Source organism: Scyliorhinus torazame, chromosome 3 (genome assembly GCF_047496885.1).
Source record: "Scyliorhinus torazame isolate Kashiwa2021f chromosome 3, sScyTor2.1, whole genome shotgun sequence".
Taxonomy (NCBI): Eukaryota; Metazoa; Chordata; class Chondrichthyes; order Carcharhiniformes; family Scyliorhinidae; genus Scyliorhinus; species Scyliorhinus torazame.
In genome coordinates, this window is record NC_092709.1 from 129,177,503 (window position 1) to 130,316,116 (window position 1,138,614).

The following is a 1,138,614-nucleotide window of genomic DNA, read 5'->3' on the forward strand; positions in this document are numbered from 1 at the left end:
CCTAAACTCCAATGAATATAATCCCAGGATCCTCAGACGTTCATCGTATGTTAGGCCTACCATTCCTGGGATCATCCGTGTGAATCTCCGCTGGACCCGCTCCATTGCCAGTATGTCCTTCCTGAGGTGTGGGGCCCAAAATTGCTCACAGTATTCTAAATGGGGCCCAACTAATGCTTTATAAAGCTTCAGAAGTACATCCCTGCTTTTATATTCCAAGCCTCTTGAGATGAATGACAACATTGCATTTGCTTTCTTAATTACGGACTCAACCTGCAAGTTTACCTTGAGAGAATCCTGGACTAGGACTCCCAAGTCCCTTTGCACTTCAGCATTTTGAATTTTGTCACCGTTTAGAAAATAGTCCGTGCCTCTATTCTTTTTTCCAAAGTGCAAGACCTCGCACTTGCCCACGTTGAATTTCATCAGCCATTTCTTGGACCACTCTCCTAAACTGTCTAAATCTTTCTGCAGCCTCCCTACCTCCTCTATACTACCTGCCCCTCCACCTATCTTTGTATCATCGGCAAACTTAGCCAGAATGCCCCCAGTCCCGTTATCTAGATCGTTAATATATAAAGAGAACAGCTGTGGCCCCAACACTGAACCCTGCGGGACACCACTCGTCACCGGTTGCCATTCCGAAAAAGAACCTTTTATCCCAACTCTCTGCCTTCTGCCTGACAGCCAATCATCAATCCATGTTAGTACCTTGCCTCGAATACCATGGGCCCTTATTTTACTCAGCAGTCTCCCGTGAGGCACCTTATCAAAGGCCTTTTGGAAGTCAATATAGATATCATCCATTGGCTCTCCTAGGTCTAACCTATTTGTTATCTCTTCAAAGAACTCTAACAGGTTTGTCAGGCACGACCTCCCCTTACTAAATCCATGGTGACTTGTCCTAATCCGACCCTGCACTTCCAAGAATTTAGAAATCTCACCCTTAACGATGGATTCTAGAATCTTGCCAACAACCAAGGTTAGGCTAATTGGCCTATAATTTTCCATCTTTTTCCTTGTTCCCTTCTTGAACAGGGGGGTTACAACAGCGATTTTCCAATCCTCTGGGACTTTCCCTGACTCCAGTGACTTTTGAAAGATCATAACTAATGCCTCCACTATTTCTTCAGCTATCTCCTTTAGAACTCTAGTATGTAGCCCATCTGGGCCCGGAGATTTATCAATTTTTAGACCTCTTAGTTTCTCTAGCACTTTCTCCTTTGTGATGGCTACCATATTCAACTCTGCCCCCTGACTCTCCGGAATTGTTGGGATATTATTGTACTTCTAAAGTATGTCATTGCTAGGTGCTCGGTGTTTTCAACATCTTGAGCTGGTGGAAATCATTGTATTAATGCAAGTTGTTTTGCTTTGGTAGGATGAAACATAATTCAAAAAACTAGTGAGGAGAAGTAATTTTAATCAATCAGATAGTGTACTACAGGTTTTGTCAATTAATGTCAAGTGTGTGATCTAGTTATACCTTTACTTTGCCACATTTTTTTTCCCAATCGACTAACAATTACTTTTTTTTCAAATACAGACCTGTTATAACATGTGTCACTTTTGAATAAAGTCTTTTAGGGTCTGCTCCACTTTAGTGCCAGTTGAGTGACAATTGTTTTGTGTTTATCAAAGTGAGTAATGATAGTCCTGGAAAATGAAGTTCTTCCCATTTCACGCAACTATTCCTGTAGAGGTCAAAGAGATTCTCCTCATTTCCCCCATTGGAGTTTCAGCAGAAAGTTTGAAGAAACAGCTAAATAGCTAAAACAAAATTAAGCCCCATCAGAAGTAACCATTCTAGCCATCAGAAAGGGAGCCAGCAAACTGTAACAGTGAGCAGACAACTAAAACAAAAGTAGAATGCTGCCCACCTTACTGGCATTGATTGTCCTGCAGAGGGACTGTGTTATGATGCCCCACATTCATTGTTCATTCTGGAGAGCAGAGGAATCCAAAACCATTGGATCCGGGAGCATCCGAACAAGGAAAATAAGTCTTTTGTGAATATTAGGCAGTGCAAAGTGATTTCTTTGGCTTTATACTCATGGTCTCTCTTGACATGACTTGACATTCTGCAATACATCCGGCCCTAGATTCTCATTTTTGTTTGTTTCTGCCACTGGGTCACCGCAGGGGACCATTTGTCACGCAGCAAGGATAGCAGAGATACATGGACAGTTTATCAATTACTAAACTTTGGCCTGCCAGTTGGTATGCTTGCTCAAACCCTTGCTGTCCCACTCCCCCCTTATTGGCCTTCTCTGTATTGTTATCTGGGGTGTTGACAGGATGTAAGCCAGTACGGGGACTCTGATCTCACACATGTTGGTAACCTGAACTGCCACTGGGATCCATGGCAATTCAGAGTGGTGAAAGAACCATGGTGGTTTGGCCTTGGTTTTATTGCCTTTATTTCTGGGGATTTTGTATTTGTTCCATTGTTTTTATTTGGCATAGTTGAGTTTAAACGCCAAAACTTAAGTAATGAAAGAAAATTCATGTATTGTACAATCTGCACAAATCAAAGTGCGTAATAGCTGAAAAGCCCGAGGCTGCGCTTGGGGCAGTGAGGGAGGGGGAACTCCATAAGGGGGCACATGCGCTCTGGGTCGGGGCCTATAACTCCATTTCGCACTACGTAGCCTAGAATGGCTGGACGGTCGGTGCTAAACATGCATTTATCCTTATTGTATGTCAGGTTAAGTATTTTCGCAGTCTGGAGAAATTTGCGGAGGTTGGTGTCGGTGGGCTTGCTGGTCATGGCCACAGATGGTGATGTTATCCAGATACGGGAATGTTGCGCGTAAGCCGTACCGGTCAACCATTCGGTCCATCTCTCGCTGGAAGACCGAGACCCCATTAGTGACACCAAAGGGAACTCTTAAAAATTGATAGAGCCGCCCATCTGCTTCGAAGGCAGTGTACTTGTGGTCACTAGTGCGGAGGGGTAGCTGGTGGTAGGCGGACTTGAGATCCACCGTGGAGAAAACCTTGTATTGTGCGATCCTGTTTACCAGGTCGGCTATACGGGGGAGAGGGTACGCGTCCAGCTGCTTAAACCTGTTGATGGTCTGGCTGAAGTCAATGACCATCCTATGCTTCTCTCCGTTCTTTACCACCACTACTTGAGCTCTCCAGGGACTGTTGCTCGCTTCGATGACCCCTTCCCCTAGCAGCCTTTGGACCTCTGACCTGATGAAGGTCCGGTCCTGGGCACTGTACTGTCTGCTCCTGGTGGCGACGGGTTTGCAATCCGGGGTGAGGCTCGCAAACGGGGAAGGCGGGTCGACCTTAAGGGTGGCGAGGCCGCAGACAGTAAGGGGAGGTATAGGGCCACCGAATTTAAAGGTCAGGCTTTGCAAATGGCATTGGAAGTCCAGCCCCAGAAGGGTAGCCGCGCAGAGGTGCAGCAGGACATACAGGCGGAAATTGTCGAATTTCCTGCCATGGACAGTGAGGTTCGCTAGGCAGAACCCCTTTATCTCCACCTAGTGTGACCCGGAGGCCAGGGAGATCCTTTGGTTTATAGGGTGGGTTACAAGTGAACAGCGCCTTACCGTGTCGGGGTGAACAAAGCTTTCCGTGCTCCCAGAGTCAATCAGGCAAGATGTCTCGTGGCCGTTGACGAAGACCGTCGTTGTAGCTGTTGCGAGTGTCCGGGGTCGACTTTGGTCCAGTGTCACCGAGGCCAGATGAAGCAGTTGCGAGTTCTGATCGGGCAGCGTGTAGTCTGCCGTGCTGGGGGCCTGGGCCCCATCCAAGATGGAGTCACCCATGGGTCGCACATGGTGTCCGGGGATAAACAAGATGGCGGCGGCGATGGACAAAATGGCGGTGCCCACCCGTCCAGTGTGGTGTCCGGGGGCCAAGATGGCCACGCCCGTGGGTCGCACGTGGCCCTAGGATAGGGGGGTGGCGGTGAGCGCTGGCCGGTCGGGGCCTGAAGGGGGGTTGCTGCGGCGGTGCGGAGTCGCTGGAGACCGCGGCCACGGCGCGGGCCTGGCAGACCCCCACAAAGTGGCCCTTCTTGCCACACCCTTTGTAGGCGGCGGTGCGGGCCGGGCAGCGCGGGCGGGAATGATTCGCCTGCCCGCAGAAGAAACAGCAGGGCCCGGCGGCGTTAGCGGGCCGTCTCGTAGCGCAGGCCTGCGGGGTCAGGAGGAAGGTTTGTGGGGCTGCCGCTGTGGGGTGCCATGCAGCCCAGGGGGCCGCCGCGCGGTTGAGCGCATAGGACTGCGCGTTTTTGTAGGCAACGTCCATGGGCCCTGCCAGGGCCCGTGCCTCTCTCAGTCCCTGGGTGTCCCTTTCTAGGAGTCTTCGGCGGATATCTGAGGAGCTCATACCTGCTACGAAAGCATCCCTGATTAAAAGTTCCATGTGCTCGCTCCCCGAAACTTGCGGGCAGCCACAGTTTCGGCCCAGCACCAGTAGCGCCCGGTAGAAATCTTCCAATGATTCCCCGGGGCTTTGCCGTCTCATTGCAAGCAGGTGACATGCGTAGACCTGATTTACAGGGCGGATATAATTCTAACAGTTCGATCACGGCATCATAGTTCTCCGCCTCCTCGATAAGGGTGTAGATCCCAGGGCTGACCCTTGAGCGCAGGAGATGCATTTTCTGTCCTTCTGAGGGGGTGCCTCCGTCCGTCTCGAGGTAGCCTTTAAAGCACGCCAGCCAGTGTTTAAATATTGCAGCCGAGTTCTCCGCGTGGGGGCTGAGTTGAAGGCACTCCGGTTTGATTCGGAGATCCATCCTTCCAGCTTAAGTCTAGTAGATTAAATTGATGCGCGATCAATTACACTCAAGACAAAGTGATTTCATAACTGAAGGCTTTAATCTACTACAACTTGTTCCCCAGCAGCTTCGGTACAGAAAGTGAAGGCTGCTGGGACGGCACCATTTCTTATACTCCGCCTGTCAGGACGGAGCTACGTAACAACAGCCTATGGTAAATTCCTGGGTCTAACCAATGGTCATCAGCCTCTTAGGTACCGCAATACCTGGTACTGCCACAAGGGTAAGCACTTGTTTTGGCTGCTATGGTCTTCTGACTGGGTCAGCTAATGGATAGTGATCACATTGAATTGGTTCCACACTAGAGGTCGTGCTACAGTTGGTCCTGATACATCCATTATGTAGAACATCTGAGGAGTCCATGTTGACTCCATGTTATCTGTATTCCAGGAAAGGGAATCCAGGTACTGTATTGTCAAGCCATTGTATGCTGTAAGCTTCACACTAGCGTTTTGGGCCACCGATTCCCATGCCTGTGATATATGTAGCAAGGTAGAGTGTTGACACTTGTATCTGTGTCAATCTTCACTCAGTCAATGCAGTCTAGCCTTAATGGGGCAGACAATCTGCAGTGGTAACATCTTCCATCTTGTTAATGAAATGGACCTGTTTCAATCAGGTGATCATGTGAAATTACTGTTCACCTGTAGTGTCTTCACCTGAATCCATTTTGGTCAGACATTCCCCCATTTTGTGGCTCTATGCTTTTGGTGATGCCTGGAAGTGTCTCTCGTCCCTTTACCTCTAGATGCTGCACACTTGTAGTTTTATCCCCATATCCTTGCAACTGGGCCTGCTGCAAAGTTTGGCCCAGTGCCCTCTAAGCCTCCAGGCTTCTCATGTGTTTATATATGCGGGGATTCTATGTGGTTTGTGGGTGACTCTGAAGTTACTGCACATATTGCTTTGCTTGGGTGCCCTGGATATTGTACTGACAGACATTCTGGATCCAAAGGCTTGCAAGCACTTAACCCTAGCCACAATTTTCTGTGTCCGTCCTGTAGTTTACACTGTCCCTTTGTGCACCCGAATCTCCTTCAATCTCTACACACGCCGACGTTCTCCAGATCTGAAAGCTGTGAACTAGTTGCAGTGCTTCAGCTAGGGCTTTTGAATTTTCAGCTACTTATAAATGCACAATGCTGTTGACATACTACTGCTGCCACTATGTTTTATTATCACTTCCGAGGTTGATGCAAATGAAGCTGAAGATCAGGCAGAGAGATGGAAACAAATAACTTTAATGGAGGCGTGGTTTCTTCTGTTTTACCTATGCTGACTGAGCAGGAGAGCTGAATCATGAGATATTGCATCATTTCCCATGATGATAGATATATCAGCATAACACATATTTAAATGATTGTTTATTATTTAAGATCTATTGGGGTTCAGGGGCCACAGATACCTAAATAGGCATTTGACTAGTCATAAGGAATTTTAAGATTGTTTATAAGAAACAGCAGTTTAGACATGATACATTGACTAATTAGTCAAAAAAAATGTTTGATCCGCAACAATTGGGATCAGTTGGCACAATGTGTTGATCTCAGTCGATGTGTTGGGAAACTCTTCCTTCGGTCTTCCTCCTCCTGTCTGGTCCATCCTCCATCTTTAAAAAGGCAGCAGCTGCCCAATGAGCACTGCCACCTCCCCAGCAACTCAGCAATAACAACCCTCAGCAGGACATCCCCCTATATATCCTTTTTGAGAGCTAGTGGCTTACCCAATTTCAATCATCTATTCCAACCACGGACACCAGATAGGTGCTCAAAACATCACAATGGTTATGACCCATCTTGTACGCCACCCTGTTTGAGATCAGGTTTTTGGTTGACATCCTGCTGAGGGGCATATAGTTGTCTTTTCTAAACACTTCATAGAATCATAGAATTTACAGTGCAGAAGGAGGCCATTCGGCCCATTGAGTCTGCACCAGCCCTTGGGTAGGGCACCCTAATTAAGCCCATGCCACCCCCCTATTCCCGTAACCCAGTAACCCCAGCACACTTTTGGACACTCAGAGGTAATTTATCACGGCTAATCCACCCAACCTGCACATCCCTGGACCATCCTAGATTAAGGGGCGCAAAAGGCACCTTTCTAACAGCTTAGAGTAGGTAATGAATGTCAATATGGCAGCTTTACCTAAGACTGTTCATGCTGTTAGGAATTCCTATGAACGCAGAACATACCCATTTATTAAAGACCCCAATTTCTTCATTTAAGATGCTAACAGATACACTATCACAACATTAATGCCTCTGGAATGGAACTTAAATCCTTGAAATTTAGACTCCGAGGAGAGTACCACTGTATCAGTGTTCATTTATTAAAGCTAGTTACAATGTTCCAAGTCAGAATCTGGGACAGTATTTTGTCTTCTGTCTCTCTAGAACTTTTTGGGTTTTCACTTACACACCCAATGTTCCTCTGCCCTTCCCGAGGGGTAGGAGGAGCAGAACCCCAATATCCCACCACTCAGTCTCCCAGGATTCCAAAGGTGTGTAGATTAGGTGGGTTGCCAAACTAATACTGCCCCTTAATGTCCAAATTGTGTAGGATGGGTGGGGTTACGGGGTTAGGGCGGGGGAGTGGGCCTAGGTAGGGTTCTCTTTCACAGGGTCGGTGCAGACATGATGGGCCAAATGGTCTCCTTCTGCGCTGTAGAGATTTTAGGGGTTGTTACTGATCATTCAAAAGAAATAAAATGCAGCTATGTTACAGAATTGCACTTCAAGCTTTGTTCAACAATTGACCCACTCAATTCCTCCCTCCCCCTTTCCCAGAAGGATGACACTCCCGCTGGGTAATGATCCACATGTGCGATCAATCCTTCAGTAGCTCTCCCAAGTGGCCATTCTTTATGCGTGAGCCCAGTCAATGAATGTTAGCAGGTTATTTGACCCAGAGGCATCAAAGTCAAGCCCAAAGCTAATGTCACTTGACATCCACATGCATGCATATTTCAGTAGGAATCATTGGTCAACATATAACGATCATTATACAAATTATGTAGACCCGCATGACTCTTAGCAGACAGGTTTTGGTTTGGATGGTGGGGGGCGTGGGGTGGGGGGTGGGGGGAGCTGCCTGTCCCTCAAGTCATTTTTGTTTTAAGAGAAAAATTACTTTTGAAAGGTAACAGTGGTTTTGAAACAAATGCTATGGGACACAAGAAGAAGCAAGTGCTTGGCACTGAAATGTTGCCCTGCTCCCTGGAGTTACTTCAACCTTTAATTACCTGCATGAAAATATAACTGTTATTTCAGCATTTTACAGAACACTGGAAGAGGCAGTACAAACGTAGACAATAATGATCCACTTAGATTACCCTACTAACCTAATTAAAGGCAGTTATATTGGAATCCACATAGATTGCCTTTTTTCATTTGCAAAAAGAACATTACCCGTACAGTTATAGAGTTTGAATGGCTTTCCATTCAACAGTATTGTATTATTCAGTGGGGACATTTATGTTTTTAAATAATTATTTTTAATTTCAAATGTATTTATCGCAAAGTATTTTGGCATTCAAATATAAGTGTAGCAATAGCATTAAATATGTTAACATTAGGATACATATCCTCAGGTAACAATTAGCAAGTACCCAGTATTGTATTGATGTTGAATGGAAATCACAAGAAATCAACAAGAGCAGCAACCTTTTATTGATATTCCTGAAGGAACAATAGATTTTTTCTAATTCATTTAGAGAGCTTGATAACAAGGTTACTTAAGGTTAATTAACAAAGGCAGCCATCGGAAAATTAAAGTAATACAGGGAAGCTATTAATGTCCAAGGAGAAAATTCACACTTGGAAAGCTGACTATATTTACCACAAATTGGAATTGTAGAACGGTAATTTCTTCTTAGAATAGCCATCCTTGAAATGAAAGAGAAATTAAGCACTAAAGGAACATCACTTTTAATTCTGCAAATGCATCCTCCATGTAAGACAAAACTAGATACCACAAGGTCCAAAATAAAATAAAAACTTTGTAACCTGTCAAGTGACTTATCTTATTCGCTGTGTTGTGATTAAAGTTGTGTGTTTATATGCCAGGTATATTCACCACATTTTTCATAATCAACAATAAATTCCAATCATCGAGTAGCTGCCAGGTCAGTTCAGGAAAATATTGCTGTTCGCCTGAGCTCCCATAAAGCAATTGCAAACCAGCAACATTTTTATAAATTATCCCTCAGTGTGAAGAAGGCATTCAGAAAAACGTAAAGGTTTGCAGGGAAAAGTCTCTGCCCATTTGCAGTGTGTTTTTATTTCAGGTATTATGATAATTTTTAAAAAGCACATTGAATCTTCTCCAATTTGACCAGTGCCCCATATCAGTAATATTACATTGCATAGAACCTGCAACACATAAAAAAGTCATTCAGCCTAGCTAATCATAGAATCCCGACAGCTCAGAAGGACGTCAGTCAGCCCTTCGAGTCTGCATCAACACTCTGAAAGAGGACAAGGCCCATTCCCCTGCCCTATCCTAGTAACCACACCTAACCTTTGGACACTAAGGGGCAATTTAGCATGGCCAATCCACCTAGCCTGCACATCTTTGGATTGTGGGAGGAAACCGGAGCACCCAGAGGAAACCCATGCAGACATGGGGAAAATGTCTCCACACAGTCACCCAAGGTCAGAATCACACCCGGGTCCCAGGTTCTATGAGGCAGCAGCTCTAGTCAATGTGCCACCATGCCACCCATGGCTGTGACTATGCCATGACTATGCATTGTATTTGCTCCACACGAGCCTTCACTTACCCTTCTTTGAGTAACCTTAACCACATATCCTTTGATTCCTTTCTCTTATACATTTATCCAACTTTCCCTTAAATGCAGCTTTGCTATTCACATCAATTACTCTTTGTATCAGCATGTTCCACATTCCAACCACTCTCTGGATAAAGAAATCTCCCTTAATTCCTTGTTGGATTTATTAGCGACTAAATTAAATTTACGGTCCCTAGTTTTGGTCTAGCACACAAATGGAATTATCTTCTCTATGCCTACCCTATCAAACCCTTCCATAATCTGAAAGACCTCCTCCAGGTCACCGCTGAATCTTCTCTCTACTGAACAGCTCAATCTCTCCTGATAGGTATGACTTCTTAGTTCTGCGGTCACCCTTGAAAATCTGTTTGCACACTCTCCAGTGCCTCCATCTTCTTTGTAATATGCAAGCCAGACTTTGCACATTTCTCGCATTGTGGTCTTATTTTAAATTGTTCTTGGGATGTGAATGTGATTGGTAAGGCCAACGTTTATTGCTCAGCCCTAATTGTCCTAAAAGGTGGAGGTGAATCGCTGCAGTCCATGTGGTGTAGCTACACCCACTTTGCTGATAGGGAGGGAGTTTAAGGATTATGACCTAGTGTTTGTGATAAGAAGATAGATAAGAAGTGGACTGTGTATTCATTATAAGGGTGTGTAACACTCTTCTGTTTGACAGCAAACTAATAAGCTTGGCTTGCTTCTAATCCATGTGTAATGCTTAAAATAACAAGCTTGAATTTGGTACCACCACATGCTCCAATTCAATATCTAATAATCTATATAAAACAAATAAATATCACAACAGTGATGGTATTCTGTGATTATGAATTATTGTTTACCGATAGTTGTCAGAATGTTTGATATTCAACTGAGGAAGATGACCACACTTGTTCTTTAACCCAAAATACTGTTGGTATTATCAGAAGCCATCAACACCCTATTAATCACAGATGGTTGAGAACCTTCACTGATGCCCAACTATTCCTCATACATTTCACATAATTATTAGTTAATATTACAAGAAAATGTTATCTTTTTGTCAAAACAAATGATGAATGCTGTACATGCAAGTTACTCATCTCAAGAATCTGAATTCAAAATCGGCAACATGTATTGATATATCCCCTTTGAATGTCTCAGAATGCTTTGTAGAGGTGTAAGGTATAAACACCCACCAGGCCAAAAGAGAGGTTAAGAGCCAAGACCAAAACCTGGTCAAAAAGGTGGGTTTTAAGGAGGATACATAAATAGAGGTAGACGGGTTTAGGTATAATGGGTATCAGCAGGTGAAAGCACAGCTACCAATGGTGGGCTGAAGAGAGTGGGGATATAAAAGAGACTGGAGTCAGAGAAATGAAGAACTTGGGGAAGATAAGAGAGGCAGATTGCAGAACCCATGGAGAAATTTAAATATCAGGATGTGAATTTTAAATTGAAGACATGCCAGTGGTGATGTTAGGAACTAATATAGGTCAATGAGCACAATTGACAACTAGATTTGGGATAGGATAAGATACCAGCAGCAAAGTTTTTGATGAAATGCTATACGGATGGGGGCTTGTCAGGAGGTGTAATGGATAAATGGGAGAGTTCATCCAGTCTCTGTGAAAGTCCCACTTGAGGGGCAAATTAAATACCTCTATAGCTACTGGTGGTTTTGTTTATAATAATGCCACTGTTTCCTTTGTTGACATCTACAGTGGGACATTAAACCAAATTTCAACAATATTTTAATCAGAACCCAAGATACCATGAGTGAGATTTACCGGCCCTTGCCCCCAGCAGAATCTTCCGGTTCTACCCAAGGCGACCCCCTCACACCCACTCATGACGGGAGGAGTAAATCTTGCAAAACGCCGTAGCCATCAGCAGGCCCGGAAGGTCCCGCCAGCAGCCAATGCCTCCACCGCTGGAAAAGACGCCGCAGAGGGGTCAGAAAATCGTGCCCCGTGAAAATGTTGTGGTTTTGTTTCATTATTGGATATAATAATAATAATAATAATAATAATAATAATAATAATAATAATCGCTTATTGTCATAAGTAGGCTTCATAAAGTTACTGTGAAAAGCCCCTCATCGCTACATTCCGGCGCCTGTTCGGGGAGGCCAGTATGGGAATTGATCCCGCACTGCTGGCCTTGTTCTGCATTACAAGCCAGCTGTTTAGCCCACTGTGCTAAACCAGCCCCATAATGAAGAACTTGGGGAAGATAAGAGAGGCAGATTGCAGAACCCATGGAGAAATTGAAACATCAGGATGTGAATTTTAAATTGACGACATGCCAGCCGGATATGTCAAGTTCACTAAAATAAGGAATATTAAAACTGGGGAATAAAACATTATAGCAGTAACTTTCCTTTTAATATGTTTACCTAAAAGCATATAAGTATTGATCACACTGTAATATTTCCATTATGCAGCCTGATTTTCATTGCATCCTTTTAACTAATCTTTCATGTCAACTCTGCACCAGGGCAGAATCTTGTACCCTCCCTGTGCCATGTTTGGTGGTGGGGGAGCATTTCGTCAAGCAGGAGGGTGGCAGGTGGGAACCCTGCAGCTTCCCACCTCCACCCTCATTACATTAGCCCACAGGCCTTTCTACACCACCACCAATTGAGATTCTTGGGAACAATTAATGCCCACAAAACAATCTCATCCTGCCACTACTGGTATTAACCTGGCGGCAAATGGGGGTTTCACCATGACAAATATACCCTTATGTGCTTGCCTGTGTGCTCACCGAGGGTGAGAGTGTGGGTGTAAGGCACTCAGTGCCTCGATCAAGGGATCCAGCCTCAGGAAGGGGGGTACCATGGAGAGCCATCCCTTCACCCTGTTGCCGACTCCCCCTCCCTCATGGCCCCCTTCCTGCCATTACTCACCTGTTTCCCTCTTTGATCCAAGGCCCTGGGTGGGTAGGTGTCTTTGGGTGGGACATCTGCCCTGGGGTCCTTTTCTCAAGGGAAGGTACACGTTGGCTTGTTAAGTGCCTGAATGGCACAAGACGCAGCCGGCGTTTCTGAAAAGATATGACTTGGGGGTCTTGCCAGATAGTGAAGCCTTCACCTCCACAGGATTGCACCTCCAGTGTGCAACCTTGTGAAAAATGTCCCCTTTGTGTACAGTGTCGACATCAAATACATACCTGGCCCACAGAATAAAAAGTACTATCTGCTTAATGGGTGACAACCATAATCACAGATCCTGACATCTTTCAAACACCAATGTGCCATTTCTATTTCTGAGACCGGTAATTGTGGTGGCTTTCCCTTGATGCTGCATGCTCATGTGTTTAACCTTCAAATGAGGAGGATAATTACACTTGTTCTTTAACCCAAAATATTGTTGGTTCCAGTATCATCAGAAGCCAAATGTCTAATTTGAAGTGAAGAGTGGAAATGTTATGCTATGGATTCCCTATCAATAGAAACTCGATGCAGCATTCTGAGTTTTTCTTTGTCTTTTTCCATCCAGCTGTTGGAAAGAAGAAACCTTCATCTCCTTAGTCTGGATCAGATTTATAACTCAAATCCCAAAGCTAAATGGATTGTTTTCAACTCCATTATGGCAAGTAACCCCTCCACTTTGCTGAGTGACGTGATACTGATTAAAATTATCTTTATGCCCTGATCAAAATGTATATAAATCTACTGAGGGGACAGTCAAAAATGTGAGTTTTGCTGTCACATGCTATCCATAACAAGAAAGCATCTCTTTGGAGGACCACCATGCAGTCGTCACCTGCTTTTGCACTTATACAAACTGCCTGTAACAAAAGGTTTGAAGTCACAATCCCTTTTCTTCACGAGCGCTGTGAGCCTGACACACTAATTTCATAACCTCGGAAAACCTACCCTGAGATATTGTTGCCAGTTGGTGAAAGGAAAAGCCGAGAAATTGGATCCCAACATTTACAGGCAATAGAACCCATATGTTTGAAGTACTTGTCATGTTAGATAAGGTTTGAAGGCCTTGAATTCTTGGAATGATTCAAACTGAATCAATGGCAGTTCATTACACAGAAGGATGGAGTGCCCAAGTGTTGACACTACTTCTGGTGCTGCTTCAACAATAGCAACACAACACAACCGGAGAAGAGCGGACACCAAGACAACATCCTTATAAGAGAGGCCTGCTCTGAATGTTAGGCATGGTATTGGGGAGAATAAAGAAATAAATTATATCCATTTTCAATGATTATAGATTTAAGTTCTTCAGTTCAAATTCTTAAAATACTTACGTCTGTCATGTCAATTTGTGAAATTGGTCAAACGGTGCTACTTGTGCTTCATAGTAAACCCTTTACAATATTGCTATAGTTACTGTACCTTTGAATCTCCACTTACCACATATTTATTTAACTTTATTAAATAATACCCAAATCCTTAGGGAGAGGTTCCATGTGCAGCATGGTCCGATGGGTGCCTGTGCCAAGAACATATAATGAGAACCTGCCTGTTTTTTCAGGAAATATTGATGTCTTTCCTCCCCTCAGAAAGTAAAAACTTGTGTTTCAGTGGCCCCCTTGAAGAGTCTGCACTTAAGTTTAAAAAAAAGATAAGGGGCGCGATTCAATAGAAAAGTTTCCAAGTGTCATTTTGGGGGCACTCTGCCAGAGTGTTCATCGACACCTGGGTTGGCCAGATCGCGGCCCGAATTCAACAGCCGAAAATGAGCCCCCACGCGAGTCTCGCCATTACTGGCTGTCTCGTCGGCTGATTCGCCAGACTCGTGCCTCAGCATATCGCCGCTAATAAGGGGGAGCTGCTTTTAAGCACCACTCACCACCAATCAGCACACAAGTATGACAGTACACAGATCTACTCCTCGCTCCAGCAATGCCGACCTGATCAGGTCGCTTTGGATGCGAAACGGGGCTCCTGTTCCACCGAGGGGTCAGAAGCCCAGCAGTAGGGTCAGCAATGACACCTGGTTGGCAGTGGCAGCGGCTGTCAGTGCGGCCAGCATGACCATGAAGACCACCATCCAATGCCAGAAGAAGACCAATGAAGGGACCGCTGGTTGCGGCATGTAGGTGGAGGTTGCATGTTTGGTGGTTCCTGCCAGAGTAGTCTTTTTTGGCACTTTAAGCCCAGTGTTTGGGGAAGATTTGTCGGTGAGAAGCTGTAGAAAGGTTTTGGGGCATTTATGGAATGTCAAAAACCGCAAAGAAGAATCCGGGGAAGAAGGCAGTGAGCGAAAATCTGCCATCGAGCATGGTGAAGGGGGCAGGAGGAAAAATAGGAGAGAGCTCATCGGGTGGGGAACACGGGCATTACGGTGGAGAAGATGACGGAGGTAATGGCTGGAGAGTTCGAACGGCGGTTGTTTTCGAAGCACTTTGATGACCATGATGATGACTTTGCTTAAGGAATGGGTGAGTGAGACCTTTGCCCTGGTGAGAGAGGAGTTAGCACAGCTTAACAGGGGACAGAGACAAGGTAGAAGACCTAGAGAACAGGTTGCAAAGACATAGCCTGAGGACCGTGCGTGTGCCCGAAGGGGTGGTGGGCCGGAGACCTACAGAATACTTTGCTGATATTCTAGTGAAGTTGATTTGGGGGGGGGGGGAGACGAAGACCCTTCCAGTACGAATTGGACAGGCCCACTGGTAGCTCCGGCCTTAATCTAGGACGAACAAACCATTGAGGGCCTTGATCAACTGTTTCCATTATTTCTAGGTGAAGGAGAAAGTGCTGAGAGGGGTGAGGGGTGAAGGTGGAGTGGGAAGACAATAATAATAATCTTTATTAGTGTCACAAGTAGGCTTACATTAACTCTGCAATGAAGTTACTGGGAAAATCCTCCAGTCGCCACACTCCGGCGCCTGTTCGGGTACACGGAGGGAGAATTCAGAATGTTCAATTCACCTAACAGCACATCTTTCGGCACTTGTGGGAGAAAACCGGAGTACCCGGAGGAAACTCATGCTGACACAGGGGGAACGTGCAGACTCCGCACAGACAGTGATCTAAGCTGGAAACGAACGAGGGCGCCTGTTGCTGTTAAACAACAGTGCTAACCACTGTGTGTGGTAGTCACCACTGTTTGTAAATATTACGTATATGAGAAGTAATACGGTAAGGCTCCTGTACTACAGGTACGGGGGTAGATCCCTGCCTGCTGGCTCCGCCCAGTAGGCGGAGTATAAATGTGTGTGCTCACCGAGCTGCAGCCATTTCGGCAGCAGCTGCAGGAGGCAACACATCTCTGCTTAATAAAGCCTTGATTACTCTCTACTCTCGTGTCGTCGTAATTGATAGTGCATCAATTTTTTAGCAGAGATTTTACAGCGATGGACCTACGCTTCAAGCCAGATCGCCTGCAGCTGCATCCTCAAGGAGATAACGCCACGTCGGCCTTCGACTACTGGCTAGCTTGCTTTGAAGCCTACATCGGATCAGCGACAGAACAACCCTCAGAAGCACAGTAACTCCAGATCCTGTACACACAGTTGAGCTCTGATACTTTTCCCCTTATCCGGGACGCGCCCAACTACACTGAGGCCATGGCACTTCAGAAAGAGAAGTACACCCGGCCGATCAACAAACTCTACGCCAGGCACCTCCTGTCCATGCGGCAACAACTCCCCGGTGAATCACTGGAAGATTTCTGGCGTGCCCTGCACACCCTGGCAAGGAACTGCGATTGCTCGGCAGTTTCGGCCGTTAAACATTCCGAACTCCTAATCAGGTACGCTTTCGTTACGGGCATAGAGTCGGCGTACATCCGCCAACGCTTCTTAGAACGGGGTACGCTCGACCTCGCGGCGACCAAGAAACCCGCAACCTCGCTAACGGTAGCCTCCCGTAATGTACAAGCGTACAACCCCGACCGCCCCCCCCCCTCCTGGACATCGTGGACCCCACCAGCGACCGCCCCCAGCCAACCCCAAGCCTGCACCTCGCGGCAGCCAGCCAATCCCGGGGGGCCCCCAAAGTGCTATTTCTGCGGGCAGACAAAGCACCCCCTGCAGCGCTGCCTGGCGCGGAACGCAATCTGCAAGGCCTGCAGGAAGAAGGGACATTTCGCTGCGGTGTGCCAGGCCCGGTCGATCGGCGCTGTAACCAGGCCCATTGTTCCTGCACCCCCCCACGTGCGACCCGTGGGCGCCGCCATTTTCGTCCCCGCAACCCAAGTGCAGCCCGTGGCCGCCGCCATCTTCACCCCATCAAACCTCGTGTGGCCCGTGGGCACTGCCATCTTTAATGCCACCCGCCACATGCACCCTGTGGGCGCCGCCATCTTCGGCGCCATTTTGAACGGCGCCTCAGGACCCCCGCTCGACGGGCACCTCATCGGGCCACTCATCACCTGCAACTGCCTGCAACCGCCACCGACCAGCCCGGGGCCCACCAATTCCAGTCGCAGCTCACCTCCATCACGCTCGACCAGTCCCGGCCACACAACCTCGCAACCGCGACAACGACGGTGAAAGTCGATGGCCACAGAACACCTTGCCTTCTCGACTCCGGAAGCACGGAGAGCTTCATCCACACTGATACGGAGGTCCACCTCCGGGGTTTCGCTCCCAACGCGGCTGGCAGCTCCAGGGCCCGTTCTCCTCCGCAAGCACGTGCGGCTCCACAAGGTGGACCCATTGGTCGAGAGGGAACAGCAAACCTGCAGTACGGCGTACCCCGATGGCCGCCAAGACACAGTCTCCGTCAGGGACCTAGCATCAGCTGGTCCCCCACCCCCCCCCCCCCAACTGCCCCAGCGCCACCCATCCTCCCCCCAGCGCACCTCACCACAGCCCCCGCTCCTGGACGATCCGTCCTCCCCTTGGTCCCACCCGGGGATGAAGGTGAGGACTACACGCTCCCAGAGTCACCGGCGACCAAGAAGGCGCCTGCATCACCACCGGGACTGCGGCGCTCACAACGGAGGATCAAGGCCCCCCACCGGCTACATTTGTGAACTTTCCCCAAACTGTACACTTTAAAAATGCTCACATACCATGTAAATAGTTTTTCCACCACCCCTGGACACTTTTTTAATAGGGGGTGAATGTGGTCGTCACCACTGTTTGTATATATTACGTATATGAGAAGTAATAAGGTAAGGTTCCTGTACTACAGGTACGGGGGTAGATCCCTGCCTGTTGGCTCCACCCAGTAGGTGGACTATAAATGTGTGGGCTCTCCGAGCTGCAGCCATTTCGGCAACAGCTGCAGGAGGAAACACATCTCTGTGTAATAAAGCCTAGATTACTCTCTACTTTCGTCTCGTCTTAATTGATAGTGCATCACTGTGCTAATGTGCTGAGGGGTGATACCAGAGATGGGGTTTATTTGTTTTACATTTTGGAGACCTGGCTGCTGTCGAGGGGTGGGGAAGGGTGCCGGGGGCGGGGGGGGGGGGGACTGTTGGTGTGAAAATATTAAAGTGTTGAATAAAAATATATTTTTAAAAGAGCAATGATCTCCACTGAGCTGCAAGGGCAAGTTGCCACCTTCTGTCCTGGCATCAGTTCCGCCTGCCACCGCTCAAATTCCCAAATGCACCTACCCGCAACCCAACAGATCACTGGCCGACACCTCGCACTCTCACCACATCGATCTTCGTACTTGTTCCTCAGAACCCCCTGGCACCCACCAGCACGACCCCTTCATAATAGGACACGCTGCCCACACGTGCTGCCTGCTATAGGCCCCCCAGCCCATCAAGCGTGCGGCTCACATTGCCCTCTCTTTGTCCCCACAGGATAAGATAGACTAGAATAAATAAGAAAGGGGGCAGCAGACTCCCAGAGATGAGTCCTCACCCACTATGAGGAATGGGCCCTAGAGAGAAGTCACTGGCAGTGAGGTGCGAATCCACTGCCCCTTCACCCACATGACCTGTCTAGAGTGAGTAGTTCATGTCAGACAAAATGGCCCTTCCCTCTCACTCACAAATATTAATCGTCTCGCAGGATTTCCATCTGATGAGGCCGGGCCATCCTGAGTTGCTCCCCCCCCCCCCCCCCCCCCCCCCGCCGCCGCCGCCGCCAAGAGACTGTTTCAGAGGAGAACACCCACGACACGTCACAGCTATCACCTCCACCTTCCACCAGCACAGAGACACACACATCGGTGGGAAACATTAGTTGTCAGGCTTCTGGGGCACAATCTGGTGAGCACCACACAGTTGCTGATGCACATCAGATGGAGGCAGGAGGATCCAAGGGTTGAGTTGTGCTGGATCCCAGGACTCTGCAGGGTCCCAGTCTGATGCCGAGCCTCTGAACAAGGTTCTCCCAGAGCTGATGCAGAAGATAGGTCACAGCCATAACATTCAGGAGGGGATGTCAGGTATATTTCAGTGAGTGCATATCCGATTGGAGGAGTCCCAAAGGCTTTGGTCGCAGGAGAGCGTTGGTGCAGACAATGGGGAGGTGCCAGGGCTGGCAAAGCCAGGTGACGCATGAGGCCCCAGCCACATTATGAGACCTAGGACCCCAGACTTCTGCCAGGAACATTAGGGGGGCTGTGCTCAGATGCCCTCTCCTGATTCACAAACTTACCCTTTGGTCATGAGAGGATCCCCAGCAGTGAGGGCCTGCTCTTTAGTGTTTGATTGTTGGCAGCTGCCTCTATGCTTCAAACACGCCTTGTGTTCAGGCTTCAAAGTTTCCTTGAGATGCTATGCACGAATCATCCTCTGAGATGTGGCACGTGTACCCGGGAGGAGGCACATTGAGAGTTGAGAATATTTTGTTTATTAAATGGTCAACAGTAACAAAGATTTTAAAATAAACTGTGTAACATTCTACATATTACACTAACCATTAAACAACAAAGAAATATCATCATTCCATATTGTTACCAATACAAAGCCATATGAGCTCATTTTCAGTCAAAAACCACACGGTATCATCCCTCGCACGTTCCTCAAAAGTAACGGATAACAGACCTGAGAATGTGTTATCGTGTCCAGAGGTTCGTCGTAGAAACGATCTGTCCATCAATGAGTTAACTGTTCCATGTATCAGTGCCATTCTCTGTACAGGAGCCACAGCTGTGTAAGCCCTTCCACACGGCCCAATTTAATCAGAACCAAATCCTGGCATAATAATAATCTTTATTAGTGTCACAAGTAGGCTTACATTAACACTGCAATGAAGTTATTGTGAAAATACCCTAGTCGCCACATTCCAGCGCCTGTTCGAATACACGGAGGGAGAATTCAGGATGTCCAATTCACTTAACAAGGACATCTGTCAGGACTCGTGGGAGGAAACCGGAGCACCCGGAAGAAACCCACCCAGGCACGGGGAAAATGTGCAGACTCCGCACAGACAGTGACCCAAGACGGGAATCGAACCCAGGTCCCTGCATTCAACTAGGGCTCAAGATGCAGTTGAACATCCTTGACTTCCAGTGTGTTTAACCTGTGGTGACGTGCCAGTTAGATGCAGTACTCACCACACTAGCATCAAAAGCATCAGCAAACTGCAAAAGCATTTCTTCAACAGCATCATCAGGTAGCCCATTTGGATCAATGTTGCCCACCAGGTCCCGCAGAGTCATCTTGCTTCAAACCGGATTGCTTTCTGGATTAATACGTCCCCCTGAGCCCAGTGTTTCAGATCCAGGTATCTTAGAAATAATTGTCCTTCTTTCCAGCTACAGAAAAGGAAGCAAACAGCAACAGCAGTCTCCAGGCATTGCAGCCACCAGCAGGAGCAGGTAGCAAACACAACCTGCAGCTGTGAAGTGCTCTCACAAGTAACCAATCTTTGTAACAGCATTCAGCTGTGAAGCTGGAGTCTGCTCACAGTCAAAGGGAGTCAAATTGACTTTCAGCATTGAAGGCTCAGCTAGGCTCTGTCCTGGTGTTTGGTAGGTTAGTCAGGCTGCAGCTGTGGTTGCCCTTTGTGGGTCCCCACAATATTTAAAGATGGCTTGAAGGCCTCACAGACGCAAAACATCTCAGAGGCGATCCCCGACTTGGAACGCTTCAACCACCCCGACCAAGCCCAACACCCCGGAAGGATCCCCCATCTCCTCGGAGGACTGGGCCAACAGCTCCGGCGCCCTTTGAGCTGCATGCTGGAAAATGGCTATTCATCTCACTTTCCCTCAGCAGCCATTGCGCCTGCTTCATGTTTTTAAAAGAAGTACTAAACGATGCCCGTGTGATTTTCCACTGGCGTGTCAGGTAAATCCCGGGCGGCCGCTGCACTAGAGATTGAAATTAATGCAATTGAGGGGTAATTATATGCTTGCCATTTTTGGGCATGATCCAGAACTCGCCATTGAGCCGGGTGAATTGCAAACTGGTTTGCGTCTGGTGCGAATCTCGATTTTGGGCCTTTCCCGAATGAGCGCAAAGCGCCCAAGGTTTCCAAATCGTATTGGGTGTATTCCTGGAGAGTTCATTTCACAACTGCTCGTCTCCTACTTCCCTGCCCCCATGTTCCTGCCAGTAGACCACCGATCCTCATGACACATTGTCTCCCCACATCAATTGTTGATCGACTCTTCATTACTCAATTGAATGAAATAGCCTTTCCTCCCCAACTCCTGAATTTTGCAAATGAATAAAATAATTGTCCAGAGAAAATGAAAAAGTCAGGGCAGAAATTTATCGACCCACACTGACGGGTTTGCATGTGGGGGTTGTAGCCACTTAAAATGGCCAACTCCCGATTCAAAATGGCGAACGGCAAAGGCTGATGGGAAAGTCAGCCAACCGGACAAAAACGAGCAGCTGCAGGTTGGCTGTGTATTTACCTCTGGAAAGGCCAGACAAGATCGATACCAGCAACCATCAGCATAACAAAACACCAGCCATCTGCATACTAATGAGCAATCCCCGGGAACAATAAGAAACATTTAGACACAAAGCAAAACCAGACTCTTCGGCGCCAGCAGAAGCCGACACAAAAAGAGGTGAACGACCACCTCAAGACCGGCCCATCGATCAGTGAACCGCTCCAGCATTGGAGAAAATCGCGCCAAGTGATTGGGACAAAGTCCAATCACTTGGAACCAGGTACAGGGTCCGCCCCAAAAGGCAGGAAGCCCCTGGGGACTATAAGAATTGAGCCCCAAGTTCAAAGTGCTCTCTCTTCCAGCTCGCTTAACTCTTCAACAGCCGCTCAAAAACTGTAAGTCTTACTTCAACGCTCGCTACGAGATAGGCGCTCCTAGCTACCAATCTGTACCAACTACGAATCCCGCAGGCTCAGAACCCGAACGAAAGGCCATTCGTTTCCCTGACCTGGTGGGCCAGTTCCAAGTTAAGTATTGGCCTGTTAGCTGTAGAAGTAGCTTAGACGTAGAATTTGTACATGAGTAGTGATTACTGTGTATAATAAATGTGCTTTGATTTAAATCTTACTAAGCGGTGTATTGGATTATTGATCATTACTCGGACTTGAACCACGTGGTGGTATCATAAAGATACCTGGCGACTCAAGAGCAAAGGTGATAAAACAGAGCAATTAAACTAAGGCAAAGTTAGCAACAGGGTCCCGTAAAGTTCCCTGGATGGCCCTCCCGTCAAATCCAACCTATCCATAATTCTATGTGGGGAGGGTGAGGCATAGGGTGGTCCGTCTGCCCTTGTCCCAATTGAGACCCTTAAGTAGTCAATTATTAGCTACTGAAGGGCTGCTTCCCACCCAGCCTCAGTTTTGTGGCTGGCTCGAGGTGTTCAGTGTCAGATGGAGGAGATGCCTTTCACAATAGCTGCCTTTCCACATTGGATGCTTCCCCCATCCTCTCTCCCAACATGTGCCCCCTACTGTATGCAGAGGCCGGGTGGGGGTGCGAGGGAGCACAAGACCCTATCCCCACTCGCCCCATTGTGAGACACCGCTCTCCCCATCTCTCGGTACCTGGACCTGGAACTTTGCATTTGGGGGCTGCTTGTAGTTCCAGTCCTGGCCACTGCCGGGGCTACAGAGCTGTTGGCCAATCTAATTGACCGCCTGATCTCGGAGGCAAAATTCTGCTCCATTAATTATCCTTGGACTGTTAAATGGCAGCAAGACTACTGTGATTGGCAGGGACGTTTGCCCCGTTGTCTCTGAGTGGCGGATGGGAAACCCCACCATTAAAAAAATATCCTGCCCGCAATGTTTTACTGCTCGGAAGGTTATTTTTCTCCTGCCGCTGGTTAAAGATTAATCTTTACTTCCTGTGATCTCCATGTCAATTTGAGGGGATTGCCAACCTTACCTCTCTTACGTCATAGGCTATATAAGGACTAGTCAGAGACTCCATCCATTAAAACCTAAGCAGGAATTCCTCGCAAGGCCAGGACCCGCCACATTTGGGTCTCAACCATTGAGGAGCCCTTACACCGCATTGTCATAGGGAGTTATGGGACTTTTGGGGTGGAAAGGCTAATGATATTCATCCTCTAGATTTTTTTTAAATTTAGCAAAATCACCACTCTCTACCATAATTCACAGCAGTCTGTAGTGCACTCTGTACTCGTGAATATTTGCCAGTTTAAACAGGAGATGACACACATCACCAAAGTTGAAAAATGTAAGATGTACATCAATATATTTGAACAATAACCATAAATCTCTTCCTATTTTCTGATCATGTTTGACAGAATTCTCAGAAAGCAAAATGTATATTTTGAATAAAATATTAAACATACACAATTGTTTTATTGTTTATTTCTTAACTATTGTACAAATATTGCATTGTAATCTATATAGTGACAGCATTTTTGGAAAATTATATTTAATACCTCTTTATAGACATTCCTAGCCCTTACAAATCTACAATATTTTTATTTATTCTTGGGATACAAGGTTGGCATTTATTGCCCATTCCAAGTTGTCCTGTGAAAGGCATTGTGGACCGATGTTTTGAAACAAAGCAATACTGGTACTGATTGCATTCCTACACAGATGCCTGTCTACTGCAGGCTAGCTAGTCAAGACCAATCTACTGATTTCAGTGGGCAATGGTGGTGGAGAGGATGTCTGCATCTCCTCACCCACCAAGAACATACATCTGTCACCAGCATCCCTGAATAAAGACCACCTAAACAGAAATCTACTTTACTTTGAGGCAGTGGTGGCCAGGAATTCTAGCTCACTTCCAACTAACCCCAGGACAGAGTCTGATAGAAAAGCTGTGGAATTTCAGATTTTATATTTTACATGAAATAGGTATTAACATGATGCACCACATCCTATTCGGATGCAAACGATCCTGATACAAATCATCTTATTGAGCTTTTTCAACTATTTCAAGCTTCAAAATGTTGACTGAAAAGTCGAATCAGAATTATTTAAGCTGATTATCCCAATGAACAGTCCAAGTCAAATATCAATGGTAAGGTTTTGACTGTCAATAAGAAGATTTCCTTTAATTGATGAAGGGTTGAATTCAGAATACAAATGTTTGCGCATTTGATGAGAAAAAGCAACATTACAGGGTAGGAGGCAAAGAGGGTCATTTAAACATCAGCATTAACTAGGTCAGGGCGCAAAAAAATGTCAAAATACAGTTAAAATGTAGGAAATAGGTGAGAAATAATATAAAATTAAACTAAAAAATATAGTAAAAAGAAAACAGAGAAGAAAAAATTAGGGAGAGAAGTTTCCGTTTCATTTTATTTTAAGAACATTGCAGAAATGTATATTTCGCTAATTAGCAATGTGACAGTAATAAAGTTTCTTGTGACATAAATAGCAGTATTCCTGGTAGGAATGTTTTTATCTGCATTACAATGTGCGAACTGAAATTTGGAAACAAAAAGATTTCCTGCACGTGAGAACACAATTCCCTGGTACTGCTGACGGTTAAAGGATTAACAACTACAAAGTGTCTTTATTCAGTTAATAATTATTAAAATGAATGAATAGTAAAAAGAAAAATATAGTTTATGGGTATTTTTAAATGTGACACAACACGTCCACAGTGGATTTAAATTTGCATGAATGCTGGAATTTTCAACTCGGTATATGTCCCATTCTCAACAGGCTGTCATTTTCAGTAAAACAAAACATATTAACTGTTGAAGAATACTTATCATTTCTTTGTGACTTAGACATTTCTGGAAGGCAAAGCATTCCAGCACGACTGACAGCTGCAGTCAACCACTGCGCTGAACAATAAATTGTCCGAACTCCAGGAATTTTGAAGTTCTCCGATGGAATGTGAAAGTCAGAGGTTTAGCTGTCTGTCTCTCCGTGCACATTTTCCATATGAACCTTGAGGTAATCATTTCTTGTAAACTTTTTGTGACAGAGCTGGCATTCTGCCATTGGCCGATTTGGGTTGTGTGTCAGTTTGTGTCTAATCAGCATTTTTTTTAAGCTGAATGATAAGTCACAGACCTGAAATAAAGAAGAAACACAAGAAGTCAGTGAAAGGAAAGTGACCATGCATACCCCAATCCAAGCCTCACCACTCGGCACAACAGAGGCACATTAGATAGTGAGTACATCCAGAAATGATTTGAAAGGGTGGCACGTGGCACAGGGGTTAGCACTGCACCCTACGCCGCTGAGGACCTGGGTTTAAATCCCGGCCCAGGGTCACTGTCCGTATGGAGTTTGCACATTCCCCCCGTGTCTGTGTAGGTCTCACCCCAACAACCCAAAGATGTGCAGGGTAGGTGGATTGGCCACGCTAAATTGTCCCTTAATTGGAAAAAAAATAATTGGGTACTATAAAAAAAAATTTTTTTTAAATAAAGGATTTGAGAAATTAAGGAGTGGGGGATTTTCCAGTCCGGACATTTGGTTGCTCTCCACATTTTCCGGTCCCATCTGCGACACTTTCCACTGTGGGCAACTGGGAATTCCTGAACTAAAATTGGATTTATGAAACAAAATAAACAGATGTTCTCTTTTCCATTTGCAAGTTTGGAATTCTACCCATTGTGACCAGATTGTTTCTTCTCAAAATAATTCACATTTTGTTGACAATTCAAGCATTTTTTCTATTAATGTAAACATACTTTTCATTCTGTGAGTTTGGAGGACGCATTTGAAATCTCAACAACCTGTTTCTAATTGTTATTAAAATCACTGGGCTGGAGAGCAGTTCAGTTTTAACCTGGATTTATTGCTATTGCCATTTCCTACATTACTGTCAAATTTTGATGAGACACTGACAGGTTGTTAGGAATCAAACCAGTGTGACTTAGATCAGTATTCCATAATTGCTGAGCTCCAACAATAAATTCCTGTTGGTAGAGTTGAGAAGGAGAAGCAAGCAGACAGTTAATACAGTTACTTTTTTTAGTGCCTGTGTGTCAATGTGGCAATCCAGCCAGATTACTAAATTCAATTTACTGCTCAGTAATCCAAAATAGCCCCGGACAATCCTATATCCTCTGGACATTAATTTAATAAAGTCAAATGTTTGTTGTGTGTGTTTACAAACTTATTAAAAATAGATGTGCAGTGAGGGGCTTATAGTAACTTATTTTCCATTTATTCCCTTTATTCTGTGCATTTGAGAAATGCAAAACAATTCCAGATAAATTTCTCTGGAAAGCCATCATTGGTGGGGTTTATTTTGCTCAACTTATATCAATCAGCAAGGTGTAATAAACATTGATCTGGCGGCCTGGCTGGGGGACCTGTACGACTTTCTCCGGCTGGAAAAGATTAAGTTCGGATTGGGGGGGTTCAGCAGAGAGCTTTCAGACATGGTGGGGACTGTTCATGACCATGTTTGAGGAATTGTTTGTCGTTGGGGGGGGGGGGGTGAAAAGGAGGGGACAAAACTTGCACAAACTGTGAACTGTGAGGTGCGGAGAATGCTCTTCGATTTATTTATGTTTTTGTATCATTGAATGGGTTTGGAATAAAATACATTTAAGGAAAATAAACATTGATCAATATATAATTTAACAAAATAATTCATAAGCAAAATTCCTAACTAGGATTTGTTTGCCATTATCATACTTTAGCTTTTTACAGCACATTAGCTCCTCCAATAGTGACACTAAAAATATAAAAGCATCTTAATTAATTTTCCTGTCAAGATTACCAGATCTTGAAATCAATGATCAAAAATAAGAATGATATATTTAAAGCAACGATCTTTGTGGAGGAATATTTTACAATCTATTGGTACAGACAGGCATTTATTTTATCAGAGAGGTTCAATGCAGTGATCCTATTATTAAAATGATCTGTATCTGTAAGAAATAACATCTGCCTTATGAAAACTGGCACCAAATATTTGCCACTGCAGTGGTGAACTCCTGGGTAATAAGCAGCTTCAGGTCAAAAAGAGGTTAGCTTGACTTCACAACTACGATATTTCCTCTTGGAAACATAAATGTCCAGTTGAATTTACTACAAATCGCAACATTGTAAGGAAATGGAAGATGAAAGAGGCTGCATACAAATCAAAATAGCAGAGGGAGTCCAGAGTTTACTGGCATAAGAGATGGAAAAGAGTTATCAAAGAGTTAAAGAGAATCCCTGAAAGGCAGTCACAGAGATCACATTTAAGTACAAATGTGTATTGAAGTTTATGCGACAGGGAAGAAACCTCAACAAGATGAAAATATGGCTAAAGTTTTCCAAGTGGCATTTCAATAAATATAAATCCTGTTGGATAATGGAAAGATGAGACAAAAAAAACTAGAAGAGTTTATGTTTAAAATTTTAAAAATTGCAAGTCAATCTGTGCACAGCAAACTAACACAAACAAATCAGATAAATGGTTAGTTACACCACATGGACTGCAATGGTTCAAGGAGGCGACTCACCAGCACCTTCTCAAGGGCAATTCGTGATGGGAAACAAATGCCGGTCTTGCCTGCAAGGTTCACGTCCCATGAAATAATTTACAAAATGTAAATTTAGTTTGTTGACACTGGTTGAGGGGTAAATGGCGACAAGATCAACACAACATCCCTACTCCTCTTTGAATAATGTCATGGAATCTTTTATTTCTTACCCAAGATAGCAGCACTCCACTGCTGCTGCTGCACACACCCCCCCCCCCCCCCCCCGCCCACCTCCCCGGCACCTTTGTGTGGCGGTGAGTATGCTGCAGAAAAATTTCTTATTTAACTGTTCCCCCTAAAATTATAGAATTATACAGCACAGATGGAGGCTGCTCTCTGGTCCTTCTTATGTGTGATGGCTCTTTGAAGAGCCATCCCATTGGTTTCACTCTCCCTGCTCTTTCCTCACAGCCTGGCAATGTCTTCTTTTCAAGTATAAACACAGTTGTCACTTGAAAGTTAACACTGAATTTGCTTCCTCCACTGTTTCGGGTGGTGCATTTCAAAACATAACTGATTGTGTAAAACTCATGCTCAACCTCCCTCTGGCCTCTTTGTCAACCATTGTAAATCCATACGGTCTGGTTACAGATACTCCTGCCAATGGAAACAGTTTTTCTTCTTTCACTCATCAAATTACTTCATAATTTTGAACACCTCTACGAACTACCCCTTCAACCTTCTTTGCTCCAAGAAAGGCAATCCAGCTTCTCTGGTCTCTCTACATAACTAAAATCCCTCATCTATGATATGATTCTTGTAAATTCACTCAGCACCCTCTCCAACGCCTTGACGTTTTTCTTAAAGTGTGCTGTCCAGAATTGGAGACTTGGGGCACGATTCTAAATTCATTTGTGGAGGGATTTTCAGGGAGTTTACCAGCAGGCAAGTTCTCCACTGCTATCCAATGACATTTAATCACTTTTTTGGACTCTGGTGAGTTTCCCACCGGTATAGCCCACACTTAGAATTTGTTTCAGCACTGGGGAGCTGAATTCAGAGATCGGGCTGCCATTTTGAAAGGGTGTCCCGAGTGGGTCCCCCACACTCCCCACCCATGGTCAATGTCACCCTTAATTCACAAGGGCATTATCCCACACCCCTCCCAAGTGAGGATACCCCGCTATGGGGTCCCAGGAGGATCCCCTCTTCAGACCCCACCACACGCTCCCTCCAGGAGACCCACCAGTCACCCCCCCATGAGGCCCCTACTTGCCTGCCCTGCAGACCCCCCACTTTTCATACCCACCCTCCACCCTTCATTCATGGGCATGGCCCTTCTCGGCCCCGGAGCCTTGGCAGTGCTACCCTGGCACTCAGGCACCATTGCACTGCCACCTAGGCCGTGCTGTTACCAGCTTTGCAGGACTAAGGTGCCTGCGTTCCAGGGGGAGCGCCAGGGAGCCACCCTGCACTGACCCTGTCCATCCAGGGGCCTCCAATAGCCCCCGAGGCCCCCTGGGTACAGTTCCGCCTGGTCCATGCGTGTGTAGACCAGTGCTGAATGGCGCCTGCTGCAGCCTCGCTGGGGAGGCGGCTAGATCCCGGAAGGCCATTAGATACTGGGTAAGTTCACCAAAGTCGGTTAAAAACGAGCTTCGGTGTGCTGTTTGGTCCTGTTCCTTTTGGGCGGGATATGGATGGATCCTGCGAGGCATGAAGACTGCAGGGAAATCCGCGGGAGGCCTCTCCTGGCATCCACCGGCTGCACCCCACTTGAGCGAGAGCACAACGTGGCCGGTGGATTGCACTCTTAAATGTCAAAGAACAAAATACGAACTAAACAACAGAATAAATTCAAGTCAATAAAAGCTTTGAACTAAATTTCTGCTTCAGATAATTTTTTTAAAAATTAGGTGGCATGGCGACACAGTGGTTAGCACTGCTGCCTCATGGCGCCGAGGGCCCAAGTTTGATCCTGGCCCCGGGTCACTGTCTGTGTGGAGTTTGCACATTCTCCCCATGTCTGCGTGGGTTTCGCCCCTCACAACCGAAAGACGTGCAGGGGAGATGGATTGGCCATGCTAAATTGCCCCTTAATTGTAATAAAAGAATTGGCTACTCTAAATTGCAAAAAGAAATAATTAAAAAAGACAAACTCTTACAGATTGTTTAATCTCATCTTTCCATAATCCAACAGGATTTGCAATTATTAAAATATTATTTGGAAAACTTTAACCATATTTTCATCCTTTTGAGGTTTCTTCCCCGACGCATGTACGTCAATATGATGGGATAGGATTGAAAGTCTGACAGATGAAGGGTTCCTGAATGTATGATGGTGCCACTGAGGTGGCATAAAATGCAAGAAGGGAACACGAACACTGTCTTTGTTGGCACTCAAGAGGTTTTTCCGTGGATAAGAATAATCCAAAGCACATAATTAGGCAGAGAAAACAGGATACTACATGCCAGGTACCCAAACAACAGTTATCAGGAAAGTGTTGGAATGGAAATCTTACCAATGCATTTAGAAAAACATAGAACAAGTCATCAGGGTTTTACAAAAGGGAAATCCTGTTGACACATTTATTAAAGGATGTAAAAAGCAGGCTGGATAAACCAGAAGCAATAGATGTATGGTGAAATTCTCCGCCTCGCGACACCAAACACGAACCTTGCTCGAGAGGAGAAATCGGGCATCCGGCCAAAATCGAGGTCCGTGCCCGGTGCCAATGATGCCAATTCGGGCGTCATGCTCCGGTTCCTCGATGGTTGCGATAATGGGGTTTGCGGCCCGCATTGGTCGCAGTTGCAAAACTGGCTTTGCATGCATTTAAATGTGATTAACGCGTTTGACCCAGTATGCTCCGAGCTTCCGTGATGCTTTGCCCCTCTCAGATGGAAGTCACGTGGGTGCTGTTTACTACAGAAATTTACAAATGGGAACTGGCTGCCATTGCTGCTAAGGGGGAAAGAGAAGGTAAGCGAAGTTTAAAAAATGTTAAAAATGGGTTTGGGGTGGGCATGTGGATATGGGGAGTTGTTGGGCTTCCTTGTTCATGTTTGCATTTCTTTGTTCTTGTGTGGGTTAAATGTTTCGCAAGTTGGACTTGGGTGCAAGGTTTAATTCTGCGGCATTCTGTGCAGGTACAGACCGAGGCCCAGGACAGGGTTATCCCCTCACAGGCAGCCATGTGCCAGGGCTACCTGAACATCGCAGTGGCTCTCCTGAGTGTGGCCCAGCACAGCAGGCCATGGCTGGGAACGTCAGCAGCATTGCCCAGCGCTGGCCAACATGGTGCGGACACAGAGGGAGGTGGCCCAGTCCCAGAGGGAGATGGTGCAGTCACTGGCTGATGTGACACAGACCCAGAAGGTGGTGACACAGTCAATGGGTGATGTGGCTAAGTCCCAGACGGAGATGGTCCACTCCCTGTGCTCCATGGCCGCGAGCATGCAGACTCTAGTTGAGACCAGAGCGTGCCTCCAGGACTGGCAGCGCCAGATAGCGGGAAGCCTCAGGGGATAGCTCCGCTCACACCCCCATCCCATGGAGTAGCCTGCGGGCCACCAGGCACCCCAAGAAGGTGATGGGGCCCGTGTCGGTGATTTCCGCAGGGGAGGAACTGGAACACCACAGCACCTTCCCCCACTCGTGACCCTGGCTCATCTGGTAGGCAACGGAGGCATCTGTGCATCGAGGTCTGTGAAATCCCAGATAGGTCCCCATTTGGCACCTGGAAGGACCCAATGGCATACAAGTTTATGCCGACCATCACCTTGACGGACACCGAGAGCGGGTGTCGTCCCCCATAACCTCACGGTGCAAGGTGCACCATGATCTGGCAGATATGTTGCACTGTCTTCCTGCACAGCCGGAGTCTTCAACGGAATGCCCGGTTGGCTGATCCTTGAATGACAGGCGCTGCCGGTATACACAACGCCTCATGCAGCACCACCTTGGCACCTCCACCTCCTCGGCCTGTTGGCTCTCCGTCCTGGACGGCTGCCTCATGTTCCTCTGGGGCACGCTTCACTGCTGCAGCTTCCTCCTCCTCGAGCAGCTCCAGCTCGTACAGCCTCAGTGCATCCCCCAGAGCTGCAGCGACTAGCAGGAAGGCCACCATTGCTGGTTGAATTCCAATATCCATTGTCTGCAGGGAGTGAAAGGCTGACATGTTGGCATGGTGCATACCCCATGCCCAACCAGGTCCAATGGGTTACATGGTGGCCCTGGTTGGCACTGCAGGCTCTGCCCCCCACGTGCCACCCCCGTCTCCGCACCCCTAGCCTCGTCAGTTCCCGGCACCATGAGGGCCTCTGACCCTGATGCCCATCCTTGATGCCAGGGGTACCGTCTGCTGGCATGCCCTTGCGAGTTGTATGCTCCGCAGCTCCCGCCCGGCACCCCCTGTAGGGCCTACAGTGTGAGTTGCCCTGGGTGGGCCACCTGATGTCCCGCCAGCGGGTGGCAGCCGGGCGGGAGGGGAGGGGGGGGGGGGGAGGTGGGGGGTCTATGGCGGAGGATGGGGTGCGGGGGTGGGGACACTTGTATGCCGGGGGCCTCCTGCAGAGCCAGGGGCCAAGGTGGGTGGTCAGTGGCGTGCGCAGCAAGATGGTTGCCTTGCAGGCCGCGGCAATGGCGGTACGTGCCTGGACACTGCCCCAGTCCCCCATCATATCTCTCTACCATCCGGCCCTGGCAGGGACCCCCACCCCGGCCAGTGTCTGGCTCGGCAGCCCAGAGTAATGGCTCTCCGTGTCCGCTCGCTCCCTGATCAGCCACGACGCCAGTTTCACGATTTTTAAAAGCACAAGTGAACCGCACCGTCGGGAACCCAGCCTATCGGAGGTGGAGAATCGCGGAGGCCTGGAGAAGGCCGGGTCAGGCCTGCTAATGATAAGCAAACTGTGTTTACTCTATGTGTGTTCCAGACTGCATTGACACCGCTGTCGAGGTGATGGAGAATTGTGATTTGGCATCAAATCGGCACCTACCGGGATATTGGCGACGAGACGTATTCTCCACCCAATTGTGTTTCCCGATTTTGGCGTCAGCTAACGGAGAATCCCGCCCATAGTGTTTCTGCCGGAAGACTCATTTGCGGCTCAGAGTTCAGGCAAGATTGCGGGGGGGGGAGACAAGCTTTTCATTCGGGCTTTGATGGTAGGGTCTGGAGTGCAGCAATTTTAATCAATAAAAGGCTTCAATTTTCTGTTGCTTAGATCTTTGCAGACCCCAATGGTAACATGTTATTGTTTGTGCGTCTTTGGGGGCACTTCGGACATCCTGATTCATATCTATGGGAGGATATGGGTTTTATTAACAAGCTGCTAGCCTCCAACCCTGATTTATATTTGCATCAGCTAATCTGGGGGAGGGTGACTTAAACTGTGTTTTAGATCCCAGGATGGATCCAACTCCAACAGGAGTGGTGAAGGCTTGTTGGGTTTCTTGGAGCAGATCCACATTTTATGGATTTGACACTTGAGTCTGGTCTTTCCCAACGTCCGCCATTGAGATTGAATATGCATTGTTAATGGACAAAAGATTTTGCGAATGCATGTCTACTGCCATTGGGGAATTTAGTAAAAGTGAGTTTATCTCACCTTCTACGTGGTGGGAGATCATTTCCTATAAAGCGCACATGGAAAGCACTATGAGGGAAGAATGCAGAGGCTGGCGGACTCCATCCTTCAGGTGGCCCATCAATACTCATTTTCTCCAACCCCAGAGTTGCTGGCAAGCAGGAAAAAGCTGCAGACACAATTTGAATTACTATCAATGGGTCAGGCGGTGGACCGGCTGTGACATTTGAGGGGTGTATTTTATGAACACGAAGAGAAGATCATTTGCCTTTAGCTCAGCAGTTAAGGCGTTAAGCAGCTTCCTGAGAGATTATGCAGATGAGGGACTCTAGTGGCAGTCTGGTTTCCCTCCCGCTGAATGTCAACGTGGCTTTTGAAACAATTTATCAGGGTCTCTATAGAACGGAGCACGGAGGAGAGTTCGGTCATGGCGGATTTTTTGGATGGATTATCCATCCCAGTGGCAGAGAGGGAGAGGCGGGAAGAGTTGGAATGCCCATTGGGCCCAGAAGAAATTGGGAAATGTATTAGATTGATGCAGAGGGGTAAAGGTCTTGGCCCTGATGGTTTCCTGATTGAGTTTCATAAGAGGTTTGCGGAACAATTGATCCCTTTAATTTTAGATATGTTTAATGATATGTTTAGATATGTTTATTACGGACCCAGTATCCACCATGGAAGAGATGATGAAGCTACTTAGGAGATTTGGCTCCTTCTCTGCGTATAAATTGAATTTGGATAAGAGCTAACACTTTCCGGTTAACCCCCTGGGAGTTTGGGAGGGTGGGTGGGGGCACCGTCTGGAGTTTTATCTTTTCGCCTTGCCAGATCCAACTTTTGTTATCTGGGTATTCGGGTGGCCAACGATTGCTTTAATGAAATTATATTAGTCTGGTGAATGGGTCAAATCTGACTTGTAGAAGTGGGATAACCTCCCCCTGTCCTTGGCGGGCAGGATTCAGACTATTAAAATTAATGTGTTCTGCCCGGAACCCACTCCAAACCACCCCCCGCAAAGTCTTTCCTTGTCAGAATTAACAAATTAGTCTACTCTTTCATTTGGGCTGGTAAGATCCCAATGATCCGTAGGGTGTTCCTCCAGAGAGAGACAGACAATCAGGCGGTCCAGCTTTACCAAATTTATTATTTTATTATTGGGCAGCCAATATTGAGAGAAAGTACTGGAGTAGTTTCGTGATCAGAGTTCCTTATGGGGGCAAATGGAGGCAAGTTCTTGTAAGGGTTCCAGCCTTGGTGCATTAGTATTAATAATGGCATAGTTGCCATACTCTCCTGCAAGATTTTCCTCAAATCCGGTAGAGGCACAGTAGCACAGTGGGGGCAGCACGATAGCACAGTGCTTAGCACTGTCGCTTCACAGTTTCAGGGTCGATTTTCGGCTTGGGTCACTGTCTGTGTGGAGTCTGCACGTTCTCCCTGTGTCTGCGTGGGTTTTCTCCAGGCGCTCTGGTTTCCTCCCACAGTCCAAAGATGTGCAGATTAGGTGGATTGGCCATGCTAAATTGCCCTTACGTGTCCAAAAAAGGGTAGCTGGGATTACTGGGTTACAGGGACAGGGTGTGAGCTTAAGTAGGGTGCTCTTTCCAAGTGCTGGTGCAGACTCGATGGGCCAAGTGGCCTTCTTCCGCACTGTAAATTCTAAGATTCTATGAGGTGTCCACCCTGAGAATCTTTAAGGAGTTGTTTGAAAATTTCAACTCCCTGGTTCTAATCTGTTCAGGTATTGTCAGATTCACGGTTTTTCGCATAAAGCTTTTCAGGAGGAGGTGTCAGTCACATTCCTGCGACTGCAAGGGCATTTGGAGGCGTGCCTCTGGCGCAGGAGATGGTGCCACCATTGCATGGCTCCCAGGCCACCGGCGCTGTGAGACAGCAGTGCCACTGTGACATCACTGATCTTTTATCCCCACAAACTCTAGCAAGGCAGTAAAATTGGGCAGCCATTACTAATCATTGAGAAAATAGAAAACATTGTGATCACCCTAAGCAGGGAATAACATGCTGTGGACTATAAACTGGCTGAAAATGCAAATGAATCCTTTGCTAAACTGGAATAAATACAAAGGAAAGGCAAAAACATTGAGTGAAGTGACAGCCTTGATTGCAACTGACATTGTTTCATGAAGTAGGTGGAGGGCTCATTGAAACAGAGGACATAATTCTGCAAGCCTGTCCTCGCTGACACACACAAAACATCCTGCAATGGAATCATATAGCCCAGCATCCCTACATTTTGCTTTGATTATTAACCATTAGGTGCTTCCTTCATGGCAGCTTTCTTGTCTTGAACAAACTTCAGAATTGGGGGAGTTAAAGATGGACAAGAAATTTGAAGAATCAAGGACGAGGTCCTCGGGTCTTTATTTGCATTATTTTCAATATATAAAGAGACTCCCATAGATTCTGCGTGAGAGAATAAAATATTAATAGGGAACCTAGTCCGGAAAATAAATGAGGAGCCAAAGAGTTTTAAGACTTGATTTTACCTGTTCCCATTGGCCAGTGGTGGAAAAAAAGTACTGAATGAAACTTGTTCCAATGTTTATTTCATTTGTTCATTGGCTGTGGGCATTGCTAATATTAGGGAAACAAATATAGCTTTAAGAGATTTATATTTGTGTTGGTAAACGTTAGAAATAGAACATAGTTTTAAGTGGGCTTACGTTAATGCTTCTGTGCCTGGAAGGATAAAACCAATAATTAGATTCATGCTGGACAAAGTTGGTTTCAATTCCAACTGTGATTCTATTGTGCTTAGAGAGGGCGACGGCATGAAGAGTAAATAAACCAGCAGTGGTTGCTTAGCAACTGGGTCCTTTTAAGGTAGAGAAGCTTTTAAGTTTTAGTTTAGCTAATTTGATTGCAGTTGGAGATAAATAGTGAGAGAGTAGGCAGCTCTCAAAGCTCTGCTAGAAGCAGTTGGCTTTAGAAGGCTAAAGATGGAACATCTCTCAGCCTTGCTAGAAGAAAAAAATACTATAGAGTAATGCTTAAGAAAACAGATGACAGCAACCTTAAGTCCGGCTAGTCAAGGAAACTAGAGAAATGAAGATGTCTGAAGTTAAAAGAACAGAGGAAGCAGGGAACCAGAATAGATTACTGTTCAGTAAAGTAACAGAGAGTTGAAAAGGCATTGGATCATGAGAAGCCAGAAAAGGTATCCACAGTAGTACTAAGGTTTGTGAAAATTACTACAGTTTGGGAGACATTATTTGAAATAATTGTGGAAATTGGTGGCTGGACTCGGAGTTTATGTAAAAGCCTTTAAGACAAAGGAAACCTGAAGGAAGAGGTGCAAACACCGAAAGCGAAACCTTATGGAAGCAGTGGGGTCTTAGAGACCATTGTAGCATAAGGTGCACTTTGTAATCCATGTCAATCTTATAATCTGTTTGTAGTTGTGAAGATAAGGTGGGGGGTGAAGATGTATTATAATTCAATGTTTTCATGTTTAATACATTTTTTGTTGTTAAAACTAATTAGTGGCCCTGTGACTCTGTCCCTCCATGTTTTATTAAAAAAATGAATTTACGGTCTTTAGGGTTGCATTCTGGGATCTTTCCGTCCAGTTATAACATCAACTGGGATCGTAGCACGGGAAAAAACAGCCTTTAATGGCCATTGCCGAACTGTTGAAAAGCTGGTGGGGAGCCACTTTCTTGAACCGTAGCAGCAAATCTGGTGCAGCTTTATTCACTGTGCAGTTAGGAAGGGAAATCCCGAAATTTAACCCAGTGACAGTGCAGGAACAGTGATATAATTTCAAGTAAGATGATGTGTGACTTAGATGGAAACTTGGAGTTGATGCTGTTCCCATGTACCTGCTGTCCTTGTTCTAGGTTGTCGAAATTGCGGGTTTAGGAGATGCTGTTGAAAAGAATCTAGGCAAATTGCTGCAGTGCATCTTGCAGGTAGTATGGGCGAGATTCTCCACTCCCGCGCCGGTTGGGAGAATCACCTGGGCCGCCAAAATTTCCCGGGACGCCGGTCCGACGCCCTCCCGTGATTCTCCCAAGCGGCGGGAACGACCCCGTCGAGTTCCGCGGGCCGCAGGCCAGAGAATCGCCGGAGACACCCAAAATGGCGATTCTCCGGCACCCCCGCTATTCTCAGGCCCGGATGGGCCGAGCAGCCAGGTCAAAATTGCGGGTTCCCCCCGGCGCCGTCCACACCTGGTCGCTGCCGTCGGGAACAGCGCGGGAACGCTGGGGGGGCGGCCTGCGGGGGGACCCTGCACCGGGGGTACCTCAAATGTAGCATGGCCCGCGATCGATGCCCACCGATCATCGGGCCAGCCTCTCTGAAGGAGGACCTCCTTCCTTCCGCGGCCCCGCAAGATCCGTCCGCCATCTTCTTGCGGGGTGGACTCAGAGAAGACGGCAACCACGCATGCGCGGGTTACGCCAGTTATGCGGCGCCGGCTGCGTCATCTATGCGGCGCCGCCTTTACGCGCGACAAGGCCTGGCGCATGTAGATGGCGTGGCCCCGATCCTAGCCCATTGTCGGGGCCTGAATCGGTCGGGATCGGGGCCGTTTCGCGCCGTCGTGAACCTCTATGGCATTCACGACGGCGTGGGCACTTCGGCGCGGGAGTGGAGAATCCCGCCCTCTATGTTTCTGCCATTGGTGGTGAATATTATGCCAATCAAGCGGGCTACTTTTCCCTGAATAGTGGTGATCTTCTTGAATGTTGTTGAAGCTGCACTCATCCAGGCAAGGCGGGTGTATTCCATCAGATTCCTGACTTGTGCCTGTAGATAGTGGAGAGACTTTGCAGAGTGAGGAGGTGAGCCACTCGGTGAAGAATTCCCAGTCTCTGACTTGTTCTTGCAATCACAGTATATTTATGGTTGGTCCAATTAAGTTTTTCTCAGTTAAGTAGATCTCAGGATGTTGATGGTGGGGGATTAAGTAATGGTAATGCCATTGAATATCAAGGGGAAGATGGTTAGGTTCTCTCTTGTTGGAGATGTTCATTACATGGCAATTATGTGGCATGAATGCGACTTGCTATTGATCTGAACTGAACCTTCTTTACACTCAATGTTCAATAGCTGTAGTAGTGTGCAGTAATTATATTGTTTACCGCTTTTCAAACTCTTCTTTTTGCACTCTTTCTTCAGTTTTACCACACAAAAGACACATGTCTGAGACAGAAACAAAGCCCAAAAACTATTGATGGAATTTTTCACTAGCCATAAAGTCTTTCAACTTCTATCCTGTAATCTTCCAGGCTTGTACGAATGCTGCTCCTGAGCTAACCACTAAAAGGCATATAAAATGACTTGGGGCAACTGCCCTCCTCAAATTGAATACATCCACCTATATATAGAGTTAGATGACTGGTTACATTATAATGCTGTAAGGAACACACTGACTCTTTGTCAAACCGCAGTTAATTTCTCAGCACACTGAATTAATCATACCCCAAAATGGGACATGGTGAAAAGCTTCTGAAAACCAGAATGGTTCGGCGTGTAACTTCTCAACCTACAATTATGGAATCTGACAATGCATCGAACAACCTTTCTGTTTTAAATAAAGTTGATCTTCCTGAAAGTGAAAATGAAAATGAAGGAGATGCTTACTTTATGGGTTATTTTTGTGCCAGCATTAAACCACACAGTAGGAAAATTGTTTTTAGTGATCAAATTCCACCTCTGATAACTGTGCTTCATCCCGTTCAACTCAAAGAACTTCCAAAATACAGCGAATGGCAAGGATTACATTGCTAAAAGAATACATATAGCAGATGTAATAATTCAGCTTCCTCAGTTGAGAATTTGGGCTTAGTAGCACCCATTATTAGAGTGCCAAGTGTGCCCTGAGAGTTTCAAAATGGCCTCTGTGATGCCCATGCACATTTGTGATGCAAAGTGCACAGGATGCCATTTCGTCCAATGAACATCTGCCGGAACTCTGCAGAGCGGACAAATCATAATCCAGAATCATAAAATTTACAGTGCAGTAGGAGGCCATTTGGCCCATTGAGTCGGCACTGGCCCTTGGAAAGAGCACCCTACTTAAGCTCACATCTCCACCCTATCCCTGTAACCACGCCTGACCTTTTGGACACTAAGGGGCAATTTTCTTTGGGCTATGAGGAGGAAACCGCAGCACCCGGAGGAAACCCACGCAGACACGGGGAAAAGGTGCAAACTCCACATAGACAGACACCCGAGGCTGGAATTGAACCCGTGTCCATGGCGCTGTGAGGCTGCAGTGCTAACCACTGTGCCACCGTGCTGCCCCTATGATCAAGAAGCATGAAATGCTGATTTGACACCAATGCTGCTCTTCTGCAGTTAAATTCACCAGCTGATGCCCTCTCCTAAGCTCACACATTTGAACATACTCTAAGGAATAACAATCTCCAACACTCCCCAGCAGGACGGTTTCAGTGGCTCATCAGCTGCTTACAGCTTAATTGCTGATGGATTTCTTTGTCATTTTTAAAAGCCGCTCAAGCGCAAGGGAGTTCAGCCTGGAACCCCCAGCCCCGGTAGTCACTGGACGCTGCCCTTGGCTCTGCCCCTCGAGCAAGGCCCGGGTGTGAACCACTCAACCAAACAATGCACTAACCTGAGTACCCCGGGATTGTTGCTCGTCAGGTACACACCCTGGGAGACCTGTCGGGTTTCTCACCGTCACATCGCGTGGATGGACTTATTGATGGGGAGGGGGGGATGATTCAGGCAGAGGGGTCAGATAATGGTACGTTAATTAATGCAAATGATGTTCCATCCACGCCCGTCACTGATGGGGAGAGGGGACAGTGACTTTCAAGATTTGTGGTGATCTATTGCATGCTGTGAATCTCACCATTATGAGGGTGCAGCCCTGTGACCAGCTATCAGGCAGGAAGATGAGGTTCAGGGACACAAGCAGGAGGTACAGCAGGTGGCCAAAGACAGTGTGGAAGGAGGCTGAGAAAGTGGCAATCTGGATAGCACCTTTCGACCTGGTTAGCATGTGGCAAAACTAAGTGAAATGTCACCCCAATATTGCACCCCAATTCACCAACAATCCCACACTCTTCTATCTTCCCTGCCACATTTATTTTTGGCCAGAATGAAAAAATAAAAGTCACCCACAAACAAATGTTCCAAACCAAATTTAGAAATGTAATCATGCCATAATGAATACAAACAGAAACTAATCACTCTTGTACATTCTCTTGGTACCTGTTTTCCATGTACCTTTGCGTATCCTAATGTTTCTATCTGGCACAACCCCAGTGGTTAAAGCACAGCTGGTCGGTGAGCAGAATCTTTTGGAGGCAATGAGGGTCTCAACAGCCTGTTGGAGAGCTGATAAGATCTGCGAACCACCTCTTACCGAGAAGTCCCACCACATGGGTGGCACAGTAGTACAGTTGCTTCACAGTGACAGGGTTGTGCGGAGTCAGCACCTTCTCCCTGTGTCAGCATGGGTTTCCTCCGGGTGCTCCGGTTTCCTCCCACAAGTCCTGAAAGATGTGCTTGTTAGGTGATTTGGACATTCTGAATTCTCCCTCAGTGTACCCGAACAGGCGCCAGAGTGTGGCGACTAGGGGATTTAATGTAAACCTACTTGTGACACTAATAAACTAATTATTATTTTCTTCCCCACTCAGGCACTCAGAAAATGACCATAGGGGCATAGGTCCTAGCCACTAAAAGTTGCCGGCCAATCAGAGGCCAGGTGCATTTCTGTATTCAGCAGCACCACTGTTGAGGGGTGGCTACTGCCAGTTCTAAATCCATGCAAGGTTTCAGATTGACGAGGGACCCAAGTATAGGCGAGTGATGGTGGGAGTGGAGTTGCGTGAAAGGGGTTGAGGCTGGGGTTTGTTCGGCAGATTCACCGCATGACAAATTCTCTGGCTGCCGCTGGGGTAATACCAGCAGAAGTGGGGTGAGAATTGGTGGCAGAGCGGGATGGCCGTCCACAGGCCATCTGACCACAGACTTAATTGGGGTGGAGGTGAGAAGGCAACTCAGTCCCTTCCCCTGCCACCCAATCAAATGCTCCATGACACCAAACATGCTCCAAGAGAGTGTACAAGATTCTGCCCAAGTGGCAAAAGATCATCGACTTGAAATGTTGGGCATGATTTACTGGCTTCATCATGCTCGACTTGGTGACGCAACAAGACCGGTAATCTCGCAAGAGGCCTCTCTCGCGGTTCGCGAACCCGGAGATGACTTGCGAGATTCACCTGTACCTTGCAAGTTTTCACGATCTGGTTCCTGCCCTTGTTGGGCGAGATCCAGATTAATGGCACCTTGGCACTGCCACAGTGCCCAGGTGGCACTGCCAAGTAGGCAGGAACACTGCCAGGGTGCCAGTGCCAGGATGCTCAGGTGGCATTGTCAAGGGTTTGAGGGGGGCCATGACCATGAAAGGGAGGATGGAGGGGTATGACGGGGGGGGGGGGGGGGGGGGGGGGGATGAAAGGCAGGTATGAAGGGGCCTCATAAATGTTGGGGAGGCGGGGGGGTGTTAAGGGTTGAGGGCCTGGAAGGGGGGGATGCCCAAAAGGGAGGAAAGGAGGCCTGCAATGGAGGAGGGCCCAGCGACCCAATAGCGGGACGCCCTCACTTTGGGGGTGTGTGTAATGCCCATGTGTGCAGGGGGTGGCATTGCCCATGGTGGGGGTTGTGAGGGACCCTCAAGCTCACTTAGAGATTGTGGCACCCTTTCAAATTGGCGGCCCAATCTCTAGGGAGCCAGTCTCACCAGTGAGTTCAACTCTGCAGTATTGAAAAAATATCATGGCTTGGCCAGGGAGAAGCTCTCCGAGGCCCCAAAAAATGACTTAACTGTGATTGAATAGCAGTGTGGATCTTACCCAAAAAGCCAGCGAGAAACATCCTGCTAAACTCACCCAAAATATAAATTTTCTGGTTGAATCACGCCAGTTAACTGTTTCCCTCTCCACAGAAGCTGCCTTACCTGCTGAGAGTTTCCAGCATTATCTATCTTTATTTCTAATTTCTAGAATCTGCAGTATTTTACTTTTGCCTAATTATATGAGTTCACCTGTCCTATTGGAGAGAGTGAAAATATGACCTAGAAATCCTCAAAAGTGGAACTGCAGAAATTGCTTGAACATGGTGACATCACAATTTCCTCAGCTTGTAAGCTTCTTGCAACAAAATATATCCAGCTCGTTTTAATACATGGGCTCTCTTTTGCACAAAACGTACGCAACAAAGACTTAACTTGTTGTTTAGGGGCGTGATCCAATGGCCACGCAGCGCCCAAAAGGCAGCGTGCTGCGGCGCAGCTTGGCCCATAGAAGCCAGGAGACCCCGCTCCCGGGATCTACCCAGCTTGCAACGCCTCGCAAGATTTAACGAGCTGTGTAGGTGTTGGGGGGAATTGGGGACCTCCCATAATGCATTGGGACTTGGGGTGGGGGTCGGGGGTTGTGTCAGGGGGCATCAGAGATTGGGACACCATTTTGATTTCTCGCTACACTGGAGTTCCAGTGAGCAGAGCTCCTCGGTGTAGAAAATAGGGCTATGTGCAGCCTTGACCATGCATTCCTTGCTGCGGTGCCTTATTTAATGCAAGTGCCATTTTATAGCCATGTATTTCTCGGCGCTGCGAGCGCTGGGAAACACGCAGCTAAATGTGCTCACTATGGGATTTTATTCCCATTTGGTTGAATTGCGTCCCCGGTGTTTGATGCAATTTTGTAGCATTAATGCAGCACTTCCATGATATGTACACTGTGATCATTTGAAATGTGCATTAAAAGTAATTCTGACATTGACAATGTTAATTGAATGAAGATACACAACTCAGGAACGCAGCAGATAAGGAAATGTTGGTAGCATGCAATTTCTGTTTCAAACAAGTTTCACTTTGATATGTTAATGTTATCATAATAAGTTGCTATACCTTAAACCATAAATTCATATATGACTTGTGAGAATCTCAACTAATTAGACACAAAGTTGCAGCATTACAATCGGTGACAAATTAAAGTTACATGTGAATCTTTTTTGAATGTTCCTGTTGTAACGTTGACGTCTCAAAGATAGAACACAATTTATTTTAGCTTTGGTACTGGGAACGCGCAGATAACTATGCCACTATTTTACATTAAACCAAGAGAATAACTAACTCAACTATGTGAATTCACCTATATTTGAGATGAAACATTGAATAGTTTTGTCAAGCTCAGTTTAGTTATTGGCAGATTGAATCAAGAAAATAAGAGGAAGCGACTAAATAGCAATCTGAATATTGCCAGTTTCACTTTCACCACGAACAAAACAATCCGAAAGAGTCATATAGTTGTATATAATTTCTGAGAGTTGTCGCCTTTATAAATTAGAGCATATTTTTTATCTCCATTGTATAACATAGTATGCAGCTAGTCAGATAGCATTGTACTGATTTTCGCCACAACTTTTTCATACTTAGTTTTGCAAGTATCTTTGCATTTTGGGCTTTTTATGTATTACTTTTCATTGATGGTTTTATAACTATTTGTAAATATGTAAACATTAATTGCACAAATATCTGAAAAGTAACTGGCTACAGCACTGAGATGGAAGGATTATTCAGGACAATGCTGGGAAATGTTGCATCATATTTGATTCATTATATACCCAGATCAAGTGCTTACTTAATGCTGTCTTTTCAAAATGGAACAATCAATATCTTAAATAAATAAAGACTCAGTTACTCACATCACACTGGAATGGCTTTTCTCCTGTATGGGTCCTCATATGTTCATCCAGGCCTCGTTTTTGACTAAAAGCCTTGTTACATTCTGAGCACTGGTAAGGTTTTTCCTGGGTGAAAAAAATGACAATGTGAAAAAGTGAAAGTAAGGCAAAACAGAAACCCAAAAATTGCTGGAGAGGAATTTGGTGCTGGGAACTTGGGTGTTTTTTCCCCTTTGAGTGGCCCGACAAGTGAAAAATCATCAACAAGGCTGGGAAAATCAAACTCTCCAGATTTTCTTATCATCACTCATCAGTAATTTAATAAAACAGTTATGTCTGCCATTGGAGGAATTTCTTCAGTTTATGCTGTCTGTGTAACACCGTAGATTAGATTAAACAGAAAAAAAGTTATCTACCTGTTTTGCACATGCACTTAATTAACTTGAAATTCTCAAGGAAATGCATATTTATTCATGGTTTCAAGTTCTACAGATTCAAAGTACAACTTTAAAAAAATGGCTTTCTTGTTAGCAGCATTGACACAGAAATTTGAAACAACAAAGGCACAAAGCTGCTCTAATATTGATCACATGACATTTAGAAACACTTTTATGCAATTACTAAATCTGTGCTATTTACTTCGGGCACAATCTAACCAAATTCGCTCGAAGTGTGGTAGTGAGCAGGAAATGCCGGGTGTTTCTGACAGCCGACCCAGCAAGGCCGTCAACGGTATCTAACATTAATTGTGTGGTGATATGCATCACTGTAAATACACAAGGGGTTAATGTAGATACACTAGGACTGAGTAAACACTAGAGGGAGCACCAGAGACATCATGACATGCAGACATACAGCTAATGAACACATAGAATAGGACTCGACTAATGGGCAGTCAAGACACCCAGAGGTGACACTACCACAAGGGGGTAATCCATATAAAAGGAGGGCACACATGCTCTATCTCTTTTCTACAGGCGACACTCAGAGAGACAGGGGCAGATCAGAAGCATCACACCCACCGCATGGATTAGAGCAGACTGGTTAGTTAGATTGAGTTACTATAGCAAGATTAACAGGAGAGTCGAACTCAAGTAGGAGAATTGTTAACTGTTCAATAAATGTGTTAAACCTATCTCCAAGTCTGAATCTTCCTTTGTCAAGTATACATCAGCTTAAATGAGTATGCCACCACCGTCACAGACTTCATCAGCAAATGTGTGGACGACTGCGTGCCAAAGAAAGCAGTACGTGCGTTCCCCAACCGGAAACCATGGCTCAATCGCAAGATTGACGCCCTACTGAAGGACAGATCTGAGTCAGACGACGCTGACCTATACAAGAAATCCAGGTACGACCTCCGCAAAGCCATCCGAGATGCCAAGAGAGAATATAAAACCAAGCTAGAGTCACAGACAGACTCTCGGCGGTTGTGGCAAGGACTAAACAACATAACGGGCTACAAAGCGAAGCTGAACAGTATCTCTGGCAGCAGCGCACCCCTCCCCGATGAACTCAATGCATTCTATGCTCGGTTCGAGCAGGTAACCAACAATCCGCTGTCGAGTGCCCCAGCAGCCCATAATTCACCCTTATCCACCATCACAGCTTCCGAAGTCAGATTGGCCTTCCTGAAAGTGAACCCTCGGAAGGCGACGGGCCCGGACGGGATCCCTGGTCATGCACTCAGAGCCTACGCGGACCAGCTGGCAGAGGTATTCGTGGACATCTTTAACCTGTCCCTACTCCACTCCGAGGTCCCCACCTGCTTCAAGAAGACCACCATCATACTGGTACCAAAGAAGAACCAGGCAACTTGCCTCAATGACTACCGACCAGTGGCCCTGACTTCAGTCGTAATGAAGGGCTTCGAGAGGTTGATCATGAAGCACATCACCTCCACACTCCCAGAACGCCTTGATCCACTGCAATTCGCAAACCGCTGCAACCGGTCCACATCAGACACCATTTCCCTGGCCCTACACTCATCGCTAGAGCATCTCGAAAACAAGGACTCCTACATTAGACTCCTATTTATTGACTACAGCTCTGCCTTCAACACCATAATCCCAGCCAAGCTCATATCAAAGCTCCAAAACCTAGGACTTGGCTCCCCATTCTGCAACTGAATCCTCGATTTTCTGACCAACAGACCACAATCAGTAAGAATGAACAACAACACCTCCTCCACAATAGTCCTCAACACCGGCGCCCCGCAAGGCTGCATACTTAGCCCCCTACTCTACTCCCTGTACACACACGACTGCGTGGCAAAACTTGGTTCCAACTCCATCTACAAGTATGCTGACGATACGACCATAGTGGGCCGGATCTCGAATAACGACGAGTCCGAATACAGGAGGGAGATAGAGAACCTAGTGGAGTGGTGTAGCGACAACAATCTCTCCCTCAATGCCAGCAAAACTAAAGAGCTGGTAATTGACTTCAGGAAGCAAAGTACTGTACATACCCCTGTCAGCATCAACGGGGCCGAGGTGGAGATGGTTAGCAGTTTCAAATTCCTAGGGGTGCACATCTCCAAAAATCTGTCCTGGTCCACCCACGTCGACGCTACCACCAAGAAAGCACAACAGCGCCTATACTTCCTCAGGAAACTAAGGAAATTTGGCATGTCCACATTAACCCTGACCAACTTTTACAGATGCACCATAGAAAACATCCTATCGGGCTGCATCACAGCCTGGTATGGCAACTGCTCAGCCCAGGACTGCAATAAACTTCAGAGAGTCGTGAACACCGCCCAGTCCATCACACGAACCTGCCTCCCATCCATTGACTCCATCTACACCTCCCGCTGCCTGGGGAAAGCGGGCAGCATAATCAAAGATCCCTCCCACCCGGCTTACTCACTCTTCCAACTTCTTCCATTGGGCAGGAGATACAGAAGTCTGAGAACATGCACGAACAGACTCAAAAACAGCTTCTTCCCCGCTGTTACCAGACTCCTAAATGACCCTCTTATGGACTGATTTCATTAACACTACACCCTGCATGCTTCATCCGATGCCAGTGCTTATGTCGTTACATTGTATATGTTGTGTTGCCCTATTATGTATTTTCTTTTATTCCCTTTTCTTCTCATGTACTTAATGATCTGTTGAGCTGCTCGCAGAAAAATACTTTTCACTGTACCTCGGTACACGTGACAATAAACAAATCCAATCCAATCCAATCCAATCCAATCCAAAGAAGCAGCTTATGTTACATGAAGAAGCAAACACAACAAATTGCCCCAGTTAACGAGGTCTCACTGGCTTTAAGCTGCAAATGACTATCCTTCCGGTTGATTCGTCGGGACTGTGCCCGCCAGCTCCCGATTTGCCAGAGCAAACCCCACACGGCATGCAGCCATGCCACCGAGCAGACCACTGCCGCGATTCAGGGATGTTGCCTTGGCCAGATTGTTGGAAGCGGTAAAGTCCAGACGGGTTACCCTGTTCCCCCCGAGGGACTTGGAGTGCCAGCCACAGGGCAGCCAATGTCGCCTGGGAGAAAGTGGCAGCGGCTGTCAGCATGGGGCGTGTGACCAGGAGGACCGCCACCCAGTGCCACAAGAAGCTAAATGACCTCCACAGGGCCGCACGGGTTAGTTAGCACTGGCCCCTTGGCACTAGTTCCACCCGTCATCCGCCTCCCAGTGATGACCAAATGCCTGGCCCCGCCCCGCCCAGCACCACACCATGCCCCAGCAACCCATGCTCAGCAGTGCCCAACTGCACCCCCCCTCCCTCCCCCCATGATGCATGACATGTGCGGCTCACAATTTCCTCTCTGTGACCCCGCAGGAGAAGTTGGCCCATAACAGATGGGAGAGGGCCAGATGAGCGTTGGGGTCCCAGACCTAAGGGTCATCATGCACTGCGAGGAACGGGCCCTGGAGGCTGCGGGGTGGCCGAGGACAGATTAGTCACTGACATCAAGATTGGCCCATGACGGAGAGATGAGTATCCACTGGCCCCACCCAGATGACCTGTCACGCGAGTGATGTTCATACCGGCATGTTGATCCGTTTCTCCCACTGACCACATTTCCATCCTCCCACAGGATCTCCATTCGGTGGTGCTGGCCCATCCGGGGTGGACCCCACCCCCCGCCCACGAGAACACCTCTGAGGAGAGCTCCGAGGATGCCACCACAATGCGTCACGGCTGTCATCCACAACCTCCACCAACACAGACACACGCACCTCGGTACATGAAAGTAGTGGGTCGACTTCTGGTGCACAATCTGCTGAGCACCACACAGTTGATGAAGCACATCAGGTTGAGGCAGAAACGTCCAGGGTAGACAGCACTCGGAGATTTGCTAGATCCCAGGACCTAGCTGAATCTCATGCAGGTGCTGAGCCTCTGGACTAGGCTATCCCGGAGCTGATGCAGTCGATAGGGTGATGCCATGAGATTCAGAGGGGGATGTCAACGACACTCCAGCAGGTCCACAGCCGATTGGAAGAATCCCAAAGGTTGCAGGCGCAGGAGATGGCGCCGACAATACATGACACTGAGGTGAACACTGCTGGGATGGCGATGGCAGTGGAGAGCCTGCAGCACAACTTCAGTACCATCAGTGGAGGTCTCCAAGGACACTTGGGTCTCATTATATCAGGTCTCCGCCTCAGTCTCCAGCCTCCGCACTGGCATCATTAGCCTGGTCCTCATTGGGTATCTCTTATCCCCAAGAGCCAACCGGTCATACTGGGTGTCCCTCAAAGGTGTCGGGGATCTCAGACCACCCCAGGATGTAGCTGTCGTGCATAATCCCGGGGAAGCATGCACTCACACGCATGATCCTCATGTGGTGGTCACGCACACAAGTTGGACATTCAGGGAATGGAACCCTTCCTGTTGACGAGGGGCTCTCCATGACACCCCGTGTGTGCAAAGCGACATGCGTGCCATCTATTACCCCCTGGACCTGAAGCACCCCAGCGATGGTGGAGAATCCTGCTGCCTGGGCAAACAGGGCATCCGTGAATTCACGGGTGCATTTGTGGGCTGTTGACTATGCCACACAAGACTCCACTCGAGCCCTGGAATGATCGTGAGGCGTAAAGGTTTAGGGCTGCGGTTACCTTGGCGGCCACTGGGAGTGGGTATCCCCCTACTACACATGGTGCCAAGTCCACAAGGACATGGCATAGGTGCCACATCGTCCCTTTGTTGAGACAAAGTCTCCTGCGGCACATTGTCCATCATCTGTTCGAAAGATCAGCGATGCCTGTAAAACTTGGGCTGTTGCCGGCCTCCTCCTCTGAGTCCTTCCCTGGCATGATGGGCAGCTGGGTCCTCAGGGTGTGGGGCTGACCCCAGTACATGGGCTGCCACCTCGAGCCTCTGTCGATGCTGCTGCCACAGCCTTCTCTGGCGCCTGGCCTGCCAGCAGCACTGCGAGGGCAGCTTCCGCATGGTCCAAGATATCATTCATCTCATGTAATATTTGTAAGGAATTGACTAGGGTTAGGGACAGTCATTCTCTTTTGGCTTCCAGTCTGGTACTCTGGTCCCCCATGGCTACCCCCTCACATCCCCTGCCACCCCTTAGGATGCCACCCAACATGCCCTGCACACGCACCGCCGGCCACAGAGGGAGCCCCCGGTCACCGGACCCCAGACCCTCTACCCCAGACATCCGCTGGTGACCTTTCCTGGACCAGATGCTGGTTCCCTTCTCAGTCCAAACACCCACCCTCTGGTTACAGGGATGTCCCCAGTGTTGAGGCCCAGCATTTGGGTGTTTGCTTCTGCCTCTGTGGTGGTGAAGCCTACAGAGTTCAGGCAAGGTGTCCAGGCCTCATGGCCTGGTTGGAATGCTAGGCAGTGACTCTCGCCTGCGACATGGCATGTCTACTCACGGGAGTCCATTTGGGAGCTGTGAAATTCTCGCATTACTAGGATTGCCAATTCCCTGTTAGCAATAGCCTTGAGTTGTGCGCCCAGAGGCTGCCATGGTCAGTGGAGGTTATGGGTGGTTGGTGGGACAGATAGGCAGTAGCCGCAGCTACCCTTGTTATGGGTGCAGGGGTGGCATGGCAGACTCATGAGTGCTGGAGCACCGAAATCCCCCTCCCCATCCCAACAGCCCAGGGGCGTCCTGCCCACAGATGGCGGTCCACTCCTCTGACCGAGCCAGTCTTCCCCCGGGATCTGTCCCCCCCATTCGTCTCCCCATCTTCCCCTCCCCCGTCCCCCTCTGGGGTCTCGTCTCCGAGCACTGAACCAGCAACCCCAGTGTCCCCGGGCTCACTGCCCGATTTCGAAGATGGCTACTCATCGCTTTAGATCACCACAGCAACCATTTTGCCAGCTTCACGTTTTTAAAAAGGTGGACTAATTGGCGCCTGCCTGACCACTTGCTGGGGAGGCGGCTATATCGCGCGAAGCCATTAAATAGGGGGTCGTTCCCATTAGCGGCATGGAGATTGGATCCAATTGGTGATTATCTCACTATGCCGCGGTGGGATCCTCATCTCACCTACGGGAGCGGGCCAGTTAGATCACGGGCCAGTTAGATCGCACAGAAACCACTTGCCAGAACACCAGAGATTGTACATATAATTACATGTTACAGGCAAGTTAGGTGTTCTTAAATGCAATTATTGTGGTACAGGTTACAAAGACCTTGCATTATCCTGGTGTGTGCCTGAGGTGCCAACAGAAACAGCAAAGGGGTTCCTCAAGATAATGAGGTCAACCTCTGAAATCAAAAGTCTATTTGTCAAAGGTGCTGCCAAAAATCATCCAGTCACTCAATTGAGAAAGGTTGAGAGTGGCTGAAACATTCAGATCTGGAATGAGCCATTTTCAGTCTAAATCTTGCAGGAGCAGGCTCCCTGCAAATTGGCTGTCCTGTTTATTGTATCACAACAGTGATTACATATCAAAGCACTTAGCTAGCTGAAAAGGCTCTGGAATGTCCCAAGATTGTTCAAGGTGCTATATGAATGCAAGTTATTTCTTTCTTTATTTGCAATGCGCTGGCCAGCGTGGATTAAAATACAGAGAAGTACCACTGGTTCCATCAGTTGCCTTTCGGGGTGGGAAGGGGATGCCTATGTGAAGACTTTAGGCAAAAGACTGCATTAAGACCCCAGCCATGTTAAATAGACTGCCAGCATTCATTATCTAAGCTCACAAATGACAACTTCTATATGATAGCAGAAGGCACCTGGGCAGGTGTGGACTCATACCCGGGTAAGGGGCAACAGGAGGCAAATGTAGAAAACTGGAAGAAAAAGAGAAACAGGTTGAAATGAAACAGATGCAAATACAAAGGCCTTAATTTAAAAAAATACTTTGCCCAAGGCATAACATTAAATTATGGAGCCACATGGTAAACCTGGAGCGTGCTGTGAATGCAGCACACTAAAACAAAAAATGTTATCCAGTAGCTCGATACTCCCTAGGGGCACATTATTTAGATATTAATATATGGATAAAGAGCCTAATTCTTACTGAATCATATTTAAACCGGTCTCTGATTTCCACAATGACTTTAAAGAAATGTAATTTCATGAAGTCTGCATAAACTATGAGGACATATGGAATTTTAAGCACAGTAAGACTTCCAGCATAAATAGCCACTTGATTTTTGGTTTAATAAATCATAAAGTAGTTGGTGTATTCAAGCAGGACAATAGCAAACATATTCGCATTGATTAATGACAATAATCTTCTTAGATAACATCAGAATAGCTATGTCGAAAAAACAAACAACCTGTTACAGATTGACACCAAAAATGCATGCTGTGCATGCTTAGTTAATCTTGGAATTAAAATTCTGTTTTGTTAACCTTCCTGTATTTGCCTCTATAGTGTTGAAGCAGAGTGATCTTGTGGTACAATGGTGGCAACCCTACCTCGTGCCTGAAGCTCCAAGTTCAAATCCAATTTCAAGGCCAAGGAAGGTATGTTCATTATGTGGCCAAACAGATTGGGCTGGATTTTCCAACCCCCGCATGTTGTGCCATGGGTGGAGACGGCATGCTCTTGGCCAGTGGCAGGATGTTCTGCTCTTGCCGCTGTCAACGGGATTTCCCGTTGTTCACATACTCCGCCGGCGAGCAATGTGCTGCGGAAAGTCGCGATCAGCAGGACTTGAAGATCCTGCATGTGGGAACGGCAGGAAAATCCCACCTGTTGATCCTTACCAATGACAGGTGGTAAGAGTGGGAAAGTTTCCTGGTCAGCTGTGCTGCAAAAGACATTAACAAACCAATGCAGTGCTTTTCCAAGTGTCATCCTGGCCCAATCCAATGGAAGTCCATGGTCGCCAATGCCCAAGGCATGGCACCTGAAGGAGGAGGATTGTTTGAATAGCTGATGCCATTATCTCCCCGATGTAGGCTGATCTGGCTGTGTTACAGACAGGGGAGAGATGGCAGGAATGGTTCCTCATTTTCCCACCTCTCAACTGACCAAACAAAAGACAAAAAATGTTTTAGTGCTATACTCTCGAGAACTGATAAATGACAGGTTTTCTTGTAAGTTGAAGCTCATGGAGGAGGGAACCAGTATTTCCTTCTATTCTGCAAAGCCGTTCAGTTTTTATGTTTTGGCTTACTTCCGGCGGTATTCTGCCTTTAATTCCTCTTGTGTAACAGGATTCACAGTTGTATGCGGGCTGATTGAGTACGGTCTGTACTCCAGTCTGTACTCTGCCTGTTACAAACAACTACAGGATCCAGCTGTCACATTTACACAATATGGAATTATGCAGTAAAAATCCAAAATGCAGACTTTGCTTTTTTTTTTTAAATAGACACTTTACGTTGAAACAAAATGGTGTTGAGAGGTCAGGTGATCTTTCCTTTCCCCTCAATCCTCATGAAACTACCCAGGATACTTGAGCTCACCTTCATGCTGGACAAGTCATTAAAATGCAAATAAACATCTGGCACATATCTTTGAGAAGTCATTGAAATGCAACGTTTCATTTCAGGGCTTTGATTGCACCTCGACTGGGGTGGAACAAGGGGAAATTGCAAATGGTCAGTGGAGCTTGCTAGGGGTCAGGGGGGAGGGGGGGGGGGAAAGGGGTTTGTGAGGGCCGGGGGGGTTGTGAGGGGTTGTGCAAGGCTCCTTGTCTAGTCCTTGCATCATTTTAATGCCTGTCCTGCTAGCTGGTTTGAAAATCACAGACTTTCAGGTATTGAACTGAACCCCTCAAACTGCTATTTGTACTGGCCCAGGCCTCTCCCTTGATGTTCTGTGGCAGGGTCCATGATGTCATTTTGGTCAACCTGACAAGTAACCAATCGGCTCTTCTAGAATTCCGGGACAAACCCCTGCTGTCGATTGGTGGAACCCTTCAGAAGCTTCTAGCCAAGCAGGCTGGCTCTCAGGTTTCAGTTTTGTTTCAGGACAGAGCTAAAGAAGGCATTCAGTTCTCTCTCCCTGAATGGGTGGAATTCTTTTGCTAACCCCAGTTGGAGGAGATGTTTTCTCCTCAGTGAGGCACGATCAATTGGACAAAGACGATAGTTGAATCCAACTGAGGCTTTATTGCTATCAGATGTGTGGCCTCCCACAGCAGCTGGCGAACTGGCTGCTGGCTGGAGGACACGCATATTTATACCCCGCCTCCTGGGCGGAGCCAGCAGGTAGGGACTACCGGCTAACCTGTAGTACAGGTCCTACCATACATCACCTAATACAGGTGCAACAGTGGTTTACCACATTCACCCCCTGTTAAAAATTGAGTCCGGCGAGGGTGGTGGATAACTATATACAACAATGAGTTAATCTTTACAAGATTTGAGCAAACAAATGTCCTTTGATATCCGGTGGACCGGTGAGAGGTTTAGCCGGTCCGAGGCCTTGATGTTCCTCTGGGAGCGACGCAGTGGTTTCGGCGATGTTGGTGCTGATCTGGTCGATGGTGACTCCGGGAGCGTGCCAAAATCCTCTTCGCCGTCGGATGTGGGCAGGGGGGGACGGATGGTCCTGGGGGGGGTTGCTGTTGGGAGCGACGGGGGCGGAACTGCTGGTGCCAGGTCCCTAAGGGAGACAGTATCCTGGTGGCCATCGAGGAATGCCACGTAGGCCTACTGGGGGTTTGCGTGGAGCAAGTGCACCCTCTCCACCAACGGGTCCGCCTTGTGGAGTCGGACGTGCTTACGGAGAAGCACAGTTCCCGGAGCTGCGAGCCAAGTCGGGAGTGACACCCTAGATGTGGACTTCCTGGGGAAGGCAAAAAGACGTTCATGGGCGTATTGTTAGTGGCAGTGCAGTGTAATGAGCGAATGGAGTGGAGTGCATCAGGGAGGACCTCCTGCCAGCGGGAGGCTGGGACGTTTCTGGACCGTAGGGCCAGCTGGGTGGCCCTCCATACCGTCCCATTCTCCCTTTCTACCTGTCCGTTTCCCCGGGGGTTATAGCTTGTCGTCCTGCTGGAGGCGATACCCCTGCTGAGGAGGAACTGACGCAGCTCATCACTCATGAATGAGGATCCCCTGTCACTGTAGGTGTAGGCGTGGAAAACGAACAGAGTGAAGATTGTGTTGAGGGCTTTAATGACGGTGGCAGACGTCACGTCGGTGCATGGGATGGCAAAGGGGAATCTGGAGTATTCGTCGATCACACTGAGAAAATGTGTGTGACGGTGGGTGGAGGGGAGGGGGCCTTTGAAGTCCACGCTGAAGCGTTCAAAGGGGCGGGAGGCCTTCACCAGGCACGCGCGGTCCAGCCGGTAGAAGTGCGGCTTGCACTCCGCACAGACCTGGCAGTCCCTGGTGATTGTCCTTACTTCATCGACGGAGTAGGGCACATATCGTGCCTTAATGAAATGGTACAACCGTGTGACTCCTGTGTGACAAAGGCTGTCGTGCAGGGCCCGGAGTCGGTCTACCTGTTCGCTGGCACATTTACCTCGTGATAGGGCATCTGGAGGTTCATTGAGTTTGCTGGCGCGATACATAATTATAGGTGGAGAGCTCGATTCTCCACCGCGGTTCATGCTGAACATGCACTTCTCCTTGTTGTAAGTGAGGTTTAGGAGAGTAGCGGTGTGGAGAAATTTAGCAAGGTTGGCGTTGTGGTCCTGCTGATCATGGCCGCAGATGGTGACGTTGTCGAGGTACGGAAAGGTGGCCCGCAACCCATACCGGTCGACCATTCGGTCCATCTCCCTTTGGAAGACTGAGACCCCGTTTGTGACGCCGAAGGGGACACTAAGGAAGTGGTATAGGCGGCTGTCTGCCTTGAAGGCGGTGTATGGACGGCCCGATTTATGGATGGGGAGCTGATGGTAGGCGGATTTCAGGTCTACCGTTGAGAAGACCTGGTACTGCGCAATCTGGTTAACCATGTCAGATATGCGTGGGAGGGGCTGCGTGTGCCGGTTGATGGTCTGGCTGTCGTGCACGACCATTCGGTGTTTCTCCCCAGTTTTAACTACTACCGCTTGAGCTCTCCAGGGGCTGTTGCTGGCCTCGATGGTGCCTTCCCGAAGCAGCCGCTGGACTTTGGACTTGAGGAAGGTCTTGTCCTGGGTGCTGTACCGTCTGCTCCTGGTGGCGACGGGTTTGCAATCTGCAGCTAGATTGGCAATGAGGGATGGTGGGTCGACCTTTAGGGTCGCGAGGCCGCACACAGTAAGAGGTGGTAAGGGCCCGCCGAATTTCAGAGTTAGGCTCTGGAGGTTGCACTGGAAGTCCAGGCCGAGGATTACTGCAGCGCAGAGGTTAGGGAGGACGTAGAGGCGGAAGCCGCTGAATTCTACGCCCTGGACTGTGAGCGTGACCGTACAGTACCCCGGATCGCTACGCAATGGGATCCGGAGGCCGAGATTTTTTGGTTGGCGGGGTGTATCGTGAGGGAGCAGCGCCTTACTGTATCTGGGTGTATAAAGCTTTCGGTGCTCCCGGAGTCCAGCAGGCAGGTTACATGTCCATCGACTTTCACGCTGGTGGATGCGTTGGTCAGGTTATGCGGACGAGATTGGTCAATTGACATGGAGGCGAGTCTTGGTTGGTCGTCGGGTAATGGGGAGGCTGGTGAGCCCGGGTCCTGGAATGCTGGTGGTGCCCATGTGCTGAGGGGTAGACAAGATGGCGGCGCCCGAAGATCTTGAGGGTTACAAAATGGTGGCGCCCATGGAACGCACGTTACGGGGGTGGAACAAGATGGCGGCACCCATGGAGCGCACGAGTTGCCGGAGGGGAAGATGGCGGCGTGGTCTGAGAGGGGGGGGATGACGGCGCCCATTGTCCGTGACCGAGGGGCGTGAGGGCGATAGCGGCTACTGAGCTGGCCTGGCACAACACCGCGAAGTGGCCCTTCTTCCCGCAGGCTTTACAAAGGGCAGCGCAGGCCGGGCAGCGTTGGCAGGGGTGCTTCTGTTGGCCGCAAAAATAGCATCGGGGGCCCCCGGGGTTTGCTGGCTGGCATGCAGCGTAGGCGTATTGGGTGGGCAGCCCCCCCCCCCCCCCCTTCTGGGGCGGCTGTCTGTGGGGTCCATGAAGCGTAGGAGGGGTGGGCCGCGCGGCTGGGGGTGTAGGACTGGATCTTGCGCAGAGCGACCGGCATGGAGAGCGGCAGCGTTTTAGTCTCAGCGAGGTCGCGCGTGGCCCCTTCTAGAGTCGCTGGCGTATGAGATCTGACCCAATTCCAGTCACAAAAGCGTCCCGCATAAGGAGGTCTGAGTGTTCCGTGGCTGTAACGGCCTGACAGTCACAGTCCCGGACTAGTGGGATTAGGGCCCGCCAGGGAGTTGAGAGCGAGAGGCTAGTGCGTGCCTGGCGAAGAGCGTGTTCGTTTTCTGTGCGTTGTTGTCCTTGAGTCGAGCCATGGCTTTGGCGTAGTTCGGCACGTCCTGAATTAACGGAAAGACTTTGGAGCTCAACCTGGAATATAAAATCTGAATCTTCTGAGCCTCCGGTACAGGGGTTGTGCCGCGTTGATATACGCTTCTAAGTAAGCTAGCCAGTGCTGGAAGTCCTTTCTGACATCGCTTGCGTGCGGATCCAGCTGCAGGCGATCCGGCTTGATACGGAGGTCCATCCTTAGAAACTGATAGCAATAAATTGAAGCATGATCAATTGGACAAAGACGATAGTTGAATCCAACTGAGGCTTTATTGCTATCAGATGTGTGACCTCCCACAGCAGCTGGCGAAATGGTTGCTGGCTGGAGGCCATGCATATTTATACCCCGCCTCCTGGGCGGAGGCAGCAGGCAGGGACTACCGGCGAACGTGTAGTACAGGTCCTACCGTACATCACCTAATACAGGTGCAAAGGTGGTTTACCACACTCAGCTGGGCTGGTATGCATTGTGGTAGTCACCACTGTTGTATTGTATATACTGCATACGAGGGGTGTTACGGTAAGGCCCCTGTACTACAGGTACGGGGGTAGATCCCTGCCTGGTGGCTCCGCCCAGTAGACGGAGTATAAATGTGTGGGCTCTCCGAGCTGCAGCCATTTAAGCAGCAGCTGCGGGAGGCTACACATCTCTGCGTAATAAAGCCTCGATTACACTCTACTCTCGTCTCGTCGTAATTGATAGTGCATCAATTTATTACGCAGAGATTCTACAACGATGGATCTCCGCATCAAGCCTGATCGCCTGCACATGCATCCTCAAGCAGACAACGCCAAGTCAGCCTTTGCACATTGGCTAGCTTGCTTTGAAGCATATATTGGATCTGCAACAGACCCACCCTCAGAGGCACAGAATCTCCAGATCCTTTACACGCGGCTGAGCTCCGATATCTTTCCCCTCATCCGGGACGCGCCGACCTACGCTGAGGCCATGGAGCTACTGAAGGAGAACCACACTCAGCAGACCAACAAAATCTACGCCAGGCACCTCCTGTACAAGCGGCATCAACTCCCCGGTGAGTCTGTGGAAGATTTCTGGCGTGCCCTGCACGCCCTGGTGAGAGACTGCGATCGCCAGGCCATTGAACATTCTGACCTGCTAGTTAGAGACGCGTTCGTTACAGGCATAGGGTCGGCCTACATCCGTCAGTGCCTCTTAGAAGGGGCAACCCTCGACCTCGCAGTGACCAAGAAACTAGCGATCTCGCTCACAGTCGCCTCACAAAATGTACTGGCGTATGCCCCCGACTGCATGGCCCACCCCTCCTTTGCATTGTGGACCCCGCCAGCGAACACCCCCAGCGACCGCCCCCAGCCAACCCCAGGCCTGTGCTGCGCGGCAGCCAGCCAACCCTGGGGGACCCAAGTGCTACTTCTGCAAACAGACAAAACACCCCCGGCAACGCTGCCCGGCGCTGAGCGCGCTCTGCAAGGCCTGCGGGAAGAAAGGACATTTCGCTGCTGTGTGCCAGGCCTGCTCGATCGCCGCTATTGTCCCTGCATTGCCCATGTGCGCCCGTGGGCGCCGCCATCTTCCTCGCCTCAGACCACATGCGGCCCGTGGGCGCCGTCATCTTACTCGCCTCACAACACGTGCGGCCCGTGGGTGCCGCCATCTTGCTCGCCTCACAACAGGTGCGGCCCGTGGATGCCACCATCTTGCCTGCCTCAGACACGTGCGGCCCGTGGGCGCCGCCATCTTCCCTGCCTCAGGACCCCAGCTCGTCGGGCACCTCATCGGGCCGCTCATCACCTGCAACCGCCGCCGACCAGCCACTCTCGCCTCCATCACGATCGACCAGTCCCGACCGCACAACCTCGCGACCGCATTGACGGCAGTGAAGGGCGACAGGCACAAGATATCCTACCTTTGGGATTCTGGGAGCACTGAGAGCTTCATCCACCCCGACATGGTAAGGCACTGCTCCCTCACGGTACACCCCATTAACCAGAAAATCTCCCTGGCCTCCGGATCCCACTCAGTGACGATCCTGGGGTACTGCACCGCTGCCCTCACCATCCAGGGCGTAGAATTCAGCGGGTTCCGGCTCTCCGTCCTCCCCGACCTCTGCACTATCTTGCTACATGGCCTGGACTTCCAGTGCAACCTCCAGAGCCTAACCCTGAAATTTGGCGGGCCCCTACCACCCCTTACTGTCTGCGGTCTCACGAACCTTAAGGTCGACCCGCCTTCCCACTTTGCGAACCTCACCCCGGATTGCAAACCCGTCGCACCAGAAGCAGATGGTACAGTGCCCAGGACAGGACCTTCATCAGGTCTGAGGTCCAGCGGCTGCTATGGGAAGGTATTATCGAGGCCAGCAACAGCCCATGGAGAGTCTAAGTGGTAGTTGTGAAAACTGGGGAGAAAAACAGGATGGTCGTTGACTACAGTCAGACCATCAATCGGTACATGCAGCTCAACGCGTACCCCCTCCCACGCATATGGGATATGGTCAATCAGATTGCACAGTACCGGGTCTTCTCGACAGTGGACCGAAAATCTGCCTACCACCAGCTCCCCATTCGCAAGGCGGACCGCCCGTACACCGCATTTGAAGTGGACGGCCGCTTTTACCACTTCCTTCGGGTTCCCTTTGGCGTCAATAACGAGGTCTCGGTCTTCCAACGGGAAATGGACCAAATGGTTGATTGGTACGGACTGCGGGCCACCTTCCTGTACTTGGATAACGTCACCATCTGCGGCCACTGTAGCCACCTGGGTTGGCCAATTCCCGACGTAAAATGGAGAACAGCAAAGGCTGAAGGGAAATTCAGCCAACACAGGCAGAAACTAGCAGGCGCAAGTTACTGTGTATTAGACTCTGCAAAAGCCCAGACAGCATCGATACCAGCAACCATCGGCATAATAATGCAGCAGCCATCTACATACTAATGAGCGATCCCCGGGAACAATCAAAACATCTATGGAAAACAAGGCCAAGCCAGACTCCTCGACGCCAGCAGGAGCCAACACAAAAGAGGTTAACGGACACCTAAAGAACAAAGAACAAAGAACAAAGAAATGTACAGCACAGGAACAGGCCCTTCGGCCCTCCAAGCCCGCGCCGACCATACTGCCCGACTAAACTACAATCTTCTACACTTCCTGGGTCCGTATCCTTCTATTCCCATCCTATTCATATATTTGTCAAGATGCCCCTTAAATGTCCCTATCGTCCCTGCTTCCACTACCTCCTCCGGTAGCGAGTTCCAGGCACCCACTACCCTCTGCGTAAAAAACTTGCCTCGTACATCTACTCTAAACCTTGCCCCTCTCACCTTAAACCTATGCCCCCTAGTATTTGACCCCTCTACCCTGGGGAAAAGCCTCTGACTATCCACTCTGTCTATGCCCCTCATAATTTTGTAGACCTCTATCAGGTCGCCCCTCAACCTCCTTCGTTCCAGAGAGAACAAACCGAGTTTATTCAATCGCTCCTCATAGCTTATGCCCTCCATACCAGGCAACATTCTGGTAAATCTCTTCTGCACCCTCTCTAAAGCCTCCACATCCTTCTGGTAGTGTGGCGACCAGAATTGAACACTATACTCCAAGTGTGGCCTAACTAAGGTTCTATACAGCTGCAACATGACTTGCCAATTCTTATACTCAATGCCCCGTCCAATGAAGGCAAGCATGCCGTATGCCTTCTTGACTACCTTCTCCACCTGTGTTGCCCCTTTCAATGACCTGTGGACCTGTACTCCTAGATCTCTTTGACTTTCAATACTCTTGAGGGTTCTACCATTCACTGTATATTCCCTACCTGCATTAGCCCTTCCAAAATGCATTACCTCACATTTGTCCGGATTAAACTCCATCTGCCATCTCTCCGCCCAAGTCTCCAGACAATCTAAATCCTGCTGTATCCTCAGACAGTCCTCATCGCTATCCGCAATTCCACCAACCTTTGTGTCGTCTGCAAACTTACTAATCAGACCAGTTACATTTTCCTCCAAATCATTTATATATACTACAAACAGCAAAGGTCCCAGCACTGATCCCTGTGGAACACCACTGGTCACAGCCCTCCAATTAGAAAAGCATCCCTCCATTGCTACCCTTTGCCTTCTATTGCCTAGCCAGTTCTGAATCCACCTTGCCAGCTCACCCCTGATCCCGTGTGACTTCACCTTTTGTACTAGTCTACCATGAGGGACCTTGTCAAAGGCCTTACTGAAGTCCATGTAGACAACATCCACTGCCCTACCTGCATCAATCATCTTAGTGACCTCCTCGAAAAACTCTATCAAGTTAGTGAGACACGACCTCCCCTTCACAAAACCGTGCTGCCTCTCACTAATACGTCCATTTGCTTCCAAATGGGAGTAGATCCTGTCTCGAAGAATTCTCTCCAGTAATTTCCCTACCACTGAAGTAAGGCTCACCGGCCTGTAGTTCCCGGGATTATCCTTGCTACCCTTCTTAAACAGAGGAACAACATTGGCTATTCTCCAGTCCTCCGGGACATCCCCTGAAGACAGCGAGGATCCAAAGATTTCTGTCAAGGCCTCAGCAATTTCCTCTCCAGCCTCCTTCAGTATTCTGGGGTAGATCCCATCAGGCCCTGGGGACTTATCTACCTTAATATTTTTTAAGACACCCAACACCTCGTCTTTTTGGATCACAATGTGACCCAGGCTATCTACACCCCCTTCTCCAGACTCCACATCTACCAATTCCTTCTCTTTGGTGAATACTGATGCAAAGTATTCATTTAGTACCTCGCCCATTTCCTCTGGCTCCACACATAGATTCCCTTGCCTATCCTTCAGTGGGCCAACCCTTTCCCTGGCTACCCTCTTGCTTTTTATGTACGTGTAAAAAGCCTTGGGATTTTCCTTAACCCTATTTGCCAATGACTTTTCATGACCCCTTCTAGCCCTCCTGACTCCTTGCTTAAGTTCCTTCCTACTTTCCTTATATGCCACACAGGCTTCGTCTGTTCCCAGCCTTTTAGCCCTGACAAATGCCTCCTTTTTCTTTTTGACGAGGCCTACAATATCACTCGTCATCCAAGGTTCCCGAAAATTGCCGTATTTATCTTTCTTCCTCACAGGAACATGCCTGTCCTGTATTCCCTTCAACTGACACTTGAAAGCCTCCCACATGTCAGATGTTGATTTGCCCTCAAACATCCGCCCCCAATCTATGTTCTTCAGTTCCCGCCTAATATTGTCATAATTAGCCTTCCCCCAATTTAGCACATTCATCCTCGGACCACTCTTATCCTTGTCCACCAGTACTTTAAAACTTACTGAATTGTGGTCACTGTTACCGAAATGCTCCCCTACTGAAACATCTACCACCTGGCCGGGCTCATTCCCCAATACCAGGTCCAGTACCGCCCCTTCTCTAGTTGGACTGTTCACATATTGTTTTAAGAAGCCCTCCTGGATGCTCCTTACAAACTCCGCCCCGTCTAAGCCCCTGGCACTAAGTGAGTCCCAGTCAATATTGGGGAAGTTGAAGTCTCCCATCACCACAACCCTGTTGTTTTTACTCTTTTCCAAAATCTGTCTACCTATCTGCTCCTCTATCTCCCGCTGGCTGTTGGGAGGCCTGTAGTATACCCCCAACATTGTGACTGCACCCTTCTTATTCCTGATCTCTACCCATATAGCCTCACTGCCCTCTGAGGTGTCCTCTCGCAGTATAGCTGTGATATTCTCCCGAACAAGTAGCGCAACTCCGCCTCCCCTTTTACATCCCCCTCTATCCCGCCTGAAACATCTAAATCCTGGAACGTTTAGCTGCCAATCCTGCCCTTCCCTCAACCAGGTCTCTGTAATGGCAATAACATCATAGTTCCAAGTAGTAATCCAAGCTCTAAGTTCATCTGCCTTACCCGTAATGCTCCTTGCATTAAAACATATGCACTTCAGGCCACCAGACTCGCTGTGTTCAGCAACTTTTCCCCGTCTGCTCTGCCTCAGAGCCACACTGTCCCTATTCCCTAGTTCTCCCTCAATGCTCTCACCTTCTGACCTATTGCTCCCGTACCCACCCCCCTGCCATACTAGTTTAAACCCTCCCGTGTGACACTAGCAAACCTCGCGGCCAGGATATTTATGCCTCTCCGGTTTAGATGCAACCCGTCCATCTTATACAGGTCACACCTGCCCCGGAAGAGCTCCCAGTGGTCCAGAAAACGGAAACCCTCCCTCCTACACCAGCTGTTTAGCCACGTGTTTGTCTGCTCTATCTTCCTATTTCTAGCCTCACTGGCACGTGGCACAGGGAGTAATCCCGAGATTACAACCCTCGAGGTCCTGTCCTTTAACTTTCTGCCTAGCTCCCTGAACTCCTGCTGCAGGACCTCATGCCCCTTCCTGCCTATGTCGTTAGTACCAATATGTACAACGACCTCTGCCTGTTTGCCCTCCCCCTTCAGGATTCCCTCTACCCGTTCGGAGACATCCTGGACCCTGGCACCAGGGAGGCAACATACCATCCTGGAGTCTCTTTCACGCCCACAGAAGCGCCTATCTGTGCCCCTGACTATAGAGTCCCCTATAACTATTACTCTTCTGCGCTTTGACCCTCCCTTCTGAACATCAGAGCCAGCCGTGGTGCCACTGCTCTGGCTGCTGCTGTTTTCCCCTGATAGGCTATCCCCCCCGACAGTATCCAAAGGGGCGACAGTATTCAAAGACCGCCCAGCGATCAGGGAACCGCTCCAGCATTGGAGAAATCGAACCAAGCGATTGGAACAAAGTCCAATCACTTGGAACCAGGTACGGGGTCCGCCCCGAAGGGCAGGAAGCCCCTGGGGACTATAAAGTAAAGCCCCCAAGTTCAAATCGTCCTTCTTGACAGGGTCACTCAGCAACGCGAACCAACCCTTGACAGTGACCTGTCCAGCTGCCTCCAAAGAACGTAAGTCTCAAGTCAACGCTCGCTACACGCTCCTAGCTACTAGTCCATACCAGCTTCGAATCCCGCAGACTCAGAACCCGAACGAAAGGCCATTTGTTCCCCTGACCTGGTGGGCCAGTCCGAAGCTAAGTATAGGCCTGTTAGTTATAGAAATAGCTTAGAAAGTAGAGTTTATGCATGAGTAACGATTTACTGTGTATAATAAATGTGCTTTGATTTGAATCTTACTAATTGGTGTGTTGAGTTATTGATCATTACTTGAACTTGAACCTCGTGGCGGTATCATAAAGATACCTGGCGACTCTAGAGCAAAGGTTATAAAACAGAGTTAATTGAACCAACCAAAAGTTAGCAACACCACGACCAGCAGGACCACGATGCTAACCTTTCCAAATTCCTCCACACTGCTAAACTCCTCAACCTAACCTACAACAAGGAGAAGTGCGTGTTCAGCACGAACCGATTAGCCATCCTCGGCTATGTGGTCCAGAACGGAGTGCTGGGCCCGACCCTGATCGCATGTGCCCCCTCATGAAACTCCCCCTTCCCCACTGCCCCAAGGCCCTCAAACGATGCCTGGGGTTCTTCTCGTACTACGCCCAGTGAGTCCCTAACTATGCGGACAAGGCCCGCCCACTCATTCACTCCACCGTTTTCCCCCGACGGCCAAGGCTCACCAGTCCTTCAACCGTATCAATGCCGACATCCACGCGGTTGGTGAGACGCACCCCTTCCAAGTCAAGAGCGATGCATCAGACGTCACTCTAGCCGCCACCCTCAACCAGGCAGGCAGGCCCGTGGCATTCTTTTCCCGCACCCTCCATGCCTCCGAAATTCGGCACTCCTCCTTCGAAAAGGAGGCCTAAGCTATCGTTGAAGCTGTGCGGCATTGGAGACATTACCTGGCCGGCAGAAGATTCACTTTCCTCATGACCAACGGTCGGTTGCCTTCATGTTCAACAACACACAGCGGGGTAAGATCAAAAATGATAAGATCTTGAGGTGGAGGATTGAGCTCTCCACCTACAATTACGAGATTTTGTATCGCCCCGATAAGCTCCAGATTCCCTTTCGCCGTCCCATGCCCCAATATGACGTCTGCCACTGTCATCAAAGCCCTCAACACCATCGTCGCTCTGTTCGGTTTCCCCCACCTACGTCCACAGCGACCGGGGATCCTCATTTATGAGCGATGAGCTGCGCCAGTACCTGCTCAACAGGGGCATTGCCTCGAGCAGGACGACCAGCTACAACCCCCGGGGAAACGGGCATGTGGAGCGGGAGAATGGGACGGTCTGGAAGGCCGTCCAGCTGGCCCTAAGGTCCAAAAATCTCCCGGCCTCCCGCTGGCAGGAGGTCCTCCTCGACACACTTCACTTCATTCGGTCACTCCTTTGCACTGCAACTAACGAAACTCCCCATGAACGTCTCCTTGCCTTCACCAGGACGTCCACCTCTGGGGTTTCGCTCCCAACGTGGCTGGCAGTTCCAGGACCCGTTCTCCTCTGCAAGCACGTGGAGCTACACAAGGCGGACCCGTTGGTTGAGAGGGTACAGCTACTTCGCGCAAACTCGCAGTACGCGTACGTAGCGTATCCCGACGGTCGCCAAGACACAGTCTCCCTCAGGGACCTGGCACCAGCTGGGTTCCCCCCCCCCCCTGCCCCGGCACCACCCTCCTTCCCCCAGCGCACCCCACCACAGCCCCCATTCCAGGACGTTCCGTCCTCCCCTTGGTCCCACCCGGGGATGAAGATGAGGTCGACACGCTCCCAGAGTCACCGACGACCGAACCGACGCCAAAATCGCCACCAGAACTGCGGCGCTTGCAACGATGGATCAAGACGCCTGATCGTCTGAATTTGTAAACACCTGAATGTAAATAGTTTTCCACCCCCCCGCTGGACTCTTTTTTAACAGGTGGTGAATGTGGTAGTCACCACTGTTGTATTGTATATACTGCATACAAGGGGTGTTACGGTAAGGCCCCTGTACTACAGGTACGGGGGTAGATCCCTGCCTGCTGGCTCCGCCCAGTAGGCGGAGTATAAATGTGTGGGCTCGCCGAGCTGCAGTCATTTCGGCAACAGCTGTGGGAGGCTACACATCTCTGCGTAATAAAGCCTCGATTACTCTCATTTCGTTGTAATTGATAGTGCATCAAGCATTCTCTGTGATACTATTTCTCCAAGTCAGGGTTTTGTTTGGAGCTTCAGAGCTGAGCAGAATCTTTTTGAATCTCTCTCCCAGAAGGGTTGAAATTCTCTTAGCTGGAACTCCCTTCAGGTAACAGACCTAGTTAGTGAGCATTCAAAGTCTGAAGATAGAGCTGGGAGGGTGGAACTTTCCGGATTTCTCTTCCATAAGAGCATAAGACATAGGAACAGAATTAGGCCTCGTGGCCCATCGAGTCTGCTCCGCCATTCAATCATGGCTGATATATTCTCATCCCCATTCTCCTGCCTTCTCCCCATAACCCCTGATGTCCTTATTAATCAAGAACCTATCTATTTCTGTCTTAAAGACACTCAGTGAATTGGCGTCCACAGCTTTCTGAGGCAAAGAGTTCCACAGATTCACCACCCTCTGGCTGAAGAAATTCCTCCTCATCTCTGTTTTAAAGGATCAGGACCCGTTCTCCAGATGGTGTCTCTGGTTCTAGTTTTTCCTACAAGTGGAAACATCCTCTCCACGTCCACTCTATCCAGGCCTCGCAGTATCTTGTAAGTTTCAATAAGTTCCCCTCTCATCCTTCTAAACTCCAACGAGTACAGACCCAGAGTCCTCAAACGTTCCTCATTCGACAAGTTCTTCATTCCAGGGATCATTCTTGTGAACCTCCTCTGGACCCTTTCCAAGGCCAACACATCCTTCCTTAGATTTGGGGTCTGACCAGAGCCTTATACAGCCTTAGAAGTACACGCCTGGTCTTGTAATCTAGCCCTCTTGACATGAATGCTAACATTGCATGTGCCTTCTTAACTGCCGACTGAACCTGCACATTAACCTTAAGCGAATCGTGTATTTTATTGCCACTCTCCTAGTCTGTCAAAATCCTTCTGCAGCCCCCTGCTTCCTCAATATTATCTGTCCCTCTACAGGTCTTTGTATCATCTGCAAACTTAGCAACAGTGCCTTCAGTACCTTCTTCCAGATCATTAATGTATATTGTGAAAAGTTGTGGTCCCAGTACAGACCCCTGAGGCACACCACTAGTCACCGGCTGCCATCCTGAAAAAGACCCCTTTATCCCTACTCTCTGCCTTCTGCCAGTCAGCCAATCCTCTACCCATGCCATGATATTACCCTGAACACCATGAGCTCTTAACTTATTTAACAGTCTCCTATGTGACACCTTGTCAAAGGCCTTCTGGAAATCTAAATAAATCACGTCCACTGGTTCTCCTTTGTCTAACTTGCTTGTTACCTCCTCAAAGAACTCTAGCAGATTTGTCAGACACGACCTCCCTTTGACAAAGCCGTACTGACTCAGTCCTATTTTACCATGCACTTTGCGATCTCATCTTTAATAACAGACTCTAAAATCTTCCCAATGACCGAAGTCAGGCTAACCGGCCTATAATTTCCCGTCTTCTGCCTCCCTCCCTTCTTAAACAGTGGTGTTACATTAGCCACCTTCCAGTCCTCTGGGACCCTTCCTGCCTCCAGTGATTCCTGAAAGATCATCACTAATGCCTCCACAATTTCCTCAGCCAGCTCTTTTAGGATCCTGGGGTGTAGTCCATCCGGTCCAGGTGACTTATCCACATTCAGCCTTTGGGTTTCCCCAGAACCTTCTCCTCAGTAATGGTCACAGCACTCACCTCTGCTCCCCGGTTCTCCTGGAGCTCTGACATCCCACTGGTGTCTGCCACCGTGAAGACTGATGCAAAGTAACGATTCAGTTCGTCTGCCATTTCTTTGTTTCCTATTATTTCTTCTCCAGCCACATTTTCCAGTGGTCCAATGTCTATTTTTGCCTCTCTCTTACCTTTTATATATTGAAAAAATCTCTTCCGATCTTCCTTTATATTACTAGCTAGTTTGCACGCATACTTCACCTTCTCCCCCCTTATTGTTTTTTTAGTTGTCCTCTGCTCGCTTTTAAGGCTTCCCAATCCTCTGGTTTCCCAATAATCCTCGCAACTTTGTATGCTTTTTCGTTAGCCTTTATGCTGTCCTTGACATCCCTCGTCAGCCATGGCTGCCTTGTCCTCCCCTTAGCATGTTTCCTCCTCCTTTGGATGAATTTCTGTTGTGCCTCCCTAATAACCCCCAAAAACTCCTGCCATTGCAGTTCCACTGTCTTCCCTGCTAGACTCCTTCTCCAATCAACTCTGGCCAGCTCCTCCGTCATGTCTTTGTAGCTACCCTTATTTAATTGTAATATCGTTACATCTGATTGCAGCTTCTCCCTCTCAAACTGCAGGGTAAATTCTATCATATAGTGGCCACTGCTCCCTAAAGGTTCCTTCACCTTAAGTTCCCTAATCAAGTCTGCCTCATTACACATCACCAAATCCAGAATTGCCTGTTCCCCAGTAGGCTCTGTCACAAGTTGCTCCAAAAAGCCAACTCTTAGACATTCCACAAATTCAATTTCTTGGGATCCACTACCACCCTGATTTTCCCAGTCCACCTGCATATTGAAGTCCCCCATGATTATTGTTATATTGCCTTTTTTACATGCCTTTTCTATCTCCTGATTTATTTTCTGCCCCACATCCTGACTACTGCTAGGGGGCCTGTACATAACTCCCATCAGGGTCTTTTTACCTTTGCGATTCTTCAACTCTACCCACAGAGATTCTATGCCTTCTGATCCTATATCGCTCCTTGCTATCGATCCATTAAAGGAAGACCACTTGAAGGCCTCGTGAAAACTGTTGCCCTGATATTCTGCTTAACTGAGGCAAGCTGTTGGTGAGTCTGTTGAAGCTGACTACATATCAGAAACTGAGCAGACCTGAAGGGCATCTTCCAACGGTAAGGCTCAGCTCAACACAAGTTGAAGCGTGTCCCTAGAGGGGATCCTACAGTCTGAGAATTTGGCCCAGCTTGAAGATCCAAACCAACCGATGGTTCACCACCTCGCATTCTGAAGAGATCACCACCTACAAAGACTGCAATCCCAGCAGCACAATCCTCAAATCTTTCCTACCTTTTTAATCCATTTTTTAAAAAAAACTTTCCTACTCCCACCATGTGTCTGTCTTGTGTGTGTCTGGGTGGTGGGTCGTATGGGGTTTTGGGAATAGTTAAACTAGTAGACCATTGTTTCATTATAGTTTCATCTTTTACTCTTGATATAAATAGACAGCTGGTTCATATTTCACTTATAAATCTGGTACTTGCAACTCATTGCAGCAGTCAAGAGTTAAAGATCTCAGGAAAATACACAAATTATTGGAAAATTCACTAACGTTGGGACTCTGGGGTCTGTGGGGCTGGCAATGACCGCTCATCCACCCAGGGTGTCGTAACAGTAGTGAGGGGTTGCAAAGGGGTTTGTGAGGGGCTTGGTGGCATTTATCAAAGAATTTACAGTGCCATTCGGCCCATCGAGTCTGCACCGGGCTCTTGGAAAGAGCACCCTACCCAAGGTCAACACCTCCACCCTATCCCCATAACCCAGTAACCCCACCCAATACTAAGGGAAATTTTGGACAATAAGGGCAATATATCATGGCCAATCCACCCAACCTGCACATCTTTGGAGTTGTGAGGGGTCGGGGGTTTGCGAGGGGTCGGGGAGATGCGAGGGGTCGGAGCGTTGCGAGGGGTCGGTGGTTTGCGAAGGGTCAGCGAGGGGTCGGAGTGAGCGGATTGGTAAATGTGAAGGGTTGGCCGTGGGTGGGAGTTGGATGTGGGAGGGATTGGCTGCGGAAGGAGCTGGCCGCAGGAGGTATTGGTCGTGTGAGGGGTTGGCCACCGGAGGGGTTGGCCACCTGAGGGCTTGGCCACCTGAGGGCTTGGCCACCTGAGGGCTTGGCCACCTGAGGGCTTGGCCACCTGAGGGCTTGGCCACCTGAGGGCTTGGCCACCTGAGGGGTTGGCCACCTGAGGGGTTGGCCACCTGAGGGGTTGGCCACCGGAGGGGTTGGCCACCGGAGGGGTTGGCCACCGGAGGGGTTGGCCACCGGAGGGGCTTGGCCACCTGAGGGCTTGGCCACTTGAGGGCTTGGCCACCTGAGGGGTTGGCCACCTGAGGGGTTGGCCACCTGAGGGCTTGGCCACCTGAGGGCTTGGCCACCTGAGGGCTTGGCCACCTGAGGGGCTTGGCCACCTGAGGGCTTGGCCACTTGAGGGCTTGGCCACCTGAGGGGTTGGCCACCTGAGGGGTTGGCCACCGGAGGGGTTGGCCACCTGAGGGGCTTGGCCACCTGAGGGGCTTGGCCACTTGAGGGCTTGGCCACCTGAGGGGTTGGCCACCTGAGGGGTTGGCCACCTGAGGGGTTGGCCACCTGAGGGGTTGGCCACCTGAGGGGTTGGCCACCTGAGGGGCTTGGCCACCTGAGGGCTTGGCCACCTGAGGGCTTGGCCACCTGAGGGGTTGGCCACCTGAGGGGTTGGCCACCTGAGGGCTTGGCCACCTGAGGGCTTGGCCACCTGAGGGCTTGGCCACCTGAGGGGTTGGCCACCTGAGGGCTTGGCCACCTGAGGGCTTGGCCACCTGAGGGCTTGGCCACCTGAGGGCTTGGCCACCTGAGGGCTTGGCCACCTGAGGGCTTGGCCACCTGAGGGCTTGGCCACCTGAGGGCTTGGCCACCTGAGGGCTTGGCCACCTGAGGGGTTGGCCACCTGAGGGGTTGGCCGTGTGCGGTATTCAAGATTTACTCTGCATGTTCTCACAGAATCCCTACAGTTGAACAATAACGAATAAGCAAATAAGCGTCAAAAACCTGGCAGGATGTTTCTCAAATCTTTATCAGACAATAATTAGCACTCTGCTGTTTTGAATGTGCGAGCCTATCATGAACATTAACACGTTTATCTTAATTTGGGATACATAACAGTAACTGTACATTTACACAGAACAGAGATAGATAGTCCAATTAATAACTGTCCTTTCAAGGTGCCGTGTTTCTTGCAAGGCAAGTTAAGCTTATACCATTTCTGGGATTTTTAAATCCAGCTATCTTATTTGCTCGGCCAAGTCTGTACAAATGAATCCGCATCTTAATTTTCAAGCTGTGACCTTTAGTAAGAAAGTAAAAGCGCACCGTATTTCTCTGCTATTATCACATCTACTATTGCACAAATAAAGTTTTTTAAAAACTGAGATTGGTTTATTTTGTCTGTTTAGAATTAATCTAATTAAATTAGAATCATTTTATCCATCCATTCTGTACTTTGTGAAATGTAATGTGATCATTCTGATGGTGTATTGTATCATTAATAATAGACCAGGCTAACATAAATGATCCATTCACATTTAAAGTAAATTGCAACTCCACTCGAAGAGTTTTAAGTTTTTAGTTATTCTTGCAGTTCAAAGAGTTTGTTATTGTGAAACCCTTTATCTGATCGCTAAATTAAATAAACTGCAAAAAAAATTCAGGGTCCATTTCCACATTGTCAAACAGAACAGATAAAAGGAAATAAATTTTAAGAGGATAGAGGAAAATAAAAAAATGCAGAAATGGGAGAAAAAAAAGGAAAAACGTTACGATAAAAGGACCAATACAACTAAACGACAGAGAGGAGACTTCTGAAAAAAACATGGTAGCCAATTCGTACAGAGCAAGCTTTCACATAAAGCCAAGGAGAGCTCAGTTAATATGTTTTTTGGTGGCACTGATTGAGGGAGGAATGTTGGTCAGGTCAACAGAATAAACCACAGCTCTTCAACAAATTACTCATTTTAATATTTCATCTGAAGGGCAGCACTCTCTCAGTATTGCACAGTGCTCCTGTAGAGATAAGCATCGAGATTCTAGAGCAGAATCTGAATTCGCAGATAGGATCCGACACATGAAAAGCAAGATGATAAACACAATAATGCTCAAAATAGGAAATCCACAAGAAGTAAACAAAATGAGAAAAGATGCAAAGAATATACAGAAAACCCCACATAAATATTCATTAAAAAGATAGGAATGGAATGAAAATGAAAAGCCATCACCAGACTATTGAACATAATATTTAAATTATATTAAAATTGAAAAGAAATTGATTCAATGATTCATTACCCGACACGGATTGAATGTTCTGAAACGGGTTAAGCAGTGAGGATAGGAGAGCACGAAGCAGTAAGTGAAAACTAAGTTGTGAAACAAACTCGAACCAGGAGTATCATGCTGATTTGTTTCGCACTGTTCTCACTTGCAAGAAAAAAAAACTAATAGCTGAATCTTCAAGAAAAATGTGCAACCAGAACCCTGCCTGGATCAAATAACAGTGGTGGAATTTCACTCAGTCTAATTTAGTTTTTGAAAATAATGGCGATTTTACATGCTGATTTGTGTGTGCCCAATGTCATCAATGATGTCCCAACACAATGTTTTTAAATCTGCAATTGTGCACATGTTGATCAGAGTCCAGAGTTAATTTTCAGTTATTAGTACACATACAGTACAGACATTAAACCGCGATAATCCATTCACAACTAGAATGCATCAAATCCAAAACCCAAAACAAAACTTCTGCTGTTCAGTGTAATTCAGCGATTGTGCAGCATTTGCTGAATAATTCGGAGTGTGCTAATAGCTACACTAAACAACAATTTAGTGCTCAGTTGGGCTCATAAGTTATTGGGGCGGTATGGTGGCGCAGTGGTTAGCACTGCTGCCTCACGGCGCCAAGGACCCGGGTTCGATTCCAGCCCCAGGTCACTATCCTTGTGGAGTCAGCACATTCTCCCCATGTCTGCGTGAGTCTCATCCCCACAACCCAAAAATGTGAGGGTAGATGGATTGGCCATACTAAAATTGCCCCTTAATTGGATAAAGAATTTGGGTACTCTAAATTTTTTAAAGAAAAAAAAGTGGCTCATTTACACTTCTGAGAAGGGACTTTCATACGCAAGACCTGTCTGCAGACAAAAGGACTAAGTTCAAGCCTTGTGTCCTTCCTGAATTACCTGGGAGCTTGTGGAACCTACAGTTCCCTGTTGCTTCCTCTATGGAAACCCCTTGGCTAATCAGACTTCCCAACCAATCACTATCCTTTTCTCCTGTAGTATACATTACCGTGATCATTTGAAATTTTGTATTCTTGCACTTCTCCTGATGAATGCAGGGCAAAAAAGCTTTAGCAACAGGTCTCTGTTTTCAGCAATTTCCCTTTTTATCTTGCATAAAGTTGGTATTCTTTCTGTCAAGTATTTTGCCCTCACCTTTTTCTTTCCTTTCTGTTTTTGATCTGAGCATTGCTATATTGTGGTTCAAAACAACAACAGAAAATACTGGACAATCTCAGCAGGACTGACAGCATCTGTGAAGGGAGAAGGGAGCCAATGTTTTGAGTCTGGATGACTTTTTGTCAAAGCCATCCAGCCACCCTTGCCAGGTAGAGGGCAGAAACCTACCGAGGCCAAATAAAACGGCAAAGTGCCATTGGATAGCAGGATGTTTCTTGGTGTTGTAGGGCCCCTAAATGAGATCAAGGCTGATCTGTATCCTAACTCCATCCACCCACTTTGGCTCCATACCCTTTTATTTCCTTAGCTAGCAAACATCACTGAATGACTTCAACTATCATCTAATAACTTTTGTGGGAGCGAGATCCGCACTTCTGAAAAGGTGTCGCCTTGTGTTGGCTCTGATTTTATGGTGATATTCCCTTGTCTTCGACTCCAGCAGAAAAGGTTGTTATCCACCCTATCTACCCTTTCAAAGTCAAAAAGAAGCTCAATCAAATCAACCCTTAACTTGTGACATTCCAGGGAATAGAAGTCTAGAATGCTTGCCGTTTTGGTAACATCCGGTCCATCTGTGCTGCACCCCTTTCAAAGCCAAATAGTGTCTCGAAGGTGTGGTGTTCGCAACTGGACACAGTGCTCCATATGAGGTTTAATTACTGATGTGTTGGGTGTTCTGGATCAAATACAGGTCACCAACACTTGAAGTAGTGCAACACTATTTTATTAAGAGGTTAACTATTTAAACATACTTGAACGGTGGGTAAATACGATACCAGCTTTAACTAAAGACTTTTGCCTTGTCCTAACCAGTTGATGCACTGAGCACATGGTGAATGTCTGTGTTGCAGGCTGTGAGCTCTGTGCTCCTAGCTAGCTGCTACTCGAATGAGCGGGAACTCTGATGCCCCCTGTCTTTATAGTGCATTTGCTCTCACTGGTGATTGGCTGCGGTGTTGTGTATGTTGATTGGTCCCACTGTGTGTCCATCAGTGTGTGTCTGCACCATGATATACTGGTGTATATTATGACAATTAGGGCTTTACATAGCTGCAGCAAAACTCACCCCCGCCTTCTTTTCATTCTAGCCTTCCAGTCACAAAGACCATCATTCCATTAGCCATTTTGATAGACCTGCTGAAATTGATTTTCCTTTTAAATTTCCAAATTTTGTTTCACAGGACTTTTGCTTCTAATCCTTTTTGTTAATGTAATTGAGTTACACTGGGGCCAATTTTAACAATCATAAGTGAATGAGTTCTAATTGGGTGTAACAAAAAAAAAATCACCTCTGATGAAGAAAAAAATGCTGCATTTTACTAACACATTACATCTCTTTGGATAACCACACCATATTTACTTTACAGAAATGCTACAGCCTCATGACTCAGTGCCAATCTGCTGCTGCCTTCTCCCCATACTCCTGTCCATTGTTTCTATTCACGTAGCCATCTAATACCTTTTCTTGAATGCCTTGATTGTACCTGCCTCCACCACACTTCCAGGCTGTGAATTCCAGACCCAGCCACTTTTTCTCACATCATATTTGTTTCTTTTGCAAATCACTTTAAATCTGTGCCCTCTTGTTTTTATCGCAACTTGCATTATTCATCTCTGCTGTCCTTAGATAATATTCAACATAGGAACAGGAGTAGGCCATTCAGCCCCTCGAGCTGTGCTACCATTCAATGAGATCATGGCTGATCTGTGACCTAACTCCATTTCCCTGCCTTTGGCTCATGTCCCTTAATAGTTTTGCTCAACAAAAAAATCCTAACACAGGAATTAATGGGGGCAATTCTCCAGGCACTCTTGTGCAGGCGCAAACCACGTTATGGCCGGAAACTCAGGTGAGGGGGCCATAACACTATTTGTGTCGGGCAGAACTCATTTTGTAATTCTCCCCATATGGTGACGTAGTGCATGTTAACCACTGTGTTGCGTCTGGCGTTGATCTGCATGCACCCGTTAAATAACGGGAAAGGCCAAAAACGAGATTTGCGCCGAGCGCGAATCAGTTTTCCATCCAGTGGAAAGAAGGACAATTTTTCCTAAGATACCTGGATCCTGGTACACCAGGCTCAAGGGATCCACGAGTCCAGAAAGTAATCTGATTTGAAGCAATATGCTGTCGGACCTGGTGCATGTCATTGATCCAAATAGGCCACCTAATGATGCTGTTGAAGAAATGCTTTTGCAGACTGCTGATGCTTTTGTTGCTGGTGTGGTGAGTGCTGCTTATAACTGCCACGTCACCGTGAGTTAAACACACCAGAAGTCAAGGATGTTCCAACTGCCCTTTGAGTGCCAGTGGAATATGTGGATGCCAGGATTTGGTTCCGGTGAGATTGGGCCATGTGGGAGGGCCTGCAGCATGAAACTTTGAAGCTTGAACAGTTTGCCTGAACTCTAGAAGTGTCAGCATCACAGAGGCAGCAACAGCCAACAATCAAATACTGAAGAACTGGGCTTCAGAACTGGGGATATCCTCACGATCATAGGGTAAGTGTGTGGAACAGGTGAGGGCACCTGAGCACGGTGTGCTAATATTTCCGGTAGGGGTCTGGGATCTTGGGGCTCCTGCTGTGGCTGCGAGTGAGTGTGCAGAGTGAGGTTTTCCAGCAAAACTGGCTCCGTGGATGGCACTCTGAGAGAAGGCGGGACACATAAGGGTGGGGGAGGGTTGAGGGATTTGAAGATCCCGGAGTGGGAGTCCGAACTGATTGTCAGTCTCTCTCTTTCTCCAATTCCTTATAGGTGTAACAACATGGCTAGTGTTGTTGGTATCGCAGAGGCTGCCCCCACGGTGCTGGGGCAGCCGAGACAGGCAGCAGCATCGACGCAGGCTGGAGGCGACACTCCATGTGCTGGGCCGCTGCACACCCCGAAGACCCGGTCACCCATCAGGCTGAGGAGGAACCCAGAGAGAGGTGCCAGTGAAGGCCCAAGGTGTACAGGCATCGTTGGTCTTTCGAGGATATGAGGGACAGCATGTGACACTGGAGACTCCATCTCAACAAAGAGACAGTGCTGGACTTGTACCACGTCCTTTGCATCCTGTGTAGGAGGAGGACGGCCACTCCTGGTTGCCATGAAGGTCACCGCAGCCCTGAACTTCTTTGTAATCAGTTCATTCCAGGGTTTGAGCGGGGACTTGCGCAGCATATCACAACATACAGTTTATGCCCGGGCAGCCGACTATATCAACTTTGAGCTGGGGCAGCAAAGTGGCAAGCATTGTTCCCTCATGGCACCGAGGTCTCAGGTTCGATCCCGGCTCTGGCTCACTGTCCGTGTGGAGTTTGCACATTCTCCCCGTGTTTGCGTGGATTTCGCCCCCACAACCCAAAGATGTGCAGGGTAGGTGACTTGACCATGGTAAATTGCCCATTAATTGGAAAAAAAGAATTGGTAATCTAAATTCATTTTAAAAACTTTGAGCTGGTTCAGGCCCACCAAGATGCCTGGCTTCAGGATTCTCCATCGCCGGGATGCCCCAGGTCCAGGAGGTAACTGATGGCATGCATGTCGCCTTGCACTCATCGGGGCATCAGGGAATGTCCTTCATTAATAGGAAGGGATTCCACTCCCTGAATCGTCAACTTGTGTGTAATCACCACCTCCGGATCATGAATGAGTGCACACGCTTCCCAGGGGTGTGCATGACAGCTATATCCTGGGATACCCGGAGATAGTTGGTGTGTTTGGGATGATGGGACCTCAGTAGGTGTACCTGCTGAGGTCCTAGCTGATGATACCTGTACAGATGCACCAGATGATACCAGTGCCCATGCTGCCACCCGTGCTGTCATTAAGCAGAGTATCTGGTTGCTCAAGATGCGGTTTCAATGCCTGGACAGCTCTAGTGGTGCATTGCAGTACACCCTCCAGAGGGTCTCTCATTTTGTGGGGGTCTGCTGTGCCCTCCATAACCTGGCACAGCAGCGGGGTGACATATTGGAGGAGGAGGATGAGGAAGGACATTTGGCCTTCTCTGAGGAAGAGGAGGCGATGGTGCATGAGCCCAGGGAGGAACCGCACGAGGAACTGGAGGATGGATGACAGGCGGCATCAAGGGTCCGGCATGTCTGAAGGACCTGGGAGGCCCTCATCATCGCCCCATTCTCAGAGGACAAGGCTTTGCCCGTCAGCTCACTCCCTTCCCCTCAATTTATCTCCCACTAATTCCCGTCCTTTCCCCATTCCCCAATTCACCACACATTCCCCAACTGTACCCCCCCCATCAACCCACCCCCACTGTCCAGCTACCCTCTTCCATGCTCAAGGGTCTGTGGACCATCACCCCAGGGTGATTGCCTGTGTCGGCACTGTCAGCTGGTCAAAGTTGTAAGGTTTTCGGGCAATTCGGCCCTTTTTGGACTGCCCAAGAATAAAACCCAGAGACTGTAAACTGGACATTTGTCAGCCAAAAGAACGTAACCAGATTTCCCAGCAGGCTTGGTCCGCTGAGCTGAGTAGGGACATAGGTATTTACAAACCCCCCCCAGGAGCTACAAGGAAGAAGGAGCCAGACAACTAGATAAGATTAAACACAGAGACAAAGGGGCATGGTAATGCTGTAAGGGGCCTGCCTGCAAGCAGGACAATGGGATGGTCATAGCCCCATGCAGATGTAAATGACTTTGCCTCCACCAGAGCAGTATCCAATCAACACCCCATCAACATAGCAGCGATCTCCAGAGCAGATGGAAGACTTTGAAAATCTTCACAAGGGAGCTCAACCTCGTTATCTCAAAAAGCAGACTGGAGGCGGACCTAGGGGAGGTACTCCTATCTTGACAGGTCTGACAGGCTCAAAGGGGGCAGGACCAGCGGGAACTTTAAACCTTATGGATTCAATGCAAAAGGGGCTGGCCGAACACAGGAAAAAGCCAGGTAAAACGGATATAAAAGGGGCTGTGTTTCGATTGAGGGTCTCTTGGCTTGACCTCTCCACCTTTGACTGTAAGTACCCTGCAGCAGCTTGCGAAACTCCCTTGACCTTGATAGTGGTTGAGGCTTTGGGGAAGGGGACTTGATTTGTGTTCTGTCTCATTGCTAAAACTGTGTAACAATAAGATTTTTCGTTGTGTCCGTTATAGTACTTTCTGAATAGACTTAGTTTGTGTTAGAGTTTAAGATTTTATTATAATTTCTTCTGTTTGATGATTTTGACCTGGGTTTTGCAATAAACCTTGATTTGCTGATAATTGGAGTCGTTTAAATTCTTCAATCTCTCACCAGCGATCTCTGACCAAGTCATTGTTAAGATATTCCTCACCTTAATTCCGGGTTCAAGAATCTAGGGTCATCTTGAGCGATTCACTCAGGACAGGCTGCTGGTTAGGTAATAAACAGCAGTGTCCTATTCTCTCTCTTGGGAAAGCTACTCCAGCGAAGTAGGAACCGGGTGGGTGTTGCACCACCGGCAAGAGAGAGAATCACCTGGGCATTGGTAGGGGTCTGGATATCTGTGTGATATAAGCCTCAGGCTTCCGGTTAGGGATAAACGGCAGGCTTGATTCAGTGCTCTCTTCCGTGGAGGTGTCCCAGTGCGGCATCCCCTGGCCTCTGAAGTTTCAGTGCCAGCTGGAGAGAGACACACACAGATACTCAAACCCCAGATATCGGCCCAGTAGTGGAGTAGCAGAGATGGCACCCTCTACAATGGCGACCGCGGCAGGACCCCGGTGGCGTGGAGTATGTGACTTGGCAGAGGGGGTGAGGGAACGAAGTAAAATGGAGGAGAGAATCTTCTCGTATATGTGGCAAAAGGTCAACCTCACCAAACCTTGGGTCTCAGAACTAATCAATGCGGAGCAACCGGTAATGGCAGCGGCTGCATGGACAGAAAGTAAGGCGCACAAAAGGCACTTGGAGAAGGCAGTTTGGCTGGTCTGCCTGTCCCAGCAGGTAGTCAAAACAGAGCAAAGGGTCGAAGAGTTAGAGCAGGAGGCTAGCGCAGCGGAACGACTGCGGGAGGAATTGGCAGAAATGAAACAGGAAAGCGAGTCTAACCGGTGCGAGAAGGACTATCTCCACTGCCAGATAGTGGAGGGTAAAGAAAAGGAACGGAGGCTCCAGGAACTCTATGCTCGGAGTACAGAGCAGTGCAGGAAGCTGGAGGGGAAGTTCCGGGACATCCAGGCAGCGTACCGAGTGGCTCGCGAGGAAGTAGGGGACTGTGTCCATGGGCCGTGCCAGGCACGAATAACGGAGTTGGAGGAGACCTTGTCCAAGGTCAGGGGACAGATACACCTGGTAGGTCCAGGGGGGTTCCCTAGGGGCAAGGTGTTCCTCGCAGCGGATGATTCCCCAAAGGCCAAGGGGAATAGGCCGCCTCCTGAGGCACCGGGATCGTGCCCGGGTCGGCAGGCGGGGAACGGGGAGTCCAGGAAGGGACGGGCCCACAGGGGAGCAGAGAGGGATCCCCAGGTAACAGCATCTCCTGTGTGGGTAGTTAACCCAGGGGTGGTGGGGCGAGAGGACACAGGAGAAGAAGAGTCAGACAGTGAGACAGAGGAGCAGGAACCCCAGGTAGGGCGGATGTGCCCTGTCAGGCAGAGAAGGTATGGTCCCCCGGCGGGGCTGGCAGATAGGGGACTGGTTGAGGGCGACATTATCATTCCTCATGGGGCATCCGCGCTCAGGGGGATGGTGGCCCACGTTCCCAGGCTAACTCCAAAAGGGGATCCGTCGCTTCATTTTATGGAGGTGGAGCAGGCAGCCAGCATTAATGACTGCGACGAGGGGGAGCAAATAAGGATGCTCCTGATGACCCTAGATGCACAGCTATGCAGGGCAGTGACCTCTGGGAATGGGGGAAAACCTGACACATGGGCGGCAGCACAGACTGCTGTTCTGGAGGTGATGGGCTTGAATCTGGGGAGCCCTTTCATGAGGGTGGGGGAAACCAAGCAGCAACCAGGGGAATCTCCCACCATGTTCGCAGACAGGCTGTGGATTGTCTATATGGAGGCATGCGGGGTTCCCGCGGATAGACGGAATTTAGGGGAAAGAACCGCCCACTGGCTGAAGACCCTAGTTGCCAACTGTCTCCCTAACGTTAGGGCGAAAGCCGAACACTGGTTCGACCCGCAGACCCCGGCCCTTAATGAGGAAGAGGTCCTTAGGAAACTTACCCTCGCATATCGTAATGGGGAGAGGGGTGAGGACAAGCCCCTTAAGGGTCGGGTGCATGAAATCGCGCCAGCAGCCCCTAAGAGAGAGTGGAAGCATGAGGGCACCCGGACCTCCGACAAGAAACCGGTATGCTACGGGTGTGGGAAGGCCGGGCATTTCAAGAGGGAATGTAAAAACCCTAGCAAGCAGGAGAGTGCTCCCGCAGTACAGAGTCAGACCCCGGCGGCAGGAGCAGCTGCCCCGGAAACCATCGAGGTAAAGAAACTTTTAGCCTTTTTGCAGAGCCTAGCAGCTGGGTCGGGACAGGTGACAATGGCAACGGGCCAGGGCCTGCCCGCACCCACACCACAAGAACCCGTATGACTACCCAGGGAGCAGCCTCAGGAAAAAGGGAGCGCAGGGGTAGTTCTAGCCCCAGACCCTGGTCCGGTCCAGGTGCAGGGTCCCATTCTGGAGGCTGCCTCAGCGGCTATTTGCAGTTTAAATCCCTTAAGGTGGGACCCATGCGAACGCCACATCAGTCAATTTAAATTGTTCCACCCCATAAGGGCAAGAAAGAGCAAGGTGGGGGGAAGACGGGGGGTGGTAGTGGAGAAACCCCCCGTAGAATTAACTACGGTGGGGGAGGTCCCTGACTCCACGGTCACACAACCGGTGACAAGGTGCTGTCCCGAAGGGGCAGTCCCAAAGAAAACGACAGTGCTGCAAGCACCCAGCCCAGGGACAGTAACGATTCCCAAGCCATTACCTGTGGGTCAGGTGGCCTGCCTTAGTATCGAGGCTAGGGAGGCGGAGGAGAGGGAGGTATCACCTTGGGCGTGGGAACCATCCAGGGGACGAAGGAGCAATCGGGTCTCCAAGCCCCCTGTAAGATGGTCCCCATCACACCTGCCTAGAACCCGGTCCCGCAGTAAGGGGGCCCGAGTAGAAGGGAACGCTGAGGGATCCCCGAACCCTGTTGGGGAAGGAGAGGCAAGGGGCAGCCCGAACCCCCGGGAGGGGACGGTCTGGCCCGAGCCGTTGGTCCAAACAGGTGAACTGCCCCAGTTTAGCGGGGCCCAGTTTTAATTTGGCCACCCGGAGACGGGTGGCATTGTATATATCATTTTCCCCCTCCTAGTTCTAATTAGTGTGTAGTGGTGTGTGGGTTATTTAGGATCGTGGGATCACAGAAGCGCCTAGTGCAATGGTATAATGATGGAGCAGCAGGCACTAGGACCCTGGTGGAGCCGGGCTGTGGACACAGAACCACAGACAGGCTGCGGCAACTTCAAAGCGGGAGCTGCTGCTGCCGCCGGATAGCAGCAGGCACTAGGACCCTGGTGGAGCCGGGCTGTGGACACAGAACCACAGACAGGCTGCGGCAATTTCATGTTGATTTCACAACTTCAAAGCGGAAGCTGCTGCTGCCGCTGGATAGAACCCATGCACTTTAAGGTAGGTAGTTCTGTAGAGGCAAGGATGTGTTTTGTCTCTTTTACAGATGGGGCACCCGACGATGTGGAGTTTGCTGATCTTGGCGATGGTGGGACCGGGAGAACTACGCAGAGGCGAGACAGAAGAGTCCTTTGTCTATGGGTGCTCTGGCGGCAGAGCCCCTCTTGTCACTACCGGACAGGGAAACCAGGTGGCCACAGAGCAGGCCCGCTACTCACACCTGGGGAGGTGGCCTGGGTGGCTGGGGTCGAACTCGACCAGGTACTCCAGCCACCAGAGCTTCACCTATGGAGAGGCCTCTGTACTCTGCGAGGAGATACAGGTGGCGACTGACCGGGTTAGGGTGACTGAGGGCAGGCGGGTGTGTTTAACCTGTGAGGGGGACGTTCCTTTGGGGAGATGGTGGTGGCTCAGGAAGCTGAGGCTGGACATGAAGGATCGGTCCTCGGACTGGGAACGCCTGGACAACAACACCTACCGGACCATCACGGGGTCACCGGGTAGGATCACCGTTTGCTGGGATAAGTGGTGAGCTTCTGACCAGGGCATTTATTTGTGTTTATGGGGGTCTACCAAGGCATGTCCACAAGGGGCATCGATCACTTTTGTAAGGTGATGGCAGAACCCAGGGAACGGGATGAATTGACCGCACTGGGGAGGGATGTGTAACGCCCAGGGAAGGGATGACTGTAAAAGCTACCGAACTGCTGGTTCAGGTAAAGCGACCCCTGCCCACAGCCCAACCAATCGACCCTCACAACTGTCCGATCACCACCAGGGGGGCCTGAGAATGGTTTAGTGTTTGTCCCCACAAAGAAAATGTTGTACCAGGGGGTACATTATGCTGTCGCCTCAGTTGGACTAAACCTCTCAGCTGCAGGTATCGACGACGGAGGAAAAATGAAGAGCCTTCAACGGGAAGAAGCGAAGTGCAGCCCAGAAAAGAGGATCCTTAGTGAAATAAAGAGATTCAAATGTAAATAGTTGTATGGATTCGCGGGTTTCAGTTATTTGATTGTGATATATGTACAGGGACCCTTACGTTTGGGGTTCCGGTGAAATGTGTGTATGTTACTGTGTTGAAATTAAGTATGGTCTTGTCTTTCCCTTTCAATGAAATTAGGGGTAGCCTAGATTAAGGGAACTGTCTTGGGACTTGTAGTTTCGCATGTTGTTGAGGGGGGGCCTACGGTCCACACAAAAGGAAATGATTGCCCTTCACCTGTGTCGATATGGTCCAAGCAGGTAGGGACGTATCGAAGGGGCATCTGTAAGGTTTTCGGGCAATTCGGCCCTTTTTGGACTGCCCAAGAATAAAACCCAGAGACTGTAAACTGGACATTTGTCAGCCAAAAGAACGTAACCAGATTTCCCAGCAGGCTTGGTCCGCTGAGCTGAGTAGGGACATAGGTATTTACAACCCCCCCCCCAGGAGCTACAAGGAAGAAGGAGCCAGACAACTAGATAAGATTAAACACAGAGACAAAGGGGCATGGTAATGCTGTAAGGGGCCTGCCTGCAAGCAGGACAATGGGATGGTCATAGCCCCATGCAGATGTTAATGACTTTGCCTCCACCAGAGCAGTATCCAATCAACACCCCATCAACATAGCAGCGATCTCCAGAGCAGATGGAAGACTTTGAAAATCTTCACAAGGGAGCTCAACCTCGTTATCTCAAAAAGCAGACTGGAGGCGGACCTAGGGGAGGTACTCCTATCTTGACAGGTCTGACAGGCTCAAAGGGGGCAGGACCAGCGGGAACTTTAAACCTTATGGTTTCAATGCAAAAGGGGCTGGCCGAACACAGGAAAAAGCCAGGTAAAACGGATATAAAAGGGGCTGTGTTTCGATTGAGGGTCTCTTGGCTTGACCTCTCCACCTTTGACTGTAAGTACCCTGCAGCAGCTTGCGAAACTCCCTTGACCTTGATAGTGGTTGAGGCTTTGGGGAAGGGGACTTGATTTGTGTTCTGTGTCATTGCTAAAACTGTGTAACAATAAGATTTTTTGTTGTGTCCGTTATAGTACTTTCTGAATAGACTTAGTTTGTGTTAGAGTTTAAGATTTTATTATAATTTCTTCTGTTTGATGATTTTGACCTGGGTTTTGCAATAAACCTTGATTTGCTGATAATTGGAGTCGTTTAAATTCTTCAATCTCTCACCAGCGATCTCTGACCAAGTCATTGTTAAGATATTCCTCACCTTAATTCCGGGTTCAAGAATCTAGGGTCATCTTGAGCGATTCACTCAGGACAGGCTGCTGGTCAGGTAATAAACAGCAGTGTCCTATTCTCTCTCTTGGGAAAGCTACTCCAGCGAAGTAGGAACCGGGTGGGTGTTGCACCACCGGCAAGAGAGAGAATCACCTGGGCATTGGTAGGGGTCTGGATATCTGTGTGATATAAGCCTCAGGCTTCCGGTTAGGGATAAACGGCAGGCTTGATTCAGTGCTCTCTTCCGTGGAGGTGTCCCAGTGCGGCATCCCCTGGCCTCTGAAGTTTCAGTGCCAGCTGGAGAGAGACACACACAGATACTCAAACCCCAGATATCGGCCCAGTAGTGGAGTAGCAGAGATGGCACCCTCTACAAAGTACAAGACAGGAGAGTGAAGATCACTCGCTGTGTGGAAAGCTCTGGTGCTCCTCAATTTATTCCAAGTCTGACTCCTGCTTTTCTCCTGACAGCACGCTCACAACTATCCTCTGAGCGGGTTCTGCAATGGGGGCATCTGATCGTGCATCACTGTGCCCAGGGTGGGGGCAGGCCCACTGTGAAGATTAATGTGACAGAGGCGTCGATCAGGTGTAACATATTTTAATAGTGAACATTCAACATTTCCATTTTTCCCTGGTTACAGATCGTGACACCCCACCCACCCCCCTCAGTGCCCTCCAGTGTCTACTCAGTGATTCTCAATCTTTTTAATTTCACGTGGCCTACTCTAGGTCTAGGCGAGTCCCCAAGATGCACATCAGAGGTGGAGGCAGCCTGCTGCTTTCCGCTCCCTGTGGCCAAGGATGACCTTGCCGGATGTCCTCTGGAGGGCCTGGAGCCGGAGGGCCCCAGCTGACTTAACACTGTCATTGGCATCGCCGAGCCATCCTGTTCTGCCTGCTGCCCTTGAGATGCGTCAATGTCAGGAGGGGTGGGAGGAGATGCGGAAGAACTGGAGACTGCCGTTGTCTCCTTGGTGGCAAGCCCTGGGTGACTCCATGGGATGGACGGAAAGCTGGAGTGAACTCCAGAGGCCTCTGCGCCATCTGGCTCCGCCGCACCTGGGGCCTCCCCATGGTTTGCACCATGGTGTTGACGTTCCCAGTGATGCTCCTCAGTGACTGGGCCATGTTGTGCAGTGCCTTGGCAATGTCCATACGTGTCTGGGACACTTCCCCCAGCGACTGAGAGATGATGTCGAGGCCCTCAGCCATGGTCGTCACAGATTGAGCCATGGTTTGGACACCACCACTCAAAATGCTGACCTTGTGCTGCAGGCTTTCCACTGCGTCGCCAACCGAGCACTCTTGGCCTCAGCTCCACATATTGTCAACATCATCGCCTGCGTCCAGCCCCACAAGATGGAGAACCCGCGAGAGAATGGACATGTGGCAGTGAGAGGGAAGAGTAATTTTTTCTGACATAAACAACTCACTTAAGACAGAGTGAAGGGCAGTAGATCCTTACCACTGAGCCACAAACATACCTTGTGGTCGGTGACTTCTCCTCTGCCAACCCGTGACCTTCAGGACCTGTTTCTCATAGGGGGTGAGGACTCTGATATCAGGTACCCCGCCCTTTCACACCTACTATGGGCTATCTTTTCCTCCGTGCGTTCAGGACGCGCAACAACGCAGAATCGCCGAGCAGAAGCTTATAGCCAAGTTCCGCACACATGAGTGCAGCCTCATCCGGGACCTGGGATTCATGTCGCATTACATTCATCCCCCGCCACCTGGCCTGCGAAATCCTACCAACTGTCCTGGCTTGACACAATTCACACCTCTTTAACCTGGGGTTACCCCATCTCTGGATCTGTAAAGATTTAATCACCTGCTAATGCTCGCATTCCAAGCATTGTCTGGCATCTTTGAATTTGTCTATATATATGTTTCTGGAACATACCTCTTCATTCACCTGAGGAAGGAGCAGTGCTCTGAAAGCTAGTGTTTGAAACAAACCTGTTGGACTTTAACCTGGTGTAGTAAGACTTCTTACTGTGCTCACCCCAGTCCAACGCCGGCATCTCCACATCATTTCCTCCGTGGACCAAGAGAGGACATTGTGAGCCGCACGCTGGATAGATCGGGGGGGGGGGTTTATGGCAGGTGGCAGGTGTGGGCACCACAACCAGACAGGAAGGGGTTGTACTGGTGGGTGCCAGGAGGTGCAGAGGAACAAGCACAAAGATCCAATGTGGGGAGGGTGTGAGGTGTCAGTCAGTGATGAGGGTGCAGGGATGGGAATTGGAGGGATGGCATGCGGAAATGATGCCAGGAGAGAGATGATAACTTACCTTTGCAGCTTGGTAGTGGTCGCTGGTCTTCAGACATTGGATGCTGTCCTACTTGCCCTGCTGCCCAAACTGACAGCCACTGCCTCCCAGGCGGCATTGGTGGCCCTTCTGCTGGGCCTCTGACCCTCTCAGGTGAACAGGATGTCCCGTCTTGCCTCCACGGCATCCAGCAGTCTGTCCAGGTTGGCATCATCAAAGCGAGGAGCAGGTCTGCACGCTACCATGCTTGTGTGTTGACTGAGTGAGTGCTGAGGGAGCGTTTAAAAACAACTCCCCCTTGTTAGCGGCAAGAAACTGAGGCATCAGCCTGGCAAATTTCTTTTCTTTTCATGGACTAACTGATCTGTTTGAGCTGCTCGCGGAAAAATACTTTTCACTGTACCTCAGTATGCGTGACAATAAACAAATCAATCAATCAATCAAATCAGATGGCGAGATAGCCAGTAATGGCAAAAGGCTCATGGTGGCTCATTTCCGGCACTAAATGCCATTAAATATGGGCATGATCTTGCCAACGCGGCCATTAGGAAACATCCTGTTAACCGTGCCCAAAATGATACTTGGACATTTTTCCATTAAATCGTGTCGTAATCTGATTCACGCCCTCACTGGGGCCCTACTATATTTAAATCCTCATCAACATATTCAGATTCAGCTTTAAGCCGAATTCACCGAGACATTTCAATTCCCCCAACCACCGGCACAACGTGAAGCCGTCGAGAATCACTATTGCTCTCCAAGAATGGAAACCAGACGTGATAACCATCCCGGCGGGGTTTCGGAGGCCATTGAAGCCCCCTGGTGGTCAGGGACATAGCTGAAATTTGCATAGGCACTGCCCCCTAGCAGTGCCAAGGGGTGGAGTCTGGGGGGGTGAGGGGAACAGAAGGGAGCGCCTGAGGGAGGGAGTGCCAGAAAGATGGCAGCCTTTGGGAACCTCAGAGTAGGGTCTCGCTCATTTTGGGGGAGGGGGGAGGGGGGGAGGAGGTGTTAACCTTTGCCAGCAATTGTGGTGGATGGGTTCTGTACGAATGTCTTAGATTTGGGGCGCACTTAGCTCTGAGAGACCAGCTTTCTTGGCATCTTTATGTCCCGCATACCTGTGTGCAAGCAGACCTTCGCCAGCAGAGCAGGGGCAAGATGCAGCAGTCTCAATCTCCAGGCCATAATTCCATTTTGCGAACCAGGTACTTCACCAATTCGTAATTTTTTTAAATGCCAATTAACTCAGTATTAATTACTTTTCTTGGAAGCACATATATTCTGTTGGGAAAATAAATCATTCTAATCTTTAGACTCACTTGAGGCTTTTTCATTTTGAAACCAATTAGTTTGGTGCTCATAGCTCAAATTCAATAATTGATTAGTCACACCTCTCATCATTTAAAGAACTACAATCTCTTTTCCTCTCAATCTTATTTTCTCGAATGAAAAGAAGTTCAGTTCTGTTAGTTTATTTTCTTGACTAAAGCCCTGAAATAATCCTGAAAATCTTCTTTAAAACTTTCCGAATGCAAGTATAGCATTTGATGTGTCAGCTGCTGAGAACGGCACATAATACTTTACTTGTTGCATTCCAGTGATCCGCACAAGATTTGTTTGCATTTCAGCCACAATCCATCCCAAAATTTAGTAAGCCTCATTAAGTGTAGCTGAGTGGATGTTTTCAGGAAGTGACCACCAATCACATCCACACCTTTATTAATCGATTGCCTTTCATGGTCTACACATCCTCCATACTTTCTGTCACAATATTTATATTAAAATTAATCTCCCATCCCTTAACCTATTCACTTTATCCAGTTCATATCCATTTCAGTGACATATCCATTTCAGTGACGTTAATCTTCCTTAAGCATGCATAATTATTGGCAGGTTTTAACTCTGTCAGGTGTTGTGTGGGCAGGGGCTGAAGCAGACAACAAACCATTTTGATCCTCCTGCCCATAAGTTAAAAAAAATCAATTAACCTAAAGTGTTTGTCCACATCTGGCACCAGCTCCTCATTTTGACCCTGAGAAAGCCATTATTATTAAAATTGCAATTGAGCTAAATTGATGGAAAAAGAGCCTCATTTGCATGTTTAAAGATGGACTCTCTGCCTTCCAGTGGGTGCCTCTCTTTATTACGGGGAGACAATGGGATGGGTGCGGTAAGTCACTGTGGCCATTTTAACTGCTCACCAAGTTTACACCAGGTGGGCAATTGAAATTGGCCCTTTAATTTAGTGTCATCAGAATATTTTTTATATCATTTCAAAACAGGTACCATATTATTTGACACTTCATCACATTGAAATATCTCATAGTACTAATACAATAAATGACTTTCAAGTGTAGTAGCTATTGTGACATAAACAAATCCAATAGCTATTTTATGGCAACAACATCGCAGAAATAACGGCAACTTGTTTTGATGTAGCACTTGTAACATAGAAAATTGTCCAATCAGGCTAAAATGGATGCAGAGATAACAGGGACGGTATTAGAAGGGCTAAACAAAGGCTTGGTCAAAGAAGAGAGCTTCAAGGAGCACCTCAAAGGATGAGAGGGAGACATCGGTGTTTGGAGTGGGGATTCTCTGGGTTTGTGAGGGTGGGGGGATGGGTAGAAGATTTGCTGGGTGGTTGTCAGAATGCTGAAAGTCATACTGTTCAGGTAAAATTGGTGGATGGTATTCATTTTATGTTGGGGACCAGAGACAATGGGAATGTTTAATTGAAGAAAATTGCAGTTCATCGCGAACTAGAAGACGAGAAACTAGAAGACGAGAAACACAAATTCCTAGGAAGAGGCGGGAGCTGACAGCTCTTTCTGGGTCCATCTGGCTGCTGGAAAAACTCCAACAGAAGTACTCTGAATCAATACTGGAGGATCATTTCATGAAGCAATTCACCATTACAAATGTACCATTAATTTCAGAAGTGTCTACTGCAGTTCTAAATGCTAGATAAAAATCTACTTTATTCAGGGAAGGCTAGGATCAACTTGTCATTGGCTGCAAAAGCACTAACCTCTGATAAGAACCATTTGGGGAAAATTATCATAATAAACATATTGTCACGGTGCCGGTATTTCATTGGTATTGGCAACCAGACAAATAAAAAAAGTCAAACAATAACCATCAGATCTCTCTTCTCTTCCACTGGGAGGTAGCCTATGCTCAGATCCTAGCCAATACTGCTGGGGGCAGAGAAAAACACTCTTGGGGCATCTTGTTCCCTGGAAGGGTGAAGTGTCTGTCATTTCTTTCTCTCTATTCAATTTTGGAAACTTAGTTGTTCAGCCAAAATACTGTATTACACAATGGATTAGCACACACTGAGTCACGTAACAGCCCATTAATTAACCCACTGGCTTTGCAATTGTACATTAATCTACTGCTTTCCTCCTTGAGCTTCCTCTCTAATTTTATCTCTTTATCTATTTTCTCCCAAAGGAAGACACTTATGCTTACGGCAAATGGCTTCTCTCAACAATTTTGAGTAAGTGCTTGTTCTTTGAATATATCCTTGAACAACATGAACTGCAAAGTCCTTCATCGAAAAGTTCAATCCTGGTACTTCCCATTATCAAAATGAGATACTTCAACCAGGAATAGCTAAATTAAGAGTGGAAATTCTGCCTCATTTTATTTTCATGTACACATGTGTCAACAGGGTTAAAAAAAAATACATGAACAATAAAAGGTACAGTGAGCATTAAAAACAAAATCACAACATAATATGAGCCATCTTTTTTCTGGGACATTGTCCTCTGTAAGTTATAATGTAAAGTGGACAAAAATGGCCACTTCACATTTATTAATTGAGACCAGAATGTGAGTATTTAAAGTTAGTATTTCAAGTTAGTATTTTCTGTGTCTTAACAAAATACCATTTAAAGCATCCAGTATTACAAATTTTGGATCTGGTGGCTGGCGTCCATGCTGATGCCATAAAAACAAAGGTAAAGCATTTGAAAAATAAACTGTTGATATCTGATAAATCGGTCTGTGGGGTTAAGAGGAATATTCAAAAAACTTGAGCGGAGGGGAGAGAAGGCATCTGAAGCCTGGTGGTCTGATGGCGCATGTTTATTCAATCTGGCAGCTTAGTTATAGTTTGTTGTGTCCTCTGTTTCTTTGGTAGCCGAGTGCTAGTGTAACATTACTTTCACACAAAGCCCTGTTTTGGGCACAAATTGAATTTGTAGCAGCCCAAATTCTCATCCTATTTTTCCCCCCACAACAGTACAGTTATCCTCATCAGAATATTACTGTACCCAGTCTGACTGGGAAGTCAGAACTGGAACAGTTCCAGGCGGACACATTTTATCAAAGGATGCATCTCATGGTACAAAAACTAACCTTCACAGTGTGGCAAAAAATTAAGCTCTTACTGAGATTAAAAAGATCAGCAGTTAAACGAAAATAAAGTCTTGCAGAGGCCAAAAGGAACATTTGTTTGGACTAGCAGCCCCCTGTAGGTGTCATGTAATGGCCCTGATTAGTGTGGCAGGTAGGTAATCCCCTTCTTCTGGGTCACAACCAGGCTTGTTAAACCCTCCAGCTGTGCCAACAGAAGACTCAGACCATGTGTCGTCTAAATACAATGACTGATTTTTTCCCCTCTCTCCTGTAGCAATAGTTACTTTTCTCTTTAAAAAAACACAGAAATCAGGATACATTAATTCCAAGGTCAAAAAGTCATCTTTTGTCTTCAGAAAAGCAACGTAAATTGCCAGCAATCATTGACACACGGGCTGTTATCATGTATCGTGTTTTTGTTTTAACAGTTAATATTCTGAGCCTTGCAGGAAGTGGGAGCTCATAAATGGCAGCGATGCTCCAGTGTTGCTTTCAGAAATGCCTACAACGTGAACAGAACAACCCTTGCTGAGAAACGGGACCACTCCACACAGAACACAGCTGGCAAATTAAATGGGGGTCAGATTTCATAGCAGCATGTGCACAGTTTTAAAAGATTTAAAACAAAATGCCAGTAGAATATAATTCCATTTTGTTTTAATTGTTTATTTCACAAACCACACACTACTGGTTCCTGGTACTGGTCTCCCTTCCCTGATAAAAGGTATTGCTATACAAATGTATTCTCTTCTGATTCAAGTTTTGGAAAAGGCTAATTTCTTCAGTGGATAGAATTTTTTGAATAGAATCCCTAGTGCAGAAGGAGGCCATTCAGACCATCGAGTCTGCACCAACCCTCCGAAAGAGCACTCGACCTAGGCACACACCCTGTCCTATCCCCGTAATCCAGTGTATTGATAATGGCTAATCCACCAACCTGCACATCTTTGGACTGAGAGGAAACCAGAGAACCCGGAGGAAACCCACGCAGACATGGGGAGAATGCGCAAACTCCAAACAGGCAGTCATCTAAGGCTGGAATCGAACCCGGGTCCCTGGTGGTGCTAACCACTGTACCACCATGCCGTCCTGTTTCAGCATATCCAAGAGCTTTCCCTCGTGCTAGTGTAACGGCAACCAAAATGAGGTAAAAGTACTGATGCACGGGGGTTGTAGTCCAACTGAAGGCTTTAATAAGCTAGATGTTTCCCCCAGCAGCTGAGGTACAGAATGAAGGCTGCTGGGGCGGCTTGGGTTCTTATACCCCACCTATCAGGGCAGAGCTATCATACATTCTAACCAATAGAAAGCATACAGTTACCACCAATGGTGCTTTAGCCTATCAGGTACCGTAATACCTATAATCCCACATTCACCCCCTGTTAAAAAAAGAGTCCGGCGGAGGTGGTGGCCTGAAACTACAAAACATAGCAACATGGTTTAATTAGTTATGGAGGTACCGTAATACCTCCGTACAATGTTTAGTAACTATTTACAAGTCTGGTAGCTATGTACATTTGATGGTTTATATTTACAGATTACAGTTAAAATGAAGCAATCAGTCGATCCTGGTCGCCCTTTGTGATCATCAGAGCCTCGGTGGTGACTCCGGTGGAGGCTCGGGCGTCTGTGACTCCGGGAGCGTGGCTTCGATCTCCATGGCAGCTTCGTCACCCCTAGACGGAGCTGGTGGGGAAAACAGCTGACCTGGGAAGGGAGCGCCTGCGGGGGGGGTCGGTGGGTGAGGGGGCCTAGACGGGGGCGGCGGAAGGACCGATCCTCCTGTAAGGTGCTGTGGTGGAGGGGATGGTGGGACTAGTGGCTGGAATGTGCGTGGGGTTCTGGCAGGCGCCAGGTCCTGAATGGAGACCGTATCTTGTCGGCCGTCGGGGTACGCCACGTAAGCGTACTGGGGGCTAGCATGGAGCAGATGGACTCTCTCGACCAACGGGTCCGACTTGTGCGCCCGCGCGTGTTTTCGGAGCAGGATGGGTCTGGGTGCTGCCAGCCAGGTCGGGAGCGAGGTCCCAGAAGAGGACTTCTTAGGGAAGGCAAGGAGACGTTCGTGAGGTGTCTGATTGGTGGTCGTACAAAGCAGCGACCGGATGGACTGGAGGGCATCTGGGAGGACTTTTTGCCAGCGGGAGACTGGGAAGTTCCTGGACCGTAGGGCCAGTAGGACCATCTTCCAGACCGTTCCAATCTCCCTCTCTACCTGTCTGTTTCCCCGGGGGTTGTAACTGGTCGATCTGCTCAAGGTGATGCCCTTGCTGAACAGGAATTGACGCAGTTCGTCGCTCATAAAGGACGACCCCCTATCACTATGTATGTAAGCGGGGAACCCGAACAGTGCAAAGATGCTTTGGAGGGCCTTGATGACGGTGGTTGCGGTCATGTCGGGGCAGGGGATGGCGAATGGGAACCGGGAGTACTCGTCAATCATGTTCAGGAAGTACGTGTTGCGATCGGTGGAGGGGAGGGGGCCTTTGAAGTCCATGCTGAGGCGTTCAAAAGGGACGGGAAGCCTTTATCAGGTGCGCTTTCTCTGGTCGGTAGAAGTGCGGTTTGCACTCCCTGGTGGCTGTCCTGACCTCCTCGATGGAGTAGGGCAGGTTGCGGGTCTTGACAAAATGGAAAACGCGAGTGACCCCCGGGTGGCAGAGGTCCTCGTGGAAGGCTCGGAGGCGGTCCACTTGTGCGGTGGCACATGTGCCGCGGGACAGGGCGTCAGGAGGCTCGTTTAGCTTCCCGGGACAATACAAGATCTCGTAGTTGTAGGTGGAGAGTTCGATCCTCCACCGCAAGATGTTGTCGTTTTTTATCTTGCCCCGCTGTGCATTATCAAACATGAAAGCCACCGACCGTTGGTCAGTGAGGAAAGTAAATCTCCTGCCAGCCAAGTAATGCCTCCAATGTCGCACAGCTTCTACTATGGCCTGGGCCTCCTTTTCGACTGAGGAGTGGCGGATTTAGGAAGCATGGAGGGTACGGGAGAAGAAGGCCACGGGTCTGGCCGCTTGGTTGAGGGTGGCCGCCAGAGCTACGTCGGACGCATCGCTCTCGATCTGGAAGAGGGACTCGTCGATGGCGTGCATCGTGGACTTTGCAATGTCTGCTTTGATGAGGCTGAAGGCCTGGCGAGCCTCTATCGACAGGGGAAAAACTGTGGCTTGGATCAGGGGACGGGCCTTGTCCGCGTAGTTGGGGACTCACTGAGCGTAGTAGCTAAAAAACCCTAGGCAGCGTTTAAGGGCCTTGGAGCAGTAAGGGAGGGGGAACTCCATAAAGGGGCGCATGCGTACAGGGTCCGGGCCTATAACTCCATTTCGCACTACGTAGCCGAGAATGGCTAGACGGTCGGTGCTAAACACGCATTTATCCTTGTTGTATGTAAGGTTAAGGATTTTAGCGGTCTTGAAAAATTTTCAGAGGTTGGTGTCGTGGTCCTGCTGGTTGTGGCCGCAGATGGTGACATTATCGAGATACGGGAATGTTGCCCGTAAACCGTACCGGTCAACCACTCGGTCCATCTCGTGCTGGATGACCGAGATCCCATTGGTGACACCGAAGGGAACCCTTAAGAAGTGATAGAGCCGCCCATCTGCCTCGAAGGCAGTGTATTTGCAGTCACTAGTACGGATGGGGAGCTGGTGGTAGGCGGACTTGAGATCCACCGTGGAGAAGACCTTATAATGCGCGATCCTCTTTACCAGGTCGGATTTTTAGGGGAGAGGGTACGCGTCCAGCTGCGTAAACCTGTTGATGGTCTGACTGTAGTCGATGACCATCCTATGCTTCTCTCCGGTCTTTACCACCACTACTTGAGCTCTCCAGGGGCTGTTACTGGCTTCAATGACTCCTTCCCTCTGTAGCCTTTGGACCTCTGACCTAATAAAGATCCGGTCCTGGGCACTGTAGCGTCTGCTCCTGGTGGCGACTGGTTTGCAATTCGGGGTGAAGTTTGCAAACAGGGAAGGCGAGTCGACCTTAAGGGTTGCAAGGCCGCAGACAGTAAGGGGGGGGTATAGGGCCGCCGAATTGGAATGTCAGACTCTGAAGGTTACGCTGGAAGTCTAAACCCAGGAGTGTAGCCGCGCAGAGGTGGGGAAGGACGTAGAGACGGAAATTTTTGAACTCCCTTCCCTGGACTGTGAGGCTTGCTACACCAAACCCCTTTATCTCCACTGAGTGGGAACCGGAAGCCAGGGAGATTTTTCGATTAACAGGGTGGATGAGGAGAGAACAGCACCTTACCGTGTCGGGGTGTATGAAGCTCTCCGTGCTCCCAGAGTCGATTAGGCAGGATGTCTCGTGCCCGTTGATGAATACGGTCGGCATAGCGATTGAGTGTGTTCGAGGTCGAGACATATCCAGAGTCACCGAGGCTAATCGCAGCAGTTGAGAGTTCTGTTCGGGCAGTGTGTGGTCAGCCGAGCTGGGATCCTGGGGGTTCATCCAAGATGGCGTCTCCCATTGGTCGCACATGGCTGGGGGTGCACAAAATGGCGGCGCCGATCCCTCCAACGTGGCGTCCGTGGAACAAGATGGCGGCGCCCGGGGTCCACACATGGCCCTGGGATATGAAGATGGTGGCGAACGCTGGCCGCACGGGGCCCATGGAGAAGTTTGTGGTTGCGGTCCGCACTCGCCGCTGGAATCCGTGGCAACCGCCCGGGCCTGGCATACCCCCACGAAATGGCCCTTTTTGCCGCATCCCTTGCAGGTGGATCCACGGGCCGGGCAGCGCTGGCGGGGGTGCTTGGCCTGCCTGCAAAAGTAGCAGCGGGGCCCCTCGGGGTTGCCAGGCCGCCTTGCAGCGTAGGCCTGTGGGGGAATGGGGGAAGTCTCGGGGTCGGCCGCGGGGGGGGGTTTCATGCTGCCCAGGGGGCTGCTGCGTGGTCGGTAACGTAAGCGCGGGCGTTCCTGGAGGCCACGTCCAGGGAGCCTGCAAGGGCCCGTGCCTCCCTGAGACCCAGGGTGTCCTTTCCTAACAGGCGCTGGCGGATTGGTGACGATAGCATACCTGCCACGAAAGCGTCCCGGACTAAGAGTTCCGTGTGTTCGCTCGCCGAAACTTGCGGGCAGCTGCAGCTTCTGCCCAACACCAGGAGTGCACGGTAGAATTCCTCCAGCAATTCCCCAGGGGTTTGTCGCCTTGTTGCAAGCAGATGCCGGGTGTAGACCTGGTTTACCGGGCGAATTTAGTGTCCTTTTAGCAGCTCTATTGCTGCATTGAAGTCTTCCGCCTCCTCGATGAGGGTGTAAATCTCCGGGCTCACCCTTGAGTGCAGGACGTGCAGTTGCTGCTCTCCCGTGGGTGTGTTTTCGGCCGTCTCGAGATACCCTTTAAAGCACGCCAGCCAGTGCTTAAAGTTTGCCGCTGAGTTTGCCGCGTGGGGGCTAAGTTGCAGACACTCCGGCTTGATTCGGAGCTCCATCCTTTCTTCTTAAAAAAACTAGCTTATTAAATTGATGCACGATCAATGACCACTAAAGCGAGGTTGTAGTCCAACTGAAGGCTTTCATAAGCTAGATGTTTCCCCCAGCAATTCAGGACAGAATGAAGGCTGCTGGGGCGGCCCGGGTACTTATACCCCACCTATCAGGGCGGAGCTATCATACATTCTCACCAATAGAAAGCATGCAGTTTCCACCAATGGTGCTTTAGCCTATCAGGTACCGTAATACCTATAATACCACAAGTACTACCAGTGACATTTCAAATACAAAGAATTTACATTCTGCATCTCTTCATATAAGATGATAATGCACTGACATACAAACAGGTACAGCAAAGATTGAATTGTGTAATAAAAGCAAAATATTGCGGATGCTGGAGAGCTGAAATGAAGAAGACTCATACAGACTCAAAACCTTAACTCTGTTTTTCTCCACTGATGTTGCCAGACCTGCTGAGTTTACCCAGCAGTTTCTGTTTTTATCACAGCCAGTTTAATTGCCTGGCTCTCCCCCAAAGTGGTAACTGGCTGCAAAAAGCTATTTTTTAATTAAAATTTTAAAAGGTTGGAGCGAGTGCATCCATTTTGAAACAACCTCATTCTCATTTATCTTCGCACCCCATCCTGATGCTGCTTTCAATCTGAAAGACCTCCGATTGGCCTCCCATCTTCAAAAGTCCACCTGCCATATTCAATTGGGTGGTGAACCCATGAATAATAATAATAATAATAATCAGGGCAGCACAGTGGTTAGCATTGCTGCCTACGGCGCTGAGGACCGGGTTCGAATCCCGGCCCTGGGTCACTATCCGTGTGGAGTTTGCACATTCTCCACGTGTCTGCGTGGGTCTCACTCCCACAACCCAAAGATGTGCAGAGTAGGTGGATTGGCCACGCTAAATTGCCCCTTAATTGGAAAAAATAATTGGGTATTCTAAATTTATTTTAAAAAATAAAAAATAATAATAATAATAATTGCTTATTGTCACAAGTATGAAGTTACTGTGAAAAGCCCCTAGTCGCCACATTCCGGCGCCTGTTCGGGTAATTTGGTACGGGAATTGAATCCGCACTGCTGGCCTTGTACTGCATTACAAACCAGCTGTCTAGCCCACTGAGCTAAACCAGCCCATTAATTGGCACAATGAATGACTGTTTCCCACACAGTGCAGGCATCTAATCCTGATTTGAGCCAATGGGATTGGTTTCCATGCTGCACGAGGATATTGTTCTTATTGTCCTTACAGGAATGAAACCTTGGGCAGCACCTTGGGCAGCATTTCTACCGACCAGAGAAAGCGCACCTGATAAAGGCTTCCCGTCCCTTTGAACGCCTCAGCATGGACTTCAAAGGCCTCCCTCCCCTCCTCCGATCGCAACACATACTTCCTGAACGTGATTGACGAGTACTCCCGGTTCCCATTCGCCATCCCCTGCCCCGACATGACCGCAACCACCGTCATCAAGGCCCTCCAAAGCATCTTTGCACTGTTCGGGTTCCCCGCTTACATACACAGTGATAGGGGGGTCCTCCTTTATGAGCGACGAACTGCGTCAATTTGGCTAGCACTGCTGTCTCGTGGCGCCGAGGACCCGGTCCTGGGTCTCTGTCCGTGACTTCACACTTATCCATGTTAAACACCATCTGCCACATTTTGGCCCACTCTCCTAACCAATCTACATCCAACTGTATGGTTCTTATTTCCTCATTGCAACATACTGTCCCACCTATTTTTATGTCATCTGCAAATCCTTCCATCCTCTATCCAAGTCGTTAATATAGATTGTAAATAGCTGGGGCCTAGGACCGAAACCTGTGGCACCCCACTATTTACATCCTGCCATCCAGAATGAGATCCATTTATCCCGACTCTCTGTCTTCTGTCTGTCAGCCAGTCTTCGGTTCAAACTAATAAATTACCCCTAATCCCATGTGATCTCGCCTTGTGAATTAACCTTCTGTGCGGCACCTCATCAAACGCCTACCGGAAATCCAGATATACTAAATCTACAGGATCCCCATTATCCACTTTGCTTGTTACATCTTCAAAAGAAGTCTAGCAAATTAATCAAACATGATTTGCCCTTCATATTCAACAATTTTCGAACAACAGATGTTAAACTAACTGGTCTGTAATTTCCCACATTTTGCCTCCCTCCATTTTGAATAAGGGCATTATGTTAGCATTTTTCCAATCCACTGGAACATTTCCCGTGTCCAGGTAATTTTGGAATATTAGAACCATTGAATCCACTATCCCTGCTGCCACTTCCTGTAATACCCTAGGATATAGGCCATCAGGTGTTGGGGATTTGTCTACCCTCAATCCCAATAGTTTGAGTACTGTTTCCTATTGATGCTGATTGTTCCAAGTTTCACCCTTTCTATTACCTCTGAATTGCCCACTCCTATAAGAATGGTACCAGTGTCCTCCACTGTGAAAACGGAGGCAAAGTATTGATTTAGCATCTCTGCCATTTCTGTGTTCCCCACTATTAACTCTCTGGTTTCTTCTCCCAACATTCACCTTGGTCACCCTTTTCCCTTTTATATACCTGTAGAAGCTTTTGCTATAATTTTTGGTATTTTGCGCGAGATTTTTTTTCGTAATTTACCTTAGCTTTTTGTATTACTTTTTTTAGCATCCCTTTGTTTATGTTTGAAAGTTTCCCAAACTTCCAGCCAGCCACTGGCCTTTGCAATATGATATACCTTAGTTTTTGACTTTATAATATCCTTGACCTCCTAGTTTAGCCCTGGGGGTCTTAGTACCCCTCTTACCACCTTTCTTCCTCACTGGGAAATATTTTAGTTGTGAGGAATTGAGTACCTCTTAAACTACTGCCACTGCTCACCAGCTGTCCTACCTTTTAGCCTTCCTGTCCAGTCTGTATGGGCCAAATCTGTCATCAAGCCGATTGAATTTCCATTGTTTAATTCCAGAACACTAATGTGGGACTCCACTTTCTCACCCCCAAACTGAATCTTGAATTCTACCATACTATGGTCACTACTCCCTAGTAGGTCCTTAACTTGAGGTCATTAATTAATCCCTCCTCATTACAATACCAAATCCAGAGTAGCCTCCTTCCTGGTTAGTTCCCCAACACACTGTTCCAGGAAACAATCTCTAATACATTCAATGAACTCTGCCTCCAGGCTACCCTTGCCAATTTGATTCCTCCAATCTATGTGCATATTAAAATCACCCATTATTATTGTTGTACCTTTCTTGCAAGCCCCCAGTATTTCCTGGTTTATACTGTGTCCCACTAGAACTACTGTTTGAGGACCTTTAGCTTACTCCTCCCAAGGTCTTCTTCCCTTCGTTATTTCTTATTTCTACCCAGACTGATTCCACATCTTGATCTCCAGTGCTATGCCATTTCTCATTACAGCACTGATCCCTTTCCTCACCAGCAGGGCTACATCAACTCCTTTTCCTTTCACTCTATCTTTCCGAAATACTGCGTACCCTTGGATATTCAATTCCCAGACCTGGTCTCCCTGTAACCACATTTCAGTAATCCCCACCAAGTCATAACCTTGGCCCATTGGCAACCATGGGTAACGGAAGGCGGCAAAGATTGCTGCAATTGGCAAGGGTGGCATTGTTATACTAGTTCTCCAATGGCTTTATCTATGCCTGACCACCAGTCATAACTCCATACCAGCATCTTCATCTTAGTCGGCCCTGGGTGGGTGCTATGTAGCTCTTGAAGGAGGGGCACCCTGGCCTGAGGCGGGACGACTACTCGCGATCCCCACAGAATCATGCCAGCATCACATGTCAACTCACCCTGAAGAGTGCAGTCGGGCCTCAGCTGTTCAGACTCCTCGGAGCGCCAGTCAGACTGTATCAGTCATCTAACCTTTGAAAGAATATGGTCGCCTGATTTATTGTCAGATTATGGTCCCAACAAATCCTTCTCAAACGATCAGTTTTAAAGATGGGTCGTCACAGTGGTTAGCACTGCTGTCTCACAACTCCAGCGACCTGGGTTAAATTTCAGCCTTGGGTGACTGTGTGGAGTTTGCACTTTCCCCCAGTGTTGCATGGGTTTCCCCCGGGTGCTCAGGTTTCCTCCCACAGTCCAAAGTTGTGCAGGTTGGGTGGATTGGCCATGTTAAATTGCCCCTCAGTATCCAAAAGGTTAGGTAGGGTTACTGGATTACGAGGATAGGGTGGAGACGTGGGCTTAAGTAGGGTGCTTGTTCCAAGGGCCAGTGTAGCCATGATGGGCTGAATGGTCTCCTTCCGCACTGTTGGGATTCTATGATTCTATGAAAGACAGGGTCGTGCCCCTCTGAAAACTGGACCGGCTTGAGTATACCCAACTCTTCTAATCTCTTTAGATCTGCTTCAACCTTCTGATGCAATGTGTATGGCACTGGTCTGATGGAAGAATTTGGACGTAGGACCTGGATTAAAGGGCTTTTACATTCTTAATTTGGCCCAATTCATACCTCCTTAACACATCTTGGAGGATGCCATTAGATATTTTGAAGATTTCCAGCCAGTTGAGCCTAACCTTCTGTGGCCAGTCGCTTCTCATCAGACTGGGTCTATGTCCTTCCACAACAACCAAAGGCAGATTGGCCTCTTGCCCTCTGTACGCTTTTGGGGTATTGGCTGTTCTGAGGATCTTCAAAATTTTCTCGGAATATGTTGAAAGCTTGGCTATGATATTCTTCAAGCTTAAAGACTGCATTCCTGCATGAAGATATTGGAATGTCTTCTCACCACTACAGTCCCTGAAGCCCCAGTGTCGACTTCCATTTTAAGGGGTCTACCATTTACCCTTAAGATTAATTTCATCGGAGCCGTCTTACCGTTGAATGCAGTCCGTTCAATTGGACTGCATTCAACTGATACATTGCACAATCTTCTTCAGAGCTCTAGTCCATTATGTCCAGTGGCACTATGGACTGTTGCTGTTGTTTTTTTGTATTGGTGCACTTTGCCTCACTCGGCAACGTGCTTGCATGTGTCCCCTTCAGTTGTATCGGAAGCACAAAAGCTCCTGACCATGGCAGGTCTCCTGGGGATGGTCCCCACTGCAACAATAGCAGTCCATCTCGGATCCTGGTTGACGTCCAGATTTCTTGCCACTCCTTGTGTTCTGGTCCTGTCCCGCGGATAATGTCTGGTTCTGCATTATGGCTGTTGTTCCTGCAACAGATTTCACTTTATCCAGAAGTCTCTTCTGGATAATAAGGTTCTGGATCCCATAAACCAGCTAATTGTGCAACATGTCACTAAGCACGGTCCCAAACTCTCAGCAAGCTGGCGAAGCCTGGCTATGGAGGCTGACACAGATGCTTATTGGTCCCTCACTGCAGAGATAAACATATAATGTTGGTGGGCGAGGGCCTTGGGTTGAAATGTTCTTTGACCCATTTCACTATTGGTCAAAGGTCTTCAAGTCGGTTGCCTCCGGGGTTGTGAGGTTCCTAATCAAATTATACGCTTGGGCTCTGCAGACTGTCAGAAGTATCACCTTCTGCTTTTCCTCAACTGTGAACTCGGTGCGGTAAAACAAAGAGCTGTTTAGTGTACTAACTCCAGTCCTCAACCCCTTAGTCAAATGGGTCTAGCTTCCCAATTATAGGCATCTCCATTCAGTCTAAATAATTCAAACTCTTGCTGGAGTTTCTCTACTTTCTCAACTGTTCCTTCCCCCTCAATTCACAACAACTATCGGCTGCTAACGAAACTTTTACCTCATCGCCAATGTGGTAGCTCAAGATGTACACTGGAGGCTTCCAGTAGTTTACTAAGGGGTTAATTGGTGAAAGATAAAGGCAGTTAAGTAACAAGCACAGAGCACGATACAACAGGACTTAACACTTCAGCTCCCTGGTCCACATTGCCTGGGTCCCTGCTCCCAGGGCCCCATGCATATTCCCTATTGGCCGGGGCTCACATGTACCTGCACGACTGGCCCAAAGTAGGTCACATGGTCCGTGGGGACCACCCCCCCCCTTAAAGCGGCTGCGCTACCACAATGGATTTGTACGATTTTGTGCCAATGTGTCACATCATCAATCTAGTGGGAGAGGGAGCAAGGAGTGTCCTTACACAAATTAGATTGATGAAATTAAATGAATTCCCACAGTGGCTCCTCAATCCGTCACCACAACCTCAACGAAGTGGAAGATGGACAGAAATCCCATGGAAAAGTTGTAAACTGATGCTTTCGCTGCATCTTTGGAGTAAATTAAATTAAACTATAGTGGGAGATGAGGGAAACCCTGCACAAGTGCCACTCTGCAGTCGCTGCAAGGTTATTACCGATGGGCCTTGCCATACGAGAGCCAGTAAAAATGTAACTTGGGTTAAAGTGAATTTAGAATGGAAGGCCACATAGAAAATACTATTCTATATGCAACTTTTATAAGAAAATATGTTACAGGAGACGATTAGGAAAGTCCCCATGGTAATTCAGGGCCAAGTTCTAGAGTTTCACTCGAGGGCTGTAGAATGTGATGATTGTCACTGCTGCATTAGTATTTTTGAAATGCATCTGATGTCTCGTCGATTTATTCACACCATCTCCCTATTGTTGAAAAAACTAACATATGGCCCACGATTTACGAATATACATTTTGTTTAAATAGTTGTTAAACTTGTCCACACATATTTAAAAGACTTTGGCCTCAATGAATTTTAATTTATAATGCATTTTGTTGTGAGAATTTAACAGTAATCCTGTAAGCATCTAGGATCTTTCTCAAAATATGGAAGATTACAGAGGTTTGTGAGGATGTTTTCAAGTGAGTTTAGGTAATTATCAGGTCCTCGGCCGGCTGGGAACGAGACTCCAAAATATGGGGATGCGTTTGTTCCTGTACCATTCTTGCTGTTGCTCCAACCAACAGTTTTGAAAACTTCTGAAAATGAGAGCTCTATTGCTCACCATTTTCAGGTGGAAAGTTATATTAAAAATGCTAATTGAAGTTTACATTTGATGGCGCTATACTCAATTTTCATGTCGGGATACCTAAGAATTTACCCACTGAATGAGCAATCTTTAATGGGGCAGCTACCAATCACACAGCCTGTACTACACCAGTGGCTATAATATGACTGGCGGTATATATACATAGTTTGTAAATAAAACCTTGTTCTTATTTCTACTTGGAGTGGACTCCCCGTATCCTTATTAAAACATCCTCGAATCTGGGCTAGCTGGCTGGCTGAGGCAACAACAAGGGTACTTGCCAAGTGCAAGCAGGGAGCACAAATGCTGTCATTGTGAATGAGGAGTCGATTCCACTCCCTGGAATGCCTCAACAATCCTGTTCGAGGGCAGGCTGCTGGACTACTTTGAGACCCTGCAAAAACCTTTCAGCGTTGGTATCTGTAGCCCAGGTGGCAGCAGTCTGAGCCTGCTTGGCAACAAACTAAGCTGAGTCTGAGCTTGCACTTCCTGGTGCAGCACTCAGGTGCTGGGGGGCATCTGCCATTCGGACCCTCAAGCCTGCTCCGCCATTTAATAAGATCATGGCTGATTTGTCTCTGTTTTGAGTTTCACATTCCCATCTACCATCCAATAACCTTGTATTCCCTTGTCTAACAAGAATCAATCTACCTCCGGTTTTAAAATATTCACTGACCCCCACCTCCACTGCCATCTGAGGCAGAGTGTTCCAAAGTCGCACAACCATTGGAGAGAAAAAAAGAAATCCTCATCTCTGACTTAAACCAGTGACCATTAATTTTAAAACAGTGCTTCGTGGTTCTGGACTCATCCACAGGAGGAAATATCCTTTCCACATTCAACTTGTAACGACCGTTTATAGACTTCAATCAAGTTGCCCCATACTCTTCGAAACCCCAGTGGAAACAAGCCCAGTCTGCCTGTATAAGACAATCCTCTCATTCCAGGTTGTATGCCAAACTGCCCTGCAAGAGGGAATGGGCCTAGGTAGAGTGCTCTTTCGGAGGGTCAGTGCCGACCCAATGGGCTAAATGGCCTTCTTCTGCACTGTAGAGATTCTATGGATTCTATGTGTCAGTGAGTGCAATTGCTTCAGGCAATGTGGTTGTCATGGTTGAGTAGCTGGCCATGCCAGCAAGATGTAAGATGTGGGTGTGAGGCTTGTAGCAGTGCTGAGTGTGTGAGGATTAGGTGAATCTGACTATTAGAATGTTGTTAGGTGAGTGAAGGGTGTGTGGTGAATAGAATAGTGTGGTTATACTAGTGTTTAATTTCAAAGTATATGGCATTCATTGAGCTTGACCACTGGAACAAGGTAATTAAATTTGTTCTTTTACTGCATTTAGGTCTTTGGGCTGGATATCTTGTATTTACAACAATGTCTACATTGACAGTAATGTCTACATTGACAGTAATGTCTAAATGCTCTGAATTTGATGCAGCTATGCTTAATAAGGTTTTCTTTATGTCAGTAAAGTTAATTTTCAAAGCCAAAACAGCACGTGGTATCACAAATTATTTTGACCATCAAATGTTTTCCATTTGCCTGCTCCAAGCATGGCTGCAACATATTCCACCAATGAGTGGAAACAGAAAAAAAGGCATACACATTTTGAACAAAGTCAAAACAATGCACAGCTTCCTCATAGGATTCAGGTGCAGATTAAATTAAATGAGTGGCTGGAACATGGGATGAATAATGCACAAGGACTTGCATTGTTCGGTCTTGTTTGTAGATCGGAATGTTTTCCTGCCATATTTGTGACATAATCGAATCTCTGCCCATGGCAATTATTGATGCCCAAACCTAAATTTGCAATAACTTCCAAAACAGTTGTCTCCAGACACTCAGAAGTGTGGGATTGCAGCTGGACAAAACAAATAAATCACTCCACAACTACACTATCGCTGGTCATATATCTTTCTGTTAATTTGTGCGCCTGATTCACATCTGGTGTTGAATCAACTATGATGGAATAATATTTGCCATCTTTGATTCCATTAGTGAATTTGTTTCTAAGCCACTTTGCTATTATAGTGATGAAGTCATCGTGGGTTCTGTGCATTAAAAAGTTGGTCTTCATTGATAATGTTTTAAATGCTCTTTGTCAAACTCACTGAGATATTCAAGGCAGGCTAACAAATTACATCTTCGATTTGACACTGATGACTCATCATGTCCTGTGAGAGGTAGTCCCATGGAAGACAGCAGTTGCCTGTGGCAACATCACATTTCAGCACTTTTCTCCAATAAGAACATTCCTATTCAAACTGAGCCGATTACGCAGAATCAATTCTTCCAGATAATTTACATCTTTGACCAACTGCACACATAGCCTTAATATGAGTTTTCAAAGTTTCACAATCGGCAATATCTCTTCCAACTTTCCTCCAGAACCCGTCAACAAATACTTCTTTTGATTTACTGTCGTCGGGGAATAATTTGCAAACATATCAGTAGACTGCCTTTGAGGTTTCTGAAAAAATGAACACATTTCTAATTTCCGTCATCCTATTTTCATTCACCCTCAGAAAATGAGACTTTGAAGATTCCTAACCTGATTTCGACCTCCAACCCCAAACCTTTCTCAAATTTTCAATGTTATCTATGTTTTCTGGTTTATTTAGTACAAATATTCTATCATATCCAGTGAAACATATTCTCGCCATAAGGCAACGCGAGTTTTTTCACTTACCTGAGGAGACAAAATATCTTGCAGTTCCATTGACATTTCAGATTCCACTTCTTGTTCAACTTTTTCCAGAGAGTGTGGTATCTCTGGATATCGTCTAGTCTAAGTCATCAAATAATTTACCCATATTTTTGGTGGATGAGGATAGATGTGCAGTTTGCGCACTATTGAAGTAAAATGACAAACTGTCTTTTTGCCGAGCTTCTTGCCTCATCTTCAATTTTCTGCATTTTTGACAGGCACATTGATGGCATCGCTTCATATTAACTGATCTTTCTTGTTTTTAATGAATATGAATTTTCTGAAAGATCTGACTTTTTTGTCCTGAGCCCTGGGGGTCGAGTCGTCCCTGCTCCCCTCACTGCGCGACGATGGCTGCCCCAAGTCCCGACCAGCTGGCTGGGTCACTCACCACCGCCCTTGTGGCTTTTTTTGCCAATTCACCTGACAGCGCACGAATCATGCTTTGCCTTGCTGCTTCTCCCTGGCTATGGCTTTCCCAACCCTGGCCTGAGGGTTTAGTCAATCCTGCTCTCCTCAACGATGGCTTGCTTCCAAGTCCCGACCAGCTGGCTGGTGAACCACCTTTCTCCCTTGTGGCTTTTATTCCCAATTCGAACGGCCTTGGTGGTGCTTCGCACCTCAACTTGGCAACCTCACCTCGCTGTTGGCTTGACTGCCTGGCTATGGCCTGCACAGCCCATCTCAGCCCTGGACTGGGGATTGGGTCATCTCTTCTCCCCTCGACGATAGCTTGCTTCCGAGTCCTTGCTGCAAAACCCCTTATACTCCCTCCCCTGCAACCTTGACCACCATCACAAACCTCTGTCCTGACCCTCCACCAGGTGCATTTCACTCAGGAGCCACTGCCTCCTCGATGGTGCTGCTGAGCAAAAGAGCTACCAGCTTCTGATTGGCCAGCAGCTCTAAGCCGGTGGGACTTTCTACCCCAGGGATCCTGATCCCAAGTAAGACTCCCACCGATGGCCTGTTAATCATCTGATTGGCCTGTATCGGGTGGCCTTCCCACACCAGCTTGCAGCTGAGACCCCCATCGTCTCCATGAAATTCACACCTCTCTTCCAGCCACTTCCAGCTCTTGCTACAGCAGCACCATACCTTGAGAAATGCAGGCGAGATTTAAGTTCTCATTCGAACTATGGCCTGAAGCCTTGCAACCACGTAACAGCGAGTTTCAAGCTAGGCTTCCTGCTACTATTATAATAAGCAGGCAGCAAAAACCTTACCCACTGCCCACATCAGAACGAACAGGGGCCGGTTATTTGTGCATTCTTAACTCCCATGCCATTTCCCCCTCACTATCATTATTCTTTTGCAGCTTCACTCTTCATCTATGTGCATTCTTGCTTTCTCTAACCCCCAAATGCACTTTCACGACTCCTCTTTTGCTAAAGCTTGCCCCAAAATGCTCTTTTGTGCCAAATCACTTTTTACACTTAAATTTCTTCACTCTTATAAAGTAGAATCCATCTCAGACTTGAAGTCTGCACCTATTTCTGAGGAACCTCTTCCAGCACTTGTCCTGCATTCTTGGACAGGACACAAGGAAAGAGGCCGTCATGTGATAAACAATCCTCTGTCACCCCTATCCACCAATATATCTCTTTCCTTCTGCACGGCAACCATTTATCAATACAAATGTTACAACTTTTTAACACAGTCTAAGCCTGAATTATTTTGGCTGTTGATTTTTTTTGCTCCCTATACCTCCATCCTTATCTTGTAAATAACGTATCTGAAAAATGAATAACAAACCCTGTCCGGTAATTATTTTCCACTACTGGATTTAATTATTGTCTGATAACTCACTTTGATCTTCAAAAGGTATAATACATCACATAAGTGTTTGTTTTAAGTTTGAAATATAAACAAATTCATTTCACAATGGATGAACAAGCACATTGAATATTATGGGCCAGAAAACTTCTGTGGAGTGGTAATCACAGTTAGCTTGCCATTCTGTTCCTTTTTACGTACCCAGTTCGGGGGCTGCATATTTCATAGATACATAGAAGATAGGAACAGGAGGAGGCCTTTTGGCCCTTCGAGCCTGCTCCGCCATTCATCACGATCATGGCTGATCATCCAGTTCTGGTCGCCTCATTTTAGGAAGGATGTGGAAGCTTTGGAAAAGGTGCAAAGGAGATTTACCAGGATGTTACGAGGAAAGGTTGAGGGTGCTAGGCCTTTTCTCATTAGAACAGAGAAGGATGAAGGGCGACTTGATAGAGGTTTATAAGATGATCAGGGGAATAGATAGAGTAGACAGTCAGAGACTTTTTCCCCGGGTGGAACAAACCATTACAAGGGGACATAAATTTAAGGTGAATGGTGGAAGATATAGGGGGGATGTCAGAGGTAGGTTCTTTACCCAGAGAGTAGTGGGGACATGGAATGCACTGCCTGTGGAAGTAGTTGAGTCGGAAACATTAGGGACCTTCAAGCAGCTATTGGATAGGTACATGGATTACGGTAGAATGATATAGTGTATTTGTTCTTAAGGGCAGCACGGTAGCATTGTGGATAGCACAATTGCTTCACAGCTCCAGGATTCCATGTTCGATTCAGGCTTGGGTCACTGTCTGTGCGGAGTCTGCACATCCTCCCCGTGTGTGCGTGGGTTTCCTCCGGGTACTCCGGTTTCCTCCCACAGTCCAAAGATGTGCAGGTTAGGTGGATTGGCCATGATAAATTGCCCATAGTGTCCAAAATTGCCCTTAGTGTTGGGTGGGGTTACTGGGTTATGGGGATAGGGTGGAGATGTTGACCTTGGGTAGGGTGCTCTTTCCAAGAGCCGGTGCAGACTCGATGGGCCAAATGGCCTCCTTCTGCACTGTAAATTCTATGATAATCTATGATTAATCTAGGACAAAGGTTCGGCATAACATCGTAGGCCAAAGGGCCTGGTCTGTGCTGTATTTTTCTAGGTTCTAATAGCCTAATCCTGCTTTCTCCCGATAGCCTTTGATCCCATTCTCCCCAAGTGCTATATCCAGCCGCCTCTTGAATATATTCAAAGTTTTAGCTGTACTACTTCCTGTGGTAATGAATTCCACAGGCTCACCACTCTTTCATTTTGGAAGAGTTGTCTGTGAAGAAATGTCTCCTTATCTCTGTCCGAAATGTCCTCAGGCTGTGACCGCTGGTTCTGGACACACTCATCATTGGTAACATCTTCCTTGCATCTACCCTGTTTAGTCTTGTTAGAATTTTATAAGTCTCTATGAGATTCCCCCCTCATTCTTCTGAACTCCAGCGAGAACAATCCCAATGTAGTCAATCTCTCCTCATATGACAGTCCCGCCATCCCTGGAATCAGTCTGGTAAACCTTCGCTGAACTCCCTCGAGATAAGAATATCCTTCCTCAGAGAAGGAGACCAAAACTGCACACAATACTCCAGGTGAGGCCTCACCAAGGCACTGTGCAATTGCAGCAACACATTCCTGCTTCTATACTCGAAACCTCTCGCAATGAAGGCCAACATACCATTAGCCTTCTTTACCGCCTGCTGAACCTGCATGCTTACCTTCAGCGACTGGTGCACAAGGACACCCAGGTCCCGCTGCACACTCCCCTCTCCCAAGTTACAACCATTCAGGTAGTAATCTGCCTTCCTGTTTTTGCTTCCAAAATGAATAACCTCCCACTTATCCTAATTATACTGCATCTGCCATTGGTTTGCCCAGTCGCTCAACCTGCCCAGATCTTGCTGTAGGATCCCTGCATCCTCGTCACAATTCACCCACCCACCTAATTTGGTATCTTCTGCAAACTTTGAGATGTTACATTTTGTTCCCTCATCCAAATCTTTAATATATATTGTGAATAGCTGGGGTCCCAGCACCGATCCCTGTGGTACCCCACTGGTTACTGACTGCCAAATTGAAAAGGACCCATTAATCCCTACTCTTTGTTTCCTCTCTGCCAACCAGTTTTCTATTCACCTCAATACATTTCCCCCAATCCCACGCGCTTTAATTTTACACAATAATCTCTTATGCGGAACTTTTTCAAAAGCCTTCTGAAAGTCCAAATATACCACATCGACTGGCTCCCCCTTGTCGACTGTACTGGTTACATCTTCAAAGAATTCCAACAGATTTGTCAAGCATGATTTTCCCTTTGTAAATCCATGCTGACTCTGGCTGATTCTGCCACTGCTTTCTAAATGTTCCACTATAAAATCCTTGATAATGGATGCAAGCATTTTCCCCACTACCGATGTTAGGCTTACTGGTCTATAATTCCCTGCTTTCTCTCTACCTCCCTTTTTGAATATCGGAGTGACGTGAGCTACCCTCCAATCTGCAGGGACAGTTCCAGAGTCTATAGAATCCCGGAAGATGACAACCAATGCATGCACTATTTCCAGAGCCACCTCCTTAAGCACTCTGGGATGCAGATTCTCAGGCCCTGGAGATTTTTCCGCCTTCAATCCCATCGGTTTTCCGAGCACCATTTCTCTACTAATGTTGACCTCCCTCAGTTCTTCCCTCTCACTAAACCTTTCATTGTCCAACATTTCTGGGATCTGATTTGGGTCCTCATTTGTGAAGACAGAACCAAAGTATCTATTCAATTGTTCAGCCATTTCTTTGTCCCTTATTATCCATTCCCCTGTTTCTGTCTGTAGTGGGCCTACATTTCTCTTTACCAATCTCTTTCTCTTCACATGTCTGTAGAAACTCTTCGTGTCAGTCTTTATGTTCCCTGCAAGCTTCCTTTTGTACTGTACTTTCCCCTTCTTAATCAATCCCTTCATTCTTCTTTGCTGAATTCTAAACTGCTCCCAATCCTCAGACCTATTATTTTTCTTGGCCAATCTGTATGGTCCTTCCTTGTATCGGATACTATTTCTAATTTCCTTTGTAAGCCATGGATTGGCTCTCTTACCCCTTTTGCTTTTGTGCCAGACAGTATTGAACAGTTGCTGTAGTTCCTCCAAGCGTTCCTTGAATGTTTGCCATTGTCTATCCACTGTCATACCTTTAAGTAATTCTCCTCAATCTATCAAGGCCAACTCACGCATCATATCCTCATAGTTCCCTGTATTAAGATTCAGCACCCTAGTCTCCAAATCAACTACTTCACTCTCCATCTTGGGAAAAAATTCTATCATTCCAGATTGGCAATAATTCCTTTCTCATTACACAGTACCGAGTCTGCCCTGTTTGAATTTTGTCCTTGGTTTCTCCACCTATCACTTTTCTACCTTTTGCTTTTGTCCTTGCTCCCTCTTTCTCTGACTCCTTGCATAGGTTCCCACCCCCCTGGCATATTAGTTTAAATCCTCCCCAACCGCTCCAGCAAAAAAGAACATCAGTTCCAGTCTAGCCCAGGTGTAACCCGTTCAGTTTGTACAGGTCCCACCTCCCCCAGAACCGGTCCCAATGCCCCAGGAATCTGAAACCCTCCCCCTGACACCATCTCTTCAGCCCCGTATTCATCCTATACAATCTGTCATTTCTACTCTGACTAGCACGTCGCACCGGTAATAGTCCTGAGATCACTACCTTTGAGGTCCAATTTCTTAACTTCCTTCCTCGCTTCCTGTATTCTGCTTTTAGGACCTCATCCCTTGTTTTTACCTATGTCACTTGTACCAATGTGTACCACGACCACTGGCTGTTCACCCTCACCCTCCAGAATGTTCTGTACCCGCTCCGAGACATCCTTGACCCTAGCACCAGGGAGGCAACATACCATCCTGGAGTCTCGTTTGTGGCCACAGAAACGACTGTCTATTCTCCTTACAATTGAATCCCCTATAACTATTGCACTATCACACTTATTACTCCTCCCTTCTGCAGCAGAACCAACGTGGTGCCACAAGATTGGCTTTGTTGCTGTTTTCTTGGCTAGGGGCACACTTACCTTTTTCTTGGTTTCTCAAAATGGATGAGACCTTTAAACTTAACTACTTTACAGCAGCTCATACAGTAAAAAGGGGACATGGCTTCACTGCCATGCCCCCCTTTTATTGCACAAAGCCATGCCCCCTTTTTACTACACGAGCTGCTGTAAAGCAGTTAAGTTTAAAGGTGAGACCTTCCGGTTGCGGCTATGCCGAAATAGGTCGCACGTTCGGCAGCACCCGCCGGGAACGGACTTTTGGGCTCTCCAGAGGGGCCCCAACGGCAATTGTTCGACGGCTTCCAGTGTGGGAAGGTGACAGCAAGATCCCCCAACATTATGTGGATTGGACCAGGAGTGGAGCGGTTAAAGAAGTGATCCTGGGGCAACGAAAAGTGCGAGGGAGGAAATGCAAGATGGCGGCGGGTGGAGACCAAGCAGCATGGGCGCAGTGGTCGCAGGAGCAGCAGGAGTTTCTTAAATGCCGCTTTGAGAAGCTGAAGACAGAAATGCTGGCGCCAATGAAGGCGGCGATTGAGCAACTTGTGGAGACCCAGAAGGCCCAAGGGGCGGCGATCCGGGAGGGGCGGTGATCCGGGAGGTGTGGCAAAAAGCCTCGGAGAACGAGGATGAGATCTTGGGCCTGGCGGTGAAGGCGGAGGCGCACGAGGCGCTGCACAAGAGGTGGGTGGATAAATTCTAGGACCTGGAGAATAGGTCGAGGAGGAAGAATCTTCGGATTCTGTGTCTCCCTGAAGGAGTGGAGGGGTCCGATGCCGGGCCATATATGAGCACCATGCTCAATTCGCTGATGGGTGCGGGAGCTTTCCCGAGGCCCCTGGGGCTGGATGGGGCTCATCGGGTCCTGGCAAGGAGACCCAAAGCCAACGAGCCGCCAAGGGCTGTAGTGGTGAGGTTCCACCGCTTTATGGACAGAGAGTGTGTCCTGAGATTGTCCAAAAAAGAGCGGAGCAGCAGGTGGGAGAACTCGGAGATCTGAATTTAGAACTGCAGTGCGGAGGTGGCTAAGACGAGGGCTAAGAAGAGGGCTGGTTTTAACTGGGCTAAGGCGGTGCTCCATTGGAAGGGGGTGAAGTTCGGGATGCTGCAGCCAGCGCGATTGTGGGTCACGTTCCAAGATCGGCACCATTATTTTGAAATGCTCGATGAGGCATGGAACTTTATACAAACTGAAAAGTTGGACTCAAATTGAGGGTTGGTCATGGGGGGATGTTTACTGTGTTTATTGCGTTTACATAGAATTTACACCGGCTCTTGGAAAGAGCACCCCACCCAAGGTCCACACCGCCACCCTATCCCCATAACCCAGTATCCCCACCCAACACCAAGGGCAATTTTGGGGACTGTTCTCTTGGTTTGAGTGCTGGGTGTGGACGGGTGAATGGATTTGATGTGGGGGCTGTGGGAGAGTGTGGGCGTCGGGGTTGGAGGGGCAGGGCCCCGCGGAGGAAGAGGGGGAGTGGAGGCGCGGGGATGGGGAGTTGGGGTAAGGCCGCAAAAAGGAGCTGTGCCAGATGGGGCGGGGCCGGCTCAGGAAAGCGCAGGCTTTTTCCCGCGGTTGGGAAGGATGGGGGTGGGGCTGGGGGGGGGGGCGGTGCTGGAGAGGAGCGCACACTGACTGCCAAGGGGTGGGGGGATTCTCTCACTGGAGGGTCGATGGAATGGCGGGAGTGGCCGGGGTCAGCAGGAGTCAGCTGACTTCCGGGAGTGACATGGGGGGGGAGCAAAATGGCCAGATGTGGATCTAGCGGGGGGAGAGGGGGGGGGGGGGGGAGAACAGGGTTGCTGCTGCATTGGCCAAAGGGGAGCTGGAAGTAGGAGAGGTAGTCGGGGCGGGGGTCCGCCGCCTGGGGGACTGGAGGGTGCGGGAGGCGCGGGCACGTGGCTGGCCTAGAAAAGGAGATGGCTAGTCGGCGGGGGTGGGCGTGGGGGGGGGGGGGGGGGGGGGGGGAGAGTAGCCCCCCAATCCGGCTAATAACTTGGAATGTGAGGGGATCTGAACGGGCCAGTCAAGAGGGTCTGGGTGTTCGCGCACTTAAAGGGACTGAAGGCAGACGTGGTTATGCTCCAGGAGACATATCTGAAGGTGGCAGATCAGGTTAGGCTGAGAAAGGGATGGGTAGGGCAGGTCTTTCATTCAGGGCTGGATGCGAAGAACAGAGTGGTTGCAATACTGGTGGGGAAGCGGGTGTTGTTTGAGGCAATGAATATTGTAACGGATAATGGAGGTCGATATATGATGGTGAGTGGTAGGTTGCAGGGGGTACGGGTGGTACTGGTGAACGTGTCCCGAATTGGGATGATGCCGGATTTATGAAACGCATGCTGGGTCGGATTCCGGATCTGGAGGTCGGAAGCTTGATAATGGCGGGGGGGACTTCAACACAGTGCTGGACCCAGCATTGGACCGCTCTAGGTCCAGGACGGGTTAGAGGCCGGCTGTGGCCAAGGTGCTCAGGGGGTTTATGGACCAGATGGTGGGAGTGGATCCATGGAGGTTTGTCAGGCCGCTGGCGAGGAAATTTTGTTTCTTTTCCCACGTCCATAGAGCCTACTCCCGGATAGATTTTTTCATTTTGAGTAGAGCGCTAATCCCGAAAGTGGAGGGAACGGAATATTCGGCCATAGCCATCTCGGACCACGCCCCGCATTGGGTGGAGCTGGAGTTGGGGGAGGAGAGGGACCAGCGCCCGCTGTGGCGCCTCGATGTGGGACTATTGGCGGATGAGGTGGTGTGCGGGCGGGTGCGGGGGTGCATTGAAAGGTATTGGGAGGCCAACGACAACGGGGAGGTGCAGGTGGGGGTAGTCTGGGAGGTGCTGAAGGCGGTGGTCAGGGGAGAGCTAATCTCCATTAGGGCCCACAGGGAGAAAGAGAGGGGAGGGAGAGGTTGGTGGGGGAGATTTTAAGGGTGGACAGGAGGTATGCAGAGGCCCCCGAGGAGGGGCTACTTAGGGAGCGACGGAACCTCCAGACGGAGTTCGACCTGTTGACCAAGGGGAAAGCAGAGGCACAGTGGAGGAAAGCGCAGGGGGCGACGTATGAGTATGGGGAGAAGGCGAGTCGGACGCTGGCACATCAGCTCCATAAGAGGGAGGCAGCGAGGGAGATTGGTGGAGTTAAGGATAGAGGGGGGGAATACGGTGCGGAGTGTGGTGAGAATAAATGAGGTATTTAGGGACTTCTATGGGGATCTGTACAGGTCTGAGCCCCCAGCGGGGGGAGGAGGGAATGCAACGATTCCTAGATCAGCTGAGGTTCCAGAGGGTAGAGGAGGTGGAGGTGGCTGGTTTGGGGGCGCCGATTGGGCTGGAGGAGCTGGCTAAAGGATTGGGGAGCATGCAGGCGGGGAAGGCCCTAGGGCCAGATGGGTTCCCGGTTGAATTCTACAGGAAATACGTGGACCTGCTGTGCCCGTTGCTAGTGAGGACTTTCAATAAGGCGAGGGAGGGGGGGACCTTGTCCCCGACAATGTCTAGGGCGCTGATTTCTTTGATCCTGAAGTGGGACAAGGGTCCACTGCAATGTGGGTCGTATAGACCGATCTCGCTCCTCAATGTTGATGCTACGTTGCTGGCAAAGGTGCTGGCTACGAGAATTGAGGACTGTGTCCCGGGGGTGATTCATGAGGACCAGACGGGATTTGTGAAGGGTAGGCAATTAAATACAAATGTGCGGAGGCTCCTCAATGTGATTACGATGCCCCCAGTGGAGGGGGAAGCAGAGGTAGTGGCAGCTATGGACGCGGAGAAGGCCTTTGACCGGGTGGAGTGGGAGTATCTTTGGGAAGTGTTGCGGAGGTTTGGGTTCGGGGAGGGGTTCATCAGCTGGGTCAGGCTGCTATATAGAGCCCCCGTGGCGAGTGTGGCTACGAATCGGCGGAGGTCGGAGTACTTTTGGCTTAACCGTGGGATGAGGCAGGGGTGCCCCCTGTCCCCTTGTTGTTTGCACTGGCAATTGAGCCTCTGGCCATGGCACTGAGGGAGTCCAGGAAATGGAGGGGAATGGTCCGGGGGGGGGAGAGGAACACCGGGTGTCGTTGTATGCTGCCGACCTGTTGCTGTATGTGGCAGATCCAGTGAAGACGATGGCGGAGATCATGCGGATCCTAAGGGAGTTTGGGGACTTTTCAGGGTATAAACTCAACGTAGAGAAGAATGAGCTCTTTGTGGTGCATTCAGGGCACCAGGGAAAGGGGATAGACGAGCTACCGCTGAAGAGGGTGGAAAGGAGCTTTCGGTACCTAGGGATCCAAGTAGCTAGGAGTTGGGGGGCTCTGCACAAGCTAAATTTGACCCAGTTGGTGGAGCAGATGGAGGAGGATTTTAAAAGATGGGATATGCTGCCACTCTCACTAGCGGGTAGGGTGCAGTCGGTCAAAATTACAGTCCTCCCGTGGTTTCTCTTTGTGTTCCAGTGCCTTCCCATTATGATCGCCAAGGCCTAGGGACGCTGGAGGAGAAGTTTGGGCTACCCCCGGGAAATGCTTTCAGTACATGCAAGTGAGGGCGTTTGTGAGGCGGCAGGTGAGGGAATTCTCGCTGCTCCCGGCACAGGGGATTCACAACAGGGTGATTTCGGGTGTATGTGTTAGAGAAGGCAAAGTTTCGGCGATTTACCAGGAGCTGAAGGAAGAGGAGGAGGCCTCGGTGGAGGAGCTAAATGGCAAGTGGGAGGAGTAGCTGGGGGAAGAGATAGATGAGGATCTGTGGGCTGATGCCCTGAGTAGGGTTAACTCATCCTCCTCTTGCGCCAGGCTCAGCCTAATACAGTTCAAAGTTACTCATAGAGTGCATATGACAGGGGCGAGGTTGAGTAGGTTCTTTGGGGTGGAGGATAGATGTGGGAGGTGCTCGGGAAGCCCGGCAAATCACGTCCATATGTTCTGGTCGTGCCCGGCACTGGATGGGTTTTTGAGGGATTTTGCGAGGACTTTGTCCAAGGTGGTGAAAGCCCGGGTCAAGCCGAGCTGGGGGTTGGCATTATTTCGGGTAACGGATGAGCCAGGAGAGCAGGAGGCGAAAGAGGCCGGTATTCTGGCCTTTGCATCCCTGGTAGCCCGGCGGAGGATTTTGTCACGGTGGAAAGATGCGAAGCCCCCTAGTGTGGAAGCTTGGGTCAATGACATGGCAGTGTTCATCAAGCTGGGGAGGATAAAGTTTGCCTTGCGAGGGTCTGTGCAGGGGTTCCTCAGGCGGTTGCAACCATTCCTAGATTATCTCGCTGAGCGTTAGGAGGAGGTCAGCAGCAACAGCAGCGCAGGGGCGGGGGGAGGGAGGGGGGTGTTTTGGGGGGACGTTTGGGTGGGGGGGGTTCCCTATTGGTGCCTTTAAATGTCATATGGGGGGTTATTGTATATGGGGGAAATCCAATGTATAATTTTTGTATAAGTTTTGATTGTTGTGTTCTTGCTTCTTTCTTTTTGTTGGGGGGGGGGGGCTTGTTGGAAATCTGTTGAAAATTTTGAATAAATATATATTTTTTAAAAAAGTATAAAGGTCCCAGCCACTTTGAGAAACCAAGAAGAAGGTAGGTGAGTGAGGGGTTTAGCAGGGGATTTCCAGGGGTGAGGTGAAGGTGGACAGAGGGTGGGGGATATACTGGAGGGGGGTGGGGAGAGGGGGGGGGGGAAAGAGAGGAAGTGTTGGTGTTGGGGGGGAGATAATGGGGTAGGGGCTGGCAGGGGCGATAGCTAGTGGACTGTCAGTAATATTAATATAGTCAACCAGGAGTTAGAAGTGATTTTAATCCTAACTTTTCCTGGGTAACCATTTTGCGAAGACAGTCAGATCCATCCGAAGTCACCAATTTAAATCAGAGTTTTGGAAGGTTCCTTGTGCAAGGTAATTGCCCATCAGAATTTTAAACTTCCTGGAAAATTGCTGTGCATTTCTTGCGTGGGGACCTCTGGGGAACCTCTTCTGGGGTGCATCTGCCAGGGGACCTCAAGGGATCCTCTTCTGGGGCACATCCGCCGTTCGATCCCCTGGGGAATAGAGGATCTGGGCCATCAAATAATTAGATAGTTACAGTAGGCAATCTACCATTTAATTCCAGGGTTGAACAAAGAAGCAAAAGCTTGAAATTTAAGGACCAAGTTAATCTTCCCTAAATAACTGTTTAAATATACAATCCCTTTCTTTGTTTCAACCATATCAACATATTGGTTGACTTTGTTGCTTCTCGAGACTTAAAACTGCCTCCTCCCGTGGGGTTTGGCAAATACCCCACATTTTAACTAGAAGATTATCTTTTTATATCCCAGCAACAGGACTTCCCAAAAACCTGTGGAAATTCTACCCGACTGCTCTCACAAAGTCAAACAAGAAAGGTCAGTCAACTACAAAATCAACCGCACTGTGTTTACATTTGATTTAACACTCTCTTAAGCTTGTAATCCATAAATCCAGCATTGTATTTAAACAGGGTGGAATTTCTTGTATATCCGCACCCACAGAAGCATACAATCAGGAAGCAAATGATTGAGGAAACTCAAGCGCACGTGTGCACACATTTACGGTCTGCCTGAATTTCTTTGCTCTTTCATGCTTGTCTATTGGTTTTTCTGTTTAGCACATTCCAGTTCATCATAATGGTGCTGCTCTCACACCAAGGTTTCTTAATTTTACACCCACTTTAAAACAGCATAAATAAAGCCCATAGTTTTAAGCACAACAGTATACACATGAGTTTATTTGAGCATCCTGACTGAGAACTCCACTGTGTTTTCTGTTTCATTGAATGTATCTTTTCTGCATCAGTACGAGTTACATTTAAAACTGAAAACAGCATGTTCTTAAAGGAGGGAGGAAAAATTGACCAACCCATATCGGGCTGGCTCTGCCACATGTTCCCGTATTTGTACACTTCTCCCCGGACCCTGGGCACCCAGTCGAGATGGCTATCCGGCCAGCAGACACGTAATACACAACCCATAAAAATGCATTTTATCTGTAAAGAGTTTCTAGCAACACTGTAATTAGATACCTTCCTATGCAAATGTCCTTTGTTCTTGGCGGATGGAGTTGTGAAGAATGAGAAAGTCTGTGTCTTAAAAACCAAACTGGGGATAATTGCTGAACTGTGTCTTTGGGGTCAAGAACTCTGATAGTTTCCACATACACATCATTTGGTGACTAGCATCAAGGTAGTTGCCAAGTCCTCACAAGTTAATTCTGGGTTTTGCTGTTATTCGCTGTAGAAAATAAATTGCTTTCTTAATCAATGAAGACACGCGGCACAACAGATTGGAGCCTCCAGGCCACAAATTTGTGGCCTCAGCCACTCTCTAGTGAGGATCTGTTTAATGGATATTCAATACCTACATTTGTAGGGAAAAATATCACTGAGATGCTTTCCCTTGCCTCCTGAAAAATTACTCTGATACTTCTTTCCTGGGAATTGGAGTGAATTACCTGGCTGCTGACAGGCAATGCTTAGCCTGGACAGATGAAGTAGACGATGGGAAAGAGGTTGGGAGATCTTATTCTCACGACTACAATTAATAATACAGATACAGACAAAAATAATTCTCCTGCAGGTAACATTTTTTAAAAATGCCTCGGGTATAGTCAGAGAATCGAGAATCAAAGACCCAGCAAATTCACCAGTGGGTGCAAAGTCTGCACAGATTGGGTGCAGGCCATCCCGATACTGAAATGGTTTCCTCTGCGTGCAGATCTTCCCCTGAAATAAACACGCTGCATCTGGTTTTAGGATGAAGGATGAGGGGTAGGGGACCAATCCACTCAGAGAATGCAGTTAGTCATTTAAATATTATAATGTGGTTCTGCACCTTCATTTTAACAAAATTTCTATTTCTAACCTCAGGTTGACTGAATTTCCCAGGCCTCGGGAATCCTGGTAGGTGAAAGGAGGCAGTAAGGTCTGCAAATGCTAATTATCTGTAGTGTTATGTCAGGTTAGCCAACAAGGCCAGAGCAGCAGCAGTGGAATCACGGTCATATTTATCTACTATCTTACACACCACCGTTTATCATACTTTTTTGAAATTTTGTATCTCAACTGGAGAATCTACACAATTAATGCTCTGTCATACATATTAATAGTCAGTTCGTTATGAAGCACACTAGTAGGTTGTAGCCAAATCTTGCTATATTATTAGCTCTCAACTTTGTAAATATCGTTTGCTCGGTGTTCCAGTGAAGCATATATTCTTAAACTTGCACCATTCATGTATTAATTCCCATTTCCTTGCTGCAACCGTTCACTACATGGCACCAAGTCATTTGGTGGCACAGTGTAATGAGCATGTCTTCAAAATTGAGAAGTTACCCTGGCTGGGAAGCAGTACTAACAGTTGAATTATATATATGAATAACTAGCAGTGAGAGAGAGGATAGTTCACGCCAAAAACTCTGAAAATTAACAGTGCCTTTTTAGTTCAAAATTATTAATTTTACCTGTAATCTTAATTGCAATTGTTTTCATTATTCAGAAGGAAGAAAGAAACATGATCTCCTCTTACCCGTGTGTGTGTTCTAATATGCATCTTCAATCCATCATTCTTGCTGAAAGCTTTGTCACAGTAGGGACACTGGTAGGGGCGCTCACCTGCAAACAAGACAGATAACCATCAGTAAAGCAGAGAACAGAGCACAGAATGACAGAAAAGAAGTGAGCTGCTGCCTCATGGCACATCAAGGGAGCACAGCATGGCCAGATGAACACTTTCTCCTCTAGTTTTCACTTTCTTTTGGATCAAACAGGGAGATCAGAGCTTTGGATAAACTGTGCATAAAGAAAGGTTTCCCTCAGTCACTTGAAGGCTGGATCAAAGTTCCACTCTGAACTGTTTGATCTTTGCTAACAAGGTACATGGCCACACATAGATCTTTTATTTCTAAAAAGCATATATGGCAACAGTGACCTAATGAATGTACAGACCATTTCTGTTGTCATATATTTAAGATTAATTGCCAGTCAAAATGAACTCCCAAATTAGATATCAAAGTAAAATTTTACTTTGATACAAGTTAACATCCCATTTTAATATTTTCAAAAGCAAAGTTTAAAAGTCACTAAACTTCAAAAGTAAAATACTTGTACATAATATACAATAAATAGCAAAATTAATAAAGCTTCCCTGGGGGTGGCACGGTGGTGCAGTGATTAGCACTGCTGCCTCACGGCGCCGAGGACCCAGGTTTGAACCTGGCCTCAGGTCACTGTCTATGTGGAGTTTGCACATTCTCCCCGTGTCTGCGTGGGTCTCACCTCCACAACCCAAGGTGTGCAGGGTAGGTGGATTTGCCATGCTAAATTGCCCTTTAATTGGGAAAACAAAAATAATTAAAAATAAATAAAATAAAGCTTCCCTGAACCCTCATTTTCTTTCCTCGAAGGCTTCTTGGGTGGGGTTCTCCAGTCCCCTAGCCATGTGTTTCTTGGCCAGACAGCGTTTGCTGGCAGCTGGAATCTAATGGGATTTCCCATTGAAACCATCCCACGTCACCAGGAAATGAGCTGGCCGGGTGGCGCTGCCAGTGGGAAAAGTGATCCCAATGACCAGAGAATTCCAGCCTCATTGTATCACCAATGCCATTTAACTGAATGCCTGATATACAAATATTTCTTTGCAAGTAATAGCAATCAGTCTCCAAACATAAATTGTGTATCTTTTATGTTCGTTCCTGACAATGAACTTGAGCGGTTTGTTCTTATTCTGTGTTCACTTCGGTTACGCTGATCACACGTTATGCTACAGTTAAACACTGGGGTGGCACGGTAGCACAGTGGTTAGCATTGTTGCTTCACAGCGCCAGGTACCTGGGTTCGATTCCCATCTCGGGTCACTCCCTGTGCGGGGTCTGCACGTTCTCCCCGTGTCTGCGTGGGTTTCCTCCGGGCCCTCTAGTTCCCTCCCACAGTCCAAAGATGTGTGGGTTAGGTGGATTGGTCATGCTAAATTGCCCTGTAGTGTCCAAAGGTTAGGTGGGCTTGCTGTGTTACGGGGATAGGGTGGAGGTATGGATTGAATTGGATTGGATTTGTTTATTGTCACGTGTACCGAGGTACAGTGAAAAGGCTTAGGTACGATGCTCTTTCAAGGTCCGGTGTAGATTTGATGGGCTCAAAGGACTCCTTCGGCACTGTAAATTCTATGATTCTATGTCTGAGTACCCAGTCAGTTTCTGAAACGATTTATTTCAGTAAAACTGGCTCCAAACTTCAATATCAGATGGTTTAGATGGTTTCAAATGTTTTTCCATCACTTTTAAAAAGGCTCAAAATATTCTGGAACAGAATACTCTTTATAATATTCAATGTATGGTTCTGATAATCGAGTGATATATTGTGAACATTATTTACTCATCCAAATGCCAGCTGCATTTAATCAGAAACTTGAAATATCAAATTTGGCCAGTTGGGAAATATTTAACTTTCGTATTTTAATACTGTTCGGCCCTGAAATGGTGACCCATGTGAAGCTACAAACAGTGATGAGAACATTAAAACATAGCAAAAGAACAGACACCTATGGCGGAATTTTCCGAAGATTTCAGGTTCAGACTGAAAATCGGTGTGTATCTCGCCAGAAACCCAGCCGAATTTTCTCTGCCGATTCTCTGGCACTTTGTGCACAGAAAATGTGGGGCTGTGGTTTGTGCTGTCATTCTGGCAGGGTGGGGTTTGATGGAGCTGGCAATGGAGGTTCCACAGAGATTGGGTAGTCATCTTTACAGGGCGCCCTATGTGCATCATTTGTGGCCTATCGCGAGATTTGGTGGCCATTTGCATCCACGGCTAGCACAGCTACTAAACCATGGGCGTACAGAAAATGCGTCAATGTATATCCACAAATCTAGAGTCCCACATTTATAACATATTTTCATTGCCTGTCTGTACCTGTATAATTGCCTGTGATAATGGAATAGCTTTTTTAAAGATAAATGATTATTTCAAATAAATCCATTATTATTTCTGGCTTCAACAAGCCCTAAATAAATGTAAATTGGGTGTTACTAATGTAAAGCGCCTTTATAGTTCAATCTTTTAAGAGTCTCTAGTTATCCCTGCTTTTACCACACCTAAAACAATAAGGAGCAAGGTAACTGAAGTTAATGGCATATGATAAAACATTTATTCATATGTCTGTTATCACACAAATTTTGTTTATGTACATTGCAGGGAGATAAGTTATCATATCAAATTCCATTTAGTATATACAATAAAGACATGGTTGCTTCAAGGTAATATATCAAATAAAATAAGCAGCATGACTGAAAGTCATCTGCTCAAATCTTACTTTGTTCTCTACCTTTGATAAGAAAGCCAAGTAGTTAAAAAATGCATATAGTGAAGGAATTAAGAATGACATGAAAATCACAAAAGTCAAGAGAGAGAGGGAGAGAAAGAGAGAGGGAGGGCCAGAGCAAGGGATAGATAGAATTAGTCAAACAAAAATGTGATTAGTGGACCTGTGTTGTTCTGATTATTGTTTGATGTGTTCAGTTCTTGAGGTGATAGAAAGAGGAAGTTTTTTTCTGCCATGGGAGACGAAGAAAAAAAATATATCAATGATTGTACATAGAAAGTCAAAATTAACGACTTCCGGTGACGGCAGGCGGGAGGCAGCCGCACATTGGAGGGCTCCCGTTCGGGAACGGCATTTTCGCGGAGTAACGCCCGGTCCTAGGGCCAGCGATGGCAGTAAAAGTCGGGGGATAGCGCAAGGAGAAGAAGGATGTCGAAAATCACCAAAAAAACGGCCGGGAAAAAAGCGGCTGAAAGTCCGTTGGAGAGGGGAAAGGTCACCGCGGGGTCAACAAAGAAAATGGAGGCTGGAGCATCAGGGGAGGCCGCAGTGCCTACGGCTGAAGAACTAACTAAGGTGATGGCTGTGGAATTCCAAAAGCAGTTGGCGCAGATTGAGAAATGTATGGAGACGGTGAGGAAGGAGATGAGGGAGGTTTTGAATGTGCTGGTGGAGGAGGCGGTTTCCCTGGTGAAGACGGCGGTGGCGAGCGCAGTGGCGGAGGTGCGAGAGCAAGGGGAGGCGCTGAAGGAAGTGGAGGAGACGGTATTGCAGCACGGTGATCAACTTGCCTCGATGGGGAAGGAGATGTGGAAGGTGATGGACACGAACAAAAATCTGAGAGGGAAAATGGAAGATCTGGAAAACAGATCCAGGCGACAGAATTTGAGGGCCGTGGGGCTGCCCGAAGGAGTTGAAGGACCGAAGTCGACTGAGTATTTTGCAGCGATGCTGGCAAAACTATTGGGGGAGGGGAAGGACCCATCCCGATATGAACTGGATCGGGCTCATCGGTCGTGGAGGCCTGTACCAAAGGTGAGTGAGCCGCCAAGGGCAGTGACTCTGTGCTTCCGTAGGTAGTGTGAAGGAGAAGGTCCTGAGCTGGGCCAAACAGAAACGGGTGGTGCAGTGGGCTGGAGCTGGTATACGTGTATACCAGGAATTTACGGTGGAGCTGGCGAAGAGGCGAGCTACCTTCAACCGGGTGAAGAGGACACTGTACATTGGCAAGGTGCAGTGCGGCATTGTATATCCAGTGAAGCTGAGGGAGACTTACAAGCTCAGGGACTTTTATTTTGGAACAGCGGAAGCAGCGGAGGAGTTTGCGAAGGCAGAAGGACTGTGGCAGAACTGACAAATTGAGGAATGGTCATGTGCCGATGTAACCTCATGACTGTATTTTCTTCTTTTTGTTTGTATCACTGCGCGCGGGTGTAGAGGCTAAAGGAGCCAATGTTGCATATATATGGACAAGGGAAGGGACGGGACTTTCACTCGAAAGGAGGGCTCTTTGGGGTGTAGGCGGATATGCGGGGTTTGTGTGCTAAAAGGGGACCTTTGGGTTTTCCTAGGGCCGGGCAAGGGAGAAAGGGACCCGGGCGGGGGCCTCCACGCTGGCTGGTTTAAGCCGGCCAGTGAACAGGAGTGAGTCGGGGGGAGGGGCTGCGGCCATTGGAGCCTGACAGAACGGGGTCTGAGTGGTCTAGCCGGGGTAGAAAGTTGGGGGGAGGGAACCGAGGTTGGGAGAGGGAACCGAGGTTGGGAGGAGGAGTTTTACAAGAGGCATTGGACGGGAGGAGCTGGAGACTTTGGGGGGTGGGGGGTACAACTTTGGGGTATCATGTACGGTACTCTCTTAGAGGCTGGATGGCGTTGGTTGGGGGTGGGGGGGTGGGTGGAGTGGTTGAGAGCCGTGTAGATTAAGGGTGACTACGGGTAATCCCTGATTCCTTTTTCTCATTTGTTTATGTAAACAGGTGGGTTGAGGTTTGGGGGTTGGTGGGAGGATGGGATCGTTGTTATTATGGGGATTGACATATCTTGTTGATTATTGTTGATGGGTGTAAATGTGGGAGAAAACGTGAAAAAGGAGAATAAAATTTTTTTTTTTTTTTAAGTCAAAATTAACTAGAAAAAAATTATTATTATAAAGGATACAGGGAATCAAAAGACATTGGGCACGATCAAACAGCCATTCTGCGCCCAAAAAGCAGCTCGCCGCGGCGCTTGGCGCTGCTCCTGGGATCTACCCGACTCGCAACGCCTCATGAGATCTAACACGATCTCACGAGAAGTTGCGATGTAAATCCTGCCCAGTATGGGCAAGATCATTTTTAGGCAAATCTGCACATTGAAGCGAGACAGATAGTCTCACTTTAATGGGCAGACTGCGGAGGTACCTGAGGCTTTGGGATCTATCCACTTCGCCTCGGAGGCCTCGAGCAAGTGCAGTTCAGCAATGGTCTCCACAAACGGGTTCCAAATGGAATGGCACTCGTGCGAGTCTCCCAGAAGATTGGAGGCCCCCAGGTGCATGCCTTTTGGGCAGCGTGATACCCTGGCACTGCTGGTGCCACCCAGGAACTGCCAGCCTGGCACTCTGGAACTGCCAAGATGCCTAAGTGGCACTGCCAGCTGGCATCAGCATTGCCAGGTTGGCATTGCCAAGCTATCAAGCTTGGACCCTTCCATAGTGGGTTAGGGGGGATCGGGGATCGCTTTGGGGGCACCGGAGTTCTGGCAAGCTGGGCTACATGCGGCCTCGGCCACACGTTCCCTGCTGAGAGAATGATGAGGGCTATTTAACTGCTATGCCGTTTTATAGCGTTGTGTTTCTCAGTGCTGCGAGCGCCGGGAAAGAGGCAGCCAAGCTCCCTTGCTATGGGACTTTGTTCCCATTTAGTTAAATCCCGCCCCTTAAGATTGAGCCATGTAAATGGCATATGATTCTAAACTACAATGTACATGGAAGGGATATGAAGGCGGTGAAATGGAGACAGCAACGCAAAGCCATTTTTGTAAAGTGATTGATAAAACTGTATCAAGAACCAGTTTCATTCATTGGTTAATTGGTTTATTGGATGAAATTCATCAGGAAATTCCTGATGTGTTAAACAAAATTTTCCACATCAGTCTTCATAGATGAAGAGCTAAGACAAAATCCAGGTCCAGTTAAACTGATTTCGGAATCTACAACATCTGCAGAGGTCAGTAAATCATGTGCAGTGAAGAAACTCAAGCAATTAAATGTTTATAAGCCACAGAACCAGATGGCATACACCTTGCAATCCTCCAGGAAATATAAGATGAGGTTCTATTTCATGTTTTTAGTAGTTCCAAAAGTACAGAGATTGCAAGATGGACATGGTTCTCCATGTCCCTTTAACCCATTTTTAAAATTTAGAAATATATCTATCTCCTTCTTGAAACCAATTGGTGACTCAGATTCCACTGCACTATGGGGCAGCAAGTTGCACAAATTCACCACCCTCCGAGGGAAGTAGTTTCTCATCATCTCAGTTCAAAAGTAGTTGTTCCTACTTATCTCAGTTCTATGCTGAGTTATCTGATATCAGGTAGAATGTTGGTAGAGGCACAACTGCCTCAACATCACTGAAGTGGGGTGGAGGTGGGGAGAGAGAGAGAGAGAAGAAAATTGACTAGGATTCCTCTTCCTGATAACTACCTAGCATCTCTTATTGGAAATACAATTGCACACAATTCATGGGACGGCAAGGTTGCTTGTAATTGTCTCTGGTCATTGAATAAACAGATCATCCTTACGGTGGGTTTGCTAGTGCTGTTGGGAGGAGGTTAAACTAATTCAGCATGGGTAGGGGACACGGGCTGTTAGCAGAATAGGGACACAGCATAACACAATAAAGCAATCAAGTAAGAGGAAGTATAACTGTATTAAGTTTCAAGGGAGTAAGGCACGACTGGATGGCCTCTACTTTCATGCCAGGAGTATTACAGGTTAAACGGATGAGTTAAGGGTGAGGGATTGACATGTGGAATTGTGTTATGGTAGCAATAGATAGCGGTAGATAACGGGGAGCCAATGGATGTGGTATATCTGGATTTCCAGAAAGCCTTTGACAAGGTGCCACACAAAAGGTTGTTGCATAACATAAAGATGCATGGCATTAAGGGGAAAGTAGTAGCATGGATAGAGGATTGGTTAATTAATAGAAAGCAAAGAGTGGGGATTAATGGGTGGTTCTCTGGTTGGCAATCAGTAGCTAGTGGTGTCCCTCAGGGATCAGTGTTGGGCCCACAACTGTTCACAATTTACATAGATGATTTGGAGTTGGGGACCAAGGGCAATGTGTCCAAGTTTGCAGACGACACTAAGATAAGTGGTAAAGCAAAAAGTGCAGAGGATACCGGAAGTCTGCAGAGGGATTTGGATAGGCTATGTGAATGGGCTAGGGTCTGGCAGATGGAATACAATGTTGACAAATGTGAGGTTATCCATTTTGGTAGGAATAACAGCAAAAGGGATTACTTAAATGATAAAATATTAAAACATGCTGCTGTTCAGAGAGACCTGGGTGTGCTAGTGCATGAGTCGCAAAAAGTTGGTTTACAGGTGCAACAGGTGATTAAGAAGGCAAATGGAATTTTGTCCTTCAGTGCAAGAGGGATGGAGTTTAAGACTAGGGAGGTTCTGCTGCAATTGTATAAGGTGTTAGTGAGGCCACACCTGGAGTAGTGTGTTCAGTTTTGGTCTCCTTACTTGAGAAAGGGCGTACTGGCACTGGAGGGTGTGCAGAGGAGATTCACTAGGTTAATCCCAGAGCTGAAGGGGTTGGATTACGAGGAGAGGTTGAGTAGACTGGGACTGTACTCGTTGGAATTTAGAAGGATGGGGGGGATCTTATAGAAACATATAAGATTATGAAGGGAATAGACAGGATAGATGCGGGCAGGTTGTTTCCACTGGTGGGTGAAAGCAGAACTAGGGGGCATAGCCTCAAAATAAGGGGAAGTAGATTTAGGACTGAGTTTAGGAGGAACATCTTCACCCAAAGGGTTGTGAATCTATGGAATTCCTTGCCCAGTGAAGCAGTAGAGGCTCCTTCATTAAATGTTTTTAAGATAAAGATAGATAGTTTTTTGAAGAATAAAGGGATTAAGGGTTATGGTGTTCGGGCCGGAAAGTGGAGCTGGGTCCACAAAAGATCAGCCATGATCTCATTGAATGGTGGAGCAGGCTCGAGGGGCCAGATGGCCTACCCCTGCTCCTAGTTCTTATGTTCTTATGTTCAATCACGGAGACATTGGAGGGCAGGATTGGCAGCTCAATATTCCGGGATATAGAATCTTTAGGCATGCCCGAGGAGGGGATAAGAGAGGCAAAGGCATTGCATTATTAGTTAAGGAGTCAGCTACTGCAGTAAGGAGAGATGATATCCTGGAGAGGGCATGAAATGAATATTTGTGGGTAGAGCTTAGGAATAAAAAAGGGGGAGACTTCTGGTTGCGGCTGTGCCTAGGTAGGTCGTACGTTCGGCAGCTCCCACCAGGAACGGACTTCAGGGCTCCTCAGAGGGGCCCCAACGGCATTTGTTCAACGGCTTCCAGTGTGGGAAGGTGACAGCAAGGTCCCCCCGACATTATATGGATTAGACCAGGAGTGGAGCGGTTAAAAAAGTGATCCTGGTGCAGCGGAAAGTGCGAGGGAGGAAAAGCAAGATGGCGGCAGGTGGAGACCAAGCAGCGTGGGCGCAGTGGTCGCAGGAGCAGTAGGAGTTTCTTAAACGCTGCTTTGAGGAGCTGAGGACAGAAATGCTGGCGCCAATGAAGATGGCGCTTGAGAAACTTGTGGAGACCCAGAAGGCCCAAGGAGCGCGATCCGGGAGGTGCGGCAAAAAGCCTCGGAGAACGAGGACGAGATCTTGGGCCTGGCGGTGAAGGCGGAGGCTCACGAGGCGCTGCACAAGAGGTGGGCAGAAAAATTTGAGGACCTGGAGAATAGGTTGAGGAGGAAGAATGTTCGGATTCTGGGTTTCCCTGAAGGAGTGGAGGGGCCCAATGCCGGGGCATATATGAGCACGATGCTCAAATCGCTGATGGGCACGGGAGCTTTCCCGAGGGCCCTGGAGCTGGATGGGGCTCATCGGGTCCTGGCAAGGAGACTCAAAGCCAACGAGCCGCCAAGGGCTGTAGTGGTGAGGTTCCACCGCTTTATGGACAGAGAGTGTGTCTTGAGATGGGCCAATAAAGAGCAGAGCAGCAGGTGGGAGAACACGGAGATCCGAATTTACCAGGCTGGAGTGCGGAGGTGGCTAAGAAGAGGGCTGGTTTTAAATGGGCTAAGGCGGTGCTCCATCGGAAGGGGGGTGAAGTTCGGGATGCTGCAGCCAGCGCGATTGTGGCTCACGTTCCAAGATCGGCACCACTATTTTGAAACACCTGATGAGGCATGGAGCTTTATCCAGACTGAAAAATTGGACTCAAATTGAGGGTTGGTCATGGGGGGATGTTTACTGTGTTTACTGCGTTTGGGGAATGTTCTTGTTGTTTGAGTGCTGGGTGGGGATGGGTGATAGGATTTGATGTGGGGGCTGTGGGAGAGTGTGGGCGTCGGGGTTGGAGGGGCAGGGCCCCGCGGGAGGAAGAGGGGGGGTGGAGGCCCGGGGATGGGGAGTTGGGGTAAGGCCACAAAAAGGAGCTGCGGCAGAGGGGGCGGGGCCGGCTCAGGAAAGCGCGGGCTTTTCCCGCGTTAGGGAAGGGTGGGGGCGGGAAGGGCAGTGCTGGAGAGGAGCGCACACTGACTGCCAAGGGGTGGGGGGATTCTCACACTGGGGGGTCGATGGAATGGCTGGAGAGGCCAGGGTCAGCAGGAGTCAGCTGACTTACGGGAGTGACATGGGGGGAGTAAAATGGATAGATGAGGATCTAGCGGGGGGGGGGGGGAGGGGGAGGGGAAACTGGGTTGCTGCTGCATTGGCCAAAGGGGAGCTGGAAGTAGGAGAGGTAGTCGGGGCGGGAGTCCGCCACCTGGGGGACTGGAGGGTGCGGGAGGCGCAGGCACGTGGCTGGCCTAGAAAAGGAGATGGCTAGTCAGCAGGGGGGGGGGGGGGGCACGAGTAGCCCCCTGAACCGGCTGATAACTTGGAATGTGAGGGGCCTGAACGGGCCGGTCAAGAGGGCCCGGATGTTCGCGCACTTAAAGGGACTGAAGGCAGACGTGGTTATGCTCCAGGAGACACATCTGAAGGTGGCAGATCAGGTTAGGCTGAGAAAGGGATGGGAAGGGCAGGTCTTTCATTCAGGGCTGGATGCAAAGAACAGAGGGGTTGCAATACTGGTGGGGAAGCGGGTGTCGTTCGAGGCACTGAATATTGTAGTGGATAATAGAGGTCGATACATGATGGTGAGTGGTAGGTTGCAGGGGGTGCGGGTGGTACTGGTGAACCTATATGCCCCGAATTTGGGATGATGCCGGATTTATGAAACGCATGCTGGGTCGGATTCCGGATGTAGGAAGCTTGATAATGGGGGGGGGGGGATGGGACTTCAACATCGGGGGGGGGCGGGGGGTGGAGTGGATCCATGGAGGTTTTCCAGGCCACTGGCCAGGGCATTTTCCTTCTTTTCCCACATCCATAGAGCCTACTCCCGGATTGATTTTTTTCATTTTGAGTAGGGCGCTAATACCGAATGTGGAGGGAACAAAATATTCGGCCATAGCCATCTCGGACCATGCCCCGCATTGGGTGGAGCTGGAGTTGAGGGAGGAGAGGGACCAGCGCCCACTGTGACGCCTTGATGTGGGACTGTTGGCGGATGATGGGGTGTGCGGGCGGGTGCGGGGGTGTATTGAAAGATATTTGGAGGCCAACGACAACGGGGAGGTGCAGGTAGGGGTCGTCTGGGAGGCGTTGAAGGCGGTGGTCAGGGGAGAGCTAATCTCCATTAGGGCCCACAGGGAGAAGAGAGAGGGGAGGGAGAGGGAGAGGTTGGTGGGGGAGATTTTAAGGGTGGACGGAAGGTATGCAGAGGCCCCCGAGGAGGGGCTACTCAGGGAGTGACAGAACCTGCAGACAGAATCCGACCTGTTGACCACGGGGAAAGCAGAGGCACAGAGGAGGAAAGCGCAGGGGGCGACGTAGGAGTATGGGGAGAAGGCGAGTCGGATGCTGGCACATCAGCTTCGTTAGAGGGAGGGAGCGAGGGAGATTGGTGGAGTTAAGGATAGAGGGGGGGAATACGGTGCAGAGAGCAGTGAGAATAAACAAGGTATTTAGGGACTTCTATGGGGATCTGTACAGGTCTGAGCCCCCAGCGGGGGAGGAGGGAATGCGACAATTCCTAGATCAGCTGAGGTTCACGAGGGTGGAGGAGGAGGAGGTGGCTGGTTTGGGTGCGCCAATTGGGCTGGAGGAGCTGGTTAAAGGATTGGGGAGCATGCAGACGGGGAAGGCCCCGGGGACGGATGGGTTCCCGGTTGAATTTTACAGGAAATATGTGGACCTGATGGGTCCGTTGTTAGTGAGAACTTTCAATAAGGCAAGGGAGGGGGGGGGACCTTGCCCCCGACAATGTCCAGGGCGCTGATTTCTTTGATCTTGAAGCGGGACAAGGATCCATTGCAATGTGGGTCATATAGACCGATCTCGCTCCTCAATGTTGGCGCTAAGTTGCTGGCGAAGGTGCTGGCTACGAGAATTGAGGACTTTGTCCTGGGGGTGATTCATGAGGACCAGACGGGATTTGTGAAGGGTAGGCAGCTAAATACAAATGTGCCGAGGCTCCTCAATGTGATTATGATGCCCTCGGTGGAGGGGGAAGTGGAGGTAGTGGCCACTATGGACGCGGAGAAGGCCTTTGATCGGGTGGAGAGGGAGTATCTTTGGGAAGTGTTGCAGAGGTTTGGGTTCGGGGAAGAGTTCATCAGTTGGGTCAGGCTGCTATATAGAGCCTCGGTGGCGAGTGTGGCTACGAACCAGCGGAGGTCGGAGTACTTTCGGCTGTACCGGGGGACGAGGTAGGGGTGCCCCTTATTCCCCTTGTTGTTTGCACTGGCAATTGAGCTGCTGGCCATGGCACTGAGGGAGTCCAGGAAATGGAGGGGAATGGTTCGGTGGGGGGGGTGGGGGGGAGAGGATCACCGGGTGTCGTTGTATGCCGATGACCTGTTGTTGTATGTTGCGGATCCAGTGGAGGGGATGGCGGAGGTCATGCGGATCCTTAGGGAGTTTGGGGACTTTTCGGGGTATAAACTCAACGTAGGGAAGAGTGAGCTCTTTGTGGTGCATTCAGGGGACCAGGGAAGGGGGATAGACGAGCTACCGCTGAAGAGGGCGGAAAGGAGCTTTCGGTACCTGGGGATTCAAGTAGCTAGGAGTTGGGGGGCCCTGCACAAGCTCAATTTGACGCGGTTGGTGGAGCAGATGGGGGAGGATTTTAAGAGATGGGATATGCTGCCACTCTCACTAGCGGGTAGGGTGCAGTCGATCAAAATGACGGTCCTCCCGAGGTTTCTCTTTGCGTTCCAGTGCCTTCCCATTATGATCCCCAAGGCCTTTTTCAAACAGGTAAGCAGGAGCATCATGGGATTTGTGTGGGCGAATAAGATCCCGAGGGTGAAGAGAGTGTTTATGGAGCTTAGCAGGGACGGGGGGGGGCTGGCGGTGCCGAATTTGTGTGGCTGTTATTGGGCAGCCAATGTGGCGTTGATCCATAAGTGTGTAATGGAGAGGGAGGGGGCGGCGTGGAAGAGGCTAGAGATGGCGTCCTGTGTGGGCACAAGCCTGAGGGCACGGGTGACGGCACCGCTGCCGCTCTCGCCGACAAGGTACACCACGAGTCCGGTGGTGGCGGCGACGCTGAAGATCTGGGGGCAGTGGAGGCGACACAGGGGCGAGGTGGGAGCCTCGGTTTGGTCCCCGATTCGGGAGAATCATCGGTTCGTCCCGGGAAGGATGGATGGGGGGGTTTCGGAGCTGGTGTCGGGCAGGGATTAGAAGAATGGGAGACCTGTTCATCGATGGGACATTTGCGAACCTAGGGGCGCTGGAGGAGAAGTTTGGGCCACCCCCGGGAAATGCTTTCAGGTACATGCAAGTGAGGCCGTTTGTGAGGCGGCAGTTGAGGGAATTCCTGCTGCTTCCGGCACGTGGGATTCAGGACAGGGTGATTTCAGGTGTGTGGGTTGGAGAAGGCAAGGTTTTGGCGATTTACCAGGAGCTGAAAGAAGAGGAGGAGGCCTCGGTGGAGGAGTTAAATGGCAAGTGGCAGGAGGAGCTTGGGGAGGAGATAGATGAGGGTCTATGGGCTGATGCCTTGAGTAGGGTTAATTCTTCCTCCTCTTACGCCAGGCTCAGCCTAATACAGTTCAAAGTTACTCTCAGAGCGCATATGACAGGGGCGAGGTTGAGTAGGTTCTTTGGTGTGGAGGACAGATGTGGGAGGTGCTCGGTGTGGTAGTATGTATTAGGGGTCATGTGGGACTGGAAGCCCTAATGTCATTGGCTGACAGATCCCGGGTCCTGGTTGGCCATTGACCTCTAGCTCCGCCCTGAAGGCGGAGTATAAGAAGCCGGAGTCCTCCCCCGCAGGCCAGTCAACTACCGAGCTGCGGGGGAACAGACACGCTTAATAAAGCCTCATCGACTTCACTCTATTCGTCTCTCGGAGTCTTTGTGCGCTACACTCGGGGAGCCCGGCAAACCACGTCCATATGTTCTGGTCGTGCCCGGCACTGGATGGGTTTTGGAGGGGTTTTGCGAGGACTATGTCCAAGGTGGTGAACGCCCGGGTCAAGCCGAGCTGGGGATTAGCATTATTTGGGGTATCGGACGAACCGGGATAGGCGAAAGAGACTGGTATTCTGGCCTTTGCATCCCTGGTAGCCCGGCGGAGGATTTTGTTACTGTGGAAAGATGCGAAGCCCCCTAGTGTGTGGAAGCTTGGATCAATGACATGGCAGGGTTCATCAAGCTGGAGAGGATAAAGTTTGCCTTGCGAGGGTCTGTGCAGGGGCTCCTCAGGCGGTGGCAACCGTTCCTAGACTATCTCGCGGAGCGTTAGGAGGAGGTCCCGGGGGTTGGGGGGGGGGGGGGGGTTCTTTTGGGGTGGCGTTTGGGTGAAGGTGTTTTTTTTTTCCCTATTTGTGTCTTTAAATGTTATATGGGGGGGTTATTGTAAATGGGGGAAATCCAATGTATAATTTCTGATTGTTGTGTTCTTGTTTCTTTCTTCTGGTTGGGGGGGGGGGGGGGTTGTGTTGAAAATTTGTTGAAAAATTTGAATAAATATATTTTTTATAAAAAAGGAATAAAAAAGGGACAGCCACATTGCTAGTTGTTTATTATAGATCCCCAGATAGTCAGCGGGAAATTGAGGAACAGATCTGTGAACAATTCATGGAGGTGTGTAAAATTAATAACAATAGGGTAATTATATGAGATGAATTGAACTATCCCAATGTTAATTAGGATAATCATAGTGTTAAAGGCTTAAATAGAGTGGATTTCTGAAAGTGTATACAGGAGACTATTTAGATCAATATGTAGGAGGGTCCAACAAGGGACAGCGCAGTGTTGGACCTATTTCTGGGAAGGAAGCCGGACAGGCGGTTGAGGTGGGAGCATTTTAGTGATAGCTGCCACAACATGGTACAAATTTAAGCTTTCAAGGACAAAGAAATAGACAGGTTACAAAAAATTGTTTTGGCGCAGAGTGGACTTTTGTAAAGTAAGCCAACATCTGGCCAAGGTAGACTGGGAAGAGATACTTGTGGGGAAACCTACAGAAGAGCAGTGAGAGGCATTCAAAAAGGAAATGGGGAGGATACAGGCCCAACAAGTTCCCTCAAGGGTGATAGGAAGGAGTTACAAGCTCAGAGAACCTCGGAATCAGAGATAATCAGGATACAGTGAGAAGGAAAAGCAAGGCTTTTAGCAAGTACAAGGGGAGCAAATCAGTGGAGGCATTAGTGGAGTTCAGAAAGTGCTGGGTTGAGCTTAAGAAAGCAATTTTGAGAGCAAAGTGGGGATATGAGAAAGCTTGGCAGGTAAAAGTAGGGAAAATCCTAAGATATTCTGTAAGTATATCAATGTGCAGAGGACAACCAGGGAAAGAGTAGGGCCCATGGTGGTAATCTGTGCGTGGAACCAGAGGACATTGTTCGGATGTTGAACGGATACTTCACATCCATCTTCACCCAAGAGAATGAGGATGTATGAAACTCAAGGAGAGAGACTGTGAGGTTCTTGAGCAAATTGATATAGGGATGATAATGTATTGGAGGTGTTGGCAAGCTTAAAAGTAGACACATCTCCAGGTCAGGATGAATGTGTCCTAGGCTGCTGTGGGAGGTGAGGGAGGAGTTTTCAGGGGCTCTGACCCAAATATTTAATTCCTCTCTGGCCATGGGGGAGGTGCCAGAGGACCGGACAACAGCTATTTGAAAAGGGTTGTAGAAATAAGTCAGGGAACTACAGACCAGTGAACCTCATGTCAGTGGTAGGGAAAATTCTGAAGGAGAGAATCTATCTGCACTTGGCGAGGCAAGGTTTGATCAGGAATAGTCAGCATGGCTTTGTCAGAGAGAGGTCATGTCTAACAAATTTGCCTAATTTTTTGAGTAGGTGACCAGGTGTGTAGGTGATGTTAGTGCAGTTGATGTAGTTTATATGAATTTCAGCAAAGCCTTTGACAAGATGCCCTACTACTGTCCAATGGCCTACCACAGGAATCTGTGTTGGGTCCCCTAATATGTGGGCAGTAAGATCAGTAAGTTTGCGAATGACACAAAGATTGGCTGGGTGGTTAACAGTGAGGTTAATTATCTTGGGTCACAGGAAGAAATAGGTGGTCAAATGGACAGAAAAGTGGCAGATAGAATTTAAGCCTGAAATTGTGAGGTGATACACTTTGGAAGGATTAATTTGACAAGGAAGTATTCAATGAATGCCCTGACACTGGGAAGTTCCGAAGAACAAAGGCACATTGGCATGTTTGTCCATAGATCTCTGAAGGCGAAAGGGTGGTGAAAAAGGCATATGGGATCAATCGAGGCATAGATTACAAAAGCAGGGAGGTCATGTTGAAGTTGTATAGACTTTGTTGAGGCCACAGCTGGAGAACTGTGTGCAGTTCTGGTCACCACATTTTAGGAAGGATGAGATTGTACTGGAGGGGGTGCAGAGGTGATTCACCAGGATGTTGCCTGGGATGGAACATTTTAGTTATGAAGAGAGGTTGGATAGGCTTGGGTTGTTTTCGTTGGAGCAGAGACCACTGAGGGGTGACCTGATCGAGGGGTACAAGGTTATGAGGGGAGTGGATAGGGTGGAGCAGCTGTTCCCTTTAGTAGAAGGGTCAGTCACAAGGGGACACAAGTTCAAGTTGAGGAGCAGGGGGGGATGTGTGGAAAACCTTTTTCACTCATAGGGTGCTGACAGTCTGGAATGCACTACCTTGGAGGGTGGTAGAGGTGTGTTGCCTCACATCCTTTACAAAGTACCTGGATGGGAACTTGGCACGTCATGATATTCATGGCTATGGGTCAAATGCTGGTAAATGGGATTAGGTAGGCAGGTCAGGTGTTTTTCACGTGCCGGTGCAGACTCAATGGGCCGAAGGGCCTCTTCTGCACTGTGTATTTCTGTGATTCTGTGACTTCACACTCGTTGTTTAGGCTTTACATGAAAAATGACCATTTAGGCAATGTACCGGTAGTTAAATTGAGCCCATGGAACTATAACCCAACAAAGAGTTATTGCCTTGAGCTGAGGACAGGAAAGGTGAAGCAAGAGGAGAAGAAAATTGGCAGAAAAGGGAAAAGTCTTTTAAAAAACAAACAAAAGAAAAGCAGAAAGAATATGACATTACAATTAAGTTCCACTGATATAACAACATGACAAAGTCTTGTGCAGTAAATTGAGACATTTTAACATGAAATACTACATGAAGCTACACCACAATTTTTTCGAGGTCGTTTACCATCTACACTTAGCAAAAACAATATTATGCAACATACTTAGAATACAAAAAGTGCTGATGGTGCCAAGATTGGCCTGGTGATTAAAATAAGCAAAGTTTAGAAGAATCAACCAAACTGAATGGAGTAAATGCTGAGGTAAGGAAAGGCAGATGGATTTCAAAATGATTAGGGAAAAAGGAATCCATGCTGGTTCAGGAAATATGAACCATGTGGATGGATGCTATTTAAAATGGACCAGTTAATTGTGGAACTGGGCAATGCTCAATTGTACAGGGATATGAGAACAAATATCTCACTTTGCAGCGAGTACAACATTAATATTTTTCCACAGTATCTCATCTTTTATTGGGATGGTAGCACTCAAACCAGTATAAAAGGAGTTATCTCTGTGAAATCAGGAGACGGCAAACAAAATACATCATGCTGGTCACATGGAAGGGAACAGATTACATGATTGTAATTTTGGTCAGGTGTGATATTAGTACATAAAACTTTTAAACCCGAAACACTTCAGATTTTATCTATGTTTCAGGTTTATTATTGGTCAATGGGGTTCCCCGAGCCTCGGGAAACTCAGCATTGAAAGCAGGGACAGCTGCATGGAACAGGTGTTTTTCCAGCACTACTTGTGGGTCAGGAATAGCAGAAGTGCTGCTCCCTCAACTCATATGGAAGCCAGCAAACCCACTTCCCAATCCAGGCGATTGGCATCCCTCCCCTGACCAACGGCTCTCTCATCAGCCTCCCACTTCTCTGCGACTGATATTGAAAGCCAAAGCTGTCAATCATGCAAAACAAAAGCATGCATAGTGATGCAGTTAAATTCCAAATACTGGGCCTAAAGTCTTTATTATTGACAGACGCACATTATTTCCTGGGAAGCTCATGTGTCCTTTTTGTGATAGGATTGACAGGATGATTCTACTTGTTTTCATTGGATGAAAGCAGTTGGCGATGGTAAGGTATTAGGCTTGAACATTTTGAGAGTCATTGGTGATGTATATCGAAGCAATCTATGAGACTTTGGGTATGATCAGCAAAATGAACTCACATTCAAAATTCACATTCTTTAAATCTATTAAATTTGAAGAATTGCCTCCCTCTATCCCACAAAATAGTACATTGTAGAGGAGCCCTCGAGAATGCCCAGGACTTCTGTTTCCCTGGGGACGGGTGATGAGGTACCAAGGATGATGCACAGGGGAACTACCACAAAAGTCTCCATGTCAAGACTACATTGGAATTGCCCGGAAAGTTTAAATTTCCAATGGATGCTTGAACTGGGAACCATCTGAGACTCAGAGTTAAATCAGGATGTTCCGACTCGCGAACCAAAATAGTTACCATGGAAAAATTAGAAGGATTAAAACCACTTCTAACTATCCTACTGAACCCCCAACCCCACACTGGACCCCCCCCCCCCCCCAACCACCACCCTCCTCTCCCAGCTCCCTCCACTCCATAGCCAACCTCTCCCACCACATCAACTACCATGCTCCACCTCACAACTATACTCTCCCTTCCCACCCCACCAACAACATTTATCCCCCCTCCCCAAATATGCCCCTTCAGTTGCCAGAATGCAGCAGCTAGTGCTGTAAAAAGAGGGTGTGTTTTCTGTACAAATCCTTTCTGCTGTTTCCTCCGAGGATTCCTATACTGAGTTAGTTCTGCAGGGCCCTCAATCGGAAGACTGCTCTGAAGAAATTGAGGAAAGTATATTGTTTTGTCTGTTCAGGGTCTGAAATATGAGTTCCATCCATCCATTGTAAATTTGAAAACTGAAGGGTGACCTATAATCTAGAAAAACATCCCTGATGCTCCCTGTCCTTTGAAGCCCTCTATTAAAGCAACCAGCTTTTAACTGAATGTCCAATTGCCTATATTTATGTTTAAGTCCATTCACACAATTTGAGGACTTCTTGCTGCCCACTGGCAGAACATACAGAAACTTTGGGTATACATTGTGCATCATTCTATACCCACTTAAAATAATGGTTCGAATATCAAGCATGGTCATCAGCTAACTATATAATATGCACCATCAGAGGGTGAGGCTGCTCACTGACAGTGTGGAGCTGGAATATTACCCCATCAGAAAACAAACCAAAGTACCTGTTATGACAGCAGAATTAGCAGAATTTCAACGCCAAAGGTATCCTCAAGTCTAAAAGTTTGCTTTTCAATTTCAGACAAATGCACATCAAGAAACATCAGCCATGAGTTACACTGGGTCTGAACTTCCTCAGAGAGACAGGCAGAGTCGGATTATCATAGAATTTACAGTGCAGAAGGAGGCCATTTGGCCCATCGGGTCTGCACCGGCTCTTTGAAAGAGCACCCCACCCAAGGTCAACACCTCCACCCCATCCCCACAACCCAGTAACCCCACCCAACACGAAGGGCAATTTTGGACACTAAGGGCAATTTAGAATGGCCAATCCACCTAACCTGCACGTCTTTGGACTGTGGGAGGAAACCGGAGCACCCGGAGCAAACCCACGCACACACGGGGAGGATGTGCAGACTCCGTACAGACAGTGACCCAAGCCGGAATCGAACCTGGGACCCTGGAGCTGTGAAGCAATTGTGCTATCCACAATGCTACCGGATTGCCACTCTGCTCCTAATTTCTCACCTTGGATTTTTTCCCATCTTTTTTTGCCTGACCTTCCGATTCAGGCCAGGCAAGAATGGTGCAGTTTAGAGCGTCCCTGGGGCCTTCTGTCAAAGGCTTCAAAGTCGTATGCAAGGAGGCAAGTCCCACTTTCTCATAGCACGGACTGCTGCAAATCTGGTAGGTTTAAAGGTCTAACCACTTCCAAGCCAGGGGGACCATGCAATTGTGGTTGGGGGTGGGGTTGTTGGCAGGGGAAGTGCACCATGGTTGGGTTTTGAGGAGTTGAAGGGGGGGTGGGGGCGAAAGTCATGTGGATTGGGGCAAATTCCATAAGTGGGAGGGAGAGGCAGGGGTGCTTCCCTTACATTTCCCTGGGTTTCAGGAGTTACACCCATGTTGATATCCTGTGAGATGTAGCAGTAAGTAATTATTTCATAATTTTAAACCCCCAAAGAATCTTGATATTGTTGAAAGCTATGAATAAAGGCATTTTATTAAAAAAAAAGAAAACCTTGCAGCTACAACTGTCAACTTAATCCAGAAATGATTGACCATCTCTTTAATGAGAAACTACGAAGAATTACATTTGAGTAACGATGCATTTGATGAAAATGATGCAAAATTATTCAACGGTGACATCCAACTGTATGATGTGGAGATGCCGGCGTTGGACTGGGGTGAGCACAGTAAGAAGTCTTACAACTCCAGGTTAAAGTCCAACAGGTTTGTTTCGAATCACTAGCTTTCGGAGCGCTGCTCCTTCATCAGGTGAATCCTCATGATTGTAAGACTTCTTACTGCATCCAACTGTATAACCACTAAATAAATGCAAAACCTGCCATATCTAATTTAATTAAAATGCACCATATTTCCCTTAATTCATTACTACATTAGTGTATTTGGTTTGTGTGTAACTGCGAAAATACTTAGTTTATCTTGAATCCCTGTCTGAAACTCGATGGCACACAGGTGAGATATTTGTATGTAAACTCTTGCTCCTTACTTCTCAAATCCTGGGTAGATTTTGCTGCAATTACACCACTGTGATTGTCCCCTCAATATACTCAGGGTTTGATTTAATGGTTGCGTTGCACATAAGCGAGGGCATGACGGAGCCATTAGATCACGGGAGGGGTCAAAATCGAGAACCATGCCGGGCACTGACCTGTTTGTGATTAAACCGGCCCACCCAGTTGGCAAAATCAGGATCTCGCTGTAGCATAGGAAGAAACCAATAATCACCCTCGGGGTATCAGAGCAACCCATCTGACCTCGATCGCATCCAATAGTCTGCCCAGGTCAGCATCACTGAATTGTGGAGCTGGTCTTCTCAGAAGCATGGCTGTGAGCTGAATGGGGTTGGTGGTTTAAGTGCTACTCGCCCTTGTTAGCAGGGGACTGGCGAGCGCGGTCCTGATGAATCAGCTGGCGGGACCATCATTGGCCACGTGAAGCCTGGGGGGCTTTGTTAAGTGAACAGATTAATGTTTTATAGCGGTGACGACCTCGCTGGTCCGAGCGTCGGGAAGCTCGGGGCTGTTTCCGCTCACTACCACACTTGGAAACATTTTGGTTAAATTGCGCCATCAAATGTTATTTCTCCTTTTGTGGTTCCTTTCACACAGGAACGAAGTGAAAACGTAATAACCAATGAACCGATTCTCAATAAGAACATAATGTAAGCAAATGACTGAAATTCATCCCTCTGCTATCCTAACTTTCCCATTTTAATATCTACATGGCATTTTAAATGCCCCTAATGCTTTTGGTGTCTTATCAACCTGACTGGGAACTTCTCCAAACATTACTAATTCTTTGAGTAAACAATTTGCTCTACATATCTGTTTTAAATTTAGTCTTCACTATTTAAATTTATGCCTCTGATGCTCCTTCCTGACCTACTTTGAAGTATAGGTACTTGTGAGTTCTTACAAACTAAGATTGTGTGAGGGCATGGTATGGGTAAGCAGTAAATCAGGAACAGGTTGATGGTAAACACTTTGTAGCATGCAGTTCTGAGTCATCGAGTGGGTATCTATTACTATGCAGTATTCTTACCCTGAGAGTTTCCTTCTAATACGCCATTTATTTCCCCCACCTGTCCCTGCGATCAGCAGATGCTATTATACAGCATTTAGCCTAGCTGTCTTCTCCTGCATGCTTACATTCTAATCCATCAGATTGGTGGGGAGGGACCACTACACAACGTGTTCACAGATTTTATTTAATGCCCCTTACAGCTTTTGAAAATGTTGACAAATATATAAGCGGCTAATAAAAGCTCCAAGAATCTTTGATCCCTTATATGGCCATCTATCTTAATGCATCCAAGTCCCTTTAAATTTTCTGAAAGGGAAATATTTTACTCCCACACTCAACGTTTCCTGCAGCAAGGTCATTTTTTTGTGTTCAATTTATTTACATCCTTCGGTTCTTATAAACTGAAGCAAGGACAGATCTCCTGGCACACTGCAGGCCATGTACTTAAATCTGTTGCAACCCCTCTATGTCTTTGATGAGACATTCACATAGCTGCCTTTTGTAGGCCATGGAGCTTGAACATCTGTGCACTTTCCTCACAGTCCATTCTCTTTGTGCACAAAGTTGATCACTTTCCTGCATTCTTTCCAGTGAGTGTATACTTTTTAAACCTATTGGTCGGATTTTTATCTTTGAAGTGGATATCATGAATTGGGGTCGGGAGTTTACCTTTCACTGCAAGCTAGCCTGACTTGACAGTATCTTATCGGCTGTATTTTCATTCTGAGGTGGTGGGAACGGGATGGAGCCTGTGCCACCGCCTCCCAAGGTGGCAACAGAAAATGGTGGATGGCATGGTCAGCAGGTTAGAAGGCTCGCCACCATTTACTTGGACAGTTGCCCAGTTGTATTCATAGTTGTTCAGCCCTCTCGCCCTCATCCACCCACATCCCCTCTCGATGTCACATCATATCTCCCATATCCTGATCATGCCTCGTCATATCTCATCCCATCTAGCCCCGTTATGTCTCCTATATATCAAGCTCCTCATATCACACATGTCCCTCACGCATGAGGGAGAAATTTCCCTCATTTCTCCCATGCTCCTACCATTTCACCTCATACCTCCCATGGCCCCCTCATATCTCCCAGCTACCCAAAGAGCTAAATGTAGTAGTCAGTCTTGAAGCTCAGTGATGTGTTCATAATGAGGCCATCAATTCAGCCTACTTCTACTGATACAGTTGCCAGATGTCCTTATTATGAATGTTTTGTTGAGCTCCAAGAAGGACTAATGCATTCAGCTTTTTTGATTGGCAGTTTTATTAGCTTGCAATAATTTTGGGCTGGATTTTTCGGCCACGTCCACGGCAAGGTAGCCTCAGATGGGACAGGGACCATGTAAAGGTCCATTGACCTTGGTTGGGAATTTCTGGTCACGGGCGGGCGCAGCTGAAAAATCCCGCCTGCTATCTTTCTTTGAAGTGTTATTATATTGCATGTTTGTTTATTTGAAGATTAAGTGGTGTTAAGAAGATTAAAAGTTTCTTCAAATCGGACTTTCACTGCCTATGTTTAGTTGGCAGACTTACTGGAATGTAAAAGAAGAAATATTTTTCAAAGGGATTCTTTTCAATGCCTGGTTTCTTTTAATTTTATATGCATTTCAAAGATTTGCCAAAGTTATTATGTGGCTCAAGACAGAGGATGTTGGAAAAACTCAGTTTGTCTGGCAGCACCTGTAGTGAGAGAAACAGTTAATGTCGAGTCAGTTTGGCTCTTCATCAGAAGGAAAGAGAGGGAAAACGCGTTGGATATTCAAGTGTAGCTGTGAGAGATAATTCTTTCCTTTAGTTCTGATGAAGAGCCAAACGGACTCTAAACGTTAACTTCTAGAAGATTGTAGTTTAGTCGGGCAGCATGGTCGGCACGGGCTTGGAGGGCCGAAGGGCCTGTTCCTGTGCTGTACATTTCTTTGTTCTTTGTTCTCCCTATAAATGCTCCCTGACCTGCTCAGTTTTTCAAGCATTCTGTGTTCGGATTTCAGATTCCAGCATCCGCAATAATTTGCTTATTTTCTTATATGGCTCATTGATTCTACACCAGTTTATGACTCTGCGGAGAAGCAGAGAAATATGGGTTTTATTTAATGCCTGTTTCCACCCCCCTCCCCCCTCCCCCCCAGCAAGTTTGGAGGCAGGTGGACATTTAATCTGATGTGAAGATGTAGGGTAGGACTCTGCCGTGTTCCTGACTCTACAAGATTTAGGTCCAGGATGGGAAAACTCATGGATGGTCTTCTAATGCAGAATGCTACTTGAAGCCCTGAAGTAGGCAATTAATACCAACTTCGGGTCTCATCCTATTACTGCTGGACAGGGAAGTTGCCAAAATACAGAGTACCCAATTAATTTTTTCCAATTAAGGGGCAATTTAGTGTGGCTAATCCACCTACCCTGCACATCTTTGGGTTGTGGAGGGCGAAACCCACGCAAACACGGGGAGAATGTGCAAACTCCACACGGACAGTGACCCAGAGCCGGGATTGAACTTGGGACCTTGGCGCCGTGAGACATCAGTGCTAACCTCTGCACCAACGTGCTGCCTAGGGAGGAGGAAACCGGAGAGCTAACTAGAGAGCAGGCTAGACCTGCTCGACCTACTAGACCTGGTATTGAACAATGAAATAAGATTAATTTAACATTTGTGCAAGACTAGTATGTTAACCTTAAATAAAAGGGTAATTATGAGGGCATGAAAGCAGACCTAGATAAAGTGAACTAGCAAATGTGCTTAATGGATAGATCAATAGAGTTTCAATGGCAGATATTTCAAGGGATATTTCAGAACACACAAAATAGATACATTCTAAAAAGTAGGAAAAAGTCCAAGTGGGGAACCCGTCATCAGTGGTTGACCAAAAGCGTTTGATAGTATTAAACTTAAAGAAAAACACAGGTCCCTCCGAAGAGAAAAATGGCTGGGGTTTTTGGTGCCGTGGGATCATTTGGTGAGAATACTCAGCGATGGAGCTTATATATAGAACGGTTAGATTATTGTGTTAAAACTAACAAGATAGTAGCAGAGATAAAAGTCGCAACATTCCTGAGCATAATGGGCAGGCGGGAGGAACGTTTAACGTCCGTCGGAGTCTGGTATAGCTGGAAAAGCTAGGCACAAAAACATACAAAGAAATAGTGGAAATTTTGCACGACCACGATTCACCAAAACCTTTAATCATCGCAGAAAGGTTGAGGTTTCATAAGCGCAACCAAGAAGAAGGTGAATCGATTACACAATTTGTAGCTACCCTGAAAAGACTGGCTGAACATTGTGAATTCGGGGATGTGTTAAACGTTATCTTCAGAGATAGATTAGTCTCTGGTTTAAGGAGCAAAGCTACTCAAAAGCAGTTGTTGACTGAAAGCAATCTGACCTTAAAGAAAGCTTTGGAAGTTGATGTATCCATGGAATTAACAGCCAAAGAAGCACAACAGTTGAGCTCAAGCACTAGAATTCACAAGATATATGCTAAAACCAATACGCAAATACAGACTCGCACTTGCCTTTGGTGTGCAAAAACCAGGCACTCAGCAGCAGATTATTGGAGGAAAGACTGCGTGTAAAGAAATTGTGGTAGAAAGAGCTACATTGCAGCACGGTAGCATTGTGGATAGCACAATTGCTTCACAGCTCCAGGGTCCCAGGTTCGATTCCTGACTTGGGTCACTGTCTGTGCGGAGTCTGCACATCCTCCCCGTGTGTGCGGGGGTTTCCTCCGGGTGCTCCGGTTTCCTCCCACAGTCCAAAGATGTGCAGATTAGGTGGATTAGCCATACTAAATTGCCCATAGTGTCCAAAATTGCCCTTAGTGTTGGGTGGGGTTACTGGGTTATGGGGATAGGGTGGAAGTGTGGACCTTGGGTAAGGTGCTCTTTCCAAGAGCTGGTGCAGACTCGATGGGCCGAATGGCCTCCTTCTGCACTGTAAATTCTATGATTGCATACACTTGTTGGAACAAGCTTCAGGCAAAACCTGCAGGAAACAAGAGCGGAATTAAACAAATGGCAAGTTGAATCAAGGAAAAAGTGTCCACAAAAAGGACAAACTCGATTCACAGTCCGAATACACCATCATTAAATGGACATTGGGGCAGCCATCTTGCTTGTGCTAGAGACTGTATATCAAGAAAAGCTCTGACATATTGCTCTGCAAAGATAGTGTTAAAAGCCCACATTGGAGAAGTGGGGCCGTATTGATGGAACAGTGCAATTAAATGGACAGACTGCAGATTTGTCCTTGTACATAATCAAAGGAAAGTATTGCCACTATATAACTTGCTGGGAAAGATCAGATTAAATTGGCCGAGGAAAATCTAATGACAGGTTCTGAATCAGGCCTACCCAAAAAGTCTTGGTGAGCTGCGAAGAATGAAGGATAATTCAGTAAAGCTGGAGATCAATAAAGAAAGTCAGGCAAGATGCTTAAAGGCTAGGTCAGTGCCGTACGCAATCAGACCCAAGGTAGAGGCAGCATTAGAATGGTTGGTTACATCGGGACTCCTTGAACCCGTTAATGTAAGTGATTGGGCTATACCGACCAGATCCCTGATGAAAAAAGACGGATTTGTCCGCATTTGTGGTGATTTTAAAGTCACTATTAATCCTGTCCTGTGTACAGAGCAATACACTCGATCCCTGATTAATGACCTATTCGCTGGGTTGGTTGGAGGCCAACACTTCAGTAAAATCGACCTCAGTCAATCATATCTTCAAATGAGCGTGCATCTGGATTCACAACAGTTCTTAACAAATGTGACACACAAAGGGTTATTTCGATAAAAATTATTACCATCTGGCATGATTTCCACCCCAATGCTGTTCCAACGAGCCATGGACCAAATCTTAAATGGGTTAGATGGAGTCCATTGTTACCTGGATGACATTTTGGTTACTGGGTGGAATGAAAAACATCTCTGCAACATAGATGCCACACTCCTGGCATTAGAGGATCATGGAGTAAGAGTCCTCAAAGACAAATGTGAATTTCTTTGATCTTCAATTGAATATCTGGGTCATATCATCGAAGCCAAGGAACTGCAGAAGTCTCCTTCAATAGTCAAAACCATTACCGAAGCACCCACACATTAAAATCTCAACCAACTTTGATCTTTCTTAAGCTTACTAATATACTGTGGAAGGTTTGTCCCTAATCTGGCTACTATCCTAAACCCCTTGCACAAGCTACCATTTCAAAATAAAAAGTGGAAATGGAGGGGATCAATGTGAGAGAGCATTCATGCAAACCAAAGGTGTGCTACTCAAGTCAGAGGTCATGACACATTTTGATCCAAATTTACCCCTGTAACTGGCATGTGGCATATTACCTTATGGGGTTGGTGTGGTGGTTTTTCAAATAATGCCCAGAGGTGAAGATAAGCAGATCGCCTTCACATCGAGGACTTTGATTAAAGCCAAAAGCAATAATGTGCAGATAAAGAAAGAAGCAATCAGGCAGAGTCAACATGGTTTTGTGAAAGTGAAATTAAGCTTATTCAATTTATTGGAGTTCTTTGGAGGAGTCACATAAGCTGTGAATTAAGGGGAACCAATGATGTACTGTACTTAGATTTCCAAAAGGCATTTGATAAGTTGCCACATCATAAGTTTCTGCAAAACATAAAAGCTCATGGTGTAGGGGGTACGATATTGGCATGAATTCAGATGGTTAGCAGTTTCAAATTCCTAGGGGTGCACATCTCCAAAACTCTGTCCTGGTCCACCCTCGTCGACGCTACCACCAAGAAAGCACAACAGCGCCTATACTTCCTCAGGAAACTAAGGAAATTTGGCATGTCCACATTAATCCTGACCAACCTTTACAGATGCACCATAGAAAGCATCCTATCTGGCTGCATCACAGCCTGGTATGGCAACTGCTCGGCCCAGGACCACAAGAAACTTCAGAGAGTCGTGAACACCGCCCAGTCGATCACACAAACCTGCCTCCCATCCATTGACTCCATCTACACCTTCCCCTGGCTGGGGAAAGCAGGCAGCATAAGCAAAGACCCTTCCCACCCGGCTTACTCATTCTTCCAACTTCTTCCATCAGGCAGGAGATACAGAAGTCTGAGAACACGCAAGATCAGACTCAAAAACAGCTTCTTTCCCACTGTTACCAGACTCCTAATTGGCCCTCTTATGTACTGACCTCATTAACATTACACCCTATATGTTTCATCCGATGCCGGTGCTTATGTAGTTACATTGTATACCTTGTGTTGCCCTATTATGTATTTTCTTCGATTCCCTTTTCTTCCCATGTGCTTAATGATCTGTTGAGCTGCTCGCAGAAAAATACTTTTCACTGTACACGTAACAATAAACAAATCCAATCCAATCAAGATTGGCTAGCTAACAGGAAATAGAGAGTTGGCATAAATGGGTCTTTTTCTGGTTGGCAGGATGTGATAAGTGTCTCAACTTTTTACAATTTATATTAATGACTTGGATGAAGGGACTGAAGGTATGGTTGCTAAATTTGCTGACACCAAGATTGATAGGAAAATGTATTGTGAAGAGGACTTTCGGAGGCTACAAAGGGACATAGATAGGCAAAGTAAGTGGGCAAAAATTAGGCAAATGCAGCGCAATGTAAGTAAATGTGAAATTGTCCATTTCAGCAGGAAGAATAAAAAAGAAACTAGTTATCTAAATGGTGAGAGATGGTAATGCTCTGAGGTGCAGAGGGATCTGAGTGTCATACTGCATGAATCACAAAAGGCTAGTATACAGACACAGCAAATAATTAGGAAAGCTAATAGAATGTTTTTATGTATTTTGAGGGGAATTGATTACAGAAGAAGGGAGGTTATGCTTCAGTTGTACTGGGCACTGATGAGCCCACATCTGGAGTATTTGGACTAATACCAGAAATGGGCGTGTTGTCTTATGAGGAAAGGTTGGAGTGATTAGGTTTGATCCACTAAAGCTTAGAAGTGTAAAAGGCAACTTGGTTGAAATATTTAAGCTCCTGAGGGATCTTGAAAGGATGGACGTGGAGAGAATATTTTCTCTTGTTGGAAATTCTAGAACTAGGGGTTCTAGAACTGCTTAAAAATAAGACATCACTCATTTAAGATGAGATTTGTTTTCTTTCAGAGAGTCATGAGTCTCTGGAACTCTCTTCCTTAAAGATTAGTGGAAGCAGAGTCTTTGATTATTTTTAAGGCAGAGCTAGATAGATTTTGATTAAAACGGGGATGAAAGGTTATCGGGGGTAGGCAGGAATGTGGGGTTGAGGTTACAATCAGATCAGCCATTATCTTATTAAATGGTGGAAGAGGCTTGACGGGCCGATGCTCCTAATTCATCTGTATGTATGTAAAACCCTACCCATTGTATGATGACCTATACTGATCACAGTATAGCATATTTACAATATATGTGATATTTTCCTAAGTCTATAATTCGCCACACTGACCACAGTGAATACACAAACAAAGAGTATTTTGGATTGTGTGCCTGTAAAGAAACTCATCCAATTTCATCGATTCAATTAATGGAGGAAAATTAGGTGGCTTCCTTTATGGGAGTGATCACGAACCCTTCCAGTTTTCTAATACATTCTAGAATTTCAGGCAATTCAGTGTGCCGAGTAATAGCTTTTCCGTATGAACTCAATATTGAACGTAATAGATCTACAATTCACTTGTCATTTTCCAACTCTGAAAAATTAATCCCATTTCTGTATACCTATGATACATTTTTCACCACTCTATATTGCTTAATATTTTGTGATTTTAGACTTGATCTTTTTCATTGTGCCTTTCATGTCGGCTATTCTCCCTATATGCAATCACATTTAACAAGCATACAATTGGTTGGAGTATCCAAGTCATTTATGCATTAGAAACAACAGGGATTGCAGTTAAATCCCATGGTACATCATTCAAAGCAACCCATTCCCAAAACCTGACACTACATCTCTCATTTCCCTGTTTCTTCCCATTTATTTCTACACGCTGTATTCTTCTGCTTGGACTGATGAAGTGACGTTTCCCCTGGGAGGAGGAGGATTGAAAGGAAAATATATCCCTCCTATTGGCATTATCTCTGAGAGAGTAGGGTTCTGGAAACCGATTATCTGGCCATTAATCCTCAGTCCAGAGAATGGGTTATTAAAGGGAAGGAACCCAAGAAGAAAAAAAGGAGATATTAGAATCAGAAGTCAATAAAGTAGAAAATAGAACATTCTGCAATATATACTGTGAATAATATATACTTTCATACTATGGGGAAAGTAAACAATGGATTAACTGCACTTAAGAGTGTGGCATAAGAGTAAACAAACATGTGAACTTTTAAAGTTGGGAAGCCTAGTGTTCGGCAAACCACCCGCCAAAGAAGTGACAATATGTTGTTTCAAAGTCCTCCTGCCCCATGGGGCCAGATGTCCAGTGGCCATAGTTAATGGTGTGGCTGTCTGCCACCATTACTCAAATGACTACCTCCCCAGAATTTGTGATGGGGTCAGGGTGAGGGCAGCCATGCTAGATGGAAGCCTTGCCCCACAGGAGTAGAGCAAAGATTCCTGACTAGCCTGCTCACTGTGGCAACATGGAGCTGCTGTTGACTCTCAACCTTTGAAATCTACCAAGCCTGGTTACAGGTGATGTTTTGTTCCATCCACATGTCATGCATCCATTTTGTTTGATCATTTCAAAACCCAAATCTGTGTAGAGTCACAGGCCAACTAACTAAAGAGGTCGCATTGTTTCAAACACACAAGTTTTCCATTTTAAATTTATATGTATCACAAATCACTAGTAATTGCACCCAGAAGCCTGCTGCTACCAATGGACTCAAATGGTGGTGCAAGATTCCAGGGCTGGCAGTACGAGATTCAATTTGCACTAAATGAACAAATTTCACATCTGCTGAAACTTAACACTGCCTCTCCTGTGACCTATGGGGTCCCTAATCACGGCAGTCACCCTCCAGACACCAAAGAATCTGCTGGTGCTAAAGCTGCTAATGGTTCCATGCGCACTTTTAAGTTCAGTTTCATTTTTCTTTAATGTTGCGTTTTGGGCCACTGAATAAGTGATGACAGCTGAAAACAGCCACACTCTTGTCCCCACAGTTATGATTTTGCCAGTCATGGTCTGAAAGCTATTTGGGCTGTCTATTAGTAATTAATTACAGCTTGAGTGCTTGCTGATGAATATATCTACTGCTAAGGTTGAGCACAGGTTGGAAATATTGAAAAGTGAGACTGCTACTTTTATGCCTGAAAATACAATGTCAATCACTTTGATTCAAGATTGCTTATTGTTCATTCTTCCATAATCGAAGAAACAGCTGGAACATCTGCCCACACTTTGGAGAGATTGTTGATACTGGGTTGAGAAACAACACAATGGCCATCATCTGACAGCCCCAGACCATGGGCCTGCCATGCTTATGTGCAGATACACAGATGATCAAAATCTAACAGCAATATCCCAGTAGCCCACCTTGTATCAAGTGAGAATTTATGTTAAACATCACCAGTCATGGCTCAATTGTCCAAGTGAGAAGAGTTCAATTCCCACTCCAGTGACGTGAGCTTATAATCGACTGTAGTACTGAGGAAGTGCTGTGCTGTAAGAGGTGCCATTTTTCAGATGAGATTTGAAAGGAGTCCCCAACTGTTTGTCTTCCTTGTCCGGAATCGCAGCATCCAGTGGGATATTCCTACACGGCACAGTAAACAGTGAAGACTATGACAGTGCAATGGCGATCAGGGACACAGCAGTGGAGCTGCACAGCAAAACAAATCAGTGCTCTGGTGGCACTGTTATAGTGTTCACTGTTCACTTCCAATGCTCTGCAAGCATAACAGTGCAGCTCAAAAGTCTCTAACTTGTGTCACAAATTATTTAGTGCAGTGCACTATAAATAAATCAGACTTTTGTACTACATTTGCCAAATCTGTCACCATTGTTGCAGAAATAGCAGCTTCAACCACTTCTTCGGTCTGGTTTTTCAACTTTCTGTAGAGACATCTGTTTCCAATAGTTGATTTGAGAAAAGCATTTTAAAATATATTTAAGAGGGCAGCACGGTGGTGCAGTGGTTAGCACTGCTGCCTTATGGCACCGAGGTCCCAGGTTCAATCCCGGCTCTGGGTCACTGTCCGTGTGGAGTTTGTACATTCTCTCCGTGTTTGCGTAGGTTTCAGCCCCACAATCCAAAGGTGTGCAGGTGGAAAAAAATGAATTGGGTACCCTAAATTTGTTGATAAAAAAATAGATATATTTAAGGAGAAGCTAGACAAGCATGTGAGGGAGAAGGGAATAGATGGTTACAAAAGTAGATTTAGATGAGAAAAGATGGGAGGAGGCTCGAGTGAAGCATAGACATCGGCACGGCCTGGTTGGGTTGAATGGCCTGTTGCTGTGCCATTTTAAAAAATACTTGTTTGCTCATGGGATGTGGGTGCCGCCGAATAGGCCAGCATTTATTGTCCATACTTAATCTTGAGAAGGTGGTGGTGGGCGGTCTTCACAAACCGCTCAGTCAATGTGGTGTAGGAACCCCCACAGTGCTGTTTGAGAGGAAGTTCCAGGATTTTGACCCAGCAACAGTGAAGGAACATAAATATATTTCAGGATGGTGTGTGACTTGGAGGGGAACTTATACATGGTGGTGTTCCCATGAATCTGATGCCCTTGACCTTCTCAGTGGTAGAAGATGCGGGTTTGGAAGAAGCGTTGGGTAAGATGCTGCAGTGCATCTTATAGATAGTACACACTACTGCCACTGTGCATCGAGTGTAGTACTGCGGAGGTGCTGTGCTGTAAGAGGTGCCATCTTTCAGAGGAAATTTGAAATGGGAGTCCCCAATGGCTCGTCTTCCCTGTCCGGAGGGAGCGAATGTTTAAGGTGGTTGATTTGGTGCCAATCATGCGGGCTGCTTTGTGTCACGTTTCAGGAGTGTTGTTGGAGCTGCACTCATTCAGTCAGTGGAGAGTATTGTATTACACTCCTGACTTGTGCCTTGAAGATGGTGCACATACTTTTGGGGGAGGTGTTCAGATTGTGAGCAATCACTGCAGTATTGCATGCCTCCGACTTACTCTTGTGGCCACAGTATTTGTATGGCCGATTCAGTTCAGTTTCTGGTCAATAGTAACCCCCAGAATTTTGATAGTGAGAGTTTCAGCAGTTGCAATACTATTAAATGTCAATGAGAGGTGGCTGGATTCTCTCTGACTGGAGATGGCCATTGCCTGGCACTTGTGCCGCAAACGTAACATGTCACTTATCAACCTAAGCCTCAATGTTTCCAATGTTTTTATTTGTTTAGCGGATGTGGGCGTTGCTGGCTGGGCTAGCGTTTATTATTCATACTAAGTGCCTTGGAACTGAGTGGCTTACTAGACCATTTCAGAGGGCATTTAAGAGTCAACCTGCAAAAGCTGGACAACAGATTGCTAAGGTGCCGCGATTGGTTCTAAACATTGTACAATCAACCCCTCTTCTGACCTAATGAATGGAAGCACGGTCACTAATGAAACAGCTGAAGATGGTTGGACCTAGGACACTACCCTGAAGAGCTCTTGCAACAATATCCGGGGTCTTGGATGTTTGACCTCCAACAACCACAACCATCTTCCTTTATTCTATTCAATCAGTGGAGAGATTTCCCCCTCAATTTCCATTGACTCTAATTTTACGAGGGTTTCTTGATGCCACACTCAGTTAAATGCTGTCTTGGTGCATGTCAAGGGCAGTCACTCTGATCTCACCTCTTGACTTCAGCTCCTTGTGTATGCTTGCATCAAGGCTGTAGTGGGGTCAGGTGCTGAGTGGCCTAAGCAGAACCTAAATTAAGCATCAGTGATCAGGCTTTTGCTGAGAAAATGCCACTTGCTGACACTGTCGACGAAACCTTCCACCACTTTGCTGCTAATGAAGAGTAGATTAATGGGGAAGTAATTGGCCGGGTTGGATATGTCGTGCTTTTTATGGACAGGACATACCTGGGTAATTTTCCATATTGGCGGATGCAATGTTGTAGCTGTACTGGAACAGCTTGGCGAAGGACTTGTATATCCTATGTAACCAACTCTACAATTCTTAAAAAGCAAAATTCCAGCCTGTGCAGTGCATGATATTGTGGGCCTAAGGGCCTGTTCTGTGCTGTATTTTCTATGATTAGCACAGTTGCTTCACAGCGCCAGGATCCCAGGTTCAATTCCCGGCGTGGGTCACTGTCTGTGCGGAGTCTGCACGTTCTCCCAGTGTGTGTGGGTTTCCTCTGGGTGCTCCGGTTTCCTCCCACAGTCCAAAGATGTGCAGGTTAGGTGGATTGGCCTTGATAAATTGCCCTTAAGTGTCCAAAAGGTTAGTTGGGGTTGCTATGTTATGGGGATAGGGTGGAGACGTGGGCTTAAGTGTGGTGCTCTTTGCAAGGGCCGGTGCAGACTCGATGGGCCGAATGGCCTCCTTCTGCACTGTAAATTCTGTGATGACTGTTTAGGAAGCAGCTCAACTGTATTAACGAAAATAAGAATTTAAACTTCATGTTTGAATTCAGTCTTCAAACTTCAAAATTGGACCCGCTGAATCTAAAACAGTTTCCAGATCATGATGGAAGTTGTTCTGCATTAAGGAACATAATGAAACATTGAGGAAATTAAAATTGATGGAAAAATACAACAGATCAGTCAGCATCTTTAAGTGGAAAAAATAAATCAACATTTCACAGATACAGTATAGCTCTTTATCAGAACAAACTTGATGAAGTAGTTCTGATAAGGAGCTATATCTAAAATGTTTTATCCTGCCTTTTCTCTTCATAACTCCTGATGTATATTTTCAACATTTTCAATTTTATATCAGTTTATTTATATATATATTATTTCTAAGACTATAGAGTTGTTTCTTGCTTGCATTGGGAAAACTGACACCATTTTAGATTTACATGTCGAGAGTGAACAGGGCTGCAGTAAGATGCCATGCCATCTTTCTCACTGGTTTACACAGCATGACAAGGACAAATCACTAATCATGAGATTGCATAACGTGCTTTCCTCTAACCCAACAGAATACCAATGATCAATGAAAGCATTATCAAGATGAATAATCTACTCTCTCAGTAGAATACGAAGGATAAAACGCATATTCTTGAGATGTTAGAAATCCAAATATTCCTTCCCAAGAATTGTCATCGGCCAGGAGGCAAGTTTTGTACTTTTACCTGATAAATAAATAGTAAAGAAAGAAGACACTTCACATTTGTGTCTACAGCCACAAGCAATTGTTTGCTGAAACCGTAATGGTCAGTTAAAAAAAAACAACTGAATGCAAAATGGGTGGGGTACCATTTTTTCTTAAACTGACTGTCCAGTTCAAATTGCAAACAAAATATTTTGACAATTGTACTAAATAATAAAAGCAACTTAGATCCAAAGCATTAGAAACAAAAATCCACTCCTCGAATGTGTCAGAATGTAATTCCCTACCATAAACCAGAAACAAAAATAATTTATATATCTCCCAAATCAAGCAACTTTCTGAATGGTGTTAACGTATGTGCTAAATCAGTAACCACTGAAGGGAACATAATCAGTCACTCAAGTTATGATCTTCTTGCCTTAAAAGGCAGAGGAAGCTGTCTTTGTGTTTGCATCACCGTTGTTTTAAATGCTGCTGGTCTCACATGACTAGCATTGATCCTCAGCAGGGCATTACTCCAGCCATTTGTTCAAACAGCACATTGAGGGGCACAAAGACATTTTTCTTCTTGCATGAGGACCCCTAATTCTCCTCTCAGCTGGACCTTCTGCTCTTCTATTTAAAAAAATATTAGAAGTGGCTATATTTCTGGTTAAAAGATTGATGGAACAATTGTCAACAGGCATTTTCACTTATTTACCCATGGTGTGAAAAGCATCACAGAATAAGTGCATGGATTTTCATCCAGTGAAAGGAACATATAAATTCCTGTCATACCCTTAGACCCAATTCTGGACAATTAATACGAATACTATTTTACAACATATTTACGGAGCACTGCAAATGATGGACGCCTCTGTGATTTCCTGTATTTCCAAAACTCCGCAAGCAATTTACAAAAGCTTATTTCTGCAGATGTCACACATTAGTAAACCTGTCAGAATTAAAAGCTGCAAAGGAAATGGGAGTCCTAAGGGGTTAAATGTTTTACTGCAATGACTTCCAAGAGGTTGTTTCTTTCAAGAAGAAAAGATAAGCAACATCAGATTTTAAAAAAAAAAATCAAAGACATGCATTCCTCAGATAAAATATAACACAGAGCACACAGAAAAAATTGTCTTAACTTTAGAAAGTCTCCTTAAAATTAATGCATCATTTATCTCTGCTGGAACAAATACATTTGGCAATTCCACCCACTTTGTCATTAAAAATATAATGAAGAACATCTTCTACAACTTCAGTAATATATTGTGTGCACCTTCACGTATCACGTGGTCCATATATTGAAATGGAAAAGTGTGAAGAAATTAATTTTACTTTTTGATCTGTATTTAATTACTGAAAAAAACATGAGAAATATGAACATTAGGCACATTTCAAATATATACCACAGCAAATTCCCTGTATAGTCATCTTTCCAACTCCTCTGCAAAACACAACTTTGACTTCTTTTCCAGAAAACGGAAGATTACAACTATAAATCTCAGCAAATTAATGGGAAAACTTTAATCAGAGAGTCTACATGTTCAAGGTATGACAGCTCTGTATGCCTTCCAAAACCACCCAGGCTTTGAGGCCTGGTTTTCAAAAGAATTCAAGGTTACAAATAGCTTAAGATATATAGATTTTTAAGCTACATTATCCTTTACTCAGCATTAAAACATGTTTAAAACAGGTTATAATGGAGATAGCACAGCAAATGCTCTTTTGAAAAACTTGTCAAGCACTGATTTCCTCAGTAGCACTGAAGATTGACTGAATTCACTTCTTCTGCCATTCTCTCTCCTTCATGGTGGCCGGCAGCTGTGAAAAACAAGGGGCTGGATTCTCCGATTCTGGGACTATGTCCACACGCCGGTGTGGGAACAGTGGCGTTTTACACCAGGAAAACTGGTGCAAAACAGCCACCGATTCCCCATTTTGCTGGGGGCTAGCAGGACTGCAGCATAGATCATCCGGCTCTAGCTGCCGATAAGCCCCGGGGAATTGGCGGGTCCGTGGCCGCGCATGCACATGGCGGCGGCCTGCAGCCAGTTCCCCCCCCCTTTGGCCGGTTAGCGTGCCCTGGACTCCACCCCCCCATCCCCCCCCCCCCCCCCCCCCACCGCCAGAGTGGCCCCAGCCTCGAATAATGCCCCCCGCTGCCCACGGGTCAGCCTTCTCCCGACTGTGGTGGCGCTGGACTGAGTCCGCAGCCAACATGCGAGTTCCCGATGTATGAGACCAAGTGAGACCCACGCCATCGGGAAGTTGGCCGGTTGGGGTGGGGGGGGTGGGGGAGGGGGGGCGGAGCTTTGGGTGGCGGGCCTCAGGCAATGTCCTGAGGCTGTCGATACGTGGCACGGCGTACCCGGGGGCAGAGCACCGTGAAAGCGGCACCGCCCCCGATTCAGTCGTGAACTTGGATCCTCCAGCGTTCACTGAACGGGATTTTGGCACGGTGACCGGAGAATCCAGCCAAGTTCTCAAGTGCTGTAGTGGGGGGGGGGGGGGGGGGGGGGGGGGGGGGGTTGGGGGAAAGAATGAAGGTGGTGCACTGGTGATGCATTCGTAACAGAGAAAATAAATAATGCTTAATATGAAAAGTCTTGGGGCAGGATTTTCCAGCCCTTCCCACTGGAACCCCCCCCCCCACCCCCGCACAATGGCAGTTTTCCCAGCGGGGCAGGAGAGCCATGCAAAATGCCATAGATAACAACAGGACAGAAGTTCCTGTTGGTGGCAACAGCGAGCTTCCTCCATCACTGGAAAACGAAGCCCATGATATTCCCAGTATGGAAAGTGTCAGGCAATAAATTGGGGATGCGTTATGAGCAGCAGTGAGATATGATAATTACTTGTATATATCTGGTCAAATAATTCAGCTACACCACATATGTAAAAGTTAAGGCAAATCATTTTTAGATATGTTTTTATGAAATCTAGACCCGAATGGTATCTCTCCATTTTGGGAGACAATGGACTGTGTGCAGATGAACCAATCTATAAGCTGTTGCAAGTGAATGCGAGTATGGGGTGCCAGTATGGCATCACCAACAAAAAGCAACTCGTGGACTAGGTCATTACACACTTTGGTCTTGGTGTGCAGTCTTGCCAAGTTTAACAGCTTGCCATCAGCACTTTGAGACTCAGGTTATATGCATGATGCCAGGGTCTATAATCTGGTAAAAGCAATGCAAGAAAAGACTTGCTCCACAATACTCAACAAGGAGATGCCTCAGTAATTGTCGCAGTCACTGTAATCTGCTTTGATTTTGTACAAAGTTATGAATTTAGCGTTGAATTCTGAGGGCGCCCCGCTCTCCAAAGAGCTGGACCTGTCAGCGAGATTAGGCCCTGTCCCTCTCAAGTCCAGCAAAACCCCCGATCCTTGTTGAAAGATTTCCTATGTGCCATTGAATGGCAGGTCAGCTTTGCTCCTAGCTCCAGCAGGAATCGACCCAGGTTCTCCGCTGCGGGAACACTTAGCCTGAAAATGGGAGAGTTCTGACAAATAGCTTCAGTTTTCGCAAACTTTAACTGGAGGAAATTTCAGCCCAAACAGAACTGGATATCAGACAAATGGGCTGATAAAACTATAAAAATAGGGGTAAAGAGAGTTGGCAGCGAGGTGGAGCTAGGATTCAGAGTACATGAAGAATCTGATATGATATTGCTGTGGGTAAGCATATAATAATAATAATCTTTATTGTCACAAGTAGGCTTACATTAACACTGCAATGAAGTTACTGTGAAAAGCCCCTAGTCGCCACATTCCGGCACCTGTTCGGGTACAGAGGGAGAATTCAAAATGACCAAACCACCTAATAAGCACGTCTTTCGGGACTTGTGGGAGGAAACTGGAGCAGCCGCAGGAAACCCACGCAGACACGAGGAGAACTTGCAGACTCCGCACAGACAGTGACCCAAGCCAGGAATCAAACGCGAGTCCCTGATGTTGTGAAGCAACAGTGTTAACCACTGTGCTACCGTTCCGCCCTTATATTGATGAGAAAGAACAGGAGGGCCATGGAGAGATCCTTGAGGATTCCAGGAGTTCGCATGTGGAGATGGGAAAGAAAAAACAATTGCAGGACTTACTCAGGCCATGACTGGATATCTAAGAGCAGGATCTGGTCATGTTAGTCCCATTCAGCTGTTAAAAGGACAGACATTAAAAGAGGGTGGCATGATCAACCACGTCAAAGGCTGCAGAGTGAACAAAGAGATGAAGAGGGCTAGTGCACCTCAGATTATGATTAGGGTGATTTTAGTGTTTTTTTTTTACAGGGGAGGAAACTTAATTGAGCAGGTATAAAAATGGTGTTGCAGAAAAGATGAACACAGATTTGAGAGGCGACAACACATTCACTTTGGTCAGGCAAGGAGTTTGGAAATGGGATGGTAGTTTGCAATGACAGGGGGCTCAATAGACTGTGGAGTTTGGAGGAGGGGGCTTGAAAATAGCAACATAGAAAATGGGAGCAGGTGTAGGCCATTTGTTCTCTTGAGCCTTATCTGTCATTCATCTAGATCATAGATGATCTTCCACCTCGATGCTATTCGACTACATCATTCTCATATCCCTTCACATTTTTTAACCAGAAAACTATTGATCTCAGCTTTTGCAAAGGAAGGGCAGTGTGTCCAAGGTGTTGGGACCATTTGAATTACGAGTTAACATGGGGGCCAGGAAGGGAGGTTTGAGGGGTTAACAGTTTAGTGGGAATACGGTACAGAAAGCAGAATGTGAGGCTCAGGAGCAAAGTGAGCTAAGGCAAGGCATGATGAAAGATAGGCCAGAAGCTAAAGTCTGGACTCACAGCTAGAACCATGGGGCAAGTCTGGTTGGTGAACAAGGAGAAGGGAGCGATGTGGCAGTTCATAGCTGTACTAATGGTCCTAATCTTAATAAATCCATGAGCACCTTGCGCTTGTTGGACATGGTGGTGGAAAGGGTGGGGGTTTAAGGATACGTTTGCTGGTGTAGAAAAGTAGCCGGACATTATCTTTGCATTGCAGGATGATCATGTAAACAGGGCACAGTTTTGGCAGAGGACAGTGGAGGCTGATGGCCCTTGATCAATCATTAAACTGATTGTTTGTCACACATGTTCCAAGCTGTGCCATTTAGATTTAACGGATCAAAGATGAAGACTGTACAATGGGGAATTATCAAGGTAAGAAAATTAGTTATTCACTGGAGGAAAATGCATCAAAAGGTGGAAAGTTTTCGGTTGTCTTTTTCAAAATGTGTTCAGCAAGGGTTATTCTATTCAGCAATTTCAATGTCCCGCTCTCAATCACAAACAGCTGTTGGGTTCCACAGGCACACCAGAAATCTCCAGGAATGCCTCAGCAAGAGGACTGGGTATTGGGCTACCTGGGGTCCAGATTAAGATTGGATCCTCAAAAATGAGGGCCACAACTGTATCTTCAGAAATGTTCGAAGGAGTTCACCAGATTGATTCCAGGGATGAAAGGGTTGCATATGAGGAGAGATTAAACAGTTTGGGCTTATGCTCACTGGAGTTCAGAAGGATGAGAGGGGATCTTATCGAAGTATATAAAATAATAAAAGGGACCAAATGTTCCCCCTTGTGAAGAAATCTAGAACAAGAGGTCACAGATATAGGTTGAGCTGGTGGATTTAGAACTGAGATGAGTAGGAACTACTTCTCGCAGAGGGTGGTGAATTTATGGAACTGCTGCCCCATAGTGTGATGGATTCTGAATCATTAAAGGGTTTCAAGAAGGAGATAGATGTATTTCTGATTTTAAAAATGGGTTAAAGGGATATGGGGAACAGGCAGGGAGGTGGATTTGAGACCAGGAAAAGATCCATGATCTGATTAATTGGTGGAACAGACTCGAAGGGCTGAATTGCCTACCTCTGCTCTTAATTCCTATGTTCCAATGTCCCTGTGTTCCAAGGAGCCCACGGGCGCTGCTGCTTTTGATTTCTAGAGTGCAAAGCCAATAATTCACCACAAAACAAGTTTTGACAAGGTTTTTAGTTTTTTGTTTAAATGAGAGCCAACCCAAACGCACATCCAAATTACAAGATGCCTACCCCTCATGGCCTCCCAACCTTATGCAACAAACCTCGGCTTTATCAGTGGCAGACACCAAAGAGAGCAGCATTCTGGCATTCCTGCTCCCATCTTCCCACGTATATTTTTGAGGCTTGTCTTTTCAAAGCCACCAGTTCAATTTTTGTTATAACCTAACAAAATAGCAGCAATAATATATTAAAATTTAACTTCAGTATTAATTACAAAATGCCACATAGCCCCTTAACAGCTGTATCCCAGCCTCTTGGTGTAAGGCACAGTTTTAGCTCAGTTCAGCTGTGTTAGACTCAAATACCCTATGCTTCATGAAGCATGCAACACATGTTTGCAAACTTCTTGTGCCATATGCAGCAGCTAACATAGCAAGGATTACACTAAATATATTAAGTAATTACTGTACTTCAGTGACCACTGATGAATGGCAAAAAGATCAATGCTGCCCGATTTTTCCATCTATCGCAACCTTAATTAGACACTAGGTTAAGTCTGACTAGTTTATAGTATTTCTGTAGATTATTATTAACTGCGGCAGGCTATGGGCAGACACTTCAACAGCCAGGTCTAAGCATAGATCTTTCAGCACTAATTGAATTCAGCAGTGTTAAAATTCCTATTAAATGCAAGATATTTAAATTTGTACACTTTCAAGGAACAGAGATGAGATGTGCTGCAAACAACTCCTTGGAAAATATGTATTTTTGGACTACATTAATATGAATTTAAGCCTGTATAAAAGAGCTTAATTTATAATATTTGAACACAAATCAGCATCTGCAGCAGACAGATGAGAAGTATACTCCATAATTTCATGTAGCCCTCATCATGCATTTAACAAAGCATCTTCAAACATAATTACTGGAGTCGATGAGCCTTTTTAATTAAAAGTGTTGTATTTATACTTAATAACAGACATACAGTAACATTACTCATGGTAAATCAAAGGATGCAGTTTAATTACATCTTTTATATCATTAGGGTCGCTGATTTAAAGTGATTAAACAAGGCAAATTGTGATTTTATTTTGTAAATGTTGGTGATATTTTCAGGCTTGAATTAATTCCATGATAGCAGATATATTGCTACATAAAAGGTAGTTTTCTCCGACTGGTGAAAGAGACAGGACGGATAGGGCAGAGACGGACCGACTGGTGGAAGAGATTCTGCAAGTTGACAGGAGGTACGCGGAGACTCCAGATATAGGGCTTTTAAGGGAACGGCGCAGGCTGCAGGCGGTGTTCGGCTTGTTAACCACAGGGAGGGCAGTGGAACAGCTCAGAATGGCGAGGGGGGGGCGATATACGAGCATGGTGAGAAGGCCAGCAGGATGCTTGCACAACAGCTCAGAAAGAGGGAGGCAGCTCGAGAAATAGGGAAAGTTATTGACGGGGATGGGAACTTAGTTGGTGACTCGGCAGGGGTGAGTAAGGCGTTTTGAGATTTTTACAGCAGGTTGTACAGGTCGGAACCCCCTGCGGGGCCGGAGGGGATGAGGCACTTCCTGGAGGGGCTGACTTTTCCGAAGGTGGACGGGGAGCTGGTAGAAGGGCTGGGGGCCCCGATCGGGTTGGATGAGATAGTGGAGGGCTTGAAGGCCATGCAGTCGGGTAAGGCCCCAGGACCGGCCGGGTACCTAGAGGAGTTCTATAAAAAGTTCTTGGGGATATTGGGACTGGTGCTGATGGTGTTTAATGAGGCAGGTGTTTAATGAGGCAAGGGAAAGGGGGGATCTGCCCCAGACGATGTCACGGGCCACGATTTTGCATTGTATTCCATCTGCCAGACCCGAGCCCATTCACTTAACCTATCCAAATCCCTCTGCAGACTTCCAGTGTCCTCTGCACTTTTTTCTTTACCACTCATCTTAGTGTCGCCTGCAAACTTGGACACATTGCACTCGGTCCCCAACTCCAAATCATCGATGTAAATTGTGAACAATTGTGGGCCCAACACAGATCCCGGAGGGACACCACTAGCTACTGATTGCCAACCAGAGAAACACCCATTAATCCCCCCTCTTTGCTTTCTATTAATTAACCAATCTTCTATCCATGCTACTACGTTACACTTAATGCCATGCATCTTTATCTTATGCAGCAATCGTTTGTGTGGCACCTTGTCAAAAGCTTTCTGGAAATCCAGATATACCACATCCATTGGCTCCCCATTATCTACTGCATTGGTAATGTCCTCAAAAAATTCCACCACATTAGTTAGGCACGACATGCCCTTTATGAACCCATGCTGCGTCTGCCCAATGGGACAATTTCCATCTCGATGCCTCGCTATTTCTTCCTTGATGATAGATTCCAGCATCTTCCCTACTACCGAAGTTAAGCTAACTGGCCTATAATTACCCGTTTTCTGCCTACCTCCTTTTTTAAACAGTGGTGTCACGTTTGTTAATTTCCAATCCGCCGGGACCACCCCAGAGTCTAGTGAATTTTGGTAAATTATCACTAGTGCATTTGCAATTTCCCTAGCCATCTCTTTTAGCACTCTGGAGTGCATTCCATCAGGGCCAGGAGACCTATCTACCTTTCGCTCCATTAGCTTGCCCAACACTACTTCCTTAGTGATAACAATCATCTCAAGGTCCTCACCTGTCATAGCCCCATTTCCATCAGTCACTGGCATGGGGAACTTGTTTATAGAGGGGGGCTTTCAGAGTATGAGGGCGCTGGAGGAGAAGTTTGCATTGGCGGGGCGAAACAAATTTTGATATCTGCAGGTGCGGGACTTTCTGCATAGACAGGAAACAACCTCCCCACTCCTTCCACTAAGGGGGATTCTGGATAGGGTGGTTTCTAGAGGATGGACAGGTGAGGGGAGCGTTTCTGACATTTATAAAGAGCTTATGGGATCAGAGGAGACGCAGACCGAGGAGCTGAAGCAAAAGGGGAGGAGTTGGGGGGAAGAGATAGAGGCGGGCCTTTGGGCAGACGCGTTGAATAGAGTCAATGCGACCGCGACTTGTGCCAGGCTCAGCCTGATTAATTTCAAGGTCGTGCACCGGGCTCACATGACAGTGGCCCGGAAGAGCAGATGCTTTAGGGTGGAGGATAGGTGCGCAAAATGTGCGGGAGGACCAGCGGACCATGTCCACATGTTCTGGGCATGTCCAAAGCTGAGGGGATTTTGGCAGGGGTTTGCTGACTTCATGTCCAAGGTATTAAATACAAGGGTGGCATTGAGTCCAGAGGTGGCGATTTTCGGGGTGTCGCAGGATCCGGGAATCCAGGAGGAGAAAGAGGCAGACGTTCTGGCCTTTGCTTCCCTGGTAGCCCGGAGGTGGATATTACTAGCATTGAGGGACTCAAGGCCCCCAAAGTCAGAAACCTGGCGATCGAACATGGCTGGCTTTCTCTGCCTGGAGAAAATTAAGTTCGCCATGAAAGGGTGACTGCTAGGGTTCGCCCGGAGGTGGCAACCATTCATCGACTTCTTCGCGGAGAATTAATCGTCAGCAGAATGGGGGGTTAGGTTAGTGTAGATTAGGGGAATTAATTAATGGTGGGACCTGTGGGGGAGGAAGGTGGTATTTGCACTATGTTTATATTTTTGTGTACATTGTTTATATTGCTGCTGTTACAATACCAAAAAAATACCTCAATAAAATGTTTATTTTTATAAAAAAGGTTGTTTTCTGTTTATTGTCTGGACATAAAGTATCACTGAGACAAAAGTGAAAATTTGGTTGGGTGCATCATGCAGTCTATAGTGTCTCTGCATCTGAGCCAGAAGCTCCAGGTTCAAGACTCATCCCAAGATTTGACGGTCAAGGAAGGTGTGCTGATAACACAGCCAATAGGTTGACTATCAATCTTCAAGCTGCTTCTAATAGGCCAATGGCAGGCAGTAAGAGTGGGAGAGCCTCCTGGTCAACCTTGCTTGATGTGGAGTGGCACCCCTCAATGTATAAGCCTCTGGCAACAGGCTAGTGACTTGTTCCAAGAAAACTAGCCGTGGAAATAGATGCCTTGTGCATGACTAGGAGCAGAAGAATAAAAACAACAGCAAATCATACATCAGCAGCAGAACCCACCCAGTTTTTCCTCTGGTGCATGTATGCCTTCTACAAGTTATCCTCGGGCTATCCTGGTCAACGTCTTTTTGGAGATGTTAAACTTTTGGACAAAGCATCAGCTGCTTCTTTTGAAATAAAAGTAACTCTCTAAACATAGAAAATAGAAGCCAGGAGGAGGCCATTTGGCTCTTCGAGCCTTCGCCGCTATTCATTAGGATCATGGTGACCATCAAGTTCAATAACCTGATCCTGCCTTCCCCAATATCGCTTGATTCCTTTAGCCCCAAGAGCTAGGTCTAATTCCTTCTTGAAATTACACGACATTTTGGCCTCAACTACTTTGTGTGGGAGGGAATTCCACAGATTCACCACTCTCTGGGTGAAGAAGTTTCTCCTCGTCCCAGTCCTAATAGGTTTACCCATTATCCTCAAACTATGACCCCTGGTCCTGGACTCCCCCATCATCGGGAACATTCTTTCTGAATCTACCCTGTCCAACCCTGCTAGAATTTTGTAAGTTTCTATGAGATCTCCTCTCACATTTCTAAACTCCAATGAATATAATCCTAACCGATTTAGTCTCTCCTCATATGACAGTCGTGCCATCATAGGAATCAGCCTGGTAAACCTTCGCTGCGATCCCTCCATAGCAAGAACATCCTTCCTCAGATAAGTACACCAAAACTGCACACAATACTCGAGGTGTGGCCTCACCAATGCCGATTACAATTGCAGTAAAACATCTCTCTTCCTTTACTCAAATCCTCTCGCTATGAAGGTCAACATACCATTTGCCTTCTTTACTGCCTGCTGTACCTGTGCGCTTACTTTTACCGACTGATGCACGAGGACATCAAGGTCTCGCTGTATCCTTGTTGAAAGATTACTGAAAGTCTAAATAAACCACATGCACAGGTTCTCCCTGGTCAACTCTACTTGTTACATCTTCAAAGAATTCTAGTAGATTTGTCAAGCATGATTTTCCTTTCATAAACCTATGCTGACTCTGTCTGATTACACCACTGCTTTCCAAATGCTGTGCTATGAATCCTTGATATTGGGCTCCAGCAACTTCCCTACTACCAATGTTGGGCTCACTGGTCTATAGTTCTCTGTTTTCTCTCCATCTCCCTTCTTGAATAGGAGGGTTACATTCGCTACCCTCCAATCTGTAGGAACCATTCCCGAGTCCAAAGGAAAACGACCACCGATGGATCTACTATTTCTAGGACCACTTTCTTAAGTACTCTGGGATGAAGATCGTCAGGCCTTAGAGATTTGTCCACCTTCAATCCCATTAATTTCCCCTAAAACCATTTCTTTCCTAATGCTAATTTCCTTCAGCTCCTCGCTGTAACATGTGTTTCTCAGAACTTCTGATATATTATTCATGCCTTCCTAGTTCCTCAGCCATTTCTTTGTCCTCTGTTATGAATTCCCCCGTTTCTGACTGAAAGGGGCCTACATTAGTTTTTAATTAATCTTTTTCTCTTTACATACCTATAGAGACATTTACAGTCAGTTTTCATGTTCCCCGTTAGTTTACTTTCTAATTGTATTTTCCTCTTCCAAATCAATCCCTTGGTCTGCCTTTGTTGAATTTTAAACTGTTCCCAATCCTCAGGTCTGTTGCTTTTTCTTGCTAATTTGTATGCTTCTTCTTTGAATCTAATTTCCCTTGTAAGCCATTGTTTGGCCACAGTTCCCTTTATACTCTTGCACCAAATAGGAATAAGCACTTTTGGAGTTCACATATTCGTTCCTTGAATGCCTGCCATTGCTTGTCCGCTGTCCTTCCTTTCAGTAATGTTTCCCAATCCGTCATTGCCAGTTCATGCCTCATACTATCATAGTTACCTTTATTGAGTTTAGGACCTTGGTCTCAGAATCAACTACCTAACGATTCACCTTGATAAAGAATTCTACGATATTATGGTCACTCATCCCCAAGGGTTCTCTCACAACTAGATTGGCAATTAATCCTTTCTCATTGCACAACACCCAGTCCAAGATGGCCTGTTCTCTTGTTGATTCCTCAACGTATTGGTCCAGAAAACCATCCTGTATATACTCCAGAACTTCCTCTATTGTGCTGTGACTAATTTGAGTCACCAACCTATATGCAGATTAAAGTCACCCGTAATCACAGGTGTTCATTTATCACACCCATCTCTGATTTCCTGTCTAATGCTATTCCCAACATTACCAATGCAGTTTGTGGTCTGTATATCACCCCTATGAATGTTCTTTGCCCCTTGGTGTTTCTTAACTCCACCCAGATAGATCTTTACTGATATTTTTCCTCAATATTGTCTCAATATCTCCTTTAATCAACAAAGTAACTCCACCACTGTTTATTTTCTGTCTGTCCATTCTAAAAACTGAATAGCCCTCAATGTTCAGTTGCCATCCTTGGTCACCTTGGAGCCATGTCTCCATAATCCCAACTATATCATATCCCTTTACATCTATCTGCGCAACTAATTCATCCATTTTAGTTTGAATGCTCCTTGCGTTCAGGTATAAAACCTCAAGGCTAGTCCCTTTAACATACCTGGTTCCGTCCCTACTATTTATTGTTACAGTATTATCTGATAGAGGCCCTTGATTTTTCTGCCCAACACGTTTCTTATTCTCCTTTCTGTCTTTTTATCTTGTTCTTGATTCCCCCTGCTCTGAATCCTTACATAGGTTCCCATCCCATCTGCTTTACAAAAATCTTACCCCACAACCAACAAATTCAACAGGAGCAGGATCAATTTGGCAGCACGGTAGCATTGTGGTTAGCACAATTGCTTCACAGCTCCAGGGTCCCAGGTTCGATTCCCGGCTTGGGTCACTGTCTGTGCGGAGTCTGCACGTTCTCCCCGTGTGTGCGTGGGTTTTCTCCGGGTGCTCCGGTTTCCTCCCACAGTCCAAAGATGTGCAGGTTAGGTGGATTGGCCATGCTAAATTGCCCTTAGTGTCCAAAATTGCCCTTAGTGTTGGGTGGGGTTACTGGGTTATGGGGATAGGGTGGAGGTGTGGGCTTGGGTAGGGTGCTCTTTCCAAGAGCCGGTGCAGACTCGATGGGCCGAATGGCCTCCTTCTGCACTGTAAATTCTATGATTCTATGAATTTGGGTGAGAACCCATGGTATATATTTAAATGAGACAACTGCTGAAGATCACAAGGTCAGTCTTCCTCAAATGTATCAATTATTGCAACCTGTTATATCCAGGTTAGCAGAAAGAGATTCACTGTTTTCATGAAAACAATGTTTACCACACTATAAAGCTCAACAGCACAGATTATGCTGAAACATGTCAGCTCGCAGGTCATGAACATTGTGACCATTTTAGCCTTTGCTCAAATACGTAGCTGAACAATTTTTCATGTGTTCTTTTAAAGATAACAGAGTGAATCAAGTGTGGAATTGAAGGTGTACCAATGCATTCCCTTGATGTACTCCAAAGTTAAAGCCTACAATAACAGAATGTGACACTGTCACTTTCTTTTTTGCACATAATTCCAGTGAAATCCATGATGTGTGCAAGTTTCTTCTATGCCTCCAGTTTTTCTACATTTTGCTGTATTATAAATCGGACTAAGTATGAGGTTGTGCATTTTGGAAGGTCTAAAATAGGTGGAAAATATACAGAAAATGGTAGAATCCTTAAGAGTATTGGCAGGCAGAGGGATCTGGGTGTACAGGTCCACAGGTCACTGAAAGTGGCAACATAGGTGGACAAGGTAGTCAAGAAGGCATAGGGCATGCTTTCTTTCACTGGCTTGCCTTAAGTATAGAAATTGGCAAGTCATACTGCAGCTGAAAATAACCTTAGTTAGGCCAAACTTAGAATATAGTGTTCAATTCTGGTCACCAAACTACCAGAAGGATGTGGAAGCTTTGGAGAGGGTACAGAAGAGGTTTACCACGATGCTGCCTGGTGTGGAGGGCATTAGCTATGAGGAGAGTTTGGATAAACTTGTTTGTTCTCACTAGAACGACAGAGGTTAAGGGGCTACTTGATAAAAGTCTACAAAATTATGAGGGGCATGGACAGAGTGCATAGTCACATGCTTTTTCCCAGGGTGGAAGCATCAATTACTAGGGGACATAGGTTTATGGTGCGAGGGGCAAAGTTTAAAGGAGATGTACGAGGGATGTTTTTTTACACAGAGGGTAGTGTGTGCTTGGAACTCACTGCCTGAGGAGGTGGTGAAAGCAGGTACAATACTGATGTTTAAGAGGCGTCTTGATAAATATATGAATAGGATGGGAATAAGGGATATGGATCCCGGAAGTGTTGAAGGTTTTAGGTTAGACAAGCAGCATGGCCAGCGCAGGCTTGGATGGCCAAAGGGCTTGTTCCCATACTGTACTTTTCTTTGTTTTTCGTTGTTCATTGTTATTTGTATGGTTAGGAATAGGAACGTTCCATACGAATATGCAAACACATTGTCCACAAATGCAGCAGTTTAGGCTCATTTGTCACAATACCAAAATATATAATTTAACCCTCTGTCTTTATAAAAGGGGGTATCAATTTGGGAGAATTTCAGAAGTGATTGGTCTCTCGATTACTATTTCGCACAAAATATGATCAGTGTGCAAGAGATAACATATATGCACTAATAAGACCAGCGCATCATGTGCAAGGGACTAGTACTATTCAACCAATTTATATTTATTTTTAAAAACATCCACAAAATAACAAAGGAAAAACAAAAAATACAGATAGATAAATACAGACAGATAGGGGCTGGTTTAGCACAGGGCTAAATAGCTGGTTTTAAAGCAGGCCAAGCAGAGCGGGTTCAATTCCCGTACCAGCCTCCCCGAACAGGCGCCGGAATGTGGCGACTAGGGGCTTTTCACAGTAACTTCATTTGAAGGCTACTTGTGACAATAAGCGATTTTCATTTCATTTCAAATTCTTTAAATTTAACATAGTTCTTTAAAACTCTTCTCAGCAATCAGGTCACAAGACAGCTTTGATGAATTTATTAGCTTATTTGCTTCTGGCATCTGACTCTCTGTGTGCTACGTTGCATGTGCTAATACAATACTTTATTACCTTTCAGATGATCAACACTGTCCTGACCCAAGTTTTTTTCTGTAATAAAATTAAGTCCATAGAAAAGATACAGCACAGGAGGCCATTCAGTCCATCTCGTCCATGCTGACCCAAAGACACCCAGCTGCCCTTTCTAATCACATCGGCCTGCACACGGCCTATAGCCCTGCAGCTTACAGCATTTAAGGTGCAGTTCCAGATACTTTTGAAAAGAGTTTAGGGTCTCTGCCTCCACCACCAACTCAGGCAGCGAATTTCAGACACCCACCATCATCTGAAAAAAGGTTTCTCTCATGTTCCCTCTAATCCTGCTGCCACTTAGCTTGAATCTATGACTTCTGGTTTTTGAATTCTCTGCCAAGGGAAACAGGATACTCCTGACTACGCTATCTCTATTCCTCACAATTTTGGAGACCAATGTGGCATGTTAAAAGTATGCCCCGTGTTGCCGTGTACTAGTTTCAGAGGAAACAAGAACCCCAGAAATTGGATTGTTCTGTTTTTGCTGCCCATTAGCAACTTTACTGCCAGTGGTTAAAACTATATAGCTATAGCTTGCCAGTTTCAATATTATTTCAAAGCCTCATGTCTCATCACTTTTCCTTAACTAAAAGGAACAGGCATGAGTCAAAGGCTCACATGTAGCGAAAATATGCAAATATATGTGCTAATGTGAAGGCCTCTGCTTTCAGCTTGAAAGAGAATGGAGATGTAAGCATTGTCCCATGGTAACATTCCTGCATCGATGACCTGTTATATCTCAGACAGTGGAGTACATATCCAAAAACAAACACGAGAACATTTATTAGGTTTGTCAAGATATATGGAGTAGCAGATTTCCTTAGTGCCCTGAGTATTATGCATGTTAAACCATGCTTCCTGTCTTCAGAGCTCTTTGAAAGGTGAGGGGAATCTCCACACTCTACACAACACTAGAGATGAATTAAGAGAGAGCCCATATATCAAAGTAGCATCAAACAACTCAAATAATTCCTGTTTGTCGTCTTGAATCCTGCACGCAGTGTTTAATGCCCCCATTGTATTACATTTCCATCTGTGTGGTGCAAATGTTTGCACTTCCAATTTAGCTGAAGACTGAAGCTGTTTCTACTCTGCTATAGTAACAGGCCTGATCGTACTGGATAATAAAAATAATAGTGTGTTAACAATGCATGCTTATGTACAAATTGACTAACACATTCAGGGGTTCAATAATATGGTGCGAGTTATGTGTTTCCAGAACTCATTGGTTGATTTAACCCGCTTTGTTATTCACACAAACAGCATCGCACCCTTCGCCTTCCCATTATTTTTAAGAAACTGCTGGATTTGTCCATGAATTGTTCACATAACTCAGAAAGTAAGTTTAGGGCTAGAACTATCTTTTTAACATTGTGATAATGCTAATGCAATGCGAGTCAGTCTCTCTGGCCCAGAAATGGAACAATTTAAACTGTCCAATTTACCTATGCATCAACTGTTCTCTTGTGCCTTAGCTAAATAAGTGAGCCCACAACATGTTAAACAGTCCAATTCAATTCCTGTATGTAGTTAAATGTTGTTAAGGGATTTCAAAAATCTTTTCTCCAGAGACAGGGAAGGGGGCAGGTCCCAAATCCACCCAACCAGGATGGGGATCCAACTCCATGCTGTTGGCACCAATCTAAACCACATCAGCCTTCCAGCTACTTCAGCCAACCTCAGGAGTCTGAGTTTCTGTGGCAACATACGCTTTTGCATGCATGTTGTAGCCTGGAGCTATGGATAGCGATGGATAGCTTATTTTAAAAATACCAAACTATAAAAACACATTTTGTTTCTTTTCTTTTTCAATCCATTTTTTCTTGCCCTTGCTTTCTGGACCTGATCTAATTCTCAATTTTAAATCTTATTGGTTGTGAAGATACACTGCAGGTTCTGCCATTGACGGAGATCCCAAAATACCCCATTGCTCTCCTTGCGCAATTATGAGATTACAATTCCAAAATGTTACAGCACAAGAAATGTTTGAGCTTAAAAGTGTAAAACAGATGCTATGTTCTGCAAGACCTGGCCCAATGTGTATTAGATTCAGTCGCTGAAAGGAAGCCACAAATTGTATCAGCGTAGTATTTCCAAACAAGTTTCTAATGGTCATGTGGAGTCCATTTAGCTCCAAATGGTGCCAATGTTATGGTGTCTACTAGGAACTAAGTGGGATTGCCAAAGCTGATTTAACAGAAACAATAAAGTCAGTAAGGAGGAAACCTTCAATCTACCAGCCGGTGTAGAATTAAGTTCCGGAAATGAAATGATGGCAGTCATTTTGATTAACATAAATAATCAAGTCCCAGATTGTAGCCTTTAATTTAGATTATAGCTAGGTTAGAATAGAATCATAGAATCCCTACAGTACTGAAAGAGGCCATTCGGTCCATTGAGTCTGCACCGACCCTTTGAAAGACCACCCTACCTAGGCCCAATCACCCGCCCTGTAATCTCATCCTAAGGGGCAATTTAGCACGGCCAATCCACCTAACCTGCACATCTTTGGACTGTGGGAGGAAACTGGTGCAACCGGAGGAAACCCACGCAGACACATGGAGAACGTGCAGACTCCTTGCAGACAGTGACCCAAGGTGGGAATTGTACCAGGGTCTCTGGCGCTGTGAGGCAGCACACTGTGCCACCCTCTAATCTGTTTACCACTTAGGTTCTGATCTGTTCACCACTTAGCACCCTCACCATCACTCTGCAGCAGTTGTCTATTTGCAGGCTATGTCAGCAGCTAAGTATTGCATTTATATGATTAAAATCCGTAAGGAAAGAAATTATTGTCCTCTTGAGAGGGTGCACAGAAGAGCAAAAAATATGATTCAGATAAGAGGAACGTGTGGAATGAGCAAGGGTTAAACAACTTGATTTTATTCCATTTGGAAAAGAAAAGAAGTCCAGTTGATCGAAATTGAATGTTATGAAAGGAATTGGTAAAATCGACCTGGGTTGATTGGTCACTGTAATAATGCATTCAAATGTGAGTAGACACATATTTGTTCTGGGCCTATATCGCGGGTTCACAGTTTCCATGAATTTGTATATATTATGGCTGGAACATTATTGACGGTAAGTTATGATTGGGCAGTGGGGGGGGGTTGTTGTTGTACAGGGCAGTACTACAACATGTGCCTGAACTCCTGATAGTCTCCCCTGTGCCTAGAACTGCAGTTAGTCTTCCCTCTGCATGGAACTGCAGTCCAAATGATGAGTAATCTAAATTTATCTTGATAAGATAGAAAATTAGAATCGACACAGAATGTTTCCATTATTTTTGATACTCCTATTATTTCCTCCCAAAATGTGTTTATTTATATTCAGGAATTTCAAGCTGGCGAGAAAGATGTTTCAATGTTAAGGTCCTGTCAAGGAAGCACCTGTTGCTCACGAAATGCACTGCTTCAAGCAGTTCACATCCTTCCCGTGTGTGCGTGGGTTTCCTCTGGGTGCTCCGGTCTCCTCCCACAGTCCAAAGATGTGCAGGTTAGGTGGATTGGCCATGATAAATTGCCCTTAAGTGTCCAAAGTTGCCCTTAGTGTTGGATGGGGTTACTGGGTTATGGGGATAGGGTGGAGGTGTTGACCTTGGGTAGGGTGCTCTTTCCAAGAGCCGGTGCAGACTCGATGGGCCGAATGGCCTCCTTCTGCACTGTAAATTCTATGATAATCTATGACAAGTGTAGACTCAAAATCTGAACAAAGACAACTGAATTCTAGCATGTTTTTGCTCATTGTGTCAATTTATGCCTCACATCGTTAGAACTGGCCTAACAAATCAACACAACATACAAATGCAGCTGCTGTTACCACTTAAGTATAACTCTTCACTTATAATTGCTGAAAAAGAATCTCTCCAATTCTTGTCACTTAAGGGAACTCATTTCCAAATACACGCACAGCTTAAAACAAATATATGGGAGGGGAGGGGGGGGATTTTCTGCGTCCCCTGTGGCATGCTTGTCGGCAGCGGGAGGCAGCTCGCTGCTGGCTGGCGGATGGATCTCCTGGTCCTGCCGCTGGCAATGGAATTTCCCATTGAATCCACCCCATGCCGCCGGGGAATCCATGGAGGAGATTCGGTTTCGTGTAAGATCACGCTGGCATGATGGCCGGAAAATCCCCCTCATGATTTCTATCAGGTTATTTTGTTAGGGCACTCAGGAGCACCTCTCAGCTAAAACACTTGTAATAAAATTTACTTTTCGAAGTGCAAATTTGCAAATTATTTTTACTAAGTTAAACTATAAGCTCTACTATTATAAAACATGATAAGTAGGCGGTACCTTCGCTTGGCTAAAACAGATGAATGGTTTGATTGATCAGATTAATGAGACTAGGGTAAGCCATTCGCTATCAAAGGAAATTCCTCATATCTTTTGTAGCAGGATTTAACATTCGCATCAGTCAGTAAATCGTCAGAAAGAAGACATCCAGCTGCCTGAGATTTGCAGGTATAGTTTTGAAGTATCCCTGGAGAGATTTAATTGTCCCGCTCTGGGAATTCAGAATACTTAACATATTTCCAGACTGGATCATTTGGTTCTGCCACAGATTCACCCTCAACAGACTGAAGTCTACAATTTCTACTCCTCTATCCATATATTTTATCACACTGCTTCATTTCATTGTCTGCATGAGTAGACTTTTGAAAAATACACAGTCAAAATAATTTGCAGCACATCAAGGTTTTCCAAAATTAATAATATTGACCCTTTCATCAAACTGCTTGAAGGAACGGAAATGCAATCTTTCAATCAAAAACATACATACAAACTTTAAGATCAGAAAATAGAAAGATAAAGTAGAGGGAGAAACCACAGTGTAGTACTAACGTCACAGGACCTCATACCCCAGGCCATTGGTCTGGGGACATGATTTCAAATCCCACCACGACAGCTGGCTAAAAATTAATTTCCATTCTGAGATTGAAAGCTAGTCTCATTGATAGTTGTCATAATATCCACTCATGTATATAATGAGATGCAGACAGGCAGTGATTGACACACAGGATAACCAATGAACACACAGAACACATAACAACCAATCACCAGACGACACCACCACCATAAAGCACACAGGGCATTAAGACTCTCCCTCTCTCTACAGGACACAGCTACTGAGATAGTAAGAGTGCACAAGCCAGTGAGTACTATCACCATGAGGTAGAGAGTTAGTCTGGTCAGGCCAGTAGGAGGTTATCAGTTAGATTGATAGAGTTTCAACTCACAGCAGACTATGTGCAGCAATCAGGAAGTTCAATAAAACAGTGTTGGACCATCTCCTGTGTCAGAAACCTGGGGCGTCATTCTCCGACCCCCCGCCGGGTCGGAGAATGGCCGTTGGCCGCCGTGAATCCCGCCCCCGCCGAAGTCTCCGCTCCCGGAGATTGGGCGGGGGCGGAAATCCGGCCGCGCCGGTTGGCGGGACCCCCTGCTGGATTCTCCGGCCCGGATGGGCCGAAGTCCCGCCCAGAAATTGCCTGTCCCGCCGGCGTAAATCAAACCTGGTATTTACCGGCGGGACCAGGCGGCGTGGGTGGGCTCCGGGGTCCTGGGGGGGGGGGGGGGGGGGGGGGGGGGGGGCGCGCGGGGCGATCTGACCCCGGGGGGTGCCCCCACGGTTGCCTGGCCCGCGATCGGGGCCCACCGATCCGCGGGCGGGCCTGTGCCGGGGGGGCACTCTTTCCCTTCCGCCTCCGCTACGGCCTCCACCTTGGCGGAGGCGGAAGAGACTCTCCCCACTGCGCATGCGCGGGAAACTGACAGCGGCCGCTGACGCTCCCGCGCATGCGCCGGGAAACTGACCGCGGCCGCTGACGCTCCCGCGCATGCACCGCATTTCCGCGCCAGCTGGCGGGGAAACAAACGCCATTTCCGCCAGCTGGCGGGGCGGAAATCCCTCCGGCGTCGGCCTAGCCCCTCAATGTTGGGATGTGTGCTCAGTCCTCTACTGTACTCCCTGTACACACTTGACTGTGTGGCGAGATTCAACTCCAATTCAATCTATAAGTTTGCAGATGATACGGCTGAGAAATGAAATGAAAATCGCTTGTTGTCACAAGTAGGCTTCAAATGAGGTATCTCAAAACAACGAGGAATCAGACTACAGAAGGGAGATAGATCACTTGGTTGCATGGTGTACCGAAAACAACCTCTCTCTGAATGTTGGAAAGACCAAAGAACTGATCATCGACTTCAGGGAGCATAGCACGACCCCCCCCCCCCCCCCCCCAATAGCTCCGAAGTAGAGATGGTCGATAGCTTTAAGTTCCTGGGGGTCACCATCACCAACAGTCTATCCTGGTCCACTCACGTTGATGCTACAGTCAAGGAAGCCCAACAACGTCTCTACTTCCTACGGAAGCTAAAGAAATTTGGCATGTCTGCATTGACTCTCGCAAACTTCTACAGATGTGCCATAGAGAGCATCCTTTCCGGCTGCATCACAGCTTGGTATGGCTACTCCTTGGCACAAGATCGCAAGAAACTGCAGAGTACGGTGAACTCAGCCCAACGCATCACACAAGCTTGCCATCCTCCCATTGATTTTGTATACACCTCTCGCTGCCTCAGAAAGGCAGAGAGCATTGTCAGAGACCCTCCACACCCAGGCTTTGCCCTGTTCCAGACCCTTCCATCAGGCAGAAGATACAGAAGTCTGAAGACCCGCACATCCAGACAGAGGAACAGCTTCTTCCCCATAGTTACTGGACTCCTCAATGACTCCCCCTTGGACTGATCTGTTCCCTGTAAGAACACTATTCACGACACCCTATGCTGCTCTTGTTTGGCCTTGTTCCGCACTGTAACCAATCACTATTGGTTGATAACTGGCCGGCCTTCGCGACCCATGCTGGCCAACCTTCGCGACCCATGCCAGCCGACCTTCACGGCCCTCGCCGGCCGACCTTCACGGCCCTCGCTGGCCGACCTTTGCAACCCACGGCAGCCGACCTTCACGGCCCACGCCGGCCAACCTTCGCGACCCACCATTTTTTCTTACCTTGTTTGCTGTTAACAAAATGGAGGAATCGCAATCCCGCCCAAAGCACGTGATGGCGATGTTCAGGGGCCATGATCTGCTCTCTGCCTCCCTCTGGCAGAAGATTACATAGAATTTTTGTTTTAAATCTTCTGCGTCCCCGATTGCGCAAATTCACAGTCTTCAGCTGCAGCAGCCGGCTTTTATATTCAATTTTTATTTATTTTTTGTAAACTGTAACAATGTTGTCGCAAGGCACATTTAAACAAAGAGACCAAAGCCCATGTCATTGTTAGACTCTTCAGATGTTTCCTGTTTCTTGTCTTCCTTTACTCTTCAGCAGCAACAGGGGCAGCGGTGGAAACAACTGCTGCAGCAACTGGGGCATGATGACCAGCACCAACGTTGCAGATCAGACTATTGATGTTAATATTAGCCAATGCCTTGGCAAACAGACTAGACCAGAAAGGCTCAATGGTCACACCAGCTGTTTTAATCAGGGCATTGAGTTTATCTTCGGTGACAGTGACCTCCTCGTCGTGCAGGATGAGCGCGCTGTAGATACAGACGAGTTCCGAGGTGGAGGCCATGCCGCTGGATCTCTGTTGGTGGGTCCGATGGTGTTAGTCGCTGGGGGGACTCGGCCTTCGCTTCGTTCAGAAGAACCGAGCACTTCCGAACTGGGCAGAGCGAGCAGCAGCCGGCATTTAACTATGCTGGCTGCGAGCGGCCTTTTTACCATATAAAATAAATGCAGCCGCACTGCGCATGCGTGCCCGAACATCAATGCGCATGTGCATAGTATTGCGCATGCGTGCCCGATCATCGGTGCGCATGCGCAGTGCGGCCGCATTTTAAAAATATGGTTGTGGCCATTTTGAAGGCCGCTTGCGGCCCGTGTTATTAAAAGACGGCTGCTGCGCGAGGATTTGCACGATTGGGAGCACCGCGACCGATGGCTCCGCGACCCTCCCGCCACCCACGGGTCGCGCCCCCGACTTTGACAATGCCTGATGTACTCTGTCGATTATTCTTTTGTCTACTATGTACGTACTATGTACGTTCCCTCGGCTGCAGAAAAATACTTTTCACTGTACTTCGGTACATAAATATCTATCTATCTATCTATCTATCTAGTTTACAGGCTATAGAAACTGTTTTTTAGCCAGCAACACAATTCAAAAATCTTGGAACAAAAGGCTGACCTGTAACTAATGTATCACATAATAATAAGGCACTTACCAATGAATTGATATGGAGTTTTGCTTGATAGCCATTATACTGGTGACCCAACCTGGTTGTTGTTACATTCTGGTGCTTGACCGGTCGGAATAAGTGCACTAGAGCACATCTAGTTTGTAACTAGTTAAAGTTTTATTGTTCAACAATTACGTGGGATAGATAACCAGAAGATTATCAAAAACGACGAACTATTAGAAATAATCTAAGAGCTACTACAAATTGTGACTATCCACTACAAAGACTATTCCCAGACTCCGAGGGAGAGCCGCTTTTCAGGGGGTCTCGGGGGTGTACCCCTATTCAAGGGGTCTCCAGTAGGGTCCCCCTATTCAGAGGCTCTCAGGGGGGTCCCCCTATTCAGGAGGTCTCATGGGAGTTCCGCTATTTAGGGGGTCTCATGGTGGGGGGGGGGTCCCTCTATTCAGGGGGTCTTGGGGGGGGTCCCCCTATTTAGACGGTGTTGTGGGGGGGTATCCCCATTTAGGGGTCTCAGGGGTAGTTTCCCTATTCAGGAGGTCTCATTGGGGTCCCCCTTTCAGTGGGTCTTGTGGGAGTTTCTCCCCTATTCAGTGGGACTTGTGGGGGTTTCCCCCTTTTCAGGGTGTCTCAGGGCTCCTGTTTTCAAGGGACCTTGAGCAGGTCCCCTATTCAAGGGGTCTCGGGTGATCCCCCTATTCAGTAGATCTCAGGGGTCCCCCTATTCAGAGGGTCTCTGTGGGGGGAATCACCCTATTCAGGGCGCCTCTGTGCGGGATTCTCCTATTCAGGGGGTATCCAGGGAGGGTCCCCTATTCATGGGGTCTTGGGGTGGTCTCCTATTCATGAGCTCTCATGGGGGCCCCTCTATTTGGCAGGTCTCGTGGGGGGTTTCCTTCTATTCAGGATGTCTCATGGGGGTTCCCCTATTCAGTGGTCTTGGAGGTAATCCCCATATTCAGGGGGTCTCAGGATTGTTCCCCATATTCAGGGGGTCTCGGGGAGGTCACCCTATTCAGGAGATCTAGGAGGTTACCCGCTATTCAGGAGGTCTCAGTTACATGTCCCCCTATTCAGGTGTCTCAGATGGTCCCCCTATTCAAGGGGTCTCTGTGGGCGGGACATGCTGTTCAAAGGGTCTCTGGGTGGTCACCCTACTCAAAGGGTCTCGGCGTGGTCACCCTATTTGCAGGGGACTCGGGGGCGGGGTTCCCCTATTCAAGGGGTTCCCGCCATTCAGGGATTTGAGGTGTGTGGTTGGTTCACCCCTGTACTGGGAAAGGGGAAGGACCCAGAAAATCCAGGGGTGGGGGTTGAATCGGGTTCCAGAGTGGGGGGCTGATCCACGATGAGCAGGGTTGTGGGGGGCTGCTGTGCAATGTGGGGGGGGGGTGGGGTGGACAGCCATGGGACCCCCTATTGAGCCACACGCTCAAATGGCAGCCCGATGGCAGGATTCCCTGAAGAATCATTTGCAATTCTTGCCATGCATAGATTGCATTGGCTGAGCATTGGGAATGGCTTCCTGATTTGTGCTCCCAAATCAGTAGCCATTCAAGTCCAGAGGGAGAACATAGTCTCTCAAACGGAGAACGTTGTTCCAAGTATTTTGCCTCAGTCTTCACAGCAGGATACACAGAATGCATTCTAAGAAATACAGAAAATCAACAGCTAAAAGTGATGCAGGAACTTAAGACAATCATGTTAATTTCAGACAAAGTACTAGCAAAACTAATAGTACTAAAGGTTGACACGTCTGCTGGTCCCGATCGCCTACATTTAAGGGTTTAAAAAGAAGTGATGTGGAGATGCCGGCGTTGGACTGGGGTGAGCACAGTAAGAAGTTTTACAACACCATTCACCTGAGGAAGGAGCAGCGCTCCGAAAGCTAGTGACATCGAAACAAGCCTGTTGGACTTTAACCTGGTGTTGTAAAACTTCTTAAAAACAAGTGGAGATAGTGGATGCATTGGTTGTAACCTTCCAAATTTCCGTAGACTCTGGAAAGGTCTCAGGAGATTAGAAAACCACATGTGGAATTCAATGGAAACATTTCGAAGTTCATTTCTGGTGTGTTTTTCAGGAAGCTTCCCGCCGGCTCTGCCAGCGAGTTCCCCACCGTTATCAAATGATATTTAGTCACTTTTTGGACCCTGGGGAGCTGAAGATCAGGCCGCCATTTTGAAAGGGTGCCCCAAAGTGAGCTTGTAGGTCCCCCACAACCCCCACCCATGGAAAAAATGTCCCCCCCAACCCCCAAGTGAGGACACCTCACTATGGGGTCCCTTTGGGTCCTCCCTTTTCAGCCCCCCCATGAACCCTTACAGGCTCCCGCCCTCCAGGGTCCCCCATCCGCTACCTTCGCTAACTTCCAGAGGTCGCTTCTTACCTGACTATTCTTTCATGTGCATGGCCCAATCGGACCCCAACACTTGGTAGTGCCACCCAGGCACCTGGGCATCCTTGCACAGCCACCCTGGCAATGCTCCTGTCAGCTTGGCAGTGCCAAGGTGCCCGCATTCCAGTGGGAGAGCCAGGGAGCCATCCTGCACCATCCCGAGGCCTTAGATGGCCCAGGAGACCCCCAAGGTGCCGTTCCACCTGGTCCACGTTTGTGTGGACCAGCACTGAACGACGCCAGGCTGCTAGTTCCTGGGAGGCTGGTAGATCTGGGTAAGTGTACCTAAGCAGGTTTAAAACCCATTTGGTCATGCCCCTTTTGGGCATGACTGTGATCCCGATGCCTCGCGGGAATTGGGTAGATCCCGTGAGATGTGAAGTCTGCCGGCAAACCCGCGATAGGTCACTCCAGGATCTATCGGCCGTGTTGCGCGCGAGCGAATGCACGACCCGGCCGGTAAATTGCATACCACAAATTTAACAACTCTGTTCAAGGAATGACAGGGACAAAAAGCAGGAAGTAATAAGGCAATTAGTCTAACATCTGTCATTTGGAAAATGTTAGAATCCACTATTAAAGAATATACAACAAAATGACTGTACAATAAGTCTCCAACTAGTTGAGGCGTTACCCGCTCGGGTTGCAGAGCTGGAGGGAAGGGAACTGTTATAAGTCAAGGTTAGGCTCGGCTGAGATGGACCAGATACAAGTGTAGAGTGACTAATCGGTGTTTTTAAATTATTGTCATTAATTTGTGTTGCGTTGAATTGCCGGTTCCCTGTGGATTTCTGTCCCTCGAGAGCAACTGGCAGGGGACGTAATCGTTCAGACACAGTCGTGGAATTTAGTGGAGACAAGTTAATTCCATCTCACTCAGTGTTACAGGCCTTTTCACTCACTCATGCCACACAACCAGCTTTCCCTGAAGTCACTTCTGGTGGTTTTCCGTGCCATCGTTTCCACCGATGCCTCCCAGAATATGTCTAGCCAAAATTTGTAACCCTAGCCCATTGAATATTCAAAGCGGAGTTGGACAAATCTTTGACAACAAGGGAGTTATAGGTTAGGGCAGGCAGGCAGGTATCAAATGGGGGAGCAGGTTCAATTGGCCAAATGGCCTTCTCATGCTATTAAAGCAAATTACTGCGGATGCTGGAATCTGAAACGAAAGAGAAAATGCTGGAAAAGCTCAGCAGGTCTGGGAGCATCAGTAGGGAGAGAAAAGAGCTCATATATCGAGCCCAGATGACCCTTTGCCGATGCCAGGTTGGCACCTGAGTGGCACGGCCATGGTGCCAGTGTCAAGGTGCTCAGGTGACACCAACAGTGCCAGAGTGCCACTCTGCCCGGAGGCAGACCACTTGGGGGCCTCTGATCGCCTGGGCGACTCCCCGCTCCAAGTGCCATTTCACCTGGTCCCCGTTTGTGGAGACCAGTGCTGAACGATCCCTGGCTGTGGTCTCCTCCACAATGTCGATAGATGCCCGGTGGCTGTTCGATACAGCTTCAGCAGAGCTAAGTGGGTTTCTAATCTTACTTAGCAGTTCCAGACTGGGTCCCACCTACAATCTGGTTAGATCTGAAAGCTCAGCTGTGAATATGGAGAGATCCACATCAATATTCAGTCAGAACCTGCCACGTGACAAATTTCAGTAAAATTCCATCCAACATTAGGAATTTTCTGCATGATCACATAGATAGAGAAGATGTCAATAGCAACAGCAAACATAAAAAGCACAACTTAATTTATACAGGGCTCTTCAAGGCCGCTGGATGTATTTAAGCATTTTACAGTCAACAAAGTACTTTAGAAATGTTAGAAAGGAAAAACAGTTAATTTGCACTATGAAGACTCCCACAAACAACAATCTTATCCAAAATGTTGCTGCTTGTATCCTAACTTGCACTCAAGTCCCATTCATCCATTGCCCTTGTGGTCACTGATCCACATTGGTAATTACAATAATTACTAGGTAAAGTGTTTTCTGTAATTTTGATTGAGGGATAAATATTGGCCAAGTCACGAGAAATAATTCCCTTGCCTGATCCTCTTTGAAATAGTGCCATCGGATTTTTACTTCCACCCAAACAGGCAGTTAGGGATTTGGTTTACCATTTCATTCAAAAGATTGCACCTCCAACATTGCAGTACTCCCCCAGTAAGGTACTGGATTGTGAATCTTACATTTTGTTCTCAAGCCCTGAGGGTCTTGAATCTGAAACCTTGTGATCCAGAGGCAAGATTGTTACCAACTGATCCATGGCTAAACCGAGCTTCTGGAAAACTGCTGAACATAACTTCCGGAAAATCGTGCTTTACAAATCTGATTTTGTTTTTGTACGAGTTACCAGAAAAGTGCATGAGGGCAACATTGGCCACCTGGACTTTTAGAATGCCTTTGGTAAGATACCTTACAAGAGGTGCTCCCCAAGACGGAATGTTGAGGAATGAGTGGTAACTGCTGCATTGGATTAAGCATCGGCAGAATGTCCCCTGACAGAAAACAGGGGCTGTTTAGCACAGGGCTAAATCGCTGGCTTTGAAAGCAGACAAGGCAGGCCAGCAGCACGGTTCAATTCCCGTAACAGCCTCCCCGAACAGGCGCCGGAATGTGGCGACTAGGGGCTTTTCACAGTAACTTCATTTGAAGCCTACTTGTGACAATAAGCGATTTTCATTTCATTTCATTTGAATCTGTTTGAAGATTGGATGCCAGTGGTGTTCCGCAGGGAGCCGTGTTAGGACCATTGCCCTTTACTATCTTGCCACTGACCTGGATATCAGGGTTGGGGAAATGATCTGCAATTTTGTGGGTGTTAGGACTGAAGAGGATGGTCAACTAAAGCAAGCAGATCTCAAAGCACTGGGAGAATAAGCCCATGTTTGGAATTTAGAGAAGTATAGTATGCTGCATTTGTGCAATCTGTTGCTAAATATACAACAATAATATAACAATGCCTTTAATGTCATAAAATATCTCAGGGTGCTTCATGGGAAACAACTATGAAACAAAATTTGATACCGAGCCACATAAAGCGATATTAGGACATTGACCAAAAGCTAGATTAAAGACATGAATTTTAAGGTGTAAACTAAAGGAGGAGAGAGGCAAAGAGCTTTAAAGAGACAATTCTAGAGCTTGAGGTCTGATGTGTTGGGTGTTCTGGATCACACACAGGTCACCAACACTTGAAATAGTGCAACACTATTTTATTCAATGGTTAACTATTTAAACATACTCAAACTGTGGGTTAATGCGATACTAGCTTTAACTAAAGACCTTTGCCTTGTCCTAACCAGTCGATGCACTCAGCACATGGTGAATGTCTGTGTTGCAGGCTGTGAGCTCTGTGCTCCTAGCTCACTGCTACTCGAATGAGCGGGAACTCTGATGCCCCCTGTCTTTATAGTGCGTGTTCTCTCACTGGTGATTGGCTGCGGTGTTGTGCATGTTGATTGGTCCCACTGTGTGTCTATCAGTGTGTGTCTGCACCATAATATACTGGTGTATATTATGACAGGGTCCAGGTTGTTAAAAGTACAGCCGCTAAAGATATGGGAGTACACCCCACAGTGGTGCAATGAAAATTCAGGATGAACAAGAGGCCAGAATTGGAGGAGTACAGAGATTTCAAAAAATTTTAGATGTTACAGAGATAATGAGGTGCAAAGTCTTGGTGGGATTTGAACAATAATATTTTTTCAATTCATGGCATTGCTGGGTGGGAGACCAATGTGGATCAGTGACGACAAGGGCAATGGATGAATGGGACTTGGTGCAAGTTAGGGTACAGGCAGCAGAACTTTGGATAAAATCAACATCATGAATCTACAAGCATTGAAGCTCATGGTGAAAGATCTGAGTTGAAGACCATCGCTCTAAAAGTCAATGGCCATGTCATGAAGCTATAGCTAAAGCAAACAGCATTCTTGGATGTATTCACAGGACACCTCATTCCAAAACAAAACATCCTATTTTGTCATTGCACTGGATGATGGTTAGGCCTAATTTAGAATACGGGTCAGAATTTTCCAGTCGTTCACGCTGATGGCAGATCCCCACCTCAGCTTCCCAACAGCAAGGAGTACATTCAATGGGAAACCCCGTTGACAATGGCGGGACCAGAAAATCCCACCGCCGGCTAATGGTGGACTGCCTCCGCTGTGGCAAAACACCTGCCGAGTTTTGTGGTAAATTCTGCCCATGGTATCCGCTTTTTGACTCTTCACAAGGGGGAGGATAATGAGGAGGCTGGAGAGTGCTATAAATACAATTCTCATTTTATAACAGGCTAGTTACTGAGATAAGCTCAAAGAGTTTGGTCTGTATAATTCAAAAAATTGTCACACCAGGGGCGATTTGATAGGTTCATAAAAAAAAATGAAGTGATGAGATGATGCTCATATGAACCAATTATTTTAACTAGTTATGTAAGTGCAGAACTGAAGTGGGATGTTTATTGGATCTTTTCAGTGAATAGTGAACCTGTGAAACAGGTTGCCAGCTCATACGATGGACACCCATTCGCTGTTTTCCTTCAAGGTCAAGCTGGACTTGTTTCTGGCTAGGGCTGGATCATGTTTAGAGGAGGTTGGTATCTTAGCACAATTATGGTAAATGAGGTTTTCTGGATTAGTTTCTGGATGAAAGGGTCAGTGGGGAATTTTACAGTTTTTTTCCTCCCACTACCTGGCCTGAATTGCTATTGGGATTCTGCCTCTTACAGGAGATTGCATGGCCTTGGGTTCATAGGGAATGTCTGTACTGCTATGGATAAGACATAAAAGATGCGGTTAGGTTCTGTAGGATCTTTCTCATCAGAACAAAAACCTGAAAACATTATACCAAGTAAGTTGAAATACTTAACATTGCTAAATTCCTATACTTGTGAAAGAAATAACTTTTAATATAAAATAAAAAACTCAAAAGAAACATGCGGACTCTTTCCGCTTAGCTCCAGCTTGCCAATTTTCCCACACTCCGGCCCTCCCAATCACACCGATAATGCTCATAACCCCCCCTGCCCTTTCACCGATTCCCTCTCCTGAACCCTTGTTCTGAGCAAGCACGAAGAGTGGTAAGACAGGGAGAGCAGTTTCAAGTTGGAAGGCTGGTAAACAACAAGCTGGAAATGCTGGCAGTGGGAAGGTTGGCAAGAGGGAAGGCCGGCAGCAACTGGGAAGGTCAGTAAGAGAGGAAAGTCAGCAGTGGCTGGGTCAGCGAAAGGGAGAATGAGGGCAGGGACTGGGAAGGTCAAGGTGTGGGTCACTCCAAAATGGCACTGAACTCATGCAACTCTACATCATACCCAATGTGAAAATATGTTAAAACAAAACTCCCAATGGAAAAAGCAAATAACCTACTTATTATATCATGAGGACTAGGGGAATTTTTCACTGATCTCCCCATGGAGCTCGTGGAGTACGGGTTCCCATGATAATGGGCAGAGGCCCACCCAGTGGGGACTTGTTACCGAGACCTTTAAATGCCATCCCACACCTGGACCGGGCGTTCTGTAGTTCTGGGCTGGGACATTTGTGTTATGTGCCACACATGCTGCATTGCTTTTGAATTTAATGTAAATATTCAACTTTGTGTCTGCCTGATTATTATACTGGCAATGAGAAGCAAGAACGGGATTCTGGACAGCCCGGCTTAAATAAACAACTCCGGTAAGGAAATGTACGATGAGAACCCGGGAATGCCACTATTTAGGAAACTCGAGCCATATGAAGCAGGAATGGAGAATTGGCCCCAGTACACCGAAAGAATGCACTATTTCTTTTTTGCAAATGGTTTAGCATCTGATGACTGACAAAAAGTAATCGTTTTGACTAGTGTGGCGCCCCAACATTTGGCATCATTAAGAGATTGGCTTACCCGGCAGTCCTGGACTCAAAAATTTTGAATGAACTGGTAGAATTGTCAGAAAACCACTACAACTGGCGACCATAGGTAATTAGAACATAAGAACTAGGAGCAGGAGTAGGCCATCTGGCCCCTCGAGCCTGCTCCGTTCATTCAATGAGATCATGGCTGATCTTTTGTGGACTCAGCTCCACTTTCTGGCTGCAACACCATAATCCCTTTATTCTTCAAAAAACTATCTATCTTTATCTTAAAAACATTGAGCAAAGGAGCCTCAACTGCTTCACTCGGCAAGGAATTCCATAGATTCACAACCCTTAGGGTGAAGAAGTTCCTCCTAAGCTCGGTCCTAAATCTACTTCCCCTTATTTTGAGGCTATGCCCCCTAGATCTGCTTTCACCCGCCAGTGGAAACAACCTGCCCACATCTATCCTATCTATTCCTTTCATAATTTTATATGTTTCTATAAGATCCCCCCGCATCCTTCTAAATTCCAACGAGTACAGTCCCAGTCTACTCAACCTCTCCTCATAATCCAACTCCTTCAGCTCTGGGATTAACCTAGTGAATCTCCTCTGCACACCCTCCAGCGCCAGTACGTCCTTTCTCAGCTAAGGAGACCAAAACTGAACACAATACTCCAGGTGTGGCCTTACTAACACCATATACAATTGCAGCATAACCTCCCTAGTCTTAAACTCCATCCCTCTAGCAATGAAGGACAAAACTCCATTTGCCTTCTTAATCACTTGTTGCACCTGTAAACCAACTTTTTGCGACTCATGCACTAGCACACCGAGGTCTCTCTGCACAGCGGCATGTTTTAATATTTTATCATTTAAATAATAATCCCTTTTGCTATTATTCCTACCAAAATGGATAACCTCACATTTGTCAACATTGTATTCCATCTGCCAGACCCTAGCCCATTCACTTAACCTATCCAAATCCCTCTGCAGACTTCCGGTATCCTCTGCACTTTTTTCTTTACCACTCATCTTAGTGTCGCCTGCAAACTTGGACATATTGCACTTGGCCCCCAACTCCAAATCATCTATGTAAATTGTGAACAATTGTGGACCCAACACTGATCCCTGAGGGACACCACCAGCTACTGATTGCCAACCAGAGAAACACCCATTAATCCCCACTCTTTGCTTTCTATTAATTAATCAATCCTCTATCCATGCTACTACTTTACCCTTAATGCCATGCATCTTTATCTTATGCAACAACCTTTTGTGTGGCACCTTGTCAAAAGCTTTCTGGAAATCCAGATATACCACATCCATTGGCTACCCATTATCTACCGCACTGGTAATGTCCTCAAGAAATTTCACTAAATTAGTTAGGCACAACCTGCCCTCTATGAACCCATGCTGCGTTTGCCCAATGTATCAATTTCCATCCAGATGCCTCGCTATTTCTTCCTTGATGATAGATTCCAGCATCTTCCCTACTACCGAAGTTAAGCTAACTGGCCTATAATTACCTGCTTGCTGCCTACCTCCTTTTTTAAACAGTGGTGTCACATTTTCTAATTTCCAATCCGCCAGGTCCATCCCAGAGTCTAGTGAATTTTGGTAAATTATCTCTAGTGCATTTGCAATTTCCCTAGCCATCACTTTTAGCACTCTGGGATGCATTCCATCAGGGCCAGGAGACTTGTCTACCTTTATCCCCATTCGCTTGCTCATCACTACCTCCTTAGTGATAACAATCATCTCAAGGTCCTCACCTGTCATAGCCTCATTTCCATCAGTCACTGGCATGTTATTTGTGTCTTCCACTGTGAAGACCGACCCAAAAAACCTGTTCAGTTCCTCAGCCATTTCCTCATCTCCCATTATTAAATCTCCCTTCTCATCCTCTAAAGGACCAATATTTACCTTAGCCACTCTTTTTTGTTTTATATATTTGTAGAAACTTTTACTATCTATTTTTATATTCTGAGCAAGTTTACTCTCATAATCTACCATACTCTTCTTTATAGCTTTTTTAGTAGCTTTCTGTTGCCCCCTAAAGATTTCCCAGTCCTCTAGTCTCCCACTAATCTTTGCCACTTTGTATGCTTTTTCCTTCAATTTGATACTCTCCCTTATTTCTACGATCGATTTTCCCTCTTTCTACCATCCTTCTTTATTGTTGGTAGAAACTCCAGTGCTACAGGTTTGATACAGCCAGAAGAATCCCTGGAGGACCCATAACCGAATTCCAGACCGGGCTCAAGAAACTGGTGAACACAGTGAATGGGCCACCCTGTTGGGAATGCAATGAAACTATCTTGATATGCGGGATAAACAATGTTACAACACAGAGAAAATTGCTTGCAGAACCTGCCCTGGATCTTAAAGGAGCCATAAAACTGTCCCTGTCCCTGGAAAATGCAGAGAAAGGGGTCCAGGAACTTCAATGGACTGCAACATGCTCAACTTCGGACGATACCCTTATAGCGCCCCATGGAAATCACCTCCACACCCCACCCACCACCTGTTCACCACTAAACCACAGTACACAAGGATATGCGTCGACAGCTGCAAAACCCCAGAAATGTTAGTGGAGCTTCCCCAGAGAATTTCGGGGAATAGTCACTAGTACTGTACCTTCGGTTGAAGAATACACCCAAGGCAAGGCTGCCAGAATTGGCCAGAAGCCAAGGTCATCTCAAGCTCGGGACTTGCAAATCCACCATCCCAAACTGGAAAACGGATGCAGCTCACCCAAAGTTGCTCCAATCAAAATTAAACTCCAGGTCAAAGGCCATCCCTTGAAAATCGAAGTGGACACAATAGCTGCTATCTTCATTGTAGGAGAACAGACTTGCAGCTGCCTCCGAGCGGGCGTCACGTCCCTGGGCTTGCGAGACACCAGGATCAGGCAGGCCACGTACACAGGAGAGCCTCTATGAATCTCCTGAGGAACCACCGTGACCTGGGTCACCCATGGGCAACGAACGGTCAGATTCCCCTTAGTAGTCATTCAAGGACTAGGACCCAGCCTTCTGAGCAGAGACTGGCTGCAAAAAATCCGATTGGGCTGGCAGCAAATTTTCAAAATGCGAGTGAATGGCCTATAATACAAAGTATCAGGAAATATCCAGTGTTATTTCAGGAAGGCCTCAACAAAATCTAAGGAGCAAGAGCAAAAATCTACACAGATCCAGGGGCCATACCCAAGTACTTCAGAGCACGAGCAGTCCCCTTTGCCTTGCTCACCAAGGTAGAGGCCAAACTTGGGCAGCTGGAGAGCCTTGGCATTACACTCCAGGTACAATTTGCAGAATGGACTGCAACAGTTGTTCTGGTACTAAAAGCCCGACAAGTCAGTCCACCTTTCTGGAGGTTATAAATTAACTGTCAGCAGTGCCTCCAGCCTTGCATGGGACGTCATGCCATGCATCAAAGACCTGTATCCAAATCTGGCTGGAGAGCCACATGTTTACCAAGCTTGACATGAGCCATGCATATTATCAGCTGGAGCACGATACGGTATCCAGGACATATGTCACCATCGGCAGCCACAAGGGTGAATACACCGGCCTACCTTTTGCAGTCTCATCGGCGTGTGCCATTTTCCAGCAAGTAATGGAAAATATCCTTCAAGGGCTGACAGGATGAAAGTGTATCTGGATGATGCATTAATCACAAGAGCCACTGAAAAAGAACACCTGGCAAACTTGGAGGAAGTTCTATGACTATTCTCCAACGCGGGTGACCGCCTCAAGTGGGAAACGTGTGTGTTTCAGGTGGGCGAGGTAACATACCTCGGATACTGTGTCGATAACAATGGCCTGCACCCTGCAGAGGACAAAGTAAAGACCATAAAAGGGGCACCTATCCCATGAAACACGACGGAGTTATAGTTGTTCCTTGGCCTCATCAAGTATTATGACCGCTGGTACTAACTTGCGCATCTCTCCGCAGAGTAGGGGCAGTCCTCTCCCATCGATGGGATGATGGCACCGAGCGACCGATTGCATACGCATCACGAACCCTGGCAAATGTGAATGACGTTATGCGCAAATCGAAAGAAGGGGGCCTGGCCTTGATATTCGCAGTGAAGGAATTCCATCCTTTTGTCTACGGTCGACACTTTACAATAATCATGGACCATAAACCATTGTTGGACCTTTTTAAGAAGAACAAAGCGATCCCTCCCCATTGCCTCGGCTCGGATCCAATGCTGGGCACTATTCTTGGTGGCCTATAAGTACTCCTTTGAGACTGTCCAGGAAAATGCATAGCCAATGCCCTGAGTTGCCGACCGCTGCCCCCTTGGCCAGTAATGGATGAAGTTATCATGGCTTTAAAAACTTTTATGAACACCCTGCCCATATGCACCAAGCAAATCCAGATCTGGACCCAGAAAGACCCCATGCTGGCGAAACTACATCACATGATCCGAGGCAGTGGAATTCAAGGGCACCGTATAGACCTAAAGCCCTTTGTATCCAAACACCTAGAATTCAGCATGGAAGACGGCATCACCCTGTACTCAATCTTGAGAGAGCTAGAGAGTGGTTAACTAGAAGTCTCCAAAATGAATATGTTCGATAGGAACTACATCTGGTGGCCCATGCGTGATATCGACATTGAAAATTTGGTAAAACAGTGCCCGGTTGTGTAGGGAAAATCAGAAGCTTCCACTGTTTGTCTCGCGACACCCAGGGGAATGGCCAGGGTGACCTTGGGTACGGGTACATACTGACTTCGCCAGGTCGTTTATTGCGTCAATGTTTTTAATCGTGGTCAATACCCATTCTAAATGAATGGATATACTTTGGATGCCCTCTGTGAATTCCAGCACCACCATAGAGAAACTCCAGCAGTTATTCTGGCCTATGGGATGCCTGAGGGCCTTGTGTCTGACAATGGAACCCCCTTCACCAGCAGAAAATTCCAGCCGTTCAGAAAGTCCAACGGGATGAAACACATACGAATGGCACTCTACCACCCACCCATCTTCTAAAGACTTGGCTGAACGGATGATCCAAACAATTAAAAGCTGTATAAAGAAACAGACCGTCGGCTCACTCGACATCAAACTGGCTCGGTTCCTCCTCGATTGCAGGATCATTCCACATACCACAACAGGGGTTGCGCCAGCAGACGTGCTGATGGGTCGGCATCGCCGGACCAGATTCAGTCTGTGTTTCCAAACCTAGGTGAGAAAGTGGAGTCCAAACAAGAGGTCCAGAAAAAAAATTACAATACCCAAAAGGACCTTCAGGCCGGCAGATACCATCAATGTTCGTAATTTCGGAGACAGATCCCCTTGGATCCTGAGAGTTGTAGTGGAAAAGACTGGGATAGGACTGTAAAGGAACACGTGTACCGCCTCAGGAGCAGCAAACCCTCCACTGCAGAAACTTCTCTGGGCGGGGCGACATCCTCGACATACTTGGAACTTACCTCCAGGCAGGGGACCCAACCCATGTTAAACCCACAGTCATCTCCCAAGAAGACAAAGATTCAGGCTAAGAAATGGAGATTGAGGTGACTGACCCACAACTAGAAGTCAACGTCGAGGAAAAGCCCTCCATCAGTGGCCCTTCGATTCCCGGCTAGGAAGCGATGACCCCATCTGCTTCATGTCCCCAGATACGGCTCTAAGATGGTGGACTCAAGGCTGCATGCAAAGAGGCAAAGGAGGTCTCATCATCGCAGGCATGTGGGGGAGGATCTGGAATTGGGGGCGGTGGCGCAGGAAATGTGATAGCCCTCACTAGGACAATGGGGAATCACTCATCGATGGCCTTGTGGAGTATGAGTTTCCATGGTAACAGGTGGAGGCCCTTCCAGCGGGGACTCTTTGCCGAACCCTTTAAATGTTGCCCCAGGCCCGGACTGGGTGTTCAGTTGGTTTTGGGCTGGGACAGTTGTGTTATGTGCCACGGGTGCAGCTGTACTTTAGAGCTCAGAATAAATCTGTTGAATCCTTCATCTTTGTGTTTCCCGGATTACTACACTGACCAATATTGAAGAGGAACGACTTAAAACAGGGACTTACTCTATATGGGGCAAGTAGAGGGATCACTTGGGCTTTTGCTGTCATTTTTGTAAGTTTCCAATACAAATTTGGTTAAAAAAAGCCAACGCCCTTCTCTTCCCTTATCCTTTAAAATGAATTCTTCACAAAATAACATGATTTTTACACTGAATATATGTTTGGCAAACATTGTGCCCAGTCACACATCACTTCTCATCTTAAACATCTGTCAAAAATGGTCAGCAGGTAAAGTTCACACATATCAATAACACGCTTGCCTTAATTTTCTGCAGCTAACAGGTTATAAGTGTTGCCTCATTGGGTTCCGGTAACCCTTCAGATTGTTGATTGTCATTTGAAAGGCCTTTGAGTTTGACTAATGGACTGCAGAGATGCCAGATCTAGATTTAAACTTTCCGTCTCCCCTCTGTGCACAAGCTCAGTCACTTACCCCAAAACAATCCCTAATTTGTGGGCAATGTTTTTGCCTTTTTCCACATAAGAGGAAAATGTTTCTTCCCAGCATCCCCCCCCAAAAGGGGTCACTCATTACAGATGATGAAGAGGTTTAGAAGACATATGCCAGTTATTAAACAATTATACAAAATCTGCACATAAAAGATTAAAGAGCATCTTTTTTTTCTAAATTTCATCTTTCAAAACAGCAGGGCTTGATCGAGCCACTCCCCAGAGGCTGGCAGCTGTGAATACCCAACAAACCAGGTCAAAGAGAAGGCTAATCTCTTGCAGATATAGATAATGTCAAGCAGCTTGTTGGCAGTTGGGATCACAGGAGACCTACCCCTGACAGAAATCTCACATTGTTTTCATTTCTTTCTCTTTTTTTTCTTCACCTACTGATAAACTGGAAGTAGACAAGCTTACTTCAAAGGATCAGGCTGTCTCTGCTCCAGAAAGGGTGGATATAGATGTTACAGAGCATGCTCAGCTTGGAGCACATACACAGCTATTTAAGGCAGTGACAAAAATGCATAGCCTTTTATGTTGCGCGACCATTTCCAATTGTTTGATTCTCACTTGACTTTTACATCAGCAGGACAAATTTTGGAACAATTGAACTGCATATTAATATTTGCTCAAGTAGTGAAGCTCAGTCATGGGAGGAATTTTAAAATGGTTGGTAACTCACAATTTGCTGGAATATTCAGTATATCGTGAGATCACTTTTTTTGAATCGGGTGGGAGGAGTTTCATGTGGGGCATAAACATACAATAAGGCTGCTCAAAAATAATATAGCATATAAAGAAAGTGAGGGATGAAGAAAATTCTCTATTTTGTTCCCTATTATAAGTTGTATGTAGAATTCACTTTGCCTACACTCATGTATCTACAAAATGAAAGCAGAAAAGCTACTTCTAGACCTCTGCCAAAACCACTTTGATCATTTGAAAGCATGAGCAATTATCTTAATGCCGACTTATATCTGTTATGACCGGAATGGGAGGAGTGCACCGATTATCGAGTCCCACTACCCCACAGATCATACTATTAGCTTAAAAGCTTAATTTACTCACCAAAATGGGCAATTGTTTTCCTTCACTACTGGTACCCAGAATAAAAGAGACTTTAACCACGCTTCTTTCAATAAAAACAGAACGATTGATTTATTACAAAACAAATCTCAAAACAGGTTGCTAGAAACATCTGTATGACAATCGTGCCGACAGCCTCACTCATACTTAAATCCCTCAAAAGGGCTTTCGGGTAATTTAACCCCACATACACACAAAACCACCTGTTTTTCTAGTTAAAATTCATTTTTTACAATCCAAATACTGAAAGCACCTACAATAATTAATATAGTTTAAATCCAGTTGCAAATTATAGGGGCGATTTAACGGAAACATTTCAAAGTGTGACTTTGGGCACTTTGGCAGGGTGTTTCTCGAGGGGTGCATGGCGAGATTGCAGCCTGTATTTCATGATACTTAGTCCCGGAAATTAGTCCCACGAGCTCCTCACCATTACTGGCCGTCTCACTGTCTGATTCGCCAGACTCATGCCTCAGCACCTCGCCACTAGCAAGAAGGAGCTGCTTTTAAATGCTCCCATACCACTCACTCCCAGTCAACGGGCCCTGAGATCGTGGGGCTGACCGAGGAGAGAGCAGTCACCAACCGTGAGGTTGGCCTGTGCTGCAGAGGTGAGGATTCACTGTCCCTTCAACCAGATGACTTGCCTCAGGTGAATTGTTCATGTCAGACAAAATGATCCTTCCCACTAACTGACCACATGTCTATTGTCTTTCAGGATCTCCATCTGATAGGGCCGGGCCATCCGTAGTCATTCTCCACCCAACCGCACCCCCCGCCATCCAAGTGACCACCTCGGAGGAGAGCTCTGAGGAGACCATCATTGAAGCAACACAACTACCACCCCCAACTTCCACGAACACAGAGACACACACCTTGGTGGGTTACATTAGTGGACAGGCTTCTGGGTGGCCACAATCTGGTGAACACCACACAGTTCCTGATGAACAGGAACATCCAAGGGGGTCAGCAATAGGAGGTCTGCTGGATCTCAGGACTCAGCTGAGTCCCAGTCAGATGCTGAGCCTCTGGACAAGGTTCTCCCAGGGCTGATGCAGATGATCGTGACACAGCCGTGACATTCAGGAGGGTATGTCAGTGACATTCCAGTTAATGCATTGCTGATTCCAGGAGTCCCAAAGGCTCCAGGTGCAGATGATAAAAACATAGAAAATAGAAGCTGGAGGAATCCATTTGGCACTTTGAACCTGTTCCGCCATACATTATGATCAAGGCTGATCATCCAGTTCAATACCCCTATCCTGCCTTCCCCCCATATCCCTTGATCGCTTTGGCCCCAAGAGCTATCTCTAATTCCTTCTTGAATTTACACAATGTTTTGGCCTTGACTAGTTTCTCTGGTAGCGAATTCCACAGATTCACCACTCTCTGGGTGAAGAAATTTCTCCTCACCTCAGTTCTAAAAGGTTTACCCCTTATCCTCAAATTATGACCACTGTTCTGGACTCCCCCACCATTGGGAACAATCTTTCTGAATCTACCCTGTCTACCCTGACATAATTTCGCAAGTTTCTATGAGATCCCAACACTGCTAGAGTGACGACCACAGTGAAAAATCTAGAGCACGATGTCCGCGTCTCGAGTGGTGGCGCCCAAGGCATGGCTCAGTCTGTGAAGACCAAGGCTGACGGCCACGACACCATGGCCTAGTCACTGAAGGATACATCCCAGACACAGGGGGACATTGCCGAGGCATTGCAGACCATAGCCCAGTCACTGAGGAGCATCGCCGAGGACATTGACACCACGGTGCAGACAACGGGGAGCCACCAGGACTGGCAGAGCCAGAAGCTCAGAGGACTCTGGAGCTCACTGCAGCTGCCCGTCCATCCTATTGAGATCCTCAGTGCTGTACGGGTACCGTCAGGAAAATACTGCTGGAATCTGAAACAAGAACGGAGGACACTGGAAAAATTGAGCAGGTCTGTCAGCATTTATCAGTGGAGAAAAAGCATGGCCATTGGCTTTGGACAGTTCCCAGAATAATTTTTTAAAAATTCTGTTCTGAATTCTGGTGAAAACTGTAACATGTTAACAAGCCTCAAATAAGAAACGTTTTCTAAACCCTGACTGAGTATTGGATGCGTGTGAATACAGTCCTAGCAATGAATGGGAATGGAGCATAAGCTGATTAACTCCAGTAAAATAGCCTGTTGGGAATGAACTTTTTTTTAATGGTGATGTGCGTAGAGGAGATGATCAGATACTCCAAAAGGCATGTTGATTCCTGTAACTAGACAAGGGAACATGGGGTGCCAATGGAGATAGGAGATTGAGCAGAACTTTTCCTCAGGAGATTGGAAAAGTGAGATAGAGTCTATTCTAAGGTTAGGCCATATATGGTAAATGGAAAGATTAGGTTAGATGAGCAGCACATTCTTCTCTTTTGTTCTTCTGTCAAGTGTCAGATAAGCATTGCACACATTCTGTATACTCTGCATTCTTTTTCAGATTAAGTCAGAAACTTGTAAAGTTGTCGGGCGTCTCAGCCGTCAGCTGAACAGCCAGCAAGACCTGCACATCACCTCTTATTGGGAATGCCTGCCACATCACAAGCCAATCAGACACTTGATAGGCCAGCAGCGGGCCTTCCCCTGGGATCAACCCCCCTCCCCAATTTCTCTCACGCTTTGAAGGTGCTGGCTGCTGCCAGGACAACATCAGCCTAAGGCCAAAAGCCGTCACTGGATCTCAGGCCAAATGTGTGGGAGATAGCAGGAGGTAGGTCACTGGGGAGGGGTGGAGAAAGGTTTCATCAGCAAGGCCTGGATAGTTCTCAGTGCTTCCCATTTCTAAATCAAGGTCATTCAATCATGCTCCCAATCCCAGGAGTCAGCAAGCAATCCCTCATGACCTGCTTGTCATTGCAAGTCTCCTGCCCATCAGTGGGGTAATGTCAGCAATGCCTGCTGCCCCAGTTTTCACTGAATCAGGATAATGCTATGGGCAGCAAGTCCGCACCCTGCACTCCGGACCTAGCTGGCTCAATTACAGAGATAGGTGTCTCCTAGCCCCCTGCAATTTTCATGGCGGGGGCCAATTTCTCTGTGACAACATTTGAAAGGAGTCGTGAACTATAGCCTGGATTTAGGAATCATAAGAAAAACAAGTTCAAAAGGTTTTAAGTATGCCCGTTCTATGTTTCCTATGCCCTTCCTTTCCAAACCATGCCCCCACCCACATCCCATGGCTGCTTATAGCCCCTAAACCAAAACCAGCTACAAACCACTCTCAAATGCCCAATATATCCACCGTGCCAACTCAAGACCTTTCCATGCCCATTCATCCAGTATACACTATGTAAAGAACCAATCAACCATATAGTAACAATAGCATGTGTGGAACTGCTGAGAAAAACAAACAAACACCCATTAACCATCTTGCTCTGGAAGAAATTGCAGTTCCTAAATTCTATAAAATGTCAATCAGAAACAGTTACGTATCAATAACGGAAGATTCAAACATCTCACACCTCTTATTCTTGTGCAAATAAACATTGAGGCAGAATAGCTGACCATTATCACTTAATAATGTAAATTAAGTGAAGTCAACAACTCTCTCAAGTTGTCAAATTAGACCCCTGCTGAGATAATGCTTTTAATTCCAGGCTCTCAACCAAGCATGCCTAATGAGGCTATTCAGTTCTACGATCTTCATTGTGCATTTTTGGCTGCGAGCCCAGACTCAGAAAGGATTATCTCAGCAGGGGATTCTGTTTAGATAACTGGAAAGAACTGTTGACTTTGCTTGATTGATATTATTAAGTGGCTATAGTCAGCTGTTCTTTCTCTGATTCATTAGTCAGTGTCTCAGTGTTTATTTGCATAATGTTGGGAGGTGAGAACGTTTCTGTTTGTGAAAGATTTGAAGCTTCCGTTATTGATACTCTGATAATCTGCCTGTGTGACATTTTATAGGACTTGTTAATGGGTGTCTTGTTTTACTGTGCAGCTCCACATATGGCATTGCTGTGACATGGGCCATTGTTTTGCTTCCAAGCTCAGTCTCCATCCCACCCTATCCCGGTAATTAAAATTGTGATATTCACAGGTCTTTCTACTAAGATGAGTTCGGCAAATCAGAAACTTTCTGACTCAAGCTGTTGGAGCAAAATTCCAGGCCACAGTCTCTGCCAGGTGATTCTAACAGTCTTACCTCTCTCTGGGTCCCATGCTCTTAAAGGATGTTGGCAACCATGGACCTCTGCATTTACTCATGGTTCAGCTTGGCAAGGTACTGCAAAGGCCTGCTGTTTCCTTCTACAGATTACTGACTAGGAAAGGAAGGAGATAAGGGGTGGATTCTCCATTGCCCGATAACAGTATTGGGTTATCCGATCAGTTGGAGAATGGAGTGATGGCCGAAAAATGGGATTAGCGCTGGGTACCAAACCTGATCTGATGCTCCGGTTCTTCCCCCCCCCCCCCCCCCCCCACCCTGGCAGTGAGCTACACACCTTGCACCAGCTGGAGGATGCAAATTGTGATTTGCATTTATTTCCATCTGATTAATGGGCTGGATGCCTGAGTCTCCACCCTGCCCGCTATGTACTGACCCCCACAGTGGAATATCCTCCGGGTGGGATTTGGTGCAGGTTTGGCCAAGCATGGCCCTGATGCGGTGGACCCCGTCAATGAGGTCAGTGCATAACTGAGGTGCACTCCAAAGTCCATCGGAAGGCCCCTCCTTCCACCCGCACAAGGCAAATCCTGCCACCTGTCTGACTCTCACACTTCCCCTCCCCCCCCCCGAATGACTTACCCTCTCAGCCACCCCCCATCAGGGACCCTGACATCAGACCTGCGTGACAGAGACCCCTCATTAGAAAGCCCCATCAGGCAACTGCTTTTGATGTGGTGAAGAATTGTCAATCATAGCAAGAGTGTTTATAAACATTGTGGTCAGCAACAAAGCAAGGTCCTTTAGATGCATTCCAGCGTGAAGGGAAAGATAGATCAACAAGTAACCAAGCACCCATCTCTGAAATAATAAAACTGGCAATCCCTGGCTAATGCAATGTATTGCTTTGTGAAATAAGATGGAAAGTTTGCATTTCAAAGGCTGTCAGAGGATTTGAAGCCCTTTGATGTGTACTTGGCTTTCGAGGAAGCTTCTGACACTTTTAACAGCTGCTGCTTTAAACACCAGATGTTAAGAAAGGGTAAGTGATTTTCACTTTACTGCCTGGACTACACTTCAGCTTTCAGGCACAGGTGTCTGATTGGGGTCCCTTTTGATGGGGGAGGGGGGGGTCTCTGTTGGGGGTGGGTCTCTCTGTTGGGGGGAGTCTCTGATGGGGTGGTCTCTGATTGGGGGACTGGGTGGGGGTCAGGTCACCCTCATGCATGCTTGCTGTGGGGGAGGACGCTCCTACCTACTTGTCAGCGGGTAGGGAGAGCAGGATTTGGGATGTGGGGGCCCCATTGCTGGACTTTGGTATTGGGCCGCCTGCCCGAAATGGCATCCTAATACTGTGATTCCAACAGAATCCAGTGAAATCTACTCCATGCATAAATTCACATGGTAAATGGGAGAAAATTGCTCATGGGCACCGCTCCTAGCCCCAGCAGAGACCAGTAGTGATTCTCTGCTAAGAGGTGCACTTAGTCTCCAGGATGGAGAATCCAGCCCAAAATCTGACCAATGCAAGCCCTAAACATGAAAGTAAAATAATAAGATAAATAAAAGTTCAGTGACCTTTTCATACTTCTATATTCTTAAGTATGTTTGCTGATCAATTTTACAAACTATAATTGTCAAAGAGCCAACATATCATTATTCTGACATCTAATATATTTGACATTTGACAATAAATACTGTTTTCATGTACTTTCAAGAACACAAGAACATAATAAAGGGCAGAATGTTAAAATACAACAAAAATACACTTAAATCATTAGTAACACCATTACAATTCCCTTGAAATAATCTCTGCGGATAATGGAGCAGCCATTATCTGCAGATTTTACATTTATACATTTATCCCCTTGCCTCCCGAGGGCAGATTTCAAGGGAGCCAATCACTTACCACTACCTTATCCAAGTAGTCGTTTTTGTCTGTGTGCCAAGACTGTTTGACGCCAAGCCAGTTAATCATGGAAAGCATCACCTGAACATGAACTCATCTTCATGCACGTGGTACTTCCAGCAAGGCCAACAAACAGACATCAGCAGCATACCCTTTTCCCAAATCCTTAAAGCAAGTAATGTTCAACCAAGAAAACAGAAGAGCTCTTACGTGACTGCTTAGAGACAGTGGACTGGTCCATATTTAAGAACTCAGCGACCAACTTAAATAAGTATGCCACCACTGTCACAGACTTCATCAGCAAATGTGTGGACGACTGCGTGCCAAAGAAAGCAGTACGCACGTTCCCCAACCGGAAACTATGGCTCAATCGCGAGATTGGCTGCCTACTGAAGGACAGGTCTGAGGCGTTCAAGTCAGACGACCCTGACCTATACAAGAAATCCAGGTACGACCTCCGCAAAGCCATCCGAGATGCCAAGAGAGAATATCAAACCAAGCTAGAGTCACAGACAGACTCTCGGCGGTTGTGGCAAGGACTAAACAACATAACGGGCTACAAAGCGAAGCCGAGCAGTATCTCCGGCAGCAGCGCACCCCTCCCCGATGAACTCAATGCATTCTATGCTCGGTTCGAGCAGGAAACCAACAATCCGCTGTCGAGTGCCCCAGCAGCCCATAACGCACCCATACCCACCATCACAGCTTCCGAAGTCCGATCGATCTTCCTGAAAGTGAACCCTCAGAAGGCGACGGGCCCGAAGGGATCCCGGGTTGTTCACTCAGAGCCTGCGTGGACCAGCTGGCAGAGGTGTTCGTGGAGATCTTCAACCTGTCTCTACTCCACTCCGAGTTCCCCACCTGCTTCAAGAAGACCACCATCATACCGGTGCCAAGAATAACCAGGCAACGTGCCTCAATGACGACCGTCCTGTGGCCCTCACTTCAGTCGTAATGAAGTGCTTCGAGAGGTTGGTCATGAAGCGCATCACCTCCATAGTCCCAGAACGCCTTGATCCATTGCAATTTGTATATCGCCGCAACTGGCCCTACACTCATCCCTCGAGCATCTCGGCAACAAGGACTCCTATATCAGACTCCTATTTATTGACTACAGCTCTTCCTTCAACACCATAATCCCAGCCAAGCTCATATCAAAGCTCCAAAACCTAGGACTTGGCTCCCCACTCTGCAACTTGATCCTCGACTTTCTGGCCCACAGACCACAATCAGTAAGAATGAACAACACCACCTCCTCCACAATATTCCTCAATACCGGGGCCTTGCAAGGCTGTGTACTTAGCCCACTACACTACTCCCTGTACACACACGGCTGCGTGGCAAAATTTGGTTCCAACTCCATCTAGAAGTTTGCTGACGATGCTACCATAGTGGGCCGGATCTCGAATAATGACGAGTCAGAATACAGGAGGGAGATAGAGAACCTAGTGGAGTGGTGCAGCGACAACAATCTCTCCCTCAATGCCAGCAAAACTAAAGAGTTGGTCAATGATTCAGGAAGCAAAGTACTGTACACACCCCTGTCAGCATCAACGGGGCCGAGGTGGAGATGGTTAGCAGTTTCAAATTCCTAGGGGTGCACATTTCCAAAAATCTGTCCTGGTCCACCCACGTCGACGCCACCACCAAGAAAGCACAACAGCCCCTATACTTCCTTCGGAAACTAAGGAAATTCGGCATGTCCACATTAACCCTTACCAACTTTTACAGATGCACCATAGAAAGCATCCTATCAGGCTGCATCACAGCCTGGTATGGCAACTGCTCAGCCCAAGACCGCAAGAAACTTCAGAGAGTCGTGAACACAGCCCAATCCATCACACGAACCTGCCTCCCATCCATTAACTCTATCTACACCTCCCACTGCCTGGGGAAAGTGGGCAGCATAATCAAAGACCCCTCCCACCTGGCTTACTCACTCTTCCAACTTCTTCCAACGGGCAGGAGATACAGAAGTCTGAGAACACGCACGAACAGACTCAAAAACAGCTTCTGCCGCGCTGTTACCACGCTCCTAAATGACCCTCTTATGGACTCACCTCATTAACACTACACTCTGTATGCTTCATCCGATGCCGGTGCTTATGTCATTACATTTATGTATTGTCTTTTATTCCCTTTTCTTCCCATGTACTTAATGATCTGTTGAGCTGCTCGCAGAAAAATACTTTTCACTGTACCTCGGTACACGTGACAATAAACAAATCCAAACCAAGTAACATGATAATTTATTTGAGGTTCGGAAAAGACCATCAGTTCACTCAGCCTATCAATCAAATTTCCTGGCTTTTCTTCACAATATCACTATATCATTTGCAAAATTTACTGTTAAAATCCTTTTAGGTGATAGGAATTTGTCTAACCTCTTTTTAAAGTTCCTGGTTATAAGTGGGTTAATTTTTGCTGAGCCAGATGAATAAGTACCATTACAACATCAGTATTACAAAATCACTTCGACTTGCCAGACAACAAAAAAACCAAATACATAAATGGAGATCATGAGCATGTATATTCCATTCACTAACCAATAAAGTAGATATTAAGAGGCAGCATATGTGCGTTCACTAATATAGACACCTACCAAGCAGACAGATTCAATATATATATGTTAAAAGGCTGCATTACTGGTCTCTTCTAATTTACCAACAGAATTCAGCCACGTGAAGCACCAGTCTCTCCATTATTGTAACAGCAGGAAAGTTTGCAAATTGCGGTTAACTTACACAAATACTTAAACCAAGGCCTGAATTTTTGTTGGGTCTGAACAGCTCTAGGCTTAACTCAAAAATGGCGCAGTAAGAAGTCTTCCAACACCAGGTTAAAATCCAACAGGTTTGTTTCAAACACTAGCTTTCGGAGCACTGCTCTTTCCTCAGGTGAAACACGTGAACAGCTAGGGTCTCTTGCACAGGTACACCTTCAAGTTACTGTGACCACAATGCATGTATGCAAATTTCCCCCACAACCGCCAATCAGCAGCTCCACTCTACTGCCCTCTAATGGATCCAGTAGAGTGGAGCTGCTGATTGGCTGTTGCAGGGGGAAATTTGCATAGGTGCATTGTGGTCACCGTAACTTGAAGGTGTACCTGTGCAAGAGACCCTAGCTGTTCAAGTGAAGGCAAGTATCCAGCAAAGGGCAGTAGAGTCGAGCTGCTGATTGGCTGTTGTGGGGGAAATTTGCATACGTGCATTGTGGTCACCGTAACTTGAAGGTGTACTTGTGCAAGAGACCCTAGCTGTTAAAGTGTTTCACCTGAGGAAGGAGCAGTCCTCCGAAAGCTAGTGTTTGAAACAAACCTGTTGGACTTTAACCTGGTGTTGTAAGACTTCTTACTGTGCTCACCCCAGTCCAACGTCGGCATCTCCACATCAAAAATGATGGGTAGAGCCCATTTCAGGATTCCTGCCCCCATTCCCAGTACCCGCCAATTTTTGTTGATGTGGGAAAAGCATGCAGGTAGCGAGCCCACAGCCTCCACTTTTGAATTGAACTGTTCCATTGCTAAGAGTAGGTATCTCTTAACCCCCACTGCAATTTTCATGGAGGCAAGCCAGCTCACAGATCTGAGAGGATTTTTGAACTGTGGCCTGGATTCAGGAATATTTTGAAAAGTATGTTCAAGAGATCTTGCAGTGCTAGGCAACATATAGACCTTCTATACCCATTTGCCCACTTCCTTTGACCCTTTATAGCCTCCATGCCAATTTATGACCTTGATCACATCCAATGGTCTCTCACACTGTCGATGCCAACTCAGGCAATGAAACCCAAATGTATCTTAGTGTTGAGCTCAGAGGTCAGGAACCTCAACTCCCAATGGACCTTGGACTCTCTGCACATGTATATGCCGGGAGCAGACCCCAGGCACCTGGGCACAGAAGGAAAAAAATAAGGGTGTGGGATATCTAGGTCAGGTGACTGGGTGCAGAACAGCATAGTCAGGAAATAGGTCCCAATTAAGTTCAATTAAAAGAGAGGAGCAAAGAAACAGGCTCCAAATAAGAGAAAGGATTGTAGGGAGCAAACTTTCAGTAAAACGAGCTCGGGAGATGCCCTGGTTATTGAAGAGGGCCACTGGGGCAAGGTTGCCCCTTTGGAGCAGATGTGTTTTGTTCAGCATGGCTGAAGATCTGAAGCTGTGCCTGTAATTTGGTGTTTGAATGCATACTCGGGGAAACCAGAGGAATGGAGTCCCAGAAGATGAGATTAAAACCCTGTGAGGTGGGTCATTGTTGATGCTGTCTGCGTTTGGTCATTTAGGAGGGCTCAAGGGAAGGCCTGAACATTCAATAAAGTATCAGAAGGTTGGAGACTCCCAGCTGTGGGCCATTGGGGAAAAGATATCCTTTTGGGGCAGAAATGCTCTGCTCGGTATGGCCAAAGAGCTGATATTGGTGCTTGTGAGCTGACGCCGGATTGTATACTCGGGAATCCAGAGGAAAGGAATTTCTGTTGGTGAGATTGAAACCCTTCCAGATGGGCCACTGTTGAAGCCATCTGAGTTTAAGCGGCTGTTGGGTGAGATCTTGAAAAGTGAAGGTTGGAAACCCTCCTCAGAGATATGGAGTTGCAGTGAGATTGGTTGACTCCCAGTGTTAGACATCTGGGTGGACCATTGGGAAATCCATGCAATCTGTTCTCGTCACAGTTGGCATTTATTGGGCAGAATAGAAGGTTCAACCACATGTTTACCTGTCATTCATATGTACCTCATAGAAACCATGAACGTTAAGAGTATAAGGAAAATACTTAATGTCTGGAATTCTCTTTCTGTTCACGCTGGATGGAATCTCTGGTTCCGCTGCAGTAAATTGAGATTTGGCACCTTTCTTGCTGGCAGTGGTGGCAGGGTGAACATGGATCGGAGAATCCCACCCAACACTTCTTAACCTTGTGTAAATAAACATTGGGCGGAATTCTCTCATGTCCCTGCCATCAAGATCAATGGCAGGCTGGGAGTGGGGTTGAATTCAGCAGGAGGCCCAAAAATCAGTTTCATGCCAGTGTGAATTTACACTATTTTCTGATGGTGCCCGCAATGGCGGATCAGGAATCCCACTGGAGAACAGCATGAAACCTATTTGCACCCTGCTAATGGAATGCAAATGGAGGCCTGACACGTCTGGACCAGTGTCTGGACCAATAGGCTAAAGGTGAGTGAGCTGCTGTCTTTTGTCCTGGTGCCACGTCCTCAGATTCTCTTACCTCTGCTGCGCCTCTTCCTCCTCCATTATCAGGTAGAATAGATGTACTTGAGTGGAAAGGACATTAATCTTCTAAATGCTTGAGAAGAATTGTGGGAGGTGGGGGTGGGGGTGGGGGTGAGGAATGTCAGGTGCATTTCGGAAATAAGTACTAAACTCTAGAAATGTCAGCTATCCCAATATCAGATGACTTTAAGCTGCTAAATTATGCCAGCATATATGTGAACTGGCCTTTTGTATCTGGGCAGAGGTATACAAATTGTTTGCTGAGGGTCTGACAGATGCCCGGGAGACTGGGAAAATGGTGATGAAATTTCTGTCGTGCTGTTTTGGAGTAGGATTACCATAAAAATGGTTGCATAAAAATGTCCAACGGGAAAAAAACATTGCTCGACGATGTAAAACGTTGACAATGCAGAAATTTTCCAGGAAATTCTCAGCCAATAATTACAATTACATTATGAATTTTGATCACACACACATTATTATTTGCAGTATATTGTAGAAATTTGCCACACTTATAGGCTATGTAATAATATGCGCACCAGTCTCTGATCTGTTAGTTAACCGCTATTCGAGATTTGCAAACCTGATTTATGTTGTTGACTCCTGTCTCACCTTCTACCAAAGAACTGCACTATAACATTAAGATTACATTTATAATATTGACTGGCTAAGTACATTTTAAATTTGTCTTTGCATTTGGTTGTAGTTATGCTGCAGTGGATGTTCAGTGGAAACGGTGTTTGGGTGATTCCCTTGCCCATTAAGCAGAACGTTTCTGATGTAGACATCCCAGCTCTACACAAACACACAATGAACAGAGAGGGTATGTAAATTTTCCCATGACAAATATAGATGTTTTATTGATATATTTTATCCTTGGTTAAGTCTTCCAAGGACCACTGTTCAAGATCTGCAGTCAATAGAAGAGGAGAGAGAAAATGAGCAGAACAAAGGAAATCTCATGTCTCTGGCCCCATACTGGGTTCAAGACGGTTATCGTACTTTCTGCAACATAATTAGACATGGAACTTCTAAGCCACTCATATTTTTGGTGCCTGATGTCATTCTGTTTAGAAACACTATATTGGACACATACACAGCTTTCATCTCAGCAGCTCCTGGTGGCTCGCCATGATAGAGCTAAGGTAAATTTGATGAAACACGCATGTTGAAAGGAGGGAAATTGTAAATGCTGCTGTAGCTAGCCTGAGTCAGTCTTAATAGATACGTATGAAAATATGACACATTTTCACACGAAGAATTACTTGCAAATATGCACTATTATTGAGCAAATTTTGATGGATTAAAATTAAGCCCCAGAACAGTTGCTTGTGATCCCCCCTCCCCTCCCCCCCCTCAACTTTGATCAAAAATTTACCTGTTTAATTCTCTGCTCTGCTAATAACTTTAAATAGTTTGCTGGAACGTTACATTCATTTTGAGAGAAATTGATTTAAATGGTATTACAAGATATTCAGAGTGAACATGAAAGATTGTAGAATATCTATTGTGGGTATCAGTTGCAAGGTACCCATACAAATACTACTTGACAGCGAAATCTTTTGAAATCTAATCTGACTGACAGACAGTAGGATGTCAATGGAGAATGACTTGCAGCCAACATACTGGCATCCTTTGAGACACACAAAGGGAAGTCAGCATCTAAATATGTTTACACTGGTATAATACCAATGATTTGGCAAGTGTAAAGCCAATAGTTAAATTGATGTAATACCAGTATGGGAGCGTGATGAGCTTATACAGCTCCAGAATGAGTACACGGAGTACCAGCAACATATTTGATTTACATCAGGTTTATACTGAATGTTACAACATATAAAATGATATTTAAAAAAAGAGTTAATTTAACTTCTCAAAGTTAATTTATTTTGCACAGTAACTAATTCTTCATGGCACCTAGTTGAATTTTGATTAGCCCTATGCTTTTGTCTGTATTAACCTTGCTCAGTTGATTATTCCAAACATTTATCACTCTGAATGGAGTTTTGTTTTCCTACACTGTTAACTCATTTACTTTTCACCCATTTTCATTTATGTCTTATGATCTTACTTTCTTGATTTATACTTTAAAATAATAACCTTATCTATATTATTTAATGTTTTATGCACTTTATTGAGGTTAAAAATTAAAGGTTAAAAATCTCTTTTGCACTTGCAATCAGTCTTGTTGCTCATTTTGTACCCCTCCTATTGTAAATAGGAGATTATTTACGGTATTTAAGAGACGGGCAGAACAGTAGTACAGTGGTTATCACTGTTCCTTCATAGCACCAGGGTCCCAGGTTAGATTCCCGGCTTGGGTCACTATCTGTGCGGAGTCTGCACGTTCTCTCCATGTCTGCATGGGTTTCCTCCAGGTGCTCCAGTTTCCTCCAAGTCCCGAAAGACGTGCTGATAGGTAATTTAGACATTCTGAATTCTCCCTCAGTGTATCTGAACAGGCGCCAGAATGTGGCGACTAGGGGATTTTCACAGTAACTTTGTTGCCGTGTTAATGTAAGCCTACTTGTGACAATACAGATTATTAGAAATGCACCTTTCTGACGATAATTGAGCATGGAATTGCAATGTGTCTGACCAGCACATTGCAAAACCTTACTATAACTCCATTAGACTTATTGCATGATGTATTCTGCATGCTCCCAACAGGGAGCTTTGTATGTGAGCATTAAAATATTAAGATACGAGCTTGGATTAGTCGACAGAAAACCTTTTTGGCTCGGTGATTATTTTTGATAAAAGCTTGTGGTTCACAATGCTTTCCATCAGGAACAGCTTTTTATAAAATCTGCCTAACGTTTGGCAAATGCCGTAGGCTCCTCATTCCCTGCTTTTCCTCTACCCATTACACCCAGATAATCATAGAAGGTTTGCTGCACAGAAGGTGGTCATTTGACCCATCGTGGTTGTGCAGCTTGTTTCCACTTTCCAGCTCTCAGTCTGTAGCCCTGTAGGTTATGACATTTCAAATGCATATTCAAGTTATTTTTAAAATGCAATGAAGATTTCTGCTTCTGCTACCTTTTCACGCAATGATTTCCAATTCCCTAACACCCTTCTTGCATGGTGGCAGTGGTTAGCACTGCTGCCTCACTGCACCAGGGTCCCGGGTTCGACTTCAGCCTTGGGCGACTGTCTGTTTGGAGTTTGCACTTTCTCCCTGTGTCAGTGTGGGTTTCAAGGATAGGTTGGGGGGAGTGGGCTGAGGTAGGGTGTCTTTCGGAGGATCAGTGCATTAGCTAAATGGCCTCCTTCTGAACTGCAGGGATTCTAATCATTTTGTCAAATATTTTAAATCTATGAATTTGATTATTGGTTTCTCTGCCAGGTTTTATCCTGCCCATTCTATCAAAGCCTTTCAGAATTTTATATACCTCAATCAACTGCCCCTCCTCAGCCTTTTCTATTCCAGAGAAAACAGCTCCAGCCTATCCAACCTTTCTTCGTAGATACAATTCACCATTCCTGGCAACATCCTTTATGCCTGAACACAATGGAAAAATGATAAGCCTTCGTACCTCATACTAATGCAAAATCTGTTCACTCAATATTAAGGTTGAACAATTTTTTTTTGCTCCATGTAAAGCAATGCCAAATTTGATGTGTCATGCATCAGTCAAATTGCACATCCCAAAAATAAGCTTTTGCAAATCTCTTGCTCGGTCGTTTACACTGTTTTTCTTAATTTTCGGTTGGCAGCAAATGTCATTTTCATACTCAAGTCAATTTTTCCGATTTAATTTTGTTTGATCGTGGGTTGTGGTCACCACTGGCAATGCATATAGTGCACATCTCAAATTGTTCCCGAAAGGGATATGCAGAATTGAAATAAGTGGAGTCCAAGCAACGAGCTTATGAAACTCCAGTCAACACTTCGGTTAGCCGAGCATGACTTTTCACACAAATGTACTCGGTTTCTTACTTTGATATGAAAATTCCATTATTAACATTCCCATCATCTTCAGGCCCAAGTACATGTTATAAGGAGGTTTTATTAGAACAAAGTAATGCTCCTGCCATTTGTGTCATGTTGTTAGTACTAGAAGGTGGCTCAATTTACCAGCTTCTGCAACAATGACATCATACAAAGAGCAGAGCAGAGGGATAAGGAGTGGTGTTGGGGTCGAAGGCCAAAAGCCATCCAGTGAAGCCACAGAAGATGAGCATTGACTTGGACCTTGAGACACAGGGGGAATATCTGAAGTTGGGATAGCACCAGGGCCTGAAACTAGAAAATGGGGTTGGAAAGAGAATTATGATACAATTCCATCCATATTTTTGTATAATTGGTTCTTTTTGTGATTAACAAATCAGAAATCACACCACAAAAATGTTTATTGGGATCTGATGCCATGGTTCCTAGCATTTGAATATGAAGAGTTATGTACAAAGATGTGCTGGTTATGTGCTGGTTTAGCACACTGGGCTAAATCGCTGGCTTTTAAAGCAGACCAAGGCAGGCCGGCAGCACGGTTCAATTCCCGTACCAGCCTCCCCGAACAGGTGCCGGAATGTGGCGACTAGGGGCTTTTCACAGTAACTTCATTTGAAGCCTACTTGTGACAATAAGCGATTTTCATTTCATTTCATTTCAAGAGCAGAAGTCCCCAAGATCAGATTGAAGGAAACCACACTACAATCATAGATATCTACTATTGTTAATCTTACATTATTATTGGCATAACAATTTCAATAAAAGTAGAAATAACATGATGGGGGGAGACTTCCGGTGGCGGCCATGGAGGGGTAGGTCGCACATTTGATAGCTCCTGCCTGTAACGGACTTTTGGACCTTTTTCCCCCGGTTTTGTTTGGATTTTATGGGATAAATCAATGAAGAGTGAGACAGTAAGGAGAAATCCCCCTCCGGTGTATGGAGAATTGGACCAGAAGTGGCCGGGTGAGACGACAAAGTCCTATAAGGGAGAAGCAAGCAGAGCTGGTAACAATGGACAGCATGGCGGAGGGCAAGGGCCGCGGGGAGACGGCACGGCGGTCGACAGAGCAGCTGGTGAAGTTTTTTGAGGATTGCTTCGCCATGCTGAAGGAGGACACGTTGGACCCGATTAAGGCTTCGATTGATCAAGTGGTTCAGAATTAGGAAACCCACGGGAGAGCGATCCAGGAGGTCGAACAAAAGTTGTCCGAGCATGAGGAGTATATAACCGTGCTAGAAATCAAGGTGGGGATGATGAACGACCGCCAGAAAAGAACGCAGGAGAAGCTGGAGGACCTGGTGAATATGTCCAGGAGGCAGAATCTCAGAATTGTTGGCCTCCCTGAAGGCAGTGAGGGATCGGATGCAAGGGCCTATGCGATGGACATGTTCGAGAAGTTAATGGGGACTGGGGCGTTTCCTCGGCCCCTGGAAGTGGACAGAGCACAAAGAGCCCTCGCGAGGAAGCCCAGAGCAAACGAACCGCCGAGGGCCACGGTGGTACGTTTTCACCGTTTTATGGACAAGGAACATATTTTGCAGTGGGCGAAGAAAGAACGGAGCAGCAAGTGGGAGAACTGTGAGTTGCATATTTATCAGGACCTGGGAGTGGATTTGGCCAAGAGGCGAGCTGGGTTCAATCGGGCAAAACGACCCTCTTTAAGAAGGGGGTGAAGTTCGAGATGCTGTACCCAGCCCATCTGTGGGTCACACATGAGGAAACACCAGACAAAGTATGGACCTTTATTAAAGAAAAGCTGGAGGCGAATTAAAAGACATTTAAGCCTCGGAGAAGTTATGTGGCAGTGATTTGTGGTGTTGGATCGTAAAAATGTAAGTAGTTGTGTGTGAAATAATGGGCTGCGTGGATGGTTAAAGGTTGTTTTGTCTTGCAGAGACCTTGTTTGAGGGGGGGATGGGCTTTGAATTTAGTTCTGCTTTTTGGGTGACGATTTTTCTAAAGTGTTTGTTTCTTCACTGTTTTTTTTTTCTGTTGTTTGTTTACTGGGGAATGTGATGCTGTTAAAATGTTTATTCATATGGGGGGGGGGGGGAAGAGAGGAGTGAACAATAGGGAGACAGACTGCTTGGTGCAAGGGGTGCGAGCTATCGAGTCAGCATGGGTCAGCTGACTCTCGGAGGCGCAGTGGGGGGTGGACAGGTGTTAAGCTGGAGCTTGACTTGGGGGATTGGGTTTTTAGTGTTGTTGCTAGGGGGGGGGGGAGGGAGGGGGGAATCTGCTTTGCTGACAGGGGAAGGACTGTTATTAGGGGACAAATCGGAGGTCGGGAACGGCGACAGCCCGAGGGGGGACTTGAGGAAGCGGGGGGCGCGAGCTCGAGGCTGGCCTTAAAAGGGTGATGACTAGTCGGCAGGGAGGGGGGTGGAAGCCCCCCATCCAGGCTGATCACATGGAACATGAGAGGACTGAATGGGCCAGTCAAGAGGGCTCGCATGTTCGCGCATTTGAGGGAACTGAACGCGGACGTGGCAATGCTACAAGAGACACACCTAAAGGTTACAGACCAGACGAGATTGAGGAAGGGGTGGGTTATCCAAGTGTTCCACTCAGGACTGGACTCAAAGACCAGGGGGTAGCGATCTTGATCAGCAAACGAGTGGCATTCGAGGCAGGGAGAATCGTGTCAGACAAGGGGGGAAGGTACATAATGGTGAGTGCGAAGCTGGAGGGGGTGCGAGTGGTACTTGTGAACATATATGCTCCGAATTGGGACAAGGTGGAATTTATGAGGCGGGTGTTAGATAAGGTCCCAGATTTAGAGTCACACAGCCTGATCGTGGGAGGAGACTTCAACACAGTCATTGATCCGGAATTGGACCGGTCAATATCCCGGACAGGGAAGAGGCTGGCTGCGGCAAAGGAATTGAAGGGTTTTATGGAACAGATGGGGGGAGTAGACCCATGGAGGTTTGCACGGCCGAGGTCAAAGGAGTTTTCCTTTTTTTCTCATGTCCAGAACGTATACTCTCACATCGACTTTTCTGATCTGAGCAGGGCGCTACGACCGAAGGTGGTGGATACTGAGTATTCGGCTATTGCAGTGTCGGATCATGCCCCGCACTGGGTGGATCTATGGGATAGTGTGGAGAGAGGGCAACGCCCACTGTGGAGACTGGCTGTGGGGTTGCTAGCGGACGAGGCGGTTTGTGGCGGGTTAACAAGTCCATCCAAAACTACCTGGAAACAAACGATACATAGAACATAGAACGATACAGCGCAGTACAGGCCCTTCGGCCCATGATGTTGCACCGAAACAAAAGCCATCTAACCTACACTATGCCATTATCATCCATATGCTTATCCAATAAACTTTTAAATGCCCTCAATGTAGGCGAGTTCACTACTGTTGCAGGTAGGGCATTCCACGGCCTCACCACTCTTTGCGTAAAGAACCTACCTCTGACCTCTGTCCTATATCTATTACCCCTCAGTTTAAAGCTATGTCCCCTCGTGCCAGCCATTTCCATCCGCGGGAGAAGGCTCTCACTGTCCACCCTATCAAACCCCCTGATCATTTTGTATGCCTCTATTAAGTCTCCTCTTAACCTTCTTCTCTCCAACGAAAACAACCTCAAGTCCATCAGCCTTTCCTCATAAGATTTTCCCTCCATACCAGGCAACATCCTGGTAAATCTCCTCTGCACCCGCTCCAAAGCCTCCACGTCCTTCTTATAATGCGGTGACCAGAACTGTACGCAATACTCCAAATGCGGCCGTACCAGAGTTTTGTACAGCTGCAACATGACCTCCTGACTCCGGAACTCAATCCCTCTACCAATAAAGGCCAACACTCCATAGGCCTTCTTCACAACCCTATCAACCTGGGTGGCAACTTTCAGGGATCTATGTACATGGACACCTAGATCCCTCTGCTCATCCACACTTCCCATTTTACCATTTGCCAAATATTCCGCATTCCTGTTATTCCTTCCAAAGTGAATCACCTCACACTTCTCTACATTAAACTCCATTTGCCACCTCTCAGCCCAGCTCTGCAGCTTATCTATGTCCCTCTGTAACCTGCTACATCCTTCCACACTGTCGACAACACCACCGACTTTAGTGTCGTCTGCAAATTTACTCACCCACCCTTCTGCGCCTTCCTCTAGGTCATTGATAAAAATGACAAACAGCAATGGCCCCAGAACAGATCCTTGTGGTGCGCCACTTGTAACTGAACTCCATTCTGAACATTTCCCATCAACCACCACCCTCTGTCTTCTTTCAGCTAGCCAATTTCTGATCCACATCTCTAAATCACCCTCAATCCCCAGCCTCCGTATTTTCCGCAATAGCCTACCGTGGGGAACCTTATCAAACGCTTTGCTGAAATCCATAGGCCTTCACATCAACTGCTCTACCCTCGTCTACCTGTTCAGTCACCTTCTCAAAGAACTCGATAAGGTTTGTGAGGCATGACCTACCCTTCACAAAGCCATGCTGACTATCCCTGATCATATTATTCCTATCTAGATGATTATAAACCTTGTCTCTTATAATCCCCTCCAAGACTTTACCCACTACAGACGTGAGGCTCACCGGTCTATAGTTGCCGGGGTTGTCTCTGCTCACGGAGAGGAGGTCTCTGCAGCGACGGTCTGGGAAGCTTTGAAGGCAGTAGTCAGAGGGGAATTAATCTTGATGCGGGCCCACAGAGAAAAGGTGGAACGGGCTGAGAGGGATAGATTAGTGGAGGAGATACTCCAGATGGACAGGAGATACTCGGAGATCCTGGACGCGGAGCTCCTGAGGGAGCGGTGGAGGTTACAGGTGGAGTTTGGGCTGTTGACCACAGGGAAAGCAGTGGAACAGTTGAGGAAGGCAAGGCGGGCGATCTATGAGTACGGGGAAAAGAGAGGCGGCCAGCGAGATAGGTAGAGTAAAGAGTAGTGACGGTAATACGGTCCTGGACCCAGTGGGGGTGAATGAGGTGTTTAAGGATTTTTATAGGAAATTGTATGAGTCGGAACCCCCGGCTGGAGTGGAGGGGTGAGGCAATTTCTGGATCAGTTGAGGTTCCAGAGGATGGAGGAGGACCTGGTGGAGGGGCTGGGGGCCCCAATTGAGATTGAGGAAATAATCAAGGGGCTGGAGGGCATGCAGTCGGGCAAGACCCCGGGGCCTGATGGCTATCCAGTGGAATTCTATAAGAAGTTTTCAGAGATATTGAGCCCACTGCTGTTGAGGACATTTAACGAAGCAAGCGAGAAGGGTGTCCTCCCCCCAACAATGTCGCAGGCCTCGATTTCATTGATCCTAAAACGGGAGAAGGATCCGGAGCAATGTGGGTCATACAGGCCGATTTCTCTACTGAATGTGGATGCCAAACCGCTGGCTAAGATACTGGCCACAAAGATAGAGGACTGTGTCCCGGGAGTGATAGGGGAAGACCAGACGGGATTTGTTAAGGACAGGCAACTTAAGGCCAATGTTCGAAGGCTTTTAAATGTTATTATGATGCCCTCAGAAGGAGGGGAAGCGGAGGTGGTGGTAGCGATGGATGCGGAGAAGGCTTTTGATCGGGTGGAGTGGAATTACTTGTGGGAGGCGCTGGGAAGGTTTGGGTTTGGTGAGGGCTTTATCGACTGGGTGCGGTTGCTCTTTCAGGCACCAGTAGCGAGTGTGCGTATGAACCGGCTGAGGTCAGGGTATTTTAAACTACACCGAGGGATGAGGCAAGGGTGCCCCCTCTCCCCGTTACCGTTTGCTCTGGCCATAGAGCCTTTGGCCATGGCGTTAAGAACCTCTAGGAACCGGAAAGGGCTGGAGTAAGAACCTCTAGGAACCGGAAAGGGCTGGTTCCGGGGGGTGGGTGGGGGGGGTGTGAGAGAAGAGAAGCACCGGGTCTCGCTCCAGCTCTTGTACATTTTGGACCCGTTGGAGGCGATGGGGGAAGCAATGTGAATCTTGGGGGAATTTGGCAGTTTTTCGGGGTATAAATTGAACATGGGGAAGAGCGAGATGTTTGTGATCCAGGCAAGAGGGCAGGAGAAGAGACTGGGAGAGCTGCCGCTTAGAATGCTAGGGAAGAGCTTTCGATATCTGGGAATCCAGGTGGCCTGGAAATGGGAGGCACTGCACAAGTTAAACCTATCCCGGTTGGTAGAACAAATGGAAGGGGACTTTAAGAGATGGGACATGCTCCCACTATCACTGGCGGGGAGGGTACAGACCGTGAAAATGACGGTCCTCCCCAGATTTCTGTTTGTCTTTCAGTGCCTCCCCATCTTCATCCCTAAGGCCTTTTTCAAGCGGGTGAATAAGATTATTTCGGGCTTTGTGCGAGCGAGTAAAACCCCGCGAGTGAAGAAAGTGTTGGTAGAGCGCAGTCGGAGGGAGGGTGGGTTGGCGCTGCCGAACCTCTGCAATTACTACTGGGCGGCTAATATAGCCATGATTTGTAAGTGGGTAGTGGGGGGGGGGGGGGGGGGGGGGTCGGCATGGGAGCGGATGGAGGCGGCGTCATGTAAAGACACCAGTCTGGGAGCATTGGTAACGGCACCTCTGCCGTTCTCGCCGGCCCGATATTCCACAAGTCCGATGGTAGTGGCGGCTCTGAGGATCTGGTGGCAATGGAGGAAATATAAGAGAGTGGAGAGAGCATCAATTTGGATCCCGATTTATAACAACCACAGATTTGTACTGGGTAGGCTAGATGACAGGTTCCGGCGATGGCAGGGGGCAGGAATCAGAAGGATGGGGGATCTATTTATAGAGGGAATCTTTCCCAGTTTGAAAGCTTTGGAGGATAAATTTAAATTGCCACCAGGGAATAGTTTTAGGTATTTGCAGGTGCGAGACTTCCTGAGAAAGCAGGTGACCGACCTTTCTGCCGCCACGGGGGATACAGGATAGAGTAGTTTCCAGTACCTGGGTGGGGGAGGGGAACGTATCGGAGGCAGAGGAAACACCGGTGGAGGAAGTAGCTGGGATGAGAAAGTTTTTCGGGTTAGAGGACAGGTGTGCGAGATGCGCGGGAAGCCCAGCAAATCATGTCCACATGTTTTGGGCATGCTCGAAGCTTAGAGGGTTTTGGCAGGATTTTGCTAAGGCAATGTCCACGGTGCTAAAAACACGGGTGGTGCCGAGGCCGGAAGTATTGATCTTTGGAGTGTCGGAAGATCTGGGAGTTCAGGGGGCAAAAGAGGCCGACGTCTTGGCCTTTGCCTCACTGGTAGCCCGGAGACGGATCTTGTTAATATGGAGGGACTCGAAGCCCCCCCGCCCCCCCGAGTGGAAAGACCTGGGTTAGTGACATGGCTGGGTTTCTCAGTCTCGAGAAAATAAAGTTCGCCTTAAGAGGGTCAATGTTAGGGTTCCCCAGGAGGTGGCAGCCGTTCGTCAACTTTCTCGGGGAAAATTAAAATGTCAGCAGAGGCAGTATTCCAAAGGGGGGGGGGGGGGGTTGGAAAGGGGTTTGTTGTTGTTTGGTTGAGGTGTGTGAAGATTGGGCTGGGGGGGGGAAATGTTCAGTTTGCCAGGTTGATGTCATTGTTTTTGTTAATGTTATAACATTTTTCAAATACCTCAATAAAAATATTTAAAAAAAAGAAATGACATGATGGTGAGGATATAAGAGGGACAGATGCTCACAGTTAACATGTACCCATTCTTTCCAGATTTTAAGGATCTCCCAAAACTGGGGAGGAGGCGGCAATTAAAACTAAAATAAGTCACTCACTCCCATTGGTCCCACCCCCCCCCATCCCCACTGTGTGAGCAGGCACATAGGAAGGAAGGTCATCAGAACCTGATAATTTCAACCTGAAGCCTAAGGGTGACCAGTGCCTGCTTCCCTGTGAGACAATAACATGTTGTGCTCCAAACTCTGGCCTGAAGAGCCCAGAGGTATTAATTGTACTTTTTCAGACTTTCTTTCTGCTCCACAAGGGACAGGGGTTCCCCACTCCTCAACCACAACCTCTCAGTTTCTGCCATCCTCCCAGATCACAACCCTGAACTCTTAAGCTTCCATCTCTCTCTCGCCAACTTCCATCAGATCATCGCATCCTCTTCTCCCAATCTTAGAAATGCTGCTTCCTTACTTCTGATCCTGGCCCCAAGCTTTCACCAGAACAAACTGCCGAGCACCCTCCTCACAGGTTCCTGTCTGCGACTTCCAGCTGCTTATGGTGGTGCCTGCCCGCCAGCCATACAGTCTTACCTGGCTGATGTAGTGATCTCTGTATATGTTAATACATGATTAGTTAATGTGCAGTCAGTACAGTCAGATGATCACGAGATGGCAACACTAACAGGAACATTGGGGGCGATTCTCCGAGCCCCGCGCCGGGCCGGAGAATCGGCGCAACTGCGCCATGACTCCCCGACGCCGGCGCGCAATTCTCCGAGGTGCGGAGAATCGGAGCCATTTGCACTGGCCGCTGGAATCGGCGGGGCCGCCTATTTTCCGGCCCGGGTAGGCCGAGCGGCCGCGCCGATACGACAGAGTCCCGCCGGTGCCGTTCACCCCTGGTCGCTGCCGGCGGGAACTCTGCCGGAACGGTCAGGGGGTGGCCAGTGGGGGTGGGGCTCCTTCACCGGGGGGGCCTCCGGTGGGGTCTGGCCCGCGATCGGGGCCCACCGATCGGCGGGTATGCCTCTCCCCCCCGGGCCTACTTTCTGGCGCGCCGACCCCTGAACACCGACTCCATGTTGAGTCGGGGCCGGCGCACTAAAGAAGTCCCCCGCGCATGCGCAGGTTGGCGCGGCCCAACTGTGCATGGGCGGGTTGGCACAGCGAAGGAGGCTGGAGCGGCGTGAACCGCTCCAGCACCATGCTGGTCCCCTGTGGGGGCCAGAATCGATCATAACAGGGCCCGGTTCGTGCCGCCGTTCATGATGGCGCAAACACTTGGGCTCCATTTCGGAGAATCGCCCCCATTATAAGGAGTTTCCCGCGCTTAGTATTAGTGTGTGTGTATTGCAGCTCGAGGGTAGATTGACCAGCTCAGAGTGACTTATTACAGTAATTGTTAATTTAATCTAATCTTAGTTAATTCTATTAGTCAAAGTATTAAAGTAAATGAACTCACAAGTATATTGTTTTGTTACTCAATAAATAAGTTGTCATCAACTGGAAGACTTTGATTGTTTATCATCAAGTTAAATACAACTTGGCAAGACAAATTAGTAATATATAAATTACACCTCTGTAATATAACAGCTGATAGGCAGAAATTTGCAGATTATTTAGAGCAGACCTTCATTAAGATTAGCCAGGCCTCCACCTCTTCTGCCAGACTTTTCCCACACTGCCACTTCCACACACCTGCCCCAGTAATCTTTGAGCCTTTGTGCTGCTTGGATTTTATGCTAGTGAGCTACTGGAGTATGAAAGAAAACTTCTTGTTCTTTAATGAGGCACACTGGAATGGTGAACACTGGAAGTGATGCACTCCGTGGCAGTGAAATGAACTGAGTCCTTAATGTTAGTTGAGTAAACCAGTATCATATTACATTTTAATTGACCAAATCCAAGTAAAGCAATAATTGTAAATATTACTGATCAAATATAGTATCAATTCTAAATAATATAGTAGATCAATGCTCCACCAAAGCATATTCCTAGTTTTGGGTCTTATTGTCCTTCACACTTCTCCGGATTTTCAATCTACCACAGGGATTCTCAATTGGGATTACAATGTCCGAGGAGTCTACAAGAAGGTTTCAAAGTTGTTTACCAAATCATAATTTTTCAAGAAGAAAATTGGTAAAATCCTGTTCTGTGGTTAAAATTGTGTTACATAATTCTGGGCACGCACCGGGATCAACATTTCAAGAAATTGTACGCTCCTAGCATGGAGAAGAGCATGAAATTAGAAAGAAACATTTTTAAAAGGTTGTCGCCGTTGTCTCAGATGTTGGGGAAAGTTTGTGCCCTCCTCTCTTCCCTCAGATTCATTTGTGATAATTCCCAGTGGATTCCTTCCCACGACCCAAATATGCATTCTACTGCCGTGATGTTGGGCGGTGGTTAGCACTGCTGTCTCACAGCGTCAGTGATCCAGGTTCAATTCCAGCCTCGGGTGACTGTGTGGAGCTTGCACTTTCTCCCCGTGTCTGATTGGGTTTCCGCCGGGTGCTCAGGTTTCCTCCCACAGTCCAAAAGTATGCAAACTAGGTGGATCGGTCATGCTAAATTGGCCCTTGGTGTCCAGGGATGTGCAGGTTAGGTTATGGGGTACGGGGATAGAGTGGAGTGGACCTGGGTAAATTGCTCATTCGATGGGTCAGTGCAGACTCGATGGGCTGAATGGCCCCTTCTGCACTGTAGCAATTCTATTCTATGATTCTATGTTTAAATTGGGCAAACGGAATAACAAGTCAGTGGGCTTTGATGTCCGGTTTGTGTGATGTTCCGGACAGGGAAGGGACAGCGAACCGGAATTCCTTTGCTTTCCCACCATCTGTCCAAAAGCAGAGATGGAAGGCTTTTTGAAATAGGCCGTGGCATGTTTCCCAGGCCTTCTCCATGAGGTCAATTTCAAGTGATTCTTTAAATATTTGCACATTTGTAAACCCGAGGAATAGTCTCTCTCTCACAAACACACATGAAGAAGATAGGAAAGATGATTTTTACCAGTATGAATAATTAAAAGAAAAAAAAATCACCATAGCTGTGGATATTTGTTGACGTGATTGGCAGAGTCTTTGAGACTTCCTTCATGAGGGGCTACATTTCAGCTAGCTGAAGCAGGATTTTGCAGAATTCCTTTAAAGTTCATCGTGGTGCAGTGAGAGAAGGTTGGTAAACACAGATTTGATCTGTTCGGCAGGTGATGGCAGGAATCTTCCAGATACACAGGCTCTGAAGAGGCTAAGGCTTGATGCATGCTGTTGGTCAGCCTGAAGTCCTGCTTGGGTGTTTGCAAGCTGGAGTTTAGACAGCAGTCTGAACTGCGAGCCTCAAAATGTAACGTTAACATTTTCCAAAGGCCAGAAGCTTAGGACATGTAATGTTGCCCATTCATGAGTCGGTTTCAGGCTAACTAGCAGTTTCTGGTCAAAATCCATTGTTTACCTCAGGAGATAAATGGTGTCTTTTTACATCTCTGTAGATATAATAAGTTGTTGTTTTTTTTAAATTTAGGGTACCCAATTCATTTTTTCCAATTAAGGGGCAATTTAGCATTGCCAATCCACCTATGCTGCACATCTTTGGACTGTGGGGTGCAACCCACGCAAACACGGGGAGAATGTGCAAACTCCACATGGACAGTGACCCAGATTCGGGATTAATAAGAATATAAGAACTAGGAGCAGGAGTAGGCCATCTGGCCCTTCGAGCCTGCTCCGCCATTCAATGAGATCATGGCTGATCTTTTGTGGACTCAGCTCCATTTTCCCGCTCGAACACCATAACCCTTAATCCCTTTATTCTTCAAAAAACTATCTATCTTTATCTTGAAAACATTTAATGAAGGAGCCCCAACGGGCAGGGAATTCCATAGATTCACAACCCTTTGGGTGAAGAGGTTCCTCCCAAGGTCAGTCTTAAATCTACTTCCCCTTATTTTGAGGCTATGCTCCCGAGTTCTGCTTTCACCCATCAGTGGAAACAATCTCCTTGCATCTATCCTATCTATTCCATTCATAATTTTATGTTTCTATAAGATCCCCCCGCATCCTTCCAAATTCCAATGAGTACAGTCCCAGTCTACTCAACCTCTCCTCGTAATCCAACCCCCTCAACTCTGGGATTAATCTAGTGAATCTCTTCTGCACACCCTCCAGCGCCAGTACATCCTTTCTCAGGTAAGGAGACCAAAACTGAACACAATACTCCAGGTGTGGCCTCACTAAGCATAACCTCCCTAGTCTTAAACTCCATCCCTCTAACAATGAAGGACAAAACTCCATTCACCTTCTTAATCACCTATGGTACCTGTAAACCAACTTTTTGCAACTCATGCACTAGGACACCCAGGTCCCTCTGCACAGCAGCATGTATTAATATTTTATCACTTAAATAATAATCCCTTTTGCTGTTATTTCTACCAAAATGGATAAGCTCACATTTGTCAACTTTGTATTCCATCTGCCAAACCCTAGCCCATTCACTTAACCTATCCAAATCCCTCTGCAGACTTCCAGTGTCCTCTGCACTTTTTGCTTTACCACTCATCTTAGTGTTGTCTGCAAACTTGGACACATTGCACTTGGTCCCCAACTCCAAATAATCTGTGTAAATTGTGAACAATTGTGGGCCCAACACTGATCCGCGAGGGACACCACTAGCTACTGAATGCCAACCAGAGAAACACCCATTAATCACCACTCTTTGCTTTCTATTAATTAACCAATCCTCTATCCATGCTACTACTTTACCCTTAATGCCATGCATGTTTATCTTTTGCAGCAGCTTTTTGTGCGGCACCTTGTCAAAAGCTTTCTGGAAATCCAGATATACCACATCCATTGGCTCCCCATTGTCTACCACACTGGTAATGCCCTCAAAAAATTCCACTAAATTAGTTAGGCACGACCTGCCCTTTATGAACCCATGTTGCGTCGGTCCAATGGGACAATTTCCTGGGACCTCGGCGCCGTGAGGCAGCAGTGCTAGCCACTGCACCACCGTGCTGCCAGGTATAATGAGTTTTCATGGGTTCACATTTGTTACAGAACCAGACTAGGGAAACAGGTAGATTGCTGGTTCATGGTTTTGTTGATTACAATGTGTCCTCACAAGGATGCGGGTTGTGCTTTTGTTCTGTAACTGCTGTTGGAAAGTTGTAGCAACTGCAGCCAACTTGTGGATCATGTGAGCTGTAGAAGCCTACTTTTGGTTCAGAAAAGTCCAATTCTCAAATAAGCAGAAGTTTATGATCTCTTTCCTATCTTTTGATTTATTCATTTATGGGGTGTGGGTTTTGCTTGCTAGGCCAGAATTCATTGCCCATCCCTAAATGCCCCGAGAAGGTGGTGGTGAGCTGCCTTATTGAATCACTGCAGTCCATGTGATGTAGGTACACCCAGAGTGCAGTTAGGGGGGGAATTCCTGGATTTTGACCCACCGACACTGAAGGAACGGCAATATATTTTCAAGCCAGGATGGCGAGTGTCTTGGAGGGGAACTCTCAGTTGGTGGTGTTCCCATGTATCTGCTGTCCATGTCCTTCTAGATGGTAATGCTCATGGTTTGGAAGGTGCTCTCTAAGAAGTCGTGTTGAGTTTCTGCAATGCATCTTGTAGATGGTACACACTGCTGCTAATGTGCATCAGTGATAGACGGAGTGAATATTTGTGGAGGGATCCCAATCAAATGAGTTACTTTGTCTTATATAGTTTTGATCTTCTTCTGTGTTATTGGAGCTGCGTTCATCCAGACATGTGAAGAGTGGTCCATCACACTCCTGACTTGTGCCTTGTAGATTGTGGATAGGTTTTGGGGAGTCAGGAGGTGAGTTACAGCCTCTGAACTGCCCTTGCAGCCACAGTATTTACATGGCTAGTCCAGTTCAGTTTCTAGTCAATGGTAACTTCCAGGATATTGAGGGACATGACCGGGTAATGGGTCAATTTTTAACCAAAGACTTTCAGCGAATGTTTGGCTGATTTTATCATTTGCTCTTTACACGGTCGACTGTTGCTGGTCTGAGCCATTTGTGAGCAAAGTATGGCATGGGTGGCTGATCAAATTGCTTGCTAGCATCATCACTGGGAGCACATTGTCCCAGGTCTAAGTTACAGGAATAGCACTCATGCAAGATGTGGATGGACATGAATGTTGAACGTTTATATACAGTTGAAACACCATGTTGTATTGAGAAGTGAGTCTGGAGCTCAGGTGCATATTGCATATAGTGACCCATCTGCTTTTGTGTTGTGGGATTTTGCTGTGTGCTAATTTGCACAGGAGATGAGCTAGGAACCCTGTACTAGGAACAAATGTCACATTGAATAAGCACAACAAAAATAATAAATATATGTTTAATTATATAACTAATTTTTACACAGGAAAATGCTTCGATTGTACTTTAGAGGTCAGTGGAATTGTTATAACATAGGAAGGTGCGACCTCAGGGTGCAAAATGATTGAGAACCCCTGTCCTACAATATACACACAAAAGCTCAATGAATTGTAACTATTTCATTATTCGATCAAATGGACTGACAATTTACTCTTACCAGGACGTTGGAATGGAATTCATCACCCAGGTGAAATCAGCAGATTCAGATCAGTCTGATTTTCCTCATTATTAATAAGATGGTTTCCAATTGTCATTTCCCCATAATGGTACAACCAACATTGGAATTAGGGTCATTTGTAACTTACTGCAAGCTCACCGTCACATATTCCATTGTACACGCATGCCAAAGCAGCAGCTATTGTGCTCTCACCCCTCGGTATAAAAATAGCAGTTAATCTAGGTGAATCGGTCCAATAATGCTCAATATGTACCTGTGTGGCTTCGAATGTGTACGCGCAATGTCCCATTGCTGGCAAATTTCTGGCCACAATATGGACAGATCTTCTCCTTCTCTCCAGTATGTGTCTGAAAGACAAAAAGGGAAGCAGACTCAGTTCAAAAGGCATTTTACGAACATGCTGCAGCAAGAACTTGCTGATAGGGGACAAATCGGATGTTGCTTTTTCTGCATTTTTATATTTCATTTGCCTGCAGTATTTACATCATCCGCATAATCATCCTTTGAGTTTGTAGCACGAAAATGAAACAACTACTAAATATGAACTAATGTCGGGACTAGGAATTGATGTGGCCTCAGGTGCCAACCTTCAGTCAAAGTGTAATAGCACCCCAAAAGAATTAACTGGGTTAAATGAGTTGTGATGCCAGTTTACAGTGGTAATTTCTATTTTTCTCATAAATAGAATTCGTAGCTGTAATATTTTTAACCTGAATCTAATTTCCAAGCTTCTCAGCAAAATGTATCGTAAAAGTGCTTATTCCACAAACAGCAGTTTCTTCTCCTTAACCAACCATATTTACTCGAATTTTACTCAGCTACAGTTAACAGATGAGACAAATTGATTGCATATACAATAATGCAGTTAAATTGATACCTTATTGACAGGATACACCTATGTCAGTAAATTATTAAAATAAACATTCGGAATTTAATAGTAAACTTTTCATAAAACTGTATTTTTCTTTACAGTGGTTTCCTATAGAGTTATTTCAGCCCTCTCTGCCCTAACCAAATATCACCACAAAAAACAGATTCTTGGGCTGAATTTTTGTGGGCTTCAGGACCCCGATGCCACAAGTCAATAGGTGTCCCCAGCCCGCACTTTCAGACAGTGAGATGGACTCAGCAATCTTCCAGATGGTATTATCCGAATTGGCCACCTTCACATTCACCATCCTATTAAGAACAACAGGCAGGCTCTCAATGCCACAGTCCCAATCTGAACACCTGCCACTCGAGAGAATTGGCAGCCTCAAAGGGATGAGTGGGTGCTGTTGAGCCAGATTGCTGACCACAAGGGCACCTCAACATAGAGGTGCCCTTGCTGGGCTGTGCAGCAGTAAAGAAATAAACAGAATCTATACTGGCAGGTCCAGCGGAAAGTGGGGGGGGGGGGGGGGGGATGGGAACCCCACCACTGCACCCTGATTAGCCGCAATTGTCACCTTTCATGCTTGCAGCTCTTATCAATGGGGCCTGGGGTGCAATGACCCGCTAGCTTGTCACAAGTAGGTCAATTCCATTCAACTGGGAGCCTCTGCTGGCGGCAAAATGCCGGCGAAGCTGCAGGATCACTCATTGGGCCCTTAACCAGAATAATTGACTGCTAGTCTCCAATCTGCTGCATAGCCCTCCCTTGGGAAAGTTCTTCAGTGACAGGAATGAGACAGTGAGCCATGCCGATGCAGCTTCCTCACCTCTAAACCCACTATCATTTCAGTCAATACTTTGTCCTTTCACCTCTTGAGATTTCCAGCCTAATTTCACATCTAAGAATCGATCAAAACCTTGGGGTATCTAGTGTAAAAGCAAGAGTTCTGCTTGGTGAAGTCATCCCTCTGGATTGGATTGGATTTGTTTATTGTCACGTGTACGGAGGTACAGTGAAAAGTATTTTTCTGCGAGCAGCTCAACAGATCATTAAGTACATGAGAAGAAAAGGAAATAAAAGAAAATACATAATAGGGCAACACAACATATACAATGTAACTACAGAAGCACTGGCATCGGATGAAGCATACAGGGTGTAGTGTTAATGAAATCAGTCCATAAGAGGGTCATTTAGGAGTCTGGTGACAGTGGGGAAGAAGCTGTTTTTGAGTCTGTTCGTGCGTGTTCTCAGACTTCTGTATCTCCTGCCCGATGGAAGAAGTTGGAAGAGTGAGTAAGCCGGGTGGGAGGGATCTTTGATTATACTGCCCACTTTCCCCAGGCAGCAGGAGGTGTAGATGGAGTCAATGGATGGGAGGCAGGTTCGTGTGATGGACTGGGCGGTGTTCACGACTCTCTGAAGTTTCTTGCGGTCCTGGGCCGAGCAGTTGCCATACCAGGCTGTGATGCAGCCTGATAGGATGCTTTCTATGGTGCATCTGTAAAAGTTGGTAAGAGTCAATGTGGAATTTCCTTAGTTTCCTGAGGAAGTATAGGCGCTGTTGTGCTTTCTTGGTGGTCGCGTCGACGTGTGTGGACCAGGACAGATTTTTGGAGATGTGCACCCCTAGGAATTTGAAACTGCTAACCATCTCCACCTCGGCCCAGTTGATGCCATTCTTGTCACGTCACAAGCCTTGTATTGGGAAAATGTTAATATCTATTCGTCCTGGATGGAAGTAACATTGGAACATCACCAGCATGAAGATCGAGAGTTTATAGCTCTCACTTCACTTTGCACTCCATCCGGGCCTCTTCTCTCCTCCTTATTTCCACAATGTATCGGAGTCCTCAAAGAAGTGTATTATGATGTGGAAGGTAGAACAGCACAAGTGTTCCACTGAGTATTTTAAAGACTGTTACTTCAAGACAAAATGTTAACTGAGGTGGTGGATTCATAGAGGGTTAATTTAAAAGTTACATTTACTTTGGCGTTTTCATTGTCATCTCCATGGAAATGGAAATAATATTCATTCCTAAGAGCAAATGCAACCTGACACATAATTCATGTTTATCAATCTCTGAAGCTACAGATGCTCAGAGAGTTCCAACATCATGTGAGGAATGCAAAACATATGAATCATATTTTTCAACACTGAATATTGTACAAACTTAAGTTTATGGAATTCCATTGGATACAAGAAGTGCTTTTTAAAATTAATTCATGGGATATGGGCATTGCTGGTTAGGCCAGCGTTTATTGGCCATCCCTAATTGCGCTTGAATAGGTGATAGAAAGCTGCCTTCATGAACCGCCACAATCAGTGTGGTGTAGGAACATCCATAGTGCTGTTAGGGAGAGATTTCCAGGATTTTGAATCCATGACATTGAAGGAGTGGTGATATCTTTCAAAGAGAGGATAGTGAGTGGCTTGGTGGGGATCTTCCAGGCATTGGTGGTGTTCTCATGCATCATCTGCTCTTATCCTTCTAGATGGTAGTGCTCGAGCATTTCAAAGGTGCTGTCGAAGGAGCTTTGGCGAGTTGGTGCAGTGCATTTTGTAAATGGTACGCACCGCTGCCACGGTGCATTGGTGGTGGAGGGACTGACTGGCACTCCACACAGAAACAATCAAGCCAGCCTCTTTGTCCTGGATGGTGTCAAGCTTCTGGAGTGTTGTTGCAGTTGCACTCATCCAGGCAAGTGGAGAATATTTGGTTATGCTCCTGACTTGTGCTTTGTGATGGTGGACAGGCTTTGGGGAGTCAGGTGGTGAATTACTCAATACAAGATTCCTAATATTTGTATTTTTACGTCTCGTCCAGTTGCATTTTTGGTCAAAGGTAACCACCAGGATATGGATAACAGGATAGGAAGCACTGAGGGTGACAAGAGCACAGAATGTACTCTGGCTTGGGGACTTCAATGTCTCTCACCACTACTTACCGAGCTGGTTGAATCCTAAAGGCATAGCTGCTAGGCTGGGACTGTGGTAGGTGGCAAGGGAACAATGTACTTGGTCTCACCCGCACTAACCTCCCTGCTACAGAAGCATCTGTCCATGACAGCATCAATATGAGTGACCACCACATTGTCCTTGTGGAGGCGAAGTCCCATCTTCACATTGAGGATACCTGCGATTGTGTTGTGTGACAGTATCACCATGCTAAATGGGATTGACTTGGAACAGATCTAGCAAATCAAGATTAGGCAACCATGAGGAACTATGGGCCATGAGCAAATACAACCTGCAACCTAATGACCCGGCATATCCCTCAATCTACCATCATCACCAAGCCAGGGGATCAACCCTGGTTCAAAGAAGCATGCATGGGCATGCCAGGAGCAGCATCAGGCTACCTAAAAATAAGGTGTCTACCTGGTGAAGCTACAACACAGGACTACCTGTGCGCCCAACAGCATATGCAGCAAGTGATGGGCAGAGCTAAGTGATCCCACAACCAATGGATCAGATCTAAGCTCTGCAGTCCTGCCACATCCATTTGTGAATGGCGGTGGACAATTAAACAACTCACTGGAGGAAGAGGCTCCACAAATATCCCCATCGCAATCATGGAGGAGTCCTGCACATCAGTGCAAAAGGTAAGGCTGAATCATTTGCAACAATGATGATAAATCTCGGCCTCCCCAAGTAGCCTCCACCATCACACAAGCCAGTCTTCAACCAATTTAATTCATTCCACGTGATACCAAGAAACATCTGATGGCACTGGATCCTGCAACGGCTATGGGCCCTGACAATATTTCGGCAAGGGTCCAGAAGGCTTGTGCTCCAAAATTTGTCATGTCCCTAGCCAAGCTGTTCCAGTACAGCTACAACACTGGCATCTACCCGGCAATGTGAAAAATTGGAAGAGTCTGTGAAAACCAACAGTCTAGAGAAGGGACAGATGCAGCAACGGCGAGGGCAGCAGGGAAAAGACAGAAGGTGGAGGATCAGCTATGTCCTGTACACAAAAAGCAGGACAAATCCAATCTGGCTAATTACCACCCATCAGTCTACTCAGAATCATCAGTAAAATGATGGAAGGGGTCACCAACTGGGGCTGTTTAGCACAGGGCTAAATCGCTGGCTTTGAAAGCAGACCAAGGCAGGCCAGCAGCACGGTTCAATTCCTGTAAAAGCCTCCCCGAACAGGCGCCGGAATGTGGCGACTAGGGGCTTTTCACAGTAACTTCATTGAAGCCTACTTGTGACAATAAGCGATTTTCATTTCATTTCATTCATTCAGTGCTATCAAGTGGCATTTGCTTAGCAATCACCTGCTCGCTTATGTTCAGCTTGAGCTCCACCAGGGTCACTCAGCTCCTGATTTCATTTCAGACTTGGTTCAACCATGGACAAAAGAGCTCAATTCAAGAGGTGAGGTGAGTGACCGCCCTTGACATCAAGGCAGCATTTGACCAAGTGTGGCATTAAGGAGCCCTGGAAAAACTGGAGTGAATAGGTATCAGAGAGACACTCTCTGTTGGTTGGAGTCATACCTGGCACAAAGCAAGATAGTTGTGGATGTTGGGAGATCATTCATTTCAGCTTCAGGACATCACTGCAGGAGTACCTCAGAATAGTGCCCTAGGCCCAACCACCTTCAGCTGCTTCTGCTTCCCTTCGATCATTAGAAGTACGGGTGTTTGTCGATAACTGCACAATATTCAGCATCATTCGTGATGAATCAGACATTGAAGCAGTCAGTGTCCAAATGCAGCAAGACTGTGACTATCCAGGCTTGGGTAGACAAGTGAATGTGGATTCAGGTTGTTAGGTCCAGTGTCTGCACCGAACTTGCACTGAAACTGTGGCCATCACATTTTACTTCTTTACTTCGCAATATACTGCCCCACTCCCCCTGCCCCCCCCCACTCCCCTCCCCCCCACTTCCCTCCCCTCTGCTCCCCCCCACCCCCACATCAGTCACTGGTATAACATTGTTTTTTGTGTAAGCAGCTTTCATGCATGTCATAGGGCGCCTCATTCACTGCACTCTCTAACTAGACACTTTGAAAAGAAGGGCAAATAAGGAGGTGTGATTATTTGATGGGCAGGAGAGCTGAAGCTCTGAAGCTTCTCATCTAGTTAGCTGCCAGCAATTCCATTCTCAGGTCATGTGTTTAAGATGCAGTTCCAGGTTGTCCAGTCATCCACACTTTCATAGAAATTTCATTTTTTTCATCGAATTTACAGTGCAGAAGGAGGCCATTCGGCCCATCGAGTCGGCAACGGCTCTTGGAAAGAGCGCCCTACCCAAGGTCAACACCTCCACCCTATCCCCATAACCCAGTAAACCCCACCCAACACTAAGGGCAATTTTGGACACTAAGGGCAATTTATCATGGCCAATCCACCTAACCTGCACATCTTTGGACTGTGGGAGGAAACCGGAGCACCCAGAGGAAACCCACGCAGACACGGGGAGGATGTGCAGACTCCGCACAGACAGAGACCCAAGTCGGAATCGAACCTGGGACCCTGGCGCTGTGAAGCAATTGTGCTATCCACAATGCTACCGTGCTGCCACTTTGTTATGGCTCTTTAGAATGTGAGTGCTTAGCACAAGTACCAGGAATGGGGATTTGACTCGCATGAATGTGCTTCAGTGTTTAGCTTTCCTGCTTCTCTGCATTGCCATTCGGAGGCATGAACATAGAACATAGAACATTACAGCGCAGGACAGGCCCTTCGGCCCTCGATGATATCTTTTTATTAAAATAGTAAAAAATATATACAAGACCAAATGGTACAAACACTAATTCTGGTTGGAGAAAAAGGGTACCCTCCCCTCAATACCAATGTACAGGGAGGGGAAGTGGATACTCTGATTATTAAAACAGTTCACAACACATTTCTACAAAGAAAAATGGTACAATTGTGCTGGAGAGACCAGATACCCTCTCTGTACCAACAGAAGGGAAAGGAAGGGAGGTGCCCAATAGGGCACTGCCTGAACTATCTACGGAGGCAGAAAAACAAAAGAACCTTCAATTATGATGTGTCAAATTCCGGGAGTCCCCCAGAGGGGGTGAGGAGCGACACAGTGTCAGGCACGAGTGAGCCCCGCACCCCACTGCAGAGAGCCTCATGTGCACCCACCGCTCCCAACACTGGGCGGCTGACAGCCTTCGGACAGTCGCCCTCCGGGCCTGAATCCTCCTCCACACCGAGTGAGGCGGGTGACACAGGCCCACCAACCCAGGGCCTGCCTTCATCCCGCCACCGGGATCATAGATAGGCGGGATCTCCTCAGGCTCCTCCTGGAGTCCCGGGCCAGTGGGAGACGGTGGTGCAGATGCCCGCTCCGCCCCTGTTGCCTGGTCACTGGAAGACACTGAAAAGAACTCCGGAAACAGGTCTGGGATGGTGGCAGAAGTGCCCGAAGACAGCAGTTGGGACAGAGGGTCTTCCGAACTATAACCCGCTGAGAACCTAAGAAGCAGGGGGCTATCACAGACCCCCTCCCCTGAGAAACTGAACAAGTCTGGGGTGCTAAATTGTACTGGGTGGAAGGGCCCCTCTAGGGTCCCGTCCGACCCCGAAGCACCTTGCTCGGGGGACAGCGGCAGCTTCCTCACTAGCTTCCTCACTATCCCCCCCTCTTTTCTTTCGGGGACTGGGTGCGACATCTATGGAAAATAACCTGGATTTACGCCGTTTGAGGGGAAGAGGGTCACACACCGGGGAGACCTCTATCTCTGGAGGCCCCTCCAGGCTGACTCCTTGTCCCTCAATGCTTCTCTCCAGAATTTGCGGCTGGGACAGAGCACCCTCTGGTTCGAGGTCGCGCACCTCACTACCTCCACCCAGAGGGGCTTGCGCAGAAGTGTCGCCGGGCCCGGCATCCAATGGCGGAATGTCGCCGGGCTGAGGGTGTTGCTGGGTGAGGCGTAACGGCTGCACCAGAGTCAGTAGCCAGGGGCACTGGGTCAGTCAGGGTAAGAGGGTCAGAAGGAGCCAAACCTGACCACTGGCGAATCACCCTGTTGGTCTTCCTCTCAGCCTTCCGGCCACGCGGGTGCCCCCTCACCTCCATGCCAGTGGTAGTAGAGGGGGTAGTGGCACTATCAGTGGCAGTGTTAGAGGTGGGGCAAGTTTTTCTAAACAGATGCCCTTCAAATGACCTCCTTGTGCAGAGCACCAATTCTCCAATCAGTCCTCACAATTAGTGTCACCTCTTTTTGATTTAGTGCCGAATCATCGCTTCAGGTTGTAACAGATGGTGCTGAGCTCTCAGTCCCAGACTAGACTGAACCCTCCCCCTTTGTGATTGCAATAAATCCTCCCAACAACCTGAAGGAGCTACTTTCCCAGGTTTCCAACAATTCTTCTCCCGCCAATCCTTGAACTCCTTTTGCTTGTGGTGGAAATACCTGTATTGCCCCCTGAATATTTGGAGGTGGATGTTCATATGCCTGTCTGGACCTCTCCCACCTCCCCCATCTTGAGGCCTCTTGCCGAGTTAAACAGATAGCTCACCCCTTTCCAGAACCCACCAATGCCCCAACACTACATTTTCCCCAACAGGCTGCAGATGATTCACGAAACCAAAGATGTGCAGGTAGATGGGGTTGCGGAGAGAGGGCGGGGAAGTGGGCCTAGGTCTGGTGCTCTTTTGAAGTGTCAGAGCATACTCGATGGGCCGAGTGGCCTCCTCCTGTGCTGTAGGAATTAAATGGTTTCTATGAAATGTGAGCTTACCACCTGTGGCACAGTATACTACCAGATATTCCACAGACCGCTGTTACGAACATTACCTGTGTACAACATTCTGGGCACTGATGACGCTGGACCAAAATACCCTCAAACTCCCTGGGCTGCGAAAAGGAGGGTCTTTGCGAGGTCAGCCATGTAAAACAAAGCGCTTTTTCACTGGGAGCTGCCCAATCTGGCCCAAACTCACTTACGTCCCTGTGTAAAAGACCCTTTCCCATTGTAGCCCCAGAGAGTTATGGAGGCTGGCCATTGAATATATTCAAGGTTGAATTAGACAGATGTCTGACCTACAAGGGAGTCAAGGATTATGGGTCGTTTAGTAGGAAGGTGGAATCCAGGGCGTATTCAATTCAGCCATGATTTGATCCGGCTGGTACGGTGGCACAGTGCTCAGCAGTGCTGCCTCATGGCGCCAGGTGCCCGGGTTCAATGCCGGTCTTGGGTCACTGTCTGTGCGGAGTTTGCACCTTCTGCCTGTGCCTAAGTGGGTTCCTCCAGGTGCTCCAATTTATCCCTCAATCCAAAGGTGTGCAGGTTAGGTGGATTAGCCATGCTAAATTGCCCCTTAGTGTACAGGGAGGTGCGGGTTAGGTTATGGGGAAAGGAGGGACTGGGCATGGGTAGAGCTGCAGACTCAATGGGCCAAATGCCCTCCTCCTGCACTGTAGGGATTCCATGATTTTATTGAATGGCAGCTCAGGCCTGAGTATCTAAATGGCCTACTCCATGCCCCATTTCTTATGACTAAAGTTCTATTTGCCTGTTCGGGTTGGTAAAGCAGATGTGAATAATTCCATGTCATTACTCAAAGAGGGCCAAAATCTTCTCGCAAGTGGCATGGCTAATACTGCCTTCAACAACAACATCAAAGTATGGTTAAATGATTGTTCATGTCACTGCTGTTTGCGAGAGGTTGCTGATGCAATCATGGTTGTCACTTATGCTAACATAACAAATACTGCACGGTAGCATAGTGATTAACACAGTTGCTTCACAGCTCCGGGGTCCCAGGTTCGATTCCCGGCTTGGGTCACTGTGCGGAGTCTGCATGGGTTTCCTTCAGGTGCTCCGGTTTCCTTTCACAGTCCAAAGGTGTGCAGTTAGGTGGATTGGCCATGCTAAATTGCCCTTAGTGTCCAAAAAGGTTAGATGGGGTTACTGGGATAGGATGGAGATGTGGGCTTATATAGGGTGATCTTTCCATGGGCCGCTGCAGACTCGATGGGCCGAATGGCCTCCTTCTGCACTGTAAATTGTATTATCTAAAATTGAATAAGTCAGGTGAAGCAATTTGATAACCATCAATAATAAGCGATTTGGTGGAATCTTACCAGAATTTGGTTAAGTATCAGGCTCAGACTGAAAAGTCCCGTGTAACTCTCCAGTTTAGCCTCTTTAAAGAAAAAAATAAGTGGGCATGGTTTAAGCCATTACTCTGTTCGGCGGGGACTGATAGAGCCAGCAACTGGCTCCACAGAGATCGGGGTGCCGTCTTTAAAGGGTGGCCAATCAGAATTAAAAGCAAACTCAGCTTCCGCTCTCCACCACCAGAATCATCAGGTGTTCTCTCTCCTCTTTCTCCCCCCACCCCCCCCGCCACTCCCCAACATCATCGCCAGAATTCCAACGTCCCCCTCCCGCCAGTGCCCATTGTCCAGGCATGTCCCTTTCCCCAGGGTGCTATACTTATTTCTCGTTTTGTGAAACCTGTTATGAAGCTCATCTCAGTGAGGTATGAATATTTAGTGAGGGCTAATTAATAATACTTAAAATAATTAAAATCCATTTAAATGAAGTTCCTGAACATCACCAACTGCAGGTGGGGAAAATCAAGAAACACGACCACTCCAGATAGAATCGCATTCCCCGATTTTCTCTGGATATTCCGCCCATGTCGCTGTTCTCTCTGACGGCAATCGCTGGCTGTAAATCACTCCCATTATATAAATGTAATTTTCTTTTTCCTTTAGTTAACAGTTTGCTATGACTGTTATAAAACAAAACCTATCTACACAGCTATTGACGATGAAGCTACCAGTGTAAATAACCACTTCTGTACCAAATGACAATTCTTGGGCCACATTAAGCTCATATATACAACCAAAAATATCTTATATTTGTAAAGCATAAATTTCCGTATTCTTTATAACATAGTAGGAAATAGCAATGATTAACTTCCTTAGGTTGTAGTTCTAGTGATAAGCTATTTAATTAGTAGAAAGGATATTTCCCCTGGCTGGGGGTGTCTAGAACCAGGGGACACCGTCTCAGAAAAAGTAGGCGTTTGACGATTGAAACAATGAGGAATCTTTTCACGGAGTCGTAAATCTTTGGAATTCTCTGCCGCTGATGACTGTGGAAGCTCAGTCATTGAGTGCATTCAAGACAGAGATGGATAGATTTCTAGTTATTCAAATATCAAGGGATATAGTGCAGGAAAATTGCATTGAAGTAGAAGGTCAGCCATGATCTAGTTGGATGGTGGAGCAGGCTCGAGGGAATGAATGACCTCCACACCTGCACCTATTTCCTGTGTTCTATGTTTGCACCTCAGCTCTGTGTTGTGAATTACAACTTGGGTCATCCCTTTGATTACTGACGTATGATGGATTTTCTCTTCTTGATCCAAGTTTAGACATCGCCAATCTTGATGCAAGGAAATATTTTCTGCAGCAAAGCTGTACTGCTAAATGCAAATTAAATGGCACAGACACAAAGTAAATAATGGCAGACAAATTGATTGATCTTGTGGTTTCATATTTTGTCAGTTAACCAGCCCTGGTCAGTCTGTGCATGCAACATTTCATTTATTTCCTGTGTGCAATCACAGACAGTGCCTCCAAATCTTTCCAAAGCCTTCTGTCGCTCACCCACAAACACCGGAGGTCAAAACAAAACTTTCTAAAAAATATAATAAAATTAGGACCTAGGGGTCAATTGCACTAGTCCACCCTATTTGCAGCAAGCCAGGCTTGCTGCCATGTAGATCAGAAATTTGAACAATGGCTGCCTATGATTTTCTTTTGATAACAGGCACAGAAATGTTCAATAATGCTCCCCCCGAATGTGAATCCCTGCCAGCACCACAGTCTCGTAACCTGGCTATTTCAAATTATAAATACATGTTTCTTTTCTTAAACAGAGCTACTGAATTCCAATGAGAACTGAGCAAGGTGGGCCAAACCAATACCCACCTTACTCCATGCCCTCACCTTGGTATTTTATGATCAATGATAGGACTACAAAATTGCTGTTTCAACTGTTAAGAAGAATGTATAACTTTCAGTATAATTTGTGTTTGTATCTGGGTGTTAAGAAAGGCAAAACCTGGTCTACGTTTTATTTAGAGGTAGGGCAGCATGGTGGTGCAGTGGTTAGCACTGCTGCCTCATGGCGCCGAGGACCCAGGTTCGAGCCTTGGGTTTCGCCCCCACAACCCAAGAGATGTGCAGGCTTGGTGGATAGGGCAATTTAGCATGGCCAGTCCACCTACCCTGCACATTTTTGGGATTGTGGGGGTGAGACCCACGCAGACATGGGGAAAATGTGCAAACTCCACACAGACAGTGACCCAGAGCTGGGATCGAACCTGGGACCTCGGCGCCGTGTGGGTGCAGGGCTAACCCACTGTGCCACCGTGCTGCCCTTATGTTCATTGTTAATGAGGGTTTATAACTCTCGAAGTGAACAGAGGAGTTACCAAGGGGTTAGTAGTTTATGAAGTAAAAAAAAATGGAGAAAAAACTGCTGTTGTCTAGCGACAGGGGCCAAAGAGACACCGAGAGACTGGGAAACACAGAAGGAAGTGTGTGCATACCAGAGAGTGGAGGCAGAAGACTAATCTATCTGATAAGAAATCCTGTAAGGCTGCAGGGGAGCTGATGTTAGGGAACTCATGCATTTGTTTTTAAGTTGAAGTAATAGAGTTTAGATAGTGGTTTTTGTGCGAGAGATACCAGCTGAAAAAAAGCTGGGGAATGTCGGCCAGAAGAAAACTATTTGAAATTGAGCTAACTCAAGCAAGAAACTTTGGTGTGGCAACTCTTCACGGAGGTTTTGTGTCTGTAAGGGTTGCTGTGATAAAAGGAATAGTGTGAGTTTGAATCATTTTCTGAAATCTGTATCGAAATCTTTCCAACCATTTTGTCTCGTGTAATGTAGTTAATTTTTTCTTGCTTCATAAATGTTTTATTTTTTGTGTTAATGTATTCTGGCAGACGCTTGTGTATGTGTTCAGTAACTGACCTCCACAGTTTCTTAAAAAACAATGTTAAGATCAACCAAACCAGGTTTTACTCTGTCCAGTATTACCAGCTGGAATCATAACACAATATTTGCTGCATTTTACACAGACCTAGAAAATACAAAACTATTAAACACTGCTGCATCAAACAGAGCAGTTAATAAATCAACAAGAGGATGGCAGCAACATCAAAAATCTGAAAAAACAGCTTAATCTGGAGACCGAATTGTTTTGTGTGTATAAATATTGCTGTGGCTAAAATTATTCATCCATGTCAGCGACACTGTTGACTCAGGCTAACACATGGATCAGTAGAGATGTAAAAGCTAGTGAGTGTTGTTTAATCCAAAAGATCAAGAGTGTGGCTTGCTCTGATCTCCAAGAATCACTGCTGAGTTTCTTGGTTCAATAGCTTTAATCTGGCTAAGAAATGTAGCAACAGTCTACCTTGTTCTCGTATCTAAAGATTTAACACCAAACCTTTGTGTTTCTTTTTTAAATTTCTTCAACAAGCCAACCACAGGTTCATTCATTTGAATATATATTTGTTTACTTCACTCATTGAACTAAGCCACTTGATTTTTCTACTTCATGTCCATCTTTTTCAGTGTTAAATGTGACAGATTGTCACCTGCAAGTTCATTTATTCCAGTATATGAGATGCCAGCAGGATTCGGGTTCATAAGAGAATGCTGGCACATATGCCTTAAATCTGCCGCTGTTTGCTGCCACATTGTGATTGCTTGTTCCCACCAATATAAAGCACAATTTTTTGAACATATCATTTGATAGGACATCTATCAAATTGAATGTACAAAATCTTAATTTTTTTTAACTAAGCTTGATGCGTCCCACAGTTGAATGAATACATTTGTCATTTATGCTGGCTGTGTGCCATTGTAAATGCATGAGCTGTGTCAAAGCAACATTATTACAAGTGGGTCTCAATTGGTTTGTTTCCTTTCATTAAAGCAGATTGAAAATAAACTCAATTTAAATGGCATAAAACATCCTTTTTGATTTGGATACATTATTGTCTCTGATAAGAGAGCAGTTAAATCTTTATTTAAGTTACTAAAGAATAGAACTGTTTACAGCTGATTTTTTGTGGTGACCTCAGATGGCTCTCCATTTTATTTCTCTCCTGATTACTTTTACTTTGATGCAGATACTGGTTACTTTCCCTCCCACCTCCAGCTACTCATTCTTCGAATTCAATGGCTTCATTCCCCCACTTTCACCAATCTGATTTTCGTCCATACATCTTTCCCCCCTTTTTGTTCTCAAAACCTGCCTTGCTTTCTCATTGTTTAAAAGGCCACAACATCCTCCCTTATACCGTTGTTTGTTATGTGGACAATCATTAGCAGTACTGGTATTAAGATTCGGGCGGCACGGTAGCACAGTGGAGTGCGGCACAGTAGCACAGTGGTTAACACTGTAGCTTCACAGTTCCAGGATCCCAGGTTCGATTCCCGGCTTGGGTCACTGTCTGTGCAGAGCTTGCACATTCGCTCCGTGTGTGCGTGGGTTTCCTCCGGGTGCTCCGGTTTCCTCCCACAGTCCAAAGATGAGCAGGTTAGGTGGATTGGCCATGCTAAATTGCCCTTAGTGCCCAAAATAAAGGGTTACGGTGATAGGGTGGAGGTATGTGCTTAAAAAGGGAGCTCTTTCCGAGGGCCGTGCAAATCTCGATAGGCCGAATGGCCTCCTTCTGCACTGTAAATTCTATGATTCTATTCTTCTCAAAGCAATTGATTTCCATACTCTGAAAATAGTTCCATCACGTACATAGAACTTAAAAAAATACAGCACAGAACAGGCCCTTCGGCCCACGATGTTGTGCCGAACCTTTGTCCTAGATTAATCATAGATTATCATGGAATTTACATTGCAGGAGGCCATTCGGCCTGTCAAGTCTGCACCGGATCTTGGAAAGAGCACCCCACCCAAGGTCAATACCTCCACCCTATACCCATAACCCAATTTTGGACACTAAGGGCAATTTATCATGGCCAATCCACCTAACCTGCACATCTTTGGACTGTGGGAGGAAACTGGAGCACCCGGAGGAAACCCACGCACATACGGGGAGGATGTGCAGACTCCGCACAGACAGTGACCCAAGCCGGAATCGAACCTGGGACCCTGGAGCTGTGAAGCAATTGTGCTATCCACAATGCTACCATGCTGCCCTTAAGAACAAATTAATCTACACTATATCATTCTACCGTAATCCATGTACCTATCCAATAGCTGATTGAAGGTCCCTTATGTTTCCGACTCAACTACTTCCACAGGCAGTGCATTCCATGCCCCCACTACTCTCTGGGTAAAGACCCTACCTCTGACATCCCCCCTATATCTTCCACCATTCACCTTAAATTTATGTCCCCTTGTAATGGTTTGTTCCACCCGGGGAAAAAGTCTTTGACTGTTTACTCTATCTATTCCCCTGATCATCTTATAAACCTCTATCAAGTCACCCCTCATCCTTCTCCGCTCTAATGGGAAAAGGCCAAGCAACCTCAACCTTTCCTCGTAAGACCTACTCTCCATTTCAGGCAACATCCTGATAAATCTCCTTTGCACCTTTTCCAAAGCTTCCACATCCTTCCTAAAATGAGGCGACCAGAACTGTACGCAGGACTCCAAATGTGGCCTTACCAAAGTTTTGTACAGCTACATCATCACCTCACGGCTCTTAAATTCAATCCCTCTGTTAATGAACGCTAGCACACCATAGGCCTTCTTCACAGCTCTATCCACTTGAGTGGCAACTTTCAAAGATGTATGAACATAGACCCCAAGATCTCTCTGCTCCTCCACATTGCCAAGAACTCTACCGTTAACCCTGTATTCCGCATTCATATTTGTCCTTCAAAAATGGACAAACTCACACTTTTCAGGGTTAAACTCCATCTGCCACTTCTCAGCCCAGCTCTGCACCCTATCTGTCTCTTTGCAGCCGACAACAGCCCTCCTCACTATCCACAACTCCACCAATCTTCGTATCATCTGCAAATTTACTGTCCCACCCTTCAACTCCTTCATCCAAGTCATTAATGAAAATCACAAACAGCAGAGGACCCAGAACTGATCCCTGCGGTACGCCACTGGTTACTGGGATCCAGGCTGAATATTTGTCATCCACCACCACTCTCTGGCTTCTATCGGTTCCCCAGTTCGTTATCCAACTGGCCAAATTTCCCACTATCCCATGCCTCCTTACTTTCTGCAGAAGCCTACCATGGGGAACCTTATCAAATGCCTTACTAAAATCCATGTCCACTACATCCACTGCTTTACCTTCATCCACATGCTTGGTCACCTCCTCAAAGAATTCAATAAGACTTGTAAGGCAAGACCTACCCCTCACAAATCCGTGCTGACTATCCCTAATCAAGCAGTGTCTTTCCAGATGCTCAGAAATCCTATTCCTCAGAACCATTTCCATTACTTTGCCTACCACCGAAGTAAGACTAACTGGCCTATAATTCCCAGGGTTATCCCTATTCCCTTTTTTGAACAGGGGCACGACATTCGCCACTCTGCAATCCCCTGGTACCACCCCTGTTGACAGTGAGGACGTAAAGATCATTGCCAACGGCTCTGCAATTTCATCTCTTGCTTCCCATAGAATCATTGGATATATCCCGTCAGGCTCGGGGGACTTGTCTATCCTCAAGTTTTTCAAAATGCCCAACACATCTTCCTTCCTAACAAGTATTTCCTCGAGCTTAAAGTCTGTTTCACACTGTCCTCTCCAACAATATGGCCCCTCTCATTTGTAAATTCTGAAGAAAAGTACTCGTTCAAGACCTTTCGTATCTCTTCAAACTCAATACACAATCTCCCGCTACTGTCCTTGATCGGACCTACCCTCGCTCAAGTCATTCTCATATTTCTCACATATGTGTAAAAGGCCTTGGGGTTTTCCTTGATCCTACCTGCCAAAGATTTTTCATGCCCTCTCTTAGCTCTCCTAATCCCTTTCTTCAGTTCCCTCCTGGCTATCTTGTATCCCTCCAGCGCCCTATCTGAACCTTGTTTCCTCAGCCTTACATAAGTCTCCTTCTTCCTCTTAACAAGACATTCAACCTCTCTTGTCAACCATGTTCCCTCACTCGACCATCTCTTTCCTGCCTGACAGGAACATACATATCAAGGACACGTAGTACCTGTTCCTTGAACAAGTTCCACATTTCACTTGTGTCCTTCCCTGACAGCCTATGTTCCCAACTTATGCACTTCAATTCTTGTCTGACAACATCGTATTTACCCTTCCCCCAATTGTAAACCTTGCCCTGTTGCACGCACCTATCCCTCTCCATTACTAAAGTGAAAGTCACAGAATTGTGGTCACTATCTCCAAAATGCTCCCCCGCTAATAAATCTATCACTTGCACTGGTTCATTACCAAGTACCAAATCCAATATGGCCTCCCCTCTGGTCGGACAATCTACATACTGTGTTAGAAAAGCTTCCTGGACACACTGCACAAACAACACCCCATCCAAACTATTTGATCTAAAGAGTTTTCACTCAATGTTTGGGAAGTGGAAGTCACCCATGACTACTACCCTGTGACTTCTGCACCTTTCCAAAATCTGTTTCCCAATCTGTTCCTCCACATCTCTGCTACTATTGGGGGGCCTATAGAAAACTCCCAACAAGGTGACTGCTCCTTTCCTATTTCTGACTTCAACCCATACTACCTCAGTAGGCAGATACTCCTCGAACTCCATTTCTGCAGCTGTTATACTATCTCTAATTAACAATGCCACCCACCCCACCTCTTTTACCACCCTCCCTAATCATATTGAAACATCTATAACCAGGGACCTCCAACAACCATTTCTACCCCTCTTCTATCCAAGTTTCCGTGATGGCCACCACATCGTAGTCCCAAGTACCGATCCATGCCTTAAGTTCACCCACCTTATTCCTGATGCTTCTTGCGTATATTTACTTCAACCCATCTCCGTGCCTGCAAGTACTCTCCTTTGTCAGTGTTCCCTTCCCCACTGCCTCACTAAATGCTTTGGCATCCTGAATATCGGCTACCTTAGCGGCTGGACTACAAATCCGGTTCCCATTCCCCTGCCAAATTAGTTTAAACCCTCCCGAAGAGTACTAGAAAACCTCCCTCCCAGGATATTGGTGCCCCTCTGATTCAGATGCAACCCGTCCTGCTTGTACAGGTCCCACCTTCCCCAGAATGCGCTCCAATTATCCAAATACCTGAAGCCCTCCCTCCTACACCATTCCTGCAGCCACGTGTTCAACTGCACTCTCTCCCTATTCCTAGCCTCGCTATCATGTGGCACCGGCAACAAACCAGAGATGACAACTCTGTCTGTCCTGGTTTTTAACTTCCAGCCTAACTCCCTAAACTCGTTTATTACCTCCACACCCCTTTTCCTACCTACGTCGTTGGTACCAATGTACACCACGACTTCTGGCTGCTCCCCCTCCCCCTTAAGGATCCTGAAGACACGATCCGAGACATCCCTGGCCGTGGCACCCGGGAGGCAACATACCTTCCGGGAGTCTTGCTCATGACCACAGAATCTCCTATCTATTCCCCTAACCATTGAATCTCCTATTGCTATTGCTTTTCTATTCTCCCCCCTTCCCTTCTGAGCCCCAGAGCCAGACTCAGTGCCAGAGACCTGGCCGCTAGGGCCTTCCCCCAGTAGGTCATCCCCCCCAACAGCATCCAAAACGGTATACTTGTTTTTAAGGGGAACGGCCACAAGGGATCCCTGCACTATCTGCCTGTTTGTTTTCTTTCCCCTGACTGTAACCCAGCTACTCTTGTGCTGTACCTTGGGTGTGGTTACCTCCCTGTAACTCTTCTCTATAACCCCCTTTGCCTCCCGGATGATCCGAAGTTCATCCAGCTCCAGTTCACTAACACGAAGAGCTGGAGTTGGGTGCACTTCCCGCAGGTATAGTCAGCGGGGACACCGGTGGTATCCCTCACCACCCACATCCTACAGGAGGAGCATGCAACTGGCCTAGCCTCCATCCCCTCTTACCTTACAGAATATAGCTGCCCTGTGGACCAACTGGACCTCTGCCCTCCGACTCTGCTCCCAGTCAGCTGCACTCTCTGTAAACTCCTGGCTCCCTACTCGCTCTTTGTGGAAATGTAGGAAACGAAATGAAAGGAGCACCTTGCCCCCTCCTCACCTAACTCCCTCAGTCACCAAACTCTCACTGTAGCACTCATATGCACCAAATGCAGCACTCAGTGCAAACCAAGAGGCTCAGGCAGCTGAAGCTGTCAGGAATGAACTGCTACCAATATTTTACATGGAATATATATACGTATATATATATATATATATATTGTCAGCGTTCACATAAATATTAACACTGTGCCAAGAAAGGATACAGAGGAAAATCACTTGAATAACAAGAGATACACAGTTCGGAAAAATGCCCCAAAAACCAGAGACTCCTCTCTCTCTCTCTCTCTCGCTCCCCCCCCCCCCCCACCCCCCCCCCCCCCCGCCCGCCCACAATGGAGACGGTTTCAGGGGGTCACAATAAAAATAATTTTAAGAAATGAAGGCGATTGGAGAAAGTAAAGGGTTGTCAAAGCAGGAAAGTTAATTTAAACTGTTTGGATTATAGGCATCATTTAAATGAAGAGGTATACTCAAGATTCATGTCTTATTTGTTAAGCATCTTTGAGTATCTATTAAAATGTAAACACGTTCTTAATTATAGAATGTCATTAAAAGATTTAGATCACTAAAATCCAGAGCTGGGATATGCTGCTAAAGCTCACGCGATCATATATGTCCCAAATGCTTGTGCAGCCATGCCCATCTGGGGTATCTGCAGGGAAAGTTGCATACCCTTGACTGTGGCCAATGTGTTCTCTGCCCTAAAGCTAAAAATGAGAGTGTGAAGAGGAAATTTGTGCTAAGCAATAACTGAACTGAAGATGGTCATTTAAGGTATCAAAAATAAATTGGAATTTCTACAATTGTCTTTGAGCCATTTGACATAAATATGGTGCAATACAGAACCAGATCAATTTTCTACATTTACACTAATTAATTTGCTCATTAGCTATTTGAAAATCATAAAATAACGATGTGATTTCTGCTACTTTCTCACTCCTGAACTCATACAATTGTATTCTCAGAATATAATTTCCTTTGAATGCATTACCACACTGTATTTATAAAGAAAATCAATTTTCTTGTTTATTTGTGTGGAGGAAAATGTGGCCCCTTGGTTGTTATTCAATCTAATTCCAAACCTTTGTGTAAACTGACAACCATTTAAAGGGATAGTTGAATACCTTTTATTTAACTGCTTTCAATGCATTTGTTTTTATTCCTTTGAAATACTGTTATTTCTCTTGTCTGTGTTGCCCACCTTTTCCACTCATAGTAGAATCATTATAATAGTCATCATCAATCAAATTTCACTCTTTATTGCCCACAGTAACCACAAGGGTTGTATTCCATCACTCCTAGGGTTGTTGATTATACAGTTCATACAGCCACCATATGTTAAAGACAAAAACCATTTGAATTTATATCGCACATTTACGACCTCAGGACACCCCAAAAGCACTTTACAGCCAATCAAGTACTTTTGAAATGTTGTCACTGTTGTATTTTAGGAAACATGGTGGCCAATTAGCACAAAACAATATCCCACAAACATCAAAATGCTAATGACCAGTTGATCGGTTTGGCAATATTGGTTGAGGTATAAATATTGGCCAGATGCCAATGCGGAAAACCATGCACTTCTTCAAAATTAATGCCACAGAAACTTATGCATCCACCTGAAAAGGCAGATAGGCTTCAGTTTTGTGTTTTATCCAACAACCAGCACCTTCAGTATCAACCCTGATTATGTCTCAATTGGCAAGAATGTGCTCAACTTAGTTAAACTAGTGGATAATCTTCACACCATCATTTGGACTAACACAAATTAAACTTTAAAATGACTGGTACATACTGACAATATTTACTTTTATAATTTCTTAACCCTTGAACCTTAACTCCAAAATTCTGAGAGGTTTTCAAGTAAACAATGCCCGGTAGATTAATTACATCCCAGAGACATCCGCAGCCCAAACTGACAAATCTACATTGCAGCGCCTTTAAAACTGTTGAAGCATTCATTGTCTCAGCACAGAATGTCAACTTTAATGCTGCATGATTAATTATACCTGATGCAGAAACCATCACACTGCAGTAAGTACAGGAGAAGCTTTTATTGGGGCTATTATTTGTATCTGCGTTGTGACAAATCTGAAATAACGCATTTGTTTAACCTTATACTATCAATCAATGATGGCAGCCCGTAGAATCTTAAAAAAGACCTTGGCCAGTATTTAATGGAGGTGACGGGGGTCCCGCACACCAGAGGAAAGTTGTTGCGAACTCCACATCGCCTATTTTTGGGAAGGTCTACCAAATTAAGTGCCATTCAGGCATTTATCTGGACAACAGCGGGCCTTCCCTGGGATCGAGGACACCCCTGCAGGAATATTACGGCTGCGAACTGCTGGCCAGACCAGCAGCTCTATTGGCTGACAGCACCACTGGGAAAAAGGTGGCTGCTATCAGTATGACACCCATCCAAGGCTCAGCATTGTTGCTGGATCCCTGGCCATGAATCAGTCATGACAATAGGGGAACGAGGGTTGACAGCAAGGGGACGCCCCCTGTTCCTGATACTGGATCCCTCGCGCAGACACTGGGTGCCTTTGAAGGAGGAATATCCCAGGAGCTCCCAAACAGCACACACAAGTTTTCGTACCCTGATCCCTGCATGGCAAGCCCCCCAGGCCATCCTTAAGTTTACACCAGCAGTGGCTGGATGCACCATTCCTATGGGTGGTATCATGATCCCGACCATCCATGGCTAATTTGGGGCTGGAGGAACATTTAATCAGGCATGGGACAGGTGGGGTGCCCGCTGCCTTCCTGACTGCACCTTGATTAAGAATCATAGAATCCCTACAGTGCAGAAGGAGGCCATTCAGCCCATCGAGTCTGCACTGACCCCTCAAATGAGCACTCTACCCATGTCCATCCCACCCTTACCCTATAACCTAACCTGCACCGTGGTGGGAAGGCCAATGAGGTTCTAAAAGTGATCAATTAATGCCCATTTAAAATAATTTGATCTTGCTGCTGTTGTTATTAACCCAGAGGCGGGTGAGAAGCTCTTCATGCTGGGAGGACAACAAGCAAGTCCAAGGATGAGTGGGGTAGGTGGATTGGCCAGACTAAATTGCCCCTTGGTGTCCGTAAGGTTAGGTCGGGTTATGGAGATAGTGTGGAGGAGTGGACTTAGAGGATGCTCTTTCCAAGGACCTATACAGACTCGATGGACCGAACGGCCTCCTTCTGCACTGCAAATTGAATGATCCTATGAAGCCGGTGCTTGATTGCATGTGGGCTCCAAGGGAGGGTGTCCATCATTCATGGACACAGCCTCAGGAAGGATCGGACCTGCTGGTAGCCACCTCCTGACTTTGCTGCTGACCCCCTGTCCTCACAGCCGCCACCTTATGAACCCCCTCCTGCCATTAATCAGCTATGGCCTGGGATCCAGCAATAATCCTAGCCCTCAGATGGGTTTTATACTAGCAGCATCTACCACCTTCTCTGAAGCACTGTCATTCAATAAATTGGCTGGCAGCTCTTGCCTGGAGGAACTTGTGCCCTGGGGGTCATCAATCACTGGGGAAGGCCTGCTGCTGGCCTGTCAAGATACGTCAGGCATTCTCGAAAAGAGGTGAGGTGTTTCTCCCGCCAGCTCTGCAGCCAGTGGCCAACATCCTCTTTGCTGCCACATGATCTAATGGGCGGGAATCTCCCGCACTTGGCGGGATGGCCTGACGCCGGCTCCAAGAGCGGCGCGAATCCTCCGCACTTCCGGGGGCTAGGCCGGCGCCGGTGCACCAAAGGGCCTCCGCGAGTTGGCCCATGCGCAGGACTGCAGGTGTGTTCTGGCGCATGCACAAAAACGCCAGCGTCTTTCCTGCGCATGCACAAGGGGTTTCTTCTGTGCGCCAGCCATGGCGGGGCCTTACAGAGGCCAGAGCGGAGGGAGAGTGCCCCCATGGCACAGGCCCACCCGCAGATCGGTGGGCCCCAATCGCGGGCCAGGCCACCGTGGGTATCCCCACCCCCCAGGGGCGGATCTCCCCACTCCCCAGCCACCCCTCCCCCCACGAGGACCCCGCTAGACGGCTGATAAGCCAGGTCCCGCCGGTATGGACCATGTCTATTTCACGCCAGCGGGACTGGCCGAAAACGGGCGGCCACTCGGCCCATCGAGGCCCGGTGAATTGCCGGGGGGGGGGGGGCGCTGCCAACAGCCCCCGACTGACGTGGGGTGTTCCCCGATCGAAAACTAGCACTGGAGAATTCGGCAGCTGGCGTCAGAGCGGCGGGGCGGGTTTCACGCCGCCCCCCGGCGATTCACCGACCCGGTCGGAGAATCCCACCCAATATCTCTGTAGCAGTGCAGAGGAAATTAATATAAAGATTAATATCAATAGCAGGATTTGCCAACAATGGAGCAGGAGCTTTAGGAAGTGCAGAAGGTTGAAGAAAATAAGATAGGGCATGGTGAAGAAGATCAGAATTACATATTTTCCATCTGATAGGTCATTTTCCAGTTTACTGCAATAAGCTGAATGGAAGAACATCAACTATTCACTTAGTACAGATTCCCTAGACTTGGTCCTTTATGACCGTCGAATGGACTTTCAAGTTTACTGCTCAATAACACTTTTGCTGATGAACTCATTGAGGTGCGCTGACGAAATAAGTCACTACTTCTTCGAAATATCAATATTAAACTATAGCAAATATTAAGGAGAGTGGCAAAGTTGATCAACACCACCTCTAGTCTGGTCTTGCTTACTGCAACAAAAGAGATTTTGTTCTTCTATTAAAGCGTGTGAATCAAAATTGCTGAGAGTTTTAGAAGTTTATTTTCTGACTGAACGTCCATCCAGGAGCACCACTAATGTTCTGATACTAAATTACTCTGTGTAATTTCTATTCCATACTATTAGGAACAGGAGGTGGCTATTCAGCTCCTCGAGCCTCGTGGCTGACCTGAACGTCAACTCCATTGATTCGCCCTTGCCCCATATATCTTGAAACTCTACTATCTAAAAAATAATTTGTAACAGGGTTAGGTCATCGAGCCTGCTCCGGCATTCAATACGATCATGGCTGATCTCATTCCACCTCCCTGTCCACTCCCTATAACCCTTCATCCCGTTACTAAATAAAGACCTATTTATCTGCTCCTTAAATTTGTTTACTGTTCCGGTGCCTACTGCACTCTGGGGTAGAGAATCTCACAGATTCATGACCGTTTGAGTACAGTAATTTCTCCTCATTTCTGTTTTACATCTGCCACCCCTGAGCCTGAAGCTATTTCAGTCTTGGAAGATCCAATTGACCCAAGATTCAGAGCCTTTTGTGGGGAGCAAGTTCCAGATTTCTCCAACTGTGTGTGAGAAAATGATCATTCTTTCTTTATAAACATGCAGGCATGGGTTCCCCTGCCGCTTTGCAGGAAGAGTGTATAAAAATCATTATTAAACCTATAAAGCAGGTTAAAAAAATTTTTACAGAGCTTTTAGCATCAGGTATTAATTGTTCATTCAGGTCAGAAAATAGACCCCCTAAAATGTTAGCTTTCCACAACAATGGCAAAACGAGCAAGCTGACAGTTATTTATCACTTGCATTTTCCAGAATAATGAACTCTCGGAAATGGTGTACATCTTCTGCAATTCCAGGGTTATAAAAGGACAAGAGAGTGAAGAAGTCATGATTGCTGCAGCATTATTCATTCTGGTATAAAATGGGCAAACAATCTTCGACCAGTATTAGTTTGTGAAAATTAACCCTTATAATTTGAAAGACTGCATGATTATTACTGAAACACTGAATGTTTTATTTGTACTTCCTCCACATGTATTCAAATTGTGCACGCGGTCCTACTAACAGAGAGGGGCTTGACACTCCAGACTTTTGTACTTTTTCTTTTTGCAATTTTTCATTTCACTTCTCAGCGTGGCATTTACAATCATTCTGAGGCAATTTCACATTTGGGTCACCTTTCACATCTTTTCAGAATCCCTTCAAAATAATTGTTCAGCATGAAATAGCTTGAAAGTTCATTCAGCATTTGATTGAACCCGGTGGCTAAAATTTGCAAGCACACGGCAAAGATCAGAATTCTGAGGGGCCAACACAAACATGGACGAGCTCTAATGCATAAACATTTCAAAGCCCGTCACAGATCTCTGTGTGGTATTATCAGGTATCGCAGTACCTGAGAGGCGGTAGACCATTGGGTAAACCTAGGAGTTCACCATTGGCTGTTTGGTATGTAGCTCCGCCATGACAGGTGGGGTATAAGAACCGGTGCCGACCCAGCAGCCCTCATTCTGTACCGAAGCTGCTGGGGAACAGATCTAGTCTATTAAAGCCTTCAGTTATGTTACAACCTCGTCTTTGAGTTTAATTGATCGTGCATCAATTTAATAGCCTACTCTTAAGCTGAAAGAATGGGTCACTGAATCAAGCTGGAGTGTCTACAACTCAGCCCCCACGCGGAGAACTCAGCGGCGATATTTAAGCACTGGCTGGCGTGTTTTAAAGGCTACCTCGAGACGGCCGGAGGCACCCCCTCAGGAGAACAGAAACTGCATCTCCTGCACTCGAGAGTAAGCCCTGGAATCTTCTCCCTCATCGAGGAGGCGGAGGACTATGATGATGCGATCGAACTGTTAAAGGGACATTATATACGCCCTGTAAACCAGGTCTACGAACGTCACCTGCTTGCAACTAGATGGCAAAACCCCAGGGAATCACTGGAGGACTTCTACCGTGCGCTACTGGTGCTGGGCAGAAACTGTGGCTGCCCGCAAGTTTTGGGCAGCGAGCACACGGAACTTCTAATCCGGGATGCCTTCGTAGCAGGTATGAGCTCCTCAGAGATCCGCCAAAGACTCTTAGAAAAGGACACCCTGGGACTGAGAGAGGCATGGGCCCTGGCAGTGTCCATGGATGTTGCCTCCAGCAACGGCAGTCCTATGCGCCCGACCACGCGGCGGCCACCTGTGCTGTGTGGCATCCTGCAGCTGCAGCCCCGCTGACCTGCCTCGTGTCCCCGCAGGCCTGCGCTGTAAGACGGACCGCTATCTCCGTTGGGCCCCGCTGTTTCTTCTGCAGACAGCGAAGCACCCCCGCCAGCGCTGCCCGGCCCGCACCTCCACCTGCAAAGGGTGCGGCAAGAAGGGCCATTTTGTGGGGGCCTGCCAAGCACGAGCTGTGGCCGCGGTCTCCAGCGACTCCGGACCGCCGCGGCCATCTTCCCCTCGGGCACCATGCTGTACGGACGGGCGCCGCCATTTTGTCCATCCCCGACCACCATGTGAGATCCATGGGAGATGCCATCTTGGATGGGGCCCCAGGCCCCCAGCACGGCCGACTACACGCTGCCCGATCACAACCCGCAACTGCTCCATCTGGCCTCGGTGACGCTGGACCAAAATCGACCTCGGACACTTATACAACCCGACACGGTAAGGCGCTGTTCACTTGTTACCCGCCCTGTAAACCAAAGAATCTCCTGGCCTCCTGGTCACACTCAGTGGAGATAAAGGGGTTCTGCCGAGCAGACCTCACTGTCCAAGGCAGGAAATTCAACAATTTCCGCCTTTAATACCCTGCCGCACCTCTGCGCAGCTACACTCTTGGGTTGGACTTCCAATGTAACTTGCAAAGCCTGACCTTAAAATTTGGCGGCCCTTACTGTCTGCGGCCTCACGACCCTTAAGGTCGACCCGCCTTCCCTGTTTGCGAACCTCAACACGGATTGCAAACCCGTCGCCACCAGGAGCAGACGGTACAGTGCCCAGGACCGGACCTTCATCAGGTCAGAGGTCCAAAGGCTACTGAGGGAAGGGGTCATTGAAGCTTGCCACAGTCCCTGGAGATCTCAAGTAGTGGTGGTGAAGAACGGGCAGAAACATAGGATGGTCATTGACTACAGTCAGACCATCAACACATTTACGCAGCTGGATGCGTACCCTCTCCCCCGCATATCCGACCTGGTGAACAGGATCGCGCAATACAAGGTCTTCTCCATGGTGGATCTCAAGTCCGCTTACCATCAGCTACCCCTCCGCACTAGTGACCGCAAGTACACTGCCTTCGAAGCAGATGGGCGGCTCTACCAATTTTTAAGGGTTCCTTTTGGTGTCACTAATGGGGTCTCGGTCTTCCAACGCGAGATGGACCGAATGGTTGACTGATACGGCTTACGATCAACGTTCTCGTATCTTGATAACGTCACCATCTGCGGCCATGACCAGCAGGACCACGACACCAACCTCCGGAAATTTCTCCAGAACGCGAAAATCCTTAACTTAACGTATAATAAAGATAAATGCGTACTTAGCACCGACCACCTAGCCATTCTCGGCTACGTAGTGTGAAATGGAGTTATAGGCCCCGAACCTGAACGCATGGGCCCCCTTATGGAGTTCCCCCTCCGTCACTAACCCAAGGCCCTGGAGCGCTGCACAGTGGGTCCCCAACTATGCAGACAAAGCCTGACCCCTAATCCAGTCCACAACCTTCCCCCTGTCGACGGATGCCCGCCAGGCCTTCAGCCGCATCAAAGCAGACATTGCAAAGGCCACGATGCGCGCCATCGACGAGTCCCTCCCCTTCCAGGTCGAGAGCGATGCGTCCGACGTAGCTCTGGCTGCCCACCTCAACCAAGCGTGCAGGCCAGTGGCTTTCTTCTCCCGTACCCTCCATGCTTCAGAAATTCGCCATGCCTCGGTCGAAAAAGAGGCGCAAGCCATAGTAGAAGCTGGGCGACATTGGCAGCATTACCTGGCCGGCAGGAGATTCACTCTCCTCACTGACCAACGGTCGGTGGCGTTCATGTTTGATAATGCACAGCGAGGCAAGATAAAGAACGACAAGATCTTACGGTGGAGGATAGAACTCTCCATCTACAACTACGAGATCTTGTACCGTCCTGGGAAGCTAAACGAGCCTTCCGATGCCCTGTCCCGCGGCACGTGTGCCACCGCACAAGTGGACCGCCTCCGAGCCCTCTGCCACCCGGGGGTCACTCGTTTTTTCCACTTCATTAAGACCCGCAACCTGCCCTACTCCATCGAGGAGGTCAGGACAGTCACCAGGGACTGCCAAATCTGCGCGGAGTGCAAACCGCACTTCTACCGGCCAGAGAGAGCGCACCTGATAAAGGCTTCCCGTCCCTTTGAACGCCTCAGCATGGACTTCAAAGGCCCCCTCCCCTCCACCAATCGCAACACGTACTTCCTGAATGCGATTGACGAGTACTCCCGGTTCCCATTCGCTATCCCCTGCCCCGACATGACCGCAACCACCGTCATCAAGGCCCTCCAGGGTATCTTTACACTGTTCGGGTTCCCCACGTACATACACAGTGATAGGGGGTCCTCCTTTATGAGCAACGAACTGCGTCAATTCCTGCTCAGCAATGGCATCGCCTCAAGCAGGGCGACCAGTTACAGCCCCCGGGGAAATGGGCAGGTAGAGAGGGAGAACGGAACAGTCTGGAAGACCGTCCTACTGGCCCTGCGGTCCAGGATTCTCCCCGTCTCCCGCTGGCAGGAAGTCCTCCTGGAGGCCCTCCATGCCTTCCGGTCGCTGCTCTGTAAAACTACCAATCAGACACCTTATGAACGTCTCCTTGTCTTCCCCAGGAAGTCTCCGGGACCTCGCTCCCAACCTGGCTAGCGACACCCGGACCCATCCTGCTTCGGAAGCACGTACGGGCGCACAAGTCGGACCCGTTGGTCGAGAGGGTCCACCTGCTGCACGCTAACCCCAAATACGCCTACATGGCGTTCCCTGACGGCCGGCAAGATACAGTCTCCCTCCGGAACCTGGCGCCCGTCGGAACCCCTCGCGCATCCGAACTATTACCCCCACCCCCTCCCCTCCCCACAGCACCTCACTGGAGGGTCGGTCCTCCCGCCGCTCCTACCTAGGCCATCCCACCCACCGATGCCCCCTACAGGCGTCCCCCTCTCGTGTCAATTGTTTGCCCCACCAGCGCCGTCTAGTGGTGACGAAGCTGCCATGGAGGACGAAGCCACGCTCCCGGAGTCGCAGCTGCCCGGACCCCCACCAGAATCACCACCGAGGCTCAGACGATCCAGGAGGACGACCAGGCCACCCGATCAACTGATTGCTTCACTGTAACTGTAAATGAACGCTGACTGTATATATCTTCCACGCTTGTAAATATTCTCGATAACCCTATAAGGAGGTATCACGGAACCTCCATATCTGATCATACCATGTTAAATGCAATTGTACCCACTGGCCACCACCCCCGCCGGACTCTTTTTTAACAGGGGGTGAATGTGGTATTATCAGGTATTGCAGTACCCGAGAGGCTGTAGACCATTGGGTAAACCTAGGAGTTCACCATTGGCTGTTTGGTATGTAGCTCCGCCATGACAGGTGGGGTATAAGAACCGGTGCCGACCCAGCAGCCCTCATTCTGTACCGAAGCTGCTGGGGAACAGATCTAGTCTATTAAAGCCTTCAGTTATGATACAACCTCGTCTTTGAGTTTACTTGATCGTGCATCAATTTAATAGCCTACTCTTAAGCTGAAAGAATGGGTCACTGAATCAAGCTGGAGTGTCTACAACTCAGCCCCCACGCGGAGAACTCAGCGGCGATATTTAAGCACTGGCTGGCGTGTTTTAAAGGCTACCTCGAGACGGCCGGAGGCACCCCCTCAGGAGAACAGAAACTGCATCTCCTGCACTCGAGAGTAAGCCCTGGAATCTTCTCCCTCATCGAGGAGGCGGAGGACTATGATGATGCGATCGAACTGTTAAAGGGACATTATATACGCCCTGTAAACCAGGTCTACGAACGTCACCTGCTTGCAACTAGATGGCAAAACCCCAGGGAATCACTGGAGGACTTCTACCGTGCGCTACTGGTGCTGGGCAGAAACTGTGGCTGCCCGCAAGTTTTGGGCAGCGAGCACACGGAACTTCTAATCCGGGATGCCTTCGTAGCAGGTATGAGCTCCTCAGAGATCCGCCAAAGACTCTTAGAAAAGGACACCCTGGGACTGAGAGAGGCATGGGCCCTGGCAGTGTCCATGGATGTTGCCTCCAGCAACGGCAGTCCTATGCGCCCGACCACGCGGCGGCCACCTGTGCTGCGTGGCATCCTGCAGCTGCAGCCCCGCTGACCTGCCTCGTGTCCCCGCAGGCCTGCGCTGTAAGACGGACCGCTATCTCCGTTGGGCCCCGCTGTTTCTTCTGCAGACAGCGAAGCACCCCCGCCAGCGCTGCCCGGCCCGCACCTCCACCTGCAAAGGGTGCGGCAAGAAGGGCCATTTTGTGGGGGCCTGCCAAGCACGAGCTGTGGCCGCGGTCTCCAGCGACTCCGGACCGCCGCGGCCATCTTCCCCTCGGGCACCATGCTGTACGGACGGGCGCCGCCATTTTGTCCATCCCCGACCACCATGTGAGATCCATGGGAGATGCCATCTTGGATGGGGCCCCAGGCCCCCAGCACGGCCGACTACACGCTGCCCGATCACAACCCGCAACTGCTCCATCTGGCCTCGGTGACGCTGGACCAAAATCGACCTCGGACACTTATACAACCCGACACGGTAAGGCGCTGTTCACTTGTTACCCGCCCTGTAAACCAAAGAATCTCCTGGCCTCCTGGTCACACTCAGTGGAGATAAAGGGGTTCTGCCGAGCAGACCTCACTGTCCAAGGCAGGAAATTCAACAATTTCCGCCTTTATGTCCTGCCGCACCTCTGCGCAGCTACACTCTTGGGTTGGACTTCCAATGTAACTTGCAAAGCCTGACCTTAAAATTTGGCGGCCCTTACTGTCTGCGGCCTCACGACCCTTAAGGTCGACCCGCCTTCCCTGTTTGCGAACCTCAACACGGATTGCAAACCCGTCGCCACCAGGAGCAGACGGTACAGTGCCCAGGACCGGACCTTCATCAGGTCAGAGGTCCAAAGGCTACTGAGGGAAGGGGTCATTGAAGCTTGCCACAGTCCCTGGAGATCTCAAGTAGTGGTGGTGAAGACCGGGCAGAAACATAGGATGGTCATTGACTACAGTCAGACCATCAACACATTTACGCAGCTGGATGCGTACCCTCTCCCCCGCATATCCGACCTGGTGAACAGGATCGCGCAATACAAGGTCTTCTCCATGGTGGATCTCAAGTCCGCTTACCATCAGCTACCCCTCCGCACTAGTGACCGCAAGTACACTGCCTTCGAAGCAGATGGGCGGCTCTACCAATTTTTAAGGGTTCCTTTTGGTGTCACTAATGGGGTCTCGGTCTTCCAACGCGAGATGGACCGAATGGTTGACTGATACGGCTTACGATCAACGTTCTCGTATCTTGATAACGTCACCATCTGCGGCCATGACCAGCAGGACCACGACACCAACCTCCGGAAATTTCTCCAGAACGCGAAAATCCTTAACATAACGTATAATAAAGATAAATGCGTACTTAGCACCGACCACCTAGCCATTCTCGGCTACGTAGTGTGAAATGGAGTTATAGGCCCCGAACCTGAACGCATGGGCCCCCTTATGGAGTTCCCCCTCCGTCACTAACCCAAGGCCCTGGAGCGCTGCACAGTGGGTCCCCAACTATGCAGACAAAGCCTGACCCCTAATCCAGTCCACAACCTTCCCCCTGTCGACGGATGCCCGCCAGGCCTTCAGCCGCATCAAAGCAGACATTGCAAAGGCCACGATGCGCGCCATCGACGAGTCCCTCCCCTTCCAGGTCGAGAGCGATGCGTCCGACGTAGCTCTGGCTGCCCACCTCAACCAAGCGTGCAGGCCAGTGGCTTTCTTCTCCCGTACCCTCCATGCTTCAGAAATTCGCCATGCCTCGGTCGAAAAAGAGGCGCAAGCCATAGTAGAAGCTGGGCGACATTGGCAGCATTACCTGGCCGGCAGGAGATTCACTCTCCTCACTGACCAACGGTCGGTGGCGTTCATGTTTGATAATGCACAGCGAGGCAAGATAAAGAACGACAAGATCTTACGGTGGAGGATAGAACTCTCCATCTACAACTACGAGATCTTGTACCGTCCTGGGAAGCTAAACGAGCCTTCCGATGCCCTGTCCCGCGGCACGTGTGCCACCGCACAAGTGGACCGCCTCCGAGCCCTCTGCCACCCGGGGGTCACTCGTTTTTTCCACTTCATTAAGACCCGCAACCTGCCCTACTCCATCGAGGAGGTCAGGACAGTCACCAGGGACTGCCAAATCTGCGCGGAGTGCAAACCGCACTTCTACCGGCCAGAGAGAGCGCACCTGATAAAGGCTTCCCGTCCCTTTGAACGCCTCAGCATGGACTTCAAAGGCCCCCTCCCCTCCACCAATCGCAACACGTACTTCCTGAATGCGATTGACGAGTACTCCCGGTTCCCATTCGCTATCCCCTGCCCCGACATGACCGCAACCACCGTCATCAAGGCCCTCCAGGGTATCTTTACACTGTTCGGGTTCCCCACGTACATACACAGTGATAGGGGGTCCTCCTTTATGAGCAACGAACTGCGTCAATTCCTGCTCAGCAATGGCATCGCCTCAAGCAGGGCGACCAGTTACAGCCCCCGGGGAAATGGGCAGGTAGAGAGGGAGAACGGAACAGTCTGGAAGACCGTCCTACTGGCCCTGCGGTCCAGGATTCTCCCCGTCTCCCGCTGGCAGGAAGTCCTCCTGGAGGCCCTCCATGCCTTCCGGTCGCTGCTCTGTAAAACTACCAATCAGACACCTTATGAACGTCTCCTTGTCTTCCCCAGGAAGTCTCCGGGACCTCGCTCCCAACCTGGCTAGCGACACCCGGACCCATCCTGCTTCGGAAGCACGTACGGGCGCACAAGTCGGACCCGTTGGTCGAGAGGGTCCACCTGCTGCACGCTAACCCCAAATACGCCTACATGGCGTTCCCTGACGGCCGGCAAGATACAGTCTCCCTCCGGAACCTGGCGCCCGTCGGAACCCCTCGCGCATCCGAACTATTACCCCCACCCCCTCCCCTCCCCACAGCACCTCACTGGAGGGTCGGTCCTCCCGCCGCTCCTACCTAGGCCATCCCACCCACCGATGCCCCCTACAGGCGTCCCCCTCTCGTGTCAATTGTTTGCCCCACCAGCGCCGTCTAGTGGTGACGAAGCTGCCATGGAGGACGAAGCCACGCTCCCGGAGTCGCAGCTGCCCGGACCCCCACCAGAATCACCACCGAGGCTCAGACGATCCAGGAGGACGACCAGGCCACCCGATCAACTGATTGCTTCACTGTAACTGTAAATGAACGCTGACTGTATATATCTTCCACGCTTGTAAATATTCTCGATAACCCTATAAGGAGGTATCACGGAACCTCCATATCTGATCATACCATGTTAAATGCAATTGTACCCACTGGCCACCACCCCCGCCGGACTCTTTTTTAACAGGGGGTGAATGTGGTATTATCAGGTATTGCAGTACCCGAGAGGCTGTAGACCATTGGGTAAACCTAGGAGTTCACCATTGGCTGTTTGGTATGTAGCTCCGCCATGACAGGTGGGGTATAAGAACCGGTGCCGACCCAGCAGCCCTCATTCTGTACCGAAGCTGCTGGGGAACAGATCTAGTCTATTAAAGCCTTCAGTTATGATACAACCTCGTCTTTGAGTTTACTTGATCGTGCATCAATTTAATAGCCTACTCTTAAGCTGAAAGAATGGGTCACTGAATCAAGCTGGAGTGTCTACAACTCAGCCCCCACGCGGAGAACTCAGCGGCGATATTTAAGCACTGGCTGGCGTGTTTTAAAGGCTACCTCGAGACGGCCGGAGGCACCCCCTCAGGAGAACAGAAACTGCATCTCCTGCACTCGAGAGTAAGCCCTGGAATCTTCTCCCTCATCGAGGAGGCGGAGGACTATGATGATGCGATCGAACTGTTAAAGGGACATTATATACGCCCTGTAAACCAGGTCTACGAACGTCACCTGCTTGCAACTAGATGGCAAAACCCCAGGGAATCACTGGAGGACTTCTACCGTGCGCTACTGGTGCTGGGCAGAAACTGTGGCTGCCCGCAAGTTTTGGGCAGCGAGCACACGGAACTTCTAATCCGGGATGCCTTCGTAGCAGGTATGAGCTCCTCAGAGATCCGCCAAAGACTCTTAGAAAAGGACACCCTGGGACTGAGAGAGGCATGGGCCCTGGCAGTGTCCATGGATGTTGCCTCCAGCAACGGCAGTCCTATGCGCCCGACCACGCGGCGGCCACCTGTGCTGCGTGGCATCCTGCAGCTGCAGCCCCGCTGACCTGCCTCGTGTCCCCGCAGGCCTGCGCTGTAAGACGGACCGCTATCTCCGTTGGGCCCCGCTGTTTCTTCTGCAGACAGCGAAGCACCCCCGCCAGCGCTGCCCGGCCCGCACCTCCACCTGCAAAGGGTGCGGCAAGAAGGGCCATTTTGTGGGGGCCTGCCAAGCACGAGCTGTGGCCGCGGTCTCCAGCGACTCCGGACCGCCGCGGCCATCTTCCCCTCGGGCACCATGCTGTACGGACGGGCGCCGCCATTTTGTCCATCCCCGACCACCATGTGAGATCCATGGGAGATGCCATCTTGGATGGGGCCCCAGGCCCCCAGCACGGCCGACTACACGCTGCCCGATCACAACCCGCAACTGCTCCATCTGGCCTCGGTGACGCTGGACCAAAATCGACCTCGGACACTTATACAACCCGACACGGTAAGGCGCTGTTCACTTGTTACCCGCCCTGTAAACCAAAGAATCTCCTGGCCTCCTGGTCACACTCAGTGGAGATAAAGGGGTTCTGCCGAGCAGACCTCACTGTCCAAGGCAGGAAATTCAACAATTTCCGCCTTTATGTCCTGCCGCACCTCTGCGCAGCTACACTCTTGGGTTGGACTTCCAATGTAACTTGCAAAGCCTGACCTTAAAATTTGGCGGCCCTTACTGTCTGCGGCCTCACGACCCTTAAGGTCGACCCGCCTTCCCGGTTTGCGAACCTCAACACGGATTGCAAACCCGTCGCCACCAGGAGCAGACGGTACAGTGCCCAGGACCGGACCTTCATCAGGTCAGAGGTCCAAAGGCTACTGAGGGAAGGGGTCATTGAAGCTTGCCACAGTCCCTGGAGATCTCAAGTAGTGGTGGTGAAGACCGGGCAGAAACATAGGATGGTCATTGACTACAGTCAGACCATCAACACATTTACGCAGCTGGATGCGTACCCTCTCCCCCGCATATCCGACCTGGTGAACAGGATCGCGCAATACAAGGTCTTCTCCATGGTGGATCTCAAGTCCGCTTACCATCAGCTACCCCTCCGCACTAGTGACCGCAAGTACACTGCCTTCGAAGCAGATGGGCGGCTCTACCAATTTTTAAGGGTTCCTTTTGGTGTCACTAATGGGGTCTCGGTCTTCCAACGCGAGATGGACCGAATGGTTGACTGATACGGCTTACGATCAACGTTCTCGTATCTTGATAACGTCACCATCTGCGGCCATGACCAGCAGGACCACGACACCAACCTCCGGAAATTTCTCCAGAACGCGAAAATCCTTAACTTAACGTATAATAAAGATAAATGCGTACTTAGCACCGACCACCTAGCCATTCTCGGCTACGTAGTGTGAAATGGAGTTATAGGCCCCGAACCTGAACGCATGGGCCCCCTTATGGAGTTCCCCCTCCGTCACTAACCCAAGGCCCTGGAGCGCTGCACAGTGGGTCCCCAACTATGCAGACAAAGCCTGACCCCTAATCCAGTCCACAACCTTCCCCCTGTCGACGGATGCCCGCCAGGCCTTCAGCCGCATCAAAGCAGACATTGCAAAGGCCACGATGCGCGCCATCGACGAGTCCCTCCCCTTCCAGGTCGAGAGCGATGCGTCCGACGTAGCTCTGGCTGCCCACCTCAACCAAGCGTGCAGGCCAGTGGCTTTCTTCTCCCGTACCCTCCATGCTTCAGAAATTCGCCATGCCTCGGTCGAAAAAGAGGCGCAAGCCATAGTAGAAGCTGGGCGACATTGGCAGCATTACCTGGCCGGCAGGAGATTCACTCTCCTCACTGACCAACGGTCGGTGGCGTTCATGTTTGATAATGCACAGCGAGGCAAGATAAAGAACGACAAGATCTTACGGTGGAGGATAGAACTCTCCATCTACAACTACGAGATCTTGTACCGTCCTGGGAAGCTAAACGAGCCTTCCGATGCCCTGTCCCGCGGCACGTGTGCCACCGCACAAGTGGACCGCCTCCGAGCCCTCTGCCACCCGGGGGTCACTCGTTTTTTCTACTTCATTAAGACCCGCAACCTGCCCTACTCCATCGAGGAGGTCAGGACAGTCACCAGGGACTGCCAAATCTGCGCGGAGTGCAAACCGCACTTCTACCGGCCAGAGAGAGCGCACCTGATAAAGGCTTCCCGTCCCTTTGAACGCCTCAGCATGGACTTCAAAGGCCCCCTCCCCTCCACCAATCGCAACACGTACTTCCTGAATGCGATTGACGAGTACTCCCGGTTCCCATTCGCTATCCCCTGCCCCGACATGACCGCAACCACCGTCATCAAGGCCCTCCAGGGTATCTTTACACTGTTCGGGTTCCCCACGTACATACACAGTGATAGGGGGTCCTCCTTTATGAGCAACGAACTGCGTCAATTCCTGCTCAGCAATGGCATCGCCTCAAGCAGGGCGACCAGTTACAGCCCCCGGGGAAATGGGCAGGTAGAGAGGGAGAACGGAACAGTCTGGAAGACCGTCCTACTGGCCCTGCGGTCCAGGATTCTCCCCGTCTCCCGCTGGCAGGAAGTCCTCCTGGAGGCCCTCCATGCCTTCCGGTCGCTGCTCTGTAAAACTACCAATCAGACACCTTATGAACGTCTCCTTGTCTTCCCCAGGAAGTCTCCGGGACCTCGCTCCCAACCTGGCTAGCGACACCCGGACCCATCCTGCTTCGGAAGCACGTACGGGCGCACAAGTCGGACCCGTTGGTCGAGAGGGTCCACCTGCTGCACGCTAACCCCAAATACGCCTACATGGCGTTCCCTGACGGCCGGCAAGATACAGTCTCCCTCCGGAACCTGGCGCCCGTCGGAACCCCTCGCGCATCCGAACTATTACCCCCACCCCCTCCCCTCCCCACAGCACCTCACTGGAGGGTCGGTCCTCCCGCCGCTCCTACCTAGGCCATCCCACCCACCGATGCCCCCTACAGGCGTCCCCCTCTCGTGTCAATTGTTTGCCCCACCAGCGCCGTCTAGTGGTGACGAAGCTGCCATGGAGGACGAAGCCACGCTCCCGGAGTCGCAGCTGCCCGGACCCCCACCAGAATCACCACCGAGGCTCAGACGATCCAGGAGGACGACCAGGCCACCCGATCAACTGATTGCTTCACTGTAACTGTAAATGAACGCTGACTGTATATATCTTCCACGCTTGTAAATATTCTCGATAACCCTATAAGGAGGTATCACGGAACCTCCATATCTGATCATACCATGTTAAATGCAATTGTACCCACTGGCCACCACCCCCGCCGGACTCTTTTTTAACAGGGGGTGAATGTGGTATTATCAGGTATTGCAGTACCCGAGAGGCTGTAGACCATTGGGTAAACCTAGGAGTTCACCATTGGCTGTTTGGTATGTAGCTCCGCCATGACAGGTGGGGTATAAGAACCGGTGCCGACCCAGCAGCCCTCATTCTGTACCGAAGCTGCTGGGGAACAGATCTAGTCTATTAAAGCCTTCAGTTATGATACAACCTCGTCTTTGAGTTTACTTGATCGTGCATCAATTTAATAGCCTGCTCTTAAGCTGAAAGAATGGGTCACTGAATCAAGCTGGAGTGTCTACAACTCAGCCCCCACGCGGAGAACTCAGCGGCGATATTTAAGCACTGGCTGGCGTGTTTTAAAGGCTACCTCGAGACGGCCGGAGGCACCCCTTCAGGAGAACAGAAATTGCATCTCCTGCACTCGAGAGTAAGCCCTGGAATCTTCTCCCTCATCGAGGAGGCGGAGGACTATGATGATGCGATCGAACTGTTAAAGGGACATTATATACGCCCTGTAAACCAGGTCTACGAACGTCACCTGCTTGCAACTAGATGGCAAAACCCCAGGGAATCACTGGAGGACTTCTACCGTGCGCTACTGGTGCTGGGCAGAAACTGTGGCTGCCCGCAAGTTTTGGGCAGCGAGCACACGGAACTTCTAATCCGGGATGCCTTCGTAGCAGGTATGAGCTCCTCAGAGATCCGCCAAAGACTCTTAGAAAAGGACACCCTGGGACTGAGAGAGGCATGGGCCCTGGCAGTGTCCATGGATGTTGCCTCCAGCAACGGCAGTCCTATGCGCCCGACCACGCGGCGGCCACCTGTGCTGCGTGGCATCCTGCAGCTGCAGCCCCGCTGACCTGCCTCGTGTCCCCGCAGGCCTGCGCTGTAAGACGGACCGCTATCTCCGTTGGGCCCCGCTGTTTCTTCTGCAGACAGCGAAGCACCCCCGCCAGCGCTGCCCGGCCCGCACCTCCACCTGCAAAGGGTGCGGCAAGAAGGGCCATTTTGTGGGGGCCTGCCAAGCACGAGCTGTGGCCGCGGTCTCCAGCGACTCCGGACCGCCGCGGCCATCTTCCCCTCGGGCACCATGCTGTACGGACGGGCGCCGCCATTTTGTCCATCCCCGACCACCATGTGAGATCCATGGGAGATGCCATCTTGGATGGGGCCCCAGGCCCCCAGCACGGCCGACTACACGCTGCCCGATCACAACCCGCAACTGCTCCATCTGGCCTCGGTGACGCTGGACCAAAATCGACCTCGGACACTTATACAACCCGACACGGTAAGGCGCTGTTCACTTGTTACCCGCCCTGTAAACCAAAGAATCTCCTGGCCTCCTGGTCACACTCAGTGGAGATAAAGGGGTTCTGCCGAGCAGACCTCACTGTCCAAGGCAGGAAATTCAACAATTTCCGCCTTTATGTCCTGCCGCACCTCTGCGCAGCTACACTCTTGGGTTGGACTTCCAATGTAACTTGCAAAGCCTGACCTTAAAATTTGGCGGCCCTTACTGTCTGCGGCCTCACGACCCTTAAGGTCGACCCGCCTTCCCTGTTTGCGAACCTCAACACGGATTGCAAACCCGTCGCCACCAGGAGCAGACGGTACAGTGCCCAGGACCGGACCTTCATCAGGTCAGAGGTCCAAAGGCTACTGAGGGAAGGGGTCATTGAAGCTTGCCACAGTCCCTGGAGATCTCAAGTAGTGGTGGTGAAGACCGGGCAGAAACATAGGATGGTCATTGACTACAGTCAGACCATCAACACATTTACGCAGCTGGATGCGTACCCTCTCCCCCGCATATCCGACCTGGTGAACAGGATCGCGCAATACAAGGTCTTCTCCATGGTGGATCTCAAGTCCGCTTACCATCAGCTACCCCTCCGCACTAGTGACCGCAAGTACACTGCCTTCGAAGCAGATGGGCGGCTCTACCAATTTTTAAGGGTTCCTTTTGGTGTCACTAATGGGGTCTCGGTCTTCCAACGCGAGATGGACCGAATGGTTGACTGATACGGCTTACGATCAACGTTCTCGTATCTTGATAACGTCACCATCTGCGGCCATGACCAGCAGGACCACGACACCAACCTCCGGAAATTTCTCCAGAACGCGAAAATCCTTAACTTAACGTATAATAAAGATAAATGCGTACTTAGCACCGACCACCTAGCCATTCTCGGCTACGTAGTGTGAAATGGAGTTATAGGCCCCGAACCTGAACGCATGGGCCCCCTTATGGAGTTCCCCCTCCGTCACTAACCCAAGGCCCTGGAGCGCTGCACAGTGGGTCCCCAACTATGCAGACAAAGCCTGACCCCTAATCCAGTCCACAACCTTCCCCCTGTCGACGGATGCCCGCCAGGCCTTCTGCCGCATCAAAGCAGACATTGCAAAGGCCACGATGCGCGCCATCGACGAGTCCCTCCCCTTCCAGGTCGAGAGCGATGCGTCCGACGTAGCTCTGGCTGCCCACCTCAACCAAGCGTGCAGGCCAGTGGCTTTCTTCTCCCGTACCCTCCATGCTTCAGAAATTCGCCATGCCTCGGTCGAAAAAGAGGCGCAAGCCATAGTAGAAGCTGGGCGACATTGGCAGCATTACCTGGCCGGCAGGAGATTCACTCTCCTCACTGACCAACGGTCGGTGGCGTTCATGTTTGATAATGCACAGCGAGGCAAGATAAAGAACGACAAGATCTTACGGTGGAGGATAGAACTCTCCATCTACAACTACGAGATCTTGTACCGTCCTGGGAAGCTAAACGAGCCTTCCGATGCCCTGTCCCGCGGCACGTGTGCCACCGCACAAGTGGACCGCCTCCGAGCCCTCTGCCACCCGGGGGTCACTCGTTTTTTCCACTTCATTAAGACCCGCAACCTGCCCTACTCCATCGAGGAGGTCAGGACAGTCACCAGGGACTGCCAAATCTGCGCGGAGTGCAAACCGCACTTCTACCGGCCAGAGAGAGCGCACCTGATAAAGGCTTCCCGTCCCTTTGAACGCCTCAGCATGGACTTCAAAGGCCCCCTCCCCTCCACCAATCGCAACACGTACTTCCTGAATGCGATTGACGAGTACTCCCGGTTCCCATTCGCTATCCCCTGCCCCGACATGACCGCAACCACCGTCATCAAGGCCCTCCAGGGTATCTTTACACTGTTCGGGTTCCCCACGTACATACACAGTGATAGGGGGTCCTCCTTTATGAGCAACGAACTGCGTCAATTCCTGCTCAGCAATGGCATCGCCTCAAGCAGGGCGACCAGTTACAGCCCCCGGGGAAATGGGCAGGTAGAGAGGGAGAACGGAACAGTCTGGAAGACCGTCCTACTGGCCCTGCGGTCCAGGATTCTCCCCGTCTCCCGCTGGCAGGAAGTCCTCCTGGAGGCCCTCCATGCCTTCCGGTCGCTGCTCTGTAAAACTACCAATCAGACACCTTATGAACGTCTCCTTGTCTTCCCCAGGAAGTCTCCGGGACCTCGCTCCCAACCTGGCTAGCGACACCCGGACCCATCCTGCTTCGGAAGCACGTACGGGCGCACAAGTCGGACCCGTTGGTCGAGAGGGTCCACCTGCTGCACGCTAACCCCAAATACGCCTACATGGCGTTCCCTGACGGCCGGCAAGATACAGTCTCCCTCCGGAACCTGGCGCCCGTCGGAACCCCTCGCGCATCCGAACTATTACCCCCACCCCCTCCCCTCCCCACAGCACCTCACTGGAGGGTCGGTCCTCCCGCCGCTCCTACCTAGGCCATCCCACCCACCGATGCCCCCTACAGGCGTCCCCCTCTCGTGTCAATTGTTTGCCCCACCAGCGCCGTCTAGTGGTGACGAAGCTGCCATGGAGGACGAAGCCACGCTCCCGGAGTCGCAGCTGCCCGGACCCCCACCAGAATCACCACCGAGGCTCAGACGATCCAGGAGGACGACCAGGCCACCCGATCAACTGATTGCTTCACTGTAACTGTAAATGAACGCTGACTGTATATATCTTCCACGCTTGTAAATATTCTCGATAACCCTATAAGGAGGTATCACGGAACCTCCATATCTGATCATACCATGTTAAATGCAATTGTACCCACTGGCCACCACCCCCGCCGGACTCTTTTTTAACAGGGGGTGAATGTGGTATTATCAGGTATTGCAGTACCCGAGAGGCTGTAGACCATTGGGTAAACCTAGGAGTTCACCATTGGCTGTTTGGTATGTAGCTCCGCCCTGACAGGCAGGGTATATGAACCAGTGCCGTCCCAGCAACCCTCATTCTGTACCAAAGCTGCTGGGGAACAGAACAAGTCTATTAAAGCCTTCAGTTATGTTACAACCTCGTCTTTCAGTTTAATTGATCGTGCATCACTCTGTAAAGACTTAATTACCTGCAAATGCTTGCATTGAAAGCATTGGGTGGGATTATCCCCTACCCGGCGGGGCGGGGGGTTCCGGCGTAATGGAGTGGCGGGAGCCACTCCAGCGTCGGGCCGCTCCAAAGGTGCAGAAGTGTCCGCACCTTTAGGAGCCAAACCCTCACCTTGAAGGGCTAGGCCCGCGCCGGAGCGGTTTCCGCTCCACCGGCTGGTGGGAAAGGCCTTTGGCGCCACGCCAGCCGGGGCCGAAAGGTCTTTGCCGGGTGTGGTAGTATGCATTAGGGGTCATGTGGGACTGTGAAGCCGTGATGTCATTGGCTGACAGATCCCGGGTCCTGGTTGGCTGTTGACCTCTAGTTCCGCCCTGAAGGCGGAGTATAAGAACCAGGAGTTCTCCCCCGCAGGCCAGTCTGTTACTGAACTGCCGGGAACAAGTCACGCTTCATAAAGCCTCATCGACTTCATCTCTATTCGTCTCTCGTGAGTCTTTGTGCGCTACAATTTATTAAGCGTGCTTAAAAGGACTATGGAGCTCAGGATCATCCCGGAATGCCTGAGGATCAGCCCCAACGCAGTGAACTCAGCAGCAGTTTTCAAACACTGGCAGACTTGTTTCGAGGCCTACCTCAGAACGGCCCCCGGCCGGGTCACAGAAGACCAGAAACTACAGGTCCTGCACTCAAGGGTAAGCCCGGAAATTTTCCCTCTCATCGAAGACGCAGAGGATTTCCAGACGGCGTTCGCAGCACTAAAAAGCATCTATGTTCGCCCAGTGAACCAGATCTACGCACGCTACCAACTCGCAACGAGACGGCAAAGTCCCGGAGAATCGATAGATGAATTCTACGCCGCGCTACTAATTTTGGGACGGGCCTGCAGCTGCCCGCTGGTAAACGCGATTGAACACACGGACATGTTAATTCGCGATGCTTTTGTGGCTGGTATGAACTCTTCCCAAATCCGCCAAAGACTTTTAGAAAAAGTTCGCTAGGACTCTCAGAGGCACGGGCCCTTGCAGCCTCACTAGATGTGGCCGCGCGAAACGCCCGCGCCTACGGCCCCGACCGCGCGGCAGCCCCTTGGGCTCCGTGGACCCCCGTCGCGACAAACCCCCCCCTCCCCCCCACCCCACAGGCTTGCGCTGTTCAGACGCCAAGTCGTCCCGGGGGAGCCCGCTGCTATTTCTGCGGCCAGGCGAAACACCCCCGGCAGCGCTGCCCGGCCCGCGCAGCGATTTGTAAGAGCTGCGGGAAAAAGGGCCATTTCGCGGCTGTGTGCCGGTCCCGGGAGGTCGCCGCTGTCCCCGGCGAACAAGGATTCCTGGCGCTTCTAACGCTCCTCAACCCCCCCCCCCAGCGCCCCATGTACGACCCGCAGGTGCAACCAGTTTGGGTCCCTGCCACCGCTGTCCAGCGCCCCATGTACGACCCGCAGGCGCAACCAGTTTGGGTCCTGGCCACCGCTGTCCCCGGAGAACAAGGCGATCTGCGTGTTTCTGACGCTCCCCAACCCCCCCAGCGCCCCATGTGCGACCCGCAAGCGCCGCCATTTTGGGTCCCGGCCACCACAAGGGGAGGAGGGGCGCCGCCATCTTGGGACCCCCCAGACCTGTGCGACGCATGGGGGTGGCCATTTTGTTCACCCCTGCCGCCATCTTGGACGGCAACAACGGACCCCAGTGTCGACGGCTCCACGGGGTTCGAGGAAGACGCTCAAGCACTACGATCACGTCTGGCCTCAATGACGCTGGACCAAGCACGGCCCCGGACGCTCCAGACGACGACAACAACGGTGCTGATAAACGGGCACGAGACACCATGCCTGGTTGACTCCGGGAGCACGGAAAGCTTCATCCACCCCGACACGGTAAGACGCTGTTTTTTGACCATCCGTCCCAGTGCGCAAAAGATTTCCCTAGCTGCAGGATCCCACTCCGTACAGATTAAAGACTTCTGCATAGTGACACTAACGGTGCAAGGGAGGGAGTTTAAAAACTACAGGCTCTACGTCCTTCCCCAACTCTGCGCGCCCACATTACTGGGATTAGATTTCCAGTGCAACCTGCAGAGCCTAACGTTTCAATTCTGCGGCCCAATACCCTCACTCACTATCTGCGGCCTCGCAACCCTCAAGGTTGAGCCCCCATCCTTGTTTGCAAACCTCACCCCGGATTGCAAACCCGTCGCCACTAGGAGCAGACGGTACAGTGCCCAGGACCGGACATTCATTCGGTCCGAAGTCCAGCGGCTACTGAAGGAAGGCATAATCCAGGCCAGCAACAGTCCCTGGAGAACACAGGTGGTAATAGTAAAGACAGGGGAGAAGCAAAGGATGGTCATAGGCTATAGCCAGACCATCAACAGGTACACACAACTAGATGCGTACCCTCTCCCCCGCATATCCGACATGGTCAATCGGATTGCCCAATATAAGGTCTTCTCCACCGTGGACCTCAAGTCCGCCTACCATCAGCTCCCCATCCGCCCAAGTGACCGCAAGTACACAGCCTTCGAGGCAGACGGGCGATTATACCACTTCCTAAGGGTCCCATTTGGCGTCACAAACGGGGTCTCGGTCTTCCAACGAGAGATGGACCGAATGGTTGATCAACACGGGTTGCAGGCCACGTTCCCGTACCTCGACAACGTAACCATCTGCGGCCACGATCAGCAGGACCACGACGCCAACCTCCAAAAATTCCTCCAGACCACTAAAGCCTTGAACCTCACATACAACGAGGACAAGTGCGTGTTTCGCACAAACCGGCTAGCCATCTTGGGATATGTAGTGCGCAATGGGATAATAGGCCCCCACCCCGAACGCATGCGCCCCCTCATGGAATTTCCCCTCCTGCACTGCTCAAAAGCCCTAAAATGCTGCCTGGGGTTCTTTTCATATTACGCCCAGTGGGTCCCCCAGTACGCAGACAAGGCCCGCCCCTAATACAGACCACGACCTTCCCTCTGTCGACAGAGGCTTGCCAGGCCTTCAGCCGCATCAAAGCGGATATCGCAAAGGCCACGATGTGCGCCATCGACGAGTCCCTCCCCTTCCATGTCGAGAGCGACGCCTCCGATGTAGCTCGAGCGGCCACCCTTAACCAAGCGGGCAGGCCCGTGGCCTTTTTCTCCCGAACCCTCCACGCTTCAGAAATCCGCCACTCCTCAGTGGAAAAGGAAGCCCAAGCCATAGTGGAAGCGGTGCGACATTGGAGGCATTACCTGGCCGGCAGGAGATTCACTCTCCTCACGGACCAACGGTCGGTAGCCTTCATGTTCGATAATGCACAGCGGGGCAAAATTAAGAACGACAAGATCTTAAGGTGGAGGATCGAGCTCTCCACCTTCAACTATGAGATCATGTACCGTCCCGGAAAGCTGAACGAGCCGTCCGATGCCCTATCCCGCGGCACATGTGCCAACGCACAAATTAACCGCCTCCAAACCCTCCACGAGGACCTCTGCCACCCGGGGGTCACTCGGTTCTACCACTTTATAAAGTCCCGCAACCTCCCCTACTCTGTGGAGGAGGTCCGTACAGTCACAAGGAACTGCCACATCTGCGCAGAGTGCAAACCGCACTTTTTCAGGCCGGATGGTGCGCACCTGATCAAGGCTTCCCGTCCCTTTGAACGCCTTAGTCTGGATTTCAAAGGGCCCCTCCCCTCCACCGACCGCAACATATACTTCCTGAACGTGGTGGACGAGTACTCCCATTTCCCCTTCGCCATCCCCTGCCCTGACATGACAGCGGCCACAGTCATTAAAGCCCTTAACACCATATTCACACTGTTCGGTTTCCCCGCATATGTCCACAGCGACAGGGGGTCCTCCTTTATGAGTGACGAGCTGCGCCAGTTCCTGCTCAGCAAGGGTATAGCCTCGAGCAGGACGACCAGCTACAACCCCCGGGGGAACGGGCAAGTAGAGAGGGAGAACGGCACGGTCTAGAAGACCGTCCTACTGGCCCTACGGTCCAGGGACCTCCCAGTTTCACGGTGGCAGGAGGTCCTCCCGGACGCTCTCCACTCCATCCGGTTGCTACTGTGTACTAGCACTAACCAAACGCCTCATGAGCGCCTCCTTGTCTTCCCCAGGAAGTCCTCCTCTGGAACGTCGCTGCCGACCTGGCTGGCGGTCCCAGGACCCATCTTGCTCCGAAAACATGTGCGGGCGCACAAGTCGGACTCGTTGGTCGAGAGGGTTCGCCTCCTCCACGCGAACCCGCAGTACGCGTACGTGGAGTACCCCGACGGCCGACAGGACACGGTCTCCCTGCGAGATCTGGCGCCCGCCGGCAACACGCACACCCCCCCGACACCAATCACCCCCTCCCTGCCACCTGCGCACCCCGCGAGCACCCCCTTACCGGGAGGATCGGTCCTCCTCCCAGGTCCGACCAGAAGTGAAGCTGAAGCAGAAACCGTAAGGCTCCCGGAGACGACAACACGGGAACAAGCACCACCACCGGGGCCGAGGCGATCGACGAGGATGACCAGACTGCCCGACCGACTCGTGGCATCGATGTAACACTACAATGTTGTGGACTTTAACGAGAACTCTTTCCTTTTCCCCCTTTTACTGTAAATAGTTCAAAACAAAAAAAAAAACCTCTGTACATGCTGTGATGACATGCAAAGGTTTTCCTCCCAGGATCAGCCTTGTAAACCCTTACCACCATACGAAGCACCACCCCGCCGGGTTCATTTTTAACAAGGGGTAAATGTGGTAGTATGCATTAGGGGTCATGTGGGACTGTGAAGCCGTGATGTCATTGGCTGACAGATCCCGGGTCCTGGTGGCTGTTGACCTCTAGTTCCGCCCTGAAGGCGGAGTATAAGAACCAGGAGTTCTCCCCCGCGGGCCAGTCTGCTACTGAACTGCAGGGAACAAGTCACGCTTAATAAAGACTCATCGACTTCATCTCTATTCGCCTCTCTTGAGTCTTTGTGCGCTACACCGGGTTACGCGGGTCCGCGCATGCGCGGGAGCATCAGCGGCTGCTGACGTCATCCCCACGCATGCGCAGTGGAGGGGGTCTCTTCTGCTTCCACCACAGTGAAGACCATGGCGAAGGCGGACGAAAATGAGTGCCCCCACGGCACAGGCCCGCCCACGGATCGGTGGGCCCCGATCATGAGCCAGGCCACCGTGGGGGGCACCCCCCAGGGCCAGATCGCCCCGCGCCCCCCCCCCAGGACCCCGGAGCCCGCCCGCGCCGCCTTGTCCCGCTGTTCAAAAGGTTGTTTAGTTCACACTGGCGGGACAGGCATTCCAGCAGTGGGACTTCGGCCCATCGCGGGCCGGAAAGTCGGCGGGGGTGGGCCCGCCGACTGGCGCAATTCCCGCCCCCGCCGAATCTCTGGTGGCGGAGACTTCGGGACACGGCGGGGGCGGGATTCACGCCAGCCCCCGGCGATTCTCCGACCCGGCGGGGGGGTCGGAGAATCCTGCCCCTGGTCTTGCATCTTTGACTTTGTCCACATACATGTTTCTGGAACATACCTCTTCATTCACCCGAGGAAGGAGCAGTGCTCCGAAAGCTAGTGACATCGAAACAAACCTGTTGGACTTTAACCTGGTGTTGTAAGACTTCTTACTGTGCTCACCCCAGTCCAACGCCGGCATCTCCACATCACATCTTAAACTGACATGGCCAGGTAAGATGAAGTTGCCATAGTCTCAGATGGCCATAGGCTCTTTGAGGGGGAGAGCTAACTGGTGGTGATTTAACCGGAGGATCACCACACCTCAGGTGAGAGGGTTGTGAAGGTGGGGCTTTCATGAACATCCTCAGCCAGTACGGCAGTAGAACCCACGCTGCCGGCCTCGCTCTGCATTCCGAACCAGCTAACTGTGCTAAACCGGCCCCTGCTTGCATGGTCAGGGGTAATAATAAAGGTGTAATACCCCAATACCCTCAGTGATTGGTGGGGGAAGTAGGGGGAGGCGGAAAGGTGTTGGTGGTGCAATACCAATGAAAACTCCTGCAGAGGAAAGAACTAGACTCAAAAATTGCCCAAAAGGGGATAGAGAGAAAATGGAGGAAAGAGAAAATGGAGGAAAGAGAAGTGGAGGAGACTTGGTGCAGCAACATTTAAAACCTGCTGCTGTTTAACAGGGAAATGTCAGCATTGCAGGAAGGAGGCAATCTGCCAGAGAAGGACAGCAGCCAATTAATTAAATGAGCCTCAAACTTCAGGGAGCCTGACCTGGATGCCCTAACGTAGATACATTTCCCAACCCCACCATTTCCTGGGCTTGGAGGAGCCCAGGAAAATAGGGGGAAGTTGGGAAAATAGGGGTGTTCAGAGAGTAGGCCTGCCAAGACTCCAGAGCTCAGCACCTGGAGTTTGACTTCCATCTTTAACAGGACGGCAATTGCTGAGTTGGCCAATCAGGAAGCAACCTTCAGGAATATCACTGTGCCAGTCTCACTGCCAGAAAGTGCAAGTTCAGGATCCCAGCTTGGTTTTAATGTCAGTGTGCCAAAGCCCATGGTAAAGTCCTGCACAAGGAGCAGGAGCGACAAGCTGTTTGGAGTTGGGCCTTTGAAGTCATGAAGCACATTGCTGGTTCTTCAGTGATCACGTCATCCCCTCAACGACGCGAGAGGGGAACTGGAGTAGATCATACAGACCATCAAGTCTGCTCTGCCATTCAATTATGATCATGGCTGATCTTCAGCTTCTGCTCCACTCCTTATCCCCGAGACCTCAAAAATCTGCCTATCACAGGCTTAAACATAATCAAAAGTGGAACATCCACAACCCTCTGGGAGAGAATTCCTAAGATTCACAACCTTTTGAATTAAGACATTTTGCTCATCGCAGTTCTAAATGATCCTACCCTGATACGGAGACTCTGGCCCCATGTTTTAGATTCCCCAGGCGGTGGAAACAACTTCTCAGTCTCTACCTTGTCAAGCCTCTTCAGAATCTTGTATGTTTCAACGAGGTCACCTCTCATTCAGAACACCAGAGAACATTGGTCCAATTTCCTTGGACTCTCATCACATCCCCCTCATCTCGGGAGCAATCTAGGGAACTTTTTGCTGTACTGCTTCCAATGCAAGTATCTCCTTTCTTAAATATGGTAAACAAAACTGTACTGAGTACTCCAGATGCGGTCACATCAAAGCCTTGTAGAATTGTGGCAAGCCTTCTTTATTCTTGTACTCCAATCCCCTTGCAATAAAATACAACTTACTATTTGGCTTCCTATCTGTTTTCTGAATCTGCATGCTAATTTGTTTTTCTTGTACAAGCACATCCGAACCTCTCAGAAAAATAACATTCACAAGTTTCATGCCTTTTAAAAAAAAAAAATCTCTTCTATTCTTTCCGTCCACACATTATACGCCATCTTGTTACCAACTCATTCAACCTGTTTATATTTCCTTGTAACCATAAGACCATAAGACATAGGAGCAAAATTAGGCCACTCGGCCCATTGGGTATGCCCGCCATCCTCATACGACAAGCTCTTAATTCCAGTGATCATTGTTGTGAACCTCCTCTAGCCCCTTTCCAAGGCCAGCACATCCTTCTTTAGATAGGGGGCCCAAAACTGCTCACAATACTCCAAATGGGGTCTGACCAGAGCATTATTCAGCCTCAGACATACATCCCTGCTCTTGTATTCTAGCCCTCTCAACATAAATGCGAACATTGCATTTGCCTTCCTAACTACCGACTGAAGCTGCACGTTTACCTTAAGAGAATCTTGAACAAGGACTCCTGAGTCCCTTTGTGCTTCCCTGCGTGGGTTTCCTCCGGGTGCTCCAGTTTCCTCCCATAGTCCAAAGATGTGCAGGTTAGGTGCATTGGCCATGCTAAATTGCACTTAGTGTCCAAAATCATTGGGCGGGGTTACTGGATTATGGGGATAGAGTGGAGGCGTGGTCGAGTAGGGTACTCTTTGCAAGGGCTGGTGCAGACACGATGGGCCGAATGGCCTCCTTCTGCCCTGTAAATTCTATGATTCTGATGTCCTAAGCATTTCCCCATTTAGAAAATAATCTATGCCTCCATTCCTCCTTCCAAAGTGCATAACCTTACACTTTTCCACATTGTATTCCATCTGCCACTTCTTTGCCCACTCTCCTAGCCTGTCCAAGTCCTTCTGCAGCCCCCCTGCTTCCTCAATATTACCTGTTCCTCTACGTATCTTTGTATCATCTGCAAACTTAGCAACAATGCCTTCAGTTCCTTCTTCCAAATCATTAATGTATATTGTGAAACGTTGTGGTCCCAGCACTGACCCCTGAGGCACATCCTGAAAAAGACCCCTTTATCCCCACTCTCTGCCTTCTGCCAGTTAGCCAATCCTCTATCCAGGCCAGGATCTTACCCTGAACACCATGAGTTCTTCACTTATTTAATAATCTCCGAAGCGGCACCTTGTCAAAAGCCTTCTTGAAATCGAAATAAATCACGTCCACTGGTTTTTCTTTGTCTAACTTCCTTGCTACCTCCTCAAAGAACGCTGACAGATTTGTCAGACATGACTTCCCTTTGACGAAGCTATGCTGACTCAGTCCTATTTTATCATGCACTTCCAAGTACTCCGCAATCTTATCTTTAACAATGGACTCAGGCTAACTGGCCTATAATTTCCTGTCTTCTGCCTCCCTCCCTGAACCCCTTCCGTCTTAAATTTCCACTTAGCTTTGTATAATCAGCAAATTTAGGTACATTACTCTGTCTTTCTTTGAAGTCATGAATAGAGGTTGTAAATAGTTGAGAAGTTGCCCACGACAAAATCCTTGCAGCACTCCATTCATCACATTTCTTTTTTTTTTAATGTTTTATTGAAATTTTTTTCCCAAACAACAATTTTTCCCCTCTTACAAAGCAAACGCAACAATAATACAGAAATTTTTAACAATACACAAGTAACAAAACCCCTTTATCTTTGACCTAAACTAAACTAACCCCCCCCCCCCCCTTCCCCCTGGGTTGATGCTGCTGGTCATCTGTCTTCCCTCTAACGTTCCCCTAGGTAGTCGAGAAATGGCTGCCACCGCCTGGTGAACCCTTGAGCCGATCCTCTCAGGGCAAACTTTATCTGCTCCAGTTTAATGAACCCCGCCATATCATTTACCCAGGCCTCCAGTCCGGGGGGTTTCGCCTCCTTCCACATGAGTAGGATCCTGCGCCGGGCTACTAGGGACGCAAAGGCCACAACGTCGGCCTCTTTCGCCTCCTGCACTCCCGGCTCATCCGCAACTCCAAATAGAGCTAACCCCCAGCCTGGTTTGACCCGGGCCTTCACCACCTGCGAAATCACTCCCTTCCAATACCCTTCCAGTGCCGGACACGGCCAAAACATATGTGCGTGGTTTGCCGGGCTCCCGCCACACCTCCCACATTTGTCCTCCACTCCAAAGAACCTGCTCAATCTTGCTCCCGTTATGTGTGCTCTATGTAGCACCTTAAATTGAATCAGGCTAAGCCTGGCGCATGAGGAAGAGGAATTTACCCTGCTTAGGGCATCAGCCCACATACCCTCCTCTATCTCCTCCCCTAGTTCTTCTTCCCACTTTCCTTTTAGTTCGCCCACCGACTCCTCCCCCTCTTCCCTCATCTCACTGTAAATCTCTGACACCTTGCCCTCTCCGACCCACACCCCTGAAAGCACCCTGTCCTGTATCCCCTGTGTCGGGAGCAACGGAAATTCCCTCACCTGTTGTCTAGTAAACGCCCTCACCTGCATATATCTCAAGAAATTTCCCCAGGGCAACTTATACTTTTCCTCCAATGTTCCCAAGCTCGCAAAAGTCTCATCTATAAAAAAATCTCCCACCCTCCTAATTCCCAACTGGTACCAGCTCTGAAATCCTCCATCCATTCTTCCTGGGGCGAACCTATGGTTGTTCCTGATTGGGGACCCCACCAGGGCTCCCCGCACCCCTCTCTGTCGCCTCCACTGTCCCCAGATATTCAATGTTGCCGCCACCACCGGGTTCATGGTAAACCTTTTAGGTGAGATCGGTAGCGGCGCCGTCACCAGCGCCTCTAAACTCGTCCCTTTACAGGACTTTCTCTCCAGTCTTTTCCACGCCGCTCCCTCACTCTCCATCATCCATTTACGTATCATTGCCACATTGGCGGCCCAATAGTAATCGCCCAAGTTCGGTAGTGCCAATCCTCCTCTGTCCCTACTACGCTGAAGGAACCCCCTCCTTACTCTCGGAACTTTCCCTGCCCACACGAAGCTCGTGATGCTCCTGTCTATTTTATTAAAAAAGGTCTTGGTGATTAGTATAGGGAGACATTGAAATACAAATAAGAACCTCGGGAGGACCATCATCTTAATTGCTTGCACCCTGCCCGCCAGCGATAGAGGCTGCATGTCCCACCTCTTGAAGTCCTCCTCCATTTGTTCTACCAACCGTGTCAGATTAGGTCTGTGCAAGGTTCCCCAGCTCCGAGCGATCTGAATCCCCAGGTATCGGAAGTTTCTTTCCACTTTCCTTAGAGGCAAGCCTTCTATCTCTCTACTCTGGTCCCCTGGATGTATCACAAATAATTCACTCTTCCCCATGTTTAGCCTATACCCAGAGAAATCCCCGAACCCCCTCAAAATTTGCATAACCTCGATCATCCCCCCCACCGGGTCCGACACGTATAACAATAGGTCATCCGCGTATAACGAGACTCGGTGTTCTTCTCCCCCTCTAATCACCCCTCTCCATTTCCTGGAGTCTCTCAACGCCATGGCCAGAGGTTCAATTGCCAACGCGAACAACAATGGAGACAGCGGGCATCCCTGTCTTGTTCCCCTATATAGTCGGAAATACTCCGATCTATGTCGACCTGTAACTACGCTTGCCGTTGGAGCCCCATAAAGAAGTCTAACCCAGCTAATAAACCCGTTCCCAAACCCAAACCTCCTTAACACTTCCCATAAATACTCCCACTCCACCCTATCAAATGCCTTCTCTGCGTCCATTGCCGCCACTATCTCTGCCTCCCCCTCCACTGGGGGCATCATTATCACCCCTAATAGTCGTCGCACGTTAACATTCAGTTGTCTCCCTTTTACGAACCCTGTCTGGTCTTCGTGCACCACCCCCGGGACACAGTCCTCTATCCTCGATGCCAGTACCTTTGCCAACAATTTGGCGTCCACGTTCAATAATGAAATGGGTCTATAGGACCCGCACTGCAACGGATCTTTATCCCTCTTCAAAATTAACGATATCGTCGCCTCCGACATCGTCGGGGGTAGAGTCCCCCCTTTCCTGGCCCCATTGAACGTCCTCACCATCAACGGGGCCAACAAGTCCACATATTTTCTGTAATACTCCACCGGGAACCCGTCTGGTCCCGGGGCCGTCCCTGCCTGCATGCTTCCCAGCCCCTTAATAACCTCGTCCACCCCAATTGGTGCCCCCAGGCCTACCACCCCCCGCTCCTCCACCTTCGGGAACCTCAATTGGTCCAGGAACTGCCGCATCCCCTCCTCTCCCTCTGGGGGTTGAGACCTATACAGTTCCTCATAGAAGGTCTTGAACACCTCATTTATCTTTCCTGCCCTTTGCACCGTGTCTCCCCTTTCGTCTCTAATTCCTCCTATCTCCCTCGCTGCTGCCCTCTTTCGCAATTGATGCGCCAACAGGCGACTAGCCTTTTCCCCATATTCATACCTCCTCCCCTGTGCCTTCCTCCACAGTACCTCCGCCTTTCTGGTGGTCAGAAGGTCAAATTCCGTCTGGAGTCGTCTCCTCTCCCTGTACAATTCCTCCTCCGGGGTCTCTGCAAATTCCCTGTCCACCCTTAAAATCTCCCCCAGTAATCTTTCCCTTTCCTTGGCCTCTGTTTTCCTTTTGTGGGCCCCAATGGAGATCAGCTCTCCTCTGACCACCGCTTTTAGTGCTTCCCATACCACTCCCACAGGGACCTCGCCGTCGTCATTGACCTCCAGGTATCTCTCAATACACCCCCGCACTCTTGCACACACTCCCTCATCCGCCATCAGTCCCACATCTAATCGCCAGAGTGTTCTCTGCTCCCTTTCCTCTCCTAATTCTAGGTCCATCCAATGTGGGGCATGATCCGAAACCGCTATGGCTGAGTACTCAGCTTCTTCCACCCTAGAGATCAACGACCTTCCCAAAACAAAAAAAATCTATCCGGGAGTACACTTTATGGACATGGGAGAAGAAGGAAAACTCCCTAGCCCTAGGTCTAAGAAATCGCCATGGATCCACTCCCCCCATTTGGTCCATAAACCCCTTAAGTACCTTGGCCGATGCCGGCCTTCTTCCGGTTCTTGAGCTGGATCTATCTAGCCCCGGGTCCAGCACCGTATTAAAGTCCCCTCCTAAAATCAAGTTTCCTACCTCCAGGTCCGGTATACGCCCCAGCATCCGTCTCATAAATCCCGCATCGTCCCAGTTTGGGGCATACACATTAACCAACACGACCTCCATTCCCTCCAGCCTGCCACTCACCAGTACATATCTACCTCCGCTATCTGCTACGATGTTCTTTGCTTCAAATGCTACCCGTTTCCCCACCAAAATGGCCACCCCTCTATTCTTTGCGTCCAGTCCTGAGTGGAACACCTGTCCCACCCATCCTTTCCTTAGCCTAACTTGGTCCACCACCTTTAGGTGCGTCTCTTGGAGCATAAACACGTCTGCCCTTAGTCCTTTCAAATGCGCGAGCACTCGGGCCCTTTTTATCGGCCCGTTCAGGCCTCTCACGTTCCACGTGATCAGCCTCACTAGGGGGCTACCTGCCCCCCTCCCGTGTCGACTAGCCATTACCTTCTCTAGGCCAGTCCCATATCCCGCCTTCGTGCTCCCGCTCGCTCCCCCAGCGTCGCACACCATCCCCGCCCACCCACTCTTTAGCCATTTCCTTTTGGATTTCCGCAGCAGCAACCCAGTTGTCCCCCCCCCCCTCCCTCCCCGCTAGATCTCTTTCTAGCATGATTGCTCCCCCCCATATTACTTCCGTAAGTCAGCTGACCCCGGCTACTCCTGCTCACTCCTCGACTCCCCCGTGTGGGGAACTCCCATCCGCCTTGCGCCTGTCTTCCCGCCTTATTCTTTCCGGCGCGGGAACATCCCTTTACCTGACCCGCCTCTTATGGCGCAGCTCCCTTTCCACTCCCCCTCCCCTTCCCCATTCTCCAACTATGTCCCGTCTTTCCCCCCTCACCGGCGCCCACATTTCCCCAATGTCTCCCCCCTTCCCAATTTACTTCTCAATTAACTTCAACCATAACATTAACAATAACATTTCCTGCAGCATCAGTCCCTCAGTTCCGATCCAATTTCTCTTCTTTGATGAAGGTCCATGCTTCCTCCGCCGTCTCGAAATAATGGTGTCTCTCCTGATACGTGACCCATAGTCTTGCCGGCTGCAGCATCCCGAACTTCACCTTCCTTTTATGCAACACCTCTTTGGCTCGGTTGAAGCTCGCCCTCCTTCTCACCACCTCCGCACTCCAATCCTGGTATACCCGAATAAACTGCATTCTCCCATCTGCTACTCCGCACCTTTTTAGCCCATCTCAGGACCTCTTCTCTATCCTTAAGGCGGTAAAATCGCAAGATTATCGCCCTGGGTGGTTCTCCCACTTTTGGTCTTCTCGCCGGAATCCGATTTGCCCACTCCACCTCCAAGGGGCCCGTAGGGGCCTCAGCACCCATCAGTGAGCTCAGCATCGTACTTGCGTACGCTCCACAGTCCACTCCTTCCACACCCTCAGGGAGACCCAGTATCCGAAGGTTCTTCCTTCGCGCTCCATTTTCTAGGGCTTCGATCCTTTCAGTACACTTTTTATGAAGTGCCTCGTGCGTCTGTGTCTTAACCGCCAGGCCCAGGATCTCGTCCTCAATATCTGTCACCTTCTGCTCCACCACACGGAGCTCTGTCTCCTGGGTCTTTAATGTCTCCTTGAGCCCCTCAATTGCCTGTAGCAACGGGGTCAGCACCTCCCTCTTCAGCAGCTCTACGCACTGTCTCACAATTTCATCCTGCTCCGGCCCCCATGTCGCCTGCGCTTTCTCCGCCGCCATCTTGTACTTCTCTCTTTCTGACCCTTTGGTCGACGATTCCTCGCGCTGCAGCCGCCGCCGCCGGTTTTTTCCTCCTTCGTTTGGGGGGGGACTCCCTTCTCACACACCCCACACCGGGTTGCGTCGTCGAAAAATTCCCCGTTGGGGCTCTTAAAAGAGCCCGAAGGTCCGTCGGAGCTGGAGCCGCCGAAGCGTGCAGCTAGCTAGGTATCACCGCAACCGGAAGTCCCTTCAGTGGCCTTGATGAGGTCTTTTCACAGTTGTTCTCTCTGCTGCTAGAATTCACCTTTGATACAGGCCCTCAGGTCAGCTTGCAGCTTTAAGCTTGCCCTTCCCCCGCCTGCATGCTGGAAGAGGCCCTGTTTATCCTGCAGTTGCAGCCAAATCTTTTACTGTTTCTGCCGTGTCTGGCAACCAAGAGACATACCCTTCCTGGGGGACACTGTCGGGGGAATATTGCAACCTTCTTCCCACACCAGGAAATGTCAAACAAATGCCGTGGGGGCCCTGTAAAGAGCCCAAAAGTCCGTTCCAAGCAGGAGCTGCCGAATATGCGACCTAGCTCTGCATAGCCGCACCCGGAAGTCCCCATTCATCACATTTCAACTTGAAAATGACCATTTAAGTTTACTCTGTGCTTCCTGTGTGTTAACCAATTCTCTATCCATGTAAATATATTAGCCCGAGCTCTATGAGTCCTTATCTCACCTATTAACCTTTTGCATGGCACCTTTTGAATATCCAGGTATACTACATCTACTGGTTCCCCTTTATCTACCCAACTAGTTACGTCCTGAAAAACCCTAATAAACCCGTGAAACAGGATTTCCCCTTGGTAAAATCATGCTGACTTTATCTGATCATTCTCTGATTGTCTAAGTCTGATGTTGAGACATCCTTAAGTAACAGATACCCTGTTTTCTCGCTCTCTCCTGCCTTTCCTTCTTGAATAGCAACGTTACATTTGCTAACTTCCAATCTGCTGGGCCCTTCCAGAATCTAGCAAATTTTGGAAATTTATGGCCACCACATCCACCATCTCTGCAGCTCGCTCTTTTGTAGTCCTAGCATGTAGTCCAAAAGAGCCTGAGGTTTTAGAACTTTGAGTTTCTCCAATACTTTTTCTCTGCTGATATTAACTCCTTAATCTCCCCGCTCTTTTTAATACCTAGGTTAAACTGGAAGAAGAACACAAGATATAGGAGTAGACCACATAGCTCATTGTTATTGCTCTGCCATTCAATATGATCATGGCTGATCCAGGTCATCAACTTCACTTTCCTGACTGCTCCCCATATCTTTTTACTTCCCACCACAGCCTTAAGTATTTTCAACAATGGAGTATCCATGATCCTCTGGGGTACAGAATTCCAAAGTTTGCAAACCTTTTCTTTGAAGTAATGTCTCCTCGTCTCAGTCCTAAATGATCGGCCCCTTATCCTGAGACTGTGCCTCCATGTTTTAGCTTTCTTAACCAGCAGAAACAATCGCTAACCAGGTCAGGCAGTGATTGAAGAGAATCAGGCGGATAAGCAAGATGACAGCAATGAAGAAGAAACACTGAGCACACACAAGCAGCCACCAGCTCAGATATTGACACTATGGGTACTTTACAGGATAGCATAGATACGGGATGTGAATGAGGTGAGATACTGGGCATGAATGACATTCAGCCTGGGCAAGGTGGCAGCTCCCCGGAAGGTGAGGGTACACACAATTTTCTCTGCAGAGGACTCAACAATTTCAATGAGGCAGGTGAAAGAAGGCTGATGGTTATGATCAATGTACACTTAAGCATTGGCAGGTCTGCCAGAAAGCGTAAATGCAATATCAAGGAGCATGGAGGAGTCCTGCACCAACTCTGCACAAGGCATTGCACAGAGCTTGGAGCCCATCTTTCACATTTGCAGACCCAACCAGGGTGTAATGCCTGAAGGCCAATGTCGCAGTTTCAGTTGCAGCTCAAGCAGTCACCATCTGAGTGCTGCAATGGGAGCACAATCATCTGTCATACAAACTTAGCTTGCAAGTTCAGGCTGATGACATGATAGCCTCGGATACGAGTGTTCAAAAGGGCTTGCAGAATGCCATAGGAGTCTAGCAATTTGTACTGTTGTGTATTGGCAGTAGCTCCATGGAACATGAACCTTCTGTTGTCTTTCACAATTACAGTATTCACCCTCCCACCACTCCAATGCCCTTGCTGCTAGTCAACCAAAACTGCTGCCACCCATGTCAAGATAATTCAGGCCAACCCGGAATTCTAGACCCCAACTGTTCAATAACATCTTTCAAGTATATTTGTAATCTCCCCTACTGGAAGTCAATGTCCTTTTACAAGCCACTGGGGCGAATTAAGGCACCCACAAGTCAGGCACCGACAGAATGCAGTGATTGAAGTAGCACATTACTCTTGCTTGTCATGCTCAGTGAAAAATTGCATCACAAATGTTAAATTCAGACATTACCCTTGACCATATAGACAAACTGCCTGTTTTCGGTTTTAATGTGTTGCCCAATAATATTAAGACCAAGTAAAGAAAGATCTCCGGGTGCTGGATAGATCCGGCATAGACATATTCAAGTGAGACTAACTGCTGATTTGAATATGCAAATATGGGCCCCGCCCTCAATGGGTGGGATCCAGGGCACGATGCTTTGTGAAATCTTCGCAAGGCGTGAAGAGGCCAGTAAATCTAGCAAGTGGCCTCTCGCGATATTTAGTGACCTTGCCACGTTCCAAGTTTGGCGCAGCAAGGATGATAGATCGTGCCCTATATTACTCAATCTATTCAAAATATCTTTTGATTTTCTTCATTGAGCATTTTATCAAACAATTATGGGAGTCCCCTGACAGAAGCATACATTTAAAATAGGCGCCACAGTTTTCACGATTAGATAGATGTTGGATTGAATTCTGTTTTCAATAAAGTCAACTTTTAAATATGATTGGCATCCAAGAATTTGTTTTGTCTAAGCTTGTATATTCTTACTTGTGTTCTAGAGGGAAGTACAAAAGATTTTTAATATGCAGAAATAACTGACATTAAATCTAATACTATCTAACCTAATTTAGTATTTAAGTGAACTACTTCAGGCAAACAAGTTACCCACACGAATCCCACATGAATCACAGCATCTGATAGTTAAGACCCGACTGGTGCTGGAGGGCCATGAACCTGTAGCCATGCAGAACATTAATAATCTGGACCTGGAATGTCCATTATGTTGAATTTGTTTAATCAGCACCATTCTCCAGAAATCAGCCAAACCAGTGCAAAAGATTGAGGAATTGCAAGCACTTATGACCAGTACGAATCACATTCCCATGATCGTTTGTGCTGGTTTAAATTTTGTGTTGGAAACTGGCCCTGCCCACATCCCAGATTGAATTAATCACCCCATCACGAGTTTCCACCAACTCGACCTGGTTGTGGGCTTTCAGTAAGGTTCCTAAAATTAACCTTTTTGATTTATGTGCAAAAGCACAAACAGACATCTTTTAACAGCTTTTAAATATTCAAAAAATAATTACTAAGAAACGGACTACTGTGTGACAATGAAACTAGTAAATAGCCCTGTGTAGTTTTTTTAAAAAGCTGTTTACAGTTATTTGAAATCATGACATTCACAGGTTGCAGATTTGGCTCACTTATTAAAAACATTTTTTGTGTGATACTCATTTTCAGCTGCATTTATAAAGCTGCACCAAGCTTTCACTTTTTAATATATCAAGGAATTGTTTTTAAATTAAATAAATAAAATGAATTCGGTTTGATGGTGCTGCTCAATTGCACTGGTTCATTCAAGATTTTACATTTGGTGAGGTGTACACAATTTGGGCAAAAATTTCAGTTCTGAAAAACATGTGAAATTTCTGATTGCAATTTGCGACCAGATTGCCATCCGCTCTCAAAACAGAAACTTTACGCACTATTTATTGAAGTGCCAATTAAATGCTGGCTATGCTGCTGCAAAAGGAATAATTAGGTAACATTATCCACACATCACTTATATTAAGAGTGTTGATAAATGCTTTGCATCTTCTTCTTAGACAGTCTCTCGGTACAGAGGATGACTTGTTTCCACTCTGGTTTGAAAGATTCAGAGATGGCTACTGAGTCCAATGCACAATCCGCCGACTATCACATGCAGGAAAGATGGTGCTTGAAGGGTTGAGTAGATGAGTTGTTGGAAGTGCTCTCTCCAATACCTCAACTTTGCTTCTGCACATTCCCGATGAAGGTTCTCAATGTGTTTGGTGCCATCCTGAATTAACCTTCTCCATTTTGGTCAGTCACAAGCCAGGGAGTTAGAGGAATGTTTTGACGATGTTTAGAGGATATCCTTAAAGCTTTACTTTTGTCCTCCTGGGTGTCTCCTGCAAATAACTGAGTTTCCAGTGGAATAGTTGCTTCGGGAGCCTGGTGTCAGATATATGAACAGCATGTCCTGTTCCACGCAAAGGTTTTTAGTGATTAGCCTCTCAATGTTGGACACGTTGTCTTCGGAGATGAGCCTGCTGTTGAACTATCTTTCTTCCCACCGGATTTGGAAGAATCCTGAAAAGGTGCTTCTGATGGTACATCTCCAGGGGTTTGAGGTGCCTGCTGTAGGTTGTCCAGGTTGCTGACGCATATTGGAACACAGGGATCTTTGAAGAAGATTAACTAAGCAAATTGAAGTGCTTGGCCCACAGATACTAAATAATTACTTGGAAGATTAAACATGTCCTTTAAGTTAAAGTGGTTGTGGCTCTGAAATGTTTTTGAATTAAACTATGTGAAGCCAGGTGTTGGAGCCGGAGTATAATTTATATTTAGGGTCTGAGAAATACTAATCAGTTTGCTATGAGCGGCGTAACTTATAAATCTCTACAAAAAAGACAGAACAACAGGCAAATAATTTACAGCAACCTGCAACACCAGTGGGAAGAAAAATATTTATTAAAAACCTCAGCTATCAGGCAAAGTCTTGCAGAGATCTGATCATCCTGAAAGTGTCTAGCTGCAGACATAGTACAGCCTGGAGTTGCTGAAACAAATAAGGACACCACCTTTCTTACTACAGTCAGAAGTGCTCTTACACTTTGTATGAGATGATTGCTACTGCTCTTAGACAATTTCGACAAAGTGTTGAGTCTTGCCTGTTCAGCACACCTGATTCAAACGGCAACTGTTGTAAAAAATAAAAGCAAATTACTGCGGATGCTGGAATTTGAAACCAAAGAGAAAATGCTGGAAAGTCTCAGCAGGTCTGGCAGCATCTCTAGGGAGAGGAAAGAGCTAACGTTGAGTCCAGATGACCCTTTATCATCTTGTCTTTGTCAAGGGTCAGCTGGACTCGAAACATTAGTTCTTTTCTCTCCCTACAGATGCTACCAGATCTGCTGAGATTTTCCAACATTTTCTCTTTGCCAACCGTTGTAATGAGGATAATTTAGTTGGGTGGCAAGTTAGGTTTCGTGCATCATAGAAAGGTTGGTCATAAGAGTTGGTCATAAAAAGGATAAGTTTATGCTATACTTCCTAAACTTGTTTTTATAAGTATCAGTCTACAATAATCTGCTGGGAAATGAGTGAAGAATGCTGCTGTCTAAATTCAGTGATATATGGGTGGTATATGCATCTGATCTTTGGCAATTTATCAGGGAGATTAGATCGTTCTGTGTTTCAAGACAAGTCCACACAGTAGTCTATTACCTGAAATCAGATTCCCGAAATACCAAATACATGATTAGCAGCCACATTCTGGAGCTCTCTTCTTTCTCCAGGCCAGAACAATCTGCACTTGCATTAAGCTGTGGTCTACATACTCAGTGAGCTGATACTCTTTCTCATTTAGCAATGCTAGTTTCAGCACAAATTGCTGGCCATCCTTTGTTGATCCAGGATCTTGGTTTGGTGCTTTAGCCACAGAAGCCATGGCTCCCCAATGACAGTTTCTGGCCTCTGATTAGCAAACAGTTCTCAGGGGAGGGCTTTCCGCCCCGGGGGCTCCTTGATTCCGGGGAAAGTTTTCCGCTGACCAATTAAGTGCCGATACTTCGGGACTTCTCAATATGAGGCGATGCAGGCTCTCATCGGCTCAGAAGTGTAGTCTCCTGGTGTAATAAATAAGGAAACTGCCCAATTATGTCCATTCTGGCTGATAATAATGGGGTCACTACACATTGCCATCATTAACAGTGTCCTAAACTAATGAGACCTGAGCATCTGAAGTTTTACTTTTTCGATTATGAAGCAGTACTGTCATGTGAGAATACCTTTAAGAAATGGGGGTACACAGAAATAGCTGTAGTGGATGCACCTTTAAGAAATGGGTGTTTATCAGTGATGTCAGAGTGTGGGTGGAGCTGGGCTGGCTGACTGCTTTTACTTTTGCTTTGGACTTGCAGCTGGTTTAGTTTCATTTTGCAGATTGGAAGCTGCATCCAGCAAAACCAGGTGTAATTCTGATTTCTTTCTGCATGAAAGGAATGTCTTCAAATCATTTGCTAGTTTTAAAGTGATAACTGCTCTCAGCGGTGAAGTTAAACCTGCTGTCTTTCTGGAAAAGGGGTTATTTTTGTCTTATGGATGTTGCAAGGAAAGATTAAGAGTTACTTCGAGAGTACTGTATTCTTTGGGAGATTTATTGGTGTTGATAGTTGGTAAGATGTTTATCGTGGGGTTATAAAGTGTTAACTGGTTTCATAAATAAACATTGTTTTAATTTAAAAGTACTGTAGATTTCTGTTGCATCACACCTGTAAGAGTGGGCCGTGTGTTCCCCATAACCACAATCTATTAAAAGTTGTGGGTCAGGTGAACTCCATGATACACTTTGGGGTTCTCTAAACCCTGGCCCATAACAGTACCAACATGATTACTGGAAGACGTCACGTACCTTTTTATGACTCTTAAGCACAGAGGGAGTTACAAAGGCTTTGTCACATAGATCACATTTGTATTTCTTGTGCCCATCATGTACCACTTGAATGTGAACATTTAAAGTATCCTTTCTCTTGAACGTTGCATCACAATGATCACATTTGAAAGTTCGTTCACCTGGATGGTAACAAGAAAGATAACTTGTTACATCCCACATGGACAAATAAATACAATTATCAGCTGAACCAGGGGAAAAAAGAAACAGGGAGAGAGAGAAAAACAATACGAGAAAAGGTCTGAAGAAAGCAAAAATGTGACTTGTTTTATATTATCATCATGCCAATGGGATATCGCAATATATTTCACAGCCATTGGATCACTTCCGAAGTATAATATACACAAAGGAAAACTGAATAAACTGTGATTGAGATAAGTGATCAGTTAATCGGTTTCTGGTGCTGTGGGCGGAATGAGGAATGTTGCTCCCTCTGAGAACTTTCCATTTGTCTTTTAACTGTTGGCTCTTTTATGCACACATGAACCTCCAGAATGCACAAACGGGCTCTAGTCCAATACCACATGGAAAGGTCAGCATTTCCTACAATGTCGTTCTCTTTTTGCAAGGCAGTTAATGAAGGTCAAAGACAAGTAAGGAGTGTTCATAACGCAGTTCATGGACCGATAACCTGCTCAAGAAACCTTCCATCACTTCCACATTATTACCCAAAGGGGGAAAAGGGTGTGTATGTGTGGAGATAGACTAAAAATAAAAGTGTCCTGTCATTGGTTTTTTGTCTTAGCCAGATTGCAGACCTGGATTCATAGGTAGGCTCCACTTTTCATGGAATATAAAACATCGAAGCAGACCATTTGGCCCACCCAGTCGATGTCAGTGCTTATGTACCACTCAAGCCTCCTCTCATCCTTCCTCATTTAACTCCATCAGCTTAATCTTCTTTCTCCTCCCTCACATCCATTCAGCTTAACCACTCCACGTGGTGGGCAGTGAGTTCTACACTCTTCCCACTCTCCGAGTAAAGAAGATTCTTCTGAATTCCCTACACGTTTCTTGGTGGCTATCTTATATCGGTAGGCTCTAGTTCTGCTCTTCTCAACACATGGAAGCAGATGCTGCTTCTATTCTATCACAGTACGAAGTCTTACAACACCAGGTTAAAGTCCAACAGGTTTGTTTCGATGTCACTAGCTTTCGGAGCGCTGCTCCTTCCTCAGGTGAATGAAGAGGTCTGTTCCAGAAACACATATATAGACAAATTCAAAGATGCCAAACAATGCTAGGAATGCGAGCATTAGCAGGTGATTAAATCTTTACAGATCCAGAGATGGGGTAACCCCAGGTTAAAGAGGTGTGAATTGTCTCAAGCCAGGACAGTTGGTAGGAGTTCGCAGGCCAGATGGTGGGGGATGAATGTAATGTGACATGAATCCCGGGTCCCGGTTGAGGCCGCACTCATGTGTGCGGAACTTGGCTATACGTTCCTGCTCGGCGATTCTGCGTTGTCGCGGGTCCTGAAGGCCGCCTTGGAGAACGCTTACCCGGAGATCAGAGGCTGAATGCCCTTGACTGCTGAAGTGTTCCCCGACTGGAAGGGAACATTCCTGCCTGGTGATTGTTGCGCGATGTCCGTTCACTCGTTGTCGCAGCGTCTGCATGGTCTCGCCAATGTACCACGCTTCGGGACATCCTTTCCTGCAGCGTATGAGGTAGACAACGCTGGCCGAGTCGCACGAGTATGTACCGCGTACCTGGTGGGTGGTGTTCTCACGTGTAATAGTGGTATCCATGTCGATGATCTGGCACGTCTTGCAGAGATTGCCATGACAGGGTTGTGTGGTGTCGTGGTCACTGTTCTGAAGACTGGGTAGTTTGCTGCACACAATGGTTCGTTTGAGGTTGCGCGGTTGTTTGAAGGCAAGTAGTGGGGGTGTGGGGATGACCTTGGCAAGATGTTCATCGTCATCAATGACGTGTTGAAGGCTGTGAAGAAGATGACGTAGTTTCTCCGCTCCGGGGAAGTACTGGACGACGAAGGGTATTCTGTCGGTTGTGTCCCATGTTTGTCTTCTGAGGAGGTCGGTCCAGTTTTTCGCTGTGGCGCGTTGGAACTGTTGATCGATGAGTCGAGTGCCATATCCCGTTCGTACGAGGGCATCTTTCAACGTCTGTAGATGTCTGTTACGCTCCTCCTCGTCTGAGCAGATCCTGTGTATACGGAGCGCTTGTCCATAGGAGCGGAGAAACTACGTCATCTTCTTCACAGCCTTCAACACGTCATTGATGACGATGAACATCTTGCCAAGGTCATCCCCACACCCCCACTACTTGCCTTCAAACAACCGCGCAACCTCAAACGAACCATTGTGTGCAGCAAACTACCCAGTCTTCAGAACAGTGACCACGACACCACACAACCCTGTCATGGCAATCTCTGCAAGACGTGCCAGATCATCGACACGGATACCATTATTACACGTGAGAACAGCACCCACCAGGTACGCGGTACATACTCGTGCGACTCGGCCAACGTTGTCTACCTCATACGCTGCAGGAAAGGATGTCCCGAAGCGTGGTACATTGGCGTGACCATGCAGACGCTGCGACAACGAATGAACGGACATCGCGCAACAATCACCAGGCAGGAATGTTCCCTTCCAGTCGGGGAACACTTCAGCAGTCAAGGGCATTCAGCCTCTGATCTCTGGGTAAGCGTTCTCCAAGGCGGCCTTCAGGACCCGCGACAACGCAGAATCGCCGAGCAGAAACTTATAGCCAAGTTCCGCACACATGAGTGCGGCCTCAACCGGGACCTGGGATTCATGTCACATTACATTCATCCCCCACCATCTGGCCTGCGAAATCCTACCAACTGTCCTGGCTTGAGACAATTCACACCTCTTTAACCTGGTTACCCCATCTCTGGATCTGTAAAGATTTAATCACCTGTTAATGCTCGCATTCCTAGCATTGTTTGGCATCTTTGAATTTGTCTATATATGTGTTTCTGGAACAGACCTCTTCATTCACCTGAGGAAGGAGCAGCGCTCCGAAAGCTAGTGACATCGAAACAAACCTGTTGGACTTTAACCTGGTGTTGTAAGACTTCGTACTGTGCTCACCCCAGTCCAATGCCGGCATCTCCACATCTATTCTATCAAACCTATGATCATTTTTAAACACCTATATTTGGTTATCCTCAGCTACCCCCGTTCAAAGAAAGCAAGACCCAGCTTGTTCATCGTTCCCGGATTGATGTCACCTTTGCGGTTCTGGGATCATCCTTGAAAATCTTTTTGTGCCTTCTGAAATGCCTCTATATCCTATTTTATAAGATGAAAACCAGAACTTTACATGTTGTTCAAATATAGACTGGCCAAGGTTCAGAGACAAACTTAAAAATAACTCCTTTACTTTTCAATTCTATCCCTCTATAAATAAACCATAGTGCTTGGTTTGTTGCTTTCTTTCAAAAAAAACCGTACTAACTTATTTAATTCAGCCTGACATACTAGCCACCCTAACTCCAGTCGATGCAAGGATCAGAATGGGAATTCACTCCTGCGATGTCAGGGACAATTTTTAGGGCAAAGGAAGGTCCCACACTAAACACAGCCCAAGGAAACCAACAGCAGAAACCAGGATCTGGCCTAGTTCTCAAGCCTTCCACCTCACTTCCAATGGACTTAAATGTCAAAGAGGCCTGTAGACTTTTGTGGCATTAACAGTTCAACTATTTTCAAGCAAAGATACTTAAGCTGTGGCACTTTTAATTTTAAAAGGCAGTCGTAAAAAAGGAAAACATCGGGTAGAGTTACTGTGAAGGTCTGCTCACTATTGTGTATCAGTAGATGTCTCTGCAGGGAGAAGGGTGTCCGAAACAAAGCCTTACACTCCTCACACTGGAATGGTCTCTCTTCCGAGTGTGTCTGTCAATGAAAGAGTTTGCATAAGTGAAGCATATTAAAATGAGGTGAATTAACCATTTATATTTTTATATAAATCAAACAACAATTAATTAGAGTTAGCTGCATTAAAAAAAATCACATGTTCGACATTTGAGCAATTACTTGATTCATGGCCAACAAAAACTTGAATTCAAATCCTTATATGTGAAAAAGCAACTTGCATTTTTAACACAGCAAAATATCCCAAATCTCCCCATACTGGGTGAGGGACAGAACTGGATGAAAAGAACTGGAGCATATAACATAGACATGGCCAAAGAATACTACTTTGAGGAGGCTTAAGGTGGTGGAGTGAGATAGTGAAAGTACGAGGGTTAAGGTGATAATTCAATATTGCTCGGATCTGATAATTGAAGGCATATCCTCAATGGGAAAGCAGAGGCAAAGGGGTGTACAGTAAGCTCATGAAATTAATGTTTCAATAATGTTTGGTGGATGGAGGTCTTGAGGCACAGTGGGTAGCCTCCGAGCCAGAAGCTCTGGGTTCAAGGTGCACTTCAGGACCTGATGGACACATTCATAACATGGCCAAACAGGTTGATTATCAACCAGTAAATCCTTCCAATACATCTATAGCAGGAAGTACGAGTGGGAGAGACACCTGGTCAGCCATGCTTTATACAGAGTGTGCCTCTCAATCTGTAGCCTGTGGTTACAGGCTAGCAACCCGTTCCAGGAAAAACTAGATATGAAAACAGATCTAAACATGTGCTTCGTATAGGATGGGAAGAGAATCTAGAAGAAGAAGAATGGTTGGTTAAAGTACGGGCAGAGATGGGCAATGTCAATAAGCTAGAACTAGGCAGTTGTGGTGCTAGATATGATGTGAGTTGAAAGCTCAGCTTGGGGTGAAACAAAACCCTAATACTGTGCATCAATGGGTTCAGTCTGAATGAACCCCCCGGGGTGGGGGGGGGGGGGGGGGGAGAGAGAAATAGGGGATGAGCAGAGTTTCTAGCTGAAACTGAAATGGGTGCTTCAATCTTGCCAATATTAAAGTAGAGAAAGTTTTAATTTCAGGCTTGATTTCATTTATCATTACAATTTTGTTGCCCCAATAGCTGTCCTGCGTATTGTGCGTCCTGATATCTGTTGTGTTAATGTACTGAGAAATATCGGGTTTCATACAGAAATTCTGGCATCAGCACAGACATGCTGATGAAAATCATACTTTTACAATATGTACTGCTCAAAGAGTTAAATGACCTACTCGGGTCCTATTTTCTAAGTTTCTACCAGTTAGATCGTTGTTGCAAAGGAAATGTCTTGTATGATTTTGTCCCCATAACAGATTTGAACTTACGCCAAATGCGTTTTGGTCATGTCAATCTCTACCATTGTTCTCTTTCCATAGTCAAAACTTCACAATATTCCAAGGCTGCCCAAAGAGCAAACAAAATTTCACGCTCTTCACATCAACCAAATGCAACCCTTTAACTTTACACCTCACTGTTCTCACGTCATCCTCCACACTTCAACAAAAGTGTCTGAAATTGAGCTCTTCTAGGCTGTTTTCGTCTCTGGTCACTCCCTCTCTCTACTCTCAGCACACTTTTATTTGCTCTCTCAAAGACCCATGCTCTGTATAGTTACTCCACCATTGCACCAACAAAGTTTGGGATAAATTTGGGATTTAAAGATTCAGGAAATTGAAGCCATCCTTTCCATTCATACCTGAGGCTGTGATCTATGCAAGTTCACAGAAGTGTGATGTTTGGTATAGTTATCAGCTTTCTCGTCCACATCTGATCCGTTACTAAAACCATTGCCTTGCCCTCCACAAGCACGTCTTATTATCAGTTTGATTTTCCATTTCTCAAATATTTTCTTTACCATTCTCACAAATACAATCATTTCAGGAAGCCATGACCTTCATCCTCATCCTTACAAAGTCTTGTACTCATTCTGTTCTTGTCAAGATCCACTCACTTGAATTTATTTGAGGATCTTTGTTCTTACCTTCAAATCACTATGTTCTCTCCCCAGTCTACCTCTGATCTCAGGCCACATATTTCAGCATGCTTTCTCTTCTTATCCAGCACTGGTTTACTCACTTACTGCTTCCTCTGCTCTACCACGTACAGTCTCCGAGTTCGGATTCTTCTGCCCTCTGGTATTCCTTTCCAAATACCTGCACATTGCATCCTGACTCTCTGCCATCTAAAGGTCACTAAAATCTTTTAACTTGTGTCACGATCCCAGCTGAAGCTATGACTGGACGGGGTGATCCCAGAATAGAACGCTGGGTGAAAAGACTGTAATTTTTATATTGTCTTTATCAAACATAGAGGAACAGAGTCACAGGACCGCTAATCAGTTTCAACAACAAGGAAAAAACATTCAACATGAAAAGTTGGGCTATTATACAATGCACCTTTACTCTCCCCTTATCTTAATAAATATGCACAGATTTGAAGATCAACACGGATTATAAAGTACATCCCAACTACAATGGTCTCATTTAACATAAAGTCCCTTTTAAGCACACAAATTTGCTGCAGTAAAATACACACACACTGCACTGAACCAAGTTAGTGTCTATGCTTTTCTCCTCAGAAATCCCCCAGATAATTGTCACATGAGAGTTTCCAAACTCCACTCCCAAACTTTAAAATCTTTTCTCACAATAATGCTTTTCCTTGGTGGTTTGCATTCCGGAAACAGAGCTTCAGCTTTGATTTTAACAGCGAATCCAGTCGAGAATTTACAACAACCCATTTAGGATTTCTTTGTCTCAACTAGTGTAAAAATTGTTCATAATTGCTTTAACTCTTGATTCCCAGACTATAGTACAGTGGCATCACTTTTGATTTACCTCTGAAGTCTGCTTTCCCACTAAATCTGGTTACTGTAATTGTCTCTTTAACTCAGCACCCTTTGTTTACTTTTCCTTGCATTCTTCTGAATAATACCTTGGTCTCTGCTCTCTTAACTCCAGTCTTCATAAACATTCTTTGTGTCCCAGTTCCCCGGTTTTCTGGATTGCATCTTGTTCCTTAGGAAGATTGGATATTTGCAACTCCCTTTTCCTGTCCAGCTTCTCCTGGCAGAGTTGAGAGCTGTTCACTTCCCAACACATATCAACACCTTTGTCCAGCATGAATCTAACTATAAGTTTTACCCTTCCAGGCACAGAAACATTAAATTAAACCCCCTTAAAACTATACCTTGGGCGGGATTCTCCGACCCCCCCCGGGTCGGAGAATCGCCGGGGGCTGGCGTGAATCCCGCCCCCGCCGGTCGCCGAATTCTCTGGCACTGGATATTCGGTGGGGGTGGGAATTGCGCCGCGCCTGTTGGCGGGTCCCCCCGGCGATTCTCCGGCCCGCGATGGGCCGAAGTCCCGCTGCTGGGATGCCTGTCCCACCGGCGAGAATCAAACCACCTCTTTTACCGGCAGGACAAGGCGGCGCAGGCGGGCCCTGGGGTACTGGGGGGGGGCGCGGGGCGATCTGGCCCCGGGGGTGCTCCCATGGTGGCCTGGCCCACGATCGGGGCCCACCGATCCGCGGGCAGGCCTGTGCCGTGGGGGCACTCTTTTCCTTCCGCCTTCGCCATGGTCCCCACTATGGCGGAGGCGGAAGAGACCCCCTTCACTGCGCATGCACGGGATTGCCGTGAGCGGCCGCTGACGCTCCCGTGCGTGCGCCGCACGGCAAAGTCATTTCCGCGCCAGCTGGCGGGGCACCAAAGGTCTTTCCCGGCAGCTGGCGGGGTGGAAATCAGTCCGCCGGGGGACTAGCCCCTCAAGGTGAGGGCTCGGCCCCTAAAGATGCGAAGAATTTCACACCTTTGGGGCGACGCGATGCCGGACTGCTTTGCGCCGTTTTTGGTGCCGGTCGGCGGACATCGCGCCGATTGCGGAGAATCCCGCCCCTTATCTTTAATGTTTACAATACAAATATAAATCCCGTAAAACTACCTTAGTTTTCCTTACACTTGACCATGATTTTGTCCACCCTTGAATGTTTATTTCTCCCCTACCTTCTCCAATTTTGCACCTAACATTTTTCTTGTTCTAATGTCTAGTTAGTCTGATAGCCTGTAACGCCTCATGCATGTTAAAAAGTGTTAAACGTAGCTCAATAATAAAACTCTCCTTTCTGAATCAAAAGGCATGGTGTCACAGTAGTTAGCACTGGTGCCTCACACAGTTTTGATTTGATTCCGACTTTGTGTGACTGTGTTGAATTTGGACGTTCTACCCCTGTCTGCATGGGTTTCCTCCCACAGCCCAAAAATGTGCAGGCTAGGTGGATTGGCCACGCTAAAAGATATGCAGGTTAGGTGGAGTTACAGGGTTAGGGTGGGGGTGTGGGCTTAGGTAAGCTGCTCTTTCAGAGGGTTGGTGCAGACTCGATGGGGTGAATGGTCTCCTTCTGCACTGATCTATGACATGGTTTCAAGCCCTAATCTATTACATGAACAATTAATAGGCTTATCTTCAGTGCACCACTTTCAAATGAAATGTTAAGCATGGCCTCAGAGACCCTCTCAAAAAGGCAAAAAATCACATTCAAAAGTGACCAGTGGAGATTTCTTGCCATCTTGGCCAACATTTATCCCTCAGACAGCAATTTTTAAAAAATGGATTAACTGGTCATTATTTCATTGATGTTTGTGGGGCTTTGCAATGGCTGCCATGTTTTCGAGACACCAACGACTGCACCTTAAAAGTGCTGCACTGGCTGTGAAGCATAATGGCATATGCTGAGGATGTACACTAGTAAACCTACCATCTACCTCGCTCCACTCATCTCTAGCTTTTCAGAAACGTGAAATATGGTGATGCACAAACATTAGCAAATTGTTACTGATATGTTATTATGAATGCGAAAGAAATACAAAATAAACAATTATCAAAATGCACTACTACACCCGAGCTAGGATATTTTTAATTGATTGATTTTTCCAAAATCATTTAACCTGCAATTTCTGAAAATAACTCAAAACTGACCTGATTTTGTTTAAGATTTTGCATTGTGCTCAGGTTGATTCATAAGCTGTTACGTTATTTTGAAGCACAACAGTCACAGATATAATTTTTACAGTAAGATAATACAATAACTAAATTCTCCTTGCTGTATTGACTCTGCTCTTTACCTCAGTAATTACATGCTTCACCACTAGCATTTCGGTGCGTTCATAAATGGCAAAAAGCAGCAAGACCACCAGAGTAACATTGTACAAGATGCTGGGGGATGTTAGGATTTAATGACCAATCAAGTACCCAAATTTTAATTTCAAACGTATGTGACAACTATAATCTTTTTACGTAATTGGAGATAAGTACAATGAATATCAATATCAGTAGCACTTAGTTTTCTTTGGTATGGCCGGATGATTTACATCAGATTCAAGGTTAATGGTACTGGCAGGCTTTGCAAATGAAGTGAGGTCTTTCACAAAAGTTTGGTGCCACACTAGGAAGGTGCTTAATTCAACCAGATAATGGAGGTCCAATTGAACTGTTGGCTTCAAAGAGGATGAACAGTCAACCCAGTTAAATGTGAAAGCCAGGTGAAACAAAAAAACAATAGTTTTAAAAAGTGGCTACTGTTAAAAATCCAGCCTCACTAGTGGCTCATGGTCGGAACATGAGCCATGTGTTTTGGGACAGGCAGCATTACGGTATGGGATATCTACTTGTCACAAGTCCCTAAACCTTGGGAATGGCGTAATTTAAAAATGACAGCAAACACCCATGCCTTTGGATGCTGAAGTAAGATGTTATTCTTTTCAGAGGGGTGTTTGTAATCCCAATTGAATGGCTGCCACGGGAATCAATCCTTCTGGCCATCAACTGCAATTTCCCTTTAAAGCTTTAGGCACAGAGAGGATCCCATGTCTGCTTTCAGAAAATGTTAGGTCCAACCTGGCCTATTGAATTGCTCTGGGTAGAGTTCTGGGTATTGCTCTGGGAAAGCAATACCACAGAAACAGATAGCCCTCCCACAGAATCCAATTGGCAGCGAATTCCCCCCCACCCCACCCCACCACCCCACCCCACCCCAGGCTGGAATGACCTAATTGTGCCTCAAAGTGAAGCACAATATCCAGGATATAATAACAGCGGGAAAGAAAAATGTAAAACCTGAAAGTAAGTGATATCGTAACGCTAGATTTTCTGTCCCCTATGTATGATTAAGGTTAAAATTGACCACAGACTGTCTTGCCCATCTGTACCCAATCAACAAATTTTATCCGAATGCCAGTTTCGCATTTCCTGAAAAATGGCTTTCCTGCTAAATTCCATCAAATTGCCGCTTCCCCAGTCACAGCCAGCCCTGCCGGCACAAGCCTATGGTTGTCACATATCGGCGCCCACAGTGACATTCCCTCCAACCCGAATTATTACCTGCACTGGCTCTAAATTCACAACGCTGAAACCACCACCAGGCTCACAGAGTGGCCCGGCGGAAACAGAAGGGGCGCCAACAACAGTGCCTTCAAACTTGTCCCCCTACACGACGCTGTCTCCATTTGCTCCCACACCGATCCCTCCTCCACTGCCTATTTTCTCACCATTGCCACCCAATAATAGTTCTTCCAAAAATGCCTTCCTCATCTGCGGGGTCTTCCCCTCCCACACAAACGGCAAAATTATCCCGTTCACCTCCCTGAAAAAAGATGTGGGGACAAAAGTGGGACATGAACAATTTTAACCGTTTGCACGCGCCTAACTGACGACAGCAGCAATACGTCCCACTTCTTAAAATCCGTCTTCATTCCCTCCACCAGTCATGCCAAATTCAATTTATGCAGCTGCATAACGAGATTCTGCTCTTGGCCCCACCTCGCTCAATCCGTTTCAAATCCCTCAACGCCCTAAGTGCCATTGCCAGCGGCTCTATCATCAAAGCAAAAAGCAACAAGGAGAGCTGGCATCCCCGATCTCGTCCCCTGATGCAGCTCGAAGCACCACAAGGTTATCCTATTCATCTGGACACTAGCCATCGGCGCCCTGTACAGCAGCCAAATCCAATCAATGAACCCCTGACCAAACCCGAACGGACTCAGCAGCTCAACAGATCCTGTCACACCACCTGATGAGAAACCTTCTCTGCGTCCAATGCCACCACTACTTCTACCCCCTGCTCTTCTGAGGGCATTATAATGACATTAAGCAGCTTACGCACATACGCCAACATCTGCCGCCCATGCACAAACCCCGTCTTGTCCTCCCCATCACCTCCGGCACACCACACAATCCTCTGTCTGCCATGCCAGCACCTTCGCCAATAACTTTGCATCCACATTAAGCAGAGATATTGGGCGTTACAACCCACTGCTCCGGGTCCTTATCTTTCTTCAAATTCAGCAAAATGGACGCCTGCGCCAATGTTTGTGGGGGAGCTCCCTCCTTCCCCCCATCTCATTGTACATCTCCACTAGCAGAGGCCCCAACTCCGCACCAAACGTCTTGCAGACTCTGCTGGGAACCCAACTGGCCCTGGGGCCTTCCCTGCTTGCATCGTTCCTACGTGGTCTATCACCTCCCTCAGCCTTCTCCTTCTCCACCCTAGGGAACCCCAAACCATCCAAGAACCGCCTCATACCCTCCTCCCCAGACGGAGGCTCCGACGTATACAGCCTTCTGTAAAAAGGTCTCAAATGCACCATTCAGCCCTTCTGGTCCTCTCAGCCTTTCATCTACCATCTCCCTCGTCGTTGCCTGCTTCCTCAGTTGGTGAGCCAACATCCTACTCCTGGGCATTCTGGGCAGCACGGTAGCACAAGTGGATAGCACTGTGGTTTCACAGCGCCAGGGCCCCAGGTTCGATTCCCTACTGGGTCACTGTCCGTGCGGAGCCTGCACATTCTCCCCGTGTCTGCGTGGGTTTCCTTCGGGTGCTCCGGTTTCCTCCCACAGTCCAAAGACGTGCAGGTTAGGTGGATTGGCCGTGATAAATTGCCCTTAGTGACCAAAAGAGGTTAGAAGGGGTTATTAGGTTACAGGGATAGGCTTAAGTGGGTCGGTGCAGACTCGATGGGCTGAATGGCCTCCTTCTGCACTGCATATTCTATGTTCTACTCGCCTTTCCCCCATACATGTACAGTGCCCCATCTGGAGCCTCTGCTTCTCCTTTAATAGCCCCTCTGCTGGCACAACCAAGTATCTGAGTTTTGGAGCCATGAGGCCATGTTGCAGCTGTACAAAACTCTGGTGCGGCCGCATTTGGAGTATTGCGTGCAATTCTGGTCGCCGCATTATAGGAAGGATGTGGAAGCATTGGAAAGGGTGCAGAGGAGATTTATCAGAATGTTGCCTGGTCTGGAGGGAAGACCTTATGAGGGAAGGCTGAGGGACTTGAGGCTGTTTCCGTTAGAGAGAAGAAGGTTAACAGGTGACTTAATTGAGGCATACAAGATGATCAGAGGATTGGATAGGGTGGATCGTGAGAGCCTTTTTCCTTGGATGGTGATGTCTAGCACGAAGGGACATAGCTTTAAATTGAGGGGAGATAGATATCGGACAGATGTCAGAGGTAGGTTCTTCACTCAGAGAGTAGTAAGGGCATGGAATGCCCTGCCTGCAACAGTAGTGGACTCGCCAACACGAAGGGCATTCAAATGGTCATTGGATAGACATATGGACGATAAGGGAATAGTGTAGATGGGCTTTAGAGTGGTTCCACAGGTCGGCGCAACATCGTGGGCCGAAGGGCCCGTACTGCGCTGTAATGTTCTACGTTCTACCTCTGATCCACCTAAAAAATCTCATCCGCTAGCCTTGCTCTCTCCTCTCGCTATGCGTCCGGATCGAGATACATTCGCCCCTAACTACTGCCCTAGGTGCCTCCCACAGTGTGGAGGCCGAAACCTTCCCCATGTCATTCCGCTCCACATACCCTCGAATGGCACCACTTTCCCTTTTATAAACCCCTTCATCTGCAAACAACTCCACATCCAACCTCCACTGCGGACACTGGGCTTCCCCCGCATCACCCACCAATCCACCCAGCGCGGTGCATGGTCAGGAACTATGATTGCCGAATAGTCAGCGTCTGCCAGCCCCAACAGCAACGCCTTGTCCATCATGAAAAAAGTCGATCCGGGAGTACACCCGGTGCACATGAGACAAGTATGAGAACTCCTTCACCCTCGGCTTCCAAACCTCCAAGGGTCCGCACCCCCCAATATAGTCCATGAACTCCCCTCAACTCCCTTGCCACCACTGATCCCTTTAAAGACCAAGGACACGACTGGTCCATCCTCGAATCCACAGCATTGTTGAAATCTCCCCCAATTATCAGCCAGTGCGTCTCATGATCCGGAATATTCTCCAACACCCTCCTCATTAATTCCATGTCATCCCAATTTGGGTCATAAACATTCACCAGGACCCCTGGCAATCTTCCAGTTTCCCACTGACTATCACGTACCTACCGCACACCCCCAGGTCGGCTATAATACCTCGAAAGCCACTTTCCTATTGACCTGTACCGCCACCTCTCCTCATCTTCATGTCCAACCCGAGTGGAACACCTGGGCGGGATTCTCCAATAATGGGCCTATGTCCCCACTCCAGTGTCAAAACGCGGGTAAATCACTCTGGACTTTCCTGAAGGAAGTCCAGAATGATTCTCCTACCTGAATGGGCTAGTAGGGTCCCGAAGTAGTCCTCGCAGCTCCGGCTGCCGATACGGGGCCCTGCACTTCTGGTCGGGGGTGCGTGCATGTGCACGGCGGCGGCTTGCATCGTCCGCCCGACTGGCACCAAAAAGATAGCCCCCCCCCAACCGAGATCGCGCGTGCCCGCGGATCGGTGGACCCCTATTGTTGCCTGGCTGTCTAAGAGGCCCCCTTCCCCCCGGTGAAGGATCCCCCCCCGCCCCCCCCCCCCCACCAGGGCGGCCGCGGACCGAGTCCACAGCAGTCACGTCGAGTTCCCGATGGGTGAGACCATGAGAAACCCACGCCGTCAGGAACTCGGCCAGTTACACTTGGAAAATCACCGCGGAGGCCTCTGTCAATGGCCCCCTAACCGTGCCGCGTAGACTGCGTACACGCGATTCGCGGTGATTCTCTGGGGACCGGAGAATCGCGGGAGCAGCGTCGCGACAGGTGTCGGCGTCAAATTCCATTCTCCCCCCCACCCCGCGCCAATCGCGATTCCGGTGCGGAGGCTTAGGCAATCCCACCCACCTGTCTCACCATCCCTTCCTCAGCCTCATCTGATCTCCCAACTTCAGGTGCGTCCTCTTAAGAGCATAACGTCTGTCTTCAAATTCCTCAAGTGTGTGAAAACATGCAACCATTTAACCGGCCCATTGAACCCTTGCACATTCCATGTAAACTGCCTGATCCCGTTCCTTGCCCCCCTCCCCTACCGATCAGCCATAACCCTTTAGCCAAACCCCTTCCTGGGCCCACATCACGCATTTCTCCAGACCCGCCTTAAGATGTCCGCTACCATCCTACCTGCGTCACACCAGCCATACCCATGTCAGCAATCCTCCCACCCCCGTGACCACACCAAAAACCAACACCGCTCCCCCGACTGCCTACCCTGGTAACCCCCACTTCACTCCCATTAACTAGCCTAACCAGCTAGCATGATGGCCCCGCTCGGGGACTCTGACTATTACTCATTCCCCAATCCGCTCCTCTTTCTGCATCCCTCTAAACAACACGCATCCCCGTTGTAACCTGCACCAATCCATCCACCCGATGTGTCCACATTTTATACAAAAGACACTCCAAACTTGAATGTCCTCACACTCCTCCAAGCTCATGGTGCCTAATGAAGTCCATCGCCTCCTCCAGCTAGTTAAAATAAAACTCTTTGCTTCTGATGCGTAACCCACAAGCGGGTGTGGTACAGAACCCCAAACTCCCCCCTAGTACAGGAGTTCTTGACTTGAGCAGGAACATCTTCACCCAAAGGTTGTGAATCTCTGAAATTCCCTGCCCAGTGAAGCAGTTGAGACTACCTCGCTGAATGTTTTTAAGGCAAAGATAGATATTTGAATAGTAAAGGAATTAAGGGTTATGGTGAGTTGGTTGGTAAGTGGAATGAGTCCACAAAAAGATCAGCCATGATCTTACTGAATGGCGGAGCAGGCTTGAGGGGCCAGGTGGCCTACTCCTGCTCCTAGTTCTTATGTTGATCCAGTTGTACCCGGCCCTCCACTTGGCCAGGTCCTGGTAAATCCATAGCTCACTCTCCTCCCAGGTACACTCCTTGGTCTGTCTTGCCCACCTCAGATTGTCTCCTTATCAAGGGACCAATGGAAACCCACCACCATCGCCCTTGACAGCTCCCCCACCTGCGGCCTCCTCCTCGGCGCCGTGCGCTCGGTCCGCATCGCGAGGCCGGTCAAAAGCCCCCTCCCCCAACATGCTTGCTTGTTCTCCAGCATGCTTGCCACATACTTGGCGGCCTCCATGCCTTCAGGCATCCCTACAATCTGCAGGATTTGCCTCCTGCAGCGGTTCTCGAGATCCTCCACTTTCTCCCTCAGTCTTTTCAGGCTGCTCATCACCATCCCATTTCCGCCTCCAGCGAGGTCAACCGATGCTCATGCTCCCCCACCGACTCTTCCACCTTTTGGATCGCCTGCCCCGTGCTACCTGTCTCTGCACCACCCACTCGATCACTGCCCTAGGCGGCACCACCACTTTAGCCAAGTTACCTAGGGCCTCATTCCTCTGCTGCTGGACCTTGCTATTGAGGAATTCCACTAGCTGCTCTGTAGACCACTGGACGGTCAACGTTTCAGTCAACGGCTCTCTGCCATCTTCTCCTGTGCCGCACCACAAAAACTTTCTTGCTCAAGTTGCTGTCTTTTGCTCATTGCACTTCTTGTCCAATGAGCCATACACCCGTCACACAAGAGTATTATAGTCCTTGGACACTCAGACACCTTTTGCCATCAAACAACACACAAATCGGGTGGGGAAGGACCAAAAATATTCACTTCAAGTGGGAGCCACTAAATGTGTGACCGCTCACTCCATGGCCGCCTCCAGAGGTGCTGCATTGATACATTCAATCTGTAGCTATCTTCCCTCCTTCATCTGTTTGTACCTCGAAGCAGAGTTACCAAGCTCATTTTTGGAGACAAGGGATATCCACTTAAAATGTGACTCTTGACACCAGCAAGGAAACCAACCAACGAGACTCGGGGCAATAAATTGAAAGCCAGATGGCAAAAAGGGCCATCACTGACCAAGCCATCAGCATGGTGAAAATGAGAGGTTGATGGAGACTTCTGCATTAGAATGTAGCTGAATGTGCCACTGTACTCACATTTCTTGCCCTGCTCAGGTCATTAAACTACCTTCAACATCAAATCTGAGGGCATAGACCCTCAGTCCCACAGCTGCCTCAAATCATGCAGCCCTGAAATTGATTTTGAAATTACAGTAATATCTAAATGCTGAATGTTTGTAAATTTGTGAAGGAAGGATATATATCATCAGTTTCCAGACATAGTCAGCCCATCGGCCTTGACGATCTAGGGCCATGTTTCCCAACTTGGCAGATCGGCCTCAGGTTAAAGGGGACTGCTATACCCAATTTTTACTCTGGGAGTCTGGGATGGGGTCAGAGTTGGCCTGCTGACCTGGGAAGAAGATAGCAGGCAACAGCGGGGGCAGGCGCATGCCGAGGTGGACTAGTTACAAGGCTCACCTTGGCTCTTTGGAACCACATTGTAATGACCTGCACAAGACGTACGGAGTAGGGCTGATTAATTACCCCGTGGATCTTGTAGAGAACGAGCTCCCCCGATAAAGGGGGGGGCCCTTAACTATACTTGGCTTTGTATAAATAAAGTCAGCCAGCAAGGCACTGACTAGAGAAGACATACTGGATCTGTATATAATAGTTATTGTAAAATAAAGTCAGTTTTTTGTTTCGATCTACTCGGTGTGGACTCTTTGTTGCCCTTACAAAATACATCCTCATTATTTTAGAAGATGTTAGGTCCTCTAGCCCTCATCACCTCCTTTCACCTGCTTGCCATGTCAACTGTGCCTCCCATCCACCCCGTGCCCCCTCATACCCCCCATGACCTTCATGCCACTTCCATAGCCACTAACCCTGTATCGACTCTGGACAGAACTCAGGAGCCACGTGGAGATGAAAACAAATAAACTAACAATCTAATAGAGTTCTCACTCACACACACTATATACAGAAAAAAACCTCTTATTCATGAAACCCATTCAAAGATTTTAAATGCCGTAACATGTTCGATCTGCGATAATAAAATAAACTTTTATTCGAGAAACACATACAAGACAGCTAATCCTTTATTAGTCTCCTTAAGCTATCTATTGAATATGTAGGAATAGATGGTACCATCCCCCCTCCCCCAATCTACACCAGACGGCCATTCATTCAAAGCAGTCCAACAAAGGGTACCATAGAAGAGAACCATAGAATCCCTACAGTGCAGAAGGCGGCCATTTGGCCCATCGAGTCTGCATTGACCTCCAATAGTGCACCCCACCGAGGCCCACTCCGCCCGCCCTATCCCCATAACCCCAGTTAACCTGCACATCTTTGGGCACTAAGGAGCAATTTAGCATGGTCAATCCACTTAACCTGCCTTTGGACTGTGGGAGGAAACCAGAGCACCTGGAAGAAACCCACGCAGACACGGGTAGAACTTGGAAACTCCACACAGTCGCTCAAGGCGGGAATCAAACTCTGGTCCCTGGCGCTGTGAGACAGAAGTGCTAACCACTGTGCCACTGTGTTGCCCGACAAACAAATACATTCTAACAGGCAGCTCTAACTTTATAACTCGAACTGGCAGCTTTAGCCTGCTTCTTTGAGTTTTTAAAGAGATAAGGATTTAAATGTCTACAGACAATGACAGTTAAACAAATATTATCTGCCCTTCAAGCACATTTGATCCACACTATTAATTTGTGACCCGCACATTGCAAGTTAAGGCCCTGCAATATCGGATCCGCTTGAACTCAGCAATGATTTCAAATGACCCTAAACCCTGCAGAGTTCCAGTTTTCCACCTGTGAGATGCATGCCCACCGCCCCCCTCCCCCCTCCCCAGCAAGCAAAAATAGAATCTGCTTGAAATGGGGGCAGGACTTCCACATCCAGGTCCCAACCAGTTCCCAACTCTGCAAAGATCTGGCACCTAGCCTTTGAAGTCAATTCAATTCTGCCCTTATATGATCGTGGAAAAAAATCCCGAGTATACACTAGCAACACGGAACCTCAACCACAAGCGCTGCATGCTCAGGAAACAATCCTTACATTTGCTATTGCTGCTGATTTTTACCTATTACTGGATAAAGCCTACACCTGGTTCCAAGCTGCATCTGAGAGGGGTGGGGCGTAATCTCTGACAAGTCTCACACCTCTGATACTGGGGCAACCTTTAAAAGGTTGCTGCAGCCCCCTGTCCCCAGGGATGGCTGGTAGGGTGCCCCCCCCCAACCCCTCAGAACCTCCCTTCAGCCTCCTCCTTCTGTAACCCCCACCCTCTGTACCCCACCTATCCTTCCCTTCAGTCCCCTATCCACAGTAATCCCCCTTCAGGCCCCTCCACTTGGCAGTGCCAACCTGGCACCTTGCAGACCGAGGGGTGAGAAGGTGATAAGTACTCCCCCAACAAATGCCACCAGGGTGCTGAGGGGATCCTTCATGTGAGCTGGGAAGGAGGGAGTGGGGAGGGGGTGTCAGGGGGGCTTGTCCTAGGTTGAAGGTGCTCAGGTCCCAGGGTCTTTCCTGGGATGTGACTCGATTGGCTGATCTTCTTATCTGCAGCCTGTAAACACTTTAAATAGTCAGTCAATATGTATAATTTTTCTCACAACAAAGTGAAAGTGTTCTCATCTGTATCCCTATACCATTTAAACAGTCACTCAATATCTCAGAAATACACATCCTTCATAATAAAGTGAAAGTGTTCTCATCAGCCCCCACAGCTGTACCTCCTAGGACGCACTTGAGAACAAAGAGTCAGCCTTATAAAAATAAACTGCGGATAGGAAAACATCTGCTACCCTGAGTTAACGGATTCCTGCAGATTTATATAAATAAACAATCTGAATTGCCCTTTTGAAAGTGCCTTGACCTGTCAATCAGAAAACTATTAGCAGGCAATAGGGCAAGAAACTGAACGTAACCAATGCAGATCAAAGCTTACAGCCTTCTAGGTATACACACAGACTTCTATACTTTAAAGTGCAATGAAATTGAATGTATAAAAACCACTTCAAGGGTTTCCGCCACTTTAAAGGCATAACCTTTATCTTAATCTCCGAGCCTTTAAATCTGGCATACTGGCAGAATGTTTAAAGGATTTGGAGGTACAGGGGAGAACACTTCGGGATATGAATTTCTGAGATACTGAGTAACTGTTTATTAAATGGTGTAGAAGTACAGATGAGAACAATTTCACTTTATTCTGAAAAAAGCCTACATTTACACACTGGCTGACTGTTTAAAGGCTGTAGATGGGGAGACCAGTAAAATGAGTTCCATTCCAGGAAGGACCTCCGACTTAAGCCCTTCTAGCACAGCACAAGCCCTCCTGACCCACCTCCCATGAAGGACCCCCTCGGCACCCTGGAGACAATTGTTGGGAGGGTACTTAACCCCTTGCTACCCCTTGGGCTGAAAGCCGCCAGGTCCATGCTCTTCAATACTTGCACCAAATCATGGTCGTGGGGTTCCTGTTGTGGGGAAACGGGGGGTACGGAGCTTCATGGGTGAGAGGTCAATCAGGCTTCTAGCCCATTAATCACATTCAAATTAATGCTTGTTAGTGCTTGGCATGATCCTGCTCGCGTGAGGCGTGAATCCCAATATGGCTGGTGGGGTGGGTCCGGAGATTCATGACAGGTCTGACCTCGGTGCAAGTCCTGATTTTGGCCCGATGTGTTGTTCTGTAGCCAATCGTGAATCCTGCTTCCAGCAGGATCTTTCCATGTGCAACCAAGAAATTTTATTCATTGTACAGCACAAGAAACGGCTTCAGGAATGAATGATCATCATTTCTCAAATATGCGGCAAACATCATTATTCCTACCAAATGTCTTTCAACAACAAAAAAAACTGGGGAGTGGACTTCCGGTGACGGTATGTAGGTGGAGGTTGCACGTTGGGTGGCTCCTGCTCGAGGCTCTGGTTTTTGGGCTTCAATGGCCCATTTCAGGAGTAGTTTTTGAATAAGCTGGTGCAGGAAGGTATAAGGAAGGTGGGAGATGTCGAAGGCCCAGAAGAAGGGCATTAGAAACAAGGGGGCGAGCGAAGGTCCGCTGCATAGTGAGTGGGTGAGTCTGTCAGGAAGAAAGATGGCAGAGGCTGGATCGGTGGGTGGGGCTGTTCCCATCACAGTGGAAATTCTGACCAAGGTGATGGCTGGAGAATCTGAGAGGCAGTTCACCAAGCCAATGGAGGTGCTGTGGAGCAAGATGCTGGCTGTGATGAAGGAGTGGGTGGAGGAGGCGATTGCCACAGTGAAGGCAGCATTGTCAAAGACATCGGCCAAGGTAAGGGAGCAAGGATAGATGTTGAAGGGGTGGAGGAAGCTCGGTCGCAACACAGTGACCAGTTCACCTCGATGGGTGAGGAGCTGAGGAGGGTGGCGGAGGCTAACAAAGGGCTCAGAGTCAAGGTGGAAGAGCTGGAGAACAGGTCGCGGCGGAAAATCTTACGGATCATGGGCCTGCATGAAGGGGTGGAGGGTCCAAGACCAACCGAGTACTTTGCAAAGATGTTGGCAGAGCTGTTGGGGGCGGGGGAAGAACCCTCCCGATATGAGCCGGACAGGGCACATCAGTAGCACAGGCCGAAGCCGAAAGCAAACGAGCCACCAAGGGCAGTTCAAATTTGCTTCCATAAGTTTCACGTCAAGGAGAAGTTCCTGAGTTGGGCGAAGCAAAGGCGAGAGGCGAGAGTGGAAATCCGTTGGCATTCGAATATACCAAGATTTGATGATGGAATTGTCGAGAAGGGGGACTGCCTTCGGACGGGCGAAGGCTGCACTGTATAACAATGGCGTGAGTTTGGTGTGGTTTACTCAGCGAAGCTGAGGGTGACGCACTACTTCGAGACTGTGGACGCAGCGGAGGCATTCGTGAAGGTCAAAGGACAGGGATGGAAATGAGAGATGCGACTGGGATTGGGAAGTGGACTGAGGGGATGGGGACTGTGCTTTGGCTTTCTCTCTCTTTTTGGTTCTTTCTTGTTTTGTATTTGTTGGGGAACGCCTGAGTTTTGGTTATTTTGAACGGTGGAGGGTAGTTTACCTTTGCTTAGAGAAAAAGTCAGTCCTCGTGTACACCTGTGTACCGGAGAGAAAAACAAATACTCCCGCTCCCTCGGGTGTAAGAAACTCCACGTGTCTACTCCTCCCATCTCCCTCATGAGCCCAACCAATGCCCTCACCCCACCCCACTGGGCCAGTGAGTATGGCTGAGACCTATCCACCTTTGGTTCCAACATCATGTTCTATCAGCTCATGCATATCCAGATCCGGGATGGCACCCAGCACCCTCTTCACAAACACCGCATCATCCCAGTTGGGGCCATATACGCTCGCCAATGCGCCAACCTTCCCTCTAGCACCCCCGTCACTATCACCGACCTGCCCCCCGATCCGTCACCACTTTCTCCATCTGAAACCTTACCCTCTGGCCCACCAATACCACTATCCCCCAAGCACCGGTATCGAATCCCGAGTGACACAATGGACTCATCCAACTTTGCCTAAGCCTCACCTGATCCTTCACCCTCAGATGGGGCTCCTGCAACATCACCATGTTGGTCTTTAAGCTGGGGTTAGGAGGTTGGAGTACTCAGTAATCGTGATTTTGGATCATGCTCCACATTGGATGGATGTAGTTTTGGAGAAGGGGATAGCCCAGATGCTGGGGTGGAGAATGGACGTGGGGTGGTTAGCGGACCGATAAGATTGGGAAGGTGATTGGGGAATATGTGGGGGCTCAATTGCATGTGGGGGGGGGGGGGGGGGGGGGGGGGGGGGGGGGGTGGGAGGTTTCAGCTCTTCAAATGTGTAAAAACCCTTGATCTCTTCACCGGTCCCCTTATCTCCCTCACAGCCCTTGGCCCTTGCACTAAGGAGCTTGGGGTTGCGGATGGAGATAGTGAGGGTCAGGTGGATGTTTATTAGAAACATGGTGTCGAGTTCAACAGGATACACCCCCCACACCCTCATGACCGGATGACCCATGAAGGCTCCGAGTATTTATTTGGACATGATTTTGCCAGCCCCACAATTACCGCCCTTACCCACGATAAAGCGGTCCAACAAGTAATGGAAAATATTAAAGCAGCACAGCTCGCTGCAGCTGTTCGACTAGGCGCTAGGAAAAAGCAGAGTAAGGCCTGCTTTGATAAAACAGTACACCCGGTAGAATATACAGTCGGACAGCAAATGAATGTCTCCCTATACAATCTGAGTTCATTCCTCTCCCAACAAATTTGCAGGACCCTACTCAATTTCTGACAAAGTAAGCCTCTCAGTTTATAAGATTCCGTATCCAAACGGAAAATCAGGATGGTTTCATATAAACCAACTTAAGGTTTATGGAACTCAGTGCAGCCACTCACACCACTTTTCACTGGCAATAGCAGACAACGAAGACCCGCCCACTAGCAACCTAATCCAACCCTCCCCCAGCCAGGACAGCACGTCCACAGGCACGACCTTGACTCCGCCCCCAGAGACGAGTATCCGCCTCACACTTGATTCGGCCGCTAGCGATAGCGACAGCACAACGGACGTACTTGAAATCCCCGACCAATGGCAAAATAGACCAGGCCCCAGTCACTACAGCCGCAGTAACACCGACCAAGATATGTTTGGCCCCTCTGAGACCATTTATTTGCCACTACCAGAACCTGACCCACCGCCCGACGATAGCGACTCCCCCCTTGCCGCTACCGTCCTACAAGATAAGAAACAATGGCACCGCGATTATCAACTGATAAGAAACAACGAGATGGATCCCACATCGGCCCAGGCCGCCATGGCACAGAAACTCCAATCACGAGTTTGGCAACCGGGAGATGGTGGTGACTCTAGAGTCTGACTCCCATCATGGTAACCCCTTTACGACCCTTTTCGGAATGGAACCCTGAGGTGTCCAGATGATGAGAGAAAGGAACCGATTGAGATTTACGGTGTCCTATTCTCTGATGGATCCTGCCTGCTTTCTTTTTTTTTAAGTTTGTTTTTTATGTTGAATGTTTGTATCTTGTACGACTTTGCGTGTCGATCTCATTCCAAATCTCTTGATGCAGTCATAAACCACCCTTTTGATGCCACATGGTAGTTAAAGGAACAAGTTTGTCGGAGGTCCATATATATTCAAACTCTTTCCATTCTTGTAAGGTCACCCAGGCAGTGGAGTAACGGCACTGATCCCCGCCCTGCCTGAGGATCCCTTATGCATTTGGTCAGCCAAGCTCGGGTAGTGGAGCAATGGCACTGGTCACGCCCTACCTGGGGATTCCACCCATTCTTGCCCTGCCGTGGCTCATACGCACCCCATTCGGAAAGTTATTTTCGAAACTCTTTTACTGTTCTTTTAAAGTGTGGTTTAAAGAATGCACTTTGCCACAGTTTCTGTTTGCTTTCCGGTGACCCTTTGGTCGCTAACACCCAACGACTATTTACATGTCCAAACACTTGGTTAAAACAAATTTGCTGCTCGGAAAAACTACCTCAACACTGGACGGAAATTGTACACCCGCTCAGCGCATCAACCACAGGCTGCAAGATTGCTCGCACTGTGACAGAATTTCTTTCTCAGATGTCTGGTCTCCAAAATGGTTGGTTTAAAAAAGACAATGAGGGAGTCACATATGGTGACAATTCTAAATGGGAAATTGATGTTAAGGAGAAACAGACAGCTGAATACGAATATACGGAGGCTGCTAGGGGTAATGATGATGCCCCCACCAGAGGGGGAAGCGGAGATAGTGGTGGTGATGGATGCCGAGAAAGCATTTGATAGAGTGGAGTGGGATTATTTGTGGGAGGTGCTGAGGAGATTTGGTTTTGGAGATGAGTATGTTGGATGGGTGCAGCTGTTGTATAGGGCCCCAGTGGCGAGTGTGGTCACGAATGGACGGGGATCTGCATACTTTCGGCTCCATAGAGGGACAAGGCAGGGATGCCCTCTGTCCCCATTATTGTTTGCACTGGGGATTGAGCCCCTGGCAATAGCATTGAGGGGTTCCAAGAAGTGGAGGGGAATACTTAGAGGAGGAGAAGAACACCGGGTATCTCTGTATGCGGATGATTTGTTGTTATACGTAGCGGACCCGGCGGAGGGGATGCCAGAGATAATGCGGACACTTCGGGAGTTTGGAGAATTCTCAGAATATAAACTGAACATGGGGAAAAGTGAGTTGTTTGTGGTGCATCCAGGGGAGCAGAGCAGAGAAATAGAGGACTTTCCGCTGAGGAAGGTAACAAGGGACTTTCGTCACTTGGGGATCCAGATAGCTAAGAATTGGGGTACATTGCATAGGTTAAATTTAACGCGATTGGTGGAACAAATGGAGGAGGACTTCAAGAGATGGGACATGGTATCCCTGTCACTGGCAGGGAGGGTGCAGGCGGTTAAAATGGTAGTCCTCCCGAGATTCCTCTTTGTGTTTCAGTGCCTCCCGGTGGTGATCACGAAGGCTTTTTTCAAAAGGATCGAAAAGAGTATCATGAGTTTTGTGTGGGCCGGGAAGACCCCGAGAGTGAGGAAGGGATTCTTACAGCGTAGTAGGGATAGGGGGGGGCTGGCACTACCGAGCCTAAGTGAGTACTACTGGGCCGTCAATATCTCAATGGTGAGTAAGTGGATGGGAGAAGAGGAGGGAGCGGCGTGGAAGAGATTGGAGAGGGCGTCCTGTAGGGGGACTAGCCTACAAGCTATGGTGACGGCCCCATTGCCGTTCTCACCGAAGAAATACACCACAAGCCCGGTGGTGGTGGCGACTTTGAAAATTTGGGGACAGTGGAGACGCCATAGGGGAAAGACGGGAGCCTTGGTGGGGTCCCCGATAAGAAATAACCACAGGTTTGCCCCGGGGAGAATGGATGGGGGATTTGGAATATGGCAAAGAGCAGGAGTAATGCAACTGCAAGATCTGTTTGTAGATGGGAAGTTCGCAAGTCTGGGAGCGCTGACCGAGAAATATGGGTTGCCCCAAGGGAATGCATTCCGATATATGCAACTGAGGGCTTTTGAGAGGCAGCAGGTGAGGGAATTCCCGCAGCTCCCGACGCATGAGGTGCAGGACAGAGTCATCTCAAAGGCATGGGTGGGGGAGGGTAAGGTGTCAGACATATATAGGGAAATGAGGGACGAGGGGGAGATTATGGTAGATGAGCTGAAAGGGAAATGGGAAGAAGAGCTGGGGGAGGAGATTGAGGAGGGGCTGTGGGCGGATGCCCTAGGTAGGGTAAACTCATCGTCCTCGTGTGCCAGGCTAAGCCTGATTCAATTTAAGGTGTTACACAGGGCGCATATGACTGGAGCACGGCTCAGTAAATTCTTTGGGGTAGAGGATGGGTGTGCGAGATGCTCGAGAAGCCCAGCGAATCACACCCTTGGTCATGTCCGGCACTACAGGGGTTCTGGGTGGGGGTGACAAAGGTGCTTTCGAAAGTAGTGGGGGTCCAGGTCGAACCAAGCTGGGGGTTGGCTATATTTGGGGTTGCACAAGAGCCGGGAGTGCAGGAGGCGAGAGAGGCCGATGTTTTGGCCTTTGCGTCCCTAGTAGCCCGGCGCAGGATACTGTTGATGTGGAAGGAAGCCAAGCCCCCGGGGGTGGAGACCTGGATGAATGACATGGCAGGGTTTATAAAGCTGGAACGGATTAAGTTCGTCCTAAGGGGATCGGCTCAAGGGTTCACCAGGCGGTGGCAACCGTTCGTCGAATACCTCACAGAAAGATAGAGGGAATGGAAAAGAAGGGCAGCAGCAGCAGCCCAGGGGGGGGAGGGGGGGGGGGGGGAGGAGGAACCAGAAGGAGTCTCAGGGTTATTAATATATATGTATAATATGTATAGGTCGTTGCTATAAATAATTGTATATTGGACTGTTAAATCATATTTTTGGAGAGTGTTTATCTGAGACAAGGCAGTTGCCATTTAGTTTTAGTTTTTCGTTTTTGTTATATATTATTTATTCTTGGTTTATAAAACAGGTCATTGTTATTTATACTGTTATATTATTGTGTGAAGGATACACAATGTACTGTGATGGTTGACCAAAAATTTTCAATAAAATATTTTTTTTTTTAAAAAAGGAGAAACAGACAGACAAACGAGATATTAAACAACAAGATAATAACAGATATTATGCTTGTACCCCAGGAATATACAAATATAACAGGAGACAGAGGAAGACAAAGACAAAATGAAGACAGACCTGATGACCGGCATCATGATCGTCGTTGGATCACTACAGTTGCGCGCGTTATCAGCCCCTATATCCTCCACCGCACAGGCCCTAAACATGACCACCCAACACGATACCCCTAGCCCGGACACTACATCACACATAGAAACAGCCATCGATACCCCCACATGGTGTGATATAAAGTGGTGTCCCCTTTCTTACACGGTAGAAGCCCTATTGATTATAGCAATACTTTGCAGTGTCATCCAGACACTCAGACTTCGGAAATGGTGAACGAGAGCCTCCCACTCCCCAGTATACATATTCCAAGCCCCTTTTCTCGGACTTCAACAGACCCCACACTCTTTCTGAACCCTTTTCTGCCTAATAAATTCCACGGTTTTCAAGACAAATTACTTTGTCTGTAAATGGCATAAGTGTTAAGTAGAAATGTGTTGCGGCTATTGTTTATTTTGTAATGTAATACAAGTTATTTTGGTTATTAGCTAGCAGCATAAGTGTAGTTTAGATAAGGACAGTTAGAGGTTCCCCTGTTTGTGTAAAGAAGTTAAATGAATGATTGAATGTTATAGTGCCCGCTTAGAATTTTTATAGATGTGTGATGTATTAAAAGGAAACTTAGGTAAAGGTCCCAATCCATAGGACAGAGTAGGATAGAACCTGTCCTTGATTACGGGTACCCGGCACACCAGAGAACAGAAGAAGATTCAGTAGTGTGATCCATCACGCTTCGCTTTTAGGATCAAGAGGACGGACTGCAGCCATCTGGGATGGCCACTTACAACAAGAAACATGGACGTTCACAAAGCCTAAAGGGAAATATGGCCAATGTAAGATTCAGGCAGGCACAGAGCCTGAATCTATATTTGTGAGCAGAGAATCCAGACAGCATCGAAACCCCCAACCGATTAGCATTTTAGTGGCCCATCTCCGTAAGACAAGGGATTGATACTCAGGTAACCGATACAATCCCAGACATTTCGGCGCCACTCCCTTTACTCAGAAAGTATAAACAGCAGAGTCAATGACCTCTTAGGACACACCCAGACATCAAGGCACCTGCCCATTTATTGGCTCAGATCGAATACAGTGATCGAGAACTGCCCAATTAATTGGGTACAAACCTAAGGGCCGCCCAAAAGAGCACGAAACCCCCCCAAGGATAAAGAGAGACACTGCCATGTGTTCGATCTCTTTTGGACCTGGCATTCCGGCAATGTCCATCTCCAATGGCACCACCAGAAGCAAGTTCAAGTTCAACGTTTGCTACCAGGCGGATGATCCTAGCTGAACCGCAGTTACTTCTCCAGATCCAGCAGATCCAGATTCGAACAAAGGCCACTGTTCCTCTGACCTAAGTCGGGTGCCTGAAGTTAAGTACAGGTTGTCATAGTTGTTAGGTGTAGTTTAGCTCCTGGTGTTTATGTTGCATGTGTAAGTTAATCTTGTGTGTCAATAAAGTACCATTGAGCTTGAACTAACTAACTGTTTGTTTGGCTCTTTGATCGATACCCGGTTGAACCTTGTGGCGGTATCATTTGATACCTGTCGACTCTGAAAGCAATATAATATCAATATCTAGATAAAAGGGCAACCTCCTTGACTGCCATATTTATAGCAAGTAAAGATAGCAACAAAGGTTTTTTTTTTTCTGGGACTGGGCAGGGGTTGGGAGGGGAGTGAGACCGGGGCAGGGGCCTCCACACTGGGTGGTTTTAGCTGGCCAGTGAACGGGAGTGTGGTGGGGCCATAAGAGACTGGTAGAACAGGTTTTGGTGGGCCTAGGGGGGGTGAAAAGTTGGGGGAGGGGACAGATACTGGGAGAGGTGTTTGAGAGTTGGTGGCTGGGAGAGGATTCTTTGGGGGGGGGGGGGGGGGGGGGGGGGGGGGGGATGGGTGCCTCGATGGTAACAATGGGACGGGCCAGACCCAGTAGTTATCAGGCTGGTGGCTGGCGGGGGGGGGGGGGGGGGAGACACCCCGGTCAGGATAGTTACGTGGAATGTAACGGGTATGTTGGAGAGAGGCGAGAGGTTTTTCAGGGTCATCTCGGTGGTAGTGCTCGTGAACTTGGAACCAGGTCCCCTCGAAGCCTTTTTCGGGGGGCCAAAGCGGCGGGCGGGTGTGGGGCAGATGTTAGCCTTTGCCTCGCTGATTGCCCGGAGGCAGGTCCTGTTGGGTTGGAGGTTAGCTTCTCCATCCTGTGACACGGCTTGGCGGGGGGGCATCTACTTAAATTTCTGTGACTCTCGGGAAGGTGAAGTCTCAGCTGAAGGGGATGAAGGAAGGGTTTCACAATTCATGAAGGCGGTTTATTTTTTATTATTATTTTTTTTTAATGTTTTTATTCAAGGTTTTTCAATGATTTTTACAAAACACTCCAAAAAGGAAAATAATACAAAGAAAACAGGGCAATATGCCCACAAAACAAAATAGCCTAACCCTCTAAACAATTAACAATTTAACACCCATCTCAGAGCAAAGTGAGGCTTGCGCCCCTTACAAAAAGAAAAAGAAATCAGCCCCCCCCCCTCACCCCGGGTTGCTGCTGCTGACCTCTACCTAACGTTCCGTGAGAAAGTCAAGGAACGGTTGCCACCGCCCGGAGAACCCCTGCAAGTGCCCTTGCAAGGCAAACTTTATCTTCTCCAACGTAAGAAACCCCGCCATGTCATTTACCCAAGCCGCTACGCTTGGGGGCTTCGCGTCCCTCCACATTAACAAGAGCCTTCTCCGGGCTACCAAGGTGGCAAAGGCCAGAACTCCGTGGATCAGGCTGAGCCTGGCGCAAGACGGGGAGGAATTGACCCTGCCCAGGGCATCAGCCCACAGGCCCTCATCCAGCTCCTCCTCCCACTTGCCCTTCAGCTCCTCCACCGAGGCTTCCTACACCTCCTGGTATATCTCCAATATCTTACCCTCCCCGACCCACACGCCCGAAACCACCCTGTCCTGTATCCTCCGGGCAGGTAGCAGCGGGAATTCCCCTACCTGCTTTCTCACGAACGCCCGAACCTGCATATACCTAAAGGCATTTCCCGGAGGTAACCCAAATTTCTCCTCCAGCGCCCTCAGACTGGCAAAAGTCCCATTGATGAATAAATCCCCTATACTTTTAATTCCCGCCCGGTGCCAGCTTAGGAACCCAGTATCTATCCTACCTGGAACAAACCTATGGTTGTCCCATATCAGAGCCCAGGCTGAGGCCTCTACCTCCCCCCTATGCAGTCTCCACTGCCCCCAAATCCTCAATGTCGCCGCCACCACCGGTCTCGTGGTATACGCGTCGGCGGAAGCAGCAACGGTGCCGTCACCAGTGCCCCCAGGCTAGTACCTATACAGGACGCCGCCTCTAACCTTTTCCACGCCGCGCCCTCTCCCTCCATTACCCACTTCCGAATCATAGACACATTCGCTGCCCAGTAATAGCTACACAAGTTCGGCAGTGCCAACGCCCCCCCCGGACTGCGCTCCAAGAACAGCCTCTTAACCCTCGGGGTATTATTTGCCCACTCAAATCCCATAATGCTCCTGTTTACCGCTTAAAGAAGGCCTTGGGGATGAGAATGGGCAGGCACTAAAAGACGAACAGGAACCTCGGGAGGACCATCATCTTAACGGACTGCACCCTACCCGCCAGGGAGAGTAGCAACATGACCCACCTCCTGAAGTCCTCCTCCATCTGGTCCACCAGCTGTGCCAGATTGAGCTTATGCAAGACCCCCCAACTTGAGGATAAGCGAGATCAAAGCCTGCGACATCGTCGGGGGAAGGATTCCCTTTTCCTTCGCCTCATTAAAGGTTCTCAGCAACAACGGGCCCAACAGCTCCGAGAACTTCCTGTAGAACTCAACCGGGAACCCATCCGGCCCCGGAGCCTTGCCCGCCTGCATACGCCCCAACCCCTTATCTAGCTCCTCCATCTCGATCGGGGCCCCCAAACCCTCTACCCACACTTCCTCCACCCTTGAGAACATCAAGTTGGTCCAGGAACTGCCGCATCCCCTCTCCCCCCCCTCCCCCCCCCCCCCCCCCTCCTCCGGGGGTTCTGACTTGTACAACTTACCATAAAAGTCCCTAAAGACCTTGTTTATTTTAGCTGGACTCTGCACCATGTTCCCCCCTCTATCTCTGACTCCCCCAATCTCCCTCCTCCGCAGCTGATGCGCCAACATCCGACTCGCCTTCTCCCCATACTCATACACTGCTCCCTGTACCCTCCTCCACTGGACGTCAGCTTTCCCCATGGTCAGCACGTCAAACACTGTTTGGAGGCTCTGGCGCTCCCTCAGCAGCCCCTCCTCGGGGGATTCCACGTATCTCCCATTCTCCCTCAGTACCTCATCCACCAACCTCTCCCTCTCCATCCTCTCCCTCTTTTCCTGGTGAACCCTGATTGAAATTAGCTCCCCCCTGACCACTGCCTCCAGCGCCTCCCAGGCCACACTCACCGACACCTTCCCATTATCATTGGCCTCCACATATAATTGGATGCACCCCTGAACCCGCTCACAAACCTACTCGTCCGCCAGCAGTCCCACATCCATTCACCACAACGGGCGCTGGCCTCTCTCCTCCCCCAACTCCAGCTCCACCCAGTGCGGGGCGTGATCCAAAATCGCAATGGCTGAATACTCCGCCCCCTCCACTCTCGGGATCAGTGCCCTGCTTACCACAAAAAAGTCTATTCGCAAGTAGGCCTTGTGCACATAGGAGGAGGAGGAGAACTCCCTCACCCTTGGCATAGCAAACCTCCGCGGATCCACTCCCCCCATCTGATCCATAAACCCCCTCAGGACCTTGGCCGCTGCCGGCTTCTTACCCGACCTCGACCTAGACCAATCTAGTGCCGGGTCCAGTACCGTGTTGAAGTCCCCCCCCCACTCCCCATATGAGGCTGTTTATTATGCACTTCCGAGAATTGGTTGCCATTGAATATTTGCGGGGGGGGGGAAGAGGCGGTATTGTTGTCTTTCATCAATTGATTGTTAATTTGTGTTTTTTTTTTAACCTGGTATGTACTGGTGGATGTTTTGGTCTGTATATTGAACGGGGGGCGGTTTGTGTGTGGGGGATTGTTAATGTACTTTTTTTTGTTTGTTTTTTCTTTGGTTGTTATTGATGAAAATGTTGAAAATGAGGAGAATGAAAAGATTTTTTTAAAAACTTGGCGGAGGTAAAGAGAAACGTACAGTCTGAGGACAGTGAGTAAGAGCAAGGGCATCATAGTTGAAGGCTTGGTGGGGATCTATTTAAATATATCCAAGCATGGCCAAGGTTTGATGAGAAGGAAGTAGAAGTTTTTTTCATTTCATTTGAGAAGGTGGCTAAACAAATGAAATGGCCACAAGTCATGTGGGTATTACTGATTCAAACAAAGCTGGTAGGTAGAGCTAGTGAGCTGTTTACATCACCATCAGAGGAGGTATCTGGGACATATGAGGAGGTGAAAAAATCCATCTTAAGTGCATATGAACTAGTGCCTGAAGCCTACAGACAAAGGTTTAGAAATTTAAGGAAAGAACCTGGTCAAACCTACATGGAGTTTGAAAGGATCAAACAGAGTAATGTTGATAGGTGGATAAGGGCTTTGAAAATAGACCAAACATATCAAGCTCTTAGAGAAATGATAATTTTAGAGGAGTTTAAAAATTCAATTCTTGATGTAGTGAGAACTCATGTGGAAGAACAGAGGGTTAAAACTGCGAGATTAGCAGCAGAAATGGCAGATGGTTATGAATTAGTTCACAAATCAAAGTTTGGTTTCCAACATCAGTTTCAGCCTGTGAGGGATAGAAACTGGGGAAAAGAGAAATACTCAAGTGGTAAAAATAATTCTTTTCTCTCTGGCGGTCGTGAGTGTTTGGAACTTTCTTCCTCAAAGGGCAATGGAAGTCATCTTTAAATATTTTTAAGGCATAGCCAGATAGATTATTGATAAGGGGCTGGAAGGTTAGCAGCCCTGATCTTAATGAGTGGCAAGCAGGCTCAAAGGGCCAAGTGACCTACTCCTGCTCCTAATTAGTTTGTTCATAAGTGTGTACATAGAACATACAGTGCAGAAGGAGGCCATTCGGCCCATCAAGTCTGCACCAAACCACTTAAGCCCTCACTTCCGCCCTACCCCCGTAACCCAATAACCCCTCCTAACCTTTTTTGGTCACTAAGGGCAATTTATCATGGCCAATCCACCCAACCTGTATTGGTCATTGATTATGGAGCAGACAACTTCAATTTTAAAATCTGTAATTTAACGATTTTGGCCCATTTTAAAAGGAAGAAGCTACCCAAAGATCTTTATTTGAAGAAAGACAGGACAATCCTCCAAGTGCCTAGAACAACATTTGACTCTGAACTAACATCATTAAAACTGATTAATCAATCATTCACTTCACTGTTGTTTGTAAAACCTTGACATACACTAAGTCATTCCCATGTCGCCCTACACTGCAATGGGGACACGGTAGCAGTGGTTAGCACAGTTGCTTCACAGCTCCAGGGTCCCAGGTTCAATTCCCGGTTTGGGTCACTATCAGTCGGAGTTTGCACTTTCTCCTCGTGTCTGCGTGGGTTTCCTCCCACAGTCCAAAGATGTGCAGGTTAGGTGGATTGACCATGCTAAATTGCCCTTCGTGTCCAAAAAAATGTTGGGTTCGGTTACTGGGTTACGGGGATAGGGTGGAGGTTTGGGTTTAAGTGGTGTGCTCTTTCCAAGGACCGGTGCAGGCTCGATGGGCCGAATGGCCTCCTTCTGCACTGTAAATTCTATGATTCTATGATCCCTACACTTCAATAATTCATTAATTAGCTGTTGAAATGTGCAAGATGTTTCTTGCTTCAACTTGATTATACAAGCGATTGTCCCAAAATTAAGACATTGTGAAGGATTCTACAGAATTAGGCACTCACCCGAATTATTCTATGGATAATATCAGTAGACCTTTGATAGCAAAAATATAAAGTTCATTTGGATCATGGGTATAAATTAATAAGCTCAGGACCTGGGAAAATCAGCAGATCGTACCATTCTGTTGTTGCTGGTCAGTGTGAAAGTGACAAAAGCTGTTGGCCTACTGAATAAAGTGATTGTCACCTTCAATGGACAACACACTGGATGGCCCTGCATTTGTTATCGGTGTTAACTATGTGACTCAAGATCTTACTGAAGGAGATGTCGTGGCACTGTCACAGCGTATTTGTTTAGCTTTGACATCCTAATCAAGTAATTCCCATACATGACTGCGCCTTGGAGAAAGTGATACCAGTGGAATCCAGCAAGTACACCTTGCACACCATCTTAGTTCATGGGTTATCTTTCCCTTCTCTTGCTGATTCACACTAAGTGGAGCACTGAATCAACTGATAATATACCCAATTTATTTATTTATGTTTGAAGCTCATACAAGCACAGCAAATACACTGCAGCAATGAAATTTCATAAGGTTTATCAACATATCATACCTACTTTACGTGATTTTTAGAATATGACGCACTTCCAAATCCACAAACATAGAATTTACAGTGCAGAAGGAGGCCATTCGGACCATCGAGTCTGTACCGGCCCTTGGAAAGAGCACCCCCCTGAAGCCCACGCCTCCAGCCAATCCCTGTAATCCAGCAACCCTACCTAACCTTTTTGGACATTAAGGGCAATTTATCATCGGCAATCGACCTAACCTGCAGATCTTTGGACTCTGGGAGGAAACCGTAGCACCCGTAGGAAACGCACGCATGCACACACGGGGAGAACTAGAGCATACTTTCTGACTGGTAAACTGATTAATGCAAACATGAAGCATGCAACTGCGGGTTGGGAAATGGATAGGAAACCAACTCTGCAGGATCACCATTGATTTACTCAGGTCCTTCATGAATATGTCCACACAAATTTGAGCAATTTATTCATCTAAATATTGAATTGAATTTAAACATTGAAAAAGATAGATCTCTCATCCATTTCAGATGGAATTGTACTGCATACTCTGCTCATCCCTCTGAAGTGATTGTAAATGGCACATGCAATGGAATTCTTAAGAGACAGATTCTACAATTGTTTTTATGAAATTCTTTACATTTTCATTTAACCAGCTCTCGATCCGGGCTGTTTATGTGAAATGGAGAATTTTCCCTCAAAAGAAATTCTATTTGATTACATCATAGTTTATGGAGCAGCACGGTAGCACAGTAGGTAGCCACAGTGGGAGGAGGGGTTGTGGTTGAGTGGGCAGGACCTGCAGTGCCAACCGGGGCCACCGTATAGCCCATGGAACCTGGATGAGCATGACAATATGCGAATACCAGGTCACTGTACACCGACAGAAAGGGGCTTCACTCCATGAACATACAGCTGGTCTGCGATCAACAGATGCACATCATGCACGTCTACGCCCGATACCCGGGCAGCATGCACGACTCATTCATCTTGGCACACTCGTGATCTCCGACATGTTTGAGGATCTGCAGGGGCTCTCCAGTACGAGGCTAAGAGGGTCGACCGCATCGTGGTGGCCTGCTGCATCCTCCACTACATAGCACAGTAGAGGGGCGATGTGCTGGAGGAGGAAGGGCGAGCCTCGTCTGATGAGGAGGATGCGTGGAAGGGGGACAATGAGCAGGACTTGGGGCCTGGGCAGGCATGGGATGCCGCTCAACGCCATCGCCAGGGCCAGCACACACGGGACACCCTCATCGTGACATGGTTCACCGACTAGGAGGGGGGTGGGGGTTGCTGGCCAGGGGCATGGACACCACATTCCAGACCCCCTCACCTCCCACATCCCAGAAACCCTCACCTCCGACATCCCAGACCCCCTCACCTCCCACACCACAAACCGCCCGCAATCACACCCCCTCCGTTACACACAACTGCGGCGTGACAAGCTGGGAGCACTGTGTTGGCAGTGACAGCGGGTCTGGTCCATGGGATGGAGAATGATGACAACTCGCTCTGCGATGAGCTCCAGTGCTCCACATCGTATAACAATGTATGACCCATGCCCACAATAGCACCTTCCACCTGGATGATCCCTGCATGCGAGCTGGCCAGTCCATCACACGGTCGAGTCGCTGGGATGGGGGTGCTGGGGGCAGTCAGGGTGGGGGGGGGGGGGGGTAAACGGTACACCCACGGGGCCTGCACTGGTCCCCCACTTCCCACAGCCACCACTGACCAGCCCATCCCCACATCCATCAGACAAGAGCAGGGAGGCAGGTTTCAACAGTGTTAACAATGGAGACATATATAATCTGTGCCCTTTCCACTATTACTAAACTGTGCCCTGCACCCGTGCCAATGCCCTGGCCTTATGGGCCCTAACACTATGCCGAGTTTGTACAGCAGGAGTGGAGGCGGACTGCTGTGACTCCTGCCCTGCGATTAGGGTCCCCGTTGGCACACGTCTCCTGGAACGACCCGGCAATCTCTAGATGGCTCTAGCACATGGCTGCCTGTGAGAGGACAGTCCTGTCCTTGACCTTGGCCCCCTCCTGCACAGAATGCCCAGGCCTTGTGCACTCTGACCCATATCCGACACAGTGGTCCCCAATGCTTCCACTGTGGGCGCCAGCCGTGCAGCATCAGCCTGGATGGCACGCATGACCGGCACCAACCCCTGCTCCTACACACGGATAGACTCCTCCACCTGCAAGTGCTGGATGCCTGCCGACATCCCCTCTTGTAGTCCCTGGGTCTCTGACTGCACCTGCACTGTGGCTGGGACTGGATGTTCCAGAAGGCCGGGACTCGTCTGAATGGCAGCTGGTTCCCGAGGTCGGCCTGCCCTCCGACTGTCCGGCCCCTCGGCTGCGCCTACCTCCACCTGCTGTACTGGATGTGATGTGTGGTGCGCACCAGATAGTGTCCCAGGCGCATCTTCAATAATGTGCCCAACTGAGGCGATGGTATCTGAGATGGTGGAGGGTGTTGGAGACAGCTATGACAGAAAGTCCGTGTCCTCCTCAGTGCATCAGTGCTTAGCCATCTGGGGGGCACCGGCTCTGGCACTGGTTGGAGGCGGGGGGGGCTCCGGATGGACCGGCCCCATCTCCAGCAGGTCCTGAAAGACACAAGATGACATGTATGATTAGACAGCGGGCTGGCGAGGGGGGCGTTGAGAGGTGAGGGCGAGGAGGGTGAGGATGATGTGGGCTGGGGGTGTAGGTTGGGGGGTTGATGGGGGTGCAGGTTGAGGGATGAGCGAAAGGTGAGGGGGGTGTGGGGATGTTGGGGGGGGGGGGGGGGTGTCCACACCTGTCATGGGGATCCGCAACTAAGCAGGGTCTCTACTTTTTCGCCCGCCGCCAACCTCCACCTCTGTGACCTTCCTTTCCTCTGGGCCTCCGATCACATCTCGTGCCCTCTACTCGGGCACGGTGAAGGGCCGTAGTTCCGGTGGTCGCCCTCCCGCCGGGGAGTGGGGGTGGGGTTAGTGCCAGAGACACAGCGCTGCTTACTCACCCTGGCCGCCCTGGAGAGGTTGTGCTGTTTCTTCCGGAACTGCATGCCGGCCTCTGCCACCTGTGCCCAGGCACAGCGAACGGTGGCGCCTGGCGGCCTTCCTCTCGGGTCGGGGTACAGGGTCATCCTACTCTCTTCCACTGTTTCCAGGAGTGTGTCCAGCTCAGCGTCCCTGAACCGTGGCGCTGCTCTCCTTCCAGCCATCTTGTTGACTGTGACGCTGTGGGTAGGGGATGGACCATTTAAGTGCGGCGTGTGAGCCTCATGTGCGCCAATCACGGACCCGGCGAATCCGGCGCCGTTTTGCATGGAACCGGCTGCCTTCCACGGGGTGAAGGTCCTGGCCCATTTAGAGTTGCTGAATCGGTGCACCTGTTGCGCTGTTTTTCCTGTCGTGAAATACCACTGTTCCCACAGCGGCGTCAGCACTTTGTCTCATGGATACTGAGTATCCATGTGGTGCTGTGGGCCATCAGCAGCAGCAGAACTGTATTCAACCACAATCTGCAACCTCAAGACCCAGCATATCCTCCACTCTACGATTATCACCAAACCAGGGGATCAACCTTAGTTCAATGAAGAGTGCAGGAAAGCGTGCCAGGAGCAACACTGGGCATATGAGGAAAAAGGAGATGTCAACCTGGTGAAGCTACAACGCAGGACTACCTGTGCGCCAAACAGCATATGCAACAAGCAATAGACAGAGCTAAGTGATTCCACAACAAACTCATCAGAACCAAGCTCTATAGTCCTGCCACATCCAGCCGTGAACGGTGGTGGACAATTAGACAACACACAGGAGGAGACTCCACAAATATCCCCATCCTCAATACTGAAGGAGCCCAGCACATATGTGCAAAAGATCAGGTTGAATCATTCGCAACAATCTTCAGCCAGAAGTGCCAAGTGGATGATCCATCTCAGTCTCCTCCGGAGGTCTCCAGCATCTCAGATGTCAATCTTCAGCCAATGCGATTCACTCCACGTGATATCAAGAAATATCTGAAGGCACTGGCTGCTGCAAAGATTATGGACCCTGACAATATCCTGCCAATAGTACCAAAGACCTGTGCTCCAGAACCTGCCGTAGCTGTTGCAGTACAGCTACAACACTGGCATCTTCCCAGCAACTTGGAAAATTGCCCAGGTGTGTCCTATAGACAAGAAACAGGACAAATCCAACCCAGCCAATTACCGTCTTAGCAGTCTACTCTCCACCATCAGCAAAGTGAAGGAAGGAGTCTTCAACAGTGATATCAAGCAGCACTTACTCAGAAATAACCTGCTCACGGACGCTCAGTTTGGGTTCTGCCAAGGTCACTCAGCTCCTGACCTCATTACAGCCTTGGTTCAAACATGGACAAAAGAGATAAACTCCAGAGGTGAGGTGAGAGTGACTGCCCTTGACATCAAGGCATCATTTGATGGAGTATGGTATCAAGGAGCCCTAGCTAAACTGGAGTCAATGGGAATCAGGGGGGGGAAAACACTTGGCTGGCTGGAGTTATACCTGCACAAAGGAAGATGGTTGTGGTGGTTGGAGGTCAATCATCCCAGCTCCAGGACATCACTGCAGGATTTCCTCAGGTAGTGTCCTAGGCCCAACTATCATCAGTTGCTTCATCAATGACCTCCCTTCCATCACAAGGTCAAAAATGGTGATGTTTGCGGATGACTGCACAATGTTCAGCACCATTCGCAACTCCACAGATACTGAAGCAGTCCATGTCCAAATGCAGCAAGACCTGGAAATATCCAGGCTTGGGCTGACAAGTGGCAAGTTACATTCACGCCACACAGGTGCCAGGCAATGGCCATCTCCTACAAGAGAGGATCCAGCCATCGCCCCATGACATTCAATGGCATTACCATCGCTGAATCCCCCACAATCAACATCCTGGGGGTTACCATTGATCAGAAACTGAACTGGACTAGCCATATTAATACTGTGGCTACCAGGACAGGTCAAAAGCTAGGACTCTTACGGCGAGTAAATTACCTCCTGACCCTCCAAAGCCTGTCCACCATCTGGATGGCACAATCAGGAGTGTGACGGAATATTCTCCACTTGGGCAGCACGGTAGCATTGTGGATAGCACAATTGCTTCACAGCTCCAGGGTCCCAGGTTCGATTCCGGCTTGGGTCACTGTCTGTGCGGAGTCTGCACATCCTCCCCGTGTGTGCGTGGGTTTCCTCCGGGTGCTCCGGTTTCCTCCCACAGTCCAAAGATATGCAGGTTAGGTGGATTGGCCATGATAAATTGCCCTTAGTGTCCAAAATTGCCCTTAGTGTTGGGTGGGGTTACTGGGTTATGGGGATAGGGTGGAGGTGTTGACCTTGGGTAGGGTGCTCTTTCCAGGAGCCGGTGCAGACTCGATGGGCCGAATGGCCTCCTTCTGCACTGTAAATTCTGTGACACTTGCAGCTCCAACAACACTTAAGCTCAACACCATCCAGGACAAATCTGCCTGCTTGATTGTAATGCGTTCCACAAACATTCAAACCTTCCACCACCGATGAACAGTGGCAGCCTTGTGTACCATCTACAAGATGCACTGCCGTAACTCATCAATATTCCTTAACCTTCCAAACCCACGACCACTACCATCTAGAAGGACAAGAGCAGCAGATACCTGGGAACCCAACTGCCTGGAGGGCCCCCTCCAAGTCGACTTGGAAATGTATCACTGTTCCTTCACTGTCGCTGGGGCAACATCCTGGAACACCCTCCCTAACAGCACAGTGGATGTACCTACACTTCAAGGACAGCAGCGATTCAAGAAGGCAGCTCACCACCGTCTGAAGGGTAACTAGGGATGGGCAATAAATGCCGGTCTAACCTGCAATGCCCACATCCCATAAATGAATAATAAAAATTCCCACTTTTCAGAGAGAAAAGAGAGTATTATTGCGCTACACTGTTCTACCATTTAGCCACAAGTTCTATCTTCTGCCTCCAAATTTGTACTATTATTCACTGATTTTTATAAGCTACTTTTTTTTGTTCCATATTACCTTTGGAAAGGCAGAAAAACAAAATCTAATCCACATGCGGACTCTTACTATTACGTGGGTACATGCCTGTTGAACAGCCTTTTAAGGGCCTTAAGTAATACTGGATTTCATGTAGTTCACTAGAGAGAGAGAGCTAGATGGATTGCGGGCCTGAATAATTGTTGACCCCCATTAAGTCAACAGGGGAAATGAGCTGACGCAGGAGAACCCCCCCTGCTGCAGCTATGCTTACAGGTCGTTAGTGATGGCTCAGGGATTCTCCTGCACTTGCATGGGTTTCCTGTGCCTCCTGATTATAGAGGTGAATCAATCCTGCTCCCATCAAATTCATAAGATAAATTTCCAGGTTCTGCTTCCCCAATCAAACATCAGGATTTGTAGGGTGTATTCACACGAGAACTCTAACACTGGGGCAAAGCTATTTCATCTTGCACCAATCCTATAATTAGAGTGAAAATGCTGCTTTAAGTTTAGGTCATTGGCTGAACTGAAGTAAAGCAGAGACCTCCTGCAGCAAGACGTCTTACTGAGTTCACTCGAATTTTCTTTTTCTATGCTGTGCACTCTGCTCTTGCTGGACATTTACGTTTCACAAATGGAACCTTCGTTTCCACCTGTTTCACAACCTCAGCCAAACATTTGTTTGCTGTTTTACTTTGAAATCGTTTCACAAGCTTATTGATCGTTTCATTCAGCTCAGTTTTTTCGTCTTCTAGTTCTGTGTGCCTCAGCATTGGATTTACATTTTCTAGTCTTATTTCTATTTTTCCTTTTTCTCTCTGCCACAGAACTTTGTCCTCGCCTTTCATTTTGGTTTCACTCTAGTCAGACCAAGGACTTGTCTCAGTTCGGCATGGTTGCAATGTCCGCTTGCGGCTCAAAGGTCTCTGGCATTACTTTTCAATGCCTCCTCTCTTTCATTCAACTGCTTCCACAGCTCTTCTTGTAGTGTTTGGATTCCTCCTAGAATAAAAAACATTGCTTCAGTTTTCTCTGCCAACTGGTTTGTCAGTTTGTTCAGAGTGATGTTAAAGTCATTTGTTTCCCTTTGCAATCTTCCAGAGGAATAACCCTTGACTGAAGGAATTCTAGTAGCATGTGAAGATCTTTCAACAGGTTTTTCCTTTCTTTACGAAGCTCGCTTGTTTTATCTTGTGCCTTCCTGTAATTCAGTAGTCTCCTTGAATGTCTTCTGTTGTGCTTCCATTCTGCTGTTTAAGGCAATCTTCTTTTCTTCATGTGGCGGAATGATCACATATTCCTTTCGCATTTGATCTTGAAGGAAAATTAAGTGTTCCTTTAATTCTTTATTCTCTTGTTGCCTTCCCTCTGGGGTCTCTTTTTGCCCTCATCACTTTGAGAGACTTAACTCTCTCTGGGGACTTTGCTAATTTTTTTTCTGTACTTACGCTTTTATTCTTAAAGAGGTAACTTTTGTACCACAAAAAGGGGGAGTCCACACCAAGTTGAGTGAAATAATTAAGCTTGATTTCAGGAGCCCTGGACACACGGCACTACTGAACCGAGTGAGTTCGGCCAGTCCCTGACTGGCTGGCTTTATACCAGAGGTGCTCAAGTCCCCTTAGCGGGGAAGCATGTAAATTCCAAGGGCAATGCCGAAGTCTCATATGTGTATAGGTTATGACATCCCTCCCCGTCCAAAGTCCGAAGGACCCTCCACTGTTTGTTGACGAGGCGGAGAAACAGAAGGATCATTGTTGCAAATTCATATTTGTTCCTAGTAGGAACAGGGTAACTTTAAGAGTTCGATCACATGACATATAGATGATGTCACCAGCAGTTTGGGCAGGCTAACAGTCAGTCTACTCCAGCAGCCTGTGAGAAAACACCTTTCCAATAAAGACTTGTTTGTTTATACCTCTGCTCGCCCATTCTTCAAAAATACCGCAAAGAAAACAAGATGAAGAGTTTGCAATCAGGTTGGAAGTAAAAAAAAAGGTAGAAAAATCGTCAAGTCGTGCGCAGCCATTCAAAAACGTTTAAGAGGATAAAAACATCGCAACACCAAAGCTGGCAAAGAAAGCGTGCTGGATAATAGCAGCGAACGTCAAAGCAATTGAAATTTAAACAAAGAGTTTGGTGAAAACAGCATCGAAAGAAGCTTGCCACGTTCTCTGCCTGAAAAGTTCTGGAACAGTGCTCCTGCTAATGTGAGTAGTAAGTAAAGTAGCAAATATACTGCAACCGTAGTTTAGAGCTGGGGGTGCTTAAAACCTAGAAAGGAATAAACAGAACAAAAAAGGTAGTGCTGAAATCCTTGTGACACATTTGTGCTTACACCAGCCTTCCCATAATAAAATAGTGAGAGTTTTTGGCACCCTCGGAACATATAATGAAGGTACCGAATGCTGGAGCTCATAGAATTTAAATTTTTCAGTGTTTGTCCAGCAAGGGGGGGGGGGGGCTCAAAAACTAAACTTCTGGTGAGATTATGGAAATATCACAGGGCCACTTTGCACCCAAGCCCTTATTCATCGCCAAGATGTTCAGGTTCCACAAACATAGCCAGTAAGGAGGAAGAAGTTAGCTGAATACTGTGAATATGGAGAGATCTTGAATGGCGTCAGTTGAGACAGACTTGTGTGTGAGTTAAGAAACAAAGCCATCTAGAAACGTTTGTTAACAGAAAGTAAATTAGACCGAAAGAAGGAGTTTAGAAATTGCAATCTCTATGGAACGAGCAGTTAGGAAGTGCAACAATTAAGTCGAGCATTAAAGTCCACAAGGTATCGGCTGAAACTCAATCACCAACACAGGGTCAGATGTGCAAAACCTGGGAATACAGCAACTGTTTACGGGAGTAAAGATACAAAATGCAAGAATTGTGGTAAAAAGGTGCACATTGAATATGTGGGATGGAAAAAGAAACAAAATTGATGGAAACGGGCACGAGTCTGTCAGATGAAGAAGTGTCATTGAATGTACTGGCCATTGCTGGTGCAACCAGCCGTTACTGAGTCACTGCTTTACTGGTTGGCCAACCAGTGAACATAGGAGCATACACTGGCACAGCCATTTCATTGTTATCAGAAACTGTTGACTAAGGGAAACTATGACATATTGCCTTAAACCTCAAAGATAATACTTAAAACATATACCAGAGAAGTAGTGCCGTTGAAGGGCCGTCTTGGCATAAACGTGCAGTTAAATGGACAGACCACAGACTTGTCCCTTCACGTCATTAAAGGTAACTATCCAGTCCTAATGGGGAAAACCTGGCTGGAGAGAATCAAGCAAACTGGCCCAAGGTGAATCTCGCGTCAGAAACTGAAGCGGGTTTACCAAAGATTTTAAAGAAACATGCCATAGTCTTTAATGAAGAGCTGGGAAGTCTGAAAGCCGCTAAAGATTCAGGACGAAAGACAAGCAAGGTGCTTAAAGACCAGGTCAGTGTCATACGCCATCAGGCCGAAGCAGAAATAGAGAGACTAGTCAAGGCGGGGATCCTCAAATCCGTCTATGTAAATGATTGGACCACGCCTATAGTACCGTGATGAAGAAAGATGCTTCGGGATGATTTAAAGTCACTATCAGTCGAGAACTGTGCCCAGGGCAGTACCCCCTGCCTTAAATTGACGATTTATTTGCTGGGTTGGCTGAATGTCAGTATTTTCGGTAAAATTGACCTTACCCGGGCTTATCTCCAGGTAAATGTGGATTCAGATACACAACAATATTTGGCAATCATAGATTCCCTACAGTGCAGGAGGCCACCAATTGGCCCATCGAGTCTGCACTGACCCTCTGAAAGAGCACCCTATCTAGGCCCATACCCCCAACCCATCCTCACAACCCAGTAACCCCACCTAATCTTTTGGACACTAAGGGGCAATTTAGCATAGCCAATCCATCTAACCTGCACACGTATGGACTGTGGGAGGAAAACCGGAGCATCTAGAGGAAACCCATGCAGAAATGGAAAGAACAGACAAACGTCACAGTCACCCAGATCCCTGGCACTGTGAGGCAGCAGTGCCAACTACTGTGCCACCGTGCTGCCCAATTGGGGCATCACAAAAGGCTATTCAGACATAAAAGACTTCCAGTTGGCATCATGACCGCACATGCATCATTTCAGAGTGCCATGGATCAAATTCTCAGCAGGCTAGAAGGGGTCCAATGTTATTTAGAGGATATCTTAGTTACTAGGAAGAATGACGAAGATTTGATATGATTTGGTTTATTATTCACATGTATTAATATACAGTGAAAAGTATTGTTTCTTGCATGCTGTACAAACAATGCATACCGTACATAGGGAAGGAAGGAGAGACTGCAGAATATAATGTTACAGTTATAGCAAGGTGTAGAGAAAAGATCAACTTAATACGAGCTAGGTCCTAAAGATCGCTAAATCTGTAAGTAATTGAATAAGAACATGGTTAGAGAGTTTAAAAGCGTTAGAATGAAGTTTTAGAAGCATAGAATGAGATAAAAGATAGAATTAGAGGGTATGCTGGGCATAGCTTGCAAGAAGTCGCCTCGCTCCGGCGCCACAAAGATTATCTTCAAAGATTTAGATGCTACACTCCAGAGACTAGAAGATTACAGACTAAGGATTATAGAAGGATAAATCTGAATTCTACAAATCTTCTATTCATAAAAACAAAGAAAATAGGAGGAGGAGGCCAGTCGGCCCTCCGAGCCTGTTCTGCCATTCATTATGATTGATTGATTTGATACATTGTCACCTGAACTGAGGTACAGTGAAAAGTATTGATCTGCGAACTGTCCCGACAGATCGGACCATAAATGAAAAAACATAGGACATACGTTAATACACAATGTAAATACATAGGCACAGGCATTGGGTGAAGCATATGAAGTGTAGTACAACTCTGTAGACAAGATGCGTGGAGAGATCAGTTCAGTCCATAAGAGGGTCATTCAGGAGTCTGACAATGGCGAGAATGAAGCAGTTTTTGAACCTGTTAGTGCGTGTTCTCAGACTTTTGTATCTCCTGTCTGATGGAAGGAGTTGGAAGAGAGAATAACCCAGGTGGGAGGGGTCTTTGATTATGCTGTCCACTTTTCCAAGGTTACGGGAGGTGGAGACAGAGTCAATCGATGGGAGGCGGAGTTCATGAGACGGACTGGGCTGTGTTCACGACTCTCTGAAGTTTCTTACGGTCTTGTGCCAAGCAGTTGCCATGCCAAGCTGTGATGCAGCTAGATAGGATGCTTTCTATGGTGCATCTGTAAAAATTGGTAAGAGTCGATGTGGACATGCCAAATTTTGTTTGTTTCCTAAGGAGGTAAAGGCGCTGTTGTGCTTTCTTGGTTCTAGCGTCGACGTGGGTGGACCAGGACAGATTGTTGGTGATGCGCACATTTAAGAATTTGAAGCTGTCATCTCCACCTCGGCCCCATTGATGCAGACAGGGGTATATACGAAGCTTTGCTTCTTGAAGTCAATGACCAGCTCTTTAGTTTTGCTGATGTTACACCATCATGGCTGATCATCCAACCCAATAGCCTAATCCTGCTTTTCCCCCATATCCTTTGATCCCATTAGCCCAAATGTTGTATTTAACAGCTTCTTGAAAACGTACAATGTTTTGACCTCAACTACTTCCTGTGGTAATGAATTCCATAAGCTCACCACTCTCTGGATGGAGAAATTTCTCCTCATCTCGGTCCTAAACGATCTACCCCATATCCTCAGACTGTAGACCCTGGTTCCGGACACAGCCACCATCGGGAACATCGTACCTGCATTTATCCTGTCTAGACCCGTTAGAATTTTATAGGTTTCTATGAGATCTCCCCTCATTCTTCTGAACTCCGGTGAATGCAATCCCAACCGATTCAATCTCTCCTCATACGTCAGTCCATCCATCCCCGGAATCAGTCTGATAAACCTTTGCTGTACTCCCTCTACAGCAAGAGCATCCTTCCTCAGACAAGGAGGCCAGAACTGCACACAATATTCCAGGTGTGGCCTCAACAAGGCCCTGTATAATTGCAGCAAGTCATCCCTGTTTCTATACTCGAAACCTCTCACAATGAAGGCCAGAATTCCATTTGCCTTCTTTATCGCCTGCTGTACCTGCATGCTTATCTTCAGTGACTGGTGCACAAGGACACCCAGGTTTCACTGCACATTCCCCTCTCCTAATTTAATGCCACTCAGATAATAGTCTGCCTTCTCCCTTTTGCTACCAAAGTGGATAACTTTGCATTTCTCTGCATTATACTGCATCTGCCATTCATTTGCCCACTCTCTCAACTTTTCCAAATCACACTGGGATCTCTGCATCCTTCGCACAGCTCACCCTCCCCACCCCCCAACCTGGTGTCATCTTCAAATTTGGAGATATTACATTTTGTTTTCTCATCTGGTGTGTTTGCTTTCAGGATCCTGGGGGTGGAACTAGATAGAAGAAGTTGGAAGAGAAAATAACCTGGGTGGGAGGGGTTAGAAGAAGGGTGCCCTCAGTCAAAGGAACTCAGTGCCTGATCAAGGGACCCAAAATAGGAACACTGCTGCGAGTAAACCCTTCCACCCACTTCTCCCATATCTGGCTTCTTTCCCCATCCACTGCCTCAGTGGAGCTGTTTCAGCAGCAGCCACCTCCCTAATGGTACTGCTAAGAACAGAAAAGTTGCCCACCTCTGATTGGCCAGCAGCTCTCAGCGAGCGGGACTTGCATCCATGGGGCTCTTGATCCCAGGGCAAGACCCACCACTGACCTCTTAAGTATCTGAGTGGCACAGGTTACGGCAGACCCTCTCTATAAGAGGCAATGTGCGGTTTCATCAATTCTCCAGCCAGCAGGCGAGAGTCCGATTGCCTCCACTATATTCCGCCTGTTCTGTGCAATGTATACGGATAGGGGGAATGATAATGGCAGGTTTAACAGACCACCCAAGGGTAGAGGCAGACTTGCAGTTTTGAGGGCCCCGCGCTCTCACTCTTTGCTCTTTGCACGGGTCCCACGTCACACCCTTCCCTTGGTGACATGGTGCACCCCCCTCCCACCCAGCATGGTATCAAGCCCCACCCGAATGATGCCAATGTCCTTCTGATCCCGCCCACCCTCAGCTCACATAATGCAAGACACAAAAACCCCAAATCTATCCCTTGCCACCCAGTCAGGTTGCTTGCCCAGCCCTCTCATTCTCAGCCCTGCTGCTTAGCTGGCCTCTGGCTCTGGTCGTGCCGCCCCACTGGCCGCTGTTCCCCGATTCCCCGTACACACCGGTGCTTGGCTCTTCTTCTTTGCACCTCTCGACTGCTGCTCTGTTCACTTCTTGGCTCTCATCTGGATAGCCGGGCCTCGGCCACTGCGTGTGCTCTTGGCTGGCTGCCTGGTTGCTGCTGGTGGCCATCTGGCCTGGCCCCTGCTCTCTCACACCCTTGCCTCCAGTCCTGCACTCTTACTCTCAGCCTGCCTAGCTGGCCTCTGGCTCGGATTGCATCGCCTGCTGCCGATGGCTGCTGCTCCCCATTCTCCATACCGGCGCTTACCTGGCCTTATTTGAACCTCCCGATTGCTGCTCTGATCACCTCTCGGTTCTTGCTTGGGTAGCCAGGCCTCCAGCCTTGACTGTTGATGACCGCATGTGCTCCTGGCTGGTAGTCTGCCTGCTGCTGCTGGCTATCTGGCCTGATGGCCTCTGTTCTTTCTGATTAGTTTCCCATCCGCCCTCCTCCGCCTTGGCTGTATGAGGAAATCATACAAGTGGAGAATGTGGAGTTGAGGTTACAATCAGATCAGCCATGCTTTTACTGGTGAAACAGGCTCGAGGAGCTGAGTGGTCTACTCCTGTTCCTAATTTGCATGTTTATCACTGACTGACACTATTTAACCTCGGACACCTCCACAGCAAACCTAAACTGATTACTATAGACATATATGATCTACAGATTATGAATGACTACAGTGCCATTGCCCACTCTGCACCAGGTTTGCGAGCCACTCTCAATCTCATCAATTCTACATACGATAAACTCAGCCTGTCCTTGAATGTTGCCAAATCTCAATCAGCCCATATCTGGTCAGTCGAATATTTCACCTTCTATCATTGGTGATCCTGTCCCATCTTAAAAGATCTATGGATCGAGAATTGGCCTGTTCAGTCAGAAGATCCATGGCAGAAAAGCAAGGACCGTGTAGAATCATCTTCGAATCAAGGAACAGCTGATGATGACAATATCAAACCTGATCAATAAGGCAATTCCTCCACTGGCATTTGTAGATCCATCTTTGCAAATTATTTTGTACCCACACATCTCCAACTCTTGGCTACAATATGTTCTCAGACGTTTTTCTGAAATGCTAATACTGGTAATATTGTCAGAGCTACATTTGCCTTGAACTCCATTACCTTATTATTGGGGCTCCTTGCAATCTATATAAGCCTTTAAGCCTATAACTAAAATATTGCTTTACTTATTTTATCCTTCTGCCATTATTGCTATTTCTAGTTTGCGTTACCTTTATCATTTAGCTTCTCAACAAGGACATAGTTGCGATGCAAACTTAGAAAAAGCCCATCTCATCCGAACAGCATCCCTGTCACTGGATATTTTTCATACTTTTTGGGGAGAAATGTATATTTCCCCAGCTTATATTTTAAAATGCAAATACTTAAAGCCACAACATGCAGGGGAAGCAAAGACATCTGTATGTGGACTCAGATGGAGTAGTTGCTAAAAAGGGTTTTATAAAATAAAAGTTAGCGCAGAGATTCCATTCATTATTCATATCTTTAAATGTTAAGATGACCTATTCATCTGAGTCAATGTGGGATGTCTGTTGGGAATCCGCTCTTGAAGAAAAAGTTTTATTAACAGGCTGACTGGTGACTCACTGACAGGAAAGCAGAGACGTGCCACTGTTCCACTTGTGAATACAGCGAGAGAAAGGGAGTGAGCGATACACATGGGCAGGCAGTCCAGTTTTAAACGAGAGACTGTGAGAACCAGACCTGCAAAGCAAGATGTAAATCTGCTTTTTTTTTTGTTAGAAATTTTCAGGAAGCAAGGGACATCTAAATACAGTAAATCAATAAATCTTTTTAGTCACATTCCACAACATGCAAGATTTTGGTTTAAATGCTGTTGCTGAACATGGCCCATGCATGTGGGCAGCACAGTAGCATTGTGGATAGCACAATTGCTTCACAGCTCCAGGGTCCCAGGTTCAATTCCCCGCTGGGTCACTGTCTGTGCGGAGTCTGCACATCCTCCCAGTGTGTGCGTGGGTTTCCTCCGGGTGCTCCGGTTTCCTCCCACAGTCCAAAGATGTGCAGGTTAGGTGGATCGGCCATGATAAATTGCCCTTAGTGTCCAAAATTGCCCTTAGTGTTGGGTGGGGTTACTGGGTTGTGGGGATAGGGTGGAGATGTTGACCTTGGGTAGGGTGCTCTTTCCAAGAGCCGGTGCAGACTCGATGGGCTGAATGGCCTCCTCCTGCACTGTAATTTCTATGATAATCTATGATAATCTATGCAGTCATCAAGTCCTTTTGTACACCTTCCTATTAAACTTAAACAATTTTTTTTTTTTTTAAACTGTTTTCTTATTCCTCAAAGTCATTGGAGGAACAGTGGTTAATGACCTGATTTTCTGCAGTGCGCACTCATCAATCAGATTGCTGCTCATCTTCAATTTTTCTACTCCTCGACGCCGCATGCATTTCTTGCAGAGTCTTCCAAGCCCGGTTTCTCCAGAAACATGAAGCACAGTGTCTATCACAGAACTCCATCGCAAAGCTGTCGTATCAGGTGGGGGTTGAGGGTGGGAAGGCAGGACAGTCACCTTTTTGCAGTATTAGCTGGTCAATGGCAAGTTTAAATGTCCAGTGTTAATGGGGTTCGTGAACATTGGTGAATGGGGGAATGTTTGTGAACGTGAGAATGCATGATTGAGTGAATGGGCAGGCTTGTAGGGTGGCAGACTGGCTCATCAGGTCGGGCTGTGTATGGAGACAGGGGGTGGAGGGAAAGAGTTCCGCAGCTACCCAGGAGTTTGACTAAGATTGTTCTGTCTTAACAATTCCTGGGTAACTATTCAGTAAGTTCCACATATCTGTCCAAACTCTTCCACCTCGACCTTAGAATGTCCCAGGAAGTAGGAGAATTGTCCGTCGGAAGTTCAAACTTCCCGGGAAACTCCCATTAGGTGAGCAAGCATTTTTCAGTCAATTTACCAGAAGACAGCAGAAGTCTTGAAGGTATAGCAAAAGAGCCAATATCATATCACAAAGAATCCTATTTTGACAATCCTGGGTTGCACTATAAAGATATAATTATCGGATAGTACAAATATATGTTTTAATGTAAAATGCTTGATTTAGGGGAGTGTCCAACACAATAATACCTTTGAAAATATCTAAGGAAGACACAAAACCTATAAATTCCACTGCCCTGAAACTTGATCCATTCTCCGAGAAATCAGAAACCCTTCACTTTTGATCAGTGTTTCCAGCCCAATGAGGAAGGAAACGGTTATTTGGGGAAATGAAGTGGGACAAGTAGAGCATGTTCAGTGGCAGAGCATTTTGGAATAGTGTTCACAATATCATTAGGTTTAGAATAGTTATTAAATTGACAGATTACAGTCAAAGGTCTTCCCTTAACTCCTCATCTCAGTCAGCTGAAGTACTGGTTGAATGAATCCTTTCAACTAGCTTCAATCTTTCATAAGCAACCATTCCAATTAATGATGATTTCTCACCCTCTACCACCTCGAAGTTGATGGGTATCTCGATGTTCCCATTCTTAACAAGAGAGCAGGACCCTCTCATGACTATCGTGTTACCGTTGTAATCTGTAAGCCTACAAGCGGATTGCATTATTAGTGATTTTTCAATGACTTGCTTTAAAGATCAGTGGGTGATAATATTTGCGTGCGCTCCAGTGTCAATTTTAAATGGTATTAATTCTCCATTTATTTCTAATGAGACAGTCCACTCCTTAATTAACTTTGAGAGTGATTTTACTGGTCTTTCATCCAGTAAATTAATCCTAGTGACTGCTTCTATCATGAAAGTATCCAAAAGTGAACATGGTGAGCAATCCTCCCTGTCCGACACGATGTTGGATTTTTTCTCTCCACTCTTTGGATCCGTCTGAAATCACCATAGGGCTTTTTAAATTTGGTTACTGGAACAGTTGCTGATAAACGACACTGTGCTGCAAAATGGTTTACTTTGCCACAATTGGAACATTGTTTGACTTTTGCCAGACAATTCTTTTGACTGTGGGCGTGTCCACAACGTGTGCACGTCATCACGCTCATGACATCACTTTCAAAATGGCCACCGGCTGTTGTATGCAGTTTTCTGTGACACAGCATTAATGGCGTTAGCCACGTTTCCCAATTTCGCACCCATTTTCTTTGCCACGAATTTGGCGTATTCGCTCGTTGCCTATTCGCTGGCCTTACACATATTAATAGCGTCTTCAAATCAATTAAACTTGTCTTCTTAACATTTGCCCATGCAAACGTTCATCATTTATCCCGAACACAACTTGATCACGCAGCAAAGAATCGGAGGCGGAGGAAAAATTACAGGACTGCGCTCGCAACTTTAGAGCTGTGATCTACTGATCTTCCTTTAAGTGCAATCTGTTTCTTAACATGTAGTGCAATTTTTTCAGGATCATTAATTTCTTTAGCACCATGTTGTATTTATTTTTATCCTCATCTGCACTGACGTTAAAGGAGTTATTCTGTTCCAATGCTTGTGGTCCAGCCAAATTTAACAGGATGCTATTTTCCATTGGTCTGAGGCATTTTAAAACATGAAGGCAGAAATAAAAACTTCAAATTGTTGCTTAAAGAAAGTCCAGTTCTGGCATAGTTTACTGGGTGTCTTGAAGTGGCCAAGCTTCTTGAGACCTTCCATCTTCCGATTAGTCTTTGTCATAGATTTTTTCCGAGTTATAGCTTCTGGATCGCTTCTACAATCTCAAATGCTATTCTAACCTAATCTAACTGTTGTTTCTTTTAAGGAATAGACTCCTGGTACCATGTGGTGTTCTTTACAACATAGAACATACAGTGCAGGAGGCGGCCATTCGGCCCATCGAGTCTGCACCGACCCACTTAAGCCCTCACTTCCACCCTATCCCCGTCACCCAATAACTCTTCCAAACCTTTTTGGTCACGAAGGGCAATTTGTCATGACCAATCCACCTAACCTGCACATCTTTCGACTGTGGGAGGAAACCGGAGCACGCGGAGGAAACCCACGCAGACACGGGGAGAACGTGCAGACTCCGCACAGACAGTGACCCAGCGGGGAATTGAACCTGGGACCCTGGTGCTGTGAAGCCACAGTGCTATCCACTTGTGCTACCGTGCTGCCCCCTTTGTGTTGCTTATTTCAGGATGGTTGTCGCAGTGTTCACAAAGACCACAAAATAGCTTTAACTTAAGCAAAGCTCTGATTTTATTTACACTACTAACTGGGATTCGACACGTAGTCCTTAAGAATACACAATTGATCAATAACATCTAACTACACTCATCTACTGCTAACCTTACTACTGGTTTAAATTATAATCTAACCTTACTTGCACTATCTGCTCTTCTGACCTTCAGTAGCTAACTCCTGCATACACTCCTCCCCTAAGGTCTAGCATCACTGCCGTATATAGTAGTAACTGCAGCTCCCTCTAATGGCTACTCTCGACACTACATTAACCTTTGCAATGCTGATAGTTATGATAATACTACAATGAGGGGGAACTGGAGTGCATTTAAAGCCAGAGCTCCTTGGATAACTAAAGATATGAAGGTAAAAATGAGAGAAAAGGAGGTTTATGATAGATGTCATAATATCATAGAGAATCAAATGCAGAAATTGCAGAGGAGAACTGTAAAAGGAAATTAGAAGGGGATGAAGATTTCTGTTAAAGCACATTAGTAGGTAGCATAAAAGGGGAACATGAATGTTTTTATTACAAATATAAAAAGTAAAAGGATAATCAAAGGAAGGGGTGAAATCAATTGTGGACCAGAAAATTACATCTTCTTGTGGAGGCAGTGGGTGGCATGGCTGAAGTATTAAATTAATAATTTCTAACTGTCTTCACATTTGGTCAATATCACGGTGAAGTGTGAAGGATGAAGGAGGACAGAGATAGCAGACAAAGATAAAATGAAAGATTAAAACGAAAATGATTTACCTAAAAGTTCGGTGGCACTCAAAAGTAGATAAGTCACACTGAGATGAGCTTCTGACCACATATCCACAGCATCAAAATGGCTTCCGTCCTCCTCTGCAATGTTGCCAAACTCTGCCGCTGCCCATTTGCTGCAGAAATCCTCATCCATGCCTCCTTTACCTCCAGACTTGGGACTATTCCAGTACACTCCTGGTCAGCCTTCCCATCTTTCACGCACCATAAATTAAGCACAAATTCTGCTGCCCAAATCATCCCTGTGCTTGCTGACCTATATCAAAGTCTTGTTGCACAATCCTGTTGGAACCGCCATGAGACACACAGGGGTGACCCAATTAATCTCCCCATGAGCCTTATGGCGTACGACCTACCCCGCAGAGGGCTAGTTTACTCAGTTCCTTAAAAGCCAGCTCAGGTAGGAGCCCACAGCAACTTTGACTGGAACTGTAAATAGTTCACTTTTGGAAATAAACCATTCTTCTGACTTGCCTTTCCTGGTTCCTCCTTGACTACTAAAAATACCAATTTTAAAATTCTCTCGCTTATGCTTACTCCTTGCCTCACTCCTCCCCATCTCTGTAAAATCACAAAACAATAATAAATATGAAACCTCTTCATGCCCTGCCACACAGCGAGATCTGTTCATTTACTGTCAAAATCTTCATTCATATCTTTGTTATCTTGATACTTGACTATTCCAACACACTCCTAGCCAGCCTTCCATATTCAACACCTTTAGATTTGAAGTCATCCAAAGCTCAGGCTCCTGCTCAACCAAAATATTGATTAAAATTCTCACTTTTGTTTTTCCAAGTCTCTCTAAGACTTCATTGCTCTCCATCTCCAACATCTCCTCATGCCCAACAATCTACAGAGGTAATCCAATTCTGGCCTCCTTACCAACCTCAATTTAAATTGTTCGACCATTGGTGGATGCACCTTCACTTGCCTAGACTTTAAGCTCTGGAATGCCCTCCCTACACGTCCCAGCCTCTCAACCTCACTTTCCTCCAATAAGATACTGCTTTACACCTACTTTTTGACTCGGCTTTTAACCAGCGGACCGAATGTGGTTTGGTGTCATAATACTTCTGTTTCATAATGCTCCTGTGAAGCACCTTGGGACATTTTGTTATGCGACAGATGCTGTATAGATATAAAGTTGCTGTTGCCTGCATCCTACTCACACAAATTCCAATTCACCTACCACCCTTGTACTCGGTTACCTTCAGTTGCTCCCAATAAGCAGCACCTCATTTAAAAAAAATCTCAAATATGCTAACTTCCACAAATATATCTAGAGCCACGATTTATAAGCAAAATTAAGCCTCTTATGAAATTGAACATAAGGGTTCTGACATTTTAATATGTATTCCAAATTCAAACTGGTCTCATATCAGTGTTCCTGTGCATTCACAGCAACATGATATCTGCAAAGTTATTAACTTTTAGAGAAGGGCACAGCAGAGTAATACAGAAAACAAATCTCTAGAATCTCCCCTACCCGTTCCCCCTCTTGCCTCCCTCTGTTTGCCCTAGCTATTTCCATCCCTTTAATCTCTATAAACCCCAACTTAGTTCCATATTTGAACCATGCTCCTATGTCTGAAATTTCTTTCAGCATTACTTTCATACTGCTTGCAGGACACAAGACAAAGTCAATTATGACATTCAATCATCTATCTGGCTTTCTGTGCCTTGCTCCCTCCCTCACCCCATGGCTGTCTCTGGGGGTTTCTCACTCCCTCTGGGGGTGGGGGTGGGGGGGGAGGTTTGTATCTGTTTTTATGCCTTTCTGTTTCTATCACTGATAATCGTATAGTTACTGGTGCTTTGGTCTCTTGCCCCACATTCCCAGTTGTCCTCACTGTTGAAATGGATAGTGTAAAATCATAATGCTGGACTTTGCAAAACGACAGAGATTAAATTAAAAAAGACAAGCTACCTTTTCTGTATAAATTAACAGAGGTTAGTCATACCCGTTAGTCAATTCATTTAGAAAATGCTTGGCAAAATGAATTGGCACTTGCAAAAACATGGGTAATGCATGTCAGCCAGCACCGATTTGTTAATGGCAAATCTAACCCACACTTGTCCATATGATTATTAATTTTGTCCTGAATTATTGTTTCAAGAAGCTTTCCCACCGACAAATTTAAACTGACTGGCCTACAGTTCCTGGGCTCATTTTTAAATCTTTTTTTTTCAAAACAAGATTGTAACAATTACAATTTTCCAGCCTCTGGCACCACCCGAATGTAGGGAAGACTGACAATTATGGTCCGTGCCTCCGTAACCTCTACTCTCATTTACCGCAGTATCCTTGGATGTATCCGGTCCTGGTGCATCAACTAGTATAGACAGTCTAATACCCCTCCATACAAATTTTAAATCTTTCTAGTGCATAAATTCCCTCCTTTTTCACTGTGGCCAGGTTGCATCTTCATTGAATACCTCCATTGAATTCCCCGTGCCTCCATGCGTAAATCCACATTTTGGTCCCTAGTCAACCCTACTCCTTTACCATCCTTTTACTATTTATATGTTTATAGATGATTTTAGGATTCTGTTTAATGTGAGCTGCCAGTCTCTTTTCGTACTTCTCTTTGCTTCTCTTATTTGCTTGTTCACTTACCTTCTGAACTTTCTATACTCAGCCTGGTTCCCCATTTTATTATCCAGCTGGCATCTGTCATTAACACGGCTTTTCTTCTTTACATTAACCTTTCTTTTCTTCATCCAGGGTACTCTGGATTTGTTTACCCCACCGTTCTTTCTTGAGGCAAAATAATTTGACTGTGCCCAAACTTGCTCTCTTCTTTGAAGATAGCCCATTGGTTCAGCTACCGTTTTTACTGCCAATCTTTGAATCCAGTTTATTCAGCCCAGATCCACACTCACCCCACTTTAAGTTGGTCTTTTCCCTAGTTAATTACCGTTACTGAGTTTTCATTGTCTTTTTTCATAGCTAACCTACACATTATGATACAATGATCGTATTCCCTTAAGTGGTCTCCAGCTGACACTTGGCCCACCTCAGTCCAAAGAATCAGAGTGGAGGCACTATTCAACAGTACCTCCACTTTGATAGACAAGCTGCTGTCATTTTGAATAATTGGTAGCAAGCTTTTTCCAATCATTAATGTTAATGCTGCCGTGCTTCAAGGTGAGCTTCGGAGGGGCTTTGAAGTATTTTCTTTGCCCTCCCCTGGAACACTGGTCATTTGAAAGTTGAGCAAACTGGATCTGGCTGGGAAGATGCTTTTCAGTCTTCCAGACAATCAAAGCTTGTGGAACTGACTTCAAGAAGGACACTAGTGTTTGTTTGATGATCCTCCATTGAATCTGGAGGATACAGCAGAGGCATTGCTGATTGAATTTCTCTAGCACTCTTATGCGTTACTCATGCACAGTATAGGTCTCACTGTAGTATGCTGATGCTCTGTACACTAGGAGCTTTGATGATTTGCACAGATTTTTGTTGTCAAAACATTCATTGCCATCATCATTTTCAGAAGGCTGGACTGGCACAGCCGATTCTGTGTTGGATCTCCTCGTCAATGGTGGCTTTTTAAGATGGGGCTGTCAAGGTCCGAGGGGGGTGGGGGCTGAACACATTCCAAAGGTGCAGACTCCGCACAGACAGTGACCATCTGTATGATGTACTGGGCAAATGCCCCAAAGTGTCCGGGCAAAATAAAAGGGGTCAAGGCCCGTATCTACGTTGATCCTGATGATCAGCTCCGGTACTTTGGGGCAAGGCTGGTCCCAATGCATTGCTCATCAAGGTTTTTTTTAATAAATATTTTTTTATTCTCCTTTTTCACATATTCTCCCAAATTTACACCCACCAACAATAAACAATAATCAGTAACAAATATGTCAATCCCCATATCAATAACAACTATCCCATCCTCCCACCAAACCCAAAACATTAGCACGCATGTTCACACAAACAAATGACAAAAAGGAATTAGGGATCACCCATAGTCGCCATTAACACACACAGCCCCCCTCCCCCCACCCACCCACCCCAACTAATGTTCGATGTTATCCAGTTCTTGAAAGTGCATAATGAATAATGCCTATGAATTGTAGAACCCCTCCATCCTTCCCCTCGGTTCAAACTTAACCTTCTCAAGAGTCAGGAATTCCTACATGTCCCCCCCGCCACGCCAGGGCACAGAGTGGAGGTTGCTCTCCAACCTATCAGGATCCGCCTTTGGGCGATCAAAGAGGCAAAGGCTACAACATCTGCCTCCGCAGCCGTTTCCAATCCTGGCTGGTCCGACACCCCGAATATGGCCTCCCGGGGGCCCGGGTCCAGTTTCACGTGCACCACTTTAGAAATTACCCTAAAAGCCTCCTTCCAGTAATCCTCTAGCTTTGGACAGGACCAAAATATATGAATGTGATTAGCCGCCGCCGCCCCCCCCCCCCCCCCCCCCACACACACAACGTTCACACATATCTTCTACTCTTTCAAAGAATCGGCTCATCCTCGCCCTCATGAAGTGTGCTCTGTATACTACCTTCAGCTGTATCAGCCCCTACCTCGCGCACGAGGTGGAGGCATTCACTCTCTGGCGCAACTCACACCAGAACCCCTCCATATCCTCTACCAACTCTTCCTTCCACTTTGCTTTGATCCCTTCCAGTGGTGCCTTCTCTTCCAAAATAGCTCTGTAAACCGCCGATACTACCGCCTTCTCCAATCCCCCTGTCGTCAGCACCTCCTCCAGCAATGTGGAGGCCGGCTCCACTGGGAAGCTCTGTATCTCCTTTCTGGCAAAATCTCGAACTATCTAAACATTTAAGCTGAGGATCACCCACACCTCAGGCGAGGAACAAGGTTGAGAAGGCGGGGCTTTCATAAATAACCTCAGCTGGTACGGGAATTAGCCTCGCTCTGCCTCGTCAACTGAGCAGGTTTTGCCTCCAGTTAAAGAGGAGCAAGTGCCTGTTCCGTGCTAGCGCAGTAATTTACTTATGATAGGGACTGGGACTGTACTCTTTGGAATTTAGAAGAATGCGGGGGGGGGGGGATCTTATAGAAACGTACAAAATTATGAAGGGAATAGACAGGATAGATGCGGGCAAGTCATCCACTGGCGGATGAAAGCAGAACTAGGGGGCATAGCCTCAAAATAAGGGGAAGTAGATTTAGAACTGAGCTTAGGAGGAACTTCTTCACCCAAATGGTTGTGAATCTATGCAATTCCTTGCCCAGTGAAGCAGTCGAGGCTCCTTCATTAAATGTTTTTAAGATAAAGATAGATAGTTTTTTGAAGAATAAAGGGATTAAGGGTTATGGAGTTCGGGCCAGAAAGTGGAGCTGAGTCCACAAAAGATCAGCCATGATCTCATTGAATGGCGGAGCAGGCTCGAGGGACCAGATGGCCTACTCCTGCTCCTAGTTCTTATGTTCTTATACAGGTGAGCAGGGATGGCCTACACCCAGTGGAGGACTAGGTTCGGGCCATAAAAGGGACCTCGACTCCGAAGAACACCACTGAACTCCGGTCGATCCTAGGCCCGGTAAATTATGAAAACCTCCTCGTCAACCGGGCCGCCTTATTGAGTCCACTCCACATACTGTTGATGAAAGGCCAGAAGTGGTTCTGGTGTGCCTCTCAAGACAAAGCATTCACCGGGGTAAAAGAGTCTGTCATCCACACAGCTCTTCACTCACAATGATCCAGCTCAGCCACTCATCCTAACATGTGATTGCTCCCCCGATGGCACTGGGGTGGTGCTGGCCCACAGATAGGCCGAAGGCACGGAACGCCCCATCGCTTTCACGTCTCGGACCCTGGCAGACACTGGGCGACAATGTGCTCAAACCGATAAGGGGGTTTGGCGGTAATATTTGGAGTCAGGAAATTCCACCAATATGATTCTGGGAGACATTTCTCAATTGTGACTGACCACAAGCCCCTGCTCAGCCTCTCTCGGGAAGATAAGGTAATCCCCACCGATCGCATCAGCCAGAATTTAGTTTTGGGTGCTTCTACTCGCTGCGAATGGATATTAGTTTCAATACCGCCCGGGTGTGCACATTGCCCATGCCGGTGCTCTTGGACATCTACCATTGCCCAGGAGTTCCCCATCCCTGCCAGTGGTGGATGAAGTGGTCACAGCTCTTAATTTATGGGTACATTGCCAGTGAGGTCTGCTCAGTTGAGAGCATGGATGCAACGGGATCAGAGACTGGCCAAACTCTAGTCACATGCTTTTGAGTGGCAGAATGCAGGGGACCTTTCCTCTGGCCCTAAAGCCTCTTGCCCAGAAGCTAGAAGTTCAGCGTGGAGGACAGAGTCATATTGTGAGGTGCTCATGTAGTCATCCCGCCACAGGGTCAGGAGTCTCTGCTGAAGGACATAAACAGTGGTCACCCAGGCGATTCAAAGATGAAGATGCTGGCTCGTAGTCATGTCTGATGGTCCGGCATAGATGTGGACATTGAGAGGGTCATACGCAGCTGCCCAGCATCATGAGAGCATCAGAAGAGCCCGCCAGAGGACTCCTTGGCGGGAAAGAGGAGGTGCAGCAGGAAGTGCAAAAGTGGCACCACGGCCACAGGACGCCAGGGTGGCAGTTTCACTTGGGGTCTATGCCCGGAACTTTGGATGTGGAGAACAGCAACCGAAGAGGAAAAAGTCAAATTGGACCCCTCCGGAAGGCCGCTGCTCGAGACTCGACATGTATGCTCAAGCTGTCAGGAGTCGCGCCAATGCCAGATTCATCAGTCGCATTCACAAGACAGCCCCGAACGTCACCAAAGCACAACGCAATGCCATCCGCGCTCTCAAGACCAACCGCAGCATCGTCATCAAACCAGCAGATAAAGGAGGGGCCACCGTCATATTGAACAGAACGGAACTACTGCAAAGAGGTGTACCGACAATTCAACAACCAGGAACACTACAGACAGTTACACGCAGATCTGACCAAAGAACACACCGGCGAACTCAACAGATTGATCAAGACCTTGGATCCAGACCTTCAGAGCACCCTACATGCTTTCATCCCACGTACTCCCCGCGTTGGAGATCTCTACTGCCTCCCAAAAATACACAAGGCCAACACACCAGGCCGTCCTATTGTATCAGTCAATGGGACCCTGTGTAAGAACCTCTCTGGCTACATTGAGGGCATCTTGGAAACCCATTGTACAAAGAACGCCCAGCTTCTGTCGCGATACGAAACTCAGCACCCATGGACTAGTTGAACCAGGAACATTCCTCATCACAATGGACCTCCTCACTGCACAGTACCTTCAACCAACGTTATACACCAGATACATCAATGACATTTTTTTCCTTTGGACCCACAGTGAAGAATCATTTAAACGACTACATGATGACATCAATAAGTTCCACCATCAGACTCACCATGGACTACTCTCCAGAATCGGTTGCATTCTTGGACACACTCATCTCCATCAAGGACGGTCACCTCAGCACCTTGCTTTACCGCAAGCCCAGATACATCAATGACATTTTTTTCCTTTGGACCCACAGTGAAGAATCATTTAAACGACTACATGATGACATCAATAAGTTCCACCATCAGACTCACCATGGACTACTCTCCAGAATCGGTTGCATTCTTGGACACACTCATCTCCATCAAGGACGGTCACCTCAGCACCTTGCTTTACCGCAAGCCCACGGATAGCCTCACAATACTCCACTTCTCCAGCTTCCACCCTAAAGAAGGCATCCCCTGTGGACAAGCCCTCCATAAACACAGGATCTGCTCAGACGAGGAGGAGCATAACAGACATCTACAGACGCTGAAAGATGTCCTTGTACGAACGGGATATGGCGCTCGACTCATTGATTGACTGTTCCAACGCGCCACAGCAAAAAACCGCATCAAAATGGTTTCTGAACACCTCGTATCCAGGAATATTGGCAGCGGGATTCTTTGTTGCCGCCACAGTCAATGGGATTTTTCATTGAAGCTACGCCATGCCACCAGAAAATCTGTAGTTGGGGGTGTATTGCTGGCGGGACCAGAGAATCCAGCGCCAGCAAACGGGCAGAGAATTCCAACCCATATTTTCACATTGCAATCTGTGCCTGCAATTCCCCAATTTTATTTACTCTATCCCGTGCATTCAACTACTTAAAGACCCAAAGTACAAATTTGACAACAGTGGAGGAAATAGAGGATGTGAAAGCAACTTTGATGTTCAAGTTTGACTTGCTGAGAATCACTATTTAACCTATGACACATACACAAGCCTGAGGGTCCAGAGCAGCAGTGGTCAAATCGAAATCCACAACCACCAAGCAATGGTCTTCCCTCTCTCTGCATTTAAAAAGAGAGCCACAGAGCATTCATCTATTTGTTTATTCATTCCTGGGATGTGAACAACACTGCAAGGCCAGCATTTGTTGTCCATTCCCAACAGCCCTCGAGAGGTTGGGATGAACAGTTTTTCTGAACCACTGACAATGAAAGAGGATATTGTGCCACTCGTGACTGAGCCATTTAGCTCCCTTCCACCACCTATTAGCTTTTATATTTTTCTTTTGCTGGTTTCCTTTTCTGAGTTGTTACAGATTCTACTTCTTCAAATGTCTGCATAAAAATATATCTTCTAACCACCTCCCTGTTGTTTTTAGTGATGAAGTTATCATCCGCGCTCGAGTTACCAACTGATGGTCAAACGGCAATAGCTTTTCCCGCATTTACCTCATTAAATACATTCATATTTTGGACATGATTCTTTGAGAGTTAATTAGCACTGCACTTAACAAACTCTGCAAGCAAGACCACAGGAAAAAATAATTTTGATTGTCAGTCATTCAGTGGCAGCAAAGCCACACAGAGTCTGCACTCAATGTTTGTTTGCAATGCATTCTGGAGTATCTGAACTGTAGCAGAGACATCCAATTATCTTGGATAATGGAGTTTGGACAAGTGGAAATTAGTAACAGAGTTAAATTATTTGGGGGATGAAGGGAGGAAGATGCTGTTAAGGAAAGGTCAGAAAATGCAGTGAATCAGAAAATTGGAAGTCATATATTCAGAAGTACACTGTATACGTTTATGCTGGGAGGACAGTGTCACATCAATTCTCAAAGAATCGTGAAACAGTATATTAGCAAAATACACAACCACAATGAATTTAAAGTCATCAGCAGACTAAAGGTTAATTGTGCTGTAGTTAAAATATCTCAGATAGGACAATGTTTAATTTTTCTTTCTCAGTGATTTTTAACATGCCAGCCATTTTCTTCCAACCGCACCGTAAAAACTTTATTAGGAGGGCAGATAACAGACTGTGAAGGTCAACTGCAAAACCATCAAAACTTAATCCAGGAAAATCCTCATAACATACATTAGCTTTTCTGCCAAATAGGAAAATCGCTGATGTCATGCCAAACAGCAACATCTTTGTAACATTAAGAATGGAGTGTGTTGCAGGAATGTTTTTTTTAAGACTCATTTTCCATTTTCATCAAATACACACCAAAAGACAACCAACAATAACAAATACAGTATCAATGCCCCAACCAGCATCCCCTTCAACATACAAATCCAAACATCACCCATACATTTCAAATATATTAAAACAAAAAGACCAAAAGAGAATCAACGGTCATCGCATAAACAATGTGCTCAACCCCACCCCCACCCAATAGCCCCTCCCTCCCCTAATGTTCGATGGCATCCAATTCTTGAAAGTGCAAGATAAACAATGCCCATGAATTGTAGAACCCTTCCACCTCCCCCTCAGCTCAAACTTCACCTTCTTGAGCGTCAAAAATTCCAGCAGGTCCCCCCGCCAAGCCGAGGCACAGGGCGGAGAAGCTGACCTCCACCCCAGCAGGACCCGCCTCTGGGCAATCAGCGAGGCAAAGGCTAAAACATCTGCCCCCGCACCTACCTGCAGCCTGGGCTGGTCCGACATCCCGAAAATGGCTTCCAGGGGCCCAAGTTCCAGACTCACATGTATCACACCAGAGATGATCTTAAAAACCTCTCTCCAATACCTCTCCAGCTTCGGGCAGGACCAAAACATGTGAACATGGTTTGCGGGACTCCTACCATAATGCTCACATACATCCTTTACCCCCTCAAAGAGTCGGCTCATCCTCACCATCGTGAGGTGCGTCCTACACACATCCATCAGCAGTATCAGCCCCAACCTCACGCACAAGGTTGAGGCGTTTACCCTCCGGAGCACCTCACACTACAGACCGTCTTCCATAACCTCCCCCAACTCTTCCTCCCACTTGGCTTTTATGCCCTCCAAGGATACCTTATCCTCCCCAAAAACCTCCCATAGATCGCCGACACCACCCCCTTCTCCATGCCCCCTGCCCTGCCGTCAATACCTCTTCCAACAATGTGGAGGCCAGCTCCTCAGAGAGGCTCTGAAGCTCCTTCCTGGCTAAGTCCCGGAGCTAAATACTTCCCCCTGCCCCAGTCCATGTTTCTCCCCCAACTCCTCAAGCCTTGCAAAACAAACTCTCAGGTACAGGTTTTTTAATACCCCGGCTTCCCTTTCCTCCCATCTCCGAAATCCCGCATCCAACTTCCCTGGCTCAAACCTATGATTACCCCGAATCAGCATCTCTCTTGATCCTGCCCACAACTTAAAATGCTGCCTCCAGATCTTCAGCTTTGCCACCACCACAGGACTCCCAGAATATTTACCCGGGGCCATCGGGAGCGGCGATGTTGCCAACGCCCTCAGCCAGCGACCCTCTGCACAAACTTTCCTCCATTCTAACCCACTGGTACTCCCACCGACTGCCCTCCCCCCAACTCAACTCACCTTTGCGACATTCGCCGCCCAATAATAGTACAGTAAATTTGGGAGGCCCAATCCCCTTGCCTGCCCTCCTCTGTGCAAACCTACCTTCACCCTCTTCCCCCCCGCAAAAATGAATGAGGTGATCAATTTATCCACCTCCTTGAAAAATGCCTTGAGCAAAAAGATCACCTGTACCCGACCAGTCAGCGACAAAGGGAGACTAGCCCACCTCGCCAAATCAGCCTTCACCCTTCCCACCAAGCTAGTAAGATTAAACCGGAGTGTTGCAGGCATGTTTACAGGAATTGACTAACTGAATGAAAGCAAGTTCTGCTGCAAGCTCTCAGCGGATGAATGTGCAGCAGTGCAAAGGCATTAGTGGGCTTTTCTGATACTAGTAAATGATATGTATTCACTAATGAAGGATATTTCTTTCTTTTTTTAAATTTAGTGTACCCAATTCATTTTTTCCAATTAAGGGACAATTTAGCATGTTCAATCCACCTAACTTCACATCTTTGGGTTGTGGGGCAAAACCTGTGGTGATATGCATCACTGTAAATACTCAAGGGGTTAATGTAGATACACTAGGACACTGTAAATACACAAGGGGTTAATGTAAATACACTGGGACTAAATAAACACTAGAGGGAGCACCAGAGACATCATGACACACCGACATTCAAACAATGGGTCAGTAAGATACGACGCGACCAATGGGCAGTCAAGACACACCCAGAGCTGACACTACCACAAGGGGGCTACCCATATAAAAGGACAGGGCACACATGCCCTTTCTCTTTCCATAGGCGACACTCAGAGAGACAGGGGCAGTTCAGGGAAGCATCACACCCACTGCATGGATTAGAGCAGACTGGTTAGTTAGATTGAGTTACTATAGTTAGTTTAGCAGGAGAGTCAAACCCAAGTAGGAGAATTGTTAACTGTTCAATAAATGTGTTAAATCTATCTCCAAGTCTGAACCTTCCTTTGTCAGAGTATACATCAAGGAAGCAGCTTATGCTACGTGAGGAAGCATAACACAACAACCCACGCAAACACGGGGAGAATGTGCAAACTCCACACGGACAGTGACCCAGAGCCGGGATCGAACCTGGGACCTCGGCGCCGTGAGGCAGCAGGGCTAACCCACTGCACCACAGTGCTGCCCCATGAACGATATTTCTTAACTTTATTCATGAAGAAAAGAATTGCAATTCGTACTTTGTGATCAAAAATGTAACCTAGTTAAAATGGGTTGGTTTGTGAATTGGTGTTTGTGCATTATGATAAGCCATTATGGCGATTCTACAAAATCGGAATGTGCTCACAGTATAGAGGGGTCAGGCGATTAGTGGTAAAATATAGTAGCCCCATCTCTGACTCACACTCCCTCCAATATGATTTCTCTACAGGGTGTATGGAATTGCAAAATCAGCCACACAGCACCAGTTGTAGCAAGACTGCGAGAAGAGCCATATTTCGTTGATCCTGTCATGGCAATTCTTTCAATTTTTTATGCTCAGAATTTTATGTTTGGTGGAGCTCTGTCAAGGTTTACAGTACGATTGAATGTGGCAGAAGATATAGTGCACATCAACAGAGTGGCAGCTGTATTGCGAGCTGGACTTGGGGGCAGCGTATCCCAGTTTGCCTCCCACCCTGCTTCCCTGTTCAAGTCTCTTACACTTCCCCGCTTCCCGGCCTGAGGCTCCTGTTCACCCTGTTCCTCCTGACTCTTGCTTTGAATGAGGATTCAGGCGACATAGCAGCGAACAGAAGAACCAGGTTTATGAAGCAGGCAGGGAGAGAGAGAGAGAGAGAGAGAGAGGGCGCGAGAGCAAGTCGGGCAGTGAAGCGGCAAGTGGGAGAGTCGGGCAGGGAAGCGGCAAGTGGGAGAGTCGGGCAGGGAAGCGGCAAGTGGGAGAGACGGGAAAGGAAGTGGCGAATGGGAGAGTCGGGAAAGGAAGCGGCAAGTGGGAGAGTCGGGCAGGGAAGCGGCAAGTGGGAGAGACGGGAAAGGAAGTGGCGAATGGGAGAGTCGGGCAGTAAGCGGCAAGTGGAAGAGTCGGGCAGGGAAGTGGCAAGTGGGTGAGTCGGGCAGGGAAGCGCCAAGTGGGTGAGTCGGGCAGGGAAGCGGCGAATGGGAGAGTCGGCAGGGAAGCGGCAAGTAGGAGAGTGGGCAAGGAAGCGGCAAGTGGGTGAGTCGGGCAGGGAAGCGGCGAATGGGAGAGTCGGGCAGGGAAGCGGCGAATGGGTGAGTCGGGCAGGGAAGCGGCGAATGGGAGAGTCGGGCAGGGAAGCGGCGAATGGGAGAGTCGGGCAGGGAAGCGGCAAGTGGGAGAGTCGGGAAAGGAAGCGGCGGATGGGAGAGTCGGCAGGGAAGCGGCAAGTAGGAGAGTCGGGCAGGGAAGCGGCGAATGGGAGAGTCGGCAGGGAAGCGGCAAGTAGGAGAGTCGGGCAGGGAAGCGGCAAGTAGGAGAGTCGGGCAGGGAAGCGGCAAGTGGGTGAGTCGGGCAGGGAAGCGGCAAGTGGGTGAGTCGGGCAGGGAAGCGGCAAGTGGGTGAGTCGGACAGGGAAGCGGCAAGTAGGAGAGTCGGGCAAGGAAGCGGCAAGTGGGTGAGTCGGGCAGGGAAGCGGCGAATGGGAGAGTCGGGCAGGGAAGCGGCAAGTGGGAGAGTCGGGAAAGGAAGCGGCGAATGGGAGAGTCGAGCAGGGAAGCGGCAAGTGGAAGTGTCGGGCAGGGAAGCGGCGAATGGGAGAGTCGGGCAGGGAAGCGGCAAGTGGGTGAGTCGGGCAGGGAAGCGGCAAGTGGGTGAGTCGGGCAGGGAAGCGGCAAGTGGGTGAGTCGGGCAGGGAAGCGGCAAGTGGGTGAGTCGGGCAGGGAAGCGGCAAGTGGGTGAGTCGGGCAGGGAAGCGGCGAATGGGAGAGTCGGGCAGGGAAGCGGCGAATGGGAGAGTCGGGCAGGGAAGCGGCAAGTGGGTGAGTCGGGCAGGGAAGCGGCAAGTGGGTGAGTCGGGCAGGGAAGCGGCAAGTGGGTGAGTCGGGCAGGGAAGCGGCGAATGGGAGAGTCGGGCAGGGAAGCGGCAAGTGGGTGAGTCGGGCAGGGAAGCGGCGAATGGGAGAGTCGGGCAGGGAAGCGGCAAGTGGGTGAGTCGGGCAGGGAAGCGGCAAGTGGGTGAGTCGGGCAGGGAAGCGGCGAATGGGAGAGTCGGCAGGGAAGCAGCAAGTGGGTGAGTCGGGCAGGGAAGCGGCAAGTGGGTGAGTCGGGCAGGGAAGCGACGAGTGGGAAAGTCGGGCAGGGAAGCGACGAGTGGGAAAGTCGGGCAGGGAAGCGGCGAATGGGAGAGTCGGGCAGGGAAGCGGCAAGTGGGTGAGTCGGGCAGGGAAGCGACGAGTGGGAAAGTCGGGCAGGGAAGCGACGAGTGGGAAAGTCGGGCAGGGAAGCGGCGAATGGGAGAGTCGGGCAGGGAAGCGGCAAGTGGGAGAGTCGGGCAGGGAAGCGGCGAGTGGGAAAGTCGGTGATAGTCAGTCTGCAGGAGAGGCGACCAGTGGGTGTTTTTTTTGAAAATATTTTTATTCAAGGCATTTTCACATACACCAAAAGAATCAGAAGAACAAAACAATTCAATGAACCATAAACAACCACCCCACCCGCTCCCTCATGTGGACCCCACCTCGCATCCCACCTTCCCCATTTTAACCAGCCCCCCCACTGACCACTCAAACCTCCTTAAAGAAACCAATAATATCAATAAACTGCTTCCACCTCCGGGTGAACCCTTCTGCTGACCCCCTCAAAGCGAACTTGACCTTCTCCAGCCACAGGAATTCTGCCAGCTCACTCACGCTTTCGGCGGCTGTTCCACAAGCAGAGCAAAATGGGCTATCAGGGAGGCAAAGGCCAGGACGTCGGATCTCTCACTCCCTGGACTCCCGGATCTTCCGACAACCCAAATATCGCCACCTCTGGACTCAGAACCACTTCCCCACCCAGCACCTCGGACAATACGTCCGAGAACCCCAGTCAGAATCCCTTCAATCTCGGACACGGCTAAAATATGTGGACATGATTTGCCATCCGCCCCACACACACCGCCCACACCTATCTTCTACCCTCGCAAAGAACCTACTCATCCTCACCACCATCATATGAGCCCTATGTACCACCTTAAACTGGATGAGGCTTAACCTCACACATGACGAGGACACGTTCACCCTCCGCAAGGCATCTGCCCACATCTCAGCCCTCATCTCCCCTCCCAGCTCCTTTACCCATTTTGCTTACTATCCCCCATTAGGGCTCCCAACAACTCAATCAGCTCCTTATAGTCATCGGACTCCTTCCCCTCTATTTCATCCTTCAACAGCACCTTGTCCTTCAACTCCAGGGGTGGCAGCCCAGGAAAGGACAGCACCTCTCTCCTTACAAAGTCCCGAACCTGCAGGTACCTAAAGCCATTCCCACTGGGCAACTTATCCACTTCCTCCATTTCCTCCAACTCCACAAATTTGCCCCATATAAAGTCACCAAAGTGCTCAATCCCTACCTGCCGCCACCCCTTAAATCTCACATCCAGCCCCGCCGGCACAAACCTATGGTTATTACAGATCAGTGCCCACACCGAGGCACCCTCCAGCCCCAGATTCTACCTCCACCGCCCCCACACCCTTCAGGTTGACACCAGCACTGGGCTCGCGGAGTACCTGTCTGGCGAGAACGGTGAAGGCGCCAACAAAGCCCTTAAACATTTACCCCTACATGATGCTGACTCCACCCACCCTCACACCTCCCTCCCCCACACCTACCCCTCCCCCACACCAATATTCACCACCCAGTAATAGTTTATCCTATTCGGCAATGCCAGCAGCCCTCCCCCCTCAACCCCGCTACAAGAAATCCTACCTGACCTGCGGGGACTTCTCCACCCACACAAACCCGGAAATCAGCCCTTTGACCCTCGTAAAAAATGACTTGGGAACAATGATTGGGAGGTTCGGAAATAAAAACAGAAACCTTGGCCGCACCAACATTTTTACTGTCTGCACCCGCCCTGCCACCAGCAGCACATCCCACCTTTTAAAAATCCCCCTTCATCTGCTCCATTAAACGGGCCAGGTTCAGTTTATGCAACTCAGTGCCACCGGAATACCCAAATGCCTAAAACCCGCCCCCCCATCACCCACTACGGCATCTCCCCATGTCTCCTTTCCAGCCCTCTATCGGGAATACCTCGCTCATTCCCATATTTAATTTGTATCCCGAAAACCGGCCAAATTCCCCCAGGATCTCCATGATGCCTCCGATGCTGCCCACAGGGTCCAAAATATATAACAGGTCGACCATAAACAATGAGACCCTGTGGTCAACATCCCTCCCTCCCCCCCACTCAATCCCTCTCCAGTCCCTCGACACCTAAGCCTTTTTGAGCCAGCCTCCGGCCCGCATCATGTGACCGTTCAGGCCAGCCCTCAGATATCCACCATCATCTATCTCTTCCCAACTGCACCACATCAACCACACCAATGTCAGCAACCATCCCCCCCACACTCAGGCAAAGAACCATCCCCATTCCCTGGCAACCCCCCACCACTCTCACTTCCTCCTGGCAACCCCTGACCTCACTCTCGCTAATGAGCCTGCCCAGCTAGCATGATGGCCCCTGCCCAAGGCCTCCAACCAACCTTGATTCCCTCCAGTTCCCCTCCCACCCCTCAACCAACCCAACCGTCAACCCCTAAAGAGTAACAAAAGGCACACTCACCATCACTGCTCCACCCGCCAAGACCTGGCATGGAATACCCACCACCAAACACTTTAAAAAAACACACAAAACTCCTTCAAAGTTCAATGTCCTCATCCTCCTCCCAATCCATTGACCCTCATAAAGTCTATCGCCTCCTCTGGCGTGTCAAAATAGAGCTCTCACTTCTGGAAAGTCACCCACAGCTGGGTCGGGTACAATACCCCAAATTTCACCCCCTTTTTAAAGAGGGCAGCCTCAATCCGTTCAAGTCCAGCCCTCCTCTTCACCAGCTCCACACCCAGGTCCTGATACACGCCTCAGCTCGTTTCCTTCCCAGGTGCATTTCCTGGTCTGCCTCGCCCATCGAAGAATCTTCTCCTTGTCCGGAAAGCGGTGCAACAGCACCACCATCGCCCTCAGCTGCTCGCCTCCCTTCGGCCTCCTCCTCCGTGTCCTGTGCACTTGGTCCACCTCCAAGGGTCGATCAAAGGCCCCCTCCCCCACCAATTACTCCAGCATCCTTGCCACATACATAACGGCCTCTGCACCTTCAATGCCTTTAGGCATCCTGACAATCCTTCAATTTTGCCTCCTGGAGCAATTCTGCAGATCACCCACATTCTCCCTCAGCCTCTTCTGGCTCTCTCGCATTACTCCCACCTCCACCACCAACTATGCCAACTGCTCCTCCGCCACCTCCTACACTTTCTGAATCGCTCGGCCCTGGGACTCCAGCCACTGCTCAACTCGCTCGATCCCAGATCTCAGCGATTCCACCACTTTGGCTAGGTCTTTCAGGGCCTCATTCCTCGGTTACCAAAGCTTGGCATTCAGGAACTCTACCAACTGCTCCATCGACCACTGGGCAGCCAGCGCAGCCCACACATCTTCTGCCATCTTTTCCTGTGGCACACCACAAAGAATCTCTTACTCCAGCTGCCTTTTCTTCCTTGCATCACTCCTTGTCCGCAGATCCATCCACTAATCGCACCAGAGTATAATTTCCCCAGGCACTCCTGCACCATTTGCTTTCAAATACAACGCCCTTTTGGGCAGGGGAAAGACCAAAAATAAAACGCCTCAAGCGGGAGCCACCAATTGTGCGAGAACTCACTCCATGATTGCTACCGGAAGTCCAGCCAGTGGGTGGTAAGCACTGAGCAGTGCTTTGTTAGTTTTTACTTAACAGATAAATTGGATAGCTGTTTGAATTGGCAAAATACCCATAACAACCAATCCATTTTATGTGCCTGACACTGTTTTTCCTGTTCAAAGTACTTTTTGCATTTCTGCTTTCAAGGGAAGGGGTACTGCCATCTCGCAAAATAGAAAAGCATTTTACTGACTTTTGAAATCAGAAATGATTGGTTGGTAACAAAATGCCTTCATATCACTGGATTGTGTAGCAGGGACTTGCACGGAGCTCCAATCCAGACCGTGGCAAACTGATGGCACCAGGCCCGGCTTCTGCAGGATAGTTTCCACAGTTACCGAAGATTTGCATCATTCAGATCTCCACTGGTAGTTGCGATGGTATAGAGCAGCCTCGGAGGACGGGGCCAGAAGACTAGAGGAGAACAAGAGAAAGGGAGCAGCAGGTAGAAGAAATAGGAGCCTTTGAATGGTGAATTACAGCATGCTAAGTGTAAGAGCCACAAAGAGAGCAGCCAAAGTGTTTGCCAGTTTTGGGAGAAAAGGTGAGGGGAACTGTAGGAGGTATACAGGTGCCAAAGACCAGGGAGGGTCATCTGCACAGCACAGAAACTCTGCAGTGAGGAAGATACCTTCATGGTCTGAAGGGCAAGATAATCTGACCCATGTGGCCGAGGAGACTTAGCAATAGGAGGGCCACGAGCATGCCAGCTCCCAACCCTGTTTCTATGCTGCAATCACCGTCATTTCTGTTGGATACAAGGCATCCCTGCTCCTACTGTTCTACAACCAAGTCTGCAATGTGACTGATTCTAGATCATTGAGCTCTTTGTGGTTTTCTTTTGTCTCTGGACTGTAGGGACATGGTTGCCCAATGAAAAAAGTTCATTCATTTAAGTCTTTTATAAAGGCGTTTATAGGTTTGATGCCAGGAGAATAAAAAAATGACTGTGCTGGAACTTTCTTGCATTTTGTGCGCTTAAATCCTGTGTTACATCACTGGACCCATCTGCTTTAAAAATTATATTTGATGTTATATTTGATGGAAGTACAACAACAGAAAAAGCTAATATTTAAATCTGTTTCCACAAACACATAAAAACAATTGCCTTGGGATTGTTCAACATGCCAGTACATTCAATATGGTACTGAGAGGATCTGGCTTTGTGGATCTGCCATGGGCAACTAATTTGCATATTTTACCTGTGCATTCCTCTCCCCGCACATTTTTCATATGAACAAGGCATGCTAAGGCTGCCAATTGGTGAGGGGTATAGGGCAAAAAGAGAGGCAGACACACAGCAGTTCTGAAAGAGCTCCTGCTCTTTGAACCCTTTGCTTTCCATTCTGCTGTGGAAAATTTAGAATTTTGGCCAAGGACCAGGTGTAAGTAGTATCCGCTCCATGAAAAGGTGAGCCAAGTGCCCGCACCTTTAACAAAACATGTCCGCCCGCCCACCTCACTGGTAACGTGTAATCTTGGAGTGGCATCTGCTTGTCCGAGGACCAATTGGATGGGGTTAGGGTGAGGAGAGAAAAATTGAGCTAATTGTCTTGCCAGCAACTCCCACATCATATTGAAGAATTAGAAAAATTAAAGCCAGGCATACTTCTTCTGCAGGAGCCATGTATACATATCTTACCAATGCTGCAGCAAACAAACCAATTCAGGGGCAAATGTGGTAAGAACAGGCAAAGGCTCCCAAAAAGAGCGAATACCGTAGATATGGCAGAGCCTTCATTGAATTACTGGCTTCCCTCATACTTACATAAGACGTGATAGCAGATGACACACACTGTATACTGTCATGGGCAAGTACAAAGAGGAAAAAAAAATACTGAATTACATACACTCCTGTGGTAGTATGCATTAGGGGTCATGTGGGACTGTGAAGCCGTGATGTCATTGGCTGACAGATCCCGGGTCCTGGTTGGCTGTTGATCTCTAGCTCCGCCCTGAAGGCGGAGTATAAGAACCAGGAGTTCTCCCCCGCAGGCCAGTCTGTTGCTGAACTGCGGGGAACAAGTCACGCTTAATAAAGCCTCATCGACTTCATCTCTATTCGTCTCTCGTGAGTCTTTGTGCGCTACAATTTATTAAGCGTGCTTAAAGGACTATGGAGCTCAGGATCGTCCCGGAATGCCTGAGGATCAGCCCCCACGCAGTGAACTCAGCAGCAGTTTTTAAACACTGGCAGACTTGTTTCGAAGCCTACCTCAGAACGGCCCCCGGCCGGGTCACAGAAGACCAGAAACTACAGGTCCTGCACTCGAGGGTAAGCCCGGAAATTTACCCTCTCATAGAAGACGCAGAGGATTTCCAGACGGCGTTCGCAGCACTAAAGAGCATCTATGTTCGCCCAGTGAACCAGATCTACGCACGCTACCAACTCGCAATGAGACGGCAAAGTCCCGGAGAATCGCTAGACGAATTCTACGCCGCGCTGCTAATTTTGGGACGGGCCTGCAGCTGCCCGCCGGTAAACGCGATTGAACACACGGACATGTTAATTCACGATGCTTTTGTGGCAGGTATAAACTCTCCCCAAATCCGCCAAAGACTTTTAGAAAAAGAGTCGCTAGGACTCTCAGAGGCACGGGCCCTTGCAGCCTCCCTAGATGTGGCCGCGCGAAACGCCCGCGCCTACGGCCCCGACCGCGCGGCAGCCCCTTGGGCTCCGTGGACCCCCGTCGCGACAAACCCCCCCCCCCCCCACAGGTTTGCGCGGTTCAGACGCCAAGTCGTCCCGGGGGGGCCCGCTGCTATTTCTGCGGCCAGGCGAAACACCCCAGCAGCGCTGCCCGGCCCGCGCAGCGATTTGCAAGAGCTGCGGGAAAAAGGGCCATTTCGCGGCTGTGTGCCAGTCCCGGGGGGTCGCTGCTGTCCCCGGAGAAGGAGGAGTCCTGCGCGTTTCAAACGCTCCCCAACCCCCCCCAGCGCCCCATGTGCGACCCGCAGGCGCAGCCATTTTGGGTCCCGGCCACCACGAGGGGAGGAGGGGCGCCGCCATCTTGGGACCCCCCAGCCCTGTGCGACGCATGGGGGCGGCCATTTTGTTCACCCCCGCCGCCATCTTGGACGGCAACAATGGACCCCAGCATCGACGGCTCCACAGGGTTCGAGGAAGACGCTGAAGCACTACGACCACGTCTGGCCTCAATGACGCTGGACCAAGCACGGCCCCGGACGCTCGAGACGACGACAACAACGGTGCTGATCAATGGGCACGAGACACCATGCCTGGTCGACTCCGGGAGCACAGAAAGCTTCATCCACCCCGACACGGTAAGACGCTGTTTTTTGACCATCCGGCCCAGTGCGCAAAAGATTTCCCTAGCTGCAGGATCCCACTCCGTACAGATCAAAGGCTTCTGCATAGTGACACTAACGGTGCAAGGGAGGGAGTTTAAAAACAACAAGCTCTACGTCCTTCCCCAACTCTGCGCGCCCACATTACTGGGATTAGACTTCCAGTGCAATCTGCAGAGCCTAACTTTCCAATTCGGCAGCCCAATACCCCCACTCACTATCTGCGGCCTCGCAACCCTCAAGGTTGAGCCCCCATCCTTGTTTGCAAACCTCACCCCGGATTGCAAACCCGTCGCCACTAGGAGCAGATGGTACAGCGCCCAGGACCGGACATTAATTCGGTCCGAAGTCCAGCGGCTACTGAAGGAAGGCATAATCCAGGCCAGCAATAGTCCCTGGAGAGCACAGGTGGTAGTAGTAAAGACAGGGGAGAAGCAAAGGATGGTCATAGACTATAGCCAGACCATCAACAGGTACACACAGCTAGATGCGTACCCTCTCCCCCGCATATCCGACATGGTCAATCGGATTGCCCAATATAAGGTCTTCTCCACCGTGGACCTCAAGTCCGCCTACCATCAGCTCCCCATCCGCCCAAGTGACCGCAAGTACACAGCCTTCGAGGCAGACGGGCAATTATACCACTTCCTAAGGGTCCCATTTGGCGTCACAAACGGGGTCTCGGTCTTCCAACGAGAGATGGACCGAATGGTTGATCAACACGGGTTGCAGGCCACGTTCCCGTATCTCGACAACGTAACCATCTGCGGCCACGATCAGCAGGACCACGACGCCAACCTCCAAAAATTCCTCCAGACCGCTAAAGCCTTGAACCTCACATACAACGAGGACAAGTGCGTTTTTAGCACAAACCGGCTAGCCATCTTGGGATATGTAGTGCAATGGGATAATAGGCCCCGACCCCGAACGTATGCGCCCCCTCATGGAATTTCCACTCCCTCACTGCTCCAAAGCCCTAAAACGCTGCCTGGGGTTCTTTTCATATTACGCCCAGTGGGTCCCCCAGTACGCAGACGAGGCCTGCCCCCTAATCCAGACCACGACCTTCCCCCTGTCGACAGAGGCTTGCCAGGCCTTCAGCCGCATCAAAGCGGATATCGCAAAGGCCACGATGCGCGCCATCGACGAGTCCCTCCCCTTCCAGGTCGAGAGCGACGCCTCCGATGTAGCTCTAGGGGCCACCCTTAACCAAGCGGGCAGACCCGTGGCCTTTTTCGCCCGAACCCTCCACGCCTCAGAAATCCACCACTCCTCAGTGGAAAAGGAAGCCCAAGCCATAGTGGAAGCTGTGCGACATTGGAGGCATTACCTGGCCGGCAGGAGATTCACTCTCCTCACTGACCAGCGGTCAGTAGCCTTAATGTTCGATAATGCACAGCGGGGAAAAATTAAAAATGACAAGATCTTAAGGTGGAGGATCGAGCTCTCCACCTTCAACTACGAGATCTTGTACCGTCCCGGAAAGCTGAACGAGCCGTCCGATGCCCTATCACGCGGCACATGTGCCAACGCACAAATTAACCGTCTCCAAACCCTCCACGAGGACCTCTGCAACCCGGGGGTCACTCGGTTCTACCATTTTATAAAGTCCCGCAACCTCCCCTACTCCGTGGAGGAGGTCCGTACAGTCACAAGGAACTGCCACATCTGCGCAGAGTGCAAACCGCATTTTTTCAGGCCGGATAGTGCGCACCTGATCAAGGCCTCCCGTCCCTTTGAATGCCTCAGTCTGGATTTCAAAGGGCCCCTCCCCTCCACCGACCGCAACACATACTTCCTGAACGTGGTGGACGAGTACTCCCGTTTCCCCTTCGCCATCCCCTGCCCTGACATGACAGCGGCCACAGTCATTAAAGCCCTTAACACCATATTCACACTGTTCGGTTGCCCCGCATACGTCCATCGCGACAGGGGGTCCTCCTTAATGAGTGACGAGCTGCGCCAGTTCCTGCTCAGCAAGGGTATAGCCTCGAGCAGGACGACCAGCTACAACCCCCGGGGCAAGTAGAGAGGGAGAACGGCACGGTCTGGAAGACCGTCCTACTGGCCCTACGGTCCAGGGATCTCCCAGTTTCACGGTGGCAGGAGGTCCGCCCGGACGCTCTCCACTCCATCCGGTCGCTGCTGTGTACCACCACTAACCAAACGCCTCATGAGCGCCTCTTTGTCTTCCCCAGGAAGTCCTCCTCTGGAACGTCGCTGCCGGCCTGGCTGGTGGCCCCAGGACCCATCTTGCTCCGGAAACATGTGCGGGCGCACAAGTCGGACCCGTTGGTCGAGAGTGTTCACCTCCTCCACGCGAACCCGCAGTACGCCTACGTGGAGTACCCCGACGGCCGACAGGACACGGTCTCCCTGCGAGATCTGGCGCCCGCCGGCAACACGCACACCCCCTCGACACCAATCACCCCCTCCCTGCCACCGGCGCACCCCGCGACCGCCCCCTTCCCGGGAGGATCGGTCCTCCTCCCAGGTCCGACCAGAAGTGAAGCTGAAGCAGAAATCGTAAAGCTCCCGGAGACGACAACACTGGAACAAGCACCACCACCACCGGGGCTGAGGCGATCGACAAGGACGACCAGACCGCCCGACCGACTCGTGGCATCGGTGTAACACTAGAATGTTGTGGACTTTAACGAGAATCTTTTTTCCTTTTTCCCTCTTACGAATACTGTAAATAGTTCAAAACAAAAAACCCTGTACATAGCCCAGTGTAGGGCACTGTGATGACATGCAAAAGTTTTTTTCCTCCCAGGACCAGCCTTGTAAACCCCTACCACCATGCGAAGCACCACCCCGCCGGGTTCATTTTTAACAAGGGGTGAATGTGGTAGCATGCATTAGGGGTCATATGGGACTGTGAAGACGTGATGTCATTGGCTGACAGATCCCGGGTCCTGGTTGGCTGTTGATCTCTAGCTCCGCCCTGAAGGCGGAGTATAAGAACCAGGAGTTCTCCCCCGCAGGCCAGTCTGTTGCTGAACTGCGGGGAACAAGTCAGGCTTAATAAAGCCTCATCGACTTCATCTCTATTCGTCTCTCGTGAGTCTTTGTGCGCTACAACTCCAAACTCGAGTAAGGAAATAAACTGGTTACACCTCCTTAGGAATGGTTAATGAAGATTGTCAGAAGGGACATGCGTTAATGTTACATTAGTGTACTGAAGCTTAATGTGGCAAACATCACCAGTTGTGACCTGAAGTAAGCCAGTCAATAAACACACTACAGTTGTACTATACCCTTCACAGGAATAGGCAGGGCCATAGCTGTGAACATATTGTCTGGAGGTTCGCGTAGAGTAGATGAAATTATTGTATTACAACTTCGGTTGTGAAGGATTTGCAGGTTTCAGGATATCCTGAAAGTGTGACTAAGCTTGATAACTTAATTAGTTAGGAATAACCAGGTTGCACCACCATAGAGTTCACAGTTTTAAACAAGTTAGCAGCACTGTGCGCGTGGAGTCAAGAAACAAGTTGAATTCAGTGCAGTGCTATTTAAACTGCTGAGAATTATGGGCATTAATGAGGCACACAGCTATGTTTCACAAACATTAAATGGCAGAAATCCACAGTATCAAAATAGTCGAAACCCGTCTAAATCTGGTTGCATTTTTGCTTTATTTTGCTTTCAAATGCAGTATGATCTGCAAACATAGAAATCTTGTTTTTGATACCCTCAGACAAAGAACTGCAAGTAAAGTTTCAAAATGTCCTTTTATGGCAATTCTCCATTTCTTGATTTTAAGCCAATTATCTATCCAGTGGCCTATCTCCCTCATTATTATATGTTTTTTATTTAAAGAAAGTTTAACCATTAACCCCTATGGAATATTGCAAAATGCTTTTGAAAATCTAAATCTTTAATTTTTCATCCACAATTACAATAATATATTTGAAACACTCCAGTGTATTTGTTATACCCATCTTATCATTTTGAAATCCATGCTGGCTGGCCTTTACCGAGCTCTACTTTTCCAGGTGTTCTCCCACGAGATGTCATAAAATTATTTTGATGGTTTTCCCTACAACTGATGTTTAACTGAAATGTTTCCCAGAATCATCAAGGTAATCATCTCCTATTTTATCCGAACTTAAAGTGTCACTACATTTTGTTACATTAAGTCCAAGTCGATGCGGACCAAAGCATTCTTAAAGGCAAGAGTTTTTCCTCTTCCCCTCCTGTTATATCAGTTAAAGGGAAACATTATTTATTCTTTTCTCAGTCTTCTCAGGCCACACACTAACTGCAGCTGAGAGGGAAGCTCAGTGACCTGCACTCAGTTTCATCAACGATGCTCCCAAACGGCTGCTAGCACAAAATTTAAGAGAAAATTGAAGAGAAAGAAAAGCAAACAATCGAAAAGAGAGATGAAAAGAACAAAAGCCTGTAAAGCTGTAGTATTCCATGGATTGAACTCCTGATCTGCTTTAGAGCTTCCATTGCTCTGCAGTTTCTTTTTATTTGCAGCTTCTCGGAGTTCTCTCTTTGTTGCTTGTGTACACTTGCATAGATGTAGAAACAGGACACAAAAACAGACTAAAAGCAGAGCAGAAACAAGCTGTCCTTTATTTTCATTTTTCTATACCCAATTCAGTCTTCTCTAACTCCAGTTCATTTCCCACTTCCTTATCTGGCTAGGTTTTTTGTTTCCATTGTTCCTTATTTTGTGTTTGTTTCTATACAACCTCACTCTGTTTTTTTTTGTAAATAGAACTCTGCAGAAGCAGCCAATGTTCAAATTATGTTAATGCAATTTTTTGAGTCATCGATGGCTGCCTTTGCTCCTATCTGTGCCTCATGATGGTAAACTTGCTGCAGTGAAAGTGGTACAGTTCTGAGCCAAAGAGGCGTTAAGAATAGGGGAAAATCAAGATTAAGAAATGAAATTGGGGTAAAATAAAATAAAAAGGGAAATTGATAAAGGTATGCGAATTAGCATGGCACTGAGAAAAGCAACTGTTTACCTATGTGACTAGGGGAAAATAATGGGATGTAGGAGGTAGTAATTTCAAAGGAATTGCCAGTTATATGCTAAAACCCGGGTCCACAGGGTGGGTGACAGCAAAGGGAAAGAAAGATACATTCATAGCACAATATCTAGTGAAAGGAATAGAGTAGCAGCAGCTCTCGTGATAGCTACAACCAGCTGTAGAGAACAGTCTCCCCTGACAACAAGTTATTGCTAAAATGAAAGCCGGTTAAAATCCAAAACCCAAACCGAGAAGTTTGCGCCTTCGCTGAAACTGAAGACAGTTTTCCCAAATGTGGACAAATGACCTGTGGGTGGTAATTATCTGCTGGATTTAGCACAGAGTTATATGATATTGGATGCTGTTTGGGAACAAGGGCTGTCTCACAGTTGAGGAAACGTAGGTAATTGGGAACAAAGGGATAACTTTATATAATGCTGTGTGTGTATAGCCATCAGTGTAGCCAAGCGTACTTTGTCGCATATTATGGTCCTTCTTGTCATGTGTTTTTCTTTTAAGTTAGTAAATACTCTTTATCAGTTGATCACAAACTATTCCTCCATTGTTTGCACATCGTTTCTCACAGTATACCAAATTGAAAATATACACCATTAAGGACCAGTGTCCCAAGTTATCCTTTTAGGTTTTGGAATACCCTCACATTTAACATCAGCGCTGATCTTAATAAACTTGGGGCTCTTGGTGAGATATTGAAAAACATAATTTCTTGGGTGTAGGGGAATTTGCGACTTTAAAGGTAACGGGAGTGAGGAAAGTGTGGTACCAAGTGGGTAGGTGCGTGATACAAAATAAGGTGACTGCAACATGGTAATTCTACTGTCTAAGGCTTTCCTAAAGATGCAAGATGTAACACTGAGTAGTTTACAGAACATAACCAAAAGTTAGTGAACTGAATTGGCAGATGAATTGGGATTACCTGCAGAGTAAGGAAATCTCAGACTATTGAAAGCATAGCAAAGCATTTAAATGTACAAAAAGAGTTGGCAGATAGACAACATTTTCTGAAAAATGAGGCAAACAAATTGCTTAAATTCAATTACAGAAAGGAATAGAAATGAAAAAAATTAAATAGAAATGCATAAGTTAGCAATAGCAAAAAGGGAAAGGAGAAACGAGGATGTCATAACTCCCATGAGTCCCACATGAGTCTCACAGGTTTGAGCCGGGGAGGATGGATAGATGTGTGTGTGTGTGTGTGTGGGGGGGGGGAAAAAGAGAGATTCGGAGATGGGAGTTCAGGGGGATCGGGGTATTAAAAGGCCTGTTCCTGGAGGGAGGTTTTGCGAGGTTGGAAGAGTTGGGGGAGAAATATGGGGCAAGTGGAAGGATTCAGGTACCTGCAGCTCTGAGACTTTGCTAGAAAGGAAGTTCCGAGCTTCCCTTTAGCGCCAGCCCTCTCATTGTTGGAAGAGGTATTGACGGCAGTGGGAATGGAGAAGGGGGTGGTGTCGGCGATTTATGGGAAGATTCTGGAAGAGGGTGGTGTGTCCATGGAGGGGATTAAAGCCAAGTGGGCAGAAGAGCTGGGGGAGGTAATGGAAGATTGTTCATGGTGTGAGGTGCTCCGGAGGGTGAATGCCTCAGCCTCGTGTGCGAGGTTGGGGCTGATACAGCTGAAGGTCATGTATAGGGCGCACCTCACGAGGGCGAGATTGAGCCGTCTCTTTGAAGGAGTGGAGGACATATGTGAGCATTGTGGGAGGGGCCCCACAAACCATGTACATATGTTTTGGTCCTGTCCGAAGCTGGAGAGGTAATGGAGGGAGGTTTTTGGTATCATCTCAGGGGTAGCACACGTGAACCTGGAACCAGGTCCCCTACAGGCCATTTTCAGGGTGTCGGACCAGCCCGAGCTGCAGGCTGGTGCGGGGCAGATGTTTTAGCCTTAGCCGCGTGATTGCCCGGAATCAGGTCCTGTTGAGGTGAAGGTCAGCTTCTCCGCCCTGTGCCTCAGCGTGGTGGGGGGACCTATTTGAATTTCTGACCCTTGAGAAGGTGAAATGTGAGCCGAGGGGGTTGAAGGAGGGTCCTACGATTCATGGGGACTATTCATTACTCACTTTTGGGAACTGGTTGCCAGTGAATATTAGGTGGTGGGGGAGAAAGGGGGGGTTGGGTTTGTATTGCTGCATTGTTTTTTAAAAATTAAAAAAAAAATGAGTGAAAATCCTCATATTAATTTGGGTAACGAGGTAATGGGAAATTTAAATAACTGGTCAAGTTCTCTTCCAGAAAAAAGCTGAGGCTAACTAGAAGAGTTACCGCAGGTCTTACAAATGTATTTGTGGGGATAAATTAGGTAGAACGGAGCTAAGCGATGCTTGATGTAGATGTGGGGGAAAAATAGTTTCAATAAAGCAACATCCATATAGGCTGAATTCAACAAAATGATCACAAGTACAGAAGGAAATGGAATTTATGCTCAAAAATAACAATTGAATTGAATTCTAATGATTGGAGTTCACTGATCGCAATGGTGCCAAAGCTGATGGAATACAAAGACGTTACATGTACGACAAGAAAATGAATGTCATCACCAAGAGCAATTAGTTTCCTATACCATGGTTGGAGAATTGCATCAAAAAAGATGGACAGTTTAAATTCATCACAAAAGTAGACTTGCTGACAGGCAATTAACTTTGTCTGAGCGGACCTTTATACCATTCAGGATGAAGAATGCACCTGCAACATTTCAGAGACTAATGAACAAAGTTATTCAGGGACTGAGTCACTGTGTACATTGGCAATTTAGTGTTGTTTCGTCAAAGTTGGGAAGAACATCTGCAACATGTAAAAAAACTGTTTCAATGCTTAAAAGAAGTTACCCGAGGCATGAATTTGGCTAAAAAGCAAATTTGTCAAAGCTTAAATTTCGTATTTAGGATATTGTGTGGGACATAGTCAGATGGCTCCACGAGATGCATAATTACAGGCCATTTGGGATTTTCCAGAACCTACAGCAAGAAAAGGTATTTTAAGGTTTCTGAGAATGAATGGATTTTATGGTATGGTTATGCTGAACTTCAGCAGCGTGATAGCACCACCAACTGAACCCTTGAAGAACACGATATTTAACTAGACAGAGGACTGCCAAACTACATTCCTACGTTAAAAAATTGTGTTGACAACATCACCAGTGTTAGCCATATCAAATTATGACAAACAGTTTAAACTTGCGGAGGATGATAAACATTGATGTGGGCCCTGTGTTGTTGCAGGAAGATGAACTTGGAATTGAGAAGCCCATGGGGTATTTCTCAAGGAAACAAAATCCTCATCAACAGAAGTATTTTACAATTGAAAAAGAGACTAAGTTTGGCATTGGTGTTGCAGCATTTTGAGATTTATATTGCCAGTAATTCAGCAGAAACAATCATATATCCAGACCACAATCACCTAGATTTCTGGAGAGATTTCAAAATTGGAACACCAGGGGAGCGATTCACCGATATTGAGGCCAAGTGTTCGCGCCGTCGTGAACACCGTCACGTTTCACGACGGCGCAAACTGGGCCCAGACATGACCTATTCTGGCCCCCACAGGTTCACACCGCTCCAGCGTCCTTACGCCACGCAAAACGGGCGCCGCGCCAACCTGCGTATTACCATTTTGCCGCAGTTTTCCTGTGTCTCATTCTAAAGAATAAATCAGCTCAAAGTCACACACTAAAAGATCTTATTGAACAAATAGTCCAGAAAGTCTCTGCCGTTGGGCAAAATCTTGTGACACTCTGGGAGCAGGAGCTGAGGCGGGTGAATGGGTTAATCGAGTAGGAGTTAAACTGTCAATTTTCTAAAGGCAGGATTAAAGTTGAGAATTAAATTTGTGGCAGTTTGAGGACAGATCGAGCTTCCCAAAGTCAAGCAGCAGAAATCTCTTCATAATGTATCAGTATGTCATGCATACTCATTAAAATTGTACCTTTGGGATCACGAATGCAACAAACAAGAAGCAACTGCCTTCAGGTTCACAACTTGTCTTCCTGGTCGATTTGGACAAAGTAAGAGCGTTTTTTCTTGTATGGAACCATGGGCGGGATTCTCCACTCCCGCGCCGAAGTGGCCGCGCCGTCGTGAACGCCGTTGAGGTTCACGACGGCGCGAAACGGCCCCGATCCCGACCCATTCAGGCCCTGACAATGGGCTAGGATCGGGGCCGCGTCATCTACACGCGCCAGGCCTTGTCGCCCGTGTAAAGGCGGCGCCGCATAGATGACGCGGCCGGCGCTGCATTACTGGCGTCATCCGCGCATGCGCGGGTTGGCCGGCGCCAAGCCGCGCATGCGTGGTTGTCGTCCTCTCTAAGTCCGCCCCGCAAGAAGATGGCGGACGGATCTTGCGGGGCCGCGGAAGGAAGGGGGTCCCTCCTTCAAAGAGGACGGCCCGACGATCGGTGGGCACCGATCGCGGGGCACCCCACATTTCAGGTACCCCCCGGTGCAGGATCCCCCCTCCCCCCGCAGGCCGCCCCCCCAGCATTCATGCACCGTTCACGATGGCAGCGACCAGGTGTGGACGGCGCCGGGGGGAACCCGCCGTTTTGGCCTGGCCGCTCGGCCCATCTGGGCCTGAGAATAGCGGGGGTGCCGGAGAATCGCCATTTTGGGTGTCTCCGGCGATTCTCCGGCCTGCGGCTCGCAGAACTTGACCGGGCCGTTCCCGCCACTTGGGAGAATCACGGGAGGGCGTCGGACCGGCGTCCCGGGAAATTTTGGCGGCCCATGCGATTCTCCCAACCGGCGCGGGAGTGGAGAATCTCGCCCCATGTGAGAGGAGGTGTAAATGCATGAAGATTGGAAGGCAGCTGTGACAGACTGACAGAGAATGAGGGAGATGGTTGTGAAAGGGCAAAGGGATGTGGCTGACCAAGGGAGAGAAACAGGGGACAGCCCTATCAAAGCCTGTGGGGCCAGAGGGAGAAAGCTGAACTACACAGGAAGGCCAACGTCTACAAATCATAAATCAGGATTCTGAATGGAAGGGCAATTTTGAGGTCATGAATGTCAAAATAAATGGGGTCATGGATGCTAGTGGGAGGGTCAAGGATGATGGACGACAGGTCAATATAATGGGGATATTCCCCGATGTTGACCAATCTAGGATGAATGATAGCTGGTCAAGGGCGATGGGGGTGTGGGTCATGAGTCACCGAAGGCAGCCAGGGCAAGGAACAACATGCCTTTCAGGTCCATGACACCCTTATTGCATCCAGATTCCAGCCAGGATGAGGCCCTGCAAGATCTCTTCATCTCATGAAATGTTGCTGTCTAAGTGCCAGCAGATCCACAGATTACAAACTTTTCACAGCCAGACTGATGCTGCTGGATGGCAAGGATTGGATGCCTGTCTGGGGGTCATTCAGAGACGGCACCAGGACCTCTGAACTCGTGAGGTAAGGGCAGGGCCGAAGACTTACTGAAATCCCTGTCGCACGATTGGCCAGGGCCCTCATCTTTGCATAGGGCTGGTTTAGCTCAGTGGGCTAGAAAGCTGGTTTGTGATGCAGAACAAGGCCAGCAGCGCAGGTTCAATTCCCGTACCAGCTGAGAATTCCGAATTCTGCCTGTGTAACGAACAGGCGCCAGAATGTGATGACTAGGGGCTTTTCACAGTAACTTCATTGCAGTGCTAATGTAAGCCTACTTGTGACAATAAAGATTATTTACATTTTACTCTAATTATCTGGCTGCCACACAATTGTCCATGGCCTGATGCTCCGCCTTTGAGCAGAAGTGTCATTAACGTCTGGTCTCAGTGCTGGGACCGTCGATGCGAGTCATGTCTAGCAAGATTTATCAGGTCAGAAAGAGAGAGAGTGTGTGTGAGACACAGAGAGAGAGAGAGAGAGAGAGAGAGAGAGAGAGAGAGAGAGAGAGAGAGAGAGAGAGAGAGAGAGAGAGAGATCTCCGCAAGGTTGCCCTGGATTTTCCAAACAAATTATTCATCCTTGACCAAAAAGAAAATGCTGGAAAATCTAAGCAGGTCTGGCAGCATCTGTCGGGAGAGAAAAGAGCTAACGTTTCAAGTCCAGATAACCCTTTGTCAAAGCTGAGCTTGGCAGAATAGCTTCAGTGTAGTCATCAGTGATCCAAATATTCTAATTTTAGTCATGCTAAGAAACCAGGGTAAGAAACAACATCAATCTTACCCTCATCTCATGAAGTTAAGACTGCAACAAAAACCCAAAATACAAGATCGTAAGAACTAGGAGGAGGAGTAGGCCATCTGGCCCCTTAAGCCTGCTCCGCTATTCAATGAGATCATGGCTGATCTTTTGTGGGCTCAGCTCCACTTTCCGGCCCGAACACCATAACCCTTAATCCCTTCATTCTTCAAAAAACTATCTATCTTTATCTTAAAAACATTTCATGAAGGAGCCTCTACTGCTTCACTGGGCAAGGAATTCCATAGATTCACAACCCTTTGGGTGAAGAAGTTCCTCCTAAGCTCAGTTCTAAATTCACTTCCCCTTATTTTGAGGTTTTGCCCCGTAGTTCTGCTTTCACCCGCCAGTGGAAACAACATGCCTGCATCTATACTATCTATTCCCTTCATAATTTTATATGTTTCTATAAGGTCTCCCCGCATTCTTCTAAATTCCAACCAGTACAGTCCCAGTCTACTCAACCTCTGCTCGTAACCCAACCCCTTCCGCTCTGGGATTAACCTAGTGAATCTCCTCTGCACACCCTTCAGCGCCAGTACGCTCTTTCTCAGGTGAGACCAAAACTGAATACAATACTCCAGGTGTGGTCTCACTAACACCTTATACAATTGTAGCATAACCTCCCTAGTCTTAAACTCCATCACTCTAGCAATGAAGGACAAAACTTCATTTGCCTTCTTAATAATCTGTTGCACCTGTAAACCAACTTTTTGCGACTCATGCACTAACACACCCAGGTCTCTCTGCACAGCAGCATGTTTTAATATTTTATCATTTAAATAATAATCCCTTTTGCTGTTATTCCTTCCAAAATGGATCACCTCACATTTGTCAACATTGTATTCCATCTGCCAGACCCCAGCCCATTCACTTAACCTATCCAAATCCCTCTGCAGACTTCCAGTATCGTCTGCACTTTTTGCTTTACCGCTCATCTTAGTGTTGTCTGCAAACTTGGGCACATTGCACTTGGTCCCCAACTCCAAATCATCTATGTAAATTGTGAACAATTGTGGGCCCAACACTGATCCTTGAGGGACACCAATAGCTACTGATTGCCAACCAGAGAAACACCCATTAATCCCCACTCTTTGCCTTCTATTAATTAACCAATCCTCTATCCATGCTACTACTTTACCCTTAATGCCATGCATCTTTATCTTATGCAGCAACCTTTTGTGTGGCTCCAAGATCCTTGGAGCTAAAATCCTAGTTAATCACAATTGTAATCTTGACTAACAATAACTATGGCTAGTGAGTGTCAACCACCATTGTAAATCACGTAGATTGCTGTTACATGAACAGATTGTATTAATTATTGCATTGCACTCCATCTCATTGACCAGTTACCTTGCTGAATTGAAAATTTTTAAAAATCACTAATATTTAGAAAAGAGATCATCAGTCATTTCATTTTAAATATTCCTGGTAGAACAGTCAAATATCTGGTGGTTCACTAATTTCTTTCCTGTATTTATTGGTCTGTTGATTACAATGATGACAAACACCCAGGCACAATTAGAATCCAAATTGGATGGAAAGAGTTCAGATTCCTTTTGGAAAACCTAAATCTGCAGCAAGTGAAATTAAGTATTGAAGAGGATTGGCATAAACATTAATCATAATGCTGCTTGTGGGACCGTGCTGCACACAAATTTGATGTCATAATTACCTAAAAATAAACCAAATCATTGGCTGTTAAAGAACATTTTGGGTGGTCCCAAGGACTTGAAAGGCATTAGATAAATACAAATTTATTTTCAGTGATTCATTGCCAAGCACTCCCAAAATGAAATAAAATGTCATTTCGTCAATGTGCATTTCTAAATAAATCAAAGCTTAAAAAATTATTTTTGGAAGCAAAAATATAAAACAGGAGTGTCCACAAGATCAGGTTTAATTATTTTACTTCAGGCCAGCTATTCGTTTCCCTTAACATCCATAATAATCTAGATTTCACTGAACATCTGAAAGGTTGCCATCATTTCACCACATGGATTACCCATGATAATAGACTGCAAGAGTTCTACAAGGATGCAATAGGAAGATATTAGCAAAAACAAATGTAGGTCACTCGGAGGCAGAGACAGGAGAACTTGAGAATAAAGAAATGGGAGAGACATTAAAGAAATAGTTTTGTATCTGTCTTCACATAGTAGAAGACACAAAATCATACCAGAAATAGTGAGAAATCAGGAGTTAAATGTGAGCGAGGAACTGAGACTGAAAGCCAACAAATCCTCAGGATCCGATGGCCTACATCCTGGGGTTTAGAAGAGATAGCTGCGGAGATATTGGTTGCATAGGTTTATCTCTTCCCAAATTCCCTAGATTCAAGAAAGCTTCCTGTGGATTGATATGTAGTCCTGGTGTTCAAGAAAAGAGAGAGAAAACAGCAAACTAAAGGCCAATCTGTCCAACATCACTAGTGGAGGAATGCCAGGATTCATGAGGGGCATGGTTACAGAGCACTTAGAAAATCATAACGTAAGGCCGACATAACGCATTTATGAGAAGGAAAACATATTAGAGTGTTTTTTTTGGAGAGTATAACAGGGTAGACATGAGGAATCCAATGGACATAGTGGAGTACCACACAAGATTATTACCACAAGATGAAGATTCAATATATTAACATGGATTGAGAATTGGTTAACAGATAGAAACCAGTAAGAATAAACAGATTATTTTTGGTTTGGTAGGTTGTACCAAGTTAGATCCCATAAAGATCAGTGCTTGGTCCTCAGCTATTAGCAATCTATACCAATGACTTGTGGGGAGGCCAAGTGTAATGTATCCTAGATTGTGGGCATACAAAGCCAGGTAGAGAAAAGCTACCTAGAGGGAGCAAAAAGACCGTAAAGGGTTAAGTGAAGGTGGAGTATAAATGAGAGGAAATTTGAAATTATCTAGTTTGGTAGGAAGAATAAAAAAGTAGTTTTTTAAAAAGGCGAGAGATCACCATATTTTGGTACTCGGGAAGCTTGAGGATCCTTGTACATGAGTCACAAAGTCAACACACATATATAACATGCAATTAGGGAAGCAAATGACTTGTTTTCCTTAATTCAAGAAGGTTGGAGTAAGGAGGAATCTTGCTGCAAAGATGTAAGGCTTTGGTGAGACCATACCTGCAGTAGTGTGTACAGTCTTGTCTCCTTTCTCAAGGATATACTAGCCTTGGACAGGGTGCAACAAAAGTTCACCAGATTGATTCCAGAGATGATAAGACTTAAATATGAGGGGAGATCAAGTAGAATGGGCCTAAATCTCCTGAATTTAGAGACTAGATTGTGAACTAATTATGATGCATAAAATTGTTAAAGGACGTGACAGCACGGGTGATGAGCAACCGTGTCCCCTGGTTAGAGAGTTTAAAACACAGGGTCATAGTCTTAGGATAAAGAGTCAACCATTCAGGACTGAAATGAGGACAAATATCTTCACACAGAGGGTCATAAATATTTGAAATTGCCTATACCAGCTGCCCATGCCCGCTCAGTCATTAAAAATATTCCGTAAAGCAGATGATAGATATTTGCGTACTAAGGGAATTAAAGGATTTGGGAATAGTGTAGGAGAGTGGGGTTGAAGTAGCTCAGACATGACCCAAATTAATTGCTTGGCAAGTTCCAAGGGTTATTTGGTCTACTCCTGCACTTATTTCTTATGATTTTATCCAATTTAACTAAGTCTCAGTAACATTTGTAAAAACCAGCCTCACAGGAAGATAGGCACTCCGTTGGGTCTTAAAGACAGAAAGAAAATCTTAAACTAGAAGCGAAACACTTAGAATATATTATAACCTACCCGGATCCTATTGGCTGGGGACAATTGGTTACCACTTGTTTTTTTTATTACTTTTTCAGAGCTACAAAGCCAGTGCTCAGAGAGTGGACAGGGGCAAACCCCTAATCTAGCTCCTTGCCTGCTCCAAAAAACAATTCAAATTGAATCCAATTTATGGTCCCCACAAGAGAATCATACCAGATCCGGGCATTATACCCCCCCCCCCCCCCCCCAACGCAAATCTAGCCCACCTAAATGCCCCCAATTACAGAGACACCCTCATTATAGAGACCCCTGCTTGGAAGCCTTTCATAAGAGAGACCCTTGCCTGGAAGCCCCCAATAGAGAGACCCATTATTGAAGCCCCCCTTTAGAGAGACCCCTGCCTGGAAGCCCCCATATGTCAGGCACGTTTAGCCAGATGTTTCCCGGTGCCTGTAGCACCAAGAATGACCCTGCCATTAAATGGGACTCTGATTTCTAGTGCAGCGAATGGTCCTATTTCCTACACTAACAAGCTCTGCTCGCCATTGCAGGAAGAGATCGTGGCACCAAAAAGGCACCCCCATCTCTGAATCCCCCACCGCAGCCTCCAGACCACTCCATCAACCCAACTTACTAATGAGGGGGTCATCAGACCCCCTGCACCCGACCTCATAAGGGCAGGGGAACCCAGGCCCTGATTCCCGATGTGGGCAAGTTGCCACCCAGGCACTTTTGCACTGCCAGCCTGGCAATGCCACCTGTGCACCCTGTCAGTGCCAGGGCAGCACCACCGAGATGCCAGGCTGGCAGTGCCAATGTGGCATCGGGACTGCCATGGTACCACCGTGTCAGAACCCAAACCCAGGGGCCCCCGATCACCAGGGAGAGAAACCCCCCTCACCATATGCCTGCTCCACGTTGGAGACCAGTGCTAAATGGCATTCGCTCAGGGTCTCCGAGGTGCGAGGGTTAGATCCTGCACCTTGGGTAACTCCAGCAAGAGCATATTCATGCGAGCCTAACTGCACACGTGAATATGCAAATTTAGGTGCACCCAAATCCAGATTGTGATGCCTCGTGAGATCTCATTAGATTTCACAAGGCGTATCAAGCGGGATAAATCTTGCAAGAGGCCTCTCACGATATTTATTGGCACATCGCGTCCCAACCCGGCGCTGCACGGCTGTTAGATTGCACCCCTTGTCTCTGGAAATTGCTTTAACTGGACTGTGATTGACAATCCCCACACACACCCAGCTGCCTGGATTGTTTAATCCACCTCCCTTCACGCTAGAGTGATTTTCAAGTAGTTAGCTGAATTGTGTTGTGCAGGATGGCACTGGTGGGGGGTGGGGCAGTCGCTGGACCTCACTATCGGGCCTCCAGTGCAAAATGGCGGCCTGATAATGGGATTTGGTAGGGAATCTCTCGCAATCCCTGCGATGCAGAAATTTGCATGGCAAGGATTGTGAATCGCTTCCTGATTTGTGCTCAAAATCAGGTGCAAATAAGCTTTAGCAGGAGAAGAGTGTCTCTGGTCAATATTTCATCAAGGTGCAGAAAGTTACTGACAAATAGCACAAACTACAAATAATGATGTTCAGCTTAATATTTCTTACCATTCAGTCAACACAGGAAATGGAGAGATTTGCCAAATGATTCAGGCTTTTTAAAAAATGCAAGTTCAAGCACTAATGGCACAAAGTTCTTCCACAATATTCGTTGAGTGAACAAAATATTTGCACTTATATAATATAATCACTTCCATGACCCAAAATAGACTTGCACATCCAGCCAAACACTTGAAACTTTCCCATTGTTTTATGCGTTCTAATTGGACCACATACTGTAGGCAAATTTTATAAATTTAACATCGTAAGGTAAGGACGCCTGAATTTGACATTTACAGAACTGAAACTGCCAGAAGGTTTACAAGAAAGAAACACAATTGAGAAGCTTAGAAAGCAGCTTAAATTCACAGCAACAACTAAATGGATTAGACATTTCATCCGCATATACATTTTTTATAAACTACAAATTTTGTTTTAAACAAGTTGTTCAACTGGGAAATTACTAATGACTTACCGGTATGCAGAGCTTCCCCAGGTCCTTGTGCTGTGGAAAGGGTGATGTCAGTGAGTGCAGATTATAAACATGATGTAAGCAAGTGCAAATTTATTAATCATGATTGGTAGTAGGGCGTTACAAAGTTATTTTTTGCAGTCCAGTTGCAGGGTTAATCACAAATTTGTGTGAATTTATAAAAATATGTATATATATTTTATATATATACATACACATATACAGGTATATTCACATATGTATACAAGCTGAATTCATATTTACCTTTTTGTGGTTCTTGTACACATTTCTGTGAGCAAAACCCTTTCCGCAAAGTTTGCATTTGTAGGGCTTGTCCTCGCTATGGATAATTTTATGTGCAGTCACTTGATCTAGCCGTTTGAAAGATTTACTGCAGACCTCACAGGTGTAAGGGCGTTTCTCTGTGAAGAATGAGCAGCAAATATTAAACTGTCAGTTTCTAAAGAAGGAAAGATGAAAGGAAGACTTTATCCACTGAGGGAATCTTGCAATTAAGTCAACACAATTAAGATTAAACCAATTAGATGGACAGCTGCATGCCTTTTGAATTACGTGCATCAAATTGCTTTTTTGTCGGACAAGCTTGGGTATATCTCCTGCAATTTGCACATCTTAAACCATCTCTCCCAAACACCAAACTCCATTTAATTAGCTTCCGTCAAAAGAGAATGACTTCAAAGAAAAATAGCTTCACACCATGAGCATAAATCGGCTCTTTTTCAGATTAAAGATGGTTAAGCAGCTATGACAAATTTTATTTTGTGTTACTTAATTACCAGGAGAGCAGGTCACAAGGCAAGACCCAGAAAGTGAAACTTCAGCTATCTGTTTTACCGCTTCACCTCAAAACTACCAAGTTGGAATTACCTGAATGGGTAATCATATGGCGCTTCAACTGGTTTGCAGATATGAATTTTTTGTCGCACTCCTGGCAATTGAAGACCTCGTGAATCTTTAAATTTAAAGATAAACAGTAATTATTATATGCAAAGAGAATTCAAAGAAAATATCAGATCAAAGACACAAATCATCCGAGATTGCTTTGAGCGGGTTTAATGACTTCTCTGCCTCAAGCCAAGTTGCATCGTAATTGCCTTCCTAATAATCTGGAGACATTATAGTTATGAAAATAAAACTAGACATTTAAAAAATAAAAGTACAAGATTAGAACTCCATGTGGGAGGAGGGACATCAGTTGTGTATAAAGGATTATATGAGAACCATAATTCACGAATATTGATTGAGAAAATTAGGTTAGAGATATTGAAGTTAAACTGATTGCAAAAGATTTGCTGACCTTAAAGTTCAGATTTGTCTTTTAACCCAAAGTTGTGATGGTTATTACTTTATTCTGTGTCTCATTTATTGCTTTATTCTGTAACTCATCATGTCCTGGATTTTGTTGGAATTAATTTAAGATACTGGCTGTCTTATAAAGCTGGAATTGTTTAATAATCCTGGCATAAAAGTTCCTTTCATATATTTCCATCCATGTTACTGCTCTGCACTTCTGTCACTATAATACTGAAATATACTCATTTTTTTAAATATAAATTTAGAGTACCCAATTAATTTTTCCAATTAAGGAGCAATTTAGCATGGTCAATCCACCTACCCTGCACATCTTTGGGTTGTGGGGGCGAAACCCACGCAAACACGGGGAGAATGTGCAAACTCCACACGGACATTGACCCAGAGCCGGGATCGAACCTGGGATCTCCGTGCTGTGAGACAGCAATGCTACTCATTGCGCCACCGTGCTGCCCCGAAATATACTCATATTTAATGTCTAGGAATTTCGTTGAACTCTCCAAAACAACATTGCCTACAATATTTTACTTTGAACTATTGTCAGATAGGAAATATGGCATTTTGTATTTTTAAGAAAGGAGTAGGATCCAATAGTACTAACACTACTGTGGTTTTTTGAAAAAAAAGGAGAATGCCATAACATTTTGTGTAGCACGATATAGAAAGCACATGAAAACACAGTTCACATGGGTTTGAAATTCTAATTATGAGTAACGTTTTGAGATTGTGGGACTCTATTCCCTTTGGAGCAGAGAAGGGGAGGCAGAAAAGTAGTAGAGGTTTCTAAATTTGAGTTTTGATAGAGGGGGGAGGGGAAGGTAATTTCCTCTGGTTGGGGTGTCAGTGGCGAAGGATGATCGATTAAAAATTTTCGATATAAGAAAGCGAGGTTAGGAGAAATTTGGTTTTGCTCAGTTAGTTGTTGAAGCGTGGAATATTTTGCTGCAGGAAGTGGTTGAAGAAGAGGCCATCACACTTTAAGGAAAAATTAGATTAAAATTTTAAGCAAAGATAGAGTATATGCAAATACAAAAAAAAAACATACAATTGAAATGTGTGGTTTCGTAATGTAAATTTTTGCTTGAATATTTTATTCCACTGTTTGTAACGGATTAAATCATCATGCACATTTACAACATGTGTACTAATCACAAATTTTGTACTAATACTAAGCTAAAAGTTAATGAAAATGACAATGCTGTAATTAAATTCCACTAGTTATGAACATTTTACAATACTTCAAAGGATAATTAATTACTATTTTATCCATGATATTAAATCACTGATGGCTGGCAGTATTTTTAATCAGGCCATCTCGAGCAATATTTCATTAAATCATCCATATAATTATGCCATGTGCTACGGAGAGGAACAACTCTATAAGGCCCGTACAGCTCAGACACATTACACAAAATAAATTTACAAAATGCCTCATGTATGGAAACTTGAAGGGTGAATGAGCAAATGTTCTATTAATATTTTGAACTTATGACATTTCATACTCCATGCCCATTGGATTTATTACATCAAGCCCAGAAAATGATCTGCCATTCTATTTAATGAGACTCTTCACACCTTTAATCAAGGAGCTAATATAGGCAATTATTTCAAATGATGCAAATCTAATACGAGGGGTATGAGCACATTTAAAACATAAACACAGCTTCACAATTCAGGGAACATTGTTATTAAAATAATCACATCCTCTGAAAATATGACAAGAAATCTGTCAGATACAAATGCCAATATATAAGTAGCAACATCTAATACAATTTCATGAGGAGCAGCATTCTTGAATTCTTCCAATTGTAACCATCATTTTGAATGGGATGGGGGACTAAGAGTTGCAGCGACATTTTTGTGGCCACCTCTGGCTTGTCTCAGCCTCTAACACCATGTGGTAATTAAAACAAAAGGGAAGCATGGCAGAGAGAGGGGAGACTATTTTGGTGAAGGAATAAATATTTAATTCCTCAAATAAGTAATAAATTTAATATAAATAAATAGTCTATAAAAATGGCTCATAATTTTGCACTTCTGAATTGGTCCACATTACCATGAATGAAACAAATCAGATAATGTACTGGAAGATATGCCTTCAATAAATGAGAGAACACAAACAGTTACTAAAAAAGTTGACACTTTAAATTAAACCGAAGCTACAGTTATACTTGGATGCTTATTATTGAGGCTGATAGCATTTCAAATTTCTTTTAAAATAAATTTAGAGTACCCAATTCTTTTTTTCCAATTAAGGGGCAATTTAACGTGACCAATTCACCTACCCTGCACATCTTTTTGGGTTGTGGGGGTGAGACACATAAAGACACGGGGACTAGCAATACAAATTGTATTGGAAGATTGTATTGAACAAAGACTTATTTATTAAAATTTGAGCTAGTCACTCAACCACTATGAAAAAAATGCAGTTTTCTAAAGCTACCTGTAAAAGGCTGAAAGTTGCCAAATGCCAAGATAATGTTGAGTGGACCATTTACTTTATCACGTAATATTGCAAAAGCACAAAGAACTCATTGGCTTTTTTCTCACAAAGATAGAGTCCCACTAATATGCTGCCTCTGCTGCATCATCCCACTGCTCAGCAAGTCAAACATCCCTCCAATCTTAGCTATTCTGAAACTGATCACTTCTAAAATCTCAAAAGGAGGATATGGAATTGAAGTTCAGGGACGCAGTATAGAGTGGGATACCAGTCATCATTGTTACAGGGCATCGCCCTGGCCGACAAGAGGATCAGCGGGGCAAAGGGGGACTGGGTACTTGGTAATGGGGTGCCCTTGTACTGCACAGGTGGCAGGAAAAGTAGGCACTCGTAGCCCAGACTTTGAATGAGGATGGTAACCCCCTTCCCACTCCCCCTAGCAACTCAGGGACAGAAGAGCATGGTACAAGGCTACCCAGGGCAACTGAGCAGTTACCTGCTCAGGAGGAAAGCTCCAGCTCCACTGGGGACATGACTGTGAGATTTCAGGCCCTGTGAAGTTGAGTGTCCTCAACCATCAGGAAAACACAATCATTCAAAAAACATGCAAAAAAGCAGACAAGTTAAATCTACCTCGATGGTGCCACTTTGTACATTTTCCAATCCATGGCCACCAGCATCGCTCAAAGCTGCCTTCCAATATTGCTTTCCATTCCACTCTCTGATTAAGCCTTCTTTCTGAGGTGACAGGACTGCCTACCACCCCACTTTACTGCGCACTCACACTCACAGGACACCACTTCTTGGCCCACGAGTAACTTTGCGGAAAATATACACGCCAACTAATACAGATGGAATGTCTCAAAACCTGCAATCTTGGACAGAGTCTGTGTTAGATTTTGGATCTTATTGGTTTTCAGAAAATTACCCAGAGGCATTTCACAGTGCCTATACTGTATTTAGATAAAGATTGACAGTGACCAAGTCCAAGTCTGAAGCTGAACAGTGTTTCGGGAAGGCCAAAAATGAAAAGCTGTGTTCAGTGGAACATTAGAGAAACACTCTGGATGAAAACTGTGCAGAGAAGTACAACTTTCCAAATTTTTCCAAGCTGGGTCAGATGGGGTTGAAAATCATTCCAACCACTCGAAATGCAGGAAATGACAAGCGTGAAGCGTTATCTACTCGGCAGACCACCAAGACCCAAACAAGCCAGTAAGTTTTCCCACCCATTTAATGGAATGTAAAATTCTTGCATGGCTGCTTAAAAAATATCAAATTTTTGAACATCATTGGTTTTCAGATAGCCGATTTAGGATACTATACCTGTAGTGTTTAAACATTAACTTGATGATGGTAAATCCAAATTGTATTCTGCAAAGAAAACTGCAAATTCTTTGTTTACGATTTTATTAGTGGCAGTAGAGTCCAAATAGGTTATGAAAGTACTTTGCAAACAAAGAAAATTCAAAATTCAAAATCGCCTAAAAATTGATTCGATTTAGATATTCCCTGCCCCTGGGATGTCTTATTAAGAAGTTAAACACTTTTACTGGCAATATAAGAATTTACTTTCATCAGTGCACAGTCAAAAAGAAAATTAACTTGCCTACATGGCAGATTTATGATTACTTATTTATGGTTCATTTGTGGATCTTTGGTGTAGCCCAAAATTCCAAGACCAGACTAAAGTTTAATACCACCAACCAGATTTTCATTATTTGGAACATTTCTTGTAATAATTGCACAATACATAGTGATTGAACAGTAAAAATTAAACTCAAGTCTGTTTTAAGTCCTGAAAATTCCCTGAAGAATCTTAGGGGAATGCTTACAAAAACGCTTGTGGGATGTCTGATGGATGGAATTTAATTCACAAACTTATCAGGCTCATGGTTTGCATTCTGCAGCTCGCTAAATTCTCAGATGCGCCATTACCTAATGGACTGGTTTCAACTAAAAATAGTTGCAGATTACGACAGGAAAAGAGTGCTTTACCAACAACACCCTGTGCAGTGTTTCTCAAATAAATCTTATGAAGAATGTGACAAATTGGATTTCAAACATTTTGCACAGTAGAAAGGAAAGCTTGAAATAAAGGTTCAGATTTAAATTAGATAATTTAATAATCTCTTGCAGGTCAAGTTACACAAATAACATTCACTACATTTTTTTTTGGCACATCACTCTGTGATATCCAAATTACCACAGTGGTTTACAAAAACAGTAATAACTTTATTTTGATCAAATGCAAGAGCTGCCCTGTGGTGAAACTCTCTCCAACCATCCCAACAGGTTTGAATTCCAGCAAAGAAGAACACTGATGGAAACATAAATCTCCCATTACACATGACCTTGACTATATGAAGGCCTTTACACATTGGGAAACGTCACAAAGGTTTGGTTTGTTTTAACAATATTGACAGTCAAGTGGACACAGTGTCTTCTGACTGACAATCTGCAGTTTGGCCCAGGAGCTGTTAAGGGTGTGCTCAGGACCTTCCTCTATTGGGGATATGCAACATGTCTAGGTAAAGTACAAGGTAAGCAGGAAGGGAACACAAACACATGGCCTTTGTGAGATACATTTATTACTGCACTTGTGTAGCATTACAATGGAAAGCAGTGTGTTATCAATTAGAATAAACCTTTTATCGATGAAGTACATGAAATTACAGGACATATGTATCAGCTCCAAGATGAGGAGAACTTGCGCTCAATTGAAAACCCCCAAGCCCAAAATGGATTGTTGCAGGACAAAACTGTCCATATACAGGAGTAAGTTGGCTATGGCCGACATTTTCTCTGAGTGATAATCGACTCGCATCTCGGGTGCCGGAGATAATAAATTGTCTTTTTTATTAGGGTACTGGAAAATAATGATTACTTACTCCTTGAATCTGTTTTGGCATCAATTTAACAATGCTGCAACCCTATGCGTTGCCTTTTTTTTTCCTTATTCTATTCATTAAATTAAATGACTGCACCTAAGGTGTGGCACGGTGCAACAGTAGTTAGGACTGCTGCTTCACAGCGCCAGAGACCCAGGTTCAGTTCCGACCTTGGGTGACTGTGCGGAGTTTGCACATTCTCTCGTGTCTGCGTGGGTTTCGTCTGGGTGCTCCGGTTTCCTCTCTCAGTCCAAAGATGTGCAAATGATGTAGTTTGGCCATGCTAAATAGACCCTTGGTGTCCAAAAGGTTGGGTGGGGTTATGGGAATACAGGGATACGGTGTGTGTGTGTGTGTGTGTGTGGTGGGGGAGGGGGGTCCTTGGTAGGGTGCTCTTTCAGAGAGTCGGTGCAGACCTGCTGGGTCCAATGGCCTCATTCTGCACTGTAGTAATTCTATGATTCTAATTATAAATATTAACCAAACCATGGGGAGAATTTTAGCCTCCCAAGACAAACAGGAGAAAGGCAAGATTTCAAAATCATGGAGCCTTGCCCCTTTATCTTTTTGTAGCATGGACCGGACCTTCCGGTTATTCATGCCGGCAAGATTTTCAAGTCCTGTCGTTGGCGCATCCCCCCCATGGGTTTCTCGGCAGTATGGGGCACATTCAACAGGAAACCTCACTGACAACAGCAGGGCCAGAAGATCCTACCGCTGGCCAATTATGGGCCGCCTTCCACCCCTACGTAACATGTGGCAGGTGGCGCACTAAATCCTGTACATAATTTTTCTACTTTCAATTGACTGAAAATCAAAAATTTGAACTGATACAGAGCAGACTGCTTAAAAATACAAGGCCTCCTTCCATGATGATGAGGAGAAACAAATAAACCACCATCAGGGGAGTGTGAAGAGTAAGATATTTTCCATAACCCAGCCAATCAATCATCAAAACTCTGAATGACGAAGAGACATTAAAAACAAAAGAACGGTGACTTCCGGTACCGGGCAGCCATGGAGTGGTCGCACAGTTGGTGGCTCCTGCTCGAGATGGATTCTTTTTGTCCTTCCCCACCCAAACGTTAGGGTGTTTGAGGGCAAAAGGTGTACGAGTGCCCAGAGAAAGTAATACTCCTTTGGTAAGATTGGTGTATGGATCAGCAGATGAAGAGTGCCACAGGAAAGAGACAGCAGCTGGAGCAGGAATGTTTTTGTGGTGCAACACAGATGAAGATGGCAGAGGGCAAGGGGTCAGTGCTGTCCCCCACTGGTTGACGGAGCAGCTCATGGAGTTTCTAAATGGCAAATTCCAGCAGCAGAGGAAAGAGGCCTTAGAGAATTTCTCCAAGGTGGTTGACCCACTTAGGGTGGCAATCGAGCGGGTGGAACTGAGGCAGGAGGCTCAGGGCCTGGCGATCCAGAAGGTAGAGTAGTCAGTGGTGGAGCATGAGGATCGGCTGACCTTGCTGGAAGTGGAGATGGGGATGGTGATGAGCAGCCAAAAAAGGCTGAGAAATTGGAAGACCTCAAGAACTGCTCCAGGAGGCAAAATCTAAGGATTGTGGGATGTCTGAAGGCATCGAAGGTGTGGAGGCCTTCAAGTTTGTGGTGGGCATTTTGGAGAAGCGGATGAGGAAGGATCCTTTGATCAGCCCCTTGAGGTGGACCGGGCACACAAAGTCGCTGAGGAGGAGACCGCAGGTGAGAAAGCCGCCAAGGGCGATAAGTGGGCTGATAAGCAGGGGAAGGGGGCGGGCAGCCCTTGACCAGGCTGGGGTCAGGGCCGAATGGGCCAGTTAAACGGTCGTGTGTTTTCACGCACCTGAGGAGTCTGAAGGTGGACTATGTGTTCTTGCAACATACGTACGTGAAGTTGGGGGATCAGACGAGGCTGAGAAGGGGTGGGTGGGGCAGGTGTTGGACAAATGGCAGAAGGTGTTCAGGGGACAAGAAGAAATTATGCAGAGGGTAGTGGGAGTCTGGAATTTGTTGCCCAAGTTGGTGGTGGAGGCAGAGACCCTAAACTCTTTTAAACGAGACCTCGATCTGCATCTTAAGCGCTCTAAGCTACAGGGCTATGGACAGGGTGCAGGAATGTGGGATTAGAAAGCGCACCTGGATGTCCTAGGGCTGGTATGGACAAAATGGGCCAAATGGCCTCCTTCTGTGCTGAAACTGTTCTATGATTCTATAGGCAGAGGGTGGAGCGAGAGGAGAGAGCAAGACTGGTGGATGAGATTCTGAGGGTGGATTCGGAGGTGCTCGGTGGCACCGGAGGAAGGGATAAAGGTGGGGGAGATGCTCCATATGGAGTTTGGGTTAATGTCCACAGGGAAGGCGATGGGGCAGTTGCAGAGTGCAAGAGGTGCAATATATCAGTGAATTTGAGGCCTTCTATAGGAGGCTGTACAAGTCAGAGCTCCAGGCCGGGGAGGAGGGGATGAGGTGGTTTCTGGACGGGTTGGTGTACCCCAAGGTGAAGGGGAGAGTGCAGGGATTGGGGCCCCGATTGGGCTGAGAGCGGTGATGAATGGCGTGGGGGTGATACAGACAGGGAAGGCCCCGGGGCCGGATGGGTTCCCAGTAGAGTTTTATAAGAAGTTTGGTGGGAAGCTGGAGCCATTGCTAGTGGGGATGTACAATGTGGCAAGGGATAGGGCAGGGGCGTGGGGCGGATCGCAAACAGAGGACTGTGTGTCGGGGTGATAAGGGAGGACAAAGTGGGATTTGTGAAGGGATTTATGGCGTGGGTTCGGCTGTTGTATAGGGCGCTGGTAGCGAGCATTTGAACAAACAGGGAGAGTTTGGAGTATTTTGGTGTTCATCGTGGGACAAGACAGTGGTGCCCACTCTCCCCATTGCTTTTCACCTTGTCAATAGAGTCATTGGCAATGGTGCTTACAGCATTAAGGGATTGGTAATGGCTGGGCACGTGCAGACAGTGAAAATGACGGTGTTGCCCAGGTTCTTGTTTCTGCTCCAGAACGTCCCTATTTTTGTTAGTGGGATAATTTCAGGGTTTCTGTGAGCGGGGAAGACCCAGTGGGTGAGGTAGGTGTTCCTGGAGAGGGGGTGAAAGGGGGGAGTGGGACGGGGGGTGCTGGCGTTGCCAAATTTGATAAATTATTGGGCGACAAATATTGCAACAATGGGGAGCAAATGGGTGGTGAAGGAGAGATTGGTGTGGGGATGGATGGAGGTAGCGTTGTTTAGGGGGACGCGTTTGAGGGCGCTGTTGTTGGCGCCTCTTCCATTCTTGCTGGTCAGGCACTTCACGAGTCCAGTGGTGGTTGCGACGTAACGGGTGCAGGCCGGGACATGGATACATAGATCATAGAACATACAGTGCAGAAGGAGGTCATTCGGCCCATCAAGTCTGCACCGACCCACTTAAGCCCTCACTTCCACCCTATCCCCGTAACCCAATAACCCCTCCTAACCTTTTTGGTCACTAAGGGCAATTTATCAAGGCCAATCCACGCCTTTGGACTGTGGGAGGAAACCGGAGCACCCGGAGGAAACCCACACAGACACGGGAAGAACCTGCAGACTCCGCACAGACAGTGACCCAGCAGGGAATCGAACCTGGGACCCTAGAGCTGTGAAGCCACAGTGTTATCCACTTATGTTTCCATGCTGCCCACATGAGGTTAAGCCTCATCCAGTTTAAGGCGTGGAGACAGCAGACGGTGGCGAGGTTGAGCCAGTTCTTTGCAGGGGGTGGAAGAAGGGTGTAGGCAGTATACAGGGGGCCCACGAATCATGTCCACATGTTTTGGGCGTGTTCAAAGCTGAGTGAGTTCTGGCAGGATTTCTCAAATGTTATGTCCAAGATACTGGGTGTAGGGGTGGCCCCGAGTCCAGAGGTGGCGATAGCCGGTGTGTTGGAAGATCAGGGAGTCCAGGTGGGGAGAGTGGCAGACGTATTGGCCTTTGCCTTTCTGATAGCCGGAGATGGATTTTGTTGTGTTGGCGGGACTCCGAGCAGCCGTAGGCAGGGCTATGGGTGAGTGACCTGTCAGAATACCTGCGGTTGGAGGAAGTCACGTTCACTTTGCAGGGGTCAGAGGAGGGGTTCACCTGGAGGTGGAAACCAATCATTGATTCTTCAAGGATTGAGGGGTCAGGAGGGAGGGGGATTGGGAGGCTGGGGTCAGGGGGGAGGGGGAGGGGGTAGTGATAAGGGAGTCAAAATTAGGAAATGGAGTGCGGTGAGGTGTTGGTATCGGGGGAGGTTGGGGATATGTATTTTTTTTGTTCATGGTGATTTTTTGATCTTCTAATATTTTTGTGTATATATATATATACACACACACACGTAAAAAGCCTTGAATAAAAATATTTCTAAAAATAAAAAAGGGAAAATACCAGATACTGAAACAATGGCTGCCACAGGCCCACAAAACAAATGCACAAATGGGTGAAGTATTTCAAGGCAGGACTGCCCAGCCATTTAACAGAGATCGCAAGTGGCACAAGTGATGTCAAGAAAGCCTCCAGCAGTGGAAACATGCTGAGGCCTGCCCTATCTCCAACGCTCTCTCGTTTGGAATAAGAGTGCCTCCCGTTTAAGAAGCCACCTCTACCAGAAAGCTACCAGCGAACCGAGATCTTGTAATCATTGTAACATCTTCTACATCTGACTTCACTGAAGAAAACACGCAGCATTTAAAATCTATGCCTCAAGGACAATGAAAGGACACTTAATCATATATTTTTTTATGGTGTGTGCGTCTGAGTGGGTGTGTGATCGGTGTGCCCACATGACTGCATGAGCACGGAATGCTTGACATTGCATTTTTATCATTTTTCTTGGGTTTAGTGATTAATAAATTTGCTCATTGACTTGAGAAAACTTTGTTTGATTGGTTCCTTTTGCTCAGCTTAAACAGTTAAACATATTAGGATTTGGAATCCTCATAAAAAAAGAAACTTAAATCTTTGTTGTGACTAACCGAGGAGGTTGAATAGAGAGGAGTCAGTTCACCCTTCTCACCTGGTCGCAACAATTCTAAACAAAAAAGGAAAATCTGATGCCTATCTACTATGACTGGCACTTCAGCCATCCAATGATCTAATGCCAACACTTAATCTGCTCCCTGCTTTCTCCCACCAACCCACCCATCACAGAAGCTTACGCTATCAAATAACATTTGGAAGAAGTCAACTCTTGTTGAACGGAATTGCATTGCCACCTGATTACATTTTCAATCTTCCATTGATCTGCCTAAACTCAACATCATTCCAACGTTAAGGTTACTATTTCAAACAAACAAATGGTGCTTCTGTGGGGGTCTTCATCATCAACAATTGTCGTTAACATCTTTATGGAATTACTTGTATAAGCAGCACTTCAATCAGCTAATCGTCCAGCTTTGATCTATTGACACTTTTGTCATATGGCAACATGATCGGAGAGAACTTCATAGTTTATATAACATCTTATCAATCAACATTAGAGTATAAATCTTACAATGAATGTGGAACAATTTTCAATGACTTTTTTGATGTTTTCATCAAGTCTCATAGTGACATACCAATATATCAAGTCTATCGTAAGCCCACACACACTAACATATACATGAACTACCGATTGCACCATCATCCCTCCTCTGCTCAACTGGCTTCCAATACCCTCATCAGAACAACCAACTTTATCAGTGACAAGAAACATCTACAACATGAACTTCACCATATTAAGTCTACACTTCAATTCAATGGATTCCCTTCACACAAGACGAACACATGCAGACTTCTGATGGCAATCATGAGCTGAGCGGTCACACAAAAGGTGGCTCTCCCCTGCAAACTTATTTTTGGACTTTTCTGACCCAAGGAACAGACACCAAACTAGCAAAAAGCCAAACTAGACAATGCCCCCCATCAATAACCCGCCAGATTTGGGATGCCGGCGATCCAGTAGGGAAACCGCAAGGCAAGTAAGAGCAAAGTAAGAAAAACCCCTCCCTCGGGGTGGGAGACCCACGTGATGAGGTGAACTTGAGCATGGCAAACCCAACAGAGTCGCCAACGTCGAACTAGTCATCAATGGAGAAGCTGATGGAGTTCATATCAAATGAACTCCAAAAGCTGGGGAGGTGGTAAAGGAGGACCTCAAGTCAGCGATAAGGTCGACAAATACCGATGCAGCATGGTAGCACAAGTGGATAGCACTATGGCTTCACAGCGTCAGGGTCCCAGGTTTGATTCCCCGCTGGGTCACTGTCTGCGCGGAGTCTGCACGTTCTCCTAGTGTCAGTGTGTGTTTCCTCCGGGTGCTCCGGTTTCCTCCCACAGTCCAAAGATGTGCAGGTTAGGTGGATTGGCCATGCTAAATTGCCCTTAGGTGTCCAAAAAAAGTTAGGAGGGGTTATTGGGTTACAGGGATAGGGTGGGTGAGGGCTTAAGTGGGTCGGTGCAGACTCGATGGGCCGAATGGCCTCCTTCTGCACTGTATGTTCTCTGTTCTATGTTAATTGAGTCCATGTGGCCTCCATAAGAGGAATGATAGATAAGGTGGAGTGACAATTGGAGGCCCAAAGAGCGATGATTCGGAACTTGGAGAACCACCGAACAGCATGAGCGGATCGCCTCACCCAAGGCCGAGATAACAACGCTGACCACAACCCAAAGGATGCTGAAGGGGAAAGTAGATGGCCAGGAGAATAGGTCCAGGCATCAAAATTTCCAGATTGGCGGACTACCAGAGGGCTCAGAAGGTAGGAATCCAATGGAGTTAGTTTCAAAGATGCTCAGAAAACTGGTCAGGAGGAGGGCTTCACCAAAACCCCCAGACGTAGACTGGGCGCACACGTCGCTCTGCCAAAGTTGGAAATCGGGGGAACCAGCGTGGGCAATCATCGCGAAATTGCAGATACCAGGATAAAGGGCAGGTCCTGAGCAGGGCGAGGAACGTGCAATCGTATAAGTGTGAAAGTCACACCATCCGGATTTATGAGGACATTGAACAATGGGACCGAAGCACGGTCTATAGAATGACGGTGCGTTTCGGCATGCTCTTCCCGGCGAGACTTTGGGTCATATATAAAGACAGGGACCACTTCTTTAATACACCAGAAGCAGCAAACGGTTTTGTGCAGAGGAATGGTCTGGGGAAGAAATAATTGCGAATGTACAAAACTACGGACCTAAATAAACGATGGAGGGGGGTGCGGGGGTTGTAATGTTGTACACTGCATATGAGAACGTTTGCTCTCTATTTTTCTATGTTTGCATCTTTCTCGAAGGTTTGATTTCAGGTTGCGTCTGGCATCTTGCCCGATCGCATTTTTGGGCCCCACTCCCCCACATCAGTTGGGGCGTTTCTACCCATGCAACCCGATGCGCCATCCCCTCCCACCCGGTGAGTGGGCAACTTGGCCACGCTTCTCTCCGTGATGGTGGAGCAGGAAAACACACACGGGTACAAGCTAGTGGACTAGCTGGTGAATGGCAGTAAAGCGAGGGGGAGGGGGCGTGAAGGAGTTCCCAAGAGGGATGGAGCACTCGGCAGGGAGTTAGGCCAGCAAGTGTGTGTGGGGGGGGGGGGGGGGGGGGGGGGGAGTCGAATGGTAAGGGAAAGGAGCTGATAGGAAAAGGGGGATCGGGGGGGTGGGGGGGGGGCACCTCGGGTATCATAAGGGGGTGAGGAATAAGGGTAGAATGCTGGTCACCCGTGGCGAACTCGTTCATGACCACGAGAGAAACATGGCTGAACGCATAGGAGGAGGGGGACAGAAACCCCCTCCATCAGGACAGCCACTTGGTTCATCAGGCGACTTGAAATGATCCAGAGTTCGCCTATCTAAAAAGCCTGAGGGTCGACGTTATGTTCTTCCAGGAGACACACTTTAGAGCAAAGGACCAAATGAGGGTCAAGGAAAGTCGGGTAGGGCAGGTGTATCATCCGTGCTTCGACACAAGGGCGAGGGAGGGGGTACGATAAACTTGCATTGGACTCATCCAGCTGGGGATGATTGATCCCTAGTGCTGATTGGTTGTGAGTTAACCAGGTCAGCTGCCGCAGCTGACAAAGCAGTGAGGACTTGTCCTGTGAAAATAATGCTGTTATGCTGAATAAACGTCTTTCTTATGAACTCTTCAGACTCCCATTTACCATTTACTTCATCGGGGTAGCAATATTGTTCAACAAAAGCTGCAACCAGAAAAGGAGGTCTCGCCCTTTACATTCTGGAAGGCACTGAAGGCAATGATCAGAGGAGAAATAATAGCATATAAGGCTTATAGAGACAGGGGAGAAGAGGTGGCCAAGCAACGGTTGATCAATTTCATTCTGGAGGTAGATTGGCAGTACTCCATGGCCTCGACTGTGGAGCTGCTAGCGGAGTGATTTTGAAGTGCTCAGCTGGAAATTGAAAGCACTTAACTCTCTTTGAAGTGGTAGATGTTTGTTGGCATTGTGGTCAGAGCACTTCAGAGATGCTGAACCATGAGCGAAGATATGAAGCATGGCACACAGCTGTGTGTGTGGAAGCTGCCAATCACAATCCACTTAGGGGAATGAATGAATGACTTGCAGCATAAAGATCTGAGAGGTTTAAACACAGGTCACTGCTTTTTCTTTCCACGAATTGAGATGTGATGCTTCCTCAGTCTGAGCTTGCAGGTATATGCCCAAGTGAGTGTTATAACAGTGATTTTTTTTCACTGCCTCTATCAGGGCTGCTCACCAGCTTCCAGACAGGGGTCTCTTTTCTGGTGTTCCCTTCGGGGGGTCTCCATATTTAGGGGGTCTGTGTGAGTGGGGGGCCTTGTCTAAGGGACTCTGTGGGAGGGGTCCCCCTATCTAGGGGGTCACGAAAGGAGGGGTCCCTCTATCTCGGGGGACTCAGTGGGAAGGGTCCCCCAATCTAGAGTGTCTCTGTGGGAGGGGTCCCCTATCTGTGGGGGAGTCCCCCGCATGGTCCACCACCAGAGCCGGGCTGGGAAATACTAGTAGTAATTCTCACCCACATGATTCCCAGACCAAAGGACCATAGAATCATGAGGGCCTGGAGAATATGGTGCCCAGCCCACTAAATGGATGCAGATGGGTCATTCAAATCCGTTTGCATCCTTCCACTGGCACAAACCCTGATCCCACCGCTAGTGTGGGCCGGAGCATCACAAACAGATCGGCGCCGATCCCTTTTAGGGTTGCACGGTAGCACAGTGGTTAGCACTGTTGCATCACAGCACCAGGGACCCGGGTTCGATTCCCAGCTTGGGTCACTGCCTGTGCGGAGTCTGCATGTTCTCCCCGTGCCAGCGTGGGTTTCCTCCGGGTGCTCCAGTATCCTTCCACAAGTCCCAAAAGACATGCTTGTTCGATGAATTGGACATTCTGAAAAGGCGCCATAGTGCGGTTACCAGGGGATTTTCACAGTAACTTCATTGCAGTGTTAAGTTTACTAATAAAGATTATTTTACGCCCGATTCTCCATCACATCGGCAACCCCACTACTGGTGGCGAGTGTAGTGATATGCCTACGGGCTATATCAAAGATGGTGGTGGGCGACCTCCAACCAGCAGGTGATGAAAGACCAAAGAAATGTACAGCACAGGAACAGGCCCGTCGGCCCTCCAAGCCCGTGCCGACCATGCTGCCCGTCTAAACTAAAATCTTCTACACTTCCAGGGTCCTTATCCCTCTATTCCCATCCTATTCATGTATTTGTCAAGATGCCCTTTAAACGTCACTATCGTCCCTGCTTCCACCACCCCCTCTGGCAGCGAGTTCCAGGCACCCACTACCCTCTGTGTAAAAAAACTTGCCTCGTACATCTCCTCTAAACCTTGCCACTCACACCTTAAAGCTATGCCCCCCAGTAATTGACCCCTCTACCCTGGGGAAAAGCCTCTGACTATCCACTCGGTCTATGCCCCTCATAATTTTGTAGACCTCTATCAGGTCTCCCCTCAACCGCCGAAGTTCCAGTGAGAACAAACACAGTTTACCCAACTTCTCCTCATAGCTAATGCCCTCCATACCAGGCAACATCCTGATAAATCTCTTCTGCACCCTCTCCAAAGCCTCCACATCCTTCTGGTAGTGTGGCGACCAGAATTGAACACTATACTCGTGTGGCCTAACTGAGGTTCTATTCAGCTAGACCATGACTTGCCAATTTTTATACTCAATGCCCCAATGAAGGCAAGCATGCCATATGCCTTCTTGACTACCATCTCCACCTGTGTTGACCCTTTCAGTGACCCGTAGACCTGCACACCTAGATCTCTCTGACTGTCAATACACTGGAGGATTCTACCATTCACTGTATATTCCCTACCTGTATTAGACCTTCCAAAATGCATTACCTCACATTTGTCCGGATTAAACTCCATCTGCCATCTCTCCGCCCATATCTCCAAACAATCTAAATCCTGCTGTATCCTCTGACAGTCCTCATCGCTATGTGACCAGTGACTCCCATATAAGGGGAGCCTCATTCTGCCATCTTCAGAAGAAGATTGAGAGTGTAATCAGACATACAGGTGAATGGTCAGTGCTTGGTGCAGATTCCAGAGGAGTAGTTAGCAGACTCCATGATAACATGCTCTGTATCAGATTGCTATGTTACCACACGAAACTCGATAAAAGATTCTGGATTTGACAAGTTGAAGTGTTTGGTGGATTCCTTCGTACGGTATAAAGGACCAAACACAACATGGTACCACAAGTGCTGAAGTAATAAAGATAGCGACGGTGATGCTAACGTTAGGCAGTCGGCTTGAAGACTGGTCTGATGAACTGCAGCCTGAGATCACCCAACGCGCTAGAAGATGCTGAAGCTCGAGATGGAAGGACTGAGGGCCCCCCTACCAGATGTCTGGTAACATAGATGAGAACTGGCGGCTGTTGAAACTGCAGTTCCAACTTTATGTTTCGGCCATGATGAAAGGCGAATCGTGTCGCTGCTAACAGTGGCAGGTTCACAAGCACTCAAACTGTATAACTAGTTTGTCTTTGAAAATGAGGGGGATCACGAGAACTTTAACGAAGTGATGAAGCACTTCGATAAGCATTGTTCCCCTAAGAAGAATGAAACGTTTGAGCGCTATATGTTCCGTGTGCGTACCCAGAGACCCGGTGAATCATTTGACAGTTTTGTCACTGACTTGAGGCCGAAGGCCCAGTCATGCAACTTCGGTGACCTGAAATCATTGTTAATCCACGACCAAATTGTCTTTGGTATATCTGATGATACGCTTTGAGTGATATTATTGCGGAGAAAGATTTGGTGCTGCAAAAGGCGGTGAAGATTTGCCAGGCGAGCGGGATAGTTGCACAAAGAATAGGCGCACTATGCTCAAAAAAGTTTGCCGCCAATGTGGAAGATGAAGCCAACGCCATTAGTGCTGTGACGCACATCACGAAGAAACGTGTTCTCAGTGCAGGTGGCCATTCTAAGCGGCCGACAGGAGCAGCCGCCGCCATCTTGTGCCAAAAGTGTGGCACTCGAAATGCCCCATGGCAACGTCCGGCCTTTGGAAAAGTTTGTTCCAAGTGCGACCGTATTGGCCACTTTGCAAAACAATGTTTGGTACGTTCTACCATGGACCATGCAGAGTGATGCAGTTGGAGAAAAATATTGAATAACAGTTTTTCATCGATCTCATCTTGGTGAGTAAACAGAAACCAAGGTAATCCAGCATGTTACAGAAGTGGGCATGGTCATACACCCAAAGATGACACAATGCTCAAACCCCTGCAGGCCTCTCAGCACACATCAATAACCAGCACCACACCAGAGGCTGCTACGAAAATATCCAAAGCCAAGAGACACACAAAAAGCCATAATAAAGTTAAGGTAACACAAGTATGGCAGTCATGGACACAGGCCTTCCAAAGGCACATAGCGAAGAGCAAGAGAAAAAAGGCCCCGGCCAAGTAAACCAGTCTCTGAAGAGGGTGACAACAGCTCGAAAGATTTCAGAGTTGATCCCGTGAGGGAGGCACAATGAGATCTGTGCAAAGGAAATGGACACTTGCCAGGCACAGCATGTTTATGGACACCTTAGTAAAACTCCTACAGTTTACTAGCCACATAAAATGAATGTATAAAGTTTAATGTTCAATACTGCCTGTAAAAGTATCTTATGTTTGTGAGGAAGGGGGATGTGGTGATATGCCCATGGACTATATCATAGATGGTTGGTGGGCGGCCTCCAATCAGCAGATGGCGGTGCAGAGACACCATGCTTCTCTAAACCAAGGTCATGTGATCAGTGACTACCATATATGTGGAGACACATCTAACCATCTTCATAAGAAGATTGAGAGGATAATCAGACATACAGGTGAATGGTCAGTGCTAGGTGCAGATTCCAGAGGAGTAGTTAGCAGACTCCATGATAGCGTGCTCTGTAACGGATTGCTATCTTACCACACGAGACTCAATAAAAGATTTTGGTCTGGACAAGTTAAAATGTTTGGTGGATTCCTTCGTAAGGTATAAAGGACAAAACACAACAGCAGGCAGCAGAGAATTTCGCCCATTGGCTTGTCAGCTCTGTGACGCAGATTCAAATCGAATTCAAACCGATGGGATGAATGTTTCCTCTCCTTGATGGCTCTTACGGTTCTGCATGAATGCATTTAGTGGGCCTTTAAATAGTTCTTAGGGTATGTTCCCACTGCAAAAAAAAAAAAAAGCACCAATTGCAACTTTCCCCCCAGGAAATGACATGTGTGAAAAATAGTAAAAAGGTGACGGCGGCGGCGAATATTGGGCAGATAAAAAGAATTTTATTCTACATCTGACCATCCAACCATCCCACACCTGATGCTGGAATTCATTGTGTGGTAACGGATAACTGAAATGGAAATGGTCCATTGCTCAATACTAACATTACTCACCCTAGTCAACACAAGATAAATAAATGAATTGGTGGCAGTGCTATAATATCACAAATCAATGAAATAATAAGCCATATAAGACCATATCCATACATTTTCCATTGTACACACTCTTTTTCACGTGGAACAAAAGTTGTTAGTGCTATACCACTGTAATATAATATATACCATCTTCTTTCAACTCCATGATCACTATTATCTCTTGTTATTTGTCTTTGTTGTTTAACAATAAGAAAATAAAAAACGTTTATATGATATTAAATAGCTAACTTTGAGGCAGTAATTCAGTCTGTGATTAGATGTTCGGAAACCACATACGCCATTTTCAAGGATTACTGCATCTTCAAGTCCATTGATTAACTTGCTGTGATGCACTTGTTTTAGTTTACTATTTTATCTTCAAACAGTGAATATTTGGAAAATATATTTCCACACCTTGAACTGACTACTTGAGTGCAACACAAATTCAACCACTTAAACATCCCAGGCATTGGTTCACTTATAATGCAGAACACCACATGTCAGGTTCAGTGCCAATTTAATCAGCAATAACAATTAGTATGTATAAGTCTTTCTGTGGCACAGAATATGGAATACACCTATATAGAATACATCTATATTGTTGGTTACCTACATTTTGTCATGAATAATTAATGAAGGTCCTACATAATGAATATAACATCAATATCACTAATCCCATGGTGACGGGAGGAGGTTAATAGATTTGAAGGAACTGTCTGGTATTGTTTGAAGTGGATTACAAATATTTAGAATATTCCATCTCCATGCACAAATCCTCTCTGTGGATCCATCAGTTCATTTGTTCATGAAATTACTTCAGATCACTTGCATACAATTATTATAATACTGACATTTGCTAAATATTCAGTTCCTTTTCGTGTCAGATGATTCTTTGCTGCTTTTTGCACTGGTTGAGTGAAGATCCCAATCAGCTCGTAAAAGTTCTGGATATTTTTTGCATTTGCGTATTTAAAACTTTGTTTCAAAACTAAAGCTTGTACATCAACTTGCTTTAAATCCTGGATACTCCAGAGTGATTTTCTAAAGCATATTTGATGCTAACATTCATAATAGAGCATTTAGCTTTAGAAACAATTACTGTAATTTTAATTAGGCACTGATTTTTCAAAATCTGTCATTTCAATTTTTAAACCTTTGATATTTTTTCCATAGCAAGGTATATTGAAATGATTATACTGTGCCCATTGTATTTCAAAACGTTTTAAATGGTGGAATAGAATACCATATGATATATATTTATATTAAATTAAGTTCTGTACACAGGCCGTGTGCTTCATGTGAAATATTCATGGTCACCCTACCCCTACACAGGCCCCCCCATACTGCTGGTAGTATCTGATATACTCGTAGGTGGTACTGTGATAGGAGTTTTTAATGTCAAGATTGTAATAACCTGCCTGTCACAAACTCTGCAAGCCTGGAACTTAAATGGAAATGGTAGCTGTATTAGTAAGTTTCAAAGTTTTAATCGTGTTTCTAATTGGCAAGCTAAGCTCGGAAAGAACAATTTCAATGAGAGGCTCTTCACCTGGATGGCACCTGTTTCACTTACATATACTAATATGGTTGCCGGCTGCAAACCAAGTGCTCTGCAGTGACACACAGTGGCAAGAGTTTGACATTGCATGTAGGTACAAATAAAAACAAAGTTCTGGAGAAACTCAGCAGGTCTGACAGCATCTGTGGAGAGAGAAAGAGTTAACATTTCAACTAATATGGCTCTTTCGAGGAGGTTACTCATATAGAGCTCAAAACATTTAACTTTTTGGCTCTCCACAGGTGCTGCCAAACTGCTGCGTTTTTCCAGCATCTTCTGTTTCTATTTCAGATCTCTGCCTCTGCCTCATCCATCCCGTCCACGAGTCCAGCAGGTCAAACTTCCTTAAATGCTCCCCCCTGCCAAAGGCCTGAACTTTCAGCTTTCTCGAGATTCTCGCCTAACCCCCTTCATTCACTTTTGTGAGCTCACCTTACTCTCAAGACCCAACTCCTTGTTCCCTTGATCCTATTGAACTGATCACCAAAAATTCACTACTCACCCCATTTTTGACATATTGTAAACGGTTCTCTCTCTCTTCAGCTATTGTCCCTCTCTCCTTTAAATCTCTCATCATCATCAGCCACCTCCTCAAAAAAACAACCCTTGACCCCCATCATCCTTGCAAACTAATGTCCCATTTTCAACCTCTCTTTCCACTCCAAAGTCCTTGAATGTGTTGTCGCCTTACAACTCAGTTCCCATCTTCCCAGAACTCATGTTGAATCCTCCCAATCAGGAGCCTCTCCCTGCCACAGTACTAAAACGGCTCTTATCAAAGGTCACAAATGTCATCTTATGTGATTGTGAAAAATGTAAACTTTCCTCCTTGTCCTTCGTGACCCATGTTCAGCCTTTGACATATTTAGCATCATCCTCTCTCAGTGCCTCTCTGCATCTTACCCAGATGGGTGGCACTGTTCTCACCTGGTTCTATTATTTTTAACTGCAGCCAGAGAACCAGTTGCACTGGCTTCTCTTCTTGGTCTCACACTGTTACTGTTGGTGCTTGCCAAGAATCTATCCTTGGCCCACTGCTATTTCTCATCAACATGCTGCTCCTCGGTCACATTTTTCTGAAGACACAACATCAGTTTACATATGTACGCAGTCGACACCCAGCTCTACATCACCACCACCTCTCTCAACTCCTCCACTGTTATTAAATTATCAGACAACTTATCTGACCGACATCCAGTACTTGATGAGAATAAATTTCCTTCAATTAAATGTTGGCGAGAATAAAGCCATTGTTTTTCGGTCCCCACTCCAAACTCCCATTCCATACCTGCTGACTATCTTTAATTCTTCCATGGGATATGGGTGTCAATGGTAAGTCCAGCACTTATTGCCCATCCCTAATTGTCCTGGAGAAGATGTTGGCAAGTTGCCTTCTCAACCACTGAAGTCTAACTGGTACAGGTCCACCCACAGTGCTGTTAGGAAGAGAATCCCAGGCTTTTGATCCAGTGACAATGAAGGAACAGTGATATAGTTACAAGTTAGGATGGTGAGTGGTTTGGAGGTGAGCTTTCAAGTGGTGATGTTCCCATGCATCGAATCCCCTTCAGGTGATGGTGGTCACGAGTTCAGAAGATGCTATGGAAGGGGTTATGGTGAGTTGCTGCAGTGCATCTGGTAGAAGTTAACACTGCTGTCACTGTGCATCAGTGGTTGAGTAAGTGAATCTTTAAAGTGCTGAATGGGTGCTGATGAAATTGGTTGCTTTGTGCCGACTGGTGTCAAGATAGAGTGCTTTTGGAGTGCTTTTGGAGCTGCACTCATCCAGACAAGTGGAGGGTATTCCGTCGTAACCCTAGGATATTGATAGTGGGGAATTCAATGATGATAACGCCATTGAATGTCAAGAGGACCATAAGACCTAGGAGTGGAAGTAAGGCCATTCGGCCCATTGAGTCCACTCCACCATTCAATCATGGCTGATTTCAACTCCATTTACCCGCTCTCTCTCCATAGCCCTTAATTCCTTGAGAAATCAAGAATTTATCAACTTCTGTCTTAAAGACACTCAACGTCCCGGCCTCCACCGCTCTCTGTGGCAATGAATTCCACAGACCCACCACTCTTTGGCTGAAGAAATTTCTCCTCATCTCTGTTCTAAAGTGACTCCCTTTTATTCTAAGGCTGTGCCCCCGGGTCCTAGTCTCCCCTGCTAATGGAAACAACTTCCCTACATCCACCCTATCTAAGCCATTCATTATCTTGTAAGTTTCTATTAGATCTCCCCTCTACCTCCTAAACTCCAATGAATATAATCCCAGGATCCTCAGACGTTCATCGTATGTTAGGCCTCTCATTCCTGGGATCATCCGTGTGAATCTCCGCTGGACCCGCTCCAGTGCCAGTATGTCCTTCCTGAGGTGTGGGGCCCAAAATTGCTCACAGTATTCTAAATGGGGCCTAACTAATGCTTTATAAAGCTTCAGAAGTACATCCCTGCTTTTATATTCCAAGCCTCTTGAGATGAATGACAACATTGCATTTGCTTTCTTAATTACGGACTCAACCTGCAAGTTTACCTTTAGAGAATCCTGGACTAGGACTCCCAAGTCCCTTTGCATTTCAGCATTATGAATTTTGTCACCGTTTAGAAAATAGTCCATGCCTCTATTCTTTTTTCCAAAGTGCAAGACCTCGCACTTGCCCACGTTGAATTTCATCAGCCATTTCTTGGACCACTCTCCTAAACTGTCTAAATCTTTCTGCAGCCTCCCCACCTCCTCCATACTACCTGCCCCTCCAACTATCTTTGTATCATCGGCAAACTTAGCCAGAATGCCCCCAGTCCCGTCATCTAGATCGTTCATATATAAAGAGAACAGCTGTAGCCCCAATACTGAACCCTGCGGGACACCACTCGCCACCGGTTGCCATTCCGAAAAAGAATCTTTTATCCCAACTCTGCCTTCTGCCTGACAGCCAATCGTCAATCCATGTTAGTACCTTGCCTCGAATACCATGGGCCCTTATTTTACTCAGCATCTCCCGTGAGGCACCTTATCAAAGGCCTTTTGGAAGTCAAGATAGATAACATCCATTGGCTCTCCTTGGTCTAACCTATTTGTTATCTCTTCAAAGAACTCTAACAGGTTTGTCAGGCACGACCTCCCCTTACTAAATCCATGCTGACTTGTCCTAATCCGACCCTGCACTTCCAAGAATTTAGAAATCTCATCCTTAACAATGAATTCTAGAATCTTGCCAACAACCGAGGTTAGGCTAATTGGCCTATAATTTTCCATCTTTTTCCTTGTTCCCTTCTTGAACAGGGGGGTTACAACAGCGATTTTCCAATCCTCTGGTACTTTCCCTGACTACAGTGACTTTCAAAACATCATCACCAACGCCTCCACTATTTCTTCATCTATCTCCTTCAGAACTTTAGGATGTAGCCCACCTGGGCCCGGGGATTTATCAATTTTTAGACCTCTTAGTTTCTCTAGCACTTTCTCCTTTGTGATGGCTACCATATTCAACTCTGCCGCCTGACTCTCCTGAATTGTTGGGATATTACTCATGTCTTCTACTGTGAAGACTGACGCAAAGTACTTATTCAGTTCCTCAGCTATTTCCTTGTCTCCCATCACAAAATTACCAGCGTCATTTTGGAGCGGCCCAATGTCAACTTTTGCCTCCCGTTTGTTTTTAATGTATTCAAAGAAGCTTTTACTATCATTCCTAATGTTACTGGCTAGCCTACCTTCAAATTTGATCCTCTCTTTCCTTATTTCTCTCTTTGTTATCCTCTGTTTGTTTTTGTAGTCTTCCCAATCTTCTGACTTCCCACTACTCTTTGCCACATTATAGGCTTTCTCTTTTGCTTTGATGCATTCCCTAACTTCCTTTGTCAGCCATGGCTGCCTAATCCCCCCTCTGATAACCTTTCTTTTCTTTGGGATGAACCTCTGTACTGTGTCCTCAATTACTCCCAGAAACTCCTGCCATTGCTGTTCCCTAGTGGGTCTTTCCCACTAGGCTCTGCTCCCAGTTGATTTTCGTCAGTTCCTCCGTCATGCCCCTGTAGTTACCTTTATTTAACTGTAACACCTTTACATCTGATTCTACCTTCTTTCTTTCAAATTGGAGATTGAATTCGACCATATTATGATCACTGCCTCCTAAGTGCTCCCTTACTTTAAGATCTTTAATCAAGTCTGGCTCATTACATAACACTAAGTCCAGAATGGCCTGTTCCCTCGTGGGCTCCATCACAAGCTGTTCCAAAAAGCCCTCCTGTAAATATTCAATGAATTCCCTTTCCTTGGGTCCACTGGCAGCATTATTTACCCAGTCCACCTGCATAATGAAGTCTCCCATGATCACTGAGACCTTGCCTTTCTGACATGCACTTTCTATTTTGTGGTGCATTTTGTGCCCCCGGTCCTGACCACTGTTAGGAGGCCTGTACATAACTCCCATTATGGTTTTTTTGCCTTTGTGGTTCCTCAACTCTACCCATACAGACTCCACATCATCTGACCCTATGTCGTTTAGTGCTATTGATTTAATTTCATTCCTAATTAACAAGGCAACCCCGCCCCCTCTGCCCACCTCTCTGTCTTTTCGATAGGTTGTGAATCCCTGGATGTTTAAATGCCAGTCCTGAACCCCCTGCAACCACGTCTCTGTGATGCCTACCACATCATACCTGCCAGTCACAATCTGGGCCACAAGCTCATCTACCTTGTTCCGTACACTGCGCGCATTTAAATATAGCACCTTTAATTCTCTATTGGCCGTCCCTTTTTGTTTTCTTAGTGTGGTGGACCTTGGTTTACTGAGCCTTTCCATACACTGTCATATTTTGTGGGATGGGGACAATCGTAACCATTCTTGAGTTTTGTCTGTTCGTGTTTTTTTGTATTCCTAAGCAGCTACGCTCCCTGCTGATTACTTCACCTCTTGGTTCCCTGACTTTCCCTTCCCCCCCAATCTTTAGTTTAAAGTCCTATTGACCACCCTATTTACTCTTTTCGCCATAACACTGGTCCCAGCTCGGTTCAGGTGGAGACCATCCCAACGGTATAGGTCCCCCCTGTCCCAAAACTGATGCCAGTGTCCTATGAAAAGGAACCCCTCATTCCCACACCACTCTTTCAGCCACGTGTTAACTTCCCTTATTCTTGCCTCCCTATGCCAATTTGCACGTGGCTCGGGCAGTAATCCGGAGATTATGACCCTTGAGGACCTGTTTTTTCATTTGAATCCTAGCTCTTTATAATCTCTAAACAGGTCCTCTTTCCTAGACTTGCCTATGTTGCTGGTACCGACATGGACCACAACAACTGGATCCTCCCCCTCCCTCTCCAGTATCCTTTCAAGCCGGTCAGAGGTGTCCCGCACCCTAGCACCGGGCAGGCAACACACCATGCGGGACTCTTTATCCTGCTCACAAAGGATACTATCTGTCCCCCTGATAATAGAATCCCCTACAACTACAACTTGCCTATTTACTCCCTCCCCTTGAATGGCCTGCTGAACCATGGTGCCTTGGTCAGCTGACTCATCCTTCCTGCAACCCTGTTCGCCATCCACACAGGGAGCAAGTGCCTCATACCTGTTGGACAGAGTCAAGGGCTGAGGCTCCTGAGTTCCTGACTGCTGGTTCCCTTTACCTGCCTGACTTGCAGTCACACCCTGCTGTCCCTGGCCACTGGCAGGATTTAAACTACTTACTCTGACAGGTGTGACTGCCTCCTGAAACACAGTGTCCAGGTAAGTCTCCCCCTCCCGGATGTGCCTCAGTGTTTGAAGCTCAGACTCCAGCTCATCAACTCTGAGCCGGAGCTCTTCGAGCAGCCAACACTTACTGCAGATGTGGTCGCTGCAGCTCGCAATGGGATCTGCCAGCTCCCACATCAAGCAGCTCAAGCACATCACCTGACCAGCCATCGCTAATTAATTAATTAGTTTAATTTAAGTTTATGTTGGGGGCAGCTTCAGCCAATCAGACACTAATCTACCCTGCACTTTTAACTGAAAAACAGCACAATTAGATTAACCACTTACCTTTCCTGGATCGCATGTCAAGAGGAAATGGTTTGATTCTCTCTTGTTGGAGAAAGGCATTGCCTGACAATTGTGTGACGTGAATGTTACTTGCCATTTGTCAGCCCTAACCGGAATGTTGCCCAGTTCTTGCTGCATGTCATGGACTCCTTCAATATCTGAAGACTTTCTAATTCTATTCAACACTGTGCAATCATGGAACAACCCTATTTCTAACCTTATGATGGAGAGAGTGTCATTGATTTAGCAGATGATGGTTTGGCATAGTACAGACCCCCTGAGGAGCTCCTGCAATGACGTCCTGCTACCTCCACCAATCACAACCATCTTTCTTTGTGCTAGATACGATTCCAAACAATGGAGTTTTCTCCCTGATGCCTATTGCTTTGTATTTCATTCGGGCTCCTTGATGCCACTCTCAGTCAAAGACTACCTTGATGTCAAGGGCAGTCATTCCCACCTCACTTTTGGAAATTGACTCTTTCATCCATGCTTAGACCAAGCCTGTATGAGGTCAAGAGCAGAGTGACCCGGACGGAACGCAACTTGGTGTAAGTGAGCATGTTATTGCTGCGCAACTGCTGTTTGGTGACATTGTCAACCACACCTTCCTCACTCGACTGATGGGGCAGTAATTGGTTGGATTGGATTTTTCCTGCTTTTTGTGGACAGGCGCTGGCCAATTTTCCAGATTTCCAGGTAGATCCCAGTGGTGTGGGTATACTGGAACAACTTGGCTAGGGTGTGGTGATATGACAACATCGACACTTCCATAACAGCACAAGAAAGCCACTCGACCATGTAAATTCATGAACTTTGGACTCATAACTATTATTTGGTATTGTATAATCCTCAACGTCATCATAACTATTATGTGGTATTGTTGTGGTGAACGTATTATGACAACCATTCACCACTGTATTGCATTGTACTATGTTGGTGCCCTTGTGGGCTCTGCCCCTGCCCCCTCGAGGGGAGGCATATAGAGCAGCTGCCCTGTAGGTGGCTCTCAGTGCAGAGCAGTCGCAGGCAGGCACTGTTCTAGTTGATTAAAGCCACTGTTCACTTCAACTCTCTGTCTCGTGTGAATTGATGGTTGCATCAATTGTATAATCCTCAATGTCATCATAACTATTCTTTGATCTTGTATAGTCATCACAGTCATCATAACTTGTACATGTCATCACTTATGTACCTATTTTGTTCAATTTTTCTTTAACACTGTACAGAAAATATATAACATGAAAAAAGGGGGGATGTGGTGAAATGCATCGCTGTAAATACACAATGGGTTAATGTAAATACACTACGACTAAGTAAACACTAGAGGGAGCACCAGAGATGTCATGACACACAGACATACAGCCAATGGGTCATTACAACAGGACACAACCAATGGGTATCAGGACACCCAGAGGTGGGATTACCACAAGGGGGCACTTCACAACCCATATAAAAGGACAGGGCACACATGCTCTGCCTCTTTCCACAGGCGACACTTAGAGACTAGGACAGGGGCAGATCAGAAGCATCACACCCACCACGTGGCTTAGAGCAGACTGGTTAGTTAGACTGAGTTACTATAGCAAGATTAGGAGAGTCGAACTCAGAGAACTGTGCTAATGGTTCAATAAATCACATTGAACTTACTTCAAAGTCTGGAGTATCTTTTGGTCAAAGCTGCATCGAGTTGCAACCTGTGTTATCCCAGAGTACATAACACAACATTGGATTTTTCCTGCTTTTTGTGGACAGGACGCTGGCCAATTTTCCAGATTTCCAGGTAGATCCCAGTGGTGTGGGTATACTGGAACAGCTTGGCTAGGGCATTGCTATTTCTGGACCACAAGTCTTCAGTACTATGCCGTTTCTTAATATTATATACAGCGAATGGAATCGGCTGAACACTGGCATCTTTGATGCCGAGGACCTCAGGAGGAGGCCAAAATGGATCATCTATTTGGCATTTCTGGCTGATGCAAGTTGCAAATCCTTGAACCTTCTCCTTTGCAGGAAACTAAACTCCATCCATCTCCCTGGATTAAGTCAGTTTATTTGCAAACTGGATGTCACTCATCCATGCCATCACTAAAGACCACCTATTTGCATCTCCACACTCCACCCCAAAATCATCTGCTTTCAAATCAAACACAAGATAGTTCTATGCCCCATAATACTGCACAAGCAACAGGTTAATTATTTTCATTGCAACATATCCAGTAGTCCTTGAAGCGATCACTAGAAAGAAAAAACACAAAGCTAAGTTTTTAAAACTTATCTGAATGTGGATCAGGAGAACCTCACAAAAACATCAAGGCCACTGTCAGCCTTTGTTGGCCTTAAGTTATGATAAATTTCAGATCTGAGACACTTGAAAATTAGGGAGGAGGAAGAATATTAAGCCATGCTCGCCGACATCTTCTGCTCTCTTGCCCCCACCCACCCACACCTCATCCCCACCAAACCACACTTCAAGAATGTAACAATTGTAACTATTTTTGAGGAGGGAGATGAATGATACTCTGAAAATTATCAAGATATTTCCCTCTTCTCCATGTCAGGAAAAATCCTGACAGTTGTTTTCCTGAATCAACTATTTTCTGTGGCTGTTCTCCCAGAGACACAGCCTGGCTTTAGACATGCCAAAGGAACCTCTGACATTGTTTTTGTTGCATTTTTTTGTTGCAATCCTGCATTTGCTTCATCACAATATGACTGCAACTGTTTTGTGTGGGATATCTTAAGCAGATGCATTTAAAGTCTGGCTGGGTGTCAAGTAAGGTTGCGTGATAGTCCCCATACCATCAGGCTCTGGCTATTCAGCTCGAAGATTAAATGCCCTCTGGTGTCAGTATTACACACTGTCCAGAGGGCAAATTCTTTAACCTTGCTTTCTCCATGTGAAAACTAAGCTGATCTCTATAGATGACTGCAGTGTCAGCCACTCTCACTCCCTTCAATTCTGCATTCAAGAGACTCAGTCTGTGCTCGAATGTTGCCAAAACAAAACTCATGCCAACCCACACTTTTGTCAGCCAAATATTCCACCTCCAGTATATGTTGAAAGAGAGATTCTGAAATATGTTCCTCACTTCCACATCTTCGCAACCACGGGCACAATTTTCCCACTGCATTGCACTCAGCACTGATCCCATTACACCGGGTGCATAGCGGGAGGGGCCAAAAATGGGTTTCACGCCGGGTGCTGAGTCGTGCGCAACGCAGCCGACCCGCTATGCCAGACAAGATCTGGACCATGGCCAGCAAGGGTGTAATCCAGATCAGCTTATTTAACTGAATCATTAGGCTAATTTAAATATGCACAGCCCATTCAAGGCTGTAGTCTCCAAGCTCCCGGGACCCACCAGCCCCATGGCGAGGCCTCACATGGGTGCAAATTAGCGCTGGTCTCCAGAAACGGAAATCAGACCTGATGGTCATCCCAGGGTGGCTTGGAGGTCATGGGGGCTCCCAGGTGGTCAGGGACAGGACAGGACAGTGCTCTGGCACTTCCCCTGACACTGGCACAGTGCCAACCTCTGCGTGGGTGGGAGGTGCGTGGGGGACACTCAACCTCGCTTTGAAGTCTGGGGATCCTTTGAAAAAACAGTGCCCCAATCTCGGAGGGGCCGGTCCTGCTGGCGCATTTAGTTCCCCACTGCAGAAAAACATTCTAAAGGTGGGATTTGTCAGTGAGAAAACTTCCCAAGCCCCAAACATTGACTAAGTGCGCATTACTGACTGGGAGGAGCTCACTACCAATTGTTCAGAATAGCAATTTCTTAATGATGAGGCCAAATGGCAGCAGAGAAGAGGACAGAAAAGAAGAAAATACTGAAATCTGGATCCCACTACCTTGTCGGACATCCTACCCAATGTGCCCAAATATCTGCAGGTCTAGCATCAGCCTGTTCAGTCACATGAAGATGCAACACGTGACCCTGAGGAGATATCATCCTTGAGGAACATCTGACAATTTAGAGTCTTAAAGGAGAAACTGTTTTCACAGGCTGAAGTGTCAATAACCAAAGGACACCGGCCGAAGGTAATTGGCAAAGGAGACAGAGGAGACAGGAATAGATTTTTTTTTACACAGTAAGTAATTCTGATTTGAAATGCACTGCCTGAAAGGATCATGGAAACAGATTAAATTGTAACTTTCATAAGAAAACTGAATAAGTGCTTGAAGGGAAGAAAATTGACTGGGTGCGGCAAAGAAAGAGGGATAGCCAGATAGCTCATCCACCGAGCCAGTAGAGAGACAGTGGGTCATGTGGCTTCCTTCTGTAATGTAGGATGTAATGATTGACTAAAGGCGCACACAATAACAAGAATCATATGGCACTGACCAATGCTAAAAATGAAGCATTTATATGCAGCATCATTCACTCTTCCTTTTGTGTAAAACATGTTCTCTCAATTTCCTTCTTTTAAAAATAAATTTAGAGTACCCAATTATTATTTTTTCCCAACTAAGGGCCAATTTAGCGTGGTCAATCTACCTAATCTGCACATCTTTGGGTTGTGGGGGTGAAACCCACGCAGACATGGGGAGAATGTGCAAACTCCACACGGACAGTGACTCAGGGCCTGGATCTAGCCCGGATCCTCAGCGCCGCAGTCCCAGTGCTATCCACTGCGCCACATGCCGCCCTGTTCTCTCAATTTCCTGTACAAACCATTTAAATATATAAAATTTCAGCTTCCTATGGACATGCTGTTGTGTTCTCAATCACTGTCCTTATCCTTTATATTCCACACTATAAGGAAAATAGTGAGCGATTCAAGGAATCATTATAACTGAATGGAAGCAGACACTGCATCTTCAGTATTATAAATAGCCATAGTTTTCAATTTAATGTGCTTACTACCATCTCTATTTCAAAACCTACCGGAACACATTATATTGGCAGTCATTGCTCAAGTGTTCAATTTTGTCTGTTGCACACGGTCAACAGTTTACTTTATCATTAAATCATACTATTTTAAAATAGTGTAATTTGAATGGCTGACAAACATGGAACCTTAATGCCAATATTGCCATTAGCTTTTTGTGTGTATGCCTTGCAGTTAAGGCAGTTCAATGTAGGGAACTACTCAAGATTTCTACAGTCAATACAATGCTCAGCAAAGATTGAAAAAATATGTAGAAATTAACCATATTTGAACTATGATCAAAAAGAATGAACTGTTTGCCTTGCAATATGAAACCTAGACTGTAAGATCAATGGTTATGACCTTTACTGATCCCAACAGCAGCTCAGCTCACAAGTTTGAAAAAGGGGCACGATCGAATGGCCTCATTGCACCTGACTCAGTGACACAACGAGACTCGTAAACCGACTGCGACAAGGCCTCTCGTGAGATGTGTGACACTTGGAATGCCTCACAAGATCTAATGAGATCTCATGATCTCGCCCTTGCTGGGCATGATCCAGATTTACATATTTAAGTGAGCAGTTAGGCTCGCTGAAATATGTTGGTGCTGGATTCTCCTAAGGCCCAGGAATGAATGCCTGTGCCTGGGAGACCTGGGCATGGTGCCATTTAGCATTGGTCCTTACAAACGTGGACCAGGCTCAACAGCACCTGGAAGGATCTTCCAAACCATCGGAGGCACCCGGGTGGTTGGGCTCTATATACAGTGGTACCCTGGCACAACCACTGCTACCCGGGCACCGCCAGTCTGGCACCTTGGCACTTCCACCCAGACATCCTGGCACTGCCAGAATGGAAATGTCCAGGTGCCAGATTGCTGGTACCAGGGATTGGGCCCAGGGGTCCCCTGCCATTATGCGGTAGGCGAGAGGCGGGGGGGAAGAGAGAGGGGGGGGGGGGGTTAGAGGACTCCCTAACAGGTAACTTGGGGTCTTTAGATGGGGGTTGGGGGGGGGGGGGATGAGGGGAGCCGTGGTGAGGAGGCAGGGGAGGGGGGTGAAGAGATCAGGGCAACATTTAAAAATGGCACCCCGCTCTCCTCCTGAACTAACAAGCTTATAATAATAATAATAGGTGAGGTGGGGCGTTCCTCGCTGAGGCCAACAAAAAAGTCCAAAACAAGACTCTTGCACCCATAGTAATATGTTCATTTTTCATTAATGATGTTTCTAGACTGAAAAGCACAGTCAGTTAACGTGTAGGTGAATCTATATGGCTCTTGTGCAATTCACAAGAATGGAAGTCAAAACGCAGCATGTCAATCTCTACACTTACATCACTTACATGCTGAGCAATCAGTGAAAGGATTGATTAGTTCAATTAATATTCAAAACTTTTATGAATTGACCCAGTGAGGCTAATTCACTCAATGGAAGTACCAAACAGCTGCAAGGATCCTTCCTGCTGATTCCCTTATTTCCCCTTTTTTTCCATTATCATTTTGATCCACGGATGCGTCATGGACATATACCTTTAAGTCGAGCAGGAATTTAAGAAAGGAATTAAAAAGTTAGAAAAGAGACCACTCTGCTAGCTTTCGAGCAACTGAAATCAGACTTTGTGGCACCTGATAGATGGGGTGGGATTCAGTTTGATTGGTTGTCTGGTGGCCAATGAATTGGCTAAAAGGCCGTATTCTGTCCAGTAACAGATGGTGATTAGATCTTGCCTGAGTGGGATGATTCCCAGGGACTCATGGAAAGCAGATGAGGGTCCGTGGACACTCAGGGAAAGGATCTTTGTCTCTAGAAAAGCTGCAAGTTGCTGTATTTCCAAAACTGTGATGACCTGAATGAGTCTACAGTGAAAACCATTACAGACTGGAAAGCAGTAATCGCCACCTGAAGGCCTGGTTTGAAGGAGTGTGCTAGAAACAACGATTTGAAACAAAGACTCTTATATTTATTTTTACTCATCGTGTTTTTAACACCCCAATTCCTCCCTCTGTGTTTGTCTGTCATCTGTGTGCGTATGTGTTCGTGTGTATGTATGTAGAGCGTGGGGGCAAGTTAAAATGGGGGATTAGGAATTAGGCAATGATTAATTAGGTGAATTTGCTGCATATTTAATTATAATTCTTGTTATTAATAAAAAGTAATTGTTTTTAAATTTACAAACCTTGTGACTGTAATCAATGGGCAGCCAAGGGTCAAAGGCCTTAAGTGTTTTTTAAAGAATTATTCATTAATTCAATTGTGTTGCGGCTCCAAGTCAAGGGGGCCTGGAATTGACAGTGCCCCAGCCCAGGGTGTCGGAACACAGCTATGGCCCCAGTAAACAGCCCACATTAGGGATCGAACACAAACGCGGCATGCTGCGAAGACCAGAAGGTGGTCTCTTGTCTGCCTGACCTTTCGATGTTCCTGTAGGGTTGCAGCTGTAGAACATTTTTTATTGCACACAGAGCACATCAGTCTCTTCCGAGAGTTTCCTGCAGCCAGAAAATAAACACAATTACATATTAAAACTTGAAGACAAAAATGACGTGCATTCATGTTACATGTTCACAATCACCTGATGACTCAAAGGAAGCACAAGTAAAGCCCCAAAACACATGCATTGAATTTTCAGAGGTCACTTGATAGACACTGGACATCTACAGTTTTACCTGGGTCCAGTGCATATCTGAAACTCCTCTTTATATATATTTCAACACAGCATTTTTAAACATACCAATGAAAAAGCTGTCTGAAAGCAGTAAAAATGGAAATCAGAAATTGATAGCACATCCCAATCATATTGGAGAATTGGGGCACAGGGCAACACAAGTCAAGAGGTAACCCTACTCCTTTCTTAGGTCAAAAACAATCCAGGTACTCATCCCTATCCATGTCTCTAAAGGAGGTGTTCTTGCCCGTCTTTCTTTCCCTGAAGATACATCAAATAGTACTCCAAACTTTAGATTCTCCTCTCTGCCCCACCAACCACCCCTCCCCCACACTTCGCAGGTCTACAATATATAAACCGGACCGTTTCAAAACTAGAAACAGACTTTTAAAAATTCCCAAAACACCAGGGCAGGTTTTGGAAAGGTTTACTGCATTAATAATGCTCTCATCTTGGGCTTTAAAGTAGAGGTAGTTGATGGTGCAGTAAAGCATAAAATTGATCTAAATTACAACATTCTTTACCTCTTAAGGTTCCTGTACCGTATGCAACGTAAGATCAGGAGAAATAGGAGAAGTAGGTTACTTCTGCCCATCGAGTTACAATAAAATACATCCTAGTAATCCGTTTGTGGCTTTAAGTCCACTTTCCTGCCGTCTGCCCCCATCAACCCCCCTCCCACCAAAAGTCTGTTCACTGAACTATGTGCACTGTGCTTGTTTGCTTAAACCTCCAGGTGGAGCTAAAGTAACTGATATCATACAGAATGGTCTGGAACCTGGGCTAAGAGCATGCGTGTAGAAATTGTCAAGTGCTGAGAGATTTTAAAGTACGTTAACTTAAATAAACCGGTTGTAGATTTACAATTAGTGGCATTCTGCATTGCTCAGAGATAAATCTGATGTACATGATATATATATGTAACTGTGATAATCCCTACGAGGACCACGAGGGATTTGTAATAGATCGCCCCATGGGGCTGGTGGACTACTAGTTTCCCTGGTAATGGGCAGAGGCCCGCCCAGCTGGGACCCATTAACTGAGCCCTTTCAATGCCGGCATGAACCTGGACTGGCTAATCTGGTAGCTCTGGACTGGGACTCCATTGTTGTATGCTACGGTAATGGCTTTTTTCTTTGAGTTATAAATAAACAAAGTTAACCTTCCAGACTGTGTCTCCTGGATTACTACATAGGCGATGAGGAGCAAGAACAAAATTCTGGACATCCCTGTCATAAGCCGATTCTGGAAAGAAAAGACAGAGAATATCCAAAAATGCCGCTATTTGACAAACTAAAGCCATATGATGCAGGCGTGGAAGATTGGTCCTGTATGCCAAATGAATGTGATTTTTCTTTTGGGCAAAAGGCATAGAAGGCTAAGGTTGACTGAAGGTGATTCTCCTGACCACTTGCAGAGCCCCAACGTTCGGCATCATTAAAAGCCTGACTTATCCGACAGCCCCGGATTCGAAATCCTTTAATGGACTGATGGTCGTTCTGACCCTTGTGATATTGCAATTTATAAATTCAACATGGCCAGAAGAACCCCTGGAGAATTTGGAATGGAACTCTGACAGGGCTTCGGATCTGGCGGAACACGAAGAATGGACATTCCCTCTCAGAGATGCTGCGGGACAGACTAGTATGCAGAATAAATAATGTCACAATCCAGAGGAAACTGCTGGCAGAACCTACCCTGGACCTTAAAAGAGCCGTAGAAGTGGCACAGTCCAGCGAGAATACTGGGAAAGGAGCCCAGGAACTCCAGAGTTCCATGAATCACAGCATCTTGAGCATGGACGACCCCCATACAGGAAAACTGGTTTTCCCATGGAAAATGCTCACATGACCCGCCCGACGCTAACAATCAGACTCAAAAGATAAGGAGGGAGGCCGACGGCCACAAGACACCAGAAACTAATAGTCAAAACCTCCCCAGAGGATTCCGGTGAGCAATCGCAAAGTTCCTGCACTTGGTCATAGGGCATGCCCAAGGCAAGGCTGCCAGAATCGGTGAATGAGTACCAACTATGCCGGAAAACAAAGCCACCTCAGGCCAAGGTTTTGCAAGTCAACCAGCCTGAACAGGAAGAGTTAATGCAATTAAATTGCATTGTTGCCCCCAAAGTGGCCCCAATCTGTATCAAACTCCAGGTCAACGGTCACCCCCTGGATATGGAAGTAGACACAGGAGCAGCCATTTCAATTATAGGGGAACAGACTTTCAGCCGACTCCATGTGGGCATTTTAATAATAATCGTTATTATATTTTATTATATTTTGCCCCTGAATCTGCGGGACACCAAGGCCAGATTGGCCACATACACAAGGGAGCCATTATGCATCATAGGAACCACCATAACCCCAGTCACCCATGGGAAGCAGACAGTCCGACTCCCCTTATTAGTAGTACAAGGACGAGGACCCAGCCTTCTGGGAAGAGATTGGCTGCAAATATCCACCTGATTTGCAACAGATTTTAAGATGGGCACCAGCAACTTATATGAAGTCATTGGGAAGTATCCTGAAGTCTTCCAGGAAGGCTTCAGAAAAATTAGAGGCACTATGGCGAAGATTTATGTAGACCTGGAGGCTCTACCCAAGTACTTCAGAGCACAGTTGATCCCTATGCATTACTCGCCAATGGAGCCCAAATTGGAGTAACTGGAGAACCTCATCATAAGTCTGGTGCAATTCGCAGAATGGGCTGCACCAGTGGTCCCAGTATAGAAGCTCGACAAGTCGCTCTGCCTTTGCGGTGACTATAAAAGGAACATCTACAGAGCCTCCCGCTTAAGCCGGTATCCCTTGCTTCACATTAAGTACCTATATGCAAAATTGGCATATACATTCACAAAACTAGGTATGATCCATGCATGCCTAGAGCTGTAGCTTTATGCAGCCTCTGGAAAATACATCACCATTAATACCCACAAGGGGTTTATCAAATATACTCACCTATTTTTCAGACTATCATTGGCGTGGGCTATTTTCCAGAGGGTGATGCAAAACATCCTTCAATGATTGTCCAGAGTGGCAAATTGCCTGTACGATGTATTAATCTCAGGAGCCAAGAAGGAACACCTGCAAAACTTCTCCGAAGCAGACATCCACCTTAAAAGGAGAAATGTATGTTTCAGGCAAGCGAGGTAATGTACCTCGTGTACCGTGTTGACAAGGATGGCTTACACTCGTAGAAGACAAGGTAAAGGCCATAAAAGGAACTCAGATACCAAAAAACACAATGGAACTGAAGTCATTCCGCAGTCTCAAATTTTTACGGGAAATTTGTAGCTAATCTAATCACTTTGCTGGCACCCCTGCACGTACTGATAAAAACGAATCAGGAATGGTCATAGCAAACATCACAAGACAATGCTTTCACAAAGGTAAGGAAGCAACTGATTTCATCAAACATATTGGCACATAATGACCCCCTCAAGGCCACTCATATTAACGTGCACCATCTCTCCTTACGGAGTAGGAGCGCGACTATCTCACCGATGGGATGATGGCACCCAGCGGCCAATCGCATACGTTACCCAGGACCCGGGCAGACGCAGAGAGGAGATACACACAGATTGAAAAAGAGGGATTGGCCGTGATATTTGCTTTAAAGAATTTTCACCAATACATTTATGGACGACACCTGACCATCATGGACCACAAATCTCGGTTAGGCCTCAGGACAAGGAAATTCCTGCCATCGCCTCATACCAGATCCAATGCTGGGCACTATTATTGGCAACTTCAAGTGCACTTTTGAACATCCGACTAGGAACAGATGCCTTGCAGCGCCTACTGCTGCCCACAAGCCTGGCTCTCCCCCACCGCAAGCAATGGATAAAGACATTATGACTCCAGATCCAGACATGGACCCAAAAGGACACTAGACAGGCAAAGCTACGCCACAGCATATTAAGTGTCAGAGTACAAGGATATCCCACAAGAGTACTTAAAACCCTTCCTCACAAAACACCAGAAGATGAATGTGGAAAACGGCATTATCCTGTGAGGAGCCTGAGTGATCGCCCAAGTCCGGGTCAGTGCCCGATACTACAAGAGTTACATAGCAGCCACCAAGGAGTCTCAAAAATTAAGATGCTCGCAAGGTGCTACATCTGGTGGCCCGGACTTGACATGGACATTGAGAATATAGTAAGACAGCACTCACCCTGCCAAGAGAATGGGAAGATCCCAGCATTGGCCTCGCCGCACCCACGGGAGTGATGGAGACACTGGGTATGGGTGCACACAGACTTCGCTGGAGCATTCATGGGTCCTACATTTCTAATCTTAATCAACGCTCATGCCAAATGGATGGATGCGCATCAGACTGCCTCCATGACTTACAGCACCACCATAGAGAGACTCCGACAGTCATTTCGCCCCTACGGAATACCGGAGTTCCTCGCAACGGACAATGTGACTCCATTCACCAGTGGCAAATTCTAGGTAGTTATGGAGACTAATGGAATGAAGCACATCCGTATGGCACCATATCACACATCCTCAAGCGGTTCAATCGAATGGGCGGTCCAAACATTCAAGAGCAGCATAAAAAAGCAAACCACAGACTCGTTCGAGACAAAACTAGCGTGGTTTGTCTTTAATTATCGGACCATGTCACGTACAACAACAGGAGTGGCACCAGTTGAGCTATTAATGGGTCGGCACCACCGAACCAGACTCAGCTTGTGTCACCCAATTTTAGCGAGAAAGTAGAGACGAAGCAAGAGGCCTAGAAAAGAAACCATGACCGTCGACACAGTCCATGTCCGTAACTTCAGAGCTCCCCCGGGATCCCGGGTTACAATAGAGAAAATGGGGCCTATATCATATACAGCTAAAACCAGAGAGAAGACCTTAAGAAAGCATGTGGACCACCTGAGAAGCAGGGAACCTTCTACTGAGGAAACCACTCCTGGAAAAACAGTACCCTCAACGTCCTTCATGCCAACCTATAGACAGGGTACGCAACCCATCCTGGACCCAGTCAGTCAGCAAGACAACAAGGACTCAGGCTTTGAAATGGAAGCAGAGGTGACAGAACCCCGCAAGAAATTGTGGTTGAGAAGGAACCCCCAGCAATGGCCCTTCGATGCTCATTGCAGAAGAGACGATCCCCCAACTTCTAGAATGACCCCAGCCCGGCCCCACTGCTGGTAGACACATGATGACATAAGTGATGGAGAAGGCCCCATCGTCATGGGAGCGAGGGAGAACACTCAGGCTGGGGTGTGGGAGAGGGGGGGTGGAATGTGATAACCCCCATGAGGACCACAGGGGATCAATAATAGATCTCCCTGTAGAGTAAGGGGCAGAGGGAGGCCCACGCAGCTGGGACTCATTAACTCGGTCCTTGAAATGCCGGCCCAAACCTGGACCTGGGGCTCTATTGTTGTACGCCACAGTCATGGCTTTTCCTTTAAACACAGTTAACCTTCCAGATCATGTCTCCTGGATTACTACAATAGCAAACCGGCAAATACATAACAACAAGCCTCTGACAGAAGAAATTCCTCCTCATCTTCATCTTAAAGGGGAGATCCCTTATTTTTAAGCTCTGCCCTCTAGCTCTAGAATCCTTCACGAGTGGAAACATGTTTTGAGCATCCAGATACACCTCGACCTCATCCTTGAGGAATGAGTTGCTATCTTTCTTCAAAGTCAATCAGAATTATCTGCACAGCATGCAACACTTGAAAGAACACAACTGCCAGTATTTATGTTGAAAATTGTCAGTTCCATTCCAAACACATCAATAAAGTTTGATTTTAAAAAATGCAGCAGAGTGAGATCGTTCAGTCATATTTGTCTGAAATGATCCCACAACACTCATGTCACCATTAAATAGGACTGGCAGAACCCTTCTATAATTGTGACAAAAGTAGAAAAATGTTAACCCTTTTAGGAATGTCACCATTATCAATATAGGTTACCACGGTCATTAGTTTATTGAGATAGATATAGCAAGGAATCTTCGAATAGATGGCACATTTAATTCAGCAATAGAATTTGCCACTTCCTTTAAAAACAGAAACTACAGGAAAATGACGGTCCTCCCGAGATTCCTGTTTGTATTTCAGTGTCTCCCCATCTTTATTCCGCGGTCCTTCTTTAAACGGGTCAATAAGGTGATCATTGGCTTTGTATGGGCGGGTAAGACCCCGCGAGTAAAAAAGGGGATGCTGGAGCGGAGCTGGGGGGAGGGCGGGCTGGTGCTGCCGAACCTTGGTAATTATTATTGGGCGGCTAATATAGCCATGATCAGGAAGTGGGTGGTGGGGGGAGGGTCGGTTTGGGAGGATGTGGAGGCGGCTTCATGTAAGGGCACCAGTTTGGTAACGGCGCCTCTGCCGTTCCCGCCGGCACGGTACTCCACCAGCCCCGTGGTGGTGGTGGCCCTGACGGTCTGGGAGCAATGGAGGAGGCATGTGGGAGCGAAGGGAGCTTCAGTGTGGTCTTCAATCTGTAATAATCACCGGTTTGCCCCGGGAAGGATGGATGGAGGGTTCCAGAGATGGCGGAGAGCAGGGATTGAGAGGATAGGAGATATGCTTATGGCGGGGAGCTTTTCTAGCCTGAGGGAGCTGGAGGAGAAATTTGGATTGGCGAGGGGAAATGAGTTTAGGTACCTGCAGGTGCGGGACTTCCTACACAGGCAGGTCTCGACCTTCCCCCTCTTACCGCCGAAGGGGATTCAGGACAGGGTAATTTCCAGAATGCGGGTGGGAGAAGGGAGGGTTTCGGACATTTATAAGGAGCTTATGGGGTCAGAGGAGACGCAGACCGAGGAGCTGAAACACAAATGGGAAGAGGAGTTATGAGGAGAGATAAAGGATGGTCTCTGGGCAGACGCGTTGAGTAGAGTCAACACGTCCACAACATGTGCCAGCCTCAGCCTGATACAATTTAAGTTCGTTCACCGGGCCCACACAACAGTGGCCCGGATGAGCTGGTTCTTTGGGGTAGAAGATAGGTGTGCAAGGTGTACGGGAGGGCCAGCGATCCATGTCCACATGTTCTGGGCATGCCCGAAGCTTAGGGGATTCTGGCAGGGGTTTGCGGATGTCATGTCCACGGTGTTAAAAACAAGGGGGGCACCGAGTGCAGAAGAGGCGATTTTCGGAGTGTCGGAAGACCCGGGAATCCAGGAGGAGAAAGAGGCAGACGTTCTCGCCTTTGCTTCCCTGGTACCCCGGAGACGGATACTATTAGCTTGGAGGGACCCAATGTCCCCAAAAACGGAGACCTGGCTAACTGACATGGCTAGCTTTCTCTGTTTGGAGAAAATCAAGTTCGCCTTGAGAGGGTCAATGTTAGGGTTCACCCGGAGATGGCAGCCGTTCGTCGACTTCTTTGGGGAAAATTAACCGTCAGCTGAGGGGGTGGAGGGGGGGGGTTGGGGGTTAGCTTAGTTTAGAGTAGGGGGTTAGTAAAGGTGGGACCTGTAAGGAGGAAGACGGCTTTTGAGCTATGTTTATATTTTCGTGTACATGGTTTATTTTGTTGTTGTTGTAAAACCAAATACCTCAATAAAATGTTTATTAAAAATAACGGAAACTACACGATGGAAAATATGGGAAATTCTAAATCAAATAAATAATCTATCCAGTGATAGAGGATCTTGCAGCTTTTAAAGGAAACAAAGTATGTTCACTACTGAAAGGATCAGTAGTCACAATGAACCCTGAAATTGTTTATAGAGGTCACTTAAACTCTTAAGTAATAGATCACAGGATTATAAATTTTTACAGAACAGATCTCTCTATCGAGCCACCTAATCAAATAAATCATGAGTGAAGAAGGCGCTCAGTGGAGAGCATCCATCCATCACACTGTATTAACCTTATTACAATTACACAGCTCTTTCTTTAAGCTTTTTCCTGCCTGGTTGATGCGCGATAACTACAAAGCTGAAAAAGTAAATAATTTTATTAAGAGCTTCCATCTCACCGAGGAGGCTTCAAGCTAATCCACATCCACCAAGCGACTCAGAAAACTCTGCTCACTTCTTTGTAACTGTGACAAATTCGACCACTGTAGCTGCGGCAATCTACAACAGTCTAAATCAAACTACCCACAACATTTTAGTTTTTGAGATATATTGTTTACAAACAGAAACAGACCAACAAACAGGGACACAAATATTACCTCTGTCCATTTTCAGTAATTAGACGCACTGCTGAAGAGGTGGAGAATATGAAGAGGAAAAAGAGAAATAGATGGAAACAACAAAATCTTCTTTTCAGACTAGTAGTTCCCTGTACTGTTGCTCACAAGTTTGATGACAAGGGGGCTCTTAGATTCAACTACTTGAATTATTGAGATGTGATTATGCAATGTAAAAAAACACTGATTCACTTAGGTAATTGATACATTTTCTTTGGTTAATTACAGCCACCAGAATTCAATTTTCAGGTAAACAGCAGTACTAATGAAAGTGAAACATCAAGAATATAGCATATAGTGTTGCTTACAATTTATTACAGAATCTCTGTAACCACAAAAATGCCAGTAAACTACCTAACTTCTAAATTAAACACAGTTGGTTCTGGAATACTGTACTCAGTCAGCAATAACATTAAATATATTAATCCAATATCAATATGATAAAAATCATCTAAAAATTAGCAACTAGAGACAAATAATATGTCAAAAAGACGATAATATGAACAAGCTGCTTCTATGCAGCTTATTTTTCTCAGTTTACACATACTTACTTGCTCTACTACTGTAAGTCATTTGCCAGACGCAAATATTAAATGCCACAACTAACCAATCAAAAGGAATACATAAGAGAGCCACTCCAAGGTCATTCATGATATATGATGTGATTTAATTAGCAGTCTATTAATATCCAATATATTTTTCAATCTTCATTCAAATAATAATATCCATCCATTAGATCAACTTTGTCCTGTGACTGCCATTAATCATGACACCCTTGCTATTCCTAAATATTACATTGTAGGTTGAAGGTCAGTCACCAGATGTATTTCACTTCCTGTTCTTAGCTGGTTCACGGAGTGAAGGAACGTGCAGCTAAGTACCAAGACCTGCTTCCAGTTCAAGAACTAATGAGCATGTGTTTCGTACTCTCCTATTTATTTTACACCTAGCATAAAGCAATTAATTGAAGCGCTGGGCTTTGCCATTTTAAATTGCATCAATTGATATAACAAGGAAGCTCCTGACTATTGTATTATTTCTTAAAATTCAGATCCTTGTTAAACATTAAGAAACAATACCAGAAGGGAAACTGTGTTTATTCAGGATTTGCAGTGAACTCTGTGTTGACAGGAATCAAAAGCATTTCAATTAGATCCATGAAGCTAGGACTAGACAGACTGACTGTCATTTCTTTGAGGCTTTCTTTTCCTTTGTGAAAGGCCAGTTAATTCTTCATGCAGACAATGAGGAGCACCAGAGGAAACTGCAAACTATTTAAATGCACACTTAAAAAATATTTGTAGATTTTTCAGAACAAGGGGTGAAATTCTCCCGAAACGGCGCGATGTCCGCCAACTGGCGCCCAAAACGGTGCCAATCAGACGGGCATCGCGCCGCCCCAAAGGTGCGGAATGCTCTGCATCTTTGGGGGCCGAGCCCCAACATTGAGGGGCTAGGCCGGCGCCGGAGGAATTTCCGCCCCGCCAGCTGGCGGAAACGGCCTTTGTTGCCCCGCCAGCTGGCGCAGAAATGACATCCCCGGGCGGCGTATGCGCGGGAGCATCAGCGGCCGCTGACAGTTTCCCACGCATGCGCAGTGGAGGGAGTCTCTTCCGCCTCCGCTATGGTGGAGACTGTGGCGAAGGCGGAAGGGACAGAGTGCCCCCACGGCACAGGCCCGCCCGCGGATCGGTGGGCCCCGATTGCGGGCCAAGCCACCGTGAGGGCACCCCCTAGGGCCAGATCACCCCGCGCACCCCCCCCCAGGACCGCGGAGCCCGCCCACGCCGCCTTGTCCCGCCGTTCAAAAGGTGGTTTAATCCACGCCGGCGGGACAGGCAATTTATCGGCGGGACTTCAGCCCATCCGGGCCGGAGAATCGAGCGGGGACCGGCGCGGCCCGATTCCCGCCCCCGCCGAATATCCGGTGCTGTAGACTCCGGCAACCGGCGGGGGCAGGATTCACGCAAGCTCCCGGCGATTCTCCGACCCGGCGGGGGGGGTCGGAGAATGACGCCCCTGGTTTCTAATCGTGGAAAATAACATTTGAAAAAATCCGGAATGTGCTAACAGAAATTTGTCAAACATTTTCTCTCAATTCCATTTTCACATTTAGAAGACCACCTCTTTTCCTGTTAATTTTTCTGTACTTTATTACTTTGTTTCTCGGAGGTCATTCTTTGAGTCCTAAATTTTTGACCTAATTCATTTTTTTTCCCTGAAACCCTAATGTATGGTTAATGTTCATTTCCAGAAATGAGTATTCTGAAAAATTCAGATTTAAGTTATTAAAATTCATACCCTCTACATCTAACACCGAACTACAAATTGCATTAGGCCCAGACCAAGTATGGCAGATTTTCCCTTAAACTGGCAGGGTTTCAGGCATATAGCCATCACAGAGACTAGGTGGCCAATTGTCAGTGTAATGCCAGTAGAGGGCAGAATGGATGAACAGTTACTCCCACACATCCCTCCTCTGCTCATCCCAACCTCCAATCACTGGAGAACAGATATACACCCTCCTCAATCAATAGACCACCAAAGGTGCAATCTGAGTACTAAATCCTATGAATCATACAAATAATTTCCTCACTAGATTACCAGAGATCGCTTGTACCTTCAACCATTTGGAATGGCATACACACCCCCACAACTGGGCAAAGCAGGAAGCAAATATATATTTTTTAAAGTATTGCTAGCCTGGAGACCCAATATATCCTTCCTGCTCATCACTCACCCTTTCCCCGACCCCACCCCTCTACCATCACTAGATTAACAAGGATTATGTGCATACCCTGATTTTTTTTAAAAACAGACAAGACAGGCCGAGATTCTCTGGCCTGATCGCGGAATGTTTCAAGGTGGTGCTTGTTGTGTTATGCTGCTTCGGGTAACACAGGCTGCTACTTGATGCAGTCTTAACTAAAGGATGCTCCAGACTCTGAAATTAGTTAATCGTGTTTATTGAACTATCAACACCGTTCTCAAATGAGTTCGACTCTCTGCTAATCTAACTGTAGTAACTCAGTCTAACTGTATCAGCTTGCTCTTAGCCACCTGCTGGGGTGTGATGCTGCTGATCAACCCTGTCTAACTCTCTAGATGTCGGTCTGTGGAAATATGCAGGGTGTGAGTGCCTCATCCCTTTTAGTGTTTATGTCATGCCTCCTTGTGGTGATGCCACCTCTGAGTGTCCTGACTGCCCATTGGTTGTGTCCTATTCGGAGTGTTCATTGGTTGCATGTTTGCATATCATGACATCTCTCCCTTTTTTTTTTTTTTAAGATGTAATGTGAATGTGTCTGTCTAATATGACTGACTGAGGAATACAGAACAGAACAAACAAAACAAATGCTCATAAGTCCATTCTGAGGCTTGCGTCTGATCCTCGTCGACCGCCGGAGAGGTGGTGGAGGGGATGACGGTGTCTTGACAGGCGAGTGGGAGGCACGATTGGTGGCCTCGTGGTTCAAGGTGTCTGGAGGTGGCAATTCCACATGTGGAAATGGAGGGGAAAGTGGTTGTGGGAAAGCAACTTTTTGCAGAACCCTTCGATTCCTTCGCACAATGGAGCCATCAGCCATACGTATGACATAGGATCTGGGCGTGGCCTGTCGAACAACGACAGCCGGAGCAGACCACCCACCATCCAGTATCTTGATCCTGACCGTGTCTGCCAGGGATAGCACGTCCAGATCGGTGGCATGTACGTCATAGCCCTGCTTCTGGCTGTCGCAAAGCTGCTGCATCTTCTGCAGCACCGGGAGGTGATCAAGGTTGGGCAGGTGTATGGCTGGAAACATCATCCACAGGTCCCTGTTCATCTGCAGTTGAGCTGGTGACATGCCAGTGGACAAGAGAGTCGGCGGATACGCAAGTAGCACAAGGTGTATGTCGGAAGCGGAGTCAGAGGCCTTGCGGATGAGCTGCTTAACGATGTGCACCCCTTTTTCAACTTTGAAATTGGACTGCGGTGAGGCATGGCAGCTTCAGCACCTCAGGATACTTCGAAAAGTAATCGATGATTAAGATATAGTCGCGACCATTCGCGTGGAATAGGTCAATGCCAACCCTGGACCACGGAGAGGTCTCTAGGTCATGTGGTTGGTGCGTCTCCTTGCTCTGCGCTGGTTGGAACCTCTGACAGGTTTATCAGTTCAGGACCACGTCCGAGATGTCTTGGTTGATGTCGGGCCAGTAGACAGCTTGCCGGGGCCTGCGTCTGCACTTTTCTACGCCCAGGTGTCCCTCATGAATCTGCCGCAGCACCATGCTCTGGAGACGTAGCGGGATGACTATCCTGTCCAGCTTGAGCAGGTGCTGCCGATCGGCGTCAGGTCGTCCTTGACTTTGTAGAATTGAGGGCATTGCCCTTTCTGCCAGCCATTGCTGAGGTTGTGGATGACTCACTGCAACAGGGGGTCTTTGGCCGTCTCTTCTCGGATGAGAACGATCTTCTAATCTATTGCCAGGGGAGTGCTTGCACACAGTTGTACCTGCAATTCAATGTGCTGGATGATCTCCAGTCGTTCACTGGGTGGGTTGACGGAGCGGGACAATGCATCGGCGATGAGGAGCTCCTTGCCAGGTGTGTACACCAAATTGAAATCATACCTACGGAGTTTGAGCAGAATTCTCTGCAAACAAGGTGTCATGTCGTTCAGGTCCTTTTGGATGATGTGGACCAGAGGCCTATGATCCGTCTCAACAGTAAATGTTGGCAAGCCGTAGACATAATCATGAAATTTGAGGATGCCGGTGAGAAGACCTAAACACTCCTTCTCAAATTGCGCATATGTGGTCTCAGTACGCGTCATTGCCCGTGACACGTATGCTACTGGTACCCAGGATGACACGTTGTCTCTTTGAAGCAACACCGCCCCAATGCCATCCTGACTCGCATCTGTGGATATCTTGGTCTCTCGGTCTGGGTCAAAGAATGCAAGGACGGGTGCAGTGGTGAGCTTGGCTTTCAGCTCCAGCCACTCTGTTCGGTGCTCCACCTTCCACTCAAAGGCGGTTGATTTTTTCACCACAGGGTTAAATCGCTGGCTTTGAAAGCAGATCAAGGCAGGCCAGCAGCACGGTTCAATTCCCATAACAGCCTCCCCGAACAGGCGCCAGAATGTGGCGACTAGGGGCTTTTCACAGTAACTTCATTTGAAGCCTACTTGTGACAATAAGCGATTTTCATTTCATTAAAAAATGTAAAGAACCTTGTACATAAAAGTTATCTATAAAATAGATAGTGACTTTGGCCTCATAGGAACAATTGGGAATCCAGAAATGAATACCTGCAGTTTTGTTCAGTAAATAAAATTGAATAATAGTCATTGGGCAAAATCTATATAATAATTTTATAATCTTTATTCGTGTCACAAGTAGGCTTACATCAACTCTGCAATGAAGTTACTGTAAAAATTCCCTCGTCACCGGCACCTGTTTGGGTACCCTAAGGGAGAATTCAGAATGTCTAATTCACCGCACAAGCACGTCTTTCGGGACTTGTGGGAGGAAACCGAAGCACCCGGAGGAAACCCACGCTGGCACATGGAGACTCCTCACAGGCAGCGACCAAAGCCAGGAATCGAATCCTGGTCTTGGCGCTGTGAGGCAACAGTGCTCATTTGCGTACCACATTCATGTGTATTTTAACCTTTCAGTGGATATACTGGAAAAAAAAAAAACAGCGAATGCAGATGTATATGTTTTTCTCAATTGGTCACTGTTATTTGTTATCTTCCAAAATGATTTTTTTGTCATGGTTGAAAACTTCAATGGCACAAGCACCAGTAATATTGGGCAGAATCTCCACGGGTACTAACTGGAAAGCTGGCCAGGGCCGTGTCACAGCTTTCCGAGAAGGTCCTGACAGGCCACCTTGGGCCGTCCCCAGGATCAGGACATCAGAGGAGAAATTCCTATCTGCCAAGGCTACTGGTTAGTCAGAGGCAGACAGCTCAATTGAACGGAATCGGCACCAGGGACGCAGCTGGAATGACAGCTATCTTAAGCCCAGGACCTATACCACAGGTGAGTAATGGTGAGAGGGAGTTTGGGAGATGGGAGCTGCAGAGAAGTCGGCGGAAAATGCGGGGTAGTTTTCTGTGGCCCCACCCACTTCCCTATGCCTCATCCCTCAATCAGTGCCTTTGAATGAGGGACCTGCTCCCAGGAGTCGGTGTTGGTGCGTTTGCTCATCATACATGCCATAGGGCAAGCTCCTCCGCCCACTGGTGGATTAATACCAACAGTAGCAGAATACAGCTGAGGATGCATTGCTCACTTAAAGGCATCAATTGGTGGTGGGTGGGAGATCATCCACATGCCCTTCCCACCATGTACTTAATCGGGTGGAGACAGGAAGTTAAATACGTCCCCACCTACCTTTCCATTGTATGGAAAGGAGAGTTATCATAGAATTTACAGTGCAGAAGGAGGCCATTCAGTCCATTGAATTTGCAGTGGCCCTTGGAAAGAATACCGTACTTAAGACCACGTCTCCACCCTATCCCCGTTAACCCATAGAATAAAACATAGAACAGTACAGCACAGTACAGGCCCTTCAGCCCACGATGTTATGCGACGAACTAACCTTTTGGACACTAAAGGTCAATTTAGCATGGTCAATCCACCTAACCTGCACATATTTGGACTGTGGGATGAAACCATAGCACCCGAAGGGAACCCACGCACACACGGGGAGAACGTGCAAACCTCACACAGTCAACCGAGGCTGGAATTGAACCCAGGTCCCTGGAACTGTGAGGCAGCAGTGCTAATCACTGTGCCATCTATCATTATGGCTAGCTGAAACTTAGTAACAACTTTAGTAATTGTTCCATGCCAATAAAAAAAATAAGCCTGGACATTAAGAAGTAGCTCCAATAATATAGTGAAGTGAAGGATAATGATATTCTCAAGGGCAACGAGATTTATGACTCACCTATTCAACTAATCCAAGTTATCAAGCTGAAGGAAACTAAAGGGTAAAAAATCTTGAGAAATCATGTAAAAATGCTTCTCACTTATGCAGGCTTTGAGCACGAATAAAAACTGAAAATATCCAGTTGGTCAAACAGCATTTTGTGGACAGATTTAATATTGCAGGTCAGCAACTTTACACCAGCTATTTTTATTTCAAATTTCCACATCCAGATTGTTTTACTTTTGCATTCATATTTTAAGCATGGTCTGACAAGCTCAGTAAGAGTAAAATTGGGCTAGGTTCGTAGCACAAAATGGGCTCCTAGCTGATCAACAAATGTTTTGCTAATGGCAAAACTAATTTTAGCCCTAATATATACAATTCTTTTCCACATCTGAAATAACGGAGTGATTGAAATCAGCAGTGTTATAATATAAAATCAGTGCCTTAATCTTCCTGATAAAGTGAACTAATTATCTGAGAACTTTTCCGATATGAAAAATAGGTGCTGAGACAGTGAATAGAAAGGGGTTGAGGTTGAGAGAGAGAGAGAGAGAGATTGAGAGAGAGAGAGATTGAGAGAGAGAGAGATTGAGAGAGAGAAAGAGAGAGCAAGAGAGATTGAGAGAGAGAGATTGAGAGAGAGAGAGAGAGAGAGAGAGAGTATATTGAGGCAGTAATCTCACTGAAATTCATATCAGGAATGTGATCATTCAAAATCAGTCTTTTCCAAACTAATCTGAATTTCCCATTTGTGACCTGGGACTCTTTCCTCTGTAGCCTTACACCAATGTTTTCCACGTAACTTTATCTGCCTTCTCCCAGCGCAGACTGAGATTGCTCCAATTTTAAAGTCATTTCCGATAGCTTTGTTTTCTAAACATTCTGAGCAGACACCTCTGAACTTCTTTCAGAAGTTAATTCAATGAAAGTGGCGGCACAGCTATTTAACATTTTCAGCCAAGTCTGTTTCTTGGTTGAAGAAAGTAAGGCTACACTTCTCAATAAAGTAAAGCCATACAAAGTGACAAAAACAGGAGAACAAAAATGAGGAGGAAAAGTAATTTACTGTGTTGTGCTTGCTATTGGACCTGCTTGTACTCAGCTGTGCTGGAACATATATGCCCCAACAGTGACTAGGATACTGGACCGAAATCCCAATATTTTAGTTTAGTTTGTAAGACTGTGCAGAAAGAATACTTCACTCCAGGAGTGACTGCATGAAGAAATAGAAATTTGGAATTTTAAAACAAAATTTTATTATTAACACAATATTAAACTCTTTAACATCACACCAGAAAATAGCTTACAAGAACCCCTTAAACAATACTACTCACTACAGCATATACAATGCCCTTAGTTACTAACTCTATTCCCAGTTAAACACAATGAAAGGGAAAAACTTACAGCTCTCACTCCTTCCCACATTCTAATGGCACAAATTAATTATTTGCTTTCCAGAACAGGTTTGGCTCTTGTTAGAACCCCTGTAGACTCTGGCTAGATGTATTCAAAAAGCTATTTCAACTGGTTTGTGGTCTAAAAGGTCGTCAGATCAGAACTTAACCCAAAAATGCTTCCTCAAAATGCCCGAATACCTTCTTCCCAAGCTTAAAATAAATTAACGCCAAAGGGATTCCCCCTAGTCAAACAATAGTGCATCAGCCCAGGCCAGTTTTACTCAGGTCAATTTCACCTCTGGCTCCGAAAAGCTTTCTGGTCTTGCAAAACAATATTACTTTTAAAAACGTGACTATTGCAGTCAAACACACTTTTAACTCTTAAATTGCCAAACATTTATCATCTAATATATCTAAAATCCTGCATTTGTCACAGCAGGTAGGAGCAATAAGGATCCTGTCTTACTTACATTAAATGTTTTCCTCCCTTGCTATCCCAAATAGGAATTACTAAAAACATCTTGATAATAACAGAATGTTAAACTCACTCAATTGTTATTTCTAATCACTATTATGGATAGAACAACTTTATATAAAGAATGGTTAATTCCTATCCAATTCCCTGCCCAAAATAAATCCCTCAGTCTGTGATGCATTACATTATGTTACATCACCCACTTGATGCTTTTTCAAGAAGAAAAACCTCAAAGGGACGTGTGCAATTTCCATTCAAACGGATTACCAACCTCAGTTCAAAACTGTTGTGAAGCAGAATTAACAGAAATTCTCCCCAATAGAAGTATCATCAGGTTGGCTCCTTTAGGGAGAGTGGACACTTCAGCATTGATATTCATGGTGAAATTTGCCTCGATTTCAGCAGTAGAGGGGCACTGCAACTGGCTCAATGGCCTGCAACAGGGCGAATAATTCCAAATCAGGCCTGCATCCTTGAGCTAGGCTGTTTAAGGAAAATCATGGCTGCCTCCACGTGGCCTTAAGGCGATTTGCTGGACTGCTAGTAAATAACATTTTCTCACACCCTCCTGCACATTGTGGCATATATGGAGTGCAGACCCCTTCAACTTATCTATTAGCTGCAAAACAGAAAAGGAGATCACTTCCGCTGCCTGCGAATCAGCCTCCCCTAGAATAATGAGCCTCAACCTAGTGCAACCGTGCCGACACCTTCCCCCAGGAAAGAAGCAGCAGATACATTTCCCCCTCCAGGCCATTCTCTGATTGACCCCATGAGGAATTAATCTGCGTCACTCAGTAGTTGTATATCGGCTGGTCCTTGAATGAGTAATATGTCATGGTAAAGTCCAATAACCAAATGCAGAACTTGGCAATCTGGAGCTACCAGCTTACTTATCAAAGTGCTTCTACGGTGAAGGGCCAAAATCTATTGGATGGAAAATTTTATTATTCTAAAAGCTTCCCTCCCACTGGTGATTCAGAAACAAGAATAATGAAGAAGACCTTGAAAATAATTAATACCTGCGAATTGATACAAGGGGTCATCGACAACGATATCAAGCAGCACTCAGCAATAACCAGCTCATAGACGCTCAGTTTGGGTCCACCAAGGGGCTCTCAGCTCCCGACCTCATTACAACCTTGCTCCAAGCATGGATTAAAAAAAAGTTGAACTCAAGAGGGCAGATGAGAGTGACTGCCCTTGACATCAAGAAGGCATTTGACAAAGTGTGATGCCAAGGAGCCAAAACTGGAGTCAATGGGAATCGGCGGGGGCTGGGGGCACAAATCTCTGCTCTGGTTGGAGTCATACCTAGCACAAAGTACGATTGTTGTGGTTGTTCAAGAACAATCATCTCAGTCCCAGGACATCCCTGCAGATGTTCCTCAGGGTAGTGTCCTCGGCCCAACCACCTTCAACTGCTTCATCAATCACCTTCCTTCCATCTTAAGTGGGGATGTTTGCTGATGATTGCTCAATATTCAGCACCATCGCAGGGGCTGTTTAGCACAGGGCTAAATCGCTGGCTTTGAAAGCAGACCAAGGCAGGCCAGCAGCATGGTTCAATTCCCGTAACAGCCTCCCCGAACAGGCACCGGAATGTGGCGACTTGGGGCTTTTCACAGTAACTTCATTGAAGCCTACTTGTGACAATAAGCGATTTTCATTTTTCATTCATTCACCATTCGTGACTCCTCAGATACTGAAGCATTCCGTGTCCATGTACAGCAAAGCCTGGACAACATTCATGCATGAGCTGATAAGTGCCAAGTTACATTCACGCCATACAAGTGCCAGACAATAACATAATAATCTTTATTGGTGTCACAAGTAGGTTTACATTAACACTGCAATGAAGTTACTGTGAAAATCCCCTAGTCGCCACACTACAGCACCTGTTTGTGTACACGGAGGGAGAATTCAGATTGTCCAATTTACCTAACAAGCGCTTTGTGACTTGGGGGGGGGGGGGGGGGGAGAAAAGAGAGAAACCGGAGCACCCGAAGGAAACCCACGCCGACAAGGGGACAACATGCAGACGCCACGCAGACAGTGACCCAAACCGGGTATCGAACCAGGGTCCCTCGCGCTGTGAAGCAACAGCGCTAACCACTGTGCTGCCGTGCAGCCCATCTCCAACAAGAATCTAACCATCGCCTCTTGACATTCAATTGTATTACCATTGCTGAATCCCTCACTATCAACATTCTGAATGTTACCATTGACCAGAAATTGAACTGAACTAACCACACCATTGACCAGAAACTGAACTAGACTAGCCATAAAACCAGGTTAAAGTCCAACAGATTTGTTTCGAATCACTAGCTTTCGGAGCATAGCTCATCAATTCATCTTCTGAAGGAGCTGCGCCTACATCCAGTGGAAGAAGTTTTAAAAACACTCAATACTTTCTTCTAAAGTCCCCCGGGCAAACACAGATGCCAAGTTGGAGAGTTTCTTTCCCAACCCTACCTAAAGGCGAAGTGGCTGGCATATGTTTACTCATTTTGCTGTTGATTGTGGTGTCCTGTTCCTTCACAAAAACAAATGCACATAAATCTCATTAAGGTGTGCATAGATATTCCATTCTGCTCATGCTAATGAGCGCAGGGTGCTTCATTCTCTTCACTTTCACTCAAGAATTACCACCCTTGTTTTCAGGAAGTGAGATAAGGAACAGTAGAAGAACATGTAGCTTTAGGAGGGTTTTTGGGGTTTTTTTTTTTTGGGGGGGGGGGGGGTGTATTGTTCCATTTTATTAATTTTTTCACTTCCATTGTGAACAACCACGATGTGGAGCTGTACTGTGCTTCTAGCATTATTTCATGTTGTGTGTGGAAATTAACACCTTCACTTTCCTTGGCTGTTCTGAAATCATTAACACCATTTTGGTACTGTAACATTGTAATGTAGTGCCTGCACCACTTCCTCCCATACTGCCAGCACCATGCCTTTTTAGGGTATCTGGCAATGGGTTCCATGCAACCTTCCCCTCTTGCCCTCATCTCTGACAACATAAACAGAAGTGTCCAAAAACTTTGGGACTTGACTCCAGCAGACACCCCAATCCTGATGCCCTTTTTGCTCCACCTGTGCTCGAACTCACTCTATCCATACAGCTTGGAAAACCTTCTGGCCCGCTTAATTGTTGGCAGTGAGTTGCTAAGCTGCAGGGTTCCTGCCTGTATATTAGTTAGATTACCCCAGGTAAATGCAGTTGGGTGCCAGAGGATCAGATATTTGGGCCAAAGGCTACCTTGCCATTACAAAAAAGAAATGCCTGTATTTATAGAACGCAACTCATGAGTTCAGGAAGTCACAAACCATTTTGCAAACAATTAACTGACTGGCCCACAAAAATCCTCGCTTTCATGTCTTATTCCTGGTTCAGGTGACATGCTCAAAAGAGGGTGGATCTCCTCACTGTTATGAGGAACAGCAGTGCAGACTAGATTAAAAACTAATCCTGGGCCACCAACCTTCAGAAGCTGTTAATATACATAAAAACATCCAACTAGTAAAATGCATCAGATTCACACAAATCTGGATTACTTTATTAGACTGTTCCAAAGTACCATTTATCACAGGGGCACATTTCCCTTAATATACTATTAATCGCAGAGATGCCAAGATGGCAGGAAGATGCAAACTGTTACCAGTATTTTCTACTTGATATTTATTTCTACCTTTTTCGAAAACCAGACAAAGCTGGGCGGAATACTTTATAGACTAAAAATACTCCCCATAGATTTGATTCCTGTTCAAAGTCTTGCATCATCTTGTTCACCAACTCAAGATTTTGATTGTGCAACATGATCCAGGCCCTATCAGGCAGCAGAAATTAAGAAGAAATTTCAAAACTGGATGGGTGGCAAAGGATTCCCGGCAATAATTCAACTTCCCTTGGGGTTTGCAGCATCATCTGAAACCTCGGACTGGGTTACTGCATTGTAGTTCCATTTCCATCCAGCCAGTATCTACTTTCGTAACAGGCACTGGCATCTTTTAAAAACGCGCAGAGATACAATCCAGATTACTTTGACATGATCCAGTTTCACAGAGCACACCAAAACAAACGGAAGCCCACACTTCTAATGAGGCCCTGTTTAGTGTTACTTTTGGTACTCTGGTGAAGACAGTAATAACTTAATGTCTTCCAGTACTCGGATTTATACAAGACATGCTTTAAAAAAAATACTTTTTGAAATTGCTACTTGGGATATATTCGATAACCTTTTAAGATTTTTAGTTATGTCTTCCATCATTTACCAGAATCCCTAAAGACATTTCTCATATCCAACAGGATTTCTTTTCGGATAGGGTTCTATTTCACATATTTAAAACAATCCAGGTTCAAGTCGAAAAGGAATCAAAATGCTACACTAAAACCTGACTGCAGCGTGCGGAAGGCGGCCGGCCCTTTGAGGTAATTTTGATTGCTCTGTTTGACCAATACATGATACCTAACTAGTCTTTGGGGAACCACTGAGGGAAAAGTGATGTTCTCCCAAGTTATTGCCTGTGAAACTGATTGCGTTGTGGATGTGTGAAGGAGACATTTACTATTATTTTTGTATGAAACACTATCCTTGGCCCAACACACTTGGTGATGAGACCTACCACAGCATGGCTTTCACTCCTTCCACTGAACTTCCCTCCAGAGTTATCAGGCTAGATGATGTTTTACACTTTGAAAACAAGAACATTCTTCCCACCTCACCGCCCCCCCCCCCTCCCCCCCCCCCCCAACTATAGCCCTGAAAGGACTTATCATTTTAATTTTACACTCAATTAGGAAAAAAACTTTTAATTGTGGAGTGGTTTAAATGTATTCCTGTTTGCAAGACTCAGCTTTTCGTTTTACAACTTCCTTCTTGTGATAAGTAGCTGTGAAAAATGTGCAATGGACAAAGACGACTTATTATTCATTCAGACACTGAACTGGTTCTTTGATTAGAAACATAGCTAACATTGTCCCCTGTGTGGCAAGAGCAGCTCATAACAAAACTTGACATCTCTTGAAATCCCACCAGGATCTACAATTTTCAAAAGTAGCAATTAAGTAAAGTATTTCAATAACACCAATCATTTAATTGCTGTGGAGCACAGTAAGCACAACATTGAAAGTGAACACAAACTCTGTACGGACATTGCCTAAATACTGGACAAGATCCACATAAACAGACTTGAAAGTATTGCTGAAAAATGACATTTTGTCGAAGCTTTTTGTCTTCCAATCATCAGGACGATCGCAAGAGTCCCAATGTCGGGAAACAACAATTTTATACTGGTTAGAAGGGGTGCTGGTTGGTTGGCAAGTGGACATTGATTGGTAGAGGCATCGCCATGGAGAATGCACAAGTTGATGGCAACTGATAGTTAACTACCAAACATTATTGGGATTGTCCTTATGAGTGCAAGGCGAAAAGCTTCAGCACTACTAAAGTTCTGTACCACTGAACGTGAAAGTCCAAAACATTGCTTGAAAGCAACAGCTTCACAAGATTCACAAGATTTTAAAAGGGAGGCGGTGGCGTAGTGGTATTGTCACTGGGTTAGTAAACCAGAGACCCAGAGAAATGTTCTGGGAACCCAGGTTCAAATCCCACCACTGCAGATGGTGAATTTTGAATTCAATAAAAATCTGGAACTCTAAGTCTAATGATGACCATGAAACCATTGTCGATTGTCGGAAAAAGCCATCTGGTTCACTAATGTCCTGTAGGGAAGGAAATCTGCCATCCTTACGTAGTCTGGCCTACATGTGACTCCAGAACACAGCAATGTGGTAGACTCTTAACTGACCCCTCAAAGGGCAATTAGGGATGGACAATAAATGCTGGCACAGCCTTCAACGCCCACGTCCCATTAACAAATTTTTAAAAAGATGTGCATACACCATTGCTATCAAGTTGCAAGTTCAAACAGTTGCGCTAACGGAATATGGTTCCTGCACCTTTAGTAAAATAAAATTCCATGACTTTCCACATTCCAACTATAGACATTCAGTATCATTTTAGACATTGTCTCCTCCGCCGAGTGCTTGTTCCTGCTCTACCTTACCTTATTTACCTCTCTCCAGCTCTGGGGGGAAAAAAAAGTATCCATCGAATCCTCTACCTTCACAACAAACATCTGCAACTGATAGCAACAAACACATCTTTCCACACATCAGATAAGCAAGAAGGACTGAAGAATCTGGCGCACACCACTGGGCCAATTACTGCTACTATGTTGGCAGCATCCAAAGCAGCCAATTTAAACTGCAGACCATCCTGATTGACAGGTTCCTCGGCCAATGATGGTTGTTGATCTGAGTCTCCAAAACAGCCAATTAATAGCAGCAATAGGCAGGATCAGGAGGAGGAAACCTGAACTGGATTCTGGACATACAAAGCAAACAAAGATTATAAAGAGGGGAAAGTGGATTCTGGAAAAAACATTGCAAAAGATTGAAATTCTGCCCAAAGTCAGAAAAGTCCAATTGCTGTCCTGAGTTTGTAGAATCTCATGCCTTTAGACTTCTTTGAAAACTTGGAAAAGACATGAAAATTTCCAATGACCCACAGGAAACCTGCTAATCATTTTCATATTTATTCACAGGATGTAAACATTGTCAGAAAGGCCACCATTTATTTCTTATCCCTGAGAACGTGGTGGTGAGATACTGGCTAGGATTCTCCAATCGTTGCAATTCATTTTTCCGCCAGCAGCGCATGCACAGCCGTGGGATTCCTGGCAGCATTGAGTGGTTACATGGAAAATCCCATGGCCAAGTGGCGGGAAGGTAGAATCCCGCCACCAGCGAATGGCCCACCACGGAGAAACACTTGGCTGGGGAATCGGAGAATCCCGCCCACTAACTTGACCTGATGCAGTGTGTGTGGTGAAGGTGTGCAGTAACAGCAGTGAACAGTACTGTTATATGGGGAGTTCCAGGATTCCATCAATGGTAAAGCAACAGTGATAGATTTCCAGGTGTGACTTGGAGGGGAACCTGCAGATGATGCCGTTATCAAGTACTTCCTGCTCTTCTCCTTATAGGTGGCAGATGTCATGAGTTTGACTGGCGCTGTCGAAAAAGCCTTGGTGATTTGCCACAGTGTAGCTTGCAGGTGGTACACATTTTGGACATGATATCCCAGTGGTAGAGTGGGTACTAATAAAATGGGTTGTTCTTCCTGGATTTTAAAATCAAGCTTAATGAGTTTTTAGAGCTGCAATCATTCAGGCAAGTGAAGAGTATTCCATCACATTGGTGTCTTGTAGATGGTGTTTAGGCTTTGATGAGGAGGTGAGCCAATTTGGAGACAGTCACTGCCTGGCACTTGTGTGGCGTGAATGTTACTTGACACTTATCAGCCCAAACCTTAACGTAGTCCAAGTCTTGCAACAGGAAATGAGATGATAGATGATGGCAAAATGTCATTCTTTCGAGCTGATAACCCACAATGTATCATGGATGCCCAGTATTAAGCTGCTAGATCCATTCTGAATCTCTCTCATTTAATACAGTGAAAGTGTCACACAGCACAGTCTGAAGATGAGGTTCTGTCTCCAGGATTATGCTGTGGTCACTCTTATCTACTGTCATAGACAGATTTATCTAAGACAGGTGAATTGGTACGGTTGAAGATCAAGTCACGTTTTCCCTCATACTGATTATCTTGCTATCTGCTGCAGAACCAGTTTAGCTGCTAGGAACCAGCCAGCTCATTCTGCAGTGGTGCAATGAATGACTCTAACTGATGGATATTGAAGTCTGCCACCCAGAGTTCAGTTTGTGCCCTTTTCACCCTCAGTGTTTCTTTCACATGGAGGAACACTCATTCATCAGCTGGGGGAGGGTGGCAGGTGGTAATCAGCAGGAGGTTGCCTTGTGTACACATACATTTGTCATAGCACTGCCACTACTCTGAAACTTACCCTGAAAATAAACAGAGCAAATCCGTTAGCGCCAGTGCTTCTAATGCAACAAAAACATCCCAGGATGAATGACATACTTCTCTACATCCAGCAGTGCATAGGAGTTTGAGTCACAATTAAAAAACTATGTTGTCAGATTTAATACTTGAACATAAACTAGAATCAAGTAATTATAATGTACTGCTTTATAAGGATAAGCAAAAATCTCAAATCAAGCTGCACATCTTTGTATATACTCTAATCTGTTAATATTTCCTCAAGGCAGAGAGTTTAGATCGTTCTCTCCTTTGATCAGTGCTCTTACCTGTGTGTACATTCTCCTTATGCTTCTTTAAGGCATCTTTGCTCTTGAATCTTTTCCCACAGCTATCAGCCTTGCAAACAAACCTGGCATCGCCTTTGCAGGCTTCCTTATGCTGCTCAAAACTGGTAGAGAGTTGGTAAGAACCACAATGTGATAAGAACGTAGCATCTTTCTATTGCATGCAGACCAGGTTAATACATGCTACAAAGCAGTCTCTGACTTCCATCATGCTTTGCCCAACCAGAGTAGGGAAGAAGCAAGGCAGTGTTACTTTCGTATTTGGGTTTTAATTTGCATGCAAGCAGCCAAGGTTGGAAATCAAGACGTCGTAAAAAAACAAAAAGGTCAAATGGGTTACAAAACGGGCAAATGTGGTTCAATACAAAACCTTGACTCAGAGCTGAAGGAGATGTTACAAACAGAACACTGATGGCTTCGAGCAGTGTCGCCGGCAAGAACATTTTCAGTACACTGTAGAACACTACAAGTAAATAAACATATACAAAAACTTAATAGAACAAAATGATTTATCAAAGCAAAGATATGCCACTTAAGCACACAAGAGCATTTAATATCAAACCAATTCAAAACATTACAGCAGCCAAATCTTGCTTCAACGTCATCTTAACCACACAATTTACAAATTTCTGAAAGAAATTATTTATACAAGTGCTTCAAAATTATACCACACACAAACAATCATACAAATATTGTTTGTATTTCATCTGAAAGTCCTCTCTCCATTATGTTAGGTAAACAAGTCCAGAAAGAAGAGGAATTTAAAATAAACAGAAAATGTTTTTATGATACTATTTTGTGATATGATTTCAGGACCAATATTACCTAAAGTTGTTATTGGAATTCTCCACTCTGGAGTTATTCCAAAAGCAAAAAACAGCCATTGAATAATCTGGGCATCAGGTCAGGTGATGGTACAATAATAGTTAATCCATGGGTGAAGTTTATCTAAAACCTTCCAACCCACCACAATAACCATGTGCTCACATCATTAAGGGCATCAGTAATGGTCTCTACCTACATACATGTAATTATATGCATTTATAAAAATAATAACTCAACACCAAAGCAGATTGGTTACATTTGCCAACATCATTTACAACATAAAAAGATGGAACATCCATTCGGAAAGTCAGTGAATTCCACAAATATGCAATTTATATGACCCACTTGCTCACCTTACTTCCAGCTTAATTAGTTGTAAATTGTTTGCTGGAGTAAATCATTAAATACTTGAAACATTCAAAGGCTTCAGCATGTCTTCATTTCATTCATTTCTCCCACATTTGATAAAGCCTTTCAGAGTCCAATACCTCTAGGGTTGGAATTATTGAGCAACCACACCCCCCCCCCCCCCCCTTCTTCATATCCCGCCAAAGTTATGGAAATTTGCATGGGCTCCCCCATTCTGCAGCCAGGAAACACATGGCAGAGTTGACTTCAGTGAGAGCAGTGGAAACCATTGACAGGAAAGGCTGGAAAACACCATCTTAGGTTTTCACACTGATTAAAACAAGGAAACCATCTATTAGGTGTGGACTAATACGCTATGAAATTAGGGACCTACCTTGTGCAGCATATGACTCTCATTCTACTTTACAATGACACACACACATGCATACACTTTGTTTTTCCCTGGGTGAGTGCAGTTCAAGAAACTCAAAAGGACCATGCAGTCCCCTCTATTCGCACCTCATCCACTAACCTCAACATCCACACCCTACACCATCAATGTTCCTTGCAATGTATCCTTTCTACAGCAACACTGCAGCAATTTGCCAAAGCTGATCAACTCCCAAAATGTTAATAATTAAATCTAAGGGCAGCACGGTGGCCCAGTGGCAGCACTGCAGTCTCACGGCGCCGAGGTCCCAGGTTCGATCCCGGCTCTGGGTCACTGTCCGTGTGGAGTTTGCACATTCTCCCCATGTTTGCGGGAGTTTCGCCCCCCACAACCCAAAGATGTGCAAGGTAGGTGGATTGAACACGCTAAATTGCCCCTTAATTGGAAAAAATGAATTGGGTACTCTAAATTTATTTTTAAAATAAAAATAAAATAATTAAATCTAATATTCTTTTATTTAACCAAATTTTACTAAAACCGACTACCAGAGTGGAACACAAAGATAGCATCCTGAAAGGTTTAAGTAAAGAGAATATCATAATATGCATCCATGCACATCATGAGGTAAAGGCAGTCAGTGACAGACATCCAGGTGAGCCAATCAACATACAGAACAGAACACGACCAATCACCAGACAGAACACCAGGAGGGGGGCTTCCAACTATAAAACACACGAGGCATCAGCACTCCGCCTCTTTCCACTGGTGACAACTGTAGTGACAGTCAGAGTGTACAAATCATTCAACACCTTCTACACATGAATCAGAGCTAGCCTGATATAGACAGTTAATGTTAGTTTACTTAGAGGAGTAAAGAGTCAACCCACAGGCAGCTGTGTGCTTCGTTTCAGAAGTTCAATAAATCTTATTGAACCAACGCCTACGTTTGGTATATGCTTGATCATTTAACTGCATCGTGTTGCAGTCAGTGTTACTCCAGTGAATAACACGACATGATACCAGGTGTCGCTACTGCTTCTATGTAATTTACCTTCGGAATTTCACTGACGTCCAGCAACTGCCTTCCAGCGGCATGGAAAAGATCCAGGCATCTCCACAGCTCCGGATCTCTGGGAACCTTGGCGCTAGTTTGTGGGTCTTCAAGCAGAAATTCAGTCTATACCTCGAGAACTTGGGCCTCGAAAGTGTGTCCGATACCCGAAAAATTGCACTGCTACTGTCGACTGCGAGGGACCAGGCCATCCAAATCTTCAATTTGCTCACTTTTCCCGACGGTGAGGACAAGACCAAGTTCCAGACCGTCTTAGCCAAATTCGACAGTGACTGTGAGGTCGAGACGAACGAAGGCTTTGAGCGTTATGTCTTTCAGCAGCGCCTTCAGGGTAAGGATTAGCCTTTCCAGTCTTTTCTCACTCATCTTCGCATTCTAGCGCAATACTGCAACTACGGCGACACCGCTGACTCCCTCATCAGGGATCAGTTCGTGTTTGGCGTCCACTCCGACGCCCTGCAGGAGCAGCTCCTAAAAATAAAAACTATGACCCTGCCAGTGGCCATCGAGACGTGCAAAGTCCACGAACAGGCAAAAAGTCGCTATTCCCGCCTTAAGTCGGCAGAGCAGGACCAACTTGCCTCCCACGAGGTTGAGAGTGTACAGGCCATCGCCCGAACGCGGCGCCTGAGCATCAATGAAGGCGGCCATTTCACACACTTTTCCAGGGGTCCCACGCATGTGCACCACAGTCGGGAGAACGAAGTGGCCGAAGACTACACTGCGCAGGTGCGAGTGGCCGCTGACCGCACTGCGCATGTGCGACAACGCATCGAGCATCACGACGTCGACGTGACAACGTGCCCCGTGCAGCACCGCCCATTTAAAGCGGCAATGCCCTGCAAGAGGCAGGCAATGTCTCAACTCCAAGAAGCTTGGCCATTATCCGGCTTTGTGCAGGTCTGCACCTCCGATAAGGGGATAACGATCCCAGTTCCAACGCAGACGCGTTTGAAGTGTGCAGCAAGGGCTGCTGGATTTGGAAACTGATCCAGTCACGGATCCAGAGGACGACTGCCCGGAGTCCCCATATCGAGTGGGCATCATCACCATGCATGACAAGGCCTCCTCGCATGCAGCAACACACACACCCATCCTTAATGTGGATTATGCGGACGAGTGGCGTGCCACAGTACAAGTCAACGATTGTAGCATCCGGTTTAAGCTGGACACCGGTGCTTCAGCCAATCTAATATCCCAAGCAGATCTTGCTCGTATCCAAAGGCAGCCAACAATTCTTCCGCCGGCCTGCCAGTTGCTCGCCTACAATGGAAATGCCATCACTGCGTTAGGGTCCTGTCACTTGCATGTATCCAACAAGGCCAGCAAGGCCACTTTGCAGTTTGAGATCATCAAGCCCGGCAATGCTTCTCTGCTTGGTGCCCATGCATGCAAGCTACTCCATCTCGTCCAACGTGTACATGCCATGTCCTCTGCCAACAGCACTCTTCAGGCCGACATTGAGGAGCTACTATTGCAATACCCGGATGTGTTCAGTGAGATGGGTACGCTGCCCTGCAGCTGTAAAATTCTGCCCAGGCCTGATGCCACGCCTGGCATCCATGCGCCACGCCGGGTGCCAACGCCCCGAAAAGACCGTCTAAAGGCGCAGCTGCAGGAGCTCCAAGATCAGGGAATAATATCCAAGGTGACGGAACCAACTGACTGGGTCAGCTGGATGGTCTGTGTCAAGAAGCCCTCTGGAGAACTGCACATTTGTATTGATCCTAAGGATCTGAACTGCAACATTATGAGGGAACACGACCCGATCCTGAAGCGGGAGGAGCTGTCGAGTAAGATGGCACATGCCAAATTCTTTACAAAGATCGCGTGGCTTCTGGCAGATACAACTGGACGAGTCCAGCAGGAAGCTCTGCACGTTTAATACACCCTTCGGAAAATATTGCTACAACCGCATGCCGTTTGGTATTGTTTTGGCCTCCAAAATCTTTCATTGAATAATGGAGCAAATGCTAGAGGGCATTGATGGTGTGCGGGTTTATATTGATGATGTTATCATATGGTCTACGACCCCGGAGGAACATTTCTCGTCTGCAACAAGCCTTCAGTCGCATACATGCCAACGGCCTGAAATTAAATAAAACCAAATGCGCCTTTGGCATGTCGTCAATTAAGTTTCTGGGTGATCAGATCTCCCAGCAGGACGTGCAACCAGACTTGGACAAAGTCGAGCCCATCAACACAATGAAAATCCCAGAGGACAAGAAGGCGGTCCTCCGCTTCCTGGGGATGGTAAATTTTGGGGGGGAAGTTCATTCCCAACCTCGCGTCAAACACTATGGCCCTCAGGCACCTGGTGAAGAAGTCCACAACTTTCCGGTGGCTACCTGCACATCAAGCAGAGTGGCTTGAGCTGAAAGCGAATCTAACCACCGCTCCTGTTCTTGCTTTTTTTGACCCAGCGAGGGAGACTAAAATCTCCACAGATGCCAGCCAGGCGGCATTGGGGTGGTGCTCCTCCAGAAGGACAACACCTCGCCCTGGGCTCCAGTGGCCTACGCGTCAAGGGCCATGACCCCCACTGAGCAGCGATATGCTCAAATAGAGAAAGAATGCCTGGGCCTTCTCACTTGCATCGTGAAATTCCACGATTATGTCTATGGTCTCCCGACCTTTGCAGTAGAGATGGACCACAGACCCCCTAATGCACATTATACACAAGGACTTGAATGACATGACACCCAGGCCCCAGCGCATTCTCCTTCAACTCCGCAGGTATGATTTTGAACTGGTTTACACACCTGGAAAGGAGCTAATCATCGCGGATGCCCTGTCGTGTGCCATCACCTCGCCATGTGAGCAGGTAGACTTCATACACGACATTGAGGGTACAACTGTGTGCCAGCACCCTCCCGACATCCGACGAACGACTCGTCATCATTCGAGAAGAGACCGTCAAGGACCGTCTTCTGCAGCGGGTCATATGTCACCTCACGAATGGCTGGCAGAAAGGGCAATGCCCCCAATACTATAATGTAAAGGATGACCTAACTGTTGTTGAGGGGATCCTCCTGAAATTGGATCGCATAGTCATTCCGCGCAGCCTCCAGAGCTTGGTGCTCACGCAGATACACGAGGGTCACCTCGGTATTGAGAAGTGCAGGGTGCAGGGCCCGGCAGGCTGTTTATTGGCCCAGCATCAATGAGGATATATCAAACATTGTCTTCAATCGCGCGACCTGCCAGCACTTCCAGCCTGCTCAGCCCAAAGAAACGCTCGAGCAGCACAAGATCATGACCTCTCCGTGATCTAAGGTCGGCGTTGACCTTTTTCACCCCAACGTGCGTGACTACGTCCTGATAATTGATTACTTCTCCAGTTACCCAGAGGTAGTGAAACTGTCTGACCTAACATCCAGGACTGTCATAAAGGCCTGCAAGGAGGCATTTGCCAGGCATGGAATCCCGCTCACGGTTATGAACGACAACGGTCCCTGATTCTATAGTCAAGAATGGTCCAACTTCGCAAAGCAATACCACTTCCAACGCATCACCTCGAGCCCGCATTACCCGCAATCTAATGGGAAGGTCGAAAAAGGGGTCCACATCGTGAAGCAGATGCTCTGTAAGGCTGCGGGCTCAGCTTCGGGCTTTAATCTTGCTCTTCTGGCGTACAGCGCAATCTCTCTGTCCAACGGTATGTCTCCGGCACAGCTCCTTATGAATCGTAACCTGCGACGACTGTTCCGGCCATTCATGTACCTGACCTGGATCACCTTCCAGTGCTGCAAAAGATGCAGCAGATCAAAACCCGTCAAAAGCTTACATATGATGCTCATGCTACTGATCTGCCCGTGCTCTCTCCGAAGGACGCTGTTCGCATCAAGTTGCCTGGTGGAGGTTGGTCAGCTCCAGCTGTTGTAGTTCGACAGGCTGCTCCCACGTCGTTTGTGGTTCGCATGGCTGATGGATCTATTGTCAGGGGCAACAGAATGGCACTACGCAAACTTGTCTGCACACCCACCACCGGATCTCGCGTTCCCAGATGTCGTTCTGCCTTATCCGGACAGCTCCGCGAGGCCCCAATCTGGCTGCATGCCAACCTGTCACGACACCATCATCCCCGCCTCCACCTCTCAGGCGGTCCACAAGATTCCGACGACAGTCCCAATGACTGGACGTATAATTTGTTCCTTTGTGTATATATATATTATGTTTCTGCACGCTGGACACCTTACATGTACATTCCATTCACTCACCAATTGCAGTATATAGTTACTTTTGTAAATATGTCGCATATGCTCTAAGCAGCCGACAAATATTTTTTAAAACGGGGATGTCATAATATGCACCCATGCACATCATGAGGGAAAAGCAGGCAGTGACAGACACCCAGGTGAGCCAATCAACATACAGAACAGAGCACGACCAATCACCAGACAGAACACCAGAGGGGGGCTTCCAACTATAAAACATACGAGGCATCAGCACTCTGCCTCTTTCCACTGGTGACAACTGCAGTGACAGTCAGGGTGTATATATCAGTTAGCACCTTCTACACGAGGATCAGAGCTAGCCTAGTCTAGATAGTTAATGTTAGTTTACTTAGAGGAGTAGAGAGTCAACCTACAGGCAACTGTGTGCTTCGTTTCTGAAGTTCAATAAATCTTATTGAACCAACGTCTACGTTTGGTGTATGCTGGGGATATGGTTCGGAGCTACTGGGGCGTGCACCAAAACCTGGGAGGAGCGCATAGCAAAGGCAAGGCAGAAACTGGGCTGGTGGGAGCAACGCTCCCTCTCCATTGCGGGCAAAACCCTGGTCATCAGGTGTGAGGTACTCTCGGTGCTACTGCACATGGCGAAGGTCTGGCCCATAACCCGACCCTACGCCGCAGCAGTCACCCGAGCCATCTTCAAATTCATCTGGAGATCCAAGATGGACCGTGTCCGAAGGGACACCATGTACAAACCTCTGGAGAAGGGAGGGCGAAACGTACCCAACACCTCCCTCATCCTGTTGGCCACCTTTGTGTCCAGCTGCATCAAGCTGTGCGTGGACCCCCAGTATGCAAACACCAAGTGTCACTACATACTGATGTTCTACCTGTCCCCGGTGTTACGAAGGATGGGCCTGGCCTCATTGCTGCGGAACGCTCCAAGTAGTTGGACCGTACCGTACCACCTGTCCTCCGTGGAAAAGTTTTTGAAGAAAAACACCTTTGACCACAAGGCAATGAAGCAGTGGTCAGCACGTAATGTCCTCGAGGCCCTCAGGGAAAAGGAGACCGTGGAGGACGTTGGATGGTTCCCTGAGCAGACTGCCAGAGTCATCTGGCAGAACGCCTCATCACCAGAACTTTCAAACAAGCACCAAGACCTAGCTTGGCTGGTGGCGAGAAGGGCCCTCCCTGTCAGATTCTTCATGCACACCCGAAGGCTCTGCGCCAATGCACGCTGCCCTCGGAGTGGCTGTGGGGGAAATGAGACGGTCACACACCTCCTTGTGGAATGTGCCTTTGCAAAGAAGGTCTGGAGAGAGATGCAGTGTTATTTGTCAAGGTTTATCCCGAACAGATCTGTGACACAGGACTCTGTGCTCTGCGGACTGTTTCCAGGGACACACACCGAGACAAATATCAACTGCTGCTGGAGGGTCATCAACTCGGTAAAAGACGCTCTTTGGTCTGCCCGAAACTTGCTGATCTTCCAGTGCAAAGAATTGTCCTCGACCGAGTGTTGCAGACTGGCACATTCCAAGGTCCAGGACTACGTGCTGAGGGACGCACTCAAGCTTGGGGAAGCTGCCGCCAAGGCGCAATGGGGAAAGACCACTGTGTAAGGTCTTTACAGCAAATGTACACCGAGAGGCGGGTAACAGTGTAAACCCCCCTCGGTCTGGGCCACCAACACTCCAATGTATAAAACTAACATGACAATGTAAATATTTAAGAAGGAATTGTAATGTAAAGAGTGATATGTGTATAATAATATCAAAATTGAATGGAAGAAAGTCAAGGCAACGTGTAGCTCTGACGGAAATGTACAGTCAAGGCAATTTGAAATGCTCTGTAATGCTTATGATAAATATTATGAATTAAGTATATTTTTTTGAATAAAAATTTTAAAAAAGTATGCTTGATCATTTAACTGCATTGTGTTGCAGTCCGTGTTACCCCAGGGTGAATAACACGACAGAGAACACAAACGTGCAAACACAAACACACAGGCACACAAGCATACACGCATGCAATTATAGACAACGGAGTCCCCTGCTGCCACAAGGGGAAAATATTGTGCAAGGTGCCCTGCTGAGTCATTCATTTTTGGCCTGCATTGTCAACTAATTTCACTAGGTCAGCTACGTTTAACTCAATATTCCTCAGCTAGAGCAACTGAGGGCAGAATCTTGTGCTCTCCCTGTGGTGAGTTTGTTGGCAGGACATGTGGGGTTGTTATTGTGGGATCCTAGGGGTCTCTGATCAATGGGACTGGCATCAGGATGGGAGAAGGGTACCCACTGACAACTACCCCTTTCTTTCCTTGCTGCCAATTACACTTCCCTGCAAGGCCCACCTCACAACGCCACTCCTGCCATCACTCCACCAGCCTGGGATCCAGCGCTAATCCTAGGCCTTGGTTGGGTGTCATACCAGCACTAACCACCGCCTACCCAGTTGTGTTGTAATTCAATGCAACTTTAGACTTCCGCTGGATCCCTCCTCGCCCCCAACCATCCCCAGTGTCCTTGACTCGGGAATAGGCGCGCTGCTGGCCTGTCAAGAGCCTGATTGAAACAAGATGTGGTGAGCCTTCCTGAAAAGAGACAATACAGGTCTCTCGCCATCCACTGTTCTCACAGCCTCCCACAATGAAATGGTGTAGCAACATTAACATTCTGGTTTTGAGCATAAAGCAATGATCACTGTGGTACATATGATTAATCTAATTGGCTCAGAAAATAAAGAAAGTTCAAAAATACACACATCTTTAAAGAAGGCAATTATATATAAATAATATATACATATAATACTCCACCCCTAGCAGGGGAGCTCGTACTCCACAAGGAGCATGGGGAAGACAAGCATTCCTATCCCGTAGGTCCTGTGCAGGATATTACACTTAAGCAAAGTCAATGGGAGACTTGGTTCCCATAGTGTCACTAGGCAGACTATACAGATAACCCGGGGGCCAAGCAGCACCCAAGACAATCTAAATGTATTTCCCAACTTGAGTGGGTCATTCAGTAACAAAGACAGTGATAGTCTCAACTACCTCATTGCCAGACAGGAATGAATAATTGTTGTAATTCATGCATACTTTCTTTAAATATGAATCATTGTCTATTCATCATTCACCCCTTTACTAAGGTTCCTCAATCTGTCCTTGCCAATTTGCACAACTTACCCTCATAGTTCTCTTTATTTAGATTCAGGGCCCCATTTTGAATTTGACTATATCACTCTCCATGCTAATGAAGAACATTATTATATTATGGTCATTCTTCCCCAAGAGATCGTTAACATTTTTATTCAGAAAAAAATTTTCAATTATAACATACATAACAAATTTATACAACTTCTTTAAAAATATCCCAATACAGCCCAACCTAACCCGGAATAACCCAGAACCCACTCCACCCCAGCCCCTCCTCCCCAACCCCTATGTAACCACCCCTCTCTGCTGACAACAACCAGCTTCTTAAAGAAGGTCATGAACGGCATCCATCTAGAGTAAAATCCATCCTCTGATCCCCGAATGACACACTTAATTTTTTCCAAATGCAGGAATTCTAACAAATCCCCAGTCCCCTTAGGCGGTGCCAATGCCCTCCATTCAATCAAGACTCACCTCCGGGCTATTAGAGAAGCGAAGGTCAAGACATCAACCTTCCTCTCCTCTTGCAGCCCCGGTAGATCGACACTCCAAAAGATCGCACCATTGGGCATGGATCCACTCTACTCCCATGTTTCAAAGAAGGAAACCCAGAACTTAACCAGCTTTAGGACAAGACCAAAACATGTGCGAGTGTTTCGCCGGTCCTCTTGAACAACGCTCACATCTATCCTCTACACCCAGGAATAATCCACTCATATGTGCCCTGGTCAAGAGTGCCTTATGCACCATTTTAACTGTATTAAACATAACCTCACTCACAGGGAGATGTAGTTAACCTTATGCAGAGCCTCACCCCACACCCCCCCCCCCCCCCCATACAAAACCAAAGCCAACTCATCTTCCCATTTCCCCTTTACTTCCTCCAGTGCCTTCTCTATTGTTACCATCTGCCCATGGGGTGGCACGGTGGCACAGTGGTTAGTATTGTTGCATCACAGCTCCAGGGACCAGAGTTCAATTCCGGCCTCGGGTAACTGCCTGCGTGGAGTTAATACGTTCTCCCCGTGTCTGCGTGGATTTACTCCGGGTACTCCGGTTTCTTCCCACAGTCCAAAGATGTGCAGGTTAGTTGGAATGGCTGTGATAAATTGTCCCTTAGTGTCCAAAAGGTTAGATAGGGTTGTGGGGAAAGGGTGGAGGCGTGGGATTAAGTAGGGTGCTCTTTCCAAGGGCCAGTGCAGATTTCATGAGCCATATGACCTCGTTCTGCACTGTAAATTCTATGGTTCTATGATTCATATATATCTGATATCTTCCATTCCCCGATCTCGTCAAGAGACACCAAACACCTTGTCCAAAAGTGAAGGCACCAACAACTCAGGAAATGAAGAGAGCTCCTTACAAACAAAGTTTCACACCTATAAATACCCAAAATCATTGCCTCTCGGGAATTGAAACTTGGCCACTAACTCCTTCAGCTCAGCAAGCCTATCCTCCATGAACAAGTGACTAAGCTTCTCAATCCCCTCCGTCTTCCAGATCTTATACGGCGACTCCATCCCAGCCGGAAGAAACCTATGGTTCCCACAGATGGCGCCAGTAGCAACTAATTTAAAGTGCTGTCTGAATTGATTCCATATTCTTGGAAAGGCTATTACCACTGGGCTCAAAGAGAATCTAGCCAAAGGGAATGGGAGCGGAGCAGTAACAAGTGCCCTCAAACATGTACAAGAAGCCTCCTCCTTCCGTCCCCAAACTGACACTCCCTAAATCCCCCTTTTACTTACTCAGTGTTTGCTGCTGCCCAGTAGTAGTACAACCCCCCCACCACGGACTGCCTATGTCTCGGTAACAAAGCCCTTCAAACCAGCCCAAACAAAAAAGTCAAAATTAAGTTGTTGACCCGACTAAAAAAAGACTTGTGAAGAAACACTGGGAGACATCGAAACAGGAACAAGAACCTCAGAAGAATGTTTATCTTAACCGTCTGCACCCTCCCCTCCAAAGACAATGGGAGAGCATTCCACCTCTTCGTCCGCCTTCATCCCCTCTACCAGACTGGCCAGGTTCAACATATGCAACGAGGCCCAATCATGTGCCACCCGTATTCCCAGATACCTAAAACTAGTCCTGGTCAGCCGAAATGGTAGCCTCCCGAGATCTGCTCCCAACCCCAGAGGGCAATCTCACAGTCAATCTATATCCTGAGAAGAAACCAAATTTCCTCAGCACCTCCATTATCCTCCCCACCTTAGAGAGAAGATCTGTAACATATAACAAATCGCCCGCATACTGGGACACCCTATGCCCCTTACCTCCCCTCTCTATACTCTTCCACCTGGTCCCGTAACAGCCTCCCGAACAGGCGCCGGAATGTGGCGACTAGGGGCTTTTCACAGTACCTTCATTTGAAGCCAACTTGTGACAATAAGCGATTTTCATTTCATTTTATGATGTAAGTGCAATGAGCTCAGTTGCCAAAGCAAACAGTAACGGGGAAGTGAACATCCCTACCTTGTACCCTATACAACTGAAAATACTCCAAACTCAATGCATTGGTGTAGATGCTTGTAGTGGGTGCCCCTGTACAAAAGTCAAATCACTAAATGAAATTAGGCCCAAAGCCAAATCGCTCAAATACCTCAAATAGGTATCCCCACTCCACCCGGCCGAACGCTTTTTCCGCATCCATGGAGATTAATAGCTTTGACTGACCCCGATGAGCGCGAAAGGACCACGTTCAGTCTCCTCATGTTGGCCGACAACTGCCAGCCCTTAACAAAACCCATCTGATCCTCCGAAATTACCCCTGGCAGGCAGGCACCCTTCCAAACAAGTTGCCAGCACCTTAGCCGGCAAATTTGCATCTGCATTCAACAGAGATAGGCCTATATGACCCACACTCCCTGGGATTTTTTTCCTTTTTCAAGAACAGGGAGATTGATGCCTGCAGCAGTGTGGCCGGTAACACCAACCGGGACAGAGAATCATTAAACATGTCCAATAGGTGCAGTCGTAACATAGGGCAGCATCGTGGCGCAGTGGTTAGCACTGATGCCTCACACCGCTGAAGATCCGGGTCCGATCCCGGCCCAGGGTCACTGTCCATGTGGAGTTTACACATTCTCCCAGTGTCTGCGTGGGTCTCACCCCCACAACACAACGCTGTGCAGAGTAGGTGGATTGGCCACGCTAAAACGCCCCTCAATTGGAAATTCTTTTGATAGGTGTGGTCCCAACACAGTCGCAAACCATCCGTGCCCAGTGCCTTCTCCAGTTGCATTGAACAAATACATTTCAGAATTTCCTCCAACCCAAACTGTCCCTTCAGCTTCTGCCTTCTTTCCCTTCCCACCCCCAGGAAAACCAACCCATCCAGAAACTGTACCACAGTCAAGTCTTCCTCCGGAAGCTCAGACTTGTATAGCCCCCAGTAAAAAGTCGCAAACACCTTGTTGACCTTCTCCGGCACAGAAACTAATCCTTCCCCCGACTTGGACTATCTCCGTGAGGCCACCTGTTGCCTCAGCTAGCCTTCTCTCATGCTCATAAAATGTCCCTCTTGAACGACGAAGTTGGCTCACCGCCTTCCCTGTGACACTAACTCAAACTCCATCTGTAGCTTCTTCCTCTCCGCTAACAGCCGTTGGGGCAGCAGAGTAATGGCGGTCCACCTCGAGGATGGGATCCACCAACCCCTCACCGCTCCACCTTGCCAGGATTATCTTTATGGGCCTTGAATGAAATTATCTCTGTCCTGATGACCACCTTCAGTGCTTCCCAAAACGTGGAAGGTGAAACCTTCCTATTCTTATTAAAATCCACATAATTTCCAAATGCAGAAGCTATCCTCTGACAAAACCCCTAATCCACAAGCAGTCCATCCCAAGCAATGAAAACTCAAACCCCCTAGGCTTGTTACTTTACCGAACAAACCTTCTCCAGATAACCAGCTACAGCTCCGTGACTGTCTTCTCCATCTTCTGATTCATCGAGCCCTGCGCCTCCAGCCATTGTTCCACCCTGTCCAGAGATACACAAATGGGTGCCACTGCCACCTCAAATGCCTTCGCCAAGTCATCAGAGACTGCTTGAGTCTATTTCCAGAACTCCTCCATTCGGAATTCCCCTAACCTCTCAGTGGCCATGAAGAGGGCAACGCCGAAACAGGGGATTCTGCCATTTTCTCCCCTCCTGCGACACAAGGGCCTTCCAAGTCAGACGAGGACCCCTTATTCGACTTGTTCCTCATGTTATAACCTCCAGACTTCACATGCCAGAGGAGGAACCAAAACTCTCAAACTAAACCACTTTCTTCCTAAACAGCACCCATTAAATAGGCAAAAACAGGCCAAAAACGAAATCCCGACCAGGAGCCACCTTATGTGCGACTGTTCACCTCATGGTCGCCACTGGGAGTTCAAGGGATTGTTAATTAATCCCTTCTCATTGCACAGTACCCAGTCTAGAACAGCCAGTTCTCTTGCTGGTTCCGCAGCGTATTGGTCAAAAAATCTTGTTCACACTCCAGAAACTCCTCCTCCACTAGACAATTGTTAGTTTGCTTTGTCCAATCTACATGTTAAATTAAAGTCACCCAAGGTTACAGTTGGAACCTTAATGCATGCATCTCTTATTTCTTGTTTAATATTTTCCCTTGTATCGTCACTGACCGTGTGACCTAAATAAGAAGGACGGGTTGCATCTAAACCGGAGAGGCATAAATATCCTGGCCGCGAGGTTTGCTAGTGTCACACGGGAGGGTTTAAACTAGTATGGCAGGGGGGTGGGCACGGGAGCAATAGGTCAGAAGGTGAGAGCATTGAGGGAGAACTAGGGAATAGGGACAGTATGGCTCGGAGGCAGAGCAGACAGGGAGAGGTTGCTGAACACAGCGGGTCTGGTGGCCTGAAGTGCATATGTTTTAATGCAAGAAGTATTACGGGTAAGGCAGATGAACTTAGAGCTTGGATTAGTACTTGGAACTATGATGTTGTTGCCATTACAGAGACCTGGTTGAGGGAAGGGCAGGACTGGCAGCTAAACGTTCCAGGATTTAGATGTTTCAGGCAGGATAGAGGGGGATGTAAAAGGGGTGGCAGAGTTGCGCTACTGGTTCGGGAGAATATCACAGCTGTACTGCGGGAGGACACCTCAGAGGGCAGTGAGGCTATATGGGTAGAGATCAGGAATAAGAAGGGTGCAGTCACAATGTTGAGAGTTTACTACAGGCCTCCCAACAGCCAGCGGGAGATAGAGGAGCAGATAGGTAGACAGATTTTGGAAAAGAGTAAAAACAACAGGGTTGTGGTGATGGGAGACTTCAACTTCCCCAATATTGACTGGGACTCACTTAGTGCCAGGGGCTTAGACGGGGCGGAGTTTGTAAGGAGCATCCAGGAGGGCTTCTTAAAACAATATGTAGACAGTCCAACTAGGGAAGGGGCGGTACTGGACCTGTATTGGGGAATGAGCCCGGCCAGGTGGTAGATGTTTCAGTAGGGGAGCATTTCGGGAACAGTAACCACAATTCAGTAAGTTTTAAAGTACTGGGGAACAAGGATAAGAGTGGTCCTAGGATGAATGTGCTAAATTGGGGGAAGGCTAATTATAACAATATTAGGCGGGAACTGAAGAACATAGATTGGGGTCGGATGTTTGAGGGCAAATCAACATCTGACATGTGGGAGGCTTTCAAGTGTCAGTTGAAAGGAATTCAGGACAGGCATGTTCCTGTGAGGAAGAAGGATAAATACGGCAATTTTCGGGAACCTTGGATAACGAGAGATATTGCACGCCTCGTCAAAAAGAAAAAGGAGTCATTTGTCAGGGCTAAAAGGCTGGGAACAGACGAAGCCTGCGTGGAATATAAGGAAAGTAGGAAGGAACTTAAGCAAGGAGTCAGGAGGGCTAGAAGGGGTCACGAAAAGTCATTGGCAAATAGGGTTAAGGAAAATCCCAAGGCTTTTTACACGTACATAAGAGGGTAGCCAGGGAAAGGGTTGGCCCACTGAAGGATAGGCAAGGGAATCTATGTGTGGAGCCAGAGGAAATGGGCGAGGTACTAAATGAATACTTTGCATCAGTATTCACCAAAGAGAAGAAATTGGTAGATGTTGAGTCTGGAGAAGGGTGTGTAGATAGCCTGGGTCACATTGAGATCCAAAAAGACGAGGTGTTGGGTGTCTTAAAAAATATTAAGGTAGATAAGTCCCCAGGGCCTGATGGGATCTACCCCATAATACTGAAGGAGGCTGGAGAGGAAATTGCTGAGGCCTTGACAGAAATCTCTGGATCCTCACTGTCTTCAGGGGATGTCCCGGAGGACTGGCGAATAGCCAATGTTGTTCCTCTGTTTAAGAAGGGTAGCAAGGATAATCCAGGGAACTACAGGCCGGTGAGCCTTACTTCAGTGGTAGGGAAATTACTGGAGAGAATTCTTCGAGACAGGATCTACTCCCATTTGGAAGCAAATGGACGTATTAGTGAGAGGCAGCATGGTTTTGTGAAGGGGAGGTCGTGTCTCACTAACTTGCTAGAGTTTTTCGAGGAGGTCACTAAGATGATTGATGCAGGTAGGGCAGTGGATGTTGTCTATATGGACTTCAGTAAGGCCTTTGACAAGGTCCCTCAAGGTAGACTAGTACAAAAGGTGAAGTCACACGGGATCAGGGGTGAGCTGGCAAGGTGGATACAGAACTGGCTAGGTCATAGAAGGCAGAGAGTAGCAATGGAAGGATGCTTTTCTAATTGGAGGGCTGTGACCAGTGGTGTTCCACAGGGATCAGTGCTGGGACCTTTGCTCTTTGTAGTATATATAAATGATTTGGAGGAAAACGTAACTGGTCTGATTAGTAAGTTTGCAGACGACACAAAGGTTGGTGGAATTGCGGATAGCGATGAGGACTGTCAGAGGATACAGCAGGATTTAGATTGTTTGGAGACTTGGGCGGAGAGATGGCAGATGGAGTTTAATCCGGACAAATGTGAGGTAATGCATTTTGGAAGGTCTAATGCAGGTAGGGAATATACAGTGAATGGTAGAACCCTCAAGAGTATTGAAAGTCAAAGAGATCTAGGAGTACAGGTCCACAGGTCATTGAAAGGGGCAACACAGCTGGAGAAGGTAGTCAAGAAGGCATATGGCATGCTTGCCTTCATTGGCCGGGGCATTGAGTACAAGAATTGGCAAGTCATGTTGCAGCTGTATAGAACCTTAGTTAGGCCACACGTGGAGTATGGTGTTCAATTCTGGTCGCCACACTACCAGAAGGATGTGGAGGCTTTAGAGAAGGTGCAGAAGAGATTTACCAGAATGTTGCCTGGTATGGAGGGAATTAGCTATGAGGAGCGGTTGAATAAACTTGGTTTGTTCTCACTGGAACGAAGGAGGTTGAGGGGAGACCTGATAGGGGTCTACAAAATTATGAGGGGCATAGACAGAGTGGATAGTCAGAGGCTTTTCCCCAGGGTAGAGGGGTCAATTACTAGGGGGCGTGGGTTTAAGGTGAGAGGGGCAAGGTTTAGAGTAGATGTACGAGGCAAGTTTTTTTACGCAGAGGGTAGTGGGTACCTGGAACTCGCTACCGGAGGAGGTGGTGGAAGCGGGGACGATAGTGACATTTAAGGGGCATCTTGACAATCACGGCCCATTAGACTTGTTCCTTGGCCATACACCACGATTAATGGAAGTTGGGCAGATTGCTGCCCATAGCTCACAGGTGTTCTGGCCGTCCCCAATATTTTGATGGCCTCCCCCATGTCGGAAGCCATTCTAGCTGATGTGTTCTGCAAACTCAGAGACTGAACTCCTTCTCAAAGATATCTGTAGTTCTGCTCCCCTACTACAGTAGCAAACACTCCCGTATCTACTTCCAATCTTAATGCTCTGCCATTGACCAATATCACCACTGTATGGGGGCTACCTTGCCCATTTTCACATTAATCTGAAGAACATTTCAAGATTTGACACTTAGAAAAATCTTCACCACTATGTACTGTTGCTGAACTGTTTACTCTATTGCTACTAGGCAAGCTCTGCTTGTTCTTGTGTCTGTGCCTCAAATGGCCCTTCAACCGCTCCTCATAGCTAATGCCCTCCATACCAGGCAACATTCTGGTAAATCTCTTCTGCACCCTCTCTAAAGCCTCCACATCCTTCTGCTAGTGTGGCGACCAGAATTGAACACTATACTCCAAGTGTGGCCTAACTAAGGTTCTATACAGCTGCAACATGACTTGCCAATTCTTATACTCAATGCCCCGGCCAATGAAGGCAAGCATGCAGTCTGCCTTCTTGACTACCTTCTCCACCTGTGTTGCCCCTTTCAGTGACCTGTGGACCTGTACACTTAGATCTCTCTGACTTTCGATACTCTTGTGGGTTCTACCATTCACTGTATATTCTCTACCTGCATTAGACCTTCCAAAATGCATTACCTCACATTTGTCCGGATTAAACTCCATCTGCCATCTCTCCGCCCAAGTCTCCACACAATCTAAATCCTGCTGTATCCTCTGACAGTCCTCATCGCTATCCGCAATTCCACCAACCTTTGTGTCATCTGCAAACTTACTAATCAGACCAGTTACATTTTCCTCCAAATCATTTATATATACTACAAACAGCAAAGGTCCCAGCACTGATCCCTGCGGAACACCACTGGTCACAGCCCTCCAATTAGAAAAGCATCCTTCCATTGCTACTCTCTGCCTTCTATGACCTAGCCAGTTCTGTATCCACCTTGCCAGCTCACCCCTGATCCCGTGTGACTTCACCTTTTGTACTAGTCTACCATGAGGAACCTTGTCAAAGGCCTTTGTCTGTTCCCAGCCTTTTAGCCCTGACTATTGCCTCCTTTTTCTTTTTGACGAGGCCTACAATAATCTCTCGTTATCCAAGTTTCCTGAAAATTGCCATATTTATCCTTCTTCCTCGCAGGAATATGCCGGTCCTGAATTCCTTTCAACTGACACTTGAAAGCTTCCCACATGTCAGATGTTGATTTACCCTCAAACATCCGCCCCCAATCTAAGTTCTTCAGTTCCCGCCTAATATTGTTATAATTAGCCTTCCTCCAATTTAGCACATTCACACTAGGACCACTCTTATCCTTGTCCACCAGTACTTTAAAACTTACTGAATTGTGGTCACTGTTCCCGAAATGCTCCCCTACTGAAACATCTACCACCTGGCCGGGCTCATTCCCCAATACCAGGTCCAGTACCGCCCCTTCCCTAGTTGGACTGTCTACATATTGTTTTAAGAAGCCCTCCTGGATGCTCCTTACAAACTCTGCCCCGTCTAAGCCCCTGGCACTAAGTGAGTCCCAGTCAATATTGGGGAAGTTGAAGTCTCCCATCACCACAACCCTGTTGTTTTTACTCTTTTCCAAAATCTGTCTACCTATCTGCTCCTCTATCTCCCGCTGGCTGTTGGGAGGCCTGTAGTATACCCCCAACATTGTGACTGCACCCTTCTTATTCCTGATCTCTACCCATATAGCCTCATTGCCCTCTGAGGTGTCCTCCCGTAGTACAGCTGTGATATCCTCCCTAACCAGTAGCACAACTCCGCCACCCCTTTTACATCCCCCTCTATCCCGCCTAAAACATCTAATTCCTGGAACGTTTAGCTGCCAATCCTGCCCTTCCCTCAACCAGGTCTCTGTAATGGAAACAACATCATAGAGCTTGGATTAGTACTTGGAACTAAGTTCATCTGCCTTACCCGTAATACTTGTTGCATTAAAACATATGCACTTCAGGCCACCAGACCCGCTGTGTTCAGCAACTTCACCCTGTCTGCTCTGCCTCAGAGCCATACTGTCCCTATTCCCTAGTTCTCCCTCAATGCTCTCACCTTCTGACCTATTGCTCCCGTGCTCACCCCCCGCCATAATAGTTTAAACCCTCCCATGTGACACTAGCACACCTCGCAGCCAGGATATGGGGGACGCACGCACGCACGCACACACGCGCACACGCAATTTGAAAAGGTAATCAAAGTAAAACTCACTTGCTTACCTTCTGAGGGTCTCATATGCTCTCTGGTTCTCTCCCTGCAGATTAACAGTTACAGGCCAGAAGAAAGAGAGAGAACAAAACAGCAGGGACAAAGCACCTTCTCCCACTGTGCACCGAATTACCTCACTGCACCAAATTACCAAGTTTCAAATTCCCACTCTGGATGTGTCTTACTCACTCAGGCTGGGTATCTTTGACCTGCGCAACGCTTACGGAGTGTGCTTTCTGTCTGTCTTTTATACAGACTTCAGGATGACTCACACTAAAACTTCAAAGAGAAGAATACAATGTGTACCTTTGTGCCCCTAAACAGGCCTCGGGTGACTGCCAGATAACTGCCTCTCAGCAATTAGGGTGGGGGCAGCTTCAGCCAATCAGACACTAATCTACACACTGCACTTTTAACTGAAAACCAGCAGAATTAGATTAACCACTTACCTTTCCTAGTTACCTCACTGCACCAAATTACCAAGTTTCAAATTCCCACTCTGGATGTGCCTTACTCACTCAGGCTGTGTCTCTTTGACCTGCGCAACGCTTACTGACTGCGCTTTCTGTCATATCCCAATCGGAAACATGAGCTCAGCTATGAGGACAGCATCATCCTATGGGGAGCGAGAGCAATGATCTCTGTGCCAGGTAGGGAATTGCTCCTTGCAGAATTGCATAGTGCCCATCAGGCATGTCGATGAAGATGCTTGCCAGAAGCTATGTTTGGTGGCCAGGCATCAATGCCGATATTGAGAGATTAGCGAAACACTGCGATCAGTGCCAGTTACAGCAAAGGTTACCGGCTACAGCCTCTTTGCACCCTTGGGAATGGTCAGGTAGGCCATGAGTGCAAGTCCACATATGCAGGACCTTCTTTGGGCACAATGTTTCTATTATTGGTAGACTCCCACTCTAAGTGGCTAGAAGTATGAGATGAGATCCACAACCACACATGCCACATGTTACTGAAGTACTCGTATCAGATAATGGAACGGCTTTTACAAGCACCAAATATCAAAGTTTCATCTCTTCTAATGGGGTAAAGCACATCAGAACTGCACCATATTGTCCCTCATCCAATGGACTAGCTGAGTGGGCAGTCTACCTTTCAAGGCCAGCTTAAAGAAACAATCAGCTGCATCATTGGAAACAAAATAGCTTGGTTCATCTTTGCATTTAAGGATCAGGCTAAACCTGCCATTTCCAAGTTTAGCGAGAGACAACACAATATAACCAAGAGCGGAACAAAAGAGGAACCATGATTCAATTGAACATAAGAACATAAGAACTAGGAACAGGAGTAGGCCATCTGGCCCCTCGAGCCTGCTCCGCCATTTAATGCGGTGGACTCAGCTCCACTCTCTGGTCCGTACACCATATCCCCGAATCCCTTTATTCTTTAGAAAGGTATCTATCTTTTTCTTAAAAACGTTTAAAGAAGGAGCCTCAACTGCTTCACTGGGCAAGGAATTCCAGAGATTCACAACCCGTCGGGTGAAGAAGTTCCTCCTACACTCAGTCCTAAATCTACTTCCCCTTATTTTGAGGCTATGCCCCCTAGTTCTGCTTTCCCCGACCAGTGGAAACAACCTGCCCACATCTATCCTATCTATTCCCTTCATAATTTTATATGTTTCAATAAGATCCCCCCGCATCCTTCTAAACTCCAATGAGTACAGTCCCAGCCTACTCAACCTCTCGTCATAATCTAATCCCCTCAACTCTGGGATCAACCTAGGTGAATCTCCTCTGCACTCCCTCCAGTGCCAATATGTCCTTTCTCAGGTAAGGAGACCAAAACTGAACACAATACTCCAGATGCGGCCTCACCAACACCCTATACAATTGCAGCATAACCTCCCTAGTCTTGAACTCCATCCCTCTAGCAACGAAAGACAAAACTCGATTAGCCTTCTTAATCACCTGTTGCACCTGCACACCAACTTTTTGCGACTCGTGCACCAGCACACCCAGGTCCCTCTGCACAGCAGCATGTTTTAACATCTTACCGTTTAAATAATAATCCATTCTGCTGTTATTCCTCCCAAAATAGATAGCCTCACACTTGGCAACATTGCATTCCATCTGCCAGACCCTAGCCCATTCACCTAACCTATCCAAATCCTTCTGCAGACCTCCGGTATTGTTATAACCTGCCTACTGACGATTGGCTGGGGACTAATGATTATCCCACAATCCTATGGGAGTATGAACTTCCCCAATGAGGGGGGGCGGAGAAACTCCTACTATAAATAAGCTGGCCAGTCCAGGAACCAGGAGGAAGGAGAAGGTAGCAAGGGAAGTTACTGCTACTGCTATGTATATATTGTTATAGTAAATAAACTTTATTATTTTGTATCCTTAAAACTCGTGCTGGATTCTTCGGGGCCCTTACAAAAGGTATCCTCTGCACTTTTTGCTTTACCACGCATCTTAGTGTCATCTGCAAACTTTGACACATTGCACTTGGTCCCCAACTCCAAATTGTCTATGTAAATTGTGAACAACTGCGGGCCCAACACTGATCCTTGAGGGACCCCACTAGTTACAGGTTGCCAACCAGAGAAACACCCATTTATCCCCACTCTCTGCTTTCTGTTAGTTAACCAATCCTCTACCCATGCTACCAACTTTACCCTCAATGCCATGCATCTTTAGTTTTGCAGCAACCTTTTGTGTGGCACCTTGTCAAAAGCTTTCTGGAAATCCAGATATACCACATCCATTGGCTCCCCGTTATCTACTGCACTGGTAACGTCCTCAAAAAATTCTACCAAATTAGTCAGACATGACCTACTCTTTGTGAACCCATGCTGCGTCTGCCCAATGGGACAATTTCCCTCCAGGTGCCCCGCTATTTCCCCCTTAATGATAGATTCCAGCATTTTCCCTACAACCGAAGTTAAGCTTACCGGCCTACAATTACCCGCTTTCTGCCGACCTCCTTTTTTAAACAGTGGTGTCACATTTGCTACTTTCCAATCCTCTGGGACCACCCCAGAGTCTAGTGAATTTTGATAAATTATCACTAGTGCGTTTACAATTTCCCTAGCCATCTCTTTTAACACTCTGGGATGCATCCCATCAGGGCCAGGAGACTTGTCTACCTTTAGCCCCATTAGCTTGCCCAATACTGCCTCCTTAGTGATTACAATCATCTCAAGGTCCTCACCTATCATATCTTTATTTCCATCAGTCACTGGCATGTTATTTGTGTCCTCCACTGTGAAGATTGACCCAAAAAACTTGTTCAGCTCCTCAGCCATTTCCCCGTCTCCTATTATTAAATCTGCCTTCTCATCTTCCAAAGGACCAATATTTACCTTAGCCACTCTTTTTTGTCTTATATATTTGTAGAAGCTTTTACTATCTGCTTTTATGTTCTGAGCCAGTTTACTTTCATAGTCTACCTTACTCTTCTTTATAGCTTTTTTAGTAGCTTTCTGTTGTCCCCTGAAGACTTCCCAGTCCTCTAGTCTCCCACTAATTTTTGCCACTTTGTATGTTTTTTCCTTCAATTTGTTACTCTCCCTCGCCTCCTTAGATATCCACGGTCGATTTTTCCCCTTTCTACCATCTTTCTTTTTTGTCGGTATGAACCTTTTCTGAACACTGTGAAAGATCGCTCGGAAGGTTCTCCACTGTTCCTCAACTGCTTCACCATGAAGTCTTTGCTCCCAGTCTACCTTAGCTAGTTCTTCTCTCATCCCATTGCAATCGCTGTTATTTAAGCACAAAACACTGGTGTTTGATTTTACCTTGTCATCCTCCAACTGTATTTTAAATTCCACCATATTGTGGTCGCTCCTTCCAAGAGGATCCTGAACTACGAGATCATTAATCAATCCTGCCTCATTACACAGGACCAGATCTAGGACCGCTTGTTCCCTTGTAGGTTCCATTACATACTGTTCCAGGAAATTATCCCGGGCACATTCTATAAACTCCTCCTCAAGGCTGCCTTTACCAACCTGGTTAAACCAATCGATATACAGATTAAAATCTCCCATGATAACCTCTGTACCATTTCTACATGCATCAGTTATTTCTTTGCTTATTGCCTACCCTACCATCCTGTTACTATTTGGTGGCCTATAGACTACTCCTATCAGTGACCTTTTTGCCTTACTATTCCTGATTTCCACCCAAATTGATTCAACCTTTTCCTCCATAGCACCAATATCATCCCTTACTATTGCCCGGATGCCATCCTTAAACAACAAAGCTACACCACCGCCCTTACCGTCCATTCTATCCTTTCGTATCGTCTGATACCCTTGGATATTGGAATTTTTGGATTTGGACCCAAGGATATTGGATATCCTTGGAGGATGCAAGATGATTAAAAATAGATGACCCAGTTCACGTGGGAAATTTCAAAGTGGACAAGCTGAGTTCCAAGAATTTTTGTGGCCAAGACAAAACTGTTTTTTTTTGTTTTTATTTTTTTAAATTCTCCTCCTTTTTCACATTTTCTCCCACATTTACACCCATCAACAATAAACAATAGTCAGCAAGATATGTCAACCCCCATAATAACAACGATCCCATCCGTCCACCAACCCCCAAGTTTACATAAACAAATGACAAAAAGGAATCAGGGATTACCCGTAGTCACCCTTAATCTACACAGATCCCCACCCCCCACCCCAACCAACGCCATCCAGCCTCTGAGAGAGTACCATACATGATACCCCAGAGTTGTACCCCCCCCCCCCCAAAGTCTCCAGCTCCTCCCATCCACTGCCTCTTGTAAACCTCCTCCTCCCAGCTTTCCACCCCAGCTAGACCACTCGGACCCTGTTCTGCCAGGGTCCGATGGACGCAGCCCCTCCCCCCACCTCACTCCCGTTCACTGGCTGGCTTAAACTGGCCAGCGTGGAGTCCCCCGCCCGGGTCCCTTTCCCCCTTGCCAGGCCCGAGGAAAGCCCAAAGATCCCCTTTTAGCACACAAACCCCACATATCCACCTACACCCCAAAGAGCCCTCATTTCGAGTGAAAGTCCCATCCCTTCCCTTGTCCAAATATATACAACATTGGCTCCTTTAGCCTCTACACCCGCGCGCAGTGATACAAAAAAAAAGAAGAAAATACAGTCATGAGGTTACATCGGCACATGACCATTCCTCAATTTGTCAGTTCTGCCACAGTCCTTCTGCCTTCGCAAACTCCTCCGCTGCTTCCACCGTTCCAAAATAAAAGTCCCTGAGCTTGTAAGCCACCCTCAGCTTCGCTGGATATACAATGCCGCACTGCACCTTGCCAATGTACAGTGCCCTCTTCACCCGGTTGAAGGCAGCCCGCCTCCTCGCCAGCTCCACCGTAAAGTCCTGGTATACACGTATACCAGCTCCAGCCCGCTGCACCACCCGCTTCTGCTTGGCCCAGCTCAGGACCTTCTCCTTCACACAGTACCTACAGAAGCACAGAGTCACTGCCCTTGGCGGCTCACTCGCCTATGGTACAGGCCTCCACGACCGATGAGCCCGATCCAGTTCATATCGGGAGGCATCCTCCCCCTCCCCCAATAGTTTTGCCAGCATCGCGGCAAAATACTCAGTAGGCTTCGGTCCTTCAACTCCTTCGGGCAGCCCCACGATCCTCAAATTCTGTCGCCTTGATCTGTTTTCCAGATCTTCCATTTTTCCTCGCAGATCCTTGTTAGTGTCCATCACCTTCCGCATCTCCTTCCCCATCAAGGCAAGTTGATCACGGTGCTGCAATAACGTCTCCCCCTTGCTCTCGCACCTCTGCCACTGCGCTCGCCACCGCCGTCATCACCGGGGAAACCACCTCCTCCACCAGCGCATTCAAAACATCCCTCATCTCCTTCCTCACCGTCTCCATGCATTTCGTAATCTGCGCCAACTGCTTTTCGAATTCCGCAGTCATCACCTTAGTTATTTCTTCAGCCGTAAGCACTGTGGCCTCCCCTGGTGCTCCAGCCTCCATTTTCTTTGTTGACCCCGCGGTGACCTTTCCACTCCCCAGCGGACTTTCAGCCACTTTTTTCCCGGCCATTTTTTTGGTGTTTTTTGACATCCTTCTTCTCTGTGCGCTGTCTCCCGACTTTTACTGCCGTTGCTGGCCCTAGGACCGGGCGTTACTCCCCGAAAATGCCGTTCCCGAACGGGAGCCCTCCAACGCGCGGTTGCCTCCCACCCGCCGTCACCGGAAGTGAGACAATACTGTTAACTTACAAAGTGAGCATACAAGACAGGATTTTGAGGAAACCATGTGTGTGAACGAGAATCATCCCAAAAGCCAATGTTACACCATGATTCATTGGCTGCCTAAGAAATGTCTAATCAGCCTGTGACAGGCGAGAGTATTGTTCTGACTGAAATAAAGGAGGTTGTCATAGGATTTTTTACATTGCAGAAGGAGGCCATTTCGGCCCATCGAGTCTGCACCGGCTCTTGGAAAGAGCACCCCACCCAAGGTCAACACCTCCACCCTATCCCCATAACCCAGCAACCCCACCCAACACTAAGGGCAGTTTTGGACACTAAGGGCAATTTATCATGGCCAATCCACCTAACCTGCACATCTTTGGACTGTGAGAGGAAACCAGAGCACCCGGAGGAAACCCACGCACACACGGGGAGGATGTGCAGACTCCGCACAGACAGTGACCCAAGTCGGACTCGAACCTGGGACCCTGGAGCTGTGAAGCAATTGTGCTATCCACAATGCTACCGTGCTGCCCCAGGTTGAAGCATCAGTACTATTGTTGTAACTTATGAAGAACTGTATACATTCACGATCATTCTGTGCACTAAGGAACTTAAAGGGAAAGGGATGTAGTAGCAGATCCTTGAAGGGGTGATCTTATGAAGGGTCATGTGACCTACTTGTCCAATTGGTAATTAGCACGCAGGATTACCCAAGCAGAGTACATGGTTTTTGCTCGGTTAGATTCGAGAGCCATGACAAAAAAATTGAATCTGCATCACCCTGTAAATATTTGTTGTGTTGATAAACATAACCGTTCATTCATAACTGGCGAAGCCAAGTTGCTACCGTCAGATAACCTGAACCAGAGTGCCATTGGGTTCAGTGTTTCCCAGGGGCCGGGACATGGCAGGTGGCCATGGGGAAAGGTCCCAAACCAGAGAGACGCTGCAGAAGAAAGTCCCTGGCAGGGATAATGACACAGTTCAGAAAGAGGTCCCAATAAGTAAAGTTGAGCGAAAAGAACAGAGCTATAATATTAAAGAGAGCTGGAGTGAGCAGACTTGAAGCAAAGTGAGCTTGAGAGAAGCCCCAAGGAGGCAGCCTAAGCTTGGTAACTCTTCCTGCAGGGATTGGAAGTGGTGGTGTTCTGTTTGGCAAGGTCAATGATCTTAAATTGTGCTTGGAAGGTGAAGCTTGGAAGGTGAAGCTTGAATATCATCGGAGATCCAGTGGAAAAGAATCTCGAAAGACAGAATTGAAACCTTGGATGTCTTCACAAGGATCCACCTCCAAGTGGGAGCGATGTTTGAAGAGAATTCCAAGGCAAAATCTTCAAAGGTGAAGATTAGAAACTCTTGTGAGAAAGGCAAAGTTTCAGTGACACTGGTTGGTTGACAATGTGGCAAATGTCTCGGTAAACTGTGGAGTGTGCGGTGTCTGTTAATCCACATGTACCTCATACTTACACTGAATGTTAATAAGATAATTATTGTAATTGTTTATCAGTCTGAATTTGTATGTGCTTGCAAAGATATTGCCAAAGTAAAAGCAAAGTATGATCTGCATCCTTTTCCTATATTTATTTTGAGATCTTTCCAACCTTTTTGTCTGCTGTAATATTGCTCATCTGTCAAGCCAGATTTCACTTTGGGATCTGGCTTGTTCAGTATTATCACTCGGGATTGTAACACTGAATAAGATCTACCTACAACTTCACCAGCTAACCACAGACATATTGAACTGTTTAAAGAAGACTGGTTTAAAACAAAATATACAAAACATGCTGGTCAAAAAATAGCTGAGGCTAATCACTTGATGCGACAAGTTCATTATTCCACTGAAAGGCCAATATGAGATTTACACTGCAGACCAGTTACATGGAATTTCACACCGAGGGGTGTCCAGCTCCACTTCAAACAATGACACCTTGAAAGGAAGGCATTAGCATGCACAATACTGGGCTAATTTTAATACTTGTCAGAACTTCTTGATGCGCATCCTGTGGAGGACGAAATAACTCTCATCTCCTGTTGATTAATATCTTTAAATGTGTCAAAGGTTTCAGAGGTGAAAAGATCAAACAATGGGATTACTTGATTTACAACAATGAATGCAAGACATGCTAACTGAATTCCCTTACAGGAATATAGAGAGGACAGTTTTAAAGATCTGTTCTGCCAAACAAGAGGAGAAAGAACAAGCAAGAGGAGAAAGGACAAGTGGGTGGTTGGAGGGGGGGGGGGGGGGAGCGCGCGCGCGCGCTGTCTTTATAATTTTTTCCCTCGGGTTTAGTAACTAATAAACTTACTCTTTTTTTTTTAAACTCGAGAAAACCTGGGTGTTTGTTTCCTTATTAAGAAATCAATACATTTTGATTTGAAACGGTACATATAGAGAAAACAAATTTTAAAATCTTTGTTGTGACCAACCAAGGGACAGAATTAAAGGAGAACTGATTCTCTCCTTCTCACCCAGTTGTAACATGATAAGAATTTTACAAGACCCGATAAACCCACAGGTTCCAGTTAAAAATAGAATGACTTAATATGGAGGCAAACAGTCTTGTTATAAATGATTAACAGGGCTATCGGACATGGCAAGCTTCCTCCGTTTGGAGAAAATCAAGTTCGCCTTGAAAGGATCACGGTTACGGTTCACCCGGAGGTGGCAACCATTCGTCGACTTCTTTGCGGGAAATTAATCGCCAGCAGATGGGGGGGGGGTGAGTAGTTTAGATTAGAGTAGGGGGTCAATAAGGGTGGGACCTGTACAAGAGGGTTTTGCACTATATTTATGGTTTCATGGATATTGTTTATTTTGTTGTTGTCACTATACCAAAAATACCTCAATAAAAGGTTTATTAAAAAAAATGATGATTAACAGTAGCATAGTGGTAATTGTTGTGTTCTGTGACCTTGCAGTTGCAATGACGCGCACAGAACTTCTGGTGACTTAACCAGAATAATGATTTATTGATGAATATTCTCTCTGGAAGGCAACATACAAATACTATACAGACTAGGTTACTACTCGAGTTCCATAAACTCTCCTGAAACTACCCTATGTGCGACTGTCCTGTTGTACGCCTTACTACCAACTGATACGTGTCCCACATGATGTGACTGATCTGTGGCACCACCAGCTGGTTGGAGGATGCATGACTGACTATGTACAATACCATTCACAGGCATATCACCACAGTGATATTACTAGAGTAGTATTCCAGAAGCTTCAGAAATAAATGAGTGCAAAGACAACCACAGCAACTAGAGGAACTCAATTTAAATGATGAAGTAATCAGGCTGCGCAAAAAGAAACATCTGGTTCACTCATGTCCATAAGGAAAGGAAATCCGCCTTCCTTATTTATCTTGTTTGGTCGACAATATTGTTGACTCTTAACTAACTTTTAAAATGGTCTAGCAAGGCACTCAGTTGTAGGTAACTCACCATCATCTGCTCAAGGGCAATTAGGGATGGGCAATAAATGTTGGCCTTCCCAGGAAAACGAGGATGCACGTGGACACCAAGGTCCCGCTTGAGTATCCATCTCTCTCAATTTATACCTATTCAAATAATATTGTGACTTCCTATTTTTGCTACCGAAGTGGATAATCTCCCATTTAACCACATTATACTGCATCTGCCATGCATGTGCCCACTCACTCGCCTGTCCAAATCCCACTGCAGCATCTCTGCATCCTCCTCGCAGCTCACCCTCCCACCCAACTTTGTATCATTTGCAAATTTGTAGATAGTACATTTAGTTCCCTCATCCAAATCATTACCATATAATGTGAACAGTGGGGTCCTAGCAGAGATTCCTGTGGTACCTCACTAGTCACTGCCTGCCAATCGGAAAAACACCCATTTATTTCAATTTTTTTTCTTCCTGTCTGCTAACCAGCTTTCTATCTATCTCAAGACACTACCCGTAATCCCTTGCGCTTTACCTTTACGTAGTAATCTGCTATGTGAGACTTTGTCGAAAGCCTTCTGAAAGTCTAAGTAAACCACATCCACCAATTCTCCCTGGACATCTCTACCAGTTACATCTTCAAAGAATTCTAGTAAATTTTCCAAGCCCGATTTCCCTTTTGATTTTTCCCATGCTGACTTTGCCTGATTATACCACTGTTTTCCAAATGCTGTGCTACGAAATCCTTGATATTGGACTCGAACAACTTTCCTGCTACTGAGTCGAAACTCACTGGTCTATAGTTTCCTGTTATCTCTCTACCTCCCTTTTTGAATAGCGGGGTTATATTAGCTACTCTCCAATCTGTTGGAACCATTCCAGAGTACCATTCCAGAGTTCAAAGATTTTTGGAAAATGACCACTGTTATGGGCGAGGTGTTTTCAGAACCCCAAAATGTATCATGGAGTTCAACCAACCTCTCCCTTTAATGGATTTGTTGCTTTTCCAAGCACGCGGCTTGTTCCCCAGGTGTGATATTAACATTATGGGCACGTGGTTTTTAAACACAAAACAATGTTTATTCTATGAACTCAACTTAACCTTTTAAATAAACATTGGATCCCTTAACACCCCTTACTTCAAAGATAACCCTGAAAATAACACAGCACTAAAGAATCCCTCAAAATGTTCCTTCAAACATACAAAAGGCTTCAAACCTTCAAAACAGTAACACACCAGTCACAGTTAATATATATATTTTCTGTTTTATGGCAGAGATATATCAGCTTTGGTTGACTTCAGCTCCAGCACCTTGCTTTCTTCCTGCAGTTCTCTGGAAACACACAGACACACCCAAGTTGCTTTATCAAACTGGCTTTCTCCCTTCAAGCCGATCACAGCAAACCAGGACTTCTCAAATCTCTGTCTCAAACTGGCTTTCTCCTTTTAAGCAGCTCACAGCAAAACAGCCAAGCACTTTTAAACTGCTCTCAGCAAAACCAGCCAGGCACTTTTCAAAACTGAAACTTCAAAATGGCTGAACTGCTCAGCTCCACCCACTCTCTGACATCACTGTTTTCGTAAAGGTACATTGCTTAAACATCCATGTCTTAAAGGTACTCTCACATGACACCTCCCCCCAAGAAAAAAAAATAAACCATCAACTGCAAGATAGTTTCATTTTTCATTTTTGCACCATCCACTAAGAAATGTACACAGTAAATATACATTTTCATTTAAAGAAAACAACACACTCAAACAGGTATAATAATATAGTCCATTTTTCTTTGTTCTTCTTCCTCCAACCGAAATCCTTCTCGATTGACAGTCTCTTTGAACAAAGTCTCTGCACGATCCATCCATTCTTCTACTCCTCGGCATTTCTCTTCAGAATCAGATACTTTAGTTCAATCTGACCAGAGTCCCTTGCAATTCTCCAATACAGGAACATTGGTTACCACAGCTTTCAGGCAGTCAAATGCCTGTTGAAAATCCGCTGTCCATTGAAAGATTTTACGTTTCTTCAGCAATTCCATCAGTAGAGTAATCACGCCACAAAGCGTTTGCACAACTGTTCGATCAAATTCATTCATGCTAGGAGATCGCATTATTTCCCTTCGTCTTGAGGGTATCGGAAACTTCGCAAGGAAAGTGATTTGGGCTTCTCCAAATTCACTTTCGGCTAGGTTCATCACCAAACCTGCCTCCTAAAGTCGATCGAAGAACTCCATACTATGTTTTAAAAGTTCTTTCCATGTCTGGAAGTTGGAAATAAAAGCAGATTGTCCCAATTTCGCAATGCAATCCCTCAAACATGGGATAGGATAAGAGTCCGTTCTTGTAACTGCATTCACCTTTCCATAGTCCACACACAACCGTTGGGTACCGTCTGGTTTAGGTGCCATCACGATGGGTGAGCTCCATTGGCTGCAACCCACTTCAATTATGCCATTTTTAAGCATACTCTCAATCTCTCTGTTAACCTGTGCCAATTTTAAAGGATTAAGTCGATGTGGATGGTGTTTGATAGGAACAGCATTTCCCACATCTACATCATGTATAGCCATTTTAGTACTTCCCAATTTATCTCTACAAACTTGCCCATGTGATATCAATAACTCTTTAGTTCCCGTAACAGCCTCGCCGAACAGGCGCCGGAATGTGGCGACTAGGGGCTTTTCACAGTAACTTCATTTGAAGCCTACTTGTGACAATAAGCGATTTTTATTTCATTTCATTTCAGGTCAGTTCGTTTTTCCTCTGGAAGGTAACTTCGCAATTCATCCCAATTTTTAAGAACATCCTCATTTTCCAATTTAATTTGAGGCATGTCAAATTCATAGTCATCTGGATTTGGTTCGTCACTTTGAGTCAGAACATTAAAACCTCCTTTTTCTCTCCTTCCCTTTCAAAGTGCCTTCTAAGCATATTCACATGACACACTCAGTGAGTCTTCCTTCGATCTGGTGTTTTTACCACAGAATTCACTTCACTTAATTTCCTTTCAATCTGATACGGTCCACAAAACCTAGCTTTTGAAGGCTCACCTACCACTGGTGACAACACTAAAACTTTATCCCCACTGGCAAAACTACGAACTTTGGATTTCTTATCCGCTACCCGTTTCATCACATTTTGTACAACTTTCAAATGTTGTCCAGCCAATTCACCTGCTCTATTTAACCGTTCCCTAAAATTTGACACGTAATCCAATAGTGTAATTTCCGATTTCTCACCCACCAATTTTTCCTTAAACAATTTAAGTGGTTCTCTTACCTCATGACCAAAAATTAGTTCAAAAGGACTAAATTTGGTAGACTCATTAGGTGTATCCCTAGTTGCAAACAATACGAATGGAATTCCTTTATCCCAATCCTCTGGATAATCTTGACAATACGCCCTCAACATTATCTTTAATGTCTGATGCCACCTTTCTAATGCTCCCTGCGATTCTGGATGGTACTCAGTTGATTTAAAATTGTTTTATTCCAAAGCTATCCATAATTTCTTTGAATAACTTTGAAGTAAAATTTGATCCTTGATCCGATTGAATTTCTGTGGGTAGTCCATATCTAGTGAAGAATTGAAGTAACTCCTCCACAATCCGTTTAGCTGTAATATTACGTACTGGAATGACCTCTGGAAACCTAGTAGACACATCCATTATAGTCAAAAGATATTGATTCCCACTTTTTTTTTTAGGAAGCGGTTCTACACAATCAATTAGGACCCTTGTAAAAGGTTTCTCAAATGCTGGAATGGGTATTAAGGGCGCTGGTTTTATCACTGCTTGAGGTTTCCCTATCACTTGACATGTGTGACATGATTGACAAAATTTAACTACATCTTTATGTAGTCCAGGCCAATAAAAATGTTTCTGGATTTTAGCTCGAGTTTTTCTTATTCCCAAAGGACCTCCCACTGGTACCTCATGTGCAATTCGCAACACCTCCTTTCTATACCCTACCGGCAATACTACTTGATGATCTTCTGCCCACTTTTCATCCGCCTGCATATGTACAGGTCTCCATTTTCTCATCAAGACATCACCTTTACGGTAATAACACTCTGGTATACTCTCAGATTCCTCTTCCGTATATGCTTCCTGATATATCCGTTTTATTTCTACATCTTTCTGTTGTAACTCAGCCAATTTTCCTGAACTAAAAATATCCGCCTCATCCTCCACCTGTTCTTGTTCTTTTTCAACCATCTGATCAAAAATAGTTTCTGATAATTGCACTTCAACTTCATCTTCACTCTTTCATTTCTCCTCTTGTATTAACCTGTGACTTTGCGACCTTGTTACTACACAATCCAGAAAAATCCCAGGATATTCGTCCTTCAACCCTTAACAGTTGTCTGATTTTCGACTGGCTTATCAACCACAGTAGGCATCACTCCCACCTGCGATCCAGCTATCTCATTACCCAAGATAAACTGTATTCCTGGACAAGATAGTTTCTCTATTACTCCTACTACCACTTCACCCCTCTTCACTGGACTTTCTAACCTTACCTTATATAATGAAACACTACTCCTCTCACCCTGAATTCCACATATCACCACCTTTTCTGGCAATATTCTTCCCAAACTACATAATTCCTCATCTCTTATCATTAAAGATTGACTAGCCCCTGTATCTCTTCAAATTGTGACTTCTTTACCTGCTCCTCCTGATACACATGAGTAAACTTTACCCACACAAGTAAATTCTTTAAAGACATCTGGCACCTTCTTAACAATTACTTCTTACAGGCTGTACAATTGTTTGCATCTCCTTCGCTTCCCTTGGGCTCTCCTTTACCACAACAAACCCCTCTGCCTTATCCTGTTTTACCACATCAGCCTTCCCAGTGCTTTTCTTCAACCACCAACACTGTGACTTTACATGGCCTAGTTTATTACAGTGAAAACATTTGAAACTTTTCATTTCTCTTCCACCCTCCTGGATTCATTTTTTAATCTGAGGTACACTCTCTTTATTGTCTCCCATCAGATCACCTTTACCACTTGAGTATTTCTCATGTCCCCAGTTTCTATCCCTCACCGGCTGAAACGGATGTCGGAATCCAATCTTTGATTTATGAACTAATTCATAATCATCTGCCATTTCTGCTGCTAATCTCGCAGTTTTAACCCTCTGTTCTTCCACACGAGTTCTCACTACATCAGGAATTGAATTTTTAAACTCCTCCAAAAGTATGATAACTCTGAGAGCTTCATACATTTGGTCCATTTTCAAAGCCCTTATCCACCGATCAAAATTACTTTGTTTGAGCCTTTCAAACTCCATGTATGTTTGACCAAATTCTTTCCTTAAATTTCTAAACCTTTGTCTGTAAGCTTCAGGCACCAGCTCATATGCACTTAAGATGGATTTCTTCACCTCCTCATACGTTCCAGATACCTCCTTCGGTAGTGATGCAAACACTTCACTAGCCCTACCTACCAGCTTTGTTTGAATCAGTAATACCCACATTTCCTGTGGCCATTGCATTTGTTTAGTTACCTTCTCAAATTAAATGAAAGAGGCATCTACCTCCTTCTCGTCAAACCTTGGCAATGCTTGGACATACTTAAATAGATCCCCACCACGTCTTCGACTATGATGCTCTGTCTAATTATCCTTATCCATCTCCTCCAACTGTACGTGTCCCTTTGCGTCTGCCAATTTTAACTGATTTTCATGTTTCAGAGCCATTTTCCAAAGTTCAAACTCTCTCTCTTTTTCCCTTTCCTCTCTATCTCTTTCTTTGTTTCTTTCTTCTCTCTCCTTTTCTTTTTCCTCTCTATCTCTATCTTTTTCTTTCATTGCATATTCAAGCCACTTTAATTATTTATCATGTTCAAGTTGCTTTAATTCTTTTTCATGTTCAAATTGCTTAATCTGCAACTGGAGCTTTGCCATATCTAATGAGTCAGAATGTATCACAGGCAAACGTATATGCGCAGATACCATGTTAAGTATCTCACCTTTTCATATTTTGCTAGGCAGGGTTAACTGCAATGCTTTTGCCAAACCCTACAGTCTGTCTTTAGTCTCTGTCCGTAAGATATCACGTGTTACTGCGTCCAACCCCAAAAACCTCTGAGCCTCCGAAAGAGCCATTGTTCACAACACTCTCCCCACTTAAACTAAAATACCACACCGGAAAAGCAATAATCCTTCACTGTCTTTAAGTTCACAAAGGCCAATCCAATAGATAGACTCTTGATCCTCCTCGAGCCCCCAATTGTTATAGGCGAGGCGTTTTCAGAACCCCAAAATGTATCATGGAGTTCAACCTACCTCTCCCTTTAATGGATTTGTTGCTTTTCCGAGCACGCGTCTTGTTCCCCAGGTATGATATTACAATTATGGACACGTGGTTTTTAAACACAAAACGTTTATTCTATGAACTCAACTTAACCTTTTAAATAAACATTGGATCCCTTAACACCCCTTACTTCAAAGAAAATAACACAACACTAAATAATCCCTCAAAATGTTCCTTCAAACATACAAAAGGCTTCAAACCTTCAAAACAGTAACACACCAGTCACAGTTCATATATATATTTTCTGTTTTATGGCAGAGATATATCAGCTTGGTTGACTTCAGCTCCAGCACCTTGCTTTCTTCCTGCAGCTCTCTGGAAACACACAGACACACCCAAGTTGCTTTATCAAACTGGCTTTCTCCCTTCAAGCCGATCACAGCAAACCAGGACTTCTCAAACCTCTGTCTCAAACTGGCTTTCTCCTTTTAAGCAGCTCACAGCAAAACAGCCAAGCACTTTTAAACTGCTCTCAGCAAAACCAGCCAGGCACTTTTCAAAACTGAAACGTCAAAATGGCTGAACTTCACAGCTCCACCCACTCTCTGACATCACTGTTTTCGTAAAGGTACATTGCTTAAACATCCATGTCTTAAAGGTACTCTCACATGACACCACCAATGGATCGAAGGTAAGGTAAAGTCGCCTTAGTCCCAGATGATCATCGGCTGCTTTCCCCTTTGAGGGGGGAGAGCTGACTGGTGGTGATTTAACCTGAGGTTCACCACATCTCAGGTGAGGGGCAAGGTTCAGAAGGCGGGGTCTTCAAACCAATGAATCTACTATTTCTAGGGCCAATTCCTTAAGTACTCTGGGATGACGATTATCAGGCCCTGGAGATTTATCTCCCTTCAATCCCATTCTCCAAAACCATGTCTTTACTGATACTAATTTCCACCAGCTCCTCACTGAAGCTTGCGTTTCTCAGAACTTCTGGTAAATTGTTCATGTCTTCCTTTGTGAAGACGTGGGGAGGGATTCTCTGGCCGCATCCTCGGGCGATGGGAGAATCCAGCCAGAGGTCAATGGACTTCTCCATTGTCTGCAACTCAGCTGTGGAGTTCTTGCAGTGGGAGGGGTGGACGAATCATTTAAAATTGGATAGGCCAGAAGTAGTTAAAGATAGAGACAGCAATAAAACTTCTGGCTTACAGCACTCACTGTTGCACTGAGATGACAAGATTATTCACCAGAATCAGCACATCAAAGAGACTGAACAAAGAAAAAGGAACAAAGAAAAGTACAGCACAGGAACAGGCCCTTCAGCCCTCCAAGCCCGTGCCGACCATGCTGCCCGACTAAACTACAATCTTCTACACTTCTTGGGTCCGTATCCCTCTATTCATGTATTTGTCAAGGTGCCCCTTAAATGTCACTATTGTCCATGCTTCCACCACCTCCTCCGGCAGCGAGTTCCAGGCACCCACTACCCTCTGTGTAAAAAGTTTGCCTCGTACATCTACTCTAAACCTTGCCCCTCTCACCTTAAACCCATGCCCCCTAGTAATTGACCCCTCTACCCTGGGGAAAAGCCTCTGACTATCCACTCTGTCTATGCCCCTCATAATTTTGCAGACCTCTATCAGGTCGCCCCTCAACCTCCGTCGTTCCAGTGAGAACAAACCGAGTTTATTCAACAGCTCCTCATAGCTAATGCCCTCCATACCAGGCAACATTCTGGTAAATCTCTTCTGCACCCTCTCTAAAGCCTCCACATCCTTCTGGTTGTGTGGCAACCAGAATTGAACACTATACTCCAAGTGTGCTACTCAAAGAACAGAAGGTCAAGCAATTAAACCAATGGAGCCAAGAATTTATAAAGCTAAAAAGTTCGAGACAGAGCGACTGAGCCAGTGGGTTCATGATTTGGAGCTGTGCAACTACTTCGACCCACTTTGTTGTGGCAATAACATGTCTCTAACCTGAACTATGACACATTTGCAATTGACACAAAAAGTCAGTCGAAACAGCAGGAGTAGGAGAATGTGTGTCTAACAAGAGATTTGCAGATGCTGGGGGCGCTCAAAGAAGTGGTGAATAAACCACAATGGAAAGCAGGTTATTCTATGCTACCTAAAAAATCATAAACTGCAGGGAAGACTGAGAAGGAGGAGGAACTTCTTCACCCAAAGGGTTGTGAATCTATGGAATTCCTTGCCCAGTGAAGGCCCAGAGGCTCCTTCATTAAATGTTTTTAAGATAAAGATAGATAGTTTTTTGAAGAATAAAGGAATTAAGAGTTATGGTGTTCGGGCCGGAAAGTGGAGCTGAGTCCACAAAAGATCAGCCATGATCTCATTGAAAGGTGGAGCAGGCTTGAGGGGCCAGATGGCCTACTCCTGCTCCTAGTTTTTATGTTCTTATGTTCTAAGACAATGGACCAATTGTGACTGCTGTAACCATGGGAGGCACTGTTCCAGCTTCCTGCGAGGGCAATGATGGAGACATAGTTAACAAGAGTCGGAGTGGAAAAGTGCAAGGTATAAGACTAAGGAAAGAGGAACAACTACCTTTCAGGATTCACAACCCACTGCGGTGACTCCAGTGTAAAATAGGAAGTTAGGGGTGGCAACCATGGAGTAACGACTGCCAACAATTCCAGACCTCTGATTCATTCTGAAGCAGAGTACTTCGCTGGAGGACAAGGAGTTTCCTGTTCTAACTACGGCAGAACGAGATATCTGCCTAGTGACCGTAATGCACCCACAACTGGCCACACTCAGCCCAATCCAGTCCAAAGGTCAGACCGACTGATCACCCTGATGATCTCAAGTGCCAATAGGGGTTGGGGCAATCTTATGCAGCCTATCTGAAGTGCTGTGGTGGGAGAGGATCACTTGCCACTCAAGCTTCAATGGGAATGTGACAAATTTATCCCATACAGCAAGCTTCTCAACTCTAGATGAGAGGTCTGATCTGATGCCTGATTATATGACCTCCCCAGATGGAAGGGGAATTTTCAGAACTGACGTATTAATTGAATACAGAGTTATAATTGATTCTAAGTGGTGGTCGATTTCCTCAGCTGGTAGGAAAATGGGTGCTGGCGATATCCTAGATATACACTCGGGTTTGCAATTAAGAAACAGTCACCCTATTATCTTCCAAGCCACAATTATACGAGTGATGGGATCAATGCATAATCACCACCTGGTGCTCACCACAGTTAAGCATGATTGTGGACAAATGACAGGAGGAATCCATAAATGTTCTTCCTCACATGCTAGCCAAACATTACCCTATCCCTCAAGAGCTCATATGCCCCTTACGTCACGAATACAATTCAAACCCTCCTTCAACGGGATATTATTAGGCCAGGCACTTGCACAAACAATTCACCTATTTGGCCTATAATGAAGGTTAGCCATCAATTACTGAAAGCTTACTCTGTAACACGAGCCTGGCAGTTATGAGGGAAACACCGGGCGGGATTCTCCGACCCACCGCTGGGTTGGAGAATCACCGGGGGGGGGGGGGGCGGATTGAATCCCGCCCCGCCGCTGGCTGCCAAATTCTCCGCCGTCAGTTTTTTGGCGGGGGCGGGGATCACGCCGGTCGGGGGCCGTTGGCAGTGGCCTTCCCAGGCGATTCTCTGATCCCTGATGGGCCGAGTGGCCGCCCGTTTTCGGCCAGTCCCGCCAGCGTGGATTAGACCAGGTCCATACTGGCGGGACTTGGCTCAGAGGGCGGCCAGCGGAGTCCTCGGAGGGGCGCGGGGCGGATCCAGCCCCGGGGAGGCTCCCACGGTGGCCTGGCTCGCGATCGGGGCACACCCCGCAGGGCGGGTCTGTGCCGTGGGGGCACTCTTTCCCTCCGCGCCAGCCTGTGTAAACCTCCGCCATGGCTGGCGCGGAGAAGAAACCCCCAGCGCATGCGCAGGAAACACACCAGCAGTTCTGCGCATGCGCCAGAACACGCTAGTGCTCCTGTGCATGTGCCAACTGCGGAGGCCCTTCGGCGCCGGTTGGCGCAGCACCAACCACTCCAGCGCCGGCCTCGCCCCTGAAGGTGCAGAGGATTGCGCACAGGCCGGACAGATGATTGCGCACCTTCCGGGTAGCCCGACGCAGAGTGGTTCACGCCACTCCTTGGCGCCGGTACAGCCCACCCCGTCGGATACCGGAGAATCCCGGCCCATGTTTTTGTCACAGATACCCACTCAATCGAAGTTTTCTTCGACTCTCCATATTTGGACAGATTCTGGAATATTCCGATTATAAACGAAAATCAGTACAAGTTTGCATTTACCTTTTGAGAGCCAAACCTCTCTCCAAACAGAGTTCCATTGTGTCACAGTGGTTGCACTTAAAACGGTGTCATGTAAGCAACCTTCCTACTTACTCGAGATCGGACTCGACACTTCCACCTTGGAGATCGGTATGACTGGCCGGAGTATCACTGCCATTCTCAATCAGGAATGAGCAGGCAGCTTACGACGGATTGCTTATGCAACGTGGATACATGGGAGACCCTGAGAAGGCTTATATTCCATGTAAGCGAGACCTATTTGTGACCTTTTTTGTAGTGTGTTCATTTACGTACATTACTATCTAGCATACAGCTGATTATACAGTCTCCCCATTCACTGCTAAACATATTCATGAAACAAGGAGACACATTGGTCTCCTCAAAACAGATCAGCAAATAGACCCTGATGTTGCTAGAGCGACACATCGATACCACACTGCAAGTGAGGGAAATCCTCAAACGTCCATTGCTCCTATTGAACTTTGAATTGTACCCCACTCAGCCTCCCCGAACAGGCGCCGGAATATGGCGACTAGGGGCTTTTAACAGTAACTTCATTTGAAGCCTACTTGTGACAATAAGCGATTTTCATTTCATTTCAGAAGGAACCCATCATTGATGCTCAAGAGATGTATAGCAATAGACCCTCATAACAAGTGCATGGTTCATCCCACATTGAATTTATGTCGCCAGAACATGTGATACAACATCAATCATCACAGTACATGGAGATTGCTGCACTCATAACTGCGGTTACTGAAACCACCGATGAGGGTGTGAACATTTGGACTCTATTCTATCAATAAACGCGGTCTCTTCCCCTATAATTCAATTCTGGTCGCCACACTACCAGAAGAGTGTGGATGCTTTGGAGAGGGTACAGAAGAGCTTCACTAGGATGTTGCCTGATATGGAGGTCATTAGCTATGAGGAGCGATTGGATAAAACTAGTTTTGTTCTCTCTGGAATGACGGAGGTTGAGGGGCGACCTGATAGAAATCTACAAAATTATGAGGAGCATGGACAGAATGGATAGTCAGTAGCGTTTTCCCAGGGTGGAAGAGTCAATTACTAGGGGACATAGGTTTAAGGTAAAGTTTAGAGGAGATTTTTTTACACCGAGGGTAGCGGGTGCCTGGAGCGTGCTGCCAAGAAGCAGATACAAGATGATCAGAGGATTGGATAGGGTGGACAGTGAGAGCCTTTTTCCTCGGATGGTGATGTCTAGCATGAGGGGACATAGCTTTAAATTAAGGGGAGATATAGGACAGATGTCAGAGGTAGGTTCTTTACTCAGAGTAGTAAGGGCGTCGAATGCCCTGCCTGCAACAGTAGTGGACTCGCCAACACTAAGGTCATTGGATAGACATATGGACGATAAGGGAATAGTGTAGATGGGCTTTAGAGTGGTTTCACAGGTCGGCGCACCATCGAGGGCCGAAGGGCCTGTACTGCGCTGTAATGTTCTATGTTCTATGTACGCTCGTGACATTTAAGGGGTGTCTTGACAAATACATGAATAGGATGGAAATAGAGTTATACAGACTCCGGGAGTGCAAAGGGTTTTAGGTTAAATGGGCAGCATGATCGGTGCAGGCTTGGAGGGCCCAAGGGAATGTTCGTGTGCTTTCTTGGTCCTTACATAATAAGAGCACCTATGAAATGAAAATTGCTTATTGTCACAAGTAGGCTTCAATGAAGTTACTGTGAAAAGCCCCTAGTCGCCACATTCCAGCGCCTGTTCGGGGAGGCTGGTACGGGAATTGAACGGTGCTGCTGGCCTGCTTGGTCTGCTTTAAAAGCCAGAGATTTAGACCAGTCTGCTAAACCAGCCCCTGTGGTACCTATGGTAAACCTCTCAGCCAAGGTCTGCAGTTGAGATTAAAATGGACACCTTTAAAATACCTCAGTCAGCCTTGTTTCATTGGCAAAGTCTCCACTCACAAGTAGGAAAATATCCAATGTAGGCAATGCCAGGGCTGACCAGGCACCTTGTCAAGTATCTTCTGAATATCTAGATGACTAAATACCCAGTCGTCAGGCACACCACTGCCTCTTCTGCTGACCTGGTGACTCTGCAATGGCAGTATTCACTGTATACCACGGTGATGTTGTGACATAAACAAGGCAGGCTTTGCCACAGCTCGCGCCAAGTGCCTCAGGCAGCACGTTGGGCTGTACCTCTGATACCAATCCCAAGTACTGATGTTCCAGAAGTCAGCTGGTGCCTTCCTGGTAGCCCGTGTTCTGTCGACAGTTAGGGAGGGACTGTTATTGCTTTTCCATTTGAATCTAATTGACAACCTTTATACAGCTGAGGCAACTTGACAGAAGCTCCCCAAGGTCACATGGTAGGATGAACTCCAGTCTCACAATGTCTGGGCTGCCTGCAACGCAATCTCTTCCCCAACATAAACTAGGCTCTCTTCCAGAGTGCCCCACCACTTGAGGGACTTAACTGGTCCCATTTGACTGAATTTGTCCCATGTCTAGGGAATCACACTTATGCCCTGGTCATGGCGGACCAGTTCGCCAAGTGGGCTGAAACCTTCGCTTGTCATTCTAAAACTGCAATCACTGCTGCTGAAATTTTATTGAGTTCATGCTTATGAACCCCACTCAATGGGCTAATATAATGCCAATGTATTTAATGGCAATCCCATTTGGTTGCACACTAAACAACTGGGTTGCTTTCAAATTAAGCTATGACTGGGAGATTGATGAGAACATCAGAACATCTGACTTTGCCATGTATGGGTCCTTGTTAGTAGGATCACATGGTTCCAAGAGGCTGGAGCAGGTGCCAGAATACACTAATCACATTATTCCATTTGTAGCATAAACACTGGGGATAGAAGCAGATTAAAAAATACTTTGGAAAATGGATGTAACCATTTGAATACCAAATGAGAGACATGCCCATGGTCTAAATTATGGTAATGCCTTGGAATCCAACTGACAAACACCATACTCAATTGTGGACCATTTGAGTCCCTCAGTTTATTGATTTAAATCTGGGGACGATAAAACGTAATGTGCACAAAGTCATAACATATAAACCAGGGAAAACTGTGAAAGAATAAATATTACATGGACTCCTGTCTCCCTGTAGGGCCATGGGTCTAGGTCAGAAAGGATAATGATGGACCACCTTAGTACAGAGTTTTCTTCTATGACTCATAACTTCACGAATCAAGAGGCGGATAACCAGCTCAAAGACTGCAACATGGGAGTCTACCGCAAGAATTCTAGTTGGACAAAGCCTAGAGGAAGAACTGATGCTAGTTAGTGTTAATGTAATCATGAGACAGTGCCAGAAACTGGAGAAAGGAAAATGGAGAGGGTTTGATCAGCCAGTAGGGTAGTTAGGGCAATTAAATTGACTGTTACAGGAAATGGAAGCTTCTCATACCTGGAATGTGAATTGGCCAAAAATAAGTTAGAGACATCAGGGTTTGATGAGATGTCTTGATATGGTGTGTGTAAATAAAGTCAGATATAGCCCATTCATCTCACCCTGTTCAATATGTTCAGGTACTTGAAAAGGAAAAGTGGGAAAGTCCAGTTGAGGGTGACTGCCCCAAAGCAACTGAATGTCCGCAACGACATAAAGGGCCTTTGAATGGACTAACAGATACTCTGATGCACACACGCATGGTGATACAACAGGGTAAGATGGGAGATAGTGCCTCTGATACATCATTTTGGTGAGTTCCCAGTTCTTCAAGGACGGTCCCCTAGACATATGAAACATTTTACCATCAGTTACTGTTTCGCACAGTGGGCTAAACAGCTGGCTTGTAATGCAAAACAAGGCCAGCAGCGCGGGTTCAATTCCCGTACCGGCCTCCCTGAACAGGCGCCGGAATGTGGTGACCAGGGGCTTTTCACAGTAAATTCATTGAAGCCTACTTGTGATTATTATTATTATTGCTAATATCTTTGGTCTATTTGAAATTGCTGTAATTTCATGGAGGCCACAATTCAGGTGATACTTACTGTCTCTGCAAGGCCTGTTTAACAGGGAACTTCTTGCCACAATTCCTACATTTGAATTCCTTTTCTTCACTTGGCTTTTGGTGCAGAGACTGCAGGTGCTCAGCCAAGATGTCCTGGCTTTGAAAACTGCTCTCACACTGGGGGCAAGCATAGCCTTCTTTATCATTCAATATTTCTATGAAGATATAAAGCAGATGGTTAAGTTCTGTGCCACTACCAATATGTCCATATTTATGCTATATTTCAGTACTGTACAAAAAAAATCCAGAATGATATTTGTATTCAAGTTACAACCTTGAAAGAATTAATACATGATTGACAAAGCAATAAAGGCAGCGAGAGCTATCATAAAAAAATATATAGCATTCTCACATCACAACTAAACCACTCTAATTAATCCGGCTATTTTGCATTTTTGTTTCTGCCTTGGTCTCAATTTCTAGTTCCATGCAATCTTCCTTCGGTCTACAAACCCAGTGTACTGAAATCAAGACTTGCCTCTCACTGTGAAATTCTAACATAAACACAAGTTCAAACTTCTGGTTTCAAACTGGAATTCCTTAGATCGCTCAGTCTTTCCTTTCTCCTTTACTTTTCAATGTTTTAAAATCCAAATGGTCATATTACCAACTTGTGGTTTTGCTCACCTTTCCCAATCTTGTAACAGACCTGCATTTTGGACTTAAGACCCTACAACTTAACTTTCTATAAGAAAATAATGATATACGGGGCAGCACGGTGGCGCAGTGGGTTAGACCTGCTGCCTCACGGCGCCGAGTTCCCAGGTTCGATCCCGGCTCTGGATCACTGTCTGTGTGGCGTTTGCACATTCTCCCCGTGTTTGCGTGGGTTTCGCCCCCACAACCCAAAGGTGTGCAAGGTAGGTGGATTGAACACACTAAATTGTCCTTTAATTGGAAAAAAATAATAATTGGGTACTCTAAAAAAAATTTTAAAACAACAAACAATGATATACTGCTGGCTGATGATACTCATAGTTCAATCCCTCGTTCCTGTCCGAGTGTGTATGAGCGTGCACACACGTTTGGGAGATCCGACGCAACTAGTGACATGTCTGTTCGCAGAGGCAAATGCTTGTGTTACACAGAGCCACATTTTGGCCTCACTGTCATTTACAATTGAGTTAGAGGCCTACCACACAAAAGTGGTTGAGCAGCACCTTATCCCCCTTTCAACTCATTGGCCGGCTTGCAACCCTCCACCCCCCTAGGGCAAAATAGCGAGACATTATTCTCAAAACAAAGTGTAGGAGTTATCACATTTGTAAATGACTCATTCGAAGTAACTGTGCAGTGCCGCTGGAATCTCCATGGACAATTGCCTCAGGAATGGTCTACCTGGTTGTATGCATTAAAGCAGGAGAGTGCAACAACCAAAACTTGATACCGTCTTCTCCATCTTTTACACAATGTGCTTCATGGAGCAAACTAATTAATATCACTGATTTTTTAGCAATGAAGACAAATATCTTAGAGTCAGAAACAGGGGAATGTATAATAGAGGACAAAGAAATGGCTGAACAACTAAACATATACTTTGGTTCTGTCTTCACAAATGGAGGACACAAATCAGATACCAGAAATGTTGGGGAACACAGGGTTTAGTGAGAGGGAGGAACTTAAGGAGAAATGGTGTTGGGGAAATTGATGGGATTGAAGGCTGATAAATCCCCAAGGCCTGATAATCTACATCCCAGAGGACTTAAAGAAGTGATTCTCTAAACAGTGGATGCGTTATAGGTGGTCATCTTCCAGGATTCTGTAGAGATTCTGGAACAGTTCCTGCAGATTGGAGGGTAACTCCTCTATTTAAAAAAGAAAATAGAGAATTACAGACCAGTAAGCCTGACTTCAGTAGTGGGGGCAATTCTAGAATCCATTATCAAAGATTGAATAGCAGAGCACTTAGAAAATAGTGGCAGGGTCGGACAGAGTCAGCATGGATTTATGAAGGAGAAATCATGCTTGACCAATCTACTGAAATTCCTTGAGGATGTAACTTGTAGAGTTGACGAGGGGCAGCCAGTAGATGTGGTATATAAGGGGCTGATTTAGTATAGTGGGATGAATAGCTGGCTTGCAATGCAGAACAATGCCAGCAGCACGGGTTCAATTCCCGTACCGGCCTCCCCGAACAGGCGCCGGAATGTGGCGACTATGGGCTTTTCACAGTAACTTCATTGAAGCCTAATTGTGACAATAAGCTATTATTATTATTATATTTGAACTTTCAGAAGGCTTTTGACAAAATCCCGCATAAGAGACTAGTGTGTAAAATAAGTGCATTGAGTTAGGGGTCGTGTATTGAGACGGATAGAAAACTGGTTGGCAGACAGGAAACAAAAGTAGGAATTAACGGGTCTTTTTCAAATTGGCAGGCAGTGACTAGTGGGGTACCGCAGGGGTCGGTGCTAGAACTCCAGGTTTTCACAATATATATTAATGATTTAGATGAGGGAACAAAATGTAATACCTCCACATTTGCAGATGATACCAGGTTGTGTGGGAGGGTGAGCTGTGAGGAGGATGCAGAAATCCTTGTGTGATTTCGACAAGTTGAGTGAGTGGGCAAATGAATGGCAGATGCAGTATAATTATGAGAAATGAGAGATTATCCACTTTGGTAGCAAAAACGAGAGGGCAGACTATTATTCGAATGGCCCTAAATTAGGAGGGGAATGAGCAAAGAGACCTGGGTGTCCTCGTACACCAGTCACTGATGGTAAGCATGTCGATATAGCAGGCGGTAAAGATGGCAAATGCTATGTTGGCCTTCATAGCAAGAGGATTTGAGTACAGAGCAGGGATGACTTGCTGCAATTATACAGGGCTTGGATGAAGCCACACCTGGACTATTGTGTGCAGTTTTAGTCTCCTTATCTGAGGAAGGATGTTCTTGCTCTAGAGGGAGTGCAGGGACAGTTTACCAGACTGATTACTGAGACGATTTGAGGAGATTGAATTGGTTAGAATTGTGTTCGCTGTAGTTCAGAAGAGCGAGGGGGGGGAAATCACATAGAAACCTATAAAATTCTAACAGGACTAGACAGGGTAGATGCAGGAAGGATGTCCCGATGGTGGGTGTGTCCAGAACCATGGATCACAGTCTGAGGATACGGGGTAGGCCATTTAAGATAGAGATGAGGAGAAATTTCTTCACCCAAAGGGTGGTCGGCCTGTGGAATTCATTGCCACAGGAAGTAGTTCATAGAATCGTAGAATTTACAGTGCAGAAGGAGGCCATTCGGCCCATCGAGTCTGTACCAGCCCTTGGAAAGAGTACCCTACTTAAGCCCATACATCCATCCTAACCCCGTAACCCCACCTAACCTTTTTGGACACCAAGGACAATTTAGCATAGCCAATCCACCTAACCTGCATATCTTTGAACTGTGGAATGAAACCAGAGCATCCGGAGGAAACCCACGCAAACACTGGGAGAACGTGCAGATTCCGCACAGACAGTGACCGAAGCCGGGAATCGCACCTGGGATCCTGGAGCTATGAAGCAACAGCGTTAACCACTATGCTACCGTGTCGCTTGTAGTGGAGGCCAAAACATTGCATGCTTTCAAGAAGCAGTTAGATACAGCACTTGGGGTAAAGGGATCAAAGGATATGGGGGGGGGGAGAAAAGCGGGATTAAGCTATTGAGTTGGATGAGCATTCATGATTATAATGAAATGGCCTCCGCCTGCTCCTATTTTCTATGTTTCTAATTATGCAAAAGTAAATTGTGTAAAACCAAAAATGATCGAACTCAGGCACTTATCTTGCTACATTCGGGACATAGTGATGTTGATTTCTGTAATGTAGCTCATGCCAAGTACCTTTTTCACCAGATGGCTGTATATCATTGGAATTTTCTTCATCTTTGCTGACTACTTCCTCCTCCTCATCTTCCTCGATTTCCTCCATCTCACTATCTAGGTAACCAATTAGTAACTCGTTGTCTGTTTCAATGTCATCCACAGCCAAATAGAAGATATTTTCTCCTTCCTAAAAATAAATGGGAAATACGTTAAGTTGTTATTTTTATTACATGCTGCTCAGAGCTACTGCATTTCCCAGTGGGGACTAAGAGCTCCGTATTAATAGGGCTCAAATCGGAGGTTCGTATAGAGAGAAAACAGCATTACAGCATTGTCAGGTGACTTGCATATTTGAACCGTATCCATGGCTCTGATTTTGTCCACAATAATTTGAAACCATGACATGCAAAACGCAAAAGTTTGATGAATTAAGTATTCAGGAATGGATCATGTCTACACTGAATTCTGAGCAACAGTTGTTCAAATTAAGAATTTTATGCAGAGAGTGGTTAGATCTAATAGAAAAGAGTTACAACGTACTTTAAAAAATTGAATCAATTTTGCAAATATTCCAGTAACAAGACAGTGTTCACAAACTTCAGCAGCTGAACAATGGAACAAATACTCGGAGGTGATGCTGCCCAAGGGGATTATTTTTATGTCAGTGCAATGGGACTCTTCAGTGACCTACAGCAGGCAAACCAATGTCTTCATCCAATGTTGCAAAAGCTTGGACATTTATTTTTCCCCAAAAAATATATAGGGCATTTCAACAGAGGAATTCATCAGGCGAATGAGGCTCCGGGAATTCTTCCACAGACCCAAGAGGCCAACAGCGAACCCAAGCAGACTACCAATGAACCGGGACAGCAGACCGAGAGATCTGCGGTGCGGCAACCGAAGAGGAAAGAGTCGAATTGGACCCCTCCGGAAGGCCGCTGCCTTAGACTCGACATGTATGCTCAAGCAGTCAGGAGTCGCGTCAATGCCAGAGTCATCAGTCGCATTCACAAGACAGCCCCGAACGTCACCCAAGCACAACGCAATGCCATCCGCGCTCTCAAGACCAACCGCAGCATCGTCATCAAACCAGCAGACAAAGGAGGGGCAACTGTCGTACTGAACAGAACGGACTACTGCAAAGAAGTATACCGACAACTGAACAATCAAGAACACTACAGACAGTTACCCGCAGATCCGACCAAGGAACACATCCGCCAACTTAACAGACTGATCAAGACCTTGGATCCAGATCTTCAGAGCACCCTACGTGCTCTCATCCCACATACTCCCCTCATTGGAGATCTCTACTGCCTCCCGAAAATACACATGGTCAACACACCAGGCCGTCCTATCGTTTCAGGCAATGGGACCCTGTGTGAGAACCTCTCTGGCTACATCGAGGGCATCTTGAAACCCATCGTACAAGGTACGCCCAGCTTCTGTCGCGACACGACAGACTTCCTACAGAAACTCAGCAACCATGGACCAGTTGAACCAGGAACATTCCTCGTCACAATGGACGTCTCGGCACTCTACGCCAGCATCCCCCATGACGACGGCATTGCTGCAACAGCCTCAGTACTCAACACCGACAACTGCCAATCTCCAGACGCAATTCTGCAACTCATCCGCTTCATTCTGGATCAAAACATCTTTACCTTCGACAACAAGTTCTTCATCCAGACACACGGAACAGCCATGGGGACCAAATTCGCACCCCAATATGCCAACATCTTCATGCACAAATTTGAACAGGACCTACTCACCGCACAGGACCTTCAACCGACGTTATACACCAGATACATCGATGACATCTTTTTCCTTTGGACCCACGGCGAAGAATCACTGAAACGACTACACGATGACATTAATAAGTTCCATCCAACCATCAGACTCACCATGGACTACTCTCCAAAATCAGTTGCATTCTTGGACACACTCGTCTCCATCAAGGACGGTCACCTCAGCACTTCGCTTTACCGCAAACCCACGGATAACCTCACGATGCTCCACTTCTCCAGCTTCCACCCTAAACACATTAAAGAAGCCATCCCCTATGGACAAGCTCTCCGTATACACAGGATCTGCTCAGACGAGGAGGAGCGTAACAGACATCTACAGACGTTGAAAGATGCCCTCGTACAAACGGGATTTGGCACTCGACTCATCGATCGACAGTTCCAACGCGCCACAGCGAAAAACCGCACCGACCTCCTCAGAAGACAAACATGGGACACAACCGACAGAATACCCTTCGTCGCCCAGTACTTCCCCGAAGCGGAGAAACTACGTCATCTTCTTCACAGCCTTCAACACGTCATTGATGAAGATGAACATCTTACCAAGGTCATCCCCACACCCCCACTACTTGCCTTCAAACAACCGCGCAACCTCAAACAAACCATTGTTTGCAGCAAACTACCCAGTCTTCAGAACAGTGACCACGACACCACACAACCCTGCCATGGTAATCTCGGCAAGACGTGCCAGATCATCGACATGGATACCACCATTACACATGAGAACACCACCCACCAGGTATGCGGTACATACTCGTGCAACTCGGCCAACGTTGTCTACCTCATACGCTGCAGGAAAGGATGGCCCGAAGCATGGTACATTGGCGAGACCATGCAGACGCTGCGACAACGAATGAACGGACATCGCGCGACAATCACCAGGCAGGAATGTTCCCTTCCAGTCGGGGAACACTTCAGCAGTCAAGGGCATTCAGCCTCTGATCTCCGGGTAAGCGTTCTCCAAGGCGGCCTTCAGGACGCGCGACAATGCAGAACCGCCGAGCAGAAACTTATAGCCAAGTTCCGCACACATGAGTGCGGCCTCAACCGGGACCTGGGATTCATGTCGCATTACATTCATCCCCCACCATCTGGCCTGCAAAATCCTACCAACTGTCCTGGCTTGACACAAGTCACACCTCTTTAACCTGGGGTTACCCCATCTCTGGATCTGTAAAGATTTAATCACCTGCTAATGGTCGCATTCCAAGCATTGTCTGGCATCTTTGAATTTGTCTATATATGTGTTTCTGGAACATACCTCTTCATTCACCGGAGGAAGGAGCAGCGCTCCGAAAGCTAGTGACATCGAAACAAACCTGTTGGACTTTAACCTGGTGTTGTAAGACTTCGTACTGTGCTCACCCCAGTCCAACGCCGGCATCTCCACATCGTAACCAGAAAGTGTTATGCATAATCATAATCTTTATTATTGTCACAAGTTGGCTTACATTAACACTCCAATGAATTTTACTGTGAAAATCCCCTAGTCGCCACACTCCGCGCCTGTTTGGGTACACGGAGGGAGAATTCAGAATGTCCAAATCACCTGACAGCACGTCTTTCGGGAGTTGTGGGAGGAAACCAGAGCACCCGGAAGAAACACACAGACACGGGGAAGAACGTGCAGACTCCACATAGACAGTGACCTGTCATGATATTCAAACACACACATCATGATGGACACACTAACAGGCAAATCAGAGTACACAACACCACAACCAATCACAGACAAGAACACCAACCACATAAAAAGCACGAGCACGACACCTGGAGGCCAGTAGGTCTGGGGAGAAGGAAGCATGAAAGAGCTGTTGAAACACCACAAGCAGGGAGCCCCCCACGTGCAGAGTGCAAAGACCAAGTTGTAAATAGTGAGTTTAAATAAACAAGCGTTGTACCATATGCAACTGTGTTGGCTCTTCTGTGTGTTAGAACACCCAACACCACATGGTACAGGAGTGGATCGATACCTGCCTACCAACCTGCCATTCTGGACATGGACCACACCGGCAAACCGCAGCCGATGCAAGTCACGGGGAACCTAGGCACCAACTGGAAGCTCTACAGGCAGCGATTTGACCTGTACATCCGTGCCACCGAAAAACAGAATGTCTCGGATGATTCGAAGATTGCAATGCTCCTCTTCTACGCAGGCCCCCACCCAAATGATGTCTTTAATTCACTGGTGTTCGAGGAAGGCGAAAACCAGGCCAAATATGACACGGTCATCCTCAAAATGGACCAGCACTTTCAAACTGAAGTAAACGAAACTTTCGAAAGATACATCTTTCAGCAACGCCTGCAAGGTAAGGAGGAGCTTTTTCAACCCTTTTTGACGCACCTCCGGATTCTAGCGCAGTCCTGCGGTTACGGCACCACCACAGAGTCCATGATCAGGGACCAGATTGTTTTTGGCGTTGCCTCCAGTGGCCTACGCCAGCAGCTTTTTAAAATAAAGAGCCTCACCTTAGCGTCTGCTGTGGAAGCCTGTGTCCTCCATGAAAATGCGACCTGCCGTTTTGCCCGATTTCAGGCGTCCGAGTTGGCACGGAGGGGGTCCCCAGCCGTCGAATCGGCAAGCCAGGCCGCCCACGACGTTGAACGCATCCAGGCCGTCGATTTCTTCCCGCCCCACGGCCCGGACGACAGCGGCCGCTTCCCGCGCTTTTCGCGGTCTCCCGCGCAGGTGCGCGCCAAGAATAACGGCCACAACGAGGGACGCACTGCGCAGGCGCGCCCACCGCAAGATCGCACTGCGCATGCGCAGTGGCGCAACGAACGCCGTGACGTCATGACGTGCAGCAAGTGTGGAGGTCTACACTTAAAAGGGCAATGTCCTGCAAAATACCAACAGTGCAACAGATGTGCCATGATAGGCCACTACGCAGCCCGCTGTCGTGCGGCTCAACCCATGGATCCGGCGCATCCTCGACAACCTCGCACACGAGTCAGGACCGTCCAGCCCACGCATCAAGACTTCCAGTTAAGTGATGCAGATGACCAGGATGACTTCAGAGTTGCCGTCATTGATGTCAACAAGGTCAATGCCATCAATCCAGACGATGAGTGGTGTGCCACCCTGACGGTCAACCGATCGCGCGTCGCCTTCCGTCTGGACACCGGCGCATCCGCCAACCTGATTGCTTACTCTGCAGTCCAGGCCATGAAGGTCAAACCACTCATCACACCATCCCGGCTTAAGATGGTTGACTATAACGGGAACGTTATCCCGTCCGTAGGATCTTGCCAGCTACAGGTGACTCACAAGGGGTACACGGCCACACTCCCCTTCGAAGTTGTGGGCTCATCAAAGGACTCGTTACTGGGCGCACAAGCGTGTAAGGTCCTTCACCTGGTACAGCGCATCATGTCTCTCTCTCCAGATGAGAGATCCGACTTCCCGGATGCTGAGTTCCACGCGAATCTCCATTCCCTCCTCGCTCACAACCAGGAGGTTTTTGAAGGCATGGGGACATTGCCACACACGTACAAGATTCGACTCAGACCGGACGCCATCCCTGTCGTTCACGCACCTCGCAGGGTTCCTGCGCCTCTCAAAGACCGCCTCAAGGCACAACTGCAGATTCTTCAGGACCAAGGGGTCCTATCCAAGGTCACGGAGCCCACGCCATGGGTCAGCTCCATGGTCTGTGTAAAGAAGCCCTCTGGCGAGCTCCGTATATGTATAGATCCAAAAGATCTGAACAACAACATCATGCGGGAACACTATCCCATCCCAAAACGAGAAGACCTCACCAGCGAGATGGCGCGAGCCAACATATTCACTAAATTGGATGCGTCCAAAGGATTCTGGCAGATCCAACTGGACCCGGCCAGCCGAAGACTATGCACATTCAACACCCCTTTTGGCAGATTCTGCTACAACCGGATGCCATTCGGCATCATTTCGGCATCTGAAGTATTCCACCGCATTATGGAGCAGATGATGGAAGGCATCGAAGGGGTACGTGTATATGTGGACGATATCATCATTTGGTCCACCACTCCGCAGGAACACATGCATCGTCTTCGACGTGTCTTCACCCGCATACGGCAAAATGGCCTGCGTCTCAACCGTGCGAAGTGTGCTTTCGGCCAGACGGAGCTGAAATTCCTCGGGGACCACATCTCAAGGTCCGGGGTCCGTCCCGATGCAGACAAGGTTAGCGCCATCACAGCCATGCCACGACCGGCTGACAAGAAGGCTGTCTTAAGATTCCTGGGCATGGTCAACTTCCTTGGGAAGTTCATTCCCAACCTGGCTTCTCATACAACAAACATGCGCCATCTCGTAAAAAAATCGACGGAATTCAACTGGCACCAGTCGCATCAGCAGGAATGGGAGGAGCTCAAGCACAAACTGGTCACGGCACCAGTGCTGGCCTTCTTTGACGCGACTCGCCCTACAAAGATCTCAACAGACGCCAGCCAATCTGGTATTGGAGCGGTACTCCTGCAAAAAGACAGCACGTCATCATGGGCCCCGGTTGCGTATGCCTCACGAGCCATGACCCCTACCGAACAGCGCTACGCGCAAATCGAAAAAGAATGCCTGGGCTTGTTAACTGGACTGGACAAGTTCCACGACTATGTGTATGGCCTGCCACGATTCACGGTCGAAACTGACCACCGCCCCCTGGTCAACATCATTAACAAAGACCTGAACGACATGACTCCTCGCCTCCAGCGCATCTTACTCAAACTCAGGAGGTACGATTTTGAACTGATCTACACTCCGGGGAAGGAACTCATAGTGGCGGACACTCTTTCCCGAGCAGTGAGCACACCACCAGATGCGGAGGGGTTCGTGCGTCAAATTGAGGCACACGTGACTCTGACAGCAGCAAATATGCCAGCTGATGATCCTTGTCTGGCCCACATACGCGCAGAGACGGCGACTGACCCTCTGCTGCAGCGAGTGATGCGCCACATGACGGAAGGGTGGCTAAAAGGGCAGTGCCCCCAGTTTTACAATGTGCGAGATGATCTCACCAATATAGACGGGGTCCTTATGAAATCGCATAGGATCGTCATTCCACACAGTGTGCGCCAGATGATTCTTCGTCAACTACACGAAGGCCACCTGGGTGTCGAAAAATGCAGACGAAGGGCCCGGGCGGCGGTATATTGGCCGGGTATTAATGAAGACATAGCCAACATGGTGCTCAACTGCACAACCTGTCAGAGGTTTCAGCCGGCGCAACCTCCGGAAACACTTCTACCACACGAGATGGTGACGTCCCCCTGGGCGAAGGTGGGTGTTGACCTATTTCACGCGCTCGGCAGAGATTACATTGTTATTATAGACTACTTCTCAAACTACCCGGAAGTCATGCCTCTCCATGATCTGACGTCGTCCGCAGTCATTGGGGCCTGCAAGGAAACGTTTGCTCGCCATGGCATTCCAAGGACTGTCATGTCAGACAATGGACCTTGTTTTGCCAGCCGTGAATGGTCGTCCTTTGCCGCTGCATATGGTTTCACTCATGTGACATCCAGCCCTCTGCATCCACAATCGAACGGGAAGGCTGAAAAGGGTGTCCACATCGCAAAGCGGCTCCTGTGCAAGGCGGCTGATGCCGGATCGGACTTTAACCTTGCCTTGCTGGCCTATCGATCGGCCCCGTTATCCACGGGCCTCTCGCCAGCGCAGCTACTAATGGGTCGCTCCCTCAGGACGACGGTACCTTCCGTCCTGGCACCGACAACAGACCATGAGGCGGTTCTTCGGGACATGCAACTGCAGCGTGATCGCCAGAAAGGTCGGTACGACACACGAGCGACGGACCTGCCCCCCCTGTCCTCCGGAGACAAAGTACGCGTCCATCAACCGTATGGTGGCTGGTCAGCACCGGCCGAAGTCCTCCGACAAGTGGCTCCCCGCTCGTTCCTGGTTCGCATGCCGGATGGTTCCGTGCGTCGCCGCAATCGGCGCGCCCTTCGCCGACTTCCACGTTCACAGCCACACAACACGCCAGATCCTCAACAGGCTTCCGAGGATGACTTTGTGGAGCTGCCGCACATCACGCCCTTTCCATCGCCACCCATGGCCATGCCTGCACAGCAGCCGGTGGTTCTTGATCCACCCTTAAGGCGGTCAACCCGAATTCGTCGCAAACCCATTAGAATGGACTTATAATACAGTTCATATGTTTAATAAGTTGGACAATTTTACATGATAACCTGTTGTTGTTTATCGTTCCAGATGTCGTCTGACTGGACAACTGTTCAAAATTTTTTTTTCTTCTTCTCTCGTTCGAATTTCTGTTATGTTATGGTACAACTGGATTCATGTGACGCACTCGACATCGCCCCATGTACATAGTTCCGTCATAGACACATGCTGCACACGACACACACACACTCTTAGATGCACTCACGTCACGATCATATTTATTACCACGTAGGCACATATCTTTGTAAAAAGGGGGGATGTCATGATATTCAAACACACACATCATGATGGACACACTAACAGGCAAATCAGAGTACACAACACCACAACCAATCACAGACAAGAACACCAACCACATAAAAAGCACGAGCACGACACCTGGAGGCCAGTAGGTCTGGGGAGAAGGAAGCATGAAAGAGCTGTTGAAACACCACAAGCAGGGAGCCCCCCACGTGCAGAGTGCAAAGACCAAGTTGTAAATAGTGAGTTTAAATAAACAAGCGTTGTACCATATGCAACTGTGTTGGCTCTTCTGTGTGTTAGAACACCCAACACCACATGACCCAAGCCGGGAATCGAACTTGGGACCCTGGCGCTGTGAAACAATAGTGCTAACCACTGTGCTACGTGCCGCAAGTATTTATTTCATATATACAGCATTCCCTTTCTTCAGTCACCCCCCTTCTCACTTACAACTCAGGTGGAAGTCAATAATATGAAGCATATTGCCTGAGTATCAAACGTTTTCTATGTAGTTCACTTTCTAGACTTATTTGCCAATCTATTTTTAAAACGAACAGGATATCCAAAGGTCTAATAATCTAAATCCAATTGAAATGTTCAATCCAAGGCTACATTCAAAAGCATGGTGACTGAATCTAATCCACAAGCCACTCAGTGGAATTTTCTTTTGTATAAACTACCACTGGATGCAGTGAAACGTACATGACTGGTTTTACTTCAAGATTGATATATATATTTAATAAGGACAATTATATATGAAATTAGAGGGCTCTGTAATTGTCTTACGTGGAACACAATACCTTTCTTCATGCCAGACGGAACAATGAAAGACCATTAAATCATGGCTGCTGGGTTCTGGCCCTTTTGAAAATTAACCCCATAGAATTGCTATTTTCAACACCTCCAAACGGTTTTAAAAGCAGGAAAAATTAATTAAGTGATAAATGATGCAAAAGGAGCAAGAATGTGAAATCAGAAGGAACTAAAAATTGTGCTCCTGAAACATACATTTTTCAACTAGGAAAAAAAGAGTGCCAGTATAAGCAACTAAATTAATAAACTATTTTTATTTTCATTATAATAATAATAATCTTTACAATCAGTCACAAGCAGGCTTACATTAACACTGCAATGAAGTTACTGTGAAAATCCTCTAGTCGCCACATTACAGCGCCTGCTTACACAGAGGGAAAATTCAGAATGTCCAATTCACCCAACAAGCACGTCTTTCGGGACTTGTGGGAGGCAAATTGTACTAAGCTGCCAATCCTATGGGTTTGAACCGGAGATTTTCCACAGAGTGAGCTTGTAGTCCCTTCTGTGCTATCAAGAGAAGAATAAGTGGTGATCAAGCAATTTTAACAGGAGGAGTAACGGTCAATGTTTTTTTAAGTTCTAACCATCTGTGGTGAATGTGGATGTCCTGGTTTGGTAGAAGGTTCACAGCTTTAGGGAATGGCTGTACATTTGCTATTAGCAAATATTCAGCAGAAAGCTGGCACGCCAGTAAATAAATGACCAAACTTTAAAACTGCATCCCTCTTTATGATAGAATGGACGCAGTACAACTGCAAGAGGACCTATAGTCCCAAGGCAAAAGAGGGAATCTGTTCCACTTTAGACTGCTGCAGTGATGTACACTGGAACCCCACAATAATGGGGACCGTATCATTGGCGAGACTACATTATAATGATGTCGTTTCAAAGCGACAAGTCAGTAGCCAGAATAATAAAGCAAACAAAATGAGACAATCAATTTAAAAATTAAGTTATATTTCTTCTGGGAACAGAAATGCTAATACTATGTACAATCGACCATTATTGAACAAATGGGTGCATGTTGAAGAAATCAATAATTGTCATCTGTTCACAATTACTTCTCACATCTGCTTTTGCTAGTTGCAGGATGTTCTGAAGCTGTGTCACGCTTGCAGCCATTGATGTTTCATTAGTTTCCAACCATCTCAGCAATTCCTCTGGGTCGTGGATGACTCTATCAGGTTGATAGCAGCGGCAGGGTCTCAGCGTCATTGTCGTAATCTTCAGGCTGCTGAATGCCGAGGTTTAAACCTGTTACACTGGGCAGTATTTTATTATCTGCAATTGTCTCGGTCGTAGGACTCAGTCACACACTGATGTGCTCAGTGTCGAACTGGGTTCCAAGTGTGGACATGGCATTTTTTTTAAGTTTGTGGGCTAGAATCCATTGTGGTCCACAATGCTGTATTCACTTTCAAGTATATCCTCTTCAGCGAAGTTTTCAAATCTTCCATGTCATTACTGTTGATTTCTATCTCAAATACTGCACCGAGTGTTCCCCAGGAGTTTTTGATATAGTCAATTCTCACTTCCTGCCAGGCACGGCCGCACATGTAAATTCCTTCTTTGCTGTTGATTTTCTTCAGGCGAGTAGTCACATCATCCTTACTGTCCACCATTCTCTTGATCAATTCTCTTCTGTAGTTAGTTCTGAAGGCCGATATAATGTTTTGGTCATTGAGTTGAATTTTTGACATTGATGGAAGCAGTCATTGACAATTATGTCATCCAGGCCGAACAGCATAGTAGTGATTTGGCGTTTAGACGATGGAAGCAGCACTCGTGAATTTTCTGATGACAATTGGAATTAGTTTGTTTAGACCAGTTTTTTTGCAGCAAGGGACTAACAACAATATCTTTAACAAAATGTCCAAATTTAAGCAGATAATGTGATTTCTTGTTGCTAGTGCCTTCCCAGTTATGTTGTAGTTGAGGACTGTTTTGTTGCAGATGTAGAGACTTGTCCTTCAATTTTCATAAAATCCCCCACTCTACCATTAGCATCAAGCCACTGGATCTATCCCAGTTCAATGAAGATTGCAGGAAGACATGTCGGGAACAGCTTCAGGTATACCTAAAAATGGGCTTCACTCGGTTGATACCTACTCGCATGCCAAACAGTGGAAATAACTACTCCTACCACATCCAGGCATGAATGGTGGTGCACAAATAAAAAAGAACTGGAGCAGACACCACAAATATCGCCATGCTCAATGATGGATGACCCCAGAATATCAGAGTAAAGATGGGGCTGGAATATTTGCAACCACCTTCAGCCAGAAGTGCCAAGTGGATGATCCATCACAGATTCCTCCAGAGGCCCAAGCATCACGTCAGTCTTCAGCCAATTCGATTCACTCCACGTGATATGAAGAAAAGGCTAAAGGTACTGGATACCATAAAGATCATGTGCCCTGACAACATTCCAGCAATAGTTCTGAAGACTTCTGCTCCAGAACTAGCCATACCTCTAACCAAGGGATTCCAGTACAGCTACAACGCTGGCATTTACCAGAAAATGTGAAAAATTGCCCAGTTACATCCTGTCCATCAAAAGCAGGGCAAAACCAAACCGATTAATTACCATCTCTTCAGTCTATTCTCGATCAAAGTGATGGAAGGTGTCATTGGCCATGCTGGGTTCTGGCCGGGCCACTCAACTCCTGACTTAATTATTTTCTCAGTAACTTCATTGCAGTGTTAATGTAAGCCTGGCAGTCCCTGGTGATTGTCCTTACTTCCTCGATGGAATAGGGCAAATATCGTGCCTGAATGAAATGGTACAACCGAGTGACCCCGGGTGACAAAGGCTGTCATGCAGGGTCCGGAGTTGGTCTACTTGTGCGCTGGTACCTCAGGATAGGGTGTCTGGGGGCTTGTTGAGTTTGCCAGGGCGATACTTAATCTCGTAATTAAAGGTGGAGAGCTCCATTCTCCACCGCAAGATTTTATCATTTTTGATCTTGCCCCGCTGTGTGTTGTTGAACATGAAGGCTGCCGACGGTTGGTAAGTGAGGAGAGTGAATCTCCTGCCGGCCAGGTAATGCCTCCAATGTCGCACAGCCTGAACGATAGCCTGGGCCTCCTTTTCAACGGATGAGTGCCGAATTTCGGAGGCATGGTGGGTGCGGGAAAAGAATGCCACGGGCCTGCCTGCCTAGTTGAGGGTGGCGGCAAGGGCGACATCCGATGCATCGCTTTCAACTTGGAAAGGAAGTGTTTCATCTACCGCGTGCATTCCAGCTTTGGCAATATCAGCTCTGATCCGGGCGAAAGCCTGTTGGGCCTTGGGCATCAGGGGGAAATGAGTGGACTGTGTGATTGGGCGGGCCTTGTCCGCATAGTTTGGGACCCACTGCACGCAATATGAGAAGAACCCCAGGCTGCGTTTGAGGGCCTTGGGGCAGTGGGGGAGGGGGAGCTCCATGAGGGGACGCATGTGGTCGGGAATTCCATTCTGGGCCACGTAGCCGAGGATGGCTAAGCGGTTTGTGCGGAACACACACTTCTCCTCGTTATACATGAGGTTGAGGAGAGCGGCGGTGCAGAGAAATTTAGTGAGGTTGGTGTCATGGTCCTGCTGATCATGGCCGCAGATGGTCACATTGTCTAGGTACGGAAACGTGGCCCACAAGCCGTACCGGTCGACCATTCGATCCATCTCCCATTGGAAGACCGAAACCCCATTGGTGACGCCGAAGGGGACCCTAAGGAAGTGATATAGACGGCCGTCTGCCTCGAAGGCGGTGCATGGCCGGTCCGATTTACGGATGGGGAGCTCGTGGTAAGTGGATTTCAGGTCCACCGTTGAGAAGACCCGGTACTGTGCAATCTGGTTAACCATGTCAGATATGCGTGGGAGAGGGTATGCATCGAGCTGCGTGTACCTGTTGATGGTCTGGCTGTAGTCCACGACCTTGCGTTTTTTCTCCCCAGAGTTAACCAATACCACTTGAGCTCTCCAGGGACTGTTGCTGGCCTCGATGACGCACTACCGAAGAAACCGCTGGACTTCGGACCTGATGAAGGCATTATCCTGGGTGCTGTACCGTCTACTCCTGGTGGCGACGGGTTTGCAATCTGGAGTTAGATTGGCCAAGAGGAACGGAGGATCGACCTTCAGGGTCGGGAGGCCACACACAGTGAGGGGTGGTAAGCGTCCGCCGAATTTAAGGGTCAGGCTCTGGAGGTTGCACTGGAAGTCCAGGCCGAGGATAAGTGCAGCGCAGAGGTTAGGGAGGACGTAGAGGCGAATGCCGTGGAACTCTACGCCTTGGACTGTGAACGTGACCGTGCAGTAACCCCGGATCGCTACGCGAAGGGATCCGGAGGCGAGGGAGACACTTTGATTGGCAGGGTGTACCTTAAGGGAGCAGCGCCTTACCGTATTTGGGTGTACAAAGCTCTCGGTCCTCCCGGAGTCCAGTAGGCAGAAGGTCACACGGCCGTTGACTTTCACGCTGGTGGATGCATTGGTCAGATAATGTGGTCGGGACTGGTCGATTGCCATGGAAGCAAGCCGTGGTTGATCGTCGGGTAGTGAGGCGGCCGTTGAGTTGAGGTCCTGGAAAGCTGTTGGTATCCATGTGCTGCGGGGTGGACAAGGTGGCGGCGCCCAGAGATCCTGGGGATTACAAAATGGCAGTGCCCATGGAACGCACATTGCGGGAGCGGAGCAAGATGGCGGCGCCCATGAAACGCACGTGTTGTGCGGGGGGAAAGATGCCGGCGCCTATTGGTCGCACATGACCTGGGGGATGGGGGGGGGGTGGATGGCAGCGCCCATTGTCGGTGACTGGGGGGGGCAACCGCGGCCACTGAGCGGGCCTGGCACACCGCAGCAAAGTGGCCCTTCTTCCCGCAGGCCTTACAAAGGGCAGCGCGGGCCGGACAGCGTTGGCAGGGGTGCTTTTGGTGACCGTAAAAATAGCATCGGGGCCCCCCCGGAGATCACTGGCTGGCGCATAGCGCAGGTGTATTGGGTGGGTAGCGCCCCCGCTGGGGCAGCTCCCTGTGGGGCCCATGAAGCATAGGAGGAGTGGGCTGCATGATTGGGGGCGTAGGACTGGACATTGCGCAGGGCGGCCATCATGGAGAGCGCTAGTGTTTTAGTCTCTGCGAGGTCGCGCGTGGCCCCTTCTAGGAGCCGCTGCCTGATAACATCGGACCCAATCCCAGTTACAAAAGCGTCCCACATAAGGAGATCGGAGTGCTCCTTAGCTGAAACGTCCTGGCAGTAACTGTCCCGGACGAGTGGGATCAGGGCCCTCCAGAAGTCCTCGATTGACTCACCAGGTAGTTGAGTACACCTTGCGAGCGAGTGTCTGGCAAAGAGCGTGTTCGTCTTCTGTTCGTAATTTTCTTTTGAGTCGAGTGATTGCATCAGTGTAATTGGGCGCATCCTGGATTAGCGGGAAGATTTTGGAGCGGAGTCTGGAGTACAATATTTGAATCTTCTGAGCCTCTGGAACAGGGGTCGGCGCCGCGTTGATATACGCTTCAAAACAAGCTAGCCAGTGCTGAAAGTCCTTTCTGACGTTGCTTGCCTGTGGATCCAGCTGCAGACGATCTGGTTTAATCCAGAGGTCCATCTTCTGAATCTGATACTAATAAATTGAGGCACGATCAATTTGACTGGAGATTAAGTTGAATCCAAACTGAGGATTTATTAGTATCAGATGTGTGGCCTCCACAGCAGCTGGCGAAATGACTGCGAGCTGGAGGCCACGCATATTTATAACCCGGCTCCTGGGTGGAGCTAGCATGCAGGGGCCCAGGTGAACCTATAGTGCAGGTTCTACCATACAACCCCTAATATCAGAACACAGAGTTTGCCACATGGTGTTTGGTTGGTCGTGGTACACAGCAGTGACCGGATGGAGTGGAGAGCATCCGGGCAGACCTCCTGCCAGCGGGAGACTAGGAGATTCCTGGACCACAGGGCCAGTAAGACGGTCTTCCAGACCATTCCATTCTCCCTCTCTACCTGTCCATTTCCCCGGGTGTTGTAACTGGTCGTCCTGCTCGAGGCAATGCCCTTGCTGAGCAGGAATTGACACAGTTCGTCGCTCATGAAGCAGGACCCCCTATCGCTGTGTATGTAGGCTGGGAAACCAACAGCGTAAAGATATTGTGGAGGGCTTTTATGACAGTAGCTGCGGTCATGTCGGGGCAGGGGATGGCGAATGGGAACCAGGAGTACTCGTCGATCACGTTCAGGAAGTGTTGCGGTCGGTGGAGGGAAGGGGCTCTTTAAAGTCCATACTGAAGCGTTCAAAGGGACGGCAAGTCTTTATCAGGTGCACTTTCTCTGGCCTGTAGAATTGCGGCTTGCACTCCGTATAGATTTGACAATTCCTGGTGGCGGTTCTGACCTCCTCGATGGAGTAGGTCATGTTGCGGGTCTTAATGAAATGGAAGAATCAAGTGGCCACCAGGTGGAAGAGGTCCTCGTGGAGGGCCCGGAGGCGGTCCACTTGTGCGTTGGCACATGTGCCGCGAGATAGGGCATCAGTAGGTTTGTTTAGCTTCCGGGGACGATACAAGATCTCATAGTTGTTGGTGGAGAGTTCGATCCTCCATCGTAAGATCTTATCGTTCTTTATCTTGCCCCGCTGTGCATTGTTGAACATAAAGCAACCGACCGTTGGTCAGTGAGGAGAGTGAATCTCCTGCTGGCCAGGTAATGCCTCCAGTGCCGCACAGCTTCTACTATGGCCTGTGCCTCCTTTTCAACTGAGGAATGGCAGATTTCCGAAGCATGGAGGGTGCTTGAGAAGAAGGCCATGGGTCTGCCCTCTTGGTTGAGGGTGGCCGTCAGAGCTACGCGGATGCGTTGCTCTCGACTTGGAAGGGGAGGGATTCATCGATTTGCGTGCATCGTGGCCTTTGCAATGTCCGCTTTGATGCAGCTGAAGGCCTGGCGAGCCTCTGCCGACAGGGGGGAAAACTGTGGATTAAATTAGTGGGCGGGCCTTGTCCGCGTAGTTGGGGACCCACTGGGCGTAATACGAAAAAATCATAGGCAGCATTTCAGGGCCTTGGAGCAGTGGGGGAGGGGAAACTCCATGAGGGGGCGCATGCATTCGGGATCTGGGCCTATAACTCCATCATGCACTACGTAGCCGAGGATGGCTAGATGGTTGGTGCTGAACACGCTTTTGTCCTTGTTATATGTTAGATTAAGGATTTTGCGGTATGGCGGAATTTTCGGAGGTTGGTGTCGTGGTCCTGCTGGTCGTGGCCACAGACGGTGACGTTATCGAGGTACGGAAACATGGCCCGCAAACCGTACCGGTCAACCATCTCTCGTTGGAAGACCGAGACTCCATTTGTGACACCGAAGGGAACCCTTAGGAAGTGGTAGAGCCGCCCATCTGCTTCGAATGCAGTGTACTTGCGGTCGCTAGGGCGGATGGGGAGCTGGTGGTAGGCAGATTTGAGATCCACCGTGGAAAAGACCTTGTATTGTGCAACCTGGTTGACCAAATCAGATATGCGGGGGAGAGGGTACGCATCGAGCTGCGTATACCTGTTGATTGTCTGACTATAATCGATGACCATCCTATGCTTCTCCCCGGTCTTTACAACCACTACTTGAGCTCTCCAGGGACTGTTGCTAGCCCCAATGATACCTTCCCTCAGTAATCGCTGGACTTCCGACCTAATGAAGGTCCGGTCCTGGGCACTGTACCGTCTGCTCCTGGTGGCGACGGGTTTGAAATCGGGGGTGAGGTTCGCAAACAGGGAAGGCGGATCGACCAAGAGGGTAGGGAGGCAAAGACAGTGAGGGGTGGGGTATAGGGCCGCCAAAATTAAAAGTTAAGCTCTGGAGGTTACATTGGAAATCTAACCCTAGGAGCGTGGTGAGGGAGGACGTAGAGCCGGAAATTTTAAAATACCCTTCCCTGGACCGTGAGGTTCGCGACGCAGACCCCTTTGATCTCTACAGATTGAGACCCGGAGGCCAGGGAGATTTTCTGGCTAACTGGGTGGATGGGAAGAGAACAGCGCCTTACCGTATTGGGGTGTAGGAAGCTCTCGGTGCTCCCGGAGTCGATCAGGCAGGATGTTTTATGCCCGTTGCTGAGCACGGTCGTCGTCACAGTCGAGAGTGTTCGGGGCCGAGACGGGTCCAGGGTCACCGAGGCAAGTCATGGCAAATGTTGGATGTTTTCCTCGGGCGGTGTGTGGTCATCCGAGTCGGGGTCCTGAGACTCCAACCAAGATGCCGATGCCCACTGGTTGCACATGGCTGGGGGTATACAAGATGGCGCCGCCCATGGGTCGCTCATGGCTGGGGGTGTACAAGATGGCGGCACCCATCCGTCGCACGTGGTTCCCAGGGAACAAGATGGCAGCGCCCGGAGGCCGCACGTGGCTCTGGAAAAGGAAGATGGCGGCGCCCGCTGGCCACACGTGGCTCATGGAGAGAGTTGGGGTGGCGATCCCAGTTCGCCCCCAGAGACCGCAGCGACCGCCCGCGCCTGGCATACTGCCACAAAATGGCCCTTTTTGCCGCACCCTTTGCAGATGGATGAACGGGCCAAGCAGCGCTGCCGGGGGTGCTTGGCTTGCCCGCAAAAATAGCAGTGGGGTCCCCCGGGGGTGCCTGGCAGTCTCGCAGCACAAGCTTGTGGGGGGGGGATGGGAGATGCATCGGAGTCAGCCGCATGGGGATTCCACGCTGCACAAGGGGCTGCCGCGCGGTCGGGACGTAAGCGCAGGCGTTTCGGGAGGCCACATCCAGGGAGCTGGCAAGGGCCCATGCCTCGAGGTCTAGTGTCTCTTTCTCCAGCAACCGCTGGCGGATTTGGGAGGACAGCATACCTGTAACGAATGCGTGCTGGATCAAAAGTTGTGTGTGGTCACTGGCTGAAACTTGCGGGCAGTCACAGTTCCTCCCTAACACCAGGAGCGCACTGTAAAACTCCTTCAGCGATTCCCTGGGGATTTGTCGCCTCGTCGCTAGCAGATGTCGGGTGTAGACCTGGTCTACAGGGCGAATATAGTGTCCTTTCAGCAGGGTTATTGCAGCCTCGAAATCGTCCGCATCTTCGATGAGGGTGTAGATCTCTGGGCTCACCCTAGAGTGATGAACCTGCATCTTCTGGTCCTCCGTTGGTGTAGTTGTGGCCGTCCTGAGGTATCCATTGCAGCACGCTAGCCAGTGCTTGAAGGTTGCTGCTGAGTTTGCTGTGTGGGGGCTGAGTTGCAGACATTCCAGCTTGATTCGGAGCTCCATTCATTCAAATCTAGTACAATAAATTGATGCTCGATCAATAACTCCAGGAGCGAGATTGGAGACAATTGAAGGCTTTATTGTACTAGATGTTTCCCCCAGCAGCGCAGGTACAGAATGCAGCTGCTGGGGAGACACAGGCTCTTATACTCCGCCTTACTGGGCGGAACCAGCAGGCAGGCTCCACCAATGATATAGCAGTCTCAGGTACCTCCCACACCAATGGTCTTACAGCATTATCCAGGGTACTGTAATACCCCTAATACCGACTACCACAATGCTAAGACTGCCTGTGAGAGGAGGCATAAATGAGAAACATATTGTAGTCATCTAAGATGGCCACCTGCAAAGGACCACGGGAATTATGACCAACCCAGGACTCAGACAGATACAGAGCCTATGTGTATCTCAAACACAGGTAACCAGGCCTGATCGAAACCCCCGCTCGTTTGCATTTCAATGGCCCATTTTCCCAGGACAACAGAACTCCAATCAAGCAACCGGTACAGCCACAGACTGATCGGCGCCACTCCACTTACTCAGAAAGCCCAACTGCCAAGGTCAATGACCGCTAAGGACCTGCCCAGCCACCAAGGCACCCGCCCCTTTTATTGGCCAAAATCGAAGAGAGTGCTCAGAGCCCTGTCGAACTATTGGGTCCAAGGTTAAGGACCGCCCCAAAGAGCGCAAAATCCCAGAGGGATAAAAGAGAGCACAGCCATGTGTTCCGTCTCTTTTGGATCTGGCCTGTGCCAACCCAATCGTAGCAGGAACAGCCAGCCAAGTTCAAGATCAACGATCGCTACCTGACGGATGAGACAGCAGAGACAGAGCCACTTTCCTCGAACCAGCCAAGTGAAATCCAGATAAAGGTCTTATCCATTTGCAGTGCCGGTCGCCCTGAAGTAATTATAGGTTATTGTAACTGATAGGTGTAGTTTAACTCGTAGTAGATATTGAGTTTGCAAGCCGAGATAACTCTTGTGTATGTAAATAAACCATCTTTTCAACTAACTAACTGGTTGTGTGGTCATTTGATTGATACAAGGGAAGGCTTGTGGTTCACCAACATCATTTATATTGTGGAGATGCCGGCGTTGGACTGGGGTGAGCACAGTACGAAGTCTTACAACACCAGGTTAAAGTCCAACAGGTTTGTTTCAATGTCACTAGCTTTCGGAGCGCTGCTCCTTCCTCAGGTGAATGAAGAGGTCTGTTCCAGAAACACATAGACAAATTCAAAGATGCCAAACAATGATTGGAATGCGACCATTAGCAGGTGATTAAATCTTTACAGATCCAGAGATGGGGTAACCCCAGGTTAAAGAGGTGTGAATTGTGTCAAGCCAGGACAGTTGGTAGGATTTCACAGGCCAGATGGTGGGGGATGAATGTAATGTGACATGAATCCCAGGTCCCGGTTGAGGCCGCACTCATGTGTGCGGAACTTGGCTATAAGTTTCTGCCCGGCGATTCTGCGTTGTCGCGCGTCCTGAAGAACGCTTACCCGGAGATCAGAGGCTGAATGCCCTTGACTGCTGAAGTGTTCCCCGACTGGAAGGGAACATTCCTGCCTGGTGATTGTTGCGCGATGTCCGTTCATTCGTTGTCGCAGCGTCTGCATGGTCTCGCCATTTATATTCGCAACAGTATTGGTGACGCTGTTGGGATGGAAAAACGAGCAACATTATTGAAGTAAAATGGTATAGAGAGAGAGAGAGCTATTTGAATGTGGATTCCTTAAAGTAGTGCAATCTTCACAACTTGTTTTTTAAGACATTCCACAAGTAAACCCACTCTCTGGTGCACCCTCGGCTTTGCTGTTTGATTTCAAACTCAGCCAAAATAGTCCAGCAGGTTGCAAAAGATAAACACATTTGTTATTAGGATTTATAAAAGGAATCCTTATCCTCTCTCCTAAAAATTTTCCCAAAATGAACTTCAAACAGTCACACATATGGGAGCAGCTGTCCCAGTAACAGGGGTTCACAGCAGCTCCAGCTTTGAGCAAAGTGTATCCTAGGAGGATGCTGCATCAAATGCCAAGAAACAAAACAAGGTTTGTCTAATGAAGTCTTCCAAATGTTGCCATAAATCTGAATGTTTATCTGATTAACATCCAGCAAAGTTAATTAAACTATTACTGGACTTTCATCCAGCCAGCAATTTTTTATGAGCATTTTCACAATGCGGAGGTTGGTTAACGATTTTTAATTATAGGACAGCTGAAGAGATTTGCATAAACTGTCATGAGGTTTCAACATTTGTCCTTTGTAATGTTAATCAACTCATGGTTTTGAAATCAAATAAGCCGAGACAAATTCAAAGTAAACGTCTGGAAAATCCAGTTATTCCTAAGAAACTGATCTGCTAAATGACACTCAAGCTTTCAGCTTTATCCACGTCTGTGTATAAGCACGAGAGGAATGTGATTAAAGATCCTTGCGACATCAGTCTCCCCTCATTGATCCATGGCATTAAATGCTGCAGAAACAGCTCAATGTCAACACAAGGCAGTGCATCATTTTTTAAGCTGGCCCACAGTCAGCAATCACATTCCATTGCATGTTATATGGTCTTGTGTTTTAGCCCAGTTTCATTCACTCCATATCTACAGTATAACAAAAAACACAGACCAAGTAGTATTCCAGAACTTCTAGTTGTCAGTAGGGTCATAAAAACCTTTGGGTGTATATAGAACACTTAAATATTTTTGATATATATTGGCAACATCAAGCCTTACTTCTTCTCTCGTCCCTTCCCATCCCAGTATGTGACATTCCCAATTGGGGTTGGGGAACTGGAATTTTGCCTTAAATGTTGTAAGTCTGAAATTTTTATTTGCGCTCATTTAAAATTCAGAATACAGCAAGTCCTTGCTTTAAGTTGCCGTGATTCAAAATCACGTTATTAAAGGGGCTGGGTTACTTGTTTTAGCGTTGCGGATTCACATTAACATAATTTTGCGCTGGGTGTGATGCAAGGTTGTGCTGCCCAATCAGTACAACTTTGGAACTGCCTCTCCTGTTGGCCCTCTCTATTGCTGCTGGCCATCTTGCTGGTTGACCCTCCCAGTCACCACCAACCCTCCTGATTGCCGGCCCTCCTGCTCCCCATCTCTCCAGCTTACCTCTGCAACCCTGTAACCTGAAGCTCCTCTCACTCCATAGGTTGCTTCCTGCCCTTTTCCACTCAGCTTCCAAGCCCTTGGTCACAAAGATTCAAGAAAGGGAAACTGTGAACGGGAGGATCAGCCAGAAGAGTTAGCCAGTAGAAACTTTGAGGAATGCAATCAGCTGCGAGCCAGAGAGCTAGGGAGGATAGGCAGCCATCAGGAACAGCACATGGAAAAAGTTTGCAAATTTCCTTTATTATAAAGGATGTTTTGTATACAAATATAGTAATTTGGTAATGCACGATATTTACACTCATGGGTTTTTTTTTCTGGCAGGAAAGGTTCTACAGGACCTTTACATTAATTGCACTTTTCAGGAATGTAACTACAACATTAGCCAAGGAATTGCTGCACTGTAGACTAAATACTATAGTAGAATGGTGTACAAAGCGTGGATTGGTGACAGGACCACAATGTCTTTTCTATGGAGATTTATTTCTGCAGTAACTTTTTCTCACACAGTTTGAGGATGCAGGCCTTTAGAACTTGAAATCCCCCAAAACTCGGCTGCCCGTGCCCCAACTTTCCCAGTAATTCACTCTCAGATGCTCGCTGATCTGCACTGGCTCACATTTAAGCAGTGCCTCAAATTAACAATTTTTATCCTTGTTTCTAAATCCTTCCATGAACACATTCCTGCCCACCTCTGAAATATCATCCAGCCCTACGTCCCTCAGATATATCTGTGCTGTTCCAAGTCCGGCCTTTCAACATCACAAATTTTAATCGTTTCACTTTTGGCAGCCATGCCATCAACTGCCCAAGGTCCCAGGTTCTGGAGTTTCCTCCAAAACCATTCCACCTCTCTGCCTCGCTTTGCACCTTTAAGTTACTGCTTAAAAGTTACCTCCTTTCTCCAGCTTTTGGTCATCTGCCCCAATACATCATGTGGATCAGTGCCAGATTTTGTTCAATTACACTCCAGTGAAGCACCTTGGGATGTCGTTCTACATTAAAGGCTCTATATGAATTAAATTTGTTGACATCATACGAAGGGACGTAGCAACATGAAAGGGTGGTGGCTGAAGGTGCTGTCACCATTTTCAGGTTAGAGTCAGGGAGAGAAGCACAACAAGTCAACTGGAAGAACGGAGGTTGGATGTAGAACTGGAGAAGGTTGCAAAGAAAAAAAAAAGAGATTTTTACAGTCTGGACTATAATACAAAAATCAGGGTTTGGGAGTGGAAACCAATGGAGGTCATTGTGGACAGGGGATGGTCTGGATTTTGTGCAGAATGAACAGTTGTATATATTCAGCGAGTTGAACGTGTTAGATTGCTTGAAGAATAGAGCTTGGGAATCCAGCAAGGAGACAATTATAAATTTGAGGTAATGGTGGTCCAAACAACCAAAGATGAAGTAAACGGTTTCACAAGGAAGAGGTGGTGGGGTTTGAAGCTTAATTCAGGATCAGGCAGAATATTCAGCACCATCCAACTCAGTTGGTATGGGGAATGGACTGGGAGTCAAGGTGCAAAGTTTCTGTTAAAGTGTAGCCATCTAAGATAGCCACCTGCAAAGGACCACGGGAATTATGACCAACCCAGGACTCAGACAGATACAGAGCCTATGTGTATCTCAAACACAGGTAACCAGACCTGATCGAAACCCCTGGTCGTTTGCATTTTAATGGCCCATTTTCCCAGGACAATAGAACTCCAATCAAGCAACCGGTACAGCCACAGACTGATCGGCGTCACTCCCCTTACTCAGAAAGTACAACTGCCAAGGTCAATGACCGCTAAGGACGCACCCAGCCACCAAGGCACCCGCCCCTTTATTGGCCAAAATCGAAGACAGTGATCAGAGCCCTGTCGAACTATTGGGTCCAAGGTTAAGGACCGCCCAAAGAGCGCAAAATCCCAGAGCGATAAAAGAGAGTAGTACGAAGTCTTACAACACCAGGTTAAAGTCCAACAGGTTTGTTTTGATGTCACTAGCTTTCGGAGCGCTGCTCCTTCCTCAGGTGAATGAAGAGGTCTGTTCCAGAAACACATGTATAGACAAATTCAAAGATGCCAAACAATGCTAGGAATGCGACCATTAGCAGGTGATTAAATCCTTACAGATCCAGAGATGGGGTAACCCCAGGTTAAAGAGGTGTGAATTGTATCAAGCCAGGACAGTTGGTAGGATTTCGCAGGCCAGATGGTGGGGGATGAATGTAATGCGACATGAATCCCAGGTCCCGGTTGAGGCCGCACTCATGTGTGCGGAACTTGGCTATAAGTTTCTGCTCGGCGATTCTGCGTTGTCGCGGGTCCTGAAGGCCGCCTTGGAAGCGGAAAATAGCTTAAACCATATCCGCTGTTCAAATCGCCACCTTATTCCCCTGTCCCAAATTAAAAGTAGAGACAGAGATAAGAGAAGTATTGGCCACTAAAGCAATGGAGAGATTGATGAATCCACAGGAACCCAAGGTCGTAGTTACCAACAGAGCAGAGTAATGCCCCAAATGGGAGAAAGAGTTAAGGAAATACTTAAAGGGGAAAGGATGGCCCCTTTGGTCGAATTTTTGCACTAATGATGAATCAGGTCCAGGAAAGATAGGACAGACTTGGTGGGGAACCTAGGCGAGGTCCACAAGAAAAATGTAGGGAAAGTCAGAAAGCCGATGGCAATAGTGTCCTGTTTGGCACAGTTGCGAGGCACAGAGGCGGTCGTGAAGACGCTCCGTAGGCAGTTAATTGAGAAGGAAGAAAAGAACAAGGGAAACAGTAACGAAAGCAAGAAGATAATTGAGCAACTCCGGGAACAGTTAGCTGCTAAGGACAAGGAAATGGCCGATGTAAAACGTGCACATCAATCTTGTCTAGTTCACTTTAGTAGCTTCCAGACCCAGTACGATAAAGCCTACCAAGATACACAGCGCGTAGTCCTGATAAGAGAGGAAACAGAACAACAGGTCGCCCAGCTAACTAGCAAACGCGTAGATTTAAAAACAGCGTTGAGAGCGCTCCACAGATCCACTAAGGAACAGTGGTATCCTGTTCACCATGCTAAATGCCGACAGAGGATAGAAAAGTTACAGTCATTACTCTCAGTACAGAATGGCTTCAGGTACACTTTCGGGCAGGATTTAGATGAGGAAGATGCTCCCGATTGGCAAGAGTTAAATGAAAGCGCCCAAAGATACGTAGAGGACACGGGAAATCAAAATCGAGCCACCACGCCCCGAAAAGAAAAGCACCCGTACCACCGACTGCACAGGCAACACACGCCCCCAATCACAATTCAACCCCCATGAATCCGTTTGCCACACAACGCAAGTCATCAGATCAGGATGAGACTGATATCATTTACACCACCCCAATATCCATGACCAATTAAGAGAAGCTTGCACGAAAATTAGTCCATTCCAGCCCATCGCAGACCCGCCCAGCATCTTTGAAGAGGTGCGCCAACAGAAAGTTATGTACGGTCTAGACAAGAGAGAGGAAGTAAAGTTAATAGTCATGAGCCTTAGCCAGTCCGTAAGGTCAGTCTTGCCAGAACCCCAAAATGTAGCACGAGGAACCCTACAGGAAATAAAAACAGCCATATTAGATGCCATCAGGTATAACAAAGGAAGATCCAGTCGAGGGTTTAAAATCACTGCAGGCAAAAGAAGGGAGAACATCCGACCTCATTTGCTGGTCGCCTATGGATTCATTTCATGGCAGTCTATGGACAATTGAACCGCGCACACCTAAATGAGGACACCACTAAATGGTCCTGCACCTTAGTCTCGCATGCCACAGACACAGGTCAAAAGGCTTGTGTAAACTACAACTCCGCAGACCACACACACACAATGAAGTTTGGGTATTGAAATTACTTTCTAGAGCATGGGAAGAGTCACTGCAGGAACAGATACAACAGAATGGCCAAGAAGCCACCATGCATCCAGTTAGGACTAGTCAGGGACCCACATGGATAAACGAGGGTAGAGGAGAAGTCCAATATCTCAGGGAACCATACCCAAGGGAGCAATGCACCAGAGAGCCTGCTCCACCTTATATGCCCCAGGGGTCATGTTACAACTGTGGGCAGACAGGACACTTCGCCCGAGATTGCAGGAGACCCCCACCACCAGCTAGACTAGCCCCCAGATATGAAAGAGAACACCACCCACAGCAGCTACAAGGTCCCAGCTGCCCCATGCAAACTGTGAGCGCTTACCCGCCACTTCTCATAGCAGGGACACCTCAGCAATGCCACTTCATTTTTGTTTCTCTCCTCCTTTCTCCCTTCTTCGGTCACACTACACCAACTCCACGTGCTAGTTACACCCCAGGCCAAATGTGATAGCGGCTAAAAAATATATAAAACTGGCCGCCGTGAAATTCGGCTGGTTAAGATAAGCCTCAACCATCACTGGTTGCAAGTAAGGAAAAGACTGGTCGAAGAAATTGTCCGCCCACTCCAAGCATCGACCACAAGCTGCAAGAGTCTCTGTACTTCAAATATTTGCATTTCGTGTCTCTCAAAATGGTACTTAAAAAAAAAATGAAGGAGTCACACATGGTGACAATCATAACGGGTAATTGGAGTAAGGAAAGAAAGACTAATAAAATAAGATATTAACCAAAGACAATAACAGAACTATGCTTGCACCCCCAGGATGACCCGGAAAACCGAAAACACAGGATGAAGCAAGAACGGCTGACATGCGTTTAGATCATCGCTGGACTTCTGCAACTGCATGCGCAACGGAATTTTGTAACAAACCCCGCACCAGCCACGAACACTACCACACAACAGGCCACCACCAGCCCGGGCACTACACCACACAAAGACAGACATCAAAACCCCCACCTGGTGCAAAAACATTGCCAAATGGAACCCCCTTTCAGACATAGCAGAGGCCCTTCTCGCAATTGCAATAATCTGTCATTCAGACACTCCGACTCCGTAAATGGTGAGCAAAAGCCTTCCGCTCCCCGATATATACAGTCCAATCCCCCTTCTTTGGAATTCAACAAAATTGAATTCATGTACCTATCGTTGCTTAGAATAAACCATGTACCTCGTTAACTTTCTTAGGATTAAGTAGAAATGTGATGCTGCTGTTTTAAATTTTGTACTGTATAGAAGTTCTTTGATATTCACCAGCAGCATGAGAGCAGCTTAGATAGTGTTAGCTAGAGATCAACTGTGCGGATAAATTAAATGTTTATAGAGACCTGATTATAGTAACCGTTAGAGATTAATTAATTTATGGATGTATTAATAAAATATTAGGCAAATGTCACAAACCAGAAGATAGAGTAGAGTAGAACCTTGCCTTGACCAAGGGTAACCAGTCCACCAAGGATGAACAGGGATCAATATTGTGATCCACCACGCTTCGCATTCAGGATCAAGAGGACGGAATGTAGCCAGCTAAGATGGCAACCTGCAAAGGACCATGGGAATTATGGCCAATCCAGGACTCAGACAGATACAGAGCCCATGTTTATCTCAAAAACAGGTAACCAGGCCTGATCGAAACCCCTGCTCGTTTGCATTTTAATGGCCCATTTTCCCAGGACACTAAAACTCCAATCAAGCAACCGGTATAGCCACAGACTGATCGGCGTCACTCCCCTTACTCAGAAAGCACAACTGCCAAGGTCAATGACCGCTAAGGACCCACCCAGCCACCAAGGCACCCACCCCTTTATTGGCCAAAATCGAAGACAGTGATCAGAGCCCTGTCGAACTATTGGGTCCAAGGTTAAGGACCGCCCAAAGAGCGCAAAATCCCAGAGGGATAAAAGAGAGCACAGCCATGTGTTCTGTCTCTTTTGGATCCGGCCTGTGCCAACCCAATCGTAGCAGGAACAGCCAGCCAAGTTCAAGACCAACGATCGCTACCCGACGGATGAGCCCAGCAGAGACAGAGCCACTTTCCTCGAACCAGCCAAGTGAAATCCAGATAAAGGTCTTATCCATTTGCACAGTGCCGGTCGCCCTGAAGTTAAGTATAGGTTATTGTAGCTGATAGGTGTAGTTTAACTCGTAGTATTGTAGATATTGTGTTTGCATGTCGAGATAACTCTTGTGTATATAAATAAACCATCTTTTGAACTAACTAACTGGTTGTGTGGTCATTTGATCAATATAATGGAAGGCTTGTGGTTCACCAACATTATAGAGCAACAAAAGGACCAATACAACTGCTTTCATTTCTCTAGAGAAATGTCCATCTCATCCATGACATGCTATAAAACAAGCTGGAGAACACAGCAAAAGTTGTGTCATTGAGAGTGGTATGGAAGTAGTAATGCTGGGTTGCTCAATAAATCTATGAAAGTTGGCATCATGTTCATCGATAACATTGTCTATGCCCTGAATTCTTTATGTATATATCCGAAGAGTCATAGGAGGATTCGATATGTTTTCTTCCCACAGATCTGCTGAGTTTTTTTTGCATGTTCTGCTTTTAGAATTGCACGGCAATCATTCATTCAATATAAGAACAGTCCAAATAGCTTTCTGGAGCAGAACAAGTTGGTAGCCTGTTTCGCCTATTAGATGGGAAATGATGTATATTCCCTAGGGGATCCTGAAAGGAGAGGAAAAAAAAAAAAATCTAGAACATACCTTTCAAGAATTCAATAAAATCTTCAGAAGCAGTAGAATAATCCTGACTGGTCGTCAAGCACAGTTTTGTCACAATAATCAGAGGTTCCTACATCCTGATGACCTCATTGTATATACAAACTCAGACACAGTTATCCAGACCACACACTCCGGCAACAACATTATTTTATACTTTGGCAGCCAGTGAAGTCTCTGAACTTCAGCGCCTTGTATTTTAATGGCTATAATACCCAAAATGTGTTTATCTCATTTCAGTATTCAGATGTACTCTGTAATTTCAATGATGGTTGTTCAATGAAAACTACTTTTTTTAAAAAAGTTTTTTCCAATGACTGGGAGGCCCACAAAGGGTATTTTGTCATCATTCCAATGACATTAGTTGCAAGAGTTCATGAATCCGCTTGAGTGCTGGCCATGAGAAGGCAGTATTCAGCCATCTGCTGTGGTGCAAACCAACACGGTTCTTCTTACTTCTGCAGTCGCTCTGGTCTTCTCAACAGCTGAGCACTGTGCACCTGTACATGCAAGTAGTCACACCAAACCTGGTGACAAAAAAATGTCACTCTTAGATGAGGATCATCTCAAACCCTTGGAGATCCACTCCAGTTCAGTGGTTACCAGTGGCAGATTTACCATAAAAGAAGAAATGTGGTAACAGGGGGCACCCAAAATGCAGGACAAATCTAACAAATGACTCGACATAATGAGTGTTGCAAGTGACTAAGCACTCCAGGCTTTCTGCATTCTGCAAACTTATTCAGTGAACTGTGCTTCGAATGTGGTTTTTTGGAAGTTGTTTAGGAAAGAATTTTGCTTCATCATTTTTTCACTGTCCCAACAATAGCATAACAGCAACTAAGGGAAATCGTCATTTGCCAATCAAAGTCGGTCTGATTGACCAATTATCCAATTGAACTATTTCACCACCTTCCCACTTTGCAACAACTTCAATGATTGGTCACCAGTATGCAATTGTTCAAAATCACACTTATACAGAGACTGTTAAAAACACAGGAATAACTGCGTTAAACCAAATTCGCCAATTATCCACAGCTCACCCAGGTTATATTTTTTAAGCAATAATGGAGAAACACTGTGGCCTGAATTTCACACTTGGTCAACGATCTTATGTGGTCAGCAACTGTGTAGAGAATTGTAGTCGGGTGACTGTTCCTCATGACACTCAAGAGGTAAGTATGTGGTGTGTGCGTGTGTGTGTGTGTGTGTGTGTGTGTGCGGGTGGGGTGGGGTGGGGTGGGTGGAGATAGGTGCCCAATCTGCAAGGTCTGACCAGCTACGAGATAGATGCACTGGAGATGGAATGGCACCGCAGATCTCACTCCACCAGTCAGGGGTCTCGGATGAAGTTAAGCATAGGAGTGTGGCGGGGTGTGCAAATATTTTGCGGTCCTCTCGTTTGGACAGGAAATATTGCAGCAGGAGTGTCCATTGAGGCTCCAATGCACATGGCACCATGCTGCTATTCTGCCCACCTAACATGCACGTGACTGTGTGATGATTTTGTATCGATAGGTTGCCTTTCTGTCACAGATGTGCCGTCTGCACCACTCTCCAGTGATCTTGAAGACCCCCCTTTAACCTCTGATAAAAATGATGTGGAGATGCCGGCGTTGGACTTGGGGTGAGCACAGTAAGAAGTCTAACAACACCAGGTTAAAGTCCAACAGGTTTGTTTCGATGTCACTAGCTTTCGGAGCGCTGCTCCTTCCTCAGGTGAATGAAGAGGAGTCAGAGAACTGCTGGAGTCCAGGACCATGCCGGGTCCGACCCAGATGACGAGCCTATGGAGTCAATCAGGCAGCAGATACTGTATACCCAGCGGGATGCGCAGGGAGATCAAACAGAGATCCAGGAGGGTCTGCATAGACTCTGACATAGAGGAGTCAATGCGGAGCACGAGCTGTGCATTAATTCTGAGCACTAAACGCACAACTTCCTCCATTGAGAAAGTGGTGACTCTCAGAGAGGCAGCTCCAGAAACAGAGTCCAGGGTTCCCAGAGCTCAGGAGGTCAGTAGCAGTGTGAGAGATGAATGAGGCACATTGTCTCTCAGCCCAGTGTCCGTCTGTGAGTAGGAAGGTACAGGCATACCTCATATCGGCAGATGAGCTGCCCAACATCTACATGGGCACCTCTCATGGCACTTTGAACGTGGGCACCAGCTCTTCCATCCTTCTTTCAGTGACCGCTGCATCCGATCATGCTGTGATGGCTGAGGAGTACTAATCCATGATGCTGGATGCACCCAAAGCCCACTCCAATGGCCAGAGCACAACCGCCAAGGTCATCACGGTGGCCAGGACAGCAGAATCAGCAGGCCACCTCCAATGCTGTTACCAGCAAGATTTTTTTTTTTGGGGGGTGGGGGGAAAGAGGGAGAGAGAAAGATGCAGCATGTCACTGGGGCTAGTCACTGGGGCTAGTCACGGGTGGCACCGGCAACGATAAATCTCAGTCAACAGGCTTTTTAATAGCTTTAGTTGGCCCTTAATTTTAGGCGGGCATGAATCAGACTTTGCCGTTTCCCCCAATACTGCACACTTTACTGGTGACGTTGGGACGCATGCCCGGTGTTGGAATGCAAAATTCAGGCCGACAAATCTGGCACTCAAAAACACAAAACATGAGAAGGCAAGAAGACGAAGCTAAGCATCGGGTGGCACAGTGCCACAGTGGTTAGCACTGCTGCCTCATAGCACCAGGGACCCGGGTTCAATTCCAACCTTGGGTGACCTTGAGTTTGCACATTCTCCCAGTCTCTGCGTGGGTTTCCTCCGGGTGCAGAGCTTTCCCCCCAAAGTCCAATGATATGCAGGTTAGGTGGGCTGGCCGTGCTAAATTACCCCTTAATGTCCAAAAGATTAGGTGGGGTCATAGGGTTACGGGGATAGGGCAGAGAGTGGACCTGGTAGGGTGCTCTTTCAGAGTATCGGTGTAACTCGATGGGCCGAATGGGACTTTGTACACCACTTCATCTGCACTCTTTGGATTCTATGATTTTAATTTAAAAGCCATGAAGTATTGAATAATGGACATTGATCAGGAAATGTAGATGAGGAAATATCTGAATTATCTGATCACTTGCAGAGTTGTGGGGACACTATAACAACTGCACAGGTACAACAAGTGGATTCTGAAATGACAATGGAGTTACAAATATTGGTAATTTTGTCAAAATCTAACTGGAAGACATGGCAGTATGGCCAAAATCGGTCTCATTCAAAAGGTAAAATATTTGTGAGTTAAAAAAAAAAGAAAAAACATCGGTAATGTGGAATATTGGAAAAAAAGTTGAAGGATAAAAGCAATTTAGATGTCTTTGTGTGCCTCATTTTCTGAGGATGAAGAAAAATGGGTTAGCAGAAATGAGAATTTGGTTGATTTTTTAAGAAACCCCCAAGGCAGACTACTGTTGTGTTTGCAAATTATTTCTTGACCATTGTGAAGGAAAACAATGCCGAGACCCTCAGCAATTTTCAAGTAATCAGTGAAAAAACGGTTGGACGACAAAAACAACCAAGGAACCTCACTTTATTTTCATTTACTTCATATTACTTGAAGAGTTCAAACTGAAATCACTGCCCTCAGTGAGACCTGCCTTGCTGGGTAGGGATTTACAAAGGTGTTGCCAGGACTGAGAAATTGCAATAAGTAAGAAAGATTGGATAGGCTGAGGTTTTTCTCCTTGGAGCAGATGAGAGGAGATTTGTTTGAGATATATGAAATTGAGGGGGGGCTGGATCGAGTGAAAGGGAAGGACCTATTTACTTTAGCAGAGAGGTCAATGACTAGGAGACATAGGTATAAAGTGATTAGCAGAAAATTAGAGGGGAGCTGAAGACAAATCTTTTCGCCCAGAGTGTCGTAGTGAGTGGAACTCACTGTTTGAAAGGACAATAGAGGCAGTAACCCTCAACTCATTTAAAAGATGCCTGGATGTGCATCTCAAATGCTGTAACTTGCAGAACTATGGACCAAATGTTGGAAAGTGAGATTAGGCTGGGAAGCTCATTTTGTTTGGCTGGAACAGGCACCAGGTGTCTCGTGATCGCTTTCTGTGCTGGAAAATGCTGGTGTTTCTATGTGATATGAATGCAATAACATGCCACATTAAATGCATAATCGGAACAAATAATTAAAATATACAGGGAACACTCGTACCTCTTTTGCAATTTGCCTAGGCTTCCAATGACAGATTTACTTTGACAACCAAAAGCATTGGGTTGGATTTTTGTTACCAAGGTAGATAGCTCAATTCAGGAAATCCCGGACTTGACAGACCAACCTTGTAAAGGGCCCCTGTGCACCCATAGTTTTCAGGAGGCAGTGATGTGATAGAATTCGGCACTGCCACTGGAGGCAGCCATGGATGGGGGTGAGTGCCAAGGCACACTCATTAGAAGGCTCACTTTGGTTCCCTGAGACTTCAGTCCAGTTTCATTAGACCCTGTGGTGCTTACCCATCCCCTATGTTACCTTATTTTCCCTCCATGTCCCCTTAAACCGCACCCCCATTCAACCTCCAACATTTTGTATCCCCATGTCATCTCTATAGCCACTCACCCGCTATGGCCAGCTCTTCAGTGTCATGTGAAGATTTTTTTGAAACATTAACTTTTAACAATCTAATAAAGTTTTGACTCAGTTTCTTTTTCTGCATGAAGTGTCTAATTCATGAAATCCATTCAACGTTTTTAAATCTCAACTTATCAATCGTTTATAAAAGCAAACTACTAGTCAGCAAACAAAGCAAAAGTTTCTGATCCTTTAATAGCCTCTTAAATCTGTCAACCTGTTGAATGTGCACTCACCCACCTGCTGAAATAAGTGGTTTTGGACTGTTTGAAACTCAGCGAAGAAATCACAATGGGCTCAGTTTGTAGTTATAACCTACGGAAAACGTCAACAAGTCTATTGGAATTGCAGGAACAAATGCTTTTTAAAAACAATAAACTGCACCAGATGGCCTGTCAATCAATGCACTCCAACAGCACATTTTATTCCAGCTAAGAGTTAATGTCTAGTTTTATTTTCCAATTTTAAAGGAATGGAAATTGAAAGAACTTCAGATCATAACACTTAAATAGACCTTATTCCCCCTTCAGCTGAGTGTTTGTATCTCCTCCAAAAATTTGTAATTCCCACACTGCAAGTTAAGAACCTGGATAGAGCAAAACTGCAGTCTGTTTAAACTCTGCACTATTTTCAAATGGTCCACAATGTTTCACATGCACATGTGATTCCCACTCCACATCCTTTCCTCAAAAGCAAAAATGTAATTGACCAATCAAGTAAACAAAACATTAAAAAATCTCAGGTTTGACTATCGATTGGTTTTGTTAGAAACACTGGACCTTATAAGATGCTTATGTTTTAACACATCTCCATTGACCAAGGAAAAGTGGGAATTCCAGAAACACCCCAGCTTATAGAAATACCTATGTGGCCAGTTACCATGAGGGTGAAATTGTAACTGAAATCAAGAGATAATTTGCATACCATCAAACAATAACTCACAGAAAAGGGCACAGTAAGAAATCTTACAATACCAGGTTAAAGTCCAACAGGTTTGTTTCAAATCACTAGCTTTCGGAGCACTGCTCCTTCCTCAGGTGAATGACGGGGTGGGTTCCAGAAACATATATATATAGACAAAGTCAAAGATGCAATACGATACTTTGAATGAGTCTTTGCAGGTAATTAAGTCTACAGGTCCAGACGGAGCAACTGGAGAGAGGGATAATCACAGATTATAAAGAAGTGAATTGTCTCAAACCAGGACAGTTGGTAGGATTTTGCAAGCCCTAGCCAGATTGGGGGGGGGGGGGGGGGTGAATGAAATGTGACATGAGTCCAAGGTCCTAGTTGAGGCCATACTCACGTGTGCGAAACTCGGCTATAAGTTTCTGCTCGGCGATTCTGCATTGTCGCGCGCCCCGAAGGCTGCCTTGGAGAACGCTTGCATTCAAAGTATCGTATTGTATCTTTAACTTTGTCTATATATATATGTTTCTGGAACCCACCTATTCATTCACCTGAGGAAGGAGCAGTGCTCCGAAAGCTAGTGATTTGAAACAAACCTGTTTGGCTTTAACCTGGTGTTGTAAGGCTTCTGACTGTGCTCACCCCAGGCCAACGCTGGCATCTCCACATCATCACAGAAAAGGATAACTGCTTTGTGAGACTGGAGAGAGAGTGAGAGAGAAAGACAGAGAAAGCAACTACTCGTGTGTGGACTGTAGCCACCTGAGTTGGCCACTTCCCGACTTAAAATGGAGAATCGCAAAGGCTGAAGGGAAATTCAGCCAACACAGGCTAAGACTAGCAAATATAGAAATCATGTGTATTGAAACCTGTAAGGAACCGAACAGCACTGAAACCAGCAGCCATCTGCATAGTAATGCAGCAGCCATCTGCATAGTAATGAGCGATTCCAAGGCACAATCGCAACAGTTAAGGTGAATAAAGCCAAGCCAGACTCCTCGGCGCCAGCAGGAGCCAAGACAAAGGAAGGCCAACGGACATTTAGGGACCGCCCAATGATCAGGGAACAACGCCAGTATTGGAGAAATCGATCCAAGTGATCAGGAAGTAGTCCAATCACTTGGAACCAGGTACAGGGTCCGCCCCGAAGGACAGGAAGCCCTTAGGGACTATAAAGTAAAGCCCCCAAGTTCAAATCGTCCTTCTTTGGCAGGGTCACTCAGCAACTTGAACCAACCCTTGACAGTGACCTGCCTCGCTACCTCCAACCAAGTAAATCTCAAGTCAATCGCTACGAGATAGGCGCTCCTAGCTACCAGTCCATACCAGCTTTTGAATCCTGCAGACTCAGGACCTGAACGAAAGGTCATTTGTTCCCCTGACCTGGTGGGCCAGTCCGAAGCTAAGTATAGGCCTTTTAGTGATAGGAATAGCCTAGAAAGTAGAGTTTATGCATGAGTAGTGACTTACTGTGTATAATAGATGTGCTTTGATTTGAATCTTACTAATTGGTGTGTTGTGTTATTGATCATTACTTGAACTTGAACCTTGTGGCGGTATCATAAAGATACCTGGCGACTCTAGAGCAAAGGTTAAACAAACAGAGCAAATTACGACTTAAGAGCCAACCAAAAGTTAGCAACAGGACGAAGAAAGTACCGACAGCCATGGGTAAGCAAGCCACTTGGAAGAGTTGGTTTTCTGTTTGAAAGAAAGGGAACGGATCAGACAGGACGTTTGGAGATTTAGGGAACAGGGAGTCACCAAGATGGGCATTGATGATGGAAGGCAGCTCGAAAAGTGTCAGGCTGAGTGAAACAACTTTCAAAGGACACTGCAAGTTGCGACCTAGCACAGCAGGGAGAGGTGAGCTTGCTGGGGAGCCGGGAGTAACACTGAACATGTTCTTGTAATACTATACATCTGTCATCAGTGCGGTGCACAGCCAACGGTGTTGCAAGATATATCTTGATTGCATTAGTTAGTTAATGCAAAAGTGTCTTTTCTTTAGTTCAAGGTATTACTTGCCTGCTAAGTATCGTATGATTTATGTTGATTTAAGATTGTTTGCTATGGTAAACATCTTAAAACACAAGATCGTGTCCTTTGGTTATTTTGTTGGATGTTTGGGGAATTCTTTTTTTTTTAAGTCATCAGTCTCTTTGGACTTTGTAACAGTTTGTTGAAATCACTGGGCTGGAACAGAAATAATTCGAAAATGGCTGACGTGAGGCTGAATGTTTTCAGATGACATGACAGACTAGCCAAACAAACCTAAAAGCTCCACATCAGGCAGCAATAGTAAAATAACAGCTGGCTATCTCACCATGTAACTCTTAGCTGCTTGTGAACTGTTTTTTGTCCCAACACCAAGACAAATGAGCTCTTATGCTGCAACCACAACCAATTAAAATAACTTTTAAAACACACTATTCTGTCTTACATTCATGTAAAATAAGCAAATATTGAAATATTCTTGATGACGTAGCTATTTTCTGTAACCAGCCGTGATACTTTTAGAATAAATACATTCTTAAAAGAAATAATTTGAAGTACATTTTGTTGGAATCAATCAATTTTGGTCATAGCGTCCTAGTCATAGAGGTCTACAGCACAGAAAAGGCTCTTCGGCCCATCACGTCTGCGTCAGTCAAAAACAACCACTTAACCATTCGAAGCATAAACATTGTAGAAATAAGGACTAAATTACTTGCTGCCAATTCCTGTCAGTTACTTTAAAGAAATGGTACTTTTGGCATAACACCAACATTAATGTACTTTCTGCCATTAGTGTTTTAACATCCTTTATCGGAACACTAATAGCTGGTTGCTGGTAGCAAGGATTCGAATCAGAGTACAAACTAAAAATGAAAGAGTCTTCTGACTTTCCCTTACAACTGGACAAAGTATGCTTTGCTTGTTTTAATAATCTCTTTGCTCCCAAAGAACTCGCCAGCTTTTGGGTATTATGTCTTAATAATCCACTCAGCTGCACAAAAAGACAATGGCCGGGATTCTCTGTCCCGCCATACCAGATTGGCGCGCCCCCAGGATTCTCCGTCTCGACATTGTGGTTTCCCATTGTGGGCAGTCCCACGCCACCGGGAAATCCCCGGGCTGCTGACGCAACCGAGAACCCCGACAGCAGAGAATCCAGACCAATATGGTTCAGAATGGCCAAAGAGTTCATATAATTATGAAAACAAAATAAAACTCATACCTACTTAACTTAACAAGACAGTTATAAAAAAGATGGTGAATTCACCCAGTCACACACTTACTTATAATCCACACCTGGAATACAGTTTCTGCCTATTTGTCTTTTCTGATCAATTGATGGTTCGATTTTGTGCACGGAGCTAAGCATATTGGTCACCAGCCGTTGGCTCTCGCTGTTCCCAGTCCTTATTTACTGGGCTCCAGCTCTTACTGTGCCCTGGCCTCAGCTATTGGCCCTCAAGTCTCTGCCACCCCCGGCCTCAGTTACTGGCCACCAGACCCCACTGTTCCCCTACCTCTCCTACAGGTCCTGGTCCTCACTGTCCTTGCCCAAGCTTACTGAGCAGTTGAAAACTGGAGTGGTGGTGGAGGGAGCTGCTACGATGGCATGGGATGTGGGGGGTGGGGGCATGTGAGAGGAGCTGGGATGACATAGGAAGGAGGGGTGGGATGAAGGAAGAGATGGGGAGGCTACGAGAAGACTGAAAGGAATGGGATGTGTTAGAGGTATGGGACAGTAAGGAGGGATTTAAGTACTGATGCAATGAAGATACTAATTTCTTTGCAAATGTTTTGCAGGTCTCTGCTAATAATTTTATATTTCTTTGACAAGAAGAAAATAAAACAGTTAAGTGTGGCTTTACCATTGCTGCTGTCAATGAGATATTTGGCAAAGCCTAACGAAAGAAAAATCTAACCCATTATCTTTTCTTTGCCTTCCAGGCCTTTTCCTGTAATCTCAGTGAAGCCCCATCTCCAACACAACTTATTCTTTGAGGTCCAACAAAACCTAATTAATGAAGAAAACAAGTTAGTATGGAATGTAATCCTTTTCCTTAAAACAGACCTCACATATCCGCAGCAGCAGTGACAAGCCTATTTACATCCGTTCCATTTATATTTTCCATGTAAGCTTCTGTAACCAGTTACTATTTCTGTCACTGACAGAACATTCCTATCCTTATGAACTACACCTCCACTGTATACCCCTTCTTTAACCAAAAACACTCTCCTCATTAGTCTCAATTCTTCACATTGTCTTCTCTTTCAACTTTCACAAGCAGAGAAATACAGTCAAACACACCAACAACATTAATTTACACCAGAAAAAATACCTTAGTATCTTTTTGGAATTCAACCCAACCATTAAAAGAATGAGGTAGTTCCAACATGCAAAAGGACTGCTTGTTCTCCATAAGAGAGATCGACGGATCACCCACTGACGCGATTATCAAAGGTTTGCTGACTGGAATAGATTACACATGGACTCCTGTACGGAGAAGATTGTGTTCTTTCTAACATACCCCAAAAGAATTGGAGCGTTACTTCAGTTTTTATTTGTTATTATGATAACAGGAACTGTACTGACAGTTGTAGAATGCAGATATCTCCAAGGGGTCATTTTATATTTCACAATACAGGCAACATTGCCTCCCTGCTGCTGTGGTCAGGAGTTGATAGGAAATATATATGTGCAAGAGATAAAAGGTTCGTCAACTTTTCCTAAAATAACCAGATCATTCGAACAATCACTGCATTTTAATATATTCAAATACATAATGAATATTAACAACCTTGTGCTTAAATTTTATTCTAATTTTATTTATTTGTTTATTTTTAGAAATTTAGAATGTCCAATTCATTTTTTTTCCAATTAAGGGGCAATCTAGCATGGCCAATCCACCTACCCTGCACATCTTTGGGTTGTGGAGGCGAAACCGACGCAAGCACAGGGAGAATGTGCAAACTTCACACGGACAGTGACCCAGAGCCGGGATCGAACCTGGGACCTTGGCGCCGTGAGGCAGCAGGTTAATCACAGCGCCACTGTGCTGCCCTATTCTCATTTTATAATACATCAACATCAGTCGGCAGTTCGGGAGGCAAATGCAACGTTAGCATTCATGTCGAAAGGGCTAGACCAGGGATACACTTCTGAAGCTATTTTAGCTCTGGTCAGACCCCATTTGGCGTATTGAGAGCAGTTTTGGGCCCCGTATCTAAGGAAGGATGTGCTGGCCTTAGAAAGAGTCCAGAGGAGGTCATCAAGAATGATCCCTGGAATTAAGAGCTTGTCGTATGAGGGGCGGTTGAGGACTCTGGGTTTGTACTCGTTGAAGTTTAGAAGGATGAGGGGGATCTTATTGAAACTTACAGGATACTGCAAGGCCTGGATAGAGTGGACGTGGAGAGGATGTTTCCACTTGTAGGAAAAACTAGAAGCAGAGGACACAATCTCAGACTAAAGGAACGATTCTAAAACAAAGATGAGGAGGAATTTCTTCAGCTAGAGGGTGGTGAATCTGTGGAACTATTTGCCGCAGAAGAGTGTGGAGGCCAATTCACTGAGTATCTTTAAGTAGAGATAGATAGGTTCTTGATTAATAAGGGGATGAGGGGTTAAGGGGAGATGGCAGGAGGATGGGAATGAGAAAAATATCAGCCACGATTGAATGGCTCGATGGGCCGAGTGGCCCAATTCTGCTCCTATGTCTTATGGTCTAACATGTTTTTTGCATCATCTTGCCTCTACGTATGCAAGAAGCAAAGCTAGTGAAGTGCATTCGTACTAAAAATAAGGATGGCCAAAATTGTACACCAATGCACTGTGCCAGGGCATTGCAGGGTACTGGAACAACAACTGAAAGTGAGCTTTCGATATTAGTCAGGTCGTTAACAAAAGGTACCAGACAGAGGCCAAGAGGAGTAACAATCAGATAAGCTCCAATGAGCCGTCTCTCACACACTTACAGGCACTAACAGGGTTGTGCACCCTGACTAACCAGCTACTTAGCTCGCAACGCTGCATATCATTCAAAATAAAAATGTTTTTACAAGTTTCAGTGTGCGAAAATAAATAACAAGGACAACAAAGTGAGAAAACTGAAGGCCACTTTGTCTAATCTTTCAAGACAAAATGGTTTTAAAAAATGTGTTTTTGAAATGACCAAGGATGCTGCATGTAACACAAGCTGAGTTTTGAAAAGGCCGACATTTGAAAAAAGGCTCCATTTGGAAAGAGCCTCAAATGTTGTGGCATTGAAATATAATTGCAAGGAATGTTTCAATTTTAATTCCTACTCTGGGCTGAATTAGTTAATCTCAGTCATTCTTGGGACTGAATGCCCTTGACAACGCAAGGTAATAAGAGCGAACAATAAATCAGTCAGAGTTCCAACTCCTGGCCATCATCCAGTAACCCCTGCTGAAAAATTCACAAGCAAACATCAGGTAATATCTTGAATGGTTTGACTGGTATTCCCCCACATCATACTCTGCCAGCACATTGTCAATGTTCTCGCATGAATAATGAGCACTAAGTATTGGTGAGGACCTGGTAGCTGTGAATATCCACACCATCACAAGTCACTACCTTCATTGAAGGAGGATGAGAGAAAAAGCACTGAAAGAAAGTCTTACTCAGAAAATGCAAACACAAACAACACGTATCTTAAGCATAGCTGTGTAGGCGGAGAAACCACTGCAAAGGTAAAAGATTTAGTACCCAAAATGAAATAACTTCAATCTCTTTATCCTCAATAAAGTAAAAAAAATAGCACCATAATCTCCCATCAGTTGAAGCACCGTTTAATGAAACACTTCCATTTGTAGCTTAAGTTTTTGATTCATATTACTTTATGAACTTACTAACATGAATTTGTCATCACAACAAAGTACTCAGTATAGCAGTACAATATGCATGCGAGGAAAGATAGATTCAACACCAGTCTTACACAGCTAGGATTGATGATCCTGGGAGTCTAATGATTTCCTCATAAAAAAGTAAAAGCTGGAGGATGTAGAAATGTATCCTCTTTAATAGTTCCTCTGCAATAAATCTCAAGCATTCCTTCGGCAGAAATTGTAGCAGGACCTTCAAAAGGTCAAAATTGAATTGTGGCCTTAAAAAAAAAAAATTGGTGTGTCGAACTGACCAGCAAGTGCTGTCATCAGTTCATTTGTTGTAATCTTATAGGGATTTTAACTTAAAATTGCTAGTTATTTTCATTGCTTTGAAATAAATAATTGATTTCAGAACACCATAATGTAAATGCAAGCTGCCAGCTTTGTATCACTCGCCAAAATGTTAATTTATTAAGCTGCTTATCCAAACAGGCCTCTGCTTTTTTTTCCCCCAACCAATTTTTAACTCATCTGTGGAGTGCAGATAGTCCAAATATGCTCTTTTGTCAGAGCTGACAGACTATATTTCAGTAAAAATATATGTTTTTAAAAGGCAGTCTTTAAACTTCAAACTAAATACCCCTTGTGCCATTAATCTTTAATATTTCATTACTCTGGCTTGTGTGAAGGGCTTTTCTTATTGTATGTAGCAAAGACCATCAATGTGTCACGTTGGTAAGAGGCCAAATAGATTAGTACGCATGCAGAGAATTGCACTCACAAATTTAACAACTGTCATTGTGCTTTCTGATAGCAACTTAACTCCTTCGTCACAAAAAAAACCCCAAAATATTCCCTAAATGAATTGCAATTTTAACTCTAGATTTGTTTCAGCTATTATCAGATACACTACCGACACATCAGTAAGCATAATCATGTCTCCTTGCGAAGTCCTGTTCCTTGTGCATGAAGAGAAGCTGCAATACATTGGGAAAATGTACTTGCATGCCTACATAGATGCAGGTCAAAGCAAACAAAGCATTACGTGACCCAAGTTGTTCCATTGCATGCTTATATGTGGTCTCTCAAATATTCATAAATAAACCCGTGATGGAATAAAGAAATGGTGGCAGACAACCCGAAGGGAAATGTATAACCCACGCATTCAGAATGGAATGCCATCACATCATTGACACATCCATTCACAGAACATCATCAAGATCCCCTACTCTGACTATGCATCATCATCAAGTTAAATTTTGAGACATTAAATTTCCAAAGGCTAATTGCAAATACCTACAGTATTTCCTATATTCGCAGCAGCAAAAAGCCAGGTAGAAATATAGTGGGAGGAGCGAGTTAAATGGCTTAAAGGATCTAATGGCAGAATATGCATTCAATTTCTCTTTTGAAGTAAAAGTATAAGTAATTCATCCTTGGTGGTCTAGATAAGGGAGAGAAAGTAATCCTATCGGCGCAAGAGAAAGAGTGGCGTGTCAAATCTCAAGTCAATGAAGGGAATACATGAATGACCTTTGGCAGCCTGGAGAGAAGTGAACCAAATCCCTGCCAGTTCTGCAGAAGCTTGACCTTGGCTTAAGCTTTGAACATTTAAAAGCTGTTTGCACCATTCGATTGTATGCTATACCGCACTAGGGTTTTTTTTAACCCCCACATGGCTGAGAATGTGCAGAGAGGAAGCTAATCACATAGCTATGTTAAAAGCAGGCTGTTATTCTGGATAAAATAATTCAGTTGGCATCAACATAAAAATTATGTAATCATTACTTCTAGTGATTATTGACAGTGCAATGCTGTTCGGCATTTATACCCCATCTAATTTGACACTGGCATAAAGAAGCTGACATGGAATTTTAAATTAGGACTAAAAGCATCAGAGTATCGACTGCACTACACTGCAGTTTAAATACAGTATTATATTATTTTTATTGAAACCTTAACATTTCAGATGAAGAATGTAATTACTACAGTTCCCAGATGTACATAGCAACTAATTATTGGAACTAAAAGCTAATTTATGAACATTACTGCTAATCTACAAAGTAGGGAGAAGGCACTATGCCAACACAGGTTGGCATGCAATGAAAAAGAGACACAACTGCTGAACTACAAACCATGTATGAAAACCTCTGTGATAGCATCATACGCACCTGAATTGCAGCCAGATTCTTCTGTTCTTGTGTTGGTGCCTGATGGACAAAGCGCAACCAGTTTGAATGCCGCGGATTACTGGCATCCAGAACATATAGCACTTCTCCCTTACTCCCACGTACCTGCAAATGTCAGAGAAAAGTTCAGGAGTGCAATCTGCTGCTTAATGACAAAATTATTCAAAACAGTTTAGATTTTTTGTTTGTCCCTTCATCATCTATATCAAATGCAGCCATCCAACAACACTGTACAAGCCTAGTATGGCACTTTTTTGTTAGATAAACACAAATACTTTTTTTTAAAATAGAAGTGACTTGTACTCTTCGTGAGTGAAGAAAAGCATAGCCAAAGCTAAATACAGATATTGCAAAACCGGATTGTAAAATGAGAGTAAAGTTAAAAGGCTTCAGTTTCAATGGCTTTGGCTATTGACCTCAGTCAACTTTTTAAATTATCATGCGTGTATTCGTATCATATGCAATTAGGATGGAATTAAAAGCTTGTCCATAGACAACGCACCTTGATCTTAAATTCCTCATTTAGCCTCTAGCTATACTATTCAATTACTGCACATTCAGTATAGTCTGATCATTTTTTTTGCATGTTAGGTAGCATAACCGTAGAGTAGATGGAGACAATTAGAAGACAGAATTTTTACAAACAGCCACAGGCTGTTATAGGTCAAATTTATGAGACAACTATCTTTGTCAGTGTTCCAGACTGCCCTCAGCTTCGTTGGTATCCCTGAATTCCCCAAATTTACACAACTGCTCATTATCCAAATGATAAATTGGACCTTCCAAATGTTATTCAGAGAGAGTCATTAATCGTGGCATGGTCATATAAATCCAACTTATCATGAATTTATATAGTAAAGGTGTTTTACCTTAGATTCTATGAAAAATGACTCCCTCCTTCCCGAGATCAGCCCCAGAGTGGTAATTTTCCATTGTGACTGTTTTATTGTTCATAGTTTTGATTTGTGTATTGCTGAAAAGAGAGCATGCCATTGAAGTTTTTGGTCTTGTGCTCACCAGGACAGATGCAAGAATACCATTTTCAAAAGAAAACAATTTATACTGCATGAGAATGGGGTGTTGATTGGTTGGCCAGGCAGATGATTGGTTGAGGCCTTGCCATCGAGACCAAGGGAAATATTGCCCTCGTGCTTTTTAAAAAAAATTTTAAAAGGCACAATGCCTGGACATGTTCTTTCTGTTTGCAAGGTACAGGGCCCTGCGTATGAATAAATGTAGCTTGTTACAAGAATAAGCTGAGTTACAATACTAGTCTGGCTGGTTGTTAATCTAATTCTGAACATACTCCGGGTTTGTCTTCAAGTGATGCCCAATCACAAAATCACATCTAACGTTAGACATTATTTTCTGAGTTTTGTATAAAAGAGCCAATGCAATACTAGGTACATAGACCATGTGTCGTAAATGTATAAAAAAGCATACCCCTTCACTCAATATTCACAATTTGTAGTGTTATAACCGTACTAACAACATGAGAGCAAGAGTTGCCTTGTGCATTCTCCATGGTAATGCACCAACCAATCAGAGCTGAGTGGCCAACCAATCAGCATCCTATTCTCATGCAGTATAAATTGTTGTTTCCTTTGAAGTTGGTATTTTCGCATCCATCTTGATAAACTCGGATAAAAATCTTCAACTGCATGTCTCCCTTTCAGCAATACTCAAATTCTGTACCAGCAAATCATCTTCTGACTGGTGTTGCTGTACAATTGCATATTTCATGTGTCAAGACATTTTTGGTCCTTTTCCTTTGTTAAGGAAACCTAACAATAAGCAAAAATATCCACACTGATTGGATCACACTGAGCTGGTGGGAGGGAAAATCCATGTGCCAGCTCAATTATCTCAACCTTTCATAGAGTTACGGGCTGTTGTTCTTTCAGGTCAAAAGCTAAATACTGCAGATTCTGGAAATCTGAAATAAAATCAGAAAATGCTGGGAATACTCAGCAGGTCAGGCAGCATATGCGGAGGGAAAAAGAGAGTTAACATTTCAGGTCGATAACCTTTCAACGTGGAAGGCTTTGGCTGTGTTCCATTAGTGACAGCCCTTTAAAAGATAGCATCAGGACATCCATTGGCGTCAGCTGACACCCTATAAACCACCTAAATGCCCACCTGCAGTCCCAGAATGGTCATGACCTGCACATGCTGGTGAGATAACAACCGAGGATCAGGTCAGAAGCACCAGCACCACATTCTTCCAGCCCCAACAGCTGCTCCTAGGCTCTGCCCATAAAATCCCAACCATGCTTTTTTTTCTCCTTACCTTGCCCAGTATTCTCAACATCTAGTGCAGCGTAGATTTGGTAGACCATCCCTTTTTTCTTCGTCTGATCATATTCAGTCTGATCCCTCCATCTCTTCTCAGTATCTCCCACTGCTGATTCTAATTTCCCTTCAAGTGGTTGGTTCCAGCCCATTTTTGTTAAATCACGGGAATGATTCTCCGGAAGGATTTCTAAGTGTTGGAGCAAGTGGGAACTGCCACGAGCTTCCCGGGGCTCGGCCCAGCGACACTATTCAACCTTAAGTGGTCCATTTAATGAAGCCCCAAGGGTTTCTTGCCGCTAATGAAGGTTCGCCAGCCAATTCTCCGACACTGCGTTTGCCAGCCCCCCTCTAACAAGGTCAAGCAGCACTAGTCAACTCGCAACAATGACACTGAGGAGACTGGTCCCATGATTCCACGATGCAGACATGGGGAGGCTCCTAGACGCAGTGGAGGCCAGGAGAGATGCCCTGTTCCCTGTAATAGGTGTGAGCGAGCACCCAGCAGGCAGGCAGGGGTCAGACTATAGCATAGATTGAGGAGCACTGGTGCTCAGCTCTCTGCGGGTTGGTTATAGTCACCCCCTGCCCTTGACACTGACCCGCTAACAGTACCAACACAGTCCCAGCACCCTGGAGTGATGTGACACAGACTCTGGGAGGGTGGGAAATGGGGGTGAGGGGTGGTTAAGGTCGCGATGTCCTTTGTGAATTGGGTGAGGATGAGGGCCTCCCTGGCCCTCCGGCCTTGCCGGACCCTCGCCGCTGTCACCTGTCCTGCAGCCTCTGGCTGGTCCTCTGGTTCCTCCCTGGGATTGTCCTCCAACCCCTGCTGGTCCGGCGCAGCCTTGTCGTCCTCCTCGGAGATTCATAGATTATCATAGAATTTACAGTGCAGAAGGAGGCCATTTGACCCACCGAGTCTGCACCGGCTCTTGGAAAGAGCACCCTACCCAAGGTCAACACCTCCACCCTATCCCCATAACCCAGAAACCACACCCAACACTAAGGGCAATTTTGGACACTAAGGGCAATTTATCATGGCCAATCCACCTAACTTGCACGTCTTTAGACTCTGGGAGGAAACCGGAGGAAACCCACGCACACACGGGGAGGATGTGCAGACTCCGCACAGACAGTGACCCAAGCCGGAATCGAACCTGGGACCCTGGAGCTGTGAAGTAATTGTGCTATCCACAATGCTACCGTGCTGCCTCATGTTCCTCATTACCAACCTCCATCTCATCGCCCCGCTGCTGTGCAAGGTTGTGGGGGACACAGCAGACCACTACAAAATGGGCAACCCTCTTGGGGGTGTACTGGAGTGCAACACTGAAGCGGTTGAGGCATTGGAATCTCATCTTGGAGGAGTCTGAGGCATCGCTCAATCACAGCACGTGTGGCCGCATGGGCCTCGTTGTACCGGGTCTCCAGCCTCCGCACTGGCGTCATTAGCCAGGTCCTCAGTGGGTAACCCATGTCCCCCAAAAGCTAACCAGCCATCCTGGGGTGGTCTTTGAAGAGGCCGGGAATGACTGACTGCCCCAGGATGTAGCTGTCGTGGACTCTACGCAGGAAGCATGCACACATGTGCATGATCTTCATGTGGTGGTCGTACACAAGCTACAAATTCAGGGAGTGGAACCCCTTTCTGTTAATGTACGGCACTCCCAGAAGGCTCAGTGAGCCCAGGCCAATATGCATGCCATTCACTACCCCCTGGAACAGGGGCATCTCGGCGATAGCAGAGAAACCTGCTGCCCGGGCACCTTGCTGAGCTTGTCCATGTCAACGTTGATGTAGTTTTCTGCTGGAGTAAACAGAGCATCAGTGACCTGTCGGATACACCTGTGGGCTGTTGCCTGCGAGATACCACACAGGTCCCTGCTCAAGCCCTGGAAGGATCCCGAGGCAAAAAGATCTGGGCTGACCTTGACGGCAACCGGGAGTGGGTGTCCTCCTCCATCATGTGGTGCCACGAGGACATGGCACAAGTGCCGCACCATCTCCTTGTTTCTGTTCAAACGACCAGCAACGCCTGTACAACCTGGGCCTTCATGGGACACCCATTCTGGGTCCCTCCCTGGCCTGATGGGCAGCAGGGTCCTCAGGGTGTGGGACTGGGTCCGGCACTTGAGACAGTGCCTTGCTGCTGCTGCCGCCGTCTCCAGCATCTGGCTGCCCGGTCTAGCAGCAGGAACACGAGGGCAAATTATGCTGGGTCCAAAATCCCTGCCATCACATTCAATATTTGTGAGGCATTGGGTGAGGGTGTTAAGACTGACAAATAGTGTGGCTCCCACCCCGGGACCATCCATTTCCCCATTGATCCCCGACCCCAACCCCACACCTGGAACAACCAGTCCATGCACTCCCTGTCGCAGCGGGGCGACCCCCCCCTCACCAGACTCCTGTACCACAGACACCCGCTCATAACATCACCTGGACCTGGTCCCCTCCCTGTGGCACTCACCACCTGACAGCCGTGGACATGTCCCGGAGCTGTGTGCTATCGCCTGGGTGTTCGGATGCTGCATGTGTGGCCTTGCCCCCCACAGTGTTCAGGCACAGTGTCTAGCCATCATGGTCTGATTGGGATGGACTCCCACATCCACTTGGGTTATGTGATTGCCAATTCACTATTGGAAATAGCCTTCAGCCACATGGAGAGGCCTCGGCAATTGATAAGGATTATGAGTGGTCGGTGGGGCAGACGAGCAGGCACAAGGGTTTCCCCCGGAACAGAAACTCACAATGCCGGGATGGCATGATGGCATGCAGTTGGCTCCCAGGTGCACCCCCCGCAGCCGATGGTCCTCACCCCCTGCCGAGTACTGGGTTGGCAAGCCCTGCGCCCCCGGGTTCTTTGCCTGTGAGCAAAGGTGGCTACTCCCCTCCCCGGCACCCCACAGAAGCCCTTCCACCAGGCTCACATTTTTAAAAAGAAGTTCTTATCAGTGCCAGCATGACCAGATGTTGGGGAGGCCAATGAATTACGGGAGGCCATTGGATAAGGGGTGGCTCCCGTTAATTGTATGGAAATTGGGCTTAAGTGGTGATAATTGGTTTCCTGCCATGCTATGGCTCAGTTGCCGATCTTCGCCATTCCCGCTATTCACCGGCCTTGTTTCGCTGGAGCGAGAGCATAACTAGGCCGGAGAATCGGCCCTACATCTCAACTTTGTAAAAATGGAATTCCGCCATTTTAGAACCATTACTCCTGATCAACCTTTGTCTCTTTCCACAACTGCACTAAATCCAATTAAATTATGGCAGTACGATGGCACAGTGGTTAGCACTGCTGTCTCATAATTCCAGCCTTGGGTGGCTGTCTATGTGCACAGTTCTCCCCGTATCTGCATGGGTTTCCTCCGGATGCTCCGGTTTTCTCCCACAGTCCAAAGATGTGCAGGTTAGGTGGATTAGCCATGCTAAATGGTGGGTGACATGGTAGCACAGTGGTTAGCACTGTTGTTTCACGGGTTCTGGGTTCAATTCCAGCTTGTGTCACTGTCAGTGCGGAGTCTGCCTGTTCTCCCAGTGTCTGCATGGGTTTCTTCCGGGTGCTACAGTTTCCTCCCACAAGACCCGAAAGAAGTGCTGTTAGGTGAATTTGATACTCTGAATTCTCCCTCTGTGTACCCGAACAGGCGCCAGAATGTGGCGACTAGGGGATGTTCACAAAAGCTTCATTGCAGTGTTAATGTAAGCCCAATTGTGACAATAAAGATAATTATAAATTGTCCCTCAAGTGTCCAAATATGTGCAGGTTCGGTGGTGTTACGGGGATAGGGCGGGAGAGTAGGCCTAGGTAGGGAAGGTGGAGAATCTATGGGTGGAATGGCCTCCTTCTGCACTGTCAGGATTCTATGATCATGACCACTAAACTGCTCTCCTATAGTGCCCCTTCCACGCGTCCAGACACATTTCCTGAAACTAAATCTAGAACTGTCCCTTCTCTTGTTGGGCTTTCTACACACGAACAAAATGCATTATGTGCTTGATCCTTTTAATATTGATTTTACTGCAGTTTATGTTCGGGCAGTCAAAATGTCCAATTACTGCCTCTATTTTTGTTCCCTAGTTCAACTCATGTGGCCTCATTTGAAGATCCTTCTAACATTTCATCCCTCAACAAATATCACAACCCCCTTTTTTTTTTTTAAATCTCCCTCTCTATACTGTTTGATAACCTTGTAAACCTGCCATACCTGCCCTTTTTAAGACATTTGCGCCTAGTAAATACATTGCACTTTTTAAAAACATTTATAGCGGTACAGATGATCTGGCCTGTATCTCTTTCACCGAGTGCCCTTCTTTCACAGCTTCCTGCAAACTTTGCCAGGTGTACCCAGTCAGTTGCTAAGGAGTACACCTTTACTTGAGGATGAATTCTTTCAAAATCCAGCAGTGTTTTTCCAAATTAGAACAGTCACAAATAACATGTACGAGACAGCATTCTAATCATTACTGATAAGTTTTTTTAAAAATCTTAACTTCAATTACAAAAACATTAATTGTACTGTATTTTAAAGCATTTCATATTTTACAACAGAATAATTGAATATAAAAACTAACTTTTCTTTTAAAATATATATTTAACTGCTTTAAAAATAAATCTCCAATAACATCAATTGCTGGGAGTTTGCTCAAAGTCAATTTTTTTGATCTCTAATCGTATTAGTTGAGTATTTCTATGCTTTAGTTGTCAAATAAAAATATAGTACGAGTAATCTGTAAATATACTTTCTATGCTTTAGTTGTCAAATAAAAATAAAGTATGAGTAATCTGTAAATATACTTCATATATCCTACTTAGCCTCGCATTGCCCTGTGGTATATTCCTCTTCAATCTCCTCTTCTCCACTGAAAACAAGTTCTGTTCAGTCAATATATCATTTCACAATTTAAAAGCCCAATATATTGGATTTATCCTCACCATCCTTCTTTAAATCCTCCCCAATTTATCAATGTCCATTTTGATCCATATCCAAGTGAGAGGAATTAACAGAAAATTTATCTCCTGTAATGTGTTAAGCAAGTGTGGGGCCGACAGTATTTTTGGAAAATGAAAGATTGCATTTGCCCAATGTACAAAGTGAAGTTGCAAAAATGGAAGTCAATGGGAATTACGGGAAGAAGATGGCCATGATTGTTCGAGGCCAATCATCTCAGTCCCAGTACATCACTCCAGGAACTCCTCAAGGCCTAACCATCATCAGCTGCTTTATCAATGACCATCCATCATAAGGACAGGAGTGCAGACATTTGCTGAAGATTCCACAATGTTCAGTTCAGAGAAAGAAGAGTCCATACTTGCATGCAGCAAGACCAGGCTGAGGCAGATAAATAGCAAGCGACATTTGCACCATACAAGAGCCAAGCAATAACTATCTCCAACAAGAGATTCTAACCATGAAACAGTGAAATCATGCACTCAATTAGTTAATAAAGATCCTAAAGGCATAAATGCCCAGTCGTTTGGGTGATAAACTGCAGCTCATCTAAAGCTCTGCTGCCCACATCTTAATGCACACCAAATCGTGATCACTCATCACCCCAATGCTCCATCATCTGAAGGTCTGGCAAGTTCAAATGTAAAATTCTCTCACACGTTTTCAAACTTCCTCTGGCTCTACAACTGTCCAGGATCTTTGCCCTCCCCCAATTCCAGCCTTTTGTGTATCCACAATATCAATTGCTCTACTGCAAGCAACTACGCCCTCACCTGGGCAGCACAGTGGATAGCACTATTGCGTCACAGTGCCAGGGTCCCAGGTTCTATTCCGCCTTGGGTCACTGCCTGTGCGGAGTCTGCACATTCCCCCAGTCTGCAGGGTTTCCTCCGGGTGCTCCGGTTTCTTCCGTCAAGTCCCGAAAGACGTGCTGTCAGGTGAACTGGACATTCTGAATTCTCCCTCAGTGTACCCAAATAAAATTAGGGGATTTTCATAGTATCTTCATTACAGTGTTGATGTAAGCTCACTTGAGACACTAATAAAGATTATTACTATTACATTCTTAGAACTCTCTCTGAATCATTGTGTGAGTACAACATGGACGGCAGCACTTTCAAGAAGGTATCTCACAACCACCATCCCAAGAGCAAGGGATGGACATTGTACTTGCCAGTGGCACTCATATACTGTGAATGAATAATTTAAAACAAAACCAATTCCCAACCAATGGGAAAGAGAGTTGCAGCACACCAGGCCACTTAGTGTCACAACATTCTGCATCACAATGCATTTTCACTGTAGGCCGCAGCCATTACTTTTACATCAATTGCATTAAGATAAATCAGGAAGAGCAGTTCCATTTTTAAAAAGAGCCAGGAACTCCCAAATAGCTTAATGGTTAAATAAAACAACATACATTCCAGAACTGATCCCTACCCTGGTCTTGGCTGGTTGATTTCAGCTGCAGCAATACGACAGCACCATAACTGGTTTCAATATTCATGACTAGAGATAGGGAGGTAAACAATATCTGAGGGGACGTTTCCACCTTCAGGAAGAAGAGGAAGAGAGATAGTTGAGAGGGAGGGGCGGTAGCAGTAAGAGTCAAAAGTCAACTGATCCAGCCTGCCTTGATGATGAACAAATTGTTCTAACTTTACATTTGAAATTGTAGAGTGGGGTTTGCTTGTACAATTTTAAAATTCAACTCCCTAACTCGGGCAGCTAATAATCTTGTTTAAGCAATATGAAGGCAGATGCTTTACAACTTTCCTACATCCAGTTACCACATGTCAACTGCTGACTATGTGCAAAAATGCTCCTTGCTGTGCAGAATATTTGCCGAAAAAATACAGAGTCCAAGTTGTGGGGAAATATAATTGCAAAGGAAAACAAAATAAGTGGCTCACATTTCCTCAAATCAACTCTCTCACATACTCTACTCACACATTTGTTGAATGAAGCCAGGATAGGGTCAGACAACCAACCCCAGAATAAGAGGCAAAGATCTATTCATTAAAAATTCCAAAGCAGCAAAACAAAACCTCTACATTCTATAATTTTATCTGAAGTTTATTATGAGTATAGCTTGTTAGAATACCAGACCAGATCTCAATTAATGTTAAGATACCGGTCGAGAAACCCCAATAATTTGAAATTTGTAAACTGTGAGGAATGGATACTTCACCCCAGGAGTGATTCCACTGACAAACAGAAAACTTTTAGGTTAAATCAAACTTCATTTATAACCCGGTATTAACCATATTAACATCACAAAAATAGTTCGATAATTCACAGTTAAACAGTTCTTAAACTTATTCCCTACTCCTTCACTAAAAATATTCTAACCAAGCAACCAAATACAGTTCAAATGCCACTTACAACAAAACAAGTTTACTTGCTCATATCCGCAGACATTTGGAGAGACCCTTTCAAGATCAGATCCAGAATTCTTCTGACTTGTCCGACCCTTCGATTCAACCTAACAGCATTTGGCAAAACTGTAAGCTAAAGACAGGCTGGCTCCTTCCATTAATTACATCATCTGTATTGCACTAAAGATGTCCCATGACCTGCTTAGCTAGGAATAAACACAATCCTCAAATGATCTGTATCCCTGGGAGCCATTCAAATATAAACATTATTTCATTAGCCATTTATCTGTACTCAAGTAAGTGGTTGGGATGAATAATTACCTCATGTGGCGCACAAAGACTCCGTGAGACAAACAGAGTGAAGTCGATGAGGCTTTATTAAGCGTGTCTGTTCCCCAGCAGCCCGATAGTAAACTGGCATGCGGGGGAAGGCACCGGCTTCTTATACTTCGCCTTCAGGGCGGAGTATGAGGTCAACGGCCAACCAGGACCCGGGATCTGTCAGCCAATGACATTAGGGCTTCCAGTCCCACATGACCCCCAATACATACTACCACATTCACCCCTTGTCAAAAATGAACCCGGCGGGGTGATGCTTCGTATGGTGGTAAGGGTTTACAGTACTGGTCCTGGGAGGAGAGAACAGTTACATGGTAGGACCGTATTGGACAGTATCGTCCTGTTACAACTATTTACAGAGGATATAGGAAAACAAAATGTTCATTGGACAGTCCATCTTTGTTTTACATCGACGCCACGAGTCGGTCGGGCGGTCTGGTCGTCCGTGTCGATCGCCTCGGCCCCGGCGGTGGTGGTAGTGCTTGTACCAGCGTTGTCGCCTCCGGGAACCGCACGGTTTTAGCTGTCGGTGCAAAGGGGAGGGAGACTGATCCTCCTGGGAAGCGGGCGGTCGCGGGGTGCGGCGGTGGCAGGAAGGGGGGCGGTTGGGTTGATGGTGCCGGGGGGGGTGTGCGTGGTGCCGGCGGGCGCCAGATCCCGCAGGGAGACCGTGTCCTGTCGGCCGTCGGGGTACTCCACGTAGGCGTACTGGGGGTTTGCGTGGAGGAGGTGAACCCTTTCGACCAACGGGTCCGCCTTATGTGCCCGCACGTGCTTTCGGAGCAGGATGGGTCCTGGGGCCGCCAGCCAGGTCGGCAGCGACGTTCCAGAGGAGGACCTCCTAGGGAAGACAAGGAGACGCTCGTGCGGCGTTTGATTAGTGCTCGTACATAATAACGGCCGGATGGAATGGAGAGCGTCCGGGAGGACCTCCTGCCACCGTGAAACTGGGAGGTCCCTGGACCGTAGGGCCAGTAGGACGGCCTTCCAGACCGTGCCGTTCTCCCTTTCTACTTGCCCGTTCCCCCGGGGGTTGTAGCTGGTCGTCCTGCTTGAAGCTATACCCTTGCTGAGCAGGAACTGGCGCAGCTCGTCACTCATGAAAGAGGACCCCCTGTCGCTGTGGACATATGCGGGGTAACCGAACAGTGTGAATATGCTGTTCAGGGCTTTAATGACTGTGGCCGCGGTCATGTCGGAGCAGGGAATGGCAAAAGGGAAGCGGGAGTATTCGTCCACTACATTAAGGAAATACGCGTTGCGGTCGGTGGAGGGGAGGGGCCCTTTGAAATCGAGACTGAGGCGTTCAAAGGGACGGGAAGCCTTAATCAGGTGCGCTCCATCTGGCCTGAAAAAATGCGGTTTGCATTCTGCGCAGATGTGGCAGTCTCTTGTGACTGTACGGACCTCCTCTAAGGAGTAGGGGAGATTGCGGGACTTGATGAAGTGGTAAAACCGAGTGACCCCCGGGTGGCAGAGGTCCTCGTGGAGGGCTTGGAGGCGGTCAATTTGTGCGTTGGCACATGTCCCGCGGGATAGGGCATCAGACGGCTCGTTCAGCTTTCCGGGCCGGTACAAGATCTCAGTTGAAGGTGGAGAGTTCGATCCTCCACCGCAAGATCTTGTCGTTCTTGATCTTGCCCCGCTGTGCATTATCGAACATGAAGGCAACCGACCGTTGGTCAGTGAGGAGAGTGAATCTCCTGCCGGCCAGGTAATGCCTCCAATGTCGCACAGCCTCCACTATGGCTTGGGCTTCCTTTTCCACTGAGGAGTGGCGGATTTCTGAGGCGTGGAGGGTTCGGGAGAAAAAGGCCACGGGTCTGCCCGCTTGGTTAAGGGTAGCCGCGAGAGCTACGTCAGAGGCGTCGCTCTCGACCTGGAAGGGGAGGGACTCGTCGATGGCGCGCATCGTGGCCTTTGCGATGTCCGCTTTGATGCGGCTGAAAGCCTGGCAAGCCTCTGTCGACAGCGGGAAAGCCGTGGTCTGTATTAGGGGGCGGGCCTTGTCTGCGTACTGGGGGACCCACTGGGCGTAGTATGAAAAGAACCCCAGGCAGCATTTCAGGGCTTTTGGGCAGTGCGGGAGGGGAAATTCCATGAGTGCGCGCATACGTTCGGGGTCGGGGCCTATTATCCCATTGCGCACTATGTAGCCCAGAATGGCTAGCCGATCGGTGCTAAAAACGCACTTGTCCTCATTGTACGTGAGGTTCAAGGCTTTGGCAGTCTGGAGGAATTTTTGGAGGTTGGCGTCGTGGTCCTGCTGATCATGGCCGCAGATGGTTACATTGTCGAGGTACGGGAACGTGGCCCGTAACCCATGTTGATCAACCATTTGGTCCATTTCCCGTTGGAAGACCGAGACGCCGTTTGTGACGCCAAAAGGGACCCTTAGGAAGTGGTATAATCGCCCGTCTGCCTCGAAGGCTGTGTACTTGCGGTCACTTGGGCGGATGGGGAGCTGATGGTAGGCGGACTTGAGGTCCACGGTGGAGAAGACTTTATACTGGGCAATCCGATTGACCATGTCGGATATGCGGGGGAGAGGGTACGCGTCTAGTTGTGTGTACCTGTTGATGGTCTGGCTATAGTCAATGACCATCCTTTGTTTCTCCCCTGTCTTCACTACTACCACCTGCGCTCTCCAGGGACTATTGCTGGCCTGGATTATGCCCTCCTTTAGTAGCCGCTGGACTTCGGAGTGAATGAAGGTCCGGTCCTGGGCGCTGTACCGTCTGCTCCTAGTGGCGACGGGTTTGCAATCCGGGGTGAGGTTCGCAAACAAGGACGGGGGTTGCACCTGGAGGGTGGCGAGGCCGCAGATAGTGAGTGGGGGTATGGGGCCGCCGAATTTAAACGTAAGGCTCTGTAGGTTACATTGGAAATCTAAGCCCAGCAAGGTGGGGGCACAGAGTTGGGGAAGGACGTTAAGTTTGTAGTTTTTGAATTCCCTCCCCTGTACCGTTAGGGTAACTATGCAGAATCCCTGGATCTGTACGGAGTGGGATCCTGCGGCTAGGCAAATCTTTTGTGCGCTGGGGTAGGTAGTTAAGGAACAGCGTCTTACCGTGTCGGGATGTATAAAACTTTCCGTACTCCCGGAGTCGACTAGGCATGGCGTCTCGTGGCCGTTAATTAGGACCGTTGTCGTCGTCGTCTGGAGAGTCCGGGGCCGAGCCTGATCGAGCGTAACCGAAGCGAGCCGTGGTTGTAGTAGTGGGGTGGGGTCCGTTGTTGCCGTCCAAGAGGACGTCGGGGATGGATAAAATGGCCGCCCCCATACCTCGCCCGTAGCTGAGGGGTCACAAGATGGCGTCGGGGGTGGACAAAATGGCCGCCCCCATGCGTCGTACAGGTCGGGGGCGGTCCAAGATGGCGGGGCCCCTCCTCCCCTCGTGGTGGTCGGGACCCAAAATGGCGGCGTCTGCGGGTCGCACATTGAGTGCTGGGGGGTCTGGGGGGCGCTAGGACCGCGCGGAGTTCCCGGGCCGCGGGCGCTAGGACCGCGCGGAGTTCCTTTGGTGCGAGCGCCAGGGCCGCGGGCGCTAGGACCGCGCGGAGCTCCCTCGCTGGGGACCGGCAGGTCAGTAGTGCGGGCGCTGGGACAGTGAGGCGGTCCCTCGCCGGGGATGGAGGTCGGGGTCCAGGTGAGTTGTATTGCCGGCGGGTCAGGCGTGGGGCGCGGGACGGGGGTGAGGGACCAGGTCGGCGGCGTTGGCGGGTCAGGCGTGGGGCGCGGGACAGGGGCGAGGGCCCAGGTCGGCGGGTCAGGCGTGGGGCGCGGGACGGGGGCGAGGGCCCAGGTCGGCAGCTCCGGCGGGTCAGGCGTGGGGCGCGGGACGGGGGCGAGGGCCCAGGTCGGCGGCTCCGGCGGGTCAGGCGTGGGGCGCGGGACGGGGGCGAGGGCCCAGGTCGGCGGGTCAGGCGTGGGGCGCGGGACGGGGGCGAGGGCCCAGGTCGGCGGGTCAGGCGTGGGGCGCGGGACGGGGGCGAGGGCCCAGGTCGGCGGCTCCGGCGGGTCAGGCGTGGGGCGCGGGACGGGGGCGAGGGCCCAGGTCGGCGGCTCCGGCGGGTCAGGCGTGGGGCGCGGGACGGGGGCGAGGGCCCAGGTCGGCGGGTCAGGCGTGGGGCGCGGGACGGGAGCGAGGGCCCAGGTCGGCGGCGGTGGCGGGTCAGGCGTGGGGCGCGGGACCCAAAATGGCGGCGCCTGGGGGTCGCACATGGCGTGCTGGGGGGGTTGGGAGGCATAGACTGCCTGTAAGGCTCCCTGTTCTCCCGGGACGGCGGCGACCACGCGGGACCGGCACACCACCGCATAGTGGCCCTTTTTCCCGCAGCTTTTGCAGATGGCTGCGCGGGCCGGACAGCTTTGTCGGGGGTGCTTCGCCTGGCCGCAGAAATAACAGCGAGCGCCCCCGGTGCGACTCGGCGTTTGGACTGCGCAAGCCTGTGGGGTGTCCGGGGGGGGGGGGGGTAGGGGGTTTGCCGCGGCGGGTACGTACGGGGCCCAATGGCCTGCCGCGCGGTCGGGGCCGTAGGCGCGGGTATTACGCGCGGCTACGTCCAGCGAGGCTGCCAGGGCCCGTGCCTCTGAGAGTCCTAGTGACTCTTTTTCTAGAAGTCTTTGGCGGATTTGGGAGGATTGTATACCTGCAACAAAAGCATCGCGCATTAACATGTCCGTGTGTTCGTTTGCGCTCACCGACGGGCAGCTGCAGGCTCGTCCCAAAATCAGCAGCGCGGCGTAGAACTCGTCCATCGATTCTCCGGGAGCTTGCCGTCTCGTCGCGAGCTGGTAGCGAGCGTAGATTTGGTTAACTGGGCGAACGTAGAGACTTCTCAGTGCTGCGAACGCCGTCTGGAAATCGCGGGTGTCTTCAATGAGGGTGAAAATCTCCGTGCTCACCCTCGAGTGCAGGACCTGCAGTTTTTGTTCATCTGAGACTCGGCCTGTGGTCGATGTGATGTAGGCCTCAAAGCAAGTCTGCCAGTGTTTGAAGGCTGCTGCTGCATTCACTGCGTGGGGGCTGATCCTCAGGCATTCTGGAATGATCCTGAGCTCCATAGTCCTTTTTAGGCACGCTTAATAAATTGTGGCGCACAAAGACTCCGTGAGACAAACAGAGTGAAGTCGATGAGGCTTTATTAAGCGTGTCTGTTCCCCAGCAGCCCGATAGTAAACTGGCATGCGGGGGAAGGCACCGGCTTCTTATACTTCGCCTTCAGGGCGGAGTATGAGGTCAACGGCCAACCAGGACCCGGGATCTGTCAGCCAATGACATTAGGGCTTCCAGTCCCACATGACCCCCAATACATACTACCACACCTCACTCTTACAATTACAGCTTTAATTACAGCTTTAAAAGACACACAGCCTGGATATCTTAACCGAGGTTCTTCAATAATATTACTGCATCAAATATATACCTTAACCCAGGCTTTTATTAACATTACTATAACAGATATCAAATACAATGATTGGAATTCACTATCTGGGGCACAATCTAATGGAAAGGTTCTAAGTTGTCAGTGAGAGAGAATTGCCGGATGCTTCCCAGAAGCTGACCCGGTGAGACCTCACAGGTATCTAATGCCAATTAGGGCCGGTAATGATGACCCATGAGCTTCACGTTGGAAATGACTATCCCACCAGCTGATTCGCCTGGACCACGCCTGGCAGCACCCCGCTAATGAGGGGGAGTGGCTCTTAAACCGATCCCGCAGAGTAAAGCCCAGACAGCACACAGTCATGCCACTGCAGACTTACTTCTTGATTCAGAGATTTCGACTTGGTCAAACTGTTGAATGTGATGGAGTCCAGACAGGATACCGTGTTCCCCCGAGGCGGTTGGAGGGTCAGCCAGTGCCACCTGGGAAGCAGTGGCAGCGGCCATCAGCACGGGAGTGTCACCAGGAGGACCATCATATTAAGGCAGATAAGTCCCCAGGGCCAGATGGCATCTACCCCAGAATACTGAAGGAGGCTAGAGAGGAAATTGCTGAGGCCTTGACAGAAATCTTTGGATCCTCACTTCTTCAGGCGATGTCCCGGAGGACTGGAGAATAGCCAATGTTGTTCCTCTGTTTAAGAAGGGTAGCAAGGATAATCCAGGGAACTACAGGCCAGTGAGCCTTACGTCAGTGGTAGGGAGATTACTGGAGAGAATTCTTCGAGACAGGATCTACTCCCATTTGGAAGCAAGGGGTCGTATTAGCGAGAGGCAGCACGGTTTTGTGAAGGGGAGATCGTGTCTCACTAACTTGATAGAGTTTTTCGAGGAGGTCACTAAGATGATTGATGCAGGTAGGGCAGTGGATGTTGTCTATATGGACTTCAGTAAGGCCTTTTACAAGGTCCCTCATGGCCGACTGGTACAGAAGGTGAAGTCACACGGGATCAGAGGTGAGCTGGCAAGATGGATACAGAACTGGCTAGGTCATAGAAGGCAGAGATTAGCAATGGAAGGGTGCTTTTCCAATGGAGGGCTGAGACTAGTGGTGTTCCGCAGGGATCAGTGCTGGGACCTTTGCTGTTCCTAGTATAGATCAATGATTTGGAGGAAAATGTAACTGGTCTGATTAGTAAGTTTGCAGACGACACAAAGGTTGGTGGAATTGCGGATCGCGATGAGGACTGTCAGAGGATACAGCAGGATTTAGATCGTTTGGAGACATGGGCGGAGAGATGGCAGATGGAGTTCAATCTGGACAAATGTGAGGTAATGCATTTTGGAAGGTCTAATACAGGTAGGGAATACACAGTGAATGGTAGAACCCTCAAGAGTATTGACAGTCAGAGAGATCTTTGTAGCCACCTAAATTGGCCAACTCCCGATTTAAAATGGCGAACGGCAAAGGCTGAAGGGAAATTCAGCCAACACAGGCAGAAACCAGCAGGTACAGGTTTGCTGTGTATTAAAACTCTGCAAAAGCCCAGACAGCATCGATACCAACGACCATCAGCATAATAATGCAGCAGCCATCTACATACTAATGAGCAATCCCCGGGAACACCCTTGCAGAAATGTATACCGCGATCCTGGATGCGATCGGGTATAACCGGGGTGACCCCGTAGAAGGCCTCAACAAATGCAGGCAAAAGAAAACCGAGCACCCCACAGCGTTTGCTGGACGCCTGTGGATCCATTTTGCAGCAGTTTTTGGAGACTTAGACCGCGCCCATTTGTCCCCAGACGACATGGCCAAATGGACCCGCACCCTTATCTCCCATGCCACAGAAACAGGACAAAAAGCAGGCGCCAATTATGATCCCTCAGAGGAGGCTCATAACGGGAAGTGGGTAGTAAAAAGATTGCCCCGCACCTGGGAACATTCCGTACAAAACAAACCCGCAGTTAAAAATCCCGAGGAAAAGCAGGCCGATGCAGATATACAGCACACCCGAATCCCGCATGGGTAAATGAAGGAAAGAACAGCCCCCCACAAAAGTCACAGGAGTGTTACAACTGTGGACATTTAGGACACTTTGCAAAAGAGTGCAATGCCCCTAGAAAGCCACAGAGAGCCCAGCAGATGGGCACTCTGAGTAAGAAAAAGACAGAGCCAATTCATCGTGTTAGCACCCGTTCAGATCAGACGGAGCTGACCGGAATGGACTGACGGTGTACGGGCTCCCGCAGTTGGGTCTGCGACACCCTTTGGGATAGGTCCAGACGACCGGTAGTTGCAGCAAAAAATTCGGGACACCCCATCGAGTTTCTCTGGGACACAGGAAGGTCCCGCACCACAATAAATTCCTCCATGTTCCAGAAAGACACGTGACCCACTACAGCCACCATCACCCTCAGCGGCTTTACAGGCCACTAACAGCAGGGACACATCACAGCCCCTGTACCCATTCAAATCGGCACCATCACCACCAAGCACCCTGTAGTTTTAGTCGATCTGCCCCACACAGCAGAACACATTCTGGGAATCGATTTTATGAATTCCCACAACCTGTCCTTTGATCCAGTCAACCAGTGTCTGGAAAATGGCAAAATCCGCAAGAGCCTCCGCAACGCTCAACATAGGTGAATACGCAAACAAAATTAGCGCAGTAGGCAAATTTTTGTTCATCCCGACCACGCTTAGCACGGACAAGCAGGTTAGGGGAGTTTTACAGAAGTACAGGACAGCATTCGCGACCCACAAACACGACTGTGGACGGATGGCTGGTTCAGTACAAATCACAGGACCTGACCCTAGACCCCAAAAACAGTATGGATTTCCCCAAGAGACAGAGGGAGAAATCTCTACGGTAATAGAAAGCTTATTAGAGCAGGGTGTACTTAGATCAGTAGCGTCCACTAATAATGCCCCGATTTGGCCAGTGAGAAAGCCCGATGGATCATGGCGACTGACCATCGATTACCGGGAACTCAACAAAGTCACCCCCGCAGCAGCCCCCACATTAGCCACAAGTTCCGAGGCCATGCTCAAGCAGGGACTCAATTCCCGATTCTTTACAGTTTTGGACGTCAGTAATGGATTCTGGTCCATTCCATTGGCAAAGGCGTGCCAGTAAAAATTTGCCTTCACCTTTAAAGCACAGCAGTACACATGGACATGCCTGCCACAAGGCTTCCACAACTCCCCTCCATTTTCCACCGACAGCTGGCAAATGGTTTAGCCAAATTCTCTCGCCCAGAATGTCTGGTCCAGTACGTAGACGACCTACTACTGCAGACAGACACCAAGGAAGAGCACATCGAGCTTCTGTCCGAATCCCTGGAGCTCCTACAGAAAATTGGATGTAAAGTTAACCCCAAAAAGGCCCAGATTTTGGAAGACAAGGTGATATATTTGGGAACAATTATCACACATGGTAAACATGAGATCGAGCACAAAAGGATTGACTTGATTGCTAAATTGCCCCTTCCCCAGAACGTTTCAGCCCTCCGGTCTTTTTTAGGACTGGTTGGCTACTGCCAAAACCACATTGACGGTTTCGCCAGCAAGGCAGCACCCCTCTCAGACCTCCTAAAGAAAGGAGCCCCCTGGGAATGGCTTCTGCAGCATACAGATGCTGTGGATGCATTGAAGCAGGCACTCATAGCAGCCCCCGCACTACAAGTTCCAGACCCGCTTTCCCCTTACACTATAGAGGTAGCAACCACAGACCGCACCCTTTCGGCCGTGCTCCTCCAGGAACGGCACGAACAGTTAAGGCCCGTAGCTTACCCCTCCAGAATTTTAGATGCTGTGGAGCAGGGATTTTCGGCCTGTGAGAGGCACCTGCTCACAGTATTTTGGCAGTTCAGTAGTTTTCTTACATTACCGGATTGAACCCCATCACAATCCTCATGGTACACACCCCCACCCAACTTTTACTGGACGGACGACTCAAGGACGGTACAGTCAGTCAGAGTAGAGCAGCTAGATGACCCTTATTTTGCAGGGACGGGGCATCACTGTTAAAAGGACAAAGACCCTCACTTTTTTAGCCGACAGTACCCCGGAACCCCCCCACGAATGTGAAATTATCTGTCCACACCACAACACAGGCCCCTTTATTGCTAAAACACTCCCCAGAAAAATAGGTAGTTCAACCCAGAGCCCCAAGCACACAGACACGTGCGAACCCATAAGGATATATGTGGATGGATCTTCCACGGTATTGGATAGGAAGCGTATAACAGGTTGCGCTATTTATGTCGAGGACGCACAGGGACGCGCTCCAGAACAAATCGCAATAAAACTTCCAGGACACTTAGGCGCGCAGGCGGCAGAACTTGCGGCCATCGCGTATATAGTGGAACACCCAGATTCTTCCCCAGCCCAGCAGACATACACGCGGACAGCCTCTATGTCTCCAACAGCCTTACGGAATTCCTGCCCCTGTGGAAAGCAAGAAGATTTGTTTCCGCAGACGGAAAACCCCTCCCTTCAGCCCCATTGCTCCGTCACATCTTAGAGAGAGCACAGAACAGGACTTCTGGTATAGTCAAAGTTCAAAGTCACCATCGTTCCTCCCCCCCTGGAAATGTAAAAGCCGACGCACGGGCTAAAGCAGGTTCCAGGCACGGATATTTTTGGACACCCACCGAAGGCTCACCAGTGAATGCAGTTCAGGTCTCGCAGACTAATATTGAGGATTTGGTGCAGGCCCAGAAGCAGGACAGCAATCTCAGGGATATTTTAAAAGGAAACTATCCAGCCCCCTATGATAGGTTTAGAAATGTTCTGATCACACATGACGGTGTGGTGTTAAAAGACAGCCTTTATGTGGTTCCTGAACAGGACAGGAATCAACTGATTTGTTTGTTCCTTGACGGTCATGGACATCAGGGAATCGATCCCACTACAGCCCACCTCAGGCAGCTCTGCTGGTGGCCGAATTTAAAGAACGATGTTAATCACTACATCGAGAATGGTCTTATCTGTGCCCAGAATAATCTGGACAGATATGCCAAAAAGGCTCAACTCAGTCACACCTGACCCGTTAATGGCCCCTGGACGAACCTCCAGATTGATTTTATAGGACCATTGTCCCCTTGCAGGAATGGTTATAAATATGTACTCGTGGTGATAGACACGTTTACAAAATGGGTGGAAGCATTCCCATCCAGAACTAACACGGCAAAGACCACAGCGAAGAATTTGACCCACCACATCTTTATGAGATGGGGACTTCCCCGCAGCATTGAGTCCGACCAAGGTTCCCATTTTACGGGACGTGTCATGAAGAACGTCCTCACAATATTTGGCATCACCCAAAAATTCCACATTGCATACCACCCAGTCAAGTGGTATCATGGAGCGCATGAATCGGACCCTAAAATCCACCCTCGGAAAAATGATCCAGCAGAACAACACCACTTGGGACTCCGCCCTCCCTTTTACGCTGATGTTTTTGCGTAATACAGTTTCAACTTCTACAGGCTACACCCCACCCACCCTCATGACCAGATGCCCCATGAAAGGCACAGAATTTTTTGTAGGTTTAGACTTGACCAGCCCCGAAGTGACGGCCCTCACACACAAGAACGCAGTCAAACAATTAGTGGATAATGTTAAAACGGCTCAGCGAGCAGCCGCAGTGAAATTGGGCACAAGGAAGAAACCGAGCAAGGCTTGTTTCGATAAGACAGTGCATGCGACTGAGTACAATAATGAGTACAATGCAGGACAGCAAGTCATGCTCTCCGTATACATCCCCAGCACATTCCTGTCACCAAAGTACTCGGGTCCGTACTCCATTGCGGACAGCGACTGTGACTCGGACGATAGCCACAGCACACCACCCTACTATCCCCATGCAACAAGACCCACACCCAGCGAATCCGAGCACGATTCGAGTGATCCCTTCATGATCACTTTCCTAAACAAACCCCACCACCGACCACCGACCTACAATGACGACCCCGATTCCGTCCCCACACAACTAGACACCACCTATTGGCACAGAGACAATTCGTACAGACTCGTTCGGAAAGACGAGAGCGATCCAAAATCACATCAAGCAGCCCTATCAGCCCTGATACATTTAAGAGTTTGGCATCTGGGAGAAGATGACGACGTTGAGTCTGACTCCCAAAGCGAGAACCCTTTTTTGACCCTGTTCGCAACCGATAACGGAGGTGTCCAGATGATGTTTGAAAAGGAACCGCTTGGGAGAAACGGTGTCCTTTCTGATGGAACCTGCAGCATGTTTGATAGTGTTTGTCCTTGTTTGTTAAATGTTGTAAGTCAGACCGGAAAAAATTTCTTTCCATGGCCCTACGACACCACCCCTCTGACGCCCACTGGCAGTCAGAGAAACTAGTTTGTCCGCAGAGACTTGTTAAGGTCCCAGACGCCAGTTCAGAGGAACTCGTCTGTCGACAGAAACACAGACCCCCTTTTGTAACTGCCCTTCTGGTTCGAAGGTAGAACCAATATGGCAACCCCCCACGATAACTACATTTCTTGCCCGTTCTTGTCGGTTGCTCAGGCAGTGGAGAAACGGCTTGGGACCCGCCCTGCTTGGGAACCCCGCTCTGGTCAGCTACGCTCGGGTAGGGGAAACACGGCATTGGTCGCCGTCCTACCTGGGGACTCCATCCAACTCTTAACTGTCGCGGCCCATACGCACCTCATTTTGGAAAGTTTTAGTTCAAAAAGTTGTTTTGTTTCAGGTAACCCTTAGGTTGCCAACCATAATTAAGATGATGGTCCTCCCGAGGTTCTTATTTGTATTTCAATGTCTCCCTATACTAATCACCAAGACCTTTTTTAATAAAATAGACAGGAGCATCACGAGCTTCGTGTGGGCAGGGAAAGTTCCGAGAGTAAGGAGGGGGTTCCTTCAGCGTAGTAGGGACAGAGGAGGATTGGCACTACCGAACTTGGGCGATTACTATTGGGCCGCCAATGTGGCAATGATACGTAAATGGATGATGGAGGGTGAGGGAGCGGCGTGGAAAAGACTGGAGAGAAAGTCCTGTAAAGGGACGAGTTTAGAGGCGCTGGTGACGGCGCCGCTACCAATCTCACCTAAAAAGTTTACCACGAACCCGGTGGTGGCGGCAACATTGAATATCTGGGGACAGTGGAGGCGACAGAGAGGGGTGCGGGGAGCCCTGGTGGGGTCCCCAATCAGGAACAACCATAGGTTCGCCCCAGGAAGAATGGATGGAGGATTTCAGAGCTGGTACCAGTTGGGAATTAGGAGGGTGGGAGATTTATTTATAGATGGGACTTTTGTGAGCTTGGGAGCATTGGAGGAAAAGTATAAGTTGCCCCGGGAAATTTCTTGAGATATATGCAGGTGAGGGCGTTTACTAGACAACAGGTGAGGGAATTTCCGTTGCTCCCGACACAGGGGATACAGGACAGGGTGCTTTCAGGGGTGTGGGTCGGAGAGGGCAAGGTGTCAGAGATTTACCGAGAGGTGAGGGAAGAGGGGGAGGAGTCGGTGGGCGACTAAAAGGAAAGTGGGAAGAAGAATTAGGGGAGGAGATAGAGGAGGGTATGTGGGCTGATGCCCTAAGCAGGGTAAATTCTTCTTCCTCATGTGCCAGTCTTAGCCTGATTCAATTTAAGGTGCTACATAGAGCACACATAACGGGAGCAAGATTGAGCATGTTCTTTGGAGTGGAGGACAAATGTGGGAGGTGTGGCGGGAGCCCGGCAAACCACGCACATATGTTTTGGGCGTGCCCGGCACTGGAAGGGTATTGGAAGGGAGTGACGGGAGTGATTTCGCGGGTGGTGAAGGCCCGGGTCAAACCAGGCTGGGGGTTAGCTCTATTTGGAGTTGCGGAAGAGCCGGGAGTGCAGGAGGCGAAAGAGGCCGACGTTGTGGCCTTTGCGTCCCTAGTAGCCCGGTGCAGGATCCTACTCATGTGGAAGGAGGTGAAACCCCCCGGACTGGAGGCCTGGGTAAATGATATGGCGGGGTTCATTAAACTGGAGCAGATAAAGTTTGCCCTGAGAGGATCGGCTCAAGGGTTCACCAAGCGGTGGCAGCCATTTCTCGACTACCTAGGGGAACGTTAGAGGGAAGACAGATACCAGCAGCAGCAACCCAGGGGGAAGAGGGGGGGGGTTTAATTTAGTTTAGGTCAAAGATAATGGGGTTTTGTTACTTGTGTATTGTTAAACATTTCTGTATTGTTATTGTTGGGTTTGCTTTGTAAGAGGGGAAAAATTATTGTTTGGGAAAAATTTTCAATAAAACATATTTAAAAAAAAAAAAAGGTTGCCAACCATATGCTATTTACATCCTCAAACAGTTGGATGGTAAATCGCACAGTCTGCGAGACGGCTCGCACTGGTTCATTATTTGTAAGTGTGTCTTGTCCTGAAATTCGGTTTTTGGAAGAAAAGAAATGAGGGAGTCACACATAGTGACCAATTATAAAGGGAGTAATTGGCACTAAAGGACAGACAGGCTATCACACGAGATATTAACACAAGGTAGTAACAGATATTATGCTTGTTTCCACAGAACTCCAGAAGCTCCAGGACCGGAGAAGAGAAGAGAAGTGAAAGAAGAAGAACCATGAGGACATCCTCCGCGTAGTTCATCGTTATAATGGACATTTGGTTGCGCGCGAACGCGAACCCCATGACCTCAAGCCCCCCCAGCCGTTAATGATTCACTTCCCCACAGTACCCAGAGCCCAGTCACAAGCGATACCACACCATCTTGGTGCGACAGGTTTATAACCTGGTACTCCCTGTCCTACTAGATAGAATCCCCATTGGTATTGGCGATACTCTGCTGCATCGTGCAGACTATGCGTCTGAGAAAATGGAGAAGAAGGAGAGCCTACCGCACTCACACCCCAGTACATAGGATCAGATCCCCTATTTTCGGATACGACCAGACCCCCTACCCCCGCGATCTATAATAAAGAACATTCGTTTGCGTTTTTGTTGTAAATAAAGAAATGTTCATGAGAAATTGTATGATCCTGAGCTTGACGGTCAAGCCAGGAAAAATGTGTATACACTGCTATGATTTTTTTTGTACGGTTGAGGAAGTTAGAATGATGAAATGTTTAAGTGAGTGTAGTGTATTAAGGATAGTTAGAGGTTCCCATTTTTGGTTTTGTAATGCATGTCCCCGTTTGACATAGTGCCCCTTAGAATTGTCAGTTAAAACATTTTTGAATAGTTATGGTCAGTGTAGAGGCCATGAAAGAAGTGCTCACCGGATCAAGGAATGAAGACAACGCAGTTATGTGATCCTTCACGCTTCGCGTTAGGATCACAAGGACGGTGTGTAGCCACCTAAATTGGCCAACTCCCGATTTAAAATGGCGAACGGCAAAGGCTGAAGGGAAATTCAGCCAACACAGGCAGAAACCAGCAGGTGCAGGTTTGCTGTGTATTAAAACTCTGCAAAAGCCCAGACAGCATCGATACCAGCAACCATCAGTATAATAATGTAGCAGCCATCTACATACTAATGAGCAATCCCCGGGAACAATAGCAACATTGGGACACACAAAACTAAGCCAGACTCCCCGGCGCCAGCAGGAGCCAACACAAAAGAGGTTAACGAACACCTTAAGACCGCCCACTGATCAGGGAACCGCTCCAGCATTGGAGAAATCGAACCAAGCGATTGGAACAAAGTCCAATCACCTAGAACCAGGTACAGGGTCCGCCCCGAAAGGCGGGAAGCCCCTGGGGACTATAAAGTTTAGCCCCCAAGTTCAACTCGCTCTCTTCGTCCTGCCCGGGTCACCCAGCAACACTAACCAACATTGACCGTGACCGGTGCAGTGACCGCCGAAAGAAGTAAGTCTTAAGTCAACGCTCGCTATGAGATAGGCGCTCCTAGCTACCAATCCGTACCAACTTCGAATCCTGCAGACTCAGAACCCGAACGAAAGGCCATTTCTGACCTGACCTGGTGGGCCAGTCCGAAGTTAAGTATAGGCCTGTTAGTTGTAGAAGTAGCTTAGAAGTAGAATTTATGCATGAGTAGCGATTACTGTGTATAATAAATGTGCTTTGATTTGAATCTGACTAATCGGCGTATTGAGTTATTGATCATTACTTGGACTTGAACCTCGTAGCGGTATCATAAAGATACCTGGCGACTCGAGAGCAAAGGTAATAAAACAGAGCAATTGAACCGACCGGAAAGTTAGCAACATCTTGTAGTACAGGTCCATAGGTCACTGAAAGGGGCAACACAGGTGAAGAAGGTAGTCAAGAAGGCATACGGCATGCTTGCCTTCATTGGCCGGGGCATTGAGTATAAGAATTGGCAAGCCATGTTGCAGCTGTATAGAACCTTAGTTAGGCCACACTTGGAGTATAGTGTTCAATTCTGGTTGCCACACTAGCAGAAGGATGTGGAGGCTTTAGAGAGGGTGCAGAAGAGATTTACCAGAATGTTGCCTGGTATGGAGGGCATTAGCTATGAGGAGCGGTTGAATAAACTTGGTTTGTTCTCACTGGAACGAAGGCAGTTGAGGGGCGACCTGATAGAGGTCTACAAAATTATGAGGGGCATAGACAGAGTGGATAGTCAGAGACATTTTCCCAGGGTAGAGGGGTCAATTACTAGGGGGCATAGGTTTAAGGTGCGAGGGGCAATGTTTAGAGGAGATGTGTGAGGCAAGTTTTTTTTTTTTATAAACACAGAGGGTAGTGGGTGCCTGGAACTCGCTGCCGGAGGTGGTGGTGGAAGCAGGGACGATAATGACGTTTAAGCGGCATCTTCACAAATACATGAATAGGATGGGAATAGATGGATACGGACCCTGGAAGTGTAGAAGATTTTAGTTTAGAAGGGCAGCATGGTCAGCGCAGGCTTGGTAAGCCGAAGGGCCTGTTCCTGTTCACAGGGCCACATGGGTGAATTGGTATCGGCCCCCTGGCACCGCACCTGCCATTCCAGCTTCCCCTCCACCACCTGACAGTTGTTACCAAACACGCCCCCCCCCCCCCACTCCACCAAGAACAATACCGTATCTGTGGCCTAACGCACCCACCAGCACACACCACAGTCATTCCCAACAGTAGTGCCCACACCTTTCCCAGGCATAGCACGCACCCACACAATGCATGAAGCGTGCGGCTCACGATGCCCCCTCTCTGTCCTCTCAGGAGAAGTTTTCCCACAACAGACAAGGGCCCAGAAGGATGGCAGGGTGCTGGACATCAGAGTTCTCACCCTCTATGAAGAATTGGCCTTGGAGGTGGGGGAAGAGAACAGAGCGGTCACCGATGTTGAGCTTGGCCTGCGTCGAAGGGGCGAGTATTCACCATTCCCACCCTGATGACCTGTCATACGTGTTTTGTTCATGTCAGACATTTGATCCCTCCCTCATTAATGATATCAGAGTTGATGTAGACGCTAGGGTCCGGCCATGAGATTCAGAGGGGCAGCTACATTTCAGTGGGTCCATAACCCACTGGGGGAGTCCCAAAGGCTACGGGCGCAGGAGATGGCACTGGCAATGCATGGCACGGAGCCCAACACCCGTAGTAGAAAGCCTGGGTGGGAGCATGAGTGTGGTGTCCAAGGCGTTGCTCAGTGACAGCCATGGTTGAGGACTTCGGCAGCATGTCGCGTCACTGGGGGATGTGTCCCTGATACTGGTGGACCTTGCTGAGGAACTGTGGAGCATGCCCCAATCTCAGGTGGGCATTGCCGAGGCCCTCAAGAGCATGTCCCAGTCACCTAGGACTATATCCAATTCTCAGGTGGACCTTGCTGAGATGCTGCGGAGCATGTCCCATTCTCAGGTGGACATTGCTGAGGTACTCCAGAGAATATCCCAGACGCTGAGTAATGTGTCCCAGATACAGGAAGATGCCTCCCCTCCCCCTCCAACAACCCCCGAGGCAAACCACGTACAGATGATGGGCGTGAATGCCCTGTCAGCAGACAGACAGGAGTCAAACTATGATATAGATTGAGGAGCACCAGAGCTCAGCTCACAGCAGGTTATCACCACCTTCCTGCCTTGTACATTGACCCACTACCACTGACAGTGACAACACAGGCTCATCACCCTGGAGTGATGTAACATAGGCCCAGGGAGGGTGGGATGTGGCAAATGTGGGGGGAGGCCGGGGGTGGGGGGTATAAAGGTGACGGATGAAGCCACGTCCTATAAGAAGCAGCAGGGTTGAAGGCGCCCTAGTCTTCAGACATGGAGGACTCTCGCCAGTACCTGTCCTCCATCCTCTGGCCGCTCCCCGGATCCTCCGCAGACTCATCCTCCTAGTCTGGCTCCTCCTCGTCCTCAGATGAGGTCGCATGTAGTTGGACAACAGCGGAGAAGGTGAGGATTTTTTAAAAAAAAGTAATCCTAACCTAACCTAGCATTGCATTCTTTAAAGCACAGCTCCAGATTAATTTCAGTCAGCGCAAACACAGATCAGTGTAAAATGTCTTTCGTGTGTTGCAAAACTAGGGGTTGGATTTTGAGAAGGCACTAGATGTCCCACCGCCAGGGGGGGGTGGGGGTTGCTCGCGCGCTAGGATTAGGAAGGTGCTGTTGCAGAGAGATGAGGTGTTATATTTTTATACAGCACATTTTACTGTAATAAGTTAGCATCTATGAATCCAACTGATCTGTCTTCCCTATAAAGTGACATCAATTGCAGTATCGCCACTGAAAAATATGGATAAATCTGCAATCCCAAACCTTGCTGTTTTTTCCATTCATTCTTGGGGTATGGGTATCGCAAGCAAGGGCGGCCTTGTTAAGTACCTCCTTAATTGCCTTTGAGAAGCTGTTTTTGTGTCACAGGGCTTAGGCAAGAAGTTCCAAGATTTTGACCCAGTGATAAGAAAATGCTATGGGATTGGAGGTTGAATCCCATGCACCTACTTCCCTTATCCATCGAGGTGGTGGAGGCCAGAAGTTTGGGAGATGCTTTCAAAGAAGCCTTAGAAAGTTGCTGCAGTGACTTTGTGTTACAAGGAAAGTTCAGCAAAAAGATGTTTGTGCGAATGAGAATAAGGAAAATGTCTTTTTTTTTTAATTAATGACAAGTATGTTGCATCAAAATATCTTTCATAATTCAGAATTACATAAGTAACTTATGTTTATCTAGATTCAGCCACGAGCTGAAACTGAAGCACATAGATATAACATCCGCATGGTCTTCTAATTGCAAACACTTTTTTTTAAATAAATATATTTATTCAAATTTTAACAGATTTTTAACAAACCCCGCTCCCCCCAACAAAAAGAAAGAAACAAGAACACAACAATCAAAAATTATACATTGGATTTCCCCCATGTACAATAACCCCCCATATGACATTTAAAAACACCAATAGGGAAACGCCTCCCACCCACCCAAACACCACCCCCCCCCCCCCCCGCAAAAGAACCCCCAACCCCTTCCTCCCCCCCTCGCCCCTGGGCTCCTGCTGCTGCTGACCTCCTCCTAATGCTCCGCGAGATAGCCTAGGAACGGTTGCCACCGCCTGAGGAACCCGTGCACAGACCCTCGCAAGGCAAACTTTATCCTCTCCAGCTTAATCAACCCTGCCATGTCATTGATCCAAGCTTCCACACACTAGGGGGCTTTGCATCTTTCCATAATAGCAAAATCCTCCGCCGGGCTACCAGGGACGCAAAGGCCAGAATACCGGCCTCTTTCGCCTCCTGCACTCCCGGCTCGTCCGCTACCCAAAATAATGCCAACCCCAGCTCGGGGTGACCTGGGCTTTCACCACCTTGGACACAGTCCTCGCAAAACCCATCCAGTGCCGGGCACGACCAGAACATATGGACGTGATTTGCCGGGCTTCCCGAGCACCTCCCACATCTGTCCTCCACCCCAAAGAACCTACACAACTTCGCTCCTGTCATATGCGCTCTGTGAGTAACTTTGAACTGTATTAGGCTGAGCCTGGCGCCAAGAGAAGGAAGAATTAACCCTACTCAGGGCATCAGCCCACAGACCCTCATCTATCTCCTCCCCCAGCTCGTCCTTTAGCTCCTCCACCGAGGCCTCCTCCTCTTCCTTCAGCTCCTGGCAAATCGCCAAAAACTTTGCCTTCTCCAACCCATACACCCGAAATCACCCTGTCCTGAATCCCCTGTGCCAGGAGCAGCGGGAATTCCCTCACTTGCATGTACCTGAAAGCGTTTCCTGGGGGTAGCCCAAACTTCTCCTCCAGCGCCCCGAGGCTCACAAACGTCCCATCGATGAACAGGTCCCCCATTCTTCTAATCCCTGCCCGATGCCAGCTCCGAAACCCCCCATCCATCCTTCCCGGGACGAACCGATGATTCTCCCGAATCGGGGACCAAACCGAGGCTCCCACCTCGCCCCTGTGTCGCCTCCATTGCCCCCAGATCTTCAGCGTCGCCGCCACCACCGGACTCGTGGTGTACCTTGTCGGCGAGAGCGGCAGCGGTGCCGTCACCAGCGCCCTCAGGCTTGTGCTAGCCGCCCCCCTGTCCCTGCTACGCTCCAGAAACACTCTTCCAACCTTGAGGTCTTATTCGTCCACACAAAACCCATGATGCTCCTACTTACCCGTTTGAAAAAGGCCTTAAGGATCTTAATGGGAAGGCATTGGAACACAAAGAGAAACCTTGGGAGGACCGTCATTTTGACCGACTGCACCCTACCCGCTAGTGAGAGTCGCAGCATATCCCATCTTTTAAAATCCTCCTCCACCAACCGTGTCAAATTGAGCCTGTGCAGGGCCCCCCAACTCCTAGCAACTTGGATCCCTCGATACCGAAAGCTCCTTTCCGATCTCTTCAGCGGTAGCCCGTCTATTCCCCTTCCCTCGTCTCCTGAATGCACCACAAAGAGCTCACTCTTCCCTACGTTGAGTTTATACCCCGAAAAGTCCCCAAACTCCCTTAGGATCCGCATGACCTCCGCCATCCCCTCCACTGGATCTGCCACATGCAGCAACAGGTCATCAGCATACAACGACACCCGGTGTTCCTCTCCCCCCCAGACCAGTCCCCTCCATTTCCTGGACTCCCTCAGTGCCTTGGCCAGAGGCTCAATTGCCAGTGCAAACAACAAGAGGGATAGGGGGTACCCCTGCCTCATCCCCCTGTACAGCCGAAAGTACTCCGACCTCCGCCGATTCATAGGCACACTCGCCACCGGGGCTCTATATAGGAGCCTGACCCAACTGATGAAGCCCTCCCCGAACCAAAACCTCCGCAACACTTCCCAAAGATACTCCCACTCCACCCGGTCAAAGGCCTTCTCCGCGTCCATAGCTGCCACTACCTCCGCTTCCCCCTCGACCGAGGGCATCATAATCTCATTGAGGAGCCTCCGCACATTTGTATTTAATTGCCTACCCTTCACAAATCCCGTCTGCTCCTCATGAATCACACCCGGGACACAGTCCTCAATTCTCGTAGCCAGCACCTTCGCCAGCAACTTAGCATCAACATTGAGGAGCGAGGTCGGTCTATACGACCCACATTGCAGTGGATCGTTGTCCCACTTCAGGATCAAAGAAATCAGCACCCTGGACATTGTCGGGGGCAAGGTCTCTCCCCCCCCCCCCCCCCTCCTCCCTCGCCTTATTGAAAGTCCTCACTAGCAACGGGCCCAGCAGGTCCACGTATCTCCTGTAGAATTCAACCGGGAACCATCAGGCCCCGGGGCCTATCCCGCCTGCATGCTCCCTAATCCTTGAACCAGCTCCTCCAGCCCAATCGGTGCCCCCAAAGCAGCCAGCGCCTCCTCCTCCACCCTCGGGAACCTCACCTGATCTAGGAATCGTCACATCCCCTCCTCCCCTGCTGGGGGCTCAGACCTGTACAGATCCCCATAGAAGTCCCTAAATACCTCGTTTATTCTCACCGCACTCCGCACCGTATTCCCACCTCTATCCTTAACTCCACCAATCTCCCTCGCTGCCTCCCTCTTAAGAAGCTGATGTGCCAGCATCTGACTCGCCTTCTCCCCATACTCGTACGTCGACCCCTGCGCTTTCCTCTGCTTTCCCCTAGGTCAACAGGTCGAACTCCGTCTGGGGTTTCCGTCGCTCCCCGAGTAGCCCCTCCTCGGGGGCCTCTGCATACCTCCTGTCCACCCTTAAAATCTCCCCCACCAACCTCTCCCTCCCCTCTCTCTTCTCCCTGTGGGCCGTAATGGAGATTAGCTCTCCCCTGACCACTGCCTTCAGCGCCTCCCAGACTAGCCCCACCTGCACCTCCCCGTTGGCCTCCAAATATCTTTCAATGCACCCCCGGACCCCCCCTCATCCGCCAATAGTCCCACATCAAGGCGCCACAGCGGGCGCTGGTCCCTCCCCTCCCCCAACTCCAGCTCCACCCAATGCGGGGCGTTGTCCTAGATGGCTGTGGCCGAATATTCCGTTCCCTCCACTTTCAGGATTAGCACCCTACTCAAAATGAAAAAAAATCTATCCGGGAGTAGGCTCCATGGACGTGGGAAAAGAAGGAAAATTCCCTGGCCAGCGGCCTGACAAACCTCCCTGGATCCACTCCCCCCATCTGGTCCATAAACTCCCTGGGCACCTTGGCCGCAGCCGGCCTCTTACCCGTCCTGGACCTAGAGCGGTCCAGTGTTGGGTCCAGCACCATGTTGAAGTCCCCCCCCATTATCAAGCTCCCTGCCTCCAGATCCGGAATCTGACCCAGCTTGCGTTTCATGAATCCGGCATCATCCCAATTCGGGGCATATACGTTCACCAGTACCACACGCACCCCCTACAACCTACCACTCACCATCACATATCGACCTCCTTATCCACTACAATATTCAGTGCCTCAAACGACACCTGCTTCCCCACCAGTATTGCAACCCCTCTGTTCTTCGCATCCAGCCCGGAATGAAAGACCTGCCCTACCCATCCCTTTCTCAGCCTAACCTGATCTGCCACCTTCAGATGCGTCTCCTGGAGCATAACCATGTCGGCCTTCAGTCCCTTTAAGTGCGCGAACACCCGGGCCCTCTTTACCTGCCCGTTCAGGCCCCTCACATTCCAAGTTATCAACCGCCCCGACTACCTCTCCTACTTCCAGCTCCCCTTTGGCCAATACAGCAGCAACCCTGTTCCCCCCCTCTCTCCTCTAGATCCACATCTAGCCATTTTGCTCCCCCCATGACACTCCCGTAAGTCAGCTGACTCCTGCTGACCCCGGCCTCTCCCGCCATTCCATCGACCCCCCAGTGTGAGCATCCCCCCACCCCTTGGCAGTCAGTGTGCGCTCCTCTCCAGCACCGCCCTTCCCGCCCCCATCCTTCCCTAACGCGGGAAAAAGCCCGCGCTTTCCTGAGCTGGCCCTGCTCCCTCTGGCGCAGCTCCTTTTTGCGGCCTTACCCCAACTCCCCATCCCCGGGCCTCCACTCCCCCACTTCCTCGTGGGGCTCTGCCCCTCCAACACGACTACCACACTCTCCCACAGCTCCCACATCAAATCCATTCACCCATCCCCACCCAACACTCAAACCAAGAGAACATTCCCCAAACGCAATAAAAACAGTAAACATCCCCCCACGACCAACCCTCAATTTGAGTCCAACTTTTCAGTTTGTATAAAGTTCCATGCCTCAGCGGGCGTTTCAAAATAGTGGTGTCGATCTTGGAACGTGACCCACAATTGCGCTGGCTGCAGCATCCCGAACTGCACCCCCTTCCGATGGAGCACCGTCTTAGTCCGGTTGAAACCAGCCCTCTTAGCCACCTCCGCACTCCAGTCCTGATAAGTTCGGATCTCCGTGTTCTCCCATCTGCTGCTCCGCTCTTTTTTGGCCCATCTCAGGACACACTCTGTCCATAAAGCGGTGGAACCTCACCACTACAGCCCTTGACAGCTCGTTGGCTTTGGATTTCCTTGCCATGACCCGATGAGCCCCATCTAGCTCCAGGGACCTCTGGAAAGCTCCCGTGCCCATCAGCGATTTGAGCATCGTGCTCATATATGCCCCGGCATTGGGCCCCTCCACTCCTTCAGGGAGACCCAGAATCCGAAGATTCTTCCTCCTCGACCGATTCTCCAGGTCCTCGAATTTTTCCACCCACCTCTTGTGCAGCGCCTCCACCTTCACCGCCAGGCCCAAGATCTCATCCTCGTTCTCCAAGGCTTTTTGCCGCACCTCCCGGATCGCCACCCCTTGAGCCTTCTGGGTCTCCACAAGCTTCTCAATTGCCACCTTCATTGGCGCCAACATTTCTGTCTTCAGCTCCTCAAAGCAGTGTTTAAGAAACTCCTGCTGCTCCTGCGACCACGCTGCTTGGTCTCCACCCGCCACCATCTTGCTTTTCCTCCCTCGCACTTTTCGCTGCCCCAGGATCACTTTTTTAACCGCTCCACTCCTGGTCCAATCCATATAATGTCGGGGGGACCTTGCTGTCACCTTCACACACTGGAAGCCGTCGAACAATTGCCGTTGGCGCCTCTCTGGTGAGCCCAAAAGTCAGTTCCCGGCAGGAGCTGCCGAACGTGCGACCTACCTAGGCATAGCCGCAACCGTAAGTCTCTAATTGCAAACACAAGCAGTGATTCTGTGCAAAGTCTGGTCAGATTTCACAGAAACACATTACAATCACAGAAAGGAGGTAGATTCTTTTGTGATGACACAACCCAACACAAAACCGGACTGAAAATAAAAGTAAATACTGAGTCACGTGAAAGGAAGGATCACGAGCAATCCTCCCTCAGTTAGCACGATAGTCTCACAGTATGCTATATGGACAATCTCCAGGACATTTTATTGTTTGGTTTTAGGTTCAGTTTCAAATAAAGAATAACCCACCAGGTAACAATACGAACTCTTGTAAAACAAGACATGAAAAACATTTGATAATGCCCTTCACAATTCTTTGCTACACATCATCCATTTGATCTGCCCTTGCCTTCAAATATTGCCACTTTTTAATGGAGTGGTAACCGAAGAAAAGGCCGAATATTTTTCATTCAATATCCATCAAAATTACTTTTTGCAAGAATAAAGCAGATGTACTCTGAAAGAATGACTAACTTGATGAGAAGGTGGAAGCAATCCAAAAGATCTTTAATACTCTGATGTAACTGAATGGTAGACTGAACATATCTAATTTATTTTTAAAATTTTCATTTCACTCAACTGCGATTTATTTAATATAGAACAGCCTGGTACAGAAATGTGTTCATTGGAGTGTTTTATTTCCATTGCTTGTACAACTCGTATCAAGAAAAGTTTATTTCCCCACCTCCTCTCACCCTGAAAGGTGCTCTTCCCACTTTGTGCACCGTTCTTTATTTCGCCCAAGACCACCTAAGAAGATAAACATGGTTCACCATAGGGAGCCAAATCATCAGCAAACACACAATTCTATTAGAAAAGCACTTAATCCCAGGTGGACCGTGTTACCACTTTCTACAATCATTTCAATGAGATTTGCAAGTGGGGACATACAGATTACATGTCTGATATGTCATCACACTGAATCAGTGAAACAGATGTGTTGTTTAATGTTTCCCACGAGAGATGATATGTAATGTCCCATACGGGGGGGGGGAATGGAATATGCAATGAAGGTAAAGAAATCTTCAGTTGGGAAGGGAGCAATATATGTTCAAGTCTTATGGGCAGCGTGAAACCCTTTCACTGGTGGAGAACATCTGATTTAATACAGTACTAGGAGTTGTTACCTCCCACATCAGCCTGGGATCCATGCTCTCATCCAGTTCATTGGACATTCTTTTCTCTCCAGCAAAAGGTCCAAACTTCTCTCCCTGCCAATATGAGAAAAGTTAGTGATAGATTGCACATCTAAAAAGGGAGGAAAATAAAATCTGCACAAGCCTGCATGTGATTCAACTCCCAATTTGCAAAACAGATACTCAAGGTTATAATATCTTATTACAATTATCTTTAACGGGCAACTATAAATTACAATCCCTGCAGTCAATCACTTGCCTTTCACAAATGGAGGTTATGATGTTTTTAAGGCAGAATGCATCATTTCTATTGAAAAGAAGAGTAAAACCATCCAAAAGTCAAATTAAAGAGTCAAATTAAAGATTTACTAAAATTTCCAACATCTAGAGTGTCGTTGCAGCTCTTGGAAAATTACTATTTTACCATTTCTGGCTGTGTCTGCAGGAACCTTCCTGAAAAACCTATTAGTTTTAAGTAATGTTACTGTCCAGTATGAGGAGCTGTTCTGATATGTACATGTGGTAACTACAAGGACACCAGGCAATAATAAAATTCTGAAGAAAGGGAACATATCTAGCAATAAATTATTGAATATGAGGAAGGGTCTACGCAGGGGGAAATCCAGACAGTAAAGTAACACTTTGGGTCAACTTAAATTCAGCTTACATTCATAATGACATTTTAAAAAAAATATTTGTATTGGTATTTTCCAGTTTTTACAGAGTAACAGCTCAATCTATGGTGTATCTGGTATTTACATATAAAGTCATTTCTTATTTACAGAGATTTATACATGTGGTTTCCCCCATCTGCCCCCCCCCCTCCTCTCCCCCTGCCCTCCCCTTCTCCCACCACTCTCGGTGTGAAAAACTTACCCCGCACAGCTCCCTTAATCTTTCCCCCTCTCACCTTGAAGCTGTGCCCCCTTGTAATTGACACTTCCACCCTTGGAAAAAGTCTGACTATTCACCCTGTCTATGCCTCTCAATTTTGTAGACCACGATCAAGTCTCCCCTCAGTCTTTCCAGTGAAAACCCTCTCCCTCAGTATTTACCCTCTCCTCATAGCCAACCTCCTGGAGAACAGGCAACATCCTGGTGAACCTTCTTTGCACTCTCCCAGGCTTCCATGCCCTTCTGATAACGTGGTGGCCAGAACTGCATGCAATACTCCAAATGCAGCCTAACCAAGGTCCCACGTAGCCGCAACATGATTTCCTAACTCCTGTACTCAATGCCCCAGACGATGAAGACAAGCATGTCATATGCCTTCCTAAATCACCTTGGCCGCCTGTGTTGAAAAGGTAAAGTGCTAATTTCTGTAATGGGCGTCAATACAGTGTTCCGCTCCTTTTTGCTGCCGTTTTTAGTTGTTGTCTTTGTGGGGTCCTCCCTTTTTCCCCTCGTGATTCCATTGGGTTCCTTCTTCTCCCTTTCCTCCTCCGCTCCTTTCTATTGTGTGCACCCTTATTTGTTTCCTTCTATCCCTCTCACTCCCCCCCCTTCTCTTCCTAGTCACTATAGGCCTCGAACAGATCTTGGAACAGGCTGATGAATGGCCCCCATGCTTTATAGAAGCCCTCGTCCATCCCTCAGATGGGATATTTAATCTTCTCCAGGTGAAGAAATTCCAACAGGTCTGCCAGCCAGTCTGCAGCTGTGGGTGGTGCTGCAGATCGCCAGCCGAGCAGAATTCCCTGGCGTGCGATTAAGAAAGTTAAAATCTGGGCGTCAGACCTCTTCCCCAGATGTAGTTCTGACTGGTCCGATACCCCAAAGACGGCCACTCTCAGGCACAGCACCATCCTCATCCCCACAACCTTGAAGATGGCTGTCCAGCGCTCGACAAGTCTGGGATAAGCCCAGAACACGTGGGCGTGCTTGGACGGGCCTCCCTGGCACCGTTCGCATTTATCCTACACCTCCGAGAAGAACCTGCTCTTTCGGGTTCTGGTCAGGTGAGCTCTGTGCACCACTTTGAACTGCATGAAGCTGAGCCTTACGCAGGAGGAGGTGGAGTTGACTCGACTCAGTGCTTCCCACCAGAAACCCCAACCCACTTCCATCCCCAGTTCATCCTCCCATTTCCATCTAGCTTCGTCCAGTGGTAGTTTTGCCCTGTCCAGCAACCGTCCGTATATGTTCCCATGATCATTTTGTCTACCGTATGGAAAAAGGCCTTGGGGATGAAGATCGGTATGGATCTAAACAGGAAGAGGAACCTTCGCAGTAATTTCATCTTGATCGTCTGCACCCTCCCTGCCAGGGAAAGCAGGAGTGCATCCCATCTCTGCAGGTCCTTTTAACTTCCTCCGCCAGACTGGTCAGATTCCACTTGTGGATCAGTGTCCAGTCGTGGGCGATCTGGATTCCCAGGTAGCGGAATTAGTTGTGGGATAGTTTGAATAGTACTCCCTCCACTCTGTCCCTCACCCATTTGGGTTCACCGGGAATGCCTCGTTCTTGCCCAGGTTGAGTTTGTAGCCCGAGAAGGCTCCGAACTCTTCCAGGAGCTGCATGATTTATTTTGGGCAGTTCTGTGGGTCTGAGACATAGAGGAGCAGGTCATCTGCACAGAGCGATATTTTGTGCTCTCTGTCCCCTCTTTGGATGCCCTTCCAGCTTTTCACGTCTCGTAGAGCGATCTCGTAGAGCGTTCAATTGCCAGGGCAAAGAGGAGCGGGGACAGTGGGCATCCCTGCCTTGTGCCTCTGTGCAGCTGGAAATATTCAGAGCTGGTGGTGTTGGTCCGAACTCTCGCCTTGGGGCGTTGTACAGGAGTTTCACCCACGCGGTGAACCCCACTCCTAACCCAAACAACTCCAGTACCTCAAAGAGGTACTTTCACTCGACTCTGTCAAAGGCCTCTTCTGTGTCTAGGGAGACAATCACCTCTGGTGTTCTCTCCCCAGATGGGGTCATTATTACATTCAGCAGCCGCCTGATGTTCGCAGACAGCTGTGTATCCTTAACAAAGCCCATCTGGTCCTCTGCGACCACCACCGGTACGCAGTTCTCCAGTTTCTTGGGCATGGCTTTCACGAGTATCTTCACGTCTACGTCGAGCAGCGAAATGGGTCTGGATGATCCGCATTCCGTCGGGTCTTTGTCCTTTTTGGGTATCAGATATCGTGACCTGTGTTAGCGTAGGAGGCAGGGTGCCCCTCACTAGCGAGTCTGCGAACATATACCGTAAGTGTGGGGCCAGGACTGGTGCAAATGTCTTATTGAGGTCCGCTCTTTGGGTCCTGGCACCTTCCCGTCTGCATGGAACTGATACTCTCCATGATCTCTCCCAGTCCTACTGGTGCTTTCAGTTCACCCCGCCTATTGTCCCCACGACTGGCATATCCTGTCCATCAAGGAACCGTTTCATCTCTGCACCCCCATCGGGGGGCTCGGAACTGTATAGCCTTCGGGAGATGGTCTCAAACGCTCGGCTGACCTCTTTTTGCCCGGATACCAGTCTGCCTGTGCTATTCTTCACACTCGTGGCTGCCTGCTTTCTCAGCTGGAGTGCAGTTGGTGGCCAGCCTTTTCTCAGTGCTCATAGAAGGTACCCAGTGTCTGGCAGAGTTGGTGCACTGCTTTCCTGGTGGATAGCAGGTTAAAGTCCATTTGTAACTTTTTCCTCTCCGGCAGCAGCTCTACGGTCGGGACATCGGAGTACTTTCTGTCGACTTCCAGAATGGAGTCGATAAGTTGATGCCCAGCCTCTCTTTCTTCCCTGTCTTTGCAGCCTTGTTGGCTATAATTTCTCACCTAATCACAGCCTTTGGTGCCTCCCAGAATGTGAAAGGTGAGACTTCCCCTTTCTGGTTCTTAGTAACAAAGTCGCCTATGGCATGTGATGATCTCTGGCAGAAGGCTTCATCAGCCAAGAGGTCCGTGTCCAATCTCCATGTGGGCATTGGGCAGCCTCACATCCATGTTATGTGAAGCGTTGTCGGAGATCACTACCACGGAGTATTCTGCCCTTATTATTTCTGAAAGCACTGATTTGCCCACTGCAAAGAACAAGAATTCCTTCTCACCGGGGTGTAGGAACCGCCATGGGTCCACCACCCCAATCTGCTCCATGAATAATCCCAGTTCCCTAGCCATGCCTGTCCTTTTCCCCAATCTGGGGTTCAATCGGTCCATCAGTGGGCCCTGAACACAGTTGAAGTCGCACCCCCATAATCAGTCGGTGTGTGTCAATGGCAGGATTTCACCATGGTCTTTTTTTAATGAAGTCTGTATAAGGTGTTAGTGAGGCCACATCTGGAGTACTGTGTTCAGTTTTGATCTCCTTACCTGAGAAAGGACGTACTGGCGCTGGAGGGTGTGCAGAGCAGATTCATCATGTTAATCCCAGAGTTGAGGGGACTGGATTACGAGGAGAGGTTGAGTAGACTGGGACTGTACTCGTTGGAATTTAGAAGGATGCGGGGGGGGGGGGGGGGGGGGGAGATCTTATAGAAACATATAAAATTATGAAGGGAATAGATAGGATAGATGTGGGTAGGTTGTTTCCACTGGCGGGTGAAAGCAGAACTAGGGGGCATAGCCTCAAAATAAGGGGAAGTAGATTTAGGACTGAGTTTAGGGGAAACTTCTTCACCGAAAGGGTTGTGAATCTATGGAATTCCTTGCCCAGTGAAGCAGTAGAGGCTCCTTCATGAAATGTTTTTAAGATAAAGATAGATAGTTTTTGAAGAATAAAGGGATTAAGGGTTATGGTGTTCAGGCCGGAAAGTGGAGCTGTGTCCACAAAAGATCAGCCATGATCTCATTGAATGGTGGAGCAGGCTCGAGGGGCCAGATGGCCTACTCCTGCTCCTAATTCTTATGTTCTTATCTTATGTTCTTATTCCAGTTGGGAGCATACACATTTACCAAAATTACCAAAGTCCCATCCATTACACATTTGACCATGATGCACCATCCCCCTTGGACCGTAACCGTCCTTGTCGCTGTAAACCTCGTCCTCTTGCTAATCGGTGTGGTTACTCCCCTAGCCCTCGTCCTGTCACGCGAGTGATACGCTGTCCCATTCAGCCCTTTCCTATCTGTACTCTCAGGCACTTCTCCTGCAGGAAGACTATGTTGGCTTTTAAACTTGTGGGCAAAGACTCTGGATCTTTTCACTGGGCCATAAAGTCCCCTGACATTCCAGATGATAATCCTGGTGGGGAGAATTTCAAGAGGAAGATCTTCCATCCGTCTCCAGGTGGGGTGGTGGTGCTGGAGGGCGGGGTGTTGATGCTCGGGTTGTTGGTCTCCCTCTCTTCTGAGTGGCCGGGCCCCTTCACCTCGTGGGTCCGCCGCCGCCGGCTCGTCGGTCTGCTGCTCATGGCTGCTTCTGCCTACACTTTGTCCCGTCGAGCTCCCGTTTGCTGCCATTTTTGTGTGGTTCCTTTCTTCTCACGATGGAGGTTAATTTTCCTTGAATCTTAAGGCAAAATTTGCCTAAAAGTGCGTATTTGCTTCTCATCTGGAGGAGAGCCACCTTATATGCATCCACTCAACTCATCACTGTCACCGGAAGTCCCATAATTAAATCTAATGAGTGTCAAATTGAATTAGAAAATTCAGTGTGGCACCTTTGGTTGTTTGAGAACCCTAACTCCACCCATTTAAGTTCAGAAGCCTCTATCGCTTTTTCTAAAATGTTTAATCATACTTTTGTGTTCATGACAATGCACGTAAAAGTAACTGCAAAATACTGTGGATTCTGGAAATAAAAACAGAAAATGCTGGAAAACTCAGCAGATCGGGCAGCAATTGTGGACAGAGTTAACATTTCAAGTCCAATCTGACTCGGTCCACAAATATACTACCAAACCTGTTCAATTTTGCCAGCAGTTTCTAAATCATAGCACATAAAAAGTCTTGAAAAGTAGCTCAAACATGTTACTTTCGGCAGTCTTATTAATTTCTTTGCTCGTTTCAGTAAAACGTACGAGTTTGCACAAGGATAGCGAAATGCTAATATTTGGTGTATTGATAAGGCAAGAAATTCTTTATATGTAATGATCTTCAGCTTTTGAAATAGGAGAATTTGTAGTCATCCCCTTGTTCCTCAACAACCAACCAATGTAAATTATTTAACTGGAATCAAACAATGCTGGCTTTTTAAAAATCAAGTAGCCTAAATACAGTAAACTGAATGTCTCAATAATTCTCTACCCTCGCAGGTCACTGGAGAAATGGGGTGGAAGTCTAAAATGATAGACTCAGCCAAAACAGCAGGATCTGCAGCATGTCTCAGACCCATTGGAATCCAAGTGGATGATCCATTTCGGTCTCCTCCGGGGTCCCCAGCATCACATGATATCAGTTTTTAGCCAATACGATTCACGCCACGTGACATCAAGAAATAGCTGAAGGCACTGGATACTGCAAAGGCTATGGGCCCTGACAATATTCTGGCAATAGTACTGAAGACTTGTGCTTCAGAACTTGCCGGACCCCTTGCCAAGCTGTTCCAATACAGCTACAACACTGACATTCACGGACATGGTGGAAAATTGCTCAGGTGTGTCCTATACACAAGAAACAGGACAAATCCAACCCAGCCAATTACTGCCCCATCAGCCTACTCTCCTACCAGCAAAGTGATGGAAGGAGTCATTAACAGTGCTATCAATCGGCACTTACTCAGCAATAACCTGCTCACGGATGCTCAGTTTAAGTCACTCAGTCCTGACCTCATTTGGTTCAAACATGGGCAAAAGAACTGAATCCCATAGGTGCAGTGAGAGAGACTGCCCTTGACAACAAGGCAGCATTTGACCGAGTATGGCATCAAGGAGCTCTAGCTAAAATGGAGTCAATGGGAATCAGGAGGAAAATTCCACTAGTTGGAGTCATACCTAGCACAAAGGGAAATGGTCGTGGTGGTTGGAGGTCAATCATCTCAACTCCAGGAGATCACTGCAGGATTTCCTCAGGGTAGTGTCCTCGGCCTAACCATCTTCAGCTGCTTCATCAATGATCTCCCTTCCATCATAAGGTCAGAAGCGGGGATGTTTGCGAATGACTGCACAATGTTCAGCTCTATTCGCAACTCCTCAGATAATGAAGCAGTCCATATCCAAACGCAGCAAGACCTGGACAATATCCAGGCTTGGGCTGCCAAGTGGCAAGTTACATTCGCGCCACACAAGTGCCAGCAATGGCCATCTCCTACAAGAGAGGATCTAAACATCGCCCCCTGACATTCAATGGCATCACCAATGCTGAATCCCCCACAATCAACATCCAGGGGGTTACCATTGATCATAAACTGAATTGGACTAGCCACATTAATACTATGACTACCAGAGCAGTTCAAAGGCTCGGGATCCTACGGAAGTAACTCACCTCCTGACCCCCCAAAGCCTGTCCACCATCTACAAGGCATGAGTCAGGAGTGTAATGAAATACTCTCCATTATTTGGGTGATTACAGCTCCAACACTCTGGAGGTTCCCCTTCACATCACTCACCTCCCTGACTTGGAAATATATCGCCATTCCTTCACCAACACTAGGAAAAATTCTGGAACACCCTCCCTAACAGCACAATGGGTGTACCTACACCTCAGGGACTGCAGCGGTTCAAGAAGGCAACTCATCACCACCTTCTGAAGGGCAACTTGGGATGGACAATAAATGCTGGCCTAACCAATGACACCCACATCCTGTAAATTAATAATAAGTGGACTTTACAGCAGTTCTTTAACTGCCCATGACAATAGCATCCTGCTTCTGTTTTTCTCAAACAGAGCAGGCTGGGTGATATGTAGAGTCTCTCAAAGGAAGGATTGCTAATTAAAAAAGGAGCTCAGCATGAGCCAGAATACCTGAACTGCACATGGATTCTGGAGGCTGCAGCAACATCTGGAATAGAAAGGAGACATGGAAAGGTCACCCCTGTGGTGACATACATCACTGTAAGTACACAAAGGGTTAATGTACATACACTACATCTAGCTAGACACTAGAGGGAACACCAGAGACATCATAGAAAATACAGTGCAGAAGGAGGCCATTCGGCCCATTGAGTCTGCACCCTACCCAAGGTCAACACCTCCACCCTATCCCCATAACACAGTAACCCCACCCAACACACAAGGGCAATTTTGGACACTAAGGGCAATTTATCATGGCCAATCCACCTAACCTGCACATCTTTGGACTGTGGGAGGAAACCGGAGCACCCGGAGGAAACCCACGCACACACGAGGAGGATGTGCAGACTCCGCACAGACAGTGACCCAGCGGGGATTCGAACCTGGGACCCTGGAGCTGTGAAGCAATTGTGCTATCCACAATGCTACCGTGCTGCCCGTTGACACAGACAGTCAACCAATAGGTCAGTAAGATAGGACACGACCAACGGGCATTAACAATACACACAGAGGTGACGCTACCATGGGAGGGCATTACACCAACCCATATAAAAAGGACACATCACACATGCTCAGTCTCTTTCCAGTGGAGACACTCAAGTGAGTACAGACACAGGGTTGATTGAACATCACTCCCACCAGGATCTACCTGGTAGTGTCCGACCTAGATGGCGTGGCGGATGCAGAGAAAATAAAGTTTCTACTTACCATTGCGGGTCCAGAAGCAGCTGAAATCTTCCAGACCTTCAAATACTCAAAGGAGCAAAACAAGAGGGATTTCCAGGCAGTCCTGGACAAATTCCAAGAATTCTGCGAGGAACATACAAGAAGAAAAGATAAAAGAGGCGCCAAAACTCACCATGAGGTAGGCTTGCAGCAACGAACGGCAGTTTTGAATTGCAGCCATCTTGGAAAAGGTGCTGCACATGCGCAGTTGCGCGAAGAGCGCACAGAACGGAAAGGTCCGTTTGCGCATGCGCGAGAAGCCGTGCATGCGCAATTGAGAACAAGGCCCCAAGTAAAGGAACAGCGATCTGCGCATGCGCAATCGCTTCCTACGCACTACATCACATGCTTAATGACGTCAGAGGCCCTGGACCACGCCCACTTAAAGGGGAAATGTCCCAAAAAACAAAAACAAAAAACAAAAATTTAACGCCTCAAAACCAGATTCTTCAACCTGGAACGACAGCACAATGCCTGAAATTCGACCAGTAGCTAAAAGTAACCTCCGCAGAACCCTGCAACAAGCAGTTAGCACCACCCAAAAAGATGATACAGTCATTGAAGACTATGACTCAGACCTTGAATTCTTCTTTGGACATCGCGAGCCCAATGCCAGCTCCGACACAAAACGTGATGATATGGTCTTGGAAGACAACGACTCAGACAAAGCTTTCACCTTGGGAGGCTACTCCAGTACCAAATCCGAACCGCAACGACATGTGTTCTACAGTGACGAATCCGACACAGACACGGATGTGTTCTTCGAATTTGAGGATCTGCAGCCCAGCATATGTGACACCCCGACTCATGAGTGCAGGATTATGCTGCGGCCTGACACCAAGAGACAGAGAGCAGTACAAGCCCACAGAGAGCTGCCTGCTGCCACACAGAGTGGTCCACACACCGTGAAGGGTCCCCGACTCCACACAGAGAGTGGTCCACACACCACAAAGGGTCCCAGCCTCCACACACAAAGCGATGAAAGACTCCACAGCGAGCTCGTGGACAGACTCCATGATAGAAGCAACGCAAGACTCCACAGCGCAGTCCTTGCATGAACAAGAAGTGACTCGAATGACACAAGCTTCCACAGAGAGCTCGTGGACAGACTCCACGATAGAAGCAACATACGACTCCAGAGCGCAGTCCTTGCATGAACAAGACCATGAAGATCTAGCAGCCTCCTCTGAGCAACTAGCAGCAAACAATGCAAGTCTACCACGCTCAAGTGAACAACAGAAAGACTATGACAGTCTGCCATGCTCAAATGTACAGCAAGCAGACCATAACAGTCTACCATGCTCCAGTGAACAAGACGACGACTCTGGCAGTCTACCCAGCTCAAGTGGACGACAAAAACACACCGAGGCTCTATCCACTGTATGTGCGACAAGTGACGACGGCATCCCACTTCCCATACCAGATGTGCAACGTGATAGACCTCAGCTAGAATGTACAGAGGCACTCGACAATCACAATGAGACTACTGGTGACTCCGGTGATACCACGTTACTTCAAACCTCATCCGCTCGAGCCTCCCTGCAAGCAAATGCATTCCCGACTGTTTTAACCACGGACGGGGAGCATCATGAAACTTCATAAGATTCAAGTGAACCTAAAATGACTCCGGACGGGGAGCATCAAGAAGCCAAAACTGACTCAGGTGAAACAGACCAGACTCCAGACGGGGAGCATCGACATTGTTATGGGCGAGGCGCTTTCAGAACCCCAAAATGTATCATGGAGTTCAACCAACCTCTTCCTTTAATGTATTTGTTGCTTTTCCTAGCACACGGCTTTTTCCCTAGGTGTGGGATTACAATTATGGACACGTGGGTTTTTAAACACAAAACACTTTATTCCAAAAACTCAACTTAACATCTTAATTAAACATTGGATCTCTTCACACCCCTTACTTCAAAGATAACTCAGAAAATATTGCAACAGTAAATAATTCCTTAAAATGTTCCTTCAAACTTGCAAGAGACTTAACATCTTTAAACAAAATCACATCAGGTTAAAGGCTTCACTATTAAAAGTTTAAATCACCCAAATGATCCAGAGATAATATTTCATGGCAGAGATCCAGCTCACCCCAAAGCCCTCGGTCATTCCTATTCTCTTCAGGAATCTTGATTTGAATCACTGTTTATTGGTGGCCTGCCACCCAGACCATTGCCACCTTTTTATTAACTGTCCAGATCGGAAGTGTCTGCCCCCCCCCCCCTGGGGGATACAACACCAAACTGTATTCATAAATCATCAATCACCCTCTGATGGTGGCCCGAACACCAAAGGCCGACAGAAAACAAGGAGAATCCCGGTGTGCTCCTGATTCAGGGGGGAGCTGGTTTAGAAATGCACTGATCCCGTATTCTATGGACAGTAAACCACCACCCCGCCCCCGCCGGTGCATTGTGTTTGAACTGTCTCATTGTCTGACCAGACCAGGGCCTATTGATTTTACCTCCTCCTTCCTGGCAGTCACATGACACAGCAATACTGGAATTGTTGACAAATCTAAACCATCACTCTCTGCCAATGCGACAATAACCAAAGCAGACACAAGGTAAGGAAATCCCTCAGCAAGGAGGAGCCGCGAGAAGCAGAGAACTCACCTTCCTCCTCAACATGGTACACGAGGACTTCATGTCGAGTGGTGAATGAGGGAGATCTGGGTGTAATCTCCTGGGATCCACCTTTTGTCTAATTGTCTGTGATAGTGGAGGCGGACACTTTAGGAACTTTCAAGTGGTTATTGGATAGGCACATGGAGCACACCAGAATGACAGGGAGTGGGTTAGCTTGATCTTGGTTTCAGACAAAGCTCGGCACAACATCGAGGGCTGAAGGGCCTGTTCTGTATATATTGTTCTATGTTCTATGTTCACTGCAAACACAGACACACACCAGCTGCTTTTTCAAACTGCAAAACAAAACTGCAAAATGGCTGACCTAAAGCCCAGCTCCACCCATTCTCTGACATCACTGTTTTCTTAAAGGTACATTGCTCAAACATCCATGTCTTAATGGTACGTTCACATGACACCTCCCCCAAAGAAAAAAAAATAAACCATCAACTTCAAGATGGTTTCATTTTTCACTTTTGCACCATCCACTAAGAAATGTACACAGTAAATATACCTTTTTGTTTTTAAAAAAACAACACATGCAAACAGGTATAATAATATAGTCCATTTTTCTTTGTTCTTCTTCCTCCAACCAAAATCCTTCTCGATTGACAGTCTCTTTGAACAAAATCTCTGCACGATCCATCCATTCCTCTACTCCTCGGCATTTCTCTTTAGAATCAGATACTTTAGTTCAATCTGACCAGAGTCCCTTGCAATTCTCCAATACAGGAGCAATGGTTATCACAGCTTTCAGGCAGTCAAATGCCTGTTGAACATCCGCTGTCCATTGAATTTTTTTAGGTTTCTTTAGCAAGTCCATCAGTGTAGTAATCACGCCACAAAACGTTTGCACAAAGGTTCGATCAAATTCATTCATGTTAAGAAATTGCATTATTTCCCGTCGTCTTGAGGGCATCGGCAAGGAAAGTGATTCGGGCTTCTCCAAATTCACATTCGGCTAGGTTCATCACCAAACCCGCCTCTTGAAGTCGATCGAAGAACTCCATACGATGTTTTAAATGCTCTTTCCATGTCTGGGAGTTGGAAATAAAAGCCGATTGTCCACTTTCTCAATGCAATCCCTCAAACATGGGATAGGATAAGAGTCCGTTCTTGTAACTGCATTCACCTTTCGATAGTCCACACACAACCGCTGGGGACCGTTCTGGTTTAGGTACCATCACTATGGGTGAGCTCCATTGGCTGCAACCCACTTCAATTATGCCATTCTTCAGCATACTCTCAATCTCTCTGTTAACCTGTGCCAATTTTAAAGGATTAAGTCGATGTGAATGGTGTTTGATAGGAACAGCATTTCCCACATCTACACCATGTATAGCCATTTGAGTACTTCCCAACTTATCTCTACAAACCTGCCCATGTGGTATCAATAACTGTTTCAGGTCAGTTTGTTTTTCCTCTGGAAGGTAACTTAGCAATTCATCCCAATTTTTAAGAACATCCTCATTTTCCAATTTAATTTGAGGTATGTCAAATTCACAGTCATCTAGATTTGGTTCGTCACTTTGAGTGAGAATCATTAAAACCTCCTTCTTCTCTCCTTGCCTTTCAAAGTACCTTTTAAGCATATTCACATGACACACTCGGTGAGTCTTCCTTCTATCTGGTGTTTTTACCACATAATTCACCTCACTTAATTTCCTTTCAATCTGATACGGTCCAAATACCTAGCTTTTGAAGGCTCCCCTACCACTGGTAACAACACTAAAACGTTATCCCCACAGGCAAAACTACGAACTTTGGATTTCTTATCCGCTACCCGTTTCATCACATTTTGTACAACTTTCAAATGTTGTCTAGCCAATTCACCTGCTCTATTTAATCGTTCCCCAAAATTTGACACGTAATCCAATAGTGTAATTTCCGATTTCTCACCCACCAATTTTTTCTTACTCAATTTAAGTGGTCCTCTTACCTCATGGCCAAAAATTAGTTCAAAAGGACTGAATTTGGTTGACTCATTAGGTGCATCCCTAATTGCAAACAATACGAACGGGATTCCTTTATCCCAATCCTCTGGATAATCTTGACAATACGCCCTCAACATGGTCTTTAATGCCTGATGCCACCTTCCTAACGCTCCCTGCGATTCTGGATGGTACGCAGTTGATTTAAATTGTTTTATTCCTAAGCTATCCATAACTTCTTTGAACAACTTTGAACTAAAATTTGATCCTTGATCCGATTGAATTTCTGTGGGTAGTCCATATCTAGTAAAGAATTGAAGTAACTCCTCCACAATCCTTTTAGCCGTAATATTACATACTGGAATGGCCTCTGGAAACCTTGTAGTCACATTCATTACAGTCAAAAGATATTGAGTCCCACTTTTTGTTTTAGGAAGCGGTCCTACACAATCGATTCGGACACTTGTAAAAGGTTCCTCAAATGCTGGAATGGGTATTATCGCTGCTTGAGGTTTCCCTATCACTTGACATGTGTGACATGATTGACAAAATTTAACTACATCTTTATGTAGTCCAGGCCAATAAAAATGTTTCTGGATTTTAGCTTGAGTTTTCCTTATTCCCAAATGACCTCCCACTGGTACCTCATGTGCAACTCACAACACCTCCTTTCTATACCCTACCGGCAATACTACTTGATGAACTTCTGCCCCATTTTCATCCGCCTGAATATGTACAGGTCTCCATTTTCTCATCAAGACATCATCTTTACGGTAATAACACTCTGGTATACTCTTCCGTATATGCTTTCTGATATATCCGTTTTATTTCTACATCTTTCTGTTGTAACTCCGCCAATTTTCTGAACTAAAAATATCCGCCTCATCCTCCACCTGTTCTTCTTCAACCATTTGATCAAAAATCGATTCTGATAATTGCACTTCAACTTCCTCTTCACTCTTTGATTTCTCCCTCTTGTCGTAACCTGTGACTTTGCGACCTTGTTACTACACAATCCGGAAAAATCCCAGGATATTCGTCCTTCAACACTTCAGTTGACTGAATTTCCACTGGCTTATCAACCACAGTAGGCATCACTCCCACCTGCGATCCAGCTATATCAATAGCCAAGATAAACTGTATTCCTTCAGGAATACAGTTTATCTATTAGTCCTACTACCACTTCACCACTTTTCACTGGACTTTCCAACCGTACCTTATTTAATGGGACACTACTCCTCTCACCCTGAATTCCTCATATCACCACCTTTTCTGGCAACATTCTTCCCAAACTACATAATTCCTCATCTCTTACCATTAAAGATTGACTAGCCCCTGTATCTCTTCAAATTGTGACTTCTTTACGTGCTCCTCCTGATACACACGAGTAAACTTTACCCACACAAGTAAATTCTTTAAAGTCATCTGCGCCTTCTTAACAATTACTTCTTGAACAGGTTGTACAATCGTTTGCACCTCCTTCGCTTCCCTTGGGCTTTCCTCTAACAAACTCCACCGTCTTATCCTGTTTTACCACATCAGTCTTCCCAGTGCTTTTCTTCAACCACCAACACTGATTTTACATGGCCTAGTTTATTACAGTGAAAACATCTGAAATTTTTCATTTCTTTTCCACCCCCCTGGATTTATTTTTTAATCTGAGGTACACTCGCTTTATTGTCTCCCATCAGGTCATCTTTACCTTTACCACTTAAGTATTTCTCATGTTCACAGTTTCTATCCCTCACCTGCTGAAACGGATGTTGGAAACCAATCTTTGATTTATGAACTAATTCATAATCATCTGCCATTTCTGCTGCTAATCTCACAGTTTTAACCCTCTGCTCTTCCACACGAGTTCTCACTACATCAGGAATTGAATTTTTAAACTCCTCCAAAAGTATAATTTCTCGGAGAGCTTCATACGTTTGGTCTATTTTCAAAGCCCTTATCCACCTATCAAAATTACTTTGTTTGAGCCTTTCAAACTCCATGCATGTTTGACCAAATTCTTTCCTTACATTTCTAAACCTTTGTCTGTAAGCTTCAGGCACTAGCTCATAGGCACTGAAGATGGATTTCTTCAGCACCTCATACGTTCCAGATACCTCCTCCAGTAGTGATGCAAACACTTCATTAGCTCTACCTACCAGCTTTGTTTGAATCAGTAACACCCACATGTCCTGTGGCCATTTCATTTGTTTAGCCACCTTCTCAATGAAAATGAAAAAGTATTCCACTTCCTTCTCGCCAAACCTCAGCAATGCTTGCACATATTTAAATAGATTCCCACCAAGCCTTCGAGTATGATGCTCTTTCTCACTATCCTCATCACCATCATCCAACTGTACGTTTCCCTTTACGTCTGCCAATTTTAACTGATCATGTTTCATGGCCATTTTCTGAAGTTCAAACTCCCTCTCTTTATCTTTTTCCCTGATCTGTAGCTCTCTTTCTTTGTCTTTTTGTTCTGCTAGGGCTATTCTTTCTTTTCTCCTTTCTTCTCTCTCCTTTTCTTTTTCCTCTCTCGCTCTTTCTCTTTCTTTTTCCTCTCTCTCACTCTCGTATGCAAGCCACTTTAATTCTTACTCATGTTCCATTTGTTTAATTTGTAACTGAATTTTTGCCATTTCCAATGAGTCAAACTCTATCTCAGGCAACTTTAAATGCTGAACCACCGCCATAATTACCTCATCTTTTCGCATTTTGTCAGGTAATGTTAACTGCAATGTTCTTGCCAAATTTAACAGTCTGCTTTTTGTTTCTGTCCGTAAAGTACTACGTGTGACATTCTCCACCCCCAAAAACTTCCGAGCCTCTGAAAGAGCCATCGTTCACAATACTCTCCCCACTTAAACTAAAATACCACACCAGAAGAGCAACAAATCCTTCACTGTCTTTAAGTACACAAAAGCCAATCCAATAGATAGATTTTTATCCCCCTCAAGCCCCCAATTGTTATGGGCGAGGTGTTTTCAGAACCCCAAAATGTATCATTGAGTTCAACCAACCTCTCCCTTTAATGCATTTGTTGCTTTTTCTAGCACACGGCTTTTTCCCTAGGTGTGGGATTACAATTATGGACACGTGGGTTTTTAAACACAAAACACTGTTTATTCCATGAACTCAACTTAATATCTCAAATAAACATTGGATCTCTTAACACCCCTTACTTCAAAGATAACTCAGAAAATATTGCAACAGTAAATAATTCCTTAAAATGTTCCTTCAAACTTGCCAGAGACTTAACACCTTTAAACAAAATCACATCAGGTTAAAGGCTTCACTATTATAAGTTTAAATCACCCAAATGATCCAGAGATAGTCTTTCATGGCAGAGATCCAGCTCACTGCAAACACAGACACACACCAGCTGCTTTTTCAAACTGCAAAACAAAAATACAAAATGGCTGACCTAAAGCCCAGCTCCACCCACTCTCTGACATCACTGTTTTCTTAAAAGTACATTGCTTATACAACCATGTCTTAAAGGTACTCTCACATGACAACATGCCAAAACTGACTCGGGTGAAACAGCCCAGACTCCAGACGGGGTGCATCCACAAACCAAAGCTGATTCAATTAAGCCAGACAGGACTCCAGACGGGGAGCGCCGCAAACTCAGTGACGGCACGCTCAAGGAAACAGCAGATGCCACAAAGCACGCTGACACGAGCAACTGTGTGAAGGACTCGCATTATCCACAGAGTGTGGTTCTTGAGCACAGCAAACACAACAAAACCAAAAAACACGACAACAACATCAAAGACAATAACAAGAAGCGTACCAAAGGCAACAACATCGACAACAAGCACAACAAAAACACCACCAATAGAACTACGACTGGTACGACATGGTACAACTCTGCAAATGAAAGAGTCCAAATCCGACAACGAAGTGATTAGACCACTTCTTGGTTCCTTCAGCACAGGGACACTGATGGCGTTTACAATGCAATGCCGCCATCAACATCACCAACTCACCAACCAAACAAGAAAGCCACTCGACCATAATAATTCAGGGACTTTGGACTCATGTATATGATTTGGACTTATTGTTTAATGATCACTGTTATCATAACTTGTACAGAGTATCACTCATCTACCTAGTTTGTTCAATTTTCTTTAGCACTTTACAGAAAATATGGGGGATGTGGTGATATACATCACTGTAAGTACACAAAGGGTTAATGTACATACACTACACCTAGCTAGACACTAGAGGGAACAACAGAGACATGACCCACAGGCAGTCAACCAATAGGTCAGTAAGATAGGACACGACCAATGGGCATTCACGATACACACAAGAGGTGACAATACCACAGGAGGGCATTACACCAACCCATATAAAAGGACACATCACACATGCTCAGTCTCTTTACAGTGGAGACACTCAAGTGAGTAGACAAAGGGTTGATTGAACATCACTCACACCACGTGGATTATAGCAGACTGGTTAGTCAGTCTGAGTAGCTATAGCAGGATTAACAGTAGCATCGAATCCAAGTAGGAGAATTGTTAATAGTTTAATAAACGTGTTAAAGCTATCTCCAAGTCTGACCCTTCCTTTGTCAGAGTGCACATCAAGGAAGCAGCTTATGCTACGACAAGAGCATAACAAAACAACCCCTACTCCACATATTCCCACCTCATAACTCAGGTCCCTCACTCTTACTGGAGGAACGGCAGTGATATTTCACAAGGATGGGAGACAGAGGTCAGACTCAAACCAGGTAGGATGCATGGGAGTGGCCACTGTTTGCCAGAGCTGAGATGTGGTCCCTCTAATCTGGAGACAACATACCAAGAGGATCAAGAGCCTTAGGCAGGTAGGAAAGGTGAGTGGCAGAACATTTTCAAGTGCGAAATCCCACGATTTTCGCAGAAAACCCCTGTACGATACTGTACGAAGAGCTGAGAGAAGAGAACCTGTTGAGACAGACGATTTCCTGGCATCCAGACACAATGGCCCGTCCATTGGAGTAGGTTCCACAGATAGACGCAGATTCACGGTGGATGCTAGCGTTGACCTGGCGATCCTCCCCTTTGATCCCCAGGATCTGACACAAGCATCGCTGATGGAAGCTCTCAAGGATCTTAATATGGCCTTGATAGACATTATTAAATATTTGCATAGTTATAACCACAAACGTCAAATGGAAAGTACTTGACCCCAGTCATGACACTGGAGGGAAGATCCTTTTCTATGAGAAAACCAAAGACAAAACTGATAAGCAGCACTTCTCATGTACAGAATCATGTTGGTAGTATCCTGGGAGAAGCTCGTCTGCCCATCCTCTGGAAGAGTTGTTGTAGTCGATGGGGGAAACGAAAGATGATCACAGTGTTTTTAATACGTTTTAAAGATTTTTAAAGTAAATGAATCTGATCCTTGGCCTTAACTTGGTCTCTTTACCTGTAGAACGAGATGCTAAACTGAAGCCATCTCAACTGTCACAAGTAGACAACAAAGATCCCAAAATACAAATTTGAAGAGCAGGAGAGTTCATCTTGGTGCCTTGTACAATATTTATTCCTCAACCAAAATAACTGAAAAAGATTATCTAGTCATTATCACATCAGTGACCACTACACTTGAAAGGGTACTCAAATAAATTCAAGCTGGCAACTGAACACAACTCTGTTGTCACTAGGATCTACACACCTGCATTTTTCAGCAAGTGGCCATTAAATGCTGACCAGGAGCTGAACGCTTGTTGATGTTTTTTCCACTTCGTAGCTAAAGAGAGTGGAGGCCAGTTGTAGCACTCCAACGGAGATTAGCCAATTCAGCAAAGTCAGGTACTGAGCTTGGAATCTTGTGATCGGTATGACGTGTTGCAAAAACATTGATGAATTTGTCCACTAGCTGATCAGCAAGCTTTGCAAATTGTTTTTACCCCTCGTTTCCCTCTTGGATTTATGCATTGTTCATTTTCGTTTTTCGGTAAGGAATGAAAAGCTACAAGACATGCTCTCATTGCTCTGTCAAAGTAACCCTAATAACGGCAGCTGGGTGATGTATCAGAGCAACTCTAAGCGACCTGTTGCCACCCACACCCTTGTTGGAAGAGACAATGCTGTTTATGGGGTAGGATTCCATTCGATTGGTTGGTTGTTGGCCAATTAATTGGCCCAAAAGGCCGTATTCTGGCCAGTAACAGGTGGTGATTGGATCCTGAGTGGGATAATTTCCAAAGAATCAGGGAAAGCAGAGTTTGAATCCTGGACACAAGAGAAAAGGACCTGTTCTCTCTCTCGTGTTTTGTCCAGAAAAGGTGCTGTATTTCTGAAACTGCAGAAATCTGAATAAATATACAGTGAAAGCCATCACAGATGAAAAAGCAGAAATATATATATAATATAAACATCATATATACACATATGAATGAGAGAGTGCAAGAGAGCTTTAGTTAACCAATTGTATTTGCTGCATATGTCATTATGGTTCTTATTATTAATAAAAATAATTGCCCAATAATTACAGTCACCAGTTTTGTAAACTTAAACACAATTACTGTTCATTAATTTACAAACCTGGTCATTGTAGATAACCAATTTTTAAAGATTCATTTACGGGATGTGCATGTCGCTTATTAGGCCAGCATTTATTGCCCATCCCTAGTTGTGTTCAGAAGGTGGTGGTGAGCTGCCTTCTTGAACCATTGCAGTCCGAGGTGTAGGTACATCCACAGCTGCACTTATCCAGGCAAGCGGGGAGTATTCCATTCCACTCCTGACTTATGCCTTGAATATGGTGGACAGGCTTTGGTGGGTCAGGAGATGAGTTACTCGCCATAGGATACCTAGCCTTTGACCTGCCCTGATAGCCACAGTATTAATATGGCTAGGCCAGTTCAGTTTCTGATCAACGGTAACTCCCAGGATGTTGATTGTGGGGAATTCACCGATGGCAATGCCATCGAATGTCAAGGGACGATGGTTAGATCCTCTCTTGTAGGAGATGGTCATTGCTGGCACTTGTGGGGTACGAATGTAACTTGCCACTTGTCAGCCCAAGCCTGGATATTGTCCAGGTCTTGCTGCCTTTGGACATGGACTGCTTCATTATCTGAGGGGGTCACAAATGGTGCTGAACATTATGCAGTCCTCTGCGAACTTAGTAAAGTAATTGTATTTGCTATATAGTTCATTATAGTTATTATTTAAAAAGGTAATCGTGTTTAAGTTTAAAAACCTGGTGACTGTAATTATTGGGCAGCCAAGTGCAAAAGACTTCAGGTATTTTTCTAATGACCATTGGCTAATTTAATTGTGTTGCAACTCCGGGTCAAATGGGGCTGGAATTGACCGAGCACTAGCCCAGGGGGGCATAACATAAGCAAATTGAATACCTAATTATTTTGCACACTTATACCTCCAGCTGAGGTCTAGCTTAGAAGAGACAAGCAGGACTTCCGGGTGCGGCTATGCAGAGCTAGGTCGCATATTCGGTAGCTCCTGCTTGGAACGGACTTTTGGGCTCGTTACAGGGCCCCCACGGCATTTGTTTGCCATTTCCCGGTGTGGGAAGAAGGCTGCAGCATTCCCCCGACAGTGTCCCCCAGGAAGGGTATGTCTCTTGGTTGCCAGACACGGCAGAAACAGTAAAAGATTTGGCTGCAAACTGCAGGATAAACAGGGCCTCTTCCAGCATACAGGCAGGGGAAGGGCAAGCTTAAAGCTGCAAGCTGACCTGAGGGCCTGTATCAAAGGTGAATTCTAGCAGCAGAGGGAACAACTGTGAAAATATCTCATCAAGGCCACTGAAGGGACTTCCGGTTGCGGTGATGCCTAGCTAGCCGCACGCTTCGGCGGCTCCAGCTCCGACGGACCTTCGGGCTCTTTTAAGAGCCCCAACGGGGAATTTTTCGACGACGCAACCCGGTGTGGGGTGTGTGAGAAGGGAGTCCCCCCCAAACGAAGGAGGAAAAAACCGGCGGCGGTGGCTGCAGCACGAGGAATCGTCGACCAAAGGGTCAGAAAGAGAGAAGTACAAGATGGCGGCGGAGAAAGCGCAGGCGACATGGGGGCCTGAGCAGGATGAAATTGTGAGACGGTGCGTAGAGCTGCTGAAGAGGGAGGTGCTGACCCCGATGCTACAGGCAATTGAGGGGCTCAAGGAGACATTAAAGACCCAGGAGACTGAGCTCCGCGTGGTGGAGCAGAAGGTGACAGATATTGAGGACGAGATCCTGGGCCTGGCGGGTAAGACTCAGACGCACGAGGCACTTCATAAAAAGTGTACTGAAAGGATCGAGGCCCTAGAAAACGGAGCGCGAAGGAAGAACCTTCGGATACTAGGTCTCCCTGAGGGTGTGGAAGGAGTGGACTGTGGAGAGTACGCAAGTAAGATGCTGAGCTCACTGATGGATGCTGAGGCCCCTGCGGGCCCCACGGAGGTGGAGTGGGCAAATCGGATTCCGGCGAGAAGACCAAAAGCGGGAGAACCACCGAGGGCGATAATCGTGCGATTTTACTGCCTTAAGGTCAGAGAAGAGGTCCTGAGATGGGCTAAAAAAAAAGGTGCGGAGTAGCAGATAGGAGAATGCTGTGGTACGGATATACCAGGATTGGAGTGCGGAGGTGGCGAGAAGAAGGGCAAGCTTCAACCGAGCCAAAGAGGTGTTGCATAAAAGGAAGGTGAAGTTTGGGATGCTGCAGCCGGCAAGACTATGGGTCACGTATCAGGAGAGACACTATTATTTCGAGACGGCGGAGGAAGCATGGTCCTTCATCAAGGAAGAGAAATTGGACCGGAACTGAGGGACTGATGCTGCAGGAAATGTTGTTATTGTTTTTGTTAATGTTACGGTGGAAGTTAATTGAGAAGTAAACAGGGAAGGGGGGAGACATTGGGGAAATGTGGGCGCCTGTGAGGGGGGAAAGACGGGACATAGTCGGAGAATGGGGAAGGAGAGGGGAAGGGGAAAGGGAGCTGCGCCATAAGAGGCGGGTCAGGTAAAGGGATGTTCCCGCGCCAGAAAGAATAAGGCGGGAAGACAGGCGCAAGGGAGTTCCCCCACACGGGGGGGGGGGGGGGTCGAGGGGTGAGCAGGAGTAGCCGGGGTCAGTTGAAGTCAGCTGACTTACGGAAGTGATATGGGGGGAGCAATCATGCTAGATAGGGATCTAGCGGGAGGGGGGGGGGGGACAACTGGGTTGCTGCTGCGGAAATCCAAAAGGAAATGGCTGAAGAGTGGGTGGGCGGGGATGGTGTGCGACGCTGGGGGAGCGAGCGGGAGCGCGGAGGCGGGATATGGGACTGGCCTAGAGAAGGTAATGGCTAGTCGACACGGGAGGGGGGCAGGTAGCCCCCTAGTGAGGCTGATCACGTGCAACATGAGAGGCCTGAACGGACCGATAAAAAGGGCCCGAGTGCTCGCGCATTTGAAAGGACTAAGGGCAGACGTGGTTATGCTCCAAGAGACGCACCTAAAGGTGGCGGACCAAGTTAGGCTAAGGAAAGGATGGGTGGGACAGGTGTTCCACTCAGGACTGGACGCAAAGAACAGAGGGGTGGCCATTTTGGTGGGGAAACGGGTAGCATTTGAAGCAAAGAACATCGTAGCAGATAGCGGAGGTAGATATGTAATGGTGAGTGGTAGGCTGGAGGGAATGGAGGTTGTGTTGGTTAATGTGTATGCCCCAAATTGGGACGATGCGGGATTCATGAGAAGGATGCTGGGGCGTATACCGGACCTGGAGGCAGGAAACTTGATTTTAGGAGGGGACTTTAATACGGTGCTGGACCCGGGGCTAGATAGATCCAGCTCAAGGACCGGAAGAAGGCCGGCAGCGGCCAAGGTACTTAAGGGGTTTATGGACCAAATGGGGGGAGTGGATCCATGGCGATTTCTTAGACCTAGGGCTAGGGAGTTTTCCTTCTTCTCCCATGTCCATAAAGTGTACTCCCGGATAGATTTTTTTGTGTTGGGAAGGTCGTTGATCTCTAGGGTAGAAGAAGCTGAGTACTCAGCCATAGCGGTTTCGGATCATGCCCCACATTGGGTGGACCTGGAAGTAGGAGAGGACAGGGAGCAGAGGACACTCTGGCGATTAGATGTGGGACTGATGGCGGATGAGGGAGTGTGTGCAAGAGTGCAGGGGTGTATTGAGAGATACCTGGAGGTCAATGACGACGGCGAGGTCCCTGTGGGAGTGGTCTGGGAAGCATTAAAAGCGGTGGTCAGAGGAGAGCTGATCTCTATTGGGGCCCACAAAAGGAAAACAGAGGCCAAGGAAAGGGAAAGATTACTGGGGGAGATTTTAAGGGTGGACAGGGAATTTGCAGAGACCCCGGAGGAGGAATTGTACAGGGAGAGGAAACGACTCCAGACGGAGTTTGACCTTCTGACCACCAGAAAGGCGGAGGTACTGTGGAGGAAGGCACAGGGGAGGAGGTATGAATATGGGGAAAAGGCTAGTCACCTGTTGGCGCATCAATTGCGAAAGAGGGCAGCAGCGAGGGAGATAGGAGGAATTAGAGACGAAAGGGGAGACAAGGTGCGAAGGGCAGGAAAGATAAATGAGGTGTTCAAGACCTTCTATGAGGAACTGTATAGGTCTCAACCCCCAGAGTGAGAGGAGGGGATGCGGCAGTTCCTGGACCAATTGAGGTTCCCGAAAGTGGAGGAGCAGGAGGTGGCAGGCCTGGGGGTGCCGATTGAGGTGGACGAGGTTATTAAGGGACTGGGAAGCATGCAAGCAGGGAAGGCCCCGGGGCCAGACGGGTTCCCGGTGGAATATTACAGAAAATATGTGGACTCGTTGGCCCCGTTGATGGCGAGGACGTTCAATGATGCCAGGGAAGGGGGGGGGACTCTACCCCCGACGATGTCGGAGGCGACGATATCGCTAATTTTGAAGAGGGACAAAGATCCGTTGCAGTGCGGGTCCTATAGACCTATTTCACTATTGAACGTGGACGCCAAATTGCTGGCAAAGGTACTGGCATCGAGGATAGAGGACTGTGTCCCGGGGGTGATGCACGAAGACCAGACAGGGTTCGTAAAAGGGAGACAACTGAATGTTAACGTGCGACGACTATTAGGGGTGATAATGATGCCCCCAGTGGAGGGGGAGGCAGAGATAGTGGCGGCAATGGACGCAGAGAAGCATTTGATAGGGTGGAGTGGGAGTATTTATGGGAAGTGTTAAGGAGGTTTGGGAACGGGTTTATTCGCTGGGTTAGACTTCTTTATGGGGCTCCAACGGCAAGCGTAGTTACAGGTCGACATAGATCGGAGTATTTCCGATTATATAGGGGAACAAGACAGGGATGCCCGCTGTCTCCATTGTTGTTCGCGTTGGCAATTGAACCTCTGGCCATGGCGTTGAGAGACTCCAGAAAATGGAGAGGGGCTGATTAGAGGGGGAGAAGAACACCGAGTCTCGTTATACGCAGATGACCTATTGTTATACGTGTCGGACCCAACGGGGGGGATGATAGAGGTTATGCGAATTTTGAGGGGGTTCGGGGAATTCTCGGGGTATAGGCTAAACATGGGGAAGAGTGAATTATTTGTGATACATCCAAGGGACCAGAGTAGAGAGATAGAAGGCTTACCGCTAAGGAAAGTGGAAAGAAACTTCCGATACCTGGGGATTCAGATCACTAGGAGCTGGGGAACCTTGCACAGACTTAATCTGACACGGCTGGTAGAACAAACGGAGGAGGACTTCAAGAGGTGGGACATGCAGCCTCTATCGCTGGCGGGCAGGGTGCCAGCAATTAAAATGATGGTCCTCCCGAGGTTCTTATTTGTATTTCAATGTCTCCCTATACTAATCACCAAGACCTTTTTTAATAAAATAGATAGGAGCATCACGAGCTTAGTGTGGGCAGGGAAAGTTCCGAGAGTAAGGAGGGGGTTCCTTCAGTGTAGTAGGGACAGAGGAGGACTGGCACTACCGAACTTGGGTGATTACTATTGGGCCGCCAATGTGGCAATGATACGTAGATGGATGATGGAGGGTGAGGGAGCGGCGTGGAAAAGACTGGAGAGAAAGTCCTGTAAAGGGACGAGTTTAGAGGCGCTGGTGACGGCGCCGCTACCGATCTCACCTAAAAGGTTTACCACGAACCCGGTGGTGGCAGCAACACTGAATATCTGGGGACAGTGGAGGCGACAGAGAGGGGTGAGGGGAGCCCTGGTGGGGTCCCCTATCAGGAACAACCATAGGTTCGCCCCAGGAAGAATGGATGGAGCATTTCAGAGCTGGTACGAGTTGGGAATTAGGAAGGTGGGAGATTTATTTATAGATGGGACTTTTGCGAGCTTGGGAGCATTGGAGGAAAAGTATAAGTTGCCCCGGGGAAATTTCTTGCGATATATGCAGGTGAGGGCATTTACTAGACAACAGGTGAGGGAATTTCCGTTGCTCCCGACACAGGGGATACAGGACAGGGTGCTTTCAGGGGTGTGGGTCGGAGAGGGCAAGGTGTCAGAGATTTATAGAAAGATGAAGGAAGAGGGGGAGGAGTCGGTGGGCGAACTAAAAGGAAAGTGGGAAGAAGAATTAGGGGAGGAGATAGAGGAGGGTATGTGGGCTGATGCCCTATGCAGGGTAAATTCCTCTTCCTCATGCGCCAGGCTTAGCCTGATTCAATTTAAGGTGCTACATAGAGCACACATAACGGGGGCAAGATTGAGCAGGTTCTTTGGAGTGGAGGACAAATGTGGGAGGTGTGGCGGGAGCCCGGCAAACCACGCACATATGTTTTGGGCGTGCCCGGCACTGGAAGGGTATTGGAAGGGAGTGACGGAGTGATTTCGCAGGTGGTGAAGGCCCGGGTCAAACCAGGCTGGGGGGTTAGCTCTATTTGGAGTTGCGGAAGAGCCGGGAGTGCAGGAGGCGAAAGAGGCCGATGTCGTGGCCTTTGCGTCCCTAGTAGCCCGGCGCAGGATCCTACTCATGTGGAAGGAGGCGCAACCCCCCGGACTGGAGGCCTGGGTAAATGATATGGCGGGGTTCATTAAACTGGAGCAGATAAAGTTTGCCCGGAGAGGATCGGCTCAAGGGTTCACCAGGCGGTGGCAGCCATTTCTCGACTACCTAGGGGAACGTTCGGGGGAGGACAGATGACCAGCAGCAGCAACCCAGGGGAGGGGGGGGGGGGGGGGTTAGTTTAGTTTAGGTCAATAGACAATGGGGTTTTGTTACCTGTGTATTGTTAAAAATTTCTGTTTTGTTATTGTTTCGTTTGCTTTGTAAGAGGGAAAAATTGTTGTTTGGAAAAAATTTTCAATAAAATATATTTTTTAAAAAAGAGACAAGCAGCAAAACAGGTGGGGACATTTCCGCTGCTGCCCCCGTGTAGGATCCAGGACAGGGTGGTGTCTGGCATCTGGGTAGGGGAGGGGGAAGATGTCGGACATATATCAGGAGCTGCAGGAGATGCAGGAAGCGTCAGTGGAGGAGTTGAAGGGCAAGTGGGAGGAGGAGCTGGATGAGGGCCTGTGGGCCGTTGCCCTGAGCAGCATGAATTCCTCCTCCTCATGTGCCAGGCTCAGTTTAATTCAGTTTAAGGTGGTGCATCAGGCGCATATAATGGCGGCAAGAATGAGTAAGTTTGTTGGGGTGGAGGACAGGTGCCCGAGATGTGCAGGGAGTCCGGCGAACCATGCCCATATGTTTTGCTAATGCCCGCCGCTTAAAGAATTCTGGCAGGGGTTTGCGAGGGTGATGTCTAGGATTTTGGGGTGTTGGAGGATCCGGGAGTGCAGGAAGCGAAAGAGGCCGAGGTACTGACCTTTGCCTCCCTGGTAGCCCAGAGACAGATCTTGTTAATGTGGAGGGACTCAAAACCCCCGAGCGTGGAGACCTGGGTTAGCTATATGGCGGGGTTCCTCAGCCTGGAGCAAATAAAGTTCGCGTTGAGGAGGTCCTTGATGATGTTCTCCCGGCGGTGGCAACCTTTCCTCGACTTTCTAGGGGAGCAGTAATTGTCAGCAGCTGCATCCTGGGGGGATAGGGTGGGGGGGGGGGGGGGAAACTGTTGATATAATGCAAGTTTTATATGAAGACAACACCCACCTTGTTCTGTTCAATAATTCTTGTTTATTTTTATTATTATTTGTACTTCTATCTTTGTTATGTAAAAATATTGGTTGGAAAAGCTTTAATAAAACATTTATTTAAAAAATATATATACCCAGCTAGTTAAAGGAGTGCGAAGGACGGTGTTGCAAAATCCACTTTCTCTGCACTACAGGATCCTTAAAGGCACTTTAGCTGAATGTCTCATTGAATAACTGGCACACCAATTACCTTGGCTGGACTGGGGCCCGACAGCTACATTTTCTCAGTCAGCATATACATGTATCTTTCGTCCTCATCATGACCTTTCCACCTCCATTCATCTTCTTTGCATAACAAAATAATGGAGTAGAGTATTGGGGACCCTGGTGCAATTGTATTGTAATGATATACGAAGCAGATGGGATCGGAAAATTTTCTAACACAGATGACGATTTAGTCCAGTGTGTATGCTGGCTTGAAAATAACTGCATTTAATTCAATCCTCAATCTTCATATCTCCCCCTCCATTTTTTTTATATTGAATGCCTTGAATTATGCTACTTCGTTGATCAATAGAAATAGTTCACTTTTAATTATGAAAAACCCCTCAAAATTTTGGCTACCTTTACCTATCGCCTCTCAAACTTCTCTGTTCTAATACAACTAATGAATAGTTTTTTTCCCATTCCTCCTCATTCCCAAATGCCTAAAACCTCTCTCATTCTAGGTGTGATTCTGGTGGTTGTACAGGGCTTGTAGCTGAGCTTTGCTTCTGTTTGAAGCTGCCATGAACAGTGTCACCCACACAGTCGATGTTGGTGAATGATCTCCAGGGCTAAACAGCAGCCTTGATCTCCAAGGAGCCATCTTTTCAGTGCCTCTGCTCTCCATTAAGCCTTACAGATACAATTATCTTAAAATGGTCAAATGCAGCCTGGGAGCTGGAGATTTGATCTGCATAGTAAAATATTAGTGTTTAGTGACCAACTTCACCAAGGTAAAGTAGACCATATAGACCATTATACTGTGCCTTAGGAGTCTGAATGGTGACACGGCTACCATTAGCAATTCTCGGAACTTTGGGAAATCCAATAGTATTGAAAAATTGGGCAGCCCAAGCATGCATCCGTGACTGTTCAGTGTGAAAAGAGGTGAAACTGTTCGCCCTCAAAACACGGAGCAAAGATCTGTTATGTGCACAGGAAATAGGCAGAATAAAAAAAACAATACAGCACAGGAACAGGCCCTTCGGCCTTCCAAGCCTGTACCGGTCATGATACCACCCTTTGCAAAACCCTCAGCACTTCCTATTGTCGTATGGTGGAAAAACCTTCTGTGACAGCTGGAAGGGAGCAAAGGTCACATTGGTGGTGATCATAGAATCCCTACTGTACAGAAGGAGGCCTGTTGGCCCATGGGGTCTGTTCCAGCCCTCTGAAAGAGCACCCTACCTAGGCCCGCTCCCCCACCCGATCCTCCTAACTCCAATTAACCTTCACATCCCTGGACTCTAAGGGGCAATTTATCATGGCCAGTCCACCTAACTTGCACAACTTCACACTGTGGGAGGAAATCGGAGCACCCAGAGGAAACCCACACAGACATGGGGGAAAAGTGCAAACTCCACACAGACAGTTACCCAAGGCCGGAATTGAACCTGGTTCCCTGGCACTGTGAGGCAGCAGTGCTAATCAGTGTGATTACCTCAAGATCTAGATTAGCTCAAGGGGATAGCTGGGAATATGGAATTTGAAATGCCAACAGAGCAGCCATGATCTTATTAAATGGCAAAACTGGCTCGAGGGGCTGATTTGCCTCCTTCTACTGTGAATTTGCATTTCTGTATGTTCTTTGAAGCAAACTGGTAGAGAGTACAATGCTTTCCTCGTGTTCTCCCTCAACACGCAAAACAAATTGTTTCTCTCAATTTCTCTCAACCTCACTCTGTAAATTGTCCAGTGTTTGCCTAAACAAAATGGTAATTACACTTCAAACGTTTCTTTGACGATGAACCACTCAACTGCCCTGAAGATGTGAAAACCACTACACAAATGCACTTCCATTAAATCATGTGAGAGAAATAACACAAACACAATTTCCATACCTTCAAATTACATTGCATTAAGAAAGGAAAAGTGTGGAGGAAGAACTTGGCTGACTTTTAATGCCCATTAAATAGGCAAGACTGGCGAATGGCAAAATGACATTTATGATTGCAAGAGTTTTGCAGGCTTGTCACTAATAGTTTATATGCATTTGTTTCAATTCTAAACCACTTATAAAAGTGTATTTAACATATTTTAAAAAACATGTCACTTTACAGGACTATTATAAAACAAAGTATTTTTTTAAAAAATATGTTTATTAAAGTTTTTTAACACAATTTTTCACCCTTACAAACAATAACCCCCCCCCCCCCCCCTTGTAACAAAATAGAAAGAAAACGCACATAGCAAGATATATACATGGTAAAACGATATGTTACGTAGCTTTGTACACTGGCTCCCTCCCGTACATGCCAGTTTCCCAAATCTTTCATGTGTTCTCTTGCTCAAACACCCCCTAGGCAAACCACCCCACCCCCCACCCCACCCCCCACCCCCCCTGCGTTGCTGCTGCTGACCGACCTTCCTCGAACGCTCCGTGAGATAGTCTAGGAACGGCTGCCACCGCCTGTAGAACCCCTGCGCAGACCCTCTCAAGGCAAACTTTATCCTCTCCAGCTTAATGAACCCAGCCATGTCATTTATCCAGGCCTCCACGCTGGGAGGCTTCGCCTCCTTCCACATTAGTAAGATCCTTCGCCGGGCTACTAGGGACGCAAAGGCCAGAATGCCGGCCTCTTTCGCCTCCTGCACTCCCGGCTTGTCCACTACTCCAAATATTGCTAGCCCCCAGCTTGGCTTGACCCGGACTTTCACCACCCGAGATATTGTTCTCGCCACTCCTCTCCAGAACCCCTCCAGTGCCGGGCATGACCAAAACATATGGACATGGTTTGCCGGACTCCCTGAGCACCTTCCACATCTGTCCTCTACCCCAACAAATCTGCTCAACCTCATCCTCGTCAAGTGCGCTCTGTGAACCACCTTAAATTGTATCAGGCTGAGCCTGGCACACGAGGAGGAGGAATTAACCCTACCTAGGGCATCAGTCCATAACCCCTCCTCAAATCTCCTCCCACAGCTCCTCCTCCCATTTACCCTTCAGCTCCTCTACCAGCGCTTCCCCCTCTTCTTTCATCTCCTGGTATATTGCCGACACCTTGCCCTCCCCGACCCATACACCCGAGATCACCCAGTCTTGAATTTCCTGTGCCGGGATCAACGGGAATTCCCTCACCTGCATGTATCTAAAAGCATTTCCCGGGGGTCTCTCAAACTTCTCCTCTAGTGCCCCTAGGCTCGCAGACGTCCCATCAATGAACAGGTCCCCCATTCTTCTAATAACCGCCCGATGCCAGCTCTGAAACCCCCCGTCCATCCTCCCCGGGACAAACCGGTGGTTACCCCTGATCGGGAACCACACCAAGGCTCCCATTGCACCCCTGTGCCGTCTCCACTGGCTCCAGATCTTTAGCGTTGCCGCCACCACAGGACTCGTGGTGTACTTTGACGGCGTGAGCAGCAGCGGTGCCGTCACCAGCGCCCCCAGGCTCGTTCCTTTACAGGACGCCATCTCCAACCTCTTCCATGCCGCCCCTTCTCCCTCCATCACCCACTTACGGATCATCGTCACATTTGCTGCCCAGTAGTAGCTCCCTAGGTTCGGCAGCGCCAACCCTCCTCAGTCCCTACTGCGCTCCAGAAACCCTCTCCTTACCCTCGGGGTCCTATTCGCCCACTCAAACCCCATAATACTCCGGCCTACTCTCTTAAAAAAGGCCTTGGTGATCACGATGGGAAGGCACTGAAACACAAAAAGAAACCTCGGAAGGACCACCATTTTGACCGACTGCACTCTACCCGCCAGCGAGAGCGGTAACATGTCCCATCTTTTGAAGTCCTCCTACATTTGCTCCACCAACCTAGTCAGATTCAGTTTATGTAGGGCCCCCCAACTCCTGGCTATCTGGATCCCTAGGTACCGAAATATCCCCTCCGCCCTCCTCAGGGGTAGCTCGCCTATCCCCCTTTCTTGGTCCCCTGCCTGTACTACAAAAAGCTCACTCTTCCCTACATTGAGCTTATAGCCCGAAAAATCCCCAAACTCCCTTAAAGTCTGCATGACCTCCACCATCCCCTCCACTGGATCTGCCACATACAGCAACAGGTCATCCGCATAAAGCGACACTCAATGCTCTTCTCCCCCTCGGACCACCCCCCTCCATTTCCTAGACTCCCTCAATGATATGGCCACAGGTTCGATCGGCAATACGAACAGGGGGGACAGGGGGAACCCCTGCCTCGTCCCTCGGTACAGCCGAAAATACTCCGACCTCCGCTGATTCGTCACCACACTCGCCACCGGGGCTCTGTAAAGGAGCTTAACCCAACTAATAAACCCTCCCCCGAACCCAAACCTACGCAGCACTTCCCAGAGGTACTCGCACTCTACTCGGTCAAAGGCCTTCTCCACGTCCATCGTTGCCACTATCTCCGCCTCTCCCTCGACAGATGGCATCATTATCACATTTAAGAGCCGCCGCTCATTGGTGTTTAGTTGCCTGCCCTTTACAAATCCCGTCTGGTCCTTGTGGATCACCCCCGGGACACAGTCCTCAATTCTCGTAGCCAGCACTTTTGCCAGCAACTTAGCATCCACGTTGAGGAGAGAGATCGGCCTGTACGATCCACATTGCAGTGGGTCCTTGTCCCGCTTTAGGATCAAAGAAATCGTCGCCTCCGACATTGTCGGGGGCAGGGTTATTTCCTCCCTTGCCTCATTAAAGGTCCTCACTAGTAGCGGGGCCAGCAGGTCTACGTACTTCCTGTAGAACTCCACCGGGAACCCATCCGCTCCCGGGGCCTTCCCTGCCTGCATACTCCCCAAACCCTTGCTCAGCTCCTCCAGCCCAATTGGTGCCCCCAAACCAGCCACCACTTGCTCCTCCACCCTCGGGAATCTCAATTGGTCTAGGAATCGTCTCATCCCCTCTTCCCCCGCTGGGGGCTGGGATCTGTACAGCTCCTCATAGAAGGCCTTGAATGCCTCATTTATTTTCGTCGCACTCCGCACTGTGGCTCCCCTTCCATCCTTGACTCCCCCTATTTCCCTCGCTGCCATCCTCTTACGGAGCTGGTGTGCCAGCATCCGACTCGCCTTTTCCCCGTACTCGTAGGTCACCCCCTGCGCCTTCCTCCACTGTGCCTCTGCCTTCCCGGTGGTCAACAGGTCAAACTCCGTCTAGAGACGTCGCCTTTCCCCATGTAATTCCTCCTCAGGGGCCTCTGCGTGTCTCCTGTCCACTCTTAAAATCTCCCCCACTAACCTCTCCCTTTCCATGCCCTCTATCTTCTCCCTCTGAGCCCTAATGGAGATTAGCTTTCCCTTGATCACCGCCTTCAGCGCCTCCCATACCACCCCCACCCGCACCTCCCCGTTGTATTTGACCTCCCAAGTACCTTTCGATGCACCCCCTCACCCTCCCACACACCACCTAATCGGTCAGCTGTCCCACATCCAACCGCCCCAGCGGGCGTTGGTCCCTCTCCTCTCCCAACTCCAGTTCTACCCATTGCGGGGCGTGATCCGAAACGGCTATGGCCGAATACTTCGTTCCCTGCACTTTCGGGATCAGCGCCCTGCTCAGAACAAAAAAAAATCTATCCGGGAGTAGGCTTTGTGGGCGTGGGAGAAAAAAGAAAATTCCCTGGCCTGTGGCCTGGCAAACCTCCACGGGTTCACTCCCCCCATCTGATCCATAAACCCCCTAACCACCTTGGCCGCCACCGGCCTCTTTCCAGTCCTCGATCTGGAGCGATCCAGTGCTGGGTCCAACACCGTATTGAAATCCCCGCCCATTATCAGGCCGACTACCTCCAGGTCCGGAATGCACCCAAACATGCGCTTCATGAATCCGGCATCATCCCAGTTCGGGGCGTATACATTTACCAATACCACCCACGTCCCCTGCAACTAACCGCTCACCATCACATATCGCCCTCCGTTGTCCACTAGGATATTCTTGGCCTCGAATGACACCCGCTTCCCCACCAATATTGCCACCACTCTATTCTTCACGTTTAGCCCCGAATGGAATACCTGTCCTACCTACCCCTTTCTTAACCCGACCTGATCCGCCACCTTCAAAATGTGTCTCTTGGAGCATGACCACGTCTGCCTTCAGTCCCTTTAAGTGCACGAACACTCGGGCCTTCTTTACTGGCCCATTCAGGCCCCTCACATTCCACGTTATCAGCCGGATTGGAGGGGCTCTCACCCCCACCCCCTCCCCCTCCCCCTCAGACTAGCCATCTCCTTTTCTAGGCCAGTCCCGTGTCCGCGCCACCCTCAGGTCCCCCAGCCGGAAGACCCCCGCCCTGATCACCTCTTGTGTCCCATTCCCCTTCGGCCAGTGCAGCAGCAACCCTTTCCCCCCCCCTTCCCCCGCTAGACCAGTGTCTAGCTTTTTTGCTCCCCCCATATCACTCCAGTCAGTCAGCTGACCCCTTCTGGCCCCGGCTTCCCCCGCCGTCCCATTGAAACCCCGTGTGGGAATCTCCCAATCAGTGTGCCTCCATTCCCCCTCCCACCTTTCTTCCCTAGCGAGGGAAAAAAAAACGCACTTTCCTAAGCCTACCCCGCCCCCTCTGGCGCAGTTCCTGTCGCGGCCTTGTCTCTTTTTCCCCCATCGCAATCCCCCTCTCGCCCCCAGCCCGTGTAACATTTCCTGTGCGTGCTTAACACCCTATGTACAACAACCATCAAACATCGAACATCCCCCCCACCCTCACAAACCCTCAGTTTGAGTCCAACTTTTCGGTTTGAATAAAGGTCCACGCTTCTTCAGGCGTTTCAAAATAATGCTGCTGATCCTTGTATGTGACCCACAATCGCACTGGCTGCAGCATTCCAAATCTCGCTCCTTTCCGGTGCAACACCGCCTTGGCCCGGTTGAAACCCGCTCTCCTCTTTGCAACCTCCGTGCTCCAGTCCGGGTATATTCGGATCTCCGCATTGTCCCATCTGCTGCTCCGCTCCTTCTTGGCTCATTTCAAGACCCTCTCTCTGTCCGTGAAATGGTGAAACCTCACCACAATCGCCCTTGGCGGCTCGTTAGCCTTGGGCCTCCTCGCCAGCACCCGGTGGGCCCCATCCAGCTCCAAAGGCCTCGAAGGGGCCTCCGCGCCCATCATCGCCTCGAGCATCGTGCTCGCATATGCCCCGGCATCGGCCCCCTCCACTCCTTCAGGGAGACCGAGGATCCGCAAGTTCTTTCTCCTCAACCTGTTCTCCAGGTCTTCGAATCTTCCCACCCACCTCTTGTGCAGCGCCTCATGCTCCTCCACTCTCACCACCAGGCCTAAGATCTCATCCTCGTTCTCACTGACTTTTTTCTGCACCTCCTGGATCTTTACCTCGTGGGCCTTCTGGGTCATCCCTAGTCCTTCAATCGCCGACAACATAGGCGCCAGCATCTCCTTTCGCAGCTCCTCGAAGCGGTGCTTGATGAACTCCTGCAGCTCCGGCCCACATTCCGCTTTGTCCCCGGCCGCCGCCATTTTGATTTTTTTCCCTCGCTTCTCCCATGGCTGCTCCAATGCCATTTTTTTGGCCGTTTCACTTCTGGTCCGGTCCATAAAAGATGAAGGGGGGACCTTGTTCTTCCCTTCCCCACGGATCATCGTCAAAAAAATTCCCGTTGCGGCTCCTCTAAAGAGCCCGAAATACGTGGAATGTGAGTCCGTGATAGCGAGAGATGCCGAATCGTGCGGCTTAGCTCCGCATAGCCGCAACCGGAAGTCCTAAAACAAAGTATTGCTGAATAAAAAGACATGGAATCATGGAATTCTTACAGTGCAGAAGGAGGCCATTTGGCCCATCGAGTCTGCACTGGCCCTCTGAAAGAGTACGCTACCCAGGCCCACTCCCCCACCCTATCCCCGTAATCCCACTTGACCTGCACAACTTTGGCCTGTGCGAGGAAACTGGAGCATCCGGAGGAAAGCCACGCAGACATGAGGAGAAAGTGAAAACTCCACACCGATGGTGACCCAAGGCCAGAATTGAACCCGGGTCTCTGGCGCTATGCCACCGTGCCACTGTGCGGCCATGTCAAAGCTTCTCATTTTTCCACTCATCAGGACACTTCACAAGAATACCAGTAAAGCGCTATACGAATGTCAGTGCCCGTGTGTTGCCAGGTATGCAGACCAAAGACCAGCAGATCATACTAAACTGTCCTTTATGCTGTTCGCAACGGGCAAGGTACAGACCATATCCAACCAGCTGTACACCCATTGTGCCTGTTTTAGCGAAACAAAATAAATTACAGCTATTCACTGTTTCATTCCGCAGATCAATGTCTTGATCAATCAAGGTCAATCTGCCTGGTTGAAATTTAAAACAATGTTTGGCTGTTATCTGTCAATCACCATCAATTGGTTTATTCGCCATGGCAATGCCTCTACCAATCAGAGTCCATTTACCAACCAATCAGCATTCTCTTCCCTTTCAGTATAAATTGTTGTTTTCCTCTCATACTGGTATACTTGTGAAGTGTTCTGACGCGTGCAAGATGAAAAGCTTTGACAAATCACATTTTTCAGCAATATGAAACTTCTGTACTACCAAAAACCAAAGTATGTCACTGCCCATGTGGAGTTGGCCATTCTCCCCATGTCTGAGTTGGTCTCACCCCACAACCCAAAGATGTGCAGGGTAGGTGAATTGGCCACACTAAATTGCCCCTTAATTGGAAAACAATAATTGGGTACTCTAAATTTATTAAGAAAAACAAAGTATGGCACCAAACCATATCAGCTTGGTCAACCTAAGAAGTGTCGTAAAGGAGGAAAATGAGGTTGAGGGCTGGGAGATGTAGGGAGGGTATTCCAGAGATAAGGGCCCAGTCAACTGAAGGCACAGCCACCAATGCTGGAGTGATTAAAATCAGGGAGGCTCAAGAGGATGCTCCTCTAATTATGTAGTAAGAGAATTAGAGAATTGTAGAATGCTTAATAGTGCAGAAGCACAGATATCTTGGAAGGTTGAGAGACCAGAGTAGATTACAGTGCTAGAGAGGGGGAAGTATCTGAAAACAAGGATGAGCATTTTAAAATCAAGACATTGCTCGACCAGGAACCAATGTAGGTTTTTGAGCACGAGGGTGATGGGGATAGGATTTGGTGCCACTTAGGACATAGGCAGAGTTTTGGGGGGTGACCTAAAATGTATTAAGGTAGAATTATGGGAGGGAAGCCAGACTACATTGAAATTATCAAACCCAGAGGCCAGGAACCGATGAAATGAGACAGGAGTGAAATCAGGTGCTGTTACAGGAGGCAGAAAATAGGCAGTCTTGGTGATGGCACAAATATGAGGCAGAAGCTCATCTTGAGGTCAAATGTGATACAGGTTGCAAACAGACCAGTTTAATCGGAGACTCTCGTCAGGCAGAGAGGTAGGGTCAGTAGCTAGGGAATGGAATTTGAAGAAAGGACTAAAAACAATGGCTTCTTTTTCCCAATAATTAATTGTAAATTGTATTTAATTAAGCTTTCACACAGAACCATAGAGTCGCCACACAGAACCAGAGTCATAAGAGTTTTACAGCACAGAAAGAGGCCCTTCGGCCCATCATGTCTGCGCCAACTATCAAACATCTATCTATTCCATTTTTCAGCATTTGACCCATAGCCTTGTATGCTATGGCATTTTAAGTGCTCAAGTAAATGCTCATTAAATGTGCGCGGATTCCCTCCTCTCCCACCCTTTCAGGCAGTGAGTTCCAGATTTCCATCACCCTGAGTGAAATCATTTTTCCTCAAATCTGCTCTAAATCACCTGCCACTTACCTTAAAATAATGCCCCCTGGTTATTGATCCCCCTACGAAGGCGAAAAGTTTATTTTTATCTATTCTATCTCCCTCATAAATTTGTACACCTCAATTAGGTCCCCCCTCAGCCTCCTCTGTTCTATGAAAAACAGCCCCAACTTATCCATCCTCTCTTGATAATTGAAACACACCTTCCCAAGCAACACCCTGGTGAATCGCCTATGTACCCTTTCTATTGCAATCACAAGCTTCCTATAATGTGGCGACCGAACTGCACACAGTACTGTAGCTGTGGCCCAATCATTTTATACAGCTCCATCATAATCTCCCTGCTCTTATATTCTACACCTGGGCTAATAAAGTTAAGTAATCCAGATATATTCTTAACTCCTTATCTACCTCTCTTGCTGCTTTCAGGGATAGAACATAGAACTGTACAGCACAGTACAGGCCCTTCGGCCCACGATGTTGTGCCGAACTAGACTGAAACTAAGATCAAATCAACCTACTCCCAATCATTCTAGTGCACCCCATATGCCTATCCAATAACCGCTTGAAAGTTCCTCCCATACTCCACTACCATAGCTGGGAGTGCGTTCCACGCCCCAACCACTCTCTGAGTAAAGAACCTACCTCTGACATCCCTCCTATATCTTCACCATGAACCTTATAGTTATGCCCCCTTGTAACAGCTACATCCTCCCGAGGAAATAGTCTCTGAACGTCCACTCTATCCCTATCATCTTAGACACCTCAATAAAGTCAGCTCTCATCCTCCTTCTCTCCAATGAGAAAAGCCTTGGGGTTTTCCTTGATCCTACCCGTCAAGGACTTCATGCCCCCTCCTAGCTCTCCTAAGCTCCTTCCTAGCTACCTTGTATCCCTCAAGTGCCCTAACTGAACCTTGTTTTCTCATCCTTACATAAGCCCCCTTCTTCCTCTTGACAAGACATTCAACCTCTTTTGTAAACCATGGATCCCTCACTCGACCATTTCCTCCCTGCCTGACAGGGACATACAGATCAAGGATACGCAGTATTTGCTCCTTGAACAAGCTCCACATCTCAATTGTGCCTATCCCTGACAGTTCCTGTTTCCATCTTATGCTCCCCAATTCTTGCCTAATCGCATCGTAATTACCCTTCCCCCAGTTATAAACCTTGCCCTGCCGTATGTTCCTATCCCTCTCCATTGCTATTGTGAAAGTCACCGAATTGTGGTCACTATCTCCAAAGTGCTCTCCCACAACCAAAGCTAACACTTGGCCCGGTTCATTACCCAGTACCAAATCCAATGTAGCCCCACCTCTTGTCGGTCTATCCACATATTGTGTGAGGAAACCCTCCTACACACACTGGATAAAAACATCCCCATCCAAACTATTTGAATTATAGTGGTTCCAATCAATATTTGGAAAGTTAAAGTCACCCATGACAACTACCCTGTGACTACCGCACCTATCCAAAATCTGCATTGCAATCTTTTCCTCCACATCTCTGTTACTGTTTGGGAGCCTGTAGAAAACTCCTACCAAAGTGACCGCTCCTTTCCTATTTCTAGCTTCAGCCCACACTACCTCAGTAGACAGATCCTCCGCAAACTACCTTTCTGCAGCCATTATACTATCCTTCATTAACAATGCTGCTCCTCCACCTCTTTTACCACCTTCCCGAAACATCTAAACCCCGGAACCTCCAACAACCATTCCTGCCCCTGTTCCATCCATGTTTCCATAATGGCCACAGCATCGTAGTCCCATGTACCAATCCATGCTTCAAGCTCACCAACCTTATTCCTGGTGCTCCTCGCATTGAGGTAGACACACTTCAAACCACCTTCATGCCTGCAGGTCCACTCTTGTGACCTTGGTACCTTCCTCAGTACTGCACTACCCTCAACTTCCTGAGCTCCAGCAATGCTATCTCCTGGACTACAAATCAGTTTCCCATCCCCCTGCCAAATTAGTTTAAACCCCCCCGAAGAGCTGTAGCAAATTTCCCTCCCAGGGTATTGGTGCCCTTCTGGTTCAGGTGTAATCCGTCCTGTTTGTACAAGACCCACCTTCCCCAGAATGTGCTCCAATTATCCAAGTATCTGAAACCCTCCCTCCTACACCATCCCTGTAGCTTAACTGCACTCTCTCCCTGTTCCTCACCTCGCTAGCACATGGCACTGGCAGCAAACCAGAGATGACAACACGGTCTGTCCTGGCTCTCCGCTTCCACCCTAGCTCCCTGAATTCCTGTTTTACATCCCCGTCCCTTTTCCTACCCATGACGTTGGTACCGATGTGTACCATGACTTGTGGCTGCTTCCCCTCCCCCTTATGATCAGAGACGTCACGGACCTTGGCACCTGGGAGACAACACACCAACCATGAGCCTTTATCGTTGCCACAGAACCGCCTATGTGCACCTCGAACTATAGAGTCTCCAATAACTAATGCTCTCCCCCCTTCCCTTCTGAGCCACAGGGACAGACTCAATGCCAGAGACCTGGTCACCGTGGCTTACCTCTGGTACGTCCCCCTCACCATGGCTTCCCTCTGGCAGGTCCCCCCCCCCCCCCCAACAGTATCCAAAACGGTATACCTGTCATTGAGGGGAACAACCACAGGGGATCCCTGCACTGACTGCTTCTTCCCCCTCCTTTTAAAAGTCACCCAGCTACCTTCATTCTTAGGAGTAACTACATCCCTGTAGCTTCTATCTATAACCGACTCTGCCTCCCGAATGATCCTCAATTCATCCAGCTCCAGTTCCCTAACACGGTCTTTGAGGAGCTGGAGATGGGTGCACTTCCCGCAGGTGAACTCAGCAGGGCCACTGACGGTGGCCCTCACCTTGAATATCCTGCAGGAGGAACACTGCACTGCCCTCCCTTCCATTTATCCACTTGACAATTACAGAGAGAGAAAAAAATCTTACCCGATTTTTCACACTCCCCACAGGTTAGAGGTGGTGGAAGGGTGGAGAGAGGAAAAAGAAAGAAAAGCTTACCTCACGATCTCACCACACAATCTTTTTTTTTGGTTAGAGGAGGATGGGTGGGAGACACTACCTGTGTAGTGTCTCGGGTTTAGCCACTGCCTGAAATATATTAGTTCTGGAAACTCACCCGACAGCAGCTTTCCACAATTCACTCCCCACAACAGCCAATCAGCATCGCCGCTCTGCCGCCCTCTGCAGGATGAGGGCGGCAGAGCGGCGACGTTGATTGGCTGTTGCAGGAGTGAATTGTGGAAAACTGCTGTCGGGTGAGTTTCTAGAACTAATATCTTTGGACATGGCACCCCAAGGTCCCTCTGGTCCTCTGCATTTCCTGGTGTCCTACTGTGCAGCTGTCCTACTGTGCAATGTATATTCCCTTGCCTTCTTAGTCCTCTCAAAATGCAACACCTCACACTTCCATTTGTCATTGTTCTGCCCATCCGACCAGGCAGTCTCTATCATCCTATAAACTAAGATTTTCCTCCTCGCTATTTACTACACCACCAATTTGTGTGTCCTGAAAAAACCTTATTGGTCGTATCTCTCATATTCACCTAAATCATTAATATACACATGGGGGCTGGCTTAGCCCAGTTGACTAGACAGCTGGTTCATGATGTGGAGCAAAGCTAGCCTGTACCGGCTGAGGCAATTGTTGAAGGCCCGCCTTCTCAACCTTGCCCCTCGCCTGAGGTGTAGTGATCCTCAGGTTAAATCACCAACAGTCAGCTCTCCCCCTCAAAGGGGAAAGTAGACCATGGTCATCTGGGACTATGGTGACTTAACCTTACTAATGTACACAGCAAGGGGCACCACATCAATCCCTACAGCACATCACTAAACACAAGCTTCCATCACAAAAACAACATTCAACCATCACCCTCTGCCTCCTGCCATTAAACCAATTTTGGATCCAATTTGCCCAATTGCCCATTGGCAAACAACCAGATCAGAACATTTGCATGAGACACTTGGGGATCATAAAGAATATGAATTCCCAAACACTCCGTTAACTCCCACACACAATGTTGAGGTTTTTTTTACCTGCGTGAGACAAGATAGTCTGGAGGTGACAGGAGTTACCTGGTCCCAACAAGCTAACAGAAGTCTATAGCAGTGCAGCTGAGAGGAGTTTGGGCAGCACAATAGCACGGCAGTTAGCACTGTTGTTTCACAGCACCAGGGTCCCAGGTTCGATTCCCGGCTTGGATTACTGTCTGTGCGGAGTCTGCACGTTCTCCCAGTGTCTGCTTGGGTTTCCTCTGGGTGCTCCGGTTTCCTCCCACAAGATGTGCTGTTAGGTGAATTGGACATTCTGAATTCTCCCTCTTTGTACCAGAACAGGCGGCCCCGGGATATGGTGACTAGGAGCTTTTCACAGTAACTTCATTGCAGTGTTAATGTAAGCCTACTTGTGACAGTAATAAAGATAATTATAATTATTGTTCGATTCTGGATCATTTATTGGAGAAGCTGCTGAACTATTTCACGCAGGCATGTGAATAAAGGGCCATCTGATCCAAAAGGTTTCAGCAGAGTTCAGAGCATTGACTTATCTCTACAAGTCGTTTGATCGTTCAGTATCGGAGATGTCAATTTATTATAAATGAACTATTTCAAAATAAGATGAAAAGAGATGGCGTTAAGTGCTGGAAATCTGAAATTAAAAAACATAAAATGTTGGAAACAGAGAGCAGGCCAGTCAGCATCTGTAACGCGGTAAGTAAAGGGGGCGGCCACATTGTGTACCCGCTGCCTGACATTGGACAACATCTATATGTTGGGGAAGAGTGGGTGACATTTTTTAAATAGTTCAGTAACTGAACGTAGAAACTTTCGAGCGGGGATGAGTGGCAAAAGTAGATGCAGATATTGTAAGGACTTGCATTTGCAGGCTGGGGGCGGAAAGAGGTGGGAGTGGGAGCTTGAGCTCAATACGTGGCACTCGGGCGAGCAGCTCGGAAACAGCCAGTCCGTGTCTCCCAAAAGAAGAAAAAAAGTTATTAAATCTTCCCAAAGGAAATAAAAACAAAGACGCAAAGCACAGAAACCGTAACAATGGGGTAATTATTTCCTTTTCATGTTACGGAAGGCAAAACATTTTTTAAATAAACAAATAGGAAAACAAACCTTTTTCACTCGTCTGGCAGTGTACAGTCCGATGCCTTCCTGCACTTTGGACGGTTTCAAGGAGAACCGGTCGGGTACGTACATACCGAGCATTGTTGTTGCCCGGGCGGGAGGCGCTGGCCGAGCGGGAAGCTGTCTCCTCACTCAGGCCACCGCTGGCCTCAGACAAGTTGCTCTCCTCGCTCCGGCTGCCATGTCGGTACTGGGATGCCCTGCGGACGCCAGCCCTCTGATTGGTTCACCCAAACAACTCAACACACACAAAAAAACTTTCCCCGGAAATTCAACCGCAATAAACGTCTCTTTTATTCATCTGAATTTTATTCACACCGCCCCTCAAAAAAACAAATCCCGGGAATCAGACCTTTGTCTGTGCATCAGACCCAATCCAGCTCGAGAGGTCTCAGCTGAAGTTCCTCAGCAAGCAGACACTTGCTGCAGATATGTTTGTCTGGGTCAGCGATGCTCTCCCCAAACTCCCACATGCTACTGTCGCACCACTGCCATTCTTAAATCACTGCTTTATCTGATTAATTAGTTTCTGCATTCAATCAACCTAGCTTATAGATTTTAGTCTTTTGCTTGATCTAGTTTAAATCACAAGGCGATTAAATTAAGCATTTACCTATAACAGGAACTACAAGTATCGGAGGCAAACATCTGTCCCCCTCCGAATTTCCACTTGTACTATATTCCCAACCTTTGCACTTAAAAAAACATATGTTTATTCAAAGTTTTTCAATAATTTTTTACAAAACACTCCAAAAAGGAAAGAAAATATACAAAAGAAAAACAGAAAGGGCAACACGCCAACAAACAAAGCAACTCAATCCTCTAACCCTCAAACAATTCAACAAATTAAGAACAAAATGGGGCAAATGCCCCTTACATAAACCAAAACAAGAACCCCCCCCCCCCCCCCCCCCGGGTTGCCGCTGCCACCCACCTCCACCTAACGTTCCGCGAGAAAGTCAAGGAACGGTTGCCACTGCCTGGAGAACCCCTGCACAGACCCTCGCAAGGCAAACTTTATCCTCTCCAACCTGAGAAACCCCGCCATGTCATTGATCCAAGCCTCCACACTTGGGGGCTTCACGTCCCTCCACATTAGTAAGATCCTTCTCCGGGCTACCAAAGAGGCAAAGGCCAGAACTCCGGCCTCTTTCGGCTCCTGCACTCCCGGCTCTTCTGACACCCCTAATATCGCTATCCCGCAGCTCGGTTTTACCCGAGTATCCAAGACCTGCTACTTTTGCACTTTTCATGATGCTCTCTCTTCACTGGCCACTGCTCTGTTAATGTTGCTGCTACTGTATCACTCTAAAGATGTGCAGGTTAGGTGGATTGGCCACGACAAATTGCCCTTCGGTTACGGGGCGGGTGATTGGACCCCGTGGTCTTTTGAAGTGTCGGTGCAGATTCGATAGGCCAAATGGCCTCTTTCTGCACTGTAGGGATTCTATGACATTTTCTGTCTGTTTCTTCTCTGTTTCCAGACCCAATGGAGAAAAAGACAAAGGGCGTGATTCTCCGGCCTCATTACACTCTCGCTCAAACGTAACAAGGCCGGTGAATTGTGGGAGAGGTCAAAAACGAGAATCGTGCCAGGCACCAAAAGGTTTGCGAAGCAACCGTCCCACTCCCATAGGCAAAATCAGATCTCACCGTAACGTGGCAAGAAACTAATTATCACCACTTAAGCCCCATATCCATATAATTAACAAGAACCACACCATTTCAAACAGTCTCCGTCATTCAACGGCCTCCCCAGCAAGTGGTCACGCTGGCGCCAATTGGTGCTCCTTTTGAAAAACATGAACCTGCCAGAAGGACTTCTGTGGGAAGCCAAGAAGGGGAGTAACCATCTTTGCTCACAGGTAAAGAGTTTGGGGATGCTGGGCTTGCCGCCCCAGTGCTTCTTGGGGGGTGGAGGACCCTCAGCTGGGGGTGGGGGACCTTTTGCTGGGGTGGGCCACCATGGGAGGGTGGGGGGATGCAACCACTCACGGCACCACCATGTCAACCCCTGGATGGTGTGTACCCATTCCTGGGGCAACCATTGTCCCTGCCTGACCGCCCCACCGACCACCCATAATCCCCACTGACTGTCGAGGCCTCTGGTCGCTTGGCTGAAGGCTATGACTAATGGGGAATTGGCAATCGTGGCTATATGGGCACTTAACATAACCCAAGTGGATTTCCATGGGTGGGAGGGATATGTAGCAATGCTCCTCAGTGACGGGGACATAAACCCCAGTGACCGGGCCATGCTCTGCAGTGCCTCGGCAATGCCCACCTGCGTCTGTGACAAGCTACGCTGCGCCTCGGCCATGCCATCTGAGAGCGGGACATGTCCCGCAGAACCTCATCAAGGCCAGCCTGGTACTGGGTGACATCCCCCAGCAAGACGGACATTCTGTCAAGACTCTCGGCCAAGGTCTTCACTAACTGTGCGACGTCTAGGGCACCATTGCTAATGGTGCTGATGTCGTACACCAGGCTCTCTACTGCAGGCGCCACCCTAGCAGTGTAGCTCAGTGCCATGCATTGCCGGCGTCATCTCCTGCGCCCGTAGATTCTGAGACTCCTCCAATCAGCTATGGACCTGCTGGAGAGTCGCTGACATCTCCCTCTGAATGTCCCGTTGTTATGGGCCAGATTTAGAGAACCCCAAAGTGTATCAAGGAGTTCACCTGACCCACAACTTTTAATAGATTGTGTTATGGGGAGCACACGGCCCACTCTACAGGTGTGGTACAGCAGAAATGGAAAAGTATTTTTTAAAGCAAAACAATGTTTATTCTATGAACTCAAGTTAACCTTTTTAAAACATACAGTGAACATCTTAGCAACTATTCATTCAAATACAACCCCCAAAGAATACAACACTGAGTAATGTTTACGCTGTTCTTTTAACATCCAGAAGACTTACAAAATAAACACCTTTTAGCAGAAGCACATCAGGTCAAAGTCACTACTGAAAACATTTATAAATCTGAATTCACCAAATGATCAAGAGATAGTCTTTTCATGGCAGAGAGATCAACAGTACCTCTGCTCTGTCTGGCTTCAGCTTCCACACTGAAAATGAAACTAAAGCACACCCTGCAGCAAACAGCCTAAAACAAAAGTAAAAAGCTGACAGACAGCCCAGCTCCACCCACTCTCTGACATCACTGCAGTAGTAAACACCCATTTCTTAAAGGTACTCTCACTACAGATATTTATATACACACCCATTTATAAACACCCATTTCTTAAAGGTACTCTCACATGACACTGTCCGCTCCCTAACATCTCCATCAGCTCCAGGTAATTCTGTACCACAGGCTCAACATCAGACTGGGCCACAGCTGGGTCGTGGGATCCAGCAGCCCTCCAACTGCTGTCTCGCCTGGGGGTTCCCTGCCTCCACCTGACGTACATCAGCAGCAGTGTGATACTCACCAGATTGTGCCCCAGAAGCCTGACCACTAATATTTCCCACCAAGGTTTGTGAATCTGCACTGATGGAGGGTGAAGATGGCAGCTGTGCTGCAACTATTATGATGGCATCCTCGGAGCTCTCCGAGGTGGTCTCCTGGCAGGCTGGAGTGGGTTCAGCCCGAGATGGGCCGGCGCCTTAGGCTGGAGGACCTGCGGGCGAATGGACATGTGTTCAGTGGGAGGGATGGGTCAGTCAGGAAGGCAATAATAGCTCATGTTTGAGAGGTCCTTCTGGTGGAGCTCCGTGGTCCCTCACCTCTGCGCCATCTGCCAGCCTCCGCATTGGTGACCGCCTTGTCCTTAGTCACACCAGCCACCTCCAGGGAACACTCCTCCAAGGTGATGAGGATTCTTGGACGGGATTCTCCGAGAGCTCGGCCGGAGAATCCCATCCGGAGAAAGCGATCCCATTTTCCGAATCCCTGCACCCCCAAAAACTGCGCGATCGCGGTGGGCGCCACGCAGCCCAGAGAATGGCAGGAGTTGGCCCGACGAGCGATTCTCCGGGCCCCTAACAATGCTGCGCCCCAGATGGGCCGAAATCCCAATGGCATGTTCTGAAGTCCCGATGGCGTGCTGTGAAGTCCCGATGGCGTGTTCTGAAGTCCCGATGGCGTGTTCTGAAGTCCCGATGGCGTGGTTCTAACCACCTATAAAAAATCGTCAGCCAGTCATGCTGGCTGACAAGGCGTCCAGAGGAGATAGGGGTTGACATGGAGAGACCTCGGGCTGGCGAAACGGGCGCGGCCATGGCTGCTGCAGGGGGGAGAGGGGGGAAGGCCTTCCAGGGTCAGGGAGGGGGAGTGTCGGGAAAGGGGGGGGGACAGTCCCGGCGGCCGGGAAGCACCCGCGGTGCCAACACCACAGATGCCATTATGGCAGCCATGCTGATGGGCATCCACCCCGGGCGCTGGCTGAGCGCAGGCCTCTTGGCCATTTGGATGGGTGCCGGACCCCTCACGGGCACCCCACCCAGCTGGCGGCACCCACCGGCGGGTAGATCCACGGCCGCAGCCCCCGGTGAGGGCAGTGCTATTAAACAGTGGCTCTGGAAGGAGGGACAGGCGACAGAAGTCGGGGCACCGAGGGGGTGGGGGGTATGCGTGGCTGGGGTGCAAGCTGCCAACTGGGGTGACCATGTAGCCCATGGCACCTGGTTGTGGAGGCGGGTATGCGCCAAGATGAAACTTTATCTACCGCCGCCCCCTGCAGATCATAATGTTTGATCATCTTCCAGCGATGTTGGCCACCGTGGCGGGGGCCGCTGCCCTGAATGCAGCCCTGTGGGAGCAGGAGCAGGGCGTCACAGAGAGGCTGCAGTAGAGGAGTGTGCCGCAGAGGGTCAGGTGGCAGCCGCTCAGGCTGGAGAGCCGCCCGCTCAACAGGCGGAGGAGGTGGAGGAGGACCAAGACGAGGGGGAACCACAAGACGAGGATGCCGATGAGGAGGAGGAGGGGGAGGAGTAGTGGTGCCATGGAGGCCCCTGATGAGGCCTCATGCGTACCGGCACCGCATGTCCTTGCAGAACTCCCGGATCGGGAATGCAGGAGGAGACTCCGGCTGAGCCAGGAAACCGTTGCCCATATCTGCCACCTGATGGCTCACCTGGCACCGCGTGGGACTGGGGGGTGGACATCCTCTATCGGTAGCTGTCAAGATGTTGGTCGCCCTCAACTTCTATGCAACGGGATCATTCCAGTCGGCGAGTGGGGACTTGTCTGGCATCTCCCAGGCATCGGTGCACCGGTGCATCTTTGCAGTGACAGACGACCATGCCCTGCGTGGTCCACAGGTAACTGGATGTAGCGCTCAGGCTGGAGAGCCGCCCGCCCAAGAGGAAGAGGTGGAGGAGGACCAAGACGAGGGGGAACCACAGGACGAGGATGCCGATGAGGAGGAGCGCTACATCCAGTTACCTGTGGACCACGCCCACCAGGATGCCCAGGCAGCGGGCTTCGCTGCCATGGCAAGGATACCCATGGTACAGGAGGTAATTGATGGGGTGCATGTCACCCTGCGGCCACCAGCGGATAACAGGCCAATGTACATGAACAGGAAAGGGTCATACTCCATGAACGTTCAGGTGGTCTGTGACCACCAGATGAAGATCCTGCACGTCTGCGCCCGGTACCCGGGCAGTGTGCATGATTGTTTATCCTGGCACAATCATTCATCCCCGGCATGTTGGAGGGACACCCACCCCCCAGCTGCGAGGCTGGTTGCTGGGCAACAGGGGTTACCCGTTGCTGATGACACCTGTACAGAGGCCACAGACCGACGCGGAGCACCGCTACAATGAGGCCCAATGTGCGACCAGGGGTACGGTCGAGAAGTGCTTTGGGGTGCTGAAGACACATCGATACATAGAAGATAGGAGCAGGAGGAGGCCTTTTGGCCCTTCGAGCCTGCTCCGCCATTCATCACGATCATGGCTGATCATCCAACTCAACAGCCTAATCCTGCTTTCTCCCCATAGCCTTTGATCCCATTCTCCCCAAGTGCTATATCCAGCCACCTCTTGAATATATTCAAAGTCTTAGCATCAACTACTTCCTGTGGTAATGAATTCCACAGGCTCACCACTCTTTGTGTGAAGAAATGTCTCCTTATCTCTGTCCAAAATGGCTTACCCTGAATCCTCAGACTGTGCCCCCTGGTAACATCCTCACTGCATCTACCCTGTCTAGTCCCATTAGAACTTTATAAGTCTCTCTGAGATCCCCCCTCATTCTTCTGAACTCCAGCGAGAACAATCCCAACCTAGTCAATCTCTCCTCATATGACAGTCCCACCATCCCTGGGATCAGTCTGGTAAACCTTCGCTGCACTCCCTCGAGAGCAAGAACATCCTTCCTCAGAGAAGGAGACCAAAACTGTACACAATACTCCAAGTGTGGCCTCACCAAGGCCCTGTATAATTGCAGCAACACATTCCTGCTTCTATACTCGAAACCTCTCGCAACGAAGGCCAACATACTATTAGCCTTCATTAGGTGCGCTTCAGGTGCCTGGACTGCTCTGGAGGGGCCCACCAGTACCAGTCAAAGAGGGTCGGCCACATCATTGTGGTCTGCTGCGTCCTCCACGATATAGCCCAGCAGAGTGGCGATGTGCTGGAGGAGGAGGAGCTGGAGGGGAGGATCACGACGAAGGGCACGCCTCTCCAGATGAGGAGGAGGAGGAGGAGGGGGGTGCAATGTACAGGACATGGGGGCTGGACATGGACGGGAGGTTGCACTATGCCACCGGCAAGGCCAGCGAGCACGGGACAGTTTCATTGCCGCACGTTTCACCAACTAGTGGGGGAGTGGGCGGGGTTTGCTGAGCATGGGCACAGACACCACCTCACCACCCCCCACCCTCACCTCCCACAACACCAATGAGACTCACCTCCCCCACCACCGACCAACCTTAGGTCCCACACCACCGCATCAACCGCATGCACACCACCCCTCCATTACACATCCACCTGCGGCACAACGGGCTGGGCTCACACGGGTTGCAAGTGGAAGCGGGTCTGGACCATGCCATGGGGGATGATGACAGCCAGCTCTGCGATGGGCTCTGAGCTCCCCATCGTTAGACAATGTCTGACTCATGGCCACAATAACATCCTCCCCCTGGGTGGTCCCTGTATGCGGGCTGGACACTTTATCAGGTGGCCCTGTCGTTTCGCTGGGGGCGCAGTGGCGTGGTGGCGTGGATGTCTGGGGGGGGGGGCAGGTGGAGGGGGCGCATGTCACACCCATCGGGGCCCAACATTCCATCACACCTCACCCACAGTGGCACTCAGTTCCCGCCCCATCTCTGCACGCATCGGACAGAGCACAGAGGCAGCTTTCATTGGTGGTGCAGTGTGTTTAATTACAAACGTTATATACATGTTCCCTAGCCCCTATAACTAAGCTGTGCCAACTTACAAGGTGTCTAACTTTCTGGCCTTACGGGCCCTACCACTACGTCTCGGGGGTTCCTCAGACTGTACAGCAAAAGTGGAAGTGGACTGCTGAGACCCCTGCCCTGCGACTAGGGTCCTCGTTGCCGCTCATTTCCTGGGTGGCCCGGCCTGGATGGGCCAAGCTGCTCCTCGGGTGTCCTGGCTGGCGTGGTGCCACCCTGTTCTGCCCGTTGCCCAACAGATGCACCAGGACGGCTTTTCCATGGGCCGGTGTGCAAGCGGAGCCATCCCCCGAGGCACCCCCGACACCTGGCGCTGCCAGTCCTGGTGTCCCGCTCTGGTGTCGACCAGGGTCTGCACGTTAGCGGGAATGGAGCTCAGGGATTGGGCCATCCCTGTCTGGGACTGCGCCATCTCCCTCTGGGTCTGTGCGACGCTGGCCACCACCTGGGCAATGCCGCCGATGCTCTCAGCCATGGCCTGCTGGGACTGGGCCACACTGAGGAGCACCGCTGTAATCTGCAGCTGGCTCTGGCTCGTGGCTGCTTGTCAGTGGGCAGCCCTGTCCTGGGACACGGAAACCACCTGCACAGAAAGCCAAAGGCCTTGCAGAACCTGACCCAAGTCCGACACCGTCATCCCCATTGCCTCCACCGCGGACGCCACCCAAGCGGTTTCGGTCTGGGTGGCACGCATGACCGGCGCCACTCCCTGCTCCTGCACGCGGATGCACTCCTCCACCTGCGCCTGCAGCTGCTAGAAGCCAACCATCATCACCTTCTCTGGTCCCTGGGTCTCTGACTGAATCAGATCTGTGGGTGGGTGTGGAAATTACAGGAACCCGGGACCCGGCAGCTGGTTGCTGGGGCTTATCTGCCCTCCAACCATCCGGTCCCTCGGCTGCTCCTACCTCCACCTGCTGTACCGGAACAGCTGTGTGCTGCTCACGAGTAGGTGCCCCAGAAGCCTCAACACTAAAGAGCCAAACCAAGGTGATAGTCTCTGCGATGGAGGAGGGTGTAGGAGATAGCAGTGATGAAAAGTCTATGTCCTGATCAGAGCCAAGGTCCAGGGTCCCTGTGTCACTGTCCCCTGCATGCCTGTCCTCTGTGTGTCCATCCCCTGTGTGTCCATCCTCCGTGTGTCCGTCCTCTGTGTGTCTGTCCTCTGTGTTCCTGTCCTCTGTGTGTCCATCCCCTGTGTGTCCGTCCTCTGTGTGTCCATCCCCTGTGTGTCCATCCTCCGTGTGTCCGTCCCCTGTGTGTCCATCCCCTGTGTGTCCGTCCTCTGTGTGTCTGTCCCCTGTGTGTCCATCCCCTGTGTGTCCGTCCTCTGTGTGTCCATCCCCTGTGTTCATGTCCTCTGTGTGTCTGTCCCCTGTGTGTCCATCCCCTGTGTGTCTGTCCCCTGTGTGTCCATCCCCTGTGTGTCCGTCCCCTGTGTGTCCATCCCCTGTGTGTCCGTCCTCTGTGTGTCCGTCCTCTATGTGTCCATCCCCTGTGTGTCCATCCTCTGTGTGTCCGTCCTCTGTGTGTCCGTCCTCTGTGTGCCTGTCCTCTGTGTCCGTCCCCTGTGTGTCCGTCCCCTGTGTGTCCGCCCTCTGTGTGTCTGTCGTCTGTATTCCTGTCCTCTGTGTGTCCGTCCCCTGTGTGTCCGTCCCCTGTGTGTCCATCTCCTGTGTGTCCGTCCCCTGTGTGTCCGTCCCCTGTGTGTCCGTCCCCTGTGTGTCCATCCCCTGTGTTCCTGTCCTCTGTGTGTCCATCCTCTGTGCGTCCATCCCCTGTGTGTCCGTCCCCTGTGTGTCCATCCCCTGTGTGTCTGTCCCCTGTGTGTCCATCCCCTGTGTGTCCATCCCCTGTGTTCCTGTCCTCTGTGTGTCCATTCTCTGTGTGTCCATCTCCTGTGTGTCCATCCCCTGTGTGTCCGTCCTCTGTGTGTCCATCCCCTGTGTTCATGTCCTCTGTGTGTCTGTCCCCTGTGTGTCCATCCCCTGTGTGTCTGTCCCCTGTGTGTCCATCCCCTGGTGTGTCCGTCCCCTGTGTGTCCATCCCCTGTGTGTCCATCCCCTGTGTGTCCATCCCCTGTGTGTCCATCCTCTGTGTGTCCGTCCTCTGTGTGTCCATCCTCTGTGTGTCCGTCCTCTGTGTGTCTGTCCCCTGTGTGTCTCCGTCCTCTGTGTGTCCGCCCTCTGTGTGTCCATCCTCTGTGTGTCCGTCCTCTGTGTGTCCATCCCCTGTGTGTCCATCCCCTGTGTGTCCATCCCCTGTGCGTCCGTCCCCTGTGTGTCCATCCCCTGTGTGTCCATCCTCTGTGTGTTCGTCCTCTGTGTGTCCATCCCCTGTGTGTCCGTCCGCTGTGTGTCCATCCCCTGTGTGTCCATCCCCTGTGCGTCCGTCCCCTGTGTGTCCATCCCCTGTGTGTCCATCCTCTGTGTGTCCGTCCTCTGTGTGTCCATCCCCTGTGTGTCCGTCCCCTGTGTGTCCATCCCCTGTGTGTCCATCCCCTGTGTGTCCATCCCCTGTGTATCTGTCCCCTGTGTCCGTCCCCTGTGTGTCCATCCCCTGTGTGTCCATCCCCTGTGTGTCCATCCCCTGTGTATCTGTCCCCTGTGTCCGTCCCCTGTGTGTCCATCCCCTGTGTGTCCATCCCCTGTGTGTCCATCCTCTGTGTGTCCATCCCCTGTGAGTCCATCGTCTGTGTGTCCATCTCCAGTGTGCCCACCCCTCTGTCTGTCACCGGTGTATCTGTCCCCTGTTTTGCCCGTCCCCTGTGTATTTGTCCTCTGTGTGTCCGTCCTCTGTGTGTCCGTCCCTGTGATCTGTTCCCTGTGTGTCTGTCCCCTGTGTGTCCGTCCTCTGTGTCCATCCCCTGTGTGTCCGTCCTCTGTGTCCATCATCTGTGTGTCCGTCCTCTGTATGTCTGTCTCCTGTGTGTCTGTCCCCGGTGTGTCCGCCCCCTGTCTGTCCATTCCCGGTGTGTCTGTCCCCGGTGTGTCCGTCCCCTGTGTGTCCGCCCCCTGTCTGTCCATTCCCGGTGTGTCTGTCCCCGGTGTGTCCGTCCCCTGTGTGTCCATCCCCTGTGTGTCCATCCTCTGTGTGTCCATCCCCTGTGTGTCTGTCCTCTGTGTGTCCGTCCCCTGTGTGTCCGTCCCCTGTGTGTCCGTCCCTGGTGTGTCCGTCCCCTGTGTGTCCATCCCCTGTGTGTCCATCCCCTGTGTGTCCGTCCTCTGTGCGTCCGTCCTCTGTGTGTCCGTCCTCTGTGTGTCCGTCCCCGGTGTGTCTGTCCTCTGTGTGTCTGTCCCTTGTGTGCCCGTCCCCTGTGTGTCTGTCCCCTGTGTGCCCGTCCCCTGTGTGCCCGTCCTCTCTGTGTCTGTCCCTTGTGTGCCCGTCCTCTGTGTGTATGTCCCCTGTGTGCCCGTCCCCTGTGAGCCCATCTCCTGTGTGTCTGTCCTCTGTGTGTCCGTCCCCTGTGTGTCCGTCCCCTGTGTGTCCGTCCCCTGTGTGCCCATCCTCTGTGTGTCTGTCCCCTGTGTGCCCGTCCTCTGTGTGTATGTCCCCTGTGTGCCCGTCCCCTGTGTGAAGTGTTGGGTACTCTGATACACAGACGAACCAACACGGTTGCGAATGTTACAACTCAGTTTTATTTCAATGAACTATAAACATATTAAACTCTGGTATTCAGCACATGGTGAACCTCTGACTGGCTGGCAATGAGGTCTGTGCCCTGAGCATTCTCCTGCTCGAGTGCCCAGGAAGTGTTGTGTTCCCTGCTTTGTACTGTGTATGCTCTTGTCCGTGATTGGCTGTCGTGTTTTGTGTGTTGATAGGTCCGTTGATCTGCCCATCATTATGTGTGTATGTATGTGCTGTGATGTTCATCTGAATATCATGACATCCCTCCCTTTTTACAGGATTATGTGCCTCTGTGTTTATAAATAGAGACGTGTACTGAGTGGAGCTAAATGTGTGTGTGTGCAATATTTACAGCATGTTCATGGGGATTAACTATATACAAGGGGCGATGTCAGGTGTGACATAACAACGAGGTTGTACCATAAGCAAAGAACGGGGAAATGTTGAACGATAAAACAAATTCCTGTAACGATAAGAACATAAACATATTAACAAAGTGGTTGCATGAGTTCAATGTATAAACAGTCTCATAAGTCCAGACTAGTAGGTGGGCGACGAATTCGGGTTGACCGCCTCAAGGGTTGGTCTGGAACCACCGGCTGAGGAACGGGCCTGGCCACGGGCGACGACGGAAGGGGCATGGTAGCAGGGAGCTCCACAAAGTCGAAATCAGGAACAACAGGAGGGCACGGTGTCGGTGTAAGGTCTCGTAGCAAGCGTGGAAGCAGGCGAAGAGCCCGGCGATTGCGCCTACGAATGGAGCCATCAGGCATGCGAACCAGGAACGAGCAGGGAGCCACGCGTCAGAGAACGTCAGCAGGTGCTGACCAGCCACCTTCTGTTGGTGGATGCGGACTTCGTCTCCAGGGGCCAGGGCGGGTAGATCAGTTGCCCGTGTGTCATATGTCCTCTTCTGGCGACTGCGCTGCAGTTGCATCCTGTGCAGTACCGGAGCATTGTCGATTGTGGGCGCCAGAATGGAAGGCACAGTAGTCCTGAGGCGCGACCCATCAACAGCTGGGCTGGTGAGAGACCAGTGGCTAGTGGGGCCGAGCGATAGGCCAGCAGGGCGAGGAAGAAATCCGATCCGGCAGCAGCAGCCTTAAAGTGGAACCGCTTGACAATGTGAACGCCCTTCTCCGCCTTTCTGTTGGACTGGGGGTGCAGAGGGCTGGACGTCACGTGTGTGAAGCCATACGAGGCAGCAAACGATGACCATTCCTGGCTGGCGAAACAGGGCCCATTGTCCGACATGACCGTCATCGGAATGCCGTGGCGAGCGAAGGTGTCTTTGCAGGCTCTTATGACAGTGGACGACGTCAGAACGTGCAGGCGTATGACCTCTGGGTGGTTGGAGAAGTAGTCAACGACGATGACATAGTCCCTGCTGAGCGCGTGAAAGAGGTCCACCCCCACCTTCGCCCAGGGGGACGTCACCAGCTCATGGGGCAGAAGCGTTTCAGGAGGTTGCGCCGGCTCCTTTGACAGGTTGGGCAGTTGAGCACCATATTGGCAATATCATCACTGATGCCCGGCCAGTATACCGCCTCTCGGGCCCTCCGTCTGCACTTCTCGACCCTCAGGTGGCCTTCGTGTAGTTGGTCGAGAACCAGCTTGTGCATGCTGTGCGGAATCACAATCCGGTCCAGCTTCAGAAGGACACCATCAATGACGGCCAAGTCGTCTCGGACATTGTAGAACTGCGGGCACTGCCCTTTGTTCCACCCTCCCGTCATGTGGCACATCACACGTTGTAGAAGGGGGTCGGCCGCAGTCTCTCGGCGAATACGGGCCAGACTGGAGTCGTCAGCTGGCAGATTTGCCGATGTGAAGGCCACCTGCGCCTCGACCTGACATACGAACCCCTCCGAATCTGGCGGTGTGCTCACTGCTCTGGATAGGACATCCGCCACGATGAGGTCCTTCCCTGGGGTGTAGACCAGTTGGAAGTCATACCTCCTGAGTTTAAGTAGGATGCGCTGGAGGCGAGGGGTCATCTCGTTCAGGTCCTTGTTTATGATGCTGACCAGGGGGCGGTGGTCAGTTTCAACAGTGAACCGGGGAAGACCATACACATAATCATGGAACTTGTCTAAACCAGTTAGCAAGCCCAGGCACTCCTTTTCGATCTGCGCGTAGTGCTGCTCTGTGGGGGTCATGGCTCGCGATGCATAGGCGACCAGGGCCCATGACGCAGTGTCATCCCGCTGCAGTAGCGCTGCCCCAATGCCGGACTGGCTGGCATCAGTCGAGATTTTAGTGGTACGAGACGTGTCGAAAAACGCCAATACCGGTGCTGTGGTGAGCTTGAGTTTGAGCTCCTCCCATTCCTGCTGGTGTGTGTGCTGACACTGGAACTCCGTGGACTTTTTGACGAGGTGGCGCAGAGCTGTCGTGTGGGAGGCAAGGTTGGGAATGAACTTCCCCAGGAAGTTGACCATGCCGAGGAAGCGCAGTACTGCTTTCTTGTCTGCCGGCTGCGGCATGGCTGTGATGGCGCTCACCTTGTCTGCATCCAGCCGGACCCCTGACCGGGAAATGTGGTCCCCCAGGAACTTCAGCTCGGTTTGGCCAAAAGAACACTTGGCTCGGTTGAGGCGCAGGCCGTTTTCACATATGTGTGCAAAGACGCGTTGGAGACGATAGATGTGCTCCTGTGGTGTGGTGGACCAGATGATGACGTCATCCATGTAGACGCGCACCCCTTCGATGCCTTCCATCATCTGCTCCATGATCCTATGAAAGACCTCGGATGCCGAGATGATGCCAAATGGCATTCGGTTGTAGTAGAACCTGCCGAAAGGGGTGTTGAAAGTGCACAGCTTTCGGCTGGACGGATCCAGTTGGATCTGCCAAAAGCCTTTAGAGGCATCCAGTTTGGTAAATATTTTCGCCTGGGCCATTTCACTCGTGATCTCTTCCTGTTTGGGTATGGGGTAATGTTCCCTCATAATATTGTTATTGAGGTCTTTTGGATCAATACAGATCCGGAGCTCGCCGGAGGGCTTCTTGACACACACCATGGAGCTGACCCACGGCGTGGGCTCCATGACCCTGGATAGGACCCCTTGGTCCTGGAGATCCTGCAGCTGCTGCTTGAGGCGGTCTTTGAGTGGCGCAGGGACCCTGCGAGGTGCGTGAATGACCGGGGTGGCGTCCGGTTTGAGCCGTATTCTGTAGGTGTAGGGCAGTGTGCCCATGCCCTCGAATGCCTCCTGGTTGTGGGCGAGGAGCGATTGGAGCTGTGCGTTAAACTCTGCATCCGGGAAGTCAGACGTTCCGTCTGGAGAGAGAGAGTGGACTCGTTGCACGAGGTGGAGAGCCTTGCATGCCTGTGTGCCTAGCAGGGAGTCCTTCGATGAGCCGACTATCTCGAACGAGAGTGTGTGTGTTGTGTGTCACCTGGAGCTGGCAGGATCCCATAGCCGGGATAACGTTCCCGTTGTAGTCGACCATCCTGCACCGGGACGGCCAAATTGGTGGTCTGACTTTCATGGCGTAGAAGGCTGACCATGCTATGAGGTTGGCGGAGGCACCAGTGTCCAGGAGGAAAGTTATCGGCAATCGGTTGACCGTCAGGGTGGTACACCATTCATCACCCGGATTGATCATGTTAACTCGGTTCCCATCAATGACCGCAACACGGAAGGCGTCTCGGTCATCTGTGTCACCGGTCTGGATGTCGCCTGGGCACGATTCGTAATGGGGAGGCTGAATGGTCCGCACGTCCCTGCGAGGTTGTCGGAATTGTGGAAGATTGACAGGTTGGGCTGCTCGACAGTAAGCAGCGTAGTGGCCCACCTTGCCATAGCGTAGGCATTGTCGGGATCTTGCGGGACATTGCCGCTTTAAATGTGCAGCTCCACAGTTGCCGCACGTCGTGACGTCATGACGTTCGTTGCGCCACTGCGCATCCGCAGTTCAGTCTTGCGTCGGGCGCGCCTGCGCATCACGTCCCTCAGTGTTGCCATAGGTTTTGGCGCGCACAAGCGCGGGAGGCCCCGAAAAGCGCGCGAAATGGCCGACGTCGTCCGGGCCGCGGGCCGGGAGGAACTCGATTGCCTGGACCCGTTCGGCCTCGTGGGGCACCTGGCTCACCGATCCGGCCGCGTAGGACCCCCGCCGCGCCGATTCGGTCGCGTTGGACCCCCGCCGCGCCGATTCGGTCGCCTGAAATTGGGCATAGTGGCTAGTCGCGTTTTCGTGCAGGACATAGGCTTCGATTGCAGAGGCTAAGGTGAGGCCTTTTATTTTTAAGAGCTGCTGGCGTAGGGTGCCCGAGGCAACCCCAAAAACGATCTGGTCCCGGATCATGGACTCTGAGGTGGTGTCGTAACCGCAGGACTGCGCGAGGATGTGGAGATGGGTAAGGAATGACTAAAAGAGCTCATCCTTACCTTGCAGGCGCTGCTGGAAGACATACCTCTCGAAGCTCTCGTTGACCTCAACGTTGAAGTGTTGGTCGAGCTTGAGAAGGACCGTCTTGTATTTGGATTTGTCCTCGCCTTCCGCGAACACCAGGGAGTTGTAGACATGGATGGCGTGCTGTCCTGCGGTGGTGAGGAGGATGGCGATCTTTCTGGTGTCCGAGACGCTCTCTCTTTCGTTGGCTTCCAGAAAGAGCTGGAAACGCTGCTTGAACTGCTTCCAATTTACGCCGAGGTTCCCAGCGACTTGCAGCGGCTGCAGTGTGTTGACCATGGCGAAGGATGGCAGATTTGTGGGTAGGTGTCAAATCACTCCTGGTATCATGAAGTGTTGGGTACTCTGACACACAGACGAACCAACACGGTTGCGAATGGTACAACGCAGTTTTATTTCAATGAACTATTAACATATTAAACCCTGGTATTCAGCACATGGTGAATCTCTGAGTGGCTGGCAATGAGGTCTGTGCCCTGAGCCCTCTCCTGCTCGAGTGCCCAGGAAGTGTCATGTTCTCTGCTTTGTACTGTGTATGCTCTTGTCCGTGATTGGCTGTCGTGCTTTGTGTGTTGATTGGTCCGTTGATCTGTTCATCATTATGTGTGTATGTATGTGCTGTGATGTTCATCTAAATATCATGACACTGTGTGTCCATCCCCTGTGTGTCCGTCCCCTGTGTGTCCGTCCCCTGTGTGTCTGTCTTCTGTGTGTCTGTCCCCTGTGTGTCCATCCCCTGTGTGTTCATCCCCTGTGTGTCTGTCCTCTGTGTGTCTGTCCTCTGTGTGTCCGTCCCCTGTGTGTCCGTCTTCTGTGTGTCCGTCCCCTGTGTGTCCGTCCCCTGTGTGTCTGTCCTCTGTGTGTCCGTCCCCTGTGTGTCCGTCCCCTGTGTGTCCGTCCTCTGTGTGTCCGTCCCCTGTGTGTCCGTCCTCTGTGTGTCCGTCCCCGGTGTGTCCGTCCCCTGTGTGTCTGTCCTCTGTGTGTCCGTCCCCTGTGTGTCCGTCCCCTGTGTGTCCGTCCTCTGTGTGTCCGTCCCCTGTGTGTCCGTCCTCTGTGTGTCCGTCCCCTATGTGTCCGTCCCCTGTGTGTCCGTCCCCTGTGTGTCTGTCCTCTGTGTGTCCGTCCCCTGTGTGTCCATCCCCTGTGTGCTGTTGCTAACTTTCTCCTTGGTTCAATTGCTCTGTTTTATTACCTTTGCTCTCGAGTCGCCAGGTATCTTTATGTTACCGCCACGAGGTTCAAGTTCAAGTACTGATCAATAACCCAATACACCGATTAGTAAGATTCAAATCAAAGCACATTTATTAGACATAGACATAGACATAGAATTTAGAGTGCAGAAGGAGGCCATTCGGCCCATCGAGTCTGCACCGGCTCTTGGAAAGAGCACCCCACCGAAGGTCCAAACCTCCACCCTATCCCCATAACCCAGTAACCCCACCTAATCCCCATAACCCAGTAACCCCACCCTACGGGCAATTTTGGACACTATGGGCAATTTAGAATGGCCAATCCACCTAACCCGCACATCTTTGGACTGTGGGAGGAAACCGGAGAACCCGGAGGAAACCCACGCACACACGGGGAGAACGTGCAAACTCCGCACAGACAGTGACCCAAGCCAGAATCGAACCTGGGACCCTGGAGCTGTGAAGCAATTGTGCTAACCACTCTGCTACCGTGTCGCCCCACAGTAATCACTACTCATGCACAAATTCTACGTCTAAGCTACGGATGGGCCGTGAACATCGCCGGCTGGTCCTGTAAGACACAAGACAGCATGTATGGTTAGACAGGCAAATGGGGGTGGGGTGAGGGGGTGGAGTGAGGGGACGCGGCCAGGAAGGGGGATCTCACTTGTTGGAGCACCTCCGATCTCGGCATCGGCAACCTCCCGGTCCTCTGCTCGTGCATGGTGAAGGGGTGCAATTCAGGTGCACCCCCTCCGGTTTTCTCCCGCTCCCTGCGGTTATGGCCGTTCTTCTCCTGGGGGGGGGGGGGGCACACAAACATCAACAGTGTTAGGCGGTCCGACGCATGTAGCCCAGCGGTCGGGTCTATGATGGCATAGGTGCGCAGGGCACCCAGCCAATGCGGCTGGCATGGGTGGGTGCAGCCATGTGGGTCAGGGCGGGGGTTGGACCATTCCCCTGGGTGGGGAGGTGGGGTGCGGTGTCACATGAGTGGGGGATAGGAGGGTTGGTGCTGGGGTGCCTATCCCTGGCTGCACCGAGTAGGGCATAGATCATAGAACTTACAGTGCAGAAGGAGGCCAATTGGCCCATCGTGTCTGCACCGGCCCTTACAAAGAGCACCCTACTCAAGCCCACGTATCTACCCTATCCCCATAACCCCCACTTAACCTTTACGGATACTAAGGGCAATTTAGCATCGCCAATCCACCTAACCTGCACATCTTTGGACTGTGGGAGGAAATCGGAGCACCCGGAGGAAACCCACGCAGACACGGGGAGAACATGCAGACTCCACACAGCCAGTGACCCAAGCCAGGAATCGAACCTGGGACCCTGGAGCTGTGAAGCAACTGTACTAACCACTATGCTACCGTGCTGCCCAAGTCACGCAGTTTTTTCACCACTACTTGCCTGTCCTGGCAACCGGCCCAACGGTGCTCACTTCCCTCCACAGACGCCGAACAGTGGCGCCTGGGGTCCTGCAGCCGAGTCCGTAGATAAGAGGACCCCCTCCTCTTATCTACAGCATCCAGGAGCATGTCCAAATCGCCATCCCGGATCCTTGGTGCTGCACGGCGGGCGGCCATTTTCCCTGTGACGGCTGTGTGTGGGGTTGCTTTTTTTAAGGAGCCGCGGCGTCGCATCAATGACGCGAACCGCGCATTGGACAGCGATCACAGGCCACTCCCCCGGGCGCTTCTCATGGCGTCCGTGCTGGTCCCTTGTGAGCCGCTGAATCAGTCGACTATGGGGCCCGTTGACGCCATCGTAAAACGCGCCGGTATTTACGATGGTGTCACACTTAGCCCCGTTATCGGAGAATCTCTTATGTCTGGCACGTCACCGCCAGTCTGGGCCCTCTCCCGGCAATTGTGGGAGAACAGTTCCTGAGGGGACACAGATGGCATCTTTAGCCACACATGTGGGCCACAGTGGTGGGAGGGCGTGTGTGAAGGAGGGGTTGAGGGGAAGGGGTTGGAGGAAGGGTTGGGGTGGTTGAAGGGGGAGGGTGTTTTCTGCTCCCATGCGGGCAGAAAGGTCTCAGGAGAGGGGGAGGCCATTGGTGTCTACTCACTTATGCTGCCTGGTTTAGGTTGTTGACCTTTTTCCTGCACTGGAGGCCAGTCCTGGTCACACTCCCGGTGCTCACAGCCACCGCCACCCCTGTCCCAGGCTGCACTGGCTGCCTTATGCCTAACCCTCCTGGACCCTCGGTGGATCAGGACATCCCTCCTGGCCTCCACAGCATCTAGCAGCCTCCCCAGGTTAGTGTCCCCGAATCTTGGGCTGGTGTCCTCGGCGCCCTTGTTGCAGGCTGGCTGGGGTTGGCTGAGCAAGAGCAGCTCAAGTGCTGCTCGACCTTGTTGGCAGGGGACTGGCAAGCACGGTGCCGGCAAATCAGCTGGCGAGTCTTCATTTGTGGCGAGAAGCCCGTGAGGGCAGCACGGCAGCACAGTGGTTAGCACTGTTGCTTCACAGCTACAGTGTCCCAGATTCGATTCCCGGCTTGGGTCACCGTCTGTGTGGAGTCTGTACGTTCTCCCTGTGTCTGCGTGGGTTTCCTCCGGGTGCTCCGGTTTCCTCCCACAGTCCAAACAAAGATGTGCAGTTTTGGTGGATTGGTCATGCTAAATTGCTAAAGTGTTCAAAATGGTTGGGTGGAGCTACTGGGTTACGGGGATAGGGTGGAGGTGTGGGCTTGGGTAGGGTGCTCTTTCCACGGGCCGGTGCAGACTCGATGGGCTGAATGGCCTCCTTCTGCACTGTAAATTCTATGATTCTAAGATGCTAAGTGTACCAATTAACGTTGAATAGTGTTTCCAGCCTCACTGGGCCGAGCACTGGGAGCTCGAGATCTTTCCGGAGAATTGTGCCCAAAGGGTTGAATTTAATTGCCCCTAGTGGACATGTTGCCACAGGGGTGGTAACATAGGATGGGCACAACATCCCATCACCATATTGAAATTAATAATCAAAGGTCAATTTATGAAGCCAATCGCTCCTTTTAATGCATTATCAGGGTATGTTTGGGGAGAAAAAAGGGGGTTCACTCTTTCAGAGCTTTCTTTTGTGGATCGCATGGCAGGCTCCCCTTAAGTTTATCCCCCTTCCTTCCTATTCACTCCCCCCCGGCCTTAAATCCACCTCTCCCCAATCCCTTCCCCACCCACCCCGACCAAACATTCCTGTCCGAAGACCCCAGATCTACCTGCTCTGGGGATCCATGAGCCACGATCTTCCTCTTCTCTTGTAGATCAGTAATGCTGAGCATCTGTAGTCCCAGAAGCTGCCACTGACGCCTTCCTGACACTGCTGCAATTGATGGAGTTGCCAGCGAATCAGCGAATCAGATTGGCCAATAGCTCCGTAATGTGGGACTTCCTCCTCAATGAGGAGGGCTGATGGGGTGCTTGCCGTCCGGCTGCCCGTATTATTTAGCCACAAAAAATTGTGGTTGCTGCAAATCACCATTTCCTTACGACCAAAACAAATTACTACAGATGCTCAAAATCTGAAATAAAAATGGAAAATGCTGGTAATACCCAACAGTTCAGGCAGCATCTGTGGAGAGAAACCGAGTTAACATTTCAGGGCGATGACCTTTCATCATAACTGAAGAAAGATAGAAATGTAAGAGTTTTTAAGTTTATGAGGAGGAAAGGCTATGAGTGTGATGGTTGGCTTGTTGACTGTTAGAATGAGGCATATTGGGGGTGTGGGTACATGTTTCCGAGAAAGCATCAGAATGCTGCATCCATACCTCTCAGGCAGCCAGCTGTATGGCTGCAGACAACATGGATATATATGGGCTCTCCTTCTCCTCTCTCTCCTCCTCGGAAAATGTGAGGAAATCTCCACCTTCCTTTTCCTGTAACTGGACATTGAGTAAGTGGAATCCCTTACGATTAATGAAGACTCATGGCTGATCTGAGGCATATGGATTGTCACATGCAAGTAATTGATTACACTCTGCACCTTTGGGAATCCAGCCAAGGGAGCGAAGCTGAAAGCTCTCTTGATTTTATTGACCTCATTTGTAATAAAGTTCATATATTGGCAGCCTTGGAAAACAAGTCATCCGTAACCTGGGAGTGGCCTCACTGAAAGCAGATTGTGAGATCCTGGAGATGTCACCAGCAGATCCCTGGAAGGAGCTGGAGGTGAAGAAATTCAGCATTGTGATGACCTTGATGGCCACAGAGAATGTGTGCCCACATGGCCCTCTGGGAAAGACGTCTGGTGCTAGGAGCTGCATATGTTAGCAATGACCTGCAGTGAAAGTCTGAGGCGCTGTTTATAGAATCCATAGAATCCCTACAGTGCTTAAGAAGGTCATTTGGCCCAATGAGTTTGCACTGACCCTAATAAAGAGGGTCCACTCCCCTGCCATCCTAATTCTATAACCTAACCTGTACATCCCTGGACACTAGGGGGATATTTAGCATGGCCAATTTTCGGACTGTGGGAGGAAACCGGAGCACTTGGAAGAAACACACGCAAACATGGGGAGAAAGTGCAAACTCCACACAGTCAACCAAGGCAGGAATTGAACCTGGGTCCCTGGTGCTCTGAGGCAGCAGTGTTAACCACTGGGCCGCTGTTGTCCGGTCGTGCTGAGGAGGTTGACTCTCTGTCGATCCTCTGCTGAAAATATTGCGTCCTTCGAGATGGAGCTCGCTGTCCATTCCTCCTGTCATGTGGAATGAAACTATGTGGCTTTGGAGGAAACAGCTGCTGCAGTTGCTAATACCCTTGTTATGGTGCTGCTTGTGTGGTTGATCCTGTTACTTCTCCTTTACTGCATGGAGGTTGCTCCCATGCTGTAGTGAAAGCTGACAGCAAGGAAATTGTGTTGGAGATGAGCAAAATTCAAGGCACTTAAAAGTAACTCCAAAAAGTTGAAAGTGGCACTCAAAATGGCAATTTCAGGCTGACAGAAATGATCCTGCGAACAGAAGCTGTTCACTGTGGCTAACCACCTGCTTAGCAATTTCAGTCTTTAAAGGCTTCCCATCAAGTCAATTTAATTAACAAATCACTCCCCGCTATGCTTTTGCTTCTTGGTGAGATGCAGAGGGCTCTGGGAACCAGCTAGTAAAGCAATGTTAAAGTCAAACTTAATGATCTATTTGAATATTTTAATTACTTATCGACAGCTGGGTGGGGGCACCCCGTCATCTGCATATCTACCCATATCTAACCTGGAAGTGAGTGGGATCATGTTGGGCATTTAACTCCAAGTCCACACCTATGCCCACCTCCCCTTGGCAGTGAAATTCTGCCCATTAACTCTAACTTTCTTTCCACAGGTACTGTCTGATCTACTAAGTGTTTCCACAGCTTTCTATTTTATGGTAACATACACAATTTGGTTCAGGTGTTTGGAGAAATTATTGTGTAAATTAAGATATTAAATGGCATTTGTACATTTTCTTGTCTTGACTATTTAAACCCAATCCTCACAGATCATTAATTTTTGGTTTTAAGGCGAATTATTGCATGAAACAAGAGGTTGATGGGTTTAAAATACCATTTGCATGGAATTTTGTAATTGAGGATGTTGCAGTCACAGGCTGTTGCTTTGGCAGTAAGAGTTTAAATTAATCTGCAGTTGATCACCTCCGTACTTAACAACTGGTTCTCTTACAAAATGAAATGTTGAATAAATATTTCATTCTTTAAGCCCTCAAAACTGACCAAAAGGACTTTGCAAATATGTAATTAAATTATTTTAACTGGTAAATACTAGCTAGTTTTGAAATATTCAAAATGCATATAATATTTGTGTCATTTGGCTCTTATCAACAAGCCAACATGTGATATTGATAATAACTTACAGAGTGACTGTTAATTGAGAATGCATGTTGTTATCCCTTTAAACTCAGGTGATGCACAATCAATATAGTAAGTGTAGTCATCCAAAACAGCAAAGCCCTTGCAGAGTACTGGTAAACATTTAAAAGAAAAGATGTGCATTTATATAGCACCTTTCAAGATCGCGGCTCTTTACAGCCAATTAAGCACTTTTAAAGTTTAGTCACTGTTGTAATGTAGGAAATATGCAGCCAACTTGCACACAGAAAACTCCCACAAACATGACGATGCTACTGATCAGATCATCTGTTTTTGGGATGTTGACAGGACACCAGGGGTAATTTTCCATGCACTTCTTCAAAATAGTGCCATGAGACCAATTACATCCAACTGAGACGGTAGATAGGGCCTCTGTTTAATGACTCATCCAAAAGATTGTACTTCAATAGTGCAATACCTAGTCAGTATTGCACTTGGGTCAACTCGGACTTTTGTGCTCAAGCTGTGGAATAGAACTTGAATCAATAAGTCTTCTGATTCAGCGCAAGATCTACCAACTGAGCCATGGTTGTCACTCAATCTAGCATTTCAAAACAGATTAAATGGCCTCATCCAAAGCTCTATTACCATATTTTAACTCCTGCCAAACCACATGCACGGTTGCTTCACAACGCCAGGGACCCAGGTTCGATTCCCGTCTTAGGTCACTGTATGTGCGGAGTCTGCACGTTCTCCTCGTGTCTGAGTAGGTTTCCTCTGGGTACTCTGGTTTCCCACCCACAAGTCCCAAAAGACGTGCTTGTTAGATGAGGACATTCTGAATTATCCCTCAGTGTACCCAAACAGGCGCCATAGTGTGACAACTATGGGATTTTCACAGTACATCATTTCAGTGTTAATGTAAGCCTACCTGTGACACGAATAAAGATTATTATTATGCATCCATCACCCATAAGATCAATAACCTACTGTATTGGCTCCCTCTCCATCAAAGTTTCAATTTGAAAATTCTCATCCTTGCCCGTCTATCACCTCACCCATCCTCAATCCTGTCAAACCCTTCCAACCTTGCAGCATCAACGATTTTCCATTCTTCCAACTACTGGCTCTTAGGATCATTGAACCATAAGATCACACAGCACAATAAGTGGCCATGTATATTCATTGTGTCTATGCCAGCTCTTTAAAAATCCATTTAATTATCCCACTCCTATGCTCTTTCAAGTAGCTCTGTCACTATTTCCTTTTCAAGTCTATATTCAATTTCACTTAGAAATGTGCTATTGAACCTTCTTCCATTATACTTTTAAGCAATGCATTTCCTGGGCACCCTCCCCACTTCCTTTGCCTCACCATTGGGCGGCACGGTAGTGCAGTGGTTAGCACTGTTGCTTCACAGCTCCAGGGTCCCGGGTTCAATTCCTGCTTGGGTCACTGTCTGTGCAGAGTCTGCATGTTCTCCCCATGTCTGCGGGGGTTTCCTCCGGGTGCTCCAGTTTCCTCCCACAAGTCCCAAAAGACGTGCTGTTAGGTGAATTGGACATCCTGAATTCTCCTTCTGTGTACTCGAACATACGCTGGAGTGTGGCAACTAGGGGTTTTTCACAGTAACTTCTTTGCAGTGTTAATGTAAGCCTACTTGTGACAATAATAAAGAATATTATTGGTGGCCATGCCTTCAGCTGTCCAGTTCCAGTGCTCTGGAATTCTTTTGAAACTCTCCACCTTTTCACCTCTCTTTCCTCCTTTGAGATACACCCTGTGGCCAAGCATTTGCTCAGCTGTCCTGATATGAACTTCTTTGGCTTAGGGTCAATTTTTGGTTGATTACCTCCTGTGAAGTGCCTTGGGACATTTTACTACATTTAAGGTGCTATATAAATGCAAGCTATTGTTGTTTATCTAATTTCTATTTATGCGACCGATGTGTGTGTAAATTGGCAATTGTGTTTGTCTACATAACAATAGTGGTTGTTCTTTATTGTCTGAATTTCTGTGGCATTTTCTAAGTACTTCAATGTCACAGTATAAACGCATGTTCTTGTTTCTTTTCTGTTCTCTTCTTTCTTTCTAAATGGGATTCATTTAAACCATTTCCTACCAACCTTATCTGAAATTATTGTTATTTAAAAGTACCTTGGGCGCGATTCTCCGCTCCCGCGACTAAGTGCCCATGCCGTCGCGAACGCCGTCGAGGTTCACGACGGCGCGAAACGGCCCGATCTCGACCGATTCAGGGCCCGAAAATGGGCTAAGATTGGGGCCGTGAGAAACTCGGGGGGGCATGTCGCTGAAGCAGCGTCGTCAGCGCGCGCCGGGCATTGGCGCCGCAAAAAGCGGCGCCGCATCATCCGCCGCCTAACTGGCGTCACCCGCGCATGCGTGGTTGCCGTCCTCCCCGAGGCCGCCCCGCAAGAAGATGTCAGATGGATCTTGCAGGACGTGGAGGAAAGGAGGTCCTCCTTCAGAGAGGCTGGCCCGCCGATCGGTGGGCACCGATCGCGGGCCAACCCCCTTTTGAGTCCAACCCCTGTGAAAGAACCCCCCTCGCCTCCCACAGGCCGCCCCCCCCCCCCCCAGCGTTCCCGCGCTGTTCCCGCCAGCAGCGACCAGGTGTGGATGGCGCCGGCTGGAAGCTGTCATTTTGGGCAGGCCGCACGGTCCATCCGGGCCTGAGAATAGCGGGGGTGGCGGAGAATCGCCATTTTGGGTGTCTCGGGCGATTCACCGGACTGTGCTGCGCAGAACTAGATAGTGCCGATCTCGCCGCTTGGGTGGGAGGGCGTCGGACTGGCGTTGCGTGAAAAAATGGCGTCCCAGGCGATTCTCCCAAACAGCGCGGCATCGGAGAATCGCGCCCCTTATATTTCTTAGTGGATTGTTACTGGATGTTTTGAATGCCAATCTAATATCACAGTGACATGCTTAATTAGTGAACGTATTTTCTTAACCTTTCAGTTTTACCCCATAATCAAACAATGTGCTTTGTCTCATATATAAGTTCCATTTTATCATTGCATTCTTCCAGTTTACTTTTCAAATTTGCTGCTACATAAGACACAAGAAACAATTAATGAGATTTATTAAAGAACTATTAAAGATTTATTAAAGAATAAATATGAAACACCAAACAGACGTGATGCAAGATGCAAAAACACCTGATGAGGTCAGCAAATCTGCACGTATGATGAGTCCTTGTAAATAAAGCTTCAACACAGTTGTTTTTGATGCTGATTAGAAACTGATCCAGAGCATCATCAGATAGTTAGAATTGTATTTTAATGGGCATGATTCTTAAAGTTTACAATCATAAAAACATAGACATTTAAGACTGAACTTTATTCTTATAAAATAATTTACAGGTTTCCTATGTCCTATATTGCATGTACGATTAACAGGGCAGCTAATTTGCAGCGGCTTTGAGGATGAAATAATTTAGATGCAGTTCATGCAGTGTAGAGGTCCAAAAACTGACAGTATTTGAGTGATCTCCTGCCACTGTAGACCATTTTTATTCAAAGTCAGGTGTGACAAAGGACTTGCAGTCATGCAACTGCAAAGGCCTGGTGCCATTTGAGTGCATCGGAATCAGTCTCTTCAAATAACCACGGAATTATGTAAACATAAATATACAAGTTGATATCTTTCTAAATAGTACAAATACATGTTGCAACATCTCAGCTGTATAAGTAGTCAGTCTGTATATTTTCATCTAGCGAAATAATGTTCATAGTTCAATAAAGTTTTGAGTCTATACATGGAGTCACTAACAAGACCTCCTTGTTTTGACCAGTTTACTCTGATATTTGACAGAGTGTCCCCCATGTCCTATGACATAAACATCCAGAAGGTACGATTTGCCTGGCTGTAGTCCTCTGATTGTCTCTGTAGTCACTGCTTTCTGTAGGATATGACTATGGAAATATTTGCAGACCACCTTCTCAGATTTCTTTCTGGTGTCTGGACCAATACATTGGTTCTGCTCCCTTTTCTTCTGCTCTTCACTATAGTTGTTCTCTACAAGTTTTTTATAAACACAGAACTTGTTTCGCTCCTGTGTGCCCAGCCATGCCACTGTGATTGAGGAGCAGGTACGGAGCTTGTCAAAGACTTTAATGCGTGTGTCTTCCGGTACAGACGGAAAGGGTTGCTTGTTTGGCTTGTTGGTGGCTAGGATCTTGAGCATGGAAGCACCTTTCTTATTTCCTTTCAGCCGGATGAGGTACTTGGCTTTTGGTTTCCCTCGAAGTTGGAAGTGGCGCACACCTTCCATATTCTGCGACAGCAGCAGTTTCCCATCTCTCCTGACCTGAATTTGGATCGCGTCCAGACATGAATGAACATAAAGCATCACCTTCTGGTGGGAGGAGACTGGAGCAAACCTCAGGAACTTGACACCTTTTCGTTTAATAAATACATCAGTCACTTTCCCGTCCTTTAGTTCAATTGTCTTCTGCTTAGCCTCTTCCTTGGTTTTTGCAAAGGTTCCCACATAGGCAGTGCTCATGTTTGAGTTGGTGTTAACTGCAAAAATGTCAAAATAGTACTGTGTATCTGGTTTCAGGTCTGACACAGTGAAAATGTTTTTGTTGCCAATGCAGATCTGTTGAAGATCCACCTTCCGTGCTCCAGCCATTTGTCGTGATATCCGCGTGGAGACAGGTTTGGCCATGGTCGATCGTCCTCTGCCAGGGCCACTGTCAGTAAAGCCAAAGTAAGCAAAATCGAAAGGACTGAAATCGAACCCAGGCTTGGGAGCTGTCATAAAGGCATCGTCAGCATTTAGTTTTGCTTCCACTGCGCAAAGACTTTTAAAGTTATGCTCTTTATTAATAATCACACAATATTGTATGGGTTGCCGCAGCTGTGAGATGGTAGGGCTTGGTTTCCAGGCTAAAGTGACAGTTGTACGTCCAAGAGCTGTCACGTCCACACGTGGGTCATAGGGCAGCTCAGGATAAGGCTGGTCTGACTCAGGCGTGGTTGTCGCATAAACCTTGAAATTTGTATCTTTTTCAGTTGAAATTAGTTCCAAACGGTACAAACCAGAGGGTGAATTAGATGCTAAGTATGATTCAACATCATTGCCTTTGTAAGAGTACAGATCAGTTCCTAGTTCGTTCAGTACTTGCTGTCTTTTCTTCTGCTGGTCCAATGGTTCTGGTTCTCCTGGGAAGACAAAAAGTAAGTTAAGAACTTATAACCTCAGTTCTGGTTCAACAAATGAATCATTGAACTTGGTAATAATTTTTTTAAAGCTCTTATTGTAGATGACATGTTATTAGCAACGCATGTAATTCATTGGTAATACATTGAAATTCATCCACTAAGGCTTTGTCTGATTGGTTATCAATCTCATTGTTAGGAGCCTCACAACACCAGGTTAAAGTCCAACAGGTGTATTGGAAATCACAAGCTCTCGGAGTGTTGCTTCTTCATCAGATGAAGTAAAGGAGCAGCGCTCCGAAAGCTTGTGATTTCAAATAAACCTGTTGGACTTTAACCTGGTGTTGTGAGACTTCTTACTATGCCCACTCCAATCCAGCACCGGCATCTCCACATCATGAATCTCATTGTTGTTTGTAGGACCTTGCTTGCAAGCTGGGTGCCATGCTAACCTATATAACAATAGTAACTACACTTTAAAAGTAATTCATCATCTGTGAAGTGTTTTGGGGTGTCCTGAGACAATAACAAACACTGCATAAATGGAAATGTTCCCTTCTTTCCTTTGATGTTTGGCCACTGATTGGACTAACATTAAAGTCGCCTAGGTAGATATGATTTAAGTACCTCATTTCATGAAAGGTACACCACTATACTTATCCAATATGATCCATAAATAAATCATGATTCTCTAGCATTCTTTTGGAGTTCTGTGTGGTCGCTCGCCGAAACTTGTGGACAGCTGCAGTTTCTCCCCAACGCCAGGAGTGCACGGTAGAATTCTTCCAGCGATTCCCCAGGGATTTGTCGCCTCGTTGCTAGCAGATGTCGGGTGTAGACTTGGTTTACCAGGCGAATATAATGTCCTTTTAGCAGCTCTATTGCTGTATCGAAGTCTTCCGCTTCCTCGATGAGTGTGTAAATTTCCGGGCTCACCCTCGAGTGCAGGACTTGCATTTTCTCCTGTGGGTGTGTTTTCGGCCGTTCCGAGATATCCTTTAAAACACACAAGCCAGTGCTTGAAGATTGCCACTGAGTTCGCCGCATGGAGGCTGAGTTGCAGACACTCCGGCTTGATTCGGAGCTCCATCCTTTAAAATCTAGCTTACTAAATTGATGCACGATCAATGACCACTAAAGCGAGGTTGTAGTCCAACTAAAGGCTAGATGTTTCCTCCAGCAGCTCAGGTACAGAAAGAAGGCTGCTGGGGCGGCACGGGCTCTTATACCACGTCTAGCAGGGTGGAGCTACCATACAGTTTGACCAATGGGAAACATACAATATCTACCAATGGTGTTCCAGCATTAGCAGGTACAGTAATACCTCTACAGAGACTACCACACTCCCAGTCTGCTAATGAGGTCTTTTTAAAGAGAGTGCAAGAGTTTCACAGGAGTTCAGCTGCTGCTTTACACGAGCTTTACACCAATAACTGTGCCAACTGGAAGGCAACTGAGCAGACCCAGGAAACTCACATGCAACTCTCAAACAAATGATTACATAACTTAAATCCCCAAAATTATCAGAACATAGTGGGATAGAGTTTCTGCTACATTGGCCAATAACAGCACAAGTGATCAAGGTATTTCAGGAGCATAAACTACATCTAATGCATTTTGAGTTCCTGCCATCTGTTGTGCAGATTTGAAAAGCATTGTGCTGGATGCCAGCACATCCCCCCCAAAAGTGACCACACCCCAGGTCAAATGAAATTTCATGGCAGGTTTCTGTTAATTGCACTTACTTACTGAATTTCAAGGAGTCTCCTAACTTTTGGGGTGTCCTGAGACAATAACAAACACTGCATAAATGGAAATGTTCCCTTCTTTCCTTTGATGTTTGGCCACTGATTGGACTAACATTAAAGTCGCCTAGGTAGATATGATTTAAGTACCTCATTTCATGAAAGGTACACCACTATACTTATCCAATATGATCCATAAATAAATCATGATTCTCTAGCATTCTTTAATATAGCAAAATTGTTTTCCACAAATCTAAAGTTAACTTTTTATGTCCAGTAATTGGTGACAAAGTGAATACTAATATTTTCACTGACTGGCCACCGGCTGTAAAGTCAATTACAGATTAAATTCATAAGGAAGCAACATAAAAGAGTGAACAAAAAAAAAAGAAGAAAAACTGATTCTTTTCTTTTCCTCCTTTCCTCCAGAACTCCTCTGGCGATCTTGGTGTTGAGGAACACCCCCAGAGTGGCTCCATTTCTTACAAGGAGGCATGCATCGTCAACTAGCCTAAGAGTCAATCCAGAATCTGCACACTTAACTTGGTAAAAGTTAACTGTGTTTGGGTGACTCTAGATCTGTTTTCAGACTGGCATCGATTAAAAGAAAGGAAAAAGCTTTGAGTTGCAGCTAGACCCACCAATGGCAAAGCTGCAACAACCCAGGCAGGAAATAAATTCAAATTTAATTTTGAAGATTTTATAGAACAGGTAACAAATAACATTACTATATTTCACTAATGTTTCACTAATGGACAGTGAGATTCAGAAAGTTATTTTCTAGAAAGGAGACCCAGAAGCACTTGTTTTACATTCTCTAGTTTAATTAATGATCTGCTCCATATTCCAGAATGGAAATTGTTGTCACATTCACTGTAACCACAATAATGCACTAGCTGCAGCAGAAATAAATGTTTCATTTCGGAACAAGATTGAAACCACATGTCGAAAAAAGAACAAGAACTATTGAAACTTGTAGCTCCAAACGCTTTTTGTAATGCAAGTTCTCGTGAACCTAGACTTCAAAATATGTAGTCCAGTGTCAAGTATTGTGATGAGTATTGACATGATTTCTAAGCACAATATCAGAGGGAAAATTGCATTTTGGAATGTTTGTCAGATTGTCCTGCGAGTTTATTTAGATAGCTCAAGGTTGTGCATGCTTTGTGGTAATGTTCACAGCACTATAGAAATATTTATATATGCTACTGGTTTCCCTTCTGCAACTAAGATGTACGTATTTATAAAAGGGCAGTATTGCAGTTAAATTTGAAATGTTGTTTGTACTGGGCTCCTATCCAAGTAGACATTCCGCAGCATGGGAGGCAACATGGATAAAATACAGGTTATAATGATACCTTAATAGTTCCCTGCTGTAGACGTTTCATGGTAAAAGTCTAATTATTGGTTTAAAAGTTAAGAAGTTGGATTCTCACCATACAGCAGGCAGGAATAAATTGGGAAAAATTACTTCTCCTTAACATGAATGGAATTATGCCACACTGTGTTTCCATTCTGCAGACATTAAATTATTGCTCTTGTTACCTATATCATGTGTACATAAATTGACTTTAGTAAATGGATCTTTTTTTCTGTTAGGGTTGCAGAGGCTAAATTTATGAGCAGTCTGTACATCACAGAGCAGGGGGAGAAATTCAAGCTCTCTTTGCATGTAATTTGGGCAAAGAAATGAAGGCAGGAAGAACGAATTTCGACTCACATTCTCTCTTGCACAATTACCCCCTGAAAGTAAGAGGCTGCTAAATTGGAAGTTCCCCATCCTCTGGACCTACCTGCAGGCGAGCTCAGTATTGAACTTGGGAGAAATTCTTTGGCCCACCAGTGAGTTGCACTGGGTGGCCCAAAATTGAATTTTCCCCCTCAGAAATGTAACAGGCAAATGGCCACATAAATCTTATCTACCTACTTCAGCTTATGCTATGGAAATTATTCAAGCCATTTTATATTGTATGATCTACAACCTTGAAAGTATTTATTTATCACAGAAATATAACTTATTGAATTTATGATAGGTTTTCTATCATATTGTTGCCCACAAGTCTGATTCACTGATTTGTTTTGAACTCAGGATAGATTTGTCATTGAGTCATAGATGTTTACAGCATGGAAACAGGCCTTTTGGCCCAGCTTGTCCATGCCGCCCAGTTTCTATCACTAAGCTGGTCCCACCTGCCTGCATTTGGCCCATATCCCTCTATACCCACCCTGCCCATGTAACTGTCTAACTGTTTTGTAAAGGAAAAAATTGTAACCGCCTCTACCACTGCCTGTGGCAGCCCATTCCAGATGCTCACCACCCTCTATGCAGAACAATTTCCCCTCTGGTCTTAAACCCCCCCCCCTCTCACCTTAAACCTACGCCCTCTAGTTCTAGACTCCTCTACCTTTGGGAAAAGATGTTGACTATCTACCTTATCTATGCTCCTCATTATTTTATAGACCTCTATAAGATCACCACTAAGCCTTCTACATACCAGGGAAAAAAGTGCCAGCCTATCCAGCCTCTCCTAATAACTCAGACCATCAAGTCCTGGTACCATCCTCGTAAATCTCTTCTGCACTTTTTCTAGTTCAACAATATCTTTCCTATAATAGGGTGACCAGAACTGAACACTGTATTCCATGTGTGGTCTTATCATGTGCAGGAAGTTTGTTACATATTTTGTCAAATTATATATAGGCTCCAAAACATCATACTACTGGATGAGGAACACAAAAGGCTGCTTCCTATCGGCTACAGTTCTACCTTAACTCAGGACATTGTAAAAAGGTAATGGTGTATACACGTGAGATCTTGTTTTATATAAGAATATATCACACTGAACTCTGTTCACCTCAATTTGATGATATGGTAGTTTGATTTCATGCAAAATGCTTTGATCTTTTAATTATCATCCTAAGGAAATATGTTTTGTTCATTTATCACTGCCTTACCAGAACCTTCTCCACTTGACTCCTCGGGTAGCTCTTGAAGAGTTAGTTTCCATTCTAAGGGTGCATCGCACGGTGTCATGGTAATCGACAAGGGTGTATTGTCTTCTTCAACAACAAAGTAATATCTGTAAGTGTATTATATGAGCAGGTAAGTTGTTTGAGCTATTGTTGGATGAAAATAGATATAAAAACATAGTAGCAAGTGTACTCTTATATGGAAATACATTTATTGCATAGATTACATTCATAAACTGTGATTGTGAAGTGAGAGTGATTTGGTTAATCAGTTGAACCAAGGTGGTTAGTTAGTAATTTTGACTTTGGATGATGATGTAAAATGGATGATAGGGAATTGACAGCCCATTCTATAACCCACCTAAACTTCCGTTACAGTGACTTCCATAAAAAAGAAAGTTCAGTGTCATGGGTGGCTAATTCAATATTGCCCATTATACACCATAAATTTAAAAGGATTATTGAAACCTATGGGAGCCTTCCATCTTGAAAGACAAAGGTTTGAGCTGCTGTGGTCAACTCTGTGTTAAGCATCTCCTGGTATGGCTCAAGGGTCCTCCTCTAATATGGCAGTATCTAGCATAACTGCTGCAGAGGAAAACTGTGGACTGGAAGGTACACAATTTGCTGACCTCTGTTTCATCTGGGCCCACTTCTCGGCCAACTGAGCTTTTAATTACTGCTCATTTCTTCCAATGCTCTTCCAAACTGTCAGCCACCAGAGGTCACAGCTGTTAGCGACTGTCACAGCTGTTAACGACAGTGTTAATATCTGCCATTGTCATATCTTGCTTGCTATATGTCCTTGAAGTGGAGGTATTGATGTCCAGGTGGTCATGATCCAGTGGCCAATTCATCATAGAGGAGGCCTTTGGGTCTATAGCCATCATCAATCAGGTGAATATGGCCAAGTCAGCAAAGACATCTATGGTTTAGCAATGAGTATATGTTGATGGAATTATCATACTCCAGGAACTCTCAGTTGGTGCTTTTATCCTGGAAGACATGTAGAAGATATGTCTGAGATAGCCAAGGTGTAAACCATTCATTCTTCTCTCCTATCTAGTGTATGTTGTTCAGGTCTCACCATAATAGAGGGATGAACTGAGGATGCAGGCTTGATAGACTCACAGATTTTTGTTCTCAGTCAGATTGCTGTTGTTCTACACAGTCTTACTCAGCTTGCACACAACAATTCCAGCTTTTGTGTAGCTTATGTTGATCAAGTGGCAGATTTCTGGCGATTATGGAGCTTGGATATGTGAAGCTTTCAATACCTTCCATCGTCACATTTCAATGCTGATAGGTGGTGGTTTGGCAATGTCATAGACCATGACATTTGTCTTCCTGATGTTGATGGTCAAACCAGACTCTTTACAGGCATCCATTTGCTGCTGTAGGTGTTCTACCGTGTGGAATGTTAGTACAGCATCGTCCATGCAGAGCAACTCTCAGAAGAGGGCTTGGCATACCTCTTTCTTGAATCTTAGGAACAGGTATCCATCAGTTCTGGTGTGTAGGTAGACACCCTCTGTACACGACCTGAAGGCACATGACAGTGGCAAAATGAAGAATATGCCAAAGTGTGTCAGTGCCAGAACACAACCCTATTCAACCTATTGCAGATCTCAAAAGGTTCCAATATTGCTCCATCATTGCTGACCTTAACCATCATATTGTCATGGAAACAGCAGATCACATTGAAAATCTTCGGCGGCCAGCCAGGTTTCTCCAGCAATGTAAATAGACCACCTCTGCTCACACAGTCGAATGCCTTGTTGAGATGGAGGCAATTTAGTGGTCTCCTCATCTCGTGGCATTATTCATGCAGCAACTAGACCGAGACGTTCATGTCAGTCTTCCAGTTCTAATACCACACTAGTATTTAGGATATGATATTACATATGTTTTAGATATGTTGTTCTGAAATGGACAGAAATATTAAATAGTAAGCTAGCAAATTATTTTTTAACCAAATATTAATTGATTCTGATGCAATTTATAGAAATACTGATCCACTCTCATGTTAATGCAAAGCAATCAAGTTCACATGCACTGAAGTACATCTATTCCGTACTATTCTTACGCAGTAACAATTCTCGACCACTGGAGCCTGCAGTGAGTTAAGTGTCCAATGGCAAAAAATTATCATTCATTCTCATGTGCTCTTAAATTATTGGAAGAAGGTCACATAAAATCCCCTGGAGACCTGCTGGTTCAATGTCAGCCCTAAGTCTGCCAGCAGAAGCAAAACCTATCACATAGCGCTGATTGCATAATGACATTTAGTATCAGACTGCAGTTGGCTTGTTTTGAAATCATAATGAGACATTAATTTCAAAGTTTAGCTGCATGTCTTCATGTCTACTAGTCTAGACTTTAGTTGTTTGCTGTCTAGACACTCCACCCTGGAACTCCCTCCCCAAACCCCTCTACCTCTCTACAGCACAGTCCTCTTTTATCATCCTCTTTAAAACCCACTCTTCTGAAGTAGCTTTCCAAACCCTCTGAATAGCTACCTTGTCTTGGCATCCATTTTTGCCTGATTACACTCCTGTGAAGCACACTGCATCATTTTGCAAGCAACTATATAAATACAAGTTGGCGTTGTTATAGTTTCTATTTGTGCTATAATTCAGTAACAAAATACATGGCACTCACAGGCAATCTTTTTTGTTGATTCTTTATTCAGTACTATAATCAGGTTCAGTTGTGTGATTATGTGTAGGATCTGGGATTATTGTTGATTTTAATGTGCAAGGCTGGATTTCATACTGAGGGCACGCTCATCACGCCCCAGCAGAAATATCTGGGCCTATCACACCTCTATTTCGCTGGCTCACTTTACTTTTTGGGGGGCGAAGGCCCTTTTATTAGTATGAGGCAGGACTTTGGTCCATCTCCAGGAGGATCTTCCTCCTCATAGCGCTGCTGGCAGTCGGAGACTGGCAGCTCTATATATGAGTAGCGGCAAGCAAGAGCAGGCACAGCAGGTAGGCCACACTTGTTCATGCCGCACACTGGTTATCAGTATCCAACTTGTTACAGAACGTTATTACCTCATTGGTTTACCATATCTCCTCTCACATGATCCCTTCCCCCCACTATTTAGTTCAAAGCCCTCTGATGACCTGCCAGATCACTGGTCGCAATGTGCTTTAGGTGAAGCCCATTCCAACAGTACTGCTCCTGCTTTCTGTAGCATTGGCACAGTCCCAGGAATGGGAACACATTTCTTCCACACCAGTCTTTGAGTCACACGTCCATCTCTCTAATCATATTTGCACTACGCTAATTTGCCAGTGGCTCCGGTAATAAACCAGAGATTATTACCTTTGACCTTCTGCTTTTTAATTTAGCCCTAAGCTGCTCGTACTCCCTATACAGAACCTCTTTCTGAATCCTATTAATGTCATTCATAGTTTAATCACTTTCTGAATTAACTTTGAATAATTCCTATGTATACTACAATTTACTGTGATTATTGCTCGTACCATTTTAGGTTTTTATTTTAAAGTTGAATTCTTTTTATTTTCGATCTTCCATAGCTCTGGTGTCCTAAACTGGCTATTAACATACTGTACCTTATATCAAACACTTACTGGCCAATCAACTTACTACAGTTGGTTCCTTGTCAAATCATAACTGATTTCTTTTCCACTCCATTTTTCAAACTGAGCGCACATTGGCTCACAGCAGCTGAAATGATTCTCCACTGTCTTCCGCAGGTCTGCTCTCTCTGACAGATATATTAGGCCGCACTCCAATCTTCGCCTTTATTGTAGGTACTCCCAATTGTCTTCGGCAGTCCTGCTCTCTCTGGTAGGTAGGGTAAGCCACACTCCAATCTTGGTTTTTATTGTAGGTACTCCCAATTGTCTTCCGCAGGTCTGCTCTTTCTGACAGGTACGCCTGTCCACACACTGATCCTGGACTTTATTTATAGATGTTCCCAATTGTCTCGCACGTATCCACTCTGTCTCCCAGGTAAGGTAAGCTACCCTCCAATCCTGGCCTTTATTGTAGGTGCTCCATTGCTCCCCCTGTGTCTCCTCGGTCTGCTCCGCCTCCAGATAGATTAGGCTGCACTACATTCAGCCTAACTCAGAGCTTTTTTGCTCTTCTCCTTCACATTTATCACGGTCTATTTCTGACCACCTTCTCTGTCCCTCACCTAGGTCCACCACTCTCTCGCTTCCCCTTCACACCACGGTTGAATTCGCTCGGTTCACTGATCTTTTGTTTCCTCTTTGCGCTGCTTTTGAACTCACTGAGGCTGCAAGAATGTCACTTGCCACTTATCAACCCAATCCTGAGTAATTTATTGATATCACTTGGGTTGGCAGAGGGCAGGCAGAAGTGATACTACAGACCTCAGGAGGAAGCTGGGATGGATCATTCACTCTGCACTTCTGGCTAAAGATAGTTGTAAAGATTGCTTCAATTGTATAAGAGCTTGGTTAGACCACACCTGAAGTACTGTTTTGTTCCCCTTACCTCAGGAATGATATTATTGCCATAAAGGGAGTGCAACAGGGTTATCAGACTTGTTCCAGGGATGGCGGGACTATCCTATGAAGATACATTGGTCAAACTGGGCTTGTATTCTCCAGGGTTTCGAAGAATGAGAGGTGATCTCTATGAAAACTACAAAATACTTAAAGGAATCGGCACGGTAGATGCAGGTGATATGTTTTTCCATGGTTGGGGAGTCGAGAACGAGGGGACAGAATTTCAAAATATAGGGGATGCCAATTAGGACCGAGATAAGGAGAAATTTCTTTACATAGGGGGTTGTGAATCTTAGGAATTCCCTACCCCAGAGGGCTTTAGCAGCTCAGTCATTGAATATGTTCAAAGCAGAGATTGATAGATTTCTGATTAACAATAACAGGTGCGATCTAAACGAATCAGAACAGTGTTCCGGGACAAGCGTGTTTATCCAGGTGATTCCCAGCACTCGCAATGCCAAGAAACACCATGCTATCTTCTGGGATTCTGGTTCAATTTGGAGCATTAGCGGGTGTGGTATTATCAGGTATTGCAGTACCCGAGAGGCTGTAGACCATTGGGTAAACCTAGGAGTTTACCATTGGCTGTTTGGTATGTAGCTCCACCCTGACAGGCAGGGTATAAGAACTGGTGCCGTCCCAGCATCCCTCATTCTGTACCAAAGCTGCTGGGGAACAGATCTAGTCTATTAAAGCCTTCAGTTATGTTACTACCACGTCTTTGAGTTTAATTGATCGTGCATCAATTTAATAGACTACACTTAAGCTGAAAGGACGGATCTCCGAATCAAGCCGGAGTGTCTACAACTCAGCCCCCGTGCGGAGAACTCGGCGGCGATATTTAAGCACTGGCTGGTGTGCTTTAAAGGCTACCTCGAGACGGCCGGAGGCACCCCCTCAGGAGAACAGAAACTGCATCTCCTGCACTAAAGGGTAAGCCCTGGGAAATACACCCTCATCGAGGAGGCGGAGGACTATGATGATGCGATCGAACTGTTAAAGGGACATTATATACGCCCTGTAAACCAGGTCTACGCACGTCACCTGCTTGCAACTAGACGGCAAAGCCCTGGGGAATCGCTGGAGGACTTCTACTGTGCGCTACTGGTGCTGGGCAGAACTGTGGCTACCCACAAGGTTCTGGCAGCGAGCACACGGAACTTCTAATCCGGGATGCCTTTGTAGCAGGTATGAGCTCCTCAGAGATCCGCCAAAGACTCTTAGAAAAGGACACCCTGGGACTGTGAGAGGCATGGGCCCTGGCAGGGTCCATGGATGTTGCCTCCAGAAACGCGCAGTCCTATGCGCCCGACCGCGCGGCGGCCCCCTGGGCTGCGTGGCATCCCGCAGCGGCAGCCCCACCGACCTTCCCCGTGTCCCCGACTACACGCTGCCCGATCACAGCCCGCAACTGCTCCATCTGGCCTTGGTGATGCTGGACCAAGATTGACCTCGGACACTCGCGACTGCAACGACGACGCTGTTCATCAACGGCCACGAGACGTTTTGCCTGATCGACTCTGGGAGCACGGAGAGCTTTATACACCCCGACACGGTAAGGCGCTGCTCAGTTGTTACCCACCCTGTAAACCAAAGAATCTCCCTGGCCTCCGGGTCACACTCAGTGGAGATAAAGGGGTTCTGCCTCGCAGACCTTTCAACAATTTCCGCCTTTATGTCCTGCCGCACCTCTGCGCGGCTACACTCCTGGGGTTGGACCTCAATGTAACTTGCAAAGCCTGACTTTTAAAATCGGTGGCCCTATACCCCCACTCACTGTCTGCTGCCGCGTGACCCTTAAGGTCGACCCGCCTTCCCTGTTTGCGAACCTCACCCCGGATTGCAAACACGTCGCCACCAGGAGCAGACGGTACAGTGCCCAGGACCGGACCTTTATCAGGTCGGAGGTCCAAAGGCTGCTGAGGGAAGGGGTCATTGAAGCTAGCAACAGTCGCTGGAGAGCTCAAGTAGTGGTGGTGAAGACCGGGGAGAAACATAGGATGGTCATTGACTACAGTCAGACCATCAACACATTTACGCAGCTGGATGCGTACCCTCTCCCCCGCATATCCGACCTGGTGAACAGGATCGCGCAATACAAGGTCTTCTCCACGGTGGATCTCAAGTCCGCTTACCATCAGCTACCCCTCCGCACTAGTGACCGCAAGTACGCTGCCTTCGAAGCAGATGGGCGGCTCTACCAATTTTTAAGGGTTCCTTTTGGTGTCACTAATGGGGTCTCGGTCTTCCAACGCAAGATGGACCGAATGGTTGACTGATACGGCTTACGCGCAACGTTCCCGTATCTGGATAACGTCACCATCTGCGGCCATGACCAGCAGGACCACGACACCAACCTCCGGAAATTTCTCCAGACCGCGAAAATCCTTAATTTAACGTATAATAAGGATAAATGCGTATTTTGCACCGACCGCCTAGCCATTCTCGGCTACGTAGTGCGAAATGGAGTCATAGGCCCCGACCCTGAACGCATGCGCCCCCTTATGGAGTTCCCCCTCCCTCACTGCCCCAAGGCCCTGAAGCGCTGCCTTGGGTTTTTCAGTTATTACGCACAGTGGGTCCCCAACTACGCAGACAAAGCCCGACCCCTGATCCTGTCCACAAACTTCCCCCTGTCGTCGGAGGCCCGCCAGACCTTCTGCCGCATCAAAGCGGACATTGCAAAGGCCACGATGCGCGCCATCGAGGAGTCCCTCCCCTTCCAGGTCGAGAGCGATGCGTCGAACGTAGCTCTGGCGGCCACCCTCAACCAAGTGGTCAGGCCCGTGGCTTTCTTCTCCCGTACCCTCCATGCTTCCGAAATTCGCCACTCCTCGGTCGAAAAAGAGGCGCAAGCCATAGTAGAAGCTGGGCGACATTGGCAGCATTACCTGGCCGGCAGGAAATTCACTCTCCTCACCTGACCAACGGTCGGTGGCGTTCATGTTTGATAACATGAGGCAAGATAAAGAACGGCAAGATCTTACGGTGGAGGATAGAACTCTCCACCTACAACTATGAGATCTTGTACCGTCCTGGGAAGCTAAACGAGCCTTCCGATGCCCTGTCCCGCGACACGTGTGCCACCGCACAAGTGGACCACCTCCGAGCCCTCCACGAGGACCTCTGCCACCCGGGGGTCACTCGTTTTTTCCACTTCATTAAGACCCTCAACCTGCCCTACTCCATCGAGGAGGTCAGGACAGTCACCAGGGACTGCCAAATCTGCGCGGAGTGAAAACCGCACTTCTACCGGCCAGAGAGGGCGCACCTGATAAAGGCTTCCCGTCCCTTTGAACGCCTCAGCATGGACTTCAAAGGCCCCCTCCCCTCCACCGACTGCAACACGTATTTCCTGAATGTGATTGACGAGTACTCCCGGTTCCCATTCGCCATCCCCTGCCCCGACATGACCGCGACCACCGTCATCAAGGTCCTCCAGGGTATCTTTACACTGTTCGGGTTCTCTGCGTACATACACAGTGATAGGGGGTCCTCCTTTATGAGCGACGAACTGCGTCAATTCCTACTCAGCAAGGGCATCGCCTCGAGCAGGACGACCAGTTCCAACCCCCAGGGAAGCGGGCATGTAGAGAGGGAGAATGGAACAGTCTGGAAGACTATTCTACTGGCCCTACGGTCCAGGACTCTCCCCGTCTCCCGCTGGCAGGAAGTCCTCCCGGAGGCCCTCCACGCCATCCGGTCGCTGCTCTGTACAACTACCAACACCTCATGAACGTCTCCTTGTCTTCCCCAGGACGTCCTCCTCCGGGACCTCGCTCCCAACCTGGCTAGCGACACCCGGACCCATCCTGCTTCGGAAGCACGTGCGGGCACACAAGTCGGACCCGTTGGTCGAGAGGGTCCACCTGCTGCACGCTAACCCCCAGTATGCCTACGTGGCGTTCCCTGACGGCCGGCACTATACAGTCTCCCTCTGGGATCTGGCACCCGCCGGAACTCCACGCGCACCCGAACCATTACCCCCAACCCCTCCCCCCCTACAGCACCTCACTGGAGGGCCGGTCCTCCCGCCGTTCCTACCTATGCCATCCCACCCACCGACGCCCCCTACAGGCGCCCCCTTTTGTGTCAATCGTTTGCCCCACCAGCGCCGTCTAGGGGTGACGAAGCTGCCATGGAGGACAAAGCCATGCTCCCAGAGTCGCAGACGCCCGGACCCCCACCAGAATCACCACCGAGGCTCAGACGATCCAGGAGGACGGCAAAGCCACCCGACCGACAGATTGCTTCACTGTAACTGTAACTGTAAATGAACACTGACTGTATATATCTTCCACACTTGTAAATATTCTCTACAACCCTGTAAGGAGGTATCACGGTACCTTCATATCTGATCATACTATGTTAAATGCAATTGTACCCACTGGCCACCACCCCCGCTGGACTCTTTTTTAACAGGGGGTGAATGTGGTATTATCAGGTATTGCAGTACCCGAGAGGCTGTAGACCATTGGGTAAACCTAGGAGTTTACCATTGGCTGTTTGGTATGTCGCTCCGCCCTGACAGGCGGGGTATAAGAACCGGTGCCGTCCCAGCAGCCCTCATTCTGTACCAAAGCTGCTGGGGAACAGATCTAGCCTATTAAAGCCTTCAGTTATGATACAACCTCGTCTTTGAGTTTACTTGATCGTGCATCAGCGGGGAACTCCCCGATGAGGCCACACTTAGTCTTGTTTCCTGCACTGAGGATCTCTGCTTGCCAGACCTCCTCAGTGCAGGGAGAGGTCAGGACACCATTTAATCATGGCATCCTGATTTCTCAACCCCCCCAACATGATTGCCGAACCCAATAACTCACCCATAAGGGGGTCCGCGAGACCCCACTGCACCAGGGCAGGGGGCCCCTAGGCCCGATCCCTGGCATGGAAAAACTGTCAGCCTGGCACTCTGCTCTATCGTATGCTGCTTCCACGGTTTGCCATACAAGTATTCCTGTGTTGTAGCTTCATCAGGTTGACACCTCATTTTTAGGTATGCATGCCTGGTATTCCTTCCTGCATTTTTCATTGAACCAGGGTTGATCCCCAGCTTGATGGTGCAGTAGAGTGGGGAAATATGCCAGGCCATGAGATTACAGATTGTGGTTGAAGACAATTCTGCTGATGGCCCATAGCATTTTATGGATGCCCGGTTTGCATTGCATGATCTGTTCAAAATCTATGATATTTAGCCACACAGCAGAATGTGAATATGGGACTTCACCTCCCTGAGGACTGCATGGTATTCACTCCGACCAGTATTGTTAGGGACAGATTACTCTATTGTTCATCCTTAAATCATTGAAGTAAATTACCTTTTAGGTGTATCCCTGAAGAGAAAACTGCTGATCTCAGCTCCATCTGGGATGATAGATGAGTCATGGAAGAGAGACTTGTCTCGAAGCTGCATCTGGAAGAGCTCCTCATCTCTGGTAGGTAGCTTCTGAGTCCTGGAGCTAGTTGCTAATAATAGCAATGATGTCGCTACCCAGGATATGGTTACCATTCTCCTAAAACAAGGACAATACCATTATCAGGTAGGTGTTAATTCAATGACACGGGATGTACTGATTCCATTGCTGATAACATTAAAAATATGAGCACCATTTCCGGGAGAGGAATTGAATCATTGAATTCTAGGAAGAAGTAGTATTATTTTTCTAATGATGAGATGTTATGCAAGCAAGGTGGCTGTTTTCCCGTTGTAAATAAAGTAATAATATATGATGGTATCATTGCGTGTTTAAAAACATGTCCAAAACATGATCTGAGGAGGTGGAATGCCCTTTCTCTGACCTTGATGGGAAGAGTGCAGAGGGTGAAGATGAATATTCTCCCAGCGGTTCCTGTTCATGTTCCAGTGTCTCCAAGTCTTTCTAAGGCTTTCGTTGGTATGGTCAATAAGTTACTATGTACTTTTGTGTGGGTGGGTAAGACCCCCTGGGGAGGGTTTGGAAAGGTTTAGGGATTTGTTTCTGGAGAGCAGATTTGCTGATCGAGATGAGATTGTGGAGAAGTTCCAGCTCCCGAGAATAATATTGTAAAATTTTGTTTGAATAAAAAGTTTTTTAAAAACATGACCAAAAACCGGCCTAACAACTTTGCAATGATGCCTATTTAAAATGTAATGAAATAAGCATCTTGGAATGAATATGTTTGGGGGCCTGTAAATGTATATTTCCACCTTTCCCTCCTTAACTCCAGACATACACAGATATTTATCCGGTTAAAGGTTAGACAGAAATCCATCTGGTTAGACAGAAATAAGCCATCTCTCCATCAGATTGTGAAGAAGGGAAAACTGGCAGGATGAATAATATGAAGTTGTTTCTCTTTTAATTTCAATAGAATATATTTTATGTGGCTAAGTTATCCAGATGGTGAAAAGTTTACATTATGGATTTAAAAATAAGTTGAGGAGCTCCCTTAATGTATTTGTGTGAAAATGCATTTCCCAATGTGGAATTGACTCATACAGACCAGGAGAGTCCCAGAGAGACAACTGAAGGAGTGTTAAACTCGCGTAGATTCTTTGCGAAGGAGAGGTAAAAGGAAATTGCTATTTAATGATAACTGCTGTGAGTCTGTAGTCAGCTAAATTATGTACATGGTAAAAAGACATGTCAAAACCCAGGATCTAGGTCTCTTAACTGAACATTAACAAGTTAGATGAGGTGCTAGAGGGTGCTCAGTGCCTGTGGAATCAAACACTGACATCAGTGAGAATCATAGTGGAGAAAAGTGGGGACAAAATGTTCACACCATAACAATGCATATTGGATTTTTAGCTGCATATTTTCACTTCATAGTTCATTTTTATCTTATTTGTCTTAATCTATTTTGTCCATTCATTTTCTTTCATTTCAATTTTTCAATAATAAGAAATGTTGCACATTCTCTCTGCTGTTCATTTTAAAATACAAATAAGGAAAGAAGCGATTTTCTGAACGGGTGGGGAAATGGAAAGATTAACTTTCACTAGGAGCACAATAACACTAAGATTCTCTGCAAAGATTCAATGATACCTGGTAGGGGGCATTGCCCTCTCTGCCCTTTCTGGCACTACTCCAGCTGTGAAGGAAATTCCTTTCATGATTTACAATTAAAAATTGATAAATTTGAGGAAGTTATTGCCCAAGAGATTCTGAAGTAATAATGTGCACACAGGATTCTCAAAGGGGAACGACGGAATAGAGAATTCATTCCCCAAGTGAGGAATACCTGATAACTGGAGGATAAGCTATTACTTCCTTACAAGTGTAAATTTCACATTAGATAGCATTATTTCAGCATCATTTGTATATCAGGATTTTTCTTTTTAGAAATACAAAGTTTGGAAGGGCGGTGGGTGCTTTGATACTTGTCATCTTTAAACTGGATACAGAAGGGGTCACTTTCTGATGTGCTCTGTAATGCTTTTCATTGGCAATGTGAAGTTTAAAAATTAACCCTGTAAACATCAGGACTGTATATAGAGGCTGCAAAGTGCCAATCTTTTAGTGAAATTAATTAGTGTTTTGTCAATAGCTCCCCAACTCACTTTTGCTGTCAAAACTCTTGGTAAGAAACTTTGCAGTGTGTGGCCAGCAACCACTGCCCCCCTCCCCCAACTCCCACATACCCCGTACTTATTCCTGCTAATTTGGGGTATCACGCTATATTCAGCAAGATCACTGACATGTGGAAACTCATTCCCTGAAGGAGTTACCTGACCAATTCCTCATTACCCACTAAATGTAGCTTGAAAATCTGCTTATGTTGATAAATTCACTAATTTGTCTCAGCCCATAGAATCAAGCTAAGAGGTAATTTTCCAACTTGGCACTAGGGGCCCTTGCCCACCAAGCACACTTGTCAGATATTCTGGCACATGCAGCATATGAGAGTAGTTGGAAAAATCAGGCAGCGTAAGCTCGAATTTCTGCTAAATGCTCTCAGTTGATGAAACATCCAAGCAGCAAATAGTTGGACAATTAACCCTTTAATACTTCCGCGATGGGGTTTTACTTCTATAAACCATCTTGGAGCATTCTTCTCAACGTTAATAATAAAGCCAGAGATAATTAACATAAAGCAGTTACTAAGACAATTAAATAAATATGGTAAGTAAACATTAATTTAAAATTTTTAAAAAAAATATTTTAATCTTTATTCCAAGTAACATATTGAAAGCCTTGTCCTAACAGCACAATGGTATCCAGCACATTGTTCTTTTGGCTTGGAGAGTCTCATCAACTTTAATCTCTTTTGGAGATTTTTCAGTTGAACCAGAGTTGCTGGTGGGCGGAGGGAAGAGGATGATCTAAGACATATCATTACTGGTGGGACTGGTTCTGGGAAAGGTGGAACCTGTACAAACTGGACAGGTTGCACCCAGGCAGAGTTTGTACCAATGTCCTTGCGGGGGCTTTTGCTAGTTCTGTTGGGGAGTATTTAAGCTAGTGTGGCAGGGAGATGGGATCCCAGGAATAGGATCAGGAGGTAAAATTCAGATCAGGAAAATGGAGGTAGAACATGAGCTAGTGATATAGAAAATGTTGTGATAGACTTGGAATTATAGGAGAAGCAAAGTTTAAAAAGTGTCCAGCAAGGGAAAATAGTGGTGTTAAACGGTTTATACTTCAATGCAAGGAGTATTACAAATAGGGTAGATGAGTTAAAGGCACAAGAAGACACATGGCAGCATTGCTATAACAGAAACCTGGCTAAAGGAGGGTAAAATTGGCAGCTCAAATCCCTGGTCATAGTGTCTTCAGACACGATAGACTGGGAGATGATAAAGGGCGGGGAGTAGTACTAAGCGTTAAAGAATCAATTCCAGTTCTGAGAAGGGATGATATACTAAACGGGTCAACAAATGAGGCTTTATGGGTTGAGTTTAGGAATAAAAAAGGGGTAGACACACTACTGGGAGTATAATACAGACCCCCAAGTAGTGAAAGGGAGATAGAAGATCAAATATGTAGGCAAATTTCTGCCTGTAAGAACAAGAGGACAATAATAATAGGAGACTTTAACTATCCCAATAGCAACTGGGCTTCAAACAATATAAGGGGAACTTGGGAGAAAAATTTATGCAGTTGTCCAAGAAAATGTTTTCAGCCAATTAGTGACAAACCCAATGAAAGGAGATGCAATTCTAGTCTTGGGGAATGAAGAAGTGCAAGTGGGTGAAGTGACAGTTGCCAGTCATATCGGGGATAATGATCACAATTCAGTTAGATTCAGTATTACCATGGAAAAGGACAGAGGTAAAGCGGGAGTAAAACTTTTGAACTGGGTAGTGAATATTTTGAAGATCTTGCCTCACAAGTTTAAGAACATAAGAACATAAGAACTAGGAACAGCAGTAGGCCATCTGGCCTCTCGAGCCTGCTCCGCCATTTAATGAGATCATGGCTGATCTTTGTGGACTCAGCTCCACTCTCCAGCCCGTACACCATACCCCGAATCCCTTTATTCTTTAGAAAGGTATCTATCTTTTTCTTAAAAATGTTTAAAGAAGGAGCCTCAACTGCTTCACTGGGCAAGGAATTCCAGAGATTCACAACCCTTTGGGTGAAGAAGTTCCTCCTACACTCCGTCCTAAATCTACTTCCCCTTATTTTGAGGCTATGCCCCCTAGTTCAGCTTTTCCCGACCAGTGGAAACAACCTGCCCGCATTTATCCTATCTATTCCCTTCATAATTTTATATGTTTCAATAAGATCCCCCCGCATCCTTCTAAACTCCAATGAGTACAGTCCCAGTCTACAGTCCCAGTTTGATTGAATTCTTTGAGGAAGTGACAAGAAGGGTTGGTGAAGGCAGCCCTGTGGATGTTGTGCACATGAATTTTAGCAAGGCGTTTGACAAGGTCTCACATGGCAGATTGGTCAAAAAAGTAAAAGCCCATGGAATACAGGGTAATGTGGCAAGCTGGATAAAAAGTTGCCTTAGTAACAGGAAACAAAGGGTAATGGTCGATTGATACCCTTGCAAATGGAAAGTTGTTTCAAGTGGTGTTCCACAGGGCTCGGTGTTGGGACCCTTACTGTTCTGTTATATATTAACGATTTGGACGTGAATGTGGGGGGCACAATTGGGAAATTTGCAGATGACACAAAGATTGGCTAAGTAGTGATAGTGTAGAGGATAGCTATAATCTCCAAAAGGATATATATGGTGGAGTGGGTGATAAAGTGGCAGATGGATTTTAACATAGAGAAGTGTGAGGTCATCAAACATTTATTGGAAGCACACAATAAATGAGAATATACTAAGTGGGGGTAGATGAAGTGAAAAATAATGGCAGATAGGTACACAGGTCCCTAAAGGCAACAGTTCAAGTAGACAAGGTTGTAAAGAAAACATGTGGAATGCTCTCCTTCATTGGCAGAGATATAGGGTGGGATTCTCCGTTTTGCTGGCGCCTGGGGGTTTCCCGACGGCGTGGGGCTGCCCCACAATGGAAAACTCCATTGACCAGCCAGCATAACGAAGAATCCTGCCGGCGGGTCGGGGCAGAAAAGTGATGCGGCGGGGTGGAAAATCCAGCCCATAGAATATAAAAGTAAGGATATAATGTTGGAATTTTATAAAACACTGGTGAGGCCACAACTGGAGTATTTGTGAAATTCTGGTCACCACATTACAGGAAAGACATAATTTCTCTGGAGAGAGTACAGATGAGGTTTACAAGAATGTTACTAGGGCTAGAAATGTGTAGCTACGAGGACAGATTGGATAGGTTGGGGTTATTATCTTTGGAACAAAGAAGGCTGAGGGGTGACTTGATTGAGGTGTTCAGAATTATGAGGGGAAGAGAAAGAGTGAACAGGATAAAATTGTTTCCCATGGCGGAGAACTCTACAACCAGGTGACATAGATTCAAGGTAAGTGGCAGGAGGTGTAGAGGGGACATGAAGAAGACATGTTTTACACAGAGGATAATGGGAGTCTGGAATTAATTTCCCTAGTTGGTGGTGGAGGCAGAGACCCTAAACTCATTAAAAATGTACCTGGACCTGCACCTTAAGTGCTGTAAGCTACAGGGCAATGGGTCAGGTGCAGGAGGTTGGGATTAGAAAGGGCACCTGGATGTCCTTGGGCTGGCATGGACAAGATGGGCTGAATGACCTCCTTCTGTGTTGTAACGTTTCTATGGTTCTAGTTATATAATTGATCAGCACCCATTATTACAAGCATAAATGTTATATACCTCAAAGTCATATTTGAAAGCAAGTTCTGTTGAACAAAAAGTTGAAACAAAATAGGACATGTTACATGGAAATGATAGTGCTCAAACATTTACAAACAGCAGATTGGATCTCTGGCTTGGAATTTACTCCCTAGATGCAACCTGGGAGTTAGATTTGAAGATGCGCTCATCCTCAGCTATTCTGCTAAAGTTACACTCAATTTTCCTGCCAATCTCATTGGAATATACCCAAATATAAAAATATGTATAAATCAGTGTAAACAACTGGGCCCAAGGAAAGAGTCAAACTCACACCATTTATTTCTTCTTTAAGTATGAAAATTAAAGTTCCAACTCATTCAACCATCATTCATGCATATTAAGCACAGCATGTTTCAAATCTGCAGCCAGAGAAGCTTTGCAATTTTAAATGTGACTTGTACTGCTGTCATCAAAAATGCAAACAGACAATACAGCATGGGCCTCAGTCAGGATCATTTTTTTTTAAATCAAAAAATTGCAGTAGAACACCAGACAAATTACTTTGTTTCCTGCTGTGTCTGAAAATCTGGTTGAAGTTTCAAGGGAGACTTTGATCAAGTGAAATTGCAGGAAACTGGAGCATCAAGCTTTGTAATTTAGGGGCGTGGTCATTATCATCAATGGAGATGGATTTAGGCACCTGTTACTGACTAAGGAACAAAACTGCAATTTTCAGGCCACATATTTACTCTTTCCCCAATTAATGTGTCAATGATACACAGGAAATGTCAGCATTCTGTCATTTTACCACAGGCTTGTCCAACCCAATGCTTGCCGTCTGTGAAGCACTTTTATATGGCCCCCGGATCAATTGGTGAAAATTCCTGAAGAGGGGTCAGTGAGTTTGAAGATTTCTGCAGGGTACTGCTCTTCAATTACAGCCTGTTTTTCTCCTGTTTGATGCTGATGGAACCATTACTGACTGGAAACTGTGAGTATATGCAGATAGAGTGAGACGCTAATTCATGGGCCTTCAACCACCATGCTTTCTTGTGGCTCTGGCTGCTTTCCCACAGCTCCGGGTGCACTGGCTTGCCTCTGGCCTCATCCCTCCTAGCTCCTGGTATGTCCTTCCCTGCTCCAGGCACGTTCCTCCCAGCTCTAGCTGCATCCCCGCTGACTCCATCTGGGTCCCTTCAGGCTCCAGCTGTATCCCTCCTGGGTCCTTACAAATTCCTCCCAGCTCCAGCTGCATTCATCCCAGCTCCAGGCGCATCCCTCCTGACTCGAGGTATGTTCCTCTCAACTACGGTCACGTCCCTCCCAGGCTACCCCACATCCCTTGAGGCTCTTGGTGCTCGTCTCAGCAGTCACCCATTTTTTTGACCTCAGTCCTTTCTGCAGGTCTCTCCTCCTCCCATCCCAGGCAATTTAGTAAGGGAGTGTGAATAAATGTGTATGACAATGGTGGATAAATGAGTGAGTGAGTGTGTGTGAGGGTGAGTGGGTGGGTGAGTGTGAGTGAAGATAGGTGAGTGAGTGTGGTTGAGTGAGGGTGGGTGAGTGTGTGTGTGAGAGAGAATATAGAACATAGAACATACAGTGCAGAAGAAGGCCATTCGGCCCCTCGAGTCTGCACCGACCCACTTAAGCTCTCACTTCCACCCTAACCCCATAACCCAATAACCCCTCCTAACCTTTTTGGTCACCAAGGGCAATTTATCATGGCCAATCCACCTAACCTGCACGTCTTTGGACGGTGGGAGGAAACCGGAGCACCCGGAGGAAACCCACGCGAACACGGGGAGAATGTGCAGACTCCGCACAGACAGTGACCCAGAGAGGGTTGTGTGTGTGAGAGAGAGGGGTGAGTGTGTGTGTCTGAGAGAGAGAGAGAGAGAGAAAAGGGGTGAGAAGAAGGGGTGTTTGTGTACCTGGCTCATTCCCAGTCCTAGGGTTCTCATTTGCCCTCACACACCAGCCGGCATTGTCTCAGGGGGTGAGGGGGTGTATGTGAGCTCCCTGAGCCGGGAAGTGAGCTGGACGTACCTTCTCACTCTTTCACCTCTAATGGTTGTCTTTATTTATCACTCATTTTTTTAACTGATCAATTTTTTGCCATGACTTTTTTTCTCGGCAGGTTGTTCCTTTTCATCCATCAGCATTTTAAAAGAAATCACGTTTAATGTTGTGCCAAACCTTATCTTTCTGAAATTTGCTCATTGGCTCCCAAGTGTGAGAAAAAACTAAATGTGGTTTCCATCGCAATAAGGTTGGGCAAGCCTGTTTTACCCTATTCTACCCCATTATGACAATTTTGTTTCTCTATTACCAGCTGAAAGACAGATTGCTATGAAGAATTATTGCACCTTTGTTTACCATGAATTTATTGACAGTTGTATTAGAGAGTCAGACATACTTTCATCCGTAAGATTACACAAAACATGTGGAAACAAATAAATCAATACCTCCCTATTCATACACAGACTTGAATATACACCTACTTGGGCACAAATATACCTGTGTACAAACATGAATAAAAATCAATACATAAAACCGAATCATAAAGAAAGCAAGCATGGTGCATGATTTACTCCCCACAAAATATACAAACGGCAACAACTTGCGTACATATAGCATCTTCAGTGTACGAAAGTATCCCATGGTATTTCACAGGAGGAGACTAAGCTATAAATTCACAGAGTATATATATATATATACGCCACCCACAGGTGGGGGCATGTTTAATGGATCCTGAACATCAATGTTATCAGAAGAAGACAGTGGCAATTAAAATAAAGGTTCAGCTAATGGGCCCTGAAATAAAGGTTCACTATTACTTCCTTGCTTTTGTACTCTGTGCATCTATTTACAAAATGCATGATCCCATATGTTTTATTGGCTGCTTTCTCAACTTACCCTGCCACTTTCAATGGTTTGTGCAAATATATCCCCAGTGGTTCAATGGTTTGTGCAAATATATATCCCTATGCTCCTGCACTCCCTTAGAATTGTATTCTTTATTTGACATCGCCATTCCTCGTTCTTCCTACCAAAACATATCACTTCACAACTCTCTGCATTAAATTTCATTTGCCACATGGCTACACAGTCCACCAGCCTTCCTATTTCCTCTTGAAGATTACCACTAATAATAATCTTCATTATAGTCACAAGTAGGCTTACATTAACACTGCAATGAAGTTACTGTGAAAAGCCCCTAGTCGCCCCTTCCGGCACCTGTCCAGGTACACAGAGGGAGAATTCAGAATGTCCAATTCACCTAACAAGCACATCTTTCGGTACTTTTGGGAGGAAACTGGAGCACCCGGAGGAAACCCATGCAGACACAGGGAAAAGGTGCACACTCCGCACATACAGTGACCCAAGCCGGGAATCGAACCTGGGACCCTGGAGCTGTGAAGCAACAGTGATTGTCTTATCTCTCACAGCTCACAATACTTAAAAGCTTGAAGCAAGTCATATCCAGTGAGCCTAAGAAAAGAAAACCCAAAGGAAATGAAGGCAAAATCAAATCAATTTAACGTTTGATGTTGTTAAAAGTTTTAAATGTGATCATTACTACATGTCCTACCTGGCTTCCCATAATCACATGAACTCTGCTTTGGGGGTGCAACCATCATGCATTCCCCTCAATAAAGACATTACACTAGGCACACTTTCATCTTTGAGCTGATAACATGGTGTCAGAAGTGGAGCTGAGATTTAGTTTGGCAAAGCTGGAAGAGAAGCTACAGCTACTGAAAGAGCAACACTGGCATGTCCCAACCTGCTAAAAAAAAGCTGCTGAAATAAGAAACATAAGCAAGGAAAAGCTAACACAAGCTGAAGACTGCAAGTAAAGTACTGGGAGGGACAGAAATAGCTGTAAATTTTCTACTTCCAGCTCTTGTCAAAATCAAAGGATATAGGTGGCAGAACTGGTAATTATTCCCCTTGCAATGGCAAATCAATGATATTATAACAGATTTGATGAAAAATCCGGGGTTAATACAAGTAGCAACACTTTTAACCCTGCTGGGGAGGGACTACTACAAATTGTATTCACCCTAAATCTATCTGAGGAACAAAAAGAAAATGACAGAGATTTTGAAAGCCTTTGAAACTCAAGTGAACGTAACGTATGAACCTGTTCAACATTAAGGTTCAAAACAAAAAAGAGTCCATTGATCAGTATGTGACTGCAGTAACATAGCTTGCAGAATCATGTGAATTTGGGCAACCAAAGGATGATCTAATTAAAGATATAGTTGCCTGAGGCATTCGAGATCTGACAGTAAGAGCACGTCTACTGAGAAAGGAGCAACATACTCTCAAGAAAGTGATGGATGTATGCACGAACATGGAGGTTGTGAAACGTCAGCTAGAGTACAAGTGTAGCAGAACAGACCAGGAGATACATTATGCTGCGAGACAATCCAGGTCAAAAGAGCAGAGTAATTGCAGACAAAGGAAACATTATACAAAGGAAAAGGATTGTCCAGCCTGGGGAAAGCAGTGTTTTAACTGCAATAAGCCAACTCTTTTACACACAGGTATTTGACTAGAAAGAAGCAAAACAAGCCTATGGCCCCTTAGTTCAGCTGAAGACTCTGACAAATCACTGTGCACCATACAGCAGATTGGCTCCATCCAGTCTATAGGTGACCAATAGTTTGTGACTGTTACAATGATGACCGCAAAGGGTTAATGCCACGACCTTGTGTGCGAGGCTGGGGTTGATTCAATTAAAAGTGGCGTGCAAGGTGCATTTAATGAAGGTGAGGATGAGCCGTATGTTTGAGGTGGTGCAGAATAGCTGTGAGCTGTGTGGGAGGGGCCCAGCCAATCATGTGCATATGTTCTGGTCCTGGCTGAAGTTGGAGAAATTTTGGGGTTTGTTTTTCATCACCATGTCTAAGGTTCTGCATGTGGATTTGGAGTGGCGTACCCTCGAGGAGTGCCAGATCGGCCAGAGCTGCAGATGGGAGCAGGGGAAGATGTTTTAACCTTCGCCTTGTTGATTGCTCGCAGGCAGGTTCTGTTGGGGTGTAGGTCAGCTTCCCCCCCGTGACTCAACGTGACTGGGGGATTGAGTGGATTTCCTGCATTTTGAAAAGGTGAAATTTGCTGTGAGAGGGGCTGATGAGGGGTTCTACCAGAGATAAGGTTTGTTTATCTTACATTTTGGGGATCTTGTTGCCTTAATAGTGTGTGTGTGTGGGGGGGGGGGGGGGGGGGGCTGGGGGAACAGTGTGGCGTGGGGGGGGGGGGGGGGTCTGTATTGTAAAATGTAAAAATGTTGAAAACTTTAATAATTTTTTTTTTCAAAGAATGCTGACCTCAGAAGGATAGCATCAAGTGAAAATAAAGTATCAGATTGTAACATCATGATCTGCACAAACCTGTGTGAAGTGGCTCAACATGGCGAGCCAATAATGAAGCCCTCGAAAGTAAGTTTTAGGCTGTATGAAGGGACGATACTTATACCGAGAGGACAAATTAGTCTGAGGGCCCAATGCAATTGCAAGAATGAAGATCTGGAGCAAGTCAATAGCTTGAACTGGTAACCCTCAATATGCTAACAGTGATTTACAATGTATCACAGCACATTAAACCATCGACCACTGAACAGATCCTAAAGCAGTACAAAGATGTGTTTACAGGGTGTCAAAGTAGATGAGAGTGTAAGGCCAATTCATCATCTGCCAAGAAGATTTCCAGCAGTCCTCAAGCCCAGCCTAAAAAGCAAGATAGAAGATCTGGAAAAGGGAGTGATCAAGAAAGTGACAATTCCTACAGACTGGATTAGCTGTATGGTAGCAGTGAAACAACCTGCAAAGCTGTGAATATGCTTAGACCCAAATGATCTAAACAAAGGGCTGAAGAGACCTCATTACCCATGCCACCATCAAAGGAAGTTTGCCACAGCTTGTCAAGGCAAAGATCTTCACTACTCTCAGTGCAAAGGACAGTTACTGTAAGTGAACTTGGATGAAAGCAGAAGTTTTCTAACTACACTCCGGACACCATTTGGGAGATACAGATGGTTGCACAAGATGGTTGGCATTCCCGTAGCTCCAGAAGAGTATCAAAGCAGACAGCATAAGATAGTCAGTGATCGTCCCAGAGTGGAAGCCAAAGTGGATGATTTGATTATCTATGGATGTGGAGACACAATGAAAGAAGCCATGATGACCATGATCAGAATTTAGTACGACTGCCAGATGAACCTGAAGTTGGAGAAGAAAAATTGCAACAGAAGAAGCTTGAAGTCAAGAACATAGGTCATGTACTGACTGCAAAGGCCTTCATCCAGATCCTTACAAGGTAAGAGCTGTATCAGCGATGTAGTGACCAACTGATGTGAAATCAGTGCAATGATTTGTTGAATTTGTGAACTATTTTGCAAAGCTTTTTTCTAATTTGTCATCAGAGTGTGAACCATTATGCCAGCTCACTGTCAAAGATGAGCAGTGGTATTGGGAAGAGGACAAGAAGCAGCGTTTACTAAACTCAAATAACTGAAATCAAACAACTGGTGCTGACAACATCAGTGCTGAAGTACTATGGTGTCAATGATGGAGTTACCTTGCAGAGAGATGCCAGCAAGACAGATCTTGGAGCAATCCTAATGCAGCAAAGACAACAAGTCACATTTACATCCAGGGCATTGAGTACCTGGCTATTATTTTTGCCTGTGAGCATTTTCCTTAATGCCTCATTGGGAGAGGCAGAGTAACAGCGGAGTCCGACCACAAGCCACTTCAAAGCATTGTCTCAAACTGCTACTCACTGTTCCAAAGCATCTGCAAAGAACATCACTTTTTTTCTAGAGATATCATCTGGCAATGACATACAGGCAAGGGAAACAGATGTACATCACTCTCATGCACTTCCCATTAATAAAGTTGAGGATGCTACAACAGAATGTAAAATCTTCCAGATTCAATGTGAAGCAGCAGTTTGACATGATCTCTAAGTCATCGACCTAGCAGAGACATTGAATCTGACAGACAAGCACCTTGCTCAGATCAAGAGAACTATCCAACAGGATGTAAGTGCTGCAAAATGTATTAATGAGAGGATGGCCTGAGAGCATCAGTGCACACCTGTGGCTACAAGAGCATATTGGGCATACCAAAATGAATTGACAGCCCAAGGTGGCAACTTGTACAAAGGAAAGAATCATCTGAGGAGATACGCGGACAGATGCTGAAGTGCATCCATGCAAGCCATCAAGGAATTGAGTTGAGGCTGAGGAAGGCATGAGAAATGCTCCACTGGCCAAGCATGAGCAATGAAGTTAAAGACCATATCAGCCAGTGTGGTGCTTGTAAAGAGCTATCAAGATAAACAAGTTAAAGAGCCATTGACGATGCATGACATCCCAGACAGATCATGGATGAAGTTGGGAGTAGAGGTCCACATTATAGCAGGAACTGATTATCAGGTCACCATAGACTACTTTCCAACTATTGAGAGGTAGAGCAGCTAACTTCAACAACAACAGGAGAGAGAATAGAATGCTTGAAAACGCACTTCCGGTGTTACTGCATTCCAGAAATTGTGATGAGTGACAGTGACCCTCATCATGAGTGAAGAATTCAGCCTCTTCACAAAGGATTGGGAAGTTCAACACTCTACATCTTCTCCATACTATCTCCAGTCGAATGGAAAGGCTGAGACGGCAGTGATCATCACCAAAGGAATCATCAAAAAATTGAGCAAATCTAGCTCAGATGTATACAGGCAATGCTCCAGTGGAGAAAAAACAGACTGAAGGCATAGAAAGTGATCCTGCCCAAAGACTAATGTCACGCCACACTCAAACAGATATCCTGTGTGTGGGGAAACATTCTCCAGGATAAACAAACTTTACAGTCATTTGACCTGCATTATTTAGAGAAGTATCCTATATATATATATATACATGTGGTCATTTGTGCCTTTGATTTGACTGTTCAAATGCTTTCCTGACTGCATTCACACCTGCTAACTGCCAAAACTTGAACTCATTCAAAGCTCTGCTCCCCAAATCCTAACACATGCCATGCCCCATTTTCCCATTGCCCTGGTACTTGGTAACTTATATTCGCTCCTGGTGCAGCAACACCTCCATTTTCAGATCCTCACATGGTTTTCATTTTTTTTTTACCTGCCCTCACTCGTCCCTATCTCTGTAACCCCCTCCAGCCCATAACAATCTGCGATCTGTCCTCCCCCTTCTGCCACCAACACTGGCCTCTTGCGCATTCCCCAACGTTACATGGTTACCAAGTCTTTAACAGCTTGAGCATGAGACTCTGGAATTCCTCCCAGCCCAAGCCTTTCCATCTCTCCACCTCTGTGTCTTTAAGACACTCTTTAAAACTTACCCCTTTGTCCTGGTTTTTAGTCATCTATCCGAATATCTCACAGGGCTTGGTGTCAGATTATGTTTGATAATGCTCCTACAAGGTCTTGTATAAATGTAAACTGTCTATACAAAAGATCCATACACAAGGAGAAACATAAACTTATTTTTGCACAGTCCAGTTTTTAGGATTTAATTATTTGTGCCTTTGGAAAATGCATTTTGACTTAATTATGAAGTGAAAATACATCTAAGGCTCCTTGTGGAAAGTGTTGGAAGAATAAAGCAACATGGTCTGCTGGGCGTGGAGAGTGTCGAGATTGGGGGAGACTGTTAGATTATTGTGTTCTTTGAAGAGATCATTGCCATGACCCCTGGGAAAGTCAGGGATGGGATGGGATGGGTCAGCAGCTCCGGTTAGGCTAGACGCAAATTGTCAGTTGGAATTTACACCCTGGCTGTGCCTTCCATCCCGTTCTGCAAATATCTCCTGCATCTCCAGACATTGATTTTATTTATTAATGCCTGTTTCTTCTCTCTCTGGATCAATGACTGGTGATGGAAGGTCTTCCTTGCGCCCGGTTCGCAATTGTCATTTAGTGCCGGCTTCAAACGCCTGGCCTCCTTATGAACCCAATAAACATGTTTCTTGACAAGTTCATTTCCACGCCACTTCTTCGCTTTTACGGTTTTTCATTATCTGGCCTCATTTAATAGCAGCGAGCCCCGCTGCTAGTGCCTCCACAGCCCCCTCCCATGGATCCAGTTAAAGGGGCAGTGTCCTTTTCTGTGGATTGATTTTAACAGCGCGCACGGTTTCAGGAAGACTTAGATGAACATTTATTTTAGTAACGAAACGTACCCTGTAATCATTTCAGAGGTCTGTGTGTGTTTTGGTAGCGAATTATATACAACTACATTCTAATTTAGAAAGTTTTAATTTTACTAATTCAAATCCGTAGACTTGCTTCTCACAACAACAGAATCGATATAATTGCCATTGGTATATCAGGTAGGCTGTCCTCTTTATTAAAAAAATGTGCACCCCGCTGCAAACGCGCTTCAGGGAGCATCATTATTTTCACTAACAGCAGAAACATGAACGTTGTACACGGTCACGAAAGAGATTGCATTACAGCTCGTGTGCGTGTGTGAAACTGAGTTACAGCCCCTCTGACTAGGTGAGTGTATTTTGGATTACTCTGTGTGTGTTTCTGGGTTACAGTCTCTCTAACAGTGAGTTTATTTGCGTTGCAGAGTCTGTCTAAAGTTTGCGCTATAGTCTCTCTTACTCTGTGAGTGTATTTGTGTTACAGTCTGAGTAAAGTTTGGGTTACAGTCTCTCTTACTCTGAGTGTATTTGGGTTACAGTCTCTCTGACTGTGAGTGCAATTGGGTTACAGTCTCTCTGACTGTGAGTGCATTTGGGTTACAGTCTCTCTAACTGTGAGTGAATTTGCGTTGCAGTCTCTGTCTAAAGTTTGGGTTACAGTCTCTCTTACTGTGTGAGTGTATTGGGGTTACAGTCTCTCTGTCAATGTATTTGTGTTACAGTCTCAGTAAAGTTTGAGTTACAGTCTCTCTTACTGTGTGAGTGTATTTGGGTTACAGTCTCTCTGACCGTGAGTGCATTTGGGTTATAGTCTCTCTGACTGTGAGTGCATTTGGGTTATAGTCTCTGACTGTGAGTGTATTTGGGTTGCAAGTCTCTGACTGAAGTTTGGGCTACAGTCTGAGTAAAGTCTGGGTTACAATCTCTCTTACTGTTTGAGTGCATTTGGGTTGCAGTCTCTGACTGTAGTTTGGGTTACAGTCTCTCTGACTGTGAGTGTGTTTGGGTTACAGTCTCTCTGACTGAGTGTATTTGGGCCAGTCTCTCTGACTGTGAGTGCACTTGGGTTACAGTCTCTCTGACTGAGTGTATTTGGGTCAGTCTCTCTGACTGTGAGTGTATTTGGGTTGCAGTCTCTCTGACTGAGTGTATTTGGGTCAGTCTCTCTGACTGTGAGTGCATTTGGGTTACAGTCTCTCTGACTGGGTGTATTTGGGTCAGTCTCTCTGACTGTGAGTGCATTTGGGTTACAGTCTCTCTGACTGAGTGTATTTGGGCCAGTCTCTCTGACTGTGAGTGCACTTGGGTTACAGTCTCTCTGACTGAGTGTATTTGGGTCAGTCTCTCTGACTGTGAGTGTATTTGGGTTGCAGTCTCTCTGACTGAGTGTATTTGGGTCAGTCTCTCTGACTGTGAGTGCATTTGGGTTACAGTCTCTCTGACTGGGTGTATTTGGGTCAGTCTCTCTGACTGTGAGTGCATTTGGGTTGCAGTCTCTGACTGAAGTTTGGGTTACAGTCTCTGTGTGAGTGTATTTGGGTTGCAGTCTCTGACTGAAGTTTGGGTTACAGTCTCTCAGACTGAGTGTATTTGGGTTGCAGTCTCTGACTGAAGTTTGGGTTATAGTCTCTGTGTGAGTGTATTTGGGTTACAGTCTCTCACTATTTTGAGTTAGTGTCTCTCTGACTGAGTTTTCAATTAGTCTCTCTCTCCTCGATTGCATTTTGGATTGCAGTCTCTTCAATGTGAGTCGAAGAGTCTGTCTGTGAAGGGTATTTTGCATTACCAGTATCTCTCTCTCTGACTATATTTTGGGTCCCAGTCTCCTCAATGTGAGTTTTAAATTACAGTCTCTCTGACTGTGTATTTTGGGTTACAGCCTCTCTAATTAGTTTTCTTGGTGACAGTTTATCTGACTGTAAATGTGGTCTGGGTTAGAGCTCTCCATCCTGATTGTGTTGTGTTTTGGGTTATGGTCTCTGACTATGTATGTGTGTATTTTGGTTCCAGCTTCTCTCGCTAAAATTGTGAGTATGGGTTTTGGGTTCAGTCCCTTTCTCCCCTGCTCTCTCCATTTCTTGGGCCATCATATAGTCTCATGCTGCTGATAGGTAAGCGATTGGAGCCCATGGCTGATGCTGCTGTCACCGCGAATTCTTGTGTAAGATCCAGAAGAGATTTAAGTCCGTCCGCCCTCCACGAAACTTGTAGCGTTGAGTCGGGGAATTAACTGTTAAAGACAAATTCTATGGTCGCATCTTCCATGACTGAGATTGAGATGAACCTGAAAATGTAACATTGCCGAATACACACGGGTTTGTTTCAAAGTTCGGCACCTGGAACAAATAAGGCGCAGTGTTTTATTATAGGGAACGGAGCGGAACGATTGGGAAGTACAGATAGAAAATTATAAGGCAGCGCAATTGAGATGTTTAAACTTTGTTCTGCCCCGTTTTATGTATCGCTGCAATTAAATAAACAAGAGATTTTCAGCAATTGGAGAAGATTTCGGTGGTTTAAGATTTCTGATTTGAATTCCCTTGTATTATGTAAACTACAAGATCACTTTTCAAAGCTGCAGCTGCATTTGCATTTTATATATCCCACTTACCTACTTATCTCGCTATTTATATTCCCGAAATAAACACTGGTAATTTGATTACCTCATTCCTACTTTTATCTCTTCGAAGTTATTAAGGGGGCATTAGCTTAAATGAATAATTGTTCTGCCCCCTCCCCAGGATGATGTAACAGTTGCTGAAAACTCCTCACAGCCGACCTTTTGGTCATTTGTCCCACTCTCTCATGTGACTCCTTGCCAGGACTTGCTTACATTGGTTTTAGCAAGTTAAAGGCGCTATGTCAATCCAAGTAGCTTTGGTTCAGGGAGTGCTGCTGTTGTGAATGAGTAAGACTAGTCTGCATCATGAGTCCTGGCAGATTTATAAATCAATAATATTTTATTTTGCATTCTAATGAAAGGCCATCGGCCTGAAACATTAACTCTGTCTCTCTCCCCACAGATGCTGCCAGACTTGCTGAATTTACCCAGTATTTTCTGTCTTTATTTCAGATTTCCAGCATACTTTTTTGCATAAAACATGTTGATGCCTTTTGCAATGAAATGAAAATCGCTTATTGTCACAAGTAGGCTTCAAATGGAGTTACTGTGAAAAGCCCCTAGTCCCCACATTCCGGAGCCTGTTTGAGGAGGCTGGTATGGGAATTGAACCCGCGCTGCTGGCTTGCCTTGGTCTGCTTTAAAAGCCAGCTATTTAGCCCTGTGCTAAACCAACCCTGATTTCTGGGGAAGGGAATGCAGATCGGACTGCTGGAAAATGTGGTCATATCGGCACTGAGGGCTGAGTTGACAGGCGCGTGATAGAAAAAGGCACACTTGGGATAAGACACTGCAAGAGGACTCCAATCACGTTCTGCCTTGGCCTAACTAGTGAAGATTGAGTTCCAAGGACTATGATTTTATCTCCTGTAAATTGTGTGTGGCATGGTGGCACAGCGGTTAGCAGTGCTGCCTCACAGTGCCAGGGATCCAGGTTCGAACTGTGTGGAGTTTGCACTGGGGTTTCTTCCGCTTCAAAGGTGTGTAGGTTATAGGTGGATTGGCCATGTGAAATTGCCCCTAAATGTCCAGGGATGTTCAGGCTGGGTTACCCGGCGGGGGCCTGGCTAGGGTGTTCTTTCGGAGGTTTGGTGCAGACTCGATGGGCCGAATTACTTCCTTATGCACTGTAGGGATTCTATGATAATTCTATGAATGGAATTTAAATTATTATTCGCCAAACCAATCCGAAACTTCATAGTGCCATGTCCAGGGAGACGGGGCGGGAATACAAACAGTGAACCTGGCACAAAGCATTTGTTGAAGCCTGTGACCCACCATTTGGATTTGGAGTAAAGGAAAGTAATTGGAGCGAAGTTGCAGATTACTGAATGGAGCAACCAGCTAAGGAAGCGAATGGCTTCTACCCGCCCGAATGAACCTGAGATAATAGCGAGGGAAGGGGAAGGGGGGGGGGGGGGAATGGAATAGAAGGGGAAACCTGCATTTATATAGCACCTTTCGTAATCCCAGGACGTCACAAAGTGCTTTACAATCAATGAAGTTGTATTTTGAAAGAAATCTTTCCGATTTTCAGGCAAAGCAAGCCCTGCCATTGGAGACTGTGGTAATAACCAAATAATCTTTTTTTTTAAATAATGAGGAATTTGGCCAGGACACTGGGGAACGAACACCACCCCCGGCCAGGACATTGGGGAACGAACCCCCCCCCCCTCCCCCCAATCATTCTGCCGCCATTGGTTGTTGACACCTACCCAGGCAGCACCTTCATTTGGCTGAATATTTCTATTAGAACATAGAACATACAGTGCAGAAGGAAGCCATTCGACCCATCTAGTCTGCACCAACCCACTTCCATCCTAACCCGTGACCCAATAATCCTCCTAACCTTTTTGGACACTAAGGACAATTTATCATGGCCAATCCACCTAACCTGCACGTCTTTGAACTGTGGGAGGAAATCGGAGCACCTGGAGTAAACTCCCGCAGACACGGGGAGAACGTGCAGACTCCGCACAGACAGTGACCGAGCAGGGAATCGAACCTGTGAAGCCACAGTGCTATCCACTTGTGCTACCGTGCTGCCCACATTGAACTGAGTCTGTCCAGAGGTGTGCGCTCAGGTCTCTGGAGTGGACAGAAGAATGAGACAGAGCGTGAAAGAAAAAAACAGGGATCATGATTCTGGCTGAAGTTGAGAAGGGAGAGAGAGGGAGCATAAAACAAGACAGAGAAGTAATGAGTCAGCTTGAAGCAAGTGGAAGGTTGACAGGGGAAGATCAAAACAACTTGAAAGAGTGGCGGAGAGGAAGAACTCGAAGCAGGAAGGGACAGCATTAGCGGGGAGGGGGGATAAAACTGAGAGGGAGAAGCAGACACACATGAATGAAATGAAAATGAAAATCGCTTATTGTCACAAGTAGGCTTCAAATTAAGTTACTGTGAAAAGTCCCTAGTCGCCACATTCCGGCGCCTGTTCGGGGAGGCTGGTACGGGAATTGAACCGTGCTGCTGGCCTGCCTTGGTCTGCTTTCAAAGCCAGCGATTTAGCCCTGTAAGCTGAAGTAAGTAAATCGAGCAGAACAGAGCAAGAAACTGAAAGCAACGGAGATTTACTCATCAATGAATAGTCATGTGTGCTGACCAGTCATTGCCTGCTATTTATAAACAGCCACTTTTGGTCCTGTGGGTGAACGCGGTTTGTTTTATTTTGTCTATCCATGAAAACCCATTTGCCACAGAGCCTGTCTGAATCAAATGCAGGATTGGACAGCTGTGACTTGGGGTTAGGCAGTGGGTTCGATATAGTGACACTGAGCGGGAGTCGCCGATATCACACATGCAAATATCTCCACTCCAACTGAAGAGCAGGTCCGCCTTCCAAGAGTTTTTTTAAAACAGTGAATTGTCTAATCGCTAACAAGTCCAAACATTGAGCCGGAAGTTAGTGCATCTTCAAACACATGTTTAATCTAAGCCTCAATTGACGTTAGGCAGTGTGCAAGTTAGGGAACATGGTGCTTACAAAGTTTGTACTGGATTATTCCAGCTTTACAAAACATTCATTATAAATAAATCACATAAAGCTCTTCACGCGTGATCATTTTGTCAAATATTTTATTATTAGTGACAGTATTACTCCTGGACATGGTAAACGCAGAGAATTGAGTTGCCTTCAATGCTGCGAAAATGACAGGTATTACACAGCAATGCAAAGAGACAAGTGTTCCAAACATTTTTGAACCTCTTATTTACGGCGCCAAGTTCAAAGTCTGAGTAATATTAGATCTGTAGTAATCTGACGAACGAACAGATATATTTCATCATATGCTCTTCAGCAGCAGTGGGTTGATCAGGGCTGGTCCCCACAGCCGATCTGTGTAGCACATTTGTACAAAGGGAGGTTGCTCTTCTGTTTTGATGAATGTTGCGGTCAGCTCGCATGTTGTATGAAGGAGAATTAGAGATCAGATTACATTACAAGTACTGCACTTTTTTTTATTCGTCTACGTTTGAAGGTTGGCCGCAACTATGTTGATTAAAGCGACGAGCTCTAAACCGCAGAAGTTTGTAACTTTTATCTAATTGCGTTTTTTAATGCGAAGACAGATTTTAAATATAAGTTATATATATGTATGAGGCCACTTATCCTCTTCTGCCTAGCACGCTAACTGCCATCTGAGAGAAGAGCATGCATTTGGAAAACTTGTATTTATATTATTGTTTCTTTAACTGTCCAACCACCTCCCTTCAAAGTGACTCCATATTGCAGCTTGAGCCCAGTGTGGATTCCCATTGATGTATTCTGTAAGTAATTAACAACCTCTCCAGATAACCGTGCTTTGGTAAAACGATGCTTCTTATTGTGCGATGATTGCATTTGTGATCTTTTAAACTCGAGATGTTGTCGCGCGTTTTGTTGATTTCAAAACAAACTTCGTCTTCAAAACAATTTGGCAAAGGCACCCTCCGTTAGAAAAGTAGACACAACAAAGAAATCGGGACGGCACTGTTTGAGTGTATGGGCGTTGCAGTAAGACTACTTATTGGCGGGGTTAATTGGAAAGTCGAATCTTCCTAAACCGTCTACATTAACGAATTCCGGAACACAACGTCCACAGCCGGGACAAGCACTTTGATACTCTCAACCTTCCTAACCATTTTGCATCTTGCTATTTGCTGCTGGGGTGTCAACGGCCACGACGCCGAGTAAGTGACAAGCACAAACAACTGGCACTGTTCACCAGATTATTCTTTGTAATTAGTTTCCGCACTGGAGTCCGCAAGCCTGTTGAAATGACGTTTCCAGGCTTCAAGCCTGTTGGGTGTTTGTATAGCTGGAGAGAACAGGGCCATTAAAGGGTTAAAGTGTCGGTCTCTAAAGGCAGACTGACTGAACTGATAACTATCTCAGCCCAAAGGGCTTTGAACTACGAACAGACGAGGGAAAAAAGAGTTAATAGTATTTCACGTCATATGTGCGTTAGTCCCGCCAATACCAAGGAGACCGAGAGCACAATTGATTCGAATATCGTTCCCTAAACCTGGAAAGTTTCGGAAATGTTCAAGGCGGGAAGGGTGAGAGCAGATAGACGGATGAAGTTCAAAGGAAGAGCGCAGGATCTGGAGTGATAGTCGGGGGTTAGAATTTAGACAGAAAAGGGATGAAGGAGCAGAGATAGGGTTAAGAAGCGGGCGAGTGTGTAGATCTGAGCCTGAGTGGCTTCTGTTCCGGACCCTGTGCTTATTGTGTTCCCGGCTGAGGTAGACAGATTTTTAATCAGTCAGGGAATCAGGGGTCGGGATAAGGCGGGAAAGTGGATTTGAGGAATATATCCGAACAGCCATGATATCATTGAATGGCGGAGCAGACTCGATGGGCTGAACGGCCTACTTCTGCTCCCATTTCTGATTGAACTCGAACTAGAAAGGCTGCTAGAATCTTCCTGTGGGGAAGAGGTTCGGAGGACAGATCGGGGCTCAGATTCTAATTAAAACTTGAAATGCGATCTGTCGCGTACTTAACTGATATCTGCCTTTGCTTTAACTAAATCAGCTTCAGTTAAAAAAAACAAGAGCCAAACAGCACACTGCTTGCCTTCAGTATCATCTGGTGAGTGCGAAGATTTAAAAAAAGGAGAAAGTTACCTTCCGTTGAGTTACTGACTGACGGTGAAGGATGGGCAGAGCCGGAAATGGGTCTCTGGTCAGTTTTACAATTGGGGACCTAATCTTATTTGACTCTTGTCCAGATGCTAGCGCATGGTCTATCTCTGTTTGTGAAGGCAGCGCTGTAAGAAGCTCCAATACGTATGTATTTTTTAAAAAGTTGACAAAGTGAGGCTGGGTTGGGGTGATTGATGTAGAGTGACCATAATTACTGCCGGCATGTTATTGGTGAAGAGAAGTTGACTTGCTTTTCCAGCCACGTTAGAACCAATCGCTGTCTGTCGATTTACTGGTAAATACAAACATTCAGCAATTTCACATTTCCTAATTGTAGTCCCCCCCCCCCCCCCCACACCTTCTAGGCAGCTTTCAGTGTTTCTTGGTCCTGATTTATTCTCCTCCCCCTCCCCACCCTCACCAAATACTAACAAAATGTCACGTCAATGCCAACCTCCTTGACATTGCTCGGCAAATGACTGCACTCCATCACCACTTTCTACTGTGAAGTTGTGTGTTAATTTTATGTTGTTCGCAGATGCTGTAAAGGTCAACTCCAATAATTGAATCCTTTCTCCATTATTAAAAATTGTTTTCAAAACAATGGTGTTGATAATATTGGTGCGAGAGTTTCCTAAGGTAACATACACTATAACTGTTCGATGAAGCCCCTCAAGCTAAACAAAGTGTCACCAGAAATAACATACATGTCAAAATCAATGATCCACAACGCCTACACGAGATTCATTCGAAATAACTGGACTAATCACCTTCGTAGCGTTATTTTGCTGAGGCATAATCTCCAACCTATCTTATATACTCTTTCCAGACAGCGAACAAAAACGTGTGACCAGTCGCTGATCAGAACATCTCACCAAGTTTTAAAAAGCACCAGAAATATCGTACCCTCACTTCTCTTTTCACGGTATAAGTATAAAAAGTATAAAAGTCAAAACGGAAGATTATCTGTAAAAAAATTAGACGGGCGAAAATTGTTGGACATTATTACAACACCTATTCTTTATTAATATGACAAGTGCATTACTCCTTTACTGTCTGGATTAAATACAACAGACCGTATATTAAGGTCATCAGTAACACGAATGCAACCAATTTCAGATCAATATATGACATGGGATGTCTGATCGAACTCAAGGGTCTTACTGTTTTTCCCAGTGACATTTATTTTGCTACGCGATTTTCTAGAGATGGGTGAATAGTGTTTCTTACCTTGACGTAATCATTTGCATTGCAAACTTCCAATTCTGTTAGTCAGTTTGTTTTTCCTCGCTTAAAATTCCACACTTCTTTTGAGGAGCAGGCGGGAGGCTAAGATCGATGCTAGATGGATACAGAGAGAACCTGGAGAATTGCCAGAATGAAACTATCCTTGTTTGTGCATGTGGCTTATTTTCCCCCTCCTCTCTCTCTCTCTCTTCTAATTTCCGCAAAAGCCAAGTCTTGGAAGTGACCGATTAAAGTTGAGTCAGGTTGTCTGGAGGATCTGCTTTGCCTCTGGGCAGTCAGTGAGCTTGGCTTCCACAGTGCAAGAGGTGAGAGTGAATCAAACTGTACTCACTCCGTCCCGTCCCGGTCGCTCCACCAATCAGAGTCGCTGGCAGCCCACCTATCCGCCAATCACCGATCAGCAGCTCAACCGGGCCAATCGGGAGGGAGATGGGTGGCGGCCAGGCCACCAATGGGAGAGAGAGAGCGTGTAGCTTTGGCCAATGGCGGGGCGGACCCATCCACTGCCTTGCCTTTATGAATGAAAAGCCACTGGGCGGAGCCAGGCGTCGCTCAGCCCGGACTCCGGGCGAGAGAGACAGGCGGAGGAGGCTCCGCGAGAAACAGTGCGGACCTCGGAGACTTTACCATGTTTCAAATAACAAGCAGATTGCACCGGGAACAATTCTTGCATCTGAGTTTGTTGTGCGGAGTTCCAGTTGATGGAGTGGAGGGGCCTGGCCCTGCCCTGTATTCATTGTACTCACTCTGTTCACATAGATATTTAGTCAGACAAAGTGATTTACCGCCACCAGCTTCCTCCTTAAACAAATAAACAGAATCACCTTCGCACCAAAGATACAAAAATCCCATCTGAACTCTTCATCAAATTGTAATAGATGTTTGACAGTTTTTCTGGATGAGCTCATTTCTGCACATGTTGCTGACACACAGGTTTACCTGGAGTATTGGGCGGTCTGTTTAATGCGGTTAGGGCTGTGAGGGTGTGTGTGGTGGGTGGGTGTGGGGCTGTGGGTGTGTGGGGGGTGTTGGGGGGCATGTATGGAGTGGGAGTGTGTGTGTGTGTGGGGGGGGTATGTGTATGTGTGAGTGGGCTGTGTGTGGTGGGTAGGTGTGGGGCTGTGGGGGGTGTTGGGGGGCATGTGTGGAGTGGGAGTGTGTGTGGGGGGGTATGTGTATGGGTGTGGGTGAGTGGGCTGTGTGTGTGGGGGGGTGTCATGTGGGGGGGGGGAGGCTGTGTGTGTGTGCGGTGTGTGGGGGGCTGTGGGTGTGTGGTGGGTGCTGGGGGCATGTGTGTGGAGTGGGAGAGTGTGTGTGTGGGGGGTATGTGTATGGGTGTGTGTGAGTGGGCTGTGTGTTGGGGGTGTTAGGTGGGGGGCTGGCTGTGTGTGCGATGTGTGTGGGGGTGGGTGGGATGTGTGTAGGGGGAGTTGGGTTGTGTGTGTGAGGTGGTGGGAGGCTGGGCTGTACGTGTGGGGGCTGTGGGTGTGTGTGGGCTGTGTCTGTGAGTGGGCTGTGTCTTGGGTGGGTGTGGACTCAGTGGCACGCTGACACCAGTAATGTGTTTTTTATTGTCACAGTGCGACTTCTGCGGCTCAAAGGCTTTAGATGCATATGCAAAGATGTTTCAACATTGTCACAAATCGTGACAAATCGCACCTGGCCCACCACTCATTTCGGCCAAGGGGTTTTATTTCATTAGCAACACGGCGACAGAGGCTGAAAGACGGGACAGAGCAGCTCAGACAGGAAGGACACACAGAGACAAGGGGCAGAAAACGGTCTGATCCAGGGAACGAGGTGGAAATATCGAAATATATTCACAGTTCTACTTTTAACTTACCTGATACATTATATACAGTTGATAACTAAGTCTTGACTTTGTAGCACATTAGCAAACCATTCGTTTTGCCTTTGTTGTCCATCTTGAATAATTCTACCTAGTTGTAAATTCTCAATACTTATACCAACATGATAAGACGTTTTAAAATAGGGGAACCTCTGTTTCCAAACAGGGGGGAGGCAGTGCCCTAATTGTCACTGAACCAGAACTAATGCCGGGGGTGTGTGGGAAGGTCGACTCCCACCCAGATATTACAATTTGAATTCAATAATCTGGAATTAAAAGTGAAATGATGTCGATTGACTAAACACTCATCTGCTTCACGAAGGAAATCTGTTGCCCTTATGCGGTCTGGCCTACATGCGACTCCAGCTTCATAGCAATGTGCTTGACTCTTAAATGCCCTCACCTCAGGCTCCACCTCCCATGGAGGAATAAAATAAACATTCAATTGTCCTGAACAAAAATAAAGCGGCCAACGCCAAAGCGCTCGTGGATAGTTACTCTGGACTAACAAATGCTGAGGATACACCGCTGATGTGGCGGTGTCCGTAAAAGGGAGACATTTGGCCCGCCGCCAGCTCATCTTTTCTGGCCTTAGACATTTATATAGGGCTGCCCGGCGTTTCCAGCCGGTAAACGTGTGTTTCTTGTCTTTCTCAGGAGCAAATCTGCTGACACGAACTCGACAAGATGAAACGGCGCGGTTTCTAATGAATGGGGACAGATTAGTGTTTGATCAACACACATACAGATGGGGTGGCTTCAGTTTGGTGCTATCGCTTCTTTCATGGTTTGTACAACTCAATCTTCTATCTCTGGAAAAACAAATGTCATTGCTTCCAAAGGGTAAACAGCTGCAGATGAGTGGCGTGCTCTGAGCACACAGTTCCAGATTAAATAAAATCAAAATATGAACTAACAGCAGCAGCAAAGGGCCTTGTACACGTTCCCCATCTAGTGGCCGATCGGAGTACAGCGGCTCTCCTGAGTGGTGACCGCCTGGTTACGTTAATATCTGTGCAATTTCCCGTGTACTGTTTCAGTGCTGATGTTAATGATTTAAAAACTCATTATTGCATTGAACTAGGAAAGAAAAATTATCCCATGTGCGACACGCCAGCACTTCATCTAATTTAAAATAGATTTATAGCCGGTCCCTGTCTCCAAACCGAACCTTTGAAAATAAATGGTATACATTTTAATGTGTGGTGGGAATCAGCAACATGCAGTTTTGCGAGGGACCTGGTGTAATAATTGTACTACAGCGGTCAGCGAAAGAGACGGAAGAGTCCGTCTGCACACAAAAGATCTAAACAACCAATTTTACAGACTTTATTTTCTGAATTCGATTTAATTTTAAATTGGTGATTTTCACAATTCTCAACACGGTTAGAAGACAATGATCAAATGTTTTGACAACGTTGATTGCTTCTTTTAATAATTCAGAGTATTTCATCCCCTTCTGCTGTTTGATACCACACGTGTTTAAAAATCCTCTTATGATTTTCCATTGTGAAGCGCTCTTGTGCAAGTGACTACTTGGTCCCGTTATATTTGCATGCAGAAGCCCCCCCTTTATTTTCAATTCTTTTTCAGGCGGAACCAATAAGCAGACATCCTGTGGAAAGAATACCAGCATGTCACCAGCCCCATCCTGTGGAAAGAGAGTGAACTGCAGTCCTCCACATCTCCCCAAGAGTCAGCAAACATCACAAAAAATCACATCATCAAACTATTACAGCAGCGTTTTTATATAAAGTAAAAGCAATGGTTTCAGGGATGTTCTGACTATAGGGACTCGGCAGACATATAGTCTGCCGTGAAGAAATTTTGTAACCATTTCAACTACATATTTATTCCTTTTAGGGGAGGAAGGCAAAGCAGCCAAACCCTTAAATTGTCCACCACCAATGCATCCCACTTAGAGATTTGTTGCTGCCTCATCGTGAAAATTGTTTTAGCTGCCGGGCATTGCGTTAACAGATGGTATCAATCTTGTGGCGGACATGGGACAGATAGTCTGTCTACAGTATGTTCAACCTCAACCTGGAGGTTTAAAATATAAGCATGGAAAATGCAACAGGTTGTCCGTGTCACCTGGGTTACCGGACAGTTAAGATGGTTATATTATTCTTCTCCTCTTTCTTCCTTTCACTGTCCAACATTCATGATTCAGTGAAAGTCCCAAAGGGTTGTGAATCTGTGGAATTCCCTGCCTAGTGAAGCAGTAGAGGCTACCTCGTTAAATGTTTTTAAGGCAAAGATAGATAGATTTTTGAACAGTAAAGGAATTAAGGGTTATGGTGAGGGGGTAAGTGGAGCTGAGTCCACAAAAAGATCAGCCATGATCTTATTCACCTGAGGAAGGAGCAGCGCTCCGAAAGCTAGTGACATCGAAACAAACCTGTTGGACTTTAACCTGGTGTTGTAAGACTTCTTACTGTGCTCACCCCAGTCCAACGCCGGCATCGCCACATCATGATCTTATTGAATGGCGGAGCAGGTTCGAGGGGCCAGATGGCCTATTCCTGCTCCTAGTTCTTGTGTTCTTCTGTTCTTATTAAAAGTTCAGAGTTTACAATTTTAGCAGACTTTTCATTATCAGCACGAACACAAGGATGGTCCTACTACCTTTGAAACTTGGACAGGATTTCCAATATGAGCTTCTTAACAGCACCATCAGGCTGAAATGTGGGTCAGAACCCCGCACTATGTGGGGAAACAGTCCCTCTTTGAGATTTCCCCCAGAGCAGCGTATTAATGGATTAAGGCAGGGCAACTACTAAACTGGCCCACACTGCCTGCTGGAATCTGGAAACTGACTGGAAAATCCCAGTTGGCTGCCTTTAACTGGCATTCAGTGGCCGTTCATGAACTGTGTTGGTTACCTACCATGCACAGGAGGAGGTTAGCCCTGCCTCCTTTTATCCCACCTCTATCAAAATGCAGGCAAGCTGGCCAGTGGGGCAATTTTTAGCTCCCACCTGTTCTCAGCCCCAGCAGGAGCTAAAAGTGTTGCCCCTTATGGTTGCTGACCAGCGAGAGAAGTGTGTAATTATTGAACAGGAAGTTGGCAGATTGTGATTTCTCACATGGGGCCTTACTTAGTACAAGAGTTGGTTAGCCTGCAATTGGCCGCTAGAACATGTTGTTATTTCACAGGTTTTTACCATACCATTTGTTCTAGGAATGAGAAAGAATGAGCCACATTCATCCATTTCCCTTTTAAGAAATGCCACATATTTTCTTGGCCTAAATTCAACTATTCTATGCTGCATTGCATTGATCTTGCAGAGAGGTTGATTGGCAGTCATTAACAATTAGCACATTGCTAAAAGGGTACTTATGCCATTAATTTCCAGACTTAATTTTTGTGGCACGTTTAATGAGCAATTAACACAGCAACTTCATGAAAATGACAAGGAAATTAAGAGTGAGATGCAGTTTCCATGAAGCTAAAGGCAATATGGCACAAATAGTCTAGTAACTTGTGGTGATTCGCAATTCATGGGTCATCTCGCCCTCCCCTTAAGTTGCTTGCTAATTTACACTTTAATAATGGCATGTATCATTTAGACAATTATTTTTTTCAGCAAAATCTGGTCCAGAATGAAGTAAGGCATATAACAGGTGACCAATATGATACCATCCATTTAGCGCTTCTGTCAAAGATTAATTTGTGTTTCTAAAGAAAGTGTTGTGCTAACACAAAGCTATCAGAATCACTTCCTTCCCCAGAAGAAAGAAACTAACTGGATGAGAATTGACACTAGAGCAGGAAAGTGTTTTGAAATTTGACTTCATGAAATAGACTTTTCAAGAATGCTCTTAAATTAACTGTTCAAAGCTAGAAATTGCACTTGAATTTTACTCAGAGGAAATTAATCCGATAAGCGGAATTAAATCATTGCTGATTTAGTCGAAACATGATTTTCTACTACTTTGCCTTAATTGTATATGATTACTTAAGGAGCTAAGTGCTGACTGGAATGAGGTCCCTGTTACTCAAGTAAGGCTCAATATAATGAGGGCATAATATTTTCCAGAGTTGTGCATGCCATATGAAAGGATCATAAATACACTGTAAGTGATGGCAACTTCAGGGTTAATCCAAATTTATGGCCCCACTGAATTGCTAAATTTATGTTTCTCACTTGTCCAAACCATTGCACAAATATGTATCAAGTCTGGCATTCATAACATCTCAGGTTACAAATCCCAAGTCATGTCATAAGAAATTGTAATTCAATTGGTCCCTGATCTGATCATAAAAGTGAATTATAAGACTAGTTGTGAAACAAATATATCCTATAATAGCACAAACATATATGCTTTAAGAGCCACATTCCAGTAGTAGCTAAATGTATTCCTGTAACTGAGGAAATATTCAGGGTAGCAAAATGTGGTTTTGGAAAAGAAAAATATGCATCCATTTAAAAATAAATCCACAGTCCAAAATAACTGAAGTGTTCTATATCAGTCTTATTTAAGCAAGAAAACTATTAAAAAGCAAATCATCTTTGATTTAAAATTTATGTATAATTCACACAGATCCTTATTGTGCAAAATAATAAACAATATTACTTCCTTATTCTGCTAATACTTCTTTACTGTGAAACAAAGTCTAGAAATTGCTATTAACAATATTAATGAACAAATGATACATTCACACAAAGTTTATTATTCACCAAAGGCATTGATCTGTTTATTTTAAAATAACATTTTCTCTAAAATAATGAGCAGAGGAGTGTAATGCATACTTATCAAGCACGTGTTAATATTGACTATAATGTTTGTACCAACATACTATTTTTCTTGTTTAGAATTCTAAATCAAAAGCGTGGCTTTGAAGCAGATTGGCTCATTAAATTTAGTGTAAAGAAGTGTCAGCTACTATGATTTACAAAGGTGAAGAAAGCAAATATAATTACTGCTCAATGCATAATATTAAACTATGAAGGTCATAGAGTATTTTACCACCTGAGTAGGCTCTTCCTGATGTTGTCATGGCAATGTCTTATTGTCACCATTAATGATAAAGCTATGGTATTGTATACTGAAATCTTCACAAGGAAACAATTACTAATATCAATGAATGTTAAAGTGACTAAATGTCTTACTTGCACATACATGCACTTCTAATGGAAGCATTATTGAACAGCTATGAAGAATGGGAGCAAGATTTTAGGAAAAGATTATAAGAAGCACAGAAGTTTTGGTGAAATTATACAGAAGTCTGATTAGGAGCCACTACAGAATGGAAGGAATTATTATAGAGGCCCTTCTTGGGTTTATAAACTTCATTGAAATGTTCGGTATTCCTATTCCAATATATTTAATAGGAGCAATTTCAGAATTATTCCAGTGAAAAGATAGATCCCAAGAAGTATGGGCAGCACGGTGGCACAGTGGTTAGCACTGCAGCCTCACAGCGCCAGGGACCCGGGTCAATTCCAGCCTTGGGTGACTGTCTGTGTGGAGTTTGAACGTTCTCCCCGTGTCTGCTTGGGTTTCCTCAGGGCGCTCTGGTTTCCTCCCTCATTCCAAAAATGTGCAGATTAGGTGGACTGACCATCCTAAAATTGCCCCTTAGTTTCCAGACATGTGCAGGTCAGGTGGAGTTACAGGGATAGGGCAGTGGAGTGGACCTGGGTAGGGATCGGAGGGCCAAATGGCCTCCTTGTGCGCTGTAGGAATTCTATGATTCTATAAGTTTGCATTAGAATTGAAGCTTTCAGATAACGATATGATTGAAACAAAGTCAGCCTAATAAAAACTGAAAATAAGTGTATTTGTTAAATTGTAAAAGAAGTGTCACATTGCTGAATTTTGCAGGGAACCCTGGATGCATTGCAGAATAGTTTTGCAAAGCAATTAGATAGCTGCTGATGGGTCATGCTTCTTTATGTTTGCAAATGCTGCTATAAATGGGACTGTGTTCTGAAGAAGAGTCATCTTGGATTTGAAACATTAACTCTGCTTGTCTGCCCACAGATGCTGCCAGACCTGCTGAGTTATTCCAAAGCTTTCACTTTTTATCTCAGAGGATTATTGGGCTGGGGTATATTGCAGAGGTAAGACACAATGTCATTTTACTTTCCTAATCCAAGCCCTTTACCAATGTAAATATAATAACAGCAGTATATGTTACAGGCTGAAAGCTCAAATATGATCCGAACAAAACTGTTGCCAGTAGCATCCGCAGCACCATTAATATTTGACACCAATGCAGTTTTCATCCTGGAGGAAGATAGGTGATTGTTTATGCCTCTCAGGCATATGTCCCTAGCATATATTATAGAATTGTCAGTAGAGGTGAGGAAAGTCAGAAAAGGGAAGTTACTATCCATAGAATCCGTGTAATCCCTACAGTGCAGAAGGAGGCCATTTGGCCCATTGGGTCTGCACCGACCCTCCAAAAGAGGACCTTACCTAGGCCCCCCCCCCACCCAATCCCTGAAACCCCGTAACCAAACCTAACACTTTGGACATTAAGGGACAATATAGCACGGCCGATCAACCTAACCTGCACATCTTTGAATTGTGGGACGAAACCGGAGCACCCAGAGGAAACCCACGCAGACACGGGGAGAAAGTGCAAACTCCACATAGACAGTCACCCATGGTAGGAATCAAATCCAGGTCACCTGCACTGTGAGGCAGCAGTGCTAACCAATGTGCCGCCTTGCCGCGCTATCGTTCATGTTCGCTGCCTATTTAATGTTGGTGCTCTGAATACACCCCATGGTAAATAATATGAGATTACAGACTCAGCACATAATGGATCCACTGCCACAGTGTCAGAGTTATCTTCCACTCACCCAGCTTTCTAAAAACAATCTTCATTTCTGGTGTTGCAGAGAAGACAATCTCACAAGAGGACAGAAACCTTTTCTGAACATTACAATTGCAGAGTTATCCGCTGCCAGGTTTCACCACAGTGGATATAATAGTAGAATCCATCCCTCAGGGCAAGGTTGTCGAAGGTCCATGTAGGATGATGGTAATGCTGTTTTAACCAGACTTCAGTAGACAACATCTGAGACACAACACAGGTAAATGCACTTCCTATGTATATCTACTTAACAAATATTTACCATAATTTGGTGTTAAATGTTGTAGATTTTTGCTCTCACAGAAGTTTTGAAATCCAGTATGAATTTAACAGAGACAGCGCCTCCAGCTCTTTACCAGCAGCTAAAAGCACAATTTTGAATTTTTCAGAGTGATTGCTGAGAATATTCTATGTTGAATAAAGTGTTATGAACATAGGAATTTTAGATACATTGTATTTTAAGTATTTGGTGAAGTTAGGGTTAAAAGTCTGAGTTAGAGTGTGTTTGACTGCTGAAGTAATGTTTTAAAATAATTTTGGTTTGAAAGACAACAGAGCTTTTAGGAGTCAGAGGTACAATTAACCATCATAAAAAGCTTGGGATAATGCACTTTTGATTAAGGGGATTCCCTGGGGAGTTAATTAATTTTCAGTTTGGCGAGATGATGTTATTGCTGGGTGGAACTCAGGTAGCAGGCTTTTTGAGAAAGCATTTTCAGTTCAGTTCTGATCTCATTGAAGCTGTATGCATAGTGAAACAGTTGTGCTCTCACTGTAAGTTAGTTAAAATAGATTCACTGTATTTAAAGCAGTGCAGACTTGTCTGAGGACAAGGCATAGCTAAAACATGCCAATTGAAACAGCCTTTGAAGATATACAGCCAGAGTTTCTGCACGGGTCTTACCAAAGTTAGATTCTTTCTGTAAAGAATTGTCAAGAGATCTCTTTCTCAAAGAATAACTGTAAAGCAAGTATTCCTCTGTGCCATTGGCATTTAAGGTGGATTGAGAGCTGTGATGGGTGGCTTCTTGTTGTTTAAGTGGAAATAAAAATAGTAATTAAGGGTATTGGATTCACTGTATTAAGTAGTATTGTTTAAAGGGTAACTGTAAGCTATTTTCTGTTGTGATGGAAAAGATTTTAATACTGCATAAACTTTATAGTAATAAAGTTCATTTTAATATGCCGTATCCCTATTTCTTTGTGCAATCACTGCTGGAGTGAAGTATCCTTTCCTCACAGTTTACAAAATTAAAATAAAATATTCGGGTTTCTGTTAGTTTTATGCAAAATACTGATGTTAGTTCAAAGAGATTAACTGTATTTAAAGCAGTGCAGCCTTGTCTGAGGACAATTAAGAGCTGAAACAAGCCTGTTGAAACAGCTTCTGAAGCCAGAGTTTCTGCACGAGCTTGACCGGAGTTAGATTTTTACTGTAAAGTGTGGTCAAGAGACATCTTTCTCAAAGAATAACTCTGTAAAGCAAATATTCCTCTGTGCCATTGGTATTTAAAGTGAAATGGGACCTGAGATGGTTGTTTTCTTGTTGTTTAAGGGAGATAGCAATTAAGAGTATTATATTCACTGTATTCAGTAGTATTGTTTAAGCCATTTTCTGGTGTGATGTTAAAACTTTTAATATTGTTGTAATGGTCTCATTGGATGGCCTGATTTATTACAAGAACACTTGTAGCTCAAGTTATAAATGATTTATGAACTTTAACTGTGGATAAACTATATCCAAGCCAATAGATGAAAAACAGTAAAATCATGCAAAGCAACCTCTCTTCTTCCACTTCCTCCGACCAGTCTGAGGTCAGCTGTCTTTAACATTCACTTATATACTAGTGAGTCTCCTAATGGTCAGTCAGTGAATTACAACACAACCATGATATAGAACATAGAACATACAGTGCAGAAGAAGGCTATTCGGCCCATCGAGTCTGCACCGACCCACTTAAGCCTTCACTTCCACCCTATCCCCGTAACCCAATAACCCCTCCGAACCGTTTTGGTCACTAAGGGCAATTTATCATGGCCAATCCACCTAACCTGCACGTCTTTGGACTGTGGGAGGAAATCGGAGCACCCAGAGAAAACCCACGCAGACATTGGATTGGATTGGATTGTTTATTGTCACGTGTACCGAGGTACAGTGAAAAGTACTTTTCTGCGAACAGCTTAACTGATCATGGGAATAAAAGGGAATAAAAGAAAATACATAATCGGGCAACACAAGGTACACAATGTAATTACATAAGCACTGGCATCAGATGAAGCATACAGGGGTGTAGTGTTAATGAGGTCAGTCCATAAGAGGGTCATTTAGGAGTCTGGTATCAGTGGGGAAGAGTCTGTTCGTGCGTGTTCACAGACTTCTGTATCTCCTGCCCGATGGAAGAAGTTGGAAGAGTGAGTAAGCTGGGTGGGAGGGGTCTTTGATTATGCTGCCCGCTTTCCCCAGGCAGCGGGAGGTGTAGATGGAGTCAATGGATGGAAGGCAGGTTTGTGTGATGGACTGGGCGGTGTTCACGACTCTCTGAAGTTTCTTGCGGTCCTGGGCCGAGCAGTTGCCATACCAGGCTGTGATGCAGCCAGATAGGATGCTTTCTATGGTGCATCTGCAAAAGTTGGTCAGGGTTAATGTGAACATGCCAAATTTCCTTTGTTTCCTGAGGAATATAGGCACTGTTGTGCTTTCTTGGTGGTAGCATCGACGTGGGTGGACCAGGACAGATTTTTGGAGATGTGCACCCCTAGGAATTTGAAACTGCTAACCATCTCCACCTCGGCCCCGTTGATGCTGACAGGGGTGTGTACAGTACTTTGCTTCCTGAAGTCAATGACCAGCTCTTTAGTTTTGCTGGCATTGAGGGAGAGATTGTTGTCGCTGCACCACTCCACTAGGTTCTCTATCTCCCTCTGTATTCTGACTCGTCGCTATTCGAGATCCGGCCCACTATGGTCGTATCGTCAGCACACTTGTAGATGGATTTGGAACCAGATTTTGCCACGCAGTCGTGTGTGCACAGGGAGTAGAGTAGGGGGCTAAGTACGCAGCCTTGCGGGGCCCCGGTATTGAGGACTATTGTGGAGGAGGTGTTGTTGTTCATTCTTACTGATTGTGGTCTGCTGGTCAGACAATCGAGGATCCAGTTGCAGAGTGGGGAGCCAAGTCCTAGGTTTTGGAGCTTTGATATGAGCTTGGCCGGGATTATGGTGTTGAAGGCGGAGCTGTAGTCAATAAATAGGAGTCTGATGTAGGAGTCCTTGTTGTCGAGATGCTCTATGGATGAGTGTAGGGCCAGGGAAATGGTGTCTGCTGTGAACCGGTTGCGACGGTATACAAATTGCAGTGGATCAAGGCGTTCTGGGAGTCTGGAGGTGATGTGCTTCATGATCAACCTCTCGAAGCACTTCATTACGACTGAAGTCAGGGCCAGCGGACGGTAGTCATTGAGGCATGTTTCCTGGTTCTTCTTTGGCACCGGTATGATGGTGGTCTTCTTGAAGCAGGTGGGGACCTCGGAGTGGATTGGGGACAGGTTAAAGATGTCCGCGAACACCTCTGCTAGTTGGTCCACGCAGGCTCTGAGTGCACGACTAGGGATCCCGTCCAAGCCCGTCGTCTTCCGAGGGTTCACTTTCAGGAAGGCCGATCTGACTTCGGAAGCTGTGATGGTGGGTATGGGTGAGTTATGGGCTGCTGCGGCACTTGAAAGCGGATTGTTGGTTACCTGCTCGAATCGAGCATAGAATGCATTGAGTTCATCGGGGAGGGGTGCGCTGGTGCCAGAGATACTTGCCACAACCGCCGAGAGTCTGTCTGTGACTCTAGCTTGGTTTGATATTCTCTCTTGGCATCTCGGATGGCTTTGCGGAGGTTGTACCTGGATTTCTTGTATAGGTCAGGGTCGTCTGACTTGAACGCCTCAGATCTGTCCTTCAGTAGGGAGTCAATCTTGCGATTGAGCCATGGTTTCCGGTTGGGGAACGTACGTACTGCTTTCTTTGGCACGCAGTCGTCCACACATTTGCCGATGAAGTTTGTGATGGTGGCGGCATACTCATTTAAGTTGGTCACTGAGTTCTTAAATATGGACCAGTCCACTGTCTCTAAGCAGTCACGTCAGATCTCTTCTTTTTCCTCGGACCAGCACTGCACGACCTTCTTAGCTGGATTCTCCCGCTTGAGTTTCTGCTTGTATGCCGGGAGACGAAGCACCGTCTTATGGTCCGATTTCCCAAAGTGCGGTCGGGGGATGGAAAGGTAGGCGCCCTTGAGTAGCAGTGGTCAAGAATGTTGTCGCCCCTGGTGGGACAGGAGATGTGCTGGTGGAATTTTGGCAGTACACTCTTGAGGTTGGCCTTGTTGAAGTCCCCGGCCACGATGAACAAGGCCTCCGGGTGTTCTGTTTCGTAGTTGTTTATAACTGTGTACAGTTTGTCCAGCGCCTTCCTCACTTCTGCTTGGGGTGGGATGTAGACCGCTGTGATAATGGCTGAAGTGAACTCACGTGGAAGATGGTATGGGCGGCACTTCACAGTCAGGTATTCCAGTTTCGGGGACCAGTAGGTCGCCAGGGTCGCCACAGCCAAGCACCAGGAGGAGTTGATGAGGAGGCAAACCCCTCCACCCTTCGCTTTGCCTGATGATGCCGTGCGGTCCGCCCGGTGAATTGAGAAGCCTTCAGGCTGTATGGCACAGTCCGGTGAGGCGGGGGTGAGCCACGTCTCTGTGAAACAGAGCACACAGCAGTCTCTTACTTCCCTCTGAGAGGTAAGTCTGGCGATAAGTTCATCCAGCTTGTTTTCGATCGCTTGGATGTTTGCCAGGAGTATGCTGGGGAGAGGGGTCTTGAAACCGCATTGCTTCAGCCTAACCTGCAAACCGGCGCGTTACCCTCTCTTCCTCAGACGGCGGCTGCGGCTGGATGATCTTGGGATCCGATGGGAGAAGTCTGACCTTGTGGAAGGTAGGTGATTGCGTCTGGCGGAGTCCAGGGCGCTGGCGGGGACCAGGGAGCTGGTTACATTTCCGGGGTCGTGTCTGGCAGGGTTCTGGGCGTTGATTGAGGTAGAGGGGTTTCTAGGGGGCCATGTTTGCGATCCGGATGGGTCCCGGTGTTCTGCGGGCACGGGAATACCTTGCCGCGCGTTCGGGTCCTCGCGCGGGGTCTCCGCCATTTTCGGTGTCCTGCGTCAGGGGCAGGGGCTTCCTGAGGCAAGTTGGGCTGAGTCCCGTGGTCTGTTCCCTCCCTGGGCGCTCCTGGGGTCGGATCTTGAAGTAGGCCTTGTCGGGCCTCCACGTGGAGTTTTCTTTCTTCCATCTCCAGGTAGGTCAGGTTGCTGGGCGGGCCTCTCTTGGTCAGGTCATTGGGCGGGTCTCTCGGGGTTGAGTTGGGCCGGGTCTTGCCGTCGGGGGTCGGGAGCTCCGGGACTAGGCCGGGCAATCCGGGGGCTGGCTTCGGTTGTTAGGCCAGGTTGGGAGCTCCGAGGTCGGGGTCAGCTCCAAATTGAGGTCGGGGCTTCACTTCCAGTTTGGGCCTGATCCACTCCCAGTTCGTGGAGGTCAGGTCAGGTCAGGTCGTCGGGCGGGTCTCTCGGGGTCGAGTTGGGCCAGGTCTTGCCGTCGGGGGTCGGGAGCTCCGGGACAAGGCCGGGCAATCCGGGGGCTGGCGTCGGTTGTTAGGCCAGGTTGGGAGCTCCGAGGTCGGGGTCAGCTCCAAATTGAGGTCGGGGCTTCACTTCCGGATTGGGCCTGATCCACTCCCAGGTCGTGGAGGTCAGGTCGGGTCAGGTCAAAAGGTCTCCACGGGCCTCGGAGGATGTTCAAGCCTGCAAGAAAAGATAAAAGAGAGAGGTTAGTAATAATGTTAGTCTTAGAATTAAATTTTAAAAGATTAGAACAAGTAGAAGTTAAGTAAATAGTGGATCTGTTGGAGAGAGTCACCTCGCTCTGGTGCCATCTTCTGGCATAACGGGGAGACCGTGCAGACTCCACACAGACAGTGACCCAGCGGGGAATCGAACCTGTGACCCTGGCGCTGTGAAGCCACAGTGCTATCCACTTGTGTTACAGTGCTGTCCATATCACTACAACTGTGTTAGTAATAAAGTTTGTTTCAATATAACATATCCCCATTTCTTCATGCAATCACTCCTGTAGCGAAGTATCCTTTCCTCACTGTCTTACAAAATTAAAATAAAATATTAGCGTTTCTGTCCCGTATCCTAGCCACTATTGCGTTCTGGTCTGGTATTGTTTTGGAAGGAAACCAATCAGACTCCTTGCTGTGTTCAGAAATGCCCTTTGTCATGTGGTGCCTTGTTGAAACTATTTGTTATTCGTTGGGCTTGCTTTCTTCTGCTTTTGATTGGTCAAACCTATCAAGATGCCAGAGGCCCTCTCCATGCAATCTTGCTGGTGTTTCCATTGTGGATACTACTTTAGCATTTAAACAATAAGCAATGACCAAGAAAAAGTAAAGCACTCTGTTGGGAAATCAAAGTAGTTTTAAGGGATTCATATTCGTATTGGCAAACATTAAAAATAAGGTAAGTTTTAAGAGTGTTTCGGTGTCTGGAAGAGTAAAGCTTGTATTTAGGTTCATGTATGTGTGGGGGTTCCGCTCCCGATAGCCCCGGGGAAATACTCAGGGAGTCCGGTAATAAAGCTTCATTGAGAATTTGGAGGCAGTTTTGGCAACACTTCGGGTTGGGGGCAGGGTCAAGGGAAATGCTGATTCAGGGGAACCACAGATTTGAGCCAGGGAGGTGGGATGGAAATTTTCGGAAATGGGAGGAGAAGGGGATTAAGACACTAAAAAATCTGTTTCTTAGGGGTGGGTTTGCAGGGCTGAAGGAGCTGGAAGCGAAGTATGGGCTGGAGCAGGGGGAAATGTTTAGATACATGCAGGTTCGCGATTTTGCCAGAAAGGAGACACAGAGCTTCCCGGTGGAGCCGGCCTCCACATTGCTGGAGGAGGTGCTGACGACAGGGGGACTGGAGAAGGGGGTAGTGTCAGCGGATTATGGAGCTATTTTGGAAGAGGAGAAGGCAACACTGGAAGGGATCAAAGCAAAGTGGGAGGAAGAGTTGGGAGAGGACATGGAGGAGGGGTTCTGGTGTGAGGTGTGCCGGAGAGTGAATGCCTCCACCTCGTGCGCGAGGTTGGGGCTGATACAGCTGAAGGTGATATACAGAGCACACCTCATGAGGGCGAGGATGAGCCGATTCTTTGAAGGAGTAGTAGATGTGTGTGACCGTTGCGGGGGCCCCCCGCTAATCACGTTCATATGTTTTGGTCCTGTCCAAAGCTCGAGGATTACTGGAAGGAGGTTTTTAGGGTAATTTCTAAAGTGGTGCATGTGAAACTGGACCCAGGTTCCCGGATGGCCATATTCGGGGTGTCGGACCAGCCAGGGTTGGAAACGGGTGCGGAGGCAGATGTTGTAGCCTTCACCTCGTTGATCGCCCTAAGGCGGATCCTGATGGGATGGAGAGCAACCTCTCCACCCTGTGCACTGGCATGGCGGGGGGACCTGTTGTAATTCTTGACTCTTGAGAAGGTTAAGTTTGAACTGAGGGGAAGGATGGAGGGGTTCTACAAATCATGGGCATTATTCATCATGCACTTTCAAGAACTGGATAACATCGGACATTAGTTGGGGGGGATGGGTGGGAGGGTTGGGGGAGGGGGGCGGTGTGTGTTGATGGTGACTATGGGTAATTCCTGATTCCTTTTTGTCATTTGTTTATGTGAACATGCGGGCTAATGTTGGGGTATGGTGGGAGGATGGGATCGTTGTTATTGATATGGGGATTGACATATTTGTTCCTGATTATTGTTTATTGTTGGTGGGTGTAAGTTTAGGAGAAAATGTGAAAAAGGAGAATAAAAAATATTTTTAAAAAAAAATCTATATGTGGGGGTTGGTTAAGTTCCAACTGTGTTTCTATTGTGCTTAGAGATGGCTGTGGTGTGAAGAGTAAATAGTAGTGGTGGGGCATTGCTTAGCAACAGGTGGGCACTTTCCTATGTTCTTAGTCTTAACTGGAAGTCAATGCAGTTGTGGATACGTAGAGAGCCAGAAGGCGGCTCTCACAGCTCTGCTTGAAGCAGTTGGTTTAGAAGGCTAGTGAGGGAACATCTCTCTCAGTTTTGCTATAAGAAAAACCATATCATGGAGTAATTAGCAGCTATCTAAGGAAACAAGGGAAACTAAGGGAAATTTTCAAGGAGTCTGGAGTTAAACAGAATAGAGGAAACTGGGAACATTACTGCCCAGTAAAGTTACAGAGAGTTGAAAATGCATTGGACTGTGAGAGGCCAGAATGATATCTGTAGTAGTGCTAAAGCTTGTGAGGCATTTCTACAACTTGAGTCATTTTTTGAAATACTTGAGTGGCTGGATCTCAGAGTTTATGCAGAAGACAAAGAAACCCTAAAGGGGTTGGTGTGAAACCATGGACTCGCTATTAAAAGTGGAATAGGAGCTTTATTTAAAAGTGCCATTTGTAAAACTTGGACTGGATTTCAGAATGCAAACCACTAAGGAAAAGCATTATTATGAGAGAAGATTTTAAAGTGTGTTCTTGGGAGTGGAGTTTGGAAATTCTAGTGACAATCATCTGGGGAGATTCTGAGGAGACGTGCACCAGCCTTTACTAGGGTTCAGAGAGGAGTGTGTCTTATCACAATCATATTTTGTGCTTAAAGGGGACTTTGAGTTTATGAGACCATTATAGAGGAAGAGAGGAATATGTACTTTATAATCTGTGTTAATCCTAAAAGCTGTGTGTAATTATAATATAAGGGGGGAGTAAAGGAGAATGACCTGTTCCTCCACGTTTTAGAAACAGAAAGTTATGGTCTTTTGAGCCAGGGTTCCATTGTGGGATCTTCCTGTCCAGTTATAACATCAACTGGGATCGTAAAACACTCACAGCAATAAAAAAAAGTTTACATATTTTGCTTTTGGTTTTACAACAAACAGCAACAATTTGCATTTATATAGTGCCATTAATGTAATAAAACATCCTAAGGTGCTTTACAGGAGCATTATTAAACAAAACTTAATGCTGAGCCACACAAGGAGATATTAGGCAGTTGATCAAAAGCTTGGTTAAAGAGGTAGGTTTTAAGGAGCATCTTTAAGGAAGAATGAGAGGTGATGTTTAGAGAGGAATTTGAGAGCTTAGGTCCATTTTACTAGTTTATAAACACACAAAAGTGTACATGTTAAAGTACACATGTATCCAACTTGAAAATCTGAGTACTGAGATTGCATATCCAACAATAGTATCTGTTATTAATTTTTAAAATTTACTAATCAACAATTTAATTAGCAACATCTGTATTCCTAATCATAGAATGTTTTCTGATTATGGCAAATGTATTGGGCAATACTATCATCGGAATTTCCTGATGACACTGCTCTAGAGACACCACTCATCACCTAAGTTTTAGAATTTCAACTCCCATTAGTTACTCCTGGCATTTCGATTACCTGGTCTTAGCTTGTACAAGTCATTATTTGGCAATTACTCAAACTCCTTCTGAGTTGTAAATGCTTTAATTCCCACATTGTTTCTCCGAATCTAAAACTAGGTCAGAACCCTTGCAGTTTGGAACCATAGAATCTCTACAGTGCAGATGGAGGCCATTCGGTCCACCAATTCTGCACCGACCCTCTGAAAGAACATCCTACCTAGGCCCACTTCCGCACCCTTTCTCTGTAACCTCATCTAACTTGCACATCCCTGGACGCTTAGTGGCAATATTATCATGGCTAATCCGCCTAACCTGTTCATCTTTGGACTGAGGGAGGAAACCGGAGCACCCGGAGGCAACCCATGCAGACACAGAGAGAAAGTACAAACTCCACACAGTCATCCAAGGTCAGAATCAAACCTGGGTCCCCGGGGACTGTGAGGCAGCAATGCTAACCACTGTTCTACCGTGCCACCTCGGTCTCACAACAGCATGGAAAATTAATTTGCGCTCTTGGATTCTGATCATTGTGTCTTTGGCAATGGTAATCATGGCAACTGACAAGTTTTATAATTCAGCCTACCAAGGCTGAGGATGAGGAAGAACTTTGATTCAAAGGTAGACAAAATCAGTGTTTGAAAAGTAATCAATGGAAGCTACTTAATATGCTTCAGTTTCTGATGCATGCAGTGTAACAATTTGAGTTAAAGAAAGTTAACAACACTATTGAAACACAAGAACAGCTGCTTTTTTGTCCAAGATGAAGGTTATGGCACACCAACAAACTGGAAACCATTAAGATTTGTACTCTTATTGTCCACAGGTCTGTTTGGGAATTGTAGAATTGAAAGTCGCTGATCATTGAGTGCCGCCTTCTCAGAGAGTTTCAGATACAGAGTATATCTTTTTTTCACCCTAAATTCTGGATTTCCTTGATCATTGTTCAATGATTTATATTTGAAATATTTGTCACATTTGTGTAGATATTGTAATGATGCATATACAACACGTAAAAGGTGTTTCCTTAAATTGGTGCATGGGCTAATGTGTGCGCATGGATGTGCGGGTGCGTATGTATGTGTATGCACACATGTGTGCATACAGATGTGTGTATGCGTGTGCACACATGCATGTGTTTATGTGTGTTTGAAGCCCCCCTTTTAATTTTCCTCTGATTCAATTGAAAAATAGCCCAGCAGTCAAGTTTATTCTTAATTGATTTTTAATATAAATTTAGAGTACCCAATTTCTTTCCAATTAAGGGGCAATTTAGCGTGGCCAATCCATCTACCCTGCACATGTTTGGTTTGTGGGGGCGAAACCCATGCAAACATGGGGAGAATGTGCAAACTCCACACGGACAGTGACCCAGAGCCAGGATCAAAGCTGGGACCACAGCGCCGTGAGGCAGCAGTGCTACCCATTGCGCCACCATGCTGCCCTAGTTTATTTTTAAATAACATTGTTGTGGGCATGTTGCTTGAATTCTTTCTTTCCAAAGTGAAGGGGTTGGAACTTGAGGATCAGTTTAGCAGCTACAATGGCAAGTGAAATTGACGAATCAGAGTTTTGCTCCACAGTCATAGGTAGAGCAAATGTTGGGAGAGAGTAGAGGCCCCTTTCCAGACTGGAAACTGCTGGCACCAACACTTGAAGATTTCCCACTTTTCTTGTTTTTTGCTTACTTTTCTCAGCAGATCAGCGATTCTTACTCTGTGACTCCCGATGGTAGAGAGGAGCACAAGTCTCGCATGCTATTCACAGTTAGTTCAGCTGAAAGCTGGGGGCCAGAACTGACTTCATGTGGTCTTCTTGATTCTTTGCCGCACAAAATGGTTTCTTGCAGTCTCCTTTATATAGTTCAAAACACAAGGGTGGCTGCTATATTAATTTTCAACAAATTATTGTTTCAGACAAGCAAGGAAGTTAATTATGTTTAGGTACTTTGAAGTTCCCGCCTGTCTCCTATTCCGTTTGAAGCCAAAGGGTTTCCACACCTTTTAGGAGAGTCAATGGACATCCCTGGAGGAGCATTTACATTTTAATTACTCTTCATAGCAAGCTGTAGAGATAAGAGCCTGACAAGGTTTGAACAAAGACAGAAAGCTGCCAGGTTGTCTGTCTATACTTCCATTTATTGAGAACAATTTATTTTAAAATAAAATATATTTATTAAAGTTTTTTAACACAATTTTTCTCCCTTACAAACAATAACCCCCTCGTAACAAAAAAAAACGAGAAATCGCGCAGAGCAAGATATATACCTGGCAAAATGATATATTTACACAGCTTTGTACACTGGCCCTCTCCCGTACGTGCCAGTTTCCCCAACCCTTCATGTTATCTCTTGCTCATCCACACTCCCAGGCAGTCCCCCTCCCCCCCCCCCCCTCCCAGGATGTCCCCAGCCCCCCCCCCCCCCCCCCCCCCCCCCAAGGTTGCTGCTGCTGCTGACCGACCTTCCTCTAATGCTACGCGAGATAGTCTAGGAACGGTTGCCACCGCCTGTAGAACCTCTCAAGGCGAACTTAATCCTCTCCAACTTTATGAACCCAGCCATATCATTTATCCAGGCCTCCAGGCTGGGGGGCTTCGCCTCCTTCCACATTAGCAAGATCCTTCGCCGGGCTACTAGGGATGCAAAGGCCAGAATGCCGGCCTCTTTCGCCTCCTGCACTCCCGGTTCGTCCACTACGCCAAATATTGCTAGCCCCCAGCTTGGCTTGACCCGGACTTTCACCACCTGGGATATTGCTCCCTCCACTCCTCTCCAGAACCCCTCCAGTGCCGGGCATGACCAAAACATATGGACAAGGTTCGCCGGGCTCCCTGAGCACCTTCCACATCTGTCCTCCACCCCAAAGAACCTACTCAACCTCGCCCCCGTCAAGTGCGCTCTGTGGACCACCTTAAACTGTATCAGGCTGAGCCTGGCACACGAGGAGGAGGAATTAACCCTACCTAGGGCATCAGCCCACAGACCTTCCTCGATCGCCTCCCCCAGCTCCTCCTCCCATTTACCCTTCAACTCTTCTACCAGCGCTTCCCCCTCTTCTTTCAACTCCTGGTTTATTTCTGACACCTTGCCCTCCCCGACCCATACACCCGAGATCACCCTATCTTGAACTTCTTGTGCCGGGAGCAACGGAATTCCCTCACCTGTAGCCTCACAAAAGCCCTCACCTGCATATATCTAAAGGCATTTCCCGGGGGTAACTCGAACTTCTCCTCCAGTGCCCCATGGCTCGCAAATGTCCCGTCGATGAACAGGTCCCCCATTCTTCCAATCCCCGCCCGATGCCAGCTCTGGAACCCCTCGTCCATCTTCCGCGGGACAAACCGGTGGTTACCCCTGATCGGGGACCACACCGATGCTCCCATTGCACCCCGGTGCCGTCCCCACTGGACCCAGATCCTTAGCGTTGCCACCACCACCGGGCTCGTCGTATACTTTGTCGACGAGAGCGGCAGCGGTGCCGTCACCAACACCCCCAGGCTCGTTCCTTTACAGGACGCCGTCTCCATCCTCGTCCATGCCGCCCCCTCTCCCTCCATAACCCACTTGCGGATCATCGCCACATTTGCTGCCCAGTAGTAGCTCCCCAGGTTTGGCAGCGCCAATCCTCCTCGGTCCCTACTGCGTTCCAGGAACCCTCTCCTTACTCTCGGGGTCTTATTTGCCCACACAAACCCCATAATACTCCTGCCTACTCTCTTAAAAAAGGCCTTAGTGATCACGATGGGAAGGCACTGAAACACAAACAGAAACCGCGGAAGGACCACCATTTTGACCGACTGCATTCTACCCGCCAGCGAGAGCGGTAACATGTCAATTGTTTTCACGCTTGTCATCTTTCATTGTCAGACGTGAATGATTTTGGAAATATGAAACTGCTATTTGACCAAATAACTCTCACACTATTTGACCTTATGATCAGTGTTTAACTTGGGTTTCAGGACCTTGATACAACATTTTGTTTGGCCAAAGCCATGTCCTGTGTGAAATAATCACTCATCACACATGGCAGTCATTACCTTGTGATTGCGAAACCGCAGGAACAAGCTTTTGTTCCTGCTCAGTAAGTAACGAGTGACGTTGCGCTTGTAAATCCACAGGCAAAAACTTTGGTTGGAACTGGTCATGTTTGAGTCACTGCTCTTCAACTTTTTACCGTTTCACCTAAACATTTACAAGCTTAAAATTGTAATTCATAGAAACAAACAGTTTTTAACAAAAACAATAAAGCTGGGGATGATTATTAATCATTAATTGGATTCGAACACTTCCTAATCAAGTAAATTTTCCTCTCCCTTCTGTAGCAAAATGCAATTGCAGGGAGGAAACAAGAAGCAATTTTATAGCAGAGCCGAGCCAGAAACCATATTGTAAAAAGGAGATGTAATTCTTTTGGGAACATTTATTTGACTTTAATTATTGTTGGCAATACAAAGAATTGGGAAAATGTACTGGGGAACCAACGGCAAGTAAAATATTCTTCGTAACATATTAGCGGCATACTTGCTCAAGGACATATTTTACTCGAGGATTGCATGAAAAAATCCACTGTTTCGTTCTCCTATGTTATCAGTTTCACTCTACTTCAATCTTCTGTGTTCTTTTTTTGAGCAAGCATTGGACAAATGTTCTACAGTCAAAGACTGAAACACCGATGAATAAGCAAGGAATGATGAATAACCTTCGGTCTGTCTGCAAGCAGGACCCAGATCTTCCTGTCGCTGGCCATTTCAACTCACCGTCCTGCTCTCACGTCCACATGTCTGTCCTTGGCCTGCTGCATGCTGCAATGTTCCAGTGAAGCTCAATGCCAACTGGAGGAACAGCCTCATCTTCGGATTAGACACGTTACAGCCTTCTGGACTTAACATTGAGTTCAACAACCAGACTGTGAACTCTCTCCTCCACCTCCACCCCAATTTTATTTCTATCAATTTATTTTCATTTCTTCCAGAGATCTGTTTTTCCCTCACCATTGTCCCCCTCCTCCCACCCCACCCCACTTGGGCCACCTGTTCCCTGTTCCTAGTTTCCCTTTAACACACTGCTGCCTTTGTTCTACAATTAACACATTCTAATCTCTTTATAAAGTAACAATGCCATAGTCCCAGATGACCATAGGCTGCTTCCCCTTTGAGGTAGTGATTTAACCTGAGGATCACCACACCTCAGACGAGGGACAAGATTGAGAAGGTGGGGCCTTCATGAATTACCTCAGCCGGTACGGGAATTGAACCCCCACTCTGCATCACAAACCAGCTGTCCAGCCAACTGAGCGAAACTAGCCACGATCAGCCACTATCAACATCCTTCTTAGCCTTAATCACCACCATTTACATTCCCTTTGTCTTTCTGTCCACAACATCTTTGTTAATCTCCACCCATAGCTGGCACTCTCTCCAGCCCCACTGTTCCAGGCACCGCCCCCCCACCCCCCCCCCACCCCCCCAACAACAGTTTAAATCTGACCCTATTTCCAGTTCTCTCCAGCTTTGACAAAGAGTCATCCAGACTCGAAACGTTAGCTCCCTTCTCTCTCCACAGATGCTGTCAGACCTGCGGAGATTGTCCAGTATTTTCTGTTTTTGTTTCAGATTCCAGCATCTGCAGTAATTTGCTTTAATATTTATGAACAAGCAAGGAGACAGAGTGACCCAAATGAGATGTATATTGCCCTTTCACTGACTTGAGCTGATTTTGAATCCAACCAAGATTTATGTGTTGAAACTTTACTCTTCTGCCAATTGCTAAGGCTTAATGTGAAATAATTTTGGGCATTTCCATCTCAGTTTTAAGCATAAGAAAGTTAATAGCCTAGAATTTGATACAGGTAATCAAATTTGACTTAGATATTCCATTATGATAAGCGACAAAGAATAAAAATGTACATTGATGTCATGGGACCATTGTTCTACAATTGAAGTTAAGATACATGGAGGGACTTGATGGATAGAACGAGGATTCAGGGTGCATAAACAACAGCCAATCTACTACCGCTCCATTAATTTCCCCGTTAAAGTGGAATTTTTCTGCTCCTGTTGGGAACAGGAAGAATGAACTTTAAGCTGTACAAGTCCGAGGATGTCTTGAAGCTTGTACCAGATTATTAAAATTCCATTACCATTGCTGAATGCTCCACCATCAACATCCTGGTGGTTACTATTGACTAGATATTTAATTGGATGCATATAAATACATTGGCTACAAGAAAAAGTCAGAGGACGGGCTGTTTAGCACAGGGCTAAATCGCTGGCTTTGAAAGCAGACCAAGGCAGGCCAGCAGCATGGTTCGATTCCCATACCAGCCTCCCCGAACAGGCGCTGGAATGTGGCGACTAGGGGCTGTTCACAGTAACTTCATTTGAAGCCTACTTGTGACAATAAGTGATTTTCATTTCATTTCATTTTTCATTTCATTCTGTAGTGAGTAATTCACTTCCTGACAAAGTTTGTCCACTATCTACAAGAGTGGAATACTTTCCACTGCCTGGATGAGTGCACCTGTAACATCATCCAGTATAAAGCAGCCACTTGATAGGCACGCCATCCACCAGCTTAAACATTCAGTCCCTCTACCACCAGTGCATGGTGGCAGCAGGGTGTACCGACCACAGGATGAACAGCAGCACTAGTCAAGCCTCCTTCGACAGCAGCATTCACAGCCCTCAACTTTTGCCACCAGAAGAGCAAGAGCAGCCGAAGCAGGTAAAACACAACCACCTCCACAGCATACACCATCCTGACTCGGAACAATATCGCTGTTCCTTCACTTTCTCTGGAGCAGAATCCTGGAACTACCTTCCTAACAGCATTGTGGGTGTACCTACTTCACATGGGTCAAGTGGGTGACTCACCAGTAGCATAACAAGGTCAATTCAGGTTGGGCCACAAATACTGGTAACATTCACTCTAGATCTTTTTCCTAAAATGTCTAAGTTAGCAAAAGTGGAACATTGCTTCATTTTCCAGATTTCCCAGGCTGGATATGAACTTGGAGGTAGAGGTGGGTGCAGTTTTGAGGTCAGGAAACCTGAAAGAATGACAGGACCTGATTAGCCCCTTTATTCCCCATTTCCTGGCCGCAGCCAGACCGATTGAAAGCCTGGATGGCATTCCGATGGTTAATCCTGTGGTGGCAGGCCACAGTTGGGGAGCGAGAGGAAGGAGAGTGGGAGCAGAAAGGCTGAGGGGGGGGGGGGGGGTGGCAAGGGGACTGAGTTGATGGGAACCCAGAGAGAAGATTGAGTTTGGAACACAAGCTATATTGGATGCTGGAGTGAAGATCAGAGGCTGTGACCAAGGGAGATCAGAGGTCTTGTGTAGAAAATCAGAAGAGCTCAGGGGAGAATAAAAGTCCGGAGACTGTTTAGAAAGACTGGAAGGATGTGGACCTCAGGGGAGTTTTAAGTAAGTAAACTGGATTCAGTAGGTATCAGGAAAGGTTCTTACTCCCTGGATCCAGCATCCTCATCTCCCTTTACCTGTTGGATTTTTTGAGACTTGTTGCAACACCCTGGGCTAGTGAGCAGTCAATTCCAGCCCCACTTGACCCGGAGTCACAACACAGGTGAATGAACCAATAATTCTTAGAAAAATACCCCAAGTCTTTGGCCCTTGGCTGCCCATTAATTACAGTCACCAGGTTTGTAAATGTAAATATACTTACTTTTTATTAATAGCAAGAACTAGAATGAAATATGCAGTAAATACAGCTGGTTAACTGTTATCAATTTCCTAATTCCCCGCTTTAACTTGCCCCCCACCCTCTACACACACACACACACACACACACGCAAGCATGCACACACATGCACATGCACACGCACACACACACACACACACACAAGACCGACAAACACAGAAGGGAAGAAAGGATAAAAAATCATAAGTAAACGATATAAAGAATCTTTGTTTCAGATGGTGGTCCCTAGCACCTCACTCCTCTTTAAACTTTGCTTTCAGTTTGAGGCTTTACTGTTGATTCATTCAGGTCTCTGTAGTTTCAGAATGACAGCACTCAGAGCCTTTTTGGAGAGACAGCAGTTAATTGCCGATGTTTGCAGCCTGTAATGGTTCCCCTGCAGATTCATTCATTCAAGTTCTCTGCAGCTTCAGCACTCATAGCTTTTCTGGAGAAGAAGAGAAAGCAGATCCTCATCTTTCTGTGTCTCAGACTCAACTGCTCCCTCAGGTCTCTGAAAACCATACTACTGGGATAGGATCCAATCACCACCTGCTACCAGGCAGAGTAAGAACCTTTGGCCAATTCATTCATAGAATTTACAGTGCAGAAGGAGGCCCATTGAGTCTGCACCAGCCCTTGGAAAGAGCACCCCATTTAAGCCCACACCTCCACCCTATCCCCGTAACCCCGCCCAACCTTTTTGGACACTAAGGGCAATTTAGAATGGCCAATCCACCTAACCTGCACATCTTTGGACCGTGGAAGGAAACCGGAGCACCCGGAGGAAACCCACGCGGACACGGGGAGAATGTGCAGACTCCACACAGACAGTGACCCAAGCCAGGTATTGAACCTGGGACCCTGGAGCTGTGAAGCAACTGTGCTAACCACTGTGCTACCATGCTGCCCGCATTGGCCCGTAGCCAATTCATCCAACCGAGTCCCACCTCATCTCTCTCTCTGGTGCCAAAAAGTCTGAAGCTCCGAATCAAACTCGCAGAGACTAGCAGAGTGTTCTCTCCTGTAACTTCTGAATTCCTAATTCTCTTTGCTGCTTGACTTGAAGATACATGTCCATTAATAACCCATGGATCAAAAATGATAACGACAAAATAAAAGAAAGGAGCAATAAACAGGAAGTACCCTTACAGGATCGAAAAGCTCTCTGACTAGGGGGAATTTAAAATGATGGTTAAATATGAGATATGAGATATGAAATATTCAGGCGATGGCGTACTGGTATTGTCACTAGGCTAGTAATCCAGAGACTGGTGACCTGGGTTCATATCCTGCCATGGCAGATAGTAGAATTTGAGTTCAACAAAAAACTCTGGAATTAAAAGTCTCATGCTGACCACAAAACCCACCTGGTTTACTAACGTTCTTTAGAAAAGGAAATGTGCTGGCTTTAGCTAGTCTGGCTTAATGTGACTCCAGATCAACACCAATCTGTAATGGCCTAGCAACCTACGTAGTTGTATCCACCACGACGATTTTTATTTGGAATGGAACTGGACAGACCGCTGGACATCAACTTATGCACTGGAAATGACAACGGCCAACCCAGCCCTCTCAGCCTTACAAAGTCCTTCCTATTAACACCCGGGGCTGGTGCCAAAACTGATAGAGCTGACTCACAGACTAGTCAAGCAACAGCATGACATAGTCTGGCTCGCAGATGCAGGTAATGTCTCAGGCACCACCATCGCTGGGTCTGTCCTGCAGGGGGTGGTAGCACAGTGGTACAGTTGGGAGAGAGTTTCCCTGGGAGTCCTCAACTTTGACTCTGGACCCTATGAAGTCTCATGGCTTCAGGTCAAACATGGACAAGGGTATATTCTGCTTGTTAGCACGTACCAAACCACCCCCCAGCTGATGAGTCACTACGCCTCCATGTTGAACACTGCTTGGAGCAAGGGCACAGAATGTATTCTAGGTGGGGTACTTCAATGTCCATCAGCAAGAGTGGCTCAGTATTACCATTATTGACAGAACTGGCTGAGTCCTAAACAACATAACTGCTCGACTGGGTCTGCAGCAGGTGGTGAGGGGACCTATAAGAGAGAAAAACATACTAGACCTCATCATCACCAACCTGCCTGCCAAAGATGCATCTGTCCATGACAGTATTGGTAGTGTTAAGAATGACCACTGTACAAAGTCCTGTCTACACAGTGAGGACACCATCCATCATGTTGCATGGCATTGCCATTGTGCTAAATGAGATAGATTCTGAACAGATTTAATAACTCAAGACTGGGGATTCAGTCAGCCATCAACAGCAGCTGCAGAATTCAACTCAAACACAATCTGTAACCTCATGGCCTGGCTTATCCCCCACTCTACCATTATTACCAAGCAAGGGGATCGACCTGGTTCAATGAAGAATGCAAGAGGACATGCCAGAAGTGTCATAATATACACCAGCATTTCATGGTGCAGACACACACTGATGGACACACAGTGGGACCAATCAACATACACAACACCGCAGCCAATCACCAGTGAGAGCACACGCACTATAAAGGCAGGGGGCATCAGAGTTCCTGCTCATTCGAGTAGCAGCTAGCTAGGAGCACAGAGCTCACAGCCTGCAAAACAGACATTCACCATGTGCTGAGTGCATCAACTGGTTAGGACAAGGCAAAGGTCTTTAGTTAAAGGTAGTATCGTATTTACCCACAGTTCAAGTATGTTTAAATACCTTTTAATAAAATAGTGTTGCACTACTTCAAGTGTTGGTACCTGTATGTGATCCAGAACACCCAACACATCATGATACCAGGAGTGGTTGCATACTACCACTTCTTAGACCTACCTGTAAGTGATCTGCCTTCCGCCAGCATTCCATCATTCTGAAACATGGACAACATCAGCCCGCCGCCGCTCCGCATCGCCGGCAACCTCGGGGCCAACTGGAAGATTTTCAAACTGCGCTTCCAGCTCTACCTCGAAGCCACGGACAGGGAGGGCGCCTCAGACACCAGAAAGATTGCTCTTCTCCTCTCCACGGCTGGGGATCATGCCATCCACATTTTCAACTCTCTCACCTTTGCAGATGACGAAGACAAGACGAAGTTCAAGACGGTTCTCCTCAAATTTGACACTCACTGCAGCGTAGAGGTGAATGAGAGTTTCGAGCGCTACGTGTTCCAGCAACGTCTGCAGGGTAAGGACGAACCTTTCCAATCCTTTCTAATGCACCTCCGCATCCTTGTGCAATCTTGCAGCTACGGGCCCACCTCTGACTCCATGATACGTGACCAGATCGTTTTTGGTATTCAGTCGAACCCCCTATGTCAGCAGCTCCTCAAAGTAAAGCAACTCACCCTAGCGACCGCCATCGAAACCTGTGCCCTACATGAAAATGCCACCAGTCGGTACTCCCATACACAAGTGGCTGAAACGGCATGGCAAGGTCCCCACGAGGCGGAACGGGTCCAAGTGATTGAGCACCTCCAGGGCCTCAGCCTGGATGGGGGCGGCCATTTCGCACGCATTTCGCGGACTCCGGTGCCTTATGCCTTGCTCGAGAAGGTAGCAGGGGAGCTCACTCGTTTGGAGACTTTGGGTATTATCAGGCCCGTCCGTTTCGTTGACTGGGCAGCACCAATTGTACTTGTAATGAAGCCAGATGCCACAGTTCGCTTGTGCGGCGACTATAAACTTACAGTGAATACGGCTTCCCGACTCGACCGATATCCAATGCCTCGCATAGAGGATCTCTACGCGAAGCTTGCAGGCGGACTCTCCTTCACAAAATTAGATATGAGTCACGCCTACCTACAGTTGGAGCTGGACCCTGCCTCCCGACCATATGTAACAATTAATACACACCGGGGCCTGGATGAATATACACGTTTGCCCTTTGGAGTATCCTCTGCCTGCGCTATTTTTCAACGCGGTATGGAGGGCATTTTGAGAGGTTTACCGCGTGTCGCTGTCTACTTAGATGACGTTTTGATTACAGGGATGTCAGAGCAGGAACATTTCAAAATCCGGAGGCTGTCCTTAGACGCTTTTCGGAGGCTGGAGTCCGTTTACGTCGCACAAAGTGCGTCTTTCAGGTGAAGGAAGTAGTCTACCTGGGTTATCGGGTGGACCGCGAAGGTTTGCACCCCGTCGCAGAGAAGGTGCGCGCGATTCAACAGGCCCCCGCCCCGACTGACACTTCACATCTTCGTTCTTTTCTCGGCCTCGTAAGCTATTATGGGAAGTTCCTCCCCAATCTGGCAACTACACTGGCCCTTCTGCTGCACCTTCTGCTAAAGAAGAATCATACCTGGGTTTGGGGTCAGCCGCAAGAAATCGCTTTCGGGCAGGTAAAACAACAATTGTCGTCGTCTGGGTTACTAACCCACTATGATCCTGGGAAGCCTTTGCTCGTCACATGTGATGCATCCCCGTATGGTATTGGGGCCGTCCTGTCCCACAAGATGGAGAACGGGGCCGAGCGGCCGATAGCTTTCGCCTCCCGCACATTGACTGCAGCGAAAAAAAACTACGCGCAGATCGTGAAGGAGGGCCTGGCAGTAGTCTTTGCGGTGAAACGTTTCCACCAGTACATGTATGGCCGCCACTTCACTATCGTGACTGATCATAAGCCTCTGCTGGGACTTTTCAGAGAGGATAAGCCAATACCGCCCATTGCTTCCGCACGGATCGAGCGCTGGGCTTTGTTGCTCGCTGCATACGAGTATTCTCTGGAGCACAAACCAGGAACGCAGATAGCGAATGCCGACGCACTGAGCCGATTGCCTTTATCGACCGGCTCCATGTCGACCCCCACGACCGGTGAGGTGGTTGCAACCCTAAATTTTATGGACACCTTGCCTGTCACGGCATCACAGATCTGTGAGTGAACCCAGACGGAGCCAGTCCTGTCAAAGGTTCAGCACATAGTCCTGTATGGTGGGCAGCATAGACAGGTCCCAGGCGAGTTGTGGGCATTTTCCTCAAAGCTGTCAGAATTCAGCGTGGAAGACGGCATCCTCTTGTGGGGGACGCGTGTGATTGTCCCGGAAAAAGGACAGGAGCTGATACTAAGAGATTTGCACAATGGGCATCCAGGTGTGACCAAAATGAAAATGTTGGCCCGGAGTTATGTCTGATGGCCAGGCCTCAACACCGACATTGAGAAGGTGGCCCAAAACTGCTCCATTTGCCAGGAGCATCAGAAGCTTCCGCCGGCCGCGCCCCTACATCACTGGGAATGGCCAGGGCTTGCATGGCGCGCGCTTGCATGCGGATTTCGCCGGCCCTTTTCAAGGATCCATGTTCCTTCTATTAATCGACACCCAGTCTAAATGGCTAGAGGTGCATAAGGTGCTAGTGAGGAGCTGCGCAGGTCGTTACAGAACCGCGTGGAGATAGAGACGCCGAGATGACGGAGGCAGCAGACTCTGACTCCGAGATGGAGACCCAGGACGCATCAGAGGGGGAATCCTCGGGCCCAGGGGCCGTGGATGTACAACTGTTACGGCGTTCATCACGGAAGCTCCGGTCTCCATCTCGTTACACGCTGCCCGATCCAGCGCCTCGTGCAAATGGTGTCCGGCCTGCGGCAAAACGAGTCCGATGCCCTCCTTCGCCAGGGTCTTCGGTGGATTTCTTGGACTTTTGGGGGAGGGGTGTTTTAACCTGCCTGTTTACCATTGGCTGGGGACTAATGACAATCCCACAATCCTGTGGGAGTATGAGCTTCCCCAATGAGGGGGGCGGAGAAATCATTAGCAGACTCCCGGTATAAATAAAACTGGCCAGTTTGGAACCAGCAGGAAGGAGTGAGCAGCAAGCGAGGTTGCTGCTGCTGTTATATATATATGTTATTGTAAATAAATGTTATTTCTTTGTATCCTTAAAACTCGTGCTGGATTCTTCGTGGCCCTCACAAAAAGCACCCTACTTTACTGTTTTAATGTGGTCATGACGGCTGCAACTGAAATTGTCCTAAAGGTAAGCAGCAAACCTTTGAAAATCAAAGCCGGCACTGGGACCTCGGTGGCCGTTGTGGGGAACAGACTTTCAAGTATATCCGTGACGGAGCCTCAAACTTTAAACTTGAGCAACACCACAGCCAAGCTTTCCACTTTCACTGAGGAAACCTTGAAAATATTTGGAACCACTAACACACTAGTGGCCCATTTGGCCCTGATTGTTGTGGTTGGACACAACCCAGCCTCATGGGAAGATACTGATTGCAGCAAATCAAACTTACTTGCCTGGAAATCTAAAAAAATTTCAAGTGTCCTTCAAGATGTCCTGAGAAGGTATAAGGTTGCTTTTCAAACAACAAGGCCGAACGAAACGTGTCAAAGCCAACATCTACATCAATCCCCTTTAGGGCTAGGCCAGTTCCCTATGCTCTTCATCAGAAGGTTAAAGCTGAACTCAAGAAATTAGAAGAACTGGGCATAATCAGACTGCTTCAGTTTTCCAAGTGAGCAGCACCCACAGTCCCCCACTCTCAAGCCGGATCGTTCCATAAAGATCTGTGGGGACTACAAGTTAACCATAAATCAGGCTGCCCAGGTGGATAGGTACCAGAATCCCCGGATTGAGGGCCTCTACACCAAGCTGGCGGGAGGCCTCATCTACATTAAAGTGGATCTCAGCCATGCATTCCTTCAATTAAAATTGGACGAAGAATCCCAGAAATTTGCCACCATAAACACCCATGGGCGTTTATCAGTTTATGTGGTTGCCATTTAATATCACATTAGCCTGCGCTATTTTCCAGTGTATGATGGAAAACCTCCTCCATGGATTCCCAAGGTAATGGTCTAACTTGATAATGCTTTGGCTTCTGGCAACACCCTTGACGATCTTATGTCTAGCCTGGAGGAGATGTTAAGATGGTTTTGTGACATGGGGGTCCTCTCAAACATGAAAAATATACATTTCAGGCCTCAGAAGTGACATATTTAGGTTTCCACAGCGATGCAACAGGGTTGCATCCCCTCGAGGAGAAAGTCTAGGCTCTCCGTGAAGTCCCAGCACCCAGAAATGTCAGTGAGCTTAAATCCTTTCTCGGCATCTTAAATTTCTATCGAACATTCATTTCAAATTCAGCCACAGTATTGACACTTTTGCACCAACTACTAAAGAAACATCAACGGTGGCAATAGAGGGAGCCTCAAGAAGAAGTTTTTCATTTGGTGAAGCAAGCTTTACAACCCTTGAACCTTTTAGTTCACTTTGACCCTGGGACACCAATCGTGCTCACATGCAATGCATCTCCTTACAGGATAGGGGCAGCACTATCCCACAAGATGTGCCCCAATGCCTTTGCCTCGAGGACCCTTTCAGAAGCGGAGCAAAACTACGCTCAAATAGAGAAAGAGAGTTTAGTTGTTATTTATGGTGTGAAGAAATTCCACCGATATGTGTACAGACGGCGATTTGACATAGCCACCACCATAGGTTGCTACCATGCTTTTTGAGGGAGAACAAACCAATGCCACCGATAGACTCGGCTAATATGCAGCATTGGATTTCGCTGCTGGGGGTCTGCAATTATGCCTTCTAGCACTGGCCAGGCATGCAGATCACCTTGGCAGATGCAATGAGCATCCATCTGCCACCACCACCAGCACCCCAGGAGGTCGTATCTGCTTTGAATTTCTTGGACACCTTGCCTGTGTGGGCTGGCCACATTCATAACTGGATCCAGAGGGATCCAATTCAAGGGGCTCGTTGGTCTAGGGGTATGATTCTCGTTTTGGGCAGCACGGTAGCATTGGGGATAGCACAATTGCTTCACAGCTCCAGGGTCCCAGGTTCGATTCTGGCTTGGGTCACTGTCTGTGCGGAGTCTGCATATCCTCCCCGTGTGTGCATGGGTTTCCTCCGGGTGCTCCGGTTTCCTCCCACAGTCCAAAGATGTGCAGGTTAGGTGGATTGGCCATGATAAATTGCCCTCAGTGACCAAAATTGCCCTTGGTGTTGGGTGGGTTATGGGGATAGGGTGGAGGTGTTGACCTTGGGTAGGGTGCTCTTTCCAAGAGCCGGTGCAGACTCGATGGGCTGAATGGCCTCCTTCTGCACTGTAAATACTATGATATCTATGAATCGAATGTCAAGAGGATGATGCAAACAGGGTGGCACTATGAGAAATCCGAGCACTTGAAATCCTATTTTATCTGTCAAGATGAACTGACCTGCGAGATTGGTAGGCTTTTGTGGGGCTCACGAGTTATCATTCCGCCACCAGCCAGGTGACCTCTCCTACAAAGGATGCATAGCGCCCACGCAGGGGAAACAAAGATGAATATGCTTGCATACAGCTATATTTGGTGGCCAGGCATTGAAAAAATTATTGTAGAAATAGTGTAACAATGTCACCCTTATCAGATGCAACAGTCCCTGTCTCCATCAGCCATTCTCCACCCTTGGGAATAGTCCATTCGCCCATGGACCTGGGTCCATGTTGACTTCATGGGCCCTTTCTTGTCAGGTTGTTTTTCATTTTGGTGGATGTCCACTCCAAGTGGCTGTCTATACAGGAGGTGGAGACCACCACCTCAGTGGCCACGGTGGACGCCTTGCGCCGGGTTTTGTCTCGTCATGGACTGCCACAGTCAATTATGTTGGACATCGGTACCCCTTTTACAGGGGACAACTTTCAGACTTTCATTTGAGCTCCGGGCATACACCACACTAGGATGGCCCATACCACCCTGCGTCTAATGGATTGGCTCATGTAACCAGTCAGACCTTCAAGAACGGCATGCAGAAACAGTCTGCCAAACCGTTACGCCAACGACTTGCCAATTTCTAGTTGTCATATAATTCAATACCCCACACTACCCCGGGGGTCACAACTGCTGAGTTACCAATGGGCTGCCACCTCAAAACACGTTTGGACCTAGTAACTTTGTGGGGAGGATGGAAGTACGACATGCCTCCCAGAGAAGTCAACAGGCTACGCAGAGGGGTGACAGATCAGTGCGGGTGGGGGACCCGGTCTTTGTTCATAACTTCCCCTCGGGGCCACTACAGTTAGTCAGACAGATTGTTGCCCAGTCAGGGCCTGTAAGTGGGGAGTACTCCATCACAGTCCTGACTTGTGCCTTATAGTTGGGGGACAGGCTTTGGAGAGTCAGGAAGTGATTTATTCACCACTGGATTCCTAGACTCTGACCTTTTCTTGTAGCCACAGTATTTATATGGTTAGTCCAGTTCAGTTTCTGGTCAATGGTAACCCCCTGTTCCTAGTTTCCCGTGCAAATTATGACCCCTCAGATGAGACCCACGATTGAAAATGGGTTTTGAAGAGATTGGGAGCAATCAATTGCAGGCAAAACCACATTTATAACACCCGATGAAGAGCAGGTAGAAATGAACCCAGTTAAAGCACACCAGAACCCCGCATGGGTAAATGAGGGCAGGAACAGCCGACCCCAGCCCAAAGCTCAGGAATGTTATAATTGTGGACAGCTAGGACACTTTGCACGAGAGTGCAACGCTCCCTAGAAGCAGCAGAGAAACCAACCGACAGGCACCCAAAACAAGAATAGGGCAAAGTCGGTCCATAGCGTTAGCGCCCGTTCAGAGAGTACAGACATGAACGACACCGACTGACGGTGTTCGGGCTCCCCAACTTGGGTCTGCGAGACCCTTTGGGACAAGTCCGGTAGACCGTATAGAACCTTAGTTAGGCCACACTTGGAGTATAGTGTTTAATTCTGGTCGCCACACTACCAGAAGGATGTGGAGGCTTTAGAGAGGGTGCAGAAGAGATTTACCAGAATGTTACCTGGTATGGTGGGCATTAGCTATGAGGAGCGGTTGAATAAACTCGGTTTGTTCTCACTGGAACGTCGGAGGTTGAGGGGCGACCTGATAGAGGTCTACCAAATTATGAGGGGCATAGACAGAGTGGATAGTCAGAAGCTTTTCCCCAGGATAGAGGGGTCAATTACTAGGGGGCATAGGTTTAAGGTGCGAGGTGCAAGGTTTAGAGTAGATGTACGAGGCAAGTTTTTTACACAGAGGGTAGTGGGTGCCGGGAACTCGCTACCAGAGGAGGTGGTGGAAGCAGGGACGATAGTGACATTTTGACAAATACATGAATAGGATGGGAATAGGGGGATACGGACCCAGGAAGTGTAGAAGATTGTAGTTTAGTCAGGCAGCATGGTCGGCACGGGCTTGGAGGGCCGAAGGGCCTGTTCCTGTTCTGTACTTTTCTTTGTTCTTTGTTCTTTGTACCGGTAGTAACAGGCAAAGTTCGGACAACCCGTGGAATTTCTTTGGGATACAGGAGGGTCCCCTACCACACTCAATTCCTCCACGATGTTCCAGCGAGACACGTGGCCTACAACAGACACCATTACACTCAGCGGTTTTACAGGCCATTTACAACAGGGACACATCACAGCCCCTATAGCAGTACAGATTAGGGAACATCGCAAACAAAGCACCCTGTAGTTTTTGTTGATCTGCCTCAGACAGCAGAACATATCCTTGGGATCGATTTCATGAGCTCCCATAACCTTTCTTTCGGCCCAGTGAACAAGTGTATATGGAAAATAGCAAAGGCAGCACGAGCCCCCGCCACACTCACAGTAGGAGAATACGTAAATAGGGTTAGCTCAGTAGGAGACTTCTGGTTTGACCCTCGAGCCAGGAACATAAAGCAGCATTTGCACAGCACAAGCACGACTGTGGCAGTTTGACTGGCTTTGTGAACGTTACAGGTCCCAACCCTAAACCCCAGAAGCAGTACGGATTTCCCCAGGAAGCAGAGGGAGAAATCTCCAAAGTAATAGAGAGTTTGTTGGATCAAGGCGTACTCAGATCAGTAGCCTCCACAAACATCGCACCGATTTGGCCCGTCAGGAAACTGGATGGATCATGACAACTGACCATTGATTACCAGGAACTGAACAAAGTAACCCCAGCAGCAGCCCCCACCGTAGCCACGAGTCCCGAGACCATGCTCAAACAGGGACTCCAGTCAAATTTTTTTCGGTTTTGGACATTAGTAATGGCTTCTGGTCCATTCCATTGGCTAAAGCGTGCCAGTGCAAATTCGTCTTTACATTCCAAGGCCAACAATACACGTGGACGTGCCTTCCACAAGGCTTCCACAACTCCCCCTCCATTTTCCACCGACAGCTGGCAAATGGTTTAGCAACATTTTTCCCGCCCCGATTGTCTGGTCCAGTATGTAGACGACTTGTTACTACAGACAGACACAAAGGGAGAGCACATTTTGCTTCTCGCCGAGCTCCTAGCACTCCTAAAAGAAATTGGTTGTAAAGTCAACCCCAAGAGGGCCCAGATTCTGAAAGAAAAAGTGATATACTTGGGAACAGTGATCACTCATGGTAAACGCGAGATCGAGCACAAGAGAATTGACTCGATCGTCAAATTTTTAGGACTAGTTGGTTATTGCCGAAACCATATTGACGGTTTCGCCATTAAAGCAGCGCCCGTTTCCGAACTTCTCAAGAAGCAGGCACCTTGGGAATGGCTTCCACAGCATACAGATGCCGTGGACACTTTAAAAAGAGCACTCAGCACAGCTCCCGCACTACAGATCCCAGATCTACATTCCCCGTATGCTATCGAGGTGGCAAGCACCGACCGAACCCTTTTGGCCGTGCTCCTCCAGGAACGCCATGATCAATTACGCCCCGTAGCATACGCCTCACGCATATTAGACCCCATAGAGCAAGGATTTTCTGCCTGTGAAAGGCACCTGCTCGCAGTTTTTTGGGCAGTGCAATACTTCGCCTACATTACAGGACTCAACCCCATCACATCCTCACAGAACACACACCGACACAGCTATTGTTAGACGGCCAACTTAAAGATGGCACAGCCAGCCAAATCCGCGCAGCCCATTGGACCCTTCTTTTGCAGGGACGGGACATCACGGTAAAGAGAACCAAAACCCACACATTCCTTGCCGATAATTTGCAGTATGCAGGCACCCCTCACGAATGTGAGATCATCACCACTAAACAGAACACAGGCCCATTTATTCCCAAAACAACCCCCAGGAAAGCAGGAAGTATACCCCAGAGACCCCAGCCCACAGACACGTGCGCACCCTTGAAGATTTATGTGGATGGCTCATCTACAGTGTTAAACGGAGAGAGAATTACCGGTTGCGGTATATATGTAGAGGACGCGCAGGGATGCGTCCTAGGTGACATTTCCTTGAAGTTGCCAGGACACTTAGTCTCGCAGGCAGCAGAGCTGGCAGCAATTGCATATATTGGCGACCACCCAGATTCGTTCCCGACCCCAGCAGACATCTATTCAGACAGCTTGTATGTCTGCAATAGTTTGACAGAGTTCCTACCACTCTGGGAAACAAGAGGATTTGTTTCCGCGGATGGTAAACCCCTACCCTCAGCCCCATTACTCCGCCACATCTTAGAGACAGCGAAGGATAGGAAATACGGCATAATTAAGGTTCGCAGTCATCACTGTTCTTCCCCCCCTGGTAACGTTAAAGCAGACGCCATAGCGAAGGCAGGCTCCAGGTATGGTTATTTTTGGAACCCTCCCGAAAGCACTGAACAGTACACACAGTTCAGGTCTCACAGACCAACATTCAGGATTTAGCGAAGGCCCAGAAAGAGGACGAGAAATTCAGGGAAGTTTCAAAGGAAACCTTCCCAACCCCATACGACAAGTTTAGAAACGCAATCACCACACACAACAGTTTGATTTTAAAGGATGGCCTTTATATAGTTCCCAGCCCGGACAGGAACCAGATCATTTGTCAGTTCCATGACAATCATGAACACCAAGGAATTGAACCCACCCTAGCCCATCTCAGACCGCTTTGCTGGTGGCCTGAATTAAAAACCGATGTCACACACTACGTAGAGAATTGCTTAATCTGTGCCCAGAACAATCCGGACAGATATGCGAAAAAGGCTCAACTTAGCCATACCCGCCCCGTTAATGGACCCTGGACAAATCTCCAGATAGATTATATAGGACCCCTACCCATGTGCAAAAATGGTTACAAGTATGTGTTGGTGGTCATAGACACCTTCACAAAATGGGTGGAAGCATTCTGTCAAGAACTAATTCGCCCAAGACAACGGCTAAAATGTTAACACACCACATCTTTACAAGATGGGGCCTCCCACGCAGTATAGAGTCTGACCAAGGCTCCCATTTCACCCGACGTGTAATGAAAAACGTCCTCACGATATTCGGCATTACACAAAAGTTCCATATTGCATACTACCCCCAGTCAAGTGGTATTGTAGAACGAATGAATAGGACATTGAAAGCCACCCTCAGGAAAATGGTTCAGGAAAATAATAGCACCTGGGACTCAGTACTCCCATTTGCTTTGATGTTTAAAAAAAAAAAAAAAAAATTTTTATTGAAGGTTTTCATAAAATATCAATAACAAAATGAGAAAGAAAATTGAACCCAACAGGGTTAAGTACAAAACACAATCTAAAAAAGCAACCCCCCAAACCCCTCCCCTCCTGTACATAAATAATAAATTAACATTAACACCCCGACTTAACACAACAGGTGTATACACCCCCTCAGACCCTCCAGTGTAAATAACATAAAATAAAATAAAGTAAACACCCCCCCCCCACCCCCGAGCTGCTGCTGCCATTGACCAATGTCTACCGTTCTGCCAGAAAGTCTAAGAACGGTTGCCACCACCTAAAGAACCCTTGTACCGACCCTCTCAAGGCGAATTTCACCCTCTCCAATTTAATGAACCCTGCCATATCGCTGATCCAGGATTCCACGCTTGGGGACCTCGTATCTTTCCACTGAAGAAGAATCCTTCGCCGGGCTACCAGGGACGCAAAAGGCCAGAATTACGGCCTCTTTCGCCTCCTGCACTCCCGGCTCCTCTGCCTCCCCAAATACTGCGAGCCCTCAGCCCGGTCTGACACTGGATCCTACCACCCTCGACACCGTCCTCGCTACGCCCTTCCAAAATTCCTCCAGCGCTGGGCATGCCCAGAACATATGGGTGTGATTTGCTGGGCTCTCTGAGCACCTAACACACCTGTCCTCACCCCCAAAGAAGCGGCTCATCCTTGTCCCGGTCATGTGTGCCCTGTGCAGCACCTTAAACTGTATGAGGCTGAGCCTCGTGCACGAAGAGGAAGAATTCACCCTCCCTAGCGCATCGGCTCACGTCCCCTCCTCGATCTCCTCTCCCAACTCCTCCTCCCACTTACCTTTCAACTCCGCCACCGAGGCCTCCTCCTCCTCCTGCATCACCTGGTAAGTTTCCGAGATCTTCCCCCCCCCCCCCCCCCCCTCCCCCCCCCGAGAGCACCCTGTCCTGTACTGTGTGTGGCAGTAGCTGCGGGAATTCCACCACCTGCCGTCTGGCAAACGCCCTTACCTGTAAGTACCTGAAGGTGTTCCCCGGGGGGAGCCCGTACCTCTCCTCCAGCTCACCCAAGCTCGCGAACTTCCCGTCCACAAACAGCGTTGATGTTTTTAAGAAACACAGTATCTACATCCACAGGATACACCCCCCACACCCTCATGACCTGACGCCCCATGAAAGGCACTGAGTATTTACTCAGACTGGATTTGGCCAGCCCCACAGTTACAGCCCTCATGCATGAAAATGTGGTTACACAACTAGTACAGAACATAAAGGCAGCCCAACTCGCCGCAGCAGTGAGACTTGGAACCAGGAAGAAACAGAGCAAGGCCTGTTTCGACAAAACAGTACACGCCACTGAGTTTACAGTAGGGCAACAAGTTATGCTTTCCCTTTACAACCCCAGTTCATTCCCCCCCCCCCAAAAAAAATTCTCCGGACCATACTCCATTTCGGACAAAGTCAGCCCCTCAGTATACAAAATAACCCTATCCCAATGGTAAGTCTGCGTGGTTTCATATGAACCAGCTCAAGGTTTACGGCTCGCAGAATAACCACACACACCACATCCTGCTCACAGCAGCAGACGAGCACGTCCCACCCACAGATGCCGTATTCCTACCCTCCCCCAGCCACTCCAGCCCGCCCTCAGACACAACTTCAACTCCGCCCCCAGAGGCACGATTCCACCTCTCCCTTCCCTCAACCAGCAGTGACAGTGATAGCGATCAAGGTGACGACAGCCACAGCACACCACGTTATGACTACATCCCTGCACCAGGCCCCACTCCCAGTGAATGTGAGCATGATTCCACAGACCCATATGAGATCACTTACATCAAAGCCCCTGACCCAGACCCACCGCCCATCGACTACGGATTGAAACATAGTAGCTCCAACCTCGCCACATGATTCTGGCACCGAGACAATTCGTTCAGGCTCATCCGGAATGATGAGATGGACCCCAATTCGCCCCAAGCAGCTTTAGCACGGTTACTGCAGACAAGAGTTTGGCAGCCAGGAGAAGATGATGATTTAGAGTCTGACTCCCAGCAAACGAATCCCTTTGCGGCCCTGTTCGCTATTGAGCAGTGAGGTGTCCAGATGATGGAGAAAAAAGGAACCGATGGAAAGATACGGTGTCCTTTCTGATGGAACCTGCACCATATTTGTTGTATGTTTGTTCGTTAGTGTTATCGTTAAGTGTTGTGTGTAAACTCGGAAAGTTTTCACGGCCCCACTTCACCACCCCCTTTGACGCCCAATGGCTGTTAGAGGAACAAGTTTGTCCCAGATAATAGTTCAGAGGAACTAGTTTGTCACCAGAACCTTGTTAAAGGTACAAGTTTGTCCCAGACAATAGTTCAGATGAACTAGTCTGTCGACAGAACCCGACTCATAGTTGCTCTCGTAATTCGAGAGGCAGCCCCCCACGATGACCATATTCTTACCCGTTCTTGCCGGTTGCTCAGGCAGTGTTGAAATGGCACTGATCCCCGACCTGCCTGAAGACCCCCCTCTGGTCAGCTACGCTCGGGTAGAGCACATATGGCATTGATCACCGTCCTACCCAGGTATTCCACCCATTTCTTACCCGCCACGGCCCATACTCACCCCATTTTGGCTCATTACCTTCAAAATTCTTTTGTTTGGTTTTGGCAACCCTTAGGTTGCTTCCCTATGCTATTTACATCCTCAAACACTGGGATGGTAAATCACACAGGCTGCGAGACGGCTCGCAGTACGGCAGTATTTTTCTTAGATGTCTTGTCCAAATATTCGGTTTAAAAAAAAATGAGGGAGTCTCAGATGGTGACCTATTATAAAGGGAAATTGGCAATAAAGGACAGACAGACAGACATACGAGATCTTAAGCAAGATAATAACAGAAATTATGCTTGTGTTCACAGGACTCCAGGAACCACAGAGGAAGACAAAGAAGAAGTCCGACAAAGATGAAGACAGCCTTCGTGTTCACATGGATCTTAGCGGGATCCCTTCAGTTGCACGCGGACGCTACCTCCCTGACCCCTACCACACAAACCGTAGATGACTCTCTCCCCTGTAATACACGGAACCCCGAGATAACTAGCCCAGCGACAACTAGCAATACCCCGACCTGGTGTGATAAGTTTATCACCTGGTACTCACTCTCATATGTAGTCGAAGCACTCTTAGTGCTGCCAATACTTTGGGGCAGCACGGTAGCATTGTGGATAGCACAATTGCTTCACAGCTCCAGGGTCCCAGGTTCGATTCCAGCTTGGGTCGCTGTCTGTGCGGAGTCTGCACATACTCCCCGTGTGTGCGTGGGTTTCCTCCGGGTGCTCCGGTTTCCTCCCACAGTCCAAAGATGTGCGGGTTAGGTGGATTGGCCATGATAAATTGCCCTTAGTGTCCAAAATTGCCCTTAGTGTTGGGTGGGGTTACTGGGTTATGGGATAGGGTGGAGGTGTGGACCTTGGGTAGGGTGCTCTTTCCAAGAGCCGATGCAGACTCGATGGACTGAATGGCCTCCTTCTGCACTGTAAATTCTATCTATCTATGTAACTTTGCAGTGTCGTGCAAACGTTTAGAGTCAGGAAATGGCGAAACAGAGCATATCGCTCTCGCACCACGGTATACAGATTTAGGTCCCCCATTTTCGGATTTCACCAGACCCCCGAACCCTTTGGGATGGATTAAAGAGCATCCATTTTGTTTAATGTATTCTGTGGAATAAAGAGATGTAAACCTCTGTGTCTGACTGCCAGGCCAGAGAAATTTGTGTGCTGCTATTTTGTACAGTTTAAGATGTACAGATTATTTTTGGATTGTTTGCATTTTTGGATTGTTTGAATGAGGATAGCTTATTGAGAATAGTTAGAGGTTCCAGTTTTTTTATTTTTCTGCAATGCATGTATTAATGTCAAAGCGCCCCGTAGAATTTTATGATAATGAATGTATTTAAAATGGTTTAGGTAAAATTGTATTGCATAGGATAGGACAGTGTACAGCCTAATTATGGGTGCCCCGGGGATCAGAGGATGAAGACGCCATAGTAATGTGATCCTTCACGCTTCGCATTGAGGATCACAAGGAGGGTGTGTAGCCATCTGGGATGGCCATGTCCCGATTACAAAATGGACACCTGCAAAGAATGCAGGGAAAATTGGACAATGGTAAGAAACAAGCAGGTGCAAGCTCTGTCTGTTGATTAGAACCTTAAACGCTCAGACAGGGCAGAAACTACTCAACGATCTACATACTAATGAGCCATCTCCGGGGACAAAAGGGAAACATTTAGATACACAATGTTAAGACAGACTCCCCGGCGCCAGAAGAAGCTAAGACAAAGCAGACTGACAGTCACCAGGATACGCCCAGTGATCAGGGAACCACCCCTCTATTGGAGGAAAATCGATACAACTGATTGAGAAAGACCCAATTAGTTGAGGCCAAGTTCAAGGCCCGCCCAAAAGAGTGCAAAGCCCTTTTCAGTATAAGAGGTATCACCCAAGGGAGAATCCTCCTCCTTTGGCTTAGGCTCTCACCGAAGAGAGAGACCTGCCTAGTAGCTGCATCAGACCAAGTAAGTCCCAAGTCAACACACGCTACGAGATAGACGCTCCTAATTGCTACCCTGTAAACAGCTCAACCCAGCAGCCTCAGAACCGAGCAATGGCCATTGTTCCTCTGACTGAGTGGGCACCCAAAGCTAAGTATAGGCTTTAGTAATAGTGGTAGTTTAGTTTGTAGAGTTTATGCATGAGTAGATTTGACTGTGTGTAAATAAATGAGCATTGCTTTTGAACTTACTAACTGGTGTATCGAGTCATTGATCGGTATTCGGTTCTGAACCTTGTGGCGGTGTCGAAAGATACCTGGTGACTCTTGAGCAAATGTGATTAAATAGAGCCAAATTAAGAGCCAACCAAAAGTTAGCAGCATCGGAATGTGGCGACTTGGGGCTTTTCACAGTAACTTCATTTGAAGCCTACTTGTGACAATAAGCGATTTTCATTTAATTTTTTCACCAGATCAAACAATGGCTGTCAGCAAATTGCTACAATGCCTATTGCAGCCCTGAGGAAACCACTCAGCTAGTTGTGGATGCAAACCTTCTTTGTTTAGGTGCAGTTCTCTTGCAAAAAGGCAAGTCAGAGAACCCATTAAGGACTGAGTTTAGGAGGAACTTCTTCACCCAAAGGGTTGTGAATCTATGGAATTCCTTGCCCAGTGAAGCAGTAGAGGCTCCTTCATTAAATGTTTTTAAGATAAAGATAGATATTTTTTTGAAGAATAAATTGATTAAGGGTTATGGTGTTCGGGCCGGAAAATGGAGCTGAGTCCACAAAAGATCAGCCATAATCTCATTGAATGGCGGAGCAGGCTCGAGGGGCCAGATGGCCTACTCCTGCTCCTAGTTCTTATGTTCTTATGTTCTTATTGCGATGGCAAGCTGATCGTTAAAAACCGCAGAGCAAAGTTATTTGCAAACATGGAGAGAAGTACTATCAATCACATGGGGGGAATGTTACATTTTCATCTCTGCTTGTATGGAAGCAAGTTTGACGTAATAATCGATCAAAGGTCACCAGTACGCTTATTCAACAGTGCCCATCGCAAACCATTAATTCAGAGTATTGGATACTCAAACTACAAGAGTACAAATTCCATGTTAAGTATCAACCAGACAAGCTTCGCCCAGTGAATATCTTTTGTGACATCTGTCAAGAGTCTGTCTACTAATCATGAGGAAAAGTTACTAAATAATATCTTAATTATGCAATGAAGTGCTATTTAAAGTTATTAAAACTAGCTGATATCAAAGCGGCAACAAAACAAGATGAGGCGTTACAACTCAGTATGTCAGCTATGGAATTGGGACACTGGAAAGACATGATCAAAAGTGCGCCGACAAAAAAAATCATTGCATTGCTTCTCGGCCTTTTGGCTAAGATCAAGTGTCATAGCCTTTTGGCTCAGATCTGGTACGTCTCTCTTGTGGGGACCATGAATTGGATTCAATTTGAATTTGAATTGTTTTTTGGAGCAGGCAAGGAGCTGGATTAGGGGTTCGGCCCTGACCACACTCTGAGCCCTGGCTTTGGAACTCAGAAAAAGTAATTGAAAAAAAAAAATCACTGCAAGGTCTTCACAATGGTTGAAATGAGCTCATTGTTATAACATCTGATCACATTTTACACAGCAATTATATTGTCATTCCACAATCAGTGAGATTATCTTGTTGGTATAATCCATGAAGGTTAGCAGGGAATTGTCAAAACCAAACAATTCCTTCTGGAAAAGGAATGGGGCGTCATTTTCCGAGCCCCCAGCGGGTCGGAGAATGGCCGTTGGCCGCCGTGAATCCTGCCCCCGCCGGTTGCCGAAGTCTCCAGTACCGGAGATTGGGCGGGGGCGGGAATCGGGCCGTGCCGGTTGGCGGGCCCCCCCCGCTGGATTCTCCGGCCCGGATGGGCCGAAGTCCCGCCGAGAAATTGCCTGTCCCGCCGGCGTAAATTAAAGTAGGTATTTACCGGCGAGACAAGTCGGCGTGGGCGGGCTCCGGGGTCCTGGGGCGGGCGCGGGGCGATCTGACCCCGGGGGGGTGCCCCCACGGTGGCCTGGCCCGCGATCGGGGCCCACCGATCCGCGGGTGGGCCTGTGCCGTGGGGGCACTCTTTCCCTTCCGCCTCCGCAACGGCCTCCACCATGGCGGAGGCGGAAGAGACTTTCCCCACTGCGCATGCGCGGGAAACTGTCAGCGGCCGCTGACACTCCCGCGCATGCGCCGCCCGGGGATGTCATTTCCGCGCCAGCTGGCGGGGCAACAAACGCCGTTTCCGCCAGCTGGCGGGGCGGAAATCCCTCCGGCGCCGGCCTAGCCCCTCAATGCCAGGCTCGGCCCCCAAAGATGCGGAGCATTCCACACCTTTGGGGCGGCGCGATGCCCGTCTGATTGGCGCCGATTTGGGCACCAGTCGGCGGACATCGCGCCGTTGGGGGAGAATTTCACCCATGGTTCCCAGGAATTGACAGCATGGAAGTTCACAAAGTCAATCCGTGTCTGCTCTGTCAAACAATCACAAATCTTAGTTATCCTCTCAAGATGCCTGAACTATCTCCAGTACCTTGGACGGAGCTAAGTATTGATTTTGCAGACTTTCACACTGGTGAATATGTGCTTGTGATTGACGACTACAGCAAATTCTCAGTCATAAAAATAGTTATGTGTACTTTAACGAAAACAGTCACCCTAAAGCATTTTTTGTGATGATTTGTCAACTGCTTGACTGTGATCATTGATCCTTTTGTGTTGGTTGCGACAAATGATTGGATGTGATAAAGGATTATTTGTTTTCCAACATGGCCATCACGCAACAAAAGCGCTTTATCTTCTGGCTTTAATGGTGTAACTCTAAATTCCTGTTTTGCTCTGCATTTATTCTCATTCTGTTCTTGAAAGCACCGAAAACACCATTTGTCAGCTCATTAAACTATTATGGAAGGTTTGTCCCTAATCTAGCAACTATTCTCAAGCCTGTACAGAATGTATTGTGTCAAGGCAGGAAATGGAAGTGAGTGGATCAGTGCAAGAAGGCATTCTTACAAGCTAAGGAGATACTGCTAAAGTCAAAAGTCCTGACAGACTTTGACTCAAAATTACATTGCAACTAGCGTACGACATATCATCTTATGGGTTGGGAGCTGTGGTTTCGCACAATGGTGAAGTGATGCTCATAGTGTTTGCATCAAGATTCTCGAACAAAGCAAAAATGAAATATGCACAGATGGATGAGGAAGCTCTAGGCATAATTTTCAGAATCAAACGTTTTTACCAATACCTGAAATTGGTATTGGTAAAATACCAATTCCTGAAATGTGGAGGAAGAGAATGATGACTGAGAATGGTGATAATTCTGCACATTATTTTGATAATTGAATAGTTATTTCTGTGAATGGCACAATTATTTTATAATCCTCATTGACGTAAACCTGCCCAGTCTTACAAGGAATTTCAATGTTGTTTTCCACATTTGACACTGCCAAACACTATTTTCATTTTATGTACGCCAAAATTTTACATGTAAACTTTTACATATACGGTTACATGGACTGAATGCATTGAAGGTAACTCATTAGCAAGGATCATTATCAAAACAACCAAGCAATTCCTGATGACATACAGGAATACAACACATTCAACAACCCAAAGTTCTCCGGCAATACTCATGGTAAAACATCAGTTACGCACAGTGTTTGATCTGCTGAAGTCACCTAAGGCAAGAGAAATTGTTGAGAGGAAACAGCAAAGTCAAGTTTTGTGGCGTGAGAACAGGGCCAAATGCCATGTTTATCAGAAAGGTCAGGAATTATTGGCAAAGAACTATATCACCAGTGAGAAGGGGATACTTGCCATCATCTTTGCACAGGCAGGACTGGTCTCCTACACCAGGGTTTTACCCACCCTTGGGTGGGTTGTGGACAGGTGTCAGAAGGGTCGCGGAGTTAAGGGTTGCGGTATCCATCGGCCACTAACGGCATTGAGAGCAAGCATCGCTGCACAATTAGCAGTGCAGTATTGAGAAGACACACTGATTTGCCAAAGAGTCAACATCAACTCTGGTGGGGACAATTACTGATGACGTCCAAGCGCAACCAAAAACACCAGAGATTACGGTCAACAGTAAAACACAGATGTCTGAGGTTGGCAGACAAGCACACAGAAATCAAGGTCGTCCGAAATGTCTAACTTATTGACAGTTGTGTTTGTTAATTGTTCATATTGTAAATTTTGATTGTTAATATTATATTGTGTTTCATTGCAGGAACCTCTGATGTAAAGGGGGATGAAATTGTTGTGTATTCATGTTTGTTCCTAATTGGAATAAGCTCACTTTAAGAGTCCGATCACATGACATATTGATGATATCATTGGCTGTTTGCGCAGGGTGACAATCAGTCTATCGTTACAGCTTGTTGAGTAAACACCTTTCCAATAAAGCTCTTGTTTGAACAAAGAACAAAGAAATGTACAGCACAGGAACAGGTCCTTCAGCCCTCCAAGCCCGTGCCGACCATGCTGCCCGACTAAACTACAATCTTCTACACTTCCTGGGTCCATATCCCTCTATTCCCATCCTATTCATGTATTTGTCAAGATGCCCCTTAAATGTCACTATCGTCCCTGCTTCCACCACCTCCTCCGGTAGCGAGTTCCAGGCACCCACTACCCTCTGTGTAAAAAACTTGCCTCATACATCTACTCTAAACCTTGCCCCTCGCACCTTAAACATATGCCCCCTAGTAATTGACCCCTCTACCCTGGGGAAAAGCCTCTGACTATCCACTCTGTCTATGCCCCTCATAATTTTGTAGACATCTATCAGGTCGCCCCTCAACCTCCATCGTTCCACTGAGAACAAACTGAGTTTATTCAACCGCTCCTCATAGCTAATGCCCTCCATACCAGGCAACATTCTGGTAAATCTCTTCTGCACCCTCTCTAAAGCCTCCACATCCTTCTGGTAGTGTGGCGACCAGAATTGAACACTATACTCCAAGTGTGGCCTAACTAAGGTTCTATACAGCTGCAACATGACTTGCCACTTCTCATACTCAATGCCCCGGCCAATGAAGGCAAGCATGCTGTATGCCTTCTTGACTACCTTCTCCACCTGTGTTTTTAGTGACCTGTGGACCTGTACACCTAGATCTCTCTGACTTTCAATACTCTTGAGGGTTCTACCATTCACTGTATATTCCCTACCTGCATTAGACTTTCCAAAATGCATTACCTCATATTTGTCTGGATTAAACTCCATCTGCCATCTCTCCGCCCAAGTCTCCAAACAATCTAAATCCTGCTGTATCCGCTGACTGTCCTCATCGCTATCCGCAATTCCACCAACCTGTGTGTCGTCTGCAAACTTACTAATCAGACCAGTTACATTTTCCTCCAAATCATTTATATATACTACAAACAGCAAAGGTCCCAACAGTGATCCCTGTGGAACACCACTAGTCACAGCCCTCCAATTAGAAAAGCATCCTTCCATTGCTACTCTCTGCCTTCTATGGCCTAGCCAGTTCTGTATCCACCTTGCCAGCTCACCCCTGATCCCGTGTGACTTCACCTTTTGTACTTGTCTACCATGAGGGGCCTTGTCAATGGCCTTACTGAAGTCCATATAGACACCATCCACTGCCCTACCTGCATCAATCATCTTTGTGACCTCCTCGAAAAACTCTATCAAGTTAGTGAGACACGACCTCCCCTTCACAAAACCATGCTGCCTCTCACTAATACGTCCATTTGCTTCCAAATGGGAGTAGATCCTGTCTCTAAGAATTCTCTCCAGTAATTTCCCTACCACTGATGTAAGGCTCACCGGCCTGTAGTTCCCTGGATTATTCTTGCTACCCTTCTTAAACAGAGGAACAACATTGGCTATTCTCCAGTCCTCCGGGACATCACCTGAAGACAGTGAGGATCCAAAGATTTCTGCCAAGGCCTCAGTTTGTTTGTACCTTCATGGTCTGCAAGCCTATCTTTTAAAAACACCACAACCTCCATTTAATGCTGCCCAATAGCCTTGAAATTCTTTGACACCTTTTCCTGATTTAGCATTAAATGTGGCTCTTTCAGTGCATTCTTGAACTGTACTTTATAAAATTGATAATTTGTTAAGTATATTAACAAGTGTATCCTGTCTCTTCAAAAAAAAAGCCACACCAATGTTTGAAAGAGTAACCACGATTGCATTCCAATGTATAAAGAAAAGCATTTGGGAGATTAGTGTATGTCAGAAGCAATTTGAGAAAGCATACTGTTGAAAATAAATTGCAGAACACAGACTCCATTAGACACACATGGGAGGTAGGTGTCTTGTGCATGTCTAAAGAAATGGTGTAGGAGATACTATGCTTGTCAGCTCATTCAATTCCCACCTTAGCAAAATTCGAGAAGTCTACAAGCATACGACAAGCATACAACACTCTGCACCACACTTAGTTTAACACTGAAAGCTCTGGCTCATGCTAGAAAAGATATGGTGAAAAATGGAACATTCAGGCCTGCTTTCTGCTTCTGACCGAATCTCTATCGTGCTCAAACTCACTTGCATTTTAACACCACAACATCTTTCGATCTACTTGTACGATATGCCTTTTGTGAGATGTGATTTTTAATCTCACACAAAATAGAATTTTCATATTTGTTCTACATGTGTGGTCCAGATGTCTCTATTACTCATTTGAAATACTTGGAGGCTCGGAATTGCTACTGGTGTTAAAAGGGAATAGGTGCAGAAGGAGGCCATTCAGCCCATCGAGTCTGCACCGAACCTTGGAAAGAGTACCCTGCCTAGGCCCATGCCACAACCTTATCCCGGTAACCCCACCTCATCTTTTGGACACTAAGGGGCAATTTAGCATGGCCAATCGCCTAACCTGCACACCTTTGGACTGTGTGTGGAGTTTGCACTTTGATCACTCAACAATTTACCCGGAACGTCCGGAGGAAACCCACGCAGTCACGGGGAGAAAGTGCACATTCCACACAGACAGTCACCCAAGGCCAGAATTGAACTTGGGTCCCTGGCATTGTGAGGCAGCAGTGCTAACCACTGTGCCAAGGTGCATTTATGGCATTTTAAAATGAATGGGTTCATATGGTTGTTCAAATGTGGATAGAGGAGTGTTAGGTGAATCGTTGAGTGATTGTCAATTTATTGTCCATATTAAAAGATCTGCTCCCCTTTCCCAGAAAAATATTTCTGAAAACCTCTCCAAATAACTTTTGGATTAAAAGTCACTGAGCTGAAACATTGGGCTGGATATTACGTGACCCCCCCTCACCAACTCCCCACTCGTCGGCTGTGTTCCTGGCAGGGGCGCATGTAAAATAGATGGGTGCTAGCCCACCACCCTCCTACCCATCCCCAAGTTCACCCCCATAACATGGTAGGTTTGCAGGTGCCGAAATTAGTAGCCCGCCACCATATTTAAATAAATAAACAATGGTCAATTCAAGCTATTAGCAAGCCAATTGATCCCAATGATATGCCACCCAAACTGTAATATGGTTGGGATGGGCAGGAGGGTGGTAGTGAACAGAAGTTTTAAAAAATGCTTTGAAAGATTGGGAAGGAAAAGAGATACAATGATCAGATGGTGCATTGGGGGCAGCCTGCTAAGATATTAGCACCCTTCCTGCCTACCCGCTGTCATAATGTACATCTATGTATACAATGGAGTGCAGACAGGCAGTGATTGGCACACAGGATGACCAGTAAGCACAAAGAACAGAGCAGCCAATCACCAGACAGGACACAACCACTATAAAGCCAGAGGGCACCAGTTTTCCCGCTCTCTCGGGACACAGCCTCTGAGACAGTCAGAGCTCGTGAGCTAGCCAGTGCCTACACCATGTGGTAGCTAAGTTAGTCTGGTCAGGCTAGTGTCAGGTCTCCAGCCAAGTCAACATAGTGTCGACCCACAGTTGAACATCTATAATAGTTTGGATGTTGAATAAAATCGTGTTGCATTTTATCAAGTGTTGGAGATCTGTCTCTCGCTACACTGCATCAAGTGCAGTTCACCTCGACCCAGCCTACCCAACACATCACCCGCCTGCTCTTCAAAATGTACCCCCCCCCCCTCAACATCCCCACCACTCTCCATAAGGTGGCCAAACACTCCCCCCCAATGCCCTGGGCTTACCTCACTCCAGGATCAATCGGGCTTTCTTCTTGGGGACTGGTTGCCATCCCAGCAACGCCCACTACAGAGCTCGGGTTGGTCAGCAGCTCGTGAGGGCAGGTCTTTTTCCATTGTTAGGAGCGGATGTTTCACTGTCAGTCAATTTAGCCCACCTGCAGTGTATTATGGCTGTGGGGCAGCTTGCATGGTCCTTCTGGGCTGTGGGTGGGAGGCTGGATGTTAGGGGAAGTTTGCAGCTTCTGCCCCTTCAAAAAATGCTGTTCCCTCTTCACAGATGCTACGAGACTAGCTGTGTATTTCCAGCATTTTCTGTTTTTATTTCGCTTTCAATTCCCAACTTTAGACACCTCCTGGGTCAGACATATTTGTAGATAATGCTGTTTTTTGATAATGAGGCAAAGCAGAGTCTCATGGATACACCATAGTCTAAAATAGATGAGAGCAAACAGGCAGACGTCTCTTTACAGAGAGATGTAAAACAGGTACAGATGTAAAACCTGTTATAATTTGCTTTACATTATTGCACAAAGTCGAGATATAATTCCAAATATGCAAAAATGTTTTTTCCCTTGGAGTTGATGTTACCTGTGATTGGGTAGTTACACTTCATTGACAAGTTGGAAAAAGATCACAAAGGCAATAGAGGTAATGTTGAAATGTTGCACCTGCCTATCATGCAGGTGCCATATATCAGAATTTGGGGTGTACACTGCATAACTTTCAGGCCATTCATTTAAATAGTCAGAAAATCAAGTGCAAGACATGTACAAAGTTTGATAAATGGATAAGGATACAAAGTGGGAGTGCAAAGTTGGAAATTACATCCTAATAGCTGTATTATTTAGTGTATTAATGTATTTTAACACTCAGAACTGAGTGACATTACAGTGAGAAATGGAATCTTTTCAACACTAGACATCAAACACTTTCAGATTAGGCTTTGCACAGATCAAAGCAAAATAAACTTCCCACTACTCTGACCCAACAACATGTAAAGTCAGCCAATGTGAGAGGAGCATTCTTCAACTGCACCAAAGTGCAATTTTCATTTTCTGGATTTCCCACCATAACTGTAAAATGTAAAAGTCATATTATGGGTTGTTTTGGATTCATAAGGAACCAGTGGAGACTGCCTGCTAATTCATTTGGACCCTTCCAGCTGATAAAGGAGGTTTTCATATCATCTAAGCCAGCTCCGAATGTATAATTTCGAAGGGGTGTTCATCAAGGTAAAATAATCCTCTGTGTTGTGTTGCTTCTAGTGCACAATGACAGAACACATTGCAAAATTTCATTCCTGGCCTGCAGTTTTTACTTCAAAGTCAATGGACAAACAATCATAGGCTCAGGGTGTTTAATTTTGCAATATGAATAGCAAATGCCAGGAGTGGTGCAATGGAACTTTTACCCCATCTTCCTTTCAAAGTTTTTTTAAATTGAAGTTCCTGGAACAACGGAAAGCTGCTTATTCTGAAAATTCTACGTCACTGTTCAGGCTATCACTCGGACTGAACTTTTGGTTTGGGAAGCGAGAGAAACCTTGCAAATATTTAAACGACAATTGAATGTTGTGACAGATTTTTCCTGATGAGCTTTCTCATCTTAATATGTCTTTTGACCTTGTGACATGTGCTGCACCCTGAGCATGTTGCTGTAGGATTTTTATGGGTCTGTGCTTTTTGTTTAGTTTTACAGAGACCTGCCTAATGACCTGATGACATCATCATATTGTGGCAGAGTGCATGCACGAGATTTGTATAGAAACACCACTGAAAGTTGGAGCAGTCCCTTTGCCGCCCACAGGTTTCACAGAAGTAATAAAACACTTCATATAAATAAATATTGAGTCAATTAAAAATGCTTCATTCTTACAACTGGGAGTTCACAGCACTTTGCTTATTTACTAGGGGATTAGGTGAGTGTCCTAATAGAGATGTACTTCTCTCTCTCTCTTTCTTTCTCTCATTTCTTTTACCTGGTGCCACTGTGAGAAGTTGGATACCTGCCACTTCCACAGCTGCAAGTGACTTCATCTGGCTCTGCACATTCATCTCCAAACAGAGACCCAATGGAGCTTTGCGAGATCTAAGAAAATCTGGCTTCTCCACTATAGAGGGAAGAACAAAGATCAGGTTGTTTATCCTTACAGTTCTTCCTCTGTTGGCTGCACTCTTCAAATGTAAGAATGCCTTTAGTTTTGTTCTGACAGTGTCTGAACATAATGGAAGAGGAGCAGATGTTCTCCTGCCTGAAAACAGCAACTGTACAACTACAGACAGATTTAACCTTCCTCTCTTATTTCAAAAAGCACAGTGACTATATATGTCAGGTGTTTCAAGTTAAAAAAAATACAAATTGTATTGATATTCTCCAGTTGTTTTCTTGGCTTCAGCTATAATTATTTTGATTAACTATATCAACAGAGATGTTTAATTATTGCAATTTTTAAATAAATGCCCTTTTGGTTGACTTCAGTTAGATTTAAGTAAAACTAAAATTCTTCTTACCTGATCAGTTTATGGCTGCTCTCTCCCCTTCTTTTTTTCTGAAGATGTTTGTTTCCTGCTTGAGTAGGGTTCCAGATTGATTGCTTGTTCTCCAGGCCTTCCTACAAGTGACCATTATTCACATTGACAGCGAGCACCAGCAGTCTCAGATTCAGGAAAGTATCACAACTAATGTTTCATCATGAGCTTGTAACTGATTTATGCCTATTTCCTGGTGAGACATGCAGCTGGATTTTACAGTCCCCGTCCGACGAATTTGAAGGTATGTTAAATCTAGCAGGTGTCCTCCCCGCTGCATACCCGCCTGCCCCTGCGCCCAACTGCAAGTATACCAGAGGCAGGGGTAGTGGCGGACATGCCATCTGCCATTGGGATAATTAAGGCCCTTAAGGAGGCAATTAATGTTCACTTGGAGTGAGGAGGATAGCGGAGAACTTCAGAAGGATGAAGACAAGTTGGTGGAATAGGTGGACAGGTGGCAGTTGAAGTTCAATGTAGAGAAATGTGAAGTGATTCATTTAGGTACAAAGATAATAATAGTCTTTATTGTCACAAGTCGGCTTACATTAACACTGCAATGAAGTTACTGTGAAAAGCCCCTAGTTGCTAAATTCAGGGAGGGAGAATTTAGAATGTCCAAATTACCAAACAGCATGTCTTTCGGGACCTGTGGGAGGAAACCGGAGTACCCAGAGGAAACCCACGCAGACACAGGGAGAACGTGCAGACTCCGCACAGACAGTGACCCAAGTCAGGAATCGAACCTGGGGCCCTTGCTAACCACTGTGCTACCATGCTGGAGAGACGATACAAAATAAAGGGAACAAGCCTAAAGTGGTTCAAAAGCACAGAGACCTGGTTGTATAAATGCACAAGACAGGGCAGCACGGTGGCGCAGTGGGTTAGCCCTGCACCCTCACGGCGCCGAGGTCCCAGGTTCGATCCTGGCTCTGGGTCACTGTCCATGTGGAGCTTGCACATTCTCCCTGTGTTTGCGTGGGTTTCGCCCCCACAACCCAAAGATGTGCAGGGTAGGTGGATTGGCCACGCTAAATTGCCCCTTAATTGGAAAAATGAATTGGTTACTTTAAATAAATAAATAAATGCATAAGTCATTATGGGTTGCAAGAAAGATTGAGACAGTGTTTAATAAAGCAACCAGTATCCAAGGCTTTATTAATAGGGACATAGAGTACAAGAACAAGGAGGCTATGTTGAACTTGCATAAGATACTGGCCCAGCCTAAACTGAAGTATTGCATCCAGTTCTGAGTGCCACATTTTAGGAAGGATGTGAGGGCATTACAGCGCGTACAGGAAATATTTATAAAAATGGTTAGGGATGAGGAACTTCAGTTATGAAGATAGATTGGTAAAGCTGGGCTGTTTTCTTGGAAAAAGGAAGGCTGAGAGGAGATTTGATCAAGGTGTTTCAAAACCATGATGGGTCTGGATAGAGTTGACAGGGAGAAACTGTTCCCGCTCGTGAAAGGATCAAGACCAAGAGGGCACAGATTCAAAGCAATTGGCAAAAGAAGTAAAAGTAACAGGAGGAAAAACATTTTAATATTTTTGTAAATATTAACACAATTACTGTTTATTTATAACAAGAACTATAAAGAAATATGCAGAAAATACAACTGGTTAACTATTATCTGCTTCTTAATTCCCCACTTTAACTTGTCCCCCACCCTCCACACACATACAAGACAGACAAACACAGATGGGAAGAAAGAGGTAAAAAAGCACAAGTAAAAGGAAATAAAAAGTCTTTTTTTCAGATGTTGCTTTCCAGCATCTTACTCCTCTTCAAACCATGCTTTCAGTGTGTGGTTTTATTGTAGGTTCTTCAGGTCTCTGCAGTTTCAGAAATACTGGACTCACAGCCTTCCTGAGGAGAGGGTCTTTTCTTTGCAGCCTGTAATGGCTTTCCTGTAGATTCATTCATTCAGGTTCTCTGCAGCCCCAGGAATACAGCATTCACAGTCTCTCTGGAGAGAACATAGAACATAGAACATAGAACGATACAGCGCAGTACAGGCCCTTCGGCCCACGATGTTGCACCGAAACAAAAGCCATCTAACCTACACTATGCCATTATCATCCATATGTTTATCCAATAAACTTTTAAATGCCCTCAATGTTGGCGAGTTCACTACTGTTGCAGGTAGGGCATTCCACGGCCTCACCACTCTTTGCGTAAAGAACCTACCTCTGACCTCTGTCCTATATCTATTACCCCTCAGTTTAAAGCTATGTCCCCTCGTGCTAGCCATTTCCATCCGCGGGAGAAGGCTCTCACTGTCCACCCTATCTAACCCCCTGATCATTTTGTATGCCTCTTAACCTTCTTCTCTCTAACGAAAACAACCTCAAGTCCATCAGCCTTTCCTCATAAGATTTTCCCTCCATACCCGGCAATATCCTGGTAAATCTCCTCTGCACCCGCTCCAAAGCTTCCACGTCCTTCCTATAATGCGGTGACCAGAACTGTACGCAATACTCCAAATGCGGCCGTACCAGAGTTTTGTACAGCTGCAACATGACCTCCTGACTCCGGAACTCAATCCCTCTACCAATAAAGGCCAACACTCCATAGGCCTTCTTCACAACCCTATCAACCTGGGTGGCAACTTTCAGGGATCTATGCACATGGACACCTAGATCCCTCTGCTCATCCACACTTCCAAGAACTTTACCATTAGCCAAATATTCCGCATTCCTGTTATTCCTTCCAAAGAGAATCACCTCACACTTCTCTACATTAAACTCCATTTGCCACCTCTCAGCCCAGCTCTGCAGCTTATCTATGTCCCTCTGTAACCTGCTACATCCTTCCGCACTGTCGACAACACCACCGACTTTAGTGTCGTCTGCAAATTTACTCACCCTCCTCTAGGTCATTGATAAAAATGACAAACAGCAACTGCCCCAGAACAGATCCTTGTGGTACGCCACTTGTAACTGAACTCCATTCTGAACATTTCCCATCAACCACCACCCTCTGTCTTCTTTCAGCTAGCCAATTTCTGATCCATATCTCTAAATCACCCTCAATCCCCAGCCTCCGTATTTTCTGCAATAGCCTACCATGGGGAACCTTATCAAACGCTTTACTGAAATCCATATACACCACATCAACTGCTCTACCCTCGTCTACCTGTTCAATCACCTTCTCAAAGAACTCGATAAGCTTTGTGAGGCATGACCTACCCTTCACAAAGCCATGCTGTCTGTCCCTGATCATATTATTCCTATCTAGATGATTATAAATCTTGTCTCTTATAATCCCCTCCAAGACTTTACCCACAACAGACGTGAGGCTATTCTAATAGCCTGGGTCTCAGCATTCTCCTCCACAACATTATCTTTTTCCTGAGTGAATACTGACAAAAAATATTCATTTAGTATCTCACCTATCTATTCAGACTCCACACACAACATCCCATCCCTGTCCTTGACTGGCCCTACTCTTAGCCTAGTCATTCTTTTATTCCTGACATACCTATAGAAAGCTTTTGGGTTTTCCTTGATCCTACCTGCCAAATACTTCTCATGTCCCCTCCTTGCTCGTCTTAGCTCTCTCTTTAGATCCTTCCTCGCTACCTTGTAACAATCAATCGCCCCAACTGAAACTTCACACCTCATCTTCACATAGGCCTCCTTCTTCCTCTTAACAAGAGATTCCACTTCTTTGGTAAACCATGGTTCCCTCGCTCGACGCCTTCCACCCTGCCTGACCGGTACGTACTTATCAAGAACACGCAGTAGCTGTTCCTTGAACAAGCTCCACTTATCCAGTGTGCCCAACACGTTCAGCCTACTTCTCCAACCTATCCCCCCCAAGTCATGTCTAATGGCATCATAATTGCCCTTCCCCCAGCTATAACTCTTGCCCTGCGGTGTATACTTATCCCTTTCCATCACTAACGTAAACACCACCGAATTGTGGTCACTGTCCCCAAAGTGCTCTCCTACCTCCAAATCTAACACCTGGCCTGGTTCATTACCCAAAACCAAATCCAAAGTGGCCTCGCCTCTTGTTGGCCTGCCAACATATTTTGTCAGGAAACCCTCCTGCGCACATTGTACAAAAAACGACCCATCCAATGTACTCAAACTATATCTTTCCCAGTCAATATTTGGAAAGTTAAAGTCTCCCATAATAACTACCCTGTTACTTTCGCTCATATCCAGAATCATCTTCGCCATCCTTTCCTCTACATCCCTAGAACTATTTGGAGGCCTACAGAAAACTCCCAACAGGGTGAACTCTCCTTTCCTGTTTCTAACCTCAGCCCATACTACCTCGGAAGAAGAGTCCCCATCTAGCATCCTCTCCGCCACCGTAATACTGTTCTTGACTAGCAGCGCCACACCTCCCCCTCTTTTGCCTCCTTCTCTGAGCTTACTAAAACACCTAAACCCCGGAACCTGCAACATCCATTCCTGTCCCTGCTCTATCCATGTCTCCGAAATGGCCACAACATCGAAGTCCCAGGTACCAACCCATGCTGCCAGTTCCCCTACCTTATTTCGTATACTCCTGGCATTGAAGTAGACACACTTCAAATCACCTACCTGAACACTGGCCCCCTCCTGCGAAGTCAAATCTGTGCTCCTGACCTCTATACTCTCATTCTCCCGTACCCTAAAACTACAATCCAGGTTCCCATGCCCCTGCTGCATTAGTTTAAACCCCCCCAAAGAGCACTAACAAATCTCCCCCCCAGGATATTTGTGCCCCTCAGGTTCAGATGTAGACCATCCTGTCTGTAGAGGTCCCACCTTCCCCAGAAAGAGCCCCAGTTATCCAGAAATCTGAATCCCTCCCGCCTGCACCATCCCTGTAGCCACGTGTTTAATTGCTCTCTCTCCCTATTCCTCATCTCATTATCACGTGGCACGGGCAACAACCCAGAGATAACAACTCTGTTTGTTCTCGTTCTGAGCTTCCATCCTAGCTCCCTGAAAGCCTGCCTGACATCCTTGTCCCCTTTCCTACCTATGTCGTTAGTGCCAATGTGGACCACGACTTGGGGCTGCTCCCCCTCCCCCTTCTCCCCCTTAAGGACCCGGAAAACACGATCCGAGACATCACGTACCCTTGCACCTGGGAGGCAACATACCAAACGTGAGTCTCTCTCGCTCCCACAAAATCTCCTATCTGTGCCCCTGACTATCGAGTCCCCAATTACTAATGCTCTGCTCCTCTCCCCCCTTCCCTTCTGAGCCACAGGGACAGACTCCGTGCCAGAGGCCCGTACCCCATGGCTTACCCCTGGTAAGTCCCCCCCCCACCCACAAGTATCCAAAGCGGTATACTTGTTACTCAGGGGAACGACCGCAGGGGATCCCTGCACTGACTGCTTCTTCCCAGTCCCTCCTACAGTTACCCATCTATCTCCAATCTTTGGTGTAACTAATTCCCTGAAGCTGCTATCTATGACACAGAGGAGAAACAGTAGGACCTTGGAACTCTGAAAATCAGTCCACTGGGAAAGGAGCCAATCACTACCCGTTACGGGCAGAGTGCGGCATTTTGGGCCAATCAATCAGACTGGGACTCACCTCATCTCTCTCTCTGTTACTGACAAGTCTGCAGCGCCTGTTCAAACAAGCAGAGAGTATCAGGGTGTTCTCTCCTGTAAATTCTGAATTCTGCTGCTTGACTTAAAGATACGTATCCATTCCTCATCCATGGATCAAAAATAATAATGGCAAAATTAAAGACAGGAGAAATAAGGGAATAAACAGGGATGACTCTTACATCTGTTTGAGAGGGCGGTGGAAGCAGGTTCAATTGAAGCATTCAGGGTGGAACTGGACAGTTATCGGAAAAGGAAGAATTTGCAGGGTTATGGGGCGAAGGTAGGGGAATGGCACTTAGTGATTTGATCAGTTGGGGAGCCGGTGTAGACATAATGGGATGAATGGCCTCCTTCTGCACTGTAACAATTCTGTGATTCTGTGGTTCTGTGATATTGAAAACTGCCCTACTGTCAAGATCAGTACACTCAAAATGGTTAAGACTTTGCCAATCCCCTCAACCATGAAGAAGATGAGGTGGAGCAGCACAGGCAAGGGACTATGAGATTGGGGCACTATGCCACGAGATGGTAGCCCATTCTCTGTTGGCTTGGAGGGGAATTTGCATACTGTCGTGTTCTCATGCATCTGCTGCCCTTGTTCTTCTAGGTAGTTACTGTTGAAGGAACTTTGATGAGTTGGTGAGTTGCTGCACTGCATGTTGTCGACGCTACATGCTTCTACCATGATGTATTCATGGTGGAGGGAGTGAATGTTTAAGGTGGTGGGTGGGGTGCCAATCAAATGTCTTGGATGGTGTTGAGCTTCTTGAGTGTGGTTGGAGATGTACTCATCCATGCAATTGAAGCGCATTCCATCACACTCTGGACTTGTGCCTTGTGGATGGTGGGTAGGGTTTGGGAGTTAAGAGGTGTGTTACTGACTGCAGAATTCACAGCCTTTGACCTGCTCTTACAGTTGCAGTATTTATATGGCTGGTCCAGTTATTGATCAATGGTAACACTTAGGATGTAGATAGTGGTGGATTCAGCATTGTAATGTAATTGAATGACAAGGCAGGGTGACTAAATTCTCTCTTGTTGGAGATGGCTATTGCCTGACAATTGTTACTTGCCACTTATTAGCAGAAGTCTGAATGCTGTATACGTTTTGCTGCATATGGACATGAACTGCTTCAGTATCTGAGGAGTCACAAATTGTGCTGAACATTGTGCAATCATCAACAGGCATCCCCATTTCCCACATATGGTGGAGGGTGTCATAATATACACCAGTATATCATGGTGCACACACACTGATGGACACACAGTGGGACCAATCAACACACACAACACCGCAGCCGATCACCAGTTAGAGCACACACACTATAAAGACAGGGGGCATCAGAGTTCCCGCTCATTCGAGCTGCAGACTCCTAGTAGGACAGAGCTTACAGCCTGCAGCACAGATCTTCACCATGTGCTGAGTGCATAGACTGGTTAGGACAGGCATAGGTCTTTAGTTTAATCTAACATCGTGTTAACCCACAGTGAAAGTATGTTCAACAGTTTCTAACTTAATAAAATAGTGTTGCACTATTTTAAGTGTTGGTGGCCTGTATGTGTTCCACGGATCCAGAGCACCCAATACATCATGATACCAGGAGTTGAGGGATATTAGAACTTCTTAGACCTTTCTGCAAGTGATCTGCCTTCCACCAGCATACAGTCTTCCTGCAAAATGGACAGCGTCTGCCCGCCGCCGCCGCTCCGCATCACCGGTAACCAAGGGGCCAACTGGAAGATATTCAAACAATGCTTCAAGCTCTACCTTGAAGCCACAGACCGGGAGGATACCTCGGACACCAGGAAGATCGCTCTCTTCCTATCCACGGCCGGGGGCCATGCCATCCACATTTTCAATTCTCTCACCTTTCCGGATGATGAAGATAAAACAAAGTTCAAGACGGTCCTCCTCAAGTTTGACAGTCACTGCGACATCGAGGTGAATGAAAGTTTTGAGCGCTATGTATTCCAACAGCGTTTGCAGGGTAAGGATGAACCTTTCCAGTCCTTTCTCACCCACCTCCGCATCCTTGCACAGTCCTGTAATTACGGGCCCACCTCCGACTCCATGATACGCGACCAGATCGTTTTCAGTGTTCAGTCGGACCCCCTTCTCCAGCAGCTCCTCAAGGTAAAGCAGCTCACCCTAGTGACCATCATCGAGACCTGCGTGCTACATGAACATGCCACTAATCGGTATTCCCACATCCAAGTGGCTGAAACGGCACGGCAAGATCCCCATGAGGCGGAACGGGTCCAAGCAATCGAGCAACTCCAGTGCCTCAGCCTGGATGAGGGTGGCCATTTTGCGCGCTTTTCGCGGACTCATGCGCTTGTGCGCACCAAACGAGGGGACAGCAACGTCGACGAACGTAATGCGCAGGCGGGACCACGTACGACGACACCGCGCATGCGCGGTGGCGCAGCGAACGTACTGACGCTACGACATGCAGCAACTGTGGCTCCGCCCACTTAAAGCGGCAATGCCCTGCCAAATCCTGCCGATGCCTGAGATGTGGCAAACTTGGCCACTATGCTGCTTTATGCAGAGCAGCTCAGCCTGCCAACTCTCGTCGCTCCAGCCAGCCTCGCAGGAATGTCCGGGCCATTCAATCCACGGTCACCGAGTCCGATGCGGACCTACCACTCCACATTGACACCGAGGACCCGAAGGAGCCTTTTCGAGTCGATATCATTACAAAACACAGGGTGCCCCCGAAGCAAAGAATCCAGCCTCTATCGGTATACAGCATCGATCCAGACGTTGAGTGATGTGCCACCCTGATGGTCAACCGGTCCCTAATACGATTCCGCCTGGACACTGGTGCCTCCGCCAATCTCATTGGGCGGTCTGACCTCCAAAGCCTTCGTGTCAAACCAGCCATCCTTTCATCAGCCTGCCAGCTATTAGATTACAATGGCAATGATATTGCTGCCAGCGGCTCGTGCCAACTTGAAGTGACGCACAGGTCACGCAAAGCCATCCTTCCCTTTGAAATCGTGGGCTCCTCGAAAGCCTCCCTGCTTGCCGTGCAGGCTTGCAAGCTGTTGAACCTAGTTCAGAGAGTTCACTCTCTCTCTCCTGCTGACACGTCTGCCTTTCAGGACACCGACTTCAGGGTGCAACTCAATGCCATTATCAACCAGCACCACGACGTCTTCGAGGACATGGGCACGCTCCCATACATCTACAAGATCTTATTAAAACAGAATGCCACGCCTGTGGTGCACGCACCTCGCAGGGTCCCAGCACTCCTTAAGGACCGCCTCAAGCAGCAGCTGCAGGACCTCCAGAACCAAGGAGTAATTAGTCGATGTCGCGCTGGGTAGAGACTATGTCCTGATCGTGGACTACTTTTCGAATTACCCGGAGGTGATACGGTTGCACGACATCACCTCGTCTGCAGTCATTCGTGCCTGTAAAGAAACCTTTGCTCAACACGGCATCCCACTCACGGTTATGTCGGACAATGGCCCCTGCTTCGCCAGCCAGGAATGATCCAACTTTGCTAGGCAGTACAATTTTGCCCATGTGACATCCAGTCACCTGTATTCCCAATCCAACGGCAAAGCGGAGAAGGGAGTACATATAGTCAAACAGCTCCTCTGCAAGGCTGCCGATGCTGGGTCCGATTTCTACCTCGCCTTGCTGGCCTATCGCTCCGCCCCACTGTCTACTGGCCTGTCGCCAGCCCAGTTGCTCATGGGTCGTACCCTGCGGACGACGGTGCCGTCCATTCATGTCCCAGACCTCTACCACGTCCGGTCCTTCGCCGAATGTAGCTGTCTCGTGCACAGCACAAGGCGGCCCATGACTCCCGTGCAGCTGATCTCCCTGCTCTGACTCCAGATGACAACGTCTGCATCCATCTTCCTGATGGTGGCTGGTCTGCAACCGCTGTTGTCCTTCGGCAGGTGGCCCCCCGCTCGTTCCTGGTTCGTCTACCGGATGGCTCCATTCTGCGCCGCAATCGATGCGCCCTTCGTCTCGTTCCACGCTCGCTACGTGATCCTCCACTGTCGCCTCGCCCTCCTGCTGACCCTGCCATGGACTATGCAGAAATCCCTGTCACTCTGCATCCCCCTGACTCTGACACAGTCCAGCCCACTCCTGAACCGGCGGCTCTCGACCCACCCTTGAGGCAGTCAACCAGAATTCGTCGCCCACCTCAGAGACTTAATTTACTGCAGACTGATAGACTTTCTGAATTGTTTTGTTGCTTTGTTTGATCGTTTCCCTGGTTTGTATATAGTGTTCATCTCGTTATTCTTGTTGCATACTGCTTCTCTGCACCAGGCACCTTCCCATGTAAATAGCTTAGTTCTCATGTACGTAGTCCTGTAAATATGTCTTCGCACCCCACACGTAGTTCGGAACATTCTCACCATACATTATTTATTGCCACACATATACATTCTTTTATAAAAGGGTGGATGTCATAATATATACCAGAATATCATGGTGCAAATACACACACACTGATGGACACACAGCGGGACCAATGAACACACACAACACCGCAGCCGATCACCAGTTAGAGCACACACACTATAAAGACAGGGGGCATCAGAGTTCCCGCTCATTCGAACGGCAGACTCCTAGTAGGACAGAGCTTACAGCTTGCAACACAGATCTTCACCATGTGCTGAGTGCATAGACTGGTTAGGACAAGGCATAGGTCTTTAGTTCAATCTAATATCGTGTTAACCCACAGTGAAAGTATGTTCAACAATTTCTGACTTAATAAAATAGTGTTGCACTATTTTAAGTGTTGGTGGCCTGTATGTGTTCCACGGATTCAGAGCACCCAACATCAGAGGGAAGATCATTGATGAAGCAGCTGAAGATGTTTGAGCCTGGGACACTTTCTTTAAGAACTCCTGCAGTGAGATTGAGATGATTGACCTTCAACAACAACCATCCTCCTTTGTGCCAGGTATGACTTCAACCAGTGGAGAGTTTTCTAACTGATTCCTATTGACTTTAGTTTTGTTCTGACTCCTAAATGCCATCATCAGATAAATACTGCCTTGATGTCAGGAGCAGGTATGCTCAACTAACTTCTTGAGCTCAGCTCTTTTATCCATATTTAGACCAAAGGATGTAATGAAGATAGGAGCTTAATGGCCCTGACAGAACCCAAACTGGGCACTGGCGAACAGCTTATTGCTTTGTAAGTGCCGCTTAATAGCACTGTTGATGACACCTTCCATGTAATTAGCCAGGTTGGATTCTCATGTGTTTATGGACACTTGTAGTTATTATGTTCTAAAATGGACGATTGTGTTCCACAGGAATTTTGAGCATAAATAAATAAAGCATAAATTTGTGTCAGAAAAATTACCCTAGTAATTGACATAAATTTTGACATAAATGTGTGTATATGGAAGTGGTGAAATTCTGGGCCATCATAAGATTCAGAGATCGTAAACACAATGTTAACATAGAACATACAGTGCAGAAGGAGGCCATTTGGCCCATCGAGTCTGCACCGACCCACTTAAGCCCTCACTTTCACCCTATCCCCGTAACCCAATAACCCCTGCTATCCTTTTTGGTCACTAAGGGCAATTTATCATGGCCAATCCACCTAACCTGCACTTTGGACTGTGGGAGGAAACCGGAGCACCCGGAGAAAACCCACACAGACACAGGAAGAACATGCAGACTCCTCACAGACAGTGACCCAGCGGGGAATCAAACCTGGGACCCTGGCGCTGTGATTCTACAGTGCTATCCACTTGTGCTACCGTGCTTCCCAGAGAAATAACAGTGAAACACCAGCCGATCTTGCATTGGCCGGGAATTGAACCCGGGCCTCCCGCGTGGCAGGCGAGAATTCTACCACTGAACCACCAATGCTACTCCGCGAACCACCAATGCTACTCCAATGCACTTGACTTCAATGGAAATAGAAATCAGGAGAAATGTGAAATGGGCTGCCCTTTATATTTATAATAAAATGTCTTTCTCCTCAGTGGCTAAGTGGTTGAATCTGTTTTTCTCCTCATCAACAAGTAGTCAATGCAGAAAAGAACAATTAACATTCAAAATCTTTCCCCCAATTTCCCACCTAAATTAATTGCACCAAAAATATCCATCGGGACATATTCCAGCAGACTTTCACTTGATATGGCATTCCACGTATCCACCCTCTGCCTCCCCATTGGTTCCCCCACTAGCTTCCTTGTTTTTAAGAAATCCATCTCTGCCTATGGTGTCTTTAATATTTTACCATGTGAAAGGCACCATAGACATACAAGTTGTTGGTGATGTTGCACAGGAAGAGTCAAAACTAAGGACACTTTTCAGGTCAAGCATGGTTGGACAACGCAGAGATAATTAAACTCAAGAAGAAAGGAGAGAAGAGGCAGATGGAAGGATGAGGGAGGACAACAAGGATAGGAGGGAAAGGGAGATAAGAGAGAATTGGGATAGAGTAGGAAACCAAGACTGAGATTCAGGTAAGGGCGAAAGGAGAGGAGGGGGAGCTTTCTTGGGGTCAGATAGAAACAAAGAGATGGAGGAATTGAGGATAGCAACAAGTAGGAGAAGGAGACAGGAAAAGATAGCGAAAAGGGAACAAAGGATGTGAGATGAAGTGCCAAATAGGTGAGAAGTAAGATAAAGGGGACAAAAGAGAGGGGATAGGGAACGGATGGGAAGAGCAGATGATATGAAGTGTGGAAAGGGGAAGGGAGGAGAAGAGCAAGTAGAGTATGAGTTGAGGAGGGAAGAAATGAAGAGGGGTGAGGAAATGGAGCGGAAGGTGTGAAGGAGAGTGGCAGTCGTGAGGAGGAGAGAAGGGGGAAGAGGAACCTGAAATTAGGGATCAGGTGAGAGAGAGGAAAGAGGTAAAAGAAGGATACAGGAGGTAAGAGGAAGGGCTGGGAGAGTAGGGATGGAGGGAATCAGAAGAGAGTGAGGAGGGGATAGAAAAGAGTGAGGTGACAACGAGATGACGAGTTGGGGATTACTAACAGTGGGGTGGAGCAGAACTTTTCATTCAATAGCAAGGATGTTTTCAATAGATATGCTTGTCTCAGTGGATGGTATTCATACTAGAATTTTAACTAAGTTGGAGGAGAGGTGCAGTAATATTTTTGATTCTGCAGGCTTTGTGGAGGAGAGGTGGTGAGCAGGAAGAGTTGCGAGTGTGTTGATAATGTACAAATGTTGCACCAATTTGCAAAATGTGCTTTCTCTCTGCAAGGTCCCCTGATGACATTGCTCTTACAAACGGTTCCAGAATTTAATCTAAATTGATCTTAAAAAGGGACAGGTCCACAATATAAACAAACACATATGCACAGAATACTGGGTACCCTTGGATATTCAATTTCCAGACCTGGGGTGGGATTCTCCGAATCGCCGGGGGCTGGCGTGAATCCCGCCCCCGCCGGTTGCCGAATTCTCCGGCACCGGAGATTCGGCAGGGGCAGGAATCGTGCTGCGCCGGTTGGCGGGACCCCCCCCCCGGCGATTCTCCGGCCCGGATGGGCCGAAGTCCCGCTGCTGGAATGCCTGTCCCGCCAGCGTGGATTAAACCACCTCTCTTACCAGCGGGACAAGGTGGCGCGGGCGGGCTCCGGGGTCCTGGGGGGGGTGATCTGGCCCGCGATCGGGGCCCACCGATCCGCAGGCGGGCCTGTACCGTGGGGGCACTCTTTTCCTTCCGCCTTCACCATGGTCTCCACCATGGCGGAGGCGGAAGAGACCCCCTCCACTGCGCATGCGCGGCGATGCCGTGAGCGGCCGCTAACGCCCCCGCGCATGCGCAGCCCGACAATGTCATTTCCGCGCCAGCTGGCGGGGCACCAAAGGCCTTTCCCGCCAGCTGGCGGGGCGGAAATCAGTCCGGCGCGGGCCTAGCCCCTCAAGGTTAGGGCTCGACCGCTCAAGATGCGGAGGATTCCGCACCTTTGGGGCGGCGCGATGCCGGACTGATTTGCGCCGTTTTTGGCGCCGGTCGGCGGACATCGCGCCGATTACGGAGAATTTCGCCCCTGGTCTCCCTGTAACCAGGGGCTGGATTCTCCGCTGTCGGGATTCTCCGTTGCGCCGGCAGCCCGGTGATTTCCCCGATGGCATGGGCTGCCTACAACGGGAAACCCATTGGCCGGCTGGTGAGACGGAGAATCCCTGGGGCACGCCGCAACAGAAATCTGGTGCGGGGGGACGGAGAATCCCGCCCCATGTTTCAATAATCGTCACCAAATCATATACTTTGTTTCTATTTGCACATGAACTCATTGAGTTTGTTCCGAATGTTTTGTGCATCTAGATACAAAGCTTTTAAATTTGTTCCATTTGTTAAATTCCCTACTCTTAAGACATTTAAGTGCATAAAAACATTTATCCGCTCTGTCCCTCACTTTTCTTTTCTGGTAACCATCCAGCACATTGCTAACCTGCACTCTCACCTCCTCCTTTAATTTGGGTTTTCTAATTTCCCGTACAACTGAACCCCCCCCCCATTCAGTTTAACGCCCTATCTATAGCCCGAGTTACATGATTCGCTCTGGTCTCGGCATGATTCAGGTAAAGACCGTCCCATTGGAACATCTCCCTTCTTCCCCAGTTCTGGTGCCAATGTCCCATGAATTCAAACCCATTTCTCCCACACCAATCTTTGAGCACTCATTTACCTCCTTAATCTTATTGACTATGTGCCAGGTGTCAGGGATACTTCGGTTGGAATTGCTCCCATGTCTGCTGATAGCCATATTTAGGGTTTCAGATTCACTCGCTATTCACTCTGGGGTAGAGGCAGATGCCATTGCTTTTGCCTCACTGGTAGTCGGGAGGCAGATGTTGCTTGGTTGGCGGTCTCCCATTCTGCCCAGTGCCTCTGGCTGGTTGGGGGATTTATGTCCTTCTTGCACTTAGAGAAAATAAACCTCATTATCAGAGGTTCAGTGGAGAGATTCTACCTGAGATGTCAACCATTTATTTCCTTTTTCAAAGATTTGCACATCGTCAGCTGCTAGAGGTTTTAGATATAGTGTTTAATGTTAGTTACTGTTTCTTTGTTTGCAATATTTGCAGTCTTGTATTTCTGTTGATTGTTAATATGAAAAACTTTAACAAACATACTTTAAAAAAAGCATCTCCCCCTTGTTAGCGGCGAGCAACTGAGGTGCAAGTCAGACAAATCAGATGGCTAGGGTAACAGGAATGGCAAGATTCACATGGGGGATAATTTTTTGCACTAAGTGAGGGTGAAGACAGGTCGCGATCTCATCATTGCAGCCGACCTAAAATACCCTGCCAAACATGCCCAAAATGACAGTCATTTTTGGGGTGAATCATGACCCTTGCTCCAGGCCATTGAGAGGTGGCAAAAAAGAGAAATTATGCCACATTATGGGTTTGATAAGGTTCCCCATGGTCGGCTCATGAAGAAAGTGAGGAGGTGTGGGATAGAGGGAAATTTGGCCAATTGGATAAGTAACTGGCTATCACATAGAAGACAGAGGGTGGTGGTGGATGGGAAATTTTCAAACTGGAGACCAATTACCAGCGGTGTACCACAGGGATCAATGCTGGGCCCTCTGCTATTTGTGATTTTTATAAATGACTTGGAGGAGGGGGCTGAAGGGTGGGTCAGTAAATTTGCTGATGACACCAAGATTGGTGGAGTAGTGGATGAGGTGGAGGGCTGTTGTAGGCTGCAAAGAGACATTGATAAGATGCAGAGCTGGGCTGAAAAATGGCAGATGGAGTTTAACCCTGATCAGTGCGAGGTGATTAATTTTGGTAGGACAAATTTGAATGCGGATTACAGGGTCAATGGCAGGGTTCTGAGGAATGTGGAGGAACAGAGAGATCTTGGGGTTCATGTCCACAGATCTCTGAAGGTTGCCACTCAAGTGGATAGAGCCGTGAAGAAGGCCTATAGTGTGTTAGCATTTATTAACAGGGGGCTTGAGTTTAAGAGCCGTGGGGTTATGCTGCAACTGTACAGGACCCTGGTGAGACCACATTTGGAGTATTGTGTGCAGTTCTGGTCACCTCATTATAGGAAGGATGTGGAAGCATTGGAAAGGTGCAAAGGAGATTTACCAGGATGCTGCCTGGATTGGAGGGTTGGTGTTATGAGGAAAGGTTGAGGGAGCTAGGGCTTTTCTCATTGGAGCGAAGTAGGGTGAGAGGTGACTTAATAGAGGTTTCTAAGATGATGAGGGGGATAGATAGAGTGGACATTCAGAGACTATTTCCTCGGATGGATGTAGCTGTTACAAGGGGGCATAACTATAAGGTTTGGGGTGGGAGATATAGGAGGGATGTCCGAGGTAGGTTCTTCACTCAGAGAGTGGTAAGAGTGTGGAATGGACTGCCTGCTATGATAGTGGAGTCGGACACTTTAGGAACTTTCAAGCGGTTATTGGATAGGCACATGGAGCACACCAGAATGACAGAGAATGGGATAGCTTGATCTTGGTTTCGGACAAAGCTCAGCACAACATTGAGGGCCGAAGGGCCTGTTCTGTGCTGTACTGTTCTATGTTCTATCTCTCCCCTAACTGTAAATATTCAGGAACGGATTCTCCCGTCGGCCGACACCGGAATCGGGAAATGAGATTGGTCGGAGAATTGGTTCCGATGCCGAAATCGAGGTTGGTGCCGGTTTCACGCCAAATCGCAATTCTCTGTCGTCTTGACAGCGGCGTCAATGCATTCCAGAACGCACGTACCGTAAACACCCTTGGCATTTGTTTAACAGGCCTGACCATGTATTCACCGGGGCCTCTGCGATTCTCCTCCTCCGCTGGGGCGAATTCCAATGGCGAGGTTCACTTGTGCTTTTAAAAATCATGAAACAGGCGCCACGGCTGGTGAGGGAGAGAGAGGAGGCAGGACACAGAGAGGCTCAACTGTAGGTTGCTGCTCCTGACACTGGCGTGGCTGGCTTGGGTGGGGGGTCATGCCAGGGCAGGGAAGAGGAACGGTGACGGGGAATGGGCTGTGGGGATGGTGATACCCCCACGGGACTGGTGCGCTATCCGGGCATAGATTGCCATTACTACAGCCTGCAAGGCAGCCAACTTGCTGTGCACCACACTGACCACCCACCCTGGCCCCTGATTCTGCAGAGTGACACCGGCCATATGGTTATTCCCACTCCACCACCCCCATACTCCACTCTCCCCACCAACTGGCCGCTACCTGTCAGCGAAACATCACATGCCCCACCCAGGGCATTACCCACAGTAGCCCCTACAGGGGGTTGGATGGGGGCACAGAGTGTACCGCTGGCAGGGGCAGCACCAGCTGACGGTACCCCAGACAGTAGGGACAAGCACCCGGGCCAGAGGCCCCCATGATTCCGGCCACCGATGGGGCCCAGGATGCAGTGAGGAGGTGAGTGAGGGGGGACATGCGGGGGGGGCATGGCCCACAGTATTAACTGGGGCCACCCTGTAGCCCGTTGGACCTGGTTGGGCACAGGAGTATGCACCATGCTAACATGCCTGCCTTTCGCCCCTGCAGACAATGGATATTGGAATTCAACCAGCAATGAAGGCCTTCCTCATAGTTACCACAGCCATGGGGGATGCCCTGCAGCTGTACGTGCTGGAGCTACTTGAGGAGGACAAGGAGAAAGCTGCAGCAGCAGAGTGTGCAGCACTGCAACCGGAGGTAGCCGCTGAGGATGGCGAGCTGGCCGCTTAACAGCTGAGGAGGAGGAGGAGGTGCAAAGGGGGCACCGCAATAGGCCTCGTATGTACCGGAAGTGCCTGTCATTCGAGGACTTGCCAGACTGGGTATTCCGTCAAGGGCTCCAGCTAAGCAGGGGGACAGTGCAACATATCTGCCAGATCACGATGCACCCGGCACCACATGGGTATGGGGAAGGAACCCACTTCCGGTGACCATCAAGGTGATGGTTGTCCTGAACTTCTTTGCCACGGGGTCCTTCCAGGTGCCGACTGGGGTCCTGTCCGGGATCTCCCAGAGCTCGGTGCCTAGGTGCATCCACGCTGTCACAATATATCCATTTCAATGTAGACTGAGCCCACCAGGATGCCCAGGCAGCAGGGTTCGCTGTCATTAACAAGGTGCTCCAAGTCCAGGGGGTGATCAACGAGATGCATTTCCCCCTACGGACACCTGCAGATGACAGGCCGCTCTATACAAACTGAAAGGGGTTCCACTTGACAAACGTGCAGCTGGTGTGTGACCATCAAATGCGCATCATGCACGTCTGCGCATGATACACAGGCAGTGTGCACGGTGCCTTCATCCTGCCACACTTAGCAATTCCCAGCCTCTTTGAGGGGAACAGGCGTTACCTGTTGTATCGTGGCTGATGACACCTATCCGGATGCCGCAGACCGACGCAGAAACCCAATGACGCCCATGCAGCGACCAGGGGCGTGATCGAGTGGTGCTTCGGCATCCTGAAGATGCGGTTCAGAGGCCCGGACCGCACTCGAGGAGCCCTCCAGTAGGGCGCTGGAAGAGTCGTCCACATCATGGTGGCCTGCTGAGTCCTCCACAACATCGCGCAGCAGAGGGATCGGGGGCTGGAGGAAGAGGATGAACATCAGTCCTCGTCTGACGAGGAGGATGCGCCGGAGAGCAAGGATGAGCATGACATGGGGCCTCGGCAGGCACGGGAGACCGCACAATGTGTGCGCCAGGGCCAACGCGCACGGGACACTCTGATCGCCTCCAGGTTCACTGACTAGGAGGGGGGACTGGCCAGGGGCACGGACACCGCACCCCCCCACCCCCCTCCATGCCCCCCCACCTGCCTGCAACCCCCTCTATGATACCTAGCTGTCTCACTATGGCCATGCGAGCTGGCCATTCCATCACACAGTCCCATCAAATCCCTGGGTCATGGTTATGAGGGCGGTGGAGGATAGGGTGGGGGTGGGGCTCCAGGGCAGTGAGCGCTGGCTGAACTGTGGTCGCTGAGCCAAGCCCAGCCCCAACCCCTGCCCACTCCAACCCCCCACACCCCTCTCTGCGGCCAGCCCAGACCAGTCCGCCCCTCACACACTTCTGACAGAGCATCGGGGCAGGTTATGGCATTGTGAACAGGTGTTTAATGTGAACAAATATATACAGAGTCGTGCCCTATCCCCATCACTAAACTGTACCCTGTACCCATGCCAATTTAATTAGCGTTTAATTTTCTGGCCTTACGGGTCTAATGCTATGTCTAGGTGGTTCCCCAGACAGTAAAGCAGAAGTGGAGATGGCCTGCTGTGATTCCTGTCCTGTGACCTGAGTCTCTGCTGGTGGCCATCTTCTGGGGCAACCGGGCTTAGATGCTGCTGCTTGGGTGTCCTAAGTGGCATGGTGCCACCCTGTTCTGCTTGCTGCCCACCAGATGTGCCAGGGACAGGAGGGGGGAATCTGAGGTGCTGCGGTGTTCCGGCACCTCCCCTGCGGGAGTCACCAGCACACTCCCCATCACCTCTTCCTCCTTCGAAGTGCCCGATGGCCCCCGGGCTACTCCATGGGACAGATGTGCGAGCGGAGCTAACACCTGAGCCTCCTCTGCCACCTGGCGCTACCAGTCCAGGAGGCCCACTCTCATATCGAACAGGGTCTGCATCCTCGTGGTCATGGAGCACAGGGAGTGGACCACCTCCATCTGCGACTACGCCACATCATGCTGCGGCTGTGCCACCACCTTCTGTGTTCGTGCCATGTTGGCCAGCGCCTGGGCGATGCCACTGATGCTCTCAGCCATGGGCCGCTGTGACTAGGCCATGCTCAGGAGTGGCACTGCAATGTCCAGGTGGCTTTGGCTTATGGCAGCCTGTGAGAGGGCAGCCCTGTCCTGGGCCTCAGCCAGTGCCTGCATAGATTGCCCCAGGCCTTGGACATGCTGCTCAATAGCCAACCTCACCTCCAAGGCCTCCACCGCAGATGCCATCCTGGCGGTGATGGCATGGGTGCCATGCATGGCTGGCACCGCCTCGTGCTCCTGCACTTGGTTGGACTTCTCCACATGCACCTGCAGCTGCAGGATGCTCGCAGACAACCTGGCTCTGGGACTGCATCTCCACGATTGATGGGACTGTCCACGACTGAAACCTATCTGGAAAGGGTGGCGTGGGTCTGAGGGGGTGTGGTTGACAAAAGTGTCACAGGGAACTGCAAATCAGCAGGGTCTCACTTCCTTACCCGAGGCCCATCTCCACACCAGCGACTTCCCTTTCCTCGGCCCGCCTTCTGCGTCCAGGGCCCACTGCTCTGTCAAGGTAAGGGGCCACAGGTGTTGCAGTCTTCTCCCACTCTGTGCGGTTATCGGCGGCCTTCTCCTGGGCGGGAGGAGAAACAGAAAACACACAGTGTTAGACAGTGCAACGCATGTGTGGTGATATGCCTGTACCCAGTTCTGTATACAGTTAGCAATGCGACCTTGTGGAAGGGAAATTAATGAGTTGCCAACTTCGAAGCATGCTGGGAAATGCTTGACTATATAGTTTAACACTGCTTTTGAACAAAAATAAGTAGGTCAGGTAACATAAAGAAAATACTGCTCAATATTTTGGTCTCTGCTTTATTAATATAACACATTGTCCTCCGAAAGGTAACAAAATGTGTACTCGAGTTGTTTTTAGCCAAGGGCAAGAAAATACGGACTACGTATTTCATACCCCCATAGGAATCTAATGAAGCTTACCCCCTCTCGGAAAAGAAAACAGGGGAGTAAAAGTAATTAGAAGATTAAGGTAAAAGCGTAACAGATGGGTTCCTGTCGAAAAGGGAATTCAGATTTGTCTGTAGCTGTGAGATAAGGCTAACGGTTAACTGTGATATTTGTGAGCTGGGAGAATATGGGTATTTTGTTTAACCAATTAATTTTAGTCAAAGCATGAAGTGCTAAGTGGGTTGTATTTTTTATCGTCTGTCATTGTGAGTCCGAGATTATAACTTCAGTGATTTGTGTTGAGATTTCCCTAATGAACTGAAACATTGGAAATTAAAATCAGTTTAAAAGAAAGAAAATGCCATTACGAATAAAAGTAATTGAATATGAATAAGTTTTTAGATTATGTGAAAAGATGTAAATGGACTTCATCAAGAAGACCATGGCAGAAATCCCTGACATAGCGACGCATCGACTAATCATGGGGGGCCGGGGGGGGGGGGGACTTCAACTGCGTACAGGATCCAAAGACAGACAAATCAAACCCCAAAACGGGGAAAACCTCAAGCATGGCAAGGGAACTCGTCACTTTATGGAGCAGATGGGAGTGGTGGATCCCTGGAGGCTCGCCCACCCAGGGGAGAAGGAATTCTCCTTCTTCTCCCCAGTACACAACGTATACACCAGAATTGACTTGTTTGTGGTGGGGAAAACAGTGCTTCCGGGGATAGACAAAGTGGAAACTCTGCAATTGTGATATCAGACCACGCTACACACTACATGGAGGTTGGACGTTGCCCTACTAGCTGACAAGGCCTTCAACGAAAGGATATCGCGGGCCATAGCAGAGTACACAGAGAACAACCCGAATGGGGAGGTCTCACACTCCATGTTCTGGGAAGCGCTAAAGGGCGTACTAAGAGGGGAAATCATCCCTTTCAAAGCGCGAAATGATAGGGAGGAAAGGGCGGCGAGGCAGCAGCTGGTCGACTCCATACTGGAGGTAGACCGTAAATACTCCGAGGCCCCGACCGTAGAGCTCCTGGTGGAGAGGAAAGAGCTACAAAGGAACTTTGATTTGCTCTCCACCAGGAAAGCAGTGCACCAACTCCACCAGGCACGTGGGACCCTATACGAACACAGAGACAAAGCCAGCCGCCTGTTGGCACACCAGCTGAGAAAGCAGGCAGCCACCAGAGAAATTCAAATCAGGGACACCAGAGGCACATTAGAAACAGAACCAGAAAAGATCAACAAAACCTTCAAGGCCTAATACCAAGGGCTGTACACCTGAGAGCCCGCAATGGGGGAGTTCGGGATGAAACGGTTCCTCGATGGACTGGACATTCCAGTCATGGGGAGGGCAGAAAACGGGGCTTGGAAGCACCACTAGCACTGGGAGAGATCATGGACAGCATTAGCTCGATGCAGGTGGGGAAGGCACCGGGACCAGACAGGTTCCCGGCGGACTTCTACAAAAACTTTGCGACATCACTGGCCCCGCATCTGCGGGAGATGTTCACAGACTTGCTAGCTAGGGGCACAGTGCCGCCACGCTAGCACAGGCCTCAATCTCGCTGATACGTAAGAAAGACAATGACCCAACGGAATGTGGGTCATACAGACCCATCTCACTGCTCAACGCGGATGCCAAAATACTGGCCAAAATCCGAGCCAAAAGGCTAGAAGACTGTACCTGAGGTGGTCGCAGAGGACCAGACGGGCTTTGTCAAAGGTAGACAGCTTACCTCAAACATCAGGCGCCTGCTGAACGTGATAACGACCCCCTCTGTGGAGAGAACACCAGAGGTGATCGTCTCCCAAGACGCAGAAAAGGCCTTCGACAGAGTCGAATGGAAATACCTCATGGAGGTACTGGAGCGGTTCGGGCTTGGAACAGGGTTCACGTCCTGGGTAAAGCTCCTATACAATGCTCCCATGGCGAGCGTACGGACCAACAATACCAACTCCCGATACTTCCAGCTGCACAGGGGCACCAGACAAGGATGCCCACTGTATCCGCTGCTGTTTGCTCTAGCGATCGAACCACAAGCAATCGCGCTCAGAGCAGCAAAAAGCTGGAGGTGGATCCGAAGGAGCGGCAGTGAGCTCAGAGTCTCACTCTATGCAGATGACCTGCTCCTCTATATTTTGGACCCACAAAGCAGCATGGACGGAATCATCACGCTCCTGAAAGAGTTTGGCGCCTTCTCGGGCTACAAACTCAACATGAGCAAAAGCGAGATCTTCCCAGTAGCACTAACAGGACTGCCGTTTAAACATGCCCGACACAAATTCCGCTACCTGGGGATCCAAATAGCCCATGACTGGAAAGGGATCCACAAATGGAACCTCACCAGTCTGACAGAGGAAGCAAAAAAGGACCTGCAAAGATGGAACACACTCCCACTCTCCCTCGCGACGAGAATCAAGACGATCAAAATGAACTTACTGCCCAGGTACCTCTTCCTACTTAGATCCATTCCGATCTACATCCCCAAGGCCTTTTTCAAAGCGCTGGACAAACTAATCATGGCGTTCGTATGGGGGGGGGGGGGGGGGGGGGGGAAATGCTAGGATCCCAAAGAAGGTCCAAAAAAAAGCAAAATCCAGGCAGGGGCTAGCCCTCCCAAACCTACAATTCTACCACTGGGCAGCGACGGCCGAGCGAACAAGGGGATGGATCAAGGAGCCAGAAGCCGAGTGGGTGCACGCGGAAGAGGCCTCCTGCATGGGGACCTCCCTCCGGGCCCTCGCCACGGCGGCACTCCCATCCCCACCCAAAAAACACTCCAGCAGCCCAGTGATGATCGCCACTCTCCAATCCTGGAACCAACTACGGCAGCAATTTGGCCTGACCAAAATGTCGGACAAAGCTCCCATCTGCAACAACCATAGGTTCACGCCAGCACTGACTGATGCCTGCAAAAGGTGGAGACAGAACGGAGGGACACCGACAGTCAGGGGACCTATACACGGACGGCAGGATCGCAATACTGGGCGAACTGACAGAGAAATTCCAGCTAGCCAGGGGGAACGAGCTAAGGTATCTACAGGTCAAAAACTTCCTACGAAAGGAGGCAAGGATGTACCCACAACCGCCACGACAGACATTACTGGAAGAGTTACTGGACGCAAGCATACTAGATAAAGGAAACTGTAGTGACATGTATGACCGACTGATAGAAAGGGCCGACATCGTACTGGACGCAACAAGAAAGAAATGGGAGGAGGACCTGGGGATTGAAATAGGGTGGGGAATCTGGAGCGAAGCACTGCATAGGGCCAACTCCACCTCCATGTGCGCAAAGCTCAGCATGACGCAGCTAAAAGTGGTACATAGAGCCCACTTAACAAGAACCCGTATGATTAGGTTCTTCCCGGAGGTGGAGGATAGATGTGAACGGTGCCAAGGAAGCCCGGCCAACCATGCCCACATGTTCTGGTCTTGCCCCAGACTTGCTGGGTACTGGACAGCCTTCTTCGAGGCAATGTCCAAAGTGGTGGGGATGAGGGTGGAGCCATGCCCGAAAGTGGCAGTCTTCAGTGTTTCAGACCAGCCAGATCTATTCCTGGGGAGGAGGGCGGTCACCCTTGCCTTTGCCTCCCTGATTGCCCGCCGTGGAATCCTGTTCGGCTGGCGGTCAGCAGCACCACCCAAAGCTGCAGACTGGCTGTCCGTCCTCTCAGAATCTCTCCAAATGGAGAAAATCAAATTCGCCTTCCAAGTTCAGACGACGGCTTCTACAGAGCGCGGGAAATGGGAGCCGGAAGGAAGGCATGGGATACAATAACGAACTTGGCATCTCCAGGAGCAGGGAACGAGGAGAATAAAGACGAAAGATGGGAGGAACGGCAGAAGCGGAGGTGAGCATGAGACGGTAGTGAGATCCGTCCAGGAGAAGCAAGCGACAACACCAACACCAAACCCATTCGAGTATTGCCCACTGTAATTGTTTCTCCGGCACCCAAATGTATATTTACCTCCCCAGTCTCCAACCCCCCCCCCCCCCCCCCCCCCCCCCAAACAGTCGCCTACTTATGTGTTGTAAATAACTTTGCTCGGTGTACAGAGTTGCTGCTGTTGACCTGGTGCACAATACCCTACCAGTTATTCTATTTTATTTGTTATTGCATTTTTAAAATTATTTATTATTTTCTTTTCTTTGGTATGTTTGGGTGTGCCCTTCTCTTCTATATATGTTTCTATATATATGTTTCTTATCCTGTATACATAACGGTAAATATACTTTGTTCAAAACCCCAATAAAAAACATTTATTAAAAAAAAGATGTAAATGGCATCATTCCGAGTTCTCCGCCCCCTTAGGTTCTGCTGGAAACATTAACCATTTCAGCAGACAGTTGACCTTTTCTGAATTGACAAAGAAAAATATACATCTCTAAGAATAGCTAATGCTTATAAAATCAATCATTGGTATTTATAGACACCTCCCAGGGGATGTTTTGCTGCTTCTAAAATACTCTTATGGTGCATCTTGGCCAGTTTTGAAGGATGGGATTGCAGTCCCACCCCGCATAAATGGGGGCTGGGTTCCCAACAATGATAATCATTTGAATGAAGGAAATGAGTCCCTCGAACAATGGTTAGCAAATAGAGGGAAAGAGGCTATCATGCAAGTAGCCAAGAAGCATTTATCCCCCAGGAAGGATGTACCCCACCTAGCGACAACTTCCCCTATTAAGCAGACAGACACTCTGCAAATTAGGAGCGGTAATACATTGCGTTGATAATGGAACGTTTATAGAACTGTCTCAAATACGAGCTCACCAGCTGCAAAACTTAATAACTTCTGAGCCTGCGCCCGATCGCTCTGATTATCATAGAATTTACAGTGCAGAAGGAGGCCATTCGGCCCATCGAGTCTGCACCGGCTCTTGGAAAGAGCACCCTACCCAAGGTCAACACCTGCACCCTATCCCAGTAACCCCACCCAACACTAAGGGCAATTTTGGACACTAAGGGCAATTTATCATGGCCAATCCACCTAACCTGCACATCTTTGGACTGTGGGAGGAAACCGGAGCACCCGGAGGAAACCCACGCACACACGGGGAGGATGTGCAGACTCTGCACAGACAGTGACCCAAGCCGGAATCGAACCTGGGACCCTGGAGCTGTGAAGCAATTGTGCTATCCACAATGCTACCGTGCTGCCTCTGTGTCTGTGTTGTTTGCTGGCAGCTGAACGTTAACCCTTACAGTACCACTGTTAAAAAAAAACTACAGGAAGTCTTACAAGAGATTAATTGGGCACAGCTATTAAAACACCAGATAGAGTCCAGCCGAGAGAATATAGTGACCCATTGCACGGCTTGGTATGCTCGTGAGGATGAATACGCATACAATTTATAAACGCCAAGTCACTTAGGAAAGCAGACCTCACTGCATGTCACTCCTTTTTATTTTTCGGTGTTGTGGGATGAGGAATGTTAGTACAGTTGACCCATAGTCAGAGGGACCTTTTTAGGATGGGTTTAACTTCAGAACCCCATTTAACATTGGCCGTAAGACATCCCGCAAGGCAAAGCAAATAGGAGAAGTGATCAAAGAGGCCAAAGGAAGAAAGTAATACATGGGATTTATATTGAAATGGACGGACAAAATTGCCCGAGGGCAAAGTGACCTGGAAAGAGGAGCAATGGCCCGCTACATTTGAAAGACAACAACCTCCCCGAGAGAGCCATCATTTACTCCCTTCAATCCTGGCCCAGGTACTGGCACATCTATGGGCCTAACATAAAACTCATGTTGGAAAAGTACATTCTGCCCCAGCGCATAGGGTGTAGTTACAGAAGAACGTTGCCCTGCCCTGCTTAAAACTATACTGGTTGGCACCGGAAGCAGAAAAAGGGATAGAGGGAGTGATCAATGCACTATTACAGCAAGAGGTGCTGAAGAGAACACAAAGCCCCTGTACACCCCTATATTCCCCATTCCATAGGTAGGAAGACCCAACAAGTGGTGGTTTGTGCAAGATCTCAGAGCTATCAATAAAATTGTTATCGAGATTGATCCATTGGTGCTGGATGCAAATGTCATTTTGTCTTCTATACCACCAACAACGGATACTTTCTCAGCCCTTTCCTCCATACCATTGCACGCGGAAAGTCAATATCTATTTGCTTTACAGATCGGAATCAACAGTATTAAAAGAGACTTGGACGAATGCCAGTTGTCTGCAGGCTCAACATTCCCTCAATATGATGACAATTTATTGATAGCCTCAGAGGGAGGGCTAGTTTCTTAACAGAATGCCCTTTTGTTATTATCACATCTGGCAGAAAGAGGCCATAGTATCTCAATGGACAAGCTGCAATTCTGTCAGGAGACAGTTCCATATTTAGGATTTCAGCTGCAGCAAGGACAACGGAGGCTTGGGTCTGAAAGAATACAGGCTGTAGCAAGGGTTACAACTCCACGCACAGGAAAGGAAACCTTTACCTTCCTCGGCATGGTGGGCTATTGCAGGCAGTGGATCCCGGACTAAGAGAGATAGACGCAGTACTGCGCAAGGCTACCCTACAGGACCCTTCAGTTGTTATCTGGATCCCAGAGAGGGAGCAAGCATTTCGTAATTTGAAACAAGCCATGATTAGCGCCCCTGCTTTGGGACTTCCTAATTTCAGCAAGCCCTTTACTCTTTATGTGAATGAAGCAGGGGGATTTGCAACAGGGGTCCTGGGAAGGAAAAGACCCCTTGCCTGCTACTCGGTGGCCCTATGTGCTGTGGCAAAGGGTATGCCAAGTTGCTTAAGAGCAGTAGCAGCCACGGTGGCCATAGTAGAACAATCAGTTTTGCTGCTGCTTAATTAATCCGCGACGCAGCATTTTACTGCGGCTCGACGCACTGGGTATGAAGTAATCCTCTCTAAAACCAACTTTACCTACAAGCGAGCGCCAGCTGTCAACCCTGCTACACTCTTGCCCGCGCCCTCGGAAGCAGAATATCTGTATGATCATAACTGTTTACAATTGGTTGAAGCCACCACAACCCCTCGACCTGATTTATTGAGTCACCCACGAGAAAATCCAGACATCATCTTTTTCCAATGGTCAGCAAACTGACCAAATGATATGACCCTCCTGGCTGGCTATGCAATAGTAACTCCATTCAAGATAGTGGAAGCTTTTGCTCTGCCTTCGGGAATGTCTGCTCAAGCGGCCAAATAGTTTGCCCTTACTAAAGTATGTATTCTAGCTAAAAATAAAACAGTCAATATTTATACTGATTTCCAATCCGCTTTTGGGGTAGCACACGATTTTGGCCAATTATAGAAAAACAGGGGATTCATGGGCGCGATTCTACGACCCCCTGCCGGGTCGGAGAATCGCCGGGGGCTGGCGTGAATCCCGCCCCCGCAGGTTGCCGAAGTCTCCGGCACCGGATATTCGGCAGGGGCGGGAATTGCGCCGCGCCGGTTGGCGGGCCCCCCCCGTGCGATTCTTCGGCCCGGATGGGCCGAAGTCCCGCTGCTAAAATGCCTGTCCCGCCGGCGTAAATTAAACCACCTACCTTACAGGCGGGACAAGGCGGGACAAGGCGGCATGGGCGGGCTCCGGGGTCCTGGGGGGGGGGCGCGGGGCGATCTGGCCCCGGGGGGTGCCCCCGCGGTGGCCTGGCCCTCGATCAGGGCCCACCGATCCGCGGGCGGGCCTGTGCCGTGGGGGCACTCTTTTCCTTCCGCCTTCGCCACGGTCTTCACCATGGCGGAGGCGGAAGAGACTCCCTCCACAGCGCATGCGCGGGAATGTCGTCAGCAGCCGCTGACGCTCCCGAGCATGCGCCGCCCGGAGATGTCATTTCCGCGGCAGCTGGCGGGGCAACAAAGGCCTTTTCCGCCAGCTGGCGGGCGGAAATTCGTCCGGCGCCAACCTAGCCCCTTAAGGTTGGGGCTTGGCCCCCAAAGATGCGGAGCATTCCGCACCTTTGGGGCGGCGCGATGCCCGACTGATTTGCGCCGTTTTGGGCGCCAGTCGGCGGACATCCCGCCGTTTCCAGAGAATTTTGCCCCATAACTTCCTCCGACCAACCTATTAAACATGCTAAATTGGCTATAAATTTACGAGATGCTGTTCAGCTGCCCAGCAAGATAGCCGTTTTAAAGTGTGAAACGCATACTACCGCAGACGGCGAAGTCTCATGCAGCAATAGATTTGCTGATAAAATAGCAAAGGAAGTGGCTCTCAAACAGCAGCCACAACTACAAGTTGCTGCAGTTGAACTTCTGTCCACCATAACAGAACCAAAGTAAAAACAGGCACAGGAGCAAGCCTCCCCGCAGGAGCATTGCTCTTGGATAAAAGCGGGTTGCTATCAAGACAATCATCAAATCTGGATTCACCCAGATACCCACGCAGTATGCCCCAGAAGTTTGTTTTTGCCACTATGCCGCCTTGCCCGTGGGCAGGCTCATGTGGGCAAGGGAGGGATGACACATGCCATATGTCAACAATGGCATATACCAGGTATTACGATAACAATTTAAAAAGTAGCCCGCACATGTACGATTTGTCAGAGGAATAATCAGGGTAAAAAACACCCGCTGCCTTTGATCATTTACCACAACCTGAAGTGCCTTTGGAAAATTTGCAGATAGATTTTGCACACATGCCGATGGCTAAAGAATTCAAATACATGCTGGTGATAGTGGACATGTTTTCACGGTGAGTAGAGCTTTTCCAACCAAAAGAGATGATGCTAGAACAGTGGTAAATATTATGTTAAAGGAAATAATACCTAGGTTTGGGCTACCAATGGGTATTAACAGTGACAGGGGAATTAATTTTACTAGGAAATTGACCAAAGCCCTAACAGAAGCCATGGGATTTGACTGGAAATTGCATATCCCATATCAGCCACAATCCTCAGGAATGGTGGAAAGGATGGAATAATTCAAACTGCAGTTACAAAAGTGTGTCAACAAAATGGGCTGCTATGGCCAGATGCCATACCCATAGTAATGTATGCACTGCAAAATCAGAGAAAGCGTAATACGGGTTTAACCCCGTATGAGATATTAATGGAACGTCCCATGGCAACTGGAACTAAACCCCCAATGACCCCAGCAGCAGTAGCCTTAATATGGGCAGATAAGGCATCACTAAAATATGCCCAGGCCATGTGTGAAACCGCTGGAAAAAAAAAAGAAAAATACAAGAAAAGGTGCGACAGGCTCAGTTGCATCCAAAAGAGGAAAATACACACCCTTTAAACCTGGAGATCAAGTATATATGAAAGCACTAAACAAAGATTATTTTTCTCCTGGGTGGAATGGACCCTACCAAGTGCTGCTAACAACCCGAACAGCCGTTAAAGTAAAAGAAAAGCCAGATGGGATCCACGCAACTCGTGTAAACTACATCATACGGAACTTTGAGAGTACTAGCGAAACGCTAACCTGGAGAGAATGACGGCGCTACTGTTCTTATGTATTATCATATTAATCCAACATAATGTAGAGGGTAAACTGCATACTAACACCTTAATATACATGTCTCACTCATACGCAGAGAGGGTAAATAAATTCAGTTGTTGGGTTTGTACACAAATTCCCAGATGCTCGGGGGAGAGCTTCCCTGTGCGACCTATCCCATTCACCAGTAAAGAGATAGCAGAATGGGCTCTAAGAAGAAATTGTACAGGACGTGGTGAAGACACACAGAATATATTACATTGGAAATTAGCTGGATACGATATGAATAAGTTTGAGGAATGGTGGTGGCCTAGGTTTAATGTAACACGTCAACCGCCCAATTATACTGGAGTCCCAAAAGGAAGTATATGCTTTCAGAATCATAAAACCTATGGGATCCATTCAGTAGGAAGTGAATCAGTGTGATCAGACCTTGAATTGGCAACCCCCTATGTTCCACCTTACAGCTAAAGGATTACTCATCTTTGATTGGTCAGGAGTTGAAGATCAAACTAGTGGAGGCTCCTGGGAAGGGGATCAATTTGACTAATGATGACTGATAGTAAAGGAAACCTGACCGCATATAACGGCATGTATTTTATCTGTGGCCAGAAGGTTACCAGAAAATTGGCAAGGCTCCTGCTATTTGGGATATGTAGTCCCTTCTGTGCATCAGGTTCAGCAATTGCAGGACCATTCCCATCACAGGACGACGCTAGGTAGGATCAAGGATAACCCTAAAGCTTTCTATAGATATGTCAGGAATAAAAGAATGACTAGGGTAAGAGCAGGGCCAGTCAAGGACAGTAGTGGGAAGTTTTGCGTGGAGTCCGAGGAGATAGGAGAGGCGCTAAATGAATATTCTTTGTCAGTATTCACACAGGAAAAAGACAATGTTGTCGAGGAGAATACTGAGATTCAGGCTACTAGACTAGAAGGGCTTGAGGCTCATAAGGAGGAGGTGTTAGCAATTCTGGAAAGTGTGAAAATAGATAAGTCCCCTGGGCCGGATGGGATTTATCCTAGGATTCTCTGGGAAGCTAGGGAGGAGATTGCTGAGCCTTTGGCTTTGATCTTTAAGTCATCTTTGTCTACAGGAATAGTGTCAGAAAACTGGAGGATAGCAAATGTTGTCCCCTTGTTCAAGAAGGGGAGTAGAGACAACCCCGGTAACTATAGAACAGTGAACCTTACTTCTGTTGTGGGCAAAGTCTTGGAAAGGTTTATTAGAGATAGGATGTATAATCATCTGGAAAGGAATAATTTAATTAGAGATAGTCAACAGTTTTGTGATGGGTAGGCCGTGCCTCACAAACCTTATTGAGTTCTTTGAGAAGGAGAACAAACAGTTGATGTAAAGCAGTTGATGTGGTGTATATGGATTTCAGTAAAGCGTTTGATAAGGTTCCCCATGGTAGGCTACTGCAGAAAATACGGAGGCATGAGATTCAGGGTGATTTAGCAGTTTGGATCAGAAATTGGCTAGCTGGAAGAAGGCAAAGGGTGGTGGTTGATGAGAAATGTTCAGACTGGAGTCCAGTTACTAGTGGTGTACCACAAGGATCTGTTTTGGGGTCACTGCTGTTTGTCATTTTTATAAATGACCTGGAGGAGGGCGTAGTAGGATGGGTGAGTAAATTTGCAGGTGATACTAAAGTCGGTGGAGTTATGGACAGTGCGAAGGGATGTTACAAGTTACAGAGGGACATAGATAAGCTGCAGCGCTGGGCTGAGAGGTGGCAAATGGAGTTTAATGCAGAAAAGTGTGAGGTGATTCAATTTGGAAGGACTAACAGGAAGGCAGAGTACTGGGCTAATGGTAAGAGTCTTGACAGTGTGGATGAGCAGAGAGATCTCGATGTCCATGTACATAGATCCCTGAAAGTTGCCACCCAGGTTGAGAGGGTTGTTAAGAAGGCGTATGGTGTGTTAGCCTTTATTGGTAGAGGGATTCAGTTTCGGAGCCATGAGGTCATGTTGCAGCTGTACAAAACTCTGGTGCGGCCGCATTTGGAGTATTGCGTGCAATTGTGGTCGCCGCATTATAGGAAGGATGTGGAAGCATTGGAAAGGGTGCAGAGGAGATTTACCAGAATGTTGCCTGGTATGGAGGGAAGATCTTGGGCGAAATTCTCCCCCAACGGCGCGATGTCCGCCAACTGGCGCCCAAAACGGCGCCAGTCAGACGGGCATCGCGCCGCCCTAAAGGTGCGGAATGCTCCGCATCTTTGGGGGCCGAGCCCCGACATTGAGGGGCTAGGCCGGCGCCGGAGAGATTTCCGCCCCGCCAACTGGCGGAAACGGCGTTTGTTGCCCCGCCAGCTGGTGCGGAAATGACATTCGGGGCGGCGCATGCGCGGGAGCGTCACCGGCCGCTGACAGTTTCCCGCGCATGCGCAGTGGAGAGAGTCTCTTCCGCCTCCGCCATGGTGGAGGCCGTTGCGGAGGCGGAAGGGAAAGAGTGCCCCCACGGCACTGGCCCGCCCGCGGATCGGTGGGCCCCGATCGCGGGGCAGGCCACCGTGGGGGCACCCCCGGGGTCAGATCGCCCCGCGCCCCCCCCCCCAGGACCCCGGAGCCCGCCCATGCCACCTTTTCCCGCCGGTAAATACCTACTTTAATTTACGCCGGCGGGACAGGCAATTTCTCGGCGGGACTTCGGTCCATCCGGGCCGGAGAATTGAGCGGGGGGGCCCGCCAACCGGCGTGGCCAATTTCCGCCCACGCCCAATCTCCGGTACCAGAGACTTCGGCAACCGGCGGGGGCGGGATTCACGGCGGCCAACGGCCATTCTCCGACCCGCTGGGGGGTCGGAGAATGACGCCCCAGATGAGGAAAGGCTGAGGGACTTGAGGCTGTTTTCGTTAGAGAGAAGAAGGTTAAGAGGTGACTTAATTAAGGCATACAAGATGATCAGAGGATTGGATAGGGTGGACAGTGAGAGCCTTTTTCCTCGGATGGTGATGTCTAGCATGAGGGGACATAGCTTTAAGTTGAGGGGAGATAGATATATATATAGGACAGATGTCAGAGGTAGGTTCTTTACTCAGAGAGTAGTAAGGGCGTGGAATGCCCTGCCTGCAACAGTAGTGGACTCGCCAACACTAAGGGCATTCAAATGCTCATTGGATAGACATATGGACAATAAGGGAATAGTGTAGATGAGCTTTAGAGTGGTTTCACAGGTCGGCGCAACATCGAGGGCTGAAGGGCCTGTACTGCACTGTAATGTTCTATGTTCTATGTTCTAAAGTATTGTGACGTGGGCACAAATGCTGGGAATAATGATACCACCATTCGGAATAGCCACTAATGCATACGAACTATGCGAACTACGAGACATCCTTGAGCAGGTAATTAATGTCCTCAGGAGCCATGAGGTCATGTCCTCAGGGTTCACCTGAGGAAGGAGCAGTGCTCCAAAAGTTAGTGTTTTAAACAAACCTGTTGGACTTTAACCCCATGTTGTAAGACTTCTTACTGTGCTCACCCCAGTCCAACGCCGGCATCTCCACATCACAGGTAACTAATGACACTGCAGAAGCTGTCAACCAGATAGAAACTGAGATATTTGCTATAAGAGCAGTTGCCCTGCAGAATAGAATGGCCCTTGATTTCTTGTTAGCTGAAAAGGGAGGTACTTGTGCCCTGATTGGAAGTGACTGTTGCACATACATCCCTGATAACTCAGAAAAAATTGATAATCTGGTGGATCACATTCATAGAGAGGTAACAAGATTACATGAAAATGAAGGATGGGGACTTTGGCTTTGGATGGTAGGATCGTTAGGACAGAGGATTGTGTTCTGGATTATAATCGCCATTGTAATCTTGATTGTCGTATGGTTACTGTTTTAATGTTGCGCAAGATATTTTTATTGTACGAACATGGGAACAGCCCTAGCCACCTTGCCTCCTTGCCACCAGGCTCATAACATGCAGGGAACTGGCAAATGTCCGTTCCCCTTACATTATAAACCACCCTTCTCGACGGAGGACACGATAATTTACTAAAAGGTGTTGATCAAAATATCAACAAGGAGGGAATTGTGGAAGAGAAATTAATGAGTTGCCAACTTAGAAGCAGTCTGGGAAATGCTTGACTATATAGTTTAACACTGCTTTTGAATGAAAATAAGTAGGTCAGGTAACATAAACAAAATACTGCTTAATATTTTGGTCTCGGCCTTATTATGATAACACATTGTCCTCCGAAAGGTAACAAAATGTGTACTCGAGTTGTTTTTAGCCAAGGGCAAGAACATACGTACTACATATTTCATCTTACGTATTTTCCAAGGTCTATTAAATATAAACATGTCTGTTTACTTCAAGCTGTTATTTCAGACTATAAAAGTATGCTTTCTTCAATCGAATCTCAGAGTGTAGTGCACTGGCTATGCAGCCGGAACACTCTCTCTCTGCAAATATATTTGTATGAATAAATTTCCTTAAATCGGACCTCGAGGAATTTGTCTTTATTATAATTTCCACGACAGACCTCCAACCAGCTGGTGGCATCAGACATCCATCACGTGTCTTGAGATACCTGCTAGTTGGTAGTAAGACATATGAGAGGATAGTTGCACTGAGAGGAGCTCCAGGAGAATTCACTGAATTCATTTTGTAGCCATTGTTTGTCTAGTAGTCTGTTAGTTATCTTTCCACGTGTTTGTTAATAAATTATTTTTCTAGTTAAACACCGAGATGCTCTGTGCACATCATTACAGTGGTTATATCACAGAAAGCAACAGCATGCAGCCCAAGGGGTGGGTAGCTAATGGCTTCGGTGGCCCATGCACTGGGCCCTGGCAGCTGGTATGAATGCCGGTATGTGGTGTAGAATGGGGGTTCGGCTGCCCATCGGGTTGCGGGGGGGGGGGGGGGGGGGGGGGGTGGTGGGATAATGGGTGTGTGGGATGTGGGTTGGTGCCAGAGGCACTGTGTTGCCTACTCACCCAGGCCAGGTTGTGCAGTTTCTTCCGGCACTGCAGGTTGGTGCAGATGGCGTGTTGGTGGTGCTTACTGCCTCTGCCATCTGCACCCAGGCACGGCGGACAGCAGCGGCTGGCAGCCTCCTCCCCGGGCCGGGGTACAGGGTGGCCCGCCACTCCGCCACGGCATCCAGGAGTGTCTCAAGCTCGGCGTCCGTGAATCTTGGGGCCCCTCTCCTTGCTGCCATCTTGTTAGCTGGGATGGTGTGTGTGGGGAGTGAAGTGTGTATATGTGGCTGCAGCTTGTCAGCCTCCTGAGTGGAAATCGCGAATCCGGCGAATCCGGCACCGTTTTTCATTGGAATCTATTGTGTTCCACGTGGCGCTGGTGCGAGCCCCTCAACAGTCACTGAATCGGTCCAGGCACGGCGCCAATTTTGCTGTCATGGAAGTTCCTGAATCCTGCCCCGGGAGGGGGATGCGATTCACGTGACACCAGTCCACCGAATCTCCGGTGACCGGAGAATCAGCGCCATTGACGCTGGTGCGGTCGGGGCGGCGCTGGTCGGATGCTGGCCCCCGCCAGCGATTCTCCGTGCACGTTGGGCCGGGTGGCCACCGAGATAGGCCGAGTCCCGCTGGCGCCGTTCACGTGTGGTCCTACCCGGCGGGACCTCAGTGTTCATCCTGCGGGGGGCGGCCTGGTGGATGGGAGGGGGGGATCCGACCCCGCGGGGTGGGGGGGCCTCCACCGTGGCCTGGCCCGCGATCGGGTCCTACCGATTGGCGGGCCGGCTTCTCCTGGAGGGGGCCTATGTTCCTCCGCGCCGGGCCTCTGTAGCTCTCTGCCATGTTGCGTTGGGGCTGGCGCAGAGAAGGCAACTAGCGCGCATGTGCATGTTCGCGCTGGTCGTAGCGCGCATGCGTGAATTTGCGCCGGCTGTAGCGCTCATGTGCAGACCCGTGGCGCCTGTTCTGACGCCGGTATCAGCAACTGGAGCTGCGTGAGTTGCTCCAGTGCCATGCTGGCCCGCTGGGGGGCACAGGATCGCTGCTCCTAGGGGCCTGTTGACGCTGTCATAAAACGCGATGGAGTTTACGACAGCGTCAACACTTAGCCTCAGGAACAGAGAATCCTGCCCCTGGTCTCAGGAACGGGGAATGCTGCCCCCTATATTTTGGGGGGACAGGAGCCCAATATTATCTCCTCCTCTTCTGGTGTCAACCAGAGTTTGAAAGTGAGCAGGGAAACCCCATGGAGCTGTCATGTAAGTTATTTAAATAGTCCAATTAACAATCATGTTCTGTTTTAACCAAGCAGTCTGGATTTAACAGGCAGCAGGCGTATCTCTTGAAACTGAAGAGCTTGGAAGCCATTGTTTTGTGAAACTGAAGAGTTGCAGCCCTGGCCAGGTGGGAGGATGCTGATCACAGCACCTCATCTGAGAGAGTGCTTTCTGCACTTGACAAGTGATTGTCAACTTCTTGGAAGTCACTTAATCTGTTTTACACTTCATTCGCCTTCAGCTGCACTTGTCTCCTCCTATGGTATGGAAGCAATTTAAGCAGCTCCCCCTTGCCCCACTGATGGAGATTGAAGGAAGCAGCAACACCAGTACCAGCTGTCTTCTCCTCATCCATACACAATTCCATAAGGCAGAGGAGATGGACACAGAGCTATAGTTCCAAGGAGGTAAGACCCCCAACATTGGGGCTGGGATTCTCCGAAATCCTGGCAAAGTGTTGACGCCGGCGTAAACACCGGAGTGTTGTACACCGTCGTCAACAGGCCTCCTGGCCCAGTAATTTTCCATTTTTGGGGGGCTAGAACGGCACTGGAGTGCTGCGCACTGCTCCATCTGCACATGGATGGCGAGTGTCCGCGCAGGTGCGCTATGGCCGTTTACGCGCCGACGCGGAGCAAAACGTCGAGAACCGAACTGCGGGCCCGTGCGGAGGAAGGTAGAACCCTCCTAGATCGCGGTGGCCTGCCGATCGGCGGCCTCCGATCACAGGCCGGGCCACAGCTGAGGCCCCCCCCCTCCCGGAGTCAGTTACCCCCCACCAGGAGTGCCACCGTGGCCGTGGGCCCCAGCTCCCGCCGGGTGGTACCACATGTAAACCATGCTGGCGGGAGTTTGGCTGGTCATTGTTGACATCTGCAGTCTCGTAGAACAAGACCTCCTTCCAACAGGAGTAAGTAGTCAGTCATTATCAGTGGACAATAAGGTAGCTGTCACTGGAGGGCTTGTGATGTTGTTAGTGAGACCTCGGTAATCTGGGCCGGGATTCTCAGGAATCCGGCGGGTGGGGTGGACCGTACCGGCGCCAAAGAGTGGCGTGAACCACTCCGGCGTCAGGCCGCCCGGAAGGTGCGTAATCCTCCTCACTTTTGGGGGCTAGGCCGGTGCTGGAGTGATTGGCGCTGCGCCAACCGGTGTCGAAGGGCCTCTGCCAGCCGGCGCGAGTTGGCGCATACGCAGGAACACCAGCCTGTTCCCAGAACCGCTGGCGTGATTCATGCGCATGCGCAGGGGGTTTCCTCTCCGCGCCGGCCATGGCGGAGCTTTACAGAGGCCAGTGCGGAGGGAAAGAGTGCCCCCACGGCACAGGCCCGCCCGTAGACCAGTGGACCCCAATCGCGGGCCAGGCCACAGTGGGGAACCCCCGGGGCCGGATCCCCCTGCGAACCCCCCGAGGACTCCGCAGGCCACCCTCAGAGCCAGTTCAGCCCGCCGGTACAGACCTTGTGTAATGCACGCCGGCGGGACTGGCCGAAAACGGGCGGCCGCTCGGCCCATCGGGGACCGGAGAATCGGTGGGGGGGCCACTGCCAACTGCCCCCGGCCGGCGCGATCCCCGCCCCTTGCCAAACAACCGGCGATGGAGAATTCGGCAGCCGGCATCGGAGCGGCGGGGCGGGATTCACGCAGCCCCCCGGCGATTCTCCAACCCGGCGGGGGTCGGAGAATCCCGCCCCTGGAGTTTACTGTTTCAAAATTATCAGAGATTGTTCACTTGAACTCATACAATCAGACCACACTGTCAGTGCTTCCTAGCCTAAAGACCTGGGAACTCTTTTGAGTAAATTGCCTCATACTGAAGATTTTCATTACATTGTACAAGGAAGCGAGTCTCTGCCTCTCCCTGAGGTTGTGCATTCACTTCTGTAAGGCAAGCAAGCAGGGTTATGACTGTTAGAAATGGCTTGTGTAGTGACAAGGGAAAAACACCATTTGGAAGGGATAGTTGTGAGACATTGGGTGCAAGAGGGCAACACTGGGAGGTGGGAGTTTTAGTGGTTCAGATGGGGATGTGAAGTGCCTGGAGAGAGAAGAATGACTGGAGCTGCAATGTTTGTTATCCTGAGGGATTCTGTGTAGGAGAATGCAGCAAAGTCAGAGTGTGGGATTTGACACCTGAAAGTGTTATGTCACTCACCATTCCTACCATCCTGAGCCCTGTACCCTTTGGTCACTGTCTCGGCGTTGAAGGTACCGCACGTCTGCTGCTAATTATCTCAACCACCTCCATGCATACATGCTTGTTTGGAGAGGTGGTCCTCTGTCTCTTGTCCTGAAGAGAGCTCACCTCACTGCAGTCCCTCAGACCTTGCAGCAGGACATCTCGGTAAGAGATACCGGGGAGCTGTCATCTTATGTTTTCTCTCCAATTCTGTCATTACTGCAGCCTTAAAAATCCATGTGTCACTGAGCATTCTAACCCCTGCCAGAATCCCTTTATTTAGAAATCCTTCCCTTGACAGAATTGCCGTGTCACCCGTCTTTCCACCCAATGACCGTGGCTTAGTTAGAGTCACAGCAAAGCCCGCAGGAGTTTCCTACAGTTACCCGAGCACTAAGAGTCCCACCATTTCGTCAGAGTAAATTGATAACATTTCTGCTCCATTTCCCCGTGCCAATGCAGCATCGATTTGGGTGCCTGGCTTCAATAGGATATGTGAGGTCGAGCAATTATCGTGGACCAATATTCGTGCCAAATTGGTGAAAATTCCAGCTCTGCATCAATGTCCAGGAAATCATTTCATGCATATATTGGATGCATCATCGTCATTTACATCATAAAAGGAGGCTATTTCAGTCTATGTCCATTCTTCAGACTGCAATGCTGTTCAGTCCTGTCCCCCTGAACATTTATTTCCTTGATGTGCCCATTCAATGTTCTTTTGGATTCATTGATTGTCCCTGCATCCAGCCTTCTTCTGAGAAGCAAGTTCCTGGTCATTATCACTCACTGTGTAAATAGGTTCTTACTTACATTCCCCCTGCATCTGTAGCCCAAAACCTGTGTTCCCTAGTCCTTGTACTATCAGCTAATTGGAAGTATTTCATTGTCTACTTGATCAAAACCCAACATAATCTTGTGCACCTTTATCAAATCTCCCCTAAATCTCCTTTGCTCAAAGGACAACCCCAGCTTCTGACACCTAATTTCACAGCTAAAATATCTTAAGCCTGGACCTTATCTGGTAAGTCTCCTTTTTTGTCCTCTCAAGGACCATTACGTTCGTCTTAAACTGTGGTGATCAAAACTGTAAGCAATATTTAAGTTACAAACAAGAGTTTTATAAAGGTGCAGCATAACTTCTCTGATCTTGTATTTAATACCTCAATCTATAAAGTCCAAGATCCCATATGCTTTATCAACTATTCGCTCCATATGCTCTGCCGCCTTCTTTGACCAATGCGCATGTAACCCCAGGTCGCTCTGTCCCAGCGGACTCTTTAGGAGAGCCATTAAGTCTACATTGCCTCTTTCTATTCCTTCTTCCAAAATGCATTGCTTCATACTCCTCCGTATTAAATTCTATCTGCTACATCAGCCTTTATACAAAATACACCTTTGTCCATTTTAATTATAAAGAAGTTAATTCATTTCTGGGAAACTGTGTTAAAAGTTTTCATTAAAGTAGCATATAGAGGAATTTCGTATAAACGCAAGGGAATTTGATATATCTGGAGAAACAAGTTACAAGGATATGGTGATGAGAGGGTAGGAAAAAACCAGAACAAGGCCTCCACAAATGCTGGACTGCTCCTGATTGTCAACATAGAATCTCAATTGTAATCGAAAAGTAACCACGGGCGAAATTCTCCCCTACGGCGCGATGTCCGCCGACTAGCGCCCAAAATGGCGCCAATCAGACGGGCATCGCACCGCCCCAAAGGTGCGGAATGCTCCGCATCTTTGGGGGCCGAGCCCCAACATTGAGGGGCTAGGCCGGCGCCGGAGGGATTTCTGCCCCGCCAGCTGGCGGAAACGGCCTTTGTTGCCCCGCCAGCTGGCGCGGAAATGACATGTCAGGGCGGCACATGCGCGGGAGCGTCAGTGGCTGCTGACAGTTTCCCGCGCATGCGCAGTGGGGAGAGTCTCTTCCGCCTCCGCCATGGTGGAGACCGTTGCGGAGGCGGAAGGGAAAGAGTGCCCCCATGGCACAGGCCCGCCCGCGGATCAGTGGGCTCCGATCGCGGGCCAGGCCACCGTGGGGGCACCCCCCCGGGGTCAAATCGCCCCGCGCCCCCCCCCCAGGACCCCGGAGCCCGCCCACGCCGCCTTGTCACGCCGGTAAATAGGTATTCTAATTTATGCCGGTGGGACAGGCAATTTATCGGCGGGACTTCGGCCCATCCGGGCCGGAGAATCGAGCGGGGGGGCCCGCCAACCGCCGCGGCCCGATTCCCGCCCCCGCCGAATATCCGGTACCGGAGACTTCAGCAACCGGCGGGGGCGGGATTCACGGCAGCCCCCGGCGATTCTCCGACCCGGCGGGGGGTCAGAGAATGACGCCCCACTTGTGCAATTAAACTCCTATTCACAGATTACGCTGAATATGTCTTAACCTGGAGAAATATGTGAATGTGTTCTGTTGAGCACGTGTATACAAAAGATGCAACAAACTCAGAATTTGTCAGGTTGAATCTTTTCTTTCCAAAAGTTGAAAAAAAGTTACATGATATTAAACAGTCACGATATGTTACAAAGCATTCAACATATATATATACACATCCTATCAGGTCGATAATAAATTGAACAAAAATATTACCATTGTTCTATAGCAGAGGAAATTGAAAAATGTTTTCATGCAACAAGTTATTATGTGAATAATAAATGCTGTTCAGGGCACATGGCAAACACGGAGGTAATTTTCCTGGTTGACATATTCAGAAATATAAGAGAAAGCTTTCATTGGATATATTTATATATAAAGACGAAGTTCAAAATGATAGCCTAGATTTAATATGGATTAAAATTTCAAAACAAGTGATTACTTGAGCAGAATTTCCATCCAATCAACAAATTTAATCAGAATGTGAAATTGTTTTCTACCCTCCCATGTCAGATATGCTGTATGGCCTCCTCTTCTGGACAGTTACACATCTCAGATGCAACGTTATTTTTTGTGACAAGCAGAAGCTATTTGCAATTAATTATTATCCTAAAGGTCTTATTCCACAAAATTGAAGGCCAAATAATAGCAGACATGGGAGCACTCATTGGTCTTGGTGGTCTAATTGCATTTCTCACCTCCGTCACTGATGAGATATTACTTCGAAAGAGACCGAATTTACACTGTCATCTCAATACCAACAACTTTACTCTAGCATCACAGCAAGACTGGCTGGCCACATGCAATTTAAAATGCAAAATGTTTAACAACTGAGACATGCAGTTTATACAAATAACAAATCAGCTTCTGAACAAGAACCACTTGGATACGCATTACACCACAGGAAGGGCACATTGGCCTTGTAGAGAGTATGGTTTCGATTTACGAGAATTACATCTGGGCTTCAATGGTCAAGAGCTAAAAGGAGGAATTAAATTGTCTTCCCTGGAATTTTTTAAGTGGTTTGATCAAATTTTGCAAGTTATTAATAAGAACAGGTAGGGTAGACTGGGAGAACAATGCCCGATGACTGGGGAGTCTAGGACAATGGGACATGGTCACGAAGTTAGATCTAGACCTTTCAGTAGTTAAAGCAGGAAACATCTCTTCAAATAAAAGATGGCCAAAGTTGGGAAAGCTCTCCTGCAACTGGCATTTGATTGATTGACTGGGGCAGCACGGTGGCAGTGCCAGGGACCCGGGTTCAATTTCGACCTTGGGTGACTGTCTATGTGGAGTTTGAACATGATCCTCGTGCCTCTGTGGCTTTCCTCTGGGTGATCCCACAGGCCAAAGAAGTGCAGGTTAGGTGGAATGGCCATGCTAAATTGCCTGTTAGTGTCCAAAGATGTGCAGGCTAGATGGGGTTACTGGGTTACAGGAATAGGGTGGAGGAGTGGACCTAGGTAGGGTGCTATTTCAGAGGGTCAGCTCAGACTCGATGGGCTGAATGGCCTCCTTCTGCACTGAAGAAATTATATGGTCCTGTGATAGATATTTATCAATTAAAGGTATTAAGATAAATGGGACAAAGTTGGGTATATGTATTTGTGTCGCAAATCCACCATGAACTCATTGAGTAGCATATTCCTATATCACGCCAGCAAACTTTAATGCTCCTCAAAACTGACGCTCCTGTGAATTGTCTTGGGATGTTTTACTACATAAAATGAGCCATGCAAATTGTTTTATTGCTGGCACGGCTGAAAAGGCAAGCTTTTGAGTTATATTTAATGTGTTGTTTTGGTCTCTCTTAGAAACGGAAACAAAGAACACAGATTAAAATATAACAAACAGCAGCAACTACATCTGGACAATTCTCGGCAAAGGCCTAGTGTTGTTTGACGGCATTGATAAATATTCATAGCAAATCGGTTTTGGTCCACGGTTGCTATTTTGGATGTCTTTTTGCTGAGGTATTATCTGGAACTAAGAGTGCAAAAAGAAATGTTTAGGATTAGTTCAATACAGTTTTCAGAAGTAGTGTTTGAATGCAGGTCTTCCAGTAAGTGCTGCAGACATACCAAGACAATGATTCGCAGTAAAGGTTAGCCAAAGACATATCTCAAGAATGAAAATTTTTCACAAATTATACAAACGTACGGAGCCAAATAAACAAGTCTGTTTGACATGGAACTGAATTTACATCATTAATCCCAAGAATAGAATTCATTTTATTTAAAATGCTATAGTATTGAGCTGATCCATTTCTTACCCTTTGGCCTGCATTTTTGAGCATTTTGTTGATCTGGTGAAAGCTGGTTGGAGTATGGAATATACCACGGACACTCTGGCTGCAAATTACACATTATATATATATTAGAATTGAACAAGTGTATTGTAAATTTATTCCATGGCTGATGAAAATGATAAGACAGTCTTACATTCTTTAGCACAAATGCCAGAATTAATAGCTCAGAAGTTAAATGATAGGTTATGCTTTCAAAAAATGTTTAAATATGTCTCAACCACATATATGAACATAATCATGTGATAAATGGAAGAAATTACGATAAACAGCAGGATTAGAGGAATACTCCAAGATAAGACTCTGGGCGCTATCTCCCCCCGGGTGGGAGAATCGTCGGGGCGCCGTGCGAATCGCGCCACGCCGCCCCGACCCCCACACGCGATTTTCCCGCCCCCCCGGAAACCAGCGGCGGCGATTCGCACTGGGCCGCTCAGAGAACCGGCGAGCGCTGATTCTCCAGCCGGATGGGCCGAGTGGCCGCTATGACACGAAAGGTTCCCGCCAGCGCCGTCCACCCCTGGTCGCTGCCGGCGGGGACTCTGCGGGAATGCTGGGGGGGGGGGGGGGGTTGCCTGTTGGGGGGGGCTCCTTCACCAGGGTGGCCTCCGATGTGGTCTGGCCCGTGATCGGGGCCCACCGATCGGCAGGCCGGCCTCTCTTCCCCCCCCCCCCCCACCGGGCCTACCTCCTTCCGCACGCGGCCCCAGAACACCGGCTCCATGTTGGTGAGGGGCCGGCGTGCGTAAGACGTTCCCCGCACATGCGCAGGATTGGGCTGCCCCAACTGCGAATGCGCGGGTTGGCGCGGTGCCACGCTGGAGCAACGTGAACCCCTCCCACAGGCGCTGGCCCCCTGTGGGGGCCAGAATAGGTCATGTCCGGGCCCTGTTTGTGCCGTTGTGAGACACGACGGTGTTCACGACGGCGCGAACACTTGGCCTCAATATCGGTGAATCGCCCCCAGGGGCGCAATTTTCCCATCGGGAGACTAAGTCCCGGCATCGGAGGCCGTTCTCAGCCCCCTATTCTCCTGCCCCCAGGGTACTAGGAGCTGCGTCACGTCATTTACGCATGCCGGGCCTTGGCGCTGCATATAAGCTGTGGCGCGTAAATGACGCGGCCGGTGCCACGTAAATGACGTCACCCGTGCATGCGCAGGTTGACAGCGCCAACCCGCGCATGCGCGGTTGCCGTCCTCCCCGAGGCCGCCCCGCAAGAAGATGTCAGATGGATCTTGCGGGCGGCAGAGGAAAGGAGGCCCTCCTTCAAAGAGGCTGGCCCGCCGATCGGTGGGCACTGTCGCGGCAGACCCCTTTTGAGGCCCCCCCCGGTGCAGGAACCCCCCTAACCCCCCCATACCCCCCCCCCCACAGCATTCCTGCGCTGTTCCCGCCGGCAGCGACCAGGTGTGGACGGCGTCCGCGGGTACCTGTCGTGTTGGCCAGGCCGCTCGGCCCATCCGGGCTGGAGAATCATCGCTCGCCCGTTACAAACGGCGAGCGGCGATTCTCCCAGCGGCCAGCCGTGTTTCTCGCCGCGCCGGTTTGGGTGGGGGGGAGAATCTCGTGCGGGCGGCTTGGCGGGATTCGTGTGGCACCCCGGCGATTCCCCACCCGGCGTGGGGGGGGGGGGGGGGGGGGGGGGAATTCCGCCCCTGGTCTGGAAATAGTGAATTCTACAAACAATTTGAACTGTTTCTGGCAGTACTTGTAGTCTAGAAGTAAGGGGCAAAGCAATCACTGTCAGAAACCTCCACATCCAGCAAGGAACAATTTGGTAGAAATTTGTCTCGGGAAAGCAGGCTGGGTGGGGAGTTAAACTTCTCTTCTCCAGAAAAAAAAGCTAGAATGTCAAATGGGATGCCAATTTGTTATTCTCATTATTGTGTTACCATCCAAAATTTATCTGGGTTTTCAAAAGGCCTTCAATAACTCGCCCTATAATAGACTATTAATTAAGGTCAGAGAATGTGGAGTTAGGGGACTAGTGGCAGAATGAATTGCTAGTTGGCTTCACGAGAGAAAGCAGAGAGTGAAATAAAGGGTAATTATTCAGTGTGGCTGAAGGTGGGAACTGGTGTCCACAAGGATTAGTGCTGGTACGACTACTGTTCAGAATTTACATGAATGATTTGGACTTGCAAATCAAACACACAATTTCTAATATTGTTAATTGTTACGATCACCAAAGGGGCTGATAACTAGAAAAATTGAATATGCAGTTGATAGCTAAAAGGATGTCAAGATTTCACATTGTAAGATTTTTACTGTAATAAACAGACTAAAAGCATTGTTGACTAAACTAGTTTTGTGTGTAACTTATACTTTGAACCACAAATTATTTTGTGTAAGTGCTTTCCCCTTTTACTTTTAACATAACCAAACAATCCCACTTTACAACTATAGTTTACACTGTGCCTTAAGTAGTCAGTCAATTTTCATGAACCAGTCCAAAGTGATTCTTAGCTCCCAGGGGTTTACTCCTGTTTCTTTCCTTTCCTTTCCCAGAATAGTCTTTCACCAGGAAGGTTTTCCACAAGATTCTCCCTCGAGCACAATCTTCCAGCTCCATATCAAATCCTCGTGAATCTGGCCTTTTCAATCCAAGCATGAACTCAAATCCACATTCAGGAGTGGTGAACCACAGAGATTTGCAGCCTCTGGCTGTTCCTTCTCTCCTGGATCCTGGAAGACTGAGAGTTTCGTGGATATCTCAAAACCGTTCCCCTCTCAGAGCCCATCTCCATGACAATGTGAATCATATGGGCCTTGTATCCGGGTAAAAATGCTGATTAGGTATCCTTGACAGCCCAATTCCCTTTTATCTTGGAAGTAAATGGACAGTTTAAAGCTTGACTGCTTACAACCAGACATTCCTGGGAGTTCGAAGACTACTAGCAAGCTAACTACTGCAAACACAGATGCTTCTGCCATTGTCTCCAAGTATGAATATGTTATACCTAATTTCCAACAAAATTATTTGTTGTTAGGTAGAGTTCAGGTAACATGACTCCCTTCATTTTATCCTAAGAACACAACAATCTTATAAACCTCATACTTCTAACAGGATAACAGCAAATTGGGTGGCAGGGAAGATAGTCAATATTAAGAGGACTGCAACAAATTACAAGATGATATTTATAAATATTAAAGGGAGAATAATTGGCAAATGAAGTTCAATGCAGATAAATGTGAGGTAATAGATTTTTGTAGGAAGAATAGGGAGGTCAGTTATTATATAGAAGATGCAATCTAGATGGGGTAGAGGAACAAAGTGATCTTGAAATACAAATACAGCATTAAATATTGTGCCACAGGTTAGCAAGGCCATAAAAAAACAAACCAAGCACTAGGATTTATGACTAGAGAGATAGAATTGAAAGGTAGTGAGGTTATGCTATATCCTTGATTAGGCCACACGGACCTTCACTCTGATCACCATATTATAAAAAGGATAAATAGGAACTGGAAAGGGTGAGGGAAGATTTACAAGGATGATACACAAAACACCTGAGTATATATATTAGGAAGGAATTGACAGGCTGGGTCGATTTGCTCTTGATAAAATAAGACTGAGGAACAACTTAATTCATGTCTTTAAAATTAAGAAATGGTTTGACAGAGTGGATACAGAAAGAACGGGCGCAATTCAGCAGACTTGAGTTAAAGTCCGCTGAATGGTACGTTTAGCTAGGGAGTGCAGAGAAATATCTCGCTATTCAGCAACACTTTGTCTTTTTTTGGCCTTGATGAGATTCTCTCAGCCGAGGCCGCACTAGAAGGATTTTCCCCCCTCTACCTGGTAAGGTCCCCCAACCAATCCCGCTCCCACCCGCCCCCTTGGGCCCAATACCTGGCAGTGTCAACCCGGCACCTGGGCACACTGGCACTGCCAGCCTGGCACCCTGGCAATGCCCATGTCAGCCTAGGAGTAACATCCTGGCTTTGCCAGGCTGGCACAGCCAGGGTGCTTGGGGGGCACTACCAAGGTGCCAGGCCAAGGTGCCAAAGTGCCCTGGTGCCAAGGGGAGAGCCAGGGTATCACTTTGCCCTGTCCCCAACCACCTGGCAGTCTCCAATTGTCTGGGAGACCCTCCAGGTGCCATACGCCTGGTCCACGTTTGTGTGGACCAGTACTAAACAGCACCTTGGCGAGGCTCCCAGGCACTGCTATTGAGTTCCATACAGCTCACTAAATATGCTGATCTGCGTCATGCCCAGTGAGGGCGAGATCCAGATCAAGATGTCTCACGAGATTCCGTTGAATCTCGCGAGACGTTTCGAGCGTCACTCTCAACGGCCTTGTCCTTACACCAAATCGGGCGCAGCGAGGCCGTTGAATCGCGCCCAATGTTTCCTTTTGTGGGGGGAGCATAAATATAGGCCATCAATATAATATTCTCCTGAGAAATCCAACAGGGAATTAAGAAGAAACTACTTTATCTGAAGTGTGGCGGGAATGTGGAACTCGCTCCCACAGGAACTGTTGAAGTGAATTGAAAGGATGCATTTAAACAAAAGCTAGACAAGCGCTTGAGGGAGAAGGGAACAGATTTAGATGAGAAAAGATGGGAGGAGACTCAAATGAAGCAGAAACATTAGCAATGACTGGTTGTGCAAAATGGCCTGTTTCTGTGATATATATCTTACATAATCCTCTGTATGACCAGTTTTACTGCTAACAATTCTGTTTTCATGCATTTTCTGCAGTGTGGTGGGACAACCTCCAGTATTCATGTTAACATTGCAACATAGAAAATAGGAGCAGGAGGAGGCCATTCGGCCCTTTAACCCTCCTCCGCCATTCATTATTATCATGGCTGATCATGTAACTCAGTAACTTGCTCCTGCTTTCTCCCATATCCCTTGGTCCGATCCCTTTAGCCGCAAGAGATATATATAACTCCTTCTCGAAAATTTACAATATTTTGCCATCAACTGCTTTTTGTGGAGAGAATTCCACAGGCTCACCATTCTCTGGGTGAAGAGATTTCTCCTCATCTTAATCCTAAATGGTTTACCCCGAATCCTTAGGCTGTGACCCCTGGTTCTCGACTCCACCGCAGTCGGGAACATCCTTCCTGCAGCTACCCTGTCTAGTTCTGTTAGAATTTTATAGGTTTCTATGAGATCCACCCGACCCCCAACTTCAGCGAATCTAATTCTAACCCACTCAATTTCTCCTCATACATCATCCCACCATCCCAGGAATCAGACTGGTAAACCTTCCCTGCTCTCCCTCTTTAGCATAACCATCCTTCCTCAGATAAGGAGACCAAAATGACACACAATATTCCAACAGTGGCCTCACCAAGGCCCTGTATTATTGCAGCAAGACATCTCTGCTCCTGTACTCAAATCCTCTCATAATGAAGACCAACATACCATCTGCCTTCTTCACCACCTGCTGCACCTGCATGCTAACCTCCAGCGACTGGAGTATAAGGACATCCAAGTCTCATTGCACATTCCCCTCTGTGCCTTCCAGCTTTTGCTACCAAAGTGGCTAACCTCTCATTTATCCACAGTATACTGCATCTTACATGAAGTTGCCCACTCACTCAACTTGTCCAAATCACACTACAGCATCTCTGCATCCTCCTCACAGCTCACCCTCCCACACAGCTTTGTGTCATCTGAAAATTTGGAGATTTTCCATTTAGCTGCCTCATCTAAATCATTAATATACTTTTGCTAATCCATATCAGCGATGCAAAACTGATTTCAAGAGATACCTAACCACAATAGGTTACACCCGACGACTATAAATGTGATTTCTGGGCTCCAATGTCTCAACCATGTAACTGCTTCATGAACTGGTTTCTGTTGAACTTTGGCTCTTTATGGCTTACTGGCTACTTACAAAAGACCAGGAACAGTGGGGTAGGTGTCTGTCTGGAGCTTGTTATGTAAAATGGACAAGAGTGAACGGGTAGCTCATTTTACAACCCACTTGAGTGGTGTACGATGAGCTGCTGATGCACTAGAGCCATTTTTACGTTACCTCCCAAGAGAACATTTTACCCCATTGTGCCTTGCTTAAAGCTGCTCAAAGGGAGTGTTTATTCCGACCAGAATTAACCCCTCAGCCAACACTGCCAAGACAGTTTAATATGATCAGGAAGGAAATTAAATTGTTTGTACTTCAGTACAAAGGTAAGCTCATATTAATGTCCAAACCGAGGATCATCAAGCAGATATAATATTCTGGAATGATGCAGCACAGAAAAAAATTGTTTGGTCCGCATTGCTATGTTGGTCCTTTGAAAGGGCTTTTCAAATAGCCCCACTTGCAGTATGAGACCATTGGTAAACTGCTGATAAGTGTTCCCGAACAATGGGCGAAATTCTCCCCCAACGGCGGGATGCCCGCCGACTGGCGCCAAAGCCGGCGCCAATCAGACGGGCATCGCGCCGGCCCAAAGGTGCGGAAGTCTCCGCATCTTTGGCGGCCTAGCCCCAACATTGAGGGGCTAGGCCGACGCCGGAGGGACTTCCGCCCCGCCAGCTGGCGGAAATGGCGTTTGTTGCCCCGCCAGCTGGCGCGGAAATGCGGCGCATGCGCGGGAGCGTCAGCGGCCGCTGTCAGTTTCCCAGCGCATGCGCGGGAGCGTCAGCGGCCGCTGTCAGTTTCCCGCGCATGCGCAGTGGGGAGAGTCTCTTCCACCTCCGCCATGGTGGAGGCCGTAGCGGAGGCGGAAGGGAAAGAGTGCCCCCACGGCACAGGCCCGCCCGCGAATCGGTGGGCCCCGATCGCGGGCCAGGCCACCGTGGGGGCACCACCCAGGGTCAGATCGCCCCGCGCCCCCCCCAGGACCCCGGAGCCCGCCCACGCCGCCTGGTCCCGCCGTTAAATACCAGGTTTGATTTACATCGGCAGGACAGGCAATTCCTGGGCGGGACTTCGGCCCATCCGGGCCGGAGAATCCAGCGGGGGGTCCCGCCAACCGGCGCGGCCGGATTCCCGCCCCCGCCCAATCTCCGGGAGCAGAGACTTTGGCGGGGGCGGGATTCACGGCGGCCAACGGCCATTCTCCGACCCGGCGGGGGGTCGGAGAATGACGCCCAATGTAACTATTTGGCAGTTGAATCAAATCTAAAAATGGGAAAATGAGTGCAGGCCCACACATATGTGAAGAAATCAAACTCTGCTTGGGTATAATGCCACATTCACCAGGCATCACTCAGTACTTTGCTTAAATGACGATTACTGTGCGACCTTGATGTTCAGTGCAGTGAGAGGTTTTCAACCATATTGTTATCACGGCTGAACCTGATCCCACCATTGCCAGTTACCCATATGTACTGGGGTTATTGATAGCATATATGGGCAAGAACCCTAACTAATTTTACCCTTCCTAACCCAGTCCATAGAACTCTTCTGATAAGTAATCTGCTCCTGGAATAGGCACTGGAAATCATATTAAAAACAGGTCAGCAACAACTCTCTGATTTTCCCACACTGTGTCTCACCTCTGTATCACGGTGGAAGCAAATATACCATCCTGCACAAGCAAATTAAATGAAACCCAGTCACATTATTTTCAGCTACTGTAATTATATATTATGGACAGGATTCTCTGTCGGTCAGATCCTCCACTTCGCCGGCAGCGCACTCACGCCCGCGGATATCCCGAGGGCATGGGGGTGGCCACAAAGGGAAATCCTTTTGGCTGGCTGCCGGACGGAGGATCCCACTACTGGCGGGGCACCCCGCCCCAGAAAACGGGTCTTGCAGGACAGAGAATCCCACCTATATGTTATTAGTTTCAATTTGAAAACACAGTTTGGGTGAGAGCGAATGGAGACTTTGGATACTACGGTAATTTGGTTATATGTAGTCAATTATTTTCCTGAGGTTTGGTTTCTCTGTATCGGCTCCCAGTTGGTTCCCCATTTAAATCAGGGGCGAAATTCTCCGGAAACGGCGCGATGTCCGCTGACTGGCGCCCAAATTGGCGCAAATCAGACGGGCATCGCGCCGCCCTAAAAGTGTGGAATGCTCCGCATCTTTGAGGGCCGAGCCCCAACATTGAGGGGCTAGGTCGGCGCCGGAGGAATTTCCGCCCCGCCAGCTGGCGGAAAAGCCTTTGGTGCCCCGCCAGCTGGCGCGAAAATGACATCTCCGGGCGGCGCATGCGCAGGAGCATCAGCGGCCGCTGACAGTTTCCCACGCATGCGCAGTGGAGAGAGTCTCTTCCGCCTCCGCCATGGTGGAGACCGTGGCGGAGGCGGAAGGGAAAGAGTGCCCCCACGGCACAGGCCCGCCCGCGGATCGGTGGGCCCCGATCGCGGGCCAGGCCACTGTGGGAGCACCCCCCGGGGCCAGATCGCCCCGCGCCCCCCCCAGGACCCCGGAGCCCGCCCGCGCCGCCTTGTCCCGCCGGTAAGGTAGGTGGTTCAATTTACGCCGGCGGGACAGGCATTTTAGCGGCGGGACTTCGGCCCATCTGGGCCGGAGAATCGAGCGGGGGGGCCGGCCAACCGGCGCGGCGCAATTCCCGCCCCCGCCGAATATCCGGTGCCGGAGACTTCGGCAACCAGCGGGGGCGGGATTCACGCCAGCCCCCGGCGATTCTCCGACCCGGCGGGGCGTCGGAGAATTTTGCCCCTGATGAGGCCAGTCATTGACACAAGCAGATTCTCCCTTCATTGAGGTTACCAGGACTGCATGGAGGAAAGTGATCTGACTTATTGAAGTGGGAACTTTAAACTTTTCTTTTAAATACAGAAAAGATTATATGTACATAGTCAAGAGTGGGGTACATTAAACAAAAGATGTTATCCTTCCCTTACCCCTTAATTGCCCTTTAGGGATGAGTTACAAGTTATAATTTATCTTTGTACATTTTTAGGATTTCACTGTGTGACACAAACCAAACTATTACTCACCATGGCTTGCTGACAACTTCTACTTTCTGCCTGTGACGTCAGGAATGCAGGCCCTGGATAGTGGATAGGGATTCCGTAGGGATGTCCATAATTAACGTATGGTGCACAGGCTGCATATGCAAGAGGCGGGTAAGGGGTTGCAGGTGACTGTGAAAAGCCTGTAGCCTGAGAGAAAAGTACAAATAGTCAGATGATTTACTTTGGAACTGCCTGAGTGGGTTAATGCAAATTTTACGCCATTGACTGGAACTGTGCCTTCACTTTACTATTATTAGAAACAAAAACAGAACAAGCTGTTTTATCTTCTAACAGTGTCATAGCTCCTCTGAACACACTTTGGACTGTTAGCATATTTTACAGTCAGCAAAGTTGAACTGGTCTCTCCAAAGGTTATACTGAGGCTGCATTTGTATCACTCACGGGCATTTCAACCCCTTGATCGCCCCTGCAGTGCTTCATTTCAACAATTCAAAAATAATATTCACAATTCCTTGATATTGGCACGGCAGGTTGACAAACTAGAGGATATCAACATTAAAAAATCCAACATAGAATTCAAAAGAATTTTGTTTTAGCCAAAGAGTGTTCAGAATGTGGAACGCACTACCGGAGGGTGAGGTTGAAGTGAATAGTTTAGATGCATTTACGGGGAAGCTAGACAAACACGAGGGACAAAGGTACAATGGCTACAATGGTATATTTAGATGAGAGTACGTTTGAGTGGACCATAAATACCAGCATGAACTGGTTGTTCTGTTTCTGAGTCGTATATACTATGCAGTCTGATTAAATTTGTAAGATTATGCGGAAAAAGCCTGGGTGCGCGACTATATTGGACAGCTCTTTTGAAGAACTGGAACAGTCATGTGAAGCAGGAATGTCCTCCTCCCATGCTAGAAGATTCCATGACCTTTCTATTCTACTTCCACTTAAAAAAAGAAAATGGCCATTTCTCCCTTCCACTTGCCCAGAATAAAAAATAAAAATTTAAAAAGAAATTAATAAAAGAACGTTGCATAACAAATGGTGAGAGATATGGGAATGTATGGTCTTGATTTTCATTCTTGTTACTGATGCAGATGGGGTTTTATAGAACATTCAGAATCAAAGTGCAGACTCACTGCCTTGTTCCTGTTGTGGTCGGTCTTGCAGCTGTTTTGTCTGGGGTTTTCAGATATGCAGTCAAGACCAGAAACAAAACTTAACCAACAGTCCTTAAAAGGGACATTGTGTGCTCCTCCAAAAACAAAGGATATAGTTTACCTTTTAGCAATTTTGAGGAAGGGGCATGTGGGGAAAACAGAAGGAGCATTGACACAAGATCAGAATATGCCAGTTTAACATCAGGAGAGGCTGCCAGATTTCTTACATTCCACCTCTCCTTTTGTTGTGTAGTCTCTCTTGCCTCTCCAATATACCTCAATACTTTTACTGTCCACCGTATATAACAGGCAAATCGGGTTAACACCAATGCGGCCATTGTAAGCGGTGCGAACTGTATCGGTACTGTCTCCAGAACTGTGCTTGGCCTGGGACATTGTAGTAACAATACGGAAATTATGAAGATTGATCAGGTACGGCACAGTGGTTAGCACTGCTGCCTCATGGTGCCGAGGACCCGGGTTTGATCACGGTCCCAGGCCACTGTCCATGTGGAGTTTGCACATTCTCCCTGTGTCTGCGTGGGTCTTACCCCCACAACCCAAAGATGTGCAGGGTAGGTGGATTGGCCATGCTAAATTGCCCTTTAATTGGGAAAAAAAAAAATTGGGTATTCTAAATTAAAAGAAAGAATATCCCGGCATACTTCAGTGCGGACCTTGGGGTACATTTTAACATTGTGCTGCAGGGTAAAATATGTGGTAGTGAGTTGGAAGCCTGTTTTAGATATTTGCCATGAGGCCAGTGGAAATACAATTCAGGAGAGCGGAAAAACAGGCCATCAATTCTCCATCACCTGTTTTACACAAAGTCAAAATCTATCCCCTCAGTTTCAGCAAGTGATGACTTTGATACCGTAATTAAATCTCAACAATTCCCAGTTTCTACCTCCAGCCATTTCACAGGTAGCCAAGTAAATTGAAAGGTTGAAGAAAGTTTGTTCTGTGCTATGCAAATTCAAAGAGCTTTTAGCACAATACAAACTTTTAACATCACCTTCGAAAGTTTGCATTTATGCCAAAAGTATTTGAAAATCTTGAAGACATAATCCTGTTAGGGGTTAATTTGTTGAAAAATTGACTGTCATCATTTTAAATTCCAATCTGCCCCACACCTCACTGATGTAAACACAGTTAGTCAGTTCTTTTGTAGAATGAGTTATGGCAAGAACAGATAAAGACTGAGAAGTGTGTGGGAGCAGCCAGAGGTTTGAATGACGATGGCTGCCGCATGGTCCAGGGCTTACTTATTTAAAATGTCTTTTTGATTCCAAAGCATGTTCCATTGTCATCTGCAAATCCCATCTCCTGGGCAGCAGTGATTGAGGACATTCAACCATCGCTAATTATAGTTGCATCAGGGTCTCTGTTCTTGTTGAGTCAGTCAAGTTATTTTATCTGCTTTGAACGTTGGTCCAGGTCACAAATGAATTCCAGACCTCTGATAGGAGGTTAATGCTACAGTAATCTTTGTTCTCAACTGTAGAACTTTGATATGTGTAAAAATTACCAAAGATATACAGGAATATTTTTGTCATAACCCCCACGAGGACCATGGGGAAACCATCATAGTAATAATAATCTTTATTAGTGTCACATGTAGGTTTACATTAACACTGCAATGAAGTTAACTGTGAAAATCTGCTCGTCGTCGCACTCTGGCGCCTGTTCGGGTACACTGAGGGAGAATTCAGAATGTCCAATTCACCTAACAAGCACGACTTTCGGGACTTGTGGGAGGAAACTGGAGTACCCGGAGGAAACCACGTGGACACAGGGAGAATGTGCAGACTCCACACAGACAGTGACCCAAGCCGGGAATCGAACCTGGGTTCCTGATGCTGTGAAGCAACAGTGCTAACCACTGTGCTACCGTGCCGCCCACATCACTGATCTGCCCGTGGGATTCGTGGCATATGAGATTCCCAGGTATGAGCCACCCAACTGGGGCTTGTTGTTTTAAAATAGATTTAGAATACCCAATTCATTTTTTCCAATTAAGGGGCAATTTAGCGTGGCCAATCCACCTACCCTGCACATCTTTGGGTTGCGGCGGCGAAACCCACGCAAACATGGGGAGAATGTGCAAACTCCAGCTGGGGCTTGTTATGAGCGAACATAAAAGCAGGCCCAGAAAAGGGCCTGGTGTGCTTCGTCCTCCCTGCAAGGGTTATGCTGGGAATGATATGCTGTGTTATGCAGACCTTTGTAAATAGTGTAAATAAATCTATGTTCATTTACTGCCAGCCTCCCCTGAGTCATTCAAATTTTATAAGGAAAAAGGGTGGATGAATAATATTTAGCTAACCAGATTGTGAAAATTCCTTCAAATTTCCTTCCTGTTCCTTAAAGGCTCTTACTGGGAGACAATTCCACAAATACCTGTAACCTCTCCCTAACTTCACCCAAGAATTTAATTATCTTTTATAAGCCTAGTCAGAGAATCAGCAAGTGATTTGGGCTGGTATCTACACAATCCTCACTCACTCAACACAGGACCCACTTTAGCAGCGATTAAGAGTTGGAACACACAATTATTTTACCTCTGATCAGCTAACCAGCACAGACTAGACAGTAAAATTAGAACTTTGCTGCTCTGCATAGTTCAGTCCCACAAAGGTTTGCCTCTGAAAGATTAATAAATGATGGGATGAGAACAGAGAAGTTTAAATCCAGACTGGTTTAGGTTTTTTAAAAATGCATGCAGGATATTAATTAGTGCTGGCTTTTCATTCTACCATCATTGCTGGTTAAACAGATCTTTGTGTATATGACAAACCGGGGCAAGTATCCACATTGCCAGGTAGATGCCAGTCTTATAGTTGTACTGGAACAGCTTGGCTAGGGGCACAGCTAGTTCTAAGAACACATTTTCAGTACTGTTGCTAGATTGTTGTCAGGGCCATAGCCTTTGTAGTATCCTGTGCATTCAGCTGTTTCTTGATATCATGTGGAGTGAATAGAATTGTCCCAAGACTGGCATCTATGAAGCTTTGGCCCTCAGAAGGAGGCCGAAATGGATCATCCATTTGAAATGAAATGAATGAAAATGAAAAATCGCTTATTGTCACAAGTAGGCTTCAAATGAAGTTACTGTGAAAAGCCCCTAGTCGCCACATTCCGGCGCCTGTTCGGGGAGGCTGGTACGGGAATTGAACCGTGCTGCTGGCCTGCCTTGGTCTGCTTTAAAAGCCAGCGATTTAGCCCAGTGTGTTAAACCAGCCCCTTTGGCACTTATGGCTGAAGGTGGTTATAAATGCTGCAGCCTTGTCTTTGCACTGATGTACTGGGCTCTCCTATCATTAGGGATGGGGGTTATTTGTGGAACTTCTCCTCCAGTTAGTTATTTAATTGTCCATGACCATTCACAACTAGATGTTGTGGGACTGCAGACCTTAGATTTGATCCATTGGTTGTGGGATTGATTAGCTCTGTCACTTGCTGCTTATGCTATTTGGCATAGAAGTAGTCCTGTTTTGTAGCATCACCAAGTCGACACCTCCTTTTTCGGTATGCCTGGTGTTGCTTCTGGCATGCCTTCCTGCACTCTTCATTGAACTAGGGTTGATCCCCTGGCTTGGTGGTAATGGTAGAGAGGGAGATATGCTAGTCCATGAGGTTACAGATTGTGGTTGTATACAATTCTGCTGCTGTTGATAGTCCAAAACACCTCATGGTTGCCTCATCTGCTAGATCTGTTCAAAATCTATCCTATTTAGCATGCTGGTAGTGTCACACAACACATCACCTTGAGGTATCCTCAATGTGAAGACAAGACTTCATCGGCACTAGGACTGTGCAGCGGTCACACCTACCAATATGGTCATGGACAGGTGGATCTGCGATAGGTAGGTAGGTAGATGAGGATGAGGTCAGGTAGATTTATCCCTTTTGTTCATTACCTTACCACCTGCCGTCGACTCATTCTGCCAGCTATGTCACAGCTAGCTCGGTCTGTAGTGTTACTACGGAGCCACTCTTGGTGAAGACATTGAAGCCCCCCATCCAGAGTACATTCTGCATCCTTGCCACCCTCAGTGTTTTCTCAAAATGGAGTTCAACATGGAGGTGTACTGATTCATCAGCTGAGGGGGGACAGTATATGCTAACCATCAGTTGATTTCCTTGCCCATGTTTCACCTGATGCTATGAGACATCATGGGGCCTAGAGTCGATGTTGAAGATTTCAAGAGCAACTCCCTCCTCACTGTTTACCATTGTGCCACCAAATCTAGTGGGTCTGTCATAGAATCACAGAATCATAGAATTCCTACAATGCAGAAGGAGGCCATTTGGCCCATTGAATCCGTACCAACCCTCTGAAAGAGCACCCTACCTACAGCTCGGTAGGATTGTGGATAGCACAGTTGCTTCACAGCTCCAGGGTCCCAGGTTCGATTCCGGCTTGGGTCACTGTCTATGCGGAGTCTGCACATCCTCCCCATATGTGCGTGGGTTTTCTCCGGGTGCTCCGGTTTCCTCCCACAGTCCAAAGATGTGCAAATTAGGTGGATTGGCCATGATAAATTGCCCTTAGTGTCCAAAATTGCCCTTGGTGTTGGGTGGGGGTTACTGGGTTATGAGGATAGGGTGGAGGTGTTGACCTTGGGTAGGGTGCTCTTTCCAAGAGCTGGTGCAGACTCGATGGGCCAAATGGCCTCCTGCACTGTAAATTCTATGAAACCTACGCCCATGCCCACACCATATCTCCATAACTCAATAAACCCACCAAATCTTTTGGAACTAAGGGGCAATATAGCATGGCCAATCCACCTAACCTGTACATCTTTGGACTGTGGGAGAAAACCGGAGCACCCCAAGGAAACCCACACAGCAACAGGGAGAACGTACAAACTCCACACAGACAATGACCCAAGACTGGAATTGTACCCTGATACCTGGCACTGTGAGGCAGTAGTGCTAACCACTGTGCTGCCAGTGAGACAGGACATTTCCAGGAATGGTGATAGTGGCGTCTGGGTCTTTGGTACAACTGAGTGGCTTGCTAGACTGTTTCATTTCAGAGGGAAGTTAATAGTTAACCACATTGCTGTGGGTCTGGAGCCACGTGTAAGGCAGACCAGGTAAGGACGGCAGAGTTCCTCCCCTAAAGGACATTAGTGAACCAGGTGGGTTTTTACGACAATCGACAATGGTTTTGTGGTACCATTATTGAGATTAGTTTTTAGTTCCAGATATAGTAATTGCATTTAAATCCCACCAGCTGGCATGGTGTGATTTGAACCCATGTCTCCAGAACATTAGCCCGGGCCTCCGAATTGCTAGTTCAGTGACATTACCACAATGTCACCGCCTCCCCAGGCTGGCTTCCTGGCAAAGACCCTGTTAAATAAAAATTGTGCATGCCGTGAAGTTAAAATCCCTTGACATTTACTTGCGCTAGAACTCCTCCCATCACTTGGAAATCCTGCCCCAGTAAAGATCAGGGCCAAAGATGCTATCAGTTCCCTTACTTGGCAAAACAATGTAACTATTTTCTGCACTTTCTGCTTTGTGTGAGTGGGAGTGAGGTAGACTGAGGTGTCTGGTTTTAACAGATCCATTTTAGTACACTGCTGATGCTGACGTTTATCTGTCCTTCTGTAGCGTTTTCTGGCTTTTACTCAACCAAAAAATAAAAAAGGAAAAGTAAATGTCAACAGAAACTGAGAATCACCAGCATATTATACTGATAAAGAGTGACAATCTTGAGGCAGGTGATCAACAGATTATCATCTTCAGTGGGCGACTTTTGCAAAACAGAGATATTCGCAGGTGGTTTAATGCTGCAGTTATATGCTGTTGAATTATTATCTTTTGCACCATGCACATGCCAACTGATTCCATTGATAGCAAAGGCAGAAAGACCACTTAGCTTTGCAATGCTAAGGCTGCACAGCAGCTGCAGATACACAGCATCCCGTACAAAACTGGGGTTTTCGAAATTTACAACATAGTCACCCATTGTTCAGTTTGTAAATTTCTAGTGTTTGCAGTAAGTTTAGAAGCATCTAGTTGTAGAAACAGCGCAATTCACAATGTCGCGTGACATCGACTGTTTCAATTTCTCCGATCCTTCCACCCGCTCTAATCTGTCGCCTTTCTACTCTTTCAGGTCCAACCCTGACTTTGACATCAAACCCGCCAACAAGGGCGTCAGTCTGGCGTACTGACCTCTACCTCGCAGAGGCTGAGCGGCAACTCTCAGACACTTTCTATTACCTCCCCCTGGACCATGACCCCACCACTGAGCATCAAGCGATTGTTTCCAGAACTGTCACTGACCTCATCAAAGAAGAACAAAGAACAAAGAAAAATTACAGCACAGGAACAGGCCCTTCGGTCCTTCAAGCCTGTGCCGATCCAGATACTCTATCTAAAACTGTCGCCTATTATCTAAGGATCTGTATCCCTCTGCTCCCTGCCCATTCATGTATCTGTCTAGATACATCTTAAATGACGCTATCATGCCCGCCTCTACCACCTCTGCTGGCAATGCGTTCCAGGCACCCACCACCCTCTGCGTAAAGAACTTTCCACGCATATCTTCCTTAAACTTTTCCTCTCTCACCTTGAACTCGTGACCCCTTGTAATTGGGTCCCCCACTCTGGGAAAAAGCTTCTTGCTATCCACCCTGTCTATACCTCTCATGATTTTGTACATCTCCATGAGGTCCCCCCTCAACCTCCGTCTTTCTAATGAAAATAATCCTAATCTACTCAACCGCTCTTCATAGCTAGCACCCTCCATACCAGGCAACATCCTGGGGAACCTCCTCTGCACCTTCTCCAAAGCATCCACATCCTTTTGGTAATGTGGTGACCAGAACTGTACTCAGTATTCCAAATGTGGCCTAACCAAAGTCTTATACTGACAAATATAAATTTCTTTACCCGTCAGTCTGACCTCAATAAAAGTCGAGATGGATTTGCAGGTACAGCATTAGTTATTTTATTTGACTTGCAAGCCTGATTCATTTCACAGAGGCACAGGACACAGAACTAGTCTCCTAGACCCTTGGAAAACGAATGAAGAAGGAGACAAAGGGATTTCTGCAAATACATTCAAATGGCATCAAGTTTCACATACACAATTTCCATAGGTCATCCTATACCCCTCCTGACATGGCCATACATCCTAATTGGCTCACTTCCAATCCCTTCCTCTGGCCCCCTATGACCCAGCATCCTTTTCTCCTCCTTTGCTGGCCACTCCTCCCCCTTGCTTTGCCATGCGTTCTGCAATCCTTTGTCTGTGAACTCACCAGAATGAGACTGGCCTATCTCTACATTACAGTAACTAATATCTCTAAAACAGTTATTTTATATCACATTCGTCAATACAACTGTAACATGCCCTGCCAACTCTTGTACTCAATACCCCTCCCGATGAAGGAAAGCATGCCGTAAGCCTTCTTGACCACTCTATCGACCTGCGCAGCCACCTTCAGGGTACAGTGGACCGAAACACCCAGATCTCTCTGTACATCAATTTTCCCCAGGGCTGCTTCATTTACCGTATAGTTTACTCTTGAATTGGATCTTCCAAAATGCATCACCTCACATTTGCCCGGATTGAACTCCATCTGCCATTTCTCCGCCCAACTCTCCAATCTATCTACATTCTGCTGCATTCTCTGACAGTCCCCTTCACTATCTGCTACTCCACCAATCTTAGTGTCATCTGCAAACTTGCTAATCAGACCACCTATACCTTCCTCCAGATCATTTATGTATATCACAAACAACAGTGGTCCCAGCACGGATCCTTGTGGAACACCACTGGTCACAGTTCTCCATTTTGAGAAACTCCCTTTCACTACTGCTCTCTGTCTCCTGTTGCCCAGCCAGTTCTTTATCCATCTAGCCAGTACACCCTGGACCCCATGAGACTTCACTTTCTCCATCAGCCTACCATGGGGAACCTTATCAAATGCCTTACTGAAGTCCATGTATATGACATCTACAGTCCTTCCCTCATCAATCAACTTTGTCACTTCCTCAAAGAATTCTATTAAGTTGGTAAGACATGACCTTCCCTGCACAAAACTATGTTGCCTATCACTGATAAGTCCATTTTCTTCCAAATGGGAATAGATCCTATCCCCCAGTATCTTCTCCAGCAGCTTCCCTACCACTGACGTCAGGCTCACCGGTCTATAATTACCTGATTATCCCTGCTACCCTTCTTAAACAAGGGGACAACATTAGCAATTCTCCAGTCCTCCGGTACCTCACCCGTGTTCAAGGATGCTGCAAAGATATCTGTTAAGGCCCCAGCTATTTCCTCTCGCACTTCCCTCAGTAACCTGGGATAGATTCCATCCGGAATGGGGACTTGTCCACCTTAATGCCTTTTAGAATACCCAACTCATCCTCCCTCCTTATGCCGACTTGACCTAGAGTAATCAAACATCTATCCTTAACCTCAACATCCGTCATGTCCCTCTCCTCGGTGAATACCGATGCAAAGTACTCGTTAAGAATCTCACCCATTTTCTCTGACTCCACGCATAACTTTCCTCCTTTGTCCTTGTGTGGGCCAACCCTTTCTATAGTTACCCTCTTGCTCCTTATATATGAATAAAAGGCTTTGGGATTTTCCTTAACCCTGTTTGCTAAAGATATTTCATGACCCCTTTTAGCCCTCTTGATTCCTCGTTTCAGATTGGTCCTACATTCCCGATATTCTTCCAAAGCTTTGTCTGTCTTCAGTCCCCGAGACCTTATGTATGCTTCCTTTTTCCTCTTAGCTAGTCTCACAATTTCACCTGTCATCCATGGTTCCCTAATCTTGCCATTTCTATCCCGCACTCTAATCAACCTCTCTTTAAAAGCCTCCCACATATCAAATGTGGATTTACCTTCAAACAGCTGCTCCCAATCCACATTCCCCAGCTCCTGCTGAATTTTGGTATAGTTGGCCTTCCCCCAATTTAGCACTCTTCCTTTAGGGCCACTCTTGTCTTTGTCCATGAGTATTCTAAAACTTACGGAATTGTGATCACTATTCCCAAAGTAATCCTCGACTAAATCTTCAACCACCTGGCCGGGCTCATTCCCTAACACCAGGTCCAGTATGACCCCTTCCCGAGTTGGCCTATTTCCATCTCCTCTAGAGATCTTCCCTCCACAGCTTCCAACCTCATAGTCTCCCAAACCCAGACAGCCCGCTTCTACCTCCTCCTCAGAATCCACACATAGGATTGTCCCGATCGGCCCATCGCGTCACTTTGCTTCTGCCCCACCGAACTCATTTCTTCCAATCTTGACTCCATCCTCTCTCCTCTTGTCCAGTCCCTTCCTACCTACATTTGTGATTGCTCCAATGCCCTACATAATATCAATAACTTCTAGTCCCCCGGCCGTAACCCCCTCCTCTTCACCATGGATGTCCAATCCCCCCATACCTCTATTTCCCACCAGGATGGTGTGAAGGCTCTCCGCTTCTTCCTCGAACAGAGACCTGAACAATCCCCGTCCACCACCACTCTCCTCTGTCTGGCTGAACCTATTCTTTCACTGAACAACTTCTCTTTTAACATGTCTCATTTCCTCCAAAGTTGTGACTATGGGTACCTGCATGGGTCCCAGTTTTGCCTATCTCTTTATGTTTATGTGGAACATTCCTTGATCCAGTCCTACTCAGGCACCATCACACAACTCTTATATCGATACATCGATGATTGTTTTGGTGCTGCTTCATGTTCCTGCCTGGACCTGGAAAAATGTATTAATTTTGTTTTCAATTCTCACCCCTCTATCACCTTCACATGGTCCATCCCCGACACGTCGCTTCCCTTCCTTAGAACATAACAGCGCAGTACAGGCCCTTTGGCCCTCGATGTTGCGTCGACCTGTGAAACCAATCTAAAGCCCATCTACTTGGTTCCCTTAACATCCATATGTTTATCCAATGACCATTTAAATGCCCTTAATGTTGGCGAGTTCACTACTGTTGCAGGCAGGGCATTTCACGCCCTTACTACTCTCTGAGTAAAGAACCTACCTCTGACATCTGTCCTATATCTAGCTCCCCTCAATTTAAAGCTATGTCCCCTTGTGCTAGCCATCACCATCCGAGGAAAAAGGCTCTCACTGTCCACCCTATCTAATCCTCTGATCATCTTGTATGCCTCAATTAAGTCATCTCTTAACCTCCTTCTCTCTAACGAAAACAGCCTTAGATCCCTCAGCCTTTCCTCATAAGATCTTCCCTCCATACCAGGTAACATCCTGGTAAATCTCCTCTGCAACCTTTCCAATGCTTCCACATCCTTCCTATAATGTGACGATCAGAACTGCACGCAATACTCCAAATGCGGCTGCACCAGAGTTCGTACAGCTGCAACATGACCTCATGGCTCTGAAATTCAATCCCTCTACCAATAAAAGCTAACACACCGTATGGCTTCTTAACAACCCGATCAACCTGGGTGACAACATTCAGGGATCTATGTACATGGACATCGAGATCTCTCTGCTCATCCACACTACCAAGAATCTTACCATTAGCCCAGTACTCTGTATTCCTGTTACTCCTTCCAAAATGAATCACTTCACACTTTTCTGCATTAAACTCCATTTGCCACCTCTCAGCCCAACGCTGCAGCTTATCTGTGTCCCTGTGTAACCTGCAACATCCTTCCGCACTGTCCACAACTCTACCGACTTTAGTGCCATCTGCAAATTTACTCACCCATCCTTCTACGCCCTCCTCCAGGTCATTTATAAAAATGACAAACAGCAGTGGCCCCAAAACAGATCCTTGTGGTACACCACTAGTAACTGAACTCCAGGCTGAACATTTCCCATCAACCACCACCCTCTGTCTTCTTACAGCTAGTCAATTTCTGATCTAAACCGCTAAATCACCTTGAATCCCATGCCTCCGTATTTTCTGCAATAGCCTACCGTGGGGAACCTTATCAAACGCTTTACTGAAATCCATATACACCACATCAACTGCTTTACCCTCATCCACCTGTTTGGTCACCTTCTCAAAGAACTCAATAAGGTTTGTGAGGCACGACCTACCCTTCACAAAGCGTGTTGACTATCCCTAATCAAATTATTCCTTTCTAGATGATTATAATTCCTATCTCGTATAAACCTTTCCAAGACTTTGCCCACAACAGTAAGGCTCACTGGTCTATAGTTACCGGGGTTGTCTCTACTCCCCTTCTTGAACAAGGGGACAACATTTGTTATCCTCCAGTCTTCTGGCACTATTCCTGTAGACAATGACAACATAAAGATCAAAGCCAAAGGCTCAGAAATCTCCTCCCTAACTTCCCAGAGTATCCTAGGATAAATCCAATCCGGCCCAGGGGACTTATCTATTTTCTCACTTTCCAGAATTGTTGACAACTGCTCCCTATGAACCTCAAGCCCTACTAGTCTAGTAGCCTGTATCTCAGTGTTCTCCTCGACACCATTGTCTTTTTTCTGTGTGAATACTGATGAAAAATATTCATTTAGCACCTCTCCTATCTCCTCGGACTCCACGCACAACTTCCCACTACTGTCCTTGACTGGCCCTACTCTTACCCTAGTCATTCTTTTATTCCTGACATATCTATAGAAAGCTTTAGGGTTATCCTTGATCCTACCTGCCAAAGACCCCTCCTGGCTCTTCTTAGCTCTCTCTTTAGGTTCTTCCTAGTTAACTTGTAACTCTCAAGCACCCTAACTGAACCTTCACTTCTCATCTTTACATAAGCCTCCTTCTTCCTCTTGACAAGTGATTCAAATACTTTAGTAAACCACGGTTCCCTCGCTCGACCACTTCCTCCCTGCCTGACAGGTACATACTTATCAAGGAAACGAAGTAGCTGTTCCTTGAACAAGTTCCACATTTCATTTGTGCCCAACCCCTGCCGTTTCCTTCCCCATCCTATGCATCCTAAGTCTTGCCTCATTGCATCATAATTGCCATTCCCCCAGCTATAGCTCTTGCCCTGTGGTTTATACCTATCCCTTTCCATCACTGAAGCAAAAGAATTGTGGTCACTATCACCAAAGTGCTCACCTACCTCCAAATCTAACACCTGTCCTGGTTCATTACCCAGTACCAAATCCAATGTGCCTCTTGTTGGCCTATCTACATACTGTGTCAGGAATCCCTCCTGCACACATTGGACAAAAACGGACCCATCTAAAGCACTCGAACTAGAGCGTTTCCAGTCAATATTTGGAAAGTTAAAGTCCCCCATAACAACTACCCTGTTACTTTCGCTCCTATCCAATCCTTTCCTCTACATCTCTGGAACTTTTCGGAGGCCTATAGAAAACTCCCAACAGGGTGACCTCTCCTTTCCTGTTTCTAACCTCAGCCCATACTAGCTCAGTAGACGAGTCCTCATCAAACGTCCTTTCTGCCACTGTAATTCTGTCCTTGACTAACAATGCCACCCTCCTCATCTTTTACCACCTTCCCTGAGCTTACTGAAATAGCTAAACCCTGAAACCTGCAACACCCACTCCTGTCCCTGCTCTATCCATGTCTCCGAAATGGCCACAACATCGAAGTCCCAGGTACCAACCCATGCTGCAAATTCACCCACCTTATTCCGGATGCTCCTGGCGTTGAAGTAGGCACACTTTAAACCACGATTGCATGGGAAGGTGCCGTGGGAAGAGGGTGAGGTGTTGGGGGTGATGGAGGAGTGAACCAGGGTATTCCAGAGGAGCGGTCCCTGTGGAATTCTGAGAGGGGGAGTGAGGGGAAGATGTGTTTGGTGGTGGAATCATGCTGGAGTTGGCAGTGGATGATTCTTTGATTGCGGAGGCTAGTGGGGTGAAAAGTGAGGACAAGTGGAACTCTAGCAGGCCCTTAAACACTCTTTTCAAGTGAGGCAACGCTTCCTGTACACCTCCTCAATTTGGACTATTGCATTTTCTGCTCCCAATGCGGTCTGCTCTACATTGGAGAGACTAGACGCAGACTGGGTGACCGCTTTACAGAACAACTCCCATCCATCTGCAAGCAGAACTCAGACCTTCCTGTCGCTTGCTATTTCACTCACAATCCTGCTCTCACGTCCATCCTTGGCCTGCTGCAATGTTCCAGTGAAGCCCAGCGCAAACTGGAGGAACAGTTGACCTTTATATTTCACTTTCTGGGGATAGACTGTCCACTAATATCCATTACAAACCCACTGACTCTCACAGCTACCTCGACTACAGCTCTTCACACTCCACATCCTGGAAGGACTCCATCCCATTCTCCCAGTTCCTTCGCCTCAGTTGCATCTGTTCTGATGATGCTACTTTCCAAAATGGTGTTGCTGACATGTCTTCATTCTTCCTTAATCGTGGTTTCCCACCATTATGGTCGACAAGGCTCTCAACCGTGTCCGGACCATTTCCTACACCTCTGCTCTTACCCCCTCCTCTCCCTCCCAGAATGAGGATAGGGTCCCCCTTGTCCTCACTTTTCACCCCACCAGCCTCCGCTATCAAAGAATCATCCTCTGCCAACTCCAGCATGATTGCACTACCAAACACATCTTCCCCTCACTCCCCGTCAGAATTTCACAGGGACCGCTCCTCCGGAATACCCTGGTCCACTCCTCCATCACCCCCAACACCTCACCCTCTTCCCACGGCACCTTCCCATGCAATCGCAGAAGGTGTAACACCTGCCCCTTTACCTTCTCCCTGCTCACCATCTCAGGCCCTAAACACTCTTTTCAAGTGAGGCAACGCTTCCTGTACATCTCCTCAAATTGGTCTATTGCATGTTTTGCTCCCAATGCGGTCTGCTCTACATTGGAGAGACTAGACGCAGACTGGGTGACCGCTTTACAGAACACCTCCCATCCATCTGCAAGCAGAACCCAGACCTTCCTGTTGCTTGCCATTTCACTCACAATCCTGCTCTCACATCCATCCTCGGCCTGCTGCAATGTTCCAGTGAAGCCCAGCGCAAACTGTAGGAACAGCCTCATCTTCCGATTAGGCTCATTACAGCCTTCTGGGCTAAACATTGAGTTCAACAACTTCAGACTGAACTCTCTCCTCTGCCTTCACCCCATTTTTATTTCCATCCAATTATTTTCATTTCTTCCATTGAACTGTTTTCCCCTCCCCATTGTCCCGCCCCCTCCCCCCACCCCACTTGGGCCACCTGTTCCTAGTTGCCCTTTGACACACTGCTCACCTTTGTTCTGCCATTCACACATTATAATCTCTTGATGTACCATTATCTGCACCCTTCTTAGCCTTAATCACTGCCATTTACATTCCCATTGTCTTTCTGTCCATGGCAATTTTTGTCCTCCTATCGCTGGCCCACTATCCAGCCCCACCGCCACCCCCCCCTCAAAAATAGTATAAATCTGACCCTATTTCCAGTTCTCTTTGGCTTTGACAAAGAGTCATCGAGACTTGAAATGTTAACTCCCTTCTCTTTCCACAGACGCTGTCAGACCTGCTGAGATGTCCAGCATTTTCTGTTTTTGTTTCAGATTCCAGCATCTGTAGTAATTTGCGTTTATCTAACATTAGGAATTTTACCATCAGAGGCAGACTATAACATTTTTAAGTTCCACCTTTTCTGTGTTGAGATGCAAATTTTTTTAATATTCACTTCACGCGATATGGGCTTCGCTTGCTGGACTAGCACATGTTGCCCATCCCTAATTGCCCTTGAGAAGGCGGCGATGAGCTGCCTTCTTGATCGGCTGCAGCCTATGAGTTGTAGGTACACCCACTGTACTATTAGGGAGGGAATTCCAGGATTTTGACCCAGTGATAGTGGAGGAACTGAGATTTATTTCCAAGTCAGATGGTGAGTGACCGAGCTGAATCTCCAGGTGGTGTTACCATGTATCTTCTGCCCTTGTCCTTCTAGATGGTAGCAGTCATGGATTTGGAAAGTGCTGCCTAAGGAGCTTTGGTGAGTTCCTGCAGTGCATCTTGTAGACGGTACACACTGCTGCTATTGTACGCCAGTGGTGGAGGGAGTGAATATTTCTGGTGGAGGGAGTGAATGATCATTTTTAAAGGTCTCTCAAGTTGTTCTGACACAGAGAAAATCTGAGCCCTAGTTTTAAGGCAAAAAGTATAAACCGGCTGTTTTTTTGTCGAGGTGACTATGAACCAGAAAGCCGGAGACAATCCCACCATGGTAATTTAAGGAAGCCCTGGCTGGATTTTATGTCCATCTTGTGACTAATGAGCTGCCATTGGGGCTCTCACCCCTTCAAGAGACAAGGTCATTTTCCAAGAACTGCTGGCCAATCGCTGTTCTTCAGTCCCAGCATCACTGGCAACAGTGGCCATGACTTGGATTGCACCCAGCCAAGGGGCGCAGCATTGGTGCCATCTCTGCAGTAGGATAAATGGGGTTCAAGTCCTCGGTGAGGTGTGGGTGGTTGTTGAGAGTGGGGGAAATTGTTGCCATAGTTACAGCCATTGTGACTGGGGCTCTCTCTAGTCAACACACAGTCTCAATTAAGTGGTCTCCCTGGTGGTTCCTGCTAGACAGAAGAGAGTCTATTGGTTTTCCAATTATGTTGAAACAAACTACTTTAAAGTATAAGTTGCCTACAAAAATAGTGTTTAGTCAATAGTGCGTTTAGTCTGTTTGTTAGAGTAAACACTTTTAAATGTGAAATCTTACATTGTCCGTTTGTCCCTCCCCCACTATCCACCTTCACTGTTTTCCATTTCTCTCTTCATGTTGGCTCCCTGGGGACTGCCATTAGCACACCTTCCCCTTGCTTTCTGTGGCTATTAGCACTCTGTTTCCCTGGGTTTCTGAGGCTATGACTCATTTTTTCATTCTCACTCCACAGTATAAATATTTCCCACTGTCTCTGATATTTGGCTTTGACAAAAGGTCATCTGGACTCGAAACGTTAGCTCTTTTATCTCCCTACAGATGCTGCCAGACCTGCTGAGATTTTCCAGCATTTTCTGTTTGGTTTCAGGGGGGAAGTTCTCCCGAAATGGCGCGATGTCCGCCGACTGGCGCCCAAAACGGCACCAATCAGACGGGCATCGCGCCGCCCCAAAGGTGTGGAATGCTCCGCATCTTTGGGGGCCGAGCCCCAACATTGAGGGGCTAAGCCGACGCCAGAGGAATTTTCGCCCCGCCAGCTGGCGGAAACGGCCTTTATTGCCCCGCCAGCTGGTGCGGAAATGACATGTCGGGGCGGAGCATGCGCGGGAGCATCAGCGGCCACTGACAGTTTCCCGCGCATGCGCAGTGGAGGGAGTCTCTTCCACCTCCGCCATGGTGGAGACCGTGGTGGAGGCGGAAGGGAAAGAGTGCCCCCACGGCACAGGCCCGCCCGCGGATCGGTGGGCCCCGATCGCAGGCCAGGCCACCGTGGGGGCACCCCCCGGGGTCAGATCGCCCCGCGCCCCCCCAGGACCCCAGATCCCGCCCGCGCCGCCTTGTCCTGCCGGTAAATAGGTGCTTTAATTTACGCCGGCGGGACAGGCAATTTATCGGCGGGACTTCGGCCCATCCGGGCCGGAGAATCGAGCGGGGGGGCCCGCCAACTGGCGCGGTGCGATTCCCGCCCCCGCCTAATATCCGGTGCCGGAGACTTCGGCAACCGGCGGGGGCGGGATTCACGGCAGCCCCCGGCGATTCTCCGACCCGGTGGGGGGTCGGAGAATGACGCCCCAGATTCCAGCATCCACAGTAATTTGCTTTTAATCTTGTTATGTTATCTGTTCAGCTATTAACTGGAAGTTTGAATTATGTTTTAAAAGTGATCATTTTCTACTGTGAACTGTTGTTGATATAACTCCCCTCCTTGTCTACATATTGGCTTTGGCAGAAAGATCAAATTAATATCTGAGTATTTTTCAATTCAATTACAGTCTGAGTGGTTACCTGGTCCTTTGTTTTGATGGCTTTTGGTCCGTGACCAAGGCTTATTAGAGATTCATAATAACCCACCTTATTAAATAATTACAGGCTTCATAACTGATTTCATCACAAAGTTTGTGTATATTTGACATTGGCGAGTTAGAACTTGTTTAGAGCCTGCCGCTAAGGCACACATCACAAACATGAAACAAAATGGGTGCAGGCTGAGGATGTATTGTTTGAAATCTCACGTATTGCATCAGAATGAGAGCTCAGCTATCAGATTGAAACAAAACCGCTTCTTATTTGTCACACCCCTCATAGCCACTTTCCCACACAAGTTGCTCCAAGATCAGAACAGATAGGAGATAAACTGTTAGTCGTGTTTAAGTGACACTCAGATACATTTATCCTCAAACTTAGTGACTCCTGCATATTCACTTTCATATTCCTTTCTAAGTGGACAATGGCGAACAACACAAGGTTTTATGTTCAAATAAGATCCACCTAACAAATTCAGAATTTATAGTTCTTTTACGAGGCACCATTTTAATTAGCAGAGGTTCCATATGATACACACTCAATAATACGGTCTCATACCTGCTTTTTCAGTTTCTTCCCCAGTAAATCCTTTTCTTTCCTTTCCTTCATAAAGTCTTCCTCATAAGTCTTAAGCTGTGAAATAAAAAGTAAAAATTCCCTCAACTAAAGCTACAGAATCAAACAAATAAGTAAGTGGAACATGAAGCAGTCATTTCTTAAAAATAGTAGTAAATATTGAAACAAATCAAATGTAGAAAGGCAGTTGCTATGGTAATACCCTTGTGTTAAGTGAAGTAAGTTTTGATTGTAGGTGCTCAATATTTTTCTTCAGTTCTTCTTTCTCTTCATTCATTCTTTCCCGGTCACATCTTTCTCTCTGAAAGTCCTCTTCAAATATCTGCACCTTTAACAGAACCCCAAACATTTTAAGAGCTCAGGGATATAATTTGGATTAACTATTTCTGGTCAACGTTCCTGATTGTCCACAGAAGAAAGAACACAAGCTTTTTCAGATACATACCCCAGAACACACATCGCTTTCTTGATGTGGTTGAGGAGGGAAAATGAAGTGCAAGGTCGTAGCTATGAAATTCTAAATTAGAAGCTAAAATGTGGAGGACATAATGAGTTCAAGATCCCAAACAGGGAAATCAAACTTGACACAATCTGAACTAAAAAGCCAGATGGAGTCCAGGCTGCTAAAAAAACTGAAACATTTTCTGCTGGTAGCCAAGGAAGTTGAACACATTACCATTCACTCCTGTCACTAATTTACTGAGAAAAATCAGAATGTCAAATGCATGTGAATACAAATTAAAGACGGGCACATTCATGGTTCATTGACTTCCAAATGGTGTCCACCAATGCTGACGCCATTGCTCACATCTCAAAGGAAGTAAATCTAAAAAGGGATGTTTATTTAGCCATAACATTCAAGGCTATGGGCCAAGTGCTGGCAAGTGTGATTAAGTGGGCAGGTCAGGGTCTTTCATGTGTTGGTGCAGACTCGATGGGCCGAAGGGCCTCTTCTACACTGTGGTATTCTGTGATTCTGATTCGAGCCCAGAGGGTTCTGGAGGGTTATTGAGTATATTCAAGGCTTGGTTGGATAAATTTTTGATCTCTGTGGGAATCAAGCCAAAAAGGGAGTAAAACATTTGAAAGTGCTTCACAGAAGTACTGTAAAAGTAAAATTGACAGTGAGCCATGGAAAGAGATGTTAGAACAGATGACGAAACGCTTGGTCATAGAGGTAGATTTAAAGGAGCATCTTAAAAGTGGGAGAGAGATGGAGTGGTTTAGGAAGGAGCTAAGAATGGCCACCAATGCTGAAGATGACAACCAGGGATGCACAGGAGGCCAGAATTGGAGGAGAGCTGTTGGTTCTGTGGGACATTATAACGGTGCGCCCATGGAAGGATTTGAAAAGAATAAGAGTGAAAAAAATAGAATACTTAAGAAATAAATATAAACAAAACAATGTGGCAGGTTTTTCTAAACTCCATACATCATACTGAGTTATAATTACTTGAAAAACATTCAATGTGTTATTTATTACCTGTTGCTTTAGGACCTCAATTTGTGTTTTCAGTTCTTCAGGATGAGATTTTTTCATTGACTCTGCACTTTCAAAATTGTGAGACACGCAAGAAACATTCTGCTTTCTTAATGCATCGGACAGAGCCTACAACATAATTAAATTGAAATACTTCAGACTAATTAGTGTTATCCACTGTGTCACAATAGTTTTTTGTCCCCCCAAAACATGAGTAAGTATGGGTCCAGTCCTATATTCTCCTGCTGTATGGTACACCACGGAGCTCCAGTCTGCTGAGGTGCCGTCTGGAGTTCTTAGAGATTTGAATACCCTTTTGTGAAGCATTGGGTTTTAAAATTTTAAAAAAAATTTAGAGTACCCAATTCATTTTTTCCAATTAAGAGGCAATTTTAGCATGTTCAATCCATCTACCTTGCACATCTTTGGGTTGTGGGGACGAAACCCATGCAAACACGGGGAGAATGTGCAAACTCCACACGGACAGTGACCCAGAGCCGAGATCGAACCTGAGACCTCGGCGCCATGAGACTGCAGTGCTACCACTGCGCCACCGTGCTGCCCTTGTGAAGAATTTGTGAGGTATAGCTTCACAGTATTGTTTCCAAAGTGGACATTGAGTGTATGGTGAAGTGGGCAGTCAAATGCTTGCCAGTTAATATCCTGCAAAAGCTCAAGCCATTTTGATTCCCGACGATATTCACCACCATGAGCTTGAGCCAAAATAGAATATTTTGAAAGTTCAGAGTAGGTCTGTCAGGATTGGAAAAGATTTAAATGGCATTGGCAAAAAGGGCAAACAAGGTGAGAAGAAATTAATATTTTGGGTTTGCACTCCTCATTGAAAGACAGAGAGTTACCTTGAAGGGTGTAAATCTGAACTGGACCTTGTCTTTTCTCTTTAGAAACTGTCAGATCTTCTCTATTTCCAGCATTTTGATTTTGATTTCATCTTGGTTTTTTTTAAATATCACCTCAAGTTTCTTGAAATGTTTCACCCTGATAATTTATTGGCATTGGCAACAAGGCCCCAACTGTGGTTGCATGTATAATTTTCATTTAATTTGCAAAATATGTAAGAACTATCCAGTAGGACAAAGGTACACTGACTCATTCTGGAATTAGCACAGAATAAATAATAATAATAAATTTTCCACAAAGTACTTAAGGTATCCTGTGATTTTGGACTTTAAAGTACTTAGGAAAAACACTTAAATCATCTTTTTCCTCTCTCAATATTCACTTTGGAAGTTCTCCCATGATAGACAGTATTCCCAAATCTACAGGGAGGTCAGTAAACAGCTCCCAGAGACAGACAGATACACACACAAACAATCACACACAGACACAGACACACACACACAGACACACACAGAGGCTGCCCTTGTGGTGCTGGTGACAGCTGAGGTGGCCAGAGGCCGGAGAAGGCAGCAGCCTCATCGCAGGTTGGAGGTGGCACCCTTTGCGCAGGGGACCGCCGCACACCCTGAAGACCTGGCTGCCGCCCATCAGACTGAGGAGGAACCCAGAGGGGGACACCAGCAATGGCCCAAGGTGTACAGGTGTGTTGGGTCTTTTGAGGAGATGACAGACAGCATGTGCCGCAGGAGACTGCATCTCAACAAAGAGACAGTGCGGCATCCGTGCCACAATCTCATGGTCTTGGCACCCCGTGGAGGAGGAGTACACTGGCTCTCGGTGGCTGTGAAGGTCACCACAGCCCTGACCTTTTTTTTAAAAAAACATTTTATTGGAGGCAGTTTCGAATATATACATAACAAAGAAGAAAAAATACAAAAAACTGTGGTGAAACTGCGGCGACGGCAAATCCTGACGCACACACACCGAATCTAACCACTGCTACCCTGACGCCTGCCCCCTTATTTTTAACTTTTAACCCAACCTGAACTGATGGCTCAATACTCCTTAAAGAAATCGATGAACAGCTTCCACCTCGAGGTGAACCCCTCCTCTGCCCTCCAATGGAGAACTTGATTTTATCTAACTGCAGGAACTCTGCCAAATCGCTCACCCACACCCCTACACTCGCGACTCCAAGACCCGCTGACCCAACAAAATCCGTTGCTGGCTATCAGGGAGGCAAAGGCCAATACATCGGCCTCTCTTCCAACCTGCACTCTCGGATCCTCCGACACTCCAAGTATTGCCACCTCCGGATCCGGAGCCCCCAAATCTTTGACATTATCAGCGGGATTCTCCCTTCTGGGGACTACGTCCCCATGCCAGCGGGAGAACCGGTGCCAACCACTCGCCGTCAACAGCCCCCGAAAGTGCGGAATTCTCCGCACTTCCGGGGGCTAGGTGGACGCCAGAGGGGTTGGCGCCACTCCTTTTTTAGGAAGGCTAATGCAGATCGGCACCCATAGGGACATGTCTTGCATTCTAAATGCTGCCAGCACTGGTTCCACACCCTCAACACTGATAGCACCACCAGGCTCAGGGAATACATAGCCAGCGAGAACAGAAGGAGCTCAAGCAACAATGCCCTCAAACTGGTCCCTTTACACCCGGTGGCGGCTATGAAGGAGGATGTCGCAAATTTGGTGGCTCCCGCTCAGGCGGACTTTTGGACCTTTTCACCAGATTTTCTACTGGACTTGAATTGTAAAACTGGTGACAGAGTCAATTGTGTACTGAATTCCCACATCGGTGCATGGAGAGAAGAACTTTAAGTGCTCGTAAAGGCAGAAACAAGAAAGACAGAAGGCTTGGGCTGAAGCTGCAGCAGGAGACAGCATGGCGGAGGACTGGACCTCTGGTTTGTCGACCCAGCGGTCAACGGAGCAGCTGATGTAAGTTATTCGGGAAGGCTTTGCTAAGCAGAAACAGGACTGCTTGGACCCGATAAAAGAGTCAATTGAGCGGCTGGAGCTTAGATTGGACGGCCAAGATCGGGCGATCCAGAAGGTAGAGAAAGCACTGGCTGAGCAGGAGGAACATCAAACTGTGGTGGAGTTGGAGATGGGGATGCTGAGAGACCAGCAGAAGACGCTCCTGGAGAAGGTGGAGGACCTAGAGAATAGGTGCTGCCGGCAGAACTTGAGAACAGTTGGGCTCCCGGAGGGTTCCGAAGGACCGGACGCTGGGGCATACATCGCAGACATGTTTGAGAAGCTGCTGGGGGATGGGGCATTCTCCCGCCTCTTGGAGGTGGACAGGGCTCACAGAGCACTCGCGAGGAAGCCGCGAATGGGAGACCCCCAAGGACGATGGTGGTGAGATTCCACAGGTACTTGGATAAGGAGCGTATTCTACAGTAGGCCAAGCAGACACGGAGCTGTAAGTCGGATAACAGTATCCTGCGGGTTTACCAAGACCTGAGAGTGGAGGTGGCCAGGAGAAGAGCAGGCTTCAACCAGATTAGGTTGATCCTTTTTAAGAAAAAGGTGTAGTTCGGACTGTTGTATCCGGCTCATCTCTGGGTCACGTACGAGGAACAGCACTTTTATTTTGAGTCGCCTGAGGACGCGCTGGACTTCGCGAAAAAGAAAGGACTGGTGGTGGACTGAGAACTTTTGAACTTTGCTGCAACATTCATGTTTTTTTTCCCCTTTTCTTTTAAAAAAGTTTCTCGTTTTTCATTTTGTGGAAGCTGTTTGTAATGCCTTTTGCATTGATTTGGGACCAGCGGCAGAGCTGAGTGAGTTAAGGTTTTCATTTGCACTGTTGGGGAATGGAGGTGTGCTTGTTTAGATCTTGGTGTTTTTCTGTCAGGCAAATGTGTGGGGATTGTTTGATGTTGGAGTATGTTTGGATGAGCGAGGTGGAGGGTGGGGAGGGAACAATAGGTGGGAGACTATCAGGCGCCAGGCCACTAAGCTAGCTGGGCGGGCTAGCAGTGGGGGTTGTGCATATGTTCGGTTTATTAAAGGGGTTGGGTTACAGAGTGATGTTACTAGGGGGGGAGGGGGGGTAAATATTCTGCTGACGAGGGAGGGACTTGGGCTAAGGGACAGAGAGGAGGTTGGGGGCAGAGGCTGCCTGGGGGCGGGATGGTGGAAGAGCGGAGCATGGGCTGGAGGCGGGCGCAAAAAAAGGGGATGGCTGATCGGCGAAGGGGGGGGGGGCAATGAGCCCCCCAACCAGGCTGATCACCTGGGATGTTCGAGGGTTAAATGGGCCGATCAAGAGGGCACATGTGTTCGCGCATCTTAGGGGACTGAAGGCGGATGTGGTAATGTTGCAGGAGACGAACCTTCGAGTAACTGACCAGATTAGATTGAGGAAAGGCTGGGACTAGGCTCAAAGACTAGAGGGGTCGCGATCCTGATCAATAAGCGGGTGGTGTTTGAGGTGGGTAGAATAGTCTCGGATTATGGTCAGTGGGAAACTGGAGGGGGTGCAGGTGGTGTTAGCAAATGTGTATGCGCCAAATTGGGATGATGTGGAGTTTATAAAGAGGATGCTGGGGAAGATACCGGCCCTGGACTCGCACAGGTTGGTCATGGGAGGGGACTTCAACACAGTTATTGACCCTGGCTTGGACCGGTCAAGCTCGAAAACGGGCAGGATGCCAGCAATGGCAAAGGAACTAAAAGGGTTCATGGAGCAGATTGGGGGGGGATGGATCCATGGAGATTTGGGCAGCCGAGGGTGAAGGAGTTCTCCTTCTACTGACAGGTGCATAAAGTGTACTCCCGGATTGATTTCTTTATTTTGAGCAGAGCCTTGCTGGCTGGGGTGGTGGACACGGGGTACTCGGCGATCACAATCTCAGACCATGCTCCGCACTGGGTTGACCTGCAGGTTAGTAAAGACAGTAACCAGCGCCCGCACTGGAGGTTAGATGTGGGACTTTTGGCTGACGAAGGGGTGTGCGAGCGGCTGAGGAAATGTATTCAGAACTACCTGCAGGTCAACGACATGGGGGAACTTTCAGCAGCGGTGGTCTGGGAAGCACTGAAGGCGGTGGTCAGGGGGGAGCTGATCTCGATACGGGCCCAGAGGGAGAAGGTGGACAGGGCAAAGACGGACCGATTGGTAAAGGAGATACTACAGATCGATAGGAGATATGCGGAGACCCCTGAGGCAGGGCTTTTAAGGGAGCGGCGGAGGCTACATGCGAAGTTCGGCTTGTTAACCACAGGGAGGGCGGTGGAGCAGCTGAGAAAGGTGAGGGGGGGCGATCTATGAGTATGGAGAGAAGGCCAGCAGAATGCTTCACAGCAGCTTAGAAAGAGGGAGGCAGCCAGGGAGATAGGGAAAGTAAATGACAGAGATGGGAACATGGTTGGAGATTCAGCAGGGGTGAATAAGGCATTTAGGAATTTCTACAGTAGGCTGTATAGGTCGGAACCCCCACGGGGCCAGAGGGGCTGAATTTCCCAAAGCTGGACGGGGAGCTGGTAGAAGGGCTGGGGGCCCTGATCAGGTTGGAAGAGATAGTGGAGGGTCTGAAGGCCATGCAGTCGGGTAAAGCCCCGGGGCCGGACGGGTACCCAATGGAGTTTTATATAAAGTTCTCTGGGATCTTGGGGCCGGTGTTGATGAGGATATTCAATGAGGCAAGGGAAAGAGGGGAGCTGCCCCCGACGATGTCACAGGCCACGGTTTTGCTGATTCTGAAGCGGGACAAGAACCCGGAGCTGTGTGGGTCCTACAGGCCGATATCCCTGTTGAATGTGAATGCCAAATTGTGGCCAAAATTTTGTCCTCCAGGATTGAGGATTGTGTTCCGTACGTTATTGGGGAAGACCAGGTGGGGTTTGTTAAGGGCAGGCAGTTGGTGGCCAATGTAAGAAGGTTGTTGAACGTGATCATGATGCCCCCGGAAGGTAGGCAGGTGGAGGTAGTGATCGCAATGGATGCAGAAAAGGCTTTTGCTCGGGTAGAATGGGATTCTACCTCTGTGGGAGGTACTGGGACGGTGCTTGTTAGGTGAATTGGACATTCTGAATTCTCCCTCAGTGTACTCGAACAGGCGCTGGAGTGTGGTGACTGGGGGCTTTTCACAGTAACTTCATTGCAGTGTTAATGTAAGCCTACGTCTGACACTAATAAAGATTATTATTATTATAAAGACAGCCAAGCATCCTGAAAGCAAGAAGCTGGTCTGCGCGCTGCCATGCTTGTGTGTTGACTGAGAGTGAGTGATGAGGGAGCGTTTAAAAGCAACTCCCCTTTGTTATCAGTGAGGTGTTGAGGCGCGAGTTTGGCAAATCAGACAGCGAGACAGCCAGTAATGGCGAGAAGCTCGTGAAGGCTCTTTTCCGGCACTAACCGCAGTTAAATATGGGCCGCGATCTCACCAACATTGTCGTTGAGAAACACCAAGCCAAACACGCCCAAAATGACTCTTAGAAATGTTTCCATTAAATCGCCTTGACTAAAAAAAACATATGTTGGATCTTTTGAAAGTTAAACCTGAGGCAATTTAAAAATTATATCATTTTGAAGACCATTAGTGAGGCCCTCCAATCCTTCGTAATATTGCCTGCTGAACACAGCTGAGAGGTGATGTCTATGTACCTGTGCTTCAGCACTTTCAGAGGAGTGTAGGAGAGAAAAGTGGATTTTCAAAAGCCTGCAGAGGATTTTGTGATCATGGGTACAAGAAGCATGTTTTACAGAAGAGAGATTGATTTGTATGTGGAGCTATTCGACTCCACTGATCAACAGATGTACATGCAGATAAGAACAAAGTAACTATACGGACCTTATTCAGACGAGCAATTTCATATTCATAATATCCTTTTTGCTTGGTTATTGATGTGTGGCATTCTTTCAAATGTTTATTCTCTGCTTCAGCCTCAAGCAACTTTGCATTTAGTGCCTGCTTCTGTTCCTTCTTTCCCCCAAAAAACGAAAAAAAAACATAAGTAATAGGAAGACCAGATTTTAAAGAAACAGCTTCAGACAATTTAAAGTTACATTTGTGCAGATGAACCCAATATTAACTGTGTAACTGCTGTAGCTTTTGAAGAAGTCTAAGTTTTCTATCAAATGAGTCTGCTTGATTGTAATTAAACATCAATTATTTTCAAGCCATTTTAGAGAAAAGCGTACTTCAGCCGTTTCAAGTTTTGCTTTGGCAAGGAGCAGCTTCTTATCGAAATCCCTCTGCTTTTGGTCCAGCTCCTTTTCGAGGTCACTCAGGGACTGCTGGTAAGTGCTGAATTTTTCCTTCAGCTGCAGAAAATGAAAGCCAATGAAGGATACATTACACATGGAATATTCTGGATGATTCAATTAAAACAAACCTGTTAGGACTTAGAAATGACTTGCGGGGGCGGGGAGGGGTTATTGTTAATAAATAATCAAGAACCCAAATTCTCATACCAAGACCCAAACACACAATTTTAACGCATTTCATTTTTTTGGAACATTTGCTTTTTCTTCTCTCTGCCTTTCTACGTCCTAAGCCTCTGCGTCCCGAGAAACAAACAACACTCCCAACAGTGAAGGTGTACAAATAATTCGCTGCCAGGTCTGTGCAGATGTAATTCTCTACAAACTCACTAGGGGGTGTGTGTGAGAACAGTTTAACATTGCATTCAGATACCGACTGTTATTTCAAAAAGTGCATTTATGTTGAGACTATCGTGGACATGGTTGGGAATTAACAAAATTAATTTTACACGAGGGTGTTGAAAATAAAATAAAACAAAGCAGATTTTGTTTTACAATAAAATGTTGCACAATGTGTTTCAATAATTTTTAGAATTTGTATATTAGCAAGATTAATTTTAAGTATATATACAATCCACACACGAGATATACCACAAACAAAAAAAAAAACTAGAAAAAAAGTGCGCAGCAGATGTGGGTGTTTTACCTTCTGCTCATACACCGCCTTCATGTTCCTGAACTCCTGGTCCCACTGCTTGTTTATCTGCAGAAGCTGACAGAACAATAAATTCATTGAGCCACATCAAACTAAAAAGAGACGTTTCTTCATACACAGCCTAAAGGTTTGAATTTTTAAATGTTACAGATGTTACCAAGCCACAAGTAAAGCCCAGTCTTCACTGACAGGGGAAACAACATGAAAAAAAGCACAAATGATCCCGAGTTTCAGAGGCAAGGAAGAACATAATTTTAGGATGTGCCATCACCAAACATATCTGCCCTCCCCTCACCTTTCAGCATTCAGCTATTCCCATCATGATACACTGGTCCGCAGCTCAAATCACCACCAACACCCTCACCCTTTCAAACATTTGCCGGACTCTTTCCATGACCCAACCTCCACTATTCTCTGGGGTAGAGAATTCATTTTATAATTTATATAAATGTCTTAGATGAAGGGACCGAAGGTATGGTTTGCTGATAATTGGTGGGAAAGTAAATTGTGAGGAGGACATAAGAAGGCTACAAAAGGTTATAGATAGGTTAAATGAGTTGAACTGGCAAATGGATCATAATGTGAGAAAATGTGAAATTGTCCATTTTGAATAAAAAAAGTTAATTATCAAATGATAAGAGATTGCAGAGCTCTAAGATGCAGAGAGATCTGGGTATCCAAATGCATGAATCGCAAAAGGTTTGTATGCTGGTACAGCAAATAATTAGGAAAGCTAATAGAATGTTATTGTTTATTGTGAGGGAATTGAACAGGAGAGGTTATGCTTCAATTATATACAGTGTTGGTGAGACCACATCTGAAGTACTGTGTATAGTATTGGACTCCTTCTATAAGGAAGGATAAATGCATTGGAAGCAGTTCAGAGAAGGTTTACTGGACAAATACCTGACTAATGAGGAAAGATTGGATAGGTTAGGCTTGTATCTGTTGAAGAGATGACTTGAATGAAACATACAAGATCCTGAGGGGTCTTGACAGAATGAATGTGGAGAGGATGCTTCCTCTTGTGGGAGAATCTAGAACTAAGGGCCACTGTTTAAAATTAAGGGGTCACCACTTAAGACAGAGACTAGGAGAATTTTTCTCTCAGATTGTCGTGAGTCAAGGGCGGCATGGTGGCACAGTGGTTAGCACTACTGTCTCAGGTCACTGTCCATGTGGAGCTTGCGCATTCTTCCCGTGTCTGCGTGGGTCTCACCCCCACAACCCAAAGATGTGCAGGGTAGATGGATTGGCCACGCTAAATTGTCCCTTAATTAGCATTTTTTAAAAAAGTATTCTGAGTCTTTGGAACTCTCTTCCTCAAAAACCAGTGAGAGCAGAGTATTTTTAAGACAGAGGTGGATATATTCTTGTTAAGCAAGGGAGTGAACGGTTATAGGGGGTAGGCAAGAATGTGGATTTAAGGTGTCAATCAGATCAGCCATAATTATAATGAAGATGGAGCAGGCACGAGGGGCCGAGTGGCCTACTCCTACTGCTAATTTGTATGTTTGTATGAAGACTAATGACCCTTTGAGAGAAGAAATTCCTCCTCATCTCAAGTGGGAGACCTCTTATTCTGAAACTATGCCCTCTACTCTTAGAATCCCCTGTGAGGGGGACCATTTTCTCAGCTCTGTCAAACCCCTCAGAATCTTTTATGTTCTAATAAGACCACCTCTCATTTTTCTAAACTTCAATGAGAATAGGCCAAACCTGTTCAACCTTTCCACATAAGGCAATGCCTTCACCTTAGGAATTAGCCCAGTGAACACTCTCTGAACTGCCTTCTATGCAAGCCTATCCCTCCTGAAGGAGACCAGTACTCTAGGTGTGGTCTCACCCATGCCCTGTACAGTTGTAGAAAGACTATCCTATTTTTATACTTCATCCCCCTTGTAATAAAGGCCAACATTCCTTTTAAATGGACTAGGCGACTGTAAGTTGTTGCTGTATCCAAAAATTATTACAGAAAGAGTATTTCAACTGCAATTTCAAAATTAAGGACCTCTTTTTTCTGATTTTCTAAAATCTTAATCCGTCTCTCGCACGCTTCGTTTCCATCTATGGAAGGCTTCCTCTGGTTTTCGATTTCCATTCCAGTTACATTCTACCAGAGAAAAAAGACAGAAGAATCTTGTCACTCTCTTTTCTCAGTGACCTTCTAGTTCTGCACTTTGTGGTGCTCACACACAATTTACGTTAAATGATTTTAACATTCATAATCATAAGTTTTTTTCAAAGTCGGTAACGTTGAAATACAAACCAGGTCATTTTAGCAGCATTTAATTATTGGTATCCTTTCAGGAAATCGAACATATGAAGAATTATGCTGGGTTACCATATTCCATGATTTTCTTGTACATTTATTTTTAAAAATAAATTTAGAGTACCCAATTAATTTTTTTGTTCCAATTAAGGGGCAATTTAGCATGGCCAATCCACCTGTCCTGCACATCTTTGGGTTGTGGGGGCAAAACCCACGCAAACATGGGGAGAATGTGCAAACTCCACACGGACAGTGACCCAGAGCCGGGATCGAACCTGGGAGCTCGGCGTCGTGAGGCAGCAGTGTTAACCACTGTGCCACCTTGCTGCTCTATTTCTTGTACATTTATTTGATGATATTGTCAGAGGAAGGGAGTTTTAGTAATCATTGTGCCAACCACTGTTAATAGCAATCATCTACTTATGCTAATTTAACTTGTTCACATTGGCTGGCTCATTAATTCACATTCAGCCAAGTCCCTTGAAAAGGCCATCAATAATCTCAGCATTTAAACAATACAATCTTTCTCCCAACCACTCAGTTACTCTTTCCTGTCCATGTTTGATGACATAATAATGGCTCCCTTCACTGTGTCTCTGTTGCCTTCCCTTTTCCCAATCTCTATCAATACCTCTTGGTCAAAAAGTTCACCTTTTACCTTTGCATCATCCCGATTTCTGACCTTATCTCTCATTTCCCTTTCCTCTCCAAGAACATTTAGAATGTTACTATTTGCAGCTCTATTTTCACTTCACCCACTGTGCCTTTGCTTGAATATCATCTCTGACCATCAGCACATAACTTTCCTTTTCTTACTTCACTTTTCTGAAGCATTACTGTGCCATTCTCCTTCACTATCGCTCCTTCACAGTCCAGTTCCTTCAGAATGTCCTCACATTATTTTATTCACCACATCTTTCCTCATTGGCCTACATTGGTGCTGCAATGATTTTGAAAATCTCGTTCCTCCAGAGCCTCCCTCTGTAATCTTTTCTAGATTCATAATCCTCCCCATGCTCACCCACTTCTCTTAACTATCCATTAGGGGGGCACTATCTGTTCCGCTTCTCTCCATTTCTCTGTGACAGGTTAAGGCCACTATGTAAATCCAGGGGTGTTCTTGTTAAGCAAAGACTTTCCACCATTTCCCTTAAAACAGCTTGTGTGTACACAGCATAGTAAGAACAAAACAGCATTTGCACACAGCCTTACAATTTCTACTCTTTTGTAGAAAAGAGAAAAGATTAATCCAGTATTATTTTGATGCTGTAGTCCTCTAAGGGTTAGTTAGAGAGGGTTTTTGATCCAAGTGTTCAAACAGTCGTAGATAAAAGTGACTGAATAGCTTTAAGACACTTCTCTTTAATCTGAGTTCACTAACCTTTGTAGAATCTCTCCCTTCATTCAAAACTCTCTGTTTATTTACCATAACGTTTGGGGCTTCTCAAGGCAAAGACAATAGCTGAACTTCCAGCTCCAATTCAATACAGTACACTGATTCAAATCTGTTCTCACACCCAGACTTTTAAATGATCCCAGTTCCTTGATCATATTTCAAACCACACCAAATTACATAAAGGGACACTGCAACATTTTTGATCGATGACAGTTGATATGAACAAGGTCAGGGTTTCCCATTATGTTGCAAATGTGATGTGCCTTGTTTGAATGACTAAGATATTAAACATAATCATCCAATAGCTGGAAATGGCAATACCTGAAAAACCTGCTAGCAGCAGGAATGAAACAGTGGCCAATTAGGTTAACTGCACAATGTGGGCTGAACTTTAACTCATGAATGTCAGAACAATAAAGGGACCCTTATTTAATCTTGTAGGCAGAACATAATTGCCCCTACTCAACTTTGCATTAGTCCAGGTGATTACTCAGCACCAAAACACAAAGAGAAAGAGGATCTTCCTTTTTGGGTTTGTACAGATTAGCAAGAGTTGGTCCTGTTTTCCTCAGGCTAGAAAAATGTGGCTGTTCCAGTTGTGATCAACAGCTCTGAGGGTTTGTCAACAGTCAGGTAAACCAATAGTAATTTGAGTCTTTTTTCACTGATAATATAACTAGTCACTAATCACTAAACACCAAAGGACAAATCATTTGTATATCTGACATCAGACTTCCAAAGCAACTGCTCTACTTTGGGAAGGGCTCATGCAGAGAAGACACCAAGCATATCGAGAGATGTGGTCCAGAACAAGGAGTAGTGATGTTGGAAGTATCAGGGAGAGCACAAGACCTCCAAACAACTCAAAAGCCCAACTCTCTGAGCACCATCTGCCCCTTTTGCAAATTTGACTTATCAGCCATCTTAATACTCATCAAACTAAAGGGGCAGCACGTTAGCACAAGTGAGTAGCACTGTGGCTTCACAGCGCCAGGGTCCCAGGTTCGATTCCCTGCTGGGTCACTATCTGTGCAGAGTCTGCACGTTCTCCCCGTGTCTGCATGGGTTTCCTCCGTGGGCTCCGTTTCCTCCCACAGTCCAAAGACGGGCAGGTTAAGTGGATTGGCCATGCTAAATTGCCCTTAGTGTCCAAAAGATTAGGAGGGGTTATTGGGTTACGGGGATAGGGTGGAAGTGAGAGCTTAAGTGGGTCAGTGCAGACTTAATGGGCCGAATGGCCTCCTTCTGAACTGTATGTTCTATGTTGTTCTATGTAAAGTGGTTGCAAACCAAACACAATCCCGATGGACTGCCTAAAAAAGAGAATATAACTCGTAATTAGTTTTTTATAATAAGAATCTTTCTTAGTGTCACAAATAGGCTTACATTAACAGTGCAATGAAGTTACTGTGAAATGCCCCTCGTCACCTCATTCCGGTACACTGAGGGAGAATTCAGAATTTCCAATTCACCTAACAGCATGTCTTTCGGGACTTGTGGGAGGAAACTGGAGCGCCCAGAGGAAACCCATGCAGACACGGGGAGAACGTGCAGGCTCCGCACAGTCACCCAAGCGGGATTCAAACCCAGGTCCCTGGCACTGTGAAGCAACAGTGCTAACCACTGTGCTACCGTGCATCAGACATCCATTATGGGAGGTGGTTTCACGTAGAAAGAGAGTAAGTGTGTGTAGGTATGGATTGTAAGTGTGGATTGGCGACTGTAGTGGAACATTATTGCCCTGAAATTGGACGGTATGGCTGCCGGCAGGGAGCGTGCCTCTGTATAAGTGCTGACCTGAGAGTCAGGTACAAAGGTCAATGCAGCACATTCATTGCGGGCCTTATTTTGCAACAATTACAATCCTTGGCCAGGAAATCAGTGACCTCATTAAACTATTTCAAATCAATATCAATTAATTCACAAGGAACTGAAATGTGACCAATGAGCGAGTTATGAGGATTTCCCTCATTTATTGAGTAATCTGAAAATCCACTGGTTTTCACTATGTATTCAATTTCTGCAACATTTTATAAGAGTATTGAACATTTTAATGGTTTTTAATTAGGCACACTGAAACGTATTTGTTCATGGGATGTGGGCTTCGCTGTCTAGACCAGTATTTTTTTGCCTATCCCTAATTGTCCTTGAGAAGATGATGGTGAGCCATGGCCTTGAGCCACTGTCCTCCACCTGGTGTAGGTACACCCACAGTGCTGTTCGGGAGGGAATTCCAGGATTTCAGTCTTTCTTTTCCCTTCCACGTAAGAAACCCACTCCAATCAACAGAATAAACTGCAAGTTCCCTCACCCAAAAGCACTTGTTTATGACTGATGTTTTAAAGACTGTATCTGGCTGACGGCACAAATGGAACCGATCAGAGGTCGATTGGAGCACATTATTAACCTGGCATAAGGTGGGATCCTGGTGCAGAAGCGTTCACATCTTCATCAGAAGTCCCTCTCCTCAGTAGAGACATTCATCTTTCTAAAGCAAACAAATTAGAAACTCTGCTGGAATAGAGTTAGGAATTTCAAGACGAACGTGGCAATCTGTTCGTCCGTTTGGATCTCACGTAATCTTTCGTGCGCGTGTACATTGATCAATCAAAACACTTATCATTTTCAAAGCAAATTCCGGAGACAGAGAACTATCATTTTTTAAAAAATCAATATAGTAATGAGTCCCTGATTTCTGTTGCAATCAGTCTTTTATGCTATTTAATTTGAACCCACTCTTTTTTGATCTGGCTTGGTTCTACAGAGGACTAGTTCAAGACAAATCCTTTTACTCTTAAATTCCCGCAGGCCTGGCTTTGAACCTGAAAGTCTTGAGTGGGCTCGCCTGAAATTCGAAGAAAAATATACCAGACATCAAGGCTCAAAATTTTCCAAATAACGCCCCTATTTTTGTTTTTCCATTTATATCTGTGCTTCGTGATGTAAAGGCAGTTATTAGTGTGGAGAACTTGTTTAATTTGTTTTGTCAGCAACAATTCACAATCGAAGCCAAGATCCCGCCCTCCCGGCCCCACCTCCCTCACGCCCTCCCGCCCGCTCTTGTTCAGGTCTGGATTTGACAAGAAGCCACAGCGGCTTCTCTTACACATTGAGCTGCTAAGATCTGACCTCCAGAAGCACTTGCAGATCCGGAGGTTTCGAGGTCTCAGCCTTTTGGCTTTGTAATTCTGAGAAAGGAATATATATATTTAAAATACACAGGTTTGCAGCTGTGCGTGCTTGAAATTAAACGGAAAGCTTACCTTCCACCCCCACCACCTTATAAACACAGAAAGCCCAGATTCATATCGGAAACACTTATATCACAATCCCTACAGTTACCTGAGGTCTTTTCCTCACAGCTAAACTGAAATCGGCCGCCGAGAGAGCAGCAGCAGCAGCAATATTGGGTTGAGTTCCAGCACACCGAGCCTGTACAGTTGTTGGAGCAGATTGTTTGCAGGCAGTTTCACACATACAGTGGAAGTAGCACAGCGGTTTGACGATTAACCTGCACCACTTCAAACAGACTCCAAACCGAGTAGCTGCACGATTTACATTCAATTGTTTTTGTAAACTACACGCCCAGCTCAATGAAACAAAATACAGGGGCTGACAGGGTTAAAAAGTGCACCTTACCGACACATTTTGGAAGGCGTAAACAAAATCCTTTCTAATTCTGGTTGTTATTCTTTGCCAACTTAGTAATGAAAAAATTGAGCTCCAACACCATTGCGTGGGGTGATGGTAATAAACTGCTGCACTCTCTCGCAAAACTGCAGATATTAGAGTTTTGATGCTGCCCTCTAACGGAGCTTCGCTTCTAGACTTCGTTCCAGTTTTTTTTTAGTGCCAATGTAAAACTCACGCACGATCTACTTTATAAACAAGGATGAAAGTACCACCAGATTCACTGAGCTATTCCACCGAGTGAGCTCAGATCCCAGCGATATAGCTCTATTCCTAGAAATGGGTTTTTTAAATACTAGTGCCAGGAGTTCGGGTTTTATTCTTAGTGCTGCAGTGCAGAGATCAGAAGAAACTTGGGGTCTGGTTTTAAGAATACACGCTTCTGATCGGGAGTTTAGTCCCCTGGGATAATAAAATAATTTGCATGTTTCTCCTCACAATGGGTGGAAATGGGCAGGGCCACCTGTAACTTCCTGTTCTGCGCTCCTCCAGCAGTGAAGATCGCCAGGCAGGATTCCCATTTTCTAAAATTGCCTCTTTTTACTAGTAGTTCTGTTCGAGACTTCCCAAAATTTAATCAGACATTAGTTCGAAACTTAGGCAGAAAAAAGTACCAATGTTATCAAAAGTGTAGCTGTTGCTTTCCGAATTTTCATTCCAATCATTTCAGACTTTTGCAAAATATACTTTGGCAAAAAACGTATCTTAATTGTGGTTTGACTTAGACAACTCGTGAGGCCACAAGAAACGTTGAAAAAGTACAATAAACCGGTGTTCCACTGAAGAGCCACAAATTGTTTGACAGCTGAAGTGAAATCGTTAACTGGTGTAAAAACAAACTTGTAAAACATTGCTTCAAATAGTCACCAAACAAAACTTTTGTAACTCTGGAACCCTAACAGGAAGTTCTTGTGACGGAGGATTTGTTACAGCTGTTATTTTTTTAAAGCAATTTTCAGATTTATTTTAATATCAAGTTTGTGATGTAATTGTGATTCAATATGTATATAGAGAAAACAAAAACAATAGGTTTTAAACAGTTCCTACGTTTGTCACGTATTTTTAAGGCCTGGAGAAGGCATTTTATGGTAGGAGGAGTGCCAATGTAAACATCCTCACCTTCATCTGACTGTTGGACATGGATCATTTGGCACAGAACAAGTCTGTCAGCTGCTGCACCTTTGGGGCGTAGGACAAGAGTGTGGAGCTAGCTTATCCTGTTTTCTACTCACTGTTTAATTTCACGTCACCTTTCGGTTTGTGGGGCATAACAGTAGTTTCACTGTGATACATAAGTGGCCAAAGGTTTGAATTGTGGATTTGCCCTTCCCCACATGTCCCCTCCAAATTGTCTGAACTAACACCGCCACTTGAAGCCGTGTTAGAATGCATTCACACTCAGAAGGATATGAAGTAGCCACAAGGCTCTGAGTGTTCTGCCAGTTTCTTACATTTGTGTGTACTTTCAAGAGGAGACTTCATGTAACCAGTTCTGCTGTCAGCAGTCCTCTAAATCTGAAGGAGCTGGAGATGTTTGAGTTGCATTTGGGCTCTTCTAGGCTGGAGCCTGGGAAAGGATTAGTACAAGGAGGAATTTGAGGCAAGTGCCGTCCTCTGCTAATCTCAATGTTACCCTTAATAAAAGCAAATTACTGCGGATGCTGGAATCTGAATCGAAAGACAAAATGCTGGAAAATCTCAGCAGGTCTGGCAGCATCTGTAGTGAGAGAAAAGAGCTAACGTTTCGAGTCCGATGACCCTTGTCAAAGCTTTGAGGATATTCTCAAATATGCTTCATACTGAGAATATTCTCCCCTGTGTTGTGTGGCACTACCACCATGGTGAATGGGATAGATTTAGAACAAATCTAGCAACCCAACAATTGATATCCTTGAGGCTCTGTGGGCCATCAGCAGCAGCAGAATAGTATTCCACCACCAATGTAATTTGGAGCATTGATCCAAACAAACATACACAAAAGGAGCTGAATTTCAGAAGTCATGTGAGAGTGACTGAGTTTGATATCAAGGTAGCATTTGACCAAATGTGGGATCAAGCTACCCTATCAGTCCAGCTGATTCTTCCCTTCTACAGCCAAAGTATTGCCCCCTTGCAATCATTTCTTTTTGCTTTCAATAGTACCGGCAGCTGAAGCTGAGCTGTGAGAGTATTAAAAATGAAAATTTACTTTGTCACAAATGTTTTTGTTTAATGCAATTATGGACTGCAGAGTGGATGATCTGACAGATGGCCTGAGCTGTTACATGAAATGATCACGTAATACAAATTGGTATGTTTTGTTCAGTCATGAGAGGCAAATTCCTTTGGCAGAGGATTATTCGCAGGTTGTACTGAAGCAGATGACACAGCTTCATGAAAAAAATGAACTTAATAAAGCCTGACCTTTCTTTGATGTGCAGCAGGTAGGAGTTTTGGGGCCTATAAATTCAGGCCCTGAGTATTAATGGCTGCAGACATGTAGAGTGGAATTTAGTGCCAAAATGGCAAGATGATTAGTGGGTTGGGGAACTCATCAACCTCTCCAGCAGACTTTGTCAAGGCTCTTCAACTGAGCCTTAAGGTTCCCCGAATCATCATGGTGGGATCACATGCTAGATCTATCAAAAGAAGGATTTCTAATCATAGAATCCCTACAGTGAAGATGGAGGCCATTCAGCCCATCGAGTCTGCACCAACACTCTGAAAGAATACCCTACCTCGTCCCACTCCCCCGCCCTATCCCTGTAACCCCACCCAACCTGCACATCTTTGGGCACTAAGGGGCAATTTAGTATAGCCAATCCACCTAACCTGCACATCATTAGAGTGAAAGGGAACCCAGCAGGGGTCGGAACAGTTGAATTAGATTATGGCTGTAGCTGCCAAAGGAACGGTGAAGAGGCTGGGAGAGGCTGCTCCTTGGGTCTGTCACTCTTAGCTGGAACGTCTGCTGTGAGATCTGGTGAACTGCAGTGAGATCATCTTTCCCAAGGAGAAGAGGAAGAAGATATTCTGTCTCACCAAGCAGATATGCTTGGAAATGGCCAAGGGGGTCAGCAGGAGAAGTGCACTCTAACCTGGAGGTAGTGCACCCACAATGTTCAGGACCTCAGGAGGTGTGGAAAAGTGAGCGCTGCAACACTTCCAAGTGCCAATCCTCATAATCTGACTTTCCCAGAATTCCCCAGCAAAGCACTCCACAGGACAACATATCTTGCTGCTGGCATTGCATGTCCATCTGCTCCATTGAGAAGGAAAGGCTCCTGTTCCATGAATCTGCAGGTATCAGCATAAACCTGCTTTGAAACGTCCTCCCTGATGATCAGTGATGATCTAGCAACTCAAGACTGGGCATCCATGAGATGCTGTGGGCCACCAGTGGCAGCAGAATTGTATTCAAACACAATCTGCAACTTTATGGCCCGGCATATTCCCCACTCTACCATTACCACCAAGCCAGGGGACCAACCCTGGTTCAATGAAGAGTGCAGGAGAGCATGCCAGGAGCAACACCAGGCATACCAAAAAATGGTGTTTCAACCTGGTGAAGCTATGACACAGGATTACTGGTGTGCCAAACACCATAAACAGAAAGTAATAGACAGAGCTAAGCAATTCCACAACAAATGCATCAGCTCTAAGCTCTGGAATCGTGGCGCATCCAGCCGTGAATGGTGGTGGACAATTAAACAACCCACTGGAGGAGGAGGCTCCATAAATATCCCCATCCTCAATAATGGAGGAGCCCAGCACATATGTGCAAAAGACAAGGCTGAAACATTCACAACAATCTCCAGCCAGAGGTGCCAAGTGGATGATCAGTCTTGGTCTCCTCCGGAGGTCTCCAGCATCACAGATGTCAGTCTTCAGCCGATAAGATACACTCCATGTGATATATTGAAACGGCTGAAGGCACTAGATACTACAAAAGCTAAGGACCTTGACAATATTGCGGCAATAGATTGTGCTCCAGAACTTGGTGCACACCTAGCCAAGCTGTTGCAGTACAGCTAAAACACTGGCATCTACCGGCAATGTGGAAAATTACCCAGGTGTGTCCTATACACAAGAAACAGGACAAATCCAACCCAACCAATTACCTATCAGTCTACTCCATCATCAGCAAAGTGATGGACGGAGTCATCAACAGTGCTACCAAGTGGCACTTACTCAGTAATAACCTGCTCATGGACGCTTAGTTTAGGTTCCACTCGGGTCACATCATTACAGCCTTGGTTCAAACATGGACAAAAGAGCTGAATGCCAGAGGTGACGTGAGAGTAACTGCCCTTGGCATCAAGGCTGTATTTGACCGAGTATGGCATCAAGGAGCCCTTGCAAATCCAGAGTCAATAGGAATCAGGGGGAAAACTTGCCACTGGTTGGAGTCACTGGGAAAACTTACCCCTGGCACAAAGGAAGATGGTTGTGATGGTTAGAGGTCAATCATCTCAGCTCCAGAACATCACTGCAGGAGTTTCTCAGAGCAGTGTCCTAGGTCCAATCATCAATAGCTGCTTCATCAATGACCTCCCTTCCATCATAAACTCAGAAGTGGGGATGTTTGCGGATGACTGCGAAATGTTCAGCACCATTCGCGACTCCTCAGATAATGAAGCAGTCCATTTCCAAATGGGCAATTTCCAGGCTTGGGCTGACATGTGGCAAGTTACATTTGTGCCACAGAAGAGCCAGCAATGACCATCTCCTATAAGGGGGGATCTAACCACCACCCCTTAACATTACCATTGTTGAATCCCCCACAATCAACATCCTGGGGCTTACCATTGATCAGAAACTGAACTGAACTAGCTGTATTAATTCTGTGGCTACCAGAGCAGCTCAAAGGCTAGGAATCCTACGGCGAGTAACTCACCTCCTGACCCCCCAAAACCTGTCCACCATCTACAAGGCACAAGTCAGAAGTGTAATGGAATACTCTCCACGTGCCTGGATGAGTGCAGCTCCAACAACACTCAAGAAGCTTGACACCATCCAGGACAAAGCAGCCCACTGGTTTGCTATCCCTTCCAGAAACATTCAATCCACTTGCCTGGGAAACTCTGTCCAGTAGCTCAGAATGTTGTCGTACCTGCAGTTTGGTGATGATGTATGTATTTGCTTTCCACATCATCATTTTATTGTTACAACTTCAACAATTTTGAGGGAAAATTTTATGGAAAAGCTATTACACAGACAAATTACACCCTTCACAGCAATACAAACTAATGTGGGGAACAAGATGTCAAAAATGTTCTTTGTTTTTTCAAACAAAAAAATTGATATCAATTCTTCCAACAGAAACTTATTGTTAAGAATCCAGATTCAGAAGGCTCGTCCCATTGGCTGAGCCACACAGCCATATTAATGGGATGGGGGAGCATTGGGAATAGAGTCTGAAGAACATTAAATTTGACAAGAGACCTTTAATTAGCACCTTACAAAGGTCAACAGTCCATCTTCCCTTTGATTTTTGTTTTAATTTCCCTGACTTTCTTCGCTTCAGTGTCCTCTGAAACTCAACTCCCTCTATCTCCACCTCCTCCATTGCAGTGCTATTTATAATCTATTGTCTTTGAAGAAAGGCTGGACAGGCTAGGCTTGTATCTACTGAAGTTTAGAAGAGTAAGAGGTGACTTGATTGAAACATAAACGATCCTGAGGGGATTTGACAGGGTAAATGTGGAGAGGATGTTTCCTCCTGTGGGATAATCTAGAACTAGAGACCACCGTTTAAAAATAAGGGGTCACCCATTTAAGACAGGGATGAGGAAAATAATTTCCTCTCAGAGGGTTGTGAGATTTTGGAATTCTCGTCCTCAAAAGATGGTTGAGGCATTGAACACCTTTGAGGCAGATGTAGATAGATTCTTGACAAAAAGGGGGTGATAGGTTATCGGGGGTGGGCAGGAATGTGGAGTTGAGGTTAAAATTAGATCAACCATGATCTTATTGAATGGTCGAGCAAGTTTGAGGGGCTGAGTGGCCTCCGCCTGCACCTAATTTGGATGGTTGCACCTATCTCCTTTGTCAGTGTCTTATTATAATACTCATTGACAAATTGTGTTCGAGAATACTTCTATGAAACACTTTGGGATGTTCTACTCCATATAAATCTCTATATAAATGCAAGTTGTTATTATTGTTGTAAAACACAGCAGCAGCTGCCCCAGCTCTGAGCTGCCAACAGAACCTTTCAAAACAAAAGCTTTTCAATGTTATTCATTCACAACCCTCCTAGCAAAAGCTTCTGTTTTTATTCTCAAACAGAGGAAAATAAAGTCCCAGCTGAGCACAGAGCAATACTGGCTCCTGCTGAAACAACATCAAAATAGAGACAAATTCCTATTGAATCCTGAAGTTGCCGACTCACAGGACGACAGCTGGGTCAGCTAATCACAGCTATAGCAAAGGAAGCGGTGAGAATAATGTCTAGAATTAATTTTAACTGTTATTGGTACATTGAAAGCTTGAAAGCATTCATCCTACATTTATTCATTATTCTTTAACAAATAATTTTACGGGATGATCAGCCTCCCTCTTTGATCTAGTTTAATGTGTAGGTTTAATTAGGAGATGTGGATATCAAACTGTTTTTTTCACTCAGAAATGTAACCGTCACACTCTATGTATTCATTTTTCACCACAAACTTTTTTTTAAAAATTGGAAAAGGAGACAAACTAAATACAAAAATGCCATATACTTTTTGTCTAAAAGAGCATGTTCAAAACTGGAGAAGGGGTCAGTGCCCCATTCAGATCTGTCGTGAGACAGTATTTCGGGTGCCAACCCTTCTGACGCTCCCAGGTCCACCTGATGCAATTCTTAGACAGGCTGCAAAAAGACAAACGTCTTGGACACCTGAAACAGTTATCAGCTGCCTAGATATCTAAATTTTGAGCCCTATGTTTTATCACACTGGTTGCAATTTTTAAGCTACATAGACATAGAATTTACAGTGCAGAAGGAGGCCATTTGGCCCGTCGGGTCCGTGCCGGAAAGACCAACCCACCTAAACCCACACCTCCACTTATCCCCTCAACCCAGTAACCCCACCTAACCTTGTTGAACACTAAGGGCAATTTATCATAGCCAATCCACCTAACCTGCACATCTTTAGACTTTGGGAGGAAATCGGAGCACCCGGAGAAAATCCACACAGGTACGCGCAAACTCCACTCAGACAGTCACCTGAGGCCGGAATTGAACCTGGGTCCCTGGAGCTGTGAGGCAGCAGTGCTAACCACTGCGTGACCATTCTGCCCAGCAAGCTGTGGCAGGGTATCCACCTTGTGCCCGTGAATCAGCAGCGGGATGCTAATTGGTACAATCAATTGGCGTAGCACTGCTCTTCCAATTTTGTACCCAACTTTAGGCGCTATTTCTAAATTACCCCTTTAGTGCAAATAACATTGATTACCAAACTGTTGACTATATGTGACTGCATTAACTCTTCTGAGCTGACTGGAGACACGAGTCAATAACTGGCTTGTAATAGAGCAGAGAGCTATATAAATGACACTACTTACCAAACACCAATGTTTTCAAATGTTGTCTTTCCCTCGCCCATATGACATTAACAATTTTCTCACAACATTTAGTTCCTGTACAACACGGGTACGTGTTATGAAAGGAAATGTAATTAGTGTGCATTCTGAGCTTTCTTAAAAGCAGGACGTTCGAGCTGGGCTTTTATTCTCTTACTTCCTAGAGGGTGTTCTCCATTCATGCTTCCCGGCAATGCTGCTAAAGTAAACAGCCACTCACCTGCTGCATGTCAGGGCTCTCTTCATTCCTGTTAATCCACTGATGCTTGGAGGCAATTTCAAGTTTCTGTTCCATAATTTTGCTCTCCTCACTCCAGCCTCGTGCCTCCCTCCTCACATCTACAGTTGCACACCTATTTAATACAAAATATGACAGCTTTAATCATGGGAGTCTTGTGGCTGCTGTTCAATTCTATCCCCATTTTTGCAGCCATTCTGCCTTTGATTCTCTTCAATTTGGTTTCTATCCCACTCACAATGATGAGACGACTGTCTTGATTGAATTCCCTTTTTTAAAAAAAATATTTTATTGAAGCATTTGTAATTTTCTTGATTGAATTCACAAGTGTGACTTTGACTGTGATTCATTATCCCTATCTTGATCTCTCTGTGACGTTTGATGAGGCTGGTTGATACAATCATCTCGACTGATCCATCCCATGGTGTCAACCAGTCACGACTCCATCCCCATCAGGCAGTACGTGGCCAACACATCTTTTGCAATGGCTTCTCCTCACATACATAAGATAATAAGAAATAGGAGCAGGTGTAGGCCTGTCAGCCTACTGAGCCTGCTCCACCATTCAATAAAATCATGGCTGATCTGATTAACTCCACCTTCCTGCCACCCCTCCATAACCCCTGACTCCACTGAAGATCAAAAATCTGTCTAACTCAGCTTTGAATAGATTCATTTATCCAGCCTCTACTGCTCACTGTGGAAGACAATTCCAAAGACTAGCCGCTCTCTGAGAGAAATTCCTCCTCATCCGTTTCTTAAATGGGAGACCCCTTATTCTTAAACTGTACCACCTAGTTCTAAGTCTTACAACACCAGGTTAAAGTTCAACAGATTTGTTTTGAATCACTAGCTTTGATTCTAAACAAACCTGTTCGACTTTAACCTGGTGTTGTAAGACTTCTTACAGTGCTCACCACAGTCCAATGCCGGCATCTCCACATCACACCTAGTTCTAGATTCCCCCTAAGGGGCGACATACTGCCAGCATCTACTTTGCTAAGCTCCTTCAGAATCTCATATTTTTCAATTAAGTCACCTCTCATTCTTGTAGCCTTCACTGAGTCTAAGTCCAACTGCCCAATCTTTCCTCATAATAAAACCCCATAATCCCAGGAATCAGCCAAGTGCACTTTCTGTGACCTGCTCCAATGCAAGTATATCCTTCCTTAATACACAGTGCTCCACGCATGGTCTCTCCAATGTCCTGTACAGTTGCAGCAAGATTTCCCTACTTTTAAACTCCATCATCCTTGCAATAAAGACCAACATTCAATTTGCCCTTCTGATTACTTGCTGTATCTGCATGCCAAGATTTTGTAATTTATGTAACAAAGTTATCACTTTAAAAAATAGAAAAGTAGCAAGGCTGCTCCAACCTCCATAGTGCACATCCTGCGCTACGTGGGGACTCCAGAGCCATTCCCATGACCTGGATAACCATTTGTATAGGAAGTGTCAGTTGCAGCAGCTTGAGCTCTGAGTTGTGGAACTTGAGCAGCAGCTGGCATCCCTGGATTACATCCGTGAGCATGAGAGCATTGTGGATTGCTCGCTTATGGATATTGTCACTGCACAGCTTACAAGTGTGCTGGAAGAGAGAGGATGGTGATCACCAGACAGTCAAAAAGGAACACGCAGGTAGAGCGGGAGTCTCCTGAATGCATCCCGCCCTCCAACCAGTATTTAGTTCTGAATACTGATGAGAGTGGTGATCAATCTGGGGAATGCAGCCAGAACTAAGTTCATAGCACCAGTGATGGTCAGCTGTACACGTGGTACAAGGGAGTCTGGAGAGCAACAGTGATTGGTGCCTTGATAGTTAGATTAATAAATTGTCATTTATTTTTTTAGAAGGGTATTTTATTTCAAACACATTCAACAAAATAACACAAGCTTAACATCCCATCAAAGTATGTGTATTTTTCCCCTTTTAATCGCCCCCTAGCGATAAATAGCTCCTTAAATATAGCCATGAATGGCCTCCTCCATACCGCAAAGCCCTCCTCTGACCACCTTAAGGCAAATATAATTTTCTCCAACCTGCGAAATTCGTACAGATCTCCCAGCCATGCCACGACCCACGGTGACAAAGCCAACCTCCAATTCACAAGTACCTGTCGCCGGGCAATCAGAGAGGCGAAGGCCACAAGATCGGACCCCTTCCCCTCTAAATTAGTGCCACATCTCAAAATTAGTAATATCTGGATTTGTGCCACATCTCTCAGTGCCACATGCAAGTTAGTACAGGAAAGGTAGAATAAGATAGATTAGCACACCATTGGAGTGATTGTGCAAAAGGGAGAGCTTTAGATTCTTGGGACATTGCTCTAGCTCGGGGAGTGATGGGACCTGTACAGGCCAGATGGCTCTGCCTAATTGCATCATGATTTCCTAAAGGTTCTGTCAAATGCTGCCTACATCCTCATCTATTCCTCACCTAGTTGCTCAATCTTGATAGCATTACTGTAAGAATAGGGTCAACAGCTCAGCATATCTTAAAAATACCCACCTTTACCCGCATGCTTATTTTGAGTTGACCTTTAGCTCGTCCATTATCATGATTGTATACTCCCATACCCCAAATTTGGCCTTCTTTTGTCTCAGCACATTCTTCCAGCACTGAAATAGGGCAGCACGGTGGCACAGTGATTAGCACTGCTGCCTCACAGCTCCAGGGTCCTGGGTTCAATTTCAGCCTGGGGTGACTGTCTGTGTGGAGTTTTCACTTTCTCCCTGTGTCTGCGTCGGTTTCCTCTGGGTGCTCCGGTTTCCTCCCACAATCCAAAGACATGCAGGTTAGGTGGATTGGCCATGCTAAATTGCCCATTAGTGTCCAAAAGGTTAGCTGGGGTTACAGGGACAGGGTGGAGGTGTGGGCTCAAGTTGGGTGCTCTTTCCAAGGGAAATGCAGGCTCAACGGGCCGAATGGCTCCTTCTACACAGTAAATCTATGATTCTATGAAATAAATGCCCACTAAGGACCTCATCCCACTGCCACTGGTGTTCAACCACATGTAGAGGCCGAAAAGCAAACCCTATATTGTTTGCTTGAGGGCTCCCTGAGCGGTGTGGTAAGCAGGGGTGTGGGTTTGGCTGGGTGTTCATTATTCAAAGCCACTCATTATCTGATCAAGAGACCCAGCATTGTGAAGGGGTGAGAGTGGCTGTGAGTCCCCTACTCTTTCACCTGACCCCACTGTCCCCCTAGCAGGCAACCCTCTCCCTGTGACCCCATGCCTTCCTCACTCACCTGCGGCCTGGGTCCCGAACTGTACTCAGCCTCTTATGGGTACATTACCGGCAGCAGCCACCGCTGCTGGTGGCGCTGATGTGCAATTGAAAGCCATGCTGATTGGTCGGCAGCTCTCAGGGGTCAGATTTCCAATCTCAGGTTCTAAATTCTGGGGAAGGCCCAATGTTGGTTAGTGCCAAATGGGTACCTAATTACAGTGGGTCTTCCCCAATGCAAGTGCTATGGAGCTCCATCTGGAGAAGGTGGGGGAGACTCTTGTCACCAACATTAAATTCCACCCTATGGGTGGGATTTTCCAGCCACCAACCCATGGTGTGTTTTCCAGTGGGGAAAATGCCTACCATTTAGTGTGGCTCGCCCATCCTGCTGCTGGGGGACTCCACTACTGGGAGTCGCCTTCAACGGGACTGGAAGATCCTGGGAGCAGGAAGGGCTGGAAAATTTTGCCCTATGACTTGGCGTGAAATTCTCCAGCTCGCGCCGCTCGTAGTGGAGTTCCTGTTGAGGCGGTGAATCCAGCTGTAGTGAAGAAAATGGCGGTGCCAATCCGTTTCCGATGTTCCTAATTGCTTTTCAATTTCCATTCTCTTCATGAAACTATGGCAGACTTTTGTTTGTTTCCATTGCTAGTAATTCCAGGACAGGTCGCTAGTTTTGTCATCAGGGGCTTATATCTTGAGGTGGAGCCCTTCCACATTGACTGACCAGATGTCTGTCCCACTCTTACCGTTGGAAGCTTTGGGAGGATTTGCAGGTTGGCACTCAAGCTGTTTGACCGCGTTATGAATGCACCTTTCTTGCCCATCAAGTCCTGTGTTGGGACTCAAACCCAGAGCTTCTGATTAAGAGGCAGGGACCCTATCCATTGCGTCACAAGACCTCCCTTACTGATACTTTTTTAAAAAAAAATTTAGAACACCCAATTCACTTTTTCCAATTAAGGGGCAATTTAGCGTGGCCAATCCACCTAGCCTGCACATCTTTGGGTTGTGGGGGTGAACCCATGCAGACACGGGATAAATGTGCAAACTGCACACAGACAGTGATCCAGAGCTGGGATTGAACCTGGGACTTCAGTACCGCGAAGCAGTAGTGCTAACCACTGCACCACCAGGCTGCCCTATCCTTACTTATATGTTTAATGGATGGGATAGGAATAAGGCACACCTTTCACTTTACAACAGGTTTCTTATAGAGTTCGCCAAAACAGACTATTAGGTTGGTTCACTATGCTTTACTGGCAATTCAAAGTCTATCATATAAATGTTGTGCATTGCACAGGTTCATCTTGAAAAAAGAGGCGTTACCATTTTTAATCAACATCATAGATGTCAAATTGCCAAGGTGCACTGAGCAGTTCCATTTTGTTTGCAGAAAATGTCACTCTTTTTTCAAATAGGCTCTACCAGCCAGTGCATGAGAAATGATATTGATTTTTATCAGTGATAATCTGAGGTGTAGATCAGGAACCTCCTCCCACACATTCTCCAGGATCTGCTACTGTCGGCTGTAGATGATGTTGTTTTTCAGAACTGTGACTGATTTTGGTTGAGTCTCATTTCCTGCTTCATTTCAATTGTCAGCTTCTGGCTTTTGGAAAGCAATACCTTGAGGGCAATTGTGTTTTAAATAGGTTGGTTAACTAAGTAAGAGGTCAGAGTTTTCCCCGTGGGGCTGCCGCCCTCAACCACCATTATTTCATAGCAAGTTAGTCCAGTTGCCAGGGAATCAATGCAGTAAGATCCTAAATTCCCTGATTGCCCATCGTCTTTTAAAATTCTTTCATGAAATGTGGCCACCTTTGGCGCCTTGCCAATTTGTTGCCCGTCTTGTTTTCTAGTGTGTTTTACAAGTATCCTCAGTTGTTTTTGTTTTTTGCATTTGTCGTCCATCCCTAATTGCACTTGAACTGGATGGTTTGCTAGGCCATTTTAGAGGGCAGTTAAGAGTCACCCACCTGACTGTGGGTCTGGAGTCACATGTAGGCCAGACCAGGTAAGGATGGCAGATTTCCTCCTCTAAAGGACACGCAGTTGAGTTTTTATAACAACCAATGATATTTTCATGGTCACTATTACGGAGACTAGTTTTCTACTTTATTAGTCAAAATTAAATTCCAGCAGCTGTGATGGTGGGAGTTAAACCCACGGCCCAAGACGATTCACCTAGGCCTCTGGATTGTTCATCCAGCAACATTACCGTTACTCCCCTTAGAACCATGTTCTTTCCAAATCCCAACGTGCTTTGGTTTTTTTTGGTTGTTGGTATGATGAACACTGCCAGGTACATTCCAAACCAATAAAAGCTAACTCAATAGCTGCAACAAAATAACAACTCAAAACCGATTTGAACTTGTATGTAAGGTCACCTATTTCCATCCCCATAACAACTTTTACTGAAGCCCTCATCCTTTTATGGGTGAGACTCTCCAGACTCCCAGCCATTTGTTTCCAGTGGCGGGAGGTGACGCACCATTTGCTTCTCCTGCCGCTGTCAATGCAAATTCCCATTGAAGCCGCCCTACGCCGCTGGGAAACCGACGGGTGGTTTGGGCTGTCGGTGGAGCCATAGAATCCCGCCGCCAGCGAACGGCTGGAGAATTCTGATCTTTATCTCTTGATTATTCTAATGCACTGTTGGTTGCCTTCCCATGTTCTACCCTCCGTAAACCTGAGGTCATGCAAAATGCAGCTACATGAGTCCTAACATGCAGCATGAATCCCTAACCTTCATTGGCTCCCGGTTAAGCAACTTGATTTTAAAATGCTGATCTTCGTCTTCAAATTATCCCGTGGCCTCACCCCTCCCTAACTCTGGATCTCCTCCAATCCCTCAACTCTGATGAAACTGCATTCCTCCAATTCTGGCTTCTTGGGCATCCCCAATTTTAGGTGCTTCGCCACTGATGGTATTTTCAGCTGCTCAGCCTTAAGCTCCAGAATTCCCTCCCTAAACATTTCCACTTCTTCTTAAGTCACAGCTTAAAACCTACCTCTCTGACCATGCTTTTGGTCACCTGCCGCAATATCACCATTTATGACTGCATTATATATTATTTTACAATCTCCCCGTGAAGTGCCTTGGGATGTTTGATCACATTAAGGGCACTATATAAATGTAATTGTTGTTGCATGAAACAACAAGGCATACTGATGGGAATGTACACCCCATGTTATTGACCACAGGTACATTCCAGTCAATAGCTGTAAGGAACAATTTTAGAGTTTGAATATTTCTTCTGAATGCTGTAGCTTCCTTTCACTCCCTCACATTCATTCAGTGCTGCCTTTCCAAGTGGATATCGGGTATATTTTTAATTATCGTATTAGAAATCATGCATTTTTATTAATTGGGAACAGTTTCTTAGTTTACAATCAGTATATATTTAATCTGCAAAAGGAGAGATGGCCAAATCTGAATTTCAAGGCTTTGGTCTCCAAAATGTTTATTAACCACATCCAACATAGATTTTCTACATGCCAGCTCTTATCTGCCGCACAGTAGCACAGTGGTTAGCACTGTTAATTCACAGCACCAGGGTCCCAGGTTCGATTCCCGGCTTGGGTCACTGTCTGTGCAGAGTCTGCACTTTCTCCCCGTGTCTATGTGGGTTTCCTCCGGGTGCTCCGGTTGCCTCCCACAAGTCCCGAAAGCCGTGCTTGTTAGGTGAATTGGACGTTCTGAATTCTCCCTCAGTGTACCCGAACAGGCGCTGGAGTGTGACGATGAGGGAATTTTCACAGTAACTCCATTGCGATGTCAATGTACGCCTACTTGTGACAATAAAGATTATTATTACATGTGTGTCAGTGAAATTTTGCCTGCCTTGATCTTGGTAATTTAACAGCTCTGGGCTGATTGCTACTAATGTGTTTATTAAGTTATTTCAGATGAGGCTGTGTTTATTTCTATGATGGAGTCATGACACACGAGCACAGAATGGATTCAGACAGAAAACAAGAGGGTGCCTGTTTGATGGCATCAGGTGCTGATCAGGTGCCGACTCTATGCACAAACCTCCCACAAGCACAGTGCACAGGATAACCTCACCGACTGTGCTTACAACATTTCTGACAAGTAGTTGGCCACATGTCCAAGGTCCAACCCATTGAAATTGGTGATTAACAGCCTTTTGCCACATCTGATGCACTTTCATTGCGTCATTATTTTGTCCTGAAACTAGATTCTAATGATCATGACATCGGCAGCTATCTAAATAAAAAGCCTGATGAGGAGATCTCTCCCAATATTGAGGGATTGGTGACAGATAACTCAATAAATCTGCATGAATGCACAGGCAGACATCAGTCACAAAAGGTGGGATTTTTCTTTAAAAAAAAAAAAATTAATTCAAGGCCTTTCAACAAAATATAAATGTACAAGAAATCAAAAGTGATGTGTTGGGTGCTCTGGATCCGTGGAACACATACAGGCCACCAACACTTAAAATAGTGCAACACTATTTTATTAAGTTAGAAACTGTTGAACATACTTTCACTGTGGGTTAACACGATGTTAGATTAAACTAAAGACCTGTGCCTGTCCTAAACAGTCTATGCACTCAGCACATGGTGAAGATCTGTGCTGTAAGCTGTAAGCTCTGTCCTTCTGAGAAGCTGCATCCCGAATGAGCGGAAACTCTGATGCCCTCTGTCTATATAGTGAGTGTGCTCTAACTGGTGATTGGCTGCGGTGTTGTGTGTGTTCATTGGTCCCGCTGTGTGTCCATCAGTGTGTGTGGCTGAACCGTGATATACTGCTGTATATTATGACATCCCCCCTTTTATAAAAAAATGCATATGTGTGGCAATAAATAATGTGTGGTGAGAATGTTCCCAACTACGTGTGGGGTGCGAAGACATATTTACAGGACTACGTACATGAGAACTAAGCTATTTACATGGGAAGGTGCCTGGTGCAGAGAAGCAGTATGCAACAAGAGTAACAAGATCAACACTATATAGAAACCAGGGAAACGATCAAACAAAGCCATAAAACAATTCAGAGAGTCCATAAATTCGAAAAGTTCATAAATTTAGTCTCTGAGGTGGGTGACGAATTCTGGTTGACCGCCTCAAGGGTGGGTCGAGAGCCGCCGTTTCAGGAGCGGGCTGGACTGCGCCAAAGTCAGGGGAGGCAGAGTGACAGGGAGCTCTGCATAGTCCGTGGCAGGGTCAGCAGGAGGGCGAGGCAACACCGGAGGATCACGTGGCGAGCGTGGAACGAGACGAAGGGCGCGTCGATTGCGGCACAGAATAGAACCATCCAGTAGACGAACCAGGAACGAGCGGAGGGCCACCTGCCGAAGAACAACTGCAGTTGCAGACCAGCCACCATCCGGAAGATGGATGCGGATGTTGTCATCTGGAGCCAGAGCAGGGAGATCAGCTGCATGGGAGTCATGAGCCACCTTGTGCTGTGCATGAGACAGCTGCATCCGGTGAAGGACCGGAACGTGGTCAAGGTCCGCGACATGGATGGACGGCACCGTTGTCCTCAGGGTGCGACTCAAGAGTAACTGGGCTGGCGTCAGGCCAGTGGACAGTGGGGAGGAGCGATAGGCCAGCAAGGCAAGGTAAAAATCAGACCCAGCATCGGCAGCCTTGCAGAGGAGCCGTTTGACAATATGTGCTCCCTTCTCTGCTTTGTTAGACGTTTTAGTTGCTGTGATATGAAGAGTCTAAAGTTCTGTTCCTTTTTCACAAGCACACATTTATTTCCTTCCAACAGCCTTTGCACAAAACTCTTACTATACATCCCTTACAGAGGCCACCTGAAGCCCCTTTACATACCAGTGTCAATTAATGGATACTTAACATAAATGAGACAACTAATTGCAATGTCTCTTAAGCCATTACTTAACAGTCTCCTCTTACTTGGAGAAAAAAAAATTAGGTGAAAACAAAATTTCAAGAAACTCAAAAACACACACATGATTTCCCCCCCTTTTTTTGTTTGGACGAGAAAGAAAAAAAAAACAGTCACAGAGACAAGCGCTCTTCATTAACAATATCCAAAAGTTTCTGTGAACTCTCCCCTCTTTTCATAAAACAGTCTGACAGTTGATAGCTCCTGTCAACCCATTTAATTGCTGTTATTTCCCCTCTGTCCAACATCTTCTTCAAACTTGCGATGTCTATCCGTAACCTCTTTTCATTGACACTTTTTGTGAGTGCACATTTTCCACAGGGATTTATTGTCAATGTGGCAGTCAATATGTATATTACCCAAATCCCCTAATCCCAAAATTTCTGTCAATATCATACTTATATAAAAGGCCATATCCACCGCCTCTACAAGGTTTAACGTCTCAGCAGCCAAACTGCTTTTTACCACTCTCCTTATTTTCTTTGTTTCCCACACAAGTGGGCAACATTTACCATTGTTCCCCAAAAGGAAAATTATAAAACCTCCTGCACTTGAAACCCCATCACATAAATTTGCGTAGGATGCATCACTATAAACTGAGTTTCAAGTGCCTAAGGTCACCTAAAACTGGAAACTTCAAAACACACTCCTGCATTTTTAGTTTGGCCAACGCTTTATTGGCTCTTATTATGTCTTCCACTTTGGGATCATTCATTTTTGTACTCAACTCTAAGACATCAAAACTCACGTCCGGTCTAGTCTGTCTACCTAACCAGTTCAGTTGCCCAATTAAACTTCGCAGTTGCTCTTTTTCTATCTTTGAAACCATTGCGTCTTTTTGTGAAACTCGGCCACAACTAATTGCTATTGGGCTGATGCTTTCCAAATAAGATTGCTGACGTAAAGTTGCCCCTAACTTAGTCTGTCCAATTTCCAGTCTAATATATTTAAATGCACCGGAAGCCTGACTTCCAACCCTGAATTCTTTCCTCAAACCAGAGATTACAATAGCTTCAAAATCACTAGTCCCACCCCACAAAAAATCATCGACATGCATCATAAAAATGCCAGAAAGATTTCCTTTATAGTGCCAGTAAAACATTGCATTATCTGCTTTCAACTGGCAACAGCCTAACTTTAACAAAACTGACCTTACCGAAAAATACCAGACTCTAGATGCATCATTTAATCTATATACACATTTGTTCAACTTCCAGAGTACCCCTTCTGTGTTAGTTGCTTCTTTAGGAGGACGGAGAAAAATGTCTCTCTGGAGCTGATGCCCCTGCAAAAAGGCAGCTTTTATATCTATAGAATTGCATTCCCATGCCTTTGTGGCTAATAGAGCCAAGGAGATCTTTAAAATAACCTTTCCTGCTGTTGGTGAATCTACCCTTAAATCCTGATCTTCGAAGTTTTCTTCAAATCCCCTTGCCACAAGCCTGGCCTTTGCCCTATAAGTTCCATCCGGGAGAACCTTTTCCGTGCAAATCCATCTGTGGAATAGAACTCTTTGTCCCCTATCCGGTACTTCTGTGTATACCCCAAATTCACTCCAACTATGCAATTCTTGCTGCTTAGTTCTTTGATAACTTTTTCATCTAATTTATTTGAAGCCACCAAAATCTCACGTGCATGTGGACTTCTACTCCTATTAGTATTCGTAATCTTACTCATGTTCCGAGATCCTGATAAACTACGTCCCCTCTCCTGCCTGGTATCTCGTTCTGTACTGCTACTGCTTGATCTTTCCCTTCTGCTGTGGGATGTCCTTTCAATAGTTCTCGACCTTTTCCTGCGGACCTGTTCACTATCCGATGTACTATCTGAACTGGCGTTTCTGTGCCCTCCATTTTTGAACTTCGTTTTCCCAATCCATTGTCTTGACTCCTTCCCCTGAATGCTGTACATTCAACCAATGTTTATACTTTCCAGTGGCCTTCCCTGCTCTACTAATAACAGTTGCATCCTTCCATTGACTAGACCCTTCAGGCATGTATGTCACTTTTGTACCAATTTTTGGCAGTTGCCCTTTCGGACAAATGGCCTGTTCTAATTCATCAGAAGTGTTGTGTTCCTCCACAGAAACCCTGTCTATATCAGTTAATTGGTCCTCATAGTTCTGTAACACATGCATACCAGATGACTCTGGTTCCTCGTCATGACTGTCTGCTCTGTCTAAATTTGAAAATTTGTCATCTGTACCCATGATCCTTGATGAATGTACCCGAACAGTTTGATCACCATGTTGCAAAATAATTATTTTGCCATCTATGCCTATGATCTTCCCTGGGCCTTTCCATTCATTAGAATTGTCTCTCTTATAGTATACCATGCCTCCTTGCTGAAAAACGGCATCTGGTGGCCGTACGTTATGTCTTCAAGCTCTGCGAATTCTTTCAGAGACTTCTGCTTCCAAAAAAGCTTTTCTACTGCTATGTAATGCATTTAAATGTTCAGCAAAACCAGAGCTAATTGTAGCCCCCTCCCAAGCTGGAGGCTGGTCATCCAAAATGGACAAAATTTTAGGATTTCTACCAAACACTAATTGATAAGGACTATAGCCCTCAACCATCTGCAATGAATCCTTTGCATGTACTGCCCATGCTAAAGCTGAATTTAGCCTGCACTTTGGTCGATCTGCGAAGATTTTCCAAAGCATGTCATCGATGACAGCATGATTTATTTCACAGACACCATTACTAAATGGGCTTTCTGCAGCCGTATTCATAACTCTGATATTCATGTTTTCGCACATATCCCTAAACTCATCATTAGCAAATTCTCCCCCATTGTCCGTAAGGAATTTTGCCGGTGGACCCATTCCTGTCCCTATCCATTTTTCCACGATTTGATCCAGAATTACTCTCTTTTCTTTACTTCGTACAATCGTTGATTGACTAAATCTGGTTGCTAAATCTACAAAATGGAAAATAAATATATTATTTGCTTTATCCCAGATCTTAAGGTCCATGGCCACAATGTCGTTAAAATCCCTGGCCAAAGGTAGGGTTACTATTGGTCATGCTGGTGTCCTTCTGTACTTCCTACAAACTTCACAGCGGTCACTAACCTGTTCTATCAGTTTAGTATAGTCGTCATCCCTTACCCCTGCATCCTTTAATACATTTTTCAGCCTCTGAGGAGACGGATGTGCAAATTGCCTGTGCAGTTTTAATACCACAAGCTTTTTATCAGCTAAAGTCCCATTTTCAACTGCCATTAACACATCCTTAACCACTCTACTTGAAATATTATTTTTCAGTAATGGAATACAATAGTGTCCCGACTGTGTAAATTGTAAGTCCACCGTCTTTCCAAAAACTGTTGCCTTACCCTGTTCCATATCCAGTTTCATGTGTGCTTTCTTCATCGACGGTCTGCTCAGAAGCAAAGGTATATCACTTGATACAACATCCGTGCGAATGAAATGATTCACTCCGGCAATATTGCAAGGGATCACCACTCTTTTCAGCGACTTCAGAGTATTATCATCCCCAAACCTGAAACTTGTGGAACTTTCAAATTCCTTAACCTTGTTACGATTTTCAGCATTCAAAGAGTCCAGGTAGCATTTTAACCAGTCAATTCCACACACTGTAGATGTGCAGCCACTGTCCAATACAGCACAGTTGAAGGATTCTGCAACCAACACCCTCATTACCGGCGTAAACCTGCTTGTCAATAGGACAATGCCTTCTTTCTGGTCACTATCTTTTTCCTCTTCTGACTCTTCCATGTCATGTGTCACTTCAAACACTCTTATCATAACGAGTTGGACAGTTGAAAGCATAATGGTATTGAGAGTCACATCGAAAACATTGATTTATCATGCCCCGTGCATTTCTGGGGTTCATCTTCCTATTGTAGGTTCTAACTGGGTTTCTGTCTTCATAATTTCCTTGTCTCGGTCTCCTTCTATAGTCTTGAGCCCTGTTCGTAGCCATACGATTTCGCCATCCTGTTAGTGGTGTATCTTCCATATTCTGCCTTATTGCAGGCTGACCTATTTGGGGCATCAGAGCCATCGGAATCGAATGTTTCCCCAGAAACATTTGTAAAGCTTTTGTCATCTGTTCGAATAAGGTATCCTTATCAGTAAACTGAACTCCTGTCAAAACCATGTTGCTCACTCTAGCACAGTCAAGTAATTTAAAGGCCAACACAGACTGTGGAAATTCCAGGTTGTGTTTCTGCAGTCTTTTATATAGTCTGCCAAATTCCATTATATAGTCTTCCATGGAGATATCCTCCATTTTCAGGAACTTTTCAAAATCCGACCATGTTTCATACGCACTTAACAAGTCATCTTTCTTATAAATCTTATCCATATAATGTAATAAAGTCTCCAGACCTTCTTCTGAGTCTAACTCTTCCAATTCCAGCTCAGAAAGCACTTTGTTTCGGATTTTACTGCCATATGGTAGAGAAAGAGCCAATGCCATACCTTGTTTTCTCTTTCCCAAAGCAGTTACCTTAGTCCACATAACTACTGCACTTCTCCATTGGTCATACGATTCCCTTTCAGAAAATAAGGGAGGATCGTCATATCCAGCCATCTTTATCCTCGGTCGGCCATTTTACCCTTTTTTTTTCTTTTCTCACTCACTCCTTGGTTTGATCTGGAAAAGTTGTATCTTTCAACCCTTCACATTTACACAACAACCATCCTCTGCTACCAATTGTTAGACGGTTTAGTTGCTGTGATATGAAGAGTCTAAAGTTCTGCTCCTTTTTCACAAACGCACATTTATTTCCTTCCAACAGCCTTTGCACAAAACTCTCACTATACATCACCTTACAGAGGCCACCTGAAGCCCCTTTACATATCAGTGTCAATTAATGGATACTTAACATAAATGAGACAACTAATTGCAATGTCTCTTAACCCATTACTTAACATGCTTTGCCATTGGATTGGGGGTACAGAGGACTGGACGTCACATGGGCAGAATTGTTCCACCTGGCAAAGTTGCACCATTCTTGGTTGGCGAAGCAGGGGCCATTGTCCGACATAACCGTGAGCGGCATCCCGTGTCGAGCAAAGGTTTCTTTACATGCACGAATGACTGCAGACGAGGTGAGGTCGTGCAACCATATCACCTCCGGGTAATTCAAAAAGTAATCCACGATCAGGACATAGTCTCTACCCAGCGCGTGGAACAGGTTGATGCCCACCTTGGTCCATGGTGACGTGACCAACTCATGGGGCTGCAAGGTCTCACGTGGTTGGGCCAGCTGGAAGCGCTGACAAGTGGGTCAGTTGAGCACTGTGTTGGCTAAGTCCTCATTAATGCCGGGCCAATACACTGCCTCTTGGGCCCGTTGGCGGCACATTTCCACACCAAGGTGGCCCTCGTGTAGTTGTTCCAGGACAAGCTGGCGCATGCTATGCGGGATGACAATGAGGTCCAGTTTTAGAAGAACCCCGTCTACTACCGCCAGATCATCTCTGACATTATAGAATTGAGGGCATTGGCCCTTGAGCCACCCGTCCGTTAGGTGGCGCATGACACGCTGTAGCAAGGGGTAAGCCACCGTCTCGCGGCGAATTTGGACGAGGCGTTCATCCGAGGCAGGTAGATTGGAGGCCGCGAATGCCACATGGGTGTCAACCTGGCAGACAAATCCCGCCGCGTCACATGGAGTGTTGACTGCCCTGGAGAGAGCATCAGCAATGATGAGGTCCTTGCCTGGGATGTATACCAGCTGGAAGTCGTATCGCCAGAGCTTGAGATTAATACGCTGGAGGCGAGGCGTCATGTCGTTCAAGTCTTTCTGTATTATATTGACCAGCGGGCGATGATCGGTCTCGACAGTGAATTGAGGAAGTCCGTAGACATAATCGTGAAACTTAACAACATCGGTCAGAAGGCCCAGTCACTCCTTTACTATCTGCGCGTAGCGCTGCTCCGTGGGGGTCATCGCACGTGGCGCATATGCAACGGGGGCCCATGATGAGGCCTCATCACGTTGAAGGAGCACTGCCCCAATGCCGGATTGACTGGCATCGGTCGAAATTTTGGTCTCCTTTGCTGGATCAAAGAAAGCGAAGACCGGGGCTGTGGTCAGTTTTGCCTTGAGTTCTCTCCATTCGTGCTCGTGGGCAGGGAGCCATTGGAAGTCTGTCGTCTTCCTGACCAGGTTCCTGAGAGCCGTGGTATGAGAGGCGAGGTTAGGGATGAATTTCCCTAAAAACTTGACCATGCCCAGAAATCGGAGGATCGCCTTCTTGTCCTCTGGTGTTTTCATAGCTGTGATGGCAACTACCTTGTCCGCATCCGGCTGCACATCTAATTGGGAGATGTGGTCCCCGAGGAACTTAAGTTCTGTCTGACCAAAAGAGCATTTGGCCCTGTTGAGGCGGAGGCCATGCTCATGTATACGCTTCAATACGTGCTGGAGGCGACAAACATGCTCCAGACATGGACCAAATGATTATGTCATCGACATAGACGCAAACACCTTCAATACCTTCCATCATTTGTTCCATAATCCTATGGAACACTTCTGATGCAGAGATGACCCCAAACGGCATCCTGTTGACACAATATCTTCCAAAGGGGGTGTTAAATGTGCAGAGTTTCCTGCTGGATTTATCGAGCTGGATTTGCCAGAATCCTTTTGAGGCGTTGAGTTTGGTAAAGAGCTTGGCGCGAGCCATCTCACATGTGAGCTCTTCGAGCTTGGGAATTGTATAGTGCTCTCTCATAATATTGCAATTTAGATCCTTGGGATCAATGCAAATTCTCAATTCGCCGGAAGGCTTTTTTACACATACCATGGAGCTGACCCAGTCGGTCGATTCTGTGACTTTGGAAATCACTCCTTGGTTCTGGAGGTCCTGCAGCTGCTGCTAGAGGCGGTCCTTAAGGGGTGCTGGGACCCTGCGAGGTGCGTGCACCACAAGCGTGGCATTCGGTTTTAATAAAATCTTGTAGGTGTACGGGAGGGTGCCCATGCCCTCGAAGATGTTGTGGTACTGGTTGATAATGGCGTCAAGCTGCGCCCTGAAGTCAGTGTCCTGAAAGGCAGATGCGTCAGCAGGAGAGAGAGAGTGAACTCTCTGAACTAGGTTCAACAGCTTGCATGCCTGCGCGCCAAGCAGGGAGGCTTTCGAGGAGCCCACGATTTCAAAGGGAAGGATGGTTTTGCGTGACCTGTGCGTCACTTCAAGTTGGCATGAGCCGTTGGCAGCAATGGCATTGCCATTATAATCTAATAGCTGGCAGGCTGATGGCAGGATGGCTGGTTTGACACAAAGGCTTTGGTGGTCAGACCGCGCAATGAGATTGGCGGAGGCACCAGTGTCCAGGCGGAATCATATTTGGGACTGGTTGACCATAAGGGTGGCACACCACACATCGTCCGGATCAATGCTGTATACCGATAGAGGCTGGATTCTTTGTTTCGGGGACACCCTGTTTTTTGTAATGATACCGACTCGAAAAGGCGCCTTCGGGTCCTCAGTGTCAATATCGGGTAGCAGGTCCGAATCGGGCTCGGTGACCGTGGGTTGAATGGCCCGGACATTCCTGCGAGGCTGGCTGGAGCGACGAGAGTTGGCAGGCTGAGCTGATCTGCATAAAGCAGCATAGTGGCCAAGTTTGCCACATCGCAGGCATCGCCGGGATTTGGCAGGACACTGCCGCTTTAAGTGGGTGGAGCCACAGTTGCCGCACGTTGTAGCGTCAGTACGTTCGCTGCGCCACCGTGCATGCGCTGTGCAGTCGTTTGTGGCGCCTGCGCAGTACGTTCGTCGACGTCGGCGTCCCCTCGTTCGGTGCGCACAAGTGCGGGAGTCTGTGAAAAGCGCGCAAAATGGCCGTCCTCAACCAGGCAGAGGCCCTGGAGTTGCTCGATTGCTTGGACCCATTCTGCCTCGTGGGGACCTTGCTGCGCCGTTTCAGCCGCTTGGATGTGGGAATACCGACTAGTGGCGTGTTCGTGTAGCACGCAGGTCTCGATGGCAATCGCTAGGGTGAGCTGCTTTAGCTTGAGGAGCTCCTGGCGTAGGGGGTCCGACTGAACACCGAAAACGATCTGGTCGCGCATCATGGAGTTGGAGGTGGGCCCGTAATTATAGGACTGCACAAGGATGCGGAGGTGGGTGAGAAAGGACTGGAAAGGTTATCCTTACCCTGTAAATGCTGTTGGAATACATAGCTCTCGAAACTTTCATTCACCTCGATGTCGCAGTGACTGTCAAACTTAAGGAGGACTGTCTTGAATTTTGATTTATCTTCACCATCAGCAAAGTTGAGAGAATTGAAAATGTGGATGGCATGTTCCCCGGCCGTGGATAGGAAGAGAGCGATCTTCCTGGTGTCTGAGGCAGCTTCCCGGTCTGTGGATTCAAGGTAGAGCTGGAAGCGATGTTTGAATATCTTCCAGTTGGCCCCTAGGTTACCGGTGATGCGGAGCGGCGGCGGCGGGCGGACGCTGTCCATTTTGCAGGATGGCTGTATACTGGTGGAAGGCAGATCACTTGCAGGTAGGTCTGAGAAGTTCTAATATCCCTGAACTCCTGGTATCATGATGTGTTGGGTGCTCTGGATCCGTGGAACACATACAGGCCACCAACACTTAAAATAGTGCAACACTATTTTATTAAGTTAGAAACTGTTGAACATATTTTCACTGTGGGTTAACACGATGTTAGATTAAACTAAATACCTATGCCTTGTCCTAACCAGTCTATGCACTCAGCACATGATGAGGATCTGTGCTGTAAGCTGTAAGCTCTGTCCTTCTGAGAGGCTGCATCCCGAATGAGCGGGAACTCTGATGCCCTCTGTCTATATAGTGAGTGTGCTCTAACTGGTGGTTGGCTGCGGTGTTGTGTGTGTTGATTAGTCTTGCTGTGTGTCCATCAGTGTGTGTGTCTCCACCATGATATACTGGTGTATATTGTGACAAAAAGGACGACCAAAGAGCAACAACAGACTATCACAACAATCCACCCAACAACCCCAACCCTCCAGCCCCTCGAATACGAACCCCCTACCACATCCCGCCTTCCCCCTTTTTAACCCTCCTTACCCCCACCAAAGCCCTCCCGCTTCGCTGACTCCTCAATCCTCCTTGAAGAAATCGATGAACGGTTTCCACCTCCAAGTGAACCCTTTCGCCGACCCCCACAGAGCTAACTTGATATTCTCTACTGCAGGAATTTTGCTGGGTCACTCACCCACACCACTGCCTTCGGCGCCTCCGAGTCCCCCCAACATAACAAAATCCATCTCCAAGCTGACAGGGAGGCAAAGGCCAAAACATCAGCCTCACTCCCCCTCTGTCCTCCCCGATCTTCTGACACATTGAATATCGCCACCTCCAGACTCGTCTGATCCCCCAGCTTCATGTGCATTTCCTATAGAAACACCATAGGCAAGATTCTCCGCTGACGGGATTCTCCGTTTAGCTGGTGCCCAGGGGTTTCCCGACGGCGTGGGGCTGCCCCACAACGGGAAATCCCATAGACCGGCCGGCGTCACGCCGAATCCCGTCGGCGGGTTGGGGCACAAAAGTGGCACTGTGGGGTGGAGAATCCAGCCCTATGTCCGGACTCCTCAAGTGCGTGAATACATGCGGCCTTTTAACTATCCCATTCAACCCTGGTCGGGGGGGCTCCACCTCCCACCCCGGTCCATGCCGATCAGCCATACTCCTTCCTGAGAAAGCCCCTGGCCTGTGTCATGTGACCCTCCAGGCTCACCCACGGATGTCCACCGCCATCTCTCCCTTCCCAACTATACCACACCAGACACACCCATGTCAGCAACCAACCCTTCCCCCAACCTTCCTCCTGGCTCCCTGCCACTTCACTTTCATTAATTAACCCACGCAGATGGCATGGTGGCCTCGCTCAAGGCCTGTAACTTCCCCTTTCCCCACCAATCCACTATCACCAGCCACTAACAAACAAAGAAGAACAAAAAAACACTCTCACCATCGCCGCCCCCCTGTCGAAACCCACCCAAAATACCCACCCCAAATATTTCACCACAAACCGAAAGCTCCTCTCCAAAGTTCAGGGTCTGTCATAAAGTCTATCGCCTCCTCTGTGAGTCAAAATAAAACTCTTTCTCCTGATAAGTCACCCAAACGAGGGCCGGGTACAAACCCCAAACTTCACTGCCTTCTTGACGAAGGCAGCCTTTACCCGGTTGAACCCGGCTCTCCTCTCCTCCAGCTCTGCTCCCAGGTCCTGATAGATCCACAGCTCACTCCCTTCCCAGGTGCACCTCCTGCTCTGCCTCACCCACCACAAAGTTTTCTCCTTGTCCAAGAAGCAGTTCAACCGCACCTCCATCGTCCTCGGCTGCTCCCCAACTTGCAGACTCCTCTGTGTCCTCATCCACCTGAAGGGGCCGATCAAAGGCCCCCTCCCCCATCAACGGCTCCAACATCCTTGCCACATACTTGGCAGCATTCACTCCCTCGATAACCTCGGGCATCCTGACGGTCCTTAAATTCTGTCATCTGGAGTGATTCTCCAGATCCTTCAGCTTCTCTCTCAGCCTCTTCTGGCTGTCCACCACCATCCACTCCTCATCCTCCTCCACTGCCTCCTCCACCTTCTGTATCGCCAGGCCCTGAGCCTTCAGCCTCTGCCCCACTTTCTCAATCGCCACCCTGAGCGGCTCCACCACCTTAGCCAGGTCCTCCAAGACCTTTCGTCTGCTGCTGGAACTTATTATTTAAAAACTCCACCAGCTGCTCCATCGACCACTGGGTGGGCAGCACTGCCCCCTTACCCTCCATCATGACCTGTGGCGCTTCACAAGAACTGCCCTGCTCCAACGTCTCTTTATCTTGTAGCACTTCTCATCCTCTGATCCATGCACTAGACTGCTCAGAGGAGTATTACCTTCCCTGGGCCCTCACACACCTTTCGCCCTCAAAAAGACCCCCACATTGTGGAGAAGGACCAACAAAATCCACCTTGAGCGGGAGCCACCAAGTGAAAAGGTGGGATTTTTCTTGAGCAAACAGCATTAAAAGTCATACAGGACCATAACCAGTCAGAATAAATAGGCCCACATGGCACTGCATATGAATTCGGAATTTCTTCAACTATTCTCTGTGTTAGATTCCTCCTTCTTTCTGTCCTGGTAATTACTTTCAGGTGGTTTTGATAAATTATCTTTCTGCAATAATTATCCAGAGTCACACAGTGACTAATACATTTGCCAGGTGTTGAGACCTAAGATAACTATCAACATGTCATATTGCCTTTCAGTAACCAGCACAATGTTAAATGCACTGACTAATATCTTGCATTAAATAGCGGGCAAGTGTAGCAATTCATCTACTTTCCAATGTCCTTACACATCTGAAGTACGTACCAGGAGTTCATGAGTTCTGAACATAAAGCAGTGAGGGGGTGGCACAAAGCAGGCACGAACTGTTATACACCTCATCGGATTTGCCTTTCCATTGACAAGTAGGCAAAGCATTGGACATGCCACACCCACCTTGTCCAGGCTTTGAGAGGTGTCATTAACAACCCTTGATGGGACAGCTGGCGGTCTTTCCCCAAAGGTGAAGTTTTGGGGTACTTCACTAGGTTGGAGGTCAGGAGGACACCTCCAGTCCTCACAATAATCTTTTGACCCGCTCCTGACAGGTATTGCTACCCATCACCCAGCACCCCTCCCTTCCAGCCAAACCAGCTGCCCTGACCAGGCACCTGTTCCTCTTCAACAGGCCAAGCTGAATGCAGTACCATAGAATTCCTACAGTGCAGAAGGAAGCCATTTGGCCCATCGAGTCTGCACTGACCCTCTGAAAGATCACTCTGCCTAGGTCCACTCCCTCACCCTATCCCCGTAACCCCACCTAAACTGCATATCTTTGGACACTAAGGAGCAATTACCATGGCCAATCCACCTAACCTGCACACCTTTGGACAGTGGGAGGGAACCAGAACACCTGGAAAAAAAACATGCAGACATGGGGCGAAAGTGCAAACTCCACACAGTCACCCAAGGCCGGAATTGAACCTGGGTCCCTGGAGCTGTGAGGCAGCAGTGCTAACCACTGTAGTTGGCTAATTTTGGTTCCCACTGGAGTCGGGTGTTGGGGTTACAATTCAATAGATCTGAAGATGTCTTCATAATCATACATTGGTTAAACATAAATCTTTATTGGCTCTTGGAACAATTTACAAATATACAGAAAAAGATAGAAGCTAGGAACTGTCTCCATGCTTGCTGGTACACAAGGTTCTGTCCAACACTTGACTGCCCTGGGAGCAAATCATTGCTCTCTTCCATCACTGTTTGGACGGTACTGTACTCAGTCCCACAGTAACCTGTATATTCCAGACCCTTAAACTACACTCCTCAGCCTGGTGAGCTGTAACTGAGAGATCATACAATACCTGCTGTGCTTTAACAAAATGTTCCTGAGACATGGAGTTGAATGTGATTTGGGTCTCCTGACTGTCGCATTGACTGAGCATTGTGAGCTCACCACTGATACCTCACCAATTCAGTGTCCACTTCTCCTTATTATCCCAGTGATCAGTGCCTGACATTGTATCAAGTAGGCTTTTGGTTAGAAACAGACAGCTCCAGCTCCAGGCTAGGTGATGGAGTTTATTTGGCAGAAACTGAATGTGCGATCGTACAAATCTGACGCGGTGGCCTCTCGTGGGATTTGCGACGCTCGGGACACCTTGCGAGATCACATTAAATCTCATGAGCTGCTGCGATCTGGATCCCGCCCAGTGAGGGCAAGATCGCATATTTAAGTGAGCTTATTTTTATGCCAAGAGTCTCCCAAGGCTCAGGATCAACCATCCATGCCTGGGAGACCTCACCATGGTGCCGTTCATCACTGGTCTACACAAGCGAGGACCAGGCAGAGCAGCACCTGGGCGGTTTCCCAGGCCTTCAGAGGCTGCCGGGTGGTCAGGCTCTGGGCAGGGTGGTACTCTGGCACTGCCAGCTAGACATCCTGGCAATGCCACTCTGGCACTGCTGGGTGCCAGGGTAGCAGTGCAAGGCTGGCAGGGCACTGCCAGGGTATCAGGCTGGCAGTGCCAATGTGTTTGTGTGGCAGGTTGCCCATGCCAGGGATCGGGCCTGGGGGTGCCCTGCTTTGTGAGGAGGGCTTGGAGACCCCCAACTCTGGGGGGGTGTCCAGAGGCCGATGTGGGGGGGGAGGGGAAGGGGGGGGGGGTTGAGAGATCGATGTGGCATTTAAAATGGAGCCTCAATCTCTTCCTGTACTGATGAACTGCTCGTTAGTGCGGAATATGAAGGTAATTGCAGCCTCGGCGGGGGATTCCTCACTGAGGCCCGACACAAAAAGTTCCATTTGGTTGCAGTCACAGAGAAACACCCCGCTAAACACACCCAATTATACCCGTTTAATTGCGCCTATAATATAGCTTAAATAAAGTTTAATCTTTATGTAATATAACTTTAAAAGAGTTATATCTTTTACAGTCAGTCTTAGCCCTTCATTGCGCCACATCATTACTGGTACACATAACTCTCTTATCTGTCCACATGCCTTTATCGTCAATGCCTTGTTGCCATTCTACCCTTCATAATCCCCCATGTACTCATTCTTCCATTTCCACCTCCAATCTGAAAGTTGCTGTGGTGAGTGTGCCTGATGCTTAATTGGTCTAGTTTCACACCACTAGAACTAGTGTGAGTGGTGAAGGGGCAAATATCTGGGAGTTGGGGTTGAATGGCGAAGAGATATAGGCCTAAATCTTCCGGTCCTTTCTGCCATAGGAATCGTCACTGGTTGGACACAGAATTTAATGGACAAAAGACATTGGTCAGGAATTTCCGCTCCTTGGACGGGTGGGAGTGGTGCCCATAAATAGGCAGAGACGAAGGAGGAAGACAGATGAGGGTATGATGATCCTGAAGAAACAAAAGGCTGTAGGGATTTTTCAAAGTGCTGTTTTATTTAAACAGAAAACACTCATGTGTTTACAGGCTTTTTTGTAATAGGAAAATCCCTATTGAGATTCCTGTCCAGTCATTAAAATCTTTTCTTCACTGTACAAGAACTGGTTTTAAGCTTATTTACTTTAAATACTTTTTAAAGTATGTAAAGAATGATCACTGCGCCAGAAAGATTCCACCCAACTTTGGGCCTCCAACCTCATTGTGACGAGACTAGTGAGCTGTGAATGCCTACATGTCTCAAGGCAGCTCGACTGTGCAGAGGATTGCAATTTAGGGCCACTGCATTAGCAGCCCTCGGGGAAAGGGAGGAAAGAAATCAGGGGCGAAATTCTCCCCCAACGGCGCGATGTCCGCCGACTGGCGCCAAAGACGGCACCAATCAGACGGGCATCGCGCCGGCCCAAAGATGCGGAAGGCTCTACATCTTTGGCGGCCTAGCCCCAACATTGAGGGGCTAGGCCGACGCCGGAGGGATTTCCACCCCGCCAGCTGGCGGAAATGGCGGTTGTTGCCCCGCCAGCTGGCGCGGAAATGCGGCGCATGCGTGGGAGCGTCAGCGGCCGCTGACAGTTTCCCGGCGCATGCGTGGGAGCGTCAGCGGCCGCTGAAAGTTTCCCGCGCATGCGCAGTGGGGAGAGTCTCTTCCGCCTCCGCCATGGAGGCGGAAGGGAAAGAGTGCCCCCACGGCACCGGCCCGCCCGCAGATCGGTGGGCCCCGATCACGGGCCAGGCCACCGTGGGGGCACCCCCCGGGGTAAGATCGCCCCCCCCCCCCCCCCCAGGACCCCGGAGCCCGCCCACGCCGCCTGGTCCCGCCGGTAAATACCAGGTTTGATTTACGCCGGCGGGACAGGCAATTTCTGGGCGGGACTTCGGCCCATCCGGGCCGGAGAATTGAACGGGGGGTCCTGCCAACCGGCGCGGCCCGATTCCCGCCCCCGCCCAATCTCCGGTACCGGAGACTTCGGCAGGGGTGGGGGCGGGATTCACGGCGGCCAACGGCCATTCTCCGACCCGGCGGGGGGTCGGAGAATGACGCCCCAGAAGTGAGGTGGGGGGTGACAAAGCACAGGACGATTGGGAAAGAGTGAATCAAAAGGGAGAAAGGGGATGGCAATTGGGACAAGGTCAAAATGGGATTGGCAATGGTCTTTTTCACTCCAGCGGAGCTGGGAGTGGTCCTCCAGCACCTCACAGTTCCACATTTGGTAAATACTTAGGGGACCATTGGTTAGGCTGCAATGCAGACCATCTTTCTCTGAATGCAATGGGATGCAAGAAGGCACTCCAATTTTCACAGGAAACCTCAAACAATCATTAAGTCCTTAGAGGGTCTGATGGTTGTTTTGAGTGCAGCACTAGGTGCCTCTTTTTCTGCCATCACCATTATGGCACATACAATGTATATTGAGAGCATATGGCCTGCCATATCGGATGCTTAGGTACCCATTTTGCACATGATAAACAGATGCAGTGCCATTGAATTTATAAGCCATTCAGTTTAATTCTGTTTTCAAAAATAACTGCAGAGTTTATGTTGCTTTACCAATGATTAGCAAAAGTCCTCTGATGTGGTACTAGTATAGCCATAGGTTGTTTGCAGCACTATAGCAATACATACTGGAATTCTTTGAAGATGTAACTAGTAGAGTTGACCAGGGAGAACTGGTGGATGTGGTCTATTTAGTCTTTCAGAAGACTTTCAACAAGGTCTCATATAGCAGATTACTATGTAAAGTTAAATCGCATATGTTTGCGGGGAGTGTCTTGAGATAGATAGAAAGCTGGTTAGCAGCCAGGAAGCAAAGAGTTGGAATAAATGGATCTTTATCCGATTGGCAGGCAGTGCCCATAAATAAGTGGGGTGTACTGCAGGGTTCTTTGCTAGTACCCCAACTATTTACATTATATAATCAATGATTTGGTTGAGGGAACTAAATGTAGTATCTCCACATTTGCAGATGATACAAAGTTGGCTGGTAGGGTGAACTGTGAGGAGGATGCAGAAATGCTTCAGCAGGATTTGGACAGGCTGAATAGGCATATGCATGGCAGATGCAGTATAATGTGGATAAATGTGAGGTTATTCACTTCAGTAGCAAAAATAGGAAGGCAGATTATTATTTGAATGGGTGTAAATTGAGAGAGGTGGATACTCAGCGAGTCCATAATGTTGTATTAGTCCCTAAAAGTAAGTGCGCAGGTACAGCAGGCAGTAAAGAAGGCAAATGGTATGTTGGCCTTCGTAGCAGAGGATTTGAGAATAGGAATAGGGATGTTTTATTGCAATTGTATAGGGCATTGGTGAGGCCACACCTGGAATATTGTGTGCAATTTTGGTGTCCTTATCTGAGGAAGGATGTTCTTGCTGTAGAGGGAGTGCAGCAAACGTTTAACAGGCTGATTCCTGGGATGGTGCGGCTGTCATATGAGGAGAGACTAAGTTGATTAGGATTCATTGGCGTTTAGAAGAATGAGAAGGGATCTATAAAATTCTAACAGAATTATGCAGGGTAGATTCAGAAGAATCCAGCCCAATGTTCCTGAGTCCAGAACTAGGGGTCATAGTTTGAGGGTAACGGCTAAACCTTTTAGATTAAATTAGATTTAGATTTATTGTCACATGTACCGAGGTACAGTGAAATGTATTGTTCTGCGTACAGTCCAAACAGATCGTTCCATACATAAAAAATATAGGACATGTGATAAATACACAATGTAAATACATAGACATCGGGTGAAGCATCCAGAATGTAGTGCTACACAATGGAGACGATACGTGGAGAGATCAGTTCCATCCATAAGAGAGTCATTCAAAAGTTTGGTAAATGCGGGGAAGAAGTTGCTTTTGAATCTGTTTGTGTGCGTTCTCAGACTGAACAGAGGAGAAATTTCTTCACCCAGAGAGTGGTGAATTTGTGGAATTCACAACCAAAAAAAGTAGTTGAGGCCAAAATGTTGGGTAATTTCAAGAAGGAATTAAATATAGTTCTTGGACTAAAGGGATCAATGGATATGAGGGGAAGACAGAATCAGCCATGACTATAATGAATGACGGAACAGGCTTGAAGCACCAAATGGCATCCTCCTGCTCCTATTTTCCAAGTATGTTTCCAAGCATAGTAGTTACAAAGCAGTGACAGGCCATTTCATCAACCTCCAAATAGGCAAAGTTTAATCGCATAAAGCTGTCCTATTCCCATATCTCTTCAACTCATTTGTCTCTCACCCAACTATCCAATCTAATCTTCAATATTGACCAGCCTCAGCCACTGACTTGAAAATCTATCTACCTCACTATGTGCAAAGTACCCTCCAGAAGTGTCTTCAGTTCCCTGCTCTTCTTTCTCAGCTGTTGAGAAAAAGACTTGGAAAGTAAGTTATTTGATGAAACAATATACAAAAGGAGGTTATAAATTTCACAGCCTTATCAGAACAGCAAAGTAAGTTGGATGCATACTTGAAGGAAACATTGCAATGGATGTTGCATAGCTACTGGGTTAGGATTGAAATACATAAAGAGATCTATTTAGGCTAAATTTTAAAATTACACAAAGCTAGGAACTGCTGACAGGGATATTATTGTATGAGTTCTAAAGATATTGATATGAAATTCATTCCTACTAGTTTAACAGTGCTAATTTCAATAGGTCAATGTCCACCCCTTTACATGGTGGGGAGATGAAATTGATATGAAGGTGTTGATTATTTGTAATATAACATTGATGACAGTAATTATTGTTTTTTCAAATAAATTCCAATTAAGGGGCAATTTAATGTGGCCAATCCACCTACCCTGCACATCTTTGGGTTGTGGGGGCGAGACCCATGCAGACACGGGGAGAATGTACAAGCTCCACACAGTGACCCGAGGGCGGGATCGAACCCGGGCCCTCGGCGCCGTAAAGCAGTGGTGCTAGCCACTGCACAGCCGTGCCACCCTGGTGGCAGTAATTATAACCTACAGCACTGGTCACAATGTTCATTAAAAAAAGGGGGGGAAAAAAACTTATTTTGCAAAGTAGCAATGGTGCAACTTCGTGACAAATTCAGAACAGTTGTACACGATGGGCGCGATTCTCCACTCCCACGCCGGTTGGGAGAATCGCCAGGGCCGCCAAAATTTCCGGGGACGCCAGTCTGACGCCCTCCCGCTATTCTCCAAAGCGGCAGGAATGGCCCGGTCGGGTTTTGCGGGCCGCAGGCCAGAGAATCGCCGGAGACACCGAAAATGGCGATTCTCCGGCACCCCCGCTATTCTGAGGCCCGGATGGGCCGAGTGGCCAGGCCAAAACGGCGGGTTCCCCCCGGCGCCGACCACACCTGGTCGCTGCAGTCGTGAGCGGTGCATGAACGCTGGGGGGGCGGCCTGTTGGGGGGCGAGGGAGGATCCTGCACCAGGCTTCACCTTGAATGTGGGGTGGCCGCGATCGGCGCCCACCGATCGTCGGGCCGTACTTTCTGAAGGAGGACCTCCTTCCTTCCGCGGCCCCGCAAGATCCGTCCCCCATCTTCTTGGGGGCAGATTTAGAGAGGACGGCAACCACGCATGCGCGGGTTGGCGCCGGCCAACACGCGCATGCGCGGATGACGTCCGTTATGCGGCGCCGGCCGCGTCATCTATGCGGTGCCGCTTTTACGCGGGCGACAAGGCCTGGCGCGTGTAGATGACGTGGCCCCGATATTGGCCCATTGTCAGGGCCTGAATCGGTCGGGACCGGGGCCGTTCCGCGCCGTCGTGAACCTCGACGGCGTTCACGACGGCGCGGCCACTTAGGCGTGGGAGTGGAGAATCCCGCCCGATACCTTTGACAAGATCAAACTAGTCAATAATGCCATCAAACAATGACTGAAACGAAATCAAGAAGCATTGTGATAAGGGGTGTCATTCTCCGACCCCCCGCCGGGCCGGAGAATCGCCGGGGGCTGGAGTGAATCCCGCCCCCGCCGGTTGCCGAATTCTCCGGCACCGGATATTCGGCGGGGGCGGGAATCGCGATGCGTCGGTTGGCGGGCCCCCCCCCCTCGATTCTCCGGCCCGAATGGGCCGAAGTCCCGCCGATAAATTGCCTGTCCCGCCGGCGTGGATTAAACCACCTTTTGAACGGCGGGACAAGGCGGCGTGGGCGGGCTCCGGGGTCCTGGGGGGGGGCGCGGTGCGATCTGGCCCCGGGGGGTGCCCCCACGGTGGCCTGGCCCGCGATCGGGGCCCACCGATCCGCGGGCAGGCCTGTGCCGTGGGGGCACTCTTTCCCTTCCGCCTCCGCCACGGTCTCCACCATGGCGGGGGTGGAAGAGACTCCCTCCACTGCGCATGCGTGGGAAACTGTCAGCGGCCGCTGACGCTCCCGCGCATGCGCCGCCCGGGGATATCATTTCCGTGCCAACTGGCGGGGCAACAAAGGCCGTTTCCGCCAGCTGGCGGGGCGGAAATTCCTCCGGCGCCGGCCTAGCCCCCCAATGTTGGGGCTCGGCCCCCAAAGATGCGGAGCATTCCGTACCTTTGGGGCGGCGGCGCGATGCCCGTCTGATTGGCGCCGTTTTGGGCGCCAGTCGGCGGACATCGCGCCGTTGCGGGAGAATTTCGCCCAAGAATCTGGAAAATTTTTATATCAGTGAAAAACAGACCAGACTGATGGACTGGAGCCATAGAAATTGCACTTGGAAAAATCTTCCACATAATTTGTCATACCTAGGCCGGGATTCTCCAAAATCCCGGCCAAGTATTGACGCCGGCGTAAACACCGTTTCACGGCAGCATCAACGGACCTCTAGGCCCTGCGATTCAGGGGGCCAGCACGGTGCCGGAGTGCTGTGCGCTGCTCCGGCGTCGTTACGTGGACCTGCACCTGCATGCGCGTGGTGGCCGTTTCCACGCCGGCGCATGCGCGTGGTGGCCATTTCTGCGGCGTGCAACATGGTGTAGTGAAACAGTGGGCCCACGCGGAAGGAGGTAGGCCCCCTCCAGATCGCACGTGGCTGACGATTGGTAGCCCCCGATCACGGGCCTGGCCATCGTGCAGCCTCTCCGGAATCTGATACCCCCGCTCCATCACCAGGACGGCCACCGCGGCCGCAGGTCCGAGCTACCGCCGGGTGGTTCCAAATTGGGAACCCGGCGGAACTCGGCGGGAACGCGGCTGGTTGACCGCGGAGAATCGCTGCAGGGGCCAACCGGCGCTGCGTCGACCGCGCGTTCGCAACTGACGCTGATTCTGTGGTGGCTGGAGAATCGCGTCCCGGCATCGGAGCGGCGTAGCGGGCATTCCCAGCGTCACTGACGATTCTCTGACCCGGCACGGGCTCGGAGAATCCCGGCCCTAAAGTTTGAAAGGATCACTATGTTGTGGAATTTATATTTTGTGTCGTCAAGTGTTAACATCAAATTTGTGAAAGGAGAAGCAGGGCATTCAGGGCATTCCAAAATCCCAGCACCACCAGGTTCAACCTCAGAGCATGCAGACCGTGATACTGAGCCCTGTGCTACCATTTCAAACTGGAGAAATCAATTGTTTGTAAGATATTAAAAGATATTAAAAGAATTGCATAATATCGCTTTGACTGAACTAGCTTCCATATCTCAATGTCTAACCTGGCATTTACCAGTTTTAAAAGCTCACTGATTAACCATTGTTTGCGAAACTGAGAAATGCCATGACTTGTAGTTAATGATTGAATGGGCTTAGAATATACTAGGGACTGGCAACTTCCTGATTACACAGTGCTATGTCAATGTTTAAGGACAACTCAGACATGATTGGTACCTTGCAGATAAATCAATAAGAATGGCGCTGCCTAATTGATGAATTGTTCAGCAAGACCAATGTGAAACATCTATTTTGGTTCCAACTGGTTTGGCTTATTTGAAACAAATGATTATGTAACAATGTAGGAAAACTGCCATTCTGGTAATGACTCAGAAGTAAAGTACCTCATAATTAGCATGGATACTCTTTTGTCTGGTTTTGTCTCCATCCTGTTTTATTTTTATCATTCTTTTGTTCTGGTTTGCTCGGCCAATGAGTCAACCACATTGCTATGGCCTGGAGCCACATGAAGGGTTAGGGCGCATTTTTCACAGAAAATGTCAAAGGGGCCGATTTTTTGACCGCATTGTGCCCAGCGCAAATCCTGCTATGCCGGGAAAATTCCAGGAGAGGCCTGAAACAGATTTGCGCCGGGTGCAAAACAGTTAGCAATGTTCCTGGGCCTACCAGCAGATGTAATCAGGGGGCCGAGGGCAGTGTCAGGGGACACGATGGCCTCACATCACCCCCCCCCCCCAACTCTTCACCCCCCCCCCCCCACCCCCCCCCCCCCCCGCCCCGGGTGTGGTCATCACATCTGGTCTCCGGTTTGTGGCCTTTCTTGTCTTCAGCTTGTGGCAGCTGAAGTAGATTCCCATTCTCTTCTAGGTTAAGGTGACTTCGGGGTTCTATTGGTACAAAATAACCCTGTTTTGCATAAATGTATGGGTAAAGCTGGTACCACATCCACCTGAAAAGTTAGGAATTTTAAATTTTAGGATTTTCACACACTCAGGACAGAATTTTACAGACCCTCCCGCCTGTGGGTTTTCCCGGTCTAGCGGAAGTCAATGGAGTTTTAAATGTATCGCTGTATTTTCTGGCCCTGGCCTCTTCCTGGCGTGACCATAAAATTCTGCCCTCTATTTTTACTGTCCTTCCATCAAGTGATGAGAACAGTGATTGCATTTGCTAAGGAATTCTTTAATGTAGAATGGAATAATGGGTGAATTTCTCCCATCTGAGACTAGGTCCTATGGCAGATTTGATTGCATGCGTCCAGCCATCATATCTGGGTGCCATACTTAAAAGGTACTCAACATCACTGACCCACTGTTTTAGAAAGAAAATGGAACTCCTGAAGAACGAAGATAGATCTCCCGGTGTAGCCACTTAAAATGGCCAACTCCCGATTCAAAATGGCGAACGGCAAAGGCTGATGGGAAATCAGCCAACAAGACAAAAACCAGCAGCTGCAGGTTGGCTGTGTATTTACCTCTGGAAAGGCCAGACAAGATCGATACCAGCAACCATCAGCATAACAAAACAACAGCCATCTGCATACTAATGAGCAATCCCCAGGAACAATAAGCAACATTTAGACACACAAAGCAAAACCAGACTCTTCGGCGCCAGCAGGAGCCTACACAAAAGGAGGTGAACGAGCACATCAAGACCGCCCATCGATCAGGGAACCGCTCCAACATTGGAGAAAATCGAACCAAGCAATTGGGACAAAGTCCAATCACTTGGGACCAGGTACAGGGTCCGCCCCGAAAGGCGGGAAGCCCCTGGGGACTATAAGAATTGAGCCCCAAGTTCAAATCGCTCTCTGCTCTTCTTCTCCACCTCTTCGCGCTCTTCGTCTGCCCAGGTCACCCAGCGACAACGAACCAACATTGACCGTGACCGGTGCAGTGACTCCAGTGATCATCAAACTCATAAGTCTTAATTCAACGCTCGCTATGAGATAGGCGCTCCTAGCTACCAATCTGTACCAACTTCGAATCCCGCAGGCTCAGAACCCGAACGAAAGGCTATTTGTTTCCCTGACCTGGTGGGCCAGTTCCAAGTTAAGTATAGGCCTGTTAGTTGTAGAAGTAGCTTAGACGTAGAATTTGTGCATGAGTAGTGATTACTGTGTATAATCAATGTGCTTTGATTTAAATCTTACTAATCGGTGTATTGGATTATTGATCATTACTCGGACTTGAACCTCGTGGCGGTATCATAAAGATACCTGGCGACTCAAGAGCAAAGGTAATAAAACAAAGCAATTGAACTAAGGCAAAGTTAGCAACACCGGGGACACTCTGAGGCAGAAAAATCGACTTCCTCGATGACACTGAATGTAGAAGATCCACCTCTAGATGCTCCCTCCACCCACTGCGGTGGTATTTCAGGATGCTGGTTCACTGGCAGCCACCATCCCAAACTCAGGAATGCCCCAGGCATTCTTCAGCTAAGTCCCAATTTCTGCATGCCGCATAGTTCCAGATGTGTTCTGGTCCAGCGTGTTTTCCTGCTGGCATTGCTGAGATTTGGGCGTGCAGGGAGAATGCCAGTTGGACCGTCACTGGCATTCCATCAGAAAGATGCAAATCAGTTTCACACTGACCACCAGAGGGCTTCCCGATTCACCATGGCGGACACCAGCAAAAGATCATGCTAGAAATTCACGCTGGCATGTAACTGATTTTTAGGCCTCCTACTGAATTCTGCATCCGAACCTGCCGACCATTGAATCCACCCAATTTCTTTCTCCACAGTTATAGATCTGTTAAAAAATCACTTTCTCCAAAGTAAGCGATTTCAGAGTTGTGCATTTTTATGATTTAACTAGTATGCTATTAATCACAGAGAAAGACAGAAAATCTTCATTATCGGTGAAACAACAACTTCACCCTTAAAAATGTTGCGGCGTGTGTGTAGTAGCAGAAGACAGATTAAAATATTGTGATAGAGAGAAAACGATGTTAAAACAGAAACTGGGGCGTCATTCTCTGACCCCCCACCGGGTTGGAGAATCGCCGGGGACTGGCGTGAATCCCGCCCCCGCCGGTTGCCAAAGTCTCCGGCACCGGAGATTCGGCGGGGGCGGGAATCGCGCCGCGCCGGTAGGCGGGCCCCCCCGCGCGATTCTCCGGCCCGGATGGGCCGAAGTCCCGCTGCTAAAATGCCTGTCCCGCCGGCGTAAATTAAACCACCTACCTTACCGGTGGGACAAGGCGGCCCGGGCGGGCTCCGGGGTCCTGGGGGGGGGGGCGCGGGGCGATCTGGCCTTGGGGGGTGCCCCCACGGTGGCCTGGCCCGCGATCGGGGCCCACCGATCTGCGGGCGGGCCTGTGCCGTGGGGGCACTCTTTCCCTTCCGCCTCCGCCACGGTCTCCACCATGGCGGAGGCGAAAGAGACTCCCTCCACTGCGCATGCGCAGGAATGCTGTCAGCGGCCGCTAACGCTCCCACGCATGCGCCGCCCGGAGATGTCATTTCCGCGCCAGCTGGCGGGGCACCAAAGGCCTTTTCCGCCAGCTGGCGGGGCAGAAATTCGTCCGGCGCCGACCTAGCCCCTTAAGGTTGGTGCTCGGCTCCCAAAGATGCGGAGCATTGCGCACTTTTGGGGCGGCGCAATGCCCGTCTGATTTGCGCCGTTTTGGGTGCCAGTCGGCGGACATCGCGCCGTTTCCGGAGAATTTCGCCCATGTAATTTTTAATACTTTATTGACCATAAAGGAAAATCAATCTTATCAGGCACAGGGTATACATATTCGAAAGCTATTAGACTTCTGAGGGGATTTCTAAGTTTGTGTGGTATTTCCCTGTGCTATATATTTCCATGACCTTATATTTATACTTCTTATTGGAACAATGAATGACTGTCCCACAAGCTATTTAAGTAGAAATCACACTAGTAAACGGAGGCCAATGATCAGCACTGCATCTGTGCATTTAATCATGAGGGCACGGATTCTGCCTTGTCCAGTGCAGCAGGCAAGCTCAAAGACAACAGAAGTCTTGCTCAGAGATGTCCCTGAATTCTTTTTATTAAATGATGTTTCAATTTCTCCAATAAAAGGGCAATTTAGCATGGCCAATCCACCTACCCTGCACATCTTTGGGTTGTGGGGGTGAGACCCACGCATACACGGGGAGAATGTGCAAACTCCACATGGGCAGTGACCTGGGTCCGGGATCAAACCCGGGTCCTCGGTCTGTGAGGCAGCAGTGCTAACCACTATGCCATCATGCCGCCCCGAGATGTCCCTGAATTAAATGCTATTTAACATTAGAAAAAGTACATCTGAATGACTAAAATTATTGACCCTTCTTAGATTACTCGACGGGGGATATCAATTGTTGAGTCTGAAGAAATGCATTATAAGCATACCTGTGTGAATCACTAGTTTATTTTTCACAGAAGTAACATTGCTTAGCTGTCTGTGCATTACAGTTTGTAACCTTTATTTGTATAAACCAGTTTAAAGAAATATGTTATGAATTTACATAAAAACTCACTTTCTGCATCTAGGCTATTTACAGTTCAAGTGAAAATGACATGCAGATTTGATTAATCCATATTTTATTAAAAAGTATAATTCAAAAGGTTTATTTTCAATTTATTAATGAGTGTTGGACTGATGCAACCTATTCTTAAAATGCAGCTTTAATTTCACATCCATTGTTGTTGTAATTTTGAATATATCATCTATTCTGTCACAAAGGCAACAGGGGTAGGTGGGGGGGAATACCAAACATAATGTGGTATGCATTCTCTTCAAACAATTTGTTTTAGAAATATCTGGAAGGAATAAAAGGAAATTATTAGTCAGACATTATTCTCATAAACCTCAAATGATGCTGTTCCCTCTGTTCAAGGTGCTTTGTGAAACGATTATTTCACCTCATGTGGTTCAGCTGTCTAAAACCTCGTTCAGCTTGTGCTTAAAGCTGAGAGGATGAATGTTTCAATGTGGCGTCCTCAATTTTATATGGTGACATATCGAATGACTGTTTCCAACAGAAAGGAAATTGAAGCATAACAGGCCCGCAAGCTGTAAAGTGAGGTTTTGTACACACTGGACCTGTGAAGCACAGCTCTACGTACCTTGTCACTGAACAAAATGCCACATGGGATTCTGTCAAAGGCTAACATTGCACTGCTCATATCTGAAGAAATACTTGGACAATGGGGGCAGATGCATGGGAGCACAACTGCCTGAAAGTTCCCCTACAAGTCACACACCATCCTGACTTGGAATTCTATTGCTGCTGTTCCTTCACTGTTGTTGGGTCAAAATCTTGGCACTGCCTCCTGTGGTGATACACCACTGTACTTCCCTAAATTGTACATAGTTATATAATAGTTGTGTGTAACGTGGCCCTGTAATCCTGTGTATTGTACTGTGTATTGTACTGTAGCTCTGTAGAGGTTCGGTCACCTGTATGTAACCTGACCTGGCCATGGAGAGCTCCACCTTGGCCACTCCCCCGGGAGTTAGGATAAGGCCCAGCTTCTGAGACCTGACCCATTTTGTCTGGGGTCGTCTGTGTCGGGTAAGCTTCCTATGTAGTGTATTAAAGCCTTGTTTAAAGTCTCACGTGTCTTTGTGGTTCTTGACGCTTAGTGCATCACCTCCCTAACAGCACTGTGGTGTACTTACAGCGGTTTAAGAAGGTGGCTTGCTATCACTTTCTCAAGGGTAACTTGTGGAAAATAAATGCCGGCCTAGCCAACGACGCCCACCTCCCATGAAAGAATGTTAAAAAATCATCAGTAATGTGACTTTAATTGTTTAGCTGCCCGACTTGGTGGAAGTCACAGCGGCGATTTTGTAACCAGTTAGGCAAGCCCTAATAGACAATCATTTTGACTTTTATTCCCGAGGAAAGATACTGTGAAATCCTTCAACCAAAATTATGCTAGGACTCTGTGGTCCAGGGCTACATGGCATTTATCTGACATTTAAAAATTACATCTGAAGTTAGCTCCATTATGTCTGTGTTGCAACCAAATAAACCTGCAATCCTGTTGGGATAAAGCAGGATTTTAGCCGCACAGAGGACTTGGGACCGCACATGGCTGAAGAAATAGGACTGGTAGGTGCAGTGAATGCTCCAGAAAGTTCTCTTGGAATTTGGATCCTACACCGGGCATAGGTAGGAGTGCAGAAGGCCTATTTTAAGTTGAATCAGGCAGGCAAATGGCTGCACTTGGAGTCCAGTTACATTTCAACTGTTTGTCACAGTTTTCAGGCAGTTGGAAATGTTTTGTGCTGGCTAGTCAACTTTGAGTACAAATGATCGTTATCCAACTTTGAGCCTTGATAGTGAATGCTGGTGGGCTATTCCACAGTGGAAGGATTCACTGCCAAACACAAATCTGTCTTCACCTGACATCCACACATCATGTCCAGCAGCGATTACTGGCTGGTAAGCAAGAGCAAAGACCCAGACAACCACTCCCCCCCTCCCCCCTCTCTAACCCTAGGGTACTAAGGGAACTGTTGCATCCCAACCATGAAAAAGCAGCCATTGGTTTCAATACTTGGAGTTGATTTTTCTTTATAATTTTATACTGCAATGAACAGGACAGTCAATGCATTTGGTTCACATCCCCATTTAAGTGTTGTACTTTGATGGACTTAAAGGCAGAGCTGCCATTTTTAGATTTACCTCAAAGGTTAGCAGTGAAGATTTAGTCAGCATCTAATTGGTGTGAACCCCATATATAGGGCAGAGGCAGTCCAGTTTTTGCCTGAAAATTCAATTGCACACAACATTATGCCTGTTTCATAGTAAGGGAAAACGGTGAGCACGGCTCTGTTTTCATCTACCAAGTTAAAAGAGGCAGAAACAGAGCAAAGTACTAGATAGGCTGCAGCATGTATTAATTTTTGGTGATGAAAAACAACATGGCATCAATGAATGGTTGACTGTTAATAGATGACAGTGACAATGGGCTGGGGTTTCATGGTGCCAAGGAGACACTCTGGAGGGGTGCACATGGCATCTGGGACATGATTCAGGGATTCCTGACCCCATATTTGGCATTGCCAATGTTCAGGAGTGCCTTTTAAAGGTGCAGGATGGTTCAGGCCGTGGGCCCATACCCCGCACTCCCAACCTGGCTGCCTCTATTGTGGGGATTGGTGTGCCATAGCCCTCCACAATTTTCATGGAGTTGGGCCAACATTTCAAAGAGTCATGGTTCATCGCACTTCAGAGCCCCATTTTGCATTCTTGGCATGAAAACTCTGGCTGGCTATTAGAGAAAGGAAACAACTGAGTCCCAGGGAAAACATTGCTTGATGAACAAACAACTCTAGCTCTCTGATCTTGTCTGTCAATTTCACAATGCTAATTTGCACAAAATAAAGAACATTCAAATCCTTGCATTTTCAGCTATTGTTATTTTAAAAGGTCTGGATGATTGCCACTTTATTGACCTGTAGTATAAAAGGAGTTTTCCGTACAGACAATGGGAGGTTATCAATGGATGAGTTTTTTTTAACACATTCTATTGTTACTATAATGTTCATTGGTTCTCTTCAGAGTGTATAGTGGGTGAATGGAAGTGCCTTAACTTGGCATGGAGGATATGACGGGTCATGGAAGTGGGTGGAGGTGCATAGATTGACATTGAAGATGTGAGAGGCCATGGCAGAGTTGGTGGCGGGGTATGAGGTGGAAAAGGATGGGGCATGGGGACTGTGTGCTGAGTGAGGAGATGTAGCTTTCCTACATTCCCAGGGAAAAATACAAATTAATACAGCAAAATAATTCTTCATTTGACAGCAAGGATAGTCATGAGAATATTTTTAAAGTTTTAATTTTCAAAGAATTCCATACCTGAAAGACTTTCTTTTATAGGCTAACTGAAGAGCAATTTAAAGTGCCCCTTATGCAGTCGTAAATATGCTTCTTATTTAGGTAGTGGAAATGGGAGCAACCTCATTGTGTGGTATAATTCCAATGCCCTATTTCCTTATAAATACAAGCTTCTAGGATGTGGGGATAATTATTTTCCATTTGGTGATAACACAGCTCTGGCCAATATTAAAACCTACAGCTGCTCTTCTGTGACAATTAATATTTGAAATCACAACTTTTAATAACTCGGCTGGAGAAAAAATAAAGAGTAAAAGGTTTCACATAATTGGTTCCGTTACAATACAGCCAGAGGTGGAGTGGCAATTTTCAAAGTGAGTATATTGTACATTAGGGACAGGGTTGTTTTATTTGCTGGAGAGGCTCAGTAGTCTTACCCCCTCTCACCGAAAACATTCTTTGTTACTAAATTGGATGCATTTTCCAGCATTTTGGAATGGTTTATCTTTTATATAAATGCTTTTTTGGCATGCATGCAACTTCACATGAGCTGTGACTCAAACAATCCACTTTCCTTTTGTCAGGAAACAATACTTTGTCGGCCTAAAAATTACTTTGCCAATTTAACCGATGGATTTTTAATGATATAATATATTCCTCTGTCCATTATTTGAATGTAGATTTCAACCATTTATTTTAATGGGTATACCCCTCTGTTAAAATAACCAACAAAATGCTATACAAATACATTAAGCATTCAGCAAACAAATATTGCTGATTGTAATTTCTAAATTTTGATCTCAAAATTATATATTGGGCTGGATTCGCCGGTTTCCCAGCCAGGTGTTTCTCAGCAGTGTGCTGTTCGCTGGCAGCGGGATTAGATACTCCTGCCGTTTTTCAATGGGATTTCCCATTGAAGCCATCCCATGCCGCCGGGAAACTCACAGGTGGGGGTGCACTGCCGGTGGAAAAAGTGAATCGCAATGACCAGAGAATTCCAGCCATTGAAAATGTAATAGTGCAATTTAAAAAATAGCTTTTTCACAATAACTACCATTGCATTGGAGAACCTTCATCAGGCGATAGCTATCCATATTGGGTTGACCTTGTGCGATTTACCATCTTGTGCATTTGGGTCCAGGACCTTGGCCTCCAACATTAAAAAAAAGACTCCACTTGCCACAACCCCTTTTCCAAACTGTCAAAAAATGGCTTCCACAAATAGCTTGCACACTTAACATACCTCTGTCCACTCTCCACTGTACGCTTAGAAGTAGCACAAAAGAATGAACACAATAACAGAATCCAATGTTTTCCTCTTGGGTATGTTACATGAAAAGAGGTTTAAAAAACTGTAAATCCTTATTGAAAGAAACCATGACAACAAAACACTGTGCACATTCTGCTGTCCTGTATTGAACACCTCCCATAGTTACAGGGATCCAGCAAGATAAAGATGGGCCTGGCTGACAGCAAGCAAAGTTCAAGGGTTGTGGTGGCTGGAGTGAGTTCTTAGGTTTCTTGATACTATTGAATACCTCTCGCTTCAGTTCATAGGAGCTGACGAGCAATTCTGCCATGAAATGGCGTCGACCTTGGGAAAAAGTTTTACGAGAGGGGCTGTCCAAAATTTCTGTGTCGGGTGAAAGGAGTTGGCTGTAGGACAAAGGAATGCTGCTTTTATGGTTTATTACTCTCCCGAGCCATGTGAATGAAATGCTATGCTGTAGCCAACTTCATAACATTGGTGATTTTACAACCATTGTAGAATACTTGCAGTAATGTTTTCTCACAAAAGAGTCACCATGTTTTAAAGCAATTATTTGTACATCAAGCTCTTTGATGTATTTCCAAATAATTTCCTGGTATGGTATAAATGTCAGACTTTCTTTTCTTCTATCAGTCAGTTCCCACGTCTTAGATTTTATCCACACATTGTTAGATAAATAGATTACTGGTGGGTGAAGCTGTATAAGAGACACTTATTCATAACATTTACCTTGATATCTAATTCAAGAGTAAGGCAATAGAGTGTTAAACAGGGCCGCCTGAGGCATTTTTGTTTATATTCATTGTTATCAACCTATCTTAAATATATATGAGCATTTGTGTATAAATCATACATTAAATGTGCTTGTAGGCATGTGCAGAGCTGACATCAGTAAACTGTTAGCCTTCTTCAATTTTTACTAATCTGTCTTGGCCTTAGTTACTTACAAAGGCATTCTAGTTGAATGCCTTTCTGATTGGAACTTCTCTTTCAATTTCTCCTGTGTTAGTTTATCAATGACATCTAAAATTATGCACACTGTTTTCCAACATAACAAATGGTAATATAAAATATATGCGGCAGTGAAATATTGCAGATCTGACAAGGTTGGAAATGAATTATGAAACAGATTCAGATGACTTCCTCAAATACTAGAATGAAGCATCAGCCCCCGTTTAACATTATGATGGTTTGCTGCTTGTACTGGATATCAGGGTAAATGGTATGAATTAATGCGTAGCTTCACTCAATTTACTTATTCTGAATTCTTGCATAGAATTTATAAGGCAGAAACAGGTCATTTGGCCTGCAGAGTTGTGCTAGTGTTTATACCCCACAATTTCCTCCTTCTACCCCTTTCACAACACTCCATCAACATATCTGTTTATTCCCATTTTCCTCTCATGCATGAGCATAACCTCCCCTTTAAAGCATTTGCCTCAATCACTCCAAGTGGCAGTGAGTTTGATTTTTTTTCACCACTCTATGAGCAAAGAAGTTTTCCCTAAACTTTGTATTGAATTTATTCGTGACTACCTGGTTTTTATGGCCCTTAGTGGAAATGTTAGCCTATCATGCCCCTTCATAATTTAAAAACCTCTATCAGACTTTTTTAAGAGAAAAAATATAATTCTGTTCAGTGTTTCCAGGTAGTTGTATCATACCTGTCAATACTTTTTTTTTGTTGCATTTTCTCCATTATATTTTCAGTAATATGGTTTACTTTTCGTGAAATGCAGGTCAGAGTTATGTTTGTTACTAAGGGCAGCATGGGTGGAGCTGTGGATTAGCCCTGTTGCCTCACGGTGCCAAGGTCCCAGGTTCGATCCCGGCTCTGGGTCACTGTCCGTGTGGAGTTTGCACATTCTCCCCGTGTTTGCGTGGGTTTTGCCCCCACGACCCAAAGATGAGCAGGGTAGGTGGATTGGTCACGCTAAATTGCCCCTTCATTGGAAGACATGAATTGGGTACTCTAAATTTTTTTTTTTTAAATGTTTGCTACTAAGAGTGGTCAAACCATGTCTACCATAACTTCTCTGCTTTTGAATTATATTCCATAATGGACCCAGTGCTTTGCTTTCAGTTCTTATGGTTTTGTTAACCTGCCTGGCTACTCTCAATGATTTGTGAATTTGTACTCCTACATCCCATTGCTAAGTAAATTGAATTTATGAAATGTACCTGATTAAGCATTGTTATCTTCCCCCAATATTAGCAAATTGTTTGATATCATGAATCAATGTCAAGGTATATGTTTATAGGATCTCAGGGATTATCCAGTTTCATGTACTGGTTCATGGATCATCAGTCCTTGAAATATGGAGTAACAATACCGAAATACAAGTTATTCTCGATAGCGACTTGCAGTAAAATTCACAGTTTCCCAATACCAAATTTAATCGAGTATTTTTGATGACACCATAACCCATGACAGCAAAGTCTGAGTAGCATTCGTAACCCAGACACTGCCATACAACCACTGATAGAGCTTTGCTAACCTTGACGATAACATGGTTTGTTGTATTTTGTAGTTAGATTAGTTGAACACGGTACAGCCATTCACACATTAGTGAAAGGAAAATATAGGTTCCGTGCCAAGGAGGTATAGGACATTCTCTGAATGATACTAGAATTCTTTGGTGCAATAAAATATGTTGTAGATGAGCAAAATACACTGCACATCAATCACACCAGGAGATTCCCTGTACACAATGCTACGTGAAATGATGCCACAAATTATCTAAGAAATTATACTGCACTGATCATTATATTTATAATATATTTAACAACTATCATGTATCAGGATATGCTTTATGACTGAAACTTTTCTTTAGAAATGCTCTGTCACTGTGTTCCTTTCAAATGGATAAGAAGCGTGTCCTGTACTTGCAGGAAGAATACATTCTTACATCACATGAATTGAGACCAGATACAAGTAGGTTACTTATGTAGTGACAATATAAAATTTAAGCGGTTTTCCCATACAGTGAGTCAGTTAGCTCAGTTGGCTGGATGGCTGGTTCGTGATGCGGAGCGACGACAACAGCGCGTTCAATTCCCGTACCGGTATTCATTGAGGTCTGGCCTGCTCAACCTCACCCTTAGCCTGAGGTGTGGTGACCCTCAGGTTAAATCACCACCAGTCAGCTCTCTCTTAAACAGGGGAGAGCAGCCTATGGTTCTCGGGGACTATGGTGATGTTCATTAATATACAAAAGGACAGGAAGGTCTAAATATTACTTACCAGAAGTGGTTTGTAGATGATTCAGGTCCTTTAGTTTTATATTCAATGCTCAAAGTATAGATCTCCACAAACAGAAAACACTGGTGCTGTGACTAAAACAGAAAGAGGACGATTTGAGAGAAAGATGACTGTTCAAGTATATATATGAAAGAAAAATCTAGCCCATCCTTTTCAAAGGGAAACCCCTCAGAAAAACAGTCACTTTCTCACCAGAATTGTAGCCAGAATGTTTCAACTTTTTGACCCTCCCACGGATTTCTCTTAAAATGGATAGAAAAAAGGTTGAGCTCCCTGAGTGATGTTGCAAGTGTGAGGATTCCCTTGTCTGCCTAGCTGTAATGGAAAAGAGGGTAGACACACTCCCACACTGCAAGAGGAAACCCGAAAGGAAAGCCTTGTGAACACTGCAGCCTACACGAGTGGAAAACTTGTATCAACAGCAATGGTAACAACATTACAGAGCTGTAATTTACAGTAATAACTTTGAATAATCGTAAATGTTTTTTTTAATAAAACAATCAGTGGGTCGGTTATTTTTTTTTTAAATGGCACAAAATTTACCTGAAAAGAGTTGCAGAAGAAATGTAATGTGCTGATATCACTGACCACAATGAGACAACATCACAGCATTTGAAGTACTAACTGAGGCATGAAGTCGATGCTCATTCTTCTTAATAGCTGTAGCCTGAGATACATTTAAAATGCTTGCTATTTAGAAAAAAAGACATTGCCTGAAAATGACTACAATTGACAACGGGTTCTGATAAAGGGGTATCAGAGCTAAATTTGATGGTGGGGCCTCCTTGGCAACTGGCCAAATTAACATGCCGGGCAGGCAGGGAAAAATGGCAGAAGGTGCAACTGAGAACCGTTCGGGGTAGTTCTCGGCAATTGAATTGCTGGGTAGGCTGCAGATCAGGGCCAGGAACAGGGAATGGGTCGGCCACGATCTTGGGACAGGTGTAGATCAAGGATGGGAGTTGCCATTTGTGTCAGAGTCTAAAGATGGCATGAAGGAGGCCGAAGGCTTCCACGCAGGCTGAGGGGAAGCTCTTCCATTCTTCCTCACCCACCAGGTGGGCATTGGAAAGCTCATATCATGTGGAGTTGGTAGAGGGTTGCCAACTGGAGTTAAATGTATTCCTGGAGGTTTTATCACATCACTTGCCCCTGTGCTCCAGCCATTAGTCGGCCATCCTCGTGATGTTAACGGCAAATAACGGCAAAAGGGATTATTATTTAAATGATAAAAAATTAAAACATGCTGCTGTGCAGAGAGATCTGGGTGTGCTAGTGCATGAGTCGCAGAAAGTTGGTTTTCAGGTGCAACAGGTGATTAAGAAGGCAAATGGAATTGTGTCCTTCATTGCTAGAGGGATGGAGTTTAAGACTAGGGAGGTTATGCTGAAATTGTATAAGGTGTTAGTGAGGCCACACCTGGAGTATTGTGTTCAGTTTTGGTCTCCTTACTTGAGAAAGGATGTACTGGCACTGGAGGGTGTGCAGAGGAGATTCACTAGGTTAATCCCAGAGCTGAAGGGGTTGGATTACGAGGAGAGGTTGAGTAGACTGGGACTGTACTCGTTAGAATTTAGAAGGATGAGGGGGGATCTTATAGAAACATATAAGATTATGAAGGGAATAGATAGGATAGATGCGGGCAGGTTGTTTCCACTGGCGGGTGAAAGCAGAACTAGGGGGCATAGCCTCAAAATAAGGGGAAGTAGATTTAGGACTGAGTTTAGGAGGAACTTCTTCACCCAAAGGGTTGTGAATCTATGGAATTCCTTGCCCAGTGAAGCAGTAGAGGCTCCTTCATTAAATGTTTTTAAGATAAAGATAGATAGTTTTTTGAAGAATAAAGGGATTAAGGGTTATGGTGTTCGGGCCGGAAAGTGGAGCTGAGTCCACAAAAGATCAGCCATGATCTCATTGAATGGCGGAGCAGGCTCGAGGGGCCAGATGGCCTACACCTGCTCCTAGTTCTTATGTTTATATTCTTATGTTTATGTACTACCTTCCTACGCCAACTGGACAGCCAAAAGACTCATTGAATGATGCTTGCCTGTCAGCCAAATATCCCATTTTCCAATTTTGACTACTCTTATGTCTGGTAAAGAGAAATGTTCAAAGAAAATGAAAAAAATAATTTTAAAAATCCTTTTTAATGTCCTCTGGTATTTCTCCAGGATTGCATACAGCAGTGTCTTGTAGATAGATCTTCAATTCCTGGAAATGCCAGGCCAATCCTAGGGCGTTGACAATCCTAAATTAGCTGTTCCCACATCCCTCTAGCTCCTGGGTTCCCCAAGCCCTGGGAAACCTGACAATGTAAATCAGACTCCCAAATAAACTGGGGAAGACTGATTGAAATATGTTAATGAGATTTTCTGCCTCAATAAGACAGGCCACTCACACGGCATGAAACCTGCTGCTGTAAAGAAAGCAACAGGCATTTATTCATCAGTACAGCTACAGCCTGTCTATACGACCAAACACTTCCAGGACAGAGCTTTGTTCTTGGTCATATGCTGAAGGTCACTTTAACTCCCTTTGACTGTGAGCAGCCTCTGACTTCACAGTTGAAGGCTTTTACTTAAACGGAATTGCCCTAGTTAGTTGCGAGAGCACTTCCCAGCTGCAGATTATAGGTGGGATTCTCCTATCTGTTGACGCAGTCGTACAAACTGGAGAGTTTAATGACAGCACCATCGGACCGCTATGTGTAGCAATCCTCTGCACTCCAGGAGGCCAGCACGGCACTGGAGTGGCCCATGCCACTCAAATGGGCGCCGTGGGTCTGCCATGCATACTGCGACCGGCGCGAATGTGCGCATGCGCGGTAGCGTCCTTCTCCGCGTTGGCCCCGACGCAACATGGTGTAGGGCGACAAGGGCCGGCGCGGAGCAAAAGGGGCCCCCACCAGGAGAGGCCAGCCCTCTGATCGCGGGCCAGGCCGCGGTTGAGGCCCCGGACCTCCACCGTTTGCTGCTGCCTTTTCTGCTCACCTGCTGCCTCTTCCCCTTGGGCTTACTTGCTGCTTTCTGGATGGAGGGAAGGAAGAGAGAAGGTGGTTGCCATTCGGTCTCTTTTCCCTGGAGTGTGGCGAGGGGAGGATTTTCACAGGCCTGCTACCTGGCTGTGATTGCAGGAGGCTTGCTCGAGCAGTCTGTGGATGTTTTTAAAAGGCCTGTCTTGTGTGTCAACTGTGTATTCTGTTCTGGATTTGTGGGTCACTTGTTAATGCCACCTGTGTTCCTCTGGCCCGGTCCTCAGACAGGGTGGTGATAGAAGATCAGACAGCGATACTGCAGGCGAGGAGGGGTGGTGGCCCATCTGGACCGTGCAGCCCAGAGGTGGCACAGGACACTTTTATGGATTACCAGTGACTTTATATGTTCAGTAGCCACCTGCTTCTCCCGTTATGGTGGCCGTGCAGGTAGCTGGTGTTCCTTGTTTTCCTTTTGTTCTGTGTTTGGTCTATGGTTGTGTGGTGGGGAATTGTATGACGGATACCATGTAACTGCGGATTATTTTTTCCGCTGGTTGCAACCCCTCCTGCCTCTGTGGCTGGGGAGTCACTGGAAGACACTGTCAGTGCTGGAGAGGGGCAGGTGGTTTTCACTCTCTCTCCCCCCTCCGCTATGCTCAAGATCAGTGACACTTTCCGGTGGTTGGCTTACCAAACGGCTTTCCACTGATGCAGGTCCACTGTAGGTGTATGTGTGGGGGGTTGGGGGTTGGGGTGCGGTGGGGGTGGGGGGGAAGGGGGGAGGTGGTTGGGGGGTGGCGGTTGGGGGGGGGAGGTGGTTGGGAGGGGGTGCTGGCTCGGCAGCTGATGGCATTGTTCATTTGTTCTTAGTTTTGGTTTTCGTCCTTGGTGTACGGCTGGTGTCTTTGTTGTCTTCCTGATTGTTTTGTGTTTTCCTTAGGTGGGGGGGGGGGGGTGCGGGGGGGGGGGGGGCGGGGGGGGGGGGTGTGATGAGTATGTTCTGGGAGCCAAGTGATCGGTGTCCTCATGGTATTGTTTTCTGTATTTTGATACTGTCAATAAGCTAAAATATTTTCAGCTTGTGTTTGCTGCTTGCTCCTGCTGGTAGCTGCAGATGCCTGGAGGCTGCAGTTGCTGTTTCCTTCCTTTTCTGTCGCCGGAAAGAAGGAAAAAAGGTTTCTAAGATACCTGGGTCCTGGAACACCCGGCTCAAGGGGAATGTATGACCCTGGAAGACAATCTGGTTTGAAGCAAGAAGACGCTGCGGGGCTCGTGCGCGACATTGATCCAAATGGGCCACCTGATGATGTCATGGAAGAAATGCTTTTGCAGATTGTTGATGCTTTTGCTGCTTATGTAATGAGCGCTGAATGCAAATGGCACGTCACCGCGGGTTACACACGCTGGAAGTCAAGGGTGTTCATCTGCACATTGAGCGCTGGTGGAATATGTGGATGCCAGGATTTGGTTCCGGTGAGATTAGGCCATGTGGGAGGACCTGCACAGTTGTGGCTCCTGGACGGAGAATAGCACTGATACGTGGAACAGATCTGTCCACAGATTGATGGACAGATCATTTCTGCAACAAAGTTCTCAACATGTTCACACATTCTCAGGCTTATCCTCCATTTCTGTTGAGTATCCTGGGAATCGTGGGCTTGATTCTCCATTCATAGATTAACATAGAATTTACAGTGCAGAAGGAGGCCATTCGGCCCATCGAGACTGCACCGGCTCTTGGAAAGAGCACCCTACCCAAGGTCAACACCTCCACCCGATCCCCATAACCCAGTAACCCCACCCAACACTAAGGGCAAATTTGGACACTAAGGGCAATTTATCATGGCCAATCCACCTAACCTGCACATCTTTGGGCTGTGGGAGGAAACCGGAGCACCCGGAGGAAACCCACACACACACACGGGCAGGATGTACAGACTCCGCACAGACGGTGACCCAAGCCAGAATCGAACCTGGGACCCTGGAGCTGTGAAGCAATTGTGCTATCCACAATGCTACCGTGCTGCCCTGAGACTAAGGACGTGTTTCTCTGTCCCGTCGGGATTCTCTGTTTCGCCGGCTGGTCAATGGGGTCTCCTGTTGTGGGGCAGCCCCACGCCGTCGGGAAACCCCTGGGCTGCGGGCAAAATGGCGATTCCCGACGGCGAGGAATTCAGCCCAAGTATTGATGCTGGCGCAGAATTCGTCGAGTTTCACGACAGCAAAACTGCCGCCGCACTTGGACCGATTCAGTGACTGTTCAGGGGTTATCACCGGCACCACGTGGACACAATCGATTCCAATGAGAAACGGTGCCGGATTCGCTGAATTCGCGATGGACACTCAGGAGGCTGACAAGCTGCAGCCGCATATACTCACTTCACTCCCCACACACACCATCCCAGCCAACAAGATGGCAGCAAGGAGAGTGGCCCCAAGATTGACTGTCACCGAGCAGGACACCCTCCTGGACTCAGTGTAGGAGAGGCGGTTGACTCTGTACCACGGCCCGGGAAGGAGGCTGCCAGCTGCTGCCATTCGCTGTGCCTTGACGCAGGTGGCAGAGGTGGTGAGCGCCACCAGCAACGCCGTCCGGCCCAGACAGCAGTGCTGGAAAAAACTGCACGGCCTCCTCAGGGCACATGGGTGGTGTGGTAATACCAGGTATTGCGGTACCTGAGAGGTGGATGACCATTGGCTAGACCCAGGAGTCTACCATTGGCCGATGTACATAGCTCCACCCTGAGAGGCAGAGTATAAGAACTGATGCCATCCCAGCAGCCTTCACTTTCTGTATCGAAGCTGCTGGGAACAGTTCTAGCTGATTAAAGCCTATTAGTTATGACTCACCTTGTCTCGAGAGTAATTGATTGTGCGTCAGGTGGCATCCGCAGTGGAGGCATTGGGGGCAAGGGTTGCAGCTATGGATCAGCATGTCCAGACCTGGGGCATTCTGTGCAGGCTCTGGCCGAGGCCCAGGACAGGTTGCTGCCTCACAAGCAACCATTTGCGAGAGCCATCTGGAAATTGCAGTGCCGCATCGGAGTGTGACCCAGTCACAATGGGCATGGCTGAGAACGTTGGCAGCATTGCCCAGGCGCTGGCCGACGTGACGCAGACACAGAGGGAGGTGGCCCAGTCCCAGAGCGAGATGGCGCATTCACTAACTGACGTGACGCAGTAGCAGAAACCAATGGTCCACTCCATGTGTTCCATGGCCGTGAGCAAGCAACCCATGTCGAGACCAGAGCGGGCCTTCAGGACTTGCAGCGCCAGCCGTGGGGGAGCCTCAAGGGATAGCTCCGCCTGCATTCCCTGTCCCATGAAGTAGCCCCGTCACCCAGGAGCCAATCCCCCAGCTGGGAGGGGGCCGGGGGGGGGGGGGGGGGGGGGGGGTCTCAAATGTGTCAGGAATCGGCAAGTGTTGTGCACACTGCCCGGGGATCGGGCACAGACGGGCATGATACGCATCTGATGGTCACATATTATCTGCACGATCATCGAGTGAAACCCCTTTCGGTTTATGTAGAGCGGCCTGTCATCTGCAAGGGCCCATAGGGCATGCATCCTGTCAATCACCCCTGGTCCTGGGGCATGTCGGCGATGGAGGCGAATGCCACTGCCCGGTCATCCTGGTGGGCTCAGCCCTCCTGTTCTGCTACTGCATGCTCCACTGTTGCACACTCCTCTGCTGCAGCTTCCTCCTCCTCCTCGAGCAGTGCCTGCTTGTACAGCCGTTGGGCATCCCCAGGGCTACGGCGATTGGCAGGAAGGCCACCATCCAATATCCATTGACTGCTGGAAATGAAAGGCTGACTTGTTAGCATGGTGCATACCCATGCGCCCAACCAAGTTCAACATGCTACATGGTGCCCCCGGTTGGTACTGCAGGCTCTGCCCCTGCATGTCACCTGCCCCCCCCCCCCACCCCCCATCCCTGCACCCCTGCCTCTGTCAGTGCCTGGCACTGTGGGGTCTCTGGTCCTGGTGCCCATCCCTGATGCCAAGGGTACCATCGGCTGCCGCTGCCATTGCCAGTGGTACGTTCCGGGGTCCTCTCCCGGTGCCCCCGTTGGGGTTACAGTGGGCATTGCCCTTGAGTGGGCCACATGATACCCCGCCAGTAGGAGGCGACCGGGTGGGATGGGTGGTATGGCGGAGGGTGCGGTGGGGGGGGGGGGGGGGGGGATGTGGGCACCCAAATGGCCGATGTCACTCTGCGGAGCCAGGGGCCAAGTGGGGTGCGTAGCCAGGTGGTTGCCTTGCAGGCTGTGGCCATGGCAGCCCGTGACTGGACACCACCCCAGTCCCGTGGGGGATCACCCCGGCCACTCGGCCCATTCCCCCATCACCCTCCCCCCACACCCAGCCCTGTGTCCAGCCCGGCAACCCACAGTCGCGCCTCTCTGTGTTCTACCACCTCCTCTTCCTCCCTCATCAGTCACGATTCTGGTTTCACGATTTTTAAAAGCACAGTAGCGTAGTCGGGAACTCGGCCCATCGGAGGCGGGGAATCGTGTAGGCCCCGGAGATTACCGGGTCAGGCCCGCTAATGATATGCAAACAGTGTTTACTGCACATGCGATCCGGAACATCGAGGAGATGGAGTATTGCCATCAAATCGGTGCCCGCTGCGATTTCGGCGAAGGAACTGATTCTCTACCCAATCGCATTTCCCAATTCCGGCGTCAGCCAACGGGGAATCCTGCTCTGTGTTTGGTTTTTCTTGTGAAAATGAGTTGCTATAGCTTTGTATTGGTACCAATATAGAACGGTGACGTTTCCTTGTTATTTAATAGTTGGTGTGATATTTAGAATGTTACATAATTGATTTTAAAATCTTTGTCACTGTTGACCGTTTAATAAACAAAATATTCTCAAGTGGATTCTCGTGGGTACATGTGCCAAGTCACAGAAGATGATTATTGCATTTCAACAATTCAGTCAAACTTTGAAGCCTGAACAAATGCCTGACCTCTGGAAGCGTCAGCACCATAGAGCACAATAGCAGTCAACAATCAAACACTCAAGAGCTGGTCTTCAGCACTGGGGATATCCTCGTGACCAAAGGGTGTGTGGATTAAGGGTCAACACCTGAGCACTATCTCCCCAATGTACCTGATAGGGGTCTGGGGGTCTGGGGTCTAGGGGCTTCTGCTGTGGCCGGAGGGGGGGCGGTGAGTGTGCAGAACAAGGTTCTCCAGCACAACCGGCTCACTGGATGGCACTCTGAGAGAAGGGGGAGCACGTCAGGGTGGGGGAGGCTTGGGGATTTAAGGGTCCCAGGGGAAGCCCTGCCTGCTTGTCGGTCTCTGTCCTTCTCCAATTTCTTATGGATACCGAAATGGATGGCAGTATTGGTCCCACAGAGGATGCCCTCGTGGTGCTGGTGGCAGCCCAATCGGCCAAATGCTGGAGATGGCAGCAGCATTGACGCAGGCTGGAGGTGGCTCCCCCCAAGTGTAGGGGGCCGCCACACACCCTGAAGACCGGCCGAGGAGAAATTCTTGCCCGTAGTCGCCACATTCCGGCGCCTGTTCTGGTACACAGAGAGAGAATTCAGAATTCTCATCTGGTATGGGAATTGAACCCACACTGCTGGCCTTATTCTGCATTACAAACCAGCTGTCTAGCCCTGAGCTAAACCTGAGCTATGTCTTGGTAGCAGTGACTGGGCCAGAATGCACATCAGGGGTGGAGGCAGCCTGCCGCTTTCCATGCCCCATGGCCTTGGATGCCCTTGGCGGACATCCTCTGGAAGGCCTGGAGCTGGAGGCCTCGGCAAACTTACCTGTGTCACTGGCATTGTCGTGCCCTTGAGGTGCGCCAGTGTCAGGAGGGGGGGATTCGGAAGATCTGGAGACCACCATCATCTCCTTGGTGGCAGGCCCCAGGTTGGCCTCCAGCACTTCCTCATCCATGACAGTGCCCGTAGGGCCCTGGGGGACTCCATGGAATGAAGGGGCAGCTGGAGTGAGCTTCCGACGCCTCTGAGTCATCGGGCTCTTCCAGTCCTAGCCCCCCCCCCATTGAGTGCACCATGGTGTCAACGCCCTCAGCGAGACTCCTCAGTGACTGGGCCACGCTACGCAGTGCCCTGGGAATGTCCACCTGCATCTGGGACACATCCCTCAGCGACTGGGCCACGCTACGCAGTGCCTCAGCAATGTCCACCTGGGTAAGGGACATGCCCATCAGTGACTGGGACATAATGTTGGAGACATCAGCCATGGTTGTCACAGATTGAACCATGCCTTGGACACCACCACCCAAGATGGTGACTTTGTGCTGCAGGCTTTCCATTGTGGTCGCCACCCTAGCAGTGTTGGCCTCGCTGCCACGCATTGTCGGCATCATCTCCTGCGAGCGTAGCCATTGGGACATCTTCAATTAGCTATGCACGTGCTGGAATGTAGATGGCAACCCTACCTGAATCTCACGGCCGTGTCCTAGCATCTGCATCAGCTCTCGGATAACCAAGGAGCAGGTCTGCACGCTGCCATGAGTGTGTGCTGAGGGGGTGCTTAAAAGGGTGAAAGTCTGACGAATCAGATGGCAAGACAGCAAGTAATAGTAAGAGGCTCGTTGGAGCTCATTTCCGGCACGAAGTGCCATTAAATATGGGCCACGGCCTTGGCAATGCTGCCGTTGAGAAACACCCCACCATCGCACCCAAAATGACACATTGGGCGGGAGTTACTGACCACTCCACCCCATGTTTTTCAGCGGGGAGACAGCCCATCAGCGGGATCTACTGGTCCTGCCGTTGTCAATGGCATTTCCCGTTGACAGCAACCCTCACCGTCGGGAAACCCGTAGGCCGGCATGGGACCGGAATTTCCCGCTGACGTGAACAGCCGGTAAATCCTGCCCTTAGTAATTTTTCCATTAAATCGTGCCCGACATTTTGACCTTCATCCAGCTCTTAGACCTTTCAGTGGCAAATAAAAGGGCCTACAGCTGACGTCTAACCCACCCTCGCCTCGCAGCTTTGACAGGGTGTGTGGCAATGTGGTGAATGTGGTTTTTGTGAGGGCCACGAAGAATCCAGCACGAGTTTTAAGGATACAAAGTAATAACATTTATTTACAATAACATATATATATACATAACAGCAGCAGCAACTTCCCTTGCTGCACACTCCTTCCTGCTGTTTCCAAACTGGCCAGCTTTATTTATACTTGGAGTTTACTAATGGTTTCTCCGCCCCCCTCATTGGAGAAGCTCATACTCCCACAGGATTGTGGGATTGGCATTAGTCCCCAGCCAATGGTAAGTAGGCAGGTTATAACAGTGGTTTTAGGGGAAGAGGAAAAAGGGAAACAGCTATAAAGCTGACTGGCTTTTTAATACAACAATGCCATCCTTTGTTGAAAGCTTCATATCCTTTGCACTGAACAAAATAAGCATATTTGCCTTGAAATAATTCATTTGGTAGATTCTATCACGATTGGAAATTCTCTGTTGGCTTCATATTCATTGGTGAATCATATGAACTTTGACCAGGCTGTATTTTAAGAATTAATTCAATTTTAACTTCAATTACTTGCAGGTAAAATCCCTCTGATCAGTGATTTCAGTGAAGTCAACTTTAATTCTACTCAGACTAAGTCTTGCATTAAAGTTAACAACTGACAGAATTTCAATCCTTTCATGTCCAAATATAATGGCATTTTAACCTATTTTCCTGAAATGAACTTTTAGCCGCATTGAAATGGGAAGATAGTGAGCGAGAGAGCCAAATATCTTTTGACAAGGATGGAGGGAATTGTGAAAGGGAAGCAGTCGCTCAGTTATTTTCTTATATCGGCTTGCTAGAGGTCAACAGAAGACATGGATAGGAGGTCACTGCTCCTCCATCATCCTCTCAGTTGCAAGCCCTGCTCAGCCCAATAAAACAGTACACTACCACTAACCCCATGCACTTTAATTTTACATCTTAATCTCTCATCCGGACTTTGTAAAAAGATTCTGAAAGTCCAAATATACCACACCCACTGGCTACCCCTTGTCAACTCTACCAAACACCTGGGGCGAATTTCTCCCGAAACGGCGCGATGTCCGCCGACTGGCGCCCAAAACGGCGCCAATCAGACGGGCATCGCGCTGCCCCAAAGGTGCGGAATGCTCCGCATCTTTGGGGGCCGAGCCCCAACATTGAGGGGCTAGGCCGACGCCGGAGAAATTTCCACCCCTCCAGCTGGCGGAAACGGCCTTTGTTGCCCCGCCAGCTGGCGCGGAAATGACATCCCCGGGCGACGCATGCGTGGGAGCGTCAGCGGCCGCTGACAGTTTCCCACGCATGCGCAGTGGAGGGAGTCACTTCAGCCTCCGCCATGGTGGAGACCGTGGCGGAGGCGGAAGGGAAAGAGTGCCCCCACGGCACAGGCCCGCCCGCGGATCGGTGGGCCCCGATCGCGGGCCAGGCCATTGTGGGGGCACCCCCCGGGGCCAGATCGCCCCGCGCCCCCCCAGGACCCCGGAGCCCGCCCACGCCGCCTTGTCCCGCCGTTCAAAAGGTGGTTTAATCCACGCCGGCGGGACAGGCAATTTATCGGCGGGACTTCGCCCCATCCGGGCCGGAGAATCGAGCGGGGGGGCCCGCCAACCGGCGCGGCCCGATTCCCGCCCCCGCCGCATATCCGGTACCGGAGACTTCGGCAACCGGCAGGGGCGGGATTCACGGCAGCCCCCGGCGATTCTCCAACCCGGCGGGGGGTCGGAGAATGACGCCCCAGTTCTGTAAACAGGGGATCCAGAGTTCGAATCTCAGCGGTGTCTTCCTACCTTTAGAGTGGCATTTTGCTTCACAGCGCCAGGGTCCCAGGTTCAATTCCCGTTTGGGCCACTGTCTGTGCGGAGTCTGCACGTTCTCCCCTAGTCTGCGAGGGTTTCCCCTGGGTACTCCGGTTTCCTCCCATAAGCCCCGAAAGACATGCTGTCAGGTGAATTTTCCCTCTGTGTACCCGAACAGGCGCCGGAATGTGGCAACGAGGGGATTTTCACAGTAACTTCATTGCAGTGTTAATGTAAGCCTACTTGTGACTATAATAAAGATTATTATTAACATTACTAAGCACTTGCATTTTGGAATCAAAAGTTTGAACAGCTAACGTAAGAAATTGGGCTTGATATCATCTATTTCTGGGAAATGTGAGTGTCCTTTAAGCTACAAAATGACATATGCAGAAAGCACGTATATTAGATGCTACCTTGCTGCTTGCACTGGCGCATGCACAGTGAACACCTGCTGGAAGTGTGCCAAGCAGGCAGATCATGGTGTGAATCAGCATGTAACACTGATTTGGACCAGTGCTGCCATTTTGGAGTTCGACGCCTCAGCCCATAGTATCTCTCAAACTCACACAACTGAGTACCAGCCTCCCCGAACAGGCGCCGGAATGTGGCGACTAGGGGCTTTTCACAGTAACTTCATTGAAGCCTACTCGTGACAATAAGCGATTTTCATTTTCATTTCTGAACACATGCTGAGCTGTTGCAAGGCTCCATCAACTGTATACACTTTAGTACGGTAGCACAGGTGGATAGCACTGTGGCTTCACAGCGCCAGGGTCCCAGGTTTGATTGCCGCTGGATCACTGTCTGTGTGGAGTCTGCACGTTCTCCCTGTGGGTTTCCTCTGGGTGCTCCGGTTTGCTCCCACAGTCCAAAGACGGCAGGTTAGGTGGATTGGCCATGATAAATTGCCCTGAGTGACCAAAAAGGTTAATGAAATGAAAATCGCTTATTGTCACAAGTAGGCTTCAATGAAGTTACTGTAAAAAGCCCCTAGTCACCACATTCCGGCGCCTGTTCGGGGAGGCTGGTACAGGAATTGAACCGTGCTGCTGGCCTGCCTTGGTCTGCTTTCAAAGCCAGCGATTTAGCCCTGTGCTAAACAGCCCCTTAGGAGGGGTCATTGGGTTAGAGGGATAGGATGGAAGTGAGGGCTTAAGTGGGTCGGTGCTGACTCGAATGGTCTCCTTCTGCACTGTATGTTCTATGTTAGTTTCTGGTTGATTTCTTTTTGCTGCGGCTACAAATTTTGTGATGATTTCATGAGTGGCCAACCCTTACCACCAGCAATCAGGCAAAAAGCTAAGGAGCAGTGGCATGTGAAGCAGGAGGAGGAAGAAGGGCAACGGAGACAGCGGCACGGACATCACCTTTCTGCTCAGGCTACACGTAAAGAGCTCATCAAAGAGTGATACCTGTAACCCCAACCCCAGTTTACCAACCATTCACCTACAATTCCACACTCCACACCATCCCTCTGTTCCCGACTATCTGATCGAACCCTTGGCAACAATGAAGAATAGAAGTCATTACAAAATAAAGATTCCATACCAAATTTGAAAATACAATCTCGCCATTCTGCATCAAATGTCAAATAATCATTCCTTTAGTGTCTGTCTTCCATGTGCCTTTGTCTGTCTGAATGCTCCAATTGAACAATGCTACCCCAGTGGCTGCAACATGCCTGCCGTAAGGTTGCTCACATTCACTGGACGAGACTGCAGATGGCCTTGAACAGCTGGGACAGGCACCAGCAGGGACGCTGGTGGAGTAGCAGCGGTGGGAGGATAAATGTTATCATTCTGAGGGAGGACAACAGGCTACGACTCCATGGAGCTGCTACCACTTCCCTCATAATCCTAGGAATCTGATGGGGGATAGATTGTTGAACTGCTGTGAAACCCTGAACTCCCACTGACTTTCTGGCAAGCTTCCCATTGCACCAAGCATTTCAGTGAGCCTAACTGTGGTTGCGTGGTCCCTTTAAGGGGCAATCGTTCGCAGGTATTGTGACCCACCCAGAGCCGATCATGCCCGAACCTTAACCAATGGGAAGAAAGTACAGGGCCTGGGGAGCACAGGCCCAGCATAAATGGATCCGGGTGTCAAAGAGTAAAGATCTGTATTGTAGTTGCTGTACCTGTATATAGTTTTACCACGTTGTTGTTCGAATAAGTCACTTCATGATTTAAGCAGTCTTCTTGTTGATACCTCGCACTATTACATTGACGATGAGATTAAATTGGGCAACGGTCGCGAGCTTCAGAATTCGAGGGGGAAGGAAGTGTCATGGAAATCTCCAAGAAGAAAAGTGGGCCGTGATTGAAGGACCTCGGTGTGCCCGACTTGGTGACACCGCAAAGCTATTAAATTTCGCGAGAGACCTCTTATGAGATTTGCAATACTTGGTTTGCCTCACGAGGTCGCGATATCGTGAGATGTCGCGATCTGGATCTCACCCTCGCTGCACCCTTAATCCATATTTACATATTTCAGTGAGCAGTTAGGCTTCTCCCAAGGCTTGGGATCAAACACCGGTGCCTGGGAGATCTCACACAAACGTGGACCAAGCATAACGGCACCGGGGTGGGGGTGGGATCTCCTAAGCCATTGGAAGCCCCCGGGTGGTCGAGCTCTGGGCAGAGTGGTACCCTGACATTCCTACAACCTGGGGACATTGGCACTGCCATTCTGGCACCTTGGCACTGCCAGTGGGCACCATGGCACTGCCAACTGAACACCCTGGTGCTGTCCGCATGTCTGGGTGCCACTGTCAGGCTGGTAGGGGCCCTGCAAGGGTGAAAGGTTGACAGTGCCAAGGTGCCCAGGTGTCAGGTTGCCCTTGCCAGGGATCAGACCCGGAGGTACCCTGCCCTTATGAGATGGGGTGACAAGGGGCTCAAGGACCCCCTAACAGGTAAGTGGGGCATTGGGGTGAGGTCTGGAGGCCGCGGTGGGGGGGGGCTGAGAGATTGGGGCAGCATTTTGAAATGGCGCCCCTTCTTCCTGCACTGACCAGGCCAAAAGAAAAGTGTCGTTTGACAGCGAGTTTGTTCTCGGTGCTGCAGATGCCGAGCCAGACCCCGCTAAATGCGGCCAAAAACAGAATTCTGGGTTTTTTCCCATTAAATTGCGCCTGAGGTCTCTGCAGTAACAGTGAAAAATAATGTCACGAATATGAAAACTCAATTCTTTTGACTAGGGAACCGAAGAATGGGGCCATTACATTGAGAGGCTTCAGTACTTTTTCACTGTTCATGACATTACTGGGGAAGACAAACAAAAAGTCATTTTGCTTACGTATGTGGACCCCAGACTTATAACCTCATCAGAAGTTTAAAATACCCAGAGGCTCTGGATAATAAGTTGTTTGATCAATTAGTGGCATTAGTGAAAGAGCGTTACAAGCCCTGACCTTCCATCATATTGCAACAGTATAAATTTAATTCAGCCATTAGGGACCCAAGGGGGACAATTTCTGCATTTTCAGCCAAACCTCATCAAATGGCTGAACACTGAGAAACTGCCTCTTCATTAAGTGACAAGTTACACGATCATTTGATTTGTGGCATTAACAATCTGAATGTCCAAAGGAAACTATCAGCCAAAGTAAAAATATCCATGGAGAAAGCAATAGAGATAGGTTAAGCCACCGAATGTGCCGAGAAGGATGCTTCTGAGTTTCAATGCGTGCAGGAAGGTGAGGTGAATCAACTTTGGAGGACCCTGAGTGGCGGGCATAGAGGAGGTTAAACCGTGATCCCTATAGCAAGATCGTGGACAGAAGCAAAGAAAAAAAAAGACCGTCAGGCCAGGAATTTTGATGAGTGTTACAGGCGTAGGGAAGATCACCCTCAGGATATACGTCATTGCAAAGATTTTGTTTGCCACAATTGTAACAGAATGCCGCATTCAAGCCCTTTGCCACACCAGACAGGGCACCTTATCACAAGTGCCTTCAGTAGAGGACGATTCTGAAGAATAATCCGAGGTTCATAAGTTAAGTATAATTAAAGTGAAAAAGACGGCTCCCATTGAGATAGTACTTATGATGAACTTGTGGCCATTGAGTATGGAGGTTGACACAGGTGCTTTGGCCAAGGTGGAGGGTGAACAAACCTACAAGTACCTGCAAGGAGGAGTACAACCTTTGAGACTAAGCAGAATGGCTTCTAAGTTAGCAATTTATATGGGAAAATCCCTAAAGATGTTAGGTCATATTAACATCAATCTGCTCAAGGTCAGGGGCCACGGCTCGTGGGTCAGGACTGGCTACAACAGGGAAACAACAGGGAAATATGGGTAGTGCTTTTCAAGACATTCTGTCCAGGTACAAAGACGTTTTCAAAATAAGCCGGGCCAGATACAAGGGGTCAAGGGCAAAATCTATGCGAACCCTGAATCCCCACCAATAGTCTTCAGAGCTCAACCCATCCCATGCGTTCTACAGCAGAAAGTTGAGGCCAAATTGACACGTTTGAAGGAATTAAGACTCATAAGACCAGTACAGCTCTCCGAATGGGCAGCCTCTATTGTCCCTGTTCTAAAATCTGACTGTACCATCAAGATCTGTGGCAATTGCAAACTCACCATTAACCAAGCAGCCCAACCTGCCAAGTATCCTATCCCTAGGATATAAGATATTTACGCAATGCAGGTGGGGGGCCTCACATACAGAAAATTTATCTTGAGTCATGCTTCCTTACAACTTGAGCTAGTCAAAGGCACCAGAAAATATGCAACGATCAACACACACAGGATTGCCTTTTGGCACATCATCTGCATGCACAGTTTTCCATTGGATGATGGAGAACTGGCTGCATGTGCTGCATGTACCTGGACGACGTCCTGATGATGGGAACTTCACAGGAAGAAAGCCTGGCTAGTCATGAGGAAGTCCTGAAAAAGTTTGGAGATGTAGATATAAGATTGAAAAGGGAAAAATGCAACTTTCAGGCCAATAAAGTTACATATTTTGGGCTTAAAGTTGGTGCCAAAGGCCTACACTGCTCAGAAGATAAGGTGAAAGTAATCAGAGAGGTCCCTCACCGGAAAACATCGTTAAATTAAACTTGTTTCTGGGTGTGGTCAATTGCTACAGCCATTTCATCCCAAACCTGTCAACAACATTAGCACCATTGCACCATCTCTTAAAACAATATCAGTGCTACAACTGGAAGGACCCGCAACAACACGCCTTCGAACACATCAAGCTCGGTTTAAAATCATCCAATTTACTAGTTCTTTTGGACGCAGACAAAGAGATAATCTTAACATGTGATGTTTCACCGTATGGGATAGGAACTGTCCTAACACACAGAATGGAAGACGATATCTAGCCACCCATTGCTTTCACCTCCCGGACGTTAACCGATGCAGAAAGAAGATATTCACATATTGAAAAAGAGGGCCTGGCAGTAGTGTATGACGTAAAAAGTTTCATCAATATGTTTATGGTCGCTGTTTTACCATCAAAACTGACCATATACCGCTATTGGGTTTACTCCGCGAGGATAAGCCCATTCCATTCATTGTTTTGGCTAGTGTGCAGTAGTGGACTCTGCTTTTAGCTGCCTATACTTATGGGGTGGGATTCTCCGACCCTCCGTGCTGGAATCGCGGCCAGCGCGGAGGCGGAGAATAGCTGTTCGCGCCGGAAATCCGGCGTGACACCGATTCCGCGATTCTCCGTGAACCCGTCAGGCGCACCACGGGCGACACGGCGCCGTTTGGGGGCCCTTAAAAGCGGGCAGCAGGAGCTGCGGCACGCACCCTGGGGCTCTGCTAGCCTCTTGAAAATGGAGAATCACCTTCAAGGAAAAAGTCCGTTTTCCGGCAGGAGTGGGGACATAGTCCCCAGAAGGGAGTATCCCGCCCGGGGTTTTCAGCATGGGCCTGGTATTCAGATTTCCAATGTTGATGTTCTGAGTTGACACCCGCTCCCTCAGTGCCTTCAGCCATTTTTTGATATCACAAGGAGTGAATCGAATTAGCTGAAAACTAGCATCTGTGATGCTGGAGACCTGTAACAGAGACCAAGAGGGATCACTCACTCGACACTTTTGACTGAAGATTATAGCAAAGGCAGCCTTGTCTTTTGCACTAATGCTGGCTCCTCCATCATTAAGGATGGGATATTTGTGGGGCCTCCTCCTCCAGTGAGTTGTTCAATTGTCCACCACCATTCACAACTGGATATGGAAGACTGCAGAGCATAGATCTGATCCACTGGTTTGGGGTCGCTTTGCTCTGTCTATCACTTGCTGTTTATGTTGTTTGGCACGCAAGTAGCCTTGTGTTGTACCTTCACCAGGTTGACACCTCATTTTTCAGTATGCCTAATGCTGCTCCTGGCATGTCCTCCTGCACACTTCATTGAACCAGGGTGATCTCCTGGCTTGGTGGTAATGGTAGAGTGGGGATATGCCGGGCATTGAGGTACAGATTGTGGCTGAGTACAATTCTGCTGTTGCTGATGGCCCACAGCGCCTCAAGGTTGACCAGTCTTGAGTTAGTAAGTCTGGTCGAAATCTATTCCATTTAGCATGGTGGTAGTGCCACCTGACACTGTATCAGCCAGCAACAGGGATAGTGCTGGCTACATGCAGAAATTATGTATAGAGCAGACAGCATGAAGATGGCTGTCCAATTTAGCCCCAAAGCCTATTGCATCATGTAATTTGTTAGCAATGTCAAAATGTATATATAGGTTAGCTCAGAACACTGGTGGAAAATGATAAGAAGAAGCAGTGTTCCAGCGATAAGCATGTTTAAAAATCCTTATGTGAAAAACGTAATATAAGGCACTTGAAAAAAATTAGTCCATTAAAATAGAAGTGCATTCTCTGGTTAGCCTGTAAATATTAAACAATGAGGAGCAAAGGGGTCAGCCTTGGCTCTACAGTCGTACTTTTGCACTGAATGAGAAGGTTATCAATTCAAGCCTACGCACCAGTACTTCAACACATAATTGAGCCTAGGCTGGCAGAGTTCTGTGCAGCCAGAGGTGATGCTTTATCACATGGTAACAGAGAAAATCAATAAACCCTTCAGATAGGCATATAAGACCCCATGACACTATTTGTGGAAGAGCAGGTGGTGTCATGGTCAATTATTAGCCCTGAAATAACAGCACTGAAAACAGGTTATGTCATTATTTATCTTATTGTGGTTTCGAGGACCAAGATTTGAAAAGTCTGGCGGCATTTCATGCTACAAAACAAGTTGAAAGCTCTTTTCAATTTTGAAATCATTTTATCATATCCAGGTCCTGATGAAAGCCTAAGGAGCCAGGGATCTGGGGCGGGATTCACCAACCGCCCGCCGGGTCAGAGAATCGCCGGGGGTTGGCGTGAATCCCGCTCCCGCCGGCCGCCGAATTCTCCAGCCCCCCAAAAATCCCCCCCGACGTGAATCGCGCCGCCCGCCTCAGAGAATAGCGAGGACCGGCGCTACGCAATGGGCCCCGTGGCCGCCCGAATTCTCCGGCACTCTATTCCTCTGCGTCGGCCGCTGTAACAGTCTGCAATGGCCGACGCGGATATGAACCCCTCTGCGCATGCTCTGCGATGACGCCAGCACACGCTAGTGCTCCCGCGCATGCGCCAACTCGCGCCAGGGCCGGCGGAGGCCCTTCGGCGCTGATTTGCCTGGTGCCAAGCACCTTCCGCGCTGGCTGGCGCTGCGCAAACCACTCCGGCGCCGGCCTAGCCCCTGAAGGTCCGGAGGATTCCGCACCTTCGGGGCGGCCCGACACCAGAGTGGTTCACGCCACTCCTTCGCGTCGGAGTTGCCCGCTGTGGTGAACGTATTGCTACTGCAATTCACCACTGTATTGTACTGTACTATGTTGGTGCCCCTGTGGGTTCCGCTTGTGGCTCCGCCCCCTCGGGGGTGGTATGTACACCTGCAGCCTGTAGGTGGCACTCAGTAGAGAGCAGTCGCAGGCAGGTATAGATCTAGCTTATTAAAACCACTGCTCACTTCTACTAATCGCCTCATGTGAACTGTTGGTCGCATCACTCGCCCCACCGGTTTTCAAAGAATCCCGCCCCAAGCTTTCCAAGCAGCCCTCAGAGAATATGCGCTACACTGCCGGGGGAACTTCCGAGGACTTCCGGTATAGAAGTGGCCGGCACTCACTCGGAGGAGCAGCTTGTACGAAAGTCTATGTAATTAACTTCAATAAACCTCCTGTTTACCCTGCAACCTGTCATAATATCCACTCATGTATATAATGAGATGCAGACAGGCAGTGATTGACACACAGGATAACCAATGAACACACACGACACAGAACAACCAATCACCAGACAGGGCACCACCACTATAAAACCCACAGGGCATTAAGACTCTCTCTTTCTCACAGGACACAACTACTGAGATAGTTAGAGTGCACAAGCCAGTGAGCACCATCTCCATGTGATAGAGAGCTAGTCTGGTCAAGCCAGTAGGAGGTTATCAGTTAGATTACTAGAGTGTCAGCCCACAGCAGATTATGTACAGCAATCAGGAAGTTCAATAAAACAGTGTTGGACCATCTCCTGTGTCATCTGCCTGTTTCTAGTTTTACTGTATTCAGTTGCAGTCAACGTTGAATCAGCTCACTTAACACATCATGGTACCAGGGAGCTATTAATTCTAATGAACCTACCTCGGGTGAATCTGCAACGACCAGCAAGCAGCCATCCAGTGGCATGGAAAAGATCCAGCCTCCTCCGCAACTCCGGATCTCCGGCAACCTCGGCGCCAACTGTAAAGTCTTCAAACAGAAGTTCCTCCTGTATATCGAGGCCTCCGACCTCGAGGCAGCATCGGATGCCAGAAAGATCGCGCTGTTCCTGTCGGCTGCAGGGGATCACGCCATCCACATCTATAACCCTCTCACGTTTACCGATGGCAAAGACAAGACGAAGTTCAAGACAGTTCTGCTGAAATTCGACAGCCACTGCGACATTGAGGAGAATGAGAGCTTTCAACGGTATATCTTCCAACAGAGGCTTCAGGGTAAGGATGAACCTTTCCAGTTGTTCTTGACCCATCTCCGCATCCTAGCGCAGTCATGTAATTATGACTCGACGGCTGATTCCATGATCCGGGATCAGATCGTTTTCAGGGTACATTCCGACTCCCAGCTCCTCAAAATCAACCAGTTAACCCTCTCCGTCGCCATCGAAACGTGCGTTGTCCACGAGCATGCCAGAAATCGTTACTCCCACATCAGGGCGGCAGAAACTGCAAAGCTGGCCTCTCACGAGGCAGAAAGGGTGCAGGCCATCGCAAAAATGCAAGGCCTGAGCATCGAGGAGAGAGGCCATTTCGCCCGCTTTTCCTGGGTCCCTGCGCATGCGCGCCACGACCTGGTGGACGATGAGGCCGAAGACCCGAATACGTATGTGCGAACGTCGGCCGACTGCACTGCGCATGCGCGATGGCGCGCAGAACGTGCTGACGTCAGTGTCATGACGTGGCCAAATTGTGGCTCCGCCCATTTAAAGCGGCAATGTCCAGCCAAAGGTCGGCGATGTCTATAGTGTGGAAATCCTGGGTATTACGCGGCCTTCTGCAGGTCTGCTCCACCGAGCAACAGCCAGTGATCCCAGCTGCAGCGCAGACGTGTCCGCTGCGTATAACAAGGCATGCAGGATTCTGATCCCGACAGCCCAACGGACCCCGATGCTGACTGCCTCGAGTCTCCAGATTGGGTGTGCATCACCACCACACGCGAGCTGGTCTCCACCGCACCGGCAAACCGCCTTTCAATCCTGAGTGTGGATCCTGACGACGAGCGGTGTGCTGTCATCACGGTCAACCAGTCTCGCATCCGATTCAAATTGGACACTGGCGCGTCTGCAAACCTCATATCACAGTCGGACCTCAACAGCATCCGACACCAACCTAGCATTCTTCCACCAATCTGCCAGCTCCTTGACTACAATGGCAATGCCATAGCTGCCAGTGGATCGTGTCAGCTGGGTGTATCTCACAAGGCAATCAAGGCGACGTTAAGATTCAAGATCGTCCAGCCTGAAAAGGCATCCCTGCTCGGTGCTCGTGCATGCAAACTCCTTAAGGTCCAGCAAGTCTATGCCATGTCCTCGACACCGGCGACTGCCTCGCCCAATGCGAATCTCCAGGCTGAGATAGACGACATTCTCACGCAATACCACAATGTGTTTGATGGGATGGGCACGCTCCCATATTGCTACAAGATACTGCTCAAGCCGAATGCCACCCCAGTCATCCATGCACCACGCCGGGTGCCGGCTCCTCTCAAGGATCGTCTGAAAACACAGCTACGAGAGATCCAAGACCAGGGCATCATCTCAAAGGTCACGGAACCCACAGACTGGGTCAGCTCCATGGTCTGCGTAAAGAAACCCTCTGGTGAACTCCGCATTTGCATCGATCCCAAAGACCTGAATCGCAACATCATGCGAGAGCACTACCCGGTCCCGAAGCGAGAAGAATGAACCTGTGAGATGGCTCATGCCAAATCCTTTACCAAGCTGGACGCCTCCCACGGTTTTTGGCAGATACAGCTGGACGAGTCCAGTCGGAAGCTGTGCACATTTAACACTCCGTTCGGAAGGTATTGCTACAACCACATGCCTTTTCGTATCGTCTCAGCTTCTGAAATATTTCATCGCATAATGGAGCAAATGATGGAGGGCATTGAGGGGGTGTAAGTCTATGTGGACGACATGATCATCTGGTCCACGACGCCCGAGGATCACATTGCTTGCCTCAGACAGGTCTTCCTGAGGATTCATGAAAATGGCCTCCAGCTCAACAGGGCCAAATGCTCATTTGGTCGGTCCGCTATCAAGTTTCTGGATGACCACATTTCACAGCAGGGTGTGCAACCTGACGCTGACAAGGTGCTGGCAATTAATGCCATGAAGACCCCAGAGGACAAAAAGGCGGTCCTCCGTTTCCTCGGGATGGTAAATTTTCTTGGAAAATTCATTCCCAACATGGCATCCCACACCACGGCCCTCCGGCATCTCGTTAAAAAGTCAGTGTTCCAGTGGCTACCCACACATCAAGCGGAGTGGCTTGAGCTGAAGGCGAAGCTCACCACAGCCCCAGTACTGGCGTTCTTTTACCCAACCAAGGATACCAAGATATCCACAGACGCAAACCAGGATGGCATTGGGCGGTGCTCCTCCAGCGAGACGATTCCTCGTCCTGGGTTCCAGTGGCATATGCCTCCAGGGCCATGACTCCAACCAACGGTATAACAGATCGAAAAGGAGTGACTGGGTCTCCAGAAGGATTTAAATAACATGACACCTCGGCTGCAGCGAATTCTTCTTCGTCTCCGCCGATATGACTTTGAACTCGCCTGTACACCGTGCAAGGAGCTGATCGTCACGGATGCCCTATCCCAATCCATCACCACGCTGTGTGAACCGGGCCACTTCATTCGCCACATCGAGGCACAGGTGTAGTTGTGTGCCAGCAACCTCCCAGCCACTGATGAACGAGTTGTCCAGATACGCGAAGAAACTGCCAAAGATCCTCTACTGCAGCATGTGATGCAACACCTTGCCAGTGGCTGGCAAAAGGGGCAGTGCCCCCAGTTCTTCAACGTTAGGGTCGAGTTAACGGTTGTTGAGGGGATCCTTCTTAACCGAGATAGAATCGTCATTCCCCAAAGCATGCAAGCCATGGTGCTCAGACAGGTCCATGAGGGTCACCTCGGGGTCGAAAAATGTCGACGCAGAGCTCGGCAGGCAGTCTACTGGCCTGGCATCAGCCAGGACATTGCCAACACGGTCCTCAACTGCACAACATGCCAGAAGTTTCAACCAGCTCAGCCCAAGGAAACACTGCAACAGCACGAGATCGTGACTTCTCTGTGGTCCAAGGTGGGGATAGACCTCTTTCACGCAAGTGGGCGTGATTACGTGCTCTTGGTCGACTACTTCTCCAGCTACCCGGAAATGGTGAAACTGTCGGACCTCCGTCCAAGTCAATCATCAAAGCCTGCAAAGAGACGTTTGCCAGGCACGGGATACCACTCACAGTAATGAGTGACAACGGTCCATGTTTCTACAGCCAAGAGTGGTCCGACTTTGCACAATCCTACCACTTCAGGCATATCACATCCAGTCCCCATTACCCGCAATCAAACGGGAAGGCTGGAAAAGGGGTCCATATTGTCAAGCGGTTGCTGTGCAAGGCTGTAGACTCAGCCTCGTATTTCAACCTGGCGCTGTTGGCAGACAGGGCAACCCCTCTGTCGGCTGCTTTGTCTCCGGCGTAGCTGCTCATGAACCGCAACCTGAGGACGACTGTCCCAGCCATCCATGTTCCAGACCTTGACCACCTCACGGTGCTGCAGAAAGTGCAGCGATCCAGGGACCAGCAGAAGATCACGTATGATGCTCATGCCACTGATCTGCCTGCGCTGGCTCCAGATGATGTTGTTCGCGTCCAGTTGCCTGAGGGAGGCTGGTTAGCCCCAGCTGTTGTCGTTAGACAGGCCGCGCCCAGGTCTTTCGTTGTTCAAATGGCTGATGGCTCCATTCTATGGCGCAACAGGAGGGTGCTGCATAAAGTTCACTGCCCACCGCCTGGCCGCACTTCTCCACATATCATCATGCCTCCTCCGGACCTCTCACAGCACGAGGCCACCGATCTGGCAGTGATCCCGCCTCTCCATGAGGCCACCGACATGGCAGCAATCCCGTCTGTCCAGATGCCGCCGTCCCCCCACTCCACCTCTGAGGCGATCGACAAGAATTTGTCGCCCGCCACAAAGACTGAATCTATAGACTTAAATCTTGTAAATTTTGTACAGTTTGCTCTGTATCTGCACGATAGACACCTTCCTATGTACATATGTTCATTCACTCACCACTTGTACATAGTCATGCATGTATATACCGCCACGTTACAAAATTTATTTTAAAAAGGGAAGCTGTCATAATATCCACTCATGTATATAATGAGATGCAGACAGGCAGTGATTGACACACAGGATAACCAATGAACACACAGAACACAGAACAACCAATCACCAGACAGGACACCACCACTATAAAGCCCACAGGGCATTAAGACTCTCTCTCTCTCTCTCACAGGACACAGCGACTGAGATAGTAAGAATGCACAAGCCAGTGAGCACCATCTCCATGTGATAGAGAGTTAGTCTGGTCAAGCCAGTAGGAGGTTATCAGTTGGATTGATAGAGTGTCAGCCCACAGCAGACTATGTACAGCAATCAGCAAGTTCAATAAAACAGTGTTGGACCATCTCCTGTGTCAGAAGCCTGCTTCTAGTTTCACTGCATCCAGTTGCAGTCAACGTTGAACCAACTTACTTAACACATCACAACCTGGGGCGGGATTCTCCCCTACCCGGCGGGCGGGGGGTTCCGGCGTAATGGAGTGGTGCGAACCACTCTGGCGTTGGGCTGCCCCAAGGGTGCGGAAGTCTCCGCACTTTTAGGGGCCAAGCCCTCATCTTGAGGGGCTAGGCCATCGCCAGAGTGGTTTCCGCTCTGCCGGCTGACGGGAAAGGCCTTTGGCGCCAAGCCAGCCGGCGCCGAAAGGTCTTCGCCGGGCGACGCATGCGCGGGAGCGTCAGCGGCTGCTGACGTCATCCCCGCGCATGTGCAGGGGAGGGGGTCTCTTCCGCCTCCGCCATAGTGGAGACCATGGCGAAGGCGGAAGGAAAAGAGTGCCCCCACGGCACAGGCCCGCCCACGGATCGGTGGGCCCCGATCGCGGGCCAGGCCACCGTGGGGGCACCCCCCCGGGGTCAAATCGCCCCGTGCCCCCCCCCCCCCAGGACCCCGGAGCCTGCCCGCGCCGCCTTGTCCCGCCGTTCAAAAGGAGGTTTAATCCACGCTGGTGGGAGAGGGTTGACAGCGGCGGGACTTCGGCCCATCGCGGGCTGGACAATCGCCGGGGGTGGGCCCGCCGACCTGCACGATTCCCGCCCAAGCCAAATTTCTGGTGGCGGAGAATTCGGGACACGGCGGGGGCGGGATTCACGGCAGCCCCGGCGATTCTCCGACCCGTTGGGGGGGGTCGGAGAATCGCGCCCCTGGTGTGGACTCCTTCCTTTGGGGGTGGTTACAATAATTTCTTTGTGAACAGTGAAAAAGACTAAACGTGATTTTGTCATGCTCCTGATTTATTTCAAAGGGATTGGAGTAAAAGAGTAACAAAGTCATCCTGCAATTATATAGGACCTTAGTGAGGCCACACATCGGATGTGGTTTTCCAGTCTCTCCTCCGGGCAGGATCTTCCAGTCCCGCTGAAGGCAGCCCTCAGGGCAGATTCTCCAGCAACGAGATGGGAAGCCGTGCAAATCGCTGTAGAATTTGGCGGCCAATGGCAAGCCGCCTCTGTCGTTTGAAAACCACACCCTCGGGGTTGGGTAGGATGGGGTAAAAAATCCCACCCAGATAGTTTTGTGTGCAGTTTTGGTTTTCGTACCAATGGAAATGTACACTTGCCTTAATCCGAGTGCAACAAAGGTTCACGCGACTGATTCCTGGAGTGACAGCACTGTCCTTTAGGGAAAGATTCAGTAGATTTGGCCTATATTCCACAGAATTTAGAAGGAAGAGAAGTGATTGAATTGAGCCATTTAAACCTTTAAGGGGCTTGTCTGGGTGAATGATGGGAGGATGTTTCCCCAGCTGAAGAACAAGGGGTCACAATCAAAGTGAGAGGTCAACCATTTAGGATAAAGATGAGTCGAGGGTGGTGAATCTTTGGAGTTCTCTATCCCGAAGAGCCTTGGATGCTCAGTTGTTGAGTATTTCAAGACAGAGATAGATACATTTTTGGATACTCAGGGATTAAGGGATATGGGGAGAGTATGGAAGGGCAGAGTTGAGGTTCAGAAGATCAGTCATGCTCCTGGTGAATGGGGGAGCAAGCTTGAAGAGCCAAATGGCCTAAAATCTTAAATACAGAATAAATTGGAGCTGGACTAGGCTATTTGGCCCCTTGAATGTATTCTGCTATTCAATAAGGTCGTGGATGATCTGATTGGGGCCTTCATTCCATTTTCCTGCCTGCACCAGCAAATACTCTGTCAAGCCCCCTCATAATCTTACGATTGAATAAGATCGCCTCTCATTCTTCAAAACCTCAGTGAGTATAGGCCCAACCTGCTGAACCTTTCCTCACAAGAGAACCCCTTCGTCCCAGGAATTAGCCCAGTGAACTTCTCTTACCACATTCCAATAAATCCCTCCTCAATACCAAAATTGTCTAGGCCTGCTCCTAACTTCCTATAATATGATCTTATGTTAACAGTACAAGGAGTATCTTTATAGCATATTCCTGTCAATCGGCACATTCAAGTATCCAAATCAATACCATTTTCAAGTTACTCCCTGATCACAGATTCCTCTCCCATGAACAAGGCAATCTTATTTATAGTGTGGTGCTATGGGAATGGGAACCTCTGTTGAAAATGTTCGATTACCGACACTAGTTAAGTAGGATTATTATTTGTTACTAATAAAATGGATCTGACAACTCCTACTTTCTCCGGTAAGGGGAAGTATCTCAGTGCCGCCCAATATAATGACCCAACGACACCCCCTCCTCGCACCCCCCCACCCACTCCCCGGTTCGACCCACTTACTTTTGAGACTTACCTTCTCCCTTTAATTGTCCCTTGAACCAACTCCTTTAAAAAGGAGCATTCCTTTCTTCCCTGCATCCCAGTTACTCCGTGCCGATGCAGCCGGAGGTGCATTCCATGCTCCTGTCTCACCCAGCCTGAGTGGGGAACATTGGGAGAAACAATCAGTGAGATTCTCCGTTGGCAGAATCCTCCGCTTTGCCGGCAACACACCCACGCCCATGGGTTTCCTGACGGCGTGGGATAGCCACAATGGGAAACTCCATTGGCTGGCTGCCGGAACGGAGGATCCCACTGCCGGCGGGGGCGCGCTGTGCTGGAAAACAGGGCTGGCAGGACGGAGAATTCCCACGCAAGGGCTTTGCAGTATCAACGTGGGTAACTCCATTGAGAGTGGTAATCTACTGAGATTATGTAAAAAAGTTCCTCAATTGTGGTTGATTTTCCATGTATTGACATTGCTGAATCCAGTTTGAAAATTTTAGGTGGTAAATTCACCTCAATCTAATTCCTACTTTGATAACCCAATCTAAATTGCAAAGAATTTATTGGGCGGGATTCTCCGACCCCTCGCCGGGTCGGAGAATCACTGGGGGCTGGCGTGAATCCCACTCCTGCCGGCTGCCGAATTCTCTGGCACCGGATATTCGGCGGGGGTGGGAATCACACCGCACCGGTTGGCGGCCCCCTCCCCCGGCGATTCTCCGGTCCACAATGGGCCAAAGTCCCGCTGCTGGAATGCCTGTCCCGCCGGCGAGAATCAAACCACCTCTCTTACCGGCGGGACAAGGCGGCGCGAGCGGGCTCCGGGGTCCTGGGGGGGGTGCGGGGCGATCTGGTCACGGGGGGTGCCCCCACGGTGGCCTGGCCCGCGATCGGGGCCCACCAATCCGCCGGCGGGCCTGTGCCGTGGGGGCACTCTTTTCCTTCCGCCTTCGCCATGGTCTCCACTATGGCAGAGGTGGAAGAGACCCCCTCCACTGCGCATGCGCGGGGATGCCGTGAGCGGCCGCTGTCGCTCCCGCGCATGCACCGCACGGCAAAGTCATTTCCGCGCCAGCTGGCGGGGCATCAAAGGCATTTCCCGCCAGCTGGCGGGGCGGAAATCAGTCCGTCGCGGGCCTAGCCCCTCAAGGTGAGGGCTCGGCCCCTCAAGATGCGGAGAATTCCGCACCTTTGGGGCGGCGCGATGCCGGACTGATTCGCGCCGCTTTTGGCGCCGGTCGGCGGACATCGCGCTGATTGCGGAGAATCCCGCCCCAGGTATTTGCCGGCGGGACCTGGCTGCGCGGGCGGCCTCTGGGGTCCTCGGGAGGGCGCGGGGGGATCTGGCCCTGGGAATTGCCCCCTCGGTGGCCCGGCCCGTGATCGGGGCCCACTGATCCGCGGGTGGGCCTGTGCCGTGGGGGCACTCCATTCTTCCGCACCAGCAGCTGTACCGGTCCGCCATTGCCGGTGCGGATACGAACCCCTCTGCGCATGCGCTGGGATGATGCCAGCACACGCTGGCGCTCCCGCGCATGCGCCAACTCACGCCGGCCGGCGGAGGCCCTTCGGCGCCGGTTGGCATGGCGCCAAGCCCCCTCCCCGCTGGCCTGCACGGCGCAAACCTCTCCGGGGCCAGCCTAGCCCCCGAATAGCCCCCGGAGGATTCCGCACCTTTAGTCGGCCCGACGCCAGAGTGGTTCACGCCACTCCTCGCCGCCGGGACCCCCCGCCCCACCGGGTAAGGGAGAATCCCACCCCAACTCTGATCCAAAAAGGCCAAGAAAGTCTCAGGTATTCTCCACAATCCAGTTAGCTGATCCAAACCATCGTTTAATGAAATGAACATTTTCCTGGATCCCTGCATCTGAGTATTGTGCAATGATCCCGACTGGAAGTGTACAGTATTGCCGCTGGGCGAGGACAGGAATTAACTTGTTGGTGATCTCCTCAATCAGACAGGTCATTGATACTCACTAACATACATTCATATGAATGATCGCTGCCTGGGAGAGGCACCAGGGTTTTTTTTAATTCTGTCACGGAATGTTCGCATGATTGGCCAGGCTAGCATTTATTGTTCATCCCTAATTGCCCCTGAGCAGGTAGTGGTGAACCACCTTGAATCACTGAAATGCATGTGGTGTAGGGACACCCACAGTAAGCAGTTAGGGAAAGAATTTGAGGGTTTTGAGCCAGTGACAGTGAAGGAATGGCAAAACCGTTCAAGTCAGGATGGCATTGGAGGGGAACTTTCAGGTGGACATGCATCTGCTGCCCTTGTCCTTTTTGATGGTGGCGGTCACAAGTTTCGAAGGTGCTGTCGAAGGCACCTTGCCACACTGCGTCTTGTAGAGGGTACACATTGGTGCCACTCAGTGTCAGTGGGTGGACGGAGTGAATGTTTGTGGAAGATGTGCCGATTAAGTGGGCTGATTTGGCTTGGATGCTGTTCAGTTTCTTGCGTGTTGTTGGTGCTCCACTCATCCAGGCAAGTGGAAAGTATTCCATCACACTCCTGACTTGTACCTTTAGATGGTGGACAAGCCTGGGGAGTCAGGAGGTGCGTTAATCACCACAGAATTCCCAGCCTCTGACCTGCTTTTGTAGCAACAGTATGTTGTTCAGATAGGGGCTCAGCTGTGAATATACTGAATGGTGGACTGAGCTCAAAGGGCCGAATGGCCTACTCTTGCTCGTATTTCAGTAAGTTTCTATATTTCTATTTATATGGCTGGTCCAGTTCAGTTTCTGATTAATGGTAAGTCGCGGGGTGTTGACAGTGGGGGATTAGTCATGGTAATATCATTGAATGTCAAGGAGAGATGGTTAGATTGTCTTATGTTGGCGATAGTCAATGCCTGACACTTGTATGGCGTGAATATAACTTGCCACTTATCAGTCCAACCTGACCACTGCTGGTTAAGCCATATTCCTGAGAGAGGGTAAGCACCTTCTGGCGAGGAAATCACAAGAATTGAAGAGAAAATCACAAGAATTTTCAAAAAGTGAAATAATGTTTTGGCCCACTCAACCATATTAAAAGACAGTGCTGATGTTATATGATGAAATGCGACTGGTTAAGAAGGGTAAATGACTCAACAATATTCATGCAGAGATAAGGTACAAGGTTAAATGAATGATGTAGCAAATTAGAGAATGGAATGGATTAAATGACTCAATCAGCGTTCGTAGTCTTCAAGATGGAATTTCAAAAGTGGAGAAATAACTTCAAAGTGAACTTTAACTGCAATTCAAAGTAACTGCAATTTTAAGTGTGTGAGTCATGAGGGGGAGGTAGAATTCATGGGCTGGATATTACAGGATTCCTACTCTCCCCCCCCCCCCCCCCCCCCGCCCCCCTCCCCGCCAACTGATAGGTCAGTCCGGAGTCCACTCATGAAATATCTGGCTGCCCTGGAGCCATTTTACACTTGGTGGGGCGTTAATTGGCTCAGGTTATGATTGCAGGCCCCGTCTGGGGAGAAAACCCCACATTGGAGAGCTGCCGGCCAATCCGATTGGCCAACAACACCGTAATCCCATCAGCACTAGGTTCGAGTGATGGCGACTTCTGGGTGATAAAGGCCAGACTTCAGGTAAGACCGGGTATCAGTGGACCTTGGATGGCAGATCCCAGTGAGATGGGTGAGATGATTGGCAGGCCAGATTTGAGAGGTCGAGCAGGGAGAATTGAACAGGGAAGTGTGATCTTGTGGCGGGGGGTGGGGGGTGGGGGTGGAGGGGGGGGGGGGGGGGTGGAGGGAGGGGGGGGTGGAGGGAGGGGGGGGAATTGTGTGTCTGTGCGTGTTGGTGAGGCGGGGAGGGTGGGGTGGTTGTGTGGAGAGGGAGGTTGCTCCTGATGGACACCGATGACACCCACAAGAGGTCACTTCCTTACACAATTCCAGCTTGCTCAGTAAAAGCTGCTGGTTTAAATAAACGACAGGAATCGGATGAGGCACTTAAGTGGGAGCAGGCAGGAAAACATAGTTGGCTGGTCACATACTGCATTTTACAAACACCTCCCCCATCAAACTAACTGGCAAAAATGCAGTCCTCCATGTCCACCTATGCCACTCTACCCACATTCTATAGCCTCTCATGCCCTCTCTGCAAACCTATGTCAGTCCATCCACCCCTTGGTCTCTCATACGCTCCATGCCACCCTATGGCATGTTGTTCATGGGATGTGGCGTCACTAGCTGGGTCAGCATTTATTTCCCATCCCTGAGGGCAATTAAGAATCAACCACATTGTTGTGGATCTGGAGTCACATGTAGGCCAGACCAGGTAAGGATGACCGATTTCCTCCTCTGAAGGACATTAGTGAACCGATGAGTTATGACAATCAAAAATAGTTTCATTGTCATCTTCAAACCTTTTTTAATTCCAGATTTTGGGTCCCCAGAGAATGACTCTGGGCCTCTGGATTACTAGTCCAGCGACAATACCGCTATGCCACTGCCTCCCCTATTCACTGGGTGAATGGGCATAGAAGTAGGTTGGCATGGAGGGTTTAAGGGGCCATTGCCGGGTGGGTGGAAGGGCATAGGTTGACAAGGAGGGTATGGAAGACCATGGGGATGGCTGGAAGGGTATGGGTTGGTTAGATGGTATGAGGAACCATGGAGGGCTGGGGGTGGGGGACTGGTTGGAGGGGCATAAGCTGGCAAGAGGACATGGTAAAACCTTTTGAATTTACCTTTCTGAAGTTTCCATCATTCACACTATGGTCCACAAAACCTCTGAGGGACCATGAGCTACAACTCCTTGGAAAACCGACTCAGTTCCACAAAAACTGTGGAGGTCTATCCCCATAGTTGAGCCATGCCGGTTGGCAGAACAGGTTGAGGAATCGTGACCTGCGCAACTCATGCCATTATCCTGTGCTAGGGAAAATTGGGGGTGCCGGGAATGGGGTCAGGGATCCCAGAATCGGGACCTAGCGGACATTTTTAAAAAGTCTGTAGAGTTTCCCTGACTGTGTGTAAATCTAGCCCATGGCCTCCATGTATAAACTGATCATGATCTTTTTTGTCAAAGGGCTACCACGACCTCTGTCTGCAGCTTTCAACAGTGATCCTACTCCATACCAGTCACTTCCCACCATGTCCCTATACCTTCTGTCTTATTTGGCCGCATATCTGTAACTTGCCTCCCCTTAAATACACCGGTATTATTTAATTAAACCATTCCATGTAACAGTAAGCTCCTGGAACATCTAGGAATAACACAGTCTTAGGCCTCCATTGTAAAGCTCCAGTATGAAGCATCCCAGCAAGAAAGACAAAAATATATATTTAATTTAAAGTACTAAGTAAACTAACAAGAAAGCTACATTTTCAGGCATCAACATTTATAGTTTATTCATAGGATTCTGTGGAAATGACAGGAAGGACAAATGGGACTTCAAGAAATCCCCATCTTATCAGGGTGTTGAAAAACCTAAGTAGAAGTGATAATAAAGGTTAACCAATTATCCCACAGAAGAAAAAAAAGGTTTCGTAACCTTAAAATGATTGCTCAACTGAACGTGGCACACAATTAACAGTGGAACTTTTCTTTCTAAAGGCCGGAGGGACACACCCCTGAAAAAACCCCCACGAACTTCTGAAAGCAGTGTGGCGTCTCCTCATCGTCTTTGATATTCTTCCTGAGGCAGAGAGCCAAATGCTGAGTCCTCCAACAGTGGGACGTTAACATGTCATAAAGTACATGATTGTGAAAGAAAAAATTAAACTTTTTTTTTGCTAATGTACTTCAGGGCATTAGTTTCTTTAACTCTGTTGTGGTACATCGTGAGGTGGGAGTATTTAGAAAATGGCTACACTCAAAAAAGCAGACCTTAGTCATGTTCCAGATTTTAGTCATTTGGTTTCATCCAGCATTCTGGTGTTCAAGGGACGAGTCAATTTATTCAAATCAAATACAAGCGTCTTGTGGGGTTTGTTCAAACAAGTGTTTTAAAGGGGCTGGTTTAGCAAAGGCTAAATCGCTGGCTTTGAAAGCAGACCAAGGCAGGCCAGCAGCACAGTTCAATTCCTGTACCAGCCTCCCCGAACAGGCCCCGGAATGTGGCAACTAGATCCCACACTGCTTTCATTTAAGCCTACTTGTGACAATAAGCAATTTTTATTTCATATTGGCTGCTATCCGAAAAAAATTAAGATTCTTCCAGATTTGCTTGGTGTTTGGGAAGCATTTCCTCGTCTGCTTCCAGTTAGAGAGTCTATTTGAAGCCTTTGACGAGTGATAGTCAGGTCAGGCAGTTTCTATTGGAAGTGAGAGAAGGGGAAAAACAGCACCAATGATGCTGGTCTCAGTTTATTTGAAGTTTCTGGTGAACTGGGGGCATTGGTTAACTGGATGAAGGCTAGTGATGGCTGAATTGATAGTGAAGACTAGGTTGAAGGCTGGATGGGCGGCACGGTAACACAGTGGTTCGCACTGTTGCTTCACAGTGCCAGGGTCCCAGGTTTGATTCCCAGCTTGGGTCACTGTGCGGAGTCTGCACGTTCTCCCTGTGCCTGTGTGGGTTTCCTCCGGGTGCTCCGGTCTCCTCCCACAAGTCCTGAAAGACTTGCTGTTCGGTGAATTGGACATTCTGAATTCTCCCTCTGTGTGCCCGAACAGGTGCCGGAATGTGGTGACTTGGGGCTTTTCACAGTAACTTCATTGAAGTGTTAATGTAAGCCAACTTGTGACAATAAAGATTATTATTGTTATTATTAGTGGGGTCAGAAATTGAGGACAAACTTGGTTCTACAATCCCCATCCCTAATTAGCCAGTCCACACAAATCGCTGACAGCGTATCAAATGGCAACGACTTTTTACAACCGGTCCCCAGGCGAGGTCTCCCAAATTTGTTATCCTGGAAGAGATCCCTCAATTTGATAAATTCCAGATGGATTACTCCCCAAATTGTGATGCCCCCGGATGAAAAGGGATGAACTGGCTCCCTTTTTTAATTCAATCCCCTCGGTTTGTTGGAACAAGATTACCTAAAGAAAAATCCCATCCCAATGTATTTATGTTTTAAAAGTTGTCAATTTAATTAGGCTTTCTTGAGTTAAAAAAACAGTGGACGCGATACAGCGGACCAAAGTTAAATCTGGGGCGGGATTCTCCGACACCCCACCGGGTCGGAGAATCGCTGGGGGCTGGCGTGAATTCCGCCCCCGCCGGTTGCCGAATTCTCCGGTACCGGATATTCGGCAGGGGCGGGAATCGCGCCGTGCCGGTTGGCGGCCCCCCCCCCGGCGATTCTCCGGCCCGGATGGACCGAAGCCCCGTTGCTGGAATGTCTGTCCCGCCAGCGTGGATTAAACCACCCCTCTTACCGGCAGGACAAGGCGGCGCGGGCGGGCTCCGGGGTCCGGGGGGGGGGGGGGCGCGGGGCGATCTCACCTTGAGGGGCTAGGCCCGCGCCGGACTGATTTCCACCTCACCAGCTGGCGGGAAAGGTCCTTGGTGCCCTGCCAGCTGGCGCAAAACTGGCTTTGCTGGGCGGCACATGCGCGGGAGCGGGAGCGGCCGCTCACGGCATCCCCGCGCATGCGCAGTGGAGGGGGTCTCTTCCGCCTCCGCCATGGTGGAGACAATGGCGAAGGCGGAAAGAAAAGAGTGCCCCCACGGCACAGGCCAGCCCGTGGATCGGTGGGCCCCAATCGCGGGCCAGGCCACTGTGAGGGCACCCCCCGGGGCCAGATCGCCCCGCGCCCCCCCCCCCCCAGGACCCCGGAGCCCGCCCGCTTTGTCCCGCCGGTAAGAGAGGTGGATTAATCCACGCCGGCGGGACAGGCATTCCAGCAGCGGGACTTCGGCCCATCCGGGCCGGAGAATCGCCGGGGGTGGGGGGGGGGCCCGCCAACCGGCGCGGCGCGATTCCCGCCCCCGCCGAATATCCGGTGCCGGAGAATTCGGCAACCGGCGGGGACGGGATTTCCGCCAGCCCCCGGCGATTCTCCGACCCGGCAGGGGGGTCGGAGAATCCCGCCCCTGATCTTTGTGCTTATTCCTCAGAACCACCTGGCACCCACCAGCGCAACCCCTTAATGTCCAGTTGCAGTGCCCACATTTGCAACCTGCTATAGACCCCCCAACCCATCAAGCTTACGGCTCACTCCTGTTGCCGCAGGAGAAGATAGCCCATAATAAACGGGAAAGGGCTATGACAGGGGGGAAGAATGCCACAGATTTGAGTCCTCATAATCTATGAGGAATGGCCCCTGGAAATTGTAGGTATGTCCGTGGAGAGAGCAGTCACCGACAGCGAGGTAGGTCTGCACTAGCGAGGTGAGGATCCACTGCCCCTTCACCAAGATGATTTGTCTCAAGTGAGTTGTTCACGTCAGACAAAATGATCCTTTCCATTCACTGATCACACGTCAATTGTCTCGCAGGGTCACCATCTGGTGAGGCTAGGCCATCCGGAATCGTCCCCCACCCCCACTACCACCACAATAGGACACCTCGGAGGAGAGCTCTGAGATGACCAACAGTGAGGCGTCACAGCTGTCACCCGCACCTTCCACCAGTGCAGAGGCACACACCTCGGTGGGTGACATTAGTGGACATGCTTCACGGGTACAATCTGGTGAGCATCACAGCTGCTGATGCACATCAGGTGGAGGCAGGAACATCCAAGGGAGTCAGCAGTCGGAGGTCTGTTGGATCCCAGGACACATCTGGGTCCCAGCTAGAAAACAGGCCTCTAGACAAGGTTCTTCCAGAGCAGATGCAGATGTTAGAACACAGCCACGAGTATCAGGAGGGGGTGTCAGTGACATTCCAGTTACTGTAAAGCCAATTGGAGGAGTCCCAAAGGCTTCAGGTTCAGGAGATGGTGCCGACAATGGGTGGCACCGAGGCAAACACTGCTCAGGTGACGGCCGCAGTGGAAAACCTGGAGCATGACGTCCACATCTTGAGTGGTGATGTTCAAGGCATGGATCAGTCTGTGATGACCATGGCTGAGGGCCTTGACATCATGTCCCAGTCACTGACAGATGTATCCCAGATGCAGTAATAAGTAATTTATATATTGTTTTTATTTCCATGTTGGCCAGGCAGACCAGGTATACTCAACCAGACCCCACAAGAAAACATTGAACCTTCCTTGCCCCAGGTTTCCTCCACTGACCATAATGCCCCCCGACTGCATCTTAAACACTTACATGGGTACTGTTCCTTTGGGTTCTTGTCAGCAGTTCCACGATGCCTGTCCACCAGCTAATGTTTTTCAGTGGATTTAGACAGGAGACATACAGGACACGTATAGACAAGACACAGGAATTAAAATCTTCCAGGCCCTACACTGTGGCGGGCCAGTGAGTTGCATCAACCCCGCTCCTATACTAAGTTATACTAAGGGTGCAATTTAACGGAAAAAAATCTATGTCCCGTTTTGTGCTCGTTTAGCGGTGTCTTTCTTGTTGGCTGCAGCGCCAAGAAACACCCAACTATTTAACGGCACTTTGCCTTTTATATTATCCCCCCCCCCCACACTCCCCTTCCTCCCAGTCAATACCATGCAGCCCGGCATTGTTATGAAATCCTGTACTTTTAGTGGCATGTGCATCATCTACATGACATGACAAAGGCGATAATAATAATACTATACCTGCAGGCCCCAAAATCCCTGCGTGTGTCATGTCTAAAAGAAAATCACTCCCTCTTTCCACAAGGAATGCAGCAATTGGTGTTGGATTACTGAACCAAAACTCCAGCAGCTGATTTATCCTCAAAAGAAGTGTAATTCGGAATATCCTTCTGATAGCTTTTTGAGCAATTGCCACCCAGAACCTTACTGAGTCACACAAATGACAAAGGGCTCAGTTTTGATTCTTAACTGATTTTGGCTATCTGCCAGAACAGCCAGATCTATTATCTTCTCTAAAAAATTATATTTACAACGGAACGAAACCACAGGAATGGTAAAGGCTCAATAGGAGAACAGCTGTACAACTGGACCAATACAATCATTAGGCATAACTTAAAAGCCCCACCAGAGAAGAAGGGAGAAACAGGATAAAGCCATGGGAAGCTGGTATAATGGAGTAATGGTGCACACCTTCCCATTAGGGACTGGTTTAGCACAGTGGGCTAAACAGCTGGCTTGTAATGCAGAACATGGCCAGCAGCGTAGGTTCAATTCCCGTACCGGCCTCCCCGAACAGGCTCCGGAATGTGGAGCATTTGTGTGTCACATTGTGGAGATGTGTCACATCTCACACACCCTTACAGGAGAAAAGACAACAATAAATAACCAACAACATAACGACAAGGGAGTAACGTCCAGGATTATAAATGAATTGCAGAATAATAACATTATCTATGTTGCTCAAGAAGGCCAAAACCAAGATAGGATAATTGAACACTCTTCAGGATCGCTCAAGGATTCCAATGATCGAAGCATTTCCATCATGCTGCCTCTCAGATGTCAAGTGACCCACAGCTTAGGTCCCGTCTGGGTGGGGATGACCTGACCCACTCAACCACCTCACGATGGGCATCGAGATAGAATAAAATAGGGCCAGTGGTTGGGGGGCCCAGCCGGCCCCAGGCCTCGAAGAACAGATACACTGTGCTCCATCAAACATGATACACCCAGCCTCCAAATCAAGTCTGTTAAAGCACGGCAGACAACTTTCAAACTCAGAATCCATCAAGATAGACCAGGCAGCTGGATCTCGATGACTCATAGGCAGACCTTTACCAGGCAAAGTGTTCTTTCAAATGCAAGATCTCTCCCTGCGCCTCCAACATCCTCTCAAGGATACCTCACAATTTTCAAAGTGAGTTCTAAAGACCTGCACCACAGAGCCGGGATCTTCATCCAGAACAACATCCTCAATGGTGGCCATCATCCAGATACACAAAGCACTGCCGAGGTGAAAGCCCGTTCACCAGCAACAATGCCATTGCAAGCTGGGCCCCACCCCAGCCCACTTCAACCAGCACAAATTTCTCTAGGATTTATCTCAGCCCCTCTTCGCAAAACATCAATTAGGCTCCTCCAGGAACACAGTGCAAGACATATATCACAAGAAAAGATAATATGAAATGTGCAGCAGGATAAAATAAAGGATTACAAGATGAGCATAGCCAGAGCTTGTGAAAACGCAGCTGCTCCCACGCTCACATTATGTGACCCCTCCAGATCTATTTTCTAATCAAAAGGTCAAGAAAGATACTCAAGGTGAAATTTACCCTTAATTAGGCAAAGGCCCATAGCGGGAAGGAAGAATGACGTTGAAACCACTGGTACCAATCGCGGCTTTCTCCACTGTATTGTTTGAGACATGGAAAGAAAATGAGCAAGGGCTGGGTCCCATGATGTCATGCTGGTGGGGTGGGCTCTGATTTAGCAAGTTAGTCTTTCAAAGATTGGTGTGCCACTTTTAAAGGCCTACCCAGTGCACAATAGTTCACCAGGAAACAAGCCCCACCACATTCCCCCCCGCCCCCACCTCCCCACCACCACCACACAGTCCCACCCCAGAACTGTCCTTAGAACTGCCCAGATAATGCCCAGGTATGACCCTCTCCCCCATGAGCGATGCACTCATCTGAGCTCCACTGAGGGGACTGCTCACCCTGTCAGACCAGTTGTGATTCATGCTGTTCCACCCTCACGCCAACAGGGGGGAATTTCCTATGCGGGGAGGGGTGGATGATTCAGGCATTGAGGCCTGATAATAATATGCAAAGGTATGGAAATGTTGTTCCCGATGTTGAACGTTGGGAAGCACGCCATGTCACTGGTGAGAGGTTGACGTTAGTGGAGACGATCACGCCATGCGTTTACATCAGTGTGGAATGCAATTTGGACATCTCGCGAGATTTTCTGCCCCTGGTCATAGAATCCCTGAAGTGCAGAAGGAGGCCTTTGGCCCATCGAGTCTGCACCGGCCCTCTGCAGGAGCACCCTACCCAGGCTTCTGCCTGATCCCTGCAACCCCCTAACCCCACCTAACCTGAAAAGCCCTGGACACTAAGGGGCAATTTAGCATGGCCAATCCACCTAACCTGCACATCTTTGGACTGTGGAAGGAAACCAGAGCACCCGGAGGAAACCCATGCAGACATGGGGAGAAAGTGCAAAACTCTGCACAGACAGTCACCAAGCTCAGAATTAAACCCGGGTTCCTGGTGCTGTGAGGCAGCAGTGCTAACTATTGTGCCGCCCCGCTGAACCCGCCTGATGAAAACAGAAGCGGAAAATCCCGGCCTCCGCTTGCACTACAATTCCTGTTTAGTCTTCCTGTCCTGGAGAGTGGACAATCATCCAAATTTTCTGCTTTTCATTGCAAGACGGTAAAACCATTTCACGAGGCAGGTTTGGTTCAGATATACGACTTTTTAGGACATTCTCATATCACAATTCAAATCCATCCATTTTGGGGAGTTTTATTTTTCCTCAAGGTTTCTTTTTTTTAAACCAAATTTAATATCAAATTTCCATGGTGAGAATTGAACACGTCGTTTGGAATACTGGTCTGATAAAGAGACCACCACGCTAATGTTAAATTATTCAATCAGCTCAGTGCTTGAATAGAAGTCAGACATTAGAGGTAGAGCATCCCCACGGTATATTGAGCCCACTGGTAATTCTGGAGACAGCCTCCTGATCATAAAGACTCACCTGATGAAGGAGCTACCCTCCGAAAGCTAGTGAATTGAAACAAACCTGTTGGATTTTAACCTGGTGGGGTAAGACTTCTTACTGTGATCATAAAGAAGACAGACTCCTGTGATCGGGAGCTGTCATGTTGCACAGCGGCACATCAGGTGGTGCTGCAGATTTTAAAGAACTGTAGTTACTTCAGGAGACACCTTCATAAAAATTGTGGCTTTTAAAAAATTTTCAGGTTTCTATTTACATTCCGATACCTGGAAGAATGTTAGCAGAGCAAAGAACATCCCATTTTCAGACACTGGCATAGTTTTTTTGCAAAGTCTTTCCTTGTGTCTCACTAAGCGGTCTGGAGGCTTGGCGTGCTGCAGCTGTGGTAATAAACTTGCTTTTTGATTGGCGAATTGGAGCTGTAAGTTTTCTACTTTTTGTTTCTCTTGTACACAAGAATTCTTCATATTCTTCTTTCCCCCCTATAGTTCCAAAACTCTGTTGTTCAGTGATGTTTTCATTGTCTCAAACTCTTCAACAGGAATGTGCTATAACTGTATTCCCTCTTTCAATGCCTAGATATGGAATTTCAGCCTGGCATTTTCGTCCTGGAGTATAGAACACTCCTGAATTTTCTCCGCCAGCTGGTTCTTCAGTTCGTTCAGAGTGATATTAAATTCATTTTGCTTCTCCTCGTAATTATCCCAAGAAACAAACTGCAACCTGAGGGATTCTTGGAGAGTGTGAATCTCAACCAACAGGTTTCCCGTTTCTTTGTGAAGTTCAATTATTAATTCTTGAATTTGTAATTTAATAGTTTCCTTGACTTTGTTCTGCTGTTCCTCCACTCTGCTGCTCAAGGCTGTCTTTATTTCTTCATGATGTTGAAGGGTTATGAACTCCTTTTGCATTTGATCTTAAAGGCCAAGTAGCCAGTTCTTTCAACTGTTTATTTTCTTGGTCAGGTCTTGCTATTTCACTCTGCACTTCTTAGAATTGCTTTGTTGCTACTGATTGTTACATCATAGGTTTTTTCTGAAGTAGAATTCAACATTTTTAAAAATTCATCGTGTTTTTCAAGGGTATTTATTGATTCTTAAAAGTTTTTTAAGGCAGCGTGCTCTTTGAGTACATTTTCTGCCTGTTATTGTGCCTGGTTGTATTTCTGGCTGAGATCTTTCAACTTCCTCTCTGATTTGCAAACAGTGGAATTTTGAGTCATTATTTCCTCCTGTGCTTTTCTGGAGATATGTGCTGAGTCAGCACATGGTTCAGGTTTTTGTGTGTGGCACTATTCACAACATCCAACCTTTTGTTTCTTTCAAAGCTTCCTTGAAATGTTGACATACCTCAGAAAGGTATTCAGATCTTGAACAGTTTAGTTCATCAAAGATTTTAGTTTATCATCTGTTTTCCAAGATCCATACTCAGCTTGAATCTGGTGTTGAAATATTTCAATTCGGCTTTGAAACAAATATTTTCCAATCTTGTTCCTATCTTTTCTTTCTCTGTTGGCAGCATAACTTTGTCCTTGTCCTTCGTTTTGTTTTCCCTGCTAGCCGGTCTGTCCCCAGCAAGTCTTAGCTAGGTTCAGTTTTGTACTCATTATCCGCTTGTAGCTTGGATTGCTGTACGACTTTCCCTTCAATCAGAGCCAGCTGGCTTAGCACTGCCACCTGCTGTTAAATTTTGGGTAATGTGTTGGTCTTTTCATAAAGATCTATGCTTATACCTACTGGCTGGTTCTCAACCTCCCCTTTCCTTTCGATTAAACTATTCAGCTCGTTCTCATTGTTGCACAAAAATGGTCTGCCACCATTGTATGGTTTATTTGGGTGTTGTCTTTTTCCCATTTGTTGCTTTATTGACAGCATTCCATCCCATTTTCTGCATGCTCCACCACTTGAAGATTAAAACACTTCTCAAAGGCCTTTCATATCTCATTAAAGCTGGCTGAGGATTCATCAATGCCATGTTTTAGGATTACTTCATCAGCATGTTCATCAAAGAAGTGTAAAAATGCATTAACTTGGACTTCATTTGATTTCCTGCTTGCTCCTGTTGTACTCTGGTAACAAACATTTCCTTTCCTCTGACGCCCAATTTTGCATCTGGATTTGCCCTTGTATCATCCCAAATTGATCTGGTAGGGTAGATTGATTATCTTTCAGAGTCCAAATGGCACTGCTGTAAGCATTTTGTTTCACTTCTTCTTTCCTTATTTGTTGGGCTTTGATGAGCTCCCACAACGATTGCACGACTGATTTCAAAGGGATCAATTGCTTTTGCAACAAGTCTTTAATTTAAAGATTTGGGCCAGCTAGTACTTTTTTGGAGTGTGGGGAAACAATTGAAAGTTGATTCATAGCTCTGGCTGCGGTTTTAAAAGTTTAATTTATTTTTCTCACCAGAACTCGATTGCCACAGTATATGGTTTTTAATGTGGACCCGGGCTGGCCACATGAGCAAAGAAATTGGATTTCTTTGCCTGATAAGTGCCCATCACACCCAAAGGCTAGGGCAGCATATTTTACGCAATCTAATCTGGCTAGGTCCTCTGACTCAGCATTCGATTGGGCCACACAATGGACCTCCACATCATCTAGTGGAGCCCTTGTGCTGCAATTTTTCTTCTGCTCTTCTACCTCACTGGCGACAATGGGACTTTGTTCTAATTCCCCAGAGGGGAAATTGTTTCACACAGAGGGTGGTGAGCATCTGGAACGAGCTGCCAGAGGCAGTGGTAGACGTGGGTACAATTTTTTCCTTTAAAATACAGTTAGACAGTTACATGGGCAGGGTGGGTATAGAGGGATATGGACCAAATGCGGGCAAGTGGGACTATCTTAGTGATAGAAACTGGGTGGCATGGACAAGCTGGGCTGAAGGGCCTGTTTCCATGCTGTAAACATCTATGACTATGACTCTATGACCTCCAGTTGTGTCTTCAATTTAGGTATTGTACGATTTGCTATTTTTAAAACAAAACTTTATAATGAATACAATATTAAACTCTTTAACTTCACACCCAAAAATAACAGTTTGCAATTATCCCTTAAACACTACAACTCAATTTTCCATGAAATAACAAGAAAAGAAACATACAGCTCTCAATCCTCTCACAGTCTAAAGATGTGCAGGTTAGGTGGATTGGCCATTCTAAATTGCCCTTAGTGTCCAAAATGGTTAGGTGGGATTACTGGGTTATGGGCATAGGGTGGAGGTGCGTGCTTAAGTCGGGTGCTCTTTCCAAGGGCCGGTGCAGACTCAATAGGCCGAATAGTCTCCTTATGCATTGTAAATTCTATGATTATATGATTCTATGGCATAGAATAATACAGATACAAAAACAGCTTTTCCCTGCTGTTACCATACTCCTGAGTGTCCCTCTTATGCGCTGAACTGATCCCTTCACACAACTTCTCGACTGAGTAGTACTACACTCCATAAGCAGGATTCTCTCAGTCCGGGGCTGGCCCGGAGAATCGCTGCGGCTGGCGCGAATAGCGCCACGCTGCCCCGATGCCGGGACGTGATTCTCCTCAGAGCGGAGTATCGGCGCCATTAGCGCCGGCGTGGTTGGCGCGCCGCCAGCCGGGGGCCGCTCTACTGGGACCCCCGGCGATTCTCAGCCTGGGATGGGCCGAGCGACCGTAACAGAAAACTCGAGTCCCGGCGCCGCCGTTCTAATGTGCTCTTAGCCGACGGGACCTCAGCGTGGAAGGGTCCGGGGGCGGCCTGTGGTGGGGAAGGGGGGTCCGACCCCGGGACGGGGGCCTCCGTTGTGGCCTGGCCCGCGATCGGGGCCCACCGACCGGCGGGCTGGCCTCTCGAGCTGGGGGCCTCCTTCCTTCCGCGCTGGCACCTTAGCCCTATCCCACTGCGCATGAGTGCGTTGGTACTGATTCCACTACGTGGACCCCAGGGTGCGGAGTTGACACTGGAATCAGCAGCTGGAGCGGCGTGGGCCGCTCTAATGCTGTGCTGGCCTGCTGATCATGAGGCCATGTTGACTCCGTCGTAAACGTGACGACGTTTCCGACGGCGTCAACACTTAGCCTCAGGATCAGAGAATCCCGCCCCATATGCTTTCCTCTGCCTGTGTCTATGTATTTACATTGTGTATTTATGAGTAACTTATGGATTTTATTTCATGTATGGAACGATCTGTATGGTCTGTACAAAGAACAATACTTTTCACTCTACTTCGGTACAGGTGGCAATTAATCAAACGAATCAATCACCTTCGCTGAAACTGAAGACAGTTTTCCCAAACGTGGCCACATCATCTGTGCGTGGCAATTATTTCCAGGGTTTAGCTCGTAGAGTTGTATAATATTGGATGCTATTTGGGGACAAAGGGACGTCTCAGAGTTCAGGGAAGATAGGTAGTTGGGACCAAGAGGTAATTTCCTGTAATACTGTGTGTGTATAGCCATCAGTGTATTTACGTGATGTGTATTCCTATCCTTAAGCATGTTTTTGTTCTTTTCAGTTAATAAATATTCTTGATTAATTGTTCACACAATGACTGGCCTATTCATTCCTGGTTCACATATTATTCTTACAGTATAACAAATTGAAAATATACACTACTAAGACCCAGGCCGGGATTCTCCGAAATCCTGGCCACGTGTTGACTCCGGCGTCAAAACCGGTGCGAGCAACGCCGGCGTCAACGGGCCTCCAGGCTCAGGCATTCACCCCTTCCTAGGGGGCGAGTACGGCGCCGGAGTGCTGACCGCGCTAAAGCCGGCGCGCCACGGCCGGCGCGGGTCCACGCATGCACGTGGGTTGCTATCTCCATGCCGTCCCGTGGGCAATATGGTGGAGCCCTACGGGGGCCTGGCGCAGAGGAACATAGGCCCCCCCGGAATCAGGCCACCGGCCGATTGGTAGGCCCCAATCACGGGCAAGGCCACCGTGAAGGGCTTCCCCGGAGTCGGATCCCCCCGCCCGCCCACCAGGACGGCCCCCGCAGCCAGAACTCCGAGGTCCCGCCGGGTAGGACCATACGTAACCCACGCCGGCGGGACTCGCCGGGCACTCGGCCCGTTGAGCGCGGAGAATCGCCAGGCGGGGCCACTTTCAACGGCTCCCGACCGGCGCGGCGACGACTGCGCGGGCACGATTTCCGCCGATTCTCCGGGACGTAGCGATGTGGTGCGATTCTCACGCCCCCCCCCCCCCGCAGCGATTCTCCGACCTGGCGCGGGATCGGAGAATCCCAGCCCCAGTCTTCCAAGTTACCCTTCTGGCTTTACTGATACTCTCGCATTTCACATTAACGTGGTTTTTAACAAAGCAAAGATGAACAAAAGGTGGTTCAGAATAGAAAGTAACCCACTTCCTGGAAAATTCCAATGTGGGTTACATTTAATCCCGAGAGACCATGGAATGTCGCACCTGAAGGATTGTTACATCTCAGCAGACATCCAAAAAATCTCTTTTTGAGTTATATCTCAGAATGTGTAAATGGTTGGAGATGAAAGAAAACCAGCTACTGGGCGAAAGAGGAGGGGCGGGATTCTCCGTCCCACTGCACCCGTTTTCTGGTGCGCCGCATCCCCGCCGGCAGCCGGATCCTCCATCCCACCAGCCGGCCAATGGGGTTTCCCATTGTGGGCAGCCCCACGCTGTCGGGAAATCCGCGGGCGTGAGTGCGCTGCCGGCAAAACGGAGGATCCCGCCGGAGAATCCAGCCCATGTTGTTTGTCCTCTTTCAGGAAGGCACAGGGAAATAGGATAAAAAACTAACTGCAGACCGGGATGAATTCTTTGCATCACGATGCCGGCAGCGAGAATTGTGATTTGACAAAGAATAGCGTGCAATGGAAAAATCGCCGTTTCCGTCACTCTGCTCCGGTCCCTCGCTGGCGGCATTATCAAAGTTTGCCTGGGTAGTGCCAAGGTGTCAGGCTGGCAGTACCAGTGGGAGTGCCAGCAGACCACCCTGCCCAGAGGAAAACAACAGGAGTGTCTCTAATGGCCCGAGAGGACACACCCAGGTGCCGTTGCACCTGGTCCATGTTTGTGTGGACCAGTACTAAATGGCACTCTGGCGAGGTCGCCCGTTAGGACCCGGGCGATGGGAGAATGAGCCATTGGCTCATGAAATATGCTAATCTGGACTTCACCCATCGAAGACGGGATCCAGCTCATGGCATCCAGTGAGATTCAACGGAATTTCACGAGACGTTTCGTGCATTGCGAATCTCGTGAGAGATGCATCCAAGGCATACCATGAAATAATAGTCCCAAGCAGGAAAGAGAAATCACTTCAGTCAAACGAAGTTGAAAGGATTGAGCAAGCCAGCTGGGATCTGCAGGAATTCAGGACTTCAGAATGGTTCAGTCGTATTAAAGGGGCCCGTCGGGCTGGTACGGGTTGCAGGAGCTCGTTAAGGGTTACTTGCAATTAAAGAAGCAGAAAACATACAGCCAAAGTCTGCAGGGCGGCAGAGAACCTGAGCGTGTTCAGGGGCTCAAGAGAAGGCGATAGAATCAGTGAGAGTTGGAGGAGTGAATTAAAAAAGCCGAAGGTTAGGTCTGTAAAGGTATCAAAGGTCCAGAAGAGACCGATGGAATTTAAAACAGGCCAAGAAGATGACCTGGAGATCGAGTTAGCACGTGCATTTTTGCAGAATTAACCAGGGACCAGGCAAGTTCCAAGACAAGTAAGGAGACAGTGAGAGTTTTTGGAAGTTAAAAGGGACAAAGACAAGCCAGCAGAAGTGATAAGAATAAAAGTGGAACCTGAGCAAGTTAAAAGGATCAAAGGTGAACCAGCAGTAATAAGAGTTCCACGAGGGAGCTGTAAAGGGTAAAAAAGGTGGACATGAATGGACCAATGATCTGTTTGGCAGACAGCATCATGGCAGCTTTAAATGAGGATGAGGGGAGTTCCCAACCAGAGAACCAGATAGTGAAGGAGATGCCTCACCCAGTTGAAGAGCCACAAGGGAGTATGGCAGGAGCTAAACACTTAGAGGCAGGAATGTTCCAGAAGTCTTGAAACAGGTTACAGGAATACAATTCCCAAAGCAATGGAGGATGTTAACAAACCGATGTTCTGTTTGATTGGTAGGTTCATGGCAAATTTAAATGGGGAACAGGGAAATTCCCAATAGGTCAAGGAAGAGTGTGGGTGATGCCTCACATGGCTGAAGAGCTGCAAGGCAGAGCATCTGAAGCTAGCCCAACCCCTGTGAGTGAAGATATCCCGAAAGATACAGCACAGAACAGAAACACAAAAAGGTCACAAACCAGGCAGAACACTTTCAGAAAGGGACCCGCATCTCTGGTATGAGCAGGAAGCCTGAAAGGCCCACACCATGTTTCCAACTTTAAAGGGAGTAAAGGGAGGGTCTCAAGATGACGTGGAGATGGTGAGGGGGATGCCTCACTTAGTTTTTGGAGCTGCAGGTTGATGCACAATCAATTACTCTCGAGACAAGGAGAGTCATACTAATCGGCTTTAATCAGCTAGAACTGTACCCAGCAGCTCTGATACAGAAAGTGAGGGCTGCTGGGACGGCATGGGTTCTTCTATCCCGCCTCTCAGGGTGGAGCTACATACGTTGGCCAATGGTAGACTCCTAGGTCTGGTCAATGGGCATCCACCTCTCAGGTACTGCAATACCTGGTATTACCACACAGCTCAGTGCAGCAACAGCTGAACCTCTGTCTGAGGCAGTAATGTCCCCATGTGCATGGGACAGTTTAGGGGAAAACCCCCTCCTGCAACAACAGAGGAAGACAAGAGAGTCTACTGGAAAGCAGACAAAACATGTGAAAATCATATGCAAAGCCACATTAAAACCCATGCAGGGTAAGTGCTAGTAAACCAGATTAAACAAAATTAACTTTAAACCTCAAACAGAACTGTGTTGATGTAAAACTCACTAAAAGCAAAGTGCTGGAACCAGAATCTCTTCAGGATGTAGAAGTCAAAACAGAATCTGCTGACCTCCTGACAGTTAGGCATGTAAAAGTGCCTGGAACTGAGCCAGTAAACTCATGAGTTACAGAGGTAGGCAAAGAGTTAAGCCTGACCTGAGCAGCTCAGCTGAACAGCCAAACAAATTTGCATAGTAACAGCCTTTGTGAACGACAGTAGGACATTAATGCCAGGGGGAAACGTAGGTGGCTTTAGAGCAGCTTGGTTGTTGTTAACCAGCTGGGAGATAACACTCAGGTAAAAAAGACCTATTGATGATGCTTAGTCCAACATCACAGCAAGGGATGGACAAGTTACTGACCAGAGATGACTATACGATAAAGGACTTTGAAACCTTGATACAATGCTAATCTGTAAATGAATGTAACCAACCACTTGGCAAAAACAACAATGCGAGCAGGTTATCCAGGGCCAAAAATCATTTAAGACCATTTGGGTATGACCAAGGCTAAGAGACTGGACGTGAGAGTGTACTGTTGTTTTGCATATTTTTTCCTTTTGTAATGAAATGAGAATGAAACTCAATTCATTCCTCAAAGGTGGGAAATGTCATAATGATGCATTGCAGCCCTCAATTACTTATGGACATGTTGAACTTTTTTAAGAGAGCGATGTGTTTTTAAATGAAATACGAGCAAAGACTCTGAGCCAGAGATGGCTGAGAATGTGAAGCAACCACTTTCTGAAAAATTCCTTTGTGGATTATACTTACTCCCGGGAGACAATGGAATGTCGCAACTGAAGGGTGTAAAGGCCTACTTCAACAGTGACATTTGAAAGGGGCAATAGGAAAAAGAGAAAGACTGAATTTCAATCCCCTGTTGTACAGAGACATGGGGACTGATTGTTACTTCTCAGCAGGCATCCAAAATCAATCTCCCTTTGAGTTACACCTCAGAATGTGGAAATGATCTGAGTTGAAAGAAAGCTGACTGTGGGGCGAAAGAAATGTTAGTTTTTCCCTTTCAGGAGTACACAGGGAAACATGGTAAAAAGCTAACTGCGGCTCTGATCGGTGTGCTGGTGCTGGAGTGTCAATGTGTGTGTAACACAGGAACAAGAAGGGACAGCAGCTAGTCATCCCTGCAAAAAGACAAGCAGGTAAGGGACCTCTCTGCCTCTGCTGCTGGAAGAAAGCTGCCCTGCTACCCTCCAGAAACAGAAGCAAACCGCTCACCTGCCAAAGTTAGCCCTACTGGAATCACTCAACTTAATGGCCGCAACATACCTCCAACTACGCTGACTTATTTTTAAACTTTCAACTGGACTTTTAATTTCCCATTTCGGATCAGTGTGTGAATGTGTGCATTGTGTATTTTTTATTTTCTCACATTTTTAATAATTAATAATACCTACTCTTTCTTTGACTCAAGACAGCCTGGTGAACTTGGTTCCTTATAAAAAGTAAATATGTTTGGACTGGGAAAATGTATCCACAGGGGAAGGAATTCCTTTTAAATTAACCTTGTTGGAGACATAAGGTCAGAGTTACTGGAGTTAGGGTAGCACGGTGGCGCAGTGGTTAGCACTTCAGCCTCATGGCGCCGAGGTCCCAGGTTCGATCCCGGATCTGGGTCACTGTCCGTGTGGAGTTTGCACATTCTCCCCGTGTTTGCGTGGGTTTCGGCCCCACAATCCAAAGATGTGCTGGTTAGGTGGATTGGCCATGCTAAATTGCCCCTTAATTGGAAAAATGAATTGGCTACTTTAAATTTATTTTTTTTAAAGTTACTGGAGTTGAGAAGACTCCATAGACTTTTCAAAATGGTGGGCAGGACACAGATGCAGCACCTGGTCCCACTCCCATTTCCAACAGATCCCATTTTTGCCAGTGGGCAAAAGGGAGCTGAGTTCAAACAGGCCACATTTCGGCTGGTCAAAAGGCCTTAACTCCCAATGTGGGAATCGTAAACATACATTCTCGTGAAGAATGGATAAGGGCTGTATAATTGTCATTCTCTGGAGTTTTTTCAAATTCATCCTCTTCAGATATTAAAAAAGTAGGCTGCAACTATCAGTGAGAGTTTTAAAAAAGTACCCTCTGCTGGGGGCTGCTTTCATTGACAGGTATAGGTTAGCAAACAATATGAGCATCTGATCATGCAGTTTCAATAGAATTAATTCTTTAAACTTCCCGAAGGGCTATCATGTACGCTTGCTCGAGTTCCAAAAACTAACGTTTTCTCAGCAGTGGGTTCTGAGTTCACAGTTTGATTGACAGCAGAGGGCAGTAGAGCAGAGCTGCTGATTGGCTGTTGCGGGGGAAATTTGCATACGCCCGTGTGCTCACCCTAACTTGAAGGTGTACCTGAACAAGAGACCCTAGCTGTTCAAGTGAAGACAAGCATCCAGCAAAGGGCAGTAGTGCGCAGCTGCTGATTGGTGAGTGAATATCAGGTAAGCTCTCTCTTTTCTTTTTCTTTTATCCGCAAGTTATAGCTTCAGATTTTCGGCGGGAGCAGTGGCCAGGGGTCTGTCGGGAAGGGGAGTTTACCCTTTAAAAACTTCCCTTGCAGGAGAAGCGGCCTTCAGATATTTGGTGGGAGCAGTGGCCAGGGGTCTGTCGGGAAGGTAAGTAGCTGGGAGAAATTTAACTCTTCCTGGGTTGGTAAGTATTGTGATTGGTAAGTAAAATCCTTATTCCTTTCACTTATTCATTATATGATATTACATTTGTAATCAGTTAAGGTAAAGTGTAAAAATGGCAGGAGATCCCAGACCCGTATTATGCTCCTCGTGCTCAATGTGGGAGTTCAGGGACGCGGCCGATGCCCCTGACTCCTTCATGTGCGGGAAGTGTGTCCAGCTGCAGCTCCTGTTAGACCGCATGATGGCTCTGGAGCTGCGGATGGACTCACTTTGGAGCATCCGCGATGCTGAGGAGGTTGTGGATAGCACGTTCAGTGAGTTGGTCACACCGCAGATTAGGGTTGGTGAGGGAGACAGGGAATAGGTGATCAAAAGGCAGAGAAAGAGCAGGAAGGCAGTGCAGGTGTCCTCTGCGGTCATCTCCCTCCAAAACAGGTATACCGTTTTGGACACTGTTGGGGGAGATGACTCACCAGGAAAAGGCAGTAGTAGCCAGGCTCATGGCACCATGGCTGGCTCTGCTGCACAGAAGGGCGGTAAAAAGACTGGCAGGGCTATAGTCATAGGGGATTCAATCGTAAGGGGAGTAGACAGGCGTTTCTGTGGTCGAAAACGAGACTCCCGAATGGTATGTTGCCTCCCGGGTGCACGGTTCAGGGATGTCTCAGATCGGTTGCAGGACATACTGAAGGGGGAGGGTGAACAGCCAGTTGTCATGGTGCATATAGGCACCAACGATATAGGTACAAAATGGGATGAGGTCCTACAATCAGAATTTAGGGAGTTAGGAGATAAGTTAAAATGTAGGACTTCAAAGGTAGTAATCTCAGGATTGCTACCAGTGCCACGAGACAGTCAGAGTAGAAATTCAAGAATAGTCAGAATGAATACGTGGCTTGAGAGATGGTGCAGGAGGGAGGGATTCAGATTTTTGGGACATTGGAACCGGTTCTGGTGGCAATGGGACCATTACAAATCGGATGGTCTACACCTGGGCAGGACAGGAACCAATGTCCTGGGGGTGCTTTTGCTAACACTGTTGGGGAGGTTTTAAACTAATGTGGCAGGGGGATGGGAACCAGATTAGGAAGTTAGAGGTCAGTAAAGAGGCAGCAACTAAAACCAGTAAGGTACTAGGTAATAAACTCAATGTGACTAAGGGGAAGAGTAGACAGGGAAGAGATGATGAACGCAAAGGGACAGGTGGTCTGAGGTGCATTTGTTTCAATGCGAGAAGTGTAGCAGGTAAGGCAGATGAACTTAGGGCTTGGATTAGTACCTGGGAATATGATGTTATTGGTATTACGGAGACTTGGTTGAGGGAAGGGCAAGACTGGCAACTAAATATCTCAGGGTATAGATGCTTCAGGAGGGATAGAGAGGGAGGTAAAAGGGGTGGAGGAGTTGCATTACTGGTCAGAGATGATATCACAGCTATGACTAAGGAGGGCACGATGGATGATTTGAGCACTGAGGCAATATGGGTTGAGCTAAGAAATAGGAAGGGTGCAGTAACATTGTTTGGGCTTTACTACAGGCCACCCAAAAGCGAGCGTGAAGTAGAGGTACAAATATGTAGACAGATTATAGAAAAATGTAGGAGCAATAGGGTGGTTGTGATGGGCGATTTTAACTTCCCCAACATTGAATGGGACCCATGTAGTGTTGGAGGCATAGATGGAGCAGAATTTGTAAGGAGCATCCAGGAGAGTTTTTTAGAGCAGTATATAAATAGTCCAACTTGGGAAGGGGCCATACTGGACCTGGTATTGGGGAATGATCCCGGCCAACTGGTTGAAATTTCAGTCGGTGATTACTTTGGGAATAGCGATCACAATTCCATAAGTTTTAGAATACTCATGGACAAAGACGAGAGTGGTCCTAAAGAAAGAGTGCTAAATTGGGGAAAGGCCAAGTATAACAAAATTCGGCAGGAGCTAGGGAATGTGGATTGGGAGCAGCTCTTTAAGGGTAAATCCACATTTGAAATGTGGGAGTCTTTTAAGGAAAGGTTGATTAGAATGCAGGACAGACATGTCCCTGTGAAAATGAGGGATAGAAATGGCAAGATTAGGGAACCATGGATGATGGGTGGAATTGTGAGACTAGCTAAGATGAAAAAGGAAGCATACATAAGCTTGAGCCGACTTAAATCTGGTGAAGCTTTGGAGGAATATTGGGAAAGTAGGACAACTCTCAAACGCGCAATAAAGAGAGCTAAAAGGGGTCATGAAATATCTTTGGCTAACAGGGTTAAGGAAAATCCCAAAGCCTTTTATTCGTATATAAGGAGCAAGAGTGTAACTAGAGAAATGATTGGCCCACTCAAAGACAAAAGAGGGAATTTATGCGTGGAGTCAGAGGAAATGGGTAAGATTCTTAATGAGTACTTTGCATCGATATTCACCAAGGAGAGGGACATGACGGATGTTGAGGCTAAGGATGGATGTTTAAATACTCGAGGTCAAGTCGGCATAAGGAAGGGGGAAGTTTTGGGTATTCTAAAAGGCATTAAGGTGAACAAGTCCCCAGGTCCGGATGGGATCTATCCCAGGTTACTAAGGTAAGCGAGGGAAGAAATAGCTGGGGCCTTAACAGGTATCTTTGCAGCATCCTTGAGCACGGGTGAGGTCCCGGAGGACTGGAGAATTGCTAATGTTGTCCCTTTGTTTAAGAAGGGTAGCAGGGATAATCCAGGGAATTATAGACCTGTGAGCTTGACGTCAGTGGTAGACAAACTGTTGGAGAAGATACTGAGGGACAGGATCTATTCACATTTGGAAGAAAATAGACTTATCAGTGATAGGCAGCATGGTTTTGTGCAGGGAAGGTAATGTCTTACAAACCTAATAGAATTCTTTGAGGAAGTGACAACGTTAATTGATGAGGGAAGGGCTGTAGATGTCATATACATGGACTTCAGTAAGGCGTTTGATAAAGTTTCCCATGGCAGGTTGCTGGAAAAAGTGAAGTCATATGGGGTTCAGGGTGTACTAGCTAGATGGATAAAGAACTGGCTGGGCAACAGGAGACAGAGAGTAGTGGTGGAAGGGAGTGTCTCAAAATGGAGAAAGGTGACTAGTGGTGTTCCGCAGGGATCCGTGCTCGGACCACTGTTGTTTGTGACATACATAAATGATCTGGACGAAGGTATAGGTGGTCTGATTCGCAAGTTTGCAGATGATACTGAGATTGGTGGAGTTTAAGAAGGCGAGGAGGACTGTCAGAGAATACAGCAAAATATAAATAGATTGGAGAGCTGGGCAGAGAAATGGCAGATGGAGTTCAATCCAGGCAAATGCGAGGTGATGCATTTTGGAAGATCTAATTCAAGAGCTGACTATACGGTCAATGGAAGAGTCCTGGGGAAAATTGATGTACAGACAGATCTGGGAGTTCAGGTCCATTGTACCCTGAAGGTGGCAACGCAGGTCGATAGAGTGGTCAAGAAGGCATACAGCATGCTTGCCTTCATCGGACGGAGTACTGAGTACAAGAGTCGGCAGGTCATGTTACAGTTGTATAGGACTTTGGTTAGGCCACATTTGGAATACTGCGTGCAGTTCTGGTCGCCACATTACCAGAAGGATGTGGATGCTTTAGAGAGGGTGCAGAGGAGGTTCACCAGGATATTGCCTGGTATGGAGGGTGCTAGCTATGAAGAAAGGTTGAGTAGATTAGGATTGTTTTTGTTGGAAAGACGGAGGTTGAGGGGGGACCTGATTGAGGTCTACAAAATTATGAGAGGTATGGACAGGGTGGATAGCAACAAGCTTTTTCCAAGATTGGGGGTGTCAATTGCAAGGGGTCACAATTTCAAGGTGAGAGGGGGAACGTTTAAGGGAGATGTGCGTGGAAAGTTTTTTACGCAGAGGGTGGTGGGTGCCTGGAACGCTTTGCCAGCAGAGGTGGTAGAGGCGGGCACAATAGCATCATTCAAGATGCATCTAGACAGATATATGAACGGGCGGGGAACAGAGGGAAGTAGATCCTTGCAAAATAGGTGACAGGTTTAGGTAAAGGATCTGGATCGGCGCAGGCTGGGAGGGCCGAAGGTCCTGTTCCTCTGCTGTAATTTTCTTTGTTCTCTTTGTTCTTAAAGATGCTATTAAAGGGTGACCTGTCTTTCATGTGCCAACGGAATAGAAATGTTTTTTCAAAATAAGAGTTTAACCATTTGAGGCAATTTAAAATCTTTGAATTGATTTTATAACTGGGAGCTTTTTCACTACAAGTGTATAGGAGTGAGTGCCATACTAGATTGTTAGAAGTATATTTTACCTTACCTCCACATGGCCCATGAGGTTTTGCCATGGTGGATATAGGGTGAATGGCTATGGAGGTGGTGTAGAAGGCATCAGGGCCCATGGGGTGGTGGGTGAAGGCAGGAGTTGGCATTGAGTTGGCTTGGAGGGTATGAGGGTGGAAGGATGGAGAATTGAGGGGCTGTGGGGAGGGGATTGAGGGCTGGAGGGCCTCAAAACTTCTAAAACAACTGGGACAAAGTCCCAGAGAACATAGGCTCCCTTCTAACTAACCTGCTTCTATACTTATCATCCTTGTGGCTACCTCCTCTCTGCTTCTGGGGTCAGCTGCCCCAGCTCCTGCCTGAACCTGTGATCCCCCCACCCTCCCCTGCCCCACCGCTCACAACCCCACCCCCACAAACCCACCAGAGTAAAACTACATTTTTGGGGGTACCTTTTACCAAAGCCACTCCAGCAAGTTGGAAATTTTCCAACTCAAGCTACCTGTGTCAGTAGCTGAAATCTGTGCCATTAAAATACAAAAACAAGGAAGTCTTGCTGCAGCATTATAAGATTCAGTTTATGCCTCAACTGAAAATATTGTGTCCAATTTTTGTTGTTAGAATTTGGAAAGAATGTGAAGGTATAAGGGAAGATGCAGAAATGATTTACGAGAATGTTTTCCGGGATGAGGGGCTTCAGTTACATGGATAGGTTGAAGAAGTTGGATGTGAGGGGGAACTTTTTCACCCAAAGGGTGGTGGGAATTTGGAATTCACTGTCTGAAAGGGTGGTGGAGGCAGAGAACCTCACAACATTTAAGAAGTATTTAGATGTACACTTGCGATGCCAAGGCATACAAGGCTATGGTCCAAGTGCTAGAAAATGGGATTAAAATACTTAGGTGCTGGCGCAGACACGATGGGCCGAAGAGCTTCTTCTGTGCTGTAGACGTCTGTGATTCTACAAGTTGGGACTGCTTTTTTTAGACAAGATGTTCAAAATCATGAGGGTTTTGTACAAAATAGATAGGAAGGAATAGTTCCCAATGGCACATGTACACTGACTCGGGGAGAATGAAACAAAAGTGACATGAAGAAGCATCTTTTACGCAGTGAGTCATTAGGATTTGGAATGTATTACCTGAGAGTATGGTAAGGCAGATTCGATCACTGCTTTCGAAAGAGAATTGGGTAATTATCTAAATAAAATGTGCAGGAATATGGAGAAAAGGTGGTTAATGGGACTAGTTGAGTTGCTCCTGCAAAGAGCATGATGGACTGAATGGCCTCATTCTGTGCTGTCACCATTCTATGGTCCTATTTGATTCTATGGCCTGAATTCTATGATTGCCTGAAGAGTGGGCAAGCAGTTAGAAGAGAGAGGGGTGTAAACTCGGATAGGATTGTGGGGGTTGGTCATATCCGCCACCACTGGTATTTTATTGAGTAGGTGTCCATGTCACATGGTGAGACTGCCAGGTATTCCTTGGGGGCCTGACTGGGCTTGAATGAGCGAGGTGTCCAATTCTGTTTGGATGCCTTGTGCCCCACTGTGGTTTCCTCCAGCAGAAAGAGCCAACCCTGCTTGATGCCACCTCACCTTCCCCTGACCTTTCAATCACCACAGCTCCCCTTTGCTGGGACCTGGCGATTGGCTCGGATGACTCCTTTTCATTTACCTTCCTCTCCGAACTACCCAGTTTCCAATCACAACCCACCAACAACATTTCAATGAATCCTTGATTTCAAAATGCTTCAGGCAACCAATTGGTCCATTGGACATGCAATGTGGGCACATTGCCAATAGCACACCCATTCTTTATCCAGTCAGAAAACCTTCACCATTGTGTTTTCCTTCACATTTATTTTATCGTTCCACTTTCAGCATTCACTTCCTGCACTTCTCAGTCTTGTGGAATTCCAAAAATCGACTATTCCTGGCTTAAATGTATTCAAAGATGGAGCATCCACAACCCTCTGGCGTAGAGAATTCCAAGGATTCACAACCTTTGAGTTAAGAAATTTCTCATCTCAGTCCTAAATGATTGGTCCCTTATCCTGAAACTGTGCCCCCGTGTTTTATGTTTCCTGAGCAGTGGAAACTGCTCTGCCTTGTCAAGCCTCAGCAGAATCTTAATGCACACCGATGCACTGGGGACATATTGGACTGAATTTTGCCAGGACAATCGGGAACCTGACATCCAGATTATTTCTGGGCCATGAACCTGCTTGAGGCAGCAGTGCACTTTCCAGTTGAGTTTTACTGGCGGCAGCCAATTAGTAGATTGATTCCGTGTTCATTGTTCAGTTACGAATGTTGGATGGGATCTGAAGGTGGAATCTGCAGACAGTGAAGCCCTCTGCAATACAAACCAGCAGCCCACATTGTGTGACTAGTGGGAGCGCTGCTGAGGCCCTAGCAGCATGAGTGGAAGGGAAGCAGTGTAGCTGCTATTAGCAGCAGGGAAGCATCTGAGACTTCTGTAGGCCCGAAGCAAGTGGAGACACCCATCTCCAGGAATTTGACATTCAATGTGGGGCTGTGACATGGGAAGACAGCAGCCATGTCATTTTCTGTCAGATCTCCTTCAGCTGTAACACAGACTCAATCTCATGCGTGCATCTGTCTCCTGTCACTTGCAAGATGGGAATACAATAGGGGGGCCTGTGCAATATCAGCAAAGTTTTACTGCTGCAATAATTATCCACAGTGACTCGTTGATGGGTTTTCATCACCTCTGCACGTCTTCCTCCTGCAAAAGCGCAGGGAGGCAGGAGTACATTGGGGAACCAGTTTGACGTGTTTTGGTGCCATTTTCTGAGCCTCCCTACCTCCAAAGCCAACTCCACGTGACACGGAAAATTCTACCCGGGGCGTGCAGGGATTTACAAGCTCAACAACACTGTGATATTTATGTGCTATTAACATAGTAAGCCATCTCAAGGTGCTTCGAATAAAGCACACTGGCTGCATTTTCTACTAATTGTAATTTTTATTATTGTCCCATGTAGGCTTACATTAACACTGCAATGAAGTTATTGTGAAAATCCCCTAGTCGCCACATTCCGGCGCCTGTCCGGGTACACTGAGAGAGAATTCAGAATGTCCAATTCACCTAACAAGTACGTCTTTCGATACTTGTGAGAGGAAACCGGAGCACCCGGAGGAAACCGACGCAGACACGGGGAGAACATGCAGACTCTGCACAGACAGTGACCCAAGCTATAAATCAAACCGGGGTCTCTGATGCTGTGAAACAACAGTGCTAACCACTGTGCTACCGTGCCGCCCATCACCTCTATCTTAAACACTTTGGCTTTGTAACCAAATGTCGAGGCACAAAATAAAGGCAAACCCTCAAATGTTTCGACAGATTCCTACAACTGAGACAGGAATTCCCATGGAATTCTCAGACTGCCCAAATTTCAAAGTTATAAACTTCCAGAATAGACCATTGGAACGTACCCCTAAATAAAATGTCCCTTCTTATTTTTGGGTGGCATGGTGGCACAGTGGTTAACACTGCGGCCTTACTGTGCCAGGGATCTGGGTTCAATTCTGGCCTTGGGCCACTGACGTTCTCCCCTTGTCTGCGTGGGTTTCCTCCGGGTGCCGCAGTTTACTCCCACAGTCCAAAGATGTGCAGGTTAGGTGGATTGGCCATGCTAAATTGCCCCTTAGTGTCCTGGGATGTACAGGTTAGGGTATGGGGTTACGGGGACAGGGGTGGGTGGACAGGGGGGTGCTCATTCAAAAAGGCCAGTGCAGACCTGATGGGCTGAATCATGGAATTTACAGTGCAGTAGAGGGCCATTCGGCCCTTTGAAAGGGCACCCTACCCAAGCCCACACCTCCACATTATCCCCATAACCCAATAACCCCACCCAACCTTTTTGGACACTAAGGGTAATTTAGCAAGGCCGATCCAATGGCCTCCTCCTGCACTGCAGGGATTCTATGATTCTTATTGCTTTCATCAGTGCCAAAGACAACCATTACAATGTAAATGTCTTCCACGAGCTAGTTTTTGAAAAGAAATACTCACGCAATGCAAGCACAATTATCCCTGTTTTCTGAAGGTCGCAACACACCATGTTCTATGGATATGTCTGGTAACAGAAAATAAAAGAAAGATGGGAAAAAGAGAGAGAAGAGAAAAGAAAGGAAGAGGCTAAACATATGGCGAGAAGAAGAAAATGAGAACAGAGTGAGAGAAAAACAACAAAATGGGGAAATAAAAGAGTAAGTAGAGCAGAGGAAAAGCCAGAAGAAAGCAACAAAATCAAACTCGTAGGTAGGAAAGAACCTGAATGATTTAAGAATGAACAGCAACAGAAAATTAAGAAACTAATCAAGGAGCAAAAGTCACCAGCGTGTAAAGAAAGCAAAGAAAATGAAGAAAACTATAGTGATATCTTTAGTCCCAACCTTACAATGAGGGAATTCATTCATGTGGCGTAATGCTGTACAGTGATTGCATAATTAATACAAAATGTGGTTTACTCTGATGATTTAACCTCCTTAGTTCACAGCTTCAATGAACCACTGGAAAACATCCTGCTATTTCTTACATATTAAAAATAATTTCCTTTACAGGTGGTTAGATAGTCCACTTGAATAGTATTTGTGCAATATAGATCAGTTCGATACATTTTTGGGTGTTTAATCACATTTGTGCTCTTTTATGCTTTCAATTTATTTCACAGTTTCTGTTAAGTATCCGAAAATCAATGAAGTTTGTAGCAAAATTGAAATTAAACTCACTAAGCCAAACAATGACAGCACAGAACACATGCAGGTGTTTTCCAAGCAATTTGCTCATCATAACACAGTGGTTATTAATATTCACACAGGTCATGTATCACATCCAAAACGGTACTTTGTTTTTATCACTCCTCGATGTGTACCTTTATACAAACTGTACCAGCAAAGGGATAAATTATACCTGGGTGAGGAGTGACGCACTTGTAAAAAAAAATCATCTATGTAACACGAGGCAGCTCGCTTACCTGGGAGGCTGTGCAGAAATTCACCTTTGAGTACTTAGCATTTAAGAAATACTTTTTCAAAGAACAGAGCAATCTAACTCAGTACGTGTAGCATCCATGTTATTAGATGTGAAAAACTCCACACTACATTTCAGTTTAGGAATATGTGGTTCTTATACTTCCTCCTACCTTAACCCAGAGTGACATTTGGCTGTTACTCAACCTGTTAAGTAGCACATTTAAAGTTTTGACCTTTTCTAGTTCCATAGAAGTCATTTGTGGAACAGAAACCTTACTGCTGTGACATTTACCCCTTGAAACTGCATTTTACAAATTGGATGATTTATGATATTTCTACGTACTAAATTGCTCATGTTGAAGGATGCGTGGTGCATACATGGGCAATGCTGTTTGTGTGATATCGGACTGGTCTTCTCAACAGATCTGATTCAAATCTTCACGGTATATTTAGAGATATTGGGCGGGATTCTCCGGTCCCACAGTTACGTATTTCTCAGCCACGCACCATTCATTGGCAGTGGGATTCTCTGTTCCCGCCGCTAGTCAATGGGATGTCCCATTGAAACGATCCCACCCTGCTCCGAAACCCGCTGGTGGGATTGCACTGCCAGGGGAAAGAGTGAATTCAAATGACCGGAGAATTACGGCCATTTTTTAAAATAAAGGGCAAAGATCCACTGGATTTTGTACAATTTGGTAGGCATCATAGAAATTATATTTTATAAATTCAGTGTCCCAGATATTGCAGGTATAATGATGCCAGTGTTCATTATCATTACAACTGCAAAACTGACAGCAAACTCTGGCTTCCACACATGCACATCTAAACATGGAAAATCAGAAGCTGTTGATGTGATTCCTTGTTCATCCACAAGGTGCGCTATTGAAGTCCCACAGATTGCGACCAATTAGAAACCATTGAATTGATGAGAATTTCTCCTTTTTAAGTTATAACATTACTATTAAAAATCCTCTGAAAATGTTTTCTCTCGTAAACGAAGTAGAACTAGATTTGTAATGGTATACTCAGTGATAATTATTGCTGAAGAACCTCTCTGGTCCTGGAATGTAATTTATTATATGTGTAATATCTAATGTTTCCATGATTTAAAAAAGTACGTTGAGGTAATTTTAAAAATAAAATTGTGTTAGTCCAGCTCCTAATGAGCATGTTCCAACAATTTATTCTTTTTTCCGCAAAGTTTATTATAAGTAAAGGATAATCAGTACCCTTCTTTCTGGTTTGCTGTCTGTGAGAATTCTTCAATGTGATTGGCTAGTTAACATATTTGATGACATCCCTGTTACTGCATGCCTGGAGATCCCCTTGACTTGATGCCAGACTAAAAAAACATTGGGAAATGTAAAATCCAGGCTACATAGATCACTAGAAAGAGGGGAAAGAGGGATTAGGCTATTGACTTGGATGATCAGCCATGATCATAATGAATGGCGGAGCAGGAGCGAAGGGCCGAATGGCCTCCTCCTGCTCCTATTTTCTATGTTTCTGTGTCAAGTTTATATTTGCAGCATTTGGTTATATTTGGATGTAAACATTGCAGGTATAGACCCATATTTTTTTAATTTCATTTTTTATTTATGTGGGCAACATAAGCCAGGGCACATATATTACCCATCCTTATTTGACCGAAAGCAATTTCATTCGCTACCAAGTGGTTCCCTCAGAGTCAACATGTAGCGTGGATGGTGATCACTCTCAGGTAAGATCAGTCAATGTAGCAAGTTTTCACTTCTGAAGGATGTGAGTGAAACTATTAGTTTTTTCCCCACTGGAGGTAGCTTGCAAATAATCAGTTTTACTGAACTGACTTCCATACCTTGCTGTAATTTGACCCCGCAGAGTTATTAGTTCCGTACTACAACCAGTGCAATACTACTGCTGCCGTTTTCCCTTGACTGCGAAGTTGCAAGTTATATTGACAACTGTCAACTTCCATGACAGCTCTATTAAAATTGTTACCTAATTGCTGACCATCATTAGCTGTAATGTGCCTGTAGAGTTTTGGCCTGAATTAGTGAGCAGCACTGTGGGTTTATCATCACTTGTATTTTTAACTTTGGGTGAAGTTGTAAAATGTGAGCTGCAGTGTAATTGGTTGCCAATTTTCAAGAATAATGCATAACGTGAGAAATTGGTCTATCTGATTAAACAAAGACCATAAAATTCAGTCAAAAACCCCACGAAAAAGAGCAAATGCAGCACCTCGAGTCATATAGCTACTATCTCCGTTCACAGTCTTTACATAGAAAACCCTGAGACTCGATGAAAGGGTTAATATAATGCATTGACTGACATCCTTGTGATCAAAAATATTCAGTACCATCTAGTACCAACAGCTTCCATCTCTCAACTACTTGGAGACACAGGTCAAAGCTCTTGCTATCACTGTTTTCCAGCTGTTTCACTTAACTTCACTTTTAATGTTTCTTGGGATAATGTTCTCCTCCCTTTATATTGCTTGAAATTGAGAGGAAAGCTCAAATTTAAACCATTATGCTGTGATATGTGGGAGTAATGTCACTTGGACCCAGGGTGAAGATATCAATAGAGTGATACTGCACCATGAACACGGTGACATTACTATATGTTAGAACGTGTAAATTCTCGAGAAGCTGTACTTAAATCTACTCCAGAGGTTGATCTCTAGGAGCTGAAAATTTGCCAGAGCCCATGAGCTAAAGAATGCCTCAGGAGCTACTTTGCTTGCCAACATTCACTGTCAAGTTGCACTCTTGAACAAGGCACTTGCAAGGAATTGATGTCTTCAGAAGTGGAGAGGTTGAAAAAGAAGATTGACCGAATTTAATGGTCCTGGACATGAGCCCATCCACTGGCCAAAAGGCCAATGGAGGCACTGCCTTCTGGGAGCCGTGGTGAGATTGAATCTCAATAAAGCCTGATTTAATCAAGGGGAAATTAGAAAGATTATGGCCTCACCATCTCGTCCCCACACACTAACCCCCCCGGTCGCCTCCCTGCCCAACCAATGAGAAGTTGCACTTGTAAAACTTTATCAACTACAGAAGAGTGCTAACTTGTCGATTAGAAGCTTCACATTCAGACTAAGAGTTGTTCGTTAATAGACTGATATTCCAAGGACCTCAATTCAATAAAATGCAGCTTCATTATTATTGTCAGATGGCGCCGGAGCGAGGTGACTCTCTGCGAGCTCTCCCCAACAGATCCACTTTTTACTTAACTTACAATCGTTCTAATCTTTTAAAACATAATTCTAAGACTAACATTATTAATAACCTCTCCCTTTTATCTTTTCTTTTGGGCTTAAACATCCTCCGAGGCTCGTGGAGTCCTTTTGACCTGATCCGACCTGACCACCACGACCTGGAAGCGGATCGGGCCCAAACCGGAAATGAAGCACTGTTATACTGTCAATTCACTGTGAGACCGTGCGAACGAGTGAACATTTGGCTTTAATATCCATGAACTCGCCTGCCAGAGTCAGCTGTACAAATGAGTGCCACCCACAGGTGGCCGAACAATATATGGCCCCAGTGAGGGCGGAGCCCACCGTGGTTCCAGTACAGTACCTGGAATAAACCTATATCATCACTTCCTGGTCATGGGTCACATCATTATACAGACAGTACAGACAGCTCATGCATTAGGTGAAATACGTTCACCACATTCACCCCCTGTTAAAAAAATCAAGTCCAGCGGGGGTTTCGCATAGAATTTACAGTGCAGAAGGAGGCCATTCGGCCCATCGAGTCTGCACCAGCTTTTGGAAAGAGAACCCTACCCGAGGTCAACACCTCCACCCTATCCCCATAACCCAGTAACTCCACCCAACACTAAGGGCAATTTTGGACACTAAGGACAATTTATCATGGCCAATCCACCTAACCTGCACACCTTTGGACTGTGGGAGGAAACCGGAGCACCCGGAGGAAACCCACGCACACACGGGGACGATGTGCAGACTCCGCACAGATAGTGACCCAAGCCGGGAATCGAACCTGGGACCCTGGAGCTGTGAAGCAATTGTGCTATCCACAATGCTACCGTGCTGCCCTATGATGTGGGGTCATTAGAGATTCAGTCTGTCTGGAGGCCGGATCGTTCTTTTAGTCCTCCTCAGCTCTGGCGATGCGGCAGGCATAGTCGTTGCCGATGGTGACTCCGGGGCGTCGTGTCTGGAGCTTGAGCCTCAGTCCGGCGTGTCGGAGACGGTTGGGGGGTGGGGGTAGGCAAGGGGGTGACGGGTGGCGGCAGTGCCGGTGCGGGCAAAGACAGGAGACCCAGGGGGGCGTAGGCAGCGAGGAGGGGGGCGCATTGGCAGGGGAACCAGCTGGCGCCAGATCTCGTAGGGAGACCGTATCGTGCCGTCCGTCCTGGTGCGCGATGTAGGCGTACTGGGGGTTGCCGTGCAGCAGCTGGACGTTCACGACCAGGTCGTCGGTCTTATGGCTCCTCATGTGCCTCCGGAGAAGAACAGGCCCTGGAGTTGTCAGCCAAGATGGAAGCGAGACCCCGGAGATGGACTTCCTAGGGAAGAGAAACAAGCGGTTGTGAGGGGTCACGTTCGTAGTTGTGCAGAGGAGTGATCTAATGGAGTGGAGGGCGTCGGGGAGGACCTCCTGCCAGCTGGGTGTTGGGAGACTTCTAGACCGGAGGGCCAGAAGAACGGCCTCACATACCGTCGCGTTCTCCCTCTCCACCTACCCGTTTCCCTGTGGGTTATAGCTCGTAGTCCTGCTCGAGGCGATGCCTTTGCTGAGCAGGTACTGATGCAACTCATCGCTCATGAACGATGTGCCCCGGTCGCTGTGGACGTAAGCAAGGAAACCGAACAGTGTGAAGATGCTGTGCAGTGCCTTTATCACAGTGGCCGGGGTCATGTCGGGGCAGGGGACTGCGAAGGGGAAGCGGGGTACTCGTCGACGACGGTTAGAAAGTATATATTACGGTTGGTGGAGGGAGGGGCCCGTTGAAATCCATACTTAGGCGCTCAAAGGACCGGGAGGCCTTTACCAGGCGGGCCTTGTCTGGTCGGTAGAAGTGCAGTTTGCACTCCGCGCAGACCTGACAGTCCCTGGTCATGGCCTTGACCTCCTCGGTGGAGAAGGACAGATTGCGGGCCTTAATAAAGTGGGTAAGCCTGGTGACCCCTGAGTGGCGGAGGTCATCGTGGATAGCCCGAAGTCGGTCATCTTGCGCGCTGGCGCATGTGCCGCGGGACAGGGCATCTGGGGGCTCGTTGAGCTTCCCAGGACGATACTTGATATGGTAATTGTAGGTGGAGAGTTCGATCCTCCACCTCAGGATTTTGTCATTTTTTATTTTGCCCCGTTGTGCGTTGTCAAACATGAAGGCGACCGACCACTGGTCGGTGACGAGGGTGAACCTCCTACCGGCTAGGTAGTGCCTCCAGTGCCGCACGGCTTCCACTATGGCTTGTGCTTCCTTCTCGACTGAGGAGTGTCGGATTTCAGAAGCGTGGAGGGTTCTAGAGAAGAATGATATTGGCCTGCCCGCCTGGTTGAGTGTGGCGGCCAGTGCGACGTCTGATGCATCGCTCTCTACCTGAAAGGGGATGGACCCGTCCACCGCGTGCATAGCGGCCTTGGTGATGTCGGCCTTGATGCGGCTGAAGGCCGAGAGTGCCTCAGCCGTCAGGGGAAAAGTGGTGGTTTGAATTAGTGGGCGGGCTTTGTCCGCATAGTTGGGGACCCACTGGACGTAGTAGGAGAACAGCCCCAGGCATCATTTGAGGGTCTAGAGGCTGTGGGGAGGGGGGAGTTCCATGAGGGGGCGCATACGGTCGGGTTCGGGCCCTAGGACTCCGTTCTCCACGACGTAGCCGAGGATGGCCAGTCGTGTAGTGCGGGAAACGGGGCCTGGAGGAACCTCTGAAGGTTGGCGTCATGGTCCTGCTCATCATGGCCGCAGATGGTGACATTGTCCAAGTACGGGTATGTAGCATGCAAACCGTACTGGTCCACCATTTGGTCCATCGTTCTCTGAAAGATCGAGACTCCGTTAGTGACGCCGAAGGGGACCCTGAGGAAGTGGAAGAGTCGGCCGGCTGCTTCAAAAGCAGTGTAGTGGCGTTGTTCCGGGCGGATTGGGAGCTGGTGGTAGGCCGACTTCAGATCGACCATTGAGAACACACGGTACTGTGCGATCTGATTGACCATCTCCGCTATGCGGTGGAGGTGGTACGCATCCAGTTGCATGAACCGGTTAATAGTCTGGCTGTAGGCTACAACCATCCTGTTCTTTTCCCCAGTCCGGACAACCACCACTTGCGCTCTCCAGGGCCTGTTGCTGGCCTCGATGATCCCTTCACTCAACAGTCGCTGGACCTCCGACTTGATAAAAGCCATATCTTGGAAACTGTACTGCCTGCTCCTGGTGGCAATGGGCTTACAGTCGGGAGTGAGGTTCGCAAAGAGCAAAGGGGGGGAGACCTTGAGGGTCGCGAGGCTGCATCCCGTGAGGGGGGGTAAGGGTCCGCCGAACTGTAGGGTCAGGCTTCGGTGACTGCATTGGACATCTAATCCAAGCAGTAGGGGGCGCAGAGGTGAGGGAGGATGTACAACTTAAAACGGGCGTACTCGGCGTCCTGCATCGCAAGGTTAGCGATACAGTACCCCCGGATCTGGACTGAATGGGATCCGGAGGCAAGGAAGATGGTTTGGGTGCGTGGTATATGGGAAGGGAGCAGCGCCTGACTGTGGCAGGGTGAACAAAGCTCTCCGTGCTGCCGGAATCGAAAATGCAGGGGGTCTTGTGCCCGTTGACCCGGACGACCATCATTGAGTTTTTCACGTGCTTCGGTTGCCTCTGGCAGAGGGTGACTGCGCCCAGATGCGGGTAGCCAGCATGGTCGGCGGTGTCGTGGTCACAAAATGGCTGCCCCCATGAGTCGCACGTGTCGGACTGGGTCGAAGATGGCGACCAAGCTGGCCGCCCCCACGAGTCGCACGTGTCGGGCCGGGTCGAAGTTGACGACCAAGGTGGCCGACCCCATCGGTCGCACGTGTCGGTCGGTGTTGGAGCCGGCGGGCAAGGTGGTGGCCCCCACGAGTCGCACAAGGCTGATGACGAGTCTGAAGGGGGCGTTCCAGGCAGGCACGCAGCCACATTGCGGGGTCTGCGGGCCTGTGGGTCCACGGGTCGGGCCTGGTGAGTGTTCGATTTCTGGGCTTTAGGTCGGCCCAGACAGACTCTGGTGAAGTGTCCCTTTTTCTCACAGTCGCTGCATGTCACTGTGCGGGCTGGGCAATGCTGCCGGGGGTGTTGACCCTGGCCGCAGAAGTAGCACTGCGGCAAAGGCCCGCGACAGAGCCGAGTCCGACGGGGGTCCCGACGATGGCGTCCACGAGGGGTTCGCCGGGTCCTCGGGGAACGCACTGAGGTTCTGGTAGGCCTCCTCTAACGAGGTAGCTAGCTTTACCGTGTCCCGCAGGTCAGTGGTCCCGTTTTCCAGCAGGTGCTGCCTGATGTAGTTCGATCGGACCCCAGCAACGTAGGTGTCCCGGATCTGTAGGTTCATGTGTTCCTCCACCGTCACATCCCGGTAGCTGCAGTTCCTCGCGAGTAGGGTTAGTTTTTCCAGGTACTCATCTAGCGATTCCCCAGCGCGTTGACAGCGAGTCGTGAGGAGATGTCGGGTGTGCACCTCGTTTACAGGCTTCAGGAAATGCGCCTTGAGGGTTGCGACCGCCGCCTCGTATGTGGCCACTTTCTCGATCATCACGGAGATTCGATGGCTCACCCGAGCGTGGAGGAGTCGCAGCTTGAGGGTTTCAGTGGGAGGCGTTGTGGAGGAGTCGAGGTAGGCCTCGAAGCAGCAAAGCCAATGTTCGAACTTCCAACTTGGCTTCCAACGCGCGCGTGTTGAGTTCGAGCTTATCTGGCATTAGAGCGGCTTCCATGATGATGCCGATGGATATTAAATTCTTACACCATCAATTCTCTGTGAGGCCATGAGAACGAGTGAACTTTAATACTCATGGCTTTAATATCCATGAACTCGCCTGCCAGAGTCGGCTGTACAAATGAGTGCCACCCTCAGGTGGCCGGGCTATATATGGCCACGATGAGGGCAGAGCCAGAGGCGGAGCCCACCGGGGTTCCAGTACAGTACCTGGAAGTAGCCCGTTTCATCACTTCCAGGTCATGGGTCACATCATTATACAGACAGTACAGACAGCTCATGCATTAGGTGAAATACATTCACCACAAGCCCTAACCTCAATTTGGAGCCGACCCGGACCTCGGAGCTCCCAACCTGGCCTAACAACTGACGCCAGCCCCCGGATCGCCCGGCCCAGTCCCCGGAGCTCCCGACCCGACCCTCGACGACAAGACTCGGCCCATCTTGACCCCGAGAGGCCCGCCCAGCGACCCGACCCAGAGAGGCCCGCCCAGCAACCCGACCTACCTGGAGAAGGAAGAAAGAAAAATTCACGTGGAGGCCCGACCGGGCCTACTTCAAGACCCGACCCCAGGAGCGCCCAGGGAGGGAACCGACCACAGGACTCAGCCCAACCTGCCTCAGGAGACCCTTCCCACGACCCAGGACCCCCAAAGTGGCGGAGACCCCGTGCGAGGACCCGAACGCGCTGCAAGGTATTCCCGTGCCTGCAGAACGCCGGGACCCATTCGGATCGCAACATGCTCCCCCAGCAACCCCTCTACCTCAACTAGCACCCGGGACCCTGCCAGACACGACCCCAGAAACTTAACCAGCGCCCTGGACCCCGCCAGACGCAACAACCTACCTTCCACAAGGTCAGACGTCTCCCATCAGATCCCGGGACCATCCAGTTGCAGCCGCCGACCGAGGAAGCGAGGGAAACGCGGCGGTCTGCAGGTTGGACTGAAGCAACGCGGTTTCAAGACCCCTCTCCCCAGCATACTCCTGGCAAACGTCCAAGCGATCGAAAACAAGCTGAATGAACTTAACGCTAGGCTTACCTCTCAGAGGGAAGTAAGAGACTGCTGCGTGCTCTGTTTCACAGAGACATGGCTCACCCCCGCGTCACCCGACTGTGCCATATAACCTGAAGGCTTCTCAATTCACCGGGCGGACCGCACCGTGTCATCAGGCTGTGGTAAACCACTGTTGCACCTATATTAGGTGATGTAAGTTCAGGTTCGCCGGTAGACCCTGCCTGCTGGCTCCGCCCAGTAGGCGGAGTATAAATATGTGTGTCCTCCATTCAGCAGCCATTTCGCCAGCTGCTGTGGGAGGCCACACATCTTAGAGCAATAAAACCTCAGTTGTATCCAACTCTAGTCTTTGTTCAATTGATCGTGCATCAATTTAGATTTTCTAAAAGATGGACATCCGTATCCAGCCAGATCGCCTGCACCTGGATCCGCAATCAAGTGACGCCAAAAAGGACTTGAATCACTGGCTAGCTTGCTTCGAGGTGTACATCAACTCAGCGACCACCCCTGTTCCCAGAGGCTCAGAAGATACAGATCCTGTACTCAAGGTTGAGCTCCAACATGTTTCCACTGATCCAGGACGCCCCGAACAACGCCGACGCCATGGCGCTTCTCAAAGAAAACTACGCACAGAAAACGAACACACTCTTCGCCAGGCATGTACTCACCACTCGCTCTCAACTCCCTGGTGAGTCCATAGAAGACTTCTGGCAGGCCCTAATTCCACTCGTCCGGGAGTGTGACTGCCTGGCCGTTACGGCCACTGAACATTTGAACCTCCTTATGCGGGACACGTTCGTTACGGGGATTGAGTCGGACCTCATACGCCAAAGACTGTTAGAAGGGGCCACGCTCAATCTAGCTGAGACAAAGAAGCTAGCGCTCTCTCTGACGGTCGCCTCGCGCAACAGTCAGGCCTACCCCCCCCAGCCGCACGGCCCATCCATCCTACGCATCGTGGACCCCACAGACAGCCACCCCAGCGGGGGCCTTACCCAGCCAGTATGCCGGCACCACGTGCCAGCCCGCGAACCCCAGGGGTCCCCGATGTCACTTCTGTGGCCAGCAGAAACACCCTCGCCAATGCTGCCCGGCCCGCGCGGCCCCTTGCAAGGCTTGTGGCAAAAAGGGGCACTTCACCGAGATGTGCCAGGCCCGCCCAGTCGCCGCTATCGCCCCCACCACTCTAGTCTACACACAATGGCCGCCTCCATCTTCATCTCCCCTTCCACACGTGTCCAGTGGGCGCCGCCATCTTCCCCCCCTCAGTCCATGTGCGGCCCATGGGCGCCGCCATCTTGTACAACCCCTGCAACGTGCGGCCCATGGGCACGGCCATTTTGTCCCCCACAGGATCTTCCGGCGCCGCCATCTTGACTCCCCCACGGGGCATGGACAGGACCTGGGCCCTCCAGGTTCCCCATCATCCGACGCCAGCAACGACCGACAACGACTCGCCTCAGTGACGATCGACCAGTCTAGTCCGCACAACCTGGCAACCACATCGACCAGCGTGAAAATCAACGGCCACGTGTGCGCCAAAAGCTTCATACACCCGGATACGGTGAGGTGCTTCTCCCTCGCGGTACACCCCGCCAACCAAAGAATCTCCCTGGCCTCGGGATCCATTCCGTCGCGATCCGGGAGTACTGTCCGGTCACATGCACAGTCCAGATCGTAGAATTCAGCGGCTTCCACCTCTACATCCTCCCTAACCTCTGCGCTGCTCTACTACTAGGCCTGGACTTGCAGTGCAATCTCCAGAGCCTAACCCTGAAATTCGGCGGGCCCCTACCTCCCCTCACTGTGTGCAGCCTCGCGACCCTAAAGGTCGATCCGCCGTCTCTCTTCGCAAATCTAACCCTGGATTGCAAACCTGTCGCCACCAGGAGCAGACGGTACAGCACCCAGGACAGGATCTTCATCAGGTCCGACGTCCAACGGCTGCTTCGGGAAGGCATCATTGAGGCCAGCAACAGCCCTGGAGAGCCCAAGTGGTAGTCGTTAAAACTAGGAAGAAACACAGAATGGGCGTGGACTATAGCTAGACCATCAATCGGTACACGCAGCTCGACTAGTATCCCCTCCCACGCATATCTGATATGGTCAATCAGATTGCACAGTACCGGGTCTTCTCAACGGTAGACCTCAAATCCACCAGCTACCCATTCGTAAATCGGCCCGTCCATACACTGCTTTCGAGGCGGACGGTCGTCTCTGTCACTTCCTCAGGGTTCCCTTCGGCGTCACTAGCGGGGTCTCGGTCTTCCAAAGGGAGATGGACCGAATGGTTGACCGGTACGGTTTGTGGGCCACCTTCCCGTACCTAGACAATGTCACCATCTGCGGCCATGACCAGCAGGACCACGATGCCAACCTTGCCAAATTTCTCCACACCGCCACTCTCCTCAACCTCACCTACAACAAGGAGAAGTACGTGTTTAGCATGACCCGCTTAGCCATGCTTGGCTACGTGGTCCAGAACGGAGTTCTGGGGCCCGATCCCGACCGCATGCGCCCTCTCATGGAGCTCCCCTTTCCCCACTGCCCCAAGGCCCTCAAATGCTGCATGGGGTTCTTCTCATACTACGCCCAGTGGGTCCCAAACTATGCGGACAAGGCCCGCCCACTCATACAGTCCACACACTTTCCCCTGGCGGCCGAGGCACAACAGGCCTTCGCCCGTATCAGAGCCGATATCGCCAAGGCCAGGATGCACACAGTAGACGAGACACTGCCCTTTCAAGTAGAGAGCGACGCATCGGACGTCGCTTTAGCCGCCACCCTCAATCAGGCAGGCAGACCCATGGCATTCTTCTCCCGCACACTTCATGCCTCAGAAATTCAGCACTCATCCGTCGAAAAAGAGGCCCAAGGTATTGTTGAGGCTATGCGGCATTGGAGGCATTACCTGGCCGGCAGGAGATTCACCCTCCTCACTGACGAACGGTCGGTAGCCTTCATGTTCAATAACACACAGCGGGGCAAGATCAAAAACGATAAAATCTTGAGGTGGAGGATCGAGCTCTCCACCTATAATTACGGGATTTTGTATCGCCCCGGCAAACTCAACGAGCCCCCAGATGCCCTATCCCGAGGTACATGTGCCAGCGCACAAGTAGACCGACTACTGGCCCTGCACGACAGCCTTTGTCACCCGGGAGTCACACGGTTGTACCATTTTGTCAAGGCTCGCAATCTGCCCTACTCCGGCGAGGAAGTACGGACAATCACCATAGACTGCCAGGTCTGTGCGGAGTGCAAGCTGCACTTCTACCGGCCGGACCGTACGCGCCTGGTGAAGGCCTCCCGCCCCTTTGAACGCCTCAGCGTGGATTTCAAAGGGCCCCTCCCCTCCACCTACCGAAACACGTTTATTCTCAGTGTGGTCGATGAGTACTCCAGATTCCCCTTCGCCATCCCTTGACGTCTGCCACCGTCATCAAAGCCCTAAACACTACCTTCGCTCTGTTCGGTTTCCCCGCCTACATCCACAGTGACAGGGGATCCTCATTCATAAGCGATGATCTGCGTCAGTTCCTGCTCAGCAGGGGTATCGCTCCAGCAGGACGACCAGCTATAACCCCCAGGGAAACAGGCAGGTAGAGAGGGAGAACGGGACGGTGTGGAGGGCCGTCCAACTGGCCCTACGTTCTAGGAACCTCCCAGCCTCTCGCTGGCAGGAGGTCCTCCCTGACACACTCCAGTCCATTCGTTCACTGCTGTGCGCCGCCACTAACAACACACCCCATGAACGTCTTTTTGCCTTCCCCAGGAAGTTCACATCCGGGGTGTTGCTCTCGACTTGGCTCGTGGCTGCAGAACCAGTCCTGCTCCGTAGGCACGTCTGACTCCACAAGGCGGACCAATTGGTGTAGAGGGTGCAATTGCTCCATGCAAACCCCCAGTGTGCCTACGTAGCGTACCCCGACGGCCGCCAGGATACTGTCTCCCTCAGGGACCTGCCACCAGCAGGTTCCACACGCACATACCCCTCCGGCCCAGCGCCACCCTCCCCTCCCCCGGCGCTCCCAGCATTAACCCCACCAGGACCATCCATCCTTCCCCTGCCCACGCACAAGGATGAAGAGGATTTTGGCACGCTCCCAGAGTCACCGAACATCGGGCCAGCATCGACATCGCCGCCACCACTACGCCGCTCCCAGTGGAACATCAAGGCACCGACCGGTTAAACCTCTAACTGTCGGACTTCAAAAGACATTTTTTTTTCTGCTCAAGTACTGTAAATATAGATTAATTGCTGTATATAGTTCTCCACCAGCCCCGCTGGACTCAATTTTAACAGGGGGTGAATGTGGTAAACCACTGTTGCACCTATATTAGGTGATGTAAGGTAGGACCTGTACTACAGGTTTGCCGGTAGTCCCTGCCTGTTGCCTCCGCCCAGTAGGCAGAGTATAAATATGCGTGTCCTCCATTCAGCAGCCATTTCGCCAGCTGCTGTGGGAGGCCACACATCTTAGAGCAATAAAGCCTCAGTTGTATCCAACTCTAGTCTTTGTTCAATTGATCGTGCATCACAGGCAAAGCAAAAGGTGGAGGGGTTTGCCTCCTCAACAACTCCTCCTGGTGCTTGGACGTGGCAACCCTGGCGACCTACTGCTCCCAGACCTGGAATACTTGACCGTGAAGTGCCGCCCATACTATCTTCCACGGGAGTTCACTTCAGCCATCATAGCGGTCTACATCTCACCCCTGGCGGAAGTGAGGAAGGCGCTGGACGAACTGTACACAGTTATAAACAACTACAAAACAGAACACCCGGAGGCCTTGTTCATCATGGCCGGGGACTTCAACAAGGCCAACCTCAAGAGTGTACTGCCAAAATTCCACCAGCACATCTCCTGTCCCACCAGGGGCGACAACACTCTTGACCACTGCTACTCAAAAATCAAGGGTGCCTACCGCTCCATCCCCCGACTGCACTTTGGGAAATCAGACCATAAGACGGTGCTCCTTCGCCTGGCATACATGCAGAAACTCAAGCGGGAGAATCCAGCTAAGAAGGTCGTGCAGTGCTAGTCCGAGGAAACAGAAAAACTCTTACGTGACTGCTTGGAGACAGTGGACTGGTCCATATTTAAGAACTCAGCGACTAACTTAAATGAGTATGCCACCACCGTCATAGGCTTCATCAGCAAATGTATGGACGACTGCGTGCCAAAGAAAGCAGTACGTACGTTCCCCAACCGGAAACTATGGCTCAATCGTGAGATTGACTCCCTACAGAAGGACAGATCTGAGGCGTTCAAGACAGACGATCCTGACCTATACAAGAAATCCAGGTACAACCTCCGCAAAGCCATCCGAGGTGCCAAGAGAGAATATCAAACCAAGCTAGAGTCACAGACAGATACTCGGCGGTTGTGGCAAGGACTAAACAACATAACGGGTTACAAAGCGAAGCCGAACAGTATCTCCAGCAGCAGCGCACCCCTCCCCGATAAACTCAATGCATTCTCTGCTTGGTTCGAGCAGGAAACCAATAATCTGCTGTTGAGTGCCCCAGCAGCCCATAACTCACCCATACCCACCATCACAGCTTCCGAAGTCAGATCAGCCTTCCTGAAAGGGAACCCTTGGAAGGCAACGGCCCCAGACATGATCCCTGGTTGTGCACTCAGAGCCTGCGCGACCAGCTGGCAGATGTCCCGGACATCTTTAACCTGTCCTTACTCCACTCCGAGGTCCCCACCTGCTCCAAGAAGACCACCATCATACTGGCGCCAAAGAAGAACCAGGCAACGTGCCTCAATGACTACCGTCCGGTGGCCCTGTCTTCAGTCGTAAAGAAGTGCTTCGAGAGGTTCGTCATGAAGCGCATCACCTCCATACTCCCAGAACGCCATGATCCACTGCAATTCGCATACCGCTGCAACCGGTTCACAGCAGACGCCATTTCCCTGGCCCTACACTCATCCCTAGAGCATCTCGACAACAAGGACTTCTACATCAGACTCCTATTTATTGACTACAGTTCCGCCTTCAACACCATAATCTCAGCCAAGCTTATATCAAAGCTCCAAAACCTAGGACTTGGCTCCCCACTCTGCAACTGGATCCTTGACTTTCTGACCCACAGAATCATTTCATTTCATTTCAGTAAGAATGAACAACAACACCTCCACACAATAGTCTTAATACCAGGGCCTGTCAAGGCTGCGTACTTAGCCGCCTACTCTACTCTCTGTACATACACAACTGCGTGGCAAAATTTGGTTCCAACTCCACCTACACATTTGCTGACGATACGACCATAGTGGGCCGGATCTCGAATAACGACGAGTCAGAATACAGGAGGGAGATAGAGAACCTAGTGGAGTGGTGCAGCGACACAATCTCTCCCTCAATGCCAGCAAAACTAAAGAGCTGGTCATTGACTTCAGGAAGCAAAGTACTGTACGTACCCCTGTCAGCATCAACGGGGCCGAGGTGGAAATGGTTAGCAGTTTCAAATTCCTAGGGGTGCACATCTCCAAAAATCTGTCCTGGTCCTCCCACGTCGACGCTACCACCAAGAAAACACAACAGCGCCTATATGTCCTCAGGAAATTAAGGAAATTAGACATGTCCACATTAACTCTTACCAGCTTTTACAGATGCACCATAGAAAGCATCCGATATGGCTGCATCACAGCCTGGTATGGCAACTGCTCGGCCCAGGACCGCAAGAAACTGCCTCCCATCCATTGACTCCATCTACACCTCCCGCTGCCTGTGGAAAGCGGGCAGCATAATCAAAGACCCCTCCCACCCGGCTTACTATAGTTCTTCCAACTTCTTTCATTGGGTAGGATATACAGAAGTCCGGAAACACGCATGAACAGACTGAAAACAGCTTCTTCCCCGCTGTTACAAGTCTCCTAAACGACCCTCTTATGGACTGACCTCATTCACACTACACCCTGTATGCTTCATCCGATGCCGGTGCTTATGTAGTTACATTGTATGCCTCGTGTTGCTCTATTATGTATTTTCTTTTATTCCCTTTTCTTTCCATGTACTTAATGATCTGTTGAACTGCTCGCAGAAAAATAGTTTTCACTGTACCTCGGTACACGTGACAATAAACAAATCCAATCCAATCCAGTCAGGTGTAAGTTGCCATCCTGCTGGCAGTGAGCTGCCTGGCTGATAGGCAATGAATTGAACCTCAGCTACAATGTTCTTCTAGAATTGACAGCAATCAGTTGATCAGTTCATTTGAGAAGGGAAGTAAATAATTATTTTTCAATGACAGCTATCATGCAGATTTGGAATTTTGGACATTGTAACAATATAAATAACAAATGTATTAGATATCAAAATTTTTATCGTACATAAAATCTGTAAGAACAGGGATTTGGAGAGATATTTTTGAAGTGACATTTTTCTGCTTTTAAATATATTTTTACACCTTTTAGTTTCACTGTGTGAAATGCAGAACAGTTAGACGGAAACTGAGTGAACTCGATCAGCCTCCTTAAAGTCCCTGGCTTTGTTCATAGTTTCAGGACTAGTAACATTCACACAGTTTCTTTTGCTAACTGTCCAAAGGATTAGCAAGGTTCTCGTTTGAATATAAACCATGAGCGAGAAAGCCCACGTAGTTCGTATGTAGTGCCATCACAAATGAGTTATCTCTGGATTCCTGACAGCTCTGATCATTGAGCAGTTTGTGATTGTGTCTCTTTCATGCACACAAACCCACAGGCAGGCGTTTACTGGAAATGAAGGCTGCATTGAAAATAAATTACCTTTTTATAGTTACAGGTGTAACATCAAGTTACTTAAGAACATCTCAAACCTCACTGAGAATTAAAGGGAGGCAATGACGTTATAGGATTGGAACTGTAGAAAAGATTCAGCACAGAAAGGGGCCATTTGGCCATCTTGTCCATGCACCCAGATGCTCTTTTTAATCCCATCTCCCTGCACATGGCCCATAGCCCTGCAGCTTACAGCATTTCAGGTGCAGATCCCAGTACTTTTTAAAAAGACTTTGGGGTCTCTGCTTTCACCACCAACTCAGGCAGCGAATTGCAGACACCCACCACCATCTGCATAAAAATGTTTCCCCTCATGTCCCCTCTAATGCTTCTGCCACTTAGCTTGAATCTATGACCCCTGGGGTGGGTTTCTCCACCGGTGGGATTCTCCGTTTTGCTGGCGCTCGGGAGTTTCCCGACGGCGTGGGGCTGCCCCACAATGGGAAACCCCATTGACCAGCTGGCGTAACGGAGAATCCCGCCGGCGGGTCGAGGCAGAAAAGTGGCGTGGCGGGGCGGAGTATCCAGCCCCTGGTTTTCAAAATCTCTGCCAAGGGAAGCAGGTTCCTCCTGTGTACTTTATCTCTGCCCCTCACAATGTCACCCTCAGCCTTCTCTGCCAGAGCTTTGATGAAGAGTCACCCCGACTCGAAACGTTACCTCTGTTCTGTCTCCACAAATGCTGTCAGACCTGCTGAGATTTTTGATCACATATAAAACATCCCTCCCCCTTTACTTCTAAGGTTCAACAGAATAAATAACTATAGCATTTTTACATAGTAATTGACACATATATACAAGGGCAGGCACTGGCACGGTCGCACAGTGGTAGCATTGTTGCTTCACAGCACCAGGGTCCCAGGTTCGATTCCCAGCTTGGGTCACTGTCTGTGCAGAGTCTGCACGTTCCCCCCCATGTCTGTGTGGGTTTCTTCCGGGTGCTCCAGTTTCTTCCCACAAATCCCGAAAGAGGTGCTTGTTAGGTCATTTGGACATTCTGATCTCTCCCTCTGTGGACCTGAACAGGTGCCGGAATGAGGCGACTAGGGGCTTTTCATAGTAACTTCATTGCAGTGTTAATGTAAGCCTACTTGTGAAATAAAGATTATTATATTATTATATTATAACTATTACACAGCAGTAATACAGTCAACAGGAAAAATGAGCTGGTGGGCGTCTATTCCACACTGGTTATCTGCACACTTCAGGGATTTGGTTGTTCATGACCTTAGATGTACTCTCAGGTTCTTCTGTGGGTGCATCTACCTTGGAAGGTGTTACAGTCTCTTTTGCAGAAGGAAGACTATTAGCAGCAGGGGACTCTTTGGAAATCCCTGTTCCAGCGATTGACCAGAAGTCATAGTCACATGATCTGGTAGTATGCATGGTGTTTCCTCTTGAGGTATTTCTGTCATACACAGTACTGGCACGTTGATAATAATAAAAGTAATAATCATCTTTATTATTGTCACAAATAGACTTACATTAACATTGCAAAGAAGTTACTGTGAAAATCCTCTAGTCGCCACACCGGTACCTGTTCGGATACACTGAGGGAAAATTCAGAATGTCCAAATCACCTTACAAGCACGTATTTCAGGACTTGTGTGAGGAAACCGGAGCACCCGGAGGAAACCTACGCAGACACGGGGAGAACATGCAGGCTCCACTCAGGCAGTGACCCAAGCAGGAATCAAACTTGGGACCTTGGCATGGTGAAGCAACAATGCTAACCACTGTGCTACTGTGCCACCCACGAAGTGTAGACAACAACTGATCGGTGTGTGTCTTCACACTAATTCATCTCCAGTTTGTACTGTACAGGGGATAGGGCCAGTTTCAGCCAATGCAGTTGCAGAAACCCACTTCTTGCTAGTTGTAGAATTGCGGACTAACACTTGCTCTCCTTGTTGAAACAAGCTTCTTCTTGAATTAAATGCTTTTCTCAAGGTTTGCAACTACTGATTGTGTTCTACTATCTCGGACGTCTCATGCAGTAAGAGTAGATCAAATGTAGTTCTCAGTGTCCTCTTCAGTAGTAATGAAGCTGGTGAACTCTGAGTAGTCCCATGTATGGTATTGTGATACATCGCCAAGAAACTGTTTAGACGGCATACAAAGAATCTTGGCCCTTGGAAGCTTTCAGTGCAAGCTTCAAGCTTAAAGGACAATCCTTTTGGCTAAACCATTCATGGATGAGTGGTAAGGTGTTAATTTTATGTAATGGATACCACTCGTCTTAAAATAGCCCTCGACCTCCTGAGCTGTGAATTGTGGACCATTCTCACTCATGATTTGTTCTGGTCTCCAAATCAAGGTTTTCAATGTCTTTTTTCGCAGTTGTTGACTTGATCAGGACCACTTCAGGCCACTTGGAATGTGCGTCTACTACCACCATGAATATGTGCCCTTGTATGAACCAGCAAAGTCAATGTGTAGACTGGCAAGGCATTTTAGGCCACTTCCATGGATGCAATGGGGCCAATAGCAGTGCGTTCCTTACCTGTGCGCATGACTGGAAAAGTTCAGCTTTTTTCTCTGGGCATCGATTTCTGGCCTCCAGAAGTAGCTCCATGCAAGTTCCTGTGGTGATGTGCATCAATGTAAATGCATGTAGGCTAGCTAGACACTAGAGGGAGCACCAGAAACATCACACACACACACACTCAACCAATAGATCAGTTAGATAGGATACGACCAGTGGACATTCATGATACACAAGGAGGTGACACGACCACAGGGGGGCATTACACCAACCCATATATAAAGGGCACCACACACATGATCTGCCTCTTTCCAGTGGAGACAGTCAGTGAGTACAGACACAGGGTTGATTCAATATTACACCCACCACGTGGATTGCAGCAGCTGGTTAGTCAGTCTGGGTAGCTATAGTAGGAGTAGCAGTAGTGTCGAACCTGAGTAATAGAAGTGTAAATAGTTTAATAAACGTGTTGAAGTTATCTCCACGTCTGAACCTTCCTTTGTCAAGTGCACCACAAGGAAGCCACTTATGTTACACCTGCAACATAACAAATCAGTTCCTTCATTCACACTATACCATTGGTGTCCTTCATGTAATTGTTCCAATACCCTTTGTCGCAAATTTAGAGGAATCATTACCCTCATCCCCCACACCATGCAACAACCCTGTACTGTTACTTGAAGTAGCCTGGAAACAAATGGCTTTAATTCAGGATCTGTTCCTGCTATCCTCTCTTTAAATGCCACTCCCAGTACCTTCTCCATCACAGGATCATTTCTGGTACGTCATTGGACCTGAGCTGCAGTCACTGGTACATGTTCGATCTGCGCACAGCAGAAGATATTTTCACTACTAGGTGGTATCTGATCAGCAGGCAAAGACAAACGTGACAATGCATCAGCATTGGGATGGCTCTCTGACTGATGGTATTTGACCTTGTATGAATGTACAGATAATATTAAAGACCATTGTTAAAGCTAACGAAGGAATACCTTTATGTTGCCCAAAAATAGCTGCTAAGGGCCTGTGATCTGTCAACGTGAAGTGACACCAAGAAAAATATTCATGTCTCCTTCTCCAACTGAGCATAGTTTGATTCAGCACTTGTTAAGGTACGTGACGTAAAACCTATTGGTCATTTTTTCCCCGAAGATAGCATGTGTAACACCACCGCTCCAACCCCTTACAGTGAGGCATCACAGGTAAGTTATAATGGTGGTTTTCAGTTGAAATGTAACAACACTTCTGACTTCTTCAGTATTTCTTTAACTGACTGATAAGCTTTTTCGCATTCTGGAGACCATTGCTACGCTTGTTTTACATACAAGAAAGTGTGTAATGGTTTATTTAGGGCTGCTAGATTCGGGACGAATTTCCCACAGTAGTTAATTCACCCTAGGAATGATCTGTGTTACATTCGTTGACCATGGGACCTCCATAATAGTTTCCAACATCTTAGGTGTCTTGTGTGAACCCTTGCTATCGATCACATGGCCTAAATATTAGGCTGAAGTTTGAAAGAAGTCACACTTATCTTTCCTCACATGAAGGCCATGGGTGTGATTCTCCGGAAAGATTTCTAAGTGCGGTAGCGAGTGGGAATTGCCGTGAACTTCCCGCCGCTTGGCCCGGCGAGGCTGGCAATGCAATATAACATTAACAGGTCCACGTAACACGGCCCCATGGGCTTCACGTTGTAAATAAAGGCTCACCAGCCAATTCACCGGGACCACGCTCACCAGCACCCGAATGACAAGGACGAGCAGCACAACAGCTCTTGCACAGCCAACCCCACTCAGCTCGCAGCCATGGCGCCGAGACGACCGGTCCCAAGATTTGGAGACACGGACCTGGGGAGGCTGCTAGATGCGGTTGAGTACAGGAGGGATGCCCTGTTCCCCTGAGGGTCCCGGAGGGTGAGCCAAAGGGCAGCCATTGTTTCCTGGGATGAAGTGGCAGTGGCCGCCAGCCGGGTTGCGTGACCAGAAGGACAGGCCTCTAGTGCTGCAAGGCGATCAACGAGCTACATCAGGCCGCATGTGTGAGTTGACATTCCACTCCCTAGACCTTCCTACCCCCACCCGAATGCCCCCAACCCTACATTAGCCTCCCAACCCTCCCGTCAAGCCCCTCACTTCAACCTGCTCCATCCACCTTCCCTCTCTTCATCCCCCAACCCTTGTTTCACCCCCAACCCTCCCTTCAGCCCCAACCCTTCCTTCACACTCCCCCCCCCCAACAACAATGAACCACACGCGCAGCTAATGATGCCCTTTCTGTGCCTCCGCAGGAGAAGCTGTTCCACAATTGTTGGCAGAGGGCTCAGACTGGCAGCGGGATGCTGGACATAAGAATCCTCACGACTTTCAAGGAATGGGCTGTGTAGGCGAGAGGGGTGGCCCAGGTCAACAACGCGGAGATTGGCGCACGCCGCAGAGGTCAGGATCCACTGGTCCCCACCTGGACGACCTGTCAAACATGAGTTGTTAATGCTACACAGACTGACCTCCCACTGAACCACATGTCCATTCTCCCACAGGACCTCCAGCCTATGGCACCGGCCCATCCAAATTTGTTACACCCTGCCTCCCAGGTGAACAACTCGGAGGAGAGCTCCGAGGATGCCACCATCGACACGTCACAGCTATCATCCCCACCCTCCACCAGAACAGAGCCAGGCACATTCTGGTGAGCACCACACAGTTGCTGATGTACATCAGGTGGAGCAGTTATGCCCAGGCGCGGCAACAGTCGGAGGGCTACTGGATCCCAGGACCCAGCTGGGTCCCAGTCAGATGCTGAGCCTCTAGAGCAGAGTTGCCAGGAGCTGATGCAGATATTAAGATTCGGCCGGGACATTCAGTGGGAGATGTCAGCCACACTTCAGCACGTCTATAGCCAATTGGAGGAGTCTCCGTGGCTACGGGTGCAGGAGGTGTCGCCGGCATTGCGTGGCATCGAGGCCAACACTACTTGGGGGGTGACCACAGTGGAAAACATGGTGCATGACGTCGGCAGCATTAGTGGAGGTGTCCAAGGCGTGGCGCAGTCGGTGATGGCTATGGCTGAGGGCCTCGGCAGACTGTCTGACTCACTGGGGGTTGAGTGTGGCGGCCGTGGCTGGGCCGGGGGCGGTGGGGGTGGGGGGGTGGGGGGGGGGTGGGGGAGCTGCTCACCGGGCCGCACACCCTGCACTCAGGCACCTGAACAGAATGTCGCCAAACCCCGGCCGTGGACATGTGCCCGGGGCGGGGCCCATCCCCTGGGTGTTTGGAAGTTGGCTGCTGCCTCTGTGGTGCTGCCTCCTGCAGTGTTCAAGCACAATGTCCATGCATCCAGGTGTGACTGGGAAGCTAGGCAAAGACTCCCACATGCTATGTGGCCCGTCTACCTAAGGGAATCCACTTGGGATGTGCGAAGTGCTCACTTAACCATGATTGCCAATTCCCTATTAGCAATAGCCTTCAGCCGCACAGCCAGAGGCCTCCATGGTCAGTGGAAGTTATGCATGGTCGCTGGGGGCAGACAGGCAAGGACTAGGGTTTCCCCCCGAACGGGAACACATGATCCAGGGGTTGGCATGGAGGACCCGCGCACAGGTGGCCCCCAGCAGAGCCCCGCCAAACCGTTGTTTTGCTTGTTCTTTAGTGACACCTGTACTCCTTTCATGGACCCCAGTGTGCCCTCAAATACACCGCTGTATTTCTCCAAGGTGCTTCTTAAATCCATCTTAAAATCAACTAGAGTGTTCACAGCACTCCAGTTCAAATTTATCTTTTCCAGCCAAGAGCGGCCAAAGATCATAGATCATAGAATTTACAGTGCAGGAGGCCATTCGGCCCATCGAGTCCTTCTTCAAAGAGAGCTGGAAGACCTCCTGAGACAAAATGGAGTGGCAGCTCTGCAATTTGCCCACTTAACTCTACTTTGACCGTCCTCTTAGATGTACTATTTCCTCAGGGTACATTCTCAGGATGTCATCTCCTGGCTTTAATGGTAGGTGATTCCATTTTTGTTCATAGGTGGCCTTGGGAGTTAGGGAGGCGCCAGCCCCTGTATCAATCTCTATTTAATTTTGGAACTACCCAGAACCAATGTAATTCACCTTAAACTGAAAGTATATTTTACTGAAAGTTCCTTGTCAGATTGAAGTGCTGTGTATTCATTGTTGTGATTATTTTTTTTCCACAATGTGTGTTTTCTTGGTGGAATCCATTTTGTTTCTTCCTTTAGGTGTGTTCTGTGCTTTTCTTTGAATGTTCTTCTCTGGAGAAACTGGTTTACTCCAGCTAGCTCCTGCTCTGTGGCCAATTCTGCCACAATTTTTGCATTGGTTATTCTTGCTCCAGCAATCAGCCTGTGAATGGCTCATTTTCGCACAGCAATGACACACCTGTTGCTGGGTAGACTTCCTTTGGGCAGCAGTCTGTTTATGGATTCTCATGCCGACTCAACCTGCAGCCTCCTTAGCAGCAAGTTCCATCAAAACGAACATCTCGAAGGCTGTTTTCAGACTTAAATTTTGTTCCATTAGCAATCTCCTCTGAATGGCTTCATTCCTTTACCCACAAATCAAGCAGTCTCAAATCGTATCATCCAGAGAGTCACCAAATTCACGATACTCTGTGAGGCGTTTGCAACAAACTGTGCTATATTCTTCCCTTCTAGCAGATTCCTTCTGCAAAACCAAAACAGCTCTGCAGTTATTAATGTTTTCGGTGAATAATGGCCCTCTAGTAACTTAACAAATTCTTAATAAGTTTGGTCACTGGGTTTCTCAGGTTGGATTAGACTTTGGAGTAAATTATAAGTTTTACTGCCAATGGTACTAAGCAAAGTCAGGGACCATAACATCTTCTGAAATCTTGTTGGCTAGGATAGTGTAGTGAAATCTTTCTGTATATGACTTACGATTTTCAGATTCTTCCACAAATGGGCCCGTGGCACCAGATTTTCCTGCCAGTTTTCAGTGATACCAGGATCTGCTCAAACTTTCCAGAGATAAATGGTTTTGTTAATAATGTTGAATAAGCCATTTGTCGCATCTTGGGATGCAAGAATATTTTTCTCTGTTCCCCTCTACCTCCGTGTCTTACTCTACTGCACATGGCGAGTTCTGCAGCCTGCAATCCATAGGGTGCCAGCTTTCCTTTTTTAGTTTGTGCCCGACAACTTTGCCGGTCCGATGCCAGGTGTGGGGTGCAATCGCTGACCTATTGTTGATCTGTATCAACGTCGACGGTTAAAAGCTTCAATTTTCTTTTCCTCTTCGGAAAATAATTTTTCGGATTCTTTCCTCGTCGCCAGTTTTCTTTTTAGACTATTGTGTATTGTACTTGCAGGATAAAAGAATGGAAATGCTGAAGCATGAGGGGTTAAACGCAATAATCAACAGAGGTATATTAGATGGCTGTGAATTGTACAAACACTCGGTCTAGACTGAGGGAAAGCCCACGAAGTAGCCGATTACATCATGGACTATCATGTGACTAAATTGTTAAAGTGACCATGCAACAACACAACAACACAGACATATAACAACAATGAAGCATAATTAACCCTCCTTTTTAAAGTCACACAGTCTGCCCTTTTGACCTGTATTTGCATTCTCAATGTAATCTTGTGACTTGTGTTTGCACAGTTCTGCCACTGGAAGTACTAGTGAAATATCTGAAGGTTACGAAAACTCGAAAAGGAGTGAATTTTCTTCTGCTAGCATAAAAAATATACTTACTTAAAATTCATTGTGAGGATTACGAGCAATGTTTATTGCCATTACTAATTGCCCTTCAGAACTTTACACTTTAATCACAAAACTGTAGTTTTGCAGAGAATGTAGTGTGCTGAATAAATGTACAGTGTAATGTATAAATGCAGTATAATGTACAACTACAGTATATTGTATAAATGCAGTGTAATATATAAATTATACATAATAATAATCTTTATTTATGTCACAAGTAGGCTTACATTAACACTGCAATAAAGTTACTGTGAAAGTCCCCTAGTCGCCACACACCAGTGCCTGTTCGGGTACACTGAGGGAGAATTCAGAATCCCAATTTACCTAACAGCACGGCTGGGATTCTCCGAGCCTGCGCCGGGTCGGTGATTCGCCGGGGTGCACGAGAATCCCGCCATGCCGCTTCGATGCCGGGCCGTTGAAAGCGGCCCCCGCGGTGATTCTCCGTGCTCGATGGGCTGAGTCCCCATCGAGTCCTGCCGGCGTGGTTTACATATGGTCCAACCTGGCGGAACCTCTGCGTTCTGGCTGCGGTGGCCGCCCTGGTAGGGAATGGGGAAATCCGACTCCGGGGGGACCTCCAGGGTGGCCAGGCCCGAGATCGGGGGCTACCGATCGGCGGGCGCACTCATTCCGGGGGGCCCCATGTTCCTCCATGCCAGGCCTCTGTAGGGCTCCGCCATGTTGCGCGGGGGCCGGCACAGAGAGGACCGTCATGCGCATGAGCGGACCCGCGCCGCCCGTGCAGGGCCGGCTTTCGGCGCCGGAGCAACGCACAGCACTCCGCCGCCCTTCTAGCCCCCAAATTACTGGGTCTGGCAGCCCATTGACGCCGGCGTCGCTCACGCCAGTTTTGATGCCGGTGTTAACACTTGGCCGGGATATCGGAGAATCCCGGCACATGTCTTTCGGGACATGTGGGAGGAAACTGCCGCACCCGGAGGAAACCCACACAGACACGAGGAAAACTTGCAGGCTCCACACAGATAATGACCCAAGCGGGAATCGAACCTGGGACACTGGCGCTGTGTAGCAACAGTGCTAACCACGGTGCTACAGTGCTGTCCATAATTATAAAGCGGGGCCAGTTTAGCTCACTTGACTAAACAGCTGGCTCGTGATGCAAGGCAAGCAGTGTGGGTTCAATTCCCATATTGTTGAGGTTATTCATGAAGTCCCGCCTTCTCAACGCTGCCCCTCACTACCTGTCAGCTCTCCCTGTCAAAGGGGAAAGCAGCCTCTGGTCATCTGGGACTATGGCGACTTTACCTTACCTAATATATAAATGCAGTGTATTCCACAAATACAATGACCTGGATTGTCTGCCCAGTGACCAGGCAGAGAATCCAACATCCGCCGAAAATTGAGGTTCGCGCCCAGTGCCGAACCAAAAGACATGTTCCTGTTTTGCGCCCGGTGCCGGCAGCAAGCAAATCTGGTATTTGCATGAATTTACATATCATTACCAGGTTTGACATGGGTTGCGGCAGCCACTGTCAACAGGGATGGAGGCATGAGGATAGAGGCTCCCCGGTAACGCTCACTGATGGCATGAGGGGCGCATTTGGTAGGCAATGGGGGTACAGCTGAGGGGTGGGGGTGGGGTTGAGGGGGCTGGTGTGGTAATGGGGATGGTGAAGGATGATGGGTAACTCACTGGGTAAGCTGTCCTCCATGGTTCCCTCTTGCTTCTGCCCCCAATCCCTGCTGCCTCTGAGGCTGGCTCCAGGTGGAATGTCAGATTGTCCTCGGGGCCCTGCGCCGTGCCATCCTTCAACACCCACGCCCCAAACCACCAACCTCCCACAGCCCCCACACGGCAAACCTTCTACACCCAGCACAGCCCATTCCTCACACCCTTCAGTCAGAGGATTGAGGCAGGTTGAAATTTTGGTGCAACTGTGTTTCATTGTGACTATGTACAGTATTGTGCCCTCCCCCTTACCTCTAACCTATGTGCTGTACCCGGGACAACTTAACTGCTGTCTAACGTCTTAAACCTATGTGCTCTACCGCTCCTTCTATGTGTTTCCCCAGACAGCACATCAGACATGGAGGCAGCCTGCTGTATTTCTCGCCCTGTGACCTGAGGTGCCTTTGGCGGCCGTTCTCTGGAGGACCTTGACCTGGATGGGCATGGCCGACTTTCGGGTGTCACAGACAATGAGGTGCCATCCTCTTCTGCCTGCTGCTCATCAGATGTGCCAGTGTCAAGTGGGGGGACTCAGAAACGCTGGGGCGTTCAGCACCTCTCCTGAAGGGGCGCCATCATGGACCCCATCACTTCCTCCTCCCTCGGGGGGCTCCAGGTCTGTTCATGAAAACTGCTCCATTTCGTTCAGTTGACAGAGCACTGCAGGAACTCTTGGGATGTTTCTATGAGGTCTGTTAGGAGGCAGCAGCAGGAAATCTGCTTACTTCCGTCATTTTCAAATTGAAGAAAGCTTTTCACACTGTTACATAAATGTACACACAGAGCTGTGCTCTGACTGCAGATAAAGAGAACACGCAAAACGTCACTCTGCCAGAGAGCTTTTTAAATTGAAAATGTTGATTGCACATCAGCTGCAGTGTAATTGCAACTGACCCCCAACACTTGTAGGATACAGTACCATTAGGTGTAATGGAGCTCTACTAATGCCATGGAGCGGGTATAGCCAGCTCAATATTTTGATGGATATTTGCATATTAGTAATATGTACTCAGGTTTTCTGTTATATTGAGTGCGATTCTCCGCAAAGATTTCTTTTTTCTGTTTTTTTAATATAAATTTAGAGTACCCAATTATTTTTTTTCAAATTGAGGGGCAATTTAGCATGGCCAATCTATCTAACCTGCACATCTTTGGGTTGTGGGAGTGAAACCCACGCAGACACGGGGAGAATGTGCAAACTCCACATGGACAGTGAACTGGGGCCGGGATGGAAACCAGGTCCTCGGCGCCATGAGGCAGCAGTGCTAACCACTGTGCCATTCTGGAACGATTTCTAAGTGTTGTTGCGACTGGGAACTGCCGTAAGCTTCTATATACTGTGTTTGTACGTTATATGGCATTATTCAACGTTAATTGGTCCACAGGCTTCTCACCACGAATGAAGGCTCGCCAGCTGATTCGCAGGACCGCGCTCGTCAGCCCCCCACTAATAAGGTCGAGCAGCATTTAAACTGCACTTGCTCAGCCAATCCCAGCCAGCTCACAACAATGGCGCCCAGGAGACCGGGCGAAGATTTGGGGTGCATGTCTGGGAGGCTCCTAGATGCTGTGGAGGCCACGAGGGATGTCCTGTTCCCCTGAGGATCCCGGAGGGTCAGCCATAGGGCAGCAAGTGCTGCCTGAGATGAGGTAGAGGTGGCTGTGAGCGCCAAGCGTGTGACCAGGTGGACTGACCTCCAGTGCCGGGAAAAGGACAATGATCTTCACCGGACAGCATGGGTGAGTAGACACCAACGCCCCCACGGAGACCTTCCCACGCCCAGGCAATCATCTAGCCCCCCCAGCTCTCATGCGACCCCCGACCCTACTTCGACCCCCCTCTGCCTTCAACATCCCTAACCCTTCCTAAACACCCTCCCTCTCCTTTCAACCCCCCAACTCTTCTTTCACCCCCCTCCCACCACTGTGAAGCAGGCGTGTGGCTTACGATGCCCTCTCTGTGTCTCCTCAGGAAAAGCGCTCCCACAATCGCCGGGAGAACGCCCAGACTGACGGAGGGGTGATGGACATAAGAATCCTCACCACCTTCGATGAGCGGGCCCTGGAGCTGACTGGGGTGGCCAAGGACAGATCGGTCATCCACACGGAGGCTGAGGGACGCCACAGAAGTGAGGAACCACTGGGCCTCAGCCAAAGGACCTGTCAAACATGTTATTATCTTACTGACTGACCCATCCCTCCAACTGACCACATGTCTATTCTCCCGCAGGTCCTCCAGCCGATGGCACCGACTATACCCGGGTGGCCACTTCTCCAGCCTCCCAGGAGACCTCCTTAGAGGAGAGTTCCAAGGTTCCAAGGAAGACACAATCAAGGAGTCACAGCTGTCACCCGCTCCCCTCACCAGCACAGATACACACACTTCAGTGGGAAATGTTAGTGGTCAGGCTTCTGGTGCACAATCTGGTGAGCACCGCACTGCTGCTGATGCACATCAGGTGGAGGCAGGAACCCCCGGGCGAGACATTAGTCAGAAGCCTGCTGGATCCCAGTCTGATGCTGAGCCTGTGGAAGAGGTCATCCTGGAGCTGTTGGAGATGTTAGGGAGTGACCGGGACATCCAGAGGGAGATGTCTGCAACACTCTAGCAGGTCTATAGCAGCTTGGAGGTTTCCCAGAGGCTAGGGGCGCAGAAGATGCCATGGCAATGCCTGGCACCGAGGCCAACACTGCTAGGGTGGCGACCAGCTCCTTCTGTGCATGTCTGTTTGGATCAATGTTTGTTACATATTGTGGTAGAATACTATTCTGCTGCTGCTGATGGCCCACAGAGCCTCAAGGATATCAATTGTGGGTGGCTAGATTTATACAGGAGAACCTGGATGCACAAGCGCTGCACAGTCGGTGACAACCATGGCTAAGGGTCTTGGCAGAATGTCTGACTCGCTGGGTGACGTGACTCAGTACTAGGCTGACTTTGATTAGGTTCTGCGGGACTTGGGAATGGGAATGACTGAGGCGCTGCAAAAGCATGTCCCAGTCACTGAGGAGCATCGCCGAGGGTGTCGACACCATGGTGCAGACATCGGTGAACCACCAGGGGTGGCGGAGTCAGATGATGTAAGGGCAGCCGGGATTCGAACCAGCTACCTCTCCATCCCAAGGTGAACCCCAGGGCCCTATGGGCACCGAGCGGGAAGAGAGGGCGCCCGATGCCAACCCGGACCTATCCCATGGAGCGGCATTGGTGGCCACCAGCACCCCCGAGTTTCACCCCTCTGATGAGGCCGCGTTTCACAGCCAGCACATGGGGCAGGGCGACACGGCTGTGCACGTGCCGCCAACAAGTGAGCCGGGGCCCTCCAGCTCCTGAGCCCCCAGAGGACGGCCACCAGGGCATCAAAGGTTCAAAGGCCATGGGATGAGGTAAGCAGCTGTGTGCCTCCGCCTCTGATGTGCATCCTGGGGACAAATCTAGACGTAGTGGTAGAGCTAGGAGGGCCAAGCACATTGAGGATCACTGAGGGCACCGGAGGAGGGGGGACGTGGTGGGGGAGATAGGTAGGGGGTGAGGGGGGGTGGGGGAGGGAGGGGGCAGCACCATTGGGAGAGTGGAGAATTGTTACACACAATAAGCATTCTTGTATACAACTAGGGTGATGGCTCTGTCACTTTCTTCCGCAATGTGGACCGATCTCTGAACCCTTGACCCTTCTCTCCAGGCATCCCCCCTCTTAGTGGCACTTATCTACTCTCCAGCCATAGACATGTCTCTGGAGCTGCGTCCCACCCCTGGATGTTCAGATGTTAGCTGCTGCTTGTGTGGTGATGCCTCCCGCAGTGTTCAAGCATAGTGTCCAGGCATCAAGGTGAGATTCGGATGCGAGGTAATGACTCCCACATGCTGCATGGCCCGCCCGCCCAAGGGAATCCACTTGGGTTGTGTGACGTGCTCACTGAACCCTGATTGTCAATTCCCTATTAGCAATAGCCTTCAGCCACATGGGCCGCAATGAGATAGTGGGGGGGACGTGCTGCGGGGGATAACTGGGAGGCAACTGCCTACGGCACCACCATGCCGACCCCAGGTCATATGTACCAGTCCCTGCCCGTCTGCCCCACCTCAGCAGTTGGTGGGGGTTATAGGTGGTCGGTGGGGCAGAAGGGCAGGGACGGGTACAGTTACCCCCCCAGCACAGCCCCCCCACCATCCCATTGCAGCCCACCCCTGCGGAGGGTCACCCACCCCCAGCCGAGAGTTCCCACCCCCCACTGAGCACTGGGGTTGCAAGCACAGCTCCTGGGCTCTTTCCCTGTGAACAAAGATGGCTACTCATCTCCTCAGCTCCCCACAGAAGCCCTTCTGCTAGGTTCATGCTTTTCAGATGGAGTACTAATCAGCGCCAGCGTGACCACTTGCTGGGGAGGCCGCTGAATCATGTGAGGCCGTTGTATATGGGGTGGTTCTCGTTTATTGTATGGAAATAGGGCTTAAGTGGTGATAATTGGTTTCTCGCCGCGCCGAGATCCAGATTTTGCCAATGGGATCGAGCCGGTTGCATCGCAAGCTGCTTGGAATCTGGCGTGGTTCTCATTTTCGACCTCTCGCGCTATTCTCCGGCCTCGTTTCACTTGAGCAAGAGAGCAATGAGGCCGGAGAATCGCCCCATTACATTTTCAACAGTTCATTGACTGTTTTCATGATGTTGATAAAATAACCATGTCATGTGAAATGGTTAGGACTTTAAAATAAAGTCAAATATTTTGAAGAAATTTGAATTCATGGAATGCTGGTTGGATGGATTAACTTCTGGTTAAGTCTCATTCAAAATTCTGAATGCCAATCTCTACTAACTTTATTGGAAAAAATCTGAGATAAATAAAAGCCGTCAATTTAGTTGGCTAAGTAAAGGAGAAAACAGTATGCATTTATTTACATTTTATAAATTTTCTTCTCAACCCATTTCAGTTCATCTCAGTATGTAGCTTAGTTATTTTTGAAAGCCATTGTCAAGCTCACTTGAGGTGACTGCTCTGGGTTTAAGGTTCAAATATTTTAATACCCTCTTTCACAGAATAGTATTCATAGAATCTATTGTAGGAAGTCTTACAACACCAGGTTAAAGTCCAACAGGTTTGTTTCTATGTCACTAGCTTCCGGAGCGCTGCTCCTTCCTCAGGTGAATGAGGATTTACCTGAGGAAGGAGCTGTGCTCCGAAAGCTAGTGACATCGAAACAAACCTGTTGGACTTTAACCTGGTGTTGTAAGACTTCTTACTGTGCTCACCCCAGTCCAACGCCGGCATCTCCACATCATAGAATCTATAGAATCGCTGCAGTGCAGAAGGAGGCCATTTGGATCTGCACCGACACTTCGAAAGAGCACCCTACATAGGCCCGGTTTTTGAAAGTCCATGTACACTGCATCAACTGTATTACCTTCATAAGCACTCTCTGTTACCTCATTTAAAAACTCAATCAAATTAGTTAAATATGATTTGCTCTATCAAATCTATGCTGTTCTTCAAAATTATTTATCCAAGTGACTGTTAATTTTTAATTTTTCATGAATCCTAAATATCCAAAATGTATAGATTTCAGTGCACAGGATATCTTGACTTTTGGATATTTAGAAAATATTATCCACATAAGATGAAGTTCTGTTTGACGCCTAATTCTGAACTGATATATCGTTAATTACTGGGAATCTAGAAAAATTCAAAGGGAAGTCTAAACTGTGATGATTGGTCTGAACCTGCAGGATTCTCCATCGGCGGGATCCCCCGCTTCGCCGGCAGTGCACCCACGCCTGTTGGTTTCCCGACGGCGTGGGGGGCCAGAATGGGAAACCCCATTGGTCGGCTGCCGGAACAGAGGTTCCCGCTGCCGGCGGGGGTAGTTCACGCTGGAAAACGGATGTGGCGGGACAAAGAATCACGCCCCTGGTTTTTGTTCAGTATTCATTTGTACATTTGACCAGGATGGAGAATAATGTGGGTTAAAAGCCAGACTCTCTGAATGAAAAGCAAGGTGAGGTACCACCACAACTGCTGCTACCATCTGCCAATATATGTTAGCCCTCTGCATCTACACATCCGCTTGTCTTTCTTCTGACACTTTTTCTTAACAGTTTTCTTCTTTATTGGCTTCTTGCTAACCCTTTGCCTGCTGCCTCTGAATCTCTCTGATGTTCTGTTTTCCCTCTGGCACATACATTTTATTATGCATTGCGAACCATTGGTGCAGATTTTTCTGGGACTTATGCCATTGATCTTTAAACGGTGTAAGAGAAAGAACAATAAATGACTTGCACTGTGTATTAGGATAGATTTTCCTGGGACTTTTGCATTCCTCTGCCAATCCCATTGTCGAAAACAGTTAGAAGGAAATTATCACAACTCCGCCTCCAATTCCATCAATGGCAATCACCATTTTCCTACATTTAAACTGGTATTCACACTGCTGCCACTTAGACCTAAGAACAATAATCCAAGTAGCCTGCTAACAGCATGATGCTTTGCTCGAAGATTGGGATGGAAAAATTAAAGCCAGCATTAAATCAATTTGAATAAAGAGTTGCACCTGAACTATCAGAAGAACTACAGCTGCAATAATTATCGTTGATAGCATAAAGCAGGGCCAACACTTCTTGGCACACAAATGTTGTCTTTATCAGCAGTCAATTGGTCTATGATAGTTGAGTAGCCATGCATATGTTGCAATTGCATACACCCATACTCATATAAATGTTGTGCATTACACTGATAATTTTGTTAATTATCTTTAAATCATATAGAATTTATCTTAACCAGCTGATTCATTATTTAATAACTGTGTTTTAACAAACAAGGTAAAATCTGTAGTTTCAGCATGAACAATAACAATTTTGGACAGATTCTCCTACTGATCCCTAACTAGGAATTGACGCCACTGTCTCAACACTCAGAGAAGTCCAGCTTCAGGAAGCTTGTATGTATCCAAAATCTAGGAGAATAAATTTTGGATTTGTAGCTTACTGGAGATCATGCTAAGGGAGCTGACCGGCCTCAGTCAAGGGTGTGGTGGTATCATGGTCAATAGGGTACATGTGTGGGCATCACCTACATGCACCAGAAGCAACTGAAGTGGTGCGATCCTAATGTCACTCAGCAGCACTTTTTCCAAATTTGGATCATGGAGGTTTATTCAGCAAATTTGCTCATCACTCATCAAAGGTCAAGCATTAAGCTGCAAGAAGGGCCCGACTACCTGTGTTACTTAAAGGGCCAGGCAGGAAAGGGGATTATGAAGTCTCTGGATGTACCCTGGAGTGTTTTTGGAGGTGGTGCATTGTTGGATTTGACAGGGTGTTTTGCTGTGTCCTCACAGTGAGAGTAAAGGATTTGGTGAACCAGTCCATACGAAGACTGCAATATCAGTGCCTCGTTGTCTGAAATGCAACGGGAAGATGGAGCAGAGGCTGCGAAGAAGGGAAGCTCTGCACAATATCATCTGCCAAATTGGAACTGGACTCCCTCATGCAGGAGGCTATCTGGCCGGTCAGCCATGGTACCCAACTTCTTGGTGTGCAAGCCCCTGGAGCAGAACTCGCTTGAGACATCACCCTCTAATGAGCTGGCAAATGAGCCACCCTTACCCAAGGCCTGGCTGCAACCCAAGCAAACACAGTGACTCACCATGTGCTGATTTCAACTGTGGGTGGCACGGTGGCACAGTGGTTACCAGTGCTGCCTCACAGAGCCAGTGCCCCAGGTTCGATTCCGGCTTCGGCTGACCGTGTAGAGTTTGCACTTTCTCTCCGTGTCTGCGTGGGTTACCTCCGGGTGCTCCAGTTTCCTCCCACAGTCCAAAGATGTGCAGGTTAGGTGGATTGGCCATGATAAATTGCCCCTTACTGTCCACAAAGTTAGGAGGGGTTACTGGGTTACGGGGATAGGGCGGAGGGGTGGGTTTAAATAGGGTGCTCTTTCCAAGGGCTGGTGCAGACTTAATGGGCTGAATGGCCCCCTTCTGCACTGTAAATTCTATGATTGTGTGATTCTATGATTCTATACTATCTGAGGTGGCGACTGAATGTGAGATCATATGGTGCCACCTTTTTCATCAGTCCTGTGCTGTTGCTCTCCCTCTCTCTCTCTTCAGGCTGCCACGGCTGAGCTGCTGGCAATTCTTGAGTGGCTGAAAGCAGGATCTGAGAAAGGAAGTTTAGGTTGAGAAAGGGGTTTGTGTGCAAAACAGAAGATCCATGGTTGCACCATCAGCTGTTTGTTCATTGTACCAGCATTTAGGATGAGGGTGATCTGGGAGTTTAAAGGAGCATACTATCATTCCTCAATAGTCTCAGCTACGTCAGATTCAATCCATGATATGAAGAACCATCTCCTCTTATAGGGCTGAGGACATCCAGGCAATCTAGTTCCTGCTGGTGCAATCTGCTGCCTTCTATTGTATGCCATCTCATCCTGCAAAGAGAGGGCAAATGCTTGTATTTATGTAAGATTGCATTTGGGTGATTGCCTTCCATAGTCGAATAGCTGAAGTTATGTGCAGACTGTGAAAAGCAGGTGTGTGGCTGGCAGTATCGGTAGGTGTGTGAGAATGGGATGGAGTATCTGATGTTCTGGCTGTCATGGAGTGCTGCTTGGTGAGTAATGGGGATGTAGTACGGTCTGAGAAGCTTGTGGTGTGTTGGGTAGGAATCTGCTTCGAGGATGCATTTGGTGACCTTGATCACTTACGTTATGTCATTAGATTTCTAATGGCACAGCTGCCAGGTCCCCGAGGCCAGACTCCACCATGGAACCACGGAATCTCCTGTCCACCTCCAACACTGAAGCCTCCAGGGTCACATCCATAATTCTAGTCCTTCACTTTCTGTCCTGGTATTCTGGCTCCTTATTTAGATTTACAGGAATAGCACTCAGCAGCAGCTCCTGTAATTCAGTTCACCTTCACTGTAAGAGGGATTGAGGTTGGATGCACTGTATATGATAACACATGCTGCTTGGATGGAAATCTGCTGAGGGCTCAGGCAGCCAGTAGCATGGCAGATCTTTGGGCCTACAGTCAGGCGCTGCTAGCATGAAATTTGTGTGGTGCCTATATCTCCACTTTAATGGATGCAGGGCAGGCTGTGAATCATGCCCCTCACACCAAAAAAACAGTGCAGAACATCTTACAGCACTGTATTTTCACATGGCACAGAGGAATGTAATTGTGAGGACCAATTGTTCAAATATTATGATCCAGAACTAACAGAATACAAATCTCTGACTAGCTGAGATTCAGGCAAAGCTCCCTGGAATTTCTAAGTCCTAGTTTACCGTTAAAAGACAAGGATGGTTTTTTAAATGGTTGGGGGAGGGGGCCAAATTCAGATTTGTACAGAACTTCCTTGCAGATTGCTCTGAGGTTTGTCGATACTTGAGATATTAAAGACCTCATGCAACCAGATCACATGCAGTAAGGATGAATAAGAATAGGGTTTTGTTGTACCAATCCATTTTGTGGACAGATCAATATTTTATTTGTTTTACAGAAAAAGAACTTTTAAAAGTTTCTGTTTAAAATTTGGTAAAGCCAGTCCCAATTGTAGGAATTGGCAGGATTGATTTAAAGTTAAAGTTGTCACTGAATTGCACTGTAGCATTACACCACCATGGTAAAGAAATAGTAACATTAGTGGTGGGATTGACCCATTGACTTATGATTCGCCACCAAGTTTCACTTAGAACTGTAGAACATGCGGAACAGCGAGATTGGCATGCTCGGAAGAGGATTGTGCAGTAAACGTTGCCGATCTCACTGGTCCACTAAAATCTAGGCCAATGAGTCAAACTCACAGAGACCAAGTGAAGAACGCAGATTTACAGTAAATCATTCTTTAAAATCAAGGGCTTCCCTGATCCTGGTGGCCTTCGTTAAATGCCTGCCCTTTACTGTGGTGTACAGACAACGCCTACACGCTGATGTAGTGGGTCCAAAATGAAAGCCACAAATCGCCATGAGCACATCTGTTAACTGAAATGTGGTGTGGGAGATTCTCTTTGACGTTTAAAAAGGTTTCTGGGCAGATTAGTCATGTACATCGAAAGTGTTGTATGGAATATAGGTTCATTAAAAGAAACAGAATCACTCAGAGAGAGCAGACCCAGATTTCAGGTAGTAAACGTGTTCACAACAAGCATACGACAATGACAGAACCCATCCTGTGGTCAGCGACCGTAACCAGTTTGTGTAATATAAGCCGACCACAGAAGTGACTCACATCCACTTTAACATTCTGTACACTTCCATTTACAGTAAAGCGTCTGTAACAAATACTGTAACAAAGAGGGAAGGAGACATTGATACTCCTAAACTTAATAGAAATACACCGAAACAAAGTATTTCAGATCGAGTTATTTAAGAGAAATGACATTTGAAAACCGGGGGCTGGGTTCTCAGAGAGTTGTGATGCTGGTTTTGAGGCGAAGGTGTCGGTAATTTTGTGCGACTGTGCCGGTCTGCCAGCATATTCTCACCTCCTGCATATTGTCATGGAGGCTGTTTCAGGAGGTGAGGGGGTGATGACGGCTACCCACTTGGCAGCAGCAGCCCAGCCAATTAGGACAATTAACATGCCTTATTGAGGGCACTCATCAAGCATTGTCCAGGGTTCCCAGGTGGCAGGTAGGCCCTTCGCCGAGGTGAAAATGCTGCCAATGGATAGAAATGGCCTCCCAGTCGCACACAAAGAAACCAGCGATGCCCCCCCCCCCCCCCCCCATAATTGCGTAAAGATCCCAGCCGTAGTTGTGGAAGGGCTTCTGCACCACAATAACAGCCAGGCAGCTGCAGCCATTTCGATTGCCATACATTGAATGGTCCTCCGTCACCCACTTGTTCTCCCACCTGCATTGGCAGCACCTGTCTGTCATTCTGTACTAGATGAGACATCCAGAGCCCACCACTGAATTGTCTGCCTCCTCTAAAACCTCCCTAAGAACCTCCTACTGGCTTTCCTGAGGCAGAATTAGGACTCGGGATCAAAAATCCTGTCCCATATCTTATTTCCAGTTGATTTCCCATGGAATTAATATGGTGTTAACCTGGCCTGTGACTGGTGGAAAGAACAAAACCAGTTTTGAAATTTTTGACAGTCAAATTCCTTTAATTTACTTCATTATTTTTCTCTATCAGCACTGAACAGTGTATATGTATACAGATGCTCAATATATAATGGCATAGATGTAGTTAAGGGGGAGCGAGATAAACTCATGAAGGAGGAATGAATGGAAGGATATGCTGATAGAGTTAGATAAAGAGGGGCAGGAAGAGGCCCGTGTGCAGCATAGAAATTGGCAAGGACCAGTTGGGCCAGATGGTTTGTTCCTGTGCTGTCTATTCTATGTAATTCTCAGTAATTATGAACACAGTGCTTTAAAGGAATGAACATTTGTACATTGAATCAGATTGAATTTATAAAATTGTGCCTCGTTAAAGAAGATTGCACAATTGCATGTTGGGGAAATATCCTGGCAAACAGCATGCAAGGGGCTTGGGTTGTGATAACAGTTCATACAAACATCCGTTGAGGAGGGGAGGGAGAGATTGTCTGGCTGCCGTCCTAATTGGGAGAGTTTTCCAACAGCAGGATTGTATTGAATGTTTTGTATTTAGGTTGGCAGTCATTGCCAGCCTCCAGGCAGCAGCTACAATGCTGTTTATTTGTGTAGTGACCAGGAGAAAGGCCTGGTCAGTTGTGAGGCTGTGACATGTTCCACAGTGCAAAAAGTGAGCTTATGTTTTAAAACACCGCTTAGAAAGAACATGAACGGCATCTTTATCATTTTGTGTTTTGAGAAGAGGGGGGGAAAACTATGATTCACTGTTTTGTAACTTATATTGTTCTGTCATCTATTTTACAAAAGCTTGACATGTAACAGAGCTGAATGTCATTCTTGTCAGTAAGTTTTACGATCTGCTTTTTGAAGAGTGGAGAATCACATGGAGAGCCATGATGGCCGGAATTTTCCAGCCCATCCCGCTGCGGGATCTACCAGTTCCGAACCTCCGCTGCGGGATTCTCAGCTGCGGTGGTGGGAGTGGGGGGGGGGGGGTGCATGAAACAGGAAACTCCGTTGACAGTGGCGGGGCCAGATGATCCCACTGTTGGCCAATGGCGGGCTATCACAGTGGAGGTAGGCACGGAAAATCGTACCCAATACATTTGAGTACAGAGTGAAGGGGTAGAAACCCCCAGTCTTGACGGCAACCAGAAACATGCCCACAGGGCTACCTAATTATATAGGGGGCAAAATATCTGTTTCCTGACAACAGGATAAACATGTCAAGGGGGTTAAATTTCCCCGACAAACAATGTGGGTTCCACCATGCCAGAATTAAGTTCCATCCTCCAAATTAAGTTTCCTGCCAGCAAGAATTTAGAGCAGTTTTACGACTGTATGTAAATGACATGCACCTGGCACCTTTACCTCTCCCATTACTTTGAGGTCAGTAGATGTTGCTTTCGCCTCCCTGAGGGCCTCATACAACTTCACTCATATCGAGTGCCAGTAGCAAAAACTGTGCCAAGTCTGGACACAGGAGGTAGGCGAAGCCTGGAGTGGGGGTGTGGATAAAATGGACGGGTGGAACGAAATAGGCAGGCTTACCCGGAAAGGTGGAGATGTGGGGGGAGAGGAGTGGGGCAATGTCTTGGGAAGCAGGGCAAAGTGTCTCAAAGGGTGGGGTCAGTAGTATCCGGTACTGGCGGGAGTTTAACTTGGGTACAGGTGATAGAAGGGAACAGACGCAACCTATGGAAAGAGTGGGATGCGGTAGGGTGGCAGGTCCAGAATGAGAGTCTCGTTGGTAAAAGTCTCATGTGGGGAGGGGGAGGGGGTGGAGGGGGATGAGAACGCTAGCTCGGATAACAGGAAAGGGCAGGGTCAGGGTGGGCATGGGATTGATAACGTGTGTCGGCTCAGAGGGGAAGGAAGGTATGTTGGAGGTGGATCATGATAGGGTCCAGGGTAACTGGGTGCAGCGGAGGAAGGTTCAAGGTTTACAGCAAGGAAAGGAAAGATGATACTGGATTGACCACAGGCGATTTGCGGATGTTGGTGGGTGACAGGGGAAGGATAGAAGGTGGTGAGCTGAGTGTGGAAAGTGACAAACAACAATTTCAAATTTGACCTTGGCCACGTGGTTAGTTAGTCAGTGCGATCACTTTACGTGGGGGCCTTTTTGTGTGGGGGCATTTTATGGTCAGTACAATTGGCCAACTAAAGGGACACTCCAGTACTTATGAGGCAACTGCATGTCAAAGGTGCTCAGTTGTGTTCTTCTCTCTATGGTTAAACTCTCACTGCAGAAGATTTGTTCCTGATGCATGGGTTTCATAACACTGAGATTTCAACAAGGTGTGGAGCTGCCGTTCATTCTGTCCCATTTGCCATCAGCTGCAGTCAGAGGCAGGGAGGGAGGGCAGTGGAATGCTCCAAATCTCCATCCTTCCAGCTGAATGGTCCTGGCTGTCAGGGGATCATGTGGTTGGTCTTTCTTTGCTGCCAAGACAATGGTCTCTCTACAGAGTCTTGAGGGTAATGGAGACAAATAATAAAGTGCCACTGAGGCCTCCCACACATGGCTCTCAGTATATTGGTCAAAGAGAATGGGCGGGATTCTCCGTCGACCAACACCGCAATAGGGAAACACGATTGGGCGGAGAATCGTTTCCAACGCCGAAATTGCGGCATGTGCCTCTTTGAAGCAAAATCGCGACTCTCCAACGCCTCGACAGCAGCGCCAATGTGGTCCAACGGGCTCCGATGGGCCAAATTGCCGACGGCACGGTTCACTTGTGCTTTCAAAATTCGTTAAACCGGTGTCATGGCTGATAAGGGAGAGAGAGGGGGCACGTAAAGTGTCCAACATTGCCATAGTTATCTGACAGTTGTTCCGCTAGCTGGGGGACTTCTGCCAGGCCAGGGGAAATAGCGGGTGGTGTTCCAGGAGGTGGGCTGTGGGGTCAGAGTAGACGGAGAGGGAACACCGCTGCTGCGGCCTGCAAGGCGGCCATGCAGCTGCGCATGCCGCTGTCAGCCCACTGTGAACTTGGGGACATGGGTCATATGGATATCCCCCCAAGGCACCCCTCTAGGTGTCCTCTGGCCCCAGTCGACCCATCAGCAGGATGGGCGCACGCCAGTGCAACCAGTGCCATCTTGTTGGCTTGCATGGTATGTGTGAAAATTGTAATGTGTATATAGATGGCTGCAGCTTGTCAGCCTCCTGAGTGTCAATCGCGAATCCGGCGAATCCTGCACCGTTTCACATTGGAATCGATTGTGTTCCATGTGGCACGGGTGCGAGCCCCAAAACAGTCACTGAATCAGTCCAGGAGCGGTGCCAGTTTTGCTGTCGTGGAAGTCCACGAATCCTGCCCCAGCATCAACACTTAGTCTCAGGAATGGAGAATCCAGCCCAATATCTTTATATACAGTCATGTATGAATGGGAGGAACACAAATCTCTGCTCCTCCAAGATGTGCTTTTCCTGGAAGGGATGGGATGGAGTGAGGACGCCATGTTTAGATGGAGGCCAGGTGAAAGGATTAGCACTGGCCTACAGGCTATGAAATAGAAGGAAACCTGGAAAGGACCTGGTCACTAAATCACTTCAATTTGTTCACATACCCATTGAGGCACTGTTGATGCAGGCTGCAGGCAACCCTGTCTTGGTAATGGCTGTCATCCAGAGGAGGAGGAGGAGGAGAAGAGAGTCCATTGTAGGTTGGCACAGGGCCAGGAGGGGCAAGGGCCTGAGCAGTAAGAAGCAGTGAGACATTTGGAAGGTCAAGATGCTGGCGAACATGGACCACTGCAATGGGGAGAATTGGCCCGATCATGAGTTATCACCGGCAATACTGCCAGTGTGGCCACTAGGTCTCTGGAGGAGTAACGTGGAGCTCCTGGCTTGCACTAATTGACTGCCTGTCCAGGTTCCCTTTAAATATGGCACCAGGGCATTGGACCCCAAGAGGTGACAACAGGGCTGCCGACTTCCTGCCCATCCCGCCACGGGATCTGCCGAGCTCCTTGCAGATGCACAATTTATAAATTGAAGAGTAGAGGATCGTGGGTGTTTAGCTGTCCCACTGCTCAGTGGGAATCGCGTTGGTGTTCCCGCCCGCGCCCAGACTTAGACCCCAGAGCGGAAGTTTCCAAATATTTTGATTACAATCTCTGGGGAACTGTCCAGTGTAAAAATTCTAAAACTATTATCAAAGACATTCCTTCCATGAGCTTCCCAAGTTCTTGTCTGTAGTGATTCAATTTTCACTACATATGCCTGCAGTTTGTTCCCATAAAAGCTGATGACTTTCTAAGAAGGAATCTAACTTGACGCTACCTCATGTTTCACTATGCTAATGTGAATTAAGCATGCTAGTTAGCTCGGATCATGAGCCCGCGCCCTACACTCCTGACCTGGCTGCATGTTCCAGCCCTCCGCAATGTACATGGAGTCAGATCAGCTTTTAAAGGGCCTGTGATTCGCAATCCCTCAGAGGTGTCTTTAATAGCCTATATGAGGGAAGCTTTAGAAATTTAAGTTAAAAAGGACTTACCCTGGACCCCCATGCCAAGCTATGCCCCTGCACCCACCCCACATGGTCCCTCGTCTGCTCCATGTCAAGCTATGGCATTTTCATGTCCAATCTCTCACCATACACTCGGTACAGAACCAACGAACCCTATACTGACAATGGAATGTTTAAAAAGAAAGCTTCACAGGTCACATGATGTGAGCACGGGAGCAGTTGCATATTCACGAGCTCCAGCTCTGCTCTCCTTTTGTCCTTTATTTCATTCTGGTGGACATCCAGGGCTGAATTCGCCGCCGGCAGAATGCTCCATTTTGCCGGCAGCCCGGGGGTTTCCCGACGGTGTGGGACTGACGAATGTGATATAAAATAGTTACTTTAAAGATATTAGTTACTGTAATGTAGATATAGGCCGGTCTAATTCATGTTAGTTCACAGACAAAGGATTTCAGAGAGCATGGCAAAGGAGGGGGGATGGGGTGTTTAGGGTATGAGGAGAAAAGGATGCTGGGTAATAAGAGGCCAGGAGAAGGAATGAGAAGTGAGCCAATTAGGATGTATGGCCAGGTCAGGAGGGGTATAGGATGACCTATGGGAGTTGTGTATGTGAAACTTGATGCCATTTGAATGTGTTGGTAGAGATTTCTTTGTTCTTCAGAAGCACTCGATTCTGGAGACCTAGAAGACTGCTTGTGTCCTGAGTGTCTGTGAAACGAGTCAGACTTGCAAGTCGAATAAAAATAACGAATGCTATGCCTACAAATCCATCTCGAGTTTTATTGAGGCCAGACTGACGGGTAAAGAATTTATAATTTCTCAGGGCTGCCCCACAACGGGAAACCCCATTGACCAGCCGGTGTAACGGAGCATCCCGCCGGCATGCTGAAACAGAAATGTGGCGCGGCGGGGCGGAGAATCCAACCCCTAAAATTTGCTATCTCTAGGGTTATATGGCTTACGCCATGTGCCTGGAGGCTCCTGATTGGTGATTTGCAAGAAGAGCTGAGATAAATGGTAAAACTCCTCATTTCTTTGTGCGGTTGGAGTGGGCTGGGGTGGGGTCCAGATTGCAGTGGTGCTGTTACTATTGAGCAGTGTCTTCCTTCGGTGCTGCTGTGCACATCCAGATGATGGCCGCCATTGAAAATGTTGTCTTGGATGAAAATTCTTGCTCTGCGGTGTAGGTCATCAGAGTTCACTTGGAGGAATTGCGGGGTATCTTTGGGAGAGCGGTGGAGACGTGTGAGAGAGTTCTTGCACTTGTAAGAGCACTTTCCCTGGTGAGGGGCCGCCTTTGTGTTGTTAAGATCCTGCTGCATGGTGTGTCGTTTATCCTGACGGATAAGGAAGGCAGGGGCCCAGCAAGGTGTGTTTGTGGGCTCGGTCCTTGGCGAGGGGTGAGAGGCGAGTTCCTGATTGAGTTTGAAAATTGGTTGCCATGTTTTGATAATCTTGATTTGGAGGCTTGGTGCATTAGGTTCGATGGTGCGAGCAGGAGCTCACAGGAGCTGTCACTCAAGCAATGATCGTGTTGCTGCACCTCAGGCAATAGATTGCTTGATTGACAGTTCTTTTTAACACATCCTATTGCCATCATAGGGTTCTGTACAGAGTGGATAGTGGGTGGGTGGATATGGAAGTGTCATAGCTTGGCATGAAGCGTGTAAGGAGTCATGGGGGATTGGTGGCAGAGGATAGCCTGGCATGGAGGGTATGAGGGGCCATGAGGGTTGGGGGGGTCTGAGATGGCATGGATTTCCTGAGGGAGTATGAGGGGCATTGGGAGTGTGTGGGAGAAGATGGGAGTATGAGAAGTGAGGGCTCAAAGCCCTTATTGTTTTAATTATAGCTGGGACCATGTCCCAGAGCAGTGAGGCGTACCTCTTAAATAGCCCGCCTCGGCACTCAGCGGCCACATGGCTGCCTTCAAACTTTTTCTGGGGACGATGGGCCAAGCTCCTGTTCGCATTCACTCCCCCTCACCCTCTGAATGAAAATCCCATTTTTGCTGGCATTTTTTCCTCAGGCGGGTATGGAAAGCCTGGAAATTTCCAAAATCCCGCTACCCTGCCTCAAAGATGAAAATACAGCTCACATTAACTCATGTAACTGTAACCAATTCCCTCCTTGTCTTAAAAACCTTCTCTCTACTCCCTTAATCTATATGTCTCCAGAATGATTGACCCGGACACTTTGTGCTTATCCTCATAACTAAGGGCTGTAGAGTTTGGTATCATTGTGGGTACACTCCTCTGCTCCCTCGAGTGCCCCTATAGTGATTATGTACAGTGCTTGATCACGAGGTGGCCTATTGATGGCCTGAACATTTCCAATGGGGTTTGTGATGGGAGGAAATAAATCTTTTTTCCGAATGGCGGGATATGATGGCGGCAACTTGTGTTACCGCTGTCTTGGCAGTATAATAACAGGCTTCCATACCCACTGAAGGTTGTTGGAAAGTGAATTAACATATCATTCATGGTATTCAAATCTGCATCAGACTGGAATGTTTCCCCTCGCTCCAGTATATTCTCTGCCTAGCCAGTGGGAATTCATGCCAATCTGATTCACGACTGGACCAATGTAGCTTTCATATGGTGAGTCAGCACTTACCAAAAACCTTTCACCTCGATCATTGGAGGGGCAGGACGAGGTAAGGTGAACGGCTGCCCGGAGAGGGTGGGGTGGGGGGAGGGGGGTGGGGGGGGTGGGTGGGTAGTGCAGGTGGGATGTTGCTGGAAGATAAAGATTTTTAATAGTTGAGAAGACAAAGGGACAAAGGGTGGGGGGAAGAGACTGAGAAGCCTTGAAAGTAGGAGCGTGCGGGGGAGCGGAACTGCCTTCATGAACCGCTGCAGTCCATGTGGTGTAGGTACACTCACTGTGTTATTCGGGAGGAGTTCCAGGAATTTGACCCAGCGGCAGTGAAGACGCGGCGATATATTTCCAAGTCAGGATGGTGGGTGACTTGGAGGGGAACCTCCAGCTGGTGGGGTTCCCAGGTATCTCCTGCTCTTGTCCTTCTAGATGGTAGTGGTCTTGGGTTTGGAAAGCGCTGCCAAAGGAACCTTGGTGAGTTCCTGCAGTGCCTCCTGTAGATGGTATACACTGCTGTTACTGTGCGTCGGTGGTGGAGGGGATGAGTGTTGTCGAATGGGTGCCAATCAAGTGGGCTGCTTTGTCCTGGGTGATGTTGAGCTTCATGAGTATTAATAATAATAATCTTTATTATTGTCACAAGTAGCCTTACATTCACACTGCAATGAGGTTACTGTGAAATTCCCCAGTCGACACACTCTGGCACCTGTTCGTGTACACTGAGGAAGAATTCAGAATGTCCAATTCACCTAACAAGCACGTCTTTTTGGGGACTTTTTGGGGAGGAAAGCGGAGCACCCAGAGTAAACCTATGCAGACACGGGGAGAACGGCAGACTCCGTACAGACAGTGTCTCAAGCTGGGAATCAAACCTGGGTCCCTGACGATGTGAAGCAACAGTGCTAACCACTGTGCAATCGTGCCGCCCGTGGTGTTTTGGAGCTTCATTCATCCTGGCAGGATTATTCCATCACAGAATCACAGACAACTACAGTGCAGAAGAGGCCCTTCAGCCCATCAAGTCTGCACCGACGAATGAAAGGCCCTGACTTGCCCACCTAATCCCACTTGCCAGCACTTGGCCCCATAGCCTTGAATGTTATGACGTGCCAAATGCGCATCCAGGTACTTTTAAAGGATGTGAGGCAACCCACCTCTACCAGCCTCCCAGGCAGTGCATTCCAGACCGTCACCACTCTCTGGGTAAAAAGGTTTTTCCTCAAATCCTGCCTATGCCTCCTGGCCCTCACCTTGAACTTGTGTCCCCTCATAACTGACCCTTCAACTAAGGGAACAGCTGTTCCCCATCCACCCGGTCTAGGCCCCTCATATTCTTGATGTGAAGATGCCAGCGTTGGACTGGGGTGAGCACAGTAAGAAGTCTTACAACTCCAGGTTAAAGTCCAACAGGTTTGTTTCAAACACTAGCTTTCGGAGTGAATGAAGAGGTGGGTTCCAGAAACACATATACAGACAAAGCTAATGAAGCAAGACGATACTTGGAATGTGAGTCTTCGCAGGTAATTAAGTCTTTACAAGTCCAGATGGAGCAACTGGAGAGAGGGATAATCACAGGTTAAAGAGGTGTGAATTGTCTCAAGACTGGACACTTGGTAGGATTGCAAAACCTCTTCATTCAGTTGGACTGGGGTGAGCACAGTAAGAAGTCTTACAACACCAGGTTAAAGTCCAACAGGTTTGTTTCAAACACTAGCTTTCGGAGCACTGCTCCTTCCTCAGGTGAAAGAGAAATAGAAATGAAGATATTCGAAATGCAAAAAAACGTGGTGAGCTTTCCAAAGGGAAGTGGAAATGCAGAAGTTAGCAATGGCAGAAAGAGAAAAGTATAAAGAGAGAGAACGTCAAAATAAAATGCAGCGTATTGCAGTTTGGATGACAGAGCTGAATGTGGAAGAAAGTAATTCTAAACATGAACCTAATGAGAAGATATTTAGATTTGTACACGTACTTCCAAAATTTGATGAAAGGGCGCTGGGGCATTTTTTAATGCTTTTGAGAAAATAGCTAAACAGATGAAATGGTCACAAGATATCTGGACGCTGCTCTTACAAAGTAAACTTGTAGATAGTGCTAGAGAAGTATATGTGTCTTTATCAGAGGAAAGGCCTGGGGAATATGAAGCAATGAAGAAAGCCTCACTCAGTGCTTATGAGTTTGAACCTGAAGCTTATAGACAAAAGTTTCAAAAATGAGAAAACCGTCTGGACAAATATGAGAGCCAAAGCCAAAGGAGGAAGATTCTCCCTTGGGAGATACCTTTTATACTAAAAAGGGCTTCGCGTGCTTTTGGGCGGCCCTTGAACTTGGCCTCAACTAATTGGGTCTTTCCCAATCATCTGTCTCGATATCCCTCCAATAGAGGGGTGGTTCCCTGATCGCTGGGCGTGTCCTGGTGACTGTCAGTCAGCTTTGTCTTAGCTTCTTCTGGCGCCGGGGAGTCTGTCCTAACATTGTGTATCTAAATGTTTCTCTTTTGTCCCCGGAGATGGCTCATTAGTATGTAGATCGTTTGGTAGCTTCTGTCCTGTCTGAGTGTTTAAGGTTCCAATCAACAGACAGAGCTTGCACCTGCTTGTTTCTTAGCATTGTCCAGTTTTCCCTGCATTCTTTGCAAGTGTCCATTTTGTAATCGGGATGTGGCCATCCCAGATAGCTACAGATGGGAATAGAGGGATATGGACCCCGGAAGTGTAGAAGATTTTAGTTTAGACGGGCAACATGTTCGGCGCAGGCTTGGAGGGCCTGTTTCTGTGCTGTTCTTTTCTTTGTTCTTTGTAATACTTGTTAACTATTATAGATATAGTTATAAACAGGGTTTCCTGAAGCCATACCATTAAGATCCATTTCATCTAGTGACAGAGGAATTAACCAAGTTCTTTACGAAGGAGATACAATCAGATCAAGCATCAAACTTCTTGTCAAGATTATTTAAAAAGACTAGGCTGGAGATAAAACAGTACAAGTAATCGGCATACCATCCAGAGTCACAGAGAGCATTCGCGAGGAGGCATCAAACTTTGAAAACAATATTGAGAGCATATAGCCAAGATTATCCTCATGCTTGGGACATTAAGGATGGGCCAAATGATTCTACTAGATTTAGTTCTTTGGAATTAGTCTGCGCACATGAAGTTAGAGGACTATGATTTGTTATGCTCTAGATGTAGCATAAGCGGCTTCCTTGTGGTGTACTTGACAAAGGAAGGTTCAGACGTGGAGATAACTTCAACACGTTTATTAAACTATTTACACTTCTATTACTCAGGTTCGACACTACTGCTAATCCTACTATAGCTACCCAGACTGACTAACCAGTTGCTGCAATTCACGTGGTGGGAGTGATATTGAATCAACCCTGTGTCTCTACTCACTGACTGTCTCCACTGGAAAGAGGCAGATCATGTGTGTGATGTCCTTTATATGTGGGTTGGTGTAATGCCCTCTTGTGGTCGTGTCACCTCTGTGTGTATCGTGAATGTCCATTGGTCGTGTCTTATCTAACTGATCTATTCGTTGAGTGTGTGTGTGTGATGTCTCTGGTGCTCCCTCTAGTGTCTAGCTAGCCTACATGTATTTACATTTATGTGCATCACCACATCCCCCTTTTTTATATGTTACATATTTTCTGTACACTTTAAGAAAATTGAACAAAAAACAGGTAGATAAGTTAAGGTATATACAAGTCATGGGAACAGTGATTAAACAATAAGTCCAAATCATTCGTGTGAGTCCAAAAACCATCAATCATCATGGTCAAATGTCTCTCTTGGTTATGAACGGCATCAACGTCCCTGTGCCACAGGAACCAAGAAGTGGTCAAATCACTTTGCTGTCTGATTTGGAGTCCCTTTCTTTTTCAATGTTTGTGATGGTGCTGTCGAGTGGCATCTTGTAGCTGATAAGGTGTTGACGTTGAAGAAGTAACATCAACAGTATCATTCGAGGTCATGGATGTGCCATATGTTGAAGTTGGATAAGACTGTACATACTGGTTCTGGCCACATGTTGTGCAGGAAGGGTGATCCTGCTGAGAACCGTTGAAGCTGGTTGAATTGGAAACAGAATTGCTGCTCGCATAAATACCTGGTGATGGTGTGAAACTAGAAACTTGCATCTGATAGGAATACGCCGCCTGGCCAGGCTGGGGTGCAGCAAATCCTGGGCTGCAATTAAGGCATCCAGTCTGTAGTGCAGATTGCGCTTGTGGTAGTCCTCCTTCGGTCTTGATTCCATTAGTGGGCAATCCGTAGTGCTGGCCTGTTTAAGAATATGCTGCATAGACTGCTGGCTGCTGCATGCCTGAATTCTGGGTTTGTCCAGCATGAGCTGTCATTGGCTGGACTGCTGGTGTGGAATAAATGTGTGGATATAGCTGTGGTGAATATTGGTGTATTCCTCTTGGACTGTAGCCGCTGCTTGTTATTACTGACCCAGTGTAATTGTTAAGTGATCCATCTCCTGTCGTTGTGGCATCCGCTGTCACCCTGAGCGTGCCATCACTGAGGTTGCGGCATTCCCTGTCTGGAGTAAAGTCCGGCTTACGTGAATCAGAGTCGGCGTTTGGTTGCTCCCCATCTGGAGTCTTGTCTGCTTTAACTGAGTCAGTGTTGGTTTGTTGATGCTCCCCGTCCGGAGTCTTAGCAGGTTCACTGAAGTCAGCTGAGATTTCTTGAAGCTCACGTTTGGAGTCGGAATATGCAGGAATGCATTGACCTGTGGAGAGGTTCGAGCTAATGAGGGTGGAAGTATCATGGTGTCACCGGAGTCACCAGTGGTCTCACAGTGATCGAGCCCCTCTGAACACACTAGCTGAGGTCTGTCACTTTGCACATCTTGCATGGGAAGTGGGAGGCTGTCGTCACTCGACTCACATACTGTGGATAGGTCCTCAGTAGCTGCTTGTTGTTCACTTGGGTTGGGTAAATTGTCAGAGTCTTCATATGGTGGTGCAAGCAATGTGGGTTGACTGTCATTGTCTTGCTGTTGTCCTTCATTTGGGCTTGGACTGTCATCGTCACTGTGTTCTTCACTGTAGCATGATAGACTGTCATGGTCGTCCTGCTATGCACTGGAGCGTGGTAGACTGTCATAGTCTTCTTGCTGTTTACTTGAGCATGGCAGACTTGCATCGTCTGCCACTAGTTGGTCAGAGGAGGTTGCTAGACCCTCATCGTCTTGTTCCTGCAAGGACTGCGCGTCGGAGTCTTGAGTTGCTTCTATCGTGGAAGCTGTCCATGAGCTCGCTGCGGAGGCTTGTGACACTGGAGTCACGTCTGGTGTGTGTAAGGACTGCGCTCTGGAGTCTTGCGTTTCTTCTACCGTGGAGTCTGTCCACGAGCTCGCTGTGGAAGTTTGTGACACTGGAGTCACTTCTTGTTCATGCAAGGGCTGCGGTGTGGAGTCTTGCGTGTCTTCTTTCGTAGAGTCGGGAACACTGAGTGGTGCATGGACCGCGCTCTGTGTGGCAGCAGGCCGCTCTCTGTGGGCTTGTATCGCTCTCTGTCCCTTGGTTTCAGGCCGCAGCATAATCCTGCACTCACGAGTCGGGATGTCGTAGATGCTGGGCTGAATATCCTCAAATGCAAAGAATGAATCCGCGTCTGTGTTGGATTCAGTAGGGGGGTTGCCATTTCTAATGAAAAAACCTTTGTCCGAGTCGGAGTCTTCTAGGACCATATCATCACTGTTTGAGTCGGAGCTGGCATTGGGCTCGCGAGGTCCAGAGAAAATGTAAAGGTCAGTTTTGAAGTATTCAAGGTCGGAATCATCGGTTTGGGCGTAGGTAACTGCTTGTTGCAGGGTTCTTTGGAGGTTAATTTCATTTCCTGGTTCAATTGAGGCATTGTTCTGTCATTCCAGGTGAAAGAAGGTTGTTTTACGGCTTTAAAGATTTTTTCTTTGATTTGGGACTTTTCCCCTTTAAATGGGTGTGGTCTGAGGCCTCTGACGTCATGACGCAGGTGACATCATACGTAGGAAGTGTCGCTGTTCCTGTACCGGGGGCCATTTTCGTGATTGCGCATGCGCGGCGTCTAGCACCTTCCCGTTCTGTGCACTTCTCGCGCAACTGTGCAAGTGTAGTTCCTTTAGAAAGATGGCCGCCGATCAAAATTGTTCTCGGCCATTGCCAACTGCAGCAACACCAGAAGTAAGTTCAAGTTCAACGCCCACTACCAGACGGATGAGCCCAGCCGAGCAGCAGTTACCACTTCGAACCCCAGAGATCCAGAATTGAACAGCGGCCACTGTTTCCTGACCTAAGCCGGGTGCCCGAAGTTAAGTACAGGTTGTCTTAGTAATAGGTGTAGTTGACCAGTAGTGTTTATGTTGCATGACTGATTGTATGTAAATAAAGTACCCTTGACCTTGAACTAACTAACTGGTGTTTGGCTCATTGATCAATAGCCGGTTGAAACTTGTGGTGGTATCATTCGATACCTGGTGACTCTAAGCATTCGGACATAGACAATATAGAAAGAAGGGAAATTCACTGATGGCCCTAATTGGAACAGAGCCACAGAAAAGACCAAGTAGTAGAGAAAACGCACAATAGTTATTGGCGACACGGTAGCATTGTGGATAGCACAATTGCTTCACAGCTCCAGGGTCCCAGGTTCGATTCCGGCTTGGGTCACTGTCTGTGCGGAGTCTGCACATCCTCCCCGTGTGTGCATGGGTTTCCTCCGGGTGCTCCGGTTTCCTCCCACAGTCCAAAGATGTGCAGGTTAGGTGGATTGGCTATGATAAATTGCCCTTAGTTTCCAAAATTGCCCTTAGTGTTGGGTGGGGTTACTGGGTTATGGGGATAGGGTGGCGGTGTTGACCTTGGGTGGGATGCTCTTTCCAAGAGCCGGTGCAGACTCGATGGGCCGAATGGCCTCCTTCTGCACTGTAAATGATAATCTATGATAATCTATGAGAAGCGACCGTGTGACTCCGAGATAACACGCAAAAGCATTTGAATTAGAATCCAAATTGGCAAAGTAAAAGAAACCACAAGCGAAACCAGTATCGATCAAACCTCCAGAATTCGGAAGTGTGTAATTTGCATGCAAAGGGATATAAGCTAAACTCTTAGCTTAAGCCGTACCCGTGTTTGCACCACCGCTTTATCCCCCCCGTCCCAAATTCCCGGTAGAGACAGAGATAATCGTAGGGATGGCCATGAATGCAATGGAACGCCTTATGCATCCACAAGAGCCCGAGGTCACAGCGACCAATAGATTAGAACAGTGTCCCATATGGGAAGAAGAGATCAGGAAATACCGAAAGGAGAAAGGATGGCCCCTATGGTCTGCGTTTTGCATGAATGAAGAGACAGGCCCTGGCAGCATAGGACGGACTTGGTGGGACAGCCTGACCGAGATCCATAAAAAGAGTTTGACTAAGGTTCATAAGCCAATAGCAATCGTGTCCTGTCTGGCACAATTGCGGGGCACAGAGGAGGTCATGAAGCAGCTAGAGGAGAAGGAGAAAAGTAGAGAGGAAGATTTAAATTAATGCGAGAGATTAAATGTACAGCTCTGGGAGCAGTTAGCAGCGAAGGACAAAGAAATGGATGATGTCAAGAGGGCACATCAATCCTGTCTCGCCCACCTTAGCAGCTTCCAAATCCAATATGATAAGGCCTACCAGAACACATAGTGTGCTGTATTGGTAAGAGAAGAGACAGACAATCAGGTACAGCAGCTAAAGAAACAATGTGAGGACCTAAAAGCAGCCCTCCGAGCACTCCACAGTTCCACCACGGAACAGAGGCAGAGTTCGGTGGACCATGCCAAATGCAGGCAGCAAATTGCAAAGTTGCAATCCCTGCTATCTGCTCAAAATGGGTTTAGGGACACCTTTGGCCCACAGCTAGACCAGGAAGACGGCCCCGATTGGCAGGAACTCAGTGAACTCGGTACGTAAGCGAGACCGAGAATCAAAATAGAGCCCCCCCAGGCCCCGAAGAGGAAAGCACCCGCACCACCGACTGCACAAGCAGCACCCAACCCAATGAACCCCATCACCGCACAGCGCAGGGTTACCACGGAAGACCAACCCGATTTTGTGTACACCACCCCATTATCGATCACCCAGTTACAATGCCCACGAGAAGTTAGAGACTTTCCACCCCATATCGGACGCACATCACTTTTTCAAGTTAGTAAAACAACAAACCCTGATGTATGGTTTAGACGAGCCAGAGCAGGTTAAGCTCATACTTATGTGCTTAGACCCATCAATTAGTTCAGCCCTTCCCGACCCACAAAATGTAGGAGGAGGTAGCCTCCAAAAAATGAAAAGGGCCATTTTAGACGCCATAGGATATAACAGAGGAGATCTGGTAGACGGACTCAACCGGTGCAGGCGGAAAAAGGGAGAGCATCCAACAGCGTTTGCTGGACGCCTTTGGATCCATTTCATGGCGGTATTCGGTGAGTTAGCCCACGCCCATTTATAAGCAGACAATACGGCTAAATGGACCCGTACGTTAGTGTCCCATGCCGCAGAGGCAGGACAGAATGCATGCGCCAATTTTGACCCCTCAGCACACAATGAATTGTGGGTTCTGAAACTATTGTCCAGAGCTTGGGAACAGTCGATACAGAAAAAGACAGAACATGAGAGAGTAGACGCCACAATAAACCCAGTAAGGGCATGTCAAGACCCTGCATGGGTAAATGAAGGCAGAGGTACAGCGCAGCACCCCAAAACACAGGAATGTTACAATTGCGGACAGAAAGGACATTATGTTCGAGAATGTCAAGCCCCCCCCCCCGAAGCAGCAAAGGAATCGGCACCCAAACGTCTCCCACAGAAACAATATCCGCCCCATTCACAGTGTTAGCGCCCGACCAGATAATTCGGCCACGAGTGGCACTGATTGGTGTTCGGGCTCTCCAACCTGGGTCTACGATACCCTTTGGGATAAGTCCGGAAGACCGGTAGTCGCAGGCACAGTCCGGGGACACGCCGTAGAGTTCCTTTGGGACACAGGAGGGTCCCGAACCATGTTAAACCTCTCCATCATGTTCCAGGATAGAGATTTGGCCCACTACAGACACCATTACCCTTAGTGGCTTTACAGGTCACCTCCAGCAGGGACACATCACAGCCCCTGTGGACGTACAGCTCGGTAATATTAGGACAAAACATACGGTTGTTTTAGTAAACTTGCCCCAGGCAGCAGAACACATTCTAGGCATCGATTTCATGAGTGCACACAACCTCTCATTCAACCCAGTTAACCGATGCATATGGAAAATGGCTAGAGCAGCGTGAGCCCCGCCACGTTCACAGTAGGAGATTATGCCCATAGAATCAGCTCAGTAGGAGAGTACTGGTTTGATCCACAAACCATTACCTCATTCAAAGCAGTTAGGGATGTCTTGAAAAGACATAAGACAGCATTTGCCCAACACAAGCACGACTGCGGTAAAATCCCAGGTGTTGTAAACTATACAGGTCCCGATCCCAAGCCCCAGAAACAGTACGGCTTCCCCCAGCAAGCTGAGGGAGAGATAGCCAAGGTAATTCAAAGCTTATTGAAGCAAGGCATGATTCAACCCTTTGCATCGACAAATAATGCCCCGATTTGGCCAGTAAGAAAACCCGATGGATCATGGCGACTGATCATCAACTACAGAGAATTGAACAAAGTGACTCCCCTAGCAGCCCCCACCGTTGCCACGAGTCCCGAGACCATGCTGCGACAGGGACTCAATTCGAAATGTTTTTCGGTATTAGACATCATTAATGACTTCTGGTCCATTCCACTGGATAAAGCATGCCAGTATAAATTTGCGTTCACCTTCCAGGGAAAGCAGTCCATGTGGACGTGCCTTCCACAAGGCTTCCACAAGTCCCCCTCCATTTTCCACAGACAATTGGCAAACGGATTATCTAAATTTTCCCGCCCTGAATGCCTTGTTCAGTATGTGGACGACTTGCTCCTACAGACTGACACCAAGGAAGAGCACATCTTGCTTCTTTCTGAATTATTGGAACTACTTACAACGATTGGATGCAAAATTAACCACAAGATAGCCCAAATTCTTCAGGAAAAGGTCACTTAAAAGGTACAGTCATCACGCATGGGAAGTGTGAAATAGAACTCAAACGGATTGATTCCATCATAAATTTGCCCTTGCCCCAAAACGTTACAGCCCTCCGGTCATTTTTAGGACTGGTTGGCTACTGTCGGAACCATATCGACGGATTCGCCAGAAAGGCAGCCTCACTCTCCGATTTAATAAAGAAACAGGCACCATGGAAATGGCTTCCACAGCACACGGATGCCGTGGATGCATTGAAACGAGTCCTGAGCACAGCCCACGCTTTGCAAGCCCCCGATCCCACACTCCCCATACGCGATAGAGGTAGCGACCACAGATCGCACCCTTTCGGCCGTACTTTGCAGAAAGGCACGATCGTCTGGGACCCATAGCCTATGTCTCACGAGTATTAGATCCAGTCGAACAAGGATTTTCAGCCTGCGAGAGGTACCTATTATCAGTTTTCTGGGCGGTACAGTACTTCTCGTACATAACCAGACTCAACCCAGTAACCATTTTGACCGAGCACACCCCGACACAGCTTTTATTGGATGGAAGACTAAAAGACGACACAGTAAGCCAAATTCGAGCATCACGATGGACCCTACTCTTACAGGGACGTGACATCACATGTTTCTGGCCGATAACTTGCATTATTCAGGAACCCCATATGAGTGCGAGATCATAGCCCCAAAACACACCACAGGACCCTTTGTTCCAAAGTTGGTACCAAGAAAGACAGGTATCGGACCCCAGCCCACAGACAAAGCCCTGAGAATTTATGTAAATGGATCCTCCACGGTCCTTGAGGAAAAAAGGATAACAGGTTGTGGCATTTATGTAGAGGACTCGCTTAAGAAGAGATAGCTTTAAAATTGCCTGGACGCTTAGGTTTGCAGGCAGCCGAGTTAGTGGCCATTGCTTACATTGTCCAGCACACCGATTCATTCCCGACCCCTGCAGACATATATTCGGATAGTTTGTACGTCTGCAACAACCTTACGGAATTCCTATCCCTGTGGGAATGGAGAGGATTTATTTCCGCGGACGGAAAACCTCTACCCTCAGCCCCACTACTCAAACATATCCTTCAGACAGCTAAAGGCAGAGAATACCGCATCATCAAAGTAAGAAGTCACCATCGCTCCTCCCAACCCGGTAACGTGAAAGCTGACGCCTGAGCGAAGGCAGGCTCACGACGTGGCCACTTTTGGCAACCCCCCGAGAGTGCCCCAGTACACGCGGTTCAGGTCTCGCAGACCACCATCCAAGACCTAGCCCAGGCACAAAAAGAAGACGAAGCATGAAGGAGATTTTAAAAGGAACCTTCCCAGCCCCCTATGAAAAATTTAGAAATTCTTTGACAGTCCATGAGGGAATCGTTCTCAAAGATGGAGTTTATGTAGTCCCCACCCAGGACAGAAACGAGATAATTTGCAAGTTCCATGACGGACATGGACACCAAGGGATTGAACCCACCCTTGCCCTCCTCCGACCCCTCTGCTGGTGGCCCGCGATGAAAACCGACGTGTCGCACTACGTCGAAAACTGTTTAATTTGTGCTCAAAACAACCCCGACCGGTATGCGAGAATAGCCCAGCTCCGACACACCCGCCCTGTAAATGTGGATTATATTGGTCCCCTCCCCCGCTGCAGAAATGGTTACAAGTATGTGTTAGTGGTAATAAACACATTTACGAAATGGGTCGAAGCTTGCCCCTCGAGAACAAACACAGCCAAGGCCACCGCAAAGGTCTTAACAGAACAGATTTTTACAAGAAAGGGACTCCCCCGAAGTATTGAATCAGACCAAGGTTTCCACTTTACGGGAAGGGTCATGAAAAATGTAATGATGAGACTTGGAATTAAACATAAGTTCCACATTGCCTATCACCCGCAGTCCAGCGGCACCGTCGTGCGCATGAATCGGACACTAAAGGCCACCCTTAGGAAAATGGTGCAGCAGCACAATACAACATGGGACACAGTGCTCCCATTCGCGCTTATATTTATTAGAAACACAGTGTCGAGCTCTACAGGATATATCCCCCATACCCTCCTGACCGGACGGTCCATGAAGGGTACCGAATACCTATTCGGCCTTGATTTGGTCAGCCCCGCAGTCACCGCCCTGACCCATGAGAAAGCAGTCCAGCACATGGTAGAGAATATTAAAGCAGCACAGCTCGCTGCAGCTGTTCGACTAGGCGCTAAATGAAAGCAGAGTAAGACCTGCTTTGACAAAACAGTACACCCGACAGAGTATACAGTCGGACAGCAGATAATGATCACCTTATACAACCCCAGCTCATTCCTCTCCCCTAGATTTGCAGGACCCTATTCAATTTCAGGCAAAGTAAGCCCCTCAGTTTATAAAATCACATTTCCAAACGGAAAATCAGGATGGTTCCATGTAAATCAGCTTAAGGTTTATGGAACGCAGTGCAACCACTCACACCATCTCTCATTGGCGATGGCAGACACTTAGGACCCGCCCACTGACAACCAGAGTTCCCCCTCCCCCAGCAACAGCAGCACGTCCACAGACAAGACCTTGACCATGCCCCCAGATTTTACCCTGACGCTCGATTTGGCTGTCAGCTACAGCGACAGCAACATCACTACCAAAGCCCCTGAGAGACCCGAACAAAGATCCCTTGAACCAGGCCCCAGTCATTACAGGCCCAAAGACCCCGATGACGATACTCTCAGCCCCTTTGAAACAATTTATCTGCCTAATCCGGAACCTGACCCGCCACCCGACGATAGCGACACCCCCCTGACAACCTCCCTATGGACCATGAAGCACTGGCACCGTGACAATTCCTGTAGCTTGATGAGAAATGACGAAATGGAACCCACATCGGAACATGCCACATTAGCTCGCAAACTCCATGAAAGAGTTTGGCACCCGGGAGGTGGTGACAGCTACGAGTCTGACTCCCACCATGGTAACACCTTTGCAAATCTTTTTGAAATGGAATCTTGAGGTGTCCAATGATGTGAGTCAGGAACCGATGGAGATTTACGGTGCCCTGTACCCTGATGGAGGCCTGCCCACTTTTCTTTCTTGAATTTGTTATTTTTTTAAATGTTGAATGTTTCTTCTTTGTGCAACTATTTGTGTCGACCTTACTGAATTTCTTGATGCAGTTTATTCTTTCGGCCTCACACCAAAGTCCTTGATGCAGCCATAATTACTCGTCTGACGCCACATGGCTGTTAGTGAAACAAGTTTGTCTGGAATCCATATCGTTACAAATTCGTACCGCTCTTGGAAGGTCACTCAGGCAATGGAGTAACGGCACTGATCTCCGCCCTGCCTGGGGACCCCCTATACATTTGGTCAGCCAAGCTCGGGTAGTGGAGCAACGGCACTGATCAACGCCCTCACCTGCTAATCGGGCTGATTAATCTGCTAATGGGACGGAGTTTCGATGCCTTGCCGCAGATCATACGCACCACCCCATTCCACTACTTGGTTTCGAAACTCTTTTTCTGGGTTTTTTTTCGAGTCCTGTGGTTTAAAGAATGCTCTTTGCCACTACTTTTGCCCTTCCCGGAAACCCTTTGGTTGCTATCCCCCACATACTATTTACATGTAAGAAACACTTGATTGGAAAAACAAGTTTGCAGAGGACGGAGAAATTGTCCGCCCACTCAGCTCATCGACTTCAGGCTGCGAGAGTGCTCGCACTATGACACAGAATTTTGGGGGGGATATCTTGTCTCCGCAAATGGTTGTTTAAAAAAAATAAATGAGGGAGTCGCATATGGTGACGATTATAATGGGAAAATTGACGTTACGGAGACACAGGCGGACATACGAGATGTTAAACAACACGATGATAACAGACACGATGTTTCTTCCCTTAGAGAGCTACGAAGACACTCGCCGATGAAGGAAAACCGAAACAAGATGAAGACGACCCTGATGATCAGCATCATGATCGTCGCTGGAACATGCCAGTGGCGCGCGTTACCCACCTCCACCCCCCTCACCACACAGGCCCCGAACACGACCACCCAACACAACACCCCCAGCCCGGACACTACACCACACATAGACCCAGCCACTGATACCCCCACATGGTGTGAGAACCTCATCAAGTGGTATTCACTGTCCTACACAGTGGAAGCCTTACTGGTAATAACCATATTGTGCAGTGTCATCCAGACAATTAGATTGCAGAAATGGAGAAGGAGAGCCACCCACCCCTCAGTATATACATTTAGAGCCCCTTTCCTCAGACTCCAGCAAACGCCACACTCCTACTGAACTTTTTTCTTTAATAAATTCCGCGGTTGTTGTTTTTGTTAATAAAGTTTATTTTCGGTGTATGTGAATGTCAGTGATAAGCAGAAATGTGTTGCTGCTGTCGGATAGTTTTTGTATTGTAAGATAAGTTCTTTGATTGTAAATAGCAGCATGAGTGTAGTCTAGTTAGAGCCAGTTAGAGGTTCCCCTTTTACTGAATGTTAAATGGCCACTAGAGATTCTTAGACATGTGTTGTTTAGGGAAATTAGGTAAATGTTTTGGAACCATATGACAGAGTAGAGTAGAACCTGTCCTTGGTTAAGGGTACCCGGCATCCCAAGACAACAAAGAAGACCCAGTATTGTGAATCCTTCACGCTTCGCGTTGAGGATCAAGAGGACGGAGTGTAGCCATCTGGGATGACGACTTCCAACTAGGTACAGAGCAACTCGCAAAGACTGATGGGTAAAATGGACAAGCCAAGAATCAGGCAGGCTCAGAGCCTGAAATGCATATTTGTCAGCAAAGTCCAGACGGCATCAAAACTCCGTCCCATTAGCATTTTAATGGGGCCGATTAGCAGGTGATGGCCCATCTTCCCCAAAACAAAGGACTGGTACTCCAGTAACCGGGACAATCCCAGACATTTCGGCGCCACTCCCTGTCTAAAGGAAATGCAAACAACGGGGTCAATGACCGCTTGGGACACGCCCAGCCATCCAGATCCCTGCCCACTTATTGGCTAAGGAATCGAACAGAGTGATCAGGGATCACCCAATTAGTAAGACCCAAATCGAAGGACCGCCCAAAAGAGCGCAAAATCCCCCCCCCCCCGAGTATAAAAGAAGAGTTCGCCATATGTTCACTCTCTTTTGGCCTTTGTAACCCGGTCACGGCCATTGCCAACTGCAGCAACACCAGAAGCAAGTTCGAGTTCAAATCCCACTACCAGAAGGACAAGCCCAGCCAAGCAGCAATTACCACTTCGAACCCCAGAGATCCAGTATTGAACAGCGGCCACTGTTTCCTGACCTAAGCCAGGTGCCCGAAGTTAAGTACAGGTTGTCTTAGTAATAGGTGTAGTTGACTAGTAGTGTTTATGTTGCATGACTGATTGTATGTAAATAAAGTACCCGTGACCTTGAACTAACTAACTGGTGTTTGGCTCTTTGATCGCTAGCCGGTTGAAACTTGTGGTGGTATCATTCGATACCTGGCGACTCTAAGCATTTGGACATAGACAATATAGAAAGAAGGCAAATTCACTGATTGCCCTAATTGGAACAGAGCCACAGAAAAGACCAAGTAGTAGAGAAAACGCACAACAGGACACCTTGCCATGGCGCCCATTAGGGCTGGTTTCCACAAAGTTGGGCCAGGTGTAACAGCACTTGGGGGGGGATCTCCCAGACGAATATAGGCCCCAGTTTGTCAGACTCTGAGCAGTGTGGTACCCTTGCACCCCAATGCCACCCATGCACATTGACACTGCCAGCTTGGCTCCTTGGAGTGTCAGGGTGAGACTGCCATCTGGGTACCTTGGCAGTATCACCCTGGCACCCTGTCACTTACAGAGTGCCCAGGTGGTGTTGTGTTATTCACCCTGGGGTAACACGAACTGCAACAGGATGCAGATGAACGGCAAAGCATACACCAAACGTAGGCGTTGGTTCCATACGATTTATTGAACTTCTGTAACAATGCACACAGCTGGCTGTGTGTTGACACTCTACTACTTTAAGTGTACTAACTCTAACTTACTAGACCAGGCTAGCTCTGATCCACGTGTAGAAGGTGCTGACTGATATATACACCCTGACTGTCACTATAGTTGTCACCAGTGGAAAGAGGTGGAGTGCTGATGCCTTGTGTGTTTTATAGTTGGAAGCCCCCCTCTGGTGTTCTGTCTGGTGATTGGTCGTGCTCTGTCCTGTATGTTGATTGGCTCACCTGGGTGTCTGTCACTGCCTGTTTTTACCTCATGATGTGCATGGGAGCATATTATGACAGATGGCACTGCCTGGCTGACAGGGGCACTGCCCATGCCAGGAATCGGGCCTGCAGTGCCCTGCCTTTAATGAAGTGGCAGGAGGAGGGCCTCCAAGGACCCCCTAATTGGCAAATCGGGGCATTGGAGGGGTGCAGAGGCCAAGGTGGGGGGTCTAGATTTTGGGGAGGCATTTAAAAATGGCGCCCCGATCTCGTCCTGCACAGATGAGCTGAGCTCATCAGTGCAAGAAATGAATGTAAGTGCCACCTTGGCGGGGCATTATCCTCAGAGGCCACCCAAAATAACAAAGTCCCATTTAATAGCGGGGTCATTCTCAGCGCTGCAAGTTCCGAGAAACACCCCACTATTCACGTCCAAAACGGGACTCTGTTTTTTATTTCATTAAATCGTGCTCAACATATCGAATTTCAGAGAAAGACGGAATGGGGCTTGTGGGCTGGCAAGAAAACATTGAAAGACAGCACAGCACGGAATGAAAGCAATGGCTGATAAGAAATCACAGACTCATAGTTTTTTAGCAGAGAGAAAAGTGCTTATGTTATTACCCGTGTCAGGCGCACCAGATTTTGTGGGCCATATAAAATTGAAAGAAAGTGAGCAAGGTAAATTATCTGGTACACATACCAGATAGACATCAATCATATCAACATGCTTAATAAGTGTTGGGATAGAGAGATGAGGATAAGCATGGGGTCTTGATAACAATGAAACAGGAAGAGGAAGAAAGGTTAAATTCTGACAGCGACTTCGCTAAAATTAATTTAGGTAATGAGGAAATGTAAACAACTGGTTCAGTTATCTTCCAGATAAGAGCCAGAGTGAATTGAAAGAGTCACTGTAGTCCTATAAATGTATTTATGAGGATAAATTAGGTAGAACGGAGGTAGCAATGCATGATGTAGATGTGGGAACACAGTTCCGATAAAGTAACATCCATATAGGTTAAATCCATAAATGTTATCACAAATAGAGAAGGAAATTGAATATATGCTCCAAAATGACATATTGAATTGAGTTCTCGCGATTGGAGCTCCCCTATCATACTGGTGCCGAAACCGGATGGAACATAAACTTTGTGTGGACTACAGGAGGATGAATATTGTCACAAAGAGGGATTCATTTTGTATTTCACGTCTGGAAGATTGCATTGAAAGAGTTGGGCAGTCTAAATTCATCATGAAGATAGACTTGCTAAAGGGCTATTGGTCAGTATCTTTGACCGAGTGGGCAAAGGAAATCTCTGCATCCGTGACACCGAATGGACATTATCAATTCCAAGTTCTGCCGTTCAGGATGAAGAAATGCATCTGCAACATTTCAGAGACTCACAAATAAAGTGATTCAAGGTCTGAGTCACCGTGCAGGATATAATGCTGATTTAGTGGCATTCAGTCAAAGTTGGGAAGAATAAATGCATCACTGAAAAGAACTGTTTTGACTGCTTGAAATAAACCAATCTCGTCATCAATCTAGCAAAAAGCGAATTTGCTGAAGCCCAAATTTCATATCTGAGACGTGGTCAAATGGCCCCACAAAATGCAAAAATGCAGCCCTTTTGGAATTTTCCGGAACCCACCACAATGAGAGAGATTTTAATGTTTCTGGGAATGAACGGATTCTGTTGCAAGTTTATGCCGAACTTTAGTAGTATGGTAGCACCACTAACAGAGCTCTTTAGGAAGAACACAAACTTTAAATGGATGTGATGTGTTAAGTAAGTTGGTTCAAGTTGACTGTAACTGGATGCAGTGAAATTAGAAACAGGCAGATGACACAGGAGATGGTCCAACACTGTTTTATTGAACTTCCTGATTGCTGTACATAGTCTGCTGTGAGTTGAAATTCTATCAATCTAACTGATATCCCCCTACTGGCCTGACCAGACTAACTCTCTACCTCATGGTGATAGTACTCACTGGCTTGTGCATTCTTACTATCTCAGTAGCTGTGTCCTGTAGAGAGAGGGAGAGTCTTAATGCCCTGTGGGCTTTATAGTGGTGGTGTCCTGTCTGGTGATTGGTTGTTACGTGTTGTGTGTGTTCATTGGTTATCCTATGTGTCAATCACTGCTTGTCTGAATCTCATTATATACATGAGTGGATATAATGACTGGAGAACTGCAAAACAGCATTTGAACATTTAAAAACTGTGTTAGCAACAAAACCAGTGTTAGCCACGCCAAATTACAACAAGCAGTTTAAACTGACACGCAGCAGGCCCCTCCATTTCTGATGTGTTGTCTGGGGTAACACATAGCAGGAGTAGAGCATGCCATTGTATATGGTCACCATTAAACAATTTTGAACCACCAGTCCAACCTAACTCTAACCTCTGTCCGACGGGTGTGTTGGATGAGCTGGGGCTGGGTGTTGCGCGACTGCCGGGTGGGAATTGGAAGGCGGGGAGTTTGTGGAGGTTAGGACGGGGCAGGGCGTGATGCCGCATGAACGTCCTACATGGTGACACCCTCACCGAGAAGTGGCAGGACATGGAGGCAGCAATGTGATCCCACCTTGTATGACAACATCATCATTGAGTGGGCCCGAACCATTCACCATCTCCCGTAACTCCACACCGCACCTACCCCCTTTCCACGTTCCCCCAACTCCCAAGATGTATTGCTACATGAGAAGGATTTGTCAACACACATGCAGGGATCACCAGGGTGGACAGTAAAATGTTGTCCTGAAGGCGGGATTCAGACATATTTAGAGCATGAGGAACAGCTGAGCTCATCTCACAGCGAGACGTCATCATCATCCACTGATACTGTCAACCCAGGGCCAACATCCTGTGGTAATGTTGCTGTTACCCTTGGAGAGGGAGGGGGATCTGCAGTAGTGGGAAGGAATGGAAGGCTGGGGTGAAGGTGAAGTGAAGGACTGAGGGAGAAGGAAGGAATGGAAGGACTGAAGGAGAGGGAAGGGGTGAGAGGTATGGGGAAGGGGGATTTTGTGTTGGGGGGAATTAATTTGCAGAGGGGGTGGGTGGGAAGAGGTGGGACATGGCAGCAGAGCTCCTAGTGGCCAGCCTCCTAGTTGGTAAATCGGGAGGTGATGAGGTTGTCCCATGTGCGCCAGCCCCGGATCACACGTTGGGCAGCCTGCCGTGCCTGCTCAGACCCAATGCCTGATCATCCAGGACACCATCCTCAATTTCATCCTTCTCGTCAGATTAGATCTGCCATTCTTCCTCCTCCTGCAGCAGATTGCCCCTCTGCTGCATGATGTTATGGAGCATGCAGCAAACTAGTATAGTGTTAGAGACCCTCCTGGGCTATATTGGAGGGCACCACCATAGCGGTCCAGGCATCGGAAGTGCATCTTGAGTAAGCCAATGCATCGCTCAATGACGCTCCTGGTTGCTGTATGAGCATCATTATAACGATTCTGCACCTCGGTCGGGGCCCTGCAAAGGTGTCATTAGGCATGACCTCAATGGGTAACACTTGGCACCCAATAGCCAACCGCTCACCTGAGGTGCCGAGAACCACAGAGTGCGCCAGGATGTATGCATCGTTCTCGCTGCCTGGGTTATCAGGCACAGACGTACATGATGTGCAGCTCGTGGTCACACACCAACGGCACATTCGTTCAGTGGAAGCCCTTTCTATTGATGAAGGGCACCCCATGTCGAACCAGTGCTTGGTGGGCGAGATGCATACCCTAAATCACCCCCTGGATCTGGGGCTTGCCAGCGATGGTGCCCGGGCATCTTGTTGGGCCAGGTCCAGGTTGAAGGTCCGGGTGCATAGGGGTCTATATCAGTGCAGGTGATCCTGTGTGTGGACGTTTCCAATATCCCACATTCGAGCCCTGAAATAAGCCAGAGGCACAAATGTTCAGGTAAACCATCAGCTTGATGACCCCTGGGAGCGGGTGTCCTCTTCAAAACCCCCATGGTGCCAGGTGAAATAAAAAATGAAAATGAAATGAAAATCGCTTATTGTCACAAGTAGGCTTCAAATGAAGTTACTGTGAAAAGCCCCTAGTCGCCACAGTCCGGCGCCTATTCGGGGAGGCTGGTACGGGAATTGAACCGTGCTGCTGGCCTGACTTGGTCTGCTTTCAAAGCCAGCGATTTAGCACTGTGCTAAACTAGCCCCTGTCACAAATGGCGCCTGGCCTCCCTGCTGAGCCAGAATTGGTGTTGGCACATGGCTTCCAGCAGCTCCTCGAAGGGCAGGTGCTGATAGCATACACATGGCCTGCTGCGTGCCTCCCTCGCACCACCTCCTTGGCCTGTTGGGTGGCCGGCACATGAGCCTCACTAGTTAGCCTCTGCTATCTGGGGGAGGCCCCTCTTGTGCAGGGCCCTTCTTGGGCTTGCCCTGGTGCTCTAGCCTCTGTGCATCCCCAACGGCAAGGTAGACAGAAAGCATGGCTGGTTGGAGTCTGATATCCATGTATTTGTGGGAGGAGGAGAGACAGGGAATGCTAGCAAGATCAGGATTCCTTTGACCATCAAAATCCATTAGTTACATGGTCACCCTGAGTTGTGCTGCTGCGTCACACTCAACATGTCCATCCCAATTCCATCCCACCCCTACCCCTCACCCGGTCCCATTGATATGGTGTCATCTGCACTGCATCCCTGTCCCCATCAGTGACTGGCACCCGGCCTGTGATGTGTGGGTCCTCTATCTTCATCACCCATCCCTGTCAACATGGGTACTGGTGGCTACCACAACCAATATCAGCGATATGCTCTGTGACCCCTTTCCTGTTTCTCCCAGTGGGATCTACTGTGGATCTCCTCACTGGGTGGGCCTTGTGTTATTCCACCAGCAGGGTGGCAACTGGCTGTGTGGTGGAGACATTAAACGTGTGCTGCCAGTCACCTCCATGCTATGAGGCCTGTGTGCGGGCAGGTCCTACAGATGGGGGTGAGCGAGGGATGTGTGCGTTTTCTGGGAGATTAGCTGCAGTGTTATATGGAGACGGGGTTTACACACAGGTTGTGACAGAGAGCTGGTCAGGTTTTCTGTCCAGGGAAGGATGTATGTGGTCAGGGACACAGTGGACAGGCAGCGTCGGAAATGTTTCATGATCCTGAGGAGCCAAGGGGTGGATTTAATTGACATCCTGCTGCAATGGCAGTCTGAGCCAGGCCACCCCGATCCTGAGGGATATACCCTGAGTGCATGGACTTGCCATCAAGTTGTTCTCTGCTACTCCCTGAGGCTCAGGCAGACACCCCACAGCAAGCCCGAAACGTTTGGAGAGATTTTGTATCTCCTTGTTCCCTCTCAACAGCCATGATGCCCTGGCCCCGCTTGTAAATACTTGTACCAATTCACGTCCTCATTACTCCCACCTGAGAGGGTTGGAACATTGCAGAGGGTTAGAGCATCCAATCCATTAGAGTGTCCAATATGTTAATCGGAGGCAAGTTGATGCAAATCACGGATTTCCATGGGAACGCCGGCGCACCTCGAACCTCAATGCCGCCGCCAACGTGGGACCAGAGCATCGTGTCGGAATTGGTGCCGGGCATCAATCCTCTGTTTTTTGCTCTACACAACATTCTCCGCCTGATCGGTAGCAGAGAATCCACCCCCCGCCACCCCCTTAATTTCCTATTCTCTCCATTGATTGCTGTTGGCCACATACCTCAGATGGTTAAATGATTCAGAGGTGGCTAAGATTTATTCTGCAGGAAACCACTCAACCTCCCCTCAGCCTTCGCATGGTGACACAGCTGAATGAGGATAGTGGGCATGAAATCATCCCGCCCATGGCACTCTGTGGTGCCCCACTGATGGTATCATACTTAACAGAATTGTGCTGCATACATTTTATTAGTTTTAAAATAATCCATAGAATCATAAAATATTAAAGATTAACATTTAACATCAGTGACATGGTTGCCCAATACTTACAACAATAGCCTGTGTGTATCTGTAGAGCCTGCAAAGGAGCATCTTGGCAGAGTAAACATGAACAGCTGATATCAATGCAAGGAGCCTCAGGCAGAACATGTGCATGGGCAATAAATGCTGGTCTAGCCAGCGACGCCCACATCCCGTAAACGAATTTTAAAAAATTCTCCCATAAGCTTATATTGGCAAACACTTGTGACTTCCTGTGGTCCAGCTGTGTACCAGGCTTAGCTCTATTACAACGCAGACACCAACATCATTAATGATGAATGGTTAGCTTTGTTTGTTTACATTTCCAAGCTGAACTGAAGGGCGACTTTGTGATCTGGAAACCAGACTGAGATACATTTTACAGAAGACAACTCACATCTGTCAAAGGGGAGAGACTTCAATCAAATCAACCTCAGCTGAATGTTACCCATGATACCCAACTCATCCCATCTCTCTAAACTCTTTCCTTAATGTGACAATTGCATTAAAGCAATTATTAACAAGTGTAATCACAATATCAGGAGAAAGATGGGATTGAAGTCCATTTGGTCAATCCAAAGCCAACATTCCAGCAAAAACGTATAATACGCTCCGGTACAGAATGCTATTATTTGTTAAACAATGAAACATTTTTGGCCACCACCACCTAACTAGAGATCCGTTCTGTGGGCCAAGTCAATGCTCTGGTCGCTTCCTGAGAATGCCCTCCAGTTGTGAACTCACCAGAGTCTGCGTGGTCAGTGAAAGGCATCTTGTTAGCATGCCATAGTTGAATGGAAATTTCACTTCTGCTGCATCTCTGGAGGCCCACTTTCCCAATGAAGGGCAAGATTTCTGACCCAAAATGGGTACGGCAACAGAAGCTGGTGAGTGCATACTTTTGTGTCGCCAGCTTGTCTGCCGGTTTGTAGGCACCATTTTACCCGAGTCTTTTGCCTCGAGTCCAGACTGAAGGCAGAATGGCTATCCACCACATAGACTGCAGCTATTTAAGCAGGCAGCTCGCCACCATCTTCTCAAGGGTAATTAAGCATGGGCATTAAATGGTGGCCCAGCCAACGATGCCCACATCCCATGAATGAATTTTTAAAAAATCTATAAGATGCAGTCGAGTGTTGAGACAATTAAAAGACCAATTAAGACGAATGTTCAGAGGCAGCATGGAATATTCGAGTTGGTCTGCAAGTTCCCAGAAGTATTGGAAGCACAGCAGATGCCTTAAGGTGGTAGGCTGGGGGGAGGGGCAAAGTTTCAGGCTTTGAGAGTGTAAACACCCTCACCTGGGTACTCCCAGCGCTGGGTGCTCTTGCTTCTCTGGTTTATTAAGGACACAGAAAAATGAAACTCACGATGGAGTGAAAGGAGGTGCCAGGGGCTCAGACTGCAAACTCCAAAGTTGTAGATTGTTTTTCTCACCCCGGTGGCCCAAAGACCACCGTCATTAATTTGCAGTTGCCAGAGATTCTACTCACAAATGGCAAGTGACCAGCAGCCAATGTAGCCTCTTAACTCAATGCTAATGATGTAGCTTGCAAGCCCCAGCAACATATCCCCAGTGGGCACTGGCAGGAGCCAGCCAGTTTTAAACATGGGGGCCTACAGATTTCCAGCACAAAATTGACATCCCTTTATCTTTTACTTTTACAAGTGGGGGGGGGGGGGGGGGGGGAGGAGGAGGAGGTGTCACTGAACCTTTCCCCCTGAAGATGGTGCTCCTTTACAAGCACAGACCAAAACAGGGCTGTACAATTATTCAGCAAATTGTAGTATCAGTTTGAGTCGTCTTATAGATGCGTACTACAAACACAACATCATCGGAAAGGAAACCAGGCTTGTTCTTCGTTTGAAGTAGAGACTGTACAAATACGACTGAGACATAGTTGTACGAAAAGCTATCACTGCAACCCAGTGCTGTGGAGGTTAGTGACTCGAAGGGCAGCTGTCGTAGTCAGTTAAAACAAAATTTCTCAATGGTCTTTTTAAAGCTGAATTTGATCATATTGCAATGACTTGGGAGGGTGGCTATTTATGAATCTAAATCTGCGTGCAGGAAGTGACATCAGGTATACCAAACACATAAACACATTTCTTATTTGGGGTTTCGTAGAATACACGTCTGATGAACCAGAGAAAATTCAGCAAACTACAGATTCCATTGGCTCATCGACAGCAGTAGTCTTGTAATTAGAAATCATTTAAGCGATAGCAAACATCAGGGAGATTAGGGAAATTCTACAATCCAAACTTCTTTCCTATGACGTACTATAAATAAACCAGCAATGCATTTTATTATCTTCCACACTGGTTTGTCTGACCGCATTCATGACTCATAGAAACATAACTACCCCTGGTGTCAGTAAATATGGATTCATTTTTGTAAATGTGGCCTCTCATAACATTAGTAAGCATCTTAGGCGATGATAAGCACCCACTACCTTAACAGATGAAGGACATCAAACTGAGTAGGATGACCTAAGGGAGAATAGTGTGGGAGGGGGGGTTCTTTCTTTGTACAATGCATCATGTATTTCTGCTGTAAAATATTTTGACTAACACTTTCATAGGATCCTGGCCTTTGCTAATTGTTTCACCTTTACTCTCAAGAACTCAGTTTGTATCCTGTCACCCTAAGAATGAAACTCTATAAATATTGTAGACTAAAAATGAAAATATACCAGCTTAGGTGCCAAGATAAACTTAGATCTGGAATTTCCTCGGAGCTTCTCCCACTGCACTGCTGGAAGTTCATCGGAAGAACGGCAGAACCACATTTTATGTGTGTAAATGGGATTTGCCATTGCTGAATTTAGACTCACAGAGCAGGAGGAAATTTGTGATATTCTTTTGAATGCATTGACACGATAATGCATACAGCATTGCACATAAGGGTAAATTTGATTATATATGCACATATATAAGATATATACACGCACACATATATATATATATATATATAGAGAGAGCGAGAGAGAGAGAGAGCGTGCGAACGAGCGAGACAGAGCGAGAGCAAGAGTGAGAGAGAGAGAGATAATTTCTTCTCTCAGAGGGTTGTTAATATTTCAGATACAGAGACCATCTGGAGCTTCAGGATTATTTAGCCAGAAAAATTGGTTGAGACCAGATTGGTTGAGCTTGAGATAGGTGACAAACTAGGACCACAATAACATAAAGGGTTATGGGGATGGTGGGTGCAAAAGGATGTAAAAAGCATTGAAGTGTCCTGATGTGTTGGGTGCTCTGGATCCATGGAACACATACAGGCCACCATAACTTAAAATAGTGCAACACTATTTTATTAAGTTAGAAACTGTTGAAAATACTTTCACTGTGGGTTAACACGATGTTAGATTAAACTAAAGACCTATGCCTGTCCGAACCAGTCTATGCACTCGGCACATGGTGAGGATCTGTGCTGTAAGCTGTAAGCTCTGCCCTTCTAGGAGGCTGCATCCCGAATAAGCGGGAACTCTGATGCCCCCCTGTCTTTATAGTGAGTGTGCTTTAACTGGTGATTGGCTGCAGTGTTGTGTGTGTTGATTGGTCTTGCTGTGTGACCATCAGTGTGTGTGTATCTGCACCATGATATACTGGGTTATATTATGACATCCACCCTTTTATAAAAGAATGTATATGTGTGGCAATAAATAATGCATGTTGAGAATGTTCCGAACTACGTGTGGGGTGCGAAGACATATTTACAGGACTACGTACATGAGAACTAAGCTATTTACATGGGAAGGTGCCTGGTGCAGAGAAGCAGGATGCAACAAGAATAACGAGGTCAACACTATATACAAACCATGGAAACGATCAAACAAAGCAACGAAACAATTCAGAAAGTCTATAAGTCCGCAAAGTTCATAAATCAAGTCTCTGAGGTGGGCGACGAATTCTGGTTGACCGCCTCAAGGGTGGGTCGAGAGCCGCCGGTTCAGGAGTGGGCTGGACTGTGTCAGAGTCAGGGGGATGCAGAGTGACAGGGAGCTCTGCATAGTCCGTGGCAGGGTCAGCAGGAGGGCGAGGCAACAGTGGAGGATCACTTGGCGAGCGTGGAACGAGACGAAGGGCACGTCGATTGCGACGCAGAATAGAGCCATCCGGTAGACAAACCAGGAACGAGCAGGGGGCCACCTGCTGAAGGACAACAGCGGTTGCAGACCAGCCCCCACCCAGAAGATGGACGCGGACGTTGTCATCTGGAGTCAGAGCAGGGAGATCAGCTGCACGGGAGTCATGTGCCGCCTTGTGCTGTGCACGAGACATCTGCATCCGGCGAAAGACCGGAACGTGGTCGAGGTCTGGGACATGGATGGACGGCACCGTCGTCCTCAGGGTACGGCCCATGAGTAACTGGGCTGGCGACAGGCCAGTGGACAGTGGGGCAGAGCGATGGGCCAGCAAGGCAAGGTAGAAATCGGACCCAGCATCGGCAGCCTTGCATAGGAGCCGTTTGACGATATGTACTCCCTTCTCCGCTTTGCCGTTGGATTGGGGGTACAGGGGACTGGACATCACATGGGCAAAATTGTACCGCCTGGCAAAGTTGGACCATTCCTGGCTGGCAAAGCAGGGGCCATTGTCCGACATAACCGTGAACGGGATGCCGTGTTGAGCAAAGGTTTCTTTACAGGCACGAATGACTGCAGACGAGGTGGTGTCGTGCAACCGTATCACCTCCGGGTAATTCGAAAAGTAGTCCACGACCAGAACATGGTCTCTACCCAGCGAGTGGAACAGGTCGATGCCCACCTTGGTCCATGGTGACGTGACCAACTCATGGGGCTGCAGGGTCTCACGTGCTTGGGCCGGCTGGAAGTGCTGACAAGTGGGGCAGTTGAGCACTGTGTTGGCTATGTCCTCATTAATGCCAGGCCAGTACACTGCCTCTCGGGTCCGTCGGCGGCACTTTTCCACGCCAAGGTGGCCCTCGCGTAGTTGTTCCAGGGCAAGTTGGCGCATGCTATGCGGGATGACAATGCGGTCCAGTTTTAGAAGAACCCCGTCTACTACCGCCAGATCATCTCTGACATTATAGAACTGAGGGCATTGGCCCTTGAGCCACCCGTCAGTTAGGTGGCACATGACACGCTGTAGCAAGGAGTCAGCCGCCATCTCGCGGCAAATTTGGATGAGGCGTTCATCCGTGGCAGGTAGATTTGAGGCCGCGAATGCCACATGGGCGTCAACCTGGCAGACAAATCCCGCTGGGTCACATGGAGTGTTGACTGCCCTGGAGAGAGCGTCCGCAATGATGAGGTCTTTGCCTGGGGTGTATACCAGCTGGAAGTCGTATCGCCGGAGCTTGAGAAGAATACACTGGAGGCGAGGTGTCATATCGTTCAAGTCTTTCTGTATTATATTGACCAGCGGGCGATGGTCGGTCTCAACGGTGAATTGAGGAAGTCCGTAGACATAATCGTGAAACTTAACCACACCGGTCAGAAGGCCCAGGCACTCCTTTTCTATCTGCGCGTAGTGCTGCTCCGTGGGGGTCATCGCACGTGACGCATATGCAAAGGGGGCCCATGATGAGGCCTCATCACGTTGCAGGGGCACTGCCCTAATGCTGGATTGACTGTCATCGGTCAAAATTTTGGTCTCTTTGCTGGATCAAAGAAAGCTAAGACCGGGGCCGTGGTCAGTTTTGTTTTGAGTTCTCTCCATTCGCGCTCGTGGGCGGGGAGCCATTGGTAGTCTGTCGTCTTCCTGACCAGGTTCCTGAGAGCCGTGGTATGAGAGGCGAGGTCAGGATAAACTTCCATAAAAAATAGACCATGCCCAGAAATCGGAGGACCGCCTTTTGTCCTCTGGTGTTTTCATAGCTGTGATGGCAGCTACCTTGTCCGCATCCGGCTGCACACCCAATTGGGAGACGTGGTCCCCGAGGAACTTGAGTTCCGTCTGACCAAAAGAGCATTTGGCCCTGTTGAAGCGGAGGCCATGCTCATGGATACGTCTGAATACGCGCTGGAGGCGACTAACATGCTCCAGCGGGGTGGTGGGCCAAATGATATGTCATCGACATAGACGCGAACACCTTCAATGCCTTCCATCATTTGTTCCATAATCCTATGGGACACTTCTGATGCAGAGATGACCCCAATCGGCATCCTGTTGTAACAATATCTGGCAAAGGGGGTGTTAAATGTACACAGTTTCCTGCTGGATTTATCGAGCTGGATTTGCCAGAATCCTTTTGAGGCATCGAGTTTGGTGAAGAGCTGGGCCGAGCCATCTCACATGTGAGCTCTTCGCGCTTGGGAATTGGATAATGCTCCCTCATGATATTGCGATTTAGATCCTTGGGATCAATGCAAATTCTCAATTCGCCGGAAGGCTTTTTTTACACATACCATGGAACTGACCCAGTCGGTCGGTTCCGTGACTTTGGAAATCACCCCTTGGTTCTGGAGGTCCTGCAGCTGCTGCTTGAGGCGGTCCTTAAGGGGTGCTGGGACCCTGCGAGGTGCGTGCACCACAGGCGTGGCATTCGGTTTTAATAAAATCTTGTAGCTGTACGGGAGCGTGCCCATGCCCTCGAAGACATCGTGGTACTGGTTAATAATGGCGTTGAGCTGCGCCCTGAAGTCAGTGTCCTGAAAGGCAGATGCGTCAGCAGGAGAGAGAGAGTGAACTCTCTGAACTAGGTTCAGCAGCTTGCATGCCTGCGCACCAAGCAGGGAGGATTTCGAGGAGCCCACGATTTCAAAGGGAAGGATGGCTTTGCGTCACTTCAAGTTGACACGTGCCGCTGGCAGCAATGGCATTGCCATTATAATCTAATAGCTGGCAGGCTGATGGGAGGATGGCTGGTTTGACACGAAGGCTTTGGAGGTCAGACCGCGCAATGAGATTGGCGGAGGCACCAGTGTCCAGGCGGAATCATATTTGGGACCAGTTGACCGTCAGGGTGGCACACCACTCATCGTCTGGATCGATGCTGTATACCGATAGAGGCTGGATTCTTTGCTTCGGGGACATCCTGTTTTTTGTAACGACACCGACTCGAAAAGGTACCTTTGGGTCCTCGGTGTCAATATCGGGTAGTAGGTCCGCATCGGACTTGGTGACTGTGGGTTGAATGGCCTGGACATTCCTGCGAGGCTGGCTGGAGCGATACGCATTGGCAGGCTGAGCTGATCTGCAAAAGCAGCATAGTGGCTAAGTTTGCCACATCTCAGGCATTGTCGGGATTTGGCAGGGCATTGCTGCTTTAAGTGGGCGGACCCACAGTTGCCGCACGTCGTAGCGTCAGTACGTTCGCTGCGCCACCGCGCATGCGCGATGCGGCCGTACGTGGTGCGCGCCTACGCAGTACGTTCGTCGACATCGACGTCCCCTCGTTCGGTGTGCACAAGCGCAGGAGTCTGCGAAAAGCACGCGAAATGGCTGCCCTCATCCAGGCTGAGGCCCTGGAGTTGCTCGATTGCTTGGACCCGTTCTGCCTCGTGGTGACCTTGCCGCGCCGTTTCAGCCGCTTGATGTGGGAATACCGACTAGTGCCATGTCCGTGTAGCACGCAGGTCTCAATGGCGGTCGCTAGGGTGAGCTGCTTCACCTTGAGGAGCTGCTGGCGTAGGGGGTCCGACTGAACACCGAAAATGATCTGGTCGCGTATCATGGAATCGGAGGTGGGCCCGTAATTATAGGACTGCGCAAGGATGCGGAGGTGGGTGAGGAAGGACTGGAAAGGTTCATCCTTACCCTGCAAACGCTGTTGGAATACATAGCGCTCGAAACTTTCATTCACCTCTATGTTGCAGTGAGAGTAAAACTTGAGGAGGACCATCTTGAATTTTGATTTATCTTCATCATCAGCAAAGGTGAGAGAATTGAAAATGTGGATGTCATGTTCCCCGGCCGTGGATAGGAAGAGAGCGATCTTTCTGGTGTCCGAGGCATCTTCCTGGTCTGTGGCTTCAAGGTAGAGCTGGAAGCATTGTTTAAATATCTTCCAGTTGGCCCCTAGGTTACCGGTGATGCAGAGCGGCGGCGGGCGGACGCTGTCCATTTTGTCGGATGACTGTATGCTGGTGGAAGGCAGATCACTTACAGGTAGGTCTAAGAAGTTCTAATATCCCTCAACTCCTGGTATCATGATGTGTTGGGTGCTCTGGATCCGTGGAACACATACAGGCCACCAACACTTAAAATAGTGCAACACTATTTTATTAAGTTAGAACATACTTTCTCTGTGGGTTAACACAATGTTAGATTAAACTAAAGACCTATGCCTGTCCGAACCAGTCTATGCACTCAGCACATGGTGAGGATCTGTGCTGTCAGCTGTAAGCTCTGTCCTTGTAGGAGGCTGCATCCGAATAAGCGGGAACTCTGATGCCCCCTGTCTTTGTAGTGAGTGTGCTCTAACTGGTGATTGGCTGCGGTGTTGTGTGTGTTGATTGGTCCCACTGTGTGTCCATCAGTGTGTGTGCATCTGCACCATGATATACTGGTGTATATTATGACAGGTGACATACTAGGAGCACAATAACATAAAGGGTTATGAGGATGGTGGGTGTAAAAGGGTGTAAAAAGCATTGAAGTGTCCAATCAGCCATGATCGTATTGAATTCGGCGGGATGTTCAAAATGGGTTTCACACCGCTGTGAATTTCCCACAGAATCTTCAGCTGGTGTCCACCAAGGCAGACCAGGAATCTGCTAATGGGATGTAAATGAAGGCCCGACCGGAATGTCTCCCACCACCCCATTCTCCCTTGGGGGTAAACATAGCAGCGAGTACGTAGGGTTGAAGGTGTCAGTATGGAGGAAGGAGTAATGGGGGAGGAGAATGCAAGTGGGGAGGTTGGTGTAATGCGGGAAGGAATAAAACAGGGATTTTGGAGGGGTGAAGGAGCAAGTGGGGGAAGAAGTTGTAAGGGGGCAGGTGAATGTGTCAACGAGGGATTTGTAGAGTCAATGACTGCCTCCTGGGCAGTGAATTGAGGTTGGGAGTCGTAAAAAGGAATGGTGAGTGTGAGAGAGGGCAAAGGGAGTTGCTCGGGTGGGAGGGTAATAATAATCTTTCTTCGTGTCACAAGTAGGCTTACACTGCAAAACACAGCAATGAAGTTACTGTGAAAATCCCCTCGTCGCCACATTCCAGCGCCTGTTCAGATACACAGAGGGCGAGTTCAGAATGTCCAATTCACCTAACAGCACGTCTTTCGGGACTTGTGGGAGGAAACTGGAGCAACCGGAGGAAATCCACGTAGACACGGAGAGAACATGCAGACTCCGCACAGACAGTGACCCAAACGGGAATCAAACCTGGTACCCTGGTGCTGTGAAGCCACAATTCTAACCACTCTGCTACCGTGCCGCGGTGAGGATGCATCGGTAAAAGGAGCGAAGAGGCCAATTGGTGTGGACACGGATGTAGGCACTGACACTGAAAGTGGGGAGGTCACTGTAGATGTGGTTGGAGTGCTCAAGGAGGTAAGGAATGTGCACGTTCATCTGATTGATTGATTGATTGATTGATATTTATTGTCACATGTGAAGTGTTGGGTACTCTGATGCACAGATGAACCAACACAGTTGTGAATGGTACAACGCACCCAGGGGGCGATGGTCAGTTTCAACAGTGAACCGGGGAAGACCATACACATAGTCATGGAACTTGTCTAAACCAGTTAGCAAGCCCAGGCACTCCTTTTCGATCTGTGCGTAGCGCTGCTCTGTGGGGGTCATGGCTCGCGATGCATAGGCGACCGGGGCCCATGACGCAATGTCATCCCGCTGCAGTAGCGCTGCCCCAATGCCGGACTGGCTGGCATCAGCCGAGATTTTGGTGGCACGAGACGTGTCGAAAAACGCCAATACCGGTGCAGTGGTGAGCTTGAGTTTGAGCTCCTCCCATTCCTGCTGGTGTGTGTGCTGCCACTGGAACTCCGTGGACTTTTTGACGAGGTGGCGCAGAGCTGTCGTGTGGGAGGCAAGGTTGGGAATGAACTTCCCCAGGAAGTTGACCATGCCAAGGAAGTGTAACACTGCTTTCTTGTCTGCCGGCTGCGGCATGGCTGTGATGGCGCTCACCTTGTCTGCATCCGGACGGACCCCTGACCGGGAAATGTGGTCCCCCAGGAACTTCAGCTCGGTTTGGCCGAAGGAACACTTGGCTCGGTTGAGGCGCAGGCCATTTTCACGTATGTGTGCAGACGCGTTGGAGACGATAGATGTGCTCCTGTGGTGTGGTGGACCAGATGATGACATCGTCCACATATACGCGCACCCCTTCGATGCCTTCCATCATCTGCTCCATGATCCTATGAAAGACCTCGGATGCCGAGATGATGCCAAATGGCATTCGGTTGCAGCAGAACCAGCCGAAAGGGGTGTTGAAGGTGCACAGCTTTCGGCTGGACGGTTCGAGTTGGATCTGCCAAAAACCCTTAGAGGCATCCAGTTTCATAAATATTTTCACCTGGGCCATTTCGCTGGTGATCTCTTCCCGTTTGGGTATGGGATAATGTTCCCTCATAATATTGTTATTGAGGTCTTTTGGGTCAATACAGATCCGGAGCTCGCCGGAGGGCTTCTTGACACACACCATGGAGCTGACCCACGGTGTGGGCTCCGTGACCCTGGATAGGACCCCTTGGGCCTGGAGATCCTGCAGCTGCTGCTTGAGGCTGTCTTTGAGTGGCGCAGGGACTCTGCGAGATGCGTGAATGACCGGGGTGGCATTTGGTTTGTCACCTGGAGCTGGCAGGATCCCATAGCCGGGATAACGTTCCCGTTGTAGTCGACCATCCTGCACCGGGACGGCCAAATTGGTGGTCTGACCTTCATGGCGTAGAAGGCTGACCATGCTATGAGGTTGGCGGAGGTGCCAGTGTCCAGGCGGAAAGTTATCGGCGATCGGTTGACCGTCAGGGTGGCACACCATTCATCACCTGGATTGATCGTGTTGACTCGGTTCCCATCAATGACCGCAACACGGAAGGTGTCTCGGTCATCTGTGTCACCGGTCTGGATGTCGTCTGGGCACGATTCGTAATGGGGAGGCTGAATGGTCCGCACGTCCCTGCGAGGTTGTCGGATTGTGGAAGATTGACAGGTTGGGCTGCTCGACAGTAAGCAGCGTAGTGGCCCACCTTGCCATAGCGTAGGCATTGTCGGGTTCTTGCGGGACATTGCCGCTTTAAATGTCCAGCTCCACAGTTGCCGCATGTCATGACGTCATGGCGTTCGTTGCGCCACTGCGCATCCGCAGTTCGGTCTTGCGCCGAGCGCGCCTGCGCATCACGTCCCTCAGTGTTGCCATAGGTTTTGGCGCGCACAAGCGGGGGAGGCCTCGAAAAGCGCGCGAAATGGCCGCCCTCGTCCGGGCCGCGGGCCGGGAGGAACTCGATCGCCTGGACCCGTTCGGCCTCGTGGGGCACCTTGCTCGCCGATCCGGCCGCGTAGGACCCCCGCCGCGCCGATTCGGTCGCCTGAAATTGGGCATAGTGGCTAGTCGCGTTTTCGTGCAGGACACAGGCTTCGATTGCGGAGGCTAAGGTGAGGCCTTTTATTTTTAAAAACTGCTGGCGCAGGGTGCCCGAGGCAGCACGGTAGCCTTGTGGATAACACAATTGCTTCACAGCTCCAGGGTCCCAGGTTCGATTCTGGCTTGGGTCACTGTCTGTGCGGAGTCTGCACATCCTCCCCGTGTGTGCGTGGGTTTCCTCCGGGTGCTCCGGTTTCCTCCCACAGTCCAAAGATGTGCGGGTTAGGTGGATTGGCCATGATAAATTGCCCTTAGTGTCCAAAATTGCCCTTAGTGTTGGGTGGGGTTACTGGGTTATGGGGATAGGGTGGCGGTGTTGACCTTGGGTGGGGTGCTCTTTCCAAGAGCCGGTGCAGACTCGATGGGCTGAATGGCCTCCTTCTGCTCTGTAAATTCTATGATAATGAAAACCCCAAAAACAATCTGGTCCCGGATTATGGAATCTGAGGTGGTGTCGTAACCGCAGGACTGCGGAGATGCATCAGGAATGACTGAAAGAGCTCATCCTTACCTTGCAGGTGCTGCTGGAAGACATACCTCTCGAAGCTCTCGTTGACCTCGACGTTGAAGTGTTGGTCGAGCTTGAGAAGGACCGTCTTGTATTTGGATTTGTCCTCGCCTTCCGCGAACACCAGGGAGTTGTAGACATGGATGGCGTCCTTACCTGCGGTGGTGAGGAGGATGGCGATCTTTCTGGTGTCCGAGACGCTCTCTCTTTCGTTGGCTTCCAGAAAGAGCTGCTTGAACAGCTTCCAATTGACGCCGAGGTTCCCAGCGACTTGCAACGGCTGCGGTGTGTTGATGGTGTCCATGGCGAAGGATGGCAGATTTGTGGGTAGGTATCAAATCACTCCTGGTATCATGATGTGTTGGGTACTCTGATACACAGACGAACCAACACGGTTGCGAATGGTACAACGCAGTTTTATTTCATTTAACTATTAACATAGTAAACTCTGGTACTCAGCACATGGTGAATGTCTGAGTGGCTGGCAATGAGGTCTGTGCCCTGAGCCGTCTCCTGCTTGAGTGCCCAGGAAGTGTAGTGTTCCCTGCTTTGTACTGTGTATGCTCTTGTCTGTGATTGGCTGTCGTGTTGTGTGTGTTGATTGGTCCGTTGATCTGTCCATCATTATGTATGTGCTATGATGGTCACCTGAATATCATCATAGATATCATAGAATTTACAGTGCAGAAGGAGGCCATTCGGCCCATCGAGTCTGCACCGGCTCTAGGAAAGAGCACTCTACCCAAGGTCAACACCTCCACCCTATCCCCACAACCCAGTAACCCCACCCAACACTAAGGGCAATTTATCATGGCCAATCCACCTAACCTGCAGTCTTTGGACTCTGGGAGCAAACCAGAGCACCCGGAGGAAACCCACGCAGACACGGGGAAAACGTGCAGACTCCACACTGACAGTGACCCAAGCCGGTAATCGAACCTGGGACCCTGGAGCTGTGAAGCAACTGTGCTAACCACTGCGCTACCGTGCTGCCCCCATTGTGGTGCGGCGGCATACAGCTGAATGCCGAGTGTTGAGGGAGTGGGGGAGGGGTGGGGGAGTGGCGAGTAGGCCTCTGCTTATGAAAGCCAACACCAGACATATTGTTTAGTGACAGTGAATATGTTTACAGGTAATACAGTGACAGTGTTAACCCATGCAACAACCACTTGTGATCAAAACTTTAAAATGTTTCTTTTCCTAAGTGCTGTCAGGACATCTGCAGCAGGGGTGGAGGCAGCCTGTGGAATTGTCGGCCCTGTTATCTCTGTTGACTTGGGGGGTGCCCTCTGAAGAGCCAATGCCTGGAAGGCCCCGGCTTACTTTCGCTTTCCTCTGGTGGGCAAGTTGTTTCCTCTGTGGGGACGGAGGATGCGGCGGAAGGGGCCACAGGCCGAGGGCATTCAGAGAGAATGGACAACATCTGAGAGTCCCGAATGGATAACCCAGGGGTGTGCAGCTGCTGCTCTGCCTCCCTTCGAGTGCCCGAGGGACCTGGCCTATCTCCTTGAGAGGAAGGGGGACTTGGAGCGTTGTCAAGGTGCCCCATTCGCTGGGGACACAGTTGCTGGGGCTTATACTTGCATGCTTTTTTGAACAAGGGTGCAGCGTTCACAATTTTCTTGTCCTCTGGCACCTTCCCAAATCTAAGGAAAACGCAAAAATTATGGCTAGTGCCTCCAAACTTTCCACTCTCACTCCCCTCAGTATGTTTGGATGCATCTCATTTGGTCCTAGTGCCTTATCAACTTTAAGTATAGATAACCTATCCAATGAATTGCACACTATTGGTATGCAGATACAGCATGTAATTCAAAAGGCAAATGGAATGTTAGCATTTAGAGCAAAAGGACTGGAGTCTAAAGTGGAGAAGTGTTGTTGCAATTGTATAGGATGTTGGTGATACCACATCTGGTGTATTGTGTCCAGTTTTGGTCTCCGTATTAAAGGAAGGATGTGGTGGCATTGGAAGCAATTCAGAGGAGGTTCACCAGATTGATTCCGGGGATGAAAGGGTTGATGGATGAGGAGCGATAAACCAGCTTGGGCTTATTCTCGTTGGGGTTTAGAAGGATGAGAGGGCATCTGATTGAGGTATATAAAATACTAAAAGGGACCAAATGTTCCCCCTTGTGGGGCAATCTAGGACGAGAGGTCACGGATATAGGTTGAGAGGTGGCAGATTTGGAACTGAGATGAGGAGGAACTACTTCCTGCAGATGGTGGTGAATTTGTGGAACTCGCTGCCCCATAGTGCGGTGAAATCGGAGTCATTAAATGGTTTCAATAAGGAGATAGATATATTTTTGATTAAAAAACGGATTAAAGGGGTATGGGGAACACGTGGGGAGCTGGATTTGAGACGAAGAAGAGATCAGCCTAAATCTGATTGAATGGTAGAGCAGGGTCGAGGGGTTGAATTTCCGACTTCTGCTCCTAATTCCTATGTTATTATGTTCCTGTGTACATCCTCCTCATCAATTTCAAATCCGTCTCGTGTCTTAATCAACCTGTCTTTCACCATAGTCTGAGTAGCATCTTCATCCTTGGTAAAAACATAGAGTATTCATTTAATTCCTCAGCATGCCTCTGTCACCATGATTAAATCTCCATTTTGTCTCTAATCAGCCCGATTCCTCCTTTTCCTACTCATTTCCAATTTATTTGGCTATCAAAGACTTTGGGACTCCCTCTTATGTTAGCTGCCATTCTCTCACATACTCCCTCTGCTTCTCTTATTTAATTTTTCACCTCCCTTCAGAACTTTCTAGATCCAACCTGGTTTTCAATTGTATTTGTTTTACCTGACACCAGTCATAAGCACACTTTTTCTTCATTGTTTTAATTTCTATCTCTTCTCTCATGCAGGGAGCTCAGCACTTATTTGCCCTATCTTTCCATTTCGAGGGAATACACCTTGACTGCACCTGAACTATCATATCGTTGAAGGTAGCCCACAGTTCAGCTACAGCTTTTCCTGTCCACCTTTGACTCCTGTTTATTTGGCCCAGTTTCTTAGCCAGTGGAAGTTAACTATTTCTCAGGTGATCATTCTTGTTTGGATTGTTTGTTGTATTCAGCCAAAATATTATGGCCAGGAGTTTTCCGATGATGGGGCTTGCCAATCTGCCATTGGAGGAGTTGATAGAAAATACATCCCAAACGAAAGTGGCTGGCCAGCAGTCATCACACTCTCCAATGAGCATTATTTGACTGGAGACGCAATCGAGAGGCCGCCTTGCGCCCAAACGGGAGTGCAACGCAGCCAGTAGATGCCAGGAGAGGCCTCCTGCGGGCTTCCTGATAGCTAGTACGCCTCGCGAGACCTACCCTGGTCTCACGAGGTGTCACAATCAGGATCCTTTCCACAATGGGTGGGACTAATTCTCGCTCTCCTAAGTAGGTTTAAAACCCACTTAGGCATGCTGACCGGAATCTATCAGGCTCCCAGCATCTACTGGCCGCCCCAGGGAGTCCCCAGCTGGGCGGCGGTCAGCACTGCTCCACACAAGTGTGGACCAGGCATCTAAGGGTCCTCTGGACCATCAGAAGCCCCTGGTTAGTCAGGGACAGGACAGGCTTACCTGGCTCTCCCCAGGCAGCTTGGGACTGCTAGGTTCACACCTTGGCACTATTATTGTGCCCAGATGGCACTGAAAATCTGGCAGATGCACTGTCAGGGTGCCAGGGTGGCACTGCCAATGGTCAGGGCCTGAGGGGGGTCATGTTCATGAAAGGAGGGTGGACGGGGGTATGAAGGGAAGGGGGTGCAGGGTGGGCATGAAGGGGCCTCTGGAAGGTTGGGGAGGGAAGGGTGAGGATCCTGAAAGGGGGCATGGGAAGGCCTGAAAAGAGGCCCCCCTAAGTGATCCTATAGTGGGGTGTGGGGTAATGCCTATGCGCGCGGGGGGGGGGTGACATTGCTCATGGGTAGGGGGTGACCCACAAGCCCACTTAGAGATCAGGGCACCCTTTCAAAATGGTGGTTTGATCTCTGAGGAGCCGGTCTGGCCAGCAGTTCAGCTTCCCAGTGACGGAAAAGATTTGAAGGGATGGGTTCTCCGTTGGCTGACGGAGGTATCAGGGTTCACAATGCGCTGGAGAATGCGATGCACCGATCCCCTGCTGATGACGGAATCAAGGTCCATGACCGTGCGCCAGCGGGTGCATGGAAATGAACACAAATGGGTCTTAATAATCCATTTCCATCAATTCAGTGAGCCCGGCCTCCGATTCTCTAGCCCTCCAGGATTCTCTGGCCCCCAGGGCCGGGAATCACATGGGCGTGAATCACAGATGCCCTCCTCATTCATGAGCCTGTCGTGATGCACCCTGCGGTGGACCATGAGGGCAACTCCCTTATGCACTTACTGCCCACCTCTCCTCTACCAGACCCCCCATGTCCCTCCCCCCAGGGACCCCTTTAATAGGGAGCCCCTACCAAGGACCCCTGTAATAGGGAGACCCCCCACAGTGACCCCCTGACTAAGGGGACACTCCACAGAGACTCCTTAACTAAAAGGACCCCCACAGGGACCTCCTGATTAAAGGGACCCCCTAACTAAAGGAACACCCCCAGCATAGATTCCTATTCTCCCGCACCCCCCCCCCCCCCACCCCAGAAAAGTGACCCCTGTCTGGAAGCTGGAGAGCACTCAGACAGGGGCAGAAAGTCAAATTGCAAATGTGACATTTACTTTGAAGCTCCACCTCCTTTTCTGAAAGGGGAACATCTGTGAGCTGCATCTAGATTCATTAGCTGCAAGCTATTCATAACTTTCTAGCAATTGACAGGTTCCACAATCCATCTGCAGACTTGATTTATTCATCTCCCTCACAGATCAGTGACTCTAAGTGGTGAAACCCCAATATTTAAAAGCATTGACCACATCAAAGAGAGGTAAGTGCATTCCAAGCATTAAGTGCATTCCAATCACACACTTCAATGTTACAGCCGTACTTCTTCTCACTGCCCCTGTCTGGACTCTCTAGCATCCAGACAGTGGTCTCTTTAGGCAAGGGGCCCCTGGGGGAGTTGCCCTATTGCAGGGGTCCGTGGCGGACTCTCTGCATCATGGGGGACCCCCTTGTTACAGGAATACCTGGGTGAGTTCCCCTATTAAAGGGGTTTTGGGGGGTTCTCCTTTTACAGAGATGCCTGGGGGGAGCTCTCCCTATTATAAAGGTCCCTGGGGGGTCTCCCTATTACAGGGCTTCCTGGGGGGTGGGGGGGTGACTCCCCTATTACAGAGATGCTTGGGGGGAGGAGGGTCTAGTCGAGGAGGAGTGGGCAGGCAGTGCATAGGGATGTGGCCCTCAGTTGGATTTGAATGGTCTCTATCAGCGTGGCCCTGGTGTGGTGGATCTCATGGTGGGCCCTCTGCGAGGTCCATCATGCTAGGCTAATGCTGATAGAGACCACGAGTGATCCGCACCATGTGATTCCCAGCTATTCGGCCCATTTGCATTCATTTACATGCTCTCACTGGCGCGTGGTCGTGGACCTTGATTCCGGGGGTGGGAGCATCATGATCGGATCAGTGCCTGGCGTCAATCCCAAATTTTCCCTAACGCACGATTCTCCGTCACATCTGGGAACGCATTCCAGGTGTTCCCGGGGCCGGCAACCCCGCCCTTAGACTCCCAAACGGAGAATCCACCCCTAAGTGTGACCCAGGCGAAAATCCAAAGATCCAAAAAAAGTGACTAAGGACGCGATTTAATGGAAATGTTTCTAAGCGTGATAGTGAGCAGTATCTGCCACGAGCTTCCTGACACCTAGACCAGCAAGGCCGTCACTGCTATAAAACATTAATTGGTCCACTCAACGAGGCCCCATGGGCTTCACGTTGCAAATGACTGTCCCACCGGCTGATTCGGCCGGACTGCAATCGCCAATCCCATGCTAACAAGGGAGAGCAGCACTTAAACCGATCCTACACAGTTAACCCACACAGCTCACAGCCATGCCACTGAGAAGGCCAGCCCCACGGTTCAGGAGTGCCGACCTGGACAGATTGTTGGACTCAGTCAAAATCAGACAGGATGCCCTGTTCCTCCAAAGGTCTTGGAGGTTCAGCCACAGGGCGGCAAGTGCCGCCTGGGAGGAAGTGGCAGTGGCCGTCAGCTCGGGAGCATCACCACGATGGAACCCAGTGCCTTAAGAAGGTTAATGACCTCCACCAGCTTCCACAGGTGGGTTGGCACAAGCCCCTTCTTGTGGGCCCTGCCCACTACCCCCGACTCCCCTCCCTCCCGACCCCCCTACCCCGAACATGCACCTGGCACCGCCCCTCCCAGCACCGCTCCATGCCCCGGCCACCCATGTCCAGCAGTGGCGCCACGCCGACCCCACCCCACCCCATACTTCTGACGAGGAACAGGCCCTGGAGAACGCAGGAATGGCCGAGGACAGACCTGTCACCAAGGTGGAGGTTGACATATGGCGCAGCGGCGAATTCCCACTGGCCGCCATCCAGATGACCTGTCACACGTGAGTTGTTAACGCCGTACAGAATGACCCATCCCTCCCACTGACCACATCCGATGGTGCCAGCCCACCCACGGTGTTCCCCCTCCTGCCTCCAATGAGAACACCTCGGAGGGGAGTACCAAGGAGACCACCATATTCGCGGCACAGTTGGCATCCCCACCCTCCAGCAGCACAGAGACACACACCTCGGTGTGCGACATAGTGGACAGGCCTCTACTGGTGAGAGCCACACAATTGCCGATGCACATCAGGGGGGGGCAGGAGACCCCAGGCAGATGTCAGCAGATCTCAGGACCCTGCTGGGCCCCAGCCAGATGCTGAGTCTCTGGAACAGGTTGACGGACCTGATGCAGAAGCTAGGGTGAGATTCAGAGGGGGATGTCAGCGACTCTCCAACAAGTCCACAGCAGGTTGGAGGGGTCCCAAAAGCTAAGGGTGCAGCGCATGATGCCGGCGATGCATGGCACTGAGGCCAACACTGCCAGTGGAGAGCCTGGTTTATGACTTTGGCAGCATGTGTGGAGGTGTCCAAGGCCTGTTTCAGTTGGTGACTGCCATGGCTGAGCATCTTGACAGCATGTCCTAATTGCTGGGAGACGTGTCCCAGTCCCAAATGGACCTTGATAAGGCACTGTGGAGCATGTCCTTGTCTCAGGTGGGCATTGCCGAGACCTCCAGGGCACGTCCCGGTTGCTGGGGGGGTTGTTCCAGTCTCAACTTGAGCCTTGTAATGATCCTGAGGCATAGACGTTCATGGCTGCAGTGACCAGCACGGCCACCGGGAACGGGTGTCCTCCTCCCTCGTGTGGTGCCAAGTCTGTGAGGACAGGCACAGGTGCCGCACTATCACTTTGTTAAGGTGGAGCCTCCTGCCTCACACGCTGTGCATCATCTGTTCAAAAGACCAACGACATGTATACCTTGAGCCATCACCGGCCTCGTTCTCTGGGTCCCTCCCCAGCCTGTTGGGTGGCCGGGTTCCCAGGGTTTGGGGAGAGGCCCTGCACATGGGCTGCCACTTCGAACATCTGTCGAAGCTGCTGCTGCCAGCTTCTCCGGTGTCTGCCCGTCTGGCCTGCCAACAGCACCACAAGGGCAGCTTCCGTGGGGTCCAAAATATCATCCATTTCATGTAATATCTGTAGGGAATTGGAGAGGGTGTGAGACTGACAGCCAGCGGTGACTTCCACCCCGGGATCCTCCAGTCCCCCATTGTTGCCCCATCCCCCACCCCCGCCATTTGACATGCCCTGTCCACGCACCCCCGGCTGCAGCAGGGGCCCCTGCTCACTGGACCCGGCACCCTGTAACCCCAACACCCTCATGTAATGTTACCTGCCAAGAGTGCTGGTCCGCTCACCGGTGCACACACCCACACTTTGGTCACCAAAATTTCCCCTGTGCTGGGGCCCAGACGCTGGGTGTCCGGATATTGGCTGCTGCGTCCGTGGAGTTGCCTCCAGCAGTGTTCAGGCCCAGTGTTCAGGCATCACGGTCTGATTGGGATGCTCGGCAATAATGGCACTCCTACCCAGGGGGATCCACATTGGGAGATGTGAAGTGCTCATTTAACTGAGAGTGCCAATTCCCAAACAGCAATAACCTTCAGCCATGTGGCCAGAGGCCTCCGCGGTCATTGGGAGATATGGGTGGTCGGTGCAGCAGACAGGCAGGGACTGGCATTGCCCCCCAAATGGGAACACACAATCCAGGGGGTGGCATGGTGGACCGGCGGGCACTGAGACATCCCCCCCACTCCCCGTCCCGCCCCCATGCCCATGAGCGGACACGCCCCTGGCTCCCGCCAACACCCCCCCCCCCCGACGGCGCGGCACCCTGAACCAGACCGCCCCCCTGGAAGCTCCCACCTGCTCCCACTCCCAGTTCCCCTCCGCCGAGCACTGGGGCAGCAACCGCCAGCTTCACGTTTTTAAAAAGGTGTACTAACCGGCGCCGGCATGACCACTTGCTGGGCAGGTTGTTAGATCACAGGTGGCTGTTAGATAAGTGGCTGCTCCCGTTAATTTTATGGAGATTGGCCTTAAGTGGTGATTATTGGTTTATCGCCACGCTACGGCAAGTTCCTGATTTCACCAACAAGAGCGCCCAATGCAGGTCTCATTTTTGGCCTCTCCCACAATCGTCGTACTCTCGCTTAAGCACACGGCCATTAAATTGCACCCAATGTGTGGTTAGAATGCGGTGGGGAACTCGCCAAAAGAGCTGTAGTTAAACATCCAACAAAACCCGCCACAAGTGACACTTAAAAGCCTTTCCTTTGGATTGCGTCCATGGCTTCCACTCCTCAATGGGACAAAGTCCCGCCTCAGAGGGCTGCCAGCCAATCAAATTGGTTGAATGCTCTCTAGTGGACAGCAGTGGGACTGTAAGCAGTCCGCAGAACCTAAATCCCGGGAGTCCAGGATCAGGTAGTTTTGGGGTCTCAGGACGGAGAGAGCAGGCGAGGCCTGGGGTCTGCTTGACAGAGGCGGTTGTGATATTGGTGGAGAGGCTGGGGCTGAAGGAAGGTGGCCTTCACAGGGGTCAGATCTTTTGGGGAGTGCCTGATGTTACAAAGGAAGTTGATGTTGGAAACACCAACCCTCCCCTCCAACATCCTGCCAGAGGCTCAGCTGAACAGGGTTTATTTTCAGGCTTCTCCCTTGCCCCTGAGCTCTTCATGGCAGCATGGGCATTGCGGAGAGCGTAGGAAAAATGTGTTAATTGGTCAATAATTTGCCACTTAAGATCCTCAGTCAAAGTTAGGGTGGGTGGACTGGCCTAGGCCTCACCAGAGCCAGCATAAATTGCAGAAAGGTCGAGGTGAGCATGAAGCAGGTGAGAAAGCCACCCAAAAAATTTTAGTCATTCCCTACCTACAAACCCACTGGCGGGGGAATGTAAAATTCTGCCCTATGGTACAATGATCAACGTCCCCCAAATGTTCCCCCACTGAAATTTGATCCACTTGGCCCTCATTTCCAAGAATCAGGTCCAGCAGTGCCTCCTTTCTTGTTGGACTGGTAACATATTAATGTGGAAAAATCCCTGAATATGCTCTACGAACGTTTGCCCCTTTCTGCCTTTTACTATCCATGTCTATATTTTGATCAGTCCTCCAGTACGCTATCATTCTTGCAGCTCCCTGTAATTTCCATGAAATTTGTTCCTCTACATCGTTCCCATGAGTTGGTAGCCTATAGACTATACAGTGCAATATAATTTGCACCATTTTGCTGCTTAGCTCAAGCCAAATAGATTCTGTTCTTTACCTCAGCTCTAGCAGATCCCTAATGCTCTAATTCTGAATATCTTAGGCATGCTGCTAAATGCTCTTTAAAATCCAGCATTTACCTTTATTTATTCTGCAGTGTAAACCTTCAAAGCTGATGTTGAGCGTCTGGTAAAAACAATGGTTTCCAAATTTTGTTGTTTAATAAGAAATCAAAGCATTTGTATTTTTCTCCCTCCTTCAGCGTGATGTAGTGTTTTGGCGGCTGAACTCTCTGGCACATCAATGAGGTAACCCTGCTTTATGTTTGCACCTTAACACTGCACATTGCTTGGCTACTTGAGACTGGTAAATCTCAATCCAGGCCTGAGTGCTTAAGGGCTCGCCTAGCAAAAATGCTCCTAATTCAACGGCTACTAACAATAAACTTGCATTTTCTTTCACAAAATGAGCAAATGAGAATAGGTTGCAATGGTGCTCTTTTGAAGTTGGTACTGATGTAACTACATTGTTACGCGCATGCATTTGACTGCACCTTACCTGATTTGAGATTGTGTTGAGCTAACACTTTTGTTGTCTGAAGTAGAAAGCATTCACTTCCTCTGCACTAATCTCCTTTGTTTTGATGAGCGCAAGATTTATACACTTAAAAATGCACAGACCCAGGATGAACTACTGAGTGTGGTCTGCAGTAGATACATTCTTGCACTCAGTAGCATCCACAGTGGGCTGAATCGCCGGCTCGTAATGCAGAGCAAGGCCAGCAGCGCGGGTTCAATTCCCGTATCGTCCTCCCCGAACAGGCGCCGGAATGTGGCGACTAGGGACTTTTCACAGTAACTTCATTGAAGCCTACTTCTGACAATAAGTGATTATTATATTATTATTATGCTTTTATTACTCCCCAATCATCTTTCTTTTTTATAGGTTGACTCACAATCAACCTATTGGCTCAAACAAAATTATTCCTTTGAGATATGAATGACATTTTGTGTCTTTCACAACAGTACATCTTCGATTTCTCCAAAAATGGACTGAATAAACCTTTGGTGAGACATGGCTTGATCTGAAATATTATTTTGTATTGGTGCGCAGAGTAAGAGTGATAATAATTTTAATTTATTTCAATTAAGACAACTTGCCTTTGCCTCCTAATATAAAATAATCAAAAGGTTACACTTCCCCATATCAGTGGGTGCCTTACTTAAACAGAATAACATATCTGCACTCTGCCCGACAGCTCAGGATTGGATTGGATTTGTTTATTGGCACGTGTACCGAGGTACAGTGAAAAGTATATTTCTGCGAGCAGCTCAACAGATCATTAAGTACATGAAAAGAAAATACATAATAGGGCAACACAAGGTATACAATGTAACTACATAACACCAGCATCGGGTGAAGCATATAGGGGTGTAGTGTTAATAAAGTCAGTCCATAAGAGGGTCGTTTAGGAGTCTGGTAGCACCAGGGAAGAAGCCGGTTTTGAGTCTGTTCGTGCATGTTCTCAGACTTCTGTATCTCCTGATGGAAGAAGTTGGAAGAGTGTGTAAGCCGGGTGGGAGGGGTCTTTGATTATGCCTCCCTCCGTTCTTAAATAAAGTGGTGTTACATTAGCCACTTTCTAGTCCTCTGGGACCCTTCGTGCCTCCAGTGATTCCTGAAAGATCACCACCAATGCCTCCACAATCTCCTCAGCTATCTCTTTTAGAACCCTGGAGTATAGTCCATCCGGTCCAGGTGACCTATCCACCTTCCGAACTTTCAATTTCTCCAGAATCTTCTCCTTAGTGATGGCCACTGCCCTCACCTCTGCCCCCTGATTCTCCTGGAGCTTTGGGATCCCACTGGTGTCTTCCACGGTGAAGACTGATGCAAAGTAACTATTCAGTTCATCTGCCATTTCATTGTTTCCTATTATTACTTCTCCAGCCACGTTTTCCAGCGTCTGCCTCCAGCAGAAGAAATGTGTATTCAACACCAGCGAAGTACCGTACCTCTACAACCATGTAGACCACAATGGCTTGCACCCGTGGAAGAGAAGATCCAAGCAATTCGGCAGGCTCCTGTACCACATGGGCCAATGGAGGTCTCGGGATCATGACTATATGATTGGATTGGATAGGATTGGATTGGATTTGTTTATTGTCACGTGTACCGAGGTACAGTGAAAAGTATTTTTCTGCGAGCAGCTCAACAGATCATTAAGTACACGAGAAGAAAAGGGAATAAAAGAAAATACATAATAGGGCAACACAACATATACAATGTAACTACATAAGCACTGGCATCGGATGAAGCATACAGGGTGTAGTGTTAATGAAGTCAGTCCATAAGAGGGTCATTTAGGAGTCTGGTAACAGCGGGGAAGAAGCCAGTTTTGAGTCTGTTCGTGCATGTTCTCAGACTTCTGTATCTCCTGACTGATGGAAGAAGTTGGAAGAGTGAGTAAGCCGGGTGGGAGGGGTCTTTGATTATGCTGCCCGCTTTCCCCAGGCAGTGGGAATGCCCTTTCTATTCTTGGGCCTGCTTTTTTAACTGCATTTATATATCACATTTAAAATAAGAAAATGCCTGAAAGCACTTTACAGAAGCACACGTAGGAATCAGCACCAAGCCATAGAAGGACATATTAGCCTAGGGGGACTAAAAATCTTGGCCACTGAGGTTTTAAGAAAAAGAGAGAACTTGAGAAATGAGGAAGATCAGGAAGGGAATTCCAGAACCTCGTGCCCAGACAGCTGAAGGCATGATTTCCAAATATGGTGATCATTTGGATGCCAGACAAGTAACATGGGCAGAAATGGATGAATGTTGAGTTCTTAATGGTTGGAGGAGGTTACAGTTGGAGAGAGGGGGCGGCCCCGAAGGGAATTGAACACAAAGACAAGAATTCTAAATCGGACATATTGGGGTATTGGGAGACGATATTGGTCAGAAAGCACAAGAGTAAGCAAGACTCAAAATGGATTGAGGTATGTGAGTCAGATTTTGGCTGAACTGGACTGTATTGAGGGTCATCATCATAGAATCTACAGTGCAGAAGGAGGCCATTCGGCCCATCGAATCTGCACCGGCTCTTGGAAAGAGCACCCTACCCAAGGTCCACACCTCCACCCTGTCTCCATAACCCAGTAACCCCACCCAACACTAAAGGAAATTTTGGACACTAAGGGCAATTTAGCATGGCCAATCCACCTAACCTGCACATCTTTGGACTGTGGGAGGAAACCGGAGCACCCGGAGGAAACCCACGCACACACGGGGAGAATGTGCAGACTCCGCACAGACAGTGACCCAAGCCGGAATCGAACCTGGGACCCTGGAGCTGTGAAGCAATTGTGCTAACCACTGTGCTACCGTGACGATGGAAAGCCATCTAGGACAGCATTGGAATAGTTGACGACGGTTTCAGCAGCAGATGGGTTGAAACTGGCAATGTTGAGAAGGAGGGCGTATGGAGTCTTTGTGATGGAAAGGATATAATGTTGAAAGCTAAATTTGGTCTTATGTATCAGACAATGAGGTTTGCAATCAAAGACAGTGGACAGAGATGGGAATGGAGCTAAAGGTGAGGGTGTGGCGTTTGTGTTGGGAGCCAAAGGTAATTGGGCTGGATTCTCCCAAAATGGGACTATGTCCCCACGCCGGCGTAAAAGCGCAGGGGTTTTACTCTGAAGATTCCTCGGAAAAAGATGAGCTGATTCAATGACCTGCAGGGGGCTAGCAGGGGCCCAGAGTAATTCACGCAGCTTTAGCTGCAGATACGGGCCCCCGCAGGTCCGGTTTTGAGTCTGCGCATGCACACAGCGACGGCCTCCAGCGGCCGCGCCGAGCGCCATGGCGGACGCGGACCATGGAGGCAGACATAGAAATTAGATCCCCAATCGGCCGCGTGCCCAAGGATCTGACCGCGCGGATATTTACCCCGGCCGCCTATAAGGCCCCCCCCCCTTATCCGATTCCCCCCATCCCTCCCCCCACCAGGGCGGCCACTGACTGAGTCTGCAGCCGTCAGTCAAGCATCCCAACCGGCAATAGGAGGTTAGTTCCACGCCGGTTGGGAGCGGAGGATCGCTAGGCGGAGTACTCCGTGAACACGCTGATTATCGGGTGCCGGAGAATCGCTGGTCCAGCGCAGGGCCCAATTTCGGCCTGAAATTGGATTCTCCGCCCCCGCGCCAAACCTGGGGCGAAATTCTCCTACCCGCCCCGCCACATTTCTGCGTCGACCGGCCGGCGGGAGTCTCCGTAACACCGGCCGGTCAATGGGGTTTCCCATTGTGGGGCAGCCCCACGCCGTCGGGAAACCCCCCGGTGCCGGCAGAACGGAGACTCCTGCCGGCAGAGAATGGCGCCCCTGATTTCAGCGTGGGGCTGCGGAGAACCAGCCCAATTGACGTTTGAATTTTAAGATGGAGGAAATTCTGGCTCATCCAGGACAAGCGGTTTGGAAAAATGAACCAGCTGGGATCAGATTCTGAATTAACTCAAATTATTAACAGAAAATGAACAAGTAGGATCCATACAGAATGACAACAATTTACATACAAAGACAGCAATTAACTACCTGGACAGAAAGATCTGCACAGAACACCAGCGGTCAATCTACACATAGAGAATGGAAGTGCAATGTAGGTAATAGCGCATTGCAGACCCTTGTATACTCTGCCCACATTTATTTTCAACAAACTACGATCCAAGACGTATTTCAACCCCATCAGCTCTCCATCAGCAGTTTTTAACACTTCACAGCACAAGCATTCAGTTCTGTTTATCCACACTCTTATAGTTCAAGTTTTTCCTTCATCTCCAGTTCTCTAATTCTTTGGACATTAGAAATGCAGTTTGCAGCAATAGTTGAGCTTGTTGAAGAATGTGAATGCTGAAGGCATGAGATTTACTTTCAAAGGCAATCCGAAGAGCACGGATTTTGGGGATATCCCCAAACTATTTTTGTTTTGGCATTTGGCACATTCTGGAGCCAACTGTAATCCTGCCTTTCTGAGCATAAAGAATTGACTGTCATAAGGTTACTGATATAAAATGAAAATAAAACTATTTTTGGGACTCTGCACGACCTTGTAAATCTAACTTCAAGCACAAGGGGCGTCATTCAATAGAAATGAAACAGGGTCCCATTTTGGGCGCATTTAGCAGGGTGTTTCCCGGCCGACCATCCCTATTAGATGGGACTCTGCTTCATTTCTGGGCCTGGGCGAGCCCAGCCGCACTTAGGCTCATTTCCTGTACCAATGAGCGTAGTGCAGGAAGAGATCAGGACACCATTTGTAAATGGTACCCCAATCTCTGGATCCCCACCATTGCCTCCGGACCCCCCCCCCCCTCATCAATGTCCCAACTTACCAATTAGGGGGTCCAAGAGCCCCACCACATAAGGGCAGGGCACCTGCAGACCTGATCTCTGGCATGGGCAGGATACCACCAGAGCACATTGGCACTGTCATCTTGGCACCATGGCAGTGCCCCTTCCAGCCTGGCAGTGCCACCCTGGCACTCTGGAAGTTACTTGAGTGGCACTGCCAAGGTGACACCGAGGTGGCACAGTCAGGATGCCTGAGTGCCACTGCCAGTGTACCAGGCTGGCAGTGCCATGGTGCCCATGTAGCATCAGGACTGCCAAAGGTACCACTTTGCCCAGAGCCCGACCACCCGGGGGTCCCAAATCATCTGAGATGCTCCCCAAATGATGGTATGCCTGGTCCGCATTTGTGGAAACCAGTGCTTAGCGGCACCTGCTCGGGATCGCTGAGGCAAAGCCATCAGGTTCTGCGCCTTGGGTAACTTCGGCGTGAACATACTTATAAAAAAAATATGTTTTATTCGCCTTTTTTCACGTTTTCTCCCAAATTTACACCCACCACCAATAAACAATAATCAGTAACAAATATGTCAATCCCCATATCAATAACAACAATCCCATCCCCCCACCAAACCCCAAAAATTAGCCCGCATGTTCACACAAGCAAATGACAAAAAGGAATCAGGAATCACCCATAGTTGCCATTAACACACACCGCCCCCCCTCCCCCCAACCCTCCCACCCACCCTCCCCAACTAATGTTCGATGTTATCCAGTTCTTGAAAGTGCATAATGAATAATGCCCATGAATGCCCTCCATCCTTGGTGGAGCTGGAAGCGAAGTATGGGCTGGAGCAGGGGGAAATGTTTAGATACATGCAGGTTCGATATTTTGCCAGAAAGGAGATTCAGAGCTTCCCGGTGGAGCCGGCCTCCACATTGCTGGAGGCGGTGCTGACGACAGGGGGACTGGAGAAGGTGATAGTGTCGGCGGTTTAGGATCCGCCTTCGGGCGATCAACGAGGCGAAGGCTACAACATCTGCCTGCGCACCCGTTTCCAACCCTGGCTGGTCCGACACCCCGAATATGGCCTCCCGGGGGCCCGGGTCCAGTTTCACGTGCACCACTTTAGAAATTACCCTAAAAACCTCCTTCCAGTAATCCTCTAGCTTTGGACAGGACCAAAACATATGAACGTGATTAGCGGGACCCCCCGACAACGTTCACACACATCTTCTACTCCTTCAAAGAATCGGCTCATCCTCGCCCTCGTGAGATGTGCTCTGTATACCACCTTCAGCTGTGTCAGCCCCAACCTCGCACACGAGGTTGAGGCATTCACTCTCCGGAGCACCTCACACCAGAACCCCTCCTCCATATCCTCTCCCAACTCTTCCTCCCACTTTGCTTTGATCCCTTCCAGTGGTGCCTTCTCCTCTTCGAAAATAGCTCCGTAAACCACCGACACTATCCCGTTCTCCAGTCCCCCTGTCGTCAGCACCGCCTCTGTCGGATCCTTATCTTTTTTTAGCAACAGGGAAATGGATGCCTGCCCCAAAGTTTGTGGCAACACCCCCCCTCCCTATCGCCTCTTCAAACATCCCCACCATCAGGGGTGCCAGCTTATCCTTGAATTTTTTATAATATTCCACCGGAAACCCACCCGGCCCTGCCACCTTCCCTGACTGCATCCTCCCAATCGCATCCTTTATCTCCTGCTCCACTATCACTCCTTCTAATGTAGCCCTGTTCCCCCTCCCCTAACCTTGGGTACTCTAGAAATTCTAGAAATCTAGAAATTCCTGCATCTCACGGTCTCCCCCGGGTGGCTCTGACCTGTACAACCTCTCATAAAATTCCTCAAAAACCTTGTTAATCAGGTCTGGAGCCACCACCAACTTCCCTGCCCTATCCCTCACCTGAACAATTTCCCTTACCGCTGCCTCCCTCCGGAGCTGACCTGCTAACATATCTCCATGTTCATAAATTGCACCCCTTGCTCGCCTCAGTCGGCGCACCGCCTTCCTGGTAGATAGTCGGTAAAAGCTCGCCTGTAGTTCCTTCCTCTTTTCCAACTTCGCTGGGTCCTATCTACCTCCAACATCTCATCTAATATCCTCTGCCGCTCCAACCTCTCGGCGTGAACATATTTAATTGAGCTTAACCACACACTTAAGTATGTAAATCTGGATCCCGCCATTGTGCGTGATCTAATGGCCTCATCGCACCTGACTCGGGGCGCCCCGAGTCAGGTGCGATGAGGCCATTAGATCACGCACAAGAACTGTATTCATGAGCTCAAATCTTTTAAAGCATATACCTATAATAACCCCAAAGCAGCAGTACATTCTGCCTGTATGAATTAAAACTGAGCACTACTCCTGTCCCTGCCCATGGACCATGGCAATTAAAAATCAACATGGGGAAATTGCATCAACTGAAGGTTGGCCTATTTAACAGAACTAACGTCTGATGGGAGGTATGATATCTTTGCATTATTTCTCTCCTGTGAATCACCCTGAATGTTTTGCTATGTTAAAGACACCATGGGCAGGATTCTCTGAGCCTGAGGCTGATTGTTGACGCCGTCGTAAACGCCGTCGCGTTTTACGACGGTGTCAAATGGCCCCCAGAAGCAGCTATTCCGAGCCCTTCAGGAGGCCAGCACGGCACTGGAGCGACCCAAGCCACTCCAGCTGCCGATACCGGCCTCAAATGGACGCCGTGGGTGTACGCATGCGCGCTGTGACCGGCGCAGCTGCGCGCATGCGCGGTGGCTTCCTTCTCCGCGCCGGCCCCGAGACATCATGGTGTAGAGCTACAGGGGCTGGCGCGGAGCAAAAGAGGCCCCCAGCCAGGCCCGCCAATCGGTAGGCCCCGATCGCGGGCCAGGCCACAGAGGAGGCCCCCCCCCCCGGGGGGTTTGGCCCCCTCTCGCCTCACACCAGGCCACCCCCGAAAGGATGCACGCCAAGGTCCCACCAGGTAAAACCACACGTGGACGGCGCCGGCGGGACTCGGGTTTTTTTTTTGCGGCCACTCTGCCCATCCCGGGCAGGCCCCCGACCGGCGCCACGCCAGTGTCAATGGCGCCAATTCTCCGCTCACAGGAGAATCGGCGGACTGGCATTGGGGCGGCGTCGCACGATTCACGCCCTGCCCGGCGATTCTCCGGCCCGGTGTGGGCTGAGAGAATCCCGCCCCATATAAATGCATCTGGTGTTGATGTTATTTGACATGGATGTGCGAATACCATTGAAACAAAACCTGAGATCCAATTCCTGATGAAGGATTAACATACCCTATCCTCTTTTAGGTGCTGAATAACCTGCTGTGTATTTCAAATATTGTCAAACACAAGAGACATAGAACTGCTGATGAATGTCTCACACACTTCACTCAATGTACTGAAGATTACGATTGTGAAATGGTTGAGAAATCTATTTTGTGTAAAACAATCACTGAGAGGTTTGGTGCCATTGGGCCCTTATTACAGAAAACGTCTATCGAACTCAAAACAAATACCTTCTCTTGCTGTTTTTATAATATTTAATGCTATGGTATGCAGGGAAATGTTAGTTGTTATTGCACAACTGTATTTCTGAATGATATACAATGAAGACTGCGCCTAATTGAGTCTTGGATAGTAACCAGCTGGAATAGATACCCTCTTTCTCTTTCTGTCTGAAAATGGCTTGTCACCGGTGTTAAATGCTTGTTATGACAGATGCCTCATGATTGGCTCACTCCCCATCATCCAGGAAAGAAAATGCTTTATGTGAGCACTTACATTAGCAGCAGTGGGTCTCGATGTACCTGCCAATTAACTATTGACAACGACTAGTGCAAATCATAGCTACTCAACATGGTTCATATTTTTTGTATCCTAAACTCATAGTGCTCTATTTCCTGATCTTGCTTCCTTTTGAATATGTCAATCAAGGTTGTGCTCATTTGCATTACATGACAAACTATTGTATAAGCCAACAACTTCAAGTGTGATTAATTATCACTTAAATTTTGCTTACGGTTACTTTCCATTCAGATTTTTCTTTCATACTTTCATACAAAATAGTTCCAGACATCTATCCTGTCCATTTATTTATTTCATTACTTTAATCAGTTGCCTCCCCCCTTCAACTTTTTTCCATTAGCATTGAATTTCCTTAACTTCTTTTCATATCTTTGGTATAAATTTACACTAAAGGATATTGGCAATCAAACAGTTAATGCAATAATAGAATTCCTCCAATCATTTATTTGATTCAAAATTATTTAAATGGATGAACAACTCTGTTAAAATAATAGACCAGAAAATTTACTGCAAAGCCATTATGTGTTTATACATATGCAACTCATGGCATCATTTCAACATCAAAGTGATTTAGAAACTGGAATAATCACATTGTATTTCTTTAAATTGTTTACTGATACAGAGTTCAATGCAAGGCAGTGAGAATATCCATGCAAACTTGGGATAACAGGATCCGCAAATTTTCCAGACAAAGTTCAAATCAGGATTATATATTTAGAACAAAGGATATTTGATTAATATCAGCGACAATCAAACTGATCGGGAATTTCTGCCTCTCAGACTTTGTCTTGTATGGCAAACATGCCCCACCCTTCATCTGGATGGGAAGAACTATTATTCTATTCTTCCACAACATCCTAAATGTTGACATAAAATGCACATGGCCCAGTTGGGTGAAACCAAAAGGGCAGCATTCAGTTAGCTACAGCTTAAATGCAACCTTGGCAATATATCCTTTTGTAATGCCTGTGACTACTTTGAATAAATAGATAATGAATTTCAATGTTATTTATTTACTCATTTTTATCATGACATCCTTATATCAGACACAGGTCAATTGACAGCATAGCTCTGTATTTTAGCTAAATCATTTATAATAATGCGAACTTCAGTAGTATTGGGCAGATCTGAGGTTTGGGAGCATAGAACATAGAACATAGAACAGTACAGCACAGAACAGGCCCTTCGGCCCTCGATGTTGTGCCAAGCATTGTCCGAAACCAAGATCAAGCTATCCCACTCCCTGTCATTCTGGTGTGCTCCATGTGCCTATCCAATAACCGCTTGAAAGTTCCTAAAGTGTCCGACTCCACTATCACAGCAGGCAGTCCATTCCACACCTTAACCACTCTCTGAGTAAAGAACCTACCTCGGACATCCCTCCTATATCTCCCACCCTGAATCTTATAGTTATGCCCCCTTGTAACAGCTGCATTCACCCGAGGAAATAGTCTCTGAAGGTCCACTCTATCTATCCCCCCCATTATCTTATAAACCTCTATTAAGTCACCTCTCATCCTCCTCCGCTCCAAAGAGAAAAGCCCTAGCTCCCTCAACCTTTCCTCATAAGACCTATCCTGCAAACCAGGCAGAATCCTGATAAATCTCCTTTGCACCCTTTCCAATGCTTCCATCTCCTTCCTATAATGAGGTGACCAGAACTGCACACAATACTCCAAATGTGGTCTCACCAGGTTCATGTGTAGTTGCAGCATAACCCCGCAGCTCTTAAAGTTTAGATTTCAGCAAAGGAGGACAAAAGGATTGATTAAGAAGGGGAAAATAAAGTACGAGAGTAAGTTTACGGGGAACATAAAAACTGACCCTAAACAAGAAAAAGATTGGTGAAGACAAGTGCCTTGCAGTCAGAAACAGGGGAATTTATAATGGGGAACAAAGAAATGGCTGACCAATTAAATACACACTTTAGTTCTGTTTCACAAAGGAGGTCACAAATAACTTACCAGAAATGTTGGGAAACATGAGGTTCAGTGAGGGGGAGGAACTGAAGGAAATCAGTATTAGTAGGGAAATGGCTTAGGGAAATTGATGGGATCGAAGGCCGATAAATCCCCAGGGCCTGATAATCGACATCCCAGAAAGAAGTGGCCTGAGAAATAACGGATTCATTGGTCAATTTCCAAGATTCTATAGCTTCTGGAACTGTTCCTACGGATTGGAGAGTAGCTAATGTAACTCCATTATTTAAAAAGGGGGGTAGAGGGAAAACAGGGAATTATAGACCAGTCAGCCTGATGTCGGTAGTGGGGAAATACTAGAGTCCATCATAAAAGATTTAATAGCAGAGAACTTATAAAACAGTGGTTGGATCTGACAGAGCCAGCATGGATTTACGAAAGGGAAATCATACTTGACAAATCTACTGGAATTGTTCGAGGATGTAACTAGTAGAGTTGTTCAGGTGAAGCCAGTGGATGTTGTATATTTGGACTTTTAGAAGGTTTTTGACACAGTTCCACAAAAGAGATTAGATTGTAAAATGAAAATGCATTGAATTGGTTTGTGTATTGAGATGGCTAGAAATCTGGTTGGCTGACAGGAAACAATGAGTAGGAATAAACGGGTCTTTTTCCAAATGGCAGGCAGTGACTAGTGGATACCGCAGGGATCACTGCTAGGACCCCAGCTTCACAATATATATTAATGATTTAGATGAGAGAACTAAATGTCAAATCTCCAAATTTGCAGATGACACAAAGATGGGTGGGAGGGTGAGCTGTGAGGAGGATGCAGAGATCCTTCAGTGTGATTTGGACAAGTTGAGTGAGTGGGCAAATGAATAGCAGATGCAATATAATGTGTATAAATGTATGGTTATCCACTTTGGTGGAAAAACAGGAAGGCAGAGTATCATCTGAATGGCTATAGATTGGGTGAGGGGAACGTATAACGAGACCTGGGTGTCCTCATACACCAGTCGCTGAAAGTAAGCATGCAGGTGCAGCACGTGGTAAAGGAGTTAAATGGTATGTTGGCCTTCATTGCGAGAGGATTCGAGTACAGGAGCAGGGATATCTTGCTGCAATTATTCAGGGCCTTGGTGAGGCCACACCAGGAATATTGTTTGAAGTTTTATCTGAGGAGGGACTGCGGTGAAAGTTTAGACATAGATCATAGAATTTACAGTGCAGAAAGAGGCCATTCGGCTATCAAGTCTGCACCCTAATTAAGCCCACGCCTCCACTCCATCCCCGTAACCCAGTAATCCTAACTAATTTTTTGGACACTAAGGGGCAATTTAGCATAGCCAATTCACCTAACCTGCCCATCTTTGCACTGTGGGAGGAAACCGGAGCACCCAGAAGAAACCCACGCAGACACGAGGAGAAAGTGCAAATTCCAGTCACCCGAGGCCGAAATTGAACCCGGAACCCTGGAGCTGTGAGGAAGCAGTGCTAACCACTGTGCCACTGTGCCAGACTGATTCCTGGGGTGATGGGACTGATGTATGAGGAGAGATTGAGTTGGTTCAGATTATATTTATGGGTTTTTAAAAATGAGGGGGTTATCTCATAGAAACCTATAAAATCCTAACAGGCCTCGACAGGGTAGATGCAGGAAGGATGTTCCTGATGGTAGGGGAGTCCAGAACCAGGTTACAGGGTGGACCATTTAGGACTGAGATGGGGGGAGGGGGGTGGGAATTGCTTCAAAGAGTGGTGAGCTTGTGGAAATTGTGACCACAGAAAGCAATTGAGGCCAAAATATGTTTGTTTTCAGGAAGGTGTCAGATATAGCTCTTGGGACTAAAGAGATCACAGAATATGGGGGGAAAGCAGGAACAGGTTACTGAGTTGGATGATCAACCATGATTATAATGAATGGTGGAGCAGCTTCATCCAAGGGCCGAATGGCCTATTCCTGCTCCTATTTTCTATGTTTCTATGTTTCAAGTGGCCCTGCTGAATTTGGGGTTCCTCCTGTGTGAATCACACCCTGCCCCTTTCCACCTGCTAGCAAAAATTAGACCTGTTAGCAACAGGGGTGCGACATTCATATCCAGGTCCCATCCGCCTTTTTGAATGGACTGTGGAGTCTTCTTGTCTCTGTGAAAATTTGTCCCTTTTCTTATGCATGAAATCCTCTTCAAAGATGTGAAAAACTCTCCATTTCAGAGACTAAGGGCAGGATTCTCGGATTCCGCTGGATCCGGCTGATCTTATGCTCTGCCCGGTGGGGAGCTAGCAGCCACGCCATGGGAAGTTACCTGTCGATACGGACGCAAAATGGCCGGGTCCGTGGCCATGCGGCTCAACATGGCGCCGGCCGCGCACGGACCCGGTCTGCCAAAAACTGCCCCCCTGTAGCCCCCCTCGCCACCCCCGGACCACCCCACACCAGTTCCCCCAGCTCTCGCCGAAGCCCCCCCTGCCAGCAGAACAGCTCTCCCCCCCTCCCCACCGACTGTGGAAGCGCTGGACACGGTCCACAGCCGCCATGCGAGGTCCCCGAAAAGTGAGAGGACACGCGACCGACGCTGTCGGGGACATAGCCCATTCGGGGCGGGCATCAGGGGAGGGCCTCAGGTGACATCCTGAGGCAGTCCCGGCGGCGTGCGGCGTACCCCTCGAGTACGCCGTTTTTGAGGGGGCAGAGCATCGGAAAAACAGCGCCATCCCCGAATCAGGAGTAAAAATGGATTCTCCGGCCGATCGCCGAATGCCGATTTCGGCGCCACCAATAGAAGAATCCAGCTCTAAGTGCTGATGCAGGGACCGAATCACAGGTGTTCTGCATCCCCGAAAGCGGATCCAGTATTGGAGCGATTCAGCACGTCCTAATGGACTAACATTGGCGCCATGCGGAACAAGTGCTATTGCAATGAATGCTGCCGTGTGATGGGCGGGGTTGGGGTTGGCATTTGAGAGCCTGACAAGCAGGAGCTGCATATAGGCACTCCACTCCCCACACACCCTCATCCCAGCCAAGAAGATGCTACTGGTTGCATTGGAGCATGCCCATCCCATTGATGGGTCAGCTGGGACCAGATGGTACGTTGGGGGTTGTCCTAGGGAGGCACCCATACGACCAGTGGCACAAAGTTCACAGTGGGCATTCAGCGGGGTGGGGAGTCAGCGATGTGCGCAGCCACATGGCTACCTTGCAGGCTGCAGCAATGGTGGTCTGCGCCCGTCCACCTGACCAACGGCTCACTTCCTGGCCGTCCCCCACTACTACCCAGGCCGTGGCAGAAGTCAGTGCTACAACTGTCAGCACACTATACCGATGTTGGACTCCCTCTCTCTCCCCCAGCAGCCATGGCGCCTGTTTCCCAAATTTAAATACTAGAAGTGAACCTCGCTGCCAGTAATTCCTCCTGGCAGAGGTGGAGTATCGCGAGACACCCGTAAATTGCTAGGTCGGATCAGCGTTTACTGTACAATTTGCATGCCCACGCTGGCGTGCGGCGTAGTACGCAATCGTGCCGCTGGTGAGGCACCGGAGCATGAGGCATTCTGTTGGGCGCCCGGTGCAGGCCTCGATTTCTGGCTGACCGACGATTCTCTGTCTAATCCCGCTTCTCGATTCCAGTGTCGCTGGACAGAGATTCCCACCCAATAGTTTCAGTTGTAGTTGTTGGCTATACCTGAAGACGCAATGAAAACAGTCAGTATTATAAAGAAAGGTACCTGATTTATCTCAGGTAATCTGTAAGATGCTGTCATGTAAGTTAAAGGGAAATCCTGAGATAAACTTGTGAGGATATGCTTTAATCTCTGGTAACTTGAACAAAAGCATAGATTTGACCTCCATATAGCCTTAGTTTTGTAATGTAATTTGAAATGAAGAAAAATTGTCCCAAATGGCTTTAAAGCCATTTGACTACTTCTGAAGTCTCCTTGTTGTAATGTAGCGGCCATGTTGCACACAGCAAGGTCGCACAAACAGGAATTAATTAAACAGCCAGATCAACTGTTTGTTTAAGTGTTGATTGGGGGGACAAGAATTGACGAATTATAGAATCCCTACAGTGCAGAAGGAGGCCATTCAACCCATTGAATCTGCGCTGACCCTGCAGAAGAGCACCTAACTAGGCCCACTTCCCCGCCCTATTCCCGTAACCACCTAATCTTTGAACACCAAGGGACAATTTAGAATCATGGAATCCCTACAGTGCAGAAGGGCCCACTTGCTCTGACCCACCTAGGCCCAATCCCCCGCCCTATCCCCGTAACCCCACCTAACCTTTGGACAATAGGGGCGCTTTTATCATGGCCAATCCACCTATCCTGCACATCTTTGGACTGTGCGAGTAAACCAGAGTACTCAGAGGCAACTCATGCAGACATAGGGAGAACATGAAAATCCACACAGTCACCCAAGGCCGGAAATGAACTTGGGTCCCTGGCGCTGTGAGACAACCACTGTACCACCATGCCACCCGAGAAGACACTCGGAGAGATGCCCTGTTTTTCTTCGAACATCATCATGGGATCTTTTACATCTACCTGAGTCAGCAGATGAAAGCTTGGTTTAATGACTCGTCTGGCAGTGCAGCACTCCCACAGTACTCGGTGTCAGCTTGGATTATGTGTTCTGTCTCGGGTCTGTACACTGTGAACCACAAACTTCTGACTCAAAGATGAGAATACAACCGCTGATCCACAGCTGGCACAGCTTAAAATTATAAAGATTAAACAGTCTGTAAGCAGCAAGAATGATATCCTATTAAATATTTTCTAGCACAGTTATGTGCGTGAATATGAAGCTACTTCCTGGAGCACAGTCATTTGAAGTTGAACCCGCCTACATTCTGTCTAAGGACTGAATGTACAATTTCTAGTTTTTTTAATTTACATTGTTTAATTAAAACTTGCAGCCTTGATAATGTCAATCCTATCTGTGCGTAAATCTGTTACAAAAACATTTCTGATAAGTGTGTGATGTAAGAACATTTTTAACAATCTGCAATTTAACCTTGATCAAGTGCTCAGTCCTATCATCAGAGCTCTTTACTTGAGGTCACCAGACAATGATGAATCTGATTTCAGATGATTCAACCATGAAATCATCAACACATGTTGAACTAGTGGCACATTTTTGAAAACCTAGGACAGGAAGTAAAATATGAATATTGATATTTGGGACTGATTACAAAATAATTTCATCACAAAATCGAGGCAATAGCATAGAATATGGTAGAGAAGTCTTGATTCAGAGCTTTATACATATGTATAGAGAGAAAGAGAGAGAGAATAGAACAGTTTCAGAAAATTGATGAAAGGAGAGACATGTTGCTGAAGTTTTTTGTCTTGTACCCATCAGGAAGATTGCAAGAACACCAAATTTCAAACAATCACAACAATTTATATTCCAGGAGAAAAGGATGCTGATTGGTTGACAAGTTGATGCTGATTGGCTGAGGCAAGCTACACGGTCGCCATGCTTCTGGGTAATTCAAAAAAGGTGCAGCACCTGAAAATATTCTTCTTGTTTACAGGGAACAGGTCCTCGTGTATGAATGTATGCCAAGTCTAGCAAGTGTAAATGAACTTCATTGTGAGCTCCACTGATTCTCTTAAACTGGTTGTTAGTGTAGCTGTTAATGCACCCAGGATTGTTCAACAAGTGCTGCCCAATCGCAGATTCACAACTAACAGTGGATGTTTCGTTTTGAGTTTTGCAAGTGCGGACTGGTTGAGTACAGTTTGTACTCTGCCTATTGATTACAGATCATAGAATCAAAGAATTTACAATGCAGAAGGAGGCCATTCAGCCCATTGAGTCTGCACCGGCCATTGGAAAGAGGACCCTACTTAAGCCCACGTCTACACCCTGTCCCCAGTACCCAGTAACTCCACCTAACATTTTGGACACTAAGGGGCAACTTAGCATGGCCAAATAATCTTACCTGCATATCTTTGGACTGTGGGAGGAAACTGGAGCACCCGGGGGAAACCCATGCATGCGGGGAGAAAGTGCAAACTCCACACAGTCACCCGAGGCCGGAATTGAACCTGGGTCACTGGAGCTGTGAGGCAGCAGTGCTAACCATTGTGCCACCGTGCTGCCCAATAGCCTACAAAGTCACAGTTTCAGAAAAGGTGGAAGGCCTGATAGAGGATAGGACTACAGAAAGAATAGGCCAAAACAGCAGGAAGCGACATTGCTTAGTTGACGTTTTGGAAGAGGTGACCAGGTGTGTAGATGAGGGCAGTGCATTTGACATAGTCGACATGGGCTTCAGCAAGGTTTGTGATAAGTTCGCACATGGGAGACTGATATTAAAGGTAAGAGCCCATGGGATCCAAGGAAATTTGGCATATTGGAACCAGAATTGGCTGAGTGGCAGGAAGCAGGGGGTAATGGTCGAGGGTTGTTTATCTGAATGGAAGCCTGTGTCCAGTGGGGTCTGTAGTGATCAGTGTTGGGGCCCTTGCTGTTTGTGGTTTATTTAAATGATTTAGACATGAATGTAGGAGGATTGATCAATAATTTGTGGAAGATAGAAATTTGGTGGGGCGGTAATTAACGAGGAGGATAGCCTTAGATTACAGGAGGATAGAGACAGGCTGATCAGATGGGTTGATCAGTGGCAAATGGAATTCAATCCGGATAAGTGTGAGGTGATCCACTTTGGAAGGACAAACAAGGCAAGGGAATACATGATGAACGGCAGGACACTGGGACACACCGAAGATCAGAAGGATCTTGGTGTGCATGTACACCGACCAGTCCCTTAAGGTAGTGGATAAAGTGGTTAAGAAGGCATATGGTATACTTGCCATTATTAGCTGAGGCATGGAATTTAAGAGCAAGGAGGTTATGCAGGAACTGTATAAAATGTTGGTTCGGCCACAGCTAGAGTACTGTGTGCAGTTCCGGAATTCACATTATAGGAGGGATGTGACAGCACTGGAAAGGCTGCAGAGGAGATTTATCAGGTTGTTGCCTGGGTGGACATAGGTAGAGTAGACCGGAAGAAACCTTTCCCCTTGGTGGAGGGATCAATATCTGGGGGGCATAGATTTAAGGTAAGGGGCAGAAAGTTTAGAGGTGATGCGAGGAAAACCTTTTTCGCCCAGAGGGTGTTGGGAGTTTGGAATTCACAGCCTGAAAGGGAGGTGGAGGCAGAGAACTGCATAACATTTAAGAAGTATTTAGATGTGCACTTGCAATCCCCAGGCATACAAGGCTATGGGCCAAGTGTTGTAAAATGGGATTAGAATACTTACGTGGTTGTTTTTGACTGGCGCTGACGTGGTGGGTTGAAGGGCCTTTTCTGTGCTGCAGACCTCTGTGACTCTATGGAAATTATTAAGAAGGATCATCTCAAAATAAAGAATAAAGCAGCTAGCAGTATTTTCTGGGCTGTAGTTGTTGCAACAGCAGCTGTTAAAAGGTTTGACAGACAACTGACATAATTCGGGCAAAGGAAGAAACCGAAATAGCAGAGGGGTGATTTTCAATGGTTTATTACCCATTTTTTGTTCGAAGAACAGGGAGGCGATAATTGAAAATATTATGAGGGGGGGGGAATGATGGGATGGGGGAGGGGATGTTAGTGGGTGGGTACACCATAGTGGCTGCCCCATTGATACCTGTGGCCCAACTGATCCAGTTTTACAGCAGGCCTGTAAATTGTCTAGCTGCCCATTGTCTAGCTGCGCATTGCCTATTTCAGCTATAAGGTTGCTTAAGTATGTGAATTGATGTCCTGCATCAGGTGTAGGACCCAGTTGCAGTCTGCAGGTACAAGAGGATGTGTTGTGCACCACACATATTTTGCCCATTTGTGCTCAGTTGTGAAGAGCCTAAACAAAAAGAGTCCTTAAAGGTGGTCGCCAGGAAGAGACAGACATTTTTTTGGGTGAGAGGGCATATTTTTGACTCCACAAAAATACCAAATTGCAGTCCACTGCCAGCCTGTCTTCGATCTCCTCAGGGATCAGTTCCCTTTCTCTAGAAGTCTAAAACCTTGCTCAGTGCAAGGCCATGGTCAGTGTCCTGCCTTCCACAACCCATGAGCAGCATCAGGTCCTTGCTTAGTGCTCCCGCATCTCACTGGCAGCATTCGAATGGAGCCCGAAGTTGAATAACTTTGCACCTCTCCTGAAGTCAGCTTTGGGCAGGCAACGTGGCTGCTTTGTTGACTTCAACGTTTCAAACGGCCCCCTCTGGTATAATTTCACTGAAGACATTTAACAGACATTGTGCACTGTTTCTCACATCAAAGTTAGTTTGAACAGACTTTATTCACATCAAATCCTCAAAGTCTCTCCGTCATTGTACACTTTTAAAACAAATATTGGTCCAATGGGATTTCCACAAACTGGATTTGAAGTTCAGCACAAGCGTCCAAAACACATTTCAGGAAAATGTAATCGTAACGTCAGCTAATTCAGCACTGGGTGGGAGAGGCCCATGAAATCCAAACTGCCAGTAAGTGGTTTGCATTACTGCTAGCAAACTCCAAGGGAACTCAGTATCATCTGGACTACTTGTCCTGGAGAAGATACAACTGCAGACACTTTTTGTCAAGAACTAAATAGAGATAAAGTCATATAGATGGCTGCGTGATAGATTCTAAGAGTGGTATTTACTTTACTCCTGGAATTTGTCTCGAAAACCTGACTCCCTATCATGGCAGATGCCATTTTTGTGGCTATTCCATTTTAGATCAGTCAATGAATTGCGATTTTCCCAATAAATAATTATTCCACAATCATTGCAGCTTCACGGCAATTTTAATTGGCTGCTGTTCACTGGGAAATAAAATTTCAATATTACATTGCAGGTTTTTAATTGGCAGAGTCTTTGTGATTGTAATACATAAGAACATTGGATCAGGAGTAGGTCATTTAGCCCTTGAACCTGTTCTACCTTTCAATTAGATGATGGCAGATCTGTGAATTAAGCTGAGATCTGTCTTTTCCCCATATCCTTTAACATTTTTGCTTCACAAAAAACCTATCCTTCTCAGTTTTAAAATTAACAATTGATCTAGCATCAATTACCATTTGTGGAAGAGTTTCAACTTCTACCACTCTTTTGGGTGGGATTTTACACCAGCCCACCGTGTGTTTTTCAGCAGGGGAGGCGGCTCGCCAGCGGGATCTACTGGGATATCCCATGACAGCACCCCGTGCGCCGGCAAAGGACTGTAATTTCCTGTCGGCATGAACAGCCAGTAAATCCCACCCTTTGTGTGTCAAAGCGTTTCCCAATTTTACTCTCAAAAGACCTGGCTCCAATCTCTAGGCAATGCCTTCTAATCTTTGATATTCCAACCAGCAAAAATTGATTCTCTCTGTCTACTGTTTCCCTAATTACCTGGGATATATTGTAAATTAGACAACTCAGGAAAACGGTATGTATAACTAGTTGGAGAAGTGAACAGATATGTGGTGACGTGAGCCTTGACTACCCAGATGGCAATCTGGTGGAATGTTTGTCAAAAAGCCGTGGGATCTGCCCCGTATTAATTCCATTAAATTCAGTGACTGAGATGATGCAAACTAAATGTAGGACCATTTTCCAAAGGTACATTAAGACACAATACACTAGGTGGCGAGCGTAGTGACAAACCGGCGGAGGTCGGAGTACTTTCGGCTGTACCCAGGGACGAGACAGGGGTGCCCCCTGTCCCCCCTGTTGTTTGCATTGGTGATCGAACCCTTGGCCATATCACTTAGGGAGTCTCAGAAATGGAGGGGGATAGTCCGCGGGGGAGAGGAGCATCGGGTATCGCTATATGCGGATGACCTGCTGCTATACGTGGCGGACCCAATGGAGGGGATGGTGGAGGTCATGCAGACTCTGAAGGAGTTTGGAGAATTCTCGGGCTACAAGCTTAATGTAGAGAAGAGTGAGCTTTTTGTATTACAGGCAGGGGCCAAGAAAGAGGGATAGGGGACCCACCGCTGAGGAGGGCGGAGAGGAGTTTTCGGTATCTGGGGATCCAGATAGCCAGAAGTTGGGGGGCCCTACATAAACTGAATTTGACGAGGGTGGTGGAGCAAATGGAGGAGGATTTTAAAAGATGGGACATGCTCCCGCTCTCATTGGCGGGTAGGGTGCAGTCGGTCAAAATGGTGGTCCTTCCGAGGTTTTTGTTCGTGTTTCAGTGCCTCCCCATGGTGATCACCAAGGGCTTTTTCAAGAGAGTAGGTAGGAGTATCATGGGGTATGTGTGGGCAAATAAAACCCCGAGGGTTAGTAGAGGGTTCTTGGAATGCAACAGGGACCAAGGAGGGTTGGCTTTGCCAAACCTAGAGAGTTACTACTGGGCAGCAAATGTGGCGATGATCCGTAAGTGGGTTATGGAGGGAGAGGGGGCGGCATGGAAGAGGATGGAGATGGCGTCCTGTAAAGGAACGAGCCTGGGGGCGTTGGTAATGGCACCGCTGCCGCTCTCACCGACAAAATACACCACCAGCCCGGTGGTGGCGGCAACACTAAAGATCTGGGGCCAGTGGAGAAGACACAGGGGTGCAATGGGAGCATCGGTGTGGTCCCCGATCAGGGGTAACCACCGGTTTGTCCCAGGGAAGATGGATGGGGGGTTCCAAGGCTGGCATCGGGCGGGGATAAGAAGAATGGGGGGCCTGTTCATTGACGGGACATTTGCGAGCCTAGGGGCACTGGAGTAGAAATTTGAGTTACCCCCGGGAAATGCATTTAGATATATGCAGGTGAGGGCTTTTGTGAGGCGACAGGTGAGGGAATTTCCGTTGCTCCCGGCACAAGAAGTTCAAGATAGGGTGATCTCGGGGGTATGGGTCGGGGAGGGCAAGGTGTCGGAAATACACCAGGAGTTGAAAGAAGAGGGGGAAGCGCTAGTAGAAGAACTGAAAGGTAAATGGGAAGAGAAGCTGGGGGAGGAGATTGAGGAAGGGCTATGGGCCGACGCCCTGGGTAGGGTTAATACCTCCTCCTCGTGTGCCAGGCTCAGTCTGATACAATTTAAGGTGGTTCACAGAGCGCATTTGACGAGGGCGAGGCTGAGTAGGTTCTTTGGGGTAGAGGATAGATGGGAAAGATGTTCAGGGAGCCTGGCGAACCATGTCCATATGTTTTGGTCATGCCCGGCATTGGAGGGGTTCTGGAGAGGAGTGGCGGGAGTAATATCCCAGGTGGTGAAAGTCCGGGTCAAGCCAAGCTGGGGGCTAGCAATATTTGGAGTAGTGGATGAGCCGGGAGTGCAGGAGGCGAAAGAGGCTGGAATTCTGGCCTTTGCGTCCCTCGTAGCCCGGCGAAGGGTCTTGCTATTGTGGAAGGAGGCGATTCCCCCTAGCCTGGAGGCCTGGATTAACGACATGGCGGGGTTCATAAAATTGGAGAAAATCAAGTTTGCTTTGAGAGGGTCTGCACAGGGGTTTTACAGGCGGTGGCAACCGTTCCTAGAATATCTCGCGGAGCGTTAGAAGAAGGTCGATCAGCAGCAGCAGCAACTCTGGGGGGGGGGGGGAACGAGAGACTGTTTGAGGGGATGGACGAGCGGGAGATAGCATGGAGGGTGGGGGGAAACGGTACGCGCGGCCAAGAGCCAGTGTATAAAGCTATGTAAATATACCATCTTGCCATGTATATATCTTGCTCAGGGAGAATTTGCGTTATTTTGTTACCGGGGGGGGTGATTGTTTGTAAGGGGAAAAACTTGTGTTGTTAAAAAACCTTAATAAAAATATATTTTTTTAAAAAGACACAATACACTACAATCACACGTACCATACTCTGAAGCACCTTAAATGCAAAAGCACGACAAAATAGAATGCATCTATTTAAGGCCTTCCTTGTCCTTACCTCAGTTACTTCATGGACTGCTGCCTCATACGAAGTGCCTCATGAAAGTTCCGTCTCTCGAGAAGGGATGGTCCAGCTCCACACTCTGCTTGAACGCTGGTTTGATCTTGTTCATCACTAATTAAACCTCAGTATCGTGGTAGACAGCATTGTTGCGCAAGATATTCAAAGTTAAATGAACTCAAACTTCCCCAATGCTTTCCCCACCAAAAATGTCTGAATAATGCTTTTGCTTTAATGAAAACATTTTTGTTTTAACTGGAAGGGCTAAGAATTCTTTCAACCACAGTGCTGGCCATAGTTTCAGAATAGATCTCAAATGTAAACAAGGTAAGAAGATACTTGACAGACTCCTCTCCTCTTTACACCGAGATCTGCTACAGAATTCAAATTGCATCTTAAGGCTTCCACATTTGTAGGCAGGGAAGCGAATCTCCTTCAGCTGACCTCAAATCAGAAAATACTTTTCTTTTTCAGTTAAGATCAGTCCCTCGCTGAGGTACTTGGGGCCCTAAAACCACGAAGAGTGAAATGTATTTTTTAGAATGTATCAAACTTGTCCGGGCACTCTAAGCCAGGGTTTCCCAAACTTTTTCAGCGACAGAACCCATCATGACCACCCCGAAGAGCATCAGGGAACGCCAAAAATTCCTAACATACTGACATGTCTTACCCCCTCCTGTAGTTCCACTCACATTAGCGTCTCCCATGAATCCCCTACCAAATCTCTCCTGATGAATCTCCTCCCAAAGCCCCGCCCCATAAATCCCTTGCAAAAGCGCCCTCCCCCATGAATCTTCTTCTGAAGCCCCTCCCCATGAGGCGCGAATCAATGGGCACCGGGGCTGCCCAAATTCTCCGGCCTGCGATGGGCCAAAGTCCCGCCCGTCTTTTGCCAGTCCCGCCGGCGTAAATTGGAGTAGGTCCCTTACCGGCGGGACCTGGCGGCACGGGCGGGCTCCGGGGTTCTTGGGGGGGCGCGGGGGGATCTGGCCCCGGGAGGTGCCCCCATGGTGGCCTGGCCCGCGATCGGGGCCCACCGATCCGCCGGCGGACCTGTGCCGTGGGGGCACGCTATCCTTCCGCTCCGGAGACGGTCCGCCATTCTCGGTGTGGAAAAATAGTCCTCTGCGCATACGCGGGGATGACAGCAGCACGCGCTGGTGCTCCCGTGAATGTGCAAACTCGCGCCGGCCGGCGGAAACCCTTCAGCTCCGGTCGGTATGGTACCAGGCCCCTTTTCCGCCAGCCGGCGGGGCGCAAACCACTCCGGGGCGGGCCTAGACCCCCCCCCCCGCCGGGTATGGGAGAATCCCGCCCCTTGTCTTCCATTTTTGCAAGACGGAGACGCTCTCTATTGAATTCAGGGCTATGTTTCCAAGTCAAACCTAGGGCTTATTCATTCCACTGTATGTGAACTTTTAAAGGTAGCTCTTTAATTACTACCAACCAATCTCTTTGTCCCTGATATTCACTTTTAAATGTGTTCTCTCAAGATTACACATTGCTAAGACAAGTTAGAATTCTGCACATATGTTTAAGAAGTTTATTAAATTGCAAAGTTGATCATTGTCCAATAGAAGGAGGCTATTCGGTCCATCGAGTCAGTACCGACCCTCCGAAAGAGCACTCTACCTGTGGTGATATACATCACTGTAAGTACACAAAGGGTTAATGTACATACACTACACCTAGCTAGACACTAGATGGAACACCAGAGGCATGACACACAGGCAGTCAACCAATAGGTCAGTAAGATAGGACACGACCAATGGGCAGTCACGATACACACAGAGGTGACACTACCACAGGAGGGCATTACACCAGCCCATATAAAAGGACACAGCACACATGCTCAGTGTCTTTCCAGTGGAGACATTCAGTGTGTACACAGGGTTGATTTGAAACACATCACTCCCACCACGTGGATTGTAGCAGACTGGTTTGTCAGTCTGAGTAGCTATAGCAGGATTAACAGTAGCGTCGAATCCAAGTAGGAGAATTGTTAATAGTTTAATAAACGTGTTAAAGTTATCTCCAAGTCTGAACCTTCCTTTGTCAGAGTGCACATCAAGGAAGCAGCTTATGCTACGTCAAGAGCATAACAAAACATGGTTCCAGGAGTGAACTGTTTCAATCCATATAGTTAAAACTCAGCAAACAGTGACTACCAGCAATAGCAGCCAGGCAAGATGATGTTCGAGATTCCGGTTCCACAACAGCTCAGGTACCAAGGCAATCTCAGTGAAAACTGGTGCTGGTTCAGGCAGAGATTCGAGCTCTACCTGGTAGCGTCCGACCTAGATGGCGTGGCGGATGCAGAGAAAATAAAGCTTACCATTGCGGGTCCAGAAGCAGCTGAAATCTTCCAGACCTTCAAATACTCAAAGGGGCAAAACAGGAGCGATTTCCAGGCAGTCCTTGACAAATTCCAAGAATTCTGCAAGGAACATACAAGAAGAAAAGGTAAAAGAGGTGCCAAAACTCACCGCGAGGTAGGCTTGCAGCAACGAACGGCAGTTTTGAATTGCAGCCATCTTGGAAAAGGTGCTGCACATGCGCAGTTGCGCGAAGAGCGCACAGAACGGGAAGGTCCATTTGCGCATGCACGAGAAGCCGTGCATGCGCAATTGAGAACAAGGCCCCAAGTAAAGGAACAGCGATCTGCGCATGCGCAATCGCTTCCTACGCACTACGTCACACAATTCATGATGTCAGAGGCCCGGACCACGCCCACTTAAAGGGGAAATGTCTCAAAACACGGGGAAAAAAATTTAAAGCCGTAAAACCCAATTCTTTCACCTGGAACGACAGCACAATGCCTGAAATTCAACCAGTAGCTGAACATAACCTCCGGAGAACCCAGCAACAAGCAGTTAACACCGACCAAAGAGATAATACACTCCTTGAAGACTATGACTCCGACCTTGAATTCTTCTTTGGACATCGCGAGCCCAATGCCAGCTCCGACAGAAAACGTGATGATATGGTCCTAGAAAACAACGACTCAGACGAACATTTCACCTTGGGTGGCTACCCCAGCACCAAATCCGAACCGCAACTAGACGTGTTGTACATTGACGACCCCGACGACGAGTTCTTCGGATTGAGGAATCTTCAGCCCAGCATATATGACATCCCAACTAGTGAGTGCAGGATTATGCTGCGTCCTGACACCAAGAGACAGAGAGTGGTACAAGCCCACAGAGAGCAGCCTGCTGCCACACAGAGTGGTCTACGCCCTGCGAAGGGTCCCCGACTCCACAGAGAGAGTGGTCGACGCACCACAAAGGGTCCCAGCCTCCACACAGAAAGCGATGAAAGACTCCACAGCGAGACAACTGCACGTCTCCACACAAGAAGTAACTCCAGTGACACAAGCCTCCACAGCGAGCTCGTGGACAGACTCCACGATAGAAGCAATGCAAGACTCCACACCGCAGTCCTTGCGTGAACAAGAAGTGACTCGAGTGACACAAGCCTCCACAGCGAGCTCGTGGACAGACTCCACGATAGAAGCAACGCAAGACTCCAGAGCGCAGTCCTTGCATGAACAAGAAGTGATGACAGTTTCCACAGAGAGCCCAATGCACGATTCCACACAAGGAACGCTGCAAGCCTCCACAGAGGGGGTGACACAAGCTTCCACAGCGAGCTCGTGGACAGCCTTCACGATAGAAGCAATGCAAGACTCCAAAGCGCAGTCCTTGCATGAACAAGACCATGAGAGCAACCTCCTCTGAGCAACCAGCAGCAGACAATGCAAGTCCGCCACGCTCAAGTGAACAACAGAAGACTATGATAGTCTGCCATGCTCAAGTGTACAGCAAGCAGACTATGACAGTCCACCCAGATTATTTGAGCCACCAGAAGAAGACTCTGACAGTCTACCCAGCTCAAGTGAAAGACAAGAAGACACTGAGGCTCTACCCACTGTATGTGAGACGAGTGACAACGGCATCCCACTTCCCATACCAGATGTGCAACATGACAGACCTCAGCGAGAATGTACAGAGGCACTCGACAATCACAGTGAGACTGCTGGTGACTCCGGTGACACCACATTACTTCAAACCTCATTCGCTCGAGCCTCTCCGCAAGCAAATGCATCCCTGAATGTTTTGACTCCGGACGTGGAGCACCAAGAAACCCCAGAAGATGCAAGTGAACCTGAAATGACTCCGGACGGGGAGCATCAAGAAACCAAAGCTGATTCAGGTGAACCAGAAAGGGCTCCAGACGGGGAGCATCGACAAACCAAAACTGACTCAGGTGAAACAGACCAGACTCCAGACGGGAGCATCGACAAGCCAAAGCTAATTCAAGTAAGCCGGACATGACTCCAGACGGGGAGCGCCGCAAACTCAGTGGCGGCACGCTCAAGGAGACAGCAGACGCCACAAAGGACGCTAACACGAGTAACTATGTGAAGGACTCGTATTATCCACAAAGTGTGGTCCTTGAGCGCAGCAAACACGGCAACAAAACCAAACACAACAACAACATCAAAGACAGTAGCAAGAAGCGTACCAAAGGCAACAACATCGGCAACAAGCACGACAAACTCATCACCAATGGAACTACGACTGGTACGACATGGTACAACTCTGCAAATGAGGAACACTGTTACTGCTCAGCTCAGTACAATGACATACCATGGCAGTACGATGCATCTTACCAATTCACGTTTGCTGCACTACCAACAGGCAGCCTGGCTTTCAGGCAGATGCCACCAAGAATTACCACCACAAGCATCGAAAGAAAAAAAAAAGAGTCCAAATCCGACAACGAAGTGATTTGACCATTTCTTGGTTCCTTCAGCACAGGGACACTGATGGCGTTTACAATGCAATGCCACCATCAACATCACCAACTCACCAACCAAACAAGAAAGCCACTCGACCATAATAATTAATGAACTTTGGACACATGCATATGATTTGGACTTATTGTTTAATGATCACTATTATCATAATTGTACAGAGTATCACTCATCTACCTAGTCTGTTCAATTTTCTTTAACACTGTACAGAAAATATGTAACAGGAAAAATAGGGGGATGTGGTGACATACATCACTGTAAGTACACAAAGGGTTAATGTACATACACTACACCTAGCTAGACACTAGAGGGAACAACAGAGACATGTCACACAGGCAGTCAACCAATAGGTCAGTAAGACAGGACACGACCAATGGGCAGTCACTATACACACAGAGGTGACATTATCACAGGGGGGGTATTACACCAACCCGTATAAAAGGACACATCACACATGCTCATTCTCTTTCCAGTGGAGACACTCAGTGTGTACACAGGGTTGATTTGAAACACATCACTCCCACCACGTGGATTGTAGCAGACTGGTTCGTCAGTCTGAGTAGCTATAGCAGGATTAACAGTAGCGTCGAATCCAAGTAGGAGAATTGTTAATAGTTTAATAAATGTGTTAAAGCTATCTCCAAGTCTGAACCTTCCTTTGTCAGAGTGCACATCAAGGAAGCAGCTTATGCTATATCAAGAGCTTAACAAAACACTACCTAGGCCCACTCCCTCACCCTATCCCCATAACCCCACGTACTAATCCACCTAACCTGCATATTTTAGGACTGTGGGAGGAAACTGGAGCATCCGGAGGAACCCTATGTAGACAGGAGAGAACGTGCAAACTCCACACAGTCACCGAAGGCCAGAACTGAACCTGGGTCACTGACGCTGTGAGGCAGCAGTGCTAACCACTGTGCCACTGTCATTTCATTTCATGTTTGTGGTAATCACCACTGTTGTATATATCAGAAGATGTGTGGTAAGACCCTGTGCTACAGGTACGGGGATAGTCCCTGCCTGCTGGCTCTGCCCAGTAGGCGGAGTATAAATATGTGTGCTCCCTATACAGCAGCCATTTTGCCAGCTGCTGTAGGAGGCCACACATCTTAGAGTAATAAAGCCTCGGTTGTATTCAACTCCCGTCTCTGTGCAATTGATTGTACATCAATTTATTACTCTAAGATTTTCAGAAGATGGACCTCCGCATCAATCTGGATCGCCTGCAGCTGGATCCACAATCAAGCGACGCCAAAAAGGACTTTCAACACTGGCTAGCTTGTTTCGAAGCTTACATCAGGTCTGCACCAGACCCAATCCCGGAAGCTCAGAAGATCCAGATACTCTACTCGTGGCTGAGCTCCAACTTCTTTCCTCTTATCCAGGACGCGCCGAACTACGATGAAGCCATGGCTTCTGAAGGAGAATTACGCCCAGCAGACAAACACGCTCTTCGCCAGACACGTACTCTCTACTCGCAGTCAACACCCTGGTGAGTCCGTAGAAGATTTTGGGCGTGCTTTAATTCCCCTGGTCAGAGACTGTGACTGTCAGGCCGTCACGGCCACGGAACATTCGAACCTCCCGCCCCTTTGAATGCCTCAGCGTGGATTTCAAAGGGCCCCTCCCCTCCACCGACCGTAACACGTATTTCCTCAGTGTGGTCGATGAATACTCCAGATTCACCTTCGCCATCCCATGCCCCGACATGACGCCTGCCACCATCATCAAATCTTCGCTCTGTTCGACTTCCCTGCCTACATCCATAGTGACTGGGGATCCGCATTCATGAGTGATGAGCTGCGTCAGTTCCTGCTCAGCAGGGGTATCGCCTCCAGCAGGATGACCAGCTATAATCCCCGGGGAATAGGGCAGGTGGAGAGGGAGAACGGGACGGTCTGGAGACCGTCCAACTGGCCCTACGGTCCAGAAATCTCCTGGCCCCCGCTGGCAGGAGGTCCTCCCCGATGCACTGCACTCCATTCGGTCGCTACTGTACACCGCCACTAACGACACACCCCATAAACGTCTCTTTGCCTTCCCCAGGAAGTCCACATCCGGGGTGTCGCTCCCGACTTGGCTCTCAGCTCCAGGACCAGTACTCCTCCGTAGGCATGTCCGACTCCACAAGGCGGACCCGTTAGTTGAAAGGGTGCAGTTACTCCACGCTAACCCCCAGTATGCCTACGTAGCGTACCCCAACGGCTTCCAGGATACTGTCTCCCTCAGGGACCTGGCACCAGCAGGTTCCACACACACACACCCCTCCGGCCCAGCTCCACCCCCCTCTCCCGGCGCACCCAGCTGCAACCCCCCCAGGACCATCCGTCCTCCCCCTGCCCACGCCCGAGGATGAAGAGGATTTTGGCACGCTCCCGGAGTCACCGAGGACCAGACCAACACCGGAATCACTGCCACCACTGCGTCGCTCCCAATGCCACATCAAGACCCCGGACCAGCTAAATCTATAATTGGTTCGGGACTATCAAACCACCTTGTACTGGACTTCAGAAAGAGGTTTTTTTTTTCACTTCTATATATTAAACTTGCTCTGTATATAGTTCTCCACCATCCCCGCCGGACTCAATTTTAACAGGGGGTGAATGTGGTAATCACCACTGTTGCACATATTAGAAGATGTGTGGTATGACCCTGTACTACAGGTACGGGGGTAGTCCCTGCCTGCTGGCTCCGCCCAGTATGCGGAGTATGAATATGTGTGCTCCCTATACAGCAGTCACTTCGCCAGCTGCTGTAGGAGACCACACATCTTAGAGTATTAAAGACTCGGTTGTATTCAACTCTTGTCTCTGTGCAATTGATCGTGCATCAATGTTGAAATGAGTGATGTCGAACACCTCTCTTTAACTAAAATACAAATCAGGAGAGGCATAGAGCCTAGTGTGGAACTCAATTTGTGATCAGATTTCATTTGCTTTTTCAAATTTACAACTAATTGATGTTCCATGGTATGTACAGTATTGTGGCCAGGCAGAGTTATAGGGCAGGGGTTGGTGGTGAGTGAGAAACGAGGGCAAAGGAGTCAAGTACAAGCTGGGAGGGAAGAGAGAAGTGCTGGATTGGAGGAGCAGGCAGCAGGATGAAGAATGTGGATTACGAAGCAGAAGGACCCGGGAACATACAGTTAAGAGTGGAGAGGAGGAAAAGGGGAAAGAGTAGAGGAAAAGTAAGTACGAGAAGGCAGAGGAAGGGGGGAAAAGATATTGAGTGAATGAAATAGCAACGGGAAGAAATAAAGGTAGGGCAGGAAACTTTCAGTGAAGGGGAGGCAGCAATAGATCAAGATTTTCCTTTGAGTGTGGTGGAGGTACTGTTTAATATTCTGGGATTAAATATTTTACTTCACGCAGGAACTTGGGTGGGGTTGGGCGTAGGAGTGGGGGGAGGGGGAGGGGGGGTGCGGCACACGGGTGGTGGACTGTGCAAGCTACATGTTGCCAGGGCTGATTTTCTGTTTAATGTAGGGAGAAGTTGTGAGAAATGATTGAAATGATCAGTGGTCCACCAAGTGGATTTGATCCATATTCATGCATGGTGAAAGAGGTGAGTACGTAGGTTGTTCAAATAATCAGTCGGGTTAGAAACAAAATGAATTTTAATACTCTTAGGTAGTAGGCTTGGTGATGCGCATGATTACAATACATGTTGCTTCAAACTCACGGTCCATTTTACCTGAAAGCTTCTTCAGGACCTGATTTTGGGATGACAACACTGCCAGTCACAGTTCCTGTTTAAATTCCCAACCCTATATTTCCCACCCTGAACAATGCTTTTTATTTTCCAGACAGCCCAAATGTTGGCTGAAATTGAGATTAAAATGCAAATTACAATTATTCATCTTTTCAAAGATGTCTGCCGTGTTTCAGCAAATGCATTGGCACAGTGTCACCTATTGGTGAATGCAGGAATTGCAGGAATAAATAAATTAAACTGGGCTGGATGAGTTACAAGGGGCCGTGAGGGCTGCAAGACCCCGCATTGCCTTTTTGGGGGAAGACATTAAGTGTCAATTATTAACTTAACTGGGCAGTGGCAGACCTATCCCGGGATCAAAGATCCGCAGGGCTGGAAGTCTGCAGATGAGTCAATGAGTCACTGCCAATGAGTCACTGGCAGTGTCTTAGAATATGGGACATCACTGCCCCCTCATCCCCTCCCCCAGGAAGACTGCAAGCAATCCCAACAAAGTTTGTTTGCCTTTCAGTCTTCCCACAAGTTCCTGCCTGCTCCTGGATTAATACCAGCGGCGGCAAGATGAGCATTAATTGTCCACTTAAGGGTTTCATTGGCAGTAGGGTGGGAAGGCGTTCCCACCATGGACTTAATCGTGACAGAGGGGGGAAGAAGACAGGGTCTCCATCCGCCATCCTTCCGCCCAATTAAATGCCGCTTGCCACCAAACCTGCCATTTACTTTTGTCCAAAGTGCAAAAAGCTGCTCAGTATGGGCGTGTGGTACTAAACACGTTGTTTGACAGTCACATAATGCTAGGAGGTGACCTGTACACAATACAAAGGTTATGGTGTCAGTGCAGTGTTACAGCTATTGCAGCTAGTTTTCGATTATATAGCTCAACTTCCAGTGGCATTGTCTGCAGCATAGTAAAGTTTGAAGTCGGTGGAATATAAAATCTAGTGGCACATAAAACAGGATCATCTATTGTCTGTTCCTCAGCTGGCAATAAATGTGAAAGTTGACTTGAGGATGCCCAGAGTAAGGAGACTATTGAGGTCAGGTCTGGTTATAGAGAAGGGGAGGTAATTGCATCAAGATGATGGTGGGGAGGAAGAGTAAGGGGAGCAATGGGAGTGGTTGGTGGAAGGAGGGAGAGAAGGAACATATGGTAAGGCAGACACAGGAGGGAGGGTGAGAAAAGAATGTTGAGGGCAGACAAAAGGGGCGACGGAACAGCAGCTTATATTATCATGAAATCTAATTGTAGAAATGAAGCTTATTCACATTCTCTGACCAGCTCATTATACCTCAAGAGCCTGTTGGAACAGAGCGACTTGCTCGTGTCCAGCAGGGAGACACTTAAAATAGGTGTCAACCCATTTTCTGATTCCTGCATGCTTAAATCGCGCAGCAAGAATTAACCATGGTCAAAAATCATCTTTTATATTTTTCTTCACTTGACCCTAGTTATTTTTTAATATTTACATATTTTAGTCCCTTTCTCACTCTTAATTAATTAATTAACCCATTCCTTATTTATAAGTCTGATCTGTCAGGGCAAGATATACTATAAATGTTGGCGTGGTTGAAGCTAAATTTGGGAAGATCAGGTGGTCTTTCCCCTATAACATACAATAAAGAATGGCATTCCAAGCCAAATATTTTACTGGAATTCCAAAATGTGAAATTAGTCATAAATCATGCCGCTGGAAATTAAATACCTGCATAGTTATTGCTGACAGACATGTATAATCTGGGAATTAACCTCCTATAAATAAATAAATCATTGACCTATAATAGAGGTAAAAGTGGGAATTCTAATCAATGACATTCATGTGCGAATGTTTAACTTGCTCCCATTCCATTCCATCATGCACTACTTGTCTCAGTCCCAGGATATCATTACAGAAATTCCTAAAGGTCCAAGCACCTTCAGTGCTTCATCAATGATCTTCCTACCATGAAGAGGTCAGAAGTGGGGATGTTTGTTGATGACTGCACAATATTGAGTGTTAAAAGGATGTACTTTTAAAGGCACAATTTCTGTTGTTTTTTTTCTGGATGGATAATAAAACTGGAGCCCTCTAGAGACAATGACAAAACTGCACAGACTGCTTCAGTACTCACAATTTCACATTCCACCAAGTGGAATGAAAAGCAAACACCCAGCCCCTCTGGGAGCATGAAAGACCCATCCCCTATTTGCGTCACACCATCCTGAAACATTCCAAATTTTTCTGAGACATCAAAATGCAATTACCAGCTCTGAAACAATAACTGCAGCAGACATGAATGAATAGAATTTCTCTGGAATATACAGCCAGAAAAACTTCAAAGACTGCTCACAATATATAATTACTGAACATAAGCTGTTGAGACTTTGCACCCTCTCTGCCTCTCTCTCAGAAATGTGCCCAGTTTGCAAAGTAACTATCCTGAGAATAAAAATCTACTGCAAACCAAGACATTTTCGGAAAAAGTGGAAATCTGTTCTGTACAACTACACCCCGAAAAACAATTAAACAAAATGACAACAATGTGGAATGTAGACCAGCCAAGGAACCACTAACCATATACTCCTCTGCTTTATTCTTCATGAGCTGTAAAAATTCTATAAGCCTATCCTCTTACTCTGCCATCTGTACTGGAGTGTGTGTGAGCCCAGACAACTGTGTGTGACGCATGCAATTTACATAGCTTGTTTTAGTTCAGGAAATAGTTTCAATAAACATATCTTGTCCTTTGTTTAACCTATGAAAACCTGACTGACTAATTCTTTACAATTTTAAAGCATAAATAGTGGGACTCTTACAAAATTGGCAAAGCACATCCTCTCTAAAATCACAAAAAACCCTGTTATGTCAGGCCTGGGGTGGGAGAATTGGGGAAGTCAGTTCACCCCACCTCACATGATCGTAACATTAGTACCATTCACAACTCCTCAGATACTGAAATAACCCTTGTGAATGTGCAGCAAAACTGGGACAACATTCAAAGTTTGGGCTGAAAAGTGACAAGTAACGTTCACATAAGTGCCAGGCAATGACTACCCTGCAAAAAGAGCGATTGTAACCATCTCCCCTTGACATTCAATGGCATTACCATCACTGAATCCTCCGCATTTGAGACAAATTCAAGATCTTGTGAGATCAGATAAAACTGTCTATGTGACCATGTGTAGCACTGAGTCACTTTGGCTTGTCTGCAATGAAAGCCCCTCGAGGGCACTGCGCAACTTTATTCTTAATGTGCAATCCCTTGAGGCTTACAGGCTGGTGAACCTCGAGATTTTGTTCCCCTGCTGAATCATTCGCTTTACTAAGTATGACTAATGAGTAAGAAAATGAAACTTTGGCCATTGATAAAGAGAGGCAGATCTAAATGAATACTCCAGTATTATAATACAGAAAGCTATGTACACAGTGATAAAGATCACTTTAAAATGGACTCTTTTCAGCTAGTTGGCCGATTTTAACTTGTCAAGTGTGTCTTTTATAACTGTGATAACCCTCATGAGGATCACGGGGATCACTGATTAATCTCTCCGTGGGCTTGGTAGAATACAAATTCCCGTGGTTAGCGGGCAGAGGCCCACCCAACTGGGCTTGTTAGCGGGACCTTTAGATGTATCTCCCAGACCCGGACCAGCAGTTCTCGATACTCCTGTGCTGAGACATTTGTTTTGTGGCCACAGTAGCGGCTTTGTTTTCCGTTCAACATAAACCAGTTTGGCCTTTCGCTCCACGTCTCCTGCCAAGCATTGGATTCTGAGCAGCCTTTTCGAAACTCCCCAATGACAACTCCGGTAAAAAACAAAGCAAAAGGAAACCCCCCAAAATGCCCTTGTTTGGGAAACTCGAGACTTATGATGTGGTCCAGATACTTCATCTGTATCTACAGAAGGAGATGACAGGCATATAGTAATCCTTTTGACAGCATGCGGGCCTCAATGTTCAGCATTATTAAGAGTTTAACTTTCATATTTGGGGTCGCCATACTCTATCTCTTTGCAGGGTCCCTAAATCACGCCTTGCCCCTTGTGACGTGTCAGCCCATGCTCAATAACATCACGTCCTCCCCCAGTGGCATCAAGACCTGCCCCCAATGATGTCAAGCCCGGCCCCCAACAACATCAATGCCCTCCTGACCCCGCACACCCTCAACTCACAATGTAAAGCACAGAAATCTAAAGTCGCTGCTTAATTGTTGTTATGCTCTTTAACGCATGACAACAACAAGCCTGAACTGTAATTGATAAATTGGAATCCAAGTCTACCTGTTGACAGCATGATGGTAGAGATGGTCAATATTGCGATCACTGTGTCTTGAGGTGAGCAAACGTGAACTGGCTGATGAGTTCTGAGATGGAGAAATAAGCCGATGATATGACTACAGCAAAGCACAGGCCAGTGCAGGATAGAATGAGACAGGAAAGTCCAGTGCAGGAGCACATACTCCAATGAAGTAGAATGTCCAGTCCAAGTCTAATACCAGTGGCTTTGCTGGCAACTGTCTGGCAGGATTCCGTTCTGCCCAGAAGAGGTTTCAAAACACCATGACAAAAATACACTCCCACTGTGTCATCATGTAAAGAGAAAGTGCGTACTCACACCCAAATTATTCCCAAGAATTCAAGTCTTGCAAAAGGAACCTTCCAGTTGAAATGTATGAATGCACTGAGTCGCCTATTATTGACTCTCAAGCCGGGTCCACACCAATTGAATGTCATTTGGTGTGTGTTGAAGTTAATGGAGCACCCAGTAGAAACAAAACCATGGGAATCCCCATCCAAATTTGAGGCAGGCCATACGGAATTGCATGTCAACTCCCAAGAGGATAGATTGTTTGTTGGGGAAGAAACAGGGATGGCAATGGTGCTGGAATTTCCTGTTGATTGCCTGGTAGAATTTGGCTTTGATTCTCAAATGGCAGAATTCTCGGACAAATCCCATAAGCTAAAGTTTTTCAAACAGTGGACTCTCTGGGCAAAAGTCAGCAGATGAACTGCAAGGAACAGAGAGCTAATTTGAAAATCGGCCGCCTCGACAATCCCAGTGTGAATTCAAAGCAATGCAATCAATGCGATAAAAGATTGAATGGCCAACAGTAAACATGCTGGATCAGGAATGGTGGGCGGATTCTCTGATCCTGAGGCTAAGGGCAGCACGGTAGCACGAGTGTTTAGCACTGTGGCTTTACAGCACCAGGGTTCCAGGTTTGATTCCCCACTGGCTCACTGTCTGTGCGGAGTCTGCACGTTCTCCCCGTGTCTGTGTGGGTTTTCCTTCGGGTGCTCCAGTTTCCTCCCACAGTCCAAAGACGTGCAGGTTAGGTGGATTGGCCATGATAAATTGCCCTTAGTGACCAAAAAGGTTAGGGGGAGTTATTGGGCTTACAGGGATATGGTGGAAGTGAGGGCTTAAGTGGGTCGGTGCAGACTTGACGGGCCGAATGGCCTCCTTCTGCACTGTATGTTCTATGTATGTTCAATGTTGACGCCGTCGGAAATGCCATCATGTTTCTTGACGGCGTCAACATGGCCTCAGGATCAGCAATTCTGGCCCCTACAGAGGGCCAGCATGGCACTGGAGCGACCCACGCCGCTCCAGCTGCCGATCCCGGCGTCAACTGGGCACTGCGGGGTCTGCACATGCACAGGGGCACCGGCGCCAACGCACGCATGCGCAGTGGCTCCCTTCTCCGCGCCGACCCTGACACAACATGGCGCAGGGCTAAAGGGGCCAGTGCGGAAGAAAGGAGGCCCCCAGGCTGAGAGGCCGGCCTGCCAATCGGTGGGCCCCGATCGCGGGCCAGGCCACAGCGGAGGCCCCACCCGGGGTCGGACCCCCCCCACAGGCCGCCCCTGGACTCTTCCACGCTAAGGTCCCGCCGGGTAAGACCGCACATGGATGGCGACGGTGGGACTCAGGTTTTTGTTACGGCCGCTCAGCCCATCCCGGGCCAAGAATTGGTGCCGGCGCCGCGCCGACCATGACAGCGCCAATGGCGCCGGTTCTCCACTCTGCGATTCGCGCCAGTCGCGGCGATTCTCGGGCCCGGTCATGGGTTGAGAGAATCCCAGTATCTCCTGACCAGTTCCAAAAGTTGGGTCCTCCAGCTCCTCCCAGGATAACAAAACTGCCTTCATAAGCCTGGGACAGTTACCCCCAGCAGATGGAGCTGCAGATTGGCTCCTTGGAGGAATCATCACACCTTGACACAAAACTGGAAGGTTTTTATCAAAGTGTTACGGTAGAATGCCACAGTAAATCTTTCCCTGCAGATTCCCAAATCAGAGAATTCATGGAATTGGTTCACACATGAACGGCGCTCTTGTTTTGCGGACAGTAGCAACTGGACCTTGTATTGGATTAAGAATTACTGAATTCCAAGTTGATATTCCAAAGCCCTCTCACTCTCAGCCCTGGCCTCCAGTCGCGTCACCCCGCTTCTCCCTGAAGACCATGACACTGGCGCCTGCCTGGCTCTTGCACCACCCGATTGCTCACAGCTTTGGCTCAGGTGGCCAACTCTCATGCCTCGACGACTGCGTGTGCTCCTGGCTGTCTGCCTGGATGCTGCTGCTCCTGTTGTCTATCTGGCCTGGCCTCTGCTCTCTCACTCTGACTGCCTGCTCCATTTATCGCCCAGCCCTCTCTCTCTCAGCCCTGGTCACTGGCTCTGGTTGAGTCGTCTGTTGGCCAGTACTCCCCGAAAAGCACGGTGCCTGTGCTTGCCTGGCCCTCGTACCTCCCGACGACACACCTCCCAGTTCTCGTTTGGGTGCCCAGGCCTCGAGCCTGGACAACACGTGTGCTCCTGGTTGACTGCATGGCTGATGCTGGGTGCTGGCTTTATGTGGCCTGGTCACTGTTCTATGGTTGGTTGCCTGCATGCCTGCCCTCCTCAGACCTGAACTGCAGGTTGGGATTCACTTCACTGCTCTCCTCACTGGCTGTTAGCCAACGCCTCTTCCTCGACTCGCTGAAGGCTTCACAAGCTCGCCCCCTGAAGTTAGGTCAGTGACCTCACTTATGCCTCATGCTGCCCACCAGGCCAAATGTCAAAAAACCTGGTTGCTGCTTCACTCAATGAAAGTTCAGAAACCTCACTCAAATTCAAAACCTGCTCTATGTCTCCACCGCCTCTCAACATCTGTTTTCCTGCTCAGTCAGAGCCCAATGTTGTTCTGTATTGCCTGCTGATAGGCTCAAGGAATTTCAGCAAATTGAGAGATGCCAAGCTCTGATTGGTGCTCCTATAGCACAGTCATCTCTCATTATGGGGCTCCCCCATTGGTCAGGGACTCGCGCTGCAGCACTGTATGTTTCATTGTAAGTCTGCCTTTGGACCCTGCCACTAAAATGTTCAACGAGCTTGTAGATCTAGTGAATAACCATTCCGATCCAAAACCATCCACAATCCTCCAGCGTTACTGAGTCAACATGGTTGGGTGGCTCCCTGATGAACCAGTCACAATACCTGGCTAAATTAAGGAAGCTGACCAGATACTGCGAATTTGACCCATCCATTACCGAGAAGCTACACAACCATGGCAGCACAATAGCACAGTGGTTAGCACAGTTGCTTCACAGCTCTAAGGTCCCAGGTTTGATTCCCGGCTTGGGTCACTGTGTTTCCTCCGGGTGCTCCGGTTTCCTCCCACAGTCCAAAGATGTGCAGGTTAGGTAGATTAGCCATGATAAATTTCCCTTAGTGTCCAAAAATATTACGTGGGGTTACTGAGTTACAGGGATAGGGTGTAGGCATGGGCTTAAGTGGGGTGCTCTTTCTAAGGGCCGGTGCAGACTCGATGGGCTGAATGGCCTCCTTCTGCACTGTAAATTCTATGAATCTATGAATCGATGACTGGCTAGTGTGTGAGATAAGTAGCTTTGCCGTACAAAAACTATTGTTGGCAGAACCAACCCTAGACCTCAATAGGGCTATAGAATTAGCACTACCCTTGGGGAATGCCGAGAAAGGGGCCCAAGAACTCCAAAGGATGACGGACAGTGGCGTGCGTTCTCAGACTGGGGGAGTGTGGAGGTGTGGAGTCATACGGAAAAGTCAGCATTCCCAGCGAAGGCTCACATTTGCCTTACCCATCACCAACTCAACATTCAGCGAGGACATTCTGGCATGTCAAAAGATGGCTGGATAACCCAAGGAAGCCTCCCCATGAACTACAAGTGTCTGCCACAAGGCAGCTGTATGTGTAGCCAAAGGACACGACCCAGACAAGGCTGCCAGAATCAGTGAAATGCCCAGGCCAGAAGCTAAAGCCAGCTTAGGCCGGGAAGCCAGTATATCAGCCCATAGAGGACAAAACGATGCAGCTAAACTGCATCATTAACCTTAAGGTTGCCCTGATAAAGGTAACACTTTTGATCAATGGACATTCCCTAGAAATGGATGTGGATAAAGGAGCCGTCACGTCCATCATTGGGGAACGGACCTTCCGGCGTCTCTGGATGGGCATCTTGCCCCTAGGTCTGTGAGACACTAGGGCCAGTTTGGCCACATATGCAAGGGAGCCTTTGAAGTTTATGGAGGCCACTATGACCTTGGTTACCTATGGGCAGCATTCGGCCCGACTCTCGCTTGTAGCTTTTTGGCACCCAACCCAAATATTTCAGGGCACAGCCAGGACTATATGCTTTATTTACCAAAGTAGAGACCGGACTTGAGAGGCTAGAGAACCTCAGAATAATATGACCAGTGCATTGGGCAGAGTGGGCTGCTGTCCTCAAACCCGACAATCAGTCCGTCTTTGCGGGGACTATAAACTAATAGTTCACAAAGCCTCATGTTTAGATCGGTACACAATGCCAAGAATACAAGATTTAAATGCCAAACTAACAGGGGGGTCAAACCTTCACCAAACTAAATATGAGCCTTGATTACCTCCAATTAGAACTAGACGAGTGTAGGCATGGGCCTGGGGCAGGGGCACCTGCAATATATATATGTGCGTTGAATGCACATCCATGAGCAATATATAGACAGTAATAATGCGCGCACACTAACTATAATTATGCACACTCTCTAACACACACCACAATACACACTAACAATCCTACATAATTCTAAAACCTGCTTCAAAGTGAAACATAGCAGTTTGTGAGGCATCATGGTGTTCATGGCTAATGGACTAAACCATTTGTGAAACCTGTTAATTCCCACAGACATACATGGGAATGGCTTAGGCAGCTGGACATCCCTTATCAGCAGTTGCCTGTGAGGAATGTTGCTTTTAGCGCAGAACCACAGAACCCAAGGTCAGTCGATAAGGGGGGCTTCCACCTGTTGTTGAGCAGACCATGCAGCCCCATGCTGCCTGGCAACAAATAATTGTTATTAAATTGCACCTTGCTAACCTGGGGTGCATAGCTGTTTCAATAACTGTATAAAATGTTTATGATTTCATATGTCCAGCAGTCAGACACTATTTCCAGCGGACTGCTCCCCTCTAGTGTAATAAACAATTTGACGTTGAAGCATTCCAGAGTGTTGAGTGATTCTTCGGGATTAATTCCCGCAACAATGAGTCATCCAGGAAGCACGTGATGATTAAAACCCAGAAGGGTTGATATGAATATACACGCCTGCCCTTCAGAGTCTTGTTAGCATGTGCATTTTTCAACATGCGATTAAGAACATTCTCCAAGGGCTACCTCAGGTGGCAGTGTATTTAGACGGCGTACTAATCACAGGAGCCATGGAAAAAGAGCACCTAGCAAACCTGGAGAAGGTTTTGAGATGATTTTCTGATAAAGGCGTCCATCTCAAACAAAGAAAATGTGTGTTCCAGGCAGGTGATGTGATCCTCCCAAGAGATCGAGTCGATAAAAAAGGCCGACACCCCGTGGAGGATAAAGTTAAGGCCATCAAAGAGGCACCACCCGCGAAATACAACAGAATTAAAATCTTTCCCAAGCCTTATAAATTACTATGGGAAATTTATCCCAAACTTGGCCACGATATTGTCAGTCCTGCACACCCTGTTAAACAAACACCAGAACCATGTCCACATGTTCTGGGCATGCCCGAAGCTCAGAGGGTTTTGGCAGGGGTTTGTGAAGGCAATGACCATGGTGCTAGGAACTCGGGTGGTGCCGAGTCCAGAGATAGCGATCTTTGGAGTGTCAGAAGATCCGGGAGTTCAGGGAGTGAAACAGGTCGACGTCCTGGCCTTTGCCTCCCTAGTAGCCCGGAGACGGATCCTTTTAAGAGGGTCAATGTTGGGGCTCTCTCGGAGGTGGCAGCTGTTCGTCGACTTTCTCGGGGAAAATTAAAATGTAGGCAGAAGCAGCATTTTGCGGGGGGGGGGGGGGGGGGTAGGTATTAGATGGTTGAGATGTGTGAAGATTGGGTCGGGTGGGGAAATGTTTATTTTACCATGTCAATGTTATTGTGTTTGTTACTGTTTTAAAAATTTTGCAAATCCCTTAATAAAATATTTTTAAAAGAAAAACACCAGAAGTGGTTGTGGGAGGTGCTGCCGGATGAAGACTTCGCAAAGCAGATTCAAGCGTGGCCCCTAAAGGTTCCCACACTGGCAAAATTGCACCATATGATCCTCAGTGGCAGAATCTGAGGACACCCCAGAGATGAAATGAAGCTTTTCCTCACTAAAGAGCAAGAGCTGAGTGTAGACGATGGCATCGTCCTATGGGGAGCCCGAGTAGTTGTCCCTGACCCTGGTCAGTGCCCAATCTTGATGGAATTACACAATAGACACCCCGGGTATCCAAGATGAATATGCTCGCAAGGAGCTACTTCTGGTGGCCCAGGCTGAATACAGACATTGTGAATCTGGTGAAGCAGTGCTCCTTGTGCCAGGAGAACCAGAAGCTGCCACCTTCCGCCCCTTTGTAACATTGGCCTGGAAGACCATGGATGCATGTGGAATTCCCTGACCCGTTCAAGAACCGATGATCCTTATTATGGTCAATGTCCACTCGAAATGCTTAGAAGTGCATCGTATGTCCTTCTTGACATCTCATGCAATAATAGAAAAACTCCGGCATAGTTTCTGTACCCATTGCAGGTCAGAGGGCCTCATGCCTGATCATGGTGCCCACTTTACCAATGGAGAATTTCAGGCATTCATGAAGTTAAACAGTATTAAACACGTCCAAACGGCGAAGTACCATCCATCGTTTAAAGTGCTGGCTGAAAGAGCAGTTCATACATTCAAAACCGGAATGAAGAAACAAAGAACAAAGAACAAAGAGCAAAGAAATGTACAGCACAGGAACAGGCCCTTCGGCCCTCCAAGCCCGTGCCGACCATGCTGCCCGACTAAACTACAATCTTCTACACTTCCTGGGTCCGTATTCCTCTATTCCCATCCTATTCATATATTTGTCAAGATGCCCCTTAAATGTCACTATCGTCCCTGCTTCCACCACCTCCTCCGGTAGCAAGTTCCAGGCACCCACTACCCTCTGTGTAAAAAACTTGCCTCGTACATCTACTCTAAACCTTGCCCCTCTCACCTTAAACCTATGCCCCCTAGTAATTGACCCCTCTACCCTGGGGAAAAGCCTCTGACTATCCACTCTGTCTATGCCCCTCATCATTTTGTAGACCTCTATCAGGTCGCCCCTCAACCTCCTTCGTTCCAGTGAGAACAAACCGAGTTTATTCAACCGCTCCTCATAGCTAATGCCCTCCATACCAGGCAACATTCTGGTAAATCTCTTCTGCACCCTCTCTAAAGCCTCCACATCCTTCTGGTAGTGTGGCGACCAGAATTGAACACTATACTCCAAGTGTGGCCTGCTGGTTCCTAGATTTTTAATTAGCCAGTTCCTCTTTGATTATAGAGCCACACTGCACACGATGAGGGGGGAGGGGGCTGGGGGCCAAAGTGGAGTCAAATCAGGAGATCCATAAAGGAACGACGACATCAGAAGACCCGAAAGGACCTTATGAACAGGAGATGCAGTCTACGTGTGGAACTTTGTAAGAGTTCTTCCTGTTTATTTTCTTTGTTCCCATTTCTTTTGTTTTATTTTATTATTTTGGTCCATGGACCTGTGTTCAGAATGTGCTCTGTAGCAGAAGACTCAAAGTTGAAACAGCCTGTTTGCCCGGAAACTGTGCTCCCAGGCTTTGTATTTGGAGAGGAGAAGTCAGACTCTTCAGCACCGAGTGGATCTTAGGAACAGGTTTGGAGGGATTCGGATTGATTGGTTAACAAGTGTGTTGGCCTGGGACAGTGTTCTGCATGACAATGGTCAGTGGTTCGTTGATGCTTTAGTTGATGCTTTCTGAGTGAACTTGTCAAAGGTGTCAAAGGACTAGAAGGAAGAAGTGCCAAAACAAAAGGTTGAACTTTAGAAAGACATTATCTGAAAGTCATCCCAGCGCATCAAGGACCCTTAACCTTTTTTAAAATTAATATTTTCTTTGTCTTTCCACCACACTTTCCCCTCTGTGTTTTTTATCTGTGTCTGCAGAGAGCGGGGTGAGTTAGGAAGGGGGTTGAGAAATGGTTAGTACTCAGTCAGTTACGTTTTCTATCTGTTTCATTATAATTCTGTCCAGAATAAAATATCACGAGTGTTGAGGTTATAAACCTGGTGGCTGTGGCTTATTGGGGGGGGGGGGGGGGGGGGGGCGGGGGGGGGGGGGGGGGGGAGGGGGGGGAGGGGGGGGGGCAGGAGGCACCCATATGTCCACTATCACTGTGCGCAACCACGGGCCATGGTGGGTGGTCAGTGGGGTGCACAGCAAGATGGCTGGCTTGCAGTCCATTGTGGTCCATGCATTCTGGGGGACAACCCAATCCCATGGTCCATCACCTGGTCACCTGCTCTACTACCCCCGGTCCTGCCAGATGACCACTCCCACCCCCCTAGCCAGCCCAGCCAGCACAGGATCTGGGGCCCACTGTCCTATCTCCTGTCACTCCCTCGGCCGCCACAGTGCCTGTTTCCCGATTTTGAATACCACAGGTGAACCGCGCTGTTGGTAATTCCCCCTGTCAGGGGCGGAGCATCATGCGAGCCCCTATGAATACTGGGGTGGGCTCATTAATGATATGCCAATGGCGTTTACTGTACAATTTGCTTGCCCACACGGGCGTGCAGCGTAGAATGCATTCACGACGCTGTCGAGGCACCGCAGCATGGCATTCCATTGGGCGCCGACCTCAATTTACAGTTCACGCATGATTCTCCGTCCAATTGCATGTCACGATTTCAGTGTCGCTGGACAGAGAATCCCACCCATATTCTCCCAAATGGAGAGTCACACCTTTTGTGTCTGAATGTACAAAACATTCGGAACAAGGTTAATGAGTTAACAGTGCAAATGGAGACGAACGGGTATTTGGTGGTGATTACTAAGAATGGTTACAAAGAGACCAGGGGCGAAGTTCTCCCGAAACGGCGCGATGTCCGCCGACTGGCGCCCAAAACGGCGCCAATCAGACGGGCATCGCGCCACCCCAAAGGTGCGGAATGCTCCGCATCGTTGGGGGCCGAGCCCCAACATTGAGGGGCTAGGCCGGCGCCGGAGGAATTTCCGCCTCGCCAGCTGACGGAAACGGCCTCTGTTGCCCCGCCAGCTGGCGCGGAAATGACATCCCCGGGCAGCGCATGCGCGGGAGCATCAGCTGCCGCTGACAGTTTCCCACGCATGCGCAGTGGAGGGAGTCTCTTCTGCCTCCGCCATGGTGGAGACCGTGGCGGAGGCGGAAGGGAAAGAGTGCCCCCACGGCAAAGGCCCGCCCGCGGATCGGTGGGCCCCGATCGCGGGCCAGGCCACCATGGGGGCACCCCCTGGGGCCAGATCGCCCCGCGCCCCCCCCCAGGACCCCGGAGCCCGCCCGCGCTGCCTTGCCCCGCCGGTAAGGTAGGTGGTTTAATCCACGCCGGCGGGACAGGCAATTTATCGGCGGGACTTTGGCCCATCCGGGCCGGAGAATCGAGCGGGGGGGGCCCGCCAACCGGCGCGGCCCGATTCCCGCCCCCGCCGAATATCCGGTGCCGGAGACTTCGGCAACTGGCGGGGGCGGGATTCACGGCAGCCCCTGGCGATTCTCCAACCAGGCGGGGGGTCGGAGAATGACGCCCCAGGTCTGGGAATTGAATATCCATGGGTGTTTAGTATTCTCAGACTCGAGGAGAGTTCATTGAATGTGTTAGAGATTTTTTCCTGGAGAAATATATTGTGGAACCAACCAAGGAGCAGTCTATTCTGGATTTGGTATTAGGCAATGAGGAGGAATTAATTAATGACCTCATAGTTAAGGATCTTCTAGGAAAGAGTGATCATAGCCTGATCAAATTTCAAATTCAGTTTGAGAGTGAGAAACTGGAGTTCCGCACTCATGTTCTGAAGTTGGACACAGATAATTACGTCGGCATGAGGACAGTTTTGGCCTGAGCGTATTGGGCAGGAAGTCAAAAAGGTAGTACAGTTGATGAGCAATGGCAATTGTTTAAGGAGATAGTCAATTCATCCCAACTAAACTATATTCCAGAGAGGATGAAAGATTGTAAGAGGGGAGGAAAAACATCTATGGCTGAGCAAGGAAGTTAAAAATAACATAAAGACAAAAATTAAGGCATGCAACATTGCAAAGGCTAGTGACAGGCTGGCAGATTGGGAAACTTTTGAAGATGAACAAAGGAAAAAGGTAATAAAAATAGAGCTAAGGTAAATTATGAAAGAAAACCAGCGCAAAGAATAGCAAAAGCTTTTATCGGAATATGAAAGGGAAGAGAGCAGCTAAAGTGAAAATTGGTCTCTTGGCAGATGAGGCCAGGGAATGAATAATGGAGAACACAGAAATTGCAGAGATACTAAATCAATACATTACCTCAGTTTTCACGGTGAGGATACGAGTATCATCCCAATAGTAACAAGTAATGCAGAGGTAATAGAAAGGAAGGATCTTGGGACAATGAACATCAATAGGGAAAAAGTACAAAACAAATTATTAGAATTGAAGGTGGACAAGTCCCCAGGGCCTGATGACCTACATCCTAGGGTCTGAAAGGAAGTGGCAACGGAGATAATGGATACCTTGGTCATAATATTCCAAAATTCCTTGGACGCGGGAAAGGCTCCAGTGGACTGGAAAAATGCTAATGTAATGCCCTTATTCAAAGAGTGAGGGAGGCAAAAAGTAGAAAACTATAGACTAGTTAGTTTAACATTTGTCATTGGGAAATTGTTAAAATCCACGATTAAGGAAGTAATAACAGGACATTTAGAAAGTCAAAATGCAATCCATCAGAATGTTTTATGAAGGGTAAATTACGTTTGACTAATTTGCTAGAGTTCTTCGAAGATGTAACAAGTGGATAATGGGAATCCTGTAGATAGTAATATCAGAGTCCCTGTGGCCTCACCTGAGTATGGTTTACCCAGATGAGGGGGCAGGGCTAATCCTTTTCTTAGGGCTTCTGGGATATAAATACCCCAGCCCAGGTGTGGGCCGGTTTGCGGGAAACCCTTTGGTGAGTAGAAGGAGTGTATAGTAACCTGAATACAACCAAATTTTTCTACGGACATCATTTCTGAGTGGTTGCTAGCCTGAGACTTTCCAATAGCTAAAGAAATAGAGACCATAAACCTGGTATGAAACTTCTGTGAATCGTTCATTCATAGAAGTTAGCAATAACAGATTGAGGACACAATTCATGGCAGATTTCATGGTGCCAGGCTACAAAAACTGTCAGATTCGTTGAATTCATTTTCACAACTTGTCATTGGTGAGATTTGAATGCACAAGTCATTCCAGAATCATTCAGTTACCATACCTTACACTGTTCACCCGCCTTAAAATGTCAAGGGATTCTATATTAAGAATAGTCTTGTGCAATGTCCCACAGGGGCTTTTCATTAGAAACGAGTCGATATGACTCCGCGCTGCACGTGGTTAGTTTTATCTACTCTTGACTGTGTCTCAAACATAGACCACAGGGAGCAGGCATCTTTGGATTTCTCCATCAAATTTATTTCATTTTCACATAAAACAAAAGAGAGGATCAACTTGAATTTGGACCGGTGATCAGCTCATCAGACTCTAGGCGAGCACATTTCATGGCACAGAATTTTTAGCCCGTGTTAGCCATTAGTGCGTATGGTGCCCTTGGGAGTTAGGGGAATGAGGGTGCCCGCTCCTGATGAAGTTGACATGCTAATTTCAGTCTTCACACACATCAGGTGTGCCTTGCCTGCCACAAGAGGATGCCAGTTGCCTAATCAGGTTCCTGACTCTTCTTTAATGAGCCGATTATGCCAATTTAGCCAGCATTACAATGCTTGAGTGTGCTAATTTCTAACCATATGGAAGTCCAGCCCCCAAGCATTGAACTCCGAGGCTCATACTTACATCTACCATTGTCACACTGCACAGAGAGGAAGTGATGAGTTTGCGCAGGGGTATGTGGAGCATGGCGCCATGACATTACAGCATGGAGAATCAAAGTGCTAGCCAGCTAGTTATTACAAAGGTGTATTTTCTCTAATAGTGCCGAAGTTCACATGTGCCCACGAGGTGGCTATTGTTTCTTACTCTTCCTCACCCTCCAGCTGCGTTTAGTTGTATCCCTAGGATCCACAGCTAATATTGAGGTGGCCTGCTGGCTTCCACACCCTGTTGCTTGAGGTGACCTTGGTAGGCATTCCCTGGGGGGCCTAGACCTTGATGGTTTTGGCCTGTTTTTGGGCAGCATGGGTGTTGCAGGTTGGAAGTGTGTCACTCACAGGGATGGGGATGTCAAATAGGCTGGACACCCCCAGGGTCTCCTGGGTGGAAGGCCCCAGTATGTGCCCTGCTGATCCTCTTCCCTTGGGTGCCTGGAGGTCCCTGGCCTCCTCCATGGGGCGGAGGGGCAGCTACAGTGAGATCCAAAAGTTCTGCCATCCTCTGGCAGTGACACTCATGGATTCCCACCAATGCCTGCGCCATGCAGTTGAAACCCTGTACCATGGAACTCATGCCCTCAGCCATGGAGTTCATGAGCTGAACCATGGAGCAGATGTCCCCCGTCATAGAGTGCATGTCCTGCACCACGATCTCCATTGCGGATACCATCCTCGCAGTGTTGGCCTCGTTGCGTCGGACAACACCATCTCCTTGAACAGAACACAATGGAACTCCTCCAGTCAGCCTTTCAGTCTGAAGAAGGAATCTGTCAAACCTTCCTAATGTTCGCGGCTCTGCCTTTACAGATCCAACAGCTCTAGGATGACTTGACCCAAGGGCACGCCATCAACTTTGGCCTCAGCAGAGTCCTGGGCTCCCGCATCTCTCTGAGTGCTAGTTCCCTGGGGCAATCCTGCTTCTGCCTGTTGTGGATCACCAAGTGGGAGATGTTCACCAGTGAGCGACAGAAGCCTAGTTATTCCCACCGCGGTGCGAGTATCTGCACTGGTGGAGGTGCAGGTGACAACTGTGACGCCTCTTCAGTATTCGTCTCCAAGATGTCTCCCCTGGAGCTGCGCGGGTCAATGATATCCAGGGACCACGATGATGGTCCGAGCTAGTCTGCTGATTGAAGTGCAATAGAAGGGAGATGGCACTAGTGCGGGACAGGGGAACACTGATCGGAGAAAAATAAAAGCAAATTGCTGAGAATAGAACATAGAACATACAGTGCAGAAGGAGGCCATTCGGCCCATCAAGTCTGAACCGACCCACTTAAGCCCTCACTTCCACCCTATCCCCGTAACCCAATAACCCCTCCTAACCTTTTTGGACACTAAGGGCAATTTAGCATGGCCAAGCTACCTAACCTGCACGGTAGCATTGTGGATAGCACAATTGCTTCACAGCTCCAGGGTCCTAGGTTGATTCCGGCTTGGGTTACTGTCTGTGCGGGGTCTGCACATCTTCCCCGTGTGTGCGTGGGTTTCCTCCGGATGTGCAGGTTAGGTGGATTGGCCGTGATAAATTGCCCTTAGTGTCCAAAATTGCCCTTAGTGTTGGGTGGGGTTACTGGGTTATGGGGATAGGGTGGAGGTGTTGACCTTGGGTAGGGTGCTCTTTCCAAGAGCCGGTGCAGACTCGATGGGCCGAATGGCCTCCTTCTGCACTGTAAATTCTATGATAATCTATGGACTGTGGGAGCAAACCGGAGGAAACCCACGCAGACACGGGGAGAACATGCAGACTCCGCACAGACAGTGACCCAGCGGGGTATCGAATCTGCGACCCTGACACTGTGAGGCCACAGTGCTAGCCACTTGTGCTACCATGATGCCCTCTGAAGAATGATGGAACCTAAAACAAAAACAGAAAATACTGGACAATCCCAGCAGGTCTGACAGCATCTGTGGAGAGAGAAGGGAGCTAACATTTCGAGTCTGGATGACTCTTTGTCAAAGCTGGAGAGAACTGGAAATGGGGTCAGATTTATACTGTTGTGGGGGGGTGGTGGCATGGAGCGGTGGGGCTGAATAGGGTGCCAGCGATAGGTGGAGATTGACAAAGATGTCATGGACAGAAAGACAAAAAGGAATGTAAACGGGCGTGATTAAAGCGAAGAAGGGGGCTGATAGTGGCACATAAAGAGATTAGAATGTGTGAATGGCAAAACAGAGGTGAGCAGTGTCTTACCGGCCAACTAGGAATAGGGAACAGATGGTCCAAATGCAGTGGAGGGAGTGGAGGCAAAGGTGAGGGAAAACAGATCAATGGAAGAAATTAAAATAAATTGTTAGAAATAAAAATGGGGTGAAGGTGGAGGAGAGAGTTCACAGTCTGAAGTTGTTGAACTCAATGTTAAGTCCGGAAGGCTGTAATGAGCCTAGTCAGAAGATGAGGCTGTTCCTCCAGTTTGCGCTGGGCTTCACTGGAACATTGCAGCAGGCCGAGGACGGACATGTGGACGTGAGAGCAGAGTGGTGAGTTCAAATGGCAAACAACAGGAAAGTCTGAGTCCTGCTTGCAGACGGACTGAAGGTGCTCTGCAAAGCGGTCACCCAGTCTGTGTTTAGTCTCTCCAATGTAGAGTAGACCGCACTGGGAGCAAGTGAAATGCTGCCTCACTTGAAAAAGTGTTTAGGCCCTGGGATGATGAGGAGGGAGGGGGTAAAGGGGCAGGTGTTACACCTTCTGCGATTGCATGGGAAGGTGCCTTGGGTGGGGATGAAGTGTTGGAGGTGATGGAGGAGTGGACCAGGGCATCCCAGAGGGAACGGTCCCTGCAAAATGCTGACAGGGGGATTGAGGGAAAGATGTGTTTGGTAGTGGAATCATACTGGAGTTGGCAGAACTGGCGGAGGATGAATATTTGAATGCGGAGGCTGGTGGGGTGAAAAGTAAGGACGGGGGGACCCTATCCTGGTTGTGGGAGAGAGGGGAGGGGGTGAGAGCAGAGTTGCGGGAGATGGGTTGGATACGATTGAGAGCCCTTTTAACCCCAGTGGGTGGGAAAGCACGATTAACCACTGATAGGAGAAAGGTCACTCACATGAGGCTTGCGCGTGGCTGGATGTGTTGAGGGTTCTCACTTGTGTCTTTGGCATCGCAGGAATGGTCCTGCACCTTGCTGGCAGGCTCAAGGGCTCGATCCTCAAATGGGATTTGGGTCTTGAGTTCCGGCATCACTCCGGTCGGGTGTGCCCACTCATGCCTGTTGCATTTGAGTTTGTCCCGCAATGAGACAGATGGGGAGAATGTAGTGGGAGTTGTGCCAGGCCAGATAGTAATGTAGTCTGGCATGCGCGGGAGGTGAATGGCAGCGAGGATGTGAGGAGCTACTGGGGGAACAATGGGGAGAAGGTGTCGGGATGTTAAGTGTTGGGGTCCTGTGGGGTGAGTGGGAGTGAGATTGCCATGGAGGTGTGAGCGGTGTGTTAAGGGGTGCTGCGGGACACATGAGAAGGCAGACTTACCCTGGTTGCACAAATAAGGTCATTCATCTTCTTAAGACACTGCAACCCCGTCCTCTTTTGGAGTGAACTGGCACTCACAACCATGGCCACACCCTCCCAGGCTGGTGGGACGTCTGCCTGATTGAGGATATGGGGTCTCCTGCCTCTGCTGGACACCATCGAAAAGCTTTCTGAAGGGTCCCTCGGTGAGGAAAACTGCAGTATTTCTGGCAGCTATCTTCCCTATTAAAAAAGGGAGCCCCAGATGCCAAAGAGAGCAAAAAGGAGAAAAGGCCTGTGATGTCAGGTCACTGCAACCAATTGGGAGGTCTTGCGGTTCAGTGGTAGCGTCCCTACTGCTGAACTGCAAGTTCTGGGTTCAAGGCAAAAGCCAGGACCTGTTGGTGGAGATGTCCGAGGTTTAATGGTGGTGAAGGGTTTGGAGAAATCAAATGATGCTACTCAGAGGGGCAACAGCACCAAGGAGATGACCCTCAAAGATGGCAAGTGATAATTTATGATTTTTGTTTATTTGTAAAATAAAAGACCATTTCCCTAAATATCCACCGGACTTCCCTTGGAATCCTGGTGGATTGTCTGAGTGGAATCCACCAGGAACCACTTGAAAATGGGGCCTGGTTCACCACCATTCCTGAGATCTTCCAGTTGGCCTCTGAAGGGAACATTTGCATCAACATTTCATGTAAGATTTGGGGACCTAGTTTGGGGAGTGGGGGTGTGGTTTGGGTGCTGCGTTTCCAGGGGTTTCTGCTTCCGTGGCTTAGTTGGAACACAGCATTGGATTGAACGCCAGTGTGCCAAGGGAAGTGAGAGATACCAGCCTTCATATAAGTGCAAAAGGGCTCCCCAGGAAACGGCCAGGCAGGGGAAATAGCCCAAGCCTTCAAAGACCAGCAAACCTTTCCTTTGAAAAGGTGTCTGAATCAACCTCTCTACATAAGGGGCCACTGAATTTGGTTTGGAAGTCAGGCCAGGTGGCAGGCCAGGGCAACTCAGCCCCTTTCAATTTTTTGCCACCCTGGGCAAGATTGGCACTGCAGCTGTACCTGTAGTGCAGATATCCATTGGCCATTGGCCAATGGGGTGCCCGCCCTTGCTGTTACTGCAAACTCCACGAGAGTGCATACATTCTCTGTTTAACTGCTGGGATCACCAAGAGTAAAGAAAACCACACTCGAAGCATTGGTTACTTCTTCACTTCCTTCCATGTTTCTTCTTTTTCATATTTCTTGTGGTTTTCATCTGTTGTTTGTTTTCCAACATATGCATTGACGAGAGACCCAGTGATTCCAAAAAACTAAAGGGCAACCGACGATTGAATCTTCCCTCACTGGGCAAGTTTCAGCAGTTCTTGGGCTGGGATTTCCGACACTGCGGCGGGTCGGAGAATCCCCGGGGGGGGAGGCGCGAATCCCGCCCTGACACCCCGATGCTGGCTTCCCTATCCTCCGGCGCCGTTTTTCGGGGTCCGGTGGGATTCCCGCCATGCCAGTCAGGGACCGTTGTCAGCGGCCCCTCCGGCGATTCACCGGACCCCGATGGGACGAATAGCCATCAAGTTTTGCCCAGTCCCGCCGGCGTGAATTACTCACTTCACACACAGCGGGACGTGGCAGGTAAGTATGCGGTCGCGGTCCTGGGAGGGGGGATCCGACCCCGGGGGTGCCCCCACGATGGCCTGGCCCGCGATCAGGGCCTACCGATCTGCGGGCGGGCTGGTTCCGTGGGGGCCTTCTTTCCTCCGGGCCCCTGTAGGCCTCCGCCATATTGCCCAGGGGCCGGCGCGGAGAAGGGAACCCCCACGCATGAGAAGGGGGTGAATGTGGTAATCACCACTGTTGTATATATTAGGAGATATGTGGTAAGGCCCTGTACTACAGGTAGGGGGGTAGGCCCTGCCTGCTGGCTCCACCCAGTAGGCGGAGTATAAATATGTGTGCTCCCTATACAGCAGCCATTTCGCCAGTTGCTGTAGGAGGCCACACATCTCAGAGTAATAAAGCCTCAGTTGTATTCGACTCTTGTCTCTGTGCAATTGATCATGCATCAGAAGGTGCAGCCAGTCTGATGGGAGAGGCTGTCATTACATCACTGAGGGTATTGTACCTGCAGGACTGTGGGTATTGTACCTTAATGCGCGTAGTATACGGAACAAGATAAATGAGCTTGTTGCGCACATTGAAATTGGCCGGTACGACGTTGTGGGCATCACAGCGACGTAGCTGAAAGGGGATCTGAGCTGAGATCTAAATATCCAAGGATATGTGTCCTATCAAAAGGACAGGCAGAGGAGCAAAGGGGGCGGGGTTGCATAGTTAGTAAGGAATGAAGTTAAATCGATAGCAAGGAGCGATGCAGGATCAGAAGGCATAGAATCTCTGGGTAGAGTTCAGGAAGCACAAAGGTAAAAAGACCCTGATGGGAGTTATGTACAAGGCCCCCTAGCAGTGGTCAGGATGTGGGGCAGAAAATAAATCAGGAGATGGAGCAAGCATGTAAAAAAGGCAATATCACAATAATCATGGGGGACTTCAATATGCGGTGGACTGGGAAAATCAGGTTGGTAGTGGATCCCAAGAAATGGAATTTGTGGAATTTTTCAGAGATTTTTTTGGGGGCAGCTTGTGGTAGAGCCCACTAGGGAACAGGCAATTCTGGATTTGGTGATGTGTAATGAGGTAGACCTAATTAGAGATCTTAAGGTGAAGGAACCCTTAGGGAGCAGTGAGCACAATATGATATAATTTACCCTGCAATTTTAGAGGGAGAAGCTGGAGTCAGATGTAATGGTATTACAATTAAATGAGGGTAACTGCAAAGACATGAGGGAGCAGTTGATTGGAAAAGGAGCCTAACAAGGAAGACAGTGGAACAGCAATGGCAGGAGATTTTGGGGGTTATTCAGGAGGCACAGCAGAAATTCATCCCAAGGAGGAGGAAACATGCTGAGGGGAGGAGAAGGCATCCATGATTGATGAGGGAAGTCAAGGACAGCATAAAAGCAAAAGAAAAAGCAGACAAAGCGGCGAGGATTAGTGAGAAGCCAGAGGATTGGGAAGCTTTTAAAAGCGAGCAGAGGACAACTAAAAAAGCAATAAAGGGAGAGAAGATGAAATATGATTGCAAGCTAGCTAGTAATATAAAAGAAGATAGGAAGAGTTTTTTTTCAATATATAAAAGGTAAGAGAGAGGCATAGAGGGCTAGAATACAAGAACAGGGATGTACTTCTGAGGCTGTTTAAGGCTCTGGTCAGACCCCATTTGGAGTATTGTGAGCAGTTTTCGGCCCCGTATCTAAGGAAAGATGCGCTGGCCTTGGAACGTTTCCAGTGTAGGTTCACAAGAATGATCCCTGGAATGAACAGCTTGTCGTATGAGGAACGGTTGAAGAACAACATAGAACATACAGTGCAGAAGGAGGCCATTCGGCCCATCAAGTCTGCACCGACCCACTTAAGTCCACACTTCCACCCTATCCCCGTAACCTAATAACCCCTCCTAACCATTTTGGATACTAAGGGCAATTTAGCACGGCCAATTCACCTAACCTGCACTTGGACTGTGGGAGGAAACCGGAGCACCCAGAGGAAACCAACGCAGACACAAGGAGAACGTGCAGGCTCCGCACAGACAGTGACCCAGCGAGGAATCGAACCTGGGACTCTGGCGCTGTGAAGCCACAGTGCTATCCACTTGTGCTGCCGTGCTGCCCATGGAAGATTCTGGGTCTGTACTCATTGAAGTTTAGAAGGATAAGGAGGGATCTTATTGAAACTTACAGGATACTGCGAGGCCTGGGTAGAGTGGACGTGGAGAGGATGTTTCCACTTGTAGGAAAAACAAAAACCAGAGGACACAATCTCAGACTAAAGGGATGATCCTTTAAAACAGAGATGAGGATGAATTTCTTCAGCCAGAGGGTGGTGAATCTGTGGAAATCTTTGCCACGGAAGGCTGTGGAGACCAAATCACTGAGTGCCTTTAAGACAAAGATAGATAGGTTCTTGATTGATGAGGGGATCAGGGGTTATGGGGAGAAAGCAGGAGAATGGGGATGAGACAATATCAGCCTTGATTGAATGGTGGAACAGACTCGATGGGCAGAGTGGCCTAATTCTGCTTCTATGTCTTCCTTCTTATCACCCCTCGCACTATCAAGACAGCAGTCTCCAGGAGCTCCTTATGTAATAGAAACATAGAAACTGGAAGCAGGAGAAGGCCATGCAGAGCTGCTCTACCATTCACTACGACCATGACTGATCGTCTGCCTCAATGCAATATTTCCGCTTTCTCCCACACCCCTTGATGCCATAAAAATCTCAGACACTTCCTTGAATATTCAGTGACTTGGCCTCCACAACCATCTATGGTTGAGAATTCCACAGTTTCACTGCCCTTATGGTGAAGAAATCTTCCCTCATCTCAGTAAATGATCTACCTCGTATCCTGAGACTGTGTCCCCTGGTTCTAGATTCCCTCACCAGAGCAAACATCCTCCCTGAATCTAGTCTGTCCAGCTCTGGTAGAATTTTATAGGTTTCAATCAGATCTCCTCTCATCCTTGCGGGCGGCACTGTAGCACTGCTGCCTCATAGTGCTAGGGACTGTTATGGGCCAGGGTTTAGAGAACCCCAAAGTGTATCAAGGAGTTCACCTGACCCACAACTTTTAATAGATTGTGGGATGGGGAGGACACGGCCCACTCTACAGGTGTGGTACAGCAGAAATGGAAAAGTATTTTTTAAAGCAAAATAATGTTTAATTTATGAACTCAAGTTAACCTTTTTAAAACATACAGTGAACATCTTAGCAACCATCAATTCAGATACAACCCCCAAAGAATATAACACTAAGTAATCCTTAAGCTGTAATTTTAACATCCATAAGACTTAAAAACACCTTTTACCAGAAGCACATCAGGTTAAAGTCACTACTGAGAGCAGTTATTAGTTTTAAATCACCAACGGATCAATTTACATTCTTTAGATTATAGAGAGAGACTCTAATACACCTTCTGGCTGTGACTGCAGCTATCCAGCTCTGAAAACGAAACTAAAACACACCCTGCAGCAAACAGCCGAAAACGAAAGTAAAACGCTGACAGACAGCCCAGCTCCACCTACTCTCTGACATCACTGCAGTAATAAACACCCATTTCTTAAAGGTACTCTCACTACAGATACTTATATACACACCCATTTATAAACACCCATTTCTTAAAGGTCTCACATGACACCTCCCCCAAGAAAAAAAATGAACCATCAATTTCAAGATGGTTTCATTTTTCACCTTTTCACTATCCTTTAAGAAATGCACACAGTAAATATACTTTTTGTTTAAAAAAAAATAACACACGCAAACAGGTAAAATAACATAGTCCATTTTTCTTTCTTTCTCCAACTAAAATCTTTCTTGATTGACAGTCTCTTTGAACAAGAAGGTCTCTGCACGATCCGTTCATTTCTCTACGCCTCGGCATTTCTCTTTAAAGTCAGGTACTTTAGTTCAATCTGATCACAGAATCCCTTGTAATTCTCCAACACAGGAGCATTGGTTATCACAGCTTTCAGGCAGTCAAATGCCTGTTGAAAGTCCGCCAACCACTGAAATTTTTGACGTTTCTTCAGCAAGTCCATCAGTGGAGCAATCACGCCACAGAACATTTGCACAAATGTTCGTTCAAATCCACTCATGCCAAGAAATAGCATTATTTCCCTTCGTCTTGACGGTATTGAAAACTCCTCAATAACTGTTGGTTTCACATCCTGTGTGACCATTTGACCCTGTCCGATTGAATGGCCAAGGAAAGTGACTTGGGTTTTTCCAAATTCACTTTTGGCTAGGCTTATCACCAAATCCGACTCCTGAAGTCGATCGAATAACTCCATCAGATGTTTTAAATGTTCTTTCCATGTCTGGCTGAAAATTACCAGATCGTCGATGTACACCACACAATTGGGTAATCCTGAAACAACTTTGTTAGTTAACCGTTGAAATGTGGCTGGGGCGTTTCTCATGCCAAATGGCATAACTTTGAATTGGCACATATCATCTGGAGTCACAAAAGCTGAAATATCCTTCGCCTTTTGGATAAAGGTACCTGCCAGTAACCTTTAAGTAAATCCAGTTTGGAAATAAAAGCTGATTGTCCCATTTTCTCAATGCAAACCTCCAAACGTGGGATAAGATAAGAGTCTGTTCTTGTAACTGCATTAACCTTTCTATAGTGCACACACAACCATTGGGTACCATCTGGTTGAGGTACCATCACTATGGGCGAGCTCCATTGGCTGCAACCCACTTCAATTATGCCATTTTTAAGCATACTCTCAATCTCTTTGTTAACCTGTGCCAATTTTAAAGGGTTAAGTCTATATGGATGTTGTTTGATTGGAACAGCATTTCCCACATCTACATGTATAGCCATTTTAGTACTTCCCAATTTATCTCCACAACCTTGCCCATGTGATATCAATAACTCTTTCAGGTCAGTTCGTTTTTCCTCTGGAAGGTAACTCAACAATTTATCCCAATTTTTAACAACATTCTTGTTTTCCAATTTAATTTGAGGTATGTAAACTTCACAGTCATCTGGATTTGGTTCGTCACTTTGAGTTAGAATCATTAAAACCTCCTCCTTTTTCTCTCCTTCCCTTTCAAAATACCTTTTAAGCATATTCACATGACACACTCAGTGGACCTTCCTTCTATCTGGTGTCTTTACCACATAATTCACCTCACTTAATTTCCTTTCAATCTGATAAGGTCCATAAAACCATGCTTTTAAAGGTTCACCTACCACTGGTAACAGCACCAAAACTTTATCTCCACTGGCAAAACTACGAACTTTGGATTTCTTGTCCGCTACCCATTTCATCACATTTTGTGAAACTTTTAAGTCTAGCCAATTCACCTGCTCTATTTAATCATTAACTAAAATTTGCCACATAATCCAATAATATAATTTCCGATTTCTCACTCACCAAGTTTTCTGAATCAATTTAAGTGGTCCTCTTACCTCATGACCAGAAATTAGTTCGAAAGGACTAAATGTGATTGACTCATTAGGTGCATCCCAAATTGCAAACAGTATGAATGGAATTCCTTTATCCCAATCCTCTGGATAATCGTGACAATAAGCCCTCAACATTGTCTTTAATGTCTGATGCCACCTTTCTAATGCTCCCTGCGATTCTGGATGGTATGCAGTTGAATTAAATTGTTTTATTCCTAAGCCATCCATAACTTCTTTGAATAACCTTGAGGTAAAATTTGATCCTTGATCTGATTGTATTTCTGTGGATAGCCCATATCTAGTAAAGAATTTAAGTAATTCCTCCACAATCTTTTTAGCTGTAATATTATGTACTAGAATGGCCTCTGGAAACCTAGTAGATGCATCCATTCGAGTCGAAAGATATTGATTCCCACTTTTTGTTTTAGGAAGCGGTCCTATGCAATCAATTAGGACCCTTGTAAAAGGTTCCTCAAATGCTGGAATGAGTATTAAGGGTGCTGGTTTTATCACTGCTTGAGGTTTCCCTATCACTTGACATGTGTGGCATGATTGACAAAATTTAACTACATCTTTATGTAGTCCAGGCCAATAAAAATGTTTTTGTATTTTAGCTTGAGTTTTCCTTATTCCCAAATGATCTCCCGTTGGTACCTCATGTGCAACTCACAACACCTCCTTTCTATACCCTACTGGCAATACTACTTGATAAACTTCTGCCCACTTTTCATCTGCCTGAATATGTAAAGGTCTCCATTTTCTCATCAAGACATCACTTTTACGGTATTAACACTCTGGTATACACTCAGATTCCTCTTCTGTGTATGCTTTCGGATACATCCGGTTTATTTCTACATCTTTTTGTTGTAACTCTGCCAATTTTCCTGAACTAAAAATATCCGCCTCATCCTCCACCGTTCTTGTTCTTTTCCAACCATCTGATCAAACATGGTTTCTGATAATTGCACTTCAACCTCATCTTCATTCTTTGATTTCTCTTCCTGTCTTAACCTGTGACTTTGTGACCTTGTTACTACACAATCCGGAAAACTCCCAGGATATTCGACCTTCAACGCTTCAGTTGTCTGATTTTCCACTGGCTTATTAACCACAGTAGGCATCACTCCCACCTGCGATCCAGCTATATCATTACCCAAGATAAACTGTATTCCTGGACAAGATCGTTTCTCTATTACTCCTACTACCACTTCACCACTCTTCACTGGTCTTTCCAACCTTACCTTATATAATGGAACACTACTCCTCTCACCCTGAATTCCACATATTACCACCTTTTCTGGCAACATTCTTCCCAAACTACATACCTCCTCATCTCTTACCATTCAAGATTGACTAGCTCCCGTATCTCTTAAAATTGTGACTTCTTTACCTGCTCCTCCTGATACACATGAGTAAATGTTACCCACACAAATAAATTCTTTAAAGAGATCTGGCACCGTCTTATCAATCACCTCTTGATCAGGCTGTACAATCTGTTGCATCTCCTTCGCTTTACTTGGGCTTTCCTTTACCACTTTAACAAACCCCACTGTCTTATCCTGTTTTACCACATCAGCCTTCCCAGTGCTTTTCTTCAACCACCAACACTGTGACTTTACATGGCCTAGTTTATTACAGTGAAAACATTTGAAACTTTTCATTTCTTTTCCACCCTCCTGGATTTCTTTTTTAGTCTGAGGTACACACTCCGTATTATCTCCCATTAGATCACCTTTAGCTTTACCACTTGAGTATTTCTCATGTCCCCAGTTTCTATCCCTCACAGGCTGAAACTGATGTTGGAAACCAAGCTTTGATTTATGAACTAATTCATAATAATCTGCCATTTCTGCTGCTAACCTCGCAATTTTAACTCTCTGCTCTTCCACATGAGTTCTCACTACATCAGGAATTGAATTTTTAAACTCCTCCAAAAGTATAATTTCTCTGAGAGCTTCATACGTTTGGTCTATTTTCAAAGCCCTTATCCACCTATCAAAATTACTCTGGTTTGATCCTTTCAAACTCCATGTATGTTTGACCAAATTCTTTCCTTAAATTTCTAAACCTTTGTCTGTCGGCTTCAGGCACTAGTTCATATGCACCTGAGATGGATTTTTTTCACCTCCTCGTACGTCCCAGATACCTCCTCCAGTAGTGATGCAAACACCTCACGAGCCCTACCTACCAGCTTTGTTTGAATCAGTAATACCCACATGTCCTGTGGCCATTTCATTTGTTTAGCCACCTTCTCAAATGAAATGAAAAAGGCTTCTACCTCCTTCTCGTCAAACCTTGGCAATGCTTGGACATATTTAAATAGATCCTCACCAAGCCTTCTCACTGTTCTCATCACTATCAACCAACTGTACGTTTCCCTTTATGTCTGCCAATTTTAACTGACTGTCATGTTTCACGGCCATTTTCTGAAGTTCAAACTCTCTCTCTTTATCTTTTTCCCTGATCTGTATCTCCCTTTCTCTTTCTTTTTGTTCTGATAGGGCTATCCTTTCTGTTCTCCTTTCTTCTCTATCTTTTTCCTCTCTCTCCCTTTCTCTCTCTCTTTCTTTTTCCTCGCTCTCTCTTTCGTATTCAAGCTGCTTTATTTCTTTCTCAAGTTCCATTTGTTTAAATTGTAACTGAATTTTTGCCATTTCCAATGAGTCAAACTGTATCTCAGGCACCTTTAAATGCTTAGCCACTGCCATAATTACCTCACCTTTTCGCATTTTGTCAGGTAATGTTAACTGCAATGTTTTTCCCAAATCTAACATTCTGATTTTAGTCTCTGTCCGTAAGGTACTGCGTGTGACCGTCTCCACCCCCAAAAATTTCAGAGCCTCTGAAAGAGTCATTGTCCACAACACACTCCCTACTTAAACTGAAATACCACACCTGAAAAGCAACCACAATATGCTCACCCCTCACTGTCTTTAAGTTCACTAAGCCAATCCAATAGATAGACGTTTATCCCGGACGAGCCCCCAATTTGATATGGGCCAGCGTTTAGAGAACCCCAAAGTGTATCATGGAGTTCACCTGACCCACAACATTTAATAGATTGTGCTATGGGGAGCACACAGCCTACTCTACAGGTGTGGTACAGCAGAAATGGAAAAATATTTTTTAGGAAAAACAATGTTTATTCTATGAACTCAAGTTAACCTTTTTAAAACATACAGTGAACATCTTAGTAACCATCAATTCAAATACAACCCCCAAAGAATACAACACTAAGTAATCCTTAAGCTGTCCTTTTAACATCCATAAGACTTAAAAACACCTTTTACCAGAAGTACATCAGGTTAAAGTCACTACTGAGAGACAGCCCAGCTCCACCCACTCTCTGACATCACTGCAGTAATAAACACCCATTTCTTGAAAGGTACTCTCACTACAGATACTTATATACACACCCATTTATAAACACCCATTTGTTAAAGGTACTCTCGCATGACAGGACCCGGATTCAATTGCGATCTTCTATGTCTCCTGTTTCCTCAATCGATATGCCAGGAGCTGACTCGCTTTCTCCCCATCTTAAAAATAGCCCCTTTATTTCGCCACAGCTGTTGTACAGCTCTATCTATACAGATCAGATTGATCACCGTTTGCAGTTTTTTTCTCACTGCTAATAGTTCTGGGGATGGGCTGTCCACATATTTGTGATTAACCTCTGTAATATTATCTACCACCTTTTCCTGCACCCGCCTTGCCTCCAGCTCTACATGCACCTTGAAAGATTTCTCCCCTAATTACTACCTTCAGTGCTTCCCATAGTATTGAGGGTGAGACCTCCTCCATTATCATTGTTCAAATAGTAAATCCTGGAAAATACTGAATGTACTGAGGAGAAGAGCGAAAACTGGACATCTCCCCTGGATGTCGCAACCGCCAAGGGTCTGGACACCCCCCCCCCCCCCCCGTTTCCTCTATGAATCCAATTAACGCTTTTGCCATCCCCTCCCCCTGTTGGCCCAACAACTACTAAGATCCTACAGAAGGATAATCATGAAAACAAAATCCAAACATCTCTACTATTACCCCAACTCAATTCGTAACAACATGAACATAAACAATAAAACAGTGTAGCACACAAAGACTCCATGAGACGAATATAGTGAAGTCGATGAGGCTTTATTAAGCGTGTCTGTTCCCCCGCAGCTCGATAGTAAACTGGCCTGCGGGGGAAGACTCCGGCTTCTTATACTCCGCCTTCAGGGTGGAGCTTGAGGTCAACGGCCAACCAGGACCCGGGATCTGTCAGCCAATGACATTAGGGCTTCCAGTCCCACATGACCCCCAATACATACTACCACATTCACCCCTTGTCAAAAATGAACCCGGTGGGGTGATGCTTCATATGGTGGTAAGGGTTTACAGGGCTGGTCCTGGGAGGATAGAACATTCACATGGTAGCACAGTATTGGACAGTTTCGTCCTGTTGCAACTATTTACAGAGGGTATAGGAAAAAAAAACAAAATGTTCTTTGAACAGTCCATCTTTGTTTTACATCGACGCCACGAGTCGGTCGGGCGGTCTGGTCGTCCGTGTCGATCGCCTCGGCCCCGGCGGTGGTGGTGGTGCTTGTACCAGTGTTGTCGCCTCCAGGAGCCGTACGGTTTCAGCTGTCGGTGCAAAGGGGAGGGGGACTGATCCTCCTGGGAAGGGGGCGGTCGCGGGGTGCGGCGGTGGCAGGAAGGGGGGCGGTTGGGTTGATGGTGTCGGGGGGGTGTGCATGGTGCCGGCGGGCGCCAGATCCGGCAGGGAGACCGTGTCCTGTCGGCCGTCGGGGTACTCCACGTAGGCGTACTGGGGGTTTGCGTGGAGTAGGTGAACCCTTTCGACCAACGGGTCCGCCTTATGTGCCTGCACATGCTTTCGGAGCAGGATGGGTCCTGGGGCCGCCAGCCAGGTCGGCAGCGACGTTCCAGAGGAGGACCTCCTAGGGAAGACAAGGAGACGCTTGTGAGGCGTTTGATTAGTGCTTGTACATAATAACGACCGGATGGAATGGAGAGCGTCCGGCAGGACCTCCTGCCACCGTGAAACTGGGAGATCCCTGGACCGTAGGGCCAGTAGGACGGCCTTCCAGACCGTGCCGTTCTCCCTTTCTACTTGCCCGTTCCCCCGGGGGTTGTAGCTGGTCGTCCTGCTTGAGGCTATGCCCTTGCTGAGCAGGAACTGGCGCAGCTCGTCACTCATGAAAGAGGACCCCCTGTCGCTGTGGACGTATGCGGGGTAACCGAACAGTGTGAAGATGCTGTTCAGGACTTTAATGACTGTGGCCGCGGTCATGTCGGAGCAGGGAATGGCAAAAGGGAAGCGGGAGTATTCGTCCACTACATTAAGAAAATATGCTTTGCGGTCGGTGGAGGGGAGGGGCCCTTTGAAATCGAGACTGAGGCGTTCAAAGGGGCGGGAAGCCTTAATCAGGTGCGCTCCATCTGGCCTGAAAAAATGCGGCTTGCATTCCGTGCAGATGTGGCAGTCCCTTATGACTGTACAGACCTCTTCTAAAGAGTATGGGAGATTGCGGGACTTGATGAAGTGGTAAAACCGAGTGACCCCCGGGTGGCAGAGGTCCTCGTGGAGGGTTTGGAGGCGGTCAATTTGTGCGTTGGCACATGTGCCGTGGGATAGGGCATCGGACGGCTCGTTCAGCTTTCCGGGCCGGTACAAGATCTCATAGTTGAAGGTGGAGAGCTCGATCCTCCACCTTAAGATCTTGTCATTTTTAATTTTGCCCCGCTGTGCATTATCGAACATGAAAGCTACCGACCGTTGGTCAGTGAGGAGAGTGAATCTCCTGCCGGCCAGGTAATGCCTCCAATGTCGCACAGCTTCCACTATGGCTTGGGCTTCCTTTTCCACTGAGGAGTGGCGGATTTCTAAGGCATGGAGGGTTCGGGAGAAAAAGACCACGGGTCTGCCCGCTTGGTTAAGGGTGGCCACTAGAGCTACGTCGGAGGCGTCGCTCTCGACCTGGAAGGGGAGGGACTCGTCGATGGCGGTTTGATGCGGCTGAAGGCCTGGCAAGCCTCTGTCGACAGAGGGAAGGTCGTGGTCTGTATTAGGGGGCGGGCCTTGTCTGCGTACTGGGGGACCCACTGGGCGTAGTACGAAAAGAACCCCAGGCAGCGTTTCAGGGCTTTTGGGCAGTGCGGGAGGGGAAATTCCATGAGTGCGCGCATACGTTCGGGGTCGGGGCCTATTATCCCATTGCGTACTATGTAGCCCAGAATTGCTAGCCGGTCGGTGCTAAAAACGCACTTGTCCTCGTTGTACGTGAGGTTCAAGGCTTTGGCGGTCTGGAGGAATTTTTGGAGGTTGGCGTCGTGGTCCTGCTGGTCGTGGCCGCAGATGGTTACATTGTCGAGATACGGGAACGTGGCCCGTAACCCATGTTGGTCAACCATCCGGTCCATCTCCCGTTGGAAGACCGAGACCCCGTTTGTGACGCCAAAAGGGACCCGTAGGAAATGGTATAATCGCCCGTCTGCCTCGAAGGCTGTGTACTTGCGGTCACTTGGGCGGATGGGGAGCTGATGGTAGGCGGACTTGAGGTCCACGGTGGAGAAGACTTTATACAGGGCAATCCGATTGACCATGTCGGATATGCGGGGGAGAGGATACGCGTCTAGTTGTGTGTACCTGTTGATGGTCTGGCTATAGTCAATGACCATCCTTTGTTTCTCCCTTGTCTTCACTACTACCACCTGCGCTCTCCAGGGACTATTGCTGGCCTGGATTATGCCCTCCTTTAGTAGCCGCTGGACTTCGGACCGAATGAAGGTCCGGTCCTGGGCGCTGTGCCGTCTGCTCCTAGTGGCGACGGGTTTGCAATCCAGGGTGAGGTTCGCAAACAAGGACGGGGGTTGCACCTTGAGGGTTGCGAGGCCGCAGATAGTGAGTGGGGGTATGGGGCCGCCGAATTTAAACGTAAGGCTCTGTAGATTACATTGGAAATCTAATCCCAGCAAGGTGGGGGCACAGAGTTGGGGAAGGACGTTAAGTTTGTAGTTTTTGAACTCCCTCCCCTGCACCGTTCGGGTAACTATGCAGAATCCCTGGATCAGTACGGAGTGGGATCCTGCAGCTAGGCAAATCTTTTGTGCGCTGGGATAGGTGGTCAAGGAACAGCGTCTTACCGTGTCGGGGTGTATAAAGCTTTCCGTGCTCCCGGAGTCGATTAGGCATGGCGTCTCGTGGCCGTTAATTAGGACCGTTGTCGTCATCGTCTGGAGTGTCCGGGGCCGAGCCTGATCGAGCGTAACCGAAGCGAGCCGTGGTTGTAGTAGTGGGGTGGGGTCCGTTGTTGCCGTCCAAGATGGCGTCGGGGATGGACAAAATGGCCACCCCATACATCGCACGTGGCTGGGGGGGGTCACAAGATGGCGGCGGGGGTGGACAAAATGGCCGCCCCCATGCGTCGTACTGGTCGGGGGCGGTCCAAGATGGCGGCGCCCCTCCTCCCCTCGTGGTGGTTGGGACCCAAAATGGCGGCGTCTGCGGGTCGCACAACGGCGCCCCTCCTCCCCTTGTGGTGGTCGGGACCCAAAATGGCGGCATCTGCGGGTCGCACATGGTGTGCTGGGGGGTCTGGGAGCGCTAGGACCGCGGGCGCTAGGAACGCGCGGAGCTCCCTCACCGCGAGCGCTAGGACCGCGAGCGCTAGGACCGCACGGAGCTCCCTCCCCGGGGACAGCGGTGGTCGGGGCCCAAGTCGGCGGCGCCGGCGGGTCAGGCGTGGGGCCGCGAGTGCAAGGAGCGCGAGGAGCTCCCTCACCGGGGACAGCGGTGGTCGGGGTCCAAGTAGGTGGCGCCGGCGGGTCAGGCGTGGTGCGCGGGACGGGGGTTAGGATGGCGTTAGGGACGCGAAAAACCCCCTCCTCTCCGTGGAGAGTGTTGGCCGGGACCCAAAGCGGTAGCGCCGGCGGCGGGTCATACATGGGCTGCGGGGAGGGGGGTTGGGGAGCGTAGGCGGCGTGCAGGGCTCCCAGTTCTCCCGGGACCGCGGTGGTCGGGACCCAGAGCGGCTGCGCCTGCGGGTCGCACATGGCGTGCTGGGGGGGTTGGGACGCATAGACTGCTTGTAGGGCTCCCTGTGGCCCCGGGACGGCGGCGACCTCGCGGGATCGGCACACCACCGCATAATGGCCCTTTTTCCCGCAGCTTTTGCAGATGGCTGCGCGGGCCGGACAGCGCTGTCGGGGGTGTTTCGCCTGGCCGCAGAAATAACAGCGGGCGCCCCCGGTGCGACTCGGCGTTTGGACTGCGCAAGCCTGTGGGGTGTCCGGGGGGGGGGGTAGGGGGTTAGCCGCGACGGGTACGTACGGGGCCCAATGGCCTGCCGCGCGGTCGGGGCCGTAGGCACGGGTATTACGCGCGGCCACGTCTAGGGAGGCTGCTAGGGCCCATGCCTCTGAGAGTCCTAGTGACTCTTTTTCTAGAAGTCTTTGGCGGATTTGGGAGGATTGCATACCTGCCACAAAAGCGTCGCGCATTAACATGTCCATGTGTTCATTTGCATTCACCGACGGGCAGCTGCAGGCTTGTCCCAAAATCAGCAGCGCGGCGTAGAACTCGTCCACCGATTCTCCGGGAGCTTGCCGTCTTGTCGCGAGCTGGTAGCGAGCGTAGATTTGATTAACTGGGCGAACGTAGAGACTTCTGAGTGCTGCGAACGCCGTCTGGAAATCGTCGGTGTCTTCAATGAGGGTGAAAATCTCCGTGCTCACCCTCGAGTGCAGGACCTGCAGTTTTTGTTCGTCGGAGACTCGGCCGGTGGTCGTTCTGAGGTAGGCCTCGAAGCAAGTCTGCCAGTGTTTGAAGGCTGCTGCCGCATTCACTGCGTGGGGGCTGATCCTCAGGCATTCTGGAATGATCCTGAGCTCCATAGTCCTTTTTAGGCACGCTTAATAAATTGTAGCGCACAAAGACTCCATGGGACGAATATAGTGAAGTCGATGAGGCTTTATTAAGCGTGTCTGTTCCCCCGCAGCCCGATAGTAAACTGGCCTGCGGGGGAAGACTCCGGCTTCTTATACTCCGCCTTCAGGGCGGAGCTTGAGGTCAACGGCCAACCAGGACCCGGGATCTGTCAGCCAATGATATTAGGGCTTCCAGTCCCACATGACCCCCAATACATACTACCACAAACAGTAAAATAATAGAACTCCAACCATCCAACAGCCCAACTGCCTCCCTCAAACCGTGCCCAGTCCATGATCTCTGATAAAGTCCTCAGCCTGCTCTGGAGTTTCAAAATCGAAGTCCTTCGAGTCAAACGTGTCTCTTAGCTTTGCTGGGTACACCATCCGAACTGCACTCCTCAATTGAACAAGACCATCTTCGCCTTATTGAAGGCCACCTGTCTATCGCAGTTCCGTGCCAATGTCTTGGTAAATTCTGACCATGTTACCGTCCCAGTTAATGTTTATTGGCCCATTCCAAGACCTGCTCCTTTCTTTGGAAACTGCGAAACTGAATGATCACCGCTCAAGGTGGCTCTTTCGGTCACGGCTTCTGCCTCAGGGCCCTGTGTGCGCTGTCCAGCTTTGGTGCAGCAAATACCTCATCACTGTTCAACAGCTGAGAGAACAACGCAGCAAAGTATTCAGTCCGTCTTGAGCCCTCAACTCCCTCCTGTAGACCCACCAGGCTCAGGTTCATATTTGGACAGTTTTGAGTCCTTGAGTGAGGAATGGTCTGTGATGCTTCTCAGTTGCTGCTTATGTCTGAGTCCTATCTGTCTGCTGCTAACACACTGACTCCATGGCTCTTGTCGAAGTGAGGTTCTGCCCTATATTCCTTTGTCCCTTTGCTCTCGAGAGGCATTAGGGGCAAGGGTTTTAGGTTCACTCAAATGTGCCTGAGTCCTATCACTGCAAATGAAACCGTCGCAATGAGAGGGCCAAACTGTCTAACAGACATGGAGGCCCAGCTATGTTCCGATGAGGAGAAGCTCCATGCCACTGGGAGGTGGGTTCAAAATTCTGAGGCGTTAAAGTGGTGAACAACAGTAATATTTAATGTAATGGGCAGCATGGTAGCATTGTGGATAGCACAATTGCTTCACAGCTCCAGGGTCCCAGGTTCGATTCCGACTTGGGTCACTGTCTGTGCGGAGTCTGCACATCCTCCCTGTGTGTGCGTGGGTTTCCTCCGGGTGCTCCGGTTTCCTCCCACAGTCCAAATATGTGCAGGTTAGGTGATTGGCCATGATAAATTGCCCTTAGTGTCCAAAATTGCCCTTAGTGTTGGGTGGGGTTACTGGGTTATGGGGATAGGGTGGAGGTGTTGACCTTGGGTCTGGTGATAATCTATGACTTCTCAAAATGTGACATTTTGTGAAACCGGATGTGAAATGTGAAACCGGATCCGTGCTTGTCAAACCAATGTCCGGGATGCAAGCGGCCCCGTCGCCGAAATTCCTGACATGTACTGCATCTGCCTCAGTTCAGTCCTGAGCATGGCAGGCTTTCCCGCCAATATCCGGAAAGACGAGTCTCAAATGGGTGCAGAGGCAGCGACCCATCAATATCTCAGCTGGCACGATGCCCGTTGTGACATGTGGGATTGTCCGGTAGCAGAACAGCACAGTAGCATTGTGGATAGCACAATTGCTTCACAGCACCAGGGTCCCAGGTTCGATTCCGGCTTGGGTCACTGTCTGTGCGGAGTCTGCACTTCCTCCCTGTGTGTGCGTGGGTTTTCTCCGGAAACAATGGGGAAGAAATCGCTCCATCTTCCTTGGAGAGCCCAAGGAGAGACTTGTGGTCTGTAAAAATGGTGAAGCGATGCCCGTAGACATGCTGATGAAATTCTTGGACCCCGAACACAATGACCAAACCCTCTTTCTTGATCTGCGCACATTGCTTCTCTGCATTAGCCAACATTCGTGAGGCAAATGCGATGCGTTGCTCAGAACAGTCTTCCATGGCATTGAAGGTCAACAGGGATGGTTGTTATGGATCAAGGTGGGTGAGCAGACTTGATGAGGAGAGCTGTTCATTCACCTTGGCGAAAACTGCCTGTTATTCTCGAGCCCACTTCCAGTGTTGCCCCTTCTTTAACAGATGGTGGAGCTGGGTTAAGTTGGTGGCCAGGTTTGGGAGGAACTTACTGTAGTAATTCACCAGGTCCAGGAATGATCAGAACTCCATTGGGCCACCTGGTGCGGGAGCCCGTCTGTACCTTTTCTTCCACTGGGTGTAAACCGTGGCAGTCTGCACAGTAGCTAAGATACGTAACTTTGGCGCCGTTGAAGACGCAATTATCCCACCAGAGGCAGACACCAGCTTCTTCAAAACACCTCAGTACCTTGGCCAGATTTCGCATGTGCTCCTGGTCGAACGAGCCCGTGATCAGGACTTCATCCAGATAAACTGCCACGCGGTGCAGGCCTTGCAGGATATTCTCCATTATCTGCTGGAATATTGCCCATGCGGAGGAAGCGATGCTGGCAGGAAAGTGTATTCATAGAGCCCCCGGTTCTTGTTCAATGTTATGAAGCAACTGGACTCAGGGGCCAGACCAGCTAGAGGTAAGTGTGACTCATGTTGAGTTTCATAAACGTGTGACCTCTGCTGCACTTTGCGTAAAGATGATTGATCGTAGGGACCAGATAATGGTCCAATCGAGACACATGGTTGACTGTCTCATAGTCACCATATACGCGCACTGATCCGTCCGGCTTCATGACTGGTATGACTGGCACTACCCAGTTGGAGAAATGCACTGGGTGTATGATACATAAACTCTCCTTCCGGTCCAATTCAGCGTCCACCTTGGGTCGTAAGACATACGGAACAAGTCGGGCGCGGAAGTAGTGGGGTTGAACCATTGGGTCGACGCTTATTTGGGCCACAGCCCTTTGATGGTTCCCAGGCCATCCTGGAATACCGACAGAAGTCTCGTCAGAACCTCTTCAGGGCCATGCGGGTGCAAGCAGCACACCCACTGCCAATCTAACCGCAGGTGGCATAACTAGTCACAAGCTTGGACCGCTCCCTTGGACCACCACCAGAGGAAGGTTTGCGGACTGTTGACCGTACTCGACCAGAACAGGTGAAGTGCCCACCAATGCCAGTGGTTCCGCCGTATTGGTGGCCTGCCTCGCGTTGATGTCCGACGGAATCAGTGATTGATGGCCAGACCAGAAGCAGTCGAACGTGCGGCAATTGACTACCGACACTGCCACCCCGGTGTTGAGCTCCATGCAGATTGATGTCCATTAATTTGCAGGGATATCTGGATGGGCACCACTCTTGGTGTAGCCACGCAGTGTAACTGCTGGTAGGTGCCATCCTCATCTTCCACATAGTAAGCATTGTCACATGGGGGTGGTCGCGCCAGGTGGGTCGGTGGGCGGGTAGATCCTCACGGGGCCTCCTGTTACCCTGGTCTTTGCAGCCTGTTGCAGTCCCAGCTGGTTGCTGGTCATATTTCTGTTCCTCAAGGTCGGGAGAGAACGTGGAATTCCCGTCCTCTATTACGGTGGCCCGCGTTCCTCCGGTAGGTCTCCAGGTGCCGGGGCAGGGTTCCTCAAGTCTAGCCGAGTGTGATTGGTGCTCGTTTTAGCATCCCAGACTGAGCACCACCATCCCCTGGAGTTCCTGAACTCCTTGTTTGGCACTTTCTCTGGTACACAGAGGGAGAATTCAGAATATCCAAATTCCCAACAGCACCGGCTGGATTCACCGTGTTTGAGCATAAGTGCGGAGGATCTGTGGCATTTTACGTCAAATAAATCGGCGCTGACCCGTCACCGAACCTGCAACTGGTGAGGGGCTAGCATCCGTGCCGCATAAAATTTCCGGCAATAAAAACAGCTGGAGAATGGCTGGGTCAGTGGCTGCGCATGAGCATGGCGACAACGTGCGGCGTGTAGCAATCGGGGATGGCCACGTCCCGATTACAAAATGGACACTTGCAAAGACTGCAGGGAAAATGGGACAATGCTAAGAAACAAGCAGGTGCAAGCTCTGTCTGTTGATTGGAACCTTAAATGCTCAGGCAGGACAGTAACTATCAAACGATTTACATACTAATGAGCCATCTCCGGGGACAAAAGGGAAACATTTAGATACACAATGTTAGGACAGACTCCCCGGCGCCAGAAGAAGCTAAGACAAAGCTGACTGACAGTCACCAGGACACGCCCAGCGATCAGGGAACCACTCCTCTATTGGAGGAAAATCAATACCGATGATTGGGAAAGACCCAATCAGTTGAGGCCAAGTTCAAGGCCCGCCCAAAAGAGCACAAAGCCCTTTTGGGTATAAAAGGTATCTCCCAAGGGAGAACTCCCTCCTTTGGCTTTGGATCTCAGCGAAGAGAGAGACCAGCCTAGCAGCTACAGCAGACCAAGTAAGTCCCAAGTCAATGCACGCTACGAGATAGACGCTCCTAATTGCTACCCTGTAAACAGCTCAACCCAGCAGCCTCAGAACCGAGCAATGGCCATTGTTCCTCTGACTGAGTGGGCACCCAAAGCTAAGTATAGGCTTTAGTAATAGTGGTAGTTTAGTTTGTAGAGTTTGTGCATGAGTAGATTTGACTGTGTGTAAATAAATGAGCATTGCTTTTGAACTTACTAACTGGTGTATCGAGTCATTGATCGGTATTCGGTTCTGAACCTTGTGGCGGTGTCGAAAGATACCTGGCGACTCTTGAGTAAACGTGATTAAATAGAGCCAAATTAAGAACCAACCAAAAGTTAGCAACAAGCGGTCGTGCCATAAAGCATGGCGCCGGCCGCGCACAGACCCGACCTGCCAGATAGTGTCCCCTGGACCCCCCCCTGGCCATCCCCTAGCCACCCCCATCAGTCCCCCCAGCCCTCACTAGGGTTGAAGTTTAAAAGTTTAAATTTAGTTTCTTTTGTTTTGATAAGTTGTTTATGAAATAACCAAGCCCTATTTCTTATGATATCACTCCTGAAATGAATCGATCTTTCCGCAAACATTAAAAACTTAAGGTTCTGTTCCAGTCTCTTAGCCACTGTTGACAGCTGACTGACCAGGTGCCCGTGACAAATTTGGGTCCCCCAATGCAGTTCAAAACATGACTGTTTCTCTCTCTCTAAGCTCTGCTTAACCCCTCAAACAAAGGTTCTCTCCTGGGTTGCCCAGACTTGAACCCAGTATCGTTTCTTGACTGTTTGATTTCCCACTCCCGAAAAGAAGAGTCATGCTATTGATATGCAACTAACCTCCCATTGATGGACAATGAGGCCATCAGACTCTGTAATGGACTAATAGCTGGTCAGACAAGAATGTCCTGAAGGACAATGGATCTGAGGCATCCTGTGTATTCCCACTAATGAGTTTAAGTCTGAATGGGACAATGTAACTCAGGCTAGGTGTGGGCCTCTGCCTTGGACTCCCTGTTAGCAGTTTTCCCCTCAGTCTGTTTAACCCCGAAATTGCCTGCTACATCTTTGATCCCATTCCTGGATCCAATTTCCTAATATCTCCCTTGCTTAACAATGGGTGAATGTAAAAAGGCCTGGACAAACACTGATCCCTCCATCATGGCCAGAGCTTTTTTGCCCAACGCTATTGCAATTAAAATATAAGACTTGAGAGCACAAAGTTTGCAAGGGTGTTTTTCTAATTTAAAATTTATTTGTAAATATTTTGCATAATGTTGGTTTCACTTTATTCATGCCAGCATCATCATTATTTGTTGATATTGGCTCAATAAGAGTGCAAAATGTACAGGCCCACCTCATGTGTGGCCCACAGTGATGGTTGTGGGGGTTAGGGACATTTCCTTTATTGTGGAAGAAACAATGTTGTGTTTTTTTTTGTTTATTCCCTTCTGAATGTTCAAATTAGTATCCAATATTGTACTCATCACTCTGGGACATGGCTGTACTTGTAGGCATCGTCCATGAGTACCCTCAATGGGGTTAATTCATAGAATCACTACAGTGCAGAAGAAGGCAATTCGGCCCATTGAGTCTGAACCGACCTTCTGAAGGAGCACCCAACACAGGCCCAACTCCCCGCCCCATCCCCACAACTCCAACCGACCTTTGGACACTAAGGGGCAATTTAGCAAGGCCAATCCACCTACCATGCACATCTTTGGACTGGACTGGACTGAAATGCTGTAGGTGAACTCAAAACCCTTTAAGGACTCTACCAAGATGGATACACATTTGGAGAATTCTTCAGGCCTCTCATCTTCCTATCTTGACTGACTATTCCCACCAACACTTCCCATCACATCCAGGGTACCAGGCCATTCCTACTTTACTCCGAGATACCGGTAACTCTACCCGCTGTCCTCGCCTGGACCTCGCTTCCACATCTGCATGTCCCTGACCCACTCCACACACTCAATCTCCACTGACTCACCTTAGCCTGTTCTGAGCCTCCATTCAAGCTGCCCATTCCCCTGCGTACTGCTCTTGTGTCGTAGTGTTCAGCAATGGAAACTGTGGGACTTCCGGTTGCGGCTATGCTGAGCTAAGTCGCACGTTCGGCAGCTCCCGCCAGAAACGGACTATTGGGCTCTTTTGAAGGGCCCTAGTGGCATTTGTTCAACGGTTCCCAGTGTGGGAAGGTGACAGTGCGATTTCCCCGGCACTGTATGGATTGGACCAGGAGTGGAGCGGTGAAAAAAGTAATTCTGGTGCAGCGAAAAGTGCGAGGGAGGAAAGCCAAGATGGCGACGGATGGAGACCAGGTCCCCGTTGGGGCGATTGGGAGATGGGTGGCCCGAGATGGGGGAGCTGGGATTAGGCCGCAAACGGGAGCTGCGCCAGAGACGGCGGGGCCGGCCTGATGGAAAGCGCGGGCGTTTTCCTGCGCTAGGGAAGGAAGGGGGCAGGGCCAGGGGGGAAGAGTGGTGTAGGAGAGGAGCGCCCGCTGATTGACAGGAGGGGGGGGGGGGGGAGACTACCACATTGGGGGGTCGATGGAGTGGCGGGAGTGGCCGGGGTCAGCAGGAGTCAGCTGACTTACGGGAGTGCTATGGGGGGGGAGCAACGCAGCTAGGGGGAGACCGAGCTGGGGGGGGGGGGGGGGGGGGAGAGGGGGGAACTGGGTTGCTGCTGCATTGGTCAAAGGTGAGCTGGAGCTCGGAGAGAGAGTCAGGGCGGGGTCTGCCACTGGGGGGAATGGAGAGTGCGGGGGGCGCGGGCGCGTGGCTGGCCTAGAAAAGGGGATGGCTAATCGGCAGTGGGTTGGGGTGGTGGGGGGGGGGGTGGGTGCGGGAAGCCCCCTGATCCGGCTGATAACTTGGAATGTGAGAGGCCTGAACGGGCCGGTCAAGAGGGCCCGTGTGTTCGCCCACCTGAAGGGACTGAAGGCAGATGTGGTTATGCTCCAGGAGACGCATTTGAGGGTGGCAGACCAGGTTAGGCTGAGAAAGGGGTGGGTAGGGCAGGTTTTCCATTCGGGGATGGACGCAAAGAATCGAGGGGTGGCGATTTTGGTGGGGAAGCGGGTGTCATTTGAGGCGCTGAACATGGTGGCAGACAATGGAGGTAGGTATGTGATGGTGAGTGGTAAGCTGCAGGGGGTGTGGGTGGTATTAGTGAATGTATGTGCCCTGAATTGGGACGATGCCAGATTTATGCGGCGCATGTTGGGCCGGATTCCGGACCTGGAGGCAGGGAGCTTGATAATGGGGGGGGACTTTAATACGGTATTGGATCCAGCATTGGACCGCTCTAGTTCCAGGACGGGTAAGAGGCCGGCGGCGGCCAAGGTGCTGAGGGGGTTTATGGATCAGATGGGAGGAGTGGACCCATGGAGGATTGTTAGGCCGAAGGCCAGGGAATTCTCTTTCTTTTCCCACGTCCACAAAGCCTACTCCCGGATTGACTTCTTCGTTTTTGTCAGGGTGCTGACCCCGAGGGTGGAGGACATGGAGTATTCGGCCATAGCCATCTCAGACCATGCCCTGCACTGGGTGGAGCTCGAGCTCGGGGAGGAGAGGGACCAGCGCCCGCTGTGGCGCATGAATGTGGGCTTGCTGGCGGATGAGGAGGTGAGCGGGCAGATCCGGGGGTGCATTGAAAGCTATCTAGAGGCTAACGATAATGGGGAGGTGAAGGTAGGGGTGGTCTGGGAGGCGCTGAAGGCGGTGATTAGGGGAGAGCTAATCTCCACTAGGGCCCACAAGGAGAAGAAGGAGAGGAGAGAGAGGGAGAGATTGGTGGGGGAGATTTTAAGGGTGGATAGGAGGTATGCAGAGGAGGGACTACTCAAGGAGCGACGAAGCCTCCAGGCCGACCGGTTGACCACCAAGAAGGCAGAGGTGCAGTGGAGGAAACCGCAAGGGGCGGTGTATGAGTACGGGGAGAAGGCTAGCCGGATGTTGGCACACCAGCTTCGGAAGCGGGAGGCAGCGAGGGAGATTGGGGGAGTTAGGGATAAAGGGGGGAACACGGTGCGGAGTGCGGTGGGAATAAATGAGGTATTTAGAGACTTTTATGAGGGATTGTAAACGTCTGAGCCCCCGACGGAGGAGGGGGGGATGTGTCGATTGTTGGATCGACTGAGGTTCTTGAGGGTGGAGGAGGAGCAGGTGGCTGGGCTTGGGGCTTGGTGGCTTGTTCTTTGTTTTTCTTTTTTCTGTAAGGGTTTTTTGAAAATATGTAAAAATGTGAATACTAATATTTCTAAAAAAAAACAATGGAAACTGTTGACCTCACATACGACAACACAAAGCCGACTGCTACACAACACCTTCAAAAGACCGTGAACCTGGTGCCACGAGATTCTCAAGCATCGCTGACTTTATCCCGAACGTAAAACTTGACTGAAAACTGTTTCATGCTAATGAGCATTCATGACATGCAAATGTATTACAAGCATGAACCTGCCATGGGACGGCTTGAAGCTCAACATGCTGCAAACATGCTGCTGACTTTATCTCTGCATCTCAACCCGTCATCAGGAAATCCAGTTCTCATCCCACCTAACCAAGTCATCCTGCACACCACATTACCACTCTTGTGGGCTCTATAAATTCCCCAGCTCTGATTCTAGCACTGATGCATTAAAAGAATGAAGAGGGGAGGGAACAAAACTTTCCCCACATCCTGGGAAAATATGAAGGAGTGAGCAATTTTGAATGTTATATTCATGCTGCCATCTGATTACAGAGTGGCGAAACCGCATGAGCAGGTCGAACATCAAAATGAGACAGGAGAAGGCACTGTTAATACTGAAAGAAAAATCAATCTCTGTCTCTTTGGGGAAATTCACTGATCGGAGGAATCAAAACTGGAATAATTCATATTTCAAAAGAAAATGGATCACAAATATTGCAGTAAAGACTTTCAAGATATGTATCAATCATTCTTCGTGCTTTGAAAGCTGTCACCTGAAGTGTTTGTATTGTGTTAAGAAATGTAAGTTCAGGGTGTGCCATTTTGTCTAACATTTTACATTGAAGTTTCACTCTTTCTGGATATGCGTCTATCATTCTTTCTTAATTCTTGTAAATAAAGGAATTCTTTTGCCCTTTTCGCAGCCAACCCACTCCTTTATCTTCATCTGTACCGTTAATGTGACATGACCGAGCTGCTGAATGAAGTTCTGTACTCAACTGAAGGTCACAAATATCAGAACATCAAATGTAGCTCCAAACAAAAGTATACTGTAGCAGTGGCGGCTCTTTGCCAGCAGAGGTCTTTGCTTGAAGTTGCAGTCCATAATTCTCTCAGGGATCTTCAGCAATTCATAGCTGTTCCCAGCCACCATCCAGGAGGAAAGAACGAGCAGCAGGAAATTCCCTGGTTGTACATCAAAGAATGCTCGATGAAAGTCTCCTCAGCTCATTAACTGCGATTTGAGACTTAGTCCAGTTCATGTTGGCCCTCACTACAAAGCTGCCCTTAATATGGCATCATATACCACCACATTGGCACAATTTCTCTGAAAGTCCAAAAGATGGCTGTGGGAAAGGGAGGGAATCTCACACCGTTCCAGCAAGGCCATGCTGTTCAGAGATTGGGATCGATGCCCAGTTGTTGGAGTAAAGTGGAGAAAGCTGACCTCTGAACCCATCTGTTCCCTGCCCGTGTTTGATGCTAACCATTGGAGCCACAAATAGAAAACGGTCCATTTCCCAGCATTACAATCCCTCATTTAAATAAACGCAAGAACTCACAAAAACAATAAAGAAAATAAGAGTTCAAATACCTCATTAAAAGGGGAACTGTATACTGAATGGGTTAATATGGCATTTGGGGATTTTTACAAAAATATAGCAGGTTTTTCCAAAACAATGTTATTTATTGAAGACCGTGGGATCCAATTTTAACACAATAGAAGTGGGTTTTGCTCATATTGCTGCTTCCCCAGGACAGGCATGATGGAATAACACAAAATGATAATACAACCTGTACATTATCTCTGGATCATTAGTGTTCATGGAGACAAGTTTATTTTCTTTAGTTTCTGATGAGTATTTGCTACTTTTATGCAAATAGAAAGGTGAAATTAAAACATTTATTTTATTTGAGCAGATCTGGTGCAGATTAATTTGGAGCTAGTATACTTGGCCACCATCTTTGTCCCCTCTGACATGGCTTTACAGAGAAACATGGAAAATAAGAGCCAGAGGATACCATTCAGCCCTTCGAGCCTGCTCCGCCATTCATTATGATCATGGCTGATCATCCAACTCAATAGCCTAATCTCGCCTTCTCCCCAATTCTTTGTTCCCCTTCACCCTAATTACTATATCTAGCTGCGTCTTGAAAACATACAGGGTGGGATTCTCTGTTTGGGAGACTATGACGAATGTGATATAAAATAGTTACTTTAGAGATATTAGTTAATGTAATGTAGAAATAAGCCACTTTGATTCTGGCAAGTAGAGACAAAGGATTTTAGACCGCATGGAAAAAGCAGGAAGAGGTGTGTCTATGAGAGTGATGCTGCATTGATAGGGGCCGGAGAAAGGGATTGGAAGTGAGCCAATCAGAATAGATCAAACAAGTCAGGAGGGACATAGGATGACCTATGGGTGTCGGGTATGTGAAACTTGATGCCATTTGACTGTATGAGTACTGATCTCTTTGTCTGGGACCTTCGCTTAGTTCCCGGGGCTGCAGAAAGCAACATGTTATCTGTATCACTGTGGACTAGGTAGCTTGCAAGCTGAATAAAATAACTTCTGTTATACTTGCAAATCCATCTCGACTTTTATTGAGGCCAGACTGACGGATAAAGAAATTTGGGATTCAACATTTGGTGCCGAAAACCGGGATTTCTCAGGGCGATCCTGGTCCAACTGCAAAATCAGAATTAGACTGATTACGAACAGGAGGATGGGGAACGAGGCCCCTCAGTGTAGAACTGGAAAATGACCGCGCATTGATTGTTCCCCTCTTCTTATCGTCTGATTAGTCTGGTCACTCGCGGTTGGCACAGAAAGACCGCCTCGACGAAATCACAGGTCAGTCTGGGGATTAGCATTTTAATTGATGGGATTTCATATTGTTAATTCGGCTGGGGTAGGCTATGTTGTAGATGAGACATTTAAAACTATAAATGGTTCAACTTCATTTGTGAGTTAATTCGGCTGGGGTAGGCTATGTTGTTGATGAGACATTTAAAACTATAAATGGTTCAACTTCATTTGTGAGTAATTCGGTTGGGTTACGTTATGGGAGGTCGATGCGACATTTTAAATTGAAAATGGTTCACCTCTATGTGTGTGTGTGTTAAAAATATAGTTGATTAAGCTAAAATTTTCTCCTTGGACTGTAGTGGCGAAAAACGCAGTTCCGAGGACTAGTTGAGATTATGGGGAATTCCTTGGATAGCACAAATGATCCAGGCATGCCACTGCAAATATTATGTGATAAGTATCCGGACAAAGCGAAGGATTTTAGAAAATTGTCAGCACAGTTAAGAACTAAAATGGGAGATGAATGGCCACTAGGGGGCACCAAAGACCTAGAAATGGTGAAGAAAATCCAGGGACAAATTTGGAGAAAAAAATCAAAGTATAAAAGCTAAAGAATTAATTGGATTATGGAGGCAATATTGTCAAGAGGAAAGAGATAAGATGATGTTGTCTAGCTGGCAGGACAATGCCCTTAAAATGGGGATTCCAATTAGTGAACAGGGTAACCTAAAAACATTACAGATCTTGAAAAAGGAATATGCATTTAAAAAAAGAGCAAGTAGAGACAGGAAAGACGCGGGTCAAACAAGAGATGAGCTACGTAGTTCAATGGCTGGCCTTGAATTGACAGAAAAAGAAAAATTCAATAATTTGGAAAAGTCAGTAAAAGTTCCGTCTGCACCCATAGCATGGTCTGCGCTCATTCCAGAACCACCAGAGTACAATAATATATACCCAGTTATTGCTCCCCAGATTCCAAATATGCCAGAAACTCAAGCACTTTTGGATGATAGTGTGGGTGATAGTGTGGGTCCTGATTTACCAACGTCACGACCAGAAGAGCAAAAGGAACTCTGTCCCACAAGCCCAGTTAGCTCTAGGACAAGATCTCGGACAGCGAGACCCTCACCAGAAACAGTTAAGCATATCACCTAAGTCTCTCCAAACTAAGGAGAAACCACAAGATTCGGGAACAAAGGAAGCTGAAACAACTTCTTTTGAAGAGAAAGAACTCCCCCTAGTGACAGGGAGAGACGTTGAAGTCTTGGAACAACCAGGGGAAATAGCTAGAGTGCCCCCTGGTGACATTCGGAGACAGTTACCGATTAGGAAGATGCGAAACCCCGACGCAGTGACTGTGGGAGCAAACCCCACGATAGACGTTTACTTCCCATGGACACCCAGTGAGATGATGGCTATTATGGCTACAATCCCAGATAGAAAAAAATCTCCTGCTGCCTTCGTGGATTCCTTGAGAACTACCATCTCAATTTATCAAGCTGATTCAAGGGACCTCTGGGCCCTAGTCCAGCAGATTTTAACCCCAGCAGAGTACTGCAATTATCTTAACCACCTGAATTATGCTAGTCATGCCGCACTTCAGCAGGCCTATGCGTTAGACGACGATAGAAGGACACAGATCTTTAATGCGTTGAATAGCACATTTCAAAGGCCCATAAATCTTTCTGTTATCTCAGGCCTAAAACCTAAGAAGACTGAAGAGCCAGAGGAATTTCTGGAGCGTTTTAATGAAATCTACCGGGGGCAGTCAGGCGATTTGCTGTATCAAAATGGTCAGAATTCCCCTCAATATTGTGCTATGTTAATGCATTGCCTACCACCTTCTGTGGTTACTGCTGTGAAATGTAATAACATGAATTGGACAGAGAACGACCCTTCCCAGATGGCAAGGGCAGTCAGATTTTATTGGAAGGAGGGTGTAGGCCAAGAAGGAGGCTCAGTTACAAAGGTTAAGACTGAGTATGTAATGAAAAAGGATGATTGGCGATCCCAACAAGCGGTAGAAATGGTAGTTTACCAGCAGGAGCCCCAATATAGTGACTTTGGGTGGGTGGATCAGTGAAGAGGAGGATACCAAACCCACCCAAAGGGACCCTCACCCCCTTTTTATGGCCCACCGAATGAATCAACAGCTCTACAACCGCAGCCCCCTCTGAGGGGCCATTGGTCTACTGGAAGAAGAGGACGGGGCAGAAATAGAGGGAGCAATGCATGTTTTAATTGCGGCCGTGTAGATCACTGGCAACAGGAATGCCCCTTTAAAAGACAGGCAGTAGAAGGAGATTATCCGACTCAAAGGAGAGGGTACCCACCAAGGGGAGGACAGACGAGATACACTGACTTCTACCAGGAAAACCCTTTCCCAACACAGGATTGACTAGCTAATTTAGCCATAAGGACTCTCCAATCGGACAGGGAACCTATTATCTCTCTGCAGATAGGAGATCAACATCACTCATTTGTAATCGACACCGGGGCAGCCATGTCTTCTGTGCAATCAGCACTTAAATTACCATTATCCAACCACACGCAGCAATTGTCAGGGTTCCAAGGACAGGTGTGTGAGTATCCTATTTCTGAACCTGTGACAGTCACTTACGAGAATAAGTGTGCAGAGCATCAGTTTGTAGTGACTACTGAATTGGACTGTAACTTGTTGGCCCGAGATTTACTGTGTATCTTCCAGCTACAGCTAGAATGCGGAGATGAGGGGGTAACGGTTATATCATGGAGGATGAGACAACAGTGCTATATTTCTATCACCCTCCAGTGGTGGACGTTAGACGTTGAACAGTCACTGCATCACGTTACCCTGGCCTATGACAGAACTGGACGAAACAGGGAGTTGGAGGACAAATACCGGCCATTACTTGAGACCGAATGGCCAGTCAAGGTTACAGCCACAGTCACGGGAAAAGAAGGTACAGCCGATTTTGTTACAATATCACCACATTTATGGCCACAGTCAGCTTTGGTAAGCCCTCATATTACACGTCAGGTCCATGACCAGTACCATGCCAGGGATATGGGGCGAATGGTCAGGAGGGCAGTGGATCATTCGGATCCAACAGACTACGCACTTCAAGTCATGCCGGACGGCACTACCATAAAATATTTTGAGGTCCCTGAAACGATTAACACTCGACTGCAGCATCACAGGGGACATGATGTGTTGGAATATGTCAATCCACAGGTCTGGGCGGAATACCCATCACAAGTGGGAAAGACAAATGTTACACCTATTAAGGTGATGATTAAGGATCATGTAAAGCGACCTTCCATTCGATAATACCCCGTGAAATCTCAAGCTGCTCCATCAATAGATAAATTAATTCAAGAGCTGTTGAAACAGGGTATTTTGGTCCCTTGCCAATCAGAATGTAACACCCCCATACTTGCTGTGCCTAAACCAGCCAAACCAGACCAGTACCGATTAGTACAGGATTTACGTTGAATTAATGCCATCGCATAGCCGTTACATGCTCTCGTCCCTAACCCTGCCCACATACTGGCTCAAATTCCAGCTCAAGCCCGGGTCTTCGCCGTAATTGACCTTCAGCACGCCTTCTTTGCCCTCCCACTTGCGGCTGAAAGTCAATATTTGTTTGCCTTCACTTACAATGGACAGCAGTATACCTGGACCCGACTGCCACAGGGGTTCGTCAATTCACCTACACTCTTCTCCAGATGTCTGCAGACCCAACTCCAGGCCTTGACATTGGAGCATGGTTCCACTCTGGTGCAATATGTAGATGACATATTGGTGGCAAGTCCTGACGAGCCCAGTAATAGGGATGATGTGATCCAATTATTGAACCACCTATCCTCGTTGGGTTATGTTGTTTCACAAGCAAAGGTCTTGGTGGCTCAGAGAAAAGTTAAGTTCTTAGGAGTTTTACTTACAGCCACAGAAAGAAGTCTCGAACCCAGTAGGATTGAACCAATATGCCAATTCCCCGCCCCTACAATAGCCAAGGAGGTTCGTCATTGGCTGGGTATGATGAACTATTGTCGGCAGTGGATACCAAACATCGCTGTCTATACAAAGCTGCTGACGCCTTACACTAGTAAAGAGGGAAACTTTATTCTCACCACCGAGGCACTCGAGGCCTTCCGTTGCCTGAAGCAGGCCTTGCTACAAGCACCGGCCCTCGGTAGGCCCCTATACGACCGACCATTCCAGATATACTGTACTGTTCTGGAAGGATGTTCAACAGCGGTACTCACCCAGCAACATGGGGACAAGCACCGGCCCGTAGCATATTACTCTTCCAAACTCGACCCAGTGGCGTTGGGCCACCCTGTTTGCACCCAGATCTTGGCAGCGATATACAATAGTTTGCAGGCTGCTGCCAACATAACTCTCCAACAGGATATTACGATGTATAGCTCCCACTCGGTAATCGCACTATTGGGGCAACTGCAGACTCAGCATCTTACCGCAGCTCGTCAGAATAGGTATGAGATATACCTTTTGAACAATCCACGTCTGACATTTAAATATTGTACCACTATCAATCCAGCCTGTTTTCTTAGCGGTCCCCCTGTCAATGAGGACGCGCCTGGTCACGACTGTTTAGCCTTGATTCAGGAAACTACAACAATAAGGGACGATCTGAGTGATATCCCGTTAGAACAACCTGACATGATTATGTATGTTGATGGCAGTGCATTAGTAAGCCCCACTGGCCGGAGACTGTCCGGTTATGCAATCATAGATCAGGATGGTCTGATTCTAGAAGCGGCAGCTTTCCAGACCCCTTACTCAGCACAACAAGCCGAACGTTTTGCCCTCACCCGTGCATGTATACTTGGGGGAGATCACCGGGTAAATATCTACACTGACTCCCGATATGCTTTCGGGGTAGTTCATGACTTCGGACAACTCTGGAAGAATAGGGGATTCCTTACCTCGGCAGGCACAGAAATATCCAACCGGGGTTTAGTTAATGACCTACTGCAGGCCCTCCTTATGCCCGCGCAGATTTCCGTTATTAAATGCGCTGCCCACACGAATGGTACACCCCCAGTTGACGTTGGTAATGAACGAGCAGATTGTGCAGCGCGAACAGCCGCGCAAATTCAGCAAGTGATGGTGCCGAAGATGTTAAGTCAGACTAAACGATCTACTATAAATATGTCTGCTTCTGACAAGTCAATGCCAACCATCCAAGACGTCATAAGGTTACAGGAGGACGCTCCTGAGAGTGATAAACAAATGTGGAAACGGTTAGGTTGTACATATGATTCTGTTTCCTCTTTATGGACCACGCCTGCACATCAGACTTGTATGTCTGATGTGCTGGCTTTATGGGTCATTGAATGTGTACACTTTGCAACTCATTGTGGGGCTCGAGGGACTAGTGATTTGTTGCTGGACACTTGGTGGCACCCTAAAATGCAGGGTTGGCCCAAAGTATCAGTAATCGGTGTTTGATTTGTCAGCAATATAACACCGGAAAAGGTATCCCTTGTGGGAAGGGGCAAACCCCGTTGCCCAGTGGTCCCTTTGAGATGCTCCAAATGGATTACATTGAGTTGGAAAGGTGTCAATGTTATAAATATGTTTTGGTCATTGTGGATGTGTTCAGCAGATGGGTCGAGACGTATCCGACTATCAATAATAAAGCTGCTACTGTGGTTAAAGTCTTGATGAGGGAAATCATTCCCCAGTACGGTATACCAGCTCAGTTAAGTTCTGATAATGGGCCTCATTTTATTGGACAAATTAACAAGGAGTTTTGCTCCCAGTTGGGCATACGCCAGCAGTTACACTGTGCTTACAGACCGCAGGCGGCCGGGTTGGTTGAGAGACACAATCAGACCCTCAAAACTAAATTGGCTAAATTAAGAGCAGACACGGGACTGACATGGCTTAAGTTGCTCCCCGTTGCCCTCTTCCAGCTGCGGGTTACACCTGCGGGACCGGCCCGGCTCTCTCCCGCCGAGATTCTTTATGGCAGGCCTCTTAGAACTCCCTGGAGCCTGCAGGTTCCCAGACTGGTTCAGTTTCATCAGATGACTGAAGAGATGACCACCTATGTTCTAGCCCTCATGCAAGTGCTCAAGGAACTCCATGGCCAGGTCCGCGCGGCTCACCAGCCATTGCCCCCAGTACCTAGCTCACTTTCAGTCCAGCCCGATAGTTATGTCATGGTCAAAAATTGGACTAGGAAGGGGTCGGAGCCGCGATGGGACGGGCCCTTCCAAGTTCTCCTTACCACCCCCACAGCAGTTAAAGTGGAGGGGCGAAGTGCTTGGGTCCACCTACATCACTGTAAATTGAGTCCATCTCCACTACTGTAAAAGGTCGGATACTAACCTGCCTCCCTTCTCCAGTGCTATTTTACAGGTGTGGAGCATGATGGAGTGGCTACGCATCGTCTGTCTGATATTTGGCCTCACTTCGCTTGGCGTGTTATTGGCGATGGACATGGAAAATGGGAATATTACGTATCTGTGTAGCCCCAACCAATCTACAAGGATACATCACCTATGCAAAGGTGATGTTCTTCGCTGCCCCCATATACGAGGACATGGTATCGACTCATGGAAGGTCATCAAAGTTAAGGAGAATGCAGGAGTCATGAAGCAGTTGCACCGGTCCCGGCGATGGGAAGGGAACATTATATGGACATTGCCTTATTTTTGGAATACATGTAAATTTGATTTTGGATGTGTTAAGAGTGGTACAATAAAGGTAAAATCAGGCTGTCAGAAGAGTGTAGGAAGAGGCTATGAGAAAGTGAAAGGGACTAGAGAGAGGACGGGGCGTATGAGAAGGGAAGTACAGCTAGAACGTAGGTTACCGGGAGATACACTTAAGTTAATTAAAGGCCAAACTGAGGGAAACCCAGGTAGTATGAATCTCTTCTACCAGATTTACCACCGCTTGTATGGCCAGGGACGGGTTGTCTGCTACCCAAACCCCGCAGCGGTGTCTAAGTTATTTTCTGTTTCACCGCTTTGGGGCACTCCCCAAACGGTGGTTCATTGTCAGCATTCCGAACCACTGCCCGATCAGGTCACTCTTCCTTACGATCCGGGTTCAGCACCACCGGCTATTTGCCTTCCCCTTCCTCGGGATAATTCCCATTCACAGTACGATAGGCTGCGACGGTGGAGGGCGTACATACCTAGCCACTTCACTCCCAATAGGGATTCCCGGTCGTACGAGAATTGCTTCAGCAGTGAAGGATATGGCTGTTTGCTGGTAGAGGTGGACACAAATATAACATGTCTGTTTCCCACCTGTACGGACAGGAGGTGCCATATCACCCAGGCGTCTGGCCAATGCGTTTGTTACAACACCACTTGCGTTCCATTGAACGCCGGCCTCCAGCTCCTTTGTGGCTGGGCGAATGTCTCTCATATCACTGTTGGGACTAGGGCTTTCCGCATTGCTGGGCGGCCCGAATGGGCATTTCAAAGTTGGATAAACTGGGCTACTGGGGGGTCCTTACGCAACCGATATGCTGATTGTGATGCTAGCCTGCACACGGAGCAAGGATACTACTTTTTATTTAATGGTACAGCGACCAACGTTTTGTCACCCCCATTTCCCCGCCGAATTGCTATAGGGACTCTAGTCCCTACCACAATCCCCTGCCCTTCGGCGTGGAACCTGCATAATCAGTTAGCAGGCCGGGCAGTCTCTGCTGAATTTTGCGAGAACTGGAAAAAACCTCAGGTTCTTGCACCCAACCGGGGCCACTCAGCCGGGTGGGGCATTCTGAGCGTATTGACACTGGAAGGTGTGGGGGGTTCCTTGGCTGTCAGTGATCAGAATTATTTTATTTGCGGCCTTACCATCTTGGGAAATGAAACCTTGGGAGCCCTCGAGGCAATAACCAAGGAGTTGTCTCAGCTACGGTTGTTTGCAATGCAGAACCGGTATGCTCTCGACTATCTTCTGGCCCGTGAGGGTGGGGTATGCGCCATAGTACAGGGCAAGTGTATCATGGGAGTTCAGGACTTGACCGCTAACATCACTAAATTTATGGATCGCATACGGGATCACTTGGACGGGATGCAGGATCCTGGCTCTTGGGGTAACTGGGGATTTGGAGGTTGTAAGGACTGGTTGATAAATATGGCCATGTCTCTAGTGGTAGCTATCGGCTGCATCTTAGTGGGCCTGGCCATCCTTAAATGTGTGATGGGTAGAATGCGGGGTGCACTGGATCAGATCACCGCCCCAAAAAATTTAACTGTTAAAATCCATGAGGGTGAAGCAGATGAAGGGGGGCTAAGACAGGAATTGGAAATGCAGCGACGGATCTTTTTAGATGAGGAACCGTAGCTATGGATTGGATAGTTCGGTTATCATGGAATGATAAAAGGAGGGAATGACGAATGTGATATAAAATAGTTACTTTAGAGATATTAGTTAATGTAATGTAGAAATAAGCCACTTTGATTCTGGCAAGTAGAGACAAAGGATTTTAGACCGCTTGGAAAAAGCAGGAAGAGGTGTGTCTATGAGAGTGATGCTGCATTGATAGGGGCCGGAGAAAGGGATTGGAAGTGAGCCAATCAGAATAGATCAAACAAGTCAGGAGGGACATAGGATGACCTATGGGTGTCGAGTATGTGAAACTTGATGCCATTTGAATGTATGAGTACTGATCTCTTTGTCTGGGACCTTCACTTAGTTCCCGGGGCTGCAGAAAGCAACATGTTATCTGTATCATTGTGGACTAGGTAGCTTGCAAGCTGAATAAAATAACTTCTGTTTTACTTGCAAATCCATCTCGACTTTTATTGAGGCCAGACTGACGGATAAAGAAATTTGGGATTCAACAACTATGGGCGGCATTCTCCGTTCCTGAGATGAAGGACAGGATTTTCCGTAGCCCGACGGTGAAATCGCGTTCGGCGATCGGGCGAAGAATGGGCTCCGACACCGAAATCGGGGCCAGTGTTGGTTTGACCACGGTCCGTCATACTCCGCCCCTCCAAAATGGCGTCATCATGAAGCGCGCCATGTGCAGTCGCAATGCCAGCCCACCAGCGATGCTCCGCCCCCAATGGGCCAGGTTCCCGATGGCATGAGTACGTGTGGTCCCAGCATTCGCAAACCCGGTGTGCTGGTTGCAGACTGTGTCCAGGGCCGCCACACTCAGCCGTGATCTGTGCTGCTGGCCGGGGGGGCTTCTTGTGGGGACTGGTGGGGGATGGCCAGGGGTGGGCAAAGGGTCGCGGGCTGTGGGGTCGCGGATGGCGGGTTGGGTCCACGTCATGACTGCTGCAGGTCGTCAGCCGAGGTGCATGCACTGCCTGGGACCCGGCCATTCTCTGGCCATTTTCAGCACAAGAGGCGGGAGTTTCAGTCGGCACTGATGCGAGCCCCTCACTGGTGCATGGCAATTTTTCAGTTGTAAAAGACATGCTCAGCTGGTGACGGCACTTAGCTGCTGAAACGGAGAATTCAGCCCAATGTGTTGATGCCGGGACAGGTTTGTGGACTTTCACGACAACAAAACTGGCGCCGGGACTTCCGGTTGCGGCCGTGCCTGAATAGGTCGCACGTTCGGCAGCTCCCGCCGGGAACGGACTTTAGGGCTCTCTAGAGGGACCCCAACGGCACTTGTTCGACGGCTTCCAGTGTGGGAAGTGACAGCAGGTTCCCCCAACAGTATATGGATTGGACCAGGTGTGGAGCGGTGAAAAAAGAGATCTTGGAGCAGCGAAAAGTGAGAGGGAGAAAAAGCAAGATGGCAGCGGGTGGAGACCAAGCAGCATGGGCGCAGTGGTCGCAGGAGCAGCAGGAGTTTCTCAAGCGCTGCTTTGATGAGCTGAAGACAGAAATGCTGGCGCCAATGAAGGTGGCGATTGAGAAGCTAGTGGAGACCAAGAGGGCCCAGGGAGCGGCGATCCGGCAGAAAGCCTCGGAGTACGAGGATGAGATCTTGGGCCAGGCGGTGAAGGTGGAGGCACACGAGGCGCTGCACAAGAGGTGGGCGGAAAGATTCGAGGACCTGGAGAATAGGTCGAGGAGGAAGAATCTTCGGATTCTGGGTCTCCCTGAAGGAGTTGAGGGGCCCGATACCGGGGCATATGTGAGCACGATGCTCAATTCGCTGATGGGTGCGGGAGCCTTCCCGAGCCCCCTGGAGCTAGATGGGGCTCATCGGGTCCTGGCAAGGAGACCCAAGGCCAACGAGCCGCCAAGGGCTGTAGTGGTGAGGTTTCACCGCTTTATGGACAGAGAGTGTGTCTTGAGATGGGCCAAGAAAGAGCGGAGCAGCAGGTGGGAGAACACGGAGATCCGAATCTACCAGAACTGGAGTGCAGAGTTGGCCAAGAAGAGAGCTGGCTTTAATCGGGCCAAGGCGGTGCTCCATCGGAAGGGGGTGAAGTTTGGTATGCTGCAGCCAGCGCGATTGTGGGTCACATTCCAAGATCGGCACCACTATTTTGAAACGCCTGAGGAGGCTTGGCGCTTCATACAGACTGAAAAGTTGGACTCAAATTGAGGGTCTGTGGTTGTGGGGGGATGTCTGCTGTATATATGGTTTTAACTACGTGTAGGGAATGTTCCCTTGGTTGGGTGCTGGATGGGGATGGGTGAAGGGATTGGATGGGGAGACTGTGGGAGAGTGTGGGCGCCGGTGTTGGAGGGAGGGGAGGCCCGGGGATGGGGGAATTGAGATAAGGCCGCAAAAGGAGCTGCGCCAGAGGGGGCAGGGCCGGCTCAGGAAAGTGCGGGCTTTTTCCCGCGCGAGGGAAGGACGGCGGTGGGGGTCGGAGGAGCGCACACTGACTGCTAGGGAGGAGGGGGAGGGGGGATTCCCACATTGTGGGGGGTCGATGGGAAGGCGGGAGAGGCCGGGGTCAGCAGAAGTCAGCTCACTTACGGGAGTGTTATGGGGGGAGCAAAAGAGCTAGATATGGATCTAGCGGAGGGGGAGGGGGGGGGTATAGGGTTGCTGCTGCATTGGCCAATGGGGAACTGGAAATAGGAGAGGTGGTCGGGGCGGGGGACCGCCGTCTGGGGGACTGGAGGGTGCGGGAGGTGCGGGCATGTGACTGGCCTAGAAAAGGAGATGGCTAGTCGGCAGGGGGGAGGGGGTGAGAAGCCCCCCAATCCGGCTGATAACTTGGAATGTGAGGGGCCTGAATGGGCCGGTTAAGAGGGCCCGAGTGTTCGCGCACTTAAAGGGACTGAAAGCAGACGTGGTCATACTTCAGGAGACACATTTGAAGGTGGCAGACCAGGTCAGGTTGAGAAAGGGATGGGTAGGACAGGTATTCCATTCGGGGCTAGATGCGAAGAACACAGGGGTTGCAATACTGGTGGGGGAAGCGGGTGTCGTTTGAGGTCAAGAATATTGTAGTGGATAATGGAGGTCGATACGTGATGGTGAGCGGTAGGTTGCAGGGAGTGTGGGTGGTACTGGTAAACGTATACGCCCTGAATTGGGATGATACCGGACTCATGAAGCGCACGCTGGATCGGATTCCGGACCTGGAGGCAGGAAGCTTGATAATGGGGGGGGATTTCAACACGGTGTTGGACCCAGCATTAGATCGCTTCAGATCCAAGACGGGGAAGAGGCCGGCTGCGGCCAAGGTGCTTAGGGGGTTTATGGACCAGATGGGGGGAGTGGATCCATGGAGGTTTGCGAGGCCCCTGGCCAGGGAATTCTCATTCTTTTCCCATGTACATAGAGCCTACTCCCGGATAGATTTTTTTGTTTTGAGTAGGCCGCTAATCCCGAAAGTGGAAGGAACGGAGTATTCGGCCATAGCCATCTCAGACCACGCCCCGCATTGGGTGGAGCTGGAGTTAGGAGAGGAGAGGGACCAGCGCCCGCTGTGGCGTCTTGATGTGGGATTACTGACGGATGCGGAGGTGTGCGGGATGGTGCGGGGGTGCATTGAGAGATACTTGGAGGCCAATGACAACGGGGAGGTGCAGGTGGGGTAGTCTGGGAGGCGTTGAAGGCGGTGGTCAGGGGAGAGTTAATCTCCATTAGGGCCCACAGGGAGAAGAGAGAGGGCATGGAGAGGGAGAGGTTGGTGGGGGAGATCTTAAGGGTGGACAGGAGATATGCAGAGGCCCCCGAGGAGGGACTACTTAGGGAGCAGCGAAGCCGGCAGACGGAGTTTGACCTGTTGACCACAGGGAAAGCAGAGGCACAGTGGAGGAAAGCGCAGGGGGCGACGTATGAGTATGGGGAGAAGGCGAGCCGGATGCTGGCACACCAGCTCCGTAAGAGGGAGGCAGCGAGGGAGATTGGTGGAGTTAAGGATAGCAGTGGGAATACGGTGCGGAGTGCGGTGAGAGTAAATGAGGTATTCAAGGACTTCTATGAGGAGCTGTACAGATCTGAGCCCCCAGCGGGGGAAGAGGGGATGCGACGATTTTGGATCAACTGAGGTTCCTGAGGGTGGAGGAGCAGGAGGTGGCTGGTTTAGGGGCGCCAATTGGGCTGGAGGAGCTGGTTAAAGGATTGGGGAACTTGCAGGCAGGGAAGGCCCCGGGGCCAGATGGGTTCCCGGTCGAGTTTTATAGGAAATATGTGGACCTGCTAGGCCCGTTGCTAGTGAGGACTTTCAATGAGGCAAGGGAGAGGGGGACCCTGCCCCCGACAATGTGAGTAACCTTAAATTGTATTAATCTGAGCCTGGCGCACGAGGAAGAGGAGTTAACCCTACTCAGGGTATCAGCCCACAGACTCTCATCTATCTCCTCCCCAAGCTCCTCCTCCCACTTGCCCTTTAGCTCCTCTACCGAAACCTCCTCCTCTTCTTTCATCTCTTGATAGATCGCCGAAACCTTGCCTTCTCCGACCCATACTTCCGAAATCACCCTGTCCTGAATCCTCTGCGCCGGGAGCAATGGGAATTCCCTCACCGGCCACCTCACAAACGCCCTCACTTGCATATACCTGAACGCATTTCCCGGGGGTAACCCAAACTTCTCCTCCAGCGCCCCTAGGCTCGCAAACGTCCCATCTATAAACAGGTCCCCCATTCTTCTGATCCCTGCCCGATGCCAGCTCCGAAACCCCCCATCCATCCCTCCCGGGTGTTGATCTTTCTGATCCTGAAGCGGGACAAGGACCCACTGCAATGTGGGTCATATAGACCAATCTCACTCCTCAATGTGGATGCTAAGTTGCTGGCAAAAGTGCTGGCTACGAGAATTGAGGACTGTGCCCCGGGGGTGATCCATGAGGACCAGACGGGATTTGTGAAGGGTAGGCAGCTAAACACTAATGTGCGGAGGCTCCTCAACGTGATTATGATGCCATCGGTGGATGGAGAGGTGGAGGTAGTGGCAGCTATGGACGCGGAGAAGGCCTTCGACCTGGTGGAGTGGGAGTATCTTTGGGAAGTGTTGCGGAGGTTTGGGTTCGGGGAGGGGTTTATCAGTTGGGTCAGGCTCCTATATAGAGCCCCAGTGGCGAGTGTGGCTACGAATTGGCGGAGGTCAGAGTACTTTCGGCTGTACCGAGAGACGAGGCAGGGATGCCCCCTGTCCCCTTTGTTGTTTGCATTGGCAATTGATCCTTTGGCCATGGCACTAAGGGAGTCCAGAAAATGGAGGGGGTTGGTCGGAGGGGGAGAGGAACATCGGGTGTCGCTGTATGCGGACGACCTGTTGCTGTATGTGGCAGATCCAGTGGAGGGGATGGTGGAGGTCATACGGATCCTAAGGGAGTTTGGGGACTTCTCGGGCTATAAGCTCAACGTAGGGAAACGTGAGCTCTTTGTGGTGCATCCAGGGAAGGGGGATAGACAACCTACCATTGAAGAGGGCGGAAAGGAGCTTTCAGTACTTGGGGATCCAGGTGGCCAGGAGCTGGGGGCCCCTGCACAAGCTCAATTTGACGCGGTTGGTGGAGCAGATGGAGGAGGATTTCAAAAGATGGGATGTGCTGCCACTCTCGCTAGCGGGCAGGGTACAGTCGGTTAAAGTGATGGTCCTCCCGAGGTTTCTATTTGTGTTCCAGTGCCTTCCCATTATGATTCCCAAGGCCTTTTTCAAACGGATAGGTAGGAGTATCATGGGTTTTGTGTGGGCAAATAAGACCCCGAGGGTAAGGAGGGTGTTTCTGGAGCGCAGCAGGGACAGGGAGGGCTGGCGCTGCCGAATCTGTGCGGCTACTACTGGGCAGCCAACATGGCAATGATCCATAAGTGGGTAATAGAGGGAGAGTGGGTGGCGTGGAAGAGGTTGGAGATGGCGTCCTGCAGGGGCACGAGCCTGAGGGCGCTGGTGATGGCACCGCTGCCGCTCTCGCCGACAAGGTACACCACAAGTCCGGTGGTGGCGGCAACGTTGAAGATCTGGGGGCAGTGGAGATGGCATAGAGGCGAGATGGGAGCCTCGGTTTGGTCCCCGATTCAGGAGAACCATCGGTTTGTCCCGGGAGGGATGGATGGGGGGTTTCGGAGCTGGCATCGGGCAGGGATCAGAAGAATGGGGGACCTGTTTATAGATGGGACGTTTGCGAGCCTAGGGGCGCTGGAGGAGAAGTTTGGGTTACCCCCGGGAAATGCGTTCAGGTATATGCAAGTGAGGGCGTTTGTGAGGTGGCCGGTGAGGGAATTCCCATTGCTCCCGGCGCAGAGGATTCAGGACAGGGTGATTTCGGAAGTATGGGTCGGAGAAGGCAAGGTTTCGGCGATCTATCAAGAGATGAAAGAAGAGGAGGAGGTTTCGGTAGAGGAGCTAAAGGGCAAGTGGGAGGAGGAGCTTGGGGAGGAGATAGATGAGAGTCTGTGGGCTGATACCCTGAGTAGGGTTAACTCCTCTTCCTCGTGCGCCAGGCTCAGATTAATACAATTTAAGGTTACTCACAGTGCGCATATGACAGGGGCGAGGTTGAGTAGGTTCTTTGGGATGGAGGACAGGTGTGGGGGGTGCTCGGGAAGCCCGGCGAATCACGTCCATATGTTCTGGTCGTGCCTGGCACTGGATGGGTTCTGGAGGGGTTTCACGAGGACTATGTCCAAGGTGGTGAATGTCCGGGTCAAGCCGAGTTGGGGGTTGGCATTATTTGGGGTAACGGACGAATCCGGGAGTGCAGGAGGCGAAGAGGCCGGTATTCTGGCCTTTACGTCCATGGTAGCCCGGCGGAGGATCTTGCTATTATGGAAAGACGCGAAGCCACCCCCAGTGTGGAAGCCTGGAGAAATGACATGGCAGAGTTCAACAAGCTGGAGAGGATAAAGTTTGCCTTGAGAGGGTCTGTGCAGGGGTTCTTCAGGTGGTGGCAACCGTTTCTAGACTATCTCGCGGAGTGCTAGGAGGAGGTCAGCAGCAGCAACCCGGGGGGGGGGTGTCTCTGTCGGGGGGGTACTTGGGCGGGTGGGGTTTCCCCAAGGGTACTTTTGAATGTCATATGGGGGGGGGTTAATATCTGCGGGAGAAACCCAATGTATAAGTAGTTTATTATTTTTGATTGTGGTGTTTGTGTTCTTCTTTTTGTTATGGGGGGGGCTTGTTTTCTAAAACTTTTGTTGGAAAAATTTGAATAAACATTTTTTTTTTAAAATACTGGCGCCGAACCTGGACCGATTCAGCAACCGTGGAGGGGCTGGAACCGGCGCTACATGGAACATGACCGGTTCCAATGAAATATGGTGCGGGATTCCCCGGGTCCATGAATGATACTGAGGGGGCTGACAAGGTGCAGCAGCATATACACATTACAACATCCACACACATTCATCCCAGCCAGCTAGATGGCACTGGTTATGCTTGAGCACACCCATACAGCTGATGGGTTGGCAGGGGCCAGAGGGCACCCAGGCGGTGGCGTGGGGAGAAACCGAAACGACCCGTGGCCCTAAGCTCACAGTGGTCTGTCAGCGGCATGTGCAGCTGCATGGCTGCCTTTCCGGCTGCGGCAATGGTGTTCTGTGCCTGTTCATCCGACCCCACAGCCCACCTCGTGGTCACCTCCCGATACTACCCCCACCCAGCAGAAGCCCCCCAACCAGCGGCACAACTGTGAGCACACTATGGCGACGTTCGACACTTTCCATACCGCCTCGCTCCCTCGGCAGCCATGACGCCGCTTTCACAATTTTTAAAAGCACAAGTGAACCACGCCATCGGGAACTCGGCGCATCGGAGGCGAGCATCAGGGTAGCCCTGGAGAATACCCGGTCAGGCCCACTAATGATATGCAAATTGTGATTACTGTATGTGCAGTCTGGACCGCATTGACTGTCAAGGCACCGGAGAATAGCGATTTGGCGTCAAATCGGCACTCGCCGCGATTTTGGTGTTGGAAGCTATTCTCCACCCAATTCCCAATTTCGGCATCAGCAAACGGAGAATCCCACCCTATGTGCTCCCGCCAGAAGTGAATTGAACCCAGTTTACGATTCCCCCAGGATCGCAAACTGGAAAGCAATTCAATGTTCCTTGCCATGCAAATTTATGCATGGCACCGGTTACGATGGATTCCCAAGGGAATCCGGCTACGGGCTGCCAGTTTGAGTGGGTGGCCCAATAGCGAGGTCCCGAGGCCGGCCACTGCCCCCCCTGCACTGAAACTCAGCCCCAACACCATGCCCCCCCCCCCCCATGGCCCAGCAGCCCCCCACCCCTGGATTGCCTGAGTAGCCCTTGCCCACAAGTTTGGGGGTGACCCAGCTCCCCCCCCCCCCCCCCCGCCCCAGTGACTTCTGTAATAGGGGGGCCCCAGCTACCCACTGACCAAAGGGAACCCCACAGGGACACCTACCCCATGGGTCCCCAATCCCCACACACAAACCCCCCACACCAAAGAGAGGTAAGTGCCTTCCAAGCATTAAGTGCATTACAATTACTCAAGCGTGTGATTGCATTTCACTTAACCCTCTTTGATGTGGTCAATGTTTGTAATTGGGGTTTTACCACTTGGGCCACTGAACCATGAAGGGAGATGAATGAATCAATGCTGCAGATGTTTGTAGACGTTGACAATCATAGACCACCACTAGAAAGCTATGAGTGGCTTGCAGTTAATGGATCTGTGGGAACCAGACACAGGCACAACTGCTCTCATTCGAGGAATGGGCATGTGGACTTCATGGCAAGTATTACAGTTGTAATTGTTTTCTCACTGCCCCTGTCTGGACTGCTCTATAGCATCCAGACAGGAGTCTCTTTTTTGGGGAGGGGTCTGTGTGGGGGGTGGAGGTCCGTGACGGGGGGTGGCAGAAGGAGAGGATCTCCGTGGGGTCCCTGTAGGGTGTCCCTTTGGTCGGGGAGTCCAAGGGGGGTCCCCCTATTACAGTGTGCCCTGGGGGGTCTTCTATTTCAGGGGCCCTTGGGGGATCACCCTATTACAGGGTTCCTTGGGGGGTGGGGTCTCTCTATTACAGAGATCCCTGGGGACTCTATTACTGGGATCCTTGGAGGGAGGGTTCTCCCTAGTACAGGGGTTTCTATGGGGGTCTCACTATTACAGTGGTCCCTGGAGGCATCCTCCTATTACAGAGGTCTGGTAGATGGGGGGCCCTCAGTTGGGCTCAGGTGGTCTCTACCAGCATGTCCCTGACATGGTGGGCCTCAAGGTGGGCTAAGGGGGTAACTCCTTAGGGACGTTACCCCCTTGATCCACCACGAGATCTGCCATGCCAGAGTCACTTCTTTGTCTTCTTTATCCTGTGCCCTGCATGTTTAAAGATCTGTGGACTTGGTCATGCTCTTTCCTAAAGTGTGTGTGTGTTAATGAGCAGGTAAGTGAGAATGGAGGGAAACATTAGTGTGCCTAAATTTATGGATAAGAGAGCCCAGTTTTATCACTGTTGGGTTGAACAGGAGTTTCAATTCACTAACATTTGATCATATGACATTTGGTTTCACAATGTATACTTGCAGTCTGCAAATATTAATACATTTTATCTTGTAAAGATTAGGTCCCTTGTAGTTGAGTGCCTTTGCTCAGGGTTTTATGATAGCAGCTGTCATATGAAAAATTCCAAAAATCAGGAGACCCACTCACCATCAGGCATAGAATGCACTCAGGCACTGTCTGCAGTGCATCAAAATTGTCCGATTGTTGGATAAGATTAGAAAAAGCTTTAACTTGCACCAAAAGTAAACCAGCACTGAAGAGTGGGATGCATCATGTCTAACTCTTATCCAATTAAAAAACACCCATTCATTGTGATTTTTTGTTTCCTCCCAATTGACTATGTTTCCAGTTATGCCATTGCATTTTCTCTTATATAATAGGCCAACATGTTTTGAACAAACATCTTGGGAGACACCTTACTGAACACTTGCTGAAAAGTTATATAAACTGCATGTAATGCATTCACTTTATCTGCCTAATTGATCATTTCTCAAAATAATTGTCAAATGTGATGTGCCTTTAACAGATCTATGGAGGCTGTCCTTGAGTACCTCATGCATTTCTAAATGTGTGCATATACTGTGCAAGCTAACCCATTTATTGAAGGTCCAGCTGCAGGATGTGCATCAAATGAGAGTGCATTGGACTAGAGGATCTCCCACCTGCAGAAGCAAATGGACAGTTAGCTCAAAAATTGATGCAAGAATTTCTGTTCCCAGAAAAAATGCAGGCAGTATTACTATTGATGCAAAACAGAAACAAAAACTCAATGTTAGAATTTTTGTTAAAAAGATGCAACCTTTCAGCACAAAGCTAAGAATAGGCTAGGCTAGTGGTTTAAACATACTTGTAGGGTTAGGATTTAATACAGACAAGATGGGACAGAGTTCCTCTCACTTGAAGTGAGACCTATGGGATCCTCTATTCCCACCGGCAGCACATCCCCACCTGTGGAACATGGCAACATAGGAAATAGGAGCAGAATTAGGCAATTCAGCCCATCAAGTCTGCTCCGCCATTCAATCAGATCATAGCTGATCTGTTCCTGGTCTCAAATCCACCTCCCTACCTGTTCCCCATATCCCTTTAACCTGTTTTTTATCAGAAATCCTGGCAGCATGGGGTGGCCTCAATGGGAAATCCCATTGGTAAGTGGCGAGTAGAGAATCCCGCCGCCAGCGATCGATTTGCCACCAAGAAACTCGCAGCTGGGGGACAGGAGAATCCAACCCCAATTAACAGAAATTTTCAGGTCTGCATTGGTCAGAAATGCAGTCAATTTCGTAGCTACAGATTGCAGTGCACAGTGTACTGAATACATGGGGCCGCAAACCACCGTGAGATAGGAGACCTCATTTATCCACTGATTTACTTTAGCTGTCTGACACTTGTACCTGATCCAGTGCCAACTCCATAGAAACCATAGAATCCCAATAGTGCAGAAGGACAGAATTTAGCCCAGGAGTCTGCACCGACCCTCTGAAAGAGCACCCTACCTAGGCTCACCCCCTTGCTCTAACCCATAACCTCATCTAACCTTTGGACAGTAAGCGGCAATTTATCATGGCCAATCCACCTAATTTGTTTGGACTGTGGGAGGAAACCAGAGCACTCGGAGGAAACCCACGCAGACACGGGGAGAAAGTGCAAACTCCACAGACAATAACCAAGGCCGGAATTGAACCCGGGCCCCTGGCGTTGTGCCGCAGCAGTGCTAACAACTATGCCACACCTGCCTCCCAATAGAGGATGCAACAGCCCAGGCAATGCCTGTAGGAGGCAAAGGCCAGGACACTAGGTCTCCACCTATTTGTCCTCTGAAGCCAACCCCAAGAATAGATAGACTATGGTTATAGAGGAAATTCAACCTTTGTGGTAAATTGTGCATGCATGCATTCTGGGAGTTATGTCTATTTGAAAAATGTCCCACTTTGATGCTACAGCAAATCCGACACAGTCATCAAGAAGAAAATCTCAGTGGAAGAGCGGGAATTAGAGACCAAAGGGAAAATTATGCTATTGGTCAAGTGAGTGATAAAGTGGACTGATAGCAGGTAGCAGAGCAATGTTCACCCAAGGAAAGAAATAAAAGTAAAATAGCAGACATGGCGAATGGATTGAAATGTCTAACTGAGGCATTTCTTGTAGAACTGGGATTAGTATTATTAAAAAAGAAATCTTATTTTATTCCGAAAAATAAATAATGTGTGAGGAATATTTCTGGCTACTTCTCCTTCTCGTATTATCTTCAAATTGAAAGCTCCTATGAGAGGAACAAAATAACCTTTTTTTTCAATGTGAATTATTTCCACCATTAAGTGACTATGTGGGGATTGTCGGCAGGTGCACCACATTCACAAACAAGTCTGACAAAAGCTGTCCAGGTCCTTTAAACCGTGCCTCTACATATATATTCAGATATTGTAGTGCAATCATTTTTATTTGCAGCTTCACAATTAAATGCACGGTTTAGTATTTGTGCATTGGATTTTTCTTCACCAGGTGAAACATTTGGGAAAATATTGGTTATTGTCCTTTATCATATGTTTACCTAAGGGCCTCACGGTTTTAAATGCAACTTTAAAGTTTCATCTGCAAATTCTGACGTCAAAGGAGCTATCAGTTTAAATTCTGACAGGTAGTGTCACTTGAGCACATTTGAAAGCCTGAGACCCTGGGCTGGATTCTCCCTTTCTGAGACTAAGTGCTGACGCCATCGGGAAAACTGTGGTTTTTACGACGGCAAAAATGGGGCAACAGGTGCAACGTTTCACCAACTCTAAAGGGGCTAGCACCGTCGTCACGTGGAATGGCACCATTTGCAAGCGATATGGCGCCGGATTCGCCGGGACCGTGATTGCTGCACTGCTGCAGCCGCACTTAAGCGATTCATTCTCCCCACACACACCGTCGCAGCCTGCAAGATGACTGGAAGGAGATCAATGCCACGGTTCCGGAATGCAAAACTGGAGGCCCTCCTGGACGCCGTGGAAGAGAGGGCGGATCACCCTGTACCCCGGTCCGTTAGGAAGGTCGTCAGGTGCTGCCCTGCCTAGGCGCAGGTGCCAGATGCGGTCAGCGCCATTGGCGAAGTCGCCCGGACTGCCATCCAGTGCAGGACAAAACTGCACGACCTCCTCAGGGCAGTCAGGGTGAGTAGGCAACGCTGTACCACTGGCACCAACCCCCCTACCCCCCACACACATGTAACCCGGAACCCCCTCCCCCCCCCACCCGAAGGGAAGGTCGGAAGCCCACCCTGCTCCACATGCCAGCCGCAATGGCCGGGTGCCACGGCCACTGAGGCCATCATCGACCCAACCCCTGGGCTGCATGCACCGGACTGTCTAACAGTGTCGTTGTTTGTGTTTGCACCCCCCTAAGGAGAAAGGCGGGCACAACCGCCGGGAGCGGGAGAAGACCGGAGGGGAACCACCAGACCTGCGTCCCCTCACGGCGGCCCGGAGGAAAGGGAGGTCGCCGACGTGGAGGTCGGCGGCAGCCGAGCAAGTGAGACCCCATACCTAGTTGCGGATCCTCATGACACATATGTGCCATCTCACCCACCTCATTCTCACCCCCCTCATCCTCACACCTCACACCCGTCTGGCTGTCTAACCATACATGCTGTCTTGTGTCTTACAGGACCTGCCAGAGAGAGGCCAGGTCCATCCAGAGCCCCCCGCCCCCAGCCAGTGCCAGAGCCGGTACCCCCAGATGGCAGAGCACTGACGGGGAGAGCAGCCGGAACACCAGCCCTCTGCCCGAGACCCAGGACACCCCGGAGTTCGGGACAGAGGAGGACACAGACTTTCCATCACAGCTGTCTCCAACACCCTCCACCATCCCAGAGACTATCATCTCGGTTGGGCACTTTAGCGAAGAGGCTCCTGGGACACTATCTGGTGCGCACCACACTGTCGGTCCGGTAGAGTAGGTGGAGGTAGGAGCAGTCGAGGGGCCAGGCGGTCGGAGGGCAGGCTGGCCCCAGGAACCAGCTGTCGCCCAGATGGGTCCCGGTCTCCTGGAACATCCAGTCCCACCCACAGTGCAGATGCAGGCAGCTACCCAGGGACTACGGGAGGGGATGACGGCCGGCGTCCAGCACCTGCGGGCGCAGGTGGAGGAGTCTATCCGTGAGCAGGATCAGGGGTGGTGCCGGTCATGCGTGCTACTCAGGCCGATACCGCACCGGTGGAAGCAATGGGGGCGACGGTGTCGGATATGGGTCACCGTGTGCAAGGACTGGGGCATTCTGTGCAGGTGGTGGCCGAGGTCCAGGACAGGGCTACCCACTCACAGGCAGCCATGTGCCAGAGCCACCTGGACATCGCTGCGGCGCTCCTCAGCATGGCCCGGCCACAGCAGGCCATGTCTCCGAGCGACGGCGGCATTGCCCCAGCGCAGGTCACGTGGTGCAGCCACAGAGGGAGGTGACCCAGCCCAGAAGGAGGTGACCTAGGCCCAGAGGGACGTCGTCAACCCCCAGAGGGACGCGGCCCACTCACTGGCTGATGTGGCACAGGTCCTCAGTGTGGTGGCACAGTGGCAGCGTGATGTGGTGCAGTCCCAGATGGAGATGGGCCACTCCCTGTGCTCCATGGCGGCAAACGTGCAGACCCTTGTCGAGACCAGAGTGGGCTTTCAGGACTGGCAGTGCCAGGTGCTGGGGGGGCCTCAGGTGATGGTTCCGCTCGCATCCCCATCCCATGGAGTAGCCCGGGGGCCATCGGGCACCCTGAGAGTAGGAGGTGCTGGGGCCCATGTCATTGACCCCCGCAGAGGAGGTGTCTGAACAGAGCAGCACCTTGTACTTCCCCCCCCCCCTTCCTGTCCATGGTGCATCTGGTGGATAGAGGGCATAACCGGGCAGAACCACGCCACCTAGGATGTCCGAGCAGCAGCTGGGCCCGTCCAGGCCGGGCCGCCCCAGGGGATGTGCACCAACGGGACCCTCGTCGCAGGGCAGGGGTCACAGCAATCCGCCTCCACACCTGCTGTCCTATCTGGGGAACCACCTAGGCGTAGTGTTAGGCCCGTAAAGCCAGAAAGTTAGACACCAGTTAAGTTGGCACAGGTACAGGGCACAGTTTAGTTATAGAGGTTAGGGCATAGACGATATGCTTCTTCACAATAAACACCTGTTGACACCGTTCAACCCTGCCTCTGTGCTCTGTCTGAAGGGTGTGGGGATGGGGCGGTCAGTGCTGCCCAGTGGGAGTGGGGAGTGGGGGACAAGTGAAGGGCCCATGGGTGGACCATGTTCCCCCCCCCCCCCGCCCCACCCCGACCGCCCCCAGCACCCAGTCCCCAGTGATTCGACAGGGCCATGTGATGTACTGGCCAGCTCTCGTGCAGGGTTACCCAGGTGGAAGGTGCTACTGTGGGCATGAGTCAGGCATTGTCAAATGATGAGGATCATGGAGCACATCGCAGAGCGGGTTGTCATCATCCTCCATCCCATGGACCAGACCCGCTGTCACTGCCAACCCAGTGCCCCCAGCTCGCCGCGCTGCAGGTATGTGCCATGCGGATGGTTTGGTGATATGGGAGGTGAGAGGATTTGGTGGGTGTGGGAGGTGAGGGGGGTGTGGGTGTGAGATGGTGGTGTCCGTGCCAATGGCCAGCAACCGCCCTCCCACCCCCACCCCCCTTAGTCTGTGAAGCGTGTCACGACGAGTGCATCCCGTGCGTGCTGGTCTGGTGATGGTATTGTGCGGCATCCCGGCGATGGCTGCAAAGCCCACTGCCCGGGAATCCTGGTTGGTACGGTCCACAGGGTACTATATGTACTGCTCCGCCTGGGCATACAGGGCGTCAGTGATGGCATGGATGCACCCATGCGCCGGTGCCTCTGAAATCCCGGATAGGTCTCCACTCGGCGAGTGTAAGGACCCCGTCACGTAGAAGTTGAGGGCGACCGTCACCTTGACAATCACCGGGAGTTGGTGTCCTCCCCCATATCCCTGCAGTGCCAGGTGTGCCATCATTTGGCAGATATGTCTGACCATCTTCCTGTTCATCTGCAGTTTCCGTCGGCATGCCCGGTCTATAAGGTCCTCAAATGACATGCGGTTGCGGTATCGTGGGGCCTCATCCGGCGCCTCCTTGGCACCTCCACCTACTTCTCCTCGTCCTGCTGGGCGGCCGGCCCTCCAGCCTGAGCGGCTGCCAATTGCCCGTGTGCAGCCCGCTCCTCTGCTGCAGCCTCCGCCTCCTCACTGAGCCGCCCCTGTTCACGCTGCCGCAAGGCTTCACGGAATGCTGCGGCCATCGCCACGGCGACGAGCATCGCAGTTCGATGTCCAAAAGCCATTATTGTCTGCAGGGGGTGCATGGCGCGTACACTCATGCCCAACCAGGTGCCATGGGCTATACGGTGGCCTATGTTTGGCACCGCGGGCCCCACCCATGCATGTCCCCCACCCTCACCCCCGCACCCTGACCCGTCAGTGCCCCCGGTCCTGGCGCCCGTCCCTGCTGCCAGGGGAACTGTTGGCTGGCACTGCCCACATGAGGGGCTATCGTCGGTGTGGGCCTGGGTAGTCCCACGGTGGGTGGCTGCCGGTTGGGTGGGGTGTTCGGGAAACGGGGGCGGGGGGGGGGCACCCATACAACCGGTGTCACTGTGTAGAACCAGGGGCCGGGATGATTGCTCAGCAAGATGGCCACCGTAATGGCGGTTGGTGCCTGGGCACCGCCGCTGGCCTGTGGGGAGGGGCATCCCTGCTGCTCAGCATGCCCCCCTCCCCTCCCCTGACCTTGGTAGCCCCCTCCCCCCCCCCCCCACGCCACAGCCAGCACGGGCAGTCTGCAGTCACACCCAAGCCACTTACTTCCCTCCTCTCACTCGCTCAGCAGCCGGGACACCAGGTTCATGATTTTTGTGAACCAGATCGTTGGGAAATCAGCCCATCTGAGGCACTGAATCACAGAGGCCCCGGGGGCATTGGGCGGCAGGCCCGCTAATGACATACCTACTGTTCTTTCAGGCCGCGCGTTTACGTTGTGCTTGAGGGTGCTGGAGAATCCCGATTTGGCGTCAAACTGGCGTCTACTGCGATTTTGGCATCGGAAGATATTCTCCGCCCAATCACGTTTCCCGATTTCGGCGTCGGCTAACGGAGAATCCAGCCCCATGTTAGGAGGATAAGTTATATAGTGCTGGAGCTGACAAGGTTGGTGGCATTCTCTCATCTGCCCGCGATGGATTTGGTGGTGGGTGGGAGCTGGAGCCAAAGGGCGTGGTTTTGCAGGCCCGTTAGCTGCCCTGGCATAATCACCCAGAATTCTGGACCAAATTACAAGAAATGCAAGATTTTTACATAATGCACCCAATGGACACGCATGTCCCAGTAAAGGTAAAATACCCAGGGGTAGCCTGCCTCAGAGTATGAAAGGTGGAGACTGGGCCAACTGAAAAAGTATAATTTGCCAAGAAATGGCACAAGAGTTACACGACCAATTCAAAGAGGAGATTACAAACGACATGAGAAAGGGAGAAACCAATTGGGGATGTCTCACATCTGTTGCACAGAAAAAGGGTGACTGTAATAAATTATTGCAGAGCAAAAATGAAAGGCGTATGTGCAATTCTCGGCGAGCTATAATGCAGGACGAAATGATGCGATGTTCTTGAAAATGCTAAAAGGGTTTGGTCTGGACCACCAAATGGTATTACAACTTGTTCTCTCTACAGGAGGAACATATGTAGAAATTATGTGATGGGTGACAGGATGGGAATCTGAGCAGTAAAGTAGCGTTAGCAACGACAGTAACCCCACAAACCACCCCCAAGCGGCAAGGTAGGGCACTTAAAAAGAAAGTGTAGGGCATCAAGAATGGGACTGCGTTATATGAATTGTAGAAAGACAGGAGGACACCATCGGGATGAATGTTGGGCAATGGGAGGAGGAAGAGGGGATCATGGACCTAGGGTAGTGTGGGTGAGACCCATGCAGATACAGGGAGAATGTGCAAATTCCACACGGACAGTGACCTGGGGTCGGGGTCGAACCCGGGTATTCGGCACTGTGAGGCAGCAGTGCTAACCACTGTACCATCGTGCCGCCCCAACCTACAGCTCCTTCGAGATTTAGCCGGGTATAAATAGGTAGCACCGACCCTCAGACTATCCAGGACTGGGGATCCCTGTATGTTTATTGATGCATTGTTAAGGGGCTGGCAGTGCAATATGTTGATAGACATCGGAGCATCCATTTCAATTACAGAGCTGGATTTATCAACCGCCCTGGTGAACGGCCACGAGACGCCGTGTTTGATCGACTCGGGGAGCACGGAGAGTTTTATTCACCCGGACACGGTAAGACGCTGTTCCCTTGTAATTCAGCCAAGCACCCAAAAAATCTTCCTGGCGGCGGGGTCCCACTCCGTTGAAATCAAAGGGTTCTGCATCGCAAACCTAACGCTGCAGGGGAGAGAGTTCAACAATTACCGGCTGTACGTCCTTCCCCACCTCTGCGCTTCCACCCTCCTGGGGTTGGGCTTCCAAAGCAACCTCCAGAGCTTAACATTCAAATTTGGCGGCCCTATACCCCCACTGACTATCTGCGGCCTCGCGACACTCAAGGTCGAACCGCCCTCCCTGTTTGCGAACCTCACCCCGGATTGCAAACCCGTCGCCACTAGGAGCAGACGGTACAGCGCCCAGGACCGGACGTTTATCAGAACCGAAGTCCAGCGGCTGCTGAAGTAAGGCATAATCCAGGCCAGCAATAGTCCCTGGAGAGCCCAGGTGGTAGTAGTGAAGACAGGGGAGAAGCAAAGGATGGTCGTAGACTACAGTCAGACCATCAACAGGTACACGCAGCTAGATGCGTACCCTCTTCCCCGCATATCCGACATGGTCAATTGGATTGCACAGTACAAGGTCTTCTCCACCGTGGACCTTAAGTCCGCCTACCACCAGCTCCCCATTCGCCCCGGTGACCGCAAGTACACAGCCTTCGAAGCAGACGGGCGGCTATACCACTTCTTAAGGGTTCCATTCGGCGTCACGAACAGAGTCTCGGTCTTCCAAAGAGAGATGGACCGAATGGTCGACCAGCACGGTTTACGGGCCGCGTTCCCGTACCTCGACAACGTCACCATCTGCGGCAACGATCAGCAGGACCACGACGCCAACCTCCGCAAATTCCTCCAGACCGCTAACGCCCTCAACCTCACCTACAACGAGGAAAAATGCGTGTTTAGCACCGACCGTCTAGCCATCCTTGGCTACGTAGTGCGTAATGGAGTGATAGGCCCCGACCCCGAACGCATGCGCCCCCTCATGGAGTTCCCTCTCCCCCACTGTACCAAAGCCCTGAAACGCTGCCTGGGCTTCTTTTCTTATTACGCCCAGTGGGTCCCCCAGTACGCAGACAAGGCCCACCCACTAATCCAGTCCACTACTTTTCCCCTGTCGACAGAGGCCCGCCAGGCCTTCAGCCGCATCAAAACGGATATCGCAAAGGCCACGATGCGCGCCATCGACGAGTCCCTCCCCTTCCAAGTCGAGAGCGACGCGTCCGACGTAGCTCTGGCGGCCACGCTCAACCAAGCAGGCAGACCCGTGGCCTTTTTCTCCCGGACCCTACACACTTCGGAAATTCGCCACTCCTCAGTAGAAAAGGAGGCCCAAGCCATAGTGGAAGCTGTGTGACATTGGAGGCATTAACTAGCCGGTAGGAGATTCACTCTCCTCACTGACCAACGGTCGGTAGCCTTCATGTTCGATAATGCACAGCGGGGCAAGATAAAAAACGACAAGATCCTGCGGTGGAGGATCGAACTCTCCACCTACAACTACGAGATCTTGTACCGTCCCGGAAAGCTGAACGAGCCATCCGATGCCCTATCTCGGGCACTTGTGCCAACGCACAAGTGGACCGTCTCCAAGCCCTCCACGAGGACCTCTGCCACCCGGGGGTCACTCATTTCTACCACTTCATAAAGGCTCGCAACCTCCCTTACTCCGTCGAGGACGTCCGAACAGTCACCAGGAACTGCCAAATCTGCGCAGAATGCAAACCGCATTTTTTCAGGCCAGATAGAGCGCACCTGATAAAGGCTTCCCGTCCCTTTGAACGCCTCAGTTTGGATTTCAAAGGCCCCCTCCCCTCCACCAATCGCAACACGTACTTTCTTAACGTCGTTGACGAATACTCCTGCTTCCCCTTCGCCATCCCCTGCCCCGACATGACCGCGGCCACGGTCATTAAAGCCCTCGGCACCATCTTTACACTGTTCGGTTTCCCCGCCTACATCCATAGCGACAGGGGATCCTCCTTCATGAGTGACGAGCTGCGTCAATTCCTGCTCAGCAAGGGCATAGCCTCGAGCAGGACGACCAGCTACAACCCCCGGGGGAACGGGCAGGTAGAGAGGGAGATTGGAACGGTCTGGAAGACCGTCCTACTGGCCCTACGGTCTAGGAGTCTCCCAACTTCCCGCTGGCAGGAAGTCCTCCCGGATGCCCTTCATTCTATCCGGTCCCTGCTGTGTACCACTACTAACCAAACGCCTCACGAGCGCCTCCTTGTCTTCTCTAGGAGGTCCGCTTCTGGAACGTCACTTCCGACCTGGCTGGAGGCCCCGGGACCCATCCTGCTCCAAAAGCATGTGCGGGTGCAGAAATCAGACCCACTGGTGGAAAAGGTACATCTACTCCACGCAAACCCGCAGTACGCCTACGTGGCGTACCCAGACGGCCGACAGGACACGGTCTCTCTGCGGGACCTGGCGCCCGCCGGAGCTCCCCACCCACCCCCAACACAAATCACCTCCCCCTCACTCCCGCCGGTGCACCCCACAGCCACCCCTTCCCGGGGGAGTCGGTCCTCCTCCCAGGCCCGTCCAGGAGTAAGGAAACAGAAGGGGACAGCGCGATGCTCCCAGAGTCGAACGGACCCGAGCCAGCACCACCACCACCACCCGGGCTGAGACGATCGGAAAGGGCGACCAGAGCACCATTTCGACTCATCGAATCGACTTAAGATGTATATAATTCAGTGGCCCAGTAAAGCAGCATTATTGTAAATAGTTAACGCTGCAAATCGGGTAAAATGTGAATAATTCGGTGGCCCAGTAAAAGCGGCATGATTGTATATAGATCAATGGTTAAGGTACCGACCCTGTAAACCCCTACCACCGTACCACTCACCACCCAGCAGGGTTCTTTTTTAACAAGGGGAGAATGTGGTGGTATGTATTAGGGGTAATACGGTACACCAGGAATGCCGAGGAGCTATTCGTGGACAGATGCTGGATCCCGATTGGATCCGCCGCCTACTGGGCTCCACCCAGATAGGAGGGATATAAGAACCTGGGTTTAATCCCCGCAGCTGCATTCTGTGACTGAGCTGCTGGGAGAACGTGTCTGAACAAGTCTACTCAATAAAGCCTCGACTGAAGTTCTTTACGTCTCGCCTCGTGTGTGATCGATGGTGCTACATCCCCCAAGGGTACCAGAGGGTGAGCCACCTGGCACCCAGTGCCGCCTGGGACGAGGTGGCGATGGCCGTAAGCTCGGGAAATTTGACCAGGAGGACTGGCCTCCTGTGTCGACCTACACCAGTCCATTATTAATTCACCAATATGGCCAGTCAAAAAAACGGATGGAACCTACCGATTAACCATTGACTACACGGTATTAAATAAGGTAACCCTAAAATAATATCCCATCGTGGCTTAGGCCAGCCACTATATTTAACTATCTGGGGCCAGAATGCACCATTTTCTCATTTCTAGACATCGCAAATCGGTTCTGGGTTGTACCACTAAATGCACAAGCTTGCTTTTACAATAGAACACAGGCAGTATACCTGGACACGACTGCCGCAGAGGTTCTATAATAGTACTGCGATTTTACTGGCTGGGTAATGTGTGACACATTGAGTCTTGCAGACCTGAAAAAGGAAGCACAGTGATTCAATATGTGGATGATCTGCTAATCGCCTCTGAGACCCCGAAGGGCCACATAGTGGCGCTGTTGATCATTCCTGGATTATTAGACTGTCAGACCTGCAGTAAAGAAATTGATTGCATTTCTGGCTGGCTGGGTGCAGGTCTTTCCTGAATATTGGACTGAGCGTCGATGCAAGGACATGTTGGTGCGACTACCCACTGCACAACGTTAGTTTCACTACAGCCCCAATTTTAAACTCAAATGAGGTGGAAAGTTTGCCAAAGCATCACCCTCATGACACCAAAGTGGATATTTTCTTTTTCTACACTCGGCGACATATGGTCGCAATTCTTCGGAATGATTTCTAAGTGTGGTAGCGAGCAGGAACTGCTAGGACCGCGTGCGACAGGCCCTCGCTAACAAGGTCGAGCAGCACTTAATCAGCACTTGCTTAACCAACCCCACTAAGCTCTCAGCCATGGCATTGAGAAGACCGGCGATGGAGACCTTGGAAGGCTTCTCAGCATGGTGGTGGCCAGGAGGGATGTCCTGTTCCCCCATGGGTACCGGAGGGTGAGCCACATGGCACCCAGTGCCGCCTGGGACGAGGTGGCGATGGCCGTAAGCTCGGGAGATTTGACCAGGAGGACTGGCCTCCTGTGTCGACCTACACCAAGCAGCACGGGTGGATTGACACCAACACCCCCCCCCCCCCTCCCCCCCCCCCACCCCACTCCCCTCCACTCCCCGAGACCTTTCTGCACCCACGCAAGCGTCTAACCCAATCCTCCAACCGGACTCCAACCCTTCCTTCACACCCCCCCTCCCACCATTGTGAACCACACGTGTGGCTAATGATGCCCTCTCTGTAACTCCGCAGGAGAAACTCTCGTACAATTGCTGGGAGAGAGCCCAGACTGGTGGGGGGTGCTGGACATACAAATCCTCACCACCTTCGAGGAATGAGCCCTGCAGGTGATGGCGTTGATGGAGGACAGAGCGGTCACCAACACGGAGATTGACCGAAGCCGCAGTGGTGAGGATTCACCAGGCCTCACCCGGCGGTCCTGTCACACGGGAGTTGATATTGCCATACTGACTGACCCATACTGGCTACGGGTGCAGGAGATGTCACCGGCAATGTGTGGCACCGAGGCCAACACTGCTAGGGTGGATACCACAGTGGAGAGCCTGGTGAACAACACCGACACCATGAGTGAAGGTGTCCAAGGCGTGGTGCAGTCGGTGACGGCCATGGTTGAGGGTCTCAGCAGGAAGTCTGACTTGTTGGGGATGTTACCCAGTACCAGGCTGACCTTGATGAGGTTCTGCTGGTCATGTCCCGCTCTCGGATGGGAATGGCCAAGGCGCTGCAGAGCTTGTCCCAGTCACTGGGGAGTATCGCCAAGGGTGTCTACACCTTGGTGTATTGGGGAGCTGCCAGGGCTGGCAGAGCCAAATGATGCAGCGGCAGCCGGGGCTCGAACAGCTGCCCCTTCGTCCCAAGGTGAACCCCGGGGCCCTATGGGAACCGAGCGGTAGGAGGTAGCACTGAGTGCCAAGTCAGACCCGTCCCATGGAGTGGAATGGTGGCCACCAGCTCCGCTGAGTACCACCCCTCTGATGAGGTCGCACCTCGAGGTCAGCACCGGGGCAGGGCGGCTGTGCATGTGCCGTTGACAAGTGTGCTGGGATCTCCCGACCCCAGAGCCCCCAGAGGACACCTGGCCAAGGTCATCGAATGCCACAGGACGAGGTGAGCAGCTGGCTGCCTCTACCTCAGATGTGCAACCTGAGGAGACACCTAGATGTAACGGTAGAGCTAGGAAGGTTAAGCAGGTTGAGGATCACTGAGGGCACCGGGGGAGGGGGGGGGGAGAGAATGAGGGGTCTGGTGTTCTTTGTGTTGCTTATTTAGGATAGATTGCACAGTGTTCCACAAAGACCACAGTATAGCTTTTACTTAAACAAAGCTATGATTTTATTTACACTACTAAACTGGGTTTCAACGCTTTGTCCTTTTGGAATACAGAATTGACCAATAACATCTAACTACACTCATCTACTGCTAATCTCACCCACTGGTATAATCTATAATCTAATCTTCTCACACTAACTGCTCAGATGACCTTCACTAGCTGTATCCTGCTTACACTCCTCCCTAAGGTCTAGCATCACTGCTTTATATAGAAGTATCTGCAGATCCCTCCAGTAGTTATTCATGGTACTACATTAACCCTTGTAATGCTGATAGTTATGATAATACCACGGTGGGAGGGTGTTTGTAGGGGTTGGGGGGATGAGAGGGTGGTGGGGAGAGTGGGCAGCACTAACGGGAGTGGAGAATTGGATGACACCTGTGACACGTTAAAATCACTTGAGCACAATCAGTACAATGCCTCCGTCACTTTCCTTTCTCTCACTATGCGGGCCGACCTCCGAGCCCTTGGCCCATCTCTCCAGGCATTCCCCCTCCCCATAGCACTCACCAACCCTCCGGCTGTGGACATGTCCCCGAAGCTGTGTGCCATTGCCTGGATGTCCAGATGTTGGCTGCTGCGTGTGTGGTGTTGCCTCCCGCAGTGTTCAAGCACAGCGTCCATGCATCAAGGTGAGATTGCGATACAAGGCAATGACTCCCACATGCGACATGGCCCGCCTACCCACGGGGATCCACTTGGGATGTGTAAAGTTCGCACTTAACCATGATTGATAATTCCCTATTAGCAAGGGCATTCAGCTCATGGCTAGAGCCCTCGAAAATGGGTGGGGTTCATAAGTAGTCCGTGGGGCAGACGAGCAGGGACTAGAGATTCCCCCAGAATGGGTGCACACAATCCAGGGGTTGGCATGTTGGTGCCGCGCGCGGTTGGCCCACCCAGTGCCTTCCCTCCCTTTCCCATAGCAGCCCACCCAGCAGAGGGTCCCCCACTCCCTGCCAAGCACATGGGCGCCATGCCAGCACCCCCACACTTTTTCCCTGAGCGTAAACATGACTACTCACCTCCTTGGTTCCCCGCAGAAGCCCTTCCGCCAGGTTCATGTTTTTCAAAGGGAGTACTAATCGGCGCCAGCGTGACCACTTGTTGGGGAGGCCGATGAATCATGGGAGGCCGTTGGATATGGGGTGGCTCCCGTTAATTGCATGGAAATAGGGCTAAAGTGGTGATAATTGGTTTCTCGCCACGCCATGGCGAGATCCCGATTTTGCCTACGGGAGCGGGCCAGTTGCATCGCAAACCTTTTGGCGTCTGGTGTGGTACTCATTTTTCACCCAATTAAGAGACCTGAGAATCGCATCCTATGCCTTGTAGATTGATCAAGTAAGTCACTTCATGGCCAAAACTTACTGAGCTTTTGTGTATCTTCTGTATATAAATTACATTGCTAATCATTTTGTGATATAAATCATATTTAATGGGTAAAACAAATTGAGTGTTTCTGTATCCTCTGTATATAAATTGCAGCTAATGTTATTTCCCATTTCAAAACATTGCATGATTTCATATTATTCCAGTTCATTTTGCGGCATTGCATCATTTTACAAAAAAGCGGAACCGTTCAATGAAGTGAAAGTAAGGAACAACAGTTTGGAATTTCGAAAAATGTTTGATTTTCTTCTTTTTTTAAAATCATTTACGGGATGTGAGCACCCCTGGTTAGGCCAGCATTTATTGCCCATCCCTAGTTGCCCTTCAGAAGGTGGTGATGAGCTGCCTTCTTGTACCTCTGCAGTCCCTGAAGTGTAGGTAACACCTAACTGTTCGGGAGGGAATTTCCGGATTTTTACCCAGTGACAGTGAAGGAATGGCGATACATTTCCGAGTCAGGGTGGTGAGTGGCATGGAGCTGAACCTCCAGGTGGTGAGGTTCCCAGGTATCTGCTGCTCTTGTCCTTCTAGATGATGGCAGTTGTGGATTTGGAAGGTGGTATCTAAGGAACCTTGACGAGTTACTGCAGTGCATCTTGTCGGTGGTACACTCTTGCCAATGTTCGTCGGTGGTGGAGTGATTGCTTATTGTGGAAGGGGGAGCAATCAAGTGGGCTGCTTTGTCCTGCATGGTGTCGAGCTTCTTGAGTTTTATTGGAGCTGCACTCATCCAGGCAAGTGGAGTGTATTCCATTACACTTCTGACTTGTGCCTTGTAGACAGGCTTTGCGGGGTCAGGAGATGATTCCTAGGATTCCTAGCCTTTGACTTCCTCTGGTAGCCATGGTATTTATATGGCTAGTCCAGTTCAGTTTCTGGTCAATGGTAACCCGAAGGATGTTGATAGTGGGGGATTCAGTGATGGTAATGGCACTGAATGTCAAGGGGTGATGATTAGATCCTCTCTTGTTGGAGATAGTCATTTCCTGGCAATTGTGTGACGCAAATGTAATTTGCCACTTGTCAGCCACGCCTGGATATTGTCCAGGTCTGTATTTCATATGGACTGCTTCAGTATCTGAGGAGTCGCGAATTGTGCTGAAGATCCCCACTTCTGACCTTATGATGGAAGGAAGGTCATTGATGAAGCAATTGAAGAGGGATATTACCCTGAGGAGCTCCTGCAGTGAAGTTCTGGAGTTGAGATGATTCTAACCACCACAACCATCTTCCTTTGTGGCAAGGATGACTCCAACCAGCGGAGAGTTTCCCCTCTGATTCCCATTGACTCCAGTTTAGCTAGGGATCCTTGATGCCATACTTTGTCAAATGCTGCCTTGATGTCAATTGCAGTCACTCTCACCTCACCTCTGGCATTCAGCTTTTTTGTCTATGTTTGAACCAAGACTGTAATGAGGTCAGGAGCTGAGTGACCCTGGCGGAACCCAAACTGAGCATCCATGGGCAGGTTATTGCTGAGTAAATGCCACTTGATAGCACTGTTGATGACCCCATCCATCACTTTGCTGACGATTGAGAGTATACTGAGGGGGTGGTAATTGGCCCGGTTGGATTTGTCCTGTTTCTTGCATATAGAACACACCTGGGCAATTTTCCACATTGTTGGGTAGATGTCAATATTGTAGCTGTACTGGAACACCTTAGCTGGAGGGGTCAAGTTCTGGAGCAGAAGTCCTCAGGACTATTGCTGGAATATTGTCAGGGCATGTGGCCTTTGCATTATCCAATTCCTTCAGCCGTTTCGTGATAACACGTGGAGAGAATCGTATTGGCTTAAGGATGGCGTCTGTGATGCTGGGGGCATCTGGAGGAGGCTGAGATGAATCATCCACTAGGCACTTCTGGTTGAAGATTGTTGCGAATGATTCAACCTTATCTTTTGCACAGATATGCTGGGCTCCTCCATCATTGGGAATGGGATATTTGTGGAGCCTTCTTCACCAATGAGTTGTTTAATTGTTCACCACCACACACAGCTGGATGTGGCAAGACTGTAGAGCTTAGATCTGGGGCGGGATTCTTAGATCTGGGGCGGGATTCTCCATCGGCGGGATCCTCCACTTCACCGGAGGCGCACTCATGCCCACGGATTTCTGGACAGCGTGGGTGTGGGAAACCCGATTGGCCAGCTGCCGGGACGGAGGATCCCGCTGCCGGCGGGGACATGCCATGCCAGAAAATGGGTCTGGCGGGATGGAGAACCCTGCCCATGATCCATTGGCTGTGGAATTGCTTAGTTCTGTTAATCACTTACTGCTTATGCTGTTTGGCATACAAGTAGCTTCACCAGGTTGACACCTCATTTTTTGGTATGCCTGATGTTGTTCCTCCAGCACCACCTTCCTTGGGAGGTCTAATCTACGGTCTAATCCCCATGGACTTGGTTCATATCTGCGCCAATGGAACTCCAGAATCCTATTAAATTATCCTAAACAAAGGTGAGTAAAAGTAAACAGAGAATAGCTGAACTTCGAGAGATAGTAAACATCCTCTACACCAAATTGCACATGTATAACATAGTCTTGCAACTTCTTAGGATCAGAGTTTATGATAATAATAATTGCAATAACAATAATACATTTTTAAAATTACATACTTTTAAAACAAGATGATTGTGTCAAATCATACCATCATTGGACATTTTTGGCGAATTTAACAATTTGTTGGTTGCCTTGCCTGCTGGTTTATAGGTCTCTCAAGGCACCATGCCAACTCTAATCATTTCTCATTTCCTGCCATACAGATGACTGAAGAGCTTTGTGCTGAACCAGCAATTAATTTCAGAAATGTCAAACCAGCCATTGGTTCAATGCACCAGTTGATGATTGTTGACACATGGACACAAAAAGAAGAAAACTTCCATAACATGGTTCATTTAATCATTTCTGCATCACTGACCTTTCGGTTCCTCTTTCCCTGATTGTTGCTCATCTTTACTTGTATATAGACATGATATTTGGGAATTCATGACTATATAACTGAGGAGGGATTTCAGATTAACTTCTGTTTGTTAGACAAGCTCTGCTGATAAATCAATAGGATGCAAACATTCTGAAATGGAGCTTAAATCCAGTCAAAACATTTGTCCTTAGTTGTGTCTCCTGTGAACCATATCAACCTGATCCGATGGAGGTTTGTTGAGACATTCCAGTAGATTCTCCTGCATTCATCCATTTTGTGGTCCCGATTCGGGATTGCAGGGAGTATGGCAGGAGAAATAAAAAATGCTGGCTAGAGGGCAGATCCTGAACCTCACACCCCCCCCCAACATTCCCTTCTCAGGAAGGACATGGGTCAAGAACCCCACACACTGGTGCTTACAAGTTACCAGCATTTCAGAATTTTCAAGGCAGAAGCTGCATTTTGGAAGCCTTATGAAATCTCGGCAGGTGGGTGGAATGGTGAACCATAGACTGGAGGCAGGAAGAGTCACAAAGGTGAGTAATATTAGTATTGTTCCATACAGTTCATCATGAAATTCTGTAGCCTGAGTTATATTTATGTTTACTGAAGTGAGTGGTAACGATGCGGGAAAAAGTAAGTGACCATTAAATAACGTGTTTGCCAGGATATTCCTCCTGACAAATGGCAAGCTATCAAGTGAATGGGATTCTGAAAGTGGGAAGTCTTCAAATGCATTCAATCATCCACAGGATGAAGTGCTATTCTGCACTGAACAATATTGAAAGCATAACCTAGTATGTGATCAAAACTATTGTTTCAACATTTCCCTCGCCTTCTCGCATCCTTTTCAGAACACCTGGATATCTGTTTGGCTGTTTGAATATTTTGACTGATTATGAGTATTTGGCTTCCTTCAAATGCACTAATGAATTCTGACTTGTATGATTTGTTTGCATAGGTATCCTGAGTATTATCAACCTAATGTCTTGACTGCCTTCCAATGCAATAATGGATTCTGCACTGCAGTGTTTACTTACACAGCTATCCTGGGGGATGTGAGCTTGTTTATTCTGACAGATTTATGAGCTTCCATGAGGATAATGATTTTAGAACAGTGAAAATCCCACTAGCCTGCAATTACAGTGTGGAGGGGATCACAACGTCAAGGAAATTACCTACTCCTGATTCTGGCCTCTTTGATGAAAATTTGACCTGTGGTGTTACTTTGGAGGTGCCATCAATCTCCCATCAAAGTTACAATGGAGATTAGGAGGACCACTGCAGAATTTCAGTCTCATGCCACCCAGACCCTTCTATCTGCTTCTATCTGAAAGATGAAATGCAAGGAAACACGTTTCACACTCTTGCTATTCTCGGATGAAAGAAGTTTCTCCTCAATTCCATTTTGGATTTATTAGTGGCCATTTTATATTCCAGCCCCTAGTTTCTCTCTATTATAGAATGCATCCAATGTCCAATCTACTGAAATTTGTAAAATGGAGATCAGACGAGTAATATAACCGGTGGGTGACATACTCTGGCAGGTTATGCCAGCAACCTTTTATTCTAGAATATGAGATAGAATTTAGATGAATTGCACCTCTCATTGTAAATGTGGAACGGCCAGGATGGCAGGTTTTTATGTTGCATTGCAGCAATATGAGATTGAAGTTAATTCTCCGGCGGGGTGAAGAAAACATTACAGATTGAGTCTGTCAGGGGCTCTGACTCTCCACTGCGATCGCCTCAGGCCTGGTGGTGATGTGGGCGCCGACGTGGTCACCTGCGACTCCGGGAGCGTGTTGTCCTCATCTTCGTCACCCCCTAGTAGGTCCAGTGAGGGGACGGATCCTGCTGGGGTGGGGGCTGCGGTGAGGTTCGCTGGTGGGAGGGTGGGTGGCGCAGGGGTGAATGAGGCAACCGGGGAGAAGGAGGAGCGGTATCAGGTCGGGGGTTGTGGGTGGGGACCCATCGGGTGCCAGGTCTCTTTGAGCCGCTGCATCCAGGAGGACGGGAGAGAGAGAGAGAGCGGGGGGGGGGGGGGGGGGGAGCAGTCACAGAGTCTTTTATTTTTTTTAAATTATCGGCATCAAGCGGAGGCTGCGGGGGAGAAACAAACATTTACCTCAGCGGGAGAGCCGGAAAATTTTAAGAAGAAGAGGGAGAAAAAAACAATCGGGCTACAGGATGGCATCTGGGGTCAAAGTGGCTGATGAGGTGGTCAACTGTTTCAATGAAATGAAAGTGCGAAAGTCGTGCAGCCAAGAGCAGATGAAGTTAAGGAAGAAGGTGATCTTCTTCAGGATAGACGACAGCAGGGAGAAGATAATTCTGAATACAGACAAGATGATTCTGGTTCCTGTAGTGATCTGTACATCTGTACATACATCTGCACATACACCAGGGACTGCAGCAGTGATGTGACAGCCACAGCATCACTAGAGGGAGCATCGGAGACCGGTATAAAGGGTCGAGCCCAAGGCAGGATCTGCCTCTTTGAGGAGTACCGAGCTAGGGAACAGCAGCACACAGGGATAGCTTAGCATAGGCAGTTTACCTTAGTTTCACTGGTGATACCTCTTGACTGTTTTACATGTAGTTGAGCTCTGGAAGCAGAACGAACCCTTTGAATAAAGTGTTTGTGTTAACTGTAAGTCTACAGTCGTTATTCAGAATTAGAGAATAACATATAGTACCAGAAGTGGTTTCAGCAAGCCAGCTAGACACCAGCAAGAGAAGAGAACTTAAACCAGACATTCGACCAAGGAAGGCCTCGCAGCATTCGGACCCTTCAGATACCAATCGGCACAATGGACCCAATCCAAAGCCTGCTCAAGACCACTGATAATATGCATCCCAATTGGAAACTTTTCATACAACAGTTCAAAATATATCTAGAAGCTAAGGATCTAACCTCAGCATCTGATGCCAGGAAGATAGCCTTGCTCTTATCACTGGCAGGTTTTCAGGCATTAGAAATATATAATTCCTTTACCTACCTGGAAGGGGAGGACAAGGGCAAGCTGGAAATAATCATCAAAAAATTTGAAACCCACTGTCAATCTGAAGTCAATGAGATATTTGAAAGATTCAAGTTCATCAGGCGTTTACAAAAACCGGAAGAATCTTTCAGCAGTTTTGTAACTGATTTAAAATTATTAGCTCAATCCTGCAACTTTGAAAACCTCCATGACTCCCTCATCAGAGACCAGATAGTCAATGGTATATCTGATGAGGGACTTAGAAATTCCTTATTAAAATGAAAAGACCTAACCCTAGAAACAGCCATGCAAAGATGCTCTACTTATGAAAAAAGTAAAGAAGAATATGAGGAGTTTACTTGCCGGGACCAAGGCCTTCACCACAAGGTCGAGCCCGTCAAAATGGTGGCCCAGGCTTCCAGAAGGCGCTCCCTTAGTGGCAATCCCGCGCGCGCGCGCGCACCTGGATGCAGGCCACACGCATGCGCAATTCTCCCGAAGATTTGACACGGAAGAAAGGTGCATGCATGAGCGTGGAGGGACAGCGTCCTGACGTGTCCCCGCTGCGGACACACCCACTTAAAAGGGCAATGTCCAGCTTCTGGAAAACAATGTTTAAAGTGTGGCAAATACAACCACTTTGCCTCACAGTGCAGAGCTGCATTGCAAATGAAGACAACTAGACAGAAACACATGAACTTCAACGAAAAAAGCATAGACTCAACGGAGCACAAAAAAAACCAATGATGAGTATTCCTCGGATGAGGACAACCTCGCTTGCGACAACTCGTTTGTCGTGGACATGATCGAGACAATTGAGGAACATGACGCAACAATCGCCACGCCTCACCCGGTCAACAGCATTGATTCCAGCAGTGAGTGGACTGCGACTGTGCAAGTCAATGACTTTCCATTAGTCTTCAAGCTTGACACTGGGGCCTCAGCTAACCTCCTCACTAATAAGGATCGCCATTCGATTCCAGGAGACCATGAAATAATACCCGCTGCATGTCGGCTAAAGGACTACAACGGCAATCAGATCGCCTCAAAGGGATCGTGCCATCTCCGGGTGGACAACAGGACGATACGCAAGCAGCTACGATTCGAGATTGTAGACAACAATAAATTATCACTGTTCGGCGCTCAGGCCTGCAAAGACTTGCGGCTGGTGCAACGCTTTTACATGCACATCCAGGATCCATCAAGCCTGGAAGCTAAAATCCACAGCATGCTACAAGAATACCCCGACGTGTTCAAAGGCATGGGCACCCTACCCTGCCAGTACAAAATCATGCTGAAGACAGACACCAAACCCGTCATTCAGCCGCCCAGGAGGGTTCCAACTCCACTGCGGGAGAAGTTGAAAGCGAACTCAACAGACTAGAGTTGTGTAATATCGCGAGTCCCACAGCCGACTGACTGAGTTAGCTCCATTTTCTGTGTCAAGAAACCTTCTGGAGATCTTCGCATAGGCATAGACCCGAAGGACCTGAACCAGAACATTCGGCAGGAACACTACCCCATCCCCACGTGTGACGAGATCACATCTGAGATGGCGAATGCTTGTATCTTCACCAAACTCGACGCCTCGCAGGGATTTTGGCAGATACAGCTCGATGACTCGAGCAGATTATTGTGTACGTTCAACACGCCATTTGGACGTTTCTGCTTCAATCACATGCCCTTTGGCATTATCTCTGCGTCAGAGATTTCCACAGGATAATGGAGCAAATGACCGTGGGCATCGAGGGTGTCAGAGTCTATGTGGATGACATCATCGTCTGGTCCACCACTGAAGAAGAACACCTCTGTCGTCTGAAGAAGGTGTTTCAGAGGATTCATAAATACGGTTTGAAACTGACCCAGGCAAAATGCACATTTGTGAAGGAGTCTGTAACCTTTTTGGGTGACACCATATCATCTCAGGGTGTCAGCCCTGATGAGGCGAAAATCGCTGCAATAAGGACCATGAAGACGCCACACGACAAGAAGGCGATGCTACGATTTCTGGGCTTCGTCAACTTCCTCGGCAGGTTCATCCCAAACCTGTCTGCACGGACAGCAGCTTTACGCAATCTCCTACAAAAGACCACTGCGTTTGAGTGGACACAACGTCACCAAAATGAATGGGTGGATCTCAAACAGCAACTAACAAGGGCACCAACCCTTGCTTTCTTTCACGCAACCAGATCCACCAAGATCTCAACTGACGCCAGCCAGGACACGATTGGCGCCATTCTCCTCCAACAGGACGACCAGTCTGACCGGGTCCCGGTGGCATACGCGTCCAGGGCCATGACCGCAACTGAGTGCAGATATGCACAGATCGAAAAAGAATGTCTCGGACTCCTCACTGGGATTCTGAAGTTCCATGACTGTGTACTGCCTGCCCACATTCATAGTGGAAACCGACCACAGACCGTTGGTCCATATCAAAGACAAGGATCTAAATGACATGACACCTCGGCTGCAGCGCATCATGATGAAGCTGTGAAGGTATGATTTCACCCCAGTATACACTCCGGGAAGAGATCTTGCCATTGCCGATGCACTGTCCCGATCAGTTGGCACTGACAATGCACCATCAGCCCCTGTCAGAGAAATCGAGGCCCAAACACTGTTATGCAGGGAGAATTTGCCTGCTTCGGATGAGAAGCTTTGCCTAATCTGACAGGAGACGCAGAAAGACGCAACCTTACGGAGGGTGCTGCACCTACTCCAGCACGGTTGGACGAGGGGACAATGTCCACAATTTCAGACTGTCAAGTCAGAACTGATTGAAGTTGCCGGCCTGCTGCTACGCAATGCGCAGATTGTGATTCCGGCCACTCTCCGCGCCGAGATGCTACGTAAGATTCATGAAGGCCACCTAGGAATTGAGAAATGCAAAAGGCGAGCACGACAGGCTGTGTACTGGCCCGTCATGAATCAAGACATAACGGACATGGTCATGACATGTGACACCTGTCAAAGACATCAACCCGCACAGTGTAAAGACCCACTGCAGCAACACAAACTCACAATGGCGCCGTGGACAAAAGTGGGCATTGACCTATTTCTTGATCATGCACTATTGCTCAAACTATCCGGAGGTACTGAAACTCCATGATCTCACATCTTCATCTGTCATTAAGGCGTGCCAGGAGACATTCGAGCGACATGGAATCCCATGTGTGGTGATGTCAGATAATGGTCCCTGCTTTGCGAGCTGGGAATGGAAAGAGTTCTCAGACCGCTACAGCTTTCAGCATGTAACATCCAGTCCGCGCTACCCACAGTCAAATGGGAAAGTGGAAAAGGGTGTCCACATTGTTAAACAACTTATTAGCAAGGCAACAGATTCACACACGGACATGAACCTAGCGCTGTTGTCCTACCGAGCAACCCCATTGAGCTCAGGACTGTCGCCAGCGCAGATGCTCTTCGGCAGGGACATCCGGACAACCCTCCCGGTGATTCAATTCCGAGACCCCAATAACGCTCTGGTACTCGACAAAATGCGGGTACTACGGTCCAAACAAAAACAATACTACGATCAACATGTGATCCCACTCAAGCCACTGAACACGGGTGACATCGTCAGGATCAGGGAGCCAGAAGGTGGATGGTCTGAGCCAGCCACGGTGATCAGGCAGGAGGCACCGCGGTCCTACATTGTCAAGTCGTCGGCGGGAGTACTCTTTCGCCGTAACCGCCAGGATCTGTTAATGCTTCAGCCTACAACGCCAGTGTTTCCCACACTGGACTTGACCAAGTCCATTAATCCACAGGACGTTCCTCGCCACACAACGCCAGACAGTACTCTTGATGACATCAAACCGTCATCCCCACCACCGTTAAGACGCTCCAGCAGAAGCCAGAAGGCACCCGACCAGCTAGATTTGTAACGACACTTCAACACACACACAAGACGGATATGGACATTTCTCACGATGGACTCGCAACACTGTCAATTGTTTCTGTATTACTTTATCATTTTCGCAGTGTGCAGCTTTGCTTATTCTCACCACTTGTTATGTACAGTTTTCTTCAGGCCAGTCTAGAAAACATATCAAGTCATGTAGTGATCTGTACATCTGTACATACATCTGCACATACACCAGGGACTGCAGCACAGATGTGACAGCCACAGCATCACTAGAGGGAGCATCAGAGATGGGTATAAAGGGTCGAGCCTAAGGCAGGATCCACCTCTTTGAGAAGCACCGAGCTAGGGAACAGCAGCACACAGGGATAGCTTAGCATTGGCAGTTTACCTTAGTTTCACTGGTGATACCTCTTGACTGTTTTACATCTAGTTGAGCTCTGGAAGCAGAACGAACCCTTTGAATAGACTGTAAGTCTACAGTCGTTATTCAGAATGAGAGAATAACATAGTTCCAGCTGCAGGGGGAACAACATCTTGTGCAATAAATTGATGTACCGTCAATTACCACGAGCCGAGAATGGTGAAACAATCGAGGCTTAATTGCACAAGATGTTGTGCGTCCTGCAGCTGGAACCAGAATGGGAGCAGCGCAGGAGAGCTTACACTTTTATACGCCGCCTGCTGGGAGGAGCCAGCAGGCTGGGATTTACTGTTGTACATGTAATAGAGTAGCAGTGCCGTAATACATGCAATGTGTTACTAGTGGTGTTTACCACATTCTCCCTACCAGAAAGTACAGGAAACTTGGGAACTGGAGAAGAGCAGAATGTGAAAAATAAAAGAATCTTTTTTGCCCTTTGTATTTAGGCATCCAGAGAAAACTACAGACCGAAGACAGAAGAAAATAATAGATTGTGATGGAAGACTTCAAAAATTATTATCACACTTATATCACAAATAAAATGGTCTGAACTCAATGTTTCACATGGTAATATTTCTCACAGATGTGAAGAACTTTACAGGTCCATTTGAAACATGGGAATCTTTTGTTACTCCTGTAAGCATTATGTAAATGATTAGGTTTATTAAAAAGCTTCACAATTGCAGACGGTGATGTCAGAACTCATAATATTGTTAAATAAAGAGCCCTGGATTGATAAGTACTCCCTAACTGCATCATCCATCTCAATGCACTGTTGTACTTCCAAGGGGTGTGGAGGTCAAAGAGCAGCCGATAATGTATGTGATATCAGTGGAATGTGCACATGCTCCTTTACTCATTTGGTGACCCTATCCACATCTCAAGAATGGGCTCATTTTAATATTTGGATTTAGAAAGCTGTTGTCGTGGAGGAGAAACCTGCTTGTTCCATAAGTGCAAATAGGGACATGGAATAGCACAATGCAGCTCCAAGGTGAAGAGGCATTAGGCACAGAGAGAGGAAGAGACCTTTATTGGACCAAAGAGAAAGCAGTTCAAACACCCAACAAGGACACCTTAGAAATGAATCCTTCAAGACTCCATCTACTTCATCCACCGTTGAGCCCCACAAGTGGGGAGATAACCCACGAAAAGCCCCAAACTATGGGCCAGTGGGATGGCCAGAAGATGCCCTTTGCCCTCACCATACCCCTCTAGGGCAAACTGGACAGAAACCCATTAGATCCAGATGCTGCTGCAAATGTTGTTGCCCTGCTGTGATGAATGGTTCCTATACCCTTAACACCATGTAGGTGATGCCCCTTTAAGGCCGGGTTTGGAACCCTGGGGGACTCCGCCACTGGCTCTGCCCACCATGGAGCCGTATATAAGGTGATGCCCTGTAGGCGGCACTCAGTAAGCACACATCTCTGTTGCTGGCTAGTTCTCTGCTTATTAAAGCCTTGATTTACCATTCCACACTCCCGTGTCGTTATCGAGGGTACTACAATTTAATAATCAGACTACGTTAGGATGGATGCCGGTCGCAAGCCAGAAAAACTCAACCTGGAAGCACGGCACCAGAGGCCAAAAAAAGTTTCAAGCACTGGCTCCACTGCTTCGAGGCCTACCTGGAATCCTCGGAAGCTCCCTCGGTCTGGATTTCCAATGCAGCCACCGAAGCCTGACCCTGAAGTTTGGCGAACCCTTGCAGCCTTGCAACAGTGAAAGTTGCCCCCCCCCCTCACTATTCGCGAACCTCACCCCCAACTGTAAGCCCATCGCCACCAGGAGCCGGCGGTACAGTGCCCAAGATATGACTTTTATCAAGTCAGAGGTCCAGCGTTTACTGGAAGAGAGGGTCATCGAGGCTAGCAACAGCCCCTAGAGAGCACAAGTGGTGGTAGTACGGTCCAGGGAAAAGAAACGGATGGTCGTGGACTACAGCCAGACCATAAACCGCTTCACGCAGCTCGATGCGTACCCCCTTCCCTGCAAAGCAGAGATGGTCAATCGGGTCACTCAATATCGTGTATTCTCCACTGTCGACCTAAAATCCGCCAAACACCAGCTCCCTATCCGACCGAAAGACCGCCTCTATACTGCTTTCGAAGCAGCTGGCCGGCTTTTCCACTTCCTCAGGGTCCCCTTCGGCGTCACAAATTGAATCTCCGTCTTCCAGAGGGTGATGGACCAAATGGTGGACCAGTACGGCCTGCGGGTTACTTACCTGTACTTGGGCAATGTCACTCTCTGCGGCCATGATCAGCAGGACCATGACGCAAACTTTAAAAGGTTCCTCCAGACTGCCCGGGCCCTCAACCTGACCTACAACAAGGAAAAATGCGTTTTCCACACAACCCGACTAGCCATCCTCGGCTACGTCGTGGAAAACGGGGTCCTAGGTCCCGACCCCGACCACATGGAACTCCCCTCCCCCGTAGCCTCAAGGCCCTCACACGGTGCTTGGGACTTTTCTTCTACTACGCCCAGTGGATCCCCAGATATGTGGACAAAGCCCGCCCACTCATAAAGACCACGACATTTCCCCTGGCAGCTGAGGCCCGGTCGGCCTTCAGTCGCATCAAGGCCGACATCATCAACGCCGCTATGCACACGGTGGACGAAACCATCCCTTTACATGTAGAGAGTGATGCATCAGACATCGCCCTGGCTGCTATCCTCAACCAGGCAGGTAGGCCAGTAGCATTCGTCTCCCGGACCCTCACCGCCTCCGAGATTCGGTACTCTGCAGTCGAGAAGGAGGCACAAGCCATTATGTAGGCTGTGCGGCACTGGAGGCACTACCTAGACGGTAGGAGGTTTACCCTCGTTACCGACCAACGGTCGGTAGCCTTCATGTTATGATAACGCACAACAGGGCAAAAGTAAAAATGATAAAATCTTGAGGTGGAGGATCGAACTCTCCATCTACACGTACGATATTAAGTATCGTCCAGGGGAGCTCAACGAGCCTGCATATGCCCTGTCCCACGGCACGTGCGCCAACGCACAGGAGGATCGCCTGCGGGCCATCCACAATGACCTCTGTCACCCGGGGGTTACCCGGCTTGCCCACTTTATCAAGTCCCGCAACCTATCTTACTCCACCAAGGAGGTCGAGGCCATGACCAGGGCCTGCCAGATCTGCGTGGAGTGCAAACCGCACTTCTACCAGCCAGACAAGGCTCACCTTGTAACGGCCTCGGGGCTCTTTGAGCGACTAAGCGTGGACTTAAAAGGTTCCCTCCCATCCACCAACCACAATATCTACTTCCTAACCGTCATCAACAAGTTCTCCCGCTTCCCATTCACCGCTCCCTGTCCCGACATGACCCCGGCCACCGTGATAAAGGCACTGCACAGCATCTTCACCCTGTTTGGTTTCCCCGCTTATATCCACAGCGACTGGGGTACATCGATCATGAGCGATGAGCTGTGTCAGTATCTGCTCAGCAAGGGCATCGCCTCGAGCAGAACGACCAGTTATAAACCCATGGGGAAACGGGCAGGTGGAGAGGGAGAATGCGACAGTTTGGAAGGCTGTCCTTCTGGCCCTACGGTCAAAAAGTCTCCCAACCACCCGCTGGCAGGAGGTCTTACCCGATGCCCTCCACTCCATTAGGTCACTCCTCTGCACGGCCATGAATGAGACCCTGCACAACCGCTTGTTTGTCTTCCCCAGGAAGTCTGCCTCTGGGGTCTCGCTTCCACTTTGGCTGATGACTCCGGGACTTGTTCTTCACCGGAGGCACGTGAGGAGACATAAAACGGACCCCCTGGTCGAGAGGGTCCAACTGCTACATGCAAACCCCCGATATGCCTACGTCGTGCACCCCAGCGGCAGGCAAGACACGGTTTCCCTCCGGGATCTGGCATCCACTGGTTCCCCCACTGACGCCCCCCCCCCTCGTGGTTTCCCTACGGGACCTGGCACCTGCTGGCTCCCCCACTGATGTCCCCCCTGGACCCGCACTCCGTCGGTAGACACCGACCGCGCCCCCCCTCCTAGCACCCTCCCCTCCACACTCTCCGCCGGCGCCGGCACCTCTACCCCCAGCCCCAGTTATTCCCCCAGATATGCCCCCTGCCCCCGACCCGACCCGGATGAAAGCTCCGACCATCGTGCTCCCGGATGTACCCTCACTAAAGACGTCCGTGTCCGCCGCACCACTGCCTGAGCTGAGAAGGTCGACGAGGACGATCAGGCCGCCGAAAAGAATAGACATGTAATTCCACTTCACCCACAAAGGACTTTGAGTTTTTTTTAAACAGGGGGTGAATGTGATGAATGGTTACTGTACCGTTAACACCATGTAGGTGATGCCCCTTTAAGACCGGGTTTGGAAACCTGGGGGACTCTGCCTCCGGCTCCGCCCACCAGGGAGCCTTATATAAGGTGATGCCCTGTAGGCGGCACTCAGTAAGCACACATCTCTGTAGCTGGCTAGTTCTCTGCTTATTAAAACCTTCATTTACCATTCCACACTCTGGTGTCATTATTGAGGATACTACACCTGCCAAGGTCAATAACTCATTTCTACCCTCCCCTTCTCCTGTGGATTTTGGTCCTAAATCAGGTTAATTTGGCTCATTAGTACACTGTAGTGGAACAGGAATAATTCAGGTTTATAGATCAGCTTTCAATCTCCTGAGGAAAATCATATGCATATCACTAGCTCAACTCTGATGGAGCCCAACATGCAGGAGATGAGGCTCAGATGCTCAGAGGTGCCTTTAGCTGAGGTGCTAAGTGGAAGCTTCTGTTCAACCATCTCCTGACGTCCTCTCCAACAATGGTGCCAGTGCCTAGCCAATCCAGTTCACTTCACATGACATGGAGAAGTAACTCTGTGCATTGGATACAAACCATGGGCCATGGCAACAATCAGTTGTTGCACACCTGATCTAACTGCTCACCTAGTCAAGCTGTGCAAGTCCAGCCCTGACACTGATATCCAACAAACTGGAGGAATTTCCAGGTATGTGATTTCTATAGCTAATTGTTTTTGTTTTCGATTGTTTAATTAATGATCTACCCACGATCATAAGCTCAGGAGTGGGACTGTTATAGTTGTTACAGTTATTGTTTAGTTTTCCTGAATGACCCTACATCTTTGAGAAGTCCAGGCACCTAGCAGAAGTGTTGTTTCCTTCCTATGGAGACCATCAAGTAGTGATTGACAAACAAGACAGTTGTGCTGCCCCTCAAGCCTGCACCACCATTCAATGAGATCATGGCTGATCTTTTGTGGACTCAGCTCCACTTTCCGGCCTGATCACCATAACCCTTAATCCCTTTATTCTTCAAAAAACTATCTATCTTTATCTTAAAAACATTTAATGAAGGAGCCTCTACTGCTTCACTGGGCAAGGAATTCCATAGATTCACAACCCTTTGGGTGAAGAAGTTCCTCCTAAACTCAGTCCTAAATCTACTTCCCCTTATTTTGAGGCTATGCCCCCTAGTTCTGCTTTCACCCGCCAGTGGAAACAACCTGCCCGCATCTATCCTATCTATTCCCTTCATAATCTTATATGTTTCTGTAAGATCCCCCCTCATCCTTCTAAATTCCAATGAGTACAGTCCCAGTCTACTCAACCTCTCCTCGTAATCCAACCCCTTCAGCTCTGGGATTAACCTAGTGAATCTCCTCTGCACACCCTCCAGTGCCAGTACGTCCTTTCTCAAGTAAGGAGACCAAAACTGAACACAATACTCCAGGTGTGGCCTCACTAACACCTTATACAATTGCAACAGAACCTCCCTTGTCTTAAACTCCATCCCTCTAGAAATGAAGGACAAAATTCCATTTGCCTTCTTAATCACCTGTTGCACCTGAAAACCAACTTTTTGAGACTCATGCCACATTTACAGGCAAACAAAGGCAATACTTGCATTTACAAAGCCATTTTTTCTTCTGGTAGGGTGATTCATTCTGAACCCTTTTTCCAAAGCCTACCACGGTGACAAGTTTCATGATCTTCTCGGCCAATTTTCAAAGCCTTCATCTGTACCTGTTCAGAACGGTATTCTTTCTCTTCTCTCACTAAGCTCCGCCCAGCAACTGAAAAAAAGTTTCTCTGTTGGGGTTTCCAGGCTTGAACCCATCAGCATGATCTCAGCTGTTTGATTGCCCACTCCCGTTTATACAAAAGAACAGAACCATGCTATTGATATGCAACTGGCCTCCCATTGATGTGCAGGTTAGGTGGATTGGATTAGGTGGATTAGCCACGCTAAATTGCCCCTTAGTGTCCAGAGATGTGTAGGTTGGATTAAGGGGTTATAGGAATAGGGCGGGAAAGTGGGCTAGGGTGGAGTGCTCTTTCAAAGGGTCAGTGCAGACTCGATGGGACTAATGGCCTCCTTCAGCACTGTAAGGATTCTATTCTATGATTATTCAGGAAGAGATTGGGCACAATTCCTGAGACGGACAAGCTAAAGGGGAAGGAGCAAAATAAACCCTGACAAATCATTCAACTGATACTGTAGGAAATTCTGAGATTCCGACGTAGATTGCACTATGTACAAATGATC

The 1,138,614-nt window shown here is 47.8% G+C and overlaps 3 protein-coding genes, 1 long non-coding RNA gene and 1 other non-coding gene across 14 annotated transcripts; 1 reads left to right on the forward strand and 4 right to left on the reverse strand.

Annotated features, from left to right (window-relative positions):
• Window positions 1–23,205: 23,205 nt before the first annotated feature.
• Window positions 23,206–604,674, reverse strand: prdm5 (PR domain containing 5). Of its 4 annotated transcripts, XM_072496196.1 has the most exons (18): window positions 604,293–604,673; window positions 569,870–569,906; window positions 562,034–562,117; window positions 526,988–527,110; window positions 484,462–484,630; window positions 480,612–480,786; window positions 436,867–436,959; window positions 436,479–436,600; window positions 411,007–411,086; window positions 377,468–377,552; window positions 376,844–377,001; window positions 376,583–376,612; window positions 289,411–289,504; window positions 285,576–285,736; window positions 222,977–223,070; window positions 119,545–119,630; window positions 43,559–43,663; window positions 23,206–24,899 (listed from the first exon to the last, which is right to left on the reverse strand). In XM_072496196.1, the coding sequence occupies exons 3-18, from the start codon at window positions 562,079–562,081 to the stop codon at window positions 24,735–24,737; spliced, it is 1,788 nt and encodes a 595-aa protein (XP_072352297.1). In that variant the 5' UTR covers window positions 562,082–562,117; window positions 569,870–569,906; window positions 604,293–604,673; the 3' UTR covers window positions 23,206–24,734. The 4 variants fall into 4 exon arrangements, with proteins under 4 accessions (XP_072352297.1, XP_072352295.1, XP_072352296.1 ...); XM_072496194.1 differs by lacking the exon at window positions 569,870–569,906; XM_072496195.1 differs by lacking the exons at window positions 376,583–376,612; window positions 569,870–569,906.
• Window positions 136,408–313,386, forward strand: LOC140408675 (uncharacterized). Its single transcript, XR_011940170.1, has 3 exons — window positions 136,408–136,429; window positions 155,581–155,654; window positions 311,878–313,386. It is a non-coding gene; the product is annotated as an uncharacterized lncRNA (long non-coding RNA).
• A 25,328-nt stretch (window positions 604,675–630,002) lies between the features above and the next one.
• ndnf (neuron-derived neurotrophic factor) lies at window positions 630,003–670,798 on the reverse strand. Its single transcript, XM_072496198.1, has 4 exons — window positions 670,462–670,798; window positions 646,451–646,645; window positions 636,607–636,731; window positions 630,003–631,909 (listed from the first exon to the last, which is right to left on the reverse strand). Exons 1-4 carry the CDS (start codon window positions 670,479–670,481, stop codon window positions 630,507–630,509), a joined length of 1,743 nt encoding a protein of 580 aa, XP_072352299.1. The 5' UTR covers window positions 670,482–670,798; the 3' UTR covers window positions 630,003–630,506.
• A 65,507-nt stretch (window positions 670,799–736,305) lies between these two features.
• Window positions 736,306–736,376, reverse strand: trnag-gcc (transfer RNA glycine (anticodon GCC)). Its single transcript has one exon. It is a non-coding gene; the product is annotated as a tRNA-Gly (tRNA).
• Window positions 736,377–765,428: 29,052 nt separating this feature from the next.
• LOC140408677 (TNFAIP3-interacting protein 3-like) lies at window positions 765,429–819,689 on the reverse strand. Of its 7 annotated transcripts, none has more exons than XM_072496201.1 (11): window positions 819,573–819,689; window positions 806,458–806,559; window positions 804,438–804,503; window positions 803,669–803,791; window positions 803,319–803,450; window positions 796,646–796,771; window positions 795,365–795,490; window positions 795,145–795,219; window positions 776,554–776,718; window positions 767,627–767,705; window positions 765,429–767,340 (listed from the first exon to the last, which is right to left on the reverse strand). In XM_072496201.1, the coding sequence occupies exons 1-11, from the start codon at window positions 819,645–819,647 to the stop codon at window positions 767,303–767,305; spliced, it is 1,107 nt and encodes a 368-aa protein (XP_072352302.1). In that variant the 5' UTR covers window positions 819,648–819,689; the 3' UTR covers window positions 765,429–767,302. The 7 variants fall into 7 exon arrangements, with proteins under 7 accessions (XP_072352302.1, XP_072352306.1, XP_072352305.1 ...); XM_072496205.1 differs by lacking the exon at window positions 819,573–819,689 and adding an exon at window positions 811,758–812,187; XM_072496204.1 differs by lacking the exon at window positions 819,573–819,689 and adding an exon at window positions 811,754–812,186.
• Window positions 819,690–1,138,614: the final 318,925 nt, after the last annotated feature.

What these genes read in the sequence shown, in the direction of transcription:
- LOC140408677 (XM_072496199.1), bottom strand. Translation starts at nt 811,591, where the DNA reads ATGTGTGAAACTGCCTGCAAACAATCTGCTCCAACAACTGTACAGGCT. An exon ending in CTGTGAGGAAAAGACCTCAG is followed by an intron (nt 806,560 to 811,456) that starts GTAACTGTAGGG and finishes TTTCTCTGGTAG; the next exon opens with AATGTAACTGGAATGGAAAT. An exon ending in TAGAAAATCAGAAAAAAGAG is followed by an intron (nt 804,504 to 806,457) that starts GTCCTTAATTTT and finishes TTGTTCTGTCAG; the next exon opens with CTTCTGCAGATAAACAAGCA.
- ndnf (XM_072496198.1), bottom strand. Translation starts at nt 670,481, where the DNA reads ATGCAAATGATTACGTCAAG. An exon ending in TTCAGGGATACACCTAAAAG is followed by an intron (nt 636,732 to 646,450) that starts GTAATTTACTTC and finishes ATACACTTACAG; the next exon opens with ATATTACTTTGTTGTTGAAG. An exon ending in GTCAAGTGGAGAAGGTTCTG is followed by an intron (nt 631,910 to 636,606) that starts GTAAGGCAGTGA and finishes TTGTCTTCCCAG; the next exon opens with GAGAACCAGAACCATTGGAC.
- prdm5 (XM_072496194.1), bottom strand. Translation starts at nt 604,385, where the DNA reads ATGCTCGGTATGTACGTACCCGACCGGTTCTCCTTGAAACCGTCCAAA. An exon ending in ATCCCAGGCTGATGTGGGAG is followed by an intron (nt 527,111 to 562,033) that starts GTAACAACTCCT and finishes TGACATTTGCAG; the next exon opens with GTACGTGGGAGTAAGGGAGA. An exon ending in ATATTAGAACACACACACGG is followed by an intron (nt 43,664 to 119,544) that starts GTAAGAGGAGAT and finishes TTTTTCACCCAG; the next exon opens with GAAAAACCTTACCAGTGCTC.